The sequence below is a fragment of the Ambystoma mexicanum genome, chromosome 12, assembly GCF_040938575.1.
Source record: "Ambystoma mexicanum isolate Mex_15411 chromosome 12, UKY_AmexF1_1, whole genome shotgun sequence".
In the NCBI taxonomy this organism is placed as follows: Eukaryota; Metazoa; Chordata; class Amphibia; order Caudata; family Ambystomatidae; genus Ambystoma; species Ambystoma mexicanum.
Genome location: NC_090936.1, coordinates 204,616,481 through 205,769,913, shown reverse-complemented (window position 1 = coordinate 205,769,913; position 1,153,433 = coordinate 204,616,481). Strand labels below are relative to the sequence as shown.

Genomic DNA, 1,153,433 nt, shown 5'->3' with positions numbered 1-1,153,433 from the left:
CGGAATTACTCGAAAGAGAAAGATGCAGAAACGATGGGGCTTCAGACGACAGTTGGGAGGACAATTCAACAGATGAAGAGCCTAGTCGCATGGACAGCGTTTCCACCTGGTGCACCTGCAATCGGTGCGCTCTAATGCCTACCGAGGAGGAGAACTGCTGCTGCCAAGAAAACTCTGGATACTTGTCCTACATATCTCAAGGCGAGACACGGCCGCTATGCGTTATCAAGCTGCCAGACTTCAGAGCAGCCTGCCTCACATGGTCCGTGTTGAGGATTATGATGGTGCTTATGCACGAACTTCGCTCAGCAGCTCGCCCTTTGAATCCTAGTAACGAGTAAGTATACTCTGGTTGTGATGTCACTTATGCCACTACTATTTCATGGTTGTCTCCTATATTGTCGAAACTTCAATATATCATTGTCAAACCAATTTAGTCTTGTAATTCTCTAGTAATAGTTATATAATAGTCGTTCAATATTGTACAGTGTCTAGGTAGCATTTGTACTAGCAACAATGCCATTGGATACAAGAATTGTCATTGGCAATTAAGGTTTAATACACTTATCTTGGTCATTTTAAAACAGTTTGTATCTTTCTCTTTCATAGGTGGTACAGGCTGGTGGCCTATCGTTCGTACACATGGTGGCTTCATGGGAGGATTGGTCACCGCGCTCGATGAGTAATACCCGCCTGTGTCGTTGGTGCCATTGGAGATACATTTCCCAGTGACAGCGGTCAATACATGGGATTTTCCCTCACTGTGCTGCAACCTGAACTTTATAATGTGTAGTACCATAAAATTAAGAAACAAAATAAAGAACAACAGAACTTTTATCAATGGTGGTTTGTTTTTCAGTGAATGAAGTGTGTCTCCATTCAGCAGTGTTCCGGGCCTTGTCTGCACGCCTCAGGCCCATCCATCCCCCCTGCATTATCAAAGGCAGTTGGCACCAGTGGATGTGCGCTGCCGAAGGGGGCTGTCAGGGGCACGAACGGCCAAGGTGCCAAACACCATGTACACTTCAAAGCTATCTTATGCCCAGGGGCCATTGTACACATGTCCTCCACAGACCCCGTGTCTCCAGGCAGGATCCCCTGTAGCAGGCCGCGCCCCTGCAATCCACATAAGACCACGACATATACACGTCATTCATTCACGGGGGGCGTGGCCTGGAGCCGATGACGTTCAGAAGCTGATCCGCCGAGCTCCGGCCGAGACGCCGTTTCCAGATCCTTTATACCGGTTCAAGCGAAGCTGCAACAAAAATAAAGGACCACGGAGGTGGAGGAAGCGGATCCCGACAAGCCCTGCTTGCTCAATCAGGGAACCGGACCCCCGTGTCGATACCAGCGGCCCCCAGACTGCACTCCCCCCCCGCCTCACAAGAACTCAAGATGGCGCCGCGGAAGCACCTCCGACAGCGGTCACTGGCCGGGTGGGCGGCAGTGAGATAAGAACAGAGGAACCCGCATCAGGGCGCCCCTTCGCTCCGCGATGACTGATCCAGCGGAGCCTTTGAATCATCCCCAGCCCGTGATACGCGGACGCCACCAGCGCCGCGAACAGCCCGACAAGGGAGCACACGGTCCCTGGACCCACACCCGACTCCTGCGCTGCGCCCAACTCGGCGGTGAGAGCAAGTGGGAGCAGGCCCGGCGACACACCTCCCCTCTGAATCTCTTGGCGACCCGGACATCAGGAGGCGAGAACAACAGAGCTACAGAGGGTGCACCGCTGCAAGTCAGACCGCGACCGACCCTGCAACAGTCACTAGAGGTACCCCGACTCATCCACAGCCCCCTGCTGTGAAATTAGTGGCCACGGACACCTGGTGAGTCACTCTTAAAACCCTGCAAGAGGGGAATTTAATCCCATCACCACCACTATCGTAGTGCCACAAGAACACCAGTAGCCCTCAAGATAGGGGGGAAGGCAACAGCCCCTAGGAAACAGCAGCTTTTTGGGTCTATATATTTGAGATTGGGAGCCCACACAGACCCAAGGATAGGCACTCCTAATTGCCCCCTACCATCTGCACTGAAGTTGCAGCCCGTAACAACCTTGGGAATCTCACCTGAGCCCCCGCAGAAGGGACTGGAATTTTCACCCCAACACAGAGCCCTAGATGCAACACTAGAGTCGCTCTAAAATGGCCGCCTGGAATAAAGCCAAAGCAGCCACCATGGACTCCTTTGTTTCTGCCAAGCCAAAAACTCCCACTCAGGCTAGACCTGGCGCTGCTGAAAACACCCAAACAAACGAGGGAGAAGTCTTGGACAATCACTCCCAACTATTGTAAGCCATTGCTTCATTGAGGACCCACATAGACTCCAAAATAGATGAGCTTAAAATTGACATTCAACTCATCCGTCAAGACGCACGCAACCTGACGGAGAGGGTGACGATTATTGAGAACTCAGCAGAAGAAACGGCCGGGGCAGCCGCAACACTACGGACTGAGGTTGCCGATCTGAAGAGGAAAGTAAACGCTCTCGAAGAAAGGGCAGAGGAGGCTGAAGGTCGGGCCAGACGGGGCAACATCAGGATCCTGGGGTTTCCGGAGGGAAGCGAGGGCTCAAACACCACAACCTACATAGAATCCCTACTACTGCAAGAGATTGGAGCTGGGAAGATGACACACGGATTTGCGGTCGAAAGGGCCCACAGGTCCCTCCAGAAACGCCCCCTTCCTGGCTCGCATCCCCGACCAATTATTGCCAAAATACTAAACTTTCAAGATAGGGAAACCATTTTAAAACACTCCAGGGAAGAAGGTCCTATTGAAAGGGGGGACTCTAAGATAACCATATACCCGGATTACACCCAGAAAGTACAGAGAGAGAGGAATTCTTTCGTACCGATCAAAGCAAGGCTCCGCCAGCTAGACCTGAAATACAGGTTGCTCTACCCCTCACGCCTGAAAGTTATACACAAAGGACGGGCGATATTCCTCGAAAACCCGGAGGCCGCCAACATGTGGCTCGAGGATAATAATCTGGCTGATGGCAGAGACGCTCCACGAAATAAGGACTAGGCTCCTCAGATTACCTAAGCAGGACATATACAGCATTGAGAGTGCACAGTAATAATTGAAGCCGGATCCCAAAAGGTAATCCAGTTACAGCATGCTATATGGAAACGGCCCTCGTTCGGCCTCTTCGCCGGGCCCCAGCCCCACCACCAGCGAACAACCCGGCCGGGCCAGGTCACCACCAGACCTAACTCGCGCCTGAAGCCCGGATGGGTTTAGACGGCTCGAGAGCGCCTGAGCACCACGACAAGAGAGTAGTCGCTGGGAGCACCAGTTTGAGTTACGTTATTTGTTCCAACAGTTACACAGTCTTCAAATCAATGCTGTCGAAGAAACATATGCCGGGTGTAACAAATGACATAAGAAGCACGGATCCTGAGTACGGATCGTCGTCACACCAGGCCCCAAGGATGGAGCCTCCCACCGGCCCTGAAACATCGACCCAATGGCGTCACAACTCAACGTGATGAGGTGGAATGTGAGGGGGATGGGCTTGTATCTCAGGCGGAACCGAATACAATCCTTCCTCTGAAGGAAGAAAGTCTCAATTGCGATGTTACAAGAGACCCACCTCACAGAAGATGCCATGGCCAAATTAGTGGACCGATGGGATGGGACAGTGAAGGGATCCCCCTACTCCAAATACGCAAGGGGTGTGCTCACATGGGTAAACCCGAACGTCCCCTTCCAGCTACAAGGGTCCGAGACTGATAAAGAAGGACGTTTTGTGATCATATGGGGCACCATAGAGCAGATGCCGATTTGCCTAGTTAACTCATACTTTCCACTCCATGGGATACCATCGCACCTCAGAATGATCAGTGCAAAGCTGGCTCAACACCGAAACAGAACTTTTATATGGGGCAGTGACTTCAATTGTGTTGTGGATATTGCCATGGACAGATCAATACCACCTCCCCAAACGAGAAACCCTGCAACGTGCGCTCTGAAGGAGACACTAGCACAACTTCACTTAGTGGACATATGGAGGGAACAACATCCCACGGAAAAGGTCTACTCCCATTACTCAGCTCCACACAGAGTCCACACAAGAATGGACTACTTTTTCGTTGATAGAGAGCAAATGCCACTGGTGGAAACTTCAGCGTATTTGGGCAGATCGGTCTCCGACCATTCCCCACTGATCATGCAATGGCAGCTTGAAGGACCCAGACCCCCATCCCTATGTGGAGGATGCCTGTTGCGGCCCTCGAAGACTCAGTTCAGAGAGGACCTCGCCGAAAAACTTGAAGAATACATTGACATCAACAAGGGCTCAGTATCCTCCTGGAGCACGCTGTGGGAGGCCATGAAGGTGGTGGCCAGAGGTGAAATAATATTGAAAGCTCGCGGTACCCGCAGGCAACTAAAGGCGTCCCTTGAGGCACATGAACTGGAGATAACACGCCTGGAATCTTCCTCTAACATCACTCCAGAAGTTGAGATGAAATTGAAAGAGCTCCGCGAGAATTGCCAATCCTCCTGGGACAGATTAGAGAAATTCGACTATGCAACATACACTACTAGATCCCACAAAGAATCGGATAAACCTGGTAGGATGTTGGCTTGGCTGTGCAGGAAAGAGCACCCTAAGCATCTCCCCACGGAGATACTAGACGAAGATGGGACATCTCACAGGACGCAGATAGGAGTTAACAAGGCATTCGCCAAATTCTACTCCAGGTTGTACACCCACTATACACAAATTCCCAGCGACGAAATCATTGATACACTGGAAGAGATAGGCCTCCCCAAGATAACCAACAAACAGAGAGACGAACTGGAGAAGGAGATCACGGCCGAGGACGTGAAAGGAGCAATCAGATCGCTCGCCACCAGCAAGGCCCCCGGAAGTGACGGTCTCCCGTCTGAGTTCTATAAAACATATGAATCCACCCTCACCCCAATCCTGCACGAAGTGTATCAAGAGGCCTATGCAAACGGGGTCCTGCCCAACACTATGAAGGAGACAATCATTCCCATGCTCAAGCCACACAAAACACCCACTGATTGCGACTCCTATCGCCCCATGGCCATGCTAAATTATGACAGCAAGATCCTCACCACCATACTAGCTGGTAGACTCGCCAGAGTGCTGGGGTCCATATCCACGAAGACCAAAACGGGTTTGTTCCCGGTCGCAACACCACAGCTAACCTGAGAAGCCTTCAACACATTATGGCAGAAACTTGTGAAAAGGATGAGGACCTAGCGGTACTTTCACTTGACACTGTCAAGGCCTTCGACTACATCTACTGGGAGTGGCTTATCGAGGTACTGAGAGGACTTGGGTTTGGCGAGGGCTTCATTAGATGGATCACGGTACTATATAACACTCCAACCGCAAGAGTAAAGACAGGCAGAACTGTGTCAGAACCTTGGCAAATACAGAGGGGCACAAGACAGGGATGCCCACTCTCGCCTATGCTATATATACTGGGCCTAGAGCCGATTGCCATATACTTCAGGCAACAATTTTTCAACGCTGGGATCAAGGTGGGCAATGCCTACAACATAATTTCCCTATACGCTGATGATGTCCTATTGTATTTAAGAGACCCCAAGGTCAATGCACCGATCACACTGGAGGTATTAGACAATTATGCGAAATATTCCGGAATACAATTTAGCAGACGCAAATCTTCAGCATTCCCCCTGGCTGGCTTGAGAGGCCTAGCAGAGACTGATCTCCCAGCTATAGGAATAAAGTGGCAACTCGATAAGTTCCGGTACCTAGGAATTAACGTGAGCCACACTCCAATGCTCACACACGAACACAACACGGAAGCTGCTATACCCAGCCTTCGCCGATCCATGAAATTCTGGTCTAAACTCCCACTGGCAATGGTTCGTAGAGCGGCGATTGTCAAGATGATAATTCTCCCTCGGTTCCTGTATTTTTTCGTGAATATGTTTCTATGTAAGACCACCCTTCTTCAGGAAAATAGAGGCGCTTATAAGAGACTTTCTGTGGGGTCCCAACAGGCACAAACTGTCCTTGGCTACACTATCTCTCCCACACAAGGAGGGAGGAATAAAACTACCGGACCTTCAGCTATATTACCTAACGGCGCAGCTTAGTCACATCGCGAAGGGGCTCTCGGACGAACCGTCCGCTGAACTGGGACTCCTGAGACAATTCTCTACCAAATTAACACCTAGGGAAACCCTATGGAACCCCCTACGACAATCCCCCGTCATTGGTCTTGGCAGGCAGGTATGGGCCAGAACCTGCTACATAAGGCAGGTGAAACATCCATACTCCCCAGACAACCCCATCTTGGTGGACGTGTGCAAATCAGAGGCCGACCTATCCACAGCAAGAAGGTGGGAAGAGGCAGGCATCTACACATGGGGAGATATGTTCGAGGAGGGAGAATTTAGAGAACTCGAGTCACTGCAGACCAGAGAAGGGCTATCGAGTGGTCAGTTTCTCTGGTACCAAAGCATCAAACAAACCACCAAGAAACGCTGGAGCGGCTGGCCAGAGGAACCCACCCCGGACCCGCTGCTACAGGAAATGCACGATCTTGAGGACGGCTGGAGAACGATCTCCAGGCTCTACAACAGACTCACTGATAAACCCAACCCCAAAGGTGAGGCATTGAAGGCGAGATGGGAAGCAGATATCAGAACCACGCTCACAGACAAGGAATGGGAAAGAGCATTAATATATCCTAAGAAAGTGTCTAGGAACTCTAGATTTGGACAGATCCAACTGAACATCCTTTACCGAACGTACACGACTCCCCACAGGGTGGCTTCCTTCAACAAACAAGCCTCCCTAGCATGCCCAAGGTGTGGGAACGACGGAGCGGACCTGATTCATATGTTCTGGACAAGTAATAAAGCGATGGAACTGTGGTCCAAAGTCAAACAGACCTGCACAGACGCTGGAATGGAAAGATATAAGTGGACACCAGGAGAATGTTTACTGGGGACCTACCCCAGACCAACCAAACTCAAACATTTTGTGAAAATGATGGACATTTCATGCATCCTAGCAAAAAGAACCATAGCCATGGCATGGAAGAAACCAGCCGGCCCCAGACACGTACACTGGTTGAAGGAGATGGAGAGATGGACAGCAGCTGAAACCAGGGCCTGGCAAGACGGAGCCAACTCCACTGGAGACATGGTGAGTGGCACCTTTGACTCCTGGAAGGCCCTACTGAGAGACATATCCTTCAGCGCAGACCACAAGCCCCCTTGACAATCCCCAACATCCTGTTACAACTGAGCGGTTGCGCTATCGTTGAGATGATGATCCCTACCTGAGACTCCACCAGTTTCCCGAGACATCCGAACTCTCTTTCCTCACACCCACCCGAGAGACATGCACCATACTTCATGAAGACTGTCGTTGTTTTTGTTTTTGTTCATTGTTTTTAGTTTATATGTTTGCATTTGTATGCGCTTAATACAAAACACCAATAAAATACGTTTAAAAAAAATACACGTCATTCATTCACATACACGCCCTCTTTTCTAATTCTTTATAAACCACTTGATATTTATCATGACAACATCTTTGAGCACTGCAAGTCAACTTGTGAACGTGCTACCTGAGAAACTCGGTCACCACTGCGAATCTGCTAGTCGTCGTGCTACCTGAGAACTTCTGTGACCACTGTGAGTCACCTAGTCGTCGTTATCCTATAATACAGCTGGCCACGCTACACTGGATTTGCGGTGGTGACCAAAACATACTTTTCTTAAAAGAATGTATGGTATAATTCCTTCTTTCTCACGTTTTAATGCAAAGTAATTTTCAAATAATGTTGACCTTTTTTTGCAGAATTTGCAAATTGTTGCATTGGCCTGCATGTGCAATTTTCGGTTGCCCTTCTGAGAAATCTGAAGGCACTACAATGCATGTATTCCCAAAGACTATAGATCAAAAAAGAGAATGGGTCAGATATTGAGGATATGCGCCGGCAGAGCTTGAAAGTAGAGTCAAACAAGTCTTGCAGGACAAGAGAGGTGATCGATACCGCATCTGCAGCCTGCGCTTTACCCTGAATATGTACGACCCATCCAAGTACACAAAGAAGAATCAACTCAGAACGACTCGAAAATTGCTCCCAAATGCAATTCCGACTCTATTCGTTCACATGCCGCCTCAGGTGAGTCACGGTTCCGGATTTAGCTGTAGCCCTTGGGGTAGTGAACAGGTAACTAAATTGATGAATTGGTTTTTTAGGTGTAAATGTCCCTTATAATACTTTTCATATTTACAAGATTGTATTGCTTTTTAAATAAAGACCATTTTGCTAAACATCTGTCCTTGGTTTTAGAAGCCTCATGGAAAATTGATTCATGGGCACAGATAACAATGCTATAGTGTCCTTTGAAATAAGCATAATGTTTTCGTAATCTGTCTCCTTACATGCCAATTTTTAAGATTAGCATTTCTAAATCAACTAATATTTTCCCTTTACAACTATATGACTATTCACTGAATATGAAGGAGCAAGATTCAGCATCCATGTCTTGCCTGGAATCAACAACCACTTCGAGCGCGTTGTCACGACCCTCGGCCCTGATCCCCACTGGCAAGCCCATTGGCCAGGTAGAATCAGGGCTCGGATCACTAATAAGGCCTGGCATCCACTTCTCAGGCCCTCTTGGGGCCAGTCCTGGCACCTTTGGCGCCAGGCTCATCAGTAAGGAAAGACATCTGCTTGAGGAACTACTTTATTTAGGCTTTCAGCCAACATGGAGGCATCCAAATAGCTTGATTCCTAGAACCAAGCTATGCGGTCTAGTGTTTTGGGTGTGGTGACCTAGGGACTACTTTAACTGGACTACTTTACAGTGGCTATTTAAACCACACCCGAACAAGACAACACGCTTCGCGTTACTTTGCTTCTAGCAACGTGACGCTCACCATGTCCAGCTTTCTCACGAGCCTGGTGAATTCCGGACCTGCAGAAAAAACCAAGAACATAGTTAGCAGCAGAATCTTACTTGCATTCATCATCCTTCACTGCTCACAGCTCCTGAGCAGCTCTGTCGGTGGAGTTCACCTCCCGGATCGAAGGACCTGAGAAAAGGAGGAAAACATCATTAAAGGAGGTAGTGGAGACATTCCAACCACAAAGCACTTAAAGACTTACCTGGTTGGTTGCTTTTCGGCCGGCATAGCTCCGGAACTCCATCTGCGCTGGGAACTCACCGCGACCTACGAAAAGAGAAAAGCACAGGTCAGTGAGGACAATACACTGCTGCGCTACGCAAAGCGCCTCCTTACCGCATCATAGCGCTATAGCGCACCATCATCTCCCAGTGAGAACCAGCATATCCAGTTCTCCAAGTGGACACACGGCGCGCCTAGGGAGATAAAAAAAGAGACATTTAGAACATAGAAAAGGCATGCAAGAATTACGACGCCATCAATCGCAGTAAAACCTACCTGAAAGACACTGCAAGGACAGCAGTCAGTTAAGTAACTGGACCGCCCGTGCCCACAAAAGACAACGCGCCCCTGCCCAGAGGGCAGGACGGAGAGCCCACCGATTCCGACAACCAGGTGAGAAGAGAACCTGGAGGGGCTGGAAACACAAGGGAGGTGGGGGAAAACTTACCTTGGTCGCCCAGTCCTAATATAGTCTTCATTTCCAGGCGGAACCCCATCGACACCGAGACCACACCAGGGAATCATTGGGAAGGGCATCAACGACCAACTGGCTGGGTGGCGTCCCCGTGGATACCAAATGAGCGTAACACGCGTATCAGGTAGTCTTACTTAGCTATTCAGTTCCGGAATTGTTTTTTGCATGGAATTTGAGATATTCTGATCATATTTATGTATGGTGTCATTCGTTTATACAATGTTTCATTAGTGGTTTGCTATTGATATGTATCAATGTCTGCGTCACATTGTGTGTGTTCAATTTCAGATGTATTCATCCATACTAATACAAGTACTGTGTTACAGGTAGATGCTGAAGCTTCGAGTACAATGATATCATCCCTTGTAGTTGATCCAGAGCCAGAGGTATGCGTACTGACAGTTCCCTCGCATGAAAGAAAGTCGGTCCTAGATCTGATACTATTGGACAGTGGCAATATTAGAAACAAGCAGTTTTTGCAAATTGCTAGAGTGCAACATTTCGAAGCGTGTGCTTCGCACAGTCAACTTTGATTGAGTAAACTAGCCATCAATCAGGTGAAATTCCAAATGTATATTTTGACTAAATGACGTGCACAATGTACGAGTTTATCTGTGTAAGCCATGTGTGCGAAGGAATAATTTGATTTCTAATACAAATGACTTATTTTAAATGGATACTCTTTTCAAGAGATGTATACAAGATCCGGATATAGAAGAGGAGGCACGTGGATCCGAGTCGGTGGACCAGCTTGCTGTTGCTGACGTTACAGTAAAGAAGGTTTCAACGAAAAGCAAGAAAGATAAGGTAATTTATAAACAATTTCAATTTTTAAAAAGTGTTTTGTGCTGAGGCCTTCATAATATGCTTTTTTTTTAATGTAAATTGTCCAATACTGTATGTTGGATTTACATTGAACATCTTTTTCCAACCTGTCTTCTAGTTGCCCGGTGGTGTACGGACTATGCAGCCAGAGACAGCGACACAAATGAGAGATGCTGCTTGCCAAACTGATTACACCATGGAGCAACTATTAATTGAGGCGCAGCGTGTTCAGACTCGAGATGCATTTGCCCAATGGCCAGAAAATTAATTTAATGTGACCAGCGAAGCCAGCAAAGTGTTTTTAGACCATTGCTACAATGCAATTGCTCCACCAGATGAAGATGAAACTGAATGTATTGAAGATGCTTTTAAATTAGTCGCAGACCACTTGTCACAATCGACAACCCCCGAAAAAGGGGCACCCAAAAATCAATCGACATTGATGATTTCTCTGATTCACGTTCAAGTAACAGACGCTGAAATGAAAGAGAATGAAGCATACATTCAATTGACTGAGGAACTAGAGAAAGATCTCGACTACAGTATGTCCAGTTTGGCTGATTTGTCAACCACAGTTCAGTCACAAACAACATTAATGCAGGATGACAGTCTAATAAAGGCAGGCAAATACATAGTATTCGACAGCAGCTTGATGGAGATTATAAAGATGCTGAAATGTGTGCATTCAGTGAGAGGGGAAATATGTGGGAAGCCATTGGTGAATGTGACTCGTGCATCACAAGACAGTAACCTCAAAATACATGCCACCTGTGAAATGTTCCATGAAAAATGTTCATGGTCCGCTCAACCAATGCTGGGGAAACTGCGAGCTTGGAATCTACTGTGTGCAGCAGCTTTACTTTTCAGTGGCTCTAGTTTCATTAAATTGTCCAGTTTCTGTCAATTTGTGGGACTCCATTTCATTTCTAAAACGCAGTACTACAAATATCAACGTCAATATCTATTCTCTGCCATTAGTGAAGCTTGGAAAATGGAACAATTGTCTATTCAAAATACATTCTCCGAAAAACGGTTCAGGCTAGGTGGCGATGGACAGTGTGACAGCCCTGGATTTTCAGGAAAGTACTGCACATACCACTTTCAGGACATGGAAAGTAAAAGAATTGTGAGTTTGGTGGTCGTGCAGGTGTCCGAATGTAAATCCTCAGTGGCCATGGAGAATCTTGGTTTTATAAAATCACTGGAAGATCTACAATCGAGGGGAATGCAAATCGACCTCATAGCCACGGATAGACACATTTCAATAGCCAAGACAATGAGAGAGCAGTTCCCAAATATTCGCCATCAATTTGATGTATGGCACGTTGCCTAATTCATTAATTAAAAAATCTCAGCTGTAAGGGAAAAAAAAGGTTCTGAAAGTATTTCAGAGTGGTCCAAGTCTTTCAGCAACCATATTTGGTGAAGCTCCAAAACTTGTGATGGGTCTGTGGAAATTCTACTAGAAAAGTGGCGGTCACTAATGCACCACTGTTCCAACGTTCACTCTTTGACAGAAAAACCAACATTTCCACCAATGTGAACATGGCCCTTTGTCACCGGAGCAGGAACGGAAGAAAGAGTTGATTCCATCTTCACCTCCACACAAAGCCCTTGAGAAGATTGTGTTTGATAAAACTATCAAGAGATCTGAAGGGACTCACAGAATTCTGTCACACAGGAGATTTGGAGGTGTTCCACAATATATGCCTAAAGTACAGGCCAAAGAGATTGCATTTCGGCATTGAAGGGATGAAATAGAGGACATTACTAGCGGTATTGGCGCATAACAAGAATGTGGGCCGTGAACAATCGAGGAATGCGGGAAACCAGGGGATGCTTCGCTACACTATGGCCTTTACGAAAAGAAGCAACAAATGGGTGGTCAAGCCAGTATATGAGGAAATGGAATTTGATTTTGTGAAATATCTTATTATTAATGTTTTGGAGATGCATAATCACAGAATTGCGCGCGATTTTGTTCCGAGTACACATACATTGCCCCAAAACATTGCCAACGTGCCCTTTCCACCTAAAGCAGAGCTTGTGGAACAGTTCAAATTCAGGTACAAATGATTACCATCTGTTTTTTTGATCAACAATGTTTTTATGAAGTGTCCAAATAAAGCATCCAATTTGTCTTTTAAAATGTATCCTCTTTGTTAATATTTTTTTCAACTAGTGTGATTTTTACGATTGCCATACAATGTAACGCTGTGCTTTCACAGTTCACAGTTTCGTCGAGCTACTGTGGGACCTTCACTGATCATGGGAGGGCCAGATGGATAACAGTGTGAAAGAAACTTTGGGGTTCGGCAGTTGCCTTACCATACAGATGCCCAAATAGCTGAATAACTGCTCATCCCACAAAAGGGATGAGACCTAGGCTTCATAAAATACTCAGCACGCAAGAACTACTGACTGTGAACAAAACAGCGCATCAAAGTGCATTGTTGGTGAGAAATAGAAGCAGTCCGACCAATATATTCATGGGGGCATATCTTGGGGGTCGTTTCTAATGTAAGGAAGGGGTGGGTCGGTTGAGCCCCCGGCCAACATACATTATACGTGAAAGTGGCATCCTGATCTTGCACTCTTGGTGGGCACCTCATTTGCCAATCTACTGCCATGGGGGAGGAGGCAGTGACATAAGCAGAGGTGGGGCTATTGCTAGACACACTTTGACTCCATTTTGTGTACCCTCAACTCCATTTTTGGAGTAGTGTGCATTCTGTTATTGGAAGGTTTCCTCTACCCCTCAGCAGCACCACGAACAGCGAGCAATGACAGCCCCCACATTTTTTCTCCTGTGCCCGTGCTTCACAATTCCAGTTCTCATGGATGCGGTGAGAGAAGATGTTGCAAACTGAGAATGTATTTTCATAATGAGTAAAGGTCAACAGCTTTGAATTTTTGCTTGCGAGCTGAGGAAGCCCATGCATCGCACACACAGCATAAGGTTAGATTGTTTTTTGACCTTTAGAGAAAGGGACCATTCCGAAAGGAATTGAATTAAAGGAGGGGTGTAATAACGTAAGATACGAAAAGATTCTCCATTCCAAAACTGGACTAAGGAACATGTAAGTTTAGTTCATGAAAAATGGTTGATCCGAACTGAGACTGCGTTACGGTCGGCGTTACGCCAAGAGAATGGAAATGCCGAATATAATGTATTTGTATTTGTTTTATTTGTATAGCACAACCAGGCCCGGAGGCTACGGGTGCATATCTTCAAAGAGTCGTTACAACAAGGCGAACTTTACAATAGCATGGTGCAAGGCATAGGAATACAGGATCAGTGCAAATTAGTCAGACATAAATAAAAGACAAGAAATTCAGCTGTTCAGGAGGACAATTGGTCATCTGAGGTGGCTAACCACATTTTGGCTTTGAGTTTAAATAGGTTCAGAGATGATAGGTTTCTAATAGTGAGAGGCACAGTGTTCCAAAGTTTGGCTGCCAAGACTGGGAAGCTAATCCCTCTGGCTGTTTAGAGCTGAATCTAGCGATCAAGAGGCTCTGGCTGTGTGCAGACCTGAGTGATTGAGGTTGGTTATATTGAGTAAACCGCGAGGCTAGGTAGATAGGGGCCTGGTTGTGAATGCACTTGTAAGTAAGGGCGAGTGATTTAAGTGAGATCCTTTGGGGGAGTGAAATCCGGTGAAGGTTCTTCCTAGTTTCAGAGATGTGTGCAGATCTAGGGATATTGAGGACTGCTTTAATGGTGTTATTTTGAGTGATCTGTAGTTTATCGAGGTTACACTGGTTAGTGCCTTGGTACAGTACGTTACAGTAGTCAAGTTTGGACATAACCAGTGTCCTGGCAAGGGTGATGCAATTCTGGGTAAAGAGGAATGGGCGACAGGCTGTGATCAACTTGCAAGTGTAGGCCGATGCGGCAGCGACTGCATTGGTTTGTCTATGAAGGGAGAGTGTGGAATCTAGTTAGATTCCAAGGGTTTTTGTCTCTTTGGATACAGTGATGGGGTTGCCATCGATATTGAGGGACCTGAACAGAGGGTTCAACTTATTAAGTCTTTGTTGCGAACCTAAAATGAGGAGCTCTGTCTTGTCATCATTGAGACAGAGCTCATGTTGTGCCATCCAGGCTTGGATAACATGATAGATGTCGTTTAGGGATTTAGAGTCTAGAGTGTAGTCACTGGTGATGGGAATGAGTATCTGGGTGTCATCGGCGTAATTAGTGTAGGTGACACCCAAATAATCAAGCACATCAAACAGGGGTTTAGTGAACACATTATAGAGGGTGGGGGATACACATGACCCTTGAGGGACCCCACAGGGGACAGGCGCTGGGTCTGCTGAGGAGGTAGGGGAAAATACTCTCATGTGTCTATTGTCTAGGAATGACCTAATCCAGTCGGTAGCGTTGTCAGAAAAGTGGGCTGCCGATTTCAGATGTTGACAAAGGATTTGGTGGTTGACCAAATAGAAAGCAGCCGATAAGTCCAGTAGGAGAAGTAGTGCCAATTTGCCGTTATCTTTTAGGCCCTCAATTTGGGTTTTGAGGTCCAAGAGGGCTGTTTCAGTCCCATGCTTGGGTCTGAAACCGGATTGTCTAGTGCCTAGAAGATTATTTGTTTCCAGTTAGTTCTGTATCTGTAAGTAGGCTACTCTGTCTAATATTTTTAGAAGAAACGGGACCGTAGTGATGGGCCTGTAATTGTTTGGAATCTCCGGGTCTAGCGTCGGTTTTTTTAGAAGAGGGATAGCCCAAGCATCCTTCAAATCGTTAGGGACCACTCCAGATTGGAAAGAGGAATTGATGAAGGTAGTTATGAAAGGAGCGAGTTTGTGGGCCGATTCCTTAATGATCGGTGCCGGACAGGAATCGCCTTGACAATTCGAGGGTTTTAGGTTACAGATGATTTTTTTCGACCTCAGGGATGGAGAGCGGCATAAAACTGAATGGCATATGAGAGAATTGGATGGTCGTTTTGGGTGGCAGGGTTTTATTTAGGGATGAAGTGAAAAGGGTGATTTGTTTGGCATTAATTTTAGATTGCAAAGTGGTTATTTTGTTGAGTGCGTTTTGGATGTTATTGCACCAGGTGCTGTCTTTAATGCATACATTAGGGGCAGGAGAAGGGGATTCTAATTCTTTGAGGATTTTAAATAACTCCTTTGTGTTAGATTCGGCTTGAGATATACGTTGGTTGTACGTCTCTTTTTTAGCTTGAAGGATGGCTTCCTTGTAGTTAAGTGAGGTGATGAAAAGGGAGTCTTTGTTAGTCATGCTAGGACTACTTTTCCAAAGAGCTTCGGCTTTCCGCTTTTCCTTGCGCAGGACTCTGAGCTGCGGGGTGAACCATGAGTTCAGATGGGAGCGTTGTTTGGCTTTGCGTATTTTAAGTGGGGCTATGGTCTCAATGGCTTTGAGTAAAGTAAGATTCTACTAGGACAGTGGGGTCCTTGTGCTGCGAGGCGCATTTGTTGAGGATGGGGAGAATGAGAGGGAGCAGTTTGTCCTTAGTAGTGTCCTTTTTTTTCCTAGTGGGTATAGCAGGGGCTATGGTGGGTTTGGGCTGGGGGTTGGTGGCAGGTAAATGGAAGGTAATGATATGATGGTCAGACCAAGCGCAAGCGGAGTTAGAGCTGATCGCGGTATTGCAGTTGAGGTCCGATATCCAGTCGAGCGTTCTGCCCTTGTTGTGGGTAGGTTCGAGAATGCTTTGCTGGAAGTTTAAATTGGCAAGGGTGGAGGCGACTTCGGTGGCCATATGGTCCTTAGGGTCGGAAAGGCCTAGGTTGAAGTCACCTAGTAGCAACACCTGAGAGTTAGGCTTAGTGTTGGCAGACAAAATAGCTGTAATATCGTCTGTGAAAGAACCAAGTGGTCCTGGGGGTCTGTAGAGGAGGTGTAGTGTTGCTGTGTTAGTAGGGGAAAGAGATAGTTTCACCTTAAGTTTGACTTTCAACGATTTTATACCAGAACTAGTCAACTTATCATTAGCTGACCGTTATTGCTGGGTTACATTGTACTCGTTTATTCTGTGTGGCATATTGCAATGAAACGCAAGTACAACCTTTGTGTGTACTGGTCTTTCTAATGTGCACATGGGCAGTCCAGCATCGAGATGCATGTAGACCACCACTCGGTTCACCAAGGTTCAAGGCTAATATTTCATTAAAATGCCATCAATGTGCATCTCGAATTGTAGCGGCAGCTTCCGCATTCCGTTTAGAGCTGAACCTACTCCATAGCACTATCCTCCGAAGCAAATTGTGGAGTACTTTCCACGTTGTTTTCTCTCTGTTCACATCTGTGCTAATCGTTAGTTTTAACACGATGCCGAATTAATAAGTAAAATGATAAATTGTAAATTGTAATAAAGATCGGCTACGGAGACACATTTCTATTATGTTTTCCAAACAGGTAAATCCTGCCATTCTGCGATTGACATCGATTCCAGATACCAACTGATGGCTTTTTCAACCGGCAGCTGCAGATACACGTCAATCACTCGATATATTTGACAATTTTTTGGGGCGCTCGCCAAGGGCCGATATGCCCTTATGCGGTACCAGCGATTAGGAGCAACATTACATCCTTTACGGTGGTCTAGCGCCAAGTTGATGCACAAGCCTTGTAATTCACCGTATAACCAAAGCGCTTCTTTTACCCAAAACGAACACCTTGTGTACCCAAAAGGAACACTGCGTGACTCACGATAAACATTTGCGGATCGAGAGCAAAGAATAAAATTCCAATTTGATTGAATATGGCAATCGCTGGATGTTCTCGTAGCGTTTATTGTGAAATAAAAGTACTTTACACATTGTAAAGTCTTGCTGTTTCCTTTTAAAATACAGTTTCATATCCGAATTTTGGCGCGCTGTGTTGTGAGACGATGTGTGTTGATTTCCGGGTTCTGCGTCACGTCACGTAGGTGATGACTGGACGTGTTTGGCTACGCTGCCCAGTAACGTCAAGGAGAAAGGCTGAGAATATCACTAGGTTTGGTGATGTCAGGCTCAGGGGCGGGGGATATGATTTAGTGTCGCCAGGGCAGTCCTGCTTGGGCGATGCAACAACGGATAAGAATATCACAAAATGGCCACGCCCTGCTGCCTGATTTCACATGTGTTCAAAAGTGAAAAACTACGGTAAGGTGCATAGGAAATGTTTGTACGATCGATCAATGTAGGCTTAAAAACACATGCACGAACCCTCGGGGCAATAATATTTCTGAGCGCACAATTCCTTTAATGTTCACATTATCCTTTCTTGCATCGATGAATCATGCGCAAATCCTTAGACCGGCTCCCGAGCACTTAATTTCATGTGTGCTGTTTTCAGGCACTGCATTATCATTAAACAGGACTGACCAGGCACTGCATGACTACACTGTGCGTGGGTGAGGCCTGTGCAGTAATATTTATGAAGGGGGAGCATTGTGTGCGTGCATACACGAGACCTGCGAGATAAGATTGTGCACATGGCACCAGGGACGCACTGCAAGGTCCAGGGGTACCAATTTGTGATTTCAGACCATAACCCATTTTAGGGGGTGGCATGTCCTGCAGATTTTTGTGGCAAATTGTGCATTTCAACGAGCATTGGCCATGTGCCGTTTGTAAAACTACCAGCTGCAGAGCGCACTGATTAAAGAAAGTGGAACATGTTTGCTCAGGAAAGGGGCCCAAGCTCAGCAGTCAGCCCTGTTAATCCATGGCCCAGTGCGAGCCTGCAGAGAGCCTTGCTTGACACCTTGGACTGTAAGTAAATATATGGGCTGTGATGTGATAGAGGCCTACATGACCACAGTTCTCTGAGTTTTATTTAGAACTAAGTCAACGTAAATTGTGCGTGCAAGAGTATGTGTGATGATATTGTGCATGACAGACCCGGGCCTTACATGAGAATAGGACCACGTTAAAATAAAGCATGCATGACAAAGCTCTGTGTATGTAGATATTTCTTGCATGATACAATCCCAGGTGACAACTTTGTGCCTGCTACAACCTTGTACAAGTTAGGAGAACATCAGCACCCTGTGTATATTAATAATGCGTCTGATGGAGCCTGACACTTGATAATGCTGCTTTTTACAGCCCAGCATGACAATATTGTGGAGTCGTGGATATGATCATACAGTACTAATGCTGTCTGCTGCACGATAGAACATGTTGATATGTATTGCATAATGTGCGTGAGAGAGCACGGCATTTGGTAATGCTGCTCATATGCGGCTCTGCATGGAAAAAAAGTGGCGCCCTGGATTTGATTGTAAAGACATTAAAATAGCAAAGAAGGTGTTTTAAAGTAATTCACATCCAGCTGTAGTCATAAAGACTATTCTTCTAGTCTATCTGCGGGCTTAACAATTCTGGCCTGTCATTTATATTTTTTAGTGCCCTGCCTTTGATGTCCTCTTTTCTATGTCTATCATATTGAGATTACTAAATTGTCTTGATTTTTGGTTCGAAAAATCTGGACAGCCTACTACCCCTTCAGACCCAACTCTTAATTACCCTCTCCCAGACTCGACTCTTCATTGCTCTTTCGCATACATCAACATGCCATACTAGGCTCGGTAGCTAAATGCGTAGACCTGTTTTTTGCATTGTGGAACTTGATTTAGCATCTCATAACCAGAGAAGTATACCACCAACTGCTGAAAAGAATGGGGTTTGTTTGCATGTTTGATTCCAGACCGTAGCTACACTGCCCCACCTCCACTGATTTACGAGGCACTGCGCAGAAAGTAGGCGGCATTGCCCTGTTCCAAATCCCAGTCTTAATCTACACGATTTAACATTTGTGGAGAACTAATAGAGCCTTTTGGGAAGGGACATTTGCACAGCTGCGCCCTATCAAGATCGCGGCACTCAGACCAAGAAGACAAATTCATTCAGAGGGCATACAGGGTGCATAAAACGTGATTTATAGCTCAAGTGATGTCACCATTTAGATGCGTTGCTAGGTCTGTTCCTCTGACGGGAACTAGTCGCTACCGTTCACCATTGATAGTTCCGTGGGGTACCACCTATTAAACACTACCATTGTATTTTGCCTGTATCCCAAGCCCCTCTGTCAGACTACAAACTATGCTCCCAGGTACCAAAGAGCAGATATTCTGAGTTGCTAAAATGGGTGGCAGCCTCCGACAACTGCAACTACTTGCGCACTGTGCGTATTGGTGTAACTGATTCTGCTTAGCTTTCCTGTATGATGATCGTCTTCTACTTTCTCGACTCTCTATTGTGAGAAACCTGAAAGTGTCTCACCCGCTAGTCCCCGGGATCTGTCATCCAGGTGGCCAGGACATGGCCATCGCTTTTGTATGTAGTTCCTGGGTGTGGACCAGTGTGGAAGGATCACCTGGGTGAGAGGTCTTCGCCGAGTGGAAGTGGGCCCACGGATGGCAAAATGCGGTATCCGCTTCCCTGTAACAACTTTACCCCTTCCCACCAGGTAGGATACTTAGGAACTCAACCCCCCCCCCTTTTCCCAACATGAACACTTTTTCACTGACAGCTTAATGTGGGAGAAAAAAGACTAACACCCGAGCCGTATACCTGACATGTCCCAATACAGTGGTCAGGAACGGTCAGGCAATTTCTGACCATACTCCAGCATGGGGTCTGGCATGGATTCACATGCTCATGAATATTCTCTGCCGTCAGGCTGGGAATCCTCTGTAAAAGAAAAAACAGTTTCACTTTCACTTAGAAACTGTATTTCTCCTCTAAGCCAATCACTGTACTCTGGATCATACTACGCCAGCCAATGACAGTCCTCTCCCTAAGTCCCTCCTCTGGCAGCCATCTTCAGATTTTTTACCGCACGTTCAAGTGTTGGGAGTCCTCGAGTTTTGCTCTGTGAGCTACTTCTACTGTTTTTTCGTTTTACAAGGGGAAAGGTTTCTATTTTAGTCAAAAAAGAGCCTGTGTGCTTTCCTCTCCAGCTGCCGACAGCAGGGCCCTTTTTGTCGACGAATTTTGGTGCCCCTCAAGGGCAAGGATCGTCGAATTTCTTTGAAGTTTCCAGACGGCCATCAGGCCTACTCCGCACCTGTGGCCATGACGGCGGTGAAGAAGGAACGAAGATCCCTTTTCAAGCTTGCACCAGATGCAGACTACGGAACGTGTTTGTGGAGGACAAACACCTTCAGTGTGTTTACTGTTTTCATCCGGACCATAAAGAAGGAGAGTGCGAGAGCTGCCTCGGCTTCTCCAGGAAAACGATGAATTATCGACACAGTAGACTGGTGGCGTGGCTAAACGCCAAGGCCTCTCCCCCATGCCCCAAGCAGGGTCATGCCTCATACAGGACTGGTTGGTCCAAGGAGCGGTCTTCTAATTCCTTTGAGGGCGTCCCATCCATGGAGCCCAAGACAAGGTCAAGCACTGCGAGTCCGGTTCCATCGGAGTCACCGTGCAAGCGGGTCTGCGATGGGCAGGGCACGATCAACCTCACCATCCGCCTCCATTGCCAGCCTGCAATCGAGCTCCTCCTCGAACAGGAAATCGTCCAGCCTGTCTAAGCTGCAAGAGAAACCCGAGAAGCCCTGGACAGAGGAAAAGGTAGCGACTTGCCCAAGAAGGCCCAAGCGGCAAATGAGAAATCTTCGTCGACGATTGAGCTGGTGGCGGCTTCTCTCTCAAAGGCCCAAGGGGCTGACCCGGTGAAGATAGCCCCTAATGCACCCAGGGTGTCCCGCCCTCCAAGGCAGGAGACCTCAGCTGGGGGGGTGGCACGCTGGAGAAGATCATGCCGTCTCTGAGCCTTGCCCGAACCGACAGAGTGCAAAAAGTGGGGGATGCGATGAAGTCCCGGACCAACCACAGGCCATACCCCAGGTCCTGGATGTTTCATGAGGACCTGGAGTCCCTGCACACGGTCCACAAGAATGTGGAGGAGGACAATGGCGGCGTTGCCGATGACGGCGCGGGCCTAGTGTTCCGACCACGTCAGCTCTGCTGAGAGATGTATCGCTGGACATACTTTCGACCCTACATACGGTGTCAGAAATCCAGAAGGGGATGCTGCAGGCCCCGGTTCAACCTTCTGCCAAAGAGCAAGAGTCATCTGATGCCCCCGTATCAGCCCCAACACCTGCGCCAGGTGCCCTCCCCCTGGTGGATATGGGGACGGACACAGCGATGAAGGACGACAACGACATTGTCATGGTGGGTGGATCTCTGCAACCGAGAGTGTCCCCACCGGACGAGGGGGTCATTTCATTCCATAGTTTCCAAAGCCTCCAAACTTTTCCAGCTTACGACTGAGGAAACCAAGAAGGAGGGTTTCCTGTACCGTACCAGAGGCGCGAGGCCAAGAGCAAGACTATCATGGCAGTGCCCCTCCAGGACGACGTGTGGAAGGAAGGCCTGGCCCTTTTGAAGAATCTTTGCACGGTCCCGGGATAGGCTGGAGAAAAGGTACTGGCTCCCAGGTGGCTGTGGTCGCAACTATCGCCAGACTTTGTGGTTTCGACGACCGTGAGGAAGAGATCGTCAAACCCTTCTTCGTCATCTTCAGTCCCTCCAGACAGCAAGGGGAAGAAATTGGACGCCATGGGGAGGAAGGTTATTTACACAGCGGTGTCAACCATCAAGGCTCCCAACGCACTGGCAATCCCAGCCAGGTAGGACGGTGTCAAAACCTCGAGAGTTAAGTATATTACACAATTCAGTCTTAGTCTGGAGCTAAGTGCAACCAGACTTTCCCCACAAGAGTGCAGTCTGCAGGAATATAGCATACCTGACAGACCAGGGGCTTGAGTGAAAAGGCAGGAGCAGCAGCAACAGAGCTAGAGGAAAGAACAATAACAGTTCAGTACAGTAGTCAAGGATACCAACCTTGGCAACCACCACCCTCTGCTTCCTACTCTTACCTGCTCCGTGAAGGAAAAAGACCCGAAACCTACTTGGCACCACAGAATTCAGCAAGGTGAGAAAAGGGTGTAGCAAAATCCACAGAGTGAGTTCAAAATCCCAAATAGTCAGTGTTGAAGCACCTGACCCGGACGGCACGAGGGCGCAATCTAAAAGGGTTTCCAAAGCAGTCCTTCTATATTTTGCTTAGTGTCCCAAAGGTAAGTGAAGGATGGGTGACCAGAGGTGAAATCAGGAGAGCGTCCAGAGTGGTCACCAGATGTCCAGGAAAGTTCAGCAAAGCGTCCAAAAGGTATGGCAAGGAATAAAATAAATTAAAATAAGAAATGGGATTTCGCAAGAGGTAAAAGAGAAAGCAAAACTAGGTAGTATGTGAAAGTGAAAAAGGCTGAAGGAAATGCACAGGTAAGTGGAAGGGTAAAGTTCGTAGCTGAGACGGGAATCGGAAACTGCTTGACAAGCCCTAGCAGTTTTAAACACCGGGTAACTGGAATCCAAATATCAACTTAAGTGGAATCCAAATAGCAACCTAACAACACGCGAGGCAGCAAGACAATCCAAGTAAAAAAATGCAGCATCGGGGAATCGAGGAATCAATCCGAGAGAGCCGGGCACTAAAAACCAAGGGGTAATCCAATAGAATAGTCTGTGATAACAGGTAAGGGATCAGAAACAGGAATCAGGACGGAAGTAATGGAGTTCAAAACACTTTGAAACTGTCACCAGATGCACAGTTAAGGAGCACCCGAGCCGCGGTTAAGTTGACTACTAATAGTCTACTAGCATGCGGACGCGGAAACACGTTACGTGCTCCTCACGTGACCATAGTGCCCAAAAACATTACTGACACAGAATGCTGGGAATTGTAGTCCGAACAGGACCGCCGAATCTGCGGCATTGGCCAGGACGCCAGGGCACTTTCCAGGTGACATAAGGGGTGCCCAGACACTGTCGCCGCCGCACATGGGGCCGGGGCATGACAGTACCCCCCCGCAAAGCGTACCGCCATCCGGCACCCCGCAGGCACTCACGCCAGAAGGTACGTAAAAGCCGGGGAGCGTGCATATTGGAGGCCAGTTCCCACGTTCTGTCTTCAGGGCCGTATCCCTTCCAATCAATCAAATAAGAGTATATCCCATGACATACTCGAGTGTCCAGGATAGCGTGCACCTCATATTCGTCCGAGAGTGGAGCTGGGGCAGTAGGGAGCCGGGTTCCAGGCACAAAAGGACGGAGCAGGGAGACATGAAAGACCGGGTGTACACGCCAATGAGGAGGGATACGCAAGCGTACAACAGGAGGATTAAGGCATTGCAAGACTTCATAAGGACCCACATAGCAGGGCAAAAGCTTCCGTTTACCCCTAATGGTGAGGTAGGGGTTTAGTAGACAACCACACTCGATCCCCCTGAGTGTACAAAGGGGCCGGTGAGCGATATTTGTCTGCCTGTTCCTTTGTTCATAGCTGAGCAGCCTGAGGGTGGCAAAGAACAGAGTTACGAATGGCAATTAGTGAATCTCTTGCATTCTTAGCAGCAGGAACCTGGTCTAAAGAAGGGAGAATAGATGGAAGGATTCTTTGGTGTTGGCCGTAGAGAGCATAGAACCGGGAAAAACCTACCGACGAATGTGTAGAATTGTTATATGCAAACTTGGCAACCCCCAAAACAGATAACCAATTCGACTGATGTTGTAGACATAGGCAGCGGAGGTACTGTTCCATCATGGCGTTAGTACGCTCGGTTTGTCCATTCGTTTGCGGGTGATAAGCAGAGGAAAGACGAGCATCGATGCCCAATGCATTGGTTAGAGCGTGCCCAAACCGCGATGTAAACTGTGACGCTCGGTCGGATATCATCAACATTGTCAAAGAACAGGGAGGCCAACAGGGGGCGGTCGGGACACCCGAACACGGTATAAATCGGGCCATTTTGGTAAATTTGGCAACTACCACAATTATGGCCGACATACCCTGGACCACCGGGAGGTCAACTACAAAATCAAGAGTAACGATGTACCACGGGTGCAGAGGTAAGGGCATTTTCATCAGGAGACCTACAGGTTTCCCTGGTTGCCACTTGCACTGGGTACAGATGGCACACATGGAGACGTACAGATCGGTCTCCTTCTTCATTCCAGGCCACCAACACCACCGATGTAATAGTTCATATGTTTTAGTCCGACCTGGATGTGCCACCAACTTGGAATCATGCGACAATTCGAGAGCCATTCTCCTGGTTCTGTTGTCCGGAAGAAATAACAGACCATGAACATAAGGAAGACCTGAAACAAGTGTAGCACCCAACCCCTCAAGAGAGGAAACATGATCTTTGGCCCACTGCCGGACCAGGTCCAAAAGGGAGGGAGAAGCCGAACATGCACAGACCATCGAGCCAGAGGGTAAAATCCATGTTACCAGTTTTTGAGTGTCACAATCGGTACCAATCCGAGATAAAGCGTCCGCTTTTCCGTGTAGAGGGCCAGGATGGTAAGTAACCGTGAAGTCGAACATCGTGAAGAAGAGGTGCCAACGTATTTGTCGGGCATTGGTACATTTTGCATGGGACAGGGCTTGTACATTTCTATGATGAGTATACACCGTTACCGGGTGTCTTGCCCAAAAAAGTTGATGTATCCACTCTTTAAACGCAGCTCGAAGGAGCGTGGCTATGAGGGCCATGTAGGAAGACGTGTTCCGGAGGAGCTCCTGCGATCCTGAAATGATCCTTACAGATAGTACATTCATAGATGCCTATGATGACTGAAAACCTATATGCTTGTTCATGAATCTGGCGGATGTGCCCACTGAACTTTTGGAGCCCACGGGAGGTACCGTGACAGAGTTCTATATATTACAAGATTGCGAGAGTCGGAGAAGGAGGATGATACAAAATGGCCGACTGATGGCGAGAACAAAGGAATCAGTCGGCTACGAGATGTCAAGGCGGCAGTAGCGAAGCGCAGGCAACGTTGCATGGTGCAACGAACAGGGACACCCTGCGACAAAGACACAGGCTTAGATGGGCCCGAATGCTTGGAGTGACAGTGGATGGTAGCGTGCGCTGAGCCCGACACACATGTGAGAGATTCCCCGGACAGATCGTCGCTGAGGCTTGCAGGCAGCTGGGAACAGCTACGAACCACAGCCGCAGAAGACTTGCACACGAGCAGGACGGTGGTGGGAGCTGCCTGGATGAGCAATTACAGCCTCAGTATCTGTGAAGAGCCAGACGGGTAACAATGTTTCCAACGGACGCGTAGACCAGAGGAAACGCAACTTGGCGAGACCGTGGAACGGGTTGGACACGGACAGTAATTGCCGGCCTGAACTGAGAGAGTGGAGCGGAGCCGCTGTATAGGGCATGAGTTCGCTGGACACGCATGGAGGCTAATCGTGAAGGGTAGCAACAAAGTCAGCTACACAACGGCAGCGCAGGAAGTGGGCGCGAGGAGATAAACTGGGGAACCGAGCCCTGAGAAAGCGCATGCCGAAGCAGAGGTAGAGGCAAGCTGGGGAGCACGGGCAGCCTGAACGAACATGAGGCACAAGATCCGGGGGGCAAATCAATACAAAAGGCGAGCAGGAGGTGTCCGCACATAAGGCTGCCATACGCGGGGACAGAGAGTGAAAAGCGGATGCGGAGCTGCACTGAGATACTGGCAAGTGAGGACAGGCACTGCGGGGGGGATGCGCCTATGAGACGGCGCAGAACGCTCTGTGTGCAGGCCCCGCACAAGACACAGACTATGGTCGGAGAAGGGGGTGTACCCCGCGCAATACAAACAACCTGGTGGAACACTACGTAGCGGTTGCACACCCGAGGGCACAGCAAGTGAGGGACATTAGCCCATTCACTTACGAATGACCAGCAGTAACAGCTGACGCCAGCAGAGGCGTCTGGAAGTGATATGGACAATGTCGGTTTGTGTACCTGGCAATAAGGAGAGTTCTCCATGACAAATGTGCTGTGGCCAAGGTGGACAAGTGTAAGTCAGAACACACAACTGGCGAACCAGGCATGAATCTCCGGGCATCCCCTTGGATGCACAGCAACCTGTGGACAATAACAAGCAGGCCAGAAGAGGTGTGTGAGTGCACTCAGTGGAAGGTTGCAGAGTGCCAGCCGGGAGGCTTGACTGGTGAAGTGTCTGGGACCGCGCTCAATCAAATAACAGAGGAAGCAAGGCGCGCAACCCGTGTGAGAACAGAAAGCGATAAAACCCTGGAGTGCTGGCGGCATAAATCACATATAGACACAGCCAATGCACCCGCTGCCCTGAGGACGCTAACAGAGTTGGAGAGGGGAACTGCATGGTCACGTGGGAGGGTACAGACCATTCCTGCCTCTAAGAGGTGTTTGGAGATACTATTGGGGCGGCCCCGCTGGGCCCAGGCGCTGACAGAAGTCTGCCCCCGCTGGGGCTGAAAACCAAAAGTGCTGGGGCCCACCTACGAATTCCAGCCGCAGCGCCATGTCCAACAAACCTCCAAGATTGAAGGGCAAGCAGCCTACGCTAGATGAATACGCCAGGACACCGCCCGGCCCGGAAGGAGCCAGGAGCAAAGACAGAGCCCCTGCTGGGAGTGCGACTGCCATGGGTACGAACCAGGAGATCCTTGCAGCGATTGCCGATCTGAAGGTGGCTTCGAAGACCAAGCTTGAACGGGCCGTGACCGAATTGAAAACGGCGCTGGCGCTCAAAGTTGGGGCGGCGCAAGAGGAAGTGAACCTTCTCCGGCAAGATGTTAGGTCACTGGCCGAGGGCACTGAAAACCTTGAGAAAGAGGTGGGACCGAACACAGCGGACTGTGCTTCACACAAATTGGAGCTTTACGCCCTGGTACAACGTGTGGGCAACCTAGAAAGCAGGGCGGAGGAGGCGGAAGGACGTGCCCGGAGGAACAATATCTGCATTGTTGGTCTGCCGGAAGGAGCAGAGGGTCTCAATCCCACTGAGTTTATTGAGACTATGCTGATGCAGGAGATAACCGCAGGAGTCTTGTCCCAGGGGTTTGCGGTGGAAAGGGTGCATAGGGCCCTAACGAGGAAGCCGCCGCTGGGCAACCCGGCTAGGCCGGTGATCGCCAAAATCCTTAATTATCAGGATCGAGAAAGAATCCTTGAACACTTCCGTAAGGGCGGAACAATATCAAGAGGGACAGCGAACATAACTACCTACCCGGATTATACCCTGATGGTGCAACGGAGCCGTATGAACTTTGGGGCTGTCAAAAGGAGATTGCGAGAAGCGGGCCACACTTACATGTTGCTCTACCTGGCGAAACTAAAAGTTTTCCATAAAAACAGAACTTTGTTTTTTGAAACTCCGGAAGACGCCATGGGGTGGCTTGACATGCAAAGCTGCCCCCAGGATTCGGGCATCCAGACGGGAGAAGGAGAAGGAAGAGATAAGTAATGCACAGGGGGAGCACCTGCAGGTGTCATGGCTTAAGACTATGGGACTTGATTATAGTCACTGACGCAGCTTATGGGCGGGTATGCACAGGTTGGAAGGGAACATGATCCGTGAGCACTGAGATTATTGCTTGGTCAGGGAGCCTCTTGGGGCTAGTCTTTATACCCCCATCTAGAGTTTAGTTAGGTCACTGATAGTGCGGTGACACCCTGCTGGGATCCTAGCCTAGGTGCTCCAAGGCAGGACCAAACGCGGGGGAGCCTGAGATCCAGTGATGTAGCTGGGCAGCTGTTGGGGTTGGGGTAGGGAGGGAAGGGGTTGTGTGCAGTGGTTTGTTGTAGTTGGGGAGGGTGTTTAGTTGGGGGGAGCCTACACCCCGGGAAAAACGAGATGAACCATGGGAGACCTTAAGATAGTCACTTGGAATGTCAGGGGGCTCAACAGTTATTTGAAGAGAAACAAGGTTATGATATACCTGCGCAGACAGAAAGTGGACATAGCCTTGTTACAAGAAACTCATTTAACACAAGAAAAATTGGAAGTGATACAGAAGAAGTGGAAAGGGACGGTAGAAGGGGCAGCATACTCAGCTTAGGCAAGAGGGGTAATCACATGGGTGGCCCCACACGTCCCGTTCCAGCTGTTGCACTCTGCAGCGGAGTCAGACGGCAGGATGGTGGTTATGAAAGGGCTGATGGAAAATAGAGAGATCTATATTGTAAATAGGTATGCCCCGAATCAGGATACGGCTGCGTACTTTAGAACCCTGTATGGTAAACTCAGTGGTAGTGTGGGGGGGGGGCTGTGCTGTTGGGGGGGGTGATTTTAATTGCGTACTAAACCCCAACATAGATAGATCGGACACTAAGGTAGATAGACCCACTCCGGCTGCAAAGGCACTGCAGTCATTGTTGGCAGATTTTGGGCTGGTTGATGCTTGGAGGTCGCGATATCCGCAGGATAGACAATATTCACACTACGCAGCCCCACAGTGCCTATATACTAGACTAGACTATGTGTTTGTCACACATGAAGTAATGACTGAAATAACGCCGGCGGAATATAAAGCAAGAGTCCTCTCAGATCACTTGCCACCGATGTTAGTGTGGCAGTACCGACTCCCGAGGGGAAGGATACCCACATGGCGTATGTGCGCAGAGGCGCTGAAAGGCAACGTATTTAGGGAGGATATGCGAGAGGAAATAAGTTATTTTGAAATAAACACTGGCAGTGTTAAGACAGCAGGCACACTTTGGGAAGCCTTAGGTGGTGGTGATGGGGATTGCTATAGCCAAGTCTAGGGGGCTGCAGAACGGGATCCTGGCAGAGTTGCAGGATGCTGAAAAGGAGCTAGAAAGGGTACTGGAACGGGGTAGTAACACTAAGGAAGACGCGGAAATGGCGCTAGGCCTGCAACAGAAATGTACAGTATACTGGGAAAGATTATGCAACCTCAACTATAAAAAGTATATAGAGAGACAACATGCAGAAGGGGACAAACCAGGGAGAGTCATGGCATGGCTCTATAAAAATGAGACCCCTAGGCCCCCAATTAGAACGATAGTGAAAGAAGATGGGGACAAAGTGGATTCGCAAGAGGGGGTTAATCAGGAATTTGCAGAGTATTATAGACGCCTGTATGGGGATGAGACAGGAAGCAATAAGGAGGAGATAGGGGACACATTGGTAGATATTGGACTACCCCAGATCAGTGCAGAGGGGAGGGAGGTGCTAGATGCCTCGATCACCCTAGAGGAACTAGAAGAGGTAGTGAGGCAGCTGCCCACGTGTAAAACCCCGGGAACTGATGGACTCCCAAGTGAATTTTATAAGGCATATAAAAAAGAGGTGCTCCCCCCGCTCCTGGGGATGCTTAACAAACCATATGAAGCTGGGAAGTTACCGGAATTCTTAGGTGAAGCGGTCATCATACCACTTCCCAAGCCCAATAAGCCTGGTAGTGACTGCGGCTCTTATAGGCCTCTGTCGATGTTGAACCAAGACAGCAAGATTCTAACAGCGGTCTTGGCAAATAGACTAATAAGTTAATACATCCCGATCAGACAGGATATGCCACGAATAGGAACATCTCGAATAACCTTAGGCGACTCCATTGAGTAGTCGAACATACTAATGGAGATGCAGGCGAGATGGCGATAGTATCATTAGATGCGATCAAGGCATTTCACTCGGTCAAATGGCCCTGGTTAATGGCGCCCCTAGCCAATTATGGTATGGGACCGGGATATCTTAAATGGGTTGAACTGTTATACAGCGCGCCACTAGCTAGAGTGAAGACAGGAGCTGTAGTTTCTGAAAGGTGGCAACTCGGCAGAGGTACCAGACACGGATGCCCATGGTCCCCCATGCTGTATATCTTAGCCTTAGAACCTCTGGCGATTTATTTAAGGCAGCAATATGATGCAATAGGTATTGTAGTCGGGGAGACACCACATCTAATTTCATTATATGCAGATGACATGTTACTGTATTTGCGCTACCCAGAAGAGAACCTCCAGTATATATTGGAAGTGATGAAGAGATTTGCAGATCTATCAGGTATAGCTTTGAACCCCAGTAAGTCCTGTGTGTTCCCGTTGAGTAGATACAGAGGGCTCCCGTTAGAGCATTTGTCGATCCTACAGATACCGTGGGAGGTTACCACATTCAGATATCTTGGGGTAGACATATACCATACGGTAGAAGCCAAACATAGGTATAACACGGAGAAAACAGTTAAGAAACTGGAGAGTAGCATGAAGTTTTGGGTGAAACTCCCCTTGGCAATGATGGGACGAGGGGCGATGCTCAAGATGGTGGCGCTGCCCAGATTGTTGCACTGCTTCGCGAACATCCCATACTCAATACCCAGGAAATTCTTTGCTAGGCTGGATGGCATGTGCAGGGAATTTTTATGGCACGGGATGCGGAACAGGGTAGCCCTGTGGAAATTACAAAATCCATACGAGAAAGGAGGCATCAAATTACCAAACTGGGAAGTCTATTATGTAGCGAGTCAACTACAATACGTAGCCAAATGGCTCTCTGAGGAGCCTACCTTAGAACACAGGCTGTTTCAGAGGGACTGCGCCCCATACTTTCTACGAGAAATGATATGGCTGCCCAAATCGGAGCTGGGAGGTCGCCCGAGGATGTTGGGTCTTGGGTGGGGGATGTGGCAACGGGCATGCCGATTAATGGACAAGCCATCCCGTGTTCCCCACAGATCCCATTGGTCACAGTGGTGGGAAGAGATAAGCAACTAAGGTTAATGATTAGGAAACACTGGGAACCGGCGGGGATAGTAACGATGGGGGATGTGTGGCAGGAGGGGAAGATACTGGAATTTGCAGAGCTGGTGGAACTAATGGGGTTGAGTGTTGGGCAATATATTACGTATCACGGGGTGGTGCAACGGATTAAAGATACCTGGTCTGAGGTGGAACTGGCGGAGGAACCAGACGCTACTATGGATATGATATATGATATAGCAGAAGGAGGACACAAAACGTCTAGCGTGTATGAGATGATAATGTCCCAAGTGGGCAAAGAGGTGGTGCAACTTAGACTGGACTGGGAAGAAGAAGTAGGGGCACCGATGAGTGATGGGATGTGGGAGAGAGCACAAGGATATCATAAAAAGTGTCGAGAAATGCTAGGCTGCAGCAGATACAGTTGTATATAACCCACAGGGCATACCTGACGCCACAAAAGATAGCTAAATTTAAAAACGCCGGACGCCAAGTGTGCCCAAAATGTAATGAGGAAAATGCGAGAATGGTGCATATGTTTTGGGTGTGCCCATTGATAGGAAGATACTGGGGAGAAATAGCACAGAGAATGGAAGACAAGGGGATCCACATTAAGGTGGCTACCGCGTGGGCTTGTTTGTTAGGAGGGTTCCCCAGACCGCGTAAGCTTAAACATGTAAGCAAACTGAAAGATCTAGCGTATGTCCTGGCAAAGAGAAGGATTGCGATGGGTTGGAAGGCATGTCATAGGACCAAAATGGAAACGTGGTGGATGGACTTACAGAAGTGGGCGGAGGCGGAAACAATAGTATGGCAGGAAGCGTGTAAAGGGGAGATGGAAGAAGAAGCCAGAGCCCTATCGGGTTGGAGGCAACTGATAGCTGAACTATTTGGGCCTTTGCATGATGGACCAAGTGATGGAGACTAAATGAGTCCTGCCGAAGAGGAATCCCCACCGCAAGAGGTAGAGACTGGAAATGTGGGGGAGTAGGCTTGGGATGGGGGAGGAACGGGGAGATACAGTGGGCCGTAATACAACAATTTGTGTATTTGTGATTGACACTTTGCATCCACTGTAAGTTTGGTTTGAGTTGTTATTTTTTGAGTAAAATCATTAAAAAAAAATAATTTAAATGCAGCTCGAATGGGCAAGAATTATCTGTCCATTATCATATAATTGCGTTCACCAGATGACAATTTTCGGGAGTAGAATACAACTGGGTGCATCTGCTGTGTAGAGGGACAGATTTGTGAAAGGATAGCCCCTACTGCAATGGCAAAGGCATCAGCCTCCATGATAAAGGGGAGTGACGGGTTGGGGTGCTGCAAAACAGGAGCCGTAGTAAAAGCCTCCAAGGCCTGGAAAGCCAATTGCACATCAGAATCCCAAAGAAATGGAATATTAGGGCTGGTAAGGCACGTAAGGGGGGCCACAATCTCGGAAAACAAGACTATGAACCTGTGATAAAAGTTCACAAAGCTCTGGAAGGACTGCAGAGTTTTCACAGAAGTGGGAACAGGCTAGTCTAGCACCACCTGGACTTTGGAAGCACACATATGCACCCCTTTCGCAGATATTTGTAACCCCAAAAATTCGACTGAGGATGCATGAAAAACACATTTCTACAGCTTTGCATATAAGGAGTGTTCCCGGAGACGACGTAGAACAGAGCAGACATGCTGGACGTGTTGGTGCAAAGTATTGAAAAAAATCAAAATATCATTATGATATATTACAACATAACAATTCAACATATCTCTGAATATATCATTGACGAAATGTTGGAAAGTGGCCGGGGCATTACAAAGCCCAAAGGGCATTACACAGTATTCATATAGACGAAACTTGGTCTTAAAGGCAGTCTTCCACTCGTCCCCACCAGATTGTACTCCCCTCTTAAATCTAGCTTGGTGAAAATGGTGGACGAGGTCAACTTGTCAAGTAGTTCAGATATCAGAGGCAGTGGATACTGGTTCTTAACAGTAATTTTATTAAGAGCCCTGTAGTCCACACAAGGGCGTAGGTCCCCCTCTTTCTTGGATACAAAGAAAATCGGGGATGCTGCAGGGGAGCGAGATGGCTGGATTTGCCCAGGGACCAAATCAATGGGGCAGTCATAACTCTGATGTGGAGGAAGTTTTTCAGAAAGTCCTTTGTCAAAAACATCGATATATTCTCTGTATACTGAACTTAATTCTGAAGTGGGGTTTTGTAGGATGGCACTAACCGAGGAAACGTTAGCAACCATTGCCAAGCAAGGCGACAATTCCGAGACATCCTGAGAACCAAGACATTGCGCCTGAAAAACACAGAGGAGAAGCGCACTGTTTGCTGGATCCAATCAATAACAGGATGATGTGTCTGTAACCAATATAGGCCAAGTATAATCCTGAACTGAGGAGCAGAAATGAGATCAAACGTAATGTACTCGGAATGGCCTTCTGGAGTTCACATCCGAAGAGGTCCGGTCTGTTCTGTTACTTGTCCTGAAATCAGACGGGAACCATCTACGGCATGTACTTCCTCAGGTATCTCTTTGGTAGAAGTAGGCAACCCATGGTGACTAGCCAACTGTACATCCATATAATTCCCGCTAGCACCAGAATCGATCATGACGGGGCTGGAAAAAGGCACAGAACCTGGGGCAGAAAAACACATAGAAATGAACATATGAGAGGCAAAATTATTTTCTCCTGAGCCCTTTATTAGTTGACTCGTCCTGCAGGCTCGAGTTAAGGACGAGTCTTGGCATTTCCCGCCATCTTAGCTGGTCTTTTGGGGCATACGCGAATGTAAACCTGCTTGGCCACAATAGAAACACAGATTGTTCTGCCTTGGGTAATGGATCCCTGGTAGCCCCTATTTGCACGGGTTCCACTTCTGCTGACGAACTAGAAGTACCAGCCTCCGACTTGGCCAAGATGCGGAGATCCAGAACCCAGCGTTCTCCTCGTCTCTGCCGGTGCCTCGAGTCGACCTGTAAGACTAGGTCCACCAATTCCGAAAAAACGGACGGTACTGCTGGTACCACTGATAAAGCATCCTTGAGTTCATCAGAAAGTCCTTTGTAGAAGACGGACGCTTTTTTCTGTTCTGGCCACGTTGTCTCGGCTGCTAACTGGTTAAAGCGGGCCAGGTAAGTTAAGAGGTCTGATTTACCCTAAGTGATGGCAAGAAACTCGAGATCAAAGGCCTGCGCCTTATGTCGCATGTCAAACACAGAGCAAAAGCAGCCTTAGACGTGGCATCTGGAAATGCCAATGGACAACAAAGAAAGTGCAGACGGCATTGGTTCACAAAAGTTCGGTAGGCCTTTGGGTCACCCGTGAAGCGTTCTGGTGGAGCTAAAGGGAAAGGCCCAGGCAGCACAACGGGGGTCAGAGCGGGAGGTTGAGCTTGGGGTACTGGAGGGTTTGCGACTGCTGCAGCCTCACCGAACTCCTCATCAGGAGGTAACGGTTGTATAAAGCTCTGTAACACGTCCATACATTGATGTATAGTCAGATTGGCGGAAGACATGTCAGTGCGCAAGGCTGATAAGGCTTGCATGAGCGCCTGCACTGGATCCGGTCCCATATCCATGTCCCACAGGCATGTAATAAAAAGGCTCCTTAATCTGTCAAAACCTAGACAGTTATGTATATTACACAATTTACTCTTAGTCTGGAGCTAAGTGCAACCAGACTTTCCCCACAAGAGCGCAGTCTGCAGGAATATAGTACACCTGACAGACCAGGGGCTTGAGTGAAAAGGCAGCAGCAGCAGCAGCAACAGCTAGAGGAAAGAACAATAACAACAGTTCAGTACAGTAGTCAAGGATACCAACCTTGACAACCACCACCCTGTGCTTCCCACTCTTACCTGCTCTGTGAAGGAAAAAGACCCAAAACCTACTTGGCACCACAGAATTCAGCAAGGTGAGAAAAGGTGTAGCAAAATCCACAGAGTGAGTTCAAAATCCCAAATAGTCAGTGTTGAAGCACCTGACCCGGATGGCAGGAGGGCGCAATCAAAAAGGGTTTCCAAAGCAGTCCTTCGATATTTTGCATTGCATAGCGTCCGAAGGTAAGTGAAGGATGCGTGACCAGAGGTGAAATCAGGAGAGCGTCCAGAATGGTCACCGGATGTCCAGGAAGAAGGTCCTTGAAAGTTCAGCAAAGCGTCCCAAAGGTATGGCAAGGAATAAAATAAATGAAAATAAGAAATGGGATTTCACAAGAGGTAAAAGAGAAAGCAAAGCTAGCTAGTATGTGAAAGTGGAAAAGGAACACAGGTAAGTGGAAGGGTAAAGGTCGTAGCTGAGACAGAAGTCGGAAACTGCTTGATAATCCCTAGCAGTTTTAAACACCGGGTAACTGGAATCCAAATATCAACGTAACAAAACGTGAGGCAGCAAGACTATACAAGTAAACAATGCAGCGTCAGGGAACCAGGGAATCAATCCAAAGGAGCCGGGCACCAAAAACCAAGGGGTAATCCAAGAGAATAGTCTGTGATAACAGGCAAGGGATCAGAAACGGGAATCAGGACGGAAGTAACAGAGTTAAAAACACTTCGAAACTGGCACCAGATGCACAGTTAAGGAGCACCTGAGCCGCGGTTAAGTTGACTACTAATAGTCTACTAGCGTGCGGACGCGGAAACATGTTACGTGCTCCTCACGTGACCATAGTGCCCAAAAACATTACTGACACAGAATGCTGGGAATTGGAGTCCGAACAGGACCGCCGAATCTGCGGCGTTGGCCAAGACGACAGGGCACTTTCCAGGTGACATAAGGGGTACCCAGACACTGTCGCCCCCGCACATGGGGCTGGGGCATGACAGGCGGGGAGCTGTGGTACTAGCTGGGCCCGATTCTAGAGTTCCTACCCAACGACAAAAGGATGGTGCTGGACATGACCTTTGATGGAGATAACCTCTTTGGGAAGGCTGTTGACGAGTCCCTGCAAGCCATCAAGGCGGATACAGAGACTGCTTGTGCCCTGGGCACTCTCCAAAAACACTGCTCTTCCTATCGCTCCTCCAGAGGAAAATCAGACAGACCAATGAAAGGATTATCCTTGTCGTGCCGTCAGTCCTCCCGGTCCACGGCCCAGGGGGCCTACAGGACCAGGGGAGGTGGTCAGCGCTGTCGTCGCCCTCAAGGCAGAACGCCGGCACAGAAGCAGGACTGAACCGGCCAAGACGTCGGGCCCCCTACCATGCACCCGGGTGGGAGGCCGGCTGATGGGATTAGTCATTGAGTCGGAGAAGATCTACACTGACAGATGGACGCTCTCGCCCACGGACATACCCTGGAATTTCAGCACAAGTGTCAGTGGATCCCTCCCATAGCCGTTAGGAGCAGCACATCCATCAGCTCTTAGAGGAGGTACGGGCCATGTTGTGAAAAGGGCCGATAGAGCTGGTTCCATGACGACTCTGGGGATCTGGAGTCTAACTCCAGATACTTTTTGGTAAAACAAAAAAAAACGGGGGCTGGCGGCCCATTCTAGACCTGCGACGTCTCAACAAGTACCTCAAGACCCAAAAATTGAGGATGGTCGCATTGCAGCACGTGCTCGGCAAACTGGAAGAAGGAGACTTCTTTACGTTGCTAGACCTGGAGCGCGCCTATTTCCACATCCTCATCCACAGGAAGCACAGAAAGCTCCTATGCTTCGTACCCCAGGGATTGGTTAACATGAGGTACTTTTTGAGCCCTGAGCTTGTCTAATTACTTGTGTTGATCCATTCACCATAGGAAATGACCTATTACAGAAGGAATACTTACATGATGATTATTTCTAGTCACCTCTTTCCCAGTACTGATTCGTCCTTGTTCTCTCTACTTGTTCCTTAGCAGTTTGTCACCTTTAGACCGGTTCCAGGAACTATGACATTACCACAAGTTTTAACCTGGATCAGGATATTGAGCACCATCTGTACTTATATCTCGCTCTTATATAAGAGGTAATTTCTCATATAACCTGATTTCACATAGATAACTGCATTTGTCCAACTGGGGTACCATGTACCATTTGAATATAATATTTTTTGGCGATCAGTCTTTCTGTAGCAGATAATGACCTCCCTAGTGGTCTGCAGATACCAACCCACTTTGATCTCATTTTAGCTTTTTTTCCTTTTGATAGATAATGTTATACATAAAGGAACAGAGGTTGCACCTGGATGTTACATTGCCTTCCCATTTATGGGTGAACCGGATTTACCTTTCCACAGCATTAAGATGATTGACAAGGTATCTGCAGATACTCTCATGTAGTTTAACTTATTCTGTATTCTTTTTGAGTGGCTCCTCATGCTTTCGTTTTTGTAATACCCATCATATGATATTAGACAGCTAGACACCCAGGTAGCACATTTATTTGGCACATGGGTAAATTTGAGAGCCTTTTCATTATTTTCCTTAAAGGTGGGTGGCTTACCGACATGCTTTGAAATGTGGGCAGTTATCTAGGGACCCTCCTATTTGGCCTACCAATATCACTCTATCCCTAAGCCGTGTACTGGGTAGATTGGAATAACTATCCGACTGTGTACTGAATTCTAATGGTTTTTGGGACCTAGACTCAACGGCGATGTGTCTTCACTCTAAACCTGCAATAATTGTAACAATGGGCTATATTGCATTCACTTACTCGACTCTTTCTTTCCTTTTTGTCTTTGAACCAGCAATCCAATTAGGCCCTTTCTGAAGAAGAGGGAATCCTCGAAACGCGTTGGCCGACTTACATTGGACATTATTGTTTGCACATTGTATTTCTCCTCGCACTTATTATGCTTGTAAAAATAAATTATTGTTTTTAAACAAATATTGTGTTTCAGAACCCAGTGTGGAATTAAATTGTGAATTTGACTTTAATTGTTTGACTTTTGAATATCTATATTCTAACTGTCTTTGTGGCGCACGTAGACAGTGTGCAAGGGACGGGAGGATCCCATATTTGGGTTCTCTTTTTTCTCTCTCCTCAATACAGTCTCCTGCCTAGCGTCGCCCTCAGAGGAGAGGGTAGCAGCCATTCTACTTTTGTCACTGAAGAACGCCATGGTGCGGACCATCAAGTCGCTGCTTGGCATGATGTTATCTTGCATCTACCTTATCCGGCTCTGCAGGTTACGGATGCAACCTCTTCAGGAGTTCCAGGACGCTCGCTGGGTTGGTGCGGAAGCTTTACGGACAAGATCCAGCTCGACTAGTAGTTCCGACGAGTGATTGATTCAGTGGTGGGGCATCCACCCCAACGTCGCCCGGGGCACAGGGTTCCAAAGCCTCTCGTACCAGGAGACGGTCACCACAGATTCTTTCCTGGAGAGCTGCAGAGCCCACACGGGATGCCTGCACACCAGAGGACTGTGGCAGGCAGAGGAGAAGTATCTTCACATCCATATCCTGGAGCTGCAGGCGGTGTTCTGGGACCTCAGTCATTCCTTCCGTCTCTGAAGGGGAAGGTGATGAGGATCTTCATGGACAACACCACCACAATGTTGTACATCAGGAAGCTGGGTGCCACTCAATCCCCAGTGCTCTCCAAAGAGATGCTGGCCTTGTGGCATTGGGCTGTCGAACAAGAGATGTTCTTCATCCCCCTTCACCTGGTAGGAGTCAGGAATGTCATGGCCAACTCCCCAGCAAGGAGTTGCGCTTCTCCCACGGGTGGGGAGCTTCAGCAGGACCAGGTGGACTGCATCTTCCTCAAGTGGGGCAAGCCCCAGATTGTCTGTCCAAGAGCCCACTCCACCAGAGCGTTCGCTGCGACGACTGCGTTCCTGTCTTGTGTGCCTCTGATGGACATCTGTAGGGATATTATGTGGAGGTCCACGCACACCTTCACAAAGTTCTACTGTTTCGACAGGGATTCCAGGGAGGAGTACAGAGTCGGCCAAACAGTGCTGCGCGACCTGTTCGCTTGAGGTGAGCCTCGTCCAGAGGTAAGGGTGATTGCTTCTGTTGAGCCTTGCCACCTCCCGTGGTTGTGAAATGTTGTACTGCTATGTATTCTTTATTCATGAAAATGTGAATCCATGCCAGACCCCATGCTGGAGAAGTAACAAGTTACTTACTGTAACTATTGTTCTCCAGCATGGGTCTGGCATGTATTCACATGCGAATATCCCGCCTGCCCCTCTGCTGCTCTTCTTGGTCATACTGCCACTTTAAGTGCTTTCCAAATCTGAAGATGGCAGCCAGAGGAGGGGCTTAGGGAGAGGACTGTCATTGGCTGGGGGCAGTAGGACCCGGAGTACAGTGATTGGTTTAGAGGAGAAATACAGTTTGTAAGTTTAAGGGAAACTGTTTGTTCTTTTACTGAAGATTCCCGGCCTGACAATGGGGAGTATTCATGAGCATGTGAATCCATGTCAGACCCATGCTGGAGAACAATAGTTACAGGTAAGTAACTTGTTCCTTACACACACCTGACTTCCATCACTCTTCCCCACAGGGATAAAAGGCAGCACATGAAAGCACACTTTGAACAAGGCAAAGCACGCAAGGAAACAGCAGTTTCAAGATGGCAGTTTAATACAAAGCGAAAGTCGGCAAGACTGAAGAGGATTGTAAGGAGGGAAGAGCCCTTGACCTTTTCAATGAAAGACTGTTACTTTCCAGAACCTTCTTGAATAGGATACGTAAGACCAGAAATCAAGGCTGAAGAACCCTGCATTGTGTGTCGGTGGTACCCGGGGCTTTCCCGCTTCAATAGTCATGGTTGGGAGAATCCTTTGCCGCTGTGGTACTGTTCTTGGCTCCTTCAACAAAGCAGTGCCAGTGACGTCAGGACAGCCGGTGAGTTGGGGAGACTGATACCAGTTATATACAGTTGATACTGGTCTGTGTTGAAGCCCAGTTTGCAAGCGGCAACATTATATAGAGAAAACTAAAGAGAGCAGTGTTTGTAGCATATGTGGCAAACAACGCAAACACAATTAAAAAGCAGGGGGGTGATTGAACTTTGAAGCTAAAATACGATGCCATAGGCCGAGTTGTCCGGCACCACGTGGGTGCTCATTCAAAGGTCTCTGTTTGGTATCCAGCTGAAAGGTGAAGAGTGATAAAGAATTGTGAAATCAAAGTGGTCCTGCAACGGGTCAAGCAAAAGCCTGTGCACATTCAAAAGTCTTCGATAGTTGATGAGTTGAAATGAAGTTGGTATGAGCCCACCAGAGGGAGATGTCAGGGAGACACCTTCAGGTTTCTCGCTAGCCCCTGGGGAACTGTCATGCAGGTGGCCAGGACATGGTCATCAATATTGGATCCAGTTCCTGGGGGTGGACCAGTGAGTGAGGATCTCCTGGATGAGGGGTACTCTGAGAGTGGAAGCGAGACACTGACGAGTGAGGCATGGTATCCCCCTTCTTTTAACACCTTCTCCCCAGCCTACTCAGACACTGTGCCCCCTCTTTCTGACATAAACACTTTCTTACACCACGAAAGACAACAGACTAACACTAGAGCAGTTTACCTGACATGTCCCAACACAAGGGTCAGGCAGTGTCAGGCAATCGACCAGAACCACACACACACCTGACAGCCCTTTCATTTCCCCGCAGGGATAAAAGGTGGAGCACAAGAGCACACTACGAGCAAGGCAGACCACACAACGAGACAGCTATCCAAGCACAGCAGTTCAAGAGGAGGAGAAAGGTGGCAAGGACCAAAAGGGTGGCAAAGAGAGAAGCAACCTTGCCCTTTCCGACCAAAACTGCAAAGCCCCCGTGGAAGTAAGACCGTGAACTATAGCCAGTGTGTGTTGCAGCAGATGTCAACGGTACACTGAGCCGCCTACCTGATAATCAGAACAGGGAGAGAAGCTTGCTACGGTGGTAGCGAGAGACCCTGGTTGATCCCATGTTTGTTGAAACTACTGATAGCAGAAAGCCCTACGAGAGCCGCAAGGAAAAGGTCAAAGTGGTCATACAGGGGTCTAGCAAAACCCCCTGTACAGTAGAAAGTCTTTGACCTGCACAAAGGCTAAGTGAATCCTGCACAGTGAAAAAAGAGAAATAACTGTGTGATTGGCAAGAGTGAACCCAAAGGAGGGATGCCGATGAGAAGGGGCAAAGTCTGAAGTCCCAATGAATAGTGTGTTGACAGGAGTGAACCCGACAGAGGGATGTCCACAGTGAACTGTTTAAAAAGACATTAAGGCTTGTGAATGCCACACGCGAAATTGTTTTGAGAAAAAGCTGCAGTGAACCCGACAGAGTGAGGCTGATATTCGAGAGGGGTCTGAGCCCGGGAGAGGGGACTCGGGGATGAAAAGTCTTCACCCAACGTAAACTTGGAAATTAACTTTTTGTTTGTTATTTTGAAAACATCAGGTGCTCGGAGGCAAGAGACTTTTTGTAGAAAAGAGACTTAACTAGCGAAAGTCCTGATAGCTGAGAACGGAACTGTCGTCTCGTGCTGGGAAAGCTTGAGAGTGTGTTGTGCTCAGGAGTACTGCCTTGTCCCGTGCTCAAAACATGGGGAAGGGAGATACCTGGCTACCACATCCTGAATTATCATTTGTGAACACTTCTTTCTTTCTTGTTAATATTATCCGACACTCTTTTTGTATTTTGTTGTAAGGATTGGAAATAGTTTTTTTTTCTTTTCATTTAGGCCCTTTTATTTGACAAGACGGCACTAGGACTGCCTTATTAATATTTGATGGTCGTAGCTTGCTCCCATATTCGATTTAGGTTTAGATTAGGCGTTTTTCCAACCTGCACATACAGTTTAATAAACACCTTTGAACTTTATTTATTTTTTTTTTTTATTTATTTGCATTTATAAAGCGCACAGAACTGCCCTGGGGCATCGTGGCGCTGTTACAGCAGACTTAGTCATGAACACAAGCATAGGAATGTGTTTACAGATGTAAACCGAGTTACCGAGTACATTTCACATTGGTAATAAACATTGAGCTTAGAGGTTATGCTATGCTGTGGTTACAATGCAAGCATGAGAGTGCATGTGGAAGACTTTAGCGGAATAGGAGGGTTTTGAGGTTTTTACGGAAGGTATGGTATGATTTTTCGTTCCTTAGTGAGGTAGGTAAGGAGTTCCAGTTTTTAGGTGCGAGGTGTTGGAAGCTGGTTCCTCCCGCCCTGGATCTTTGAAACGTGGGGACATCAATCATGTTGGTGCGGTGAGCTCTGGTGGGTCTGATGGAGGCTTTCGGTGTGATTCTTTCTGCGAGATAGGGTGGGGCATCCAGGGATAGGCATCTATGTGTGATGGTCATGGCTTTGAAAAGTATGCGTTCCTTCACGGGTAGCCAGTGGGCATCTTTCCTTGCTTGCGAGATGTGTTCTCTTTTTGGAATGGACAGTGCTGCCCGGAGCGCATTGTTTTGCGTGATTTGGAGTTTTTTTAGGTTGTGGGCGGAGGTGCCTAGGAACAGGGCATTACAGTAGTCTAGTTTTGTACCTATAGTGGCTCTGGCGATGGACAGGCAGTTTTTGGCGGAGAGAAAAGGCTTGACAGCATTTATCATCTTGGTGGTAAGTGCCGAGGAAGAGGCTATGGCGTTGACCTGGCGAGACATAGATAGTGAGGCATCTAGGTGAACGCCTAAGGTTTTAACAGTCTTGGAGACTGAGATGGTGGAGTTGTCGATGTTGAAGGATTTGTATTGGGGGGGGAGTTTGTTGAGAATTTCATTGGTCCCTACTATGAGGATTTCGGTTTTGTCCCCGTTTAGGCAGAGGCCGTTGGCCGCCATCCAGGTTTGGATGGCTGTGTAGATTTTGGTTAATGCTGTCGCATCTTCTTCGTAGGTCCCAGTTAGAGGGAGTAGTACCTGCGTATCGTCTGCGTAGTTGGTATACGCTATGTTACGACAGTCGAGGTCATTGAAGAGAGGAAGGGTGAATATATTGTAGAGAGTGGGGGCGGTGCAGGAGCCTTGTGGGACGCCGCAGTGGATGGTGGTAGGGGTTGCCGAGGCAGTGTCTGAGAAGACTTTCATGAGTCTGCCATTTAGGAATGAGGCCACCCATGCAATGGCTTCCGGGGAGAAGTGTGCTTCATTTTTTAGGTGCATGCCTAGGATAGAACTGTGATCACTTGTGTGTCTTTACTGTTGCCACAATTAGTTCCTTACAGAAATCAGCTAAAGGCTTTTTGTTAAAGCAAGTTTTACTGTAAAGTGAATTGGAAATTGGAATTAGACCGAGCCCGGCAGAGGGAGACTAATTGAACATTGTGTTAAAAGGGGATCTGAGCCCGACTGAGGGGCATCCGGGGTGAACTGTGAGTCACCCGAAAGAGAATATCCTACGAGAAATTGGATGCATAGATAATTTACAAACATTGTGTTGACAGGATCTGAGCCCGGCTGAGGGTGATACAAGGTGAATAGTGAATCGTTAAGACTTTGAGTATTTGTGAAAATCTAAAGAGGAAAATAACTTATCGTTTGTCGCATCATGCCCTCTGAACAAAGAGACTTTGACAGGCAAATAGACTTGGGCACCGAAGGCCCTGATGCTGGTGATTGAACTGTATCCTCGTGCTAGAGAAGCCAGACGCTGTGCTAAACTCAAGGTTACCACCTTGTCCTGTGCTGAAAACGTGAGGAAGGGAGGCCAATGGCCTGAACATCCTGACATATCATTTTGTGAACACGTCTTTCTTTTTGTAACATTGTTTTCCACAGTATTTGTATTTAGAGGTAAGGATTGGCAATAGTTTTATTAATATAGGCCCTTTTATTTTGACAAGACACCACTAGGACTGTGTTATTATTGATGGTCGTTTCTTGCTTCCATCTGTAAATTTAGGATTAGATAAGGGTTTTCCAACCCTTATTTGAAGTTTAATAAACATCCTTGAACGGTGGTCACTTGTTGTTGATAATATGCCTTCCTTAGACTATTCTTAGGTAGCTACTACGTGGAATACAACCTCTGCTTATCCTCTTTGCCTGCTAGCTGCTGTACAAATTATTTATGGTTCTGGTTTGCACTTATCTCCCGGGAAATAAATTGAAACAAATTAATGTGCAGTTTGATCCTATCTTCATAAATTCCTGAGCACTTATAGTACCAAGGATATCATTATTTCGTACATTTATTTTTTGATTAAACAGGACTGGTCCCTGGATAATAAATATACGAAAAAGTGGATACCATAATAACATTGTAAGCTCTCTACAATTTGGTATAATTCAGACATCAGGGATAGGAAGAAAATGCTGTTTTGGCTGCAATGGTTCCTAGGAGTTGTCCAGTGGATGGGAAATTTTAAGGCAGGAGGGAAGTGGCTTCATTTTGGGCAGCTGAGGGCTGCGTGGCACATTCCACATTGCAAAATTCAAGAGTTTCGCACTCTGAAGAGGGTTATTAAGGAAGTTTTGGAGACCGGAGAGATTGATTTTGAACGATTGAATGCTCAAGCTGAAGTTGAGGGTCATCACGCGAGCAAGTATTACAAATTGATTTTGTCTTCAGCCAATAGCAATACTGCTTTATTTCAGGAGTGTTCGGCAAGGTTGTCTAGCGAAATGACTGAGGTGCCCTTGGCGAATGTCTGTAGGAATGTGGCTCTATCCTCTATCTGCTTAGGGGAGACATCTAGGCCGGTGTTTCCCTCTGCCATGTTTTTAGCACAGGATAAGGCGGCACAAGGTCACAGTTCCTTTCTCCTATATCGGGGCCCTTCTCTGCCCCAGTCTCTTTGGTGCAAACTCTCTTGCCTCAGAGGGCCTGATGTTCCATGAACAATAAAGAGAAAAAGATCCTTCTTTGATATTCACGTTGGGCGATTTACGCCTCACCCTGGATCCCCCTCTTCCGGGCTCAGATCCTCAACATTCGCAATTAGTCCCCCTCAGCCGCGCTCAGACCAATTCATTCACGATTAGTCCCCCTCTTCCAGGCTCAAACCAATTTCAATAACAATATCTTCCTGGATGATTTTTGCTATTCACCCGGGGATCTCCCTCTGCTGGGCTCAGACACCTGTTTACACAATTAGTCCCCCTCAGCCGGGCTCAGACCAATTTCAACAAGTAGGTGATTGAAGACTTTCGAATGTGCATGGGATTCCACTCAACCCGTTGCAGGACCACGTCTATTCACTCTTTAATAATCTTTTACATGCTCTGGGGTACCAAAATAGAGACCTTGGAGTAAGTACCCATGTGGCGCCGGATCACTCTGTTTTTGGTACCGTTCTTGGTTTCTTAAAATGCAATCGTACACAAATTCTTTGTTCATACAATGTTGCTGCTTGCATCCTTGAGCATCACACAGCCTGACGTGCTATCATCTTCTCCCGACTCACCGGCTGTGCTGAGCTTGTCGTCGCTTTGCTGCGTAGTCTAGGACGGTACCGCAGTGGCAATTTACTCTCCCCGCCTAGTAGTATCTAAGGTGGATAATGGCCCACTTGATGGTAAGGGCCTCTAATTCTAGCATGGAGTCATTTATTTCACGTGGGAAAGGTTTGCGACTTGTAAACAAAATGGGATGTCCTAACCTATCGATAACTTGTGATAGGACTGCTCCTAACCCTGTAAGGGAGGCGTCTGTTTGCAATACAAATTCTTTTGAGAAATCTACTACCTTTAGTATTGGGTTCTGGCACAGGGTTTGCTTTCAGTTGATATAGCATATATCATCCTCGTCAGTCCAATGACGTTTTTGGGGTTTCGGCGTTCTTAAGTTTATCCATCAGCCTAGCTGTTTTGTCTGAAATGTTTGGGGTAAACCTACGGTAATACCCAATTAATCCTAGAAAACCTCTAAGAACTCTTTTAGTTTTAGGTGTAGGGGTGACTAAGACGGCTTTCACTTTCTCATTTTGCGGTTGTACATTATCATTCCCTAGTGTGAGAAACCTGAAGGTGTCTCATCCACTAGTCCCCGGAGATCTGTCATCCAGGTGGCCAGGACACGGCCATCGCTATTGGATCCAGTTCCTGGGGGTGGACTAGTGGGGGAGAATTACCTGGAGGTCTTCGGGGAGTGGAAGTGGAACATGGAAAGTTGAGATGCGGTACTCCCTTCCCATTAACACCTGTTCCCATCCTACCCCGTAGGATATGTAGAAGCTCTACCCCCCCAGCCTTTTCCGACACAAACACCTTCTCACACTATGAAAGACGACGGACTAACACTACAGCAGTTTACCTGACATGTTCCAATGCAAGGGTCAGGTAAAGTCAGGCAATTGACAATAATTACACACACCTGATGGCCCTTTATCTTCCTCACTGGGATAAAAGGCAGAGAGCGAGAGCGCACTACGAGCAAGGCCGAAAGCACGAGGAAGCAACTATTCCGGACCGGCAGTTCAAACGGAGGAGAAAGGCGGCAAGACATGAAAGGACGAGGAGGAGGGAATTGCTCTTCCCCTTTTCAACTCAGACCCGCAAAGCCTCCAAAAGAGAAATCGTAAGACCGGGGAGTCCAGCAGGCGTGTGATGTATCAGATGTCAATGGTGCCAGAGCCCTCCCACACTGATAACCAAGGTGGGGAGGTGGACTTGCTACCGTGATACAGTCCTTGACTCCAGAGGCAAGAAATGCCAACGGGTTCAGCACAGCCGGTGAGGCAGAGAGAGAGAGAGCTGATAGAAAACCAGACTGTGTTGAGCCCAAGGTTGCGAATGACAATATTGTATGAAATTTTGAACAAAGAACTTGTGTGTGAAAGCTTGAAAGAAGTCCAGTGACGGACCAGCTGCAGAGTGGTCAGGCAACACGTGGGCGCTCAGTCGAAGGACTCTGGCTGGTCCTCTTTGTTGAAACTACAAGTACCAGGAAGCCCTAGGAGAGGCTGGCATGATGAGTCAGAGGGATCATAGAAAGGTTGAGTCAAACCCAGTTTACAATTGAAAGTCTGACACGTTGACAAGGAGAGCAAAGGGAAGTGAATCCCACATTGTGAGAAAGCAAAGTGAACTGTGTATTTGGCAAATGTCACCCGGCTGAGGGATGCCTGTGAATTGGGGTGAACAGTAATACATCCGTGAACACTGTGTCGACAAGAGTGAACCCAGCTGAGAGTTGTCCACAGTGAATGGTTGTTTAAAAAGACATTGAGACTCTTGAATGCTACATTGTGAATGAAAGGCCGTAGTGAACCCAACAAAGGGAGGTCCACGTTGTACAAGGTATCAGAGCCCTGCAGAGGGGGATCCTAAGGGAAGAGTAATCACCCCATGAAGATGTATTGAAGGAACTTTTGTTTTTGGTGATTGTAACCCATCAGATGGGGAGCAGGTGCAAGTGGATCTAGGTCACCTGGCCTAAGCACCACCCACCTTCTAAGCCCTGCCACTTCATTCCTGCTCTTAACTATTAGATCAAGGGCGTCTCTCGCCCGGGTGTCCTAAGCGAAGGGCAGATGATGAAAAGAGCAATTCCTATTTTGACCTGTTCGGACCAGGAGGAGTCAGGGCCCGACCCCCTGTTCAGACAGCAGGTAGGCATGCACTCCACAGGCCATCCCCACCCCCTCTGGTCCCCCCGTGATGTTCCCTTGTGCCCCCACTATTCCCGCACACAGGTTTTGCTTGATTCTTCTAAACCTGCTCCCCCCTCAACCCCTTCAAGCCTACTTCTGCAGGAGTCTGTCCTAATAAATTCTGGTTTCATCATCACCGTCTTGTGGGCAAGGCTGGATTTGACTTTTATGGACTTCATTTATTCACGGTGCGTCACCCTTTCTCATGCTGGACTGCCTTTGCATCTTGTACTCATGGTGGCCCTGAATCATGGCTCTGAATCATGCTGTTCCCATCTTCATCTTGCAACATTATGTGTTACTACTGACTTCTGCAATTGTATTCACTCTCCCCTCTTGCTTCTGTACTCTTTTGACTGGTAAATCTCCCTTTTCCTATTTCCTCCCCTTACTTTCTTCTATGCACTTACTCTATCAGAATTGTCCCTGGACCTAGTATGATAGCAACCTCGTCTGTCTCCTCCACCCTCCACTTGCTGGCTTTTTCCTCCCCACCGCCCCTCCAGCCCTATCTGAAATGTCGTCAGGCCTAGTACGGTAGTCGCCTGTCTGTTTCCATTTCCTTCCCACTCTCCCCCTCCCTTCCTTATCTATGTCTTAGCTCTTGCACTATCTGAAATGTCATCAGGCGAAGTACGATAGTTAATTTCACATCCTTACTGTTCATGGCCTGTAAGAATGTCATTGTATTTTCCCTTGTTCCCTCGCCTTGAAGCGCTTTGAAACACATTGTGTATAGGTGCTATATAAATAACTATTCTCTAGCATGGGTTCTGGCATGGATTCACATGCTCATGAATATTCCACGTCGTCAGGCTGGGAATCCTCGGTAAAGATTAATCCGTTTCAGCTTAGTTTCAGAACTGTCTTTCTACTAGTAACCAATCACTGGTCTCTGGGTCATACTGCCCCCAGCCAATGACTGCCCTCCACCTAAACCCCTCCTCTGGCAGCCATCTTCAGATTTTTACTGCACGTTCAAGTGTTGGGAGTTCTCGTGCTTTAGCTCTCGAGCTTTTACTGCTTTTTGCGTTTTTTTCGAAGAGTTTACTCTTATATTTTCGGTCAATCGAGCCTCAAGCTCCACCGATTCTACTTCCGATCAACGGGGACCCATTTTCAGAACTTTCTACGCCCCTCAAGGGCATTTTTCCGTTGAGTTTCCACTTCTCGGAGGATTCCAGAAGATCTTGAGGCCTACCCCACGTGGTCATGGCCCAGGACAAAGGAAGCTTGACACCTGTTGGACCCAAGCTGTTCAGGAGCTGCCCTGGATGCGGGCTACAGAACGTCTTTAAGGAGATTGAGCACTCTTGGTGCCTCTACTGTCTTCACGACGACAAATCGCACGTGGAGAAGGACTGTGCGTTTTGTAAGAACATGTCCGAACGGACAATGAGGGATCGTTGTACTCGCCTTGCCAACTGGCTGGAGGGGTAGAGCCCAGCAGCAGGTGAGAAGTGGAAGAAGTCCGAGCAGTCTTCTAAGACCTTTGAGGGGGTTCCAGCAACGGGGGCCCAACAAAAGGCAAAGCACAGCGCGCCGGCGGGCACCGGGAGCGCCGATCTGTCGGGCTTCTCAGCTGCTAGGCAGGGTGCATTATCACCGATGCCATCAACCACGAGCCAATGCTCTGGCTTGAGGAAGAGGAAATCGGAAAACACGTGTAAGCTTTGGGAAAAGTCCCGGTCGATCCCGACGGAGACAGCCGAGGGATCGACCCTTCAAGGTGAAAGCCTCAGGCACGCCCAAAGTCGTGAAGGCCCAGATTCACCCGGCTAAGGCCTCGATCGAGGGAGTCGTGGCGGCCCTGGTGAATCCTGCCGAGGCTACCCCAGTGGAGACAACCTCTTGGCCTAGAGTTTCCCTGCCACCGCGGAGGGAATCCTCTTTTCAACCTATCGATAAGACCCCCGTGAAACCCCAGGCGGAGAAAGAGGCGGGGGGCCCGGTGGCCATTATAGACACAGATACCTCCTCTGAAGAGGAGCTGGCTGGCGTCGCAAAGATCCTGAACAAGAAGTTCGAGGAGATCTGGTCCTACGGGAGGGATTCTGACGAGGTGGAAGAAGAAAGCGACGGCGGTGCCGACGAGGAACGTGGGCCGTGGAGGGAACGGAGGATCCTACTCCCCATCCGTCGCAACCGGTGCCTATGCCACAAGACAACTCAGGGGCGATCTTGATGGCTATTCAGGCCTTGTGTACGGAGATAAGGACAAGGTTGCCCTTACCCCCAGCGGACGACCCAACTGAGCCTGGACCGACGGGAAACCCACCAAGCAAGTGGAGGAGAACCCATACCCCTCCTGCTTTCCAGACTTTACAGCCTTCACAGCCTTCACCTGCTTCCCCTCCTCCGAGGGGTGGGACGGGAACGGAGACGGCGACGAAGGGGACGGATGACGACGGGGTGGCGACGGAATGGATCTTCCATCACCACCCGCTCGGGCCTTCCCTCCCGACGAAATTGGCTCCTTCCACGACATGATCGCCAGGGCATCTGAGCTCTTCCAGCTCTGACCCAAAGAGCAGAAGAAGGAAGGTTTCCTCTACCAAAGGCGGAAGGCCAAGAGGAAGACTGTCCTCTCAGTTCCATTACTGGACAACATCTGGGACGAGGGGCTGGTGCTCCTGAAGAACCCGTCCACGGCTCCTGCTAAAAGGGACCAGTACGAGAAGAAGTACCTGAAGGAGCCCCTGAGGGACCCTCAAATGTGGAAACAAGGCACAATCACCACACACGAGGTGATACGCCAGACGCGAGGTTGTATTCACAAAAGCTAGGGTTTATTGCAAAGCTAATAGTCTCAGTTGACCAACTGGGTCCCACGTCCCGCGACGTGTGTTACCAAACCTCAGGGGATGCAAGAGCCCCCAAGAATTGTACAACAGTTACATATATACAAAGCAAGCATCTTGCTATCAGTAGTGACACATCCAATACCGCCCCTAATACATTTCCTTTGAATTTGGCAAGATGATTGACAATGGTGACGTGTATGACACCTTCAAACATTCCTTTAGCAACAGTTTGCAATTTCACGAACCTACAGACATAAGTCTTTGTTTGAAAGAACACAATGCTTCTGTTTCTGCAAACAAGCTGTGCGTAGGGGAGAGACACATTCCAGGCCTTGCTATCTCCTGGTTTCTATTTGTGTGCTGGCGGTCAACTTGCTCCCCAGAGCTCTATAGGGCTCAGGAAAGGGGGGCCGCAAAGAAGAGCAAAGAAGCGCATAATTCAAGTAATTTAATGTTCGCTTCTAGCATTTCTACTGTGTTTCCGAGACTAGCTGGTACCTGCTGTACTGATTAGAATGCCTTGCTGCTTACTTTCCAAGGATATGTGAGGGAGGAGACCGGCATTTCTGTCTGGGTTACTGCGTTATGTTTCAACATGTCTCTTGCGGCCTTGCGTTATGCACCAGTGGAGCAGAATAATATTTCAGCGAAGCAGTTTTGACATGAAGCAAAAAGCAAATGTTAGAGAAAACAAAATGGCTATTTCAGTCACCTTAGAATGGCAGCACTTCAGTCAAGCTTATCGCTACATATCTCTAATACTAAACACATGAGGCGGTTGGTCTTCGGCCAACAAAGTACATTGCCTTACGATCGAGGGGTGTCTACTTTTTCTGGACTGACAAACCCTCCTTTTGGCCGTATGCCAAACGCCTCATCTATACATTCCATCCTCCTCTGACCAAGTATCTGAATCAGATTCTGAATCTTGCACACTACTTGTCTCCTCTTCATTGTCACCAATATCGATTGACATGAATTCTTTTACTGTCTTCAATTCATCATTACCATGAGTGTTTGTTTTCATATTGTTTTTCCTTTCCATCATCTGTACACATCCCTCACTTATTTCAGTGCATATTATAGGTAAGCAGTGTATGCAGCAGCAACTTGTCATGAATATTCCTAGCACGGCTACTAAGATTGCAAATCATTTCCATCCCCATGATCGTAATACTTCCCAGAACCAGGAACTTAGATTTAATTCCCAACTTCCTTCAGGAGGGTGAAGGTCAGAGCTTAAAACGTGCAATTTTCTTATCGCTTTCGAAAATCGTGGGGGAGGAGTCGCTTACTAATACACAGCACGCGGATCCCACGATTTTGCAAACACCACCACGATCAACCAGAATTACATCAAGAGCCATTCTATTTTGAAGTGACATTAATCTGATTCCTCTTTCCTCTAATGTGATATTATATAAGATACCTGTCGTTCCATTTATTGTTTCCTCTAATATTCTGGACAGTCGTCTTATAAGAATGTATTGCTTGACCCCAAAATGGTATGAATGATTTTGCTACATTCTCCACGATCAAACCTCCTTCCTCATTTCGTCGGAGTCTTGACCTGGCCAATTTGGCTATGTCTGCTGTTCTCGAGAGGAATACCCCAGGGAATAAGAATCCTAAGTAACAAGTACCTCGCCAGTTTCTAGGTAACCAGGGAAACGCCTTTTCTCCACATATAAAATAAACAGGATCTCCTACATAAATTGGCTCTACCTCTTTATCAAGAACTGCTATATTCATGCATCTAGTGAATGTTCCCACCGACTAAGAACCCTTCTTCCTTAGGCAAAAAGGGACAGAATGTGGACTGTAATTTACTATATAAGAGGCGGGGCACTGCATCTTTATTTCCTTCTGGGTTCATATGAAATGTGAAATCACAGATGATTTATGGGGCACAAATAATCTGTCTTGTGGCGTCACTACTGGTGTGTTCAATCGTGCTTTGTGAAATATGGAACAACCTACGGGTTTCATAATGATTTCTTCGAATTCATTCATATTCATTCTATCTAATTAACGAGTTTGACTTTCGTTCCATTTCCCATAATATAATGCACTCAAAGAAGCATAGCATGCAGAACTCAATGCCAGGGGCTGCACATACCAACAAATCCCCTTACCACCATGTTGTGGCAAGTGGGCACAAACCCAGCAATTATTTTTTCTTAATATTGAGTGTGTCATATTCATTATTAGCAGTAATGTGTTATTTCCATAACCTTCCCTGTGTCTTTCTTCCATTGGGGACAAGGTGTAAGTGATCACATGAACTGGGCTTTCAGTAGTGGAAATGTTTCTAACAGGCAAGAACACTTCTAATGGGTGTATTTCTTCCAAGTACCAAAATACCAATACTGTCATTATTGGGGCTAATATACTCATTATGCACATTATTATCGTTAAGATCAGCATACAATTTTTCTGACAATTTCCTTTTTGTAACCTTCTATGCGCTATGTTTAATTCATTATCAGCAGTGGTGCAGGAGGAGGCAAAAGCTGGTTCCGGCGTTCTTCTCTCCCGATTCTTCTTCTTCAGCAATGTTCGTCGTGAATATCTCTTCTCGTTGCACTCGTTCGAATGTCAATAAGTTGTCCTCAGTCTATTCAGCCGGTTCTTAGCAGCCTGGATTGCTATGCGTTGGGCAAGATCTCTCTGCATTTGCACATTGCTCAAAGAACTCCGAGCAGTTATCAATTGCCTTCGTACCATGTGAGCGCCTCTCGTTCCCAAGGGGTGATCTGCACATGGATTTTTTTTTGCACCGAGGAGCCTCGTTTTTTGGGCTGTCTGATTTGCACAACCCTCACGCCGCTCTCCTCTATGCCTCCAGTTCCTACTTCATCCAGGATAGGAAACAGAGGCAATAAAAAGATCAAAAGAAATGAAGATTTGATCACTCCTTCTTTTGGTTCCGTAGATTATACCGCCTTGCTCCTGGTATCGTGTGATCAATGAATAGTGCAGATGCACTTCCAGACTCAAGCTCGGAGTCAGCTTGTGGCGCAATGACAGATGATGGCGGCTGCCCAAGTGATGATGCAACTTTCGTTTCAGGCTGTGGCGCAACAATAGATGGTGGGCGCCAAAGCGGTACATGTTTTGTGTCAGCCAGCAGTGATGCAGATTCTGCTGGACAACGTTGGGGCACTCTTTGCCCTTCCTCTTTTACAGCAATCTTTTCAGGCTTTCTTTCAGGATCAGGCAAATGTTATGGCAAAGAACTGGCAACCGTCTCTTTCGTTTCTGGGACTGCTGTCTCTTTCTGGTCGTCTCGATCAGGCAGTTTTTCAGATGGTGACGGGACCTTCTTAGGGTGCGTCGCATGGATCCACGCTTTCCTCCCGTCCACACGAATTGCCGTTTGCGTAGTTAAGAGGATCAAATATGGTCCACGCCACCTTGGTGCAAGCAATGTCTTCTGTTCAAAGTTCTTGATAAGCACCCACTCTCCGGGTTACAACGCATGTCCCGGACCAGTGTATCTTATTGGTAATGCCTCCTGCACCTGCTGATGAATCAAACGCAATTTTTGTATTAACAGATTACAATAAATGCTGAGCACAGGGTATTCGAGCTCCCTCAACCGTTTCGGCTGCAGTGCACACCAAACATTCGCCGGTCTCCCCATGACTATTTCATATGGGGAGAGCCCAGTTCTTGCCTGCACAGATGTACGCATGCACAGTAACGCTGTTGGTAATTCGTCTACCCAACTTAACTTGCTCCCTGCACAGATCTTTCTTATTTTGGCTTTCTGAATGCCGTTCTGGCGTTCAATAAGACCGCCACTCATGGGGTGTCTAGAACAATGGAATCGCTTCTCAATCTGGAGATCTGCGCACATCTGTAATATTACTGCGCCCACAAAATGCGGACCGTTGTCTGACCATATGACACGCGAGAAGTACTCCTTCAACATTACTTTTGCAGTGCTCATGGCGGTACAGTCTTTTAGTGGATATGCTTTCACACATTTACTGAATGCACATATAACTACTAGGACATATTTCAAGTTTTGGCATCTCTCCATCTCTATGAAATCAAAATGGATTACCTCAAAAGGCATAGAGGGAGGGCCAAAACTGCCTGTCGGAGTCACCGTTCCCTTCCCCACATTGTGTTGTAGGCATGTGATACAGTTCTGAACCATCCTTTCGGCATTCTTTTTTATGTGCCTGTTCTCCCATAATGTGGCTAGATGCTGGACTATCTACCCGACAACCCTCTAGAACTAATTCAGCAGAGCCCTCAGCCCACCCTTGTATTTCATCTGCAGTGGCTTCTGCCTGCATTTCTTTGACAGTATCAATTCCATTCTCTATCATGCAGGGCACTTCCTCTGACTGTACTGTTAACATTTTGGTATTCAAGTCAGTGGCCGTTTGTTTCGCGATCCTGTCTGCAAATGCGTTTCCTTCTCCCACTTTGCATGTTACCTTTTTATGTGCCTCGCATTTCACTATTGCTAGGCACTTTGGACACGTGAGTGCAGACAGCAATCGTACAATCAAAGGGCCATGTTGAATTCTCGCCCCATGAGATGTCAAGAAACCAGCCAAAGTTATGAACCACGCCAAAGGCGTATTGGCTGTCAGTATATACGTTTACACTTAGATTCTCAGAAATCTCACAGGCTCTGGTCAAGGCTATTATCTCTGCCGCTTGTGCAGAGTTGTAGGGGATTCTTTTACTCTCCACAATGCTCTTTAACGTGGTGATAGCATAGGCAGCAGTTGATGTGCCTTCAGGTAGTTTAAAACAGGAGCCGTCACAAAACAGTTCTCCATCGGGCTCTTTTTGTGGAGTATCTCTTAAATCAATTCTCCCCTTCGTTTCTTCCTCAGTAACCATTAAGCAATCATGGGGAGGTGTATCATTCTGACCGAGTTCTTTCGTGGGAAGTAGCATTAATTCTGCAGGATTCAAAGCGCTACACCTCATAATTTGGATGTGTGGCGTACAAAGGACAATTTCATATCTAGTCAATCTAGCAGAGGTGAGGTGTTGCGTCTGTGTTCTATTTAGTAGAATGTCAATGGCATGTGCCACCATCAAAATTAAGGTGTGCCCCAATACCATTCCTTCGGTTAGTTTCACTGACGCAGCAGCCGCTGCAACAGCTCGCTACAGGGTCCAGCCGGAAGAAAAATAGCCGCGTGGCCTATTGCTTCCACCTTGTTCCTGTGTCAAAACGGACAACGCACAACCTTCACTCTCGTGTACAAACAATCTGAAAACGTTTTCATAATTTGGTGTGCCCAAAACTGGAGCAGAACACAATGTCATTTTGAGCAGATCAAATGCTCTCTGACATTCTTCATTCCACTGCAAAGGCACCACAACATCCTTCTTTGTCAATTCCACCATTGGCTTCACAATCAATGCAAAGTTCACAATCCACTGCCATCAATAAGAAGCCATGCCTATTATGGCTCTGACTCCTTTCTGTGTCTTTGGAATAGGCATACCAGAAATGCTCTCTATTCTTTCTGGCGTCAGTCTTCTCCCTTCTCTCGAAAGTAGGTAACCCAAATAAGTCACCTCCTTTCGACAACATTGGAATTTCTTTAAGCTTGCTTTATGGCCCTGTGCTGCTAAATGGGTCAATAACAACACAGTACTCTTTTTTTACACATTTCCTCTGTGTCTGCAGCGATCAATAAATAATCTATATACTGTAACAATACGCAACCTGCCGGTAATTCTAGCATATCTAGTTGTTCTTTTAACGCTCTGCTGTAAATACTTGGACTCTCTGTGTAGCCTTTCTTTGTGTACTGGAATGCTGAAGAACGCATTCTTCAAGTCAATAACACTAAAGTACTCAGCCGAGGCAGGTATCATTGTCAAAATTGTTGTAACATCTGGAACCAATGGGAATTGAGGATCTACTACCTTGTTCAGTGCACGTAGATCAATTATGAAACAATACGGTACCTCATTACCTCCTTTCTTAAACACCAGAAGAATAGGACTGTTACAAGTACTGCTTCTTTCAGGGCAATTTTCACTGGCTCTATCTTCAAGCATCCCACCTCATTGTCATTCACCGCCCATATACAAGTCGGCACTTCACTCAATTCTCCTGGCAAAGGTTTGGACACAAATTCAGATACCGGTACATTTTGTGGTGAAATGGTCAGAAATACTCCATCTGGTGTACAGTGGATAACTACACTCAGATTTTTCAATAAATTTAACCCCAAAAGATTCTCCCCACAATTCGCTGTTAAGAGAAATGGACAATATTCAGTGAATGGGCCTAATGTCACTGCTAGTGGTTGGGACATGGGATTGATCACTGGGGTGCCTGTGAACCCTACTGAAATATTTCTTTGCCCTGACATTGGAATTTCTGGAACCAAGTGATGATCTATTGAGCACTTTTGTGCCCCCGTATCTACGAGAAAGCTACGCTCTCCATTCCCAACTTTCCGACCCCTGTCTTGGGCTGTCCTATTGGGGAAACAACACATCATCCGATGTGTAATCGCTACTATTACTATAGTACGCACCCGATTGGGTATCAAAAATGTTCCCGCCCCTACCTCTATTCCCATTTTGCATGTTTGGATGGCTCTGATTCTGAGCAGAGTTTTGATTCTGAGCTTGGTTCTGATTTTGGGTACCATTCCCTCGACTATTTTGGTGCAGCTGCATGCTATTTCTATTTTGCCCATGTGTTCCTGGATGGCCCCTATGCTGTCTTCTCTGGACATACCAATTTCTATTTTGCAAGTGTGGACATTGTGCTCGCCAGTGACCTTCCTCTCTGCAGTACGCACATTGATTCAATCCCAGGGGCCCTCCATCCATGTTTGAATTACTTCTACCTTGTGCATTTCCTCTCCCTCTATTGTGTCCCGCCACTTGCTGAAGTAGCACCCTTGTTTTCAAAATCGCTCTATACTTCACCTCTTTTTCTTTCTCTGTGTTCACTCTGTTCTCATAATATTGGGCCATATGTAGTACTTCACTTAACGTTTTTGCTTGCCATGCACTTTCCAATGTCATTATTAAGTTTTGAATTGGAAGTATTTACCCTCTCACATATTTATCAACAAATAGTCTTTTTCCCGCCTCTGTGCTTACATCCTGTGCACTGAAATCTGTAAATACTTCCTCAAATCTATTAAAATAATCTGTAGCTAACTCATCCTTGTCCTGAACGCACACAGTCAATTTGTCCCATTTAATTCTTTTTTCTGGAACAATTCCTTTCAATTTCTGTATTATTCGTGCTGGTAATGCTGCCATATTTGGCCCTGGTTTTCCCCCCACCTCTTTTTCTTTATCCTCCTTTATTAAATTGGCCCATGTGGCACCATAGGCCGTTTCATCATCCACTTTCTTATTTGTTTCCAAATGTCTGCTGGCAGGATTACTGGGAATATTAAATCTATGTCACCCATAGTGAGCACGGATGATTGCAGACAGGATTCTACTTCCTTGTAAAATCCTGCAGGATTCTTTCTTATATCAGGAATCGTCTGTTTTATGTTATTCACTTCCTGTTGGAGAAGGGGACATTCACATATTGGGCTGTATAATGTAATTCCATTACCTGCGCTGCACCCCCATTAACCCCATTAACCCCAGGGATTTCTACTTTTGGCACAAAGGGAGGTGGGACTTCTCTCATGGGAAATACCGCACTCACTGTCCCCCCCCCCTTCTCTTAAATGTAATAATATTCCCAAGTCAAGTGATAATGCTGTTTCTCCTGTTCCACGTTTTAGTGCTCTCTTATATACTGCTATTATTTCGGGGGGGGTGGGGCTGGCTTTCTTCTCACTTATATCTTTGTCTATTAGATATTCAGCCATTGTCTGCAGTGCTTTCTTTTCTTTTCATGGGCAGAGGGTATTCATCAAATATCTCATGTATTTCCATTGTGGGGATGCTAGAATCTGAAATCCATTTTAACGCCTCTCTTACACATACTTTTAGTTTATCGCCTGTCTGTTTTGTCGATGGCAAAAATCGCTGCTGTATATAGGGCTCTACCGCTTCCGTCCTATCGCTCCCGATATCTCGACTCCTATACCCTTGTGTGGCAAACATTTGAGCATATTCATTATCAAGTTCATTCTTAAGTTCAAAAAGTCAGTCTACATATTCCCTTATCTCTTCCTCCCTCCCTCTACAGTGTACTAATGCATTCAAATCCAACAATCGTTGCGGCGGTAGCTTTCCAATTAACTGTTTCCATCTCGCCACTAAATATTCCCCCATGCATTCCAACACTACCTGTTTCTCATTGCTCCTTCTGAAATCATACATCGAAGCTAGCGCCAACGTTGCATCATTGCCGTTTATATACATTTCGGCCTGTTCCTGCAACTCTCGCTTTCTCTCCTTGCTGATCGCACTACGGGTCACTCTCGCACATCCACTTTGTCCAGCCCCTTCTTCTGTTTCTATAAGTTCAAGTTCAATCACAGGAGGGGCAGATGGGACAGAAACAATCTCTAGAGAGGGATGTGCAGATGGGGGAACGGGAAGTGGCTGTTGCGACGCTGACTGGTTAATGGGAGGCGCTGATTGTGCAGTCTGTGACTGTGCTGGGATTTGGTCAACTGGGAGGGGCTGAGCAACTGGAGAGGGCTGAGCAATAGTTACTGACGCAGTCTTTTTAGTCTCTCCCCTTGGGCCTCGCTTTGTATCAGTCAATATTTTATCTATCAATTCGTCTGATGATTGCAACTCCCGTTGTGGGTATATCTTTTCTATACTCAACTGATCGCGTCTATTTGACTTTCTCAAACTATCATTCCTCCTCCTTTTCTTTCACTCTCTCTGCTTTCGACTTATGCCTGCGCGCATGTTTCTCCCTACTTCTCCAGTGAAGCATAGCTTCCCTTCTCCAGTCCCTAAGTATATCAAATGCTGCAGGGCGTGTTTTCTTTTTCATCAACACCTTCTCCAAATTATCTATTCTCGGCATCTCAAAACTCCCATGATTCGGCCACTGAAAATCTTCCTGTTTTCTGGTTTGCCGTCTCACAAAACATTATCGCTCCCACACCATACTTCACATACATCTCATACGCCGGAGTTCCCACGGGTGGTGCAACCTGGCAGGTTTCCAAAGATTGTCTACCGCAGCGGAAAAATCCCGCTAGGGTGGCCAATACCCCAGGCATGTTTCAACCTTACCCTTGGCTAATCAACCTTACCCTGGGTGTTTTTTGATTTTGCAAAATCAACTCTCAACCAATATCAGGATTATTCTGAATCGGGGCACAACTCACCTGATCAATCAAGTTGTCTTTTTCAAGACACAATTCGTCCATATACTGACGCAACTAATGACGTTGTGTCTGCGTATCTTGGCCCACTCTGCCTCGTTTCGCGACCCTCGCCTCCTTGTTCTCTGGCCGGGCACATCGATCAGGGATCAGTTGTGTGCAGATCTGCAAAGTAGTCTCATCGCTTTCGCAGGGGCGCCCGGAACACCTCTTGATCCCGGCTCGATCGCCCCGTCCTCGCCGTTCTCTCCGCCTTCCTTATCTTACAACGTACACGATGGAACAAATGGGGGAGGGTCCTTATTCAGGCGCCATCCTGAAGGGGCCCCTGAGCGACCCTCGCATGTGGAAACAAGGCATAATCACCACACACGAACTGATACGCCAGACACAAGGTTGTATTCCCAAAAGCTAGGGTTTATTGCAAAGCACATAGTCTCAGTTGGCCGACTGGGTCCCACGTCCCACGACGTGTGTTACCAAACCTCGGGGGACGCAAGAGCCCCCAAGAATCGTACAACAGTTACATATATACAAAGCAAGAATCTTACAATCAATAGTGACACATCCAATACCGCCCCTAATACATTTCCTCTGAATTGGGCACGATGATTGACAATGGTGACGAGTATGACACCTTCAAACATTCATTTAGCAACAGTTTGCAATTTCGCGAACCTACAGACATAAGTCTTTGTTTAAAAGAACACAATGCTTCTGTTTCTGCAAGCAAGCTGTGCGTAGGGGAGAGACACATTCCAAGCCATGCTATCTCCTGGTTTCTATTTGTGTGCTGGCGGTGAACTTGCTCCCCAGAGCTCTACAGGGCTCAGGAAAGAGGGGCCGCAAAGAGAAGCAAAGAAGCGCATAATTCAAGAAATTTAATGTTCGCTTCTAGCATTTCTACTGTGTTTCCGAGACCAGCTGGCACCTGCTGTACTGATTAGAATGCCTTGCTGCTTACTTTCCAAGGATATGTGAGGAAGGAGACCGGGCATTTCTGTCTGGGTTACTGCGTTATGTTTCAACATGTCTCTCGCGGCCTTGCGTTATGCACCAGTGGAGCAAATAATATTTCAGCGAAGCAGTTGTGACTTGAAGCAAAAAGCAAACGTTAGAGAAAACAAAATGGCGATTTCAGTCACCTTAAAATGGCAGCACTTCAGTCAAGCTTATGGCTACATATCTCTAATACTAAACACATGAGGCGGTTGGTCTTCGGCCAACAAAGTACATTGCCTTACGATCGAGGGGTGTCTACTTTTTCTGGACTGACATACCAGTTCCCGGACTCCGCCCCTATGTGCCTTAGGACACAGCCGTCCCCGGATTCGGTAATCTCAGCGGCGGCCAAGAAGAAAGCGGCGGGGGCGACGGCTTCAACTTCAACTTCCCCGCCAAACAGCGAGGGGAAGAAACTGGACGCCATGGGACGGCGGGTCATCTCGTCAGCGGCGATGACTATTAAAGCGGCCAACGCCCTCGCGATTGTGGCACGCTACGGCAGGGAGGTATGGTTTAAGATCAGTCCCCTGCTGGACTTCCTTCCGGACGACAAGAGGGCTGAGGCCCTGGAAATCCTACAGGAAGGCGAGGTGGCTTCGGACCACGCCATTACGGTGGCCACGGACATAGCTGACACCGGCTTTCGCCAGATGGGCAACAGTGTTTGCCTTCATCGGCTTGGCTGGCTCAAGGCCACTGACTTCTGCCAGGACGTGCAGACCAGGGTTCTGGACAAGCCCTTCGACGGGAACCACCTGTTCAGCAAGACAGTGGACGAGTCACTGCAGGCCATCAAGGCGGACACCGAGACGGCTCGGGCCTTGAGTGTTCTTCAACAACGATGGCCGTCCTTTCGGAACTCCGGAGGCAAGCAAGGTGCCTCCAAAGGATTCGGCAGTGGTTCCTCGTCGTACCGCCAAGTGGCCCGCTCCTCGTCGCAAGAGGCCTACAGAGGACACAGCAAGACAGGAGGATCTCGTTTTCGCCAAGGAGGCCAAGGCAGCAAGACCGTGGCCAAGCAGGACTGAACCGGCTGTGGCATCGGGCCCCCACCCAAGCACCGCGGTGGGAGGCCACCTGGCGAAATTCATCAGCGTGTGGGAGTCCATCTCCACCGACCGTTAGGTGCTAGATGTCCTGGCCCGCGGGCACACTATTCCAGAATTTCAGAGAAAGTGTCCCTGAATACCACCCGTGGCCAGGAAGGAAAACCATGTCTCACAACTACTTCTGGAGGTACGAGCGATGTTAAGGAAGGGAGCCATAGAACTCGTCCCAAAAAGACTCCGGGGCACCGGAGTATACTCGCGGTACTTCCACATCCAGAAGAAGACCGGCAGTTGGCGACACATCCTGGACCTTTGTCGTCTAAACAAGTACATCCAGTCTCAGAAATTCCGGGACAGCTGGAGGGAGGTGATTTTCTATCGTCACTGGAGTTGGAGGATGCCTACTTCCACATCCCCATTCTAAAGGGACATCGCAAATTCCTGAGATTCGTGGTCCAGGGACGGCATTACCAGTTCAAAGCCCTTCCCTTCGGGTTGAAGTCGGCGCCCAGGGTATTCACCAAGTGCCTGGCACCAGTGGCGGCGCGGCTATGCCTGCAGGGGATTCACGTCTACCCCTACCTGGACGACTGGCTCACCCGAGCAAAGTCAAGAGAACTCGCCGTCGATCACACAGCAAAGACGTCCAACTGCTCACGGATCTGGGATTCTCGATCTACTTCGCGAAATCACACTTGGTACCGTCGCAAGTCGCCCTGTTCGTGGGAGCCAGGCTCGACACAGTGGCGCGATTGGCCTCCCCGTTGGAGGAAAGGACGAAGGCCATCCTGGGCAAGGTGCAACAGCTGTGGACCATGGAGGTGGCCAGGGTGAGGTCCATCAAGTCCCTACTCGGCATGATGTCATCGTGCATCTACCTTGTGCGCCTATGCAGACTGTGGATGCGACCACTGCAGGAGTTCCTAGACGCCCTTTGGATACAAGCGGCGGGCAGTTTCGAGGACAGAATTGCACTCAACAAGACTTTCCACCAAGCGATCCGGTATTGGGGCACCCGCGTGCACCTAGCGACGGGCATGGACTTCCAGACCCCGGCACATCAGGAAACCGTGACGACGGACGCCTCCTTGGAAGGATGGGGAGCGCACACTGGAGATCTCCACGCAAGAGGCCTTTGGCTCCTGGAGGAGAGGTCTCTGCACATCAATGTCCTGGAGCTCCGAGCTGTGTTCTGGGCCTTCAGGTCATTCCTTTCATCCCTCAAGGGCAAGGTGATAAGGATTTTCATCGACAACACCACCACAATGTTTTACATCCGGAAGCATGGGGGCACCAGACCCCCAGCCCTATCCAGCCTTGTTATTATTTGATGGTCATAGCTTGCTCCCATTTTAGATTTCGGTTTAGATTAGGCGTTTTTCTCACCCATTTAATACAGTTTAATAAATACCCTTGAACTGTGATCACTTCTTTTACCGTTGCCACTATGAGTTTCTCACACTTCAAAGAAACCGAGGTATTTCACGGCTGACTAGGCCAGTCTGCATTTGGATGGATTGGCAGTTAGACCAGCCTCTCAGAGGACTCTCATAATAGTAAAAAGATGGAAAAGATGTTCCTCGCAGGTTTTACTATAAATCACGATATCGCCAATATAAGCTCCACAGAAATTGGAGTAGGGTTGTAATATTTTATCTGTGAGGCGTTGGAAAGTGGCTGCAGCGCCATGAAGCCCAAACAGGAGGACTTTACTTTGAAATAGTCCTAGGGGCGTTGAAAAAGCTCTTTTCCTTATCAGGCCCATATACTGGGACCTGCCAGTACCCTTTTGTTAAGTCTAGGGTGGATAGAAAAGTGACATTTCTGAGTTTACCAATTAGGTAATCGTTGCGCGGCATGGGATAGGCATCAAAGTCATAAATGGCATTAACTTGACGGAAATCTATGCAAAATCTCCAGGAATGGTCGGATTTATTGACCAATACGATAGGGTATGACCATGGGCTCGTCGAAGGCTCGATAATATTTGCTCTTAACATCTTATTTACTTTCTCAACCACTATTTGCTTACGAGCTTCTGGGTGTCTATATGGTTTTACATTAACCACTTTTACCTTAGGTGTACTAATATAGTGATAAGTGCCTTTTACTCTTCCTGGTTTTTCTGAAAATACATCGGGAAATGATGTGACTACATCTTGAGGTCTTGTTGACTAGACCGCTCTAAAGGAATTTATTCAAAGTTGTCAATTTCTTCGGGAACAAACAGGATAGTATTGTGGCATGGGTGGCTGGCAGGTTCTCTTTCCACTCCTTTAAGAGATTTACATGATATAGATGGACCTTCTGTTTCCAGTCCGATTTGGCTACCTTATAAGTACAGGTTCCCATTCGTTCCAATATTCCATAAGGGCTGAGCCACTTAGAGACAAGTTTTTTTTCTGAGGTGCGTAAGAGGACTAGTATGTTTTGTCCTATGGAAAACTATCTTAAATTTATCTTCTTGTCGTAAGCAGATTTTTTTTGAATCTGGGCTTTTTCCATATGGGTACAGACTAGATCTTGTACCAGTCTTACATGCTCCTGCAATCCGGTAGCGGTTTGCGAGAGGGGAATGGGTGCCTCTTCTCGTTCTTCCCATGTCTCCGGGAGCATGTCCAGGACATCTCTAGGTTCTCTGCCATAAAGTAATTCAAAAGGAGAAAATCCAGTAGAGGCCTGAGGGGTCTTCCTTACCGCAAATAGTGCCCAGTGGGATCATTCTGTCACAATCCTTTCTTTTAAATTTTTTAATATTTTTTTTTACTAGTTTTTATTGATTTTATTCAAAACAAACATGAACAACTCAAGCCAAACATACAGTGGATGCATAATGTCAATAACAAGTGAGTATTTGATGCCATGATCTTGCCCACTGCATCTCCCCTTCCCTCCCCCCTCCCCAGCCTACTCCTCGTTATCTCCAGTCACTCCCTCTTACAGTAGGGATTCCTGTTCGACAGAACTCGATGAGTCTCTATCCACAAACGAAGGCCCAAATAATTCCACAATCAATTGCCTCCAGCTCGTTAGGGTCATAGCTTTTTCATCTACCCCCCCCTGTACACGCTTCCTGCCATACCACAGTTTCGGCCTCTGCCCACTTTTGCAGATCTTTCCACCATGTCTCCATTTTCAGTCTGTGGCCCATCGCAATCCTTCTCTTTGCTAGGATATATGCTAGGTCTTTCAGTTTGTTTACATGTTTAAGCTTACATGGTCTGGGGAAACCTCCTATCAGACAGGCCCACGCCGTATCCACCTTCATATGGATCCCCTTGTTTTACAGTTTTTGTGCTATTTCCCCCCAGTACCTCTCTATCAGTGGGCAGGCCCAAAACATATGCACCATGCCCGCATTTTCTTCATCACATTTAGGGAGCGCCTGACGTCCGGCATTTTTTAATTTGGCTATCTTCTGAGGCATCAGGTATGCCCTATGAGTTATATACAATTGCATCTGTTGTAGCCTAGCATTCCTCGATACTTGTTTATGGTATCCTTGTGCTCTTTCCACATCCCATCACTCATCGGGGCCCCCACTTCCTCCTCCCAATCCAGTCTGAGTTGCACCACCTCTTTACCCACTTGGGACATTAACATCTCATAGAGTCTAGACGTTTCATATCCCCCTTCTGCAATGTCATATATCGTGTCTATAGGGGTATCTGGGTCTTCTGCCAGCACCACTTCAGACCAGGTATCCTTAATTCGTCGCACCACCCCATGGTACATAATATATTGCCCGCCCTGCAGCCCCGCTTGTTCCACCAACTCCCCAAAATCCAATATCTTCCCCTCCCGCCATACATCCCCCCCCCCATCGTTGCTATCCCAACTGGTTCCCAGTGTTTCCTAATCATTAGCCTAAGTTGCTTTTCACTTCCTACCACTGTGACCAATGGAATCTGTGGGGAGCACGGGGATGGCTTTTCCCTTAAACTGCACGCTCTTCGCCACATTGTCCAACCCAGGCTCCTCATCCTCGGGCGACCTTCTAACTTCGATATAGGTAACCATATCATCTCTTGCAGGAAGTATGGGGCGCAGTCCCTCTGAAACAACCCGTGTTCTAGGGTAGACTCATCTGAGAGCCATTTGGCTACATATTGTAATTGGCTTGCTACGTAGTAAACTTCCCAGTTTGGTAATTTAATGCCCCCTTTTTCGTGTGAATTTTGTAACTTCCACAGGGCTACCCTGTTCCTCATCCCGTGGCACAAGAATTCCCTGCATATGCTATTCAGCCTAATAAAAAATTTCCTAGGTATTAAATATGGGATGTTCGCGAAGCAATGCAGCAATCTGGGCAGCGCCACCATCTTGAGCATCGCCCCTCGTCCCATCATCGCCAGGGGGAGCTTCGCCCAGAACTTCATGCTATTTTCCAATTTCTTAACTGCTCTCTCCGTGTTGTGTTCGTGGTCAGCTTCTACCGTGTGATATATATCTACTCCCAAATACCTGAATGTGTTAACCTCCCACGGCACCTGTAGAACCGGCAAATGCTCTAACGGGAGCCCTTTGTACCTGCCCAATGGGAACATGCAAGACTTAATTGGGTTCACTGCTATACCTTATAATTGTGCGAACCTCTCCATCACTTCCAATATGTAGTGGAGGTTCTCTTCTGGGTATCGCAAATATAATAACATATCATCTGCATACAGTGAAATTAGATGTGGTGTCTCTCCAACGGAAATTCCTATCATGCCGTATTGCTGCCTTAAATAAATCGCCAGGGGTTCTAGGGCCAGGATATACAGCATAGGGGACCACGGACAGCCCTGTCTGGTACCTCTGCTAAGTTGCCATCTTTCAGAAACCACAGCCCCTGTCTTCACTCTAGCGAGTGGTGCACTATACAGCAGTTTGACCCATTGGAGATATCCCGGTCCCATGCCATAATTGGCTAGGGCCGCAGTTAACCAGGGCCATTTAACCGAGTCAAATGCCTTGATCGCATCCAGCGATATTATCGCCATCTCGCCCATATCTCCCTCGGCTTGTTCAATGACCCGGTGGAGTCGCCTCAGGTTATGTGAAATGTTTCTATTCGGGACATATCCCGTTTGGTCAGGGTATATTAGCTTGCTAATAACCTTCTTGAGTCTATTTGCCGAACCTCTGTAAGAATTTTGCCGTACTGGTTTAACATCGACAAGGGCCGATAGGAGCCACAGTCGCTACTCGGCCTATTGGGTTTGGGAAGTGGTACAATGACCGCCTCCCGCAGGGAATCCGGCAGTTGCCCAGCTTCATTCAACACCTCCAACAGCGGAGGGAGTATCTCTGTTTTATAAGCTTTATAGAATTTGCTCGGGAGGCCATCAGTTCCCGGGGTTTTACATGTGGGCCATTGCCTAACTACCTCTTCCAATTCTTCTAGGGTTATCGGGGCATCTAGTTCCTCTCTCTCTTCTGCGCTTATCTGGGGTAGCCCTATATCTTCCAATGTGTCTCTTATTTCTTCACTGCTACTCCTAGTCTGATCCCCGTACAGGCGCTTATAGTATTCTACGAATTCCCTATTGACCCCTTCCTGCGTATCGGCTGTGCTCCCGTCTTCTCTTTCACCGTTCTGATTGGGGGTCTGGGGGGCTCATTTTGATATAGCCATGCTAGGACTCTCCCTGGTTTGTCCCCTCCTCCATGCTGTCTCTCAATATACTTTTTCTAGTTGAGATTGCACAATCGTTCCCAATATGCAGCACATTTCATTTGCAGGTCTAAGACCCTCTCCCTGTCTTCCTTAGTAGTACCCCCCTTTCCTTCCACCCTTTCTATTTCTTTTTTAGCCTGCTGCAATTCGATCAGGATCCCGTTCTGTAGTCCCCTAGACTTTGCTATGGCAATACCCCTCGCCACCACCTTGAAAGCCTCCCACAGAGTGCCCGCTGTCTTAACACTGCCAGTGTTTATTTCAAAATAACTGATTATTTCTTCTCGCATATCTTCTCTGAACATGTTATCCTTCAGCGCCTCGGCTCGCAAGCGCCATGTGGGAATCATTCCCCTTTCTGTCCCAATCCTTCCCGTCTTTGTCTACCAATTTCCTAAGGATCAATCTTAGAGTTTTATTGAATCTTTCTACCAAACCATCAGTTTGGGGATGGTACACAGAAGTTCGTAAGATGGTAATATGGAGTAGCTCTTTGAATTCAGCAATGAGCTTGCTCATAAAATTTGAACCTTGATCTGTCATTATTATTATTATTTCCTTCGCAAAACCAACCTGGGAAAAATACGGTAGGAGGTGTTTGAGAATTTGCTGGGTGGTATTATTCTGCATAGGGAATGCCTTGATACCTGGTTGCATAGTCAACAATCACGAGGACTTATTTGTTGCCCAGCCTAGATGTTTCCATTGGCCCAATGATGTCCATCCCGATTCTTGAAAAAGGGACTGCTTTGATCGGTAAAGGATTCAAAGGGGCAAGTAATGGGATGTGACTGCTGGTTTTTTGACATATTTTACACATCTGGATAAAGGTCTTTATATCAGCATGGATACCTGGCCGGTAAAACTTCCTACTGATTTGTCCCTGGGTTTTGGATTGTCCTAAGTGTCCTCCATTAGATGGGAATACGCAGTTTCGAGTACAACCTTTCAGTGGGTTTTTGGGATTACTAGTTGTGTTTTTTTCTAAGCCTTCTGTAGATGTTTCTTTTCTATATAGTAACACCTGCTTTAAGAAGAACAACACGCTTCCCTTCTTTATACCTTCCTCTTCTGTAATAACTTTTAAAAATGCTTTAGCGAGAGCTGGATCGTTTCACTGGGCGAAGGCTAGGTCGGGATATATGGTAGGCTCTTCTCCTTTTCTTGCTTCAATAGGTTTATCAGCTCCCTCAAATCCTAATGTACTGCTTTCTGTTTTGTCTGGTACACTTTCTTTAAATTGTGGAAATAGAGCCTTTTCCAGAATTCCTTGAGCAATCTGGTCCCCACAATGTACGTCAAATGGGATTTCACTGTGATTTTGTAAGAGAACCTTTACGTCTCACCGGAAGTCGGGATACATGACGCCTGCTAGGTAGTCTATACCGAACTTCCAAACTAGGCCAGATTTGGGGACCAAACTTCTGTAACACCTTGGAGGGGGCATTAAAACCAAATCCGTAGGAATCATTCCTCTTTTCCCAGGGGGAATAATAGCTTCTCTACTGCTACAGATATCTGTCTATTGATTCTTTATTGGCAACAGAGGGGTTGGAAGCTCTATGACTAAGATTCTGAAATTGTAGGGTTCCCAAATTTGTTTCAATTGAGTCAGAAAGCCAAACAGCTGTGAATATTTATATACCACATATAAGTAAAATATGTAATAATTATATACGTAAATCCAATTTTGTGTACATATACCAAATAAGCATTACACAGTTCCTTTCACATAAAAACTTTTATTATATTAGCAGATGTTGACCCAACACGTTTCGAGATAAATACTCTTCCTCGGGGGTCTTCAAGTAATGATTGATCTACAAAATGATCAATTGAATACATTAATTCTTTCAAAAAAGATGTTTTCCCAACCATTGTAGAAAATATTGTACTATAGAAGTAATTATGTACAGGCATTCATTAGTAAGTCAAAACTTCCAAGAACAAATTTTGCCTACGTGACATGTATCAATATGTCATAACATACCCTGTTAAATAGTTTACATCCTAGGTCAATGTTAGAAATCACATGTACCATCCTTAATGGATTTAGTCCCAAATTGTAACCCAGTTGTCAGCATGCTGTCCAACCCATCAGTAAATAGTGTATAGCTATTTTTAATAAGATCATCAAATGTAGTACCTTAACAGGTGTCCATCCTTAGTGGGATAAAGGCATGTCAGTTTCAGCATAGATTTGTGTGAATCTTCCTACGAGGGGGCTGAAGCTCTTCCTCAGCACTCCAGGACCAGCTGACATGATGCCAAAGCTGTTCTTGCTGCCGCGGTAAGCCTCAGTGTGCTACGCTGAGACCGTCAGCTCCCGAAGGGTAATCCCCTACAATCCATCACTACAAGTGCTCTTGTGCTTATCTTAGATCCTGATTTTCATTTCTGCATTCATGCACGCATCTGTATGTGGGGCCAAGGCTAAGATGGCCAGCAACTAGCATGACCGGCAACTAGCCAACTAGCCAACTAGTTACCACGCCAATGCTTCAGGCCTCCTGATTGGCTCCCTAACGCCATTTGTTGTGCCTGAGGAAACCGGAAGGCGTTAGCCAGCCTGCAATCACTCAAGGCCTGCTACATAAGGCCAGGGTCTGTCTGCGTCTGTCCGCGACGGTGCACTGGCCACTGACCCTGTCTACTGCCACACCGTTGCCTCGTTACCCTCCAAAACTACAGTATAATATTTGACTCAACCTTCTGGCTGCTAACACCCAGGGAAGCTGACCGGCATCGACCGAACCACTTTCCTAGATACTCAAGCTAGCCTGTATATCAACAAACCTCTCAGGTACCTTCTCTGGATCCCTACTTCACCCCGCCCTCTCTCCCTTGAAGTGCATCGCACAAAATTCTGCCCGCCGTCTCATCTATTGGGAATGACCTCCTCACGCCTGTCTTCCGTGCCGATACTGATCCACAAGCACACTCTGCCTAGCTGTGCGCTAGGATAACTACCCACTTACGCTACCCTGCTCGAGCTACCAAGCACGGCACACCATGTCATCGTCACCCCTCTGCTCGCCGTTAATCACCTTTACTTGCGGCCACAAACACAGCACCTTGCATTTACGCCTTGAACCTATGCGCAACTAATTCATAGCTACCGTCATTATGCCCCAGTATACCACCTACCTACAGGCTGGTAATGACTAATCCCACCGAATGCACTATGTGAGACTGTATTACCCTATTATTATGTGATTTTGCATCCAACCTTATCAACCCTCATTTTTGTATTGACTAATGAGGAACTGTGACGTGCCACTGCATTGCCCTGCTACTACGTAATATTGTATGCATTGCCTTGTCTGTGCATGTTACTGCAGCTCTATTACATGTCAATGCACTGCCTGTTACTACATAGCTACTGTGGTATTCTGCTGCCACATACTATGGCCTCCCTTTGAGCCACAACACACATCCTAATCAGCCTACCTTGACTCATTTAATACTTTTGTTGTTATTCCTTGAACTTGTTACAATGTCACCCTATGCCTACCCAGACCGTCTGCTCGTTATTCATTACTGCTGCTATCCTGAACTAGCCCATTATTGATGACTAGTCTCAATTAGGCCACTGCTTGTCTACTACTATCGCTGCTACTTATTGAACTAGCCTATTTTTGCCATAGACATTCCTAGGAATTATACTGTCTATCACTACATTTGTTGAACTACTACTGTTACCTTGAACTAGCCTATTCTGCTGCCTAGTCGCACTTAGGCCCTGCTTGACTTTCACTTCTGTGCTACTTATTGAACTAGCATATTTTTGCTTCCCAGACCAACCCAGGCCCATCTTCTGAATAAAAATGATTTTCACTGCAACTATCCAGCCAACCTTTCTAGGAGGCATCTTGCAACATACCACCGTCTCACTGTGTTCACCATTATGCACACTATGACCCCACCTTATGCACTTCACCCACTGGGCGTTTCTAGGAATTGCCCATGATGCCATACATTCAAAACACACACCAGTTAGCTGCCACATCATTATTAGCATACTCTGTGCCATCTCATTGCTAATTATTATCACCAGATCTTCACTACAATTCCTAACTCTGCTAAGATGGAGCCTCCGATGGACTCCAGCCTAAGCTCCATCACAACCTCCAACCCCACGATTGATGCCACCCTCTTCCTACCTGCATTGAGCACTGTCAGCTGGGACTCAATAATTAGGCCCACACCATTCCTACCCACTCTACACCTTGACCAATCCTGGAAAAATAATGGCACACCTAACATCCCTCCCACTGCCAAAAAGACACCTAACCCCCTTGTAGGTATAGCTACCACCTGCCCTGACACCTCAATTCGAAACAACAGACTTGGAGCTATGCTCCTTACTCACCTTAACCTACCAGCCGAAACCCAAAGACTACCAGCAAACTGTGTACAGAATGCACCAATCAAAAACAAATCCGCAAAAGATTTCGCGTAAATCTGAAAGAGAGCCCAGTCTATAATAACCCCCGCCTCAATCAGAAGCAGCCCATAAAAGGGGCGCTACTAAATGCCAGGTCCCTCGTAGCCCACGCAACGGAGATTGCATACGTCATCTTGGCAAACGATCTGGACTTCCTTGCTGTGACAGAAACTTGGCTACATGATGCAGCTGGCCCGTCTCTTGCCTTACCGTCCCCGACAAGTACTCCATTCTCAGAGCTGACGGACCTAATGCCAGAGGAGGAGACACTGCCATTATCTTCAGATCTACTCTAGACATGTGAATAGCCACCTCTTCTCCTCTTGCATCATGTGTATTCCTAGCAGTCAAATTCCGACCCTCGCCCAAAAACACTATTACTATCCACCTAATATATAGGCCTCCAGGTCCGCCAGGATCTTTCGAAGAAGACATTATGTCTCTACTGGCTGACAACTCCAAATTTACGGCACAAAACACTATCCTAGGTGATTTTAACCTCCGTTTTAACAACCTCAATGATCTACCTGTCACTTCCCTAGCTAATGCCCTGTCAGAACATGGCTTCATACAAAAAAGTACTCAACCTACCCATGAGAAAGGTAGGACACTTGATTGGGTAGCGGACTTAAATTGCAACATCACAATAAAGGATTCATCACCCCTTTTGTGGACTGATCATCTCCTCCTCTCCTTTGAAATCAACATCAATAACGTAGAGATGAAAAACAGCGCAGTTGCACCGCCCTGCCTCAACAGAAACAAACGAATATCACAGCGGAGGCCATCATACCATTAGTAATCCCAATACTTAATGCACTACCCACCACGAATGACTTGAACTTGATGGTAGACATGTAAAACGATTCCATGGCCAAAACCATAGACACAATCGCCCCATTAAAGTTGCGCATTGGCAAACCAAGAGCACATCTGAACTCCTGGTTCACCTCCGAACTTAAATTACTACGCACAGAAAAGAGCAAACTTGAAACACTTCGGAAAAATACCCCTTCCTCAGAGAACAAAACTAACTTAGCAAACATTCCAATCACTTACGAAAGCGTGATCATCCGCACCAAAAAAGAAACCTTCAATACAGAATAAACCAAGCAGGCTCTAGCACCAAAGAATTATTCAACATTTTAAGAGAGTTGGAAAACCCCAACCCACCCGCGGACATCTGCATTAAGGATCAACCTTGGTGCACCAGCATCCAAAATGCTCCCACCAACAAAATCACGGGGCTTCATACCAAAATAGCTGACAAACGGCACCAACTAACCACCTCCAATCGAACTAGTCCAACTATGCCCGCCTCTGCGCCCCCTAATTCAGGCTTCAAATTCACTAATGTATCAATACCAGCGGTACAACAAATTATAGCCTCACTGAAACATCTAATTGTAAAGGGGACAGTGGTCCAGCTGAGATCATAAAAGATGCAGACATGGGTCTGGCCCCTTTCATTATCAAATTAATAAACTCCTCATTTGCCAGCTATTCAGTACCATGTAACCTGAAGCAATCGTGGGTACTCCTATTACTTAAGAAACAAACACTAGATCCGTCTATACCCACAAACTATAGACCGATCACTGCAGTCCCTTTCTTATTAAATATTCTAGATGGAGTTGAATATTTGCAAATCCAAGATTATCTTGAGACAAACAAACTAATAGGAACACGACAATCTGGCTTCAGACACCAACATGGAACGGAAACTGCCCTTGTTGACCTTAAAAGCCAGATCGATGAACTAAAAGACAAGTGTAGAGTGGCCATCCTACTCCTCCTAGACTTATCGGTGGCCTTCGATCTGGTTGACCACAAGATACTCTGTGACCATCTTTCTTCGGCAGCTCACTTCACAAGCTCTGCTGTGACATGGATTCAATCTTTGCTTGACAACAGGACTGTCAGTCCAGGAAAACTGGACACCCCTTGAGTGGAAGGAGATGTAGGATAATTGGTTGGCCGAAGACCAATCGCCTCATTTAAAGTGTTAAGAATACATGCTCATTAGTTATTACGTAGCTATTGGCCCAGCTAGAGTGCGGCCATTTTAAGATGACTAGAATCGCCATTTTGTTTTCTCTCTGTTCTCTTTAGCGTTGCCTCTTTGCCTCATGTAAAACTGCTTTGCTGTAGATATTATTTCGCTTCAATGGTCCAAGGCTACGAAAACATGTTGAAACATTACACTGGAGAGCCAGACAGAAATGCCGGATTCCCTCCCTCATATATCCTTGAAGACAGGGAGCAAGGCATTTAATCAGTACATAAATGCCAGAGAGTCTCTTGAAAGAATAGCAATGTACGAACCTAGCATTTAAAGAGTTGAATTATGTTCTTCTTTACGGCCCCCCTTTCTGAGCCCAGTGAGGCCCCATAAAGCGGGCTGACCTCCAGAGCGAGAATCGAAACTTAGAGATTGGGAGGCCTGGTATGCGCCAGTCGCCTACGCACAGCTTGCCTATGAGAAACAGAAACGCTGTGTTCTCGCAAACAAAGAATGATGTCTGTAAAACAGGAGATTGCAACCTGTTACTAAATATGGTGGTCTAAGGTGTCATATTTGTCACACTGGTCAATCATCGCCTCTAATTCAAAGTGAAATGAATTGGGGGCGGTATCAAATGTGTCATTGCTGATTGTAAGGTGCTCCTTTTGTATATATGTAACTGATGTACGTCGTTTGCTTGCTTGCGTCCCCTGAGGTCTGTTTAGACCCACGTCGCGGGGCGTGAGACCACTTGGCCAATTGGGACTATTTTGTATTGCAATAAACCCTAGATTTTGGGAACGGAACCTCGTGTTTGGCATATCTATTCGTGTGTGGTGACTTTGCCTTGTTTCCACATTCGAGGGTCCCTCAGGGGCCCCTTCAGGACTATGCGTGTCTTCTCACCCATAGCAGCGGCTGATCCTATACCCATCACCTGTGGCGTACCACAAGGTCCATGTGTCTCGCCTACTTTGTACAATATCTTTACAAAGCCCCTATTTGATAAACTGGACCGTCTGGGTATCACCTACACCAATTACGCTGATGACACCCAGCTACTCTTACCCTTATCAGCCACCTATGACACAGATCTATCTCAGATCAATGAAGTCTACACCATCATTCAGGCATGGATGGCCCTTCACGGCCTCTGCCTGAATGATAAGACTGAGATGCTCCTAGTCGGCTCACCTAACAACTTACTGAAAGTCAGCCCTAACTACGCCAGTATCCACATAGATGGTAATAACATACCCATTGCCAAAGATGTAAAAACCTTGGGTTTTTACCTTGATGCCAACTCTAAATTAACCAAACAGGTAAACATGACTGCATCAGCCACTGCCTGCACTGGCAAGCTGATCAGGGCGTGTAGACCCCTATTATCATCTAACAGTTGCCTCACACTGGCCAGAACACTCATACAGTCCAAACTGGACAACTGTAACAGTCTTTACTTAGGCGCTAATAAATCCATACTCAACAAACTGCAGATTTTGCAAAACAATGAGGTCAGAGCCGCATTAAACATACCCAGAAGAGAGAATATCTTGGCAACTAGAACAGTCTGCAAATGGCTTTCCATACAAGAAAAAATTGATTTGAAAACTCTCTGCTTTACCCACAAAGCGCTGAACCACCGAGCCCCACCCTATCTTACCGACAAATTCACCTTGAGATCCTCAGCCCAGACCACGAGATCTACCAACACATCATGCCTAGTGGTACCTAGATACAACCTTAAAAGAGCAGGCGGCTCCAGCTTCCCGGTCCTTGCCTCCCAATTATGGAACACAATCCCACAGGACATCAAAACCATTCAAGCTTTCGAAAAATTCAGAAATAACGCCATCACCTGGCTACTCAATAAGAACTACCATTCTCTACCATGCACCCAGTCTGCCCATTTATGTTCCCACTTTCTCATTCATGAATGTAATCATGCTCGGACTATTGCATCAACTAAATTTCTTGCTGCGTTTCATATGCCCTATGATTGTTTCTGTATGTATCGTGTCATATGTATTATGATTGCATGATCTGCAACTTGTAATTGTTATCTCACCACTAGCGCCCAGATACCTCTGGGTCAGACGCTATATAAATAAAATAAACAGAGATCCAAGAAGAGTCAATCTTCTTATTCATGTGGTAGCCCTATAATGAAATATTGCCAATCTTAAACTCTAGACCCAATCTATAGAATGTCCTATAAATCTCTATTCTATATGTAAAACGGGTTATAAATCGCCTCCCAGAGGCGAATTATGCTAGACTCTTCCCTGGCACAGCCGTCAGTAAGCACACAAGGATCAATGGAGATCCATCTTCTCTTTAGAAAAATTATGAGGGATGAAGTAAAATAATGTGTGGCCATCTTCAATGTCTCTGCAATGCGAGGTCTTGTAATCTAGTCAGCAGTATGAACTTAAAAAGCAAGTCAAGTGCTGTAATGTGACCAAAATGCAGGATTTCCCAAGTAAGCGCATTTGTGTGGCAATAATGCAGGATTTCCCATTGCTGCCTTCTGACACCAGAGACGTTTGTCTGTAATAACAGAGAACATGTGTCAATTCATGAATTAAAAGCAAATCTCCCAAAGGCATAAAACCTCACCCCAACTGACTTGCCTCTTAGGAATGTTTACTAATCGATTGACTGAATATTCTGCAGCAGCGTCTGCAGCAAAGGGACGCTGCTAGAATATCCGCCATACAGAATTGACTTCTTGGGAGAGCGTGAAGACGTCACGCCGTTATGATGGCCGTGACGTCACAAATGTAAACAAGAACAGCAGATGGAATAAATACGGTTAGGTAAACGTTTGATGAAAAAAAAGGTTATAATGTGTAGGCCCACAAGTGTATGTACTACTGTAGAGGTGAAATCACTACATGAGCACCCACCAGGTATGCATCTGTTAGAGCGCAGAAGGTAAAGGAGGCATCAAGGGAATGATACAACTCCCTAGTACTTTAGAAAATTGAATAGGGGCAGCACTAAGAAGAAAGGAAGGCATGGTATTTTTAAAAAAAACATTTTTTATTGATATGGCTGAATGTTATCAACTTTACAATACTTTTCACAAAATTACAATAATTAAATCATTTAAAAATAAGAACAATTTTAACAAAAGAAGTACATTACATGACATATATGTTGCATGGTTCTACCTAATAGTTTAATTCAATAAAAGGAGAGATATATAAGTTATTTAACAAGATACAAATTAATTAAATTAGCAATTTAGAGCAAGATACATTAATCAACGAAGATATACACCTTGTAAAATTGGCATAGTTAATAATCCTGTTTGGCGCTTTGTGAGAGTAATCTTAAATCAAAGCTTCTGATGTTGTGTCATTAGGATGTTTTAACAAGACTGAAATCCATGACAATAAAATAGTAACTTCACACAAATAGTACTCCTCAATCATCTTTAGAAATTGTTTCATACATAAGTGAAGTGGTGATGCATTATGTGACCACACAAATGAATTTGTAATTAAGCTAAGTAAACGCTTTGGCTTCCAATTTTTTTTGGGACCTAAACTATGAAACAAATGTGAATAAGTTGGTATTGCTCATTCACTAGTTAAGTTGTAAAGCATGCAAAAAAAAACAATGACGGCACATCTCACTGAAGTTTGTTTTGTGCAAAAAATAAGTTGCCATAAAAAGTCAGGAGTTAATTCTTTAAACTCTTTAAAAAAGATTCTTTAGATATAGTGTGCAAACACAATTTAACATTTGTCATTCTACAAGCAAGTGACTTAGTGTTTCTATCTGATCAGGTCTCTTACAAAATCGACAGATATTCCCTTTTTGTCTATTATCTTGCGCCTTGTTAATATGATATATCTTTGGTAGGCCATAGATTAAATCTTAAGCGCAAAAAAGCTGGTCTGTGCGCTGGTGATGGACATTTATTCATATATGCTTCCATTGTACGATATCTTTTATCTTGGAAGGGATTGTTTCTGAAGTCTTGGTAGGTTTGGCATTTCGCACGTGTTTTAATCCAGTCGTTTTGTAATATTTTGTTTTAGCATGCATGGGATTTTCTAACAGAATTTGTAGACATGGTATCAAAGCAAGACAGAGTTTCGAAATAGGGATTGCCTTAATGCCACAGGTTCTACAGGCTAAATATAATGGAACAACAAAAATGAACCTGGGCGAAATGAGATCAGAACATCTGTACACATTTAAACAATACCAAGTCTTGTAAAAAAAATATATATTTATTTATTGTCACGCTTACCGGGAGACCGGGGTTCGCTGCTCGCGCTCTTCCCCCCTGGTGCCTCTATTCGCGCTTTCGCGCTTGGGGAGGCGCAGGGGGGAGAGCTCCGGGGACCTGGGCGGCAGCTCCTCGGCGCGTGCGTGGGAGACCGGGGTCACGGTCCCGCGCGTGCGCCGGGGAGCAGTTGCCCAGGATTGGAGCAGCTTGCTGCTCAAGCCTCGCTCTGGGTCCGCCGGCGCCCGGCTACAATCAGGCTTGCGTTCCAGGCCTCGCGGGCACCGGCGGCCCATAAAGGGAGAGAGAGGATGGGGAGCAGATCGCGTCTCAACGCGTTCTGTTCCGGATCGTGTATTCGCTCTCCCTTGTTTGTCCAGCGTTTGCCTGGCCCTTTACTTCTGCCTAAGGGTTTCCTTCTCCTCCTTCCTGCTGCCACCTTTTTTTTCCCTTGGGTTAGTTGTGGTCCTCTGCCTGCAATTCTCCTTCCCTACTGGTCCCTGTTTGATTTCCCTTCTCTTTCTTGGTTCCTCTCCCTTAGCCTGCCCAGCGCTTCCTGCCAGCTTTAGTCTCTCCTCTCCTCCCTGGCCAAGCCTGAACCTAGTGGTATACAGCCAGTGCCTTTCTTGGTGCTTGCTCCCTCTCCTTTGGACTCTCATCACCACAGCATCCAGTGCCATTCTTCAGGAGTTCGCCCCAGACAACTTTGAACCCTGGAGCCTCGCCACCTCAAAGATTCGCTCCTTCAACTTCTCCTGTCTGTGCTTGCACAGTCCCGACGTCACTGAAACCAGGAGAGAGCAGCTTGTGGCGTTGGGAATCGGTCCATCTTCTACCCAGTACCCATTCTGGGTGGAGGAGAGGCTGGTTGCTAGTGTCACCAATTCTTCTCGTCAGTCTGGCTGCCCCGTCGAGATCAACCAGGTATTCAGGTACGCAACTCTCCCGTGATTCTTACCTTAACATTTATAAGCAATTTACACAAATATTTATTATTCTCAACATCCATATTTAAACACCACCATTCATTCCATCATTCATTCACAATCTCACTATACATGTCAATATTCCACACTTGTGGTACTAAGACCACCTAGAACCAATATATTAACATACATTTCAACACCTCTTGGTGATTACAGTAAGTGTTAATACAAAAACAAATAGCATATTGCTTATTTGCTGTAACTCAACATATGTTTCGGTCGTCACAATAGGCCCCTAATTCAAGCCGGTAAATATAAGCGACCTTCTTCAGGAGCCATGGAGCCCAGCTAAGGCAGCAGCCCAGCTAAGCCTGCAGGCCCTGTTCCTACCGTTACACCAAATAAATCCTATGCACATGCTCTGTAATTGAGCACTATCATTTTCAGCACTGCAACTCTCCCCATCATCGTTAACGGGAGCCTAGCCCAAAATAACATGCTGTTCTTTTATGTTAGCCACTGCCTGCACCGTATTCCGTTCATATTCAACCTCCACCTTATGGTAAATGTCAATACCCAGATATCTGAACGTCGAGGTTGCCCACCCAATCTGCAGCACAGGGAGTCTCTCGACATGTACCCCAGTGTATCTCCCCAATGGGAATATGCTAGACTTCCCGGGGTTGGAAGTAATGCCAGATAGTTTTGAGTACTGTTCCATCACTTCTAGGATGTACTGTAAGTTTTCCTCCTGGTATTGTAAATACAGCAACATATCATCTGCATACATCGAAATCAGGTGCTGCCCCCACCTTGGTATTAATCCCCACCTCACCGTACTGCTGCCTTAAACATGCTGCTAGGGGCTCCAGTGCTAGGATAAACAACATTGGGGACCACGGGCATCCCTGTCGGGTCCCTCTGCCCAGTCACCACCATTCAGAAATAGTCACCCCTGTTTTGACCCGAGCCAACGGGTCACTATACAGTAGTCGAGTCCATTTAAGGTATCCTGGTCTCACGACATACTTCTCTAACACCGCCAACAGCCAGGACCATCTGACCGAGTTGAATGTCTTCACTGCGTCTAAGGATACAATCGCTATTTCCTGTGTACTTCCCTCTGACCGGTCTATAACGTGGTGTAACCGCCGGAGATTATCAGATATGCACCTCCCCGGGACATATCCCGACTGATCCGGGTGGATAAGTCGCTGTAAAAGGGGCTTCAATCTATTAGCCATCACTGCTGTCAGTATTTAACTATCTTGGATAAGCATCGAGAGCTGTCGGTAGGACCCGCACTCCACCTCTGGCTTATCAGGCTTGAGCAGAGGAATAATCACTGCTTCTCGAAGGGATGTGGGCAGTCTACCAGTCTCAAATGCCTCATTCAGCATGACTAACATGGGCAGGAGCAACTCTATCATATACACCTTGTAAAACTCACTCGGTAGGCCATCTGTTCCAGGGGCCCTACCGGTAGGCAGTGACTTGATAACATACTCTAGTTCATCCATCGTTATAGGTACCTCTAGACTGTCTCTCTCTGACTCTTCCAAACATGGCAGGGTCATTTCCGTCAGGGCTTCCGCTATATCTGTCTCTCCCTCATCATCACCTTCCGCATACAACCCTTTATATTACTCATAAAACCTCCTATTCACTCCCTCCTGGGTATCTCGTAACTGTCCATCTGCTCCTTCTATCACCCTGATAGCTTGTCTGGGGGTCTCGCTCTTGTATAACCATGCTAGTAACCTCCCTGGCTTATCTCCCTCCGCATGTTGTCTTTCAATGTGTTTCTTATCATTTAAATTACATAATCTGTCCCAATGCCCCCTACATGTTTGTTGCAATCCGTGTATGGCCCCCTCCACACCCGGGGATTCCCCACCTTCTTGTAGTTTAAGTTCAAGTTCCCTCTCTGCTGGCTCTAGGTCACCTAAAATACTGCTAAGGATCACATTTGGGTGTGATATTGCTGACCCTCTCAACACCACCTTGAATGCCTCCCACAGCGTCCCGGCCGAATCTACACTTCCTGTATTGAGTCGGAAGTATTCCACCACGTCTTTCCTCACCCCTTCCCTAATGGCGGTATCCTTCAACGCCTCTGCTCTGAGTCTCCATATCGGGATCCTCGCTCTAGGGGCCGAAATCTGCCAAGTCATTATCAATGGTGCGTGATCAGAGAGGACGATAGCTTTGTATTCTGTTTTGGATACGGCATGTAACAACTCGGGTCCGAAAAATATGTAATCCAGTCTAGTGTGTAGATTTTGCAGAGCACAATAATGCGAATACCCTCTGACCTGTGGGTGTTGTAGTCGCCATATATCCTCTAGCTGGAGGTCACGCAATAGGGTGCGCAAACATTTTGCGGCAGGGGCAGGTGTCCCCTGTCTATCATCGGATCTATCCAACCCGGGGTCCAACATGCAGTTAAACCCCCCCCCCCAAATAACTGCTTTATCCATGTACGGGCTAATCTTAGCATACAAGTTCCTAAAATATGTCCCGGTATCATGGTTGGGGGCGTAGACATTTACAATATTCACCTCCCTGTTCTCCAGTAATCTGTTAAGCAACACCATTCTCCCATCCCCATCAATACTAGACTGCAATAACTTGAACGGGACATGTGGTGCGATCCATGTCAGGACCCCCCCTCACGTAGGCTGAATAGGTCGCCCCCAAGGTCATGTCTTTCCATTTCCGTGTGATCACCCCCAACCGTTGTTTAGTCAGGTGCTTCTCTTGTAACAATGCGATGTCAACTCTTAGCCTCTTCAAATACATCATTACCTTGTTGCGTTTAATAGAAGAATTTAGCCCCCTAACATTCCACGTCGCTATCCTTAAGTCCCACATGTCATCCTTATCCCACACCTTCCCTCACCGCCCTGCGTGTCTTAGTCCCCTCATATGGCCCGTGCATGTCGACCTGTGTTCCATTTGTCTAAAATAACTTGTGATTACAGGCAACGTTCCACACCTCAACTCGCCCCTCCGCCTGCCCAACAAAACCAAATCTCCCTCCTCCCAACTCCCCACACAAACGCCCAGCTCCATCCCTGGATCTCAGGCTCTCCCGTATCTAGCCCTTTGCCACGGTTCCCACCGATACTCCGAGCTCAGCAGGTGATACTAATCTATTAATATCCTAACGACAAGCCTAAGCTACTGCGGGTAGTAGTACGTTCCCACTGGTGTTCCCGCATACATTCCCATACACTGCTATGTTCCTCCTATAGAGGGTCGGCCCAACAGTTCGCCGTATCAGCCCAGAGCAGTGAACCCTAGCTAGGCATAATATAAACATCTGGGCCCCAAGAGTCACGCGTCACAGCGATCTTTAGTGTTCACTCATCTGTTTTATTCTGCATCTGGTCGTCCACGTCTGCCGGGCAATTATGCATATCCATCCACGTTGACGCCTCCTCAGGGGTATTGTAGAAGTGCGTCATGCTGTTACGAATCACCGTCAGCTTCGCTGGGTATAGTAGTATGTATTTATACCCAGCGTCACGCAGTCATCTTTTCACGGACACGTAACCCAACCGTTGCCTCTGCACCAAGACAGTATAGTCTGGGTAGGCCTTGATGTTAGCGGACCCCCTGCTAATAGTTCCACCTTTGCTAAAATGGTCCAGAATTTTCTCACGATCTTTGTAGTTCGAAATCTTAGCAATCACCGGTCTGGGAGGGGGCCTCGGCCTCCTGGTCAGGGCCCTGTGCGCACTCTCCACTGTAAATCCCTGAGAGAGCGCACCCCCCCTGCAACAGCATGGCTTCCACAAAATCTGTTGGGTCCGAGCCCTCCATCCCTTCTGGCAGGCCGACAATGCGGAAGTTGTTCCTGCCTGCCCGTCCTTCCACCTCCTCCGCCATGGCCTCCAGGTTATGCACTTGTCGGAGTGTCGCCACTGCACCAGCGTTGGCAGTGCTAGTGGTTGCATTGATTGCCACATCCTTCTCCAGCACTCTATTACGTTCTGACAGTTTCCTCACGTCCAGCCGTAGAAGATTCATGTCCACGCAGACGCGTTTTATTTTATGTCCCAGCGAGGCCCTAAACTCAGCTATAGACGCGTCCATCCTGCTCGCCCACAAAGTCTTCAATTCTGCCATGGCGTCGAAAATCCGGTGATCGTCATTCTTGTTTTTTGGCTTTAGCCCCATCCGGCGTGGGGGAGGCCTTGGTAAACGCTTCCATCGTAGACCGCTTGCCTCTGACCTGCTTGTCTTGGATGCCATACCTTCCTTAGCTTGTGCAGAATGTACAAGAATGTTCCTTCCGTATGCCCCGCCGTGGCAGCCAACTGACTGTCATATCTCGACTGAACACAGTCACTGCACCGCCCGGCATGTGTATCCGTGCCCGCTCCCAGCTGCGTTAGTGCCCCTTCTGTTTCATGTTAACTTGGCCCGCCTTCCCACATCAGGCGGTGCAGTAAATTGGAATGTACTCCTCCTAGTCTTCCATTCGCCAGCCTTCAGACCACCACAACCGTGTAGCAGCAGACGGAGTCAGGGGCCTCCCAATCATTCCTAATCACGTGTCCGCCCTCAATAGCGAGAGGATGCTAGTGCCCATCTGTATCCAGGCAGAGTCTAGTCGGAGCATGTCATCATGGAACACCATTCACAGCCCTGGATTCGCCCACAGTTCAAACCTCTTGCGACCATCAGTCTATAAATCACCAGCCTCGCCTTGTCTGGATATCTCATCATTTATATGGGCTGCTCCCTCTCACAGAGCTGCCTCGTGCCTTCACAGCCACCATTCGAAAGGCACATTTCACCACAGAATATGGGCTGCACGCGCCTGCCAGCAGACCAACAATCCCAATATAATATTTCAGGCTCTCACCCTGTCAAGCTCTTCGTTCCCCTCTGCCGGCCACAACTGTATGCCTATTTGTGGGAACAGGCGCTGAGGCTACAATGTGTCAGAGGTCGCGTTCGGTGTTCGGAGCACTTGATACATTTGTAGCCTTCCAAGAAGACATCAGTTTCAGGGCTCAGTGCCCCAGCAGTCCACCGCCCGCACTGCTGCTTACGACCGGAGACTTAAGTCAATTACAAGGCTTATAATTGTGGCCGCTCGCGACGACCTCCGTGACACGAGACACAATGTATTACCAATCAGGCCTGGCTCAGCAGCTTCCCCGCTTCTCCTCTAATTCCAGTTACAGGCTACTTCGGTGGTAATTCGGGCCCCGGAGCTGCAGCACACAGAGCTGCTCGCTCGTACAGGCTGCACACCCTCGAGCCTTAAACAGGGTGCCGGACCTAGAACTCCAGCTCCAGGCTGCTTCAGTGACACCTAGAGCCTCGGAGCTGCGTCACTTGGAGCCGCTTTGTTGTGTAGGCTGCACACCTTACGGGCCCCGAACAGGGTGCCGGGTGCACTTAATGTCTTTAGCACACACGGTCCATGCTCTGTCTGTCCCGTGCACCTCCGCTGCAATCGCGCATAAAGTTGAGCAGAAAGGCGCCCGGTCCAGCCACTTCTTTGTTCTCTTTGTCTATGAAGTGGCGGCCATCTTTTTCTTTGTTGCGATCATCTCACCCAGAGATCTTCCCCAGCCTCCGGCAGGTTATTACTGTACGGGTCCGTGCCATAATGTATCCTCAGGTGCTCCTAAGCTTCACATGCACGTTGCTCTTTGTTATAGCATATTTGCATCAGTCCTTGCACGTTTTTCAGCTGGATAGTGTAAGGATCTGCAGGTGCCCCATTAGGGACATGTCTTCCTACATGTCTTCCTAGCCATGCCCCTTTTCCCCATACTTAGGAACTCAACCCCCACCTTTTACTGACACAAAAACTTCCTCACAGCTCACTGTGAGAGAAAACAGACTAACACCTGATCCGTATACCTGACATGTCCCAACACAATGGTCAGACAGAGTCAGGCAATTGCTGATCATTACACACACCTGACTTCCATCACACTTCCCCACACAAATAAAAGGCAGAACAGGAAAGCGCACTCTAAGCAAGGCAAAGCGCACAAGTAAGCAGCAGTTCCAAGATGGCAGTTAAATACGAGGAGAAAGAGGGTAAGACCGAAGAGGGTTGCACGGAGGGAAGCGCCCTAGACCTTTTCAGAGAAAGACTTGCTTTCATTAGCCTTCAAGAATTAAGAAACATAAGACCTGGAATTAAAGCTGAAGAAACTGCATTCTGTGTCTGAGGTAGCCAGGGCTCTGCCACGTTGATAGGCAAGGCGGGAGGAGTGTTTGCCACTGTGGTACTGTCCTTGGCTCCTACAACAAAGCAGCACCAGTAAAGTCGGCACAGCTGGTGAGTCGGGAGACTAATACTAGACCTGTCAGTGTTAGAACCAAGGATGCAAGCGGCATCATTGTATAGAGAAATCTGAAGAGAACAGTGTGTAAAGCATATGTGACGAGCGATGCAAATAATTAAACAGCAGATGAGTGACTGAACATTTGGAAGCCACCGTAAACAGAGTGGTCTGGCGCCGCATGGGTTCTCATTCGAAGGTCTATGTTGGGTATCCAACTGAGAGGTGACAAATGTAGAAAGAATTGCGAAATCGAAGTGGTCCTGCAACAGGTCTGGCCAAATCCCGTGCACATTTGAAAGTCTTCTATAGTTGATGTTAACTGAAATTGTCCGTACCCGAGTTAGGGAGTCTAATTGTGTAAGAGGAAGGATCTGAAAGGGGGATGCGGGGTGAACCTTGAGTCACCCGAGAAAAATTATTCTATGAACATTGCATATTCATAAACATCTATTATTAGCGCCAAGATGCCCCTTCGGGGGTGAACGTGCGCTTTACAAATACGCCTGTTATGTTATAACATTGTGAAAGGGATCTGAGCCCGGCTCAGGGGGATCCAGGGTTAATAGTAAATCACCTGAATTGAGTACTTGTAAGAGAAAAATAAAATTTTGTTTGTTTTGGTGCATCAGGCCCTCTGAATCAAAAGACTTTGATAGGTGAAGAGACTTGGGCACAGAACGCCCTGAAGCTCGTGAGTGAACTGTATCCTCATGCCAAAGAAGCCAGAGATTGTGCTATGCTCGAGTGCACCGCTTTGTTCATTGCTGAAAACGTGGGAAAGGGTGGCCAACAGACTGAACATCCTGACATATGATTTTATTGACCATACAGTCAACCGTCTCCGTACGCCGCGCTCCGCTCAGAGGTCATGACGGCAAGATACCCGGACTAGAGACTTTTTAGGAAGACAGCCAGCGGATCCCTCTTTGATTGGAATCAGGTGAGTCTGTTTCAAACTGACAGTGCCTGATCATTTGTTTAGTAAATGTTTTACGTGTAAAATATTGGCCTGGTAGAACTGCTTTTTCAGACATGCCAGGTTTAAGTAAGTTGTCATCCTGTTGGGCATTGCTTTGTTGCAGGGACGACCGAATGGTTTAGAACATAGTCAACCGGCGCCACTGCCAGGGTCGCCGGCATTTCATATGTATGTGATATACGGTTTAGGAGCTACACTGTTCAATAGTATTTGGCATCGTCAAACCAGACATGAACCAGACCTTCAGTGGCCAGAATTAGGGAGGTTTGAGATAGCGAGAATCGGGCATTTGGAAACAATATTGTTACGTGAGGAAGTGAGTCCTGCTGCATTTGACATTGTTAGGGATTGGCGGATGGAAGCCACCCAACGCCTCAAAAGCAGAGAGAAACACGCACGTAAACACCTTACACAGGCTGGTAGAGCCTTAGCGCACGATGAACAAAAGGAAGAAGAAGCTGTTAGGAGTATGAGAAGGGGGTTCCAATTGGAAGTACAGAAAATATACCAGTCAAAAGATTTGCATGCATCCGATGAATTGATAAATATACTCTTAAACGAAAGGAAAACATTTTCTACTGCACCGCCTCCATATGTACCGCCACAAGTGCAACCATCATTAATTGCACCAACTACACATTCTGATAATTTTCCTTTGCCTCCTAGTGCACACGACTCACCCCTATTTTCGTTACGGACTACTTCTAGTACTCCACTTTTGACATGACAATACTGCTAGCGATCAGAGAATTGTAACAAATAGCACAATACCGCCAGCATGAAAAATGGTATTGCAGGATTGGGCAGAGAAATATATAGAAGGGTCTGACGAGGCAGCAACTTCGCATTCACTATCAGACCATGAGTGTATTCCTGAGCAGAAGATATTGATAGAACAGATGGGTGTATACTTGGCAGAGGTTTGTGGTGATTTAACTGATTCAGCTGTACCACAGGATTGCGGGATTCAAATTTCTTGTCTCGCAGTAGAGATTAAAGTGCACGATCATTTGTCGAAATTATTTTTCTTTAAACATGAACTTGATCATTTGCACCAAATAGCATTAGACTAGGGTACCAGTCAACATTTGTATGTGCAGAATAGATTTTTGCCTGCGTCGAAAACAGTTAGTGAAGAAACACACATACGCACAAGAGACGATCTTAGATCGATTTCAGATGCCTCCATTACAACTATTGATGTTCTTGACACATTTAGCCAATATTCCTTGCCTATGCAGAGAACGGTATTACAAGTTATGGTAGAATATTAGCAGGATGAAGGTTTGAACAGGAATTTGTGTTGTCCTGCTGATATTATGTTAATTTACAAGCGTGTCTTTCATGCTGACACTGCACTGACTTCTTTGTTACTTGATTTGGCTTTACTCCTTAATAAACGTTCAGAATTTCCCACTGTACAATTTCCTAGGAGAGAGGTTCTGCCAACTGTCGTACCGAAGGTAGAGATACCTGCAGTAGGTGGAGCACCTGCCACGACTATTCCAGCCCACTATATTTCACAGTATGTGCATGTTCCGTTCTCACGACAGGGAGTAAACACCCTTAAACAGTCTGTTACAGACATTAAAAAGAATCCTACAGGATTCTATAAGGAAATAGAATTAGTTTTGAATTTGTCGGTCTTCACTTTAGATGACATCGATTTATTATTCCCTGTGATTTTGCCAACAGATTTATGGAAGCAAATTAGGACTATAGATGACCAAGCTGCAATGGGCGATACTTGGGTTGCACTAGAACTAGCAGATAGATCTAGAAATGCTGGAGAAAAACCACTGCAGAACATATTAATGTTACCGAACCACATTATGACTAAGCTTAAAACTTTAGCACCTGAGAAAATTATTATTTGGGATAAATTGACCACGTGCAAGCAAGGGAAAACAGAGGAAGCAACCAAATGTTTTAACAGATTTTAACAGGTATTTTCAGATTTCATTGGGCAGGATTTAAGTACGGGATTGTTTGTTGACAAATTTGTGAGAGTGTTATTGCCAGACATTCCGTCGCAGGTCACTGCTTCTGAAAGTGCATGGCAGGCCAAGTCGCAATCAGAGGTTTTACATATGGCTCAGTATTACGAAAACCGAGTCAACAATGAGAAAGAGAAAATAGAGAAGAAGGAAGACTTGAAGACTAGAGTACTTTTGAAACAGATTGCGAGAAGAGCACAGGGTGGAAATAGCGGGAATACACAGCTAAGAGGCCAGTTCGTACCACAAACAGGGCCTTTTCATATGAACCAATGTGCCTACTGTAGACCAGAGGGTCACTAGAGGGCACAGTGCCCGCCACTCTAGCAGAGAGCAACGAATGGTACGATTGGTAAAAGAACAAGAGCACTCTATAGCATGCCCAGTCTGAATAGGACTCAGTTTGCTCAGAATCAACAGAGCCAGCCACAGGATAATAATGCGGGTAATCAGGGGGGTCAGCAACAGAATACTGGTAATACGAATAGTTTTGACACCAATTCACACTCCTATTTCACATCCGATGATTTTTTTGTTTCGCTAGGTCAGCCCGAAGCAGAGTCTGGAACCTATTCCTATTCCCGTAGATCAGAAAGGGCCCTACATAGAGATGAAAGTAGGGAATAGGGTGCATGTTTTTCTAGTAGACACCAGAGCACAGAAGGGCTCTATTGACCATCTGCGGGTTCCAGATATCCCACTGTCAGGGCACAATAATGTTTCTTTTTTTTTCTTTTTTTTTATTGGCCTTTACAAGCCTTTAAAAGAAAAACAGAAAATCAAGAAAATCAATTTTTCATCTCAAATCCATAAAATAAAATGAATTCCTCCTTAGTCAACGAGTTGCTGCAGCAGCCACACCGCCCCTTGTGCAGCAAGAGTCTGTGATGTCCAAAAGTTTTTCTATCTCTTCTAAGAACAGCATTAGGGCAAATGTCCGTTTTTTGTTCTCCCCAACGTACATCATGTGCCACCATTCTTCTGCATTCCTCGTAGGCAGGTCTGCAATCAAAGAGCCAACGTAGTTGGTTCTTTGCGATTGAAGTTGGGGGCAGAATAGAACGAGGTGTTTGGTCGTTTCCTCATGAAATTTGCATAGTCTACAATTCTCATTCGTCTTGTCCATACCAGCCCAGTTTTTAATTCTCTCTTTGGTCTTTAGCAGGTTTAGACGAAAGCGCATTTATATTGATCTTCTCTTGTTGTCAGGGAACAAAGCTACATCATTTAGAAGTTTGTTATATGCTTGAGCTTCCCACGGTACGTCTTTACAGTCCCACGAATAATGTTTCCGTAGGGTTCTCTGGTACTCCAGTAGTGAGTCCGGTTTCTCGACCGGTGCCAACAGCTTTGGGTCCGTTCACTGACGCATGTCCATTTATATTGACTACGAATTGTGGTGAGAATCTGCTGGGAATAAATTTGTTGAACAAATTGCATGCAGTGATTTACTGCTTGCCAGATGGAGTATATTTAACCATTTCACCCCAACCGAATTCCACTTCACAATTTGTAACTTTGCCTTTACCGAATGAATTGCAACAAGTGCCTATGCAGTTATGGTCAGTAAATCACAATGATGTAGGCATATTAAATATTGAAGCTGTACGCATAGTAATAAAATCCGGTATTACATTACCACACATTCCACAGTTTAGTATCTGTTGAAGGTGAACAAGCGCTTAAAAGTATTGTTTTGGATTTAATGCAGCAAGGGGTTATTGAAGAGATTTCTAGTTAGTACATGTAATAGTCTGGTTTTACCTTTCTATAAGAAAGGTGATAATGTTTTACCCTACTGTTTTGTTATTGATCTCCGTGCAGTTAACAAGGTAGTAGCACCACAGTTTCCCATTGTCCCCGACATCACCACTATCTTGACTATGATACCTACTACGGCTACACATTTTTCCGTCATCGACTTGAAAAACGCATTCTTTAGTATACTCATTCACCCAGATAGTAGATACTTGTTTGCATTTTCCCTTGGTGGTCGTTCTTTTGCTTTCACACGCATACCACAGGGATACACTGAGAGTCCTGTATATATATAGCAGAGCTCTTAAGGAACAACTCGAATTGCCTTCCACTTGCACATTGATACAGTACATTGATGATCTACTTATTGCTGCCGATTCAGAGGATGCTTGCAAATCTTCTGTCGAAGGCGGCTAGGCACCTTGCACCCGAATGTATACAAAGCATCTCTGATATGACTGTTCCAAATACGCAGAAAGATGTTTGGGCCTTTATCGGCATGGCTTCATATTGTAGGCAATGGATACCGAATTTCTCACTTTTGAGTAAGCCAATGTTGGCCCTGACAAGGAAGGATGTAGCCTTACCGTTACCTTGGGATACAGACTGTCAGGAAGCTTTTGATCTGCTTAAAACGGCGTTGTTTCCGGCACCAGTTTTGGGCACACCAAACTATTTTTAAAAAATAATTTTATTTGTGCATGAAAGGGATGAATGCGCTTTGGCTGTCTTGACACAGGAACATGGGCGAAGAAACAGACCATGCAGCTATTTTTCTTCCACGTTAGACCCTGTTGCGTGCGCTTTGCCGAAATGTCTCAGGGCTGACTGTAATAGTACCCCACTCAGTGGATGTTCTGTTAAATAGAACACAGACTCAGCAACTCACATCTGCTAGACTCACGAGGTATGAGTTGATCCTATTTGCCCCTCATATCAAAATTACGAGATGCTGTTCTTTGAATCCGGCTAACTATTGCCTCCTCTGAACAAGGATTGTACTAATAATGCATCTCATGACTGCCTGTATGTTACTGAATAAGATAGAAAAGGCAGAATCGATTTGAATGATACGCCACTGACATCTCCGGGTGTAGAGCTATTCTGTGATGGCTCTTGTTTTAAACTACCCAATGGCACTTCCACTGCTGCTTATGCAATAACCACTTTAGACAACATTATGGAAAGCAAGAGAATTCCACACATCTCCCTACAGGCTACAGAGATGAAACAGGGATGACGGAGGAGGGTATAAGTAGCGTGAAAGAAATTCAAGCTGATACCACAAAGGAGGAAATTGAATCAGGCTTCTGGACCTGCAGGGTTGGATAATGAGGGATGTTGGATTGATTGGGAGAAATAGAGATGGATGCTGCCCAATGCATATGCAACAGCAATAGTTACTATGGCACAAGGCCCAGCACACATTTAATGCGAAGAGCATTTGTAAACACCTAGACGACGTCTGGTACAATGATAATATTCCCAAAATTGCAGAACAGTTAGTCCAGAACTGTATGATTTGCTTGCAACACAAAATTGGTAAGGGAACACCAGCACCAAAAGGTAGTTTTGGACCTCCCTCTATGTCATTTGAAGTGATTCACTTCGACTTCATCGAGATGGAGTGATGCCAAAACTATAAGTATGTGTTAGTGATATGTGCCTTTAGTAAATGGGTCAAAGCATTCCCTTTAAGAGACTACGCTGCCATATCCACTGGAAAATTAATGTTGAAAGAGTATTTCCCTAGATTCGGTTTACCTAGAGTAATTTGGTCCGATAATGGACCGCACTTTATAACGGCTATCATACTACAGGTATGCAAGGCGCTACAAATAGATAAGAAATTTCATTCTATGAGGCATCCACAGAGTGCTGGTTTAGTGGAATGTCATAACGGTATTGTTAGGAATAAACTAGCAAAGGTGTGTGCACACAGTAAACTGAAATGGCCTGACGCCTTACCATTAGCCTTACTGTCAATGAGGACAGTGGCTCAGTCTAGAACGGGACTTTCTCCCTATGAGATCGTTATGGGGAGACATGCTAATGTATGGAATGCACCTAGACCTAGAAAATTATGTGACATAGAGTTACTCATTATTAACTGACTATTGTGATCAATTGAATGAAAACCTGTGTTTGATTCACCAACAGGTTCGAGCTGCTTTGCCAGAAAATATGAAGGACCTGGTCATCGCATTCGACCTGGGGACTTCGTTCTTGTGAAGGACTTCGAGAGGAAGTCCTGCCTTGCAGCTCGTTGGAAAGGACCCTATGACGTGCTACTGGCTACTCATACAGCTGTATGAAAACACCATTGGATCCATGCAGCGCACCTAAAATGAGTGCCCTTGCTTTTACCCTGCAAAAAAAGGGGTTAAGGAAGCGGTTGATGATCCTGAAGGCAAGAGTATGCCTTTGAATGAGGGCACCCCTTCTGATCCTGAGCAACATTTTGAGCCCAAACTACTCAAATTCTTCACTTTCTTCGGATTCTGTTCTTTTGTTCAGTGACCATTCTGTACCTGGAGTCATGAAGTAGAACTTTCACCCACGGAATTAGTTGGGGAATGACACTTTGATAGATTAGGATAGTGTAGTTTGTATACTGCACCCACAAGAAACCAACAGCTTTCCCTCCAATCCCTGTAAAGACGGTTCAAGGAGTTCTGGAGGGGAGCAGGGCAAGACGACGACTACAAGCAAGATCGTGCCACATGGTCAAGTGCCACCTACGGATGAATTTATGAAGCCTGTTTCAGTGAGGCTTCTTAACGGACACTGAAAACTATGCCTTTATTTGGGGCACGTAGAAATGAGAACATGGAAAGCATTGCCACTGGGAAACCCATATCCAGAGGGCCATGGTCCACAAAAGAGAAGTTTATAATAATCACAATTGTAGCCTGTGTTGTAATCACATTGATACCTGTATTATGGTATTTGGAGAATTCGCAGCTGCTTAGTATACTATTGCCCACTGCTAGCACTACTTTGTCTCCTCTCTACGTACACTCACATTCTTTGTCCACTTGATTTAAAACACAGAGAAGGATATCATAAAAATACACTTATACAAATTATGAATGACAGACATGCAATATTGAACAAAACTAACTGCTGGGTATGTTCTCACCTATCACAACACAGTGAGAAAGGTTGGGATGGTACATCTATCCACTTCCACTATTGACTTCTTGTTATGCATCATTCAGAGCCCTATTTTTTGGTAAATGGAACGATAGGGCCACTGGTAACTTTGATGGAACGAACATCAATGAATTTGATCGATTAGTGCTGTTACCTTTAGGTTGTTCTGTCATTGCGTATAAAAGTACGAACAATACTGCCTCTACTAAAAGTACTGATAAACACGCTAGACCTTACCAATCCATGATCTCATTAAGAATGTCAGCAGTAGGAAACCGGGAAGCAATTCCTCCGTCCTACACCATTAATCATGATCCAGATATAGTTACATTTTGTTTACGGAAAGAAGGTTCACGGTATATGGGCACATATGATAAATGTGTGAACACTGCATTTACTTTGTGGAAAGGAAGTCTATCCATGGTTGCCTAAGGATTGGAAAGGGACTCGTTATTTGGGGATACTACTGCCAGGGGTTTATGTCACATCCACTGCAGACATACTCAAGAATCGCTCAAGAAGGGGAATAAATGATGATACCCATCTCCAAATATTGGGAGATGTAGCAAAAGCCATGGTTCCTTTTTGGGGTCAAATCATAAATTCACAGGTCATTAGGAAACTGGCTAGCGTGTTTGAAAACACAATCAATGAAACTATTGGTATACTATTTAACATGACATTGGAACAAAGGGCAATTAGGTTAGTTGCTCTTCAGAATAGGATGGTTTTAGACGTCATGTTAGCCGAACCTGGTGGTGTATGCAAAATGGTTGGGTCCGCGTGTTGCATGTTCGTGCCTGACTCCTCCCCTACGGTGTTCCAAGCGATCAAACGATTACATATACTGAGTACTGAAGTTCACGTTCCCGAAGGGGATTGGAACATTGAAAAATGGGCCTGGAACCTGCTTAGAACTTGGGGTTGGAAAATATTCTCAGCACTAGCAGTTATCATTGGGATAATTCTGTTTTGCTGCTTGCAGTGCTTGCCTGTTCTAGGATCTGCATTAGGTGGTTGATGTTCTAGATCCCTAATGAAACTAAGACCTGGTCCTCATCTTCCTGTAAATATGACAAATGCTTTCATCATGCAAGATGTCACTATAAAACAGTTCATAGCTATCAATACAGATGACCATGATGACTCTGGTTGTTCTGATGATGATGATACATGGTCACACGATACTAGCAATATGTTGGCTTAGGCCAAAAGGAGGGTTTGTGAAAACATTTCGAATTTGCATTATAATATTGGCCTAAGCGCACTCACATTGAACCGACAATCGTGGTTTTCCGAAAACGCCATCTTGGTCATTGTGCTCTTATTTCCCAGTTTTCATTTTGAACGCGGTAATGATTCACAAAGCCACTGCTCTGTGGGCTTCTCAAAGCTTTCCCCTGCACAGGAATGCTGAAACTGCTGAGAGTATTGTTTGTCTTCAACTTTAGAGCCTTGAAGTACTGGCATGAATGTAGCTAATCTGTAATTAGGTGTCTTCATGGGCTCTCTTGTCTGTTCGGCAGCTAATTGTGAATATGCATCTAGACTATTAAAATGAAGCACAATTCATGTATGTTCTTCTGAAAGGCTGAGTAGAAATACAGACTGACCTTTAAGTCTAGAAACAACATAAAGTAGCATGAAGAATGTTACCTTGTGCCGGCAACACAATACACTCCCACACCTCATGCTGTTCTGCTTTCCCAGACAGTAAATTGTCTGCGAGATGACGCTGAGTGTTCCTGCACATGTTGCTATGGTAAATTGCCCATGTTCGTAGGTCTGTAGGTCATGAACTCTCACCACGTCGTGGCTTAGCAAGAATGCATCATGGTATTGTGATATGTATAAAGCAAGCTCACTCCCCCATGTCTGAGCTCACTTCCTCCGTGCCTGTACACATGCATTGATGAATCTGAGACTGCATATACGTTAATTAACTGTTGTTGATATGTTTGTTCCTAGTGACTGGTGTGTCTTAATTTCTTTGCAGTAGCCTTATATTTTTGGACTAACATAGGTTTGGGGGTGAAGGTGTAGTGAAGTGGGGACGCTCACCCCTCCATTCTGATCTGCAGTCGTCTACTTGTAAAACCAAATCAAGTAGATCGGGACATGCTACAGGGATACCAGGTACCATAGAAAGGGTGTCATTGAGTTGTTCACTAAGACCTCTGTAAAACACTGGATGATTCTACCCATTGTGTCATATATTCCCTTCCAAATTGTCTGTATATGCCTGCAGTTCTAAACCATATGTATATAAACGTCAGGGTCGAGGGTGGACCGCGGACAGGAGGCGGTAGTATCAGGGGAATATTTGTGTAGTTTTGCTGGGGAAAGATATGACTGATATATAAACTTAAACTGAATGAAACAGAACCCAGAGTTTATAGATATCGACCGGGTCATTGTGCAGGTTGTTAGGAAAGATTTTTTAATTGTAGGTAATTTTCCTTCCATGTGGCAACCCCTAAACTTTTTGCTGTTGTTTTCACCCTGATCTAGACTTTGCCAGAGAAGCGCAGCCTTCTGCCGCACTCCTCTAGGCTTTCGCTCCATTCTTACAGGGAAACTGACATGCCCTTAAGACAGTCAGTACCGGGAAACATTGTTTTCCGTAGTTCTTTTCTCATGTTGCAGCTTTCGCACAACATGGCACAAGAGGGCACTGTAAGTTAAGTTACTGCTCTCTTGGGTCTCTAGTCACTCTACAGGCCCTAGACACTCTCTTTGGATTGTTAACGAACGGTGCAAGAGAATCACGGACGGGACTGGTGGCAGCAATCGTTTCTTTGTGTTTTGAGCTCCTTTTGGCTTTTTAAGCGCGTTTCTCGCACTTAGCCCAAAATGGTGGCCTGGCTTCCAAAATGGCCAGACCACGAGGCTCTTTGTCCTGCCCGCTGACCGTCTTGCCCCCTTCACCTTCCCCAGGTAGAGCCGACCCAGGGCCTTCCCTATTTGGGCATGTACTTTCCAGCGAAACACAGATGCTTTTGCAGGCTTCTACAGGCCTTGTGTGAGCCTCCAGGATGTGGGCTGGGATGTCTGGTCCCAATACACATCCTGGGTACCAGAGAGTCTAGTATGTCTTGAATGCCTGGGACCACAGTGGTCTGTGATAGGTCCACGTATGATGTGAGTGTTTTGTGAGCAGATCTCCCATTTGGTCCTCTCCGTTTTGGCGCGAAGGGAACTCTGGATAAGTGGAGGCTGGAAACACTACTACCATGTCGATCTCCTGAGTTCTCACGAACGACGGATACAGGAGCCAAGTATCCTGCAACTAAGACGCTGAGCCGAGGAATCGCTGGTGACCTGCTGAAGGACTGCTCCTCTGCACTGCTGTCGCCCTGTGAAACCATTCTGCCTCTGATCGAACGAGAAGGCCTGTACTGGTACTTCGACCCTTTGGAATAGTGGGAACAACTATTCTCGGCATTTTCATCATCTCCTGCACGTAAGCCTTCGGAAGCATCCCTGGGCCATCAAGTGGACTGACCAGCCTACACAGGAGTCTTGCTCTGTTACCGCCGTCAGGTTGTGTTGTATTCCGAGTCCTTAGCACTCTCACACGATTCGTACACTTGGCATTCCCAGGTCTGAAGTGAGAAGTGTACATTGGGCTGAAATACACACAGCCGCTTCGTTGCCCTGCTGTGGTAACAATCTGTGTGGGTTCACTGCGTTTGGGACATCCTCAACTCTAACTTCTGCTGCCGCGGAATCTTCTGCCCGCAAGTGGAGGCCGCGCTTGAGTAGCGGAGATCTGTTCGCCCTCCTTTGTTCACCACTCTGAACTGCCTGACTTCCTTGAAGAGATTCCCCTTGGCCCATCGGCACCAGCGTGTGCAGTTACTTTTGAGCACAAGGCTCCACTCTTTGTAGGGCTCGGACTTCCTTCTAGTTAGGTGGCCTCTGAAGGCGAACTGGGTCTAACGATTACTTGCACTGCCTGTTTTCCTCCCCATCTAGGTGGTCTGCATATTTCGTGCTTCGAACTCTTTAGACCCTTCGGTAATTGTATATATATTGTATTTGATGGTGATGTGTTGGTTTACTTGAGTTGTATCGTGATTCTTTGCTATGGTCAATATTACAAAGGCCTTGTAATAAATGTGTCTATATTTTTAATATAACACCTGCTTGGAGTTATTTGTAAGCGTCCTTGCTTTGTGTGCTCATTGCGGGCTTTCAGTCACCCTCACCCCTCTTGAGACCTAGTCTTGACCGCCGCGATCGCTACCTTGATTGGTCTGGCTTGTCCAGAGGTTACTCTGATCCAAGAATCTAGGCTGGCCTTCTGAACCTCTGCACCTCCAGAACAGAGTTCAGAAATCCATCTCGACACAGGTCACCCGCCATTGGGTCTCTGTAAGTGGGTCTTGTAGTACCCTGTCCCATCTGCCCATGAACCTGCCGTGGGGAGTAGTAAAGAGTGTCTTTATAAGCTTATACAGTGTCAAGACAACGCCTGAATAGCTGGGGGTTTCATCACGAATCGCGCAAGTGGGGAAGGAGTTGGTGGTGTCGGGAAATCGACCCATAACCCCTGGAGTGTCTCCCACAGTCTATAGTACAGCAGCAAAGAGACAGCATTCCAAGGACATTGTTTTTTCAGATTATCCCATTGTATAAACTTGCCGTCCAGGACAATGTCTCCAAGGGTGTGAACTCCAGGTTTCATGAATTTTTATTTTAAATATTTCCTCTGAGGTGAGTGGAACCCTGTGCACTGAATATATGGTGTAATCTGAGTGGTAGCTTACCCCGGCGCCTGTGTCCGGGATAACCTGGCCCCTTGCCCAATGAGTAATGTCAATGGGCTGTATTTCATCTTTAGGGATTTGTTTGGGGGAGTCCCATATAGTACCCTTAAAGTCATCTGGGTAGGGCACTGCTCTCTCCAAACTGGTGTGGGGGAACTCCACAGAAGGATGCCACCACCATATTGCATACTGGATCTGTGCCGCCAAATAGTATGTATACAGTTCAGGGTAATCCAGGCTGTCAGTAGTATATGGCTGTGTCAGAGTTTTAAGAGCTATGCGTGCCTGTTTTCCGGCCCAAACCAACCTAGTCAACGACCAGGCACGTCTCCAGAACCAAGAAGGGGGAACTAACTGGACATTATTGAAAATGTACAACATTTTAGGGACCACTACCATTTTAGCCAGGGTGATGCGCGCCGCCTGTGACAGTGGGAGCCTGATCCAGACGTCGACCTTATGTTCTAATTGTTTGAAGGTCGCCACGTAATTAGCATCAAAGAGCCTCGTAGGGGATGTTGAAACTAACACCCCCAGGTACCTCATGCCCTCCCAACACCATCGGAACTCTGTACCGACATCAGTGGGAGTGTGGTTGCAGTAATTGGTAGTATCTCAGATTTTTCCGAATTAATGTGCAAACCCGAGTACCTCCCAAAGTCTTTGGATCCTTGATGTCCTTGATGTACAACAGTATGTCATCAGCATACAGTGAGATTATCGATATGTGTGAGTATATCTTTACCCCTCTGTGAATGTAATTCCCTTGTGGCACATGCTAAGGGTTCGACCGCAAGGGCAAAAAGAATTGAGGAGAAGGGGCAGACATGTCTCGTTCCTCTCGTAGGGAAAATACTGTACAATTATAGTTGGTTCGAAAAGATTGCGGCCTGGGGCAAAGTGTACAGCAAACTGGAGACCTCAACCCGATCTGCGTAGGACTTCGAATAGGAATGGCCATTCGACGGAATCAAACGCCTTTCCAGCGTCCAGGGCCACAACAACTATGGGGGTTTCCTCTCGAACATTATGCATCAGGGTGAAGAGGCGTCAGAGATTGTTTTGTGTGGACCTACCAGGGATAAAGCCTGCCTGGTCCGGGAGAACCAGCGCGCCCATATGAGGAAGGAGTCTGTCGGCCAGCAGTTTGGCTAGGATTTTATTGTCTGTGTTTTTTTTTTTTAAACAATTTTTATTAATTTTCACAACAAACTATAAACATTCAACAACCAGCAATATACATCATGAGTCTGCAACATCTAATACTTTACATTTAGGCTCTGCTGTTTACCTTTAACCCTCACCCCCAACTCGAGCCTACTCCACCTCGCGTTTTGCCATTCCTGCATTTAGAGGTATTCCTGCAACCTCCTCCAACTCAGCAGATTCATTCTCGCTGAGGCTATTCTGGGTGGTTCATATAATGTAGCTATCAGTTGTCTCCATGCCGTCAGGGATCCTGCTTCCTCCTCTCCCCCTTTTACTCGCCTCTTGCCATACTGCTTTTTCAGCTTCTGTCCATTTCTGTAGGTCCCTCCACCATGCCTCTACTCTGAGTCTTTAGCTTGCTTTCCATCCCCTTGCAATTCTCCGTTTGGCAAGTATGTATGCCAAGTCCTTCAACTTACTTACATGTCTCAATTGACGCGGTCTAGGTAACCCCCCCATCATGCATGCCCATACTGATTCCACGTTTATCCTTATCCCTTTCTCCTTTAACCGATGGGCTATCTCTCCCCAGAACTTCTCAATTTCTGGACATGCCCAAAACATGTGTGTCATTCCTGCATTAACTTCTCCACATCTAGGGCATGTTTGTCGTCCAGCATTCTCAAATCTAGCTATCCGTTGGGGAGTCAAGGATGGCCTGTGGGTTACATATATCTGTATCTGCTGCAGTCTTGCTTTCTGGACACCTTTTTGTGGTGGCCCTGGGCTCTTTCCCATTGACCGTCACTCATAGGTTCCCCAGCCTCTTCTTCTCAGTCTAGTCTTAATTGGGTCACCTCTTTCCCAATCCTGGACATTAAGAGCTTGTAGATTCTGGAAATCTCATGTCCCCCATCTGCCATGTAATACATCATTTCTATGGCTTCATCAGGTTGTTCTTCTAGCGTTATTTCTCACTATGTCTTTTTAATCCGCCTTACCATTCTAGTGTAAGTGATGTATTGCCCCACTTGTAGACCAGTTTCCTCCACCAGCATCCCAATGTCTTTTATCCTACCCTCTTGCCATATGTCTCCCACTGTTGCTACTCCCACTGATTCCCATCACCCACGAATCATTCTCCTCAGTTGTTCGTCCCCTTCAGTGAGTGCCACTAGCGGCACTTGCGTGGAACATGGGGTTGGGTTCTCCATAACCTGACATACCTTATGCCATATCTTCCATCCCAACTCCAGCATCGCCGGGCAGCCTTTCAACTCCAATTTAGGGAGCCATATCATCTCTTTGAGGAAGTACGGGCCGCACTCTGAACTCAACAGTCTGGACTCTGACGAAGGGTCCTCAGATAACCATTTAACCACATGTTTCAATTGACTTGCTAGGTAATAGGTCTCAAAATTTGACAGTTTTATACCCCCTCTGTCGTACATGTTCTGCAATTTCCACAGGGCAATTCTATTCCTAGTGCCGTACCACAGGAACTACCTACATATACTCTGAAGTTTGGCAAAAAAACGTTTCGGTATCATATACGGTATGTTCCCCAAATAATGCAATAATCTACGCAATACAACCATTTTCAATAATGCCCCCCTTCCCATCATAGCCAGGGGTAGTTTAGTCCAGAATTTCCTACTATTTTCTATGCTCACTACCGCTTTCTCAGTGTTATACATGTGTTCCTTTCCCACGGTGTGATAAATGTATATCCCCAAATATCTGAATGTGTCGGTCTCCCATGGTATTTCTAGGACTGGCAGTTGTTCCTTTGGGACCCCTACGTACCTCCCCAATGGAAATATACATGATTTCTTAGGGTTAACAGCGATACCCGATAGTGATGCAAATCGCTCCATGATTCCTAGTATGTATTGGAGGTTTTCCTCAGGGTATTGAAGGTACAGCAGCATATTGTCTGCATATAACGAGATTAGGTGCGGTTCCCTATTTGCGTGGATCCCAATTATTCCGTATTGTTGTCTTAAATATATCGCCAGGGATTCCAACGCTAGTATATACAGCATTGGTGACCATGGGCATCCCTGCCTGTTTTCTCCAAGATACACGCCCCCGTCTTGACCCTGGCCAGCGGCGTGCTATACAGAAATTTCACCCATCTGAGGTATCCTGGTCCCATCTCATATTTACTCAGGGATGCCATCAGCCAGGGCCACTTGACGGAATCAAAGGCTTTGACTGCATCAAGTGATACAATAGCGAGCTCGCTCGGGTCTCCTCTCGTGTGTTCCAAGACCCGGTGGAGCGGTCTTAAGTTGTCTGATATGCTCCTGCTCGGGACGTACCCTGTTTGATAAGGATGTATCAAGTTGCCAATGACTCGCTTCATTCTGTTGGCCAGCACCACAGTAAGTATTTTGCTGTCTTGATTTAGCATTGACAGGTCTAGATGATCCGCACTCCATGCCTGGTTTATTAGGCTTAGGGAGTGGGATGATAATCGCTTCTCTCAGGGATTGTGGTAGCGTTCATATTTCAAATCCTTGTTTAACATTGCTAGCAGCAGGGGGAGCACCTCATTCTTATACTTTTTATAGAACTCGCTTGGGAGCCCCTCAGTTCCTGGGGTCTTGCCGGTGGGCAGTAGCACCACCACTTCCTCTAATTCCTCTATTGTGATTGGTGCTTCTAAACCCTCTCTTTCTTCAGCACTTATTTTAGGCAAGCCAATGTCTTCCAGTGTTTCCGCTATCTCTGTGCTATCGCCCCCCCTTCGTCCTTATACAATCTCTTATAAAATTCCAGAAACTCTCTATTTACTCCTTCCCGAGTATCCACTATGTGCCCACACTCTCCCACTACTGCTCTGATCACTGGTCTGGGGGACTCATTTTTGTACAACCAAGCCAGCATTCTTCCAGGTTTGTCCCTGCCCGCATGCTGCCTCTCCGTGTATTTCTTGTTGCTTAAATTACACAACCTATCCCAGTATCCCACACATTCCTGCTGCAGTTGACTTATGGTTCCAGCTGCCTCCTCGGAGTCCCCCTCTTCGCTCATCACCATCTCCAGTTTTGTCTCTACTTTTAGTAATTCATTCAATATCCCTCCTTGCAGCACTTTGGATTTAGCTATTGCTGCTCCCCTTATGACCACCTTGAATGCTACCCATAAAGTACCAGCCGAATCTACACTGCCAGTGTTGTTCTCGAAGTAATCTATAATTTCTTCTCTCAGGTCGTTTCTAAATTCCATATCTTGTAATGCCTCTGCTCTGAGCCTCCATGTTGGAATCCTAGCTCTCGGGGGCAGATATTGCCACGTTAGAACCAATGGCAAGTGGTCCGATGGGACCCTTGCTTTGTATTCTGTGCTTGTTATCTCCACCATCATTTCCTGTGTGGCAAACATGTAGTCTAGCCTTGTATATATCTTCTGTGGGGCCGAATAATGCGAGTACTGTCTATCATGAGGGTGTTGTACCCTCCACACGTCCTCTAACCGGGGCTCCGGCAGCAGTATCTTCAGGGCTTTTGCTGCCAGGGAAGGTTTATCCCATTTCGTATCTGATCTGTCTACCCTTTGCTCCAGTGTAGAATTAAAATCCCCTCCCCATATCATCGCCCTCCCCAGGTATGAATTGACTTTGGTGTATAGGGACCTGATGTACGACACTGTGTCCTGGTTTGGGGCGTATGTGTTTATGATAAATATTTCTTTATTCTCTACCAGCCCCCTATTGCCACCATCCTCCCATCTGCATCTATTGTGGTCTGTAATAGTTTGAATGGGATATGCGGGGCTATCTACGTGATCACCCCTCTAGCGTACACCGAGTACAGCGCTCCAATAACAGTTCCCTTCCATTTCTTTTGGATCACCTTCTGTTTTTCTTTTGTGAGGTGAGTTTCCTGTATCAAGGCTATGTCTATCTTTTTCCTTCTTAGATACATCATAATCTTATTTCTTTTCAGATAGCTGTTGAGCACCCTTGCATTCCATGTAATTACTTTAAGGTCCCCCATATTTCAGCTGTATCCGGTTCCTGTCCAGCCACTCTCCTTCTTCTGCATAAGGCGCAGGTGTGTAAGCTCGTTTCCCGTTCTATAAACCACTCCCAACAAATAACACTTCAAATCCCCCAACTCCCCTCTCACCCCCCTCCCTTCCCATCCCCAACAATTGCCCAGCTCCATCCCTGGATCTCAGGCGATCCGACGTTCTGTCCCGTCCCGGGTTAACGGTACTAGGGACGCAGTAGGAGGCCACCACTCTATCAATGGCCTTTCTAACCTTACTTCTGGGGTGCAAGAGTGTGGCCGCTGTGTCTCCCGCACCTTTGCTTCATTTCGTTATGTGCGTTGAATTTATATTATTCAGTCCTAACCATTCCAGTCTATGTGCATGACATTATATTCTAGTCCCAGGGTTTTAGTCATACAGCACCTCTGCCTCCCGGGCCACCATGTCATTTCTCAGTGCCGTCTTCCTTCCGCGTGTCCGTCCCTGAGGGGCAGTCCTGTGCATCTAGCCACTCCGTTGTGTCCTCCCAGGTATCAAAAAACAAAGCCCTGTTTTTATGGAATACTTTTAGCCTCACTGGGTACATCAGCATGTACTTAAGGCCTGTCGCTCTTAACCTCTTCTTCACGGTATCGTAGTTCAATCTCTTCCTCTGCACCATGAGAGTGTAATCCGGGAAAGCTGTTATGGGGGCAGATGCCCTGTGTATCGTGCCCCCTTTGCGGAAGAATTCCAGGATCTTCTCCCTGTCTCGGTAGTTCAGGATTTGGGCTATCATCGGCCTCAGGGGCGCTCCAAGTGGTGGTTTCCTCATCAGTGCCCTGTGCGCCCTCTCAACTGCAAATCCCTGGTGAGTGCCCTGCCTGCTATTTCTTGTAAGAGCCTGGTTTCAATGTATTCCGTGGGGTTAGAGCCTTTTTCTCCTTGAGGAAGACCCACTATGCGAATATTGTTCCTCCGGGCCCGCCCTTCCACTTCCTCCACTCTATTTTCCAAGTTGCCCACTTGTTGGCGCAATATGTGGATCTCCGAATTATGCGATGCACAGGCAGCTGTATTTGTCATTGCTGTCTTCTCCAGCTCGCCCGTACGTTCTGCTATTTTCCTCACATCTTGCCGTAGTAAATTGACATCCTCTTGTACTGCCCCTATTTTGAGATCCAATGATGCTCCGATTTCGTTCATGCCTGCATCTAATTTAGTTTCCCAGGCAATCTTCAGGTCAGTAATCGGGTCTAATATCTGCCAATCGTGCCGCTGCCGGGTTGCTTCCGCCTGTTCCTGTTTCTAGTCCCTTCAGATGGTTGGGGTGTTTTTGTATAATCCTCCATTGTTTGTTGTTTCCCTTTTGTCTTGAGTAACTTGGACGTCATCTCGATGCTACTCCGGTTCTACTTGCGGGCTCCGCTGCTGATGTCACCTTGGTTTCCCAACCTTGAGCCGGGTTCTACTGCTCGGGTTATGTCCTCTGTGGTTGGTGTGTTTCTCACTCAGCGCTTCTTAGCTCCCTCCCAGTTGTTTGTCACCAGGCCCTGTTCAATGTGTGGGTCTCACGCGCTTCATTGCCGGCATGGTGTGCTCATCTCTTCTCAGGAAGTCTCTCCAGATAATAGCTCCAGTGTCATGCATGTGTCTATTTCATGCCTTTCCGCATCCCCGTTATTATACACGTTTGTGCCACTTGGAAACACTGCTTGCCTTCTCACAAGTTCCTTGGCCGTGTCTCTCGCCTGGGGTCTGCCTAGTGTGGGGTGCGTGACACCACCGCCTTGGTTGTCTCTCTTTGTCCCGGGCTGTCTCTATAGCCTTGTAAGAAGCACCCCTGGATCTCTGCGTTTCGCATTGCTTCTTGCTGCCCCTCTGCCTTATCAAATTGTCCATGCCAGTTCCGCTCTCATTGCAGATTCCCCCCATTTTCTTTTGTTCCCTCCTTTGCAGCTACATACGTTGGGGCAAAGTGCCCTTAGTGCCTACTTGAGGCCAGTCCGTAGCTCTCTGTGGCACCTCGCAGCCTGATGCTGCCGTGTGCACTTTCCTCTGCACCCAGGGCCCCCTCCCGCGGCCGCTTCACCACCAGTTGCCATGTGGATACAATGAATCTAGCGCTCTGTGCTTGACGTGGCTCAGTCTGTTCGCTTATTCCGGCTCCGGAGCGCTCTCTCAGGCACTGGCGCAGCTCCCTCGTATTTCGGAAACTCTTTTGTCTTCCCAGCCTCCTCTGACCTTGGCATCCATTTTGCACATGGCGTGCCGTTCATCATTCCAGCCCCGTCTGAGGCCGTGTGCTTTCAGAAATCCGGTGTCTCTAAGGGCGCTGTATCGTTTTCCGAAGCTGAGTTCGCATTTACTGCGCCCTCAGCGGATCCTTTGTCCTTTATTTTTCAATCTGCGGCCCTCTTCCTTTGTTCGGTCGCCTGCGCCTCGCCAACTTCTTTTGGACACTGTTACTCTCTCGCCTTCCGGATCAAGTGCACAATGCTCCTCCTCCTTCCCCCAGGCTTCACACGCATCATCCTATATTTTATAGTCAAAATGCTGCAGTTTTGCACTATATTTCTCCGGATGATTGTAGGACCTGCGGGAGCCCACGAGAAGTCCCGTCCTCTCACATGGCTCTGTGGCCACGCCCCCTTTTATTGTCTGTGTTAATGAGGGTTAGTGGCCTGTAGGATGCGCAATTTGTTGGGTCTTTGCCAGGCTTCAGAAGAAGCGTGATTACTGCCGACCTGGTGGAGTTGGGCAGGAGGCCCGCGGATAATGGAAATTCATACATACGGCATAACTGTGGGGTGTATTCCTTATGAAGTTTGGCAGAGATGCCATCTTGTCCTGGAGCCTTACCACTTGGAAGGTTGTTGATAACCATAAGGATTTCCTCTGTGGAAGCGGAGAGTTAATCAAGTCCAAAATTGCAGCCAACCCAGTGCCACCTGGTCCAGGTATACCTTGATTTCCCCAAGAGAGACCGATAATTTAGAGGAGTACAGTAAGGTGTAGTATTCTCTGAAGATTTTATTTATCCCATTAGAATCCCAAACCGGGATCCCATTATAGTCGTCAATCTCTAAAATCCCACCCCGGCACCCATCTTTACGGATTGCCCAAGCCAAAGTACGACTAGGTCTGTCCTCTTCAGTGTACTTTGTAGCAAATATAGGGTCTCCCACATATCGGTCTTCCCTATCTGCAGCTTCAGAATGCGCCCGTCTCTTATCCTCCAGTGCTTTTGCAACGCGGGGGTCCCATCCCTATGTCTGTTTATGTTCCAATTCTTTTATGGCGTAATGTTGATCTCAAGGACTTCAGTAGCCCACTTTACCTGGAAATACATGAGCCCCTTACGTACACCTTCAAGGCCTCCCACACCGTTCTATAATCCGAGACCAACGGAAGTTTTCAGTAATATCTCCCTGGTTACCATCCCGGAAAACCGCATCTTCCAGGGCCCGAGGACGAAAGCGCCTGTGGGGGGGTGATGTGTCACATTGGGAACAGAGACCGTGACCAAAATTGGGGAGTGGTCAGACAAGGTTCTGGGGAGTATTGTTGCATGAAGTGCCTTACTAACCAATGGGGTTGACAGCATGACATAGTTTATCCTGGAGGCGCTGCCGTGCACCCCCGAGTAGAATGAGAACTCCCTGATGTTTGGTGTAGCTGCCTCCATATATCAACCAGACCCAGAGAGACAGCAATATCGGCCCATGCTATGGCCGCTTTTGAGAGTGCACTCTGTGTCGATGTGGAACGTTCCAGATCTAGAGACATTGCCAGGTTAAAATCCCATGCCGACACAACCTCATACAAATCAAATTTATGAAGCAAGGCAGCACAATTCTGGAAAAACTCAGGTGAATCGAAATAGAGATTAATAAACAGTAGTTTTGAGCCAAAACATTCTCCAGCAAGCAGGATGTAAAGCCCCTCAGGGTTGTGTATTCTATCATGTAGACATAACTTAAGGGACTGGTGTATGTATAGCGCAACTCCCCTGGACTGGGATGCATAGGAGGACCCATATCTGTGCACTCCTCAACCTTTGGCAAATGGGAGTGGACTGTCCCCCGCAAGGTGTGCCTCCTGTTGGCACATAACATTGGCCATGTGCAATTTTGCATAATTGACCACCATACGGAATGTTTTATTGTTGGAGACACCCCCGATATTCCAGGACATTATAGTTAGGGGCTCACCCATTGTTGCAGTGTAAGCAATGGACTAAGGTTTGGGTACCTCGACTTAGGTGGGGACCCAGCGTCCAAAAAAAAAGAAATCAATTTGAGAGGGCTTTGTACTCTCCCAACCATGTTCTCCTGTAGTGTGAAACAATCCGCAAGAATGCACCATGAATATAACACACCCCTGTATGCCACCCCACCCACACCAGAAACACCAAACTACTGGCATATTTCCCACCCCAATGAAACACTATTTACTTTTCAGAAACAAGATGCAGTGACTGCACTGATGGGGCACTGGTCGCAGCAACAAAGCCCGAAGAAACCAGCAACAGCTGTACGTTTTCAACCTATCGAGGAATAGCTATATAGCTGTACGGGAGCAAGGAGCAAGCAGAACGCAGGGATCAATATTTAACCCAAACATAGGAACAAGAGCCAATAGTTGGTACTCATAATGATAATTAACAAAACCATTAGCAGTTACCAAAACAAATATGCATGACGAGGTCAACCATTAGGTGCCGCCTAGGGGGGCACAGGGTCTGGTAATTCAGAGACAAAGTGATCAGCGGAGGCAGGGGTGGTAAAAACCAGGTCTTGCCATTGTGGATCACTCGGAGCTTGGCAGGAAACAACATAGCATATCAGAGATTATTTTTCCTGACCTTGTTTTTTACTTCCTGAAACTATTTCTTCTGTTGCTGCACCTGTGGACTGAAGTCTGGGAAGATCCTGATGATCGCTGAGCCAAACCGTAATTCTCCTTTGTCTCTTACAGTTCGAAGAAGGATGTCTCTGTTCCTATAGTTGAGGATCGTTGCGTTAATGGGCCTGTCCGGCGCCCCAGGGGGTTGCTTGGGAGCAAGGGAGCGGGGTGCCATTTCGATAAGGAACATGTTGGACACTGGGGGGTGGTCAAGTACATCCAGTAGCAGTTCTCAACAAACACTTCCAAGTTGTCGATGTGCGTCGACTCCGGTACCCCCACAATGCTGATGTAATTTCTAAGCGATCTCCCATACAGGTCGTCCTTGGCCTCCACCCATCTCACCGACTGCTGCAGAGTCAGCGCCTCTCTGCAAGGACGATATTTTATCTTCGTTGCTCTGCCTCTGTCATCCAGCCGCATAGTTTATCTATTTGGATTGCCAAGGTCTCGACCCTGCAGGTCAGAGTGTCTATTTTTGAGCCGATACTATCCGTACTATTCTTCAGGGCCAACAACGTTTGATTCAGGGTGGAAACATCAACATGTTAGAAGCAGAGGCCGCGGCCGTCGGAGAAGGCTGGCTCTGGTGTGCAAACTGGTCGAGCTTCGCCTGCTTTTTATTATTCCCCATTTTGCCCTGAAACATTCAGGCGATGATGTGGGGGAATGATCGTATGGACTGCAGGATAGGTTGTTAGGGGAAAAAGGAAGCAGTCAGCTAGAGCCAGCCTGATGGAGCAGTCACTGCGTAAGCAGGCCCCAGAGGGGCAGGAGGGTGATGTTACTCAGGCAGAACACAGCAAGGCATGTGTAGGAGCAGTAAGCATATTAGGTCCACAAGGGTCAGTCCAGGCCAGCACACCCCATTGGAATAGGTGTATGTTGAGTGGCACTGTCTGTGCTTCAACCAGGAATCAGCTACCGGTGGGTGAAAGTAAAGATATCTGGTGCCAGAAAAGATGGCCTGCCCTTGCCGGTCCATCGGGGCCCGCTGTCAAGCCAGGAGGACCTCTCGGCAAGTAGGGTGGGGGTGGTGTTCCACGTCAGAGTCAATCAGAGACGCAGCAGCACAGAGTGATCAGTGCCCACCGCCAGGACGTGAGTGCCGGAGCAGTCCGCAAGGTAAAGTCATTCAAGCCCCCAGCTATTATGAGCGGAGCAGCATCCACCACTCCCGGCTGCTGTGCAAGATGAGGGACGGAAGGGGTTACACACCCAGATATGTCACGGGGGACCGAGCGACCAGGGCCGCAGTCCAGAGGCTGTCCTCAGGGGCGGGAGGGCGCTGGGTAATTAACTAATGTCGACCCGGGGCAGAGACCGCTGGGGAAGCTCCAGGGCTCGGCCCGGCGCTCCGGGGGGTACTCACATGTCCGGAGTGAAGACTGGTCCGGGTCCGCTCGTGTCCCAGCAGAGTATGCCAATGAACAGTCGGTCCTTGATATTGAAGGCAGCTCGGATCACAACACGTAGTCGCAGTATGCCACACAGCCAGCCAGGCCAGCCCCACTGGATGTTACAGGGCCCAGATCCCTCCGAGCTCGGCAGCGGGTGGCGGCGAAAAAGAGCTGGGACAATTCAGTACCTTGCTACGACTTCCCCACTGTTGCCAGCTGCTGAATGGGGCCCCGATACGAAAGATATAAAAGGATATTGCACATTGCTGGTGCGGAGCCCTCTCAGGCTGTGGCCATATTGTTGCCACGCAACAGCCGCCCCATGCAACTTATATTGGTTAACAAAAGTGCAGTATGTCAGGGGATCTCCAATATATCTTTCCGGGGCTGCCAACAGAAACGGAGAAGGAACAAAAACAGGGGCTGCGTCCTGTGGAACAGGAAAATAGGAGGATTAGGGGCAGGCTGGTCATCCTCATCAGGCAATTGATGTTGCGCAGCTTGCAAGTTATCCAGCCTTTGATGTAATAGGGTGTTTGCTGCAATCATGTCAGCTCATTGGGCAGTTATGCCCTGAATCAGGTTATGCAGTGGGTCAAGGGCTTGCTCAATGCTATCGACCTGATTAAGAAATATAAGGCTTCGCAGTCTGTAAATCTTATTGACTTCAGAAGGGTCTCTCAGGCAGGTTGCCAACTTCCTTCAACTCAACAGCCCCATCAAGGTTTCTTATGTAACCCTCAAAGGGATGATTGAGCAAAAGGCCAAAAGGAAGATGCAAAGCACCTCCTTATAGTAGCTGAAAGGATACAAAAGGGCATAATTAGTAAATACACAAAAATGACAACCCAGTAATCCCTGAATGTACCCTAATATACCTGCTTATGTTCCAGTAGAGGCTTTGAGGAATTACAGACTGGAATATCGGAAGAGGGACAGGCTAGGTCTCCAAGAAGGCAATCCAAGCAAGGGCTAGGAAGCAGAAATGTTCCGAGCGGCACAAGGGTCGCCTAAGGGACGTGATGAGGCATCAAAAGAAAAACGAAAAGTAACAATCCAGGAAGTCCAGAAACATATCCTTACTTCTGTGAGAAACCTGTAGGTGACTCCCTGACTAGTCCCCTCGGATATGTCACCCAGGTGGCCAGGACACGCCCATCACTATTGAATCCAGTTCCTGGGGGTGGACCAGTGAGGGAGGATCCCCTGGAATAAGGGGTCCGCGGGGAGTGGAAGCGGGACACCGAAGGGTGAGACGTGGTATCCCCCTTCTTATAACACCTTTTCCCCAGCCTACCAAGTAGTATACTCAGATACTCTACACCCCCCTACCCTGTGTCTGACATGGACACTTTCTTACACCACGAAAGACAACAGACTAACACTAGAGCCGTTTACCTGACATGTCCCAACACAAGAGTCAGGCAGAGTCAGGCACTTGACCAGAACCACACAACCCTACGGTCCATTCCCTTCCCAGAGGGATAAAAGGTGGAGCACGAGAGCATTCCAAGTCTCAATCCACAGGGATATTAGTGCAGTTCATCCAGGCAGACAAATCCAAAACAGTAATCCAAAGAATGGTTGAGTGATGCAAAGGTCAGGAACAGTATCCAGGCAGACAAATCCAAATAGCAATCCTAAAGAATGGTCGAGCGGTGCAAAAAGGTCGGAAATGGTACTTAAAATAAAAGCAGGTAAACGAAGATCTGAGGCAGCGCAACAGCATTTCAGGTCCGCTGTGAAGCACCAGATACTCGCTCATACCGGCTCTTATAATGTGCGGCGAGCAATGGGACGTTTCCTGATGATGCTGCCTCCTGTGACTGAACGTACGAGTGAACGTACATCGGTACGGGGTTTGACAACGTGCTACAGTTCTTGGGAGTTGTCCATTTTTTCGGTGCAGCAGTAAGTGCCACAGCAATTGCTATATGCAGCATGCGCCATTCGTAACATGTATACTCAGTGATGTAGTTCCTTTTTATATGTATTTGCACTTACCTAAGCAACTCAGTTAACGAGTTTCCTAATCTTCATATTGACTCAATGTTAGGAAAGATTTCTTAATTGTGGGTAATTTTCCTTCCATGTGGCAACCCCTAAACTTTTTGATGTTGTTTTCACCAGGATCTAGACTTTGCCACAGAAGTGCAGCCCTCAGCGGCACTCCTCTGGGCTTTCGCTCCATTCTTACGGGGAAACTGACATGCCCTTAAGACAGTCAGTACCGGGAAACGTTGTTTTCCGTAGTTTCTTTATCATGTTGCAGCTTTCGTGCAACATGACACAAGAGGGCACTGTAAGCTAAGTAACTGCTCTCTTGGGTCTCTAGTCTTCTACAGGCCCTGGATACTCTTTTTGGATTGTAAATGATCGGTGCAAGTGAATCACAGACGGGACTGGTGGCAGCGATCGTTAGCGTGTTTCTCGCGCTTAGCCCAAAATGGTGGCCTAGCTCCCAAAATGGCCAGACCACGGGGCTCTTTGTCCTGTCTGCTGACCGGCTTGCCCCCTTCACCTTCCCCAGGTCGAGCCGGCCCGGGGCCTTCCTTATTTGGGCATGTACTTTCCTGTGAAACACAGATGCTTTCGCGGGCTTCTACAGGCCTTGTGTGTGCCTCCAGGATGTGGGCTGGGATGTCTGGTCCCAATACACACCCTGGGTGCCAGAAAGTCTAGTGTGGTATGAATGCCTGGGACCACGGTGGTCCGTGATAGGTCCACGTATGGTGTGAGTGTTTTGTGAGCAGATCTCCCATTGGGTCGCCTCCGTTTTGGCGCGAAGGGAACCGTGGATAAGAGGAGGCTGGAAGCACCACTACCATGTCGATCTCCTGAGTTCTCACGAACAAAGGCATACAGGAGTCAAGTCATCCTGCAACCACGAGGCTGAACCGAGGAATCGCTGGTGACCCGCTGAAGGACTGCTCCTCTGCACTGTTGTCGCTTGGTGAAACCCTTTCTACTTCTGATCGAACGAGAAGGCCTGTACTGGTACTTCGATCCTTGGAATAGCGGGAACAGCTATTCTCGGCATCTTCACCATCTCCTGCACGTAAGCCTTTGGAAGTGTCTCTGGGCCATCCAACAGATTGACCAGGCTAACCAGGAGTCTTGCTCTGTAACCGCCGTCAGGTTGTGTTGTATTTCGAGTCCTTGTCACTCTCACACGATTCGTACACTTGGCATTCCCAGGTCTGAAGTGAGTAGTGTACATTTGGCTGAAATACACACGGCCGCTCCGTTGCCCTGCTGTGGTAACAAACTGTGCGGGCTCACTGCGTTTGGGATGCCCTCAACTCAACTTCTGCTGCTGCGGAATCTACACGACGAGGAGACGTCCCCAGCTCCTATCTGAACCTGCCAGCACTGAAACTGACGCGGAGAAGCCTGGGTCTGCTTGCATCAGGGACCGGTGAGTAGCATAGCTAGGAACTGGTCGCCCTCCTGCAGGAGCCCATAGCTTTTACCCGCTGTGCCAAACAGCACGCCTTTCCGTACTTGCGCTCTGCTTCTGCCCACAGTGGAGGCTGCGCTTGAGTCGCGGAGCTCTGTTCATCTTCATTTGTGCACCGAACTGAACTGCCTGATTCCCTCGAAGAGACTCCCCTTTTTGGCCGTTGGCACCAGCGTGTGCAGGTACTTTTGAGCACAAGGCTCCACTCTTCGTAGGGTTTGGACTTCCTTTTAGTTAGGTGCCTCTGAAGACGGACTGGGTCTGACTATTATTCGCACTGCCTGTTTTCCTCCCCATCTAGGTGGTCTACACATTTCGTGCGTCTAACGCGTTAGACTCGTTTGTATTTGTATATATATTGTATTGGTTTGGTATGTGTTGGTTTACTTGAGTTTTATTGTGATTTATCGCTACGGTCATTGTTGCAAAGGCCTTGGAATAAATGTGTCTATATTTTTAATATAACACCTGTTTGGAGTAATCTGTAAGTGTACTTGCTGTGTGTGCTCATTGCCGGCTTTCAGTCACCCTCACCCCTCTTGAGACCTAGTCTTGACCGCCGCGATCACTACCCTGATTGGTCTGGCTTGTCCAGAGGTTACCCTGTTCCAAGAAATTGGGCTGGCCCTCTGAACCTCTGCCCCTCCCGGACAGAGTTCAGAAATCTGTCTTAACACTCAATAATCATCCATGTTGGATCTGCAAATGAAGTAGAGAGGACTCCTGTGTCAGTGTTCTTGTACTGGAGTGGAGGTCACACTGAGCGATAAGGCCATATGTGATCAACAACAGTGATAGACTACAGTGAGTAAGAAAGTGCAATAGGAGCATGCATATGTATCCCACTTTGATCTGCCTATGTGAAGCCACGATCGTGGATATTTTCCTTGTTTATGGTTATTTGTACTTGGTCAATTATTCACCAAAGTGCCATCTTAAGTTTCCTCTTGATGTGTATATTTCTAAAGAGACTGGATAAAAAATAGCATGTGATCATAAGGGGGAAATAAAGGAGAATTTGTCTTGTGCTGCCCTACAAGTTAGTATGGTATTGTTCTAATGCAAAATTTACCTGCTCCTATATACAATATGCTGTACTCAGCACTGACATGCCACGTTAGGCACCCTGGCCGCCATATTAAGAAAAGTTTAGATAGCGTCACATATATGTCATACGCTATGCATATGACATCGCCTTGTTTTAACGTGTTCGCTATTGTAAATAGTCTATAATAGTAATGTCGGCTTACAAGCCGTTAAGGAGTGAATAATATATTCGATTAGAAGCCTGACTTGAGTACGAATGTGCTGATGATTCATTATTCCCCAACGGGTTTGGTGAACTTGTTGGGTGGAAACTACACCAAATGTAGGACATAAAGGAAGTTCGGGTTCTAGGAATCCAACGTCTGTTATGTAGTAAAATAGGTGGCAATAAAGAGTTGAAAATATGACAAATGGAAGCCAGGCAATCTGTAAAATGATTACTGCAACATATGGACTCAACACAGAGCATGAAATACATGTCTTTCTTTGATCGCATGTAGTCATACTTATGCAACTGTTTTGCATTGTCCCATATTTAATAGCATATACTCTAAACACACACCACATTCTACAATGGCCTCACCACATTCCAGTGTTCCTGACTGCATTCCACATGGACTGTACTTGCACTTCCAAAGCAAGACTACTACAGTCTTAGTCAGACTTTTTTCTTTTTCTTTAAACAATTTTTATTGATTTTAACAAACAGAAACAACCAAAAACAAACCAACAACAATATCACAAAGTAACCGCCACCTCCCTGTAACCCCTTTCCCAAACACGAGCCTAAACTACCTCACCATCATCTATCATTATCTCTGGGGGTGCTTCCCCCTCTGCGCGTATCGAGGAATCATCATCATCATCAGAACAGGTTTGGGCCGACCTAAACAGTGTGGCCACTAGATGTCTCCAAGCCATCAATGTCTCCCCCGTTTCAACTCCCTCTTGGTTGACTGCTTCGCTCCATACCGTTTTCTCCGCGTCTACCCATTTCTGAAGGTCTTACCACCACACTTCCACCGTTGGTCTATTTTTACCTTTCAAGCCCATGGCAATTTTGCGCTTGGCAAGTCTTTGAGTTTACTCACATGTTTCAACATACGTGGCCTAGGAAACCTCCCCCAACATGCATGCCCACATGGATTCCACCTCCAATGTAATCCCCTTTTCAGTCAGATGGTGGGCTACTTCCCTCCAGAAACTCCCAATTACCGGACACGCCCAAAACATATGTACCAATCCCACGTTCACCTCCCCACATTTCGGACATGTTTGTATCACTGCATTCTTGATCCGTGCAATCCTGGGAGGGGTCCTATACACCCTTTGGATGATTATATAAATGGATTTGTTGCAATCTCGTATTCCTGGACACTTTCTTGTGGTATCTCTGAACCCTCCTCCACAACCCATCATTCATGGATTCTCCGGCTTCCTCATCCCAGTCTTTTCTCAACTAGAGGATCTCCTTCCCCACCCTAGACATTAACAGTTTGTAAGTTCGGGAGACTTAATGGCCTCCGTCCGATACGTCGTACAGTCTTAGTCATACCTAATAGACAATCTGTGATATACTCGTGTGATACCATACAACATGCTTATTGTTTTGAGGTTTCACTTCACAATTTGTGGTTTTTTAATACAATGAAATGTATTCAGAATGGTAAACAAGTATCTCCCACCAATGATACACTAGATATTGCTTAATATTTAATGACACACTCATGTATAGATTAGTAAACTAGATGATCCACCATTTGCAAATAACTTTATGACTTTATGGAACATCAAATGCTAAAGCACCTATGCTCGAGTCATGCATTTGGAACAACTTCCACCAAACAACCTCACCAAACCTATAGGGGAATATTCGATTATCAGCTTATTCGGACTCAAGTCAGGCTTTTAATTAAATAGATTATTCACTCCTTAACGGCTAATAACCCGGCATTACTATTATAGACTATTTACAATAGCGGACACGTCACAACAAGGTGACATCACACACATTGCATATAACTTTTTTAAAGATGGCCGTAGTATACCTACACGTGTCATGCCAATCCTGAGCACAGCATCTGGAATATAGGAGCAGGTATGCTTTGCATTACAATAATAACATATTAACTCGTAGGGGAGCACAAGGCAAATTCTCCTTTTTCCCCCCTTATTATCACAAGCAAGTTTTTATCTGCTTTCTTTCGAACTATACACATGAGGAGGAACCTTAAAGAAGAGATGGGGCTCCCTAGGATGGGGACGGTGCAGAGGGAGGCGTTGGAAGCGGACATTACTGTGGATGAAGTGAAGGAGGCAATCAGCTCGCTGGCCACCAGCAAGACCCCAAGTAGTGATGGCTTACCCTCAGAGTTTTATAAAGCATATGCGGAGGTGGAGGCCCCGATGTTGCACAAGGTATTCACTGAGGCTTACACAAAAGGAGAGCTACCGAAAACTATGAGGGAGACGCTGGTGACCCCAATCCCCAAACCGGGGAAACCCACTGACTGTTGTGATTCCTACCGACCATTTGCCATGCTCAACTTGACATGAAAATCTTAACGACAATATTAGCGGGCGGTGTCATAAAGCACCAAAGTATTGACTGAAAAGGATACGGTACTCAAAAGGATACAGGTGGTATGGTCTTCCGGATCCCTGTTCACACGATTTGATAGTTGTGAAGTCAAGTTTAGACCTTCCAAATGATACAACTCTCTGACTGGTGAAACAGGCAGAGAGATGGATCACTGGAAAGGGGGTGGGTAAAGAATAGGAAGTCAGCCTAGAACGAAATAAAGTATCATAAGAAACTGCCCCAATTCGACTCTCTATGATAGAACAGTATTTGGCATTAATTCACACACTGACCTTATGACTCGGGTAGAAGAATCCAGCAGAAGTCTCTTGAGGAAGAATCCAGAAATAGAACAAACGACAAGGAAGGGAAGATTAGTAAGGGAGACTTATCCCGAACGGCACGAGGCTCACGGTAGATACCGGGTTGGTGCACCACAGGATAGCGTCCAAAGTACTGTGCATTATCACCTTCCAACAGTCCTTGAAAAGCTTCCTTCCCACGTAGAGAAAAGTATAGAAATGAATAAATCCACCTGTTAATATCACAGGTGCCAGGAGTTGGAAATAGCGCCCTTTTGTGGAATAAACAAAGTACACGCGGTTCTGAACAGCCGCAAAGAAAATAGTGTGCGCGTGTGGAATTACACGCGAATAGAATTCACGCAGTCTTGGAAACAGGCTTGAAGACAACGTGTGCGTATGAAATTACACGCGAACAGGATTCACGCAGCCCAGGCCAGCAGCGCTTGAAGACAACGTGTGCGTGTGGAATTACACACAAACAGGATTCACGCAGTCCAGGCCAGCCGCGTTTGAAGACAGCGTGTGCTTGTGGAATTGTACACGAACAGGATTCACGCAGCCAAGGACAGCAGCGTTTGAAGACAACGTGTGCGTGTGGAATTACACGCGAACAGGATTCACGCAGTCCAGGCCAGCCGCGTTTGAAGACAGCGTGCGCTTGTGGATTTGCACGCGAACAGGATACACGCAGCCTAGGACAGCAGCGTTTGAAGACAACGTGCGCGTGTGAAATTACACGCGAACAAAAGCTCCAGGAATCAGCGTGTGGCAGAAAACACGCTATAGAAGGCCCAAGAAGCAGCTGAGGAACTGCAAGGACGCAGATCGGAGGTTCAGCTACACAACGCCAAATGATTTGATCAGAAGCAGCGAGTGATGTTTCCACGCTACTTATATAGTAATGCCGTAGTTCATGTGATGAAGCAGAATTCACGTGAATTTAGCGACGTGAAAAGTGCAGACGTCGTTTTCCCGGCAATGCATCGAACAACCGCCATTTGGAATAGAATGGTCTAGCTGTTCTATGAGCGTAAGAGGTAGAACCACGTCCAGCATGCATGACAGGCGGCTTTGCAGAGTGATTGGGGGACTGGTTGATGGGATCAGAATAGTTTTATACCGGGCCGCAGTACTGCTTTAAATCTTTGACGCTTGCAACATATTGTGGCGCAGACTGCTGACTGTCCTGAACAATACATGGTGGCGTCCTTGGATGCAATAAAACCCTCTGATTCCGTGTATTGAGTGGTTATTTGAGGTATTGAGGGCATTTGGATTTGGAGAACAATTAATCAATTGGGTGAGATTACTCTATGCTTCGCCTGTGGCACGTGTAAAGACGGGTAGGCAGGTGTCTGCAGCTTGGGAAATACTGAGGGGCACGAGGCAGGGGTGCCTGTTGTCACCAATGCTATATGTGCTGGTGCTTGAACCGATAGCAATCTATCTCTGTGAGGAGTTTCTGGAGGCAGGCATATGGGTGGAAGGTGTTGGTCACCTGATCTCACTGTATGCGGATGATGTTCCGCTCTACCTTAGGAATCTGCGACATAATCTGCCAATAGTGCTAGAAGTGCTTGATAATTTAGCTAGGGTGTCTGGTATATGCTTTAGCAGAGAAAAGTCCTGTTTGTTCCCGTTGGCTGGCTTGAGGAAGTTAGTCAGCATTGGCCCGCCGCAAATAGGGCTCCCTTGGTGTTTGGAATCTTTTAGGTATTTATGGGTGCATATTATTCACGAGTCTGATGACATGCACGACCGTAACACTGGGGGTGTGGTACAGGGGGTGAGAGGGTCTATGTTTTTTTGGTCGAAGCTACCACTGTCACTGGTGGGCAGGGTTGCCATAACGAAAATGATAATTCTACCTAGATTTTTGTATTTTTTTCAGAATGTTCATCACTACATTGAGCCTCATTTTTTTGCTTATTGGAAGCAATGCTCAGGGAATTTCTTTGGGGAACATCGAGACATAAGCTAGCGCTAACAACAATGTGTCTGCCCTATAGGGTGGGTGGGGTGCAATTGCCAGACTTGGAAAGATATTATTTAGCAGCACAGCTTAGTTTTGTCACCAAATGGCTCCCCGATGAATCCATGTTGGGAACACCGCTGTTGCAGCAGCTGGTGGCTCCAGCACAATTAAAATAGAATTTATGGCTACCATTGGACTGCTTGGGTAGCGTGCCTGCGCTAGTAACTCTGCGCCGTCGAGTGTGGCACAGAACAGAGACTGCTGAAATCGGAGAACTCGTACTCGTCTGAGATCCCAATATCAGCAGATGTCTGCAAGAATAAAAATTAACTCACAGTGGCAAGGCTCTGGGAGGGCTAGAGGTTCTCAACGTGGAGGGAAATGTACGCGGATGGTATATTCAAAGAGAGTCCTTAACTGAGCAGGTGGGGTTGCCCAAGGGTCAGTTCTTGTGGTACTTACAGGGAAGGGCAGTGGCAAAGCGGAAATGGTTGAAATGGCCGGAGGAGCCGGAGGCAACACCACTCTGGACCCTGATGTATACATTAGAAGATGGTTGGAAACCAGTGTCCAGATATATAGCAGCTTGGTAGATAGGCCAAATCCCAGGAGCATTGAACTGAAGTCCAGGTGGGAATTGGATCTCGGGGTGGAATTTGAAGATAAAGAATGGGATAGCATGTTGGGTTACCTCAGTGAAGTGTCTAGAAATGCCTGCTTCCGATTACTTCAGCTGAATGTGCTATACCGCACCTACATGATACCATGCAGGTTGGCCAGGTTCGGCCAGTATGTCCTTGGTGTAATTGTGCGGGGGTAGACTTAATGTATATGTGTTGGCGCTGTATGAAGGTGCAAAGTTTTTGGGTAATAATAATTGAACAGGATTGCAGAAGTGCTGGTATTTTTATTTTATTTTTTTATTGAATTTAGCTGAAATTAATCAACTTTTTCAATCATTACATGAATTCAGCAATAAATTCATCAAGGAGAAAAACAACAAATAATACACTGAACAATCAATTAAGAATAACAGACGTAGAACAGGTAGCAAGCTGTTACAGATATTCACAAAATCTCAACACATTTAAATAAAAAACATTCTTAAAAAACAACCAAGGTAATATCAAAAAGAGAACACAATACAATAAGCTTAAAGTGATATTCTTTTAGCTCTAAATTAGCAGCATCTCACATAAAATATCTTTTGATATTTCCTTCAGTATATAATCTTACTATAACAGCTACGTCTGTTACTCCTGTTATAAATTTTAGTCTATTAAAATCAATCAAAGCTTCTATTTCAATTTCAAAGCATTCAAAAAATTAACTCTGGCTATTCTAATACTCATGATATTAGTGGCAACTATTGCCAACCACCTGTTTTCTGGCTTCATGTGTGCAAAATATTCAATATGCTCGATAAAGTGTATTTGTCTCAGGCCCATAAGCACTGGACAACCTACTATCACATGTTCCAGAGGTTCTTTAATCAGGTGATTATCACAAAATCGACACCAATTTTCTTCAACCTTGATTAATTTTCTGCGAGCTTGCACATCACGTGTAGGCCATAAATTAAATCGAAGACGTAATATTGACCTTCTCATAAAGGGAATTGGTGCTCTGCAGAGATAAGGTTCTATCTCTCAATATCTCTTTGGGCCAAACAGTTGATTATTAAAATCTTTATATTTCAAACATGCGGCTCTTGTATCAATCCAGTCCATCATGTACTATTTTTTCTTAGCACGGTCTGGATTAAAAACAAGAGTATCAATGGTGATATCAGCATTTGCCATTACAGACATAACATTTTTAGACCACAATTTAGGAAACTCATGGGGTGAGGACAACATATAGCTCGATACAATCGCTAATGTGGAGTCATTCAAAGCTGAGAGCAAACATTTCCGAAATAGACTGCACAGATGCCAGTTATTTTTGTTTGTTTGTTTGTTTATTTTATTTATATCGCGCACCTGACCCGGAGGTAATTGGGCACTAGAAGGATAGCAATGGTTACATGGCATACAATAGACAGTCGTGTGCATGAATACAGTTTGAGCAGTCAGGGTAAAATTACAATGGTACATATTTACATATTATACATTATACATATTATACATTGGGTCATAGCAGTAGTACAGGATGGATGACACATGTACTAGTTGTGCAGACCAAGACACTCGAGTAACAAGGGATACCAGGGATATTTAAGTACTGTGACCTGACCTGGATAGAACATACACAAAAATAACATGAGAGGTCACAGTACTATAGTGTTCAGGCGGCAACTGTTGGTGTAAAGACAAAAACTACATATTCATACTCATCTCTAAGTACACAGAGCAATCATAAGGTCTATACGTCTATCATAAAACAGCAACTCTCTGAGGTGAAACAATTAAATTCAACCCAGTAGACGCTTAAACAATTGAGTGTTTATTATTTATTAACATTGTGAAATGAATCATTAGAAAAAGTCATGTACTAATAAAACAGCATACAACAACAATGGTATCAAAAATATCAAAAATATTTCATCTAGAACAGTCCCTCCAATTCATTATCAGACTGGTCTGGTACCTCATTTCCATCTAAAAATCACGTCCAACCACACTTCAACCATACCACATACATACACAAGCCATACAAAAACTCATTCACAGTCCATACAATGATAAAACAATCTATCAACAATAGAACTCAAAAAAATCTAAAACATCTTAATGCAATACCTGATCCATTATTAATATGAACCATCAGTTTGACACCTGTGAGCCTATGCCATATTATTATGAACTTTTATGGCTCAGGTGAATTTGACTTCTAACTTGTTCACAAATAACAACACATCCCCAACCCGACATGTTTCTTTCTGTGTAACATTCAATAAACAGAAATTCTTCAGGGGCACTATAGTCCGGCGAAGTCAGCTGGAATGAAGATGGAGAGAAGGAATATGTAGAATACACCAACAGAGCTCGCCTAAATACAAACAAAGGAACACTATGTCAATCGGGCTAAATGCTCAAATTTCAAGATTGACCATTACTGCCACCGTATTATGAATAAACGGTGGCGTAGACTAGGTGATTAATACCTTTAATTTTACTTCAACTAAGGGAACAGTAAGAGGACCGTGATCCACAAACCGGTAGAAGACGCCATAATTATTTGGTGCCTCTGGGGTCTAACCACCACCACCAACACCTCGTATCACCTCCTAGACATTCAAAATCGACCAAGTGGTACCACACCAAAAAGTGAAATCCCATGTGACCCAGAAATTGACGTAATCAAGGTCCCAAGAAATGGGAGAATGCTCCAAACAAGAATGATTTCTTGGAAAGCACTTATGTTGCGACTCCTGTAATTCTGTAGAGGGAAAACCCAAACATAGGTAACTCACAAGGGCATGATGTTAAGGGCACACCATCGCCAGACCCTCATCCGGCGTTCAGTCCCTGGTTTAATAGAAAGAGCTTCAGCCAGGGCTCAGTACATGAATGGTGACCGCTTAATACCTCTTTGCAAACACAAAGGCAGAAAACGAGGTAAAAAGCCATACAATGTAGGACTCTATAAAGAGCAAAATAGATAACATTCCGTTGTGGCGTGGTACATTGAGGAAAAATGTGTTCAAATAATCCCCGCTAAATACCATCACACACCTTACACTTCCATTATGCATAAGTATCCTTGCAGGCAACAAGCTTACCTAGTTAAAAAATCAAAAAATCAAGCTCTTTCCAGTCTCTGCATGACTCTCGACTGTGTCACAAAAGGACTCTTCCAGTCCAGTAGCGTAGACCATAACAATGGAATAGGTTGTAACCATCGAAGTACCACATTCTAAGACAAGAAAAAGGAAACCACAAGGAAAAGTGGATCAGCATACAATTGTAGACCTCCACAGTGCTCCATATATTTACACGGACCCAAACAAGTATATGCACTGAAGGTCTTATACATGGGGATTGTCAAAATAATGTATATAAATGGACACTCACATCTTCCCCCGTATACGCGAACCACCAGATGGTCCGGATCATGTGAGCCGCGAGAGTTTACCAAGTGCCCTCTATCTATAAATGTCAACAATTGCGGAACCATAGAGAGTAACATAATGTCTGCGCTAAGGCGGAAATAACTTACACTGGAAAAGGAATTTCAAAAAAAGAGAGAGAGAGGGGGGGAAACCGTCCCCGTAATCCTGCTTACCTTTATGGCTCTTCCGACAGTCAGCGTGGGTGGCTGCGTAAATCCGATCTGTCGGCATATCTAACAGTTCGGCTCCGAGGTTCCGGTTTAAAGGCCCTCCTCGCGGTGTCATGTGATCCACGCGGGACTGATACGCAACGCGAGCTGAGCCAAAACAACACGCCCCCTAAAACTCAACGGGCGCAAGGCCAGCTCGTCAACCAGCAGGATCATACCATGTGGAATGACGGACGAAAAAAGTCAAGGTGAACCTTGACCTATTGTGTAAATAAACAACCCGCGAGGGTCAGCAAAGTAAACATGAGTTGACAACAAATGTTTGCACATGAAAACTCATGTGGAACACAATAGGATGTAAACATAATCACTCCTGAAAGTATCGGAAGACTTAGATGCAAGTCAGAAAACACATTCTGGTTATATATAAGAGAGGCACAAAATCATGACCTTCAGTGTGGCCAGACCAGCCATCAAACTGGATGTCAAAATGAGACCCAGTAAGTGTGAATATCATAGATTTAGAAATTCCAATCTATCGCCTCATTTAAACCAACCACGTGGCTTTTACTCAAAAAAATGAGTTTGGTCTCCTCCCTTGATAAAGTATGTTTGTCCACAGAAGCGTTGTTGGTAATCGCAATCTTCTTTAATATAGTCCTCAGATCCTCACAAGTGTGGTTCCGCATAAAAAAATGCCCTACCATCGGGGCAGACCACCTAGCGGTTAGTGGTATCTAGAAGCTGTTATATTATGTTTTGTTAAGTATCCATGTGATAACATGGCTTCTGAATTTGGTGAAGGCTTGAATAGTTTGAATATTCTGAGGGAGAGTGTTCCATAGCTGGGCGGCTAATACCGGGAAGCTAGTACCTCCGGCTCTTTTTAGATTGTATCTGGGCACCACCAGACATGGTATGTTGGATGATCTAGTGATTCTGTTGGATACCTTCCATGTGAACTTGTCTGTGAGATAGGGGGGGGGGCTTGGTAGTTAAGCGCTTTGTGAGTGAGGCAGATAGTTTTTAGGACAATTTTGTCATGTATAGAGAGCCACCTGTAGTGCTTTCTAGTTTCTGATATGTGCTCTCTTTTGGGAATATTCAACGCTGCTCTGAGCGTGTTGTTTTGCATGATCTGTAGTTTATTTAAGATGGCTTTATTCGCTCCTAGATAAAGACTGTTGCAATAATCCAATTTAGATTGTATGAGCGCTCTCGCCAGAGTAAGGCAACTGGTGGGGGATAGTAAAGGTCTGCAGGCTCTGATCAACTTGCCGTTGTAGGCTGTGGCCAATGAGGTCATGTTAATTTGCTTAGTTAAGTTAGACTGGGCATTGAGGTAGAAACCTAAAGTTTTTACATGTTTGGCAGTAAGTATACTGTTCCCATCGATGAGGATATTTGTGTAGTGAGGACTTAGTTTGAGAAGGTTGATAGATGATCCGACTAGGAGTAATTCTGTTTTATCATCTTTCAGGCAGAGGCCATGTGTGGCCACCCATGCCTGAATGATGATGTAGACTTCGTTGATCCGTGCGACGTCTATATCATAGGTTCCTGACAGGGGTCGGAGTATCCGGGTGTCCTCCGCATAATTTGTGTAGGTGACACCCAGACGGTCCAGTTTGTCAAATAGTGGCTTTGTAAAAATGTTGTACAAAGTGGGCGAGACGGAGGATCCTTGAGGGACTCCGCAGGTGATGGGGATGGGGTCAGCAGCTGCCGAAGGTGAAAACACACGCATTGTTCTGTTAGCGAGGAAAGATTGGATCCAGGCAACTGCAGAACTGGAGAAATGAGCCGCTGAGGATAGGTGGTTACAAAGTATGGAGTGATCCACCAGATCAAAAGCCGCAGAGAGGTCGAGTAGAAGTAGGATGGCCATCTTTCCTTTGTCTTTCAATTCATTGATCTTGCTTTTGAGGTCGACAAGTGCGGTTTCTGTTCCATGCGGGGATCTGAAGCCAGATTGACGGGTACTGAGTAATTTGTGAACTTCAAGATAATCTTGTATTTGCAAGTAGGCGATTCTGTACAGAATTTTCAGTAGAAAGGGGACTGTCGTAATTGGTCTGTAGTTAGTGGGTATAGCCGGGTCAAGGGTCTGTTTTTTTAATAGTGGTAGAACCCAGGACTGTTTGAGGTTGCTTGGGACAGAGTTGTTAGAGAAGGAGGAGTTTATAGGTTTAGTAATGAATGGGGCCAGGTCTCTAGCTGCATCTTTTATAATCTGGGCTGGGCAGCTATCGCCCTTACAGTTAGATGGTTTGAGAGACGCAATGATTTTATGGACTTCAGGAATGGTGACTTTTTTTAATGTGAAACCTGAGTTAATGTAAGGGGTAGGAGCAGGGGTAGGTTCTGATGCAGTGACTGTTAGTTGGGATCTTTTGTCAGCTATTTTGGTCTGCAGTCCTTTAATTTTGTTGGAGAGGGCATTTTGAATGCTGGTGCACCAGACTTTATCCTTAGTGCATGTATCTGTATACATGGCCGTCAATGAGGTTAACCCCAGCTCATATCGCATCCAAGGACCCGGGATGCCCTGTGGTAAATGAAGGGCTGACCGCCAGAATTTAGCCTCCAATTGATTAAAAAAAGACAGATTGTATTATTCTTTGTGTTTCTAGACCATATAATAAAGTAGCTGTTACATTTTGAGTCCAAAACATTATGGCTGACTTGATGGAAAATGTACCATATTTAAACAAAATTAATCTTGTCTGGGATATGGCCGAGGCTAGTTTTTGTTCAATTTTACACAATTGAGAGTGTGCAGAGGGAAAGCCATTAAAAATAAGACCCAGATATATATAGTTCAGGACTACCTCAATGATGGTATTCTCAATTTTCCACTCCAATTGTTTCGGCGAGATACTCTAGGTACATACAGAACAATTTGAGTTTTTTTAATGTTGACAACCAACTCATTGATGTTAAAGTAGTTAGAGTGCTGTTAGCAAGTTCTGTAGTCCAATAGGTGTTTTGGACACTAATACTAAATCGGCTGCATACCAGAGTTCTTTTTCTTCAACACCATTCATTTTTGGAGCGTCCGCCATTACCTTCTCAAAAATTCATTTAACATTGTTAATGAAAAAATTGAAGAGGGCTAAAGCAAGGATACATCCCTGCTTCAGCCCTCTTTCTGTCGCTATCACAGCTGACAACAAGCCCTTGGAAGTCAGCCTTATCTGCACAGAAGTACTTGAATGTAGTGCATATATTGCACTATGTTGCTGGACATTCCCCTTCGATAAGTTTGTTCATAAGTTTAGATCTAGAAACTGAATCGAAAGCAGAATGCAGATCCACAAAGGCGAAATAGATTGGTTGTTTGGTTACTTGGGCTTGCTTTTTAATGGCATTCAAAGTGATCAGATTTACAGCAGTCCCCAAGCCAGTAACGAAACCCGTTTTTTTCGATCCCGCTGATTCACCTTAACGGTCCACATGTTGAACTCCCTTAGCACCAGTCGTGAGAATATTTTTCCAGGCGCATCAAGCAGTGCGATAGGCCGATAACTTGTAGGGTCCTTGCGGTCGCCTTCTTTGTACACAGGGACGATCAGCGAAGAGCGCCAGGACGTAGGAAGATTTCTAGATGACAAAATATATTGGAAGGCGTAGTTAAGAATAGAAGCCCAGTGTCGTGGGTTTTGTTTAAACATATAATTAGTTAACCCATCCGGGCCTGCTGCTCGTGATGAAGATGATTTATTTATAAATTCTCTGACAATGTCTTCGGAACATTCTAGATACCAACAAGTGGAAGATCTGTTTGTGTAAATAAAATCACCCATGTGCTTGTCAGCATAAAGTTTGGTGAAGTGTGCAAGCCACTGTGCTTCAGTAACCCCGTTGATTTGATGATCGACTTGGGTCATAGAGTTACATTTATTTAACAGTTCCCAAATCTGGGCTGAATTTTTATTATAGCAGGCTGCCATGAAATGTTCACCATCGGCTTGGAAAAGTTTGGCTTTCCTAGAACAGACCCAATTACGATAAGAGCATTTAGCCGATTCAATAGCCTTATCTCTCTCTACCAGAGGTAATTTATGTAGTTTCCGAAGTTCTCTTCTATAGACAGCTTTCCTCTGTTGGAGGATAGGATCAAACCCATGCATATGACTGATGGAATGTTTACTAGAACATGGTAAAATATTCCTAAATGTATCCAAAATGTCTACATATGACTCAAACTCATTCAACCTCTGTGCATTCATAATAGCAGCATTCAATGTTGTTAGTTTATCTTTTGACCATCTAAACCGGTTTTATGCATTGTTACCCACTACCATTTGTTTAGACCATTTCTGTAATTTGACGGTTTTCTGGTCTAATATAGTCCAATACAATGATAGCAAATGATGATCACTTTTAATTTGTTTAACAATTGCAAATTTAGTAGCGGTTGCAAATATATAATCACTCATGAAAATATGATCAATCGTGGATCTTGACTCACCTCTTTCCAAGTATGGTTTGACGGGATGTCACCTTGAATGGCTCCATTGGCCATTCTGAGATTTATTTCCTTCATGAACATAATCCATCTCTGACTTTCTCTGCTTAACTTCTTGTTTTCTGACTGCAGACACAAGAGATGTATATCACCCACCACCAAGATAGCAGAAATGTTATGATCCTTAACAATTTCTTCAAGTAGGTTAGACAAAGCTTTGTAAAAAGTGTCATCTGTAATCCCAGCGGGGTTACGATATAGATTGATTAGGGCATAGGTTTGCTTTACATAAGTGATTCTGACTAGCTGCATAAAATTATTTGGTGACGCCCAAGCAGAAATTTGAAATCCCCTACTAGATTTCTGTCAGGCTTTATCTTCAATCAGGATGTTGTCCGCAGAAGCTGCTGAACCCCCGCAGTCCCCTTTGGATGCTAACCTCTTAACTGGTAACAAACAGTTCAGTTGAGAGCATCCCAAGGGAAAGGGTGAAAATGGGACAAAATAATAAACTTCAGGTTTGGCTCAGCTTCTTAATATCTCTTAACCTGTAGATAAAATAACAACAAATAAACTTTAGTCACTTACCTTTCTTTTCCTAGGCTCTGACTTCTCTTTATCGAATTGAATAAATAAACATGCCACCATACCTGAATATCCTCTATTGATAACTTAGAGGAAGTGTTTGTTTCCTTACTGAAGAGAAAGTAGTGTCTCTGATGCTATTACTATCTCCTTCATTTCAGAATTGGAAAACTGCTGTCTTTAACTCATTCTCTCAGTTCCATGAATTAGTTTTCTAGCAGTTCAAATTCCAAAACACACACGCCCATCTGAAAATGCTAGGTCGGTTTTTGTGTGAATCTCTAGCTTTAACACAAATTCCAAATATGACACTCTTCTTCCTTTTAGAATTGTTTGCGCATGTGGAAAGAAAGCAGTGTTCACTAATTGGATCTTATGCTTGCGTATAAATATCGCTCTTCAAGGGAGCGTTCACTTGACTGGAGTTATGTGCATGCGTGAAGATATTCCTTTTCCTTCTGAAATGGTGTGCGCATAGGAACAGTAGAGTTAAAAAAATGGCATATGCGCATGCGTAGTAGTTCAGTATTTCTCCCTCCATAATTTAATTTGTTCAAGTAGGAAAGAGGAAATTACTGAGCTCTGGACATTGATCCTTGAAGAGGCATCTTAATGAGGTACGCACGCCAGGTTAGAATGTTAGTAAATAAAACATAACGTTTCTGGATCGCGTATCTATAACACTGTCACTTGCGAAGACAGTGTAAGATTTCTAGCGCTAACCCGACGTTAAAAGAAAGCACTGTTACCGTAAGAAGGAACAGTGTTCAATACTTTTTATACGGCTGACAAAACACACAACAGTAAAAAAAATAAACAGGCTTGCACACACCAACTTGCCACGCGCTAAATAAGTTGCGCAGTTCATTAAATAAGAGTTCTGTTAAAGAAATCCAAAAATAGTGTCTTTAAAGAACAAAACTAACTAACTCTTTAAACAAAAAATAAGAAAACAGGAACTGGTTAATAAATTGTATTGAAATATAACTCCTTCCTGAATTTAACAAAGTTCAGTTAACAATTATAAAGTCACTTAACTTGCTTCTTTCTATTACCGGAACGTTTCTGACTTTGTTCTTGAATTCTCCAACACTTTCCTGATCCAAATTACAAATCCTAGGCTCAAGGGCCCAGCTAAAGTTTCTAAATCTTCAGAGCTTCAAACATAAGACCTTCCTGCTGGGCTTCTGACAATGAAAGGCAGTTTAGAATGTTCTAACAATGCCTTTCTTTTACTTCTGACCAATCACTGATCCTTTTTGAAGTCTCCATTTTGGCTTGGGAAGCTCTCCACACTCTGCACTAAAGGTTAAGGCCCAAACCATAATTTGGTGTTAATCATACACTCATTCCACCACATTCAACCAAACCCCATGAAACCTGACAATTTCACTGCCACCATCAGGCCCGAGGTTGGTCTACCTTTTCCTGTTGTGACAGCTGGTAACAAGATGAGGTCATGATCATCCCATACAGGAGCTTGCAGCATCCACGTTTCCTGTACGCCACAATGTCAAAACAATTCAACTCATCATCCTCCGCCCCCTGTAAATGTAAGAACCCTCTCGTATTCCAACTTGCCAGAGAGAGTTCCTCACTTTTCTCTCTAGTTAGTGGTTACGATTGAGTTTTAGATGTGAAAACTTGCTGCGAGCTGTTCCCAGTGACACAGAATGGACATAAGCAGTCTGGCTCTGGCAATGGTTTAGATTTAGGCGAGCTTCCCCCAACCAAATGACGATCCTGATGGCCTGGATCTAGGGCCAATAAGAAACCCATGTTAAAAAGCTCAATTTTTGCTTTCCATAGAGTGTTGCGGACCAACCCTGATTTAATCCAAAGCCGGACTATTGAAAGGTTTTTTTCATAAAAACTCAACTTGATCGAAGTCACTCGAGGTCAGATCTTCTAGAGCCTGAATGTCTCCAAAGATATTTAAAACACTCGAGCGACATAGATCATATTTCTCAAACGGGCCATCTCGGCATTTCAGGATCAATGTATGGAAAGAGTCAAAACTATTATTTTTCGTATTCTTCTGCTCATTAGTTCTGACTTGAATCACTTTCAGATCTTCTCATTGGAACCTCTTTGAAGGAGGAACCCCGGGTGTTATCATTGTTTCCAGGTCCAGTGCAATTTTTCGAATAAGCAGTCAAGGCCTCATTACTTGCACATTCTGCATATGAAATTCGCTTAGCATCTGTCAGCGATGATCGCAAATTTTCAGATGCATTAACAGGAGTAACACCCGGCAATGCTTCTGATATACGTTGGAGTAGGTAACCATCAACAGCAGATTTAATTGCTGTCATGCGGTCCTCAAAACCTACATCGCATACAGGTCCAGAGGCAGAGTTACTGCTTATGCTAGGTATACCTATTTGAGCCGGGTTATTTGAAATAGCAACAGCGGCAATAGGTTTTGAGGTTGTTTAGACTCCAATGTTTTATTCTCAAGTAATTCTACAAGTGCATTTAAGGGTTCATAACCAGTGGGGAGTAAAAGAGCAGGATGCTCATGTGTTTTTTCAAGACTACTTGGTTTTGTCACCTTCGACAACTCCTTAACCACAATTGGAGCTTTGTCAGTCACATTTGAAGTTTTCCCTTCTTCTATCTGAGGGTCCACATGTGTAGTCATTCCTACTTGGGTTATCTCAGAGGACGGCATGGCTTGTTCTTGCAAACTCTTTTTGTTAGGTTTATTAACCTTGACCACAGATGTTGACTTATGCATTGTTGCTTTTGTTTTTTTCACTAACAATGTTTTCCAACATTTCTTGTGTGCCTGTTGGGAAAACACTTCAAAATGGTTATTATCTGCGGGGTGTGCAACATCAATGAGCACGTTTCCCACGGGTGAGTCAACACTAACCCAAGAGTCATTGTTCTTGCCATTCATATTTTCCACAGACTCCGCAGGTCGAATCACCTTCGGGAACATGGGCAAAGCCGACATCAAAGGCTCATGGGAAAGCGTGTTAATATGAGCTAGATTTTTCTCTAAAGCTGTGATTCTTTCAACCATGTTCGTATTCGTGTCTAACCTCAAGGGGTCAAGGGAAACACATTTCATCCATTCTGCAATTTGATCTATTTTTACAGATTGTTGTGTGTTCTTCCTGTGTAAAGCTTCAAAGAGTTTGTAAAGGCTTGCTACAGTTGTATTTACCGCACCTAATGTGATTTCTATTAGCGCCAAGTTGCCGACCGAGTCACCAACTTTACCACTTAACAAACATTGCAGAGGAGGGGGCTGAATATATGAATCATCCACTGCCTGCCTTATAGAATCCATAGAGCACGGGAGATGATAATCAGTTAAATTAGTCAACCTGGAACTTTCAAGATCCCCAATACTAGCATGCAATGAAATAGCACCCATGGGAGAACCACTCACACTTTCATCAGATACTTCTACCACACACTCAGAATCAACCACTGTTTCAATACCAGTACTGGCTTCTTTTTGAACTATCGAAAAAATTCTCTTACGCTGATTGGTTTTCAGGGGAGTCTGCGGAATAGTCAAAATAGTTTGATCTGAGATGACAACACTGGGTTCCCCACTTTGATGTTGGAATTAATCATAGTTGGGCCCCCAAGTGAATCTGTGTTAGGTTGTGACAGATGAGCAAGCTATGTTTGCAAAGAGGCTTGACTATTTTCCACCAATTGGCATTTTTTTTGTTGCAAAAAGTGCGAATATCTCTGTTAAGTGGCGGCGTTTGAATCACTGGGGTGAGGGTGAAATTTTTCCTTGCGGTCCGTGTGGAACGTTTAGTTTTTTCACCAGGTTTTAACAGTGAACCACTAGCAGGGGTCCCACAAACATAGTTTTCTGAACCAACTTTGTCTGGCGTGATAGGCATACCGGATTTTAAGGTATATAATACGCAAGATATTGTCAGTTATAAAACTGCGTCTCCGAACCTCAACACCAAACAATAACCTCCTTAACCTTGGCTAATGCGCTGTGTAAGGATGGAGCTTATGCTCACTCAGGGTTGTCAGCAAGGTAAGAAAAGAAGCAGCAAAGTAACACTACACCACCGCTTGAAACAATTGATTTCAAACTGAAAAACTAACACTTACTTCCAAGAGAAAGAAAAAGCCCGAAAGCCGTCAAAATGGGATTATTAACGGTTCACTTCATGAAAAAAAGCCGGCCCCACCGAGTCACCGCGTCTAAGTGGCCAAGCGGGACTTCTTCGGACTTGCTTCGATGTGCGCACGCGATGCGCGCGGGAATCTCCTTAAGTAGGCGGCGCACGTATTACGTGCAGTTAGCCTAAACAAAACAAAAAAATATATGTAATAAAACTGCCAAAAGTAAACAGAGGTATATTCCTCAAGTCCTTGGTGCTTAATTCACCTTCTGGGCAGTGTAGTTTTACAGTATAAGATGTCCAAATATGAAAAAACGCTGCAAGTCTTCGGAACAGAAAGATCAGGACCTCGGGCCAAGCAAGACTTCTCCGGACTTGCTTCGATGCACGCGATGATTGGAGCCCTAAGGAGTGCTTGTTGGGCGCTTATCCAAGAAACAACAAACGCAAGCATGTAGTGAAATTCATGGATATAGCCTGTATCCTAGCTAAGAGACGCATCGCCGTGGCGTGGAAGTCCACTGGCCGCCCACAGTATGTGCGTTGGTGCAAGGATTTTGATTTTTGGACTGAAATCGAATCTAAAGTATTGGGAAGTACACTACGGGGGCAGGAGGCGCTTGCCAGTGCCACATATGAGTCCTGGAAATCGCTGGTTTGGGACATATTCCACCCCTCAGAGGACAAGCCCCCTTGAAAACAGGGTACCACTGTTAAACATAACACTATTAACTTGTTTGGTTGAAGCTGCGTGTCCAAACAGATGCCCACGATGGGCAATTTTTAAATACTGATAGCCAGTCTGGTACAGAGGGGGGGCAAAACCACATAGGTTGTCATCCCACAGCCCCGCTCTGAATATGTGTTACTGATATGTGAGTTCAAATCCAATGTGCGAGGAATGTTCTTTTGTTGTTTTTGTTTGCTTTGTTTTTGGTATTGTTGTGTTTTTTATACTGGCAAGGCTTTATTGAATTACCGCAGCAACACGTCTAAATGAGCTGAAATTATGACAATGTTAATTGAAACTAATTTAAAGTATTTGAATAAATGCCAATAAAAAGACATTAGAATAAATGAGGAGGAACCTTAAGATATCACTTTGGTGAATAACTGACCTTGTACAAATAACCACTGTGAGACAGGCATGGTATCAAGAGACGACACAGACAACAATGGTACCAGTTTGGAAAAGCTTTATTGCTAATTTCCGGTTTGGATGACTGCCTATCTTGCCATATATAATTGGGATTTCCCTTAACTGATGTTTCTAAGGATCATCTATGTCCGTAAGCCCCAAAACAAAGTCTGTCTGTGTCAAACCTATGCTTGCCCTCACATCTAAACAAACACTGAGTAGGAATTATCAAAAGAAAAGTAGTGTTCCAAAAGACATAGATGGCGCTGGATATAGGTAACATTTTTCTCTGGTTTCTCTCTGGCAGTTCAAATTTTTGCAACTTCCAAAGTTTATTAGGCCTCCTGGGGTTCCCCACCCCAAACTCAGGCCCCTTTTGTTTCTACAAAATACTCAACATCTCAGGGCTCCCTTCCCCAAGATAAAAGTAACTTTTGTCGGGCCCCCTCGTTGTGGCGCTGTTATCAGACCACATGGTCCACACACAACAGGTCCCGCAATTAGGTGCCTTGGGCTGTTGACATGCCCCTTTCTTTACACTTTGTTCCTTGTATGCAATGTATTTCACCTAGGTTTCCTTTCTCGTGTGGCTCACCCAGCCTTTCACCACTTTGGGGAATGCTGCTCCCACTGTGTAGCTGTCACACACCGCCGCGACTGGCGTGCATGGAGCCGATGGCGTTGGAGCGGCCATTAGCTGTTCCGCCACGTCCCCATGCAACGCTCAGTGGCGGTCTAGTCTTTCGGCCGGCCGCCGGGGGAGACTGCTTTTTAGCCGCTCCAACCCGGAAGTTTGCGCGTTGCAACCTAATCGCGTCAGGCTTTCGGGTTGGAGCGCTCGTAAGTTTTTCTCCCTTTGTGTGCTGCCCTGCGCCTTTTCTCGGTGCCGGCTTCTCTTCCCTGCTGCTGGCGCCCTTCCTCTTGTCTTTCTTTTGTCCTCTCTCCTGGGACTCGCAGGCTCTCGCCAGGTTTAGCAGGGAGCTTATTCCATATTTCCCTTCCTTTTTCCTCCGGCTTTCCCCCTCTGTCTTGCTACAGTGTTTCGCGGTCTGTCTCTGAGACTGCCCCCGGGTTCCTCTATAGGCTCTCCAATCCACTTTTTACCGTATGCTACTTTCCTGCCGGCATCCCATACAAGAACTTACCTTCTGCTATTTCAAGTTGAAGACCATCACAGACCATCACCCAGGGGTTTTTAATGCCTACGGCTTTTTCCCCTCTGGTCTGAACCGGAGGAGGGGCCCCCCCAGACCTTCTATTTTGAAGTCAGGGTGGCTTCCCTTTGGGGCAGATCCCTTTCACAAAAAAAAGGAAAGAAGAAAGAAGAGCTGTGGAAGAAGAGGTTCGGAGGAACCTTACACTCAGAACTCACAGGTGAGGAGGAAGGGGATTGGAGTGACTCGGAAGGGGTGAAGGGAACACCTGAATCTGACAGTTTGCAACGCCAAAAGATTCCAATGGCTACCCCTGAGCAGTTACAAGAGTTGGTAGCCGCTGTTCAGGCTATCAATGTAGAACTACAGAACGTCAAGTCTGAGAATGCCACCCTGAAGCAATTGTTCACTAACCGAGAAGCACGGGAGTTTGATTTGCCTCCCATGGCCTTGTCCTCCGGCAAGTTTGATGGAGCCCCTAAACGCTTGAAGGAATTTTTGGAAGCATGTTCTGTCCATTTTGCCTTTCGTCCACAGACCTATTCCACAGACCACATAAAGGTGGGATTTATGGTGTCTAATATGACAGGTAATGCCCTGGCTTGGGCTACACCTCTCGTCACATCCAACGACCCAGTTCTTCGGAATTATGATGCCTTCCTGTCTTTGCTGAAACAGACATTTGAACAGCCCGACATAACACTTGTAGCGGCTGAAGAGCTACTCGAAGTGCAGCAGGGATCCAGTGATCTGCTTTCCTACATTTCCTCTTTCAAACGTTTGGCTACAGAAGCAGGGTGGCCGGAACAGGTCCAGTATACCCTCTTTCGTCGAGGACTCAGGGAGGAACTCAAGGACGAGCTGGCTTGCATAGCTCGACCCACAACCTTATCAGATCTCATGTCGATTGTTCTGCAGATAGAACATAGACTTTCTGAACGAAAGGCTGAAAGGAGGAAGCAAAAGACCCCAGTCACCCATCCCGCTGGAGCCTCCTCTCTACCTGCCATACCATCCTTGTGCCATAAGGAAGAACCAATGCAGATTGGAACAGCTCGGCCTTCTTTGACACCAGAGGAAAGAAGACGACGGAGAGAATCTGGTCTATGCATGTACTGCGGATCCAATGTCCATCTACTTAGAAACTGCCCAGATGTACCACCTAGGCGGGCGGGAAACGATAGACCTCGGACCTAAAGGGGACTAGCATCCGAGGTCTAAACCTTAGTCCCTATGTTTCTGTTACTGTTTCGCCCCAAGTCCCAGCAATGGATGCGCGTCTCATGGTAGTAGCTATCCAGTTGAAGACAAGACACGTAGAACTTACCACCATGGCTCTGCTTGATTGTGGGACCGCGGGGGTGTTCATGGACACAGTATGGGCCAACCAGCAAGGTCTCATCCTCTTGCAACGTGAAGATGCTCAGAAGGTGGAAGGGGTGGATGGTACCCCACTCTCCTCCGGACCTATTACTCAGTCTACTGAGTTTCTAACTGCGACCATCCTTCAACATTCCGAACTGATACAATTCGATCTCATCAGAGCGGCTCATTTTCCGATTATTCTCGGAATTCCATGGTTTAGGAAACATAATCCAACTATAGACTGGACCCGCAACACTATGGCTTTCGAATCGGATTTTTGTAGACAGAATTGTCTCATACAGCCGCAGGTTGAAACAGTGCAGATCATTACTCCTGAAGATAAGAACGTTTGTGCTGTGTGTCGGATCCCTCCAGAATTGTCGGAATACCAAGAAGTGTTCAAGGAAACTCCGGTCCTGGACCTGCCTCCACACCGGCCGGAAGACTGCGCCATAGAGCTGGCCCCAGAAGCTCTGGTACCCTTTGGGCGCATGTTTTCGTTATCCTTGACAGAGAAGAAGGCCCTTCGTACCTATCTGGACACTCATTTGACTAATGGGCTCATTCAACCTTCACGGTCTCCTGCTGGAGCTTAATTATTTTTTATACCCAAACGGGATTCTTTGGAACTAAGACCGTGTATAGACTATCGTGGCCTTAATAAGGTCACCATCCGGGATCGCTACCCTATGGCGCTTATTTCAGACATCCTTGAGGCCGTACAAGGCACCTCTGTCTTCTCCAAATTGGATTTACGGAGCGCCTACCATCTCCTCCGTATCAGAGAAGGGGATGAATGGAAGACGGCGTTTAGAACTCCATTTGGTCTGTTTGAGTATAGGGTTATGCCCTTTGGACTTGTTAATGCACCAGCCATTTTCCAGCGCTTCATGGACCGTCTATTCTCGGATTTACTCTTTCTGAATACCATAGTCTACCTCGATGACATCCTAGTGTTCTCATCCTCTCAACAAGAACACACCCAGCACTTGAGAACAGTACTTAACCGTCTTCAATCTCAACACTTGAAGGTCAAACCAGAGAAATGTCTCTTTAATGTCTCATCCGTGCCATATTTGGGGTATATCCTTTCTTCTGAAGGCATCACGATGGATCCCAGGAAGGTGTCGGCCATCCTGGACTGGCCAGCTCCTACTTCCCTTAAGGAGGTTCAGCGCTTCCTGGGGTTGGCAAACTTTTATAGGAAGTTCATAGGTCAGTTCTCCCAAATAGTTCTACCCATCACCGCCCTTCTCAAGAAGGAGTCACGACCTTTTCTCTGGACAGAACAAGCTGACCAAGCCTTTTTAACGCTTAAAGAGAGGTTCTGTTCTGCTCCAGTCTTGAGTCAGCCAGATCAAACCAAGCCTTTCATTGTAGAAGCAGACGCATCGGCGAGAGCCTTAGGAGCGGTTCTTCTACAGACCAGAGATGGGAAGGAACATCCAGTGGCTTACCTCTCAAAGGCCCTCACTATCAGTCAGAAGAATTATTCGGTGATTGAGAAGGAATTACTGGCATTGAAGGCTGCCTGCGAGGAATGGAGACACTTACTACAAGGAGGTTTGCATCCATTCACCCTACGTACGGATCATAAAAACCTACAGATCCTCAGGAATATGGAATGTGTGAACTCTCGACAAGCACGCTGGGCTCATTTTTTTAGTCAATACGATTTCATCATTACCTACATTCCTGGAACCTTAAACAGTTTGGCAGATGCTTTATCTAGGCGCGATGTCCCCGAAGTACTACCAGAACCCACACCTGAGTATATGTTTCCTAGGAACCGTATTGTGGGCCTGGTCTCCGCCTTTCTCCAAGAGGTCAGAATGGTCACTACGTCCGAATCGGAGACTCAGATACCTCGGAACCAATAACACCAGGTCCGATGGTCTGATGGTTTATTGCTGGTGGGTCAGAAGTTGTTCATCCCCACCAAGACCCTACAATCCAAGATCCTAAGTTGGGGCCACGACCATGTGACAGCAGGTCATAGAGGGATAAGGGGTACCGTAGATCTTATCTCCCGTTCTTTTTTCTGGCCCACTCTTACCCAAGATGTCAAGAGACATTGTAGAACTTGTTTGACCTGTGCCAAGAATAAGAATCCAACTCACAAACCTTATGGCCTCCTCGAACAACCGGAGACCCCTGTTCAACCGTGGTCCCATATTTCTACAGATTTTATTGTAGATCTACCTCCGTCTCAGGGCTGTACCTGTCTGATGGTTACTATAGATTCTTTTACCAAACTGGCTCATTTCTCCCCTCTACCCGGAGTGCCATCTGCTTCAGCCATGGCGGAAGTTTTTCTTAGGGACATTTTCAAGTTACATGGGTTACCTGAGAAGATTATCAGCGATCGAGGAAGTCAATATACCTCCCGATTTTGGGCGGCGCTGTGTCAGCGTTTGGGAATCGAACGTGCCCTTTCCTCGGGATTTCATCCGCAGACTAATGGACAGACTGAGAGGCTTAATGCCTCACTTGAACAATATCTTAGGTGTTATGTTAATAGCGTACAAGACAATTGGGTAACCCTCCTACCTACTGCGGAATTTGCATATAATAATTCCATGCACTCAGCTACAGGTCTCAGTCCTTTTTTCTGCACCTATGGAATACACCCACGGGGATTGCTTCCCTGTTTCAAATCCTTCTCCAATATACCTACGCTTGAATCCCATTTAGCTGAGATAACCACCGCTCACAAGTTTGCTCAGCAAAGTCTACGCCAATCCCGCAGTAGGTATAAGGAGCAGTCGGATCGATCTCGCCTTCCTTGTCCCGATTGGAAGGTAGGTGACAGGGTATGGCTGTCCACCAAATATTTACCTCGATGGGTTCACCCGACCAAACTTACTCCCCGATTTCTGGGCCCCTTTAAGATTGTCAAACAGATAAATCTGGTGGCCTTTAGACTACAACTCCCCAGAAGTATGCATCGGATTCATCCTGTATTTCACTCCTCCTTACTCCGACCGGTTGATCCTGGTACTCCTTACAAACGGAAACTAACCATACCTGTAGCCCAACAGCCTTTCCCCGAGGAATACGAAGTTTCGAGTATTCTGGATTACAGGTATCGACGAGGGCGGCTGGAGTATTTGGTGGCCTGGAAGGGGTTTCCCCATTCTGAGGACTCTTGGGAGCCTGAGTCTTATGTACATGCACCCAGGCTGACTCGGCGGTTTCATCGACTCCATCCGGGTAAACCGGGGGGTGTGGGCCGTGGAGGGGGGCATACTGTCACACACCGCCGCGACTGGCGTGCATGGAGCCGATGGCGTTAGAGCGGCCATTAGCTGTTCCGCCACGTCCCCATGCAACGCTCAGTGGCGGTCTAGTCTTTCGGCCGGCCGCCGTGGGAGACCGCTTTTTAGCCGCTCCAACCCGGAAGTCTGCGCGTTGCAACCTACTCGCGTCAGGCTTTCGGGTTGGAGCGCTCGTAAGTTTTTCTCCCTTTGTGTGCTGCCCTGCGCCTTTTCTCGGTGCCGGCTTCTCTTCCCTGCTGCTGGCGCCCTTCCTCTTGTCTTTCTTTTGTCCTCTCTCCTGGGACTCGCAGGCTCTCGCCAGGTTTAGCAGGGAGCTTATTCCATATTTCCCTTCCCTTTTCCTCCGGCTTTCCCCCTCTGTCTTGCTACAGTGTTTCGCGGTCTGTCTCTGAGACTGCCCCCGGGTTCCTCTATAGGCTCTCCAATCCACTTTTTACCGTATGCTACTTTCCTGCCGGCATCCCATACAAGAACTTACCTTCTGCTATTTCAAGTTGAAGACCATCACAGACCATCACCCAGGGTTTTTTTATGCCTATGGCTTTTTCCCCTCTGGTCTGAACCGGAGGAGGGGCCCCCCCAGACCTTCTATTTTGAAGTCAGGGTGGCTTCCCTTTGGGGCAGATCCCTTTCACAAAAAAAAGGAAAGAAGAAAGAAGAGCTGTGGAAGAAGCGGTTCGGAGGAACCTTACACTCAGAACTCACAGGTGAGGAGGAAGGGGATTGGAGTGACTCGGAAGGGGTGAAGGGAACACCTGAATCTGACAGTAGCTCCCCTTGTTGGACTTTCTTATCAGCTTGTATTCTTTCTTTCTCAAGGGTTTAACAAGGATACATTCCCTTCTTTATTTCCTATCAGAGACTTGCATACTCTCTTCTGCGCGACCACTCTGATATTTAGGTTTCCAGGATCTGCCTTCCCTTTGTCCGTTCCCTCTCTGTTGGAACGTTCGATTCATATGGCTTTCTTAATGTACTTTTTTTCGTTTGCCTTCTCAGTAACGTGCCGCCTGCACGCTGTTACTTTTGTACCCCACTGCTTCCCAATATGCTTTCATTTGTTCTGTCTTTCTCCATAATGTGCCACTTGCACGCTGTTACTTTCTTTCAAAAGACTTTCAAATATTTTCATTCGCTCGTCTTTCTTTTTCGGAGCACACATCAACATGCCGTCTACACATCACCTTGTTACTTTGTTTCCCATATAGTACTTTCATACACGCACCTGGTTTCTCAGTCTCACAGAAACTCACCGGCCTGTGCGATGCTTGTGACAGTGTTCTTTCCGATGGCTGAGGTCAGGGTATCGCCACATAACCCTCAGACACTCCTGGGCTCGTTCAGCACACCCAGGGCAAGGAGCAGTCTTCATGCCAATCACAAGGGTCAACACGCCCTTCAGTGCCTCTCACGAGGTTCCAGCTTCTTGGAGACAAGGCTACCTCGTCACGCTCTCTCCTGGTGCTCCGCTCTGCAAAAGGGTCGGCGTCCCAGGGTCTTGTTCTCCACCGGATGACTCTTGGCCTCTTGGATTTCTCTGTTGCAGCTCGCCGGCGTCCTGCTCCTACAACTCGCTCTTCTACTCTGGCAGAGCTCCACCTTTAATACCTTGGTCATGTTTCAATAGGGTTCAGGTGTGCATTGTTGGATTCAAATTCTTGACCTCATTAGAGGCACATGCCTTTAGTGCATTGCAGTGTGCCTCCCTGGTCATCTTCCTCCTCTCAGTACTACAGGTGTAGTTCTCATACGGGATTTGCATTACTCGCAGATGCTTCTTCCTCGTCTCAATAAAGGTTGGAAAAGGGGGAGGGGCATGGTATAAGAATGACAATATCCCATAATTGTTGAGGGAGGGTACGGTGACAGTTAGGAAAGGGAGAATACCATGTCCACCCCCAGGGTCAGGATCTAAAAGCGATGGGCCTTCCCTGGCCACCTAGATGGAAGATCCCTGGGGAGTAGGTGAGGGAATACCTTCAGGTTTCTCATACCACGAACAAGGGCAATATCCACGGTCATGCCTTAATATTAGGCAGATCAAAGGGGGATACATATGCACGGTTCTATTGCACTTTATTACACACCTTAGTCTATCGCTGCTCTTGATCACACACGGCCTTATCGTTCAGTAGTACCTCCACTTGACTACAAGAACACTGACCAAGGGGGTCCTCTCTACTTCATTTGCATATCCAATATGGATGATTGAGTCAGTATAAAGATTAGGAAATTCGTTAACTGAGTCACTTATGTAAGTACACATACATACAATCAGGAACCTGATTAGCTGAGTATAATGTGAGAAACCTGAGGGTGTTCTCACTAGAAATTCCCTTGGATCCTTTGTTCAGGTGGCAAGGGGAGGGCCATCACGCTTGGATCCCAACCCTGGGGGCAGATGAGCGAGGGAGGATCACCTGGGCTGGGGATCCTTGGGGACTGCGGGAGGAGCGCCCATGGGTGAGATGCGGTATCCCCTTTTTTCTGATACAACCCTACCCGATATCCCATTAGTCTTTATGGGATATTGCCACCAAAGTCCCATCCTTCCCCAGTACCTTTCCTTAAGAGAAGCCAGGAACAAACATGTTTACCCCCAACAACACATCTATCCCCCCCCTTTCTGATGACAACTGTCCGTCCCCTTTAGTGGGACACTACAACCCCCATAATCCTTGTTTTCTTATTGACAAACCTCCTAACATTTGTTCAACTGACCTTTATCCAATATCTGTGACACACTACATTTCCCAGAATCACCTTCATTCATTCCATCCTTCAAATACTGAGAAGAAGAAGAGACCACCAGGAATGATGTAGATTACCCAAGGGAAGGTACACATATCAGCCCAACCAACTCTATGGCAATGTCCCACTAACGAGGTCAGGCACAAGCCTATTATCATCAACACCTGAGGCCTGTTAAGAGACAAGCAAGGTATAAAAGGTGGGGCCAGAAACACCCAGTTGAGCGAGCTGGAGATGCTGGATGGTGCACAGAAGCCAGAGGGAGAGAACACCAGTTAGAGGAATCCTGGAGAGCCTGGAGGAGGACAGCCTGCCAAGACACTGGGACTGTGAGTGCAGAGGTGGCTGAAGTGTGGCGGTGTAGCTGTGCCTCCAGGGAGCCAAATCAGTGGCAGTTGGGGTTACCCAGTATTACCCAAGCCAGAGCTCCTCCGCTGCGCAAGATACTGAAGCCCAGGCCTCTGAGGGGCAGGTGGTAAGACCCTGACCTCAGAATAATCCCCTTAAGAACCTGCTGTTCCCAAAATCACCAGAATGCTGCTACGGGGGAAATGGCGAAGTAGGAGCAAAATAGAAGTGATACATTGTGGGACATGGAGCCCGAAATCTAAACGTTTTTTTTTTTTTTTTAAGAATTCTTCGACAGTGACAGTAAAATAACGAGGAGACTCGAACTCGACAGAGGGAAGCCCTGAAGTTGTGTGAAACCAAGCTTGGGGAAGGGGAACCCCTACAATGTGAAATAAGGTTTGAGCCTGGCTGAGGGAAACCCATGTGGTATAAAGTGAACTGGAAAATTGAAGAGGCTTGAGCCCGGTGAAGGAAGCCTGTAATGAACTGTGGGTAGTTGATACTCCACAAACTTTGTTGAACTGTAAAGACTAAAAGGGTGACCTGGGACGACGGACTTCTGCAGCATAAGAAGGTGTCGCAGAGGAGAAGGTCACGCAGAAACGACCAGTGAGTGATTAAACCCAGAGAACGGGCCGGTCTGTGTTTAAAGCCAGTGAGCCGAATAACGAAAGTTGAAGGCTATGCTTGCAAGGTTAAAACGCATAATGTAAAAGACTGTTGCAGAGCGGTCCAGCGAGTAGAAATCAGCCATTCGAAAGACTCTGTGTGAACGTGAATGAGAATAACAGACGATGTGATGAATGCTAAAGGCAGTGGACAACTGTACACGGAAACTTACCAGGCGGAAATGAGGAATGCCAAGAGGCATTGCTGCAAAAGTGCTATCTGAGATTTCTGAAAACTATTAAAAGGGGGAAAGTCGAAGTGGTCATGCAGAGGTGCAGACAAAAGTCCTTGCAGTTTCTAATGTCTTCGACAGCATGAGACCTTTTGACAGAGTTGTGTTTAAGTGTATGGAAACTTGGGGAAGGGAATCCCAAGGAACCAGACTCAAGCCCGATCGAGGAAAGTCTGTAGTTGAACTGTGAAAGGCCAAACTGTAAGGCAACTTAAACCCAACAGAGGGAAGTTTGATTATGAACTGAAGTGAACTGCTATGAACTGTAAGAGAGAAACAAAACGGGGAGCGCTGGCCTGCTTGACCCAAGATGTGCCAGTAAACCAGAGTGTGCCAGAGAACCCAGAGTGGGTTACCTATCCCGTCAAACCTTTGGAAGAAGCTCCATACCCTGTGCTCTTGAACGTGGGGAATGAGGCGGCCCAAGGGCCATTGTGACATTTTCTTTAAGTCACTATTTCTTTTTCACACATTTATGAGCCCAAACAGGGTGACGGTCATAATTCCACCCACGTTGTATTATTCCATGAGCTCTGCGAGGAGGTGGGATGGCAACTCGACTATGACCGCTGCACCAATTTTGTATTCTTAAAAGGTGCTCTTAAGCAGAGAATACAGAAATATGACTGGGTCTGTAATTATAACCATTTTAACACCTTGAAAAGCCATGTGAGCGTTCCGGCTGTGATACACGATCTGTGAGGCCTAACCATTACCTTGAACTTTGTCCCGACCCGCAGGTCCGTGATTTTTATTTGCGGCTGTACATGAACCACATGTCGGTGCTGTCTGTCTGTGGGGCATGGAAAAAGATCCCTTGTGAGGCCAGATATTGCAGGATCTGTAAAATTGTCACCAACTCTGAGACAGCAAAGCATGTGCTGACGGAATGCCCAAGACTTGGTTCACTGTATATGGTGGCTTTGGGACATCTGGTACATAACTTAGACACCATTAAAAGTGACGATGTTTGGGTGTTCTGTATAAACACCACATCAATTTCAGTAGTGCTGGCCATTTTCAGGGTCTGGCAGGCTGTGAGGGTATTGCTGGTTTAGTTTATCCAAAGTAACAGACCCACATTGGAATCATTTTGGCCAGTGGTTCGCTAGTGTACAATTAACAGTAGGGCCTTCACGTGGGCTACTGGGCAACTGCTCAATAATGATTTTGCTCTTCCTTCCCTTTTTCTTTCTTTTAATGAGATGTGTTTTACTATTTTAAGTTGTATACATATTCTTTTAAGTACCGGAAATGTGTTATTTGAGATACTTAAGTTTATATGTGTGATTTGCGGTGGTCAGTCAAAATCTCGAAAACAAAATCTCGAATGACAAAAAGCCCGAAACAAAAATCTCGAAAAAAAAAATATCGAATTTTTTATTTATTTATTTATATATGTTTTTGGGGTCAGGTAAGTAAAAAAAAGGGGTAAAATAAAAAAAAAATGAAAAAAGGGGGGTTGGGGGGGAACCCCCCCATTTTGGAAAAAAACACATTGAAAAAAAAATTCGATATTTTTTTTTTCGGCCTTTTGTATTCGAGATTTTTGTTTTCGAGATTTTTTGATTCGGTATTATCACTATGAACCGTGATTAGCGTTTTAGTAATTTTAAATATTGTAAAAGTTCAGTTTATTTTGAACTATTATACAATAAACACATTATTTTCACACATTTTTCTGACATATTTTTGGTTGTAGATGAGGGCAAGGTTAGTTTTTTATTAGCATATGCCATCTTTCTTTGACAAGACTGACTAGGACGGTATCAGGTAATATCCCCACCAAGAATATCGCCGTATATATGGTCATCGGGAAAGGCCATAGGTGATACTTTTAGGGGGGATAATTTTTGGGGTTATTAATTGCAGGGAGTTGCAGGGGTGTTCCCCGCAGGTTCAATGCCTTAATATCGCTGCAAAAATATGGCGATATTTTTTGTATGGCGATATTTTTGCTGGGATATAAACACATGGAATCACTAGGACTGGTTTCTTTATTAGTTAATGGTCGAGAACACTACAATTTTAGTTGTTGGGCCAGACAGGAAGTTTTCAACCCTTCACTATCTGACCAATAAATGTTTTGAAACATGCATCTGGTGTTTTGCATATTTTAGTGTTCATACCATAAGCCTCTGTGAGAGGGTGTCCAGTATGTCCCCCGGAAGCCAATCATTGTGTCCAAGTAGCTGTCCATGTGAAATACTTATCCACCATCAGTTCTGCTAAACACTACAACACCCATTGTTCATTGTGACGGAAACACTGCTACCTCCATGGTACACTGCGCTTTGAACACTACATTGCGGGGAGATCCCCATTGGTCACCCCCCACCTCCTGTGGCCAGTATATCACAAACACATCATGAAATAACAACAGACACCTTTTGTAAGGTTATTTGGAATATACAAGGTCACAGTTTATTTGGAGCAAACAATAAACTTGGGACGGTCCCAGCCACACATTACATTACACTCAGGTAAGGGTGAACCGTGTAACCCTATCTGCCAAAGGCACAAGCTGAACACGCTTCTAGTTACTACCAGGCAAACACCGGTTACTACCAGTGCGACACTTTGGAGCACTGACAAAGAGGTTGTTGGCACAAAGCCCTAAAAGGAGAGTCAGTGCCCGTCGATGGATTTGGCTCGAGCCCGGCCAGTCCTGAGCCACTGCCGCCGAAGCTGCAGCGTGAAAATCCCTCATTGGCTAGGACCGCCCCGATACTACGCCTGTAACAGAAAAAGGAAAATTAGACACAACATACCACAACACAGTGGCCCTCATTAGGACCCTGGCGGAGTGGGTTTCCGCCAGCGCTAATCGCGGCGGACCCGTCCGCCGTACTACGAGTTCCCTTAGCGCCATGGAGGTTTTCTCCGCCTGGTTTTACCGGGCGGAGAAAACCATGGCGCTAAGGGACCTCGTTGTTAATTACGCCGCCGTACTTTACGGCGGCGTAATTAACTCCTTCCCCACTCCCATTATACCCTATGGGGCAAGAATGGGAATGGGGAAGGGTAAAATGGGGATTGGGGATTTACCGCTCCGCCAAGGTCGGCATGGGGTGGTAAATCCGCCAACCCCCATGGCGCTATCGGCGGCTTTCCGCCATGCTCCGCGGTGCATTTAGCACCGCGGATTCCGCCAGGGTCGTAATGAGGGCCAGTATCATTATACTGTATCTATTGTTTGTCATCGCTACTACATCTACCTGCACTCTTTCGGTGATAGGAACGCCTCTGTCATGATCACTGCTTCCAAGGAGCCAGGACCAGCCCAACGTCCTTGGAAGCAGGCCCCTAACCCTAATCCTAAGCACCAGCCGGTCCCCACTGGGACCTTTTGGACCTTGTCCTGGCGCCGGTGGCACCAGGCTCATCAAAACCATTGGTCCCGGCACTGGAAGCGCCGGGCTCATAATAGGTGTGAAGATGCTTGGGTGGACTTACCTGCAGCAGACCATGCTGCTTACTTACCAGCCACTTAGAGGCCATCTGAGAACAGGAACTACTTTCTTACCTGGGTGGGGCAGCTCCACTCCCTGGATACAGCACTGGAACTCTTCTGGAAACTGGAACTCTTTTCTTACCTAGGCGGGGCCGTGGAAGAAGACGCCTCATCACTCCAAGGCTATTTAAACCACACCCGATAGATGAAGCGTGCTTCGCGTTATTCTGCATCTGCAGCAGAACGCTCACCGAGTCTGCTCCGGCCTTTCTTCTTCCGATCCTGGACCTGCAAGAATCCTACTTACCATTTCAGTATCCAGACATCATCAGCACCTGCAAAGAACAGAAACAACAGGTTAGCAAGGCGAACTTTACACGCAGTGCTTACTTACCTGATCCATCGGCTGCGGCCGTTTCTTCACGCCGCATCTCCACCTGCAAGAACAAAAGCATTGCCATACTTACCGGCACGCTGTGAATTCCGGATTTCTTCGTTCTGCATCGCCACCTGTGAAGACAAAGTATCGTTAACAACTTACTGGCATTCTGCGGACTCCGGCCCTGCAACCCAACATCTGAAAGGCAAAAGAAAAGACATTAAGCAGGTATCTACTTACGTTCATCACGCTCGTCGCAATATAACGCCTGCGAATTCTCCGGCGTCTCTTTAACACGAACTAAGCTGCAAGGAAAGAGACAGCTAGAGCGCTTGCCATACTTACGAACTTCCAAGCGCTTCACTTCATCTTTCATCTCAAGCGCCCTGCAATACATAAGGGAAAGGCATTATACAGAGTCTGCATATAAACGTGCCACGCATGTAAAGACTATAAAGACAAAGGGTGTCCAGAAACTCACCGCTCGTGCAGATAACGACGGTAACCATCCTCTGAATTCAAGAGGCCTGTGTTTCACCAGTGAAGGAACTGGCAACGGCACCCTGCACCAGACGCAGATGGAGAGCCCAGCATTCACCTATATAAGGTGAGCACGTTGACCTGGGGGCTCTACGAAAAAGCTGGGAAGAGAGAGAGAGAGAGAGGGACATTCAACAACCCAGACCATTAACCCCCATATTCTTTCACCTGCAGAAACCTCACTCTTCGAGTCCGACACACAGTGCGAAGAGGTTCGACCCCAGGAGCCAATCGAGTCCTGCACATCACTTTTCGAGTCACAGACAGCTTCCTGCCAAGACCCGCGCCTCCGTGGGAATCAGGTGAGCGTTACAGAACGCGAAGCCCACCACAAAACTCCTACCCAGGCGCAATGGAAACCTCAGACACTGATCAACTAGCCCAGTTGCTCGGGGAATTAAGAGCAGAAGTACATGCAGCTCGTCAGGAAACGAACTCTCTAAGAAGAGAATTGATACTTTCCAAGGAGCGAACAGAGGACCTTGCTAGGCAGTTGTTACAAACGCAGGCAGGACAGACACCTTTGCCTGTTCCAGGAGGAAGTTATCCTTCTGCATCATCTTTAAATCCAGTGCAAATCAATCTGCCCGGTAATGTTCCCTTGGCTCTGCCCGAACGCTTTTCCGGTGATCCAAAGAAATTCGCAGTGTTCATCAATCAGTGCCGCCTACACTTCTTATGTCGACCAGCTGCATTCCCAACAGACCAGACCAAGGTGGCTTTCGTGCTTTCTTATCTCAGTGGCAGCGCTGCAGATTGGTCGATCCCTTTAGTCACCCAGGATGATCCGGTTTTACATGATTTTCAGGCCTTCCAGTCCAGCATGGAGAAACTGTTCGCAAGACATGCACAAGGGCAGGCCTTGGACAATGAGCTTCTCTCATTACGACAGGGTAATCAAGACCTCTTGACATATATAGCCTCCTTCAATAGACTCATAGTGGAAACACAATGGCCCGAGGACAAGAGAATAACGCTTTTCTACAGAGGCCTGCGTGGAGAGCTCAAAGATGTGTTAGCGCAAGTTGTGAATCCTCCACAAGAATGTTCTGACTATATTGACTTAGTTGTCCAATTGGACCATAGACTACAGAACAGGAAGGCAGATCGTTCCAGATTTGATACCCGAGTGTTTTCTAAACCACAGACCTCGAATAAGGGAGCTGACACTGTGGAACCCATGCAAATAGGGGGCATGAAAGGACCTTTAACCCAGAAAGAGCGGGAAAGAAGAAGGCAGCTGCAATTATGCCTCTATTGCGGAAACTCAGGACACTTTCTTCAGGACTGTCCAGTGAAACCAGCTAAGAAGACTGTAGGAGCCGCGGATACCTGTACCACAAATTCTGAGCAGGGAAACGACCTCGCCCGACAAGAGTAGAGGTCCTCTTGCCGAGCGTTAAGATCTGTCCCGTGACCTCGCATTTCGTGATACCCATGGTCCTCATTAGTCCTGAACGTCCGGATCGTTTGCATGCAATTGAAGCTTACATTGACAGCGGAGCAATCGGTAACTATGTGGACCGTGAAATGGTATCAAGGATGAATCTACCCCTTGTCCCTAAGGCAGTGAAAGACGTCATCACTACTGTGGATGGCACGGAGATAGCCTCCGGACCAGTAACGCATGCCACCCAAGAAGTGACGCTAGTGAGTCAAGATGGACACCGGGAGAGAATCGTGTTTGATGTAATCAAGGCCCCTCAGTTCCAGATCATTCTGGGAATCCCTTGGTTAGAGAAGCACAATCCTCAGATCGATTGGCGAGCAAAGACGGTTCAGTTTCCAGAGTGTTTTACCACTTGTTATCCTCGGCCTGATGTTTCACTGGCGGCAATCTCTTCTGAGGAGGTGCCCAAATTACCTCCCGAATACCAGGAATTCCAAGACGTCTTCCGGAAGGATCAAGCCAACACCCTGCCTCCTCATAGGTCTTACGACTGTCAAATAGATCTGATACCTGGAACAACTCCTCCTTGCAGCAGGATTTATGCCCTCACCGAGCCAGAGAACCTTCACCTCAGACAATACCTAGACCAATACCTAGCTAACGGGTTTATCCGTCCTTCAAAATCTCCAGCTTCATCGGCTTTGTTCTTCGTTCCGAAAAAGGAAGGAGACCTTAGGACTTGCATAGATTACCGCGCCCTGAATCAGATCACCGTTAAAAACAGATACCCGTTACCTTTGATCCCTGAACTCCTGGATCAAGTCAAAGATGCATGTATATACACAAAGTTGGATCTCAGAGGAGCCTACCACTTGGTACGGATAAAAGAGGGCGATGAATGGAAAATGGCCTTCCGCACCAAGTACGGGCTATTCGAGTATCAAGTGATGCCCTTTGGACTGTGTAATGCTGCTGCTGCTTTCCAGTATTTTATGAACGATGTCCTTAGAGAACTCATAGACGTGTGTGTTGTTATCTACATTGATGACATCCTCGTCTATTCATCATCTGAAGAGGAACATCAGAGACACGTTAAAAAGGTTCTCGAGAGATTGCGTCAACATAATCTTTTTGCTAAGCTTGAGAAATGCGTTTTCAACGTAACGGAAGTCGAGTTCCTGGGATTCATATTGTCACCTAACGGAGTCCATATGGATTCAAAGAAAGTTGATGCAATCATCAAGTGGCCATCACCAACCTCGGTAAAAGGAGTTCAAAGCATGTTAGGGTTCGCTAACTTTTACCGCAGATTCATTCCTGAATTTTCTCGGATAGTCCAGCCCATCACCGCTCTGTTGAAAAAGAACAAATGTTTTGAGTGGTCTTCTGAAGCAGAACAAGCTTTTCAGGACTTAAAAGCTAAATTCATTTCTGCACCTGTTTTAAAACATCCTCGCCCAGAACTCCCCTACATCGTGGAAACGGATGCTTCTAGTCTTGCTATGGGGGCAGTTTTATCACAAAGAGATCCGGTCACACACCAACTACATCCTGTTGCCTTTTGGTCCCGCAAGTTTTCGCCTCCCGAGATCAACTATTCAATTACAGACAAGGAACTTTTGGCCATCAGATCGGCCTTTAAAGCCTGGCGGCATTATCTTCTAGGAGCCAGACACACAGTCACCGTAATGACTGATCACCGCAATTTACAATATCTAAAGACAGCCAAAGCTCAGTCTTCCAGACAGCTTCGCTGGGCTCTGTTTCTAGCAGAATTTGACTTTATAATTACTTATCGACCAGGCAGTAAGAAAGGAAAAGCAGATGCTCTCTCCCGGATGGGAGTAGATGAACATTTGACCAATCCAGAACCAATACCCATAATCCCAGAACAAAGAATTTTGGGTTTGGTCAACGCTCAATCTTTTGAAGACATCAAGACCATGGTTAAATCACTCCTAACTCCGGGCGATTTGCAAGATTGGCAATTAAAGGGGAAAGAATTCTCAGTGGATCAAGACCTACCATATTTCCGAGGACGATTGCATTTACCCTGTGAGAAAATACAAAAACAAGTAATCTCATGTTATCACGACTCTCTAATGGAGGGTCATCCTGGCATTACCAAAACCATGGAAAAGATTAAAAGACATTTCTGGTGGCCGTCATGGAAAAAGGATATTAGAGACTTTGTAATCTCCTGTGGTGTGTGTGCCCAGAATAAAAGTCAGAAGGAGAAACCAGCCAGCCTATTACAGCCACTAGACATCCCTCCCTGTCCATGGCATACCCTGTCCATGGATTTCATCACGGACTTACCTCCATGCTCGGGGTATACTACCATTTTAGTAGTCGTGGATCTATTCTCCAAGATGGCTCACTTCATTCCCCTGAAGGGTCTACCATCAGCCTCAGTATTGGCCCGAGAATTCTTAGAAAACATCGTTCGGCTACACAGTTTTCCCTCGGTTTTAGTCTCCGATAGGGAAAGTCAATTCATCTCTCACTTCTGGCGCAGTTGCTGTCGTCTAGCCCAAATTGATGTAAGACTTTCAACTAGTCACCATCCCCAAACTGACGGACAAACCGAAAGGACAAATCAAACTCTAGAGCAATATCTACGTTGCATGCTCCAACAAACTGAAAACCCCTGGAAGGATATTCTTTGGATCGCTGAATACGCTTACAACAATTCGATTCATTCTGGAACAGGGAAGACTCCATTCTTCCTACTATACGGACACCATCCTAGAACCTCTAACCTGGATCCTCCCCAAGAATTCGAAGCACCTGCTGTGGATCACTTGCACTCGGAGATCACCCGTGCTTTTAAGGAAGCCTCGGCCCATCTGCAAAGAGCTAAAGCTCAATTCAAAAGAGGAGCAGATCGACACCGTGAAGAGGCTCCTCACTACGCTGTAGGAGATCAGGTCTGGCTATCCACTAAGCACCTGCCTCTAAAGGGACCCCGCACCTTCATCCCGAGATACCTTGGACCCTATCTCATATCTGCCATAATTAATCCGGTGGCTGTCAAATTGGAGTTACCTACGCATATGAAAATACACCCAGTATTCCATGTCTCCTTATTAAAACCAGTACAACCAGAAACCCGATTGACTGAATTCCCAGAACCGGTTTTAGTAGATGGAGAACTTGAATTCGAAGTTAAGAACATCCTAGACTCCAAGATCTCCAAATCTAAGTTATATTATCTGGTTGATTGGAAAGGTTACGGCCCCCAGGAAAGGTCTTGGGAACCTTCAGAATATGTCCACGCACCTCGTCTGGTCAAGAAATTCCATCTGAATCACCCCGACAAGCCAAAACCCCCGGAGAAGACATGCTTAGGAGGGGCCTTGAGGGGGGGTACTGTCATGATCACTGCTTCCAAGGAGCCAGGACCAGCCCAACGTCCTTGGAAGCATGCCCCTAACCCTAATCCTAAGCACCAGCCGGTCCCCACTGGGACCTTTTGGACCTTGTCCTGGCGCCGGTGGCACCAGGCTCATCAAAACCATTGGTCCCGGCACTGGAAGCGCCAGGCTCATAATAGGTGTGAAGATGCTTGGGTGGACTTACCTGCAGCAGACCATGTTGCTTACTTACCAGCCACTTAGAGGCCATCTGAGAACAGGAACTACTTTCTTACCTGGGTGGGGCAGCTCCACTCCCTGGATACAGCACTGGAACTCTTCTGGAAACTGGAACTCTTTTCTTACCTAGGCGGGGCCGTGGAAGAAGACGCCTCATCACTCCAAGGCTATTTAAACCACACCCGATAGATGAAGCGTGCTTCGCGTTATTCTGCATCTGCAGCAGAACGCTCACCGAGTCTGCTCCGGCCTTTCTTCTTCCGATCCTGGACCTGCAAGAATCCTACTTACCATTTCAGTATCCAGACATCATCAGCACCTGCAAAGAACAGAAACAACAGGTTAGCAAGGCGAACTTTACAAGCAGTGCTTACTTATCTGATCCATCGGCTGCGGCCGTTTCTTCACGCCGCATCTCCACCTGCAAGAACAAAAGCATTGCCATACTTACCCGCACGCTGTGAATTCCGGATTTCTTCGTTCTGCATCGCCGCCTGTGAAGACAAAGTATCGTTAACAACTTACTGGCATTCCGCGGACTCCGGCCCTGCAACCCAACATCTGAAAGGCAAAAGAAAAGACATTAAGCAGGTATCTACTTACGTTCATCACGCTCGTCGCAATAAAACGCCTGCGAATTCTCTGGCGTCTCTTTAACACGAACTAAGCTGCAAGGAAAGAGACAGCTAGAGCGCTTGCCATACTTACGAACTTCATCTTTCATCTCAAGCGCCCTGCAATACATAAGGGAAAGGCATTATACAGAGTCTGCATATAAACGTGCCACGCATGTAAAGACTATAAAGACAAAAGGTGTCCAGAAACTCACCGCTCGTGCAGATAACGACGGTAACCATCCTCTGAATTCAAGAGGCCTGTGTTTCACCAGTGAAGGAACTGGCAACGGCACCCTGCACCAGACGCAGATGGAGAGCCCAGCATTCACCTATATAAGGTGAGCACGTTGACCTGGGGGCTCTACGAAAAAGCTGGGAAGAGAGAGAGAGAGAGAGGGACATTCAACAACCCAGACCATTAACCCCCATATTCTTTCACCTGCAGAAACCTCACTACTCTTCGAGTCCGACACACAGTGCGAAGAGGTTCGACCCCAAAAGCCAATCGAGTCCTGCACATCACTTTTCGAGTCACAGACAGCTTCCTGCCAAGACCCGCGCCTCCGTGGGAATCAGGTGAGCGTTACAGCCTCACCATGTCACATAAAACTTTTCTAACTGCATTAACCTCACGCTACTACTTACTTCACTACTTAACTCTTTTCCCAGGTAATAGATCGAATCCAGAAAAACCAGGGTGTGGGTGGGGATCAAAAAATGTCGGGAGCTGCTGGAAAAAGGGACTGACTGCCCGCAGCTCCCGCCTTATATGCGTCCGCCGGAAACCTGCCCGGAAGTCAGGCCCTGGGGACGCCTCTTCCGTCTCCTCAGGGGCGGAAGAGTAAAGGCTGGCTCCCCCAACCCGGAAGGTGGTGGCTAGAGGGGACAGCCCACTATGTAGGCTGTCCCTCTAGCGCCCCCTGCAGGGGCCGGTCCACCTCTTAGCGGGGAGATCCCCATTGGTCACCCCCACCTCCTGTGGCCAGTATATCACAAACACATCATGAAATAACAACAGACACCTTTTGTAAGGTTATTTGGAATATACAAGGTCACAGTTTATTTGGAGCAAACAATAAACTTGGGATGGTCCCAGCCACACATTACATAACACTCAGGATAGGGTGAACCGTGTCACCCTATCTGCCAAAGGCACAAGATGAACACGCTTCCGGGTTCTACCAGGCAAACACTGGTTACTACCAGTGGGATACTTTGGAGCACTGACAAGGAGGTTGTTGACATAAAGCCCTAAAAGGGGAGTCAGTGCCCATCGATGGATTTGGCTCGAGCCCGGCCAATCCTGAGCCACTGCCGCCGAAGCTGCAGCATGAAAATCCCTTATTGGCTAGGACCGCCCGATACTCCGCCACGCTTTGGGGGTGGCTTACGCTGCCACCAATGCCCCCATACACTAGTAACATACTCACCATAACAATTATCTGCAGCCAGCCCTTCTCAGTGCAACTTGTATTGCTGTCAAGAACACATTGTTGCCCCTGTCTGATAGGTGAACTTCGTCTGCATGGAAATGGGCAGGTAGGGAATTCAAGCAGCAATGCCCCACATAACCCAAGCCTTCAGCCCTTGTGAATGTATCCACGCTTCTATTAAGACGCTTCCTGGACTTTTCCATGCCTGCCACGGAAATGGCATCCCTCCAGATCTGTCTTTGTACCACCTCTGACCAAAAAATGTCAGTGCCCGGTAACTCCTGGGCTGCTATGCGCAGGGCCACCTATATCTGGGCTAGCAAGCGCCCTGACCCAACTTGGCGCTCTGAAGCACTTGTGTACGAACGCAATGGAAATAAAATGTCAATCAATTGGCCAGATCGTTGGCACCCAAATGAATTAACATCCTCCTTGGTGCTCGCCTCCACCGAAGTTGCCAATGAATGGCGGGCAGCAAAGAGTGCCACCTCATTCCAGGTGTGCCCAACCATACCAACTTGGTCCCCTTAAATCCTAGGTTGGGGCCAACCGTCCATTGCATGGCCATCTTTTCCGCCCGTGTTACGAATGAATGGCCAATCACCCATACTGCATCATCTGTAGGAAAAAATGGAGTGTCAGAAAAACCTTAAAACCTGCCCATGTGGGAGGGGGGGGCACACTAACAGTTTTCAGGGGATGTGCCAGACTGTGGGTGTACATAAAGCTGATAATGGCCAGATTCCCATCTGCCCAACTTCATAATAGCCCGGGGAGACATGCCTTGTTGGAAAGCCGTGGTAGCCGCACCTATCCTAAAGCTGTGGGTGGACCACCCCTCACCTTGAATGCCCAGAACCCCGAGAGACATGGCCAGCACCTTCCTGAATTGAAACACGGAAAGGGGGGGGAAGAGTCAGCATGAATTAACAGGGGGCCAGCACCCAAGGACCTGATCCCCAGGAAGAGCTTGAGGAGGTGAACAGGGCAGCTATCCTTGAGAGGAGATCCATGCAATTCTATACTAAAACCCTTACCTTGCTGGTCTGTTTTGCTTTTCCTCCACTGGATCCTGACCCCCTCGCCCATGCCCTCACTGAACAAAAAGACATCACCCAAGGCAATGGCCTTCCCAGATATGTCATTCTTGGATGTCGAAACCAACTCACTGATCCTGAAAGCCCAGAAAAAAGCCCATGCGAATGCCAGCCTGAAAAGGGATATTTCATATTCATTAAAACATACGCCTGACACGGCAGATAGTAACTTTACAAGTAACACAAAGTCAATGGGCTTGCGCACGTCCTTTCTACTAGGCTCCGATCGGGCCCAGCCTTTCAGAGCGGTGCGCACCAGGAACCCTTTTGTGGGATCACTCTTCCCCTCCAGTTTAAAATGAAAAGCTACTGCCGCCAGGTGAGATGCCGCCCAGCTTTTTGATTTACCTTCCCTGTGTGCCCAAAACACAAACGCGCGTACCTGTGCCTCAGCATTGCGCTGGTATCTAAGCCGGACGCCCGGTGTGAGCGAACGCTCACTTAACTCACAGAGCGCCCTGTCCACGCTACCAGCTGCCACCACTCCTTCCGGAACTGCGCTCCCTCCAGCCTGGCAACCGGGTGGGCCTTCCGAAACTTGGTCCACTGAAATCGAGACAGAGCGTCAGCAGCAATATTTACAGCGCCTGGCACATGCCGAGCCCTAAATTCAATATTACCGTTAAGGCAAATCTCCACCAATTTCCGGAGCAGGCTCAGCATCGCCGGGCAAGACGCTGACTGCAAATTAATTGCCTGGACAACGCCCTTGTTGTCGGACCAAAAGCGCACTCTTTTGTTGGCCAACGCTTTGGGTCACAACAACAGTGCAACCACAATGGGAAACATTTCTAAGACCATGATGTTTTTTGTCCTCCCTTTTTGTGCCACTGTTGTGGCCATCGTTGTATGCACCACTCTGGCCCTGGGAGCACACCAAAACCCTCGCTACATGCTGCGTCGGAATACAAAAGTAGTTCCACACTTGTCTCCCATGGGGTCCGCCAAATCTGCACCCCATTGAAACTTTCCAGAAATTTGAGCCACATCCTTAAATCTGCCTTCAGGGCAGCACTTATTCTGATATGATGTTGCTTTTGTACCACGCCAGCAGTTGCCTTGGCTAGTCTGCACGTAAAGACCCTACCTGCTGGGATAACTTTGGCTGCAAAATTAAGTTTCCCAAGGAGCTGTTGCACTTTTTCCAAGTTAGTTCTGTCTTTTGCCAGATTATTCACAATCTCTGCCATCTGCCCTTGACTTTATTCTCCGGCAACCTACAAGTCCCTTCCATAGTATCGATCTCAATGCCCAGGAAAGTGAGGACCCTACATGGCCCCTCCGTCTTCTCCAGAGCCAAAGGAACCCCCATCTTTCATTAAAAACAGGAAGGAAGACATAGCAAGAGCACAGTCACTGGAGCCATCCCTGCCTGAAAACATAAAGTCATCTAAGTAATGTACAATGGCGGCCCGTTGCTCTAACCTGCGCGCTGCCCACTCCAAGAAAGTGCTGAATGTCTCTCAAAAAGGGAACACGACACTGAGCAACCCATGGGCATACATTTATCAACATAAAACCTACCTTCCCATTGAAAACCGAGTAGGTGGAAGCTGACCGTGTTCACCGGCAGTAAGCGGAATGCAGATTCAATGTCGACCTTTGCCAGCAAAGCCCTACTTTCCATGCCCGCTACTACCACCATGGCCAGATCAAAAGAGTCATAATGCACAGAACATTGTTCAGGATACAACCAGTCATTCACCGACTCACCCTTTGGGTAGGATAAATGGTGAATAAGCCTGAACTTACCAGGTTCTTTCTTTGGAACTATGCCCAGTGGTGACACAATAAAGTTGGGGGGGGGCATGGGAAAGGGCCAGAAATTCTGCCCAATTCCAGTTCCTTACTTATCTTTTTCTAACCTCACCTGGCTGATCCATTGTAAAAGGTAACTTCTTTGCCAACCGGCAGGTCAATGGGCCCTCATAAGGAATGCAGAATCCTTCAGTGAAACCCTGGAAAAGCAAATCTCTTTCATGACGCTTGGGATAACTGTTCAGATGTTCCACTAAAATAGGCAAATTGACCAGGGAGGGCCCCTTGGCCTGAAAATCATTCCTGTGCAACCTCAGACTAGTGACCAGGTGAGGCAATTCAGCATGTGGCCAATTACTGTCCTTTACGCTGGCCCCTGCCCCCGGTGGCACCTTCTCGCTTAATGCATTTGACCAGCGGATGCCCGCCCCCCACATTTGTCACATTCATGGCTGTACTTGCACTTGGGGCCTCAAGTGCAGTTACCTCTGTTGAAGTAACGGCATGTGTTGCCACCTGACTTCCTCCCCTATTGCGCTCTGTTTGTATTTGGGCTGGCAGCTCCCAAATCCTGCCCCCCTCCCGTCCCTGGGGGCCGTTGTGAAAGGGGCGACCCTTCCCGCCCTGGTCTTTCCTAACGTACCTAGTCCTCTTGCCTCCCTTGTAAAAGTCAGTCCAAACCACGCTGGTCCTCTGCTTTCCTCCCATAAAAGAGACCCACCCATCTATCTCTTTTTGGTCCCAGGTCATTTTCGGGCAATCGCCATCATTTTCCTAAAATGTTTATCATAATCAATCCACCCTGTCGAGCCATATTGCTGTGCCTCACCCACAATTGTCTCCCTATATTTCACTTAACTTGGCCCGTGCTCAGGGAACTTTTCCATTACAATCACAGTCAATATAGCGAACGCTTTTTCCCAGTTAGCGATGTTCTCTTCTGGGTGATATTGTTTCATCCTTTTATTGTTTTCCTCAGTGCTTAGTGTTAAGTTAGGGCCCGCATCCTCTACGGACAGCAGGCAAAATATGTCAAAATACTCCCTTGACCATACCTGCTCTTTCATGTCCCGAGGGATGTGCCAAGCTAATGAGGACCTGCCAGAAAGCAGAGGGGCGACCGATACTGCAGGCTGATTCATTCCTAAAGCAGGCGGGGGCACGGTGGGTGCGGCCCCCAAAGCACAGCCGCTCTGATTCGACAATCCAGCTGTTGCGGTGGGTGCAGGAGTAGGAGCACCATTGGTTGCAATGCTTGGTGTTAGAGCTGCAGGCTGATTACTTCCTAAAGCGTAGAGGCGCAAGCTAGGTGCGGCCAACAAGGCACATCCGCTCTGGTTCAAGGTGGCAGATGTAGTGGTGGGTGCAGGAGTAAGAGAACCATTGATTACCGTGCTTGGTGTCGGTCCTACAGGACCCTCCCAAATGGTCCTTGCCACAAGTGGCTTGTCCGCCATTCTGTGCATACCCCCACCTCCCCTGACCATCAACAACATTTCCTCCAAAATCAAACCAAATCTTTCATTGCCCAGGATGTTCCCACCTGGGGGCGCCACAGCTTGGCTAGCAGGTGGAGCTTGCACCAGTGCGGGTGTTGGTGCCATGGTTGGCACACCATTACCTACTAGTGAACCCGTCACTTCGTTGGTCTGTGCTGCTATTGCAACACCTACCGCTTGTGCTGGCACGCCACCAGCCGGCGCCAGCACCTGACCTCCCTCTAGTGCTTTTTTACCCTTTGGCTGACGCTTCCTTTTGATGGGGAAAGGCTTCAGGAAGCTCGGACTTGCTGGTGGGGTGTCCACCAATGGGGGTGGGCACAATTGCGCTCCTACCACCAAAGGGTGGGTGGGCGTGTTCGCCCTTAAATAGCTTCTTAGCCCAGACTTTCCCTTCACTGTACATTTTTTCCTGGAACAAGGCCCAAAGTGCCCCTTCGTCCTCATCCTCGCTTGAACCTGTGGTGTTGGGGACCTCCTCAATGTTGCTGAACAAGTCCTGTGATACCTCAACAGACATCTTGGTCAACTGTCTTCTGCTCTGCTGGAAAGGTTATAGACTCTGTATCTACAGCTTCACTCACTAGGAGACCTGTGTTATAGTACAGAAAAAATGTGTCAAAACAGCCTTACATAATACACAAAACTAGTAGTACACCGCTACCAACGTGTAAATTGCTCACTATGTAGATGCGCAGGTGGTAGCGTGGCCAGCCCGCCAACTAAGAGAGCCCAGTGCTTGAAAGGCAAATTAAAACCATAAACGTGTGATTCACCCCAACACATCCAGTCAAACGCTGAGGCCCCTCAAGCCGCATATACGAGGGTGAAAGGGACCCATGGACCAGCACTCCTCCCCTGCCCCCGAGCTACCGTCTAGTCCCAACAGACGAAACATGAAACCACAAGTAATTGCATGTAGGATGCCTGCAAGTTTGAGAAATCCTGGACCTGACTTTGCACTGCCTTGTGCTGCGCCTGGGGCAATGTGCTTGTAACGAGCCGCTATTACACATCCTAATAATCGGCTTCAGTCATTGCATTTCTCAAACATCCCAGGCTGGGCTTGAGTCCCCCCACCTTTAAGTCGCCACCCTACTGTATTACCCGTTTGGGCCATACAGACTAATGCAGCCTTACATGGAAGACGGGGAAACAGCAGGGCAAAAGTAATCGCGAACTAAGAAGGGAAAGTTTGCTGAAATACTAACCATTGCCTGCATAAAGCCAGGGCCGGTCTTACACCAGATTGCACCCCAGGCGGAAAGCATCGATGGCGCCCGCCACCCCTGACCCCTAACAAATGACAACCAAAAAATGTGTTATAAGTGTTGTAAATTGGGTACTCCATTAAGAACCAGATAGAAATACAAATGCAATAGGAAATGCATACACTAGACACTAGGTGACAGTCTTAGAATGTTACCTGTATTATGTGTTCAAAAAGTAACTTTTCTTGACTTTGCCCTTGCGAATTGAAGCACAGCATCGTATAGATCCAGGGATTGGCCAATGTCATTTTCGATTGATAAAATAGCAAGTGATGTCAGTCTTTCATTGGCCATTGTTGATCGAAGTAGAGAGTCGTAAAAATGCGTAGGCGCACCAGGTATGTGTGCAGCTAGTGTGGTTGTTGCATGATAGCTGCTTCTTAGCGGTAGGTGTGGTGCTGAGGAGATCAGTTGAATCTGTTCAGTCTGAAGGGTTGACATCCAGACTCAGTTATGGCTGCGTTAGGACTGAGGAGACGCTTAAGCTTGCCGGTGTGTGCCAGCTAGCTGTGTTTTATTAGGATGATGGGTCATGTTAGTATGAGAACAGCTTTACCGAATGTGTCATTGTACTGCTGTGTTCTAGTTGAATGGTGGTGTATAGGAGAGAGTAAGCGTAGTAGTGTGATTTTGTGGTAATCAATAAGTGCATGCAATCAGGGACAATCAATGATGTTGGGAATACCTTCTAAATTTAACTTTTAACACAGTGACGCTATTAGGGTACATTCATTGCTGTTGGTAATACTATCTTAATTCAACTCTAATACAGTGACTCCATTAGGGGATGCTTCTAGGTTCAACTTTAACACAATGACGCTATTGGGGCACACTCAATGATGTTGGGAATACCGCCTAGATTCAAAATTAGCACAGAGATGCTATTAGGGCACACCTTCTAAGTTCTGCTTTAACACAGTGACGCTAATAGGGCACACCTTCTAAGTTCAACTTTGACACAGTGACGGTATTAGTGCACACTTTCTAAGTTCAACTTTAACACAGTGACGCTATTAGGGCACACTTTCTAGATTCAACATTAACACAGTGACGCTATTGGGGCACACTTACTAAGTTCAACTTTAACACAGTGAGGCCACTAGGGTGTATTGCTCTCCAAATGCACGGACAGTAATTTATTACCAGTACAGCCGCAGAGCCAAAACATGTATTGCTCGCCAATAGTGCACGGACAGTAATTTATCACCAGCGCAGCCGCAGAGCCAATACTTTGAACGCAGGTAGACAACGCAATGACTTACAACCACACGCACGCTTAGAGAGTAAGTAGCACTTATACGGCTATTTATTTGTAGTTAGGCATATATACAATACAAGCATAAATCAGATAAATCATAGGAAATTAGCAGGAATACATCACCATGGGCGTAACTTGACAAAACCTCATCTCGCCAGAAGCGGCTGAAAGACCCCGACAACAGCCAGGCCAAGAGCACAACAGCCCACAGGTATATCGGACCAGGGCGTCCCCCCTCCGACTGAGGTCTTTGTGCTTATCCCGTCTGACCGTTGAGGGCTTCCGCATATATGCCCTCCTCAACAAGGGGTGGCACCTTCTCGAACCTTCTGGCAAATGCGCTTGCGCATTGATGGGTGACCGTTGATTGCCAGCTGGGTCAACCGACAGTAACCTCAAGGAGCAGAGCGCTTCCCTCTCCTAAGCGCCCCGGAAAACAATTCCATAACTCATCTCAAAACCTTGGCGCAAGCATAGCAAACCAAAACAAACTTCGTTATCAGGTACCAGCCGGCACCTGCGGATCTTAGCTTTCCCAGCGCCGTGTCCTTGGCTGAGAAGGCCTGCATTCCAAACCCATCAGCGAATAACGTTGAAAACATGTTGTTTCGCAAAGCAAGTGCAGCTTTCCACTGAGGCATGGATAAATATCCATCATGGCTCTGAGTTCCCCCAGAATGCACTGTGCACCAGCGCCATGTTTTTTAGCTCGAACACCACAATCCACCCTTGGATATTTACCTTCCATAGCCCAGTGGTAAAGGAGGCAGCCTTTGAAACCGCCGAAATATTAAACCCAAGTTGGGAATACATTGAATACAACAACAACACGCTATTATGATAGCTAATATAATACAAATGCAAGCAAAGGCATAACGCAGTGTACCTCCAATATCAGGAATCCATGAAAATAACCAATCCCACCAATTCCCAGTTTGCTCCTGGGACACTTGAGAAATGAGATCCCTCAAACCTCGAATATGACTTTCAATGGATCGTGAATGGTCACTTAGATTGAAACAACACATACCTTCAACTGCGTTACAGCCTAAATTATGCTTCAGCAATAAGTAATCGACAGCAGCTCTGTTTTGCAAAGTAGCTTTTCTAATAACTTTGCTGTCAAGGAGTAACTCTTCTAAAGCTTGAGAAGTATGATTGAGTCCTTTTACTACTAAACATGCTAATTTGATCAAAGACTTGTATCCCCCAGCAGATAAACCCCAAACTCCTACTAATGAAAGGGTTAATGCTAGAACTTCAGCTTCTGATAGCAAATGCACATGTGAATCACAATCGGGGGATAGACCCACAGATTCAAAAGTTGATCTTTTGTTTCGAGATATTGCTGGGTGTAAAGGAAACATCATTAGTCCTAATCGAGTTAAGGCACACGGACCTCCAGAAATGTTAGCTGGAATGTAAGTGTATGTGATGTTACCACATGAAAAGAGCCATCCTGTTGGAAGTTTCACATGATTTAGATGACTGGCAGCTATTACGGTATGATTGCAAGACATAGTATTATTCACACTGGTACATGTGCTTGGAACTCGTGAACACAATCGTTTCTCGAACACAGTTTGATTCTTCTGTTTGGTTAAATTTAGCTGTTGGCATTTGCCAATTTCTTTAGCATCGCAGGTCATAAAGTAGCACACATCGCCTTGAGTTATATTGTAGGTTATAATACGTGTCAAATTTCTCCATTTGCGATCCGTTTCCTTGCAAAACCTGCAGTACTCATAGACGGAAAAAGATTGTCTGATATCGGAATCTTGAACTAACGAATCATTGTGTGTGACGCCAAAAATGTGCTTTAGAACCGGAACTGGCGTCGGCACTGCAACTAAACACGTAGTTAGTAAAGCTTCAGCATTGGGCACATCGGTTAAGCAAAAGTGCGTAATGTTGAGTACTTGTTGTGCCAGGTATTTCCACATATTCTCCGTTTGGGTAATCATCGGGGAATATTTTCGCCGTCCTAAAGATGCCTCTTGCATAGCTGGCATCGATGTTGTTTGGACTTGCACCTGACGTGTCCGTCGCCTTCCATGAATCCATGTCGTTGGTCTGGCTGGCTTTTTGGCATCGGTATCGAGTTGCTTTCGGATATCATTGCTCCTCATCATCGGTCTCCCATTGATCGTTGGCACAGATATGGCATTTTTTATCCGGAGCATCATGCCGTTTGACTCTCCCAAATGGAGTCCATTTAGTCCCACAATCACACCAGCCAGACACAGGATCTACAAGGCAAACCCAGAAAAGAGATATCAGTGTTGAAAATCACTCCCTTAGGTAACATTTGTCTGCGGGCACATACTGCCATTTGTCTTTACCAGGTTCCATTACTAAAACTATCTGGTCTTTGCCTGATGCAATAACATCTGCGGGCACTGGTGGACCACTCGGCCTTTCGACCCAAACCTTTGCACCCGGTATCATGCTGTCTGAAGAGCCAAAACCACGATCCCCACGGGTAGTTAACACTGTGGGAGGCTCCCCTTTTTTAATCATGGACAACTTAACAGGGATGACAATTAGCTGAGCCACTCTATCACCCTTATGAATCGGTAACACTTGGTCCCCACTATTCATCAAGATGACTTTGATCTCGCCTTGGTAATCAGCATCAATGACCCCTCCCAGCACTTGAACTCCCTTCAATGCTAGTCCAGATCTAGGGGCAATCCATCCCATATGCTCTGGAGGAATTTGTACCCCAATCCCTGTTTCAATCACAACAATCCCTCTCGGGTCTAATCTGATTTCTTCATGAGAATGCAAGTCTACCCCTGCTGACTCGGGAGTCGCCCGATAGGGAGCTAAAGAGCCTGGGGTAATCTCCCAGTACAATAGAGTCTCTCTAACTAGGTTAGGTTGAATCTGTAAAGCAGGAGTCATTAGTCGCAACAATGGAGTCTCATGATTGTTCACCGGTCTATTATTCAACACTTGCACCGCATCAAACACGCGATCACGCCAACCTGCCAAACTGCCATCTCCAGACTTACGTAGCTGTTCCTTCAACAACCCATTCATTCTTTCAATTAACCCTGCCGCTTCCGGGTGATAGGGCACGTGGTAAAGCCACTCTATACTCTTCTCCTGACAATAGTCCTGAATTAATTTGCCTTTGAAGTGTGATCCGTTGTCACTTTGAATTTGCAAAGGCACTCCGTAATGCAACGTGATCTGATCTAGCAACTTAATGGTATTCAGTTGTGTGGCACGCTTGCACGGCAAAACCATCATGTATCCAGAGTAAGTATCCACAATAGTGCATGCATACTGACAACCTTTGCTGATTGACAGAGGACCGATAAAATCGATCTGCCAAATTTGACCTGGTAACTTTCCTCTTCGCAATGTGCCATGAACAATCTGAGGGATAGGCCTATGCTGTTGGTGTTGGCACACCGGACATTGCAAGATAACTGTTTTCACTACCTCTAAAGGAATACTAATTCCTCGAGCTTGTGCCCACCTCATAGTAGCCTTCTCTCCAAGGTGCCCACATTTCTGGTGAGCCCACTTGGCCAAACCCTCCAAATCGTCTTCCTGAGGCTCCGCATCCACAGATGAAATCTTGGTGTGTTCATCTGCAACAGAATTAAACCAACGTTCCAATGAATCTGTCGCACAATGTGCATCCACATGATACACCGTGACTTCACTTTGTGATAACATTTCTGAAATATCTTGCCACAATTCTTTTCCCCACAACTCTTTCGAATGAATCTTCCACCCATTCTTCTGCCAGGTTGGCAGCCACACCGCCAGCCCATTCGCCACTGACCATGAATCTGTGTACAAATGACATCGACCAGGGGTCTCTTGTTTCAAGGCTTGGTAAACTGCGTAAAGCTCTGCAAACTGACAGCTCTTCCCTTTCCCTGACGTCGTCAAAATCTTTTTTGTCTTGGGATTATATGACACCGCTTTCCAGTATCGCTCTGTTCCCACATATCGGGCTGAGCCATCAGTAAACCAGGCATGCTCTGTCTGCTCTACGGTCAAATCACCATATGGTACTCCCCATTTCACGGGAGACTCGCGTTTCTCGGACACTTCCGGTGGTATGTAATCCGAGGGTGGTATGTTGGCTACTTGCTCGTGTAACTTTGCAACTCCACCCTTTCCTGATTTGGCTCTGTCTTGAATGTACCATTTCCATTTAATTATGCTGGCTTCCTGGGCATGTCCTATTCTGTGTGTTTTAGGAGAACTCAACACCCATTGCATAATCGGTATTTCTGGCCTCATCAATACATCATGGCCCACCGTTATTTGCTCAGTATCAACCAGGGCCCAGTAACATGCCAGCAACTGCTTTTCAAATGGAGTATATGAGTTACCAGCATCGGGCAACTTACGACTCCAAAACCCCAATGGCACACGTTTCCTGTCCTGTTTCTGCCACACACTCCAGTTAGCATAATTGTCTTGTACAGACACATTCAATTCCACTTCGCCTTCCTTCAATGGCCATAGATCGAGTACCTGCTGCACGGTGTCTTTTGCCAACTCAAATGCTTTCTGCTGCTCTTCCCCCCACTGAAACTCATATTTCTTTCGTGTCACTTTGTAAAGGGGGGCCAGTATCTGCCCTAAATGGGGAATGTGCTGTCTCCAGAACCCAAACAGCCCTATGAACTGTTGAGCTTGCTTTTTATTCATTGGCGTGGTAAACTCAAGTATTTTCTGTCGGGCCTTCGGCACCATTTCTCGATGCCCATTATGCCACTGAATTCCTAGAAATGTCACTGTCTCAGCTGGGCCTTGAATTTTGTTCGGGTTAATCTCCCACCCTTCCTTCTTCAATCCTTCCATAATGACTTCTAACTGGTTTTGCACACTGCACTCATCCTTGCCCTGAATCAAAATATCATCAATGTAGTGAGAGATTTGTATGTCCAGTTTACACGGTATCTTGTCTAAGTGCTCTGCCACCAGCCGGTGACAGATAGTCGGGCTATGTATGTACCCCATAGGTAACCTTGTGAAGGTGTACTGACGCCCGCTCCAAGAAAATGCAAACTGCTCTTGACACTCTTCAGCAATTGGCACAGAGAAAAATGCATTGGCTAAATCTATCACTGCATACCAAGTCCCCTCAAACTTTTGGACATTTTCAATCAAGGTAATGGCATCTGGGACTGCGGGCACCAAGGGAGGAATGTGTTTATTCAACTCGCGGTAATCCACTGTCATCCTCCAAGACCCATCCCCTTTTTTGACGGGCCAGAGGGGGTTATTCCAGGCGGTAGTGATAGGTCGTAACACCCCCGCCTCTACATACTCCTTGATGGTGTCTGAAATTTCCTTTTGCCCCCCAGGAATGCGGTATTGCTTCATTGCTACCCGCTTGGTCGCCACAGGCACATGTACTGGGGGCATCTTCAATTTGCCTACTGTAATGGGTGTACAAATTAATGCACTCACCCCAAACTGGTATGTTTTACCTCCAAGTCCTAAAGTCAACCCTTCCAGAATGTCAAAGCCAATTATGTACTCGGGTATCGGGACAATCAACACTTGGTATTTCTGCCTAGCCAAACTGCCTATTTTCATTTCCACTTCAGTTTGTACCGCGGGGGTCTCCTTCCCCCCTAGACCTGTAATAGTAAAGTGTCTGCCTTTGAATCGTGTCGGATTTCCGTGAATCAGAGAGGCCTCCGCCCCGGTGTCTATCAATGCTCGCACCCCTTGCGTATTTCCTGGTCCCCAAAAAATCTTAACATTAACATGGGGCCGCCTATCCACCTTTATGCGAGCAGACGCTGCCGGAGCTTGGCCATACCCCTAGTCAAATTTTGAATGAGTGTAACCTGACTCTGCCTTTAGCATTGCACTCACCACCTTCCTCAAATCAGCATATGTCGGTTGGTACGGGGACGGTGTCCCCATAGACCCCTCCTCCTGTTCTTCCTCAGGAGGGGCAGAAGGGGTGGTGTCCCCCTCTGGTTTAGTCACTACCTGTTTCTTAACCTGTTTGTAGCGCTCCTTGGCTGCAAGCCCTCTCTTTCTATATAGTTCGTACATGACCCTGGTTTCAATGCCATCAATTTCTTCCCGTGGCACACCATCTTTTAACAGGGCCAAAAACTTGTCTTTTCTGGACACTCGGGAGTCTCTGCTATCTTGCCTCCTGCCTTCAGTTCTTCTCTCGCTACGCCCCTCTCTCTCCCGTGGCCTGTTGTCACTCTTATCCCACTCCCCTAAATCTGCCAGTTGCCGAATGGCATCCACTACTTCATCTGTGGGTTTGCCCGTCATACCTACGAGCAAAGTCATAATGACACTTTTGTATGCGGGCGGTGCAGTTCTGATCACCATGTTTCTAGTTGAAACTGAGAGCGACACAGCCCCCATGTGTCCCGGAGCATCTATATGAATTGCCTCTTTCATAGCATGCTCTCTAACCTTTTGAATCGCCTCTTTCAAAGTATACCACTTTGTTTCCTCACTAGGCCAATCTGTGGTAATGGGGTACTTGCGGTTACATGCTTGGGCTGCTAAATTCAACAAAGACATTTGTGGAGGCTGGCCATTCTCATCAGGGGGCGGCCCTGCCCTTAGGACCTCCTGTACACTAGTGTCACTGGACAAAGGCAAAAAGCGCGGCGAGTCTGCAGCATCTACGAACAACCCTGCAGCTCCCCCGTCTAGCATTCTCACCATCCATGTCAATAAAGGTTCCCCTGACTTTTGCCTCAAACGAGTAATGATCTCTCCAACCTCCTGCTGAGTGTAATCTTCCAGCGTGGTTAAATCTACAACACCGCCTCCAGGGTCCTGCGGGTGGGGCCCAGCACGGCGTCTTCTGATCGGCTTTGCTGCCACTGCCTTTTGATTAATTTCTGCTTTGGAATCTGACTCATTTGCCGAGCTACTCTCTGGGCTTGTTGAGTCAAAGATGTCTCCATCCCATTTATCGGGATCCCAATTTACATCTGCAGTAGCGATTACCGCTGCCACTTTTCTTTGGTTGACCCCTCCCCGTCTTTTCCTATACTTATATCGGGCTACTCTGACTGCTGCCCTTTCAGCCACAGCCTGATATTTGTCAGCTTTGTCTTTGAAAAGTTTCATCTGAATCTGCTGCATTAAGGCAATCTGTTTCTCAGCAGCTAACTCTTTTTCCAATCGCAAAATATTATCCTTCATTTCCACATTTTTCTGAAGCATCTTTCGGTAGGCATGCAGGAGAACCCAACCCCGCCTGCCTAGCGCGGCACATTCCTTTCCCCTCTCTACTGAAATCTGTTGTAAACAAGACATTACTTCTGACGGATCAGCGTCTCCCACCTCACCATCCCATGTTTCACACAGCCCTGCCCCGCATGCCCATAACTGAGCCAACTTATCATATGGGCTTTTCGCCCACCCTGGAATCATTACATCGGGACATTCACCGCCAGCGAGAACTCCCTTTTTCTTGAACAAACTATTCATCACTGCAGTAATGTACAAAGCCTCTATATATATATAAATATTTCTTTCCACACCGCAGTCACTTGCGCAGACACGCACACACACACAGAACAGATTAACACCGTCCAGCACTCTCTGCCAAGTGAAAACAACCTTTCGCTTGCAATGTAAGCAAAACCTATCTGCGTTCAACCGGATTCTTTAATGGTTGGACCAATTCATCACAAACCATCCCATCCTCGTCGCCAAATTTGTATTGCTCTCCAAATGCACGGACAGTAATTTATTACCAGTACAGCCGCAGAGCCAAAACATGTATTGCTCGCCAATAGTGCACGGACAGTAATTTATCACCAGCGCAGCCGCAGAGCCAATACTTTGAACGCAGGTAGACAACGCAATGACTTACAACCACACGCACGCTTAGAGAGTAAGTAGCTCTTATACGGCTATTTATTTGTAGTTAGGCATATATACAATACAAGCATAAATCAGATAAATCATAGGAAATTAGCAGGAATACATCACCATGGGCGTAACTTGACAAAACCTCATCTCGCCAGAAGCGGCTGAAAGACCCCGACAACAGCCAGGCCAAGAGCACAACAGCCCACAGGTATATCGGACCAGGGCGTCCCCCCTCCGACTGAGGTCTTTGTGCTTATCCCGTCTGACCGTTGAGGGCTTCCGCATATATGCCCTCCTCAACAAGGGGTGGCACCTTCTCGAACCTTCTGGCAAATGCGCTTGCGCATTGATGGGTGACCGTTGATTGCCAGCTGGGTCAACCGACAGTAACCTCAAGGAGCAGAGCGCTTCCCTCTCCTAAGCGCCCCGGAAAACAATTCCATAACTCATCTCAAAACCTTGGCGCAAGCATAGCAAACCAAAACAAACTTCGTTATCAGGTACCAGCCGGCACCTGCGGATCTTAGCTTTCCCAGCGCCGTGTCCTTGGCTGAGAAGGCCTGCATTCCAAACCCATCAGCGAATAACGTTGAAAACATGTTGTTTCGCAAAGCAAGTGCAGCTTTCCACTGAGGCATGGATAAATATCCATCATGGCTCTGAGTTCCCCCAGAATGCACTGCGCACCAGCGCCATGTTTTTTAGCTCGAACACCACATAGGGCACACTTTCTAGATTCAACTTTATATAGTGACGCTATTGGGGCACACTTACTAAGTTCAACTTTAAGCACAGTGAAGCCACTAGGGCACAATTTCTAAGTTTAACTTTAACACAGTGACGCTTTTAGGCACACTTTCTAAGTTCAAACTTTAACACAGTGAAGCTAGTAGGCACACCTTCTAGATTCATCTTTAACGCAGTGATGGTATTGGGCACTCTTTCCAAATTCAACTATAGTATAGTGCCTGTGTGTTGCTCTGTTCCCTGCCATCCTGTTCACGTTCCTGGTCTTGGGCGCTTTAAAGATAACCATCATATCACATCAATACGCTTACTCTACTATACACCATCATTCAACATACCCCGGATTAATTCGGCCTAGCTGTTCACATAGGAATACGACCCCATGAACACCTCATCATCCTAATAAAACGCAGCTAGTTGAGCACATTCCGGCCTAGTTGCTCACATATGCGTTCCTCAGGCCTAACGCAGCCAGAGCCAAGTCTGGGTGTCCATCCACCAGACTGCACACATCCAACTGATATCTCCAGCACCACACCAAACGATAGGATGCAGCTACCACCCGGCAATTACATCAGCTGCAGATATCTGGTGCACCCACGCACCATACGACGCGATCTCTCTCTGACCAGAACTGCGGTTCCCGAGGGCATTCAACCTACCAGCGCTTTGAGGTCATAACAATGCTATATAGAGCGCTATATAAATGCCAAGTAACATAACATTGACTACGGTCACCGAGGGCGTTCCAACCACAAAGCACAGAGTATAACCAAATACAATACTTTCAAACTGACATAACGCATTTATCAAAGACACCCCACCCCACATTTCCATAGAAACATCAGCATCGAAACATTCAGGGTGCCTATAAAATCTGATTCTACTCTGTTCAAGGGTTGGACTTTCCTGGACCCTAAATACCTCCCTGCTTAAGTCCTCCAGTCCACTCTAGGTCCAACTCTTCAGAGCAGATGTTTTTCTTCCAAGCAGGGAGTGTGTGTGTGTGTGTGTGTGTGAGGGGGGAGAAGAGATCCCTTCGCAGGAGCCTCCCTGCCCATCTGTCTTGATCCGGCTCTCCAAGTGCTGGATGCTCCTAAAGACCTTCCTAGTCTCCTCCTGCCGCTTCATCTGGATGCATGTGTCCCATATGAATCTCGGCAGGTTCTGGTCATCCCTCGTCCAGTCTCCCCTACTCACCCCTTCATAACAGCACTTGCCCTCAGGCTCCATTCCCTGATTAGCCTTCTGAGGCTGCCCCGTCGCATTATCACCCTACCCCTGGCACTAGCCCTCATGGGAACACCTTCGCACTTGCCCAGCCCCCTGGGCTCCCTACCCCTATACTATCCCTTTCCCTGCCCTTTTCCCAGATACCGCACTCGAATGTCACAAGGCATAGGACAGTTGTTTTCCACCTATGCCCACCACCTTGTGGCGACTGGAAACACTTCCTACTGTATAGGCACCATACAAATGTCCAATAAATAAATAAAAGCTTGGTTTTGGTCATGCCCCTTACCATCCAAAGGGACAGACATGAGCAAACTGGGATGAAAGGCAAAGAGTATTGGCAAAGCCAACTGTTTTGGCATTGGTGAGGCACTGCTGCAGTGGTATGAACTAGACATCAATGGTGTGTAATACTTGCACACAAGCCAAGAGTTTGTTTTGCCAATGCTGGTTTTTAACAGGCCTTCAGTGAACAACATGCATAGTGCTTCTAAAGAGTGGCCCGTTTAGTATTGAACTCATTTGACTGCTTTGAAAAAACACCACCAGGAACTTAAAGCACAAAGTCTGATAATGATCAAGTTAGTTCAAAGAGATCCCAGGATTTTGCTTTGGGATGGGAGGAGCGGGAAGGGGGTGGGAATGGCCATAGGGATTAGCATGGCCAGTCAACGGGATGGTCCAAACACTGACAAGATGTGTGCCCCTCCCTGTATGCCATTTCTCCATGCTGTACTTGAACGCAATAGGCTTGGCTTATAGGTGGCGTAATGGCCAAAACTAAAAAAGGGAGGAGGGGGCAAATATAGTAGGAGGACTGTGCCTCAGCACATGCAGACCCATCTTAATTAAACTCTTTCTGGGTGAGGGCTTTACAAAGCCTTCACAAGGTGTTTCATTGTGGCCGTCAGACTGTCGGGCATGCTGTTCCATTAATACAGCAACCGGGTGGCAAGGACATGCTGGTGAGTGATGGTGATATAGGACAGTCTGGGCCTGCACACCCTTGGTGTTTAGGGCCTTCAATCTCTCCTACCCCTCCTCTTGTCCTTGTGCTGCTGTTATGTGGGATGGAGTACAGGCTGATGGGCGGCCTCAGGTGGTGGCTGCAGTGCCTGGGTTCAGTGCTAGAGTGCAGGCTGGTGGGCTTTTAGGGGTGGGTATTTGGGGTGCAGGCTTATGGCTACTGACTGTCTGGCATCAGGGCCGGGGTGCAGGCTTGTGAACTTTTGCAGGTAGTGGCAAGGGTACAGGTTGTTGGACTACGTGGGGCAGAGACTGTGGTGCAGGTTGATGGACTGCACAGGGTGTGGGATGCTGCTTCTGGGTCAGCTGTGCCTGGACGAGGGCACTTCCTAGCGGTCTCAGTTGGAGGGATATACATGCTCCTCCTGTCTTGGCACTTGAAAACTGGTACTATATTTGAACTGTGGTTTATGTGCTGGTCAGCGGCCCTAATTTGCTCCGTGTGTACCTGGTTCTGGGTGCTGACATTGCTTATTTTTGCAAATTTGACCCTCCTGTGTTGTAATCTGCTTCAATGTTATGAGTATCCCCTGCTCTGAGCAGGTAGTATATCTTTAAGCAGAAGTTGGTGCTAAAACAGTTGTACTATTGCAGTATTACAGCAAAAGGTGTTTTTCAAAAGGCATACAAGTATGGTGGTAACTAAGGTCGCTTGTTTCGCTGCCTTACACGGATGGTGTTAACGACTGTTTTATTTAGACTTGGGGCCTAATTCACAGAAGCGTTTTATAATGGCAAAACCCCACTGGAAAACGCTCTGTGAATTAGACAGGACTTAATCTGCATGACTCTGGGGCATTTGAAGGAGAATCTGGCGGGCATAAAAGGTAAAATCCTTATGTCTTACTTTTACGCCATGCTTTCCCACACTGGGGACTTGGAAAATCACTCTGTTTAAGGAATAAAGAGATGTTCATGAGCCGCTGTGCAATATCAGTTACTGCAATAGAGACACTTTTGTTTGCTAAGAGTTTCTGCTTAAAAAGGGCATATTTTTTTTTTTTAGATTCCTTTCCTTGTCAGACAAGGTGAGAGAAAAAGGAGAAACAATCATTTTGTTACTCCATTAATGCAGCACCCAGGGCGGGCCATGACGTGTGTCTCGTGGCTCGGCCGTGCGAGGCGGCGGGGGCCATGAAATGCGGCTCCATATGCTAAATGTTCCAGCCATGGGCAATCAGTGCGATTGTTGCTGTGTCTCGTGGATCGGCCCGGGTCGGGTGTTAATGGAACAACAACATGCCTGATAATACAGCACCTGGGCCGTGCGCAGCGCCGCTGTCGCCGCTGCATGTTGCATATTAATGCAGCTAAATAATGTGTTATAGTGTGGCGCCCGCCCCAACTCCCCAAGCCCCCAACGCAGTAGTACAGTACTGTATTTACCTGATAGTGATGCAGCATGTTATGTGCATCCACACTCGCTCGCTCCTGTTTTCGGCGGGGCACAACGCCAGGCAGGAGGCAGCCAGAGCCAGCCAGCCCCAAGCTATAAGGGTGCAGATGCGCACATAGCCTGAGGGGCACAGGCCGCACGTGCGCCCACGGCATGTGCCTGGCTGGCGGCCTGGCACCAGCCAGGCCGCCAGGGCACTGGCTGGAAGTTTAAAAGCAACAAACAAATGTTGCTGTTAAATGCTAATTGCATATTTATGAGTCAATTTCAGTGCACTTTGCTGCTGACCTGAGGGCAAAGGCCAGCAGTGCTCACTGCTCGCTTAATAACAAATCAAAATAAATCAGGACTCAGAGAGAGCACCGCCGCTCGGCGCCCCCTAGAGGCTGACTGACGCCTGAGCTGCCTGACACAATGACCGGCCCTGCATAAAGCCACACATAGCAAAACGTGTGATGCTCTGTTAAGCAAAAGTACATTGAAGTGAAAACACGAGGGGTGGAGGCCTTGGTTCTTCGGCCCCTCCTCGTGCTTCGTCTAGGCATTCCCACTGCCAAAAAAGACATCCCGGGCTGGGCTTGAACCAAACCCTTTTAGGTAGCCACCCTTATGCACTACCAGTTTGCACCCCACACCCTGTTTCGCATCACTTGAAACAAATGGAATTCTGGAAGAATGATAACCTTGCCAGGCTTGTAATTACACGACAGCCGTTAAGACCAACATGGTGCCATCGTATGTGAAAGCCATCCGCGCAAATTACAATACAATCGGCGCGGCAGCCAGCGAATACCCAATGCACAAACCAAACTTGAAATACCCACTGCACATAATTGAAGCCTTTCCCATTTCGTATGCGTATTTGTTTGCCCGCACTGCGGTGGGCAAACACCGGAAGCATAGCATCATGCATTAGCAAATAGATAAACCTCCCCGTCCCGCCAAGCCAGCGGCTTGGACAAGCAATGAGGACAAAGGCAAAATTACGTCAGCCAACCAAGCAAGGGAGATGGAGCCCAATCCGCCTAGCACAGCGGCCAGTGAAGAAGGGAAAAACCAGTTGCAATTTTGACCCATAATATCCCGCAACTGACGAGACGGCCAGTGAATGTCAAACAAAACCTCACTTTTTGCTCAAAACGTGCATTCTTCCTGTGCAGTGGCGCGGCGGCCCTGAATGCACATGCAACGCAATCCCAAAACACAGACACTGCAATGACATACTGTACAAATACCACCATATGGCGCGGCTCCATGTAAGCGGTTAAAGCCTTTAGCAGATGAGGTGAATAACATTGAAGCCTTTCAAATTCTGTATGTAAGCATTTTTATGCCCGGCATGGCGGCCAGCAAACAACAAAAGCATCGCACAATGGATAAACCCCCCGCCCCCGTGCTGCCAAGTCAGCGGCTTGGTCAAGCAACGAGAACAATGGCTAAAATGCAGCTAGCCAACCAATCGCCAGGGAACGGAGCCCAATCAATATGCCTACCACTGCGACCAATGTAGAATGACAAACCAGTTGCAATTTTTAATTTTTTTTATTTTTTCTTTATTGATTTTAGAAAAACAAAAGAGAGGCAAACAGTAATCAAAGAAAATTGTACATCTTCCAGCGGTACATGTCAGACAATCAAATGCAAAACAAAAGACGCTATTGGAATCACTTAATCTTGTGACAGTTCCACTTGCCTGGGTATGTCTCTTACACTGTTCGCCTCAACTCACTCCCGCCCCCCTCCCCCACTTGGAGTAATGTACATCACAGGTATGATCATTTAACAAAAACACTGGAGGCGCATAATTTACACAGTGCAACATCTATGAGCACCGTGGCAACTGGGAATGAGTCTCTGACCGCGTATAGTGTTCTTTTGAGTTTGGCATCGTTCGATCAAGCTTCTGAGGGTTCCTCTGACTGAGAGTCCGTGACTGGTGTAATATATTTATTCTTAAAGTCCATCCATAGGGTTTCACATTTCGCTGCTTTATTATGTAGGGAGGCCGTGATCGTTTCCATCACGTAAATGTTCGTGGCCAATTTAATCCATTCATTCTTTCCCGGGGCTCGAGGGGATTTCCATTTGATCGCTATCAGGGCTCTCGCCGCCAACAATAGCTGGGGGGCCAGGCCTTTCACCCGGAACCAATCTTCTTCATCCTTTCCCCTGTCCTTGGGGAGTATGAGAGTGTCGTATGCGATCCGCGGTCTCTTCCCCTGCCAAATAAATCGCATCATGATCTTTCGGGCGTCTATAAAGAATTTTTGGGGCATCTCAATTGGTAGCTTCTGGAAAGGATAGAGGAAGTGGGGGAGGCACACCATCTTTACGGCATCGATACGCCCCAGCCAGGAAATCGTCAACCTACTCCACTTCTCAAAATCTGTCTCAAATCGTTGGAGGAGGAGGGGGAAGTTGGCCTCATAGAGGTCGCTTAGGGTTCTAGTGATCTGAATACCCAGGTATTGCAACTTCGTGTGTTCCAGGGTGAGCCCAAGTGAGAGGAACTTGTCCTCATTCTCGTCTGGGGTACCTTGGAGGGGGAAGAGTGTGGACTTTGATTTGTTTACTTTAAAGCCGGAGTATTGGCCGTATTCCTCTATTAGAGTTAGGGCGTGGGGGATAGAGTTCTCAGGTTTGGTTACGTGTAGAAGGATATCGTCTGCGTACAGCGCTGCCTTATATTCCATTCCTCCCAACCGTATACCCTCTATTTGGGGGTCGTCTCTAAGTTTTTGGTCCAAAGGTTCGAGGGAGAGTGCAAACAGGATCGCAGAGAGGGGGCGTCCCTGTCTAGTCCCTCGCTGTAGTGCAAACCACCTGGAATACTCCCCATTCACGAATATCAAGGCTTTGGGGGAGGCGTATAATGCACGTATCCCATTGCGGAATTTGGGGCCTATCCCTACTTTCTGGAGGACCGCTCCCAGAAAATCCCATTCCACCCTATCAAAGGCTTTTTCTGCTTCAATGGATAGGAGAACCGGATCATCTGGTAGGCTGTGTGCTGCATGGATGAGGTGTAAAGTTTTACGCATGGTGTCGGCACCTTGCCTGCCAAGAATAAACCCAACCTGGTCAGGGTGGATCAGTTTAGGCATCAAGGTTTCCAATCTCCCGGCTAATACTCGAGCATAGATCTTGGCGTCGAGGTTGAGGAGGGAGATAGGGCGGTAGGATCCACATAGTTTGGGATCTTTGCCCTCCTTTGGGATAACTGTTATGAGGGCTTTCTTGAAAGAGTCTGGGGCGGCCCCATAATCCACTATCTCATTAAAGAGTTCCGTAAGGAAGGGTGACAGTTGGTCGCTAAAGGTCTTGTAGAAGCCTGCCGTGAAACCGTCTTCGCCCGGGGATTTACCTAATGTTAGCCGTTTAATTGCGTCGTGTATCTCGTGTTCAACTATTGGAATATCAAGGAGCTCGGCCTCTGTGTGTGTTACTGTAGGCATGGTGATTGAGGACAAGTAAGGGGATATATCAGAGTGGGCAGAGATCAGCTCAGAAGTATATAGGTTTTCGTAAAAGTTGGCAAAGCACTCAGGTATTGAGTGGGGAGGGTGCCCTGTAGGATTCGTGGTCTCTGTTATTTCTCTCACCTTACGTTCCTCCCTCCGTTCCCTTAATCTGGCAGCTAATAGCGCATCGGCCTTGTCCCCCTTCTCATAATGTGTTTGCCTAAGGAATTGTAATTTCCTCACCACCTGGCCATGTTCCAAGAGTCGCAATTCTTCTCTTTTACGGTGAGCTATGTCTAATTTAATGGGGTCAACCTCTGCATTATCTCTTACCTCGGCCTCCAGTTGGTGTATTTCACTACGCAGTTTATTTTCTACTATCTTACGTTCCCTTTTTTTAGAGGAGCCTTCACGTATCAGTATCCCCCTCCAGGTAGCTTTCCCAGCTTCCCAAATCACTTGTTTGGAGACCTCCCCATTATTGTTTGCCTTGAAATACTCTTCGATCTCGGTCTCCATTTCGTTTTTAAACACCACATCAGTCCAGAGGGACTCGTTACAGCGCCAAGATCCCCCAGCGACAGGTAGGTTGGTCCAATTGACATCCGTTAAGACCATGTCATGGTCTGACAATGTTATCGGGACGATTCCAGAGTGGCTTGTGGACTCTGTGAGATCAGGAGAGAGGAATATATAGTCTATACGTGTAAATGTGCCATGGGGATTCGAATAAAAGGTGAAGCCACTTTCATCAGGATGCAGAGTCCTCCACACGTCACGTAGGTCGTATAGTTCCATCATGGTGGCGAATTCAGTACGGTCCCCTCTATGCTGGGTCCTCGTGTCCGGATTGCCTGGCCTCCAGTCTACAGAGGGGTCTATCCACTGTTTGAAGTCGCCTCCTAAGGTGAGGTGACCCGCGGTTTCCAGTACTATTTTGGGGATCGTTTTCCTAAGGAATGCGGCCTGTCCGCTGTTGGGTGAGTATATTGTAGCAATTGTGACCTGGACTCTTGCAATTTTCCCCACTATTAGGAGGGCTCGACCACTCACATCCGACCAAGTCTTTTCCACTTCAAATCCAATTCCCTTCTTGATGAGGATTCCGACCCCTGCTTTTCTAAGCGGGCCAGAGCCCCAGAATTCCATGCCTCCCGGCCTCCCCAGCACTCTCCGCTCCCCCCCCTTGCAAATTTCGTCTCATACGGAGGAGACCTCTGCCCTTAGACTTCTCATGTGATGCCATCAGTGTTTTGTTTTCTACGCCCATTCACCTCTTGCGGCCAGAGAGATAAGCAAGTATCCAGTGCCGCCTCAGCTGTGATGTTTTGGAAGGAGCCCAGTGATGTTTGTACATTTCCCAAGTGATTATTACCCCTCTCCCCTTTCCTCCTGTTCCGCCATAGCTGGTGGTGCACGTTAGAGCCTGGGAACTGGAGGTGCTGCATAGGCAGCTGTTGACGGCGTCCGGAACCGACCAGATGACGCTGTGGAGTCCGTTGACGGACCATCAGTGGGGACCGTTGCCTCACGGTCCCGGTCAAATATATCATCACAACTTAAGGGTGAGCCCCCATCTCGATCCTCCCCCCAAAACATTATACAACTTCAGCAATAATAACAACCAATATGTACAAGTTTAACGTTACGCGGAAGAGTTCATCTTGCCACGCATTCCAGAGGGGCGCACCGCCAGCGGTGGCACACGCACAACGGATCTTGTCATTTCGCAACCCTTGCGAGGGCCGGTGTCTCATTTCTCAACTGTGGCTGTTGGCAGGCCAAGTCGTAGACACTTCTTCTCACTTAATCATTGTCAGGCGTGTTGTTAGGACGTCTGTATTTTCTTGATCCCTTTACTCTCTTTCGCCTGGGGCCCTGCAATTCCCACCGTGATCCCGGCTGCTCATTGTTGCCTCCTTCGTTACCCTTCGGACCCGTACCAAGGAAGTCAGCGATGCAGTCTCTGATTTCATCTTCAGAGCGTAGGACTATTTTTCTGCTCCCCTGCTCAAAGGTGAGCGAGAAAGGATAACCCCATCTGTACCGTATGCCCTGGTCTTTAAGCCATTTTGTCAGTTGGCTGCAGAGGCGTCTGAGTGCCAATGTTAGCGAAGACAAGTCTTGGAAGATCGTGATTTGAGCGCCTCCCATGGTGAGTGGACCTCCAGACCTGGCCTTCTCTAGAACCCTGGTTTTGTCTTGATAACGGTGAAATTTGGCCAGGACGGAGCGCAGGCCGCCAGGCGGTCTGCCAGCTCTATGTATACGTTCAGTCTTAGGCTCATCAATTTCTTCATCAGCGGTAAGTATTTTTATGATGTCATGAATGGTGTCTTTGAGGTCCTTTTCAGTTTCACCTTCACGCTCTGGAATACCAAAAAAGCGGAGGTTATTCCTCCTCTCCCTGTTTTCTAAGTCATCCATCTTGAGCCACGCCTCAACCTCTCTTTTTTCAATGTTACGAATCCGTATATCCATCTGAGCTTCAAGGGTGTCAATCGAAGCCTGATTATTCTCGACACTTTCCAGTCGCTCTTCAAATCTGTCCATTCTCTGGGTAATTTTGTCGATTTTGCCGCCAAGATTAGCCCCCATGTTTTTTATCTCATTTAAAAGTGTGGTAATGTCTCCTTTGGTGGCGGCAGCACTCGCCGCCGATGTGTTCGTGGACATTGTTGCTGTTGATCCACTAAATGAGGGGGACGGGTCGTAAGCAAATCGGGCTAGTTTGTGGAGTGGGTCCATATGGGGGGTCCCGGTTCAGAGGAGGCACACGCCCCTATGTTGGGGGCCCTACCCTCTTTGAAGATGCAATGGACTGCAGGTCCCAGACTGTCCCCCACCTCCGGTTACTTGTGTAGGTTAACGTACGAAAATTTGGATTTACGGGGCGATGTCACCCCTAGTAACCACGGCTTCCGCCTCCGAGGCTTCTGGTGAGATGGTGGAAGTTTGTCTAGCGATCGGAGAAGATGGGATGCTTGCAAGTCTGGGAAGTCTTTGTCGCGTTCTCGTAAGACGGGCCCAGAGTCAGAGGAGGCACACACCCCGGGGTCGGGGGCCTTACCCTCTGCGGGATCACTCGGGGTCTTGGCGACGGGGCAGACTTGCTTCGTTGGTAACTCGACTCTGTGTGGGGTCAGGGAGGGGTCAAGAGGCAGCAAGTCGCGTGCGCCGAGGCTATGTCTGTGTCGGCTTGGCCGAGGCCAGGCCCTGCATATCACAGGGCCTCGGTCCCCCTTCCCCAATCCAGGGCCGTTGACTGGAGTTGAGGAGCTCTTAGTGCCTATATTCAAGGCAGGTTGCGGTATGTTATAGGGGTTGTGCTAGTGCTGCTGGGTTGTTCCTCCTGATGTGATGGAGGGGTTAGCTGCCGTTCTTCCAGCGGTCTATTGTGGGCCTGGATAAGGTGATAGGCTCTGTTTGCGACAGTGAATGTCCGTCTCCTGTGTCAAGTTGCAGCCCAGCGCTCATTCAAATATGTTGCACGTGTGTTGACTCATGCCAGAGGGCCCCGCAGGTAGTTTGTCTCCGCTTTGCCGGTGCTGCTCCCTATGGGCAGTGGGAGTGCCATGGGCGTCAGATGGACAGTGCTCCGGATTCGCTGAGTAGCCTGGTCTCAATGCACACTCGGCCGGTACGTAGATGTCTTTCGTAGCCGGCCAGTGCAAGTGCCTCAGTGCCAGGGGTCAACTTCATGGGGGGTGCGCCGTGCTCGGACGGTGTCTGGCTGTGCGGGTGGGTTCAGTGCGGAGAGAGTATCTGGGGTGGAGAGGCCACAGGGAAAGGTCGGTTTCGCTGCATAAGCGGGGCGCCCCCGTCGAGTTTTATCCCCAACTCGCAGTGAAGGAGGGGGGGGTCGGAATGTCCCGTACCTTGCGTTCGTGGGTCCCCGGCAGGTGTCCTCTTTCCTCCCAGGTGGCGGAGGGATGTTGCTGTCATGGCGGGTGGTCGCGGTGATCCTCCGCTGTAATGTGCGCTCGTAGCAAACTGCGTATGAACACGCTTTTTCTCCACCTTCTATCTGCGGTTTACAATGTTCCATAAACAGGCCAACGAGAAGTTAGGTCTAATGTTGAAGGGTCCCACCGAGCTGGAGCTGCGGGTGTGCGGCCACAGGCTGGGTTCGTAGCAAACTGTCGGGAAGGTAAGAGGCAGCCCGTGTTGCAGCCGGAACGTGGGACGAGTAAGCGCCGTTTCACTCCGGGCCCGTTGCGCAGAGTTCCCTCTGGATTTCCGAAGCCGATATCTCGGTGAAATTACACCGGTTTTTCATCGGGTTTACTCCCGCAACGTCCCAAGCACCTTCAGACATGTGGATCAGTTGTTCCCCGGATCGGGGGGGGGGGGTCCAAGAGTGGGGGCTCAGTCCACTTTGTCGGACCTCGGTACGGAGCTCACACGGAGGAGCTTGCCATCCGTGCGCCCCCTGGTGGCCAGTCCCAGTTGCAATTTTAAACCAAATATTCCTCGACTGACGCGGCGGCCAGTGAATGTCCAAAAAAAAACCTCACTTTTGCACCAATAAAGTGCATCATTCCCGTATCGTGGCACGGTGGCCCCGAAAACATTTGCACGCAACACAAACGCAGACACTGCCATGCCATACTGTATACATACTACCATATGGCGCGGCGTCCCTATAAGTGTTGAAAGCCTTTAACAGAGGCGGTTAGCGAAAAACAAACATAAATAGTATCATTGCGCAGCAGGTGCAGCGACCAGCGAGTGCACACCCGCCTGTTTCCCCTACTTACCGTTTGAAATGGGCGCCAACGTGTAGATGATCGGGAACGCAGGGTCCGGAAGCAGGATCAAAAAACGGCGGGAGCTGCTGGAAAAAGAGACTGACTGCCCGCAGCCTTAATATGCGTCCCTTGGGAACCTGCCCGGAAGTCAGGCCCTGGGGGACGCCTCTTCCGCCTCCTCTGGGGAGGAAGAGTAGAGGCTGCCCCCCGGCCCGGAAGGTGGTGGCCAGAGGGGACAGCCCGCTATGTAGGCTGTCCTTCTAGCGCCCCCTGCGGGGGCCGGTCTGCCTCTGAACCCGTGGTAGGGAACCAGTCTGGCGAGATAACTATCACCCCTCCAAGTCACGCGTGCACTACATCGCCCATAGTGCAATGCGGTCTGAGAACTGGGCAGCAGTCCATTAGACCCAGAAACCCTCCAACTCCCATCGTCCAAACAGACCCTTGGTTCTTCCCTACAGACAGAGCAGAAAGACACACACGGCATCACCGTCTGAATGATACCCCATGTCCCTAGTTCGGACGATGGCGGCAGTCATTTCAAGGACTGCATCCCCGCGGAGAAGGAATCCAGCAATGCCGTTACCATTTCGCACTATGGGAGCAGGGGCGGGGTACAATCAGCTCTGTACTACCATGTCAGAGAACGGGGAAGACATCTGATTGGACGGTAGGGGAGGGGAAGGGATTTCAAAACAGGAACACTGACGTTTATCGGCGTTCTTCTTTTCTTGCTACAAAAGACCACAGAACGGTGCGAACACCGGACCCTGGAACGAGGACGGTGAGGACTTCTGCTGCGCTTACTAAAGCCATTCCTGGGAAACCTCTCCGAGTTCATCCCTACCTTTGGAACTTACGTTATCCTTTTGAACTCTGAATTCCTTTTGTCCCACCTTGCGGCTCCGGAAGGACGTTTGAAATCCTGATTAAAGGTGTTCTATGTTCAAGCAATCCTGTCTACCGACTGGTCATTTTACAGCCTCTCACAATACACAACCATTGGGTCCAGGTGACAAAATATGTTATGCTATTGTGATGTATACCACTCAAAGCTGCCATTTTCATCATCTCAGTCGCTCTGGCAGTTCTGAAAAGGAAGGAGGGATAGAGAGGGAAAGTGCTAGAGAGCTTTGATGTGCTGTTGTTAGACTAAGTTCAGAAAAACCAGTCACTGTGTGCTTAGTTTATTTTTAGTTGGTAAACATAAGGGCTTGTTTGTGTCATGATGCCCGCTCCCGGGGAGCCAATTCAAGCCCTGCGTCCCCGAAAGCGGACATCCAGTCCCCAAGGAAGGACCCAGCAACCCCATATAGGGGGCCTTTGGACAGTGTCCTGGCGCCTATGGCGCCAGGCTCATAAAAGACATCAGTCCTGGCGCCATAGGCGCCAGGCTCATTATGGGAGTGCTTGGGTGCACTTACCTGATGCAGACCATGCTGCAGGATCCCGGCCTCCTTGAGACCTGAAAGGAACTACTTTACCTGTGGGACTAATTTACCATCCGGGCGTGGTCGGGGAAGGATACATACCTGATTGGAGGAAGGATACATACCTGGAACTTCTTCCAAGTCTATTTAAACCCCACCAGAACAGCCACACGTGCTTCGCGTTGTTCTGCATCTAGCAGCTGGATGCTCACCGTGTCTGCTCCTGCATCCTGACTTCTGCCACGCCTGCCAGCATCCTGGATCACCTGCAAAGGAAGAGAAGAAGAGAACAGAAGAAGGAAAAGTCCTTACCTGCTAAATCCGCATCCCGGAGACATCTCGCTGACAATCCTGAAAAGGAAGACTTTTATTTAAAAGCTCATCACGCCGATCGCTGCAGCGCTGCATTCCACTCACCTTTTCAGGGCGCCTGCATGTTCAGCAGCGATCATCCGGATTCGCAGTCACGCCCCAGCGCATAGGGAGAAAAAGACCAGAACAAAAGGTGAGAGAGAGAAAGGAAATAAGGAAAGCTAAATCTCCATGTTAAGACTTACCAGTTGATTCATTCCCTCTTCATTTCGGGTCCGCGCCGCATCCTGGCATTTCCGGACCCCGGCCCTTAAGGGGAAAAAGAGACATCAGCGTTAATGAGCGAATGAAAAGACATTACCAAAAAACGCTCATTAAAGACTTACCTGATTTCTACAAAGATTTCACCTCTCATCTCAGGTCGGTGCCTGTTCCCCGGCATTCCGTACCCCGCCCCTATGGGCAAAAAGACACTAGCATTAGTACATTAATGCATGGACACAAGAGAAACCTCTTATCAAAAAACTTACCTGGAAGCCAAGCAAGTTTGGTTCTCACCAATCCGAAAATCCAGTGAAGTAATGGATACCAACGCGCCCCTGCATCAGAAGCAGGATGGAGAGCTCGTCCTTCCAGACCCTAAGGTGAGACGCTACGAGAAATCACAGAAGGGTTTCGAGGAGGGTGAGAGGGGAAAGTGAGAGGCCGATTGCATTACCCCGCAGACAGTTAATCCCCTATTTTCGCCTACAGAAGGATACTTCTGCGAGCCAGACAAGCCAGATTTGGGGGCCCGGTCCAGTCCGTCTTCCGAACCCTGCGCATCACCTTAGAAGAGGTCACAGCAGCGCGAACCAGGCCAGCGCCTCCGTGGGAGTCAGGTGAGCGTTACAGTTTGTTGTATGAGTGTGTGCAATGATTTGGGTGAGGTAGGTGGGTTGGGGTAGAGTGGGGTGTGGGTGAGGTAGAGAGGGTAGGGGTAGATGGGTAAGGTGATGAAAGTGTGTGTGTGGTGTGGGTACTGGAGTTATTCTCCCACCTACTCACCGAGGATCTTCTATGCAGGTGGCCAGGGAAGGGCCATTGCTTTTGGATCCTGACCCTGGGGTGGACAAGCAAGGGAGGATCACCTGAGTGGAGGCTCCTTGGCAATTGGGGAGAGACTGCCCGAATGTGAGACACGGTATCCCCCCTTCCTAACACTAATCTACCTTGCCCTCCTTCGACCTTCATGGGATATTTTCAGTCTGTTCTCATCCTACCCTCTAATCTTCCACCAGATACTGGGAAGAAGAAGAATCCACCAAGAGTAATGCAGAATTCTGATATAGAACACCGGTATAGTACTGGGACGAGGAGGAGAGCTACAGAGAAATACTATTACACAAAACACTCCCTCCTCCCTGACGGATTTAAGATCATATTCAAGATCGACTGCACCGTACTGGCGGTGGGGTTGCCTTAATCTTCCCTGAGTAAGTTCCTTCGTCCATCTTACCCACCCATCCCTACTCTTCCTTTTGAGAGCCTGGTGTGCAAGTTGGTCATCTCTCCCTCCTCCACCCTGCCCATTGTCACCATTTACCGGCCTCCAGGCTCTACCAACCTGTTCCTCTCTAAATGGGCAGATTTCTGTTCTTCCTTACTTTCATCCACCTCCAATCTCCTCCTCTTGGGTGACTTCAACATCCAATTGGACTCCCCTGTCACTGCTTCCACTCTCTTCTTTGACCTCTGCACCGCTTTGTCACTCTCCATTCTCCCCTCTGGTCCAACCCACTCGGCTGGTCACACTCTGGACTCCCTCATCCACTCTGACCTCCCTCTCTTCCCCACTGGTAACCCCTCTATCCTGGTCAGACCATTCTCTCCTTTCCTCCCACTTAGGCCCCTCGGGCCCTCTGACCGCGTCCCCTAAACCCCTGCCAACCTCGTTGACCAACATCGGCCCAATGAAACGAGTGTCAGCTGCTGCCTTTGCCTCCACCTTCATCCCCCCTTGCCCCCTACCTCTGACTCTACCACTGATTCTGCTCTCAGCAACCTCTACCTGGCCATCACCAATACTCTCGATACCCTTGCCCCAGACATGAGAATCCGCCTGAAACCTGCCTCTGAGTGTAACACCTGGTATGACTCAGATCGTTCAGCCCTGAAACGAAAGGGCAGAGCAGCAGAACGGAGGTGGCAAACCTCAGACTCATCCTCTGACAAACTGGCCTGCTGTCTACTGCAAAGGCAATAAAGACACTCCATCCGTGCCAGAAAAAGAGCCCACATACAGGCACGGGTCTCTGGTGCATCCAACAACACGGCTGAACCTTTCAAGATTTGCAGGAAACTTTCCAACCCTTCTGCAGTCTCCTCCTCCCTGTCTTCCTCCCAGACCATCTGCAATTCACTGGCCACTCACTTTGCCACCAAAACTCAGGACATCCTGAACTCCCTTGTCACTCTACCTCACAACCTTTCCCACACCCCCTTGCCTCCCCTAACCCCTCTGCCTCCGTCTTCGACCCTCTCCCCCTCCTCACCCATCACACCTGATGAAGTTACCAGAGTTGTCCGCTCCATGAAGGTCTCTTCCAAACAGGTTTCCCCTTGCTCATCTAGAACCATCAAGGACAACATTGGCTCTCTTGCCCCCTCACTTGCTGATTTCTGCAATCACTCTTTCGCCACTGGATCGTTCCCCTCCTCCCTTAAGCACTCCCTTGTGCGCCCCCTCCTGAAAAAACTTTCAGCAGACCCCACCTGTCCTGCCAACTACCGCCCTTTCTCCATCACCCCCTTCCTCGGGAAACTGCCGGAAAAGCTGGTCTTGCCCCAACTCAACTCTCACACCAAACTTGTTGGTGGTCTCCACGACCATCAATCTGGAATCCGAGCATCCAGAGGCATGGAAACTGCTCTTATGAACACCCGTGAAGAACTGCTCGCATCTCTAGACTCCAACTCCCCAGCTGTCCTCATCCTACTCGATCTCTCCTCTGCTTTTGACACGGACAAACGTTCCATCTTCATACAAAGACTCCACGATACTGTGAGTATCTCGGATCGGGCACTGGGCTCGTTTTTCTCTCCCACTTCCTTCTCCACATGTGGTGTCCCCCAAGGTTCTATTCTTTCCTCTAGGCTCTTTAACATCCACCTTGCTCTGTTGGCATGCCTCATTTCTTTCTTTTCCCCCCAACTTCCAGTGTTATGCAGACAACACACTACTCTTTCTCTAACGTCTTTCTGACCCCCAGCACATTCCATCATCCCTGACTGCCTAACTGCCATCCAGTCCTGGTGCACCTCCAACGATCTCTGCCTCAACGCCTGTAAAACTGAGATCCTTCCCATCGGGACCCCTGTGCCCTCTTTCTTCGCTTCACTCTGGCCTTCCTCCATGGGCCCTCCCCCTGCTCCTTCTTCTGAAGTCAGAAACCTTGGAGTAATCTTCGACTCCTCTCTCTCTCTTTCCTTCCTCCCTCACACTCCGGACATTGCCAAGAAGTCTTACTTCCAGCTATTCCTTCTCAAATGAATTCTCCCTTTTCACACTTTCCCCCAGAGGCTCAATCTTACCCGAGCCCTGGTTCTCTCTAGGCTTGACTATTGCAATAGCCTCCTCCTGAACCTACCTTCTTCCACTCTGCAACCTCTGCAGCTAATCTAGAATAGGGCAGCAAGACTTATCCTTGGCCTTAAGCCCAGGGACCGCATCTCTCCTGCCCTAAAAAGTCTTCAGTGGCTCCCAGTTGCTGCATGGATTAAATTCAAATTCCTCTGCATCATCCACAAGGCTGCCTGGGCCCGGGACCTTGCTATCTTCAACTTTATCTCAGTAAATACTTCCCCTCCAGACCTCTGCGTTCCTCTAGCACCAACTCTTTCTGTGTAAAGCGCTTTGCTACACAGAGGGCATTAGGCCGATTGCTTTCCTCAGATGGCTCCCTATTGTTGTACCCCCCTCTCCCACCACTATGCCTTGAGCAGGACTTCCTTGAATTCTGGAAGCTCTTTAAGACCTTCCTCTTTACCTCCTCCTTCCCATCTTCTCTCCTCTGCTAATCTCACAGTTGCTGTGATTGTTATCCTGGGCACTTATGCATCCTCGGGCCCCTGACCTCCCACACCCAATCATCCCAGCTTCTGTCTACTCTCAGCACTTGCTTTGGCACTCCTTCCGCTTTGGAGGCTCGCACTTACACCCAACACGGCTCCTGGCGTGTAGCATTTACCTCACCATGCACTTCATCTGTTGCTCACTCACGAGCATGGACACTCCAGCACCTACCCCCTCTGCCCTTTTCCTTGCTGCAATTGCATATTCTGAATTACTCACAGGGCATAGTAGGTTCGTCCTTTATCCTTTCCCATCCTCTGTTGTGAAGAAATATGTATCACTCCCTTGCTCCCTCCCTCGCCCAGTGGGCGATTTGAAACAGTATGTACTTGCTGTGTAAGTGCCTAACAAGCGAACAATAAATAAATAAATAAATAAATAAATAAATGAAGGTTTTTGAACAGTTAACCTTGTGTCTGTGTCATCTCTTGATACCATGCCTCTCTAATAGAGTAGACCAGTGGGGTGAGGATATAGTGATTTGGGGTAGAGAGGTGTGGGTATAATATTTGTGTGGTAGAGGTGGGGGTAGAATGGGGTGGAGCGAGGTGGGGATAGAATGGGGTGGAGTGAGGTGGCAGTAGAGTAGGTTTTTTTAAAAAATATTTAACTTTTTATTTCCAACATGTGAACTATACAGTACCATAACCATTATGTACATTAACTCTTCCACACAGTTACATGTTGCCACAGGTGTCCAGAATTAGCCCAGCTGCACACCATTGACTACTGGGAATGTACAAAAGGACCACACCCACAACCAACCCACCTGCCAACACAACCATGCTGGCGGTCGCTGTAGCAGCAATTGGGCTGGAGAACCTGCAAGGAGGGATTGAAGATTAAGCAGCAGAGAGGCAGAGGAGGTGGTGTAGGCGAATGAGGAACAGTTGGCCATGTATAACATCAATGGCCAGCAGGTAGCACCCCGCAGGCAACCACCAAAACCCTGCATCAGGGCCTCGCCCTGGAACCCCGACCCCAAGCCAAATCCAAATCTTGTACCGGCTAGACAGGGAGACCATAACATCAATTGTCACCCTCATTCATGACGACATCAGTAGCCTGATAAATATACAAACTGGAATCCCCCCCCCTTGCTGAAGGTAGTGTCGGTACTGCACTTCCTTGCAACCGGCACATGCCAACACACCATGGGTGAGCTGCACAGGCTGTCACAACCCTGTTTTTCAAGGGTCTTGTTCCAGGTACTCGATGCACTGCTGCACCATGTGGCAGACCACATCGCCCTACCCCGAATCCCGGCCCAGGTTAATGCCACCAAGTGGCCTTCCATGCCCTGGCAGGCATGCCCAGTTGCATTGGTGTGTTAGATTGCACCCATGTGGAGTTGGTGGCCAGACATGCCATTGAGGTAGTGTATAGAAACTGCAAACAATTCCACTCCCTCAATGTGCAGATGGTCTGTGATGCTGAACACCTCATCACCCATTGTTGTGCACTGTTTCAGGGATCCACTCAATGGTCTTGCGGAAACTCCACCTAGCCAGGGTACATGGCACGGCACAGTGGAGAGCGCACTTCGCTGTTGGGTGAGTAGAATGACCAATGCATTACCTCCGTGTAGTGGGGGGGGTAAATAGGCACTAACCAGAGTGCCCCTAGCTGTTGGGTGAGTAGAATGTCCAATGCATGACCTGTGTAGTGGGGGGGGGGGGTTAAATAGGCAGTCATCAGAGTGCACTTGGCTGTTGGGTGAGTAGAATGACCAATGCATGACCTCTGTGTAGTGGGGAGTGGTAAATAGGCACTCACCAGAGTGCACCTGGCTGTTGAGTGAGTAGAATGACCAATGCATGACCTCTGTTTTGTGGGAGGGGGTAAATAGAGACTCGCCAGAGTGCACCTGGCTGTTGGTTGAGTAGAATGACCAATGCATGACCTCTGTGTAGTGGGGGTGGGGGGTAAATAGGCACTCACCAGAGTGCACCTGGCTGTTGGTTGAGTAGAATGACCAATGCATGCATGACCTCTGTTTAGTGGGGGTCGGGGGGGTAGATGCAAAGTCAGCAGAGCATGTGGCAAATGCAACCTAACACACATACATTGCATCCCTGATTTCAAAGGCATGGAACGCATGTACCAAACGGGCACACCCAATCCCTATCAATTAGAAGTCATTGAGGCAACACAAAAGTACCACATGTACCAGAATGCATCGGACAACCTACAAAAGGGCCTGCTAAAAGACTGTGCACATCCCCCAGTGCCTGCATCACAGACAAGTCAAATGAATGCAATCCTACACACCATCATCAGTGATCCCCACAGCATGTAGCCAGTACACATGCCTGTCACAGAAGAACATACCCATATGCACGTGACATGTATGTGAACCTGAATGTGACACACATAAAAGAATGTAAGTAAAGAGCAGATTACAACATATCAAGGGACATCATATGGGCTGACGCAATGGTCATAGAAGGACGCCATAGACGCATAGGCCAACATGTCGAGGTTGTGAGAATCAGTGAGGGAAAACTTACTACAAAACACCCAGTCAACAACCCTGCATAGGGAGCAAGGCAACTGTCGCTGTGCCTATTGGCGAACCCGCCATCCCCTACACAACTGTTCAGCAAGCACCAAGTGCACATTACAGGGCATACACCCACCGCAAACAATACCCAATTCTGACAATGAATGACAACCACACCCATGCTGCATCATGTGTGTTGAATGATAAACGTATCACTGCACACGTGTACATATATCCCAAATCGATGCACATATGTGTGCCATTATGATACAAATTGTACCTGTGATCGCAGACATGCAAATTGAGCACTCAGAAGATGTAGACTAGCATGGTGAAGCAAGCAAAACGCACAATATGAAGGAACAATGCAGTGGAATTGGGCATCAATATGTGAGAGACATCAAAGTGAACACGCACATGGGCCACATCCGGAGGCCTGCGGGAAGCCCGACTGTGCCCCTGGCAGGGTTGTGCTGGACAACAGACACCTTACATGCACCTGGTTTACCGGTGCCACAGGGCCATTACAGGCTGCTGTGGCACAGAAAACCAAGTGCCAGTAAATTGCAAGTCCCCCTTGCCATGGAGTGCCAGAATACGCAATGGGGATATGGACATGGGAGGATTGGCACAGTTGAAAAAGTCCCTGGTGCTCCCGTGAGCACACTGCCTACCGGGCCAGCAGCGCACAGCAGTGTCAGGCCTCGTGGGTGCTGTGGGCACGGCCGGCAGATTGTTAGCACCGTACAAGATACAAGGCTCCCAGTAGGCAGCCAGGCACCCTTGTTTCCATACCAGCAAAAAAAACACATAGGCCATTTCAATGTATGACTGCAGACAGTGAGCATGCTGAACAGTCTCAGATGAAATGAGTGACCAACCATTTGGATGTGGTTAGGGCATTACACGTGACATTGCAGCAATCACTAGGGTCATCTGTGTCATGTGATACGCCTTTTGCAAAGTAAATGTGGGAAATGGGTACATGCACACTTCACTTACATGAAATTGCCACAACAATGATTCCATCCCCCTTCTGTCACTGTCATGCAGGTGATGCCGGATACCCCCTCACGCCATGGCTGATGCCATCCGTTAGACGGCCATGACACATGCATGAAGAGGCCTACAACCGTGCACATATCCGTACACGCGGCACTATAGAACATACAATTGGCTACTCAAGGCAAGGTTCTGCTGCCTCAGCAGATCCGGCAGTGCCCTCATGTATAGCCCAATAAAGGTGGGCAAGATCGTCCTGGCCTGTGCAATGTTGCATAATATGTGGATTAGACGCAACACTTATCTGCCCCCGGACATGGTCCCTGTTGAGGAGGTGTTTGGGGATGATGACGATGACGGGATGCCATTGCGACCCCGCCGGGAGGCCATGGATGGACAACATGCACGTGATGCACTGATACACAACTTCTTTTGAACACTACTCACAAGCACATGGTGCACAACTGGTGGCACATATTTTTTAGCACATTCTATTAAACACTTAATACTCAACCAAAGAAATTTTAAATTAAGCATTTTAACAGCAGGTGGACCCTTAATAGCCTCCCCAACTTGCTCTCCCCCAGCCCCTCCCCAATTTACCCTCCCTCCTCCCCAACTATTACTCCCAATTATCAATCGCCAACTATCACTCCCAACTATCAATCACCCCTCCACCTCCCCAACTTACCCTCCTCTTCCCTAACTAGTCACACGTGGTGCAAGTGTTGTATGCCCATGTGTGATCCTTGCCATGTCCATGGTTACGCCCTACTTGCGCCAATGCTGTGTGGCCTTGTGTGCCATGCCAGACAGGCGCACTGATCGCCTCCTAGGGCTGCCTGGCTGGGAGCTCGCAGGCGTGGAGCTGGTGGAGGCCAACTGTGTGTGGTCGCTGGCAATTCGGGCCATGCATGCCTGGAGGGCCAGTGCCATTGTCTCAGCAACAGTGGACTGGACGCTATTACTCTCACGGACCCTCCTGGCCAAATGTACAGTGGCCGCTGTTGACCACCTAAGTGCACAGGCAACTCGCCGTCCAATGGCCTGGTTGCTTTCCCTCATGAGGTGGGACTCCTCCAGGTGCTGCTGCACCAGGGCAGTGAGGGTGTTCTGATGCTCCTCCATACGTCTGAGATGTGCATTCATTTCCCTGAAAGAGGGGTAGGGTGAGCGCTGTGGGCTTGATAGGCTCATGGGGCTGTAGGGTATTTTGTGTAGATTTTCTTACCACCAAAAATAAAAGTAATTTGGCAATAATCACTGCTTGCATTCAGATTGGGTTTGGTATTATAGTGGTATCGTGGCTATGCATTATTTCAGTACACAGATACATTTAGTTGGTATGCATTTTGTTGGGGTATAGTGATGAGCATAATTTCTTTGTTTTATTTGTGGCCCCAACATACAAAACCCCTTTCTTTTGTTTAGACTGTTCTTGTCATCTCTAGAGGCCTCAGGCTTCTACATTATTCAATAACACCACATTTTCATATGGAGTGCCACTTATGGCTGTTATCACTGATTTATCTACACCAGTGAGCTATGCTTCCATAAAGTATTCACAATAATATGTGGTATAATCACTAATTTATTTACATTAGTGAAACTATTTCCAGAGGCCTCTCTCTCTGCTGACTCATGTACGTCCAGCAGACTATCAGATTGTGTTCGACTCAGAAGTCACACACACATATACACTGAGTGGAACCATGCACACAGCTATTTATAATTACTCATAACATAACTTTTTCCACATGGGATGCTTGGCATATATTACCTAATAACCTCCCCTTTTATCAGGTGATATGGGCTAACTGCACCAGAGAAAAACAGAAGCAAATAGAAGCCTTTACACAGATTGTGATTTACATTAGTTTCATTTCAAAAATCATACATTACCAGTTTTGCGAGGCAGTCTTTTCTAGAATAAACATAAGAGAAACAATTGCAAAATACATGGCATTGCATTAGATTCTTTGCAACAATAAAAAGAACAGTGCATCAGTTGACTTGCATTTCTGAATGGCAACATTAGAATGCAGCTATCGCTACGCTGCCTGACTGAAATAGATTGCATACACACAACGCACTCTCACTTTGTGTAAGATAATTATCAGCAAATTGTAGCTGTTCAGCACGCAAACTCTCTGGGCTGGTCGCTTTCTTTAAATGGCTCAGGGCTTCCTTTTAGAACACGCGGCGAGGACATGCAGTTCAAATCTGCACTCTTTGGTCCTCAAGCCGGTGCTAATTGACTGGAATCTCCAGCCTGTGAAGGTCAGCAGTGCACTGGAACGACGCCCCTCAATCTGGCAACCCCACAGCAACTCCCGCCAAGTCCTCACCGAAGCTGTGCAAAATGTCCACTGCCTTTCTTTCTCCCCGGGCTGCTTCAAGAGACCTCTGTTACAGCCTCTAACGTGACGTGCATCCAATAAAAGTCTATCATGTCATACCCTCCTTCTTCAAACAATAGCTCACTTTTCAGTAAGAAACTGTATCCACTAATTTCCTGCTTATTCAAGTTTTGTTTCCTTAGCAAGGACCGTGAAAAGGACAGAGAAAGCGAAAGGAAAAAAACATTCTGAATGTCCGTTTAAAATGAGTTTCAGCCTGCCTCATTTTGCACTTGGAGAACACATTCTAATATTAAGAAGTTAGAATCATGTCAGTACTGTTAATTATATTAGTTCATTAATCCTCTAATGTGTCTCCTGCAACAGAGGCATTTCAGGTGAGAAAAGAAAAAAAATGGTGTGTTTTTAAATGTGAAAAAAATGATGTGTTTTTGACTGAGTAGCCTGTCTTCATTTACATATCCATATGTTACACCGGCAACACATGGCTTGCTGTACCACATTATAGCAATACATTGATCCCATGCAGTGGCGCTGCACTCCAAAAACATGCTAAATAATCCTACATATCCCCTCCTTTTTCTGAGAATTTTGGCCATGGTCCAAGCCACAATTGGAAGAAATCCAACTTGCCCCCTTTCTTCTTTTAACATGTAGCAATCCAACAAAATCAATACTCCTATGTGAAGAAATGAAACTGAAAAGTCACTGTTCAATCATCATAATATCAAAATTCATCTTTGAGTCCATCAGTTCTTATAAAATATTTTACATTTTTCTTCCCAATGGAAGTGTCCATAGTCCAGTGTTTTAATTTTATACTTGAAGTTAATCACAAAACAATAAAATAAAACAAATAGTTAAAATAAATAATTAACATAACAGATCAAAATAATTAATTAAAATAATAAATACGTGGAACTCCATACTCCAGGACACTTGTCTGCCTCTGATATGTCCCGACCGGCGATGTCACATCATTTGGTTCATTCGGGTGCTCTTCCATCTTGACACTCTTGGATCCTTTTTCCATAGAAGTCATCTTTTCTTTGCGATTCCGGTTATTTTGTCTTCACCTCCACCCGGAGGCAGGCATCATTTGATCTTCTTCCAGGGGACTCCAAGACTCCATCGTCTCCCGTGTCCTCCAAGTACAAATATATTAATATTCTAAATCAAATAGAAAAGAAACAAATTAAGTATATAGCACAATACTAACTTCACCCTTTTGCCAAAAATGTAATTCGAAATGGCCCCTGGCAGGCTGCTAGAAATTTGGAATTTTTCTGTTTACCTTTTCCAAAATGAAATTTATACACCTGATCGCCCACACAATATTCCTTTACTGACGTCTTTTTATCATAATATGACTTTGCACTGTCAGCAGCTCTTTCTACATTTTTCTGTACAAAAGCAAATGCATGTTGTAAATGCTTCCTCAGTTCATCAATATATTCATGAACTATGGATGCGCTCAAAAGTGTTTGCTCATGTGTCCTGTATAGCAGGTGTTGTGGTAACACCATTTTCCTACCTGTTAAAACTTCATGAGGGCTAATACCTGTTGCGTTGGCAGGAGTTGATCTGATTGCCATCAAAACCAAAGGTAAACGTAAATCCCAGCTGGAACCTGCTTCTGCCACGAATTTCTTTAAAATGTCCACAACAGACCTATTGCTGCGTTCAATTCCACCCGAAGAAGCCACCCGATATGCGATATGTAGCTTTCTCTTCACACCCAGTATTTGCCATACCTTACTCATTTACTCATTAGAGCACTTGTAAAATGACTTCCTCTGTCTGATTCTATTCTTTGTGGCAACCCAAACCTTGAAAACACATGATTCACCAGCAATGCGGCTGCTGTTTGCGCACTACAATCTGGCGCAGGAATACACTCAATCCACTTCGACATCAAACACACCACACTTAAAATATAACGGTTCCCCCTCCTCGACATCTTTACAGGCCCTACATAGTCTATTTGCAAATCTGACCATGGAAAAGTTAGGCCTCTTTTCATTAATGGAGCTCTATACATTGGTGAAGCAGGTTTAAATTGGGCACATACTAGACATCCTCTAGTATATAATTCTACATCTTGGGACATATGTGGCCAATAAGCATAATCTTTTAGTATTTCCATTGTTTTCTGTGAACCTCTGTGGCCTGTAGTTATAGCATCATGTGCATGGTGTAGCATTAACCCTCTGAATGAAAGGGGTACCACCCACTGTATCTGTCCTGTTATGGACTCTCTAATCATGAGTCCATCTTGTAGTCTTAATCGTTTTTTTATTCTTTAATAGCACCCTTAACTCTTCTTTTCTCATACAATCATTTTCTGTTAAAGGGTTTTGTTCAGGATCTATCAAATGATTATAATAGATTCCCAAAATTCGATCATTCTTTTGTGCCTCAATCAGATCTTGGTCTGGTGTATCATAACTCCACTGTACCACTGGTTGATCTGTCTCCTTTGGTGCTTTAGAACATGCCAGGTGATCTGCCTTAACATTTCCCTCCTTATCCTCTCCTGGAGTTTTTAAATGCCCACAAATTTTCCTCCAGTATATTGTTAAATCATTTTCTGACACCAATTTGTCTATGGCTTGTATCATTTTTCCATGTTTAAGTGGCTTTTTGTTGTATGTAATCATGCCTCTCGCTTTCCAGCCAGGTAAATATTCCACAAAGCTATTTTGTGCGTAATCAGAATCAGTCACCAGGACCATTTCACTGAATTTATTATCAACTGCAGCAGCAATTGCTTTATAAACGTCTGCCAATTCCGCTACCTGACTGCTCCTAGCACCAATTCTCATCCCTATACTCGGGATACCTTCACACTTCAACCAGACATTTCTTATTCTTGACACTAATTGTTTATCACTGTCATTTTCAATGTGAAAGGCACAACCATCAACATATACAGTTGACAAGTCCTTGCATGTTTTTTCATCAAAAGCTTTGTGTGGTGATTGTTCAAATTCCTGCAAATTAGGTTCCACTTCTATTTCGTTTGATACTGGTTCAGCTGCACAGTCATGTAAATCTGCTACACCTTGAGCAAATGGGCTTTTTTTATTTTGGCCATATCTCACTTCTACAGGAAAACCCTTTAATGCTAGCGTCCATGAAGTGATTCTGGACTGCGCTAAATTACCTGACCTAATTCTTTTACTCTCTAAAAATTGCAAAGGTTGATGATTTGTCTGAATAATCACCTTTTCTCCCTGAACAATGGGGCGGAAATGTTGTAGCGCCCACACAGTGGTTAATAGGGCCTTTTCACATTCATTGAATTTAATTTCAACTTGGGAAAATGCCTTACTTACATATGCAATGGTTTTGTGATTCAAATCATGTTTTTGTGATAACACTGCTGACATACAATGTTCAGAGAAACCTATTTCTATAAAGAAATCCCTATCCTTTATGGGGTATGCTAAACATGGTTCCTTTACAAGACATTGCTTTAATTTAACCACTGCCTCAGACTGCTCTTTTTCCCATTTCCAGGGTGTATTCAGTTTTAGTAGTTTAGTCAATGGTTGAGTGATTTCAGCATAATTTTCAATGAACTTTCTGTTATAGCCTGTCATTCCTAATAACATTTTTACCCCTTTCACATTTTTAGGATCTTTTAGATTCTGTATGGCCTCTGTTTTCTTCTTTTGTGGAATTAGTCCATGTTCAGTCACTTCATGGCCTAGAAAATTCACCTTTTTCTTGCACCATTGTGCTTTTTGTAAAGATACTTTGGCGCTGGTTTTTGCAATTGGCCAAGAACATGTCTTATTTCATCAAAATGGCTTTTCAAGCTATCATTTTTTATCCACATAAATGATGGTTCCTCTTTCTGCTGCATCAGGCATAGCCTTCCTCAAAAATATGCCAAATTCACTCCCACTATTGACCTACCCGAATGGAGTTCTAACCCATTCGTATTGAGTCTTATCAAATGAAAAGGAAAATAAATTCTGTATCTCCTCTGTCAATGGCACACACCAATATCCAGAGGTGAGATCTAATGTGGTGAACACTTTTGAACCATGTACCTGAGCTAATCCCTGATCAATGAATGGCAGTGGCCATCTGGATACTGGCACTCTTTTATTTAACTCTCTCAAATCTTCACACAGTCGCCATTGACCGTTTGGTTTTAACACACCTAAAATAGGTGTATTGGATGTGCTATGAATGGGCCTGATGATTCCCCGCGACTCCAAATTTTTAATAATTTCTGCCAATGATTCTAAACATGCCAGCGGTAGTCTATACTGGTGTACAAATACTGGGCTTCTGCTACACCCTTCCGGAAGTGTGGCCACATGTAAATTAGTTAGCCCGCAATCATAAGCATCTTTTGCAAATACATCTTTAAACTCCATAAATATCTTCCTCGATTCATTTCTATCCTCCTCGTTGTCACATGCATCCGCTCACAAAATCTGCTCCTCTACCATTTTGGAGAATTCTGGAAAATGTTCTGGCATGGGAATCTCAGCGCTTTCCTCTAATTGTGTGGCTGTCTCTCTTTGTAAAGCTGCCACTTTTAAATGTTTTGGCAGATCAGCTTCCACTTCAATGGGCTGATTTTCTATTTCATTTTCATTTAAGTTAAATGTTATGCAATCCTCTTGATGACAGCACACTGTCTCGCTTGAATCATAAGGGTACACAGAATGAATTTTAAATATCCCTTTGGGCTGAGAGTCCAGGTATTCTGGCAATTCACCCTTAGCATCTACATACTTTTCAGGGATATTTCCAATCACCATGTTATTTAGATCTGCTGTGTAATGTGATTTTTGTATGGCCATTCCTACTGGGGAGTTTTCCTCGAAATGAATATTCTGACAACCTTTATTATTCACCATAATTTTTACAGACCCTTCACCCACATCTACCAATGGAATGTATTCATAATCCAGGCCCTGCTGTTTTATGGATTCATTCAGACACACAAATGCATCAGAATCTTTCATCTGCTGTCCGTTTTTGCATTTCAGTGTTATTGCAAACTGCTTTGTCAATGCAGGGATAACAGTATCTTTCCTCATTTGTAATTCAGTTGCATAAGGGACCAGCTGTGCGCAATGATAAGCCCTTCTTTTGTCTTCAAATTCAGGTGCCGGCCCACCTATGCGTGACCATATCTTTTGATTAAGGAAATCTAGCACCATACACATTCTGTGCATGATGTCATTGCCTATGTAAAAGTCATTTTGTGCTCCACACACTATCCAAACATTATGGTAAATTGTTTTTTGTCCAATGCTAATTTTCAGCATGCATCTACCTGCAATTCGGTTTTCAAAGTCTGGACCGTCCAAACCAGAGACATACTGGTTTTTAATCCTAAATTTCGGGATCTCCTCCTTTTCCATTATTTTTTGCAACAATTTCTCATTAATGAAGCTCCTTTCCTGTTCAAGCGCTAAAGTGGCTTTTATTGTTTTAGAATAGTCATTTATCCCAACATGAACCCATGGTTGTTCATCTTCCATGTGTATTTCAGCAAGAGTGGTAATATGTTTTTCTGAACCTGCTCTAGGAGCAGTATTCTGTTTACATGTCTTCTCTTTTAAATAAAAACGTAAGGTGTGCTCATCTATGGCAGTTTGCCATTCTTTCCTTGGGTCTAAGTATATTTGTACAGGTAATTTTTCATTTTCACTCTGCATTTTGTCTTGACACATTAATATAACAGTGACGCTAGGTATGCAATTATTCTGGAGACACTCCTCCACTGCATCATTTGTTTTTGCAACGGTGTGACATTCATTTATATTGCTGTTTTGTGATTTTAGTTTCTTAGGTCTCAATGGTTTTTTGGTTAAGGACCACAGTACTCCATTCACCCCATCTATGAGCGGAGATAATCTTTTCAGGCAATCTGTTCCCATCAGAAATGGAATATCACAAATGGATGTGACCAATACCTCCTGTTTCATTCTGTGTTTACCTATCTTTATGTCAACCTCGGTGGCGCCTATAATAGGCACCTCCTCCCCGTTAAAATTGTGCACTGGACCTCGATTCTTACTGATTTCGGGGCTCACCTTTCTCAGGCCTTTTTCACTTTTGGCTAAGCACATTGGTAAATGGAAAGACATTTTTCCCTCCCTTTTGCCCATTTCTGTGCAAGAGACTTCATTCATTTCTCCATGTTCAGAGGTTTTTTGGAGTGTGCCCACTGTTCTCCTATCCATCCAGGTATCATCAGGGACCACATTACAACCTTCCAACTGAACATGTGTAACAATATCATTCAGCAATTTGTCATTGTCTAATTCTGTGCACTTGTGATCATTTAATGTGGTACCAGCCCTCTTAACCTCTTCAGAAATATGTGGCTCAAAGAATACTTCAGGTGATTGACATGTACCCTCCTTTGGAGTATTTCTTTTTACTGCCTGTGTTTGGTTATTATTCTGATTGCCCGGGGAAGGAGTTATAGCATAGCCACTTACTCCCTGTTCACCGGTATACCCCGTGTATGAGTCATTTTTCCTAAATCTGTCTCTTTGTTCTTTTGGATCTTCAGGTTTTCTTATTTCATTTGTACATATCGCCAATGTTTGATTTAGTTCTAGGTTAAACCGTGCCTCTCTTTTAGAAGTATTTGCATTTTCTGTTACATGTTCATGTACTGGTATTTTCACTTTTAAATCATTAGGCATCTCAGAGCCATTATGCAAAATTACATCAGAGCAAACTGTCTTTTTGGCGCTGCAGGTATCATAAGTACTTAGTCACTTTTCAGAATCCCCCCGAACATTACTATGGCCTTCTGCCCCCTCCTTTGATGGCTGTTTTTGTGTTGTACAGAGCTTTCCTATTTGCTAAGCCAACATTTTCACTTGGGCCTCGAGGCACTGGAATCTTTCCATCTCTCTAGAATCCTCTCTCTGTGGCCTAGATCGATATTGGTTGTTTTCTCCCTGATTGGATCTATTCTTTTTTTTTAAACTTTTATTTTTGTCTGCAGAGGTTCACAAGGCACATACTTCAAGGCAACAAGCAACTAAACCAGGCATAGCATAAAACATCATAATGATTACAGAATATAGTTCCAACAGTGGTTACAGAGCATCACCAGATACAGAAGGACACAGCAGAGAACACGATGCATGGATGGAGACTGGAGACAAGCCAGATCCGGGCGCGTTTTCACTTTGGTTGTTGAGATACGTATTGAATTTGCTCCAGGTGTTCCTGGGGCGAGATTGGGCGTGCAGCATAGTCAGGTATTCCTCCTCACATTTCTGTGACCATGTGAGCATACCCAGCCATTTCTGAGAGGTCGGTGGGGAGGAGCGCTTCCAGTTCTGAAGTGTACATTTTTTGGCAATCATGCAACTTATATTCAAAAACATTTTCAGGCCCTTAGCTTCGTCAGTCCTCCAGAACCCAAACAGAACTGCCAAAGGATCGGGATCAATTACAGTTACTGCACTTAGTGTGTGTAGAACACCGTCCCAGAAATCGGACAATTTGTTACAGTTCCAGAACATATGTAAGTGATCAGCATCCACTGCCCTGCAGCGCGGGCAGAGTTGCACCTCAGAGCGAGCAAACACCGATGTCCTGCGTGGAGTGTAGTAGAGCCTATTGAGAAGCTTATATTGCATGGCACGAAAACGGAAATTGAGGGAAACTTTTTGTGTGTGGCAGCACATATCCTCCCACAATTCATCAGGTATTTCTAGGCCCAGTTCAGCCGACCATCCGTCGCGCTCCCCGAGAGCCGGAGTGGGGATGATGTCTTGTAGGATTTGATACAGTGAAGAGACGATGCCCCGTGCACCGCCCGAGTTGGCGATATATGCTATCGCCGGGTTATCTGGGGGCTCATCCGGAAAGGAGGGCCACATGGTGCGGAACGCGGCACGAAGCCTGTAGTATTGAAGAGTCTCTAGGGGGGATCTGGTGTGCCCCGGTCTCCAAGTTTGGGGATCTATGAATTTGCCTTAGGGATAGAAGTCGGATAGCGCCCGATACCCCAGTGCACCCCAGTGTCGGGCCAAAGCGCTATCAAGCGTAGGCTCCAGGCCAGGAAAGGCCCATACGGGAAGCCATTTGTAATATGGGGAGGGCTCACTTGTCTAGTGTAGCAGACGTGACCAGGCATACAGAGTCGCAGCAATGGGGTTGATGGGGGAGTCAGGTACGTAGTGTCGATGTAGTATTAAGGACATTATGTTAATACCAGCGGAAGCAAGCCGGTCCAGTTTGACATGTGGGCGCACTGGGGAGCTTGGGTACCAATGAGTAGCATGCTGGGCCTGGGCCGCGATCCAGTATAGTGCTAGGTCCGGAGCAACAATACCACCCCGTTTGTATGAAAGTGCCATGTCAGTCCACTTCTTGCACACTGCACCGGAGTGCCAGAGGAATTGTGCACAAAGCGTATGCAATTTAGTGAAATAAGCCCTCCCAGGCCATATGGGTATGTTGCAAAAGGTGTACAAGAGCTTGGGGAGCAAGATCATTTTAATAAGAGATAGTCGGCCAGCAACGGACAACGGAAGAGTGCGCCATCGTGAAATTTTGGTCTCAACTGTTCTTGCTACAGCTGAGTAATTATCGCCAAGCAAGGTGGGTTTAGTGAGGGATAGCTGCACCCCAAGGTATCTAACACCCTCAGGGGCCCAGCGCAGGGGATACTCGGTGGTGGGCTGTAGGGTAGCTTAAGTGAGCGGGAAGATCTCCGATTTGGAATAGTTAATCATAAATCCGGAGTGGGTGCCGACCCGGGTGATGTCTCTCAGTATGGGATCTAGGTGAGTTGTGGGATCTCTGACGTATAGTAGGACATCGTCAGCATATAGAGATATTATTTCAGGATCGTCAACCAGTCTTATTCCTCTGCGCGGGTGACGTGCATGGATAAAGTCCGCCATCGGTTCTATCACCAAAGCAAAAAGGATCAGGGAGAAGGGACAACCCTGTCTGGTGCCTCTGAATAGCGTGAACATCTCGGATGTTAGTGAGTTGACTCGTACCCGTGCAACGGGGGAAGTGTATAATAGTTTAACGAACCCTATCATGTTAGGGCCAATGCCCATTGTTTCGAGGACCAGCCACATGTATTTCCAAGAGACCATATCGAAGGCCTTCTGAGCGTCCAGCGTAACAGCTAGGGCCTGGACATCTGGATCTATACGGGACATGACATTGAACAATCTCCTGATGTTATGGGAGGTGGACCTGCCGGGAAAAAAAGCCTGCTTGGTCTTCTTGTACCAAGTGCGTCATAATAGGCAGAAAGCGATTAGCAATGATCTTAGCAAAGATCTTTGTGTCTAGGTTCATGAGGGAGAGAGGTCTATAGGACCCACACTCGTCCTCAGGTTTACCCGGTTTGAGCAGCACCGTGATGGCCGCTTTCCCCATGGAAGGGGGAAGGATAGCGGCTCGGAGTGCCTCATTCCAGACCTCCAAAGGCCGGGGGGCCAGAATAGCTATGTGCTCTTGGTAGAAGTCCGCAGTGAGGCCGTCAGGTCCCGGCACCTTGCCTTTAGGTAAGTCTGAGATAGCTGATACTATCTCGTATAGCCTAAACGGGGAATCCAGCTGGTCCCGGGTCTGTGGGGAAATTTCCGTGGTGGGGATCTGGTCGAGGAGTTCTCGCATATGTTGTTCGGTGTGCTCTACGGGCTGGGAGTAAAGGGATCTATAGAACTCGGTAATTATATCCAGTATTCGTTGGTCCGCCCATTGAGCGTCACCATTTCGATCTTTGATGGAAGTGATCTGCGTTCGGCCCAATTCCCCCCTAGCAAGTGTCGCAAGCGTTTTCCCGGGCCTGGCCCCCTCTCCATATTTCCTGGCGGCCTGCAGGTGGCTGAAGTAATGAACTTCGCTGCTAGCTAGAGTGTTAAATACCTGGAGCTCATCAGAGATTTGGGCAAGAGTGGTGGGGTCAGTACCGGAGGAGCAACACTGCTCCAACCTTTTCAGTTTGGCCTCAGATCGCCCAAGAGCGGCTCTAATAGCTTTCAACACCCCAGCCTCCCGGGAGATAGACATACCCCTAATGTAAGCCTTAAAGGCCTCCCATCTAACTGCGGCGGACGTGTCCTGAAGAGAGTTAAGCTCAAAGAACGACTCAATGTCAGCTAGTATCTCAGATTTAAACACAATGTCTTTTAGGGCTTCGGACTTAAAGCGCCAGGTGCAGAGAGTTGGAATGGGAATTCCCAGTCCTAAGGACAATGTGATTGGAGCGTGATCCGAGAGTGTGCAGGGCAAAATGCATGTATCTTCCACCCTACCCATGACCTCTCTGGAGACCAAGAACAAATCTATCCTGGACGAACTATCGTGTACAGAAGAGTAATAGGTGTATTCCCGCTGCTGGGGGTGAAGTGTTCTCCAGGCGTCACAGATGTTGAGCGACTGCATGTGGCCATGCAGACTGCGCGCCGCACCAGACAGAACTCTGGGTGCCGTGGCAGTTCTGTCCAGGACAGTGTCCAGTATAAGGTTCAGACCCCCCCCCCCATATGATCTGCACCCCCACGAAGCCCAGCAGTATGGTAGTTACAGTGTCAAAGAATTCCGGAGAATCTACGTTGGGACAGTAAGTGTTAACCAGCAGATACTCTTTATTGACCAGTGTGCAGTGTAGTATAACATAACGACCTTCAGGGTCGACGTAGCTTTTATGCAGCACAAACTTGATTGATTTGTGGATCATTGTGAGAACGCCCCTAGATTGTGTGGAATAGGAGGTAAAGAACCTGGCAGAACCCCATGACGGGGCAACAGCCCTCGGGATGAGTCCATCGGAATGTGTCTCTTGTAGAAGCAATATCTTGCAATTGTGTCTGTTGGCATATGCCATGATGTTACGGGCCTTAGTGTGGTTGCTCAGCCCCCGAATATTCCAGGACATTATGACAGTAGCCATTTCAGAGGTAGGCATCTACATATACAGTACCCATATATCAGTGAACATCCCAGCTCCAGTGACGGTATGAGCTCCCAGAGTTGGAACAGCAAGGGGGCATGTGGCCCTTCAGCATGCGCGCCGCAAAACCTTGTGTGCCTTTTTGGAAAACCACCCCTTTCCCACCCCCCACCCTCACCACTAACCATGGATCAGCAGTGTGAACATCGCCCACCCTTAACTGCGTGCAGTTGGGCCGTCCCCAATCTGGCCCAATCTGTCCTGAGGCCCAACTGGGGCCAACACATACCGCTTGGAGCCAAATGGCTCTGTTGCAAAACGAATAGTGGTGGCGGACACATGACACAGGCCCCGCCCGCGGAGCGGGTAATCGGGGACTGCGCACGAGCCCCTGCGGTTCCGAAACAAACCAAAACAGTTTCGACAGTCAAATATTGTACATCCCTACATCCCATATACGGGGAGCGGGGCTTATCGCGGAGAGATTAAAGACCTACATTTGAACAACAGGAAGACAGAAATTGAGGTAGGACAACAAAACATTGCAAAACTAGTTCTGTGGAGTGCGTCGCAGACACGCCAATAAGGATGTGCACATTAACGCTGCAGCTCGTAAGGACTGCAGGGACGTGGGTCATCGCAGGCGCAGAACGTTACAGTGAACAAAGCAGCCTTGCCAGTAACGCAGTGCAAATTAAGTAAACAAGTTCAATAAATGTCTACAATCCGTGCCATTCACTATTAATTATCCACACAGCCGTCTCCAGAACCCTGAAGCGGTATTTGCATCTCGATGAATTTCACCGCCTCGTCGGGGACGGTAAAAAAGTACAGTTTGCCCTTATGGGTGAGTCTAAGCTGTGCAGGGAATAAGATGGCATATGGGACAATGCGTTCCCTGAGCATTTTCTTGATGCCGAGGAATTGACGTTTCTCCTGCTGCACCGCCACCGAAAAGTCTGGGAAGATTCTGATAGTGTGAGACTCCAGTCGCAGCTCCCCCTTCTCCCGTGTCAGGCGAAGGATGAGGTCCCTGTCACGATAATTGAGAATCTTGGCTATAATGGGTCTGGGGCTATCGCCAGGTCTGGGTCGTGGGGCAAGGGCCCGGTGAGCCCGTTCCACCGTGAAATAAGGGGAGAGGTCCGGATCACCCAGCAAGTCCTTGAGTAGTTGTTCGACTGCGTCCTCCATGCGCCCCTCCAGGGCAGTTTCAGGGACCCCAATGATACGAAGGTTGTTTCTGCGGGAGCGGGACTCCAAGTCATCGCATTTTGCTTTTACGCTCTTCATGTTGCGCGATAAGGTGGCCACAGTGTCCTGAAGTGCGTGTATCGCATCTTCATTGGTGGAGATCCGGTTTTCAGCTTCAGTAATTCTAGATCCAGCCTGGTCTACACGGGTCTTGAGCGAGGCAACATTCGCATTAATATCGTCAAGCTTCTCATGAAAGGAGGCAAAGTTTTTAACCATTGATTCCATCATGGCAGTGAGGTCTGGTGCCGCCACCCCCGGATTAGGGTCGTTGTCAAGTTCTTCCTGCGGAGGCGATGTGTGGCCCACCTCCGGCCGAGGGACCGTCTTAGTAAATTTGTCCATGGCACCCCCTTTAGCAGATCCTTTGGAACGACTCGACATGGCCGGTACCAGAGGGGGAGGTAGTAGGGTGAAGGAAGCGGACTCCGGCGGCGTAATGGGCTGCCACAGGCTCGACAAAAGCAGCCCGGCGAGTTGAGAACTCAGCCCTCCTTGTTCAGTCCAGCCAGTGATTCAGGTATTGGAAGAGTCCCCGTGAGGCCGCGACAGCGGTCTCCGATGGCCCGCGCCAAACAACTCAGCGCCGGGCCCATCGCGACTGTAGACGCACCACCGACGCGCCGCGGATGGCAGCGGCCTAAACCCCCAGCGGAAAGGACAGTCTGGCGGGGCCGGGACAGGAGCGGACCGGCCCATGCGTGTAGTGTGTGCCCCAAGGTGCCAGGGGCAGAGCAGCCAGCAGCGAATCCAGCGGGAGGTGCCCGGTCAGGCCACGATGAGGACAGGGCCCGGCGAAGGCGGTCCCCAGCGAGACACGGCGGGACGAAGATCTCCAGTTCCGAGGGTCCGATTTCTCCCAAAATTCGACGTGTGAATAGAGCTTGTTGGCCGCAGTGCAGGGATCGTAGCAGGGACACAGGATCCAAAGCAGAACCGCAGATGTCAACGGATAAGAGGAGGCTAGACACAGAGCTCTTGCACTAGGCAGCCATTTTGCAGGCTGCTCAACAGCGCCCCCTGATTGGATCTATTCTGATACCTCTCAGGAGAATTATTTCTATTGGGATGGTTCCTGAATTCTTGATTCATTTGCGGAGGGAAGCGGGGTGCACCCATCCTTTGGTTGTAGTCCCCTGGTGGGGAATCATTGTACTGACGTGAGATGTAGTTCATATTCTGTCTCATGTCCTGTCTCTCATGTGATGTGTACTGGCCCCTATGTTGATTCCCATTATCATCAAATCGATCCACATATCAGGGTCTATCCTGATTACCATATATCATGGTATTGGGATCAAATCTGCTTTGTGTCCCCAATGTCTGATAAGGACCATCATTTCTTTGATCCTGATTTTGTCTCTGGTTATTGTTCATACCTGACATATCAGGTCGATAGCCTGCCACGGGGCCTATCTCCTAAGTACCTGGGGCTGATGTAGCGCTCCCTATTACTAGGATCATGTGATTGGAACATTGGTGCAGTGTGTGATGACCTTTGTTGATTACCCCTCTGTTCAGGTGCCAAATTATTTTTACTTGGATTTGAGCAGACTCAAGGGACATTTTGGCTGACCTGATTTCCATCACTGTTGCTGAGGGTTCTTTAGATTTAGATCTAGTATCTTTCATTTTATCACTTTCTCTACCCTGACAATAGAGTACCTCATATAGTTTTGTGCTTTGGTGTACAATCCATTCCAGGGACTTGTCACGGTCAAATTCACGGACCAATTGGGATATGATGTCTTTCTGTAGCCCATAGAAGTAGGCAGTTTTAAACGCATTGGAATTGGGGTCAAAAGATACATCAAAGCGAGAAAATGCTCTTTTTAAGTCTTGTAAAAACTGGCGAGGGGATGTATTAGGCCCAGCAGTGATTGTGTAAGCGACTTTCTTTGCCTCCTGCAATGACTGGAAAGGAGAAAAATGACGCCTAATCTCTTTTTCGAACTCCGCCATGTCATATTCTGCTGTTCATTCAATCCTCTTATAATACTGGCCATCGGGGCATCTAAAGTTAAGTGAAAATATTGCCTGTACTGTTCCTTAGGTATTTGGAGGGCTTTAAAAATGTCATGAAACGCTTCTAAGTGATCCTCTATGCAGCATTCCCCTTCTTTTTTAAATGGTTTGATCAGGGCTTTAATGGATTTCATTATCTTTATGGGGCTACTTGTTGCAATGCATGGAATTGCACTACTTGGTGACTCAACCCTGGTTCCAGGTGTATGGGATTGGTGGCGGCCCCCAATGGGAGAATCAAATCCCCCAAGGGCGCTGCAACCAAGTTCAGTCACCGGCCCAGTCACTGGGGCACTAGCCCTTTGGGTAGAAATAGAATTGACCTCAACTCCATTGAATGTGGTACCCTGCTGCCTCTCCTGGGACATGGGAATGCACATTTGCTGTTCTAAGTCCTTACACTTTTTAAGGAGCCTGTTTGCTTCGTTTTGCAAATAATTGTTTTCATCACTCATTTTATTAATTACCTCCTGCATGTGGCACATTTGCATTTGGCACTCATTAAATTCTTTATTCCTCTTGTCTCTTTCTTGAAGCATTTTAACCATTTCTTGTTCCGCATTTTGGAGGTCACTTTCTTTCTCATAATGTTCTTTTTGTAAAAATCTGCATTTCTGACACAACCTCATCTTTATCTTGTCTAATGTGGTCCACCAATGCTTTTAAGTGTACCAATTCTTGTTCACTGTCCTCAAACTGTTTCTTGCTTTTGGACAATTGAACATCAAAATCCCTGCATTTTAACTGCATGTCTTTTTGGCATACATCCAATTCTGCTCTTAACATTTCCTCTTTTTTACTTGCCCCATCTAAGTCAGGCTTTAACCTGTTAATTAGCTGGGTATCATTTTCTTGCATTCGTAGGGACCTATTCAAAATAAACCAGATTTTGGCGCATAGCCGTATCAAACAGTCTTTCTCTGCATTTTTAGCAGCTGCATTCAATAACCTTAGAAGGCAGACCTGAATTATTCTGCCTTCTGCAAAAATATTGTCTAGTTTTTCTTTCTGCACCTCACCCTGAATGCGGTCATGCCATTCTGAGGTACTATTCGATGACCACGTCCCATGTGCAAATAACTTTGCCTCTAAATATTGCACTAGGTCTGAAAATGTGGTTTCCCTTTGAGACATTCTGAAATTCGTTTTTAGTGACACACTGCTATTATGAAATGGGTTCCCTTTAATGTACAGATGGCAGTGTGAGACACACTTGCCATGCCCGGTAGGTGCTCTATGATCACTTTCCCGGCCTGCAACGCACCATAAATATGTAGGGTATTTTGTGTAGATTTGGGGCCAAGCGGTATTTTCTTACCACCAAAAATTAAAGTAATTTAGCAATAATCACTCCTTGCATTCAGATTGGGTTTGGTATTATAGTGGTATTGTGGCTATGCATTATTTCAGTACACAGATACATTTAGTTGGTATGCATTTTGTTGTGGTATAGTGGTGAGCATAGCTGCCTTCCAAGCAGTTGACCTGGGTTCGTTTCCCGGCCAACGCACCATAAATATGTAGGGTATTTTGTGTAGATTTGGGGCCTAGCAGTATTTTCTTACCACAAATAAAACAAAGAAATGGTGCTCATCACTATACCACAACAAAATGCATACCAACTAAATGTAGCTGTGTACTGAAATAATGCATAGCCACGATACCACTATAATACCAAACCCAATCTGAATGCAAGGAGTGATTATTGCTAAATTACTTTTATTTTTGGTGGTAAGAAAATACCGCTAGGCCCCAAATATACACAAAATACCCCACAGGGCTGAATATCTCACCCACATCCGGGGTGTGGTCTGTGTTGTTCCCTGTGTCAAGTCCAGCGTCTCCAGCTGCATCCCCATCACTGGTGTCAGTGGCATGGTATTCGGGCTGCTGGGGTGGGGGTGGTGCCCGTCCCCATGCCGTTCCCCTTGTGTGTGCTTGTGCTACTGCGTATACTGCCAGATGGTCTGTCGCAGTTTGCGTAACTGCCAGAGGGGTTGCCTGGTGCACATGGGCATCTGGGGTATCTGCCACAGGGGCTGCCTGGTGCACAGGGGCAGCTGGGGTATCCGCCACAGGGGCTGCCTGGTGCACAGTGGCAGTTGTCACGTGCACACTGCCAGATGTACTGCCACGGGACGTTGACGGACATTGTGACATATGCCTTGTACATCCGGTGCCCCTCGATGTCTCGGGTTGGCCACCGTCCGTGTCATATGTTCCTGTGGGTCAATGAAAGGAATTATGTCTTTGACCTGCCTGGCTGACAATTGCACAGTTACATGCAAAATGGTGATCATGCAGCATTACATTGCGGGGGCATGCAGTGCTGCATGGTATGGCAAACTCATGCATGTGTTGTGTGGCCACAGCTGCAGGCACTGTGCCAGGGCGGCACATGCAACACCGCTCTGCTGGGACTGCTGCCATGTACCCCCTCATTTAGCTGTGGGTAATGGCATGCCGGTCTGCCCGTGTGCAGGTAGTTGGGATTTGTTGAGGGTGGTGTTCGGGGGATGCGTGCCTGGAGTCGATGTGTGACCTGGTTGCATGCCCAAGATGTGTGTGGGGTTTTCATGGTAGGGCTGGCAGGGTCATGTAAGGGACATGCACTCCTCATTGGGTGCATGCAGGTGAGACCTACCAGTGTTGTGCTATGGTGGCAGTGGCAGCACGGCAGGCACACATGCAGTACTCGCGGCCTGGATGCACAGTGTCTGCGTCGTGGATTCTGTTTTTTTCAATTGGCAGTAGAGGCTCCCTATGAGTTGTTCATCAGTGTACTCAGGTGCTGGTTATTGGGGGTGAGGGGATCAGGGTGCATTGTCAAGGCTGTACCCATGGTGTCCGTGTAGGTGTGTCTGGGTGTTCATGTAGCGGGTGGGTGTGATGCAGTGTGCAGGTGACACTGGGCCTCATTACAGATCTGGCGGTAACCCTGCCAGGGCTACTGGCGGTTTACTGCAGGACCCATAAACAATTAACAGCGCCTGATTTCCCAGTGCCATCGGCCTTTTACAAGTCAAGGGGCCAGGAAGTCAGGCACCAGAAATTCTGTTGATCCCCATTCCCATAGAGTCCCATAGGTATCTATGGGAGTGGGGACACATTGTTGCCGGTGCTTCCATGGCAACTCAGCATGCCAGTGCTGCTGCAGCCCTGGCAGCCACTGTAATGGGGCATCATCATTTATGTGCCAGTCCAGTGACATGTGTGCCGGTGAACTTACAGGCACCCTTGTTTCGGGACCCCCACAGTTGGGATGTGTGACACTGTGTGGTGCCTTGTCATGTGGTTGGGTATGCGGCATGCATGGGAGGCAGGGCATGTGACTTGCTTTGCGCCACATTGACTAGGTGGGTGTGGGCCATTGTAGTGCTGGGTCAGGTCTGGGTGATGTGGGCAGTGCTATGACCATTTCTGTGCAGTGGTGGTATGGGGGGAGAGGTGCAGGGTGGGTAGGTGTTTGCTTTACATTTGGGCACTTTCTGTACTCACCAGCCTCAACAGGTGTCCCGGCTCCCGCCGCTGCTGCACTGACTCCCTCAATCCCCACCATATGCAGCACACTGTTGCACTTCTCCTCCCAGGGTAGCAGCTTGATGGGGGAGAATGGTCTGCCAACTGTGCCCGTATAGTCCCTGCGGTGTGCAGCAAGGAGTTTGCACACCCTCAGGTATAGGTCGTCTCTGCGCTTGTGACAGTCCTTGACACTGCGTGGTGTCACCCTCACAGCAGTCACCTTCCAGGCAACTTCCTCCCAGACTGCCTTCCTCCAGAGCTGCGTGCTGCAGCGCTGGTCCGCTGAACAAAGCTCCCCGGCATGCTCCACAATGAGATCAACCAGCAAGTTGAGCTCAGCCTCACAAAAGCGTGGCTTGCGCTGGCGGGTTTGCGGAATCCTGGCTGACACGTCCCTGGATTATCTCAGGCACTCAGAAGGGGTGGATGGCTTCCAGCATAGGGAGATTGCAGTGGATTGTGATTGTGATTTTTGTAATGGCCGCCGGGCTCTTTCCGGTGATCATGTTATTTCCGGTTACGTTTCTGCAGTGCTGCTATGTCCGGCATGCACGCGGCAGAGGCGGATGCACCGCCAACCTTGGTGATGGTACATCCGTCTCCACTGTTGTAACCGTGATGGCGGTGGCACCGGTTCCGCAGATAAGGGATGCGCGCATTCGACAAGGCGTAATACTACCTTGTTTCCGGAACCCCGTGGTGGCGGAACCGGTAGGACCGCAATCACGGTAACACTGGATTTTTACCCCCGGACTCCCAATGTCTTTTTTAACAGTCCATAGTAGACATCCTTCAGCCGGGTTCACATTTGTCAACACACTGTTTCTTGGGACTTTAGACTTGCCCTCTTCTCGTCAGCATCCCTCGGTCGGGTTCACTCTTGTCAACTTTACATTCACAATTGTTTGCAGGAATCACTTCCCTTGCTTTCTCAGTTTGTAGGTCAAAGGCTTCCGACTGTACAGGGATTTTGCTTGACCTCCTGTATGACCACTTTGAACTAACTTGGCGGCTCTCCTACGGCCTTCTGGTTTCTGTAGTTTCACTCAGACGAGGATCAACCAAAGTCTCTCGAGTTAGCACCCACATGGTGCCGGTTCTTTCTGCAGCTGGTCTCCCCTTTAACGCTTTTACAGTTCTTTGAACTTAACCCAATTTGCCACTTTGTATCTTTTGTTTACCACAACCCGGCTCGTATCGGCTTTCCCCTCAACTCACCGGCTGTGAAGAACAGCTTGGCGTTCCTCGTAACTGGAGTCAAGGCTGGTACCACGGTAGCAGGAGTTTCCCTCGCTCCCATTTATCAGTGTCGACACGCTCCGTGTACCATTGACATCTGTTGCAGCACACTTGGGCTATTGTCCTCGGTCTTACGATTCCCACTGCGGAGGCTTATTGGGTCTGCTTTGGAAAGGGCAAGGTCATGTCTCTCTTTGTCAGCCTCTCGATATTCACCGCCTTTCTCCTCCTCTTGAACTGCTGGACCTGGATAGCTGTCTAGTCGCATGGTCTGCCTTGCTCGTACATGTGCTCTCTTTTTTTAAAAACACGTTTATTCTAAACCGGAGCACAGATGAACACAGTACAAACATCTCAAAGCCATGTGGTAACCCCCCTCCAGAAGATGGGACCGAGCCAACGGGTACTGTGCTCCCCTGCTCCACCTTTTATCACTGCGTGGAACGGAAAGGGTTTGATTCTGATCAATTGCCTGACTTTGCCTGACTGTCGTGCCTTGTGTTCCCTGCTTTGGTCCTGCATGAATGCTTGCCTGAGAGAATGCCTGATGGAATGTTATGCCTATGGAATGTTGTGGTATGAGTGCCCCTGTAAGCTCCATGAAGGTCCGTTGGAGTGAAGCAGCCTGTGAAAGAGGAGGCCGGTGGATGTCTCCTGTGTACCTTCCTACTTACCCTTGGACTTACCTGATGTATATACCTTGTCACTAGAACTTAGTAAAAAAGTCCACTTCCCTTACCGGAGTATCAGACCATTCATTTCACCCCGCAACACTGGCGACGAGCTGGCTTGAGGGAAGGGCCAGGAACCTACAGCTGTCCAGAGAAAGCAGTGCCTGAAGGAGGAAAGGAAGCAGGGAGACCAGGGTAGGGGACATCCACCGGCCCCCCTGTCCCATAGCCCAACAACAGTTGCATGGCAGGAAGGAGGCAGCTAAGGGCGGGAGTTAACTGTAGTAGCACTTGGAGTACCATTTGGGGCAGCTTACAGTCTCTGGCTACTGAAGCTGCACATCCCAGTGGGGCCACCTTGCAGTTATTTGGCCACTGAAGCAGTGTTTCTCAGTGGGCCACCTTACAGTTATTTGGCCATTGGAGAAGTATTTCCCAGTTGGGCCACTTTACATTTAATTGGCCACAGGAGCAGCATTTCCCAGCAGGGCCACCTAACAGATACTGGCCACTTTAAGCATCTTGGCCACTGAAATCCTAGTGAACATCAGTGGGGCCCCCTTTAAGTATTTTGGCCACTGGGAAAGGAGTTACAAAGATTTGTAGCAGTTCCCTGTGGGGCCACTGTAAAGAATAGGTCACCGGTTCACAGCGGGCCACCTTACAGATTTTGGCCACTGGAGAAGATTTCCCAGTGGGACCGCCTTACCGTTTTTCTGTCCACTGGAGTTAACATATGGTAGCCGCTGTTGTAGTTCATTTCCGAGTGGAGTCACCTTGAAATAAATTTTAGCCACTGGAGCAACACACCTGATCATTGCCACAGATACAGCCTGGGAGAAATTAAGTAGTTAGAGGATCAGGCACCAGAGGGGCCACCTTACAGCACCATGGCCTTATCAAGTATGCAGTTCAGGAGGTGGGCACATACAATGGCGAGACAGTAAGCGCTCACAGTCATCAAAGTAAAAGCTACTGTTGCAAGCATTTAGTTCTGTGCCCTGCATGCTGTTTGGCGTCAGAGGAGGCATTGGTTCATTAGAGGGAGACTTGGGGATATTGCAGATATTGTGGTGCTACCCTTGAGGAGCCTGAGAGCACATATCTCATGGTTTCGGAAGAACTTGATCCTGTTTTTCTTGCATTTTTCAGCTTTCAGTATATAATAGAGAATACTGACTTTGTTATTGTGTGTGATGTGAGGCATGTGATATGTCTTGGGTCCTGCCTGGTTATGTTTGGCTCAGTTCTCTTTGGTTTGGTTGTGGTTAAAGAGTTTCTTGGTGCGGTTGACCTGGCCTCTGTTTAGAACAGTTGAAATGCTGTGTGATCATTGGATGTGACAGCAATGCATTAGTGAAAAGTGATGTGTCTTGCACTAACAATTTTTCTTCCACAGGACTAACGTGTACTTTATGGACTTTTTCATAAAATGTTTAGAGTTTCAAAATTTGGATTGCAGTTTATCACCTTGTGTGTGGTTGAGGGTGATGTACATTGGGAGAATGGTGGAAGTTTTGCTTGGCAACAATTGTTGGGGTTTGAAACCCGGCACAGGTTTTATAGGGGTGTTCTGCCACCCGTGCCACAGATATTGGGGTTTGTAACCCGGCATAAATTTATAGGGATGTTCTGCCACCCGTGCCACAAATTTTGGGGTTTGGAACTCAGCACTAGTTTTATATGGGTGTTCAGCCACCCGTGCCACAGATTTTGGGGTTTGGACCCCGGCACTAGTTTTATTGGGATTTTCTGCTACCCGTGCCACAGAGTTTGGAACCCAGCATTAGTTTTATAGGGATGTTCTGCCACCCTTGCCACAAATATTGGGGTGTTGGACACCGCACTTGAGAGGGTTTCCTGCCCGTGTCTTGGAGGAGTTGGACGCCGGTATCTTAGGGGGTGGTCCTCTCTGCCTGCCGTGCACGGAGTAGTTGCCTGTGCACTGTGCATTTTGAGCTTTGATTATTTGTTCTGGTAGTATACTAGAAGATGAAGGGTGTGCTGTGGTTCAGTACACCTTAGTTGCTGGCAGCAGGATGAATGAAGGTGCTGTTTTGGGAGCATATGGCAATGCTGGTGTGTTGAGAGTTAAGGCTGGTTCCTTGGTCTGAGTGTCTGTGGTAGGCCTGCTACAGATTATGAGTGTATTGGATAGTGGATTGGCCGCTTTGCAGGTCGTTGAAGGCACTATGTTGGTGGGAGCATGAGGCATGTCTCCTTGTTCTTCGGAATGGAGTGAGTGGCATTTGGATTGGAGTTTTGGAGTTTGGAGCGGAGGTAGCCAGATTGTTGTTGGTTTCATACTTTGGTTGCATTATCCTGTGTATTTTCCCTCACACTTCTTTTCGTACCTTTACCTTGGTTTCTGTTGAGGAGGGAGATGTGTTGTGCCTTGTGTTCCCTGCTTTAGTCCTGCATGAATGCTTGTCTGAGAGAATGCCTGATGGAATGTTATGCCTATGTAATGTTGTGGTGTGAGTGCCCCTGTAAGCTCCATGCAGGTCAGTTGGAGTGATGCAGCCTGTGAGAGAGGAGGCCGGAGGATGCTTACCTACTTGCTTACCCTTGGACTTACCTGATGTATATACCTTGTCACTGGAACTTAGTAAAGAAGTTTACTTCACTTACTGAGTATCAGACTTCTTAATTTCACCCCGCAACACTGACTCTTGTATTGGGACATGTCAGGTAAACGGCTCTGGTGTAAGTCCGCTCCCTAGTATTTTGTGCAAAAGTGTTCGTGTCAAGAAATGGGGGGCAGTGGTTTTGAATATCCTATGTGGTAGGATGGGGAAAAGGTGTTGAAAGAAGGGGGATACTGCATCTCACCGATCGGTGTCCTACTTCCACTCCCCGAGGACCCCTCATCCAGGTGATCCTCCCTCACTGGTCCACTCCCAGGAAATGGATCCAATAGCGATGGCCGTGTCCTGGCCACCTGGATGGCAGATCCCCGGGGACTAGCCAGGGAGACACCTTCAGGTTTCTCACAGAAGCCAGAGACTGTGCTAAGCTCAAGTGTGCCGCCTTGTCCAATGCTCAAAACGTGGGGAAGGGAAGCCTACGGCTTGAATACCCTGACATATAACGTCTTGCACACTTTTCTTTTGCATAACATTGGTTCCCACACTATTTGTATTTAGAGGCAAGGATTGCCAATAGGTTTATTAGTATAGGCCCTTTTATTTTGACAAGGCAGCACTAGGAATGCGTTATGATTTGATGGTCGTAGCTTGCTTCCATATTTGGATTTAGGTTTAGATAGGCGTTTTACAAACCCAATTGAAGTTCAATAAACACCCTTCAACTGTGATCACTTGTGTCCGTCTTACTGTTGGTAACATGTCTTCCTTACAGTTAGAGTGGGTGGGGGTTGAATGTTGTGTTTAGGGTATTGGGGTGAGTCTGGGTGGAGAGATATTTAGAGTAGTGGTGTAGTGAGTCTGGGGAGAGTGGGTGTGCAGGGTCAGATTGAAGTGGAGTAGAGTGGGTTTAAGTAGGGTGAGGGTGCAGGTGGCTCTGGTTAGAGTGAGGTGGAATAGATACAATGGGGTAGAGTATTTGTTTTAGGATAGGGCAGAGTAGTAGGGTAGAGTCGAATGCTGGAGAATAATTATGAAGTAGAATAGGGTTGAGGGCAGAATAGTGTAGTGGGGTAGAGTGGGTGTGGTTGGTTAGTTGGGTGGGATAGGGTGGTGGGTTAGAGCTTTGATTGTTGGATAGTGAGGTAGAAAGCTGAGAAGTGTGGTGAGGTCAAGTACTGAAGTGGGGGTAGTGTAGTGGGGTGAGGTGGAAAGAGTGGCTGGGATAGAGAGGTGTGATATGGGGTAGACTGACTGGGGCAGAGGGGTAGTGGGGTGGTGGGGATTTGAGGTGTAGGTCGTTGGGATATGTTGGGCGAGGTAGTGTGAGTGATGGTGTGGCAAGGGGAGCATGGAGGGACTACTGTTAGAGAGACAAACAAAAACTAAATAATAGTCTATGTGCCTCTGCCAGCATCACTCTGGGCTGCAGCATGCCTAGAGCGAGTGGTGGTGGGGGCTTCAGGTGTTATTGGAAATCGGGAGACCGCATATAAAAAGGGGAAATTGAGCAGGCTCGGGTTCGGCATATTGTGCTGCTGATGGGACGATCGGAGCTCCTTTTACAATAAAAAAATAAATAAATAAATAACTGAGCAGCCACTGGTTTTTGTGAGGCTGCCAACCTGCACCACATTGCAGAGCTACTGCATGGGAAGGTGCGGGGTAGAGGGAAATAGCAGGCCATGCTTGTTCTGGGGTTGCAGGCCGTCCGTCTCAGCAAGGCCAGAAAAAGGAACAAAGTAAGATCGCCGTGCAAGCCCCTCCTCACATGAAACCCCAGGCAGGCAGGTTCATATTGTGGAGCCTGTGATTGGGAGAAATATATTTAAGCAAGCCCTCAGTGGATTATATGTCACAATAGAGCAAGACCTGTTAGTGGTTCAGTGAATTGATGCCTCCTGATTGCCAGTTGCCTTGCCAACAAGATATTCCATTTCTTAAAACCCCTTTCCTCTCTTTTCTGTGGCAATGGTTTCAGAATTACTTTAGTGGCTACACCTCCAAAATGTGTCAAAATAAAAAATGACGTTCTCGTGGGAGACGCATCAGATGTCAGGATGGGACATGGGTTGTTACTGGTGAATTCTTCCCACATCATGCCACCTAATTGGCTGATGTCACTCTCCTGGGTGCTAATATTTGAATCAGGACTGTCATAATATAGTAGGAGTAATCTAAATTCCATAGCAAGGCATGGAGGCTCCTATTGTATATACGTAGAATCTGTGAAAGAACCACAGCTGAAACATGCACAACAGGTCTCCAGTGAAAGTATCAAATGTAGAGGCATTAGACCAATCGGCTGATTTGAGTATATAGTCCAATCTTTGACCCATCTAAATAAAGCGGGAGACGAAACTGAAGCACAAGGTTTTTTAAATGTCCCCTTGAGATGACCTAAAAATAGCCGCAAGTGCTTCGTATATTGTTTTAGAAAATCGTTACCACATAACATAGGATCCTGGGAAAGGAAGTACATTTCACTACTTCAGTGGCTCGGTGTATGTCGAGACAAATGGAATGCAACCCCTGAGGGTGTAAATACTTCACCTCTAAGATCCAAGGCTTGTGCATCCACCACTCTCCTGAAAGCAAGTAAGCACACCAGCCACCAGGTTTCCTGAAAGAGTTCTTAAAGATAAATGTTTGTTCTTATGCCGAATTTAACAATAAGACTAAATTCACACCCCAGATCAAATGAAATGATATTTTATGTATATCGCTCTCGTACACAAGTGTTTCAGAGAGCGATCAAGCAAAAATGGAGGGGAGCAAGGGTGAAAAAACCAGCAAAACAGCGATCTTACTAGGCCCAGTGACATTTAAGAAAGCGCAAGTGCATGGGAAAGGAAAATGGGTGGGAAAAGTGCAAGGAAAGGGGTGGGGGGTGGAAAGTGCGAAACAGAGGAGAGAAAACATAAATAACTATTAAATAGAATAAATAATAAGGGCTTTAAACCATGGTAGTGCAGCCAGCAAGTGGCAGGTGAAAGTTAGTCAGAAAGGTAGATCTGATAAGTGCAGAAGAAACATGGCAGGGACACTGTATGGGTACAGATACAGAACCCTAGTGCAGATGGTGGCCTGGAGGCAGTGCAGGAGGGTGGCAGGGTGAGCAGGTACCTGGGCCCGAAAGAACAGAGGGTGGCCAGGTGCACAATGCCATGAGAAGAACCAGATCAACAGGGGAGAAGGGGGGCAAAGGCAGAGGCAAAGACGAGGTCTTGAGAAGTTTCCGGAACCGAAGATGTTTTTCCTCAAGTTTCAAGGTGGCCTTGAGGCTGTTCCAAAGGGAGGCACCAGCCGAAAACCGAGATCTACCCCTGCTCGTTATTTTGCAAAACGACTAACCCTGAGGGAGTTAGAAGTAGAGGAGCGAAGGGCTCGAGAGAGGAGGTATTTACGGAGGAATAGTTGAAGGTATTTTGGACCCAGGCCCCAGAAAGCCTTGAGGACAATGCAGAGGGTTTTAAATGTAATCCTTGCATCAACTGGGAGCCAATGAAGGGATTTCAAGGCTGGAGAGATACGATCCCAGGGCTTTAGGCAAAGTACAAGTCTCATAGTCCTGTTCTGGATTAGTTGTAGAGGGCGGAGGGTGGAGGCAGGTAGATTTAGAAAGAGGCTGTTACAGTAATCCAGTCTGGAAAGAACCAGAGCTTGGGAGACAGTGAGCTTTTGAGGGAAGGAGAAGAAAGGCAGAGTACCTCTAAGGAGGTGAAGTGAAAAGTTAGATTTTTTGGAGACATCAGAGATGTGTGCAGAGAAGGAAAGTGTAGAGTCAAAGATAACCCCAAAGTTCTTAGCCACGCAGGTGGGGGTGGGAGGAGGGCCAAGTGAGGCCGGCCAGCGAGCGAGAGGAAAGGATGGAGATGGTGTACCAATAAGGAGGATCTCAGTCTTGTTGGCATTTAGACATAGATCATTGGTGGCACACCAATTTTGAATGGCGATTAGACAATCGCAGATGAGGGAAGGAGAGGTGGAGGCTGAAGGAAGCCTGAAAATGAGTTGGGTGTCGTCAGCATAGCACTGGAAAGTTGAGCAGAACATTGAGATGAAGTAAGCGAGAGTTGCCAGGTATTGGTTGAATAGCCAGGGCGAGAGACTAGACCCCTGGGGGGCACCACATGTGGAGAGGGAGATAGAAGATAGGAAGGAACCAAGTTGTACCTGGGAGGGTCGATCAAAGAGAAAAGAGGTCAGCCAGGCCAGAGCCTGATCAGTGATACCGAGGTTGTCACGAAGACGATTGAGCAGGGTGGTATGGTTGACCGTGTCGAACGCAGAGGAGAGATCAAGTAGGATGAGGACAGAGGGAATGTTAGAATCGAGGTTGGAGAGCAGTTTTTCACGGATGTTCAGAGTGCAGTTTCCATACTTCTGGCAGCTCTGAAGCCAGATTGGTGGTCATGGAGGGAGCCAACAGAGTCGGTATGGTGATTAAGGTGAGAGAAGGCCAGCTTTTCCAGGAGCTTGCCCAAAAAGGGAGTAATGGAAATTGGGCGGTAGTTTGCCGGACATGACGGATCAGCAGTGGATTTCTTGAGGAGAGGATGCACAAGGGAGTGTTTAAGAGGGGTGGGGAAAGAGCCAGATGCAAAGGAGAGGTTGCAGAAATCAGCAAGGGCGGGCGCAAGGGTGTCAATGTGGTCCTTAATGGTTTTAGAGGAACAGGGATCGACCTGTTTTGATGAGGTTTTCATAGATCGGACTTGTCTAGATATCTCATCAGGGGAGGAAAGGAGGAGAAAGGGGGATGAGGGTTAGCTGATGGAGGGTCAGCAGGCCGAGAAGGAGAGGGAGGAGGAGGGGGAGCAGAGGACAGGGTGGACAGGATGTCCGGGGTTTTAGAGATAAAGTGAGAGGCAAGGGCATTGCAAAGATCCTGGGAGGAGAGAAGAGGGTTGGAGACTGCAGCAGGGTTGGCCAGCTCCTTGCAGATTTTGAAAAGTTCGGCCGAGTTGTTAGATGCCGCAGAGACGCAGGCTTGTATGTGGACTCTTTTCTTAGTGCGGATAGCAAGTCGGTATTACCTTTGGAGCAGGCGGCAGGCCAGTTTGTCAGAGGATGAGAAGAAGCCCTCCATTTCCTCTCTGCCGCCCTACACCTCCGTTTAAGTGTAGATAGGTCAAAGTCATATCAAGAATTGCACTTGGTTTTGGACTTCAAACGGATCCTCATGACGGGGCTAAGAGTATCAAGAGTAGCAGAAATAGAGGAGTAGAGAAGAGAGAGGGCTGTGTCAGGGTGTGAGTCAGCCTGCGGTGGTAGAGGGGGGGAGAAGTTTGCAGTGAAGGCCTCGACTGACACACGCTTCATGGGCCAGATATCTGAGAAGGTGGGTGGCAATCTAGGAGTGGACTTGGCTTGGGGAGAGGAGATGGAGAGATGAGATGAGAGGACAGGAGGCAGTGATCACTCCAGTAGAGAGGAGTGGTAAGGGGGGTAGAGAGGAGGAGGCCGGATGAGATCAAGACATCAAGTGTGTGGCCAGCCAAGTGAGTTGGGCCGGAGGGAAGGATGGAGAGGGAGAGTGAATCGCAGAGGTCGCGAAAGAGTGAAGATGAGGGACAAGTAGAATCAATATGAATGTTGAGGTCACCAAGGAGGAGAAGTTGAGTGGTTGCGGCCAAGAGGGAAGAGGAGAGGTCAGCCAACTCAGAGAGAAAAGAGGTGATTTGACCAGGGGGCCGGTAGAGAGTAGCAACAGTAAGAGAGTGGCTAGGAGAGAGAGAGAGCCTGCAGACTAGGCATTCAAACGAGGAGTAAGCTTGAGTGGGAATGAGAGAGGCAGGGATCCACTCAGGGAAGATAAGGGCTACACCCCCTCCAGGCCGAATGGATCTGGGAGCTGAGAGGATCTTGTAGCTGTCGGGGAGGAGAGTGTCATAACTCCTGATAGAGCTGGCTGTGAACCATGTCTCTGTGAGACCGAGGACATCAAGGAATAGGAATACTTGGGCAAAGAGGAGGTTGTTAACACAAAAAGCAAACTAATGGATGTTCCACAATTGGTAGACCATCCACTAAGGTTTGATGATTGGAAGTGGCCAATTAGTATAAATTCTCTGTATGGTAGAAATACTTTTTTTCCGGATCTGACTGGAAATTAACTAGATATTTTGTTTTTTATATTGATATAGTTGTAATACAACTTTTCAATATTTTTAGTTACAAAATATAAAAATTTCAAAACTTCATAGAACAATATTAAAATAAAACAGTTAATATTTCATGACATAAGCATGACATGTGCAAATAAAATTATACATCGCACAACATTAGACAAAACATCACCATCATCACTGCTTGAATAATATAGAAAAGAAAAAGAAGCAAAAAGAAGTAAGGAAAAAAGAGAGAGAAAAAAAAGACAGAAGAATGAGAATAAGAATAAGAAAGCTGAACCATTCTCATCATTTGCAAAGCCAAGCAGTTAGCTATACAATCACAAAGAACTTGACAGGCGAATTATTTACAGTCTCAACATCGTTAAGCACATTTGATCATTTGTTTGGGACTGATGTTTTCTAGATCAAGTGCTATTAAGTAATTTATAATCGCAATCCTGACTTTATTGATGGATGTATTATACAAGATGCGCCATAGTTGTTCAGCAGTTGTAATAAAAAAGCCTTCAAGGTGATGTTTCAAATGTTTTATGCGATGATTTAGCAGAGTGGGGCAACTTGTTATCACATGCGGTAAGGTCTCTGGTTCGCTTGGATTTTTACAAAAGCGACAGATGTTTTGCGATGGAGGAATTAATTTCCATTTTGCTAGAGTTGCCTTTGTATGCCAGACATCTAATCTAAATCTAATGAAAAGGTCTCGAAATTTTGCATCCGGTAATTGCAACAAATACGATTCTGGTGGTCTGGCTTTTTTAATTAGGGAGCAAAAGATTTGTGAGTGCTTGGTTTCAAGACATTGTGATCTTGTTTGGATCCAATCTGATAGCATTATTGTTTCCTTGGCTTTTTCGGGATTGTTGATCAACAACATCTCAGTAACATTTGATTCAAGTAAATATTTCTCGGTTTCTAGTTGCCATTCTTTCATGTTCTTGTGGGTGGTTTCATTCTTATATTTAGACAGTATATTGAGTAATGCACCTTCTTTTGAGCCCATGATACATTTCCGATAGAAACTGCACATTTTCCACATGTACATGGCATACAAGGACGTTAGTCCTAGTTCGTAGCGAAGTAAGCACATCGGTATAGATTTAGGTAAACTCAATAGTTTTTTCCAGAATGATCCTTCTATTATTGTCCAGAAGGAATAATCACGCCACGCTCTGTATCAGAACCATAGAGAACTGTTGGTATAGCTTTCTGGCAGTAGAAGATCACTGCTGGTTTCATGGAAAATTTGCCAAACTTGTGAGTTAGAATTCTCGCTTGAGAGGTTGCCGTGTTCATTTTGGCCGTGATTTCGGTGCAGTATGGTGCATCAGAAATGACAAATATTTACATTTAGGCCCAAATATTTGTACTCCGATACAATTTCTAATGGTTTCTCCTGCATGCACCACGATTGCCGAATCCTTCTCTTTGCGTTATTAGTAGCTGTAACCATGACTTTTGATTTGTCCAGATTTATTGTCAGCTTATTGATGGTAACATAGTTATGTAATTTATCCAGTAACATTTGAAGACCTCTAGCTGTCTTTGCCAGAAGAACAAGGTCATCAGCATAGAATAGGTAGGGAATTGTGTGATTAGACAATCGAGGGGAGCCAGATGTTATATTCATAAAATGATTTATGATATCGGCTATATAAAAGTTAAACAAGGAGGAAGCCAACAAACAATCTTGCTTCAGTCCTCTATATGTATATATACACCTAGATAGTTTACCGTCCATAGAGAGTCTTATCTGGATTGATGTGCTGGTATGAAATTCTCGAATCCAATGTCGAAGATGGATCGGGCAATTACTATTCTTCAGTTTATCAAAGAGAATGTTCCTGGAGATTGAATCAAACGCTGTTTGTAAATCAATGAAGGCCATGAACACTGGTTGTTTCGATTGCCACTCTTTATGCTTGATGGCATGCAGAATGTGTAGATTGACGGATGTTCCCAGGCCAGCAATAAATACTGTTTCGTATGGATCATTGATGTTAGATTTGTTTGACCACTCTACGAATTCAGCCAAAATTAGGCGGGCAAATAGTTTCCCAGGTACATTAAGTAGAGCTATTGGTCTGTAACTTCTGGGATCTTGTCTGTTGTTCTTCTTATAGATGGGAAGAATGATGGATGTACGCCACGATTGAGGTATTCGTTGAGATGCAATTACTTGATGAAATATAACTCTTTGTATATTTGCCCAGGCTTCTGGCTGGGACTTTAACATAGAGTTTGATAGACCGTCCGGGCCTGGGGCTTTAGAAACACTAAGTTTTTTTATGTTTTCTAGAATATCACTGAGATCTATTTTCAAGTGAGTTAAATTATGCGGGGGTGTATGTGCAGGTTGATTAGCCGAAGGAAAGTCTGCATAAAACGAACTGTAGTAGGCTACCCACGCTTCTTCAGATACTACATTAAGTTGAACAATGGATTGTTGAGGGGTATAAATAGTTTTGATTAAACCCCAAATCATAGCTGAGCTTTTCGTAGCTATAGTACGCAGCATTCGTAGTGCATCTTTTAATTGCATGCTGGCTTTGTGTTGCTTTAGCCAGTTTACATATTTGTTTTTGAGTTTTTTTCCTTGCAGAAGTCTTTGATCCAAAGGTAGATATTTTAGATTTCGAATTTGTTTTTTCATTAAGGTCTTCATTTGTTTAACTAAGTTGTCCTGAACATGCTTATGATTTTTCCTTCTGTTAGCTAACTTCGTATTTGTACTTATTCTTTGTTCAAATGTCCGTAGGGCTGCAACATACGTCCCATCTCTGATAATAATATCGGGACATAAGCTATCCGGAGGATAAGAGATGATTTGAAGTAATTCATTGAGATTCGTAGGGGTCCATTTGTATTTATAGCTTGTTGTTGCAACTGCTACCTGGGTAATATAATTTTCAGTTGAGATTGTTGATGGAGAAATCATCCAATTCCAGGTCATCTCCAAGATGTCATGATCACTAATATTTTGATCAACCAATTTGAAGGATGTTAAACAGGAGTGCAAACTGGAATGAACAAAAATATAGTCTATCAAAGATGCTTGTTTGCCTCTCTTCCAGGTATTCTTTGGGGGAATATCATGTTGCATCAAACCCTTTACCATGTAAAGGCCTCTCTCTTTCATAAGGTGATTCCACCTTTTTGTTGATTTTTGATACTTGTTGCCTGATTTCTTCATACAATTCATATTTAAATCTCCTGCTAGAATGATATGATCTTATGTGAGGGTCTGCGGCAATAATATCCAAGCATTTTTCTATGTATTCGAAGAATTGGTTCTCTTGTACAACTACATGATTCCAATACAGGTTCAGACAGGCTATTTGCCTCTTATGAAAATTGAGTAGAGTGAGTTGTATATGACTGATTGGGGCTGCCCAGAAAGTAACAGTTAGATTTTTACTGCTTTTGACAGCTGTTATGGTCTTCCCCAGAGCACATTTGTGGCCGGGTTAAGCACCAACTGGTGGTTATCCCAAACTGGTGGACTAGTTAACCATACTTCTTGAAGAAATATAATATCATGTTCCGCCAGCATAGTCATCGATGATGTTGTAAGATGTTTATTGCCACGAGTATTCCATGAGGCCAATTTTAATTGTACTTGGGAATTAGATTTGAGTTGTTATTGTTGATCTTCCATTGGATGATTGTTTGGAAGAGATATTGTCCGCATAGATTGTCATTGCCGTGGATAGCCAAGGTTTTACTAGCGTTGTGGCATGAGGCTTGAGTGGACTCTGAAGGTCCTCCACAGATTTGTCAGCAGTATTCAACAACATAAAGCCCATTTGGTAAAGTTCATGTCTAGCCTGCCATATGGTATTTCTTACTAGACCTGAAGACATCCATAATTTTACTACAGATGTGTCATATGGGTGTATGAATTCCACTTGGGCTATATCAGTTGTGGTTACATCTTGTAGGCTACTTATATTGCTCATGAGATTCAAGACTGCAGCTCTGTTGAGATCATATAACTTATAATCACTGGTGCAGCTCTGAAGTATTAGGCTAAAGCATAATGCACTTTGATTTTTATTTCATAAGGTGTTCATTTTAGGATTATTAATCTGATTCATTTGGTATGATTCTCTGGTTGAATTAGTTTCCATGATTTTTGGAAAATTTGCATCAGAATTCTGTTGAAAAGTTACATGTTTATTAATTTTCACACTTGACTTTGTCGGATACGAGTCATTCTGTAGTTGTGTCTGATGCTTAACTAATTGTAATGGCTGAGACATGAACACATTGAGAGATTTCTGAATTTCTTCTCTTCTTTTTTCTAACGTTGTTAGAGATGTGTCATCTGGTTGTTTCATAGTAAGTAACTGCTGAGATTTTGCAGCTGAATTGAAATCAGATGTAACGATACATGTAGGCACAGTTGATGTCAGTTTTTGTTTTCTTGTTTCATCAATCAGGTTGTCCAAAGGAGGATACGTTAAATCCACATTAGCTGAAGGTTTGATGAATATACTATTCATGCTCGATTTTGGTAGAGAAGCTTTGAGCTTGGATAGGATCGCATATTTTCTGATAATGGCAGCTCTTTTTTCTTTTATTCTCCTATCAGGCATGGAGATCGATTTAATGAATTGTTGAGTGCTATTTGTCTTTTGAGCCTTCATGATTCATTTATTTTTAGTTTTCTTAAGCGATCCTCCATTGTTTGATGTGTTTTTATGTTCGCCTTTTGGTACAAATATATTAAATGGAAGCTTGTTTGTTGTGTTTTGATCTGTTGCAATTTCTCCAAGGACTTTGGTAGATGGTGGCTCGAGAGATTCAATTACTTCGACTTCTAACTGACCATCATGGACACATCCTGTCTTTGGTGGTTTCTTCAAAGATTTCTTTAGCGATTTTTTTGTATCTGCCGTCTGTATTTTCTTAATGGCCGCTATTTTTGGCCTGATTTCGTTCTTCGTTTCATTCAATTTAATATCTTTGGAACTTCCTATGTTCTTTTCAGAAGGTTCCTCCACTTGTAAATGTAACGTATTACCACTGGCTTTCGCTTGCTCTGTAGACAGTGAGTATTGTTGGGTCATAGGAGCTGGATTCGGCAGAAGTGGTGCGTGACACTTGGTTTCCAAAATTTCTTTTAAAAGAAAGTTCTGATCAATGAGGCGTGAGTCTAAAGTTTCGTAAAGTTTAGCTAGAGAGAAAAGAGCAGTGTTCATTGCTTGCAAGGTTAAATTTGGTGAGGAATGAACATCTGCAGAGGTTATTGATTGGAATGAGATGGAAAAGACTTGGATTGCCTAGGAGTTGGTCGAGTAAAAGAAATTGATAAAACAGAAGACTCATTGGGTGAGTGAGTGAACATTACTGGTGACTGAGATAGATGTTCATAATCTTGAGACTCATTTGTTTGTTTGGGTGAGGTTAAATGTAATTGGCAAGTCTGATCTTCGGTTGATGTTATGATAGGTATTCCTGTTGGGTTCTTTAGAACATGATTCACGACTTGTTTATCCAGGGTCACTGAGATAGATTGGCCATCAGTAGTTTTTGCATGAACTTGTACTAGCCTTGTGGGTTTGTTTGTAGATGGTAATGCAAAATCTCCCAGAAGGTTTGTTTCAGAAAATGCAGCTAGTAGCGAGTCTGATGATGTACATAAATCAATCTGGGGAGTTGGTAACGTTTCTGTAGATAGAGTGGTTGTACTTGCCTGAGGAGTGGGAGTGATGTTTGTGATCTCGGGCATGTTTTTCTCTTTTAGTATTATTTTGTCAGGGTAACATTTACGTATGTCTGTTAGACAGGACATTGATTTTGGGCATCCTGATCATTTATTCGCTTTAATTCATATTGGGCGTTTGGGTGTTTCATTATTAGAAAAGAATGCGGCCGCCACTTGGTCAGGCGGTGGCATCTCAGTCATAAGAGTGTATAATTTTACCATGCAGTTAAACAATGTAGATGGCAGCCGAATGGCAACCACAGAAAAGCACAAATAACAATACAACTCGACCAATACAGGAAAAGAACTATGTTGATGTTCTCAATATTTTCAGTGTTTATGTTATTCAGAATGGGGGAGCATAGATGCAATAAACAATTTTACTCAGTAAGAAAGCAAACATACAACCAGTCAACCACCTCCACGCACTCCAGCCACAACAGCAATAACAGCCCTTAGTGAAGCCCTTGCTTGAATGCGCGCACACGCGAATGCGAGTGCGCCAAGATGACATAGGGCTTCTGGGAGGGGGAGGTGGAGACTTCGAGTATCACTACAAAATGAAACAAAAAAGTACAATTTAGCAGTAGTAGCTATTTCAATAGCTATTTGAGTGTTTTAAAGTTCACTGCTATAGACTGCTATTAAAGTCTCTGGTGCAAAATGCACGAATGTCAATACCGTGTTTTCAGTCCAAAATTGCATAAAACGATGTGGATAGCAGCCAAGAGGAGCAGGAAAAAGCACGTCCAGCACCAACAATAACAGCCCTTAGTGAAGCCCTTGCTTGAAAGCGCGAATGCGAATGCGCGTGTGCCAAGATGATATAGGGCTTCTGGGAGGGGGAGGTGGAGACTTCAAGTATCACGTGTTTTCAGTCCAAAATTGCACACAACGATGTGGATAGCAGCCAAGAGGAGCAGGAAAAAGCACATCCAGCACCACCAATAACAGCCCTTAGTGAAGCTCTTGCTTGAATGCGCGATATAGATATTAACCTGTATACGTACCCCAGTGCTCACACAAGCAAACCATGAAGTTCCAGGCAGAGCTGTAGGAGCGCAGCATAGGTGGGGCAGAAGATGTGTTCACAAAAAAGGCAGCAGACTTCAGGTTCCTGTGCTAGCCCATCTATTCTGGAAACCTTCATACCATTACAACCAGCCAGCCTGTTCACAGAGAATTATATTTTCTCCAAGGGTGTGATAATAGATTGGGGAAGGATTGTAGAATTTTCTGGCAATGTAGACTTTTGCAGAGGGTCCTAGTTACCATGCTCAAAATGCCATACAGTTTTATGAGTACCAGAGTGGCTTTCCGAACATTTAATCTATCCCAACTATGGACCTCCCTCCCACCTCCCAGGCCCTAACTATCACATCTATGAACCCCACCTCCAGCTCCCCAACGTACCCTCCCTCCACCCAGGCCCCAACTATCTATGCCAACTATGGACCCAACCCGCCCCCTCCCCAACGTACCTTCCCACCTCCCAGGCCCCAACTATTCACATGTGGAGCAAGTGTCCATGTTTCGCCTCTACTTTCGCCCACACTTGGTGGCATGTTTGTCCTTCTGAGAGAAGCCAGACAGGCGCATAGATCTCCTCCTGAAGCTGACTGCCTCGGAGCTTGCAGGCGTGTTGCTGCTGGAGGGCACTGGTGTATTTTAAGCCGGTAGTCGGGACATGATGGCCTGTAGGGCCAGTGCCATTGTCTCTGCAATGTTAGATTGCACACTATTGCCCTCACAGACCCTCCGAGACATGAGGACAGTGGCACAAGCAGAACGGCCAATGGCACGGGCAACCCACCGTCCAGTTGCCCGATTGCTCTCTCTCTGAAGGCGTGACTCTTCTAAGTGCTGCTGCACCAGTGTGCTTGGTGGGGTGGGCGAGCGCTCAGGACTTCTGGGGCTCATGGGGCTGTATGTGCCCAAACCCTCTGGGGTGTGCTCTGTTTCCTCGTCAGTGTTTAGGCCTGCATCAACAGCGCCATCACTGCTCTCTGTGGCATATGATTCGGCCGGCAGGGGTGGTGGTGGTGCACGTCCCTGTGGGATTCTGCTTGGGGCTGCCTATGTGACGGGGGCAGCAGGTGGAGCAGGCAGAAGGGCTGCCTGTGTGACGGGGCAGCAGGGGTGTCTGCCGGCTATGCCTGGTGTACTGTTGCAGTTGTCCCTCCCATGATGGCCGAGGTGCTTGCAGCAGAGTTTAAGGGAAGGTGTGCTGTGGCCCTTGCAAGTTTGCTGTCCCTTGATGTGTGTGCTTGACCGCCGTCCGTGTCAGATGATGTTCCTGTGGGTGAACGAAAGGCATAATGTTAGGGAACTAACCGGCTGAGTATTGTACAAGGACATGCAACATGGCCATTGTGCTATATTACATTGTGGGGTCAGGCACTGCTGAATGGTATATCTAACTCATACATGTGTTGCATAGACTCAGCTGCAGGCACTGTGCAGATGCCACATGTGACACAGCTGTGCTGGTTATGCTGAAATGTACACCCACATTGGGCTGTGGGTAGTTGCATGCGTGTATGCCCGTGTGCAGATATTTGGGAAATGTTGCGGAGGTTGTTGCAGGGGGGAGGTGCGTGCCTGGAGTCAATGTTTAACCTGGTTGCATGGCCAGGATGTGTGTGGTGTTTTCATGGTAGGACTGGCAGGGTTATATGAGGAACATGCACTCCCCAATCAGTGTGTGCCCATGTTTAGGTGTAGGTGAGGGCGCACCAGTGTTGTGATGTGCTGTCACTGGCAGCACAGCAGACACACATGCAATACTTGTGACCAGGATGCACAGTGTCGCCTTCGTGGATTATGTTTTCTTCTATTGTCAGTTGAGCCTAGCGAAGTTGTTCATCAGTGTTTGCATGTGCGGGTTAGGGGGGGTCTGGGTGCGTGGCCTATGCCGTAGCCATGCTGTACATGCATCTGTGTATGGGTGTCCCAGCATGGGTGTGTGTGCTGCAGTGTGCAGGTGACACTCATTATGGATCCGGTATTAACTAAGCTAGTGCTACCGGAAGCTTGCTGCTGGAGCTGTTGACAATGCACATATGCTGACTTCACAGTGCAACTGGACTAATCAAAGTCCAGGTCCCAGGAAATTAGGCAGCAGGATTTTCTTGATTCAAATTCACATTGAGTCCCATACGATCCAATGGGAGTGGGTAGGCGGGGGCAGTGGCAACGTTGACAGTGGCAGTGCTTCCATGGCAACTCAGCATGCCAGAAACGCAGCACCCACCACGGACAGGTCTATTGGGTGCTGCAGCCCTGGCAGCCACTGTAATGGGGCATCGTCATGTGTGGAGGTACAGGCACCATAGTGTCAGTTCACACACAGTCATGTGTGGTGCATTGTCATGTGGTTGTGTATGGGGCATGCTTAGGGGCAGGGCATGTGACTTGCTTTCCACTAAATTCAGTGAGGGGGGGCATGGGAGTGCTGGGTCTGGTCGGGGTGATGTGGCCAATGCTATGGGAATTCATGTACATTGATGGTAGAGTTGGGGGCAGGATATGCTTGTTCAGTTTCTGTGCTCACCAGCCTTGACAGGTGTCCCAGCGCATGCCTCTGCTGCGCTGACTCCCTCTATGCCCTCCAGATGCAGCACACTGCTGTACTTGTCCTCCCAGGGAAGCAGCTTCAGGGGTGAGGGCAAGGCCGGTCTTACACCAGATTGCACCACGGGCGGAAAGCATCGATGGCGCCCCCCCACCCCTGACCCCTAACAAATGACAACCAAAAAATGTGTTATAAGTGTTGTAAATTGGGTACTCCATTAATAACCAGATAGAAATACAAATGCAATAGAAAATGCATACACTAGACACTAGGTGACAGTCTTAGAATGTTACCTGTATTATGTGTTCAAAAAGTAACTTTTCTTGACTTTGCCCTTGCGAATTAAAGCACAGCGTCGTATAGATCCAGGGATTGGCCAATGTCATTTTCGATTGATAAAATAGCAAGCGATGTCAGTCTTTCATTGGCCATTGTTGATCGAAGTAGAGAGTCGTAAAGTGCGTAGGCGCACCAGGTATGTGTGCAGCTGGTGTGGTTGTTGCATGATAGCTGCTTCTTAGCGGTAGGTGTGGTGCTGAGGAGATGAGTTGAATCTGTTCAGTCTGGAGGGTTGACATCCAGACTGAGTTATGGCTGCGTTAGGCCTGAGGAGACGCTTAAGTTTGCCAGTGTGTGCTAGCTAGCTGTGTTTTATTAGGATGATGGGTGGTTTGATGGGTCATGTTAGTATGAGAACAGCTTTACTGAATGTGTCGTTGTACTGCTGTGTTCTAGTTGAATGGTGGTGTATAGGAAAGAGTAAGCGTAGTAGTGTGATTTTGTGGTAATCAGTAAGTGTATGCAATCAGGGACAATCAATGATGTTGGTAATACCTTCTAAATTTAACTTTTAACACAGTGACGCTATTAGGGCACATTCATTGCTGTTGGTAATACTATCTTAATTCAACTCTAATACAGTGACTCTATTAGGGGATGCTTCTAGGTTCAACTTTAACAAAATGACGTTATTGGGGCACACTCAATGATGTTGGGAATACCGCCTAGATTCAAAATTAGCACAGAGATGCTATTAGGGCACACCTTCTAAGTTCTGCTTTAACACAGTGGCGATATTAGTGCACACTTTCTAAGTTTAACTTTAACACAGTGACGCTGTTAGGGCACACTTTCTAGATTCAACATTAACACAGTGACGCTATTGGGGCACACTTACTAAGTTCAACTTTAACACAGTGAGGCCACTAGGGCACACTTTCTAGATTCAACTTTACATAGTGACGCTATTGAGGCACACTTTCTAAGTTCAACTTTAAACACAGTGACGCCACTAGGGCACAATTTCTAAGTTTAACTTTAACACAGTGACGCTTTTAGGCACACTTTCTAAGTTCAAACTTTAACACAGTGACGAGAGTAGGCACACCTTCGAGATTCAACTTTAGCGCAGTGATGGTATTGGGCACTCTTTCCAAATTCAACTATAGTATAGTGCCTGTGTGTCGCCCTGTTCCCTGCCATCCTCTTCACGTGCCTGGTCTTGGCGCTTTAAAGATAACCATCATATCACATCAATACGCTTACTCTACTATACACCATCATTCAACTAGAACACAGCTATACCCCGGATTAATTCGGCCTAGCTGTTTACATAGGAATACGACCCCATGAACACCTCATCACCCTAATAAAACGCAGCTAGCTGAGCACATTCCGGCCTAGTTGCTCACATATGCGTTTCTCAGGCCTAACACAGCCAGAGCCCAGTCTGGGTGTCCACCCACCAGACTGCACACATCCAACTGATATCTCCAGCACCACACTAAACAATAGGATGCAGCTACCACCCGGCAATTACAGCAGCTGCAGATATCTGGTGCACCCACGCACCATACGACGCGATCTCTCTCTGACCAGAACTGCGGTTCCCGAGGGCATTCAACCTACCAGCGCTTTGAGGTCATAACAATGCTATATAGAGCGCTATATAAATGCCAAGTAACATAACATTGACTACGGTCACCGAGGGCGTTCCAACCACAAAGCACAGAGTATAACCAAATACAATACTTTCAAACTGACATAACGCATTTATCAAAGACACCCCACCCCACATTTCCATAGAAACATCAGCATCGAAACATTCAGGGTGCCTATAAAATCTGATTCTACTCTGTTCAAGGGTTGGACTTTCCGGGACCCTAAATACCTCCCTGCTTAAGTCCTCCAGTCCACTCTAGGTCCAACTCTGCAGAGCAGATGTTTTTCTTCCAAGCAGGGAGTGTGTGTGTGTGTGAGTGGGGAGAAGAGATCTCTTCGCAAGGAGCCTCCCTGCCCATCTGTCTTGATCCGGTTCTCCAAGTGCTGGATGCTCCTAAAGACCTTCCTAGTCTCCTCCTGCCGCTACATCTGGATGCATGTGTCCCATATGAATCTCGGCAGGTTCTGGTCATCCCTCGCCCAGTCTCCCCTACTCACCCCTTCATAACAGCACTTGCCCTCAGGCTCCCTTCCCTGATTAGCCTTCTGAGGCTGCCCCGTCGCATTATCACCCTACCCCTGGCACTAGCCCTCATAGGAACACCTTCGCACTTGCCCAGCCCCCTGGGCTCCCTACCCCTATACTATCCCTTTTCCCTGCCCTTCTCCCAGATACCGCACTTGCCAGCTCCGAATGTCACAAGGCATAGGACAGTTGTTTTCCACCTATGCCCACCGCCTTGTGGCGACTGGAAACACTTCCTACTGTATAGGCCCCATACAAATGTCCAATAAATAATGGTCATGCCCCTTACCATCGAAAGGGACAGACATGAGCAAACTGGGATGAAAGGCAAAGAGTATTGGCAAAGGCACTGCTGCAGTGGTATGAACTAGACATCAATGGTGTGTAATACTTGCACACAAGCCAAGAGTTGGTTTTGCCAATGCTGGTTTTTAACAGGCCTTCAGGCGCTTCTAAAGAGTGGCCCGTTTAGTATTGAACTCAGTTGACTGCTTTGAAAAAACACCACCAGGCACTTAAAGCACAAAGTCTGATAATGGTCAAGTTAGTTCAAAGAGATCCCAGGATTGTGCTTTGGGATGGGAGGAGCAGGAAGGGGGTGGGAATGGCCATAGGGATTAGCATTGCCAGTCAACGGGACGGTCCAAACACTGACAAGATGTGTGACCCTCCCTGTATGCCATTTCTCCATGCTGTACTTGAACGCAATAGGCTTGGCTTATAGGTGGCGTAATGGCCAAAACTAAAAAAGGGAGGAGGGGGCAAATATAGTAGGAGGACTGTGCCTCAGCACATGCAGACCCATCTTAATTAAACTCTTTCTGGGTGAGGGCTTTACAAAGCCTTCACAAGGTGTTTCATTGTGGCCGTCAGACTGTCAGGCATGCTGTTCCATTAATACAGCACCCGGGTGGCAAGGACCTGCTGGTGAGTGATGGTGATTTTGGACAGTCTGGGCCTGCACACCCTTGGTGTTTAGGGCCTTCAATCTCTCCTACCCCTCCTCTTGTCCTTGTGCTGCTGTTATGTGGGCTGGGGTACAGGCTGATGGGCGGCCTCAGGTGGTGGCTGCAGTGCCTGGGTTCAGTGCTAGAGTGCAGGCTGGTGGGCTTTTAGGGGTGGGTATTTGGGGTGCAGGCTTATGGCTACTGACTGTCTGGCATCAGGGCCGGGGTGCAGGCTTGTGAACTTTTGCAGGTAGTGGCGAGGGTACAGGTTGATGGACTACCTGGGGCAGAGACTGTGGTGCAGGTTGATGGACTGCACAGGTTGTGGGATGCTGCTACTGGGTCAGCTGTGCCTGGACGAGGGCACTTCCTAGCGGTCTCAGTTGGAGGGATATACATGCTCCTCCTGTCTTGGCACTTGAAAACTGGTACTATATTTGAACTGTGGTTTATGTGCTGGTCAGCGGCCCTAATTTGCTCCATGTGTACCCGGTTCTGGGTGTTGACATTGCTTATTTTTGCAAATTTTACCCTCCTGTGTTGTAATCTGCTTCAATGTTATGAGTATCTCCTGCTCTGAGCAGGTAGTATATCCTTAAGCAGAAGTTGGTGCTAAAACAGTTGTACTATTGCAGTATTACAGCAAAAGGTGTTTTTCAAAAGGCATACAAGTATGGTAGTAACTAAGGTCGCTTGTTTCGCTGCCTTACACGGAAGGTGTTAACAACTGTTTTATTTAGACTTGGGGCCTAATTCACAGAAGCGTTTTATAATGGCAAAACCCCACTGGAAAACGCTCTGTGAATTAGGCAGGACTTAATCTGCATGACTTGGGGACATTTGAAGGAGAATCTGGCGGGCATAAAAGGTAAAATCCTTATGCCTTACTTTTACGCCATGCTTTCCCACACCGGGGACTTGGAAAATCACTCTGTTTAAGGAATAAAGAGATGTTCATGAGCCGCTGTGCAATATCAGTTACTGCAATAGAGACACTTCTGTTTGCTAAGAGTTTCTGCTTAAACAGGGCATATTTTTTTTTTAGATTCCTTTCCTTTTCAGACAAGGTGAGAGAAAAAGGAGAAATAATCATTTAGTTGCAGAATTATAGCATTCCGCTTACTAGTAATTACCGGCGCATCCTCAGCATTGGACTATCACATTAACAGTTGTTAATGTATGCTTCCAGGATTCTGGACAGATATTGAATTAGCATTTTGATAATTCTCTGACTGTAGCAGAAATAGATCCAGAAACGTGTGATTTCTTTTAACCTTGATGCAGCAACAATCGCACTGATTGCCTATGGTGGAACATTTAGCATATGGAGCCGCATTTCATGGCCCCCGAACGGCCGAGCCACAAGACACATGTCATGGCCCGCCCTGGGTGCTGCATTAATGGAGTAACAGCACCCAGGCCGTGTGTCTCGTGGCTCGGCCCGGGTCGGGTGTTAATGGAACAACAACATGCCTGATAGTACAGCACCCGGGCCGTGCGCAGCGCCGCCGCATGTTGCATATTAATGCAGCTAAAAAATGTGTTATAGTGCGACGCCCGCCCCAACTCCCCAAGCCCCCAACGCAGTAGTACAGAACAGTACTGTATTTACCTGATAGTGATGCAGCATGTCATGTGCATCCACACTCGCTCGCTCCTGTTTTCGGCGGGGCACAACGCTAGGCAGGAGGCAGCCAGAGCCAGCCAGCCCCAAGCTATAAGTGCCCAGATGCGCACATAGCCTGAGTGGCACACGCCGCACGTGTGCCCACGGCATGGGCCTGGCTGGCGGCCTGGCGCCAGCCAGGCCACCAGGGCACTGGCTGGAAGTTTAAAAGCAACAAACAAATGTTGCTGCTAAATGCTAATTGCATATTTATGAGTCAATTTCAGTGCACTTTGCTGCTGACCTGAGGGCAATGGCCAGCAGTGCTCACTGCTCGCTTAATAACAAATCAAAATAAATCAGGACTCAGAGAGAGCACTGCCGCTCGGCGCCCCGTAGAGGCAGACTGACGTCAGGCAGCCGCCTGAGCTGCCTGACACAAAGACCGGCCCTGGGTGAGGGTGGTCCGCCACCTGTAGCTGTGCATTTGCAGCGGTGCCACCCTTAACTGGAGGTCATCCCACCGCTTGTGGCAGTCTTTCACACTTCGTGCTGTCACCCCAACAGCTGTCACCTTCCGGGCTGCTTCTGCCCAGATTGACTTGCGTTCGGAGCTGCGTGCTCTGGCGCTGGTCTGCAGAGAATAGCTCCCCTGCATTGTCCACTATGTGGTCCACCAGTATGGTGATCTCTGCCTCACTGAAGCATGGCTTCCACTGGCGGGTTTGGGGAATCATCAATAACATGTCCCTGGATGTGTTGTGGCAGCCAGTAAGGCTGGATGGCTTCAGGGACAGGGAGATTGCAGTGGATTGGGATTTTTGTAATGGATGCCGGGCTCTTTCTGATTCCGGCGATCATGTTATTTCCAGTTCCGGTGTTTCCGGCTGCGTGTACGCAGTGCCGCTAGGTCCGGCATGCACACAGCGGAAATGGCTGCAGCGCCAACAGTGGTGAGGGTACATCCGTCTACACTGGTGTTACCGTGATGGTGGTGTCACCAGTTCCGCTGATAAGGGATGCGTGCGACAAGCCGTAATCCTATCTTGTTTACAGCACCATGCAGCGGCGGACCTGGTAGGACCACCATCACGGTAACACTGTATTTGTACCACCGGCCCCGAATGAGGCCCATTGTCTTTGTTACATTGCTATAGTTATGGTGAAGTATGGGTTCAGCAATCCAGGCTAGCATCCTCATGTTGCATTGCAACACTGTTTTCCAAATTTTGAAATGTCTGTACCATTCATATTGGCTGAGAATTTTCGAATCAAATAGATGGAGAACAACTTTGGCTGTCTTCTTTATCAGGAAGCTATTGCTGAAAAATGTGGCCTATGGTGCCCTTTAACCAGGAAGATATTGCTGTAAAATCTGGCCTCTGTTTTCCTCCCCAAATCTACTGCCATCCTCTGCCGTAACTTGAAAATGTCTTGTGCCATTAGATGTGCCTGCGTCTGTGATGTGTGTAAGGGACAATGAGGGAACCTTAACACTTTTGTCCTAAAAGGCTGCATTGTAGCATTGTAATGTGTCTATCACCCAGGAATCTTAAGATCGGTATTCAACCAATTTCTAAGGAAATATTGTGTTCGCCCTCCAACAGGTTCCAGATTGTAACACATTAAAAAATATTTATCTCCATAGTTGTTTGAGGTATACCCTCTCCTTCAAACCCTTCCCCTCTGTTTGCAATCCCTCGGAGTGAACAATGTTGGCTTTGCCCCATTGGATACCCTTTGATTGTGTTAAAAGCTTGGGGTTGATCTTCATCAAGGTCCCCTTTTTATGCTCTTTTATGATAAAAACGTGTGTCTCTAACAACCCAAAATGCATAATGTGCCCAGCCACTTGCTGCTTCTGGGTCCAGAGGCTCCTCCTGCCTCTTCTGCCACGTTCAGGATCTTCATTATTTGGCTTGTGGCATTTAATAATCAGTGGCATAATGCCCAGGCATTATCAACCCTCTTTGCGATATTTTTCCCAGAACAATATTAGAAGATGGAGTGTTTGTGTTCCACAAGAGGGGTAGTGTGCTTCTTTCTAGTCATGTGTGGCTTTGTTCCCTTAGCTGTAATTTTCGTTTTTTCAATTATCTTATTTTTCCTTAGTTAATGCTGTGCGAAGCTCTCCACCCGTGGTAACGCAAACCACTCAGAAAAAAGTGGATGGGTTAAAAATTGGCTTGCCCATGTGATCCTTAACCCTGAAGTGCTAGGAGTAGGGTCTGTGAAATCAACATACATTTGTACTGGGATATATTCCAGGATTGTCAACAGGAGTTAAGTGTTCGTAGGAACCACTGAACTAGCTTGTGACACCAACTCATCCCCGATTATAAGTCTAGTGTCCTGAGCCTAACTTTCTTAGATCAATATTGGTTGTCACCTCCCATAAGCGTTCCAGTCGACACCTCAGTCCTGTGGTATTTGCACTGTTCACAATAATAGCAAGAGACCCTAGCTGATCTCTAAATGGCTAATTTTGTGCACCAATTTTACATAGAAGTAGGGCCTGCGTCGTCAGTACAACCTACACTGTGTTCCTCTCTGACAAGGCCTTCAGTCCTAGCTGAAGCCCTAGACTTGACCAATTTAACTGATAATTCAACAATGGTGCTTTTAATATTTTGCACTTCTTTTTTTTTTTAAACTGTCTTTATTTGCATTTTCCAAAATACACTATGCATACACAAAAAATGAAAAACTCGACTAGAACAGGGAAATGACCCCCTCCACCCCTGGGACTCAACCCTCCCCATCACCCTCTCCCAAGCATATTATAGTCAGATTACTTTAGCACCAAGAGAGAAAAAAAAAGAAAAAAAGGGAAACCACAGTTTCAGCACTATCAACAGTAAACCCCAACCAATACATCTTCCCTAAGTATACAAATCTGCAGCCCACGGAGGGGGAAGCACCCCTGGCAGACATCACAGGGATTACAAGTCTGAGGCCATATCTGGATCCTCTTCCCTGGCCATATAGCTCCTGAAGGGTCCCAGTAGTCCTTAGGTTTGCTGTTGGGAAGAGGCGTCAGGTTGTATTGAGTCTCTCTGCGTTCACAGCTAGCCATGAGGTTGAGCCAATGGTGGAACGAGGGTGGCCCAGGTGCTCCCCACTTGCGCGCTACCAGTGACCTTGCGACCACCAAAGCCATGCTTACAAGGCGTTTCTGGCAGGTGGAGCCAAAGTCCACCAGGGCTAATAGCCAGCATTCAGGGGTGAGTGGGATAGGAATGTCGATCATCCTTGACACAGTTTCAGCGATGCTCGACCATAGAGCGTGGACCTGGGGGCACAGCCACGCAACATGGAGGAAATCGGCGGAGGTTTGACATCCCTTCTTACGCTCCGGGGGCTGCAGTGGAAAGAATTTGTGCAATCTAAGGGGGGAGAAATACGACTGTTGTAAAAATTCAAAGTGGATCAAACAAAATCTACTATTGACAGAGATGGACTTGGTCTGGGCGCAAATCAGGCCCCACTGCTCATCAGACAATGTTTTCCCCAGGGTGTCCTCTCAACTATCCCTGTAAGCGGGTGTGAGGTGAGATCTTGATCGGCCGAGCCATACCATACAGGGTCGAGACAATCTTCTTAGTGGATTCCGGAGCAGTGGTATATGAGATGAGGGGAGAGGAGTGAGGGGAAATCGCTCCACCTGGTTCTCAACACTTCCCTCAGTCGGAAATATAAAAGCTGTGTAATAGGGTTCCAAGTGCCCCTCGCTTTGAGGACCTCCCAAGGTATAAATTTACCATCCGGCGCGAAGTCACCCAGTGTGCGAATCTGGAGGTTGGAGAAAGGTTGTACAAAAATGGTCTCGTGTGTAAGTGGAATACCCCGGACGTAGAATATGGCCATCGCGGGGGAGTACCATTGGTACAGACCGGCCCACAACGCAAGTCGATGCCAAGCTCTAATGGTGGTGTCCACAGGTTGAATATCAGTTCTAGGACTATTCTCCCGTGCGGCCCGTAGGAGACCCCTAAGATCATCAGGATACACAATGGCCCTCTCCAAGCGAGAATGAGGTAGGTCGTCCGAGGGGGACCACCACCACACGGCGTACTGAGCCTGTGCGATCAGATAATATAAGAAGAGTTCGGGTACATCCATCCCACCCTCGGATTGAGGACGACAAAGAGTTTCCAAGGCGGCGCTAGGATGTTTACCAGCCCATATTAGTTTGGTCATCATACTCTTTACTCAACGCCAAAAGGACGCAGGGGGCCATATCGGAACATTATTAAGACATTTAACAACTTAGGCAGGACCACCATCTTAGACAGCGAGATACGAGCAGCCTGAGAAAGGGGAAGGCGCACCCAAGTGTCCACTCTGTGTTGCAGGTGTTGTAAGGCGGAGAGATAATTCTCTTCGTAGAGCCTTGTGGGAGATGTGGACACACGGATGCCCAAGTAGCGGATACTTTGCGGACACCATGCAAAGGAGTCCCCGACGTCTTGAGGAGAAACACCGGGGGTGAGCCGAAGCACCTCGGATTTGGCCCAATTGATACGGAGGCCTGATAAAGTGATAAAGCCCCAAAGTCAGAGACCTCTTCTACCACAGGGTTTAGATTGGTCTGTGGGTTTTTTATGTAGATTAACATATCGTCCATATATAATAAGACAATAGAAGTATGAGAGCGGAGTGTAACCCCCCCTATGGGCGTGATATTCCCTAAGAGCGCACGCTACGGGCTCAATGGCCAGAGCAAATAGAATAGGGGAAAAAAGGCAGCCCTGCCTGGTGCCCCGCTTTGGATGAATAGGGTTGGATTGGATACCATTAGTATACACCAAGGCCCGCGGGGCTGTGTACAACAGACAGATCCACTGCAAGAATATGGTACCTATACCTGCCCACCGGAGGACCTCGAACAGAAAAGGCCACTCGACTGAGTCGAATGCCTTTTCCGCATAGAGTACTGCCACCGCTATAGGAACCTCAGGGTTAACATTGTGCATCAGGGTGAACAGTCTACGTAAGTTATTCTGTGTAGAACGGCCCGGTATGAAACCAGCCTGGTCCGGAAGAACCAGGGCTGGCATGAGGGACAAAAACCTTTCTGCTAATAGTTTGGCAATGATCTTATTATCGGTATTCACCAAAGACAGGGGCCTATACGATGCACAATGTCTGGAATCCTTGTCCAGTTTAAGCAGGACAGTCACCAAAGCTGTCCTAGTGGTCTCGGGGAGGACACCGGCCGAGGTGGATGCTTTGAACATATTGCGCAGGTGTGGGACTAGTAGGGACGAAAATGCCTTATACAGCTCGGCGGTGATGCCGTCGGTCCCCGGGGCTTTGCCGTTAGGAAGAGATTGGATAATTTTAAGCAATTCTTCGTCCGTGGGAGGGACATTCAGCAACGCCCCCACTTCCGGATCCAGCCATCCCAGCGCCACCCTATCTAGGTACCGTGCAATGTCGTCATGGGACGCTGTAGACTTGGATATATACAGCGTATCATAGTATTGCCTAAATGTTTCGTTTATCCTCCCGGTATCTCTAGAAGGTTCACCGCCTGCAGTCACAATTTCTACTATAGGTTGTAGGTGACGTTCCTGCCTTATAGCCCAAGCCAGCGTTCTGCTCGGTCGGTCCCCCTCCACGTATTGGGAAGCTATGATCGGATCTCCCAAAAATCTCTCCTCATCAGCCATAAGAAGGCGGATCTCACGTTTCTTGGCCTCAATACTATCCTGGGTTTGGGACGTGGCCAACGGATGCGGCATGAAGACGTGAGCTCTCGGTGCTCCTGAGGCCGTCAGCCGTATCCTGTGATATCCTGCTAGAAAAACGACTGTCCATGTGAAGTAAAAGGTGTTTTCGGGTATTGGAACATAACGTTTCTCATGTCCAGTGGTCCAAGTGTGAAATTGGCTGCCAGTTTCAGAGATATAAGATGGTAAAAATTGGAGTGACGACGCTTGGGAAGTTTCCAAAATGGCCACCGGGCGCTGCTGAGCGCGAACCCGGCGACACTGCAAATCCTGGTACCTGTGGAAGAGAAGCTGTGCGGAGACGGTCGCCGCTTCAGAGGGAGGGGACTGCCTCCCCCCCGTACGCAGACCAACGGATTGCGGAAGAGAGGGGACCGGCTACGTGTGGGGACTCGCGCCGGAATTCCTGCCCCCCTCCGGCACCCCGAGTGGACGCAGGCGCTCCGTACATCGTTGAGCGCCCGCCAGCCTACTGCTTACCTGCTACTCTGCTGACCTATGGTGCGCACCGGGAGGAGGAACCCACGAGACCCGGTAACGAGAGGCGGGAGTGGGCCCTGAAATCTGTCTGCCTGCCTGGAACGCGCTGTGGGAGAGGAGTTCCCGTGATCCCATCTCGCGGCAAGCGGGCCCCCCGCCTGGGGTAGAGCAACACCCCAAGAGACTACCGCGCAAGTGAACTGAGATCCGTTTGCTTTCCCAGTGCAGGCCCTGAAATACTGGCGCATAGATGCAGACACGGGCCCCCGGCAACAGCTTCTCCCAACCCATAACGATTTGAGAAGTGCCTCTCAACCACAGAACGTACTTTTCTTCATAATACAAGGCCCTGCTTATGGAATATGGGGAAGGACAAACCTAGAAAAACCTCCAACCAAAGCAGGATAGCACAGTATGCAACCACTCTGCTGTCTAGATCACCAGAGAGATTAGCATCGACCGAACCTGACATCATGGAGGAGGACTTCTCCCTCAGGGATGTGATGGGCGCCATTGCCAGCTCCAGGACATCAATGGAGAAGAAAATGGATGCCATTGGAGCTGAGGTATCCCTGTTGAGACATGACTTGCAGAAGCTGACCGCACGCACCGGAGAGGTGGGAGCACGCATATCGGTGACCGAGGACAATCTACAAGGTGTCAACCGCCAGATAACCACCATGCTACAACGAATGAAATCCCTAGAGGGAAGAGTAGACGAAAGTGAGGGTCGATCAAGGCGCAATAACATCTGCATCCTAGGCCTGCCGGAAAAAGCTAAAGGAGAATGCATGGAGCTGTTTCTTGAAAGATGGTTATTAGACATATATGACACTGAATCCTTCTCCAAATTCTTTTCTATCGAAAGAGCCCACCGCATCCCAACAGGCAGGGTCACCCCTGGGGCGCCACCGTGTGCGATCATAGCAAGACTTCTGAACTATAGAGACAGGGATGCCATACTACAAATGGCAAGAACGAAAGGGTCCATCACCTATAACAGCTCGAAGATCTCCTTTTTCCCTGACTTCACTAGAGAAGTCCAAAAAGCGCGCCAATCCTTTGACCCACTTAAAAAACGCCTTCAATCGCTTGGAATCAAATATGGTCTGATTTTCCCTGCTCAACTCAAGATATACTACAAGGGCACAACAGTACACTTTTCGGAACCCAGAGAGGCATGGAAATGGGCAGAAAGGCACATTGAAGGCGATTGGAACAGAAAGAAGAAGGCTGGAAACGACCGTAGTAGACCACATCCAGAAAAACCACCGGACAACAGTCCACCACAGCGGCAGGAAAATGCGCCACAACAGGAAAACGCATGACGTAAACGGCAACAGAAAAGGCAAGTGAAAACACGAAACACAAAAGAGAAATGAAACCTGCTAAAAACAAGATTCACATGGCAGAAAGTAAGTAATGGCTGGCGAATGGAACCGTCCCGCCCCCCCTTTTGGCAAGAAACAAACGTACAACGATAGGCAGAGCCCTAAACTGCCTAGATATACTGTCTAAGTAAGGTTTGAACTGTTAAGGGGCGACAGATGCTTCGGTTGGGGATGAAGTATGGGGAGGGGAAAGTTTGGCAAAAGTTTACAAGTTGGAAATACTCGATGAAGCACTACATATTACATAAAACAGTGACTAATCGACTAGCAATCACTGCTCCCTGCTGCGAGTCACACGCGTCCAACGCCCCTACTATGGGAGGCTCCATTGCCAGCTGGAACCATACACATGAACGCAACTCTACAAGACAATAAGAATAAAACTTTAAAACTACTCACCTGGAACGTAAATGGCCTAGGAAACAGCCTGAAAAGGAGGCTGGTGAGACAGTTCCTGAACAGGCACAGTCCGGATATAGTCTTCCTAACAGAGACCCATCTGGCGGGTACATCCAACGCACTATTTAAACGTTCGAACTATCGCACAACCATACAAGCTGGTTTCACGATGGGAGCCAGAGGGGTATTGATATTAATCCACAAAAGATTACCGCTCACCCTCACCAAAACAATACAGGACACTGGGGGCAGATTCATATATGCCACAGGCACGCTCTGGAACAAAACGATATCCCTTATGGCGATCTATGCCCCACCGACTCTCCAATCCAGACTTATGGACGATGTAACGCCCTTGCTAACCAGCGACACCTCGGACACTTTGGTCCTAGGAGGAGATTTCAATGACGTCATGAACAATGTACAAGACCGTATGCATCTACGTAACAGAGACCCTAACCGTCGAACCAATCTGGCCACATTTGTGGAAGCGTTTGTTATTAAGGATGTGTGGCGCGACATACACCCAGAAGAAAAGGGGTACTCCTTCCACTCTGGAGTACACGCATCGCTATCACGCTTGGATTATTTCTTCATGCCCGCGACATTAACCCACACAGTAACGTAAGCCGAATACCTTCCACGGGGCATCTCAGATCACTTCCCTCTACTCATATCACTCCCGACATGCAAACCAGCTCCTCCACCGGTGTGGAGATTGAATAACTACTACTTAGGTTCCCCTGAGCTGATTGAACGCATACAAAAGGCCACTACAGAGTACTTTGAGACCAATGAAGGATCAATAGAAAGTCCCTCTACACTCTGGGAGGCCTACAAACCAGTGCTACGAGGAGCAATCATCTCCTGGACGACAGCCCAAAAGAAAATCCATTCGAAATCACTGAGAGAGGCAGAAACAAACGTAAAACAAGCAGAAGAAACACATCTTATCAACGACTGTCCAGATAACAACAGAGTACTGATGCTAGCCCAAAAGAAACTGCAAAACATTGCATTGGACAATGCCAGGCAGGCACACAGTGCCATGTGAGCCAGAATATATGATACTGGGGACAAAGCGGGGAAGGTCCTAGCCTGGCTTGAACGGAGAGACGAAGGGCACAGCCATGTGAGAGCAATAGTGTCCCAAAACTTGGAACCCTGCCTCATGGACCAGGACGTAGCTGAGGAATTCGCAAAGTTTTACGAGACACTATATAAGGCACCTACAACTCCCCCTGATACCTCTATATTAGATGGTGTCACCCTCCCTACTCTCAATGAAACCCAGATTGCTGGCCTAGAACGAGTCATCACGGAAGATGAAATTGCAATGGCCATGATGCAGCTCCAGTCTGGGAAGACCCCTGGACCGAACGGCTTTCCTATAGAAACCTGGAAGAAGATAGGCTGTAACAACCTAGCTCCCCATCTACTCAATATGTTCCAATGGCTGAAGTCCGAGTGAACGGCTGGACTTCACGTTCCTTTGCACTGGGAAAAGGGACCCGACAAGGCTGCCCACTATCAGCCCTACTCTTTGCGCTGGCCATGGAACCACTGGCCCAGTTGCTGAGAGAGGCACCCACATGGAGTGGCATCCTGGGGGGTTCAGAATGGGAAGACGGAGTCTCATTATATGTAGACGATCTACTACTATATTTGAGGGTTCCCAAGACGACGTGCCCGGTGGTGACACAGTTGCTCCAGAAATATGGTGCTTTCAGCGGCCTGAAAGTAAACTGGTCCAAATCCACGTTATTTGCACTAAATGCACTAAGTAGTGGGGTTCCCGAGCCTTGCCCATACAGAATAGCCCCTGATCACTTCCAATATCTAGGAATCAAGATCACGAGGAACCTAGATGATTCCACACTGAACAATTTACAACCCATTACGGAGCGATTTACAGGGGATGTGCAGCATTGGATGACCCTACCCTTGACCCTGTTAGGCCGAGCCGCACTGTTCAAAATGCTGACACTCCCCTGCTACCTGTATGTGCTCCAAAACGCCCCACTACACATACCTGTGAAAGAATTCCGGAACATAGACAATATACTCAGAAAGCTCTTATGGGGAGGCGGACGCCCGAGAATTGCCCTACGAACACTACAAAGGTCAATATGGGAGGGTGGAATTGGCCTACCAAGGCTACAGACATACTACTGGGCCAGTCAGATGTCGGTAATAAACGATTCCATGCACGCATACCCAACACTGCCACATGTACGAGCTTCGCCCCCCCTGGAACTGTACAAGGCAATGCCTAGAGCGACCCCCGAAAAGTAGCGGCACAGACACCCCGTATTTGGGCTGAATCACATACCTTCATGGGATGGGGAGACAGAGTCACACCAATCCAACCATTATGGAATAATGGAAACCTCTACGAGGTTACCAAATTACAGAGATGGCCAGTATGGATGGGGTGTGGTATAGAGAAGGTGGGCGACATTGTAACCAATGGCGCCATCAGATCCTATGAAGAACTGGCTATATCTTTTAACCTCCCAGACTCCAGCAGCACCTCCCTACGCTAGCTGACATGCCAGATACCACGCCAATAGAACGCAATATAATAACAGACTGCATCCAGGCTAAAGTCACCACAGTAATGTACAACGTCATCACCTCCTTTGCTACAACAGAGCTGGTGCGGCTCAAGACAAAATGGGAAGCTGAAGTTGGGGAGATATTACCGGAAGACTGGGTTCAGATATTAATGTTCCACCGGGAGGTGGCCATATCGACCAGGCTGCGATTGGTACAGCTAAAAATACTACATAGAATCTACTACCCGAGGGTAGCCCTGTACCACTGGGGTAAGATAGCAGAACCCAACTGCCTACGCTGCCAAAGAGAAGAAGGAACTTTCTTTCACACACTGTGGGAATGCCCAAACATCCGCGATTATTGGCGGCAATGCTGTGACATCCTTACTAGAGTGCTACACAAGACGATCCCCAGTGACCCGAAATTGCTACTCCTTGGAGCAGACAGTGAAATAGACTTGTCAAGGTACGAAATGCTCTGCTTCATGACAACAACAGCAATTGCTAAAAGGAATATAGCACAACTATGGGGTGCTGCAGAGACACCGCAAATTAGCCAGTGGATCACTGATGTACAGATTTGTATTGCCATAGAAAGAAGAGTGTATAAAGCCAGAGGTTGTCCCGAAAAGGCGGACAAGATATGGCACCGATGGGAAGACGAGGTGTGAACTCTGCAACCAGACTTGATATAACACTCCTTGAATGTAGAATGTGTGGGGCAGTAGAGGATCCTTCACACTAGCATAATAACTTTAATACGACTTTGTATGATTTGCTTGTTTGAGTATTCCATTGTATGGTACTATTGTTTTTAGTTTATTTTGCGTCTTGGCCCGGTGAGGACCAAAGTTTGTACGTTACAAAACCAATAAAATATAATATTAAAAAAATACTATCCTGGGTTTCAGGGGAATTATTCTGAATCAGGCACAACTCCAGCTCCTTCAGTTCCTTTTCCTTTGATTAAATGGATCTACGGATACACCTCAGTGCTCCCTCCTCCTGAAAATTCACCAACCCCGAATGAACACTTTTAACGCTATCCAGACCGCTCTAGGGTCCGGGATGGAGTCAGCGGTTTATTGAAAGAATTCAGAGATGGCCTGGTGGATATCCTTGCGGAAAGCTAGGTCCTCCAGGGCTCAAGCTCTAAATCTCCACCGAAGTTGTCTAGGCGGGACGGATGGACCATCGAATTAGACTAGTACAGGGGAGTGATCGGACAGGGTGCGGGGTAGTATCAAAGATTTGGAGGAACCACGGGTCAGTTCAGGGGACAAGAAAATGTAATCTATTCTGGTGGAGCTCCCGTGTGGACTCGAATAAAAGGTGAATTCCCGTCTGTCCGGGTGTTGAAAGCGCCAGATGTCAATCAGGTGATAGTCCGAAGCAATGGAGGACCATTTGGTAGCTGCACGAGAGAAGAATGTCTGCATTGAGGAAGACCTATCGTGTGTCCGAGAAAGGGCCACATTGAAATCCCCCGCCCAAACCACTTCATACCCCAGAAACGTGCTTAAATGCATAGCGCAATTTTGAAAGAATTCAGGGCGATCATAGTTGAGACCATATGTTTACAAATAGGACGGACCATGTCGCAATTTCCCCAGCCACCAGGACGAAGCGACTCGCTACATCAGTGAGTGTTTTATGCAGTTTAAAGTCTAGTGAGCGGTGAATGGATATTGCCAGTCCCCTAGAATGGGTAGAGTAGGACGAGGCGTATCTATGTATTCCCCAACCCGCCAGCGCCGGTAATTTATGATCCTGCCCCAAGTGAGTTTCCTGGACACAAACCACGTTCGCGCGATGGCTCCTCACATAGTTTGCAATGAGGCGTGTCTTCTTCCCGTTAGTAAACCCCCGGATATTCCATGTGACCACAGTGAGTGTTGTGTTAGAGTGGGCATCAACCCCTCGATGCTGAGTTACGTCGAGTGGGAACTAGGACTGTGAATAGAGGCAGCTAGTTTGTCAATAAGGGTATATTCTGGACATAGTGGACACATAGTGGAGTCCCAAAGTGCAAATAATGTCAATGACATGGAAGAGAGTACCCACCCCCCGCTCAAAACCCAGTAGTATGTATCGTACAACAATCAATGCCCTTAGAGCTAGAACTTCCACCCCACCACCACCCATGCCAGAAACCCCAATCTACCGGCTAAAACATCCCACCCCCAACCCAAAAAACCTATACCAAACTGTGATGATTGGTGCAATTCAAACTCTTTCTCCCCGGCAAGCACACTCTCCTCACCTGCGCTGTCTGAGTGGTCGGTCTCTTGTAGACGTCGTTGTGCAAGGTAGTCTCTTCCCTTCTTATGATGAATGTGCTTGTCACGGAGGGAAGCCACAGTGACCGCTGGATGAACAGCTGTCCCGTGACTCCCTTTCCGGAACCAAGCCAGAAATCAAGGAAAAACCCAAAAGGGAAAAAACCCTGCAGAGTAGTGTAGACTCTTCTAATACGGATGACAGGATAATCGCTGATGAGAGCAATGGAGCGAGGCAGATGGCAGAGTAGAAGATGTCCAACAGTCTAAACTATGGAGTAGTAGAGAGAGGGGAGACGGAGGCTCCTTGTGGCAATTTGAAGATAAGGCACTGGTTCCAGGAAGAGGAGAAAAGGTATGCAGCAAGCACAGCTCAGAGGAGCTCAGCAGAAAGAGAGTACAGGAAGGATTCCCGAAGTCAGAAGAGAGAGAGAGAGAAACGGAATAAAGCACACCGGAGTACCGCCCGGAGCAGCGGTAGGGAACTGAAGCGAGGAGTAGCGTTGCGAGGAAAGAAACAGGAACACAGGTGAACAGGAAAACCCTCTGGCAGATCTGAAAGGTGGACGGCAGAGGATCGGAGCGAGGATACCTGGAAACAGGAAGCATCCAAAGTGGGTTGCAACGCAGCGTCTGCCAGGAGGCGGGGAGTTTAAATACTTCCAGCGATGCTGCGTCACGTAACTAGGGTTGGTAGCAAGAACACAGAGAAAGGACTAAAACACCCTACCTCTGTGTCTCCAGCTCCAACGCGGAAACATCCGCCAATTACGGCTATGGCCGTGACGGCGGATGACACAAACACACCAAACAAGAAAGCAGTGCCGCTAGGCATGGGGGGTGCTGGCGGCCACTGCAGCTCCTTTTGTCCGGAGGCTATACCATATCCCCTGGAAAAGATTCAATTGCCATATTACCCCTTCACCTTCATCAAGAACACTGAAACTGACAGAAGTACTGCCCTATGAGGGCCCCAAACCATACAAAATAATGGAGCACTTCACCCAGCTCCTAAATCAGGGGGAACGCCGGGGGGATTCATCTGGACCCGGAATTTCAGCAGCAAACCTCTCTGCCACATCTAAGGAAGTGAAGAACAGAGTTTTGCCATCGTGCACCACCCTGAGATTTGCGGGATACAACATTGCATAGCGCACAGCCTTTTTCCTTAGAATGTTCTTAGCATTTTGAAACGGTTTCCTTTGGTCCTGTACTTGCTGACCAAAGTCCAGAAATAAACGGATCATTGCCGAACCCCATCTCAGAGTTTTCTTCTCTCTCGCTGACCCGCAGCAGCGTGTCCGCGTCTTGGTAGTTGAAAATGTGGGCGATGATGGCCCTCTCGGGAGCACCCGGGGGCGGCCTGTTCGCCAACGAGCGGTGAGCTCGCTCCACCATGAAATGATTAGTGACCGGCGGGTTGGCGAGGATCTCCATAAGTAGCTTTTCAACAAAATGTTCCATATTGTCTATCTAGGTGGATTCTGCCACCCCCGTAATCCTTATGTTGTTCCTACTACATCTCCCTTCAAGATCTTCGTTCTTGGCCACGACTTTCCTCACCGTTTGTTGGAGGGAGGCGACCTCCCCCTTGTGCGTCGCAATTTTGTCCTCGCCATCCTCAATTCCATGTTCCGCTTCGGACATTCTGTTCCACAGCTTGTCAATCTGAACCGCGGATATGTCCACCTTGCAAGATAAAGCATACATTTTTGCGCTGAGATTGTCTGTACTCCCCTTCAGCGCTAACAGGGTTTGATTGAGAGCCCCAATGTCAATCTGAGAGGAGCCCGAGCCCAGCTCCTGCTGTGGTGGGTCACGGTCCGGCCTAGCGAATTGCTCCATTTTAGATGGCTTTTTCTGGTTGCCCATGCCAGCCAGACACCCCAAGGAATATGCTAGCGTTTAGGTGTCAACTTCAGGGCGAGTAACCGTGGGGTAGATTTATATGAATGCTCCGTATGAATCCCTGCCACCCCGTCTCAGTCCACCACCCTGTTGCGCTCCCGAGGCAGGCACTGAAATCAGGTGAGAAGAGCCGCCGAGGGGCGATACCGGACCATCCAGGGGGCCTGAGCGGGCACAAGGGGCCACAGGTGGTCCGCAGCTCCCCGCTCCACCCAGGGCGCCCAACACCCAGACCAAAGCACCCAGATCATAGCCCGGGCCTCCACATGGCAACCCACAACCAGGCCCCGGCACTGCGGGCAGAACCAAAACAGGAAGGCGGCCACCCCCCGGCACTACCACGGGAGCGGGCCCGACCAGCAGCTGCAGAGTAGACACCCCTTCAGGGGCCCCGGAGCACATGCCTGAATTATGCTGAGACTCCTCCCCCGACTCACCACCAATGTCGGGGACTCAGAACCTGAAAAGTGACCCAAGAACCAAGTCCACTGAATGCCGCCACAGAGTTCCTCTCACCGGCCCCTCCAACCCGGAATGAAGAAGAAAGGTAGTCCTCCAGTAGGGGCCCCGAAGGCAGACCAGCCGACCGCAACAACAGTGAAGAGGCAGCGGAGAAGTAGCAGGACAATGGGCCGGCCCACCTCGGAACCCGGCTGGAGGTATGAGCCCCACCGAGGGCAGACGCGGCCCAAGGCCTGCGAGACCCTGAACCAAGCCGCTTCAGCGCGGAGAAAGGTCCATTTATAGGAGCAAATAGGGATCTGTATCCAGGAGCGTCCCAGCAAGAGGAGGAGCACAGCTGCCGACGTGCTTGCCGTCTTACGCCAAATCCACTGCTCCTGTCCCCATCCAACACTCTAGAATAACTCACCACCGTGCTCCTCCATGCGGCAAGTTCCAGCGTTCCACAGGTGGGACAGACAGCGCTCCACTGCCCAGAGCCACCAGGATCCGGATGCGGGGCTGGCAACGTGGCGAGGCTGGAGAAGGGGATGCCAGTCCACGCAGAATCCACACTCAGCCCAGGTGCCGCATGTGAAGGCTGAAGCCGAATCCGGATAGGTGTCTGATTGGGCCCGGCCAGCGGCGTCCAGGAACCAGCAGCAGTTCACGGGTCCGCGCTGCAGCCGTTACCACGGGGAAGGGCTTTGCGCCAAGGATCACAAGGCCCGATGGCCCGGAGCACCCGATCCAGAGACGAATGAGGGAACCACCAGACCAACATAGCCACCACCGCTCCAGAGGATGCGAGATACTTTCCGCCACAGCTTAAATACAGGAACGTGGCTGGTTGCAGCGATTAGTAACCTTAATTCTTTCCGTATATAATAGCCTCCTCTGGAGCACTTTCAGGCTGCGGCCATCTTGCGCGCCGCGTCACAACGCCCCCCAATATTTTGCGCTTCTGATTCTGGAATGTCAGCCGACCTGGCAGCATCTTATCCAGCAGCTCCTGCTCCCTGCCCAGTCTGTGGATGTTGAAGATTCTGGGCCTGTAACAATGAGTAGCCTGCGTAAAAAGATAATTGAGGTGCCTGAGAATCCCATGCCGAAAAAATCCAAGAAAGGTGGTGAACTGGAAGAGACTCTTGGCATCAGGGATATTTATGCCCTTTTACTGAAGGTATCCCAAGATGCAAGGGAAATTAAGTTCTCCCTAACTGAGCTGACTTGTAAAGTTAACCATCTGGAATCTAGGATCACAAAAGTGGAGTCTGCTAATTCAGCTTTGGCTTCAGAGGTGGCGGGGAGCTTCAGAGCCTACAATGATCTTTGTGGCGAAATCTCTACTCTGAAGAAAAAGAACATGAGCTTAGAATTGTCAATAAGAAATCTTAATCTTCGCTTGGTGGGTTTGCAAGGAAATGCAGAGCTGGATAACGATTTGGATGCCAGATCCTTGAAGTGCTTGCTGGGGCTCTAGGAGGGCAGTTTGTTGACTCTAGTGGTTTGGATTATACCTACAGCGCTGGTTAAACTCTAGCTTACAAACCCCACCAGATCATTATGGTGCTAACAGAAGTTAGCACCAAGGAGAGCATCCTGAAAGCTGCAAGGGACAAAAGGTAAAATATTTGTTGAACGAAGACCCCTGGCAACATTTTCCAGACTACAGTAAGGATATAATGGAGAAAAGGAAAGGAGATCATTCAAGAATGCAATGTCTTTGGCACAGGAGAAAAACATTAGGCTATTTTGGTGTAACCTGCTGTTTTGAAACTATATCTGGATGGAGGCATAATGAACACACTTTTCCACTTGGGCGACATCACTGTGTGGATTCAACCTAGTTCCAATGGTTCATTGTGATTTATAAAGTTATAACACTTGGCCTTTTATGTGGCTGTTAATTGATTCATTTAATCAGTGCTTTAAATGGAAAAAAAGAAGTGCCGGTACTCACCAAGCTACGAAGCCAGACATTCCGGCATATCGCTTTTGGCGCCGAAGTTTTTGCACAGCACCTTGGGCACAGTTCGCTTTTAGTCACACCCTATTTGCAGGCAATGCCCAGTTAGATTAAATTATGTTCCAAGTGGCACATACTTAGGTAAAGCAGTGTATCTGAGATCCTTTCACACAAACTTACTGTAATGCATTGTGTTAAGTAAAGTTTGAACATTTTATATTAAATGAGACTTTCTTTTTTGCGTATCAAACTAGGAGATATAGCTGTAAACTAAGCTTTAGAAGATTTTTGTATTATTGATTGCTTTCTTTGCCTAATAAGAAATTTGGTAGGTAACTGGAGTTGTGTGAGAGTTTTCAGTAGAAACGTTACATAACTCTTTTGTAATGGAACCTTAGACTGCTGACATACGGTTCAACATTCTGTTCAGTTAGTGCTTGTGGGTGACAGCGGCTGGGCGCTGGGGTTCGTCGCTCAATAAAGGTATTAGCCCCTCACCTGTTGTATGTCCTTCCTTCACTGGCGAAGAGGAGCCGCAGCACTGCGGGTCGAACCCCGGCAGAACCGGGCATGCAGCCCTCCGCACACCGGATGGTTTTGGGCGGGCCCAGCTGTCATCGGGGACACCGCCCACTTGATTGCTGTTCCCCGCAGAGTGGTGATCTGTTCCCCGCAACAGAGAATTGTTGGTTTGCGGCGAAGAGAAGAGAAAAAGGAAAGCAGGCACTTCCATGTGCACTGGCCGAGGTGTGGATGAGGAGGGGGGGAGCTTTGCAGGGCGATCGAAGCAAAGGTGAGCCCAGCTGCACCCGCAAGCCCTGCGCTTCCTAGAAACTCTCCGATCCTTATTTAGAGATCCCCCCTGCTGTTGGAGTTTTGGAATCTCCAGTTCGAGCGCCCCAGTTGCAAGGGTGGGAGAGATCCTGCGCGAGACGCGCATTGAAGTAAGGATCTGCTTCGAGGAAAGGCCCTACGAACGTTAGTAAACGCAGTGTCCAAGAGAACCGCTGTAAAAAAGGACCGATTCAACGGGACTGAGTCTACTCACAGCCTCTAACCACACAGCCAGCTTGTTATGTGTATGGTTTCCAAGACAACAAACGAAGAGATCATACCAGTGCCGTACAACAGAATAAAGATATTTGTTTTCCCTGACAAGTGACATTTCATGACAATAAGGGAAAGAGTGCCCATTAAGGGAGGAAGTTCGTTTCACACTGTTGATTCCACAAGCACCGCAGCAGCAGTTTGCAAAGAAGATTTCCCATGACAAACGTTGTTTCACAACAATATGGAAAAGCGTGCCCATTAATTAAGGGAACAGTTAAAGAGTCCAAACGAAGTTCCTTGCACGCTATAATTTTGACAATGCAGCAAAGCAGCACCCGCCCTCCACCTGCATTTATGGCGAACCTCCAACAGCTTGGGATCTTTATATTGATGCCTTCACGGTATACTTAAGGGCAGCATGGGGTGCCAAATACTTCGATGACGAGGAGGCAGCTCTGTTAAATTGTTTAGGAACTGAAGGGTTACGTGTATTCAGACACCTTCCGGGTGATTACGTACGTGTTCCGGGTGCTGGAGAAGGAGAGATGGAGGTGAACAGGTCCAAAAGGCCCAATGTGGTATTGGAGAGATACCATTTCTTCTCAAGGGCACAAGGACTAGGGAAGTTGATAGATGCCTACATCACTGCGTTGCATACACTCATTGTGTAATGCTTACCTGGTATCCACGGGACGACACTCAGGCTGTTTGGACCTCCTACGACCTCGAACACTTCCCTTGAATCTGTTCGACTGGAGACTGGGCCTGTAACACAGGTTTGCCAGAGTTTAACTATATTGTCTCTGCTTGCTTGAACCCGTCTTCCCTGGGGACAAACCTTCCCCTTTGTCCACTCCTCACCTTGTTTTCTTGTGTAGCGCCATCTCTGTCCTGCCCTTCGGTGCAGGGGTGCATCAACTGATGCGGGCTCTATGCTGCTTAGTTGCTTCACTGGCGCGTGCCCGTCAGACTGGGCTTGATGTGACTTCAGCCCGACCGGTAAGTAGAATGATTCTTATGAACTGTCCTTTTGACTCTTGTCCCTTCTATCACGTGTCTCTCTTCCTTTAGGTGTTGGAGGGGGTCGGAGATGGCGTTGTGCTGGTGAGATGAGCCGAGCACTAACGGTGAGTGAAAGCACGATGCGCGATGCTGCCCGCTCTCCCTTGTATTAACCAATATTCATCTCTGTGTCCCTTTCAGGTGCGGCAATATCCCATTGTGGCTGCCAGCTGAAAGGATAAGGTGCGGTGCAGCGCCTCCTTATGCTTTTCCGTGCTAACCTGGAATGTCTTTTCCCCTTGCAGGTCAATGGGATGCTCCGGAGCTGAAGTTACCCCGAGCGGCTTAAATCCAGGTAAGCGTTTGACTCTTCTTACAGTTTTCGAGTAAGCTAAGATATGAAGAATGCTTACTAATGTCTTTTTCTTCTGTTCATTTATCCTTCCCTAGGATGCGGCGTGCCGAGATGAGATGACACCGCCGTAGCTGCCCACAGGATTGGAGGAGCGATGGATGGAAGCTGGATGCTCTTCAAGGTAAGTATATTACTGCTGTTCTTGCAGGTGTGCGTGATGCGGAGGAAAGGCAAAGGCCTTCAGGAGACCGATCCGAGCACGGTGAGTGTCACGCTGCAGGTGCAGAGAAACGCAAAGCGTGTTTCTCGGCCCAGGTGTGGTTTAAATAGCCTTCAGGTATCCCAGGTATCCCTGGGTTGAACCACACCCAAAAGGCTAGACCGCATACTTAGTTCAAGGAACTGGGTTATGTGGGGGCATCCATCTTTTCCACAATACATTACAAGTCCAATGCCAAGTGATTCTTAGAGCTCCAAGTAGGTCAATGGTAGGATGGAGAGGCCCTTAGGGGCCATATAGGTGATCGTGGCCTAGCTGCAGCCTGATGTCTCAGAGGGCTGGGGGCAGGAATCAAGACACATTGCCACCTCCAAGTTTACTGGCGTGCTAGAACAATACATAAGGGATCCAGTAATGATGAAGACAAGCAATGCCAAAGTGAGGGAGAGACTATGGATTGATAGAGACCCTCCACTGGAGAAAGTGATTGAAATTGCCAGGGCAATTGAAGAGTCACGAGTGATTGTGCAAGCAGTGACCGAAAAAATGAGAAAGAGCCCCAATGCGTAGCAGTGCACACCGTGATTCCTAAGTAAAGTGCTGGAGAAGGAAGGGGGAAATTTAACTGAGGAGAGAATCTGACCAATAAGGACAGTAGAGGGCCGCCCACAGCAATACAAGTCTGCAGAAAGTGTGGTTGGATAGGTCATTCCACAGGGGCCAGGGAGTGTCCAGCTTGAAATACAGATTGTAGGAGGTGCACGGGAAGGGCACACTTTGTGTAAAGCACGTGCAGAGAGTAGACAAACAGTGAGAATGTTGGATGCTGAGGGAAGCCCGGATAGTATGGTAGGATATGTGGGTGAGGGATTGCTCAGAAGGGTATTTTTGAGTGTGGGGGTACAAAGGAAAGAACCATGGGCTACAGTAACTGTGAATGGTGCTCAGGTCGAAATGCTTGTCGATTCAGGGTCGCCCTACACCATGATGTCACAAGAGTTGTACACTAAGAGCTACGGAAAGGAATTGTGCACCTTGAAACCTTCTGACATAAATTCGTATGCATACCGCCGTGTACCCATAAAGGTCCCGAGTTATGAATGGGCAAGGATTGAATTTAAGGGCTGTACTGTCGAAGGAAAGTTATATGTTGCACACAAGGGCGGCAGTGTCCTAGGGTGGGATGAGCAAGCTGCCTTAGAAATTGAGATACGCCCAGGGAAAGCAATTCCCGTGTTGTGTGTGGAGGATGGTGGTCATGTGTTAATTGGGGGCATTGTAACGGCTGAGTATCTTAAGGAGGCTTTTCCCACTGTGTTCTCAGACAAGTTAGGGAAGCTGAATGGTTTTCTGCACAAAATTGTATTGAAAAGGGGTGCAGTGCCGAAGGTTCACAAAGTTAGGAAGGTACCTGTGATGGCCATGGAAGGATTGAAGAGCGAACTTGCCAAACTTAAGGATGCTGGTATAATTAAGGAACTTGGATGCTCGGAGTGGTTGTCACCGGTGGTATTGGCGCGGAAGGCGGATGGGAACCTCAGGTTGACTTAAGGGAACTTAATGCCAATATATGGGTCGATTGCTACCCTTGACCCAACATCAATCAGCTCCTGGCATTGGTGGGAAGTGCAACGTGTTTTTCCACGTTTGACCTATCCTCTGCCTACCATCAGATACATTTGCACGAGGAGTCGCAACCCCTGAAATCTTTTGTCACAGCCTTCGGGGAGTATCGATTTTGATGCATGCCTTTTCGTTTGGCATTGGCTTCCGCAGTATTTCAGAGACTTGTGCAGATGCTGTTCGGAGGGGTGCCGGGGCGTGGGTATTTCCAAGATGATATCTTGGTATGGGGCAAGGACCGCAAGGAGCATGATGGCAGAGTGATTAAAGTGATGCATGTCCAGAACAAGAGTACATTGACGGTGAAGTGGTGGAAGTGCCAAGTGTCGCATACCTGGTTCACATGTTGGGTGTGAAGGGGATAAGTCCCAAGGAGGAGTTGGTCAAGGTGATGGGGGGGTGCACCAGTGTAATGCATCGACCTTGGAAAGTTTGGAACTGATGGAAGTACACCTAACATGGATGCTGGAAGCTTCTTTTTGCGGTCTATGCATCATCCAAGATGGCCGCCAGCACGTATTTACGCACAACGCAGCAGTGCACTGATGCGTTGTATCAAAGTACTTTTGTATCTTACCAGCGCTGTGTTTCTGAATCTCTCGCTACCTATTATTGCTTCCTGTTGTTTATTCTTCTCTCTTGTTCCACTATCTTACACCGAGGTTTACGTACAATTTTTTGGGTAGCTTTCCTTTATACGGTTGGATCCCTGATAATCGCACTTTGAGTCTGTTCTTTAACTCCTCAGTCTCTGTATCTATCCTTCCTGCTACGTACCTTGTTTACTTTCTCCTTGCCTACCATTTCTTTTCTACTTACTCTGATTCTTCCACCTGGAGTTTCTTCTTTCTAGTTACAGTCTAACCTTTCTAGGCTACTAATATCCTAATTCGTTGGTTCGCCGTCTTGGCATACTTCTACCATCCAGCCATTTTCCTGTGCTCCTGGTGTGCCTCAGTTCCTTCGACACCACCGGCTACTATAAACTGCCTATGGACACAAATTCTCAGTTCTCTCAATCATACTACACCTAAGAAAGGACTGGACTCACTTCTACTCTTCAATCCAACCTGAAGAAGACCATTCACACAGGGTTTTTTCAGTTTATGGCTTTTTCCCTGGAACAGCGGGTTGGCTCCTGGGAGGCTTCTGGGATTTGGTTCCTATCCGGTCACGGTGGCCTCCGGGGAGTCACGCCCGTATTTGCATCAAAGAAGGAGTAAAGAAACCAGAAAGACACGAAGGAAAAAGAAGACGGAACTCCAAGAAGATTCCGCCGGTGATTCAGGTGAGGAGGAGTTGGAAAGGAGGGGAACCAGGGTTGCAAGTTTTGACAACCAGTAAATAAAGAGCAACTCAGGTTGTTCATGTGTATGACTGAATATTATGTTAGATGTATTCCTTCGTTTGCCGAGAAAACAGTGAACATGCAGGCCTTGTTGAAAAAAAAATGCCAGGTTCGAATGGACAGAATGTTGTCAGAAGGAGTTTGTCGATTTGAAGAGAGATGTGGATCACGCTCCGTCCCTGGGTTCATTCAGTCCAAGGAATAGGACTGTATTGACTGTGGATGGCAGTGATGTGGTTCTGGGGACAGTGTTGGAACAATGACAGGATGGGAAATGTCAGCCTATAGCTTTTGCTTCTAGGGTGCAGAGGGATGCCGAAAAACGTTATGCTGTCATAGAGAGGGAGAAATTAGCGGCTGTGTGGGCATCCAAGTATATCAGAACATTCCTTTGGGGTATCCCTTATGTGATCCGGACGGACAACAAGCCCCTCACATTTGTATTAATGACTAAGGGGATGGATTTGGTCTCTCCCAGGATCGCAATATGGATGGCTGATCTACAAGAGTTTAATTTTAGGGTAGAGTACATACCAGGAGCTAAGAAGGTGGGGGTGGATTGTTTGTCCCGGTTGCCTAGTGGTTGCAAGGATTTGCAGGAAGAGGTCGATGAGAATACACAGGGGGCCAGTGTCTTTCCTGCATTTGATCAAAGTGAATGGGACAGAGAGTGTGCCGCGGATCCTGAGCTGGCATGGATCAGAGAGGTCCTGAGGAGTGGCTGGTCTGAACTGAACTGTAAAGAAGGGTTATGTGCACATTTGACGCGAACTGTCCGAATGGCCACGGGGTGTTACGAGAGGGGACAGGTTGGTTCCTCCGCTCAGTTTGAGGTACAAGTTAGTTAATTTGGTGCATGAAGGGCATTTAGGAAGGTCCTTGATGAAGAGAAGGTTGCAGGATTCGTACTGGTGGCCAGGGATGGATGAAGGAGTTGAGTTGGTGGTGAAGGATTGTGTTGCGTGTGCCTTAAGTGATAAGAGCAAGGCAGTTAAACTGCAGCTGGTGTACCCCGTGCAGATTCCAGCAGATGTGTGGTCAAAATTGGCTGTGGACATTGTGGGGCCTATGGATGTTTTGGGGGGAGAGTTGAGGTTTGTTGTGGTCTTGGTTGATAACACTTCGCGTTGGGTGGAGGCCACCGGTCTGGAATCTGTCATGGCTGAGAAGATTGTGTCATTTTTGGGGACGGTTTTTGACAGGGAGGGAGTACCGACTGGCATTGTCACCGATAATGGGGTGCAGTTTGAGTCGAGTTGTATGCAAGATTTTCTATGGAAATTGGGAATAAGGCACCACAAGACTGCATTATACAATCCATCGGCAAATGGTTTAGTGGAGAGGATGAACTGTTTTGTCAAGCGTGCCATTCAGTTTGCTGTGGCCAGTGGTTTGATTTGGACCGAGGTGCTATCGGAAGCACTGTCAGCATACTGGGATACACCATTGATTGTCACTGGACACTCTCCTTTTGAACTCATGAGAGGTAGGAGAGCTGGTTCCAAGTGAGGATTGCTGCCTTGGGGAGGGCGGGTAGGGGGGTGTCCATACCAAAGTGGATATGGCTGAGGTTTTGGAAAATGTGTGTCTACGGCAAGAGAGTGTGAGTTTGTGGCATTGGGCAGGAGGTCTCTGGAAGTGTCGGTGGGCAATTGTGTTTGTGTAAATAATCCACAGTTTGTGCTCAAGGGTTGCATTGTGTACATGGCTCCACGCACCGTGGTGATAGTTGGTGCAAGTTATGTTGTGTTGGATGATGGCTCAAGGTGGAGTAAACAGAGGTTGGTGGTGCAGAAAGGACCTGTTGTCCCCCGCACGGTCATTTCAAGTGAGGGATTGTGTTGTGCGTGGGGACCTAAGGGGGAGTGATCTGCCGTCTAGTGTTTCAGGAGGAAGGGGTGCCGATGAGAGTTCCAGCACTTTGACAAGCGAGGGGAGGAATATGAAGGTTGGTGGGAGTGGTGAGGGGAGTATTGGTGCAGGTGGCCAAAGGAGGCAGGTGCCCGGTGCATGTGCAGATGGGCAGGTGTGGCAGGAGGATGTTGCTTTTCCTGCCGCGCCTGTGGAAGGAGACCCAGAGTAGGTCCGGCCCAGTGAGGAGTGTTTTGAAAGGATAAGGTTGCCTCCCAACAAGTTTAAAGACTATGTGCCTTAGGGAGGGGGGGCTAGGAAGTGAGGTGCTATTACCCAAATGTAATGGTATGGTTTTAATTATTATTGCATGAACTGTTGTTATTGAGGTGCCATTGTAATTGTTTATTTGTAAAGCGCTCATACACAAGTGAAGTGCTTTAAAGCGGGAAGGGAACAAGGGAATATCGTTGTCATTCTTAGGCCTTGAAGATTCCGAATCATCTAACAACAACAATAATAAGCATACTAGGCCAGAGGCCTTTCTACTGGTATAAGTGTATGACAAAGAGTGGGGAGACAGGAGGGCTGGGGAGAGAGGGAGAAGAACATACAGAGACAAAAAAGGCTGGTCATAAATGCACCTATGCATGAGTATTTCAGACACAACTACGCTAGGGAGGGGAGACAGAGGGAGGACAGGAAAGACGAACCTGGTAGGCCCAGCACATTCAAAGTCGTGCAAGTGCGCAGACAGGAAGTGAGCCAAGACCAGCAGGGGAACATACTCTGAATTCAGTAGTGCAAAGCAGAGTGCAGAGGCAAGTGCAGGACTGGCGGGGGAACCTGGGACCTGTGAGGCTCTGGAAGTGCACCAGCCGACCAGTCAGCGAACTGAGCAGGTTGGGGAAGAGAGTGCAGAGGGAAGCAGGAGAAAAGAGAAAGGAGTTTAGCAGGGTAGAGGGAGAGAGCAAGAGGAAGTTCTAAAGGATTTTCCAGAACTTAAGGAGGTCCGGCTCAGGACGGAGAGAAGCAGTGAGGCTGCTCCAGAGGGAGGATCTATCCCCAAATCTGTGTTTGGGAAAATGGCTCACCCGCAGAGAGTTGGAGGAGGCCGAGCAGAGGGATCTGGAAGGAGAATATTTAGAAAGCATGCGTTGAAGATAGTATGGGCCCCAGCCCCAGAAAGCCTTGTGGACTATGCAGAGGGTCTTGAACTTGATCCTTGCAGCCACCGGGAGCCAGTACAGGGATTTCAGTGCCGGAGAGATGTGGTCACTGGGCTTGAGGCCAAATATAAGTCTTGTGGTTCTGTTCTGGATAAATTGAAGAGGTCGGAGAGTAGAAGTAGGAAGATTGAAAAAGAAACTGTTGCAGTAGTCGTCTGGAGAGGCCCAGGGCTCTGGAGACAGTGAGCCTCGAAGGGAAGGTGAGAAAAGGCAGAATACCTCTGAGAAGGTGCAGCTGGTAGTGGGACTTTTTGGACATGTCCGAGATGTGAGAAGAGAAGGAGAGAGTAGAGTCCAAGATTACCCCCAGATTTTTTGCCTCAGTAATGGGTGTGGACGCAACACCAACGGTGGCTGGCCAGAGTGGAAGTGGGAACGCAGGAGCAGGGGTCTCAATGAGGATGATCTCTGTCTTACTTGCATTAAGGCAGAGATCATTAGCAGCACACCAAGACTGGATTGCGGACAGTCAGGAATGAGCGAGGAGGAGGAAGAGGCCAAGGGTAGCCTGAAAGAGAACTGTGTGTCATCCGCATAACACTGAAAGTTGGAGGTGAAGGCAGATATCTTGAGGGCCAAATGGGCCATGTAGACATTGAAAATCTAGGGGGATAGATTAGATCCTTGGGGGGCACCACAAGTAGAGAGTGATAGCAGACAGAAAGGACCCAAATTCCACTTGGGAAGGACAGTCAGAGAGAAAGGATGCTAGCCACGCCAGGGCCTGATCAGTGATGCCCAGGGTATCACAGAGATGGGAGATCAGGATGTTGTGGTTTACTATATCGAACGCACAGGAGGTCAAGAAGAATGAGGACAGAGGGAGAGTTTCAGAACAAGTCAAGGTTTCAGAACAGGTTTTCACAGGTGTTCAGAAGAGCAGTTTCCGTGCATCTGGATGCTCTAAAGCCAGACTGATGGTCATGGCGAACAACAACAGATTCAGTGTGGAGGGTAAGCTGAGAGATAGACAACTTCTCCAGGAGTTTGCCCAGGAAAGGAGTGATGGAGATCAGGCGATAGTTTGCCAGAATAGTAGGGTCGGCAGAGGGTTTTTTGAGCAGAGGGCACACAAGAGAATGCTTGAGAGAAGTGGGGAAAAGTCCAGTGGTTACCTCAGCATACTGTATTATGTTGCCCAACTGTAATTGTACGGTATAAATTATTATTGCATGCACTGTTGTTATTGTTGTGTCATAATATTGTCATGACCCTTGCCCCTGGCCCTCACTGGCAAGTCAGCCTTCCAGTTAGGGCCAGGTCAAAGGCCATAAAACCTCACCCAAGACTCTCTTGGAGTCAGTCCTGGCGCTTTTGGCACCAGGCTCATAACCATCATGAAGACCAACATTAGAATGGGACTATTTACTTGGGACTATTTAACTTGGGGTGGTTCAGCCAACATGGAGGCACACATATTGCTCAGTTACAAGGAACTGAGCTATGTGGTCTAGTCTTTTGGGTGTGGCAGGCCTGGGACTACTTTACCTCGACTACTTTGGGTGTGGCAGGCCTGGGACTATTTTACCTGGACTACTTTACCTGAGACTATTTAAACCACACCCAAACCTGCAGAACATGCTTTGCGTTATTCTGCTGTGGGCAGCGTAACGCTCACCGTGTCCAGTTCTTTGATGCCAGCTTACCTGAAACCCAGGACCTGCAGACAGAGAAAGAACACTACGAAACTTACCTGGAACAGTATCCTGTCTTCAATCCATCGTTGACTTCAGTTCCACTCACCTGAAGGTACGAACTCCATCATCCGGCACTGCATGCATCCTGGAATACCATAACCTGGAAAGAGGAGAAAGAAAGACGGCATTAGTAAGAGTTTACTCACGTTTCCTCCCGAATGAAGAAAGCCACACAATTCTTAACTCGGTAGTCCTCTCCTGGTCAGTATCATTGCTGAAACATTACGGCGCACGGCGAGGAACATCGCATCCTGCAAGGAGAGAAAAGACACAGGTTAGCAATATAAAAGGCGAACTGCGCTGCGCATCGCGCATTACTCACCGGACAGCATCGCGCACACTGCGCTTTCGCCTACCGGCCCAGGTTCATCTTCAAACTGCATGACAACACCAAAATACCTTTCCATACCTAAAAGGAAAGAAGCAAGACATTATTATTCGAACTAAGAGGAACATAAGAACGGCATATAAAGACTGTAAAGCAGCAAACCTACGGAGTCGCAGCAGGCCTGCATTCCCACAGAGGGGCGTGCACCAGTGAAGTAACTTGGTCGCTGCTCGCCGCCCACATCTACGCACCCCTGCCACGAGGAGCAGGACGGAGAATCCACCTTTTACAATATTACGGTGAGGAGAAGGCCCAAGGGGGAGGAAGGAGTTGAGGCCAAGGGAGGTGGGAAAACATAAAGACAATCTGGTATTGAATACAGCTCTCCTATATTGCAGACCCATCTTTAACCAGAGGCCTTACCAAGGGACTGGGAGGGGGGTCGAGAGTGCAAATCATCCAACCAGGGCTGGGTGGTGTCCCCGTGGATACTAGGTGAGCGTAACAAATATGGCTACCTCTGCATACTGCACTGTGTTTCTTCTTTGTGCTTTGTTCTTTTTCTTCCTTTTCTAGTTCTTCCATTTCTTTCTAAGGGGGTAAGAAGTGTTGTAATGGAACCGTGAACCGCTGACTTACGTCCAAGGTTTCACATTCTGTTCAGTTACTGCTTGGCGGTGACAGCAGCTGGGTGCCGGGGTTCATCGCTAAATAAACATATTATTAGCCCCTGTTGAGTTTAGACAGGAGAACAGTACGAACGTGAATTGCAATAATGGCACGTTTAAATAAATCAAGGAGATGGCTGATATGGATGCAGCTTCTTTAATTATCAAATGTGAACTGGCGCGAAGCCTGTGAGCTCTGCCTTTTACATTCCGTGGGTTGCAACCCACAACAAACACAACAACAGAAAGGGGACAGGGGGCCTGCCCATCACACACGTAATTGTTGTGGGGCCGGGGGCGGTCACGCAGCCGGCCTCATTGGTGCTGTCGGGGCCAGCACCATGCTGATTGCCAGGGTCACCCGGATTTACAGGGTGTTGCAAGGCAGGGGCACAGCCTGGGTGCCGGAGCACCGGGGGTGCCTGGAACATCCTGGATGGTGGGTGCCTGGACTGGACCCAGGGCACCAGGTTGGTCTGGGGGGCCTAGACAAGCAAGGACCTGCAGGGCCTTGGTCATACAGTGTGCGGCCAGCAGGCCAGGGCCGTAGGATCGTGGCCACGCGGTGTAGGCCTACGGGCCCAAAATGAAAGACCGAGACAACAGGAGTTCCATAGTTGGAGTCTGCAGCCGTTCTGCTGCACGTGCCTGCAGGGGCTCCTTTTATTAGCTTGGGCCATGACACAGTCATGGCCCATCTTAAAAGGGCAATACATTTGGTTGGGAGGGACACATCCCCTTAAAGGGGTAATACACATGGGAGGGTCAGACATAACACTCCTCCTTTTTCATAAGGAAAAAAAACAAACGTTGCTGAGACATACATGATCCCCCCGTTACAGAACGACAATATTTATCACTTGGGATTTGTGGGGTAGACAGACAATAGGATATGCCACTAACACATACATGGCTAATCAGATGGGTACAGAACTAGCACGTACTAACACATTCTAAACATACTCAACGGGTGACAGTCGTGGTCGGTGAACTGCCGGTGGAATCTACGCAGTTCTACCACAGTTTACAAAACCCTTTATTCACCTGGGGTTCGGAACTGCAACCACTGAAAAAGCCACCATGGTTGGCGGCTGGCACGATTTGCAAACCTACTAACTGCGGGATCACAGCTTCACATCACTGTTCTTTACTGAGACCACTTTAACCATGTAGGTAATATGCAGGTTCACAGCTTCAAAACAAACGTACACTGAGTCCTGTTTAAGAAATTGCAGGACTGCAGGAGACCAGTTCACTTCCCATTCGTGTCCGTTCAGGAGTCACTTCACAGGGTCCAGGTCCATTGAGGGTACAGTTCACGGCCGACAAAGCCGCACCTGGCAAGTACCAGGAGCCACATCGGCATAGTCCCTTGATGTTGTGGGCAGGGCAGCGCGCCGCAGATCGCAGGGCGTCCAGGCTGCTCACTGTAACATTTATAGGGCACGGGGTGATGAACTACAACCCATTGCTTGCCCGTTGCACTGCTCCTTGGTGTTGGGGGCCAAGGCTGCATGGTTTGGTTGGTCGGTCCCAAGTTGTTGGTTTGGCTCAGGGGGCCGGTAGGTATCGCCCCTGGGCCCACATTGTCCTGGACCTTGGATGGCATGGCAGGGTGACATTAGTGGCAGGCAGTCAGGTTGTCATTAGTGGCAGGCAGTCAGGGCCACTTGTATGGCAGACAGGGTGACTGTTGGGGCCCCTTCTCGTTGCTCCAGCTTGCAGGTATGCGGCTGATGTCACTGGTGAGCCGGGTGACGCTGGTGGTAAGGTGCTGAGGCCACTTGATTCTCTTCCCCAGGCAAGTGCCGGCACACCTACTTCCTTCTGCTCTGATGTGGAGCACTTTACTTTCTGCCACAGGGGGCTGCCATTGCAGTGGTAGAAACCGCTCTTTCTCCTTCGCCACCCACGCTCGGTGGAGGGTATAGGGGGAGCTTCTTACCCCTGTGTGGATGCAGTCACCAGACACCAGAACTGCTTCCCATCGCCGGGGGCACGTCCACTCTGAAGTTGCAGGTTTACATATGTTACTGCTTCAGACCAGAGCACGTCATGATTTACACCACCGGACCCGGGATCATTCAGGGAGCCTTTCCTTTTCAAGAGTTGCAATGCTGGGCTGCATCCTTTATATAGCTCCGGCATGGAGCATGCATTTCTTTATCACTGCATCCAGGCCCAGGCACATACTACGAGTACCGGCATGGAGCACACTTCTTTTCTTATTCTTTCTGCTCCTACCGGAGCACAGTAGCAATGCTCCCGAACAGAGCATTTCCCCACTTTCACCGTTGCAAGGCCCGGGATCTTGCACGGGTGCTTCTTCTTTCCTCTGCTCCCGACCGGAGCACTTCCTCTATTTCCCCGCCGGGCCCAGGATCTTCCATGAGGCTCCTGCAGCGGCGTGGCACCACTCAGGAAGGTGCTGCTGATTGTGGGGGCACTCACCTCCTGAAGTTAGCAGCAATTCTGCTTTCCCTCACTTGTTGGTTTTCTTGGATGGATCCTGGATGGTGGGTGCCTGGACTGGACCCAGGGCACCAGGCTGGTCTGGCGGGGCCCAGACCAGCAAGGACCTGTAGGGCCATGGTCACACAGCGTGTGGCCTGCCGGGCCGCAGGACTGTGATCACACGTTGTAGGCCTAGGGTCCCACAATGAGAGCGGAGACAACAAGAGTTCCATAGTTGGAGTCTGCAGCGTTCTGCTGCACGTGCCTGTAGGGGCTCCTTTTATTAGCTTGGGCCCATCTTAAAAGGGCAATACACGTGGGAGGGACACATCCCTTTAAAGGGGTAATACACATGGGAGGGTCAGACAAAACTGTATAATAGAGAGGGAACATTACAGCCGTTCACCCATAGCTCTCAACGTTTTGTCATCCCATGGCGGGTGAAAACACCCGATTTTACTTTTGGCATGTGAAAGCCCATTCATTTGTATGGAAGGGTAGAGAGATTGGCTGGTGAAAGAGCTGCTTTCATGGCGGGTGACACCCGCCAAAAGCATGCGAGTTGAGAGGTATACTCACCCGAAGCCCACTTAGCGAGTGTTCCGCGCCCAGTGTGCTGAGAACACAGTAGATGCACATTTGTTTATTTTGTTCTGCAGGCACTGAGGGAGACTTTAGAACACAGTAGATGCATACATGACAACCCTCCCGATTTAGGCGGGAGACTCCCAACTTTTCAGTGAAAAATATAGCTATTTTTCACGTTCTCCCGCCTGTAATCATTTTATCTCCAATGTATTCCTATGGGGAAATTTACATCTACCGATTTCCCTGAAGATCAGGTGCGTCCAAATGTTGGCATGAATGTAGATGGACAATTGTCTCTTCTTTTGTTCTACATGGTGGGTGCCCTGAAGGAGACATGGGCACTGTGGTTGGTGGAGAGAGGAGGGAGAGGGCGCTGCTTTCCCCAGCAAAGGCTGAAGAAGCATATTCCTTTAAGTTGCGATAAAGGGAAAAGAAAAGCTTTCATTTTCACCTTGCGACGTAGTTGAGTACTGGTACTCTATTTCGGGCAGTTGAGAAGTGCAGGTACTGAAATGCTCAAAAATAAGAAGTGCAGGTAGTGAAGGCCGGGTAGTAACTGTATGTTTAAATCACTGCATTTCATTGTAAATTATGTTCATTAAATAAATCCGATTACCGTTATTTGTAACGGCTCTGGAGGTTGTTGACGATCAATATGTTGATGGCGCGAGGCGTGAGGACGTATGATTTGCAAGGTGCCTTCCTCTAATAGGAAGTGGCTGGCTAGGATCGGTGAGCAGATGGGCGTTGAATGCAATAGGTCCGTGAGGAGGTTGCCGTGGTCCTCTCGGCGATGGTATGGATTAAGGAGGAGGTGACAGTCCCATATGGTGGCTCGAAGAGAGTGCAAGACCAGCACTTGATATCACCTTGTATCGGGGCCGCTACCAGCCTCCGGTTGCGTTGGCAGGTAGGTAGCTCACATTCGCTTGCCTCTGCATTATTTTACACTACCCTGTGGAGTTAATTGGTGGATTGCTTGCTCTCTGTGAACAAATAGCGGATTTCCGGTTGTCATATGGGCGGTGGTTATGGTAGGAGGCGCTCAGAAATTGCGGAGGGTGTGATCACTGTGCTGCTTCTGATGGATTTTGTGCAATCATCCGACGACATTGTGCACATATGCATATGAAACTCTGTAGCCCCTTAAATGAATGGATGTGCTGTTATTGTATAGGATTTAACATTTACAGAAGTTTACTAAATCTAATTGCCCTCGCCTTTACTAAAACGTAGTAAGGGCCAGGCCGACTGAAATACGGGCGATATACAAACTTGCTAACTTTGCAGTACAGCATTTAGCGATGTAATGTTATTTGATATCAGTGGCTTTTTAGTTAAGGTGTCTATCTACTAACCAGGATTTGTTTGAGAATGTATCTTTGAATCCCATGCCCAAGGATCTGTCCTGCCAAGACAAGTGTTTGTTGCTTTGGTCTCGGCGCTTGCCAGGCAGAATGTGGGTCTTGACCCGTTGATTCAGTTATGTTTGGGCCGCATGGCATACGTGTGATGCATGTTATGTATGATTCTATTTTGAGTGCCCTCCTAAATCTTCCTACTGAACTATAAGCAAATTCTATATGCCCTGTTGGCAATTTGGTTGTGTTTCATACTTTACATTCTGGCCTTCTGGAAATCTACCATACAACTATAATACCTGGTATATTGTATTCACTGGCGGCACTTTCATACAACTTGAATAAGTGGCTAGAACGCCTATAAGGGTAGATTTTGTGTACTTTTATGAACCTCCCTAAATCTACTCCATGTGAGGGCTTGCAATTCGAATTCGGGCAGATGTCATTAAGAACATCCTGGCAAGTGCAGAGGATCCTAAATCTTCCTACTAAACTATAAGCAAATTCTATATGCCCGGCTGGCAGTTTGGTTGCGTAGCCAAATGTCTCCAAACTAACCCCAATCCAAATCCAAATCAATTGTACAAACTATTGGGGAAAAATAATGGCACTGAATAAAAAAAAAAAGGCCTTCATATTAGAGCTGAAACTTTCAACAGAAAAGTATCTTGAAGAAGTAAGTCTTGATATGGTCATGCTCGAAACAGACCCTAATCTTGAAAAGAAAATCAAAATGAAGTCGAATCAGCCGAATTGGGAGCTTTTGGAGAGCAAGTTTTGGAAATCTGTGTTGGGTTTGCCTAAAAGCATACCAATACGGGTCCTTCGCTTTGAATTTGGCTTAACATCATTGGTAAATTGGCACACATTGTCTTTGTACAGAAAATGCTTGCTACAGAATGATGACTTTTTCAAACTTCACTCAAATGCCCTTTTATAAAGGCCGCTGAACGTAAAGGCGTGACGTGTGATGTCATCGCGTAACCTGACGCGGTGATGTCATACGTTACGCGATCGCTGCCTTTATAAAGGATAGAAAATAGCAAAGAAAGGTAGCGCGGACTATGGCGGACTGAAGGCAATCGTACTGAGTAAAAATAAAAGGTAATTCAATTTAATCTAATTTCTTTCAGATAATTTTGGGTGTGAACAGCACTTTAAACTTTAGTATTCTGGAATTTGGGGGAGAGCTTCACAGTAGCTCTACCTTTACAATAAACGTGACTGCTCTAAAGAGGGCATTTGAATGAAGTTTGAAAAATGATACAAAGAGTCAGGTTAAACTGATGCTACCCTCTCTCATTGTTTACAGAAATTTACTAATAAAAGAACTCATAAAAATGAGAGAGACAAAACGAAAGAGGAATTATTAATCAGAGATATGTTTACTCAATAAGGAACATAGGTGAGTACATCTAAAAGGCTAATGTAATCAGAGTTGCTCACCCAACACACCACCACTACTTAATTATTAAAATAATTTTAAACATAACTCATTCATTCTTTTCTTTCTTTCATATTCTTTCTTTATTTAGCATCTCTCCTGATGAACCACGAGCATAAGACGTAGGGAAACACGTGTTGAGAGGCAAAAAAACTATCAGTTTGTGAATTAATGGTTGAAAAAAAGGATATTGCATGCTATTAATGCAAAAAATAAATATTACTTAAAAAGTGAACTTGCTGGTGTGACGGATATATTATTTTGCCTGAAGCGCACTCCACATAAGTGTTTTCCAAAAAGAAAATTTGAATAAATATTGCAGCAGCCGCAATACTCACTTAAGGGTGCAGCATCCAGGCAAACAACAGTTTATTATTTGCACTTAGAAATCGCCCAAAGAGGAAGTAAAAGCCGAAAAGGACTGCAAACGGTTAAACAAAAGCCTGTACTGTCTATCATTACCCCTAGATATTTGAAATCTTTGACTACCTCGATTTTGGTGTTTTCAAGGTTCCAACGATAAGTTTTATTTTATTATTTTTTGTTGTTGTTTTCTCAAGGATCATAATCTTGTTTTTTTTTTCTGTTTTTCTCAAGGTTTTTTTTGATATGTAACTGGCCATGTTGTTCAGTTGGCGTTGCAGACCGATCAGGGTCTGATCCAAAAGGATAATATCGTCTGTGTATAGAAGCCTTGGTACTGTGAACTCACCTATTTTTGGTGGAAAAGTTCTGAACTCTTTACATGAGTCTTTGTAGTCTCCAAGAAAGGCAGTGAATAGAGCGGGTGCTAGAGGGTAGCCTTGCTTTACTCCTCCGTTGATTGACAGGGCGCCGTTTTGGTTCAGCTTCACTCTCATTGTGGTTTCCAAATGGAGTGCTTTGATTGGCTCCAGGATTTGATTCAGGCAATTTCATGTTTCCAGTTTGGAACATGGTAGACCGCGGTCGATCTTGTCAAAGGCTTGTGTTAGATCGACGAAAGCCATAAAGACCTTGGTTTGTTGGGCCCGTAATTTGCTTTTTATGATGCTCAGCAGCATGATGTTTACTGTCGTTCCGGTGTTCTTCGTGAAGCCGGCTTGAAACAGGTCCGTGCTAGGAGAGGTTTTTGCCCATCGTTGGAAGCTTTCTAGTAAGAGTGAGCCATAGACTTTCCCGATTGCATCCAGCAAAGCTATCGGGAGAAAGTTGCAAGGAGAAAGTTGCAAGGGTCAGATCTATCTCCCTTTTTGAAGATTGGTACAACTATCGCGGAGGTCCAAGATCTTGGTATTGTCTTTGTTTGGCTTGATTCTTTGAAGACAAGGCGGATGAATGAAGCCCATTCAACTGGGTGGTTTTTTAAAATCGATATTTGTTACCCCATCCGGGCCCGCAGCTCTGGAGGACTTTAGTTTTCGAATCGCTCTTTCTATGTCGTTCTTTTTTGAGAAATCTTCCAAGGGGTGTGGTGCAAGGGGGCTTGCAAGGCGTGGGTGCCTGAGCTGGAGTTTGGAATAGGGCTGTGAAATGGGTCTTCCATCTTTCGTCGCTCACCGTGTTAGGTAGCGTGGGACCTTGTTGGTTGTTAGGGAGAATTCTCATAAATGGCTGATTTCCCTTACCTAATGAGTCCCTCGGCAGCTTTGCTGGATTTCTAGGGTTTATTCTTTTCACCTGGTAAGTGTGAGCCTTTTTCCCACTCTTAAATGTGCTTTGCTGTGTGTGTTTTTACCATTTGTGTGATCTTGGGCTCTGGAGCATCACCTACTCAATGAGCATCATTTTTATGTGTGTTACACGACACCTTCAGTGCAGTGACACAGGGTTGTCTTTTAGACTTCCCACTGACTCCATTTTTCTGGGACTGACTACTGTCTCCCAGATACATGTAAAGTTGCCATTAACTTTATGTAGTCTGTTGAAACCACAGACCCAGTACACCCCATATTACATGGAGTATTGGAAAGGGTTAATTCTTATCCCTTTTTGTCTGTTTCTCTTGGAGCACTGTTTCTCTCCCTTTTCATCAAGACTTGGCTGGTGGCAGTGGCAACTACCCTATTTTTCATACCGTGGTTATCTTACATGAGTCCTGCACTGAGTCCCAGTCTGCCCAGTACTCTGTCTGTTCCCTGAGGAGCTGTAGCTATAGCTACACTGTGTAGAGTGATCCTGTCCTGTTTCTGCAGCAAATTTCAATAAAAACAGACTTCCTGCGCGGCGCGGAGTCCGGCACTGAGTCCCAGCCTGCTCAGTCCGCCGCAGACCGCGGTGAGCGAGTCATGGCTAACTCTCTCAGCTCTGGCCCCCAGACACGGCATACAACACTTCAGCAGCGCTGTATGATAAATCCCTGGACGGCCGCCAAACAGCTGGGAACGAACCACGGCAATGTGAGCAAACAAACAGTTGCCTTGCCGATGACTATATCTGTAGCTATGGCGGCAGCTGCTGGCAGTCCTGAGTCAATGACATCTGCTAAGTTGGTTTCCCCGCACAAGCGGCCATTAAACTCCCCTGCCAGTGAGAGCGTGAGCTATAGTGGCACCTTGATTCCGGATGAGCCTGTATCCACAATACAGCCTCTAACAGCTCTCCGTTCCCTAACTAACCTTGAACCGGCTCCAAATCCAACGCCGGATGTGCAGAAGATCATCATTAGTGCCGACACTTCGAAGCTCTACTACTCGCCGTTCGACATCACTGACGCGGACCTAATGACTGTCCCAAATATCGATCCCTTACCTAATGTAGCGGATCAAAATACTTCAACATGTCCCAGCGGTTTACGGCTGGCAGCGTGTGAGGGGCTTCCTCTATGTATGCCGCCAGCAAGCTCTTGTGCTGACAACATCACAGCGACGGACTCGCCGCACATACTGCTAAATGGAGTTGATGGCTCTCTGACGATGCCAGCTAGAAACCCCGCCGATATGCCTGGGAGTTCTCAAAAGTCGCCAAGTTCTGCCCACAGAAGTCATGAACTGATTTCCTTGCTGTTGCGAGTGAAATACAACAAGAAATGTTCTCGACTCGCATGATGAAAGATCTTGATAAAAGACAAAAGGATTGTCCCTTTTCTGGCGATACTACTCTGGATGAGCATGCCGTACCCCTAAAACTTCTTTATTGGTCACAGATGATGCCACTGCAACAAAACAAGAATCTTTCTTCCCGAAGTACTTCGGGAAGAGCTTTACTACCTTCACCAAAGGCGAGTCATGATACTCTTAAACAGCCCATGCAAGCGGAGGGCAGCAAGTCCAGTGTGGATGACACTGACCCGTGTCAGATGTCACATTTCAGGGCTTCATCAAGGAATCACTGGATCAGCCAGCTGCCTATGTACCGCGGCTCTTTCCGGCGGAGTTACACCCCGTCTGTCTTAACTCTAATAAAGCGTATGTGTTGACTCCAACAAGACTGTTTCGGTCACCCTCGCTCCGCCTACATTCTGAGCCTGTAAAAGGTACTACAAGCACGCCGATGTTGAGTGCTCAGAAAAGCAGTTCAAAAAGACCTGTCTTCCCTCAAAGTTATGGGCACTTACCTGAGGCTCATATGTCAAATGAAGATGTCTCAAATCACTCGTGCATGGAAGCTGATAATCCTCATAATGTACCTGCAAAGTCTAGTCTATCCGCCGCTGCTTCCACTCAAATTCATCATAATGTTCTGGCTGCATCATCCTTAGCCAGGATACCATGTGTGAAACTCTATGAATAGCTTAATGTATCGATTCGTCATCAAGGAGCAATGCTGACTAATTTGACCACAAAAATGGAGCAAATCGACAAGTTCAACATCTTCCTAAAGGAAAAAATACAAGCCGAAGCAGGCCTAACAGTGCAATGGCAGCAACGGCTATGTGACTTGGCTGCTTGCCATCATTGTCAAAATGAGAGCTTAGTGGAAGGGCTTTTAGACGATGTTAAATGGATGTGTTAAAACACCAGTCCTGCGCCTTGTTCAAGCGCAGGAAAGTGCGAAAGAAATGTTGACGCAGACGCACCCAAATTGCCTCGAGACCCCCTGGGACCAGTCACAAACTTAAATTTGCAGGGTTAGGAGACACTACTTCAAGTAGGTCAGATCAATCCTGTACCAATTTCGGAAGCAGTCGACCTGGCCGCCAGTGAACTGCTGATACCAATTAAGTCCACGCAGATGGCTAAAAATGGAGATGGAAAATCGACTCAAGACGAAAACGGAACAAACAACGCCGGCTTGGTTGCAGACGCCAGTGGCTCCGATACTGAAGTGCAAAAAAGTGCCAACTACTATTCCTGAGAAGCATTTTTTGTCTTTCGGCATCTTCACCGGCGCTGCGAAGCCAGTCCTTGTCGTAGCGAATATAGAAGCTGCTGCTCCTGCCAAAGCAACCACGGGCAATGCCTGTGCATGAAAATTGACCAAGAAAGGCGCAACGTCTGGACATGCTAATGCCAATAAATTCATCAGAAATCTATCTTCACCTCCAAGACTTAGTCTGTTCAAACGAGACACCAGTGCAAACGCTAAAATCTCAGATCGGGCCCCAAAGGACGCCGCCTTGTCTCTCACTCGCAAAGGCAAGTCAAAACCTACGCATAAACGAAAAAGAAGAATTTCTGATGAGGACTCATCTGCCTCAACATCTGCGTCTTCCTCAATCAATCTATGCGATTTATCTACTTATTCGATTCATGATGACCAAGCAAGTGCTCTTATTGCATCTACAGTCCCGAGTTCTCATGAACTACCCATGCGGATGGCGGACAGTCAGATGCCTAATGAAGCCACCCAAGAGACCCTGAAGCCGACAGCTGACCGGGCCCAAGGATATACTGCTGCAGCAGTAAACGTTGACTTAACCTCACCTGGTGACCAACGCTTAAATCCGAAATTCACGTTGAATCAACGCAATCAGTGCGTTCACCTCAAAACGAGGGTCCACGAGACCAAACTCAGTAAAGGTGTGCCCCACTGTTGCAAATTACGCCTGCTGAACATACAAAGTGACGACAACGATGTCAACTTAAATCGAACAAACGTCTTTAAATTATTCAAGTGCGTTCCTTCGCTTCGCACAATCGAATCTGACGACACAAAGATTGTCGAATACACCACTGAGAAGTCCTCTGACCAAGTGCTTCTGCACATTAACTCTGCCGGAGTACGGAGCACTTTACTAAGAGCTGGCGACGACCTGCTGTTCTTTGGTTTTGAGATCCTGGTCGAACCTGACCAGGAAAGTTTGCCTTCACTAGACAAGGTTGTGGAGGCGAAACAAAAAACCAGCGCAGGTCGATTCAGCACTTCTGCAGAAAACATTGAGCACTACCCAGAAGCCAAGGCAAGAACGGAAATTTCAAGGTCCCTCATCAGCCAAAAAAACTAATTCCAACAGGCATTGGGCTCAACACTAGCCATGATTGGAGGCACAGGAGTGCCAATATACCATCTTATCCTGGAATACACGTGGATTCAAACTCTTTTTTAATGACGTTGAGTCCTCTTTGGAAAACGTGTTTGTAATCTGCCTCCAGGAAACATGGTTACGTGAGGCCCCGATGCGTGAAGGCTTCACATCCCTCCTTAATCGGTGGAAAAAAACGTCAAAGGTCGTCAGCTTTCAGGCCTATTAACAATGGTAAGAATTACCCAAAGATGGTAGTCTCCAGTCTCGGTGAATCCTAACCCGTTTGTGCAAGGTACAATTATTCACACCATGGACAAAAGTATTCATTCCCGGAAGTCTCTTGATCTTCAACGGGTACTGGAATCCCGCAAAAATCAGCACCAAAACATTTGTAAATGCCATTACTCATCTAATTGATGAGGCAACGCTTGCCTATAACAACTTGTCAGTCATCGGCTGCGGAGACTTAAACTGTTCCTGGTTCCAGTTTGACCAGAATTGAATTCGCAGTCTTACAGCGTTTGCCTGCGAATGCAGGGGCTGCCAGAGGTCAGATTTGGCACAAGGCCATGAGTACTTGCGAATCCTCAATGCTACATGGCACCGCAAAAGGGGATGTCCTGGCACAATCCAACGTGGCATCGCGAGAATACTCATAGCATTCTCGACTATATATGGGTCTCCAGCAATGTCGAATCTAAGATCATAGATCTGCAAATTCAAGTGACGAACTACAGTGCCATAATCTTTTGAAACTCTGTTGCCTGATGGAATCGGCGCCTTTTGCTGCAACCTACAAGATGCCTGTGGAATTAAACACTGGGGGAAATCGGCTTAGAATAAACGGAAACCAGATTCAAAATCTTGGTACCAGGCTCACAAATTCCTCTTCTACACATGGAATCGACTATACCCCGCTGTTAACCGATTACATCATTGACATAAAGCAGTCAAGTTATTGTGGGCGTTCCCATACACACTTATACAGCATTGTCATGCATGAAGTGAAGAAAGCCCTGCGAAAAAAGACTTGAGATTTGTAAATAAAGAACCTGCCTAAAAAAGATGTGCATGATGCAGTAAGAATTAGAAGAGCACGTTATCGTAACTGGGCAAAATCTCATGCCATCATTGTTGACCAAGATCGTGCCGAACTAATGATTAACTTAATTGTGACACAAAACACCAAAATTTGGCAGATCTTGAACATGGACCTTACAAAATGTTCATCTATTCCTGTAAACACAATCTCAGGTGCTGCATGGGCAACTCGATTCTCTACGGTTTTCAAGAAACCCCCTATTGAGCCCGTGACAATGATCAACTCGGCGGACACTCCTTGGGCAGTGGATATGTCGCATGAGGAGATAGAACGAGCCATTAAGGCACTAAAAAACTCACGTGCCGCGGGGCCTGATTTGATTTCGAATGTGATGCTCAAAAAACATGCAAACGACTGGGCTCCCTTCATTGGAAAGTTGTTTTCAAACATTGCAGTGTTCAAACAACTGCAGAAATTGTGGTCCACTGCAATTGTGATTCCCATTCACAAGAAGGGGAATTGGGATGATCCTGGCAACTATCGCCCAATTGCCCTTCTCGACACCATTGGTAAGACCTTTGGGTCAAACTTGCGACAGAGACTCGCAAAATGGGCCAACGTGTCCTTGATTCCGGATGTACGCCAAACCTGCTTTATGAAGGGTGTTGGGGTTGATGTCAACTTATTGATTCTTACTATTTTGAAACTCGAAGCTCTAAAAGCAAATAGCAAACTTCATCTTGCGTTTATTGACATGAAGCAGGCATTTGACAGCTTAAATCGAGGACTTCTTTGGGCAAAACTGTCAAGTGGAGGTATCCGTCAAACATCCTTGATCCCATCATGGCCCTCCATGAACACACCTTGATCCGCGTAAGACTCAACAAATGTGGTGATCTATCAGACATCATTCCGACTGCTAAGGGGCGTCGAGCAAGGGTGCCCTCTTGCCGCCGAGCTGTTAAAACTGTTTCTGGCGGATCTGCAACACCTGGAACAGGTCCACTGCTTTTCGCCCAAGATCAGTCATGTCCCTCTAAAATGCATAATTTATGCAGGTGATCTGGTGCTGATGGACAGAACACAAATTGGACTCCAGCGCTTGCTTACAAGATTACACGAATACCTGGCCATCAACAAACTTAAGATAAATATATCAAAAACAAAAATTGTGTCAATTGGCAGCCTGAACAACAAGAAGGACACATCCTTCAGGTGGTGTGTGGCTGGAGAATGCCTTTCCTCTGTCTCCTCCATAAGATACTTAGGGATACAATTTTTAATAACTCCATCTGCGAACATCATTGGGTCATGGAACTTAAATCAAAGATGACGAAGCTTGCCCTTCAAGAAGCCAAGATCAACAAAAACTATGGAAAATTCTCCTTGGCACCAGTTCTGTCATTTTACCTGCAGAAAGTTGTTCCGGTCATTGTTTTTGGTGCAGAGGCGGATTGGAACATCAATGACCAAATCTGGCACATGCTGGAAGGGCGTCTTTGGCGTCACGTGTTAAAAATGCCTCAATCCACATCCATGACAATACTGCGACACGAATTGTCAGTAAACTCGCTCCATAGCAGAGTTGTGTGGAATTCCATCTTGGTAATGGGAAAGATGTCTCTTGAGTCACCGACCCCGGCGTATCAAATATTTAGTAATGAGTTTGACTCCACTAATAAAAATCTATGGTTTCGCAAACTACTGTCATTTATATCTGCTCGTGACATCAACAATCAAGAGCTCTTCAACCAGCCTCAATGCGCCAAGAAGAGGTTCGAGTCTTGGGCCTGGATAGCAATTCAAGAAAAACGAGAAAGGATGCAATCGATACATTTCTTAGGTTGCGAGCAGAAAAAACTAAATGTGCAGCCTCGTTATTTACTCCATTGCCCATCTCGTCATCACTGAGAACAATTTCTTATGTTTCGAACAAACACATTGAAAGCAAAAGAAATTCTTTGGCAAAGAAATGACAAAACAATAAATGACAATCTTTGCCGCTTTTGTCGTATGGCCATCGAATTCCTAAAACACCAATTGAGTGCGAACAAACAGTAAATCAACGCTCGCTCCATCTTGGAAAATTTGCACCTACTGATGACGACATGAATGCGTGGTGGACTAGGATCATCTCTGGGAACAACACAAAACTTGTTTGTGCGATTGTAAATTATATGGACATGCTTTTGAAAGTTGACCCGTTGAGAAATTTAATGGCATGAGGCTCTGCGGACTTAGGTTCATTTGAGAATCTAACTGATCATTCTACGAACTGATGTAGTGAAATGTGAACTATCAATATTAGGGTAATGAAGAGTGAATGATTGAATTCTTTTAAGGATGTGAAAGGAAATTGAAAAAAAAGTTTGAACCTTGTGCTTAAACTGTAGTTCTTTTTTTTAAATAAAAATAAATAACCGTGGTATTGTTTTAGGCTATTACATTAGCCTCTAACATAAACCCGCTTGACCAAATATATTTTATTTCGGCTCCGGCTGGGTTTAGTCGCCATTTCATTTTGTTAAAGTCTTTCTCGTGTTTTACTCTGCGCGCCAAATCAGGTTTGGTCCCTTTGTTCGCCGTCGTTTTGCGGGCTCCTGCACAGAAGTTCTCCTTAAGGCACCTGAAAGTCTGTGTAGGCAGGATGTGAGGGAGGGGGTCTTAGGACCCCTCCCATGGGTTCCCTTGGTAACCCAAGTCGCACTCCTGTTTGATTGGTTGGGTGTCCGTGCCAGGGCAGCCACCATGCTGTGTGATTGACAGCCAGGCTGTGCGAATGGGGGGAAAACTGCATAAAAAGCAGGTCTCTGGGACTGGAAAGGCAGAGTCGCCACTGGAACGAAAGAACCAATGAGGAGCTGATGGAAAAGGACCCCTACAACGACTGAATTGCCCGTTGAAGCCCTGCTGCAGGTCCGAATCTTCAGAATCTGACGACAGAGAAGATTCTCCAGGAAACTTCTTCCCTTGAGCTGGTGGGACCAACCAGTTCGCCCGAACTTCAAGCCAAGACCCCTCCTGTGGTCGAATTCGATGTACAGAGCTACAGTGGGCCGGATAGACAGGAAGGTCGGACTCTGCTTTGGTTTTGAGGAGCGCACCTTTTATTTGGTGCTTTGCTCTGCTGCTGTTTTCTTCCCTGGGCAGTGCAGGACCCTCCAGTCTTCCTACTTCTCGTCAGTCTGACAGTCGCTTCAGGAACCGTGAGCCTGCAGGAACTACCAGGAATGTCCGCCTCAGCTACAGCTTCCTCTCTGTTTTAAGGTACTGTGCAAATCCGGTTGTTTGTTTCGTTCAGTCGCGGTGAAAGTGTTTGAAATCTTTCTCCAAACCGAGGGCTTGTCCTTCTCTTCTCTTTGAACTTACTGTTCTGCTAACCAACCTCGTCCGGAATCCGTGGCACGAACTTTACTGCGAACTACCCTGAACTGTGTAATCTTGAGCAAAAGATTTTTGACCCATTGACTTTGGCTATAAGCCTTTTCTACCTGATTCTATCACTGTAGTTCCTCTTGCTTAATTACCCTGAGTACTTACCTGTTGGTGTGGTTCAATTTCTATTAACTTTGTTTTTCCCTCCCTTTTAAATTGCTGGAGTCCCATTTTGCTCCCACTTCATTTTGTGAGCTTAACTTGTCTGGAACTTATTGGGAGTGGTGTGGTGTATTAAGAGTGTGATTTTAAACTGCTTATAATAGTGTAATGTTAAACAACTGAAGAGTGAAATAAATGTATATTCTTTTACTTGAAAACCTTGAGTCAGTGTTTGCCTGAATCATAGTAATTGCTGTCCTTTGTGTAACTATTTCATACTGCTCATTTACTCTTGAGATAAGTCTGGCTGCTCGGCCATCGCTACCACTTTAATTGTGTAGTACAGGCCTGTACCAAAGGTGAATTTGTACTGTCTCTTGTGGTCTTAATTGTGTGTGGTGTTCCCAAAGGGTACTGCATATAATTCTGCCTAACATTTGTCATCCATTTTTTACAAGGGACCAGAAATCTCTGGGATTTCTTCCAGTGACCTTCTCCTCTGAGTCATGTTTGTAGAGTGTTATTCGATGGGATTTAATCCAGGGCGCATATTTCTTTGACTCGTCTAGGAACTTTTTTTTTAGTAGGACTGATTTGGATTTGGCAGCCTGACGCTTTAGTTTCCGTAGGTCTCGCCTTTTCTCCACAAGCAGTTTGTCGTAGAGGTGAGTGTCCGGCTCTGTACCCTTACAATGTTTTGAAGGACCTGCCTGATATGGTATAAGTAGGGGCTGGTAGTCAATTTCTGCCAGTCTCGTGTTACTTTTTACAAACTTCTTTTTGTAGTTTGATGTCAGTTCTTCTATTCTTTCTGCTGTCAGTCGTAGGCGATTTCCTTGGTTTGTCACTTCGACTTTTTTGGCCATTGTTGGATTTGGGGGTCTTTGAGAGGCCCACATTATTTGAAGAATGTTATGATCGCTGGCGTTAGATCTTATTATCTCGAACGATGTGACGAGGTTGAGTATTGCTTCAGAGACAAAAATGTAGTCGATAGTTGCTGTTTGGCTACTTCTCTCCCATGTTGGAATTTGAAACGCTTTTGGAGAGATCTGTTCGGTGTTGTGAATATTTCTCGAGTCCATACGTTTCTGCCATTGTTGGCCCCTGGAGTTGCCCTGGAATTTTAGGCTGTTCGCTGGAGAGAGGGGTTTTGGGCTCGGGCATTTCGTGTTTAGGTCGCCTCAGATGGCTATTAGCGAGATTTCGGAGTTTGCTTGTATCTCGTCAATTTCTGATTCTATGATCCTTACGAATTTCTCGTCCGTAATAGCCTTTGGGTTCCAGTAGGTTGTTATTATGGCAATGGAAGTTTCCTGGATTTTCTCTGTCGTTGATTCAGGTCGGTCCCACTTCACCAGCACAGAGAGATGGCTTTGCGAGGAGGACAGCTGTTTTTGGATGGACAAACCACTGCCCGAGCGAACTGCAATCAAGAGGCCAGCTGATGGGCGGCCTAACCGGCCCCTTGTGGCCGATGAAATGTCTATTGCATGTCCGTCAATTGATGGTGCGGTTTTCAGCCAGGTCTCTTGGAGAGCTAAGATGTCGAAATCACCCAAGTTGGTTTCTCCTGTTGTTGTCGGGTGTTTATATCCACGTGTGTTCCACAAGGCCATTTTTAGTGTTGTTGCTGTTGTTTTCTATTCCACTGTCTTTCTCAGGTTTTCTTTCTTGTCTTGTCCCATCAGTGGTTGCTATTTGTTTGCTGGTGATGGTACGAATTTCGGTAGGCAGGCCCAGAGCTGTTTGATTGGGGCAAATGGTAGGACAGTTTGTTTCGTTTTTTTTGTTATATTTTCAGGCGCTCCTTTCATTTCTGTTTCTTTAGCACATTTGTTTTCCTTTGCCAAGTAAGGTTTTCCTTGGCTAATTGTCTGGGCTTTTGTGTCTGCTCCTTTGTTTGCTCGTCTATGGTCCTGCTTCCCTGATGTTGGCTTTGGTAGCTTAGGAAGTTATTTTCTGGCCAGTGATTTGCTTCAGTTTTAGACCTGTAGTGGGCCCTATGTGTTCTCTCTGATTTTTGTGAGGTCTGCTGATCAGTGGTGGGTGTTTTTGGTTGGAACTCTGTTAAAAGATATCCTCTTCTAGGCCCTCCTTTGTCGCTATTGCTGTTGTTGCTTCTTTTATGTGTAAATAAGCTTTAGCGCTTTATGGAAGGGCTCCACAAGAGTGATGTCATCTGGTCTTAAGTCTTTGAGGTCCCTGATGTTTCTTAGGATCTTCATGATTGTTCCTCGGTTTAATGTTACTGCTTCTGAATTTTTTTTCGATTTGTTCTAACTTGAAGATTTTTGTATGCCCCAATTTCTTAATTTGCCGTTGAGGGTCAGTATTTTTGCTGGTTCCGGTCGTGATCTCTTGACAGCGTGGAGGGGGAGCGTAGCGAGTTTCTGTTGCCTGTCGCTTTTAGCTCCTTAACTTCCACTGATCTATGGGATTTTTGTACGTGCTGTTGTGGAGACCTTTGGATTGTCTGAATGGTCCTTCTTTGTTGGTTCGGTGGAAACAGATTATCGTTTTACGTCTTTTCTGTGACAAGAAATTTGTTTTGCGTGCTCCTGACCTTGTCGGTTATTATTCTTTTGGCTCAAGGTTTCAGGACGATCCTTTGAGACCCGACTGGCCTTCTGAGGTGGACTGGCTTTTATCAGTGACCCGATGATAATACAAGCTTGATGCTTGATGCTTGTTTTTGTTTACTGGTGGCCGCACCTTTTGAGCATTCAGGTTCAATTTCTGCTTTTGGTGGGTCTTGTTGGTTGCTTGTGAATATGTAAAGTGGAGGGCATGGAGGGGGATCCGTGTGTGTTTCCGTGCTTGACTGTTGTTTATTGGGCCCACCTTGGTTTTTCATGTGCTTTGCTTGGCAATATTCTGGTAAAGTTGAAGAAGCGTTGTTTACTTTCGGCTTTCTTTTGCAGTGATGAAGCCTTCCAAATAGATCAGTTTGGTGTGCATCAGTGCGAAAAGGGTCCTTTAGCGTGTCATTTACGGCCTCATATAATTTCCCGAAAGGTGCTAGCAGTTGTGACGGCCAACATTGTCAACATGTCAGGTTTTTTTGTTGGGGTTTCATTTGGTGTCGGGTAGCTTTTACGATGGTTTCTGGCTGGTGTACTTTGGGCTTGCTCGTATGTTGATCTTTCAAGGGACTGGTTTTGTGAGAGTCGGATTTCTCTCGGTGGCTGAGATGAAGAGATCTTTCTTGCGGGCCTTAGGATTGTTGGAATCTGCCAGTCCTCTTTAGCTTCAGAGCAAAGAGGTAAGTAAGGTTGATCATTGCTTTTGTGCTGCTCTTCTCTCGGGGTAAGGGAGAGAGTGTTGGGGGACAGGGATTGGGAATCTCTTTTCTTCTGCCTCCGTTTGTGCCTCTGATGGAGCAGATGGTGTGTCGGCAGGAAGTGGCGTGGTTTCACCTGAAGATGGAGGATCGTCGGCATTTATCATTGGATCTCGAGTGTTCATGTCTTGTGTCACCTTTGGGTCAAAATTTTGTTTCTTGTTTGGTGAGGGCCTTTGTGACGGATCTTCATTGGGATGCTGCAGCAGAGGGGATTCGGGATCCGGTTTGTTTGTTTTGTGATCTTGCAGACTTTAGTGACTGTTTTGTGAGCTTTTAGGGCTGGCGGGGATCCATTAGGGCTCCTCGGATCTCGCCGTCCGTCAGTTCTGTGAGAACATTGTGTTTTCTTTTTCACTGTCTTGAAAAAAGTATTTTAGTGAATTGCAGAATGTTGTTTTTATTTGATTCCTTTGTTGGGTCTGATTTGTCTTTTTTTTTTTGTTTTTAGTTGTCCTTGTGTTTTTGTTTTTTGTTTTGTCTGAGGTAATGTTTGCATTTGTCACGACCTTGGTCTTGAGTGGAGGTAGCACGTACACCTACCTCCCCGTTGGGTCTTGGGGCCTGGAGTGTTAACAATACAGGCTTCCTTGACCCATCGGGGAAAGAGGGTTAGGGTCCGCTGGTTGGATAGGAAGGGCTGGTTAGGAAAACCAGGTAAAAGGGTAGGAAATGGAAATGGGAGGGTTAGGGAAGGTTTAAGAGGATTCGATGTGATGCCCCTCCTGGGGTTTCGTAAAACTGCTGAATGCCCATTCACTCCTTCACTTGCATACATATGCTTAGGTTTGAACCTGGATGATACTTCAGCATGAACCCCACAGTAGAGCACAATTGAACCTCATTGACTTTACTACTGTCTTAGTCTTTCCTTAGTGATTGGGCTTAATGAGCATTACTAACATACCCACTGGTCATCCTTCATCAAACATGAACATAGGAACACATACATATGTAAAATAACACTGGTTTAAACAAAAGAAAAGCACTTAGCTTCGGTTGTGCAGCAGGTGACTCTGGGCTAATTCACCAATGTTGTAGTCGTGCTGCGCGAACAACGGAACTCTGCTACAAAGGATCAAAAACAGGAATGAGCTCAAATCAAGGAATCGGGGTTAATTGCCTCAAATATCACAACTTATGCCGCTGGAACCCAGCTTTCACATAAGTAACTCTAAAATGTCAGAAATAACAAGGGTTAGCAATGCCAGAGTTCCGGCTCGTAAAATTAGCACAAAGAACAGTGCCGGTGCTCCGGCTCGTAAGATTAGCAGTTCTGGTGTTCCGGCTCGTAGGATTAGTAAGGGTTAACAATGCAGGTGCCCCGACTCCGTTAGCTTTCACTGCAGGGTGCGGAGCTGCGCGGCTTCAAATGTAAACGATGCCGGGCTCCGCACCACGTTGTCACGGAATATGATTCCCCCGGGAGCGCTCGGCACACTACGAGTGTTCGAGCTGACAGTGAGCAAACAAAGGAAAGATGCACTTATCTGGAGTGGTGAGCGGGGCCTGCAGAAGTTGCAGGCGGGGTGTGGCTGCGCTGATGGCTGCCTGCAGGAGCCCGCCGGGACAGGTCTTCTCTCTTCAAGATCCTGTAGCGCAAGCAGCGTTCCACGTGTTCGCGCTGCGCATGCGCGCTCAGCCGGGCGTTGTCCTGTAGCTTCCTAGAGGCTCTTGGGCACGCAGGGCTGCTGGGAATTGAAGTCCTGTTGCTTCTTTTCTTGGTTTTGATGGCCAGAAGGCTTGTTTGCCACAGTCTAGCTTTCTGCCTACATAGGACACAAAGCAAAGTCCTGAAGTAAAGAGGTTTTAACCTCTGTGGAACATTATTCATGTGTTTTCCAACGCCTGCAGTTCTTTGGCACTGCATGCTTCCCCCTACCACCTGAGAAGTCCTGACAGTATTTAATGTCTGTGAGTCTTTGCTGTAGGGTTTCCCCCTCTTTTGTTTTTTTGGTGTGGTGGTTGTTTGTTGCTTGTTTTTTTCCTCTCTTTCGCAATTGTAACCTGGTTCAAAGTCTTCCCCGGGAGTTTTTCTTCTGCGTTGAGTGTGTTCTGTGACTTATCAAGCTCCTCGAGGGGCGCTCGTGTGTCCTTGCAGTTCTCCGCGTCTGGGGGGGAGGGGTAGGGGACCCTGTGCTGGTCTGCGTGCCGCGGACGGGTCTCTGAAAGGGCTGGAAACCCAGCATCCTGTGCTGCGTGTATTTGGACCTCGATTGCAACCGACAATGTCGGCTTGGCAGGTGCCTGTGCGCTCTACGCTCTCAGCGAGTCCCGAGGGAGGGGCCATAGCTCAGGCTCTGCTTCACCGGAACCTTTCCGCGGCCTACGGAGTTCCTCCAGCTGGCATGGGGGGCGTCGCCTTGTTTGCCGCCAGCTGCTCCTCCAAAGCGGGTGAGTTTTCTATTCCTCCTGTGATTTGCTTTTGCTTTTGTGAAGCTCCTCTGGCCTCACGTTTGCCGGCTGGCGCTGCTTGAACGAATTCCCTCTGGGTCGCTGCTAGCAGGGAGCTGGTGCCGTGGGGCCGTAGTGGCCATTGTTTCAATATGCTCCCTGTCTCAGGGCTTTTCCATTGGCGGTTGAGATTTGCTCGTAGCATTTTTCTCCGTGGGCTTTGATCTTAATTGAGCATTTTGTTTTAATGGAGAGTCGATGTCCGAAGGTGCATCACTTTTTGCTGTTTTCTCACAGTTTGATGGCAATTTGGCAGGTCGGAGTTGGTTGCCCGTTGTGTTAATGGAGCTTTCATGAGACGGCATCGAGCAGGTGTTTGATAGCCCTGGCAGGCGTGATCTGGCAGTTTGTCTAAGGGGGTATTGGGTCACAAACTTGGTGCGTTGGGCGTGAGCTTCTTAGGGGTCTTTTCTTGGCGTCTTTGCCTTCATTTGCTGGCTTCACTGGCGTCTGCTGTAAAGCGGTTTGATCAAGGTCCGTATTCATTTTGCTTGCAGCCTTTTCAGTCCTGACAAGGACTGCAAAGACTACTCTACCTCTGCTCAAGCTCCACGACCGCTCGGTTTTATGGGTCCTCCCACAAAGTTGCTGCAATGGTAGACCGACTGGAGCACAGAGGCAGTGTGGACTGCCAAGACTGCTCTACCTCTGCTCAAGCTCAGCGACCGCTCTGCGGTCTCGGGTAGGTTTTATGGGTCCTCCCACAAAGTTGCATTCTCCACGAGGGAAGCCTCCAGCACGGCTGATGCTTATTGCAAAGCTGAAGATGTGGTAAAAACAAACTTGCAAGGAGCCACTGTAGCAGAAGACCTGCTAACGCAGAGAGGAACGGAAGCTTGTGACTTACCCGGTGAGTTCACAAGTTGAAAGTGACCCCGGAGCACTCTGATACTGCTCACGTGTTCCAGGTAGGCAGTTTCACTTGCGTATGAGTGGAAGAAGCGTTAGTAGTGCTTTTCAATACCAAAAAGCAACGAAAGTTGTATTCGGTGAAACCAAGTGACTGTAAAATTAAGCATGTGAGTTTATGGAAAATCCAACAGTCCGATGGTGCATCCTTGTTAAAAGCTAATGCATACAACCATTATCCAAGCCAAGAGCAACTAAAACCTAAGCAATACAAGCCTAACTGATCTTGCCAAAGGCGAAAAGGGAGTAATGGAAGACCCAAGGGTTTTGAAATTTTCTATTTGTTTTGTGAAATGTATAACCGCTGATATAAACACAGCTTACCAAAGCCGAATGGAACAGGAAAAGACTTTGCTTATCAATATTTTATTATTTGTGCAGTGGGGTAACGAAAGTGGAAAAGCAGGTGGCCCTTCTGGAAAAAGGTTATTCGGAGGGAGAGGAGCATAATTTATAGAGGAGGATTAAAAAGCACTAAAGTGAATCTTGTTTTCCTAAAAAGTTGCTGAAAGTTATGCTGCAAAATAACGAACATTGTGAAGTGGTTATAAGTTGAAGGTTGCCACTGAAGCAACTTCTGTTTTGTGAAACGCTGTTCGGGCAGGGGAGTATACCCGGATGGCAAACCTTTAAAGCAGTAGGCCTGGCATGAGAGTAGACCAGGTGTCGGTTGATGAATACTCTAAAGTGGTCCTAACACATACAATTTGTTTGTGGTGCGGAAAGAAGAAATGTATAAACCTGCTGTAGAGGAGTTACATTTCTTCAGAAGAATTCAGTTGTGACTAATCATCCTGACAGACCAATAATGTTGCTCAAGTGAAGAAGATAATTCTGAGGCTCATTCTTGTTCCAAGAAGAGAGAGCACATTTTTTTTGATATATCATTGAAGTGGTGGAACTTTCTGTTGTCAAGCTGATATTACAAAGAACTGAGTTACAAACTAGGATTTCCTTATTTCTTTTTGAACTGTGGAGCAGAATCTATTTTGAAGCTGGGGAAGGGGAATTCACCCGGATCATAAGAAGGGACTGTGGTCATATTATGGATCCAATTGTTATATTATATTTTGTTGAATTGACCTGCGGAGTGTGTTTGACATTACAAGAGTGGTACAGCTAGCCGCTTTAACAACAAACCTTGTGTACGTACTTTAAACATCAGTGAACCTTTCTACAGAAGTGAAAACACTATAGTTAATCGTATCCGGTGTGGGGGGGGGGATCAGAAGAAGAGCATCCAGCCTTTGGATGAATATCGTTAGTGACATATTTTGGCAGGTGAGTCCACAATGTCTTTTGTACTTTTCTGGACTGGTACTAGGTAACTGCGGTACTGTGGCCATATGTCCTTTGGCTTACAGTTCATTGGCTGTAGTGTAGACCAGCGTTCCTCATTATCTGACGCCCATGTGACCGCTTTCAGCCATTGGAGGACAGTTGGACAAGTAGGGTTTAGCCACAACAGTAGAATACAGTGGACAGCTAGTAACATGCATAAACTTGTCAGTTTACGAACTCCCCCTCGTATACATGTTCTCAAATTTGTGAAACTAAACAATGAGCGGGGGTGGGGGTCTAGCTTAGTGTTTAATATAATTGACAGAGTGTTACAAACCCCGGCCTAGTATTCTTCCAACCATGGGCAACTCCAGAGCATGTGAATATAATTTGCCTCGCTCTGTGGGATACATTGACCCACTCAGCAGAATTCCCATCCATAACCAAGCTGTACTTCAGGAGAACTAGCAAAATGGCTGCTCTGGCTCCTTTGAGCACCACTGCCTCGCATCAAAACTGCATTTTGCAGCTACAAAGGGATGGCTGCACTGTTTTGCCAAACACAATTGGGCAAGTTGGAACAGGGAGCACACTGAGAAAGGCCGCCAGTGTGTGTTCTTGTGGGCACTAAAAGAAGCGAATTGAAAAACAGCTAAAAAGTTACCAGTGAAAAAGGGAAATATTTTACATTTAAAATGATGCCGCTCTGATGCTCTTCATCTGTTCTACAGTACTCTGCTTTCATCAGTGAGGCCCTGCCATGCCCATCAATATTCAGATTGTGCCCTAGTAGGAGAGAGCATTATTCCTGAATGGCAGGCTGTGTCGGACCAGATCCAGGAAATCGACAGAAGCTTTACTTTCAGCTGTACGGATAAACGCTTGACTTTTGGGCTATAAAATGTCAAAAATTACTGCTTCAAAAGTACTGTGAATCAAGGTCAGAATACTAGCAATACTTGGTACGACTGGTAAGCGTGGTTCCACGATCTTGTTAATTTCTCTCAAATCAATAATAAAACGGTAGGGCACGGCCTCATCGCCCTTCCTATGGACTGGAAGCACCGGTGAGTTACAAGGGCTATCATCACGTTCTTCCACAGCACCAATATCATTTAACCCTTTAAGTGCCATGGGTTTTTCTCCCACTGCCGAGGGTGATTTCGGTATGTTGCCATTCAATGCCTTGTAACTTTTTTGTTACATGAGATATCTCGGCCAAATGTGGCCCCTTTTTTTCCCCACATGTAGGCGGTCATAACGCCACTCAGGAATCCTAGGTTGCTATAGGGGGGGGGGGGGGAGAAAATAACCAAAAAGGGCGAAAATGTGTTTTTTTTTAAAAAATGCCAATAAAATGATGTACAAAGAAGCCTGTTTTTTTTCCATGTAAGAGCTAGGAACAAATGGTTTGATGTGCTGAATTCCCCAATTTCCTGGCTTTCAAGAACAGGTTGAGTGGAAACGAAAAAGATATTTATTATTTTGATGTGGTTATCAACCGTTTTGTGAGAGGTAGGTGATTTTTGGCAATTGGACATGCATGGACGGAATGGAAGAAAACGGTAGGAAAGCCGAATTGGAGGACAGAAAATCATACATTTCTGAAAAGTAGACGAAATTCCAAGTTTAGAAAGGGGTGATTTGCACAGGTCGGGCAACAGCTAGGTAGGGGAAAATGCCATAGTTTGGGGGAAAAAGCAGGAAAATCACCAAAAAGAAAGATATGTGGTGGACATGGTTGGCTTGGTATGGCAATGGCTTCTATGAATTTTGAGAAAAACAATGCTCCACTACATTCTCCCGACTCATGCAGTTAGGAAAGCACATTTTTTGTAGTGTTTCACAAAACAAGCAACACCACAAGCCAAACACTGAGCCATGGTACACAGGAGTTTTATGCTTGCGGCCTGAACAGACGTACTTAGCATGTGTAAGTGAGGAAAACCAATGTGGTGAGGAACGGCAAGCATACATTTTTTTGAAAGAGCACAGGCAGACCGTTTCAAGTATAGGTGACTTGTGTAGGTTACAAAAGTGTATGGTGCCTAAAGCAGCAAATAAATGTAGGGCACATTTGGGAAATGAAAGGGTTGTGTGACAAAGGGCACCAGCAAATGGGTCGAAATGTTATGAAAACCACACAAACACAACACATGTCATACCTTCCCGTGTTCCCACAGGTGTCCCAATGAAAACGGTACCTCACATGTGTGGGTGCACCTACCTGGGCGCCAAGGGGAAAGCCGAAAACACCCCTAACCCCAAGTCTTTTCCGACTGCTGAATTCCACGATTTTTCCAGATGGGCACACCATACAGATATGGGCCTCGGTTGTCCAAGCCACCAAGGAAAATGGGGAACCCCATGCATTTCCGAAAAGAGGACACCCGTGGGAATCCGCAGAGGTCTGACTTGCGCAAATCGGCCCAGAATTTATTACCCAGAAACCCCGGCGAAGTCCGAAATGTGGCAAAAAAAACAATTTTCCACACATTTCACTTGGCTAACCCACCGAAACACGCCGCCAACAACACATGACCTAATGTCCTGCGTTCCCATAGGCATGGAGGGCAATTTGTGGCCTGCCCCTGCAATTGTGTCCCAGCCCGCCAAAATATCTGCCCAGACGGCCCATTCCCACCCACACCACCAACAATCCAGCCCCAGTCTTACCCACCCCACTGACGGTGGGCCCGAACCATAGAATAATAAGAAACAGTACTCGCATAACATTGCAGCTGCTGGAGTAGAAAAAGCTGTTAACAAAACAAAAAACATGTTACCTACGGTCACACCAGCAAAAACAAATCAATACTTTCTAAGAATGCCCCCCCCCCCTTGCAAGCCATCCCTGGTGGTCTACTGAACCTCACCCCTCCCCTGACCTCCCCCCCCTGCCCAGTGAAAACCCATTTGCCCCTTCCTACATGCAGATATCTGCCGCCAGGGAGGGCTGCAAGAGGCGCCCCCCTCCCGACCTCCATTTGGGGTGTGGGGAGAAGCCCACCACAAAACATCGGACAGGCCCCCAATGGATGAAAAAGTAGGGTTTGGGCACCCTGGGGCCAGATTGGCACACCAATGTGCCCCTCTGCGCCAAGGCAAGTTTGGTAAACAAAGAAATACATTGAAAATGGCAGGCTGCACTTTAGGGGGGGGCTGAGGGGCACCCTACACCGCCGGGGAATTTTGTAATATGAAGGGTGGTGCACCTCTCCACCCCCACCCCAATTGGAGGGGCAGCACATCTCATGTAGCCCTCCCTGGGGGCAGATAAGGGGGGGGGGGCTGTCCTGCACTCCTCCCTGGGCTAAGGTGTCCCTTCCTAGGAGCAGATATTTGTCCCCCGGGAGGGCTGCATGACATGGCCCCCACTCCATTGTGGGTGGGGGGCAGGGGGTCACCACCCCTTCCCATTAGAAAATTCCCTGTCGGTTTGGGGTGCCCCACAGCCCCCCCCCCCAAAATGCAGTCCACCATTTTCACTTTTTTCCTTTGGTACCCAACTCCCCTTGGCGCAGAGGGGCACATCAGCCATCTGCCCCCAGGGTTCAGCACATTTGTGCCCCCATGCTTTGGGAGGTGGAGGGGGAAGAGGGCTGCTTACTGTAAGCAGCCCCCACCTCCTCCCGCTTCTCAGACAAATCCCTGGTGTCAAGTGGGCATTGCTCTGCGCCCGATCTGCGCCCAGCAATGCCTTCACAAAAGGTGTTGTTGGAAAGGGGTCCAAAAGGGGCGTGATCTGAAGTTCATGACACCCAGGCAGTGAGGGGGGACCTCCCCCTCACATAGCCCGGGGGCTGTATTACTGTTTTGAGCGATCCCTGCTTTGCAGGGATCGCTCAAAACAGAGTGCCAAAAAGGACGAGCTATCTCGTCTTTGACACCCTGAAGGGAATTCCAAGGACAAGATACCTCATCCTTGGCACTTAAAGGGTTAAATCTCTAATTATCCTAATCAGTGCTTCTTCCCCTTCCACTGAAATCTTGTACTGTTTCACACGGGGGAGCCTTACCCCATCCTTCAACTTTATTACAATCGGGTCAACTGCTAGGGTCCCTACATCATTACTGTGAGTAGCCCACAATAGTTCTGGTAATGCGTGTAGTTCTGCTGGCAATGGTCTGCCTAGGCACATCCTAATATCACCCTTTGAATCCATAATAGTCATCCGCACTCCTCCTGGGGAGCAATAGATGGTGGCATTAAGTGCTTTCAGTGAATCAATGGCGAGCACATTTTCGGGACATTTTTCTGTCCTCAACCATCTACCGTCCCATGTCACCCCCTCAATCTCTGCTTCCATTTCTTCACTTACCGGAGTAACTATGGGTTCCCCGCCAAATCCTACTGATGTCTTATTTGTTCCCGATTGTGGCACCGAGGGGACGGCTTTGGTATCAACGGAGCTGTGCTCAGCCCCAGTATCTACCAAACATTTGATGGCGGGTTGTTGACCTATCCGTAAGGATACATACAGACCCTTCGGGTCGATAGATACAGGTACCACTCCCTCAGATCCACCACGGCCCCTTCATAGCAGACTGCTGGTCAAATCTTGGAACATCGCTGGGTCATTCCCAAACAGCACACACTCCTCCCCCTCACATTGACTAGTCTGTGTTCTCTGTCTTGCCTCATGATCAAAGAGGTTCATCCCTGGAGGGGCGAAGCTTGCTTTCGGAGTCAGCAGTACGCCGAACTGCTGAGGAGGTGGCCTGGGCCCCATTTGCGGAGGACCCGTTCTTCGAGCTATGTACTCTGGACACTGGTTCTTCCAGTGGCCATATTTCTTGCAAAAGGCGCATACATTCTGTGCCAAGCAATCTGGTCGTGCATAGGTATTCACCTGGGCCGGGTGGTTCCTGGTATTCTGTCCTCTCCATTGACTGGGGGGTACCTCTGGTTCCCTCCTTGCAGCTGTTGTCCTTGCTGCAATTGTTGCATTAGCGCCCTAGTCTTCAACTCTTTCTCTGTTTTTAACTTTGTCTGCACCCGGGCCTGCCCATTTCGTTCATAATATCGTGCCATTTTTAGTAGTTCCCTGGGCGACTTAGATTGCCACATACTCTGCTGCTCGAAGTCCCTTTGTATAGGTTGATGCAACCATCCACAAAAAACTCTGCAAAATATCGTTGACCTGTCTCACTCGTCAGGTCCAAACCGCTGTGAACTTTAAATGCTGCTTCGCACCTTAAGAAATACGACGCAACATCCTCAGTTGGGCTTTGGTTCACAGAGGCCAGTTTTTCGACATTGACATCTATTGGCTTAAGGACCTACCCCAACGCCCCTAACACATTCATACCGTGTAGTTTCACAGCGTCTAGTCAATTTCTCATGTGGTTTCCTATCATCACTCGCCTTTGTGACTGCTGCCCAGTTTATTCCCACTTAATTACTTGCCCTAAATGGAATCCACACCTCTTCTGGAACTAGTGACATGTTATCCACATCCTCCACCGTATGCTGGCCAGGCCGGAATAGTTTCCTCATTTCTTTGTAGAAGCCTGCCGGGTCTATCTGTGGGTCAGGGATACTTTTGGTAATCTGCATCAGTTCTGTTCTCGTCAACGGAACATACACATACGTCTGGACGGGTTAGTTACTATCCCGTCATGGGCTGACATTCTCGCAAGGGAAATGCACCCGCCCCTCCTGATTCCCCCCCTTACTCTTTTTATCCAAGGTCTCCTTCCAATTTTTATACAATTTTAACGCCCGCTTCAGCATCCTCTTTCTCCTCAACCTCGTTGTACCGCTTCCTTCTGGTACCTGTGGACCCCACCAATAAGACTCAGATCAAATATGTCAAGTCATCCATTTATTCAATTTAGGCTTTTTCGAAAGGGCATGACTCCGTGGACTGCGCAGGAGTGAGCTGAGCATTCAAAGTTCATACAGCTTATATACTGTTTGGTTAGCATTGCATTCAATAGCTGGAACGTAGTCAAGACAAGAATCTGCATAGTCATTGGCCGCTGGTTGCACGCCCTGTTTCACGTCTTCGTTTGTGCGAAGGATTTCTTGTAAACTCATTCTTGTAGCTTAGTAGTTATATCTGCAGCTGCACAACACCACACCTGCCTTATCTTCAGGCGGCCTAGTTCGGGGAATCTCTTGCGTGGTTTCATAATTGGTGCATATCTTCTGCAACAAACATCTTTTGCAAATGTCTTCTTTTTCCTTGTTATCACATTTTTATAGGTGCTTCTAGCACCAAGAAGAGCGTCCCTACCAATAGTTCCCATGTTCGTAATGCTGGTTATTAGCTCTTTTTTGGCATGCTGGCAATCCTTATCGAACCAACCTATACGATTTATGGTAGAATATTTGCTTATGTCCCTAGATTTTGTCATAAGGGGAGAGATGTGATTTATCATTTCATCATAAATGTGCAGTATCTCACCTTCACTTAAATCGTCCTTACGCAGGATTGTCTCAGGGCGCTCCATGATGGTGCAATACAAATCAGGGAGAACCTCCTTCTCTTCACATTCAGCCCACTTATCTGAATTCCTTGTATGGCCTATAATCAAGATGCTTGTATTTCTGCCTCTACTTTCAGTGGGATTAATATATGCAGGATCTATGCTCAATTCGAAACTTAGCGGTCTGTGATTGCTTTCAAAGCTTTCAACTAGATGCCAACTAAATGCAAGCTACATCGGGGCATATTGATGGGCACGCTTTGGTGGTGTCGCGGTCAGTACCGGTATGTCCCAGGCTGTATCTTCATCCTCTGAGATTGCACTACAGAGTTCAGGGATTTGAATTAGAAATTCAAGTCCCAACCAAAATTAGATGAACAGTACTTGAACGAGCATTCTCTCAGAAGGATGTATGGTTCTTTAGTAGGTGAAAACTATCCATCCTCGTTATTATATTTGTAAAGATTTTATTAGTTTCATAATAAACGAACAGTGCACCTAACATGGTGCATAAACTACTCAAACCCCAACACCCCGCATTTTCTTCCCTTCCCTCTTTACAGTCACTATAAAAAGGCCAACACGGTTAGTCCACTACTCCACAACTGTCTCTTCTTCTCCATAATCCAGGGAGCTATCCATGTCTAATTCTTCGGGTCCCATGCCCGTCGGAGATGCAATCAGATGTTGCCACGCCATCAATGATTCTGTTTCCTCTTCACTCCCTCTACATGCTGCCTCCCTCCAGACCACCGTTTCAGCCTTGGCTCACTGCCGGAGGTCCCTCCACCAGGTATCTACATTAGGTCTGGCCTGAGACTTCCATCCCATGGCTATCCTTCTTTTTTTGCTAAAATAAATGCCAGGTCTTTAAGTTTGCACACATGCTTGAGTTTGTGCGGTCTAGGGAAGCCTCCCACCATGCATGCCCACAAGGAATCAACCACCAGTTCAATCCCCTTGGAAGCCAGTCGATCTGCTATTTCCTTCCAATATCTCGCAATTTTGGGGCAAGCCCAGAACGTGTGTACCATCCCAGCATTTTCTACCCCACATTTCGGGCATCGCGGTGTATCGGTCATAAACAGACTACAATCAGATCTACACCAACCCCAAAATATTCGTAAAGGGTACAAGGGGTCAATAAGACCTTAGAAAAGGATACGTCATGGGTCCGCTGTATCCCGTGTTCCACCGTACAAGTATGCCAGAGAGACAACTAGAAGATCAATAAGAGACCTTCCAATTGATAAAGCAATCTGTCTACTAAGTGAACAGACCGAGTGAGTGATCAATGGAAAGGGCCAAATGAGAAGAGACACCAACCTGTAAAAGAAAGTACTATAAGTATTTGTCTAAAGTGGGACAATACACAAGGCCAAAAATATACATCCCAAGCTAACCTGTGATGAAGGAACTGTAGGTCTGTAGAACAACAATAATCCAATCCAGAGTCAACGACTAGGAAAAGGGTAAGGTTAGTAGGGAATCTAATCCCGAACGACACGAGAGTCACGCTAGAGGTAGTTGGTGCACATGAAAGGTAAACAATGTTCATGCAAAAGTAAAGTTTTCCATTCTCTGGAGGCAGTTCCAAAAAGGCCCTTGAGTACTGTAATTATAATGTCCAACTGAATGTAAAGTAAATACACAAATGCTGATAACTTGATAGTGCTTACTTGAAGTTTTCTGGCATGTGGATGGAACACTATCGCCGGATCCCACCAACGTGGTTGAATGCTGATAACACTTTCTTCCTCCCTGTTGTAATTGCCGTGGGTGTACGGATGACTCAACGGACGGCGGGAAGAAATGCTTGAGTTCAGGCGTTAGCAAGAGACGTCCTGCTGGGCTGTAATACAGCAGATACGTCCGTTTCTATTAATGAAAGCAGGACACTACCTGCTTGATGTTCTGGCCGCGGGAGATGTCCTGCTGGATGGAAAAAACAGCAGGAGCGTTCCACGAACAGAATGGAGCGGGATACGCTCTGCTTGGTCCTGGAAAGAAGTGCGGCGAGAAGCTGCCGCTTGAAGGAGTGGAGGGGAAATAAATGACTCCGAGCTTGCTGAAAGGAGTTTGAAGTACCGTAGCTTCGGGCAGGAAACGCAAACGATCAGAAGCGCCGGGTCAGCGTCGTTGATTGCATATATGCGTACCACGACGTCACGTAACAACTCGCGTGACTATCGTGGAACACCCCATCTCTGCTGTCTGGCCCGAAACGAATGGAACCAATGAGTAAAAAAGGGTCTAGCGTCACTATGGGCGTAATGCCTGTACATTTGAACTTGCCGTCCTCTATGAAGAGGGGGAACAGAGGCAGCAGGCATGACAGTAGCCGCATTTGTGAATTTAGCAATTCTCTTGGGGGTCATATATGCTCTATGAGTAATATACAATTGGATCTGTTGTAAACGGAGATTCCTCGACACTTTTTTGTGGTACCCTTGTGCCCTTTCCCATAGCCCAGCACTTAATGTTTCCCTGCTTTCTTCTTCCCAGACCCACCTCGTCTGGACCACCTCCTTTCCCACTTTAGACATCAGTATTTCGTAGATTCTGGAGACCTTGTGACCCCGTCTGACACCGTTTGGAACATTTTTATAGCCTCGTCTGGCTGCTGGGTCAGTTCTACTCCTGACCATGTCTTTTTTTTTATCATTGCCATCAACCTCACATATGTGATATACTGCCCACTATGTAGGCCTATGTCTTCACTTAAGCTATCAAACTCTTCACCCCCACCGGCTCCCAGTGTTCCCTTATGGCACGTCTCAATTGATCATCTATCCCCTTTAGTGTCACCAAAGGGTCCTGTGGGGAGCACGGTGTCCGGCTTCCCAGCATTACACAGGTCCTTTGCCAAATCCTCCTACCCAGGGTCAGTAGCGCCGCTCTCCCACTTTTCGGGGGCGCGGTTACCCACATCCATTCATTTTAAGAAATATGATGTACATTCCGCCCTCAATAGTCTGGACTCCGAAGTGGAGTCTTCGGAGAGCCATCTAGCTACATATTGCTACTGGCCCGCTAGGTAGTACACCTCGAAATTGGGTAGTTTAATACCTGCCCGGTCATGTGGGTTTTGTAATTTCCATAAGGCTACCCGATTTCAAGTATTTTACCAGATGAACCCTGTGTATGTGTTAAGGAGTTTATTGAAAAAGAGTTTAGGTATCGAGTACAGGACATTTGCAAAGTTGTGTAGCAGCCTGGGCAATACTATCATTTTAAGCAATGCCGTTCTCCCCATCATGGTTAGGGGCAGCTTTGTCCAAAATGTAATACTGCGTTGAATCCCCTTTACAGCTTGCTCATTATTATTCCTATGTTCATCTCCGGCATTGTGATACACTTTTATCCCCAGGTATCTGAAGGTGTCAACCTCCCTTGCAATCTGTAATACCGGCAGCCTATCTGGAGGCAGTCCTATGTATCACCCTAGTGGAAATATCACGTATTTCCTTGGATTTACCGTTATGCCCGATATCAGTGCATATCGATCAAGTACCTCTATTATATATTGTAAGTTTTCTTCAGGGTAACTTAGATACAACAGCATGTCATCAGCATACAGCGATATCAAGTGCTGTCCCCCTTTCGTTGTGATTCCCACCTCCCCATATTGGTATCTGAGGTATGCCGCCAGGGGCTCTAATGCTAAAATAAACAGCATCAGAGACCAAGGGCAGCCCTGTCTAGTTCCTCTGCCTAGCGTCCACCTTTCTGATATCACCGACCCCGTCCGGACTCTGGCAATCGGCGGACTATAAAATAATTTCACCCATTCAGATACACCGGTCCTATCCCAAACTTTTTTAGGGCCACTATTAACCAGGGCCATGTAACAGAGCCAAAAGCCTTGACTGCATCTAGTGAGACTATCACCAATTCTTGGGAGCTTCCTGCGGTCTGGTCTATAACATGGTGCAATCTCCTGAGATTATCAGAAATGCTCTGCTGGGGGACATATCCTGTCTGGTTGTGGTGTATCAGGGCTCTTATCAGTGATTTCAATCTATTTGCCATCACCGCGGTGAGGATCTTGCTGTCTTGATTTAACATTGACAACGGTCTGTAGGATCCGCAATCGGTGTCTATTTTGCCCGGCTTGAGGAGCGGCACGATAACCGCTTCTCTCAAAGTCTCTGGGAGCCTAGCCCGTTCAAACGTTCATTTAACATGGCTAACAATGGTGGAAGGAGGTCGGCCATAAATGTCTTATAAAATTCACTAGGGAGGCCATCAGCCCTCGGCGCCTTATTGGTGGGTAGGTTACGGATTACATATTCCAGTTCCTCTAATTCCAGTGGTGCCTCAGGTCGTTCTCTATGAGCTACCTCTAACCTGGGTAGGATGATGTCCTCCAGCACTTCGTTTATGTCAATTTCTTTTACTTCAGTTTTATCTGTATACAATTTGCGATAGTAACTGTGAAAGCACTCATTTATTCCTTCTCGTGTGTCCTCGATTGCGCCATCCTCGCGGCGCTTCTCCCAGATCGCCTGTCTCGGGTCTCACTTTTACACAACCAGGCTAACAATCTGCCTGGTTTATCCCCTTCCGCATGCTGTCTCTCTGTGTATTTCCTATAGTTGAGGTTAGATAGTCTCTCCCAGTGGGATTTAGATTTTTCGGTCAGGTGCTTTATCGCCTCAGTTTTTCCTGGGGAGTCTGGACCTTCTTGCATTTTAGCCTCAATCTCCTTTTCTGTGGTTTGCAGTTCTGCCGTTATGCCCCCCAACAGCCCAGTCGACTTTGCTATCGCTGCCTCCCTTATTACTACCTTGAATGCTTCCCAGAGTGTGCCCGCTGATGCAACAGTATTTAGTTCGAAGTATTCCTGTATTATTTTATTAGGTCCTCCCGGAACCTGGCATCCCTCAATGCTTCAGCACGGAGCTTCCATGTCGGAATCCTAGGCCTAGGCGGCGAGATTTGCCATGTCACTAACAGTGGCGTATGGTCTGATAGTACTGCTGCTTTGATCTCCGCCTTTTTAATCTCTTCTAACATGGAGCTAGACACTAATATGTAGTCTAGCCTGTTGTATAAATCGTATGGGGGCTGCGTAATGTGAATACCCCCTACAGTTGGGGTAGAGCTTCTTCCAAATATCAGTGAGCTGGAATTCTCGTATGAGTGTGGTCAGTGCCTTTGCGGCCGGGTTAAGCTTAGTTATTTGTTATCTGACCTATCCATCTTGGGGTCTAGTGTACAGTTAAGGTCCCCTCCTATTATGACCGCTCCGTCCATGTATGGGCTAACAATAGCATACAGATTTCTGAAATAAGGCGCAGTATCTTTGTTCGGGGCGTAGATATTAATCAGGTTGACCATTTTATTGCCCACTATCCCTTTTACTAGCACCATTCTTCCATCTTCTCTTACCTACTGTTGCAGCAGTTTGAACGGGACATGGGGCGCAATCCATATCAGGACCCCCCTAGTATGTGGCCCCTATTATGGCCCCTTTCCACTTCCTCTTTATCAGCTCTAGTTTCTCTTTAGTTAGATAGATATAGCAATGTTATAGGAAACCTATCTTCTGCCGGTGTAAATACATCATAACTTTGTTGCGCTTAATATAGGTGTTTAACACGCGTACATTCCAGGTCACAATTCTAAGATCCCCCATTTCAGCTATATCCCACTCCGCCCACCCTTATCCCCCACCTTTTCCTGTACAGAATGAGTTGTGTTTGTGGACCTTCCGTGTTGAGCTGCGTCATTTTGATTGATCCCTCCCTCCCCCACTTCCTCCCCTAAACCAAAGCATCCCTCTAGCTACCCCAACTCCTGCATCTCCCTCTTCACCCCCCGCCCCCTCCCCACTCCAAACCAACCTCTTCCTCTACCCTCCCCCCACTCCCACCTCTCGCAGCTCTAACTGTTGCCAAGCTCCATCCCTGGACCACAGGCAACCCCGCATCTAGCCCTTTTCCTGGCCTTTGCCGATACTCAGGACAAAGCGGGGGTTATCGCCTTAATTCGATTTCTCTGATTACTGGGGGTAGGTCTGATCTTCCAATGTCTCCCGTATAAGGCTATAATCTGGCACGCGCTATTAGCCCTGTCAGACATGACACTCTACTATATTTCAGACCTGCCTGTCCACATGATGGGTGTGCCCACTACCAGGATCAGCTCTCTCTTCAGGCTGCCTTCAGTATCTCATATCAACTGTCTACATTCGCCCCCCGCCATAATAATCAATGGAATGGTGCTAGTTCACTTATCCTGTCCTTCTCGGCCCGACCCAGCCGTGTCCTCTGGGCATCCTTGTGCATACAGCCATTTCGTTGCATCCTCTGCCTCCTCAAAGAGGTGTGCTTTGCCCTTGTGTAGGACCGTGAGCTTCGCCGGGTACAGAAGCATATATTTGAAACCAGCTGTTTGCAAACGTCTTTTCACCGCTACGTTGCTGAGGCGTTGTCTTTGCACCTGCATGGTGTAATCCCGGTATCCAGTGACCGTTGCGATGCTCTGGTTATTGTCCCACCTTTCCGAAAGTATTCCAGGACCCTTTCCCTGTCTCTGTAATTCAAGATTTTTGCAATGATTGGGCGGGGAGGGGCTCCCGGTTGGGGTTTCCTTGTCGGGGCGCTGTGCGCCCGTTCGATCGCAAATCCCTGAGGGAGCTTGCCCGCGCCTATCTCCTGGATCAGCATATTCTTCACATAGTGTGTGGGGTCTGGGCCGTCTTCCCCTTCTGGTAGCCCCACTATGCAGATGTTATTGCGTCTTGCCATTCCTTCCGTCTCCTCCTCGGTTTTCTAGGTGTCGCGCCTGTTGTTTCAAGATATGAACTTCCTTGGCATTGGTGGTGCTGACTTCGGTGTTAAGTTTCATAGTGGTCTCTAGCCCACTTGTGGTTCCACCAATGCTTTCACGTCTTGTCGCAGGAGGTTTACGTCTATTCCCACTGTATTGATCTTGAACTGCAGTGCTGCTTTTAGCTCTGCCATTGCGGTCCCCCATGAGGATTTCAGTTCCGTTATGGCATCCAGGATCAATGGGTCTTCTTGTGGTGGGGCCGTTGTTTCTTGTGCGCTACTCTTGACCTGTGAGGAGGGCATTGTCAGGGACTTCGCTGGTTTAGTAAAAATTTCCAATGTGGGCTGCTTAGCCTTAGTTTTACCACCCTTGAGCGCCATTGATTTGGCCGTCTCCAGCTCGGTCTGCGTGATGTTCTAGATCTCTTGGCGACCTTGTGGTAAAGGTTTTTATGTTGGCCTTCAGCTACACGTCTTAGGTGTGTGGAGTCCACAATGTTGCGGTCTACCACTTGCTCGTGTTTCTCAGGGGACCATTCGCTGTGTATGGTGTCTCCCTCTGCAGTCCCTAGTTTGGTAGCTTGTGATGTTTTATTTTCCGGTGGGATTCATTACTCCAGTTTCTCCATATTACTTTGTTGCCGGCTGAGCGCTGTCTCTGAGCATCTGTTGGTTCCGGTAATTTTATTTGCTCCCAGCTCCCTCTTCTTTTTTTTATTTTTATTTTGGGCACCGCCTCCCACATTGTACTGTTGGCAACTCTGTCGTCAGCCACCCACGTGATGGGAATTTCTGTTTGGCCATTGGCTACACGTACCAAATGTGTGTGGACCTCAGTGGTGCAGTCCACCACTTGCTTGTGTCTCCCTGAGGGCCGTTCACTGTACATGAAGTCCACATCACCAGTCCCCATCTTGGTCGCTTGTGCTGCTCTTGGTTACCAGTGGGGTACACTGCTCCTCCGTGACCAGTCCCTCCCGTTACCTCATCTACAGCTGGGCACTGTTACACATTCTTTACCGGGCAATGTTGTTTATCCCCAGCCCCTCATTACTTGCTGCAGGCTTCGCCTTCCGCTGGGTATTGTTCGCAGCCATGTCTGTGGCCGCACTCGTGGTGTGCATCTTCTACTGCCGCCCACCGTTGGGCTACATCTGCATGTGTTGGGTGCCCATGGCGTTTGTGTGGCCATACCTGGCCTCTTGGCCTTGTTGCCGCCTCTTCACCCGACCATCTGGGGAAGAGCACAGCCCCGGTGGCGCTTCTTTTCAGTGTGCCAGGGTGCGTGTAGATGGGTCCGGCGGGGGAGCACTTGTCACAGTGTCCCTACCTGCTCGCTGGGCCGCGGGCTCTTGGCTCCTCAATTGCGGCCGCTCAGGGTTTGCAGCCGTGCTCTCCCCACCCGCCTCGATGACCGCAGTCAGGCTCCCGATAGCGCTCACACAGCTGCCTGCCGTGCGCGGGCAGCAGAGCTTTGCCTTGCTTTTGCTGTTCCTCTCTGGGGAACCGCTGTGTCGCGTTCTCCGCACCTCCAGGCCCTGTGGTGCGCGCAGTGTACTCCGATCGCTCGCAGTCCCAGGCTGCTGCACAGTTCGGTGGGGCTTCCAGTTGCAGATCTTGCAACAAAGTTCACAGTGGGCTCGATCCGTTATATTGTGTCCGCTCGGGCACGGAGCTCATCAGCTCACTGAAGGTAGCCGACTGTACTACCTTTCGCGATGAGCCCTCGGTTAGTTCAGTTTTCAGTCCTTGCTGTCACAGGGCTCCTCGCAGGACCTCTGCAGAGGCTCGGTCCGGCGTCTTCCTTTGTTTAGAATATGCCGCCATCTTGGATCCGCCGGGTCGGGACTGGTCTTTGTGTTTCGGCTCGCTATCGCCTCATTTCGGCTCCGTATGGACTCGTTTAGCATTCAAACCATGCTCCACATATTCCGACAGCCTCATAGTTAATTCCAGCTGTTGGCTCCAGCTCCAGCACGTTGCACACGATAGGATCACCTTAGGATCAACGGGACTACACGGAAAGTGCAGCCTAGTCCATAGCTGCCTAGCCACGCACCCCCCCCCCCCAATAGTTAGATGAATTTCTTGCAGATCATTTGACCCTGTATCGTGTGGCTCAGGCGCCTAGTTCAGGGAGGAATCTACCCAGGTTTGGAGACCTGCGCTTGCTCGTCGTCTGGGCCCTTTTATGGCTGGTATATGAAATGATGCAAACCCTTGAATGTTCATCTCTGTCTCTGTCCAAGTTTCTTCAAAACGCATCATATGGTATTTTCTCTGTGAACCGCACCAAGCATTGTCTCATAGATTTTTTAATAAACCCGCTATATTCCATGAAACAATTTTTAAGCTTGGCGCCCCCGATTCTGCTTCAGCATATGTACTTGCGGGAATCATGGGTATTTCTCTTTCTGGTCCGTCTACCTCATCCATTTCATCTATATTTTCTTCTCGACTCTGGCGCTGCTGTGCTAAGGTAACATTCTCAGTCCTGTGCCCAAGTGGCTGTTAGCACTTGATGGAGTTTCATTAAATTGTCTATATTCTAGGGCTTTTTGTTTATTGTGAGGACTTGTTTACCATTCTGGAGGAATAACTAGAAGGTGGATAGGCTATTTGTGTGATATTTGAACCCGATGGCAGGTACTCTCTGTACTTAATAGCAAGACCTGTACCAATCTAGGGTCCCTCAATTTCAAGCAGATAGCATCCCCAGCAGCACCAAGCAGAGCGGCTATTCTGATACAACGTAATGGCTCATCCCTGATTACTGCATAGCATCCTCCGGCAAAGCTAAGCCAGTGGATGCACTTATTAGTCAGGTCATTGTCTTCTCGAGCCCCTGGACCTAAACTGTGGACATTATACATAAACACCCTATTTTCAGCAGTTCTACAGGGCTGTTGACTATTAGACTTACCAGCGTACCTAAATATCTGGGGGCCTTATGGTCTTGTGCTGTTGTTGCCCATCGATCTGGAACTACTATGTTTAACTCGATAAGTTGGTGGGGGGGTTTGTAGCTTGATATGTTCCATTACCTGTAAAACTGGTAATCCGGAGCCTCCAGCGTTAATGTCTCTCTTTCTGGTTTCAGGCTAAAGTGCCCTCTTGTGTTTTCTTTCCAAGCCAGAAAGTTTATTCAGTGTCCTGTTTGTTATTTCTGGCTTCTTGGCTAGGGGGTTATTAGATTGGGGCACCAGACTGGCCTTGGGTAAAGGGCCTTCCATTTCTGATCTTCTGTACTCAGCAAAACTATTATCCTTGGCCAAACTCCTCTTTAAAAAGTTAAAATCCTACATTATTGCCATCACCAAATCTTTTACAGAGTTTAACTCTGCTAGAATATCTTACAACAACTGCAATTACTGGTGGTTTTATCATTGGACATTACTGGGCTAGGCCCAAGTAAAAATGGGACAGGGTGGTAAGAAGGTTAGATCTCTTACCATCTCTGTGCCCCTTCTTGGTGTTGAATAAGCCTATTACTCATTATTAATGGATTTGTCCAACTGGTTTGTGTTTATATTATCTACATCACTGCTTAATGCAGCAAATCTATTAGAGGTAGGAATGCAGGGACATAGTACTACTAACAAATCAGGATTTTGTAGATCTTCGGTTCTTCCAGCTTTGCAAACTATACAAGAAATACCATCTTGATTTACAACGACATTTTGTGCACCACTACAAGAGCCAGTGTGTATTATTGCTGCAATACTAATATTTTTTCCCCCCATTCCTGCTCCTCTCCCTAGGAATTTAATACTTATCCAGCGAATCATCCTTGGATGCTTTTTTCTTTATTTTTCCCCCCTCTTCATTATTGGGCATTTATCCCCTTAAGGTTCAGTAGAAATTGGACTCCTGTCCTGTCTGTTTTTATGTCCTGTCCGCTTTTATGAATTCGAATTATGCTCTCCCCTGCAACACAGTTAGCGTGAGTTTTACTATGGTGTGGCCCAGTAAGTAAGCTTAGCAAGTTTTCAATTTCACAAATTGAATCATTTGACTCTTGGGCAAGCTTCATGAGTCTACTGGATTTCTTAGCTTTAATCTGCGGGACATGCTCGAGGCTCCCTTCAACTTGTCCATTGCAATAGTGCAGCTGCTAAAAAAAAAAAAATGGTAAAGATACTAAGGTATGTGCTAGAGTACTAAAGTGCAGGTGCAATAGAACCTCCAAAATAACAATGTTAAAGTACTCTGCATGCCATGTAAACACTGTTTTTTATTAATGTGTTTATATTTTATAAATAAACTTTTCACATAGAATATAAATCATAAACATAATAAATACATTTATAATCCATATACACATCCGAATAGAAATATTTCATAAGTTAATTCATCATACCTAATAAAATCATGCACTTCGCCTAATTAAAACACTAGATAAATGTACTACCTAAAGTTAAAATTACAGCCTTGATATTTCATGTTACTTCCTTACTTAATTTCTGGGTTATTCAGGGGGTACACCTTGTAACCAACAGCAAATACCCAGTACAACCATACCATTTAAATATAAATCCCAAGCAGGTTCTCAATCACTAAGCACACGTTATACATTCCAATAAAGATCTTCAAGTTGGAGGTATTGACATTGAGCCACCAAAAGATATCCTCCCCAGTATATTCAATGTTATGTACATATTTATGGTATCTTTTGTACATACTCGAGATCTTATGGCAACTAGTCAGTAGGTGTTTCCCTGTCTCAACAATTTTTTTTTTTATCCTTGCACAGCCAACAATAGCGATCAGTGATAGGTATCTTACTTACTACGCCAGTGATTGCCAAGACTGGGAGCTGATTTATCCTGACTAGTAGAATGAATCGTCTTAGTATTGGCGCTGGGCATAAGTTCATATATTGCTGTGGTTTTTTTGTAAGTATATAGCATATGCTGTACAAACTGATTTTTGTTTTTTAGACCTTCTAATCGAGCATAGTTTTCTATCCAGTCCCCCAAATCAACTTTCCTTCATAAAGCAGATTTTACTGCAGGACAATATTCTCCCGCTCTCTTACTCCAATTTATCTTGTCTAAGTACTTCTCAATATTTTCCTTAACAAGAGAATTCTTAGACTCCTTGCTGAGTTCCTGCCGCATAGATTCCAACGGCTGGTTACTAGAAGTATTCATTAACTTCATGTATAGTTCTGCCCTTCTCTTTAATACCAATGATTTCAATGAAAGGAGTCCTAATTCCAACCTAAGAATAGCCATAGGTATACAGGTAGGAAGGCCCAAGATCTTTTTCCAATACTTGCCCTCAACTACCTGCAACCACCTAAGATTGATTACCTGCACGCCTTCAAGACCATAAACCATCATTGGTGCAAGTACTTGTTGATACAATAGCCTGGCAGCCCACACTGTGAATCCCCCATGTGTCTTAGTAAAACAATAAACGAGGGTAGTGATTTGCACAGCTTTAACCTTTCTGGCTTGTATGCATAATCTATAATCATTACCCTTTTCAAAATCAATGCCAAGGTACTTATAACTGGGCAGGTATAGTATCTCTAATTCTTGTACATTTACTCTAGTGCAGGCAATACTCTTGCTGCTGAACACCATTACTTGAGTTTTCTCCATATCAATTACCAGATCGTTACTTTTAGCATACTGCCACAAAGCCTCCGCTGATCTCCGTAGTCCACTAATTGTATGGTCAAGAATGACCAGATCATCTGCGTACACAAGTACAGGGCATTTCTCAGTTCCTACCTGTGGGGGACAATTATGCACAAAGCAGATTGCCTCCGGCAGATCGTACACAAACAGGTTATATAATGTAGGTGCCGTAACGCAACCCTGTTTGATGCGTTGATTCTGCTCAACTTCTGCCGTCATGGTCCCTTGAGAATCTAACTTTAAAGAGGCAGTGTTATTTAAGTGGAGGAGCCTCAAGTAGTATAATAGGCTGTATGGACATCCTAAGGATTCTAATTTTGACCATAGCAACTCTCTTCGAACTCTGTCGAAAGCTGGTCTAAAATCTATAAATAAGGTATATAGAGGAGGATTACCCTTCTTCCTGGCAATGGTACATGGGTTGTCTAATATCAGGTTATGCCCAATCCTGGAATTATTTCAATAGTAGGCCAGCAAACAATTTGCCAGAACAATCCAGCATCGATAATAATCTATAGTTTCCTGGCTCATACTTCTCACCCTTTTTATGAATTGGGATAAGAATCAACTTCTGCCAGGAACTCAGGATCCTCCCCTCAGCTAAAACCTTATCAAATAGGATCTTCAATAACTCCGCCCAAAATACCGGATTACTTTTGTTTTCACTGTTAGCCAAGCCATTAGGGCCTGGCGCACAAGATGACTTTAACCTTTTTATTTTTAATACAAGTTGATCTAACATAATTTTAAATGGAGGTCTAGGCGGACAACTAATTGGTGGGCTCATACCAACTTCATCTGGAGGGATGTTCCGGTCCATCAAGAACCATTCACCAAATGTGCGCTCCTATGGGGTTAATCAAAGGGGTATGCCGGTTACCTCTTGCCTCACCCAGTAAGGCCCATATATTACGCTTGTTCTTAGTCCACAGTAATCGTACCGTATCCTGCCATTGCGTTAATTTCCTCAAATATTTTTTTTGTTTTATCCATGCTCTATATTTGTTCTTAAGAATCTTACTAATAGAGCAAAAGTAAATATATGTAGGGCTTGTCTTTTTGGCCCTTCGAATTGCTGCTCTCAGAATTCTCTTGGCATCTCTGACCTCGTAATAATATCTATTTATCGAAACCGGACCGCCAATATCCATCCTTGTCCCCACTGTGGCATAAGCCCTAGAGAACGGGGAAATCCACTTTTCAATGTAATCAACAGACATATCCTGATAAATTGTTATATCAGGATGTTGTTCGGCTGCTATCGCATTTGCCGCTTTTGTTATATTTTACTCTGACCAGCAAATACATGTAGCAGTGTGTTTAGTTCTCATATTTCCCAGCGGTCTCAGGTTAGATTTCACTTCTTTTATCTTTAGGGTCAGAGAGAGTGGCGCATGGTCACTCCAGCTATTAATATTTATTTCAAGATCCTTTACGTAAGCTGCAATTTCAGGGGTAATAAAAATATAGTCCAGGGTGCTTTTAGCTTTGCCACTTTCCCATGTTGATTTACGAGGATAGTCATTTAGCGTCCAGCCATTGATAATTTCCATCCCCCATTGGTTAAAGAAGCTTAGCCATTGGAGCCCAACATACTCATATGTTGAGTGTAACATTTTGCATACCGATCTTAAATTGGGATTATTAGAAGGCCAGTACCCACCCGTCATATGGCAGTTTAAGTCCCCCATAGTAAACATGCATTTGTTTTCCTGCTTTAATGACCAGTCAATCATGACCCCATGCAGTGTTTCCTGCATAGCTTCATTCTGAACGGCTCCCGGAGGGCAGTAGAGATTAATCAGCAGCACTCATTCCCTCGATTAACATTTCAAATTCCACAACTACAAGAAAATCATCCAATTTTGTGAAAATACGGTGGGACTTAACATTATGAGTTATTCCAACAATTAGCCCCCCATAAGGTCTGCCACGCAGACCTTTTTTAGCACAAGACTGATACAAAGTATACCCGTTTAGTACAATTTGAGTGGTGAGCCATGTCTCTTGAAGGCAGATGAGTGAGAACTTAGTGATAAATGGAAGAGAGCCTCCTGACGAGAATAGGTGGCTGGACCCTCTACAATTCAACAACAGAATCGTGTAATCTCATTCCTTTTTCAAGGCCCCTGATAGGGATTCGGCCAACCACTTGAGAATATTTTGGATATCTTCAACTTGTGCAGGTTTCCCAGTTGTAATCGGGGGAACAATGGGCTTGGTCTTTGGTGCCACCATCATTTCCCTTGGACAAGTCAAATCCTCTTTATCGGGATCAGCATCCACTTCAACGTCAACCTCCAATAAATTGTCTTTATACATCCGGATCAATTGAGCCGTAGATTGAAATTTACAATGTATGCCGATACGTTAGTGTTCCGGCTATTGAGAGGCTCGACAAATTCAAAATCAGCAGATTGCATTCAATTCCCCAACTAAGAGTTTTGCAATCTAGTCAAGAAGTCGGATCGAGTGAGCCAGTCGCGATCACTATTTTGATACATGTTCTTGATTGTAACAATGTTCTTCTTGGTCCACTCTGATCCTGATCCCTTGACTGCAACTATCGAGTTTGTGTTTATCTCTTGGTGATGCAGTTTGCCTTGTACTGAGTGGTGTCGATGAAATCTTGTCAGGTTCTTGTTCAATAGAATACCGAGAAAGGTCCGCCATTTATTCCATGTAAACACTGAATAAAGTGCAACTGCAAATTTTAAAATGGTCTAAAATTTTAAAGCCACATATTAGATGCAAAAAGCTAGGACTATGATACATGAAATATCAAAAAACATACACTTGATGAAAATGATGAAATATGAGATTGATTTAAAATTATGAGAAATAATGAATTTGATACAGGGTTTTAGATCCACTGCACCCTGCTTAAATATCTTGTTTAATTATCTTAACGTAAGCCAGATACAAACAAGGTTAAGCACCACAATTCTTCAACTGATATCAGATTATATTGCTAGCACACCAGGGAGTCGAACGCCCCATAGCTTAAGGAACTGTCGGAGTCCATCTCTCCTCCCTCTCGCCAGGAGGAAAAGCTGCCTTATATAAAATGTACTAAAAGTGTCTTGACACGTGGAGGGTCCAGAGTGCTCAATGTTGTTAAGAGCCGTGGTATATAATCCTATATTTCTTAGAATTATCAATATAAAACCTAAGTCAGTTGCATGGCTGGACACTCAGACCTCCAAATGAGCGAGGATTTAACAGCCCGGAGAACAAAGCACAGAGGGAGCCAAGGAGCCAAGAAACGGGATCGATAGCGAATGCCTTTACAGTTTAAGGGGCTGTCCTAGTCCGACTCTTCCCCCGGTCTCCCTCACCCACAGTTGTTTCCAGGTACTTCTAAGTAACAATCAGACAACAGTCAATGCAGTAATGTGCAAAGTAAAGATGGCAAGCAACTAGGAAACAAACAAGTATAAACTGTTGGAAACCTTCTCTCTCTTCTAGTAGGTGTAGCAACAGACCCTCCACTGAAATGTTCTTTCTTTTAGCCCACACCGTGATGCAATTTCTGAAAAACATACCTTTTGTTACTCTCTCAGACATTCAGCGCACAGCAGCTGGCACACTCTTCGCGCTGGCTTGGGCCTCGCTGTAAATAAGGATGTAAGGTCTCCTGCTGACTCCCGCAGGGTCCTGTGGCCACCTCTTCTCACCAACTCTGCCAGTGCAGAACACTGGGCGTGTCCTTAGCGCAGGCTTTGCCCCCCGCTGTAGATGAAGACCCAATCTCTCCCACCGGCTCCCACAGGGTCCTGTGGCAGTCTCCTGTCCTCTCACCAACACCAGTGGGCGCGCCTTTAGCACAGATTTCACCCTCACTGTAGATGAGGACACAAGGTCTTCTACAGGTTCCTGTGGCTGCCTCCTCACCTCTCACCAACACCACCAGTGCACAAAAGCGGGTCTGCCCTTACTGCTGGATTCACCCTCGCTGTAGATGAGGTTGCAGGGTCTCTGCTGTGTGCTAGGGCCGCCGCCTCTCCTCTTACCAACACCACCAGCACACAACATCACGATCTTTCCAAACCCTGGCAGACTTGTATACCTGTGACCCCTCACTTAAAGAGAAGCAAGCCAGCAGTTTGGGAGATCCATCTGAGGGAGAGGACTGAAGGGGAAGAGGAAGGACAAATAGGGTCACAAAACCAATGGCAGTGTGGGTTGTTCGGGGAAGGTCTATGGAGTAGGAGATCTAAAAGATCAAACGGAGGAAGCACAGTGCAGAGGAGCAAAGGGGAGGATTGCTGAAAACGTGTACAAGGTGAGGTATCCGTTTATGGGAGAAAGTGGTACTTGGGTAAATGGATTTGAGAGCGCATGCAAGGTGAGTGAGTGAGAATAACAGGAAGAGTAGGGGATGAATGTCATTGAATGAGAAGGTGACTGGGAGAATAAAAGTAGGCTGACTGAGAAGATTTGGGTGAAGTGCAGTAGTAGAGTGGAATAGTAGAAGTGTGGTAAGGGGAGAATAGTAGTGCAGTAGACTGCACTTACCCCAGTCTCAACCGACCGGGAGCACTTGACCCTCCCCTCCCTGTTAACCTCTGTGCACTTGCTCGATCCGTACGCACCACGCCTGGAGATCGTCTGTTTCTCCCCCTGTCGTCACCCCTAATTTGTACTGTTAAAATTGCAGAATCAACATCAGGCCTATTTGCTACATCCCAAGCTGTTAAATGTATTGTATGCACTTACTCTGCCTGTGCAGACTATTATCGTCTCCGATGTCAAGGGCCATGAGCGACTGTTGTTTTTTCCTCGTGTTCCCACCCTCCTTGAGCACTTTGAAACACTTGCCTGCGTATGAGCGCTATATAAATAAACAATACCATACCATACCAGAGTTGGGAGAGCCGTAGAGGGGAGAATCATAAAGGGGAGAGTAGGAGTAGAAAGTGAAGAAGGGTAATATTAGAAAGAAGAGCATCTGAGGGACAGTGAGGGGGGAGGGTATAATGAGGGTGGGAGGAAGAGTGAGAGTAGAAGAAAGGGTAGAAAAGGACAGACCATCAGGGTAAGTAGTTAGTACAAGAGGATGCAGGAAAGGACCGAGTGAGACCTGGATGATTTCCTTCATTACATTCTTATCATGGGACCCATGTTAGGATCCACCTAGATTGATCCCAGAGGAAGGTAGATACAAAATGCGTCTATTGAGGAAATGTATTCTGTCACTGCAATGTGTAGACATATCTTGTATCTTAGGCAAATATTTACTATATTCAGATGATCAATACCCCAAACGCTGTTTAAATACAGCTATAAATATTATTTCTGATGCGGACATCTCCTTAGATACTTTAATCCACAATCCAACTCAAGCCAAAATTAAACTGTATCGGCAAGATTGGATATATACTTTGGAAAAATGCTCCTACTCTAAAGACTGGAACATCGCCCAGTTTGGTCACAAAAAATTTAGAGTTACAGAATCTTATATCCTAAAATATCCGTCTCCAAAATTTAGAGATGATTATATTCGTTTTCGTTTAAATCTGTGGCATACAAAGGATATACTATTTAGGCGTAAACTAATAGACGTCAATGAGAATATCTGTCGATTTTGTAAGGAGCCTGATACCATAGAAACCTTGAAACATGTCATCGCTTACTGTCCTGCATTATATGCTATACGTCGTAAATATTATTTTCATTGTTTTAAAGCGCAAATGATAACCGATATGGAAGAATTATGGCTACTGATCTTTGGTGCAAAGAGAATGTCAATTAGATTAGCAACAACAGGTTTTTTAAATGAATTATACCCAAAGTAATTGTGAATGGTCTTATGAGGGGAAGGTGTTAAAAAAAAAAAATGCTGATATTAAGTTGTATATACTTTGTTTTTTATCAATTGTGAGATGTTGTTATAGACTGATGAATTGATTTGTAATATGTTTATGATATGTTTTTATTCATTTTTTTTTTTTTTTTTGTAATTATTGAAAGGTTGTTTTATACAGCCGAACAATAAATAAAAAATAAAAATGCGTTTGCCTTTAGGCCCTCATGACCTGCCAGGCATCTACTAGGCAGTGGGGGGGGGGGGGGGTTACGATCTATTGGGATTTAGGGGTGCCTGGGTTAAGGAGGGGAACCACCCAGGGGAGAAGAAAGGGACGGCACATAGGTAGTCCCTTCACAATTCTTTCAATAACAACCGTTGAACCTTCTTCAAGAGTTGGTGTGTTATTGAGGCCATCTGTGACACGTTCTAGCAGGGGTCTGAAAGCTGCAGCTCTCCAGATATCTTGAACTCTGGCTCCCATGATCCCTCACCATTGCCTACACTGGCTAGGGCTGACAGTAGTTGTATTCAAAAACTTCCGAGGAGCCAGACAGAGGTTCCAAATCCTTACCTTATAGAAATATGGTGCAGGATGATGGCACAAACCTGATTTCCTTTAACACCCCCCCCCCCAAAAAAACAGGCTGCCATGTAACAAAAAAAGGGCGTAAATCCCTTTCCTATATTCATGACGGCCATCAAGTGTGGCCAGAGTGGGTGGTGAAGAACAGAGGCAGCAGAACAGCAGTTATGTGGGTGAGGTGGGTAAATAGAGAAGCGGGGAGAGTTAATGGAGGGTAAGTAGGACGGTCATGGTGAATAGAAAAAAAGGTAGCAAGGGAAGTGGAACTGGAGGTTGGGAAGGAATGTGGGCTTATACCATTGATGAAAGCTCACATTTCTATCTTTCCGATTGGCTGGCGCCATTCCCACGGGTGCTGATTATGTAATAAATAGTAAAAGTACAATATACTATGTTATCTAAAGTTTGATTTAACATTGTAACATACACATTATTTTTTTTTTTACAGAAAAACATAAAAGGAAAATGAAACCAAACAAAGACCAAATGAGCACCAAAGAAAGGAATTTTGTCTATAAGTTTGTTGCTGGACACCAGATTTGTGAGCTTACTGTACCTATTGAATTTCCTGTGCACGAGGATCCTAGCCACTTTCATGGACGTCTTATGTTGCTGCACAATCTACCGTGTTTCATAGAAGATGGTAAGACTTTATACATACTCTAGTAATCTTGCACGTTATGAAAGTAGATAAGCGTTACATAAACAGTTTTGGCTGATAAAAGGTTTTAGATGAGTAATCATTTATAACTAAAATTACCTAATTTGGTAGCAATTAAAAGGAACAATTCAACTGTTGGCATAGTCACAAATTGCATAAGGATATCTGTGGTTGGAACAGCTCTCAATCCCAGGCAGCTACGTATGCCTGGAAAATTAATATTGAGTTCGGCAGGGATGAATTTCACAAATGTGCATCCACAACTATTGCCTTTGACAGCTTCTATTTTCAAGCACAAAAACACAGACTGTTATTAAACCCTTTCAAATAGCATGATGGGATTAAATTGTATTCTATGTCAAGACCAGAGGCTCACATTATGCTTCTTTCTTTTATTATTTGTAAACAGAAAAGCTCATCAGTGTTAATGCACCTTACTGAGAGCAGAGGTATGCGTAACAAATTAAAGGTGCATAAAAACCACACATAAACATCAGAAACATAGTCTATAACTTTCCCAAAAACTAAGAAACTCCATTTCCCAGGAGACTCCAATAAAGTTCAGCAAAAGGTCACCAACACGTGACCTCAACCACCAATAAGCATATAGATGCCCATACGAACAGACCTGAAAATGATGTAACTTCCTCTTTCTTTGCTGCTCACAGCAAGAGATAAGTACATTCATGCCTTATTGTCCTTCATGATTATTTTAACTTTATAAGCAAATTTATCTAACTGAAACGTATTATTTCATATTGAATTACTGTTTATTTACATTCTGCTTTTTCGCTACGTTTGTCGTGTAGCCATAGATTTTATCTTTATTGTATTCGTTTGACACTGTTAACACGTCTCAGCGTTTATTGGGTTTACCTTGTGCGGTCAACACTGTTAGATGCGTACTGCGCGTTTATTTTTTTACCTTTGCCTTGTCCAATCTCCGACGTCAGCTGTTTGGCTGAGCGTCTTAGACCGCCATGGTCATAGGAGCCCTAGCACTGCGCTCGGCTCATTAGCCTTGTTTTTTTTATTCTTTACTTACGTCCGCTTTCCGGGCGTCTTTCTGTGCTCGCCTTCGCAGCCCTTTCTCAGCTTCCAAGGCTCAGGGAGGCTGCGCAGAGATTTTCGTGGCTGCGGTTCCTCGCGCGGCTGCCAGGGGGAGCTCCGCTCTGCAAAGTCCTTTACTCTACAGCTGGCGCTCGCGCTCCTATTTCCTTTGGCTTTCACAATGGATTTCGAGCGCAAGCGCTAGCTGGAGTCTACGAATCCTCTGCTTCACTTTTTTTCTTCAAACTCAAAATGCCGAAAACGGAAAGGAGATAGTCTCCATACAAGAAGCATTTATTATTACAGCAGAAGGGAGAGCATTTGCGCTCTGCACACATTTCCCCTTTTTGCTTGACAGAAGTGGGCTTGAGAGTAGGCTGTCTGTTGCCCACAGGACATATATTTAAAAAAAAAAAGTGTAATCAGATTATTCTGCATTATGGCAGCTCAGTACTTCCCTCAGTCAAACCAGGATTGGTCTGATAATGAAGATGAAGTATATCAAATTGATGAGGTGGCAATGGTGGACAGCCTAAAAAAGGTACTGGGATCTTCTGTTGAGACCAGCATCAAGAGGGCTGTGTCTGAGATGCTCCTACCTATTCAGCATAGACTAGACAGCATGGGGTCGCGACCTTCAACCTCGGGGATTGCGGCAGTCCCCATCCCCAAGGAGGCAGCCGGGAACTATCCCCTTCCAGGGGAATGTTTACTCCAGAAGATCTTGTGCACCCCAGATCTACCAATTGGGAAGCGTCGTCCAGAACAACTGACTACATCAAGACCATGCTGCGCAGGCCTCTGGATAAAGCAGTCAGAGCTAGACTGCGAGCAGAATGTCCCCGCCCCGAGATCCCGGGGAAGGTAGCTTTCACTCTGGAGTTGGACTCCAAAATGATTACTTTTCTGGAAAAGAATGTCAAGGATCCAAGGAAGGGCATCGACCGCGCTTGGAAGTCCTGTCAGGACAGGGTCCTGGACGTCACTGGTCCCCTTGCGAAGATCATGGACCCTGCCGAAACAGCCATTGATTCTGGTGACTATCGATCCTGTGATTCTTTCTGGTTGGGCTCAAAGAGCAATTTGTTTACTGGGTAATGCCAGTTGTGCCTTCTCGGCTGAGCACTGTAAAGGTATCTTATTCAAAAGTGATTCTAAACTAGGGGAGTACGCAGACAGAGTCGGGAGCTGCAGCCCTAGGTCTGCTTTTTGGAGACCCATTCATGAAGGAGATGTCAAAGTTCGTTTGCACCTTAACCGCTTTGGACAAGGCTCGGGCCTCCATCAAAAGTGTTTTTGCGACAAACATTTTCTCCAGGTCGCTCCTCTGCCCGCTTCTCCATTTGATCGAAGACCTCATCACGCCAGAGCCCAGCACAATTTCTGGCAGGACCGCTCGGACACTTTCTTCCCCTCAAGAGGGCAGGGAAGAGGTTGTGGCTGGAGAAGAGGAGCGAGGTACCCAGCCCAGCAACAATCCACAGGTCAGTGTACCCATAGCAGAGCCCGCGGCGCAGACGCCCATAGGGGGGAGATTAGATCTCTTTGCGCAAGCATGGGACTCCTTGTTAGGAGATGCATGGGCCAGGGACGCAACGCTCGGCCTGTGCTTAGTTTTTCGATCAACCATATCAGGCCGGTCGCCCCGCCCCGTTTGCAATGTCATCAGCAGACGAGACCGCGCTAAACCGCGATACACAGCTTATACCTGAAACAGGCGATTTGTCCCTGTTTGAACCAAGGCGGCTTCTTCAGCCCTATATTTTTAGTTCGCAGGAAACAGAAAGTACGTCCAGTGATAAATCTAAGGGCTCTCAACGACTTCATTGTCTACCGGCATTTCAAGATGGAGGGGGATCCACATGCTCGGGGACATCTTGAGACCGAACGACTGGCTTGTGCGTCTGGATCTGAAGGACGCTTACCTTGCAGTCCCCATACACCAGGCCCACATAAGCTATCTCAGGTTTTCCTGGAAAAACCAAGACTGGGAATGCACAAGCCTACCTTTCTGGCTCTCCTCAGCGCCTTGGGCCTTTACCAAACTCCTAAGGCCCGTAGTAGCTCATCTGAGAGAACAAGGTGTCAGACTCATTGTCTACCTAGACAACATCTTCATGGCGCATTCACAGGCCCTGGTAGGAGGTCAATCCAGGCTGTCCATCGACCTGCTACACAGTCTTGGTTTCCTCATAAATTGGGAGAAATCGATCCTCCGTCCATCCCAGAATCTAGAATTTCTCAGGTTTGTGGCGGATAACCAGAACTCGCAACTCTGTCTTCCCGTGGCCAAGATACACTCGACTCAACGGGAGATTTGCAGACTCCTGCAGAGGGACCTCATATCTCTTTGAGAACTAGCAAGAGTAATGGGTCTCCTATCTTCTTCCACCCAAGCAATTTTTCCCGGTCCTCTTCATTACCGAGAATTAAAGAGGCTCAAAGGTCAGCACCTGAGACAGAGCCTCTCCTACTCGCAGCACTTGACACTCTCACCTTCCACGAGAACAGAACTCGACTGATGGCTCACTCACATGCAAGCCTGGAACGGCAGAGCCGGCAGAGCCATCTTCAAATCCACCCCAGATATCGTCATCGAATCAGACGCCAGTCGCTCCGGTTGGGGAGCGAGATACGGCTCTGTCGCCACGGGAGGAACTTTGTCTCTGCAGGAGCTGGAGATGCATATCGACTGCCTGGAGCTCCTCGCAGGCTCTTTCGTGGAGCGCTCTTTTTCCAGAGGCAGAACAAGTTGTTTTTTCTTGTTAAAAATGGACAACATTTCCACAGTAAGGTACATCAATCTTCTAGGTGGCACCAAATCGATGTCTCTAGCAGAGTTAGCCAAGGACTTTTGGCATTTCTGTTTGGAACATCGGATTTCAGTCACAGCAGAGTATCTCCCTGGCCTCACAAACGTGGTAGCGGACTGGTACTCCCGTCATTCCACATATTACCGCGACTGGAGGCTCAACAGAGAGGTCTTTCTTCGCCTCCAACGAGTCTGGGGTCCTATGTCCATAGACCTCTTTGCATCCAGACTCCACACCCAGCTATCATTGTTTTACAGCTGGAAGCCGAATCTGGCAGCGGCTGCGACAGATGCATTTCTACAGCAATGGACCTAGGGAATCCATTATGCCTTTCCCCCATTTACCATGATAGCGAGGACCCTGGCAAAGGCCCGTCGGGAGCATACGGACTGGTCCTCATAGCCCCGGTCTAGACCTCTCAGACCTGTATCCAGTTCTTGTGGAACTTTCTTCTGATTTTCCAATCCTTCTACCCCAGTTTCCAGATCTCCTACTGGATTCGGCGGGGCAGCGTCACCCCCTTCTCCTCAGCGGATCACTGATTTTAGCGGCCTGGAGGATTTCAGGTCAAGATGGAGAGTTCCCGGCATGTCGTGCATGGCGGTCAGCCTCATTGAGGAAAGCTGGGCCCCTGCTACCCTCAAGAGGTATTCCAACTCTTGGAGCGGCTGGAGTACCTGGTGCCGAAGGAGAGGATTGCATCCGGTTTCAGCACCTATAGAGGAAATCCTGAATTTCCTAGCTTCTTTAGCTGAAAGAGGTCTCGCCTACAGGACAGTTAACGCCTACCGTTCAGCTATTTCTACTGGACATGATCTCGTTCAGGGGATCCCAGCTGGTGAACACCACCTCGTTCGCAGATTACTCAATGGTATCGGACTTAGTCCCGCCTCCGTCCGGCTATGACAAGCTTTGGGACGTTAACAAAGTTCTGAATCTTTTTCGGTCATGGCCACATAATGAGGAGTTATCTCGTACTGCCCTGTCCGGAAAACGTACTACGCAGCTCTGCCTGGTCTCTTGCTGGAGGGTCTCTGACGTCAGAGCTCTCGACCTAGCGGTCAGGACTTTTTCTCCTGATGGTGTCATGTTCCATATACACAGGGCGACGAAATGAAACTCTAGGGTGATTTCTTACCCTGCTTTTAGGGACCAGCCCAAGCTTTGCTTAGTTAGATGCTTGAAGGTTTACGAAGAAGTGACAGCCCCGCTAAGGACCTTTCCTAATGGGCAATTATTGATAGCTCTGCGTAAACGGCACAAGGCAGTTTACGCTCCAACCTTAGCACACTAGTTGCGTTGGACTCTAACTCAAGCAGGAATAGGTACCATGCACTTAGGGTCCCACTCCGTGAGAGGAGCCATGACTTCCAAAGCCTTCCAGGTTGGAGTCCGCCTAGAAGACATCATGAGGATGGCGGACTGGGCAGGCAAATCAATATTTAAGCAATTCTACCTGAAAGCGGTAGAGCAGCAGGCATCCATTGTGGTAAGTAAGCTTTAAACAAGCATAATGTGAGCCTCTGGTCTTGACATAGAATAAAGATTTTCCATGCTAACTTACTAGAAAGTCCTATCAAATGGGCTAAGATGTTATACAGTGAGCCGCTTGCCAGAGTTCGAACAGGTTCAGTGATATCTGAGAGATGGCAATTTAGCAGAGGTACTAGGCAGGGATGCCCCTGGTCCCCGATGCTTTACATTCTAGCCCTAGAGCCCCTAGAAATATACCTTAGGCAACAATATGATACGATAGGTATTGAGGTGGGGAGGAGCGACACTTAATATCCTTGTATGCAGATGATTTGTTATTATATCTGAAATACCCGGAAGAAAATCTCCAACATATTTTGGAAGTGTTGGTGAACTATGTCAGGTTGTCTGGCATAGCGGTGAACCCCCAAAAATCTAGCATATTCCCGCTGGGTGGCTATATGGGAACCCCTGTAGAAAGGCTGCCGGTGCTGCAAATACCATGGGTGGTGAGTTCTTTCCGCTACCTTGGGATAGACGTGTACCACACAGCAGGAGAGGAACATAAGTGTAACACTGAGATAGCTATTGAGAAAATCAGGAAATGCATGAAGTTTTGGGAGAAGTTGCCCCTAGCAATGATGGCACGGGGGGCAATGCTTAAGATGGTGGTCCTACCTAGGCTTTTACATTATTTTAGCAACATTCCATATATGATACCTAAGAAGTTCTTTGTTAAGCTGAACAGTATGTGCAGGGACTTCCTGTGGCATGGCACCCGGACCAGAGTGGCGCTATGGAAGTTGCAGAACTTCTATGAGAAAGGTGGCATTAAACTGCCTAATTGTGGGGTCTATTATGTAGCGGGTCAACTGCAATGTGTGGCCAAGTGGCTTTCTGATGAAGAGGCCCATGAACATGGGTTGTTTGGGCAGAACTGTACCCCATTTTATTTAAAGGAAATTATTTGGTTCCCTAAGTCAGAAAAGAAGGAGCCCCCTGGGATGATGATGATGATGATGATGATGCTTGGGTGGAAAATGTGGCGTCGAGCTTGCCGGATGATGGGGGACCCATCCCCATGCTCCCCGCAGATACCGTTGGTTGCACTAGCGTCCCCCATGCTCCCCGCAGATACCGTTGGTTGCACTAGCAGGGGGAGATAGGCAGCTGAGGGTGATTATCAGGACCTATTCAGAATCGATGGGGTTGGTAACGCTAGGGGACATTTGGCAAGAGGGGACCATTAAGGATCTCGAAGGACTTGGAGCAGAGGCGGGATTACATACAGGTCAATATGTTACGTACCACAGAATGGTGCAGATAATTTGGAAAACGTGGCCTGAAACAATTTTGACAGGAAACTGGATGCTATTATTGGTGCAATATATGACATATCGGAGGTGGGGGGCATGAGATCTCTAGATTGTATGAGATGGCGATGACTAAGGTCGGGAAGGAAGTGGTACATTTGAGATGGGAATGGGAAGCTGAGGTGGGAGCCCCGATAGAGGATGGGATGTGGGAACGGGCCCTGGGATACCACAAGAAGGTGTCAAGAAATGCCAGATTAAAACGAATGCAGCTATATATAAAGCACAGGGCATACATGACCCCTCTGAGGATATCAAAGTTTAAAAACATTGGGCGCCAGGCGTGCCCCAAGTGCGACAAGGAGAACGCCGACATGGCACACATGTTTTGGTCATGCCCGGTAATTGAACGCTTCTGGGGCGAAGTGGCACAAAAACTGGCGGAGAAAGGGGTCACGCTCGTGATAGATACGGCCTGGGCCTGTTTGTTGGGAGGGTTCCCCAGTTCACGGAAATTTAAACATGTTGGGAAATTAAAAGACTTGGCATATGTGCTTGCAAAACGAAGGATTGCCATGGGATGGAAGAAGTGTCACAAGCCGCGGGTAGAGGTATGATGGAAAGAGTTAAAGAAATGGGCGGAGGCCGAAAGGATGGTATGGCAAGAAACGAGCAGCATGGGTTGGGAGGAAGAAGTGGGCTCCCTGATGGCTTGGAAATCATTGATAGCGGAAATGTTTGGAGTAGTATCGGATCCAACAGAATCCGAGGGTAGTGAAACCCTGCCACACGAAGCAGACCTTGAATGCGAAGAACAAATAGGCTCATTAAGGGGGGTGGGATTGGGGGAGCAGTGACTAAATACTAAATGCGTTTGATGGAACTGTTATGAATTGTACTGCATGTTTGGTTTGTATTGTTGTTTGGTTTGAATAAAATTAATACATTTTTTTTTTTTTAAAACGTACTAAAAAGTCTTAATTCTATTAAAGACACAGAGGCAAGCATTATCCCGCCATTTCTCTCGCTGGGCGGGAGACACGCTTGAGGGCGGTTCTTGATTGCATTCCTGGGAGGATTATTGCCATTTGTTAACTATGTGTATTTCAGAATAACACACTAGCTTCTCTCCCACCCCCGTAAGGGGAACTAGGGTTGTCATATGCATGATCTAACTCTAGTTGTTTGTCTCTTCCCTGACAGTGACTATAGACAAGTCCTCCTGATCTCCGGATCGGCTTCGGCATTTGTCTTCTGCCTCTAGACTGATTAAGTTGCAGTTTTCTTCTACCAGTTTCTCTTGAATAAGCCAAGTTCGCGGCCTCGAAAGAGCAAGTTATATCATGTTCAGGACTGTTTGTATGGACATCTATATGCTGATTGGTGGACTGAGGTCACCTATTGGTGACCTTTTGCTGAACTTTATTGGAGTCTCCTGGGAAATGGAGTTTCTTAGTTTTTGGGACAGTTAGAGTATGTTTCTGATGTTTGTGTGGTTTTTATGCACCTTTGATTTGTTACGCATACCTCTGCTCTCAGTAAGGTACATAAACACTTGCTGCTAAGTTTTTCTGTTTATAAATAATAAAAGAAAGAGAAGCATAATGCTCGCCTCCATGTCTTTAATACAATTAAGACTTTCTAGTAAGTTATTATGGAAAATCTTTATTATCTACAAGAGAGGGTGCTGATAAAAGCCACAGGACCACTGTGTTCAAACTACATTTTGTTCTCTGAAATGAACAGATGGAGAAACTAGGCAAAGGGTACATTTCTTAATGTTGTCCGAGCAATGCTTTGTGCTCTTCCAAAAGGAGAAAGCAAAATGGCTTACATGATTTTCTCTTTTTTAATTTTGAAAGACATTAACAGAGAGTGCAACAAAGAACAGCTAATGAGAAGTGTATTTTGAACATGTTTCATTGCACTTTTTAATACGAACACATTTACATTCTCAAGCATAGCGGGGCTTTTAAAATTGTAAAATAGTAATTGGTAAATGATTCTTACTTCAAACAAATCCATGAAACAAGAAAATTAAGAAATCCGCCATATTAAAATGTGATGGCAAAAAAAAAAAGCAAACTTGTGCAGTGTCAGTTATACAAAGCTGTTGCTGATAGGTTGCAATTATAATAAGGAATTGTACATGTTCTAGTTAAGTTACTTATGTGAACAAATGACAGACCTCAATGTTAGTAAATGAACAGACGCAAATGGTAATTGAAATATGCTGATAAGAGTCCAAAATTATTGGCTGCCATTCGGTTCTCTTTGGCAAGGTCTGTTGCTAATAAGCTAAAATGGGAAACCTTGGTCTTATATTCCTTGTTCAGAGACGAGCATGCATGGTTTTCTTGGACGAATACCAGATTATGTGTGTCCAGCCGACATGTAACGCTGGCTTCATTTCAATGTAAACAAACCGGACTGTCAGTGCAACCATTTATATGAATGACACCCATCTGTTAGGATATGATTGCCTAACAAGGAAACAGGGATGCAACAAATTAAAATGAAGTGGAGAGTCTAATCCTTTATAAACCAGCTGTTTCAGACAGCAAGGAGATCCACTTCTTAGAAAATTTTGGAGCCTACAACACTGCAGCTCCTGAAGGGGAAAGAACCAGCAGGACAAAAGCTGATCCTAAAAAAACATCTGGATACAAGTGCAAACATGCCATTTAATGACTTGGCCAAGACAGTAATTATAGACTACTGGCCTAAAAACTGGCACTTTGCCAACTATTCCAAATTTTTATTTGTAGTGATTGCTTCAATAATTTGGAGACTAAACTAATTTACAGAGCTGAACTGCTTTCATACCGAGACGCAAACCGCTTTCAGATGCCTTAATGCTGAGACGACAAACTGCTCATGTGGCTAGAACTTGGCTCTTTTAGGGGCTGACATAGGCTATTTTACCATTTTTCAAACTTATTTTTCTTTTCCGTTATTACACCATTAAGAGGCACCATGATGTACTTTTGTTAGGTAAGCCTTTCAACTTTCCCTGTGCTGGTGAAACAAGTTTAGCATGGTACTGAGTTTTAGCACAGCTTCCAAAGATATCCTGGCCAAAAAGTAAGAGGGGTAAAACAGTCTAAGTGAAGCCATCAAAGCACAGAGGAAGGGTGATATCAATTCTTGCAGAGGGATTTAAAATAGTTTTACCTGTAATTTGTGATCATGGCTGTAGATTGCTTCTAGGCTGTTCTTGGTTAACTGCCCATAGAAGCCATGGAGGTGTGACAGTTTTTAACCCTTGCCACCTAATTGGTTATTCAGAGGTTGGTTAACTTCACCTATCCCTTGGCTCGACAATCCACAGCATCTCTATTGCGAGCATAATTTTAAGTTTTACTGTGCCACAATGTCTACATATACATTGTTTTGTTGTAGGTAGTGTTAATATTTTAGATATGAAAAGACACAAATTGAAGAGTAGGATGGTCCACTCCTTTACTGCTAATATTGGGAACTGTATATTGCTTAACTATACTATTGTTGTTTTAAAAAAAAAAAAAAAAAATCTATTGGTTTACAATACGAACCAAGGTGGACAAATCAAACAACAAACATAAGCAAAACAAGGTTGCATTACAAAGGTACAGTATATTGCAATTGTGAGACAGTGAAGAGGAGTGAGGAAACAGGTGCGGGAGAGTCCGCGAAGGTGGGGGTGGGGGGCATCCGTGGGGCCTCGGGTTACCACACATACATCATGGGACTTTACCATGTTCTGTGTTCACGCAGTTCCAGTCCATTTCCCCCAGACCTTCAGGAACTTCCCAGGGCAACCCCTGGCATTATATACGCGTTTCTCCAGGGACACACATCGGTCCATTTCATTGGTGCAGCAGCTAAGGCTCAGTCCATCTGAGGATCCCCACGTGGAGGCTGTGAGCCTCTTTCCTAGTCCCAATGCCACAGAGAAGAATATCTCTTTCTACTTGGTATACTCCACTTCTTCCCAGATCCCCAGTATTGCCATCTTGGGATCATGCAGGACTGGAGTCCCCAGAACCCCAGAAAACTTGCGGATGCATCTCTGCCAGAAGTCCTATATAATGTCAGTCCCATATCATGTGGAAGAAGGTTCCTTCTGACCTTTGGCACTGCAGACAGTCTCCATTATCCACCAGTCACCATCGACGCACTGGAGTGGTAAGCCTGGTGCAGTATTTTATACTGTATTAAGCAGAGTTTAGTGTCTATGCCAATCTCACGTGAGAACATTAGTGCCTCAACCCATTCTTCTGATTCTAGCGGGCACACTATTGATGTGACCTTTTCCAGCATCCTGGCATGGAGAATGTTTGGAACATTTTGGAATATCGGCCAACACAAGGAACTGGGCTTGAATAACGTGTTAGTTGTAGGTGTCTGCAGTGTTCCCCATTGGGTATTGCAAACCTGTCCTGTATGTCCCTAAATGGCAGGAGGTACCTATCCTGTATCACATCTGCCAGGGTCTGTATCCCCAGATCCTCCTACCTGGTGAAGTGCTCCATTTTCAGGACTTTGGGAATGAGCATCTTGTTCCATAAGGGTTGGTCCAGTGTCGGTCTCCTGCCCCAGCCAATAAGGTGAAGAGCTTCAGCCCAGACTTTGCAGATTTGTCGTATCATCCCGGGCGTTTCTCTTTCTGTCCCATAAACACTCGGAGGGGTGTAATTGTGCCAATACTTCTGATCTCACCCCTATATGTGAGAGCCCTGGATCCCCGTGAAGCCAGTCATTCACCACTCCAAACTGTGCGGCACAGTAATAAGCTTGGAGGCAGGGTAAACCTATTCCTCCTTCCCAGACAGAGCACAGTAGAGTTTTAAAGGCTATACAGGGCTGTTTCCCTCCCCAGAGGAGTCTCTGGAGGGTAACATCTATGGATGCGAAGGTCGTATGGGGGATATGTAGCGGGGCGTTCTGAAAGACATATAGTAATCTCGGGAGAGAGAGCATTTTAAAGAAGGCCACTTTTTCCATTAGAGTTAGTGGGAGGGATTGCCAGTTCAAATCTGTCCACCACTGGTTGCAGGTTGAGACGAAGTAAGTCGTCGGAGTTGGGGCCTACGTGGATGCCCAAGTAGATGAAAACTCTGGATGGAGACAGAGTAGGAGCCATGACGTGGGATTGTGTCGACTCCACCCTGGAGGGGGAAGAGTACCGTTTTTTGTTTGTTTACTTTGAGACTGTAGAATTCTTGATATTCCGTGAGGATCTTCGTTACAACTGGACATTAAGTCCTGGGGTTGCTCGTTTATATGAGCAGATCATTTGCATAGAGTGAAACCCGGTCTTCCTCTCCCTATGACAATACAAATCCCGACCATTCCACCGATGTCCTGAGTCTTATTGCAAGTGACCCTATGGCCAGTGTGAATAGCAGGGGGGAGAAGGGGCAACCCTGCCTGGTTCCTTGCCCCAGCAAAAAAGCCCTGGAAGACGTCCCATTGACCCGTACCACTACTTCAGGGGAGTCGTAGAGCATCTTAACCCAGGACATGTAATTGGCCCCAAATCCCATGCGGTCCGTAATATCCCATAAGGCTGCCCATCCCACCGAATCGAAGACTTTTTTAAAATCAACCACTAAGAGTGCGAGTGGGTCCTTGATCGAATCTGCCTGATGAATGGCAAACTGTACCCTGCGTAAATTCATCCGGGTGGATCTGGATGTCATGAATCCACATTGGTCGGGGTGGACCAGGGTGTGTATAACCCCTAACAGTCTTATTGGCTAAGACAAGGGCAAGAACCTTGGCTTCTCCATTGATGAGTGAAATTGACGTGTAGCGGGCACAGAGTTCCGGTGGTTTCTCGGGTTTGGGATCACTCCAATGGCCGCCTGTCTGAGATCTTGGGAAGCTGCCCTTCCTCTCGGGAGCGCACCAGCATGCGGTGCATGTGCCCTATTATTGGTTCGCCCAGTCGCTTCCAGGTCTCCACCAGGAAGCCGTTCAGTCCCGGAGTTTTCCCTTATTGGAATTGTGACAGGGCCGCCGCCACCTCCTCCTCTGTGATCTCCGCCTCTAGTTTGCCTTTCCGGTGCTCTGAGAGTCTGGGGATCTCAATGGAATCCAGGAAGTGTGAGCCATCAGTTTCCTGCGATGCCCCCTGGGGGGAATAAAGACATTCGTAGAAGGTGGCAAATGCTTCAGCAATCTTATCATCGTCATAAAGTAGGTCCCCCACAGGCCCCACGTATGTCGCGTACATGTCCCCTGTTCCTATCTCGTCTTTCCAGCCACGCAAGGGTTTTCCCAGCTTTGTCCCTGGTTTCATATATCTGACTGCGCACGGCCCAGTGAAAGTCCTTGCATTGTCTCCTGTGAAGCACCCGTCCCCGATGAAAGGAACAACACTTCAGCCTTAGTTGCACTTCCCTCAGCCTCCGCAATTACACAGGTTTGTTGCCGGCGATGGGCCAACGCCAGAGAAAGGGCCCCAGAGAACCTGCTTATAGCTTTGCCATAGCGTTATCAGACTGTCGACAGAACCTTTGTGGAGGGAGAAGTATTCTGTTTTTTGGGAGAGTCCATCTGCCACCCCAGGGACACCAAGGTAGCATGCGTTAAGACGCCAGTTGGGTTTGGATTTGGTTCATCCATGTTTTATCGCCATGATTAGAGGGGAGTGATCCGAGATGCCCCTGGCTAGATATGTAGCTGTAAGCAGCCTGTGTGTCATGTCTTGCGGGACAAAGAAGTAGTCTATACGAGACAGGGACTTGTGTGTATTGGAGAAGGAGAACCCTGGGATGCAATATTCGCCATACATCCACCCACCCAAGTGCCTTCACGAAGGAGTTTAGTTTGGTCGGGTGGTGAGGGTTCCTAGTGTCGGTGTGCATTCTGTCTCTGGCCATTTCCATCACTTAGTTAAAATCCCCACCCAGTACCCGGTGGTCTGCTTGTTTACCCAGCATCGCTGCTTGGAGGTCATTCAGGAGTTCAAGTGTGAGTTGGGGGGGTGCATAGACTGCTACTATCCCCCAGATGCTCCCTTCTATGTCCCCAGTTACCACCACAAAGTGCCCCCTCGAACCCGCCTGTACCCCACCTAGCTGGAATTGGACCTTTTTGTGCATAAGGATCATAGTTCCTCATGCCCTGCTGGAGAATCCAGCGTGAAAGGCCGTTGTGTAGTTAGATCGTCGAAAGAACCTACATTCCGTACCCATAAGATGTGTCTCGGTGAGCAGAGCAATATCGGGCGAGGCCTATTGAGGAATTGAAGCGCCAGCCTGCATTTAATACTGGAGCCCAGCCCATTAACGTTCCATGTGAGCAGCGTTAGTTGTCCCTCATGTGTCATTGGTGTCAAAGGAGATGTTGCGGGCAGGTGGTCACCCCCTTTCAATTGTGTCCACCCCGGATTCCCCCCAAAGGCATGCAGTACAGTGCTAGTCTCCTGGCTCCCAGACTTACTGAGTCAGGACATTCATATGCCTGGGGCAGGCAGGACCCGTGTCTACTCCCTGCAATCACCCCCTTCACTGAGCTTTGTGACCAGCCATGACAACTTTTATAAACGATAACAACTTCTCTCTTTGCAGCTTCATGCCGATCGAACACCGTTGTGTAAGGCAACAATCCCCGCATCCCACCCTGTAATTCCCCCCCCAACCTGAAGCACCTCTAGCCCGAACTGTGCGCCAACAGGGCGCAAAACAGAATGGAACATTATGGGGTGATTACCCCAACTTCGAATACAAGTCGCACATCATTAGGCGCGACCCCCAGTGTGGGATCCCCATGCAGGGCCAGTCCACTACAGAAACCTGAATGGTGGCATACATGGTCATCCTTTCTAGTCTCTGCCCTCTCCAGTTCGTAGAGGTCCTAATGATTCAGCAACTTGGGAGTCCAACTGTGGCGGGGCTCCGTCACTCCTTGGTCTCTGCCCAGCTGGCCCTTTTCCATTGCCTCTTTAGATGAGTGGAACAGGTGGGTAACACCCTCATGCTGCAACTTGAGTTGTGCTGAAAAGAATAATGTGTATTTTATGGACAAGGACTGGAGCTTCTTTTTCACTGAGTCAAAAGACTGTTGGGCCCTTTGCACCTCCCTGGTGTAATCAGGATAGAAGCCAATGTGGTAGCCATTATAAGTGATGGGGCCAGCGACTCAGGCCATCTGGAGAATGGCATCCCTTTGTCGGAAGTTCAGGAGTCTTGCAATAATAGTACGTGGCGATGAGCCGGGGACCAGGTGCCCCGTTTGGATTCTGTGTGCTCGCTCTATTGAGAAAAACTTGGAGAGTTTCTTAGGGGCAAATGGTTTGTTTGTTGACCCATTGCTCGAGAAAGAGCTTGACACTGGGCCCTTCCTCCTTCTCCAGGATCCCAAGGATGCGTATATTATTTTGGTACGCTCGCCCCTCGTTATCTTCAGCTCTGCTTTCAAGTTGGGTCACTTTTTGGAGTGATTGCGGCCAGTTGCTTTTCGATTTGTTTAACCGCGTCTTCCGAGTTCGATTTCCTCTGCTCGTCTCTCCCACCCTTGAGGCCAAGTTGCAGAGATCTTGTCGAAGGAAAGACACCTCTGTAGACAGGCCCCCTATCTTACCCTCTAAGGACGATCTCGACTCCCCAATGGCCTTCATAACATCAGTGAGGGAGCTGGATGGATCCTGGGGCTCGTCCCTCATGTCCGCAGTTTCTAGGGCTTGGGTCGGGGGTCTTTGGAGGGCTCCCACTGTGAAGTGATCCATTTTGCTCTGCAGGGTCTGTTTGGCCTTGTCCTTCACCATTATCTGTGCCCAAAACTGGTCCTGATGGGGGGGGGGGGGGAAGCGTCGTTCAGGCACAGGGTAGCGCCCCAAAGCGGCAATGGCCGTGTCTCTTACTGGCTCTGGCAGTTGTGTGAAGCAGCCCCACTCCGGCACCCTAAGGATGGTAGTGCGGGTCGGCTTGTTCGGGTGGTCTCCAGCCAGCCCGCCCAGGTAAACGTCTGAGTGCTGGGGACAAAGAAGGTCCACAGTGAGTCCTGTGCATTATTGTGTCACCACCCCAGAGTCCTGGGGCTCAATAAGCAAGATATTTCATGTGTCTGCCCGCAGAGGGAGGTGGGGTCCTGATGCAAGTCCCTGGGTCCCAATCTGGTCTATTATCAAGAGTAGGGTCGCCCCCAGCCCCTGTAACACTCTCAGCATCGGTCCCCCACTTTCGGTGTTACCCCCCTCACCTTGTGTCCAAAGCCCTTCCCAGGGTGCAGTTGCAGGGTGGGGCTCCTGCCGTTTTAACGAGGTAGCAGCACATGGGCCGTCCCACTTTCTCTGTGTTGAGACTTCAGACAGCGGAGGGGCTCCCTCCGGTCCATCCGGTCTCCAGGGTGCTCTGTGGGCCTCTGCGAGGCACAATGAGTGGTTGCAGGATCTCCTCTGCCCGCAGCCAGAAAGAGGCATGGACAGCTCAGCGTCCCTCCACCGACGCCGGAGTCAAGCCACTGCTTGGGCCGGGGGGGAGGGGAGAGCAGATCTATCCCGTACGGTGTCCCGAAGGGGTCAATACAGTCCAGTAACAGTGTGCTGGGGTGAAGACACAGCCATGTGCCTGGGTAAGTGCTCCAGGGGGGCTCTACGGTCTCGCCTCATCTGCCGCTCAGTTTCTGCGAGCCTGCAGGCATCCGTTGCCCCACGATGCACTGTCCGTTATGGTGCTGGCCTTCCGTGAGTGTTGGGCAGAAACCTGTGCAGTTCCCTTGGGGACCACTGCAAAAGATTTAGGACTGCAGGTGTTGGCAGTAAACCCACTTGGTAGCAGTCTGTACCACCCAGATTTACCTGGTAGCTGTGGCTGAGCAGTCAGACTTCCCTCAAGAAGAGTTAGGCAGTATGTAAAGTATACACAATAGGCACTCGGACACAATAGCACAAGCAAACACTGACCAGAGCTTTGGTATCAAGGTATATAATTATTTATTTAAAAACACACTGATTGAAAAACTATTATTGTAAATCACTCTCAACACAGTTACTATTATTATATATACATCCCTTATTCCTTATCAGACAAGTCTTAGTTAACACCACTTATTTCCAGACACAGGTGAGCGCTTAACTATAGATGGCACTCCAATAAGTTAACGAAAAAGGGAGGGGAAAAGGCAGAATGTAGGGAAATACACAACACTAATACTTAGGAACTCTTAAGCAAGGCAGGAAAGTCAAAAGTTACTTGTGAGCCAAAGTCCATAGGCCGGGCCCACTCTTGGAGAGAGCAGGGCACAAATGCACCCAAGATCACACAATGACAACAGGCTTAAAAAGTCTTGCAGGGAGTTCAGAAAGGTTTTAATTAGGCTCAGAAAAGTTTAGCCAGGGTGTCCCAGGCTAACCCAGGTTCGAAAGCCGGGGGCTAAATCTACCCCGTACAGTCGGTTGCAAGGGAAGCCAGGCGGAACACGGCACCTTATGTGGAAAGGATCCTCCAGCAGGGGCAGTTGTTCCTGGCAGCGGGTGCAAGTCACAGCGTCGTCCAGAGGAAGAGAAGATCTCGACGTGGAGGAAAGATTAAGGTTGTTGCACTGCCAGGGAAGAAACCCGCCACAGAGTTTTCTGGTTAAAGGTACTACCCTTTGATTCACGGTAGTGGTAAAACATGGTATCCCGGTTGCCGGGGTGCTTGGCACAGACAAGGCTCAGCTTCTTCCTCGTCGGATTCTTAGGTCCTGTGGCAACTTCTAAAGTTCCAGTCCCCAAAGCCCTGCTTTTATGCAGAAAACCCCCATTCACTCAGCCTAGCTGTCACTCAAACATGCTAAGTGGTGAGCCGGCTGGCTCACCACTTTGGCCAATCTGGTCGGAGTGTGACTTGAGTTGCCTAGGCAACTCAGTCCAGGGTTCCTAAATCCCCCTCCACCCCTCCTAAGTACCCCAGACAGAGTGGCACCACTTTGGAGGGCTTCTGTGGAGAAGCCAGCCAAAAAGTGGAACAAAGGGCTCAACTTGGGTTGGAGTCACAGAAGCGAACACAAACGCCATTTTTGAACCGAGTTCTGGCAAAAAATACCAACTGGAGAATTAATATTAAATAAACAAACCGGCGGTATGTTTGAGACTATAGGAATTAAATAATGAAAGTTGGTAGCCTCGAACAATGGGAAATCCCATAGGGATATATTCGCGGTCGAATATAAAAAGTAGTATCCATTGCCACCAGCCAAAACTCGATCAGGGGGGACGGAGACGTGCCCCCCTCGACTAACCGACCCCGGGGCAATCGAATTGCCCTGGCAGTACGTCCACAATATGATGGTTTGTACTGGTTCTGTTTAGAATTTGAGACTAGTAAAGTCATTGGTGACTTTACATGCCCTGGGAGACCGTAGTCAGTCCCAGGGTATGGAGTCTATATTGAGGGGTCACTATGACACCCCTGTGTTACTGCACTGAGGGTGCTGTGTAACACACATTACAAAAACACATGAAGCCCTATGGAGTAAAAGACCCCATAGCCCATTAAACACATCTAGAGTCAAAGAAACACACTCAAATCATGCCCAAGAGTGAGGGTAAAAGAGTCTCACTCTTGGCAGGAGAAAAAAATAAACCCCAAAAATCCAGCAAAGCTGCTGGGGGACTCACTAGGTTAGGAAATTCAGCCTAAACGGAGAATTCTCCCTGACAGTGAGGAGTCGGGCCGGTAGCGTCCAAGGCATCCGAATGCACCTGCATCTGCGCAGGCAACTCAGGTGGAGTCAGTTGGCAAATCTCTGGTCTCACAGCACCGATACATGCCCAAACGTTATCGGGCTGTATCCCTGCTATTCCACCCACTGAGCGCTGATGTTTGAATTAAAAGGCTCTGCAGGGGACCAGGATGTAGCAGGAGAATGCCGACGGTCAGTGGGAGCGAGAGCGCTCACGTCCGCATGGGCGCTTCACACATGCGCAGTCAACTGTACTATTGTTCATGCTCATATATTATCTCTTCAAGAAAATAAAGATACTTATATTTGAAACGAGAGTGAGAGCACTCGTGTGTTTCTAAGATTATAAAAGATACTTTATTGCAAGTTCAAATACTTGTTGGTCTAATGATTACATTGTGTAGGGATAATAGTGATGGCATCTAATGTTTATCACACACACATAAGGGTAATACAAATTGGTACATAGATACTTTTGAGGTATTACCATGACAGTATTGCAATCCAGTAGTAAACCTGTTATTGGTAGTAGTTTCACGTGCAATAAGTGCACAGACCCAACTTTCTTCAGAGCCTTGTTTCAGGTACAGCATTATTCTTTGCAGCAAAACTTGCCACAACCTCAGGTGGGCATTTGCTCTTCCTTTGGGGTGGAGGTTAGGCTCTGGCATGCAAGGTGTGATGAAAAACATGACATTGTGTTAAGCTTACACAAATAACAAACATTATCTCCGTTCCAACTATATTCATATTAGCTATTCGAGTATCTCCAATGATCCTCCTCCACATTAGGCCCATACACTCAAATCTGGTAATACTCCACATTTCCAGAGGTGTGTGTATGAATGTATATATATATATATATATATATAAATATATTTCTGAGGCTTGTGGAATCTGCTTAGATCACATGCTGTGCATAAGCCGACATCTAGTGGAAGCTGCAGAGTATTACAGTTTGTTTTTCGAAACTCGAAAATGAGCGTCGACACAGGGCGTGCCAGTAATACTATCCCTAGTGACGTCCACTGTACCCAAGATCCCTCGCGCGTCTAGGATCCTCAGATAGTTTTTTTCCGCCATACTGGTCGGAAGCATTTTGCGGAGTCCCCTGGCCTTAGCCATACTTTTGCTAAAATATAAAATAGTAATCTATTGACATCCTTCCCCACCCCAACGTCGAACTTCGACACTCGACGCCGGCTGGAGAAGAAATCGACTGTCGGCTGCTGCACGACGGATTTGGGCCTCGGAAGGCCGCTGACCTCGGCCTGGGCCTGGTAGGCCGCTGGCCTCGGCCCTGCAAGTAGGGAGAGTGGGGGGTGGTACATACTCTACACTCTTGGTATATATGTACCCCTTCTACATTTCCTACACTTAACAGCCCGCTGCCTCAAGGTGCGTATGGAGGGTACCCCTTTTCAATTGTGCCCCAAGTGCAATCGCAAATACCCTTGGGTCGACAGGCACGCCACGTGCAATCTCTGCTTGCCGAGGGACCACCCCGAAGCGAACTGCAGAGCGTGTAGTAGGTTTAAACCTAAGACACTTAAGGACCGTTCGACGAAGCGTTGGGCCCACCACGCCAGGCAGGCGGCCATGGCAGCAGAGGGCGCCTTCAGCGATGGCAGCAACGCCGTACTTTCGGACGGCGAGGGCATTACGGCGTCGAAAGACAGCCGAGCGCAAGTCCCCGACCTCGGAAGGTCGTCCGGCAGGGCGGCTATGGGGAAGACTCACGGCGACACAAGCGCTTCACATACTACACACACTAAACACACTAAGTCCAACCGAGACTCGACGACGTCGAGTTCTCGGAAAGAGGCACAGACAGAACGGTCCGATTCGGTGTCCTCTGGGCGCTCTCGATCAAGATCGCCCCATGACTCCAGGCAATCATCCACTCTTGCCAAGAGGGCCTCGTTCCCTAGGCTAACAGAAGTTCGATCGTCGGAAGACGAAGACGACTTCACCCCCAGGCTGCGCTCCAGGAGTCGGAGCCCGCAATTAAAGCCAGCGAGGCCCCACGCTCGAAGGACAGGGACTCCTCTCCCGATCCTCGACGCCAGGCGACGAAAAACTCCGGAGCCACTAAGGGACAGGGAAAACATTTTTCTACGCACGGGGAGGGGGGGGAAAAACAGCAGAAGAAACTACCTGTACATTCTTCCACACCTGTGAAACACTCCACCCCCCCTAAACAGACAGACAAACCCAGGTCTGCTGATGGGTCCACAACCAGCAAAGCTACTCAAGATAAATCCCATAGACTTGCTGAGAGAGTCATTCCCAGTTCCAAAAAATGGTCCAGTGAAGACATAGATAGGGTCATGTCAAGAATGTCTTCTTTGGCTGATTTTTATGATAAAAATCCAGAACATTTCCTCTCGCATGATCCACAAGGGGCCACACCCTCAGGCTCTACTGATCCTATCCCCCCCCTAGTAAGAAGGCCCGGTTTGAAACCCCCGATGAGGTCTGAACCCTTCGAGGTACAACCTTACGCAACTCCATACTCACGTTATCAAGGAGAGGCTTCCTTTTGTGAAGACCAATGAGGACCAGGAAGAAGAAGAGGATGACCCTGAAACATACAGAGTAGATTCCCCGGTAGAGAACGAAGCCCCGGTTACCGACTCCCCGGTCGATAACCAACCCCTCCTAAATGAGGTTCTCGCTCGCGCAGCAGAACATTTCCACATTGACACCCACGGTGTACAGAAGGAAAGGGACTTCACAGAAGAGTTAGTGGGAGAAAGGAGGCCTGTTGCCCAGACCATCCCTATCCTTAAATCCATTCAGCGGAGAATAGATCCGTCCCTGGTGAACCCAAACCTCACCAGAGCAGTCAATCCCAGGGTTGAAAAACTTTTCAGGGGCACAGTCTGACCCTCTCTATATAAGAGGACATCTGAAGCCAGACTCCCTAGTTGTCACCAACACTCGTAAGAGGGCTGGGACACCCTTGTCTTCGTCAGAAGCTCCTCCCGACAAGGAGAGCAAAAAACTATATGGTTTAGGCAGGAAGGTAGCCTCAACGTCCACCTATCAAGCAAGGATTGCTAACTCCACCACCCTGTTGGCCAGCTAAAACTGCCATCAGTGGGAAGAAGTCGCGGCTCTCATAGCCTCTGCTCCTGAACCGTTAAAGGGCCAATTAGCTCGGATTTCCGCAGAGGGTAGAGCCGTGTCTGGTTGCATTTTGAAAGCAACCTTCGACGCCGCGGACAACGCAGGCAGATTTATAGCAGAAGGTACTGTTATCAAGAGACATGCGTGGTTACGGCAGTCTGGTTTTAAGGCAGAAACACAGGCATCATTGTTGGACAAACGGGTGGAAGCCGATCTGTTGTTTGGTAAGGCAGTCGAAGACGCACTGAAAAATGCCAAGGACGAATACGAGACACTCAAGTCCCTTGGCCAGTTAACCAATAAACCCCCTAACCAGAGAGGAATAGTAATTTTCGTCGCCCACGCGGCCAAAATTCCCAGAGAGGATCTAACTATTCCCAGGGGCAGGGTACACAGTGGAACAACAACCAACAGTCTACCCAGGGTTACGGCAGAGGTAATAGGAGAGGTCGTGGTAAAGGCAAAGGCAGCCCCAGCAAAGGAGGCGGCACGCCTCCACCAAAGCAGTGACACTCAGTTCAGGGTCCCTTCTCACGCAACCCCAGTAGGGGGACGCATTTCAAACTTCACCCAGGCTTGGGAAGGGAACACATCAGACAGATGGGTGCTGTCAACAGTATCCACAGGATATTGTATAGAGCTACTACAGCGTCCCCGGAACCATCCTCCACGACAAAGAGTACACTCCTTAGAACATCAGAAGATTCTCCTCGAGGAGATCGCCATTCTTCTGCAAAAGGACGCGATAGAACTCGTCCCGGGACACCAGGTAAACAAGGGTATTTATTCAACTTACTTCCTTGTGCCAAAGAAAGATTTGACAATGCGCCCAGTATTGGACTTACTGCCTGCCAACAAGTATGTCAAGCCCCAAAAATTTCGTATGACCACGCTACAAGAGGTAATCCCCCTCCTAAAAAAGGGGAATTACATGGCAACCTTGGATATGAAAGATGCTTATTTTCATATTTCCATGTTCCCAGCGCACAGAAAGTACTTGCGCTTCAAGGTGGACAGTCGCCACTACCAATTCAAGGTACTGCCCTTCGGGATAGCTTCAGCACCAAGGGTATTCACCAAGGTACTGGCGGTGGCGGCTGCACACCTACGCAGGGAGGCAATCCCAGTGTACCCTTATCTGTATGACTGGCTCATAACGGGGGAAACCCCAGGAATTTGCAGGACAAACATTCAAAGGACTATCGACCTCCTACACGAGTTAGGCTTCTCAATCAACGAGAAGAAGTCAAGCCTGGTGCCAAGCACCTCAAAACAATTCCTAGGAGCAATCCTGGACACCCAGGAGGGGTTGACCTTTCCTTCAGAAGAAAGAATTCGGAATATACTACTGCAAATTCCGCATTATCAGTCAGGTCAACAAATAACAGTACGCAAAGCAATGCGTTTACTGGGCATGATGGCGTCATGCATTTACCTGGTCCCCCACGCGCGCCTGCGCATGCGTCCCATGCAGGAATGGTTGGCGAAACAGTGGTCTCAGGCAAGTGGTCAGTGGGACGATCTAGTGGTCATTTCGCCAACACTGGTACAAAGCCTTCACTGGTGGACAAGAGCGAATCTCGCACAGGGGAAACCCTTTTACGATCCCGAAGTACAGGCAGTAGTCACTACAGATGCATGTCTGACGGGGTGGGGAGCTCACCATCTCCACCACACAGCTCAGGGTCTCTGGTCTCACTCAGTGGCCAAGAACCACATCAACCTGCTAGAGCTTCTGGCAGTATTCAGAGCGCTTCAGGCGTTCGAGCCCCATCTACTAAACCTGTCAGTGCAAATCCGGACGGACAGCACTACAGCCATGTTCTACCTCAACAAGCAAGGAGTGACTCGCTCGCCAAATCTGTCCAAGCTAGCCCAGAAAATCTGGATATGGGCACTCAGACGGAACATCTTCCTGTCATCACAACATGTTCCAGGGGAGCTCAATTTCCTAGCGGATGCTCTGAGCAGAGACTCCCTCCCAGAGGAACACGAATGGGTTCTTCACAGAGAGGTCGTAGAAGATCTCTTCTCTCAGTGGGGTTTCCCCACTATAGACTTATTCGCCACAAGCGAAAACAGACAATGCCCAGGATTTGCATCCAGGTTCCCCCAACCAGACTCCCAGGGGAACGCCCTGTGGATGAACTGGTCAGGGAGGTTTGCGTACGCTTTTCCACCAACTCCTCATCAGGAAAGTGGTGAACAAGATGAACAGGGAATCGATGACGCTCGTCCTAGTTGCTCCCATGTGGGCAAGACAACCGTGGTTCCCACACCTACGCAGGATGGCGGTGTGCGAGCCCATCAGACTTCCAGCCTGGTACAACCTACTGTCCCAGCACCAAGGTCAAACAGTGCACCAGCAACCCAACTCAATGAACCTGGCAGCATGGCTCCTGAGGTCATAGAGTTTGGACACCTCAATTTGCCACAGAGGTGTATGGACATCCTAAAGGAATCTAGGAAACCAAACACAAGGCACTGTTACTTTGATAAGTGGAAGAGGTTCGTTATCTGGTGCCAGAGTAGACAAATCAACTCAGTTGATTGCACTCCTTCCACTATTGTTACATACATGCTCCACCTGCTAGATGCAGGATTGGTTTTTAACTCACTGAAAGTACACCTGGCAGCCCTCTCAGCTTACACTACTTCCCATAGCAAGGATTCGTGGTGGAAAGTACCAGTAGTTAAAGCCTTCATGGAAGGAGTAAAGAGACTTCACCCTCCTATTTCAAACCCACCACCAGGGTGGGACCTTAATGTGGTGCTAGCCAAGCTCATGGGCCCCCCTTTCGAACTCATGCATAAAAGCAGTATCAAACACCTCACTTATAAAACGGCCTTCTTAGTAGCTATTACTTCTATAAGAAGGGTCAGGGAAATTCAGGCTCTGTCAGTGCAGGATCCCTTCTTTACTATCCATAAAGACAAACTGGTTTTACGCACACACCCTAGGTTCTCACCTAAATTTATATCAAAATTCCATGTAAACCAGTCCATCGAGCTTCCGGCTTTCTTCCAGAACCCGCAAAGCTCGGCTGAGGTGAAACTACACACCCTAGATGTGCGTAGGGCGGTCCTCTACTATGTAAATAAAACAAGACCGCTAAGGAAAACAGATCAACTGTTTGTCTCCGTAGCTACAGGCACAGAGGGGGATCGCGTCTCTAAAGGTGCCATCTCGAAGTGGATTATTAACTGTATCCAGCTGTGTTACTCACTCTCTGAAAAGACTCTGCCTTTTACGCCAAGGGCCCACTCTACTAGAGGCATTGGGGCCACTCTGGCTTTCATTGCAAATGTACCCCTTGACACCATTTGCAAAGCAGCTACTTGGAGCTCTATTCACACTTTTACTCAGCATTACTGCATTGACACCCATTCCAAGGCAGATACACAAGTGGGACAAGCAGTTCTAAGACACTTATTTGCTCATGACCCTTTTCACATCCCACCTCCTTCTTCTGGTATTGCTCGCTAATCTATGCACAGCATGTGATCTAAGCAGATTCCACAAGCCTCAGAAGGGATACATTATTCACCGTAATTGTATTTCTGATGCTTGTATCTGCTTAGATTCACATGCGACCACCCTTCCTCCCCTCCGAGAGAAGGCGCATGATTGCTTGTAGTCTTACCTTTCTGTCTATCTGCTTGGATTATCTGTACTCGCGCTACTCCTCATGCTACCTCATGTCAGAAAAAATACAATCTGAGGATCCTAGACGCGTGAGGGATCTTGGGTACAGTGGACGTCACACTAGGGATAGTATTACTGGCACGCCCTGTGTCGACGCCCATTTTCGAGTTTCAAACTCCGCAGCTTCCACTAGATGTCGGCCTATGCACAGCATGTGAATCTAAGCAGATACAAGCATCAGAAATACGATTACGGTGAGTAATGTATCATATATATATATTTGCGGGAGTGCGATTCGCTCTTTCCTCCTTTTTTTCCATATATATATATATATATATATCTCCACAATCCTCCGCACCGTCTGCACGGTGCAGTCTTGAGCGCACTCCCAGAGTGGTGTGCCAAAATTAGAGTCAATCCTTGCGTTCTCTCAGAAAACTCATTGTAGCCAAATGCAGGTTAAAAATTCTTCTTTAATAGTACAAAAATTAAAAATCCATGTGGAAACCTCCAGCCCTCGCCCAGTAACACAGTAACACAGAGGAAAAACACCTCGTAGCTTGGTCACATATGTATATATTCAGTAAAAAAAATTTTGTTAAAGGGACGTTATGGTTCCAAGTAAAACCGAAAAAAAACCTTGAAATTCACCTGTTATCGTACGCTAAGCAACCATAACTCGCGCCACCACCGTGCACTGCTAAAACTAACACCCAGGACATCAAAGATGACATCACAAATGTCATTGATGACATCCCATGTCTGCCTCCCTCTATTTTCCTTTACTGACATATCTAGGCCAGTAACAGTCACGAACTAAAAATTATAAAGTTATTATTCATATTCAAGTACTATATTTGTAGAGTTATTTTTCAAATATGTTCTTTAATTCACTTGGTTTTCACTCACAGTATATGAAACATATACATAGGGGAAAACACAGATTTGGAAAACAGCAATGCTTTGTGTGTATAAAGATAAGCAGTAAGTTTAGCAACACTTTCTTATAGTTCTACCTTTTTTTAATTACTTTACTTTCCTGGATATGCTCATATTTGTACACATTGTATGCACACTACTCTCCTTAGGGTCCGTTCACATTATATGATAGTTATAAATAGCGAGCAATCATTTCTGTGTATAAAGTTAATCAGTTGAGGTATGAAGATCGGCTGGTAATGCTGCTGTTTACCTCATTTTCCCTGTATATACTCATATTTGTATGTGTTGTTGTTATTTGTGTTTCGTTTTGAATAATGCAATTATGTAGTAAGTGGGTTTTATTAGCTAGTTATGAAATGTTGCCTAGTAGACAAAACTGTAATAAGAAGCATGTATCATTTTACTATTCAACATGGTAAGTTTAATAATATTCCACATCCATCATGTATGTTGCACACAATGCCTATGTTTCTACATGAGTAGCTTAGTATACTAGAAAGAACCTGGCTGATGGAATGGTATTCGAATGAATGCATTACTTAATGCACTACGTACCTCATGAAATGTATTCCAATAACCCTTCACACTTTTTGATCAACATTACTATAAGAATCCCTTTTACAGACTTTTTATGAAAATAAATGCACATGTGATGTCATCAGTGATGTCATCAATTACATTTGTGATGTCATCTTTGATGTCCTGGGTGTTCGTTTTAGCAGTACACAGTGGTGCGCGAGTTATGGTTGCTTAGTGTACCATAACTTGCGAATTTCAAGGGTTTTTTGGTTTTACTTGGAACCATAATGTCCCTGTAACATTTTTACTGAATTGGATAGGTTTTTAGTAGCGCAACGTAACCATAACGTCCCTTTAACAAAGTTTCTTTACTGAATTTCGTAAGGTTTTTAGTAGTGCAATTTAAGCATAACATCTCTTTAACAAAGTGTTTTTACTGAATATACATTTTCATAGTGTACATTTGATAGATGTGTACTAGGGTTTCCTTACTTTATATACAAATAACTTAGAACATATCAAACACCCCGCCAATGATTTTGATGTCCTCGGACGACATCAACACTACCCAAACATGCAGGGGGTATCTGAAAATGTTCTATCATACCATATAAACAGTACACAAATTGAAAAAGCAGCACATATACACATTATATATATATTAATAAATAAGCAGTGGAACCTATACATCAACCACCCATTGAAATACGATATGTAATAAAATGGATTATAACATAACAAAAAAGACATACCTCCAACATAATTACCTCACAGAAACTGCAGAGCTAGAAGCAACAGTAGACCTACACAATGCATACAATTTACCAGAAACTAGTAAGTAAACTTCATTTTTTGTATAGATAGCTCTGCTTTGAGTGTGAGGTACAGTATAATTAATATATTTTTGTTGTGCAGTACTTTGGAGTGGCTGGAAGAAAATTTCCCACATGGGGAAATGTCTGAAGACAGTGATAATAATGGTAGACACTTGTCTATACAAGGAAATTAATGATCATTCATATATATGTTTATTTTTTACAGACCATACAAACAGTGAAAATGTGACTCCAAAAGATACAATAGAAAAGGCTCTCGAACGCATTGAACAGAAAGTGGACATGCTAAAGGAAAATTTCAATACTTTTAAACAATTTGTAGAGGACCACATCAAAGAAAAAATTAAGTACCATTGTCCCACCTGTACCTGTGCCCCTTTCCATGTCCCAGTGAACTATCCCCAAACCGTGAACAACAAAGTAGATGTTTTGATGAGACTTCCATCCCTTCATCCCCTCCCATCCATCCTCTCCAAACCCTTAAATTCCCTATTTTTGTATCAGTTTCTGCTTCCCCCTCTCTTTCATAATTTGTATGTATATGATTAAAAAAAGTTATGTTTCTTGTAAAGAAATTCTTTGTGTCTTATTTTCTTTTTAAAAAGCAGTTAAAATGTCCGCGGACAGCGCGCCTGTCCGTAATTAACAAAATGTAGATGTCCTAAGGGCACTACACCTCTACGTACCATTCACAACCAAGATGGAACTGTTCTTAGAACACACCAGTTGTCCGGGATGTCCGTAAATCAACAAAATGGAAGTGTCCTATGAACACTATACCTCTCTGCACCGTTCGCAACCAAGATGGAACTGTCCGTAGAACAGGCGCGGTGTGCAGGATGTCCGTAGTCCAACAAAATGGAAGTGTCCTAAGGACACCATGCCTGGCCGTACAGTCTGCAGAACATCTACGCACTTGCGCACCATACCTGTAAGTCCTGGAACATCGCGCCTGTCTGTAACTGTCCGTCTCACGTGTCGCACTTTTAATTAGTTTCAGGACCTGAACACTGTCAGTAGGACACCCGCCCGCATGCGCACGACCGCTCCTGCGCATTTGCTGGCCTACCCTTCCCTTCGCTGACGTGTTCCCGACGTCATCCTGTGACCGCACCCATCACCCATGCTGAGCGTGTGTCCTAATTTGCGGACTCTTTCCGGATGCTCAACATTTTAAAAGAACTTATTCAGACAATCCAAAATATTTTACTGTAAAAAATCACCATTTCACATGTTCCAGACGATGGCCGTGGCTTTCCACATATTTTTTGTAACTTTTTGAATGCTTTTCAGTGTTCGACATGGTCACGAGGCGCACCCCTATAAAAGGCCACACCCCCGAGCTGATCTTCATTGTACTTCTGGCTATTGCAGATTGACTTTTGCTGTCTTTAGTGCTCTAGCTGAGATTACCTCAACAACCCTAAAGGCATCCATGGCCGCTATTGCTACATCAGCCTCAGCACCACTCCCAAACCCTCCACCACCACCACCTCCCCAGGGGCCTGCAGAGGGGAACACACGTGAGGATGAAGAGAATGAGGTGGAGGAAGTCCCTAACACCAGCACTCGCCGGGAGTCTTGGGTGTGGCGGTTGTTTACCGTTTATGGTAACGTACCAAAAGCACGTGCGGACAGGGTCACCTGTAACAAGTGCAAATTGGTGCTGAGTCGTGGGAAAAGTGGCTCGTACAGATTTGGTACGACATCCATGAAGCGACACCTAACTTTGTTCCACTGTGCAGACATTCGCAAGGTCGTACCTTGTTGTTACTCACCGAGCCGGAAGGTGTACGTGACTCCAACCTGGATCAAGATGTAGAAGGAGCCGTAGAAGTCTGCAGAAACCCAGGTCCCCTGATTTCAAAGAATCAGGCTTCCTCTTTAGAGAGGGGCTCTTTTTCATGATGTACCACTCTATTTATGTAAGAACAGACAGAGCAGTCTATAATGCAAAGAGCAGGATTGAGCGCACCGCCAGATCAATGCTGCAAGAGATACAGAAAGGTTTGAGTATTATGCCTAACTTGCGTTTTTTAATTATTTCTATTTAACACAATAGAACTGCCGGTACCTGAGGTAGTGTATGTGAGTAGATCTCAGAGGGAATCCTGTACCAGTTTCATTAAGAAACACGAAATCCAAATGGTGGATGACAACGACAGGATAAAATAATAAAGTGGGAAGGTTAGTATAGGGGGGACAACCCGAACAGCACGATGGACGCACTAGGGCCGGGTTGGTGCATGTCCTGGAAAGCGTTCGTAAATGCACTTCAGTAGAAAAAACAGTCTCCCAGGATGCGAACTCAGTTAATCTGGTAGTTGGAGCAAAGGCAAATCCTTAATATGCAGAACTGGTAGGATGGGACTTATACTTCTGAATAAATGTTTCAGATCGAATAGGAAGAAAAGGACCAACAAGGATACTACTTACGCTATTAGAGAAATTCCCAAGCGTCGCGCTGAATCAGATCTCAGCAGGTCTTAATCGTAGAGCCGAAACTCAGATGGAAAGCAGAGGCGCTTATGCAAGTGTAAGTTGTATGAGAGCTGGAGTCCAGTTTTGAGAGGGAGCAGAGCGCTGCAGAGCCAGTAGAACTGAAGGCTGAGCGGGGAGGCTCCTGCGGGTTTACGGCAGTAAAGGAAAACTGCGCGTAAATGGAAAAGGCCATGGCAACAAGTCCGTAGGGTAATCCAGGTAAGCAGAACAGAGTACAAAGCCAAGGTCTGGTAACGAAAGTTCAAAGTCAATAAGGTTCACGGAGGGTAATCCGAAGAAGGTAAACAGTGCCGTAGGCGGGCTACGAAATAGCACGTGGTAACGTACAATTAGCAGCAACGAAGTTCCCGCGGCTGAGAGCTTTAAGGAACAAGGGTGCGTGGCTTCCGTGTAAGCGAAGCACATCCGATCAGCTGACTAGCATGTTTACGCGACCTGAACAGTTTCCAAGGCAACTTGTAACGATGCCAAAGCGGATTCCATGGTCAGGAAGTTCTTCGTAAGAAAGCCCTTTGTTGCCCTAGTGTAACACTTGTGGAGAACGTAGTAGGTTGAGTTCCTCCACAGCAGTTCCTCTGTTTCTGATCCTCTCACCACAAGAGACACGCCTTTGGGAGAGCGCATCCCTCCAGCTGCTTCACGGGCCATTCGCGATGCTGTTGACCCTTACCTTTCGAGGGTCACAATATTGTGTGTGTACTGCGACGCAGTACTTTGCAGGGTGGAGAGTCTTCAAAGTGCTTTCGAGACTACAGTCACGGACCACCAGAAGACCTGCTACCTACCTAAATAAGGCCCACCCTACATCTTCCTCTCTCCACCTGCCCTTTCTTATCCCTGTGGTTGGTGTCCCTTCCTTACCCTTCTTTCCCCTCCTCTCCTAGTGTGTCGTCGGTAAAAAAGCCAAAAAAAATATAAAAGAACAAAAATCCACAAAAAAAAGGCTCTTTTCAGAGCCGCAGTTCTCAGTGTAAAAATAGAAGTACCAAATAAACAGTGCAGGCCCCTCCGCGGACAGTCCTAGAACAGATGAAATGTTGAGGTGCTGCCCTAGCAAAACCAATGCACTTTTCTCTGGGAGTGAGTGGTGGCTCTGAAAAAAGCCTTTTGGTGGTGTTTTGTGTGTTTCAAAAACTTGGATTCGTCAACATCTAATGCAAAATAGATGACTATCATTCCAAGAAAGGTCGCAATGCCTTTTATACATTTCTAAGAAAAATCTGATTGCCAGCTGTAAATCTGATTGCCAGCTGTAAGATGGACTCCATCTCTGCGAAAAATGAATGTGCTACGAAACATATTTTCATTGTGGAAAGAGGCGATGCCAACATCTCTTAGAAAGGCACAAACAGCCTTATTGACATTGTGTCTCACTTTCTCCATTTGTGGACCAAATGAAGAAGAACGCAGCCACATTTTTCTTTGCGCAATACGAGAAAAAATTACTTGGGAATTTGGAAACATGTCCATGACCTTCTCAAGTCCTTCTTTCATTGCAAATTGCAAAGAAATTCCAGACACATGTCCTAAACTGTTCCCTCCACAATGAATTATAATTATGTCAGGATGACGCTGTGTAAAGTAGCACAGAGAGGTACCAGGTCCAGCCACTTCATTCCACGCACTCCATGCCAGTACACTTCCACATGAAAGAATCCAAGATCTGCAGATACACCACAACGTTCTGCATGCACCTCCAACCAATGCATCCATGAGCCTCCCAAAATGCAGATAATCTGTTTTCGAGAACACACAGCTATCTGTTCTTCGCTCAGGAAAAAGACGTCCTCACCAAATCTCTCCATACACAACACACCCACTAAACTTTACTGAACAATCCCTAGCTCCGCTCATTCTCATTTGCATGCCTCTCCACCCCAGAATCCCTGTATGTAATACGCGGTGTCCGCAGACTACCGCCATGGCCGCGGACACGTAGAAGATCTGAGCGTGGCGAATGCACATTTAAATAGTGGTCCCCATTTCCCCTTTAAGGTGGGTTCTGAAAAGAGCCGTCTTCTTAGTTTTTTTTGCAGATGCCTGACAGACACCTGTTATTTTGTATTTTTTTGCAGTTTTTTTCTTCTTATTTTACAACTAAAATCTTCACATAACCTGTTCCAAAGCAACCCTTACATTCCAAAAGAACATGATATTTCCCAAAAAAGATCAAGAAACACCATCTGCTTCAAAATAAGCCGCATTACTCGAAACAATATTCTCGTTGTTACAGAAAAACATACCAGCTCTTAGCATGAAAGCACGCATGCCTCGATTGATAGCACTCCTAGCAATGTTTTGCTGAGGACAAAAAACAGAACTGTTGTCCCATATTGCTCTAGGTAGTAATCCAGAAAAAATTACTTTCGTATTTGGAAGGATGTTGATTACTGCTTGAACCGACTGTTCCAAATCTGCCAACAAAGTAGGGGAACTCACATAGCCCAAATTGAAAGCACCATAGTGCAAAACTACCACATGGGGACTTTTCATCCTACGCATATCCCTACAAACTTGGAGAATTGCCTCTACATTGCAGTCAGTCACAGCGCTCCACACCAGCTCCACTCCTCTAACATCGAAATTGTTTGCCACATGCCTACATTGAGAATAGTGCTGTAAACCATGGACAAACATATCGCCGAGCACCAACACCCTGACTTTCTCCACCTCTGCCATCTTCACTACACACACTCTCTTACTACACAAATCAACAACATCTGATTGGTTGATCCCTACAGTCCCCTGTCCATGCTGGATTTGCTTGAAAACCCTGTATGTGGCACGCCCTACCCGCAGACAGGCGCGGTGTCCGGGCGGCACGTAACTCTTAGCCAGCCCTTCTACACTTTCCACATCACTCTCGATTCCATTCCCTCATTGGATACAGCTAAGCAGTCACACAACCATCCGCCAATCACATCCAAGACCTCTACATCTAACTCAATCATCAGAGTTACGCACTTCAAATGTACTGTTGATCACTCTGAATACAAGTCTCATTTAATCGGAAACCACCTACTACAAAAACTACTGTACAAGTCTCAAGGATTTCTACTTACAGCTCCATGCATATCCACATGCATGATTATAAAGTACAGGTATGCATATTTTATTCAGACTACGTGTACAACTTTTATGATTCCATATAAACAGAGTAATGCCACTAAATCTACATAGCCAATACATACATGCCAACTCTCCCGATTAACGCGCGAGACTCGCTTTTTCATTGAAAAATGTCACTATTTTTTTGCTGTCTCCTGCCTAAATTAATGCTAATCCCAATGCAGTCGTATGCGAAAAATAAATGTTCTCGATTGCTGTAGTGAAATCCCCCTCTCAGGTACTCCCGATTGTTCGCATGTCTAGTGACAATTATTCACATTTTTCCCATCTACTATAATGAACTATCACTTCCAAACCTCTCTGCTATCTACAACACAGCTGTAAAAAAACAAGTGAATTTCATGACCTTAAAATTCTACTCATTTGCGAAGCATGTTGAACTAACATACTGTACATAACATATAAAGGCTGCACATAGTCAAATGAAATGCATGCATACACTATGTTCAGATTTCAAACAAGAATACTACCACAAAAACATAAAAATCAACGTGTACATTAACATCAGTGCTATAAACATGCAAAATTACTAACTTCTTCCTTTTACAATTGCAGTGAAGACCACTCTCCTGAAAATCAGCAGCATTGAACTACAAACATATCCGAAGAAACCTGCTCAATCCACAAAAAAAGTAAGTACAATACTGCCTTTTATATTCATAATGTTCCTCAAAGACACTGTGTCGTTGATTCATGTAATTTGCACACCAAAAAAACAGATTTCTGAACCATTCTGCCCACAAATCCCCATTTATGAAACGGAGATCAGTAGGCAGAATGGCACCCAAATCCCTGTTTTTTGGAACACAAATAACATACTCAACCCTTAGAATGTTAGCACTACAAAACAAAGAACTGTTTTAATTTTATACCATTACATTTACTATTAATGCTTCCCCTCCCCACTAGCTCACTTTCTACTCTCATCTGAACCGCAGTGTAGTAACATACAAACAGAAGAATAGCCTTCCCAACTCATTGTAACTGCTCAATGCACATTCACACACCACCACATACATCTTCCCCATCGAACTCATACACGCATGCACACAGCACACATACATTGCAAAACAGACCAACCCATACCTTCTTTTTTTTTCAACAGACCCCAAAGAATGCCTACCAAAAAGCAAGTCCATAGAAAGCAACGCAGAAATTGAGCAAATGAAAATAAGTGCCCAAAATAAGCATCCATCTCTACCAGAGTTTGTACAAAACGTTCAAACAAAACATCTAATGCAGTCATTTAGCGAAACTCAAAGAGCTTCGAGTACAGAAACTTTGCCTCTTCTATCAAAATGTAAAACGAAACAGAAAATGCTTAACAAGAATTTGGCTACCACTACTGCTAAAACTGGTCCTATAAATCTTCATATACTTAAAAGTAACCATACTAAAAAAAGTATTTTAGGAAAAATGTTCCGCCACAGAGTCCTTCAGAAACGTATAAAAACAGGAGCGAAATCATGCACAACCCTTAAAACCTAATTAATCCTAGAAGGTCTCGTAGACTGTGCAATCCTTCTCAAAAAGAAGTTATTTATTTTAGTTTTAAACAGGATGAAACCACTAACAAAACTAAGTACTAAACTACAAAAAAAACTTCTCAATAAACGGAATGTCAACAAAAATAACTTCTTAAATATGTGTGGAGGGGGGAATGGCCAGTGGGCGCAGCATGCAGAAGTGATTCGTGTGAGCTCCCGGGCCGCCAGCAGAATCCTCCAAAATCCTGAAGAAAACTGTTGAAACGGAGGCGAACAATCACAGCGATTAAAAGCTGATATTCGCCGCTACAACAGACTGAAACTGGAAAGCACTCCGCTGAACAGATATCGAGAAATCTGGGGGGGGAAATAAAATTCGCAACCGGCACTGAAGTGAATCCAAGATGGCCGCTACGCGCCAAATCAGAGGAGCGGTTGCAACGAACTAGCACTCCCGGAGAAGAACTAATCCGGAACACTGGGAAACCTGGTGAAGCTGGAGGCGTCCCGCATCGCCACTCCTGAAGCGACCGACAGACGCCCGGAACGAGTGCCCCTCGTAAACAGAACAGGGAGGCCTGCAGTGGAGGCGAGCAGCTACAACCTGATCCCCTGCGCAGCGACTGGCGCCTGGAGAGATCGACGGCACCCGGAACACAGCCTCCCGCTCCAAACCGCGGCTTGCAGGCGCTCCGTACAACGTTGAGCGCCTGCTGACATCCTGCATAATCAAGCCGGTAAAGAGTGGGGGCGGGTGAATGAAAAGGGCAGGGCAACACTTCTCCCCCAACACAAATTAAAATATTGGTCATACAAGAGATGGGACAGAGAGGAGTGCAGAAGGTAGATCCTGAAATACGGGACAAAAGCTATAAGAAATTAAACCCCACTGTGCGCCGCCAGCACACCGAGAAGAAGCGCAGGGGTAAAGGCCCCATTAAAACTGAGAGGGCAAGGGAAGTCATACAAGCCCGTACAAGCCACTGTGCAGGCTACCCCAAAAGCTGACTCGAAACACTAAAGCCTGCACCAAAAGCAAGCCAACAGCCGACAACTGCGATGGGCAAAGACAGAGCGACAACAAAAAAAGGGACCAACCAGAGCACGATGGAGCAATTCACAACCACCGCCTTGCTTCCACCAACGGAAGTGGGCAGATCCGAGGATGCGCAAAACCCTGAAGAAAATCTGTCCCTACGGGATGTGATGAACGCCATCTCCAACTCACGCACCTCTATGGAGGTCAAAATGGACGGTATTTCCACAGAAGTCTCCCTACTACGCCACGATCTACAAAAGCTCTCATCCCATACTGGAGAGGCGGAGACCCGTATATCGGTTGCAGAAGACGAACTGAGAGGCATAGGTCAGCAAATGAATAGAGCACTGGAACGCATAAAGGTACTGGAAAGTAGGGTGGAAGAAGGTGAAGGCAGGTTAAGGCGAAACAACATCCGCATACTTGGCCTGCCCGAAAAGGCTGAGGGAGAGAGCATGGAACTCTTCCTAGAACAATGGATTGCCCATCTGTTTGAACCCAAGACTTTGTCGAATCTGTTCTCGATAGAAAGGGCACATCGAGTACCGACGGGCAGGCCGATACCTGGTGGGCAACCGCGAACAGTTCTAGCGAAGATCCTTAACTACAGAGATCGCGATGCAGTGCTGCAGATGGCCAGGGCAAAAGGAGACCTAACATACAGCGGCTCCAAGATCGGCTTCTTCCCAGACTTCACTAGGGAAGTGCAGAAAATGAGACAATCCTTTGACCACCTCAAAAAACGCCTTCAAACACTAAATGTGAAATATGGTCTCCTGTTCCCAGCTCAGCTGAAGATGTACCACAATGGCACGACAATACACTTTACTGACCCTAAAGAGGCATGGACCTGGGCAGAGAGAAATCTGAAAGGAGACGGGAATCCACACAAACACCAAGAAAGGAGAAGAAACAGGTCACGGCTAAACGAACCATCGGAAAGGCCACCCCATCAAGAAACGGACGCGAAACCACAGAGAGAAGACGAATGACTGTGACGGCGAATGAAAGAGGAAAACAGACAAGGCATGAAATCAAACGGATTTTGCTTGACGCATATTGCAACCCGAAAATGATTGCTGGCGGCCCACAGACCAGCACAACACACCACCCCACAGCAGCAAGTACGCACCGAGGTATTTCCAATACCAAGGACAGCTACGCACTTGCGATTAGTTTGATTGGTTAATTGTTTTGTTCAATGGGCAACAGATGCTTCAGTTGGGGGTGGAGTATGGGGAGGGGGAGTTGGGAGTTACACAGGTATTCGCTAATCAAATGGCTCAGCAGGGCTACAACAATCATAGAATGCATGAAGATCGCAAGGTAAGGACACACGTACATAACACCAAACCCAAGGGGCAATGGCCACATCAAGAAATAATACTAAAAAGTTAGCCTTTCTGACATGGAATGTGAACGGCCTGGGAAACAGCATAAAACGAAGGCTAGTGATGGTATACATAAAGCGACAAGACCCAGATATAGTAATGCTAACTGAAACACATCTGGCGGGCACAAACTGCCAATTCTTCAAGAGAACCATTTATAGGACAGCAATGCACGCAGGGTTCTCCATGGGCTCGAGAGGTGTGCTAATACTGATAAATAAAAGGACTCCGATCGACATAACCAAAATAATCCAAGACCCTGGAGGCAGATTTGTTTTCATACAAGGCCCACTATGGAACCAAACCATAGCTATATTGGCAGTCTATTCACCCCCGACACTCATGACAGCTTTAATCGAGGAGATTACACCGATAATAGTAAACAATCCAACGGATACTCTGGTAATAGGCGGAGACTTCAATGAGGTAATGAACATCAGTGAGGACCGCACGCATACAAGGGGCAGAAACCCGGCACTACCAACCAAGCTTGCTACCTTCACGGCGGCACTGGGCCTAAGGGATGCATGGAGAGACCTTCACCCAGAAGAGAGGCAATTCTCTTTCCACTCGGGCGCACATGCGTCGATGTCCAGACTTGACTATTTTTTCCTCCCTGGCGAAAGCATACATAAAGTAATAAAGGTGACACTACAACCCCGAGGGATATCAGATCACTCCCCACTCACGATGCTGCTTGAGACAGAGAGACCACAGCCGCCACCGAGGTGGAGAATGAATGCATACTACCTGGGATTCCCGGAACTAACAGAAAAAAGTCAGGAAGCAACTGCAGCATACTTTGAGCTGAACCAGGACTAAGTGGAGGACGCAGGGGTAATATGGGAAGCATACAAGGCGACTCTGAGGGGTGAAATCCTGAGCTGGACAGCAGCACACAAAAAAGCGCACCAGCACGAAGTGGAAGCTGCAGAAACGGAGGTGAAACGGACTGAGGCAAATTACATAAGCACAGGAGCGGCGGGAGACAACACAACTTTACAAGTGGCGCAGAAGAAGCATTTGAATGTGGCGCTAACGTGTGCAAAACATGCTCATAGAACCATACGAGCCAAAATATACGAAACGGGAGATAAGGCCAGCAAGATGCTTGCATGGCTGGAAAGGAGAGAAGAGGGCCACCTACAAGTACGCCGGATAAAAACCACAAACACCGAATGGGCCACAGCGGACCCAGATATTGCAGAAGCCTTTGCAACCTATTACGAAAACCTATATGCCCTGCCGATGACCCTTACTGACCCCAGCATACTGGATACTTTGACCATTCCGACATTAAATGAAGCACAGAGGTTGGCACTCGAAGCAGAAATAACAGAGGAAGAACTGACAACTGCCATCACCCAGCTTCAAAATGGGAAAACCCTGGGACCCAACAGCTTCCCTGTGGAAATCTGGAAGAAAATTGGCACTGCAGAAGTGGCACCACACATGCTTAAAATGTTCCTGCATGCAAAGGAAAAGGGTATACTCCCGCCGGACTTAAGAAAGGCCAGTATAGTGGTGATACATAAAGAAGGCAAACCTCCGAATGCATGTAGCTTCTACCGACCAATCTCGCTCATAAACACTGAAGCCAAAGTACTGGCGAAAATACTAGCCAACAGACTACAGACAGTGATAACATGCTTGGTCCATCCGGACCAATGCGGCTTCATGCCACAGAGATCCACACAAATGAATATTCATAGACTACAAACTGCCATCGAAAGATCACCGGCTCTACAAGACAAACTGGCGCTCCTCACTATTGACTTTGAGAAAGCATTTTATTCCGTTCACTGGGAGGCCCTGTGGATCATAATGGCGAAAATGGGATTTGGAACTCAATTCGCAAGCTGGGTTAAACTCCTATACAAAGCCCCAACAGCAGAAATCAGAGTAAATGGGTGGTCCTCAAGAAGCATAAAACTTGGAAAAGGCACCAGACAGGGATGCCCCCTATCGGCGATGTTATTCGCACTGGCGATTGAACCACTAGCGATAATGCTCAGAGAATCCCAGTAATGGAGAGGTTTCCAGTGGGCACAGGACTGGGAAGACAAGGTTTCCCTATACGCCGATAATTTTCTAATCTATCTGAGTAACCCAGCTCTCTCTTGCCCCATCGTCACAAATATGTTAACCACCTATGGGATCTTCAGTGGGCTAAGGGTAAACAATGATAAATCCCTGCTATTCCCGATCAAGGGACTTGATCTGACAACTCTGAATAACTGCCCGTACAAAACAGAAAGAGAGCAGTTTTGATACCTCTGGATAAAGATCACGACAGATCTAACACTATATGCAGAAAAGAACCTACACCCAATAAGAGATAGATTTGTGAATGATGTGAGGCACTGGATGACTCTTCCACTCACACTGCTGGGAAGAGCTGCGCTATTCAAGATGCTCGCCCTCCCCCGGTTCATATACATCCTGCAAAACGCTCCGATATACATACCGAAAATGGAATTTCACAAAATAGATGAGACCCTTAGGAAACCGCTGTGGAGAGGAGGGCACCCTCGTATCGCACTGAAAACCCTACAGCGATCAGTGTGGGAAGGAGGAATTGGACTCCCGCACCTGCAAACTTATTATTGGGCAGCCCAGATGCCAGTAGTGAATGACATCCTACACAACGACACAAACCTACCGCACAACAGAGCAGATACGCAGGTGGAGCAAGGGATCACCCCGATGGAAAACCTCTATCAAAAAAGAACACGGCAGAACACATCCACAATGGCCGCTCAGAGGACACAGATCTGGACGGATGCACACAAACACCTGGGATGGGCAGGGAAGGTCACGATGAAACAGCCCCTGTGGCATAATAAGCATCTTCCAGAGCTCAGCGGTATCCCCAAGTGGTCGGCCTGGGGTGAAGCTGGGATCCTGAGACTAGAGGACATGGTAAAAGAGGGTGAAATAAAATCTTTCCAAGCTCTAAGAGACAAATTTAATCTCCCTGATTCAGAACACTTCCACTACAGGCAAATGAGACATGCTCTTATCGCAAGTGAGATTGACCTCCCTAATGTACCAGAGTGTACCCCGATCGAGAGAAACATAGTGATGGAGCGAATTGATCACAAAATAACATCTACGATGTACAATGCAATCAACTCATTCGCTACGATGGAACTCGCAGAACTCAAAGAGAAATGGGAGAGAGATGTGGGTCCAATACAATCAGAGAACTGGACTAATGCCCTCATGTACCCCAAAGAGACAGCAATCTCTGCCAGAATCAGGCTGATCCAGCTAAAAATCTTGCACTGAATAGATTTTCCCAGAGAGCCTCTGCATCACTGGGGATGGGCGACTGATCCCAACTGCCTACGATGCCATCGAACAAGAGGGACCTTCTTCCATATCCTGTGGGAATGTCCACAAATACAAGACTACTGGCAAAAATGCTGCGACAGGCTATCAATAGTGGTTGGCCGCGAGATACCGATGGACCCCAAACTCCTGATACTAGGGATCGATGCAGAGATAGCGCTATCTCGATACGAGAAACTCATGTTTGCAACATCCACTGGACTTGCAAAGAGGAACCTAGCCCAATTATGGGGCTCAGCCTCGCCCCCACAATATGAGAAATGGGTAACGGATGTGGACATGTGCGTACCGATGGAAACAAGAGTGTACACCACAAGAGGGTGCCCAGAAAAAGCAGCCAAGGTATGGCAAAGATGGGAAGACACTTGAAGGCATGAATAAAGGAGCCTAGAATCCGATGAACTACCAGATTAGAACTCATGCATGCGATCGAGACGATCCTAAAGCCACTGAGCATAACAGAACTACAGTATAAAAAGTTAGGAGGAAAGAACTCAACCTTTGCGAAGAAGTGAATACCTGTGTGTTTAATGTATTGACCAAGTGTTAAGTTATCGATGTTATGTTTTGTTTGTATCTATAAAACAATAAAAATGTTATATCAAAAAAAAAGAGTATGGGTGGCATGGGCTGAAGCCGAATCTAAACAATCTAAAAGGACTAATTTCAAAAGAAATACTAGCTGTCAATGAGGCCCAAGCAGACCTGACAGCCTCTCTCTTCTAATCGGGATGTCTTCCTGTAATTGGAAAAAGTGACATTTCCGCACCAACATCAGTGATCGCTGCTTCCACATGCTCAACAATTATCAGCAGGAAATGGAATTAAATACATGGCAGACCATTCCTGCGCACCTTCCTCGCTCACAGTGCTTTAATTTCAGAACGCCAATTGCCTTATCGGAGACAAAGCTCCCTGATTCCCGGCGCTTTCCAAGCAGCGTTAATCCTCCATTCCACAATCTCCTTGTGAGCCTGTCAGATCTTTCCTTGCTTAACACTACATTTAAAGGCGAATGAATATTCATGAGGCTTAAAAGCATCTCAAGATAAGAGGATCAAACTCTAAAATGACTGTAGCTATTAAAACATGGAGCTGCTAACTCACAAACGCAGGTCTCCGCTATCTATGAGGGCTTTTGGAATAACCCTTGAAAGAATGATACAGTATAATACTACACCATTAAGGGACACTCTTGAGTTATTCTCCATGGGGTCCTTTCGGCTCGCTATGCAATTGCCATTGCATTCAGCTTGAGGTAATTGGGGAGTATCCTGCCTATGTCCTGGGAATCACTGTCTTGTGCCTTTAATCCGCTGTTCCCATCCAACCTATCTCCTTCTGACCTTGGCACTAATTGCCAGCTACTGCCTGAACTCTGCACATCTTTTATTTCTGCGGATTCAGCCTTTAAGTTGTCTGAAAGCCTTGAGAATGTAGTCTATTTGAAAACATGCAGCAGCGTCCATTTTCAAGAAGATGGCTGCCCTATTACACTCTTCTTTCTTCTATTAAAGAGCTATACTCATGTGTCGTTTGTGTTGCACTCAGTTTATACATTGTTTTTGTTAGCATTGTTCATGTCTTGTGGTTGTCTATTTAATATTTTTCATGTATAAATGCCCGTTTGACCTAGTGTACGTCTTCTTCATGTGGAGTGCATACATACTTCATATCGAGTGAGTGCGCGTATTAATGTTACAATGTTAGCTTGACTGCTTTTGCCATTTTCAGCTTAGATTGTCTCTGTGTCTTGTAGTACCTGCCTGGTATAAGGGCAGTATGGTTGTCTGAGTGAGTAAAACTTCTCATCTGTGCGGTATTGGATTGAGGCAGGGCAGAAGCTGTGGATGACATATTCATCTGCCTCCCAACAAAGCACTGCACATACAAAAAGTTCCTGAAGAATGTCCAATTTACAGGACAGAAACAAATAGGGTCCTGCTGTCTTCTGTGAGATATATTGTCATCCCAAAGAAGATTAAAGGAGGGTTATTTTGTGATTTATGTTGTACTGTGTTGCAAATGTTTTGCACGTTGAATAAGCTTATAAGAGTGTATTTACCTATGTTGTTTATTTTTTTTGTGACGGCAAAAGCAGTGTATTCCATAAATTTTTTTGATTTTGAATTTTGACCTTGATAATAAAACAGATTGTGGTAATAAAACAGACTATATGGTTAAAAAAAAAATAATGTGTGGAGGTGAATGGAGTCACACCCCGACCACAGAACCATATTTTAATGAAGAAGCATACAAACAAAACCAAACAAACACAATTGCCATGCATAGCAGTGGATGAGGGTATGAAAAAATGAATAATACCATCATGCAACAAGTAACACTGCTTACAAAAATATCCCCAGAAAACTCAGAATTACCTCTCCATTCGACTGATCCAGAACGTCCAGTATACAAAAGGCTGTGCACGTCAATGTGTAACATTCCCAACAAATCTTTCAAATCTTTATACCAGTTCCTCAATCAGTATGTGAAAGGTAAAGACAAAATCAAAAAGAAAGTGAGCAAATACACAGGACTACAAGGACATTCATTAGCCTGCATTTCAGGACCTATATGCAAAAGCACCTTCCATGATATCAAAATGATATCAACACATCATTCGAATGTAAGAAATCTAGTGTATAAACTGTACTATGCTAAAAGTCCTGCTTTAGAACTAGCCAATTTAAATAACACTCTTCTGCATGGTACATCCAAATACCTACAAGAAGAAATCGACCGTATCCAGAGAAAATATTTTGGAAGTGAAAGCCACTTACAAAATGCAATGGCTTTAGAACAGACTAGCAACAATTCTGCACATGGCAACCTTCTACTACACACATACAAAAAAGAAATGCTAAAATGTAAAAGTACATCTGCTGAAGTACCAAACCAGGTGTGTTTGTTGCTGCAGAACTTTTTACAAAAGTAACACAAAAACTATAGACGTAACATACAAAATAGAAGACAATGAAGATTCCAAATGGTTTGAATTAGCTCTCTACCTTTTAGCAGAAAACAAATACGAAATAAGTGAACCCTTAATAGTTTGCAGTTACTGCACTACAAAACTTAACAACCAAACTCCTTCACGTGCTATCACGGCTCAAGAGACCAACAGGGGCCTTTCCAAGGCTTTTGGAGGATGTCGTCGCCAGTGACAAAGGTGGCCAGTCGACCAAGAATGAACTGGCCGTGACGTCGGGCCCCCACTCGTGCACCCCGGTGGGAGGCCAGCTGGTGAACTTCATCAGTGTGTGGAAGACAATCTCCACCGACCATTGGGTGCTGGACGCTCACGGACTGGAGTTTCAAATGAAGTGTCCCCAAATACCACCAGTGGCCCATCGGGAAAACCACGTCCCTCAGCTGTTGCTGGAGGTTTAGGCGCCGCGGTTTGAGGAGAGTGGAAGTTGTTGTTGGAGCCATCGGATCCCATTTTAATTTAAAAAAGTGCCCCGAGCCTCTGCCTATCCCCTTGTTGCCCGTCTCCCACCCGCATCCCTTCCTGGTTCCTTTACCCGCCCTCCTCCCTCCCCACCCACCGTGCCGTGATTGGCTGGTGCATCGTTGCTTCCCCAGCCTAACACTCGCTGCAGGCCCCAGTCCCCTCACTTTGCGTCGCGGTTTGAGGTGAGTGGAAGTTGTTGGAGCCATCCAACGTCATTTTAATTTAAAAAAAGTGCCCCGAGCCCCTGCCTATCCCCTTGTTGCCAGTCTCCCACCCGCATCCCTTCCTGGTTCCTTTGCCCGCCCTCCTCCCTCCCCGCCCACTGTGCCGTGATTGGCCTGTGCATCGTTGCTTCCCCAGCCTAACACTCGCTGCAGGCCCCAGCTCCCTCACTTTGTGCCGCGATTTGAGGTGAGTGGAAGTTGTTGTTGGAGCAATCCGAACCCATTTTAATTTTAAAAAAGTGCCCTGAGCCCCTGCCTAGCCCCTTGTTGCTCGTCTCCCACCTGCATCCCTTCCTGGTTCCTTTGCCCACCCTCCTCCCTCCCCGCCCACCGTGCCGTGAATGGCCCTGTCAAGAGGACTCCCATTCATTACCAGTCCCCCCTGCTCAGCCCGCAGCCCGTCGGCTAAGGACCCAAGGCAAAGGACGGCTTTTTCAGTGACGGCTCCAAGGTGTATCTGCAGGTATCCGCAGGAGAAGCAAGAAGCCAACGATAAGTAAGTGTGGCAAGGGCGGGGACTGAAGCAATTACTTCACGCCATACTACCCTACCACCCATCCGCCGAAAGCTAAACGTCGTAATCTTTTCCATCTGTAGTATAATTGCATATACAAGTGTGCCTAATAAGCATGCCCTAGGTGAACTGACTAGTATCCATAATAGGCACTGTATGCATAGTTTAATTTAGAAGTGTGAGTTTAGAACTGTACCTAATTTCCTCTCTATATAAAGTTGAATTTGGAAGTGTGCCTAATAGCGTGCCCTGGTTGAATTTAGAAGTGTGCCTAATATCCTCTCCCGGTAAAGTTGAATTTAGAACTGTACCTAATAGCCTCTCTGTGTAAAGTTGAATTTAGAACTGTACCTAATAGCCTCTGTGTGTAAAGTTGCATTTAATAGTGGGCCTAATAGCGTGCCCTGGTTAAATTTAGAAGTGTCCCTAATATCCTCTGTGTGTAAAGCTGCATTTAGAAGTGCGCCTAATAGCGTACCCTGGTTGAATTTAGAAGTGTGCCTAATATCCTCTGTGTGCCTAATAGCGTGCCGTGGGTGAATTTAGATGTGTCCCTAATATCCTCTGTGTGTTAAGCTGCATTTAGAAGTGTGCCTAATAGCGTACCCTGGTTGAATTTAGAAGTGTGCCTAATATCCTCTCTGGCTGAAGTTGAATTTAGAACGGTACCTAATAGCCTCTCTTTGTAAAGTTGAATTTAGAAGTGCGCCTAATAGCGTGCCCTACTTGAATCTAGAACTCTGCCTAATAGCCTCTCTGTGTAGAGTTGAATTTAGAAGTGCGCCTAATAGCGTGCCCTGGTTGAATTTAGATGTGTCCCTAATATCCTCTGTGTGTAAAGCTGCATTTAGAAGTGTGCCTAATAGTGTGCCCCGGTTGAATTTAGAAGTGTGCCTAAATATCCTCTGTGTGCCTAATAGCGTGCCCTGGTGGAATTTAGAAGTGCGCCTAATAGCGTGCCCTGGTTGAATCTAGAAGTGTGCCTAAGTATCCTCTGTGTGCCTAATAGCGTGCCCTTGTGAACATCGAATTTAGAAGCGTGCCCAATAGCCCTTCTGTGAATTTAGAAGTGTGCCCTGTAACACCTCTGTGCAAAGTTGAATCTAGAAGTGTGCCCAATAGCCGCTCATTGAAAGTTGTATTTAGAAATGTGCCCAATAGCCTCCTGTGAAAATCGAATTTAGAAGTGTGCCCAATAGCCCCTCTGCGAATTTAGAAGTGAGCCCTGTAACACCTCTGTCCAAAGTTGAATTTAGAAGTGTGCCCAATACCATCCCTGTGAAAGTTGAATCTAGAAGTGTGACCAATAGCCTCTCTGTGAAAGTTGAATTTAGAAGTGCATTAGAAGTTGAATTTAGAAGTGTACCCAATAACCTCTCTGTGAATCTAGAAGTGTCCCAATTGGCCCTCTGTGAATGTTGAACTTAGAAATGTACCCAATAGCCACTCTGTGAAAATTGTAATTGGAAGTAAACCCAATAGCCGCTCATGGAAAGTTGTGTTTAGAAGTGTGCCCAATATCCCCTCTGTGAAAAGTTGAATCTAGAAGTGCATTTAGAAGTCGAATTTAGAAGTATACCCAATAGCATCTCTGTGAAAGTCGAATCTAGAAGTCCGTAGAACGAACAAGCACGTAGAACGAACGAGCACAGATTGCATCCAGTACTGATGAGTGCGTAGAATAGATGGGTACGTAGAAGTGCTGAATGCGGAGAGCATGGGGCAGACAGCAGCCCATGCGTGGGGCAGACAAGAGTGCATGCGTGGGGCAGACTGGAGCGCGCGGGGCGGACTGGAATGCATGAGTGTGTGGAGCAGACCGGAGTGTATGGAGCAGACTCGGGTACATGGAGTGGATAGGAGTGCATGGAACGGACTGGAGCGCATAGAATTGCATGACGTATATAGTATGGTTTGGAATGCAGAGAACGTTTGAAAGAACATATAACCCATCATATCACACCACCACGTTTACGCTCTCCTTTACATCACCACTCAACTAGAACACAGAGATACTATGACACCATTCGGTATAACTGTTCTCATGCCAACATCCGCCGCTCACTCCACATCATTCTAACTAAACACTGCTGGTTACACCCCCCCCAGGCAGGCGTTCTCCTCAGGCCTAACGCAGCCACATCCGGTCTGGATAAATCCTGCCAGAACGAACACATACTCCTGATCTCTCAACCACCATACCTACTTCTAAGAAGCAGCTATTACACGAATACCGCACAAGCTGCACACATACCCGGTGCTCACATGCACCTTTTGACTCCCTCTACTCTCGCTACTGATCTGAACTTCGGTTCCCAAGGGCGTTCAACCTACCAGCGCCTTCAGACCATACCAATGGTATATAAGGCGCTATATAAATGCAAAATAACATAACATAACAACTTAGAATTATTCCCACTACCAAAACCCCTGCAACAACTCAATTTGTATGAGAGAATCATAATTCAAACAGTACACCCATTTCAAGCAATAATACGCCTTCAACCAAAAACAGCAAAATTACCTCCCTCTGAATTGGTGAAAGGCATTCGTGACAAAGTAGTTTATTTACCATTAGATCTGACAGAATATGTACACACTCTTGGAGTGCAACGTCCAATAGAGCAATCTTTAATTGTCTTAGTAAATGGTGTACCAACAAAAGACAAAAAAATGTGGCAACAACTCGTGGACTTGCATAAAGTTAGACAAGCCTTGCAATATCTGAAAGACAATAATGAATACTACAAAGAAATAAATATTGAAGAAAGCTTAAGGGAAACAACTGAAATAATTCAAGAGTCACCAGAAATTGGTCAATTTGAACTTCTGGATCCTGCTGCAGTACCCAATATTTTAGACCATTATACAATTCATCCATTGCACTCTTAACAGCATAGATGATGCACTAGAAACTTACCAAACGCGACAAACCAAAGGTTCACCAATGAGCATATGGGAAAAAAGTATAGAAGCACGTGCTTTTCCTCTACTATTTCCTACTGGCAAAGGAGGAAGGTACGATGATAGACCCACTCAGATAACAGCATCAGAATACCGCTCATTATGAATGTATTCTGAAGATCCCAGATTTAGACAAAATGTGGAATACATATTCCACCTACTCTTAGAAAGTGAACTAGCAACCCTATGTTACGGAGTTGCACACATATTGAAATCGGGAACCCACTTTCAAAATGTGTCAGCTACGCAATTAATACAAAAAGTGCAAGAAAAAGATGGTTTTACAATCAAGCATAACAAATCTGTTTACAAACATGCGTGGTACGAAAGAATACTGGTTCCGACGTCACAGAGATGTACGTTGTATGGTCAGAAACTTTGGACCACCCACTAGGTTTGTTACATTAAGTTGTGCAGAATATGCATGGGAAGATTTACATGATTTCCTACGCATATCAAACAAAAACAAAACCAACATCGATATACTAATACCTGGAGAACTTTGCTCTCTAGATCCTGTTAATGTTTCAAGATATTTCCACCATCGCCTCATTGCTATGCTACACTTTATTTGTAATAAAACTGTTTCTCCCCTCGGAGAAGTGCAACACTTCTTTTGGAGGAAAGAATACCAAGCCAGAGGAGCACCACACATCCACATGCTTTTATGGATTAAAGGTGCACCTAAATTTGGTCAGGACAGTGATGCCACTGTTTTGCAGTTCATCCAAAAATATGTCACTTGTGAAATCCCTTCACAAACGAGACATAGTGACCTTCATGCACAAATTGTACAATTTCAAAGACACAAATGTTGCAAATATTGTTGTTGCAAATACAAAAACAAAGGGAAATACTACACCAAATGCCGCTTTGGTTTCCCTAGACCAGTTACAGAAACGGGTGAAGTGAACAACTTCATGTCTTCAGTTAGACATAGTGTTAAAGGTAAATCACCTAAGAACACGTATTACATAAGAAGAACAGAAGAATCAAAATATATCAATGATTACAATGCAATCATTGCCCTCTTATTGAATGCAAACATAGATGTGCAGTACATTGCAGACAATTCTACTGCAGTTGCACAATATGTTACAGCCTACTTAACAAAAGCAGAAAAAACAGAGCTTCAGGACCTCTGGAATGACATATCATCAGACAAAACACTATCTCAAAAATTGTACAGCTTTCTCAAAAATTGTACAGCTTAGGCATAAAAATGCTCTCTCATAGAGAATGTGGTACCTATGAAGCTGCAGATCGTTTAACCGGTACTGCTTTGTATGAAAATCTGAAAATATAGTATGGCTAAGTCTTGGTCCTGCTAAATCTAGAAAGAGTTCTTAAATCATATGAGGACCTAGAAACAATAGCCAAAAATGATCCCAACAGCCAAGACATTTTGAAAAACAATTTACTAGACACATACTACCCGAACAGGAGTACCACTTTGGAAACCATGTGTCAATTTCTTTTTTTTTTTTTAAATGTGTAGTTTAATTTTTAAACTTCATTTGTCTCCAGTTTAGAAAAAAAAAATCTTTTTAACTTATTACAGTTTTGCCCAGGTTAAGGATTTCTTGTAGGAATTGGCATATCGTCAAGATAAGTTTTTGCGATCTACCATTGAGCATCTCCGTCCATCTCCTCTATCTCCATTACTTGTTCTCTAGTCTTGTAGTAGGTGCCAAATCTTGTTCTTTGTTCTGAGAGTTCTTTGCATTCCATTAGTAAGTGGACGAGTGTTTCAGATGTTTGGGGGTCTGAGCAGAAACGGCAAAATTGTTCTGTTGGCTCAATTTGTCTGGTTTTGGCTAGGTAATAACGTGTCAGTATTGTGTTTGTTCTAACTTTCAAGTATATTGCCCGCATTTTTGCGTCAGGGAAGATGTTCAGGTAAGCTGGTAGTTCGTTGATTGATCTGATGTCTGTCGCACATTGTAGGTTGAGGGAGTATTTTGCTTTTTCTTCAAGTGTTTTAATCCAGTCATTTTCCATTATTTTTATTTTTGCATGTTGAGGGCGGAGCGTGAGCATTTCATGTGAGATTTCTTCTGATGGCATTAGTTGGTCTAGATTTGCTTGCCACTTAGCAAGGATTGTATTGTTCATTGTTCCATCGTGAGACCTCAAGATTTGCATTGCCGGTGTTTTTTCATCAGTGAAGTTTTCGATATAGATCTAGTTGTTTCCATAGAACTATTGATCTGATGGACTGTAAGGCTATTTAATGCCCGATTCTTGGCATAGGGAATGCAGGTGGCAGTTGGAGGATCTTACGCCAGAAGAGGGCTTCTAGTTTTGTCCAGCTGGGGTCTGTTGCATGTATCATTGCCTCTGTTCCGTAGACTATTGTCGGAATCACCTTTTGTTTGTAATATGTGGTTATGGGTTTGAAAGAATATTTCCCAAATTTGCGCTGGATCACACATCTTTGTCTTTCCAGAGATTGAATTCGTCGTTCTATTTTCAGCGTCCACTCTTTTTCGGATTTGGATTGGTTTATGTGGATGCCCAAGTATTTAAATGTTACTTCTTCAAGCTGATTGTCGTCGAGGTAGATTTTCAGTAGTTTCCTATTGATGTTGGTCGTTCTGGTCAATTGCATGATTTTTGTTTTTTTTGTATTGATGGTGAGTTTGTTAAGATCCATGTAGAGAGTTAATTGATTGAGGCTGTGTTGTAGGCCGGATGGGGTCTTGTCCAGTAAAATTATGTCATCCGCATATGTCATTATTTTAACTGGTATTGAGTTGATCTTCGGCGGGTTGAGGGCATCAGTTTGAAGGCGAGTCTCGTTATCTGCAGTGAAGAGGTTGTACAAGGTGGCTGCTAGAGGGCATCCTTGTTTTAATCCATTTTCAGCATTTCTTTTTGGTGTTGTATGGCCTTCTCTTGTTTCTTATTGTGATTGAAGTATTTGAGTAGAGTGGTTTAATTGGACCAAGTATGTCATTGGGACATTCCCATTTTTCAAGTTTGTTCCAAAGTTTTTGGCGGGATATCCCGTCAAAGGCCATATGGAGGTCTATAAATGCCAAATAGATTTTTGTTTTGCTGTTGATTGCTTCGTGTTTTATCAAGTTTAGTAGTAATAGGTTGATGTTAGTCCCAACGTTTGGGGTGAAGCCAGTTTGTCTTGTAGCGAAACGCTTTGTTTGGGTTGCCCATTGGTTCAATTTTTTCAGTAGAATCGAAGAAAACAGCTTTCCTAGTGGGTCTAGTAGCACAATTGGGCAAAAGTTTGTCGGGTCGTCCCTTAGGCCTTGTTTATGGATGGGAACAATGGTTGCAGTTTTCCATGACATAGGGATCTAGTTAAGCTTATTTATGAGTGTGATGATGTTTCTCATGAGATTGGCCCACGAGTACAGATCTTTCTTTATCATTGCATTTGAGGTCCCTTCGGGGCCTGGAGCTCGCGATATATTGAGTTTTTGGATGATTTCAAAAATGTCTTGATGACTGCAGGTTATTGTCCAGTTTGCGTTCTGCCTTTGTGGGTTTCTTCCAGCTTTTGGTTGTGCTTTGTATATTTGTGTGCAATGTTCAATCCATTGCTGTTCTGTTACATTTCGTGTTAATTTTTGTTGGTGTGCTGCATTGTTCTTCAGGAGGTTCCATAGATCTCAGAGATTGTTTTTTATAGCTTTCCAGGATTGCTTCTGCATCTGCTTGTAATAGCATCATCTTGTGATTTTTTTTTTTATCCAGTTCTTGTACGTTTGTTTAGCTGCTTTTATTTTGTCAAATGATTCCTTATCTTTTTTTTTCGACAATTGGCGCACTGTACTTCTCGGTGCCCTTTTTCTTTCTGCAAGCTCCTTGTTGTAGCAATATTGGTGAGTCTGTGAGGATTGCTGTTTGGCTGTTTTATAGTGAGGTTGGAGTAGCCATTGATAGTTTAGTTTTTGGTCGTCAGGTAGAGAGGTTTCGATAAATTGTCTTGTAAGTCGGAGTGTGGCTTGTTGGGTTATACAGAGTTTTTTCCCAGCTGTGCAGCCTTTAAGCGGAGTAGGACGATTAGGCTGAGGTTGACGCGGTATGTCTTGTCTGCATACGATAAGTTGGTTATGGTCGCTCTTTGTTGTTGCAATTATACTTGTTGTTTCTACTGCATCTCTTAGTTCTTTGGAAAGATATAAATATAGTCAATTATGGCAGATGATTTGCCTCGAGACCAAGTAGGAAGAGGCTTGCCTTTTTCGTCTTTAGGATATTTGATGAGTGATAGATTGCGGATGCTGGTTTCTTTAATCCATTTTTTCGCGCGGTTTGTTTGTTTTTCGATTGGCATTGGTTGTCCATCTTTTTCAGATGTAAGTTTAGGTCTCCACATAGTATGAATTCAATTCTTGTGTGTTTCAAGATGAGGTTGTCAACTGTTAGAAAGACACCGTCTAAGAAGGCTTCGTTGTTGATTGCCTTTGGATTCCAGTATAGGTACATGATTGCAATTTTCCTTTCATATATGGTTTCCGATGTTGCGCAATCTAGACCGCTCTTTGTTGTTATTTTTATGACTGTATTTTGTATCCATGGGTTGATATTTGTTGTTTGAAGTATAGACCATGTGGGATCAATCTTAATTAGCGTTAGTAGCCCCAATGAGGGTCTTCCTTTAGTTCTTATTGGGGCTGGATTGAGGAAGGCTAAAAATCCATCACCACACAGAGTATTAGAGAGCCAAGTTTCCTGAAAGCAAGTTATCTGGTATGAGTCGAATTCGGGTGATGGATCGTTGCACAAGTGGGAGGGTCCAGTTGCTTGGTGCGTTTGTTAATGGTTACGAGATGTTACTCAGGTTTGTGATGTCTGAGTAATTTAGGCTATCTTCCGATGTATATTGGCGTCTGATTGGACGATGGATGTTATAGCTCGTCCTTGTTTCAACTTCATTGTTTGTGGTGTTTTCTAGGCTATACTGTCGTTTAGTTTGGTGATCTTCTGGGGTATCCTGTCGTCTATTTTGATGGTTGCTTCTGTTGTTGGAGGCATCAGTATGTTCAGTTTTGTGGTTATGGCTTGTTGTCTTTATAGGGTTTCCAGACGCGGTTGTGGGTTTATTGATGTAATTATGTCTTTCCTTTGTTCCATATTTTGTTGTCACAGCGTTTCTGGTGTTTTCCTTTCGAGTGGTTTCTTCGTTACTTGCTTGGGTTTCTGGTGCTCAGCTGAAGCCCAGTTTGTGTAGTGAGTCTCTGGAAGTTACGATTTGTTCCATAGTTGATTTGTTGTGCAGTTTCAGCAATATTTTGTCGTTAGAGTCTCCGTCTATGAAGATGACTAGGTCAATGTCTCTAGAACGTACTTGGGTGAGGTTTGACATTGTTTGGAAGAGAATTAGGATATTCACTCTATTCAGTACAAGTTTGGTGGACCTGGTGATGATGATTTCTATTTTCACCATGTGTTTCTCTGTTGTCTGAAAAGGATTCAGGAATATTGGTTCTAGTAGGTGTGGGTATTCTCTTTGGGGTTGTGCTCCGTAGGATTCTTGAAGTGGTTCAGTTGGGGAGTAGGTGGTTCCAGTGCTACTGCTTGTTTGGTTGGCAAATGAAGTTGAGGAGATTTCGTCATAAGTTGACTGTTTGTTCGAAGCATCGGTTAAATCGGTCTTTGATCTGTCTGAAATTTCTTCGCACGAGATTGTGTGATTAACAGATTGGCTTGATTGGTATTCGTCGATAACTATTAGGGTTGAGTCATTTGCTTATGCATTCGTTTTCTTGTTTCCTTGTGTATGTGGGTCCTCATGTGTCGTTAGGTTGAGTAGATAATCCAATTCTGAACTTTGGTCCTTATTTATTGTCATTGTAGTGGCTATTGGTTTGTTGTTGGGATTCGATCCCGATGGATCATGATGTTTTGTTGCTAGCTTCTTTGGTTGGTTTTGTGGCATTTTTTCTGAAATTGAATTTTTGAATACTTTTTCAGGGATCAGTTTTGGTATTGACAGGTTTCGTAGAAATGCTTGTGATCCCGTTTGTTTTTGCGTTTGTTTAGTGGGTTTCCTTGCTGGTTCTTTGTCGGTTTTCTTTGCTAGACCAAAGATCCCAAAGGTGTCGTTACCAATCGTATTTCTTGGGTCATTTGACGGTTTTGTATTTTCTTTGCACGAGATTGATGGAGTTTTTGTTTGGGCTGCTGCAGAAATTGAAGGGTTGATTGATGTAGCACTGGCTTGATCGAAGTTCAGTTTTTCTGGTGTCATACATGGAGGTACGTTTTCTTGTGGTGTTTTTTGTGGTAAAATCAGTTGTTGTTGTTGGTTTCTGAGAAAGATCATGAGTTCTTTTGTCAGTTGTATCTTTTCTTCCTTATCACCTCGTGCTATCTCGTAGAGTCTTTGTTGCCATGTGCGTGACTGTTCTGCTTCAAAGTCTAAGCGCTTCCCAATTGTGTTAATGAAATCTTCTATGTGTATTTGCTTGGTGTGAATCATTGCCAGAAGGGTGGCATGGTCTCGTATATTGTCTTTTATCGCTTCGTGAAGTTTGAGAAAGGGTACCATTGATTGGGATACCACTGCTAACAGCATGTTTTGTAGTTCTAGCATTGATGTCGGAAGTCTCTGGTTTTGAGTATTGTCGAGCAGAGAGGAGTGTTTGCCTGTGTTGTCAGGTATTCTAGTTAGGTAGTCTGCGTTGTTTCCTTGGGCCGGCTTGTGGAAAACTCCTCTATTTCGTACTCCAATTGAGTGGCTTTTAGTTCCTTTTTTATTTTAAGGTGGGACGGGCGTGGTAGTTCTCTGAGCAAAGTTTGTTTTTCGTCAGATTCAGAATTTGGCTGGTTGCAATTTTTTGGTGCTGGTGTCGAAGTACTGGATGGGGTTGTCAGCTGTGTTGGCTCACCAAAGATTTCTTTCCTTCTTTCGGCACTATTCATGATGGATTCTATTTTGGTAATGTCTAAGGATAGACTGGCTACCTTCCCTGTCACTGTGTTGACGGGGGTTTTGATAGATTCGTTCAGTAGTTTTTGAGCCGTGTGGGATTGTAACCACTGCAGTTTTGCATGTTTCGCTTTTTCTTGGGCATCTCTGTCATTGGTAATCCTAGTGTTTTCATTTGGCTTTGTTGTTTAAGTGATTCTCGATTTTGATTTTGTTCTGGGAAATCATCGATATTTGATCTGGTAGGCAAGTTGGCATTTTGTATGGTCCCATGTCACTGGTGAGATCGTTAGCAGTGTCCGTTGCCGGGTTTGAATGGATTTCTGGGGGGATTGTTTGTGCCGTTATTTCGCTTAGTCTGTTTATGTTTTTTGTTTGGAATTGCATATCCACTTGTTTGTTAGCTCGGGGGAGCTTATTATCTTCTGTATTCATTTTGCGAATTGATTGGCTTGATTGGACATTTTTTTCTATTGCTGGTTGGTTTCCGATTTGGTCCCATGTGGCCGGGATTTGTGAATCTTGAGTGCTTGTGTTTCCTCGATTTGGTTGAACTGAGTCTTTGATTTGTTCATGTTCTGATTTAGGTGGGGATTTGCTTAGGCTTTCTGAAAGGGTCTGTTCCATAACTTCAGAATGTTTATGTATCTCTTTTTCTTGAATTTGTGGTTCCAGGGTAGTTTCGAGTAATCGATTTCCTGTAAAATTTTTGTTTGAGTTCTTCTTTTTGAACGCCTGTTCCATTGTTGGTTGTGTAGGGTCCGCATGGAGCTTTCCTCTAAGCCTTGTGTTTGGCCGGATAGTCTGGTTTTTTTTTTGTTACAGTGACGTAGATGACTGGTTTTCTGTTATTTCTGATGCTTTTGCAGACTTTGGTGTTGATGGAATTCCAGTTTGCATCTCGGGGTAGCTGAGTCTGTTCGCGCAGCACTGGAGAAGTTGTTATTTGTCGAAGTATTCTTGTTCTAGTGCCGCTTTAGACTTCTTTTTGCTGATTGTGAGGTCACCAAGAGGTGGTTTGCTGCAGCACAGAGAAACGGGGTAGGGTGTGCAGGATCAGAGGGGTGCAGTCCCCTGCAGTCTCATGCGTTGTGATAGTTGTGTTGGAGCAGTGAGTCTTTATGCGCAGCACTGGAGAAGCTATTATTGATCAAAGTGTCCTTGTTCTAGGACTCAAGACAGGATCAAAGGGGGGTGGGCCCCTGCAGTCTCCTGTCTTTTGATGAGTTCGGTATCAGGTAGGTGCTTCAGATGACTCGGAGCAGGATCAAATGGGTGTGAGCCCCCGCAGTCTCCTGTGTTCCATAAGTTCAACGTCAAGTAGGTGCTCCAGTTAACTAGGGACCGGGTCAAAGGGGTGTGGGCCTCTGCAGTCTCCTGTCTTTCGGTGAGTTCAGGGTCAGGTAGGTGCTTCAGATGACTCGTAGCAGGATCAAATGGGTGTGAGCCCCCGCAGTCTCCTGTGTTCCATAAGTTCAACGTCAAGTAGGTGCTTCAGTTAACTCGTGACCGGATCAAAGGGGTGTGGGACCCTGCAATCTCCTGTCTACCGGTAGGTTCGGGGTCAAGTAAGAACTCCAGGCCCAACTAGATAAGGACACTTCCGACAGTAGTCAACTTTCTGTAACGGGAAGCCAAGAGCCACTAGGACAGCCACTAATAGCAAATGACGCAGAATTAGCTATGACAGAAGTAGAAAACAGCATGTGTCACTATGAAGAAGATGCAGAAGACTTAATTGTACTACAATCAAAACTTAACAAAGACCGCACAATTTTTGAAGAAGTAACAAAAGAAATTGCACATGGTGTACAACACGAAAATAAAGAATGTACCTGCCAAAATTACAAACCTATACTGCTATACGTCAGTGGTGAAGCTGGTTCAGGCAAAACATTCTTAATCAAAATCATCAGCAAGTTCCTTCAACAATTGACAAACAACAAACTGTCAGCTGTTGTAACTGCCCTCACAGGTTTAGCTGCCTACAACATAGGTGGTGTCACTTTACATTGATTACTACTCCTTCCAGTAGAAGACCAAAACAAATTAGACTATTACAAACTTTCTACAGAAGCTGCAATGGAACTACGCAGAGTATTAAAACAAATGAAAATGCTACTAATAGATGAAGAGAGCATGGTCTCCAACCTATTGTTGGCTTTGATTCACCTCAGATTGCAAGAAATACTTAAAACAAACTAAGAAGAACGCTTTGGAGGAAAACACATTATTGTTTTCGGAGATCTTCTGCAATTGACATCAAAGGTGAACCTATTTTTAAAACCTTAGGACACAAACTCTGCCGTAAAACTGTTGGCAGCATAGGAAATGTCAACCTTTGGCAACATTTCCAATACAGAGAATTAACAGAAAACATGCATCAATCTGCAGACCTAGCTTACGCCAACATTTTAAAAAGTATTAGAGTTGGTGTACTATCTCAAGAAGCACAAGCAATATTGAAAACCCGGCACATCCATGCACTTTATGGGGATAACGCATGTGCTACTGATGTTATGGAACAATTAGCGCACAAAAATGTCAATTGTATGGCCTTAATGCCAACTCTTACAGCTGTTCCAAATTCAATGAAACAATGTTGAAAAAAGAAATGCAATCAATCATTGAAATTTGATCCACAGACAAAACGGACGTACATGGTATGACACTACCCATATGTCAGCAAGCCACAACAAGACTAAATACCTTAGAAAATTCTATCTCCAACACAGCTGGGTTGGAGAAAATATTAAAATTATTCTTAAACTGTAGAGTAAATCTTAAACGTAACCTTGACGTGGAGCAAGGACCAGTTAATGGAGCAGTGGGTACAGTTGTTGGCTTTCAAACATACCCACGTGACAACAACATTCAGTTTGTCAATATTCTCTTTGACAAACTTTCAGAAGTAAAAAGGATAGGGTGCTCAACAGCTTGATTCCTTCTCTTCAAAGACATCTATGTACGCAGAGAACAATTTTCTCTAACTCTTGCATATGCAGTCACCATTCATAAATCCCAAGGTCTTACCCTAGACAAAGCATTGATAGATATTGGTAACACAGTCTTTAAAGAAGGCATGGGCTACGTAGCACTATCACGCTTACGCACACTTGAGGGTCTATTTCTAATCAACTTTGATGCAAGTAAAGTAAACGCTGATATTCCTTGCATTTTAGAATACGTTCACTATACACCGCCATCTAAAATCATATCCTGTTCCACAAAAAGGAAAAAGTTGTAAAAGATAAGTCATTCAAACTGAAATGCAACAGGATTGGACTGCAAATCCTCCAAAGAGAGTAAAAGAAGCTAATACTTCATCAATTACCACAACCAAAGAAGAACCTATTAGGCAAAATAACTCAGGTACTTCTTCAAAGAAGCAACAGACATTCAGAAAAAATTACTTGGACACAGAATTACCTGGTCCATTCAAATTTTCAAATGTAACTGGTGTAAGTTGCTACGCAAATGTAGCAATGAATATTCTATTTCAATTGCCACCAACTGTTGAGAACATTTACTTGCACAGTACAGACCAATTGTGTTTGCAAATCTTAGTCCTTCATAGAAATGCAACAAACAATCCTGACAACACGTATAGTGTTCACGGAATAAGACCAGAATTGGACTACTGTGCTGGAATGGTGAAATTCATTATAAACTCACAAGAAGATCCACAAGAATTTCTAATGTACTTACTACAAGTACTGGAGAACAAAAGCATAGCTATAAATGAAATCTTCCAGATTTCATACGTGTGGAAACATACATGCACTCTCTGCAACAATGTGACACAGGAACAAATCCCTAATGAGCGCTTTGTGTATGTATCCATACCTAATTGTGAATCCATTCCATTTCAGCAACTGGTACAAAATACAAACCATGGCATATTATGTACTACCCGAAATTCAGATAATCGATCCACCTTACTAATACAAACACATAGTAACTACGTAATACTAAAGCTTCTACGTTACAATGCAGATGGTACCAAAAACAACTGCAAGCTGACTGGATTCACACACGGTCAAGTATCACTTGATAAGAAAACCTTCACAACAATAGGTATAATCTACCACGCAGGAGCCACAACCAATGCAGGTCACTACACTGCATATATTAAAAAGAAATGTGGATGGTTTGTATGTAATGATAGTACCATTGCTCTAAGACAGAGATTACCAGCAAATCTTACAAACGCTTATTAAATCTTCTTAAAACCAAAATTTAATAACTAATCTGTACTTCAACATTAACAAAAATTCAATTAAAAAACTATAAACAGTTTGAATACGCCAACAGGTATCTAACTGGTCCAAGATTCTATAACAACCAAACAGATGAATGAATACCACTAAATTGTAACAAAAAATAGACAGAATACGCCTACAGGTATCTAACTGCTTCAGAAATCTGCAACAAGCCAACAGATGGAACATAAACCAGAAACAACAGTGAACACTGAAAGGAAACAAACAAATGGACTGTAGCATAACAAAAAAAGTTTTTTTTTTTTTAATCCGACAAGGATTTTTTATGATTTGAAAAACAAACACAGAAACTGAGCGAAGTACACTGGTTTGTAAACCAAATATGAGGGTAAAAAAAAGCCTTTGGCCATGCACCCAAGACTCTAGGCCCTCCCCTCAACCACCTGATAAATATTCTATTCTATAGGTGTATCTATGGCTGTGATATGCTGCGGTGGTTGAATCCAGGGCCTAGAGGCTTGGTTATATGGCCTACGGCCATGCACCCAAGACTCTAGGGCTTGGCCACAACCACTGCAACATATCACACCCATGGTGGCTAACAACTCATTATCACACCCATAGAATCACACATTTTAACGGCAGCATATACTCAATTTGCACCCAAGACTCTAGGCCCTTCCCACAACCACCTGATAAATATTCGATTCTATGGTTGTGATATGCCGCAGTGGTTGTGGCCAGGGCGTAAAATCTTGGGTGTATGGCGTACGGCCCTGCACCCAAAACTCTATGGCCTGGACACAACCACCGCAGCATATCACAACCATGGTGGCTTATAACTTCAGTACTTATAACTTTGGTCTTGGGTGCATGGCCTTTGGCCATGCACCCAAGACTCTAGGCCCTCCCCACAACCACCTGATAGATATTTGATACTATGGATGTATCTATGGCTGTGATATGCTGCGGTGGTTGTGGCCAGGGCCTAGAGCAGCGGAATTCAAACTGTGGGGCGCGACCCCCCCCCCCCAGGGGTCCGCGGGTGCATCCCTGGGGGTGCCCTGAGAGCTCAGCACTTTTTAGATTGGAAGAAATGGGCAGGGGTGGCTCACATGGTTGGGCTGAAGCATGAAACTGTCTCAGGCAACAATGAAAAAGTGTCCGCAGTTGTAAATGGACATTCATTCCTTTAGTCACACACTGGGCCTCATTACAACTATGGCGGTGCGGTAACAAGGGTGCGGGTAAGCTACCGGCACCGTTACTACCGTACTGCCATAGTAAGAGTTGTGCTCGCGGGTGCCCGACAGCCCGCCAGGTCTGACCTAGCAGGCCGTGCGGCACCCACGAGCACAACTCGTCGGATGCACCGGCACCGTTATTAACGGTGCCGGTGCATCCGAGCTCCCCATTTCCAAAATGGGAATGGGGATCTACCGGTACCGGCACCCACGAAAGGGCAATTATCAGGTCCGCCTAACTCGGCATGACCCGGTAATTGCCCATTTGCGGGTGCCGGACCCGAATGCAACTCCAGCGGCAGCCGTGCCGGTTTTACCGGCACAGCTACCGCCAGGGTTGTAGTGAGGCCCACTGTTTCAATAGTATCCAAAGGGGTGCATTGTGTTAAAATGTAAGTAAATTGTGATATATTCAGCAACAATGGTCAAAATTACTAACTGCATAGTTAAGTAACTCATCAAACTGGTCTGCATTGGCCAAAATGGTGGCCCATTTTGACTGCCCACACTAGCATTTTACATTTTTGGTACAGGCATTGCCCTATAGGCCAGTCCGAGCCTGGGGGCTCATCCATAATGGCGAGGGGGCGCCCACCCAGTGGCCCCTCACCCATTATGGAGGAGCTAAGGAGCCAGCCCAGTGAAACAGTGAGCACTCCCTGAGCTGCTTTTTCCAGCTGATGGAGTGCTCCTGGGCTGGCTGAACGGTCAAAGGGAAACACGGTTTCCCTTTGACAGTTCAGTTTAGTTCCCCAGCCGCACATGCTCACTGAGCCATGCAAGTGCTGGGGCGTTTTGCTTCACCAGCATTGCATAGCTCATTGGAAATGCTGGCTGGGGCTCTGAATGTCTGTATGTGCGAGGGGAGCACCTGAGCCTCCTCACACATACAGACAGAGCAGCCTGGAGCAGGGCGTTTCAGCACCCACACGCAGGCCAATGCAGAAGGTACGTTTATGTTCATTGTTTTTATTTAAACATGTGTATGGATGCGTGTATGCTTATGTTTTGAGCGAGTGTATGGTGATGGATGCTCGTGTGAATGATAGAGTGATTGCTGTATGAATGTGCAGCGCCTTGCATACACACATAAACATGTTGATTGTGTTAGGCCCAGTGGGGCCCAGGGGACAGGGATGGTATCTTTTTACTGGACATCTATCATAGATGTCCAGTAAAAAAATGTCATGCCTGCCCCCTGAGCCCCCCAGCACCAATTGCAAACTTTTTGGCTATTTACCCATTTTTCTGTTAAAAGTATGCTCTACGATGCAACATTTTAACCCATTATTTAAAAAAAATTCACAGGAGGAACCCCCCCCCTACCCCCAAATCCCCCTTTATTGGTTCGGGTTCCCTCACTATGCTCGGTCGCTATGGAATTTTTGGGGGAAATAGTTATGCCCCTCCACTTAAAAAAATCACCAGCCGCCACTGGCCCTCACACTGTGTTGGGAACGGGATGGGGGGAACACAGGGACTATGGTGGGAGCACAATGGGCGGGAACCATGGTATAGTGGTGGGAGCAGAGTGGGGAGAGCTCAGGATGTGTGATGGGGTGGGGAGAGACCAGGGACTGGGTAGGAGTGGGATGAGGGAGCCCAGCGACTGTGATGGGAGCAGGTGACGGCGCGCAATATATACTGTCCATTTGGCATTTCTGGGGGGTCCCGATCTGCCCAAATTTTGCTCAGGGGGGCCCTGGCCAAAAAAGTTTGAAGACCACTGGCCTAGAGCCTTGGGTATATGGCCTACGGCCTACAGGCTGTGGCCATGCAGCACCCAAGACTCTAGGGCTTTGCCGCAACCACCGCAGCATATCACACTAATGGTGGCTTATAACTCAGTATCACACCCACAGAATCAAACATTTTAACTGCGGAATATACTCCATTTACACCCAAGACTCCACTCCCTGCCCACAACCACCTAATAGATAATCGATTCTATTGGTGTGATATATGGGTGTGATATGCTGTGGTGGTTGCGGCCAGGGCCTACAGTCTTGAGTGTATGGCCTACGGCCATTCACCCAAGACTCTAGGGCCTGGCCACAACCACCATAGCATATCACACCCATGATGGTTTATAACTCAGTATCACACCCATTGATTGAACATTTTTAACTGCGGCATATACTCAATTTTAAAGTCCGCTGACACCACGCGTTTCCTTAGAACAGTTTCAACTTGCCTGCACACAGCACGGACGGCAATACTATCCTTAAGACACCTCTCATTTTCATTAATTACGAACATCCCGGACAGCGCGGCCATGGCTAATACATCAGTAGCGCCTGCCACCTAAACAAATGCAGTATTTCACCCATCTCTTCCTCCCTAAACCTCCGCAAGCACTCTTGCACACCAAGACACTCCCCAAAACTGCATTTCGCCTCTGTTCGCCGCCGCACTGTCGGCAGATCCAAGATGGCAGGCGCATCAGAACAATCTGACGTACATCTCGCCTCACTCCAGCCAATCGGCGGGCCCATTACGCAATCGGTGTCCTGCCCGCAGAGCGAACAGGGAAGTGTCTCCGCGGAGCAGACATAGATATCACAAAATGTTTTAGACCTACTTTTTGGTCGTTCTAAAGAAAACTACTGGACGGATTGTCAGCAAATTTACAAAAGTAGCCCCTGCTCCTGCCGAAAATTTGGTGAAAATCCGTCCAGCGGTTTGGGCTGCAGGCGTGCGCAAAGTTTTTCCCCACATGCAGTTTATGGGAAAAAAAGACGTTTTGGGACCCCCCTGTGTAACTTTTCCCACCCTGGACCAAACCTCACCAAAGTTTGCAAAGCAATTCGGAGCGGGCCATATACTTTGTTTGCAAAGCTTGGTGAGGATTCGTCCAGGGGGAGCGGAGTTATAAGCCGCCCGAAAAGTGCTCTTCCTATGGAAACAGCAACTTAACCATAACTACACAGCCACTACCGTGGCTGTGTAACATATATATATATATATATATATATAACAAAACTTGTCACTGCTAGAAATAAATCAATATTTCAAATGGATTCTGTCCTTCCGCGTATTCCTCATCTTTGATATACGCCGATATCCTGCTTGCAGCTCACACACAAACCTTTCTCAGCAGAGGGTGCCGTGCATCGTCGTCGACCTTGTGTCCCTCGAGAGCCTCCTGCCTCCTTGAGTATGATGTTGACGCTGGTATATATGGCACGCACTTCAGTGCCGTTTTTCCGCACAGCTGCTCGAAACGGTTCTTCGCCTCAGCGTGTTATTTACTGCATAGTTACGAGTTTGTTACAAAAGTTTCTACTCATACCCCGAAAACGGGATTCAAGAAATCAACAAAACGGAGCCATCGCTCAAGATTGTCCTCTACGGATTCCTCGCCCCCAAGGGGAAAAGGGTTAGATTTCTTAAAAAGGGGGCTAGTCAAGTGGAACTGGAAAAGTTCAGATGGCAGATGTTAAAGGTGTTTGAGAAGGCGGCAAAGCCAGCCCCGTTGTTGAAGTCGTAAGAGACTCCCGACCCCATCAGTCGAAAAGCCGACAGGTTGTCGTCTGTTAACAACATTTCCCGCACGTCCGAGGACCCGGAAAGTAGGTCGAAGGATTTGAAGGCATCTTGTGTGCCTCTCATGGCCTTGACGGGATCCTCCTTCTCTGACCCATTGGTCGAAGTCAATTCTTTCGACGCCGAAACAGTCAGGGTCGAAGCCATCGAGGACTTTTGAAAGTCTGTCAAAGGTTTTTTAAACTCAGGGAAAAAGACTAAGTCCATGGCCTCTATTTATGAGGAAGAGAGGAGGAAGAAAGCCCTATTTATAGTTTTGGTAGGGAAGACGGCACTCCTGGTGTTCCAGAAGTGCTGATATCCCAGGTATACAAAATGAGAGACCTTGAGGACACCCTGCAGGATGCCAGTGGTCTAGACACCTCTCCAGAGTTTCATTTTGGCACTCCTGAAGGTTCAGGCCGTGCTGATGCATCTTATAGATCAGCAATGCCATTGGTTATTGAATACCTTGGGTGGGGTAGATCTGTTGAATATGAACAGGATGACCTTCCAGATATTTTGGACAGGGGACCTCCTAAAGACAGTCCTTCCTTTCCATACAGCAGTGAAGAATGGAGTTCTAGAGAACTGGAAAAATGCAGAAACCATCCTTGCGGTTTACAAGGATTTCACTAAAAAAATACAGACTGGGGGGGATAAAAGGCTCGATGCCATCGGAAATTATGGTTTCTCTGCAGGGAGTATGGCACTGAAAGCAACAAATGCAATTTGTGCTATAGCAAAGTTCACCTACACTTTGTGGGAGGTGATAGCCATGGCATCTGAACACATCCCAGAGGGTGAAGCAAGGATGTTTTTATGAGCATTATTTAGGCCGATAAAGATGCTATGTGCCAATCATTGCAGTCAGGGCAAGACACTGCAGATTGTATTAGCCGTTCTATCGCTGCTGGTACAGTGCTTAGACGATTTGCATAGCTTCGTAAATGAGGGTTTGCTTCTGACTTGCAATCCAGATTATTATTGGGTATGCCTTGTTTGGATCTACAGCAGATGAGTCTTGAAAAGTTGCAGTCCTCTAAAACAGCAGCTAAATCTTTGATTTGGGCCATTAGGCAGCCACAACAAGATCTTATAGCTCCATCTTTTGCTCAGGGTTGGAGTCATTTCGTTACTATTCCTCAATTAGCAGAGGAAGAAGTCAATTTAACCAGACGGGACAGATATTGATTGTGTCGTACACAAGTGTTTCAGAGCGCAACAAGGCAAGGGAGGGCAACAGGGTAGAACAAAACAACGATCTTACTGGGCCCAGTGACATTGAAAACGCGCAAGTGCATGGGAGAGGGAGAGGGGAAAAGTGCATGGAGGAGGGGGCAGAAGTGGAAAGTACGAAGCAAGGAGAAACGGATAAATAATAATAATAAATAAATAATAAAGGCAACAGACAGTGGTAGTGCAGCCAGCAATTGGCAAGTGCTAGGTTTAAGGCAGAGAAGGCAACCACGAGGCGGTCGAGGACGACGTACAGGCAGAGGAGCTGCAGCAGTAGCTGCAGCAGTAGCTGCTGCCTTGCCTTCTATGCCAAACGGTGCCACAAAACCACTTTGAAAACTTGAATCATTCGACAGTGGTGCGAGGCAGGTTATCCCAGCATCTAAAAGAATGGTGAAGTATTACAACAGATGCTTGGGCACTACAAACAGTCGCCCATGGTTACTACCTCCCTTTTCTAAAGAGACCACCTGACTGTCCCCCAGGAGGCCTGTCCTGTACCAGATCCGCTCCTCCTACAGGAAGTTCAGACAATGTTGGAGAAGGGTGCAATTGAATAGGTACCTGTAGCGGAAAGAAATCAAGGGTGGTACTCTGCTTATTTTCTGACCCCGAAAAAGGGCAGATGGTTGTGACCCATCTTGGACTTGAGATGCTTGAACAAGTTTTTCAGAAAGGACAAGTTCAAGATGGTCACTCTCTCGCATATCCCCCAGGCCCTTCAGCCCCAGGATTGGATGGTGTCGTTGGATTTTCCGGATGCTTATTTCATGCGCCATTCACCTCAAGCACATGAAATACATGTTGCCAGTTCTCACTATCAGTTTTGAGTTCTGCCATCTGGGCTGATCTCTGCCCCGAGGGTTTTCACCAAGCTGATGGCAGTGGTGGCAGCGAATCTACAGAGGGGGGGGGGGGGGACTCCCCTCTAACACTACTGGACGATTAGCTGATCAGTGCCCGTTCACCCGAACAGGCTCTGGAACTTCTGAACAGCACCTGTCATGGTCTCCACAAGCTGGGCTTCTCCCTCAACTTCAAGAAGTCCCACATGACCCCTTCTCAGAAGCTGCAATTCACTGGAGCAGTTCTGGACTCTTCCTCATAAAAAGCTTTGCCACCTGAGGTGAGGGTTACCCACATAACGCAGATGGAAAACACATTTCAAAGTGCCTCAAATCTTCCGGCCTTCGATTTGCTGTGGTTGCTCCGTTTTATGCCTTTTGGAGCTGAGAGCAATCAAACTAGCGATGATGGCCTTCCTGCCCTCTGTGCAAAGAAAGAGTGTCCTGATAATGACGATAACACAGTGGCCATGCATTACCTCAACAAGAGAGGAGGTGTGGAAGTCACTTCCTCTGTGCAGAGAGACAATACAGCTCTGGCTTTGGGCACTGCAAGATGGAATCTCAGTCTGCAGTTCATCTAGCCACAGAAGAAAACACGGCGGCGGACGCTCTGAGCAGGCAGAGCAGAGTCTCCCACGAGTGGGAGTTAGCTCAGGAAGTCCTTCAAGAGATCTTCACCTTTTGGGGAACCCCACAAGTGGATCTATTTGCGTCCAGTGTCAACTGGAAGTGCGAACAGTTCTGCTTCATGGAATTTCTCCCGAGAGGAGCTCTAGGGGATGCGTTCATAGTGGACTGGGAATTTCCTCTTCGGTATGCATTTCTACCAGTCCCCTTTTGTTCCTCATGTTCTCAGGAGGCTTAGAAATTTTCGGAAATCCATGATCCTGATTGCCCCGGACTGGGCAAGGACGACAAGGTACACAACTTCTGGAAATGTCCATCTGCCCTCGAATTCTTCTTCCACAAAGAGAGGAACTTCTCCCGCAAGGGGGGGGTTGTAATCTTCATCCAGAGATCAGGACCATCAATTTCCACCCATGGTTTCTCAGAGGTTGAGTTATAAAGATTGGGACCTACCGGAAGATGACATGGAGGTGTTGCTTTCAGCCAGAAGGGCAGCAACCAAATCTTTAGAACGCTGCCGTTGGAACAAATTTTGCAACTGGTGTAGAGCTAAAGGAATTGATCCATTTACTTGTGACACACCATCGTTTGTGTCTTTTCTACTACATTTAACCACTCTGGGGCTACAGGTTGCTACAGCTAAGGGCTATCTGGCAGCGCTGTCCCTTTTTAAGCGCTCTCTGGAACAAGGTTCCTACTTGCAGGTTCCTTTAGTCATCCAATTTCTGAAAGGATTGACCCACATCTTCTCACTGGTTCCTTTTATTGTTCCAGTCTGGGATCTCAACCTAGTTTTAAGCTTCCTGATGGGTTCTCCATTTGAGCCACTACATTCTTGTCCACTTAGGATGTTGTCTTTAAAAACTGTATTCTCTTTTTTCCAAGATGGCCGCTGGACTGTGAGGACGCACTCCTCGAGTCCTCCGTGCAGGCGTTCGGCAAAAAAAGGTGTTCATAGCGGCTTTGAAAGCCTGCATCCTAGCTGAAAAGGGAGCCCAGCAGGACGCTGACTGCGCATCCGGACCCCAGACATCAGTGCAAGGGGCCCGGCTCGGGAGTCGGAGCCCGAAACATCCAGACGACGAGTGCGGGCTCGCCCTGCGGGAGGCCTTGGAGGGTAGCGAGGAGCTCAGAGGCAGCGGTGACTGGCTCCCCCGCGAGCTCGGTCGCGGACGTCCGGCAGAAGTTACTGCACCCCCCAGGCGACGACTCCTCGCGCCCCTGTCGTAGTCCGCTCCGGAAGCAGTGGAAAGTAAACGGGGGTGAGGATCCCCCTCCCCCGGCCCAGCAACGCACCTCGGCGGCACATAGGAGTATGCGCGGTCCCCGCCGGAGACCTGGGAAGGAGTTGAATAGCCCGAGGCGGCGGCGGCAGCCGGTGGTCCCAGCTCGATCGCAGACGTCCGACAGAGACTCCCCCCACCCCCAAGCAGCAGCGGAGCCTGAGCCTCGTGAGGAGCCGGATTGAAGGCAGTGAAAGGTGATCGGGGGTGGAGGTCCCCTTCCTCCCCACCCCCAGGCGAAGAAACCGCGCAGCGCTCTGGAGACAGAAGAGGGTAATCGGAGGTGGGGATTCTCCCCCTTCCCCCCCAGCCCAGCAGCACGCCTCGAAGATGTGGAGGAGCCCGTGGGGCGCCGCCGGCCCCCCGGGGAAGGAGAGCCAGGGGTGCTATTGGCAGAGGAGGATAAACGAGGTGAGGATCCCCCTCCCCCCAGCCCAGCAACACGCCTCGGCGCTGCGAGGGAACACGCGTGGTGCCCGCCGAAGTCCTTAGTAGGAGGTAAAGACCTGAGGCGGCAGCGGCCGGCGGTCCCCGCTCGCTCGCGGGGATCTGACAGTCTCCCCCACCCCCCAAGCAGCGGAGCCCTGAGCCCCGTGAGGAGCCGGATTGAAGGCAGTGAAAGGTGATCGGGGGTGGAGGTCCCCTTCTTCCCCACCCCCAGGCGAAGAAACCGCGCAGCGCTCTGGAGACAGAAGAGGGTAATCGGAGGTGGGGATTCTCCCCCAGCCCAGCAGCGCGCCTCGGCTGTGTGGAGGAGCCCGCGGGTAGCCGGTGGCCCCCCGAGGAAGGAGATCCGGTGATGCCATCAGCGGCGTGAGTGCTCAGGGAGAGAGTCGGCGGCGCGGACGGAGGGGGGGTGCGGCTGCTGCTGAGGGTGAGCCCCCCCCCCACGGGAGAACAAGGATCGGTCCCTGGGCGCTTCCTGCGGCCCATGCACCAGCGGATTACTGTCTGCCTCCAAAGTGGGCCCCCCCCCAAGGCTCCGCCACCCCTGGTGCGGCTGGGACTCGCGTGCTCCCCCCGAGGAGCGAAGCGACTTGAAAGGTTGGACTCGGTCCAGCGTGGGCAGCATACCATGAGGAGCTGGGCGGAGGGTGCCCCCATCTGTGTGTCTTCGCATGCCGTGTTTGGGCCGAGGGAGGTGCTGCGGGTGGAACGCGTGTTGGAGGGATCCCCCTGAGTCGGCTCCACGCTTGCAGCCCAGTCGCCGGTTGCTGGCACCTTGAGAGACTCTGAAGATCTGGCCCCCAGGGGGGCTGGAGGAATTAGGAGCCCATAGCGAGCGGTGAGCCGAAGCCATAATCCGCCGCCCTGCTACGACCCCTCGAAAACGGAAGGAGGCAACGGCTACCATAACAAAAACACGCATTGCCACAAGCAACCTAACCGCCGACAGTAGTGGCCTACCCCAGATGCCAGGTACTAAACCAAAAGCGGGCCCATCGCGAGCTCGGACCCGGCCAGGGCCCTGGAGGGACAGATAGAGAAGTGCTGGAGACAAGGAAGCCGTACGCAGGCGGACTCGCTCTCTCCTCCACCAGCACCTTTCACTGAAACACGTGCCAACCCAATTAGCAATATGGCAACCGACAAGGATGAACTTTTAAACTGCCTGAAAGGCATGGAGGCCAGAATGACAAAAGCCTTCCATACCCAAATGGAACAACTGAGGGAGGACTTGAGATCGTCCCTTCAGGAGGTCAACAAGGAAATGGCAGAGATGGGCGAAAGAGTGGACATAGTGCAAAGAGGCCTCTCAAACATCACTGTGGAAACTAACCAAAATAGTTTGCTTCTAGACCAGCTGGCAACTGCAATGAATAACTTAGAGCTCCAGGCAGAGGATCTAGAAAATCGTTCGAGAAGATCCAATATTAGAGTTAAGGGCCTGGCGGAAACAGTACTGGACAAGGACCTAAGAGACACGATGCAACTATGCTTTAGCAGTCTACTAGCCGATACCCAGCCTGAAGCTATCAGCTTTAACAGGATTCATCGAGTGGGTCCAGCACGCAACGAACCAGGTTCGCGACCCAGAGATGTCCTAATAGCGATGACATTGTATGGTCTGAAGGAAAAGGTGCTACACGCAGCAAGGACAAATGGGGACCTTACGATCAATGGGTCCCGTATACAACTATACCAAGATCTCGCCTGGATCACTCTTCATAAAAGACGGTTAATGCAACCAGTCACGAAAGCCCTTCGTACACACCAAATCAGATACAGATGGTTGCACCCGTTTGGCCTGTCATTCACATGGGAAGGTAAACCCAGGAATATCGGGAACTGCACAGAAGGTCTGGCTCTCCTACACTTGGAAGACGAACAGCAGGAAGCACCCGAGCGCCTCCAGCCAGGTGCTTCTGGCCAGCCAGGCAAACCATGGGAATGGTCGACGGGGAGTGGGCAAAGATGGAGGAGATTGGGTAGGTCAGGCAACGTCCAACAGGCACAGGTTGGTGAACCAAGAGGCCCATCGGACCCGAAGGCGGCCCAGCACACGGATGTAATGTGAAGCGCCACCTAAAAGTGAGAAGCCTGCAAAATTGCTCCAAAGTTCCTGCACGGAGGTAGGAGGTCATTAATCTTGGAAGCAGGGTCAGAGTACAACTCTCCTGGCCATTTTGAACTGGGGGGAATCTAGAGGCCTTACATCCGTTGGTTCAGCAGAGGACCCCATTAGGGGCCCTGCCCTCAAACTCTCCCAGGTTGGGGGGAGGGAAGGGGGGGAGGAAGAGGGAAGCATACGAAGTATAGGAAAGCAAGGAACCAAAAAACTATGAGCAAAGTCGAGCCACCTCCACAGCTGGGTTTAACGCAAAGAAACCAAGAGGAAGTGAATTCCATAGCAGGATACTGGGTCCATAAGCTGATTCCCATCTTCTAGGGAGCAATGGAAGAAGTGAACATGATTTCGCTTAATGTCCAGTGACTAAACTCCCCTGCTAAAAGACGTTCGATTCTAGGTAGGCTGGAAGCCATGCATACAAAAATAGCGATCCTACAGGAGACACACTTGCTCCAGCAAGATGAGAGAAGGATGCATAGTAGAACATTCCCTCTTCAGTTTTTCGCCTCAAGTCAGTCTAAAACGAAAGGGGTGGCAATCTTGTGTAGCAAAGACTTGGGATTCCACAAACATCATATCATGAAGGATCGGGAGGGCAGATACCTGGGGGTGAAGGGCATCATAGATGGCCAAATGTTTACGATTATGGCAGTATATGTCCCTAACGAAAAACGGGACCAGTATATTCCCAAACTACTACAGAAGGTCGGGGGATGGTGTGAGGGGAGCGTGATATTAGGAGGTGACTTTAACTGTGTTATGGACCCACAATTAGATAAAACACTCCCTCCGTCGGCTGCTGACCAGCGAAATAGACAAGCCCTAGGTAAACTCTTTAGAGACTTGGAGGTGATAGGGACATGGCGGTTCTTCCACCCAGAATGCAGGGAATACACACACACTACTCGGCAGTACACAGGGGATACTCTAGAATTGATATGATCCTAGTGTCTTCCACTCTGATCCCCCATGTCAAGGAAATATAAATCGGGGTCCAATACCTTTCAGATCACGCCCCAGTGGTAGCCCGCATAGAACTGCAGAAAATATCGAACAGGCCCCGCCCACAATGGAGGCTGAATGAAACAATCCTGCGGGACGTAGCGCTTAGGGCACATATGGAGGAAGTCATAAGTAATTACTTCCTGGAAAATGACAATGGAGAGGTGGACTGGCGGGTTGTATGGGACGCGGGGAAAGCAGTTGTTAGAGGTGAATTCATAGCTCAAGCAACGCAATACTACAGGGAGAAAGCCCTTATAACGCAAAAATTAGAAGAGGAGGTAAGAAATGCTGAAAAGCTCCATAAGACCCGTCAGACGCCCAGAGCTTAGCGAGACCTAGAAAACCACATGGCGGACAAAACGGCACTATTGCTATTAAATACTAAGCAATCATACTACATACACGGGGGGAAAGCGAGCAAATTCTTGGCAGCCAAATTACGCAAACGGAAAGCGCGCAACCACATTACCCGGTTAAGGAACAGTAGGGGGGTATTACAAATGGGAGATAAGGAGAAATTGGAAACAATGGTCCACTTCCACAAAAACCTGATGTCTAGTGGGAACCTAAACGCAGCGGATCAAGTGACCTATTTGTCGGCCGTACAATTACCACAGATCTCTGAACAGCAGAAAGAACAATTAGGAGCCCCTTTCACAACACAAGAAGTGGCTGACGCGATAGCAGCATTGTCCAGGGGAAAGGCACCCGGCCCAGATGGTTTGGGGAACGGGTTTTACAAAGTTTTCCTCACCCAGCTGACAACTCCCCTCACACGTCTCTTCAACCTAATTAGGGATAAGGGAGCTGTCTCAAAAGATATGGGACACTCGGTCACAATCCTTCCCCTAAAGCTGGGGAAAAACCCGGTGGAATGCTCCAGCTACCGCCCCATAGCCCTCCTCAATTCTGACGCGAAACTGTATGCAAAAATACTTGCGAATCGGTTGGCGACAGTATTGCCTGAGATAATTCATGCAGACCAGGCGGGCTTCGTACAGGGAAGACACACTCGGGATAATGTCAGGAGGGTAATTGATATCATAGACTGAGGCACCAGAAGTGCCCAGAAATTCGCTATCGCTGCACTTGATGCCACACGGGCATTCGATAGCATAGACTGGGTATACATTAGGCAGGTGCTAGAGGGTTTCGGCTGCGGGCCAACATTCACCAAGATGGTGCTGACTAATTACCAGTTTCCATCCACACACCTAATGGTAAACGGCTATGCATCAGAAAGACTTAATATCCAAAGAGGTACTCAGCAGGGGTGCCCCCTCTCCCCTCTCATATTTGCCATGGCAATGGAGCCATTTGCCCACAGGATTAGGGAGAACCGGGTATCAGTGGAGTGCGAACAGGAGAGACCCAACATAAGATAGCCCTATACGCAGACGATATTATGCTTTACATGGCAGATCCAAAACACACGTTACCCAATATAATTATAGAACTGCAGAGATTCGGAAAAATATCAGGGTTCACAATAAATTACGCCAAATCCAAAGCACTGAATATAACTGAGGGTAGAGGAAACAGAACATACCTAGAGGAACGCTACCCCTTACAGTGGGGAAAACAGTCCCTGGAATACCTTGGAATCCGAATCACTAGATCCACAAAAAACCTGCTTAAAGCGTATATCACTGCCCTTTGGAAGAGCCTGCAAGAGGATTTGCAGAGATGGGACCTGCAGGAATTAGCTTGGTTTGCTAGGATAGCGGCGATAAAATGACCCTGCTACCCAGATTGCTGTACGTGGTTACCTCCACCCCAGTGGTGATCCCCCCCGAATCTGATTCAGCAACTCCAAAAAGTCGTGTTCAAATTTATCTGGGGGAATAAGAAGCCTTGAATCCAAAAAAAGATCATGATGCGCCCAACCCTTCTGGGAGGGCTAGGAGTGCCGGACATAAAGAGATATGTCTTAGCTGCCAAATTGGCCCCAGCACTGAAATGGGCAGGCAGTGACCCCCTCCCAGGGTGGGGGGGGGAAATAGAACAGTTCGCTACTGACACCCCACTACGTGTGCTCCCATTCCTTACACCAAAAGCATGAGAGAGGAGTGGTATCCTACTGGAAGCGACAAAAAACGACACTTCACAATTGGGATACGGCGATCCATGGCAGGGGGATCAAACTAGGTCTGGGTCCTATGTCCCCTATTTCACACAATCCGGATTTCTCGCCTGGGCTCCAACTAAGGTTCTGGGATGGCTGGCAGGGAGCGGACGCAATGTCCCTACAAGACTTGTACCAAGTCGATGCCCCACTATCCTTTGATTTATGCAAACAAAGATTTGGCATCACTGAACGGCATAGATTTAAATATATACAAGTGCGTCATTGGATCTCGCACCCTGCAGTAAAAAGGGCCGGCCTACGCCCCCCCAGTAGGTTTAGAACTCACGATATGGGAGGGGGCACAAGGAAAAGCGATTACCAGACTGTACAAGTTACTAGATAAATCGCAAGCAGATTATACCCTCCATTACATGAAGGATTGGGAGCGGGACATGGGGGAGGAGATTTCTCAGGAAGAATGGAGTCAAATCTGGTGGAGGGCTCACAAACTATCCAAATCCACTGCAATCAAAGAATCAGCATATAAATTAAATTATCGATGGTACCTGCCCCCAAACAGAATACACTTCAGGACTATGTGGGGGAGAGGGAGGTCCAATTCTTTAAACCCAGGACTTTAAGAAACATTCACATCAGATAATGACAGCAGAAGACATGGAGGAGAGGGAAGCTCAAGAAACTCCTCCGAGCCTGAGAAACTTAGAAAGAAAAACCACAGCGTTTTCAAAAAAATAAATAGCACTTACCGAGATGCAGCTGCAGCTTTTCTGCCTGTAGTCTCCGGTCCGCGTCCTCCGGGTCCCGGCACCAATGAAGGAAAAGCCACCCAGTGGTAGCTTTTGTTTACTACAGCTGGCTGGCTTTTCCTTCATTAGTGCCGCAAAAGCCAAAGCGAGCACAGCGGCGGGCATCCATTTCACAAAATGGATGCCCCCATGTGCTATCTTTGAGCTTGAATTGCTCAAAATTTTACATAGGGACTTCGAAAAAAAAAATGGCAATCGTTTTTTTTATATTGCCTATCTATTTTTGAACTAAAAATTTTTGGCGAACCATTCCTTTAACTTTAAATAAGGGAGAGTGTGTGGAGCTTACGCTGTAGGCCAATAGGTGTCCTGTCAATTAATAGTAAATCAACGTCGTATGCACACCAGTTTATTTTGTTTCCCTCAATTTTCGGGGAGGTCAATTACGCACCATCTAGACTCGCACCAGCGTCCATCACGTACAAATTAAACAATGTAGCAAATATACAACCCTGCCGAAGACCAATTGTGTTTTTTATTTAATGTGATAACTTTCCTTCGATATTTAGTCTCACCTGGATCACAGAACCCTTGTGAAGAAGCATTAGTATAGATAATAAACCACGAGGAATCCCTAAATGTAAAAGTTTGGTCCATAATAATATTCTGTCGACCAAATCGAAAGCAAGGGACAAGTCCATTGCAGCAATAAAGATCTGAGTTGCTCCCTTTTACATGCTTTTTCTTGGAGCAGAGTGAAGACTAGTCCTCCTATTTCAGTCCCTATATTCTTACGGAAACCAAACTATTTGAGAGGATGTCATTAGATTCTGCCCATTCTACAACATGCTTCAGTATTAAGCTAGTGAATATCTTTGATTCAACATCCTTAAGTGCAATGGGTCAGTAATTTACCGGCATACACCTATCTCCTTTCTTATAGATAGGAATGATAGAGGAAATATTCCAAGATTCATGTATAGTCCTGTTTGCTTTTATATCCCAGAACAGTAGTGACAGAGATTTCACCCCTACTTCGGGATTTGCCTTCAGGCTCACATTGGCTAGCCCGTTAGGGCCACATGCCCTAGACGATTTAATTTGTCTTTCAATATCTGAAATCGAGAAATTGCATTCCGAAGGATGGTTTCTGAGTTCCTCAAGAGCTTCGGGGGTGGCTTATTTTCCAGCATAAAGAGTACTTAAATAGTCAGCCCAGATCTCCTCCATGACGCAATTTAATTGGACTGCAACCTGCAAGGACTCTATTTGATTTATCAGGCACCAAAACTGACAATACGAACTCTGTTTTTGCGCCTTCAACGTGACCTCATTGTCTGCTTGAAGCATATATGCCTTGTGTCTCTTTATCCAGTTTTTCAGTGCCTGTTTTGCAGAACAAACTATTTTCGTCTCTACTTTCCATTCCAATGAACTATTCACTGTCCTTCTAATTATTCTCCTACAGCCATTTTTCTGTGGTCTCAATAAGAGATCATAGGCATGCAAGCGAGGCCTTGTTCTAGGTCCCCCCCAGTTACTTTAATAGAGGACTTAATCAGCGACTTTATATATTCAGGAAAAATGGCAGATGATGATCGGAAACAAAGGTCACATTTAACTTTGCTATATTCCCGTCATGCCATTTAATACGATTACCAGATGAGTTTATTTCTAATGTTATATTGAAACTGCTCTGCATGGGGGCCTTAGACACCAATTTCAGCTCTACCACCAGCATCCTATGATCACTTAAGTTAGAATCTACGATTTGAAATGTTTCACATGCTATGAACAATCTCTGAGATAGAAATAGATGATCAATGGATGACCATCTCGCTCCATTTGACCACGTATGTGTATCAGAGTTAGGATTCAGTAAGACATTTACATGGGAAAGGCCCCAATTAACAAGGAAGTCATGCCATAGGTGACAGTGTATTAGTTTCCTAGGCAGTCCCCTAGGGGCTCCTTCAATTCGCTGATTGTCACTATTTTGTATCGTAATTGAACCCAGATTTTGGACATACCAAACCATATTTTATCTCTGCATTCAGATCCCCTGCAACCACTACATGCAATCCACTATATTTCAACATTATTTTGGACAAACAATCATTTATTTTAGTTAACATATCTGAAAGATCATACAACGGATTCCAGTAAATGTTTATAATAAAGATATAGGATGGAAGATAATCAAGGTAGGTCTCTAAAACCACAGCCATAGCACCAATTTCAATATCAATGGATTCTAAGATCTTAATTCCAGCATCATTGTTTACTGCAACGAGAAGACCACCATATGGCCTACCTCTAAGGCCTCTTATTGCCACTTGGTGCTTTCACTCAAAACAGTCAATTTGGAGACAGGAGGTAATCCAAGATTCTTGGATACATACAACCTTACACAGATTAACATTCTCACCCAGGTCATCAGAAGAGAGGAAATTTGAGTAACCTCTCTAATTCCAAAACATAATTATCCATTCCGATTGTTGATCTTTTGGGTTAAAGCTCTTTTTGCAGAGATTTCATTTGGGATACAGACATCCTAAGAGAAAAGACCAGCCATCTTCACCCTTGTTGATCATCACCATTTGGCATATGTTTCTCACTGGTCGTACTACGGTTTTCAATTTTGGTCATTCCTTGTCTTGCCGACCCAGACTCGCCATCCCTTGGTTGACCAGAACCAGAGCCAAAGATCAGGATATCATATCCCATACGATTAAACTGCTCTGCATCCTGCAGAATAACCTCAAATATTTGTCTGGCATACAGGACCAACCTCACATTATCATAACGTCTAGGATGAATGAAATCTACAACCTTTAAATCAGCAGACGAGATCAATCTGATGCTGGGATCTCATTGAAAAGGGCAAAGACCTGTGAGCGATGTTATACCGATGGCCCACCTTCATCAAATAGGTTATGCACTAAAATACTGGGGAACTCAGGGAAACATGAGTTATGCCATTGCACATCTCTCAAATTACTATCATTTATGTGATTAGGGAACTTCCCCATACCACCAGTGAACTCAGCCTTTCCCCCAAATGTTTTATCCTTCATGTCGTTTTCATCCTTTTGTGATTCCCGTTCAGGTTTTTATAGATCGTTTTTGGGATCCACCCTATTTTTTATCATAGTGGATACTTAGACATTTTCACTGCACTAGATCCCCCTGTCACCTTCTCTAGGGTTTTGTGGCTCAGAGAAGGGATCCCTATTGCTTCCAGGGTGCTTAGTTTAGGAAAATCTGGTAACAATTCCAGCATAGTTGACTTTATCAAATTCACCATAGCTTTATGACTTTCACCAATTCCACCATTTTCAAAACACGCCTTAGTGGTTTTTCCCATCTGTATCTGTACAACCTCTTTTTTGGCACTGTGATCCTACCCTAGGAGAATCCTTCAGGAGCTGAGTCTCTTTACAAGAATTCACAGTTTCTATTTGTTCCTTAACATATTCTTTAGGCATATTCGGGGCAATTTGCACATCCCTCCCCTGGATCTTTGACATCACTAGTCTGATTGGGGTAATGATTTCACCTGGGTGTATTCCCTTAGATAGACTCTCTGCTGATTTTTCTACCAATTGGTAGAAAGCAGAAAGTTCAGACTGTTTAAGTTCCTTGTATTCTTTCGTGTGTTTGCTATCTAATGGATTGATGGAATAATTACTACCTGATGGTTTATCAGCAGAGTTTTTTTCCCCCATTTGTAAAACCTTGTTTGCCTCACTGAACGAGGTTTTTCCTTTTTTTTTTAATTTCTTTTTATTTTCACTTTTATTTTTATCTAGAGTCACAAAAGACTCAGAAGTAGTATCATATAACTGTAGAGCCTTTCGACTCTCTTCATCAAACTGTTGAAGGTCAGATATTGCAGATATTGCATCTTCATTTGACAATATATTTTCAGTTATTTTATTGCCTACTTTCTGCTGATATTCCCAATGAGCCCTTCTTTTTCTGGCTCTTAAATCTAGGCGTTTTTGATGCCGAATTAAGAAGTACCCATTGGGAATTCCCAAACGTTTGATCTGCAATCACTTCTTGGTCTGATTTGTCTTCCAATCCATCCCTTTGTTCCTGATCTATCAGGTTTGCTAGGGGCGTAGGTCTATCGGGAGTATCATTTGGTTGTAGTTCCACACCCTCAGTACACTGATTTCCCTTGTACTTTAGGGAAGATACATCAATAGCAAGTTGAGATATCCCCTTATCAAGTTTCACTATTTTACTCGACATATCCTCCATATGTTGTAATAGTTTTGTGAAATCAATTTCTTCGTATGGGGGATCTATGCCTGAAGATGTACTCACTGCTTGTGCATAAGATCGCTTTAATTGTATATGCTGTTTTACACAGGGATTCAGTGATACATGATTGGGACTCGACAAGGAATCATTAGTTTGTGAACCTTGGGTTCTCAAAACCAGGACAGGTAATAGGGGTTCCTTAGCTTCTTTAGACATCAGAACAGACGCCTTAGCAAGTATCTCAAACGAAGTGCGTTTTAAGTCTCTAATTTCGAGGTGGGTTAGCTCATGCCCCTTGTCTAATAGGTTTAGAATTCGAGTAATAACTGGGTAGGAAAACTCAGTTTTCATCGTCAGGGATGGGTGGCGAAATGATTGGAAATGCAATGTGCGAGGCTTCATGTGTGGTAAAAAGCGGCTGCTTTGCAAGCACCGGACTCAAGCAAGTTCGAGAAGACTGCACAGGCTCAACAACCGAAACTAGGGGTTCTTCAGCAAGGGCACATTTAAACAGATGAGCAGAAGGAAACGGCATACTGTTTGAAACTCCACGCAACAGATGAGGAGAATTGCAGCCTTCTGACAATTTGTTATATAGATGTACGTTATCTGTGCCATCTCTGCTGCCATGTACCGGAGTAGAAGGACCCAGTGAGAGTCTTGTGCGCTTCCCCAGCTCTGCCCCGACAGCTGGTGCCATCATGGATACGTCCGAAATGGAGCGATTTACACGGCTCACATCTTTCGTAAATAACTGACTGTTATCTTGCACACTTACAAAACTACTCTAAATGGGTAAGTCATACTCATAGGCTTCTTGAGAGGTGCCGTTAGCCCTTCCCGCTCATTTCTAAAAGGAGCATGGATTTGGGCATGCATTAAAGCAAACTCCACATCTTGAATGATCCCTTCTGTCTTTTTGTTTTTTTCCTGAGCCATAACATCAAGATTTGACTCAATTGCTTGGAGATTTATTTTAGAGGAATTTACTAAGACTAAAGTTTCACTATTCAGTCATGTTTGTTTGTCTTTTATGGGAGTATCCATGCCTTCATTATTTATGGGTTTCACTACAGGCATGCATACCTTCCCACTCCTTAAACTCATTGCCATTTCAGGACGTACACAGCCTACTCGCCAGAGTGAAAAAAAGACGCTGGGTGCGTTGGTGGTTGTCGGACACAGCTTTCACTGATAGTAATCATTTCCAATCTCCCAAGCAAAATACCAAATATACAATCGACTTGAAATCCAGACTATGAACAGCGGACAAACAAAACTCGCCTTTATGCAGACTTATTCAAACTCGCCGTATGTTTACCGGTACACAGCGCAATACAGAATTAGCATCAATCAATTACGGATACACTGCGGCTCAAGACTACTTTTGCACAGCGATGGCCCCACACCTCAACACCCTCTGCACACCCAAACAGCCCAACAGCCTCACTTTCGTACACTTCCGGTGCGCGTTCCCAGTGTAGATATAGAATGCTGGGTAGAGGAGGGCAGGCTGGGGGGTGGAACTGCAGGTGCAGAAAAGGAAAAAGGAAAGGGGAAAGAGTTTAAGCGGCGTAGTAAACTGAAGGCAAGAGCCCCAGCACAAATCGGGTATAAAGTCAATATATTTACTTTTGCAGGAAATAGGACATTGTTATTCAAATGAGTTCTCCACGGGTTTCAACAGTGCTGGCTCTTCCTCTCATAGAAGGTGAGCGTATTACTGGGAAAAGCTGCAAAGGTGCAACATAACACAGCCCAACAGCCACACTTTTGCACACTTCCGGTGCGCGTTCCCTGGGTAGAGGAGGGAAGGCTGGGGGGCGGAGTTTTGCTGGAAATAGGACGTGGTTATTCAAAGGAGTTATCCACAGGTTTCAACAGTGCTGGCTCTTCCTCTCACAGACGGTGAGCGTATCACAGGGAAAAGCTTCAAAGGTGCAGCGTAACACAGCCCAACAGCTACACTTTCGCACACTTCCGGTGCGCTGTTGGTTTCAAGCTAACCAGGCTCAACTATGCTAGAAGCAGGAGCTAATTAGCTCCCAACTCCTCTCAATTTCAAAACCTGGGGTTTCTAAGATAAGAGTAGATGACCAACTATTTGTTGGCTATGTGGGCCACAGAATGGGACAAGCGGTCACTAAACAAAGACTGTCTCGTGGATCATACTTTGTATATCTGAATGTTACAACCTGGCCGGCAAAGAGGTACCAAAGGTCTAAGGGCCCACTCGACTGGAGGTGTAGTCACTTCCTCAGCCCTCTAGAGAGGGGTACCTCGTGTCACACACTCTTGTACACACACCTGATAATACTGCCACTCCTGCCCGTGCTCACCATGCCCAAAATTCTAGAATCACTATAGCTCGTCCCACTCCCTCTGTCCCATCTCATTTCCCCTTCACATCTCGGCACTCACGTGGGCCCCCTGATGACTCGCGTGCACTTGCACGCCTCAGCCGCAACAGAACGCTCTCCAGGTTGCGTCCTTTCTCGCATTGGCAGCTTCCTTGGCGCCTAGGTTATCAGGGAAATGCTACTATGCTTCTGCGTCGCGTGACCAGCGCTGTATACTCACGTGACCCGGAAAACCAATCACGTGATGCGGCAGCACGTCATGTGATGGGAAGTAATGCCAGAACCGCGAGTATTTAAACGCGGCTTTCCGTGGACTCATTGCTTCACACCTGTTCTTTGCAACCTGTTTGGCGTTGCGTGTTCCTTTTGGATTCCGGCCTGTTTATTTGGACTTTGCTTGGATTATCTTGCTGGCTTTGTTACTTTGGATCACCTGGGTATCGAACTTGGACTGTTTATTGGACTGCAAAATGGATTTTCCTTTGCATCTGGCCTTCCTTGGAACTTCTTGCTTCAAGCTTCACAGTATCAAATACCACTCTTGTCATCAGGTGGTGCTCACGCCATTTTTGGGACAACTATCTATCTGCCCACGTGAGTCCCGGACCCCTACCTCATAGGTTCACTACCTTCCTCCTGATCCCTCTGGTAAAACCTGTTTTCACATTATTTAGTACTGTCATTTACTGTCATTTGCTTGGTACTTTTTTTTTCAACAACACTTTATTATTTTTCATATGAACAATAATAGTAAAAGCAACAATGTTTCACAATCAGCATAAAGAATGAATTTTACAAAAAGACAAGAGCATCATAAATAATGCAAATCAAACAGAAAACCAACCGTAGTGAAACATAACCAGCAAGATAACCACAACCACACAAGACAGCACAAAAAAAAAGGAACCCCAACCTTTTCACTACGACTACCATAACCTTCAAAACAAGTCCACCTTCCCATCAATCATATAGAGCCATAAAGTGACCCCATAATTTCAAATAATCCTCATCCTTATCTTTATTATGAAATGAAACCTTATCATACTGTGCCAAAACATGTAATTCCGCCAGCCATTCATCAATATTAGGTTTCTTCCTCGATTTCCAAACACTGAGTATTAACCTGATAGCCACCATTATGGCCCTATCAATCCAACAAGAATGTCTCGTAATTCGACCACCCCTATCCTTACGGGAAAGTAGTATGATATTCACTGCCGACCTCTGCAAAACCACATCAAAAATCAGATCAGTTCTATCAATCACTGCCGTCCAAAACTCCAGCACTCTCGGGCAGTCCCACAATAAATGCAATAATGTACCCCTATCATTATTACAACCCCAACACAAATCATCTGGCCGGAGCCCCAGTCTAAACATCCTAACAGGCGTCCAATATAACTTTCCAATAATTTTTTGTCGAATTAAACGTAAACCCATATCAGGACCCGAAGTCAAGTTAACCTTCAGAATGTATTTCCAATCTAACTCAGAAAGTTCATCCAGAACATCATCCGCCCAAACATTTCTTAATCTAGACCATGCCCCCCGGAGTTTCTCATCAATAGGCATAAATTGCATATAAGTACGTACCCCGTATTCCGGACCTTGCAATAAAGTACTAATCTCCGGTTTATTCCCAGTAGAACTATCAGCCAATTCCAATCTATTATTTATCATATTCTCAAAAGCCAAGTACTTATTCAGTTCACTTCGCCTCAGACCGTACATATTCATCAATTCCGCAAAACTCAACAACCTATCCCCATCCAACACATCTGCCAACTTCAGAAAACCCTTGTTAATCCAACTGAGCCAATTCAAACATTTATTATCAATCTCTAAAGCAGTATTGTACCATATAGAAGCATCCCTACTGAAACCATAACTCATTCCATTGTCTCGAAACCACTCTCCAAATTTGCTTGGTACTTAATCAGTATTTTCTTGCAGTGGATTGGGGTCCCAGAGGTTCGCGGTTCCGGAGTTGACCATCTCCACCTGTGGCCTCAACGGTCGCACAGGGAGTGACTTTGAGTTCTCTCTGTGTGGCATTTGGGGACGGAGGACTCTTCTGCCTACACGACATTCAAGTCTCAACATACCTCTACAAGACATTTGCATTGCTGTGTAAGGAACTCATGGTGGCAACAGAAAAGACAGACAAAAGTGATCACAGTTCAAGGGTGTTCATTAAACTATATGCAGGCTGGAAAAATGCCTAATATAACAATAACTCTAAGATGGCAGCAAGCGTCGACCATCAAATGAAAATAAGGCAGTCCTAGTTGCGTTGTATCAAAACAAAAAGTGCCTATACTAAGAAATCTATTGCCAAACCTTACAACTAATACAAAAAGGGTGTGCGATAGTTTTCAAGACAAGAAAGAAGTGTTCACAAATAATATGTCTGAATGCAGTACCTTGGGTCTTCCTTCCCTACGTTTTAAGCACAGGGTAAAGTGGGATCTTGGAGCACAGCACACACCATAGCTTTCTCAGAACGAGTCGACAGTTCTGTTCTAGTTTATCAGGAGCCTCAATGGCCATGTTTCTCTTACTTTCAAAGTCTCTTACCTTCGAGGGTCTGACATATTCAAATAACAAAACAAAAGTTCCTTCAACAAAATTAAAGTTTGTTTCCTGGTTTTACTTAGGGTGAGGGTTCTTCACCTCTGGGTCCCCTGGGTCGATATAAAGGCCTTCAGTGGTTGTGGTTGTGGTTTCCTATGGCCTGATAGGTTAACCAAGAAAAAAAACAACAAACAAACACAAAGTTCTGTTCTATGTATTTCTTGGAGAATGGATTCACCCTTGGGTCCCCCTCTTCTGGGTGCAGACTCCTTGTTGCTTTCAGCCTCCCTCCACCAGGTTCACTATGACTTTTCCAGCATTCAGTATTCCTAATGTATTTTTAAACATTTCCAGTGGACATCCCTCGGCCGGGTTCACCCTTGTCAGCACACAGTTTCTTGGGACTTTAGACTTTGCCCCCTTCTCCTCAGCATCCCTCTTCGGGTTCACTCTTATCAACTTCACATTTACTTTCAATGTTTACGGGATTCACTTCCCTTGCTTTCTCATGTGGCAGAATTCACTTCCCTTGCTTTCGTTATAGTTCTTGGGTCAAAGGCTTTCGACTGTATGGGGATTTTGCTTGACCTCCTGTATGCCCACTTTGACCTATCTTGGCAGCTCTCCTACGGCCTTCTGTTATCTGTAGTTTCACTTAGACGGGGATCGATCAGAGTTTCTCAGAGCATTACCCACCTGGTGCCGGTCCCCTTCTGCAGCTGGTCTCCCCTTTACAAATGTATAGTTCTTTTAACTTCTCTCACTTTGCCACTTTCATTCACCACAGCCCCGTTCTTATCGGCCCTCCCCTTCACTCAACAGGAGTGATGAACCGCTTGGCTTTCCTCTTAACTGTAGTCAAAGTTGGTACCACAGAAGCAAGAGTCTCCCTCGCTCCGGCCTATCAGCGTCGATACGCTCTGTGTACCGTTGACATCTGCTGCAGCACACTTGAGCTATTGTCCTCGCTCTTATGATTCCTTCAGCGGAGGGTTCGCAGGGTTTTGTCGAGAAGGGCAAGGTCGTGTCTCTCCTCATCAGCCTCCCGATATTTACTGTCTTTCTCCTTCTCTTGAACCTCTGTGTCTGGATAGCTTTCTCATCGTGCGGTCGGCCTTGCTCGCACTGTGCTCTCTTGCGCCACCTTTTATCCCTGTGGAGAAGGGAAAGGGCCGTTGGGTGTGCGTGATTCTCGTCAATTGCTTGACTTTGCCTGACCCTTGTATTGGGACATTTCAGGTAAACGGCTCTAGTGTTAGTCTGTTGTGTGAAAATGTTAGTGTTGGGAAGGGGGGGGCGCAGTGTTTTTGAGTGTCCTACGGAAGAGGATGGGGAAAAGGTATTGAAGGAAGGTGGATACCGCGTCTCACCTGCCGGTGTCCCACTCCCCGGGTATCCCCATCCAGGTGATACTCCCTCACTAGTCCACCCCCAGGACCTGGATCCAATAGCGATGGCCGTGGCCTGGCTACCTGGGTGACAGATCCTCAGGGTTTAGCCAGGGAGACACCTTCAGGTTTCTCACAGCTGCCACCTCGTCTTCTGTGCAAACATTTGCAAAATATTACTGTTTAGATTCCCTTCCGGGCTGGGAATCCAGATTTGGAAAGGCTGTGTTACACAGCATGAACCAAAAATGAAAACTTCTTTCGCACCTCCTGCAACAAACTCTTATGGGAGAATATCAAAGATGAGGAATACGTGGGAGGACGCAATCCATTCGAAGAACACATTTCCTAACCCAGGTAATGTTTTTTCGACTGGATGTTCCTCCCACGTATTCCTCATCACCCTCCCATCCTGCCCCTCTGTCAAGGAGTTTATGTGGTTTACACTTTCCTTTCTGTTAGCGCGCAAGTATTCTCATCTTCGAGACTGCTTTGCTGGTTAGAGGAAAAACACTAACTGAGGCAATGGGCGCGGTGTGCCATATATACCAGCGTCGACATCATACACGAGGACGCAGGCACTCGAGCGACACAAGTTCGACGACGCGTGGCACCCTCTGCTGAGAAGTTTCCGAGCTGCAACAGGATATCGGAGTATATCAGAGATGAGGAATATGTGGGATGAACATCCAGTCGAAAGAACATTACATGGGGTAGGAAATGTATTTATATATATATATATATATATATATATATATATATGTGAAAATGTGTTTGCTTGTGGGTTTGTATGCTCCTCATACAATTCCACACCGTTATACCATCTGCACCACATTTTGCATAGTGACCTGTGAGGACCCTCCGGACATTACTGGCTACATAACATTTGGACACCCCTTCCACCAGATTTCAACCCCTTCAGGTTTCCTGAAATCGGCAAAACATGAATGTGGTTGTAGAAGGACTGGTCTCAACACAAGGAACAGAACCACGTTTCTGTTACGCTCACCTGGTCTCTGCGGAGCGTTGGGGCACGGCTGCAGCCCTCCCTGGTGTTAGATCTCCCCCTTCTGGTTTTGTCCCCTGCGGATCAGCTATGGGCGGCAACAATTGGTGGCACTGCTCCTGCGTGGATATGGGAAAACATGAATCCGCTGGTAGATAACTGTGGTATCTCCCAACCCCTTCGACCCAAGGTGTGATTTCTGTGGGCACGTACCGGCCCATAAGGCTCACCTGATTAATGTGAATGATGAGGCTCCGTCCTGCTACTTTTGGCAGGGGCGCTTGTTGGTGGAATCTAGTTCTTCACTGATTCCCGAGTACTAGTCCAGTCCGGCTGCGACTAAGTTCCCCTTCTGCTTTCTCTCAATGTCTTTGGGCCTCATTACACGGAATGCGGTGAGGGTTTACCGTTACCGGTAAGGGTACCGGTACCGGTAAACCCTTATCGCCTTACTACGAGGTCCCTTTGCGGGACCCGACCTCAACGGCTGGTTTGCGGTACCGTAATTGCCCCCTTCTCCATTACCTTTGAGCGCTATGGGGGCTCAAATGGGAATGGGGAAGTGCCATGGTGAATGGGGAATTACCGCCCCCACACACCTTGGAATGTGGCAGTAATTCTGCCATTCACCATGGCGGACTCGGTACGGTACCGGCGGCAACCATGGCGCTAATAGCGCCATGGTTACCGCCTACCGTGTAATGCGGCCCTTTGTCTTTTCCCTCTTTGTCTTGATGTTATTGCTCTCAATGTGGTTGTTTTGCACTAAATAGCGTTTCTCTCTGTTTTCTCCCAAATAGGTGGAAATGCGGCCTAACAACGGCTGTGGAGGCGCAGAACACGGCTGAGCGGAAAATGGATGCGACCGCAATATTCAGCAGCAGGTGAGTGATGGCTTTAGGGAAGGTGCAAGGTTTTAATGGCAGCAAGCCCTTAACGTAATGTCTGTTAAGTGTCTAACCTTGTCTTTTGCCTTTTCTTTGCATGTGCTGCGAGTTCGGATGGAGTGCGTCGTGCCACGTGGGCCTGGATGATGCTGTCTGCGTTACGGGATGTTTGCCGGTGAGCCGCGTTGTCAGGAAGAAGATGTCTGCAATCTGAGATGTTTGCAGGTGAGCTGCAGTGCCAGGAGGATGATGTCTGCGCACCGAGATGTTTGCAGGTGAGCCGCGGTGCCAGGAGGATGATGTCTGTGCTCCGAGATGTGTGCAGGTGAGCCGCTGTGCCAGGAGGAAGCGTTCAGGTAAGAGCACGATTGTCCAGTGACAAGCACGGATGCAGGTGGCAGGATAACTCCAGGTAAAATGAATCCCAGGCGACGGTGAGCATTACGCTGCACGTAGGTACAGAATAACTCTGTGTGTGCCTTGGGATTGGGCTGGCTTTTATAGCTGAGCTCTTAAGGCCACACCCCTTAGCAAAGTTCTGCATGCCACACCCTGCCACTCTTAGAAGTTAGAGGATGCACGTGCAGATGCAGATGAAGATGGAGACTACACCCGGACTAGTTACCCAAATGAGAGTTCTTGAGAGTATTCTTGCTCATAATAAGAGTTCCTGTTCATTCTAAGCACTTCTGTCTATAATGGAAATGTCCTGTTTAAATCCTTCCATGAGCCTTGCGCAAGAGGCGCCAGGACTGTGTCCAACCAGGCCCCTTATGTATAAATGTCCCAAAGGGACTTGTGTGACCCATGATGCCCCCTGCTCCCTCCACTTGATGGTACCACTCTTGTGTCCGGGGCAAGTGGCCATGACAGTTTCAAGGCCCTAGGATGCACGGTTTCTGAGATATTTGCACTGCAACGAACTGCACCATGCCAGGGTGAGGTGACAGGTGGGGCGAGAGCACAGATGGTCCCAGTATGCAGCAGCACTTTATTTTTCGCCTCCCCGCCCCCCCAACGTCTGCTCTGGGGTATGTCGGCCAGCCACACGCCTCCATTCTCAGTGTCGTTTACTTCATGGTGCAAAGCACATCAAGTGATAAGCGAATCGGAACAACGACCTACAGGATCATTGATTAACACCAGATACCTGACATGTCCCAATAAAATGGTCAAGCAGGGTCAGGCAATTAATGATCGCTACACACAAACCTGACTTCCATCACGCTTCCCCACACAGATAAAAGGCGGAGCACGAAAGCACACTCTGAGCAAGACAAAGCACACGAGGAAGCAGCACTTCCAAGATGGCAGTTTAATACAAGAAGAAAGACGTGAGATCAAAGAGGATTGTAAGGAGGGACGTGCCCTTGAACTTTTCATTGAAAGACTGTTACTTTCATGAGCCTTTGAGAATAGGAAACGTAAGATCAGGAATTAAGGCTGAAGTATCCTGCATTGTGTTTCGAAGATACCTGCGGCGCTCCTGCGTCGATAGTCAAGGCGGGGAGAATCCTTTGCCGCTTTGGTACTGTCCTTGGCTCCTACAACAAAGCAACGCCAGTGAAGTCAGCACAGTCGGTGAGTTGAGGAGACTGATACCAGACCGTGCTGTGTTGAAGCCAAGGTTGCATTCAGCAACTTTGTATAGTGAAACTGCAGAGAACAGTGTATGAAGCGTATGTGGCAAACGATGCAAACATAATTAAACCAGCAGATGAGTGATTGAACTGTTGAAGCCAAGATACAATACCATAGACACAGTGGTGCCAATTCGAAAGTCTCTGTTAGGTATCCAGCTGAAGGTGGCAAATTTGAAGAGTGACAAAGAATTGATATTTCTGATGTTTGTTAATCTGCTTAGAATCACATGCTGTGCATAGGTCCGACATCCAGTGGTCACTGCGGAGTATTGCATTTTGTTTTTCGTAGTCGAAAAGGGGACGTCGACAAGGGGTGTCTGTAACACTATCCCTATAGTGACGTGCGTTGTACCCACAATCCCTCACGCGTCGAGGTCCCTTAGATTGTTTTTTTCCGCCCAGCTACTGGTCCCCTTTATGCGTAGCTCCTCGAGAGACATTGCCAAATAGTTTCTTCGACCTTTGGTCGTTTGTTATTAATATCAATAACGTAGATCCCTCCCTCAACGCAGAGCTGTTTCTCCACCGAGCAAGATCTTCGACGGAAGGACGAGCGGAGGGGATCCTTCGGCGCTGCCGAACACGTGGCCTGGCCTCGCCGGCCATACACAGTAGGGAGAGTGGGGTTTTGTGGTCTTTCTTTCTTCTCTTTAAGAATGCCTTTCTCTTTCCCCTCCCTCTCTTTCGAGGTCGTAGTCCCACTTATTACCCTCAGCTATGGAGAGGACGCCATTTAGGTTTTGCCCGCTTTGCAAGGGTAAATATACCTGGAAGGATAAGCACAAACGGTGCAACCGTTGCTTACCCCTCGATCACCAGGAGGACGGCTGTGCGGCCTGTAAATTACTAAAGCCCAAAACTCTAAAAGACCGCAGGGTCAAAAGGTGGGCGGCCTACACCATGTCTAGGCCTGACTCCTCGCCCGCTGCCGCCGCCGAGTGTGACGAGGACAGTGACTACAAGGCCCCCGTAACGGAGGCTGTAGACCTCTCAAAGGAGCATTCACGCTCGTCCTCGTCCGTCCCCGGCCCTGATAAGCCCGGCTCACGGCCAGCTTATGGGGATGAACACCCCAGCGACAAGGACGCACACAGAAAAACACCAAAGCACATACCCCCCGGCACGTATTCGTCACAGACGAAGGCAGCCATAGCGCCAACGGGGACGCCGGGCCCACCAGCGTCTTCCGCCGACCGTAAGGGTCGTCAGCCCTCCCCGCTTCTGCGACAGGCGACTGGGCATTCTAAAAATAAGGGCACTAACACCAAAACCTCCGGCGACGTGCATCGCAAGAGCGCTCACGTTGCCACCAAGGACTCGACGAGCAAGGACTCGACGAGCAAAGGCTCGACGTTACATAGCGCGACGGCGACCGATCCCTCGGAAGAGAGAATGATCGCCGAAAGCCTCGCGCGCATAGCATCTAAGGACGGCCAGAGACGTACGGCGAGTGAGACGCCGAAAACCGCGCACAAGGCCAAAGATATGCCGAAAGCGCCGGAAAACAGATCAGGCCAGTTCCCGACTCCGACAGAAGACCCTAGCCAGCAAGAAGGCTACTCAGAAGGTGAAGGCTCACTTTCTTCGACGTTATGGGACAGAACCAGACAATTACAGGAGGAAAAAACTCCTTTTTCTTTCCCAGACCGTCCTGGCCGTCCTCGGCAAACTAGACAGGTTCATTTCCATCCCAGAAGACAGGGCACCCAAGAGACCAAGGGAGGCACCCCTGGAGAGTCCAAGGGCTAAATACCAGAAGTTTTTTAACCCCATACAGGAGGACATATACTCTTGCAATCCCACTGAGGAAGACCCCTTCTTCCGGGAGGAAGATGAGTTCACCTATGTTGAAGACCAACAAGAAGAGGAAGGTTTTCACGAGGAAACTAACCTATGTGAGGAGGGATTCCAGGAAGACACAGGCGAGGGCGACCCAAATCCCTGGCAGTCACCGGCTAGGTCGACTGACACAGGCAGTAACAGTATAGTCATCAGGTCTACTGAAACTACACCAGTCAGGAACCCTTCGCCTGTCGATGATCAACCCACCTTCAATGCACTGCTGAAGAAGGCAGCAGCACATTTCGAAATCGAAACTGGCGAGGTCACCCCAGACACCGATTTTGTGGAGAGGATTATCAAAGAAAACCCCCCCACTAGCCAAATTATACCCATCCTCGCCTCAGTTAAGAGACGTTATTACACCTTCTCTTTCCACTCCTGCATTGGTGAGAGGGGTCAATCCGAGGATTGAGAAACTTTTCTCTCCCTCTCAATCAGACCCATTATGTATTAAGGGTCACTCAATCCCAGACTCCCTGGTCGTTACCAACACCAGAAAAAGGGCAGGAGTCCCACTATCTACCAGCGAGGCACCCCCAGATAAAGAGGGCAAGAAGCTGTATGCCCTAGCCAACAGAATCACCACCTCTGCAGCATTCTCTACCAGAATCGCCAATAATAATACCCTATTGGCAAGCTACGCCGATGCTCAATGGACTAAGCTCAAACAGGATATCGAATAAGTTCCCGAACCCCTAAGGACTAGTTTACTGGCTACAGTTAACGAGGGCTCTCTGGTCAATCAAAGCATCGTCAAGAATACCCTCGATGCAGCAGAGATGGCTGGCCGCACTTTGGTACAAGGAATTTTACTGAAGTGTCGCGTCTGGCTTCGCAATTCCGGATTTAAGGCGGAAACACAAGCGTCCCTTATTAATAAACCCATAGAGGAGTCCAACCTCTTTGGGAGAGCAGTGGATGACGCGCTGGAGAACGCAAAGAAAGAATTTGATACAATAAAGACCTTAGACCAAATTTCAAAACCCCCTAACAGGCAGGGATTTGGTAATAAGCACTTTTTTCGTGGACAACGCCAGCAACAAAACCAACAACAGTATTCTGCCATCAACTACCAGGGTAATAGCGGCCAGTACAATTGGAGGGGTCAACGCCGTGGCAAGGGAAGAGGCCGGGGTTCCACCCCCAGAGGCTCCCAAGCCAACAACACCACAAAGTGACGTGAAGATTCGCGTCCCCTCCCATGCAACGCCGGTCGGGGGCCGGTTAACATCCTTTCTTCCAGCATGGGCGGGAATAACATCAGACTGCTGGGTACTTTCCACCGTAGCCCGCGGCTACTGTATAGAGTTCAACAGTTCCCCAACATACAGACCCCCGAGGGGACGCCGCATGACACCAGAACACCTCGCCATCCTTCTCCAAGAAGTGGACCAACTGCTGGAAAAAGGAGCCATAGAGGTCATGCCTCTATCTCAGGTAACGGAAGGTATTTATTCAGTGTACTTCCTTGTACCCAAAAAGGATCTAACCATGTGCCCGGTATTAGATCTGCGCCCAGCGAACAAGTTTGTCAAACCCCAAAAGTTTCGTATGGTGACCTTACAGGAAGTGATCCCACTGCTATCACAGGGAGATTACATGACAACACTGGACATGAAAGATGCATACTTTCATATTTTAATGTTGCCAGCGCACAGAAAATACCTCAGGTTCATGATAGAGGGCAAACACTACCAGTTCAGAGTGCTACCCTTCGGCATAGCATCTGCACCAAGGGTATTCACGAAAGTACTGGCAGTGGCAGCGGCCCACCTGCGCAGGTTATCCATCCCAGTATACCCTTACCTCGACGACTGGCTCATAACAGGGGATTCTTACAAGACATGCTTCTCAAACACCCAAAAGACTGCAGACCTTTTGTCCCAACTGGGCTTCTCCATCAACGAGAAGAAGTCCAGCTCAGACCCCAGCCAAGTCAAACAATTCTTAGGGACTCTAATTCAAACAAAGGACAGCCTCGTCTTCCCCTCCAACGAGAGGGTCCAAAACATGCTGTTTCAGATCCCCCAATATGTGGCAGGTCGAGAGGTGACGGTGCGCAAAGCGATGTGCTTTCTAGGAATGATGGCGTTGTGTATTTATTTGGTACCTCACGTGCGCCTGCTAATGCGCCCAATGCAAGAGTGGCTCAACAGCCAGTGGTGTCAGGCCAGCGGACAATGGGACGATCTAGTGGTGGTCTCGCAGGCCTTGGTTCTCTCGCTACGGTGGTGGACAAAGGAAAACCTGATAATAGGAAAACCCTTTGCCACACCCGCGGTGGAGGCCACTCTAACCACGGACGCATCCCTCACAGGATGGGGGGCTCACCTATCCCATTAGACTGCTCACGGAGTGTGGACTCCGAGCGTAGCATCCAAGCACATAAATCTACTGGAGCTACTGGCGGTGTTCAAACCACTAAAAGCCTTCCAGGAACACCTAAAAGGGAAGACAGTGATGGTCCTTACAGACAGCACCACAGCCATGTACTACATCAACAAGCAGGGGGTCACCCACTCTCCAGGACTGTCCAAGCTGTCCCAGAATATATTGAAGTGGGCTCTCAAACACAACATGTTCCTACTGTCACAACACGTACCAGGGGAACTCCATCTGCTAGCAGACAAACTCAGCAGAGACTTCCCCCTGCCCGAAGAGTACGAATGGCGATTGCACGAAGACATCGTCTTAGACGTCTTCACGCAATGGGGATTCCCGGAAATAGACCTGTTCGCAACTCTGGAGAACTCACAGTGCCAAAGCTACGCCTCCAGGTACCCCCAGAACCAGTCCAAGGGGAACGGTCTGTCGATTCAATGGTCAGGGAAATTTGTTTACGCCTTTCCCCCGACTCCCCTTCTCAACAAAGTTGTGCACAAGATGCACCAGGAACAAGTTACCATGATACTAGTGGCCCCAATGTGGACCCGGCAGCCATGGTTCGCTCACTTGATGGAGATGTCCCTATCCCCCCCAGTGAAACTTCCCTGCCCGTACAACATGCTGTCACAGGACAAGGGCAGGACACTGCATCCATGCCCTCAGACCATGAATTTAGCAGCCTGCCTCCTGAGATCATAGAATTTGGACATCTACAACTTCCGCAGAGATGTATGGACATCCTCAGGGAAGCCAGAAAACCTAATACTCGCCACTGCTATTCTAGCAAGTGGAGAAGGTTTGTCATCTGGTGTAGAGTTAAGACCATCAACCCGGTTGACTGCTCTCCCACACACATTGTTCTGTACTTGACCCATATACTGGATTCAGGTCTAGTGTTCAATTCCATTAAAGTCCACCTGGCGGCACTTTCTGCATACACCACTTCCCAACTTAAAGTGTCGTGGTGGAAGATACCAGTTATCAAGGCCTTCATGGAGGGGGTAAAGAGAATACACCCTCCGATAGCTAACCCAGCTCCCGGATGGGACTTAAATGTGGTACTTTCCAGACTCATGGGCTCGCCATTTGAACCCATGCACAAGGCAACTCTTAGAGACCTCACTCTTAAGACTGCTTTCCTAATAGCTATCACCTCCATTAGGAGAGTAAGTGAACTACAGGCTCTTTCTGTTCTAGACCCTTTCGTTACAGTTCACAAGGATAAGGTGGTTCTACGCACACACCCAAGGTTTGCACTGAAATTAATCTCGAAATTCCATGTAAACCAGTCAACAGAACTACCAACGTTCTTTCAAAACCCTTCAAACTTGGGAGAAAAAAGTCTGCATACACTGGATGTACGCAGAGCTGTCATGTTCTACATGGAAAGAACCAGGGCACTGAGAAAGACTAATCAGTTCTTTGTCTCGGTGGCAGCAGGAAGAGAAGGAGATGCAGTCTCAAAGTCCACTATATCTCGATGGATTGTTCAATGCATCACTCTCTGTTACACTCTTGCTAAGAGAGAACTACCCTTCAAGCCAAGAGCACATGCTACTCGAAGCACTGGGGCTTCCATAGCGTTCATTGCAAATGTTCCCCTTGAGTCCATCTGCAAAGCAGCTACCTGGAGTTCTGTACACACCTTTACAAAACACTACTGTCTAGATGCACACTCTAGATCTGACTCCCAGGTGGGACAGGCAGTATTAAGACATCTTTTCTCTACTGTTCCTTCTCATAACCCACCGCCAACTCTGGGTACTGCTCGCTAGTCTATGCACAGCATGTGATTCTAAGCAGATTAACAAACATCAGAAGACAATGCATTACTTACCGTAAAAGCATTTCTGATGGTTGTATCTGCTAAGATTCACATGCGCCCACCCTTCCTCCCTGCTCGGATGGAAGGAACATAGACACCTTTCTACATCTCTCTCTCTTTTCTCTACTCACTCACGTATAGAAGGCTCCCTCAGGGCAGAAAAAATACAAACAGAGGGACCTCGACGCGTGAGGGATTGTGGGTACAACGCACGTCACTGTAGGGATAGTGTTACAGACACGCCTTGTCGACGTCCCCTTTTCGACTACGAAAAACAAAATGCAATACTGCGCAGTGACCACTGGATGTCGGACCTATGCACCGCATGTGAATCTAAGCAGATACAACCATCAGAAATGCTCTTACAGTAAGTAATGCATTGTCATCGAAGTGGTCTTGCAACGGGTCAAGCAAAACCCTGTACGAATTCAACAGTCTTCGATAATTGATGAAATCGTGTGAGAGGTTGGTCCAAGCCCAGCGGAAGAAGATCAGCTAAAAGCTTTGGTTAAAGCAAGTTTGTGTAAAGTCACGAACACTGTGTTAAAAGGAATCTGAGCCTGACTGAGGGGGATCGGAGATTTTAGCCTGACTGAGGGGGAGCCAGTGTGAACCGCAAGTCACCCGACAAGGAACACTTTGAGGAATTAGATACAGAAGTAAAGCATGAACATTGTGTTGGAAAGATCTGAGTCCGGCTGAGGGGGGATCAGAGGTGAATAACGAAACATCTAAGAAACTGAATACTTGTGATATTTTGAAAGAGGAAAATAATGTATTATTTGTTTATTACAGCAGGCCCTCTGAATGAAGAGACTTTGAAAGCCAAGGAAACTTGTGCATAAAAGGCCCGAATGCTTATGGTTGAACTGTCTTCATGCTAGAAAAGCCAGAGACTGCTAAACTAGAGTGCACTGCCTTGTCTCCTGCTGAAAACATGGGAAGGGAGGCCAACGGCCTGAACATCTTGACATATTTTGTGAACACTTCTTTCTTTTCGTAACATTGTTCCCGCACAGATTTGTATTTAGAAGTAGGGATTGCAAATAGGTTTATTGGTATAGGCCTTTTTATTTTGAAAAGACACTACGAGAACTGCGTTATTATTATTTGATGGTCGACTCGTAGCTTGCTCCCATCTGTAGATTTAGGATTAGATAGGCGTTTTTCAAACCCTTTTTTGAAGTTCAATAAACACCCTTGAACTGTGGTCACTTGTGTCCATCTTACTGTTGATACTATGCCTTCCTTACAAACTATACATAGCTTCTGTCCCTAATAAGCCGGCAGATTCGATGAAAGTTGTCAAAAGTGTAAAAATAAAACGGAATTTACAAATTAGTTGTACAATGCTCATGAAGAAAGGCGTAGTATAGTGAAGCTTCTGTATTAAAGAAAATAATTGAACTTTGAATTTGATATATTGGTTAAAAAAAAGACTTGTTCAGAGCAAATACATTTGTAAAGATGAGAAAAGATGACATTCATGAAATAAACAGTTGAATAGTTGAATTTGGCCCATATAGTCAGAAATCTATAATCATGAGGAGCCTTTTAGACGTTTAGTATTTCATTGACACTGAGTCCAGGGTCTTGGTAAAAGCAATTGCACTAAATACTTTGGTCTAAGCAAAATCTCAAAGTGGTGGTATAAGAAATATCAGGAGTTACTCTAGCACCAAACAGTGGTAGATTATTTTGGCACAAAGCACTAGTTCAGATTTTCCGATTGTACAATGTCAGTAATACATAGCTCATATTGTTTTCTAGGGAGGTGATCATCTCTCTCTTGGTGGACATGGTGTCGCTCCCTGCCTCCGACATGTTGGAGTAGGTTGTGTCACTCTCCAGCTCTGATCTCTGGTACTCAAAGTGTCCCAGTTTTTCCCTCCAGTCCATGGGCAGGTGGGGGCTCTGTTCAGTATTCTTGGGTCTCTCCTGGTCCGCAAAGTCCTTGTTGTTGGGCTCTGACTCTGGCGGGACCCTCACCACTCACTTGCTGCCCTTTGCCGCTATTTTGTGCCCCGCAGTCCAGGTCCCTTAGGTGGTTGGGAGGGGGGCTAATAGTATGGGCGCACCCCCTTTCTCTCCTCTGTGATTAGACGTCTATTGCCTGCCCCAGAGCCAAAGACCCCCTTAACGGTACCAGACTGTGTCACCTCACTGTGTGTGCCACTTCTCGTTTGCAGTTCAGGCTGTGGTTCTATCAAGCAAACGCTGATCCGAGTCTCCAGTAACCACCCCCCCGCCCCCGACGCAATGTCCTCTCTTCTATTCACTGAAGAGCTAGGGCGCTCTGCTGCTGGGGGCAGTAGAGGGAGTCTTACCTGGTTCTCCCAAAGTTAACTGGTGGGCTGTGGGAGCGGGGGGCCAAGACCACATCTGCAGGTATCCTGGGTCTCCTCCACCTCCAGTGTGGGGCCTGTTTCCTCACTGTTTGCGCCCCTTCTAGTCCCCCCACCTCTCCTCTTCAATTGTCTCCTGCTTCTTCTGATGTGTGGGGGGGGCACCTCTTGGCCGGATCCCAATCCAAGCCCCGGCTGGGCTATTGCTGTGGGGGTCTCCTGGGGTCCGCTTTTCCTTACAAGGACTGGGGGAGCCTCCTGGGGCTGAATACCTGGTCTCTTCAATGGGTCTGCTGAGCTCAGCCTTTCGTGGCCCGGCCTGTTCCGGGCGGTTCTTGGGCACTTTGGTTTGATCCTCACCTCTGCTTTTGGGTGGAGAGGGGCCCAATCGAGCCCCGCTCCGTCGGGGGAGTAACCAGCCCATTCTGAAGATTATATTTGAGCAGGGAGGGATGGCAGCCCACCAAACTCCCTACCGTATGTGGGGTGAGAGGAGTTACGTTGTTGTACTTATCGAAGCGGTGCAGTGCGGGCAGACCCTTTCGTGCCGCTGTTGCCATTGTCTTTGGCACTGATCCCCTTATGATGTAAGGAGGGGGGCCTGGGCGCCCCCGGTGTCTCATCTGTATTGTGGGCGTGCCTTCAGGCCATTGTCGACTCCATGGTGACTCTGGTGCCCTTACTCCTATCCCACCTCCGAGGGGGGTGGGCGGGTGATCCTCCGGTGGTCTCTGTGTCCCAGGGGGGTCCATCTAGCTTCACGGGCTGGGCAGGCCTCTCCCCGCCTGAACATTGCAGTAATGTCTCATGGTTCCTTGCACCGGATCGGGGCATGTGTGCTGTCTGCTACTCCCTCCTAGCCTCGTTCATGTGGTTTCTCTGGACCCTGAGGCCCAGGTGTCAGACCGGGATGCGCTCCTGGGGGTCATGCAACCCGTGGGGGGGGGAGTTAGCTTGACCCGGTGGGGGTTTCGTGGGGGGGCTCAACCGTCAACGCAGAGCGAACCTCATCTCTGCGCATCCTGGTGGCCACCCAAATCCATTTCTTTTTTTAAAACTGAGAGTCCGAGCCCTGCTGAGGGAGACCTTTGTGTGTGAACATTAAGGAGGGGTCAGAGAACCCAAAGAGCTTTTGAGAAGAAGTCGAGAGCACAGAGAGTACCCAGAAAGCCAGAGCGCAGAAAGAAGCCTTGAGAGACCAGAGGGGAACATGGACCCGAGACGCTGACTCAGTGCTGGAGATATGATATAGTATAAGGTAGGTTATTTATAACGTGCTTCATACCCAGAGGTTTCTAAGCGCGGACCCAGGGATCGAACCTGTGGTGCTCCGTATCGTCTTGCTTCCAAGGTGAGCACATTGCCCCTGAGCTATCCTCCCGAGAGAGGCTGTGGCGTGGCTAGGGAGACGAATCTCCAGGAAACCCTGAGAAGGCAGGCGACAAGCTGCTGGAGATGCCCTGAATTAAGGCAAAATACAGGAGAACTGTGACTATGGCAACCAGCGAGTTTCCGATAACTAAATAAACCCGGTGCGTGGAAGTGTCAAAGGAATAAATGTGACATATATCGAATTGGTCATGTGGAAGTTAAGCAAAGGCCTCACACAGTTGGAAGTCTTAGATTATCTAAGGAAGAAGGAATTGTAAACCACAGGTCCGAGTCTGGCTGAGGGAGATCTGTAAACGTGTGAATAAGGGGTCCAAACCCGAACGAGGGAGACCAATTGTGAACGACCTGTCCGAGCCCGGCTGAGGCAGACCCGGGGTCCGAACCCATCTGAGGGAGTCCCATTGGAAACCGTGAACCCTCAAACTTGTGAAGGTGAAAAACCTGAAGAAAAGGAATTTTGTTTTGTATGTGTCTAGGCATCCTGCGAACAAGACTTTAGTCTGGGGAAAAGACTTTGTCGCAGAAAGCCCTGACTTATGTCCTGAACTGCATCTTCGATCCACAGAAGCCAGAGTGTGTTTGAAGCGTGAAGTGTGCCACCTTGTCCCATGCTGAAAGAGAACATGTGGAGAAGAGAACAAGTTTACTACGTCATGCTGACCTACTATTTTCTGAACACTTTCTTTTGAATACATCCTTTCCGCACACCATTTGTATTTAGAAGTAAGGATTGGCAATAGGTTTATTAGTATAGGCCCTTTTAATTTTGACAAGACTCCACTAGAACTACGTTATTTTTACTTTGATGGTTGTAGCTTGCTCTCATATTTAGATTTAGGGTTCGATAGGCATTCATCGAACCCTTTGAAGTTCAATAAACACCCTTGAACTGTGATCACTTGTCTGTCTCCACTGTTTGATACCATGCCTTCCTTACAGGGTACCAGTGGATCCTTTTGATATGATAAGAGATAAGCATAGACTAGTTGATAAATCAACTAAAGGGGGGGAATGTAGAAATGGGGATGCACTATCAACACACCAAACGTAACAGGAAGTATGGGCTCTGAGAATTTTAACAAAATAAGGAGCTCTGACAAGTTGACTAAGGTTAGGCCATTTTTCTGAACCAGGCCCTTCCTTTTTTTTTGTTGTTTAGATATTTTTATTAGTTATCAGTGTAAAAACAATGCAACCATTAACAATCCAGGAATTCATTTTGTACAACTTAATTAAACCTTCATATCTCAACAATTCTTCAACATTCCATGGATTCAACATAAATCACAGCGTTGAGTAATAAAGTGTGCAATTCATAGTTTCTCGGTCATTCATTTAGTGTGTAATGAAAGAGAGAAAAAAACAGCATTTGTTCACTAGGTTGAGTTCATTGGGTCAATTATCTCTTTTTTAATCAGATTAATCCATAACTTCATTGGGGGGTGGGAGATATCAAAATTCATAATCAGTTATTGCTGCTGCGTTTCCCCCACCTAAAGCGTGCAAATACAAAGTTAATGTGATCATGGGCAATACAAGAATTCATAAAGTGCTTTAAGAGTTGTGGTTGGAAATACATATGTTCCTTATCAGATGCAAAGTCTAGAAAGGGGCGCCATATTTTCCGATATCTCGAGAGTTTCCCCTCCAGTACTGCCACAAGTTTTTCTAAACGGTATAACAAGAGGGGTGGTTACCGCCGTTCAAAGTTAAACCATTCTTAGAATGTAGAATGTTGTATTTAGAGGGAACTGTAGTGGTGTTTAAAAGTGATCACCCTATTCCAAACCTGCAAGAACTTAAACATGAACTCGCATTTATCTAGAGATAGCAAAGCAGATTAAATCATTCTTTGTGCGCCCTTTTTAATCAGGGAACATGTGTTTATTTACATGTGGTCTAAAGGAAAATCATATACACATCTTTAGGCAAAGCGAACTCATTATGCTACATTTGACCATGGTGTATAAATAAACGAGATAGTAGACAATGTTAAACACTAGGATTGTCCATTTTTAAAGAAAAACAACGATTCTGTATTTAGGACTGCGACCAACATTTGTATTTTAGTTAGGATATCTCTTATACATGAACCTGTCTGCAGAAGAGGGTTTGTTCCTAGTACATGAACCGTAACTTTTTTAAGCATAAATCTATACATTAATATTGCTACTGTAATCTACTGACAGAGCTACAATGTTCTCTAATGCAATCAGTATGTGTGGCATCAGAATGTATTTCAATTCACCCAAACATAAAATTCTCACAAAGTAAAGTACATTGTGTTCTGTGGGCGTCATTATGTACACGACATTGAGGTCAGGGGAAGAAAAACACATATCACAAAATGTGGCATTATTTAGAAAGTGCACAGTCTGGCTTCATGCAATTTGGTTGGACAAGCCAAGTTCTGATGTTTTGTGTTGAAGTCTTTGCACATCAGTGAAGTAGTGGCCAATCCTTGGTCAACGTCGGGAAATGGAAAATCCCTGATGTTTAACTGGAGGCAGGCAGGAGCCTGCTGCAATGGCGTTTCGGCCTTAGAAATAACGGCCTTCTTCTGGGCCAAAAGGATGGTGGAGGCCTACAATAATGTGTAAAGAAAGGGGATGGAATTTAGATAAAGGACAAGCACGGGAGAATGCAACCGCGGCAAGTACAGTCTGGGCAACAGTTAAAAAGAACAACCATAGAATGCACATATAAAGGTGTATTCTGGTCTAAAAGAAGGGATTAAAACAACTGACCTGGGATATGTCCGGGCTGGGGAGAGGAGGAAGTTTTTCTAAACCCAGCAATTCCCATAATTTTAGCCACCAGTACGCTAGGTGCGGGCCTTCTATTGTCTTCCAAAATCTAGCTCTGGTGATACGGGCAGCCACTAATAAATGGGAAATTAGGCTTGCTTTGTGTCCTGACATTGGAAAGGACCCGTCTTCCGGGGCGTCCCCTAATAAGAACACTCTAGGGTCCATAGGGAGCAAAGAACCCGTGATTTTCTTGATTTTAGATCTTACTTCCAGCCAATATGATTGAATAACCCGGCAATGCCACCACATGTGCGCCATTTGTCCTCGTTCGCCACACCGGTGCCAACATGTGTCCGGATATTCTGGGTTAATGGAGTGAAGCCTGTTGGGGGGGAAATACCATCTAAAATAAATTTTAATAGCATTTTCTTTTATTTGGGTGCAGCGGGAACTGGTCTGGGCACGATGCTAGATTCGCTGCCAAGACTCGTCTGAAATCTCTAGGCCCATTTCTCTCTCCCAAGCTTTCATATATGGGAGCTTCTCCTCTGTGGAGGCTCTTTCCAGGAGTCTATAACATAGCGGTATCTTATGGGATTGGTGACCTTCAAGGATTTTCAACTCTATGCCAAGGGGGTTCTTTGGGCTGCTCGGCAGATGTCCCTATTAGTGAGCCAATGGCACAGTTGTATGTATCGAAAGCGTACTGTTTCTGGGAGATCAAACTTCTCTTTGCATGCCTGGAAGGTCAGTGGTTCCTGGTTTACATATAGATCTCTCAGGCACAGTGGTTTGGTTTGTCTCGACGCCAGGTTCGGTACGCTGTTGGCGCAAGCCCTGGAGTGAAAGCGGGATGTTGGGTGATGGGAGACAGTGGCCCTAGCGGGATAACCCTCTGTGATCGTGCTTTATCCCAACACTTTAGGGTGGACAAGGTGGTTGGCAATATACCAGTTTTAAAATTACGTGCTTCTTTCTGAAGAAGCGGGAGATGAGCCAAAGATGCGGCAGCGGTTTGTTCTATCTCTAGCCATTTGGGTGGGTCTGGGGAGTCCCTCCAGGAAAGCATTATGGCTACCTGCGCAGCTCTGCAATAACGTGGTAGTGAGGGAAGACCCAGACCTCCCAACATTCTTCCCCTTGTCAAGAGTTTACCGGGGATACGCGGCTTCTTCCTCTTCCAGGTAAACTGGTAAATCTCCTTTTGGAGATTTATAAGCTCAAATTCTGGGATGGCTATTGGCAAAGAATGAAAGGCATATAATAATTGACGGAGAAGTGTCATTTTAACCGCATTAATATGGCCTAGCCATGAGATTTCCTGAGAATCCCATCGCTGTAACCATTCCTTCAATTCTTTAAGCAATGGGGGAATGTTCGCTCTGGAGAGGCCTGCATATGTTGGGGTCAGTTTTACTCCCAAATATGGAATCTCCGTTGGAGACGAGGGGAAATTCGTCAGCGTTCGCAGCTCCTCTGGTCTACCCAAGTCTTCAGTCAGGGGCATACCTATTGATTTAGCGGGGTTTGTCCTGAAGCCAGATATCTCGGCAAATTGATTTAGGAGACTTAAGAGGGGCGGGAGTGTATGAGGGGCGTCTCGCAAAAAGCAAAGTAGATCGTCCGCGTATAGCGCAATTTTATGGGACTGCCCCCCTACCTCAAAACCTTGGATGCCTGGATGCAATCTTATATGTTGAGCAAAAGGCTCCATTGCTAAGGCGAATATCAATGGGGACAAAGGACAGCCCTGTCTCGTACCCTTGGCTGATTCAATAAGGGGAGTACAATCCTTATTAACTTTAATTTTAGTCGAGGAAATTCGGAAATTTGAGAGTATTAGTCTGGAGAACTCTGGCCCAAAGCCAAACCCCGCTAGCACTAGTTCCAGATATCCCCACGACATACTATCAAAAGCTCTGTGAGCGTCTAGGGATAGGACGGATAAGTCACCCGGGATCTTTGGGGCGAGGGCAATCATGTTGATGGCTCTGCGTATGGTGTCATAGGTGGATCGATTATAAATAAAGCCTGTCTGATCATTATTTATCAATGACGGGAGGACTGAGCCCAGGCGATTCGCTATTATTTTCCCCAGTAATTTGGCATCCGTGTTTAATAGTGCAATAGGCCAAGATGAGGCGCAATCTGTAGGGTCTTTCCCAGGTTTCAACACTAGCGTTGTAGCTGATTCCACCATAGATGTTCTTGACCACTCCCGTCCTCCATACAGAGTTAAACAATTTCGTTAAGTGAGGGGTTAGCTCCTCCCGAAAGGTCTTATAGAATTTATTGGTAAAACCATCCAGCCCTGGAGCCTTCCCTGGTGGGAGGGAGTGAATTGCCCTCTCTGTCTCCTCCAAGGTTATTGGGGACTCCAGAGACTCACGAAACTCCAAGGGTATCTGTGGGAGGTCAGCCTTCTGAATAAATTCCCTGGCTAATTGCGGGTCAGTGACGTGGGCAGCCGAGTGGTTCCTGAACAATTCCTCCACAATCCGAAGCTTCCCTGATTCAGCGAAAACCCGCTTCCCCTCCGTATCTTTTAGAGAATCTATACGATTGCGCTTTGTCTGCTGTCTGAGTTTAGCTACCAGCAAACAATTCGCCTTGTTCCCCTTGGAATAGTAATACTGTTTTGTGCGCATTATACCTAAGGCTGCTCGGCTCATATGGTGGGCCTCCAGAGCTTTCTGTGCTGTGCGAACCTCCCTAAATGCCCGTCTAGAGGGTTTCCTTCTGTGTGTCTCTTCCGCTTCATGGAGCTGCGCCTCTAATTGTGTTTGGGTCTGTCTATGGACTCTATTCCGTTCAATTGTTTGTGTTATGACCTGACCTCTAATGACCGCTTTCGCTGCATCCCACACCATCGCATATTCTAGCTCCCCGGTATCATTTTCTGCAAAATACTGTTCTATACAATCAGCAATGCAGGAGCGGGCCCGAGGATCCAGCAACACAAATTCATTCAACCACCAGGTTCGCGGAGGCGCTGGAAGCACATCAGGCGGAGACATGGAAAACAATACTGGGGCGTGATCAGATAAAGCTTTGGGGAGGAACTCCACTTCTGCGACATGGGGGATGAGGGCGTCAGAAAGGATAAACATGTCCAACCTAGAAAACCCTCAGTGTACGGGAGAGAAGAAAGTATAATCCCGTTCACCCTGGTGAAAAAATCTCCATCCCTCAATCAACGAATTTTCCCTGAGGAGAGAGGTCAGGGCAATAAAATTCTTCTTGTCTGTCAGGGTTGGGGGGAGAGACTTATCCTCTAAAGGGTTAACTACAGCGTTAAAGTCACCCCCGATTATGAGGTCTCCCTCCGCATGTTCATTCAGCATTCTCGATACAGTAGCAAAAAATTGGTGTTGGTTAACATTTGGTGCATACAGTGATAAAAGGGTCACCCTCTTACCATATAGTGTGACTATCGCTAGAACATACCTTTCCCCCTTGTCTGACCAGGTTCTATGAATTGTCAATGGGGTCCCCTTCCGGACAAGTATAGCTACCCCACATTTCTTTGTCCCTGAAGAGGCGCAGAGTCTAGTTGGGTAGAGTTTATCATTCGGGCGAAATTCATCTGCCGGCAACAGATGTTTCCTGTAAAAACATTATTGTAGGATTGTATGTCGCCAGCCGCTGAAATAGCGCTCGTCTCTTAATTGGGGAATTGAAACCCTGAACATTGAGTCAGACAGATTATATTCGGTGTCAATGTCTCGGCGTTCTCCCCTGCGGTAGGCATCTTTAACATAGGTATCTGTCCTGCACCATCCCTTCCCCAGCGTCCTCCCAGTCCAGTTCTGAAAGGCCCAAAATTTTACTATCAAGACACTATCCAGTTCACCCCAGCTGACCCATCCATTAAAGCACTCTGCCGATATTGTAGATTTGAAGCCGATGTTCTAAGGATTGACCCATTTCTGATGGTCTCCCTCCGAGACCAACTCAACCTTAGTGTTCCAAAACAGCGAAAAAAGGATAGAAAGAAATTTGGAAGACAATAAAATCGAAAGAAGAACAAATAATCATAAAAAAACAAGTTGTACCGTCGGACGACATACTGTAATGTTGCGAACTACGGTGAACCAAAAGCTGCAAGTAGTTTCCATTAATCTCAACTTCCATTGAAACCATAGTTAACTTCCAACAATATGGGCGCTTTCCGGCTTAGGGCCCCCATTTTGAGAGCCATATGAAGTCCCGTGCATTGCATAAGTCTCTTGCAAAAATGATCTCCCTAATAATTACCCAATGTCTCAAGTCTAATCAGGAGACCCGGACAAGGCCGCATGGCCCCTAATTCTGTCCCACAAGAACAGGCTCCTTAGTATTTCTCAGACCCATCAAAGTTTCAAACCATTCTAAGTTGTGTCAATCATTCGAGATGCAGTTCTACCTTCCTATTTTCTAGTAAAGCGGAAGATTTGCCCTTGTTTCGGATTTATTTTATTCGCCTTCAGGCAGGGGCTTCGTCCAACCGCAGGAGATTAGGTGAATTAGAGCGGCCGCCTGGACTGTTTGGGGATAGACGGGCCTGACCCTCAGCTGTAGCTCGTCCATTGTGAGCGGTGGGACCACCTACTCGCCTCCATCCTCTAGGCTTCTTTCTTCTGTCTGGCGAGGCAGGACGTAGGCCGGGCTCTTTATTTGGAAGAGCTTCCAGATCCGATGTAGATGTCGAAGCAAACTCCGTCATTAGTTCCCTCGCTTCCATCTCCGTAGCGATAGCATAGTGTTGATTGCGTAAATCGAAGAGTAGTTTACAAGGGAACCCCCAGCAGTAGCAGACCTTCTGGGCCTGTAGCCATGAGGTGACTTTTTGCAGGCGGCGTCGGCAGGCTAAAGTATATGGGGAGAGATCCTGGAACAGGTGAACCATCGCACCTCGAAACAGGACAGTCTCTGCCTTCCTGGCCATCATCATAATCTCTTCTTTTTGGCGGAAGTAGTGGACTCTGGTGAGGACATCCGGGAGAAGGTTCCTTCTCTGCTGTTTGGAAGAATATACTCGGTGGGTTCTGTCCAGAATCAGAGCGTCGGAGGAGGCCAGCCCCAGAAGGCCACGAAACAGGTCACTAACATATTCTGGCAGTTCTTGATCTGTAATTTGACAGGGAATACCTCGAATGCACACATTATTGCGCCTAGATTTTCGAGGTTCACCTGCTTAGCCCAGATCTCCTCAAGGTGGTCCTCAATCACGCTAACCCGTTCCGAGAGCACCTCCGTCTCATGTGTTAACTCGCAAGTGGTGTCTTCTAGGTCATTCACTCTGGTCTCGATGCCACTTAGATGGGAGGTAATTTCCGCCAAAGACTTAGCCAGTGTGTCTCTAGAAGTATTTATCTCTGTCTTAATGTCCTGCGTGATCTCTTGCTTGAGTGCTCTCAGCATGTCCTCTAGATCCGATCTGGAGAGAGCCATGTCTGCTATAGAGGCTGTAGCAGGGGCAGGGTGTATGTCCACAGATATTGTATGCCTCTGGGGTTTCGGGGCTGCTTGGGATGTCAGGAGAGCTTTTATATCTTGCACTTGATCCCTCTTTTTGGAACCTGCCTTGGGCATAACTGGGGAGGCGAATCCCGAGTCCCCAGGGAGAGCGTTACAAGAGGGCTGAGGGACCCCAGGGATAGCAAGGCTCCACAGTGTTGAACGGAGGAGGCGTGTAGTATGAAATGCTCAGGATGGGCCAGCGTTGGGCCGCGCGATGAAGTGCGGGAATCCTGTTATGCCCACCGGTAGTTGTCGCAGGCAAAGGCTAAGAAGCCCAGCGATCCTCGCAAGCATCCCCTCGCCGCTTATCGCCCAGCGCAGGAGCTCAGTATCGGTCCCCCAAGTCCTCCCCCATCCGGATGTAGTGGATGGAGTCCGCTTCTCCTCCCCAGGGGGTCACCCCAAGTCCGGAGACAGCCCTCGTGTCCCTCGGGGCTCCAGCATCTCACCTCCAATCCCCTCTTCAGAAAAGCTGGAAGACGGAGTCCCCCCGTCGTAAATCAGTTCGGGCTAACAAGCCCCGATGCAAGGCTCAGCGTGCCACGTTGTCCGCCAGCAGGTTTCATGCTTCTCAGCTCTCCTCCTCGACCGCAATCGATCGCCGCCTCTGTCCCCCGCGCTGACGCAGGGCCCGGACCGCTCCTCCCTCGAAGCCTCTAGTGCGCTGATCGGAGGACAGGGGAGCCTCCCTCCCGCCGGGAGCGCAAGCGGGCAGCCGGAGAAAGCCTCCAAGGGAATGAAGCTCCACCGCCCCAGCAGCGGCCCGGGTCTAGTCTGTGTCGCAGGCGTCCCTCCTATGAAGAGGCAGGGGAGGGCTCCCAGGGTCTCCTCGTCTTAGGTGGAGGATCGCAGCTTCAAACATCAGGGTCTCTGCCGGTGTAGCAAAATGGCGCGTGCCACAATCTTGATTACGACCATCATCGCTAGGCGGCTCTGATTTGTCTTAGTAAGTTCATCCGCTTTCTCACCCCGTTTCTGCTCCAGGTCGTGATCCGCGGGGTCCTGCTACATTAATCTCCAGTTTCGCGTGCTCGGGGGCGAAACAAATGCACAGGACTGCATAAATAACGCTGATTAGGGGGCCCGTCGGCGGAGCTCATAGCAGACACGTCTTCGTTGTGTGCTGCCTAGCCACGCCCGCCGCGCTGATGGCTTCTATACGCTAATTGGGCTATCGTTTTGATAAGCCTTTGTCTGTTGAGTTAGACACTCCTCATCCTCTGCTATGTGGGGGTTGAGCCACAGGGTACTCGAACCAGGCCCTTCTTTATGTTCACTATCATCCTAACACTACTAAGTATACCATTCTGTCACATCAGGCCTAATGTCTAACACAAAGATGACCAGGTCTGCTGTATGCTGCTTTAGAAGTAGTTACTGACATTAGGGTGATCGGTTGTGCCATTCACAATGCTAGGCTGATTTCTGAATGTTCTGTCATTTACTAAAATCAAACTGCAGTCGTGCTTCTCTTCAGAGAAAACCATGCCAGAGCCTGTAGTGGCTGAATTGTTTCAAGAATTCGATTCTGACTGCCCCTTCTCATGAAGCTGTTCCCGGGACATTTGAGCCTTCCACAAACTAATAGGCTCTGTCCTTGGCACAGATCCGATGAACACAGAAGTTAATAAAGGGCATTCTTTAAATATGAACAAAGAACCTGTGTAGAGATGGTGCCAGAACAATAAACCAGGCAAGTGGTTCTACTTCCCTCTATCTGGTCTTAGGGCTGCTGGGTACAAGGTAGGGTGGCTTAGAAACACACATAAATATGAAGAATTAATTCTACAAGAACGGTGCTTTAATTATACTTCTCATGCAGCCACCTGGTTCCCAAGATATTTGGAGTCTTGGCCAGAAGACTGTGTGCCGGAGGAAGCAACATGTTACAGTAATACTGTTGCAGAAAGTATGTTACAGGTGGAGGGGCTTCAAGGCCTGAGAACAAGGGGGTTGCCAAGATGACGGGTCCCATGGGAGAGAACTTCACTGTTTCAAGTCTGCTACCACAGGGGGTTGGTTTCACTTCTTCTGCTGATAATGCAAGTAGGGCGTCTTTAAGGGCAATGCGGCAATGGGATTTCACTAACCAATGAGATGTGCTAATGTATGTTGTGTTTAGGTACTCATATAGCTGGGAGGAATTATGATGCCCCTGATATTGTGTGTTGTATTTTGATCTTGTGGTTTTTGCCTTTAAAATCTGTAGCCCAATGTGGGCGGGTCGAGTTTTCAGTTTTTCAGTTCCACTGAGCTGACTGACTCTCCCGGACGTTTAATTGCATGCATTAGAGCTGTTGTCCTTGCAACTCGTGCCTCTCATTGTTTTCCTGGATTGATTGTTTTGGGTCAAAACCACACTAGCCAGCCAGAATATAGGTAGTAGGAGTTAAATATCTATTGTGACTACTATGGGATTTAGGAACCCCTGTTCTAGAGAGGAAAAAACTAACGGGAGACGAGCGAGATAGAGGGACGACCCTTAGTGAGATCCTACTACTACATTTTTATAAAAACCCTTGAACTGTCTTTGAGAGTTGGTGTGTTCTTGGGGACATCTGTGACAACAATGAGCAACTGAAAGTTCAATCTAATCTTTTAGAAGTCCTGTTATCACCCTGGCTAGCCCCTAGTCTAACAAAAGGACTGTCCAAACCCTGGTTAACAAAATGTCTCAAACCTACTCTACAATTGCTCTGACGTATTCGACAAACAAAACATAGGCTTGGAACACAGGCTGGCAGCTTTCCATGAGGCCGGCTTCCCACGGGTTCCAACATGTCTTGGTTGCCAGTTCCTCCTGGCCTGGATTTCCTTCAGCAGGATTTTCAATGTGTACAATATTTCTCCACACCTTCCAGCTGCACTGGAGTGGGCCTCTATAGGGTCTTTGCTTTTTCAGGCACAGACCCCTCTCCGGTCTTATAGCTTTTTCTGGTCAAACTGTGCAAGGTCTCTTGATTTCTTTCAGAGGAAGTATTTCTTCCCTTCTCAAACCCCTTTCAGGTTCCTTTTTTAGACAGCCAATATTACCCTCTTTCAGGGGGTCTCTCCTTCACACTTCCAGTGGGTTCCAAGGGTTAGGCCCATTTCTCTATACCAGGCGTGTGGGTCAAGGCCTGATCTGACCTTCTCCTGCACACCAAGCTTTAGTGTCAGGACCTTTACATTGCCTTAGGCAGAGGGTATGCAGCAATACAACCAGCAGTCGAGCCACCTTATCCCTGACTGCGCTCTATGCTTCCAGAAAGAGTCGAGCAGTACTTCTGCTAACTCCGGGTGAAAGACACTGACTGACTTGACCCAGCCCTTTTATACCCATAGTTCTGTGGGTGTGTTTGTGTCTTTGAGTGGGATTGATCACTACTTTTGGCAAGCCGTCTCGGCCTCTCCGATTGGCCCCATTCTACTTGGTCCTTTAAATGGGGTGTCGCAGATGGCCTTAACAATCCATATAAATGTGCGATAGTTCAAGGGTTTTATCTGCAAAAACAGCTTGAAAGGAGACTCTTTGCAGTGAGCGGAACGGGGGCAGAGGACTACACTCTGGGGCTTCTGTCTCTTGTCTCCTGTAAGCTTGTCTTTCCTAGCGCTCACTCATCCCTAAATCCTAGGTTCCCCACCTAGTGATCCATTGCTAGTTTAGGTGAGGGCCAAAGCCTTATCTATCTGGGTCCCTCTGGCATTTGTATAATTGTTCCTATTGCAAGGGTTGGTTATAGACCTTTATTTGTGCATAAAATGGCCCTCGCTATTCTTATCTTCCAAGAGGGGTTCCCTGCCTCAAAATAATACTAAAGGGTTGGTCAGAATATCAGTCAAATCAAATTCCACGTCTTGTGTCATAACCTACTTCTATCACTCACACTACAACCAAAAGATAATCTAACTGAAAATTCTTTCTTCAGGAGAATGGCTGCCTTCTCCTGATGCTCGGATAGTGTTAAAAAGGATGTTCTCTTGCGACTAGAATGCCAGGGGGGATGACTCCTTTGCCCTGGCTTTATACAGTTCCACGTCCAGGAGGATGGCTCTGTTCACCTGGTGCAGATCTATACAGTTTCCAATAAAGCCAGGGGGAATGACTCCCTTCCCCTGACGTCTCTAGAACAACTCCCATTTCGTGACCAGGAGAATGACTCCCTTCACCTGGTAATGCTTGGTTCAGTTCACAACAAGGCCAGGGGGAATGACTAAATTCCCCTGGCATCTTTAGAGTATGTTCCAAGAATTTTAGCCCTTTCCCCAGGAGACTGACTCCCTGCCCCTGGTGTCGAAAAAGTTCCTCCTTGCAATCTTTAGCTTGAGGAGCACTTTGCCGGTCTATTTTGGTCTTAGCAAAGTTCCAAATACTTCTTGGTTGATCACTAGGCTTAGTGCCACCACTGCGATAAGGAAGTTCTCCTTGCTTGCTCAGTTCCCTTTTGTTGGGGTCCCAGACCCTTCTTTGGTGGTCAGTGGACTTATTGTTCCCACTGCGACGAGGAAGTTCTCCTCTGATGCTTGTTTTACAAGGGTTAGGGTCTCTGACCCGTCTCTATGGGTCAGTGGGATTATTGTCTCTACTGCGACTAGAAAGTTCACCTCAGATGCTTGGCTTGTATTGGTTAGGGTCTCCAACCCGTCTCTGGTGATCATTGGGATTGTTGTCACCACTGCAATGAGGTAGTTCTCTGTGGATACTGGGCATATAAATGTCGACCCATCTATCTTCCACCCTGTGTCCACTCTGGGTCTCTTCCACCTCCTATTAGCTCTGGAGGGATTTCAGCACGCCACCAGGACTCTGATACACCGGGCTTCTCTCTCTGGTTACCACAGCACTGCAGCAGTTCCACTCTCTAGTATGCTGCTCGACTCTTCTCTCCTGCTTCCTATTCGGGTCCGCACCAGAAAGAGAAAACTTTCTGCGCCTCGTTGGCATTCTCCGCTCTCCTCTGACACTGGTCTGCCCAAAGCATTTGAAACTCCAGCTGGTTTCTGCACCGGTTGCCTCTCCTGGTTGGGTTTGACAGCTTTGTTAGTCCATCGTCCATACTTATACAGTGTTGCCAGTCCTGCCCTGGTGGATTTTAGAAGTCCTTCGTATCTGTTGATAACTTAATCGTCATGCCTCCTTGGGGCCACCTCGTACCAGTACTAACAGTCAATGAACCTCATCTCTCTGGTGCACTTCTTCATCTTAGTACTTTTGGCTTTGGCTTTATCTTCTGTGTTACAACAATGCATAGCTTTACTTTCAGCAAAGTGTTTCCGATCTGTGGGGAGGGCTAGGGAATGTTGGGGAGTTGCCAACATTCAATGGGCTGTACCCCAGGTGATAGCGTTGTCCCCAAAGGGGGAGTCCCTCTCCATGTAGTCCTCCCGTATTAAACCACTGCTAGGGTGACTGTTAGGTAGCGACTGCACCTCCCTAGCCTCATGGGAAAGGGCTCCACTCTGGGGAGAAGTGACGATACGTTGCGAATCGTCAAAGTATCCCCTGTGGTTTCAACAGAAATTCCCTTGTGCCAATTGCAGGCCTCACACTCACCCGCTACTCTCTCTCTTTTACCTTCTTTTTACTATGACTCTTCCCTCCCTCTCCTTCCTCTAAATCTTACACAGATTAGACTAAATGTTGCAGTTATAGGAATGTATCCTGCTGTCATTGTTTCAGTAAGGCTGTTGCTTCCTGTAGTATCTTAACCACTGTAGCAGATTCTTTGCAGCAGCTCCCAATTGTGTGTTGATAAAAAGCATTTTTTTAATCACTCTGTTAGTTTTCATAACAAAGTAAAACAAGACGCAACAAACTTACGACTTATGCATAGTACAATAGATTCCATTCAGTATTATTAGTATTGACATGGGTGCGCAACCATCAAAGGGTGCTATCGGGTAAATTGGTAGCAGAAATGTTCAGGGTTTGGGCAGTCCATGCTATCAAGCCATTTAGCCATCTCCTTCCCACTTCCCCCATATCTTCGTGAATTTTGACGGACAGCCCCAAGCTCTCTAGATGCTCCTTTCCAGGCTCATACAGCGGTCCAGTTCCGCAGTCCACTGACTTAACCTTGGGTGCTCCGCTGAGCCCCAGGATGCTGCAATCAGTCTTTTAACAAGTCCCAGTGCTACAGCCAGGAAAGTTTTCCCATATTTTGTAAAATCAGTATCTGCCCATATTCCAAGCAATGCCAGTTTCAGCTCCAGAGGGATCTGAGCCCCCATCACAGTGGACAGTTTTTTTTTTTAAACTTCTTTATTTAGCTTGGCAGCACAAACAGGTGAGCAACATTCAAGGCAAGTACAATCGGAGGCACTGCAGGTAATACAAATACATAGAGCCACTTCACAATTGGATTATACACAAGCGGGATACATACAGAGTGGGTGCGGGGCTGAAGAGACAGCAGTTCAGGAGGCGGAGGGGTGGGTGGAGGGAACCGGAGATGCAGCGTCTGAAGTGGTATCCGTGGAAGACATGTAGGACCAAAACTTTGACCAAATATCTCTGTGCTTTGAGTGAGTTGGCTGTTGCACAGCCCAGGATTCTTCAGTATCTAAGGCCCATGTGACCGCCCTGAGCCACTGCGCATAGGTAGGTGGTGCAGGCCGAAGCCAGCAGAGTAGAATGGAACGTACTGCGAGTAGCATGCAGAGGCCAGGCAGTTTTTTAGAGTTCCGGGGGAGTTCAGGGAAGTCGTGGAAGAGACACTTCATTGGAGATGGGGTGATTGGGTGTTCAAGAACAGTTGACATGGTGGAACATACTGCACTCCAAAATTGGGCAAGACGGGGGCCGGACCAGATCATGTGAATATAGACAGCATTATCGTAGCCACACCTGGGGCATATTGGGGAGAGGGCATTTGATACATGATGAAGTCTATTCGGGGTATAGTGATATCTGTAAAGCACCTTAAGCTGAATCAGCTTGAAACGAGAGTTGAGGGATACCCTGTGGATACGTGCACACATATGGGCCCATCGTTCGTCGGTCACCTCCACCCCAAGGTCGCCCTCTCAAGCGTGTCTCAATTTAGTGAATGCAGGGGCAGATCTGGCTTGAACCAGGGTATAGAGTCTGAATACTTTACCCCTCGTGGGAGTGGGGGTAGCTAGCTCCGCAACTGCAGGATCGTCTGGCGGTATTGCTGGGAAAGTGGGGTAGTTGCGTTTAAGGAGTTTCAGGAGGGACGAGTACTGGAGCCATATGGATGGTTTCTGTCTTAGAGACAATGGAAGGTCTGGCCATTCTACAAAGCTACCCTGTTCAAAGATATCCCTGAGCAGTTCATATCCGGCCTCAGCCCATCGGCGCACGATGAGCGGTGGTACATGCGGCACCCCCAGAAGGAAGTTCCAGAGTGGTAGGTTACCATGAAAGAGGTGGGCGGTGCCTAGTAATTTCCACATCTTAGATAGAGCAAGGGAGGTACAAGCAACCGGGTCAAGTGAGTCCAGGACTGCCGGCATGGGTGTGATAACTATGGAGCGAATCTCACAGTCGCTGACCATCAACCTTTCGAGCCTGACATGGGGAGGGGGATACGGTGTGTTGAACCAATGCGAAGCGAATTGAATTTGTGCTACCAACCAGTATTTGAGGAAATCGGGGGCACCACACCCACCACCCTCCATTGGGGTGGCCATGGTCCTGAGCTTAAATCGAACCACGCCTGAGTGCCACAAAAAAGCGTTAAGAGTGCGAGTCAACGCTTGGAAGAACCCCTCGCCTGGCCACTGGGGGATATTGGTGAACCTATACAGAAGCTGGGGTAATACCACCATCTTTAGTATCCCTATCCTGCCAGCCAGAGAAATCCAGAGTCTGCTCCAGCCTAACGTCTTAGCTGCAAGGTTCGTAAGGTATTTTTGATAATTTTCCTAGAAAACCAGTTCAGACTGACAAGCCACTTCTATGCCGAGGTAGGTAAACTTTGACTGGGCGGATGTGAATCCCAGGGTATCAGGGGGAGGGGGACGTGTACAGTCAGTGAGCGGGAACAGGGTGGGCTTAGAACAGTTCACTTTGAGTCCGGAAATGCGCCCAAAATGGATAACGTCTTCCAATATCAGAGCTAAATTGGTGGCAGGGGAGCAGATGAAAAGAAGGGCATTATCAGCATATAGGGAGACTATATCCGACTGGCCGGCAGTACACAAGCCCCTGTGTGCGTGGGATTCGCGCAGCATGTCAGCAAATGGTTCCATCGCTATGGCGAAAACCAGGGGGGAGAAGGGGCAGCCCTGTCTCGTCCCACTAGCAATTCGGAAAAGGGGAGAGCATCGGTCTTCAGTATGGACCCTGGCAACCGGGTCAGAGTATAGCAGCCTGACCCAGGAGAGAAAACGGGGGCCAAACTTGCACTTTTCAAGAACCCGCCAGAGGTACCTCCATGAGACAGAGTCAAATGCTTTTTGCATGTCGAGTGTGGCAGCTACTGCGTGAACATTTGGGTTGATCCTACTTATTATGTTAAAGAGTCGCCTCAACTTCAGGGAGGTGGAGCGTCCCGGAATAAAACCTGCTTGGTCAGGGTAGGGGGCCAGGCATAGGGCTAATGATTTGGCGTAGATTTTGACGTTGCAATTAATAAGCGAAAGTGGAAGGTACGAGCCGCATTGGGTGGGGGGTTTGCCGGGTTTAAGCAAAACAGTTATCGTGGCTTCACGGAGGGAAGGGCTGGAATTTGCCTGCTTCCACTGATTCCTCCCGAAGGGCCATTATGTGAGGAAGTAGGAGCGATTTGAAATGTTTGTAAAATTCGATTGGGATGCCATCAGAACCTGGGGATTTGCCTGATCAGAGTGAGTCTATGGCGTCTGACAGTTCCTCAGGAGTGAATGGACTCTCGAGAGATCAACAAAGGGAGCAGGCGCCCCTCTCTCGGAAGAACAAGGCATGATAACCTGTTCAGTGGTTGTTAACCACATTGAGAGTTTGCAGCCATCTGCTTTTTGCTCACTGTACCTTTCACAGATGGGAAATATCCATTTGCATATCAGTCTTTGTCCCGACCACATGGGCAGTCCAGCACCGAAATGCTATGGCAATTCCTCTCTGAACAAGAGTACCTACAGCAAGCCCATACACGTGTTTCAGCCTTGCTGGGCATCATCAGTGAGGTGAAGCTGAGCCTCTCTAAGCACAGTGAGCAGGGAGTCCACGTCTGGTTGCCCCCAGGACTCTCGAGAGAGCTGATGGTTTCAGGGGAGAGGATTGAGAGGGGAAGGCTATCGAGATAAGAGTCAATCTCCGGTGTTGGAACACTGTCTGCGTTGGCATACAGGGATTCGTAGAAGGACTGGAATTCGGAATTGATATCTTGCGGTGACGTGGCCAAGGAGCCATCGGGTCTTTCCACTCCAGGGATGTGTGGGGCGCCGAGCTCGCGGCGGAGGAGCCTAGCCAGTAAGCGGCTTGGACGTTCGCCCTCACTGTATTTCCTAGCAAGGCCAGGGTTGTCCAAGAACCTTAGCTCACGGTCCGCTAGAGCGTGAAACGTGTCGAGCTCCGTGCCTATGAATGCTATAATTTCAGGGGTTTGGTGTATCGAGCACTGAGCTTCCAGGGTGGACAGTGTGGCCTTGCTCTTCGCGATATCCCTTCGAATTGTTTTCAGGATGCCATTTTCCTTGGATAGGCAATACCTCTAATATAGGCTTTAAAAGATTCCCAAGGGTGGCCTGCGAAGACACAGAGTTAGTGGTAATTTCAAAGAACTCCTCAATGGCCGTCTCCAATTCAGAGCTAAAGACTGGGTCGAGGAGGGAGTGTGGTTTCATTCTCTAGTGCCTAATCCGGTCTCGGTCTGGGCCCCAACAGAGGGTAATGTTCAATGGTGAATGGTCAGAGAGGGTTCTGGGAAGAATCGTTAGACGAGTCACGTTCCTTATCAGTGTGTCAGACACTAGCCATCTATTAATACTGGAATATGAATCATGCACGGATGAGTAGGATCGGGAATCGGGATAAAGAAGCCTCCATGCCTCTACGAGTGCGAGGCGGGGAAGAGATGAAAATGTAGTATAGGCTGCCTTGGAGAGTTGGCGGGGTCTAGAACCGGATCTATCCAGGTCTACGTCAAATATCGTATAAAAGTCACCTCCCCAGAGGATAGGTATTAGGGGAAAGCTGTCCAGAAGGGACGTAAGGTGCAAGTAAAACTCGGTCATCAATGTTGGAACCATAAATATTTAATAAAACCACTTCCTTATTCTGCAGGATACCATGGAGTAACGCATATCTGCCCTGGGGGTTGATCTGTGAAGATATGGAATTGAATTTAAGGCTCCTATGGATTAGGGTCATAACCCCACGGCTTTGGGTAATTAGTAAAGTACCTTTGAGGGCCCCTCATTTTGGCAAACTTTTCACAGTGCTAAGTATAAGCATGTGTTTCTAGCAAAAAGAGGATTTTGACCCCATGATGTTCGGCTTGAAGCTGCAATTCTCATTTTCTTGTAATTTCCCAGTCCCTGCACATTCCAACTCATAAAAGTGATGTTATCTTCTGTCAACAATGCAGAGGCATCCGTTAGGAATTAAGATTTATCAGAGTGGTGACCGATGTGATCGAGGCACCGGTCGGCTATCTTTGCGATAGCAACGGTCTGGTACTGCCTCCTACTCTACCTCCTCTGTGGACACCAAGCCTTTTTTTAACATAACAGCCAACCCCACCCACCTCCTCCCACATCCCTCCTCCAAACAGAGGAATGATAACCCCATACCCAAGTAACCAAATCCAAATCAATGGCATCAACACCGGGGGGGCCTGCGGACTGGCCTGGCGGCGATGCTCTGGACCGGGGGTCAATTTAAGGATAAACATGGTGCCTAACAATGACATTGTGCGTAACTTGGGTAGGATCTTTCGTGGATGGGCACGGCACAGAGACACAATAGTAAACAGTTTGCTCATGGTTGGGAGGAGTAGTCTCCCAGGTAACTAAAACAGGGAGGTTACTGGATTTGGCAACAATTAGCAGAGCGACGTAACAGTAGTTAATAGGCACTGCAGAGGGGGGGTTTAACCAGAGAAGTGTTCATCAATGGGCCTTGAGGCCGCCTCTAAGATCACGGAGAATGGTCTAAGGACTAGGACGTGCGTGACATAGGTAGACCCCAACGTAGGTGAGCGACTGCCCCGTCCCACATTGACCAACAAGTCGCAAATTCCTGTGACAAATAGATGTCACCAACCATAACCAAACAACCAAGGAACATAACGTTAACAAGTATGCGTTTTAGAGGAGGGTCAGCCGGGTAAGCGTTCATCAGGGAACTTGGAGGCCTCCTCAGGGATTGTGAAAAAGTACACCTGATTGGAGTGTTCAATTCTCAACTTGGTGGGCTATAGCATGGAGTATTTGACCCCCAGGAGTCGCAGCCTCCCCTTCACTGCCAGGAAGGTTTTGCGTTCACATTGAACAGCCACCCAGAAATCCGGGTACAGGTGGATCCTGGCACCCCCTAGGAGGAGTTCACCCTTGGCTCTTGCCGCCCTAAGGAGGGCGTCTCGATCACGGAAATTTAGAACCCAGGCTATGATGGGCCGCAGAGGAGCGCCCAGTCTGGGCTTTACAGTTAGGGCACGATGGGCTCTCTCGATTGCGAACTGTGGAGAAAGCTTTGGGGAGTCAAGCAATGTTAATAGAGTGCGCTCAACGTAGTCCTCCATAGGTTCCTCGATGCCATCTTCGGGCACTCCGATGATGCAGAGGTTGTTGCGTCGCGAACGCGATTCAAGGTCCTCCTTCTTTTTCTCGACCTTGAGGACTCGGCCAGAAAGTGTAGAAACCTCTGCCATGAGGGAGCCCATGTCATCCTCGGTGGCACTCTCTCTCGTCTCGATCTCAGCCACCCAGCCGTCGGTCCTCTCGATTTGTATTTTATTTTATTTATGAAGCGCTTTACACCAAAGCGCTGAACATCAAAACAACATGATACATAAAACAATAACAGTGGACGCAACATACAATAATGAATCGGTCCAACAAAACTGTGAGAAGAGCAATTAAACTGGAGGGAAGAGGGGAAGCATAGCAGTAGAACTGAGAGGGAGGGGGTAGGAGGAGAAGGGGGGAGGGAAGGGAAGGGGAAAAGGATGAGAGTGGGGAGGAGGGAGAGAGGAACGAGATGATCAAGGGGAGAGAGGAAGGAAGGAGGGGGCAGAAGGGGGAAGGGGTTTCATGCAGAGAATGGAGAAGGAGAGATTTAAGGGATGTGCGGAATGAGGAGAAGGAAGGAATAGAGCAGACAGAGAACGGAAGCGGGAGGGGGCAAAAGGGGATGGAGGGACGGTGAGAAGGAAGTGGTCAGCAGAACGAAGGGAGTGGGAGGGAGTGTAAAAAGAGAGGAGAGATAAGGGGGAGCAAGACCAGGGAGAGATTTAAAGACTAGGCAGAGGAAGTGAAATTTAGGTTGGGAGTGAAAGGGGAGCCAGCCAAGGGAGGAAAGGGAAGCAGAGATCTAGTCACAGGAGGAGAGGAGACAGAGGGTACGGACGGCAGAATGGTAGATAGATTTGAGAGGGGCGAGATGGGAATTGGTTATGAGCTTTGATAGAGGATATGGTGCCATTCATGTCATCTAGCTTACTATGGAGCTTGGTGAAGCCCTCCCGGATATACTCCCATCATTTTCTGAGAGTCTATAGGATCCGAGGTCGTTGAGTTGGACGGCTCCTGCTCAGGCGGGTCCCCCACCGACCTTGACGGGGTCTTAGTGAACATGTTGATCGGGCAATGTTTCTTTCCCGCTCCCTTAGTCATGATGCCAGATGGGGGGGCGAGCACAGAGGCCCAGGGAGGCAGCAGAGGTGCAAGAGCAGGTCGAGGGGGGAAGGTCGCAGGAGGTGGTCTGAAGGGCCACTTGAGGCGTTCTGGGCGCCCAGGGACCCTCGAGATGAAGGTGGAGTGCGGTTTGAAGTAGATTGTGGGGTCTCTGGGTTACCATGGGCCGCCAAGGCACGAAGCCGGGGGGACCACCCCGGCCAGCGGCAATATGGACGCGCCAAGTGCTGAGCAGGTGGATCCCCTGGTGCAGACCGTCTTGGTGAGGCTGGGTGAATACCGAAAGCCAGAGGTCTATGGTCTGCAGCAGGGGTGAAGGAAACAGTGTTCTCGGGCCTGATGCAGTTGAGTGGGTTAGGAAGGCCACTTCTTGTGTCGAAGAACAGTACGGCTGGGTGTCCCAGGACAGGAGTTGTAGGCTGCTGGGGGGAAGGTGGGGAGGCCCAGATCAGGCGGCAGAAGGGCAGCAAGAACGAGGGACAGCGAGTCATCAGACACTCAGGGGAAGCGGATGATCCAGGTTTCACGTGCCACGGTGCGGGGGACCAACCCAGCGCACAACCACCGACAAGTTGTTGGATTGTGGGACCCGGGCCCCCAGCAGGTACACGGCACAGGGGGCGGAAGGCGTAGACCCACAGTAATGTCCTCTATGCAGCTATTTCAACATTGAATGGTGTGACCCAGGCTGGGGGCTGCACAGGAGCGTCCAATTATGGGTTTGATGAGCCCCAAGTATCCAAAGATGTCGGGGGGGGAAAGGAGGAAGCGCTGCCCCAGTCGTGCGGCGCCAGCGAGAAGGGGCCAGAACGCCGGCCGTGCCCCCGGAAGGGAGGCGGCCCAGGCAGGAGCAAATGGCACTGCAGGCAGAGCGATCGGGGGCCCAAGGGACTCACCACAGTCTCCACGGAGCGGGAGCGACTCCCGAGTGTTGCGTGGGCCACAGGCCGAAAAGTCCTCAGTCCGGACTCCGCAGGGCGCAGGTTACCAGCACGCTACCCAGGAGGGGCAGCGGAGCAGACCGCTCGACGCTTGGAATGGACTTCCGGGTCCCGAGAAGGATAGGAGCGTGGAGGCTGGTCCGGCGCCCCCACTCAGGTTGCAGCAATCTCCGAAGGAGAGGGGGAGTGGATGGCGCCGCGCGAGCACGGCGCCCCGCCCCCACAGCAGGCCTCACAGAGCCAGAGCCAAATGTCTCTGGAAGAGAGGGGCAGGACGGGGAAGTGCCAGCCCGCGGTCCGGCTCCCCCGGGCTGGATCTCGGTGACAGGGCTAATCCAAGGCGTGGCACTCACTCGGGCTCCTCAGCAGTATACGCCCATAGTTGGAGCAGGATTCAGCGACGCACCACAACAGGATTCGAGCAGAAAGGCGCCTCCCGGCACGGAGCTCACAATTCAGGCGGCCATCTTCCACGAGCGCAACAGCGCCCCCGCCCCACAGTGGACAGTTTTTGTGTGCATTTCACCCAGAAAATTCTGATCTGTGCGCATTCCCAGTGTGTGTGATAGAAAGTACCTCCTTCCCTACCATATCTAAGGCATGCGTCACCATCTGGTCAGCATTGTGCGGGAATAGTATACTCTATGGAGGATTTTAAATTGTATTAACCGCAGCCATGCCGCTATTCCCACCTCCCTCAGGAAAGATGAAGGCCTCCACCCCTTCCTCCGGTTCCAGCCTTCCCAGGTCCTGCTCCCATTTCTCTCGCAGGCCGGTAAGCTCTGCGGTCCCAAATGCTGTATGCACTTGGTATAATGTGGACGTGACTTTAGCAAGGATGCCCATTCAGAATAGGTTTGCCTCCAGCGGGAACTACTTGGGACTTCTCCCAGGGAGGGGAATCGGGCTTTCATGGCATGAGATATTTGGATATATCGAAGTCCCTCCCCCGTTGAAAGGCCATATTGTCCTTGCAGCTCCTCAAATAACCGAAGGCGCCGATCTTCTGGCCCAGGTAGGGTCCTCCACGTATCTTTTCCCCCCATATAGAGCCTTTCTGGGCCTCTGGCCTTTCATTCTTTTCCGCAACGATGTGCGGGAGTGACTGGTCCCCGTGTAGCCACTCATTCACCATCCCCTGCTGGGCTGCCCAGTAATATCTACGCAGGTTGGACATATTCCCCCTTCCCATACTGACCGCTGTAGCGTTTTCAGTGCCACCCACGGTTGTTTCTCTCCCCCTACTCCTATAGCAGCCCCCTTAAGCATCCCTCAATTTCCACAAAAAACCTTCTTTGGAATCGGGAGCGGGATGTTATGCAGGGCATAGAGAAATGTGGGTAGTGTCGGCATCTTAAATAGGGCCGCCTTGCCCAGCAAGGTTATTGGAAGGGACTGCCAGTGAATGATATCCTGTGTGAACTTGTTCACTACTGGGGTGAGATTGAGCTGGATGTAGTCTGCCAAATGTGGGCTAAGGTGAATACCCAGGTATTTGAAGCCTGCATCTGGTATTGTCTATGGGCATTCCTAGGGGAGCCATGTTACCTCTCCCTGCAATTCCGGGCTTTCCCAGAGTTGTATTAATAGGGGTTCTATTGCCAGAATAAATACCACAGTAAAAAGGGGCATCCCTGCCATGTGCCTCTCCCTAGTACAAAGGCCAGGGAGGTGACCCTGTTTACTCTTACCACCACTTCGGGGGAGGTATATAATAAGCGGACCCATGCAATGAAGTTTTTGTTGAATCCCATGCGGCCCATAGCTCCCCAAAGCAAGTCTCACCGCACAGAGTCAAGCGCCTTCTCGAAGTCTATGACAAGGGGTGCCAAAGTGTCTGGTATTTCAGTTGCTAGACCAATAGCGAGCTGTGTGTGGCGTCAGTTCATTCGCATGGATTTGGAGGGCATGAACCTGCACTGGTCCGGGTGTATCAGCGAGCCCATCACCCCAAGTAAGCGATTGGCCAATACTCGGGCCAAAATCTTAGCCTCCCCATTTATTAGGGATATTGGCCTATACGAGGCACATTGTTCCGGGGATTTTCCAGGTTTTGTGAAGACCACTATGCTAGACCTTCGAATGGATTGTGTCCTCCCACGTATTCCTCATCTTAGATATATACTTTCCTTCTGCATTGCTGCTTCGGAAATTTTTTCTCTCTCCACCAGAGGGCGCTCCACTCTAGGCAGCGGCGTCAATGTCTCTCGCCGGCATCCGTCGAGCACCGACGTCATCCGCTGTATAAATTCTTCGAGCGCGCCTGTTGGCCTCAGTTCTGTTTTTCCGTTAGCTTCGCTTTGGATCGAGATAAAACAGTGCTTCAGTCAAACGATTGTCGTCTTCATTGAACCCTTCCACACCGAAAACTGGTTTTAAGAAATGCCAGAAATGTGGGAGAAAGATGTCGCTGACCGACCCTCATCGAAATTGCCTCTGGCGCCTCGGTTCCGAACATCGAATTGATGACTGCGGTTCTTGTCAGCCAATGACCCATAAGGCCTTAAAAGAAAGAAGAGGTAAACTGGCGGTGGGGGAGGAATCCTCAAAGTTTTCTTCGAGGGGGAGAAAAGACTCAGCTGAGTCTTTGACAAAACGTCATAAAAAATCTAGGTCGAGGAGTAGGTCCAGGAAGTCCTCTTCTTCTTTGTCTAAAAAAGCGAAGAAAAGACACCGGTCTCCCTCTTCGTCTTCCTCAACGACATCTGAGGAAGTTAGAACATGTCCGACAAAACATGACTCCCCTAAAAAGTGGGAAGCTTTCAGAGCATCTATGATGAAAATGTTTGAGAATGCTGCCCAGACCCCCTCAAAAATGTCTGATGAAGACCATGCCCCTACGCACAAGAATAGTGACGGGGGAAGGTCCAAGACGAGGAAATCCGACAAATTGCCGAGGGTGTCTTCCAGGGAGTCTTCCCAAACACCTAAAAAAAAAAGCCTTCCGGTGCATAAATCGGAGGTAGACCTTAAGAAAAAGACATTAGATTTTCATACGTCATTAAAGTCCTTGTCTAAAACATGTCCGAAGCCTCCATCAAAGGCTGTCGAGCACAAGGGGTCGATGATCCAACCGAAAAAGGTTACGTCGAGTACACAATCGACGATATCGAAGACTCCTTCGATGGTCTCGACAACTCCTTCGACATTCATGACTCCTTCGAAGTCATCGAAGACTACCTCAACAACATCGAGGGTAATAGCTACAACATCGATGCTTCTGTCGACGTCGACACCCATTACAATGGTGAAATCAACACCAATGTTAAAACCCATACCTGAAAAAGTGTTTCACCCAGAAAGTAGACATGATTTTTTTCAGACCATGTCATCTATATACGAAGGCATGTCGTCAGGAGAAGGGGAAGAAGATGAAGAAGAGGTTTCATCTGCAGGTGTTAAATTTGGTACAAGACCAGTCCCTGAGGAATTAGTTGATCCTCAATCTAAGATGCAAGATCTCTGAGTGCTTGCAATCTGCAAGTGGACTGGATACTTCTCCAGAATACACATTTGAAAAGCCTGACCCAGCAGAACATGCTGATTTAGGTTATAGAAAGTTAATGAACAGAGTTACAGATTTTATGGGATGGGGTAGAAACTCACCTGTCTATCAGGATGATGAAATGACTGATATCCTGTCAGGAGGACCTCAGCCAGACCCCATACTTCCTTTTCATATAGCTTTACAAAGGAGGGTTAACACTGCTTGGGAAAAACCTGAAACTATTCCAGCAGTAAATTCAAAATATGTTGCAAAGTATAGACCCTGTAATTCTGACCCAGAATACTTAAGCAAACACCCATCTCCAGAAAGTCTGGTAGTTCAGGCAGCTACATCAACTAGGAATGCTGCATACCCTACAATTCCCCCGATAGGGATGATAAAAGGATTGATGCATGGTCTAAAAAGATTTTTACATCAGGGAGCATGGCTCTAAAATTCACAAATGTATCTTGCACTCTGGCCAGATTTACATATACCCTGTGGGACTGCATGTCAGCGGCAGCTCAACACATCCCAGAAGGTGAGGAACGTGATGGGTTCCTATCCATAGTAAAGGATGGAAAGGAGGCTTCGGGGGAATGCCTTCAAGCAGGTTTGGACACAGCTGACATTATCAGTAGGTCCATGGCATCAAGCGCAGTGCTACGCAGATTTGCATGGCTAAGAAAGTCAAGTTTTGCACCGGATGTACAATCCATACTTCTTAATATGCCGTTTGACGGCTCAAGGTTGTTTGGCAGCAAAGCGGATGAAAGTTTGGAAAAGCTGCAGACCTCCAAGGCAGCGGCAAAATCACTCAGTGCTGCTATAAAACAACCTCAACAACGCCCCCACGCAGGCTCATCTTCCTGGGGGGGGGTCGTCCCTTTTTGTTTTTACTCCTCATTTGGGAAAGGAAGGGGACAGGCCAGTCAAAGAGGACAAGAGATTTCCTCGGGGGCGAGGAAGTGGTGCTAGATCTGCCCCAGCAGCGGCATCTGTCCCTTCAGCCGCTGCTGCAGCTGCCGCAAAATAACCCTGAGGTTTTGATCCACATGACCTCAGTGGGAGGCAGAATCTCACAGCATCTGCAGGAATGGCGGGGCATTGCCTCAGATGCTTGGGCTCTGGAAACAGTATCCTAAGGTTACTGCCTTCCTTTTCAAAAGAAACCTCAGAATCACCCACCGGGATACAACTCTGCCAAAAATCCAGATCCGCTCCTGTTGCAGGAAGTTTTAATCCTGCTACAGAAAGGTGCAATAGAACATGTACCTGTAGCGGAGAGGAACAAGGGTTGGTATTCCCCATATTTCCTCATACCAAAGAAAGACTGAGGATTGAGACCCATCTTGGACTTGAGAGACTTGAACAAGTTCCTCAGGAAGGACAAGTTCAAGATGGTTACTCTTTCCCAGATCCTTCAGGCTCTCCAACTCCAAGACTGGTTGGTATCATTGGACCTTCAGGATGCTTACTTTCATGTGCCAATACACCTCAAGCACAGAAAGTGCCTGAGGTTTGCGATTGGCAATTCTCGCTATTAGTTTCGAGTTCTACCATTCGGGTTGACCTCCGCCCCGAGAGTTTTCACCAAGTTGATGGCGGTAGTGGCAGCGAGTCTTAGAAGAGGGGGGATTCACGTCTACCCCTATTTGGACGATTGGATGATCATGGCACGTTCTCCAGAGCAAGCCCAGGATCATCTATCCAAGACTTGTCACTTACTTCACAAACTAGGGTTTTCTCTGAATTTAAAAAAGTCAAACATGATACCATCACAGAGCAGTCTTGGATACTTGTTCGGGCAAAGCCTCGCCTCCCGAAGAGAGCGTTCACCACATTCTGCAGATGGAGATACAATTCCAGAATGCCCAGTATGTACCGGCCTTCGATTTTCTCAGGTTGCTCGGTCTCATGGCATCCTGCATTTTTCTGGTGCCAGAAGCCTAATTGGGAATGAGATCCCTTCAATGGGCCCTCAGGACTCAATGGTCCCAATTTTCAGGGAAAATGTCAGATCTTTTACAAGTTCCAGCCAGGGTAGTGCAGGATCTACAATGGTGGGCTTGCAAGGAACTTATCCTCAATGGAGAATCTTTTTGGCAACCATGGCCGGAGATAACAGTAGTAACGGACGCCTCACTCACTGGGTGGGGAGCCCACACCAACGAGGTGACATACAGCGGTCGTTGGTCTCCATCGGGGTCCAAACTACACATCAACCTATTAGAGCTGAGGGCAATCAGACTAGCGCTGAAGGCCTTCCTGCCCTCTGTACGGGAAAGAATGTCCTGATAATGACGGACAACACAGTGGCCATGTATTACCTCAACAAGAGAGGAGGAGTAGGGTCACTACCACTGTGCAGAGAAGCAATGCAGCTCTGGTTCTGGGCAATACAAGAAGGGATCTCTCTGTGTGCCATTCACCTAGCAGGAGAGCAAAATACAGCGGCAGACGCTCTGAGCAGGCAGAGCAGTGTCTCCCACGAGTGAGAACTAGCTCAGGAAGTCCTTCAAGAGATCTTTGCCCTTTGGGAAACCCTGCAAGTGGATCTATTTGCGACCATTGTCAACAGGAAGTGCGAACAGTACTGCTCAAGGGAATTTCCCCCGAGAGGAGCTCTAGGAGACGCATTCGTAGTGGAGTGGGAGTTTCCTCTTCTGTATGCGTTCCCTCCAGTCCCTGTGATCCCTCAAGTAATCAGGAGGTTGAGTAAGTTCAGGAAAACCATGATCCTTATTGCCACGGATTGGGCCAGGAGAACGTGGTACCCAGACCTTCTCGACATGTCCATCTGCCCTCCATCCATCTTCCAAAAAGGGAAGATCTTCTCTCGCAAGAGGGAGGTCACATTCTCCATCCAGAGGTCAACATACTCAACCTACACGCATGGCTTCTGAGAGGTTGAGATACAAGAATTTGGGACCTTCCGGATGACGTTATGGAGATTTTGCTTTCGGCCAGAAGGCCAGCAACTAAATCTCTGTACCGGTGTCGTTGGAACAAGTTCAGTAACTGGTACAGGGATAAGCATGTGGGCCCTTTTCAATGTAATATTCCTATCTTTTCTGTTACATTTGGCTAATCTGGGGCTCCAGGTTAGTACGATAAAAGGATACTTAGCAGCGCTATCTATCTTCAAGCTCTCATCAGAGGAAGAATCTTACTTCAAGATACCTTTTTAATAACCCCATTTTTAAAAGGTCTAAATAATGTGCTTCCTCCAATACCTTTTGAAGTTCCTGTGTGGGATTTAAACTTGGTACTAAAGTTCCTCAAATGTGCTCCATTTGAGCCTTTACATTCTTGTCTGTTAAGGCTTCTTACTCTGAAAACAATACTTCTAATTGCATTGACATCAGCCCGCAGGGTAAGTGAGTTGCAGGCACTTTCTAGTGGTCCTCCGCACACCATCTTTTATAAAGATAAAGTTGTCCTTGGGGTCAAACCTTCTCTCTTGCCAAAGATCGTCTCAGAATTTCACCTGTCACAAAAAATAATACTACCTACTTTCTACCTGCCTCCTCACACAAGTAAGGAAAAGGAACGACTACATAGATTGGATCCTAGAAGGGCTCTTAGTTTTTATATTTCAAGGTTGGCAAAAATACGTCGGTGTGACCAACTGTTTGTAGGATACACTGGCCGTAAATTGGGACTAGCTGTAACCAAGCGAACATTATCAAGATGGATAATCTTAAAGATCCCCCCGATGGGTTGAGAGCTCATTCAACTAGGGGCATGGCAACTTCAACAGCACTTCAAAGGGGTGTCCCTGTACAAGAGATTTGTGCAGCAGCCACATGGTCATCCATGCATACTTTCATAAAACATTATGCTCTGGACTCAACTACCTCTCAAGGAGGTCTATTTGCTAAATCAGTACTTCATTCTGTACATGACTAAAGAATGCCTGTACTCGCACGTCCAATACAAAACTGCTTTGGGAGTCTATCTAAGATGAGGAATACGTGGGAGGACCCAATCCATTCGAAGAACAAGTTACTTACCAACTGTAACGTTCTTTCGATTGGATGTTCCTCCCACATATTCCTCATCGACCCTCCTAACCTACCCCGCAGTACAGTTTATGTACTTTACACTCTAAAGTCTTAAGGCTTGGGTCAAAAGAGGCACGCCTTTAACTACAATCCATGGGCTTTAGTACATGAAAAAACAGAACTGAGGCCAACGGGCTCGCTCGAGGCATTTATACAGCGGATGTCGTTGGTGCTCAATGGATGCCGTCGAGGAACATCGACGCCGCTGCCTCGAGTAGAGGGCCCTCTGGTGGAGAGAGAAAAAATGTCCGAAGCAGCAAAGCTGAAGGTAAGGATATATCTAAGATGAGGAATACGTGGGAGGAACATCCAATCGAAAGAAAGTTACAGTTGGTAAGTAACTTGTTCTTCTGAGGTCAGGCGGCAGACTTCCATCTTGTTTACACTGTAGAAAGAGACGATGCAGAGGGCCGCACACCTTCTCCCCAGCAGCTTTCATGTCTATTGGAACTATTGGAAACCCATTGGGCCCTGGCGCTTTCCCTGACTGTAGCTGTGCAACTGCTGCAGCAATGTCGTCCTCTGCGACATCAGCTTCCAACTCCGAAGCTTGTTGAGTGGAGAGCCGTTGGAGAGGCACCTGTTTCAGTGCATCCAGTTCCTCTACCACCTCGTACACGTGCTTCCTACGCATAGCCCCCACCATTGAGAGACGTCCCCCCCGTAAAGTGGCCTTATACCCCTCCCAAAGTGTGACTGGGCTGTCAACCGTCCTAGTATTTATTCCAAAGTATGCCTCCATTTTTACCGCTAGGGCATCCGCAAATTCGTGGTCCTCTAGGTAATAAGTATTGAGGCGTCTGCTCCCTTTGGGCTTTGTCATCCTTGACATTGATGCATGTACCCCGGGAAAACAAGGAGTAGCCCTTTCGGTAAAATGCAGCCATCTACATGCGTCCACCCACCCCAGAGCATCAGCAAATGAGCGTAATTTGGTGCTGGCCACCGTGTTCCTGGTACCCATGTATGTTCTGTCCAAGCCCCGGTCCATCACCTCATTGAAGTCCCCAACACCCCCCCAGTATATAAGCATCTGCGTGGCTATGAAGTGTGATCCCCTGTAGTTCCGCTAGGAGATCAGTTGAGAGTGTAGAGGGTGCATATACCGCTACCATTTCCAAAGTGTCAACCCATAGCTCCCCCTTTGCCAAGACTAGCGCCCACTGGGGTCGGACCTGACCTCTGCGAGCTGGAATGGGACCCTCTTGTGCAGGAGTATAAGCGTTCCCCTGGAGCCCCTAGCGTAGCCTGCGTGGAAAGCCACCTTGTAGTTAGATCTGAGAAAGAATTTACATTCAGTGCCTGCTAAATGAGTCTCCGTGAGGAATACAATGTCGGGGGACAGCCTATTGAGAAACTGTAGGACTAAGCTTCTCTTGACCTCTGAACACAACCCATTTACATTCCAGGTCATCACTGTGACTTTCCCATCATGAGTCGTCATCCCAGGCAAACCCTGCTACAACCCAGATAGTGCCCCCTCTTCTGATTCCATCCCTGCCGCCCGTTGGCCCTCCCCTCCTCATGCCCATGTTCTGGTGTCCTTATGCTCTGCGTACATTGTGAACCCAACCACTGCCATAATCCGGCCAACAATGTTTGACTAACTATCCCCCATCCCTCCCTGTACTCCTCCCCCAACTTGAAGCACCTGTCGCCCTAACACCACACCAAACGGGTGCGAAAGAACTGTGTCAACCATTTGCTGGATGCCCGCTGGTGCTGTCCATGCAAGCCTCCATTCCTGACCAGTTGCCCCTGCACATCTGCAAGAATGTAGTCCGGCGTCTATGGGGCACTAGGTCATCTGTTGGCCTCTGCCCTGGCCGTAGATTCCAAGGGTACTGTTTGTTCTGTTTGCGAATTGAACAGTGTTGAAGAGTGACCGGGGTCTGGTTATTTTCTGGGTTGTCCTTTCGGCAGCTGATGTCCTGGCAGTGAGAGGTTGTTCGTTTCGCCACAACCATGCCTCCTTCGGATTGTTGAAGAGGTGCACTGTTCCCTCATGGTAAACCTTAAGTTGAGCGGGGAGGAAGAGCATGTATTTCATGCCAACTGAATGCATCTTCATTTTGACAAATTGAAAGGACTGGTGTGCTCTCTGGACCGCCCTAGTATAATCTGGAAAAAATGCAATCTGGTAGCCTTTGTATGTTATGGGACCGGTGGCCCGCGCCATTTACAGCAGGGCGTCCCGGTCCCTGTAGTTCAGAAGGCGTGCAATTATAGTGTGGGGAAGAGGTGCCCCGGGAATGGGGTGACCTGCTGGCATTGTGTGTGCTCGTTCCACCGATAAGAATTTGGCGAGCTTCCTCAGGGCGAAAATTTCTGTTAGCCACTGTTCCAAGAAGAGCTCCATACTGGCGTCTTTCTTGCTTATCTGGCACTCCGAGTATGCTAATGTTATTTTGCCTTGCTCTTCCCTCACTGTCTTATACCCTATTTTTGAGTTGCATAAGCTACTGGGTGACCACCGTCAGTTGTTTTTCCATTTTCTTAATGGTGTTCTCCGAGTCAGAGATGCGCTGCTCTGCCTCCCCGACCCTAGAGGCCGAGGCTAGAGCTATTGCCTGAGGAAAGTCACTTCTGTTGAGACGCTGTCTATTTTCTCCTATATAGAGGACCTAGATTCCCCTATGGCTCCCATTATGTTGCAAAGCGTGATTTGGGAGTCTTGTAGCTCCCCTTACGTGCCTGCTGTCTCAGTGGCGCAAGTCGGGAGGGGCTGGGAAGCACCCACTATATACTGATCCATTTTACACTGGAGTCGGGCCTTCTTAGCCTTGTCTTTAACCATAGTGCTGCGCAGTCGTATCTCTTTCTCACTGCACAGTGTGGTTATCGATGCCCCGTCCGCTCTTCTCTGCCAGTGGCCGGTGAGGGCCCAGGCTTTATCCCGTTGGTCTGGCTAACCTGCTCCATCGTCTTGTGCCTAGTCAGGGAGGGCAGGCCGTGGCCCCAGTGGGGGGAGGATACCCCGTTGCTGATTGTGGCGCCGGGTTTACCGTTCTGCGTCTTCTGTGCTGGATTCTGTAAGCTTACTGTTGGCCACCCCCGGACAGGGGTCAGATTGTAAGTGTCCATGTGCTGTTGATCTTGTTGCCTCTCCACCTCTGGTGGCTGGTATGGTCCCTGACTGTCCTTCAGGTCTTGGGGTGGCTCTTGGCTAGGAGTGCCCAGGCCGTAGCTTCAATGGTGGAGCTATGCCACCCACTGTTCCCCACCTTTTTCTCCCCACCCTTGATCTGTCGCAGCCCACTGGGCCTGATGACTTTTCCTACACCTCTTCCCTTTGTTTGCTTCTGGATCCTCTGTGTTGGCCAGTGGCGCGCTGCTGTCTTCCTCCCACCTGGAGGTGGAAGGGCACCTGCTGTTCTTCCGCGTGGTGGGTGAGGCTGGTGATAGTGGCTGGCAACTAGGGTGGCTCACAACGGTTCGGGGTGCCCAGGCAATAATCCTGATGATGGGGGAGTGCCCCGCTGCCGCTCGCTGCACTGTGGGCTGTCCTCCCACTTCTAGCCCTGCTGCATTTCAGATTCTTTGCAGACCCCTCCCCCTGGGGTTCTCACCTTAGTCTGCCGCAGGAGTCTGTTTGGTGGCTCTCGATCTACAGTCGCTTCTCCCACCTGGAGGGGGGAGGGGCGCCCAATGCCGGGTCCTCCGCTTTGCACTGTGCAGTCCCAACCGCTGCAGAATTGTTCAAAGGGGCCTACTGCACCCCCGTCTGGAGGGGTTGGAGAGGCTGCTAGTGTCTGCCAGCAATGTTTCAACCCTCGGCCACTGGCTCTGACAACGCCGCCAGGCTGGGTTCAAAGACGGGGCCTGCTACCGCCCTCCCCTGCCGACGGTCCGTTCTCAGGGTTCCCCTATGCCATTTCCTTCAGGATTGCAGTGATCTCCAGCTGTGTTGTTCCACTGCCCGGGTCAATGCTTAGAAACGTGTAAAGATGCGTGGAACCAGGATTAAAACTGCAGGATGTTTGCGGCTACTCAGGAGCTGTGGACGCTCACATCTGCATGGTTCTGCTGCGCAACAGCGCCCCGATAAAAAGCATTTCTGATGAGACATCGTGCAGGGAGAATTTTTGGTGCTGGATCTTTCCTTCCACTTACCCAATGTGGTTGGGTCATAATAGGTATCCTTTATTTATTTTTAGTATTTTTTTTAGTTAGTCCTTTAAGGAACGGGACTCATTGTTTGAAAAGGTTCCCACTATTGCAAGTTGCAGGATGGAGTGTGCCTTATTAAACAGTGTACGATTCCAGTTTAAAATGTTGTTGGAGCATATAGTACTGTATAATTATTTTATCATGTTACATGATTTTATTTCCCTTCTCTGGATCATAAAACAGACCACTCATTTGGGTATTCAGGTGCTTTAAAGAGCCTGTCCAGAAAACCTATTTTGTAAAATACAATCTTTAAAGTAATTGTGTTGTCTAGTACCAAGTGCCTTATGTGGCGTTTTTCAACTTGTCTATGAGGCCTAATAGCTAAACAATATAATTACCACAGATTTGAAGAAAGCTCTTATTCAATTTATGGATGAAGAAACCATAAAAGATTATGACAGAGAGGCCGATTTGGCGTTGGGAGCAGTTACATCTGGGGAAGTAGATCTGGAGCAGCTGGCAAACACTTGGACCAAAGCCTATACTAAGGTAAGGGAATTGATCTGAAACATTTACAGCTTTTGCTCTTTTATTAAAGGAAAATTGAACAGCTTTTTTTTATTAAACACAGTTTCCTTGTTTTGGTGTTTTTATTTTCTTTAGTCTCATGGGAAATCCTATCAGCAGGACAGATTCACAAAGCATTTCTTGTCTTATTTTGATTGTAATGCACACAGCTACCACCCAGGGGCAGTCTCCAGGTGACAATAAAAAATAAAAAACAGCCCCACTGTAAATATGCTGGAGTAGGGACCTCCCAACACTTGTTCACCTTCCAATATATCTGCTGGTCACCTACCCCTCAGTCATTTTCTTCTACTGGTGACAGCTTCACTTACCTTGCCTAACTTGCTGTTTCCTGAAGACTGCTTCCAGGCACCCTTAGCCTGGTTGTGCAGATCAGATTCCTTGGTTTTGGTCTTTTTATAGTAGGCTGCTGATGTAAACGTCTATTCCCGGCTCCAAAAAACCTCCAGGAATTCATAACTGGCAGGCAGAGGAGGCAAATGAAGCATTAGGTGTACCCTGTCCAGTTGATTGAATTTCTTTTCTCAATAATTCGTCCTTCTAGTCAATTAAGGAATCGTCCAGCTGCTGTCCAGTGTATAGTCTGTAACAAACTTACTCTTTCCACTGGGGTAAAGCCAACATGTACCCTGCACCCAATACCATGCCTTGAGTGTTGTCAAGAACTAATCCGACTTCGACTTGGCAAGAGGTGTTTAAAAATATAAGTCTGGACAGGGGTCCCTTAAGCACTGAATCCACAGGGGTTCCCCAAGAACAACTCAGTACACCTACCACCAAGGCTTAGCAGCCCCTTGCTGAGCCTTCGACTAACCCCAAGGAGTCTTTTAATAACTTGTGGGATTCCAATGTCACTAGGAATAGCTGATGAACTAATTTCTGCACCGCTGGAAGGAGTCTGACACAAGGGCCAGACTACCAGGTCTGTCTCCCTTATTGTGTTAGGGTTGTTGTACTAAGGTGAGTTCCACCTTGTAGAACAGTCTAAGAAAAGGGGTGATGTGTCCTTGACATAGGCTACTTCGGGAGGTTTTCATTTACTAGGTGATGTCACACAGAGCCTTTCCTCTGCTGTTTGTTGAATGTAACCTTAAATATATTTGCTTATCCATCTTGTGAGAGGCATTGAACTGGATACAACCTTAGACCATCTCAGAAAAATGGACTTTCGACCTCTGTTTGAAAAAGCTACTGTCCAAAAACTGCCCCTCTCTAATAAGCTCTCCCTCACAGAGGCCCCTTGCTGGTTGAGCCTGTTGAGTCTCGCACCATTAGAGAACGGGGCTCTTCTTTCAGAGCTGTGGCAGAGTGAACAAAGCACATGGCACAGAAGTATATTTTAAAGACTTTGGGCCTCATTACGAGTTTGCCTGTAACCCGCCGGTTATAACGGCAGGTTACCGGCAAACTCGCCTTACAAGAGCCTGATATCCCAGTGTCAGTGGGATTCTACGGATGCCGCCAACATTGGTAAGTCCCATTCCACTGAGTCCTATTGGACTCCGTGGAATGGGATTGCCGCAATCAGTGGCACCGGTAGTACCGGAAGATTATTATTTTTTTTTAAATGACTGGCACACTCATGATGAGACCCTTTAATGTAGCTTTATCAGGATGGGGTTGGGATAAACACCTACAGGGATTCTGGGTTTGTCTATAACTAAATGGCCTATTCTTCTGTCAGAACAAGATAAACAAATAGTGTCACAGTGGGTTAAACTACAAGGTATCAAGCTTCCTAATCTAATGGGGTTCTGTGTTTCTGTTAGGTTCTTCAATCAACCAGCCATTCACAAGTATAAAATAGATTCTTTGCTTAACTCACTGTTATAGGGATATCACCACCAGCTTGCTTCTAAGGATTAAAGTCACAGGGATATAGCGGACAGCCAATTGTTAGTTACGTTTTTCTCACAGGAAAATAGCTCTCACCTCTGATTTATGATCCAGTCTAGGAGGATAGTGGCTGGTCCACATCTTCCTGCTCCAAAGACGCATTGTCAAGCGTTCTCTAAAGGATTTGCTGTCACTCTCACATCAGTAAGGAATTTGCTGCCTTTCTCATGCTCAGTAAGGGATATAGTGCCATCCCCACTATTACAGCAAATGGTGACCTTCTCACAATCAAGAGATTATTGTCCCCTTCGAACTATCATGCAGTTAAGTCTTTTCAGAAGTCTCATGCATTCCATTCCCGCCTCGGCCTGCCAGGGCTCCTGGACCTCTCAGCACTCCCAGGCCTGTCTGCTCTCCCAGTCGTTCCTCCGCTTCCTCTCCACTTACACAGGCAACTGCCTTTGCTCCGGCTTCCCTGCTTCCTTATGCTCTGGGAACTGGCATTTATATATCTGTGATTGGTTGGGTTTGAAAGTCCAGTTATTCTCTGCCAGAATCACATTGGCATCGAAGCTTTGTAGTCTCACATTGTGGGCAGAAGCCTTTGAAAAGCCGTTGTGGGCATTTTGGATGGTGAACATGTGCTCAGAATGTTTGGTGATCTGGTAACCTGTTTTTCTCCCTCCCCACCCTGGTCTCCTGTGCTTTTTCTTTGTTAGAGTATGTAATGCTTTGTGTTTTTCTGAGTGCTGTTCCTTTTTTCCCTGCCCTTTTCCCTTTGAAGGCCTGCATTGTCTCTATCTCTGGTGGTTTAGAAAGCTGTTGATTGCAAGCTTGTTAAGTGGGGAGGGTGTGTATCCATCTAGTTTATTTTCCCATTTGTTAGTAGGAGGTACGGTTAGGTAATGAAGCGGTTTTCGGGATGTGTCTCTCGTGTGTTTTGACTGCTGGCCCGAGGAAACTGGAAAGTTAATGTTACTGCAGCTATTGGGTTCTCCCTATGGTCATAACTAGGTCTGATGAAGTCTGTCTTGGGTCTTCGGTTGTCTTGACTCTTCACCCCAAGAGGAGGAGTTCTCTGGGACAGGGCCAGGGCCAGGACACTGACTGTCACAGATCATTGAACCAAGCTCTTCATCCACGTGACAATGCTGGCACTGGGACAGTAAAACGCTGGAAACTGCATGCAGGCAGTTTGCCTGCCAGTCCCCATAGCTCTGCTATGTCTCTTGCATCCCTTGAGAACTTTTGGGGCCTTGGTATCCACAAGTTTAACCTGCCAACTGTTTTGAAGTCAAGTGGAAGAGGCCTGTGTAGCTCCCTAGAACTATCTGCCAGGAAAAGCGGCAGTGTGGAAAACTGTGATGCACATTTAGCCTTGTACTGCAAGTTTGTATTTTAACAGCACCGGGGCTCGCAAACATGAGGGTTGAAGGTGGTGCCTACACCTACTGTTTGGGAATGTGAGTTTCTTCTGTAACCATGAGGCACATAAGCAACCAGTGAAGTTACCTGTTCCACCCCCTGCCTGAATTGTAAGCAGCACTGCAGAACCGTTCATTGCGATCTGATGGTAAAGGCAAGATTAGGAAACATGGAGAAGCTTTGGGGAATTCTGTTTGCCTACTGCTTGTCCCACATTTCACAAGGCTGGGTGTCTTCACTGGTGCCATATTCCTCGTCACAGATGGCTCAAGGACGGTTCAATGGTTTTTATTAAACTTTCAATTGGAACTATGGCCGTCTCTCACTTTCTCTCTTTTTTTTCTCTCTTTCAAAAGGCCTAGCTTTCCCTACTCTACCAAGCTGTAGGTCTTCTTAAGAGGTATGGGATTGTGCCTTGCAGACACCCTGAGTAATACATGTATTCTATCACACCCACTCTTCCTTTTCCCTCTTCTTTACCTCACTATACTCTCCCCTTCCACGTTCACCTGCCTTTACTCTCTATCCTCTACTCCTCCATCCCTCTGATGTATCTCATACTTTCTAGACCTCATCTTGACCCTCCGCCTTACTACTACTCCCTCTTCCATGCTACTACTCCCTCGTCCACAAGTCTACTTATTCCTCCATATTACTTGTCCCTGCTTCACACTTCTATTACCACTCTACCCACCTCAACTCCGACACTACTCTATCACTCACTTCACATTCACCACAACTCTTTCTCCTTGCCACAGTTTCATGCAGACTCACAATCAGTACCACTTTCACTCACTAGTCAATACCTCCCATTCTCCAGAAGTTGCTTCCATGCTCCCTCCTGCTGGTCTTCCACCTCCTTTTCTTCCCCTGACCTCACCAGCATAATTCACAAATTCCTGTTTCCTGCCATGCTTTTTATGCCCCCCCTCCCTCCATTGATTCTGGCCCTGTCTTCTCCGCTTGTGACTTGTTAATGGAAGCAAAAGTTACAAGTAGCAGGCTAATCACCACTCACTTCCTTTGCACAGGCCCACCACGGAATGGTAATAGTGACCCAGAAAGTTAAATTACTTTGTTCTTTTTAGGGGGCATGTTTCTTCCAATGGATGTGAGGATTTGAATCACTCATTATAATCCATCGTGTTCTTGGGTACTGGGTGGTGCCTGCGTGTGTTTGCCTTTATTATTTGGAAGCACCGCAGAGCTTCCCTTTTCTCTAGTTTTCACTAGTGCAGCCAAGTTCCTCGCTTATCAGCTGGTCCTTCTTTGCTGGCGAGCAAGGAACACTGAGGAGCTGTTTACTGGTGTTCGTGTCCAGGTCTTTCTGCAGCTGGGTGTGGCACTGGAGAACATCTTTCTCTGTTCTGTGTGACGAATTTGGGCAGTTGGTCCCTTTTCGCTTGAAAGGATACACTCCCTTTAAGGCTAGGCATGTGAGCCCGCTCGGTAAGACCTTCCTAGGGGTATGAGTACGTGGGAGCTCATTGGGAGGAACACTCCTCTTTGGGACAAGGGAACCCATTCCGACAAGGAAATCCCTGTCCAGAACATGTTATTTGCCTACATGGGAATTTGAAAGACTGTTAACCCCGTTTTTGATTCACAGAATGGTGACATTTCTTCAATCTCTTTGGCTTCAGGTAATGCTGGATCTCGCCCGAACTCCATAGTCAAAGAAGAAAGACACACGCCTTTTGTTTCTGGGGACATACATTCTTCACCAGAGCGATCACCAGATGTGGCACCCCTCCCAACAATGGTTCAGCTTGGCAGCCTGGAGCCTGAATTCAGGTCCCCAGCGCAGTTTAATTTGTCGGAGGACAATATGCGCATTATTCAAGCCGCCAGAAAACCACCTACGATGTCTAAATAAAGGAGCAAATGGCTCTGGTTTTTCCACTGGTGCTTAGCAGAGCAACTTGACCCTAGGCACGCTAGGGTTGACACAGTTCTATCTTTCGTGTCCCAGCTTGCAGCTTCAGGCATTCAAGTCTTGTCTTGCAGAGCTTACTTATCTGCCATTGCGGCTTACCTGACCACAGACAACTGTTCCTTTTCATTGACCAATCTGGTCATTAAAAGGCATTTTGCAGGTGGTCTTCATCTTTTTCCACCGGTGCGCACCCCTCATCCCGAATGGGATTTGAATGTGGTGCTTACCTTCGTTGTGCCATAAAGCATTTGAACCCATGGCCACTACCAATCTCAAATACCTTTCCTGGAAGGTCGCCTTCCTAATTGCAGCAACATCCGCGAGGCGAGTAAGTGAGCTCCAAGCTCTTTCTGTGGAACACCCGTTTCTCACTTTCCATAAAGATAAGGTGGTGCTTCGCACTCATCCTTCCTTCCTGCCTAAGGTAGTTGCCGATTTTCATTTGAACCAATCGATTTCATTACCGGTCTTTTTTCCGAAACTGGCATCAGATGCCGAGAGAGTCTTACACAACCTTGATGTCAGGAGAGCCCTGAAATTCGATAGAACAAGTGAACTCAGGGGCTCCTCACAACTCTTTGTCACATTCGGAGATCCAAAAGGGAAACCAGCTTCCAAGGCAACCATCTCCCGATGGATTGCCTCCTGTATCTCAGAAGCCTGCAGCATTCAAGGCCTTCAACCACCCAAAGGCCTCCATGCTCACCTTTTTCATGGCAAAGCGACTGCGAAGATCAGAAGTATGTTCCTTGGGAAACCATCGCCAATGCGCGCTATGTGGGCTTCCCCATCAGCTTTCAGTAAGCAGTATTGCTTGGACCTGAGCTCCAGGGCTGATGCCCAGGTTGGCCAGGCTGTGCTAAAGAACTTATTCCAGTAGGGGGTTTCCATCCACCCAGACTAACTATGGTGCGTGCATGGGAATCTCAAACAAGTAGGGAGGAAAGAGGACGGGATGTAGGAGTATAATAGTTACTCACCGTAGTGACTGCCTTACTCCTAGCCCATAGTCCCCTTTTCTCCATACGACCGCCCGCCGTCCCCTCTAAAAAGTATCATCTATTATTGCTTAAATGGTCTCAGACCTGGTGATAGAAAAAGACTGAAGGGCGATGTACGGGGCAGAACTCAGGAGGAGGGTGGGGTTACGGCAGCGTGCGGTACCCCGCGTAAAAATAGGACAAAAATTTCACATTTTTGTTGCTTTTTACAAAAGTGCTCCAGTCCCGTCCCAAAGGACGGAATGTCCCACAGGTATGGAGGAAAGGGGACTATGGACTAGGAGTAAGGTAGTCACTACGGTGAGTAACTTTATTATAAAGTGACTTACTAACATCCTTACTGTCGAGATGACATCAAGAATAAACCAACTCTTGAAGACGATTCTCCTGTGAGCTTCTCCCACCCTAGCCCAGGCATCCCTAAATCCCAAGGTCATCACTACTATCTATGAGTTTGCTGGCTACTAGTGAGAGCCTAGCCTTATCTATCTGGCTCCCTCTGGGAAGTCCTAGGTGGATCCTAACCTGCGGTCACACAAAAACAAAGATCTCAAGAAGGGGTGTCTTTCAATCCCCCAGGCCCCATTAACTCTTTACCTATCATGACCCTATACTTGTTGCCCTGATCTTATTCTTTTCCTTTGTTTCCTCTCTTCCTCCCATGTTCCTCTTTGTCTCCCACTTCCTTCTTTTCCTCCAATGTTGTTTGTCTACTACTACTCTCCCTTTCACTCCATTACTCTTAGTAAGACTTCTCTCCCTTCGACCTTTCTAACCCCTCCACTCTACTTTCCCCTCGCACTGCTCTCGCCTCTCCACACCCACTACTCTACACTCTCCTCCCACTACTACACTCTTCCCACTCCACCGTCTTCCCCACACTGCTTCCTTTCACTCTCTCAATCACCTTTCTCACTCAGCCTCACTCCCCTACATTCCCTACCTGAACAACCCATCTTGGCCGGTTTCGTATGTCCAACTTTATACTCCACCATACCTTCCCATTGGTCTTGGTTCCAAAGGGCAGTCGCTACCCTGTTCTTTCCCCAGGGCCCTGACATACAGGTAGGAGGCTTTAAAGTGCCTGTGAAGCACGCCCCTCCTGAAATGTGGTTCTCCGGAGTTCGGTAATGGGTGCCCACAACTAAAAAAGTAAATCTCCAATTTCTTAGGCAAGTGGTTTTGAGCTTCTGGGTTTCTGGTCTGCAGCGTATGCTGCTCCGCTGTTTGGTTGCTCGTTCCCTCCTTCGCAGCAAGGACTTCTGGCCTCTGTAGTCCTGAAAAAGAGGAAAGAGAACACTGGTCAGAACAAGGCACAAGTATGGGGTGATAACAAGTGGGGCTTGACCATTGCCCTAAGGCGCCAGTAGAACGGAGGGACTCGGGGCCTCCCAACTCAATGACACCACCCCTCGGGTTAGACTGGCTCTGCCAAATACCCTGGTAGGCCTTCTGCCCGAGGTCAAGTAGGATACTCGGACCCTGTCACATTACTGAGGCTTCTTCCTGGGGCCTTTATAGAGTCCTGAAGGTGATTTATGATAGGTGTTGATGTAATAAATCACTGCACTTCAATTTGCACAGTACAAAGTATTAGTGATTACTTTGTTTCTACTTGTTTCTGAAGGTAAACTGGGACCTAGTCAGGCCCATTGCTGCAGTTCTGATTTTACTATGTGTTGTTTTGGCACCTTGGGGCTGATTCCTAAAACGTTCGTACTTTCCACCTTTTAGGACTTCTATAAGCATAGTACACGTCTGTTAGGCCAGTACCCTATATTGTATCTCTTCGAGAGAGACAGAACTAATGCTTTGTGCCTTTACTGTTGTTTCTTCTCCAGCATGGGGTCTGACATGGATTCACATGCTCATGAATATTCCCCGTCGTTGGGCTGGGAATCCTCGGTAGAGAAAAAAATCAGTTTCAGTTTCGTTTCTGAACTGTCCTTCTATTATTAACCAATCACTGGTCTCTGCGTCATACTGTGTTACGCTCACCTGGCTCTCACAGGGGCGTCGATCTGAGCTGGACAGCTCCGGTCTCCACCAATGTGACGCGTAGTGCCGAGATGACGGACTGGACTGGCCCACCTAGCTTCGTTTGCTTGGCCCGTAGGAATATTCTTCTGCAAAATGGAGAAAGGGAATTAACCACCCGTGGAGTTGAGCGTTAACCCCGCCCCCCCCCCCCCTCACTCCCGCTGTTCTCCCCACTGATCACCTTTGATGTCCCCTCTTATAGTCTCACCTGATGGTTTGGAAAGATGAGCTCTCCATCCTGCATTGAGCGCAGGGGCGCGTAGATAACCAGTTGCTTCACTGGCTCGAAGGAATTGGTGAGTTCCAGAACAAAATTGACTCTGAGATTCCCGGCAAGACGTCGTAAGTATGTAGTTCGTAAGAGTTCAAATGTCTGACTTTCACTCTTGTCCGATTCCTTGCAGGTTGCAGCTTGACCCTAGCGAAGAGTTCCTCGTGGCAACCGGTAATATTCAGGTAATGATTTGTATTATCCAACACAGTTCGATAAATAATGTCAATATGTAACCTGTTGCTTTCTCCCTTATTCAGGCGCTGAGAGAAAGTATGAAGTCTCGGGGAATAATGCCTCTGGTGGTAAAATCAGGTAAGTCTATGGTGGTGAGGAGGTTTCCCCTTGTTTGTCCCTTTGTTTCACCTTGCTGTCCTTTTGTTTCCCCTTAGGGGCCGGGGTTCGGCGAGGATGCAGTGGAAGCTGCGCCGACCCATGAAGAGGAATAGTACCCCCGGTGGTAAAATAAGTTAAGTCTATGGAGGTAACTAATATTGCCTCTGTGTATTCCCTTGGCTCACCTTGCTGTTCTTGTCTTCCCCTTAGGTGCCGGAGTGCGGCGGGAACATGCAGAAGGATGCAGTGGAATGTGAAGATGCTGCGAAGGCCGGTGAGTTCAGCGTGGCGCTGCAGCAGGCGAGGCGACGCGCATAAAATAACTTCTTTCTTCCAGCTCGAAGGCGCGATGGATCGGGAATTCAGGTAAGTTTCAAAGGTATTGCTCTTGTTCTAACCTTTTCTCCTTCTTTCTCCCTTTTCCTAGGAGCTCCAGACTCGAGGCGGGCGTGGCAGAAGACTGGATGCAGACTTGCAGGCACGGTTAGCGTTACGCTGCTGGATGCAGAATAACGCGAAGCGTGTGCTGCTCTTCGGGCGTGGTTTAAATAGCCTCCAAAGTAGTCCCAGGTAAGTATTCCTCCCCAGCCCCACCCGAGCAAAAAAAATAGTACCTACGTAAAGTAGTCCCTTCCAAGCCTCTTTTGGCCTTGAGCTTTTGCAGCATGGTCTGCATCAGGTAAGTTTGCAGCATGGTCTGCATCAGGTAAGTTTTAATCTATGAGCCTGGCGCCTATGGCGCCAGAACTGACTCTCCATATGAGCCTGGCGCCATAGATGCCAGGACTGCACCCAAATAGCTCCTAGCAGGGGTTGTTGGGCTTGCTTGGAATAACTTGATGCCTGCTTCCGGGGTTGCTGGACTTGGTCTGGGTCCCCGTGGGTAGGCTTCATGACATACTGCCACCAGCCAATGACTACCCTCTACCTAAGCCCCTCCTATGGCAGCCATCTTCAGATTTTTACCACACGTTCAAATGTTGGGAGTCCTCGTGCTGTAGCTCTCGAGCTTTTACTGCGTATTGCATTTTTTCGAAGAGTTTACTTTTATTTCTTCGGTCAATTCGAGCCTCCAGCTCCACCGATTCTTCTTCCGATCAACGGGGACCCGTTTCGCAAATTTCTACGTCCCTCAAGGGTGGATTGTTGTCGAATTACACTTCTTGGAAGATTCCGGAAGATCTTTGAGGCCTACCCCGATTCGACATGGCCCAGGACAAAAGGAGATGCGACGTCTACTGGATCCAAACTGTTTAGGAACTGCCCAGGATGTGGACTGCAGAATGTCTTTAAGGAGGATGAGCACTCCCGGTGCCTCTACTGCCTACACACCGACAAGTCGCACGTGGAGGAGGACTGTGCGTTCTGCAAGAACATGTCCGTCCGGACCATGAAGGACCGTCATAAACGACTCGCTGACTGGCTGGGGGCAAAGAGCCCAGCAGAAGGTGAGAAGAAGTCTGAGCGGTCTTCTAAGACCTTTGAGGGCGCTCCGGCGACGGGGGGGCCAACAAAAGGCAAAGCACTGCGAGTCCACGGGCACCGGGAGCGCCGTTGGTTCGGGCTCCTCGGCTGCCAGGCAGGGCACGATGTCACCGACGCCATCATCCACGAGCCAACGCTCTGGCTCGGTGAAAAGGAAGTCGGAGAACATGGGTAAGCTCCGGGAGAAGCACCGGTCGATCCCGACATAGAAAGCCAAGGGGGGGCGAGGCAGTGACCCTCCCCCTAAGGTGAAGGCCTCAGACGAGCCCAAGGTCGTGAAGGCCCTGATTCACCCGGCGAAGGCCTCGATTGAAGGAGTTATGGCGGCCCTGGGGAAGCCTGCGGAGGCTACCCCAGTGGAGACGTCTTCCGGGCCTAGAGTTTCCCTGCCACCCTTGAGGGAAACATCTTTTCAGCCTATCGAGAAGACCCCCGTGAAACCCCGGGACATGAAAGAGGGGGGGCGCACGGTAGCCCTAACTGACACAGATACCACCTCCGAGGATGGGCTGGCTGGCCTCAAAGCTATCCTGTACAAGAAGTTCTAGGAGGTCAGGACCTACGGGAAGGATCCTGACGAGGCGGACGTAGAGAGCAACGGTGGAGCCGATGAGGAGCCGCGGGCTTTGGAGGAAACGGAGGACCCCATGCCCCAGCCGTCGCATCTGTCGCAACCGATGCCTAAGCCACAGGACAATTCAGGAGCAATCTTGATGGCTTTGCAGACCCTGTGTACGGAGATAAGGACAAGGTTGCCCTTATCCCCAGCGGACGATCCAGCGGCGCCTGGACCGTCGGGGAGCCCACCGAGCAAGCAGAGGCGAGTCCATCCTCCCCCTCCCTTCCTGCCTTCACCCTCATCGCTGCCTCCGAGGGACGAGACGGAGACAGGGACAGAGACGGCGACGACAGGGACTGATGGTGGCGAAGATGGAATGCATCTCCCGTCGCCTCCCGCCCGGCACCCCCCCTGAACCCCCCACGAAATTGGCTCCTTTCACATCATGATCGCCAGGGCCTCAGAGCTTTTCCAGCTGTGCCCCGAGGTACAAAAGAAAGAGGGATTTTTTTACCAATGACGGGAAGCCAAGAGGAAAACCGTACTCTCGGTCCCTCTGTTGGACGACATATGGGACAAGGGTCTGTCCTTCTGAAGAACCCTTTCACGGCCGCTGCGAACAGAGACCGGTACGAGAAGAAGTTCGGGGTCCTGGATTCTGCTCCTCTGTGCCTCAGGGTGCAACTGACCCCGGATTGCGTAGTCTCTGCGGTAGCCAAAAAGAAAGCGGCAGGGGCGACGGCGTCATCCTACACTTCCCCATCGGACAGCGAGGGAAAGAAGCTAGACGCCATGGGACGTCGAGTCATCTCGTTGGCAGCAACTACCGTTAAGGCGGCCAACGCCCTCGCGATCATGGCCCGCTATGATAGGGAGCTGTGGTTCAAGATCGCCCCTATCCTGGACTTCCTCCCGGACGACAAGAGGGCGGAGGCCCTGGAAATCCTGCAAGAAGGCGAGGTGGCGTCTGATCACGCCATCACTGTAGCTACGGACATCGCCGATACCGGTTTTCGTCAGATGGACAACAGCGTTTGCCTGCGCCGGCACGGGCGGCTCAGGACCACCGACTTCCGTCAGGATGTGCAGACCAGGGTACTGGAGATGCCCTTCGACGGAAAACATCCTGTTTCGGGAAAGCCGTGGACGAGTCACTACAGGCCATTAAAGCGGACACCGAGATGGCCCGTGCCCTAGGCACTCTTCATCAACCATGGCCGTCCTTTTCGGACCTCCGGAAGCAAATCTCAAGGTGCCTCCAAAGGATTCGGCAGCAGTTAATCGTTCTACCGCCAAGCTGCCCATTCCCCGTCGCAGGAAGCTTACAGAGGCCGCAGCAAGGCTGGTGGATACGGTCATCACCAAGGAGCCCAGGGTGGCAATGCCTCGGAGAAACAGGACTGAACCGGCTGTGACGTCGGGCCTCCACCTAAGTACCCCGATGGGAGGCCGGTTGGCGAACTTCGTTGGCGTGCGGGATGCCATCTCTACCGACAGTTGGGTGCTGGATGCCCTGGCCAACGGGCACACTCTGGAGTTCCAAAGAAAGTGCCCCCATTTCCCACCTGTGGCCAGGAAAGAAAACCACGTTCCACAGCTGCTTCTGGAGGTACGAGCCATGCTGAGAAGGGGCGCGATAGAACTCCTCCCAAAGAGGCTCTGGGGCTCCGGAGTATACTCGCGGTACTTCCTCGTCCGAAAGAAGACTGGCGGCCCATCCTGGACCTTCGGCGCCTCAACAAATACATCAAAGCCCAGAAGTTCCGGATGGTTACCCTTCAGCACATGCTGGGACAGCTGGATGAAGGCGACTTCCTATCGTCGCTGGACTTGGAGGATGCTTACTTTCACATCCCCGTACACAAAGGACATTGAAAGTTCTTACGTTTCGTGGTCCAAGGGCAGCACTACCAGTTCAAGGTCCTGGCCTTTTGGTTGAAGTTGGCTCCAAGGGTCTTTACCAAGTGCCTGGGACCTATGGCGGAGCGGCTGCGCCTGCAGAGGATACATGTATACCCCTACCTGGACGATTGGCAAAGTCAAGAGAACTTGCCGTCGACCACACAGCGAAGACCGTCTGCCTGCTCACGGAACTGGGATTCTCAATCAACTTTGCCAAGTCCCACTTGGTACCGTCGCAGGACGCCCTGTTCCTGGGAGCCAGACACAGTGGTGCGGTTGGCCTCACCGTCTGAGGAAAGGACGAGGGTCATCCTGGGCAAGGTACAACGGCTTTTGACTGTGGAAGTGGCCAGGGTGAGAGCCATCAAGTCCCTGCTCGGCATGATGTCATTGTGCATCTACCTCGTGCGTCTGTGCAGGTTGCGGATGCGGCCACTGCAGGGGTTCCTCGACGCCGGTTGGATGCAAGTGGCGGGAACCTTCGAAGACCAGATCCCACTCAATGAGACTTTCCGTCATGCGATCCGGTGGTGGGGCACCCGTGCGCATCTCGCGGCGGCCGTGGACTTCCAGACCTCAGCGCACCAGGTAACGGTGACGACGGACGCCTCCCTGGAGGGATGGGGCGCGCACACCAGAGATCTCCACGCAAGAAGCCTTTGGCTCCCGGAGGAGAGGTCCCTGCACATCAACGTCCTGGAGCTCTGGGCCATGTTCTGGGCCCTCAGGTCTTTCCTTCCGTCCCTCAAGGGCAAAGTGGTACGGGTCTTCACCGACAACACCACCACGATGTTCTACATCCGGAAGCAGGGGGGGGGTACCAGATCCCCAGCCCTATCCAGGGAAGCGCAGGATCTGTGGCACTGGGCCGTGGCCCAGGGGATATTCCTTGTACCTTTTCATCTGGCAGGAGTGACTCACTCAGCAGGGAGCTGCACTCTTGCCATGAGTGGGAACTTCGGCAGGATCAACTGGATCTCCTATTCCGACAGTGGGGCAGTCCCCAGATCGATCTGTTCGCGACGGCGACGAACACCAAGTGCTGGAGGTTCGCCAGCAGGTTTTCCCAGTTGGGGAACATGGGCGATGTATTCTCCTTCCCTTGGGATGGCCTGTTCCTGTATGCGTTCCCACCATTGCTGTTGCTTCTGCGACTCATCAGTCAACTCAGACGGTCCCAGGGAAGGATGATCCTCGTTGCGCCAGCGTGGCCGAGGCAGATATGGTTCCCGGACCTTCTGAACATGTCAGCTCCCCCCCCAGTCAAACTGCCGACGGACGCGGATCTTCTCGCCAGGAAAGGAGGCACCATCCTACATCACGACCCAGGATCGCTGAACCTGCAGGCCTGGCTCCTGCAGCACTAGAGTTCGGAGGCTACGACATTCCGGCGGACTGCAAGGAAGTCCTTGCAAAGGCCAGGGCATCCTTGACTGTTAGGTGCTATGGACATAACTGGAAGAGGTTCTCTGTCTGGTGCTGTGCGCAGAAGATCAACCCCCTACGGATCACAGCCCCTCAAGTGCTGCCGTACTTGCTGTCGCTGGCCAAGGCGGGGCTGGCACATGCCTCCATCAAGATCCATCTGGCGGCTATCTCCCGCTACACCAGAACTCCGGGGCGGTCGTCGCTGTGGTCGCATCGCCTGGTGAACGAGTTAATGAAAGGACTGTTCTGCTTGTTCCCACCAGTGAAGGCTCCGGCCCCGGCGTGGCAGCTCAATGTGGTGCTAACCAGGCTCATGGGTCTGCCATTCGAGCCCCTGCACTCGGCACAGCTGAAGTTCCTATCGTGGAAGACAGCTTTTCTTGTGGCCATCACCTCCGCACGATGAGTGGGAGAGATCCAGGCCCTCTCCTGTAAGCCTCCATATCTGACATTCCACGAGACCAGGGTAGTGCTGAGGACGCACCCCTCCTTCATGCCCAAGGTGCCGTCGGACTTCCATCTCAAAGAGCCCTTGGTGTTACCTGTTTTCTTCCCGTCGCCTTTGTCGCTGGCTGAGAGGACTTTGCACTCGCTGATTGTGGCTAGAGCGCTGAAGTTCTACGTTGACCGCACAAAGAGTTTTCGGAAGATATCAAAGCTGCTTGTGAACTTTGGACCGGTCAACCAAGAGAAGGCCCTCTCGAAGGCTTCCATTTCCAAATGGCTCTCCGGCTGCATCATGCATTCACTGGTTGGCAAATTGACCTTTGCCCGGCCGTCCGAGAGCCCATTCAACCAGAGCGATCACTGCTACTACGGCGTTCCTGTCTGGTGTGCCCCTGCTGGACATCTGCAGGGCTGCTATGTGGAGGTCGACGCACACCTTCACAAGATTCTACTGCGTCGACCCGGATTCCAAGGAGGAGTCCAGAGTCGGCCAGGCAGTGCTGCGCAACCTGTTTGCTTGAAGGTGAGCCTGGTGAAGAGGTAAGAGATGCTTAATGTTGAGTTGTTGAAATGCTTAATGTTGAGCCTTGCCTCCTCTCGTGGTTGTGCATGTGTGTACTGCTATTATTCTTGTATTCATGAGCATGTGAATCCATGCCAGACCCCATGCTGGAGAAGGAACAAGTTAATTACCTGTAACTGTTGTTCTCCAGCATGGGCCTGCCATGGATTCACATGCAAACCCTCCTGCCTTCCCCTCTGTGGCTCTTCTCTTGGTCCTACTGCCACTTTACGTGCTAACAATTCTGAAGATGGCTGCCAGAGAAGGGGCTTAGGTAGAGGGCAGTCATTGGCTGGGGGCAGTATGACCCAGAGACCAGCGATTGGTTAATAGTAGAAAGAGAGTTCAGAAACAACCCTGAAACTGATTTTTTTTCTTTACCGAGGATTCCCAGCATGACGAAGGGGAATATTCATGAGCATGTGAATCCATGCCAGACCCATGCTGGAGAACAACAGTTACAGGTAAGTAACTTGTTCCTTACATACCACTGTATTGTAGTGTATGGTCTTTAGTACTTAGGTGTTTGTGTTTTAATCATAGTGCTGTGCTAAATGTATATTTTTACAATATATTTGTGTTGAATTTTATTCTGTATGGGTCGAATTGTACTTTGGTTCCAGCCCATCCGCTCCTAAGAATGAAGCTTGACCACTTGACTTTGTTACCCCTTAAAGTGGTTTTGGTCTCAGTTGGTGTGCCATCTGTTCCTCCACTTGGGTTAGGTCCCTTCACACATTCACCACAGGCCTGAGGAAAAATCTCTCCAACAGTGTCAACAAAGCATTTGCCTGTTTTTTTTCATCATGCTGGCTGCTACTGTTCACAAGAGTGTCATGTTATTCAACCTCATCTGCATGGCATTCTTTTGTGTAGTCCTTCTCATCGATAGAAATGGATTCATATGTGTTTTTTTAATATGGGATCCTCTGTGATATTTTACTACCCTTTCCTCTTAAAATAGTTGAAGCCGTTGCTGCTTGTAGGAGCATAATGGTGCCCCTTGTACGGTGTCGCCGAGGGTGGCCATGAAGACCTCCTAGAAGTAGCCTTGCTTAAATGCTGACCCTCTAAGGCAACATCCCATAAATGCTGCTATGCAGGGAATAATGCAAATAGTTGTACATCTTTGGGTAGTGTAATGGACATGAAGCCGCACAGAACATATATTATACTCAACAAATATAGTTATGAAATTGGAAGAACCACAGTTTCAATGTGCCATTAAAGACGAGTAGGCTCACCTCCAAGGACAGAGTGTAACTTTAATGGATAATGTCCATTATACACAAATATACTATGGAAAATGTAGAACTACAAATGCAAAATATTTGTCTGTGCTTTCCAAAGTGATATTTTTGGAAAGTGTGTTCATGGGATGATGAGAGACCTTGATATACGCTATTTAGGAAGAAAGCATCATGTTGTAGTCACAATGTTATTTATTTTTCCTATATCCCAATAATCTATTTCTTAGTGTTTGTGGGGACACTACGTGCATGCTGTTTCAGAGCCCAAGGGGAGAATGTAATCCTTTGGATTCTGGTGCAAAGTATTGATCAATGTACATAGTCTCCCAACTTGCCTTTGTAAAGTTCTTTTGTAATCCTCTAGACAACGTTGGAACATGCAAGACCAGAAGAACCCAACTGGGATGAAGATTTTGGTGATGTGTACCATGATCTCATTCATTCGCCTGCCTCAGAGACGCTCCTAAACTTGGAACACAATTACTTTGTTAGCATATCTGAATTACTTGGGGAAAGAGATGTGGAACTAAAAAAATTGCGTGAAAGGTAAATGTTATGTTGGGTTTTAATCAGTTTTTTGGGGGCAGGAGATTGCAAGTATACACCCACACACAGATTTATTACAATGATTCCACTTAAAAATTCTGCTTTCCATTATTGAAACATAAGATGTCTGCAGTTTAAATATAAAGCAAAAAGGTTATGGTTTTATTTCAGAATGGGTAAACTTAAGCATTTGAAGATGGTAACTGGAATATATATTAAAAAAAACCTCTTGAAATGAAGTAAAGAGTAGCCTTCAAGCTGCTGCTACATGTTCTCTGTAATAAGGAACTGATTTAGAAGTGTTGTCCTTATGTTTGTGCCCTGCGCACATGTATGTGGACAAAACACCTGCACTTTGTACCCGAGCTGATAAGTTTTTTTTAATGAGCAAAAAAGGGAAATTCTGACAGGGACATGCATCATACCTAATGCTGATTCACAAAGAGATGTGCTTTAATTTACTTAAGCTCTGCGACTGGTTCCCTTGCATCTGGTCTATTCTGTGGCCGGTTGACCCAGGTGATAGCACAATGTTGCTGGACTCTTTAAAGACCCCAGGTATAACTGATATATAAAAAATAGAAATGCTCACACTTAAATGAGCGTTTCTATTTTCTTTTACATTTCCTGATCTTGACCGGAGAGGGAAATGTAAAATAACCCATTTGCAGTTAAACTGCCTTTTAAGGCTCTGAGCGTCTGATTGACAGACGTCTGGGACAGCAGTGGGTGCCATTCAACACCACCTGACAACCTTCGACCAACAAGCCAATAGGAAACACCCAAACACTTCTTGGGTCAATCACGCATCCATGCTCCACTAAATAAAAAAAAAAAAGACTGGTACCATGGGGAAAAAGTCTTTGGGTCTTATTATAAGTTTGGCGGTTTGGCATAAAAGTGCCAGTATTTCCCTATACCAGCACTTTTCCTCACCACCACACCACGAGTTCACTGGTGGAGATACACTGATTGAACTCCAGGCAAGAGCTGGAGGTAATTCAAGCCCTGACTGGCAAAAAACAGCCGGTATTACCAGTGCCGGAAATACCGGCAATCCCCTCCATGGCGTCCTATGGGACGCCATGGAATGGGGAAGGAACGCTGTTGCCCCGGCAGCTGTATTATCCCGGTAATACCGGGATATCAGACGCCAGTAAGAGTAGATCAGTTTCCTGGTATCTGATACTAGGAAACGTCTAATGACCCCTTTTCGTTTCCTCAAGGAATCCTATTTTTCCCCTCTTTGATGATGACCATTTCCTTTTCTCGGATATCACTCACTAAAAGTACACCTACTCTTATTACTCTACCATTTCCCTCTTCCCCATTGTTCTTAACCCCTTCTATCCTAATGTTGTCTTGTCAAATCTTTTATTCTGCCTCTATTGTTAGACTTTGGTCGGGGTATCGTACCCACCATACCCATTTTGATTGGACAAGGTTACTGCACCATAGGACCACTATGGTGGTGATTGGCATGCTATAAAAGACCCTTCACATAACACAGCTTACATGCGGTCTACCAACTGTGCATAATTAAGTTTTGGGATTGTGCCCCACACCTTAAAATGCAGGAAGAGGCTGCCTATGGGTCTCTTGTGCGTGCAAACAGCCCCCCTTTGCCCTGCATTTTTCCTAAGTCAATTGGGGAGGTAACCCCCGATCCCCTACACCGCTGACTTTTTCAACCCATGCTAAACCGCTTTTTGCCCAGCAAAGAAACACCTATGCCTGTAATGCATCATTTTATTTAACATCATTCAAAATATTGCCCGATCATCTTCCATTTACAGAAGTTCTCCTTTGATTGAACCAATTTAAAGGAGTTCAACAAATGTATTTTCCTTATCTTTAAAACAATATTTGAAAAATAACTATGTACTGTAAGACATGTTACGGCCACAACAAGGTACAATGCCTCAATCAGGAATAAAACAGCTTGGGGCCTGGCATGGATTCACATACTCATGAATATTCCCCGTCAACAGGCTGGCAATCCTCAGTAAAAGAAAAATCAGTTTCGGGTTCATTTTTGAACTGTCTTTCACCTAACAACCAATCACTGAGCTCTGGGTCATTCGGCCCCAGACAATGACTACCCTCTACCTAAGCCCCGCCTCTGCCTTCCATCTTCAGATTTTGACTGCACTTTCAAGTATTGGGAGCTTTTACTGCGTATTTCACATTCTGGAAGAGTTATACTCTTATTTTTTTCGGTCAATCGAGCCCATGTGCTCGATCGATCTTCCTTCCCATTTTCGAATTCTTCAGCTCCTCTCAAGGGCGGTTTTCGTTGAATTTCTTCGTGGAAGCTTGCAGAAGATTCTTCAGGCCTACACAACATGGATCATGTCGGACGAGAAGAAGGATTCCCCTTCCCTTTTCAAGCTTTGCTCTGATTGCGGGCTGCAGAATGTTTACATGGACGATAAACATTCCCAGTGCCTGTACCCAGCGCATAAGGAGGATTGTGCATTTTGCCGTGAACTCTCGAAATGCAAGTTGAAGGTACAGCGTAAACTGCTGGGAAAGTGGCTGCAGGCCAAGGCCTCTGCACCGGGTGGTTTCCAGGAGCCTGCCTCTTCCCAGATCCGGGAAAGCTGAGCAGGCTTCTAAGTCCTTTGAGGACACCCCTCCCACAGGGGTCCAACAAAAGGCAAAGCCCTGCGAGTCCGGTACCGTTGGGATCTCTGCTGCGGCGGGCTCCTCGACGGGCAGGGCACATTCGACGTCTCCATTCAACGCTCTGGATCTTCATCTAAGAGGAAGTCAGATCACCCGGGCAAGCTGAAGGTGGCCCCGGAGACGACCAAGGAGAAGACCTAACAGGGTATGGCATCCGGCCTACCCGCGACGGATAAGGCCAAAGGGAAGCGAGGGTCCGAACCGACCCCTACGGGGAAGGCCAAGCAGGAAAAGGTGGCTTGGACGACCATGGAGGCCAAGCAGGACAAACGGCCATGAAGGCCCAGGTGCACCAGACGAAGGTGGCGCCTTCCATCAAGGTGGTGGTAGTGACCCTTTAGAAGGCCGCAGGGGCAAATCCGCAGGGCGCCCCTCCGACATCAAGGATGTCCCTTCCTCCCAGGAGGGAGACTTCATTTAAACCCATTGAGAAGACCCAGGAGAAGAGGATGCCAATCATCTCCCCGAGACCGTCCCCTCTGGACGCGAAGAAAGGGGCAGAGGCGTTGAGGGCCTCCAAGGCACGGACATCTCTGCCCATTAGGATGAACTTTTTTACATCCAGGAGGGCGATGGGGACGAGGGAGACGTCGGAGTCGCGCCCTACGATGAGGGCGGCAATGATGAGGGTGACGACGAGGATATTGTCGAGGAGCATCAGGACTGCGAGGGCCGTACCCCCCTGCTCCTACGCCCCAGCTGCCTATCCCTGCTCCTCAGCTGCCACCTACAGACATTTCAATGGACAATCTTTTGACCCTTCATACGTTGGTATCCGAGATACATAGGAGGATGCTGGCGACGCCGCCACCTGCCCACCCCCAGCGGCTCAGGTGCCAGCCGCCCCTCTGACAACGGGGGAACCGCCCACGAAGAAGACGAAGAGGCACCGGCTGCCTCCTTGCCGCCCTTCGGCCCCTTCTCCACAACCCCGAGCAGGCGAAACGGGGTCAAACACGGCGACGACAGGCACGGATGATGACAGTGGGATGGGGGACCACCCGTCGCTTTCGCTCGGATACTCCCCACCAGACGAGATGGGATTGTTCCATGCAATGATCTCCAGTGCATCAGAGCTTTTGCAACTCCCGCCGGAGGAGAAGGAGGAGGTTTTCTTATACCAGCGCCGCGAGGCGAAGAGGAAGACCATCCTTTCAGTCCCGCTTCTGGATGACATTTGAAGAACCCTTCGACAACCTCAGTGAAGAGGGACCGTCTAGAGTAGAAGTTCAGGGTGCCGGGCTCTGCACCTAAGTGCTTGCAGGCTCAACCGTCACTGGACTCAGTGGTTTCTGCAGTGTCTGAGAAGAGGTCGTCGGGCTTGACGTCTTTTACAGCGTCAACCCCCCCTGACAACGAGGGGAGGAAGTTGGATGCGATGCGGAGGAGAGTTATCTACTCTGCGGCGATGACCACAAGGCTGCCAACGCCCTTGCTATTGTGGCACACTACGACCGGGAGCTGTGGTTTAAGCTTGCACCTCTATTGGACTTCCTTCCCGACGATAAGAGGTCAGAGGCTTTGGAGATTCTTCAAGAGGGCGAAGTGGCGTCAGACCATGCCATCACTTTGGCTACAGACATCGCAGACGTGTGGTTCTGCCAGATAGGCAATGGCGTTTGCCTTCGCCTTCATGGCTGTCTCAAGGCCACCAACTTCGGATAGGAGGTCCAAACCAGGGTTTTGGACATGCCCTTCCATGGGTGCAGAAGACGACCAGGGGCTGGAGGCCCATTCGCGACTTGTGACGACTGAACAAATACATAAAGTCCCAGAAGTTCTGAATGGTCAGTCTTCCAACACGTGCTCGGACACCTGGAAGAGGGAGACTGTCTGTCGTCGCTGGACCTGGAGGATGCGTACTTCCACATCCCCGTTCACAAAGGACACCGCAAGTTTCTGCACTTCGTCGTTCAGGGGAAGTATTACCAATTCAAAGCCCTCCTGTTCGGATTGAAGTTGGCGCCCAGAGTCTTCACCAAGTGCCTGGTGCCAGTGGCAGCCCATCTACTGCAGGGGATCCACGTCTACCCTTACTTGGACGACTGGCTCATCCGGGCCAGATGAAGAGACGTCACCGTCGACCAAATGGCAAGGACCGTCCGACTACTGACGGATCTGGGGTTCTCCGTGAACTATGTAAAGTCCTGCTTGACTCCATCGCAGGACGCTCTCTTCCTGGGATCCCAGCTCAACACAGTGTCATGCCTGGCGTCACCGTCGAAAGAGAGGGTAGCGGCCATATAAGCAAGGTGTCATCAGGTCTCTGCGCAGCATGATGTTGTCATGCATTTACCTCATCCGGTTCTGCAGGTTGCAGATGCGCCCGCTGCAGGAGTTCCTCGACGCCCGTTGGGTCCAGTGGTTCAGAAGTTTCCAAGACAGGATCATGCTCGACGAGGAGTTTCGTCGGGCGATAAGGTGGTGGGGCGTGCGCTCGCATCTGACCAGAGGTGCAGATTTATAGGCCCCACCGCACCAGGAGACGGTCACGACAGATGCCTCCCTGGAAGGATGGAGAGCCCACACTGGAAGTCTTCACGCCAGAGGCCTGTGGCTGCCGGAGGAGAAGAAGTTGTACATCAACTTTCTGGAGCTACGGGCGGTGTTTTGGGCCTTCAGATCGTTCCTTCCGTCCCTCAAGGGCAAGGTGGTGCTGGCCTTCACTGACAAAACCACCACAATGTTTTAATTCAGGAAACGGGGGGCACCAGATCCCCAGCGCTCTCCAAAGAGGAGCCGCTCAGGGGATGTTACTTTTCTGTTTCATCTGGCAGGAGTAATGAACACGGTCACCGACTCTCTGAGCAGGGAGCTTCGCTCTTGCCATGAGTGGGAACTTCGGCAGGACCTAGTAGAAAACATGTTCGTCAGATGGCGCAATCGACTTATTTGCGTCGGCTGCGAACACCAAGTGCCGGAGGTTTGCTAGCAGTTTTCCCCCAGCGGGGGAGCATGGGGGATGCATTCTCATTCCTTTGGGAAGGCCTCTTTCTGTATGCGTTCCCTCCGTTGCCGTTATTACTTCGAGTCATCAGTCAACTCAGCTGGTGCCGGATGATCCTCATCGCATCGGCGTGGCCGAGGCAGATCTGGTACCTGTCGCATCGGCATGTCAGTCAAGCTGCCAGTGGTCGTGGATCTTCTCTCCAGGGAAGGAGGCGCCATTCTTCATCACAACCCACTGTCTCTGAACCTGAAGGCCTGGCTCCTGCAGCGCTAGAATGCAGTGACTACGATCTCCCGGCAGACTGCAAGGAAGTTCTCGCCAAGGCTAGAGCATTGTCTACTTTGAAATGCTACGGACTCAAATGGAAGAGATTTGCTATTTGGTGCTGTTCCCAGAAGATCAACCCTCTGAGGGTCACGGCCCCTCGGGTACTTCCATCTCTGCGGTCGTTGGCTAAATCGGGGCTGGCTCACGCCTCCATCAAGGTTCATCTGGTGGCTATCTCCCGCTACACCAGATGCCTAGGACGACCCTCCTTGTGGTCGCACTGGTTGGTCAAGGAATTCCTCAAGGGACTATTCTGCTTGTTCCTGCCGGTGAAGGCTCCGGCCCCGGCCTGGGAGCTCAACGTGGTACTTACTAGGCTCATTTGATCCCATTTGAGCCTATGCATTCTGTTCCACTCAAGTTTCTATAGTGGAAGACGGCTTTTCTCATGGCCATCACCTCTGCACGACGAGTGGGTGAGATCTAGGCCCTTTCCTGTAAGCCACCTTGCTTGACTTTTCACAAAACGAGGGTGGTGCTGCGGACGCACCCCTCCTTCATGTCTAAGGTGCCGTCAGACTTTCATCTAAACGAGCCCTTGGTGTTACCTGTATTTTTTCCAATGCCTTTGTCGCCGGCTGAAAGGACTTTGCACTCGGTGGATGTGGCTAGAACGATGAAGTTTTATGTGGCCCGCACAAAGAGTTTCCGGAAAACTTCTCTGCTTTTTGTGAACTTTGGTCCTGTGAACCATGGGAAGGCCCTGTCCAAGGCTTCCATTTCCAGGTGGCTCTCCGGCTGTATCACTCACTGTCACCAGTTGGCACACCGACTGTTGCCTGGCCGTCCGAGATCCCATTCTACCATAGCGATCGCTGCTACTACGGCGTTCCTGTCTGGTGTGCCTCGGCTGGATATCTGCAGGGCTTCTACGTGGAGGTTGACGCACACCTTAATGAGACTCTACTGCATCGACAGGGATTCCAGGGAGGAGTCCAGAGTCAGCCAAGCAGTGCTGCGCAACCTGTTTGCTTGAAGGTGAGCCTGGTGAGGAGGTAAGAGATTGCTTCTGTTGAGCCTTGCCACCTCCCGTGGTTGTGCATGTCTGTACTGCTGTGTATTCTTTATTCATGAGCATGTGAATCCATGCCAGACCCCATGCTGGAGAAAGGAACAAGTAATTTACCTGCAACTGTTGTTCTCCAGCATGGGTCTGGCATGGATTCACATGTGAACCCTCCCGCCTACCCCTCTGCGGCTCTTCTCTTGGTCCTACTGCCACTTTACATTCTACCAAATCTGAAGATGGCTGCCAGAGGCTTAGGTGGAGAGCAGTCATTGGCTGGGGGCAGTATGACCCAGAGCTCAGTTATTGGTTGTTGGGAGAAAGACCGTTCAGAAATGAATTTGAAACTGATTTTTTTTTTAACAACAAGGATTCCCACCCTGACGACGGGGGATATTTATGAGCATGTGAATCCATGACAGACCCATGTTGGAGAACAACAGTTCCATGTTTTACTTTTATATATTTATACATCGGAAGAACTTTTTTTTAGAAAAATGCTCTCAACTGGGTTTAACTCGCCTTACCCCACAAAATAATCTAAAAGAATTATGAGTTAAACTTTTATTCTAAATTAGATTGTGTGCTCTTTTTCATTGTCCTTTTAAACTCAAACTGTCACTTCTTTGATCTCCTTGCTCAATAATTAAAACATTTGTGCACTGAGGAGAATGATGGCCATTTATCTTATTGCTCAATGACTGCCTGTTGAAGGTTGATGAACTGCACCTGGTCACGAATGTCCGGGAACTGCTAGTACACCCCATCCGGGGAGTATTTCCTACTGAATTAAGACTGCCCACTACCTGATTGAAACCTTTCAACCCGATTCCCCCGGACTTGGATGATGACACGGGCCACAGGCTTTCTGCGCCACTTTGGTTGTTTACCAGTCCGGCACCCTCTGCCTTACCTTCAAAGGTGAAATGGGGGGCAGACAGTATTTGGGCCTAAGCCAGCCCTCCAATCAAACACAAGGGCACTTACCCAGGCCCACCCACACAGTATGTTTATTGGCCTGCCCAGAGTCAGAAGGAGCAATCTAAACTAGTACAAACCACTTCAGAAGGTGCAAGGCAGAGCATGGAGTGAGCCCATGTTTGCACAATGGACATTTTAAGTCTGCCTCTTGGTTTCACAAAAAGCTATAGGCCTAAAAAACAAAATGGGCAAGAGCAGGACTTAAAAATAAATAATGAACTAATGGTTCAAAAAAAGGTATAGTGGGCTACTCGATTTGGTAAAATCGGCGGCCCACTGAAAAGCCAAAACTAAATTAGAGCTGCCACCAGCCTAATCTTTAAAAAGGTTTCAGTGACGGGGTGGCACTTTAGTAAAAGTCACTTTGACCACAAAAAGAAATCAGAAATACAAAAACCAAATGGGAAATGCGCAAAATGTAGGGGGTCCCATAAAATGGGACAGCAGAGCCCCCAAAATGGAATTTTGCCAAGCCTTCATCCAGGATTCTGTAGCTTTGTGACCCACTTGTACTGGTGCAAGACTACTCATGATCCTCCTCCTCACTCCCTTACCCGAAGTGTATGCAGGTGCTCTCTTTTCCCCAATGATTCTATTCGGCCAATTTCCCTGCCCCGACAGCTTGAGTGCTCAAATTGCCCCGTTGATGTAATACTACATGTTACTTTCCCTTCTCTCCTGAAACATCATTTCTGATGGGCTAGAGGAGGGAGCTCTCCTTGAGTTGTTCACTTCGATGGGTGTTGAAATGCCTGAAAAGAGAATGGGAAGGCTCTGGAGGTTTGCCGTTCCCATCACGTTGCTGGTGATCGCCACTGCCTTCCTCCTCTTTCAGAGTTCAATAATTCACCAACATAGTCTCTCCACTTGTGACACCACCAAATACTGCATTGTTAAGCTATACAATCTTCTTCTTTGTTTTAGGCAAGGGTCCGAAATGAACAAAGTTATGCAAGAGCTAGGAAAATCTCTGACTGACCAAGATGTGAATTCTGTGGCTGCTCAGCATTTTGAATCACAACAGGTAATGTGTTGAAGTATGCTTCATATAATGGAAGAGTATGAAAGGTAAGGAAGAGTGGGTTCATTTTTGTTTCTTTTTAGGTCTTGGAAAATAAGTGGGCTAATGAACTAAAGCAATTGACCAATATTCAGAAACAAGAATATCAAGAATGGGTGATGAAACTCCATCAGGACCTGAAGAATCCTAATAACAGCACTATCAGGTAAATTGTATCGATGGTAAACTATTGCTATTTGACTTTGTGTTTTTTCTTTCATTGGTCTGTGAAAAGGCATTTTGAGTTTTTTTTAATCAATGAAATAGTTTGAAACATTACCACTCGCCATGGTTTAGATGTCCTTGTATTGACACCTTACATTTAGTGGTCCTTTTTAAAACAATGCATATTTAAAGAAGTTCTACCCTTGTTTTGTGTGGTCTAATGTTAGGGAGATGTATCATTGTTGTGCTTCATCCCCTCTCCTAGTGAGATCCCCAGCACCTTTTGCTGGACTTCTGGACCTTTTTCTTTTAATCCTGAGTGAGTGAGCCTTGTTCCACTCATTCAGTCTTATGGGCTCTGTCTTTTGTAACTCTATTCTTTGTATTCTACCTGTACTATGGTGTCTGTCTGCTCCATAGCTCTTAAAGGCATCTGTGGGCAGTGTTGTTTGGGTCCTCCTTTAAGACTCTCTTTCCTACATCAACTACAGAGTGTCTCTCCCAAAAACTCTATAGTCTGAGAGATTGGCACACACCACCTTCAGTGGAGTGCCAAATGGATACTTGGTATCCCCCTTCTCTCTGCTCCTGTGACATTTTAGTGACATAGACAATTACCTAGTTATGGCTGGTGAAAGTGGACATGCTCTACCAACTATTGTGTATTTTCTATACCGCAGGCTATGTGCATAGCCTCAGTAGTGCATAATAGGGGCACCCAAGTACCAACATGGGACCTCCCGTCTTTTTTCGCCATTACTAGCGTGGTTGTTCTTTGTTAGCCCTTCTACCATTCAGGGAGGGGGAGGTTTGTGTGTGTTTTGCCTTTGGCGGGTACCAGTAGGTATCCCTGTCTAGACTCCAGTGTGTGGCGGCAGCCAGTGGGGAAGCAGTCTTTCACCTCCCTGTCATTCGTCTGCCAGAGTGCCTGAATAAGGCCATTTCCCACAGGGGGTCTTCATGTCCTGATTGGACAGCCAAACGCCCCTTTCTGTCAAATGCTGAGAGAGTTTGCACAGAACTGTGTGCTGGAACTGTATAAAAGGTGAGGCTTCTGGAGTCTTAAGCAAGTCGACCATTAGAAACCGAAGAAACAAAGAAGACTACTAGAGACGCCTGCAGACCCTTTGCAAGACCCTGAAGCGACCACTGCTGTCCTGACCCCGTTTTCTATGCGACAGTGGAGCTCTGAACAAGACGACTCCTTCCCTTAGGCTGGTGGGAACAACCAGTCCCAAGATGAACTTTGAAATGAGCCATCTCCAAAAGGTCCTAAAAGTTACGAGAGCTGCGGAACCCCAATACCAGGAGACGTGCTGCTTATTTCGAGTGCATCCTCGGTGAAAGGCTGAACCCATCCAAATCTGTGCTGAGACTTAAAAGACTTGCCAGGTGAAGAAACCATCTCTAGAACCTTGAACTAAGCTCATTATTCACTAACCACGTATTCCCCCTCCCCTTTTTTTTAATAACATTTTTATTAATTAAATTCAACCAAACAGTACACACCAAACAGGCAGTGCATATATCAACAGTTCCATTGTACATTGCTTACGACTAGCCACTGCTTCCCTTATCCCACCCCCCCTTACGAGCCTATTACTTTACACATTCTGTTTCTGCGTCCTGTGGTAGGGTCTCCCCATCCATGGGTTCGGCCGGTTCTCGTATTGACCCAAACAGCTCTACTATCAATGATTTCCAGGCCATCAGGGACTCTGTCTCCTCCTCCCCCCTGCATTGCTCATTTCTTGCCATACCATGGTTTCTACCTCCGCCCATTTCTGCAAATCTTTCCACCACACCTCCAATCTCGGTCTGTGGCATGTCTTCCAACCCATAGCGATTCTCCTCTTTGCAAGCACATATGCCAGATCTTTTAGTTTACCCACATGCTTGAGCTTCTGTGATCTTGGGAACCCCCCCAACAAACAGGCCCACACTGTGTCCACTACAATCTTGACCCCCTTCTCTTCCAGTTTCCGCTCTACGTCGCTCCAAAAGCGTTCAGTGACCGGGCATGACCAGAACATATGCACCATTCCCGCGTTCTCCTCATCACACTTGGGGCATGCTTGCCGTCCTGCATTCTCAAACCTCGATATCCTCTGGGGTGTCATATATGCCCTGTGCGTAATATACAGTTGTATCTGTTTCAATCTCGCATTTCTAGATACCTTCTTGTGATACCCCTGAGCCCGTTCCCACATCCCGTCCTCCATTGGGGCCCCTACTTCCGCTTCCCAATCTAGTCTCAACTGTGTGACCTCCTTCCCCACTTTGAACATCAACATCTCATATATTCTAGATATCTCATGGCCCCCTTCTGCTATGTCGTATATCATATCTGTGCTGGCGTCTGGGTCTTCCGCCAGCACCGTTTCGGGCCATATTCCCGTGATTCTATGTACCATTCTGTGATACGTAATGTACTGGCCCGCGTGCAGCCCAGTTTCTTCCCGCAGCCATTTAAAGGCAATGCTAGAACCCTCCCGCCAAATATCACACATTGTCGATAACCCAACCGGTTCCCAGTGGTTTCTGATTATCATTCTTAGCTGTTCATCTGCCCCTGTTAATGCAACCAGTGGTACCTGCAGAGAGCATGGGGACGGGTTCTCCATCATCTGGCATGCCCAACGCCACATCTTCTACCCTAGTAACATCATTTTAGGGCGCCCTTTCATTTCTGCCTTGGGTACCCACATCATCTCTTTCAAATAAAATGGCGCACAATCTCGTCCAAACAGTCTGGATTTAGAGGTCTCTTCATCAGAGAGCCATTTGGCAACATACTGCAACTGGCTCGCTACATAATATACCTCATAGTTGGGCAATTTTATCCCTCCTTTTTCGTAGAAATTCTGTAGCTTCCATAGCGCCACTCTGTTTCGTGTGCCATGCCACAGGAAATCCCTGCACATACTGTTCAGTTTGGTGAAGAACTTCTTAGGTATCAGGTATGGTATGTTCCCAAAGTAGTGTAGGAGCCTAGGCAGGACCACCATCTTGAGCATTGCTCCACGCCCCATCATTGCCAAGGGCAACTTCCTCCAGAATCTCATGCAATTTTCAATTTTTTTAATGGCCACCTACATGTTGCACCTATGCTCCTCTTCCACTGTGTGGTATATGTCTACCCCTAAGTACCGAAATGTACTGACCGCCCATGGTACCTGCAATACGGGTAACTGCTCCAATGGGATCCTTTTGTACCCACCTAGTGTGAACATGCTGGACTTCTTGGGGTTCACCACTATACCGGACAACCCCGCATATCTCTCCATTACTTCTACAATGTATTGGAGATTTTCTTCCGGGTACCGCAAGTACAGCATTATATCATCTGCGTATAGGGAGATCAGATGTCGTTCCCCCTTCGCCTCAATGCCTATGGGATCATATTGTTGTCTCAGGTATATTGCTAGAGGTTCCAGAGCCAGTATGTAGAGCATTGGAGACCACAGACATCCCTGCCTGGTGCCCCTGCGAAGCTGCCACCTTTCCGATATCACTGATCCTGTCTTGACTCTAGCCAGTGGTTCGCTATACAGTATTTTTGCCCATTGTAAATATCCAGGCCCCAACCCATAGCACTCGAGGGCCGCCAGCAGCCATAGCCACTTGACTGAATCAAAGGCCTTTATTGCGTTTTTGCTACCGCTCCCAATAATTTGTTGGAGACGTCTATGGTTATTAGAGATGTTCCTGTTTGGGACATAACTCGTCTGATCAGGGTGTATTAGTCGACCAATAACCCTTTTCAATCTATTTGCCAAGACAGCCGTCAATATCTTGCTGTCTTGATTCAGCATCGACAAAGGTCGATAGGAGCTGCAGCTGTACCCAGGCTTATTACGTTTGGGAAGCGGTATTATAATCGCTTCTCTCAGTGACTCTGGCAAGCTTCCCGTCTCAAACGCTTCATTTAACATTTCTAACAGGGGGGGAGGACCTCCTCCATGTATACTTTATAAAACTCACTTGCGAGTCCATCCGCCCCCGGGGTCTTGCTAGTAGGCAACTGCTGCACCACCTCCCCCAGTTCTTCTATGGTAATTGGTGCATCTAGTTCCTCTTTCTCTTCCGCACTTATCTTTGGCAATCCTATGTCCTCCCGTGTTTCTATTATCATAGCGCGACTGCTCTTACCATCGTCTCCATATAATAGCTCATAATAATCTGCAAACTCTTGGTTAACTCCCTCCTGGGTGTCTGCTAGGCTGCCGTCTTCCCTCATTATGGTCCTGATTGTGACTCTGGGGGTCTCGCTCTTATATAGCCACGCCAAGAGTCTCCCCGATTTATCACCTTCCGCATGCTGTCTCTCTACATATTTTTTATAATTGAGGTTACACAATCTATCCCAGTACTCTGCGCATTTTTGCTGTAGCATGAGTATCAATTCTAATTTCTCATCAGTGCCATCTTCGCCCCTTAAAGCCTCTTCTAGTTTCTCCTCCGTCTCTCGTAGATCGGCTAGAATCCCACCTTGTAGACCTTTAGATTTTGCTATAGCTACTCCTCTCATCACAACTTTGAAGGCCTCCCACAGTGTTCCTGCCGAGTCCACACTACCAGTATTCGTCTCGTAATAGTTTATAATCTCCTCCCTCATGCCCTCCCTAAAAAAGGGGTCTCTCAGTGCTTCCGCTCGTAGGCGCCATGTCGGAATCCTCGCTCTAGGGGGGCAGTATTGCCATCCGAGGATCGGGGCGAGTGGTCCGAAAGGACCCTTGCTTTATATTCTATTTGTGTAATCTCTGTTATCACTTCAGGTGTAGTAAAGACATAGTCCAGCCTCGTGTGTAACTGCTGCGGGGCAGAATAATGTGAATATTGCCTCTCCTTGGGGTGTCTCACTCTTCATGCATCTTCCAGACCAAAGTCACATAGCAATGTCTGTAACGCTTCCCATCCGATCTGTCCACCCTTGGGTTCAGTACGCAGTTAAATTCCCCTCTCGAAATCACTGCGCTCCCCCCACACGAGCTCAGATTAGTGCACAATGTTCTGATGTACGCCGCTGTGTTCTGGTTCGGGGCGTACGTATTTACTATGCTTATCTCCCTATTTTCCACCAGTCCCCGCAATATAACCATCCTCCCATCTGTGCCAGCTACCTCTTGCAACCACTGAAATGGGACATGTGGCGGCACCCAAATGAGCACACCCCTGGCATAGGCAGAATATGATGAGCCCACCATCACCCCCTTCCACTTCCCAGCAATCATATCCATTCTCTCCCGTGTCAGGTGGGTCTCTTGCAGCAGCGCAATGTCTATTTTTTGCCTACGCAGGTACAACATGACTTTATTTCTCTTTAGATTAAGGTCCCCCATGGCTTATTCGAGTTCCATTCCTCCTCCCACAGGTGCAGTCTAAATCTAAGTTCCATTCCATTCTGTATAGGCTTGTTCCCGGGGTTTAAACTCCCCTTAAACAAAAACACACCAAACTCTCTACCCACCCCCCCCCCCCCACCTCCCGTCCCATCCCCAACATCACCCCCCTCAACTGTTGCCCAGCTCCATCCCTGGATCTCAGGCACCCCCGCATCTAGATCTTTCTGGCTCTCGCCTGTACTCGAAGCTCCGCAGGGTGAGGTCGCCCTAGTGGCTAACCTGCTACTACTATTGCTCGGGGGGGGGGGGGGTACGGTGCTTTCGTCCTGCTGCTCTTGTTTGCTTCAGTACAACCACACATTGCTACTCAATTTACGTATGTATACGCGCTGCTATATTCCAGTCCTTTAAGTTCGACACAGTCAAAGGTATCCCAGCCAAATATCAACTTTACTTGGTCGCACCCCTTAATCTTAATCTCTATCATAGTCACTGCTGGGGTACCCGCTCTGCGTCATATCAATATACATGCAATATCCCAATCACTTATCGTGTTCCTCTTGAGCCTGCTCCGTATCTCGTTCCGGGCAACCCTGAAGGTCCAGCCATGCCGTTGCTTCTTCCGGAGTGTCAAAATAGCACATCTTGCTTTTGTGCAACAATTTCAATTTCGCGGGTTACAGAAGCATGTATTTTATTCCAGCCATGTGTAACCTCCTTTTGCCACATAGCTGTACCGTTGCCTCTGGACCAACATTGTATAGTCAGGATACACTGTGATGGTGCTTGAAGCCCTTTCAATCGTTCCCCCTTTATGAAAGTACTCCAATATCTTCTTGCGATCTTCATAGTTCAGTATTTTTGCGATCATCGCCTGGGGAGGGGCCCCATGCTTCGGCTTCCTCGTAAGGGCTCTGTGTGCACGCTCCACTGCAAATCCTTGCAAGAGTTTTTCGGCCCCTACTTCAAGGTAGGTTCTCAACGTAGTCTGTAGGGTCTTGGCCTTCCTCCCCCTCCGTCAGGCCGACCACGCGGATGTTCCTTCTTGCTCTCCCTTCCGCTTCCTCTGCACAATTCTCTAGGTTAGCTACCTGTTGCTTCAGTACGTGAACCTCCTTTGCATTGTTGGTTCTAGTATCGTGTTGGTTTTTACCGCACTCTCCAGGCTGCTCGTTCTCTCTGCCAACGCCCTAACATCTTGTCTTAACAGGGTGACTTCTATGCCTACTGCGTCTATCTTAGCCTCTAGGGAAGTGCGTAGGTCTGACATCGCTATCCCCATGAGTCTCAGCTCCGTGATAGCCGCTAATATCTGGTGATTTTCAGTCGCTACGGTGCCCTCCACCGATGCTGACGCGCCTTTGGGCGCTGTGGTCGCAGGAGATTGTTGCGTCTTGGCGAATGCTTCCATTGTGGATTGTTTGTTCTTGCTTACGGCCCCTCGCCCTGCCATCCTGCGGCCTCAGGTATGTGTCTGAGGTTGCTTGGTTTCAGGTGTATCGATCCTGCTCCTCTGTTTTGATGCGGCACCAGTGTATCGCTCTAAGTCTGGGGAAATTATCCAGAGGAGCCCCTGTATGGGCTTGTGTTTGTTGGGCTATTTCCTGGAGTGAGTTGTGTCCTCCCACGTTTCAAATTGTAGTTTACTGCTGCCCACAGCAGTGTAGTCCCTGGAGGCACCCCCACTCCATGTTCAATCTCAACTGCCCACACTTGATGTCTTACAGGGCCACTCCGTAGCTTGCTTCTGCCCACTCTCCAGTGTTGTCTGTGTTGATCTCTGGGTGGGGCCCTTCCCCCGCGTAGCCTGAAGTGCTGGTCACTGTATACTGTGCCTCTAACTTCATCTGATCACTGAACAGCTCTCCTGCGTGCCCTGTACCATCTACATTCCTATTCCAGTTTTCATGTACTCCTTGCTTAGAGTAGTCGGCTACCGACAGCCGCTCCCCTCTGATACAATGTGTCTGCTTATGCCGTGATCATCTTTTCTCCTCTGATGTTTGGGATTCGAATCTTGGCCGCACGCCACTCCGTTTGCTACAGTTGCACAGCGCCTCCATCTGCGGCTGGAATGAACGTGGTCTCTTAATGCAGCTCTCATCCGTCAGCTGCCTGCTCCTCTCTTACATACATTCGGCGCTGACCCCGTGCTCTAGCCGTTCTCCGTGTGCCACTGTGGGTCTTTAAGGTGGTTGGGGGCACTTGTACCCGCTGCTTGTGTGCCCCTAATTTCTAATATAGTGCCGGGTGCAGGATGCGCTTCGCCTTTTCTCTTTCTGCTTTACGGGGGCACTAATCCACCATCGGCGTCGCTTTGCAGCTGCTCTCTCCTTCGGAGCCTCAGGGGTTCAACTCCATTCTAGCCCTCGATGCGTGTTGTTCCCCGTTGGATCGCAGACATTTTCTTTTCTTGTTCAAACGCCCCAGGGGCTCGCCTCTTCACAGAGCCTCTCCTTTTGTGGTGCATTCAGTGCCGGCGGCCATTTTCTCTGAGGTCTCCGCGGTCCGCTTTTGTTACAGTTTTCACTGTAACTGCTGCATTATAGCTCGGTTTCCTACCAGGAGACGTCCTTCTTGTGCTGCATGCGTTCCCACATCCAAAAATGCCAATATTGTGCCTCGTGCTTCAGATTAGGTGTGCTTATACTGCAGGATCATGGAAGGATTGTTCAGGAGACAGCTAGAGATCCGTCCTAGCTCATGGCTGCCAGGCCACGCCCCCCGTATTCTCCCCCCTTTAAGTGATTTTTCTGTGTGTTTGCAGAGTAAATGCATTACCGTATAACCTGTTGAAAACTACATGAGTGCGCAATTACCAATGATACCTTGTCTTTTCCCTTTCTAGCGTTGCTACAATTGTAATCGCAAACAAACACAAAAGTGAAAGTGCCCTTTAAAGTGTTCTACCGTTACCGTCTGATGTATTTAAATTGATTCTGGTGTAAATATAATAAATATATATCTTTTATATAAATATATGTGTAAGTGCTTCTTTGCTGTCCGTGTCTAACTAAAATTCGGAGTACTTACCTATAGCTCACATCTTCTTCTTAAAATAAGCCTGACTGCTCCTCCACACTAACAAGGTCATGAGCTAGTAAAAACTGATACTATGAGTTGAGGATTTTGGCATGGAACTACAGGGCGGGCCCAACTATAGGCTCATGGTGGTCGGATCTCAGAGGTGGGCACTGGCAGAAACGGTGGTGTGGACGAGGGCGGTGCAGAGGGGAGAAGGGGAAAGCAGGCAAAAGATACTGGCATGGAACTCCCTGATGCAAGACCTATTTGGACAAAGGCCAGAGAGTGATATAGATGACCCCAGGAGCGGGGATGAACATTAACTAGGAAATAGACAGACATATGGCGTGCCCCCTGAAAGGGAAGGATGTGCAACGGAAATGGATTTGAGAGCTGACCAAAGGAAAGTGGTAGACCAGGACAACATAGCCGCAAACCGCTCCACGAGGAAAATGAAGAAGCAGAATTCACGCTGAAAGTGCCAGAGTGATGTTTGTTTTGTTTGTATATTTGTTATTGTTTTAAAAAGATAACAATTAAAAAAAAAGAGTTGAGGATCTAAAAACCACTGAGATAGCTTACTAAAGTCTTACTGCCAGTAGGACTTTAGGAAAACTCCCCTAACATGTACCAACAAAACCTGTGACACGCGAATACGGTTGTAATGTTGGTTTATCAGTGATCGGGTGGTTGGTATAAACCTCCTATAAAGACTAGGTTTCATTTACAGCTAAACAGGTTGCTCATCTCAACAATATAAATAAAATATGTAAACATTGGTTAGACTATAAGATGTCAGGGTTTTTTTTTTAATCGGGATACTGCTCTCCCTCAGTTTCTCCATTCTCAATGCAGTCTGGGGTGTTTAACAGGCATCTGCCTCTTTATCAATATCAGAGTTGCAGGAATATAGTGCCAGCTGCCTCATGTTTCTCTCACTCTCAAGGATAGAGCACCTATTTGGGTCTTGGCTCAGGTCAAAGTCACAGGTATGTGCACTGCTTGTTATTTTTATCCAGACATACAAATACTGCTTTGTTGTCATCCTGATCCGGCGTTATAATGATCCAGTTCACTCTGAATAGGTAGTTCCTCTCTCACTCCTAAGGAAGATCTCACCCTTCCCACTACTGAGCGTATAGTTCCCAGCTCACTTGTAAGCTGTCTAAGACCCATGAGGATTCAATAAACTGGCAACGGTACAAGATAAGTCATAGACCTAATGATGACATTGGTACATGTCTCAAGGGGAATGACCAGACACTCTTTTCTTTCTTTTTTTTATAGACATGCTTAATAACGTAAAATATGGCAAATATGTGGCTGATCCTTACCAGTCATATCATGGCCCTCCACATGCTGGATAGAAAAATTGTGTATGTACCGTGTAAATACCAAAGCTGTCTGACATTTCTGGAGAACAACCAAATGCATTGCAGTTTGTCACAGATGGCTCACAGAATACACCAACAATCTGAGGTGGTTCAAGGGTTTGTATTTGTGTTCCAATGGTCACTATTGCCCTCTGTCTCTCTCCTTCTCGTCTTATTAAGCACTACCTCCCTCATATCAAAGTTTATTCAGATTCCTCCATTAACAGATATTGAATCAGCACACCATACACAGTTAAACATTCCCAATCAGTAAATATAAAGGAGAAGCCGAACACAATCCCAATAAACCAGTGTCAACATATACTATTGAAATTTTAAATGTAAAAGCAAGGTCTTCCTTATAATTCTTTGCATTCATTTATTTTAAATAGACTCGCCTTTGGGGCCTCGTCCAGATACACAAGAAGACCATAAAAAAATGTGTTGCTGTCATGGCCACAGAGCAAGGACCACAAGTTAAATCACTTAAAGGGTCCAGTTGGACCCAGTCCTGGCGCCTTTTGTGCCAGGCTCATGAGAAAGTGTGCTGCGCACACTTTATTCCTAGTGCACGTGTTATTTCATCTCTTGCAGGGCCCCCACGTGCTTCCAGGCCAGGCGTGGCCATAGGAATGCATTGGGCTACACGTGCAGCATTTTCTGGGAGTGGCAGGGTGGAGCCATCAAGCAGAGCAAAGGGGCGTGGCTGGGACCAGGCTATTTAAGCCTGCCCCGCCCGAATGACAGCGTTTCGCTTTAGTCTGCTCATGCAGCGTAATGCTCACCGCCGCATGGAGCGCATCTTACTTGATTCTGGCAAACCGTCACCTGAAGCGCATCTTACATGATTCCAGCAATACCATCAGCTGAAGCGCATCTCGCCTGATTCCAGCAATACCATCGCCTGAAGCGCATCTTACCTGATTCTGGCAAGCCCATCGACTGAAGCGCATTTTAGCTGATTCCAGCAGTACCATCGCCTGAAGCGCATCTTACCTGACTCCAGCAATACTATCGCCTGCAGCGCTCCTTACATGTTCCGCAGGTCTAACACTTACGCGGGAACTCTTCTCTACCAGCATCCTCACGGATGCATCCATCCATCACCCGCCGACCGATCTTCGGACAGCGGCTCCTCATCTGAGCTCGCCAGGCCATACCTGCAGGAGAAAAGGACAAATAAGGTCAGAAACCACATAAAAACAATTCGCTAAGGTCGCACGCTACTCAACCTTCGCGCTGACACTAGGGCCCAAACTTACCATCTATTTTGGGACATTGTAAACTCCTCAGGGCCCCGTTTGGACTCACTTCCAGCACTGCGACTCCGCTGGGGCCTTCATCACCTATTGGGGAGAAAGAAAGACATTACTAGGGATACAAACACTAATCATGGGAAAAAAGATATTGCAAATGAATACAGACAATAATCATTGTTGAAGAACACTTAACTTCGAAGTGGATCAGTCACAGTCGGTCTGGGCTGCCACGCATACAGGACCAGTGAAAGAACTAGGTCCATTTAAAGCGCCCCTGCACTTGAGAAGCAGGACGGAGAGCTCATCCTCATAGTTAAACAGGTGAGACTATATGGGCAAACGTATGCTCACCACTTTCTGGGAGGAAAGGTTTGAGAATTACAGCTATATCACAGCATCCTCACGACCTCTCGTATCCTCACAGGGGCAGATCCAACCACCAGAGCAGTCCACAACACGGGAGCAGGGGAAGAAGCCTGATCCACTGAAGCCAGATCCTGGGAGGGCAGCAACCGTGCCCCAACGTCCCAGCAGATACCTGGTTAGCGTAACAGTTACAGTACAATTAAAAGCATTGCTCCTTGCCGGTTCTGATATTTTGCGCTAAAAGTGGTTTTTTAACCATCTCTCCCTCTCCCATCTGTAAATTGGTCAGATCAAGATAAAATTGACCAAATCATCGTCTACACCCATATCACAATGGCATTTTACTGGGGCCTTTAGCCAGGTAGTTATTTTTGCAAGCGGCAGTAGGTTTAACCTGGTCTTAATCAGAAATGTTGTTCCCTCCGGGAAGTCCATGCCAGCAATCTGGGCTGGTGGCGGACAATCCCCCCTTGTACTCGACAAAAAATGAGTGATGGTAAAGATGGGAGTTTTTTTACATCCGTTGCCAAGGATCTTTCTCTAGACCCGATTTTTATTTCTGATTTGCCTTGGCCAGGGTTAGGCCGTCCTCTTCCAGTAAGGAACAAATCCCAGAGCCTATGTCTGGTCACGTACCAGATTGGCTTGTATACCTCCGGGTGGGTTCCCATTACTGAGAATTCCAGCTGTAAATTTCAGTTTTTTATGTCGCCTACTTTCATTTTAGTGAAATAAGCCAAATGTCTAGCTTGAGCCTGACCCGTACTGCTCTGAATTCCCAGTTGTATTCTCAGGACACTACTCAGGCGGCCTCGTGGGAGCCCTAGAACTTGGCGGCGGAAATGCAACTGGATAACCTCAAGAGACTGACAGGAGCAGTAGTCCCAGATCTCGCTATCGTACAACATCTAGGTTAACACTATACATTTGAAAACCTCTATAAACGTGTCAAGACTACGGGTGCCATATTTAAAGTAAAAACTTTTTAAACCCTGGAGACAGGTTTTAGCCCTCTCCGCCTGGTATTTAATGTGTGCCGTCCACTGACAATCTTTTGAAAATGTAAATCCCAAGTGAATGTAAACATCCTTTTAATTCACACTTTACTGTCTTCTTCCCCCTCAAGGTCACACATTTAGTTTTATTTTTGTTTAACTTTAATTTGTTAACTTCCCGGAAATCTGCGACATAATTAAGCGCTTGCTTCAGACTTTGAGAAACCTGAAGGTGTCTCACCCGCTAATCCCCAGGGCTCTGTCATCCAGGTGGCCGGAACACGCCATCGCTATTGTATCCAGTTCCTGTGGGTGGACCAGTGCGGGAGGATCACCTGGAGGGGGGTCTCCGGGGAGTGGGACACCGAAGGGTGAGACACGGTATCCCATTTCCCTATAACACCTTTTCACCATCCTACCAGGTCAGATACTTTAAGGAACTCATGGTGGCAATAGTAAAGACAGATACAAGTGATCACATTTCAAGGGTGTTTATTATACTGAATGTGCAGGTTTGCAAAAAAGCATAATCTATACCTAAAGCTAAAATGGGCGCAAGCTATGACCGCCAAATAAAGAATAAGGCAGTCCTAGTGGCGTCCTGTGAAATAAAAGGACCTATACTAAGAAAAACCTATTGCCAGTCCTTACAACTAAATACCAGAAGACTGTGGTATAAGGTTCACAAGACAGAAAGAGGTGTTCAAATATGATAAGTCAGGATGGAGTAACCAGGGGTCTCCCTGAAGGCGGGACTCCTGAGCCAGCACACTCGAGCTTTCCCAGCACGGGTCGACAGTTCCGTTTTCAGCTATCAGGACTGTCAATGGTCAAGTCTCTTTTCTCTTAAGTCTTTGCCTTTGAGGACCTGATGTAATCAAATATACAAACAAAAAAGTTCCTTTCCGGATTGACAATGGGTGATGACGTTTCACCCCATGATGCCCATCTTCCGGGTCTCAGATCCTAAACAAGATCTTAGCTATATCGGGGCCTTCGCTAGTTATATCTCCTGCTTGTGATGACCTGTTATGTTCAGCATAACCGAATAAAAGTTTCTTTCTTATGGCACTTAGGGTGAGGGTTCTTCGCCCCCGTCTCCACTTTTTTCCAGGCTTAGACCCCTCTCGAATCTCAGCCTCCCTCCGTCGGGTTCACTGTGGCTCATTCACATAACTTCAGGGTAATGGTTCTTCACCCCTGGATTTCCCTCTGCAGGACGCAGACCCCTCTCGAATCTCAGCCTCCCTCTGTAGCTCTTTACAGAATACTTTCACCTTGTTACATTCAGAAACCTTGATGTCTTTCTAAACAGTTTACCTTGGACATCCCTCTGCCGGGTTCACTTTTGTCAACACACTGTTCACCGGGACCTTTGGCTTTGACCCTTTTCATCAGAATCCCTCTGTTGGGTTCACTCTTGCCTACTTTATCAATCACTCAATTTCTTCTACTTACTTGCGTGTAGGAATCACTTCCCTTTCAACTTCTGCCGGTCAAAGATTTTAGAATGTACAGAGGATTTTGCTAGACCCCTCTATGACCACTTTGCCCTTTTCCTTGCTGCTCTCCTAGGGCCTTCTGGTTTCTGTAGTTCAACAAACACGGGACTAGCCAGAGTCTCTCGAGTGAGCACCCCGTGGTGCCGGACAACTCTGCAGCTGGATTTCCCTCAGTGTTCACAGTCCTTTGTACCTTTCTTAATTTGCCACTTTGGGACTTTTATTCAGCACAGTTCGGTTTCTTATCGGTTCTCCCCTCTACTTACCAGCTGTGATGAACCGCTTGGTTTTACTTGTAGCTGTAGTCAAGGATGGTACCACGGTAGCAGGAGTCTCCCTCTGTCCTGCTTATCAGCATAGGAATGCTCTGTGTACCGTTGACATCTGCTGCAACACACTCTGGCTATTGTTTGCGGTCTTATGTTTCCTTCTGTAGAGGCTTCGCAGGTCTGCGTTGGAAAGGGTAAGGGCTCTTCTCTCCTTGTCGCCCCTTCAGTTCTCGCTGCTTTTCTCCTCCTTTTGATCTGCCGTGCTTGGATAGCTCTCTTGTTGTGCGGTCCACCTTGTTCATATTGTGCTTTTGTGCTCCACCTTTTATCTCTGTGGGGAAGGAAAAGGGCCGTCAGCTGTGTTTCATTCTGGTCAATTGCCTGACGCTTGTATTGGGACATGTCAGGAAAACAGCTCTGGTGTTAGTCCGTTGTCGCTCACGACGAACTGTCCGTAAGAAAGTGTTTGTGTCGGAAAAGGGGAGGGAGTGTTGAATTTCTAGGTATTGTGAGAAACCTGAAGGTTAATAATAGAAACTACTGTATCCTGAAACCATTGGCAAGAGGCGAAGAGAGGTCATAAAGGAAGTCTACCAAAATACCTGTACAATCGAAAGTCTTTGAACGGCAAACTGTTAAGGAAGCAGGGGAAATGAATCCTGCGTCACAAGAGAAAACCTTTGAGAACATATAGAGAAGTGAATCCCGCTAAAGTGAAACGTGGAAATAGTGAACCCGGAGGAGGGATGCCGATAGAGGGGCGAAGTCTTAATTCTTAAGAAACAGTGTGTTGCCAAAGGTGAACCCGTCACAGGGATGTCCATGAGAACTGTTTAAAAAGACATTACGATTTTGTGACCCTTAGTGAGCCCGGTAGAGGGAGGCTGCAATTCGAGAGGGGTATGTGCCCGGAAGAGGGTACCCGGGGGTGAAACTATCACCCAACGTACAAAAAACAAGGTGGGTGAGGCGCTAGGAGGAGAACAACTACATACCACAGAAATGCAGCCGAGGGATCTAACCCTGTTATTACTGAGTACCTGATTTGCAGCAAGGGATCTAACCCTGTTATTACTAAGTACCTGATTTGCAGCAGAAGGGATCTAACCCTGTGAATTTTTGTCCATTTTGGGATTTAACCCAGCTACTTATTTTTTACAACAGGTTTAATTGACCAGGACCGGGAGTGCGCGCCTCACCCACCTTCTTTTTTGTACTGAATGCTATGGGAGTCCCGGGCTCCAGAGGCAGCGCCACGGGGTGACTGTGCCCCACTTTGGAGAATCATAAAGATGGTTCTCTCCCCTCCCCCAAATTTGGGAAGGACTTGTGCTTTGGAGGGGTGTCGGTTGCTGGTCACCTGAACAGAAAAAAACGTTTTCACTACAGCTACCAGAATCCTTTGAGTCTAATTAGACACACCTGCTCAACAGCCTCCCTGATGATTATTTGAGATAAGAAAGCGCTAGGAGGAGAACAACTACATACCACAGAAATGCAGCCGAGGGATCTAACCCTGTTATTACTGAGTACCTGATTTGCAGCAAGGGATCTAACCCTGTTATTACTAAGTACCTGATTTGCAGCAGAAGGGATCTAACCCTGTGAATTTTTGTCCATTTTGGGATTTAACCCAGCTACTTATTTTTTACAACAGGTTTAATTGACCAGGACCGGGAGTGCGCGCCTCACCCACCTTCTTTTTTGTACTGAATGCTATGGGAGTCCCGGGCTCCAGAGGCAGCGCCACGGGGTGACTGTGCCCCACTTTGGAGAATCATAAAGATGGTTCTCTCCCCTCCCCCAAATTTGGGAAGGACTTGTGCTTTGGAGGGGTGTCGGTTGCTGGTCACCTGAACAGAAAAAAACGTTTTCACTACAGCTACCAGAATCCTTTGAGTCTAATTAGACACACCTGCTCAACAGCCTCCCTGATGATTATTTGAGATAAGAAAGCGCTAGGAGGAGAACAACTACATACCACAGAAATGCAGCCGAGGGATCTAACCCTGTTATTACTGAGTACCTGATTTGCAGCAAGGGATCTAACCCTGTTATTACTAAGTACCTGATTTGCAGCAGAAGGGATCTAACCCTGTGAATTTTTGTCCATTTTGGGATTTAACCCAGCTACTTATTTTTTACAACAGGTTTAATTGACCAGGACCGGGAGTGCGCGCCTCACCCACCTTCTTTTTTGTACTGAATGCTATGGGAGTCCCGGGCTCCAGAGGCAGCGCCACGGGGTGACTGTGCCCCACTTTGGAGAATCATAAAGATGGTTCTCTCCCCTCCCCCAAATTTGGGAAGGACTTGTGCTTTGGAGGGGTGTCGGTTGCTGGTCACCTGAACAGAAAAAAACGTTTTCACTACAGCTACCAGAATCCTTTGAGTCTAATTAGACACACCTGCTCAACAGCCTCCCTGATGATTATTTGAGATAAGAAAGCGCTAGGAGGAGAACAACTACATACCACAGAAATGCAGCCGAGGGATCTAACCCTGTTATTACTGAGTACCTGATTTGCAGCAAGGGATCTAACCCTGTTATTACTAAGTACCTGATTTGCAGCAGAAGGGATCTAACCCTGTGAATTTTTGTCCATTTTGGGATTTAACCCAGCTACTTATTTTTTACAACAGGTTTAATTGACCAGGACCGGGAGTGCGCGCCTCACCCACCTTCTTTTTTGTACTGAATGCTATGTGAGTCCCGGGCTCCAGAGGCAGCGCCACGGGGTGACTGTGCCCCACTTTGGAGAATCATAAAGATGGTTCTCTCCCCTCCCCCAAATTTGGGAAGGACTTGTGCTTTGGAGGGGTGTCGGTTGCTGGTCACCTGAACAGAAAAAAACGTTTTCACTACAGCTACCAGAATCCTTTGAGTCTAATTAGACACACCTGCTCAACAGCCTCCCTGATGATTATTTGAGATAAGAAAGCGCTAGGAGGAGAACAACTACATACCACAGAAATGCAGCCGAGGGATCTAACCCTGTTATTACTGAGTACCTGATTTGCAGCAAGGGATCTAACCCTGTTATTACTAAGTACCTGATTTGCAGCAGAAGGGATCTAACCCTGTGAATTTTTGTCCATTTTGGGATTTAACCCAGCTACTTATTTTTTACAACAGGTTTAATTGACCAGGACCGGGAGTGCGCGCCTCACCCACCTTCTTTTTTGTACTGAATGCTATGGGAGTCCCGGGCTCCAGAGGCAGCGCCACGGGGTGACTGTGCCCCACTTTGGAGAATCATAAAGATGGTTCTCTCCCCTCCCCCAAATTTGGGAAGGACTTGTGCTTTGGAGGGGTGTCGGTTGCTGGTCACCTGAACAGAAAAAAACGTTTTCACTACAGCTACCAGAATCCTTTGAGTCTAATTAGACACACCTGCTCAACAGCCTCCCTGATGATTATTTGAGATAAGAAAGCGCTAGGAGGAGAACAACTACATACCACAGAAATGCAGCCGAGGGATCTAACCCTGTTATTACTGAGTACCTGATTTGCAGCAAGGGATCTAACCCTGTTATTACTAAGTACCTGATTTGCAGCAGAAGGGATCTAACCCTGTGAATTTTTGTCCATTTTGGGATTTAACCCAGCTACTTATTTTTTACAACAGGTTTAATTGACCAGGACCGGGAGTGCGCGCCTCACCCACCTTCTTTTTTGTACTGAATGCTATGGGAGTCCCGGGCTCCAGAGGCAGCGCCACGGGGTGACTGTGCCCCACTTTGGAGAATCATAAAGATGGTTCTCTCCCCTCCCCCAAATTTGGGAAGGACTTGTGCTTTGGAGGGGTGTCGGTTGCTGGTCACCTGAACAGAAAAAAACGTTTTCACTACAGCTACCAGAATCCTTTGAGTCTAATTAGACACACCTGCTCAACAGCCTCCCTGATGATTATTTGAGATAAGAAAGCGCTAGGAGGAGAACAACTACATACCACAGAAATGCAGCCGAGGGATCTAACCCTGTTATTACTGAGTACCTGATTTGCAGCAAGGGATCTAACCCTGTTATTACTAAGTACCTGATTTGCAGCAGAAGGGATCTAACCCTGTGAATTTTTGTCCATTTTGGGATTTAACCCAGCTACTTATTTTTTACAACAGGTTTAATTGACCAGGACCGGGAGTGCGCGCCTCACCCACCTTCTTTTTTGTACTGAATGCTATGGGAGTCCCGGGCTCCAGAGGCAGCGCCACGGGGTGACTGTGCCCCACTTTGGAGAATCATAAAGATGGTTCTCTCCCCTCCCCCAAATTTGGGAAGGACTTGTGCTTTGGAGGGGTGTCGGTTGCTGGTCACCTGAACAGGAAAAAAACGTTTTCACTACAGCTACCAGAATCCTTTGAGTCTAATTAGACACACCTGCTCAACAGCCTCCCTGATGATTATTTGAGATAAGAAAGCGCTAGGAGGAGAACAACTACATACCACAGAAATGCAGCCGAGGGATCTAACCCTGTTATTACTGAGTACCTGATTTGCAGCAAGGGATCTAACCCTGTTATTACTAAGTACCTGATTTGCAGCAGAAGGGATCTAACCCTGTGAATTTTTGTCCATTTTGGGATTTAACCCAGCTACTTATTTTTTACAACAGGTTTAATTGACCAGGACCGGGAGTGCGCGCCTCACCCACCTTCTTTTTTGTACTGAATGCTATGGGAGTCCCGGGCTCCAGAGGCAGCGCCACGGGGTGACTGTGCCCCACTTTGGAGAATCATAAAGATGGTTCTCTCCCCTCCCCCAAATTTGGGAAGGACTTGTGCTTTGGAGGGGTGTCGGTTGCTGGTCACCTGAACAGAAAAAAACGTTTTCACTACAGCTACCAGAATCCTTTGAGTCTAATTAGACACACCTGCTCAACAGCCTCCCTGATGATTATTTGAGATAAGAAAGCGCTAGGAGGAGAACAACTACATACCACAGAAATGCAGCCGAGGGATCTAACCCTGTTATTACTGAGTACCTGATTTGCAGCAAGGGATCTAACCCTGTTATTACTAAGTACCTGATTTGCAGCAGAAGGGATCTAACCCTGTGAATTTTTGTCCATTTTGGGATTTAACCCAGCTACTTATTTTTTACAACAGGTTTAATTGACCAGGACCGGGAGTGCGCGCCTCACCCACCTTCTTTTTTGTACTGTATCACCCAACGTACATTTGGAAAATAACTTTCTTTTGTTTGAAAGCCATAGTGAACCCGGCGGAGGGAGGCTGATATTCGAGAGGGGTCTGAGCCCAGAAGAGGGAGACCCAGAGGTGAAGAACCATAACCTCCAGTGTGGTCTGAAAAGGAACTTTGTGAGGGGATTGCGTCCGGAAGAGGGGGAGCCAGGGGTGAACCGATCACCCGAGAGATATTTGGAGAGAGCATTTTGTTTGTTTGTTGAGTACATCAGCCACTCGAAGGCTAGAGACTTTTAGTGAAAGAAGACTTGCCCATTGAAGAACCCAATGGCTGATACCGAACTGTATTCTTGTGCTGGGGAAAGCTTGAGCGGGTGCTCTGCTGAGGAGCTCCACCTTGTCCCGTGCTCACAACGTGGGGAAGGGAGACCCATGGCAATCGCATCCTGACATATTTGAGAACACTTCTTTCTCTTTAAAACCCTATCCCACAGTGTTTCTGTAATTAGTTGTAAGGATTTGGCAATAGTTTTTTTTATTTTTAGTATAAGTCCTTTTATTTGACACAATGCCACTTGGACTCCCTTATTTTTCATTTGGTGGTCGACGCTTGCTCCCATCTTAGATTTAGGTTTAGGTTAGACCTTTTTCACCCTGCATTCATTGTTCAATATACACAGTTGAACTGTGATCACTTGTGTCTGTCTTTACTGTTGCCACCATGCGTACCTTACACAACATAGAGTCTCGAGTTTGCGTTACCGTCCACCCCACCATACACACAGTCAGCAATGATTTCCCTGTAGAACTCACTCTGGAAACCTCCCAGCCCTTCTGAGCATGGATAAGGGCGATTCCTGGAATAGTAAATACCTCAGTTAACCAGGTCTCCTGCAGACCAATAACATCAAATGGGGCCAGATAGTCAATCCAGTCAGGGTCCTCTACCTTAAATCCCACCCCAGCAACATTCTAGGAGACTACACGAAGGGATCTACTTGCTGTGCATTTACCCTGATCAGAGCACCACTCTGGGCTGGGAACTAAAGGAGTGCAGGCCTAATAGGACTATGGCAATAGTAGTTTATCAGTAGCTTCTGCTGATATGATATGGCATTTATATAGCGCCTGTAGAGTGTTACTAGGCGCGACAAGACAAGGAGTGGGAAACAAAGGGAGGACAAAACAACGATCTTACTAGGCCTTGTGTCATTCAGATCGTGCAAGCGGGCGGAAGACGGAAGGGGAGAAGTGCCAGGGGAGAGGGGAAGGGGGAAGTGCAGTTAACTCACAAGTGCAGCCGGCAAGTGGCTCAAAGTGCAGAGAGAAGGGACTGTAGGGTTGCAGATACAGCCCCTTAAGTGCTGCGAAGCCCGGAAGCAGTGCGAGAGCAACTGGACAGGCAGGGGCCTGGGCCCAAAATCAGAAGGTGACCAGGTCACCAGTGCGCAGAGCAGTCGGGTGTATCAGCAGGGGAGAGGAAGAGAGAAAGTGGAAGCGTACAGGAAGGTCTTGAGTTGCTTCCAGAACGAGGTGGTTCTGCTCAAGTTTGAGAGAGTCAGGGAGGCTGTTCCAGTTGAAGGCCCCAGCCGAGGAGCTAGATCTGTCCCCAACTCTCTGCTTGGAGAAGTGTCTGACCCTCAGAGTTGGAGTTGGATGAGCGGAGAGTTCGAGAAGGAAGATGTTTTGAAGAGAAAGTTGGAGGTAGAGCAGTCCTGGGCTCCAGAAAGCCGTGTGGACAATGCAGAGGGTCTTGAACTTGATCGTTGCAGCCACAGGGAGCCACTGAAGAGATTTCAGAGCTGGAGAGATAAGATCACTGGGCTTGAGGCCAAGGAGAAGTTTCACAGTCCTGTTCTGGATAAGTTGTAACAGTCGAAGAATAGAGGGAATTGGGGTTGGAAGATCGTCGCAGAAATGTTTGAGGGAGAAAAGACAGAGTTATATTTCCAAAAATAGCTTATATATATTACACAGGCCGCGGTAGCGGCCGTGTAGTTATGGTTAAATTGCTAAACTCCTAGGAATAGCACTTTTTCTGCAGTTTATAACTTTGCTTCCCCTTGGAGGAATCCTCACCAAACTTTGCAAAAAAGTATATGGCCGGTTCTGCATTTTTTCGCCAAGTTGGGTGAGGGTTCGTGTAGGGGGCGCAAAATTATAGGGGGGTCAGGGGGACCCAATTTTTTTGTTGTTGCATAGACTGAATGGGTAAAAATGTTGTGCACGGCTACAGGCTGAACGGCTGGATGGATTTTCACCAAATTTCGCGGAACCATTTCGCTCCGCGGTCAGAAGTGTCATTGGATTGCGGTACGGCATGCTGTCGGAGAACTTTGGACGTGGCCGGTGGTTGGCTGGAGGGAAGCGTGCTGTGCGTCAACATTTATTGGGAAACACCACCATGGTGTATCGGAGGACAGTGCGGCGATGGAAGGGTCTGGAAAATGTACCGTACGCCATGTGTTGGCGGCAAGAAGGAAGGGAACGGGTGCAGGAGTGAGAAGTGGTTCATGCGACATATGTACATACCCATGAAGACAGAGGAGGGCCTGCAGTATTTGTACATATTGCGCCAATTTGTGCTACCTAGACAGGCGAGTACTTAGTGTGGTGATTGGAGGCAGCTGTCGTAATGGCCCAATAGCTTCTGCCGCAACCTGTTTGCGGCGACCTCTTTTCCGTGGTGAGTGGTGGCAGGTGAATTTTAGAAGGGGAGTGAATTGCACATGACATAGGTTCCGTCGGAGCGCGGGTGGCTGTGCTCTGCATTTGGAATGCAGTAGTTGGGCACATGGTGGCATGTATGGGTGAATGAAGTAGTAGTGGTTCTCTGGAAGGATTATACTATTGGATGCATGGCCAAAGGCTGTAGGCTTCAGCATACCCACCGCAGCATCGAATGTCTGATTCTGCATCCGGTAGAGGGTGGTGCTTGCATAGTGTGGAGTGTGCAGATTGGTTGGAGTAGGGCCAGTGTTGCGAACAGAATGTGTGTAGGTTGGCAGTGACATAATACTTTGTGAATGGAAGTGGTTATGCCCATAGTATGCGAATGAAAGTGCACAGGGGTGCAGGAGAGAGTTTTCTTTCTACATTATGGTAACTGTTGCAATTTGTTGCTACATAGCTCCATGGCGTTGCGCACGTTGGGTAGGAGTGCTGGTAGCAGTGGTATGTATGTGGATTGTCATAGTTGGTTACATGGTGACATGCAGGGTGGCATTACGCTGCAGTGGGTGTGTTCAAGGTCTAGACTATTGGGTGCATGGCCACAGGCCATGCACTCAAGAGCCTAGGACTTGAGGACACCCACGGCAGTCATGCATTTTTGAGTTCGCATCTGTTCGAGGTCGGTGACCTGTAAGGAATGCTTGTGGAGCACATTTCAAACACCGTAGGGCAGCGGAAGTGAGCAGCCATGTGTGTGTTTGGTTTCGGAGGTGAGGTCACTGTTACAACATGGTAAAGTTTTTGATGTGTGGTTGGAGATGGTGCAGTGAAAAGTCATGCAGTGTGGGCACAGGGTGCACTATTTGCATACTGTCAGTATGGAAGAGGGTATGTTTGAAGTGCAGCTTATATGTGCTTGGTTACTATGCTGTGTGCAGATTTGTTGAAGTAGGCCCAATGTTGTGAAAATGTTGTGGTTAGGTTAGCAGTGACACAATACTTTGTGAATGGCTGTGGGTAGGGGTGGTGGAGGCCGTGGTATGTTTGTGGATTCTGCTAATTGCAACCTGTTTTCGTGAATGGGTGTTTTATGGTGTGGGGGAGTTGGGGCGAAGTGCCGCTGCCTACGTATATTACTTTTGTGCATAATGTTAGCTGCCCACATGGTTGCATGCATGGATCCATAGTGTTGTGCTGGGTGTGGGCAAGGGTGGATTGTTGTGTGCATGGCCATAGGTGTGCTGGGTGCGCCTGAGGATGTTTGTGGATGCTGAAATAGTGCATCCTTTAGCAGACGGTTCAGGTGGAGGGGCTTTGGAAACGAAGACACTGTGCAATGAGAGTGTTTAATGGTAAATATGGAGTGGTGCAGAGGTTCAGTATGTGATTGGTGCATGCATGTTTGAACATTTCAAAGCAGCCAATGAGGGAGTGTTGGAAAAATGCCAGTGCAAAGGGAAGAAGTATTGTCTGCTTTACTGAGGCGTGGCCCTCACTGTAGGTGGGAATGCGCACATGCCACATCCTGCCCTACTGAGCATGGAGCCTTCGCAAATGGAACTGTTGGGATTCTCCAATGAGGTGTCGAGGGTGTGATTCACAGGAAGGGGTGGTGACCTATTTACTCAAACTTTGATGCAGTGAGGTTGGCAGAGATGGATAGACGCGGAGTGCTGATAGTGGGTGATACCTTTGTGTGCGATCTGTACAGTTATGCCGTGGAAAGAGGCTTTGTTACTGACTTTCAGTGGAAGGAGTGCAGGCTTTTTGGGGTACAGTGTATGAGTGGGGTTTCGGGTGCATGGATTTCCTTTGCACACGTGTGGCCTCTGTCGGTGCTGTTGATGTGGTGGTCATGCATTTTGGAGCACTACATTTGGGATATATGTCGTGCTCCTGTTTGCCCGCGGACCTAAATAAGTTGTTGACAGCAACGATGCAGATGATTCCCACTGCCAAGGTCATTTGCTCATCGATAACACCAAGAGGAGCATGGGACCATGCCGGTTTAATTTGTCCACAGCCATAGGTCGGGAGATGTTGGATAAACAGAAGTATGTGTGACTTTATGTGCAGTGATGGGATGTTCTGCACCGACTATGAAAGCATTAATAACCAGCAAGATTTCCAGTGGTTCCAAGGAAATGGTACTCCATTGGATAATGGGTTTTGTTTGCCACTCTGCACGAAGCGTTGCAGAGAATCCTGTAGAAATGTAAGAGAAGTGCTCATCTTCAGTTGAGAGAAATGTCGGGAGGATAAGCAAAGAGACAGTCGGCAAAGAGAGAACACAAAAAAATGTACATAACAAAAACACGACAAAAAAACCCAAATAAATGTTTTTAGAGACCGTACTAAAGACACAATCACCCACCCTGTATTACATTCCCCTACCAACCCCCTTCCCCTCCTAGCACAGTAACTCCGCAGATTCTGCAGTACTTTGAGGATTAGACATGTGTTATGCTTGAGCTAAAACATGGTGCTGGTGCTTAGTGCATTCTGGGGGCACTCAGAGCCATAATGGATATTTATTCCATGCCTCAGTCAAAAGCTGCATTTACTTTGCTGAGAGCTGAATTTGCTTTGCTGAAAAAAAACATGCTTTCCAAACCTGGTATGCAGCCAGTCAAGGACATTCTGCTGGGAAAGCTGGTTTTGTTATGTTATGGAACTGTTTTCCGTGGCGTTTGTTCTTAGGAGAGGAGGGAAGCGCTTTGCTCCTTGAGGTTACTGTTGGTTGACAAAGCTGGCAACCAACGGTCACTTATCAATGCGCGAGCACATTGCTAGAAGGTTCGAGAAATTGCCACCCCTGTTTGAGGAGTGCATATATGCGGAAACCCTCAGCGGTCAGAGGAGATAATTACAAAGACCTCAGTCGGAAGGGGGACGCCTTTGTCTGGCATACCTATGGGCTGTTGTGCTCTCGGCCTGGCTGTTACCGGGGTCTTCCAGCCGCTTCTGGCGAGATGAGGGATTCAGTTACGGCCACGGTGATCTATTTTCTTTTGAATTCTGTCTTTTCAGTGATTTATTTCTGTTATCACTTGTTGCTTCCAAGCTATGAATAAATAGCCGTATAAGTGCTCATTATTTTCTAAGTGTGCGTGTGGTTGTAAGTCATTGCGTCGTCTACCTGCGTTCAAAGTATTGGCTCTGCAACTGCGGTGGTGATTAATGACTGTCCGTGCACTCTGGGTGAGCAATACAACATGCCACATCCGGCTTTTTTCAGGATGTCGGCTATGGCATTGGCACTGTGGAGGCTAAGCCATTGTGCAATGTGGTTGCTGGTTGTGGTGTGTACACAAGCACTGTGGCAGAAGGTATGTTTGTACAGAGAAATGTAGGAGGCTATGGTGAAAGTGTGCAGGGTAAGGGGCAGGCATCCTTTTTGTATGCATGCACTGCACGCACTTCCTTAATGTTGCTAACATACATTCTGTGCTGCTTTTGTGGGATCACTTTTCTGACAAATGTAGTACATGCATTACAGAGGAAAGACAATTTTGTGAAGTCTACAAGGTACGTGGCAGGCATCCTGTTGTATGAATGCAGTGTGTGTGTCATGATATGATGTGATATGGTATTCTGCGGAATTTGTACGGCGCCTACAAACAAGTGTGTGAAGGCGCGACGGGGAATGGTAGGCGGAACAGAGGCCACTCGTAGACATTGATCCCACTAGGCCATGTGACACCGAGTGTGCAAGTCAATGGGAATGGGAAGGGGGAGGGCAAAGTGGAGTACATGGGGAATAACAAAAAATAGCAATACGTGCAACTACGGCCGGTGCTGACCAGTGGAAGGATAAGTGTAGACTTCAAGTGGTGGCTGGACTGTTAAGGTTGCAGAAAACAGTACCCAAGTGCAGAGTTTGTCACAAAGCCAGTGCAGGGGTGGAACTGTCAGAAGGGCGGTGTCCTGGGGGACAGATTACAGGGTGGGTAGGAAACTAGTGCATTATTATTTTTAGGCAAGAAGTGAGCAGGGGATAGGAGGGGGGAAAGAAGCACATGGAAAGGTTTTGAGGTGCTTCCAGATCCTAGGATGGTTTCCCTCAAGTTCCAGGGAGACAGCCTATTCCAGAGGAAGGCCCCAGCAGAAGAAAGACATCTTCCACCAACTAGTTGCGTGCAAAAGCAACTGACCCTGAGGGAGTTGGAGGCGGATGAGGGAAGAGCTGAAGCAAGCAGATATTTAGGAAGTGAGAGTGCAAGTTATTGAGGTCCCAGGGACCAGAAGGCCTTCTGCATAATGCACAGGGCTTTCATTTTATTCTTCGCAGCCACTGGGAGCTATTGCAGACATTTTAGTCCAGCAGAGATAAGATCCCTGGCGTTCAGGCCAAGGACAAGTTGCGCAGTCCTCTTATGGATGAGATGCTGACGGCGGAGAGTGGCAGCTGGCAGATTTAAAAAGAGGCTGTGGCAATAGTGCAGCGTATAAAGAACCACAGCCATGCACACACTGACCTTTTTTGGGAACTGACTTTAGGTTGGGAAGATACATTCAGTGGATGCTTTGGTGCCAGATTTTGACGATTTATGTAGGAGGTTGGTTAGTGGGGAACACATGTCGTAGCATTGGTTGAAGGAAAGAAGAGAGTTCCTGTTTCGCTAATACACTGTATGATAAGGGTAAATGAAAATGTTGCAAGCAAATACCATTAAATTGCCATTTCATGATAGGAAAACCAGCATGCTTTTTCAACACATTATGGATGCTTAGAGCCAGATATCGTGTGCAGAGGCACTTATAACAGAGTTGTAAACATACTGCCAAAACAATGTTCATACCTTTCTTTTGTGGTGATGGGTGCTCATGTGGATGAATGTGCATGCACAAATTGTGCATTGTTTGACTGAACTTTCCACTGGACGTGCTTTCCAATAAAAGCACACTTGTAACAGTACATATGTCTTGTGGAGAACTGACAGTGTTAGATGCGGACGTCTTGGATGGCATTGGTGGATGCGTGTGTGACTATTTAACAATACCCAATAAGGGCGTGATGGGAAGAGGATAGTGGAAAGGGAAGAAGGAGTGTTTGTGCTTTACCGGGGTGCGGCCCTCACAATACTTTGGGAATGGCACATGGCACAATCTGTGCTTCTCACCATGCTGGCCAATGGAAATGGCACTGTGGGGATTATCCCATCAGGTACTGAGGGTGTGGGTCACAGGAAGGGGCGATAATACTGATATTCATTACTCTGCGTAGTGAGGCTGACATGGAGAAACGCATTATGTTGACTTTGGGTGAAACCTTTGTGATAGATCTGCACAAGTATGCTCAGGAAAGAAACTTTCATGGCAATTTCGGTTTAAAAGCAGTGGACACATTGTGTTGTGCTGTCGATGACCTCAGTTTAGCCGATATGCATGCACTTTGCAAAGAACTGGCCCGTTCCGCTACTGTGCATGTTGTCACCATGCACTGTGGCGGGTTGCAATTGGGTTACATGTCTTGTTTACGATTGCTCTGTCGATTGAAGAGGCTGATGAATGCAGTGAAGAGGCTTTTTCCCACTGCCCAAGTGGTTTTGTCCACCATACCACCAGCAACAGTATGGACCACTCATATTGGCTGTTGTACCCAGCTAGAAGCTGGAAGGTGTCTGATTAACGGAAGCCTGTCTGATTTTATGCCCGCTCGTGACATTTTTTTTGTATCAATGACGTCATTAGTTCTGCAAATGCGGAGTTATTCCAATGAAATGGCATTTCGTTGTCGTCCATTGGTAATGCTGTTTTGTTTGCTCATCTCCAAGATGCACTCAAAAGGTTCCTGTCAGATTCTCTGAGGACGAAAAGAAAACGCACAAATGTATGAAACCGAAAACGTGCTATTTCTGTGGACGCAGATAAAAACAAAAAAACCACAACGGCTCTTTTCAGAGCCACCCTTACAAACGAAAGCCCTTACCCTGGTTGACATTTCTTCCCCCACGCACGCACGTATGCCGGCACACAGCACGAAAGCCTCATCCAGGGATTTTCAGGCCGGTGGCAATGGAAATGGAACTGTGCAGGCTGAGGGATTGTGCAACAATGTTTCTGGGTGTGGTGTGTACACAGGGGACTGTTGTACAGAACTGCTGGTGTTACATAGAGAGCGCACATGCCACAATCTGGTTTCTCAGCATGTTGGCCAATGGAAATTTCGACTGTGCAAATTGTCCAATGAGGTGGTCAGAGTGTGCGTCACAGGAAAGAGCGGCCATATTTTGTTTAATTACTCTGTGTAGTGAGGCTGGCAGAGATGGCAAGACGCAGTTTTTTTATTTTTCCCCTGCCAAGGTGCTTTTCTCATGTATACGACCAAGTCCCATACACAACTATTCCAATGAATGTTGTCGGCAGCCAGAGGTCAGAAGGCGTCTTATCAACAGAAGCATGTTTAAAATCTTCCGTGCTGCTGGGATGTAGTCCTGGGAAAATGACAAAACTGGTTATCGATATGTACACCTTCTCAATGGAAATGGCATTTCATTGTTGGCCAGTGGCAATGACATTTTGTTTTCCAATCTACAAGCTGCACTGAAGACGCTATTGTAAGAATGTGAGGCGAAGTACAACAAACAAAGATGCTTATGAAGCACCTTTAAAAAAAATAAAATACAAAACAGCTCTTTTGAGAGCCACCACTACAAACGACATCCCCTACACCTCCCCCTTGTTTACTGGCCATACAGTCTGTCACAAAAGACGTTGCTATTTACCACTGTGGGCCAATTTTTCATTGGTGCCTGAGCCAATTTTATTACTCAATCCGATCCTGGTGCTATTATGCTTCTGTGCAGTCCACCTTTTTTTCATGCAAAACCTTGTTGACAGCATGTTTACCAGTCTTTTTCCATCTTTTCCTGAGAGCAAATATCAAAGCCAGAGACCCACAGAAAGCATTGACGGGAGAGCCTGTGTAGAGCGCCCCACATCAGCAGCAGAGAACCTGAAACCCGACCACCAACTAGCAGTTCCCCACTCTCCCGCAAGGTCCTTCCGGCGTAGAGCAAACAGTGGAGAGAGAGGTGCGAAGCCACGTCTGTATGCGGCGATGACAATGGCTGTGCAGTGCAGCCGAGTGGTGGCGGTATGCCCAACCAGCCACCACTGGCTACCCTAGACCACCAGGGACTCTGAGGGAGCCAAAACTCCTCACCCACTTGGGGCTTACTCTATGGGTAGCCCCCTAACACGAACAGAAACACTGGACTACTCGGGCCGCCATTGCCGTTCTGTGGCGGGCTGCACAATGAAAGTAGGGGGGCTTATCCGCTAATTCTATCTTAACCTGACATATCACTACCCTAGTAGGGAAGACCGGGCCAAATTGGTCAGGGAAAGAGGGCCAATCCCAGGAGGGCTGGGGGAATTGTGACGAATCACAGGAATTACCCACCCCCCCCCCCACCACTCCTGTGAAGCTTTGGAGGTGAGGCTGCTCCACAATACCCTCTTTAGGGGTCGAAGCAAGCAGGACCTCACCAGGAGAGACTCCCCCTGGGATGACAAGAACTACAGTTACTGTGAGGCACTCCTTGAAGATCCTCATAACATTATCTACTCATATATACCCTATAAGAACTGGAACTAAAAAAAAAAGAAGTATGTATTATTGTAGACCTGAACATGTGATAATCTCTTTAAGAAAAGAGACACATCCAACAGAGACGAGGACGATGAATAAAAGACATGAGATGCCCCGACAGGAAGAGGAAGAGAAAGGCGGAGATGCACCAGGGAAGTACCACAGCAACGTAACCTCAGAGGAAGGAGGAGCCTGGAGAGCCGAGAGATCCGCTAAATACTAAACGGCTGTCAGTTCGAACTGACACAAGGTGTCCTATCAGTTGGAGAAAGAGGCAAACCAACAGTGCTGGAGAAACCATGGAGAAGCAGCACTGGACTGGCAATCCTGATAATCACACAGAGATTATTAAGCATCAAGGACTGCGTAACATGTTTGAATCTCGGATACTAAAGAGCTCTGCGAGAGGAAGATTCGCAGCATGGGACACAGAGAGAAAAGGGAACCGAACGAACACGAGAGAGAGCCCAAGCTGAACAAGGCACAATCCCGGTGACATGATCCCCAAAGGTGTCGGCTAAGGCAGAAAACGGGAGACCAGGGGGGTGAAATAGAATTATTACGAAGTTGCTCATACTCGTCCCAATCAGGATTACAAGAATATAATAGCAAGAACCAGAGAAGTGAAGAAGAGACATTATAAAAGTGTTCTTGCATGCCACAGTCAAGATAATAAGAACATTGCAGTGCGAATCATTATTAAAGTTTTCTTATTCGTCACAGTCAAAGTAACAAGAATATACCAGTGCCACCAAGAGAAATAACTGGGAATTGGTATAAAATATATTCCTTCATCCCTCAGTCAAAATATTGCGAATACAATCCTGGAACAGGAAAAGAAGGGGGACAAGAGTACTTGTCCCAGTCAAAGTAAGAAAAGTGTTATTCATAAAGAGAAGGAGACCAAGAGGAATTCCTAACAATAAGGTAAAAGGATAAAGAGAGAAACTCAGAAATGTTTGATAACCTTACCCTGGGGGAAAAAGGAAGAAAAACTCTTGGGGAGATCGTCAAATAGAAAAATAGCTGCACGAGTTTACGTGAGGAAGAAAAGAAGCCTGCTGCCGTACTCCTTTGTTTGGGACTTACATGGCCACGCCCCCAACAACTGCTAATCTTTAAAATCAGCTGCGTGCGCGCCCATGCGCGCGCGCCCATGCGAAGTGGCCTTGGAAGTGGCCTGTTGTGTCTGTTGCTCACGCTGCACGAGTTTACGTGAGGAAGAAAAGAAGCCTGCTGCCTTACTCCTTTGTTTGGGACTTACATGGTGATTATACTCCTTACGGAATACAAACAGCCTGCATACTTATATTATATGCTGGTAATATGTAAAGGATATATATTCACGTTATCTCCTTATCTTCTTAGGCCACGCCCCCAACAACTGCTAATCTTTAAAATCAGCTGCGTGCGCGCCCATGGGCGCGCGCCCATGCGAAGTGGCCTTGGAAGTGGCCTGTTGTGTCTGTTGCTCACGCTGCACGAGTTTATGTGAGGAAGAAAAGAAGCCTGCTGCCGTACTCCTTTGTTTGGGACTTACATGGTGATTATACTCCTTACGGAATACAAACAGCCTGCATACTTATATTATATGCTGGTAATATGTAAAGGATATATATTCACGTTATCTCCTTATCTTCTTAGGCCACGCCCCCAACAACTGCTAATCTTTAAAATCAGCTGCGTGCGCGCCCATGCGCGCGCGCCCATGCGAAGTGGCCTTGGAAGTGGCCTGTTGTGTCTGTTTGGTCTGGTAGGGCTGCGGGGTGGCGGCCTAACTCTTCGCATTTTAGGTAACTTTACATTTACCTGTTCTACTACGGTACCTGCCATAATCTCTTTTTCTTTCTGGTATTATGGTGGTTGGAGCCTCATTATAGATGTAGTATAATGAGCCATGAGCCTGAAAAAATCTGTTAAAGTAGGTGTAAATAAATCTGCTAAAACGAAGTGTCGTCTCACTAGCGTGTCTAAGCCTTATATGGCTACTAGAATGAGTATTGCTCGTGCAATGGCCCTAGTTGCCTCTGACCTAACTAATTCTGAAAGGGAGATGGTGGACTGTGCACAATCTTGTTCTATGGAACAAAAACTTAGAACTAGCCCCAAAGCATTAATTAATGATGCTCATTTATCGGAAAGTTCGCAATCTTTATTTGCTGAGGAGGGCTCAATTGCTGATATTGATGTAAACAGGGTAATTGAACCTGACCGCAATAAAGATAGATTGAACGAGAGCTTAACTTATGATGATACTCCACCAATCTTTAGCTTAGGAATAACCTCTATGTTGGACGTATCACAACATCTGGTTCAAGATTCAAGCTATGACACCACCACAGTATTGGAAATAAACAATGCAAATTCAGTCATGGCCACTGGATCATGTTGTAAAGAGTATCAAGCAACGGTACTATCTGAATTAAAGAATCATACTAGACTGCTAAATGAGATGGTGTTGGCTCTTACAGCTTTACCTGAAATGTTAACACGATTGATTACAAAATATGGTACTGAGCCCAATTGCATGAAAAAGCATCTAGATAATAGTGGTATTATAGAGATAAAAGAATTGGCCTTAAATGCAATCCCCTCAAAGACCCCGCAGGGATTGTCTCCTGGTATGATTGAGACCAACATTGTAAAAACAGGTTTAAATGATCCCGCGACTGTTATTGAAGGTACAACCATTATTAGTGATGACGATAATGGTGCTTTTATTGAAAAAATTTCGAAAAAAAAGGAGAAAAAAAATAGAAAAAAACAGGCAAAACAAGCGAAGGCTAGCCTTACTACATCTCGTAAATTTATGAGAACTCTTGATATACGTGAGGCTTGGCTAGACAAGAAAGATAACAATAACACCGACAAGGTGGTGGACAATAATAATATATTAGAACCAACTCCACCAGTTTTATCAGCCAAATTGGCTGCCCTACCATTGGTCGCCACACGAAGCCCAGATAAATCAGAGTATACAGAAGGCCCTTCTACGCTGTCGGCGGTACTTAAAAATAAAGTTACTTCTGACAGGATTGAAAGTAATCTTCGTGCCTTAGAAAGGGGGGTTCAAGACATTTTTGACATCTTTAAGAACCCGGATGCCTTATCTAGATTAAATACTCCCACATTTATAGATTGTTCCCCCACCGCCTGCTCCCTATCCTCAGTAGCACAAGATAAAGAAAATATAGTGGCTTACCAAATTGACAATGAAAGTAGTGGGGTCAACTTACGTGGCAATTCTAATAAGGGCATGCAGGAGAAAAAGTATCCCGATATCAATGCAAAAGACAAACTTTCTGAGTCTCCCCAGATAAAAAATGTTGAAACTATTACATTAGAAATGGACAAATCTGTGAAACAGAATACAGGCATTATTGCACACCCTAATCTATCTAGGGAAGAAGTTAGTAGCATTATTGAAGATATTCTGAATCACAAACTAAGCGAAGCAAAAACAAATTTTCCAAGCATAGTGGGCCCCTCCGAGGGTAAATATGTTAATTCTATCATGGAAAGTGGCGTAAGCAGAAACAACTGGTTGCCTGATCCAATATCAAGCCAAAACACAGGTATAGGGCTGAATCAAGGTAGACAGGAACGCTATCAAGAGTCTGTCCATATGGTCAATACAATCAAGAGAAATGAGTCTCATAATTTAAGGCGCCCTGTGTATCCAAATGAACCAAGTCTGGTGCTTTATTATGTTTTTGATGATGGGGGACCCTGGTCCTTAAATAGGCAGTATATTCTAAGCTTATTTAATGACATTGATGAACTACGCCTAATAACCTCTTCAGATATTCAACTTGTAGATTTTATCCACGAAGAGAGATATGATTATGTTAGATTAATATTTAATTCTCCCTTGGTCAGAACACTTATATTAAAAGAAGCGGGTGCCCTCCAAAAAAGAGGATTTGATGTGATGGAATATCAGGAGTCATATAAAATTGACGGAAATTTGGCCTCAAATGAAGGATATATGAAGCACCACTCAAATCAAGGTACTTATTCACAAGAGGTTAGGTGCTTAACCGGTAAAGAAGGTGATAAGCCGATATTGACGGAAGTCAAATCCCATCTCTCCGACATACAAGAATGGAGATGGCTAGCCCTATCTCTCAAGGAATCCATAGATAAGCTGAAATCTATGAAGGATCCACTTTAGCGTAGATACAGCTTTTAATCTTGCATCATGGAATACTAGGGGATGTTCACACTTGATTACTAATGCTAAAATTGTTGAAATGTTAAAGTGTTATGACTTTGTCTTGTTGCAAGAGACCTGGGCTACAGGCATCTTATTATGGGATGGCTATGGCATAATTAATATGAAGGCGTCTAAAGGTCTGCAAGGCCGTCCAAGTGGTGGCCTTGTATTGGGTTATCGCTCAGACTAATATAAAGATGGTTTCTGAACAGCTGGTTATGGATTGTGCAATTGTTGGTACTTTTAAATTGGCCACAGATAAGGGCAATGTTTCCATAATGCTGTTAAATGTCTACTGGAATACTGCCACTCATACAAACACAGAGCTTTTAAAGCTATTTGCCATGTTTAATCAAATACTACATGATTGGTTGGATTCTAACATAGGTGGTGCTTTGCTGCTTGCAGGAGATCTGAATGCAGACTGCAGCATAGAATATGATGATGCAACCTGGATTATCGCTTCTACAGATTTGGAGGCTTCAGGGGCTTGCAATAAAGTGTACAGAGGTAGTATGTGGGTGGTTTTCATGTATAGCTGGGGAATGCAGCCTTTGTTTAATATCACTCCAACTTGGCAAGCACGGGGCCTTAGTTCCATATTGGACTACATCTTTGTAAGCAACAATTTTCAAGATTACTCTTGCTCACTAAAGGTGACTAGTCTGTTGGAAAGTGATCATGCATTGCTATCTACAGTTTTACCCTGGAGGAAGGTAAATTCAGATGTAGTGCAAAATATGGGGAACATCATAGTTAATGCTGCTGGTACTAAGGTAAAATGGACCCCTGAAAATATAACCAAGTTAAATACACTGATGTTACATGATTACTTGTCTTCGTCAATTGAGTGGAAACTTGAAACTTACTCAGGTGACTGTTTTAAAACATATGTAGCACATATGCTGGCAAAAGGCAATATTATAAAATCATCTCCGCAAATACTTAATAAAAAATGTTTACATGTATTTGATACTGAAGTACAAAATAGGAAGGCTTTGTTAAGGAAAGAACTGCGTATAGCAAAAAAGGAAACATCAAATCAGACAGAATTGATCTGTAAAACAAAACAGATCAAGCAGAAATATAAAAACTGGTTACTGTCTTATAGAGCACATATGGCACAAAAGGATGGGGAAGCAATGATTAATGCCCTAGATCATGGCAACTCTAGGCACATATGGTCTATAATTAATGGAACTGAAGTGTCTCGGCAACAACTGACAACAAATCCAATTGCTGGGCACATTTGGGTAGACCACTTTGAGAAGTTGTACCAACAATCAGACACCCTATTCTTAACCCAACATATTAATGACCAGCTGTGGTCGCTGAACATATCATTAAACAACATCTCCAGGCACATAAACAAAGTTAAGTCTACATGCACCCCCGGTCCTAATAATCTTTCCTACATTACAATGAAAAACAATGTAACACTATGGGCAGGTCTATTGAATTGCCTGTTTAGTTCCATTATATATGAGAGGAATATTCCTAAATCTTGGAAGCTGTCATATGTAAAACTGATACACAAAAAGGGTAACCGCCTAAGTCCCTTGAATTACCGGCCAATCATGTTAACAGATGTAGAATCTAAGATTTTTGCAGCAATTGTTTTGGATGAGTTGAATCTATGGATAAAAAATATGAACATATTAGACATAAAACAAATAGGTTTTAGAGAAGGGATGGGCACAGACATGGGTGGATCAATTGTTACAAATTTGTTGAGTATGGCTAGAACAAAAAACAAGCCGCCATTATATTTAGCATCCATGGATTTATCCATGGCTTTCGACATGGTAGACAGGAAAACCCTTTGGACAACCTTACTTGAGCTTGGTATTGAAAAAAATTTGCTCGATGTAATAATAGCTCTGTATTCGAACACTGTGCTTAGGGTGAGACTTAACAATAGTGGCCTATTATCTGATCAAATTTCTACCCATAATGGTCTAAAACAAGGTTGCAGATTGGCAGCAACACTGTTCAATCTTTGTCTCAAAAGCAGGGAGCTTTTTAGATGACAGTGGTTTAGTTTCACCTAAATTGGGCAAAATAAGATTGAACTGGATTGCATATGCGGATGACTTTTTGTTGTTTGACGGTACTAAGGTGGGTCTGCAAAGGCTGATTGTAGCATTTGAGAAATTCATTTTGAATAGAAAGTTACTGATAAACCCTAATAAAACAATAATATTTTACACAGGTGTGAAAAATATAAAACAAGATTCTTTTTCGATTTTATGTGGTGGTCTAAAATTAAAAAACAAATCAATGCTAAAATATTTGGGTTATATATACACATCACCTTACTCGTTAGGTTTTATAAAAAGTCATCTTCGTATAAAAGCCTCTGCTATTGCCAATCAGATATCAGCAGTGGAGAGAAGATATGGCAGATTCACAATGATGCCCTGTATTCTGTTTTATCGGTTGAAAGCTATTCCACGATTGACATACGGTCTTGAGTTTTACTCTGAAGAACTGGTACTTTATCTGAAAACAGTTGAAGCACAAGTGTGGCGAAAGGTTTTAAGGTATCTACCAAAATGTTTGCCCATGGAACTCCTACGTTATGAGTTAGGTTTGTCCTCCTTAAAGTGTACAGTACATTGGAAAAAATTATCTCTACTTCGTAAGTGTATGATGTCTGAGGATAACACATTGTATTACTTCTTGGGAGTTGACACGCTTGGGGATTTCATTTGTGAGTTAAAAAGAGATTGTGTGAAAATTCTAAGTGACTTAGGCCTCACATTAGAAATTCTAAAAAGGAATCCTCTTAAAGTGAAAGAATTATTAAAAGCCTCAGACTGGCTGGAGAACAATGTGGTAATACTAAACTCCTCGCTATATTCACAAGCTATATCATTTTGGAAATGGAAACCTTATCCTGAGAAATACCTAGAAAAATATCCATCCAGAGTATATAGAAATCAATTCATGAGATTTCGTTTTAACGTCTTAAATACTCATGAAATTCAGAATATAAGGTGCAGGAATGTGGTAAAGCAATCCTGCAGACATTGTGCTGGTACCAGGGTTAATGAATCATTAATGCATTTGTTGCTGGTCTGTCCCGCTTTACTGACACAAAGAATAGAATACTTTGCTATGTTTGTCCATGACATATCGAATGTAAATAGATACAACTTGTGGTTCGAAATGCTTCATGGTAATTCGACGGTTTTAAAAATACGTATTAATGAATTTTTGCGAATTATCTGTGAATTATCATGAATTTGATAACGACTGTCTGAGTGTTTAAATACTCAGGAAGCTTTTAAGAAACATCGAGTTGAAGTCTCAGATTACTAATAATGTCTTAGCTACTTGGCACAATTATTATATATACTAAGAAGTACTAGACTCTAAGAGTTTTATTATGTATTGTCTGTTTTTAGCCGTTTATAATGAATTGTTGATTCGGAATTGTATTAGACAAATGTGTTTTAAAAAGTGCTCTTTTTTTCGTTTTTGTATCTTTTTGTAAACTTTTAAAATATTCGATTGTATTATGAAAAGAATTCATTTTGTAAAGGTTTGTATAAACCAAAAACAATAAAGATAATAATAATAATAATAATAATAGCAAATTATCTGAAATCCCTTAGAAACAGAAACAAGAAAAGTCCAAGTGGAGAAAGAAAGGGAAAGTAAAGCAGTATTAAAGGAACTGTATGAACTGATTAAAGAAGTCACAAAACTTATTGAACAGCCAATTTGCAAGAAGCAACAATCCAGGAGAAAGGAGTTATTCTCCTGTCTTTAGTTGTTAAGATAGTGGTAAGGTTAGTTTGGACAGTGAACAAAGACTCTACTGATGACTGACGAGCACTTTAGCCTAGGTTGTTAGGTAGGGAATACCCCGTAGTATAGGGAAAGATGGGCATTTTCTTTTTCTTTAATAGAAGATTCTTCTAATAATGGCTACTTATGTATGTATCCTTCATCTGGCCCTCCACAGAATATAAGGGAGCAATAGGAAGTGAGAGCTACCTGGGTGAGGTCAGAGGAGGAGGTGAATGACTAAGAGACCAGCAGGAGGATGAAAAGTGTTTCGACTATGGAGGCGATTTTGTGATTTTTGAAGAAGATGAGGTATTGGCTAGTGAAAGTAGTACAGCTCTGGGACCTGGCACCTGCCAAGTACCTTCTAAGTACTGTTGGCTGTTGGATTGGATTGCCCTGTCTTTGGACTATTTGGACCTTTTCTGCAGCGCTGTGCCGCGCCGCGCTGCACTTCATTCTTTTGTTGCCGTGTTGACGGCTCGATCTCCTTGCAAGCCAGGAGGACGTCCTACTGTGTGACACACAGTTTGCCTGGCCCTCGAACGAGGAAAGGAGGTCTTCGTCTAGGAGGAAGTCCCGCCCCCTGCGCCGTGTGACGCTCAGGAGGTTTCCTTAAAACCCAGCCTCCTCGCGCACCCGCGCCGCGCACCTGCCAAGTACCTTCTAAGTACTGTTGGCTGTTGGATTGGATTGCCCTGTCTTTGGACTATTTGGACCTTTTCTGCAGCGCCGCGCCGCGCTGCACTTCATTCTTTTGTTGCCGTGTTGACGGCTCGATCTCCTTGCAAGCCAGGAGGACGTCCTACTGTGTGACACACAGTTTGCCTGGCCCTCGAACGAGGAAAGGAGGTGACTGTTCTCATAAAGCTTGACTAGCCCCTGCCCACTTGATTTGTCTCTTCGCATTTGATTTGTCCCCTGGGAAGGGAACCTCCTTTGTTATAGCTCTTTAGTTGCTCTACTGCTCTAACTGTGTATGTTAATAGTGTTACTTTGGAGGTGTGGTTAATGTTTTTTCTCCTCGTTCCTTCCCCCTAGGTCTTCGTCTAGGAGGAAGTCCCGCCCCCTGCGCCGTGTGACGCTCAGGAGGTTTCCTTAAAACCCAGCCTCCTCGCGCACCCGCGCCGCGCACCTGCCAAGTACCTTCTAAGTACTGTTGGCTGTTCGCGGTTCGCGCGGAGCGCGGAGCCTGGGTTTTGACCCTCCAGCTGCGTCTTGCATGGTTCAGTGCGGCGTGTCTATACGTATTCCCTCTACCATAAGTAAGGTGCAATTCATTTGCTAGTCTTGTTTCCAATCGCTGCACTGGAATTTTGTTGCATATTAGTCTGTGAAGTGGGGCTTAGGTCCTCGGGAGCTTCCTTGTGCGGGCCGCCTTCTATACTGTGTCCAGGGGTAGATAGAAGTGTACCACTCTCTGGCATAACTCTAATATGTTTTTCATCATGGGGCTAGAGTTTATGCACACCCGTGGGTAAATCTCTGGGTGTATTCACAGAGGATATTCCTGAAGTGTGGGCCTGTGTTATTGTATTACCTGGCCCTTTGCTGTTTGGTACAGTCCCGGTTCTTGGATTAAAAGGGGTGGTCTTACTGTTTGGTTTTGGGGTGTGCACAGCAGTTGAGCATGAGCCCGACCTTAAGAAGTGGCTGCAAAACCGGCTCCTCTCCGCCGGAACCCGCCCTAGAGTCGGTCAGCATCATTCCACTCACGCTCCCCCCACAGTCTCCAGCAGCAAACGAATCCTCTTTATCGATGTCCTCCTTACTATTAGAGAGGGGGGCTTTGTTGGGCCAAGAGGGGCGTAATGAAAATGTCAAAATGGTTGTACCACCATTAGCCACCCCCTTATCTCTATATGGTTTGCCCCCGACTTTGGCAGTGCCAACCTTTTCAGTACAAGAAGCTAATGAATATGATGGGGATGAGGGTGGTGTGTCTGGTCATGGCCACGAATCTGCTTGCTCTCCTAGGCAAGGCCTTCGAGGCCTCCCCTGTATCGCTGACACTTCTATCTTGGTACCCACTATTGTCAGCGAATTAAGCAAAAGAGTACGGCTTTCTCTGGGCCCCTCATCTCCTGCGTCGTCTGCTTTTCCTTTCCGAGAACAAGTCCATTTTCACCTCCCCTCAGAAAGTAATAGTGAAAAAGACGGTGGTCACGGGATTGTTCCGTCGTCCTCCCACAACAGGGTTCTGAAAGGGGGAGCCGACTCTCCCTATGACATTATTCAGGCTGATGCAGAGCTGCCGGTAGGGCCTTTTCTTTCAAGAGGTGTCGATCCTTTCTCTTTGGTAAATGAAGAGATAGACCCTGCAGCCCTAAAGGGTGACGTTAGATCGGCTTCTACCCCAGAGGATTTTTGTTCTCACAAGCAGTGCAATGACTCCTTCAACTTTCCGGTATTTTCACGCATTCTCAACTTGCTGGACAAGGGGCATGAGCTCACACATTGCTCCATAAGGGAGATGCAGTCTTCTTTATCTCTTATAAAAGATAAGATGGCCAGACTTGAAGGCTTTATTCTTGCAGAAGAACACTCCAGATCCTTTTATCTGGCCCATTTTGAAAAAATCCTGGAGAATGTCCCAGCTAGAACAATTCAGCTCCCTACTACTATGCTGACTTCTACTCAAGGCTGCCAAACTGATTCGGGCTGTTGCTTCACAGTTTTTCCTCAGAGTTCTTGCTCTCAGGTTGTGAAAGGAGATCAGGCAGCTGTGCTGGAGCATATAAACTCGGAGGCCATAGACTTGGTAGAGGTTCTTAACCTCCAGCATGAACGTCTATTACAAGTAGAACAGCTTCTGTATAAGCTGGCTGTAAACCAGCATCAATTGGATCCCATAGACTCCCTAAGAGAGGGATCCGCAGTTACTCAAGGTTTTGCTGCTCCTCCGGACAGTCCCTCTCCCTTGGTCGACATCATTGAGGACCTGCCTAATCCGGTATCAACGGTGGCGGACCCATTCCCGGACTTGGAGGAAGGACCTGTGGTACATGAAGGACGACATTTTGTTTCGCGTAAAGCAAGGAAATCCTTTCTAAGAGCCCAAAAACGCTTAAACCTTACCAAGGCTAGCCAGAAGAAAGCTCTTTTTAAAACACAAACTCCTGTTGGCGCCCAGTTGTTATCTGAACCTAAAGTAAATCCGGGTACTGGCATTAGCCATGATGACCTTGGTTTGGTGTTATGCGATCTTGATGAGGAAAGCAGGAAACATCTACAGATTGCAGCTTTGAAAAATAGTAACATTCAGATCGCCCCTCGTGGACCTCAAGGAATTCCCTTGGTCAAGCTGCAATCTCAGCTTCATTCCTTCTTTCCCATCATTCAGCCTAGAAAGGCGAACACCACGATTTCAGTTAATGCAATACTGCCATCTGCTGTGAGCCCAAGTAGCGCCCCCTTACAGGTGGAAGCGTCCTTGGATGATACGGTAGTAGCTGCTATTCCTTCCCCACCTTCCATTGTGGTAGTTGAAGATCACGTCTGTCCTATTCCCCAACCAGAAGCGCCTGAGATTGTGGCATCTTTGGTACGGCCTCCTATTGTGGAGGTCGTGCACTCCCCGCAAACACTTGCTGGAAAACCTACTCCTGACGTCCTGTCCTTCATGCATACACCAAAGGACATGAAATTAATTCTTGGTTAGACTAGTAATCCAGAGATAAATGGCCCCGCTCGCATAAATAGGTCATTCTTGATGAACTCGTTTTTCCAGATTCCGGCGCTTAGGAATCTTTCATCTAAGGACCTTGACTGGGTCAAATTGGCAACTTTCAACAATCATAGAGCCCTCTGCAGAGTCCAATCACATATTATAACTAAAATGTTATTGGAGTTTGCTGACGACTTCTGTTCTATTGGTCTTACTCCGTGCCTTTTTCCTGATATGGATAGCGCATGGGCTTATCTTGAGTGGGTGCCACCCACTTTGCCAGTATGTCCAGTGGGTGCAGGCATAGACTCGTCCGATTCCCAGGTTACCCAATTGTCACTCCAACTAGCATCGCTAACCCAAGCATTGAGTGGGCTAGCTTGGCTGGAACCACTGATGAAAACAGCTGCTGCCATTAAAGGGCCCACTCCGGGCTCATAACTGGCCAGTTTGACTATCTCATCCTGGAACTGTTGTGGCTTGGCTAAACTGGTAGGATGGCATAAGCGTGTTGTCCCTGATAAGAAACCAGACATCTTATTCCTTCAGGAAACGATGACCTTAAATGAGATTTCTATCGATGGTTATTCCAGCTTTTCTGTTCCAGCATGCCGCATAGCGGCAGGTCGACCTTCGGGGGGTATTGCGGTTCTTATTAAAAATGGTCTAAGAGCAGTGGCCTCTATACTGGATACCTCGACTTCATGCATTTTAGTGGAGTTGTCGTTTGCCCACTCTAAGGTCATGCCCTTGCTTCTAATGTCATTGTACTGGAATCCTAAGTCAGTTTCCCTCACTCTTCTATTGGAAGATCTGGACAGGATTTTGGGCCATGCTTCTGTCTCGTGCCCCAATCATGAAATTGTGATCGGAGGGGATTTAAACTCATATCTTCAGTCTTCTAATATACTATGCTCTTCTACTCCGCTTTCCTGTTATGCACAACAAGCTTCTCAAAGAGGGCGACAACTGATATGTTTTTTTGAAAAATGGGGCATTTATCCAATTCACTTGGCATCTCATTCTCTACATACTTCATGGTCTCGGGGCAATGCCTCATCCCTTATCGATTATGTCCTTGCATCTAAAGTGTGTTCTGGGTTGCTTGACCCAGTCCTAATATTAGACTTGGGTCTGAGCGACCACCATATGCTGTGCTCGCAACTCCATATGGGGTGTGAAGCCTATATGCCTTTTGCTCCTGCCTCTTTGGCGGTTCCCGACAGAAATACCATCTCTGTCAACTGGAATCCTGCCGTGTGTAGGAAATTGGTGTTCCTAGTGAATAGAGATCTCATACCATGTTATGATGCCTCCATATCGCTGGGAAATATCGAAAAAATTAATAAAATAAACATCAAGATGATTCAGACACACCTTCTATCTTTAGTGAAGGACACCCTGTGTAAAGGTATCCCTCAGGATGCCCAGTTAAATTCGAATCAGATTGCAACCTTAAAAAAGCAAAAAAATCGCGAATTGACCCAATTAAGAAAAAAGTCACTTAGCCCTCCTAACTATTGTCGTGAAAAAAATTACATCATTACGCGCTTTAAGCAGCAAATAAAGCTTCTGCGTAAGGCTGCTTATGCCTTAGCCAACCAACGCATGATTAGCCTGCTTTGTAAAAAAGAAACGCGAGGGATATGGGCTATCTTAAGAAACCCGTTAGGTAAGGCGGATATCCGCTCGGTGGCGACCATCTCGGGACCGGAATGGGAGACGTTTTTTTCCCAAAAATATGCTCTGCCAACTAGACATTCCGAAATAGAAAGTAGTACTATGCAATTGCCTTTTCCGCAGGTTTGTCCTTGGGACATAAAAGATATTATATGGGCAATTTCTCAATTGAAGTTTTCCAAAGCAGCTGGCCCAGATGGGCTCCCCTCTTGCGTCTTAAAAGACGATCCTCACTTCTGGGCCAGGTACCTTCTTCCCTGCTATCAGCTGATATATAAAACTGGCAATATTCCGAAATCATGGTTGACGGCCATAATTATTCCAATACATAAAAAGGGTGCCTTGAGCAATCCTTTAAATTTTAGGCCTATTGCCCTTATAGATACAGCTGGGAAAATCTTTTCTCGATTGATCCTGTCTGAATTGGAAGTCCATATACATGACCTAAATATTTTTTCAAAAGCTCAGGTCGGCTTTCGGAGATCTATGGGCACTCAATTAAACGCTTTAATTCTAGCCCATCTCCTTCGGAATGCACATTCCAACTCAAATGGCACCATATATATGGCAGCATTGGATCTTTCGGCAGCATTTGACAATGTACTACGCACTCGGCTTTGGCAAAAGATGTTGGCTTATGGGATACCATCTTCACTAGTAGCGCTAATTGCTGCACTACATCAGAATACATCTTATCGGGTCCGTATCAACGCGGAAGGGCTATTAACTGATAACATACCTACGTATATAGGGGTCAAACAGGGCTGCAACTTGGCTGCGGTCCTATTCAATCTTTATCTTGCCGACATTGACAAGATTTGGCAGGGTTCGAATTCTTTTCCAGCAATACTGGGATCCTTGCGGCTCCACTGGCTAGCATTTGCTAATGACGTCATAATATTCGATAGAGTGCCGTTCGGACTCCAAAATAAATTAAACCTGTTTTATGAATATTGTATACTAAATAATATGACCATTAATTCAGCCAAATCACATATAATGGTCTTGACTGCTAAAAGAAAGCTATCGAGATTTGGTTTTACAATCAATGCCCAACCGATCCTGAGAAAGGAAGAGATTACCTATTTGGGCTATCACCTATCGAATGGGATGTCCTTTAGCGAGTGGCGGACAGTGTTGAACGCGAAGTTTAACCCTTTGTTGGCTCAAATGAGAATTATTTTCATTAAATGTTGTCGCTACTCCCTGCTGCCTCTTATAAAATATTATACCATGAAAATAGAGCCCATCCTTCTGTATGTAACTGACATGTGCCTTCTTAATCTGGGGCCCCTATTAAATCTCCTACAAGGTAAACTTTGGAAGAAGATTTTGGGGCTTCCTGGATATCTACCCAACGCGATTATTATACATGAATTGGGTTTATATCCACTAGAAGACAAATATCGTTGGCGGATTGTTAATGCATTTTCTAAAATGATTTCTCCGCCGCCAAATTCACTCTATGAGGATTTCCAGGAAATGCTTGCTGGAAAGTGTCCAATTTCACTCTCTAAAGTGAAAGAGATGACACACGCAATCTTAACTTCATTGAATATGACCCAGGAGGATTTGATTAATACTCCTGCTAAAGTCAAAAGGCGCTTTTTTAAAAATTCTTGGGCGCATAATTCCGATCAGATTGGAGGCTACTCCTCCTTTACCACCTATGCCAGCTTTAGGCATGCACTTACACCACGGCTGCCATATATCTTATGTTTCCCAGACAAAGCAGCAAGAAGGTCTTATATGCGTTTTCGCCTAGACCTTATTCAGACAGGTGCCCGTATTAGGAAGTGGGTCTGTTATAAGGTTTTGGCAAAATGGGAAGGATGCAGATTTTGTCTAAATACAACTGAGCCCGAAACACTAGAACATCTCTTCATGTACTGTAACTTTTTTTGCAAGCATAGGCAATGTTGCTTAGATGCATATCTTACCTCCTATTCCCGGTTTGAATGTCACCTAGTATGGTTGAGACGTATGCAGGGAAACTCAAACTCCATCATATTAGCAACGGTCAGACTTGTTGCAATAATTGAGGAACAACTGTTGGCACTCAATAGGAGGTTTTGGAGTGGGTCATTTTGGGTGCCTGAGATTTCGTCTCCCTTATGATGGTTTGCACTAGTCAATTGTCTATGGGAATATTTGCAGTTGGTGAAGGGCTGCGATGCTACATTATCATTGCTATGTTATGTTAGGTATGTTACCTGATGTTGCGATTCATTTCCTCTTTTCACTAGCAAAGATGTATTGAAATATGCTCAAGTGTTTGATCATGTCTTGATCATGTTTTATTTGTTTTAGTTCAAGTATTGATCAATGTCAATCAAGTTTTATGACCTTACGAGTTTATTTGTTTTTATGTGATATGTAACATTTGTAAAGGTGTAAATTAATTTTTGCTACCAAAACAAATAAATAAATTTTATATAAAACAGCTCTGGGAGTGTGCAGAAGTGTGTGTTTGTTTGTGTGTGTCAAGTGTGGTTAGAAAGATTAGTGTAAGTGGATGGTAGTGGTGAAAAGGAGGGCGGTTGAGTACTTGCAGGGAGTAGTAGTAATGCGGAGGAGGGAGTAGTGGCGTTGAGGAGCAATCCGTAGAGTAGTGGAATGAGAATAAATATCAAAGGGTAGAGGCAAGGGCTAGAAGGAGTGAGAAACATTGGATGGAGAGAAGATAGGAGAGAGAGAGGGAGGTGAAGTGGCTAAGAAGAGTAGGAAAGGGGAAGTTGAGAGTGAGTGTGCTAGATGGAGGACTGAATCCAACATGGTATCTGTAATAGATTAAGTTATGTCGGAGGTCTTGAGAGATGAGTTGTTCTGCCTTTAGGGCCTCACAACAAGCTGAAGACCGAATTAAACAGTAGGGGTTGTAAGGAAGGCATGGTTATCAACAGTAAGACAGACACAAGTGACCATAGTTCAAGGGTGTTTATTGAACTTCAAAAAGGGTTTGAAAAACGCCTACCTAATCCTAAATACACAGATTGGAGCAAGCTATGATCATCAAATAATAGAAACGCAGTCCTAGTGGTGTCTTGTCAAAATAAAAGGGCCTGTACAAATAAACCTATTACCCATCCTTACCTCGAAATACAAATAGTGTGGGATTCAATGTTAGAAAAGAAAGAAGTGTTTAAGAAATGATGTGTCGGGATGCTCAGGCTGTTGGCCTCCTTCCCCATGTTTTCAGCACGGAATAAGGTGGTACACTCGAGCTTAGCAGAGTCTCTGGCTTCTCTAGCACGAGGTTCAGTTCAAACATTAGCATCATTTTGTGTGCAAGTCTCTCTGCCTTCCAAAGTCTCTTCTTTCAGAGGGCCTGATGCGACGAACAAACAAAGTCTTTCCCTCTCCGAATTTCACACGTACTAATTTCTCAGGTGATTCATTATTCACCTTGGATCCCCTTCAGCCGGCTCGGATCCCATTTAATACCAACTTCGTAGGATTTTTATGGGTCCAATTTCTCGGGTGATTTCACGATTCACCCCGGATCCCTCTCAGCCGAGCTCAGATCTATTTTAACGCAATGTTCAATCACTCTCCCTCCGCCGGGCTCAGACCAATTAAATTCAATTAAACACAAACTTGCTTTATTCCAAAAGCTTTCAATTGATCTTACTCATTCGGGTTCAGACCAACTTTCTCTATCTTGTCCATTGATCTCCCTCGTTCGGGCTCGGACCAATTTTGTCAGTATCAACATTGAAGACTTTTCAATGTGCACTGGATTTTGCTTGACCCGTCGAAGGACTACTTTGATGTACAGTTCTTTGCCACTCTTTCACCTTTCTCAACTCTCAGATGGATAACTTACATAGACTTTGCAATGAGCACGCACGCGGTGCCAGACAACTCTGTCAAGTGTATTATTTCTTGGTTTCAAAGTTCTATCACTCATATATTGTGCAATTTTCACTTGTGTTGGTTATCACATGCGTTTCATATACTGTTCACTTCAGTGCTCCTACAATGTTGCTGCTTGCAACCTTGGCTTCAACACAGACCGGTTTGGTATCAGTCTCCCCAACTCACCGGCTATGTTGATTTCACTGGTTCTGCTTTGTTGTAGGAGCCAAGGACAGTACCATGGCGCCAAGTGATTCTCCCCGCCTTGATTATCGACGCGGGAGGACCCCGGGTACTTCCGACACACATTGCAGGAGTTTTCAACCTAGTTTCCTGGTCTTACGCTTTCTATTCTCAAGGGTTCATGAAAGTAACGGGTCCTCGTAGAAAAAGGTCAAGGGCACTTCCTTCCTGGTGATCCCCTTCTGTTTTGCTGTCTTTATCCTTGTGTTAAGCTGCCATCTTGGAGCTGCTGCTTCCTCGCGTGCTTTGCCTTGCTCAGAGTGTGCTTTCGTGCTCCGCCTTTTATGCGTGTGGGGAAGTGTAATGGAAGTCAGGTGTGTGTGATGGTCAGTAATTGCCTGACCCTGCCTAACCATTGTATTGGGACATGTCAGGTATATGGCTCGGGTATTAGTCTGTTTTCTCTCATAGCGAGCTGTCCGTGAGAAAGTGTTTGTGTTGTGAAGAGTGGGAGGTTGACTTCCTAAATATCCTATCTGGTAGGATGGGGCAAAGGTGTTACAATGAAGGGGATACCGCTTCTTTCCATCTGTTATCCCACTCCTCGAAGACCCTTTACCCAGGTGATCCTCCCGCACTGGTTCAGCCCCAGGAACTGGATAACTGGATCCAAAAGCGATGGCTGTGTCCTTGCAGAGAGAGAGATAGATAGAGAGAGAGAGAGAGAGAGAGAGAGAGAGATATCAATAAAAACCCTTCAACCTCCTCTGTGATTTAGAGTGATTCTTGTGCCATCTGTGACATGGGTCAGGGATGTACTGGTAGCCTTTATCTGACAACTGTGACTATTTGTTGACTTTCAAATTGCTCATGAAGGCATGTTGTCCTACATTGAGTGCATCGACCAAAGCTAATGTAACCCCCCTTCCCCATAGTTCCCCATTACAATGACATATCTACCTTCTCAATCACCTTAAACGGAATGTGTCTGCAATGGGAGATTCTTGCAGAACATACTCTCAATCCCTGCTCTCTTAAGGAAGTGCTAGTAATTGAGACAACACCGGACATAACCTATGTTGAACTCTGGTCTGGTCCTTGGCTGTTAGATAGGTTCCTTGTTATCATTGTGATATCTATATTCCTTTCCTTTTACCAATTAAAAAGTCCTGCTCTCTTATTCAGGGAATTTAATCCCCTTATGATGAATATTTCCAATTTTACCATTATCAACAGGATGTACCAATATCATGCGTACTGTGAAGGTTACCAATAATATGTGTTTTGCGAAGTTATTCAGCACTAATCTACCACTGCGGATCAAGCTGTATATCCCTTACTTGGGGTTGGAATTGGTGGTGCTATTACATAGCGGGCCACAAATCTAACTTTAACATGAGATGCATCATGCTTTGAATGTCCTCGAGAGGTTTCCTCATACAGTTTTCATTCAAATTCCCAGACTCAGAGTTAATGTCAGATAGGTATTTTTAAAGCATGAGTCACCAGGAGCCAAAAGTAGTACCTGGCAGCACTGAGGTAATAAGACTCTCATAGGCTGTAGCCAGGAGCTAAAAAGCTCTGACCAGTTTCCAACCCTGCCCTCTCCCATTCCACACTCCTCTTTACACACCCTCCAAATCCATGATATATCATGACCATCGACAAACCCCTGAATAGCAAATCCCCCCCCCCCCCCCGGCCCCAGCCAGTTGTAACACCAGAATTTAGAATTCTCTTATTGTAAGCGTTCTACAAAATCTTTGATATCTTAACTTGAGCTTAGTGACACCTAGAGCCAGAACGGCTAATCCTGATAGGCAATCTTCACCATATAGAATGACAGTTGCTTTTCTTATAGAATGTCCATTATAGGTGTCCGACCCTCCATGTGAAAAAAAAAAATCCAAGTATTATTAACCTTCCTCATATTAAACGCTATATAATGAAAATAACGCCTAAACAGAAGACTTAAGGGGTCATTATAAGTGAGGCGGTAAATACCGGCACGGCTGCCGCCGGAGTCATTTTTTTTACTGGCACCCAGTAATGGGGATGTATCGGGGCATTCCGACCCTGCCGGACCTGGTAATTCCTCTTCGCCGGGTGCCAGTAAAAATGACTCCCCATTCCCATTGAGTCTGATAGGCTGACTTGGAGCAAAAAGCATCAAAGGTCCGAGCTCCTACTGCAAGAAATTCTTCGCTTGAAAGCAAAGGGTCAATGGAGGAAAGTGCCTCTTTAATTTCTGTACCAGTAATTCTGTCCAAATCCTTAATTATCCAGGAAAAAGCAGCCGGTCTATCCTTAGCACTGGCCTTGTCCCCCTTAGGCAAAGTCAAAGAGAGAAACTGTACAAAATGGTCAGACCAATGAATTGGCATGGTCTCCCTCAGGGAAGCATAGGTACCCTTAAGCAATGCCCTTTTACATGGGAAGGTTGGGTCCCTAAAGGGTGTAAACCATGAATGTCTTAAGTTCCCATAACTCTTTTGAGTCTGCTTTTACAGGATCATCTAACCAGATATTCCAATCACCCATTAGCATTAGTTCCTTATATTTACTCCCTCCTATAGTTAGAAAGGAGTCAAGGTTCTCCAGAAATTGTCTACATGGGTGAGGTGGTCTATAACCCAGAATTATATGGATAGAGGCTCTGGTAGACAGATTAAATGTTAACTGCCCTACCTGGGCATCGTCCCTCCTGTCAAGGGCATTTACATGTGAAATTTGCAGAGCAGTTTTATGAATTACTGCTATGCCCCCTCCTCTTATGCCTACCCTATTAATACATTTTATCAGATAGTCTTCTGGGACTAGCTCGTGGAAGGAGCTTTGGGAAGCCTCTGTCAGCCAAGTCTCAAAGATTAACAATAAGTCTAAATTAGCCTGATTGGCTGGGCTATGCTATCATGGCCTATGGGAAAGCCGGCAGGCTTGGCCGGCCCTCCCTCCCTTCAAGGCCCACTCCTAAGGCCTTGTCTACCCCGGTCCACCACGGTACGCCGCCCACTATCTGTCCCCTCGCCCTGTGTGTGTGAATGCCCCCCCCCCTCTCCTGCTGGTCACCTGTGTGTGTGAATGCCCCGCCTTCCCCTCCCACTGGTTGCCTGTGTGTGTGAATGCCCCCCTCTCCCGCTGGTCGCTTGTGTGTGTGAATGCCCCCCTCTCCCGCTGGTCGTCTATGTGTGTGTGTGTGAATGCCCCGCCCCCTCTCAGCTACCTACTTACTCTTGACAATGCATCTGTATGCTGCTACCGTAATGCAACACGTAATTGGCACCATGTATTTGCCTAACAAATCTTGACCATGCATCTGTGTGCTGCTGCCGTTATGCAACATGTAATTGGCACCATGTATTTGCCTACCGACTCTTGACCATGCATCTGTGTGTTGTTGCCATTATGCAGCATGTAATTGCCACCATGTATTTGCCTACCAACTCTTGACCATGCATGTGTGTTGTTGCCGCCATGCAGCATGTGGTTGACACCATGTAACTGCCTCTGATTCAATGCATTGTAGCTGCTGCCGCCCTTCAAGAAGGGGATGTGCATCAGGGCTATGTTACCTATACTTACCTTATGCATTGTTATGCTGCTGCCACCCTCACAATGGGGTCAGGCAAACTGTATACGTCTTTGCTAGCACTCATGTAAGATATGTTTTGTCTGTTTCTCGCAAGCACTTATGTAATCAAGTAAGCCTTCTTAGCAGTGCCACTATTCCCAAGGGCAGTTGTGCGCTTTCCAAATGCAAATAAATAAATAAATAAATACTCTTCAATGAGCTCTGCTATTTCTATAGCATGAGCACCAGCTGACCTTGCGTTAATAAGTGCTACCTTAAAGCTCACAGTGTCTACATCAACCACTGCTTGAGTTTTTATCATAGGTCTAATAATATCTAGTTCCCCAATTCTGTTTAACGTTCTTAGAAAGAGGTTGCCGTGAGCACTGTCCGACTCCTTCATTGAGAGGATATCATATATGGTGCCCCCACCCCACAATCAATACGGCTCTCACGTACCTTGTCCCTGTGATGATTGATTCCAGTAAGGGATCTTAGGTGCTGATGAGCATAGAAACCGGCAGCATCTCCTGCCGACTGGCAACCCACGCAGAAACAGCTAACATAGGCAGTTAAAGCCTGTCGCGCGCCCCGATTCCGTCACACGGCTGCACGTCACAGGAGAATCTCGTGAGTTGTAGGAAATCGGATCAAGAGTCACCACACCTGAAGCGCAACGTGCGATCAAGCAAACCAAGTCCAATTACAGTAAAAGACTAAAAGCACTAGAAATCAAATCTGATCTACATACAGATCATTATAATTGAAACAATAATGTAATTTATAAAAATAATGTCCTGCAAAGCTATTCAATATTTTAAGTTTCTAAGCTATCACTAAAAGGTTTAATTCTGCTTCACAGCAGCAATCGAGTATCGGAATACACCGATAGCCTCAACAACTCGGCCGTGCTGACGCGGGCCAGTTAAAACCTGTGGCACGCCCCGATTCAGTCACACGGGTGCGCGCCACAGGAGAATCTCGGGAGTTGTAGGAAATCTGATCAAGAGTCACCACAACTGAAGTGCAACGTGCGATCAAGCAAACAAAGTCCAATTACAGTAAAAGAATAAAAGCACTATCTCGTACTGTAAAAACAGATAAGCTGCTAAAATCAAATTCTGGTTGACAACCTTGCAAGGCTGGCGGACAGTGGTGGTGTGGTTGCTCTGATTCTTTTAGATCTATCAGCAGCTTTCGAAATCATCGACCACACCATCCTGTTGGGCCACTTGGCTGGGGCCGGCATGGGCCTGACCTGGTTTCATCCTTTCTTATGGATTGCTCCCAGTCTCTTTGCCCCCTTTCCAGTCAGCTCCTGTCCCAGTCTCTTGTTTTCCCCAGTCGGCCCTCTTCCCTATTTTATGTAATGTTTATGTACAGCCTGACGGTAAATTGATTGAATCCCATGAATTTCGATGCTACACATATGCCAACGACACACAAATTGTGGTCCGCCTTGACCTCTGACAATCTGAGGCCGCTCCCAGTCTTTGCTCTTGCCTTGATTCAGTGGGAAACTGGATGTGCCTCAACTGGCTCAGGCTCAATGACACGAAGACTGCAGTTCTGGTGGTGAGGCCGCCTACTGCCTCTTCTCTTCTGCACTTTGGATTTATGGCCTTGTTCTCTTGGCCCTTTTCCCTCTCCAGTGACCACTGTGAAAGACCTGGGCGTTGAGATCGCTGTCAAATTATCTATGGAGGCTCAAATCGCCTTAAAGTTCTACTTAGGGTTTTCTCTGTTTTACCCACCACCTCCATTCACCTGCTGTGGCCCCTGCTGTGTTTGGCCATCTTGACTATATCTTTATCTAGTTCACCCTGCGTATCTGCTTCACCGTCTCCAAGTCCTTCAGAACTCAGCTGCAAGAGTGGCTTCTGGTTCCTCCTATCATATGCAGATCTCTCCCATCATACGCGCACTACGTTGGCTCCCTGTAGCTGGCAGAATGAAATTGCATCGCCCACCATGCCTCTTACGGTCATGGAGCCAAATTTCTGCAGGACAAATTCCGCCCCTATGTTCCTCCCAGATCTCTCAGCTCTGCGAATGCTCTGTCCATCCAGGTTCATCGGTTTCGTTGTCCAGAGTTGGAGGCTGTGCTTTCTGTATTGCCGCCTCAACTCTCTGGAATTTGCTACAGTTCTCCATCTGCTCCATTGAAGACCATCTTTCGTTCCGTTGTCCAGTCAAAACATTTTTCTTCTAAATCTTCTTCGCTAGTCACACTCGCTGTCTGTGTCATTTATCCTCCATCGGTGCCATGGTGCCTTCGGGCGACCTTTGCGCTTTACAAATTCAGATAACTTAACATACCTTTATTTGAAATGTATTATCCATGCTGTAAACAGCATAGGTCTTGTTTCTTCCCTGTACAGTTGTATCCAATCAGATAAGTAATTAAACATGTTGGAGCTCACAGTAAATAGGAGGAGGATTTGGTGGTTTCAATGTCAAATGAATGCTGGGGACAAGGCCGTCTGTTCACCACAGAGGTATCCTATGATTCACAATATCGTCTGATTCAATCTAGGATCCTAAATGGATTATATTTTATGCTATCCAAGCTTGGCAAATTTGACTCCAATCATTTGAATGAATTCCTTGTATGCTTCGCTGAGGGCCATAATTCTTTCTAAACATGCTTTGGTCTTGTTCTCAGATTTTGGAATTCTGGCACAAGGTAGCAAGCACTTTATCTGATAATAATCCATTCCTGATATCCCTCTTCCCTCCTTGAGGACATAGGCAAGGCTTTTTGAAGTATATTGTCACAGATGGCACACAAACCACGCAGACTGACAAGGATGGTTGAAGGATCTTTATTGCAAATATTGTGGGGCCTAAATCCATTCCTCTCTCTCGTCTCCCTAGGTATCTCCTCCTTAACCCAGGCGTTAAAAAAATAAATAAACAGTCCAGTGCTACTGGTTGGTAACCTCACTGTCTAGTTCCTGGATCAGACTACAGATGATCTCCCTAAACGATGGCTTTCTAAACTGCCTCTGGGACTTATTAGCTGTCCCTTTCTCGATGCAGTGGTTAGTTTTCTAATGGGAATTTATAGAAAGTGCCATGCACTTGACTTTGGTATTCTGTCTAGTTCAATCACACCCACTCACCACTTCGTCTTATTTGACTAGCACCCCTCTGACTTACTCCGCCCACCAGTTCTCCGTCCCTCTGTTTCACTCCTATGCCACTTTACTTTAATAAACCTGTATAGTGTAGCTACTGACGCAGAGGCTGAAGGGCGCTAAACAGCTAGGACGAGGACAAACATACAACCTAGTAACATGAGAAGACAGAATGTCAGAAAGTGGTAAACAATCATGGCGGGGAATCTCGTTGGTTAAACAGGAGGGTCTTTAATCCCTTCCTGAATACCGTAATGGAGGTCTCTTCTCTTAAACTAAGAGGTAATCCATTCCATAATGCTGGTGCGGCAGTGTAGAAAGCTCCATGTTTTACCTGAGTCAACCTACATACAGTATCCTTTAATTGAGAACCATTGTTGGATCTGAGATTGTGTTTACTAGCTTTTAGTACTAGTTAATTTTTGAGATATGTTGGCGCTGTGTTTTTCAGGTATTTATGCGTAATTACCATAAGATGAAAACAGATTCTCTCCTTGATTGGGAGCCAATGTAGATACCTTCTTGCATCCGAAATGTGGTCCCTTTTATTATGGTTCACGATGACTCTCTCTGCCTTATTTTGCATCGCTTCTAGCCTGTTAGTCTCTCATTTAGGTAGGCCGATCAACAGACTGCTGCAGTAATCAATTCTCAATCCCATTAGAGCATGTGCTAGGGTTTCCCGACTTGCTTTGGAAAGGAAGGGTCACACATGGGACAGAAGCTTGATATGATATGCGGCTGAGGCAACCAAACTGCTAACCTGAGCTTTCATGTTCCAGTTGCAGTCTAGGTAAGCCCCAAGCGTTTTAACCTTCTTTTTTAATCACAATAGCACAGCCATCAATCTGCAGTTGGGCGTACCGTGTTTCTAACTTACGTGTTTTAGCTTCCGTTCCCACTAGCATCAGCTCTGTCTTACTAGTATTGAGTGAAAGGCTGTTAGTACACATCCAATTTTGGATTAGGCTATAAATCCTGTTAATGTTGGCTAAGTCTTCAGCAAAGACACCTGCAAGAGGGATGACACATTGAGTGTCATCAGCGTAATTGAAAAACTCAATGCCATTACTATCGAGGAAATCAAGTAGCGGCACTGTAAAAATATTATAAAACATAGGGGAAAGGCACGCCCCTTGCAGTACTCCTTGGACCAAATCATTAGGATTAGCATTGGCTATGGTGCTACTCACCCTCCACTGTCGTCCACAAAGAAAGGATTTAACCCATTATGCCGCTGATGTGGCAAAACCTTCTATCTCCTACAACCTGGTCACCAAAGCCGTGTGGTCCATCAGGTCGAAGGTAGCAGACCGGTCCAGAAGCTTCAACATGCTAGGATCCCCCTGATCCATATGCCGGAGAAGTCTGGACTTCAAGTTCAGCAATGCTGTCTCCCTTCCGTGACTCTCTCTAAATCCGGATAGCCGCTGATTCAGTATGTTATAAGATCTCGAATGGTTAAGCACTTGCACATACGCCACCCTGTCCAGAATTTTTAAGAGAAAAGGAGAGTTTGATGTAGGCCAGTTTTTTTCAATAAAGGTGTTATCCAAGAATTTTTTATACAAACCGGCACACAGCAATCTCTGAGGCATTCACGAACCTACACAGAGTGGTAATCAAAGCGGCAGAACAGGCTTTGATAGCTAGGGCAGGACATATCTCCCCTTACAGTTCGACGCTTTAAGTTTCTCAATAATCAATGTTAATTCAGCTTCAGATATGGGTTTAAAAGGAGAGGGCGCTAGAGAGCCGTCCAAGATGGCGGCCTCCCTGTGAGCTCCGCGGAGCTCCCTAAAAGATCCTGAAGAATCGCGTGTTCCGTGGCTTTTACACAGTTTACAATCCTTGGATATCGACAGCTGTGGCGTTTCTACTTCAGCTCCTGCCTTTATTTCCTCTGACCGCCGCAGTTTCGCCCGTGGGCGACGGATCGCGGGGCCTCCACCCCCCCACCCTTCAGCTGCCAGGCAGACGCGGCCTCGCTGGGGCCGCAGCGTTCAAATACGCTCCGGAAACTTGATCCGCCCACGACCACGATCACACGAGCTGCGGCACAGGCCTTGACGGAACCCCTTTCGCGGGGTGGAGCGGAGGATCGTGCCCCCGCGGTGCCCGTCGCGGACGGCCAAATCACCCATCACAGTGGATCGGAGAGAATCGGCGGGAGAGCGGCCGCGGCAGACGGGTATCCGGAGACCCGGCGGCGGGCCCGACGCTTCGGAGGGAGCGGAGAGGATTCAGGTACGAGCGCCTTGCGCCCCCGCTGCACCCGCGTGGGCCCGCGACTGGCCTGTCTTGCATTCGGAGCACCCGAGCCCACTGGTACGTGATTTCTAACGACCCTGAAGTCGAGGGGATCCGTGACGCGACAGTTATAAAGCGGGGTGCCTGCAAGTAGTCATCGTACCAGGCCCAAGAGATCCATGACCACGTGCCTAATATCGAAAGTTCAAATCAGACATTCGGCACAATCGCACCCCCAGCACAGGACCGCAGCCCTAGCCCAGAACTGAGCCCAGAGGCTCAGAACAGAGCTCTGTCCAAAGACGGCCTAAGCAGAATCTAATCGACACAGAATTTGCGGGCCCTCCCGGCCTCCCAGCGGCAAACATACTCGGCGTGCCTACAGCGGAACCATCCCGCCATCCGTAGTCATCTCAAGGATGGGGAAAAATGATAGATCGCAGAGGAAATTAAACTTTGAAGGCTGTGTCTCTGCCAAAGCAACCACCTCAACCAGCAGACCACAATCACCCGAGCAGGACCAGCCCCACGAAGTCGGAGAGTCACAAGAGCTTGACATTAGGGAAATCCTGCTAGATCTCAAGGCTGGAATAGGAGGCCTGGGGAGCAAACTAGACTCCCTCTCCTCCAAAGTCGACCAACTTCAACATAGACTGGACAAGCACGCCGACAGATTAGATACCGTTGAACAGAGAGTCTCCGACCTTGATGATGGTACATCGACCTTAACCGCCAGAGTATCCCTGTTGGAGGCGCAAGTAAAGTCGGTGAGCACCAAGAACGAAGATCTAGAGGGACGCTCCCGGCGAAATAATCTAAGGATTGTTGGCATTAGGGAACATCAGCCCCCTCAGAGAATGGAAGAATACATAGAGAAGATCTGCACGGACCTGTTCGGGACGGAGATCCTATCGAAACTTTTCGTGGTTGAACGGGCCCATAGAGTCCCCAACACAAGACCCGTCCCGGGAGCACACCCTCGACCCATCATTGCAAAACTGCTCAATTACAGGGATCGTGACGCCATTTTAAGAGCCGCCAGGGACAAGGGGGACCTTCAACACGATGTAGACAAGATCAAATTTTTCCCGGATTTCTCCCAAGCAGTCCAGGCGCAAAGGCGCTCATACACTGCAGTGAAACGTAGATTGCAAGAGAATCAGATTCCATACTCCATGCTCTTTCCTGCGAAACTCCGTATACAATACAAAGGCAAAACTCAGTTCTTCAATACGCCTGAGGAGATCAACGAATACTTAGACCGCAATGGCTGTAGATCCGCCCCGAGCGATGCAAACCCCCAAAGAGGAAACAGACCTAGAAGGGAGCCGCCATAAGGACCCACCCCGCAGCTGTCACAGATTGAAAATTTCCTAGTGCCGTAAAGGCAACAACGTCACCACCATGGAACAAACTCTCTATGCGACTGGGAGCCAGCCTCCTCTTGGAGGGCCACTAGCACCCCTAGCACAGCAATGTTTACTGTTGGGTTTACCGAGGACTGTTCATCACGGGCCAGTTGGGAGTTGCCCGTGCACGGGAGGGTGGGTACACCGTGGGCCTGTTGGGGGTTGCCCGCACGAGGGAAAGAGCCAAGAGTTACCATATTGTTTTTGTCCGATCAATTACGTTCAAGCACACAACAACCACAGGTCACTGACCCGGAACCTGCAATCGGCGAGAGGAACCTCTGCACCTTCAAGTACCTCCAGATCCGCATGACAGGGGTGGCATTGCCCCCCTCCTTTTTGTCATCACAAGATGGGGTCAATTCAAACCGCCACCTGGAATATCAGAGGCGGCAACCAATCTTCCAAACTCAGAAAAGTCCTCCAGTACCTACGGAGACACAAGATCACTATCGCTATGCTGCAGGAGACACACCTTACACCGTCGGCAGAACAGCACTGGGCCCGCTCATGGGGATGCCATAGATACTTTTCTTCATACTCCTCGTACGCGAGAGGCGTAGCAATACTGATCGTCAGGAAGGCCGGTTTCAGTTTGATCGGTTCTAAGAGGGACGAAGAAGGCAGGTTTCTACTGGTGAGGGGTCTGCTTGCGGGGAAGGAAATAGTTTTGGTGAACACTTACGCTCCCAATGTTGACGGGCCGAGTAACTTCAACTGGATCATGTCAAACCTGGAAACATACACCTCAGCAACTATCATTTGGGGAGCAGATCTCAACACCCCCGTAAACCCCCATATCGACAAATCGCACGGTCCGAGCAACAGAATCTCCAAGGCCAGTCGCCAAGTTACAGAGATCTGCCTGACCTTTGAGCTATCCGACATCTGGAGACACTCCCATCCAAACTCCCGGGACTACACCTTTCACTCAGCAGTCCATAACACCAGCTCCCGCATTGACTATCTACTGGTGTCATCCCGGAGTCCGTTCAGATGGGGGCCCTGCCAAATTCTGCCACGATCCCTATCCGACCACTCTATGGTCACACTCGAATTTACGCTATCCGAGATGCCGAAAACCCCCGTGAACTGGAGATTCAAATCGGGTGCGCTCCTAGACCCTACGTTTGCAGATGAACTCCGGCAGGACATTACCTCCTTCCTCGAGACGAACCAAGGCTCAGTCGACTCACCCGGCACGCTATGGGAAACATTGAAATGCTACATGAGAGGCATATGCATGGCTAAAGAAAGTGGCATCCTGAAGCTGATCAGGCAAGAGTTAGCAGACAGTGAACGACGTTTGAAAGACCTGGAAAACAAACAAGCGACATCCCCAGACGCGCAGACCCAGGCCGACCTAAAGATGGAATTGGTAAAATTCCACACAGCAGCTGAACGCGAAATGAAATTCCTGGGCCGCAGACATAAGATCAGGCAATACGGCGAAGGGCAGAAACCCGGGGCGCTCCTGGCCCGCCTCTTGAGACTTGACCAGACACCCCCCCAGGTGGAATCCATCCGCGACATGAATGGGAACCTAACCTACTCCAAAGAAGACATTGTGAATACATTTCATAAATTCTACCAGGACCTGTACAGCTCTCGATTCACCAGTAACCCCGAAGAGATCCAGAACTACCTTAATGACACTGAACTTTACTGGGTGATCCATGAACTCCGTGAACCCTTGAATGCGCCCATCACACAGGGAGAAATCACTGAGGCAATAAAATCACTCCCAAACACTAAAGCACCTGGCCCCGACGGTCTCACCGGCGAATTTTATAAGGCACACGCACCCACGCTAGCCCCACTGCTCCTTCAAGTGTATGAAGAGGCCTTAGAACAAGGGATTCTTCCACCCACCCTCCGCGAAGCCAATGTCACTCTCATTCACAAACCAGGCAAACCCCGAGACGATTGTGCCTCCTATAGGCCGATCTCACTGATCAACCTCGATAACAAGATTCTAGCCAAGATCCTAGCGAATCGTCTTCTCCCCCTCATGCCCGCACTGGTTCTGGGTGACCAAGCCGGCTTTATTCCCGGACGCAGTACGACATATGGCATTCGCCGACTGTTCGGAGTCATCGCTGCACTCGACCCATCACAGCAGGCCATTGCAGTACTACTAGATGCCGAAAAGGCTTTCGACTCTGTCGAATGGCCATACCTCTTCGCAACACTCACACAAATGGGTCTAGGGAAAACCTTTATCAGGATGGTCTCACTATTTTACAATGACCCCTGCTCCTACATTACCCTCGGCTCTACCAAATCTCCCGGTGTTAAACTGGAAAGGGGAACCAGGCAGGGATGCCCCCTCTCGGCACTCATATTTGCCTTAATTATGGAACCACTCGCCTCCAGGCTAAGGATGCACCGAATCGAGAGAGGCCTCACCCTAGGCCCACACAGACTGATCGTCTCCCTCTACGCGGACGACGTAATGCTGTTGATCAAAGATCCCCAAACAAATCTCAACCCAATCATGCGCGAGGTGATCCGTTTTAGTGGCTTCTCTGGTCTCAAAATAAATCACTCTAAATCAGTAATATTCCCGCTAACAACAACCACCCATCAGTTCCGAGACGACCATGGATTTAGTTGGGAAAACACAGGGGTTCGCTACCTCGGCATTCTCATGTCACTTAATCATGATGAGATATTCAAAGATAACTATGGCCAAGCACTCCAATCCCTCCGTGAGCGTATCCAGAGATGGAAGGCGCTTCCCCTAACATTATGGAGGAGGGTTTCACTGACTAAAATGATGATTCTCCCCAGACTTCTCTATTTGTTTACGAATATACCCCTATTACTCCCACGCTCATTCCTGCAGAAAATTAGAAGCCTCATTTTGGAACTAATCTGGGCGGGTAAACCGGCGAGAGTCGCCTACACAACTCTGACGTTACCGGTGTCACACGGCGGCCTTGCACTTCCGGACATTGAAAAATACTACTGGGCCGCTCAGGCTCAATTTCTCAGTCATTGGTATGCTTCTGAGTATGTCCGCCCACATGTGCAGGTTGAACGCGCCCTGGCCTCCCCAGACTTCTTAACAGCTGTGATCTTCAGCAATCTCTCAGTGCCATATGGCACGCTGAACACAGTCCTATCCTCATACGCCATCTGGAGGAGAATCGCCCGTAATCACGGAATACAGATAAGATATTCCCCACTACTACCCGTCAAGTTTATCCCCGGTATTCCCCTAACCAACGAAAAAGTTTTTCTGATCTGGCTGAATAAAACCAACATACATTCCATGGGTGACCTGTTCCCAGACGGCGTATTCATCACCCCACAACAGCTCAGGGAGAGGGGCGGCACCACCTCACTTGATATTTTCCTTTACTTCAGATTGCGTCATATGCTGCAGGCCCGCTTCCCAACATTCCCCAAACAACCACCAACGTGGACCCTGTTGCACAATGCGATCCAGGCCAAGGGAGAGGGAAGATTAGTGTCCATAATTTACAAATCGTTGCTTGCTGACTCAACTGTGACCGCCGCTAAGGTAAGGCGCAGATGGGAAACGGCCCTCCACACCACAATACCCGAAGACGATTGGACCTACTTCCTTCGGCAAACTCAAAAAGTAGCGCTAAACACTCGCTATAAACAGACCCACTTTAACTTTGTGCATCAAACATACTATACGCCCCAAAAGAAACAACATCACCACCCCGAGGCCTCTGACCATTGCGAAAGATGTGGCACCCCCTCCGCCGACTTCGTCCACCTCGCATGGCACTGTCCGGGCATAGCCCGATTCTGGTCCTCAGTTCTACAGCATACGAGCGACATATTGGGTGAGGTGCTGGCCACTGATCCAGTAGTCGCGCTCTTGGGTATGAAGAGACACCTGCAAACCCCGGTCCGGAAATTGGCCTCCCTGCTCTTAGTGCTCGCCCGTAGAAGGATAGCCCTAACATGGGGACGTGGCCCTCTTCCCTTGCTCACCGCATGGAAGAAAGATATCCTTTATTGTCAGGAAATTGGACACTGAATTCACGCGAACCCTTCCCCTACATGCGCGACCACCCGACATTTGGGGTCCCTATATTCAATATCTACTCACCACCACCGAGGCTACACATTCCCAATCTCAGACTCAGCAACCATAACCCAGATAAAGTTCCAGATCCCACTATTCACGCTAACACCCGTAGAGCGGATTATTTGATAGAGCAGTTTGTCCAATGAACATGTGATGTGCACTAGCCGATATGTTTTGTATGTGCTATGAACGTAACGTTTGGCTTTTTCCTTTTTCTCTCTTATGTTTAGTTAACCTGTTATTACAGGTGGTTCATTGAATGTTTATGTTAAAATCTAAAATAAAGTTTAAAAAAAAAAAAAAGATATGGGTTTAAAAGTAAATAGCTCTTCCGATTTCCATTCCTTGTGAATCGGATTTGTGGTCGGGTCATGGTTTTCTTAGATAACGTAATCCCCTCCCCCCCTTAATTTTCATAAATTTAGAGTCAATGGCCTCTTGTACCAAGTTACACCAGTCGGCATCTCTAGTGATCGTATCCACATTATTATGTTTGGTCATTTCTAGCTCTTTTAGGACTTTAAAAAGTTCCCTGGGTTGGGACTGAGCCTTGGCTATGTGGTCATCTTAATGGGATTTCTTAGCTATAATGAGCGACTTTGAAAAACGTTTTACTATTGCTTTGTACATTTCTTTATCTGAATATAGAAGCAGGCTTTTCCATTTATACAGAGCTTTATTTTTTTTCCTTTTAAGTTCTTGAAGATCAGACGAGAACCAACCATTAGTCTCTTTGTAGTATCTTCTTGTTTCGCCAAGGCGCTAAAGAATTCACTGTTTTCTGAAGTGTGTCTTGATATACATTGGTAATTTCATCTACTGAACACTCATCATGCATATTCTGCCGCATTGTACTAAACCATTGATCCAACGCTTCTGGTGTCAGATTCTTAAGATTTCTGCAGCGAATTAGGGTAGTGGTCAATTTCTTCCTTATTACTTTCTTTTCAGATATATCAAAGTGAATAAAGGAGTGATCAGACCAAGGACACAAGGGTTTACACTCTGGTTGGTGAATATGGTATTATGTCCAACTAACCAATCAAGTGTATTCCCCTTTATATGTGTAGGTAACTTAACAAATTGAGAGAAACCAAGGTCAGTAGAGGCCCTATTCAGTGATTCAGCTTGTACATCATTTTTATCGAATAACCAGTAGTTAAAATCACCAAAAAGTAAAACTTTAGAGAATGGTTTTAAAAAGGTTAAAAGAAGATCACAAATTTGGCTAATTAAATTCTTCATATGAATCGGAAGTAGATATACAAGAATGATATTCATAGTATTTTTAGCATGTAGTCTGACTTTAATGTGGAGTGTATCGCAATTATCTACATTAATAGAGTCTACTCTTCATAAATCCAGTGAATCTTTGAATATTATTGCTACTCCTCCACCTTTACCCTCCTGTCTATCCTGACATAGAATATTGTAGGCTTGAGGTGTGGCCAAAGCCAAGAGTAGGCCCCGCAGCTGTATGGCTCCAGGTCTCAGTTGGAGCACATATGTCAATATCCTGTGCGGATATATACGTGGAAACCTCAAGCGCATGTTTTAAGAGAGATTGTGGATTAACTAATAAGCATTTAAGGTCATGGGTGGTGTTACCAGTAACCCCCATAGTCTCAGAGAGAGACGTTGTTGTTATGTATCTCAAATTAACGTTGTCATCCAAGCTATTAACCTGCTCTTTATTTCTAGCAGGACGTTCTGTTAATCCTGTCTGTGTATATAAGTCCTCTGGTAAAGCTGAGGAATTAATATCTATGGAGGTCTTCGTGTTGCCCTTAGTCGCATGAAACCTTTGTTTGGGTAACTTCTCTGCTGCTGTTATCTTTGTGATCCTAACTTAGTAGAGTAACTACTTTATATCGTATCCAAATTATATAGATGCGAGCAGGACTCTGTGGCCATTTCCAAAAGGTGGGCCATTCTCCGCTCAGAGTCCGCTTTCTCTTTAGCAATCATAGCGAGAATTGACAAAGAACTCATCTTGCCTTACATGTATTCAGACAGCAGAGAGTAAATTATGGCCCGCAGTCCCCGTATCGCCACAGACTGGCACAGACCAACTTGGCTCTTTCGTGCCGGCGCGTTCGCGCTGGGTTAAGTATGAAATACGGTGCTGAACTACAAGGATGATGGGTAGTGTAGTACAGAGCGTTCCGTGCGTGCAGAGTCCGCAAAGGGCTCTGTTTTAAATCGCACGAAGCTACAGATATAACAAGAGCACTCTCACGGTCCCAGAAGGGTTTTAAAGAACTCAACCTAGAAACAATATTCAGGCACACAATATTTAAAAATGCACTAGGCAGATAAAAGATATATAAAAAGAAGTAAAACGAAGTAAAAGCAGGGATAAGATCAAAGGTAAAACTCCCAACGGTACAAAGCAAAATCTTTGTTACTTGACTCCCACTCTTACTCCTCTACTCCCCTCCCTCCTAATACTCTCATCTACTACTCTCCTCCATTTACTATTCTCCTCCTCCAACGACTACTCTCCTACTCCTCCTAATACTCTCCTCCGCCCACTACTCTCTTCATACTGATAATCCCCTCCTTCCACTACTCTCTTCTTATCACTACTACTCTCTTCCTCTCACAACTGCTATCCTTCTCCCACTATGGCTCTCCTTACCCACCACTACTACTATTCCCCTCCTCCCTCTACTACTCCCTTCCTCCTACTAGTGCTCTTTTCCTCCAAATACCACTTCAACCACCCCACCCACTCTCTACAACAAACCCTTATTTCACTCACACAGCGACTTCAAAAACAGGCCTTACACTAAATAATCAATCTTCACTCCTCACTTCAGTCATGCTCAGTCACACAGCAGTAACTTTGGTCTTATAAACCCAGTACCTCATCTTCTCCACACAACGTCTAAGGAATCTACTGCTCCCTCGTACCTCCTGCTGGTTTCTTGGTGCTCCACCCCCAAGTCCAATTACCTTAGCCGAATTACTCACACTTGTTTCCTGTCCCCTGCTTAACTCTTCCTCCCTCTGTCCTGATTGGGCAGGTTTTCCATAGCCAATCCTGTTCTCTCTTCCCCTCCCGGGAGTTGTGGGTGTAGTGCAAAGTCATTAGTAGGGGCTATATCCTGCCTAATTTCACCACATGGCTTGCTTCTGAGGATTAATGGCTGCCCGAAAAAGTCTCATGTCCTGGATAGCGTTAGGGGCTGGTGATCAAGTACCCCCTTACGCTAAGTAACAATCTCTTCGGGGGTTAAAACCCCTCCGGTTAAGTGCACCCATGTGTGGATACCGCCAGCTGTGGTAAGTTGTTGTCTATGCAACCATCCCCCTTATTATTTGGACTGAATCAGGATTACTTAGCGGCAGTTCTCTCCATTCCCCCCTTGGAAAGGCCAGGCCAAATGTTATTTGAAAACACACAATTTAGCGGGAAAGAGGCACAATAGATGAAGTGCAGCAACCATTTCTGATTCAACGCTGGATCCCACCAACAACTTGGCATCTCAAATTGCAAATGCTTTAAAATGTTGACTTTATGGCTGAAGGCACGGGCATCCCTCAACCTAGAACTGTGTTGCTAGGTCTGGCTTTGTTTTTTGAAATGTCCAAATCCACGGTTTAGCCAACATTAGGATCCATGGAAAACTATTTTATTTATTTAATGTTTTACATTTATAAAGTACACAAAGGAGCCCATGGGCATCGCGGCGCTGGTACAAGGCGGCTTGCTTGGTTACACATGAATGAAAGCCTGTATGTGGTTTGTGGGTTACTGGAGAACCTAGTGCAATACAGGTAGCAGTACATAATTTTCTGGTTACAGAGGAAAGGGAGCCTATGAAGGTTCAGAGGGTTACAGGTGAACCAGATACATCCCTTACATTCGTGAACATAAAAGTACCAGGGAGTGATGCTAGGAGCGGCGTGTGGTCTAGTTGAAGAGCCTCGTTTTAAGGGTGTTGCGGAAGGCATAGTGCGAGGTCTCATTCCTTAGGGTATGTGGGAGGGCATTCCATTGTCTTGAGGCTATGAAAGGGAAGCTGGCACTGCCAGCTTTGGCACGTTTGACAATTGGAATGTTCAGTTGGCTGGAGTAGTGTGATCTCGTAGGCCTCGAGGAGCCGGCTCTGACTAGTTTTGCTGAAAGCTAGGAAGGGGCTGTGTGGGCGAGGCACTTGTGGGTGATGGCAAAGGTCTTGAAGAGGATGCCTTCTTTGACGGGGAGCCAGTGTACGGATCGCCTAGCATTGGAGATGTGTTCCCTCTTGGGTATGTTAAGAGCTGCGCGGAGAGCGTTGTTTTTTGAATTATTTGCAATCTGTTTACATTTTATGCTGAGGTGCCCGCAAAGAGAAAGTTGCAATAGTCTAGTTTTGCACCTATAGTGGCTCTGGCAATTGAAAGAAAGTTCTGGGAAGATAAGTAAGGTTTGACCGCATTAATCAACTTCGTTGTATTTGAGGTCAAACGCTGCAGATAGATCGAGAAGGAGTAGTAGTGCTGGTTTCCCTTCATCCATGATTTCACCAAATTGATATTTTGGGTCCAATAAAGCTGTTTCAGTTCCGTGGCCAGGGCGGAAACCCGATTGACGCTTGCCTAGGATGCAGTTGGTTTTTAGGGAGTGCTGGACTTGAGTGTAGGCTGCATTGTCGAGAATTCCTTGCAAAAATGGGACTGTAGTGATGGACCGGAAGTTTTTAGGGACAGATGGGTCTAGAGATGTTTTTTTCAGGAGTGGGAGTACCCAAGCCTCTTTAAGGCATGTGGAGGCAATTCCTGAGGCGAAAAAGGCATTTATGAATGCAGTGAGGAATGGGGCTAAGGTATTAGCGCATTCTTTGATGATATTGGCTGGGAAGATATCACTTTTACAATTGGAAGATTTGTTGTGTTTGAGGAGGGTCAGGACTTTGATGTCTGTTACGTCTCTGAATGCGAAGAGTTGTTTGTCTTGGGTGGGGATCTTAGGGGTAGGAGTGATGGGGAGGCCCGGAGAGGTCACAGTGTTCTTGCTGGTTCGGATTTTGCCCTGTAGGAGGTTTATTTTGTTGAGCATGGCTGTTTGAATGCTTGAGCACCAGGGTTCATCTTTCGCGATGTCTTGAGTGATGGGAGCCAGAGTCGCTACTTCCCTGAATATGGCGAACATCTCTGCTTTTGCATTAGTGATTCTAGTGTTAAGGGATGTGGACTTGGTTACGATGATGCCTTTTTTGTATTGGGTAGCTATCTTTCTGAATTCTTCTTTAGTGGAGTTTTGGGGGCTCGCTTGCCAATTGGTGAGTTTGTTTGTTTGTTTGTTTGTTTGTTTTATTCACTTATAATGCGCACCAGACCCGAAGGTAGCCGGGCGCAGCAGTACAGAAAATGCGAAGCTTAGGTTGCAGGGTGGGGTCATGGGATACATACACTGTACAAATACAAAATACAAATATAGAATGCAAAATATCACAGTAAGGCAGCAGTTGCGGTTTACATGCAGAATAAATACAAAATATGATCAAGACAGTGTATGTACAGGTACTGGGGTGAGTGCGGTCCGATTAAGGGTGCGTAGTTCAAGAAGTTCCAAGGTGAACCATGAGTTGGCATGTCTAACCGATTTGGCTTTTCTTTTGTGCTAGTGGAGCTATGGCGTCCACAGGAGTGGCGTTGTAGATTTCGGTAGTGCTATAGGGTCGTTAGAGAATGGAGGTCTGAGGGCAGGAGACTCTAGTTGGGGGAGGAGGTTCTCTTTACCTAATTTGCAGGAGCTCCTAGCAAACGCCGGTGGTAGAGGCGTGGTGAGATTTTTGGATTTGATGGGTATTGGGATGGAGAAGAGGATAACATGGTCCTCTGTCCACTGGCACAGAGTGTTGGCGCTGACTGAGGCAGAACAATTGTGGTCTGCAATCCAGTTGATGGTGCGTCCTTTTGAGTGAGTCGGGTTTGTGACTAGTTTTAGAAATCCCATGTTTGCCTTTTGGATCATTGAGAACTAGGTTTAAGTCTCCAAGTAGGATGGTTTTAGTAGCAGTTTTTAGGTTGTCTCCCAAAAGGTGGAGTAGGTTTTCCTGGAAGTCGGCAGATGGGTCAAGGTGTCGGTAGATGATGTGAATTGAAATGGTGCCATTGGGCGACAATGAGAGTTTGAGGGCGATGGAGTCTGTTACCTTCTAGCGAGGAGTTTGTTTGTCTGAGGGACAGGGATTCTTTGGCTATAAGAGCTACACCCGCCCCTTTCATGTGCGGTCAGTCCTACCGGTAGATGTTGTAACCTTGTTGGAGGGCTAGGGAGATGACTGGGCCAGCATCCTCATGAAGCCAAGTTTCTGTAATGGCTAAGAGGTCTAGGTTGTGGTTGTTGAATAGGTCCCGGAACTCTGTGGCGTGAGCTGGGAGGGAGTGGGCGTTGATAAGGGCACATTGGAGCCTCCAAAGGAGAAGATGGGATTGCCTAGGTGTAGGCGACGAAGTGGATTGTAGCAAGTCGGTAGTTTAGGCAGTGAAACCGCTTTCCTGAGGTGCGTGAGCTTGTGTGTAGCTATGGCGGGGTTAGGGCCCGAGTGGGAAGGCGTCGGTAGCTGCTTGGAAGGGGAAGGCGCTGGTGGGTTAGAGTGAATGATTTTCGCGCTGTGGGTATATTGTACAGATGTTATGAGAAGAAGGGAGGGCATGGTGTGCCTCCTTACTAGGGGAGGGGATTGAGATATTGCCAGGGCGCTTGCTACTGTCAAGCGGGGGGGCGACCCTGTTTGAGGATTTAGCTGTGTTATGTTTGGTGACATTACTATTGGTGTTCAATGGGGCTGCAGCTTGTAAGGAGCGCCAGCCAAAGTAGATGTGTTCGGTAGGCTGTGGTCCTCGGGTACACTGAATAGTGCACCGGTTTCGTGCTGCACCACAGCCTTGCTAGTCTCCGGGCCAGGAGATCCTGCGATAGCGAGGGCTCTTGGCAGAGCATAACGGAGCGTGGGCTTTTGGTGCAGTGGGAGGAAGGGCGGGGGCGAGAAGGCGTGTAACAGCAGTTGGGGTTGTGTAGAAGTAACATACTGATGATATTGGCTAGACGGTCAATAATATACAGGTGATATTGATATTGGCTAGACAGTCATTCTAAGAGCTAGTAGAACAGGGGAGGGGCCTTTACTGTGGTACATGATCGGTATAAGTTTGCCGGCTGAGGCTCGCTAGGCTGCAGGACCCTAGTGGGCAGTTAGTTATTACAGTCTTGGGGCCATCTGCGAGTGGCAGTCCATGCTTGCTTGGAAGGTGGCAGCAAACTTGAGGCCTTTCCGTTGGCTGGGCTTGTACTGTCCTGTACTGTTTCGTACTGTCTCGGTCAGGCTCAGACAGGAGCAGACAGGAGCCTTGGTTACCGGGTCTTGGGTGAGAGGGACCGGCTTGCAGCCTGCCGGTTGCCCTGGTTGGAGGAAGAGTGGTGTGGCAGTCAATCAGCTGGCTCCAGTAGCTCGTAACTACCGTGGTTCTTTCCAAATGGTTTTTTCCAAAGGATGATACATTATCTTTTTTTAAATTGTTTTATGCCCTACCTTTCATAACAGATTTGACTGTAGTGGTCTTTTGATAATTGAATGTGGTCATGTATTGTATAGCTGTACTTCTGATAACTTCTTTCAGTATGGATTTACTTTGGTCATTATGCCCTTTTGCTGAGACAGAGACAGACTTTAATCAGAGTAAGTGGAGCCATTCTTTGCTCATTACGGGCAAATGAGGGCTACCATTTCTTTCAAGATCCATCCCATACTTTCATAAAATAAACTAATCTTTCTGAGCTGTCATGTTTACAGTGTGACAGTACTGTATTAAATGATGTTTAATTTCTTTCAGTGAGGAAATTAAAGTTCAACCCAGCCAACTGCGGGGATTGGTTGATGCTACTGCAAGAATATTTGAGGAACAAAGATCGTTGGAGGAAAGCTTCACTATCCACTTAGGTAATGGTTTATAAGTATGAATCTTTAATGCTGGAGCAGTTTATGGTAAAGATCACCTGTGCCTGCTTGAAAAAAGACACCAGCCACCCATTGGTGCTGATGTACTGCTAAATCTGTACATATGACCGTGTTAGTTATGAATTTGTTTGTGATATTTTTGTTTCTAGAGAGACTTAATTTCTATTACGATGCGTCTGCTTGGAAAGACAAGTACATTGTCTGTGACCTTGACACCCAAATTCTGCAAAGCATTGCCATGTACATTTAATATGCTGTGTCCTGGCAATACACAACAAATGAACTACTCCTGTACAATGTTTTTGGAATGTTTAAGACTGCCGGTTTCGTTCTGTATCATTTTTACACCTATTATCTGTATTTTCCATAATGATTTTGACTAGTATTTTTCAATATTTATTATTAATTTGTTCCAAGACATTCAAAAGTTCAAACAATCTGTTCACAGAGAGCAACGAGGCGAACCAACTGCACATACTCAGTAGGAGGTTTGGGCCATCTTTATATGTTAGGTTATATTATTTTGCATTTATATAGCGCCTTATATACCATTGGTATGGTCTGAAGGCGCTAGTAGGTTGAACGCCCTTGGGAACCGAAGTTCAGGTCAGTAGAGGGAGTAGAGGGAGTCAAAGGTGCATGTGAGCACTGGGTATGTGTGCAGCTGGTGCGGTATTCGTGTAATAGTTGCTTCTTAGCGGTAGGTATGGTGGTTGAGAGATCAGGAGTATGTGTTCGTTCTGGCAGGATTTATCCAGACCGAATGTGGCTGCGTTAGGCGTGAGGAGAACGTCTGGTTGAGGGGGGTGTGACCAGCAGTGCTTACTTAGAGTGATGGGGCGTGAGCGGCGGATGTTGGTATGAGAACAGTTATACCGAATGGTGTCATAGTATCTCTGTGTTCTAGTTGAGTGGTGGTGTAAAGAAGAGAGTAAGCGTGGTGGTGTGATATGATGGGTTATATGCTCTTTCAAACGTTCCCAGCATGCCAAGCCATACTATGTACATCACACAATTCTATGCGCTCTAGTCCATTCCATGCACTCTTATTCATTCCATGCACCCCAGTCTGCTCCACACACTCCGGTCTGCTCGACGCACTCATGCACTTGAGTCCGCCCCGCATGCTCCAGTCCACCCCACATACTCCAGTCTGCCCCACGCATGCACTCTTGTCTGCCCCACGCATGCATTCCTGTCTGCCCCTCGCACCCCTGTCTGCCCCTCGCACCCCTGTCTGCCCCTCGCACCCCTGTCTGCCCCTCGCACCCCTGTCTGCCCCTCGCACTCAAAACCGCTCTATTTACTCCAATCCGTTTCGTGTATTCAAAGTTGTTTTATGTACTCCCTCCACATATTTCATCCGTACCATTCCGTGTATTCAAAGTTGTTTTATACGTTACCCGTTCTATCTACATATGTCAGCCGTTCCATCAACGTACGTTACCCTTTTCATGCACGTCCGTCGGGCGTTCCATCCATATATGTGATCAATTCCATTCACATGTATCATTTGTTCTATCAATATAGAATCCATCTACACATTTTACTTGTTCTGTCCGCTCTACGCATTCATAAGCTCTACGTACTTAATCGTTCTACGCACTCATTGATACTGCATGTACTCTGTATTCACTCGTTCTACATACTCGTCCGCTATATGCAACTCGTCCGCTCTATGCAACACGTCTGTTCCCTCTGCTCTAGGCACTCGTTCACTCCGCTCTAGGCACTCATTCGCTCTAGGCACTCATTCGTTTTATGCCCTCACACGCACTATGCATTCACCTGTTTTACGCACCCGTCCCCTCTACGCACCTGTCCCCTCTACGCACCCGTCCGCTCCCCTCACTCATCTGCTCTAGGCACTTGTGCTTTCCACGCATTCAACAGCAATATGCGCTCATCAGCCCTATAAAGTCATTCGCTAATACGCAGTAATCCTGTTCTCTACACTCCTCCGCTCTGTACACTCCTCCGCTCTGTACACTCCTCCGCTCTGTAAACTCCTCCGCTCTGTACACTCCTCCGCTCTATACATTCGTTAGGTCGGCACATTCATCTGCTCCAGCGAGCCACACACTCTCCACACTTCTGTCCTCATCCGCTCTACGTACTCGCCCGCTCTACGTACTCGCCCGTTCTGTACATACTCGCCCGTTCTGTACATTCATCTGTTCTACGTACTCATGTGTTCTACTCGCTTCTCTGTATTTACGCACTCATCCGCTCTACACGCTTGTCCGCTCTACACACGCAACCGCTCTACACACTCATCCGCTTAACATGTTCATCCATTCTATACACTCATCCGTTCTACATACTCATTCGATTTACATACTCATTCGATCTATATAGTTATCTGTTCTTCATCTGTTCCGCACGCTTCATCCATTCTAACTATTTCATCCATGCCATTCACTTCATTCCCTCCTCATGGATTATGTCCATTTCGGCAGTTTAAATCTCTTTACTGTTTCCCTATGATTTATTCCTTACTTGTTTAATTCTGTTTGTCCTTCTAGTTTATATTCGGGGTTATTAACTGTCAATTTCTCGCATCAGGTAGTTTGTTGGATTGGTGTAAAAGAGATGCTGTTAGTCTGTTTGGTTAGTTTTGATGCCGGCTGGTTTTAGGGGAAGAGACAGGTTTTCAGCAGTTTGCGGAAAGACGTTAAATCCTCAGTTAGGCGGATGTGGGTTGGGAGGGAGTTCCACAGGGTGGGGGCCAAGGATGAGAATGATGATCCGCCCAGCCTGACTGAGTTTGTCTTAGGTATGACTGGGAGGCCGGCTGAGCTTGATCTTGGGGTGCGTGGAGGGTGATATGGTTTTAGCTTGTCTTGAAGATATTGAGGTCCGGTTTTATTCACTGCTTGATGGGCGATGCATAAGGTTTTGAAAGTCACCCTTTGGGCTACTGGAAGCCAGTGAAGCGTCTTAAGGGCTGGGGAGATGCTGTATCTTGGGCCGAGCGCAAGTAGCATTTTGGCAGCCGCGTTTTGTGCCCTTTGGAGTTTATTCAGTTGGTACGCGTGGACTCCGAGGTATAGGGTATTTGCGTAGTACAGTCTAGATATAACGATTGATTGAACTGCAGAGAGTCTGTTGGGAAAGGAGAGATATGGAAAGATGCGCCTAAGGGTTTTAAGGTGGCAGGACTTTGAGACATTGTTGACTTGGCGTGAGAGTGTTAGGTCAGAGTCAAGTGTGCATCCAAGATTTTTCACTGAGTTGCAGGGTGTCGGTGAGTTGCCCATGGCGGGGTGGCCAGGGTAGTGGGTGCGCAAGAAGTTCGGAGTTGCCACATACCATGATTTCCGTTTTGGAGGGGTTTAACAGGAGGTGGCTTTGGGTCATCCAGAGTTCTATGTCGAGGTGGCAGGAGGCCAGGTCAGGTCGGGGGTTGGGTTTTGAGTTCATTAGTTTTAGAATTAGTTGAGTGTCGTCAGCGTAGTTGTAACACAGGATGTTGTGTGAACGAATTATTGGTGGGAGGATGATCAGATAGAGATTGAATAGGAGGGCGGATAGGCATGCTCCTTGTGGGACTCCCGTGTCGACTGGTCGGGCTTGGGAGCTATAGGTGGAGAGTATCGTTATTTGGTACCCATCTTTCAGGAATGAGGCTATCTATTTAAGAGCAGCTCCACGAATTCCTAGGGAGTGGAGGCTGTCTAGGAGGATTGAGTGATTGATTGTGTCAAAGGCGGCAGATAGGTCAAGAAGGATTAGTGCGGCGCATCCCGCGGAGTCTGTCGTCATTTTAAGGTCATCCCAGATTGAGGTTAGGGTGGTTTCAGTTCCTCTGGGGGCTCTGAAACCTGTGCAGGGTCTAGGAGATAGTTGGCTTCGACAAAGGCATTTAGTTGGGAGTAGGTGGTTCGGTCAATGAGTTTGGCAAGCAATCTGGTGTTTGAGATGGGGCAGTCGTTTTTGGGCTCAAGAGGGTCAAGGGAAGGTTTTTTAATTAGCGGTTTGACATGAACCGTTTTGAATGCGTCAGGAAAGATACCAGAGGAAAGGGAGGCATTTATGATGGATCTTGCGTATTCTCCTGCTCAGGTGGAAGCGAAAATCTCTTTGAGGGTTGTGGCCGGGCAAGGGTCCAGCGGAGAGCCAGATGGTTTGCGGGCAGATAGGAGTTTGAGCAATTGCTCTAGTGATAATGGACTAAAGAATTCGAACGTTGGTTGCGTGGTGTCGCAGCTAGTGGGCTGACCGATATGGGGGGAGTATTGCCTGGTGGATGTAAGAGAGCCAGTTTGGTGGCTAGAGTATTTGTTCTTTCGAGAGCCGTGGTGTAAAAGTGGAGGTAGAGTGAGTCGCACCGTGATTGTGAGGAGGTCGGGGTGGTCGTGGTGCATGCCGGTTTGGTGAATTCAGAGATGATTTTGTGGAGTTCTTTGCTTGGGTTTTTGCAGTTTAGGATTCGGGAGTTGTAGTGGGCTTTTTTTGCTTTCCGGATTTCGGCCTTGTACTGATGGGTGTCGGGCCAAGGTGTCCTTGCTCTCCGTGGTTTTGTCTTTCTGCCATTTACGTTCTAGGTATTTATATAGTTGTTTAGTGGACTTTAATTTAGGAGTGAACCATTTGGGGGAAGAGGCCACGGCAGGTTGATGGTTTGCAAGGGGGTGTGAGCTGCATCAGAGATGCGTTGAGCCATGGGTCAAAGGCATCAGCGGTTATTTGTTTATTGAGTTGGCAGGTAGGTGGTGGAGACTGGAGGAGCGCGTCGACTAGGTCCGGCACGATAATTAGTTTTTTCCAGCATTTGCGTAGATTTGGAGGTTCAGATTCGATTACGGGAAGGGGGTCGGGTGAGCAAATGGCGAACGAGAGAATGAAGTGATCGGACCAGATGATAGGGATGGGGGGGTTTAAATGAATCCTGGTGTTGGAGCCAAAAATGGCATCAAGAGTGTGTCCTTTATAGTGAGTCGGGCCCTTTATGTGGGGTTGGAGGTTAATTGCGTCTAAACCGTTGACTAGAGTGTGTCATAGGGTTGGTGGGGATGTCGATCCATATGTTGAAGTCTCCAAGAAGGGTGAGGTCGGGATGATTTAGTTGAAGGGTGGCAATAGAGTCGCAGAGGTTGTTTGCAAATTGTCTATCGTACCCAGTGGGCCTGTAGATTAATAGGAAGCTGTGTGAGAGCGAGAGGGATAGTTTAACGAGGAGAGATTTGCAGGAAGGAATGGAAGGTTGGTTGTCGATTGAGGCGCGGAAGAGAGACTTGAAGACGAATGTTACTCTCCCTCCTCTGGAGGGACAGTTCAGTGGGATGAGGGAGTAGTCCGGGGCGGAAGGCTTCATTAGCGATTGGGGCGAAGTCGTCAGAGAGCCAAGTTTCGGTAATGAAAACCAGGTCTGGTTTGTCGGAGGCGAGGAGGTCAAAGATGCAGTGTCTGTTTTTTGCTACGGATCGGGCATTAAATAGGATGCAGTTCACATCGGCAGGCGAGGTTGGTCTCGGAGCTGGAGCGGAAGGGGGTGGTGGCGGAGAGGCTGGAATCTGGAGAGGGTGAGGGGTAGGTGGCCGATGATCGATGGGAATAGTGGGTGAGCAGAAGTATTGGCGGGCTTCTGGCAGGATTGGGTTGCTGCGTGAGTTAGGATGATCCGGTCTGGCTTAGGGTGGGGTGTGGGCGGTTATTTGTTTCAGTTACAGTTGATGAGAAATCGAGGGACGATAACTGGTATGACTAAGGCCCACACAGGCACTAACATATGTCACTTCCCACACGCTGAGTGACCTGTATAGCCGTATCCACATACTCATTAGGTATGTCCAGTTCCCACATACACAGAAGTAGGTAGGACAAGCCTGTATATGTCATGAAACCAGTGGCCAGTGCCCAAATTTTGAGCCACAGGAATTGCCAGTCCTGTCATCCCCAGTAACTGCTATATGGCCAGAGGTTATTGGGAGTTGCTCTTACCCATGTTCTATTTAGTCAGTTAAATATAGCCAGTAGTTGGATGATGCTATTGTTGATTGGTGCTCCTGTTAAGTGGAGGAGTTCCTTTCTAGGTATCCAGGTGTGAACTTGCATACAAAGGCAGTTACCCACTTGTCTCTGTGCTCTGGCAAATGTCGATATTGAAGACAAAGGCCATTTAATTGGGATATATCTTGAAAGGTGATATTTATTGTTTTTTAAGAAAACACTTCCAGCTGACAAATGTTTTATCTTTGGGGGCCTTCTCAATGCTATCATAGAGATAAGTATAGAAGTATAACATTAATTTGACACATATGCTGATTCTTAAAGCAGTTTAATTGGATAGTTCAGGGTGACCATGCACAGTAATGTGCTGGTTTGAAGTGCACATAATGCATCTATTGAATGATTTCTATTCAGTGCTTGTGAGATTAAGTAGTCACAACTGTCTCGATGTAGATTCATAACCTCTAGAATGTATCTTGAAAAACGGTCCGAGTAGTTGGTTGCAGATGCATTGCGCTAACTTAAATTAGACTTGCCATGGCTATGCATAAACCGCATATAAAGTCTTGTAACTGCCTGATTAAAGTAATTAGGGTCTTAATTAGAACGGTTAGCTCAGTAAATGAAGCGCTTACAGCATGATCATATTTCAGACGGTCCTAATATAAAGTACATACCAATTGCATTAGGGTGAAGCAGTCATTAGGTAAGTGGCAAAATCACATTTCTATCACTGGCATAATAACTGTAAACTGTGATGAATCCAAAGAGTTTTTTCTTTTTCCACAAGCAGGAGCAACCTCCTTTGGGACTAGGGAGGTAAGCCTGCTACGCAATACCCTTCCTTGGGACAAGGAATGCCCAAGATAGGATTCCATTCTACCTCCCTTTACTTTTAAAACCTCTGTTTTTTGGTTACATGAGGTTGAACAGGATAATCGTATACAGGGCCTCTTTAAAGTGGATGGCTTGGTTTGGTTTCTGACCTGTATTCGTTACCACCTTTTTGTGAAGCCCAGGACCAATGGCATCTTTCCTTCTGTTCAAGGGAAGAACTTAAATGCACATGGACACCAGCAACAAGAGAGAGAGAGAAGCCGCCAGAGAGCGAGAAACGCCGGTCTGCATGACCGCGCACAGGAAGGTTTCCCTACCTCTCAGGAACCAGGAGAAGGATGAATCACATAGTCAGCTGGAAAGCCTGCTTAACGCTGCCGCTTGGTGTATAACTGAGGACCTGGAGAAGCCGGTACCGCCAAAGCAGAAGGAAGCAAAGCAAAGCCAGGAGCATCAGGTCAGCGTTCTGCCCAAGCGACATCCAGAGCCCCTCCATCCAAAAAGTGAGAAACTGCTGAAAGAAGCACAACCGCACAGACCTAAGCCAGGGCTGAGACACGAGTGGGCTGGCCAGAGACAACAAAGTTCTGGAGGAACACCGCGCTGTAAGAGAGATACACAACCTCAGTACAGGAGCAGTTGGAGGGCCACACTGCAGATGTGGTGGGTTGAGATCCAAGGAAGCCCATTAAATTCTGCTGCTTGGCCCAAGGCTGGGAGCCTGGAGAGCTCAGAGCCACCGAAGCAGATGGAAGTCAAGCCACGCCAGAAGCAGCATGCTGGCGTCCCATTTACATTACGCCAAAAAAACTCTGTTCATGAAGGGAGGAACCAACAAGAGAGAGCCGACCTTGCAGACCAGAGCAAGGTCAAAAGCGCAGGTCCGTGCTGGCCAGGTCGACCGTATCCACTGATATGCTGCCTCGTACACTGAGCCGGCGGAGGGCTGTGAGGCCAGAGCAGGCCCCGCGCTTGGCTATTAATCTGCCTACCCCACTCATAAGGGGGTACAAGAACTGACAAAACACAGTTGGCCTGAGAAAGCCCCGAGCCCAGGTCGGGCTGAAAAACTGCATACCCCATGAGGTGGCGAAGGACCGGACGAACACACACTGGCTGAGAAAGGCCCTAGCTCATGATAGTCCGAGAATCTGCATACTCTATGAAGAAGTGAAAAAACTGTCAGACTGTTGAGCTGAGAAAGCTGTGAGCCCATGCTGGGCTGAGTATTTGCGTACCCCATAAGGGGGTGAGAAAAGTAAGCAGCAAAACAGGCCTGGGAACGCCCACATCCACACGCCGGGCTGAAACAACTACTACCCACGAGGGGGTAAAGAAACTGAGAAGCAAGGCTGAGCAGGCCCGTAGCTCACACGGGGCTTAGAGTACAAAGATTCCACGAGGGGTTGAGAGAATCAACCTACAAAGAGAAACTAAAGTGCAGAGGAGCCCAGGACAACCCAAGACATCAAATATTCCACAAGAGAACACATCACGGGAGACAGGATAGGTACAGTATTGTTTGAACTGCCTGACGAGGCCTTTTTGCCAAAAGCCAAACTGAGAGACATTTCCTTTTTTTGTTTGTTTATAAACCACAACAATCATATGGCCAGAAAAGACAATGAGAACTCTTTCGGTGGAGGAGACATAAAACCAGTCATCATTAATCCACCTCATAGGGAAAGTCGAGAAGTGAACTCATCTTAGATGTAGGATTTAGAAGAGGCATCCTTTCTTTTAATAAAACACATCCTCTTGTCCGTCTCCTATGTCTGACTTACCATAGAGAATTTTCATCAATGACTTGCTACAGTATGGGTCACACTGCTGCCTAGGAGGGCTATTTACTTTCTGAACCATTCTGGAAGCAGTGTCCACTCTACTGCCACAATGGTTTGAACCCTGTCTTTGTTTGCCTCATTAAACTTACCTCGCCCCCTATTTAACAAATAAATAATGATGGGAAGTCAACTGGTTTCTGTCTGACCAGAAAACTATCACCCCATTCAGAATCCTGAGCAGCGTTTCTGCACCCCAGCCCTTGAACAATGACTCATCTCTGTGCATTATGTCAAAAATGGCAGCATTAATTCCTAAATGTCCTGCAATAACAACTGCCCACCAAAGAGTATTTTATTTGTTGTAAAGAAAATGTTTTGACTCATACAGTCACTGAGGAGTCTCTCACATTGGATAGTGTGATGAAGTCTAATGCAAGAGGCTTGGGGATGGCAGCGAGGTGATCTTTGGGGGCCTACTGACCATCACCCGCTCCGTGATGCTGGCCTTCGAGGCGGTCTGCAGGGGAATCTCCGTCACTCATCACTACCCTCACCTGTAGAGTAGTGTTCTCCACATTGAAGACCCTGTGGCAGCCCTGCAAGCAGACGCGAAAAATTGGAAATAATCTTGGGAAACAGAAAATAGCTGCTTTCCACACATCTTAAATATACAGCAATAGATCCTGTACTATAGAGCAGGCCCAGCCGTCAGTGCCTATTCAGTTTGACCGTAGGGGCACACGATATTAGGCAGGAGTCACTCTATACTTTGGAGGAAATACCACTGCAGACAATACTGGGATTACAAATGTTTACTAGACTCTAACCAGGGAGTAGAATTAAAAACCCAGAGTGCAGTTCAATGTAACCTGTAAGGGTGCAGAAGGAAGAAACTTGACACACAGGTGGCATGATTGTTGGCATAAATCTTTATTTAATCAAAATAAAGTGGAACCCTAACCCTCCCCAACTCAAAGAGGGATTTCCCTGCCTCAACTAAGGAACTAGTGAATCTGTCAGAATGTCCAAGTAAGTGTTAAAGAGTTCACTCTTGTGTGGCAAAAGGCCCATTTCTGTCCTGCATACTTGTAGCTAAACTAAGAAGTGCTGGATCTTCTTGGTCCAGAAGAATGTCTCCCTTCTTCTGGACAACGGATCATAGTTCCAATTGGTAGGTGGGATCTCCGCCTGAGAGAATGATTCTCTTCTCCAGGTCTCCTTTCCTTTCCAAGATACAACACAAAGTTCCAGCTTGTGGTGGTGTAAAGTTCTCAGTTCAAACTCAAAAGTTCAAACTCAAACATCATTCCTTATTGCCCATAGTTTTCTTCATTATTGGGTTCTTGGAGAATGCCTCCCTTCTCCAGATGCCTTATACTTTCACAGTGCCAGGGGTATGACTTCCTTCCCCTGATCTCTCTTGGTTTGCAGTTTCACTGTAGTAGGGGGAAATATCTCTCTTCCCTGTCCCTTCTCAGGCTCTTTACCACAGTGCACGAATGACTCCCTTTCCTTGGCCCTTCTTAGGCTCTTTGTCACAGTTCACAAACGTTACGGGAATGGCTCCCTTTCTCAGGCTCTTCTCCAGCTCTTTACCAGAGTCCACAAAGGCTGGGGGAATTAATTCCTTCCCCTGGCATCCTTTCACCTTGTTTTACTGGTTTGTAGTTGTGGGTCCCAGATCCGTAGGATCCTGCTGCTTTCCTTTGGCCGGCCTGGTACACTTTCCTGCCAGGTACTGCACCGAAGAAGATTTGTTATGCTCTTCTCAACTGGGTGCAGGTCCTAGGCGCGACTTTTGTATTTCTTGAACCCTTCCAAAGCCCCACCAAGCGTCACAGCAACCCTGGTACCTGTGAGGGTCTTGCCTAAGCTCTACAGGTGGTGTGTGGCTTTGTCATGTCTCTGGTTGGGTTCCTGCACGGAGCTCCTCTCTGGCAGCATGTCTGCCTCTGACCGGGACATCTCACGTTCTTGGCCGTCTGTAGGTTTGCTCCTTTAGACTTTTGAGCCGTCGGACCTCGGCGAACAGAGAGTGGGCTTCCCAGCAGGCTGGTATGCATCCGAGACAGTCTTCAAGTCCCTCTGCTTTCTGGCTCCCACGATCCCAGCTCCTCCGGGGATGACTTCTCTCTGCGTTCCTCCAGGGAGGGTCCAAAACTGTTTATGCTCATGTAGTTTGTTTGTTTGTTTATTTTATTCATATCGCGCACCTGACACGGAGGTAATTGGGCGCTGTAGGAAAGTAATAGTTACAAGGCATAGAATAGACAGGTGTGTGCATGAATACAGTCCATTCAGGTAAAGTTACAATGGTACATATATACATATTAATCATTATACATTGGGTCATAGCAGTAGTTTGTGCCGATCACCTAACGGTTAGTGGTATCAAGAGCTGTTTTATGTTTTATTTAGTATCCAAGTGATAGCATGACTTCTGTAATTGTTGAAGGTTTGAATGGTTTGAATATTCTGAGGGAGAGTGTTCCAAAGCTGGGAGGCTAATACTGGGAAGCTAGAGCCTCCGGCTCTTTTTAGATTGTATTTGGGCACCACCAGACATAGTATGTTGGAAGATCTGGTGATTCTGTTGGATATCTTCCATGTGAACTTATCTGTGAGGTAGGGGGGGCTTGGTGGTTAAGCGCTTCGTGAGTGAGGCAGATAGTTTTTAGGACACTTTTGTCCTGTATAGAGAGCCACCCGTGGTGCTTTCTAATTTCTGATATATGCTCTCTTTTGGGAATATTCAGCGCGGCTCTGAGAGCGTTATTTTGCATGATCTGTAGTTTATTTAAGATGGTTTTGTTCGCTCCTAGATAAAGACTGTTGCAATAATCCAATTTGGATTGTATGAGCGCTCTCGCCAAAGTAAGGCAGCTAGTGGGGGATAGTAGAGGTCTTCAGGCTCTGATCAACTTGCCGGTGTAGTCTGTGGCGGATGAGGTCATGCTAATCTGCTTAGTTAGGTTAGACTGGGCACTGAGGTAGAAACCTAAAGTTTTTACATGTTTGGCAATGGGTATGCTGTTCCCATCCATGACGATATTTGTGTAGTGAGGACTTAGTTTGAGGAGGTTGTTAGATGATCCGACTAGGAGTAATTCAGTCTTATCATTCAGGCAGAGGCCATGTGTGGGACATCCATGCCTGAATGATGATGTAGACTTTGTTGATCCTCGCGACGTCTATATCATTGGTTCCTGAAAGGGTTAGGAGTATCTGGGTGTCATCTGCATAATTTGTGTAGGTGACACCCAAACGGTCCAGTTTGTCAAATAGTGGCTTTGTAAAAATGTAGTACAAAGTGGGGGAGATGCAGGATCCTTGTGGGACACCCGCAGGTGATGGGGATGGGGTCAACAGCTTCTGAAGTTGAGAACACGCGCATAGTTCTGTTGGCGAGGAAAGATTGGATCCAAGCAACTGCAGAACTGGAGAAATGGGCCACTGAGGATAGGTGGTTACAAAGTATGGAGTGATCCACCAGATCAAAGGCCGCAGAGAGGTCGAGTAGAAGTAGAATGGCTTTCCTTTGTCTTTCAGTTCATCGATCTGGCTTTTGAGGTCGACGAGTGCGGTTTCTGTTCCATGCTGAGGTCTGAAGCCAGATTGACGGGTGCCGAGTAGTTTGTGAGCTTCAAGATAATCTTGTATTTGCAAGTAGGCTATTCTGTCCAAGATTTTCAATAGAAAGGGGACTGTCGTAATTGGTCTATAGTTAGTGGGTATAGCCGGGTCAAAGGTCTGTTTTTTTAAAAGTGGTAGAACCCAGGACTGTTTGAGGTTACTTGGGACGGAATTATTAGAGAAGGATGAGTTTACAAGTTTAGTAATGAATGGGGCAATGTCTCTAGCTGCATCTTTTATAATCTGGGCTGGGCAACTGTCGCCCTTGCAGTTAGATGGTTTAAGAGACGCAATGATTTTGTGGACTTAGGAATGGTGACTTTTTTTAATGTGAAACCTGAGTAAATGTGAGGGGTAGGGGTAGGAGCTGGTGTAGTGACTGTTAGTTGGGATCTTTTGTGAGCTATTTTGGTCTGCAATCCTTTGATTTTATTGGAGAGGGCATTTTGAATGCTGGTACACCAGACTTTATCCTTAGTGCATGTATCTGGCGGTGGGTTGGGGTTCTCTAGTTCTCTTAGAATGTTGAATAATTCTTTAGTGCTGGAGCAGGCTTGGGCTATTCTGTCATTATAGGTTTCTTTTTTGGCCTGGATTATCTTATTTTTGTAAGTGGAAGTGATAGTGGCCAGGTTAGTTGTGTTTTCAGGTGTAGGGGAAGATTTCCAACGTGATTCCCATTTTCTTTTTTCAGTACGGAGTGTTTTTAGCTCTGGAGTAAACCACGAGTTAAGGTGGGCTATGGGTTTGCTTTTACGTAGTTTTAGCAGGGCAATTTCATCAATGGCTTTAGTCATGGTCTCATTGTAGATGTTAGAGTGTTAGGATCATTGGTATCCGGTAGGGCATTGAGTAGGGGGGCTACCAAAGGAACTAGAGCATCTGCTGTGATGTTACGTTTATTCCTTGTGAGGCAGGGGGGAGCAATAATGGGCTTTTTCTTTTCCAAGTTGTTGATATGCAAAGGTGATAAGGTGGTGGTCTGACCATACTAGTGGAGTCAGATTTAGTGGGCTGATGGTGCAATTTAGAACCGCAACCCAGTCAAGTATCCTTCCTTTTTCGTGTGTGGGTTTAGTACTAATTTGAGTATAGCCTTGTTCTAGTAGTGCAGAGGCTAGAGAGATGGCGTGTGGGTCGCTAGTGTCCTTGAAACCGAGGTGGAAATCTCCTAAAATGATATTTTGCACCGTGGGTTTGGTGGTGTCGGCTGCTAGGGCTGTGATATCTTCTTCAAAGGACCCAGGAGGTCCTGGAGGCCTGTAAATGATGTGTAGTGTGATAGTGCTGTTAGGTGAAGTTTGGAACTTAACTGAGAGGAGTTCACATGATGCCAATGGCGTAGGGGTGACTAGTCTTATGTTGAGGGTGTCTTTAAAGCAAATGGCAACTCCTCCTCCGCGAGCCGTGGGTCTGTCTGCACGGATAATGGAATAATTATCTGGGACGGCTACGGCAATAGAAGGGCCTGCTGCCTCATGCAGCCAGGTTTCTGTCATAACAAGGAGGTCAAGGTTATTGTTCACAATCATGTATGCAATCTCAATTGCATGTGCTACCAGTGACCTGACATTCAGTAATGCTCCCTTAGTGGGCTGTGATTGTAGGTCCTTTTGTTGGTGGACTGGGGCTAATGTCCCTTAGGTTGTTTAGAGGGGCTTTGCACCTTTTCTTTTGGCGCCTGCGATTATTGTCAGTGAATCCTGAGCGAACTGCGCGTAAGATCTTATGGGAATATTCTACTGCTGAATGCCTACTGGACGGTAGTCTGCTGGTTAGTCTCTTGTTGCGCTTAGAGATGTCAGGAGGGGAGGCGGTTGAGGCTATAGACACAAGGGGCAACTTATCATGTGTAGTGCACATAGTGGAGGCTGGATGTAGTTTGGTTGTGGTTAGTGTGGGAAACGGGGGTAGTGTGGGAAGGAAAGGTGTAGGGCAAGGGATAGGGTGGTGACGGGGACATCTCAGTCTGCCTAACCCTTCGTCAAACTTAATGTAGTGTCCTCTAGTGCAAGGGGTGGCAGATGGTATAATGCAGAATGGGAGCATAGTTAAAGTTAGCAGTGCCTGCATTCTGTTATGATAGTGGGCAACTTTAGCGTGAGCTTGCTGAAACTGGGTAGTTTACAAGGCACAAATATACTGCAACCTAGATTCGAAATTTAGCAGCTAGGGCTAAATAGATAATCGATATACAGTCAGCTTTTAACATTGATAGCAGTTGGGCGGTAATCACAAATATAGTGCTGGGTTAGACTAGGCTAAAATGCATGGATTAGGTGCAAAATCGGCTGAGGCTTAATGAACATTCGTTTGGGCTAATTCAAAGCATAAACAGGGCACACCTAAATTCAACTTTAGCAATTCAAATGAGCACACCTAGATGCAACTTTGGCATTGGGAGTGGCGCTAATTCAAATGAGCACACCTAGATGCAACAATAGCATTGGGAGCCAGAGTGGCGCTAATTCAAATGAGCACACCTAGATGCAACTTTAGCATTGGGAGCCAGAGTGGCGCTAATTCAAATGAGCACACCTAGATGCAACTTTAGCATTGGGAGCCAGAGTGGCGCTAATTCAAATGAGCACACCTAGATGCAACTTTAGCAATTCAAATGAGCACCCCTAGATGCATCTTTAGCAAATCAAATGAGCAGCGAACAGAGAGTGGGCTTCCCAGCAGGCTGGTATGCATCCCAGACACAGTCTTCAAGTCCCTCTGCTTTCTGGCTCCCACGATCCCAGCTCCTCCGGGGATGACTTCTCTCTGCGTTCCTCCAGGGAGGGTCCAACACTGTTTATGCTCATATAGTGTGCACATTGACTGCAGCGCCTACTTTGGTTCTGCTGGGCATTCCCCATTGCTTTGCACTTCTTCTTTGAAATGCTCAATCTCCACTGGCCTAGTTGGATTTTTCCTCGTCCCAGTCTTCCAGTGTACTTCATGTGATTAGCCCCTGCTTATTCTTTTGTTTCATAAGGATTGTGTTATCTACCCTGCACAAATACATGGGCATGTGGGGAACCAGAGTGCCCTGTGTTGGCATGGAAATGAGCCTATCCCATCCCCCCAACGCGCTTCCATATAAGGCGGACCCCATATGAGGCAATATAACCTACCAGGGGGAGCCCTATGCATCATCAGATATCATATTAAGACCCTGCCGTGCATAGACCTATGAGCTCAGCACTAGAAAGGCACACTCCCCGTGACTCCATTTTGTATTAGGCCTAGAAAGGACAAGCTGCAAACTCACGCTGCCCACGTTCAGAGTTACCAGGCTCAAGTTCTGCATGACGTGCTCGATCCGCCTGAGCCCTGTCCCCATTTCCATCTTATCCCTTTAGTGTTGCATATATTATCGCCTCTAGGATTGTGCCGGCGAAGAGCTTGAGACAGCCCCCGGCTCTGCACCGTGTCCATTCATCGCCACTAACCTGCCATCGGGCCTCTAACCCCCACCCAGCCAGGCCGGTGCCAGCCCCACACCACTCACTCGACCCCTACACGTTCTGATAAACACACGATCCTCAGGTCCTAACGCCATAAAGTGGCCACCACAGATCTAAAAGCCCACACAACTGTATTTCTCTCCAGCTGCTGCACACCTCTCCTGTAACTTGAGATACCAGGAAGGGTAAATCAAAGATCAATCCTGTGGGGGGAGACGTTGGGTGCAGAAACTGCAGTATCAATGAAGCCCCAAATGTATGGGTCAGCAAGACTGTATTTTATCCTCCCCTCTCCCTGGCACCCCTTTGCTGTGCCGCCCAGGTGCTTGCCATAATGAGTGAATAGTCGGCACTAGTTGTTTAGCTTAGATAAGATACAATGTCTCTTATTTGTGCCCTGACCTTCACTGCAAGGATGAGCCCAGCTGACGCACGTGCTTCGAGATCGACTGGGAAAAACCAGCCAATTATCGCCTGGCATACCCTATGGAGCAGGCCCATGTGTAGGGTGCCTCCATTCAGGAGTACCAAAATCTCCTGTATACGAATGACGCTTTTTGTGTTTATAAACCCATGTTTTATGATGTAAGAGCAGAGTTATTTGCTGGCATTTGCATTTCGTACGAGTAAACCTTGTTATCCTTGCAAAACTATCTCTTGACTTATTTCCCTAGCGGGTTGTATTTACTCTGAAGTGTGCGTATAGAGGAACTTGCCTTCACCTGTATAGCGTAGGAGGCTAAGGCTAAGGGTGAGGGTGGTTGTGGTGCAATGGGGACATACCTCGTTCTTCCTGGATAGTCGTCCCTACTCCCATAGAGGGTATCCCTCCCCATGAGATCAACCTGCTGAGTACCACCGCCAGGGGGGGTAGCAGCCTCACTTCTCTGGTTTCATGGGAAGGGGCTCCTCCTCAGGGAGAAGGGATGACATCCAATAATTTATCACAAACCTCAAACATTTAGCATACTTACATTGTGGAGCAAAGTACACTGTGGGTTTTTAGCTCAAAGGTAAAAGTGGAATGGAGACGGTCTGCGAACACAAAATGAAATTACTGTACATTCAGACCCAAAGACACCAGTTGGACTGCTCGCGGTTAGGTGGGAGCACAGGCCCTGCTTGCTGGGAGAATGCTGACCCCTGCGGAACACAGCAGAGTCGCAAACACGCTTCTCTGTAGTTGTCACATGGTGCTTTATGCCCGGCCCATACTTAAAGCCGTGGAGCCAACAGTTAAGCCATATACATATTAATTAAATCCTGGCCAATTCCAGAAGGGGAGTAATAATGAGTAAACCTTTCAAACAAAAGTTCACGGGAAGCAAAGGCAATTGGGCAATCCGAAAAAAAAGGCCACTGAATTGAAAGACTAATTCTGGGCCAGCTTATCAAGAAAGCCACTGACCCTGGACTTAAATTTGGTTGGAGAAAACTAAAGAGGCATCAGGTTTGGGAGGAAGGCGACGTGCTACTCACCACTCACTGGATACATGTGGAGGCTTCTACCTGGGAAGAGGTAGTTCACCTGCTGTCAACAGTACAGCAGATGCTATGGCAGATGTGCCAGAGATCACGCCACAAACACTAATGATGGTTTGGTAGTGGAACCCAGAGGTAAGTTCCACCAACAAGAACTACGACCGAAATGGAGACCTGAAAACTGGTCACTTGCCAAATCTAAGACTAAAGAGCTCTTCAGCATTCTCAGGGAACTTGAGTCGACAGCACTACCATCGGAAATCTGCGCTAAAGACAGTCTGGTGTGCTAATATACAAAAAGCCCTTGCAGATAAAATTGCTCTGCTCCAATACAAAATTGAGCAAAAGCCTAGCCAAGAACACCATCCCCACAACCTCCCCCGACCCTTCAAGACCCCAAACTGCCCACTTTTCTCCTTCTCACTAGTTTCGGCTAACAAAGTGGAAAAGATCATTAAAAGTCTCAAACCTTCCAGATGCCAGGGAGATCTCTGCCCAGTGGCAATCATCCAGGAAGGCGCAGAGGAGCTGGCCACATTCATCTCGGCACTAATCAACTCCTCCTTCGAGACCAACACAGTACCCAACAACCTTAAGGAGGCCTGGGTTATGCCCCTTCTAAAAAAAACAAAAAAACAAACAACAACCTAGACCCTAACACTCCCACCAACTATAGGCTCATCACCACCGTTCCCTATATCCTTAAGATTTTAGACAGAGTGGCATACCTTCAAATCTAGAAACACCTGGAGGATCACAATCTACTAGGCCTTAGACAGTCAGGCTTTAGGCCAAGACATGGAATGGAAACGGCCCTCCTGGATCTAAAAATCCAAATGGATGAGGCGAAGGACAGCAGTAAGCTTGCCATGCTCCTGCTGTTAGACTTATTGGCGGCTTTTGATCTGGTCGACCACAAAATCCTCACCGATCACCTGTCTACAGCAGCTGCCTTCTCCAGCAACGCCTCTTCCTGGATACAATCCTTCCTGTCCAATCGCACCACCAGGGTCTTTGCTCCGTCTGCCTCAGCGGACCCAATCCCCATTCATGGCGGCGTCCCACAAGGCTTGTGCATTCACCAACGCTTTAGAACATCTCCACCAAGCTCCTCTTTGACCGCCTTGACAACCTGGGTGTCACTTATACTAATTACGCCGATGACACCCAGGTTCTCGTCACACTCTCAGGGTGCTATGAAGATGATTGTAAAATAATTAGCAAGATCTACTTGGAGATCCAGGCATGGATGGCAGATCACAGCCTTTGCCTTAACGACAAGAAAACCACGCTCCTATTAGTAGGCTCCCAAACCCGCCTGAACAAATCAGACCCCCTATATGCCTCCATCAACATTGATGGAAACCCAATCAAAGTGGTCAAAGAAATCAAAACTTTGGGAGTTTATTTAGACTCCACATTGCCCTCAAGAAGCAGGTGAACTCAACTGCGTCTTCCACGGCCTATACAAACAAACCAATTAACGCCTGCAAGCAGTTTCTTTCGCCTAGTAGTTACATCACACTAGCCACGACTCTAGTGTTATCCAAGATTGACTATTGTAACACCCTCTACCTAGGCACCTCCGTAAGGAACCTCAACAAACTTGAGGTCCTTCAAAATAACGCTTTAAGGGCAGGGTTAAGTATACCAAGATCCACACACATCACTAGCTTCAGGCAGAACGCAGACTGACTCCCGATACTCTCTCAAACACCACCCCCAAATACCTAGTAGATAAATTGAACATTCGCCTATCTACAAGACCAACTAGAGCCATGTACTCGCACTGTCCAGCTGTTCCTAGATTTCTGCTAAAAAGAGCAGAGGGAGTGAGCTTCCTGGTTCTAGCTGCCAAACAGTGGAATGCCCTTCCCCTTTGCCTTAGAATGGAACCTGCATTCTGGACTTTCAGAGCCAAAGTAAGGAGCTGGCTCTTCGGGAAGTTTCAGGAATGCTCAGCTACTGCCCCGTCTGGACCTTCCTACAGGGTGTAACTTATTTGATCGACACTGCAACTGATTCTCCAATCCCCGACCACCTTTATAACCATGGTCGACCCATACTTAGCTCTACTGTTGTACTATTTTGTATATCCTGTATATTGTATCGTTTCGTGTTTCTGTATATCTTTGCTGTTAAAAAATTCTGTATTACCTGTATTTCCTTGCATTCTAAAAAAACTCTTTAACCTTTGTGTTCTAAAAATTCTGTAACCTTTCTGCAAGCTTTAAGCGCCCAGTTACCTGAATGTTCAGTGCGCGGTACAAATAAAGAAACTAAAATAAACTAAACTTCCTTAAGGAGCTTATGAAGAAGATTCCCTGGCAGGTGGGACAGAATAGTGTCTGTCTGAAAGAACACTGCATTAGGGGGGACAAATACTTCTTACCACTAAGAGAATTGGGAGAGAGCCAGAGGTTGTGGCTAGACCTACAGGAATTGAAACAGAACTGGAGGTTATGGAGAGACCTAAGAGAAATGTACAGAGAACAAGAGGTTGTTGAGAGATTTGGGAAAAGCCAAGGTTTATGAAGAGATTAAAGACTAGACCTCTAAAAAGATTGTGCTAAATCCAGAAGTTGAAAGGAGACTTAAGAGAAATACACTGTGAACCAGGGATTGCAGAAAGACCTCAAAGTTGTACGCTGAAAACCTGAGGTCTTTGCGAGACGTAAATGGTGTTTAAACCCAGAGAAGTGTGCTGAGAATCCAGGGCAATGGAAATGTCTAGAAGTATGAAGTGATGATAAGAGGGTGTAGTGAGATCTGAAAGGCTGATTTACCGAAAAGTCTGAGCGAGATTAGAGAGTGTTCTGCATTGAAAATGGGCAATAGGCCCTGAAGGGGCCTGAGAGAAGAAGTTGTTAAGAAAGAGACAGAGGGAAGAAACTTGAGGACGCCCGGGAGAAGTCTATCCAAGGAAGCATCTTGTTTTCATTTTTATTATAGCATGGGGTTGGACATTAGAAGCTCAGATTTAGAAACATTTTTGTTGGCCGCACTTAGAGAAATTGTGTTGTAGCTTAGGGGTAGCCAGGAGGCTAAAGGACACATTAAGACTAGGACTCAACTCTTACATTGGGCATTATCTTTGGACTTTTGTTACTTGGACTAGGGGAACAGTGGATGGACCGAGACTTATAAATTAGGTGTAAGACCTGGCTGTTTAAAGGAGTCCCTATCCTCAGGTGCATGGAGCAGCTGGAAGATCCCACTTCCAGTTTCCCAATGTTGATACTGTTTTACAGATGTATTCCTTATCCTTTTTAGTTTATTCCTAGTCCATATAGGCATTTGTACAACCCGTGTCCTAAATCACACAGAGTTAATAAAGACATGTTAATGGAAAACTCTTCCGTCAGTGGTCTTCATTTCATGGCCTCGCCACAGAACCAAATGACCAGGAGGCCATTTCAAAATTTCAGCCCGTCTCTTTTCAACCTTGGCATTTGGAGCAATTAGGCATGCTGCTACCCAGCTCCAAATACCCGATTGGTAGTTTGTGCAGGTTTCACTAGCACTATGTCCACTTGACCACAATCTTGCACATTAATGGCATAGCCACAGCCCCATTAGTGTATACGTGGATAGAAACATTAGCAGGGTGTGGGAGTTAGAAGTTGGAGTGCCGGAGAGGTGGAGAGTGCAGTATAGAGCTTGGTGGAGTGATGGGCAGAAAGAGGGAGAGGGGTTGGGGTGGCATATGAGGTGGAGTCTAGAAGGAAACAGAGTGGAGAGCAGGAGAAGAGGACGAAAGAGAAATGAGACCTGGAGGAGGAAAGAGAATGTCTTTAAAAACGTGTGGCATAAAGGACTTGCTGAAGTGGTGAAGGAAATACCAGAATCGGGATCAGAGAACCTAGCCTAGGCCAGCAGGAGGGGAAGTCGACAGTACACTTCAGTCCAACTAGCAGTGTACTGCCACCTACCCTCATACCCTCATTTTATTTAGTGGGAGTGTCTTGGAGGACCAACGTGTGACCCTCATGATATCGGCTGCAACCCCAAGAAAGACCTGGCGGCGAGATTGATTTGCAGTGATCCAACCGCAGATGAATTTACCAGGGCCGGAACGTTTGCATGAGAAAAGTGCGAACTATCAAAGGTTCGCACCTTTCTCATGCAAACACACATACATACTCACACCCATAACACCCCCCTGCCCACACCCTCAGCACACCCCCACCCCCACTCCCAACCCCAACATAAACAAACCCCACTTACCTTCATCTTCAAGCTGGGTTCCTGCAGCACCAGTTCCCTTACACTTCCGTGATTGGGAACCAGCGCCACAGGGTCCTTTTTTTTTTAAACGGAAGGCTGCGGGGTTGTCCCCTGCAACCACCGCTCATTATACAAGGAAGTATAGTGAGCAGGGCGATGAGGGGGACACCCCCGCAGCCCCCGTGTTTTTTTTGGTTTTTTTTTACAATGCTACCACCAAAAGTTTGAACTTTTGGTGTTCGAACCTTTGGTGGTAGCATTTTTTGAACTTTTGGTCATTGCGACCATTTTTTGTCGGTGAAATCGTCCTGTACTGCGAGATTAGTGTGTTTGACACTACTTTAACTCCCAGATACTGTGAGTGACTGTTTTTCCGCCTGCCAAGAAGGCACATCTAATCAAGGGAGAGAGGAAAACCTGGTGGAGACCGAGTATTGTTTTGATTGCCCTACCCCCATATGTTGACTCAGCCAAACCTAATGCCAACATGGTTTGACACAGAAATAAACCTGGTAACAAGTTTATAAATGGTCTTGAGTTGTTTTCTGATCCTGCTGCCATAACAATAGACACATGAAGTAGAGCAGGGCCAAAAGCTTAGGTGCAGCTTGGGAGCACAACAGTTCAACTCCCTGAGGGGGGCACCAGTTCTGGTATGAAGAAACCAATCCTAAAGCATTATTTTTTTTTAATTGCCCCTCGCCATCATCAAACTGTACAGTGGTTCTTGTAAAACATCCCGTGCTTATGCACCTACACCGGGAGGGATGAGTATATCCAAGCAGCTCTGTGAACCCAAACTGTCTTTATTTATCAATTAATTCTGGAAGAAGCCTCCCGCAAGCACTTCTGCAGGTTTCCACTTTTCACATCGCAGGTTCTGCAGCTTTCAATTTAGTGGACCATGCAATACTAGTGTCCAGGCTCAAACATGGTGCGCACTTCTCTACATGTGTAGCTAACTGGATCGAGTCCTGTTTGTCTCATCGGACGGCCAGAGTCTTTATTGATGACCATAAAGCAGACAAATTTGAAATAGATTGTGTAGTTCCGCAGGGGTCATGTCTGTCCCCTGCTTTATTTAATCTGTTTACAGCACCACTCTTTAAATTACTCAGTAACAGAGGGATTATTTTCACAAACTACGTTGATGACACTCTGTGCCTAATCCCTCTGTCAGGAAATCATGCCGAGGACTCTGAGGCAATCAACATGGTGTATGCCATATTCCAGACTTGGATGATGGAGAATGGATTGGCCTTGAATGACTGGGAAACAGAAATTATGATTGTGGGTACAGCGTCTCGCCTGAAGAAGCTAGGACTAGATTTGAGTGAATTCCGCATAGCCAGATGTTATTTCCACCATGCATACGGTGAAGACTTTGGCCTGGCCTGGTGATTGGCCAAGAGATAAACATGAAGGCTCATGTTAGCTTCTGGTGTCGTCCACTTCTTACTACCTCAAACTGTTGGTACAACTGAGGTCGTACTTGTCGCAGGACAATCGAGCGACAATCGCAACAGCAGTTATCAGAGCTAAATTAGATTATGGCTCCAGCCTGTTAAATGATATAGGTGAAGGAGTCATGATGCGTCTCCAGATCACACTAAATAATGCAGTGAGAGCAGTCCTAGGATTGAAAAGGAGTGACTATGTCTCCATAGCTAGGAAAGCATTATACTGGCTTCCTATGGCCAGCAGGATACCTTTTTGATTAATGTGTATTACTCACAAATGTCTTTTTGGATTAAGCCTGGTTAATCTATCTAGCCACATCTCTTGGCTACCCGTCTGAACAGCATTGAGATGTAATTATTTGGGTCTTCTTCAAACGCCTCGGGCCACACTTGCCATAGTGGCATAGGGATCTTTTCGCTTCATGGCACCAAGAATCTGGAATGCTCTTCTTCCATGCTTACCGAATAGCATATTTAGTATTTGGCCGAATAGGTTGTCAACTATTTGGCCGGAGCCGAATAGTGAGCTGAATAGTTGTTTTTTAGGCAAACATATTCTAGGGCGTAATAAACAGCATTTCAATGAATAAACTAAGGAGGCATTCTATTGCATGGGTATATATTTATTAATTGGACACATCTCTGTAAGCTTATGATAAAAGACAACAAAAAAAAAGTTATGGGAAAAGCCCTCACTCCTAGTAAGAGCAACCTGTAAGGGGAAGGTTGTATTTTAGGAAAACAAGCCTTTCAACATTTTCAGCTAAGAGGCTACTTACTTCTGTGTTCAGAATAAATATCTCCAGCTGAACTGAACACTCTCTCGCTGTCCACACTGGTAGGAGGAGGTGCCAAGTACACACGCGCAACTTTTGCCAACCCTGGAAACCGAACACTGTTCATGTCCCACCACTCCAGCGGGTCTGCAGTTTTAGGGAGCAGCGGCTCTCTCAAAAAGACAGTGAGCTCAGTGTCCAGGGAACTTATTGATTGACTCACACCAGCCATGGACTGCTCAACAACACTGTCCCAGAATGTCCATATGCCACATGGTGGAACGCTCTTCTTGGGTGGCTCATCCTCTTGTCGGTCAGGGTCTGCAGGTGTCCCTCAGGAGGGGAGGTCTGCTCACAGAGGGCTAAGGCAGTAGAGTGCATAGAACATTTCACATTGTTGGCCACAACATCATTGCTGAAAATTTTTAATTTGAACCGCGGATCGATGCCTGTCGGCACACAGTCAATGGGTATAGCCTCTCAATGTCTTTGAATCTTGGCTTCAATAACTCTGCTTTCACTAGCTTCACACCAGTGTCCCTAACCTCGCCAGAGCTCAGGTAGGCCCTTAAAGATTTCACAGCAGGAACCACCAAGGAGATGCTTGATGCATGGGAGCAAATCTCCTTTGTGAGGTCTGCAAAGGGTGCCAACAAAGATAAAACATTTTCTGCCAAAAGCCACTGGCAGGCAGAAAGATTTGACACTTTATCGTCCTCCGCACAGTACAAACTTACTGGCCGCCTCTGCCCTACCAGTCGCCCCAGCACCAAAAAGGACGAGTTCCACCATGTTGACACATCTTGAATCAACTACAATTTAGGCAACCCTAGATCTTTTTGCAGTGCGTGCAGGCAGGACGTGGCGGAACTAGAATGTTTGAAGTGGCCTACAAGTTTTCTTGCATGTGGCATCATGTCCGACACAGATCTTTGCACAAAAAGGCCATCATGGATGCAAAGCTGTAGGGTGTAAGCAAACCACCCCACACTAGCTAAGTCTGCTTCTCTGAAGGCCTTGCAAATGTTACCGGCATTATCCCGAAGAATGACGTGCACTTTGGAATGGCTAATTTGCCACCTCTCTAGCATTTCTTGGAATGCTAATCGTATTTTGGCACCAGTATGGCTTCTGCCAAAAGCCTCGCACTGCAACAAAACTCCATGCCTTTTCATGTTGCTGGCCAGCCAATGCCCTGTTAAGCTCATAAAAGATTTCACAGTGTTATCAGATGTCCAAATGTCCACAGTAAATGCAATTTTCTCAGCCCTCTGAAACTCTGAAGCAATAAACTGGCTCATTTTCTCATACAGGTCAGGGATGATGCATGTTGAAAAATATTTACGTGATGGTACTTTGTACCTAGGTTCCAATTTATGGAGTAAACGCACAAAACCGACATCCTCAACAACAGGAAGTCTAGCTCTAGCATTTTGCCAATAATGCGATGCACCGCATGTGCGGAAGGCCTGTCCATGGGCCACACTTGTTTTTTGTCCAGACAATCTTTAATGGACAGCTGTGACAATAACCTCTTGCACTTTGCGGAGACACATTGCTGTTGATTCTCCTACAACTGCCTCTTTTTTCCTTTCATATTGGACATAGTTATTGTGATGTTTGGACCGCAGATGGTTGGTCAGTGCCGATGTGCTGCACTGTCTCGAGTTTGCAGATCCACGAGACAAAACCGCAAGGCACACAGAACACACTGCCTTAGAGTTATCATCCATTTTAATGGTAAAGTAATCCCACACAGGGCTGGTTTTCTCCTTGGTGCTAGGGGGTTCTGCAGCTCTGGGCGAGGGATAGGGTTTCTGCTGGGCATGTCTCCTAGCTGTTGCTTGTGGACCGTTAGGTAAATCAGAAGCTCGTACTGGTGACAAAGAAATGTAAAGCAAAAGTCAAACTTAATCGTTTTGGCAGGGCAGTACTGCATGATGGCTCTGGGCTCTGAAGTGGTATCGGGGCTCCCTTTAAAAATGTTTTTGAAAAAGCCTTTTATCAAAAATAACTATGTAAAAAACAAAATATGAATGACAAAAACCTTACTTGAAATTGCCAGGAGTTGAAGGAGCCATTATGTACATCCATTGACGGGGCAAGCATAATATAGCAGTCTTTCATTTAACCAGGCATATGCACTGAGTGCTAACCTCCCACCTCAAGCTTCCCCTGAATAGTAAAACCCCCATAGTACTCACCAGGATTGTAGACACTAAGAAGGCATCTGCATCAAGGTGGTTTAAGTCCGTCTCAGGGGTGAGCTTCATTGGTAGGTGCTGCGTCTTTTCTGGGCTGTGTTATAACTAAAGTAAAGAAAAGGATGATGTTACTGCTAGACTAGACAAGTGTTGCAGGATTAAGAAAATGCACAATTTTTCTACTCATCACATTTTGTCTCAACAAGTCTACACAAACAAATAAATGGCCCAGGACAACTGGATCATAAGGTAGAATTCAGAAGATCAAGAAACTCTATGGCCTAAAAGGAACAAACTATGAGACTCTTTGGGATGCAGAAGTCCCATGACAGCCAGCAGAACTGAGATCCACTTATAAAACATTTCAGACACAGAACTCTATGGAGGGCAAGGCTAAAAGCAACTCTGGGGGCCGCTCCTGCAGGGACATCATGGGACAATGGAGGGGGTGGGGGACATGGGAGATCATCATGGGACAATGGGGGGGGACATGGGAGTACATTGCGGGACAATGGAGGGGTGGGGGAACATGGGAGAACATTGCGGGACAACAGAGGTTGTGGCAGGAACATGGGAGATCATGGGACAACAGGGGTGCGGGGGCACATTACAAACCGAGGCCTCATGAGTCTGGGAGGGCTGCTCCTGCAGGAGCGGCCCCCAAATGCAAAACAATGTCGGGCCACCGGCGTTGCACCGGTGGCCCGACCAGCATGAACAAAATTATTGCGGTGAGACCGCGGGGGTGCAGGGCACCCCCGCCTCCTCACCGTGATGAGTGGTCATGGGGGGGGGGTCATAGTCAGTCACTTACCTGGTGATCTCTCCGGGTCTGGGTGCTGGCATCTGCTGGAGGCCGTCCGTTGGCATAGGAAGCGAGTGAAGGGAAGAACTGTTCCCTTCCCTCGCTTCCTATTTCAACACGTTCTGAGGCTGGTTCCTCTGTGGTCAGGCTGCAGAAGCCAATAGGCAAACCGCTTTTTTGGCTTCTGCAGCCTGAACACTGTAAAACTTTATATGATTGGCTGTCATCTCCCAAACAGGGAGAGGGCAGCTAATCATAGAAAGTGGACTTCGGCTTCGAGTCCCTAAACAGAAACTATTCTGCCGAAGCTGGATATTTGTATTTCAGCCAAACTTTGGCAGAATATGGACTCGAAGCCGAAGTTCGGTGCAGCCCTAGTGCCAATCCTTGGAAGCTTTCAAAGCTGGACTTAAGACACTTCTGTTCTGCTAAGGTGGGACTTTATCTCTGACTTGGTGAGAATCTGCTTCTCTGTCTTCTGTTTCTCCTGATGTATTACTTTGGTTTTTATGTTTTTTGTATTGGATGTTGTTGTTGGCGCCAATATGCCTCTCGGCCTTTCTTTGGCACCTTATAAATAAATATAAATGCAAATAAATTAAATATCTCTATACCAACCATAGATGATACAATGAAGTCTTAATATCTACCATAGTTAAATGTAGTCTGATTGCTTAAACCCCTTAGTAATTACTGTGGCAGGTTCATTATCTGGAGGACAATGAGTTTTACTTTTTAATTTAACAAACACCATGTTGAGAATCCAAGGAAGACGAGAACAACTAACATTCCTTGTTCTTGATTTGTTGCTATGAATGGGCAAAATCAGTAGGTGTTGAATGCCTTTGTTCTGTATGTGTATTTAGTTGGCCTAAACTGAAAGGTACTACCAAACTTCTAAGAAAACAAACTGACAAACCCAATGTTTGATGTTTCTCCATGGCAACGGCTGTACTTCAGAATAATATGAAGCAGACTCAATTGAAAGTAGACCTGTTAAAGGAGGTTAGTATGAGTGCTGAAAATATCTATTTAGCACACATTTGGGCTCCCAAGATTTCTCATGAATGGTGTATCCCCGTTAATACAATGGGTGGGCATTTTATGGGTTAAGAGGAACCCCCAACGAATAATAGATGTAAACAGGCAAGGTGCTGGACAGTCTGCCCCACAGGATGAGTGCAACCATCCAATACTTAGGGAAAAGTGCTTGGCTCTATGAACAATAGAGAATGCTACTAATGAGAAAAGTAAAGATAAAACTACTGGTTAATGAGAACAAATTGAACCAGTCTAATAGTGACACCAGACAATAGAATGCTTAATATATGGTGAAGTGTTTCTACCATCAGCACTCATTTCATAATTTGAAGGCACAAAGAAGGTGGACAGGAAGTTCTTTCAAGAACAAAATTGCCCATTTATTACTTTTTCTCCTTTTTGGCCCTCTGAAAAATCTCTTATACCCATGTCCTCTGGGGAGTGGAACCTATTCGTTTTCGGATCCAATATTTCCCTCAAGTTTTGTTTGTCCTTTCATTAAGAGGTATACATTGTAGATGCGCCTCTTCGACTACCATGATATGTTTTATTTTGTAATGTGAATAATCCTATAAGCAGCTTTCTTCCCTGAGCACCTTGTCCACCCAAACGTTTTTGAAAATGTAGACTGTAGCACAAAGACTGAGAACTCTTTACAAATTGTATTAACAGACCTTACGGTTATGGTTGGAGTGCTTATTTTTTTTAATCGCATGCTTTTTTCTTTTTAACAGTATATCCAAAATTATGAACTGCAGTTAAAGTAGCATCATGATTTCCCTCCTTCCCAACTTGGATGCTGTCACTAACAGTTTTGGAAGGTTCTGGTACACACAAGCATCCCTCCGCGCATCAGGCCCTGCACCCCACCCATGCATCAACAGTCAGCTCCCAGTTCCTGTTTTTAGACATTATTGTTCTCTGCCCAAAAAGGGAGGTTCCTGTAGAAGCTTGTACCACAGCTTCTCCAGGAACCTCCCTTTTTGGGCAGAGATTTTTCTTTTTTTTTGCTTTCTACCATCCTAGAGGGACATATTTTCTAATTTGATTAGCTAGTTTTTCTAATGTTCGCCTGCTTCCCCGTGTATGCCGTTGACGACAGTTTTCAAATGGTGCCTAGAATGCAGTAAGCACTTCTCACCAGCTGACCCTTATCAAGCCTGTGTAAATTTGCTCTGGAAATTTCATCTGGGGAAGTTCCTGTGGGATGGGTAGATAAGAGTTCCCATGTGAAATCCAAATGGCTATGAACAAAATGAATAAAGTGACCAATAAAGATAAACTAGATAATAATAAAGGACAAAAAAACACAACAAATGAAAATGAGACGTTTCCAATATTCGATAAAAGTAAGAAAACGACAACCCAAACAAAAATTAAGCCTGTGAGAAACCAAGGGGTAAAACGAGACAAAATAAATAAAAACACAAAGAGAATATCTAGGGCCTTTCTTAGAAATGGAACTATGCCACCAGATGAGCACAAACAAGCTACCAAAAAACTAAATTAAACAGAAAACGACTATAATAGACGTAACAACTAATTTGGATAATAAAACAAGATCAAAAACACAAATACTGGAAGAGAATCTTACTAGAGATCTGATGATGAATATGTCGACATACTCAGAAGAGATCTCGATTATAAGTAACAAAGAGAAAATGACTATACATGATGATTCAGTATCCTTAATTGTAATCGAGACATCTCTGACAACGAGCTAGAATTAAGCGAGTCCTGGCCGGACATGACAGATAATGAGAGCGAAAAGATAACGGAAAACAACTCCAGTGAAAGACAAAAACACCAAGATAATAACAGCACTCTAATCTCTGAGGAATAATGGATCTAGAGATAGATAAAATGGCTATAATAAACTAGGCCTACCAATCTTCCTTGACCCCTGAACTTCAGAGAAAAAAATACACTAATCATACAGAGAATAAAATAAAACAAAGATGGACTAATACTAAATTGGATAAACTTATTATGACTCTTCCATGCCATACCAGCACTAGCCAAGATTGAATCTAGAGAAATCAAGGTAGTAGAATTCATACAAGAAAAAAGATCTGATGTGATCGAGATACAATTTATTTCTGAGAGAGTTGCAGAGAAGATGTTGAATAAAGAAAATCAATTTAAACACTTAGGCTTTCAATGTGAATCTGAGGATATAAGAAGAACATCTGCACTGCAAAATATCAATCATATCAGAACCAAAATGGCAGAGACCAGAAGAGATGGACAAAACAAATGAAAAGTACAATAAAACTGGAACGAATTAACATTTCAAAACCTATTTATAACAACAATATGATCAGAAGAAGCAAACCCTAAGTCTTTCTTCCTGGAACACCAGAGGGTTTAAACATTTATTTAGAAAGGAAAATGCTGACTTGGCTGAATTCAAAATGATATGTCGTCAAGAGACTTGGATAATAACCCAACCGATTTGCAATGGGTACACAACATACATGAATCCTGCAAGGAGAAAAAATAAAGGCCAACCATATGCCAGACTGCTTACATTAATCAAAACAAATGCAAATATACATACATCGGAGTAATTTAATCCGAACTCATGGATCCAAATGACTATAGTAGAATGTAATCAAAGTGGTCTGAATGACAAAATTAAAAAACAAAAAAAAAGGAATTGATGGGAATAGTAAATCTTTATTGGAACACACCAAAAAACAGCGATGGAAGATATATTGACTCTATACTAACTAATATGGATGCAATAAAAGCGAAATATAAAGACATCGAATTGATTATATCTGGTGACCTGAATATCCATTTATTCAAAGAAAACGTAGTCAAAATTCACTATCAAGAACTTTCTGCGAAAGCACAGACAAGGGTAAAAGAAATGAAGTAAAGAGATTTAATTCTGACTAACGATAATTTAACATCAAACCCAACATGGTCAAGAGGAGAGATAAAAGCATATTTGGACTATATCTACACTTCACTAAAGATACACATGGAAATAAAAGAATTTCTAGTGATATCTACAACACAAAGGGACCACAATAAACTTATGATAAAGTGGTCATTCATCAATGAGACCCTGGAAAAAATAAACATACCCAAGATAGAAATTAACAATAATGGTAAAAGGCTACGAATCTCGGAACATCAGATATGCAATATTGAAAATAAATTCACAAATGCCAGAAAGAAGGGAAAAGACAAGATAAACTATGAATGGCTGCTGATGCCCTTCATGACAAAATAAATCGAATTTAAGAACAACTCAGAACATAATGCATACTCATGCTTATAATACACAAATGGCTCGAAAGAAAAGTAACGCAATGTTAAAGAAATTACCTGAAGCATGGACGAACATAAGCATGCATTTATTTACATTAATCTCAGAATTGAATTGCATTCCAGAAACATGTAAGTCGGCTACATTGATCCCAATCTTCAAATGCAGAGATTGGAAACAGCCCAGCAAATACAGGCCCTTAGCTTTGCTGGATCCTCTGGGAAAAATGTTTGCTAAAGAACCTGAGTCCATGGGCCAACCTTAGTGGAAGACGAGATCCACGTCAAACGGGATTTACAAAGAACGGTGGAACCAACATCAACCTAATCATGTTGAATTTGTTAAAGCTGGGAGCCTTAAAAACGAAAACACCAATGCATGCTGCATTTGTTTATTTAAAACGTGCTTTTGGTAGCGTGAATCGCCAGAAACCTTGGAAAAAACTTGAAGTGGAAGTGTCAAAAAGAAATATTGGAACCTATAAAAGCCCTGTACACAGAGAAGGAATATAAGGGTAATACTCTCTCTAAAGATGCATCAACAACATCATCGATACAAACAAATAACGGGCTCAAACAAGGTTGTCCATTGGCTGATACACTTTTTAGGCTTTCTGATATCGCTGAAAGTCAAAGCAAAATAATTGCTAACCCTCCAAGACTTAATGCTTAGGCAGTCCCATATATTTTATATGCAGACGACATTGTAATAATAGACAGGACCCAGGTTGGCCTGCCAAAAAGACTGGTGAAACTGCAAGATTATATTGAAACAAATGACTTGGTGATAAACACCAAAAAAACACAAGTTATGACTTTAGCGTCTTCACAAGGTGTAAGATCAAAAACTATATCAATCGGCATAAAAGGGAAATAGAAACAGTTAAAACTATAAAATATCTCGGTGTATATATCACTCAGAAGTAGAAAAACAATGGATAGAACATCTGAAAAACAAAGCACGATCTTTATCCAGACAAGGCTTAATATTACATAAAAAATGTGGACAATACTCAATGAAGCCGATTATTAACTTTTATAGGCAGAAAGTTATTGCGGTATTGAGCTATGGAGGCGAAACCACGTTAAATATCCCAAAACTGACATGGAATCAAATTGAGTGGATCTTCTGGCAGAAGATACTCAATCTACCAAGAGCATACCCTATATTGAGGATATTATTTGAGTTGGCTATCCAGTCAATCGAATCTATAATATCCTGGAAATACCTGTGCCTGTATCAAAGTCATCAGCGAAGAACACATTCCAGCAATTGAGATCTTGAGAAAAAAGGAAAAAACTGCCAATATAGTCGCTTTGAATTTTTGAAAGGAAGCATGCCACAAAATTCTAATGAATACTGAGCTAAGTATTGAAACATTGATAAATAGGTCATTGGAGGTCAAAAAACAGATCCAGTATAATGACTGGTTCAAGACTAACAACGAAAAAATGCAAAATCGAATGAACATAACAATGGCTATTGAAACAAGGGCATCAAATGAATTACCTCAATATCTGAATATTTTCCCTTGTAGAAAAATTAAAGATATCTTCTGCCGACTTCGTTTTAATGTAATGCCTACACGAGAAAACTTAACACATACAAGACAAATGCCAGCAAATGAATTCTTCTGTCGAATCATGCTTTCACATCTTTATAGAATGTCCGGCACTAAGTGATTTAAGACAATTTGCAAACGTGCTACCCACTGAAAGAACACAATATGGCCGTGAGGAGAGATGGTCACAAATAATAACAGGCAATGATAAAATCTTGTATAATAGGACAATGCATTTTTGGTTTGAAATAATGAAGAAATCTGGCTATTAACTCACACTGACATTTATAGCTAAAGAAGGAACGGACAACTTATGAATTATGAGAAAATTGACTGTGAAGGACTGTTTCTTATTCATACCTTGGTTTCATGGCGAATAAGCACAGTATAGAATCTTATATTTGCTGGTTTTCTTTCCAATTTCCACCTTTTAATTTTCTTATTTTAAAAGAGGACCTAAAATATGTCTGGATTTTAGAAGTTTTAATGAATAAATGTGAAAAGTTTGTTTGCAAACTATATTAACATAAAAACAGTTTAAAATAAAAACAAAAAAATAAAGACCTCACTGACAGGCATTTGAGAGATGTTAATTCCTTAGCATACTTGAGTAGGCATGCTTATCTGAAGACTACTTCCTTACATTCCGACATCCAGAACGAGGTTATCGATTTTCCCTTGCTTTCTCCTTAGACAAATAAGGTTGTTCAGACATGTAAATGGACTTTGTGAATGCCAAACCTCTGAGTGCCCTGTCTACCTCTTCTAAATCAGACTTTCAGTCCTTTGCGACTTTCAACACTTTTAAGGCAAGAATATTGGTAAAAAGTAAATCTTGTTCTTCTTAAAGCGGGTTTGCCAAGAACAGATTTTATTCTAGATGGAAACCAGCAATTTCCTCTTATGTCAACCCGGATTCTGCTTCAAAGTCAACTTGGGGTGCATGCCCATTCATTTAAGGCCAAGCACACCACATCCCCTGTAGAAGAAATGCTTCCTTACTTTTTCGGGGCCTGGTCAAACATCACATAGGATCCTTGGGTGCCCAATATCATCCAGCAAGGTCTTTCCCTGCACGTTCTTCCTTCACCGCTAAGATTCGAGAGGTCTTCTGCAGAGTTAATGCCAGAGAGTCAAAATCTTCTCTGCTCCAATGATAGATGTCTTTCCAGAGACACCTCAGAACTCTACCTTTTGGAAACCTTCTAAATGGTGATTCTGGCTTAGATCTTGGAGGCCCTTCAGGTAAGTGATTGGCTAACATCAGTGTATATTCATGATGCTTACTTTTACGTCACCATCAAAAGGGATTATTGCCAATTGCTGTGGTTTACTCTGGATTGCTAGCACTATCAGTACAGATGCCTTCCTTTTGACCTAAATGCAGTTTCCAGCATCTTCACGGAGGTGCTGTTAGTTCTGGCTGCTCACTTTAGTCTTCAGAAAAAACTAATTTACCCATATGTCAATGAAGTTGGTCAGGGCCCCTCATTGAAGGAAAACTTATCAAGGTTGTCATTTGGGTGCATCGTCCTTCATGATGTGGGGTTTGCAATATGCGTGAAAAGGTTACCTTTCCTTGTCAGAGGATTCAGTTTATAGGAGCAATTCTGTATACTTCTCAGGGAATGTCCTTTCCAATTCATCATTTCAACATCAGAACTCTGACATCTGCTTGATGGTTCCAGAGATCAGGCACAGGATGAGAATTGTACAGATGCATCTACTATTCAATTGGAACAAGCTGTCTGAAACTCAGTCTATGCAGATTTCCATCACGAAAGAGGTTCTCGGAGAGCTTCCTTTCTTCTGCTTTCTCATCAGAACTCAGTGACAACAGATGTGTCCCTCTCTGGATGGGTAGAGCATTGTTAAGACCACCAGACTTGTGGCTTGTGGAGTTCTCAGGAAATGCTGCTCCACATACATTATTTGGAACTAAAAGCCATCTTTCTGAGTCTGAAATAATTCCTTCCTCTCATCCAGGGATAAAGTGGTTCAAGTGCTAACTGAAAATACAACAGTAATGTTTCATTTGAACAAGCCGGAGGAATAATGCCTCCCTCTCTCGATCTGTCTCCTTTTCCTGTGTTGACTTTGGGAGTGGGATTGATGGTTTAAGGGTTTTTATTAACAGACTTTGAAATGTATTTGTTGAACTTTTTACAGTCTAAAGATGGACTTGCCTAAGGGGTGTTTCTGGTCCTTTTACCTCCCGGGTGCTCCCTCCACCCTAATCCAGGCTTCCCTAGACTAGTTGGTACTGATTCTATAGCTTGTTAATGTGAGCAACCTGAGGGAGTTCTCACCAGTAGTCCCAGAGGATCGTTATTCAGGAGAGGCCAAGCCTGTTGTACTAACCTTGACTCGTGAATTGGAAATCGTAAAACCGAGAAAGAATCTCACACAATTGTTGAGTTGGCAAGTGACCTAGGAAACTAGTGTGTGTGTTAAAGAAAGTTTGAAGTGGCAACATTATATCGCAAGTGAAGGCTGCACGGGTGTGGATGAGATACAAAGAAAGGCAGACCTGTGAATCAACTTTGAAGCAAAAAGACAGCTGTTGTATCAGCGATTCTGACTAACGGAGTGGTCCGGTGAAAAGAAGTAGCCCACTCGAAAGTCTCAGTGAAAGGTGCATTGTCTGTAACGATAAAGCAAATGAAGTGCAAAAGTAAATAAGAAGAATTACTACTTAGAGAAGGGGAGAGTGGAAGTTGAATCTTGAACTTTAAGTCGAAATGGTCCTGCAGAGGTTAGTAAAAAAAAAAGCCATGCACATTCGAAAAGTCTTCGACACCCGAAAGTGGTCTGAGCCCGGCTGAGGGAGAGCCAAAGTGTGATAAGCTTGGGGAAGGAAGACCCTTTGCAAATATTGTTGCACTTTCTGTTTAAAGAGGTCTGAGCCCAACAGAGGGGGACCTAAGTGAACTTTGTGTTGAAACATTATTTGAAGGTCTGAAAAAGAGACTTTAGCGCGGAAGGCCAGGCGGGCCTGAATCCATGTTTTGGAACTGTTTTATTTTTTGTTATGCTAAGAACCAGAGCGTGTCATCCTGCCTACAAAGATGCCGTGGGGGGTTCTAACATGGGGAGCAGAGCTGATTTAGCTACCTTTATTAATCTGAACACACATTTTTAATGTTCCATGCATTTTTGTTGTACAAGAGATATTGCAGGCATTAGGTTATTGTTAGCATAGGCCATTTTGATTTGACGGACTCTACTAGGACTGTTTGATGGTCGAGAATACTCCTATCTTAGTTAGAGGGCAGAGTAGGATTTTTGCCACCTCCGGAAACTATAATAAAGGTTTTACAAATTGTACCTATTTTGTCTGTCGTACTTGTGATACCATGCCTTCCTACAATACTTATTCTCCAAAATACCATCCAGGTACTGAGACGAAGATGAGGGAGCCCGGAGTTAATCAGGCTTCCTATAGGAAGCACCATTATAGTACACGGAAGAAGATGCGAGCAGAAGCAAACCAGCACTCTCAGTACATGTGTCCCACTAACAAAGTAAGGCACTTAAAGCTGACTACAATCACCTGCAGCCTATCAACTTTTGCTGGGAGTATAAAAGGGACACAGGCAGTCAGCCAAATGAATGATCCGTGGGAGCAGAACGCCAGGAAGTTGCAGCAGAGAAGCCAGGAGGTATCCGGTGGAGAGCGAGATGCTGAAACGCTATCCCGTGGCTTGGCTTGGGACAGAGCGTAGCAAGGGAGCTGTCTCTCCAAGGAGCCGGAATTGTGAACCCTTGAAGTCATGCTAACTCCTGATGGCGGTGTGAAGTGAAGTGGTTGTTTTACTGTGCGTGATACAGACCCCAGCAATGTGTGAGGGGCAGCATGAGAGACCCCAACCGAAACGCTGAGAGAACCGAACATTGTGAGCAGCATTGCACTGACCGGTGAGTTTCTGACAGCAAGAGAAACCCAGTGCGCGTGTGAGACTGGAGCGGGGGAAAGAAATATAAAATATGCGAGCGGCACGGAAAAGGAAGAGAGAGTGAAAGCATGCTAACGCCATGGAAAAGAAAGCACTTGTAAAGCGTGCGAGCGGCACAGGAAACAAAAGTGATAAGAAATAAAGAAAAGCATTTGGAAACCAACTGGAAGTGTGCCAATGTCATGAGAAAGAGAAAGAAGTGCAAAGTCAAGCATGCAAGAGGCATGGGCCTGAAGCAGTGAAAGGAAACCATGTGAAAGCAACATTTGCTAGAACCACAGTAGGAAAGCAACACGCAGTGTGCAAGAGGCACAGCCAAAGCAATACCCAGAGGTGAAAGCAAAGAAGGAAGAAGTGAACACTGAGTATCAGAGTGGTCGTGCATAGGAGAAAGTAAAAGCTATGCATTCTCAAGTCTCTGATATGCAGCAGGGAGGGGTGAAATAAAACCCCAGGGGCCCAGGTTGTGCGACCTGTAATTGGCGGACCGTGCTGTCTGATAACTACGCCACAACCCAGGAAGACCCCACCAAGCAAGTAAAGTGTGAAATATCTTCATGGAGCGGCTTTGAAGTACGAGGAACAGAACCCTGAATAGAGTAGGTGAAATAAGTAGGAAGTGAACTTTGTGAAACCATTTGAAAGTGAACCTTGGGGAGACCAAGATGATTTGAGGCAAAGGGGCTCAGTTTGGGAGAGAAGCCTGTCAGAAGCTATTGTGAACTTTCGAACATTATCGAACTTTGGTAATCCTAAGTGGCTTGAATTTGGGGAAGGGAGCAGTGGGAAGCTTCAGTATCACCCTGTTATTATTTCTACACACTATTTACGTTGGTCCAGTTCCCTGCACATTGCTATTTCACAGAATGAGGGCAAGCATAGGTTTGACACAGATAGCCTTTTTGTTTTGACTGACAGACTTAGACTATCCTTCATTTAGTTTAATGGGTGAGACTACTCCTGTTCGAAATAGGGCTAGTTAGGCATTCTCCTATCCCATTTGACCAAATAAAGGTTGTCAAACTTGTATCTTTTGTGTCTGTGTCTATCGCTTGATACAATGCCTGTCTCACAATAAACCCCACTGTCTAGGCCAGAATCTCTGAAGGCCTTGGCTAACTTAATCCCTCTAGGGTTTCCAAAGGGTAGCCTGTTTCAATGCTCCCACAATAATGGTCTCCGCAATGTTCTGAATGGTGCCTGTATATTCTTAGACACCCTCTCTCTCCCTCTTATTTCCTTTTGTTCTTTTTCCCCTGGTTTTATGCCTCCATACTCACTATCCTCCTTTCTCCTCCTACTCCCTATTTAATCTCCCCATCCTTCCTACTGTCTCCTCTCCCCCAACTCCCTCCAGTCTTCTCACTTTCTTCCTCTCTCGACCACTCTCACTTCTTTCTCTCTCTCTTCCCACCTCTCTCCTCTTGAGTAGTCTCACACTCAACCCCTGTCTCTACCACTTCCTTCCTCCACCCGCTACTTCCTCTACCTCCAACCTATCCCTCTACAACTCCTTCTCCACACTCTTCTCTCCTACTCTCTCTCATGCACACTCTTTCAGTCCCTTTCTCTTTCTACAACTTTGACCCTCTACTATCTCCTTGCTCCCTCTCACTACCCGGCTACACCTTTTCTACTACAACTCACACACAGTCTCACAATAACAGTGACACTATTTCCACTTGGTGCCACTCTCTCTCACACACAATACCTCACAAGCACCTACCCTGAACCCCTCCACAGACTCTTCAGCACTCCATTCCACCTTCTGTCCTTGCCCTTGTCTCTCAGTCCACAGCCACACCGTCTAAGCTCACCTAAATACTTTTCACTTCGTTTTATTCCTCTGGGTTTTTATACCCATGATTCCCTTCTTCTGTCCTCCCTCCCCCTCAGCCCCTGCTCCATTGGTTCTGTTTCTCAGCTAATGCAATGCACCCGTTTTTACAGTTTTCACTGGAATTGGGTCAGTAGATTGGTAGTCTTGGAACACTCCTGTTTGGTACCGCCTCCCGTCCACACATAGCATTCAAATCAGTCTATTTGCTGTTGCTTACTTGGCGGGGCTGCTTTCTTGGAGTTGCAGTAAATTAAATTGCTTTGGTCTTTGCTGGAGAACGACCAGCACCGAGGATTCAGGGACAATCACTAGGTCAGCGACTTCTGCAGTCTTCTGGGTTTCTGCGATGCCGCATTGCATGTCGGTGAAATGAAGAAAACATGGCCAGCATTAAGGGTACAAGGCATTGAGTGGAAGACAGTGGGTACCAAGATCCATCAGGGAACAGTTGTGGGGTTCAAGGCCTGGGGCCCTCCAAACTCCATCTCCGCCTCCTCTAGGGTATGCCTGGTTCTGTTTTACAACCGGTTGGCCGCCTACGGAAGGTTGGGAGCTTTCCTGTTCCCACTCGACTGGGTCAAGCTCCTGACCCTCTCACACCTAGGCTGTTTCTTTCACCAAGTACTTGGATCTCCACAGTCTGGTCTCCCGAAGGAGGGAGAGCATGATGCCAGAATATGAAAAAATGTACTTCATGTTGATTCCAGTGCTCGAAGTTCTTCCTCCATCGTTTGCAACACCCTCCAAGCTATCCCTTCCAAGCATATGATGTCTGAAAACCGGCAGAACTGGTAAGGGGCTGGGATTGGTGCACAGAGAGATTTGCGCGCATACTGGCATCTTCCAAAGCTCCTAAAGTGAGAACATCCTCTTTTTAAAGAATATTCCCACCCAGCATGCCCAACACGTTGTTCAGGAGATGAAGCAAGCACTAAGAGTACCGGAATCACCATGAAGGTATTTGTTTGGATTTTTAAAATTTTGACTCTTATTTTTCTTTGCAGGGGCCCAGCTAAAAACCATGCATAATCTCCGATTATTGAGAGCTGACATGCTGGATTTTTGTAAACACAAGCGTAACCATAGGAGTGGTGTTAAACTCCACAGACTTCAAACAGCACTTTCATTGTATTCAACTTCTCTTTGTGGCCTAGTTTTACTGGTGGACAATCGCATCAACTCATACAGTGGAATTAAGAGAGGTAAGTTAAGTAGAAAAATTTGCATTAAAATATGTATACTTTAAACCACTGCAGAGTGAAGTTAATTAAAAGCAAACGTTGAACCTCTGGGGAGCGGTAGATGAATGTGTAATGACATTTTTAAATGAAGAACATTGAGATGGGAGTCGAGGTATTGTGACTGCTTGAAGAGCTGGGAAATATTTTGCGGTATTAAGTGATTGAAGACTTTGATGATTTTCCAAGAAGTGGGTTCAGTGGGACACATGGACTATTTGTGCTATAGTTGCGCCAGCATTTGAACCCAGGCCTCCTACTGTCTAGTCGATTACTGAGTCATCCTAACCATCTATTGTGTCTGCCAAGACCATTGTGTCCTGAAAAGCATGATGCTTTCAGGTCCTTATAACATTTAAAGTGTTATTTAATAATTTTCTTTATTTTGAAAAAAATCACAGAGCACAGGAATGAATACAGTGAATAAAACCAATCTGAAAATGGATGACTTGGACATGCTCTTTCCTTTTAATAAAATTAATTGGTTCAGATTTCAGTTCAATAACATTAGCTCTGTTTGCCTTCACAAGTGGCCAAAACTGCTGAATAAGAAACTAATACAGATATAAAATGTGAGTAGCAAGTAGCTGCAGATCAGTCATATTTAGAGAAATAAAAAACAGGTAGAGAAAGACCTATTGGGGAAAGAGCGCTAAAAAGAACTAGGGGGCGTGGCCTGGAGCGCCGTTGATGTGGCTGCTCCTTTAATGGCCTCCGTGGGAAGCCTGCTGCTGAAGTGAAAAGATGCAGTTCCCGTAAACTAACCGGGTCGATGATACCGTCTAAGGCGACCGGAATAACTCGAGCACTACTGGCTTCAATATGAGCTACCATAGTTAATTATTTATGCCCAAAGCAGCTGACGAAAGCAGCGCCGGCGGCATTCGAAATCCAAGATAGTGGACGGACTTGGCAGTAAGGAGGCGCTCACCGGCATGACACGTCTGACCAGTGCGGTGAGGACCCAGACAGCGAATGAATATTGGCGCCTCCCGGTCCCAGCGAGCAGCCCAGACCCCAAGACTGGTGGCCCACAGCCGTAGTGTTACCGTAGCACCATCTGACAGAATAAGCATGAGGGGTGATCTCTCCCGCGTTACACTGAAGTGCAGATCCCGGCTCCTGGGAGTGACACGAAGCAGGGGTAACGACTTCTTCAGCGACCTAGAGGCTGGGTGTCCTGCTGGGCGGCTGGTCCCTCCCGGCAGGAGGGTGGGTGGGGGGGGGGGGTTCAGCCTGGCTGGGGATCCGACCCAAACGGAATCCTCGGGAACCACCACACTCTACATCAAAGGCACCCGCGGTGAGCGCTGTGGGGCAGCAGTGCAGAAGCAGCACAACACGACACGCCAAAGGCGCCCGCGGTGAGTGCTGTGGGGAAATAAAGCAAAAATAGTGTAAAGCAGTCCTGGGCCCCAAGCTGCGGAGGACACAGACCTTTCAAAAAGGGGAGGGAGCCTGCCCCACATGGAGTGAACCAGGGAATCCGGGAACAGACTATCTTTCCCACCCTCTCTCTCCCCCCTCATTATCTGGAAGGAGTGGTATACATAGACAAGTGGAACATTAATCCATATTGAGCTGCATGGGGGGTGGAAGATCCGCTCCCCCCTAGACTGTGGGCCTTGACCCTGACGGAGAGACGGGACGGCCCCCTCACGCAGTTAACTCTGGGCTAGAGCCTGCAATTTTGTGTTTGTATTTATTAATTTTATATAGCGCTTTACACTATAACAACAGAAAACATAAATTACTAGAAGTATAATTACAATCATGAGACAAGCCATTAAAAACAGTGTGTAGAACAATTTACCTAGGTCAATGATCTAAAGTCATGGTGGGGACTTAGATAGAGTTTCAAGATGAGCAGAGGAAGTGAGAGGAAGGTAAGAGAGAAGTGGAAGGGAAGAGATGAGGAAAGTCAGGACGGGGAAATGAGAAGAAGAGATTTCAAGGAAGCTCAGAAGGAGGAGTAGGAGGTAATGAAGCGGAGAGAGGTAGAGAGATCCAATGGAGGGGGCATGGAGTTGAAAGGAACGGAAACGAGAAGAGGCACAAGGGGAGGGAGGAACAGCAAGTAGGAAGAGATCAGCTGACACTTCGGCCCTGCATTCAAGAGCCTAGGGTTATAGGGGCAGAGACGGACGGACGGACGGACGGACGCTCCCTGTCGTGGAGAGGCCTCTTGCAGCTCCTACCTTGTATATCTAAGGGAGGGCCGGGTGAAACATACCAGGATCCCGCTACAATGTCGACACACCTCAAGACTCCTAAGGGCGCAGATATCTCCACCATGCTGCTCCCGGCAGAGTAGGGAAAGAAATCAGAGATACCTGATCAGCTGGCTACTAATGGAGACATCGAAGCTTTTATGATGGACATTACATCAGAATTCCGATCCTGTATGTCAGAGCTCACCACCAAACTTGAGCGCATAGACCACAGGGTGTTGGAGGTGGAACAGAGAGTGGGGGAGATGGAGGACCTAACGCAGGAGCACTCAGCAACGCTTCTTGAAATGCAACATAAGATCCAGGCCTTGATGGACAGGAATGAGATCCTAGAATACAAGCAGGAGGATTTGGAGAGCAGGGCCCGATGCAATGACCTGCTTATAAGAGGGGTCCCCTCTTCGATCCCAGACCAAAACCAGCCGAGATATGTGGGGGACCTGTTCTAATCTCTTCTGTCACATCTTGAGAAGTCACAACTCATACTGGATCGCACCCACAGATTGCGCCACTGACGAGGATTGGAGACGGACTACCCCCAGACGTGATCACTTTTACACAACCAAGGAGGCCATAATGGGATAGGGCGCTCCCTAGACGAGCTGTCCTTTCAGGGGTCCCCCCTGCAAACCTTTCAGGACCTGGCTGTAGCAATAATACAGAACTGGAGGGCCTTGAGACCATTAACGCTATTCCTTCGAGACCAAAGAATGAGGTACCACTGGATGTTCGCAACTGCACTTCAATTCTCCTACAAAGGGGTTTCCCGAACGATTGCACATCTAGAGGATGCAGAAATGATCCTAAACCCCACCCCACCAGAGAATAAGGATGGCGCCTGCCTCGACTCTCCTGAAGGTGTAGAAGAACTTCTTCCTAAAGCGAGGCGGACGGCCTGGTCAATGGTCCAGAAAGGTCGAAATGCAATATGAACGATCCCCCCCCCGCCCGACAGTCCGGATGCAAGAGGCTGCCAATGTTGCTGTAACCGTCGTCATGTCGGCGCGAGGTCCCAGACATCTAGCTCAATGGATGTTAAGGTGTTAAGGTAATAGGGAACATGCGGTTCAAACCTGACTCTAAGGTGGATGGCACCTAAAAACCCTTGGAGTGAACTGCAGGCAGTTTTGTTCCAGTTTGTTGAGGAAGTTGCCGACAGAAAGTTGTCGGTGTCCTACCAGTTTGCTTCATGTTGGAAGCCCCCTGGTTTTACTGTGTAGCCATGAAAACTGAAGCATCATATGGCGGCTGAGTTGAACCCAGCTTCCTCCCCTCTCCTGCTGAACTCAAGCACGCCAGTTGACCCGCCATCTACCAAATATTGAACTTTATCTCACTTAATGTGAAGGGTCTGAATTCTCCCCTAAACGAAAATTTACTTTGCAATGGCTCCAGGATATGGAAGGCTCAGTGGTCTTCATATAAGAAACCCACCTGTTGCCACTGGACTTCATACGCCTCCGAAATAGGCAGTTCCCTCTTCAATACATGACCTCCAGTGGAACCAAGAAAGGGGGGACAGCTATACTTCTAACCAAGGGAATTCAGTTTAAAGTGCTGCAATCTCTACTTTGCCCAGAAGGACGATATACAGCAGTCAAAGGCTTTATATACGGACAGCTCTATTCTCTCATCTCAGTTTATGCCCCCAATGAGGGACAGGCGGCGTTCTATGAGGCACTGGGGGTCAAACTCCTTCCCTTCATTGAAGGCCAAACAATTATTGGAGGGGACTTCAGTGGGGTCCCGGATCCTCTGTGGGACCGATCGCACCCACCAGCTCCCAGGGACTTCAAGATCGCCATTGGTCTCCTCCAGTTCTTTCGGACACTGAGGGTGGTGGACTCATGGAGGGTGTTACAGCAAAGCGAAAGAGACTTCTCCTTTTTCTTGCACGTGCACCGGACATCCTCCTGGATAGACCTTCTGCTGACCTCCCCACAAATTCTCACTTTAGTTGATGAGGTGGCCATAGGGACGAAAATGCTGTCGAACCATGCTCCGGTCAAACTAACCCTTCGAGCCCACAATCCGGAACCGCCTCCCTGACCCAGCTGGAGTCTATATGACCCAATCCTGAACGATATGCCACTGAGGGACGCTATAGCCAAGGGGTGATCCGGAACTGCTTCCAAGAGAACCCGGTGGAGGACACGTCCCCAGCTAATACTAAACTCCTAATCTCCTCCCTTATTTTCTCCCGTCTCTTCTACTGCTCCTCTCTTCTCTTTGGCCTCCCTATCTCCCACCTGACTCCCCTAAAATCCATCTGCCACTCCTCTATCCGTACCTTGTCTCCTCGGCCCTCAAGACTCTATCTCTAGCTCACTCTCCCAACTCGGCTGGCTCCCTTTCCTCTCACAATTGAAATTCCAATTCCTCTGCCTTGTCTACAAATCTCTCCATGACCTCGGCCCACCTATCTTTCCTCCCTCCTCTCATTCTACTCTCCCTCCCGCTCTCTCCACTCAGCTGACCTATACCTTCTCACTGTACCCCCAGCACCTTGTACCTCCTCACGCTTCCGCTCCTTCCAACTCTTGGCCCCCCTCCACTGGAACTCCCTACCTCTCCCTATCCTCTCCCCCCCACCTACCGATCTTTCCACTCCTCCCTGAAAGCCCTTCTTCTCAACTCCCCCCCGACTCTCCTTCCCTACCTCTCCCCACCCAAAACCCCTCCCCCTTCCCTCCCTTGCCCTCCTCCTGATGCCCTTATATTGGATGCTGTAACCACCTATGGGCGTCAAGACCACCTGGGAACGTCCCCCCCATTTTGAGTAAATTGTTCTATGTACTGTACCACTGGTTTGTTTCAAGTTTGTAAATACGCTTCTTTCTTTTGTACTGTTGTTATACTGTAAAGCACTTTGGAGTAAAGCGCTATATAAACTCAATAAACATCAAACATAATACCTGCAATGCCATGAAGGCACTAGTCAAGGGGGAGCTGATTGCCCACGGGGCGGCATACCGAAAACGTAAACGGCAGACCTGCGAAAACCTCGAAGAGGTCTAAAAGGCCGATGTCAAACACATAAAAAGCTGGTCGCCGAGGGTCCATTGTTCCCTGCAATTTGCCCGGAAGAAGATGGAAGCCCACTATGCGGAGGAGACGGCACAGCTATTGGCCAAATCCAAACAAGGCTACTACGCTAAAAATAACCAGGCAAACAAACTTCTGGTGCAACAATTGACCAAGGAGAAGAAAAGGAATACCATAGTGAGCCTACGAGATCCACACAGCAAGGCCCACTATTCTGAACATGTCAAGCTACAGTTGGCAGCGGCCCACCTCTCCCAGACAATGTCAGCGATGCCTCGTGATAAAGCAGAACAAGTTAACTACTTGCAAGGCGCCTCCCATCCACATCTCGAAGAACCCAACAAAGAGGGACTGGATGCCCCGATTACAGGTGAGGAGGTGGAAGCAGCCATCAAATCCCTGAAGCCCAGAGCCCCAGGCCCAGATGGATTCATGACGAGGTTTTACAGGGTATTTCGCCACCAGCTGATAGCCCCGCTAACAGCCCTTTTTAACTCTTTCAGATTATCAGGCTATGTCACTCCATCCATGCAGGAATCTGTAACCATCCTCCTGCTTAAACCCAGTAAAGACCCCAGAAACAATAACTCATATAGACCCATCGCCCTATTAAACATTGATGCTAATGTCTATTCAAAAATGTTGGCAAACCGCCTAGCATCCATTCTCCCTAAACTGGTTGACGCTGATCAAGCAGGGTTTATAACAAATTGGTAAACGGGGGACACTATCCGTAGAGCCCTAAACTTAGTGGACATAGCGGCCCAAGACTCTCACAAACTGGCTTTGTTGGCTTTGGATACATCCAAAGCTTTTGATAAAGTAAATACGGTCGATACACACTTAGAGTGCGCCACCTCCTTTGTTACTTGGAAGAAATGGTCATTCTCACTTTGATGTTGTCGAAGCAAATTTATTATGGTTTGCTCCAATTGCCCATAAATTGTAGTTGACATGTGTTTCAGCCTCTCGGGGGGCCTTTTTCAAAACCTAGGTAAGTGAAGAGTGCGGGACGATTTTCTACGTCCGCACTACATGCCTTAGCGCTTTTATGTGTCACAGGAGACCAGATTAAATAGACAAACGGGCCGATAGAGACGGAAAACCACGGCCGTATTTACGAGTGTATAAGTAAATTAAGAAATAGCGGGGGAACATGCAACAGCAAGAATTGCATCACAAATCGAGAATGTGCCTATAAGCTGCTCCTCAGCTGGTACTACTCCCCAGTACGCCTCCACCAGTTCCAAAAATCTCGAATGCCCCAATGCTGGTTTTAATGTGGACAGCTCCGCTCGTACTTCCATATGTGGTGGACCTGCCCCACTGTGCGAAACTTCTGGAACCACTGCATCTGTGCTATAGAAAATATCACTCAAGTGACAATCCCAGGGAGCCAGAATTTATCCTATTGGGCGCATCAGTGCCAGGGTCCTACCCTAGATCAGGGTAAACCGCCAAGCTCCTTACACAACTTTTACTGGCAGTGAGCATCACGATTGCCTGCACCTGGAAAACTGTGAGGGCCCCTCAATGACTCTATGGTGGATCAAACTCTGGGACATATTAGTGGCAGAGAAGGTCACAGCAGCCAGAGCTGGCCCCCTGCATAGGTTTACAGACATTTGGGCACCGATTATAGACTACGACCGGAATTTCCCAGCGCAGACTTACAAACCTCGATCTGCTCAAGTGGCCCTACAGAACAATGCCAGACTAGAAATGAATGACCTCGAAATGCTGGGCTAGAGGAATGCGTGAACTGATGGAGGGGGGAGGAGATGAGAAGAAGAGGTAAGAGGGGGGAGGAGTTGGACCACTAAAGCATGAACAGCCTATGTGTTATGATGTTTTGTACGCCTTGTACTGATGCATTGTCTCCACTGTGTAACCGATTTAAAATAGAATTGTTAATAAAAAAGAAGGGACAAGAAAGGGGGTTTAGATCAGACATATGGAGTAAGTGGGAATGTTTGAAGTGAGTGTTATATTAAAAGCACATTTACCTAGAATGGAAGATTTTGGGTGGGATATATTTTCAATGCAATTTATTTACAATTTGGATTTGCCCAGCTAACTCCATTGGGGTGTATTTGGGAAGCAGTTGAGTACTTAGAGAAATTCCTTTAGAGAACGCTTCACTTACCTTCCCCATGAGAGTGCTTTTTATTTAATCGAAAGGTGCGGTCTGTGAAGACTTCATGAAGGAGGACACAGACAACAGATTCCCAATTCAAAATAACCACGTTTATTAACTTAAATGTCAGGATGGAAAAAGGCTCAACTTGCCCTAAGTTAACTAAAATGGGATTTCCCTACCTAAATAAAACTAAGGAAAGTCTGAGTCAGAGTTCAACCTGGGAATCTGTGTCCAAAACCAATGCTTGCCCTCACACTATAACTGTACAATGTGTAGGGATGTCAGCAACCACAAAGAAAACAGTGTTCAACACAAATTCCTGAGCTTCTCTCAGCTCGCAGCTCTCTTGCAGCTCACTTCCCCAAGTAGGAAACAGCTCAACAAAGTAAAGTCTCTTCAGGTCTCAGGGGTTTCCTTCCCCCAAGCCAGGACTCTGGTTTCCCGTCCCCGAGTTCCAAACCACACAATTGAAATTACCTTGAAGTAAAAGGCTTCCAGTCAAGACTCTGGGTTCCATTCCCCAAGTTTCAAATCCCACAATTCCGAAAGAAACACAATGTCCTTGTCTCCTATAGTTTGATGTTGTTTTCAAATATATAGTTCAAATAAGTTTGTACCTTTCCCACATTTTGAAAATGTCATTGTAATTCAGGCTTCAATATCCTTTGGTTGTCTGTTCTTTTCGGCTCTTATTATATTACAGCATACAGTGATTGATATGATATGTTATTTATAATGCGCTTAATACCCAGAGGTTTCTAAGCGCAGACCCGGGGATCGAACCTGTGTTGCTCTGTGTCGTCTTGTTTCCAACGCAAGCACGTTGCCGCCGAGCTATCCTCCCAAGTCTGGTTTAAAATACTTCAATATGTGATGATTTGTATGGATTTCGACTTTCTTTCCTTCTTTATATTTTAACTATTTGATTCGCTTGGTAGCAAAACAGCAAATTCTTTAAGTCAATTCGGTGTTCAATAATGAAACCTCTGCCTTAGGGTTTGTTTGCTCTTCATATGGAGTTCAATAATTGTTCGTTTCACTTTAAAGGCATAGTACAATGTGCAGAACCCTTCCAAAATGCATTTCTTGCCACACGCGATCTCTCAATGCAAGATATTCCCTTTTATTTAATATTGAAAAAATGTAACTGTTTGTTGCGCTTTAATTGAATAGTTCAATGTTCAGAGACTTTCGAGAACGTGCTCTTTGCCACACGCGATGATTCTGATACAATGTAATTCATGAAACACTTCATTTCACACATGCGCACCGTGTTTCTGAAGCCCTAGAAATTCACTGGTCGCTTTGAATGCTTGTGCTGCTGCGTGTGATCACACAGACTTCTTCCTTCTGTGTCAGGGCTCCAGTTCCTGCCCCTCAGACACTCTTGGGTTGATCCTCCACCACAGGGGAACGAGCATGTTGAACGGAAAGGATTGGGGCCGCCTTTCTACATGGCTCACTTCAGCTTTCCTAATCTGCTCCAGGAAGTCCCCACGCCATGTGATCCAGACTCATGCTGCCTGCACCAACCTCCTGGTCCTTCTCCTGTCGACTCCTTCTGTCACTGGGTTGAAGGTATAAATTATTATTCAGCCCTGCCTGAATACCATTAAAGGGAAATGCCTGACCTTCACTACTCTTAGCAGGCATCTTCTTCCCAGTACTAGAGTGGTAGAAAAGCATAGTCTTCATTGGTCTTAGTTGCCTCTTTGTCCCACTACTGTCAAATGTCAATTGTGGAGAAATAAGGGGAACTGGCTTACAATAGCCTATCAAGGTAGGGGATGGATTGCGCTGGTTGTCGCTTGGGAAAGGGGGATACCATGTCTCGAACAAGGGTACCCCACTCCAAGTTCCAAAGTATCCTCTACCAAGGTGATCCTCCCACGTTTCTCCTCCCCCAGGGTTGAGATCCAATAGCAATGGCCTTTCCCTGGCCACCTGCTCAGTGGACCCAAGGGGTTCAGGAGTGAGAATACCCTGCGGTTTCTGCCAGGCCCCACTGGAGGTTATGGTTTGACAGGACAACTGCAGTTCTCCTATAAATGAAGGGGATAAATAACAAGTCTTAAGGGCCTCATCCCAGTGGAATGGAGCTGCCAAAATCTCAAAATGTATGAAGGAGCCATTTAAGTCTACCCCCTCTCGAAAAGGCTGTAAAACTCTATGAAGGACGGTGTGGCTCCTTGGGCTACCCCCTATTCGATTGAGACTCTCCTGATTTTGGTTAGCCCTAGCTTGGGTCTCGGAGACTCTCTCTAGGCGAGTTTTGAGGGATGGAAGAGATGCCATACTTAGCCCAGCAGCTTCTGAAATGAGGTCTCAATCGCTATATCCCCCAAAACAATTTCAGAGCTCGGGCATTCATTTTCTCCCTTGTCCTCGGGACCACTGGGGAGTTCACTTGTGGGGTCAGTGGCTAACGGGCAAGGTGATTTCTCACCATTGTCTAGCTGACTATGTTTCTAGACGGCACCTAGGGAGGGTTTAATGCTCCACTAGCCTATTGGAGGTAGCTTGTCTATGGGACTTGACATTTAGAGGTCTAACTGGGTCGGGTCATCAGATTCCCACTCTTGACACCACTTGTGGTGGGCCAGCGATAGGACACAGATGAGATAGGTTTGTAAACCCCTCAAAGTTTATTAAAGTAAAAGAAAATCCCTCACTTAGGCCTTTTGCTACGATGGGGATCCCCAGCTACATAAATCAAACACAAAGGTGCTCCTCAGGATGTCTTGCATAACACAGCGCTGTCCAAACCTGAGCTACCTAACTGGCCCTACCTCTCTAAAAAAGGAATACAAAATTAGTACAGATGTGAATACTCTGGCTTTGTTTGCTGCAGGGTTGTGCTTGATCACCTCCAAATAAATGTCTGTTTAAATGTCTTTCTTAGCTTTCCTGGTTTTAGCTTCTGGTCATAGTTCCTACAAAGCGATACCTTTCTTTTAGAAAAAGGTGAAACACTTCTCAGCTTCTTGCGTTTGAGTTTCTTTTCACAGTTTCAAGAAAATGTAAAGTTCCTATACAAAAAGAAGTGTAGGTTCCTCTGGACCCTTCAGGTATTACTTTCATTTCGAGTTTTAGCATGCAGTAAGTTATTGTATGAGAAACAAGAATACTCTTCTGGGTTTTCCCCAGGCATTGTTTCTCTCACGGTCTCTATGATCCACAAAATAAATAAAACATTCCTCTAAGGCTTTCGCAGATCTCAGTCTCAGCAGATCTTGAAAGTTCTCAGCCCGTTTAGTTCAAATGAAAAGGATACATTCCTGGGCCCCTTACACACACTCTCGAAAACATTTACAAGTGCACTTCCCACCTAAACTAAGCTTTGTAGTCTTGAAGATAGTTCTATTAGCCTCTTTTGCTCTCCCCTTCAGTTCAGTTAACTTTCTTGTTTGGTGTAGTTTCTGGTGCTCCCTTGTGGATTTATGGTCTCTGATTCACAGCTTTTATTAAAGCTCTAAATAGCTTTGATTATTTGGTTGACTCAGACCTCTGTCTCACAACAGCGTGCATCCTTCAGGCGGACTAACCCTTTTGTCCACACCCCTCTGTGGTCTTCTCCTCTGCTTGGTTCGTTCCCACTTCTTGTGTATAATCATCTGGTTCCCCCTTGGGGTACTTCTAATAGTCCCTGTTTTTTAGAGGTGCCTTTAGTTGTGAGAGATAATGCTTCACCTTTGTTAGGTATCAGGCTGGCGTCTTCACTAGGCCCGTTGTGCATTTGGATTACAGAATTCTGAGCTTCGCACAGGTCGCAGCAGAGCTCAACCGTCCTCCTCCCTCGACAGCTCACACACCACATACCTGCTGTTTCACAGTCTTCTCTCTCAGGAAGGGTGGTTGCTCCGCTGGTGGCAGACTACCCCTTCTCTGGATGCTGGTTCCTTTCTTCCACTGGTGGTTGCCTTTTCTCTGGCACAACGGTCTTCCACTTTGGTGGCAGTGGGGTCACTGTAAAGTTTTGTGGGCTCTCTGCCCACCACGTACGAGCTGTGGTCCTGCGTCCAGGTTGCGTCAGTTCCGCCCGGACCACCAGATTTTAGAGCCCATTGCGAACTATTGTGATTCTCAACCCACGTTGGTTTGCTCGGTTTCTCAGCCCTGGCTGGGCTCTCTGGTCCTTCAGACTGCTTGGTTCTCTTGCATCGCTTACCTCTTTCTGGGGTTTAGGCTACAAGTTCTGTTAGTGGGAAGTGAGCTCTGGTGCACCTGTGTTCTTGACTCCTTAACTAAATCGGAAAATAAATGTGTAAAACTTGTCCTTGCCTTACCTAACGGCACCCTGATGATCCACCTACGATTAAAGATCGGTTTGCAATCCATAGAGTTAACCATACTAAGCAAACCTCTATTGCACTGGCTGCGCTTTCACAAGGCTGTAAAACTTTCATCACAAAGAAATACTTTGGGATGTTTTAAATATGCCAGGAGGGAAATCCTGGGTCTGGTACTGCCAAGATTCATCCATGCTATCTGCGTTAAACTTGGCCCACCTACTGGACCAAGATGTTCACAAAACAAAAGAAATGTTTAATGATATCAAACGGAAATTACGTGCCTTATACATTGAGAAGTAAATGGTGGCTTCTGTCCCCTAAACAATATTTCCTAGTTATATTGTCCACAAAGCTGCTTGTTCACCGGAGAACTACTTGAACACAAGATTTTCCAGCTTTTTAATAGTATTATATACAAAATTTTGTCTAAACTTCTTTCAGGTCACTGAATATTTGCATTATTGGTGTGATGAATCTGATGATGTCATCACTCCTTTCCCTGAGATTGCTTCTCATGCGGCGAGGGCACGGCAGCCACTACCTGACCCTGGGGGCGGCTATGTGAGGGAGGACCACATGGGGGGGATGTGAGCCTGAGGGGGTGAAATGGCATCGTCGGAGGAAGTCACATATCCCACATTTCCTTTTAGGGATGTTCCCTCCCTTTCTCATGCCTTGATGGCATATTGTAACAAACTCCCTCCGAGTCTTGCCTAAAGCCAGTATTCCTCCATACCCAATGGCATGACAGAAACTGAGACGAGGAAGAGGTAAGGAGTAGTAATGATTACTCCTAAAGAAAAACAATACCAGCAGTCTAGTTGTTGGAACAATCCTATTGGCCCGACACAGTTCAAAACCATGTTAGGAAAGGGAAAATGGAGTTCAGGTAGAGCGAGGTATCGGCAGCATCGCAGACGTCCAAACGACAGAACAGAGCGAGAAGGAAACTCTGAGTGCAACGAGCTTAGGGCAGCTTGGCCGAGGCCGTTGGAGGATGCGAGGAAGCAAGTCATGCTCTTTCAGTGTGGAGGGCGCTGGAACACCGACTGAAGATTGAAGGCCTGTCAGAGTTGCTTGCAGTGGCTGCGTGAGACACGAAAGCCAGAGAAACACCCAACGTGGAATCGTGAAAGCCGCAGAAATGCAGGAGGTGAACCGGTTAGCCAAGGGAAAGGGTCGAGCGAGAGAACGAAGGCCATAGACAATAGAATTTGGGTCTAGGACCAACAATACAAACTTCTGGAAAACCAAAAAAGAGAATCCAAAGGGATATTGAATGTTAAAATCTGCCACAGAGTATACCAGATCTTTTGTAAAGCAAGCTGAATGTACTTTTTGCAAAAATACCAAACACAGTCTGTATAAAGACATTTCATGAAAGTCGGTGTATACAGGGAACTGTAAGAGAATCCCAAGGAAGACCCATGCCCTTGGGGATTTTTGATTGGATTTGAATGAGGAAGAACACCTGGCAGGGGAGTATACCAGGTGTCCTGTGAGTCTGAGACCCACACCCCGAATTGCTGTACAGTTAAAAGGGAAACCCAAGGAAGACCCATGTCCTTAGCATTTTAAGTTATCTTGAATGTGGAGAGAAACCTTGGGAAGGGCGCCTTTTCCGTGGGAGTGGATTACAGCAACAAGAGGAAGGAATTGTCCTCTTGAACTACAAGGAATTTGGATTATTCTTTTATTTTGAAGTTTGCATTTTCTGTAGAGAAACCCGGGGAAGAGAGTCATTCCCTGGAGCTGTGAACATTTATCATTTTGAACTTTTGTGTTGGCATTTGAACTTTTGTGTTGGCATTTGAACTTTTGTGTTGGATTTGAACATTTGTGCACTTCGGGAAGCAGACACAATTCCCTTAGAAGCTCATTGTTAGTTTTAGAGTGTGAGGGCAAGGACAGAATTTTGGACACAGGGCGTACGTTTACTTTGGAAATATTGACACTGGACAGACCCTTCGGTTTGGTTGAGAGAGGGAAATGCCTCCTAGAATAGGAACAGTGAGGCATTGTCCAACCACTTTTGTGTTTCAGTAAAGGTTTATATTCAAAATCATGAGTTCTGTGTGTTTGTCTCATATTCCTGGCTCTTCACATTGGGCTGTTATTCCTACAAAGTTTTGCTCTTTTTGCCCCAATGCAATAGAAACCTTGACCCACTTACTTATTGATTGTCCAAAATACAAATTCTTACTTAAAGGATATATCCTTCCGGTCTTGGGCATGTTCCTCTAGTGATGCCCCTGTAATTTGTAAAATGACATGCCATAGGAATGTCGTTTTTGCAGTCTCTATCTATTTGGGTAAGGCATGGTGGGTGAGATGTAAAGCCTGTGTACCTTCTTAGTCATAACTGTTTCTCAGTTTGTATTTCACTGTGGTTTTAATCAGTGTATGTGATTTAAAAAATGTTAACATTACAGTTTTTAGCATTGCATCTCAAATGTTTCTTATACCTCTTGTATTGCATTAGAATGTTTTCTTTTATGTATGACATTACACTTTTATGGCTTAAGTACGAAATAAAGTATTGTATTGAAAGTTCTGTTAGCCCTGCGTGGGATATCTGGCCTAACTGATCATAGGCGTAGTAGAATGCCCGCGCCCCCTTCTAGGGTTGATGGGTCTCTCAATCCTACATGGGCTATCCGTCCTCACTGGGCGTGTGTGATACTATATTCCCACCCCCTCCAGGGGTATTGGGTCTCTCAGCCCATCGTTGGCTGTTCTGCCTCAGTGCTCGTATGCGTGATGCAATCTTTTTACTCCCTTGAGGGATTCTGCGTCTCTCAGCCCTTCACGGGCTATTGAATCTCACTGACCATGTATGTGATAAAATGTCCTCCCCCCTTTTTGGAGTAGTTCGGAGCTTCGCCACCCTCACCTTCCTCTGTGTTGTCTACATACCCGTGTTGCAGCAGCGTTCCACATCAAAGGAGGCGACTGCAGAGCCGGGATCTGCAGCATTCTGATGGCTTCAACATTCCTACACCCACCACATATCTGATGTCGTCCTGCCTCCTTGATCGATCTGCCCAGCATTACAGAGAAGGCTTCCACTGTCTGCGGGCTGGTTCAGTCTGCCTCTTCCCTCGCAGGTATGGTTTTTAGTCCTTTTACGTTCTCCTTACCAACACAAGAGGCGACGGGATTGGTTCTGCTTTTCCTGAGCAGAGGTCTACTGAGTGAGGTCAACAGCCAAGCCAGTTAAAGGGCCCTCTACAGTATAACATGGTTCAATCCCCCATATAATCCATAAACGACAAATATTCTGTCTCCAGGGAAGGTGTAGTCACTGCCTTACTTGGGAATTCCTTGTCCCCTGAGGAGTGGGGAGGGGGGAGGTCACCCCCAGTGAGACCCTGCTTGTCCTGTCCCATAACTGGCTCACCTCCCTAGTCCCAAAGAGGGTGGCTCCCCCTTGAGAAAAAAGGACAAATTCCCTGGATTCGTCATAGACCCTTCCCTTGAATTAAAGCTTTTTGATGTACTACTCTGGTAAAAATTCCCTCTTTACCAAACCCATGGTGGCTCAGGGCTATCATCTGGATATTTTTCCCAGGACGTCGGAGGAGAGTATCTCTCTGGGATCACTTCCTTTGGGTTTTGTTTTATGAGGTCTGGGAATGTTGGCAAATAAGTCCCTATAATTTCCGCCTCGGGTAGCCCTGGAATGATGGCTACTTTCAGGCCATTGGATCGCCCCAACTTCTAAGGTAAGTGGTACCTTATGGTATATCTCTGCATTCCAATGGACACAAGGGATCTTTACTGCCTCGTCCGGCTCAAGATATTCTGGGCAGACCAGGTCAAAACGGACTGTGGTCTGTTAGTTAATTAAGGCAGTCGCTCAATTTTTTTTCACCTGGACCTGTTCCTGAGCCTGGAAGAGCATTGGCGTTTTAATATAGAAGTGTATGTTAGCTTTTTCTGGGTCCTTCTCCTTGGCATCTTCTCTGTCATCCCAATCCACTACAGCTTCCCAACCAAATGTACATAATTAACATAACATCACACGTATCATTTTCTATTCAGCTGATGGAGTTTTTCACCCTGAACATTTAAAAAAACAATTAACTTTCTAAGACCTTTCGTTCAAAGTTATAAACAAATTGAATTCCCTATATCAAACTCAAAAGGCAGTTTTGTTATACTTTAATAACATTTTAAATGGCATCTCTAGTTCCTCTTCCTGAAAGCAGAACATCTGGTGTCATATAATGTTAGTTCCTTTGTAACGGAGAGCTGGGCCATTTGTGACGTCTGACAATGCAGGTTGTCATGGTGCAAGTTCTTTGAGGTTTAGCTTACTATAGCACATATTTAAATAGCTCTGCCCCTTCAATGGTTACAGTCACTTTCTAGCTCTTGAGCTACACTCCAAGTCTCAGAATATGTGATGTGTTTCCTTCTGTAAAGGCCTGGCTGATCAAAATTCATGTTACGTAGAAGGGTCACTACACAGAGCCTATTTCTTGTATATTTGAGGATTTTTAGCATAAGCTCGGAGACAGATGGAAGTTGTAAATGGGGAAGGTGTTTTGCTGGCAAAGCCTGAAATCTGAGAACCAACTCAAGGCAAAGTCATAAGATTTTATGGTCTGCTTCAAAGCCAGTGTTAACACTTTCTTTCATGGGAAAGAAAATAATCCCCCAGTCCTTTTGCTGCGTTACTGTGGCTGGGGGGGAAGGAATGCCCTTTAGCTGTCCTGTCCCAAAGCCAGTTTAATTCACAAATGCAGCTTTTACAATCATTTTCTTTTCTCCTTGCTTTTACATTTCCACAAAACAGGGCACCATTATAACATTTCTATTTGCAATCAGAATCATGCCAAGGACTTACATCTTTAATATCTCTGCAGATTTCTTTATACAACGCTAATTATCAGGTCTGTAGTAAAATGCACACAATGCAGGGCGCAATTTGAGTTTTCACTTTCCTTTAAATTGCTGTGCTGTTAATCTCCGATTGGAATGTTCTTCCATTTATCAAAAGGTTACTGGATATATTCTGGTACCGGTAAACATAGATTTCTTTTGGCCTAATGAGATCCTTTTGGACAAATACTCTTGTTGTAGATGGACTGCTTACATCGCACATTTCTTCGCACATGTCTTTTTCAGATGCTCTCTGTAGCCTGCAGCTGACATTCAGATATCTAAATGTAAAGTTTTGTTTTGCATCCTTTTCTTTTTGATAGATTTCCCTACAGTGGGTAACCAGGGACTGTGAATATGAGGGCTGCAGTTTTAACAAGGGAAGAAGATGAGGGTTGTAGGCGTAATGAGGGGGTGTAAAGAGGATGAAGGTTGCAGGAATTATAAAGCACTGGTGCAAGGATGAACAATGAGAGTTAGTTCATGATGGGCCGTGACAAGGAAGAGGTTTGTTGGGATAAAGAGGGACTGCGACGAGGACAAAGGTTGCAGGTTGGTGGATCGTGACAAGGGAGGGAATTGGGGTAATGAGGGATTTTCATGAGGAGGAGAGTTGTGAGTTAATGAAGGATCAGGAGGAATATGAGGAATGTAGGGGGGTAACATGGGACTGTGATGAGGACTGCTGGGGTAATGAGGGATGTGGGGGCAATGGGGACTGTGATGAGGATGAAGAATGCATGGGTAATGAAGGACTGTGACAAGGATGGGGGTTACAGGGGCAATCGGGGACTGATGTGGATGAGGATTGTAGGGATCACATGGGGCTTTAACAGGGATTAGAGTTGCAGAAGTTATGAAAGAGAAATTTCTCAAGACAGGGACTTTAGCCTAAGAAGTCTGAGCCCAGTCTGGGTTACAACCTGCAACCACACACAGAGGGTGAATAACTGTAAGCTGTTATATAAAACAGAGTCCCTTGCTCCCAGTGGGGCCATCGACAAATATAACCTACCTGATAGCCAAACACCCTGGAAGAGTGCACATATTAAGGGGTAGGAAAGTTGAAAGTGTTACAAGACCAAGTTTGTCAGTTGAGAGCCAAACTATCAGAATTAAGGCGCTTGTTGTGGATGTGAACCCAGGAGTTTATTCTTTCTGCTCTTTTTACATAAAATGAACTGGTGATAAGAGGAACATTCTTTAGGTCTCAGGCCTAAGCTTTGGAGTGTACTCAGATCCATGAATTGCCCGGGTGGCTTAATCAGGCTTTTGGAGGCTTTAGACAGGGATAAAAGAGCCTATGTTCGATGCGTCGAGCAAGTTCAATGTACACAGTATTTTGAAGTTAATAGGGGTGTACACCATGGATGTGTCTTGGCTCCAGTGTTGCTTACACTCTATATTAATGGCCTGGAATAGGCTGTGTTGGACACTAAGGTGGATTACGCAAGTATTGGCAATCGTTGAGTCCCAGTTCTTGCTTATGCGGACGACACTGTCTATAACAGCTAATCCTGATTTATACTAACTACATGTCTGATTTAGAACTTAAAGTGAATACAGTCGAATCTGCAGCAATGGCATGTGCACCTAGGAAAAAGGCAGTTAGGCTGGGTAAAATGCTATGTCAAGGGGCAGTTATACCTAGTGTGGCAGACTTTGACTCCCTGGGTGTCTGTTTCTCAAAGTCTTTGACAGGCACTGCCCATGTCTCCAAACAGAAAACTCGGCTGAGCCAAATGCTGGGTGGTATATCCCGGTTTATGGTTATGTGCGTGGGCAAACCGTTACACTTGATACTTACCATCTATAATACAGAGTGCCTGGCCGTGATTAACTATGCAGCCGCTTTGTGGGGTTTCAAAAATTGTTTCGCAGTTGCAGGTGGGTGAAAACAAGTTCCTTAAGACTCTATTAGGCTTGCCCAGCGCTGCCGCTAATTTTGCGGTTCATGAGGAGCTGGGTAGTGTGGTTTGGCTTTATATTAGATGAATGGCATTTAGCACCCCTTTTACGCTGGTTATGCATTTGGTCTAATCCCAAAGCCATTTTAACTCAATTTTTTGATTTGTTTTTAATAATGTTTTATTGAAGCTCAAAGCAAGAAAAAGATATGCATTACAATTACTCGTAGGTGACATCAAATTGAACAGCACAGACCTAGCAGGTCAGAACAAAGTACAGGCGTGGACACCTGAACAAATGTGTAACTTAGGGTTGGTAGATGATGATGTATGTTGGGGATGTGGAAAAGAGAAAGGGACATTACTTCATGTGATGTGGTATTGTCCCTGAGTAATTGCCTTCTCGTGCAAGGTGTTGGACAGACTAGATATGATCTTAGAAAATTACTGAGGAACCTTTCTTGTTGGGGTTTCCCTAAAGATGGACCTCAGCTGTGTTGCTGATATTTAACTATTTCACGGACGCATGGGATTGTAACAACGGAGTTCCGGTTCCTCAACTCCGTTTTGACTTTAACAACAATAAACTTTTTGGTTACTATTTCTCTCATGCGCCCTTGTTGTTCGAGAAGAAGAAAACAAGTGACCCTCCTTCTCTTGGTTTTTTAAAAGATTAGTATCTTTAATTTAAACATTTTCTAGTACTTTTTACTTAGTAGTACTCTTTACTATGCCCTTTGTGACAACACGTGTTTCGACGAACACATCGTCTTTTTCGAATAAGGGCTAGTCATTCAATATTTGCAAAACAAATAAATGATTTACATGTTCAAAGGTGAGCCCAATTATATATGCCCAAGTACAAATGAATTATTACATTTGAAAATCATGCATTCATTCCATTTTGCATTCATTGGGTTGGCCATTGAGGGAGGGGTGAAGGGTAGGAGTGTTATTATTTAAATCTTTCGTCACTGCTTTGTAAAAGGTGTCCACTAAGTTATCCTGCATTAGCTGCGGTGTGAATTTGGATTTCTGTTTCAATTCTTTAGCGGAAAGGCTTGTTTGTTTTATTTGAAGTTCATGTAATGTCTCATGAATTGGTCTGTCTTCTATTTCTAGTAGGGATCTCAGTGTGTGTATATTGGTCAAATCTTCGATGGTTAACACACTTTCTTTTGCTGTCACTTCCTTAGTCCGATACGCTGTTATTTGAGTGTCAAAATATTTTTTTAATTTCAGTTTTCTATAAGTCCATGTGGACTTCTGTGTTGTCAGTTTGTGGTCGGTGCAAAAGTTAAGCCTGTAACGCTAACCTGATTCTCGCAGAGGCGCCGGTCTTGACTGGGCGACTACCGTATCTTCAAAGGTGATGTGCAGCACCCGGTTGGCTCTTTGGGCTGGACCTCTGTGCCCTGTATGCCTGACGTGCAGAGTAAGATGTCTGCAGATAGAAAATACGGGGTTAATGAACTGGGGTTATTGGGGTGTCCCTATCTCTTTCCTCTTCTCCTCTCCTGTAGACCCCACAGGTTAACGCTCTCACCTTAGGTAAGTGAATGCCGAGCTCTCCATCTGCCTCGGGGCAGGGTGCTGTAACCAGTTCCTTCACTGGATAGGTAGCGCAGGCCTCTTGACTTCAGAGGACTGCTGTCCGTCGTTTACTGCACGAACGGTAAGTTTCGAGTAACTCAAATGTCTTTAAAGTCTTTAATAATGATGTCTCTTGTTTTGCAGGGTTCCGGCGATGGCGGATGACGGGCTGAAGTGAGTTGAAGATGGAGCCCGTGTGATGAATAGAAGCGCCTGGAAGCACGTAAGTAAGCGCTTGTTGCCAGCTTCACGAAGCGCTCTAACTGTCTTTTTATTTTGCAGGTACAAGTTCGGAGCGGCTGCAGGGTGCCGGGATACCCACTGGGTTAGATGTGGAAAGGAGTAATGGCACGTGAGTATTAAAGTTCCCCAATGTCTTTAAACGCACCTTGTTTTGTCTTTCAGATGCGAGATGCAGCGCCGACGGCCTCCGGAGCGTGCAAAGAGTTGGTAAGCTTTTGTCTTTCAGATGCCGGAATGCAGTGTGAAGACCTCCGGAGCGCACGAAGAGTAGGTAAGCCTTTGCCTTTCAGATGCCGGAATGCTAACCTGTTCTTTCTTGTCTTTATAGGTGTTGCTGAAGACTGGATTCAGGATGGTAAGCCTTTTTCCTTAGGCCCAGGACCGGATGCAGAAGACACGATGAGCGTTCCTGCTGCAGAGGGTGCAGAATAACGCAAAGCAAGATTCATCCACCGGGTGTGGTTTAAATAGCCTCCTGTAGTGCTTAGGTGTCTCCTTCCACAGCCACGCCTAAGTAAGAAAAGAGTTCCTGGTAAAAAAAGAGTTCCTGCCTTCCAGAAGAGTTCCAGTGTTCTGAATCTAGGGAGTGGCTCCAGCCCCACCCAACAGGAAAAGTAGTTCCAAACAGAAGAGGATCAGAGGCTCAACTGGCAGGCAAGTAAGCAGCATGGTCTGCTGCAGGTAAGTCCACCCAAGCATTATGAGCCCGGCGCTTCCAGCGCTGGGACTGGGCATATTTATGAGCCTGGTGCCACTGGCGCCAGGACTGGGTCCAAAAGGTCCCAATTGGGACTGGTTGGCACTCGGAACCTTGGTTATGGATCTGCTTCCAAGGGAGTTGGGGAAAACCCTGACCTTTTGGAAGCAGAGATCATGACAAAGCCTTTATTAAATAACGATATTTCCTCTAGTTTGAGTTGATGGTTGGATATGTTCAGTATTAAATCATTAATTTATTCTTTTTCGCGGCTTCCTTTGTTTTGGCTCTTTTGAGTCTTCTAACGCACCTGGGTTTCCTGTGTCTACCACTCCCACGTTTCCCCCTCCTCCTGGAGGTAGTTGTTGTTGAGTTGTACGTTGTGGCAATAAAAAACGCACTTGTTTTCGATTTTGGTAAGTGAGTCTGTTACCCTTCTTGTACCTCCTAATTTGGTTTAAGAAACCGTTGTTTAGTAGAGCACTAATTGCTCCACTCGGACTATGTATACAAGAGCATCCTTGGCCGTCACATTATATGGCATAGTTTTCATTCATCTTTCAAAACGGACATACATTAGCAAAAACGCTGTGGCATTTAATAATTTTGGGTAATCTTGGATATTTAATTTAATAGCAACTATACACTGCTTTAACTCAATGCATTAGGGGATACCCAATAGAATCAGAGAAAACCAGTGTGTCACATGAACTGAGGCGGTTCTCATCGTTATGATGTTTTAATTTGCAGGGATTTAACCCATGACCAAGAAAAAACACAATTATTTGAATCCAAACCAGAGATTAATATAAGAAATAGGAGATCTAAACAGAAACCATTAGGTAAGAGGATTTAAACAATACCAGCATTTATCAGTACTTCATGAAAACTTGTGGAATATGTTCAAATGACCAATGTGACAGTAACTACTAACATTTTTTCTTGTAAATATTTTTCTCTTTTTATTTGTTTGTGTGTTTTGGTATTCTCCCTCACACTCCTACGCTTCACTCCTCCCTCAATGGCCAACCCAATGAATGCAAAATGTAATGAATGCATGATTTTCAAATGTAATCAAATTCATTTGTACTTGGGCATATATAATTGGGCTCACCTTTGAAAATGTAAATCATTTATTTCTTTTGCAAATATTGAATGACTAGCCCTGATTCGAAAAAGACGATGTGTTCGTCGAAACATGTGTTGTCACAAAGGGCATAGTAAAGAGTACTACTAAGTAAAGAGTACTAGAAAATGTTTAAATAAAAGATACTAATCTTTTACAAAACCAAGAGAAGGAGGATCACTTGTTTTCATCTTCTCAAACAACAAGGGCGCATGAGAGAAATAGTAACCAAAATGTTTATTGTAGATATGATCTTATCTATTGAATTTCCAAGGCAGCCATTACAGGTGCTAATGTTAGTAAATAATGGGCGTTGTATAATGGCTCGATTGTATGGGAGTTGGATTGACAGATTTCTTGTGATTACAGCAAAACAGATTTTGATAGTATGGAAAACCAAGAAGAAGCCGCAGGTTGAGAGTTGGATTAATGATATATTGATATTATCTGATTTTGAGCGGGTCATGTTTCAGAGAAAGGGTAAGGAAGAAGCTGATCAGACCCAATGCAAACCTTTTAATGATTAAATGATAGTGGAGCATTCGATTGAGCAACTTGTTGGTCTAAGCAGGCAGGTAATGGTAAAATAGAGATATTGTTTTTGTTGTTGTTAGTGTGTGTGTAAGTGTTTGTTTATGTTTTTGTCTAAATGTGGGACAATGGATAATATTTTTGTAGTGACTTTGGAGTTGTTAGGAAGGGTGATTATCGCCCAGATGAATATGTAATTAATTATTTCTGGGGCATGTTTGATGCTTAATAGTTGTATGTGTTAGGATACACAATATTCAGTTGTATTATTTAAATGTATACTGTAATAACTTCACATATGTTTGTCTGAAAATAACAAATAATGATGTAAAAGAAAAAGTCTTAACCTATGGAAAAAGGCCTGAGCAGTCTCCTTGTGTGAGAACCGATGGCACAGCTGACAAAGGGACGAGTATTAACCTGGACAATTGACAAAATAGAAAAAAAAACAGAGAGAACCCCATCCCACCCCCCTTTCACGCCAATGAACACTTCCACAAGGCTCAACGTTACAAGCACACTATACATTTTCCTGTCCAATATGCACATGCTGCAGGTCTACATTGCTTGTTGATCCACACTCAGTTGCTCTTTAGCTCTACATAACAAAACCATCAAGTTTTATTGTCCCTAAACGGGGCACAATCCTGCAATATGATGATACACATGTCTGACTCAGGTCACCACTTGTGTAAGGGTGTTCCCCTGTGTGGCATAAAACTCCAAGAGGAGGAGCTACACTGTGTCTATATGTGAATGTGATTCCATTAAGGCTGCTGTGAGCCTTTCCATTGTAAAGATCTCATGAGCCATATATACCCATTCTCGTTTTGTGGGTAACGTGGCATTCTTCCAGCGAATCGTGACGCATACTCTGGCTGCTAACAATAAGTTTCTGGGCATGTGTGACAACACTGTAAAATCCCCTTTGGAATCATCCTCAATTCCAATTAACACTATTGGGGGGGCGGGGGATTCAATTACCTATGTATCCCATCAATGGTTCGTATTTAGCCTAATATCTCCTTCCAGTAAGCCTGGACTTTCGGGCAGCCCCTCCTCTGGTGCCAATGGTCGCTTATTTCCCCACAGCCCCTCCAACAGTATGGGCTTATCCCCAGGGCATTTTTGACAGTCTTTGGGAGGGGTCAAGTGCCACCACATGAGCAGCCTCCCTTTATGTAACTTGTACTGCATTGAGATAGATGATGGCCGTACCGCCCTGTAGATTGCGGACCAGTCCCCCTTATCAACTGCTAAACCCTATTATGTATCCCAGTTGGTTTGCGTGTGTGGTGTCGCCACATGACCCCTGCCAATAAAGGAAGCATACAATGCTGCTACCGTCCCCTTCTACCTCCCGTATTCATTTAGTGTGTGTTCCAGGAGGGTAAGTCTCCCACCCCACCCCCCCCACCCCCCAATCCAGGGTCCCTCCGCACACTTCGTAGCTGTAAGTACTGCAGTGGAAGTATAGCAGTGCCTTGCTGGGCCAGTTCTAGTTCGTCCCTCTTAAGAAAGGTCCCTTCTTTCTGCAGCTGTCCTGCTCTATTTAGACCATTCTCATTCTGGGGCTGAAAACAGATGGCATCCACCAGAAGATCTCTAATCGGAGGAGCCCAGATACAGCTAAGTGGTGAGGGCCACGACGTGACGCCTTTCATGTTGGGCAATGACCGCCAAAGGGACCACAGGATGTGTTCCTGTCATCTTCATCTCCACAAAATCCGTAAAGCTCACCCATTTTTCCCTTTTCACTCATCCAAACTTTTAATTTCCTCTCTGTTCTTCTCTCAACTTTTCTATTGTTCTACCACTCTGTTTGGTCTTCTCCTGAGGTAGTTGGAGGTGGAGGAGTGAAGAGCTCGACTAGGAAGGTGTTTGCAAAGAGAGAGAGTTGGAGGTATTGAGGACCCAGGCCCCAGAAGGACTTGTGGATAATGGTGAGGGTCTGAACCTTAATCCCTGCAGCCACGGGGAGCCAATGCAGAGATTTCAGTGCTGGAGAGATGGGCTTGAGGCCAAGGACAAGTCTCGCAGTCCTGTTCTGGGTGAGTTGCAGAGAGTAGCAGCAGGCAGAATTAGAAAGAGGCTGTTGCAGTAGTCCAGCCTAGAGAGAACCCGAGCTCTAGAGACAGTGAGCTTCTCGGGGCAAGGAGAGGAAAGGAAGAATACCTCTGATGAGGTGCAGTTGGTAATTTGACTTCTTAGAGACGTCGGAGATTTGAGGAGAAAAGATTGTGAAGTCAAAGATGACCCAGAGGTTTTTAGCCTCCCTGGGGGGCGCAGAAACAGGGCTAAGGGACGCCAGCCATAGAGTAACAGGTAAGGAGGGTGCAGGTGTGCCATTGAGGTGAATCTCTGTCTTACTGGCATTAAGGCAGAGATCGTTGGCGGCACACCACTCCTGGTTAGCAGACACAGTCGGAGATGAGAGAATGAGAAGAGGTGTCCGAGGTTAGGGGCTCTCGATAGGGGGTGTGGCCTAAGCACACCCGTACTCCATCCTTCATGTCAAACTCTACAGATATTCCAGTGACATAGCCCAAACTGTTGCTGCCACAGTGAACTATAATGATATCTGGATGCTTCAAAGTAGGCACACTCTCGCGAAACGGTAGCAATTCTGCCCACTTCATTCCTCCAACTCCATACCAGGAAACGTCAAATTCTTCAAATCCAAGATTCACAGATAATCCTCACTGCTCAGAGTACACCTATAAATAATGGATCCAAGAATCGGCCACCATCCAGGCACTGTGCTTCTTCAAAGGCATAGCCAACTCCCTTGCTCTTTCCATTCTGCCCTCTCGTCCAACACACCCTGGTGGCCGCACCTTGGATGCTCTCCTCTCCACAGACATCCCACTATCTCTTCCTCTCACTACCCCATCATGGGCTGACCATTCTCTTCTCTTTTCTCTCGTCTCACTTGAAAGTCGCTTCTCCTTTTACAATGGCAGACCCTACACCACCAACTACCAGGAATATTAGGACGGTAATGGGCAATCCTGTCCCCTGTGCACTTGCTCTCCGTTGTATACAAGGTTTTGTAAAAACCAGCGAACCGATTTGTGATGGCGATATTGCCAACCAGCAGTTTTCTGCCCTCCCCCATGTGTTTATACATAGCCTTTTCTGCCCTCTTGGCATTTAGGCGTGCTGCCAATATTCTGTAGGCCTTGTCCCCCTCTCATTATACCTCTGCTTAAGAAAGCGAAGTTGCGTCAACGCCTTTGCCTGCCATATCTCGTTCAACTCTGTTCTCAGCTCCCTGATTTTGCAAGGGTGTTGTTCCTTGAGGTAGTTAATGACCTAAGGAGCGTCTCTTTCATGCTAATGTCCGCTTTAAGCTTTGATTCTTGCAACAACCGGACTCTCTTTCTAAAGGCCCCTTCAGCTATTAAAACGTCACAAATCGTGGCTTTTGCAGCTTCCCAAACTGTATTTAAAGAGTTCTCCTGTGTCGTTGAGTACAAAAAAGTTATTTATTTCCTCGTAAAGGGTATCTTTGAACTGTGCTTCTTTAAGCAGGGTGTCGTTCTCCCACCCCCCCCAGCTTAAATTCCAAACCCTTCATGAATTTTGATTCCTGGACGAACAGTACAACTAGTCTGGAAAGCTTAAATTCCCTCAGTAACATGGAACGCCTATGTGGTGAATTTAAGCCCTTAACATTCAGTGACCCAAATCGTATACCATCAACCTGTGTCATGATGACTCGCTCTTGATTTCTGTATGGCCCCTGATGTTTCACCTATTCTTTTCCTGGTGTCGTAAGGTCGCCTCAAGGCCTGATGTGTGAAACATATACTCAACCATCTACTATTGTGCAAATGTTAGTGTTTCAAGCTGCAGCGTGTTGTGGACGTGAAACCCCCACCCCCTAAAACCCAACCCACTCTCCCAAAAAGTGGGAACAACCTCACCTCTCCCTCAATTGTGACGCCCCAAAAAAATATAGGGCCACACTGATGAGGCCTCTTGCCGAGCAATCTCAAACATGCATAAACAGAAAACGCATCTGAAACTGGTTAAGATAATGCGCACTCGGCCCCTTCTCAAATCAAACGTCCGCAAGTGTGAGGAGCGTGCTTGTCGGAATATATCTCACCCACAACAGAACTCTTGAGTTGGACAAAATTTCTCCTGGGCTTTTCGACGTCTGTTCCATTGGTGACCAGAGGTCTTGCCATTTTCGAAAAAACAAAATACTAGAGAACTTTGCCAAACTTGTCCGCCAGCGACATCAGCTTCATGGAGTGTTAAAACGTTTGAATTCCCTGGATCCATGAGTACAGCCTCTCCGTGGCAGAGGCTTTCTGCCCCCCCCCCCGCTTCGTAGGACCTCGAGGAACGTGCAATTCATCGATCTTGTAGCCGCGGGCTTCCGACTCTAGAGTCTTCAAGGCTCTGTTGACTTCATCTTCTGAGGTTATCTGATAGACCTCTCCTTGGTGTTCGACGTTTGGAGAAAAATGGTACCCTCTATACCGGATTCCTCGTTTCTGCAACCAGGTCAGGGGTGGGCGGCAGCTTTTCCGTTTGGAAAGAGTCATCGCTGACAAGTCCTGAAATATTTGGACTCATGACCCTTCGAATTCAATGGATTCCACTGCCCTCGCCTTCTGCATTGTGTCAGTTTTTTGACAAAAGTAATGACACTTGGCCAGGACGGACCTCGTGCCATTTGGTGGTCCTCCGGCCCTGTGGATTCTGTCGAATTCAGTTTCCGCGGCCGCAGGATAGTCAAAGAGCGACCCAATCAACGCCTTCACTTACTTTTCCAGGGAAGACGCAGTCTCATGGGGTTCTGCTTCAGACCATTATGCGAATATTCGTTTGCCTCTCGCGATTTTCCAGGTCATCGATTCTTTTTTTTAGAGCCAAGGCAATTTCTTTCTGTTCCAAGTCCAAAAAACGGCTTTCCGTTTTCATCGCATTGAGGTCAACTGACAGCTGGTAGTTCTCGAGCTCTTCTACCTTGTCCTCCACCTTGACCATTCTAACTTGTAGATCTGTCACCTTTGCTGTAATGCGGGACTTAAAGGATCTAATTTTTTCAAGTCGCAAGTTAATATCCGCCTCCGTTGAACTGTCGTGATCAGCGCCTGGTATGTCCGGTGAGGTGGTTGCCTGCTTCTGCTCCATCACGACCGGTGTATGGCGGAAGCTGTGCAATCTGGATTTTGTAAACTGGGCCAGTTTGGGTATGGGCATGCTTAAAAACAGACTCTATAGGACTCTATAGGACGTGGTGGCTCACCCCATGCAAATGGCTGCCTGGCTGGTCAGCGGTCACCGGGTGGGGAGGGCCTCACTTGTCGTGGTGCCGGTTTGCGAACCCACCAACACTTGAAAGCTGCCGTCCAATTTGGGGATTCTGGTTCGTTTAGGTGCCCCGGATGATCGCTTATAACTTGGAAGCCGGAGTCTCAAGGTGTTACTTCACAAAGAAAGCACGTAGGGGCTAATATGCAATAAAAGGGCCAATCTGGATGTTTCCTCCCACTGCTAAAAGATCACAACAAACGACAACTTAGCCCAGGCCGTTGCTCCGATATCCCTAGGTAGTTGGGTGTACGTCGGGGTCCCTTGTAACACAGCCCCCTGAAGCCTGCCAGCTTACTTATGATTGTTGCTTTGAGGCGATCGCAGCCTCCACTGGTCCGCGATGTGCTGCCCAAGTCCTCGTGTGCTGCAATGATCCGGTGTAGGGGGGCCTCTGTATGGTTTCCGGCTTTCTGTGCCCCTTATCTACCACTCAGCTGGTACGATCGCTGCTTGAAGCTGCTGGCCTCGCTGCAAGGGGCCGGTGCTGACTTTGCGATGCTGTGCACCTATCGTTGCGCTATTCGTCCCGGCTCCCGCTGGCTCGGCTTGATGGAAAGGCCTCCTCTGACTGCAAGAAGTCCTCACTACCAGTGCGCTAGCCGATTCCAGGCTATGCGGTGTCAGAACTACACTGCTCCCAGCTAACCTTGCGTGGGCTGAGCCTCCACAGCGTCTCGCTCTTAGCGCCCGCTTGCCGTGCAGAGATCTCCTGGGCACTTTCACGTTCGGGCGCTGTTTGGAGCCATCATGGGCACAGACAAGCTTTCACTCAAAACCATGCATGCTAGACAGCCTCCGACACCATCCGTCTGCTGCAAGCCGGAGGAAGCCGCCGATGGTGCACGTTAAACCTCCATTAGCTCTGCTCTGCGAGGGAAACGAAAGCCTAAGCAGCTATTTTGCCTGTGCCCCCTGTTGGTCTCCTTTAACTAAATTTCTAATTAGGGAAGTAGTAAAATTGGCGGGAGCTGATTGAAATTCCGTGGCTCCAGTACATAAAAATGTGTTTAACTAAAGCTAATGGATGTGCACTTTTCCCCCAGCGGCTTTAGTCTCCAAGGCCATTATCCAAACCGTTACGGTCTGTATTAAGGACAGGATCAAGTTATCAAGAGAACTTGGTGAATTTAGGATCAACTTTAATAGAAAGCATGCCATTATTAATACACCTGGAAAGCTACAGCCATACCTTACCTTCAGTAATCATTCGGCTGATTACCCGGGCTAGGTACAATTCTCTGAACCCAATAGTTAATAATGCTAAATGGCAGCATTCATTGGAGGATACAAGTTGTCCCGTTTATCAGTCTCGGATGGAAGATTTGTTCCATTTCATTTTTCTCTGCCCAGTTTATAGCACAATCCGAAGGCAGACGCTTGTACCTGTTTTAAGACATTAATCATTTTAGTCAATGTCACCCAACGTTGTACTTTTTGTCGAAGGCAGTCGTGCTATATTGCATGGGCTCTATTGTCTTTTCTTAAAAGAGCAACTAAGGTTAGGAAAACACATTTGGTATAGTTTTTAGCTTGTCTTCTAGAGTGATGAATTTATACGTTTAATGACTGCTTGTGTATTTTGTATTATTTTATCTTTTGTACGTTTTAATGTATATTGATGTATTATGATGTATGTTTTAATTTTATCTCTGATGGCTATTAGCCGAATAAAGGTTTTCTGATGACATTCTTTTCTTTTGGATTTTGTAGGAAACTTTCTGGAACTTATTATTTTGTTTGAACTTGTCTCCAAAGTATAGCCCCTTGGAGTTCAAAAGAGACTTTCTCAACAGAATGTTTTTTATTTTTTATTTATAGAATTTGTTATTCTATAAAGTCTCATATAAAACCAAGGACTAGAAATGCAATACATAAACATATAAACTCAAGAGACAGTTTTGAGGAGGGGGTCACGTATCAACCACCAGAAGGCAAGAAAGGGGGGTGGAGATCCACTTCTCTAGGCCAAGTTTGTTTTTCTGTTATTTAGTGGTAGGGCCAGTTAGATAAGGATAGGTTTGGAAGAGGACTAGTTGTGTTTCTGTGACCTTCTGAGAATAAAGAGCTTCCACCATAGCGACAGGGCTAGGTGAGGATTTTCTTTGAGTTTAAATAAAGCCAAGACTTGAACCAAAATTGTCCAGTTATCTGCCTCCTGTCTCTGACTTGCCAGGGCGTGGGGGTAGTATATAACAAGTCTTTCAAACTATTTGTAATTTGAGTGTTGTATCCTCCCCCCTGTAATTTGCTATGCCGCTTAATTTCGAATGCTTGTTAAGGTAATTGTTTTGTAGTCTACATTATGCCTGTTTAAGTAGATATGTGATTGCCTCTATGAAAACTCAGTCGCAACAAAGAAAATTAGGCAACGTAATGCACCCTGGTCTTTGATTTGTATTTGTACACACAAATTCTATATCTATTTTTGTAGATTTTGCAACTGTTTGCCAGGAATGCACTGATTTCCATTTCCCCCAACTTTCGGACCAGCTTGAAGTTGTGCAGCAAGTTGTCCTTTATGCCAGAGCCCAACGGATAAAGAAATCAAAACAGCAATTTGGTAAGCTACATGCTTTGTATCTGCAACCAGTGGAAACATTTGTGCTGTTGCTTAGGCGTGGTCCGTTTCTGCTGTAAGTGAGGCTTTTGAGTAATCTAGCAATGTCGGCTAACATTTCAAGTACATATTTATTGCAGTGCAGTACAATGCCATTAGGAATAGAGCAATATACATTTCATAACCTCCTCCATACAATGGAACAGATGCAGGAAATATCAAGAAAAAAGACCTATGGTTATTACAAAATTGTTTAAAATCATGTAACTTAAAAAAAACTACTGGCTAACAGACCAAGCTGCATAGATAAAAACTGAGCTACACGAAATTGAAGTAGAAGTGCCAATCTTCAATCTCTCATGTCCCAAGGCTGGACGTCTTGATAAAGCCACTTGAGGCTAAGGGTCAGATAGAAGAACAGAACAATGAATAATGCATTATACTTTCCCTCCCAAGCTGATCACAGTAAGACTTTTCATACTAATTATCATAGTCCAACAGCCCCGCAGAGATTGGAGCCAGGGGCAGTCTAACCAATCTGAACTTCACATAGAGAAAATGCAGTGGTCGGGCAGGAAAAGCCAGTGAAAGATAAATCTGGCAAGCGATCGCTGGATATGCCATTAGATCAGTTTCTCTTAGATTTAAGAGCGGTTAAAGCCAAATGGCTCTTTCAAAGACCTTCATCTTTCATGGACCACTTGTACAGCAATCTTGGATATCTTCAAAGGTGAAGCCCAGGATTCCTTCATCTTCCATAATTTAAAACCTTTTTTAATATATCCAACCCAGCGCATGGATGCATGCTTTTTGATGCTAACATTGGATTAAGGGTACACCTAAAAGAATATACACCTGGTGTTTCTCCTATAGATTAATCAAATATATAAAAATGACCATAGGACATCCTGGTCCGCAATGGGCAAAATTCCCATCTCACATTAGTGTCAAGACCGGGGAACGAGGGGCTCTGTAGCAGCCTTATTAGCAGCCATAAAAACCTGATCATGGTTTGGGCTAGGAGGTTAACCTTTGTGAACCCCAACCGCATCCACAGAAGCACAGACTCTAGTCTTAAATTTGGGATGCACATCCTCTACCCTCTGAATTTTATGGTAAATAAAAGTGCCCCCTCCCCTGTCCAAGCTAGTTGCGCCAGAATCCCCACAGATTTCTTAAATTGCGTGCCCATGAAAGGAAGGTGACAAACCTAAGGCCAGGGTAATTGTAGGAGGAGACCACCACTAATCATGCAAGACACATCAAGATTATAATCTTTGAACCAATTGTCCAAATTATCAAAAAGAGAAAATGTTCCAGCACTCATCCCTGGTGAATTCCGGCATTAACAGGAAACCAAGAAATAGTTCCTCCTGCTGAACTGAAACTGAGGCAGGGTGTAAGAACCTTGCGAACATTTATAAAGAAGAAATAAAGCTAAAACCAAACTTCAGCAGTAAGAACAAAAGCCAACATGGGCATGAAGCCATAGGGCCCTCATCACCAGGTCCAGAATCCCCTGGTATTCTTTGGTGTCAACTGCATCCGCAATTTCAGCCCTGGCATGGTCATAAGCATCACTTTTCTTCATCCGCTTTTATTGGCTCTTCTCCAATCAAAGTAATTAAGTTCCTAGAAACCTATATTTGCAGGTATAGCTATTGTGAGGTTGGCATTATGGAAGGAAACACAGACAACACATTCAATGTATAACAAAAGACTTTTATTAAAGAAAAGGTCAGGATGGTGTAAGGCCTAAACTGCCCCATGCTAACATGGGATTTCCCTACCTAAATAATCTGAGGATAGTCTGTGTCAATGAGTTCAGCTGAAAAGTCTGTCTGTGTCCAAAACCTATACTTGCCCTCACAACTAATACAAAACAATGTCGAGGGATGTCAATCATAAACTCAACAGTGCTCCAACAGTAAAGTTCTGAGCTATTTCCAGTTGGGGCTTAGTCTTCAGATTCCTTTCCCCAAATAACCAGTTCCTCGAATGTCAACAAGTTCATCAGAATGTTCAATGTACCTTTTCTTGGACTTAAAGTATTAAAATGCCACACCTTTGTAAATGTCAGGGCGCCCTTCCCCAAGTGCAATATAGTTCCAGGGCAGTGTGTCTCTGGGTCCCTTCCCCAAGTTCAATATCAAAAAGATGTCATAAAAGAGCTTGAAACTTTGTCCTTAAACTGACTTTCAGCAATTGTTCACAGCTCATGGTTCCCTTCCCCTAGTCTCATCGTAGTTTTTGTTACAAAACAATAACTGGATTCCTTGTTAGCATGTACGGGTTCTCTAGTCTTGGCTTAGTTGTAAGACCGCACGGTCCACCAATTACAGATCACGCAACCAGGAATCCTGAACCCAGAACCTTGAACCAGACCGAGGCAAAGTGCAGCTCCTGACTGTGTTTGCCTGTGTTAACTAGTGGAGCATGCAGCGCAGCCATCAACCAGCAGCGACTGACAAGGTAAGAAAGGTGCGGGCAGGAGGAACAGTCATTACTGCTCCCTATTTTAACTGCCCCTCCTCCTCTCTTATGATTCCTTTTTTATCAAAATGCTTTAGTCTGCTGCACGTTGCCCACAATTGTATGTTGTCCATAACTGGCACTTAGGCCCTATCCAGGAAACTTGCATCTAGTTGTTTTTCTCATACTACTATATGTTGAAACTTAGGCTTTTTCCCCTCTTTCCAGGAAACTCACATCAAGGTGTTTTGCTACTACTGCTGTATGTTGAAACCTAGGCTTTTTTCCTTTCCTGGTCACTTGGATCAATGAACTTGAATGGTTACATTGCTGTTGTGTTGAAGCTGGTGTTGTGCTTCTCCCTCACCCGCTCTCAGGCCTCCCTTGGTCCCCCTTTCCCTTTCCTTCCTACTCTCTTCCTCTCTCTTGTAGCACCTGATGAGATCTCTAGACAAGTCCGCTCTATGAAAATCTCATTTAATCGGTGGACACCCCCCCCCCCCCCCATTCCAGAACTATCAAGGACAACATTGCCTCCATTGCTCCAGCCTTGGCTGATTCTGCAATTGCTCCTTGGCCACTGGGTCCTTCCCACTACTCCTCATGCACTCCCTTGTGCACCCTCTTCTCACGAGGGCAAGTGAACCTGTTCACTTGCAAATAATGTACCCTTCTCCTCCCTCCCTCCTGAGCATTATCCTTCCTCCCCCTCCTGCACTTCTCCCCCCCTCATTTTGTTATTGCACTTGCACGTTCTGAATTGTCTCACAAACTAGTAGGACCGTTGTTTGTCTTCTCCCTCCCCTCCTTCCTTCACTTACCCTCTTCCCCTCTCGCCGCTTTTCTTTTACTGCACTTGCACGTTCCGAATTGTCTCTCAACCTACGAGAAACGTTCTTGTTTGTCATCTTCCCTGTTCCCTCCCCTCCTTCCTTCACTTACCCTCCTCCCACTCACCTCTTTTTCTGTTACTGCACTTGCACACTCCGAATTGTCTCACAACCTAGTAGGAACATTACTAATTTGTTTTTCTCCCTGTAACTCCCCTCCCTTGTCTTGATGCGCCTTGAATCACCATTTTGCGGTATGTGAGCATTATAAATGCCCAATAAATAAATAAACTCTCTTCCAGCCATTCATTATTCAACATATAGGAGTTCTCTTTATGCAATTCAATGTTCAATAAACAAATAGTTTCTCAAATGTAGCTTCTTATTATTCATCCATTTTAATAGCCAATAAACATAGGTTTTCTCAAATACTGCTTCTTGCGGTTTCATTCAGTAAAATGTTCAATGTTAGCAATTTGCTGTTGCCTTTGATTCAGTATTCAATATTGGCAGCTTGCTTATTTTAATTTAGTTAGGTATTCAAGATTAGCAGTTTGCTTATTTTCATGCAGTACAGTATTTTATATTGGCAGGTTGCTTGTTTTCATTCAATTCGATATTTAATATTAGCAGTTGGGGATTTTGCTCATACTTCGTTTTTCACGTGGCTCCCCTTTTTATAAAAAGGCTTTCGTTCTTTCCACAGAGGCTTTCGAGAACATATCTTTTGATACATGTACTCAGTATCCGCTTTCTCGTTTCATCATTGTTCATGCACTTAACTGTGTTCGGAGATTAAAGACGTGTATTTGTTCACACGTGGTTTTGCAGTTACGTTGTATTCACTTGGGCCTTTTATATATTGGGTTTCCTATTGTCAGAAACTCACCGGTTGTATTCTGGGCAGTCGAGTGAAGCGTCTTTTCTCTTCTGGGTCAGGGCCTCGCCATTGGCCCCTCAGACATCCCTGGGCACCCTTCTCAGCCCAGGGGAACGAGAATTTCTCCTGAACTGATTCAAAAGGGATCAGCACACCTTCTGGCTCCCTTCTCTGGACTTTTCCGGCTCCCTGGAGACATGGCTCCCTCGAACTGTTCTTCTTGCGGTCTCACTCTGCAGACTCTCAGCATTTCAGGGTCTCGTTCTCCACCGGCTGAACCTGTATAACTCTTGCATCTCAGCTGCTCTCCCAACTTGCTCTTTCCTTCCAGTGACTACTCCTTTTATACTCTCCTGAGACTCTTAACTGGTTGCAGGTGGGCATTCTTACCTTCAATTGCCTGACTTTGCCTGAACCTCTTATTGGGACATGGGTGTTCAGTATAGTGGTATGCCTCTTTAGTCCTTGTCTTCGTCCCAGTACCAAAGTGGTTGAGAGTAAGTGGTGTTCATTATTCTCAGTGGCTTCTTCCTCGTCTCAGTGCCAAAGTGGGGAGAGGGTGGAGTGTTCATTACTTTGTTGTTTCTTCCTCGTCTCAGTACTGTCATGTTCCCCAAGAGGGGCAAGAAAGGGGAACTGATCTAGAGTAGGCCATGAAGTTTGAGAAAGGGCTTAACTACTTGTCAATAGGATAAGGGGATACCATGTTATGCCTAAAGGTACCCCTTTCCTAATCTTTCTCCTCCTCTTAATAGTATGTCTGGGTTGATAATATCTCCTATCAATATCTCCTATACTTTTCAGGGAAAAAGGGACATGGGAAACAATCTGCCATAACCACTTCTGGGATCAGGGATCTTCCCTGAAAGGGGGATTTGGAATTCCAAGCATCACCTAAGTGCATCCCGCCTCCAATCCCCAGGGTCCCTCTACCCAGGTGATCCTCCCTCGCTGGTCCACCCCAGGGTTGGGATCCAAAAGCAATGGTCCTTTCCTGGCCACCTGCGCTAAAGATCCAAGGGGAGTAGATTTGAGGACGCCCTCAGATTTCTCACACTATACAGTTTAGCAAGAGCGCTCCATAAGCCTGCCTGCATTCATCATCAAACTACGAGCGAGAGTATTCACAAGTGCTGCAAATGCATCCAGAATTTCCATTGGAGCGGGATCTGGTGAACCAGGAATTATCATAGGGGATCTAAGGGCCTCTGCCATGACAAATGCACAAACAAATCTGGTTGGGTCAAACTCAACACACTAATAGACATAGGTTTGATGATGGAATTAGGTCCTGAGCGTATCAACCAGTTAAAGGCGAGCAAACCATGAATGGGGGTAAAATGTATACAATAAGATTGTGCTCACTCAAAAGTCTCTGAACATAGAAATTAGCCACTGATCCTCAGTCTCCCAAAGAAACAGAGCATAGTCTAGCCAACTTGGTCTACCATTGCTCCTAAATGTAGGACCCGCTGAACTAACCAGACAGAATTGTACGTTTACTGACTCCTCATAAAATCGAGAACCTTCTGCTGAGATTTGATTGTCCTGGGGCCTCCAATATCATTGTCTAAGTTCTCACAGAGACTTATATTTTGTAAATGATCCCTTCAAATCTCATAGAATAATAAGCTGACAGGGATCCCGTTAGCTATCCGTAACGGAATATTGATCACATTATCATGACCCTAACCCCAAAACTGTGATGTCTTCAGTTTCCTCACTATTTTTGTTATTTCCTATTGAGCTGCACTGTTATGAGGGATATTTTAAGAAGGGGAATGTAAAATATATTTAAAAAGCACATATTTTCACTTACAAAAACGTGAATGTCCATCCTAAAGGAAAAAATGTTTCAACTACAGATGAGCCTGAAATTAATATCACACAGACATTAAATTGTAATTCCTGGTTTCTTAGTTTTTTTCAAATTGTTTATTGAGAAAGAGCGCCACAGAATCAAGACATTGACGAGCAACATCGTTTATATCGAGCGCAAATGGGAATGCAACTCATACATAACCGATAAGCAATTCATGTGAAACCCTACTCCTGATCACCAAACCAATTCAGATTCCACAGAAGCACCATATTTCGGTTCTTGCTACCTGTATCTGATGCCAAAGCCGTTTGTTCTAAGTGTTAACTGCTGTTTTCTGATTAAGCACTTTTGGATTTGGTCACAAGGTAGTTCTGGTATGATTTCCAAATGTCCTTAGGATGACATACTGAGGTAAAGTTTTGATCTATAATTCTTCAGTAGTATAGAAGTAAGCAATGCTATGGATGCATGCCCTTACTCTTGGCAATGGACCCTACCTCCATGCTTTCGCTACTCTGTGACAAGCCAGGCTAAATATCAAACCTGCCAGCCTGCAGGCTTGTTACGTTATATTTATTTATTTTAATTTTTGATAACGCGCCTTCTCGCCCAGAGGCCTCAGGGCGCAAACAAAACAGACAAGACAATAAACAGGAGATCAGCGACAGGTGCAAAGGGATCTTGGTAGGGAGTGCATTGAAGAGAAAGGTTTTCAACTTCTTCTTGAATTCAGCAAGAGAGGGAATCTTTTTCAAGTCAAGCAGGATGGCGCTCAAAGTGGCAGGGGCCAAAACATCCAAAGTTCGCATTCCCATATTTGGCAAGGCTAAATCTAGGTTGGTTTAGTATGGCCTGGTCTAGTGACCTAAGGGAGCGCAAGGGCACATAGCGTTTCAGACGCTCGTTGAGATAGACAGGCGCAATGAGGGCCAGGCACTTAAAAGTAAGGCTCAGGATCTTATCTGCGACACGGTGCCTCACGGGCATCCAGTGCAAATTTCTTATTGCTTCAGTGATGGGCTGCTGTCTGGGAATGCCCAGAACTGCTCTAACGGCACCATTCTGTGTGACCTGGAGGGCGGCGAAGTTGGACTGGACAGTGCTGGCCAGAAGACTATTGCAATAGTCGAGCCGAGAGTTGACCAGGCCAGAGGCTAAGATGGACATATTTTTCATAGACAAAGAGGGGCACATGTGGCCAAGAAGTTTGTTAATAAGGCCACATGATGCACGGATCTTAGCTATGTGCTGCCTCATAGTAAGTTTGGTGTCAAGGGTACCACCCCTCGTTTTGACGCTCTTGGCCACAGGGATGGTGATATTAGCGATGGTGAAGTTGGTGTACTCCCGGGCCTGGTTTTTTAGCATATGGCTGGAGGCGGTGATTAGAATCTGTCTTCTCGGCGTTGAGGCCCATAGAGTTTGCTACCATCCAGGAGTGGACGGTTGAGTAAATAGGATTAATGGCCTGAGAGTTAAAGGATGACCTGGGTGTCATCAGCGTAATTAGTATACTGGACACCCATATTGAGAATCTTGAGAACAGGAAGAATGTAAATGTTAAACAATATGGGCGAGAGTGACAAGCCCTGAGGAACACCACGAGTGAGTAAGGTGGGAGAGGAGCAGGCATAGTATATGGCGACCCTAGCATTGCAGGGACCCAAGAAAGAAGCAAGCCATTGTGTGGCTATGCTAGAACAACCCACCAATTAATGCAGCCTGATTGCCAGAAGTTCATGGTCGACCAGGTCGAAGGCGGCCGACAAATAGACCAACATAAGGAGAGCTGGGTTTCCTTGATCAATAATGACGGAAAGATTGGACTTAAGGTAGGGCATAGCGGTCTCCTTGCTGTGTCGAGCACTGAAACTGGAATGACGCGGACCTAGAAAGGCATTTTCCTCAATGAATCTCTGTAGCTGTAGGTATGCAACCCGATCCAAACCTTGAGGAGTAACTGAATGTTGTTGATTGGATGGTATTTTTTGGATGAAGAGAGTCGAGGTTGTCTTTTTTAAGGAGGGGGTGATCCAGGCTTCTTTGAGATCCATGGGAACCCGACCCTCAAGAAATGACCGATTGATAGGTCTGGTAGCCCAGGGGCACAGCGTATCAAGGCAGCTAACAAGGAACCTTGAGGGACAAGAATCTCCCTTGCAAGTGCTTGGTTTCATGTTGACGATGATCTGGGTAATTTCCGCCACAGTAAATGGGGTGAATGAGAATGTGGGCTTGGATGTGGCAAGAAGGTTAGTGGGGGCTAGGTGTAGTGGAGAAGACGTGGTTGTGGGGGTGAGACCATTGTGAGAGATACTGGAATGCAGGTGGGAGGCAACTTTGGCAGTAAAAGTGTCATGAATTGTTTGACACCATGCCGGATCCTGGGGTGGACCAATTTTAGTGTGAGACTGTTAAAGTCCCTTAGAATGGAAAAAGGTTCCTTGGTGCTTGACTTGGCCTGTAGGATTCTCTTGTTATAGTTAGAGGATTTGGCTTGAGTCACGGCAGATTTAAAGTTTTTTGCTGCCAGTTCGTGATAAGGATAAAGTAGCAGGTGTAAGCCGTTTCTGCCACACAAGTTCTGCTGCTCTCCTGCAATGCCTAAGGGCGAGAATGTCATTGTTAAACCAGTGGTGGGACATGGTTTCTGGCTTTACACACCTGGTGGTAATGGGGGGAAAGGTCATCCATGACTAAATCCAAAGTGTTTGTAATATGGACAGCGAGAGGTCAAGCGAACTATTGTAGGCTTTAATGTGGCCCAGTTTAAGACTCCATGCCCGGGAACGTTTTTCAGGGTGAGATTTTTAAAGCTTCTGGTCTTAAGGGACTGTCTTGGGATGACATCCACTCTAGGAGGAGACGTGGGCAAATTCACGGAGAGCGTGAGAAGAAAATGATTGTACCAGGTACATGGAGTAATAGATGGCGTAGAGGCCGAGACCTGGTGTAGTATGATCCAGTCAAGGATATTGCCTCCTACATGGGTGGGCTCCCTAACTTGTTGGGTGAACACGATGGTGGCAAGTGCAGCTCCCAGTGACTGGGCAGCTTTATCACTTGGCACATTGGCCCAGAGATTAAAGTCGTCAAAGAGAACAACTGGTGTATTTATGTTAACCAAATTGTTAAGGAGATGCAAAAGTTGTTGATCAAACAGTGGAAGGGGTCTGGGGGGCCTGTAGATGACGACGATGTTAAGGGTGGTATTGTCATTGATTCTTAGTTTGGCCACTAATGAGTCACAGTCGTCCAGAGGGTCATGGGGCGAGCAATGGCACTGAAATGTATCCTTAAAGAGCAAAGCAACACCCCCTTCCCTGGCATCTTCACGGTCAGCCAGCAAGATCTCGTAGTCAGGGGGAACTGCTAATATGGCTTCAGTCGGAGTGGCGTCATTGAGCCAAGACTCTGTGATGGCTAAAAAGTCACAACAAGACTGCGCAAGGAGATCTTCCACCTCCACCCCATGTGACATCAGGGAACGAGTGTTGAGAAGGGAGAAAACAAGTGAGGGATTAGGAGGGCTGTTTTTAACCGGCAACAGCCTCGTGGATGTGTTAGCAACATTGTGGTATTTAAGGGAGCAGGTTTTGGTTCTTGGGCATATGTAAAGACACACTATGGGAGCAGGGTTTGACTGTACCTGAAAAGAAGAAACCAGAAAGGCAGCCCGGACCTAAGTCACGGACAAAGTTGAAAAGCAGGGGGAGCATGAAGCAAGCCGGCGACAACCGGCTTCAGCAAACACGCTGGTGCTGACGTGGCGCCGCCGGGATTTAGAAGTCCGGGAGAGCTGGGCAATGTAGTTCAGTAGAACTATTCAGACCTGCACGTCGTGTGCAATAATTCCACTGTGCACTAGATGGAGTGCTAAAATGGGTATAATAGATTAGCTGAATGACTAATGGCAGTCCTTACTACCTGGAAGCTGATAATAAATACAATAGTTCAATTTGAAATGGGATGCGGACTGACAGGACACACCAATCAAGACCGTTGTCACACACGCAGACAAGCTCTTACAATTTTGTTAACAGGAAAGTAAGGCCAAGCTCTCACACGCATACACTTCAATGCTTTCGTCGAGCATGCTACTTGTAACACTAAAGACCTGTCTCCTAAACATAAATATTCTAGGAAATGACCAGGCTAAATGAGCGAAATCCGCCTTCTCAGCTTTGCACCTTTCACACCCATGCAAGACCTTGGGGTAGAATTTATGCAAATGAGATGGTGTGAAGTACAACCAATTGATACGTTTTAAAATGTGTCAACTTAAATCGGGCATCAAATGAAACTCACCTCGTTTGTGCAAAAATGTAATCCCACTGCCCAACTGTTAAAGACATTTGGTGCCACGATTCCAATTCATTTTGTGTACCTCTATCACAACAAGCCCTCTCCTTAATGACTTCCCTGTTCGGGACGCAAACAAGCTTCCCCTTCCCTCACATCACTATTGCATCATGCAGTAACTGGAAAGTACAAGGCTGTGCCAGGAAAGACAAAAGTCGATTTTTATAGGAGTTTTGTAGCCTGAAATGGAAGAATACCTCTAGGCTTCGTGTACCACCCCTCTTGTTTACATTACCTAACAAAATTAACTGCCCGTGGGGGAAGAAATCACCAAAATTGCATATATTTAATTTAGCAATGGTCCTCGTATAGGCAGATACATCTAACACCCAACACATTGGTCTGCGGCAGGGGTGGGGAATTCCTCTTGTCTACACCACATCTAGTTAACAGTACTGCCCCGGCACGATGAATGCAGGCTACCATATTGATCTCTCTCGGACTGTGAACCATATCACCCAACACAATCGTTCTAAACCGCATAAGGTATGTTATTGCTTTCTCAGCCTGCACATGCGATCGTTCCGTGGTTGGGGTCTACCAGAAAGCTAGATGAGGACCAAGTAATAACTTTCAAAATCTGGCATAGCCATTCCCCCCATTTCTAGTGGTGCTACAAGTTTAGTCCATTTGATCCGGGCAGTTTTACCGGCCCAAATTAAATCCTAAAAGTACACTTTGAATGGATTGTGTCCTCCCACGTATTCATCTTTTGATAATTCCCTTCCAGCTTCAGCTGCTTCAGAAAAGAAAATTCTCGACAGAGGCCGCTGTGTGTTGGTGTCTGACTCGATGTCGCTCAAGAGCCTCTGTCCGACAGTCGAAATTGTCACCAGGATGTAGAGCTTGCAGCGCCCGTTGGCTTCAGTTCTGTTTTTCCAAAGCAGCTTTCGCTTCGAGAGAAATGACGGCGTGCTTCGGTTCTTTATCAAATTAAAATTACATCATGTCTTCACCGTTGGCTCCATTGACGCCTAATTCGGGTTTCAAGAAATGTCATGATTGTGGGGCAGAAATGTCTATTACTGATCCCCATTGCATATGCCTATGGTGCCTCAGTGTGGAACATGGCACAACGGAGTGCAGTTCTTGTCAGGCTATGACCGACAAGGCTCTGAGACAGTGTTAAGGTAAATTAGCGGTGGGTAGGTTCCCTTTGAAGTCCCCTTGTAGTATTTAAAAAAAAAAAAATCTTCCTATGAGTCGAGGGATTCCTCTTGCCGAAAAAGATCCAAGAAAAGATCTTAATCGAGAAGTCATTCACGTCATTCTTGGTCTTCCTCAAAAAAGGCAAAGAAAATATGTCATAGATTTCCCTCAACCCTGAGTGATTCCTCACCCGACAGAATTACATGCCTGACCAAATCCGACTCCCCAACTAAGTGGGAAGCGTTTTGGAGAGAAATGGTTAACATTTTCAAGAGAGAGGCCCCCACCCCCTCTGCATAAAGATGACAGAGGAAAGACGAAGGCTAAACCCTGTGCACTCTCGAGTCCGGGACAGAAGCCAGATTCTCATCGAGAGCCATCAAGGCCTTGAACAGATAAAAAATCGTTGAGGACTTCGACAAGTCGAGAATCCAGCCCTTTGAGGGTTTTGTCGAAGAAAAATAAGTTGATTACTTTGACTATATCAGGGTCAATTCCATCAACGCCTGTGTGGAAAGCTTCAACGCCATTTGGCCTCGAAGCCTATTTCGAAGACTTTTCCGGGGCCGTCAAAGTTACCAACAGCACAGGAGAAAAGTTTTAAACCTTTGCCAAAGAAAGATTTCTTTAAATCATTATCCTCCATTTATGATAAACATGGACCTTGAGATGACGATCCTCCACCTTTTGGCCTTCAATATGGTACTCCAAATGTACCAGATGCATAAATCTCAGAGGACTCGAGACTTAAGGACTTATATGAAAATCTCCAGACAGTCAGTGGTGTGGATACGTCACCTGAGCTTGACTTTTCCGATCATGCTGATGTCTCATATAGACAATTAATGGGCCAAGTAGTGAAGTTTTTGGGATGGAGCAGGCCTGCTATCCCTTTCAGAAAGAGGATTTGTCTGACATACTGGACCAAGGTCCACACAGAGACCCGATCTTGCCTTTTCACATTGCTCTGCAAAAAAGGGTTACAACAAATTGGAAAACCCCAGAGTGTATTCCTGCAGTTAACAGGAACATCCCAAGAAGTATAGACCATCCAGTAGTGACCCGCATTATTTAACTAAACACCCTACACCAGAAAGTGTAGTGGTCCAAGCAGTGACGTCCACCAAGCAGGCGGCATAACCTACTATCCCACTAGACGGAGACGACAAGCGGGTGGATGCTTGGCCATGGAAAATCCTTACAGCAGGAAGCATGGCTGTAAAGTCTGCAAATACTCCTTGTGCTTTGTCAAAGTTTACGTTCACCCTGTGGGATTGCGTAGCAATGGCGGGTGACCATGTTCCCAAAGGTGAGGAAAGAGGCGGCTTCCTTGCTATTGTTAAAGACAGTAAAGAGGCAATGTGTGAGGGCCTACAGTCCGGTCTGGATGCATTAGCAAATCCATTGCGACAAGTACCACATTACACAGATTTGCGTGGTTGTGAGAGTCTGGTTTTGCACCAAATGTGCCATCCAGGCTTCTCAATATGCCATTTGACGGCTCTCGGTTGTTTGGCAGCAAGGCTGACGAAATCCTAGAAAAGCTGCAGATCTCTAAAACTGCAGCATAGTCTCTGAGCGCTGCAATCAAGCAACCTCAACATTCTTAACCCAACAAATCATCTTGGAGGGGTAGGTCCTTTCGCTTCTACTCCTCAGTTGGAGGAGGGAGAGGACAGGCTAGTCATAGGGGCCAGACAAAATTCCCTTGTGGTGAACGAAGGAGAGGTACTAAGTCTTCCCAAGCAACGGCTACTTTGCCCTCAGCCACTGCTTCCTCTGCCTCAAAATCTCTCAGGCCTTATTCCACAAACCCCTTTGGGATGCAGACTCTCACTGCATCTGAAAGAATCGGAGGGCATTATTTCGGATGCATGGGCTTTAGAAACTGTAGCCCAGGTTTATTGCCTTCCCTTTCTAAAGAGTCCTCAGGACCATCCACTGTGGAACAAATCATTCAAAATTCCAGATCCGTTCTTGTGCAGGAAATGTTAACCCGGCTGGAGAAAGGTGCTATTGTTATGCTTGAACTAAAATGGCGCTGGTGCGGAGTGTATTCTGGGAGCGCTCGGAGCCATGATGGATATTTACTTCATGCCGCAGTGAAAAGCTGCACACATTTTGCTGAGTGTTAGATTCACGGTGCTGAGAAAAACATGCTTTCCAAACCTGGTATGCGGTCAAGAACATTTCTGCTGGGAAAGCATGTTATGGTTTGGTACTGTTCTCCGCGGAGCATGTTTTTAGAGAAGGGAGGCACTCGGCTCCTTGGGGGTAGCTCTCGATTGACTCAGCTGGCAACCAACAGCTGGCAACCAACTGCGCAAGTGCCATTTCCAGAAGGTTTGAGAATTGACTCCCCTTCGTGGAGTGTGTATATATGCGGAAACCCGGAGGTGGTCAGGTGAGACTTCAGCCGGAGAAGGACGCTTACGTCCGGCACTCCTGTGAGCTGTGGTGCTCTCGGGCCTGGCTGTTCCCGGGGTCTTCCAGCCGCTTCTGGGCAAGATGAGGAATCCTGTTACGCTCACGGTGATGTATTTCCTTTTGAATTCTTTGCTTCTTTTGTGATTTATGTCTATATTACTTCTGTGAGTTATTTCTATGTTGTTATTGGTTGCTTCTAAATAGCCGTATAAGAGCTGATTATCTTCTAAGAGTGTGTGGTTGTGAGTTATTGCGTCTGTCTGCGTTCAAAGTATTTGCTCTGTAATTGCATTGATGATTTGTTTTTTCAGTGCACTCTGGGGAGAGCAATACATTTTTGGCGTCACGAACAGGATACTTGTGATGAGTTGTTCTGGGTATTCAAGAATCTGTTGGAACGTAGATAGAATTCGGTTGTCTTGCAAGTGAAGTTTTTAAGTAGTGAAGTTTTTTCCTTTGCCAGTGTGTGAGTGCCTGTGGGAGTGTTTGCAGCGTGGAGAGAAAAAATATATAGATACAAGGTTTTGTTTTGTTTGCGATAATGAGTAGTTCAGGAAGAAGAGCGTTACCGCTGGCGGTGACTGTTCTGATGTTGTTATTCCAGACTGGACTAAGAGTCCATATGATAAGTTGGCCCAGGTGTGGGCATGTGGTGCAGGTCTAAGTGAAACATGGGATCAAGGATTGGGAGATGCCGATCCGGCTGATGTAATGGCATGCTTGCAACAAGTCCTAGTAGAACGTGGCAAAGAATGTGCGGCATTAGGTAGGCGAGGTTGGGTTCTTTTGCATGCTTATAGGAAAATGCATCAAATGAAGGTGGAAATGAAAAATGAGGTTTTGCGATTAGAAAGAGAGGTAGCTGCAGAATGGCAGACTGTGTTAATGCAGCAGATTCAAATGAAACTGTTTAAAGATAAGGCTGACACATATCAGGCGGTGGCCAAGAGCGCAGCAGTCAGAGTAGCCCAGTATAAGTATAGGAAAACACGGGGAGTGGTCAACAAAAGAAAGGTGAAAATTGTAATCGCTACCGCTGGTGTGGACTGGGATCCGGATAAGTGGGATGGTGATATTTTTGATTCAACCAGTCTAGAAAGTAGTTCCGCAAATGAGTCTGACCCCAAAATGGAAGTGAAACAGAAAACGGTGGCGGCTAAGCCCGTTGGAAGACGGCGAGCCGGAACCTACCCGCAGAATCCTGCTGGCGGAATGATGGATTTTACCACGCTGGAGGATTACACACAACAGGAGGTTGGGGAAATTATTACCCGTTTGAGGCAAAAATCAGGGGAAGCTTTATTGACATGGATGGTGAGATTACTCGATGGGGGTGCCGCTGGGTTATTGGTAGATTCTACGGATTCACCGCATTTTTTACCACTGTCAATTGACACCAATGTACATGAGGTCTTAAGGGCAGGACCGCCCCCTGATGCAAATGGTCAAGATACTCTGGTGTCTTTGTTGCACCTGGTAGCCCAAGCATGTAACCGTAAATTCCCCATTACCACAGATTGGCCTAGTGAAGAAACGAAGTGGTATACGTTGAGAGAAGCAATTCAAAGTGTCAGGGAGCATGCTATGAAAGAGGCTATTCGCATAGATGCTCCTGATCACATCATTTCAACTCGAAACATGGTGATTAGAACTGTGCCACCCGCATACAAAAGTGTAATTACGACTTTTCTCGTAGGTATGACGGGCAAAGCTACTGATGAGGTAGCAGATGCCATTCGGCAACTTGCAGATTTTGGGGGAGTGGGATAAGAGAGATAACAAGCCCCGGCAGAGAGAGGGGCGTAGTGAGAGAAGAACTGAAGGCAGGCGGCAAGATAGTAGAGACTCCCGAGTGTCCCGAAAAGACATGTTTTTGGCTTTGTTAAAAGATGGTGTGCCACACGAAGAAATTGATGGCATTGAAACCAGAGTAATGTATGAATTATACAAAAAACGAGGACTTGCAGCCAAAGAGCACTATAAACAGGTTAAGAAACAGGTAGTCACCACGCCACAGGGTGACACCTCACCTTCTGCTCCCCCTGTGGAAGAACAAGATGAAGGGTCTATGGGGACACCTTCCCCGTACCAGCCAACGTACGCTGATTTGAGAAAGGTGGTGAGTGCGATGTTAGAGTCACTCATTCGAAGTTTGACTAGGGCTTCGGCCAAGCTCCGGCAGCGTCTGCCGGCATAAAAGTGGATAAGGCGGCCTCATGTTGATGTTAAGATTTTTTGGGGGCCAGGAAATACAGAAGGGGTGCGAGCATTGAAAGACACCGGGGCGGAGGCCTCTTTCATTCATGGTAATCCAACACTATTTAAAGGCAAACAGTTTACTATTACAGGTCTAGGGGGAAAGGAGACCCCAGCAGTACAAACGAAATTGGAGATGAAAATAGGCAATTTGAATAGGCAGAAATACCAAGTGTTGATTGTCCCGATACCTGAATACATAATTGGCTTTGACATTTTGGAAGGGTTAACCTTGGGACTTGGTGGTAAAACGTACCAGTTTGGGGTGAGTGCACTGATTTGTACACCCATTACCGTAGGCAAATTGAAGATGCCCCCAGTGCAAGTACCAGTGGCAACCAAGCGGGTAGCAATGAAACAATACTGCATTCCTGGGGGCACAAGGAATTTTCAGACACCATCAAAGAGTACGTGGAGGCGGGTGTATTACGCCCTCTTACCACCGCATGGACCAATCCTCTCTGGCCTATTAAAAAGGGAGATGGGTCGTGCAGGATGATGGTGAATTACAGGGAGTTGAATAAACACACTCCTCCCTTAGTGCCCGCAGTCCCAGATGCCATTACCTTGATTGAGAATGTCCAAAAGTTTGAGGGGACTTGGTATGCAGTGATCGATTTAGCCAATGCATTTTTCTCCGTGCCAATTGCTGCAGAGTGTCAAGAGCAGTTTGCATTTTCGTGGAGTGGACGTCAGTACACTTTCACGAGGCTACCTATGGGGTACATACACAGCCCGACTATCTGTCACCGTCTGGTGGCAGAGTACTTAGACGAGATACCGTGTAAACCTGACATACAAATCTCTCATTACATTGATGATATTTTGATCCAGGGTAAGGATGAGCACAGCGTGCAAAGCCAGTTGGGTGTCATTATGGAAGGATTGAAGAAGGAAGGGTGGGAGATTAACCCGAGTAAAATTCAAGGTCCAGCTGAAACAGTGATATTCCTAGGGATTCAGTGGCATCATGGGTATCGGGAAATACTTCAATTCACCACTCCAATGAACAAAAGCAAGCTCAGCTGTTTATAGGGCTGTTTGGGTTTTGGAGACAGCATATTCCCCATTTAGGGCAGATATTGGCCCCCCTCTACAAGGTGACACGAAAGAAATATCAGTTTCAATGGGGGGAGGAGCAGCAGAAAGCCTTTGAGATGGCGAAAGACACCGTGCAGCAGGTGCTTGATTTATGGCCCTTGAAGGAAGGCGAAGTGGAATTAAATGTGTCTGTACAAGACAATTATGCTAACTGGAGTGTGTGGCAGAAACAAGACAGGAAACGTGTGCCATTGGGGTTTTGGAGTCGTAAATTGCCTAACGCTGGTTACTCATACACTCCGTTTGAGAAGCAATTGCTGGCGTGTTATTGGGCCCTTGTTGATACCGAGCAGATGACGGTGGGCCCTGATGTATTCATAAGACCCGAAATACCAATCATGCAATGGGTACTGAGCTCTCCTAAAACGCATACAATAGGACATGCTCAAGAAGCCAGCATAATTAAGTGGAAATGGTATATTCAAGACAGAGCCAAATCAGGAAAGGGTAGGAGTGGCAAAATCACATGAGCAAGTAGCCAACATACCGCCCTCAGATTACATACCACCGGAAGTGCCTGAAAAACGTGAGTCTCCCGTGAAATGGGGAGTACCTTACAGCGATTTGACCGTGGAGCAAACGGAGCATGCTTGCTTCACGGATGGTTCAGCTCGATATGTGGGAACTGAGCGGTACTGGAAAGCAGTGTCGTACAATCCCAAAACAAAAAAGATGTTGACAGAGAAAGGGAAGAGCAGTCAGTTTGCAGAGCTTTACGCAGTTTACCAAGCATTGAAACAAGAAACCCCTGGTCAATGTTATATGTACACCGACTCCTGGTCGGTGGCGAATGGATTGGCAGTGTGGTTGCCAACTTGGCAAAAGAATGGGTGGAAGATTCATTCAAAAGAGTTGTGGGGAAAAGTACTGTGGCAATATATTGCAGAAATTTTATTACAAAGTGAAGTCACTGTGTATCATGTGGACGCGCATTGTGCCAGAGACTCATTAGAACGTTGGTTTAATTCTGTTGCAGACGAGCACACCAAGATTTCATCTGTGGATGCAGAGGCTCAGGAAGACGATTTGGAGGGTTTGGCCAAATGGGCCCATCAGAAATGTGGGCACCTTTGAGAAAAGGCTACTATCAGGTGAGCACAAGCTCGAGGAATCAGTCTTCCTTTAGAAGTAGTGAAAACGATCATTTTGCAATGTCCAGTCTGCCAACACCAACTGCATAGACCTATCCCTCAAATTGTTCGAGGCACATTGAGATGAGGAAAATTACCAGGTCAAATTTGGCAGATTGATTATATTGGTCCTATGCCAATCAGTAGAGGTTGTCAGTATGCATGCACTATGGTGGATACAAACTCAGGATATTTGATGGTTTTGCCGTGCAAACGTGCAACACAACTGAACACCATCAGGTTGTTAGATCAGATCATACTACATTATGGAGTGCCTTTGCAGATTCAAAGTGACAATGGGTCACATTTCAAAGGCAAATTAATCCAGGAGTTTTGTCAGGAAAAGAACATTGAGTGGCTGTACCACGTGCCCTATTACCCAGCTGCTTCAGGGTTAATTGAACGAATGAATGGGTTATTGAAAGAACAGTTGCGCAAATCTGGAGACGGCAGTTTGGCAGGCTGGCGTGATCATGTGTTTGATGCGGTGCAAGTATTAAGCAATAGGCCTGTGTATGAACATGAAACTCCTTTGATGCGATTAATGACTCCTACTTTACAGGTTCAACCCAATTCAGTCAGAGAAACACTATTGTACTGGGAAATTACTCCAGGTTCTTTATCTCCCTATCGAGCAACTCCAGAGTCAGCAGGGATAGACTTGCATTCCCATGAAGAAATCAGATTAGACCCAAGAGGGATAGTTGTAATTGAAACAGGGATTGGAGTACAAATTCCCCCAGAGCATGTGGGATGGATTGCCCCTAGATCTGGCCTAGCATTGAAGGGAGTTCAAGTGTTGGGAGGGGTAATTGATGCTGATTACCAAGGCGAGATTAAAGTCATCCTAATGAATAGTGGGGACCAATTGTTATCAATCCACAAGGGTGATCGGTTGGCCCAATTGATCATTATTCCCATTAAATTGTCCATGATTAAGAAGGGGGAGCCTCCTACAGTATTAACTACCCGTGGGGACCGCGGTTTTGTCTCTTCAGACAGTATTGTACCGGGTGCAAAGGTGTGGGTGGAAAAGCCAAGTGGCCCACCAGTACTCGCAGATGTCATTGCATCAGGCAAAGATCAAGTAGTTTTAGTTATGGAGCCTGGTAGAAAGAAATGGCAATATGTACCCGCAGACAAATGTTACCTGAGAGAGTGATGTGCAACACTGATCTCTCTTTTCTGGGTTTGCCTTGTAGATCCTGTGTCTGGCTGGTGTAATTGTGGTATTAAATGGACTCCATTTGGGAGAGTTAAACAGTCTGCTGTTACCAACGTAAAATGTCACATCTGTGCCAGTGATCAAGGGGATACTGATAGTGATGAATAATGTTGTCCCAAAGCAGTCTTATGCCGATGCCGAAAAGCCAGCCAGACCGAAGACATGGATTTGTGAAATGCGGCAAACATATCAGGAGCAAGTGAAAATAACCTTGATGCCAGTCATGCGAGACGTATTTTCAGGAAGGCGAAAACATTCTCCTATGATAACCCAGATGGAGAATATGTGGATATATCTGGCACAGCAAGTACTCAACATATCACACTTTTGTCTTACTGATGTGCCCAATGCTGAAGCTTTATTGACTACGTGTTTAGTAGCAGTGCCGATGCCTGTTCCGGTTTTAAAGCATATCTTCGGCGTCACACAAAATGATTCTTTGGTTCAAGACTGGGATATTAGGATGACCTGCAATGCACAAGAAATTGGCAAATGCCGACAGATCGATTTAACCAACCAGCACAATCATACAATGTTTGAGAGAGAACAATGTTCGCGGGTACCACGCAAATGCACCAGTGTAAATAATACTATGTCTTGTAATCATACAGTGATAGCTGCCAGTAATTTGAATCACGTGAAACTTCCAGCAGGATGGCTCTTTTCACGTGGTAACATCACATATACTTATATTCCAGCCAACATTTACAGAGGTCCATGTGCTTTAACTCGACTAGGACTAATGTTTCCTTTACACCCAGCGATAACTCGAGGTAAAAGGTCAACTTTCAAATCTGTAGGTCTATCTCCTGATTGTGATTCACATGTACACTTGTTATCAGAAGCTCAGGTTCTAGCATTAAGCCTTTCATTAGTGGGAGTTTGGGGTTTAGCTGCTGGAGGTTACAAATCTTTGATGAAATTAGCATGTTTAGTAGTCAAAAGCCTTAATCATACTTCATAGGCATTAGAAGAATTACTCCTTGATAGTGAAGTTACTAGAAAAGCAACTTTGCAGAACAGAGCTGCTGTTGATTATCTATTGCTAAAGCATAATTTAGGGTGTAACGCATTTGAAGATATGTGTTGTTTCAATTTAAGTGACCATTCACGATCTATTGAAAGTCATATTCGAGGTTTGAGGAAACTCATTTCTCAAGTGTCTCAAGATCGTACTGGGAATTGGTGGGATTGGTTATTTTCATGGATACCTGATATTGGGGGTACACTACGTTACGCTTTTGCTTGCATTTTTATTATATTGTCTATCATAATAGCTTGTTGTTTTTGTATTCAATGTATTCCCAATTTAGTTTTAACATTTCGTAGGTTTCAGAGACCAGCTCCTTTGCCACCGGGCTGTGGAAGGTAAATATCCAAAGGTGGAATTGTTATGCTTGAACTAAAATGGCGCTGGTGCGCAGTGTATTCTGGGAGCGCTCGGAGCCATGATGGATATTTACTTCATGCCGCAGTGAAAAGCTGCACACATTTTGCTGAGTGTTAGATTCACGGTGCTGAGAAAAACATGCTTTCCAAACCTGGTATGCGGTCAAGGACATTTCTGCTGGGAAAGCTAACGTTGTTATGGTTTGGTACTGTTCTCCGCGGAGCGTGTTTTTAGAGAAGGGAGGCACTCGGCTCGTTGGGGGTAGCTCTCGATTGACCCAGCTGGCAACCGACGGCTGCTCACCAACTGCGCAAGTGCCATTTCCAGAAGGTTCGAGAATTGACTCCCCTTTGTGGAGTGTGTATATATGCGGAAACCCGGAGGTGGTCAAGTGAGACTTCAGCCAGAGAAGGACGCTTATGTCCGGCACTCCTGTGAGCTGTGGTGCCCTCGGCCTGGCTGTTCCCGGGGTCTTCCAGCCGCTTCTGGGCGAGATGAGGAATCCTGTTACGCTCACCGTGATGTATTTCCCTTTGAATTCTTTGCTTCTTTTGTGATTTATGTCTATATTACTTGGTTGCTTCTAAGCTTTGAATAAATAGCCGTATAAGAGCTGATTATCTTCTAAGAGTGTGTGGTTGTGAGTTATTGCGTCTGTCTGTGTTCAAAGTATTTGCTCTGTAATTGCTTTGGTGATTTATGTTTTCTACGTGCACTCTGGGGAGAGCAATACAGCTATAGAATCGGTTCCTGTAGCGGAAAGAAACAAGGGTTGCTACCCTTATTCTCTAATCCCCAAGAAGTACAGAGGACTGAGACCCATCCTGGATTTAAGAAACCTGAAGAAAATCCTCAGGAAGGACAAATTCAAGATTTCTCAGATTCTTCAAGACCGGATGGTGTCATTGGACCTCAGTATTCTTACTTTCATGTGCCTATCTATCACAAGCACAGAAATTACCCGAGCTTGGCGGTTCGTGGTTCTCATGATCAATTTTTAGTTCTGCCATTTGGGCTGACCTCCGCCCTGAGGATTTTCACCAAGTTAATGGCGTTTGTGGCAATGAATCTCAGGAGAGGGGGATTCACGTCTACCCCTACCTGGTCTTTTAGCTGATCAGGGCTCGTTCTCGCGAACAGACTCTGGAACATCTCAGCATAACCTGCCACTCTCTCCTGTGAGAAACTCATGATGACAACAAGTAAGATAGACGCAAGTGATCACAGTCCAAGGGTGTTTATTGAACAATGAAAGCGCTATGTGGGTTGGAAAAAACCTAACCTAAATCTAAGATGGGGACAGGTGTCGACCATCAAATGAAAAATAAGACCGTGCTAGTGGCTTCAAAGTCAAATAAAAGGGGCCTATGCTAAGAAAAGCTATTGCCAATTCCTTACGCTAAATACGAAGGGTGTGGGGTTAAGTTTCAAGAAAGAAAGAAGTGTTTTCAAATGATAAGTCAGGAGGCGGTAGCCTGAGTCTCCCTTCCCCACAGTTTAAGCACGGGGTAAGGTTGGAGCTTGTAGCACAGTATGCTCTCGGGCTTCTCCAGCAGGAGACAACCGTTCCTATGGCAGTTCTCAGGACCGTCGATGGTCAAGTCTCGTTTTCCTCTGAAAGTCTCTCGCATTCGGGGCCTGATGTGTTTAAACAACAAAACAAAAGTTCCTTTAACAAATTAACGTTTTCTAAGCTGATAACGGTTCACCCCTGGGTCCACCTCTTCCGGGCTGACCCTTCACGTAATATTTTACACATAAAGGTTGGATGAGAGCTTTGCCTCTGTATCTCCCTCGGTCGGGGTCAGACCCCTCTTGACTAAGTTCTCGGATGACGATTTCACCCCTGGATCTCTATCTGCCGGGCTCTGATCTTTCTTGATTGCTAGTCCTTGGGTGATAGCTCCCTCTTTCTCAATAGTATTTCCTTGTACCTCTTATTCGTTTCTCATTAAAGTTTGGGGGACAGCTTAACTCCTTGGATCTCCCTCGTTTGGGCTTGACTATCAGCCCTTGGGTGATGGCTTCACCCCTGGATCTCCCTTGTCCGGGCTCGGACCCTTCTCAAATATTTACAGGATTTACATCCCTTTCTTTCATTCACAATACAGGATTCACTTCCCTTACTTTTAGCCAACTTGTGGATCAAGGTCTTTCAATTGTACTGGGTTTTTGCTCGACCCTCACGTATGACCGCTTTGAGTTCCTTTGGCGCCCTTCCTATGGCCTTCTGGTTTCTGTAGTTTCTCAATATGGGGTTTGACCAGAGTGTGATTTCTGTCTGCCGCTGGTCTCCCCTTCACACTTTTTACAGTTGACTTAAAGTTCATCAGTTTTGTTTAAAAACTTGCCACTTAGTGATCGTTACTCAACACAACCCAGATCTTATGGGTTCTCCCCTCGACTCACCGGGTGTGACGAACCGCTTGGCTTTTAGCTTCTCTGGAGTCAAGGCCGGTACCACAGGCACAGGAGCTTCCCTCGCTCCTGCTTATCGACATAAGCCTGCCCTGTGTACCACTCACATCTGCTGCAGGACACTTGTGCTATTTTTTGCAGTCTTATTCTCTCTTCTACGAAGGTTCCGCGGGTCTGGTATGAAATGGGCAAGGTTACTTTCGGCCTCGCCACCCTCTTGCTTCCTGACACCTTTCTCCTTCTCTTGAACTGCTACTTGGTAGCCGTCTAGCCGTGATGTCTGCTAAACCTGCCTTGCTCGCCTTGCACTTTCTTGCTCCACCTTTTATTCCTGTGGGGAAAAGGAAGGGCTGTCAGGTGTGTGTAATAAGAATAAAATGCATGTCTTTGTCTGACCTTCATGTCAGGACCTGTCAGGGAAACAACTTTATTACCAGTCCGTAAAACAGTATGCATGTCAGAATGTCCTACGGGATAGGATTGGGAAACCGTGCTATTGTAAAAAGGGGGTTGAGTGGTAGACTTAGCAGAAGAGAATGGGTAGGCTTTGTGAAATGGGGAGAATGACCGGGATGGAGGACAAGAGCATAGGGTATCGTGGGATTGGTAGTATTTTATCTGAGCAGATTGGGTGTTCGGAAGATGACACAATCAAAGGGAAGAGATTGATGGGGTTCACAAAATAAGCAAGGGAAGTTGTGGGAACGGTAGTGTTTCTTCTGCGCAAATGGGAATCACACGAAATACTGACTAGAGGTGCGTGGAAAATAACATCCGGGAGTATGCAGATAGGGAACAGGGAAACAGGGATTCTGGGAGATGCGGCTTTGGGATGCCACAGGGATTAGACTTCTAGTTGGTTTATCAGAGGTGTAGGGTTGATAGGACTTCAATAAGGGATCTTCTATGAGTGGAAGGGAAGTAGACATGGAATAACCAAAGAAATCCGCAGGTAGTTTGTCCCCCTCTTATTCCTCCTCGGTAGAATACCACGTCTCACCTTGGGTATTCTCCCTAGCATAACTGCGGGTTCCCCTACCCAGGTGATCCTCCCCCACTGGTCCACCCCCAGGAACTGGATCCAACAGAGATGTCTGTGTCCTGGCCACCTGAAAAGGGAGTCTCGAGGTCTTACTGGAAGAATACCCTAAGGTTTCTCACACTCCACAGACTGGGCTTCTCCCTCAATTACAAGAAATCCCACATGATACCATCTCAATGTCTGCAATTCATCAGAGCGGTCCTGGACGCATCCTCTGGAAAAGCCTCGCCACCTGAGGTGAGGGCTCACATGTTCTGCAAATGGTCACCAAATTCCAAAATGGCCAGCGTCTGCCGGCCTTCGACTTTTTGAGGTTGCTCGGCCTCATGGCAACCTGCTTTTTCCTGGTTCCAGAGGTACTCCTGAGAATGAGATCTCTCCAGTGGGCTCAAAGGACGCCATGCTCCCAATTCTCAGGCAGGATGTCAGACCTTCAGGTTCCAAGCAGGGTCGCACAGGACCTTCTGTGGTGGGCCTGCGAGGACAACATTTTGAAGGGAGAGCCTTTTTGGCAACCATGGCCAGAGATGACAGTATTTTCGGACGCCTCACTCACAGGGTGGGGAGCGCATACCAACAATCTGACAATCAGCAGTCATTGGTGTCATCAGAGTTCAAACTACACATCAACCTTTTGGAGCTGAGGGCAATCGGACTAACGTTGAAGGCTTTTCTGCCCTCTGTATGGGGAAAGAATGTCCTGATAATGACAGACAACACATTGGTCATGTAGTACCTCAACAAAGAGGAGGCGTAGGGTCACTACCACTATGTAGAGGCAATGGAGCTCTGGTTCTGGACTAGTCAAGATGGCATCTCCCTATCGGCAGTTCACCTAGCCAGAGAGCAGAATATGGTGGCGGACGCTCTGAGCAGGCAGAGCACAGTCTCCCACTAGTGGGAACTAGCTCAGGAAAACCTTTGAGAGACCTTCACCCTTTGGGAACTCCTCAAGTGGATCTGTTCGTGACCAGTGTCAATCGGAAGTGCGAACTGTTCTGCTCCAGGGAATTTCCTCCAAGAGGAGCTCTAGGAGACGTGTTTGTGGTGGACTGGGAGTTTCCACTCCTGTATGCGTTTCATCCAGTCCCCGTCATTCCTCACGTGATAAGGAGGTTGAGAAAATTTAGGAAATGCATGATCTTAATTGCCCCGGATTGGGCCAGGACGACGTGGTATCCGGACCTTCTGGACATGTCCATCTGCCCCAAACACAGCATTTTTTTGGAGGCTTTTGCATTCGATGCTATGTATTCGAGGGAATCACTGGATACCATTAAAATCTGCTTCTGATACCAGTTCCTGCACTTCTATACTGCAGCTGCCCTTAACAGCCACAGGCTAAAATCCCTGCAGGGTATTATTGCTCTGCTTATTTATCATTTATCAGTCATTTGCTTTGAAGAGTGTCATCTATGGGAGTACCGACCCATTTTGGAACTGTGAGAAACCTAAAGGTGTCTGCCTTGCTAGTCCCCGGGGATCTGTCATCCAGGTGGCCAGGACACAGCCATCACTATTGGATCCAGTTACTGGGGTAGACTAGTGAGGGAGGGTCACCTGGATAAGTGGGAGTGGGACACTGATGGGTGAGTCGTGGTATCCCCCTTCTTTAGACACCTTTTCCCCATCTTACCACGTAGGATATTCCAAAACACTGACCCCCACCCCGTTTCCCTTCATGAACACTTTCACACAGCATGAAAGACCACAGACTAAATCCAGAGCCGTTTACCTGACCTCTCCCAACACAAGGCTCAGGCAAAGTCAGGCAATTGACCAGCATCACGCACACCTGATGTCCCTTTCCCTTCCCCACAGGGATAAAAGGTGGAGCACGAGAGCACACAGAGAGCAAGGCAGACATCACGATGTGAGAGCTAACTCAGCACGGCAGTTCAAGAGGAGGAGAAAGACGGCGCAGAGAGGGTGATAAGGAGAGAAGTAACCTTGCTCTTTCCAATCGAGGCCAGTGAAAACTCTGCAGAAAGTATAAGACTGTGAACGATAGCCAGCGTGTGTTGCAGCAGATGTCTACTGTACGCAAGACCCTCCTCCGCTGATAAGCAAGCCCGAAGAACGCTTGTCTCGGTGGTACCAACCTTGACTGCAAGGATAATGAAAGGCAAGCAGTTCATCACAGCCGGTGAGAAGAGGGGAGAATCAATAAGAAATAGAACTGTTGAACGAAAAGTAGCCATCGGCTAATTTGAACTTTGAAATTGTAAAGATACGATTGAGGAAAGAGGGGGAAAGCAGCAACCGAGGAGGCCGGCACTCCGTTGGTGCTCAAGCAGGAAACTCTGGGTGATTACCCAATGGTAGAAACTACTGTATACAAAAACCCTTGGGAAGAGGCAAAGAGAGGTCAAAGGGGTCATACAGGAGGTCTAGCAAACTTCCTGTGCAATCGAAAGCCTTTGACCGACAAAGGGAAGTGAATTCCGCATCAAAGGAGAAAACCTTTGAGAACGTAAAGGGGAGTGAATCCTGCTAAAGTAAAAAAAGTGGCAAGAGTGAACCCGGAGAAGGGATACCGAAAAAGAGGGGCAAAGTCTAAAGTCCCAAGTAACAGTGTGTTGACAAAAGTGAGCCCGCAGAGGGATGTCCACGAGAACTGTTTGAAGAGGCATTAAGACTGCTGAAAGTCAAAAGGTGAACTGTCTTTCTGCAAAGCCATGGTGAACCTGGCAGAGGTAGGCTGAGAATTGAGACAAATATTCGAAAGGGACAGAAGAAGCTGGGTGATGTTGCCGTCGTTTTGGGCAGTTCATGACAGATCCAAGCTGAGAGACACCTATCCTGTGGGGGTGCGAAGGAGGGTTGAGCTCGTAGTTGCCCCCTGAGCGCAAGCAGTTTATGAATATGTTGGCGGATGTTGGGGTGCTGGAAAGTTAGGGGTTCCAGCGTGGGTGGGGGGGGAGGAACGACCACTGACGAGTTGGGGTTGTCGGTAGAATGAGGAGGTGGGAGGGGGGGAAAGGGAAGACCGATGGTACGCACTGAGAGCTTGGAGGCCTGCTGGGTCTGTTGGAGCAGGGGGAGTGTGTGGTTAATCATCTGCAGATGGCGAAGGTACATTTTATGACCTGGAATATCAGGGGTCTTAACAGTTTGCCCAAATGCCAGAAAGATTTGCAGTATTTGGAACGACATAGGATAGGGGTGGCCTTCCTTCAGGAGACCCATTTGACACCGGAATCTGAATCTAAGTTTGGTAAAAGCTGGGGGTGCCATAGGTATTCTCTTCTTATTCCTCTTATTCTAGAGGTGTAAGTATCTTGGTGCACAGATCGTTGGGGTTTCGGTTGGTCAGGGTGGTGGAAAACTGAGGGTAGGGTCTTGATAGTGCAGGGGGTTATCCGGGGGAGATTATATACATTGATATGTTATTATGGACCTAACCAAGATACCACAGAGCCCCTAGAGTGGATAGAGCGGCAAATGGGGACACTTCCCGAGGGGGAAATCATTTGGGCTGGGGACTTTAATTCTGTTTTGGACGCATCCCTAGATAGAGTGCAAAGCCCAGTGCACTCAGGCAATAAGACTTCTATTAAACTTCGAGGTATGTGCCCAGTGTGGGATATTGAAGACATCTGGAGGGTGAAGAACCCCGGAGTGAACCAATTCACACATTACTCGGCACCGCATAGCTCGGCGGCTCGACTAGATTATTTCCTGGTGTCACGGGCAACCATGGGTCGGACTGCTGGGGTGGGTATTCTGGCCCGCACTCTGTCGGACCATGCTCCAGTTTTGTTGTCGATCCGTTTGGAGGGTCGGGATAAGGTAAGGCCTCACTGGAGGTTTAAGAGTGAAGTGCTTACGTATAAGGTCTTTAAGGAGGAATTGGTGAAGGCCATAGATGCATACTTTGAGGTCAACAATGGGACAGTGTCATCTGCTGGTATCCTGTGGAAAGGATTTAAGTGTGTGATTAGGGGTGAATGTATAGCGAAGGAGCTGGGGATCCTGAAAAAGCTACAGAAAGATCTGGCTGATACAGAGGAGGAAATACGAGTGTTACAGGAGGGGGCAACTGTTCCGAATCAGACTCAACAGGATGCCATCAGGCGGAAGTTGCAGGAGTATCAGATATTAGCGCAGAGGGAGATTAAATATATGTGAGATAAAGCGGCTCCCCGGAAATATGGTGAAGGGCAGGCCCGGGGTGGTCACTCGCTAGGTTAACTCGATTAGGTGGGCGGGATAATAGGGTGACAGTGATTACGGATGGGAGAGGAGTTGATCATTATGATGACGAGAGCATCGCCCATGAATTCGAGGAATTCTATGGCCACCTGTACTCACAATTAACTGCGACGCGGTTGGATCTGAAGGCGTTTCTCCATGAGGTGGGGTTGTACTGGTGCTCAGAGGAGCAGAGGGAGGGGCTGAATGGGCCGGTGACATTGAAGGAGGTGGTGGATGCTATTAAATCTCTGCCGGGTGGGAAATCTCCGGGCCCTGACGGCTTTACAGCCAAATTCTAGAAGTGCTATGCAGAGAGGTTGGCACCGCGCTTGTTGTTAATGTACCAGGAGGCAATATCCATGGGGCGCTTACCAGACACACTTAGGGAAAACGTAGTGGTCGTACTTTTGAAGCCCGGGAAGACAGAGGGGGACTGTTCATCATATCGCCCAATTTCGCTTATCAATCTCGATAATAAGATCTTGGCGAAGGTTATAGCGAGACGGCTAGCGCCGCTGATGTCCACCTTGGTGAGGGTGGATCAGGCGGAATTTATTCAGGGTCGGTCGACCTCTTTCAGATTGCGGAGGATGTTTGGCCTGATGTCGGCGTTGCCGGCAGAGGACCCGGTGGTGGCGGTCCTGTTGGACGCCACCAAGGCATTTGATTCTGTTGAATGGCCGTTTCTATTTACTGTTCTACAGAGGCTGGGCCTGGGCAAGTTCTTTATATCCCTGGTGTCACTTCCATATACTGACCCAGTAGCTAGGGTGAGGGTGAATGGGCGGAACACCAGGGTACTACCGCTTGAGTGGGGGACACGCCAAGGTTGCCTGCTATCCCCTTTGCTCTTCGCCCTAGCGATGGAGCCCTGGGCGGAGTGGGCTCGTGAGTTTCATTTACAGCAAGGGTTTCAGCTGCATACTCATAAGGTGGTTATATCGTTATACGCGGATGACATGGTCCTGTTCATCCGTCATCCTGAAATTAATCTAGACCCGATTATGTCGGATCTACGGCGCTTTGGCGAACTCTCGGGGCTGTGCATAAACACCAGTAAGTCAGTTATTTTCCCATTGACGGGATAATTGGGGATTCCAGTGGGGGATCTACACAGTACTCGATATTTGGGGGTCACGGTAGCGAGGGAAGAGAGGGTGGTATATATTAGGAACTATGTGGAGGCTCTGGATTCGGCTAAACGCGCGATGGCGAGCTGGACCTCACTCCCGCTTAATCTATACGGCAGGATCTCGTGGTTAAAATGACTATTCTCCCCAAATTTTTGTACGTGTTTCTGAACGTGCCTATAAGGGTGTCCCAAAAATACTTTCGGGATTTCCGGTCATCAGTGTTGCACTTCATTTGGGTGGGCAAGAAAGCTTGGGTTTCCTGGGAGAAGCTTACAGCGCCAGTTCGTGAGGGAGGGTTGGCACTGCCTGATTTTGAGTTATACTATAAAGTGGCACAGGCCAGCTATCTTCGCTACTGGTATGGAATGGCAGCGGAACATAGACACATGGAGATAGAGAGATCAATCGCGTCCCCAGCATTGTTGAGGTCGGTCATTCTGACGGCCCCGAGCCGCTCCCGGAACCCTCGGAATTTGGTGGGGCTGACATGCTGGGCTTGGGCGTTACTGGAGAGAGCTCCCAGTGATGGTCTTCTCTATTCACCGAGACTCCCACCATTGTTTATCCCTGGGATTCCCATGACTAGTGAGGAGGGTTATGTGGCTATGATGAAGCGGCTGGGTGTCACCACATGGGGAGAGCTGTTCCCTAATGGGAAGTTTGTCTCGGTCGATCAACTGAAGGGAAGGGGAGCTCTGTCGGCAATGGATGTGTTTCTGTACTATAGATTGAAGGTAACGCTACAGCGGCTGTTTCCTTCTTTTCCTGAAGCACCTGCGGTGGCCGTGATGCTCGATAAGGTGATAGGGGGGGGACATAGGGAGGCGTGTACTCTCCGAATTGTATGGATTGGCTTTGAGGGGTAGGTCTAGCGCTGGGTTATCCTCAAAGGGGTTGTGGGAAAGGTCCTTAGGGCAGGAAATACCAGTCGATGTCTGGGAGTACTGTTTTGTGATGACCAAGAATGGGGCGGTTAATTCGAACTATAAGTTGATCCACTTCAAATTTTTGCATCAAGGTTATTATTCCCCAGCTCAGTTAAAGGGCTACTTTCCTCAGAGGTCGGGGGCCTGCCTCCGTTGTGGTCAGGAGATGGCGGGTTTTCTACATGTGGCTTGGGAGTGTGTGGAGTTGGTGCACTTTTGGCAACGGGTGTTTGGGGTAATCGGGGATGTTGTAGGGCAGCGACTCGCACCAGACCCTGTAGTGGCCCTGTTAGGATATACGAGACAGATGCCCAGGGAGTCTAGGAAATTGGTGGGTCTCCTCTTGATTTTGGCAAAATGCCGGGTAGCCATGGGGTGGGGGCAAAGGCAGAGCCCGACGGTTGAACAATGGTCAGGGGACATACTGTATTGAAACGATATGGAGACGCGTTGGGGTGTGCTGCGGGGAGATCATCAGAGTGATAGTCGGATGTGGGATGCGTATACAGTGTACCTTCTCAGTCAGTTGGGGAGGGAGGATTCTGTGTCTCCTGTTGCGCAGGGGTCTCCCATGTCACTTGATTCCGGGGCTGGGTCTCTGCCTGATCCCTGAAACCAGAAATATGGACTGTACAATTTAGACGCTGCACCTCCACTGGTGTGGAGGTCAAACTGGATGGGCTATATGCGGAGCAACAGATTTGTGGTGTGACCTACCCTCTGGGTTCTCTAAGGCTACCTTTTATATGCGTGCCGTGGGGAGGGCGGGGTGGGGGGCAAGGGCTTCATGTTGCATTGTTTGAGTTGTTATTTGAAATGCCAATAAAGAAATAAAATAAAATATATATATATTCGAAAGGGGTCTTCGCCCGGAAGAGGGGTAACGCGTTGAAGGACCATCACCCTAGAATGTGTGAATAAATCATAGTGAACCCAGCGGAGGGAGGCTGAGATTCGGGAAGGGTCTAAACCCAGAGAGAGGGACCCCCAAGGGTGACAAATCCTCACCTCAAGTGCCATCCGAAAGGAACTTTTGTTTGTTTTTAAAAAAAAAATGTTTTCAAGTATCAGACCTTCGGAAGCAGGAGACTCGGCGACCAGAGGTTCTGCTATCGATAAGAACTGTTTGAGGGGTCTAAGGCAGGAAGAGAACCTTTGTTTATTTTACACACCCTCGAAGCCAAGATACTTTTTATTGAAAAGAGACTTGGCCGTCGAGGCCTCTGAGAAGTTAAAACTGAGACTGTCGTATCGTGCTGGGGAAAGCTCGAAGTGTGCTGTGCTGAGGAGCTCCACCTTGTCCTGAGCTCAAAATGTGGGGAAGGAAGACCCCTGGCAATCTCATCCTGACATTATTTTGTGAACACTTCTTTCTTTTGAAAACCTTATCCCACACTCTTTCTGTAATTAGTTGCAAGGATTTGGCAATATTTATTTTAGTTTAGGCCCTTTTATTTGACACAACGCCACTAGGACTGCCTTATTTTTCATTTGATGGTAGATGGTAGGTTTAGGCTAGGTGTTTTTCCACCTTGCATTCATTGTTCAATACCCTTGAACTGTGATCACTTGTGTCTATCTTTACTGTTGTCACCATGAGTTCCTTACAGAGCCAGAACATTTTCTGCTCCATTTCCTGTTCCCTCTCCTAAAATATTAAACTGAGAAACAATAGAACATTATATCAGAAAGGTGTGTTGGCTCAGGCGCATTTGCGGTGGCAAACTAGGGTTAATATAACTAGGAAAAGTGTCAATCTGAGTAAGTGGGACTGAATTTAAAGGTTGATGTTCCACAGGTAATGCTCAGGTGTAACTTTCATCAAACAGCTAGTTTGGCAGGGCTTTGGATGGGCAAGGAATTAGTCCCAGTTAACACTAAGAAGGCACCATAGTGCAAGGACGACTCCACAATCCCAGCTCCCCATAAACCCACAAATTACACTCTGCCAGTGGACAATTTAACCACGTTTGTACAAAGGACATTGTTCTATATCAACAGTGTAGTTGTTGTAAACGATTTATTTAGGTATACAAACCATAAAATCTATAGAATGACATAAAAAATCATCACCCAAAGTAATAATACAAAATCAGTGTCCTAGCTGCAACATTTCTTAAAAACATACCAGCTAACTTTCTATAAAATCCCAATTTAGAAATAAAAGATTTCATAGCCAAGGTTGCCTGATTCATGTATTTCTTTCTCAGTCGCCGTGCTTTCTTTAGATATTGAGACTGACCCCATATCTCAGAATCACCCTGGGTTTGCAAAATGTGTTTGATGACCTGACTGGTAGTCATAATATTGAAGCTCTTATAAATTGGAAAAAATCATCTATGCCTCAAATTGTTGTATAGAGGACAGAAAATTAAAAAATGCAGTAAATCCTCTTTCTTAATTAATACCCCCACTCCAGTTACCTATAACAGCTGCCAATGGCCTTTAAATACAAGAGTTTTGCTACCTTATATTCCAGAAAGTTTAAATACTTTTCTGGGCTCAAGTAACATTTAAACGATCGATACTTCAGTGTTATTCCAGTGGAGTCTATCGGGGACAGCGTCAGTTGGTAGTACCAGTCTTTATATTTCTGCACAATATGAGCTCTGGTGACTGAATTTCCTAAGCTTGTGGTCATGGCTATCAGGGGTAGCACCAATTTCACACTTAGATCAGAAATGTATTGAAACCAAGGCAGCTTTTTTGCATCACTTTGTGCAAGAACATCCGCCTTTGTATATTTATAAGAGGATAAAGACACATTTTTCATAGTCTTATACAAGTAGAAAATGTGTTTTAGTTTGGCATTAAATACTAAGCCATCGACCCCCTAATTCCAGTCTTGGAGATATCGATGGTGTCGTAATCGGAAGTAAAACATCTTGAAGATGCCAATCTTTCTTTGCTCCAACTTCCAGAGATCTGAGTGCCCCTAAATCTCAGCTCTATCGAGCGACGAAGAGTTGGGACATGCCCTCAGTATCTCCAAGCATTGGGAAGTTGCCTTACCACTGTACTGTTCAGAAAGCATTGTGCAGAACCACTCTTGTCTCGTAAAGTTCAATATAGACTTATCAATCTGTTTCCACCAATGTCCTCTTTCATCTAAATGGACTCAGTTAACCTTCTCGACTTCAGCTTTTCTCAGAAGGATGACTGGGGTAGATTTTCCAATGGATTTAGAGCATGTCATTGATTTGTCTTGGAGAGATTGATTTCCAAACCCAATCTCGGAGCTTGAGCTTCAAATGTATCCATGCCTTTTGGATACCCATCCTTGTTTTGCTAATCAATACTGCATCATCGGCATATAGGAGAGATCCAATGTTTTCCTCTCCCTAGAGTGGGGCATCTATATCTACATTTTCAATTTCTACTGCAATTTTATTTATATGCAGGCTAAAAAGAGTATGGGCTAAAGCACAGCCCTGCTTTACGCCTCTAGCCACAGGGAAGGGCCTTATCAAACACCTATCCTTACCCAAGCGTACCTGGGCATTTGTGTCTATGTATAGACTGAATTGCTGCTAAGAGATTTATCGGAATAATAAGTTCAAGTGGGTACTGTATAATTGTTCTCTTGCTATTGAATCAAACACAGTGCGCAGATCTATAAAGACCAAATACAACTTTTGGTTCCTTAGTTTTATGTACTCATCACAGAATAGTGTTAGCCTAAAGACCTGATGCAGTGGACCAATGCCTGCTCTGAAGCTCGCCTGTAAGTCCGAAAAGACTCCGTTTTGGTGCATCCAGTCCTCCAATCTTTTTGATAGCAATTTTCCATAGATCTTAGAGGTAGCATCAGTTAAGGAGATTGGCCTATAATTTTGTGGATCGCCTCGGTCCACTGCGTTATGTATTCAGACTATTATGGCTCTTCTCCAGGTTAGAGGTAACAACTGGTTGCTAGTTGTACTAGAAGACATTAGCCAAGGAATAGGCTCCCACACTCTTGGATCTGTGAGTAAATGATCTGCCGGAATTGAGTTGTGCCCAGAGTTTTATTTCATTTATGGTCCAAGATTGCCTCTTCAACCTACTCGAGAGATATGTCTAACACATAATCGATCGATATAAACTCCAATTCAGGCTATTTCAATGATTTAACAGCATGGACTTTGTGGATATACCTGCAATGTTACGCAATGCACGGTTCGATAACTAGAGAGGACATAGAATTATTGGCAGAGACTATCTTCCAGAAAGCTTTGATGTCTTTCTTTTGAGTTATTGATTTTAGCTCACCCCATTTCTTTTTTTCAAATGCAGCATTTGTTGGTGCCCCAAATACCTTATATTGTGTTCTGTTTGTTCAACTTTGTTGAAAAATTGCATAAATAAAGAGTTAAAAGAAAAATACTGTATATTTGTTTCTTATTCATCTTACTGCCCGACTGCCCCTTCATTCCTTCTATTTCAAAATTGCCAATTACTTTCTTGGAGCAACATTCCCGGTCAAACCACTGACGTTGGTATATATCATTTCTCCCCCTGGCTGAGCAGGGCTTTGTCAAAAGTGGCAATAGCACATTAGTGACTTATTACCAAAACCCCTTTTGACAAAAGTTCACCACAATCAGATGCTAGAATGTCCAATTTAGGGATTAGCACTTTATGCATTAGGCCATTTAGATTTTTATCAACTAATACTTGCCATGGTCCAAGCAGAGAGTGGGGGTGGAGGGTAGATCTCTCTCCTCTGCAGGTGCCTCCCTCTTGAATAGCCTCTCTGCCCCTCTCAGATTTGAGCCAGATCCCCTTAAGTTCCTTTTTTATTGGTGCATAATAAATAAAATAAAGTACTCTTATCCGTTCCAGGGTCCCCTCTTCTTTTTGGTCATAAGTAGTCTGATTATTCATTCCGACACATGGGAATGACAGTGATAGACATAAAGGGACATTATCCCTTTCCACACCCTGAATAACTTGGCAATCACTCATCAATTTCCGGCAATCTTCATTAAGTAGTATGTAGTCGATACAGGAACTACGGTTCACTGAGTTGAATGTTGGTTTGGGTGAAATGTCATGGGTAAACCTACTATTACATGGCCTGTAGCCCGTAGTCCCATGTTGTTCTATTAATTTATGAGAAAGGCCACTGCGAGGTGCACAGACCATGCTGTGTTAGGGGCGTGGGGTGGAAGTCCCACATCTCTTCATGATCTTTACACAGAAATGCATACGTATTTAATGTTTCTATTTGCATATTAAAATTGCTGATTAAAAATATGTGATGATCCTTATCAAGTTGTTGGTATGCAAAATATTCTTATTCTTCAATATGAGCTAATAAAGTATCAATAGCTTTGTCATTGAACCTTAAATAAATATTGGCAATAAAAAGACAGTTTTGGCATACATATCCCATTTCACTGTTAAAATGTTGGCAGAGTAAGAATGGACTAGATTTGGTGCCAGACGTTTTTAAACCAAGTAATCCGTCCACCACTTGGACAGCCTCCGTCAGATTTCTTTGCAAGTGAGTAATAGGAAATAAATCCCTGCCCTTCTTCTGGTAGCAATAATTTGAAAATGTCCAGAAATTGTTGCCAATCTTTATCAATTTCCCCCTTTACTCCTGTAACATTCCACGATACAAGGTTCAATTTTACTTTACCATATTTTTGCCCCGGAAGGGTATATGGCTTATTGAACATCGACCATTTTCACACCCTTTGTGTCTGTACTATTTTTGGGGGAGGTGAGTCCCCATCCTGTGGCACATATTGGTTTGCCCCTGTTGGAGAACGATGGGCGGGGGGATGGCATATGTAAAATCCAACTGTATACTATATCAGTTCCACGACTTGATAACCCACCTTGTTTTCAGTATTGTATTTTATTAAGATGGAGTCCAGTTCAGCCTTAGATAGAGTTAAGATGAGTGAAATTTTGGAATTAGATCATGAGGCCATCTTTTTGGGCCAAGAGGTTATTGCCCGAGTCTTGAACACAAAAGCCCTGTAGAGGTTTGTGTCAACAGTGGTTGCCTCATGAGAAAGGGAATATTTTCTTCGAGGTCCATGTCGGGTGGGAACTGACTTCCGCATTTCTGAGGAAAGAGAGCCATTTAGGATGGCAAAAAGACATCAAAGTTTGACAGTCACTGAGCTTTTAACGATTCTATTAATCATCCTTGGTTGTATTGTGCATTTGCAGTGAGCTGCATGAATCCAAGTAGCTGTTTCTTTTACCTCACAGCAGAGTTCCTCGTTGGCAACACTTGAAATGGTCCATGCAACTTGGGTGCCAATGCTGACTTCCATTGGTGACCTTTCACTGATCTAAAATCCCTTGGGCCTTGCTTGTCAGGAGGCTGGTGGAGTTGTAAAACCCTTGCCCTCCCCTGCCCTGCCAACAAGCATGTGACTGTGAGCGTGTAATAGAGCGGCCTGGCAGATCACCTAATGGGCTGCTCTATGCGGATCTGAAGATGGCAGCTGACCACTCGCCTTTCTAATAAGAGGACCCGGCCAACCCGATCCTGTGGCCGTTCCGTCACTGACCCTCGGGCGGCTGGCTGTAGCCCTGCCGGGCATCCTGCACCCTATTGCGGCGGCGGGTGGCGCCCTGTGAGGTAGAGGTTCCTTGTGGCAGGGCATTGCAGCACTGAAGAGATCGGTCCCAGCCGGGGACCTCCATAGGGGTTGAGCTGCAGTGCCCATTGACCAGCATTGCAGCAGAGACCAGCCGGAACAACGCTTTGCTGCTGCTTTGGATCGCGCACTCTGTCTGCCAGGTTAATGTAGTGCCTTCCCCCTACAGGAGGTGGTAGACTTCTTACACGACCGATTCAGAGCTCCGAGTCTGCCTCCCTGCTTGTTTTTGTCGCTTGGAGCAGCCCCCTGTGAGTTAGGTGTGGTCCCCCACATCCCAGCCATATCTGGGAGAGAAGGGGTGCGCCCCTCCATTACTGTGAGTCGCTAACTGACCGCTATTGGGGTGCTGCTGCAGACATCTAGGCTCCCTCTTTCATCGTGCCTGGATCTCGTTGCCCCCCCGTCCCCGCAGTGAGCCTGGTGAATGCCATGAAGGCAAGCAAGCAGAAAGACAAAGGCGGTACCCCAATTAGAGACTTACTGCAAAAGCCTAAATCGGCTGCAGCCAGTCTGTCTGCCCCCCCCCACCCCCCTCATCTCCAGTCCAATCCAACATGGACTCCCAGTCAGCAACAAAGGTAGATATTTCGCACATGCTTCAAGTCATTCAGAAGGAGATTGTTCCTACCCTGCAGGAATTTAAAGGGTCCTTTACTGAGCTGGCTTCCAATGTCCACTGTCTGTGACCATGCCAATAATTCCGATCTATTGAAACAGCGAGTCTTGGCGCTAGTGGTGCACCGCTCTCCTGTGGAAGATAAGTTGGAGGTGTGAGAAATCTGAGGGTATTCTCACTCCTACTGCCCTTGGATCTTGTACGCAGGTGCCATGGAAAGGCCATCACTTTTGGATCCTGACCCTGTGTTTGGACAGTTTTTCTGAAGTCCAGCTAAGGGCTTAGTAAAACCATTCAACTGAGACAGTACAAGACTCCACTCTTAGTATGAGGATGTACCAGCTGAGATCATGGTAGTGTAGACAGAGCAGCCGGGCTTATCTTAGAAGGGAGAGAGGGCTGTAGACTCAGTGCAAAGAAATTGTATTATACATATGCATATGGTCCAAAGAAACACTGAAACTCTATGTATTGTACAAATAAAGGGTTTATTCTAATGAATAAAAGTAGACCAAGAGAATCCTGGGTAAATAAGTATGATCACATTATATATAACCACAATTCTAAAAACACAACACTATGCCTTAAGGTACAGAGAACAAAGTATAGACCTCATTTAGAAAACCTAACCGTATTTCTAGGGAAGTCCATCCTTATTAAACACATTTAGTATAGGGTGCACATATTCATGGGAAGTAAAACCATTAATTATTTTTGGATTACTTTTAGTAATGCAAGGGTAGTAGACCCTGTCAGTTATGATGTGACGCTCAGCAAAGAAATCACTTAGTAAACCAACATGCAAGTATACTTTTCTGAATAGCTAACACTCATTCAAGGAACAGTAGAAACCTATAACCACATGTATGATAATGCACAGTTACACTAGGTGAGTCAGACCTTTTGGTGTACTATTCAATTACAGTTGCTTTTCAGCTCAGTGGAACACAGTCTAAGATAAGCAAGAATTCTTTACACTAATTTTGGATGTACCAGGCAAACAAAGTGTATATACTGGAGGGCTGCTTCTCTACTCTGTGCGGGACTGGGAAAATAAACGGCAAAAACCAACAAAATCTGGACCCTATCAGAATTGTCAGAAACAGTGGGCTAGTGCTTATACATGAATCCATCTACACTAGCCACTAACCCCGACTCTAGCAGAATTGGAAGAAACAGTGGGCAAGTGCTGATACATGAACTAATCTACACTAGCCACTAACCCCAAATTTTACAACAAATAACAATTGAATACCCCTTGGGCATTTTGGAGCATATATTTTTGGACTCCTAAAACTGAAGTTGGGTTGAAACTGAGTTATTGAACAAGATCCTTTATCATAGGATATGAATCCAACTTCTGTGATATTTAGCGAAATTGCATGCTTAATGGAAAGCTTCTTTTTTTGCTTTATTATTATTATTTCTCTCTTTTTTTCATTTGTTGCTTGGTCTTGATTGATTTATGTTTTGTATTAAATGATGAAAAGCACTTTGGAGTCTCTGGTTAGATCTTATGTTCAGCCAAGAGACAAAACTGAGTGAAATGATCCAGATAATGGTATAAATTCTGGCCCCATATACATATGTGATGTTACTTTGAACATACAGAGAACATTAGGACACCAACTGGGAATACTTATTAGCACACCCAGAAAGTAGTGATCCTTGATCTCGCATTTCTGCGCTTTTGTTGTTCAGAGAAAACGAGGTATGTGTAGGTAATTCATACACCCCACTACCTATAGATTGTAACCTGTGGGGACAGATTTTGTTGGTTTTTGCCAGGCAAACAAAGGTCAGCTACACCTAAGAACACTTTTTTTTCCCAACATTATCTTATTATTGAGTTTTAAAACAATATAACATAAGAGCATTTCAGAGCAAAGCATAGGGAGGAAGGCAGAACAAGTGAGGAGCAGTGATGAGAACACGCATGAGCACCGTATGTTTTAGGCCAAGGGGGGGACATGCAACCACTGTGTTGCTAGCCGGTATAGTCTGCAGGGCGATGGTGCACTTGTCACCTAGGGCTGCGCCAGCCACCTGAGTGTTGGCAGCTTGCGTCCCAGTCCTGGGAATCAGCTGTTGTAATCAAAGACGGGAGCCCAGGCACGCTGAAATATTCCCAAAGCTCCCATCGGGTGGCAGTAACCTTCTCCGCTGCAGCAATGTCACAGCACTTTGCCCACCACAGTGAGGTTGCCGGCCCGTCTGGGGAGTTCCAAAGGCTGGCCAGAGATACCTTGGCTGCCGTAAGTAGATGTGTGATCAAGTCGGCCATATACCCGGTTACGGGGAATGTCCCCATGCCTGTGTCTCCCAAAAGAACTATTCCTGGACCCCAAGGAATTGTCAAGCCTGTGATCCATTTCAGGTGAAGCAAAACTTCCCGCCAGAACCTGGTGGCCAGAGCACACGACCTCCATTCTTGCAGCCCTGCCAGCCGTGTGGGGAGATGGATGGATCACTTTTATTCAGTATTTCCGGGAGAAGGTACCAACGGTAGCAGACCTTGATTGCTCCCTCCCTGGTCGTGATGCATCTAGAGATTCTATGTGTTTGGGTCCAGATGCGTTACCAGTCCTCTGTTTAGCTCTCTGCCAAGGTCCTCTTCCCACTTGAGCATGGTTTTCCCCTTTTCCCTGGGGTCTGACCACCCAAGAAGCTTGTAGAGGAGTGCCACCCTGCCTTTATGAACAGCTGAGGTTAGTGTTCGTTCAGGGGCACGTTGAGTTCTCTGCCCCCTCGTGCTCTGGTTGCGGGTTGAAACATCCAGTGCCTCGGCTGCGCATACCTGAATCTTTCCCCTTCATCAGTGTGTAATTTTCCCTTACACTCTTCGAAGGTCAAGGGGATGCCGTTGCTGAAGAAGTCTTTTACCTGTAGCAGACCGCCCTCTTTCCAACTAGCGAACTTCATTGGGTTCAGACCTGGGCAAGAAGTCGGGGTTATTCCAATCCAGGGTGAGGGGGCCAAGCGACCCAATAACCCCCCAGCGACGTAGTGCCCTCCTCCAGCTGTGAGTAGTGTTCTTGGTGGAAAATAGAAGCCCTCTCCTGGATGCCCCGCTCCCAAGTGTGGTAGAGCGGCAAGAGGGCCCGGGCACCATGCCTCCTCAATCCTTTCCAACATGGGGCAACCCGCTCTCCCCCCTACCATGTGAATGCATGGGATAGTTGTGCTGCCAAGCAGTATCTAAGGATATCTGGGACCCCAATGAACAATTGAGGGAAGTTATATTTATATATTTTAATGACGGAATTCGGGATGCAGGCACCCAGGTAGGGGATGCAAGTCTCCTCCCATGGAACCGGCCCTTCCTTAGCGAGTGCTGTTCTGCGCCTGTTCTGCGCCTGTCCGAGGTGTTGACCCCCATAGCTGTGGATTAACTACGAGGCCAGAGACTGCCCTGATTTTTGCTACTCCCCCCCCCCCCCCCCATAGCTCCTTTAGGCATGTGCTCAGTTGGGTAAGGCAGAGGAGGACATCATCGGCGTACAGAGAGTTTATAGGTATCCGCCCCCACTTGCAGCTCCCTTATCCCTGGGTTAGATTGCAGTTTGATGGCGATGGATTCCATCGACAGGGCGAATATCAGCAGCGAAAGGGGTCAGCCCTGGCGTGTGCCTCTGGATATCATTAACTTCTGGGAGCAGTGCCCATTAATCCTTAAACAGGTGTAGCAGCATTGGTATTTGGCTAAAACCCATGCAACATAGTTGGGGGCCAAAGGCTGTTGGCGATTTTTGCCATATAGTTCCAATTAAGGAGGTTGAACGCTTTATGCGCATCTAGCAAAACAACCGCTAGCTCGACCCCTGTTCTCGAGCGCATTCGACTAGGTTACGTTGCATGTTGTCGTGCCTGGTCTGCCCGGAATGAAGCCAGTTTGGTCGGTATGGACCTGCTTTGGTATTACCTTTGCCCATCTGGCTGCTAAAAACTTGGTGAAAATGTTCCCATTGTTGTTTTATAAGGCAATGGGTCTGTAAGAGCTGCAGAGCTCTAGGTCTTTCCCAGGCTTTGGGATCATCACCGTTCGAGACTCCTCTATTCAGGGGGTGACCCAGCTTGTAGTCAAAAAGAAGTTGAGTAATGTCACTAAATGTGGGGCCAGGATGTGGGAATAGGCTTTGTAAAAGTGAGCCGGAAAGCGTGCGGGGCCCGGCGATGTATGTTTCAGAGAGCCTATAGTCTCTGCGACTTCCTCTGTGGAGATCGGGGCCAGCAGATCCTGAGTCCCCTCAATTGGAGGGATGGAGGACAGGTAATCATCCTGCAGTGCCTCTCGGACATGGGTACCCGTGACGACTTCCCTGTGATGGGCTGACATGGCCTGTATTTTGTCGCTCTCTCAGAGAAGTGGCACCCCGCTATCATCTCTCAGTAGGCGGATGTTGTTATGGGTGTGCACTTTCCCCAACTTATAAACCAAGAGCTTATTTGCTTTGTTGCTATTTGTGTAATAAAATTGTTTGGTGAACATGAGAGCTTTGGCCGACTTGTCGTTCAGCTGCATCTCGAGTTGTGATTACGCCTTTTTGAGGTCTAACCAAGCCTGTCTCGTGCGGGGGAGGCCTGGTGTGCGTTCTCTAGGTCCTAACCTTTTCCGCCAACTTCATTTGTTGTAAGGAGCTCAGCCGCCGGCACTCTGCCGCTTTCTCCATTGCCCCCCCCTGACCACTGCCTCCATCGCGTCCCAGACAATGGCCAATGGGTTCTCTTTTAAAGCAGTTTCTCTGAAATATGCTTTCAGGGTCTCTGCAATATTGCCTCTAATTACTGGGTCCTGTAAAAGAGAATCCTGTAGCTTCCATGTCCCAGGGGGCAGGGCCGGAAAGCCTGAAGCCCGGATACGAGCGAGGACTGGAGCATGATCTGAGAATACCCTATGCAGGATTGTGACCCTTTCCAGGCATGGGTATAGCTTGCTAGAGAGGAGAGAAGCAGGTAAAATCTCGGAAGGCCTTTATGAGCATGGGAATAACTTGAATAATCCCTGATGCCTGGGTTGTTTAGCCTGTGGGAGTCCACCACCCGCAGTTCCCTAAGAAATCATGCAAAACCCACTGCCTTGGTGTAGTCTTACCTGGTTGGGTGTAGGGATCTGTTGCTTTCTGGGTCTGGGACTAGGTCAAAATTACCCCCAACTATGAGCTTCCCCTCTGCAAAAGACGTGATATCTGGGGAAATGGAGTGGAGAAATTGAGATTGCGAGGAGTTTTAGGTGTAGATGGAGATACAGGTGAGAGGTAAATCATATAGACACCCTTTCACCATGATATAGCAGCCCAATGGGTCACGGAGCGTCTTCATCCCAGTGAGTGGTATCTCCTCGCTAAGTAGGATTGCCACCCCCCCCTTTTCTTTACCCCTGCCGTGGCGAAGAAACCTTTTTTGAATCGTGGCCACCTAACCCTACTTTCGTCTGCAGCTAGTAAATGTGTCTCTTGCAGGCAGACAATGTCCGCCTCCAGTTCCAACATCCTTCGGGCCACAGATTTGCATTTGCCTGGGAAATTATGGCCTTGCACATTCCAGGTAATTAGCACCAGCTCCCTTTCATCCACGTTTGTCATGTGTCCTCCCTGAAAAGGGCTTAAGCTCGCCCCCTCTCACCTCTGCTTGGCCAGTGCCCACACCTGGCTACCCCCTCTCAATGGGGGTCGATTTGTGTGTGATGGTGGTACCCTGTGTGCTCCCTCCATCCTGAAACCTCTGATACCTCTCCACTGTGGCTAAGTTAAAATGCTCTTGATCCCTTGTTCCCCGTTTCACCCCCCCCACCCCCACCCACAACCCCCGCTCCCCCATTCAACTGAAGCAGACTTGTGAGCAAACCTCTCGAGAATCGGGGCTTCCGTAGCCTTCGTCCTGGCGGTGGACCCTCTGCTGCGCTTGGTCCACCCAAACCCCAGGCCAAGAGCCAATGTGACCTGTAGCGTTCTCATGAGTTGAGGCCTCCTGGGCTGCTGGGCCATGCCTCTGCAAAGGACCATGGTGAGTCTCTGCCTCCACCTAAGCTGATCCAGGTTGCCTATCGGGCACAGAGACCCCAGAACCGTGGAGGGGTAACGATTCAAACCAAGCGGTGGAGGCATATATATTTCAGGTGGCTTTCTCGCTGTTGCTTCTCTGTGTTGGGCTGTTTGACCTTCTCTTCCTGCTGACTTTAGACCATGTTCCCCCTGGGTCTTTCAGGCGTCGGGTGGTTTGCATAGCGACCTCCTCCTCTTCACCAGCAGTGGCTGGGTTCAGGAGCTTCTCTGCTTCTTTCATTGATCAGATCCTCCACTGCTTCCCCTCTGCAGTGAATTGTTGTGCTGTTGGGAAGTCCCATCGGTAAGTTATATTACTTTCCCGGAGCCACTCAGTCATTGGCTTTAGGCTCTTTCACTTCATCAAGGTGGAGGATGCCAGATCTTGATATAATGCTATAGAGGCATCTCCAAAGAGAAGATGGGGAGAGTTTCTGGCTTTCCTCATTATCTCTTCTTTGATTTTGAAGAAATTAACCCTTACAGGACATCAGGGGGGGGGTGGGGACTGTGGCTGTCTCGGCTGAGCCCGATGCACCCTGTCCAGCTCTATTGGGGCATCGTCGGGGAGAGACGAGATTGAACGAAGAGGTCCCTCACAAACTCCTCCAAGTCTGGCTCCAGGATCGAGGATGGGACTCGCCGTAAGCGGATATTGTTACCGCGCGAGCGGTTTTCGCTATCTTCCTGCTCTATTTTGAGGGCCTCAGTGCCGTCAACCTTTCAGCCCCCCTTGCCCAATTTGAAGCTTTGCTCGCATAGGGTTGCTTCCATGTCTGCTATTCTGCTTTTGGCCTCACTCACTCTTATCCAGGCCAGTCATTTTTTGCAGCAAAAATTCAGTACCCCTCTGGTACTCCCTGCAGCGAGCAGCTCCTGCAAATCGACTTGGTCACTGGTTGTGTCTGGGAGTCTTCCCCTGAATCCGGGTCCACAGCATGGATCATGGCCTCAGTCTGATCACCTCTCTTGGCTTTGTAGGGTGGGAGTATCAGTTTGCTTGCCACCTTTGCTGGATTTAGCCATGTTGCACTCTTCCCTTTGCTTCGTGCCCTCTGGAAGCCAAGGAGCGGGTGCCACCTGCTCTCCGGGGGGAGCACTGGTGGGTTGTTGGTGCTAAATTGCGCTCTAGCAGCGCTGTAAGCAGTGTAGTTCACAGGAGGAGGGGGCTGCTGTTCTATGTTTCCAGGAATGCTGGGGGGGCCTCCCTGGCGTTGTATCCGAGCTGATGGTAAGTCCATAGGCCCTCCCTCCCCCACAGGCAGTCCGAGGGAGCTCCCAGGGATCTCCTGAGCAGGGGTATGGGAGCTGCAGGAGCCCCTCACCTTCTGGCAGCTGCTTACTCAACGAGAGGAACCTCTCCAACTTGCTGTGCTAATCCCTGCGGGATCTGCCGCCGTTTCTCTTTCTTTTATTCAGAATGCTCTGAGAGGGCCCCGATTGCCTGCTAATCATATACTCAGCAGGGCTCTGAGCCCCAGCTGCAGCTTCTGCATTGCGCCGCTGCTGGAGAGGCACACCGGGCCGTGCCGACTCTCCGTGCCTGTCGGGGGTGGGTGCCCAATGTCGAGCCCCATGGTTGGGCGGAACGCTGTGTCAGTCCCCTCTGTCACTGAACCCCAGGGGCGCACAGTCAGGCAGCCAACTGCTTTCACCGCCCACTCAAGCTGCCGGCGGCCCTGTACCAGGGACCGTGCGGTTAACTCCGTATATGGTGCGCCGATCACTCCCCAATTCCACCAGCCCGTGCACAGAGCCTTCCGGTGACCATACCCTCGAGATCAGGCAGAACCAGTTGCCAGAGACAGGCTAGGGCCATACTACGTGCTCCGGGTCCAGGTCACGCTCCTCCTGACAGTGGCTAATTTTACCTCCTACTCTCCTCCACCCATTACCTCGGCTGACTCCCACCCTGACACAGCCCTTGCTAACCTCAATCTCTATATCTCCAACACTCTTGACACGCTTGCCCATGTCATGTGGGTCCGACTGAAGCCTTCCAAACAATGCATCTCTTGGTACGTCTTCGACCTGGCTGCCCTTAAACTCAAGTGTCAGGCAGCTGAGCGGAAATGGAATGCGTAGGGAAAACCATCTGACAAACTGGCCTGGCGCTTCCTTCAAAGGCATTATCGACTCTGCATCTGCACCATAAAAAGTCTTTATTCAAGCCTGCATCTCTGCCGCAACAAACACGTCTGAACTTTTCAAAGTCACTGGCCCATCCTGCAGCAGCCTCTTCTGTCACACCCACCCAGGACCTTTGCTTGGCCCTGGCTGCACACTTCACCACAAAAACCCAAGACATCCTTTCCACCCTCTCTTCCCCACCACAGCATACACAACACTGGAGCCTCCCTTGGCCCCCCTCCACTTACCATCTCTTTTCTCTCATCCGTCACTCCGAATGAGGTCACCAGACAAGTCCATTCTATGAAGGCTTCATCCAAACAGGTGGACCCCTGCCCCTCCAAAACCATTAAAGACAATATCGACTCCCTCACCCCAGCCTTGGCTGATCTCTGCAATCTCTCCTTTTCCACTGGAGCTTTTCCAACTGCCCTCAAGCACTCCCTTGTGCACCCTCTGCTTAAAAAAACCCTCTGCTGACCCCTCAATTCCGGCAAACTACTACTCTATCTCCGTCACCACTTTCCTGGATAAACAACTGCCGAAACGTGCTATCTCTCAGCTGACCCTCCACACTGAATCTATTGGTTCCTTTCACGACCATCAATCTGACTTTAGAGTATCCAGGGGCACGGAAACTGCTCTTCTGAACACCTGTGAAGACCTGCTCTCAAATCTTGACACGAACACCCCCTCTATCCTCATTCTCCTTGACCTCTCCTCTGACTTTGACACAGTTACACAACATCCTGATTGCTAGGCTCCGTGACTACCCTGGTAATCATAGGTCAGGCTTTGGCGTGGTTAACCTCCTTCCTCTCCGACAGCTCCTCCCAGATGGAACTCAGAGCTTTTCACTCGACTATCACTCTTTCAACCTGTGGCGTTCCCCAGGGATCTAACCTATCCCTCTGGTTGGTTCTTAGACGTCTTAATGGCTGCCCTGGTACGTGTGATTGCCACTTTCACCTCTAACTTCCAGTGCTCTGTGGTTGACACGCAACTATCTTTCAGGCTACCCTCAGCCGCCGCCGCCGCCTCCTCATCGCTCATATCTGATTGTCCGCTATTCAGTCATGGTGTGCTGCAAACAACCTCTGCCTCAACGCCACCAAGACTGAGATTGTTCGCATTGGGACCCCTGCTTTCCCACTCTCACTCTGGCCGGCCTCCCATGGCCCTGCGCTCACACCCACCTGCGAAGAAAGAAACCTTGGGGTCATCTTTGACTCCACTCTCTCCTTCTCCTCTCACATTTCAGACATCTCTAAAAAGGCTATCTATCAGCTACACCTCCTCAGAGGTACTCTATCTTTTCTTACTTTCCCCCAGAGGCTCACTGTCTCCAGAGCCCTGGTTCTCTCCAGGCTGGACTATTGCAACAGCCTCTTCCTCAACCGCCCTTTTTCTGCCCTGCACCCTCTGCAACTCATTCAGAACAGAACCGCAAGACTTATCCTTGGCCTCAAGCCCAGGGACCACATCTCTCCCTTCACTGGCTCCCTGTGGCTGCAAGGATCAAATTTAAGACCATTTGCATTGTTCTCAAGGTTTTCTGGGGCCTGGGACCTGCCTATTTGCAATGCTGCATACCTAAATACTGTCCCTCACGAGCCCCCCCGCTCATCTACCTCCAACCTTCTGCGAGTGAGCCGGTTTTCCAATCAGAGATTTAGAGGGAGATCCTTATCCTAAGCAGGTGCCTCCCTCTAGAATAGCCTACCTGCTGCCCTCTGTCTTGAGCCAGATCTCCTTAAATTCTGGAAACTCAAGACTTTCCTCTTCTCCTCTTCCTTCTCTCTCCCCCCTACCCTGCTAACCCAGTTCTGTTTTTTCCCTCTCTCCCTCCTCTTGTTTACAGCATGCTGACTGGCTTCCGGGTGTACCGCAGACTATTATCGTCTCAGAATTTCAAGGGCTCTGAGCGGCTATTTGTTTTTTCCCCCATGTTCCCACTCTCCTGGAGCATTTTGAAACACTTGCCTGTGTATATGTGCTATATAAAAAAATAATGCCATATATTTTTTATTGGATCTACCAGCAACTCAAAGGTATTTATAAACCTAAGACTGTTTTAGAATCTGTATAAAATGGACAAGGGAAAGCAAAAGCCAATTTTACACTTTATGAATGACTTGAGGTCATTCTAGGTAGGTAAAACCTGAGGCAGACTTATTCTAAACAGGCTATACAGCAAGTTATGGGAAGCAAGACCCAGTTGAAGAACTTACACATTTATTCTCTGAAAGGAATCGTTAAGTGAAGCCAACAGCATTACTTTTGGGAAAGAGGCATAACCAATTCACATGTGAGTAAAACAACCTTACATATACTTTTCAGCATGGCAAAACGTATCCAAGGCAAGTAAGAACTTTTGTAACAGCACACTCTCAGAGGTACAGTTACCAACTAACTCTTTCACAAGTGAATAACTTTTTAAGACTGAATCCTTTTCTTATCCAGTCCTTCCCTATTCTATTGCATGAGTTCTCTGAGGCAGAATAGGGACCCTAGTGGTCTAGGTGCCAGCTGTAGGCCGGGTGAGATAGGGGTCAGTTGCAGGCAAAGTCAGAGGTCCTGAGGAAGTCTCTTCAAACAAGTATCTCTTTACTTTTAAAGTTAGTTGGGGTCCAGGGACTTCAGAGAGGACACCCTACAAGGATTCCAGCAGTGGGCCTTGGTGAACTAGATGAGAAGACTCCCAATCTCAAGAAACACCCCAAAGCAACACAGGAATCACAAAGGCATAAGGTGAGTCAATACTCCAGCCAACAGAATACCTCAGCATTGAAGAATAGTTGCAGCAGAGGAGACTTCAGGATCTGCAGCCAAAAACCTGGTTGATGGATTCCTTTGTCATGAAGACGGAAGACAGGACTTTGAAAGGGATTCTGTAGCAAGGATCTCTAAGAAGGCTGCATGCAAGAGTTTCTTTGTGGCTGGATGCAGCTCTGTGGTTTTAGCACCCTTTTCACGAGCCAGAAGAAGACTGAATATCGCCAATCTGATTCTCGTCATTGACAAGGTCCAGCACTCTGCTGAGATGACTTTGTGGACTCGATTCACATCTCTGGAGTTCCAGCAGGATGCCACCAAAGTTTCAGCTCGATACGAAACACTGTGCACCGCATAATGGCTCAAGGTCCCAGGGTATTGGGGTATTGCAGCCCCGCAAGGTCGCAGCATGACGTGGGATGGCTTAAAAAACAGGTCTCCTCGAGTCTAGTGGATCTCACCAGGCTCTGGGTCATCGTTTTCGGAGTCCCCCAGCTCATTCCCCTCTTTCATACTCTTTCAATTCCTCTGAGACTTTTGAACATGTAGTGCTTTTCTCATACATGACCACTTTGATTCTCTGTTTCCATACAGTTCAGTGTGTTTCACGATCTTCATTTGCTTCTTTATCCTTTTCCAATCAGAGACCTTCGAGAACAAGCCGATTGCATACGACCACTCCGATACAATTGATCTTGTTAGCGTTCATACCCGCACTGGGTCTCTTGCATTCTCTGAGACTCACTGGTCGCGTTGCTAGTTTCTTTGGCTTCTTCGCACACACGGCTTCTCACGAACCGAGGTCAGTTTCTCACTGCCTGTCCCTCAGACGCTCCTGGGCTGGGTTCTCCGCACAGTGGAACGAGTACTTACAGAACCAGGTGGGAAGGGCCGCCTCTGCATACGGCTCCCTTCCTCCGACCTGACCGCCCCCCTGGAGACATGGCTTCCTCGCATCGCTTCCACAGAGGGCCCTGCTCTGCAACCTTCCAGCATTCTTGTGTCCCGCTCTTGTACGGTTCCTAACGGTCAATCTGTACTTGTCTGCTGCTCCTCCCACACCTTCCTCATTCTCTCTTGCAATCCACCTTTTATACACATGAACCCTATCAAAGGGATTCAGGTGTGACACCGTTGCCTGGTTTGCCTGACTCCATTTGAGCCAATTAGGATGACATGCCTGACACCAGTTCTGTAGTTTGTAGGATCCCTCTTCTTTGTCCCAGTACTATATTAGTGTTTCATATGAATGTCATACATTACTCTGAGGCTTCGTCTTCATCTCAGTACTTGGTGTAAAGTCAGAGAGGGTGTGAGGATATGAATAACAATATCCTACAAAGGCTGGGGGAGGGTAAGGAATGTCACTGTTGGAGAAGGGGGGGATACCATGTCTCGCCCTCTGGCACTCTCTCCCCAATCCCCAAGGACTCTCTGCCGGGTGATGCTCCCTCTCTAGTCCACCTCCAGGGTCAGGGATCCAACAGCAGTGGCCCTTTCCTAGTTTGAGAACCCTGAGGGTATTCTCCCAGTAGAACCTCTGGAATCCCTTATTCAGGTGGCCAGGACACGACCATCGCTGTTCGATCCAGTTCCTGGGGGTGGACCAGTGGGGCAGGATCTCCTGGATAGGGGAACCCGGGGTTCTACAATGGGGAATATCCCAGGTGAGACGCAGTATTGTGCCAGAGACGGAGAGAAGGGCAAGATGTCTGAGGCTTTCGTGGGCTGTATTGCATCTGCCTCCCTTCCTCCTGTTACATTTCTCGGGCCCAGCCCCAACAACCCCTCCGCACAAACTCAAGCTCCCAAACCCGGTTACACCCAAAAAGCATAACTCACAGAATCATTGTTTCACCGGTCTCCATTTGAATACTCCCAGTCATTCTTCCTCCTGTCTCTCTGACTTCTATCTTCTACACTCCCAACCCACTCAGGTAAAATACTACAAATCCCACAATCTCTCTTGTTTATTTCACAGCCCCAGCTATTCCCGTTTGCCCCACAAACCCTACCAATCCTGTCCCTCTGATTGTTATTTTCCGAATAACGAAACCACCAAGACAAAACACGACCGTTCCCACCATCCCCTCTGTTCTGTTCTCCATGCCAGTCGTTCTCGTCCATTTTGTTCTTCTCAATCTACCAACCGACCCCCTGTTTATAATGGCACTCTTTCCCTTTCATATCCCATAGGACATTCCGACACTCCGCCTTCCTTTCCTGACAGAAACTCTGTTTTACGAACTTGTAATAAAACTGTGTACCTGATATGTCCTGACATGAAGGTCAGGCAAAGTCAGGTAATTAACTTGAACCTCACACACTTGACGGCCCTTCCTTTTCCCTACAGGGATAAAAGGTGGAGCAAGAAAGCACAAGGCGAGCAAGGCAATCACGAAAGATTACACAACGGCAGCGCAAGCAAAGGAGAAAGGCGGCAGGAAACGAGAATGTGGCGAGGAGAGACGTGGCCTTGCCCTTTTCGTCCCATGCCTGCGGAACCTTTGTGGAGGACAATCTAAGACCGCAGACAATAGCACAAGTGTCCTGCTGCAGATGTTAATGGTACACGGGGCAAGCCTATGATAAGGCGGAGCAGAGGAGACTCCCCCGCCCATGGTACCGGCCTTGACTCCAAGAAAGCCGAAAGCGTAGCAGTTCATCACAGCCAGTGAGTCGAGGGGAGAATCGATGAGCACCGGGCTGTGTTGAGTGAGAATCGCAAAGTGGCAAGTTTTGAACCAAAAGCTAATGAACTTTAAAGGAACTGTTAAAAGTGTGAGGGGGAGACCACCTGCAGAGGGAAAGCGGCACCACGTGGGTACGAACACTAGAGACTCCGGTCGAGCCCCAAATTGAGAAACTACAGAAGCCAGAAGGCCATAGGAAGGCCGTCAAAGGAATGCAAAGTGGTCATACGTGAGGGTCGAGCAAAAGCCCCGTACATTCGAAGTGGCAAGTGAATCCTGAAACCTGTGAACTGTATAAAAGTGACCATTAAAAGTAAGGAGGGGTCAGCCCAGAAGAGGGGGAACCAGGTGTGAGCCACTATCGCCCTGTTCGAGAGCCATACTAAATCCAGTGAAGGAAGGCCAAGAATTGAGAGGGGTCGGAGCCTGGCGGAGGGGGATCCAAGGATGAAAAGTAATCGCCCCAAAGTAGAAGTTAAGAGACGGCAAGAGTGAACCCGAAGGACGGATTCCAGAGATGGAGCTATCACCCAAGTACTAGCAGTCAAGAGAGGTCTGAGCCCGGCCGAGGGAGTTCCAAGGGCGAAGCTTTCATCAGAACTTTATGTGGAAAACAATACGTGAAGGGTCAACCCAGAAGAGGGGGACCCAGGGGTGAAGCAGTCACCCTACAGGAAATTGTAAAATACGATATGAGAAGGGTCAGCCCAGAAGAGGGGGGACCCATTGGTGAAACGATCACTCACATTGAACTCTTGGAAAAAACTTTCATTTGTAAAAGGAACTTTTATTCATCGACTGTCCTGAGAACTGCCATTTCGAACTGTTGTCTTGTGCTGTAGAAGCCTGAGTCCATACTGTGCTACAAGCTCCAACCTTACCCCGTGCTCAAAACGTGGGGAAGGGAGACCCAGGCTACCGCCTCCGGACTTCATTTGAGAACACTTCTTTCTTTCTTTCTTGAAACTTAACCCAGCCCCTTTGTATTGAGCTTAAGGATTTGGCAATAGGTTTTCTTAGTATAGGCTCTTTTATTTGACTTGACACCACTAGGACTGCCTTATTATCATTTGATGGTCTACACCTGTCCCCATTTTAGATTTAGGCTTAGATTAAGCGTTTTTCCAACCAGCATACACACTTTAATTTGTTCAATAGACACCCTTCAACTGTGATCACTTGTGTCTGTTTTACTTGTGCCACCATGCGTTTCTAACACTGGCCACCTGAAGAGAAGATCCCTGGGGAGTAGTTGTGAGAGTGCCTTCAGGTTTCTCACAACTCCCACTTAAGAAGGTGGGGGTTGGGATTCTATTTAGCCACACGCTGACCTTCACAAAGAATAGGGAAATTACGTATAACGAGGGGAGGTTCCTTGGTCTGCATATTGAGTTGGGAGGTAGGGAGCTGATGCTGTTCTCAGTAGATGGCCCAAATCAACACAAGGACAAGTTTTACTCTCATCTGTTTCCCTGCATGTTACAATTTCTGAAAGGTGACCTGATTGTTGGGGGGACTTTAATGTGGTTCTACACAATGGGATGGAAAAGTCTACGGCCTCTACAGAGCCTGGCTTAACCAAGTTGACCCTGCTTGCTAAAGCGATGGATGATTTGCAGCTGGTGGACGTGTGGAGTCATCAGCACCCTCATGACAAAGATTACACACACTATCCTCATGTCCACCGTAGCTTCTCCCGAATTGACTGACTTCTCGTTTCTAGGGCCCTTCTGCCTGCTATTACAACCGCCACTGTTGACCTGATAGTCTCAGATCACGCCCCCATCACGATTCAGTTAGAGGCACACGCTTCCCTCTTGAAGAAATCAACTTTGTGGAAAGTGTATGACTCCCTCGATGCGGATGCGGCTTAGTGCACCTCCATTTCTGAGAGTATCTCTCTTTGCTTCTGAGAAAATAGGACAGAGGATGTCCCGATTTAAACTTTTTGGGAGACATTTAAGCCTACCCTCCGGGGGAAGCTCATTAGCTTGGTCACTGTGAGGCATGGCCTGTTGGTGGTGTCACGACTTGAGAAAGAAGGGGAAGTGAGGGCCCGAGACACGCAATAAAAGAAGGGCGGCCTTCGACGTATGTATAAGATGATTGCAGGTTGCGAGGGCTGAACTGAAAGCGCTGTGGGCAGCAGCCATTTCTCTTAAACTTCTACAGACCAAACGGTTTTACTTTCCTATTTCTAATAAGGCCACTAGATTGTTAGCTTATAAATTACGAGCCCAAGCTACCCATAATACTAGAGAGCAATTAAAAGATGCTAGTGGCTGTATGTAGACGGATGAGTAAGCCAAATTGGATATTCTAGACTGTTTCTATTCCGGCCTGTTTCGGGCTGATGACCTTGACAGAACTACACAAAGGGATTTTGTTAGCTCGGCTCGCCTACCTAGGGTTCCTGAGGAGTATAAACTAAATCTAGACGACCCAATTATTGCGAAAGAAGTCTCCCGGCACATCCACTCCCTTCCTACTGATAAGGCCCCATGGCCTGATAACTTCTCGTCCCTCTTTTAAAAGAAATTTGCTTGGGTCCTGATACCGCATTTGGTTGAAGTGTTTAATAGTTTTGCCGCAACAGAATCAGTTATGCCCATGATGGGTTGTTCCTATGGACCCTGATAGTCAAAAGGGTAAGGATACCACTGACTGCTCCTTGTATAGGCCTATAGCGGACCTTAACTACGATGCCCGCATCTTTTCAAAGATTTTAGCTAATAGGCTTGCAGGAATTCTCCACAGAATTATCCATAAGCACCAAGTGGGGTTCATCCCGGGGCGGCAGGCTCAGGTTAATATTCAGAGGGCCATAGACGTGATTGAGTGGGCAAGACGACAGACCAGAAACTAGCGTTTATATCGATATCGATCGATGCTGAACAAGCATTTGATAGGATGGACTGGACCGATCTCTTGGAAGTGTTGAGGGGATTTCATTTTGGCCCCATATTTATTAAGAGAATTCTGACCAGTTGTGCTCAGCCAACCACCAGAATCAAGATGAATGACATGCTGTAACGCTCACCTGGTATTCACGGGGACGTCACTCAGCCTGTTCTGACCTCTTACGACCTCAAACCCTTCCCTGGAGTCTACTCGGCTGGAGACTGGGCCTGAAACACAGGATTGGTAGAGTTTAACTCCCTATTGTCTCTGTGTACTTGAACCCCTTCTTCCCCGGGGTCCAACCCTTCCCTTTGATCCACAGCTCACCTTGTTTTCTTGGAAAGTGTGCTCTCCGTCCTGCTTTCAGCGCAGGGGCGTGTTGATTGATGCGGGCTCGTTGCTGCATAGTTAATTCTCTGGCAAGAATCCGACAGGTAAGTATAATGAGTCTTTTGAACAGTTCTCTAACTTCGTTCCTTTCCTTCCTTAGATGATGGCCGGCATCCGGGATGGCGACGTGCTGCTGAGATGAGTGGCGCTGAAGGTGAGTGAGAGCGCGATGCGACCCTTTCGTATTTGTATTGCACTGAGTTCTTTTTCTGTGTCTTTTAGTTGCCGCAACGTTTTCAGCGAGGATGCCGGTTATGAAGAACAAATGCGGTGAGTAAGCGCGGTATGCGGCGCCTCTAGGTTTTTCCACGCTAACCTGGAGTGTCTTTTCCCTCTTGCAGATGGATGAGAAGTTCCGGAGACAGAGTTCCCCCAGAGCGGCTGGGATTCAGGTAAGCGTTTGAAGCTTGTACAGTCTTTAAAAATAAGCAAAGGTTTGCTGAATGCTTACTAATGCCTTTTTTTCTGTTCTTTTCCCTTTTCCTTGCCGGGATGGGAATGACACCGCCAAAGATACCCGCAGAACAGAAGAAGCGATGAATGATGGGCAGAAGTGCCGCAAGGTAAGGCTGTGCCTAACCGTGTTCTTGTTCCTGCAGGAGCTGAGCGCAGAAGAAAGATGCAGGCCTACTGGAGACCGATCTGAACACGGTGAGTGTCACGCTGCAAGTGCAGAAAACACAAAGCATGTTTCTCAGCCTGGGCGTGGCTTATGTAGTCTCTGGGTATCCCAGGTGTCTCTGGGCTGAACCACACCCAAAAGACTAGACCGCACATGCAGTTCTGGGAACCGAAATATGTGGGGGCATCCATCTTGTCCCCATCAATGCACTACAAGTCCAATCCCCAATGTTATCCTATGAGAGCGAGTGAGTCTGGTGCCACAAGTGCCAAGTCGGACTCCAAGTGGGTCTTTGGAGGGATGGAGAGGCCCTTGAGGGCCATGTAGGTGATCGTAGCCTGGCTCCATCCTGACATCTTGGAGGGCTGGGGACATGAGGGGCAGGAATCATGACAGCACCCCCCCCCCCCCCGCCCCAGGCCCCTCTCAAGGTGGCTCTTCTGTCTGGTCCTGGTTTGTTTGGATGGTTTTGATGAAATCGTCTAAGCAAGCGAGGTGCATGGATGTACTTGCAAGGCTCCCATGTCCTGTCTTGTGGACCATACTCCTTCCAGTCTACTAAGTAGTATAATTTGGTTCTGACGTACTTTGAATCCAGGATGTCCTTGACTTTGAATTCTGGCTCCCCCGCGACTACTACTGGCTGCGGTGGCGTTGCTACCCGGGTCCCAGGTTGAACATGTTTAAGGAGAGACACGTGGAACACAGGATGAATCTGCATGTTTGACGGCAAAGCTAGTCTGACCGCCACAGGATTTATCACAGAGGTGACGGTGAATGGACCCAGGTACCTTGGACGGAAAGTTTGGGTTCCTTTAATGGACACGTGTTTAGATGCCAGCCAGACTTAGTCTCCCACTTGGTAGTTGGGGGGCCTTTGCTCGGTGTTGATCAGCAAACTTGTTTTGGCGATTCTTAGCTTGAAATAGGTGTTCAGCTGCCCTTTTAAAGGTTTGAGAAATGGTTGTGTGCAAGGTTTTGACTGCTGGCATTTCCAGGGTTGTAGGAACGTCCAACTCAGAAGTACTTGGGTGCCTGCCATACATGGTATAAAAGGGTGCCTGCCCAGTGCTGGTGTGTAGGAAATTATTATAAGCATATTCAGCTATCCATAATAGGTTAAACCAGCTTCCTCCAGCTTGGTGTAACATGCAACGCAGATACTGCTCGAGCGTCTGATTTGTCCTCTCAGTTTGACCATCCGTTTGGGGATGGTGACTGGTGGATAGCCGGATGTCGATCTGGACCATAGAGCAGCATTTTCTCCAGAAGTTAGATACGAATTGAGTTCCTCGGTCTGAGACTAAAACTGAAGGAAACCCATGGAGCCGTACAATGCCTTCAAGAAATACCTTTGCCAGAGTGGAAGCATTTGGGAGCCCATTAAGAGGAATGAAATGTGCCATTTTTGAAAATAGGTCGACGACCACAAGAATAGTGTTAAACCCTTGGCTGGGTGATAAGTCAGTAATAAAATCGAGGGACAACGTGTGCCAAGGTGCTGGTGGGATTTCCAATGGTTGTAATAGCCCAGCCGGTTTCTGCATGGATGACTTGTTTTGAGCACACTCCACAAGATAGGATGAATTGGATAATGTCTTTACGCCACGTTGGCCACCAATAATTTTGTTTTACCTTGGCTAGGGTTTTAGCGATTCCGGGCCCTCAATCAAGGAATCATGATAACTGGACATGACTTGTTCTCGTAGTACTTAGTTTTGTAAGAATAAACGATTCCTGAAGTCGGGCAACTGATCCTTTATAATGCAATGTTCTCCTTGTGCACTCCATGCTTGTAATTGCTCCGGACTCATCAGGTTTTGGATTTCTTCATGTAATTCTTTGAGTTATGGTTGCTGTGATTCCTAGGAGCTTGTCACTCGGGATGATTGATATTGGGTCAGGGGTCTGATACCCTTGCTCTTCCACCGCCATACGGGAAAGGGCATCGGCCTTCCCGTTTTTCACCTCTGGTCGAAATGTAATCACATAGTCATATACAGCAAAAAAAAGAGCCCAACGTAGTTGTCGTGAGGATTGGGCCTTTGCCGTTTATAGGTACTGGAGGTTCCGGTGGTCAGTTATTACGGTGATTGTGTGTCTGGCGCCCAAGATGTAGTGCCGCCATGCCTTAAAGGCTGACTTAATGGCCAGGAGTTGTCTGTGATAGCGTAATTGAGTTCAGGGGGTGTAAATTTACGCGACCAGAAGGCAACAGGGTGTAGCTGGCCCGTTTTGGGGTCCTTTTGTGAGAGGACGGCTCCCATAGCCATGCTTGAGGCGTCCGTTTCCACCAGGTCTGGGAGATCAGGGTGAGGGTGGCGTAAGATTGGGGCAGATGTGAATCTTGCTTTGAGTTCCTCAAAAGCTTCCTCATCTTCTGTTGTCCACTGGAACTTTTTGTTGCTTTTCCTTAGCAATGATGTGATGGGATGCACGATTTGCGAAAATCCTGGGATGAATCGGCGGTAGAAGTTTGCAAAACCCAACATACTTTGAACCCCCTTGAATGAATTTGGGGATGGCCAGTTCAGGATAGCATCTACCTTGTGTACATCCATTGGGGCTGAGAATAAAGCCCAGGAATTCCACCTCGGAGACGTGGAATGAGCACCTTTCGAGCTTGGCGTAGAGCTGGTGTTGATGGATTTTCTCCAATACGGATCGGACGTGTTTAACGTGGTCCTGCTTTGATGCGGAATATACTAGAATATCGTCGATGTACACTAGAGCACAGACATCAATCAATTCCGTAGGACATCGTTCATGAAGTATTGAAATGCTGTAGGCGCGTTGCAAAGGCCAAAGGGCATTACTTGATATTCGTACAAGCCGTATTTGGTGTGAAAAGCGGTTTTCCATTCGTCCCCCTGTTTTACGCGAACAAGGTGATATGCCCCCCTCAGGTCTAGTTTTGTGTATATTTGGGCATCTTTAACTTGATCAAGCAATTCAGGGATCAGTGGCAGGGGGTAGTGTTTTTCTACGGTAATCTGGTTCAGTGCGCGATAGTCGATGCACGTCCTCAAGTCCCCCTCCTTTTTCGCTACGAAGAATAGTGGACTGGCTGCTGGAGACTTTGAGGGGCGGATGAACCCGTTGGCCAGGTATTGGTCAAGATAGGCCTTCAGGTGCTGGTTTTCTGGTTCCGTGAGTGCGTAAATTCGCCCACAACGGATTTGTGTGCCGGGTATCAGGTCGATTTGGCAATCGTATGGTCTATGCAGTGGCAGGGTGTAAGCCTGTACTTTCTGAAAGACATCTTGAAAGTGTTGGTATTCACTTGGGAGGGTGCCGATTGCCACAGTCGCAAGCGTGGAGGTTCTGTTGTCTATTGGTTGTTTCTCTTGGCGATAACAACATGTGTGGGCGCAAGTCTCGGGAAAGGCCAATTGTTTTGCTCGCCAATCGATTCGAGGATTGTGAGCTACCAACCATGGCATTCCCAAAATCAACCGGAACTGTGGTGCCTTAATGAGGTCGAAAACGATAGATTCTCGGTTTCCATCCTGGCACAGAAGGGTTAAAGCTGCAGTGCATTGGGGTACTGGACCAGAAGCTATTTCTGTGCTGTCGACAGTGGTAACAGTGTCGGTGGTTGACTTAGGGTGTAACGGAAGCCCCATCTTTGCCGCAAGATCCTGGTCGATGTAATTCCCAACGGCTCCACTGTCAATGTACGCTCTTACTGCGTGCATCCAAGATGGTTGTTGGTGATTGATCAAGACCACAGACTCAAAATAGGAGGTCTGTAGTTCACTTTCTTCGCTCGACAAGTGGACCCCTACACTTGCCGGGCTGGGGAGTTTTCCGATTCCTTGATGGTATCTTCCTTGTCCGTGGCCCCTACTGTCCTCCTCGGTGGCTTCACAGGACACTCTTTAAGGAAATGACCTGACCTTCCACAGTACAGACATAACTGCTGCTGTCTCCTTTTATCCCTTTCCGCTTTAGTCAAGGGGGATCTGACCCCCCGATTTGCATTGGTTCTCCTGAACCTTCCATTGTGCGGGCAATATTGTCCTTTGAACGCACATACATAGGGCGAGGGTCCGGTCTGGTTCGATCTGCTCTTCGGTCCTGCAACCTATGATCCAGTTGAACAACAAGGTCAATGAATTCTGAGCAGTCTTTCGGGGGGTTCACTACTTGTGCGAGAACATCCTTGAGCTCCCCCCGCAACCCCGATGAAATAACGTGGTTCTCTTCTCCACTGGCATTCTGCTTCAACTACGAGTCTTTTGAACGTGGCTATGTATGTTAATAGGTCTTGAGTCCCTTGGCGTAAGGACAGAAGTTCGTTGTCTAATGCCTGCCCATGAGTACGACGGGCGAACAGCTTTACCATCTCCTGCTGAAAGCCCCTGAAGTCATGCAGCAATGGATTGTCTTGGGCCACAAAGGGTACCAGTCCTCTGCGCTACCACTCAGGTAGGATAGCACAAAAGCGACCCGTGATTGGTCATTCAGAAAGGCCCCTGGTCTACAAAGGAAGTGCAGGCGGCACTGGTTCATGAACGTTGCAAACCTCTTGGGATCCCCCGTAAATCATTTGGGCGGGGCCAAGGAAACTCCCCCAGGAAGGGTTATGTGAACGGGATTGGCTGATGGTGCTGGCATCGTGGGCACCCTTCCCGGCAGTGGTGCTTGCCCTGCTCGTGACTGGAGAAGTTGCCGGCTTAAATCATCAGTGCGTTCTTTTGCTACTATCAGCTCTCTCCTCAGGGTGTTGGTCTCCTGCCTGGCTGCATGTACTTCGGAACGTAGCTGCCCCAACATGTGGGCTAACTGGTCAGTTTCTGACGTTTCCATGACGCCCAGGTGGATTTTGATGTGAGGCTTTGTGTTCTGTAACGCTCACCTGGTATCCACAGGGACGTCACTCGGCCTGTTCTGACCTCTTACGACCTCAAACCCTTCCCTGGAGTCTACTAGACTGGAGACTGGGCCTGAAACACAGGATTGGTAGAGTTTAACTCCCTGTTGTCTTTGTGTACTTGAATCCCTTCTTCCCCGGGGTCCAACCCTTTCCTTTGATCCACAGCTCACATTGTTTTCTTGGAAAGTGTGCTCTCTGTCCTGCTTTCAGCGCAGGGGTGCCTTGATTGATGAGGGCTCATTGCTGCCTAGATACTTCACTGGCAAGAGTCCGAAAGGTAAGTATAATGAGTCTTTTGAACAGTTCTCCAACTTCGTTCCTTTCCTTCCTTAGATGATGGCCGGCGTCCAGGGATGGGCATGGCTTAAATAGTCCCTGGGTATCCCAGGTGTCTCTGGGCTGAACCACACCCAAAAGACTAGACTGCACATGCAGTTCTGGGAACCGAAATATGTGGGGGCATCCATCTTGTCCCCATCAATGCACTACAAGTCCAATCCCCAATGTTATCCTATGGGAGTGAGTGAGTCTGGTGCCACAAGCACCAAGTCTGACTCCAAGTGGGTCTTTGGAGGGATGAAGAGGCCCTTGAGGGCCATGTAGGTGATCGTGGCCTGGCTCCAGCCTGACATCTTGGAGGGCTGGGGACATGAGGGGTAGGAATCATGACACATGCTTTCGGAACCTCTTCTGCTCAGGCAGGGAACTCGGCAGGGATGCGCCCTGTCTCCCTTCTTGTTTGCCCTATTCATGGAGCCGTCCGCTTGTAAGAATCGGGCCTCTGAGACTATTCGGGGCATTGACATAGTTGGCACCTCGCATAGGGTGGCATTGCATGATGATTACCTCCTTTTCTTCTGGCGGGACTCACAGACCTCGCTCCCACATGTTGTCGCCTTGTTGGACAACTTGCATCCTTCCTCTGGGTTTAAGATTAATTTGACCAAATCAATCATAACAAATGCCTCAGAAAGCCCTGCCATGGTTCATGTATTGAAGAATGCATATGTCTTCCAATGGACCTCTGTTAGCTTTAAGTATCTGCAAATTAATCTCACACCCAGATATGATCAGTTATATGCCACCAATATCCCAGGACTATTCTCCACTCTTAAATCAGATTTGGACATATAGGGGAAGGCCGACATTTCTTGGCTCAGGAGAATATCAGCATTCAAAATGACCATCCTACCGAAACGCTTGTATATATTTATGGGACTTCTTCTAATCCCCAAGTTGGTGATTCAGGACTTCCAATTCCCAGTCTTCCAGTTTATTTGGGCCAGGTGACACCGTAGGGTTTCCAGGCACACCTTAATTGCGGCTAGAGAACAGGCTTGGGGCTACCAGACGTGGAGAGCTACCTGTTGTTGCGCAGATTGCCCCTCTTTTGGACAGCCAGAGTGCAGTTCTCGCCTGAAGCACTGGGTAGATTTTGAGCAGGCTGTGATAGGATTTCCACTACATGACTGGTGCCGGCATTCCCCTGCTGCCCGGAAAGGGAGTTGCTGCTGTTGGCACCCACCAGACCGACACTGGAGTATTGGGATAGAGCAGTGCGTAAATATGCAGTCGCCACGTTCCCTTCCTCACTTACACACATTTGGCATACTTTGGACTTTCCCCTGGGGTGGCAGGTGAGGGGCTTCACCCACTGGAAAGAAGGTGATCTTCTGAGAATACGCCAGCTATTCGAAAATGAGCAACCGTTAACCTTTGCCCAATGTGCACATATGTTTATGGTTGGCGAAACGGATACGTTTAGTTTCATACAGTTGCAGCATTGGGTCGTGAATACCGAAATAGCTAAACAGTCTAAAAGGTCCACTACACAGTTTTAGGACTTGTTTGTTGGGGACCCCCCAGCCCGGAAGTTCTTCTCGCTACATAAAATCCTAAATGCTAATCGCTTTAAGCCCACAAACTCCTATATGACCCGGTGTGAAGCTGACCTGGGGTTCCCGAAAGATGAACTGTAATGGTAGAGCATGTGGTTGAGGGCTGCAAAATCTTTTAAGTGCGTTCAGTTAAAGGAGAATAGTTACAAAGTGTTATATAGGTGGTACTTTACCGCTGAACGACTCCTTAAGATAAACCCTGAACTATTGACCGTTTGCTGGAGATGCTTCCAAGCCCCTGGCACGCTTTTTCATATATGGTGGTCCTGTGGTTCTATTCAAACTTATTGGAAGCCGGTACTTGCCCAGATTAAAGCCATTACGGGAGTAGAGCTGCATGTAGACCTGCAGATAGTCATACTAGGGAATGAATACCCAACAGCTTTATAGTAGCTAGGGGGGGAGGGGGGTATGCCCTCTAAATTCATCAATGACCTTCTGGTCTCAGTTAGGGGGTGGTATTAGCCCGGAATTGGGAAGTCTCCCTAGCCCCTGATATAGGTGAATGGTGGGCTAAAGCTAGGTTCGTGGCAGCTATGAGCAAAATTGAGGCCACTATTAAGGGTGAGATGCCAAAATTCCTGGTTGAATGGAATCCCTTTATATCTTGTGTTAGAACGATTTCCCAGCTATACATCACAAGCCCCAGGATATGGCCTTTTTCACTCTGTTGTGAAAGCTGAAGTGTCCATTGCTGTAACTATCCAACCGATTTTTCTTTGCCCTAGATTTTGCTTGTTTCTATTTCTGTGGCACTTTGTAACTAAGTCTTGTTAAGCTTAAGCTGTTGTCACGCCGCCCGCATTGGGGTCCACTTACTTGAAGCGGCGCGCCCCGTCCTGGAGGCTGTACCCGCGCTTTCGCTTAGGGGTCCCTAGGTTGTTCTGGTCATCGCGCGCTTCCGGGTTTCCTGGGCAGGTTGGTCAGCGCATGCGCGGGCGGCCATTCCGCGCTCTTCGCGCATGCGCGCTGCACGGAGTACTCGCTTTGGAGGACCTTGCGGTCCACGCCTCTCTCCGAGCCAACCAACGCTTGGGAGTCGGCTCGGCTTGCGTTCCAAGCCTCCTAGGGGTTGGCAGTCCTATTTAAGGAGCCCGGTCGTTCATTCAAACTGCGTCTCAACGCGGTTTGATTAGGATCGTGTTTCCTCGCCGGTTCCTTGTTGCCTACCTTACCTGTTACCTGACTCCTGTCCTCCTTGTTCCTGGTACCCTCGGGTCCTTACCTGTTACCTGACTCCTGTCCTCCTTGTTCCTGGTACCCTCGGGTCCTTACCTGTAACCTGACTCCTGTCCTCCTTGTTCCTGGTACCCTCGGGTACTTCTGCAGTTGCCTTGCCTTGTCCTTCCTTCCCTTGTCCTGTGGTAGGGTGGTTCCCTTTCCCCTCTTCTGAGTTGGGTGGTTCCCCTGTGGTTATTAGTTGGTCCTTGCCCTTGTACCTTGTCTGCCTGCACTTTCAGCCTCCCTCTACCTTGTGAGCCATTCTTCTACCATCTTTCCCGGATCCTGCCTTCTACCAATCTCCACTGTGTCCTCTCCCTTGGGACTTCCATCTTCCGGATCCAGTCTTCCTTGGGACTTCCGTCTTCCGGATCCAGTCTTCCTTGGGACTTCCATCTTCCGGATCCAGTCTTCCTTGGGACTCAGTATCGTCATCTGTAAAGGCTCCCCCTGTCAGTGCTTGCACTGTCCTGACGCCACGTTAATCAGGGGTGAGCAGACTCGTGGCGTTGGGAGCTGGTTCATCTCCAACCCGGTTCCATTCGGGCGGGAGCTGGGCTGGCTTCTCGCGTCATCAACCACATCCACGCAGGACTCCTGACAGCCTGGCATCATCATCAAGGTCTTCAACCAGACGAACAGGTACGCAACGTCCTCGTGACGCACTCTATAACAGCTGTTGATATGCAAACATTCACTGTTCACTGTTTTTTGTATGAGGGGCGGCCATGGGTCAGGCGTTCATCTTTTTTCTCTCTTTTTTTCTATGTCTTGATACTGATGAAAGTGGCTGTCTCGACCTGTATTTTCTTTTTTGCTTTGGTCTTTAATGAAAACTGAATGATAAAATCCCCTTGTTGTAAAGAATGGCAGGAGTCAGCAAGCTCATTGGGCAGAGCATCTTTCACCTGTTTGTGGATAGAACTCGTGGACAAAATAAGGGATCTCGGATAAGCAATTTATCATCCATGAGATGTAAGCTCATTAGAGCATTCTTTACTACTGGGGTGATGAAAGCGGCCTCGTGGGGCAGCCAAATAAAACCTCATCTGGTCTCAATCATGTCCTCTGATTGGGCCTACTCCTTATACTAAACTAGTGGATGTGCTTCTGGCCACTTCAGTCCATCCTCTTTGCACAGTTTAGCCAGCTTATTCTTAAGCATTCCATTCTGATGCTCCACTACATACGCTGACTGATGATGGTGTGAGAAAATGGAGGTTGTGATTTATGTTAAGAGCATTCGAGTTCTTTCACAGCTTTATTGATGAAATTGTACCTTGGTCACTGTTTATGCTAATAGGTGTTTCAGATCTAGGCACATAATCCTTTATCAGAGCCTTAGCTAATGTAGTTGCATCTGCCCTCCGTCAAGAGTATGTTTGTACCCAGCCAGGTAAGGTGACCAAAAACTAATAAGATGTACTCTAGATTGGTACAGCGTGCCAGTTGGAGAAAATCTATCTCTTTAAGTTTACGAAGGGACCATAAAGTGGTCAGTCTGATCCCAGGGTGAGCAGGACTGCTCTTCCTGCATTGTTTTGGAGACAAATGACACACCTTCTCTGGTGCATATCTAGTCTTATTTATTATTGAAATCATCCCACTCTTGCTTACATGTGCCTGTCCTTGACATATCCTAACCAAGTGAGAAAACAATATGTTTGTTAAACCAAAAGTCCCAGTTCATCTCTACATAGAATCTTCATATAATCAACAGCCTTTGCATATCCAGTAATCTTTCTCGATTGAGAGTGCATGTGTTAGGCAGAAACCTGTGCAGTTCCCACTGGGACCACTGCAAAAGATTTAAGACTACAGGTGTTTGGCAATCTGTACCACAAAGATTCACTTGGTAGCTGTGGCTGAGCAGTCAGACTTCCCTCAAGAAGAGTTAGGCAGTATACAGAGTATTCACAATAGGTCAAAAGAACACAGTAGAACAAGTAAACACTGACCAGGGCTTGGTGTAAAAGAGATATAATTGTTTATTTAAAACCACATCTAGAAAAACACACAGGCACTAATAGTAAGCAATTCAAAAACACGGTCACTAAAAGATATACACTCCCTTAGAAGAATATTAGACAAGTCTTAAGTAAAGCCCCACTTATTTTCAGACAGCGGTGAGCGCTTAACGCAGATGGCACTCTAATAATTCGTTTTAAAAGGGAGAGGAAAGCAGAGAATAAATTGAAACCGGTCCCAACACTTTTACAAGAACACAACAAGAGAGGAAGGCAAAGTAAAACCGTGAAGTTGGAGTTCAGTAGGCTGGATCCACTTTAAGAGGATCAAACATAATGTGTCCAAGTTCACACGGTTGCAGTGCACAAAAGTCTTGAAAAGGTTCAAAAAGAGTTGGACCAAAGAAAGGGACCAGTTAGAAGGTCAAGGCGGCCAGCCCAGTCCAGAAGTTTAAGGGGTTATTATTACCTTGTAGCAATCTTTAGAAAGGGAGGCCTGGCGGACACGGTACCTTAAAGTGGTGAGAATACTCCAGCGGGGGCAGTTGTTCCTGGCAGCGGATGCAAGTCGGTGCTTCGTCCGGGGGAAGAGAGGATCTCGTCGTGGAGGAAGACAGGAGTCCGTTGCACTGCCAGGGAAGAAACCAGCCGCGGAGTTTCTCAGGTAAAAGGAGCGGTCCTTTGATTCGCAGTCCAGTGGTAAGTGGCTATCCGGTTGCCGTGGTGCTTGGCACGGGCAATTCGACCACAAGCCGGTCTGGGGTGTGAAGAGAAGAAGGTAAACTGGTTGTGCCCACCAGTCAGGGGAAGAAGCCTCTCCAGCCGGGAGATCTTCTCTGTCGTCGGGAAGTGGTGAGTCGGTTCCGCAGGGCTCCACCGGTGGTGTCGTCGTGGTAGGTCGGCTCAGCTTCTCCCTCGTCAGATTCTCAGGTCATGTGGCGACTTCAGAAGTTCCAGTCCACAAAGCCCTGCGTTTATGCAGCACACCCCAATTCACTCAGCCTATCTGTCAATCAAACATGTTAAGTGGTGAGCCGGCCGGCTCACCACTTGGGCCAATCACACAAGAGTGCGACTTGAGTTACCAAGGTAACTCAGTCCAGGGTGCCTAAACCCCCTCCTACACCCCCTGTGGTACCCAGACAGAGTGGCACCACTTTTGGAGGCTTCTGTGGAGAAGCCCGCCAAAAAGTGGAACAAAGGGCTCGACTTCGGTTGGAGTCACAGAAGAGAACACAGACGCCATTTTAGAATCGAGTCCTGGCAAAAAATACCAACTGGCAAATTAATATTAAATAAACCGGCGGTATGTTCGAGGCTATGATAATTAAATCATTAAAGTTGGTAGCCTCGAACAATGGGGAAAATCCCATAGAGATATATTCGCGGTCGAATATAAAAAGTAAGTATCCACTGCCACCAGGCAAAAGCTCGATTAGGGGGGACGGAGACGTGCCCCCTCGACTAACAGACCCCAGGGCAATTGAATTGCCCCGACCAGTACGTCCACAATATGATGGTTTGTACTGGTTTCTGTTAATAATTTGGGACTAGTAAAGCCAATGGTGACTTTACATGCCCTGGGAGAGACAGTAGTCAGTCCCAGGGTATGAAGTCTATGGTGGGGTGTCACTATGACACCCCTGTGTCACTGCACGGAGGGTGCTGTGTAACACACATAGTAAAAAACACATGAGACCCTATGGAGTAAAGGACCCCATAGCCCATAAAACATATTAACAGTCAAAGGAACACCACAAATCATGTCCAAGAGTGGGAGAAAAAGAGTCTCACTCTTGGCAGGAGAAAAAAAAAACTCCAGAAATCCAGCAAAGCTGCTGGGGGACTCACTAGGTTAGGAAATTCAGCCTAAAGAGAGAATTCTCCCTAACAGCATGCTGTTGTATCAATGCAAATTCCTCAAGAGTCTGAAAAGGAAGCGGCTCTGTCATCTTTCTCAATGGAAACATATTTTCATCCTGAGAGTGGGCAACCACTGCCAGTTTTGCATTGGAGTCCGCAAAAGTGTTGCCACAGTTAAATCTCACTGTCCAGTGGCTTATGTGCGGCACATTTGATTATCCTTTGCACTGTACTTAGAGTCTGTATCTCTCTTGGCCATGGCTTGCGCAGTTGATATAAATATTTTATCATGCCTAGGAAGGTCAGCCTCTTCCCAAATATTGAGATGAGCTAGCTTAGGACATTCCTCCAACTCTTTCAACAGAAGCTCTGTGAGCATTGCAAACAATTTATCCCAATAAGACTGAATGTTGATACAACTCTACATTAAATGAAAAAAGCCTTTGTCCCCAACATAGCAAAGGTAAATTGGGAGTGGGGCTCCACCAATCATTTACAAGAATTCTCTGCAGTAGAAAACCCTATGAAGAATTATGAACTGCACCAACTGTCATTTCCTGTGTAGACATTGGGGCTGCCACCCACTCTTACCCTTCCATTTTACCCTAGTTAGATACTCAACTCGCCCTCAGTTTCATCTAAGGGAGCAAAGTAAAACTCTGAATTACTTTGTACACTGTAGATATATGCTTATTTGAGAGTGTTTCTAACTGTGCTCCAGCAAAGTTTGGTTTGGAAGCCCCACCCCACCCCTGAATTGTTTACATAACGTGTGCTTTGGCCCGATGTACGAATAGTGGCCTCTATTATGTAGCTGGAGTCTATCTTGTAGGCCATGAGAGTTCAACAACCGGCCCTAAGAGATTCCATCCCTCTGAATTTAACTATGCAATGATTTACCCCTGTTGGAAGTGCCCTAATGTTTTATTTCTGCCATGTTTAGATTGTTCCAATGTGGGGACACCAGTGTAACCTTTCCGTTCCAAACCATGGCCTTTCTAACCTCCCTTCTAACTTCTATAATCGGTTAGACGCTAAAGGCAGGTTGGGTCTTCTCAAAGTACCATAGAGGACCTGAAGTAGTGGCTGCTTGCCCACCATCAGCATGATTTCAAGCTTTAAATGAGCTCTGGAGTCAACACAAATATCCATTCATTAGCCACCACCAGTTGGGAAGCCCAGTAATAACTGCAGATATCTCTGAAACCAGTACCTCCCTACCAGACATACCAATAGAAGGTTTTTCACTTACCTGAGCTAGCCCCATCCGCCAAAATGGCTTTCACCAAGGCCTCAAAAGTTCAGTCTGTGAAATTTCTACAGGTATGTTTTGCAAAACATGCAGAAGATTGGTTACTGAGATCGTCTTGAGGTTTGCATGTCCCAAGAATGAAACCCGCAGGGTTGACCAATGCACTGTGTCTTCCTGCATTTCAGTCAAAGCCACATATATGTTCTTGTTCAGAAAATCCCAATAATTTGCACAATTCTGTATCCCTAAATATTTAAGCACTCTTTTACGACCTGGCCCGTAATGTGCAATCTATGGGGATCACCCCAGCCTTCTCTTTCACTGGAAATAATGTTGATTTCTCCCAATTAATTCATAAACCACTATACCTGTCAAATTCCTTCATCATTTTCCTTACTCTGGGTCCTGAAATCCTTTGATCGCTAAGGCATATTAATAAATCGGCATATTGTAAAATGTGAACTTCCCAATCACATGGCCATTTAAACCCTTTACAAAGATGGTCTCTTCTGATCCTTTCCACTAAAGGCTCCAATCCAATAGTAAATGAATCAGGGGCAAGTGTGACTAGACCAGTACCCTGGCCTTACCAAAAGGGGACAGGAACCCCTCTCTCCCGGGGCTGGGAGGCTGACCATGGTGAAATCCTGAGCCAGTCATAACCCGGAGGTGGACGGTAGCAGTTGAGAGTCCTAATACCTCCCTCTTCTTGCCAGTCTATTTCTTGCCACACCTCAACAAGATGATTTCCAGCATTCTCTTGTTTCACTTAGTGACATTGCACCTCAATGGGAAACCAGCAAGAAGCATGTGAAGCGAAACAATGATGCTGTACCCTGCCAGCCACTAAGAGACCAGAACCCGACCACCAGTAATCCGCCCCACCTAGAGTTAGAAATCTGAAAGCCCAGGAGGAAGACCGGCAGAGAGAGAGGAGTTCCAGGGCACCACCAATGTGCGGCAGACCTGGTAGTCGCGCAGCCGCTATGAGCACATCGACCTGCTGCCAAAAAACCTAGACGGCTGGGGAATAATACAGGGCATACAGTCCCCTCGAACAAAGGGATTTACCTTTGGGGTCTGAAGAACAGAAGCCCCAAACACTACTCCAATACTCAGCATCGCAGCAGCCATTGCTGGTATACCGCAGGCCTACGTGGAAGAAATGGGAAATGGGCAGGGGTTAGCCCCCTATTTGTAATCCTGGCTACATGCAACTGGTATCGGGTGGGGAAGACAGGGCCAGATCGGCTAGGGACAGAGAGCCAACTGTGAGGAAATCAGGGAGTTCATAACCTCTCCCCATGGGGGAGAACCCCTATTGGGACTAGGGGAGTGAGTCTGCTTCGCATAACACAATCTAGGGGACAGGGGAAGCAGAATTCCATTGGGTGTGACTCCCCCTTTGAGGACAGGCCATCCCTAAATAGGGAACACTATCACCCTCCCCTATCCCATGGTTATGTTTGTTACATGCAGATTGATCTGTATAACAGCGTGTCCAACCTTTCTGTGACAAATGGTATGGTTTCTGACCCCTTTCAGGCACCATTGCTTTTGCAGGGCGGAGAAACAGTGGAAGTCCTACTCTGTCGCTGCAGCAACAATAAAAGGCTAGACATCCAAGTTCGAGAAAGAGAGAGAAGCCTGCGGGTCTATTAGCGCGAGGACGCTCCCTGATCGAAGACCAAGAGGAGACCTGCTATGAGGAGGTGTGGCAGGAAGCAGAGTACGCAGCAGCGCGGCGAGGACAGAGGAATGACCCGCTGCATGGCAGGGAGCTTGACCAAACGAGGCTGGTCCAGAATGCTCTCCCATGGCAGACTATGTTTGAGTAGCAACCAAGCAGAATGCGGGCATGCCACGCCAAAGAACCGCTGAGCTGGAGCGGAAGATGTGTCGCTATAGCCCCATCAGCTGAGTCAAACACCTACCCGCAGAAACACTGCATGAGACAAGTTACACAGTTGTTCCCTGGAGCCTGGATGAGGATGTGAAAGGCCACCCAAGACTGTAGGGCAGGGAAGAGGGAATCGGAAGGGCCCAGCGTGTGCAGAGAGAGAGGCAACCCCATGAGGGGGTGCGCAACAAGAAACCCCAGGGTGAGGTGAGAATCAGAGGTGCTCAGAGTGTGCCAGAGTGTGCCAAGAGAGTGTGCCAAGCCTGCCCTACTCAAGACGACCTACTTCAGACTATAGAATTAAAGGTTGTAACTCTGAGTGCCCAAATGAAAAATATTTGTTTCCAATATTGTACATTTTACATGCTCCCACTTCTTAAGTTCTATATTGGTGTGGTGGTCCCGGTAATCACTTTTGGAATGGAATGGAATCTGTTGCCCTAGATGTGGACTGGAGTAAAATAGAAAGTAAAATCTGGAAAAAAAATACTGGCACTGCTGAACAGTGTCACCATTTCATGTCTAAGATTCGAACTTGGTCTCATCTATCTAGAAGCATGGATGGAATGGAAATGGCTATCGCTATATAGGCTGATATTGGTCCCCCCCAAATCCTCACTGTATGAGGAAGTTGCAATTGCTCTGGATAACGCCTCATCTATTTTTCTTAATAAAGCAAAACTTAGATGTAATGAAACGTTGGCTGCGGCTGACACTGACATCGATACTCTTATCTCTAATCCGATGAAAGTGAAGGAGGTTCTCCATCGTATGGATTGGATTAGGACTATAGATAAAATGAGGCTTGGCAAACTATCGTCCTCACCATCTCTAATCGATAAACCTAGGTAAACGGTCCCGAAATACCTAAAGTAATTTCCTGATTCAGTTGTACAGATGAGTTTCTTGAGGTGAAGGCTTAATCTACTCCCAATGAGGGAGATTCTATATGTCCGACAGGGGGATGTTTATCCGAATAAATGTGATGCAAAAGTTAAACAATCTATTCCGCATTTTCTTCTGGAATGTTCAGGAACTTGGCCCCTGAGACTATTGAAATTTCAAAGGTTTCTTCATGACCCTTATTCGCTCCTCTCAAATGCATTCTGGAACAGGTTGATTTTGGGAATTGAAATCTTTCATACTTTGGAGGTGGGTGCTCTGTTAAAGGAGCTTAATCTGATTACTAATAAGGGAGACATGAACCTGACTGTTAAATGACATGTTCCATTGTAACGATATGTGGCCAATTGAATTCTCTTTTCCATTTCCTTGTTTATTTATTCCTTTTATGATTTCTTTATAAAATATATATATATATATTTCCGAGGCTTGTGGAATCTGCTTAGATCACATGCTGTGCATAGGCCGACATCTAGTGGAAGCTGCAGAGTATTACAGTTTGTTTTTCGAAACTCGAAAATGGGCGTCGACACAGGGCGTGCCAGTAATACTATCCCTAGTGTGACGTCCAGTGTACCCAAGATCCCTCACGCGTCTAGGATCCTCAGATTGTTTTTTTTCCGCCATACTGGTCGGAAGCATTTTGCGGAGTCCCCTGGCCTTAGCCATACTTTTGCTAAAATATAAAATAGTAATCTATTGACATCCTTCCCCACCCCAACGTCGAACTTCGACACACGACGCCGGCTGGAGAAGAAATCGACCGTCGGCTGCTGCACGACGGATTTGGGCCTCGGAAGGCCGCTGGCCTCGGCCCGGGCCTGGTAGGCCGCTGGCCTCGGCCCTGCAAGTAGGGAGATTGGGGGGTGGTACATACTCTTCACTCTTGGTATATAGGTACACCTTATACATTTCCTACACTTAACAGCCCGCTGCCTCAAGGTGCGTATGGAGGGTACCCCTTTTCAATTCTGCCCCAAGTGCAATCGCAAATACCCTTGGGTCGACAGGCACGCCACGTGCAATCTCTGCTTGCCGAGGGACCACCCCGAAGCGAACTGCAGAGCGTGTAGTAGGTATAAACCTAAGACACTTAAGGACCGTTCGACGAAGCGTTGGGCCCACCACGCCAGGCAGGCGGCAATGGCAGCGGAGGGCGCATTCAGCGATGGCAGCGACGCTGTACTTTCGGACGGCGAGGGCATTACGGCGTTGAAAGACAGCCGAGCGCAAGTCCCCGACCTCGGAAGGTCGTCCGGCAGGGCGGCTATAGGGAAGACCCCCGGCGACACAAGCGCTTCACATACTACACACACTAAACACACTAAGTCCAACCGAGACTCGACGACGTCGAGTTCTCGGAAAGAGGCACAGACAGAACGGTCCGATTCAGTGTCCTCTGGGACTCCAGGCAATCATCCACTCTTGCCAAGAGTGCCTCGCTCCCTAGGCTAACAGAAGTTCGATCGTCGGAAGACGAAGACGACTTCCACCCCCAGGCCGCGCTCCAGGAGTCGGAGCCCGCAATTAAAGCCAGCAAGGCCCCACGCGCGAAGGACAGGGACACCTCTCCCGATCCTCGACGCCAGGCGTCGAAAAACTCCGGAGCCACTAAGGGACAGGGAAAACATTTTTCTACGCACGGGGAGGGGGGAAAACAGCAGAAGAAACTACCTGTACATTCTTCCACACCTGTGAACCACTCCACCCCCCCCTAAACAGACAGACAAACCCAGGTCTGCTGATAGGTCCACAACCAGCAAAGCTACTCAAGATAAATCCCATAGACTTGCTGAGAGAGTCATTCCCAGTTCCAAAAAATGGTCCAGTGAAGACATAGATAGGGTCATGTCAAGAATGTCTTCTTTGGCTGATTTTTATGATAAAAATCCAGAACATTTCCTCTCGTATGATCCACAAGGGGCCACACCCTCAGGCTCTACTGATCCTATCCCCCCGAGTAAGAAGGCCCGGTTTGAAACCCCGATGAGGTCTGAACCCTTCGAGGTACAACCTTACGCAACTCCATACTCCCGTTATCAAGGAGAGGCTTCCTTTTGTGAAGACCAAGAATTTGGTATGATAGGAGAGCAAACCGGGACGGGCTACTATGGGGATGAAGAGGACCAGGAAGAAGAAGAGGATGACCCGGAAACATACAGAGTAGATTCCCCGGTAGAGAACGAAGCCCCGGTTACCGACTCCCCGGTCGATAACCAACCCCTCCTAAATGAGGTTCTCGCTCGCGCAGCAGAACATTTCCACATTGACACCCACGGTGTACAGGAGGAAAGGGACTTCGCAGAAGAGTTAGTGGGAGAAAGGAGGCCTGTTGCCCAGACCATCCCTATCCTTAAATCCATTCAGCGGAGAATAGATCCGTCCCTGGTGAACCCAAACCTCACCAGAGCAGTCAATCCCAGGGTTGAAAAACTTTTCAGGGTGGCACAGCCTGACCCTGTCTATATAAGAGGACATCTGAAGCCAGACTCCCTAGTTGTCACCAACACTCGTAAGAGGGCTGGGACACCCTTGTCTTCGTCAGAAGCTCCTCCCGACAAGGAGAGCAAAAAACTATATGGTTTAGGCAGGAAGGTAGCCTCAACGTCCGCCTATCAAGCAAGGATTGATAACTCCACCACCCTGTTGGCCAGCTACAACTGCCATCAGTGGGAAGAAGTCGCGGCTCTCATAGCCTCTGCTCCTGAACCGTTAAAGGGCCAATTAGCTCGGATTTCCGCAGAGGGTGGAGCCGTGTCTGGTTGCATTTTGAAAGCAACCTTCGACGCCGCGGACAACGCAGGCAGATTGATAGCAGAAGGTACTGTTATCAAGAGACATGCGTGGTTACGGCAGTCTGGTTTTAAGGCAGAAACACAGGCATCATTGTTGTACAAACCGGTGGAAGCCGATCTGTTGTTTGGTAAGGCAGTCGAAGACGCACTGAAAAATGCCAAGGACGAATACGAGACACTCAAGTCCCTTGGCCAGTTAACCAATAAACCCCCTAACCAGAGAGGGAATAGTAATTTTCATCGCCCACGCGGCCAAAATTCCCAGAGAGGATCTAACTATTCCCAGGGGCAGGGTACACAGTGGAACAACAACCAACAGTCTACCCAGGGTTACGGCAGAGGTAATAGGAGAGGTCGTGGTAAAGGCAGAGGCAGCCCCAGCAAAGGAGGCGGCACGCCTCCACCAAAGCAGTGACGCTCAGTTCAGGGTCCCTTCTCATGCAACCCCAGTAGGGGGACGCATTTCAAACTTCACCCAGGCTTGGGAAGGGATCACATCAGACAGATGGGTGCTGTCAACAGTATCCACAGGATATTGTATAGAGCTACTGCAGCGTCCCCGGAACCATCCTCCACGACAAAGAGTACACTCCTTAGAACATCAGAAGATTCTCCTCGAAGAGATCGCCATTCTTCTACAAAAGGACGCGATAGAACTCGTCCCGGGACACCAGGTAAACAAGGGTATTTATTCAACTTACTTCCTTGTGCCAAAGAAAGACTTGACAATGCGCCCAGTATTGGATTTACGGCCTGCCAACAAGTATGTCAAGCCCCAGAAATGTCATATGACCACGCTACAAGAGGTAATCCCCCTCCTAAAAAAGGGGATTACATGGCAACCTTGGATATGAAAGATGCTTATTTTCATATTTTCATATTTCCATGTTCCCAGCGCACAGAAAGTACTTGCGCTTCAAGGTGGACAGTCGCCACTACCAATTCAAGGTACTGCCCTGCGGGATAGCTTCAGCACCAAGGGTATTCACCAAGGTACTGGCGGTGGCGGCTGCACACCTACGCAGGGAGGCAATCCCAGTGTACCCTTATCTGGGCGACTGGCTCATAACGGGGGAAACCCCAGGAATTTGCAGGACAAACATTCAAAGGACTATCGACCTCCTACACGAGTTAGGCTTCTCAATCAACGAGAAGAAGTCAAGCCTGGTGCCAAGCACCTAAAAACAATTCCTAGGTGCAATCCTGGACACCCAGGAGGGGTTGACCTTTCCTTCAGAAGAAAGAATTCGGAATATACTACTGCAAATTCTGCATTATCAGTCAGGTCAACAAATAACGGTACGCAAAGCAATGCGTTTACTGGGCATGATGGCGTCATGCATTTACCTGGTCCCCCACGTGCGCCTGCGCATGTGTCCCATGCAGGAATGGTTGGCGAAACAGTGGTCTCAGGCAAGTGGTCAGTGGGACGATCTAGTGGTCATTTCGCCAACACTGGTACAAAGCCTTCACTGGTGGACAAGAGAGAATCTCACACAGGGGAAACCCTTTTACGATCCCGAAGTACAGGCAGTAGTCACTACAGATGCATGTCTGACGGGGTGTGGAGCTCACCATCTCCACCACACAGCTCAGGGTCTCTAGTCTCACTCAGTGGCCAAGAACCACATCAACCTGCTAGAGCTTCTGGCAGTATTCAGAGCGCTTCAGGCGTTCGAGCCCCATCTACTAATCCTGTCAGTGCAAATCCGGACGGACAGCACTACAGCCATGTTCTACCTGAACAAGCAAGGAGGGACTCGCTCGCCAAATCTGTCCAAGCTTGCCCAGAAAATCTGGATATGGGCACTCAGACGGAACATCTTCCTGTCATCACAACATGTTCCAGGGGAGCTCAATTCCCTAGCGGATGCTCTGAGCAGAGACTCCCTCCCAGAGGAACACGAATGGGTTCTTCACAGAGAGGTCGTAGAAGATCTCTTCTCTCAGTGGGGTTTCCCCACTATAGACTTATTCGCCACAAGTGAAAACAGACAATGCCCAGGATTTGCATCCAGGTTCCCCCAACCAGACTCCCAGGGGCGACGCCCTGTGGATGAACTGGTCAGGGATGTTTGCGTACGCTTTTCCACCAACTCCTCTCATCGGGAAAGTGGTGAACAAGATGAACAGGGAATCGATGACGCTCGTCCTAGTTGCTCCCATGTGGGCAAGACAACCGTGGTTCCCACACCTACGCAGGATGGCGGTGTACGAGCCCATCAGACTTCCAGCCTGGTACAACCTACTGTCCCAGCACCAAGGTCAAACAGTGCACCAGCAACCCAACTCAATGAACCTAGCAGCATGGCTCCTGAGGTCATAGAGTTTGGACACCTCAATTTGCCAAGAGGTGTATGGACATCCTAAAGGAATCTAGGAAACCAAACACAAGGCACTGTTACTTTGACAAGTGGAAGAGGTTCGTTATCTTGTGCCAGAGTAGACAAATCAACCCAGTTGATTTCACTCCTTCCACTATTGTTACATACATGATCCACCTGCTAGATGCAGGATTGGTTTTTAACTCACTGAAAGTACACCTGGCAGCCCTCTCGGCTTACACCACTTCCCATAGCAAGGTTTCGTGGTGGAAAGTACCAGTAGTTAAAGCCTTCATGGAAGGAGTTAAGAGACTTCACCCTCCTATTTCAAACCCACCACCAGGGTGGGACCTTAATGTGGTGCTAGCCAAGCTCATGGGCCCCCCTTTCGAACCCATGCATAAAAGCAGTCTCAAACACCTGACTTATAAAACGGCCTTCTTAGTAGCTATTACTTCTATAAGAAGGGTCAGTGAAATTCAGGCTCTGTCAGTGCAGGATCCCTTCTTTACTATCCATAAAGACAAACTGGTTTTACGCACACACCCTAGGTTCTCACCTAAATTTATATCAAAATTCCATGTAAACCAGTCCATCGAGCTTCCGGCTTTCTTCCAGAACCCGCAAAGCTCGGCTGAGGTGAAACTACACACCCTAGATGTGCGTAGGGCGGTCCTCTACTATGTAAATAAAACAAGACCGCTAAGGAAAACAGATCAACTGTTTGTCTCCGTAGCTACAGGCAGAGAGGGGGATCGCGTCTCTAAAGGTGCCATCTCGAAGTGGATTATTAACTGTATCCAGCTGTGTTACTCACTCTCTGAAAAGACTCTGCCTTTTACGCCAAGGGCCCACTCTACTAGAGGCATTGGGGCCACTCTGGCTTTCATTGCAAATGTACCCCTTGACACCATTTGCAAAGCAGCTACTTGGAGCTCTATTCACACTTTTACTCAGCATTACTGCATTGACACCCATTCCAAGGCAGATACACAAGTGGGACAAGCGGTTCTAAGACACTTATTTGCTCATGACCCTTCTCACATCCCACCTCCTTCTTCTGGTACTGCTCGCTAATCTATGCACAGCATGTGATCTAAGCAGATTCCACAAGCCTCAGAAGGGATACATTACTCACCGTAATCTTATTTCTGATGCTTGTATTTGCTTAGATTCACATGCGACCCACCCTTCCTCCCCTCCGAGAGAAGGCGCATGATTGCTTGTAGTCTTACCTTTCTGTCTATCTGCTTGGATTATCTGTACTCACGCTACTCCTCATGTTACCTCATGTCAGAAAAAATACAATCTGAGGATCCTAGACGCGTGAGGGATCTTGGGTACAGTGGACGTCACACTAGGTATAGTATTACTGGCACGCCCTGTGTCGACGCCCATTTTCGAGTTTCGAAAAACAAACTGTAATACTCCGCAGCTTCCACTAGATGTCGGCCTATGCACAGCATGTGAATCTAAGCAGATACAAGCATCAGAAATACGATTACGGTGAGTAATGTATCCCATATATATCTGTATGATTTACTTAACCAATGTTTTAATGTCATGATCCAGAAATATCATCATGTTTTTCTTTTTTTGGCTAATGCACAATAAATAAATTAAAAAATATATATTTGGTAAAAGTTATGCTTGTGGGTCAACTGACCATCTGAAAGGGATCCCATATGCAACGTTAAACCTTCAGGGCTCAACACTTCCTCCTTAGCCTTCATCCTTGAGGATGAAGTTCATATGGCTAGTGGTAACTTTCAAGTCTTGGCTGAAGATCCCATTGGAGTCTCAGCTGTTTCTTTAGTATCCCTTGGGCTGTGGGAACAGCAGAATGTAGATGTGTATAACTCTATTCCAGATAATACTAAAAATATTACAAGGGCAGTGTACTTTGAATGGACAGGAGACCCCTGCCATTAGAGACACTGGGGCCAGCATTTCTGTAGTGGATGAAACCTTTTTCAGGCCAGAGCATGTTGCTAACGCACCTAACGCTCCCACTAAGCTTGCTGGAGGCCCACTCCAAATGATTCCTACACTTCCAGTTGTCATCCAGTGCAACAGTATGACTGTGAGGATTCCTGTCAGTGTACAAAGTGAGGTGCCTGGGAGAGTCCTGCTGGGGAATGACCTAAAGACTCTTGGAGTTGCATCAAGCACCCCCAGGCCTCCCAGTAAAAGGAATAGGAGCAGACGAGATTGGCCAGAGAGGCAATCTTAGGTGACTCTCAAGAGGAATTTACAGAGGAACCTATAAACTTCCAGTCCACAGGAAGGACACCCATCTACTTTTTGGGCAAAGAAGGAGACAAAGGGGAAACCCAAGGTCTCAGGAAAGAAGAAAGGTATCACTCCTGTTCAAAGGACAAGGACATCCCCAAGAGGATAGTCCAAGGTCACACCTGTGACCCCTCCACCAGCTGAGGCCGACTGTGAGGAACAACCAGAGTATGGTGATACAGCTACCAGTGAAACAGAGCTGGAAGAAGCCCTTCCCTATGTTGGAGATCTGGATCCTAAAGACCATCCTGGGCTCCAGACTTTGCTTGCAGAAGGTGGACCCTCTACGGCAGACTTAAGCAGAGGTCAAAGAGAGTGTCCTACTCTTGAAGGACTTCGCCAACAGGCAGCTTCCCAGCTGGAAGGGCAAGAGTCAGGGAAGCACAGGCTGTAGTGGGAGGACGGCCTCCTTTACAGTGAGCCTATTGAGTCTACACCAGGGGACTAGAGAAGACTTGTAGTGCCTCAGGTGGTGAGACCCCAGTTTCTACAGTTAGCCCATGAGATTACTTTAGCTGGTCACTTAAGTTTTAAGAAGACCAAGGAAAGGATTTCTCTGTATTTCTATTGGCCCAAGATGGTGTCTGACGTAGATAAATTCTGTAGAAGCTGTCTCACTTGTCAATTTTCTGGCCAGAGTGGAACCAATATTGTGGTACCCTTGGTGCCCCTCCCAGTGGTGGGAGTTCCTTTTGAGAGGGTATCGATTGACATTGTTTGTCCCCTAGACCCTCCCACATTTTCAGGCAACCGATTTATATTGGTTGTGGTAGACCATGCTACCAGGTATCCTGAAGCCATACCTATGAGGATTGTTACTGCCCAGGCAGTGGCTAAGGCCCTCCTTGGTATCTTTGCCAGGGTAGGTTTTCCTAAGGAGGAGGACCAATTGTATGTCCCACTACATGCAGGAAAAACTGTGGCGTAACCTACAACTTCTCAACAGCCTACCATCACCAAACCAATGGGTTGGTGGAGAGGTTTAATAGAACTATGAAGAGCATGATATGTGCTTTAGAAGAAAGTGGGACCTTCTACTGCCATGTCTTCTCTTCGCTTATAGAAAAGTCCCTCAGGAAGGGGTTGGTTTCAGTCCCTTTGAGCTCCTCTATGGTCATCCGTTTAGACATCCATTGGCCCTAATCAAGGAACGGTTGGAGAGTGCTCCATCCCTCAAGCCAGTGAGAGTCACTGACTATGTGTTAGGTCTCTGAAGGAGAATGACACAAATGTTGACAGAAGTTTCTGTTAACTTGAAAGTAGGTCAGGCTCTGGTTAAACATTGGCATGACCAGAAGGCCAACATGGTTGAGTTGACTCAAGACCAGCTAATTCTAGTTATGGTACCTACAAGGCAGAGGGCCTTACAGGACATATGGATTGGACCCTTCAAGTTTGTGGGCAAACTTGGAGAGGTCAATTGTTTAGTGGACTTGGGCAAACCCAGGGAAGCCCCTAGGGTCTTTCACACTAACCGCCTAAAGGCATATATATCCAGACCAGAACTAGGAGCTTTGTTCTTAGCCTCTGATCAAGAGGGGGAGGAGGAAAGTGAACCTCTACCTGACCTTCTCAGGGGACAGCCTTTAGTTGGAAAAATAGGATTTAATCTCTCTTCTGATCTGACTCTGCAACAACAGGAGGAGTGCAAAGTTCTGTTAAATCAGTTTGCTTCCCTGTTTTCCCTGAAACCAGGCTTGTCCCCTTGGGGCCAGCATGATATACTCACTGGTGACTGTTTCCGTGTCAAAAGCAGGGGTTACAGAATGTCAGACCATGTAAGAACCCACATAAAGGAAGAGGTCAAGAAGATGCTTGATCTCGGGGTAATATAGCCATCTACAAGTCCATGGGCTGGTCCAGTTGTGCTAGTGCCAAAAGCAGGACCCAAGGAGTTGAGATTCTGTGTGGACTATAGAGCTCTTAATGCAGTCACCACGATGGATGCCCATCCTTTACCCAGGACAGATGAGCTGGTGGACAAACTTGATTCAGCCAAGTTCCACCTGAAGCCAAAAGCCAAGTGTAACTCCTGGTACGACTCAGACCTCGTCACCCTAAAACGCAAGTGCATGGTGGGCGAGAGGAAATGGTGTGCTTCATGTACATCCTCTGACAAACTGGCCTGCCGCCTGCTCCAAAGGCAATGCTGGCTCTCCGTCCTCACCAAGAAGAGAGCTCATATCCAAGGCCGCGTTTCTGCGGCATCTACCAACTCGGCTGAACTCTTTAAAATCTGCAAGGAACTGGCCAATCCTGCCGAGGTCTCTACCTCTCCTGATTGCACAGCACTGGCTTCGCACTTCATCTCTAAAACTCTACTCCTATCCCCTCCCTCATCCTACTCCCTGCTCTTCCACTGAACCTTCTGCAGCCACCTTTCTCCCTCCTTCTCTGCCTTTCCCCTTTTCTCTGCAGACAAGGTTTCTAGACCAGTCCGATCTATGAAAGTCTCGTCAAAACAGGTTCACCCCGCGCCTCCAAAACTATCAAGGACCACATCGACTCCCTGGCTCCTGCCCTGGCTGATTTCTGCAATCACTTCTTCGCCACTGGAGTCTTCCCATCCCCCCTGAAGCACTCCCTGTACACCCTCTTCTTAAGAAACCCTCTGCCGACCCCTCCTGCCCGGCTAACTATCGCCCAATCTCTGTCACTCCCTTACTGAGCAAGCTCCTGGAGAAACTGGTCATCTCCCAGCTTAATCTCCACACTGAATCCGTTGGTTGTCTCCATGACCATCAGTCTGGCTTCAGAGCTGCCAGAAGCAAGAAACCTGCTCTCCTGAACATCCGTGAAGACCTACTCTCCAACCTTGACTCTAACACCCCCTGTGTCCTCATCTTGCTTGACCTCTCTTCTGCCTTTAACACTGTGAATCATGCCATCCTGCTCAACTGTCTCCATGATAACCTGGGTATCAATGGTCAGGCTCTGGCTTGGCTGACTTCTTTCCTCTCTGACAAATCCTCCCATGTCCAACTTGGGTCCTTCTTTCCACTATCTTTTTCTCTACCTGTGGTGTCCCCCAGGGGTCTAACCTCCCTCCCTGGCTGTTCAACCAATACCTGGCACTCCTTGCCCGCTGCTCTACGCACCAACTTTCAGTGCTATGCGGATGACACCCAGCTCATTCTCAGGCTACCCTCGGCCTCCTCCTCTCCTTCCCTCATCTGTGACTGTCTGTCTGCTATCCAGGAGTGGTGTGCCGCCAATGACCTCTGCCTTAATGCTAGTAAGACTGAGATTCTCCTCATCGACAGACCCGCTCCCTCCTTCCCTGCAGCTCTTTGGCCGGCCTCTCTTGGCCCTCTTCCTGCTCCCACCTGCAAGGCAAAAAACTGTGTGGTCATCTTCGACTCCACACTCTCCTTCTCTCCTCACATCTCTGATGTCTCTAAGAAGTCACACTACCAGCTGCACCTCCTCAGAGGTATTCTTCCTTTCCTCTCCTTCCCCCAGAAGCTCACTGTCTCCAGAGCTCTGGTTCTATCTAGGCTGGACTATTGCAACAGCCTCTTTCTAAATCACAGTGGCTGTGAGGATTAAGTTCAAAACCCTCTGTATCATCCACAAGGCCTTCTGGGGCCTGGGTCCTCAATACCTCCAACTCCCTCTTCCTAAATATCTCCCTTCTTGAGCTCTTCGCTCATCCGCCACCAACTTCCTCAGGGTCAGTCGCTTCTCCAAGCAACGAGTTGGTGGGAGATCTCTTTCCTCGGCTGCAGCCTCCCTCTGGAACAGCCTCCCTGCTTCCCTTAAACTGGAGGAGAACCATCTCCGGTTCCGGAAACTCCTCAAAACCTTTTTCTTTGCTTCTGCTTTTTTTCCTCCCCTCCTCTGCTGACCTCTTAGTTGTAACTGGAACTGCACTGGCTACCTGGACACCCTCTGATCTCGGAACCAGGTCCTTCCCCACCAGCGTTTCACACCTGCACTGCCCACCTGCAACCCCGCACTTGGGGACTGTCTCTGTATCCCTACAGTCCCTCTCCCAGCCCTTGATACCTGATGTCTGCATTTATCATGCACTTGCCACATGCTGGCCGCTACTTGCTTATTGTTATCATCTTTGCCATGTACTGCACTGTCTCTGCCCCCTTCGCACGCACTTGCGCGATGCGAATGACACCTGGCCCACTAGGATCATTGTCAGTCCTCCCTTTGTTCCCCTCCCTTGCCTCGTCGCGCCTTGAAACACTTGTGTATAGGCACGTTATAAATGCCATATCATATCAGTACATTTGACCTAACATCAGGCAATTGGCAAATAGCTCTGACAGAACATGCCATCCCCAGGAGGCCCTACTAGTTTAAGGTCCCCTTTTGGACTAATAAATGTACCTGCTACATTCCAAAGGATGGTCAATCATGTTCTGATTGGGATGGAGGACTTCTGAATGGCATATTTGGATGACATTGCAATGTTCAGCCCCACTTGGGAAGAGCGTCTTGACCACCTAGGATATGTAATGCAGGCCCATCTGACCATAAAGGCAAGCAAGTGTCAAATTGGTCAGAGTAAAGTGGTCTACCTTGGACATGAGATAGGAGGAGGTGACATAATGCCATTGCCTAGCGAAGTACAGGCTGTATAAGATTGGGCCACCCCTTCTACTCAAACCCAAGTGAGAGCCTTTCTAGGTCTCACAGGTTACTATAGGAACTTTATTGAGAACTATGGGCCCATAGCTTCTCCCTTGAATGTGATCTCCTCACCTAAATTCCCCAAGAAGTTGAGGTGGAATGAGGAGTGCACTAAGGCATTTGAAGTACTTAAGAAAGCCCATTGTCAAGCTCCAGTCTTGAGAGTGCCTGACTACAACCAATCCTTTATTGTACAAACTGATGCTTCAAATACAGGGATAGGTGCAGTTCTGAGAAAGGCAGGGAACACCCTATCTGCTTCATCAGTAGGAAATTGAAGGACCGTGAAACAAGGTGGGCAACAATTGAAAGAGAATGTTTTGCAATTGTGTGGTCTTTGAAGATGTTTAGACCATACTTGTATGCAACTACTTTTGTAATTCAAACAGACCACCAACCCTTGAGATGGATGCAGATGAAGGGAGAGAATCCTAAATTGTTAAGCTGGTCAATCAGCCTTCAGAGGTTTGATTTCACCATAGAACACAGGTCAGGGTGTAATCACCAAAATGCTAATGATCTCTCCAGAAAGTATGACCGACTGGAGTAAGGAGATTCATTCAGGAGTTGTTAGACACTCCTCCGTACATCAGAACACTGCTAGCATTCCCACAACACCTTCACTGGTCTCCCACACTACCCCCCCAGGTTTCGAGACTCACGTAATTTGGTTGCCCCACAGGACCGAAAGCTCCGTACCGGGTACAATGTACGTGCCCGATTGCAGCCCTTCCTGCACTGGCAGTTGCCATGGAGAGCACACGTCAGAAGGGACGGCAGAACGCTTCCACATTGGACAGTTGTCCGCTCACGTGACTCAGGGTGGCGTGTCCCGCGTGACGATGGAGGCCGTCACGTGACCCGGAAGCACCCAGTACATAACGCTTGATGCACGGAGCACTCACCGCTTCTCAGCTGTCTTTCGACTCTGTTTGGCGCTACGTCTGGACTTTGTTTTGCTGGTTTACCTTGACTCTGGATCACTCACCTGGACTCCTTTGGATTTTCCCTTGGTACCTTTGCTTGGAACTGTTGACTCATCGCTGAACCTCGGTCCGTCCCTCACTTGCCTTCGGATCATCCCTTTGAACTTTGTTCGTCTCCGCTACGTCCTTGCCCCTTGGGGGCTCACGTTACTACTCCAGCCCTTGGCTCAGGTGGGCTGTCCTGTACCCACGTGTGACTCCGCTCCCTGTTGTTCTGGGGAGTACCTCTCATCTGAGTCTCGAACCTCCTCCACTAGGTCTCCCGGGTTTTCCAATCACCGGATAGGTAAGCTTATTCAGACCCTGTGATTCTAGTTTTATATTGTATTTGCCTGGTACTTAACCCCGTTCTTTCTGCAGCAGCATCGGTGTTCCTGAGGTTCCGTGGATCCGGGAAGCACCATCTCCCACCTGTGGCTCCAAAGGTCGCACAGCGGGGTTCTTTTAGGTTCCCCTGTGCGTCACTTGGGGACGGAGGTATCAACGGTCTACACGACACTCAAGTCAGAACAGGAGTGGATTTAATCCTCCTGTCCCTTAGTCTGGGGGAGATGAGTGTTAGGGAGAATTCTCAGAAATGTGCTAAGTCCCTTCTACCTGAGAGACCCCCAGCTCTTTTGCTGGACTTTATGACTTTTAATTTCTAACCTGGAGAGAGTGAGACCTTTTCCCCACTCTCTCATGTATTTTTCTGTGATTTGGGCTCTGTTTCTTTTGACATTGGAGTCTGACAAACTCCATGGGTATCATCTTTACACTGTGAACCACAGCACCTTCAGTGCAGTGGCACAGGGAAGCCTCTTAGATTTAAATACCTTCTCTTGGTGAAACTGTTTCCAAGAGTAGTGAAGTGAAATTGACTTTACTTACATTTTGTAACTTTCTAGACCAAGCACATACTATCTTACAATGGGGTGCTGGAGTGGTTACTTAGTATCCCCTTTGTCTAGTTTCTCATGTAACATTTTGTATGTTACTCTTTCTACAATTAATGGTTGATGGCAGTGATTTACTTTTTCCTACCATTGTGTGTTTCTACCACGGGCTGCAATTGCAGCTGCAGTAAAGCACCCATGGGTGCCCATTTTGTTTAAATGGCCCGGCCTTCTTTTTTTACCATTTCTTGTTGGAAAGGTCCTCCTTGAGATTTACTTTGCGTGCCAAATCAGGTTTGGACCCTTTGTCAGTTTTGTCTTTGGCGGGATTCACCAGGGAAGCCCGCCTCTGGCTCCAGCGTGTCTGGCAGGGGCAGGAAGTGATGGAGGTGCCCGTAACTCCCTGTGCTTCATCCCCTTGGTTACAGGAATGCACCCAAAGGTGATTGGCCGGCTGGTTCCCCTTGGAGGACAGCCACCCTGCTGTGTGATTGACAGCTTGTCTGCGAATGAATGGGAGAAACCTGCATAAAGGCAAGACTTTTTGCTTGGAAGGCAGAGTCGACCACTGGACAAAGGAATCCGAAGAAAAACTTGGAAGAGACTCTTGCTGCAACTCCTGGACCGTCGGTTTGCCCGTTGAAGCACTGCTGCATTGCCGAAGCTCAGAATTCCTCTTGACTAGAGAAGCCCTGCAACGGACGACTTCTTCCCTTTGGTTGGTGGGACCTATCAACCCCAAAGCGAACTCGTCTGGACATCGTCTCGGAGCTGGCTGTACTTCCATTGCTGCTGCAAGAACTGATTGCCAGGGAGAGGAACACCAGAATCGACGAGTACATCATTTTTAAGTCGGACCCGAGCTCCAGGAAGATCCTCCAGACTCCCACGAAGCAGGACTGACCAAGCCTGAGCCATCTCCAGAGTGCTGGACCCCAGATGTGAGGTGTCCATAATGGTATCCGAGAACCGCAGTGGTGCTGTTAGCAAGAGCCGCGAGAAGCTGAAACTGCGAAGTGCTGCTGATATGAAATTTGCCCATTGCTGCCGCCGACCTTCCATTGGTAGTGCAGTAGTCCCCAGGCGTCCTCCCACTTGTCCCCATGACTGAGGCCCAGGAAAAACAGGATCTTCAGACCTACACAGGAACAGAAGCCAGCTATAACCACTTTCTTCTAACCAAAGGTACTGTAAAACCAAGGGGACTTACCTCTTGTTTTGTAGCCTTGCTAGTTCTCAGTTGAGACTGGTCTTGGTTACCTTTGCAGAGTTGCTTGCAGCTTTGCCCCTCACAAGTCTCCCAGCATGTGGCCCTACAGGGATTTCATTTTATACAAAAACTTCTAAAACATTGTGCAAGACTTTTTTTGCTCCTTACAAGAAGTGCTTCAGTTCATCTAGACTTTTGCTCGACTAACATTGGCTGTCCTGGCTCTCTTCTTACCTCTGACCTTGTGCTTGACCTTTCCCTGAAGAAAAGGGTTAATTTACTTTGTATTGGAGGGTTCTAAAAGTACTTACCTGCTTTAGAATATGTATTAACCATTGTTTTATTCCCTCATCTTTTCCTTTTGACAATTCCCTCAGTATTGCTAAATGTGCCAGTGATGTATCAATGTCCACAATGTCCTAGTTATTTAAGCGGGCGGCTCAAGCTTTACGGTCCTTGCCTCTCAACTGTGGAACACCCTGCCTTTGAACATTAAATCGGCCAAATCTTTCCAATTATTCAGGAAGCTTGTCATTGGTTGGTTGCTGATTAAAACCCAACCTTAAGCTTGACCCAGCCGTCCACAAAACTGTATATACTGTACATGCCTTACCTATGCCTCAACTTTATTTTTTAACTACCTCTGTCTGTATATACTGTCCATAACCTTACAAATGTTTTAGTTCAAATGCTATATATATTGTGCCTGTAACCTGTCCTAAGCGCCCTTTTACTCCAGGGTCTGGAGCGCTATATAAATATAATAAACAAACAAACAAAACAAGTCACTGCAGGGTGTAGGATGTGTCTGTGTGCCATCCCAAATGGGTATCTACTGATTTAAATGAACTCAGAGTGTGTGTTTTGAAGTATATTTTATGTGTTCCATATATTTGCTCCCTTCTAAAGAAGGCTTATTCAACGTACTGTTAAATTAATGCATGTTTAATCAAGAAACCTTGAGTGTAAGTGTTTATTTGGATTCTTGTCACTGTGAATATCTGTGATAACCCTACAGCTCACATTGACCCCTCTTGAGAGAAGCCTGACTGCTCAGTCACTCTACCAACTTGTGTAGTACATGCTTATACCAAAGGTTGGGTTAACTATTGCCAAGAGGACATGGCTGGCGCAGTCTCCCACAGGGTACTGCACACAATATTGCCTATCACAACCTGTTCGCTTTGGTGAGTGTGTTCCACAGGTAAGAGTGAATTACTTCTGTTGAGCCTTGCCACCTCCCGTGGTTGTGTAATGTTGTACTGCTGTGTATTCATTATTTATGAGCATGTGAATCCATGCCAGACACCATGCTGGAGAAGGAACAAGTTACTTACCTGTAACCATTGTTCTCCATCATCGGTCTGGCAGGGATTCACATGCGAACCCTCCCTCCTTCCCCTCTGCGGCTCTTCTTGGTCATACTGCCACGTTACGTGCTTACTAAATCTGAAGATGGCTGCCAGGGGCGGGCTTAGGGAGAGGCCTGGCATTGGCTGGGGGCAGTATGACCCATAGGACCATTTTTGGTTTTATGGGAGAAATACAGTTACGTAAGTGAAAGTGAAACTGTTTTTCTTTTGCTGAGGATTCCCAGCCTGACGACAGGAAATATTCATGAGCATGTGAATCCATGCCAGACCCATGCTCGAGAACAATAGTTGCAAGTAAGTAACTTGTTCCTTCTTAAACAGCTTGAAGGGACCATGATGTGTTTTTTTTTGGGTTATCTCCCAACTATGTTCTGGAGTGAGCAAGCACTGAGTTTGCTGTGCAGCAAACATATTCACAAGCCTCAGTAATTCAGCACCCTAAATGTAGAAACAGACAAAGAAATTTGAAAAAACTAGCAATTGGCCAATGTTTAGGCCCAGGACGCAAATGTGCTAGTTTCTGGTAAATGTATTGGAATAGCTGATGCTTCATTTTACCAAAGCAAGTCAGGAGTCCTAGCCAGCGTTCTGGTTAAGCTGTGCCTGCCAGTTTTGCCCCATGTAGAATCATCTGCTCACCAGCAAACTTTGAAAGCCCTGTTTGTGGAAACACAAAACTTTTATATTCGTACCACGTGAGCCTAGTAAGCATTACATTAGCGGTAACGCTTTCAACTGCTTTTATTTTCAAGCAGTGTTGTAGGAGTCATTAACTTGTATAAATTCAATAAAGGGTTTCCAAACCTTTAATTATTTTTGTTTCTCACTTCAGTCTCCAGCTTCCTCCTCCATCCGCCGGTCACTCTTCCCCGTCTCTCCTCTAAAGACCTGTAGCTCGCTATCCTCCTCCTAACACCTTCCTACAGCTTCTCAAACACTCCTGACTGCCACATTGAGCTGGCTGGCTTTTGTATCCTGCTCACCCCTCTTCTGCTATGGCACTTTGAGACATATTTTGCACCTGTATAGCGTGGTCTATGTTGTCTTGCTACATATTGAGGCATGTCCTGGGGGGCTATGTGAGTTGGAAGTGACTTGGCCTTATCTTACATTAAGCTCAGATGCCAAGTTGGATTTCCTAGAGGCTGTGGGCCTGTGTGGGGTCACCTTCCCACCCCATAATCCCTGGCTGCCATTGCCATCTTTTAACATAGGTTCCTCTGCTCTCTCTTTGTAGAGTTGGAATCCTAAAACCATCTGGTAAGCTTGTGAAGATGTTTGCTTTACTTGTTTTATCTTCCTTGTGTGAATTTTGCAACTTTCTCCAGCATGGGGGTCTGACATGAATTCACATGCTCATGATTATTTCCTGTCATAAGGCTGGGACTCCTCGGTAAAAGAAAGAACAGTTTCAATTAAAGACTGTATTCCTCCTCTAAACCAATCACTGTCCTCCTGGGTCATACTGCCTCCATCCATACGACAGTCCTCTCCCTAAACCCCTCATCTAGCAGCCATCTTCAGATTTGTACTGCACGCTTCAGTGTTGGGAGTCCTCGAGTTTGCTCTCCGAGCTATTTGTTCGTGTTTTCAACAGAGTTCTATTTTTGTTTCAAAGAAGCATGTGTGCTCTTTTCTTCATCTGCCGACAGCGGGGACCTGTTGTTGGTGACGTTCTGCTCCCCTGTCAGGTTCACTAGGTTCGTCACTTACATCTGATAGCACTTCTCCATCCTCACCTGTTTTGCTGGAGCTTGTCTGCAGGTTCGTGTCGCTTCTCTGCCGCGTGCTCCGTTTCTTATGGTAGAGGTACGGTCTCCCTCAAAGGGAAGCCACTATGCGTGTCTATTGGAATTGGCGGGCTACTGGCCCCTTTCCAGAGGAAGCTGAAAATCAGGGGAAAAACTCTTCGAAAAGGCAGAAAAAACACTGTTGTATTGTAAAAGCAAGGAAATATCGAGGCTGAGTACCCCAAAAAGAAATACACCAAACAGGGGCTTATAATGATTCACAGATCTTTATTCTACTACTACTGTGCAGTTACAAAGAAACAAAACGAATACAGATAGCCATCTGGCCCTCAGTACATCACAGCGAATACCAGCCCTTTCGGTGTGAGAAGTGGGAGGTACTGGACATCTAAACAGTTGTGCATTTTATACATTTTCGGTAATAATGTCCAGCCCATCTGCAAGTTAATAATCATTGGTCTAGAGTTCGTGCCGAGTTCACTTATGGCTTGTACGACAATATGCACATGGATCATCCTCGGTTTACATACAAACATGTTACAATGGCAACAGTGTATTCTTGGATTTAACAGTAAGCCTTAGCAAGAATGTCCTTTACAATGCAGTTTAGCCAGTGTCCACGTTCAGTGTTTGCTTAACATTGTGGTCGATGTATGTCCGTGGATCAGACTTATTGGCGCAGACAATCCTTAGACTACAAGTCCGGCATGGGACAAGGTCTCTTTACTCAACCCAAACATTCGGCCAACGGACAGTCTAAACATTAACTATAGTACAAGGTTCAGGACGGCTCAGTTACAAGCGGGAAACACTGTCCACCATTTTAGAACACAGAGTTACATTGGAATGGAAATCAAAATGGCGGATAGACCTAAAAATGGCAGCGAAGTCGATCTAAATTCAGAACTTTGCAATGCGGTTTTCTTCGCAGAGCGACTGGGCTTAGGCCAATATATACAAGAAAGGAGGCACGATATGATATCCTGTTTAACAAACCCTCCTTTTGGCCTAAGCCAAGCGCCAAACTACTTGTAGTCACTTTACGAGTAACTCCACGTCTCAATGTCCATACATCCTGAATCACTATCGGAGATATCGGTCGCCATGAGGTCAGATGCTGAGATTTCTTTCAACAAAAATTCGTTGGTCATTTTCTCAGGGGCGCGTACCCTGTGTCCTAATGTACCCATGGCTTGTGCACAACATCCTCCTAACACCGAACACATACCAGGAAGACATTGTATACAAAAATAGAAAAACAGAATACCCAGAATGATTAGCAAGACCGAAAGTAGCTTCCATCCCCAAGATCGTAAGAAGTCCCAGAACCAAGCGCTAAGATCCCAGTTTCCCTCGGGAACATGCACATCTGAACTAAGGATGTGCAGATTCTGTATTGCCTTAAAGATGGTTGGGGAGGAATCTAGCACGAAAACACAACAAGCGGACCCCACTAATTTACATACCCCACCACGCACAGCCAGGATGACGTCTAATGCCATCCGTTTCTGAAGTGCCACTAACCTTATCGCTTTTTGTTCTTAAGTCATGCTATAGAGTATGTCAGTGGTCCGGTTGATGGTCCTCTCCAGTACTCTCGCTAGTCTTCTGATATATTCAGAGTTCATTATTTGCCCCCAAAATGGTACGAAGGATTTAGCTACGTCACCCAGAACTTGTGCTGAAGTATCGCCATTCTCGTCCTGCCTTGGACGAGCCTTTGAGATTTCTACAGTGCTTGCTATGAATACTCCGGGTAACAGAATCCCTAAACAACAGGTTCCCTGCCAATCCCTAGCTAACCATGGGAAAGCTACATTACCGCAAACAAAGTAGACAGGTTTGCCTACATACAAAGGTCTGTCCTCACTGGTCAAATTCGCAACGTTGGCACAACCCTTAAAATTACCCATTGACTGAGTACCATTCCTCTGTATGCAGAAGGAAACTGAATCGGGGCTGTGGTTAACAGTATAAGAAGGTGGCGTGGCATCCCTATTTCCTATAGGAGCCATCTTGAAAGAGATCAAAGATTGAAAAGGACGGGACAGTCTATCAGAAGGCCTAATAGAAGCAACATTAGGCTTGCTTCTATTCGCAAAGAGTGAGCACCCCAGGGGCGTTAGAACACGTTTCTCGAAGTCATTCAAATTAGTCCCATCAAAGTTCCCCGAGATGCTATCGTTCCACCGGCCAAAGAATAGTGCCATTAAAGAAGCGTAGCATGCAGTAGTCAAAGGTAAAGGATGAATATACCAACCCAGCCCTTCTCTCCATGTTGCGGTAAATGCGAGCAGACCCAACAATTAGATTTGTTAAAAATGCCATGTGTGGCATTCATAATGAGTAATAGAGTATTGTTATGGTAACTCTGTCTGTGCTGAGAGTCTCTGGGAGATAGAGTGTACAGATGCATGAAAGGTGTAGAAGCAGTTGGTACATTTTCAGTGGGTAACAGAATTTCAAGTGGATGTACTTCTTCCAAACACCAAAATCCTAAGACGATTACTATTGTGAAACCAGTTAAGATGATCACAAGACAACAATATGTTTTCGGGGCCCACGCATTCGATTGTTTATTATTACGGTCGGTCACCCAGTCTCTTATCTGTTCCGTTTGAGTGGGAGCGGTTGCAGGCATTGTTTCTTCAACCGAATACTCCAAAGTCAGTTTGCTGGCGGTCTCCAGATTGCGTGTTTTCTCAGTCCTTTCCCAAACCCTAGCCAACAGAATTCCCTTATGTGCAAAAGAACGAGCCAAAAAGACAAGCCCTCCGATGATTTTTCCTGATGGCACAGCCGAACCGTGCAGTAAGTCTAACTCCTCGGACGCAGATCGTACCTTGTGACTCCTGGTATTGTGTGATCTGCAAACAATATGTTGTTGCTTCCTGATGGAAGTGATGAATTCGAAACAGGATTTAAAACATGATTTGACAGTGGTGCAAAAGGATCTGTTGGAGAGTGTGGAGATAAAGCGGCTGTTTCCTCAGGCCCCACGGGCTAAGGGAGAGTCTCCGACGCACTCTCGATGCTGTTTGATGCTACGTGATCGTTGTTTGCAGCACAGGTAGGGGAATCTGTGTCTTTTGTATCGTGTGGCAAAGGGAAAGGAATCCTCTTGATGTGTGACGCGTGGATCCAGTGTTTCCGTCCCGCCACTCGCACGGCGGTCTGTGTGACTAAGAGAACTTGATGTGGGCCCCGCCAATGAGGTGCGAGGCAGAATGATCTTTCAAACGACTTGACTAAGACCCGGCTGCCTGGCTGTATGCTGTGGCCTGGGCCCTCGTACTTAATAGGGAAGGCTTCTCGCCTCTGTTGGTAAATCAAATACAGATTTTTTAACTGCCCACAGTAATCGTAAAGAAGTACATGTTCAATGTCACGTAATGATCTGGGTTTGGGGAGGTTCCAAATGTTAGCTGGCCTACCCATGACCACCTCAAATGGAGAGAACCCATTCTTAGTTTGAGGGGTTGTCCTCATTGATAACACGATCAGTAAGGCCATTTAAGTTTGGTGCCGGCACACGTCTTAGCAAGCTTGTTCTTGATGATGCCGTTGTGTCTTTCTACCAAACCAGCACTCTGAGCGTGCCTAGCCGAATGGAACCGTTTATCAATCTGTAATCCCGCGCATATCTGCAGAATTACAGCAGTGATAAAATGTGGACCATTGTCTGACCAGATGACTCTTGGCAAACCAAACCTAGGAAAATATTCCTTCAGCATGGTCTTCGCCCTTGTCATGGCTGTGGCATCTTTAACAAGAAAGGCTTCAACCAATTTACTAAAAGTGCAGATAACCACTAGTACATATTTATAGTTGTCACAACGCTCCATTTCAATAAAATCAAAATGTATCGCCTCGAAGGGGCCAGAAGGTGGACCAAAACTACCCCTAGGTGTCGATGTGCCCTTTCCCATATTATGCTGCAAAGAAATCGTACAGCTTTGAACGAAACGTTCATCTACTTTGGAGATTTTATCGTTCACCCAGACATTTTGCAACATTTTGGTAACTTTCCGTGCACAGATATGGGTGGGACCATGAGCCATAGTGACCATCATTGTAATGTACGCATCTGGCAGCAACCATTTCCCTTCTACCTTGTCCACCCAACACCTGTCATCATCCAATTTTGCCAAACCCCCAGCCCATTGTTTAGATTCCTCTAAAGTGGCATCAGCTTGAATATTTTTCACAAATTCGATTCCCTCATCCAAAGTATAGACATTTGTGGCTTCCCTTGAAGTATATATTTCTGAAGAGAGATCAGTGGCAGTCTGTTTGGCTATCTGGTCAGGGAAAGCATTCTCTTTTCCCACATTATCTATGATCTTCTGATGCGCTGCACATTTCATAATTGCTAACTGAGTGGGGAGTGCAAGCACTGAGAGTTACCGTACTATCAAGGAGCCATACTGGATTTTAGTGCCATGTGAGGTCAAGAAACCTTGTTCTGCCCAAAATCTGCCGAAGTTGTGAACCACCTCAAAAGCATACTGGCTGTCAGTATATATATTTACTGTAAGCCCTTCGGAAAGTTCACAAGCTCGAGTCAATGTTATAATCTCTGCGGCCTGCGCAGAGTTATGCGTGATTCTTTTGGTCTCCACAACCGTGCTCAATGTGGTCATTGCATAAGCAGCCGTGGATGTACCATCTGGAAGTTTGAAGCAGGAGCCATCACAAAACAGCTCCCCTTGTGGATTGTTCAAAGGAGTATCTTTTAGATCAATTCTGCCTTTTGTTTCTTGTTCTGTGGTGTAAAGGCAGTCATGTGACTCTTCGTCACTGCAAGCAGTAACTTGCGGGAAAGGTAAAAGTTCAGCCGGATTGAGAACGCAACATCTCTGAATTTTAATGTGCGATGCAATCAAGATCAATTCGTATCTCGTTAATCGTGCGGAGGTGAGATGTTGCGTTTGTGTTCTGTTTAATAGAACATCTACAGAGTGAGGTACCATTAGGGTTAAAGCATGGCCTAGGACCATTCCCTCGCTCTGTTTTATGGACGCAGCAGCTACAGCGACGGCTCTCAAAAATCTTGGCAAAGCGCATGCAACAGGATCAAGGGCGAAAGAAAAGTAGCCGCACGGCCTATTCTTCCCTCCATGTTCCTGCATTAATACAGCCAAAGCACATAATCACGTTCGTGCACATACAACACAAAGGCCTTTTCATAATTTGGTGTGCCCAAAACTGGTGCTGAACACAGTGCAGTCTTGAGCAGATCAAACGCTTGCTGGTGTTCCAAGTTCTACGGCATGGCGAAGAAATGCCCTTCTTCGTCAAAGCCAACATTGGTTTAATCGTTAACGAGAAGTTGGGGATCCATTGCCTACAGTAAGAAGCCATTCCTGTCAAGGCTCTGACTTCCTTCTGTGTATTTGGGACAGACATGCTAGAAAGGATTTTTATCCGCTCAGGCGTCAACCTTCTTCCCTCCTTCGACAGGAGATAGCATAATAGGCGCCCTCCTGTCGACAATACTGAAACTTTTTGAGTGAAGCTTTGTGTCCATGTTGTGCTAGGTGAATAAGCAACAACACACTGCCCTCCTTACAGGCGCTCTCTGAGTCAGCCGCTAAAAGTAGATCGTCTACATACTGATGCAGTGTAAAAATGGTGGGCAACTCGAGTGCATCAAGCTGCTCTTTTAAAGCCCTACTGTAGATGCTAGGACTTTCTGTGTAACCTTGCGGCGCACGGGTAAAGGTAAACGAGCGTCCCCTTAAGGTGAACGCAAACAGATATCTACTATCTTTGTGTATAGGAATACTAAAGAAAGCATTCTTAAGATCCACAACACTAAAGTAAGTAGCAGAAGCCGGAATCATAGTTAATATTGTCGTCACATCAGGCACAATGGGAAATTGTGGAGCAACAATCTTATTGATGGCACGTAAATCAATGAAACGAAAAGGAATTGCATTATCGCTTTTTTTGTACACGGGCAAAATCGGACTATTGCACAAACTACCTGCAATTTCCTCAATTACCCCACGATGCACAAAATCGGAGACTATGCATTTCAAAGCTTGCTCACTATCGACCGAAATCTTATACTGGGGAATACGTGTCAACTTTACTCCATGTTTCAAAACAATCTTAACAGGCTCAATTTGTAAAACACCGACATCACTATCATCAATAACCCGCAAACACTCTGCTGCTGGAATTTAGTGATGTTCCAAAGGTCTGGTCAAGAACTGAGAGACAGAAAGTTGCTATGGTGAAATCGTCAAACGCACTCCATTCGAAGAACAATGAATTACCGCATTTAATTCCTTCAACAGATTCAACCCCAACAAATTCTCTCCACATTTCGTAGTCAAAAGGAATGGACAGTGGTCCGTGTATGGACCCAATGTAATCGGTATCAGCGAAGAAACAGGACAGACTACGGGTGTGCCAGAAAACCCTACCGAAACATCGGTTTGCCCTGACAGTGGAATGTTTGGAACCCCTGAATGGTCAATGGAACACTTCTGTGCTCCTGTATCTATCAAGAATAGATGTTTCTTATTTCCCACTATCATCTCAACGTAGGGACCTTTCTGATTAACGGGAATAGGCGTCGGTTCCAAACCCTGCTTCGGGCAATCCTAGGGAAACAGAATATCGTCAAAAGGAAGTTCTTCAGAGAGGTAGCAGCAGAAGGATGATCAAAAATGTTGCCATTATCCACACTCGGTGCCTGATTATCCTGCGAAAAAGGTTGCACATTTTGTGAAAACTGATTTCTACCAGGATCCCCTGTCCCAGGGCGTCCTCTGGATAGTCTACCCATGGTACCAAATGCATTATTCGACCTCTGCTGGAGGATCGGGCATTGTGCATGCCAAGGACCCTCTTGTCTGCAATAAGCACACTGGTTCACGTTTACAGGACCCAATGGCACATTTCCCTGTGGAGCATAGTGACCCCTAAACTGTGAAGTACCCCCTCTAGGGCCTCTAGCAATTTGTTGTAATAGAACTTTTGTTTTCAGGTCTCCCTTTCTTTTTTCAATTCTTTCTTTTTCATTATTGACACGATTCTCATAGTACTGAGCCATATGCAATACTTCTGACTGAGACTTAGCTTGCCAAGCGCTCTCCAAGGACATGATTTGCGACTGGATGTCAGGCAGCAATCCACGCACAAATTTGTCCACAAGTAGTCGTTTCCCAGACTCTGTGCTCAAGTCTTGTCCACTGAAATCTGAAAACACTTATTCGAACCGAATGAAGAATTCGGTAGCACCCTCAGATTTCCCTTGGACACAAGCAGTAAGTTTGTCCCTAATGATCCTTCTTTCAGGAATTATAGCTTTCAATTTCGCGACTATCCTATCAGGCAAAGTCAGTATTACCTGCGGCGGTCTCTCGCCAGCTGGCCTTTCTCTATCTAGTCTAACCATATTATCCCATGTATCCCCTAACACTGGTACGTCGTCTACAGTCCTGATCTGTTTCCACAAATCAACAGGTAGGAGCACGGGAAATAACAAATCAATATCGCTCAAGGTAAATACTGATGACTGCAAGACAGACTCTATCTCTTTGTAGAACCCCATCGGATTCTTCCTAATATCGGGAATGGATTGTTTAATGGTGTTCACTTCCTGTCTTGAGAACGGGACGTGAACGAACTGCGACACATAATGTGCAGGAATTTCTTGAGCAGGTGTACCTGCTGCAACATTAGCTGGAATCTCAACTTTTGGGACAAATGTCGGCGGAACCTCTCCCATAGGCAACTGAGAAGTAGGCAACTCAAACGCTTACTGAGCAACAGAGCTAAATCGAGCGCTAAAGCAGCTAAGGGAGTGTCAAACGAAAAAGCTCTCTTGTAAATATTCAATAATTCTGCGGGACAACAAATCTTTCTTTTTATACATTCATCCTGCAGGTATTCTACCATTACCTGTATCACTTTCCTCTGCATTTCTTGCGTATACGGACTATACGTGTCATATTCTTCTACGGGAGTTATCGACCTATCTGAAATCCACCTAATCGCATCTTTTGTGCAAATTCGCGTTTCCTCATTTATTGACTTAAAACAAGGAAGGAACCGTTTCTGTACTAACATAGCGTCCAAACTATCACCATCAATATGTTCATTCCGTAACCTTTCCAACTCCCTTCTATACTCAAAAACCCTCTCGATGTGCTCATGTACTTTCTCTGCAGTATCTCTTGAATATGCTAAAACATTCAGATCCCTCAACCCTTGTGGGAGATCTAAATCATCTAATCTCTTCCACATTATACGTAAATGAATTCCCAACCCTTCAATAAAAACGTTCTTCTCAGGAAAATTGTCTAAGTTCAAGTGTGTGGCAAAAACATCAGCTTGTTCACCCTTCTCCATACAGTGTTTAGCCCATGCAGTCAATTCATGCTTTCTTTTTGGAGACACAGTATTACGAGTTACAATCCTTGATCCCGCTCCCCGATCAACTACAAGCGGTACAGAACCACTTGGAAGAGGAAGGGTAGGCAAATTGTGTACATTCGGTAACAAAGGTGCTATCACTGGTGCAGCAGGCAAACCTCCCAAACCTGTAACAGCAGGCAAAGGTGGAGGAGCAGGTGGAGGAACAACAATAAGAGGAGGAACGACAGCCGGAGGAAGAGGAACAACAAGAGGAGCAATAGGATGAACTACGGGAGGAGGAATAACAGCAGGAAGCGGTAGAACAGCAGGAATAGGAACATACAGAGGTGGCGCTGTGGCACCAGACCTTCGTTCATTTAGAAGTTTGTCAATCAACTCATCAGATACATGAAAGTCTTTAGCCGGATACATTTTCTGTATACCAAGTGAAAAAGCCCTATCCATACTGCTAACTGACTCAGACTGTTTATCTTGATCATATAACATCGCTTTTTCGGCGTTGGTCATATGACGGCGCATGTTTTTCCCTACTTTTAAGTTGCTGCATAGCTTCTTTCTTCCAATTCTGTAATACATCAAATGCTGCAGGTCTAGCCTTTTTCTTTAATAATATAGATTCTAAGTATTCTATGCGAGGAATTTCAAAACTACCATTGATTGGCCACTGAAGTTCGGAAAGCATGTCTAGTTTGTCTGTGCCAAATATCATTAAACACTATACTACCAATGGCGTGTTTACAGTACATAGTACACGCCGGCGCCCCTCCATTGGCGCCGGTTGGCCAAATTCCAAAGATTGTCTGTCACTGCAGAATAACGCCCTGAAGCAGACTGGCAATTTCCCAGGCATATCAGATTGCTGGTGTTACGAGGTCAATAATTCTACTCGCGAGTGCAATGCGCCAAAACAAATTATCAGGATACTTAAGAATCGGGGCACGACTCACCTGATCAAAATTCTAAGGAGGTCCGATTGGATTTCTAAGAACTCGAAGGACCCACGTGGTTGGTGATTTCGGCAAATCTGCCTGCCTCGATATATGGACCCTCGTCAAGATGCCGTCTCTGACCGCAGGATCACCGTCCAGGGATCGAGTCGTGCAGTACTGATGTGGTATCATGTCTCATCCAAGAAAGGGGCCCCCTTTTTCATCATCCGATCCTGATTCGATAGCCGCGTCTACCTTCAACGAGATGGAATCAATCTTGAGGGTCCCTATTCGGGCGCCATCTGTAAAAGCAAGGAAATATCGAGGCTGAGTACCCCAAAAGGAAATACACCAAACACGGGCTTATAAAGATTCACAGATCTTTATTCTACTACTACTACGCAGTTGCAAAGAAACAAAACAGATACAGATACCCATCTGGCTCTCAGTACATCACAGCGAATACCAGCCCTTTCTTGTGAGAAGTACTGGACGTCCAAATAGTTGTGCATTTTATACATTTTCGGTAATAATGTCCAGTCCCTCTGCAAGTTAATAATCCTTGGTCTAGAGTTCGTGCCGAGTTCACTTATGGCTTGTACGACAATATGCACATGGATCATCCTCGGTTTACGTACAAACAGGTTACAATGGCAACAGTGTATTCTTGGATTTAACAGTAAGCCTTAGCACATGTCCTTTACAATGCAGTTCAGCCAGTGTCCACGTTCAGTGTTTGTTTAACATTGTGGTCGATGTATGTCAGTGGATCAGACTTGTTGGGGCAGACAATCCTTAGACTACAAGTCAGGCATGGGACAGGGTCTCTTTACTCAACCCAAACATTCGGCCAACGGACAGTCTAAACATTAACTATAGTGCAAGGTTCAGGACGGCTCAGTTACAAGTGGTAAAACACTGTCCACCATTTTAGAACACAGAGTTACATTGGAATGGAAATCAAAATGGCGGATAGACCTAAAATGGTGGCGAAGTTGATATAAAATCAGAACTTTGCAACATGGTTTTCTTCGCAGAGCGACTGGGCTTAGGCCAATATATACAAGAAAGGAGGCACAATATGATATTCCATTTAACAGTATGTGGTTCTGTTTGGCGGACCGGAGATGATGGTAATCTTGAGTCTGGGTAGTCCACTGAGAGCACCGTTGGAGGAACTCATTCAATGGCGGCCCATTCTCCATCTGTTACATAAGCGCCACCAGAGGGGGCGTGTGACAGCCCCTCAAGGGCAAAGATCCATTGAAGATTCTACAAGGCCTCTTGGGCCTACTTTGCGCCCTCAGACTATGACTGAGGAGAAGTAGGGAAGGTCCCTCATCAGGCCCTGCACCAAATGTGGGCTACGCAATGTGTTTGTGGAGGATAAGCACCTCACCTGCAATGCCTCTGCTGCCTCCACTCATTCAACAAGGAAGTTAGAGTGTGAGATGTGCTTCGGTTTCTCCAATAAAACAATGAAAACAATGAAGAACAAGCATAGTAGGCTGGCGGCATGGCTTAACGTCAAGGCCTCTGCCCCGTACTCCGAGCAGGGTCATGCCTCGCCCAGGACTGGCTGGTCCGATGACCGGTTTTAAGTCCTTTGAGGGCGTCTCATCCGTGGGGGCCCAAGATAAGCCGCAAGTCCACCGTGTTCGAAACAGAAGCGGATCCCAAAGTGGATAGGACACGATCAGCATCCACATCCGCTTCTATTGCCAGCCTACCATCCAGCTCCTCTTCAAAGAGGAAGTCATCTACCCAGGCTAAACTACATGAGACATTTGAGAAGCCACAGACGGAGGAGAAGAAAGCCATGCAGCCCAAGCAGGCTTAACCGGCACAGACCAAGACATAGTCGGCGGCTCCATCAACTACTACTACTACCACGGCAGCTACGGGCACTGATCCATGCCCAGATGAAACCCTCAGGGGCAGAAAATGGAGGCGGGGGGGCAAGAGGACCCGAAACAGCCTTCCCAGCCCGTCGCCCAAACCATGGAGGTCTCCTCCACAGACGATGAAGATCAAGAGTCCTTACATACGGTCCATGAGGACGTTGACGAGGACGACGACAGCGCAGGGCCTAGTTGTCCTGTTCTGCCTTCTCAGCAGAGGGACAGTTCCTTCGGTATTCCGTCGACTCTACACACCTTGGTGTCAGAGATCCAGATGGGTATGTCTCCGGCTCCGGGACCTATGGTCCCCGATAAGCCTCCAAGCAACAAAGAGGAAGCATTGTCCGATGCCCTCATATCAACCTCATCCACCACGTCGGGTCACTGCTCCCCCAGCAGACCCAGACACGGGAATGGATACCACCATGATGACTAAGACATTGTGGCAGCAGACAGTGAGTCGCCATGTTTGGATGCTCTGCATAGGATGTCCTCACTGGATGAGGTGGGATCGCTCCACTCTGTGATCACCAGGGCCTCCGAACTATTCCAGCTGCTGCCGGAGGAAACCAAGAAGGAGGCCTTCTTGCATCAAAGGCGCGAGGCCACGAGGAAGACTATCATGACGGTGCCCTTTCTGGACGATGTTTGGGAGGAGGGTCTGGATTTCATGAAGAACACTGGCATGGCTCCATCCAAACGGGATAGGCTGGAGAAGAGAAATAGGGTGCCGGGCTCCGCACCCAGGTGCCTGAGGTCGTAGCAATCGCCAGATTTGGTGGTGTCAGAGGCTGTGAGGAAATGTTCGGCTAACCCGTCTTCGTCGTCTTCCGTCCCTCCGGACAGCGAGGGGAAAAGGATGGATGCCATGGCAAAGAAGGTGATTTCCACTACAGCGTCCACTATCAAGGCGACCAAAGCACTGGCGATCCTGTCCAGGTACGACAGGGAATTGTGGTACAAGCTGGGAAGATCCTGGAGTTCCTCCCCGACGATAAGAAGATGGAGTTGTGAGAAACCTGAAGGTGTCTCACCCGCTAGTTCCCAGGGATTTGACATATAGGTGGCCAGGACACGGCCATCGCTATTGGATCCAGTTCCTGGGGGGTCAACCAGTGCGGGAGGATCACCTGAATGGAGGGGTCTTCGGGGAGTGGAAGTGGGACACTGAAGGCTGGGATGCGTTATCCTGTTCCTTATAACACATTTCCCCCATTCTACCAGGTAGCATACCTAGGAACTCTCTCCCCCCCCCCCCCCCACACCCCCTCCTTCGGACACAAACACTTTCGTACGGACAGTTCATCGTGAGCGACAACGGACTAACACCAGAGCCATATACCTGACATGTCCCAACACAAGGGTCAGGCAGAGTGAGGTAATTACTGATAACTACACACACCTGACTTCCACACACGGATAAAAGGCAGAGCATGAAAGCACACTGTGAGCAAGGCCAAACGCACAAGGAACCAGCTATTCCGGGATGGCAGTTTAAACCGAGGAGAAAGGCGGCGAGACCAGAGTGGACGACAAGGACGGAATTGCCTTTGCCCTTTTCAAGAAAGGATTGCGACTTTGAAGAAGCCTCAATGGGAAAAAACATAAGGCCATGAATTTCAGCTGATGAATGGTGTAGCGTGTGTCAAATTTAAATTTACATGGGGCTCCCTTGGCATTGATAGCCAAGGCGGGGAGAAGCGATTGCCACTGTGGTACTGTCCTTGACTCTGACCGCAAAGCAACGCCAACTAATTCAGCACAGCCAGTGAGTCGGGAGAAACTGATAGCAGACCGGACTGTGTTATGCTCAAGGTTGCAAGCAGCAACATTGTGTGAACAAAGAGCTTTTGCGCGTTTGAACTTTCTGAAACCAAAATAGCTACCAGATACAGAGTCGTCTGGTGCCACGTGGCTGCTCACTCGAAGATCTCTGTTTGGTACCCCCACAGCGTGTAAAAGAATATTGAACTGTGAATTCAAGTGGTCCTGCAGCTGGTTAAGGTAAACCCGTGCACATTCGAAAGTCTTGGATTGCATAAGAACTGAAATTGGTCTGAGCCCGGCTCACAGGGACGAATTGTCTAAGTGGTCCATACCCATATACCCTGAAGCTCTGCTTTTCGACTGCTCAGCATGCATCCTAACTGTTTGAAAACCACCCCACCCGTGCCCCCTTGTGACTGTCCTTTTTTAATATAATGGTTTTGTAGCTTCTGAGCCCGGAAGAGGGGAATCCGAGGTGAACAGTAAAACTCGCCTGCAAAGATATTGTTGTGGCAAATGTGAACCCAACTGACGGTTGCCTGCAAATTAATGTTGGTCTGAGCCTGGCTGAGGGGGACTAATTGTCAAAAGGGGGTCTGAGCTTGGAAGAGGGGAACCCTGGGAAACAGTAAAACTCACCCGACGTGAATATTGCGGCAAATGTGAACCTGACGGAGGGTTGTCTGCGGATTAAAGTTGGTCTGGACTTCACTGAGGGAGGCTCATTTTGAAAGAAGGATCCGAGCCTGGCTGAGGGGGATCCAGGGCCAAGAGAAAATCACCCGACTTGAATATTTGGCAAAGAACTTTACTTTGTTGTTTTCTGGTACATCAAGCCCGCTGAAGCAAGAGACTTTGAACGAAAGAGACTTGGGCACTGAACCGACCGGGACGTCAGGCCCACACTCGTGCACCCCAGTGGGAGGCCGGCTGACTAGGTTTGTCAGCGAGTGGGGAAAGATCACCACTGACAGGTGGGTGCTGGACGCTCTCACCCAAGGACACACCCTTGAGTTCCATTGCAGGTGTCTGCGGATCCCTCTGGTTCCCCTTCAGAAGCAGCACATCCCTCAGCTTCTGGAAGAGGTACGAGCCATGCTGCTAAAAGGGGCAATAGAGCTGGTTCCCCAACCGCTCTGGGTCTTTGGCGTCTATTCCAGATACTTACTAGTCAGAAAGAAGATGCAGGGGTGGGGGGGGGGGGGCATCGCCCTTTGAGGAGAGGCTAGCAGCCATTCAAGGAAAGGTGCAACGGCTATCGTCGACGATCACGGCCGTGGTGCAGGCCATCACGTTGTTACTGGGCATGATGTTGTTCTGCATCTATCTCGTCAGTTTCTGCAGGTTGCAGATGCAACCCCTACACAAATTCCTGGGCACCCGCTGGATACAGGTGTCCAGAAGCTTCACGGACTAGATCTTTCTCACTGAAGAGTTCCGTCAGGCGATAGGATGTTGGGGCATCCGCTCCAAAATCGCCCAAGGCACAGGATTTCAACCCCGTCCCCATACCAGGAGACGGTCACCACTAACAGTTCCCTGGAAGGTTGGGGAGCGCACACCGGATAACTGCATGCCAGAGGCCTGTGGCTCCCAAAGGAGAAGGATCTTCATATCAACATCCTGGAACTCGGGGCAGTATTGTGGACCCTCAAGTTGTTCATTCCATTTCTGAAAGGCAATGTAGTGAGGATCTTCATGGACAACACCAACACCACTCTTTACATCAGGAAGCAGGGGGGCACTCGATCCCGGGCACTCTCCAAGGAAGCGCCGAACTTGGCCTTCAGACATGGGATGTTCCTTGTCCCTCTCCACCTGGCGGCAGTTAAGAACACCATTGCAGATTCCCTCAGCAGGGAATTGTGCTCCTGCCACGAGTGGGAGCTTCATCAGGATCAGGTGGACCGCCTATATGTCAAATGGGCAGACCCCAGATTGTTCTGTATGCGACAGCGGATAAATCCAATGCCAGAGGTTTGCCAGCAGATTCCACCAGCCGTGGAGCCTGGGGGATGCGTTCTCCTTCCTGTGGGAAGGGCTGGTCTGTACGTGTTTCCTCCATTCCCTCTCCTGCTATGAGCCATCCACACACTCAGACAGTGTCAATGCAAGTTGATACTCATCGCCCCGGCGTGGCCGAGGCAGATTTGGTATCCGGACCTCTTGGCTTGTCAGCGTTGCCTCCGGTCAAGCTGCCAGTGGTTCTGGATCTTCTCAACGAGGTGCAATCCTTCATCATGACCCAGGATCGCTGAACCTGAGGGCTTGGCTTCTGTAGCCCTAGCGTTTGGAGGGTATGAGTTGCCTGCGGACTGCTGGGAGATCCTCGCCAAAGCCAGGGCGTTGTCGACCTTGAAGTGCTACGGTTACAAGTGGAAGCATTTCGCTATGTGGTGCCAGCCACGGAAGATTACCCCTTTTAGGGTCACAGCCCCACAGATCCTTCCATACTTGCCATCCTTGGTTAAGGCCGGACTGGCGCACACCTCCATCAAGGCACATCTGTCGACTATCTCCCGCTACACCAGGTCCCCAGGACCATCTTCACTTTGCTCCCATCGACTTGTCAAGGAGTTTCTCAAGGGATTTTTCTGATCTTTCCAGTTGGTGAAGGCTCCTGTCCCGGTGTGGGAACTCAACATGATTCTGACGAGGCTTATGGGGGTGCCCTTCGAGCCTATGCATCAAGCCCCACTCAGGTTTCTCTCGTGGAAAATGGCTTTCCTTGTGGCCATCACATCTACCAGAAGGGTAGGTGAGATCCAGGCCCGATCCTGCAAGCAACCGTACCTGACTTTCCCAAAACCTTAGTCACTGGTGGGCCTTGCACTCGCTGGATTTTGCTCGTTCCCTGAATTCTACGTGACACGCACGAAGAGTTTTTGGAAAACTTTGGTCATGTGAACCATGGGAAGTCCCTACCAAAGGCTTCAATTTCACTGTGGCACTCCGGCTGCATCACACACTGTCACCGGTTGGTGTACCGACCGATGCCTGGCTGTCTGAGAGCCCATTCCACCAGAGCAATCGTTGCGATGACGGCGTTCCTGTCAGGTGTGCCCCTGCTGGACATCTGCAGGGCTGCGACGTGGAGGTCCATGCACACCTTCATGAAATTCTACTGCAGCGACAGGGATTCCAGGGAGAAGTCCGGAGTTGGCCAAGCAGTACTACGCAACCTGTTCGCTTGAGGTGAGTCTGTTCCAGAGGTAAGGGTTGATTGCTTCTGTTGAGCCTTGCCACCTCCTGTGGTTGTGTAATGTTGTACTGCTATGTATTTGTGATTCATGAGCATGTGAATCCATGCCAGACCCCATGCGGGAGAAGGTTTAAGTTACTTACCTGTAGCTATTGTTCTCCAGCATAGGTCTGGCATGGATTCACATGCAAACCCTCCCTCCGACCCCTCTGCGGCTCTTCTTGGTCATACTGCCACTTTACGTGCTTACCAAATCTGAGGATGGCTGCCAGAGGAGGTCTTAGGGAGAGGACTGTTATTGGATGGGGGCGTATGACCCAGAGGACAGTGATTGGTTTAGAGGAGAAATACCATTTTTATCCATGCCAGACCTATGCTGGAGAACAATAGTTTCAGGTAAGTAACTTAAACCTTATAACCCACTGAACTGAAGTTGGAGGTGGGACGAATCTCAGGAATTTGTCCCTTCTCCCCATGCGACTCCCCCAGCCCCCACTCTGTGAGGCTAGAAAGGTGAGCCCGCTCTGCAACACCCTCCCTAGGGGTAGAGGCAAGTCGGGACCTCCCTGGGCGAGTCTCCTCCTGTGGTGTCAAGGATTCACGTTCTTGTGAGGAACTACCTAAAGATTCCTCCAACATGACCTATTCAGACATATTCTATCAAGATTTAAATGATGAAACAACAAAGATGTGTTATTGTAGATGTAATTATAATTGGTTATTTATAGCGTGCTCAATACCCAGAGGTTTTTAAGCGAGGACTCTGGGATTAAACCTATGTTGCTCTGCGTCGTCTTTCTTCCAAAGTGAGCGTGTTGCCCCTGAGTTATCCTCCTGTTGTGAAATGCTTTTCATTGTATGTGTTAGGAATCCGACGGCCTTGACCTCGTCGTGTAGCCGTGGAATTCCTCAAGACAATTTGCCACTTGGGCGTAGATACAAACTACACACACCAAGTAGAAGATTGACCAGAAGATGGAGATCAGCAGGACGTCGGGATAAGTGCGGAATACCGACAATCCTTCAGGCATGGTTGTTCTGGCTCGCGTGATGGATTAACAAGGTGCAGAGTGAAGATTAACCTATAGAGAGATTTACCAGGTCACCACAAAGTTTGAACATGAACGTAAATAGCAATTATACAACACAAGGACTGACCTTAATCATAAGATGGTAGGGCAAAGAATATAAGTAGAAAGAACGATAGCGATCTTCCACTGCAAAGTGTAATGAAAAGGTAATGAGAAATTTGGAAGCAAAGAGAATATTCAGAGCAGAAGATCCCAGAAGAATCAAGGCTTGCCACTGTGTAGAGATGGACTGTTCTGCTCTGGTCCAAGGAAGGAAACTCAACCCGATGACACGCGGACGCCTTCAAACCTAAGGTGGCCAGTCTCTAGTCCCCAAAGAGCCACCAGACCGACGACACGAGGACGCCTGTTGCTAAGGTGACTAGTCTCTACTCCCAGAAAGTCACGGGGCCCGACGGCACGAGGACGCCTATTGTTGGAGAACCTCAGACCAGAGCGAAGCAGGAGATTTGTTCTTGTAGTCCTGAAGACAGTGTTGAAATTCCACAGGTAGGTATAGAGTTCACCAATGGAGCCCCGACACACCCAAGGGGCTTTGAAGACCACTGCTGAAACAAGGTGTTTACATGATGAAGTGTGAGCCACCGGACGTAGAAATATGGACCTCCCAGTGGTTCAGTAGCAAAATGAATGATGACAACAAGAGCAGGCAAACGAAATCCAAAGAAGTCCGTGCAGCAAATGGTGTTCGGCAACTGGCAGACGAATCCGAACAGACGAGGGTAATCCGATAACAAAGTCCGTTCAGCAAGCAGGGTACAAAAGCATAGGACAGACTGTGGTTCATAATCAAAAGACCAGGCGACAGGTTAAGTAGAAGGATGAGACAGAGGCGAAATCCGTTAGACAAGGCAAGGGGTCAGGAAACCAAGAGACGTAACAGGAAAAGCTTCTCATACGGCAATACGACTCAACTAGAAGCATTGGGCTTCTTCCTGTACCGGCTTATGAGACGCGTATCACGTGATCGCGTCTTGCGTAGCACGTGATCACGCCTGGACAAAAAGTGTCCTAGTTTCCAAGGCAACCGCACACGTTCCAGGAAACGGGTTCGGGCAGTAATGTATACCCGAGGAGTCAATGAATCCGAGTGTTGTCGGAAAGGGGAGAATCTGAAGGTTCTGGTACGAACAGTGTCGTTGACCTTTAGGGATTGCAAATGTGGAGCCTGACCCACCCTGGCAGAGTGTTTCTTAACAGTATGTAAGAGCTGGTGATGTCATGTGGAATGTTTGGTGATGAATGATGTGTGAAAGTTCTAGCTAATGTCAGTTAAGCCTGGGTGATGGGACCCAATGGGTCTGTTCTAGCTATCTTGTTGCAACCAGTAATTAAGCCATGTTAAGAAGCTAAGGAAGACTACAGAGTTACCATTATTACACTGGCGACGAGGTCTACTGAGTCTACGCATGCTGATCAAGAAAAAGAAGAAAAGAAGAAGACTGCTGAGGGGGGAGCAGCAGAGGAAGAGAAAGAACCACTGCCCCCAAAGGCAAGAAGTAAGTCCCATCACCGAAGGGTGCAGAGCGCAGGGGAATAAGAAGTAGAGAAAGTCCCAGCAATCTACCAGGGCAAGGAGAAAGGGGAAGCACCTGCGCAGAATAAGGGGCATAGAGCTTTAAGTAGAAGCAGAAACAAAGGAACTGGGGAGCCCCAGGAGCTAAGAAGCCCCTATATGTGTGAAGTGTGAAGCATAGGCATAACGCCTAAGAGCGTTGCAAGCCCCAAAAGCAGAAGAAATCGAGTATGATGATGAGCACATGTGCAGTGACATTTTGAAGCAGAAGCAGGCTCCAGACGGCAGTGCTTAAAGGGGGTTATGAAGAAAGCCCAAAAGGCGCAAGGGGGTTGTGAAGTAATGCCCCAAAGGTGAAGCGGCTCCAAAAAGATGAAGCTGCAGCAGTAGAAGCAAAGGTCTAAAGTGAGGTAGAAGGTCCCAAAAGGAAAGTTAACAAAGGAGTAACTTCTCATCTGGTCTGTACCCATCAGTTCACATCATCACAAGATTGCGAGTGGAAGTTATTAAATTACATGCAATTGAGTTATGCACGACATGCAGCGTTATACTGAAGAGTTTGCTGTCCTCACCATGGCGAGGAAGGGGCCTTGGAGGCGAGGATAACCATTGGTGTGTTTGCCTGGCTGGAGTTTCGCTCAGCTCAGAACCACTGCAGCAAGTGATAACGTTGTTGTGCTGCCGAGAGGGATGGCAAAGTAACGGAACACACTGGACTCAGCATTCTGTATGAGTGCAGCAGCGCTGTAAGCGTTACACAGGATTGTTGAAGAAAGGACCTTGCTACGTGCTCATGACGAGTGCCGCACCGCAAAGCAGGAAGTATCCAGCTGCAAACTCGTATCGGGTGACGAGAACATTGCTCGGACATCCAGCGATACGCAGAAGGGAAAGGTTATCCGAAATGACGGAGTGCGATTGCAAGGTCAATGAAAATGAAGCAGCTGCGGGTCATGAACAAGGCGGCACACATGGAGAAGTCGGCATAAGGAGGAAGAGACTGGCGATGCTGATCCATATCCTTTCATTATAAAGATGTTCATAGTGATTAGTAAATATGTGTCATGAAGTGAATCTTCTGTAACGGAACAAGATGAGGAATGTGAAGTCGATGAGTGAAGTGGATGTGTGCAGTGAAAAGGGTAGTGACAGTGTGCATATACGCTTCAGGTGGTATACTAATATTGGAGGTTTAAAACTAGTAGTTGAAGTTTAAATCTTACTAATTGAAGCCTAACATTTTGAGGATTTGCAGCTGTAAATGGATTTATATGGACTCTAGAGAATATTGTTATGTTCTAAAGTGTGAGAGTTGGAAGTGCATAATGTAAGAGATGTAAGAAAGAGGGCCTGATGAGATAGAAGTGACCGCTGGACGAATTCTAGGGTTACGTTGTCTAGAGCAACATGGACTTTAAGAATTTTAAAGGTATGCGCGTAGAGTAAAAGTAGGCTGCAATAAGGCGGCATGGACTTTTAGGGCTACGTATATTGGCAGATTTTAGTAATATGGATATTTACATGCGAAATGTTATATGCTTGAAGTGAATCGCCAATGTTCAATGTTGAAGTGTTGGGATAGCATCCCATTAAAGTGTAGGGATAGCGTCCCATTTAAGATGTAGGGATTTCCATCCTAGAGTAGTGAAGTATGAAGTCTGAAGCCAGTGTAGGGATAAAGTCCCAGAAATATTTGAGTTGAATCTCTCAATAAAAAGATGCATGGTATGGATGTTTCGTGTGAGCTTCCCGTGTCTGTTTCCTGCGTTTGTGTTGCTATTGGAAAGGAAGGAGATGTGCTTGTAGGTGGTGTGCTTTATATGTGTATGCGTTATTGGAAAGGAAGGAGATGTGTTGTGAAGTGCTTGTCCCTGTATGGAAGAGCTGGTGATGTCATGTGGAATGTTTGGTGATAAGTGATGTGTAAAGGTTCTAGCTAATGTCAGTTAAGCCTGGGTGATGGGACCCATTGGTTCTGTTCTAGCTATCTTGATGTAACCTGTAATAGAGACTTATTAAGAAGCTAAAGAAGACTACAGAATTTCCATTATTACACCTCCAAAAACAGAAACTGTAAATATGCCTTTAAATGGAAAAAGCCATTTAACTGGGAAGAGGAGGAAAAAGCAGGAGTATGAGAGGTTGCAGCGAGCCGAGAGAGAGAGCGACACAGAGACACACTGGGGAAGGCCCTAGGCTACATCATAACTGAAAGGGGAGTAGATTATGAGCTCAGAGAAGCCTGCCAAGTATGAACCAACTGCAGAGCCGAAGCCCAAGAGCTGGACATAGCGTGTCTGATTATCTATAAAGGGAGAGAAGCAACAAGTGGTGGCGTGGCCATGAAGATCCTGTGGTGGACCGCAGGTCCTTACAACTACGCTGAGGCCACTACATTGGTGAAACCATGTGGCGTCCGGGTACATGGGATACTGGAAAGCTGTCCTTTACAAAGGGGAAACCCGAAGGAAGAAAGAAAAGAATTTGGGCAGGCAAAGGCGAGAGCCAGACCTGAACAAAGAAATCCTGTTGACATATTCACAGTCCAAGTAAAGAAAATATCATTAAGAAAGAGGATGACACTATAAGAGAAAACTTGGAGAAGGAGGACAAATTGAGATATATGTCCAAAGACAGATATACTACAGAGGTAAAAGGGTGTGAACTATATAAGAAGGAAGAGAAGTTTAAAGGAGAAAATCTGAAACGTTGGATAATCATACCCTAGGAAAAGGCGGTATCCCTACAAAATATCCCCACCAAAAATATCGCCGTACATATGGCGGTTTGTCTTGCCATAGGCAATATTTTTGGGGGGATAATTTGTGGGAGCGGGGGTTGCAGGGGTGTCCCCCGCACATTTTAAAATAATGCGGGAGTTTCAGGGGTGTCCCCTGCAGGGTCCATGGGTTAATATCGCTGGAAAAATATGGCTATATTTTTGTATCGCAATATTTTTGCGGGGATATTAACACATGGAACCGAAAAGGGAAGAATAAAGCTTTGTAACAAAACAAAAGAGGAGCGTGGTAAACAAACGTATACCATTTACAGGGGAGAAAATATGAATGCAGAGTCAGAGAAATCCCATTTTGAGAAGAAACCATAGCATAAGGAAGTACAGAGAGAGCTTTATGAACTGATCAAAGAAGTCACGAGAATCTATTTAAAAATCAGCTATTGAATAAGTTTGCTAAAAGCAAAACCAAGGAGAAGGGAGTCATTCTCGTGTCTTTAGTTGTTAAGATAGTGATAGGGTCAGTTTGGACGCTGGACAGATTCTTTTAAGACATTCACAGATGACTGACAAGCACCTTAGCTAGTTTTGTTAGGTAGGGAACACCCCATAGAAGTACAGAGAGCTCTGCATTATCCTTTCTTTAATAAAAACACATTTGAAATGTCTTACAAGAGTCTGCATCCTTCTAAACCGTCACAGAGGACAAGGTTTATTTTCCTCAAGCAGGCACCGCAAGTGAACTTCGCATGTCCATCTGCATTTGTTGTCGGAGAAAGAAATGTATTCCATGCTCCCCGATTACTTAGAAATATTTCAAGTACCTTTCCTTAAAGGGAAAGACTTTATTTCCTACAAAGGGTCTTTGGGTCTAGCTGGGGAGCTAGAATGGCTCTCTAAGCGGCTCAAACCTTTGATCAGGGGCATTTTAAGGGACTCAAAGGAACCCATTTGAGGTGGCTGAGGACCCTTCATACACCTTCTCCAGGTCCAGCATCCAATACCCCGGGGCTGCCTTTTGGACCACTCCACTAAAGGTCCCCAAGGGGACTTAGTCACAATACATTAGTGAATGTTTTTGTGCACTCATTGTTTTCCTGATATTGCCGTAACTGGTCTAACTCGCTCACCAACAGTCCAGAGACTGGCTACTATAATGGTGTATAGTTTTATTTCCGCAAGCCCATAGAGGAGAGGATGAAGCATGTAAATACATATGTGAGGAAATAAAATAATAGAGGCATTTACGCTCACAGGGAAAATAGTTAACACAGTTTTAGAAATACTGGAGAGAGAGGTGCAGGAGTAGGATATCTGCATGTGTATTCACAGAAAGGGCAATGAGTGCGTGCAACTCATAGGTAGTGGTGTGAAAAACAGTACATTAATTAAAGTCTTTGCAAAGAAGCAGGTGAACACAGGTGAGTAAGCAATGGTGAATCTTTCCCGTCGTGAACGGGTTGGAGGTATAGCTTTTTCCATTGCTGCCACAAAACTCTGGAATTATCTACGTAGAGTGCTTTGTTGTATCTAAGAGTTTGGGCTGTTTAAATGCAGCTTAAAAACCCACCTGTCTGCTTAGTGTTTTCTTCACCTTCACATCTAGACAGTGCCATAATATCTCTGGGGACAGTGCTCTCTATAAATATCTGATTGATTGATTGATTGATTGATTGAATCTGGAGACCATCAAGGGTTGTGTGAAGATCAAGCAACAAAATTGACACACAGGATGAACTCAGCAGTGCTCTTTTAATATCGGATTCTATATTCCACTTTTGGAAAACGTTTTGAAAACACAAAGATGTAATTACAATGTAAAGTGGTATTAGTTCTCTCTCCAATGAATTTTGAAGAAAAAAATATTGTAAATGCTTTACCTGATGTCTTTTAAATGTAACATAATTGGTCATGTTATTATACTTACATTTGTTTGATGTAAGGATTTCTTTTATCTTCCATCCGAGTTCGGTAAAATGAACTAATTCTTGTATCCAAATGGATTAATATATTAAGTGTGCATTCTCATGCTAAATTCTCTTCACTACAGAATCAAAAGACAAAAGTAGTGCAGAAGAAGATGCATCCCAAAATATTGAACGCAATCAGTCTAATATATTTCCTGGTGAGTGCAGCTTTTATTTCATAAATCATCATTTTTATACCTCCATTCTCACCATTGAAACATTTAGATACCAGGCATGCATTGACGTGCCCACTTTTTCAGTATGTTGTGCAGTAGGTTTATATCATAAATGTCTTATGTGTGCGTCAGATGATCCTTCTCTGTTCACATGCTTCTTTCCAGTTACATCTCCAAGCTTCTAGCATGTGTTTAGGCTCATCTGTGTTGCTTGTTGTGTGGTGGTGGAATGCAGGTCTGTGTCTGCAGTGCAGGGACTATGTTGCTGTATTCTTTGGGCTTGGGGTGCAGAGCTTGGGGTCTGACATTTGCTTGGATGCTCTTCCCCCAAGATGCAGTGTTCCATTCCAAGATATTGGTTGCAGAGTAAGTAGTACATAGGGATCCACGATTGCTGGCAGATATCGGTTCCCTTCTCGATATGACATACAAGTAGAGGGAAATTAAAATAGGCTGAGCAGTACTCGTTATCGCATAACATTGTTTCAGGTCTGGTCAGAAATTCTGTAGGTTCCCTTTAGGGTTCCTCTTGACTTGGTTCTAGTCCTTAACTGATGTCCCCTTTTTCTGTTTCAAGGCTTGCTTGTTTTTGTTAGGTCCAGTGTTTCTCCCAATGCCTTCCATATTTATTTGTATTCTCATCTGTGTACTACTGGTCTACATACTCTAGTGGATGTCCCTAGCATCTGCAATGCTCCACATGACACTTCAGTACGATGCAGCATGCACATCCTGGTGGACCTGCCGAACATCGCCGATGCTTGCTACGTGACACCTCTGCACCATCGAGACTGCACTACAAAATTAAAGTCTCCAAGACATCCAGTTTGACGGAACACCACCTTTATCTCTGTGGAGATTCATTCTTGGATCTGCCCATTTGCCTTTTTGATCGATCAGTGGTCAAAGGGAAGAGTTGTCGTTACTTATTCTAAGGAACCCATGGTAGCAATAGTAAGACGACAGACACAAGTGATCACAGTTCAAGGGTGTTTATTGAACTTCATTTGAAAAGGTTTTGAAGAATGCCTATGTAATCCTAAATCTAAAGATGGGAGGAAGCTACAACCATCAAATAATAACGCAGTCCTTGTGGTGTCTTGTCAAAACAAAAGGGCCTATTCTTAAAAAAAAAAAAAAACTATTGCCAATCCATACCTCTACATACAAATACGGTTGGAAACAATGTTATGAAAAAGAAAAGTGTTCAAGAAATGGTATGTCAGGATATTCAAGCCGTTGGCCTCCCTTCCCCACGTTTTCTGCACGGGACAAGGCTGCACACTCGAGCTTAGTACAGTCTCTGGCTTCTATAGCACTAGGGTGCAGTTAAAACATTAGCATCAGTGTCTTCTGTGCCCAAGTCTTTTTGCCTTTCAAAGTCTCTTCTTTCAGAGGGCTTGATGCGACAAACAAACAATACGTTATTTTCCTCTCAGAATTTCACATGTACTCAATTTCTCAGGTGATTTACCATTCACCTCGGATCCCCCTCAGCCAGGCTCTGATCCCCTTTAATACAAATTTCGTAGGATTTTTATGGGTCCAATTTCTCGTGTGATTCACTGTTCACTTCGTATACCCCTCAGTCGGGCTCAGATCCGTTTTAACGCAATGTTCAATCAGTCTCCCTCAGCCGGGCTTGGACCAATTTAATACACTTTAACACAAACTTGCTTTATCCCAAAAGCTTTCAATTGATCTCCCTCGTTCGGCTCAGACCAATCTGCTTGGCAGTATCAACATTGAAGACTTTCAATTATGCCCAGGATTTTGCTTGACCCGTGGCAGGACCACTTCGATGTACAGTTCTTTGCCACAATTTCATCTTTCTCAACTCTCAGTTCGATACCTTACAGAGACTTTCGAATGAGCATGTACGCGGTGCCGGACCACTCTGTCAAAGGTTTCATATATTTTGGCTTCAAAGTTTAATCGCTCATCAGCAGGGTAGTTTTACACAGGCTTCTCTCAGTAAGGCACATGCATGTCTTGGTTTCAACAATTCACTTTGGACACCTTCCATCACAACTCCCCTTTCGCTTGGAGTCTACCTTCACATTTATCAGAGACTTTAGATAAGACTACTTAATCTTCGCCGGACCACTCTGTTGCTTCACAACATTTTATACACTGGATTCTTTCTATGTCGCTGCTTCTGAGAACTACAAGTTCCACAATGCAACAGTCACGTGTTATAATAATTGCTTTGAATGTCACAAACCGGGCTCTCTCTCATTGTACACGAGAACTCACTGGTTGTCTTCACCCTCCTTCTATTAAGCTTTGTCTTTGCCTTAGGCCAGGGCCTTCAGTGCCGGGCTTGCTCCTCCCCAACTCTGTCGTTCACATGGGAGGGAACTGGGCAGCCTCCAGGCACCTGTGGCAGTAGAACACACACAGTTCAATGTAGAGGGGAAGGGTTTGGAAGCCTTCACTCTCCACCTTCACCTCCACCTTCTCTGCCTAGCAGACCTTGCCCAGGAGCTCTTGCTCTGGGTCTGATCCACTGCTTTCTCCCAGTGCTTGGGCTTCAGCTAGGGATCCTCTGCCGGACTCAGCCATGCAGTCTCCCTCCTGGTGTCCCAAGAGCAACTGTCCCTTTTTGCTCAGCAGCCTTCCTTTATACACCGGGAAGATGTTAACAGGCTGCAGTTGTTGGGTCAAGGTTGGGTCTGCCTGACCTTGCCTGACTCCATTAGTGGGACGGCCTACTGTCAAGGCGTGATAGTATGTTTTCGGTTTCCTGAGGGGTTTTCCCTTGGTAATCCTTATACTCCTACTCCTTCTCTTCTTCGTCTCAGTCCTTGGGTATTTCAATAGTGGAATGGGATTATGGGAATTGTGGTGTACTACAAAAAAAGGATAAAGATGTTGTAGATTTTTGTCAGGAAAAGGGGTTTGAATGTAGGGATGTTGAAAAGTGGGTTTCGAGGAAAGAGGGGTAAAAACTATGTTGGAATTTAGGGATGGTCTTTGTTTTCCCTGATGGTTTCGTCTTTTCCTTACAGAAAGGTACAGGGGTATGATGAGACTCTGTTGACAATATCCCAGGATAACTGAGGGCATGTCGGGTAGGAGTGTATCGGAACGGGAGGAACACCATGTCTCGTCCGAGGGGCGTGTCTCCCATAGTCCCCAATGACCCCCTGCCCAGGTGATCCTCGCTCGCTTGTCTGCCCACAGGTTTGGGATCCAAGAGCGATGGCCCTCAGCTGGCCACCTGAACAAAGGATGCCCGGGAATAGCCTGGTAGAAACACCTCAGGTTTTTCACATAATGCTCCACCTCCAAGAAGGAATGAACCTAGAAGCAGCTGCTGACCTGTAATGGCAAAGGAAGTTGCTTTTGTTGATTTTTAGGTAACATTAAACCTGCCCAATTTTACCACATTTTTCAACTAAAACACTGCATCCTTTCTACACTCAACATAGGTGATATTAGATTCACGCTAAGATAAGCTTTACAGTTCCTAGTTGGAAGAAATTGAGTTCTACAAACTAAGGGTCTGTGATTCTGGTTTCCTCATTATATTGGGTATAACCTAGGCTGGTGAGCGACTGTAGAGTCTAGGTGAATCCTCAGTGTACCTTCTCTGAGCCCTACATAAAGGATTGTATGGTGGAGCTCGTCACTCACGGTTACTGCAGGCCTGTCACCCAAACCAATATCCTTTGTCACAGATACCACTGAACTATACATTGGCATCCCATGAAATTGCATCCCCGTCTAAACCTCATGATCTGAATCCTGAATTAATCCAAAATAGTTCTTCACAATTGTATTAGCTAAAGCTCTTTCTATTCTATGCTTCTGCCAAAACCTTTCCCACTGTGATCACAATGGCCCTCATTATAAGTTTGCCGGTATCCTACCGGTAATTCCGGCGGGGTACCGCAAAACTGACCTACCGTTTCCTCTACCTGATTTCCCGGTATTACTGGGATATTACAGGTGGCGGAAAAGGTGTTAAATCCCCATTCCATGGAGTCCCATAAGACTCCTTGGAAGAGATTGCTGGCATTTCCTTCACCGGTAATACCAGTCCCCGAAATACCGGCTGTTTTTTGCTGGCGGGGGCCTGATTTTAAATCAGTTAACCCCCACCGGCAAAGGTGTAGTTTGGCGGGGCGGGAAACGGGCTGGTCACAGAATTACTGTCACTTTTACAAGCACTGTTACCGCACCACCAAACTTATAATGACCCTAATGTCTTTAAATCCACAATGGCTAAAAGCCTCTGGTGGATCCTGCACACTTGTTTTTCCTTCACGGTCCATATTAATACCACCCTTTCCTTCTGGGTACTACACTCTGAAATGACTCCCCAACATAATACCTTTTCTCTGTCTTGCAAATCTGACAGTTTCCAAAGTTTATGCTACTCTGAAATTGGACTACTATTCCTAATTAGGAGGAAATAACTCCACTTTAATTTGTAAACTGAAAATTCTTCAGAACTTAGCATCTAGACTAATGTCCAATGTCAACTGCCAAGATCAAGTCACTACACTGGCCCACCGTCAGAGAGAGAGAGAGAGAGAGAGAGAGAGAGATGTAAATGCGTGTCTGGTTCTTTTTCACAAAGCTCTGCATGACAGCAATCCAGACAATCTAGCCAACTTGATTACCTCCCGTGTGCCTGACAGACTCATGCACTGCTCTAATAAGATTTTGCCACGCTCCTCTTACAAATCTACAATAACGGAAGTTCAGAGGTTTTTGGTCCGAGGCCTTCATCTCTGGAACTCCCTTTATCAACACCTTTCTGACATCACTGACTGCTACCAGTTTCAACGCAAACTGAAGACATTACTCTTTTCCCAGGCTTTCTCACACTCGTTATTCCTTTTGGTTGCTTCCTTGCCATAAATATTCAATCTTAACCATGATAAGCGCACCTTACAAAAGCTAAAAATTAAAGTAAAAGAAAATTTAAGTAAAAGCACTAGAGAGGTAAATTCCCCCAATCATATTGCCAGTGTTAACTAGTCTATTTGCCCTGTGGCGCACCAGAAAGACTCAGATTAAGGTGTGCCATGGTTTAAGGATGTTTCTTTAAATAAAAAGAAAACTCCTATCTAACCCTACTGCTATGAGGGACGTTCCCTACCTAACAAACCCAAACGTAAGGGTGCTTGTCAAAGCCCAAAAGAAATAGTCCTGAGTCCTATTAGCTGACTAGTCCCTACTACTTAAGAAAAATATAACAAAAAAAAGGAGGCCGGAGCAATTAGTCTTTGTCTTTGGCTTCTGCTCAACACAATCACTTGGATCTCTTTCTCCAGTCCCCTTTAAATGTTCATCAATTCTTTGCAATATAGTCAATTCAGTTCTAAATCGCTCTTCAGGTTTTGTGTGCAAATTCTTAATTCCACACGGTTCCCTCTTCAAAGGAAGAAAAGGTTTACTTAATACGATACCACAATTTCCTACTTGGTGCTTTACAAACTTGTGGTTTGGTGCCCCAGGGTTTTTTGTTTTGTTACCTTCCTCTCCCTCTCCCTTTCCCTCTCGATCTCCGCCGTTTGTGTCCCTCTTATAGGCTTGTGCTATCTCTATTTGCATTTATCTGGCTCCTGTAACCCTTGTGCCTTTCCCAGCCTTCATTATCACTGTTCTCCCCTCTCAATGGCGTTACCTCTCCAGGAGCGTTTGCCTCCCTTACGCTGCTCGGCAGCTACTGCACTTTTCGTGCAGAGCTCGGGGATCGTGTCTCTCTGCTGCAATCTTGTCTCAGCCATTCGTTAACGAGCCTCAGGACCACCACAGCTTCCATGTGGCCGTACCACCAGTCAAGATGGTTGCTTTACTGTCCCAGTTTCTTGCGAGCGTCTCGTTCAATCTCCACGGTACAGCTGGCTCTGCAGTCTAGTGTGGCTCCGCCCCTCCAAGACGCCTTCCCGTCAGAAGCTTGCCTCCACGAAGGATTCTCTATTCCAAGTTCTTTGTGGTTTTATGTACGTCATCACACACAAGGGGTGTGTCGTTGCTCTTTGACTGTGGAGTTCAGGCGTGATCCAGCATTATCTGAAGCCAAACCAATTGAAGAATTATCCCTATTTGATGAATTCATAATAGGGATAACCGGTTTCCTATTCCCATGTAGGCAGATAGTTTACTCTGGACCGGTAGTTCTGGAGTGGCTGCCCTAAGGGAGAAGGGACGATTGGTCCAGATTCATCACATACCCCTCCCGTTAAATGAGAGCCTCCCACTTCATTGGGAAGTGGGAAATGGCTCAAAAAGTTGACATTACCTTTTTCTTTCCTTTTTTGATCTTCTACCGAGAAACAAAAGGTTTGAAGATCTAAAAACCATCTCATGACTCGGGCATTGAAAGCTTTCCTTAGACTCATCCAGGTCAGAGGGGAGTGGTCTGTCACGAGCTGGAATCTTCTTCCTGTTAGCTATTAATCCAGGTTAAAGAGTACCCTTTTCATGGTTAAGGCTTCCAGCTCAACTGTGGAATATGATTGTTCTCTAGGGAACAACTTCCGTCCTGTATACAAGACAGGGTGTTCCATGCTGTCATGGTCTTTTGACAACAGTGCTGAAGGATGACACCACAATTGATGTCATGCATCTTCAAGACAGGTTCTTGGCATAGTAGTTGTTTTAAACCTTCAAAGCTGCATTGATCTACTTTTCCCCAGATTGGTGGCGAACGTGGAATAATTGGGTAAAAAATGCTGGTAATAGCCTATCAATCTTAAAACGACTTAAAGGTCTCTCTTGGTTTTAGGTACAGGTGTTTGTGGCATCACTTTGACTTTTTCAGCTTGAGGTTTAATTAGTCCATTTCCCACAAAGTAGCTGTGATGAATTCTACGGAGTCCTCACAAAGACCCTGCCTAAAGACTCCTCCATGGTGGCCAGGGAAAGGCAGACTCTTCCTACCTTGGGGGTGGTCTTAGCTGGGAGGATCACTTGGGAGGAGAAGGGCCCCAGGGGAACAGGAGGACTCTGTTGGGTAAGACGCAGTATTTGTCTTCCACAAGGAAGGAAATATCACTGATGCCGCAATATGTATGGCTTTTTGTCAGAGAGAGCTTTTATTTTCCCAAGCTAACTATCTGAATGTGGGTGAAAACGATCATAACAAGTTATGTATTGGGAGTGCGAAAACCCTATTTTAAGCCTTTCACATTCATAGAGATGAAAGCTCCTGTGAACCCCAGGGAAATAATAAAGATGAGTCTTTTTAATATGAACAATTTAGACCCAGAAATCCATCATTCGTCTGTAAAGCCAAATCCTTCATTGAATCTTTATAATACTCCTTTGGGAAATGTAAATAAGGAAATTAATGAATTTGGTGTTGATGATGCCATTAGAAAAGCTGATGTTTACAGTTCCCAAAGTACTGAGACAAAGAAGAGGGCTGCAGATATACAAGACTGCAAGTTGCAACCTATTAGTTGTAATGACCCACACCTGAGGGAGACTGGGAGGCATAAAAGGCCCCCTCAGGTGCAGGCCAAAGAGACGAGCAGTAGCAGGACGTGGAGTAGTTGTGCTTCCTCTACGTAGCTGCAGAAGTTAGAGGAGAGCAGAGATGCTGGGACCACCGTCATTTGCCGAACGGATGCCAGCCCAGGAAGAAACACTTCTGCCAGAGACCTTGATTGCAGAGGTTGTGCAGCGGGAAGTGTTGGGATTGACGGCTTTGGAGGCAGCGAGGAGAACGTACATGCACTCCAGACCTGGTGTGTTCACTAGTAGTTTGTGTGAGAAACCGAACAGTGTTCTCCCACCTACTTCCCCAGTATCCTCTATTCAGGTGGCCAGGGAAGGGCCATTGCTGTTGGATCCCGACCCTGAGGGTGGACAGGCGAGGGAGGATCACCTCAGTGGAGGGTCACAGGGGATTGGGAGGAGAACACCCAAGGGTGAGACTCGGAAATATGTCGGCGTACCAGCACCCACTTACCACCTCCTGCCCCCTCAAATCCATTACCCATTATCTATGTACTATTTTAGAGGATCGGGATGGATATTGTTGGACCTCTGGAAAAATCAAAGTTGTGCAATACATTTGTGCTAGTGATGCTTTACTATGCCACCCGATACCCTGAGGCATTTCCTCTGCTCAATAATACCACCCAGCAGATACTAAAGCATTTACTTCCCTTCTTCTCTCCGACCATGATACAACATTTGAGTAAACTCATGGGGGTGGTAAAAGAGCAAATTCACATAATTCGGTTAAGGGCGTCTGTGTACTATCCCCAAACGGACAGATTAGTTGAATGGTTTAACAAGACCCTTCAGACCATCCTTAGGAAGTTAGTTGATCAAGACGGAACTAACTGGGATCAGATGATTCTGTGGGCCTTCTTTGCCATAAGAAGAATTCCTCAATCATCCACTGGTTTCTCACCCTTTGAACTACTTTACGGTGAGAAGCCAGAAATGTTCTGCATATGCTCTGAGAAACATGGGAGGAAGCTCCAATACCACTCTCCCAGACTGCCACCAGGTTAAAGGAACATATGGCAGCTGTCCGATCGCTGGTACAAGACCACCTTGGTGGAGCCCAAAGTCAACAAAAGACCTCTTATGACAAAAAGGTCCCCTTTGGGTCATTTTCCAGAAGGCAAAAAGTCCTTGTTCTTTGCCCTACCTTATATAACAAACTTATTTTCAAATGGCATGGGCTATATGAGGTGGTGGAAAAGACAGGTGCTTGTAATTATAAAATCTCCCAACCAGACCGCAGCCAGAAGACGCAAGTCTACAATGTAAACATGTTGAAGGAGTGGAAGGAAAATATCTCTGAACTTAATGTCACAGTATTGTCTTGTTTGATAACCGAGGAGGTGAATAATAACCTCTTAATTCCCTCTGACAGATCAATTCCCAGATGTTTTCTGTGAAGAGCTTGGTACGGTGAAAGGAATATACCATTATATCTGCACCCCTGCACGCGAGGTTGTACATCTCAAACCATATCGACTGCCAGAGGCCAGTACATTTATTGTTATCCAAGAGGTAGAGCAAAATGCTCTAGGCCAACATAATTGAACCGTCTACCAGTCTCTGGTCCTCTTCCATTGTTCTAGTAGAAAAACCTGACAAACTTTGGAGGTTCTGCATAGACTTCCGCAAGGTGAATAACATCTCAGCCTTCGATGCCAACCCAGAGCCTTGTATTGGCAATCTTATTGATAAATTGGGTAGTGCAGTCTTATCCACCCTAGATTTGATCAAAGGTTATTGGCAAGTCCCACTGTATGGACCAGATAAAGAAAAAAAATGCTTTTGCCACCCCGATAGGTCTATATCAGTTTAAAGTCTTACCCTTTGGGTTACATGATGCCCCAGCGAGCTTCCAAAAGTTGATGGATAAGATTCTCCAACCTTATTCGGAATTTTGCAGGGCATACATCGACGACATAGTAATTCACAGTCGAACCTAGCAGGATCATCTGTACCATCTGTGTACTGTAGTCGGAGCCTTAAGAAAGGCAGGGTTCACGGTCAACCCTGAGAAATGCAAATTGGCCCAACCTGCCGTTAAGTATCTGTTTTAATTTGTCGGAAATTACAGCATTCAACCTCAAGAGCAGAAGGTTAGAGCTATTTTAGAGTCACCCCCACCCAAGACCAAAAAGGATTTGAAATCTTTCCTAGGGTTATTCGGATATTATTGCCAATTCGCACCTAACTTTTCTAGTAAAACTGCCAGGTTGACCGACAAATTATGAAACGCAGAGCACCAGAAATTTAGGATGAAATATGTTATCAGGTCCTCAAACAAACCTTATGTCCAAGCCCTAATTTTAAGATAGCAGATTTTTCAAAAGACTTTATATTGCAAACAGATTCTGCTTTGACTGGGTTAGGTGCAGTACTATCTCATGATGGACTGGAACATCCCATTCTTTATGCCACCCTAAATGTTTTACCCGAGAGAAAGATTATTTGGTGATTGAATTGGAACCATTAGCAATAAAGTGGGCCATTTTACATCTTAAGTACTACTTGTTGGGCAGCATATTTAGTCTGATCACCAACCACTCCCCCCTAACGTGGATCAGTCAAAGGAAAGAGTCTTGGTTAAGAGTTATGCAGTGGTTCTTGCACTTGCAACCTTATTACTTCTCAGTGGAACATTGAAAGGGCCGAGAGCAAGGGAATGTAGATTGAAGGTATACAGTCCAAACCGCATAGGGGAAGGGTGTGTGATAAACCTGACGTGTTCTCCCACCTACTTCCCCGGGATGCTCTATTCAATCCTGGGGGTGGACAAGGGAGGGAGGATCACCTGAGTGGAGGGTCACGGGGGATTGGGAGGAGAAAACCACCCAAGGGCGAGACATGGTATTCCCCCTTTTTTCAATATACCTTTAAATCCTCTGCCTCAGCTTTTATGGGATATTTCCCATTGCATCTCCCCTCCCCATTTCTAACATATACTGGGACAAGGAAGAGGCGACCGAGAGCAATGAAGATTACCCATAGGAACTGCATGGGGATACAAAGAGACGCCTACTACATAACACCGTTCGAATGTCCCACTTCTAGTCAGGCAATTCACTACAACTGTGAACACTTGACTCTCCCCTACATTATAAAAGGTGTGGTTCTGCCAGAAGCAGAGAGCGAGACGGGGTTGCTGGTTGGAACGTGGAAGCTGCAGCAAGAGAAGCCAGGAAAGTCTTGAGGAGAGCGGGATGCCGGGACGCTGACCCTGTGTGGCTGGAGGGTCCACGATCTCTGCCTCAACACCTGTACAACTGAGGCCCTTCCCATCAGGACCCCTGCTCCCTCCTTCTTCCTGACACTCTGGCCTTCTTGCTTGGGCTCTCCGCCTGCTCCTTGTTTTGAAGGCAGAAACTTTGGAGTCATCTTCGACTCCTCTCTCCTTCCTCCCTCACACTCAAGACGTTGCCAAGAAGTCCCACTTGCAGTTCTTTCTTCTCAAAGGAATTCTCCCTTTTCACACTTTGTCAATGTTACCGAGCCCCGGTTCTCTTTAAACTTGACTATTGCAATAGCTTCCTCCTCATTCTACCTTCTTCCACTCTGCGACCCCTCCAGCTAATCCAGAATAGGGCAACAAGACTTATCCTTGGACTTAAGCCGAGGGACTGCATGTCTTCTGCCCTAAAAAGTCTTCATTGGCTCCTGGTTGCTGCACAGATTAAATTCAAATCCCTCTGCTGTCTGGGCCTGGGGATCACACTATGTTCCTCTTGCACCAACACTTTGTGTGTAAAGTGTTTTGTTTAACAGAGGGTAGGTGGTTGATCGCTTTCCTCAGCTGGCTCCCTCCTCTGGAACAGCCTCCCACTGCCTATGCCCCTTGAGCAGGACTTTCTTCAATTCCGGAAGCTCCTCAAGACTTTCCTGTTTAGCTCATCCTTCTCTTCTCTGCTAATCCCACAGTTGCTGTGATTGGTGTTCGGGTCCCTTATGTATCCTCGGGCCCCTGACCTCCCACACCCAATCGGCCCAGCTCTTGTCCACCCTCTCAGCACTTGCCTTGGCACACCCTCTGCCCTGAAGGTTTGCACATACTCTTAACGTTGCCCCAGGCCATGTAGGACTCAACAACCAAATAACTCATCTGTGGCTCACCCATGAGCTCAGATTCCCCAGCACTTACGCCCCTGCCCTCTTCCTTGCGGTTGTAGGTGATAGGGTGGAATGAAAAGATTCAAAATACAATTGTTTCTAATCAAAAGGACCGAAAACCAAAAAATCGAATGCTTTTTTTTTTTTTTTTTGGGGTGCCCCCCAAAACCACATTTTTACCTATACCAAGCCCCAAAAAAAATACATTTAAAAAAAGGCATTTGATCCTTTTTGTTCGATCCTTTTGAGTCAAACGTATTGTATTCAACCCTTTTTCATTCGAGCCTTTGACTGGACACCCTTCCTTGCTGCACTTGCATGTTCTGAATACTCACAAGGCATAGTAGGTTCTTCCTTCCTCATTTTTATTAAATATTGTGTTTTGTAATGTGTTTCACTCCCTTTTTCCCTCCCCTTCCCCCCTGTGAGCGCTTTGAAACTGTAATTTACTTGCTGTACATGCGCCTTTCAAGCAAACAAATAAATAAATGGAGGCGGAGTGAGGCAAGTTGCTAATTTGTTGGCTCTGTCCAGGCCATTGCTCGTTCCCCAGGGATGTGTGCCAGACCCAGGAGGGCATGAGGGGCAGGTGGTGAGACCCTGACCTCGAACCACACAACCCGATGACCCCCTTGCCAGCGCTGCGCTACTTGGGTGAGTTTCACATAAAGAGAGAGATAAACTCAGTAGTGTGTGGCTGGCTAGAGCGGGCATAGAAGCGATAAAGATGCAAGCGGCATGGTAAGCCGAAAGCTGACAGAAAGTGAGAATGAAAGCAAAGAGAGGGTCCAAGTGACCCAAAAGCAAAGAGACGGTGCGAGCGACCCGAAAGAGTAAAAGAGTGAAATTAAAGCAAGAGAATGCAAAGAATGGATACGAGCGATCCAAAAGAGTGGAATTAAAGCGAGAGAAAGCAAAGGGAGGGTGCAAGAGACCCAAAAGCCAGGCAAAGGATACAAGTGTGCACAAGCAAAGTGGAATGCGAAAGAAGGTGCACGTGTGCACAAGTAAAGCAGAAATAGTGAAAGAAGGTGTTGGGTTTCACAAGGAAAAGTAAAAGAAAGGTGGAAGAGGAATTAGAGCAGAGTGGAAAAGGTACCAGAAGAAAAAGGTGTCAAAAGAGAAATACAAAGTGTAATGAGAGGGCCTTCCCCAAGCTTAGGCCGTTCTGCTCTCAAACACTTGTCAGGATGTACCTTTCAACATAAATTCCTTTCATGGGGCAGTGTCTGAGACTTTCGAAAACGCCAGGCTTTTTGCTGGGAGCCCAGAGAGGCCGACAAAGATCTTTTGAACTCTGAAGGAAAGGCCTAAATTTCGGGAAGGGAACCGTGAGAGGCCTAAAAAAGGAACTGGAAAGATTGAAGCTTGGGTAAGGGAAACCCAAATGAGAGACCACGTGCTGCAAGGTCCCTATGTGGAATGTTCTGAGGACAACTCTTTGAAGTTAAACTATTTTTTTCAAACTGGCAGAACTGCACCTGCGGGTAAGACTGCCTGAAACCATTCCTGGTTTACTTTTTCTTTTGAGCCAACAATTTTCCTTCACGAAGATCCCTGAAGACATTTTATCTAAGAGGGAGGGCAAGCATAGGTTGTGACACAGATGGATTTTGGTCTTGGACTTAGACATCGATGGCCCTTAGAAACATCAGTTGAGGGAGCAATCCCCTTAGGTCCAGTTAGGCATTGCACCAACCCCACTATGTTCTTCATTAAAGGTTTTCAAACAGACACTTTTGAGTCTGTCCCTCTATTGGTACCATGCCTGTCTCACAATTATGGCACTGCAGCGCTGCGTAACGGCCCGCCTGGCAATTCCAGGGGCCTTAAGCTCAGAAACAATAGGAACAGAGTGAAGTGGAAAAATAAAAAATGTTTTGAATATCAAACTGATCTAAAGCAGGCTAATTATTCTATTGCAAACAAATCTGATTAAAAAAAAGCCCAACTCCAAAAGAGGATTCTACCAAGGCAAGTTATGAATAACAACATTGCCAAAGCCAAGAGAGGGCAGTTAAGAATTCAAGTGTTTGTAAAGCATATTGCCCATATGTAATGGAGGTCATAAGAGGTACTGGCTTAACCCCACATTGCCAAAGCCAAAGAATTGTGAGAGTGAGACAGAACCATTGTCAGCATTTGGTTAATGTGGAAGTTGGGAAACGAGTGGCAGGAGGGCTGTCCTCCTGATATAAGGTATTCAGGAGGAGTGGAGCATAACCTGCATTGTGTGCGGCAATCACAAATTTGTAACAAACTTCACCAAAGTGTTTCTTGTTTTCAAGTACGACACACACACAGCAGACTCGAGATTCAAAACTGAGTACTTTATTAAAGTCCAATGTCAGGATGGTAGAAGGCCTTACTTGCCCTATGCTAAGGCAGGATTTCCCTACCTGAATACAACTAAGGAAGGTCAATGAGTTCAACTTAAGTCTGTCTGCGTCAAAACCCTATGCTTGCCCTCACAACTAAAGCTAAGCATAGTGTAGGGTATCAAAGAAAGGGTGCTCAACATACATTTCTGAGCTGCTTCCAACTCTCCGCTCCCCTTCCCCGCGTTCAAGAAAGTTCCACAAAAGTCTTAGAATAACCTCTCTTCCACTCGAGGTAACCCAGTTCCACAAAATCCTTGGGGGTCCCTTCCCCAAGTTTCAAGCAGTATAGTTCAAAGAGAATGGCCTTGAAGCTTTGCCCTCAATACAACAAATGTAAGGCCTCATGTCTCAGGCCTCCCTTCCCCAAGACTTCAGCTCCGCCAGTTAGTTATTCCAATAGTTCAAACAAAAGGGTTTAACACAAGTTAAGGTAAACTTGACCATATTCTTTGATTGCCTCATCCGTTCAGTAGCAGCGCCCCTTCTTGGTTTGACTCCACAATGTATTTTGGTTTTCACAGTTCAGGGCTCACTGGTCTAGGCGCAGTTGTCAGAACACACGGTCCACCCACCACATGTCATGCACCCAGGATCCCTCTCTTTGTGGCCTATTTGCTTTATGTTTAATGTTTACACTTCTCTGGCTTCTCCTTGGTACCCACTGGCTCTTCCAGAGTATGTCACACACCTCTTGCCAGTCTTTCACATTGTCGCACTGCACTTGTTCAAAAAATTCACTTTGTGGTGGTCTTACTTCTCTCCCACCTTTTTTGGCAATCTCACACACTGGTGTATTTTCTTATAAATTGTTGTTATATAGGCACTTTCCCTTTGGTTATCTTGTATTACCTGCTTTGCCCCTAGAGCCTCACTTGGTTTTATATTCCATAAGCTTAATTGTTTGATTTCATTCAGCTCAGTAGTTTACCAGATATTCAATGTGCTCAATGTTTAATTTTCATTCAGTTCATTGTGTAGCAAATGTTCAATATGCCTAATTTCAAATTCCCTGTTTTTTTTTTTTTGAGAATTTATTTACAATACAAATAAGAATACACCAACGCATAATACATTAACATTATATACAAAGTCACAGAAACAGTAAATAAACAACAAAAATTCAGGACCCAAACCCACCCAACCCCATGTTCACATCTCGTTACCTACAAGATCAGATCATCACAGTTCCAAAAATGTTCCCCAAATCTTAAGAAACAAACCTATTTTGCCTTGTTTTCTATACCCTCGTTCCTCCATAGCTGCCAAATTCCTCATTTCAGTCAGCCACAGCTCTTTGTCTAATGTAGCAATCGACTTCCAATTTCTGAGGATAATCTTTTTACCCATTGCAGCTCCTCTGAAGAACCCCAGAATTTACGTCTCAAAATTAAAATGAATTGTCACATCCAAGATATTCTCATAGATACCACCGATATCATTCCAAAACCCACGGACCTTCACACAATCCCACAACATATGTTCCATAGTACCATCCTCCTGAACACATGCCCAACATTCCGGTCCATCCTTCAAGCCTCTCCTCCACAATTTTTCCAGGGTCCAGTACACCCTAATCCATATCTTAATTTGTCTTGCCCGTTCAGTCAGTCCCAAGGAACACAATTTGACATTCTCACACATCCTTATCCAACTTTCCTCAGTAATGTCTGCTCCAATTCTCCGACCCCATTCAATTCTTAGGCTATCATTGCTTTTATAATTATTAACAATCTGCCTATACACCCGGCTCGCCAAACCACCCTCATTCACCAATGATTTCCTCGTAAGAAATTCCAGGTTTAGACCATTCTGAAAATCAATTATACCAACTGCTAACTTCAATTTCCTGTAATCCGATAATCTGAATCCGTCAATACTGAACTCACTTTGCAATTCCCTCGCAGATTTCCACACACCATCATTGAAGAGATCTCCAATCCATTTGATACCTCCCAAAAACCATTCAGGCCAGAAAAAAGATTTGCCATTCAATTTAATAGACAGATTCATCCAAATTGACGCACTCGGATCCCTGTACCCGTCCACACCCAATAAGACATTCAAATTCTTCCAGGAATCTCTCAATGATGTAGTCAATATATCCTTTACTCCCTTCGATATAGAGGTTAACAATGCCCTAGGAGATAATGGACCATTTGCACTTGCCTCCGCCACAGCCCATATACTAGGACTCAATTCCATGTAATCCACTAGAAAAGCACAACTGAAGGCCAGATGGTAGGCCCTGAAGTTTGGTACACCTAAACCGCCTTTCTCTAAAGGCAGTTGCAGCTTCCACAAACTCAATCTTGCCGGTTTATTGTCCCACTAGAAACCTTGTATAAGCCTATCCAATTCTTTCCAATAAGATACATTAACATTCAAAGGGATCATACTAAAGATATAGTTAATTTTAGGGGCTGACATCATTTTTAATGCGTTCACCTTTCCCCAAAGCGACAGCTTCAGTAACCCCCATCGTTCTAAATCAAATTTAAAAGCCACGGTAATCACATTCATGTTCACTCTTACCAAGTCACAAATCTTCGGAGTGATCCAAATCCCCAGATACAACATCCTATCCGGACACCACCGAAACCCTAGATCAGTGACGTATTTTCTGTTACACCCAGGAACCAGCGGCAACACTTCAGATTTGTCCCAATTCACTCTATAACCAGAAATCTCCTGAAATGAGGTTAAGACCCCCATCAATGTCAGTAATGAAAGATGTAAGTCCCGCAGTACCAAAAGTATGTCATCTGCAAACAGCCATATTTTTTGACACAAACCCCAACATGAAACACCAACTATATCCAGTTGAGCACGAATGGCATCCGCCAAAGGTTCAATCGCCAGAACAAATAACAAAGGTGAAAGCGGGCAGCCTTGTCTCGTCCCCCTCTCTAGTCTAAATGGATCAGATCGAATCCCATTAGTGTTAACATCTGCTGTCGGTTCCGTATACAAGAGCCTAATCCATGATATAAAATTCACTCCAAAACCCAACTTCTCAAGCACCAAGAACAAGTAGTTCCACTCCACCCTATCGAAAGCCTTCTCCGCGTCCAATGAAAACGCAGCCATCTTTTCAGTCTCATTCGATGCCTTATTAAGTGTGTGAAATAAACGCATGATATTGCTGGAGGTACCCCTCCCTTTTACAAAACCCGACTGATTTTCATTGATTAACCTCGGTAGTAGACCTTCCAATCTACTAGCCATGATCTTAGCCAAGATTTTGTTGTCTGTGTTAATCAGACTAATCGGTCGATAACTTCCAGGAAGCGTCTCATCCTTGCCCTTCTTCGGAAAGACAGATATCATAGCGTGTCTAGTCGAAGCCGGCAGTACACCCTCAGCCAAAGAAGACACATACATATCTTTAAGAAGATTCAGGGCTGAATCAGGCAATATCTTGTAGAATTCTACCGGGAAGCCATCAGGCCCCGGCAATTTCCCCACATTTAGTTTGCCGATAGCCATCTTAATCTCATCTAATGTCAGAACCTCCTCCAATAACTGAGAGTCACAATCCGAAACACTAGCAAGATTCACACTGTCCAGAAAGTCAATAGTCCCGACAGGCGCAACAATTTCACTCTTATATAAATGCATGTAATAATCCCGAAAAATATTGTTAATTTCTTTCGGCATAAAAGTGATTTGGCCATCCTTATCTTGAATAGATGCAATTGATCTTTCAGCCTCCCTCATTCTTAATCTATACGCCAACCATTTATCACACTTCTCACCCTTTTCAAAATAATCACATTTCAGGTTACAATATATTCTTTCTGTCTTCTCCTCAATTATGCCATTAAATTCCTTTTTCAGTACCCTCAATTCAGAAATAGTATCTCTGTCAGATGTGTCAGCCATAACTGTCTTTGATAAAGCATCAACCCGAATTTCAAGTTCCTTCTGTCTATTTGCAGTTTTCTTTCTCAATCCGCACGTCAAATTAATCAGATAACCCCTCATAGTGCATTTTAAAGCTTCCCAGACAACTTCCGGCCGCACTTCACCAGTATGATTTACCGAAACAAAAAAGTCCATTTCTGCCTTCAGCTTATCCACCTCTTTTTCCATCTTTAAAAACGCATTATCCATTCTCCACATGTACGTTCTCCGAACAGTATTTCCCAAGTCAATGTTCATCCTCACGTGAGCATGATCCGTCAATAAGATCGGGCCAATCTCGCTTGACTTAAAATTCTTGGTCATCAGACCAGCTGTCAACAACATGTCTAATCTGGAATAAACTGAATGTGCACCTGAGTAAAAACTGTACTCTCTAGCATGCGGATGTTGCAACCTCCAACAATCTGGTATAGCATGTTCAACACTCCTATCCAAATCCTTATTCAAAACAGTGTTAAAGTCACCACCAAGAATGATGTTATCTGAACCCAAGTCTTGAAGCGTCTGCGCCACTTGCCTAAAGAATGAACCATCATCTACTGACGGGGATTAAATATTACATAACGTCACCAAACAACCTTGAATGTTACCCAGCAAAGCCACCATCCTGCCCTCATTATCTGACATTTCCCGTACAATCCTCAAAGGACAATTCCTCCTGATTAAAATTGCCACTCCTCTTGATCGAGATGAAAAACTTGATCCATATATCCTTCCAACCCAACCTTTTCTTAGGCTACCAATTTCCTCTTTAAGTAAATGAGTCTCTTGAACGAAACAAACATCGCACTTCTATTCTCTCATGTGATTCATAATCCTGAGCCTTTTCTTTGTATTGTTTAATCCATTTACATTCCACGTAAGCACATGTAATTCATTAGCCATTTTCTCTGGTCTACTATCAATTACGAGCACATCAACTACAGTATCCTCTATTATATCAAATAATCTACATAGGATACCACAAGATGTGAACAAAACAACCCACCCTCTGAAATAGAAGCAAGTCAGCAACAACAGACAAAATCTATATACTTGATATAACATTCTAAAAAGTCCAGTGTCCCGGACACCCCTCCTATAAGCCTATGAACAATATCACCAAGCACAAACCCCCAAAATTCTTCAGTTTGTCGAGCACTACCAAAAGTCTTCCCATTCTACTATGACACTCATATTAATAACATATTAAATTATGCAGGATATTAATGTCCCTATATCTTCAAAGGTAATCCACTCTTCAATTAGACTGTCATTCCACTACATAATTCACACCCCCACCAACCTGCATTGCGTATTACCCATCCCCACATCTAATGCCTAGCAAGGCACTTCAAAACAACCAGGCAGACATCCACCAACGCCCCTTTTCTTAACATATCAACAAATACCTCATTCATGGAAACAAGCGAATTGTATTGAGCTGTGCCCCTCTCAAGCAACAATAATCCTCTCCTACCCCTCAAACAGCAAACCTTATTCTTTAGGATTGGGTTGCAATACCGTGTAGTCTTGATACTTTCCATATTACGCATCCCGATGGTGCATGAACATAAACATCCAAAACATCACAGAAACACCCAAGTATCACTCAAAAAGGCATGGAATATTTTTCTCCCCCTTTGCATGATGTGGCATAAACCGCACCACAACATGTGGTCCCAACTTTAAACACTTAGAATGATGTAATCAATGCAAAAGGAGGACTCACATGGAAAAAACATTCAGCTTTGATGTAAAGGTGCATCCATAAGAAATAATATAATATTTGTTAAACATGTCACCAACACCCACAGATATCCCCAAGATTCCATTTTTCCAAATGAAATCAACAAGTATTTAACACGAAATGGACATCACCTAGAAAGAAAACATGTTAATATTCAACCTCAACATTTCAGTATCAACCACTCACGCCCCCATCTACCAGACCCCGGATAAGCATATTTAAATATAATCCCCAAACTTATGATCGCAATATCCCTAGCCCACTATAATTATTAAAACCTAACACTAATCTATGTTAAGACCCAAAAAAAAAAAAGAAAAGGGGCCCGGCCACCAGAAGATATAACACTTTCCTCCCCATATCCAACCGCACAGCAAAATATTAGGAAAGGCTGGTCAATTATAGTTACATTGCAGTTAGGACAATAAACAGACTAGAGCGTACACACTGTCAAAACGCAAATGCCCACATGCCTACCATCCATATGTAATCAATACATATCATGGAGCCAATAAACCCTGGTCAACCCCCATTTCGTGCCTCCCCCATAAAATCCATTACCAGCCCGTAGATGAAGTAAGAATACATTACTATCACCATCATTTAACACACATATCACACATTGAAAGAACCATTAACCATTTTTCAGTGGCATCATCGATTTGTCATGGCCCAATTACATAACTCTTATGAAAAGCTCCGTGTATCCAACCCAACAGCAAAGCAATAAATAACAATTGAGTTCTGCACAATAGGTGATAATGACCATAATTCCTGGCCATCATATGCATCAGGAAAGCAAGAGGAGACCCAGGTTTAGAAAGACACACATATGCGGCAGTGGCAATGGCAACATTCAAATAGGCATATACAAATCCACTACGCTAGTTAGTCCTGGGAAACTGCATGCACAATTCCCCAACTTCCCGAAGCGAAGTGAACGGTAGATCATAAAAGTATTCCTCCAATACGAGTCCTCCACACTCCTGTTAGTTATTAACGAATTCCCAAACCGACTTGCAATAGGTCCGCAGCATTTGGAGGCATAGCCAGATGCCATTTTGCTGCCCAATGATCAATGGCAGTCAAACGAATAGTCACAATGGGTTTATAAATAAAGGACACACCTTCCTCAGCAGCACCGTGGCTCACCGCTCGATCACGATGCATTCTTCCATTATCGGGGACATCATTTGTATAAGCCATAATAGACCGAAACCATATTGGCACAGACGAGATGATCATACCCCCCCCCTGCTCTTCGCTTGATTACGCTCGTAGCTCAGGCCCCAGAGCCAAAAGCTCAACACCCGTTCGATCCCATAGTTCACAGGGCTCTTCCGTGGCATGGAAGGCCCTCCAGCGTTGGGCGGCTGAGGGGGGGTATGCCTGAAATGCACCAATTATACCTGCCGGGCACACTCTGGGTCCATCCCATGGTGGTCGCAAGCCGTAATTACTCACCATGCCAGGTTTGCTCCGCGGGCAGTGGTTCTCTTGAGTGCTCAGATGAAAGAGGTGCCCCTCGTAATATGAGTGAGTGGCACTTAAGCGCTCGGGAGCAGCTCGGGAGCAGCTCCTTTTCCCGATTCAGTGGCAATGTGGGCAAGTGGGATAGGCAGGGGGCGCCGGGGGAAGATGCCCACCCTTTAAAACAAACGCACATCCTAGTCTCAGCACGGTCGCACTCGGGTACTTCCTGAAGCTCGTAGAGCACGCTCGAGGCACGCAACAAGGTTCTTTACTCTAATCCTCAGGCCATGTTAGGGAGCACTAAACGAATAACGCTGAAATGAAGTGAGCCTTTCAAAATATCCCGATGTTCCAAACCCCCAACTGTATATGTTCGGCAGTGCCATTTTATCCAATATGAAAAAAATAAAAAATAAATGTAGTCAAATAAATCCGAAAAAGGTAGTGCTTGAAGAAACAAGTATTAAGTGCATTTCTCTCTCAATGGCTCTAGCCATCTCAAAGCCACACATGGGTCAGAAGTAGATTACTCGCCATCAGGTAATGCCAAAGTAAGCAAGTTTGCCCTATTTAGGACAGCCTTGACACCCACCAATCTTGCCAAATCTTTGGCTTCTTTAAAGGACTTCCTTATCAATAAAGTTTCTCTAGGATAGTCAGGATACACAAATATTTGACGTCCCTTGAAATATGTGTTCCCCTTCATCCTTGCAGCAGCAAGAATAGCTTATTTTGTTCTGGTATTCATCAGGGTAATCAAGATTTGTCTCGCCTTTTGGACCAGCTCTCTTTCCCACTCTATAGATTGTCCACATCTCCTGGGATAATCTGGTCAACACCAAAACAAAGCTTCAGTATATCCAGCACCAGCTGCAGCAAATCTTCATTGGGACTCTCTTCCACTCCAACAAGCCTTACATTTTTATTCCTGATCCTCAAGTCCAAATCCAGTCCTTTTTCTTTACCCTTTTGAACTTCTTCTCTCAAAGTGTTGTAGGCTCTGAAGCTCCCTGCAATTTCCGAGGACATAGATTTAGATCCATTTTCCAAGACAGTAATCCTACTATCCAAATGAGAAACCGTCTTAGACAAATCATCCAGTGAAGTCTTGACATCCCCCACATCCTTGACCACTTTTCCCAAGTCATGGGCCACTTTGAGCAGCAAAGAATAAATATCCTGAGCACTAGGTACTACATCCATCTCTGGTATGGGGTTTTCATGGGTCACTTTGAGCAGCAAAGAATAAATATCCTGAGCACTAGGTACTTCATCCATCTCTGCTATGGGGTTTTCAGCAGTTTCAATCTTTTTCTTGATGTTCATAATCTAATATCATCAGTAGCAGGAGGGGGCCAGGAGCTACAGGATTATACTGCTGCCTCTGCTGCCTGCATTCCGGAATCGACCTTCAAGTTCCCTGTTGATTCAGTATTCAATATGCACAATTTTAAGTTCCATTTGGTTTGGTATTCAGTATGCATCAAGCGTCTTTAATTGCTGGTTTTCCATGAGCTTGGTTATGTATTATCCCTTTGCCGCCCGCTAGTAATACCCCTGGCTGCCGAGAGCCTCTCCTGACACTACCCGGTCTTTGGCGATGTTTCTTGATGTCTCTCTCTCTCTCTCTCTCTCTTCCAGCCTCGCGGGTGGGCGGGCATACTGCTATGAGCCCTCCTTGCATTTTGGGACTTGGCATGGCCCGACTGTCTGCTCTGCTGCCTCCAACTGGATGTGGACAGCCTCCCGCTCCCTTCAATGCTTCCGTAGCTCCGGCTGCAGGGGCACCTGCTATTGCATAAGCCTAACGGCCTGGCACGTCTGGGGCTTATTAGGCGTCATAGGCTTCAAGCTGGCTTCCTGGCTATTCCACAGGTCCCACCATGGTTTCCTCTTCCAAAAATGAGTCTCCTGCTGTTCTCCTTACCACAGGTCTCCCTGTCTTTGTTTGTTGCACATGTTGCCTCCCTTTATGCACCTGCAACCCTTTGACAGGTTGCAGGTGTGAATTCCCAATTGGATTTGCCTGACCATAATTAAGAGGACATGCCTGACCTTCACTACTCTTTGCAGGCATCTTCCTCGTCCCAGTACCAAAGTGGGAAATGATATAGTGTTCATTACTCCGTCTCCTCTTCCTCGCCCCAGTACTGTCAAATGTCATGTGGAAAAATGGGGGCGGGGACTGGCTTATAAAGGCCCATGAAGGTCGGGGAGGATTAAGTTGATCGTTAATGGGAAACGCGGGATGCCATATCTCGCCCAAGGGCCTCCCACTCCCAATCCTCGAGGACCCTCCACCCAGGTGATCCTCCCTTGCTTCTCCACCCCCAGGGTGAGTATCCAAAAGCGAAGGCCTTTCCCTTGCCACCTGCATAGAGGATCCAAGGGGAGCAGGAGTGACAATACCCTCAGGTTTCTTACTCTGGTTGGAAGATAACCTTTACCACAGAAGTACTTGTAGTTAATAGTTTATTTTGTCGTAGCAGGAGAGTACACCAGGGCAGAGGACCTTGTAGTAGTAGTAGGTCTGGCTGGTAAGTGGACCAGGTGGAAGTCATTGAAGTACTGTGATCTGGTTAAAGGTCTTATAGAAGAAGTGACAGAACCACTGATATGTTTTTTGTGAATTGATACAGAATCATCCACACAACTTAATATCACTGAAGCAAGTGTTGTGTGAACTGCTGCAGAAGTATCTAATATTTTTAAAACAAGTGTTTTTGAACTGTTGCCGAATTATCCTGACAAAGGCATTTTTGTTGATCCTAATGAACTGTGGAAATATTCTTGGTTTATGAGAAAAAGTTGTTTTGAGCTCTTTGTCACAAGTGGAAAGAGGAAAACCTTGTTGAACATTTTTGAACTTTTGGTTGAATTCAATTTTGAACTTTTTGTTTCAAGGTGGAACCAAAAGAACTGAAGTGGAACTTCGTTACAAGACAGGATTTCCCTATCCTTTTGGAACTGTTGAATAGAATCATGCTTGGATGTGGGGAAGGGGAATTCACCCAGATTAAAAGGAGAGACTGTTATTGGGTGGTTGTGAACCTAACTGATGTAGTACTGCCATATGTTACCTTATTGAGTGGTTGTATGTGCAAGTGTGAGGGACCGAAACCTTTTGTTAGTCTTTCCTTTAGTTTATTTTAGGTATGTAAATCCTGATCAGGGTAGGAAAAGTGAGGCGTTTATCCAACCTTTTGAGTTAATAAAATGTCATCTTTTGAAAAATCTTCACAAAGTTGTCTGCCTCATATTTGTGACCCCGATAAATAGTCCAGATACTTTACAGCTGCCTGTGCCAGATGGCATTTCTTTAGGTTCTCTGTTAAACCTGCTCTTTTACCGCCTCGTGTGATCACATAGAAGTGGTGCATGTGTTCAGGACAGATCTTACTGTGTATGATTATGCCATTCAAATAGGCTCCAGTAAAGCTAGAGTATGGTCTTAAAATCATATCCATTAACCTTTGGGATGTAGCAGGAGCACCGTACAAACCAAAGGGGAGTGCCTTAAATTGAAAGGACCACTGCGGGGTGACAAAGGCATTTTTTCTCTATCATTGGAGTTTAGGGGTATCTTCCAATATCCTTTGGTTAAGTCCAGAGTGGATATATATTTAGATGACCCTAGCTCTCAGTGAGCTCATCGATTCATGGCATGGGCTAATTATCGAACATAGAAATGGAGTTCAGTTGCCTGAAATCTATACAAACCTCCAGGTCTTGTCTGGTTTCGTCTACCAAAACGATGGGGGCAGACCATGGGATCTCCGAGGGCTCAATGATGTTGGACTTGAGCATTTCATGGCGCTCGGTCTCGATAATCTTCCTTCTTGCCTCCGCGATCCAGTAAGGTTTTAGATTTACTCTTTGCCTGGCTGGTGTTTGTATGTAGTGGAAGAAATTCTACACTCTACCTGGTTTTTCAGGGATGACTTCTGGGAATTGGTTTAATAAATCATGAAGGTCTTCTTGTTGGGAGAGTGGTAGATGGTTAGGGACCAACTGATGTTCGGGGTCTTGGTCGGTAAGGAGGGTTGCATGGGAACAGTATTCTCCTCTTCCGGGTCGACATTCCATTCTTTTAACAAGTTCACATGCTATATTTCGGTCTTCTGACGTCTATCTGGTCACCAAAGGAGAAAGATCGGCCTACTGTTTGCCTATCGTGTAGGGTCTTCTGATGTTCTTGTGCCCTACCAAACTGATGTTTTTACAATTTCTCCCGCATTGGATCTTTCATAGATTCACATGCTATGAACATTCTCTGTCGTCAAGCTGGGAATCCTCGGTTAACATTTACACTAATAATTACAGTAAAAATAGGCATCTATTCTGTAGCCTATCTCCCTCCTTTTGGGCGCTTTTGGCCTCCACCAATGGGACGTTGAGTGTGTAGCTCCTGCCCTGCAGCCTCCCTTCAGGTTCTAACCGCATGTCATGCTGTAAGGAGTCTTCGTGTTGATCCTCCTCCGGAAAATCTCCACATCTTCAAATTCACATCTTTTGGACGATTCCTCCACAAACATTTTCACCTGTCTTACAGATAAGTGAGGGAAAGAATGCAGGGGAAGAAATCTTGATTTAAATCTTGTGCCGCTTGTGGCTTAAAGAAGGTTTATGAGGGGAATATGCATGCTCAATGCATTTACTGCTTACTCCCCCATCACTCTATTGAAGAGTGTATTTGTAAGGGGTTTAGCACAAAAATGCTCATAGACAGGCGCATGCGCCTGGTCTGTTGGCTGATTGAAGGCCACCAACCCCTTTCAGAAAGCGAGTCTTCTAGAAGCCTAGCAGGCCATGGGTGCTCAGAAAAGAAACAGTGTAACCCTAAAAGGACTAGATCAGACGAAAGACCCCCTGGGGCAGCAAAACTGATCATCAAAAGGGGCACAAACCCTGAGGAAATGCTGTAATCGCTAAAAGAGCCCTTATTGGCGCTTTCGTAAGGTCTAATGTTCATAGCATGTGAATCTATGAAAGAGACCAATGCTGGAGAAATGGAGTGTTAGGGAGAATTTTCTCTTTAGGCTGAATTTCCTAACCTAGTGAGTCCCCCAGCAGCTTTGCTGGATTTCTGGAGTTTGTTTTGTTCTCCTGCCAAGAGTGAGACTCTTTTTCTTCCACTCTTGGACATGATTTATGGTGTTTCCTTTGACTGTTAATGTGTTTTATGGGCCATGGGGTCCTTTACTCGATAGGGTCTCGTGTTTTTCCTGTGTGTGTTACACAGCACCCTCCGTGCAGTAACACAGGGGTGTCATAGTGACACCCCACCATAGACTCCATATCCTGGGACTGACTACTGTCTCCCAGGGCATGTAAAGTCACCACTGGCTTTACTAGTCCCAAATTATGAACAGAAACCTGTACAAACCATCATATTGTGGACGTACTGGTCGGGGCAATTCAATTGCCCCAGGGTCTGTTAGTCGAGGGGGCACGTCCAAATATATCCCTATGGGATTTTCCCATTGTTCTGACTTTAATTATTTAATTCTCATAGCCTCGAACATACCGCCGGTTTATTTATTTAATATTAATTCGCCGGTTGGTACTTTTTGCCAGGACTCGATTCTAAAATGGCGTTTGTGTTCTCTTCTGTGACTCCAACCCAAGTCGAGCCCTTTGTTCTACTTTTTGGTGGACTTCTCCACAGAAGCCTCCAAAAGTGGTGCCACTTTGTCTGGGTACCACAGGGGGTGTGGTAGGGGATTTAGGCACCCTGGACTGAGTTACCTTGGTAACTCAAGTCGCACTCTTGTGTCATTGGCCCAAGTGATGAGCCAGCAGGGCTTTGGGGACTGGAACTTCAGAAGTCGTCACAGGACCTGAGAATCCGACGAGGGAGAAGCTGAGCCGACCTACCACGACGACACCACCGGTGGAGCCCTGCGGAACCGACTCACCACTTCCCGACGACAGAGAAGATCTCCCGGCTGGAGAGGCTTCTTCCCCTGACTGGTGGGCACAACCAGTTTACCTTCTTTCCTTCGCATCCCAGGACGTCTTGTGGTCGAATTGCCCGTGCCAAGCACCCCGGCAACCGGATAGCCACTTACCACTGGACCGCAAATCAAAGGACCGCTCCTTTTACCTGAGAACTCCACGGCTGGTTTCTTCCCTGGCAGTGCAACGGACTCCTGTCTTCCTCCCCAACGAGATCCTCTCTTCCCCCGGACGAAGCACCGACTTGCATCCGCTGCCAGGAACAACTGCCCCCGCTGGAGTATTGTCACCACTTTAAGGTACCATGTCCGCCAGGCCTCCCTTTCTAAAGATTGCTACAAGGTAATAATAATCCTTTAACCTTCTGGACTGGGCTGGCCGCCTTAACCATCTAACTGGTCCCTTTCTTCGGTCCTACTCTTTTTGAAACTTTTCAAGACTTTTGTGCACTGCAACCGTGTGACCTTGGACACATTTCGTTCTGATCCTCTTAAAGTGGATTTGGCCTACTGAACTCTAACTTCACGGTTTTACTTTGCCTTCCTCTCTTGTTGTGTTCTTGTAAAAGTGTTGGGATCTGTTTCAATTTATACTCTGCTTTCCTCTCCCCTTTAAAACGAATTATTAGAGTGCCATCTGCGTTAAGCGCTCACCGCTGTCTGAAAATAAGTGGGGCTTTACTAAAGAATTGTCTAATATTCTTTTAAGGGAGTGTATATCTTTTAGTGACCGTGTTTTTGAACTGCTTAACATTAGTGCCGGTGTGTTTTACTAGATGTGGTTTTAAATAAATAATTATATCTCTTTTACACCAAGCTCTGGTCAGTGTTTACTTGTTCTACTGTGTTCTTCTGACCTATTGTGAATACTCTGTATACTGCCTAACTCTTCTTGAGGGAAGTCTGACTGCTCAGCCACAGCTACCAAGTGAATCTGTGTGGTACAGACTGCTACCAAGTGGGTTTACTGCCAAACACCTGTAGTTTTAAATCTTTTGCAGTGGTCCCAGAGGGAACTGCACAGGTTTGTGCCTAACATGGAGTTACAAGTAAGAAACTTCCCCATTCCCTAACAGCCTTAGGGGATTTTAGCTTTTGGGCTGTCTGGGAAATGAGTAGACTGGCCTCCTTTCTTTCTTCCCAGGTCTCTTTTAATATATCCAGTATGTCTCGAGATTCTCAGAAGGCATTCGCCCAGTTCTCACCCAGTTTGGAAGAGGTTCACACAGATCAGGAACTACTCCAACTGGACATTCAGCAGGCTGTGGGATAAATCCTAACCACACAGTCCATGCACCATTAAAAAAAAAAAAAAAAATCTGTTCATTGAGTTTTCAAAACACTAAGCAAAATGTGTTAATGAGATATCCCCCGACACCCCACACACCTTCCATTCCGAACCCTGCATGTCCAGCCCTGGAATCTTGCTGTCCCCCATATTTGCACAGTATCGGCTCCTGCCACGCTTTATTAGTAATCCCTTCTCTGTAGAGCTCCTCGGGCCCTCCTGAGGCTGGCTGCTATCATACCACAGGACAGGAGGTCATCCGAGGAAGTTAGTAAATCATGCGGGAGGGTAGTCCATGCGAGTCCCCTGTCCTCATTCCCCTCCTTCCTCCCCAGGTCCTGTGCAATCCGTTGCTCTGCTGCCACCCATGTTAATGCATCAGCTGTCCATTGCGCCAACACAGGCCTTTGGGGCATTCCCATGAAATTTCCAGTCTTCGTTTTGCCAATAACAATAAGAAAGCTAACATTCTTTTCCTCAGTTTTCCTTGGCTGCCCCCGGGCACAACCCCCGGTAAACATATCTTGGGGGAGCACTCGGATTTCCCAACAGGTCATTTATTTTTGACATTACCCCTTGCCAGTATTCTCTCATCACCGGGCACATCCACACCATGTGCCAGAAGCCTGCCGAGCTGTGTCAACATCTGGGGCATTGGTGCGAAGGATCTGAATGCATCATGTTATTTTTGGGGGGCTAGATGGACTCGATGAAGGCTGTTAACTTATGCCAGGCATTCCTGGAATACTTGTTGACACATTTACACATTTTATTCCATACCGATTCCTCGAATTTCATTTCCATGTCCTGTTCACACATATCCTTCACACCTTAAGTGGGGCAGAGTTCTGCTACTCTGCAGTGCTGAATAAAACCGGGATATGGCATGCCCCTCATTTCATGGGGCCAGGATAGCGTGCAGGATGAGTTGGACAGGGGATCCTCCAGTAGCATATCCCATTTAGCCGCCAGAGTGATAGTTAACCTTGCACAGTTTAGGAACTGCCCTCTGGGCATCTGGTATCGCTGCACCCAGACTTCGAAGGGAATCAAGGTCCCCCTTTAAAAAGGTTGCTTACAGTTCGCCCCTCCACCGGCACATTTGGAGTCACCTATGTCTTTAATGATTTCAGCCTCCCTGGCATCTCGTATATCGTGTCTGTATCACACCCCCAGGTGTAACCTGGCGGATGCTCTTTTCCATGCCTGCCTGACCATTGCATTGCACTCAAGCAAGATGCCTCTGCTTCACCTGTTTCCCTCCAGAGCAACTCCAACCCTGTATGGTGCTTCTTGGGGCTTCCCCATCAATTGCCTGTCTATGCCCCCTTCCTCTGCATCCCACCTTGTGGCGGAAGAGTCAGCCCACCCTCTAGATGTCCCCAGCGTATTGTTGCCAAGCATACCATAGGCTGCTTCCACGCCACAGTAGGTCAGCTGTTTTACTGGCTAATGCCTTTAAACAAGGTGTCTTAGCCATGTATGCAATATTTGACAAGAAGGAAATTAACCGGGGAAGGGTCAGCATCATACAGAACACAGTCCTGCCCATTAAGGACAGGGGTAGTCGATTCCAAAGCTAATCCCGTATTCTATTCCCGTAAGTGCCCTCCTTACGTTATATTGAAACGTGTCTGCTACCGAGTGGTGGATTTGAATACCCAAGTAGCGGAAGCAGTCAACCTCCCAACGCATCCCTGCCTCCGGCTGGTCACGCAACTCCCTGCCTCTCAACGACCCCAATGGTTACACCAACGACTTATCCTCATTCACCAGGAAACCAGTGAGTGCCCCTAAGTGCGATAACACGTCCAACATGAATGGGACATGCATTCCCAGGTTGTGCACATAGAGCAGGACATCGTCCCCGCATAAGGAATTGACATGATGTTGATTCTCCCACCACTATTCCCACATCAATAAGAAAGCTAACATTCTTTTCCTCAGTTTTCCTTGGCTGCCCCCGGGCACAACCCCCGGTAAACATATCTTGGGGGAGCACTCGGATTTCCCAACAGGTCATTTATTTTTGACATTACCCCTTGCCAGTATTCTCTCATCACCGGGCACACCCACACCATGTGCCAGAAGCCTGCCGAGCTGTGTCAACATCTGGGGCATTGGTGCGAAGGATCTGAATGCATCATATGTTATTTTTGGGGGGCTAGATAGACTCGATGAAGGCTGTTAACTTATGCCAGGCATTCCTGGAATACTTGTTGACATATTTACACATTTTATTCCATACCGATTCCTCGAATTTGATTTCCATGTCCAGTTCACACATATCCTTCACACCTTAAGTGGGGCAGGGTTCTGCTACTCTGCAGTGCTGAATAAAACCGGGATATGGCATGCCCTTCATTTCATTTTGCTCTGAAAATTCTCGCCACAGTTTTCAACGCTAGGGCAAAGAAAACCGGGGACAGTGGGCAAACCCTGACTTGTGCCCCTCCGTAGTTACCAGCTGCGTGAAGCTTTACCCTTGCCAGGGGCTCCTGATACAATTGGCGACCCCTAGCAGAATATTCTGACCCAGGCCATTCCTCTCAAGTACGCGAAAAAGCCAGTCCTAGTGCACTGAGTCAAAGACCTTTACCGCGCCCAGGGAGACCACTGCTAGTTCCTCCTCCGCCCCCTGCAACCTTTCCATGAAATATGCCTTCTAAGATTCATAGCTGTATTCCTGCCCCACACAAAGCCGCATTGATCCCGATGGATCAAGTGGGAAGCTTCCTTCAGGAGCCTGGATGCCCGCACTGATCCCAGAATTTTGGTGTATATATTCAGTAGTGAAATGGTGCAGTACGACCCAGTGTGCCACAGTTCTCTCCACGATTCCAGCAATACTATGATGATTGCCTCCCTCATTGATGCCGGGAAGCGTCCTCTCTAAAAGGCCACCTCGTAGAGCTTCCTGAGCCGGGGGACGAGCAGGTCCGAATAAAGTTTGTAAAATTTGTCCGGGAGGCCGGCGCCTCCTAGCGCTTTCACATTCCCCATGGTCTCTATTGCCGCCTTGATTTCATCCTCCGACAGGGGCTCCTTTAACTCGGACACCACCTCCATTTCCAATCGGGGGATGGATGCTTGGCCCAACACATCCTCTATGTTCTCTGGGTCCCCTTCTATCGTATAACCTTTCATAATAATTCTGAAAAAACCCATTTATACCCTCCTTGTGATCAGGTTCCTCTCCTCATCTTCAATTTTAGTGATCAGGCTCCGTGACTGCTCCCATCTGAGAAGCCAGACTAGGAGTTGCCCTGCCTTGCCCTCCTCCCCATAGATTCTGTCTATATAATGTGCATAATCATGGTGCTTGTTGTTGCTGCACTCTAGCGCAAAGGAGTACGGCCCCATACAGGGACCCCGTGGCCACCTCCCTTTCTAACTAACTAATCTGTTTCTCCATACCCTTCAAGGCGAATAGCAATGTTGAGCCAATCCCATACGAAATAGCTACGCATATACGCAAATTGTCACCATAAAAGCTTCCCACAGTACCCACTATAATCCTCAACGGACCATTCATAAAATTCAAAGTACTTCAATATGGCCCGCCTGACCTCTAGGCCCGTCTGTCAGGGCTTCGGCCCGCTGCCGCCATGTGGAAGACACCGCTGGCCGCCTCCCCTAGAACGTAAAGGTGCATGGTCTGGTAAAACTGTGCCCATATATGCAACGTCCCGAAACTGGGGGAACGGCACCCTCCCCACAAAGAGGTAGCCTAGGCGAGAGTAAGTGCTGTGCGGGTGAAAGTAAAAGGAGTAGCCCCACTCATCAACCCTACTTTCCCGCCACAGGTCTATGAGGTCTAAGTCAAGACATTGAGCAGGGCACAGAGTTGGAGGCTAATGGCTTGTTCCGCTCCCTGGGATCCAACTTATCCAACAAGGGCTGAAGAACGCCGTTGAATTCACCTCCCCATATTTGCTCCCTGTGCCTTTTTCCTCCCACCATGTCACCCACCCCTGAAAAAAGTACATATAATTGTCAATGTTTGGGGCATACGAGTTCGCTACATATAGTTCCCTTCCCTCTAAAGTCCCTAAGCGAATGATAGTCCTCCCCACCTTGTTGTGTATGATCTTAGTTGTCTTGAAGGGCCCCCCACCTCCTGCCATCCAGACCAGCACTCTGGAATAGGAGGAAAAGGTTGTGCCGTGCACCTCCCCGCCTCAGCTAGATTTCACCTTCACCATCTCCTTTTTATTCAGATTTGTTTCTTGGAGGAGCGCTATCTGCATCCTCAGTGCTTAGGTGGCCACCCCAGCATTCTTGCGTTCCAAGTAAGTACTGTCACTAATCCCATTGGTTTGGCTGTGAGCCCCCCCTCCTCCCAGCATCCTTCCATGTCTTGTAACCCTGGCCATAGCTTGCACCTCCGAGCTGGAGCCCCCTTCTTCCCCCGCTGCCCTCCCAAGCCTCCCCACCACCTTCCCGCTCCCTCACCGTAACATCAACAATTAACTGCAATGACGTCAGAACCCTCATAAGAATACCTGTGTGTGCACTCCACAACGGTGCGCCTTGCCGGCTGCTACCGGGGGTCGTGAGTGTAAAATTAGAAAACCTCCTCAAGGGCCCCAGATCCCCCTGCCTGTATCCACACTGTGGCGACACCACACTGCTGTCATCTGTGCTGTCTTACATTTTGTCTACCATTGTGTGCAGGGTGGGCCTGCCCCGTACATGGGTCAATGCCGGAAGTCTCAGCTGACGTCTGCCTGCAGCTCGCTTGCAAGATGCACCTGAAGGGTCCCATCATCCGCCACTACGACCCTGCTTGGCCCAGCCTGGTCTTCGGGACTCCGCCTCTATCCTGTCTCCAGAGTTCAGTTGTGACCCTGCAGCTTGGGGCACTGGCTCCGCTGCCTCCTGGATGAGCTTGATGACCAGCTACCTTAAGTTTCCCACCATTCCCAAGCTACTTCTGGAGTGTGGCAGAACCAGTGGCGGTCCCCTTAGATGATTTTAAGCCTGGCAGGGTACAGCAGCATATAGCAAACTTCATTGTCCCTCAGGACTCGCTTTATTTGCTCAAAACTCTGTTGCTGCTGCTGAGCGCAGTTTTTGTAGTCGGGGAACACCATAACAGTGCAGTTTGAGAAACTGTTTGGGCCCTTTCTTCTTGCTGCTTGCAGGAGCTCATCCCGGTCGCAGCAATTGAATAATCTGGCCACGACTGGTCTGGGCTGGGCTCCTGGTGCTGGTCTCTGCGCTGGTACCCTTTGGGCACGCTCCACAGCATCTGGGAGACAGGGGCCATTGGATTAGTCCCCTGTCTCCCAGATGCTCCGTCAGCCACTTCTCCAGGAACAGTTCCCTCTGCATTCTCTGGCAAGCCCACTATCCTGACATTGTTCCTTTTGAGTGGCCCCCTGTGTCTTCCACCCGGTCCTCCAGGCTCTTGGTGGTCTGTATCAAGGGGGCTACTGGTTTCTTCAGGTCTGCACCTCTTCCTCTGTTGCTGTAACCCACACATCCGTCACTTTTTGTCTCTATCCTTCTGCTTGTCCGCCTTGATAAGGTTGAGCTCCTCGCCTATCGCTCCAATTTTGAATTCCAGTGCTGTCCTGAATCTCTGCACCGCCTATAGGACCTCCATTATTCTGTCGTCCAGGTTCTGTGACTAGTTTTCCTGTGGCCGAGGGAGGGGTGAGGCCCTAGGAGGCAGCTACTGCGAAATCGGCACTGTGAACTTGTCCATCTTGGGCTGCCTGCCCTGCATCCCATCATGATGGCTCGGCTGCCGTCTGTATGTCCGGCTCAAAGCAGGCAGCTCCCGGGGTCAAGTTATCTTTGATGTGGTGGTGTTCATGCCTGGTGATGGCGCACGATGCAGGCGGCACCACCGGTCCCAGCATGCACCTTACCTGGGGTCAAACAGGATGACTGCTCACGAGGTCCATTTGGGCCTTGCCGGGTTGAGCTAGGTTTCAGCGTGTGCTGCTATCTGTCCGTTAGTCCCCTTGTAGCTGACTATTCGGGCACCTCTTGGCCCACCGTCATGTATGTCCTGTGTTTTCACTGCAGCTACCTGCTCCTACCTGCCGTGGCAAGCAGTCTTTGGGGCCCGGACCAACCGCCCACCTCCTGCGTCCCTGCATAACAGACTTCAGCTCCTTCACCCTTGGGCCCACAGCGATGTCCGCTAACTTGCTCCGCTCTCCGGGTGGCTGCCGCTGAGAGGCTTGTCGGAGGTCCATCCGGCGCTTTCTCAGTTCAACTCGGTCAGCTGCCGCACCAGGAGATGCGACAGTTAATCAGCTGCCTCAGTGATTCATGTCACAGCGGATCCACTAGTCTCAATGGCTGCGGGTGTCTGCGGCGACCATTTTATGTTGCCAGTCTCGTCTGCGTGTCTGCCGTCTGTCAGAGATTTCACCAGGGAATCTCAGTCCCCCTTGCAACATCCTGCCATCCGCGGATGCCTCACACCGTCCCCTGCCTGGATATAGTCACCGATCTGGTTGGTGTCGCCATTAACATGATGAAAGCCGGGATTTTAACCAGGTGACGGCGGGAGCCTTATATATTAGGCTTTATATCAGTCGCCCGCTGGCCATGCCCTCCATGCACCATCTAAATTGCATGTTCCACGCTGCCAATGTACAGCATAACGTTCCTGGGCCGAGAGGATAGTGCAGGGGCAACACGCTCACCTTGGAAGCAAGACCAATCAGAGTAACACAGGTTCGATCCCCGGTTCTGCACTTAGAAACCTCTGGGTAGTAAGTGCGTTATAAATAACCAATTCTAATTATACCACAGCCATGCCCTTATGTCTGAGGAAGTTGCAATGCTTGTAAGGTCCTCCATTGCTAATATAGTATGTACAATGCTATCACATTAATTTAAAAGAGGGTTAATGCAAGTCAATATGAAAAAAACAGGTTGTTACAATCAAGTGTGACATTCTGCAGGGGCTACCACCCTCTTGCAGTGGCTTACATGCAACCATGTTGGATGCCATTGCAGCTTCACTGCTGAATTAAAGGTAAGGAATACCAGGGATGGCCCTTTCCTCCTAGGAGCTAGGGCCGTTTTCCTTTTGTGAACCGTTGAGGATGCAGTCACCAGGTTGCAGTGAATTACCTGGCTTAGCTGGTTCTCATGGCACAGCTGCTTGAACTTGATTTCTTTAGGTATTTATTAATTTCAAATTCTTGCAAAGGGCTGCATGTCCACAGGCCTCAGAGTGCTAGACAAAAACCAAACTTACAAACAACATAAACACAATACACGGGGAACACCCAAATACAACAGGAAAGTTCTAAAACAGATCTATGCAGATGATTAAGTCTCAAACTATAAGTCTTTTATTTGAGGAACCCATTGGCAGATATTTACAGATACTTAAAAACCCTGGGAGGTTACTGGTTCCACAGCCAACCACAACGCAATCCCTGTTCTTCAGAGTACACCAACTGTCAATTTTTACTCTGCGTAAAAACTTCAGCTCCGAGCTTCTAACTATGCCCGGACTAGTTCGTTGACAAAGCCATGCCAATGCTTTATTTTGTAAAGCTTGGTTCTCTCTCGCAGGGTTCATCATCTGTAAGTGGTTTCAACCCAGCACTCCAACTAAGTCAATGCCTAGTATGGGATGCCCAATGGAAACCCTTATTTAAATATGTTTATGTCAAAAGTTATTTTATTTCTGGATGATGTACCCTTATATAACGCCCCTCTCTTTGAATCCCGCCGGCCTCACTGAGCCAAGAAGTAGGTTTGGTTTGCAAATTAAAAGATTTATTTGAAGAATTGAACAATATATATCACACTTTTATGTATATGAATCATATCTGAATATCACACTTATGAACATTTATGCGATGATCAGTAATGGGTAATATTACAATAATCAACAATCTCTTTAATCAATTAGGAGTAGGAATAGGAAGAACAATGTAGCAGATAATAAAACTTTGTGTGGTTCAAGGGAATGCAATGATAGGAATGAATGCAACACAGAAATAAAACTTGATATGAATTCAGTCAAAGACAATATAATCACTCTTTCCCCCTGTTATCACTCACTCCCCCTAATATGCAATACGAAGAGATGGAATGAGGGCACACAGGTTTCAGGAATAACAATCAACAATTACAGTTTCAATCCCGATTTCCCCCCAGCAAGCTTACAGAGAACAGGATGATTTTAAACAGGTCAAATGCTTTTGAATGGAATATGAAGTGACGGGAAAAATGCTAAAAATTATTTTAATTCGCTAAATGGGATTCAGAACTAGTGACAGTTGTTTGGGATTGGTTCAGGGAAACACTAACAATGATTGTAGAATGATTAGCAGATGGAAATCGAAATTCAGAAGTTAAATGCAAGAAATAGCTGTTTTTACATGTGGTGAAATTGAGCCAAATGCGTAATCGCGGCAAACCTTTCAGCGCACAAAAAATGTGATTACAGCAAAACTATAAGCTGAGGATTTTAGCTTCAAAATGACATTTAAATTCCTAGCACGTACGGTTCAGAAGTTACAGAGGTTTTAGTAAAGGTCAATTTTTCTCAAAAAGAGGTCAAGATTTTACAAAATAGACTGCGCTTTTAGTTTAGTTTAGTTTATTATTTGATAATGCGCTCCAAACCCATGGGTAGCCGGGCGCAGCAGTTGCAAGAATACTTAGGCTTAGGTTACATACATACAGAGGATACATTAACATATATACAATACAAATATACAAGTATACATGAGATACAGCATGTGAATCTCTCTCATTGGTCAGGTGTCAGATACTCAGATCAAACAGATAATCAAATAAACTGGTGTCAGAACAGAATCAAGGAACGCCGTGATAGGATTGAGTTCAGCAGGTTAATTGTTGTTAGTCCAAAGCCAACTTTTGAAGATTTACCAACAAGGATGGGCTTATACTAAGGGGCTATGAAGATGCAAGATGCCCAACAGACAGCCACCAGAGCAGCGGCGCCTCCACGCCGACTTTTTCCGCCAGGACACTCGACTTTCTTCAGAAAATATATTTAGCGCAAGTATGATTTATCGCTACAGTTATCACAGGACTATATAATGAGAGAAGGATTCAGGATGACACAAGCTTCTACAATGCAGTTTTGGTTATGTTGGAATGGGTTGGATTGGATTACTTAATATTAAGAGATTAGCTATGGACGGTTCTATGCTAAATACTCACTACTATGGCTTTGGAATGGAATGGACCCGTCAAAGATCTGGTCAAAGGTTTGGACTGGACTTCGCTCGCCACTGGACAGGATTCAGGACACCTGGACTGATCTAAGCAAGGCACTCTGGTCTGCACAGCCTCTTGGACTGGATCTGACGGGTTTTGGGTTACAGCTCTGCTGGACTGATCTGGATCTTGGGTTCTAGCAAGGGTTCTCGGCCAGAGGTAGCCGACACAGCACAGCCAGGCTGTTGAATGGTTTAGGCCCCGTGGAAGTTGAAGTGCTATTTGCGATTTTTCCAGGGGACCAGAGACATTTCTGCAATTGGAAAACCTCAAAGCCTGTAAAGTTGGGGTCCCGGGATTCATATGCTTGTGTGAAGAACACTGTGACATTGTGAGCATCAAATATGCAACAGCAGAAAGCCACCCGTTGGTATAAGAAACATGCAACAAGTATATTGATTAATTCATTATATGCATGGTCTGCACGGCCTCTTCGACTGGATCTGACAGGTTCTGTGTTATAGCTCTGCTGGACTGATCTGGATCTTGGGTTCTAGCAAGAATGGTTTAGGCCCCGTGGAAGTTTAGGGGTTAAAATCAGGTTGCTAGATTTTAAAGGCCTGCTGAAAAGGGTTCAGCTTTTTGGGTTAGGCCTCTGCTTCAGGGTTCTGGAATCTGAATCTTCCTTCAGAGTGCTTGGCCAGTCGATCAGTGATGAGTGAATGTGTGTGGGTCCTCAACAGTCGCTATTTATCCATCTTCCAAAGTGGTGGGAGGCTGATTATACTATGCCCAACCACCTAAGGATCTGATAGGTCAGAGAATTCCCCCTCTCCTGATTTGAGAAAGGAACAGTGTGTCATCATGTGTCATCATGTGTCAGAGTGACAGTGTTTAGGTCCAAAGAAACATCCTCCCCTTTTCTTCTGTTTCAGAAAATCTATTTTTCCTAAAAAAACATATTTACAATATCCCCAACTTGTTAATATTACATATACACATCACAGATTAATTAAGGCACGTCTCGGTTCAAGTCAGATCTTCATACGAGTTTTGGTTCGCAAATGACAATTTTTTGCGCTTTTGGGCGGTTACTCAGTGTCAGTTCTGTACCAATTTTTACACATGCATACACATACCATCTGGGCATATTCCTGTAATTTTTAATGTTCCTAACATAATCGCAATAGCTAGAATATGAACTTTTTCGTGGTTCAGTCTCTGAATGTCGCACATATTCCAGATTAGTTTTAAACTGTGAGCAGATTTTTCATTTTAATAACCTATAAATCCCATATTTTTACCAGTTCAGTACAATTTGCTATAAGACTTTTCCACAAACATACAGTTACTTCAGTTTCAAATCCACATTTTCAGTCTGGCCCGCCTCCAAGGCTTGGCTGAGCCAGAGAGTCACATGGGCTTGTCTTCCTGGCCATTTGGTATCAGTCACACCCGAATTAGCATTTTCTTTCAGTTCAAGGAACCCATTCTCTTTCCCAGAGCAGCAGAGTAAGTCTCCTCCCCTCTCATTGGCATTCCCATGAGATATTCTCTCCTTTTGGTGGGAATGAACAGGGTGGTGTGTTCTCAGTGGGGGAAAACCTCTTTAAAGTTTTAGCTGAATCAGGTTACCTTATGGTCAATTGTGACATTGTTCCTTGTGAAAAATTACAGTTACAAATTTTAAATAACCAAACATATTTTCAATTGCAATCTTTTTCAACATGAAAATCAATGTGGGGCACCCTATATTGCATTTGATGTAAGTCCCTTCTTTGGCATATTTAGCTTTTGATACACAAGTTTCACCTGACAGATTTAGAGATTGCAGATTTAGAGATTGCCAGCGTCTGACGGAGGCGAGTAACGGTATTGCACCCATTTTTGATATATTTCTTTCCAGCAAGCATCTTTAAAGTGGATTTTGTTCTGATAAAATATACTTCTGCTGACATTATATATTATGTGGATTCTTGAAGTAGAATGATGATCAACGCCCCACAGGGAGGTTGGATCTTTTGGGTGGTTTGTGAGCCATGATTTTTGCAAATTTGACAACCGAGAAAAACGGATTTCCACACAGCTCTGTGTTTCTTTTGCAGTCATTTTGCTCTGTGGGCAGCCAAATGATGGATTTTGGCAGTGGTCTCCTGTGTTACCACTGACATAGGCAAAAGTGGATGGCGGCCTATTTTTCAGATTTTTCATGCGCACTTCTGGGTAATTTTTAGCGTGCATAATGCTTTCCAGTGGCCATTCTGATGTTCCTGATGCAAGCAGCGCACAGGAATGTTTCAGGGCCTGGACTAGTGGGGGAAAACATCCCACACGATGTTGGTAATTCTAAAAGTCCTATGGTCAACGACCAGGTCTCTAATTGGGTCATCCTTAGGAATAGACATATGGGACTTTCTTGAACATAAACTTAAAATATTAGCAGCTTTGGGAGCACAAACCACAGACCCAGTCTTGCCAATCAGGCCCGACTCCGTTTTTCTGATGGCGGCAGGAGGTACGATTTTAGCAGACTGTGAGTATTTAGATCTAGTGGCGCCAGACATGGTGGAGACAGACTTCGTTGCCAGTGTTGCAGTATAATTCAGGCGTACGGACAGATCCAAAGTGGCTAGATCCTGATTAACAGAATGCTCGAATGGCAAATCAGAAATGGCAAAAAAAATGTTCTTTGTTGGCGACCTCATGTGCTCCCGAGAGTACATGGCAATCAGAAAGGCAGAGTTTCACAGGTTTAGACAAATGTTGACTCTTCATAAGTTTCTGAACATGATCCAACCATGCCATGAATTCGCTGGCATTAGTAGACGTGTTAAGTTTGAATATGGATTTTGCCTGAAAGAGCTTCCATGTCACGGGTGTAAATATTTGCTCAGGAAACAAACCAGCGGATGGACTATAGTCAAAATCGATAGAAGAACTATCTTTATCCGGAGAAATGATTCCCTTAGCACGACGCTTTTCTGCGTATTTAACGGCGGAAGAAGCCCCAGCCAAGGAAACAGTGGCCTTCTCAGAGAGACCGTCAGGGGCACTACCCAGATCAAGGGGCAACACTGGGTTAGAATCAACAGAAGTCGCCCCAAGAGACAAGACTGTGGCATGCTCAGGGCCATTAATTACATCAAGAGGCAGATCAGTGAGCTTAGCGTGAAGTCTCTGCCTCCTACGAAGGCTAGAGGCCAGGACTTCAGAGATGCGATTTTTACAGGGCACCAGAGACATTTCTGCAATTGGAAAACCTCAAAGCGTGTAAAGTTGGAGTCCCGGGATTCATATGCTTGTGTGGAGAACGCTGTGACATTGTGAGCATCAAATATGCAACAGCAGAAAGCCACCCATTGGTATAAGAAACATGCAACACGTGTATTGATTAATTATATGCAAACAGCGGAGAATAAACCTGACCGGTTTACCACCCCTCAGCAGTCCGAGGGACTGGTGAACTCAGAGACTGACAGGGGAGATTAAGGGTGTCACATACTCAAGTAACCGGTCATCAGACAGCTGCAAATTATCAGTCTTTACATTAGGGGACACTGGTAATTGCATGGGTCGTCTCTCGGGGGATGAATCCTAGCTTCTTACTTGGAGTGCTTCTCATACTAAATATCACCAATGGGAGGACGTGGGGCCTCTTCAAACTGCTAAATTGTCTTTCGAAACCCCATTGCGTCGCTCTACCACCCCTGATGACTGGTGATGGCGGGGGCAGTGTAGGTTATGTTGGTTCTTTAGAGTAGACATCAACGTCTTGATAATGTTGTTCGCAGAGTGGGTGACTTGGTCGCTATATACACGCGTATACCAAATCTAGGAACAAACTCATGCATTAAAGTTTTCACCACTGTTAGCACATCTGCCTTTCTACAGGGGTAAGCTTCTACCCAACCAGAGAACACATCCACCATGACAAGGAGATATTGCCACTAGTTTCACTGCTGCAGTGCAGGAACTCAAACTGCAGTCCAACAAAGGACTCATATGGGGGCGGGCATGCCCCTTGCCTAATGGGTACAGTTTTACCCCACATTGTTCTGCAAACAAATAACACACTTTGAATGAATTGTGTCCTCCCACTTTTTCCTTATCTTGGATATTTCCATATCCAGCTTGCTGCTTACGAAAATGTTTTCAGTAGAGGGCGCTGCGCGTCGATGACTGTTGAGTCGATGTCCCTCGGAGGCCTCAGTCTCGACGTCATCACTGGTATAAATAGTTGCGCGGAGCGTCTGTTGCTCAGTTCAGTTTTTTCTGCGCTTTATGAGCTTCTGGAACGGGACGCTCGGTTCTGTGAAAGAACAAATTCTTCGAGTTTTGTCAAGAAAAACCTTCGATTCCTCGATACGAGATGGCCTCTTCAAAAGCTCAATCTACTCCCTGATCTGGCTTTAAAAAATTTCGAGATTGTGAGGCAAAGATGTCCATGACAGACCCCCACCGGGTCTGCCTGTGGAGCCTCGGGGCAGAGCATCCTTGTTCGTAGTATGAAGAATGCTTATTGATGACGGCGAAAGCCTTAAGGGAGCGCAGAGAGAAGCTGGAGAGAGGTAGGCCTAAAAAATCCATTACCCCTACCAAATTCGCCTCAGACGAGTCGAAACCGGCGTCTCCTCGGTGTAAAAAAAACACTTGCAATCTAGATCTCAGAGCAGATCGCATCACTCATCCGCTTCGAAGCACACTAAAAAAAGGCATCATAGATCACCTACAACATCATCCTCAAGTTCACCAGAGACAGTAACATGCCCTACCAAAAACAGCTCCCCGGCTCAGTGGGAGGAATTTCATAAGAAAATGATGAAGGTGTTCGAGAACGCGGCCTTGCCCCCCCCTCGGAGACACCTAGAGGCGATACCCCAGGAGAAAAACCTGGCAGACATAAAAGCCGTGAGTCGTCGACCTCGGCAAGACATACTCCTCGAGAGCGTGAGAAACCCTTGAGTCGAGTCAAAGCCGCTTCGATGCACAAATCGTCAACACTGTCGACTCACATGTCATTGTCGAAAATTGCGTCATTGATGCCTTCTGCGCCTCTGTTGAAGGAGAGGTCATCGACACCTTGAACGTCGACCCCTTTGATGTCAGTCACTTCAATTCCCTTGACCACTTTGTCGAAGCCGTTGTCGATTCGATCGATGACCTCAAGGCCAATCTCCAGCCCATCGAGGCCAATGATGTCTACATCGACAGTGACAAGTATAACTGCACCTGTAGTGACTGCTATTGCCCCCTCTTCATTGGAAAGGAGCTACACACCTCTACCACGCTCTGATTATTTCAAAACTTTATCCTCAATTTATGAAGAGGGAGAGGATTCCGATACAGAAAGACCCTTTGGTCTAGAATGTGTTAGACCTCACATTCCAGAAGAACTGATCCCAGAAGAGGTCAGATTGATGAGGTGGTCTAGGCCTTCACCTATATATGAGCAAGATGACCTCACGGACATACTTGATAGGGGACCACACGACGATCCTAGCGTACCCTTTCACAAAGCCTTAAAGAAAAAAGTATCAACCAGTTGGGAAACGCCGGAGGTGATTCCTGCAGTCAGTGAGAAACTGATAAAAAAATATAGAGCTTCAGCTGCAGACCCTCCATACTTATCTAAATACCCAACCCCGGAAAACTTGGTTGTTCAAGCTGCAACTTCGTCAGGAAGACAAACTGCATATCCCACAATCCCGCAGGATTGTGATGATAAAAAAGTTAACGGCATGTCCAAGAAAGTTTTCTCGGGATGCAGCATGGCGCTAAAGTCTATTAACACCACATGCATACTGGCAAGATTCAGTCACACCCTTTGGGAATGTGCTTCAATGGTGGCTGACCGTCTCCTGGAAGGGGAGGAACGAGATGGTTTATTGAATATTATCCAGGACGGGAAGGATGCAATGTGTGAATCCCTCCAAACCGGTCTCGACTCTGTTGACAGCATCAGCAGATCCATGGCGGCTAGAACCACAATCCGCAGATTTGCGTGGTTGCGGAAATCTGGATTTGCTCCTGATGTACAATCCAGACTTCTGAACATGCCCTGTGACAGCACTCATCTATTTGGTAAAAAACTGATGACAAATTGGAGAAGTTGCAAATTTCCAAGGCGACGACCAAATCCCTTGGAGCTGCGATTAGGCAAACTCCAAACCGCCCCACAGGTGCGCCCTGGAGGGGTAGGTCCTTTCGCTTTTATTCCGCATTCGGAAAAGGGAGAGGATGGCAAGCTCAAAAGAGCCAGAGACGATTCACCCATGGTGGACAGGGTAACGGTTCCAAGTCCGCATCTGCAGGTGCTGCTTTACCCTCCGCATCTGCATCAGCCGCCCAAAACCTCTGAGGGCTTACATCACAAGACATCAGTAGGAGGCAGGCTAACTCAACATCTGACAGAATGGCAGGCTTTTACTTCAGATGCTTGGGCATTGGAAACAGTTGCCCAAGGTTACTGCCTGCCTTTCCTACGCACACTTCAGTCATCCACCGGGGAACAACCCTTTGATGTTTCCAGACCCTCTCCTTATGCAGGAGATTCTAGACTTGCTAGAGAAAGGTGCTATAGAACCAGTACATGTAGCGGATAGGAACAAGGATTTGTACTTCCCATATTTTCTAATTCCAAAAAAGAACAGAGGAATGAGACCCATCATGGACTTGCGAGAATTGAACAAGTTCCTCTGGAAGGACAAGTTCAAGATGGTTTCACTTTCTCAGATCCTTCAGGCCCTCCAACTCCAGGATTGGTTGGCATCTCTGGACCTTCAGGATGCTTACTTTCATGTGCCAATATATCTGAAGCACAGAAAGTACCTGAGGTTCTCCATTGGCAGCTCTCACTATCAGTTTCGGGTTGTGCCATTTGGGCTAACCTCCACCTGAGGGTTTTCACCAAGCTAATGGCGGTTGTGGCAGCGAGTCTCAGGAGAGTGAGGATTCACGTCTACCCCTATCTGGACGATTGGTTGATCAGAGCGAGTTCCCCAGAACAAGCTCGGGATCATCTAGACTTTGTTTGCCACTCCCTCGACAAGCTGAGCTTCTCCCTCAACTTCAAGAAGTCCCATATTATACCATCACAAAAACTCCAGTTTATTGGAGCAGTGCTGGACACCTCCCTGGGAAAAGCCTCGCCACCAGAGGTGAGGGCTCAAGACATTCTGCAGATGGTGACGAAGTTCCAAAATGCCCAATATCTTCCCTCCTTCGACTTTCTGAGGTTGCTCGGCGTGATGGCATTCTGCATCTTTTTGGTGCCACAGGCCCGCCTGAGAGTGAGATCTCTCCAGTGGGCTCTCAGGACCCTGTGGTCACAGTTCTCGGGAAAGATGTCAGATCTCCTTCAAATATCAAACAGAGTTGCTCTGGACCTTCAATAGTGGGCGTCTCGAGAAAACATCTTGAGGGGAGAACCTTTTTGGCAACCAGGGCTGGAGATCACGGTAGTGACAGACACCTCACTCACGGGGTGGGGAGCCCATACCAACAATTTCATCATCAGCGGTAGTTGGTCTCCATCGGAGTCCAAACTACACATCAACCTTTTAGAGTTGAGGGCAATCAGACTAGCGCTGAAGGCCTTTCTGCCCTCTGTACGGGGAAAGATTGTCCTGATGACAGGTAACACAGTGGCCATTGACTACCTCAACAAAAGAGGAGGTGTAGGGTCACAACCACTGTGCAGAGAGGCAATGCAGCTCTGGTTTTGGGCAATATAAGAATTAATCTCTCTGTCGGCAGGTCACTTAGCCGGAGAGAGAAACACGGCAGCGGAGAGTTTGAGTAGGCAGAGTGCAGTATCCCACGAGTGGGAACTAGCTCAGGAAGTCCTTCAAGAGATTTTCTCCCTTTGGGGAACTCCTCAAGTAGATCTATTTGCAACGAATGCCAACAGGAAGTGTAAGCTGTACTGCTCCGGGGAATTTCCCCCGAGAGGAGCTCTAGGGGATGCGTTTGTGGTGGACTGGGAATATCCTCTTCTTTATGCATTTCCTTCAGTCCCCGTCATTCCTCATGCAATAAGGAGGTTGAAAAGGTTCAGAAAAACCATTATCCTAATAGAACGTGGTACACAGACCTTCTGGACATGTCCATCTGTCCTCCAATTCGTCTTCCACAAAGAGAGGATCTTCTCTCACGAGAGGAGGGTCAGGTTCTCCATCCGGATATCAGGACTCTCAGCCTTCACGCATGGTTTCTGAAAGGCTGAGGTACAAAGATTGGGACATCCCGGATGGCGTAATGGAGGTGTTGCTTTCGGCCAGAAGGCCAGCAACCAAATCACTATACCGCTGCTGCTGTAACAAGTTCTGCAGTTGGAGTAGAGATAAGAATGTTGACCCTTTTTCATGCAATATACCAACAGTGTTATCTTTCCTTTTACATCTAGCAAACTTAGGACTCCAGATCGGCACAATTAAGGGTTACCTAGCAGCGCTGTCCATTTTCAAATGCACTGCTGAGGAACCCTCATATTTCAAAATGCTCTTGGTTATTCAATTTTTGAAGGGGTTGACCAATGTTTACCTCTCACTCCTTTTCAAGTTCCCCTGTGGGACTAAATTTAGTCTTAACATTTCTAATGGGTACTCCTTTCAAAGCCCTTCATACGTGCCCATTGAGATTCCTGACCTTCAAAACTGTCTTTCTGGTGGCAATAACTTCTGCCCGGCGGGTGAGCGAGTTACAGGCTTTATCCTGCAAACCTCCTCACACTGTCTTTCATAAAGATAAAGTTGTTCTGCAAGTAAAGCCTAATTTCCTCCCAAAGTTTGTTTCAGAATTTCATATCACCCAGAAAATAACCTTGCCTTCCTTTTACCCTCCTCCTCATCCGGGTGAAGAGGAAGAAAGTCTGCACAGACTTGACCCAAAGCGTGCTTTGCGTTTCTATATTAGAAGACTGGCAAAGTTAAGAGAAACGGACCAATTGTTTGTGGGATACACAGGTCACAAGCTAGGCCTAGCCATCACCAAACAAATAATTTCAGGGTGGATCATTCTAACTGTTATAAAATGTCACAAATTGGCAGGTAGGGACCCTCCAGATCATCTAAGGGCTCATTCGATCAGGGGGTATCGCAGCTTCGTCAGCTCTCCAAAGGGGAGTTCCAGTAAAAGACATTTGTGCAGCTGCCACATGGTCGTCTGCACACACCTTTACACAATTCTATAGCTTGGATTCCTCCACTAGCCAGGAAACTACATTTGGAAAGGCAGTATTGCATTCTGTGCATACTTGAACAATTCAAATGTTTACTCCCTCGTCCTTTAGACACTACTGCTTTGGGAGTCTATCAAAGATAAGGAATACGTGGGAGGACACAATCCATTCGAAGAACAAGTTAATTACCCATGGTAATTTTCTTTCGACTGCATGTTCCTACCACGTATTTCTTATCTCACTTCCCATCCTTCCTCTCAGTAAAACTTCCCTTGTAGTTGCAGTCTGCGCTCCCTCAAGGATAGTAGCCATTTCATCCTGCACAATACCCAACTCTTCAAAACGGAACTGAGCAACGGATGCTGCGCGCCACTATTTATACCAGTGATGACGTCGAGACGAAGGCCTTCGAGGGACATCGACTCGACAATCATTGACGCGCATCACCCTCTACTGAAAATTGTTTCTGAAGCAGCAAGCTGGATATGGAAAAATCAAAGATCAGGAATACGTGGGAGGAACATCCAATCGAAAGAACGTTACCATGGGTAAGTAACTTGTTCTTCTGACAGTATTCTTGGTTCATAGTAAAATCGGGTGCAAATCAAGAGTGATTCTTAAACATCATCATCCTGTCTCAACGCACATGGGCTTAACTATGAGTCACTCTAACAAGGTGTGGCACTAGTATCTTAGGGGCCACCAATTGGCCCTGCTCATCTCCCCACAGAGAGCCCTCATACAACTAACAGTTCTTCTTAATCCATCTATCATTTTCATTTGTTATGGCATGTTCTTGCACAAGGGTCAAGTCTTCTATAGTTTTAGAAGGTATGTGTTTAGAGTCAGTCTTGACAGGCAGAATTTAGTCGTCAATTTCCTCTAAAGTGGCTGCCAATTTCGCTGTCTTATCAGCAAAGTCATTACCTCAACTTATCGGATCATCCAAGGTCTGGTGGCAGCACAGTTAATCATCGCTATTCGATCGGGTTGTAATATAGCATCCAATAGAGCGTTCTGGATGAGGTCATGAAGCCTCTCTGTTTCCAGAGCTGTCCAAAGTCATGGGCCACAACTGAAGCATAATGGGAATCAGTATAAATATTGATGGATTGTTAGGGCACCACTCCCAGATAAGCGCCACTAGTTCATTGAGTTGCATGATGCTACCTGATGTTGTTTTCCATTTTCCAGCACTTCCGCAGGGGCACAAACTGCGTACCGGGTGTGACTATTCACTACATGTCTTCACTTTTCCCCAAAGGGGAGCACTTTTCTATGAGGCAAGGAAGGTGAGGTTACTACCCGATAGTCCCCCTGGGGGTAGTATAATGCAGGAGGATCTCATGCAGAGGGACTCGGAGGCCCCGCCAGAGAGAAGGGTGACATCCCAAGTACAGCCCGTAAGAGAACACCACACCCCCGCATACTCTTACTCCTATGTCCCGTCCCCTTTCCTCCATACTTGTGGGACATTCCGTCCTTCGGGACGGGACCAGAGCACTTTTGTCAAAAAGCATCAGAAATGAAAATGTGTGTCCTTCTTCTCTTTTTACGCGGGGTGCCGCACACGGCCGCAACACCGCCCTCCTGAGCTCTGCCCCGTGCATCGCCCTTCAGTCCTTTTCTCTCCGTGGTCGGGGCTGAACGCACTTGCATCACCGCGAAGATATTTTCTTCTCCGTTGTCCTTCTCTCCTTATGCAGTTCTGCGGTCGCGTAGTCCTCCTTCTATGCCAGATCGTTTGGGATTTGCCTCCTGTTCATCTTGAGAATGTCGCTTCGCTAGGGCGGATCCCCATTCTCTTTGCTTGGAGTGTCTGGGACCGGATCACTGTTGGGACTCATGTTTTTACTGCAACTCCCTTTCGGTACGGCACTTTAACGTCACCTTGGTCGGAGGGAGGAGGTCTTTCAGCGCTTTCCTCCGACGCATTTTCAGCTTTTCATTGACGGAAAAAAGAGACGCCCGGTAAGTTCTTTACTTTTTTGGGCACCCAGGCCGGGGGACTCCTTCCCAGGGTCCTCCAGGTCCGGGAGGGGCTTCAAAAGCTCTGCTACCAGGGGTTCCTCTTAGATGCCTCACAGGCCTAACAGGCGTACCAGAGTTTTCTCTGGGGGTTTCCACGAGGGACCTGAGGATACCGGACTGCGTTCCGAGGTTCACCTGTCAGGTGCTAATACTCAGCCCAGTCCTGAGGCGTTGGGTACCGAAGTTCACTCCAAGGTCTCCGATTTCGGAGCTTCCCATAATGATACCGGGGTACGCCCTGAGGCCTCTGTTGAGGTTTTCTGTACCAAGCCACAGCTTGAGGCCCCTCTCAAGGGAGCTAAACGTACTGGACTCAGTTCCGAGGTTCCTCTCTTTGAGGCTAAGGTGTGTATCGACAGAACTGCGAGACATATAAAGGCCTTGTCTGTGAGATGGATTCCTCTGCATTCCCTTGCTCTGGGACGCAGTGCTACCGGTTATGTCGAGGAGGCAAGGAGGGCGGTCTCTGAGGGAATCTCTTCTGTTACTGGCTTCGCAGAGGTTCCTCTCTTGGAGTCTAATTTAGGGGCAACTTCTAGGATGTCTAGTAAACATCCGAGACCCCACAGTAACGGCTCTGCCAAGGCTAAACATTCCATCAAGTCCCCTGACCAACCTGTGAAGATTCCTGCCTCATCAGTACATGTGACGCCGTTCTCTTGAGGCGCAGACAAAATGGCGGGCTTTCCCTTATGGCCATTTTGGATTCTTCCTTTACACCCACGCTTTCGACAACGGGTGCTGGTAATCTTCTTTTTGCTGAACAGCCTTCTCCACGGGACGGTGCGAATCCGTTCCACCCTGCCCATGACTGACGTGTTCGGATGCCGCTACCGCATACGGTCTCGCTTCTTCCTACTTCTGCCCCGTTGGTCTATATAGACCTGATGGATGGCGGGACTTCCTGGCAGCATTCGTTATTGCGTTTGTGGGGGTATGCCCCTTACGAGCGGCCTCTGCCCACCCTAGCGCCTAAACCTTCGTCAGGGGATGCCTTTTTAGGGAAGTTTCAGAGACTTGTGCACTCTGACCCTGTCATGATGCCCGCTCCCGGGGAGCCGGTTCAAGCCCTGCGTCCCCGAAAGCGGACATCCAGTCCCCAAGGAAGGACCCAGCAACCCCATATAGGGGCCCTTTGGACAGTGTCCTGGCGCCTATGGCGCCAGGCTCATAAAGGACATCAGTCCTGGCACCATAGGTGCCAGGCTCATTATGGGAGTGCTTGGGTGCACTTACCTAATGCAGACCATGCTGCAGGATCCCGGCCTCCTTGAGGCCTGAAAGGAACTACTTTACCTGTGGGACTAATTTACCATCCGGGCGAGGTCGGGGAAGGATACATAGCTGATTGGAGGAAGGATACATACCTGGAACTTCTTCCAAGGCTATTTAAACCCCACCCGAACAGCCACACGTGCTTCGCGTTGTTCTGCATCTAGCAGCTGGACGCTCACCGTGTCTGCTCCTGCATCCTGACTTCTGCCACGCCTGCCAGCATCCTGAATCACCTGCAAAGGAAGAGAAGAAGAGAACATAAGAAGGAAAAGTCCTTACCTGCTAAAACCGCATCCCGGAGACATCTCGCCGACAATCCTGAAAAGGGAGACTTTTATTTAAAAGCTCATCGCGTCGATTGCTGCAGCGCCGCATTCCACTCACCTTTACAGGGCGCCTCCATGTTCAGCAGCGATCATCCGGATTCGCAGTCACGCCCCAGCGCCTAGGGAGAAAAAGACCAGAACAAAAGGTGAGAGAGAGAAGGGAATAAGGAAAGCTAAATCTCCATGTAAAGACTTACCTGCTGATTCATTCCCTCTCCATTTTGGGTCCGCGCCGCATCCTGGCATTTCCGGACTCCGGCCCCTAAGGGGGAAAAAGAGACATCAGCGTTAATGAGCGAATGAAAAGACATTACCAAAAAACGCTCATTAAAGACTTACCTGATTTCTACAAGGATTTCTCATCTCGGGTCGGTGCCTGTTCCCCGGCATTCCGTACCCCGGCCCCTATGGGGAAAAAGACACTAGCATTAGTACATTAATGCATGGACACAAGGGGAACCTCTTATCAAAAAACTTACCTGGAAGCCAAGCAAGTTTGGTTCTCACCAATCCGAAAATCCAGTGAAGTAACTGGATACCAACGCACCCCTGCATCAGAAGCAGGATGGAGAGCTCGTCCTTCCAGACCCTAAGGTGAGACACTACGAGGAATCACAGAAGGGTTTCGAGGAGGGTGAGAGGGGAAAGTGGGAGGCCGATTGCATTACCCCGCAGACAGTTAATTCCCTATTTTCGCCTACAGAAGGATACTTCTGTGAGCCAGACAAGCCAGATTTGGGGGCCCGTTCCAGTCCGTCTTCCGAACCCTGCACATCACCTTAGAAGAGGTCACAGCAGCACGAACCAGGCCAGCGCCTCCGTGGGAGTCAGGTGAGCGTTACAGACCCCATGAGGGAGTATTTTAAAGGCCTTTTCAAGGAGATCTATCCTGACCCTTCTGTGCCACTTCCCGCCTCGCCGGTTCCAGCTGCAGCTCAGGTTGCTCCACCGGTTACAACCGCAATTCCAGTTACTCCGGCGGTGATGCCACCTCTTCTTCTCGGCCCGACTCCAGCTCTTCCTCCTCTGCCTCCATTGTCTCCGATTGGCAGAACGGGAAAACACTTTGGCACTGGTGGCTTCCGAGCTGTCTGAGCCAGATGCGCTGGACAACCCTCGGGCAGATCAGGATAGCAATGACCAGCCCCGCTCAGTCAAAGCATTCCACGACCGGGTCCTGGATATGATGAACCTTCTTGACATTCCAGTACCTGAGGCACCCGCTCCAAAGAAGGGGCTGCTTTTGGGGGCGTTCACCTTGTCTCCACAGGAGCGTACCGGCCTGTTCCTTCAGAAGGACGTCTTGGCCGAGGCCCGTAGGGTCTGGGATAAACCCCACACTGGGCTGCATATCAATAAAACGATCAATGCCCGTTACAGGCTCCATGCCTCCGAGGAGGTAGCCTTGGCGTCTTGCCCGCTCCCTTCCTCCACGGTGGTAGCGGCTGCCACGCTGCAATACAAGCCGGCTTCTGTGACCTCTGCAGCTTCGGCTCAAGTTGTGGCCAAGGAGGACAAATTGTTGGATTCCTTGGGCAAGAAAGTCTTTGCCAATTTGGCACTGCAGCTGCGTCAGGCCAATACCAAGCTCATTCTGGCAGCGGCAAATATGAAACTGTGGAAGGATTTAGCTGAATTCCAGGAGTGTATTCCTGCAGACAGTCTGGAAGACTTAAAGGCCGGTTTGTCGGATGCCAGGGTTTTGGCACAGGATCTGCTGGAAGCCACGGCACACCATGTTGATACCTCAGCTCGAGGCCTTATGTTGGGGGTGGACACCTCTCGTCAGGCTTGGCTTCATGCAACAAAGTTTTCGAAGGAGGTCCGAGATAAAGTTCTGGACCTGCCTTTTTATGGCAAGGAGTTGTTTCATTCTTCCACAGATGACGAACTTAATAAGACTAAGGCAAGCACCCAGACGGTGTCCAGTCACTCGTCAAAAAAAAACTGGTCGACTGCAATTTGGTCGAAAACCAAATGGTCGAATTTTTTTTTTATTTATATATTTATTTTTCGGGTTTTCGTTTAGTTAAAAAAGGGGTTTTTAGAGAAAAAAAGGGGGTTGGGTGGGGGGGACCCCCCCCCCCCCAAAAAAAAGGGTTAAAATAAAAAAAAAAAATTTCGACCATTTGGTTTTCGACCAAATTGGTTCGACTATTTGTCTGGTCGACCAATTTTTTTCGACGAAATGTCTGGCAACCCACCCAGACCACTTAGTCTTTGTTGGTCCTGGCGGAGGACCCGGCCAAAGCTCCTTACTCACAGAGATCTGGATTTCAGGCTCGGTCTTTATCTGGCTTCAGGGGTTCCAAGACCGCTGGTTGCGCAAGACTGATCCTCTGGTCGGTGGCTCCAGTCGAAAACAGCAACGGGGTCGATTTTTCACTCGGCCATCAGCCTCCTCTTCAGGGACAGGTAGTCTCTCCGCCGAAAAGTCTGCAAAAGGATATTTTTTGGCGGTCGCACGAGACTCTGGTGGGAGGACGAATCTTGTCTCATCTGGAGGCGTGGCAAATGATCACTGACGACCAGTGGGTTTTGTCCATCGCTCAGGCAGGCTTCCGCTTGCCCTTCCCCCATACCCCACCCTTCAACCCTCCCTTCCAACAGATCGTGACTCCCTCCCTCACAGCCGAGGTCCTGAAGCTTCTAGACCTCAGGGCAGTGGAACCTGTTTCCCTTCCGGGGTGAGGGGAGGGCTTCTACTCTCGTCTGTTCACGGTGCCCAAACCCAACTAGGCTGGCCTGCGCACCATCCTCGCCCTTTCCCAGTTCAATCTTTCTCTTCTCCAAGAGAAATTCAAGATGATCACGCCTTGCCAAATAAAGACCTCTCTTTGGAAGGGCGACTGACTCAGTGTAGTGGACCTTCAGGATGCATATATGCATGTTCAGATAAACCGCATTGGAAATATCTGTGGTTCTCCCTGGGAGTGGTGCATTACCAGTTTCGTGTGCTCCCTTTTGGTCTCAAATCGGCGCTGCGTGTCTTCAGGAAGATGTCAGTCATCGCAGCTTTCCTTTGGCTACCGGGTGTTCATGTATACCCATATTTGGACGACTGGCTCCTACGCAGTCCTTGTCCATTGAAATCCTCGAGCAATCTCCAGTCTCTCCTCCAGCTCCTCTTCTGCCTTGGGCTGTCGGTAAACTGGTGGAAATCCTCTATGACGATCTCTCAGGACCTGATATTCCTGGGTTTCCGTTGGAACACGATCAACTGCAAGATATATTTGACTGTGGACAGGATGGCGGATCTATTGGCCACGTGACAGCTTTTCATTCAGTCGGAGCGCATGTCGGCTTGATGGTTCTAGAGACTTCTAGGCCTCATGGCATCGTGCGTGCTTGCTCTTCCCCTTGCACGTATCAAGATGAGTCATACTCAGATGGCTCTTTGGAGCTCCTGGCTTCAGGCTATGGACCCGGATACTAAGAGGATCCCGGTTCCATCTTACATGATGGCGGACCTCCTGTGGTGGTCTTCTTCCAGCAATGTGATGGTGGGTGCTCCTTTTCAGGAACCTTGCCCACAGATTACGATAACCATGTACTCCTCCCTTCTGGGGTGGGGCGCGACGCTGGACCATCTCCAGGTTTTCTATCTATGGTCGCCACAGGACAGACAGTTTCTCATAAATTATCTGGAGCTTCTGGTGGTTTTCTTGGCGCTGAAGGCTTTCAAGCCGTTTATAGCAAACCGGGTGGTCCACATCTGCACAGACAGTAGAGTGTCCATATTTTACATCAACAAGCACGGTGGTACCAGGTCGCCACCTCTTGTGGATCTAGCCATTCACATTTGGGAATGGGCCATCCAGCACAGAGTTTGGCTGCTGGCGGTAAACATCCTGGGCCAATTGAATGTGACTGCAGTCTCAGCCGACGAACAGTGGTCAGCTATGAGTGGGAACTGAAAGCGGAGATCCTCTCCTACATTTTTCGCCAGTGGGGCACTCCAGTAGTGGACCACTTTGCAACGTCAGCAAACGGGGAACTTCCTCTTTATGCATCCAGTAACGGACTCGGAGCCGCTTCCTTGGGGGACGCTCTCAAAAATTCTGTGGCATAACATGAAGGCCTATACCTTTCTGCCTCTTCCTCTGATTCATCGGGCACTATGCAAGATCAGGAATTCGACGAATTGCACTCTCCTGTTCATAGCTCCTTGGTGGTCAGCCATATTCTGGTTTTCGGAGCTTCAGCATCTGTCAGTTTGTCCTCCGATCAGACTACTGCTGATTCCGACCTGCTTCGCCAGGGCGCTCAGCAGATGTGGCACCCCTTCCCACAATCATTCAGCTTGGCGGCCTGGTGCCTGAAATCAAATGCTTACAGTGCTTAAACTTGTCTGCGGATAATATGCATGTTATCCAGGCGGCTAGAAAGCCTTCAACAAGGTCTCAGGATAGGAACAAATGGCCCTGGTTTTGCCACTGGTGTTTGGCTAAGCAGCTCGACCGCAGAGATGCTACCATTGACACTGTCCTTTCTTTCGTTTCTCATCTGGCAACTTCAGGTTGTTCATGTCTTGTCCTGTAGAACGTATTTGTCGATTATTGCTGCTTACCTGTCCACAGACTGTTGTTCCTTTTCGTTGACAAATCCTGTCATTAAAAGGCATTTTGCAGGCCTATTGCATCTGTATTCACCTGTTCGCAACCCGCATCCAAAGTGGGATTTAAACGTGGTCCTCACCGCCTTATGCCATAAACCCTTTCAGCCAATGGCTACGGTGGATTTAAAGTACCTTTCATGGAAAGTGGCCTTTTCTGGTTGCAGTGACTTCAGCAAGGCACGTAAGTGAACTTCAAGCCTTGTCTGTAGAACATCAATTTTTTACTTTTCATAAGTATAAGGTTTCCTCCGTACTCATCCTTCTTTCCTTCCTAAGGTGGTGACCGAAAGGGAGGCCGCCCTCGAAAGCAACTTTCTCCCGGTGGATTGCTTCTTGTATCTCAGAGGCATAATCCACTCAGGGCCTTCAACCACTGAAGAGCATTCATGCACATCTGGTATGTGGCAAAGCGGCTGCTGTTGCCTTCCAAAAATACTTTCCCTGGGAAACCATTGCCAAAGAGGCTTTTCAGTAAGGAGTTTCCATCCACCCGTATTTCCTGTGAGGAGTGCTTGGCAATCTCCCACAAGTATGGAGGAAAGGGGACGGGACGTAGGAGTATAACAAAGTTACTCACCGTAGTGACTACCTTACTCCTAGAACATAGTAACCTTCCCTCCATACGCCCGCCCGCCATCCCCTCTAATAAGTATCCTCTATTATTGCTTAAATGGTCTCAGACCTGGCGATAGAAAAGGACTGAAGGGCGATGTGTGGGGCGGAGCTCAGGATGGTGGGGTTACGGCAGAGTGCGCACCCCACGTAAAAAGAGAAGGACAAGCATTTTCATTTTTGATGCTTTTTGACAAAAGTGCTCCGGTCCCTGCCCGAAGAATGGAATGTCACACAAGTATGGAGGAAAGGGGACTATGGACTAGGAGTGAGGTAGTCACTACGGTGAGTAACTTTGTTAAACCTCTCCCTCTTCTAGTAATCGATTTGTAGACAGTAGTCCTATGTACTGCTATAAGGCAGACTACCTCAAGATTCTGGAAAGTACTGAGATGGAGAACATCAGGAACATAGGTAATCCAAGTACTGGGATGAGGTGGGACACCAAGAGCAATATCAAGAAGGAACTGCAGTAGTATAGACTTCCGCAGGGGCGTGGTTCCTCCTACGCCATAAGAACCAAAGAAGGACTGCCTAAAGGGGAGACCCAGCCAACCAGGACGAGAGACCGTGAAGCCCGGGAAGCCTGAAGGAGATGCAGAGAAGGTCAGGACATTGCTGAGAGCATTCTACTCCCGGAGTTGAGGACAACAGGAGACTTCTTTGCCCAATGGCATGCAGACAATAACGGGAAGCTGGCAGACGGTGACGCGAATGCAAGAGGCAGCGTCCATACCGTCAGTCTGATGGCTGGGCAGGAGATCCGTGAGGTAAAGGCACTTAGAACAGGGATGCCGGTGCAGAATACAGAGTAGGAGAGAGACCACAGGAAGAACCGGTCGCGTAATCCAGGAACAAGCAAGGTAACCAAGAGGCGTGGCGACCGGTAGGGGCCGGAAGGTACAGGAGGCAAAAACCATGTACGCCCATAACGAGCAAGACAATCCCTCTTTGTGTCATTACTTGGCAAGCAAGGCAGCCAAGGGGACATAAAGAGAAGGGGAGAGAAACAAGGGTCAGGAACCCAAACCAAGAGAGTTACACAAGTCATCTTCCTTGTGGCAGTACTTTGCAGGGAAGTGAACCAAATGGGCCAAAGCAAAGAAGAAGCAGACCAGCGGAAATTAGTCGTTCCCCCTGGTTGTAAGAGGTTGATTTGTAATTACCACGAGAAGGGATTCATTCTCCTGGCAACTGGGACACGTAGGAAGGTACAACAAGCCTGGGGAAGGGAGTCATTGCCCCAGGCTATTTTTAGACTTTTGATTTTTCCCTTCCGCGGATGCTGGCGGCAACTTTGTTTCTCCTCCTTCACCTGCAGTTCCAACTGCGGCTTTCCGATCACAGAGGCTCCCAGATCTGTGTGCTTCCACCGGCTCAACTTGCTCTGGGCTCCACAAGTCTTTGGGATCTTCTGTCGGCATCCTGGCTTATCTGCCGGTCCCCCCGCGACTGCCTCCTTTTGAATAGGATCCCCTGCTGGTCTCTCCCACACAGGCCTCCCTGTTTCTATTCCTGCTGCTCTTTTTCTCTCTTCTTATACACGTGCAACCACTTGACAGGTTGCAGTTGCGAGTCTTAATTGGACTTGCCTGACTGTATTTAGAGGGACATGCCTGACCTTCAGAGTACTCTGCAGGCATATTCCTCGTCTCAGTACCAGAGTGGTGAAATGAGTTGCTGGTGTTCACTACTGCTAGTCGCCTCTTCCTCGGGAAAATGAGGAAAGATGTTTTACAATAGTCCATAAAGGCCATGGGAGGGTTAGGTTGGTTTTCAATGGGGAAAGGGGATACCATGTCTCGCCTGTGCCAATCCCCAAGGACCCTCCACCGAGGTGATCCTCCCTCACTTCTCCACCCCCAAGTTCGGATCCAAAAGCCATGGCCTTTCCCATGCCACCTGAGAAGAGGATCCAGGACGAGTAAGAGGGAGGCTACCCTCAGGTTTCTCACAGGGCACATTTAAAAAGGCCCCATCATGTGTGCAATATATGGTGAATCTCAATTTGTAAAACAGATCTCTCTTTAGATTCACATGCGACGTTGGGTTTAAGAGGAACGCGTGCTGGTCTGTTATGGGCCCTAACCTGACAGTAACGGACTCAGTGACTGGGTTGTTGAGGGGTCAGAAATGTGAAGCGGGCAGCTTGGTAGAGGTTTTTCATAACATACCATTTTATTAACTCAAAGGGGTTTGACAAACGCCTCACTAGACCTACCCCAACAAGGATTTCCGTGCCTATCAAAATAAAGTAAAGCAAAACACTAACAATGAATCTGTCCCTCACACTTATGCATACGACAAACCTAACAAGGTAATGTATGGCACATCAAATATAACAGAAATAACGGTTATGTTAATTATAAACCTGATCACTGTATCACATTGTAACCTGGGTGAGTTCCCCTTCCCCAGATTCAAACAGGATTTTCAATCAACAGTTCAAAATAGGAAAGTTCCATCTTGCAACAAAGTTCTAAAGTTGTTCTTGCTCCAGAATATCTCTCCCTTGGAATGTATCAAATGTTCAAAATATTCAACAAGTCTTTATCCCTCCACTTGTAGCAGTGAGTTCAACACAACTTCGAAAACGAGAATACTTCCACAGTTCGTCTGTACCAACAAAAATGCTTTGTCAGGATGATTCCACAATAGTTCCCAATATGCTTCAGCGTCTTGCCACTTCTTCTTCGCAGTCTTTAACCAGAACACAGCATTTCAATTACTTCTTCCTGGTCCACTCACCTGTCGGGAATATTACTAAAATGTCCCTTGCCATAGTATACTTGCCTGCCAGGACTCGATGAAACTCCTAAAACTACTACAAATACTTCTGTTGTAAAGTTTTACTTCAAAGAACTTAGCAAAGTCTTTTGACTTTCCACAACATCAGTTTTGACTACTACTTCTGAAAGACATGACACACATTGGTGCGGTTTGTTCCACGCTTGCGATTGCAACATGCAATGCTGGTTATGCTCCTCTCCTCCTGAATACTTTCTATCAGAGGGCAGCTCTCCTGTCACTCTTGTTTTCCCACTCTTATATCAACCAAGTGCTTTTAATGGCTTTTTCTCACACTTGAGCTTCTTTGGCTTATACAATGCTTCTTAGGTAATTTCCAACTGTTGCTTCTTTCTCACTCTGGCAATAGTGTTTCCAATCAACTTGCTTTTTGATGAAACCCTTTTGGCTTTGGCAGTGCTGGTTCCTATTAACTTGCTTTGATATTGCCCTCTTTTGGCTTTGGCAATAATAGTTCTTATTAGCTTCTTGTAATATTGCCCTCTTTTGCTTTGGCAATTACTCTGACCTACAGTGATGCCTCTCTTGTCTGTTCCCAAAGTTCTTATTCTGCCACTTTAGCTTCTTTGTTACAGTTCTATATTATAACTTTCATGGCCAGGCTGCGGGCGGACACAGGGTTTAACGGCTTGCCAGCCGAGCTCCCGAGGGCCTCAGGTGGGGCTGCGGGATGCAGCCCGGGATGCAAATACTTTTCTTTTTTTTCCTTTCCGACACGAGATGAGCTCTGCACGAGCCCATCTCCCGTCGGAATGGAAAATAATTACAAAAAATGCCCGCCATAAAAAGGTGTCAGCTGTTTTTTATTCATGTTTTCCTTCACTGAACCCCAGAGCTGCCTGTGAAGGCACAATCGCGCCCGGGACAGGTGGATTGTAATTGGACAATCTGTCTTTCCTGGGTGCAAATCAATGTCTGTATTCAAAACTGTTACATCTGGCCACTGAGCAATGACAGAGCATTCCGGGGTCACATGATGCTAGTGAACTCACTGGTAATCGCATAGGCGTCCACTTGGTCCACTGCCTCGGGGTCCTCTGCTTAACTCTGCCCGGCAAACTGCTTCTCTTGGCTCCCGCGGCCCATGCCGGTCAGGAAAGGAGCGCCCCTCGCTCCAAGGACACTCCGGTGTTTGCCCGCCTCCAGAGCCCAACTCAAACCAGGTAAAGCTTTTCAAATTAACGTTTCCCGGCACGCGACCTCTGCATACAAGGTCTTTGAAGCTAGAGATCCTCTCGGAACCAGCATCCGATCTGCAAATAGCAGTGCTCCGGCGTCTCTGCTTCTCTTCAACTTCTTCTGCAACTGCCATGTGGAGTTACTGCAATGACTCCACTTCCCACTACTTCTCCTCCTGGCCTGCACCTGAGGGGGCCGTTTATACTTACCAGTTCCACTTCCCGTGTGGGTCATTTTAGGCTGCAACTTGCAATCTAGTGCCTCTGCATCCCTCTTCTTGTCCCAGTACTTTGGGCATTGTGGGACTTGCAGTCCCCAATGTTCAAATTACTTAGTTTCCTCCGAATGTTGTTTCCAAATTTCCAAATTTACAAACTTCATTTCTATTCTTATTTACAACTTTTAAAAGAGTTTTATAGGGACTTAATGGCCTACCGTCCCGCGTTTCCACAGGTGTCCTGACGAAAATGGTACCTCACATGTGTGGGTGCACCTACCTGGGCACAAAAGGAGAAGCCTAAAACAGGGGTAACCCAAAGTCTTTTTGCACAGCAGAATTTCAGGAATTTTGCTCATGTGCACACCATACAGATTGGGGAATAGGGTGTCCGAGCCACCAAGGAAAACTGGGAACCCCATGCATTTCTGAAAAGAGGACACCCGCGGGAATCCACAGAGGTCTGACTTGCGCAAATCGGCCCAGAATGTATTACCCACAATCCCTGACAAGTTTTTATATTTGGTGGGAAAAAACACAATTTTCACTTTGGTAAAAAATTCTGGACAGCTTCGCGCAAGTCAGACTCTGCAGGCATCTTCCTCGCCTCAGTACCACGGGTGGCACAATTGTCAGACATTTCGCTCTGGCCACCCATCGAAACACACCGCCAACAACACATGGCTTAACTTATCGCGTTCCCACACATGCCCCGATGAAAACGGTACCTCACATGTGTGGGTGCACCTACCTGGGTGCAAAGGGAAAAGGCTAAACCACTGGTAACCCCACAATGGGTTTGGGGAGACAACCTACAGATTTGGACCTAGGGTGTCGAAGCCATCAAGGAAATCGGGGAACCCCATGCATTTCTGAAAAGAATACACCCGTGGGAATCCATAGAGGTCTGACTTGCGCAACTCGGCCCAGAATGTATTACCCACAAACCCCGCCTAACGCCTACATGGGAGATGGGCGCCCAAGTCCAGGGACATTACCGCCGACTTTGCTGGAGCTCTGGCTGGCCTACGTTACAGCTTCTCACTTCGGGATATGATGGGCCCGGCCCTCCCTTTAACCAACGCTGGGCATGGAGACATTCAACCCAAATGGTAGTCAACCGCCCAAAGCCTGGGATATCACCCCCTAACACTCTGGAGCTCTGGCTGGCCTGCGTTACAGCTTCTCCCTCTGGGAAAGGTCGGGGACCCTGCCAGAGCTCCCTGAAACCGTTGCTGGGCTTCAGGACAGTGAGACCACATGGGAGACAGCCACTCAAGGCCAGGGACATCAGCCCACCCATCCTGGAGCGTGGGCTGGGATGCGATACAGAATTTTCCTTGAGGGAGGGAAGTGGCCCCTGACGGGGCTCCCTGGAGCTGCCGCTGTGCTTGGGGACAGTACACCCACATGGTAAACAGATGTCCAAGGCCGGGGACATCACCTCCAACCGTCCTGGAGTTCTTGCTGGCCTGTGTTACAGCTTTTCCCCACCAGGGAGTCTCGGCAGTGTGCCAATACCTCCCCTAAGGGATCTGATTCCTCTACCGAGGTAATCGGATGCCCGACGAAATCAGATTCCCCGGCGACGTGGGGTGCATTTAGGTCGGAGATGTGTATTTTCGAGAATGCAGCCTCAACCCCCTCGAAAGAAACACACAAGAGCCATGACCCTGTTGCTCCCAAGGCCGACAAAGGGAAGTCAAAGGTTACAACTTCTAAGTCGTGCACTAAGCCGGCATTGCGTTGAGAAAGTTCTCGACCCGACGAGAAGAGAGTGTTGAATCGGGAACCAAGTCCTTCTATGGTACCATCAAAGAAACATAAAGCGTCGAAGTCCTCAGCGACTTTGTCGACTCCATCGGAGCCAGACCTGTCGATGCCAAAGTCGAAAGCAGCGTCGAGTAAACCGGCACCATTTTCAAATCCGTCTTCGACACCTTTTGGCATACAGAACAAGATTTACAAACCTGTCCCAAAGAAAGACTTTTTAAAGTCTGTCTTCGATATATGACAAGGAACAACCCTCTGAAGAGGATTCCCATCCATTTGGGTTGCAATTTGGCACCCAGAATGTGCCTGAAGAACTAATTTCTGAAGAGTTGAAAATGCAAGTCTTGTTTGGTAATCTCTGGTATGCTAGTGTCTTGACACCTCGCCTGAACTTCAATTTGGCAGGCGTGACCCCTCTGAGCATGCGGATTTGTCCTATAGAAAGCTCATGACTAAGGTCACAGAGTATATGGGTTGGACCAGAGCTTCTCCTACATCTTAACAGGATGACATGACTGACATCCTGTACCAGGGTCCTCAGAAGAACCCAATTTTGCCTTTCCACATGGCTCTGCAGAGTAAAGTCACTGCAAATTGGGCGGCCCCGGAATCTGGACCTGCAGTTAATAGAAACTTGGCAAGGAAGTACAGGCCTTCCAGCAGCGATCCAGAATACCTGACCAAGCACCTACACCTGAAAGCTTGGAGATTCAGGCTGCCACATCAACCAGGCAATCGGTTTACCCCTCTATCCCCCCAGATAGAGATGACAAGAGTGTGAATGCCTGGGCACGTAAGGTTTTCATGGCAGCCAGTATGGCCTTGAAATCTATGTTATGCTATTTGGCATTTATATAGCACTCCATATATCATTGGTTTGACCTCAAAGCGCTGGAGGTTTAATGCACTCGGGGACCGTAGTCCATGTCAGTAGAGAGAGTATAGTGTTGTAGGGTACTTGGGTGCACCAGTTATGTGTGCAGCTGATGTAATTGCTTGGTGGTAGCTGCATCCTAGCATTAGGTGTGGTGGTTTTGATATTGGTTGAATGTGTGCAGTCTGTCGGGTGAACACCAGGACTGGGTTCTGGCTGCGTTACGCCTGTTGGACGCTTATGTGTGCAGCTAGGCCGGTTTGCCATGGGATATAGCTGTGTTTTATTAGAATGATGAGGTGTTCATGGGGTAATGTTCGTATGTGAGCAGCTAAGCCGAATTGATCGAGGGGTATAGCTGCACTGTAATTGAATGATGGTGTTGAGAACAGTGTAGGCATAGTCATATGGGAGGAGAGTGTTTGTGTGGTCCTATGATTAAGGAGATCTTAGCAAATTAATAAGCGTATTCAGTGACGACATTGTTCGGGATCTTATGGAGCATTAATCATCGGGTCGCAAATAGGTTCAATTGCTTCAGAAGGTCATGGTTGGTAATACAGAAAGAGCCATGTTTTTAGAGCTTTGCGGAACGTCATATAGTTTTGGGTGTGTCGAATATAAGGGGGAAGCAAGTTCCAGATGGGGCCAAGGCTGAGAAGGCGGAGCCTCCTATTCTGACAGAGTTAGAGGTTGGAATCACTAGAAGGAGTGCAGTGCTTGATCTTAAGGTGCGGGAAGGGAGGTATGGTTTTATCTTATCTTATCTGTATAGTGGGCCGGTCTTGTGCACTGCTCAGTGAGTGATGCATAGGGTCTTGAATGTGGCCCTCCGTCCGACAGGGAGCCAGTGGAGGGTTTGGAGAGCTGGTGAGATGTGGTCTCTTTGACCCAGGGCAAGGAGCAGTTTTGCAGCAGCATTTTGGGCTCTTTGGAGTTTGTTGAGTTGGTATGGGGCTCCTCGGTATAGGGAGTTGGAATAGTCCAGTCTCAACATCACAATAGACATAACTGCGGCAAGTCTGCTCGGGTAGGAGAGGTAGGGAAATATGTGTCTTAGCAGTTTGAGGTGTTAGTGACAGCATTTTGACACATTATTGATCTGATGGGAGAGGGTCAGGCCATGGTAGCGGACATGGTAGAAGGGCAGTATTGCCGCACATCATGATTTCAGTTTTAGCAGGGTTCAAAAGGAGGTGGTTTATTGTCATCCATCAATCAATGTTGCAGAGACAGGTTTCAAGGTCGGGAAGAGGGTTGGTGCGTGACTTGGGAATTCAAGCAAGATTGAGTGGTTAACCGTGCCAAAGGCTGCAGAGAGATCGAGGAGAATCAAAGCTGCGCAGCCTTTAGAGTGTGCAGTGACATTGAGATCATCTCAGATCGATATCAGAGTGGTTTCAGTTCCATGTCGCGGTCTGAAGCCTGATTGTGCGGGGTCAGGAGGCATTTGGATTCTACAAAGGAGTTGAACTGGGAATATGCAGTCTGGTCAATGTATTTCGCCACAATCTGGTGTTGGAGATCGGTCTGTAATTCTTGGGGTCAAGCGGGTCAAGGGATGCCTTTTTTCGAAGTGGCTTGACATAGGCTATTTTGAAGGCACTAGAGAAAAGGCCAGAGGTGAGGGATGCCTTTAGAATGGCTTTTGCATGTTCTCCTGCGCAGGTAGACGAGAATATTTATTTCAGGACAGAGGCTGGGTAGGGGTTGAGGGGCGACCCTTGGGGTTTACTGGCTGATCTGATATCTACCGATGTGACTTGTACTCTTTCCAGATTCACTTATACCATGTGGGACTGTGTTGCCATGGCGGCTGATCACATCCCGGAAGGCTAAGAAAGAGACGGCTTCCTGGCGATAGTTAAGAATGGTAAGGAGGCAATGGGAGAATGTCTCCAGTCAGGTTTGGTTACTGCTGACAGCATCAGCAGATCCATGACTGCTAGCACCATACTACGCAGATTTGTGTGGTTGAGGAAGTCTGGGTTTGCACCGGCCATGCAGGCTAAACTGCTCAACATGCCTTTTGACGGCTCGAGGTTGTTCGGCAGCAAGGCGGATGAGAGCTTGGAGAAGCTGCAGACCTCGAAGGCGGCGGCTAAATCCCTTAGCGCCTCCATTCGACAACCTCAACAACCCTATTCAGGCTCATCTTCCTGGAGGGGTCGATCCTTTTGTTTCTATTCGTCAATTGCAAGAGGAAGAGGACAGGCTTGACAAAGGGGCCAAATAAGATTCCCTCGTGGCAGACGAGGAAGGGGTGCTAAATCAGCCCCAGCAGCGGCAACTTTACCCTCAGGCGCTGCTTCAGTCGCCTCTAAGCCACTCTGAGGCCTTGACCCACAAGACCCCGGTGGTAGGCAGACTTTCTCAGTAGCTCAACAAATGGCGGGGCATTACTTCAGATGTGTGAGCACTTGAATCGATGGCCCAAGGTTACTGCCTTCCTTTTCAAAAATGGCCTCAGGATCATCCACCAGGATACAATTCTGTCAAAATTCCAGATCCGCTCTTTACCCTGCTAAAGAAAAGTGCAATAGAACTTGTACCTGTAGAGGAAAGGAACAAGGGGTGGTAGTCCCCTTATTTTGTGAGTCCAAAAAAGGACAGAAGATTGAGACCCATCTTGGACTTGAGAAACTTGAACAAGTTCCTCAGGAAGGACAAGTTCAAGATGGTAACCCTTTCTCAGATCCTTCAGGCTCTCCAATTCCAAGACTGGTTGGTATCATTGGACCTTCACAATGCTTACTTTCATGTGCCAATCCATCTCAAGCACAGAAAGTACCTGAGGTTGGCAGTTCTCATTATCAGTTTTGAGTTCTGCCATTCAGGCTGACCACTGCCCGAGGGTTTTCACCAAGTTGAGGGCGGTGGTGGCAGCGAGTCTCAGGAGAGGGGGGATTCACGACTACTCCTTCATGGGCGATTGGCTGATCAGGGCTAGTTTTCTCGAACAAGACCGGGAATATCAGCGTAAGATGCCACTCTCTTCACAAACTGGGCTTCTCCCGCAATTACAAGAAGTCCCAATTAATACCATCCCAAAGACTCCAATTTATTGGAGCAGTCCTGGATATTTCCTCGGGGAAAAGCACGCCACCCGAGGTGAGAGCTCAACACATTCTGCAGATGGTTACCAAATTCCGGAATGCCCAGCATCGTCCGCCCTTCAATTTTCTGAGGTTGCTCCGTCTCATGGCATCCTGCGTTTTCTTGATGCCAGAGGCCCCTCTGAGAATGTGATCCCTGCAATGGGCTCTCAGGACTCAGTAGTCCCAGTTCTCAGGCAAGATGTCAGACCACCTGCAAGTCCCGGGCAGAGTTGCTCAGGACCTTCTGTGGTGGGCTTGCAAAGACAGCATTCTCAAAGGAGAATCTTTTTGGCAACCATGGCCGCAGACAACAGTAGTGACGGATGCCTCACTCATGAGGTGGGGAGCCCAAACCAACGATCTGACAAATCTACGGTCGTTGGTCTCCATCGGAGTCCAAACTGTATATCGACATTTTGGAGCTGTGGGCGATCAGACTAGCGTTGAAAGCCTTTCTGCCCTCTGTACGGGGAAAGAATGTCCTGATAATGACAGACAACACAGTGGCCATGTGCTACCTGAACAAGGGAGGCGGTGAAGGGTCACTACCACTGTGCAAAGAGGCAATGCAGCTCTGGTTCTGGGCACAAGAAGGAATCTCTCTATCGGCAGTAGACCTAGCCGCAGAGCAGAACATGGTGGTGTACTCTCTAAGCAGGCAGAGCACAGTTTCCCATGAGTGAGAACTAGCTCAGGAAGTCCTTCAAGAGATCTTCACCCTTTGGGGGGAACCCCTCAAGCATTGGTCGAAGTGGGCCGGAGCGCTGAACCTCTACTTGTTTTAATTAAGTTTTACTGTGCCCATGCTTTAATTTTAAAAATAAACTGTTCCGGAATTATATCATTTTAAAATAAAAGTGTAGGAAGAAGTTGCACTGCACTGGATGTTCCCTTAAACAGCGGGTGCATGTGTTTGGGGGTTTGTTTGTATTGTGCGTGGGAGGGTGTGTGGCAATGGTGTTTGTGGGGAGCGGTGCAGGCCAGTAGGGAACATAGTTCCACTACTTTTTTTTGTTCCCCTTTGTCAACTGGAAGTGCGAACAGTATTACTCCAAGGAATTTCCCCCAAGAGGAGCTCTAGTTTCCTCCAGTCCCTGTCATTCCTCATGTGATCAGGAGGTTGAGAAAGTTCAAGAAACCCACGATCCTAATTGCTCTAGATTGGGCCAGGAGGACATGCACCCGGAACTTCTGGACTTGTCCATCTGCTCTCCAATATGTCTTCCACAAAGAGAGGATCTTCTCTCACAAGAGGAAGGTCAAGTTCTCCATCTAGAGGTCTAGACACTCAGCTTTCACGCATAGTTTCTGAGAGGCTGAGATACAAGGATTGGGCCCTCCCGGATGACATAATGGAGATTATGCTTTCGGCCAGAAGGCCAACAACTAAATCTTTGTACTGTTGCCGTTGGAACAAGTTCAGCAACTGGTGCAAGTATAAGAATGTGGATCCATTTCTATATGACACACCTATGGTGCTCTCTTTTCTATTACATTTAGGCAATCTAAACTCACATTATCTGAGCCTTTGAAGGTGTACCAGTTAGATGAGTACATTTTTATATATAAACACAACTTCTGCATGTGGCAAATTGGATGCCCTAGGGTGAATAAAAAATATATGGAAATCCCACGGCTACATGAAGTCCATGCAAGCTAACCAGCTGCTTCTACAAGATCTAATAGCCAGTCTTGTTGCCTGCAGCAGCCATTAAGTTGTGTTTTTTTCTGGTTGCTCTTTTTTGATTAATTTAATTTCTATGAAATCTGTGATTCCCATACAATTGGTGAGATGAGGGACAGCTTCCTCTTTATCTATCCCTATTAGATAGGCGTTACACCACACGCCACCTAGGGCCAGGCACCCCTGTCAGGGTTAGGGTGTTCTTCCTCTAGGGATAGACAGCACATTGTTTTCCCCATTGGCATTTGTCTCAGTTCTCTGTTCACTTAGTTAGTATTGTTTCTCCCAAAGAACTGTTTGTTGTGATACAGTACAGTTAGCTTAACGGTTAGGGAATATAGTTATTTTCCCGCATTGTCTTTGAATTTACCCAGGTGTTTTTTCCAGTTCCCTCAGGGGCATTGTTAGGAAAGATTTCTTAATTGTGGGTAATTTAACTTCCATGTGGCAACCCCTAAACTTTTTGCTGTTGTTTTTCACCATGATCTAGACTTTGCCAGAGAAGTGCAGCCTTCTGCCGCACTCCTCTGGGCTTTCGCTCCATTCTTACGGGGAAACTGACATGCCCTTAAAACAGTCATTACCGGGAAACGTTGTTTTCCGTAGGTCTTTTATCATGTTGCAGCTTTCGTCCAACATGACACAAGAGGGCACTGTAAGCTAAGTTACTGCTCTCTTGGGTCTCTAGTCACTCTACAGGCCCTAGACACTCTTGGATTGTTACCGAACGGTGCAAGTGAATCACGGACGGGACTGGTGACAGCTATCGTTTCTTTGTGTTTTGAGCTCCTTTTGGCTGTTTAAGTGGTGGCCTAGCTCCCAAAATGGCCAGACCACGAGGCTCTTTGTCCTGCCTGCGGACCGTCTTGCCCCCTTCACCTTGCCCAGGTCAAGCCGATCCAGGGCCTTCCTTATTTGTGCATGTACTTTCCCGCGAAACACAGATGCTTTCGCGGGCTTCTACAGGCCTTGTGTGTGCCTCCAGGATGTGGGCTGGGATGTCTGGTCCCAATACACATCCTGGGTGCCAGAGAGTCTAGTGTGCCTTGAATGCCTGGGACCACCGTGGTCTGTAATAGGTCCACGTATGGTGTGAGTGTTTTGTCAGCAGATCTCCCATTGGGTGCCCTCCGTTTTGGCGCGAAGGGAACTCTGGATAAGAGGAGGCTGGAAACACCACTACCATGTCGATCTCCTGAGTTCTCACGAACGACGGATACAGGAGCCAAGTATCTTGCAACTACGAGGCTGAACCGGGGAATCGCTGGTGACCCGCTGAAGGACTGCTCCTCTGCACTGCTGTCGCTCTGTGAAACCATTCTGCCCCTGATCGAACGAAAAGGCCTGTACTGGTACTTCGACCCTTTGGAATAGTGGGAACAACTATTCTCGGCATCTTCATCATCTCCTGCACGTAAGCCTTCAGAAGCGTCTCTGGGCCATCCAGTGGACTGATCAGCCTACACAGGAGTCTTGCTCTGTTACCGCCGTCAGGTTGTGTTGTATTCCGAGTCCTTAGCACTCTCACACGATTCGTACACTTGGCATTCCCAGGTCTGAAGTGAGAAGTGTACATTGGGCTGAAATACACATGACCGCTCTGTTGCCCTGCTGTGGTAACAATCTGTGCGGGTTCACTGCGTTAAACTTCTGCTGCCGCGGAATCTACACGATGCCGAGACGTCCCCTGCTCGTATCTGAACCTGCCAGCACTGAAACTGACGCGGAGAAGCCTGGGACTGCCTGCATCGTGGACCGGTGAGTAGCAACGCTAGGAACTGGTCACCCTCCTGCAGTAGCCTGTGGCTTTTCCTCGCTGTGATAAACAGCACACCTTTTTTCACACTCGCGCTCTGCTTCTGCCCGCAAGTGGAGGCCGCGCTTGAGTAGCGGAGATCTGTTTGCCCTCCTTTGTTCACCACTCTGAACTGCCTGACTTCCTTGAAGAGACTCCCCTTGGCCCATCGGCACCAGCTTGTGCAGGTACTTTTGAGCACAAGGCTCCACTCTTCGTAGGGCTCGGACTTCCTTCTAGTTAGGTGGCCTCTGAAGGCGAACTGGGTCTAAAAGATTACTTGCACTGCATGTTTTCCTCCCCATCTAGGTGGTCTGCATATTTTGTGCTTCTAACTCTTTAGACCCTTCGGTAATTGGATATATATTGTATTTGATTGTGATGTGTTGGTTTACTTGAGTTTTATCGTGATTCTTTACTATGGTCAATATTACAAAGGCCTTGTAATAAATGTGTCTATATTTTTAATATAACACCTGCTTGGAGTAATTTGTAAGAGTCCTTGCTTTGTGTGCTAATTCCGGGCTTTCAGTCACCCTCGCCCCTCTTGAGACCTAGTCTTGACCGCCGCGATCACTACCTTGATTGGTCTGGCTTGTCCAGAGGTTACCCTGTTCCAAGAAACTATGCTGGCCTTCTGAACCTCTGCCCCTCCAGGACAGAGTTCAGAAATCCATTTTAACAGGCATCGGGAGGGAATGTTCCAGGCTCGATAAGACTAGGAGCATATTGTCCGAGAAGGCCATCTTTTTGTGTTCCTCTCCTCCCATTTATATGCCTTTTATTTGCTGTGACTCTTGAAGTCTAATCAGAAACGGCTACAGGAAATTTGCATATAGCAGAGGTGAGAGCTGGCATCCCTGCTTTGTGTCTCTGGTTAGCAGTATTTGGCTCAATAGGGTTCCATTCAGTGAGATCCTCATTGAGGGTGTGTTGTAGCTTTGATCATCTGCTTGCAGGTCTGCCCGAATCCCATGTGCTCCATTGTGTGGAATAACTGCATCCACTCAACTCTAACGAACGCTTTCTCTGCGTCTAGCGGAACAGGAATCGCTGGGGTGCGGGTGTGTTGTACTTTTTCAGTTAGGTGGATCACCCTACTCATGTTGTCTGCCTTTTGTCTCTTGGGGATGAATCCTGATTGGTCTGGACCTAATATTGTTGATAGCAGCCTGGTAAGTCCTTCCACCAGAATCTTTGTATAGAGCTTGACGTCCAGATTAATCAAAGCTATTGGGCGGTATGAGTCTGGTATGGTCGTGTCCTTTCCTGGTTTGGGGAATAGGACTAGTTTTGCTTCGTTGATTTAGTTTGTTATGTTCCCTTGTGTTTTGAAGCTGTTAAACAAGTTGGTCAGTCTTGGGGCCAGGGTCTCTTGGAACTTTTTGTACAAAGCTTCTGCGTAGCCATCAGGACCTGGTGTTTTATTTCTCTGGAGTTTCTTAATTGCTTGAATGACCTCCTCTACTTGTATATCTCTATCCAGTATCTGTTTGTCCATTTCCAAAATCTGATGTAGTGTGATATTGTCTAGGTATGCCTTTTGCATGTCTGCCTTTGGGTGTTCTGATTCGTATAAAGCTTGATAGTAGGTTCTCATAATTTCCCCCATTTCTTTGGTGATTGTTTTCAGGTGACCTTGCGTGTCCTTCAGTTTCAAAATGGTTGTCATGCGACCCTTATCGCTGTGCTGTCTTGCCTGGAGTTTGTCCGCGTTGATATAGTACATCTGTTTCGTACTTAAGAGTGCTAGCTCTGCTTTCTTGTTCTGATGCATCCCTAATTGTCCTTGTATGTGTTTCAGGGCTAGTTTCGACCTTCCTGCTGGGATTAGTCATAAGTTCTTTTTGCACTCCTGCCAGTTTCCCCTCTAGTTCTTCTTCCCATCTAGTACGTTGTTTGTCTCTTTGTGCCTTTAAGGCTATTAGCTCTCCCCTCAACACTGCCTTCAATGCGTCCCATTCCACACCCTGTGGGGTTGCGCCTGTATCGTTTTCGGCGAAGTAGAGTTAAATCTTTCCCTTTATTGATTCCATCAATTGGCTGTCTTGTAGAATATCGGTTGGGAATTTCCAGGCACACACTCCACGGCCCCCCTGATCCTATTGATGTTAAATGTTGCTGTTATCTAAGCGTAATCCAAGAGGTTGATTGGACCAATATCTATCTCTGCTTTTTTTCCCACTAGACCAGTGGAGGCCCAAAAGTAATCTATTCTGGATTTGAATTATGAATATGAGAAAAGTGAGTGAAGCCTTGCGTGTCCTGTTTTCTGGCATGCCAAATATCATGTAGTACTAGTGTCTCAAAGGCTTTCTTCAGTGCCTTAGAGGGGGCGTTTGTACCCATCTGTATCTTATAGCTTCTGTCTGGTCAGGGGTCCCACGCTATATTGAGATTGCCCCCCATAATGATCTCCTCTGTCGCGAATTCTTCTAATACCATGAGGGTCTCTCTCAAAAACCATCCTGCCCTCTATTGAGTGCGTATATCAATGCTAGAGTGAGATGTTTGCCTTCTATTGTGACATTAAAAAAAAAGGTAGCGCCCCTCTTTGTCCGACAGTGTTCTGGACATGTGCTTTAAGTCTATCTTGTATGTCTATAAGAACTCTCGCCCTCTTTCCTTCAGCGTTAGCCTGATAGGTTTGGGAGGCCCCCCCTTATCTTGACCTGTGTTTTGTCACCCTTATTTATATGGGTTTCCTGGTACATAATAACGTCAGCCCTCAGTCTCCAGGCTTAACGCTCCAATTCTTTCCTTTTGATCAGGGTACTCTTCCCCCTGATATTATGTGTCAGGATCTTTATTTGTCTCGAGGTCCCTCTATCCATGATCATCATTTTCCTGCCCCTCTCCCTTCTGGTGCCTCTCCTGTCTGTTGTGTGCAACTGCCCTGTGCCTGTGCCTTCCCCACCATCCTCGCACCCCTTGTTCCCTCTGCCCTTCTCCAATTCCCTTTCCCATCCCTTCTCCAACTTCCTTTCCCCCCTGAAGGGGTGCGTCGGTTCCTATGAGCATCCGGACGAAATATCCTGCGCCCCTAGCCCCCTATCCACCTCATGTTCAAGTTGTGAGGGGACCTAAACCCCACTTTGGTTACCATATACGCCCTTCCCCCTTCAACCTTGGGCCTGTGTTTTGAATTACCGGGCGAGACATTATCCCTTGGCTTTTCCTAATGCTCTACTTGTTTTGTGTTTTCCCTCATACTGCATCAGAGATTTGATGGTTCTCATCTTTTCTTCTCTCCTCTGCTTTTCTTCATTACTGTCTTCCAACCTTCCTGCCTGTTAGGGCCTCTTACTCTCCTGGTCCTGGTCCTGGTCGTCCCCGTCGTCCTGTTGTAGTCCCGGGATCCGTTCCCCTTCTTTGCATGGTTATCTGTGCTTATTACCTTCCCAAGTGAAAAGAAGGCCAAACAGAAAGGTCCATTTGTATTTCACTTGGTTGTCCGTTAGGTGTTGGACTACGGGGCCCATTTTCCTCCTCTTCAGTAAGGAAATCTTTTTGCGCCTTGAAACACTTGTGTATAGGCGCGTTATAAATGCCATATCATATCATGTCAATGTAGGCTGTGCTAGATCTTGGTATAGCTGTACTTCTTGACCATTTATCTACATCGGGCCTGCATATCTTGCTTTTCGTAGTATTTGCTCTTTTTGAGTGTAAGATGAAATGGCTGCCAGCATGTCCCTTGGTCTAGTCTCAGGTTTGGTTGACCTTTCTGGTTCCACACAGTGCAGTCGGTCTAACTGCGGTTCCGTGTCCTCCGCTAGTACTTCGCAAAGAGTTGAATGACTGTTCCCTATATGTCCTTGTCCTCGGTTTGACTCTGGCACATTTTTGATTCTGATGTACGATCTTCTCGATCTATTTTCCAAGTCCTCGCATTGGAGTTCAAGATTATTGGAAATGCGAGACAGCTGTTCGAGCATCTCGTCTGATTTCTGTGTGTCCTCTTCCACCTGTTGAGCCACTTTTTCAAGCCTATCGGTCCTCTCTTATAGCTTTGCTATGTCAGTCTTTACCTCTTGGAGGAACTGTTTCATAGCTTCTTTTAGCGTTTGCAATTGTTCCTGGATAGAGAGTAAGAATTGGCTCTGCAATTACTTGAAGCAGTTTTGCATGTCTGCTTGGTCATTGAATTTTCTCTCATGTCTTGCTGTTCTGCGTCGAGTCTATTTCGTGTAGTTTCTCCTTTTCTGGTTGTGATCGTATCGTCCGCACTCCAGAGTTGGTTCAACCTTCTGTTCTGTTTTCTTTGGGGGAGGGGAACTGAGCTGGGGTTGTGGTTTCTGCTCTAGACTTTGATATCAAGGCTGGTGTGATGTCTGCTCGCTGATCTCCTATTGCGCTCAGGACCTTATTTGCATACTTGGTTGTTACAATTGTGCGTCCGGTAGGTTCCCCTTTCTCAGTGTCCACTATGTGTGATGAGGTTTCGCTGGATTGGTATCTTGTTCCCTTGTTGTCATGGGCTATATTTGTCTCATGAGGTTGGAATTGGTATCTTTCCCTTTTGGCTTGGGGTGGGGAGGGTTGTTTCCCTTCTAGATACCGTTCCGTCGGGCCCTTACACTGGTTTTATATGTCCTGCCAATTTCGCCTCTTCCAAGTTGGGCCCTCTGCCCTTGGCGATTTCCCTATGGCACAATTGCCCCGCTGTGAGGTTCTATTCTTTAGCCCTTGTTAGCCCTTGTTAGTTTAGTTACTGTCTCTTGGTGATGGTGGCTTGGTTGCAAGTTTACTGGCCTCTCTGTGGCCCACTGCCTCAGTGCCCTCTTTATTTGGTCGCCCCTGGCCTGGGGTTCTCTGTTTTGTTAGATTGATGCTGCATGTGCCGGTGCCATTCCTAGCTCGGGTGCTTTCCCCTTTCTTGTGTGTGCCTTTTTAATTGGGGGCGGCCGTTGGTATTGATGTATGAGGCCCAGAGGGTGGGCCTTTGCAATGTTACTTTTCGCGTAGTGGATAATTCTCCCCTGAGTGACTAGCAGGTGAGTGGGCCCGCATTTCGTATCGGTTTCCCTGCCCTTGTGTTAATGTGGATGGTCCCCACTTTGCTAGTCTATGTATTTTCCTTGTGTGTAGCTTTGGCCTGGGTCTGCTGGTATCTGGTGCTAGCACAACTGCATATCTGGGGTGGGAGCATGGTGTTTTCCTTTGCGAGCGGTGTACTCACTGCGTAGTTGTGGTCTGAAGGGACCGCCGAGTCTGACTTCGCTGTATTGAATTCCGATGCGGTCCGTCCTTCGCTTCTTCTCCCTCAGGGGCTGCGGTCTGTCTCCAGTAGCTGCGGGGTCTACGTCGGGTCCTGTGTTACTCTGATATTCACCTCGGCATGCTCTTCTGGCACCTCTGATGTCCTCTCTGTGGGTCTGCACTTCGCAGCTGTTCCCTCTTGGCTTCTGTTGCGTCCCGGGGGTGGGGGGACTGGAAGGGGGCCACCGGCCAGTCCTTCTAGCTTTCCCTGCTTCGGATTGTAAATTTTCACTGCGTGTGGACCATGTGCGCTCCGTTGGTTTATCTTGCAGGTGATGTCCGGACCCCACTTCTGGCTGCCTTCGCTCCTCTTTATTTGCCACGGTCTCGCTGCTCGGTCTGCCCGTGCTGCTCAGCCTGTCCATTTGGGCTGGTCCTAGCCTTCCCGCTCGTCCCCGTGTAGCTTTATCCTGGCCGTTGCGTGCTCCACCTGCCCCCCGCTACCGGCTCTTTGCTTGCCCCGACTCATAACGCCTATCTGGGGGGGGGAAGGGGGGTGTCCCGGAGCGCCTGCATTCACCAGAGTGATTCCGTCTCTTCTGGAGCTGCGTGCGGGTTTCCCGACCTGCCGGTGTGCCGTGGGGTCCACTCTTTCTCCGGCAGCGTTTCGTTAGCAGCCGATTAGTTCCCCCACTTTGCAGGGTTGATGTCTTGCTCTCCAATGCCTTTAGAGCGCTTATTTCGAAAAAATGTTGGGGCTGTGAATCACCCGGAAAGCTGTTTGTTGTACTGATTGATCCGTCCTGGTGGGAGAGACTCCTATGCATGTCCTCCTCTGCCGGTCGCCTTTTTGGAATCTGCCCTTAAAGTTTTTATACTACATTTGTCTTTATATCAGCCATTACATTATGATTTTGACCTTAGTCCCCTTTGTTGACTTTATTCGGGAGAGCAAACATATGTATTTTAGGCTGTTATTGCTGAAAGCCATGTCTTTGGAATGAGGGGTTTGAGGAGACGACCGCAACCGTTCATAATGCTATGTTATACCGTGCTTCATATGGAGAGAGAAGGCCACATCTTGCTCAGGTCATTGAACTGTACTGTCTCATTTGTGTTTTTTTTTGTTTTCTCTTTCTTTCTTCTGGGGGATTTGTTATATTGTTCAAAAGAAATTTTGACAATGCACTGTTTAATTTGATTTACTTATTGCTTGTATAGTTTTGCTGGCATGTTGAGATTTCAATAAAAAATACTTCACAAAAAAAAAAAAAGAAACCTCTCAGTTGCAGGTCAGAGGGGAGGAAAGCAATACACGCATTGGGTTCAATGCCATGAACCAATCCCTAAAATGATAGTAAGAGGACATTAGATAACTGCCAAGAATAACTAATCCAAGGGAAAGAGACATGGAAGCCTAGGAAATCCCAATCAGAGTCCATTGCACAAGAGCCCCATCAGTGTAAAATGAGTCTGGGTTTGGACCTGGAGAGAAAAGACCTACCGGCTGATGCTTCCTTGATACAAGGAGGTGTGTGCTGAAGAGTGAAGGCTGGAGGGACTGCTACCTAAAGAAAGGCTGTGCAAGCCAAGAGAGGCTAGAAGAAGGGGGGTTGAGAGGTGCCAAGCCATGGAAACACTGGAGGAGGATAGCTTAACAGAAGGGCACAATAGCCCCTCCAAGACCCTAGGGGAATTGCAAAGCCACAGCGAAAGCTTTCACACCAGTGACTCCTAAAGGATGACTGAGTTCCATGGCAGGAGGGTCGGAGAATTTCAGATCCCTGGAAAGGATCCTGAATAGCAGGAGACCACTTAAACCCAATGTCCGGGGCGGGGGGCCTGTTGTTAATACTGAAACCAAGAACCTGGATGGACTGGTCGTGAATCCTGAAATTCAAGATCCAGCAGGGATCTGTTGTGAAACTGACATTCCTTAGACCCAGGAGGGACCTGCAAGGAACCCTGCTAAATATGTGGACTAGGAGAGACCTGATGTGTAAACTAAGCAGCCAAAGGTCTAGGAGAGGCTGTCGAGAATCTTGACTACCCGAGACGAAGGAGAAGCATTTGAGTGAAGATTGCAAGGCCCCAGAGAGCACTATAGAGTAATCTGGCAGAGGTCATAAGCATGGTGGAAGCAGAGGGGCCTAATGAAGTCCAGACTTTGAACCTCCTACAGGACCTACCCAGGAACCTTTCATTGATTTCTATTAGCTTAGGGATGGGCTTTAAGAATACAAATGGGACAATCCTTGGAACATTGGGTTATTTGCTTAGTGTATCCCTGAGACTAAAGACTTTAAAGACTAGATTTGATGACTTTCTGTTGACCCATTGTTTGAACGTTTCCTTTGTAGCATAGGTCATCCCAGAAGGGCTGAACACTTATTAAGATTAGGCATTACTTTAAGTTGTGTGTCAAGTCTTCAAAGAATTCTCTCACATCAAGATAGATATAGTAATGTATGATTTTTCTTGTTACTTGTACACAAGGATGAGGCCCCTGTCTGGGGCCAATTCCGCAAGTTTATCTCTCATCCTTAGGTTTCCCGCCTCTGTAACCCAGGTCAACCTCTCACCAGCTGTCCTGCTGGACATTGATTGGTTGATCCCCCTACAGTTAGGGATTCCCCCCCCCCACTTTTTAATTTGTTCCCATCTGTATGAAGGCCTAAAGGCTGTGGCCTTATTTCTGGCACCCCCGCGCCCCAGAAATTCCTAAGGGACATACATGGGATGGCCCCTTTCGTGTTGATGCACAGTCTTCCATTTTCTTCTCAACCCTGTTTTTAGTCCCTCAATTTTTCTGGTCTTCACACATTCCTCCCCATATTTCTTCTTCCACTCCAATATCCTCTTGTTACTCCTCCCGCTATTCCTACTTGTCTTTATTTTCTTCCCCTCATTACTTCTCCACACTATCTTCCCTTTTCCCCTCTTACTCTTTTCACTATTCTCCCTCTTCTCATGCTCTCACTCCGCTTCACTATTCCTCAGTATTCTTCCCCTTACCGGTCCTCTCACTTCTGCCCTTAAACCTCCTCACTATCCTTCCTTCTTCCACTTACTCCTCTCACACTCTCTCCCCTACTATCAACCACCCTCCTGCTCTCCATCCAAAATTACTTTCAATCACTCTCTCATTCACACTCCGTTGCAGGGATCGAAATAATTATTTGATTTGCAGAAGCTAAAAGCACGTTCTGGGTATCCGGCATCACCTAGTAAGTGGGAGTGGACTCTGGGGAACCAGGAGCTATTATATAGCATGCCACAAATTTAAATCCATTATGAGATGCAAACTATAACTTTGTGTCAATCATATATGACCTATTATGCTTTAAATGTCTTCTGGGTGTGTCCTAATGCTCATTTATACACATTCCAAAACATACAGTTATTTTCATACAGGTATGTTTGTATGGTGCTGTTAGGCAGAAACCTGTGCAGTTCCCTTAGGGACCACTGCAAAAAGTTTAAGACCAAAGGAGTAAGCAGTAAACTCAATTGGTAGCAGTCTGCACCACCCAGATTTACCTGGTAGCTGGGCTGAGCAGTCAGACTTCTCTAAAGAAGAGTTAGGCAGTATATAGAGTATACACGATAGGGTTAAAAATACAGTAGAACAAGCAAACACTGACCATAGCTTTGGTATAAAAGTATATAATGATGTATTTAAAAACACACTTATGAAAATACACTGGCACTAATATATCAAGCAAGTTCAAACACAGTCACTATAAGTATATACACCTCCCTAAAAGACACCACTTATTTAGCAAAACAGAGGTGAGCGCGTAACTGTAGATGGCACTCCAATAATTTGTTTAAAAAGGGAGAGAAAAGGCAGAGTAGGAAAATAACACAGTACCAACACTTTTAAGAAACCACACCAAGTCAAGAAAGGCAGGGTCTACTGTAGAGCAAAAAGTTCATAGGCCAGGCCCACTCTTGGAGAGAGCAAGGCGTAATGTGCCCAAGATCACACAGTGAAAATGCACTCAAAGTCTTTGCAGAAAAGTCAAAAAGAGGTTGGATCAGTTCAGAAAGGCAAAGTTAGCAGGTCTGAGGTCAACCCAGTTAGAAAGTCAAGGATTTATGGGACATCTTGGACAATCTGTTGCAAGGGAGACCAGGCGGGACACAGTACCTGAAATGGCGAGAAAGCTCCAGTGGGGGCAGTTGTTCCTGGCAGCGAGTGCAAGTCATGGCTTCGTCCAGGGGAAGAGATGATCTCAATGAGGAAGAAAGCTGGAGGTCGTTGCACTGCCAGGGAAGAAACCAGCCACGGAGTTCCCGATTAAAAGGTACACCCCTTTCATTCGCGGTAGTGGTGAAGTGTGGCTATCCGGCCGCCGGGGTGCATGGCACGGGCGATTTGACCACAAGACGTTCCAGGAAGGCGAAAAAGGCGAACTGGTTGGTCCCACCAGCTCAAAGGGAAGAAGACTCTCCTGAAAGAAGATCTCCTCTGTCGTCGGGGAAGTGGTGAGTTCGTACAGCAGTGCTCCACCGGTGGTGTCGTCGTCGTAGATGGCTCAGCTTCTCCCCGCTTCGGATTCTTTAGGTCCTGTGGCGACTTCTGAAGTTCCAGTCCCCAAAGCAGAAAAATCCCCATTCAACAGCCTAGCTGTCACTCAAACATGCTAAGTGGTGAGCCGGGCGGCTCACCACTGGGCCAATCACACAAGAGTGCGACTTGAGTTGCCAAGGCAACTCAGTCCAGGGTGCCTAATGCCCCTCCCACACATCCTGTAGACCCCAGACAGAGTGGCACCATTTGGAGGGCTTCTGTGAAGAAGCCCGTTAAAAAGTGGAACAAAGGGTTCGACTTGGGTTAGAGTTTCAGAGGCGAACACAAATGCCATTTTAAAACCGAGACCTGGCAAAAAGACCCCAACGGGGAATAAATATTAAATAAATAACCCGGCGGTATCTTTAACATTGCACCAAAAAGTGGTGCATTTAAAATAAATGGGAAAATCCCATAAGAAATATTCCGGTGGAATATTTTGCGTGGTATCCACTGCCACCAGCCAAAAACTCGACAAGGGGGGACTGGACAGTGCCCCCTTGGAAAACAGACCCAGGGGCAATCGAATTACCCCTACCAGTACTTTCACAATATGATGGTTTGTACTGGTTCCGTTCACAATTTGAGACTAGAAAAGCCAATGGTGACTTTACATGCCCTGGGAGACAGTAGTCAGTCCCAGGGTATGGAGTCTATGTTTGGGGGTCACTGTGACGCCCCTGTGTTACTGCACTGAGGGTGCTGTGTAACACACATACCAAAAACAGATGATACCCTATGGAGTAAAAGACCCCATAGCCCATAAAACACATTCACAGTCAAAGGACATTCTCAAATCATGCCTAATAGTGGGAGAAAAAGAGTCGTACTCTTAGCAGGAGAAAAAAATAAACCCCAAAAATCCAGCAAAGCTGCTGGGGGACTCACTAGGTTTGGGAAATTAGCCTTAACAGAGAATTCTCCCTAACAGGTGCCAATTGGCCTCGGGAGCCAAATGTAGCTCCTGCTAGCTGTTGGTGCCAGGCCACCCCAGGCTCTCATAGGCTAGAACCAGCAGCTAAAGCAATTTTGAACCCTGCAATTGGTACCACTCCCTCAATCCCAACACCTTGCCTTCAATCTTTCTAAATACGACAGTACTCTCCACCACCTGCTTTGTCCTGTTCTGGTATCTTGGCCTCCTGGACCTCCTCTGACCCTACCTGAAACACTCACTCTCAGCACTGACTCTCCCGCACTTTAGCCCTCCCCAGCCTTTCTGGAAACTTCCCAAGGTGCCCATTCAGCACTCGGTCTGATTTCTTCCTGGCCCAGGCTTTGTCTTGTCTGAACCAAATTCCTCCTGTCTCACTCTCTTGTGGGCTAGAACGTTTCCTGGGAAACTTCATAGTATACATAAGAGGGCATCAGTGGAATTTTAGGCTAAGCAAGATTGCAGAGCCTGCTTACCAGTTTACATTGGTACATTTGCAGCCTATGAGTCTACTTAGGATATTGTGGTGCTTTTCAGGAAGTGAGCGTCACGAATGTGTATTATTTATTTATTTGGTTGTATGTGGAGAGCTACATTCAACCTTCGGACTGCTTCACATCTCTTGTAGGCATGGGGTAGGGTTAGGAAAAGGTGCAATGAGGAAGGAAATGGACGTCCCAACAGGAGTGAGGGATGAGCCACCCACAAAAGCCAAAGGAAAGTGCACATAAAAACGCACCATTTCATTTTAGCATTAAAGCAAATATGCATTTATGAACCCAACTGTTAGATCTTAACATTATGATAAGGTCAGTAATCTGACCTTGTCAAGGAGCGATGGGGGCCCTTCTTAGCCTAGGGTTGGAGGCCTATCTTGATGGAAGCCAGAGCTATTCATCATCCCACACAGGGACCTTGGGAGTGCCCCAGTTACTGTCCCCTCCCTACATTGCCTTCAGTACTAGGAGTATTAACTGTACCGCTCTGGATCACCCCATGCCTCCTGAAAATATTGCTGGCCAGTTTCTTTCTTTGCCTTTCAGATCACCACCATATAGAGCCAAGATATGGGCAGATTTCCTGCAAGACAGTAACCCACCAGAGCCGTTCAGCCAACACCTCCAGCCCTTCCAGTATTACTGCCAGTGGGAAGCAAGGGAACCTCCAGACCAGATGACAGAAAGCCTGCACAGCCGACAGGGCTACAGCACACTTCTCACCAGCTGCAGTATGTGCTGTGCTCAATAGCTGCAACAGAGCGTTCTATGATCAATCACAGACTTGCAGAGGAATGGCTTCCAAACAGAACATACTTTTACCTTTTTACTTTAGCCTTTGCCACAAAGTGGCTCCTTAACACGAGCAGGCCACCATTGTTTCAGCTCAGTGGTCCCGCCCTAGAAGAAAGGGGCAGGATGTAGCCCCCTATTTGTGAACTTTCACCACTGTAACACCTTCCGGGCGGAGAAGTCAGGGCAATAATTGTTAGGGGAAGAGGCCCAATGAGAGAAGGAGGGGGAGATTAAGAAGGGCGGCAGGAAACTGGAAGCTGTAGGTTGTTCGTGTGAGGATGGAGGAGGAGGTGGGGGCAGACCAAGAAACCAGAAGGTGGGCTGGAATGTGGAGGCGTTTTAGAGGAAAGGTCAGGTAATGATTAGTGAGTAAGTGGTACTATGTTGTGATTGTGCATGTCAGTTGATTTAGTGAAAGTGTTAAAGCAAGTGTAAGGTGAAAGGTGACTGAGGGAGTGAAAAGAGGGTGAGTGAATAGAAGGGGTAGAGAGATAGTGGAGAGGGGAGAATAGTGTAGTGGAGAGGGGAGAGTAGAAGCTGTAGATGGGTGAATAGAAGTGCAGTGCAGAGGGGAGAGATTTAGTGGACAGGAGATGGGTGAGTAGTAGGAGAGGGGCAGAAGAACATGGGAGAAAATAACATCGGAAGATGAAGATAGAGGATGGAGAGAGACATCGGAGTGTTAGAAGGAGGAAGTACCGCCACATTCTACCACCACTACTACTTAGAGCCTAACCTCCCATGATGGCCACCCTAAGAGACGCCACATTGACCATGGCAACGCTCCTCCCCTTACTCCACAACATCACACCTCAGAACTCTACCAACATGACCATTCCACTCTACCAAGGACCACCATCCACAGTGGATTGGAGAAACAAATTCGCCTGCCCCCCCAAACCCCTCTCACCATGTCCTACACCTCTCAGAAACTTAGGATTAGGCTCTCGCTTCCTTCTACCCGCTATTACTTCAATGAATGCAGCCCCTTCACTTAATTTCAGGAACACCAGACTCAGCCACCGCACCCATGCCAGCCACAAACTCGCTAGAACTATCACTAACCAGACTAAGAACCATAGGCAGCAGATTACGCATATTGGTTCTACAGAAAACCAACTCAGCACAATACCCCACCCTCTAAAGCCAACCCTACTCCCATCCCTATCAAGGGCGCTCTCATCAATGCCCGTTCCTTGGTAGCTCACGCCACAGATGTTGCAGATATTATCTCTGCTAACCACCTGACTTCATTGCCATCACTGAGACATGGCTCCACTCAGCAGCTGGTCCCACTTTAGCTTTAGCCGTCCCAGATAACTACAAAATCATCCGTGCCGACAGAAAAAACACACTAGGAGGAGGGGTAGCAATTATTGCTAAGTCCATCCTAAACATCAGAGAAGTAACTAACACAACCCTACCCTCAGCCGAACTCCTATCAAACTTCGATTATCAGACACCCAAACCATCCTCCTATGCATCATATACAGACCTCCAGGCCCACTAGCGACTTTTGAAGAAGACATCTCACTCCTACTCACCACCAACACTAAACCCAAATCACAAATCATCATTATGGGCGATTTTAACCTGGGACTTAATGACCCTAATGACAGTCATGCCACCTCTCTCAATGACACCATCATCCACTTAGGCCTCACTCAACACATCAATAAACCTAAACACACAAAAGGAAGATCCCTTGACTGGGTGGCAGATGCCAACTGTAACCTCTCAGTCAGACATCACACCTTGTGCTTGGACTGACCATCACCTCATCACCTTCTCTCTACCCAGAACTGCAGCCATAATGACACCACCCTCCAGGTTACCTCAAATTATCTCCAGAAACAATCGCAACATCACCTTTGAAAACCTCAGACCACTTCTCCTACCCATTACCCAAGCCAACCTGCCATCTGTGAACGACAACCTGTCCACCTTGGTAGATCTTTACAACAACACACTGGAACTAGCCCTCAATCAGATAGCGCCACTCAAACAACGAAAAGCCAAACCTATCGCCCACACCGACAAATGGTTCTCAGCAGAGCTAAAAGCTCTCGGCAACATTAAAAGAGCTGCGGAAACCAGCTGGAGAAAAGCCCCACCCCTTGCCTCTAAAGACAAATTCGCTACAGCTGCCTCCACCTACAAATCTGCCATCCTAAACGCCAAAAAAGAAACCTATAATTTGAGAATACACAACGCCAAATCGGTCATGAAAGAGCTATTCTCTATACTAAGAGAACTTGAATCACCACTGCCACCCTCTGAGGATTGCACCAAAGACATGGCCTGGTGTAATAATATTCAACTTGCCCTATCCAACAAAATTGCCCTTCTACAGGCTAAGATAGAAGCTAAAAAAGCTAGCCTTACCGCCAAAGAGAAACCCAATAGCAAAAAAAAAACACATCTCCTAACTGCCCCCTCTTCCACTTCTCTCCAGTCACTGAGGAAGTAGTCAAGATAATCGCTAGTCTTAAACCATCCAATTGCAAAGGTCACCTATGCCCCGCGTCCGTCGTCAAAGACTGAGCCAAAGATCTAGCTCCTCTTATCACCGCACTGATCAACTCTTCTTTTAAGAATTCAGTGGTCCCCAACAACCTCAAAAAAGCGTGGGTCCTCCCCCTTCTCAAAAAACCCAACCTAGACCCGAACACCCCCACGAATTACAGACCCATCACCACAGTCCCCTTTCTACTCAAAATATTAGACAGAGTAGCCTACCTCCAAATACAACAACATTTGGAAGACAGTAACTTCTTAGGCTTGCGAAAATCCAGCTTTTGACCCAGGCATGGGACCGAAACAGCCCTTCTGGATCTAAAAATCCAAATGGACAAAGCCAAAGGCAAGGGCAACCTGGCCATCTTGCTTCTGTTAGATCTTTCCGCAGCCTTTGATCTGGTTGAACACCAGATCCTCACACAACACCTTGAGTCGGCTGTCGCATTTTCTCAGAATGCCACCAATTGGATTCAGTCATTTCTGTCTGACAGGTCGATTAGGGTCTTTGCCCCCTCAGCGGCTGCTGAACCCATCCCAATCCAATGCGGAGTTCCCCAAGGGTCCTGCATCTCCCCCACTCTTTACAACATCTTCACTAAGCTTCTCTTTGACGTCTTGATGATCTTGGCGTTAGCTACACCAACTACGCAGATGACACCCAGATCCTCATTACACTCACTGGTTGCTATGAAGAAGATGTTGTAAAACTCAACGAAATTTATCTAGAAATTCAAGCCTGGATGGCCACTCACAGTCTCTACCTCAATGACGATAAGACGGAACTGCTTATCGTAGGCTCCCAGGCCCGCCTCAACAAATTGGACTCCAGGTACCACTCCTTCACCATCAATGGCAACATCATAAAAGTTTCCAAAGAGGTCAAAACACTAGGTATGTACCTCGATTCCACCCTTTCACTAAAAAGACAAATAAATGCCACCATCTCTGCCACCACCTACACCAACAAACTAATCAACGCCTGCAGAGCTTTTCTCTCCACCTCCAGCTGCCTCACCTTATCTAGAGCGCTGATATTGTCCAAATTAGACTACTGTAACACACTTTTTCTGGGCACCACCACTTAAAATCTGAACAGAATTCAGATTCTTCAAAACAACGCCTTAAGATGCGCTCTTAACTTCCCACGTAAGGCTCACATCTCCACGGCCAGTAAAGAAGTCCACTGGCTCCCAATTCAAGACAGAATCAAGAAAAGAACCTTGGTCATCACTCAAGTGTCTGTCACTGACTGCCCCATGCTACCTATCGGACAAATTCTCTAGACCCAGCACCACGAGACCTACCAGAACCCCCTACCTACACCAACTAAAGGTTCCTAAATTCAACCTAGAAACAGCAGGAGGTTTCAGCTTCCCTGTTCTTGCAGCTCAATGCTGGAATACACTCCCTCTTGCAATCAGAGCGGAAGCCTCCTTTTGGCCATTCAGAGCTATGGTGAAATCCTGGCTTTCTTCACTAATCATGCTGTTACGTGTCTACACACCGCCCATTCACTCCACCTATGTCTACCGTATGCCTCAACTTTTCTCGTGTAAGGGACCACCTTGTAACCTGGTCCCTCATTCTCTTTGATATTTATGTCATGCCATTTAATGTATATGTTTGATTGATTGTATGTACCTTGTGCTCCGCGTAACGATATGTTACCATGTTGTCCACATGATTATGCGCCCAGCTACCTGAGGGTTCGGACGCGCTCTATAAATAAACAAACTAAACTACTAGAAAAGAAGGTGGGGCGGAATTGGAAGGAGGAGAGAAGCGAGAGGGAGGTAGAATAGCAGTGTGAAAGAGGGAGACGAACATCATGGCATGAGAGGAAGAAGGCATAGTTGGGCTTGAGAGTCTGAAAGGCACATCTTTCAGCTTTTTAAAACTAACAAACAAAGATGGATGTCCATGAGGGAGAGTAGACAGATAAACTAATTGTCTTTATTCCCTCATTTATAGTAAAGTCAGAACCTAGACAGTAGGGGTCAATAAGCTCCAGATACTAACCTGTGGTGTAAGGACACCTGAGTTTAGGGAGGTAACTGAATCTTCTAGATTGAAGAGCGAGGGTTGGCCCTTTGCGCCCAAAATTCTAATAAAAACCCATGAACCATCTCTGGGAGTTGGCGTGCTCTTTAGGCCATCTGTGACTACACACTATCGTGCTATAGCATGTCGCAGCACACACAGTCACTGTTCCAGACTCGCCCATTCCATACTTCTGGTTATGCTCCTCCGCAGTTTGGCAATATAAATGACAATGAATAAACATATGTGCGATACATGTACACACTATATTAAACCAGATCGATTTGGGTGCTAAAGATTGTTTTTAGCTTCCTTGTGTTCCTGACATCACTTCATTTGGTGGAGAGAGATCCCCGATGTGGTTCTATTTTTAATTTGCTGTTGCACATTTTTCATTATCCTGCAGGTGAATTTTATCTCTCACGACATTCCAACCTCTCTGAAATACATGTTGTTTTCCATCTCTGTGTGGATGACAATGTGAGGTCTGGTAACATCACTGCCCGTGATCCTGCAATAATGGGCCTCAGAAATATTCTCAAGGTTTGCTGTACACATGATGTAACTACAATCAGCATCCCCCTCCTGCTGGTGCATGACATGTCTGAGGTAAGGGTGTTTAACATTAAAAACTTGTTCATCATCTTAAATGCATCAATTACTAATATTTGTAACATTCATAGGTTTTCTTTTCTCAAACCACAATACATCTATTGCTGATTATTGTAGTCACGGTCCCGGAATCTGATTAGTTGGGCAACTTAATATGTACTTGTTTGAAGGGAAGGGACTGATTCAGACTCGCTAAGACTTAAATACTTCTCACTAGTACATGAACTATGAAGCCACAAGTTGATAACACCCCCCACCTTAGTTACTGCCACCTTTCCTAGCTAAATGTTTTCATTATTTCTCTAATTCCTTTCCCTATACCATTAACTGCATACATGAACACAACATTTCATGTGTGGAGCCTTGGATCTTCATGCTATTACTGTGTAACTGCCTGAAACTAGAGATGGTGTGGAGAGTTAGGAGTGGAGTGTTATATCTGACTTCAAATATCATAGCTGAGACTGGTTTGCTGAACATCTTGATGGAGCCCGAGTCACATGGTAGTGTGCCAGTACTAAGGGTGGCCTGATCAGGGGAAGGAGTCGGTTTTGCCCTGGTGGTGTTCGTAATCCACATCCTCATTCCCCTGGTTTGCTCGCCCCTCGTCTCCTTTATGCCATTTTCATTATTGACCTGATTGACTGTGTCTACCACAGACCTCCACCTTTGCTTTCCTGTTATTTCCTCAGTGCATGGGTTAATATGGCCTTCCTGCCAGCCCACTCCCTGTAGCTGTAATCTTCCATTTCATTTGGTGACTGCTGTGTGGCTGGCATGAGCTGGTTCTGATGGTGGTTTGTCTAATGTGCGTCTGGAATTATTGGATGTGTCCTCTTTCTGGGATCTATGAATCTGGACCGCAGCACTCAAAGGACTAGGACAACCCCTTGACCTCCTGTCTGGCTCCACAGAGTGACCCGCTTCAATCTACAGTTAAGCTACTTGCTCTGTCCTCTGAATGTTAATTGCTTCCTACCCTGGTGTTTGTTTTAACTAATAACACATTCTTGGATCAGCATTTTCCTTTATTTATTTTTAGCATGTATTTATCTTATATTGACTCCACAGCACCAAGTGACCTATGGGTGAACATGCACTCTTAAATAACAAATCAAAACAAATAAAGAATGACATGTAATCGTTTTTAAAATTGGACTGCGCTCTTCAAAAGTTGTCAAAACAAAATGCCATACCACATGTAGCAAAACAACTTAAAAATGAGACTGCTCCAAACTGATAAGCCAATGTTTGATGACTAGTAATTCAATAATCTTCTGGGTTTATACATTGTTTGATTGTAGTCCCTGTTATTATTGAAGTATGTTATGTTGACTTATACCGCGCACCGCTACCACCCAGGGACAGTCTCTAGGTGCTCATGAGGCATCAACCTTTCTATTTTTTCCCTAAGGAATATGAACATATATTATTTCACTCTTGGTTTGTGAAGTGCACTCCTTTCATTTACACAACCATGTGGCCTTCCTATGATGAAAGTTAAAAAAACAAATAGAAGTGGCTCCAGTATAGGGAAACAGAATGTATAGCTTATAAGGGCAATATAAACATAATATAATACAGTTTGCTAGTTTGCTGTGTTAAAGCGAAGTCCTAGTTTGACAAAGTTAAATTGAAATATCCAGTTCATTTATTTTCCGGAGACATTGATCCTGGTCCCTTAGTCCAATATATAAACCAGATTGTACAACATTTTGGCTAGTTTTTAACAATTTGAAAACTAGCAGTCCAGGCTTATTGAAGCTATGTCAGTGGGGGGTCTAGGTATCAATCTCTGTGCATTATTTTCAAAACCTACAACTGGGTCAGACAATCTTCTAGGTTTGATTTTTAAGTTTAAGGATCACACTCAACTGACATTAGATGCATATTTATGCCCAGATCTTGAGTCTGTTCTATGTAGCCTTTGAACAATTGGTGACCTCACTGGAGGAAGTAGTTGTGGATCAAGAGCCACAATGCAAAATTGATTTCCAGAGATTTGGATGTACAATATGAACCTTCTCCAGCAATCCAAGGGATTCAAGATGAGGGAGATGAGGATCACATGCACAGTAACCCCAGCCCCTTAACATTATGAACATGTCTCCCATCTATCTATGTGACCAAATGATTCTGGCATACTGGCCTGCAATGGCTGGTTCTCTGAAGATACTCCTGCTCGTCCTACTTTTCTAACACATTCTTGAAAAAGCTACTTAAACTATATTTTGATTAATGTAAACACTGAGGTGGGTTGAACTTAATTTAATAACCTCTGTTGGAAGAGATGAGTCGGATTTTGCCAGCCTTCCAACTTGCCCATCATGCTGTCGAACAATAGACGAGTGTGTTGTTTCGGTGTGTTCCCCTAGCCACATTTGTGTAAACTAAATCAGAGGGTATATATTCCTGTCCTCTGATGATTTAGTACCACTATTGCATGATTTATTACAGAACCCACTTGATAATGTTGACCCATTAATGTAAGATGAAAATGTAATTAGAATATTTGGTCCATGTGTTACTAAATGTTTGCTTAAAATAAGTGAACTAAATTTAAACTTTAACTCAAAGTTTGATGGGGTTGAAGCAAGGCTAGGAAAGCATCAATAAGGATGCTCAAGCAATGTGAAAATAAGGTGGAGTATTATCCGAAACCAGAAGGGTGAATATAAACCTCTCATTAATAGGACACAATTGCTGAAGATGAGTAGGTCAGAGGGTCAGAGGCACTTAAACTGACCTAACGTACTAGGAACCAGAATTATTTCTGACAGATAGTATTCAGAAGAGAGGTAGTAGAGGGTATTTCCCTGGACACTTACATCCCTGAAGATGTTTGCGTCAGACATGCTAAGGGCTTCTATGGCCAGCCGGCGGTAGTTTCTACGTCTGTGGAGTTTGAGCCCCGGGGAACTATATGTTAGCCAAATGACGTTTATCAAGTCTTTTCAAAAACTGAGATTAGGATTGCGCCGTCAACCAAAAGGTCAAGTAAAGCATCTAGGGCCTGAACATTTACAGACTGATGTCTCTAGTTTCCTTTCCTATTAAACCTGTCGCAGCCAAATATTACCTCAGTTAAAGCCAAATGTCTTTTGGTCTACTAGTTAGTGGTAGTAGTGTGGCATGAGTTATTGACTGGTATGGCAATAAATGTAATCTTGCATCCAATGTTTGGTGTAATTCTGCACATCCAGTACAGTTGCACATTGCTTTGCCACAACTGTTGCTAAATTCTCAAATCTTGTATGTACAATAGATTGAAACCTAAATAATCCCACTAAGCAGAGCTTGGGCTCAAGTGACCGTTCTCTGTTCACAATTTTGGAAATTTCTTATCACCAACCTGACTGCAAAAGGCCCGCTCTCGGGCACAGGCCCATGCTAGGTGCATAAAATATTCCTGATCACGCCCTGATGTGGTACATTTATCTGGGATGTCTGCATTACTTGCATGGATCTTGTTTGGTTTGTGATGTGACTGGTGTAAGTATCTGCATCCACTAGCGCCGTTTCCCATTTCTCCCTTGATGGGAGGGGACAAGGTTTCCTTCGCGTATTGTGCCTTACAGTATATAGTAGAGATTAGTAATGATCGGCCGTGTCGCAAGTGCGTGTGTAATCACCAACATTTTTGGCTCTGATGGAAAGCTCCTAATATCTTTAAGTGCTAGTTTAATTCTGTAATATAGGAAAATGGTTGGAAAATGCACTATTCATCTCTCTCTGAGTTGGTCAAGTGTGATAAACTGACCATCTGGAAAGAGATACCCTTACTTTGTGCTACCCAGATTTCTAAATTGCATTTGCACGTGCCTCCCTAAGGTCATGAGTACTCCCGGTACGTTATATAGTGAAAGGGTTGGTGTGTAAAATAAGCTATCTCAATCTGATATATCCAGCTGCCGCAGCGCCGTCTGAGTGACATACCAGGGTTGAATTCTGTCTTTGTGTCTAATGGTCCCCCAAATCAGGGCTGCTAACCGGGAAGGCTTGCATACTTCGCTCTCAGACTTTAAGTGGGATGTTTTGCTGTGTTTCCCTAGCCATCCTGCTGCAAATTGTACCTGCGCTGAGCAGGAGTACAATTCCATGTGCAGTATCGCTACATCCTCTTTCTTATAAGGGAGAGTCAATGCGGATATTGAAATACTTGGTATCTTTCCTGCCAATGTTAGCTTAAGTATTTAACTTTTGAACCTCTTACAGCATCCTGCAGGCGGACCTATAGGTACATTTTTGGTACATATGCAACAACTTTGGCAAGATCACCATCTTCGTAATAGAGACTCGGCCCATAAGGGAGATAGTGTATTTGTAGAGACCGTCACACCTACATATTTAATTTCGTTTTCTTGCCAGATGAACCCTAGATTATCTCCAGTTCTCTGTGTGCACGGGGTCCAGTAGTTCAGATTTCCACCAATTTATCTTGAAGCCCGATATGTTCCCTAAGATGTCAATTTCTTCGACAATCGGGGTTAGATTGTCTGTCTGTTGGGTACTTTTATGTAAAGCTGCATGTCATCCAAGTGCAATGAGACAATTGTAGTCATATTGCGATATTGGATACCTCTTTGGAAATGGTTCTCACGTAGAAGGCATGCTAGTGGCTTGATTTACTAGTGCAAAAAGCAATGAAGACCGAGCGCAAACTTGCCCCTCTCTAATGTGAATGGTTTCAATGTGGTGTTACTATGGGGATTATGGCCTTCAGTGAGGAGAAAGGCAGTTTAATAATGTTTATGTATCCCAAACCAAACCCCATACAGCAGAGGACCTCAAAGAGGAATTACCATCCAATTGAATCAAATGCTTTCTCAACATTGTGTGCCAGGATTTATGGTGTTGCAGGGTCTAGGTTGTGTATCAAAGCTAAAATTCAACACAGACTTCATTGTAGACCACCCAGGGATAAATCCTGCTAGGTCAAGTCTGACCATGTACGGCATCTGATGCATAATTTGGTCAGCGAGTAACTTTGCCAGAATCTTATTCAAATGGATTTTGTCCTCCCATGTATTCCTCATTTTTGATATTCGATTCCAGCTTTAGCTGGTTCGTAATTCTTTTTTCAGCAGAGGACGCTGTGTGTCGATGCAGTCAACCCGATGTCCCTCGAGGGCCTCTGTCTCGAGGATGTCATCATCGAAGGCACATATGGCACGCGTAGTGTCCGTTGGCTTCAGTTGCCTTTTTCTGAGTAAGCTTACGCTTTGAGAAACGACGGCGCACTTCTTTTGTTCTAGTTCACAACAATATCTTCTTCCTTGTCACCTACTACCCCGAAGACTGGGTTCAAGAAGTGTCAAGACTGCGACTCAAAGATGTCGTTAACCAACCCACATCGAGTTTGCCTGTGGTGGCTAGGGGTGGAGCATAAGACTTCGGCCTGCTCCAAATGCCAGTGAATGACCGGAAAGGCTCTGAAGGAGCGAAAGGGGAAATTGGCGGTAGGTAAAAATCCCCATCGACTACCCCGTCGAAGAAACCTTCTTCGGACAAGCCGAGAGGCGACTCTACAAGGAATGAAGAAGGTTAAAGGATCCAGGTCGAGGAGTGGCTCCCACCACTCCTCATCGTCAAGGAAGTTGAAAAAGAGGCACCACAGGTTGCCTTCGACTTTGTCATCAGACACCTCCCTTGAGAGGGTTTCTTGTTCCACAAAAAAGCTCCACACCTGCGGAATGGGAAGCATTTAGATCTGAAATGCTAGAAATATTTCAAAAGCAAAAGCCCTCGGCAAGCCATGCTCCTACCGCACCTTCCAAAGAAGCCGCTAAGGAAAGGGCTCGAGCCAAATCCTGCGTGCCCTCGAGCCGGAACGAAGGCCAGATCCTCATCGAAGGATCCTTCGAGCCGTGAGTCCAAACATAACTCGAGGTTGTCGACACCATCAACGCCAGCTGCGCCTTCGACGCCAGCCTCGCCCTCGTAACCGACGGCACCTATTATGACAGCTACGCCATTGACGCCAGCTGCACCATTGACATCGGCTGAGCCTTCGCCAGCTGTGCCATTGATGCCAGTCACGCCATCTAAACCAATGGCGCCATTAAAGCCGAAAAAGATTTCGACGACTCCTCGAGCGTCATGTTCAGTTTCTTAAGCCTTCGATGCTTATCCCAGACAAGACCTATATTCCTTTAACAAGGAAAGATTATTTCAAATCTCACCTCAATTTATGAGGAAAATAAGCCATCAGATCATGATGCGCCTTGTGGCCTTCAATTTGTTACACCAAATGCGCTTGAGAGCTTTATTTCGGAAGAGTCTAGATTGAAAGATCTGTATGAAAATTTACAAACGGCTAGTGCGGTAGACATCTCACCAGAACTGTATTTTGGTAGACCTGAGGCTGTTGTGCATGCAGATGCTTCATATAGACAACTAATGTCCAAAGTTGTAGACTCTTTGGGGTGGAGCAGGCCCCCCCCTTCCCTTTGAGCAGGATGATCTGACGGACATCCTTGATAAGGGTCCGCAAATGGGCCCTATTTTACCATTTCCTATCGCTCTCCAAAAAAGAGTGGCAGTAAATTGGGAAACACCAAAGACTAATCCAGCGGTTAACAAAAACCGGACACAAAATACCGCCCATCTAGTAGTGACCCTGACTGCTTGTCAAAATACCCCACTCCAGAGAGTCTGGTGGTACAAGCAGCTACCTCAACTTCGAAGCAGGCAGCTTATCCAACTATCCCTACAGATAGGGATGACGAGAGCAGATGGCTGAATGGATGGGCAAGAAAAGTATTTTCAGCAGGGAGCGATGCTCTTAAAGCAGCCAACTCCACATGTGCCCTAGCAACATTCTCATTCACTCTAGGGGACTGTATTTCCACGGCGGCATAACACATTCCCGAGGTGGAGGAAAGAGATGAGTTCTTGGCTGTTGTTAGAGACGGCAAAGAAGCCATGTGCGAGTCTCTTCAATCAGGTCTGAATTCTGCTGACAGAATCAGCAGAGCCATGGCAACAAGCACCGTAATATGCAGATTTGCATGGTTGAGGAAGTCTGGATTTGCGCTGGATGTGCAGTCTAGACTCCTCAACATGCCTTTTGACGGGTCTCGCTTTGTTGGTAACCTGGCTGACGTAAGCCTTGAGAAGTTGCAGACCTCAAATACGGCAGCCAAATTCTTAGGTGCCATTATTGGGCAACCTCAGCCTTTTCACCCCAGTAGATCTTTTTGCTACTACTCCTCAGTGGGAAGAGCGAGAGGATTAGCTGTTCAAAGAGGCCAAAGAAGATTCCCTCGTGCTGGACAAGGGAGAGGTGTGAAGCCCGCTCAAGCATAGGCATCCTTACCAACAGCCACTGCATCAGCCGCCTCAAAACCTGTCTGAGGCCTTGAGTCAGAAAACACCAGTGGGAGGCAGGCTGTCTCAGCATCTGATAGAATGGCGAGACATTACTTCGGATGCTTGGGCATTGGAAACCATAGCCCAAGGTTACTGTCTTGCTTTCATTCAGAGACCTTAGAACAATCCACCATTGAGCTACTCTTTTAGGGTTCCAGATCCGCTCCTTATGCAGGAAATTTTGACACTGCTAGAGAAAGGCGCTATAGAACTGGTGCATATAGCGGAAATGAACAAGGGATGGCAATCTCCTTATTTCCTAATACCCAAAAGGACAGAGGACTGAGACCCATCTTGGATTTTAGATACTTGAACAAGTTCCTCAGGAAGTACAAATTCAAGATAATCACACTTTCTCACATCCTTCGGGCCCTCCAACTCCAGGATTGGATGGTGTCATTGGACCTTCAGGATGCTTACTTTCATGTGCCAATACATCTAAAACAGAGAAAGTACCTGAGGATCGCCTTTGGCGGTTCTCATTATCAGTTTTGAGTTCTGCCTTTTGGACTGACCTCCGCCGAGGGTTTTCACCAAATTATGGCAATGGTGGCAGCGAGTCTCAGGAGAGGGGGGATTCACATCTACCCCCTACCTGGATGATTGGCTGATCAGGGCGCATTCTCCCGAACAAGTCCTGGATCATCTCAACGTCGCCTGCCACTCTCTTGACAGACTGGGTTTCTCCCTCAATTACAAAAAGTCCCATATGACACCTTCTCAAAAGCTCCCGTTCATCAGGGCTGTACTGGATACATCCTTGGGAAAGAGCTTGCTACCCGAGGTGAGGGTTCAAGATGTTCTACAGATGGTCTCCAAATTTCAGAGTGGCCAGCGTCTCCTGGCCTTTGATTTTTTTGAGGTTGCTCGGCCGCATGGCATCCTGCATTTTTCTGGTGCCAGAGGCTCGCCTGAGAATGAGATCACTTCAATGGGCCCTCCGGACACGATGGTCCCAGTTCTCTGCAAATATGTCAGACCTACTTCAGGTTCCAAGCCAGGTTGCACAGGATCTGTGGTGGGCCTGCAAGGACAATATTCTGAAAGGAGAACCTTTTTGGCAACCATGGCCGGAGATAACTGTAATGACAGACGCCTCACTCACTGGTTGGGGAGCCCATGCCAACGATCTGACAATCAGCGGTCGTTGGTCTCCATCGGAGTCCAAACTACACATCAATCTTTTGGAGCTGAGGGCAATCAGACTTGCGCTGAAAGCCTTTCTGCCCTCTGTACGGGGAAAGAATGTCCTGATAATGATGGACAATATAGTGGCCATGTACTACCTCACCAAGAGAGGTGTAGAAGGGTCACTACCACTGTGCAGAGAGGCAATGCAGCTCTGGTACTGGGCAATGCAAGAAGGAATCTCTCTATCGGCAGTTCACCTAGCTGGAGAGCAGAACACCACGGCAAACGCTCTGAGCAGGCAGAGCACAGTCTGCCACGAGTGGGAACTAGTGCAAAAAGTCCTTCATGAGACCTTCAACCTTCGGGGGGGAACCCCTCAAGCAGTGGTCGAAGTGGGCGGGAGCGGTCGGGAGCACTGCTTCTCTACTTGTTTTAATTAAGTTTTAAAGTTCCTAGACTTTCATTTAAAAAATAAACTGTACCGGAATTATTTCATTTTAAAATAAGTGTAGGAAGAAGTTGCACTGCACTGGACAGTCCCTTAAACGTAGGCGCATGTGTTTGGGGATTTGTTTTGTGTGTGGAAGGGTGCGTGGCAAAGGAGTTTGTGGAAAGCGGTGCAGGCCAGTAGGCAACATAGTTCCACTACTTTTTTTTTTCTCACTTTGTCCACTTCCCTCAAGTGGATCTGTACGTGACCGGTGTCAACCGGAAGCGCGAACATTATTGGTCCTGGGAATTTCCCTCAAGCGGAGCTCTAGGAGACACATTTGTGGTGGACTGAGATTTTCCACTCCTGTATGCGTTTCCTCCAGTCCCCATCATCCCTCATGTAATCAGGAGGTTGAGAAAGTTCGGGAAACCCATGATCCTAATTGCTCCGAATTGGGCCAGGAGGACGTGGTACCCGGACCTTCTGGACTTGTTCACCTACCCTCCAATATGTCTTCCACAAAGAGAAGATATTCTCTCGCAAGAGGAGGGTCGGGTTCTCCATCCAGAGGTCAAGACACTCGGCCTTCACGCATGGTTTCTGAAAGGCTGAGCTACAAGGATTGGGACCTCCTGGATGACGTAATGGAGATTATGCTTTCGGCCAGAAGGCCAGCAACTAAATATTTGCACCGTTGCCTTTGGAACAAGTTCAGCAACTGGTGCAAGGATATGAATGTGGATCCATTTCCATGTGACACACCTATGGTGCTCTCTTTTCTATTACATTTAGCCAATCTGGGGCTCCAGATTGGAACCATTAAGGGCTACCTATCAGCGCTTTCCATTTTCAAGCGCTCACTCTCAGGGTAAAACCTTCTTTTTTACCGAAGGTAGTCTCTGACTTCCACTTGTCACAAAAAATTACCTTATCAACATTCTACCCACCTCCTCATCCAGGAAAGGAGGAGGAGAGTCTACATAGACTGGACTCAAAAACGGCTCTCTGTTTTTATACATCCAAAATGGCTAAATTTCGCCAGGCTGATCAACTTTTTATTGGATATACTGGTCCCAAATTGGGCCTTGCGGTCACCAAATGAACAATATCCAGATGGATTATTCTGGCTATAGCGGAATTCTACATACTAGGGGGTAATGATCCGCCGGAAGGCCTAAGGGCTCATACCACAAGGGGCATGGCAACCTCTGCGGCTCTTCAAAGGGGTGTCCCAATAAATGATATTTGTTCAGCGGCCACTTGGTTGTACTGTCTGGATTCTTCCTCCAATCAGGGAGGAATTTTTGCAAAAGCCGTCCTCCATTCGGTCCATGATTAGATCTAAATTTAATTGGTACTCCCACCTCCAAAATGTTACTGCTTTGGGAGTCTATCATAAGATGAGGAATATGTGGGAGGACACAATTCATTCAAAGAACAAATTACTTATCCCTGGTAACGTTCTTTCGATTGGATGTTCCTCCCATGTATTCCTCATCGCCCCTCCCAGCCTACCCTGCTGTACAATTTACATGTTATTACACTCTACGCTTTCTGTAAGCCTACGGTCTTGGATACGCCTGGTAATTCCTCTTCAGAGGGGAAAAGAAAAACAGAACTGAAGCCAACGGGAGCTGCATGCACTATTTATTTGTTTTAATTTTGTTTATTAATTTCACCAAACAACCAACCAGACAGTGCACAACAATTATAAATTTCAAGTGTCATGTGCAGTTTCAGCATGTGTCCACCGCTTCCCTGTTACCCCCCCCCCTATCCCGAGCTTCCACCACTCTCTCTGAGGACACCCCTTCCTCCGGTTCCACTGAGGAGTCATTTTCTTCTAGGCCAGTCTGGGCAGGCCCGAACAGTGAAGCTACTAAGTGCCTCCACGCTATCAATGTCTCTGCTTCTTCATGTACCCCTCGATTAACTGCTTCACTCCAAACCACCATTTCCGCTTCTGCCCATTTCTGAAGGTCGTGCCACCAGACTTCTACTTTTGGTCTATTACTTGCTTTCCAGCTCATGGCAATCATGCGATTCGCGAGTGTATATAAGCCAGGTCTTTGAGTTTACTCACATGTTTCAACTTCTCCAGCATGGGGTCTGGCATGGATTCACATGCTCATGAATATTCCCCGTCGTCAGGCTGGGAATCCTCGGTAAAGAAAAATTAGTATCAGTTTCGTTTCTGATCTATCTTTCGTAGTAGTAACCAATCACTGATCTCTGCGTCATACTGACCACAGCCAATGACTGCCCTCTACCTAAGCCCCACCTCTGGCAGCCATCTTCAGATTTTTACCGCACGTTCAAGTGTTGGGATCCTCGTGCTATTGCTCTCGAGCGTTAGTGCTATTATTTCAGGCACCCAGGGTGTTCACCAAGTGCCTCGCACCGGTGGCGGCGCAGCTGCGCCGAGAGGGGATCCATGTCTACCCCTACCTGGACGACTGGCTCATCCGAGCGAAGACGAAGGAGCTCGCCGTGGAGCACATGGCAAGGACCGTCCAACTTCTCACGGACCTGGGATTCTCCATAAACTAAGCCAAGTCCCACCTGGTGCCCGCGCAAGACGCACTGTTTCTGGGAGCGAAGCTCGACACAGTGTCGCTTCTGGCCTATCCGTCGGAGGAAAGGACGAGGGCCATTTTGGGCAAGGTGCAGCGGATGCTGGTTGCGGACGCGGCCAGAGTGAGGTCCATCAAGTCCCTCCTCGGAATGATGTCTTCTTGCATTTACCTCATCACCCTGTGCAGGCTCCGGATGCGCCCGTTGCAGGGGTTCCTGGACGCGCGCTGGATCCAGACGACGGGCAGCTTCGAGGAGAGGATCACACTCGAGGAGAGTTTCCGACGAGGGATCTGGTGGTGGGGCACCCGCGCGCATCTGACGGCGGGCATGGACTTCCAGACCCCCGGCCATCAGGAGACGGTGACCACGGATGCCTCCCTGGAAGGGTGGGGAGCGCACACCGAAAATCTGCACGCGAGAGGCCTTTGGCTCCCGACGGAGAAGTCCCTCCATATCAACGTCCTGGACCTCCGTGCAGTGTTTTGGGCCCTCAGGTCCTTCTTTCCGTCCCTCAAGGGCAAGGTGGTGAGGATCTTCACCGACAACACCACCACCATGTTCTACATCAGGAAACAGGGCGGAACCAGGTCCCCAGCCCTGTCCAGGGAGGCGCAGGATCTGTGGCATTGGGCCGTCGCCCAAGGGATGTTTCTGGTGCCGTTTCATCTGGCAGGGATAAAAAACACCATCACCGACTCACTCAGCAGGGAGCTGCGCTCGTGCCACGAGTGGGAACTACGACAGGATCCTAGTGGACCGCCTCTTCCGACGGTGGGGCACACCCCAGATTGATCTGTTCGCGACGGCGACAAACTCCAAGTGCCGGAGGTTCGCCAGCAGGTTTCCCCAGCCGAGGAGCATGGGCGATGCTTTCTCGTTCCCCTGGGAGGGCCTGTTTCTATACGCGTTCCCTCCATTGCCATTGCTGATCCGGCTCATCAACCAGCTCAAGAGGTCACGGTGCAGGATGATCCTCGTCGCACCTGCGTGGCCGAGGCAGATATGGTTCCCGGACCTTCTGGACTTGTCAGCGTCCCCGTCAATCAAGCTGCCAGGGGACGCGGATCTTCTCTCCAGGGAAGGAGGCGCCATCCTCCATCACGACCCGAAGTCGCTGAACTTGCAGGCCTGGCTCCTGCAGCGTTAGAGTTTGGAGGATACGACATACTGGCCGACTGCAGAGAGGTTCTTGCAAAGGCCAGGGCATCCTCAACTCTTAAGTGCAACGGACACAAATGGAAGAGGTTCTCTGTCTGGTGCCACGCACAGAAGATTAACCCTCTACGGATTACGGCTCCCCAAGTACTGCCGTACCTACTGACGCTGGCCAATGCTGGACTGGCGCACCCTTCCATCAAGATTCATCTTGATGCGATCTACCGATACACCAGAACCACGGGGCGGACGTCTTTGTGGTCTCATCGTCTGGTGAAAGAGTTCATGAAGGGACTGTTCAGATGGTTCCCGCTGGTGAAGGCTCCGGCCCCGGCGTGAGAGCTCAACGTGGTGCTGACCAAGCTCATGGGACCTCCGTTCGAGCCTCTGCACTCGGCTCCGCTGAAGTTCTTGTCGTGGAAAACAGCGTTTCTTGTGGCCATCACCTCCGCACGACGGGTGGGAGAGATCCAGGCCCTTTCCTGCAAGGCCCCGTACTTGACTTTTCACGACACGAGGGTAGTGCTCAGGACGCACCCCTCCTTCATGCCCAAGGTGCCGTCGGACTTCCACCTCAACAAACCCTTGGTGTTGCCTGTTTTCTTCCCGTCGCCTTCGTCGCCGGCTGAAAGGACTTTGCACTCGCTGGATGTGGCTAGAGCGCTGAAGTTCTACGTGGACCGCACAACTCTTTGTGAATTTTGGACCTGTCAATCAGGGGAAGGCTCTCTCGAAGGCTTCCATTTCCAGATGGCTCTCCGGCTGTATCATGTACTGTCATCGGTTGGCAAACCGACCGCTGCCCGGCCGTCCGAGAGCCCATTCCACCAGAGCGATCGCAGCTACCACGACGTTCCTATCTGGTGTGCCCTTGCTGGACATCTGCAGGGCTGCTACGTGGAGGTCGACGCACACCTTCACGAAATTCTACTGCGTCGATCGGGATTCCAGGGAGGATTCCAGGGTCGGGCAAGCAGTGCTGCACAATCTGTTCGCCTAAGGTGAGCCTGGTGAGGAGGTAAGAATTGCTTAATGTTGAGTTTGATGTAATGCTTAATGTTGAGCCTTTGCCACCTCCCGTGGTTGTGCATGTGTGTACTGCTATGTATTCTTTATTCATGAGCATGTGAATCCATGCCAGACCCCATGCTGGAGAAGGAACAAGTTACTTACCTGTAACTGTTGTTCTCCAGCATGGGTCTGGCATGGATTCACATGCGAACCCTCCCGCCTACCCCTCTGCGGCTCTTCACTTGGTCATACTGCCACTTCACGTGCTACCAAATCTGAAGATGGCTGCCAGAGGCGGGGTTTAGGTAGAGGGCAGTCATTGGCTGTGGTCAGTATGACGCAGAGATCAGTGATTGGTTACTACTACGAAAGACAGATCAGAAACGAAACTGATACTGATTTTTCTTTACCGAGGATTCCCAGCCTGACGACGGGGAATATTCATGAGCATGTGAATCTATGCCATGTTCCTTACGCGACCTGGGGAACCCCCCCACTATGCATGCCCATGAAGATTCCACCTCCAGCCTAATCTCCTTTTCGGTCAAACGGTGGGCAGCCTCTCTCCAGAATCTTCTTAGTTCTGGGCACGCCCAGAACATGTGCACCAGTCCCGCATTCTCCTCCCCACATTTAGGACATGTTTGTATTCCTGCATCTTAAACCTTGCAATCTTCGGAGGGGTCATATACGCTCTATGGGTGGTAACATATAACTCGATTTGTTGCAACCTTGAGTTCCTTGACACTTTTTGTGGTATCCTTATACCCTCACCCACAACCCATCACTCATATATTCCCCAGCTACCTCTTCCCAATCCTGTCTCAGCTGAGTCACCTCCTTTCCCACGCTTGACATCAGCAATTGGTAGATTCGGGAGACCTCATGGCCTCCGTCTGACACATCATAAAATGTTTCTATGGCCGTGTCGGGCTGACTCTCCAGCACTATGTCTGACCAATTGTCTTTTATCTTCCGCACCAACCTATTATAAGTGATATACTGTCCCTGGTGTAGTCCGGTTCTTTCACCAGTGTGTTAAACTCCTCTGCCTTCCCATCCTGCCACACATCTCCCAGCATTGCTATACCAATAGGTTCCCAATGCTTCCGGACTATCTTCCTCAACTGTTCATATATACTCCATTCAGTGCCACTAGCGGCATCTGTGGGGAACACAGGTACGGGTCCTTCATGGCCTGACAAGCCCGTCGCCATATCTTCCATCCCAAGTCTAACATTTTCGGCCCCTGTCCTGCTGTAATTTTGGCAGTCGTATCCATTCATTCAAGAAAAACGGGACACATTCAGCCCTAAACAATCTGGACTCCGATGTAGAGTCTTCTGATAACCACCTCGCCAGATATTGTAGTTGACTGGACAGATAGTACATATCGCAATTGGGCAATTTAATGCCCCCTTGGTCATACGTGTTTTGCAATTTCCATAACGCTATTCTGTTCCCAGTGTTGTGCCATATGAACCCCCTGCATATGCTCTGGATTTTAACAAAGAATCACTTGGGTATCATATATGGTATATTCACAAAGTAGTGTAACAGCCTAGGCAGCACCACCATCTTTAACAGTGACACTCTCCCCATCATGGTCAGAGGGAGCTTGGCCCAGAACCTCATGCTGTTTTCTATGCTGGCCACCGCCTTCTCTGTGTTTTGTTTGTGTTCGACCTCTACGCTGTGATGTACATCAATCCCCAGGTATCTTAAGGTCCTGGTCTCCCATTGTATTTGTAATACCGGCAGTTCCTCTCATGGTAGCTCTTTATATCTACTCAGGGAAAATATACATGATTTCTTGGGGTTCACTGTGATGCCAGACAGTACCGCGTATCGCCCCATTGCTTCTAGAATATATTGTAGGTTCTCTTCAGGATATCTCAAATACAACAGCATGTCATCAACATACATTGATGTCAAATGTTGCGCTCCCTTTGTGCTGATCCCCCACCTCTCCATATTGTTGCCTCAAGTATATCGCTAGGGGTTCTAGCGCTAAAATAAAAATCGGGGACCACGGACATCTCTGTCTAGTACCCCTGCTGGGTTGCCATCGGTCTGAGATGGTCGACCCCGTCTTAACTCGGTCCAGTGGTTTACTGTATAGCAATTGGACCCATCTCAAGTACGTGGGCCCAACCCTGTATTCTTTCAGGGCCGCCATCAGCCAAGGCCATTTGACAGAGTCAAAGGCCTCCACTGCATTTAATGAAATTATTGCGACCTCCTGGGGGTCGCTTTCCATTTGTTCTATAACATGGTGGAGCCCTGCATGCGCTATTTATGCTGATGATTGTCGACTGTCGACTGAGGCCCTCGAGGGACATTGACTCGACGACACTGCATTCAGCGCCCTCTGTCGATTAGAAATTCCAAAGCAGCAAAGCTGGAGAGATATATTATCATAAAATGAGCAATACGTGGGAGGAACATCCAATCGAAAGAACGTCACCAGTAACTTGTCCATATCATCATAACCACTTTTGAGGTCCGGGAAATTCACAGAGATGAAAGCTCCATAATTCCCAGAGGAATGTTAAAGATGAGTCCATAAATATTACTTACTCAAACTTTGAAAAACATAATTCTTTGGTAAAGTCAAATCCTTCATTTAATCCTTACAGTACTGCTTCACAGAATATAAATAAGGAAAGAAATGAACTGGATATTGATGTTTTAATTAGAAAAACGAATCTTTCCACTGTGGACTCCTAAGAGGAGGAGAAGAAGCAGGAGGAGAGTAGCAGCAGGGGGTGGAGTAGTTGTGGAACTTCCATGTGGCAGCAGAAGTTAGAGGAGAGAAGAGACATTGGGACCACTTTCGTGAATCGAGCTGAGGCCAGTCCAGAGAGGGTCTCATCTTTCCAAGACCTTAATTTCAGAGATTTTGCAGCGGGAAGCTTGGAGATGAATGGCTTTCCCCCTGAGAAGCACAGCTGCAGAGGTCGTTCAGCGGAAAACGCATAGTTGAGAAGCTTTCTCCTTTTGCAATTGGACTCTGGTGGCAGGGGAACACTGGAGACCTTTAGGAGCAAAGAAGGCTCCTTTTTTGAATTATGCGGGCTGTAGGAAGCCAAGAAGCAGAGGCTGTCGGGCCACGAAGGAAATCGGTAGCAGAAGACCTGGAGGCATAGAGGCAAACAGACGCAAATGCCAGACCCGTTGAGTTCACTAAGATATTGTGACCCCGGAGCGCTCCATAACCTCCCGCTAGCCATTTCTGGGTACCTTAAGCATAACAATAATGTTTGCAGAGTGAATTGGAAACAAAACATGAGTACCGAACTGATACAAAGCAGAAAAATCATTCTTTAATAAACCAAGCTGACTTTAAAAGGAGCAAGTGGCAATATAAGAACTTCACCATCAGTCCAGAAGAATGTGATTACACTTATGTGGGTCAGATTAAATACCTGCAACAAGAGAGGGAAATTATTCGAATAAAACACTATTGCCAAAGCCAAAAGAGAATTGTGAGTGAGAGAGAGAAATATTGTCAGCAGTTGGTTAACGCGGAAGAGGAAAAACAATAGGAGCAAGAGTGCTACCCTTCTGATAAGAGATATTCAGGAGGAGTGGATCATAACCTGCATTGCATATGGCAATCACCAGAGTGTAATAACACCAGTGCATTTCTTTTTTTCCCCTGAAGACGTATTTACACTTGATTTTGTGGACCAAGAGACATTGCTACCTTGTTGGAAGTTGACCTTTACCACAAAAGTACTTGTAGTTAGTAGTGTATTTTGTCCTGGCAGGGGAGTACACCAGAGCCGAGAACATTGTAGTAGTAGGCCTGGCAGATGAGTGGACCAGGTGGAAGTTGATGCAGTACTGTTTTATGGTGATGCAAGATTGTGAAGAAGTGGTAGAACCACTAAGATGTTTTGCTCAACTGTTACATAATCATCCTGACAAATTAATATTGCTGAAGCAAGTATTATGTGAACTAGTGCAGAATTATCTACAATTGTCAAACCAAGTATTAACTGTTGCACAGTTATCCTGACCAAGACCTTTTTGTTGATTCTGATGATCTGTAGAAGTATTCTTGGTTCAGGAGAAGAATTAGCTTGAGCTCTTATCACAAGTGAAAAGAGGAAAACTGTGTTGAATACTTTTGAACTGTTGATTGAAGTCACATTGGAAAAGAAACAAACTATAATGGATCTTTTGCTGTCAAGTTGGAACCAAAAGAACTGGGTTACAAATTTATTACAAGGCAGGATTTAATTATTTGGAACTGTTGAAAAGAATCCTGTTTGAATCTGGGCAAGGGGAATTCACCCAGCTTATAAGGAGAGATATAAGGAGAGACACTTAACATGTTGTGAATTTAACTGTTATATTCATTGCTTTTGAACTGCCATATATTACCTTGTTGAGTTGTTATATGTACAAGTGTGAAGGAAAGAAACCTTTTTGTTAGAATGTTTACTTTAGTTTATTTTAGGCAGGGAAATCCTAGACAGCATAGCGATAGTGAGGCATTTATCCGACCTTTTGAGTTAATAAAATGGCATCTTTTGTAAAGCTTCACTAAGTTGTGTGCCTCGCATTCCTGACCTCTCTGTGAGAAACCAGAAGGTGCCTCGCCCACTAATACCCAGGAATCTGTCATCCAGGTGGCAAGGACATGGCTATCCCTTTTGGATCCAGTTCCTGGAGGTGGATTAGTGCGGGAGGATTACCTGGGTGAGTGGCCTTGGGTGAGTGGGACACCGGATGGTGAGACTCGGTATCCCCATCCCTGTACCACCTTTACCCCATAATTGGGAACTCTACCCCCACCCCCTTTTTACAACACATACTTTCACATGGACAACGAGCTATGGGAGAAAACAGATTAACACCTGAGCAGTATACCAGACTTTTCCCAATACAATGGTAAGGTGAGGTCAGGCAATTACTGACCATCACACACACCTGACTTTAAGCTTCCCCACATGGATAAAAGGCAGAGCACGAGAGCACACGAGGAGCGAGGTAAGCACACGCGGAACCAGCAGTTTTGAGATGGCAGCTGAACGAGAGAAGAAAGACGGCAAAACAGAAGGGGTTCGCAATGAGGGAAATTCCTTTGACCTTTCGGACAAGGAACCGTTACTTTCAAGAGCCCTCGAGATTAGAAAGCATAAGACTAGGAAACAAGGCTGAAGAATTCTGCATTTTGTGTCTGAGATACAAAGGGCCCTCCTTTGCCAATAATTAAGGTGGGGAGAAGCAGCAGCCGCTGTGGTATCGTCCTTGGCTCCAAGAACAAAGTAGTGTCTGTGAAATCAAAACAGTCAGTGAGTTAGAGAGACTTATAAAAGATTGGTCTGTGTTTAAGGCAATGTTGCAAGCAGCAACATTGTGTGGTGAGCGCTGGAACATTGTTAAAATGTGTGTGATAAAAGACGCAAGTAAAGTTGAACTGCTGAGTGATAGTACTTTAAAAGCACGATACAATACCTTTGACAGAGTGGTCCGGCAACGTGTGGGTGCTCAATCGAAGGTCTCTGTAGTGTATCCAGCTGAGAAGTGGCAGAAGTGAAAGTTTAAAGGGTTATATTAAGAAGAGAACAAAGAATTGTGAATCGAAGGGATCCTGCGACGGGTCAAGCAAAATCCTGCGCATATTCGAAAGTCTTTGATTTTGATGAAGTAAAGAAAGTTTGGAAAAGTAGACACATTTCGTACGAGCCCGGCAGAGGGAGACCAATAAAAGGTTTTTTGTGAAAGTAGGTCTGAGCCCGGCGGAGGGAAACTCGGGGTGAACAGTAAATCACCCGATAAGTTGTATATGTGAAATCCTGAGAAGAAATGTTGCTGTGTTGCATCAGGCCATCTGAAATAAGAGACTTTGAATAGCAAAGAGGTTTTGGCACAGAAGGAACTGATGCTGAGGTTCTGAACGGCATCCTCATCCTAGAGAAGCCAGAGCGTGTGCTAAGCTGGATTGTGCCGCCTTGTCTCGTGCTAAAAACATGGGGAAGGGAAGCCAACGGCTCAAATATCCCGACATATCATTTCTTGAAGGCTTTTCTTTTTGCATAACATTGTTTCCCACACTATTTGTAATTAGAAGTAAGGATTGGCATTAGGTTTTATTAGCATAGGCCCTTTTATTTTGACAAGCCTCTACTAGGACTGCATTATTATTATTTGATGGTCGTAGCTTGCTCCCAACTTTAGATTTGGTATTAGATAGCCATTTTTCAAACCCAATTGAAGTTCAATAAACACCCTTGAACTGTGATCATATGTGCCTGTCTTACTGTTTGATACCATGCCTTCCTTACACCTCACATTACCGATTGAGGAGCAGCTTGACTGTTCTATAATTTACTCAACTGTGATTTCTGCATGCAAGTTCTCCACAACTTCGTACTCCAGGTGCCGTACATCTACACTGCTCTGGAGGTCAGTATTACGCTGTGAGGTGCTTGGCTTCACGGTGTAGAAATGCCTGTAATAATCCATAAACATACTGTTGTTGATAGTTTTATTGAAACACCTGTCCCCGGTCTGATTTATTATCTCTGCAATGGTGTGTTGCACTTTCTCCTGCTGTAACAGCTATGCTAGCATATGACCATGGCTGTCCTTCTCCCCATATCTCCTGCCACTCATTTTACCATCCAGGTACACTACCTCCCGCACTTCTGATTCACTAAATACTGCTAACTGTTCTTGTATTTCTTCAAGTTTTCCCTCCTTGCGATGTTTAATATATTCCGATTAATATCATTTGCTTCCTACCTTATTTTTTTCAAGGAGCCTTTCTGCCATGAGATATAGATGCCGCTGATGAAGCACTTGAATGCTTCCAATAGTGTAGCGACATTACTCATGGATGTTGCGTTATATTTAAAATGTGTTGTTCTTTCTAATTCAACCTCTTGTTTATAGCCTTCCTACAGCAGTGCTATATAATATATATATATATATATATATATAGTGCTATAAACCTCCAAGGTTTTGATTGTGCCACTTAGATCTGCGCATTGTATTTAATGACCCCTGGGGTATGGTCTGACATTGTTTTAGAAGTATTTTACACAATACCATTGCACTAAACCCCTCTGTGGATATGATAATAGTCTATTTGAGTGAACTCATCTTGGACTGTGGAGTAATGTGTATTCGGATTTCGTTGGATTACAGTACCTCCATGCACCAGTGTATGAGTAAAATGTTGCACAATTTCTAGCCATGTGTGCGCCGCTGGCTGGAGGGGCCTAACTTTATTTGTGGATCTGTCTAGTTCCAGATTTGTGATCATGTTAAAATCCTCTGCACATACCACTAAGCAACCGCTGTATTGAAGCAGTCTGTCGGCTGCACGTCTAAGAAAAATGGGCCATCCAGGTTGGTTGCGTTACGTTCAGGATGACTATTCCTTTACACTACATCTCATCCATAAGCAGTAATAGCCTGCACTCTGAATCAAATTCTTCCATCTTTAATGTGAAACCCACTGATTTGTGGATAAATGTCGCTTCCTGATGAATATGAGGAGTATTCTCGTTGTACACTCCATGAAGTGGCATGTTTAGCACTGCATTCCTCATGCATATGGGTTTCTTGTACGATAAGGATCTCTATTTTGTGTCTCTTGGCATACACTTCCTCTTGCCTCGCTTTCCGATTGACACACCCCCGCCCCCACTTATATTCCACATTATTATCATTTGTGGTTTATTAGTTTAACTATTTGTTGTCTCAAATTGTGAGCATGTATAATATATGCTAACCAAAAGTATCCACTACTCACCCTGCCCGTAGAATAACGGAACATATAGCGTTGCAATTACTGCTCTAGCCAGTATTCCAACAACTCCCTTTTACCCCCTCTCCCACTCACGTCAGTTCCCCAATTCAACCAGCTCAACCTCACCTCAACATATAACATTTTCCAACTTTGCCCTTGCAGTACACTCTTGGGTGTAAATTAGGATAACTCCATGGGGTCGGCACGGTGCTATCGGCTGCCAGCTGCATTGGGTCCTTGTGATTGGCCTTAAAGTTATTTTTTTTTTGTATTCGTTTTTTATTGGTTTTACATGTTTTCATATCAACAATAACAATTTCCCCAACTCCGACTTCCCTTCCCCCTCGGATGGCGGTTTTGAGTTTTTGATGTATTGATGTGATGTTATGTTACTTTTCTTGGCATTTTTATAGCGCCTTATGTATCATTGGTATGACCTCAAAGCGCTGGTAGGTTGAACGCTCTCGGGAACCGTAGTTCAAGTCAGTGGAGAGAAAGAATGTGGTATGATGCGTGGGTGCACCAGATAAGTGTGCAGGTGGTGTGGTTGTTGCATGATAGCTGCTTCATAGCGGTAGGTGTGGTGTTGGGAAAATCAGTTGGATGTGTTCCGTCTGGAAGGTGGACACTCAGACTGAATTTTGGCTGCGTTAGGAGACACCTAAGCTAGCCGGAATGTGCTTAGCTAGCTGTGTTTTATTAGGATGATGAGGTGTTTGTGGGGTCATGTTAATATGAGAACAGCTAGGCCGAATGTGTCATAGCATTGCTGTGTTCTAGTTGAATGATGGTGTATAGAAGAGAGTAAGCGTAGAAGTGTGATATGGTGGTTTATCAGTGAAGCACTAGCGGTCAGGCACGAGAGCAGGAGGGGGTGTACATAGCGGGTTATGTAAATAAAGCGACATGATGGGTAGAGTAACATGGGATACAGGTACATAGCAATCGTTCCGTCCGCTTCATCTGTTCCATCCGCTTCATCGGTTCTATCCGCTTCATCGGTTCTATCCGCTTCATCTGTTTCATCCACTTCATCCGTTCTATCCAGTTCGTTCCTGTCATCCATTTCATTCGTTTCAACCACTTCATCCGTTTCATCCACTTCAATCGTTCTATCCACGTCATCCGTTCCATCTACTATATGCACTCCGTCGTCCGTTCTATCGACTCGTATGGTGGAACTCGATCATCCGTTTCATCCACTTCCGTCCGCTCTATCATCTACTCCATCCTTTTCGTCTGTTGCATCCTTTTCGTCTGTTGCATCCTTTTCGTCTGTTGCATCCTTTTCGTCTGTTGCATCCTTTTCGTCTGTTGCATCCTTTTCGTCTGTTGCATCCTTTTCGTCTGTTGCATCCTTTTCGTCTGTTGCATCCTTTTCGTCTGTTGCATCCTTTTCGTCGGTTCCTTCCACTTCGGTCGGTTCCTTCCACTTCGGTCGGTTCCTTCCACTTCGGTCGGTTCCTTCCACTTCGGTCGGTTCCTTCCACTTCGGTCGGTTCCTTCCACTTCGGTCGGTTCCGTCCATTCTGTTGACTGGCCATTCGATCTGTTCCATCCACTCCATCCATCCATCCATCCATCCATCCATACATCCATCCATCCATCCATCCATGTATCTATCCACCCGTTCCATCCACTTAATCCGTTCCACCATTCCATCCATCCATCCATGTATCTATCCACCCGTTCCATCCACTTAATCCGTTCGTTCCACTTCATTCGTTCCGTCCGTACCAGTGGCATCCACTCTACCTGTGACATCCACTCTACCTGTGACATCCACTCTACCCGGGCCATCCACTTCATTCATACCATCCACTTCATCCGTTCCATCCGCTTCATCCTGTGTATCAACTTCATCCGTTCCATCATCAGCCTCATCCGGTCATCCATTCTATCACTCATATGCTCAATCCACACAAATCACTCCATCCATTCAGCCCACCCGCTCCTTCCTTTCTATTTAATTCATCTGTTCCATCCATTTCACCCATTCTAACCACTTCATCTGTTCCGGTTTCATCAACTCCATCCGTTCCATTGTTTCCATCCACTCTATCCACTCCATCCACACAATCAGTTCCATCCACTCCATCCGTTCCATCCACTCCATCTGCTCCATCCGCACGATCCGTTCCATCAACTCCATCCGTTCCATCCACTCCATTGGTTGTATTCACTTCATCTGTTCCATCCACTTAATTTGTTTGATTCATTTCATTGGTTCCATTCACTCCATCCGTTACATTTACTCCATTCTATCCGCACCATCTGTTCTATCCGCACCATCGGTTCCATCCACTTCATTCACTCTGTCCATTCTATCTGTTTCATCCACTCCGTTCGCTTTATCAGTTCCGACTGTTCCATCCACTCCTTCAACCCAATCATTCCATTTACTCCATCCGTGTTGATGAGTGTTGGTTCACAAGATGTCCAGGATTCCAATATTGTGTGGGCACCATTGGAGCATATAGTCGTTGGGCAGGTATGATAGAATGTTGCCCCAATCGGAACGGAAGACTTCCGGGATTCCCTGTATTCTGTACGTCATCCGTTCCATGGAGATGAACCTCCATACTTTTAGGAGCCAATCTAATATTGTTGGTGGTTTCTTTTGCTTCCAATGTTGGCCTATTGTCAGCCATGCTGCTATGACCAGCGTCATCACTCCTCTGTTGAGTTTTTGTATAGGTCCTTTGGTTCGGGTCCACATGCTTGCCAACCAAAACTGGTCTTCCAGCCCCTCTGCTCCTTGTATAATTTTCCACACTTGCCTTTTTATCTGTTTCCAAAAGTCTGATATGGCTGGACAGCTCCACCAGATGTGGTTCAGTCTCCTTTTGCTGAGAATCCTCGTCAGCAACTGTCGCTTGTAGCAGGGTACATTGCATGGAGTCTCTCTGGGGTATAGTGCCATTGTAGGACAACTTTCTGCCACATTTCTCTCAGCTTTGTGGAGCTCGTCAGTTTGGGAATTGCATTCCAAACGTCTTGCCACTGGTTACGTGTTATTGGTTCTCCGAAAATCTTCTCCCACATGTATTTCCATTGGATGTCTTCTCCTTGTTCGTTTAGGTGTTTGAATAGGTTGGTGATCAGCTTGCGGGAGCCCGTGTCAGTTGTCATGTAAACTTCGAACGGGGTCAGCTGTCTTGTGGTGGCGTATTTATTGGGGTCTGGGGGAGATAGTAGCCAGTGTTGTAATTGTGTATATTTGTATTCCTCCGTGGAGTTTATTCCCACCTCCTTTAGTGCACTCTACCCGTATCCAGCTGAGGTAGGCTTTCTATTCTGTTCCAGGTTGAAAGAATGGGTTCCCAAACATTGGGGTGAAGGCGTGATGGGTATGTCTTAAGGGACCCTCTTTTGATTGCTGTGTCCCATGCTTCGATTCCCGCTCCCATCAATTCGCTGACTTTAGTGTTCGGGTGCCCGTGACGTTTATGCAGCCATAATAAGTTTGAAAGAGTGCACCCACCACTGCTTTATTCTGTTTCGCCCATATATGTTGGTGGTGCTGGTTCACACATTCCTTTATGCCTCGCTGTTGCGCTGCTTTATAATATTTTTGGAAATGGGGGAGCATAAATCCCCCTTCGTTCTTTTGCGCTGTTAGGTTCACCATCGATCTGCTTTGTGTTTTTTGTTGCCATATAAGGGCGGATACCATTTTGTTGAGTTCCCATGAGATGTTGAGGGGGTTCCATTATGCTAAGTCTGCCTTCAATTTTGCTAGGAGATTAGGGTAATTGGCATTGTATAGCTGCTTTATTGGGGGTGTTGATCCTATCCCTAGGTATATGATGCTGCCCTTGGCTTTGGTCAAGTGGGTTGATCGAGCCATGCTGTTCACCATTGCTGTATCTGCCGTCCGATTAAGGATTTCTGATTTTTGTTTGTTGATTTTTAGGCCGGAAATTGACCCAAAGTGGTCCAGTTCCCACAGGGGCGATGGGCTCGATAAGGCTAGGAGCATATTGTCAGGGAAGGCCTTCTATTTGTGTTCCTCTCCTCCCATTTTTATGGCTTTTATTTGCTGTGACTCTCGAAGTCTAATCAGAAACGGCTCCAGGAAAATTGCATATAGCAGAGGTGAGAGCGGGCATCCCTGCTTTATGCCTCTGGTTAGGGGTATTTGGCTCGATAGGGTGCCATTCAGTGAGATCCTCATTGAGGGTGTGTTGTAGTTAGCTTTGATCATCTGCATGTAGGTCTGCCCGAATCCCATGCGTTCCGTTGTGTGGAATAACTGCGTCCACACTACTCTATCAAACGCTTTTGCCGCGTCTAGCAGCAAAAGAATCGTCGGGGTGCGGGTGTGTTGTACTTTTTCAATTAGGTGGATCACCCTACGCGTGTTGTCCGCCTTTTGTCTCTTGGGGATATCCTGATTGGTCTGGACCTACGATTGTTGATAATAGCCGTGTAATTCTTTTCTCCAGAATCTTTGTGTACAGCTTGGCGTCCAGATTAATCAAAGCTTTTGGGCGGTATGAGCCTGGTAGGGTTGGGTCCTTTCCTGGGTTGGGGAATATGACTAGCTTCGCTTCGTTCATTGAGTTTATGTTCCCTTGTGTTTTGAAGCTGTTAAACAAGTTGGTCAGTCTTGGGTCCAGTGTCTCTTGGAACTTTTTGTAGAAAGTTTCTGCGTAGCTATCAGTACCCAATGCTTTATTTCTCGGGAGTTTCTTGATTGCTTGAATGACCTCCTCTACTTGTATGTCTCTATCCAGAATCTGTTCGTCCGTTGCCGAAATCTGAGGTAGAGTGATATTGCCTAGGTATGCCTTCTGCATGTCTGCTTTCGGGTCTTCTGATTCCTATAAAGCTTGATAGTAGGTTCTCATAATTTCCCCCATTTCTTTGTTGGTTGTTTTCAGGTGACCTTGCGTGTCCTTCAGTTTCAAAATGGTTGTCATGCGACCCTTTTCGCTGAGCTGTCTTGCTAGGAGTTTGTCCGCCTTGTTTGCGTTGATGTAGTACATCTGTTTCGTCCTTAAGAGTGCTAGCTCTGCTTTGTTGTTCTGAAGCATCCCTAATTGTCCTTGTATGTGTTTCAGGGCTACTTTCGCCTTCCTACTGGGGTTATTCACAAGTTCTTTTTGCGCTCCCGCCAGCTTCCCCTCTAGTTCTTCTTCCCATCTGGAACGTTGTCTGTCTCTTTGTGCCTTTTAGGCTATTAGCTCTCCCCTCAACACTACTTGAATGCATCCCATACCACACCCTATGGGGTTGCGCCTGTATCGTTTTCAGCGAAGTAGAGTTACATCTTTCCCTTTATTGATTCCATCAATTGGCTGTCTTGTAGAATATCGGTTGGGAATTTCCAGGCCCGAACTACCCGTCCCCCCTGGTTCTATTGATGTTAAATGTTGCTTTTATCTGTGCGTGATCTGAGAGGGTGATAAGACCAATTTCTATGTCTGCGGCTTTTCCCACTAGCCCCGTGGAGGCCCAAACGTAATCTATTCTGGATTGCGAATTATAAATATGAGAAAAGTGAATGAAGCCTTGTGTGTCCCCTTTTCTGGCACGCCAAATATCATTGAGCCCTAGAGTCTCGAAGGCTTTCTTCAGTGCCTTAGAGGGGTGTTTGTACCCATCCTTGTCTTAGAACCTCTCTCTAGTCTGAGGTCCCACGCTATATTGAGATCGCCCCCCATGATGATATCCCCTGCCGCGAATTCTTCTAATGCTATGAGGGTCCCTGCCAAAACCCTCCAGCCCTGTATTGGGTGCGTATATCAATGCTAGAGTGAGATGTTTGCCTTCTATTGTGACATTTAAAAAAAGGTAGCGCCTATCTTCGACCGACAGAAAGTTCTGGACATGTGCTTTAAGTCTATTTTGTATGGCTATATAAACTCCCACCCTCTTTCCTTCACCGTTAGCCTGATAGGTTTGGGAGGCCCCCTTATCTTGACCTGTGTTTTGTCACCCTTCTTTGTGTGGGTTTCCTGGTGCATAATAATGTCAGCCCTCAGTCTCCAGGCTTCACGCTTCAATTTTTTCCTTTGATTTGGGTATCCATCCCCCTGATATTCTGTGTCAGGATCTTTATTTGTCTCGAATTCCCGCTATCCAGGATCATTATTTTCCTGCCCCTCTCCCTTCTGGTGCCTCTCCTGTCTGTTGTGTGTACCTGCCCTGTGCCTGTGCCTTCTCTGCCGTCCTCGCACCCCTTGTTCCCTCTCCACTTCCCCTTATCCAATTACGTCCCCCCTCCCTTCCCCAACTTCCCTTCCCCCTGAGGTGGGGGCGTAGGTTGCTATGAGCATCTGGACAAAGTATCCTGCGCGCCTGGCCCCCTATCCACCTCATGTTCAAGTTGTGGGGGGTCCTAATCCCCACTTTGGTTACCATATACGCCCTTCCTCCTTCAACCTTGGGCCTGTGTTTCGAATTTCCATGCGAGACATCGCCCCTTGGCTTTTCCTAATGCTCTATTTTTTTTGTGTTTTCCCTGTCGTCCTGTTTTAGTCCCGGGATATGTTCCCCTTCTTCGCATGATGTTATCCAGTGCGGATTACCTTCCCAAGTGAAAAGAAGGCCAAACTGAAAGGTCCATTTGTATTTCACCTGGTTGGCCGTTAGCTGTTGGACTACAGGGCCCATTTTCCTTCTCTTCAGTAATGTAGACTGTGCTAGATCTTGGTATAGCTGTACTTCTTGACCATTTATCTGCATCGGGCCTGCAAATCTTGCTTTTTGTACTATTTGCACTTTCTGAGTGTAAGATAATAAGGCTGCCATCACGTCCCTTGCTTTAGTCCCAGGTACGGTTGACCTGTTTGGTCCCACACGATGCAGTCAGTCCATCTGCGGTTCCGTGTCCTCCGCTAGTACTTCGGCGAAGAGTTGGGTTACTGTTCCCTGTATGTCTTTGTCCTCGATTGACTCTGGCAGATTTTTGATTCTGATGTACGATCTTGTCAATCTATTTTCCAAGTCCTGGCATTGGAGTTCGAGATAATTGGAAATGCAAGCCAGCTGTTCGAGCATCTCGTCCGATTTCTGTGTGTTCTCTTCCACCTGTTAAAACACTTTTTCAAGCGTATTGATTCTCTCATCCAGCGTTGCTATGTCAGTCTTTACCTCTTGGAGGAACTGTTTCATATCTTCTTTTAGCGTTTGGATTTGTTTCTGTATAGAGAGTAAGAATCAGCTCTGCAATTCCTTGAAGCAGTTTTGCATGTCCGCTTTGGTAATTTAATTTTACCCTGTGTCTTGCCATTCTGCGTCGTGTGTATTTCTTGTAGGTTCTCCTTTTCTGGTTTTGATTGTATCGTCTGCACTCCAGAGTTGTTTCAAGCTTCTGTTCTGTTTTATTTGGGGGTGGGAGGGGTCGGACTGAGCTGGGGTTGTGGTTTCTACTCTAGATTTTGACTTCAAGGCTGGTGTGATGGTCCTCTCGCTGATCTCCTTCTGTTGCGCTCAGGACCTTATTTGCATACTTGGCTGTTACAATTGTGCGTCCGGTAGGTCCCCCTTTCTCAGTATCCACTACGTGTGGTGAGGTTTTGCTGTATCGGTATCTTGTTCGCTTATTGTCCTGGGCTATATTTGTCTCATGAGGTTGTAGTTGGTATCCTTCCCTTTTGGCTCCGGGGGTTGTTTCCCTTCTGGATCCTGTTCCGTCGGGTCCTTATGCTGGTTTTATATGTCCTGCCGATTTCCCCTCTTTCAGGTTGGGCCCTCTGCCCTTGGTTACCTCCCTATGTGTCAATTACCCCGCTGTGAGGTTCTATTCTTTAGCCCTTGTTAGGTTTGTTATTGTCTCTTGGTGACGGTGGCTTGGTTGCAAGTTTACTGGCCTTTCTCAGCAGCCCGCTGCCTCAGTCTCCTTTTTATTTGGTTGCCTCTGCCCTGGGGTTCTGTCTTTTGTTGGATTGATGATGCACGTGCTGGTGCTGTTCGCAGCCGGGTGCTTCATTTTCCCTTTCTTGTTTGTGCCTTTTTAATTGGGGGCGACCGCCGGTATTGATGTATGATGCCCGACGGTGGGCCTGTGAAATGTCACCTTTCGTGTAGTGGGTATTTCGCCCCTGAGTGAATAGCAGCTGAGTGGGCCCGCGTTTTGTATCGGTTTCCCTGGCCTTGTATTCATGTGGATGTCCCCCACTTCGCTAGACTATGCATTTTCCTTGTGTGTAGCTTGGGCCTGCTGGTATCTGGTGCTGGCACACGTACGTATCTGGGGTGGGAGCGTGGTGCTTTCCTTCGTGAGCTGTGTACTCACTGCGTAGTTGTGGTCTGAAGGGACCGCCGAGTCCGACTTCGCTGTTTTCGATTCTAATGCGGTCCGTCCCTCGTTTCATCTCCCTCCGGGGTTGCGGTCTGTCTTCAGTAGCTTTGGGGTCTACGTCGGGTCCTGCGTTACTCAGTGATATTCACCTCGGTATGCTCTTCTGGCACCTCTGTTGTCCTCTCTGTTGGTTCCGTGCTTCCCTCTTGGCTCCGGTTGGGTCCCGGGAGGGGGCGGTGGGGCAAGGGGAGCAGCTTTTCCCGCTTCGGAATGTAACTTTTCACTGCGTGTGGACCATGTGCGCTCCATTGGTTTATCTTGCAGGGGGTGTGGCGGATGTCCGGACCCCACTTCTGACTGCCTTCGCTCTTTATTTACCATGGTTTCGCTGCTCGGCCTGACCATGCTCAGCCTGTCTATTTGGGCTGATCCTTGCCTTCCCGCTCGTCCCCGTGTAGCTTTATCCTGGCCGCTGCATAGCCGGCTGCCCTCCGCTGCCGACTCTTTGAATGCCCCGACTCACAACGCCTCTCCGGGTGGGGTCCTGGAGCGCCTGTCTTCACCACAGTGATTCTGTCTCTTCTTCAGCTGCGTGCGGGTTTCCCCCCGACCTGCCGGTGTGCCGCGGGGTCCACTCGTTCTCCTACAGCGTTCCGGTAGCAGCCGATTCGTTCCCCCACTTTGCGGGGTTCCTGTCGGTTGATGTCTTGCTCTCCAATGCCTTTAGAGTGCTTAATTCACATAATGTTTGGGGGGCTGTGAATCACTCAGAAAGCTTTTGGTTGTGCTGATTGATGCGCCCTGGTGGGAGAGACTCCTATGCACGTCATCCTCTGCCGGCCGCCATTTTGGAATCTGGCCTTAAAGATTTTATACTACATTAGTCTTTATATCAACCATTACATTATGATTTTGACTCAATCAAACTATTTGGCTGATTCCTCCACATATCATGTGCTGCAGCCAATTTTGTTCCCTTAAGTCTCTTCTTGGCAAAATCTTCTGCAGCCGCCGAGTGCATCAAAGAGTGTGCCTTTCCTCCAAATGTCACTTTTAATTTGTGGGATATTACAGAGCATAGGGTATGCGTGGGCAATGCAGGTCTTCCTTAGTTTTTAAAAATCTTCTCCTCACTTCTTGTACCATGGGACTGAAATCTGGGAATAGTGATGATTTTGCCGCACCATATTTCAAAATCTTCTTTTCACAAGCAGCTGCCAAGAGCACACCACAATCCCTGTAATTCAATATTCAAGGGGATTGGGTCCTCCGACGTATTCCATATCTATGACAGTAATCACCACAGCAGTGCTGCTTCGGAAAATCTTTCGGTGTCTGCGTCCTGCATCGATGACGTCGATACGCTGTCCTCGAGGGCCTAAGTCGAGCCGATGTCACCGGATGTTATAAGTAGGACGCAGGCCGCCCGTAGCCTCAGTTCCGTTTTTTCCGCGAACGTGTTCACTTCGGAGATCTCGGTGCACCTCGGTTCTACTGAATCCTGTTCTTTCGGTTCTTCGAACCTGTTCGTTTGTGTATACGATGATGTCTTTGGCTTCTTCCACCCCGCGGTCGGTGTTTTAAGAAGTGTCGAGTTTGCGGGTCCAAGATGTTGTTGACGGACACGCACAATGCTTGCCTATGGTGCCTCGGGGAGGACCACGATACGGATGACTGTGTCGACTGCCAGTCGCTTACATTGAAGGCCTTGCGGGAGCGTAAGAAGAAGCTGTCGGTGGGTAAGGTGGCCAAGCCCCGGAAGTTGCGATCCACTGGACTTTCGACGGACGATTCGAGGGGCGACTCCGCATCGTTGTGAGTCCGGGGGGTCTCGGTCCAGGAGTCGGTATCACCATTCCTCTGCCTCTTCGAGGCACTCACGGAAGCGCAGTCACAGTTCGCCTTCCCCGTACTCATCCGAGGACTCTGCCCGTCGGCGGGTTGCTTGTCCCAACAAGCATTCCACTCCTGCGGAATGGGATTCGTTCCGGCAGGAGATGATGGCGATTTTTCAGTCGCAGGGCTCTGTTCTGTCCGCACCGTCGAAAGATGCCGGCCGTGAGCGTGCTATAGACGCCACTCGTACGCCTCCAGGCTCGAGCGGTTGTCGCGACCATCGGGCGCCTTTGAAGTCCGGTCGGACAAAGCTGGTCGCTCTAGGCATGCCCGTTCCAGGTCCCAGTCCTCGACGCCCTCGAGACCGTCGGAGCCTGTGAAGTCTTCGAGGAAGACATGGACGCCTACGGCGCCGAGGTCGTTGAGGGACTCTCTCGAGGCTTCGCCTCCAAGGAAGCCATCGACGCCATCGGCGCCCAGACTGTCGATGGACACTCTCGGGGCTCCGCCCACGAGGACTGTGGCGACGCTGTCGAAGTTATCGGCGCCACGCTCAATGTCGATTGGCATGGTGGAACCCCCCCAGAAAGGCTCTGGCCAAGGCATCAAATGTCTTTGTCCCTTTTTCTGTGCCCTCCTTCCAACCTCTGGATTATATTTCTGAGGGGGATGAGGGGTCTGAGGAAGCTATGGTGCCTGAGGAGGTGTCTGATGAGATTTTTGTCTGGTCATAGCCAGATTGAAGACCTGCGTTAGTCGCTGCACGACGCCAGTGGTCTGGACACCTCTCCGGAGGTGGAGTTCTGTAGGCCTGAGCCTGGCACCCATGCCGAGTCCTCGTACCGGCACCTTATGTCGAGGGTAACGGAATACTTGGGGTGGATTTTCTGCAGGATGACCTGACGGATATCCTCGACCAAGGTCCACCAACTGACCTGGTACTGCCATTCCATATGGTCTTGCAAAGAAGGGTGGCGGCGGCTTGGACTCCCCGTAGAGTCTCCCGGCAGTGAGCAAGTCTTTGCAGTGAAAATACCGTCCAGCCAGTAGCGACCCCTGCTATTTGACCACGCACCCCACTCCGGAAAGTTTGGTGGTGCAGGCGGCTATGGGCCCAGCAGAGCAGGCGTCATACCCTACCATCCCTCCTGATAGGGACGACAAGCGTTTTGATGGCTGGGCGAAGAAAGTGTTTTCTTCAGGGGGTATGGCTTTACAGGCAGCCAACTCTGTGTGTGCCTTGTCACGTTTCACGCACACTCTGTGGAATTGTATTTCGTTAGTGGCTGATCATGTTCCCGGAGGGGAGGAACGGGATCGTTTTCTTGCCATGGTGCAGGATGGCAAGGATGCCATGTGTGAGTTGGTTCAGTCAGGTCTGGACCTGGCAGATTGTGTCAGCCGGTCCATGGTGGCGAGCACCGTAATACGCAAGTTTGCGTGGTTGCGGAAGTCAGGGTTTGCTCCTGAAGTGCAAGTCCGGCTCCTCAACATGCCCTTTGATGGTGAACATCTTTGTGGCAGCAAGGCTGACGAGAGCCTTGAGAGGTTGCAGACCTCCAAAGCTGCAGCAAAGTCGTTGAGCACTGCAGTTCGCCAACCTCCGCCTTTTCGTCCTAGGGGACAGCATTGGAGGCGAGGTTCCTTTCAATATTACTCATCCTTTAGTAGATCGAGAGGAGCTGCAAATCAATGGGGCCACCGTAGGAGTGCCAGAGGTGGAAAACAGGGTAATTGAGGTGCCAAGGCCGCTCAGGCAGTTGCCTCTTTACCCTCAGGCAATGCTGCAGCCGCTTCAGCTCAGTCATGAGGCCATGTCCCATGGTTCGCCAGTTGGGGGAAGGCTGGCGCAGCATCTGGTAGAATGGCGTGCCATTACTTCAGATGCGTGTGTTCTGGAGATCATAGCCCACAGCTACTGTCTTCCTTTCCGGCAGAGGCCTTACGACAATCCACCTGGGAATCTCTCTTTGAAGTGTCCGGATCTGCTCCTTGTGCAGGAAATTCAGTCCCTGATGGAGAAAGGCACCATACAACTGGTGCCTGTCGCGGAGAGGAACAAGGGATGGTATTCTCCTTATTTTTTGATTTCGAAAAAAGACGGTGAATTGAGACCCATCATGGACTTGCGCGGTTTGAACAAGCTCCTCAGGAAGGACAAATTCAAGATGGTTACTCTCTCTCAAGTCTTCCAGGCCCTTCAACTTCAGGACTGGTTGGTGTCTCTCGACCTCAAGGATGCTTACTTTCATGTGCCGATCCATCCCAAGCACAAGAAGTACCTGAGGTTCGCGGTTGGCGACTCGCACTTTGTTTCGGGTCCAGCCGTTTGGATTGACCACCTCCCCGAGTGTTTTCACCAAGCTCATGGCGGGGTGGCAGCGTATTTCAGGAAAGTGGGGGATTCACGTCTACCCCTACCTGGACGATTGGTTGATCAGGGCACGCTCTCCCGAGCAAGTCCTGGATCATCTGTCCGTCACCTGACACTCCCTTCACAAGCTGGGCTTCTCCCTCAACTTAAAGAAGTCCAATTTGGCACCAACTCAGCGGCTCCAGTACATCGGAGCACTGCTCGACACATCCCTGGGGCAGTGTTTTCCTCCCCAGGTGAGGACTCTTCACATTCAGCAGATGGTACACAAGTTTCAACATGCCCAGAGTCTCCCGGCGTTCGAGTTCTTGAGGTTGCTGGCCTCATGGCATCCTGCATTCTTCTGGTGCCAGAGGCCCGGTTGCGGATGAGATCGCTGCAATGGGCTCTCAAGATGCAGTTGTCATAGTCCTCCGGCAGGATGTCGGACCCCATTCAGGTCCCACCCTCGGTCGCTCAGGACCTTCTGTGGTGGACCAACGAAGGCACTCTGATGAGGGGGGCTCCGTTTTGGCTACCCTGGACGGAGGTGACGATTGTGACGGACGCATCCCTCAAGGGTTGGGGAGGTCATGCCAACGAGTTGACAGTCAGCGGTCGTTGGTCTCCGTCGGAGTCCAGACTCCATATCAATCTGTTGGAGCTGAGGGCCGTCAGGCTTGCCCTGAAGGCTTTTCTGGCGACTGTGCGAGGAAAGAATGTCCTGATTCTGACGGACAACACGGTGGCCATGCACTACCTCAACAAAAAAGGGGGGGCAGGGTCACTTCCTCTGTGCAAAGAGAGCGATGCAGCTCTGGTTCTGGGCCATCCAGCAGGGAATTTCGATCTCGGCAGTTCATCTGGCCGGAGACGAAAACGAGACGGCGGATGCTCTGAGCAGGCAGAGCGCGATCTCTCAGGAGTGGGAGTTGGCTCAGGAGATTCTCCTAGAGATCTTCGCCCTTTGGGGGACCCCTCAAGTGGATCTCTTTGCCTTCAGTGTCAAACGGAAGTGCAAAAGGTTCTGCTCACAGGAATTTCCTCCAAGTGGAGCCTTAGGAAACGCGTTTGTGGTGGAGTGGTCCTTCCTACTGCTGTACGCGTTTCCTCCAGTCCCCGTCATCCCGCAAGTGTTGCGGAGGTTACGGAGGTTCGGTTCCCGGATGATCCTCATTGCTCCGGCATGGGCCCGGAGGACGTGGTACCCGGACCTTCTCGATTTGTCCATCTGCCCTCCACGTCGTCTTCCCTACCGAGATGATCTGCTCTCCCAGGAGGGGGTTCAGGTTCTCCATCCAGAGGTCAGATCCCTCAACCTTCACGCTTGGCTTCTGAAAGGTTGAGGTATAAGGATTAGGACCTCCCTGAAGACGTGATGGAAGTTTTGCTGTCGGCCAGACGCCCGGCAACAAAGACCCTGTACCGTTTCCGTTGGAGAAAGTTCTGCGACTGGTTCATGGTTAAGAATGTAGATCCTTTTTCATTTGACATTCCTGTGGTTCTGTCTTTTTTGCTTTCTTTAGCCCACAAGGGCCTGCAAGTGGGTACCATTAAAGGTTAGCTGACGGCGCTGTCCATATTTCAGCGCTTGTCTGAGTAGTGTTCTTATTTCAAAATTCCTTTAATATCTCAGTTTTTTAAAGGGCTCACTAATGTGTTCCCACCGTCACCTTTCCAGGTGCCCGGTTGGAATTTGAACCTTGTTCTAAAGTTCCTAATGGATGCTCCATTTGAGCCTTTACATTCTTGTCCTTGGAGACTGTTAACCCTTAAAACTGTATTTTTAGTTGCGGTCACTTCCGCTCGCAGAGTGAGTGAGTTACAGGCACTTTCAGCTAAGCCACCCTTCACTGTTTCATAAGGACAGGGTTGTCCTTAGAGTTCGTCCTTCCTTTCTTCCGAAAGTGGTTTCGGAATTTAATTTAAACCAGAAGGTCCTTCTCCCGGCATTTTATCCTCCTCCGCATCCTGGTAAGGAAGAGGAGAGGCTCTATAGTTTGGATCCTAGGAGAGCTTTAAGTTTCTACATTTCACGCATGTCCCGGGTCAGAGTGGATGATCAACTCTTTATAGGTTACGCTCGAAGGCGTTTGGGACAAGCTGTAACTAAGCAGACTTTGTCTAGATGGATTATCTTGCCAATTTCTGAATGTTACCGCTTGATGGGTAAGGACCCTCCTGTAGGCTTACAGGCCCATTCTACTAGTGGTATGGCTGCCTCTACTGCCCTGCAGAGGGGTGTTCCTATTCGTAACATCTGTGAAGCAGCTACTTGGGCTTTGGTCCATACTTTTTTTACAACTCTACCCCCTAGATTCTGTCCATGGGCAGGATCTGGCCTTTGGCAAGGCGGTCCTTTACTCTGCAATTTGATTGGGCATTCTAAATTTCTATATTCTAAATTCTTTTTCCCTCCTCCATACGTTGGTACTGCTTTGGGAGTCTGTCATAGATATGGAATACGTCAGAGGACCCAATCCCCTCGAAGAACAAGTTACTCTCTGACCTGGTAACGTTCTTTCGATGGGATGGTCCGACATCGTATTCCATATCGCTCCCACCTTGCCTACCCCGCTACAGAATTTCTTATGCGATTGCAGCTTACGTTTCCGCAAGGCTTTCTGTGGTCATACTGGCTGAAGATTGGTGCCACACGTTCTGGGAAAAATCTACAACTGAGGCTATGGGCGTCCTGCGTCCTAAATATAACATCCAGGGATGTCGGCTCGACGGAGGCCCTCGAGGACAGCGTATCGACGTCATCGACGCAGGACGCAGACGGCGAAAGATTTTCTGAAGCAGCACAGCTGTGGTGATTACTGTCATAGATATGGAATACGTCGTCGGACCATCCCATCGAAAGAACTTTACCAGGTAAGAGAGGAACTTGTTCTTCTGATGATGATTGTGCGAGGCGACGCTCGGAGGGTGTGGCCTCATCATTATCGCTAAAATGTTGTGATTCCAGCGCATTGTCTAGGAATTTTATAAACAGATGTTCGATTAATGTCTCCATTTTGCCTTCAATGTTGGTCGACTCTGGATGCCCATTAATCAAATGTTCCTCCTTGATTTGCCCTCCAAGTCCTGACGCATAGAACTTAGACTTCGTATCTCGAAGAGAATTCTGTCTGTATTTGTGTGGGGCTGAGTGGAGTTGTCTATAATTACTCCAATGCGGGCTTCCACCTGAGACACCCTGCCCCATACCTTTCAATATGTGCCATAGAAGTATCTACTTTGCAGGATAAACAATCCAACTTCTACTCTATACAGTCCACACTGTCTTTAAGGGATGCTAGCAGGTTGGTTATGACACTATTGTCTTAGTCTGCCATGTCAATGTCTTCAACAGATACTCCTGTTGGAGCCTCCATCCCTTGATCCTGGGTGGTGTATTTGCAAAGCGGTGTATCTCGACTTGTTCCTTATTATTCCTCATGGTGCTGCTCTGGCATATTTATTAACCTATTGAACGGTCTACTTGGTGGGGTGCAGCCCTGCAGTCTACACAAACGCAGGGAGGTTGTTTGTTTGGAGCACAACATGTTCAGTGTCCCCCTCTACTGGTTCTACAGGTTCCAATCTGTGCTTATCTGTCACCATGCACCTACCGGCTTCCTCATCCACAGTAGGGGTTCTTGGCCTTCAAACCGTGCCTTGTGATGAGGTTTTGGAACTGAGGCAGTTCCCTTCATATGTGCGCCCTCGTGCGCTCTGTTTCGTGCCACAGCTTTTATCACCCATGGCAGATGCTGCCGTCCCCTGCCTTGCTTTGATTGGTTGTATTTACCCATCGATACACACCTGCACCCCACCGTAGCCGTACGCTGGCAGAGGGTCCGCCTATATGCAAGACCTTCATCTGCAGCCCTGCAGTGTGTTGGGACAGCCCATACTCTTCAGTAGTGCGCCCCCTCGAGGCCACGCAATTCTATTTCTGTGGCACTAGGGTTCCTCTGCCAGTTTTCCTCCATTCCATAAGCCTCAACAGTCGCACGATCTGTAGCAGGGTCCTCCGATGCTCTACACTGCTGTTTTTTTTCCAGATTTTAATCAGGATGCCATATCACTTCGGTCCTTTAGCACAGAAGGGCCAATATTGCTGCCAGACGCCAATATCTTTGAAGGATATTTAGCCCGTGTCAGGGCCACGTTAGCCCATGACCATATCTGGCGCTGTGCTCTTGCCCCCTCGTCCCACTATTAAACCTGTTTAACAGGATAAACAAACACCATGGCTGGGATCATCCCCATGTTTAAAAACAAGATTGTGAGCATCCTTGTAATTACTGCCCGATAAACTTAATTGATGATCTGGCCAAAATGTATGGAGACCTTTTCCCAGGCGACTTTATCACTGGATGCCCCTTTTACCAAGATTTGGTAAAAGGGGCACGCGTCTACCAATGGTAATGATATGCACCATTCAAACTGTCAATGGCTATCCAGTAATGGCTAGTCACATGCCACACATTCTGCCATGCAACAGACACCATGTGACCAGAATGTAGACTGGAAACACAGTCCCAGCCCGCACATCCAGCCACACACACAGAACACTCCTTTGCCCGGGAAAGCAGAAGCTTTCCCCATGAAAAAGCACTTCATATGTGGCAATTATAGACCCGAGAGCTCAAGAAGAAAGCCAGAGGACAAGCGAAAAGCTCATGTGACAGCCATTTTGGCATATATGCTACGCTTTACGGCATAATGTGGTAAAATGCAAAAGTGCACAAGTAATAAGTACTAAACACTGTAGAAAAGTATGCGCTCCCACCGTCCCAACCTGGACACATTGCATTTATAACCACAAAGTTACAAAATCAAAAGTTATAAGGATACAAACGGCCTCATTACAAGTTGGCCAGTGCAGAATTAAAGTAATGGTATTAATGTATACTGGCACGTTTCCGCACTCGCCAACTACAAGTTTGCTGGTGGGGTGGAGGAATAATCGCCAATATTACAAGTACCGGTAATACTGGCACCAGTAATACCGGCTAAGTCCCACGCATGGAGTCTATGGGACTCAATGGAATGGAGACTAATGCTGCATACCAATACTCATAATCTGGCGGTAATACCGCCGGACCAGATGGCAGTAAAAGTAATTCCATTTACTGATACCCTGGCAGATGAATGGGCAGGATACTGGCAAGGTTGTAATGAGGCCCAAAGTATCCATATCACACTTAACTTAAGGTGATGTGTGCAGCTTTAAAAATATAAGAAATCCCTAAGGGAGGCATAGCTCCTCATTACAAGTTTGGTGGTGCAGGAAAAAAGTGACAGTAATTCCATTACCTCCACTTTTGCAGCACCGCCAAACTACAGGTTTGCCGGTGGGGTGCCTGATTTACCTCCAGCCAAGAGCTGGAGGTAACTCAGGCACCCCATCTGCAATAAACAGCTGGTGTTACCGGTGCCGATAATACCGGCCATCCCCCCCCCATAGAGTCCTATGGACTGGGGATTAACATACCATTGCTGGCACCTGTAATCTGCTGGTAATACTGGTAGATCAGGCACCAGTAACGGTATTACCATTTGGTGGCATCCCGCTGGATACTGGCAAACTTTGAATGAGCCCCATAGTCTCCTAGTACTGACAGTCTTAGTGACTAATTAGCTTCCCTGCAAGAATGAGCAAAAAGCAAACGAAGTAAAGTAAAAGATTTGGGATGGAGCAAATACCGCCATTGCAGCTTTCAATGTTTACAGTGGCAATCTTCTTTGTGACTATTTGGGTTGTGTAGAAAAGGCAACTGTACTTATCACCAGGGCACACATGACCAACACAGATGCAAATATCATCAAACTGAGAATAATCTATGCTGGAAGCATGGCGATGAAAGTACTTCTGACAAACATCATCTGGAAACGCTCTAGAGTGGGACTTCGCTTGTGCAGACCTTTCAAGACTTCCTGGATGAATAGCTCTGCAGGATTTGTGAGGACATGTACCATCATTTCTGGGTGGGCCATGTGTGCTCATTGTAAAATCTGAAGCTCATGTGGACATGTGGCAACAGAGAATGCTGGATCTGTCAAAGGATGCTGTCCTCGTTTAAGCTTGGTGGCCGATTGAAGGGGTTCAGACCTAGACAACTCAAAATTCTACCTGGCCGTGGAGCAGGATGCAGCTGGTATTGGGTGACATGTGGCAATTAAATGTTCCAGGCTAGCCAGCCCGGTTCTTGCTCAGTGCTCTAGGGTTGACTCTGGATGTATGGATAGCATCAGGAACAGACTGGTTGTTATGGCTCCTTCAGCCACCCCAGCTGCAAATACAGCCATTGAGAAATAGTCACACCGAGTAGTTCTAGTGGGGACTAGGATCTGCTTGGAGGGTTAAGCCACTGGGATCCTATGCAAGGGACCGGGTTATTTAGGGCAAATGAAAGCAGTGTTTGGGTTAGTGGGAAGCCTTCCATGGAACTACATTTCTCCTAGTCTCCTTTGTTGAAAACAGTAATCGATCTGGAGTATCATTTTTACCAGTGAGGTACATGGGCTTCTTTGTCCTTCTACTCTTCATTCGGGCCATGCTGTGGTTTGAGTCAGCTGTTTACATTTTTTGGTATATGTCAAAATATCCATACCACCCTGGATGAACTCCAAGAGCGTATCTTGTGAGGTATAGGTGAGTTTTTGCAGCAACAGAACTTCTGCGGTTAGTAGTAGCCCAAGCCAAGGCACTCCTGGCCATATGGGTGCTAAGGTAGCTTAGCTTAGCCCCGTTTGTAAGAAAGGCTGCTTGCCGTAAGGCGAATGCTACATTACAGGCATCTAAGAATTCTTTCAATTGCTCAGGATCACCATTACATTTGTCAGTGGAGGAATGGCCTGAAAAACTAGATAAATTGGCACAGTTTCTGCCTTTAATTGTTGAACATCTGTCGTTCGTTTTTTCACGGCATTGGCAAACTTGTATATTTGATACATTTTTTTCTTTTTGGTCAGGGCATTGCAACTGGCTAGTCCTGCCTTGCCTTAGTACTAGATGAGGTTTGGTGTGGGCGTAAGATGTCTTTCCCCTCGGCTAGTCAGAAGGCCATGGTTCTGTCCAGGAGGCGCAGACTCAATTGCAGGACAAAAAACCTGCCAGGCATTAAGGATCCCAAAAGAGCACAGATGGGTAGCTGTTGAGGCAGACACAAACTTTAAGACCAGGCCAAGCAAGGAGGATTGATGTCCTGGACAGAGGAAGGAAGACAGGACAGAATAAAAAGGAGCGTGGACACAATAGGGACAGCACACTGAAGAACGGGGAGCAAAGGGTAAGTACTCTGAAAGCAGCACTAGCACCACAGCAATAAGATAGTTGCGACAAGCTGATTTACGGGAATCCTCCAAGTGAACACGGCCTGCTCACAACAGTGTTTCCTGTTCCGGTTCACTTGATGATGTCAGCGCGTGGAGGAGTCAGGACGCACTTATGAAAATTTGTGATGTTGTGTATTGGCTGCGGGGAATCGGGGATCCTTCTCTTCTCTGATGACGCTGTGTTAATCTCAAACTCTAGCATATCTTCAAAATGAACTTAACCTGTTCAATGGTAGATGCCAAGCCAAAGGGCCAACTGTAAATATAGAAAACAATGCAAGGCATATCATACACAGAAAAACTAAAAATACACCGGTCATTGCTTAACAAAAGTGTTGAACGAATTGAGGCTTTTGAATACCTTTGGGTCATACTTAGTCAAGATGGATCTTAGGTACCTTAGCTTAAGAAAAGTATGATGAAGCTGCCCTGAAAGAGATGGGGGATTTTGCATTTTCCAATAATTTTGGTGTGTGCACGATTTCAGCAACTATAGAAATGTACAGATCTCAAGCCCTCCTATCGACCCTAAATGGAACTGGGCTTTAGAGAATTGCTAATAAAGCACCCTTTGAGCACAAAGAAAACAGGCTGCTCAATGTTATGCTTTAACTTGCGTGTAGCACCCCTAATATTTTCCTTAAAATAGTATTGGGTTATCTGGGAATATTCTAGATGGAAAACCTGATCCTCTAACTCCTTGATTATTGGTTTAAAATGTGGTTCTGTACAGCTCTTGCTAAGTATAGATCCCCTTTAATAGAAATATCACAACCTGGCAACACATTGGTGGCAAACATCAACAGCAAAAACATTTATAACAAAATGATTAATGCTTACCTTAATACATATACACAGCATATGTATTAAGGCATGGCACATCCTGAATGGAAATTAATCATTCAACTAGTTTAAAACATGCACAATACACGAAAAATCTATGCAAACACATACATCTTTTATGAGGCTGATTAGGATCAGAAATTAGAGCAAGACAAACATTCAGAGAACTTAGCTTTATTAACGGAATCAGCACAGGAAGTGACATAAAAAAACAAAACATCTCATTCTTTGCACAACCCTAAGTGTCCCTAATTTTGGTTTGAATGTGAAGTTTTGACTTTTCTTACAGATCTTGTTATAAGGCCTGCTTCACCCCTATTTCTGTCAGCAGTCCCATTAGCTTTTGAGTTGTTCTCTCCACCATTCTCTCAGGCGTAAGGGTTTCCCAGACTTTTTCTCCCAAAGTTTCCTGGTTCGATTTCGGGGTGGGGGAAAGGGGGGTGATGTTCTTTGGTATGTGGTTGGTGGTTCTCTGCAAATCTTTAGAAGAACTGGGAAATCTACAGGAGCGTCGGGTAGAGGTGAGAAGCCTTAAATATTTTCAGCTTTCCAAGTGACCTAAGAGTCTGCTCATACTCCTACCCCAGACCCTGAGGGTCTTCCCTCTTAGTGACAACTATTGCTGGTCCTGGCCCTCTTCCCTCAAGAACCACTCACTCCATTTTCTCACACTGTAGGTCCAGCCGCTTTTGGTTGGGGACTTGGTCCTCCTCCCTTTCTTGAGACCAGTTTGCCTCCCTGATCCTTCCTCACATCTCTCTACTTGTGTCTGCTGAACTTCACCAGCATCCTCCCTTTCTCCACTGGCCACCTTTGATGTCCTTTCACCTGTTCCTTCTGGGGTTCATCTCATTCCTTCTTATCCTCTTTTGCCACGCCCCTTTTCTGTTTACCAATCAAGTCATCTGCCTTTTGTTATTTTGCTGCCACCTCAGTGTTTCCAACCTACTCCTTTATATACTGACCCATAACCTGCTTAGGTTCACAAACCTTCTCAATTCCTCCTTCTGTAGCCTCTTCTGCTTAACCCTTTCTTCCTGATGTTCAAATCTCTTCCACATCCTCTGATATTGGTCTATCTTCTCCTTAAAACCACTCTCTACCTCCTTCTCACGTTTGCCTTTATTCACGTTAAATCCTCCTTTCACCCCTTTCCTTTGCTCTAGTTTTCAACTTCCGGTCTCAAAACGTCTCCTCTCCAGTCTCCTCTGACCTTCCAAGCTTCTCCTTCTACCCAATCATCTCCAAAGTCTCTGCAGTAGCTCTTTCTCCAGTCATTCGCACTGCGAGACTGAGAACCAGGGCTTAAATATCCCGTAAGCCCTCACATGTGGCAGATATTCTCTTTGGATCAGCACCTATGTTGGCAGACTGGTGCTGGGCCTTGAGTATTGAGTTCACATTTTCCTGCTTTCCGATAATTGCTCTTTTCACAGATGGGAGCTGCCAACACTGTCCGCAGCGTTTCTGGTTTCCTGTGAACTTGCTCCATGGGCCACAATCTGCTCAAGCCTGTGACCACATTCACATGAGAGTTTGTGGAAAACTCATAGGGCCTCATCACGAGTTGGGCAGTAGTCCTTAAATGCGGCAGTAACGCTATTACTGCCGCATTTAAGGGTCCGCCTAAACATGAGCCTGGCAGCATTTACCCCCAGCTACAAGCTGGGGGTAAATGCACCGGAAAAATGCCCAATGGGGAATACCCATTACCGCCCAACCCTTGATCCGGACTAATAGCGCCGGACTGGGTGGCGGTAATGCTATTAGCGCGGGCGGTGTCCCCACGGTAATACCGCCCAACTCGTGATGAGGCCCGTAATGTCTGTCTGGGCTCCACTGTCAGATAACTCTTCACGCTAAGTGCTCTTTTTTCCGTGGTAAAAATTGGCTGCTGTGCATCCTAAAGTAGCACGACAGACACTCTCATTGAAATTCAAAGATTTCTTAGAAAAAATTCACAAGTTTCCATTTAAAGTTTTATTTGTTTCGTATGGAAAATGTAAATCTAGGTTTCAGGAATATACAAAAGGCAGGCAAATAATACCGTATTCTTCAACATTTCGGTGTCATCCCATCAACAGGAAGTGAAGAAAGTAAAAAATAATGATTATTAGTTAAGCAATAAGACTTCAAGAGTTGGTAACCATGTCAGATTCCAAACAAACACATTAGTCCTGTTTTGATAATCATTATATAGACCACCTTTTTCTTTTAAATTTAAAAGACAAAGATGTAGTGCTTAGTAGGCTGGCAAATAATGCATATCCTCCTTACCACTCCCATCACCATCCTCCTCCTTTCCTTCACTTATCTCCCTCCTAACCATCCCTTGTTCTTCATCACCACCAACCACCTCTCCAGCCCTCTGACCGCCTTTCCCCATTCTTCTGCCTCTGCTCCAGCTATTTTTTGTCTCGCGTTCATCTTTTTAAACACTCCTTCTCTACCTCCAAACTCTCAGTGCATAGGTCTGAAATGCTCTCTCATTGCTGTGTTGGGAGCTGGCTTGTATTTAGGGCTGGGGATGAATGACTTTCCCTAGACTGGCACAGTGGGTCATTTTCTGAGCATGCTCAGTCCCTGGCATAGCGTATAGTTCTAAGTCCTGCGAGGAAGTATTCAAATGGCACAGATATTATCTTTGAATCCATTCTAGAGAGTGCTTTCTATTAGGAGCTGCAGCTGCTGTCTCTTTCTACCTGTTGCTGTAGGAGCCCTCATCCGGTTAATTTTGGCTGACAACTAAAGGCTACAGGTTCTCCTTTGCACCTGGCTTTGTGGTTAAGTTTCCCCCTTAGGTTCCAATCTATGGTTGAGCTGCTCTTCCATCTGCCTTTCTAGTTGTCATATGGAGTAGTAGTGCAGGTCTTGTATCGCTACATTATTTTAGAGTTAGAAAGCACTTATGTGGGATGCTCAAGTTTTTACCACACATTTCCATCCTCCAATTTTGTAACTGTTGTTCCCTAGTTTCGGTCTAGGTTTTACTTATCTAGGAAAGAGGTATTATGGTAGCTGCACTCCTTTTGTTGGAAGAGTCCAGGTAGCATATTTCAGTGATATATTCTCAGGTATCATCCTAGGGTTCGTGGACATGGTGAATGTCTGCCTCCCGCAGCCATATTTGACTTTCAGGATGTTGTCCAGGTTTTCCATCTGCAAAGATTGGGATTCTGGGAGTTGTGACCCTTGTTTATAAAAGTTGGATTCACCAAAACAGGCAAGGTAATGTGACCTGGGATTAAAACTCTCTCTAGGCTATATGTAGCTTTGAGGACCAAGGAATGCGATGTCCAGGTGACCAAGACCTCAAGGGAACTTCGGCACATATGTTTACAGAGGCTGCAACTTATTACATTCAGATCAGGAAAAAATTATCCTCCTGGGATCTTCACCAATGTATTCACCTTTAACCTGACAACCCCATTTTCACCCATGACTCAGTCTACTAACCACCTCCCACATCAACCCTAAGACAGCTGACCCAAGTCCTCACTAAAAAAAACAAAGGCCGTGAGTAAAGCCAAAATCAAATGTTTCGACCTACAATTAGCCATGATGAAAAGAGAAGGATGAAAGCTAAAATGAGCATGGACCAAATCCCAGAACCCACTTCACAACAAGAAATGGATCCCTTATCCCAAAAAACAGAAACATGATCAAGTTAAAGCGATCTCATTTGGCTCACCAATTAATTGCAAAGTCAGAGATAAAACCAGGAGAGGTGTTCTCAATTTTCACTGAGCTTACAAACCCAAACCAGATTCCCACCAAAGCAGAACCATCACAAGCCCTGATGACCAACATACCATTGTTTTTACCTCCAAAGTGCAATCAGTGATGATCAATTTTCCTAAAACAGACTTTCAGGAGTCCTACACAGGATGCACAAAGACTGAACACCTGAAGGACAGTTCACACACTTTTATTGTTATACAAGTTAATGAAGTGGGGGTGAAAGATGAAACCTAAGGTGTCTTAGGGGTTTCCAACCACTTTCTTCTGACCTTGTATCTCAAGCACCAAAAGTCCCCGTTAGTTGAACCATCTTGAGCAAGAATATTATATTGTAGCAGTTTTTCTGTTGAGATGAGGAGGGTCCAGCGGTTGCCAGTGATTCTTGCTAGCACCTCAAGATTCTCAGTTAATGGGGTGCTGCTTTCTTCAAGTCTCACAGCCCCCTCTTTTTTTACATTGACTACTCCTCATCTGTTTTCCTTACCTGAGTCTCGTTCATCCTCCCACATCCGCAGCTTACCTTGGGCCAACTCATCGTCCTCGTATTTTCCTGTTCTTTCTGGCTTGGAGGATGTTAGCTTCCTCCTTCTCAACTGTGGACGTCCTTCTGCTATCACTCCTTTCTCCTCTCCTGTTACCACTGCCCCAGCTGCTACTACCACCTCTTCCTCTGCTGTTACCCCTTCCTTCTGTGCTATTACTTCTTTTGCTATTACTACCACTGCCGCTGCCTCATACTACCGTCTTCACCTTTACCACCTCCTTCAGTGTCTCCCCCCTGTCTCGTCTCTATCACCCCATTGTTACTCTTCATATCACACATGCTGTCTCTCTTCAACCACTTGCCACAACTTTCTCCAACAACCCACACTGACCGACTGAGACCTTTGTGTTTATACTCCCCTCCCTTCTCTCTCTTGGTCTATTCCTCAGTAAGGGTGGTCACCTGTGGTCTGTAATTGTGGCATGGATGTGATTAGTTTCTTTATAGGAAAGCACCTTGGGCTGTTTTAGGCTTAGGGGGCCAGACCAAACCTATAACTGTCCTGTCTTCTTATCCCTAACCCTCTTTGGTGATGCCTTTTCCGAGTCCCAATTTTCTATTCCTCCAGCATGTGACTTAAATGTTTGGGAGCAGTTAGCATGGTGTTCAACGCCTTTATTTGTACATAAACTTTATGCATGCAGTGAACTTATTGTATTCGGCTAAGAGAGCGCTATCCCTCGAGACAATGTTTTGATAGCTTAATTTCCTGCATGATACTATTTTTGGAAAACCGTAAGCTTGGAATGCTGTTTCTAGGGGACTCATCTGTTCACTGCACATCCCTTTGAACCCCGGAAATCACTTTCCTTATGTTGTGGGCTTGTTTGGAAAAATGTCAAAACCCTTGGTACCAAAACTGAGTAAATGAAACTGATCCCAGTTAAAAGAAAAGGTGGATTTTCCATTCCAGGTTTTTACATTGTGTGACTTCACACAGAATGATTTAGGTTCTCTTCTGGTGGTTGGAGTGCGTTAATGGTGGTCCTGTGACTCTTCCACCCCAACCCCCCGTCCATGCGCTGTGGGGTAACGGCAGGTGACCATGGGATCCACTGTCTTGGGGAGGTACCTGGCCCCCTGAGTCACCACCCTTATGGACTATATAGCCAGACCGAGAACCTCATCATTGAAACTGCAGAATTATTGTTTCCAAAGCCAAACACCTTGTTTGACACATTCCAAATGCTTTCATTGCAGCATACCATAAAAATCATGAAAGAAATAAAGCCCATGCCTTAGTGTGTTGCACACCTTTAGTGAAAACCCTCGTATGAAGTCTGGCAATCCTCTAACCTACTTGTCCATGATGTTAGGAACACCTGACCCATCTAAAGGAAGCCATACTAATTCCTCGCCTCGAGAAATGGGGAAATTACCCAAAAACAGTAACCAAACAACTGCAAGAATATAGTGAAAGAAGTTCACCACAGGCAATTGTGATTTCAACCATGTAGAAGCTCTGATAGACAAAAGAGAAGATGTCCTTCTTAACCTATACACCAACAAACCATTGGCCATAGCCTTCCTCAACGTATCAGTCAGCTAGGTAACACGAACAACCTGACTCCCCAGTGTGTATGTCCATGTATAAAAGCATTTGTAACACTGTCCCCTCCACAATACCTATCAGCCTCTGTTCTGGCCAGATCTCTCTTGCTTGTGTTGCAGAACCACATCTCCCATCAGTGTCCAAACTGCAACCAAGAAAATCCACTGCAGAATCGCAGAAAAAACCTGGTAAACCGAGCATTGATGAACCTCTACATCTTGAATTGACAGATGCGCAAACCCTCACCTCCAAACGGCCCCACGCGCATGGTAACGGAACGCCCGGCTGGGGATGGATAGCGAGATGGCGAAAACTAACTGGCTGTCTAGACCTTGGCCAAGGAATGAAAAGGGGTTGGGGTTTAACCTCCCTTTTAAATGTTCCTACACTGAGTCCCAATGTAACGCTCACCTGATTCCCACTGAGGCGCAGGTCTGGCTTTGAGTGCTGATGCTTCTTCAATGGTGAAGCGCAGGACTCTGAAGAAGGACAGGAAGGGCCCTCTACTCTGGCTTCTCCGGCTCGCAGGAATATTCCCCTGTGCGTGAAAAGGGAGTATTACCTACTGACTGAGTTATGATCAAGCCTCCCACTCTCTTCCAACCCTCCATGATACCCTTCCACGATTCCCCGTGAAGTCTCACCTTAGGGTCAGGAAGGATGAGCTCTCCATCCTGCTTCTGATGCAGGGGCGCGTTGAAACCCAGTTACTTCACTGGATTGAGGATTGATGGGAGTTCAGGTAAGCTTGACTATTCAGGTAAGGCTCTGTAAAAGTTCTGTTGCAAGTTCAAAAGTCCAAGCTTAATAATAATGTTCATTGTCTTTTTGCAGCAAGCGCTAATGTTTATGTCCTTTTTTCCCCTTAGGGGCCGGGGTTCGGAATGCCGGAGATATGGCACCGACCCGAAGTGAAACGTGCAGTTCCAGTTCCAGTAAATGGCAGGTTAGTTCTGGATGAGCGCTCGGGAACTGACTTTGAATACGCTCATTCAATGTCTTTGTCTTTTTTCCCCATAGGGGCCAGGGTCCGGAAAATGCCTGGAAGCGGCAAGACCCGCAATGAAATGAGGCAAGTCTTATTCCCTTCCTTCTCTCACCTCTTATTCTTGTCTTTTTCTCTAGGCTCTGGGAAGCGGCCGTGTATCCGGATGATCGCTGCTGAAGATGGAGGAACCCAGGAAAGGTGAGTGAAATGCAGCGATCGTAACGAAATGCTTTTAAAAACTAATGTCTTCCCTTTCAGGATCGTCAGTGATGTCTCCGTGGTGCAGATTTAGCTGGTAGGGTCTCTTGTCTCCCTTTGCAGGTGACCCAGGATGCTGACAGGCGTGGCTGAAGTCCAGAAGCAGGAGCTGACACGGTGAGCGTCCAGCTGCGAGGAGCAGAACAACGCGAAGCGTGAGTTGCTGATCGGGTGTGGTTTAAATAGCTTTGGAAGAAGTCCCAAGTGTGTATCCTTCCTCCGATCAGGTATGTATCCTTCCCCGACCACACCCGGGTGGAAAGTAGTCCCACAGGTAAAGTAGTTCCATTCAGGCCTCAAGAGGGCCTGGATGTGGCAGCATGGTCTGCATCAGGTAAGTGCACATGAAAACACTTGCACACATGTCTAGCTTTATGAGCCTGGCGCCTAAGGCGCCAGGACAGAGGTCCAACATGAGCCTGGCGCCTAAGGCGCCAGGACTGCGTCCAAAGGGCCCTAGCTTGAGCCCGCTGGCACTCCCCTGGGGGAAATGATGCCTGCCTCTGGGGTCGCTGGGTCGGACCTGGCTCCTTGGAGGTAGGCATCATGACACCCAACCCCCGGAGGAAAATAAAGCCAGAGATTGGGCCAATTGGGCAGGTAAAGGGAACAACCAGTGAGAGCCTGTAAGAGACACAGAATGGGGTAAGCTGGAATATAAAAGCCCAGCAAGGCCAAGTCACTTTGAAGGCGTTCAGGTGAGATCAGGAGTGGAGTTGTTGGACCAACAGGCGAAGCAGCGGACATTAGCGATGAGTGGCAGAGGTCCTGTGGCAGCATTTTGTGAGAGTGCAGGTAAAGTGTTGAGTGGGAGAGAGCATGGTACCAATTGAGGTAGTCTAATGTGTACAGTGATTGAATGTGAGGGAGTGAGAAAGGGTCTAGCGAGAGAGAGGGAGTATATGGCTAGAGGGAGTGTAGGTGTGTATAGAGAGGCGATAAAGTGTTATAGAGTAAGAGGGGGCTGGAGGGTAGTGGGAGTGGGGGAGATAGTGGTAGGTGTAGATGGGTTGATCTTTGGGGAGTAGGAGGAGGATAATGATTGGAGGTGGGAGAGAGAATGATTGAGAGAGAAGAAAGCAATGGGTGAAATATGGTCAGGACATGGAGAGAGATTGTAAAAGGAACAGCGAATGGAGCCAGATCAGGGGATGGAGGGAAAGAGTAGAGGGAAGACAGAGAGGAGAGAGAGGAGAGATCAGTAAGTCACAGAGGGGTGAATGTGGAGTTCAATGAAAAGGGACAGTGAAGAAAAAAGGAGTAAGGTGAGAGCCTGTAAAACTAATCCAAATTTCGAGGGGATGTTTTAAGATCAGGAACCCAAGTCATGGAGGGAGAATGTCTCACAAGGCCACAGCCCTAATGCCACCCTTTAGAAGTAGACAGTAAAAGCAATGGGGTTACCCAGTATTAGAAGTAGAGCATCTTTAGGGACTAGAGCAGAAGTAGGGATACCCCGGGAAGGATGAGGAAAGTAATAGACATCCCCTTAGTATTGCCATCCGTGAGGTTTTCAGAACACCTGTTGTATATTATAATTAAAACCCTTGACATGTATTCCATGTTGGTTGGATTCTTATGGCCATTTGTGACACATCTGACACAGTGGATCATGGCATTCTCCTATCCAGACTAAGGATTTACAGTTTTAAAGGGAATAGGCCAGAAATGGATTGACTCTCTCCTGAAAGACTGATTAGTAAAAGTCAGATGGGACCGTTTCACAACAGACTTTCACCATTCAGTGTGGAGAACCTCAGACATTTTAAACTGTGCACCTGCCCCATGAAAAAATCCTTGATCATTTCAAAATCAACTTTAAGATGTTTGCAGATAACGCAACCAATCTGGGAAACGCACCACCGACTTGTCCTGGTCAGCATGACTGAAGGCCATCTATATCCGGATGTTTGATAGCCAACTATGCCTCAAGCAAGGGCAGACAGATAGAGCTGTGTGGGTTTGCAACTGCAGCTCACAACCTCAATCCATGACCCTCCAACCTCAGCCCATCCCCATAGGAGTGAAAGAACCAGAGCATTTAGTTTGATCAACTACTCTCCTTCTTCTTTTCCTCTACAGTTAGCAGCTGCCCCTTCACCCGTAATAAGATTGAGGTTGCTTCCCTCAATGGCCATGAATGAGAAAGTCTACAAGTCTGGACTATGGTTCTTTTCAAGTTATTGTAATTGGTTTTAATGGCCAACCCAAAACAAGATTGACCGCATGCAGAAAACAGAGCTGCATGCCCGGTCTACATTCTCAAGAAACAGGACCATATATCCGGTTCCCTTAAGAGTCTTCACTGGCTCCTGGTCCAATAGAAAATCAACTTAGTTATTCTGCTTAAGCAGATGAGAAACATGAAACTGTTGATAAAAATATCTCACCAAAGACCCGGCCAGATATATTCCTAAGAGAAGCCTGAAGTCCAGCTTTTCAAATAGTCTCATCCGTGGATCCTCTAAATGCAAGAGATTGGGTAAAGAATATTAGCGATATCCAGCCCGAACTTTGGAATGCCTTCGTATTAGACCATAGACTTTAACCATAAATCTGAAATTTGAAAAAGCCCTAAAACAATAGTCCTAAAGATGCTTCTATAATAATAGCTAAATCAGTTGTTTGAAGCACCTGCACTTGAATTGATCACCAAAAACATTGCAACCAAAAACTGTAATATATTCCTTTAAAGTTAGGGGGAACTTCTTTTTGACTTTGGAATACCGGGAGAGACTGTGTTGGGCCATAAGCTGATGCAGAGCAGCTGAATGTCTTGGTACACCAACCATCCTGTATTGTTATTATTTGACGAAGAAATCACTCTTTACTTTCAGTTGGCAAATCCTGCACAAAACCTCTAATAAAACAACTAGAACAAACACAATTTGAGTCTTGCTTATTTCTATATCTTTTGTCGCTATGTGACAAACAGTTTACCAGCACAACGAAAAAGAGGAAGGTGTGGAGCAGCACAGGAGCAATGACCTTTACGCTGGACATTAAGATGGCAGCAGCCCTATTTAGGCCCACGGTCTGCATGCCCCAATCCAATCAAGCGATTAGTAAGCAGAATGAGGTGGAGAACATAGAACACATTAGGGGAATGAGAGGAGAAGGTGAAACACATGTGGAGGATGGCAGGCCAAAAGGTTTCAGGCCAACGAGAAACCCAGCACAAAATGGCGACTAAAAAGTGGCGCTGAAGGCCAAAGAGGCAGCGAATTGGCATGGCAGGCCATTGCAGCAGCGGTAGGAAGAGCTGAGGTGCAAATGAGAAGGAAGAATTTACTGGATGCTAGAACTCAGTTCCTGAGAGGAACCAGGCAGGCAACCAGGTAACATGGGTCGTGTACTTCGATCATCCTTCTGGGGCCTATAGCCTATAGTCCAGACACTGGGTGAGGCCAGACACCCCTGAGAAGGAGAAACTTACCATATGCCTGCTGAGGCCTAGTGGCAAGGTTATTTGATTGCCAGAAACAGAGAGGAGATGATGGTGGCTATTAATCGGACCGTGGCAAGCATCAGAGATCCTGAAGAGCAGGAAAAGCAAGCATTTCAGTGTGTATTAAGCTCAAGACCCAAAGGGCGACTTGTCTGGTGGGGGAGAATAACTTCAGTCTGACAAACACCCTAGCAGGGGAGAAACAATCCTTCCGGTAATAGTCTTGGTAACCCCTAAGACAAAGGGGAATTATACATTCCTGCTGGTAGGTGTGAGACACAACAACCTTTTAAGAGTTGGAAATGCAACCTGAGGAGACATTGAAGCAACCGAGAGGTTCAAAAGAAAAGCGGGAAGCCGTGCACAAGAGACATATGGAACTTGTACATTAGGGACTACTGATACGAGACATAGGCACTTGAAACCTAGGGATTTGGATAATAGGCAGTAGGACAGGAATAAGAAACCTTGTTGCACCTATTTAGTTACCTCTTCATCCAGATAACCCAGTGACCTAGGAAACCTTGTTTGTGTTTATGCTAACCTAAGAGGCCTTCTTCCAATGTTAACTTGGAGCTTCATTCTCGAGTGCTCTGTTGATCCCCACCCCGATCACTGATGGTTTCAGAAGGGGGATCGGCAGGACCCAACAGTAGGGTCCGAACCTGATCTAAGCCTCCCAAACTAAGGATCACTCACCAGTCTCCATAGGCCACACTGACACAGCCGCAACACTCAAATGAGCAGGACATGACCTTTACAGTATCTAAAACCATGTGCTTTCCTCTCATGATTGTTTTGTAATTAGGCTCACCCACCTCAAAATACATCTTTATAGACGGCTATCCTCCAAGTCAGGCCAGGCAGAGAAACACTACATAAATGTTAGGGCCAGGGTGATTGATCTGGAGTTAACAATATCATTTAATGCCTTATTTTCTCCATGGGCTCTGAAGTATCTTGTATAAAGTGGCATGGTCTAAAACCTCAAATGTATAAAAGAACTAAAGCAAATGGGCTTGTGCTCTTGCATACATACTCTTACACAAATATAACAAATATGTTACATATATGTGACTTATGCCTTCGACTCAGGCTAATAGATGAGGCTGGGAAGACTATAGTGCCCAGATGACATGACCTACTACATGATGTAGGGCCTGGAGGATGAATAGGCAGGGTCCCCTAGATGCCCCAGTCTAGCGTGTTGTGTGACCCCATTAGCCTGAACCTTCCACTTTGTCCCACCATCCTCCAACTATGTCACCACAAACCCCTCCAAGAAATCCTCAGCTGTGCAAACTCCATTGTTTGTCTAGGTCTGCAGAAGTTTTGTGAGGACAAATGTCTGAATTACCAGAGCGGCAAGATAGCGGATGCCCCTCTTGTTAGCTTGTTGCTCCCTTAGAGGGAGCCCATTCCAATGAGGCCAAGGAGGTGAGGCCACTACTCGATAGACCTCCTGAGGATCGTACTCAGCGGGAGAATCAAATGTAGAGTTGAAAAACTTCAATGGGGCCAGTGACGACTATTTGGGGAAAATGCGGTATACACACAACATACGCACCTCTCCTTCAACCCCGCTCTCTCTAACCCTACCATCCTCTCCCATGTGTTTCTGTAGAGCTACCGAATCAGAAACTACTGAGACGAGGAAGAATAGGCAAGAGTTGAAGGAACTCATTTGTAACACCACTGAGACAAGGAAGAAAAAGCTGCAGAGCCCTAATGAATAGACCGCTGAACCAACGTGAGCGGTCTAAACATCAGGAACCAAGTAAGATAAGCCTAGTGATAAAAAGGTAGGAAGGACTACCAGAAAGGTTGAATCCTCCCAGGTGGCGCCGAGAGCCCGGAAGCCGTCCGACTTGGGGCAAAGAGGACGACGCCAAACAGGATGCTGAGGCAATGTCCTTTGTCGGTTTGCAGTTGGTAGACCGAAAAGAGAGCTGGAGGAACGGAGCAGATGCAAGCAAACCCTCAAACCATGCAGCTGTGGAGAGAGACTCCCAACGGCCCACCTTATACCGCTGTGGAGGCGCAGCAGAGAGAGAAGCCAGTGGACAAGAAAGAACGCAGGAAACAGAACGGAGTAACAGGAACGCTCCTTACCTAGCAGAGAAGCCTGGTAATAAAGGTCTGGGACTTATCACTGCAGAGCTGCTGCGAAGTGGGAAGAGCCCGCGAGAGAGTACATGAGGAACCCAACAGAGCTGCACGAACACAAAGGTAACATGATTTTTGGGGAAAGCAGGAAAGATCTGAGAAGCCCAGAGCCAGGCTCTGGGACCCGTACACATGGGCAGAGACAATCTTAAAAAGAGTGAGCCAAGATAATACCTGCCAGGGTAGTGAATCCGCTAAACCAGATACAGAAGATAACTTAAGGGTCTGGGACCTGTAAGAAACTCATGGTGCCAACTGTAAATACAGCCACAAGCAAGTGATCACGATTCAAGGGTGTTTATTTAAACAGTATGCAGGTTGTAAAACGCCTAATCGAAACCTAAATCTAAGATGGGAGCAAGCTTCGACCATCATAATAAGGCAGTCCTTGTGGCGTCTTGTCAAAATAACCTATTTCCAGTCCTTACAACTAAATTTAGAAAGAGTGTGGGATAAGGGTTTAAATAAAGAAAGAAGTGTTTACAAATAATGCGTCAGATGTGATTGCCAGGGATCTCCCTTCCCCACGTTGTGAGCACAGGACAACTCCCAGCACAAGCCGACAGTTTTGTACCAGCTATCCGGTTCTTCGATGGTTAAGTCTCTTTTCAATAAAAGTGTCTTACCTTTGAAGACCTGATGCCTTGCAATTAACAGAAATAAAAGTTTGTTTCCTTGTAGCAGTTAAGTGGATGATTTCTCACCCCTGGGTCTCCCTCTTCTAGGCGCCGACCCCTCTCGATTTTCAGCCTCCCTCCGCCAGGTTCACTATGGCTTTGCTAGCATTCCCAAATCTTAAACAGTTCGCTGTGGTCATCCCTCTGCTGTGTTCACTTTTGTCAACACACTGTTTCTTGGCACTTTAGACTTTGCCCCTCTTTATTGGGATACCTCTGCTGGGTTCACTCTTGCAACTTAATAATTCCTTTTGTGATGCTTGTTAATCTGCTTAGAATCACATGCTGTGCATATGGTCCGACATCCAGTGGTAACCGCGGAGTATTGCATCTTGTCTTTCGGGGGACCGAAAGGGGAAGTCGGCATAGGCGTGTCTCAAACACTATCCCTATCGTGACGTGTGTAGTACCCAAAATCCCTCACGCGCCGAGGTCCCTCAGATTGTTTTTTTCCGCCCAGATAACTGGTCGCCCTATAGCAGAGCTCTTCATGAGACATTGTTTATCATACCGAATTGTCGATTATTCCCCGTTAAGTCACTTCGCCCATCAAGAACATCTTCGACGAAGACTACGGGGGAATCGTCTAGGGCTGTGGGTTCCAGCGCCTAAGATCCGGCGTTCGGACTTCCACGTGGTCGGGCCTTCTGGCCGGCCTACACAGTAGGGAGAGTGGGCTCGGAGTTTGCCATACTGTTATTATGTCTTTCCTCTTTTCCACTGCTTTCCTTTTTGGTCTGGTCACCCTTCCCTTCTGCTATGGAAAGGACTCCATTTAGATTCTACCATTTGTGTAAGGTCAGATATCCGTGGAAAGACGAGCACACGTCGTGTAACGCTTGTCTCCCCCTAGAGCACGACGAAAAGCGGTGTTTGGCGTGTAAACTCCTTAAACCTAAAACCCTTAAGGAGCACCGGTTGAAGCGGTGGGCCGCGTACGGAATGTCACGCGTGGAGCCTCCCTCCCCTGCCGCGACACCAGCCGAAAGTGACGGGGGGGTACATCGGATGACCAAATGTCCAACGCGGACGTTATAGGCCTTGAGGCGGACTATTCTAGGGTCGCCACGCCCGTCCCCGACCCTTCCAGGCTCGACTCCGGTCTTGCTACAGGGACCACACCCGGTGACAGGGGCGTACAATCGCACCACACAAAGCACACAACCCAAGCGCCCTCTTCGACGACTTCGTCGAAGAAGGCAAAAGCGCCAACTGGTCCGCCGGAAACTTCGGCGACGCTCACGGATCGGTCTGATCCGAAGCCTTCCCTGCATCCGCAGCAGCGCATGACGACTGTGCTTAAGAAACATAACAAGGGCGCTACGCCCCAAACTACACACGCCGAAGTTTCAGAACAAGAAACAAGTAGGCCTCTACCCGAGAAGCCATCCGCTGGCCCTTCTGGAGCCGCGGAAGACATTTTCACTGCCGACACATCATCGGAGGCGTTGTCTCCCAAAGATTCGGTGACTATCCGTAAGAGCATCAATAGGATTGCTACGGCGGTGGGTCTAGTAACGATTCCGCCCACAGTTATGGGCCAATCGGCCGAAAAGTTTTCCACTGATTGGGAAGACGATCCCGAAGACTCTTACGAAGAAAGCCAACTACCCCTCTCAAGCACCCTGAGGAGATCCTCTCAACGCTTTAGGACGGAGAACACGGTTCCTACTCAGCTAGGTCCATTTGGGTCATCCAAGTGGACCACGGAGCAATTCGAGGGGTGTATGGATCGGCTCGAGCAGTTTTTCAGGGCTTCTGATCAACCTCCGCCGGAAAAAGCTCGGGTAGACCCTAACCATCAAACACAAGATGTCCAACACCTAGATGTCCAACACCAAGTTGACTATCAAGAAGATGTCCAGATGGACACGTATAGAGACATCTATACAGAAGAAGAGGAGTCTTCTTTTCTGGACAACTATGGGGAAGATCAAGGGGCAACAGACAACTGGGAGGACTCCCAGCAGAACGATCACAACTCGGATGTCGTTTGCCTCGACTCTCCCCCATCCACCCCGATTCGACAAGCTTCCCCGGTGGATGATCAAATGGCTTTCAACAACATGTTGAAAAAAGCAGCGGAATTCTTTAAAATTGCCACGCTGGAAGCCCTGCCCGAACAAGATTTTGCGGAGGACATTATTAATGAAAAGCCTCCGGCAAGCCAGTCTATCCTTCTCTTGAGCTCTGTAAAGAGACGGCTGGCCCCTTCCTTACTCACACCCGCTCAGACTAGGGCTGTGAACCCAAGGGTCGAAAAACATTTCTGCCCCCCCCCCCCCACCGACCCGCTTTATATCAAAGGACACGCAATCCCAGACTCGCTGGTGGTGACCAACACTCGCAAGAGAGCAGGGGTTCCCCTTGCCACGGGAGAGTCACCCCCGGACAAGGAGTCCAAAAGGTTGTATGCCTTAGGAAAACGGGTTACGTCGGTGGCGGCCTATACCGTCCGGATTGCCAATAACGCGACATTACTGGCAAGCTACGTCGACGCCCAATGGAACCTACTCCAGGAAAGCCTTCAAGAGGTTCCGGAACCAACTAGAGCCAAGCTTCTCACCATTGTCTCGGAGGGCAAACTTGCCCATCAGCATCAGCTTGTGGTTAAGAATACCCTGGACACCGCAGAGACAGCAGGCAGGTCTCTCGCACAGGGTACTCTCCTAAAGAGGCACGTGTGGCTGCGCGCGTCTGGCTTCAGGCCTGAGACCCAGGCATCCATTATCAACAAACCCATCTAAGAGGCCAACCCCTTCGGGAAAGCGGTAGACGATGCGTTGGAGACAGCCAAGAAGGAGCACGAGACTATTAAGTGGCTGCACCAAATTTCCCAGAAACCCTCTTCACAGAGGGGCAGTAATTTTCGGCGGTCCTTTCGAGGACAAGCCTGCGCCACTCAAAATAATTTCGGCATGGGCAACTTCAACTCAAGTCAACCTGCTGCAAGCCACACTTACTACCCCCAGAGGGGTCAGAAGCGCGTAAAGAATAGAGGCAGAGGCTCCAATTCCAGAGGAGCGTCAACTTCGGGTCAGAAATGACTACCAAGTCCAGGTCCCCTCCCATGTCTCCCTGGTCGCGGGGCGATTAACATCTTTCCTCAAGGCATGGGAGGGGATAACTTCAGACCAGTGGGTCTTAAAGATGGTCGCCCACGGGTACTGCATGGAATTCGCCCGACCTCCACAGTTCAGACCGCCGAAACATCAACGCCTTTCACCAGAACATCTGCAGATCCTGCTCCAAGAGGTGGAAGCGCTGCTGGGAAAGGACGCCATAGAAGCCGTCCCGATTCTTCAGGTAAACAAGGGTATCTATTCAGTGTACTTCCTTGTACCCAAAAAGGATCTCACCATGCGTCCTGTTCTAGACCTGCGCCCAGCGAACAAGTTCATAAAGCCACAGAAGTTTCACATGGTAACACTGCAAGAGGTGATCCCATTGCTAAAACAGGGGGACTTCATGACAACATTGGATATGAAAGATGCATACTTCCATATTTCAATGCTGCCAGCGCACAGAAAATTCCTAAGGTTCGTGATTCAGGACAAACACTACCAGTTCAAGGTACTCCCCTTCGGCATAGCCTCTGCGCCAAGGGTGTTTACCAAGGTCCTGGCAGTGGCAGCTGCACACCTGCGCAGACTTTCAGTTCCAGTTTACCCTTACCTCGACGATTGGCTCATCACAGGGGACTTGTTCGACGTTTGTTTTTCGAACACCCAAAAAACAGTAGACCTACTGTTCAGCCTGGGATTTTCTATCAACGAAAAGAAATCCAGCTTAGTCCCCAGCCAAGTAAAACAGTTCCTGGGGGCTCTAATTCGTACGGAAGACGGTCTAGTCTTCCCTTCCAGCGAGAGGGTTCAGAACATGCTCTCTCAGGTTCCTCAGTACGTAGCCAGTTGAGAGGTGACGGTACGCAAAGCTATGCGTTTGCTAGGGATGATGGCGTCATGCATATACTTGGTTCCCCACGCGCGGCTGCGCATGCGTCCCATGAGTGGCTCAACAGCCAGTGGTGTCAGGCCAGCGGACAATGGGAAGATCTGTTAGTTGTCTTGCCAGCCCTCGTTCTCTCTCTGCAGTGGTGGTCGAGGGAGAACCTCTTGAAGGGGAAAACCTTCACCACCCCTGCAGTGGAAGCCACTCTCACGACAGACGCATCTCTCACAGGATGGGGGCGCACCTGCTTCAACAGACAGCGCACGGAGTGTGGTCCCCTCAGGTAGCGTCTAACCATATAAACCGACTGGAGCTACAAGCAGTGTTCAAAGCCTTTCAGGAGCAACTGCAAGGGAAGACAGTGCTGGTCCTAACCGACAGCACAACAGCAATGTATTACCTGAACAAACAGGGGGGCACTCACTCTCCAGGGCTATCCAAGCAGCCCCAAAACATCTGGATATGGGCTCTCAAACACAAGATGTTCCTGATAGCCCAACATGTTCCAGGGGAACTCAATCTTCTGGCAGACGTACTCCGCAGAGATTTTCCTCTGCCAGAAGAGTACGAATGGCGACTGCACGAAGACATTGTATCCAACGTCTTCGCAGAATGGGGGTTTCCAGAGATCGACCTGTTCGCTACTCGGGAGAACGCCCAATGCCAAGATTACGCCTCCAGGTACCCCCAGAACCGATCCAAGGGGAAAGGTATCTGGATAACTTGGTCGGGGAAATTTGTCCCCCGACCCCCCTTCTGAACAAGATAGTACACAAGATGCACCAGGAACCAGTCACCATGATTCTGGTGGCTCCCATGTGGGCCCGCTAACCTTGGTTCGCGCACCTGATGGAAATGTCCCTCTGCCCACCAGTAAAGCTGCCCTGCCCGTACAACATGTTGTCTCAGGACAGGGGGGAGACTCTGCACCCATGCCCACAAACTCTGAACTTAGCAGCCTGGCTCATGAGGTCATAGAGTTTGGACATCTGCAACTCCCTCAAAGATGCATGGACATACTGAGGGAGGCAAGAAAGCCTAACACACGTTATTGCTATGCCAGCAAATGGAAACGTTTTGTCATCAGGTGCAGTTCCAAAGGCGTCAATCCCACCGATTGCTCGCCTTCACACATTGTGTTATATCTAACCCATCTGTTGGACTCTGGGCTAGTCTTCAATTCCTTAAAGGTTCACCTAGCGGCGTTGTCAGCCTACACCACGACACAGCAGAAGGTGTCGTGGTGGAAAATACCTGTGATTAAAGCCTTTATGGAAGGGGTTAAAAGAATGTATCCCCCCCCCATCACTCACCCAGCCCCTGGGTGGGATCTAAATGTGATTTTAACTAGGCTCATGGGACCCCCTTTTGAGCCTATGCATAAAGCTAGTCTAAAAGACCTGACTTACAAGACAGCCTTTCTAGTAGCTATCACTTCTATCAGAAGAGTTAGCAAACTACAGGCCCTCTCGGTTTTGGACCCCTTTGTTACAGTCCACAAAGATAAGGTAGTTCTGCGCACTCATCCCAGTTTTGCGCCGAAATTTATTTCGAGGTTCCATGTGAACGAGTCAATCGAACTACCCACGTTCTTCCAGAGACCTACTAACATGGCTGAAAGAAGCCTCCACACACTAGATGTGCGCAGGGCAGTCATGTTCTACATGGATAGAACTAAACCACTGAATCTTTGTTTCAGTGGCAGCTGGTAGAGAAGGGGGATCCTGTCTCTAAATCAGCAATATCAAGGTGGATTGTCAAATGCATCACACTATGTTACACTCTTGCAAAGAGAGAACTGCCCTTCAAGCATAGAGCACATTCTACTCGAGGCATGGGGCATCCATAGCATTCATTGCAAATGTTACCCTAGAGTCCATTTGCAAAGCGGCAACCTGGAGTTCTGTACACACCTTTGTAAAACACTATTGCCTAGACACTCATTCTAGGTCTGATTCTCAGGTGGGACAAGCAGTACTAAGAAATCTTTTTTTCTACTGTTCCTTCTCACAACCCACCTCCAACTCCGGATACTGCTTGCTAGTATATGCACAGCATGTGATTCTAAGCAGATTAACAAGCATCAGAAGACATGCATTACTTACCATAAAAGCATTTCTGATGATTGTATCTGCTTAGATTCACATGCACCCTCCCTGCCTCCCCGCTCGGGGTGGAAGGAACATAGACTTCTTACTACTTTATCTCTTCATGTACTCCCTCACTATAGCCTTGGGCTCCCTCATGGCAGAAAAAATACAATCGGAGGGACCTCGGCGCGTGACGGATTTTGGGTACTACACACGTCACGATAGGGATAGTGTTTCAGACACGCCTATGTCGACGTCCCCTTTCGGTCCCCCGAAAGACAAGATGCAATACTCCGCGGTTACCACTGGATGTCGGACCATATGCACAGCATGTGAATCTAAGCAGATACAATCATCAGAAATGCTTTTACGGTAAGTAATGCATGTCTTCTCCAGCATGGGGTCTGGCATGGATTCACATGCTCATGAATATTCCCTGTTGTCTGTCTGGGAATCCTTGGTAAAGAAAAAATCAGTTTCAGTTTCACTTCTGAACTGTCTTTCTCCTAACAACCAATCACTGGTCTCTGGTCATACTGCCCCCAGCCAATGACTGCCCTCTACCTAAGCCCCTCCTCTGGCAGCCATCTTCAGATTTTTACCGCACATTCAAGTGTTGGTAGTCCTTGTGCTAGAGCTCCCGAGCTTTTGCTGCGTTTTGCGATTTTCTAAGAGTTTACTCTATTTTTTTGGACAATCGAGCCTCAAGCTCCACCGATTAACCTTTCCGATTAACTGGGACCTGTTTTCGGATTCTTCAGCGCCCCTCAAGGGCGGATTTTCATCGAGTTTTCTTCTTGGAGGATTTCAGAAGCTTCTTTGAGGCCTACACTGCGTGGGTATGACAGAGGAGGAGAAGGACTCAGAGCCTCTCTTCAAGGTTTGCCCCAGATGCAACCTACAGTACATATTTACAGAGGATGGACATTCCCTGTGCCTCTACTGCCTGCATTCAGACCAGACGCATGTGGAGGACGACTGCGTGGCTTGTCAGGAGATGGTGGCGCGCACGCGGGTTGACCGACGCGAGCGCTTCAACAAGTGGCTGCAGGCCAAGGCCCCTGCTCTGGGTGAGTCCCAGCAGCATGCCTCCCCTGCCCAGAAGAAGAAAGTGGAGCGGTCTTATAAGACCTTTGTGGGTGTCCTTCCCGCGGGGGCCCAACATAAGGCGAATGGCTCCTCGGCAGCCAGGGCGAGTTGAGCGTCTCCAGCACCTTAGACCACAAGCCAATACTCAGGTTCTTCAAAGAAGAGGAAGTCGGACCATCCAGGCAAGTTTTTGGAGGAGACCCAAGCCGTACCGACGGAGAAGGCCAAGGGGGAGCGGGGTCACGACCATCACCCTAAAGTGAAAGCTGCGAACGCGGTCAAGACCATGAAGGCCCAGGTACATCAGGCTAAGACCCACACTTCCATCGAAGTAGTTGCGGCATCCCTCACGAAGGCTGCCCGGTGGGATTCGCAGGGCACGGCACCTAAGGTGAGGGTATCCCTGCCTGCCAGGAAGGAGTCCTCTTTCCAGCCCATTGGGTAGACTCCGGAGAAGGTTATGACCATCATTTCACCGAAACCGTCGCCCCTGGTCGGAGGGAAGGGGGGCCACGGTAGTCCTCCAGGGCAAGGACATTTCCTCAGAGGAAGAGCTCACCAGCCTCCCACTCCTCCAGGAGGGAGATGTGTTGAGATCAGGCCCTACGGGGGGAATCCTGACGAGGGCGACAACGAGGAGACCGACGAGGAGCAACAGGGCGGTGATGATGGAGTGGATCCGAAGCCGCAAACGCCTGATCCCTGTCGCTTCCACCCCAGCAGGCACCTGGGGATATCTCCGTGGACATTCTGACGGCTCTGCATACCCTGTGCTCAGAAATCTGGACAAGGATGCCTCTGGCACCGGCGGCCCTGCTCGCGGCGCTGAGGCCATCGGAGGAACCACAACCCAAGAATAGGAGAGTTCACCCCCTCTGCCCTTTTCACGTCTCGCCTCCCTCTCCTCCACCGAGGGATGACACGGAACCAGACACTTCGACGTCGGGCACTGGTACGGATGACGACGGCGGCCTAGGGGATCTCCTGTCTCCGCCGGCCAGATCTTCACCGCCTGATGAGATTGGCTAGTTCCACGCCATGATCTCCAGGGCCTCAGAGCTGTTCCAGCTCATCCCGGAGGAGATCCCGTTATTGGATGACGTTTGGGACAAGGGTTTGTCCCTTATGAAGAACCCTTCATCGGCTCCGGCGAAGAGGGATCGCTATGAAAAGAAATACTAGGTGCTGGACTCTGCGCCCAAGTGCTTACGGTCCCAGCCGTCTCCAGACTCTCTGGTTTCGGCAGCGGCCAAGAAGTCGTCTTCGGGCTCATCCTTGTCGGCAGCCTCCTCCCCCCTGGACGGTGAGGGGAAGAAGTTGGATGCCATGGGGCGAAGTGATCTCGTCGGCAGCAATGACCATCAAGGCCGCTAACGTCCTCACTATCGTGGCACGTTACGACAGGGAAATTTGGTTCAAGATGGCCCCCTCCTGGACTTCCTTCCCAACGACAAGCGGGCTTAGGCATTGAAGATTCTACAGGAAGGCGAGGTGGCTTTGGACCACCCCATTACACTGGACACGGACATTTCCGACACAGGATTCTGCCAAATGGGCAACAGCGTTTGCCTTCGTCGACGAGGCTGGCTGAGGGCCCCGAATTTCCACCAGGTTTTTCAGTCGAAAGGTATTGGACATGCCCATCGATGGGGACAATTTGTTTGGAAAGACTGTGGACGATCCCTCCAGGCTATCATAGCGGACACTGAGATGGCTCGTGGTGTGAGCACACTTCAGCAACGGCGGCAGTCCTTTTGCACTTCTGGAGGGAAATCTCAAGGTTCCTCTAAAGGATTAGCAGGACGTGTCTCGTCCTACCGTCAGCCTCCCCGCTCATCGGCCCAGGAGACCTACAGGGGCCACGCCAAGTCTGGAGGTGGATGTTGTCGTCGGCAAGGCCCCCAAGCGGGCGCTTCGTCGTCAAAGCAAGATTGAACTGGCCGTGGAGTCGTCCCCCACCCGTGCACCCCGCTGGGAGGCCGGCTGGCGAACTTCGTCAGCATGTGGAAGACCATCTCCACCGACCTTTGGGTGCTGGATGCTCCATGGACACCCTAGAGTTCCAACGGAAGTGTCCATGGATACCACCAATGGCCCATCAGGAAAACCACATCCCTCAGCTGCTGCTGGAGGTACGGGCCATGATCGGAAATGGGGCGATCAAGCTTGTCACAAACAGGCTCCGGGGTACTGGAGTGTGTACTCTCGTTATTTCCTCGTCCGAAAGAAGGCCGGCTGTTGGAGGCCCATTCTGGACCTTCATCGTCTGAAAAAGTACATCAAGTCCCAAAGGTTTCGGATGGTGACTCTTCAGCACGTGCTAGGACAGCTGGAAGAGGGGGATTTTCTATCGTCGCTGGACTTGGAAGATGCCTATTTTCACATCCCCCATACACAAGGGACACCGCAAGTACCTACGCTTCGTGATTCAAGGACACTACCAGTTCAAGGCACTTCCCTTCGGGTTGAAGTCGGTGCCACAAGTGTTCACCAAGTGCCTGGCCCCAGTGGCGGCGCAGCTACGTCTACGAGGGATCCACGTGTATCCGTACCTGTATGATTGGCTCATCCGGGTGAACTCAAAGGACATTGCGTCGACCACACGACAAAGGCAGTCCATCTCCTGACGGACTTGTGGTTCTTGATAAACTTTGCAAAGTCCTGCTTGACTCCATTGCAGGACGCACTGTTTCTGGGAGCCCGACTCAACACAGTGTCGTGTCTGGCGTCTCCGTCGGAGGAGAGGATCGCGGCCATCTTGGGCAATGTACAACGGCTGTTGGCCCTGAAGGTCGCAAAGCTGAGGTCCATCAAGTCCCTACTCGGCATGATGATGTCATGCATATACCTCATTCGGCTGTGCAAGCTGCGGAGGCGTCTGCTGAAGGAGTTCCTCGACGCCTGTTGGATTCAAGTGGCAGGGAGCTACGAGGACAAGATCACACTCAACAATAGTTTCCGTCAAGCGATACGGTGGTGGGGAATGCGTGCATATCTGTCCGCAGGCGTGGATTTCTAGACCCCACCTCATCAGGAGACTGTCACGACGGACGCCTCCCTGGAAGGATGGGGAGCACACTCAGAAGTCTTCATGCCAGAGGCCTGTGGCTACCGGAGGAGAAGTTGTTGCACATCAATGTGTTGGAGCTGCGGGCAGTGTTTTGGGCCCTCAAGTCCTTCCTTCCGTCCCTCAAGGGCAAAGTGGTAAGGGTCTTCACGGACAACACCACCACGATGTTCTACATCCGGATGCTCGGGGGAACGAGATCCCCGGCGACTCCAAATAAATTTTGGATTTTGGGTCGATTCTGCACGACGACCCAGGATCACTGAACCTGAAAACCTGGCTCCTGAAGCACTAGAGTTTGTGGCTACGATCTCACAGTGGATTGAAAGGAGGTGCTCGCCAAGGCCAGAGCTTCATCTACTCTCAAATGCTACTGGCACAAGTGGAAGAGGTTCACTGTTTGGTGCCGTACTCAGAAGATCGACCCTCTGCGAGTCACTGCTCCGCAAGTGCTCGTGTATTTGTTGTCGTTGGCCAAGGCAGGACTGACCCATGCCTCCATCAAAGTTCATCTGGCGGCTATTTGCCGCTACACCAGATCTCCTGGCCGATCATCCTTATGGTCGCATCGTTTGGTCAAGGAGTTCGTCAAAGGACTATTTCACTCGTTCCCGCCGGTGAAGGCTCCGGCCTCGGCGTGTGAGCTCAATGTAGTGCTTACTAGGCTCATGGGTCCCCCGTTCGAGTCTATACATTCGGCACCATGGAAGTTTTTGTCGTGGAAAACAGCTTTTCTTGTGGCCATCACCTCCGCACAACGAGTGGGAGAGATCCAGGCCCTCTCTTGTAAACCCAAAAACAAAGGAGGGGACCCCAACATGGGCATCTGGGGTGAAATCGGTATATGCTAAACAAATGGGATGCCCTATGTGCTGAAAAAACTCAATACATTTGTTTCAGAAGCTGCGTGCTGAGGACCAGAGACTGTTTTTATTGAAAGTATATCATTTTATTCTGTTACAATTTTATAAAATACAACATTTCTAAATAATTGTGAAAAAGCAGTTAATTTCCAACAAACATATTTTTGAGAAAAAAAGTGTTTTTTTTTTGTGCAAAGAACGCATTTTTGTGTAAACATTTCTCATACAAATATATCCCTAAAACACAATACGACCATTAATTTTCTCTTTTTTTCTAAAAAATGTTTTTGTTGGAAATGAAATGCTTTTTCACAATTATTTAGAAATGTATTTTATGAAATTGTAACAGAATAAAATGATATACTTTTAATCAGAACACAGTCTATGATCCTCAGCATGCAGCTTCTGAAACACATTTATAGAAATTTTTCAGCACATAGGGCATCCCATTTCCTCTCTTCTAAACCACCTTATTTGACATTTCCACGAGACAAGGGTGGTGCTACGGATGCATACCTCCTTCATGCCCATGGTGCCGTCGGACTTACACCTAAAAAAGACCTTGGTGTTACCTGTATTCTTCCCGACGCCTTTGTCACCGTCTGAGAGGACTTTGCACTCGCTGGATGTGGCAAGATCGCTGAAGTTCTATGTTGAACACACAGAGTTTTCGGAAGACGTCACAACTTTTTGTGAACTTTGGCCCTGTGAACCATCGGATTGCCCTCTCCAAGGCTTCCATTTCCCAGTGGCTCTCCGGCTGCATCACCCATTGTCACCGGTTGACAAACCAACCGTTGCCTGGCTGTCCGGGAGCCCATTCGACCAGAGCGATCGCTGCAACTACAGCATTTCTGTCTGGTGTGCCCCTGCTTGACATCTGCAGGGCTGCTATGTGGAGGTCGACGCAGACCTTCACAAAGTTCTACTGCGTTGAGAGGGATTCCAGGGAGCAGTCCAGAGTCGGCCAAGAAGTGCTGCGCTAACTGTTCGCTTGAAGGTGATCCTGGTGAGGAGGTAAGAGATGCTTAATGTTGAGCCTTGCCTCCTCCTGTGGTTGTGCACGTGTGTACTGCTATGTATTCTTTATTCATGAGCATGTGAATCCATGCCAGACCCATGCTGGAGAAGGAACAAGTTACTTACCTGTCACTGTTCTCCAGCATGGGTCTGGCATGGATTCACATGCGAACACTCCTGCCTACACCTCTGCAGCACTTCTCTTGGTCCTACTGCCACTTTACGTGCTACCAAATCTGAAGATGGCTGCCAGAGAAGGGGCTCAGTTAGAGGGCAGTTTGACCCAGGGACCAGTGATTGGTTGTTAGGAGAAAGACAGTTCAGAAGTGAAACTGAAACTGATTTTTTTCTTTACCGAAGATTCCCAGCCTGACGATGGGGAATATTCATGAGCATGTGAATCCATGCTAAACCCATGCTGGAGAACAACAGTTACAGGTAAGTAACTTGTTCCTTCCTTTATCTTGATGTGGGATTCACTTCCCTTGCGTTTCAATGGTTTGTCGGTCAACGACTTTCGACTGTACGGGGATGTAGCTCGACCCCTTTTATGACCATTTGACCTGTCTGGGCGGCTCCCCTACAGCCTTCTGATATTTACAGTTTAATTCAACATGGGATCAACCAGAGTATCTTGAGTGAGCACCCAAGTGGTGCCTCTCCCCTCTGCAGCTAGTCTTTACTTAACAATTCACAGTTCTTTGAACTTTGCTTCTTTGCGACTTTCATGCAACAGTTTGGTTTCTTTATCGGTTCTCCCCCTGACTCACTGGCTGTGATGAGCTGCTTGGCCTTCTTCGTATCTGGAGTCAAGGCCGGTACCACGGTAGCAGGAGTCTACCTCGGTCCTGCTTATCAGCATCTGCTTATCAGCATAGGCACGCGCTGTGTACAGTTGACATCTGCTGCAACACACTTGAGCTATTGCTCGCGGTCTTACAATTCCTTCTACGGAGTTCTCACAGGTTTGGCTCAGAAAGGGCAAGGTTGCTTCTCTCCTTGTCACCCTCTCGGTTTGCGCCGTCTTTCTCATCCTCTTGAACTTCTGTGCCTCGCCGTCCTCTGCTCTCTTTCTCCACCTTTTATCCCTGTGGGGACGGGAAAGAGCTGTCGGGTGTATCTGGTTCTGGTCAATTGCCTGACCCTTGTATTGGGACATGTAAGGTAAACGGCTCTGGTGTTAGTACGTTGTCTTTCGTGTTGTGTGCGAAAGTGTAGGAAAAGGGGGGTGCGGTGGTTTTGAATGTCCTATGTGATAGGATGGGGAAAAGGTATTGAATGAAGGGAGATACAGAGTCTCACCCGTCAGTGTCTCACTCCAACACCCCGAGGACCCCCATCCATGTGATGCTCCCTCACTGGTCCACCCCCAAGAACTCGCTCCAATAGCAATGGCTGTGTCATGGTCACCTGTATGACAGATCCCTGGGGACTAGCTAGGGAGACACCTTCAGGTTTCTCACAGACCCGCAACTAAATAGGGAAAGAAGTACAATCCCTCTTCCTCAGCTCAGTAAATATCAGGGGAGTGAACCAGGTCTGTCGACAGGGGTCTGGGACCCATACACAAAATAAGCCTTAGAAAGGCCAGTGGAAGGGAGATATTCCCCCATCAGTTTGAACTTTATTTTGAGGACTCTCAACTTTATACAGTAAAGGTTTTGTTACCCTGTCCAGAAGAAAGGTCTCCTGGACCAAAGGGACCTACTACTTGTTTAGTTTATAGTGTAAGGGAAAGAGTTAGGATTCTGTTATAGGTGATGAATCTGGCAATGCCATCACTGTTTCAATGAGGGGGGGGAACCTTCCCTAGGGTGAGGCAGACATTCTCTGTACCGAATGCTGGTGGCGGCTATATGAGGGAGGACGACATGGGAGGAGGCAACCCTCAGGGGGATAGAATGGTATCGTCTATGAAAACACACATCCCCCTTTCCCTTATGGGGATATTCCCTCCATTTGTCTTGCCTTTATGGCTTACTGTGACAATTCCCACCAATCATCCACAAAACTCACTGATGACATCGTTCAGTATGACATGTCAAGAACTGCCTACCATTCCCACATACATGGGAGTACTGGGACAATGAAGATGACTGGAGTGATACCGATCACTGGTGCCGAGAAGCTGGAGACGTGCACTAGTGGTTGTCGGAGTCTAACAAGCATCAAGATATTTAAAAGTATTACACCTGGTGAATGGAGAGAGAGAGATTTACGACTCCAGTCTCGGGTCAGGTAGCCTGGAGAAGCAGATGGTCACGCAGAAGGAATTGGCTCAAGGAGACGGTGCTTGTGGAAATCCTGCTGGAAGAGAAGCCCAGTGTAAGCGTTGGGAGCGAGGGAAGAGGAGAAGCCCCTCCGACGCCATGGGAACTGTAGAGCAGGAGAAACAGCAGCAGCCTGCGACAACAAAAGAGGAAGTAGCAAAGACCGTGAGGAGCTTGGAGCAGCCAATCAAAGCCAGAGAGCCTGTAGCAGGGAGCTCGGACACTGTTGCGTTGCGCTTGGAACATCGCATAGGAAAGCAAAGCACTAAGCAAGTGGAAGCAAGCCCACAGCAGGGATTTGAGATGCTGGTGTGAAGATGTAGAACTGATGAATGTGAGAACGGGTCGGGACCCAATATCTGGGGAAAAGGGAAACCAATTGGAAGAGTGAAGTAATGAAAAAAGGGTTACAAACCTGGAACCCACACCCAAGTTTAATTAGAAAGCCCTGGCAGGAGAGTATACCAGGCAAAGACAAGTCTGCACATGTGTCAGGTGAACTATATGAGAAAGCCCTAGCAGGAGAGTATACCAGGCAAAGCCAAGTATAGAAAGAGAATCCTAAGGAAGACCCATTCCCTTAGAACCTTGAAGTATATTGAATGTAAAAGAAGACTGGCAGGAGAGTATGCCAGGTGTTTTGCAAGCATGGGACCTGCACCCAAGTCGTAACACTATCAAAAGGGAATTGCAAGAAAGACACATACCCTTGAGATTCTGAATTGTTTTGAACTGTTTGTGTTGTGGAAAGAAACCTGGGGAAGGGAGCCATCCCCTGAAACTGTGAAAATTATTAATTTGGAACCTTTTTGTTTGACTTAACCTTTTCCTTTGAACGTGAACATTTTTGAAGTTTCAGGGCTAGAGACAATACCCTTAGCACCTTATAGTTACTTTTAGAGTGTGAGGGCTAGGATAGGATTTCGGACAGAGGATGTTTTGCTTTGGACACCTTGACACACAACAGACCCTTAGTTTTGGTTGAGGTAGGAAATACCTCCTAGATGAGGGATAGTGGGGCATTTTCCAACCCTTTTATTATTTCAATAAAAGTTTGTAGCAATCACAGAGTAATCTGTGTCCACGTCTCATTCCTGGTTCCTCACACATAGGACTGTGGACTTTTTACTTTCGACAGTCCGACAGACCAATTTGCGTTTAAGTTGACGCAGGGAAACCCCTCTTAGAAATAGAGCTTTTCTTTTCATTTATCTTTTTAGTAGAAGTTTTTGCCAACCACCTTGCCACCACTGTGTCAGTCCTACTTCTGCATCATTACAGTAGTGAGGGACAGACTCGGCAACTAAGGTCTTCAAGCAATCTTCAATTGCTCGCTTTTGATTTCTTTGACAACCCCGCCTTCATTTGCACATTCAATCCCAAATGCTAGGCCTATTTTTATTGTAAAATAAACCAAATAGAACCATATTTCTTGAGTGATCAGTTGATCCCATGGCTGTGGCACACACATCAGTGTACTGACACACACACACACACACACACACACACACACACACACACACACACACACACACACACACACACACACACACACACACACACACACACACACACACACACACACACACACACACACACACACACACACACACACACACACACACACACACACACACACACACACACACACACACACACACACACACACACACACACACACACACACACACACACACACACACACACACACACACACACACACACACACACACACACACACACACACACACCCCCCCCCCCCCCCCCCCCCCCCCCCCAATTATACCCAGGTACTTACATCATATGCCAGATGTTACACAATATTCCCAGACGGCCATACAGATTCTCCCACTACTCATTTTGTATAATGATGACTACTGTCAATGTATGAAGAGGTTTTAACATATATCCCCTGGTACCTCTACTGTATGCCTTGGAGCATTCATATGCTCTTCTATATTACAAGTATTGTGATCATAGATCTGGGTACAGCGTTTTTGGCTAAAGTTATCAGGGTGATAACCGAATGTTGGCACTTAAGCACCTAGAAGATAGACTCTGTTTTAGAAGAGATTGACCCCTGTCAACCCTTAGTTGCTAGGTCTGGCTGGTGATGGACTGATAGGTCTGAGGGCCTCTTTGCTGGCCTGGTGCAGTGTCTTTGGTTTTTTGACACAATGAGTTGCAAAGTGTGAAGTAGGGAGCAGGGTTGGATTGGCCCCTCTGCCTTTCGGCCCATGGCCGGGCCAAATCGTCCCTGGGGAGTGGGGGCCGGTTTCTGGCCATGCCTGGGCCGGTTTGGAAAAAAAAATATATTGAAAAGAAATAAAAATATACATTTTTTTCATTTTTTGTTTTCTTTTTCAAAATCTTTCTTAGGTCTGTAAATAAGTACCAACACAGGTTGGGTGATATTGTATGCATATTTGTTCTATAAAATAGAGCTTAAGCGCAAGTGCTATACAATAACAATCGTTTGGCCTTGGACGTCTGCTTGTATTCACAGTAATTTAGTGTACTTAGGAACAATGCTGTTTGATGACACTTCCTGTTTTGTCAAGGGGTGAAAGGTCGTGTTTCATCGCTTCCCGGGATGTCACTTTGGGGTGGGGTCAAATGACATCACTTCCGGTAATGTCATCAGAGGTCAAGGGTCGTGAGGCGAGGGGTGGGCCACTTTGTTTTGGGTGAACGGTCCTATTTCTTGTTCCAGTCCGACCCTGGTAGGGAGCTGCTAAAACAGCATGAGTAGCTGAATTCAGTATGCATACAACCTACAAATTGAACTGATGATTGTGCCAAGGAGGCATATGGGATTCCGTAGTGAGGTGAGGAAGACAGAACAAAGGAGTTGACCTACATAGATGTGTTTAGAATGCCTTTTGGGAGCTGTGTCTGGCAACCTTAGAGCAGGGATTGTGCCCAGTCCTTGATGGTAAGCTGCGGCAGTGCACAACCTGGGGGTTGCCAGTGGGATTTGCTAAGAGAGGAGTAAAGTTGTATCTGCAGCATGTTAGGAAGGAGTCCTATTTTACATGCAGGTGATTATTCCAGAACCCTGCTCACTGCAATTGATCAGTGACCCGGCTCTGCCTACACTTCTGGTTTTGCCTTGGATGCCTATACTGTATCCCCATGTTGCATGTATATTTTTTGACTGGCACTTGCTTCTTGTTCTTCTCTACCCTATATGTCTTCTCTTTTCCCATCTGGCTGGCCACCCCCCCTTTCCTTCCTCTGCAAAAGTCTAATTACCTCCCAACCCCTTGCACCATGAGCCCATTCTCTGCTGGCTTGTACACTGTCTGCATGCTTGTTTCCATCCGCAGCGCAATGTTGTAAGGCTGCAACACTTTTTTACATTCCTTCTTTTCCTCCTAATATATCTTCTCCTTCTAGTCTCTTCTTCTTGCCACGTTGCTGGTTACTCCCTCCTCACCATGCGTTGTGATTGGCCATTCCTGCTTATCCTCTTGTCCCTGCATTCTCCTACAACCCCTCTCCATTGTGAATCTGTCCCTAGTGTTCTCCCATTGCTCCTGTCCCCTTATCGCAGTGAAGCCAGTTCCCCACTTGGCCCACACCATGGCCTCTCTCATGTTTGGCCTGTCCGGCCGTGGCCGGTGTGCCGTGCCACCTGACCCCAAGCCCCCCTCTCCCTCCATCTCCTTCTGCCCCCTCTATTCACCTCTTCTTGTCTGGACCCAGCCCTTCTTCATTCCTCGCATCACAGCCTCTCTGACTCCTTGATCTTGGGCTCCACATCGTAGCGCCTTCCCGATGGCCTAATTTTATTTCCTGCTAATCCATTCCGCTGCTCACCCACCCTTTGCCATCTGTCCTTCTCGAGGCACCTTCCGCACACGGCGTCCACATTGTCCTCAGCCTGGTTTCCTCTTTCACCCTTGACGCGCTCCCACAGCTTTGACCCCTCTGTTCTTGGCTCTTTACGTACTTTTGGCACACTTGTTTACATCGGACTACGCGCTTCTTTTTTCCTAATTTCTCCCCTACCCCACTTTACCCATGGTTTATGAGTAATGTATTATCTTATGATATGTTATGTGCCTTCTTACGCTGCCATTGCTTTCCATTCCTTGTCTTTTCAATCTGCGGTGTTTCATGTCTGCCCCCGCCTTCACCATGAGATTGGCCTCTTAACTGTGCTCCATTGTTGTCACCATGTTCTGCCTGTTTTTGCATTCCTTGTTGTCCTCCCCCCGCCCAATAGATGTTGCCCTCCCTATTGCAACCTCACTCTATCCTTTTCTTTTCACCTCTTTATTTGCTTACCTGTCCCTACCTGCTGCTCCTCCCCTTCCCCATCCCCTCTTTTACATGTTACAGCACTTGCACGTTCAGAATCGTTGCAAGGCTTAGTATGATAGTTGGTCTTGTTTGACTCTTTACCCCTCTCCTCGCCTTCCTGCACTTCCCTTCCTCCCCCTTTTTTTCATGTTCAGCACTTGCACGTTCCAAATCGTCTCATGACCTAGTCAGAATGTTTTGTTTGTCTTCTTCCCTTATACCCACTTACTGCACTTCCCCTCCTTCGCCTCTCCCTTGCTCACATGTCACAGCACTCACATGTTCCAATGTTTCAAGACCTTTTTTAGAACGTTTTTGTTTTATACCTTTTTTCCTCATCTGTATTCCCCCATCTTGATGCGCCTTGAAACACAATTATGCTGTCGAGTGCGCATTACAAATAACCAATAAATAAATATTGCGATTCATGCCCGAGACCATCCTCTAAGTGCAAGACTTGAACCTGTGCTGCTCTACGTTGTCTTGTTTCCAAGATAAACACATTGAGCCGGAGCTATACAGTGGAGTTTCCAGGAGCTACCCCTCTTGTAGACATATCAGGTTATAATGCCTTAAAATTGGAAATAATGTATCATTTCTTAAAAGGTGTGGCCCCCTTGAATTCCAAGAGTTTATATTGATCTCTGTATTTAAAGTCACTCTGCGAGAGTGCTAAAGCCATCTCTAGTCATCTCTAAAAATGAACTCTGTGACCTCCGAAGTGGGTCTGAGGTTTAGTTTAAAAAGCAGGATTGATTTGGATTGATTTACTTCTTGCAACCTAAATCTGAACATTTTTAATGAGAGGTAATTACTGCGTGTCTGCAGTTGGCTTTCCTGATTTCTAACCTCGAACTTGGGTAGCATGCAAAGTATCGCATTTCAGAAACTTAACTTGGACTTTGTGACTTTTTGAAATGTTGGGTTTGAGGTTTTGTTTCCCACCTACATCATTTTTGTCAACCAGCAGCACAGCTGCAACATTGTTTTGTAGGTTTTCTTGTGGTAAGCATTATGTGCAATATTTTCCTGTTGTCCTAGAGTTCTTACATAGACGACAACCCTCTTAGTAGCATTTATGAATACGAAACACAAGCGTGTTCATACATGTAATGTTAAAAAGATATGGATTTTGAGAAAAATGTTTTTATTGAATAATTGCAATGCATGAATGCTCCAGAATTGGACTACTGTATTGAGTCCACTGCAGATGTGTAGTAATGCTATGGAGGTGGCTGCGGGAGCTTTAGCCCCACATCCTTCACCCTTACCCTTGCCCTCTGGGGCGCCCTCCATTGCCTGGTGTACCTTCCTGCTGCCTACTTTGCTGTGCTCTCTGCTGTACAGGGAAGATATTTGTAAAAACCTGGAGACCCAAACCATGAAAAGGTTTGGGTTTTTCACATTTTTGCAACTGCAGTGCATGGTCTTAGAGAGACCTTCCCTGCCAGTGCAGAAGGATATTTTGGGATGGTTATTTGCAAGTAGGCTGCAACCTTCCATACTCTGGAGCGTTGAAGATGATCTGCAAACGTTTGAGAAAGCTGGCGAAAGCGGTGTGCAAGCACAGGCTATTGCAGAGATGTATGCCAATACAGATACCTGTCTTGCATTGCCTACAGCAGAAGAATACTAAGGAACTGACATTTGAGATTTCATTAACATCTTATATTAAACTAATACAATACTATGCTTAGCAAAGGAATAATACCTTTTGGGATCGCACAGAAACGCAATAGTTGATGGAACAAGCATTGCCAGAGCTAATGGATCTGGCTTAATCAACGTAGAGGGTAAGATTTGTCTGCAAAGCTGCACCCTCAGACAAAATCAGTTAACCCTCTAGATTTGCAAAGCCAGACCAATTGGCTTTGCCAATGCTTATTGTTGTATATTTGCTCTTGGAAAACATTTCCAATGGTTGCCCTTCATAATGGCTGCCAGATTGCTTGGCTTCTTGTTTGCTCTGCAGCCTTATTTGACTTTTTGTTTATATATAACTATCTCCTCTCTTGCATGCTACGACATGTTATATATTCACATAGGATGGACTAGAACTGGTTGAGTGGATAGACAGCTGTGATGAATCAGAGATGATTCCCCCAGAAACACCAACCTGGGACCCCTCCTGTGGCCAAGGAAAGGCAGACGCTTCCTGATCCTGGGGGTGGTGTTCTGCGGGAGGATAACATGGGAGGGAAGAAGGTCGGGAAGAATGGGAAAATCCTTTTTATAACTTCCTGGAAGACCCTACCCTTCTAATGGCATATTGTAAAACCATTGCTGTAGGAAAAGCTGATTTTTACATTGTGGACTCCAAGTTCCATAATTCCCAAAGTACTGGGACGAAGAAGAGGGCTGCAGTGTCACGAGACTGCAAGTTGCAGCCTATCAGTGGTAATGACCCACACCTGAGAGAGACTGGGAGGCATAAAAGGCCCCTTCAGGTCAGGCCATAAAGGAGCAGACTAGCAGGAGGAGGTGGAGTAGCCATGGTTTCTCCGTGTCGCAGCAGAAGCAGAAACTGGAGGTGAGCGGAGACGTCGGAACCACTTTCGTGTGGCGGGCAGTTGCTGGTACTAAGAGGGTCTCTTACTCTAGAAAACTTAATTGCAGAGGTTGCGCTGCAGGAAGCATTCAAGTTGGAAGCTTTCCCGAAAATAAGGCAGGCTCCGGTGGCAGGCGGGCACCGAAGAGCCTCTGGAGCAGAGAACGCTACGTTTTCAAATGGTGTGTGCCACAGGGGACCGAAGGATGCAGGTTGCCGGCCCACGTGAAGTAGACCTGGAGGCAGCAGAGCGAACGGATGCGCACGCCAGCCACGGTGAGTTCACTATAGTGTTGACACCTGGAGCGCACCGTGATCGCCCGCTAGCCAAGCCAGGGTGCCCTAAGGAAAAACCTGTTATAAAGAATGTGAAGAGGCAAAAGAAATCCTATTTTGAATACCAAACTGATATAAAACTGAATACTAATACATTTGAAAACCAAGCTGATGTAAAAAGGAGTAGGTGGCAGAATTTGACACAGACCAGAAAGGTGTGGTTGTTTGGGTCAGAATAAAGGCCAGCTACAAGAGAGGGTAATATTCAAAGAAAAGAATACAAACAAATATTGCCAAAGCCTAAAGAGAATCACATTAAGGCAATATAAAATGAACCAACATTGCCAAAGACAAGAGGAAGGATTTCAGATGTTTAATGTTTGTAAAATGTATTGCCCATATGTAAAGAATGTCATAAGAGGAACTGGCTTAAACCCACATTGCCAAAGCCAAGTGTTAGAGTGAGAGCGAACCATTGCCAGCAGTTGGTTGATGTGGAAGTGGGGAAGCACGAGTGGCAGGAAGTCTCTCCTTCTGACACAAGATATTCAGGAGGAGTAGGGATAATCTGCCTTGCGTGTGGCAATCACAAGTGGGTAACAAACAGCACCAATGTATTTCCTGGAAGTAGTAGTCGGATGTCATTTTGTGAAGCAAAAGACTTGGTTAGCTGGTTGAACTGGTTGGAAGCAAACCTTTACCACAGAAGTACTTGTAGTTAGTAGTTTGCAGGAGAGAACACCTGGGCAGAGGACCTTGTAGTAGGATGCCTGGCAGGTGAGTGGACTAGGTGGAAGTTAATGGAGTACTGTGGTTAAAAGTTATGAAGAATAAGTGGCGGAACTACTAAGGTTTTTTGGTGAAATAGTATAGAATTTCCTGACTAATTAATATTGCTGAAGCAAGTGTTGTATGCACTGCTGCAGAAACATCTAACATTGTTAAAACAATTGTTTTTATGAACTGGCGAAATATTCTTGGTTTATGAGAACAAATTGCTTTGAGATCTTTTGTCACCAGTGGAAAGAGATACAAACCTTGTTGAACAATTTGGCTGAATTCAAGTTGGAACCAAAAGAACTGTATTGGAACTTTGTGCAAGACAGGATTTCCTTATCTTGTTGGGACTTTTCAACCGAATCCTGCTTAAATCTGGGGAAGGGGAATTCACCCAGATTTATAAGGAGAGGCAGCTATCAGGCTGTGAACAGAACTGTTACAGTCGGTGCCTTAGAACTGCCAAATATTGTTGTATGTACAGGTGTGAGGGACAAAGCCTTTTGTTAGTGTTTCCTTTAATTTATTTCAGGCAGGGAAATCCTCATAAGGGTAGGGATAGTGAGGCATTTATTCAGCCTTTTGAGTTAATAAAATCGCATCTTTTGAAAAACATTCACAAAGTTATCCGCTTCACATTTCTGACCCCTCATAACTGTGGTCACCTAAATTAGGAATGTTTCAATGCAGTACACTGATGAGAAATATCACAATCTACTTTAACAAGTGTGATACAAACCTTACCCCATCAGCAACTTGTAAAATTCCTGGAACCAATTACACCAGTGGTGCATTCGTTTTTTTTCTTCTGTAGGGCCAAATGTACTCTGCAAGTCTCCTATGGTGGATGATTATGATATACGGCTCCTGGTTACGACCCTATTCTACCCAGGAAGGTCAATATACAATCAAAAACATATGAAAAGGGTCAAAGAAACCAAAACCACCCCCTCCTGTAGTCCGTTGACACATTTTTCACAATAAATGTACAACATTTAATGATTTTAATGTAAGTCACAAAGTGACATGTATCTACAGGCGGATTAACACAGGAAACTCAATCGTTACACATGGAAATCAATCAATGATACATGTGAAGTTGACCCAAGGTGACTGCCTTGGATTGTGATTCAGAAAGAAGAGACATACAGACCCTGCTACCATAGAAGAGCTAGCATGGAGTACCACATTATAAACGCAATACAGTACATGGTGCTAAATTCCACAGTGGTAAAACAGTGTGTGTGTTAGAACACTGGGACTTGACGTTGTGTAGTCAACACAGGGTGTTTCGGCCTTAAAGCGCTGGATTTATGCCCATTCTTTTGCAGGCCTTCTTGAGAACTGGAGGTGGGGAGTATCATGTGCATTTGTGTCTGGCTGAGTAGAGCACGGAGGGGAGGCACAGGCTGACTGGAACAGGTCAGTGGTCCGTCTGGGACAGATAATGTCCTTGTGTGCGGGTCCAAACTCAGTGAAGTACTAAATGGCAGTGTTCCGTTTCTCTCCGCAGCCACTACAGTTTGATCCCAGCTGGCATTGCAGTACGAGTCTCCGTACATGTTGCCGCACAAACATTAATTCTCTATAATTATGGAGCATACGTTGGATACTTTTACTGATTGAATATCGAGTTGTTGACATCAGCCCCACTATTGGCAGTACACTCTCAGGCTGCACATTGGCTTAGCCTGCTTCGAGGCCCTGTGCACCTAACAGGTCCGCCTTGTCGATACAACGCTGGTCAGTTTTTGGTACATTTATTATACCTCGGATTTAGTGGGCCACACATATAAGTATGTTCATATTTTCCTCCCGATGAAGACGTTGACAAAATCAGTCTTTCACGTCGAAACCGGTCGAGAAATTCTAAAAGGGATGTGATCGTTTTGAAATTGTTGTTGTCTAGATCCACCTTTGCGATAGATCATATGCAATAATTCTATTGCTGTTTCTAATATAAAAAATAACAAGACTGTGTGTGGTGACAATTTGTAAATCCCACTTCTTAATGTCCTATTGTGTTGGTATGTTTTTTAGCAATTGTTGTATGTATGATTGACACTGTGTAGATTAATAGTTGAATGTCGCACTGTGAATGGAAAGTCTTTTGGTATGACTTTTCAGGTAAATTCATGCTTTCCTGCTTTGTTATATAATTATGAAGTGTATAGTGATATGTGATGGCTCTAACATGCAATGAAACTAGTGATGACATTTGGCAAGCTCTCTTCGCAACTGCAAGAATGTCGGTTAAAATTGCCTTAGTAAACTTTTTGTATATGGTTTTACCACAAACAAGTAACCAAAAGAATTATCTAAAGACTGCAACCAGTGGCAACCTATCCTCTTAATTGTTGACTGCCGAATTCATTGTTTTCTCTCACCGAAGAATACATTTTCATTCTTTCTCCTTTTCCTAAATTTTGTGTTTAGCCTGCCTGTTGGTGCAATTAATTAATGCACTCTTAATAATACATGTCAATGTTTTAAATGTCATCAAACTATTTGTAAATATGAATTATTTGTAAATATGAATTGTAAGATAAAGTATTTGAAAGGGTGACTTTGACAGCCTAAAAAATAAAAAATATAGTGATATGTGATTAATTGACACTTTTTTGAAATTGTGTATCATGGTAAATACATTTTGATATGACATTTATAAAATAAATATGTCCTCTGGACAATTTTTTCAGTATTCTGAATATCAATAGAGTCAGAGGAGGTGCCGTCGGTGCGTCCAGGAGAACGCACCTGGATTCACCACAGGGACCAACTGCTTGTTGTCAGGGCCACCGTGCTGAATCCAGGTGCGATCTCCTGGACGCACTGACGGCACCTCCTCTGACTCTATTCATATTCAGTACATCACCGAGTTTTGACCCTGTTAGGGAGAATTCTCTCTTTAGGCTGAATTTCCTAACCTACTGAGTCCCCCAGCAGCTTTGCTGGATTTCTGGAGTTTGTTTTTTCATCCTGCCAAGAGTGAGACTCTTTTTCCTCCCACTCTTGGACATGATTTATGGTATTCCTTTGACTGGTAATGTGTTTTATGGGCTATGGGGTCCTTTACTCCATAGGGTCTCATGTGTTTTTCCTATGTGTGTTACACAGCACCCTCCGTGCAGTAACACAGGGGTGTCATAGTGACACCCCACCATAGACTCCATACCCTGGGACTGACTACTGTCTCCCAGGGCATGTAAAGTCACCATTGGCTTTACTAGTCCCAAATTATTAACAGAAACCAGTACAAACCGTCATATTGTGGACGTACTGGTCGGGGCAATTCGATTGCCCCGGGGTCTGTTAGTCGAGGGGGCACGTCTCCGTCCCCCCTGATCGAGGTTTGGCTGGTGGCAATGGAAACTACTTTTTATATTCGACCGCAAATATTTTCCTATGGGATTTTCCCATTGTTCGAGGCTACCAACTTTAATTAATTCTCATAGCCTCGAACATACCGCCGGTTTATTTAATTAATATGAACTCTCCGGTTGGTATTTTTTGCCAAGACTCGATTCTAAAATGGCTTTTGTGTTCTCTTCTGTGACTCCAACCCAAGTCGAGCCCTTTGTTCCCCTTTTTGGCGGGCTTCTTCACAGAAGCCTCCAAAAGTGGTGCCACTCTGTCTGGGTACCACAGGCGGTGTGGGAGGGGGTTTAGGCATCCTGGACTGAGTTATCTTGGTAACTCAAGTCGCACTCTTGTGTGATTGGCCCAAGTGGTGAGCTGGCCGGCTCACCACTTAGCATGTTTGAGTGACAGCTAGGCTGAGTGAATGGGGGTTTCCGGCATAAAAGCAGGGCTTTGGGGACTGGAACTTCAGAAGTCGCCACAGGACCTGAGAATCCGACGAGGGAGAAGCTGAGCCGACCTACCACGACGACACCACCGGTGGAGCCCTGCAGAACCGACTCACCCCTTCCCGACGACAGAGAAGATTTCCCGGCTGGAGAGGCTTCTTCCCCTGACTGGTGGGCACAACCAGGTTACCTTTTTTTTCTTCGCACCCCAGCACGGTTTGTGGTCGAACTGCCCGTGCCAAGCACCCCGGCAGCCGGATAGCCACTCACCACTGAACAGCGAATTACCGGACCGCTCCTTGTACCTGAGAAACTCCGCTGCTGGTTTCTTCCCTGGCAGTGCAACGGACTCCTGTCTTCCTGCACGACGAGATCCTCTCTTCCCCCGGACGAAGCACCGACTTGCATCCGCTGCCAGGAACAACTGCCCCGCTGGAGCGTTCTCACCACTTTAAGGTACCGTGTCGGCCAGGCCTCCCTTTCTAAAGATTGCTACAAGGTAATAATAACCCCTTAACCTTCTGGACTGGGCTGGCCGCCTTTCTTTGGTCCAACTCCTTTTTGAACCTTTACATGACTTTTGTGCACTGCAACCGTGTGACCTTGGACACATTTCGTTTGGATCCTCTGAAAGTGGATCCGGCCACTTGAACTCTAACTTCACGGTTTTACTTTGCCTTCCTCTCTTGTTATGTTCTGATAAGTGTTGGGATCTGTTTCAACTTGTTCTCTGCTCTTCTCTCCCTTTTTACAACGAACTATTAGAGTGCCATCTACGTTAAGCGCTCACCGCTGTCTGAAAATAAGTGGGGCTTTACTTAAGACTTGTCTAATATTCTTTTAAGGGAGTGTATATCTTTTAGTGACCGTGTTTTTTAACTGCTTAATATTGGTGCCTGTGTGTTTTTCTAGATGTGATTTTAAATAAATAATTATATCTCTTTTACCCCAAGCCCTGGTCAGTGTTTACTTGTTCTACTGTGTTCTCTTGACCTATTGTGAATACTCTGTATGCTTCCTAACTCTTCTTGAGGGAAGTCTGACTGCTCAGCCACAGCTACCAAGTGAATCTGTGTGGTACAGACTGCTACCAAGTGGGTTTACTGCCAAACACCTGTAGTCCTAAATCTTTTGCAGTGGTCCCAGAGGGAACTGCACAGGTTTCTGCCTAACAGACCCGCATACCAGGACATTATCTGTCCTAGACTGACCACTGACCTGTTCCAGTCGTCCCGTGCCTCCCCTCCGTGCTCTGCTCAGCCAGACACGAACGCACAGGAAACGTTCTCCGTCCTGATGAAGGCCTGCAAAAGAATGTGAATGACTCCAGCCCTTTAAGGCCGAAACACCCTGTGTTGACTGCAAGACTTCAAGTCCCAGTGTTCTAACACACACACTGTTTTACCACTGTGCAATTTAGCGCCATGCATTGTGTTGCGTTTATAATGTTGTCCCCCATGCTAGCCTTTCTATGGTAGCAGGGTCTGTACATCTCTTCTTTCTGAATCACAATCCAAGGCAGTCACCTTGGGTCGCCTTCACACGTATAATTGATTGATTTCCATTTGTAATTATTGAGTTTCCTGTGTTAATCCGCCTGTAGATACATGTCACTTTGTGACTTACATTAAAATCATTGAATGTCGTACATTTATTGTGACAAATGCGTCAGTTGACTACAGGAGTGGGTGGTTTTGGTTTCTTTGTCTGTTTTCATATGTTTTTGATCCTATGGTGGATGGGCAGTTGAGCTGTCCCTTTACTCTGGACTATTTTTAATAACAAAAGAAAAATGCACTTCTAACCTTTATTTCGAATGGATTGTGTCCTCCCACGTATTCCCCATCTTATGATAATCGTATCCCAGCTTCAGCTGCTTCGGAAACATTTTTCACCAGAGGGCGCTGTGTTCGAGACCGCTGAGTCAATGTTCCTCGAGGGCTGCCATCGGGTGTCGATGTCATCCGCTGTATAAAGGGCTCGAGCAGCGCCCGTTACCTCAGTTCTGTTTTTCCGATGCAACTGCTTTGTGCCACGAACGGCGCATCTGAAATATCTTCGACGATATCTTCGTCTTCAACTCCCTCCACACCCAAGACAGGGTTCAAAAAATGTCTCAAGTGTGGCAGGAAGATGTCTATTACCGACCCCCATCGGAATTGCCTCTGGTGCTTCAGCCCAGACCATCGAGTTGATGAGTGCAGGTCCTGTCAGGACATGTCAAGTAAGGCTCTTAGGGAACGCAGAGGTAAGCTGGCGGTGGGGGAGGACAAGTATAAGTCTTTGAAAAGACAAAAGGATTCGGATGAATCCGTTAGAAAATCTCGTCACGAGTCGAGGAGGTCAAGATCGGAAAGTCGCTCGAGGAAGTCTTCCTCGTCTTCGACGAAAAAGTCAAGAAAGCAACGTCATAGGTCTTCTTTCTCCTCGTCCTCTTCAGAGAGGAGAGTAACTTACCCTTCAAAACACGATTCCCCAGAAAAATGTGAGGCCTTCAGGGCATCGATGTTGAAAATATTTCAGAAAGCGGCCCAGTCCCCCTCGAAGTTGCCGCGTGGTGATCATGCCTCTACTCACTCTAAAAGTGACAATCAAGATCTAAACACGCAAGGGTTGAAAAAGAGATGAGTATCTTCAAGGGAAAGTTCCCTGACACCTCACTCTAAATCTAAGCCTCCGGTGCAAAAATCGGGGCAAAAGGAATCGGCGTCGAAGTCGAAGACAAAACTTGACTCGACATTGTCGACGACCATAGCGTCGAAACCGATTACAAAGATGGCGTCGACACCTGTAGCTTCAATAGCATCGAAGCCTTCATCGACAGCATCGAAGCCAGCGTCTAACCTATTGACGCCTTCGACGCCTTTATCGAGGCCTTCTCTAATACCAAGGCCCAAGTGAACGCCATTTTCTATGCCTAGACAAGTTCCAACTTCTTTGCCTGAAAAGGCATTTCACCCTCAATCTAGACAGGAATTCTTTACATCCATGTCTTCTATATATGAGGAACATTTGAAGAGGATGTCACTCCAGCAGGAGTTAGATTTGGGGCCAGAGAGGTCCCTGAAGAACTAGTGGACCTACAGTCAAGAATAACAGACTTGTATGATTGCCTACAAAATGCCAGTGGCTTGGACACTTCTCCTGAAGTGGATTTTGAGAGGCCAGACCCTACAGATCGTGCTGATCCCAGTTATAGAAATCTTATTGGAAGAGTCATCGATTTTATGGGATGGAAAGCAGCTTCCCCAGATTTTGACCAGGATGACATGACTGATATCCTGAGTGAGGGTCCCTTAAAAGATCCTGTTTTACTATTCCATAAGGCTTTACAAAAAAAGGGTAATGGTAAATTGGAATAATCCCGATTCGATTCCAGCAGTCAGTAAAAAACTGGTACCAAAATATAGACCAGCCTTATCAGACCCAGAGTATTTATCCAAGCATCCCTCTCCGAAAGCCTTGTAGTTCAAGCTGCAACTTCCACTAGGCAATCAGCTTATCCATCAATACCACCAGAGAGGGACGATAAAAAAGTTGATGCTTGGGCCCGGAAAGCCTTTACTTCGGGCAACATGGCCCTGAAATCAACTAATGTCACTTGCACATTAGCAAGATTTACTTTTACCCAGTGGGACTGTATGTCATCAGCGACTGAACGCATCCCGGAAGGTGAGGAACAGGATGGTTTCCTGGCAATAGTGAAGGATGGTAAAGAGGTTATGGAGGAATGCCTTCAGTCAGGATTGCACACTGCGGATAGTTTAACAGGTCCATGGCTTCTAGCACGGTCTTGCGCAGATTTGCCTGGCTAAGAAAATCTGGATTTGAACCTGATGTGCAGGTAGACTACTTAATATGCCCTTTGACTGCTTGAGGTTGTTTGGCAGCAAGGCAGATGAGAGCCTGGAGAAAGAAACTGCAGACCTCGAAAGCGGCAGCAAAATCACTCAGCACCGCTATAAGACAACCTCATCAGCACTCTTACGCAGGCTCATCTTCCTGGAAGAGTCGCCCTTTTTGCTTTTATTCCTCTTTTGGAAAAGGGAGAGGGCAGGCCAGTCACAGAGGCCAACAGAGGAAACCTTTTTGTGGTGGAAAAGGGAGAGGTGCTAGATCAGCCACAGCAGCGGCTACTACCTCCTCAGCTACTGCTGCAGCCGCTGCAAAGCCACTTTGAGGTCTTAACCCACAAAACCTTGGTGGGAGGCAGAAACACTCAGTATCTGGACGAATGGCGGGGCATTACGTCATATGCTTGAGCACTAGAGATAGTGACCATGGTTACTGTCTTCCTTTTCATCAAAGACCTCAAGATCATCCACCGGGAGCCAACCCTGTAAAAATTCCAGACCCGTTCCTTGAGCAGGAGATTTTAACCCTGCTAGAGAAAGGTGCAATAGAACATGTACCTGTAGCGGAGAGGAACAAGGGTTGGTACTCCACCCATCCCCTATTTTCTCATCCCCAAAAAGGACAGAGGATTGAGACCCATCTTGGACTTGAGAAGCTTGAACAAGTTCCTCAGGAAGGACAAGTTCAAGATGGTGACCCTTTCTCAGATCCTTCAGGCTCTTCAACTTCAGGACTGGCTGGTTTCATTGGACCTTCAGGATGCTTACTTTCATGTGCCAGTTCATCTCAAGCACAGAAAGTACCTGAGGTTCGCAATTGGTGGTTCTAATTATCAGTTTCCAGTTCTACCATTTGGGCTAACCACCGCCCGAGGGTTTTCACCAAACTGATGGCGGTGGTGGTAGCAAGTATCAGAAGAAGGGGGATTCACGTCTACCCTTATTTGGACGATTGGCTAATAAGGGCGAGTTAATCAGAGCAAGCCCAGGAACATCTGGCCTTGACCTGCCATTTCTTACACAGTTTGGGCTTCTCCCTCAATTACAAGAAGTCACAAATGATTCCAAGCCAAAACTCAAATTCATCGGAGCGATCCTGGATACTTCCTCAGGGAAAGCCTCGTCTCCCAAGGAGAGAGCTCACCACATTCTGCAGATGGTAATGAAATTTCAAAATGCCCTACATCTACCAGCATTCGACTTCCTAAGGTTGCTAGGTCTCATGGCATCCTGTATTTTTCTGGTGCCAGAGGCCAGATTGAGGATGAGATCCCTTCAGTGGGCCCTCAGGACTCAATGGTCCCAGTTTTCGGGGGAGATGTCAGATCTACAAGTCCCAACCAAGGTGGCTCAATCTTCTATGGTGGGCTTGCAAGGAGAATATCCTCAAGGGGGAACCGTTTTGGCAACCATGGCCGGAGATAACGGTAGTGACGGACGCCTTACTCACGGGGTGGGGAGCCCACACCAGCGATCTGACAATCAGCAGTCGTTGGTCTCCATCGGAGTCCAAACTACACATCAACCTTTTGGAGCTGAGAGCAATCAGGCTAGCGCTGAAGGCTCTTCTGCCATCTGTACAAGGAAAGAATGTCCTGATAATGACGGACAACACAGTGGCCATGTACGACCTCAACAAAGAGGAGGCGTAGGATCACTTCCACTGTGCAGAGAGGCAATGCAGCTCCGGTTCTGGGCAATGCAAGAAGGAATCTCTCTTTCGCCAGTTCACCTAGCTGGAGAGCTAAACACGGCAGCAGACGCTCTGAGCAGGCAGAGCACAGTCTCCCACGAATGGGACCTAGCTCAGGAAGTCCTTCAAGAGATCTTCGCCCTTTGGGGAACCCCTCATGTAAATCTGTTCGCGACCGGGACAAACCGGAAGTGCGAACTGTATTGCTCAAGGGAATTTCCCCCAAGAGGAGCTCTAGAGGACGCGTTCGTAGTGGACTGGGTATTTCCACTCCTTTACGTGTTTCCTCTAGTCCCCGTGATTCCTCATGGTATCAGGAGGTTGAGAAAGTTCAGGAAAACCATGATCCTAATTGCCCCGGATTGGGCCAGAAGGACGTGGTACCCGGACCTTCTGGACGTGTCCATCTGCCCTCCAATACGTCTTCCACAAAGAGAGGATCTTCTCTCGCAAGAGGAAGATAGAGTTCTCCATCCAGAGGTCAAGACACTCAGCCTTCACGCATGGTTTCTGAGAGGCTAAGATATAAGGATTGGGACCTCCCAGATGACGTAATGGAGATTTTGCTTTCGGCCAGAATGCCAGCAACAAAATCCCTGTACCGGTGTCGTTGGAATAAATTCAGTAACTGGTGCAGGAACAAGAATGTGGATCCATTTCTTTGTAATACTCCAACAGTACTTTCTTTTCTCTTGCACTTAGCCAATTTGGGGCTCCAAGTTGGTACGATAAAAGCTTACTTGGCAGCGCTATTGATCTTTAAGTGCTCCTCGGAAGAGGTGTCCTATTTTAAAATGCCTTTAGTCATTCAATTCTTGAAAGGGTTGACAAATGTATACCCTCCGACACCTTTTCAGGTGCCCATCTGGGACTTAGATCTATTCTTAAAATTTCTCATGTGTGCTCCTTTCAAGCCCTTACACTCTTGCCCATTAACACTGCTCACTCTTAAGACGATTCTGTTAGTGGCTACCATCAGCCCGCAGGGTAAGTGAGTTGCAGGCACTATCTTGTAAACCTCCTCACAACATTTTCCATAGGGACAAGGTTATTTTAAAAGTCAAACCATTTTTCTTGCCTAAAATAGTGTCTGATTTTAATCTGTCACAGAAGATTGTTCTACCTTCCTTTTATCCTCCACCTCACGCTAGTAAGGAAGAGGAAAGGTTACATAGACTGGACCCAAAAAGGGCTCTCAGTTTCTATATTTCCAGATTGACAAATCTCCGACAATGTGACCAACTATTCGTTGGATATACTGGGCACAAATTGGGCCTTGCAGTAACTAAACAAACTCTATCCAGATGGATAATTTTAGCCATCTCGGAGTGCTGTAAATTGGCTGGAAAAGAGCCTCCGGATGGATTAAGGGCTCATTCAACCAGAGGCATGGCAACTGCCACGGCCCTTTAGAGGGGTGTCCCTGTCCAGGATATTTGTGCGGCGGCCACCTGGTCATCACTGCACACCTTTGTAAAGCACTACGGCTTGGACTCTACTTCATACCAAGGAGGACTATTTGCAAAATCTGTCCTTCATTCTGTCCATAATTAAAATTTCTAGTACTCCCACCTCCACAATTACCACTGCTATGGGAGTCTATCATAAGATGAGGAATACGTGGGAAGACGCAATCCATTTGAAGAACAAGTTACTTACCAACTGTAACGTTCTTTCGATTGTATGTTCCTCCCACGTATTCCTCATCGACCCTCCCATCCTACCCCTCCATACAGTTTACGTCAGTTGCACTCTGAACTTCCTTAAGAGCCTAAAGACTTAAAGCCTGATCAACTGATGCGACCATGAACACCGTAAAAACAGAACTGAGGTAATGGGCGCTGCTCAAGCCCTTTATACAGCAGATGACATCGACGCCCGACGGCAGCCCTCGAGGGACATCGACTCTGCGGTCTCAAACACAGCGGCCCCTGGTGACATTTTTTTCCAAAGCAGCTGACGCTGGGATACGATTATCATAAGATGAGGAATACGTGGGTGGAACATCCAATCGAAAGAACGTTACAGTTGGTAAGTAACTTGTTCTTCTCTATTTTTAACATTTTCATGTGTGATATGTTATTAAAAATGTACCACTTTCTAAGAAAAATATATATGGTTCATAGAAACCTAATGTTGGTCACAGTAGAACACAGTGATAACATTCAAGTTATGGAATGCAGTATTTTATTCACTATAAAGTATCCTTACATTTTGTGGCACAAAGTTGTAGCGAACTAGAAAAATGTACATTGATTAGAAACAGTATCACAGAGCTGACACAAACGAGCCTTTGACAGGTGTGTCCTATCATTTCAAGATGGAAATGCTGCTTTAGATTGCCTAATGAAAGGCATTGTTGGCATCACAGACCACCTGATTCTTATGGATGTTGTTATATTCTTTAACCCTTGGTAATGCAGCACAGAAGTGGAAATACGCATCCAAGTTAAAATAGAATGGAAACAAAATTATCTCTTAGAAGCAACATTCCATTATTGTCTCTGCGACTTTCACAGTTGCACTAGCTTCTACTAAATGGCCACTCCTTTAACAGCTTTTACTATGATTCACTCTTTCTGCATCACTGAGCGGGTGATAAAAAAGGCTTTAGGCTACTTCGCAAGAGATGTTTGCCAAACTCCTCTTCCTCACCTGTCGAAGTAGCAGGGCGTTGTGGGCGAGGTTGTTCTGGCCACTCCACGATGTGCCTCCCTGACGGTGCTCAAGGTGGGATCTCATGGGCCAGCTACTTCGCAAGAGATGCACTAACCCCTCCCTGACTCCCAAGAAGACATGGCAAATCTGGAGGAATTATGAGTCCAGACCACATAAGTGGGAGGAACTGACGCCGCAGGGTTAGTGAGTAGTCGGCGGCACACACAGAAGTGTGGGGGCGGGTGTGGGTAGTGCACTGCGGGCCGGGGGATACAGGCAAAGTGATCTATCTGATCACTGCACCACGCCTAGTGGGAGTTGACATTTTTTCATTGTGGGCATTACGGGTGGCACAGTGCTCACATAGATCCCTTTTGGTTACTAGAATCTTGTAGCTAGAAGGCTTAGGACTTCTTGAAGGTAGATTAATTGGATTTGTGTTTGCCATCATTGAAATCTTCTTTTGTTGTTAGATTAGGGTGTCTCCACCAGAGACAAAGATTTCTTAAGACAGGGTACCTGAAAAAAAGGGCAGAACCGTTCTCCTAAGGGAAGGATCTGCAAAATGTGGTTCTCCAAATGTGTTGGACTACAATTCCCATGATCCCTCACCATTGACTAAGCTGGGATTTGGAGTCCACAACATCATGAGAGCCAATGATTGCAGACCCCTGTCCTAACGGGAAAACTATTATCCAAATATCAATATCTTCACATCGTTCTAGTATAGATTTGTGTTGCTAGTTACCAGAGAGAACGGTAAGCACCGACTCTACCTTTCGTTTGTGTTCTAAATAAAAGATTATTGAACCGCTATATCACTGATCACACTTCTCACTTCTCGGTCTAACTCAATACTTCTGCAAAAGCTCTCCCAGACAGTTGAATCTCTGTTTAGCTCAATCTTAAAAGGGATACTGATGAGAAGTGAGGACAAGGAAATTGAGCGGTGAATCTAAAGCATGAACATTTGATCCACAGTGTTCTTTGACACCTAAGGGTTAATGGTTAATTTGGTTTGCCCTGCAAGTTCCACTTCAGTGCTGTAAATTATAGACATTGTGATGGAAGTCTTTTGGGATGTAAAAACGACTTTATTCAATATGTAGGGTTTAAGATTTTACTTACACAGGTCCAAAGATTCAACACAAAAATCGAAATCTAAAAATGCTCAGAGATCTCAAGGGTGGCTAGGTAGAAGCAGGCTTTCCTGGGTACCATTCACACGGCTCTCTAAAAACTGGTCTTCGTCTTTGGTGCATGTTCATGTTCGCTATTTGTTGCTCACCTCGGACTTGATGTTGCACGTCTTTGAGCAGCCTGCAGCACAACTCAAATTGGAGTCAGTCAGGAGTCCTACCACCACTCTCTAGACCCTAAGGCGTGTCCCATCTCAAGGGTAAGATCCCTCTTTCACCTTCCTCTCTGCTTCTCTGACCTGCCAGTTTCCATCTGTTCTTGTTTCTCAGCCTACTATCTTGTCCTGGCCCCGCTGCAACCTTATTGCTTTTACTGACTTCCTAAACATCTATTCCTTTTGCAACCACCTTGTTTAATTGTCACGGCCTCTTGCTGTTACAACACCCCAAGCCTCTACTACCTCCTTCCCTCCCTCTCGCTTGGGGCCAAGGATTTGCAACAGGAGGCAGATGGTGGTACCAAGGACTTGGCAGAGTCTCAGAGGTGGTACAGGTGGGGAGTTGAGGTACCCATGGGTATGGGGCAGTTAAGGCTTGACAGGGAGAGGTAGAAGAGGAAAGGGTATTATGAACCTTAAGAGCCAGGACCTTAAGAGTGGGCGATGGTGAGGCAATACAGACCCATTTGGAGAGCAGCTCTGGCGGGCAGCATCTTGGTATAAGACTAAGGGGCTCACTTCAAGTATGCCGGTAAGTTTACCGGCACAGTTGTTTCCGGACCGGCATACTGCGAGTCTGTCTGCCGGAGCGCTGTGCAGCGGCCACAGTAGGCAGACTGTCACGGAAGCACCGGAACCATTATTAACGGCTTCCGTGGTCCTCATTCCCATGGAGTCCTATCAAATCTCAGCTGGAACTGACGCAGAGTCTAATATTCCTAGGTCTTATCTAGGATACGCAATCCGAGAGACTTTTTCCCTTGGAGGACAGGATCGCAGCCATCAGGAGGGCCATGTGTCATTTTCTCAGCAGAGAGGTGACATCTGCATGATGGTACCAGCAGCTCTTGGGTATCATGGCGGCATGTCTTCTGGCAGTACCTTACACAAGACTTAAAATGAGGAGATTACAGCTGCACTTTGCAGCCTCGTGGAATCAGGAGCAGGGTTCTCAGGCGGAAGTCATCAGGATTACTCCCTTTCTACACCAGGACCTAGTCTGGTGGAGCAATGGACTGCAACCTGAGGATAGGCAGGCCCTTCTGACAACCAGCACTGCAAGTTACCATCACCACAGATTCATCCATGGAGGGCTGGGAAGCTACCCTGGACAACCACAGCATCCACAGAGTTTGGTCCCTTCAGGAACCAGAGGCCCATATAAATTGGGTAGAGCCGAAGGCCATCTGGTTGGCTCTAAAGGCCTTCTTCCGCTCATCAGTGGCAAAGTGATCCTCATTCAGACAGACAACTCCACCAGCATGTACTACCTCAAAAAGCAGGGTGGCACCAGCTCCCCTCCTGATTGCACCCTGGCGGTCAACATCTGGGAATGGGCCCTGGCGAACGACATTCACCTAACAGCAGTGGAGTCGAACCTGGAGGCGGAAAGGCTCAGCAGGGGGCGCACAATTACAAATGGCAATCAGGTCCTTCAGGAGATCTTCAACAGATGGGATCATCCTCAGGTGGACCTCTTCGCCACCTGGTTCAACATTAAGTGCCCCCAATTCGCCACCTGTCCGGGTCAGGGTCCAGGCTCTCTGGCCGATGCACTTCAGATAGAGTGGAACGGCATGAACGCCTATGCGTTCCCTCCCACTCCACTGTTAGACATGGTGGTCTTCAAGATAAGAGAGAGCTGGCAGCTCAGCATCTTTCTGATAGTTCCCTGGTGGCCGGCGAGGTCATGGTTCTCAGAGCTACTCGCCTGTCGGAGCAGCCTTCAATGCATCTTCCACAGGGCCCAGCTCATCTCCTGTCGCAGCAGGGGGGCACAGTGATCCACCCCGCCCCTCGGACGTTAGCCCTCGCAGAGTGGTTCCTGAGCAGGTCACATTGAATCATCTGCACCTCTTGCAGACTAACCACAGCATCATTCAGGGTGCTAGGAGCAATGCTACTAAAAGCCAGTACAAAAGCAAGTGGACTAGGTTTTGCCACAGGACCCAATCTAAGGAGGTCGACCCTCTCACTTGCGCACTGAACAATGTGCTTTCATTCTCAGCACACCTCGCACACTCTGGAGTGCAGATAGACACATGCCGCACCTATCTTGCGGCCATTGGAGCCTTCCGGAACTAGCAGGAGGAAGTTTTCTCGTCCACCAATGGTTTGGTTAAAGGACATCTGACGGGCCTCACTAGGCTCTACCTGCCCATCAAGTGGTCACACCCTGTGTGGGACCTCAGCATGGTGTTAGGCGTCTTGGCGCATAAACTATTTGAGCCAATGGCGTCCGCGGACATCAGGCTAGGCACCATGAAGACAGCTCTTTTGGTGGGTTTTCCGTCTGCACGTCATGTCAGCGAGATCCAAGCTCTGGTGGCTTCTGAGCCATACACTACCTTTCATAGGGACAAAGTGGGCCTCAGAAAGCATGGCGCGTTCTTACCTAAAGTAGTCTCTGCGTTTCACCTAAAGGAGGAGATGGTACTCTCTACTTTCTTTGCAGATCCCAAGGACGATGCTGAGAGGGCCCTCCACTGTTTAGATGTTAGGTGAGTGCTAAAGTTCTATCTGGACAGAACCAGGAGATTTTGCAAATCCAAAGGTCTATTTATCACCTTTGGTGGGTCAAGGCCAGGATACCAGGCTTCCAAGGCCTCCATAGCTAGATGGATGTTTGCAGCCATTAAGGAGGCCTATGAGGGGCAGCAAAAGCCAGAGACACGTTCCGTGGCAGGTCATCAGCAGGGTGGCCACGTGGGCCACTCCCTCTGCCTTTTTCAAGCACTACAGTTTAGATGCCGGCTCCAGGTCAGGCGCTGCGTTTGGGCAGGCAGTATTAGGGAACTTGTTTTCTTAAGGAGGGTCACCTCTCCACCCTGGGGCTACATTCAGTTGTAATCGCCCATGCAGTATGGAGGAAAAGGGACAGGACGTAAGAGTAATTATGAGTTACTCACCGCATTGACTAACGTACTCTTAGTCCCCTTTCCTCCATATGTCCCACATCCTACCCCTAATAAAACTGGTGTCATTAGGCAATGGTAATATGGTCCACGCGTCTATGGGACTGAGGAGTGGTGCCGGTGGGCAGTGTCAGGGGAGCGCATGCTCCCAGGGCTGCACCCCCGCACGTCTCTAAATTTAAAGGGGAAGCAGATCTTTTCTGGCGAAAAAGGTTCGGTCTCCCATCCCATCCCTAGGAGGGACACCCATGCAGTATGGAGAAAAGGGGACTATGGACTAGGAGTATGTTAGTCACTACGGTGACAGGCTAGAGATGGGAGTGGCGGTAGAAGAGACCTACACTGGGGAGAATGAGTATAACTCGCATCTACTCCTAAAGACAGGGTTCCTCAAGGTAGACCAATCTGCGATTCTAGGAAATTCTTCTTTGTTGATACTGATACCCTATGTTGCTAAGTAGGCCTTCTGCTTGTGGAATCTCTGTTCTGATTATCCTATACTGTTGGTTCGAGAATAAAACTGGAAGCAGCTTAATTATCATGGGTACGAGTGGTCCTGTGCTGCTTCAGGCAAATCTGTCCATTTGTTTGTGTTTGCGGTTTTCTAGCACAGAGATGTTATGGGGCAGTTGAATTAAATTGAGTTGTGTAAGCTGAGCTTTTATTTATTGTCATAGGCAAGTAATAAAGCAGGGATTTTTGGGAGATTGTATTCACTATCATTTTTAATATTATGTTTTCGTAGTCTGTGGAGTGATGGTATAGTTTTTTTTTTTTTACATCTAGTGTGGTCTCTTTCTCTTGGGTATCAATATGAAGCGATAAGGGGAAGGGTGCCCTAGGGATGTGGTTCCCTTCGAATTGTAGGACTCTACATAAATATTCTGGTACTGGCATGGTCTTAGAGCTTTTCGAGATTTTACTATTAGCAGATGGGGGCGTAAATGGGGTGATCCTGGAGGTTGCAGTCACCCCAGTAATGGAAATCAGTGCCCTGGAGGAGGCGTAGGGCTGATTTCATAGGCTTCTTTACTCCACTCGGTTAACACCTGTTACAAATGGCCTTAATGACAGAGTCTCCAGGAAGATTAAAGGGGTAGTTTTATTTTTTTTTAAACACAAAACAGCTTAAGATGCATTGACCGTTATTGTCATCAGTTTTTGATTGTTCAGCATTAAGGCAGGCAGGTGGATGAATAGACTGCACCGGGCTGGAGAAGGGGCATTGGTGGGGCTCACTAAGGGCTGATCCTCGCTCTCGTCTAAAAAGCACTCCTTCCCTGACCCTGGCATCCCTAACCCCCGATTAGTAGACACCAATTGTTTCTCTCTCGGTATGCTACAGTCTACTGTCTCCAGGAACGAGAGCCTAAAGGAAAACCCCTTTGTCTGTCTAAATTCCTTCAGGGATTTCCTAGACTGGCTTCTACACTATAAATGATGTTAGTTATATAGGGTGTTGTATGGATGTGCTGTTAGACATTCAAAGGCCACACTGGTCACCTTTGGAGTGTTCTAAATGCTGGTATGATGAGATCTCTCCAGTGTATTCTTACTAGCAGTCTTGTAGTGGTATGTTAGATTTGTTGTAGTTTCTTCAGTAGATGCTGTTGGCCTAATTGGTTCTTAATAGGCATTCGAGGAAGTGCAATTGAGTAAGTGGCGATCGCTGCCTGAACTGCCCTGTGCCCTGGAGCCTCGTATCAGCTTGCAAAAGAGTGAACAAGCAACCTTCTGGTTCTTTAAAACTTGTGGCCCGCCTCCTCCTTCACAGCAGCACCTTCAAAATTCGAGCGTGTGCGCATTCGAGGAAGTGCAATTGAGTAAGTGCTGATCGCTGCCTTAGCTGCACTGTGCCCTGGAGCTTCGCATCAGCTTGCAAAGGAGTGAACAAGCAACCTTCTGGTTCTTTAAAACTTGTGGCCCCGCCTCCTCCTTCCCAACAGCACCTTCAAAATTTGAGCACGTGCGCATTCTTGTACGCGCAATTGAGGAAGTGCAATTGTGGAAGCGCTGATCGTGTGGTGTGTTCAGCTGGTTGTTTAGTTCATCACAATCAGGTTGTTAAATCCCATATTGTTCCTGCACATGTCTTTAAACTCATATACACGTAAGTGAAGTGTTATTGACTGGATCACTATTTATGCACTCTAGTGTTGACATTATTGCATATTGAGTACTGTGCATTGTCTGTACAGTGAATGAACACGGGAAGTGTTAAGAGGTATACAAGAAACTGATGCTTATCACCCTACCGTGGGCGTTTATTGTGGTTCTAAGTGTCTTGCAACGTTCGAGCAATTGTATATTGGTTCCTTTAGTATGAATGAATTCAAATCACGGAACTACTGTGTACCGATGTCTTGTTAATGGTATATGAATTAAAGGCAGTCTGACGTGCGGACGTGGTTAGCAGCATTGAGCCTAACGGTTTATGTCTATGCCACTTAAATATGCATAGCATATATTTTTGTCCTACTGTGTGTCTTGAGGACAAATAAGATATTAGTTCTCATTTTATTTGTGAGCACGTTAATTTGACTAGCTTTTTGAGTTTTATGTTGATCTTTTGAATGCATATTTAAGCCATACCCCTAATTGAACTTTTTGATTTTGATTTTATATATCGGGTATTGTGTATTTTATGAATGGATGGCATAACATTTTTAGCTTTTAACACATTATAATATGTTATAATATTTAAATAGATAAAAAAATAATAATAATGATAAACTCCTACTTGGCGTTTTAACTACGGATTTTTGAAATCTGTGCCAACAATATAAACAAAGATGCAATCGCTAGATAGCGATACTAATAATGTAGGCGTATGAACCGCAGCCTCTGACGCGATTGGTCGTGTGAGGCGATCACATCGTGTCTGTCTGCCCAAAGTGATTTCTGGGGCAAAAAAAGCAGCACAACTAAAAAGGATGACAGCCTTCTTTCCAAAGAGAGATAGGCTGAATGTCATTGATGAAGAAATTGCTGCGCAAGAAATTGCAAATGAGTTACATTTGTCTTTAAGTTGCCTGGAAACAAATTGATAGGCGAAATACTTCACAAGCAACAGTTAGACACACCTTTAAATATCCCTGATGTCCCTTGAAGTAGTACAAAAATAGATCATGATTGCTCCATAATAGACTTATCAGGGAAAGAACCTATGGCTACACCACATGCCATTATGGCTGCACCTATAATACCCACAGCACCCACAAATGTGTGTGCTGAGGCGATGATACATAATGTTGCAACCTTTACCCTAATTGATCTTCAAGACAATATTGATCTACCATCCTTGAACGATGATATTGAATATATGGATGATATATCCGATATTTCCTCAGTCCCGAGCACTATGATGATTGACCCTACTTCCCTCTTTGATCAATCCTACACGGAAGCTTCTATGACTGATAAATTGCATGAGGCGAGTAAAAGCTCAATTAATATTAGCTCTAACCCACAAACACAAGAGGGAATACCTGCTATTTTCACAGCTGGCGCTTGTGAGGCCTCAAACAATTTGTTACCCCTTGACTGTAGTCAAGTGAGTATGACCTCTGATGAAATTTTTCAGGCCTTTGAGTATTTGCTAACCACACTAGTAACTACGGATGGAAAACTGGAAAAAAAAACTTGACATTCAGTCCTTGTTACTTCATAAATCCATAAATAAAAACCAGAAAATAACCCACTATCAGCCAACCAATGCCTATATTCTATAGAAGGAGGTTAATAATCTTTTTACATTCCAGGCTAATACATCTGCCATCAGTATCCCGAAAAATGGTGCTGGTAATTTGCGTTGGAATAAATTACCAATCATATAAAAAAATATACCTAAAAAGAACAACTTTGGTAAACCCGTATCGCAGGCATTCATGTATGCAAGACGTATGAAACCGAAAACTAACTCTTGTTGTGTAACTATGAAGAATGTCCCTGGTAATGAAATAGAAAATCTAAATATATTGATTAACGGAAAAGAGTTACCAAATCCTGTAGTCCTTTATAGCGAATTACGTCCAGCTGTATCGTTCCAGAATGCGATTCCTCCCCAATTTACTAATTGCATCACCGTTTTCCAGAAGGTATCATCGATTGACTCTAGGCCTCCCAAGTACTGGTGCTGTTGCTCCCTCCTATCCTAATCTAAGAGGAAGCACTACTTCACCCATTAAGGTCATGGGAGACCTGCCCCTGGCCAATCTGAAAGAAAGTTTGATACAATTGACAAACGAAATAGGAGACCCAAAAGGGCAAATGCGACTTCCTGACTTATGGTCTAAAAGTCGGCCTAAATTTGACAAGGTAACCAACTCTGTCGTTGTATATAAAGCCTTGCAGCTAAGTCCACTCTCAGCTGATGTTAATATCCGCCACTCAATAGAGCTGCTGTACTTAAAATCTTCCATTCAATTGTTGGCTTACGTGTTTTATGTTCTGATGACATTCAAATTGTGGACCAAGTTGATCAAAGCAAAACAAGCATTGCAGATATTAGGTTTACATCTAATGCTGCCCTGGAACACATTTTAAAATATGAAACAGAAATATTTAGAATGGGTTTTTCATGTGACATTGTCGATATACATCCTGTGAAACTGAGAGTACCCAATTTGAATGTCTCAAACAGTAATACTCATAATAACATAAGTGTAGCCGGCAAACAATCAGTAGAGTCTGCTTCCTGTTCTGAAGTTAGTAAGGGATCCCAATTACCCTTTGGCCATCCAATACAGCGAGTTAATGGTAATTTCAATGGTAGCACCATTGATAGGTTGAATAATGAAAAAAATTGATGTTGACAAAAATGATGATTGTTTATTGGCAGTGGCTACCTATAGCTTTTAAGCCACACCTGTCACAGTTGAGCCAATGATGCTGATCTATTATACATATGGACTACAAGAGGATTCTCCCATCTATTTGGAGAAACTGGGCTGGAGTAATATGCACCTCTTTAAGATTATTGCATTTCAAGAAACTGGGCTGGCTGAGAATGTATTGCTCGATGGAAGGGTGACGATACAAAAAGCTGCTTTGAAAGGCCGCTTAGGCAGACCCAAAGGCAGATAAATGATTACTGTCAGTCCACCTTGGTCTGTTGTTGAAATCCCGTGTGACTCTACGTCTGTACTAGTAGGGAAACTATCTAAACCTGGCACTACTATAGTCATCATTAATATATATGACCCACCATCAAGGGTCATGACCAAAGCTATCCTGAAAGTAGTGAAAACTATTGTGATGAAGTTTGTACATAGGGTTCCCTTATATATGTTGGGGGACTTTAATGCCAACATCATCTTGCCAGAGGAGGAACTAGAACTTAATCGGAGATCTAAGCCCAGTGGGGAGAGCAACTCCAAGCCCCCTTATAGTCCCTGGACCAACATGCTCATTGAATACCAACTGAGGAGCCTGAATGGCTTGTGTCCTGGCGATATTCAAAGCAGTTTCACGCGTGTAAGTGGAAGAAGTGCTTCCACTCTAGACTGTGTTCACAAATGCTAGTGGTTTGGACAGGGTATTAAATATGGGGATCGCTTCACGTGATGAGAGCGACCACCTGCCTCTTTGTGTGCTGTTTAAAACACATGAAACAAATCCATGTCCAAGGAACTATGACAAAAGTGGTGGCATACTTGTTAATAACAGTGGTAATCGCATCCAATGACATCCTACTAATCTAGCTAAAGGCAAGTTGGTATGTGAACAAATAATACCGATTTTTATTGAGGCCTGTCAAAAAAATGATACGAGTACGCTGAACACAAGTGTAATCTTTACCTAAACTATTGAACACATCAAAAACCGGGTGGGTTCCACTCGTGAGTATAAATCGGGCCAGGAATGCACACTTATGGAATTGACAAAAAAAAGTTGCAACTTTGACCCGAAAATTAACCATGAAAAGAAACGGCTACAATCTATTATTTCTACATTGCTTCTTTCTACATCTTTGTAAATTGATGCAATAGCCATTAATATAAAAATTAAAAATGCCAAAACTGAATATAGAAGATGGCTTAAACAATATAAGAGACTGTGAGAATGAACAATGGCTTACAATTGCACATGTGTCTACCACTAATAACTCAGTTGCAATTTGGAGAGAACTAAGGGCAAAGAAAAAAATGTGATCTACCTATTAATAGGATTCCTGAAGCGGTATGGGCTACTCCCATAATAAAAACTCTCGGAGCAGCTGGTGAAAGTAATACTAATATTCAGATCCCAGATGTACCATAGATATGCAAAGTTACTTGTTCAAATATACAGGCTATTATTGAACATCTAAAAGCCTCACGCGCATGCAGCCCTGATGGGATTAATAATGGGTTGTTGAAAATGAATCCATCATTATGGGCAGAAGCCATGTGGCATTTAGTTACAGACATTGGAAAGTCTGGTGTCTTGCCTGTATCCTGGAGAGAGAGCCACATCCACAAGAAGGGGCAGTATTGTGATCCTTGAAATTATTGTCTTCTAGCCATGCTAGATATTCCAGCAAAGGTTTTTGCTAGTATTTTACTTGTTGACCTAAGTACATGGATAAACAATCATGATATTTTAAGTAAATACCAGATCGGTTTTAGAGTAAAGTCTCGTACTAGCCATAACATACTCCCTTTAATATCCATTGAATATTCCTGGACTCGTAGAAAAACCAAAGTATATGCCGCTTACATAGATTTTAGCGCAGCTTTTGATACGGTGCTCCGGAACAATCTGTGGTGTAAACTCAAAGCCTGGAATATCCCAAGTGGCCTACTAAGGATGTTGACTCTCCTCCACACTAACACTAGTGTCAGGGTGCGCCTAAATGGTAAGGGACTGCTATCAGCGTCCATTCCAACTGGAGCCAGTGTTAAACAAGGCTGTATAGTAGCGGCCACCTTGCTTAACTTATATTTGGCCGACTTGGCTGTCTCCTTTAACTTGCAGCTGCTAAATCCAATCAAGATGGGCACACAGTGCATCAGCTGGCTAGGTTATGCTGACGATGTGCTGTTACTTGACCACACTCCTAAAGGACTGCAATCTCTGCTTGATGGCTTAGGCAGTTTTGCTAATACCAATGGGCTACAGATAAACACCGAAAAAAGTAAAATCATGGTGTTTGCAGGTTACTGGAAAAAGGTGTCCTTGTGTTGGACTCTTGATTCTAAGAAATTAGAATGTGCAACCACTTATACTTATTTGGGCCTGGTTATAGACGATAAACTGATTGGAGGCCCCATTGGGAAAGAACTAAAATGAAATGCTGGAAATTGGTGGGTATAGTGAGTGCTTTCATTAGTAGAAATGGTGGATATTCAGTTAAAACCATTCTACTACTATATACAATGAAAATTGTACTTGTGCTATCGTATGGAATAGAAATGTGGGGACATTCTCTAACTAGAGAACTAAGAATATTCGAGGCAAGGATGCTTAGGAAACTGTTCCGTATGCGTCAAGCACTCTCAGTTGAATATTTTATCTCGAGTTTGAGATCACATGTATTGAGTCCATAATGGATCAATAATAGATCCTTTATGTGCACTATTGATTTGATGACCCTATGTAATAATACTATTATTTGTGATTATGCAAAGGCTTTCCTTGACCTTGACAAATTTTACTTGATCGGAACTTTGGGGAAAATATTCACCACATTCAACAAATGGAAAAATGGATGTGAACTTTATCTTCTTCCTAACAATATCCAACAAATCAAATATTGGATTAAAAGAAGATTAAATTGTTCGATCATGAAAATAAGATGGTCACCCTTTTCTGTAAATCACATAGTGGCCCGTTTATTGAGTATGTAACTGAGAGAACAGGTCCTCCTAAGTATGTTGTAGAGTTTCCTAAATCATGAGTCATTCGCCAATATTTGCTGTTGAAATTTAACAAAGGGTCAGTTTTAGGATGTGTTGGAGCAATGAAGGGTATATCTCGGAATATGTGTAATTGCAGGCTATGTGGAGAAAATACCCTGGAAACCCTTGAACATATATTGACTCTATGTATAAGGCTAAATAGAATTAGAAATCAGTATATGAAATCTTATTTTAATTCCTTTTATTATGATGACCCAAAGACATTATGGCAAATGTTCATGGATGGGGATGATGCACATTTTATTTTCCACATGGTTATATTCCATAGGAAATGCACTGAAATATTTGCCATTTATGACATATGAGTTCCCAGTGTTTTAATATTGGTATATAGAGTTGTATGTGTTTTAAAATGTTATGTAGAGGCTTTTAATCTCCCAAGTGGAATCATACTGACTATATGTGTTTTATGTATGTATTCCTGCCGTCCTATTTTTTTTACTTTGTCATGTTGTATATACAAAGAAAAGTTGCTGTATGTATATTAATAAAATGAAATTAAATCGGAACAAGTGATAAGAGTGTGAGGGTTCTATGTTGGAAGGTCATTCTCTGCCTGATTGAGCGTAGGTGGAAAACACCATGGTGTTGATGCATGGACCTAGGATTAGTCCGATGTCCATCAGTTCCTGACCAATTTTTGTCTCTGGGCAAGTGCAATTCTCTGTAGGCTATGTGATGTTTGTGTGAGGTACAGCAATAACTGGGCGACTCAGATTTACATCTTGTCTTGGTGTGTTTTAAGTTGTTTCTTGTCATCCATGAGCTTACTTGTGTGAGGCAACATGTGATATCAGCGTCTGAATCTTTGTTGACTGTGAGTTGGAAATGTGGGTCCTGTCTGTGTAGTTGTTGGAGGTGGGGCCAGATCTTTTGATCAGCACCATGAGTGGGGACATGTAGCTTTTGAAGAGCAGTGGAAATGAGCCTGATCCATGCAGTGTGTCACAGGTTTGGTTGCATGTGTTTGAACTGTGGGGGTGCATCCAAGTTATTTCTGCTCTGTCCTCAAAGATTGAGTCATATATGTTTGTACTGTGCTCCTCAGCCTTTATTAGTGCTGAGTGGTTCACTGTGTTGAGTGCTGCTGAAATGTCTACTATGCAGTCCGAGATGATATTGGCATATATTTATTTTTACATTTATAAAGCGTGCAAAAATCCTCGGCATCGAGGCGCTGTTACAACCAGTTACATGCACATGACCGTCAAGAAAGGGGCAGCCGTGAGGTAGGCTTTCTAGGCTTTTAGTCAAACAGCCAAGTTTTTAGGCTTTTCTGAAGGCCCAGTAGGATTGTTCGGCTCTTAGGCTGGGAGGGGAGAGAGTTCCATTGTCTGGCTGCTGCGTTGGGGAAACTTCTGCCGCCACCTTTAACTTGGTAGAACATCGGTTGGATGAGCTGATGCGCATATGCCTGTCTCACTGGTCTGGAGGACTGAGCTTTCGTGTACTTTTTGCAAGGTAAGGCAGTGCAGAGTTAGATGGGCATCTGTGTGTAATGGGTAAAGTCTTAAAGATGATTCTTTCTCGAAAAGGCAGCCAGTGGGCATCTCTTCTGGCCCGTGAGATATGCTCTTGCTTAGGAATGTTGAGGGCCGCACGAATGGCATTGTACTGGATTACCTGCAACATTCAGATGTTGTGTGTGGATGTACCAGCAAAGAGAGCATTGCATTAATCCAGCTTTGAACCAAAGAGAGCTCTAGCAATGGAGGGGCAGGCTTTAGGGTATAGGAATGGTCTGGAGGCATTCATTTGTTTAGTGCAGCAGGCTGTGGAGGAGGTGATGGTGTTAACCTGACGGTTCAAGGAGAGGGTTGCATCAAGATAGACTCCCAGGGTCTTCCCCGAGTAGGAGACTGGGATCTGGAGGCCATCAATGTTGAAGGTGGAGTATGAGGAGTTCAGTTTTTTTATTGCTGCTGGCAGCCCCACCAGGAAAATCTGTCTTCTCATCATTCAGACAGAGGCCATTGGTAGCCATCCAGGCTTGGATAGTCATGTAGATAGTGTTTAAGGTGAGAGAGTCTTCGTTGTAGTTGCCAGTGAGGGGTAGAAGGATTTGGGTGTCACTGGCATAGTTAGAGTATGTAATGCTGAAGGAGGTCAAATAAGGGTTTGGTGAATATATTGTAGAGGGTGGGGGAGACACACACGCCTTGGGCACTTTGCATGAGATGGGTGAAGGGGAGGCACATGCTGTTCCGGCAAACACTCTGCATGTTCTGTCGGCAAGGAAGGAGGCTACCCAGGTCATGGCTTTTGGTGAGAAATTGTCCACAGATGTCAGGTGGTGGCACAGGATCTTGTGGTTGACCATGTCAAAGGCGCCGAGAGGTCTAGGAGAAGGAGGAGGGCTGACTTTCCATCGTCCTTGATTGTATCCAGCCGATTGTTAAAATCTGGCAAGGCTGATTCCGTTCCGTGGCCTCGTCGGAAACCTGATTGGCACATGCACAAGATATAGTAGTTTTCCAAGTAGCGCTGGATTTGAGTGTATGCTGCCCTGTCAAGGATTTTTAGGAGCATGTGGACAGTTGTGATCGAGCAGTAGTTGTTTGGGGCTGGGAGGTCTAGTGTGGGTTTCTTGATGACCCAGGCTTCCTTCAGGCTAGCGGGGACTGAACCTGAAGAGAAAGAGGCATTGATAAGGTTAGTGAGGAAGGGTGTAAGGTGTTCAGCGCAGTTCTTGATAATGGTGGCGGCCAGATATCACCTTTAAGCCTGGAGGGATTCAGACTTTTGAGGATGCTACAACCTCAGTTTCAGAAACATCCTGGAAGTGAAATGATGGGTGGTCCAATGAGACTGGGATAGACAGGTGGTTTGTGGGGGCTGGTGGGGATAGATTCTTAAGAAGGACTTGTTTATCAAGGATGTTCATCTGTAGGGAATTAATGTTGTCTTTCATCGCTTTTTGGATGTTTGTATACCATATTTCATCTGTAGTGAAGGTTGGCAGCAGGGGGGCTGGGGCTTATAACTCTCTAAATATCACATTGAGTTTGTTGGTATTTGACTTAGCAGTGGCTATTATTCTATGGTTGTAGAAGAACAAGTTACTTACCAACTGTAACGTTCTTTCTACTGGATGTTCCTCCAACGTATTCCTCATCTTTGATATTCGTATCATCAGCTTTGCTGCTTCGGAAAAAGAAATTCCACACCAGAGGGTTCTGTGCTCGATGTTGTGGCGTCGATGTCCTTTGCGGGCTGCTGTAGTGCATCAACGCTATCCGTGGTATAAATAGCTTGAGCCGTGCCCGTTGGCTTCAGTTCTGTTTTTTTGATGTGCCCAAATGAGTAGTTGAGTAGGCGCACCCCAGACCGCAAGCTTTCTAGCAACAGAGTGTAAATCACGTAAATTGTACGGCGGGGTAGGCTGGGAGGGTCGATGAGGAATACGTGGGAGGAACATCCAGTCGAAAGAATGTTACAGTTGGTAAGTAACTTGTTCTTCGAATGGATTGCGTCCTCCCACATATTCCTCATCTTTGATAGACTCCCAAAGCAGTAAAAATGTGAAGGAGGGAGTATCAATGAACCCTAATCATGCACCGTATGAAGAACAGCATTGGCAAACAGCCCTCCTTGGGATATGACGTGGAATCTAAACAATAGTGTTTCACAAAAGTATGCATAGATGACCAGGTGGTCGCTGCACAGATGTCTTGCAGCGGGACACCCCTGTTGAAGAGCTGTCGAAATTGCCATGCCCCTAGTGGAGTGAGCTCTTAGCCCCTCTGGAGGTTCTTTACCCGCCAGTTTGTAACATTCATTCTCCAGACTAGACATATCTCCATACTTCATATTGAGATAAGGGAGGACACTAAAATATGATTCATTAGCAAGCCTAAGGATATGAAACTAAAGAGTAACTTAACCTTTACCTATACTTTATAGGGAGTACATGTCTACTTATAGTAAATGATGCCATGGGATTACCCCAGATGGAGGAAATTGGATGTCAAATGATCTGCAGAGCAGCTGAAAGTGATTATTTAACCTAATTAGACAGCAAACTGTGGAACTCATTAGAGTATCAACCAGAGAGAGGTATACTTACAATCTTTACTCTCTGTTTCGAAACATTTTTTAATGTTATTGGCTATCTAAAATGTAGTCGATCCTCCTTTTTTAAGAACACCCTATATATTGTTATACCCGCAGGTGGATACAGATCTGGCTGGAACTATTGTCCAGAATATATGCCACTATACAGTGCCCTTTAAGAGATAGGAACCTAAACACTTTGGAGCATCATCCAGGTGATTACTCAATCCCAAAAATGACAGATATATTGAACTGTTGAAACCTTATATGAGCAGAATAACTGAAATATTACTTTTTGGTTTAATTATCTGTAGAAATGAAAGAAGTATAAAAGAGGGACTTGCAGCTCCTGAAGAAGGGAATAATTCCAGAAACACGTCAAGCAGAATAGAGACATATTATGAAATATGGAATGTTGAAAACAAGTATTATTGTGACTAATTTTTGGAAATTTTGAGTTGGATGATAGACAATTTTTCTTTGGAGAACGTTCACATGCTGTTATCCAAATTTTGCTATTGATGAAAAATGATGTTTGAAAATTTTGTTTAAAAATGTTGTTTGAACATTTTGTTTGAAAATTACAAAAATTGAATTTTACAAATATTTGGTTGTATTTTTTGCAACACACATTGGGTGTGCGAGGGATGGGAGTGTTCCACAAGACTGTGGACACCTACTGTTGTTCTACTTTTGTATAACACCTAGTGTCACGGTTGGTTTATTTTCCTTTAACCCCCCCCTAACGTTCTTGAATAATTTCCTTTTGAATATTACAAGATGATGTGTGCTCCCAGCTACAAGGGTATTTGGTCTAATATTCACCAATTGCCATAATTATCCATCGGGATAAGGTTTGTTTTGTTACTGCCATGCCCAATTTGTGGCCAGTATAACCAATGAAAAGTTGGTCACTTTGTCGAAATTTTGCAAGTCTAGAAATATAAAAGCTGAGAGCCCTTTTTGGGTACAACCTGTGAAGCCTTTCTTCCTCCTTAACTGCATAAGGGGAGGATAGAAAGATGGCAATGTAATTTCTTGAGACAAATGAAAGTCAGAGACTACGTTGGGTAGGAAAGAAGGTTTGACTTTAGGTGTAACTTTATCTTTATTGAAAACGGTGTCAGGAGGCTTGCAAGAGAGCCTACAACTTACTCACCCTGCGGGCTGATGTAATAGCCACTAGTAGGACTATTTTAAATGTGAGAATTCTTAGAGAGCAAGAATACAAAGGTTCGAAAGGAATGCATGTAAGGAATTTTAATACTAAATTTAAATCCCACACAGGGACATGGAATGGGACTGGGGGGTACACGTTACTGAGACCCTTCAAAAATGGTACAATCAATTAAATAAGACACTTGTTCAGAGGAGCGCTTAACAATAAAGTGCCGCTAGGTGTCTTTTCATTGTACCAATTTGAACTACCAGATTGGCCAAATGTAGTAGGAAAGAAAGCACCATAGGTGTGCCACATAGGAATAGATCCACATTCTTATCCTTGCACCAGTTACTGTACTTTTTCCAACAACACCGATAAAAGGATTTTGTTGCTGTCATTCTGGCGGAAAGCAAAATCTCCATTACGTTGTCCGGGAGGTCCCAATCCTTATATCTCAGCCTCTCAGAAACCATGCGTGAAGGCTGAGTGTATTGACCTCTGGATGGAGAACCCGACCTTCCTCTTGCGAGAGAAGATCCTCTCTTCGTGGAAGACGTATTGGAGGGCAGATGGACATGTCCAGAAGGTCCGGGTACCGCGTCCTCCTGGCCCAATCCGGAGCAGTTAGGATCATGGATTTCCCAAACTTTCTCAACCTACTGATCACGTGAGGAATGACAGGGACTGGAGGAAACGCATATAGGAGCGGAAAAGCCCAGTCAACTACAAACGTGTTTCCTAGAGCGCCTCTCGGGGGCGGGGGGGGGGGAAATTCCCTTGAGCAAAACTGTTCACACCTCCGTTTCAGCTCAGTCGCAAACAAATCCACTTGAGGGGTTCCCCAGAGGGTGAAGCTCTCTTGAAGGATTTCCTGAGCTAGTTCACACTCGTGGGAGACTGCTGTGCCTGCTCAGAGCGTCCACCGCCGTGTTCTTTTTTCCGGCTAGATGAACGGACGGTAGAGAGATTCCTTCTTGTATTGCTAAGAAACCAGAGCTGCATTGCCTCTCTGCACAGTGGTAGTGACCCTACGCCTCCTCTCTTGTTGAGGTAGTACATGGCCACTGTGTTGTCCGTCATTATCAGGACAGTCTTTCCCTGTACAGAGGGCAGAAAAGCCTTCAGCACTAGTCAGATTGACCTCAGCTCCAAAAGGTCACGTGTGGAATAACAAGGACTTGAGGAAACGCGTACAGGAGCGGAATAACCCAGTCAACATTGATGTGTTAATGTGTAGTTTGGAGTCCGATGGTGACCAATGACCGATGATTGTCAGTTTGTTGGTGTGGGCTCCCCACCCTGTGAGTGAGGCGTCCGTCACTACTGTTATCTCTGCCATGGTTGCCAAAAAGATTCTCCCTTGAGAATATTGTCCTTGCAAGCCCACCATAGAAGGTCTTGAGCCACTCTGCTCGGAACTTGCACAAGATCTGACATTCCCCAAAAACTGGGACCACTGAGTTCTGAGGGCCCATTGAAGGGACCTAATTCTCAATCGGGCCTCTAGCACCAGAAAAATGTAGGATGCCATGAGGCCGAGCAACCTCAGAAAATCGTAGGCCGGTAGACGCTGGCCATTTTGGAATTTTGTTACCACCTGCAGAATGTGTTGAGCTCTCACCTCGGGAGGCGAGGCTTTCCCTGAGGAAGTGTCCAAGACTGCTCCAATAAACTGGAGTCCTTGGAATGGTATTATATGGGACTTCTTGTAATTGAGGGAGAAGCCCAGTTTGTGAAGAAGTGGCAGGTGATCCTCACATGTTCCTGGGCCTGTTCAGGTGAACAAGCCCTCGTTAACCAATTATCCAGGTAGAGGTGGATGTGAATCCCCCGCCACTCCTGAGACTTGCTGCCACCACCGCCATCAGTTTGGTGAAAACCCCTAGGGCGGGCAGTCAGCCCGAATGGCAGAACTCAAAATTGAAAATGAGAAATGCCAATCGTGAACCTCAGGTACTTTCTGTGCTTGAGATGGATTAGCACATGAAAGCAAGCACCCTGAAGGTCCAATGATACCAACCAGTCTAAGAGTTGGAGACCCTAAAGGATCTGAGAACAGGTTACCATCTTAAACTTGTCCTTCCTGAGGAACTTGTTCTTAAGCCCAAGATGGGTCTCAATCCTCCGTCCTTCATGGAAGTGAGAAAATAAGGGGAGTAACAACCCTTGTTCCCTTCCGCTACAGGTACGTGTTGTATTGCACCTTTCTCTAGCAGGGTTAAAATTTCCTGCACAAGGAGCAGATCCGAACATTTTACAGTTTGCTCCCAGTGGATGGTCCTGAGGTCTTTTCTGAAAAGGAAGGCAGTAGCCTTGGGCTATGGTTTCCAGTGCCCGAACATCTGAAGTACTGCCCCGCCATTCGTTCAGATGCTGAGAGATTCTGCCTCCCACCGGGGTCTAGTGTCTCAATACCTCAGAGTGGGTGAGGGTACAGTTGCCGCTGCTGGGGCTGATCTAGCACCCTTTCCTCGTCCACCACGAGGGAATATTTTTTGTCTTCTTTGACTAGCCTGTCCTCTTTCCCTTCCAAATGAGGAATAAAAATGAAAAGGACGACCCCTCCAGGAAGATGACCCTGATTAGGAGTGTTGCTGAGGTTGACGTATGGAGGCGCTAAGCGACTTAGCTGCCGCCTTAGAGGTCTGCAGCTTCACTAGACTCATCTGCCTTGATGCCGAACAACCTCAAGCCGTCAAAGGGCATATTGAGTAGCCTGGTCTGCACATGCCACGCAAACCTGCGTAGCACTGAGCTAGACACCATGGACCTGCTGTCAGCAGTGTCCAGTCCTGATTGGAGACACTCCCCCATTGTATCCTTTACAATAGCCAGGAAGCTGCCTCGTTCCTTGCCTTCGGAATGTGCTGAGCCACCATGCTAACACAGTCCCATGGGTTGTAAGTAAACCTCGAAAGGGTACAAGGAACATTGGTAGATTTTAAAGCCATACTGTTCGAAGAAAATATCTTGCGAACCCAGGCATCCATTTTCTTGTCATCCCTATCCCGGGGAATAGAGGGCTACGCAGACTGTCTGGTGGATGTAGCTGCCTGGACCACTAAGCCTTCAGGTGTAGGGTGCTTAGTTAAAAAGTCTGGATCAGTGCATGAAGTTCTATACTTTCTGGCGAAATTCTTATTCACTGCCGGTCCAGATTCTGGGGTTTCCCAGTTGGACATAAACTTCCTTTGAAGGGCTGTATGGAAAGGTAGTACTCGATCCCTCTGAGGGTCCTAGCTCAGAATATCTGTCATGTCATCTTGTTCGTAGGTAGGAGAGTTCCTGCTCCAGCCCATGAACTCCACAACCCTATTCATAATATTCCTGTATGCTGAATCAGCATGATCTGTTGGATCAGGTTGGTTAAATTCCAATTCAGGCGAAGTGTCAATGCCACTAGCTGTCTGTAAACAGTCATAAAGGTCAGACATCTTCGATTCCTGGTCGACCAGTTCCCCAGGAACGTTTTTTGTCCCATATTTCACCCCAAATGGGGAAGAATCTTCCTCGGAGGATAGCTCCCCCTCATAAATAGAAGTCATAGACTTGAAAAAGTGAAAAAGTCTTTCCTTGGCAAATGGGTATAAACTTTACCCGTGGGTTGAGACCCTGAATGTGGTTTTGGTAATGGCGTCAATGACGCAACTGGAATCGATGCCGTCTTCGAGGCATTGATGTTGTCGATGCTGACTTTGACAAAGTCATCGAAAGAGCCTTAGGCAACAAAGTCATTGAGAAAGGTTTCGACGAAACCTGCAAGACTATTGTCGACGAGGCCTTCGACACTGGTGTCGACGAAACCTTCGACACTGGTGCCGAAGAAGGTTTGGAACCCAACGCCATTTTGTTCGGCGATGCCCTCGATTTATGCACAGATAGGCTTGCTGACTTGCTCTTTTTGTGTGGTACCGGAGAAGGTTCTCTGCCAGGTACCCTCAGTGATTATTCGCAGGATTTAGAGCGTTTAGTAGACTCTGACCTTTCTCTGTCATCCGAAGGATGAGCTGGGGGCATGGTCTTCACACGACTTCTTCGAGGGGGTCGGACCACATTGTCGAAGATTCGCATCATTGAGGCTCTGAAAACCACCCATTTTCGTGGGGAATCGTGTTTAGTTGGACAAGTGATCACCCTTGAAGAGTCGGGAGAAGAAGAGGAAGAACAAGATCAGTGATGTCTTTTCTTCGCCTTCTTTGAAGAAGACGAAGATTTGCGCAACCGACTCCTTGATTGGGACTTCTTCGACTTACACCGGGACAAATCCCTAGACTCTCCGGAGTCTATAATCCTCTTCGAAGAAACCTTCAAAGTTTCCCTCGCCACTGCCAATTTACCACGTCGTTCCTTGAGAGCTTTTCCTGTCATGGCCTAAGAGGACCCGCAGTCATCGGTGCGATGGTCGGCAACCAGGCACCAAAGGCAGACGCGATGGGGATCAGTGATGGACATTTTCTCCCCGCAATCCTGCCATTTTATGAAGCCAGTTTTTGGGGTTGACTGATTAGAAGATGATGACCTCTTTAAAAAAGACTGAAGCGCTGTTCAAACACTCAAAGCAAAGATTTCAGAAAAACAGAACTGAAGCCAACGGGCGCGGCTCGAGCGATTTATACCATGGATGACGTTGACGCACTACGGCAGCCCTCGAGGGACATCGACGCCATGACATTGAGCACAGCTCCCTCTGGTGCGGAATTTTTTTTTCCGAAGCAGCAAAGCTGCTGATACGAATATCAAAGATGAGGAATACGTGGGAGGACACAATCCATTCGAAGGAAGATTTTGCTTGGATGATAGCTCGTTTGTATTGCCTGGAAACTGAGCTAAAACTCAGTTTGTTGGTGTCTGATGGGTATTTTTTCCAATTCGATTCAGCCTGTCGTTTTTTGCCTCTCGGTTCTTGTAGGTCGTTGGTGAACAAAGAGTTCATGTGGCCAGCATGCCTGGGCTTGCGCAGTATGAGTGGAGCCACTGTGTTGACAGCAGTAGTCAATGTCTTCAGATGGAGGTCGGCTAGAGAGGTGGCAGAGGTGGTCAGGTTGGAGTGCTTCTAGCACTGGGGCGATGTTGTCCTTTGTAAGCTTGCGTGAGCTACAGGCTCAAATAGGTTTCAGGGGAGAGTGGGAGAGCCTGGTCGTCCGGGATGGTGGGATGATGGTCACAATATGGAGGTCGGACCAAGGGCAGGGGGTGATGGCACTGATGGAAAACTGACAGTTGAAGTCCACTACCAGGGCTATTGTGTGACCTTTCACATGAGTGGGGCCGTTGACGCAGTGAGTGAAGCTTAGGGCACTGAGTGAGTTCGCCATAGAGGCTGCATTCAGGTCAGATGGGTCATGTAGGCTTAAGTTGAGAACTCCTAGAAGGATAGATCTGGTGGTAGGTTTCAGGTTATGACCAAGGGCATGTATGAGGTCTTCTTCAAAGGTTGCCATGGGGCCAGGTGGGCGGTATACAATGTGGAGCTAGAGTGATTCAGTAGGCGAAATTAGGAGTTTGGCAGAGAGCAAGTTACAATTTCCCTATATGTCCACATTAAGTTTCCTAAATGCCAGGGAGTCTTTGTAGTTAAGTACTACCCCCCTCCTCTGGCTTCCGGCCTGTCGCGTCTGTGTATGGTGTACCCTTGTGGTATTGCTAGGGTGAAGGCAGGGCCGGATGCGGCATGTAGCCAGGATTCAGTAATTGCAAGCCAGTCAATGCCCAATGTCATGGTGAGGTCACATATGTCCAACGCATGAGTGGGGATGGATCTTGCATTCATTGGGGCCCCTTTAAGCTAAGACGTGCGCAAATTGTGTGGAGCGGTAGCACTCTGGAGACTAATGGTGCTACCTGTAGCAGGAATGCTGGGTGTAGCCGACACAGACTTGGCTGGCAATGTGGCAGCCTGGGTATTATTTCTAGTGTAGCAAGACAGGGGTATTGGCGCGGCACCAGGAACATTTTCGGACTGCGGGCAGCAAGGGAGATGCCCTGGTGGGGGCCATACGTTCACAAAGTTTGGCGTTTCGTCTCTCTATAGAGTGTGTGGTGGGGGCACATGGGGTTCTAGTGCTAAATGTGTAATTTCTTTGCTTGATGGAGGGTGGTTGTGAAGTCTATTCAGGTGTTTAACAGGGTGCACTGCGTGATCTGCATTGATCTTTAGGTCTTCCCATGTGGATACGGGTGCTGATTTGTTTCCTCTCATTAGCTCTGAGGCCTACTTTGGTGTGGTCCAGGATGTTGTTCGCCTCAACGTGATCTAGGATTCGAAAGGGGAATCTTGTATTCTTTATTTATGGAAATAGGTAGGAAATAATTTTGAATGTGAACCTTTCTACTACAAATTTCACATCTTGTAAAATTGCTCCAGATGAAGACTGATATCGCTTGCTGTGCATTGGTTGATCCTGTGTAGTAAAAGGTATTAGGTTTAGTTTATGAACGTTTGTAGGCATAGACAGGGATGTTCCTGCAATAAGGACCTTGTATGATGTGTGTCTGCTACCCACTCATTCTCCTTGTAGTCTTTCCTCCTCAAATAGTTTTTTTTCTACCAATGGGTTCGGGCATGACGTATTGGTGCGGGAAGGAGAAAGGTGAATTGACAGTTTCTCGTATGTGGGGCTCTACATTATATCAGAGGAGGCGCTGGGGAAACGGGCCTCATAAAGTGCATGATATATTCTTGCTCATTCATGCACTCCCTTCTTTTTATGGTCTAACTTGTGGACAAAACTCAATTTAAGTGATGCCCGGATTATACAAGAACCAGGTTTGCAGCACACAGGACCACAAAGGAGGAGAGTGTCCAGTTTGTAAAAAGCGTAAGCTAAGACACTAAAAACAAGGAAGGAGCAAAACTGGGCGGCCTGTACCGTAGAAGCAGACATGTCGGATACTGCAGGCAGATTGGAAGATACTGATGGTGCGGATAAAGTGGAGCTTAAAATGTTAATGAAGCTAGAAAGCAGCTTTCAAAAGAGTTTTTTTGGTAATGGCTCCCAAAGAAAAGACAAGCATTAAAGCCAAATTGGTGAAGAACACAGTTTCCACTTCCACCAGTGCCCCCGAAAACAACTCACTTGTTTAGACACTGAAACTACTTTTGGTAATGAAGTCCAGCCAGCCAAAAAAAGAAATATGTTGCAAAAGAATGACATGCCGTGAAGACGACCTACTCTCAAGGTAAAGGTTCTCAGCATTCCAAGCCCACCATATAACGACATGTCTCAAGAGGACGCTTAAGCTTCAGAAGTCCTAGATATTATAGGTCATGACTTTTTGATGTTCCTGCTGATCAAGGGGACAAAGGAAAGCAGGGCAGCAAGGCACTAAGCTCACTTTCCAACAGGCTACAGCAAAATGGCATATTTTTATGCAAGCCAGAATGACAAGGTGTACAAATATGAAACAATGGAATACACCCACACCCTTTATTCCAGGAATATAAGCACACTCTGACATAGTAATTGAAGACATAGACAAGCCCTATTTCACAGTGGAAGAGGAGTAGCTTTAGGATGAGGAAGTAAGCATATTTGGGGACTAAAGCATGGACTCTTCAGATGCCAAAGAACCCCCCCAGTAGTCCCCTTTAAGTGAAGACAAATTAAAGTACTATGCAGTTATACACAGGGCAGCTTGATTTGACCTAAACCATCTATTGGATGGAACGTAAGGTTATTTCTTAATCAAAACCTTCAATGAGCAGAAGGATCTCAACCCAGACACTACTAGACAAATTCCTTCTTACGTTAAAGAAACAATATCGCCCAGCAACCTGAGATAAGATTCTCATCTGAAGTCACCCAAAATCAGGTTCTGTGCTGCTCACCACTACACTTAACAGGTGTGGTACCCTGTCATCAACGTCGGAAGCACCTGCAAGCAAGGAGGGTAGACGCAATCATGCACCGGGAAGCCACATCCCAGTAACAGTCACTAAATGCAGATAAGACATAGAAAAATTGGATTAACTAGAACCCTCATTACAACAACTCCAGTAGGATGCAAAAATGCAAGCTTAATTAATCCTCGGGATAAAATAATTTCAAACAATATCGTAATTTCAAGTATATAGCCAAACAGGCAGCACTGGCGCTGGTGATTAAAAAAGATATTTGAGGCTCACAGTGACAGGGTTCACACCCGACAGAGGCCACATTCATTGACGTGCCATTTGACTGCCAGCATCTCTTAGGCCCACAGGATGATGACTCGCTGGAAAAATGCAAGGTGCGAAATGAAATTGGGAGGTCCTTTTAAGCAATCACTACCCAGACTATACGGGAGATGCGGAGGTCCAGCACTCAGAAGGGGCTTCGAGATACAAGCTGCCAACAGCCTTTTCAAACACAAGCTGACAGCATGGCCCACAACAACTCCAGCAGAGACAACCTGGACAGTACGGGTCAGACCCACCCAAAAGAAAAGCAGAGGTCCCCACTAGTCAGACATAATTTCAGCTGAAACATGGCAGTGTTCTTTTGGATTAAAATATCAACTGCCGGAGCGATTTGCTCACATTAAATTCAATGCACCCACCAACGTTACAGCTTCAATGATGAAATGGACAATATCAGACATTGAATGGGGCATTAATCAACTTTTCAACTCTAGAGCAGCGGGTCCGGACCAGATTCCAGCATGTGCATATAAGGCAGATGTGAAATTTTCGGCTAATCACTGGAGTTATTCCAGAGTCATGGGTCTCTGCTATTCCTATACCTATTTTTTAAAAAGAGACCCTTCATGTCCAGAGAATTATAGGCCCATTTCGTTAACAGATGCCGCGGCAAAAATATTTTCTATTCTTGTCCTGTTTCAACTCGATAAACATCTGGAAGCTATGAATATATTTTCCAAGTCTCAAATTGGGTTTAGTAAAGCCTTGAATACCAGTCTGAACGCAATGATCATGGCCCACTTACTAGCAGGTACGAAAGCAAAAGAACTTAGTACGCTTTATATTGCATCGATAGATATGACATCTGCTTTCGATGGTTTGTACGTGATCTGTTGTGGACCAAGATGTACAAATTGGGTATTCAGGTCTATCTAATCAACTGGATTGTGAAATTTCATCAAAACACCTCTATTAAGAATCGTACTACGAAGGAGGGATCAGAAACAGATCCAGTTAATTCATATTTGGGACTCAAACAAGGTTGTAATTATGCCTCGACTTTATTTAATTTGTATCTTTCAGATGTGGACGAGATTTGGAATTCCAATGAAATTTTTCCAGCAAGGTTATGTTTTTTTAAATTAAACTGGATGGCGTTTGCAGACGATATTGTATTGTTTGATTTAATGCCATCAGGTTTACAAAGAAAATTGCAGATATTCTCTGATTATGCTTTTCATAATAATTTGAAACCCAACTCTTCTAAAACAAACAAACATGATTTTTCATGCTAGTAAGCGTATTAAAAGATGCTTATGGAATATAGATGGTAAGGTTGTTAACCATCCCGAAGAATTTGTCTATTTAGGATATAGGTTGAGTAACTCCTGTACACTGAAAATTTGGGTTGACCAATTACATTTGAAGGCAAGACCTCTTGCCAATCAGATGAAAATAATATTCTCAAAATATTGCACATTTTCTTTGATCCCGCTTTTGGATTATTTTACCCTAAAAGTAGAACCTGTTTTATTGTACTCTTTGGACATGTGTTTATATAATGTTAAATGTCATCTAAATTCCATTCAGGGTAAAATGCTCAAATCAGCTCTTCCCTTGTCTGCCTCCATTCCCAATTGTGTAATCCGGCATGAATGTGGACTGATCTCCCTAGCATACCAAACCGCCAAATAATTCATTATACCAGGACTTGTGCCTCATGATCAGGGGTTGTAGCTCCACCTCACATTTGGGATATGATACCAGTATGAAAAGAACTCTGGGAGTGTTGGGCGTAGATATTAATTTGCATATACGACCCGCCTATGTTTTAAAACAAAAAAGCTTTTTGAGAGAGATTGGATGTTTACTATTGAGGCATTGTCAACGTTGAGTATGTATTCCGAGTACTCTTAAGTACTCTCTTAAAAGGGAAGGGTGTTGCTCATATTTGGCAATTTTCCCTTGTAGTATTGCTAGAAGACTTTATATGCGATTCAAATTGAATCAGATCCATACTCTGGAAAGAGTAAAGCATTGGGGTCTGAACAAACATTCGATGTTGAGTACACATTGTCGATTCCACAATTGTTATGAACCTGTTGAGACTTTAAAACATCTTATATTAGAGTGAGTATATTTTAAAACTGTTTGCACAAAGCTTCATATGCGATTTGTTATTATTAGCTCTGTTGATTGTATGGAGAATTTGTGGGATCGAATGATGTTGGGTCAGGGAAAAGCACTTATCTTTGCCTTGGCTGCTTTTATAAAGGTAATTGACGACGAATTTGTATTATTGAATAGTAATGAAATGAATTAATTGTAGAAATTGAATGGTTATGTTTTAGGATCCAGAAGAATTGTTATATTGATTTCTGTCAAATGCACTATTTTAATTTTTAGTTTTAAGAATGAATTTCATGGATTGTTATAATAATGCTGACTTTGTACTAATTTTGTAAAGGTTTATATTTATGAAACTATAAACAAAAAAACAAAAAAAGCAGAGGTCAAGAAAGGGGTGAACGGGTGAACCCCCCCCTAAACATTGACTGTTTTTTTTTTTTACATCATCCCACAGCACCCGGTTGGAGGGGCATGATAATCTTACGTGCACTGGTGATCAGGCACTACCATGGACAAGTGGGTATTACAAAGTGTTAAAAGGGTGCTCTAAATTACTACCAAAATCCCATCACATACCAGCCAAAGGAGACCGAATGAAACGGGGCACCTCTCTCTGCTCCTAGCAGAGGGGGAGGCACTTCTGGCAAAGGCGGTCATAGAAGTGCCAAGATGGGAAAGGAACCAAGGCATCTATTTTTGCTATTCTATTCTTACTTCTTCCAAAATAGATGGGACGTTAAGTCCAACTCTAGATCTAAGACCGCTGAGAAGGTACATCAAGAAACAAAAGCTTCAGATGACAACATCTCTTAAAATATATGCGATTCCTTATAGGTGCCCAGCTTTATCAGTTCCAAGTACCACTGTTTGCAATGCCACAAGCTCCAAGGGTGTTTACCCAGTTGTTATCATTAGTAGCAGCATATTTACACAGACCAGCACTGCATGTGCACCCGTATCTGGATGACTGGCTGTTAACAGGTTTACACAGCCTGTCAGCTTAACCATTACACAAAAGTGACAATCCAACAATTTCAACCATTTGTAGTTCACAATCAGTGTCAAAAAATAAATCCACCAATCAAAACAGGAAGTTTCTGGGAGCCATGTTAAAAACCCAATAGGCAATAGCATTTCCTTCACCACAAAGGGTACATGCTTTTGTGGTCACAGTTCCCCTTTACCTAATTTCATTATGTGAGCAAGGGAATTCCCATGAAACTACTGGGAATGTAAGGTACCCACCAGGTGCCAAATGCACAACTGCACATGCCTCCCATGCCGGAATGGCTAAGCTCACAGTTGGCACAGGCAAAGAAGGCTGTGAAGATCTTGTAACACCAAAGATTGTACATGTGCTGAAATGATGGAATGCGCATAACCTCACAGGTGAAATGACCTTTAGACGTCTAAAGTGCGCAGGTGACACTAAGAGCAAATGCAATTCTCTCTGGTTGAGGAGCAAATCTGTGATTTTTGGCAGTACAGGACAGAGAGTCAACAAACCGCAGACATCAGAATCCTGGAAATTATGTCACTAGCACTTCACAATTTTCACACACATATCAAGGGGAACAAGGTGTTAGTCAGGACACACAACACAAGTGCAATGTTTTTCATCAGTGAACAGAGGGGAGCACATTCCTACTCCCTGTCCAGTATTGCTCAGGAGATTTGGCACTGGTGATATCAAAGCAAAGACACTATGCTACTCTAATGCCAGGGATACACAATTGTCTAGGGGATGCGCTTAGCCGTTGCAAGCTAAATAAGGGCACATCTGGGAACAGAACTCCACGACACTTGCAAAGGTTTCCACACATAGGGTCAGCAGAGATAGATCTCTTCATAACAAGGGAGAGCGAAACATGCCTGGTCTTCGATTCCAGGTATCGACAACTGGGGGGTCAGTAGGAATTGGACTAAGGACGAGCTGGTCATGGGGAATTTGTGTAATTTTCCACCAGAATCCCCAAAGTGATCCAGAAAAATGCACCAGAAGCAAATGACACTCATTCTCACTGTGCCAATGCAGCTGAGCCAAGTCTTGTATACACACCTCCGATTCCTAGCACTGACAGCATCATTCAAAATAGGCACACACCTAAATGTACTCCCCACAGGAACAACAGTAGATACTTCATCGTAATCCACAATTACTCAACCTGGGAATGTGGCTTCTGCGTTCATAGAGTTTGGCAATTTAAACTTACCCCAAAGGTGCATGGATATATTGAAAAACGCACATATTGAAAAAAGCACTTAAACGATTCACAAGGTTTTGCTACTTTATTTCACGATCTGCTATACCTATCTGGTTGTCGCCTAGTATACAGTTCTCTTAGGTTCACTTTTCTTCACTGGCTGCGTAAACCATTTCCCTGCACCAGGTCATGTGCCAACATCTTCAATGCATTTATGGAAAAGGTCAAATGCTTACACCCTTCTGTTTGCAAACTAGCACCAACATGTGATTGATTTTAACAGTTCTGAATAGGCTAATGAGGTTTTCATTTGAGCCAATGCAAATGTTCTCATTGAAAGGTCACACTTTTTATAGGCTGCAACCGTGACATCCTGTGGAGAAAAATGAGAAACTGGGTGTTCTACTGCAAATGATTATATAATTGCACGCTAATACAGGGGCTAAAGTTTGTTTAGGCAATGGTGGTGTTCTATCCGGTTGGTTGGCTGTAAACAGGGGAGAGTCAAGCAGGGATGTCTGCTGGCCCCCTTGCTTTTTAACTTGTATAAAGCTGAGTTGCTGGCGCGACTCTAAACAAAAATGAACTGCCCTCTGAAAGTAGGCTGCACCCCGATTTGTTGCGAAGTTATATGCAGATGACCTTGCTTTATTTGATCAGACTTATTCAGGCATGAAAGCTATGTTGAATGAATTACATGTACACATCAGAGAGAATGAATTAATCGCCAAACTAAGCAAAACCAGAGTAATGTTATTAACTGCAAAGAAAGTCAATAAGCTTGCAATGACTACTGCTTTGGGTGTGTTTGAGTATACCGACACCTATACTTATTTGGGCCTTGAAATGAGATTCGAGGATCAGGAAAGCTAAGCAACTTGCTTAATAAGGACATTAGCAGGACAATTCGTAGGATACTCTTTGGTGGGTATTCTAACTGTGTATTAACAGTGGTTTTCTCCGTCTCGGATATGCCTTAGCAATGAGTGACCTGAGGTGGCTTAATAAGCTAGAAGGCTTTTTCTGCCGTGCTATTTTGGGCCTTTCCAGGTCTACCTCAATGGTATACCTGGGACTCGAACTTGGCATTATATCACTGAAGGGCTTAGCATTAAAATAGAGAGGTGAATTCTAAAATCATTCCTAAATGTCCGTTGTTAACCAGAATCGGTTAGCACTATGAGGCAGAGTCAATTGTTGGGGGATGCAATTACCAGAAGTTAACTGACAAATTCTTTGAGGACATAAATTGGGTCCCAAGTTTTGGTCGCAGGAAAAGTTTTGAGATTTTGAAAAAAGCCTTCTCAAGAAGATTGGAAAGATGGGATTGGTGCAATAATTATGCCCGTCAGTCTTACCTGAGTAACTATATACAAGTGTTACTCACTATTCCCCCGGTGGTGCGTACATTATGACTCTTACTATGCACCAACCATCTGCCTTTGCTGGATATTTGTGGATCCAGAATGAACTTTACCTCTGAGGAAAGGTTTTGTCGAATATGTAAGATTTCTGAAAAAAGAGAAACCACCAGGCACGTGTTTACTGAATGTGCAAAACTGGGCACGAAATACATGTGTATTTTAGGAGGCCTTGTACATATTTATCAGACGATTAAAACCCAAGACGTCTGGAATGTGTGCCTTAATACTGACTCGGTCTCGACGCACAAAGCACTATGGATACACATTGTAAAGCACTTTTAAGATTCTTTTTTTTTGCTGCTGATATTTGTGTACCTAATATATTTCTTGTAATTTCCGTTAATGGTTTTACTGGATTCTATTGTAGTTTTAAATTATTACGAAAATGAATTGTTTTTATTTTTTTCTTAAACGTTCTTAATTAACTAAAACACAGTAAGTAAATACATTTTTTTTAAAAAAATTGTCGCTTTCTTTTGTAACAAGCACTTCTTTAAAGGCTTGATTTTGTCTAGAGAGTTGGCACCCTTCTAGAGAAAATTGCTCTGTACCAATAGCAGCAATTCGTGTGACTTAGTATGGTATGATCCCACATCCCATCTTGGTGATGAGTCACCCCCCAGCATTAAGAATCTCGATGTCAAAAGCATTTCAAACCACTCATATTGCATGCAGTTAGATCCTTCAACATAGACCAGAAAAAGGATCCAAAGCACCTTTAGAAAGAGATGTGACAGTTACCCTAAACGCAGTAGAAGGATGGGAGTGTAATTTCTTGTCACTTTTATAAGTAAAGTGGTTGCTTCATAGGCCAAGCATCTTTCCTGGATGATAGTAACCATGTACGGTTTAGGCTTTTACTGAAATGGTCGTTTGTCTGTAACCCTGCTTTTGGAGCCTTCCTTCGGGACCTGTGGTTTCAGCTTTCTGCATTGCCAGCAAGCAATTGTGCCATGATCCTTGAAAGGACGTCAGCAAAACAAGGTGGTGATGGCTGGAAGGTTTAGAATTAATCTTAAACCTCTGGCAATTGCTCTGGGCAACCCTCCAGGCCATCGTTCTTCACTTGTAAAGCTATTACAGAAATAGAAAAGACCATAGGCAAATCAGGCTTGGTTACACCCCCAAAGGGACAGACCATCCCGAACTGCTAGTTCACATCCCTTCTGCACAAGACCACAAGCATCCGAAGACATGTTTCAGCCTCATTGGGTGTCATCAGTGAGGAGTAGCTTGGGTCTCTAGGGCCAGTAGGCAGGGGACCCACGTCTGAAAGGACGACAGAACATACTGTCGTGACCTGACGGGGCTGGAATACCAACCAGTTATCTTCCATGCTGCAAATAAAATATGCACTGAGGTTAATATCGAGGATCAACCAGCTCCTGTTCCCTCCTGCCACCCTCCTAGCCTCGTAAACCTACCTGAATGGAAGGTTTTGGTGCAGATGAGCCCAGCACAAGTTAGTCCTACCTTGTGAAAACAAGTTCCATGCCTATACTAAAATTATAGTGGGGCCCTATTTAGAGAGGAAGGTGGAGTGACCTAGGGCTGACCTTACATCAAACTTAAAATATACCACCTTCCTATACCGCATCTACAATTTACTCAATTGTCTATAGTTTATTGTAAGTGAGTTTTCAAAGTTGTATTGCAACAATGTGAAGCAACCAATTGTGCTTTTATTCTCCACTGGAGAGCCTCAGTTGTAGACTAACACTTCACCTTTCCCAGTTATCATATCTGCAAGTGATTACACAAAATGAACATATACTATTTAAAATAAATGCATGTTGTATATCAAAATCAATAACATATGTACATCTTCCTTTTAAATCAAATACATATAGGGTCAATTCTATGCAACATCACACACTAATTGCAGACACATCCAAAATCTCATCTCTGAGAAATCCCAAACTAATTACATCAAAACAAATCATGAAAGAAATATCACAAACCTCTCTGAGGCTTGGAGCAATTATTGTGCTATATGTGACACTGCACACAGTGGCATGGCAATGAGCATTACAATCTTTTTATATATCACCTTTTTTTCAGACTCGCTGATGCCTCCATTACAGGAGTTCATACAACCTATTGAAGAAAGAAAATCTACTGCAACACATTCCATTTCTGCCCTTAATAACTTTCAGCAGGTCCCCTCACCCAACTCAATGGAATTCAAACCTACCTTAATTATTTTGCAGTCAAAAGGTTTACTTGAAAGCAGATAGAAGAAGCTGGGTAATGATAATAAAACCCCCAGAATATACCAACCTTATGACTACCTGATACATAAACTAAACTACAGGGATTATGAAACATACAACCCACTAACTAAAAACCTCTAATTTCTGCTTACTTTACACAAAACCCACACAACCACCTCTCTCACAGCAAACCGCACGGACTTCACCACACCGCAACAACAAACAACCAACACATAGATTGAAACAACAACATTCGGAGGCCCCGCTTCGATCCTATTTGCACACCCAAGCTCAGCGCATGGTGAAAACCGAACTGAAGCTACCAACAGTACACCATCTCTCACTTTCCTACACCCTCTTCACCCACTAACCCACCTTGTCCACCTTTTCTTTACAGATCCGCCTGAGGGCCTGGAGACCAACTCAGTTGGTGACCGTGTGCTATATAAATACCTTTAACATTAACAATCTATTTCCATAAAGAAACATCTTGACTTTAACATTAAAAGTGGTGTTTCCCTGAATTTCTTTGTGAAATCCGAGAGAAATCCTGTGTAAACACCACCTTCCATTTTTTCCTATAAGAGAGAAGTAGAAAGGCAGATGTTGTATGATATAATAGATTTTTTTAAACATATTTCCTTGGGTTTCTATTTTCTGCTCTAATTTTTACATGCTACAAATTGGACTAACATTTTTTTCTTTTCAACATTACACACGCATTCATCCTTTCATCCAAACATTCATGCTCACCATTTTGCGTTGATTCTTCTTATACAGGAGTCGTCTGATTGTGGCGGGGGCAGGACTGATTCCTCAATCCGATGAAGGACATTTTGGGGATGACGGGTCTTCAGCTGGTTCACATGGACCCAACCATCCTCTGTCTTTTCCCCTTGTGGAATTTTTGATTTATAGGCAACAAGATCTTAGCTGTGATCTCAAAAGCCCTGCAACAATTTGGGAGGAATATGCACTCTTTAGATTGGTTCCTTTGAAAATGATAGCGGAAACTTGATCACCTTCCTCATACTCCTTCATGGAAGTCCAAAGGTCATAGTGACTTTTCATGCTTACCGCAGCCTTCTCCAAGTTCCTTTCTGCATAGGCAAAAGCATGTTGGAGATTATATGATGGGTTATTTATAACACGCTTAATAGCCAGAGGTTTCTAAGCGCGGACCCGGGGATCGAACCTCTGGTGCTCCATGTCGTCTTGCTTCCAAGGCGAGCACGTTGGCCCCGAGCTATCCTCCCGAGATGCTTCTGGAGGTTCTCTACGTACGGTAAGGACCGCTTTTATATGGTCATCAGTTCTGACACTTTTTGCAGGATAACACTGCATGGAAAGAATCCAGGATGTAATCATTGAATTAGAGACATCCCCAGTTCATATTCGGTCACTCTGCAATTATATAGTATAGGCTGGTGGGAGGTCTTTAATATTATATGCTCCCCATGGATCAACAGACTGTATTTTTTCAATGCCCATACAGTTACCAGAAGTGATTTCTCTCATTCATTACACTTGATAAAGTTTTGCTTGCGTAAGAGATCACTTTATTAAGCTGGTCATGCTTCTGATATAAACCGCAGTTAAATAGGTGACGAAAAATCCTTTTTCTAGAAAATACCTCTTTATTTTTGATGGGATAAGCCACGATCGGAGCCTGGGATAGACTTCTTTTCAGTTGTTTCACAGCCTCTCTTTAAGAGCCCCCCCACTTCCACTTCACCCCTGCCTTCAAAAGATGGACTGAAGGTTGGGTGATCTTTGGGTAATTCTCTATGAATTTATGACTGTAGTTAGTCAATACTAAGATTTTGTAATTCCCATAGATTTGTGTGGCTCTTCAGTTTCAGCCTCAACCTTCTTTTTCTGAGGATTAGCACCCTCAGCTGTGATTTCATGACGTGGATAGTTAACTTTAATTCTGCACCAATGTTTTATTTTTTTAACTATTTTTACAACATCCAATCAACATATAAAAAACAAACGTAACGGTATCTGTTATACATTTTTAAGTATCTCGTATCATATTAAACCATAGCCGCTGCTTACCCATTACCCTCCCCCCTAACTTGAGCCTACTCCATTTCGCCTTTCACCGTTCTATCCTCTAGGGATGTTCCCCTCTTCCGTGTTTTGGGAGGTATCATATTTGCTTGGGCATACCTGGGTGGACCCAGACAATGTGGCCACTAAGTGCCTCCAGGCCGTCATTGTATCTGCCTCTTCCCCGTCCCCCTCACCCCCCCCTCTGTTGGCTGCTTCATTCCATACCACTGTTTCCATTTCAGTCCATTTCTTGAGATCATTCCACCAAACCTCTACCTTTGGTGTGTTACATGCTTCCCTGCCCATGGCAATTCTGCTCTTGGCAAGTATGTAAGCCAGGTCTTTAAGTTTACTCACATGCTTTAGCTTGCGCGGTCTAGGGAACCACCCCCCAACATACATGCCCACATCGATTCCACATCTAACGTGATCCCCTTCTCTGTCAGGCGGTGGGCTACTTCTTTATAAAATTTACTGATTTCCAGGCATGCCCAGAACATATGTCATCCCAGCATTCACTTCTCCACACTTGTGACATGTTTGCATTTCTGCTCTCTTAAATAGGCCCATCCTCTGGGGGGCCATATACGCTCTGTGAGTTACGTATAGCTGGATTTGTTGCAGCCTTGCATTCCTGCACACCTTTTTATGGTACCTCTGAGCCCTCTCCCACAGCCCATCATTCATGCTTTCTCCCACTTCCTCTTCCCAATCCCGTTTTAGCTGGGTCACTTCCTTCCCCACCCTGGTCATCAACAGTTCGTAGATTCGGGAAACCTCATGCCCTCCCTCTGCGATGTCATAGATTGTTTCTATGGCCGTATCTGGTTGGTCTTCCAGCACTATTTCAGACCATGTTTCTTTCACCCGTCGCACCAGTCTGGTGTATATAATATATTGCCCTAGCTTTAGGCCTGTTTCCTGTACCAGTGCGTTAAATTCCAATATCTTCCCATCTTGCCATATGTCTCCCATTGTTGCAATACCCACCGGTTCCCAGTGCTTGCGTATCGTCTTCCTCAATTGCACATCCCCTTTGGTCAGTGCTACTAGCGATACTTGCGGGGAGCACAGAGTCGGGTTCTCCATGGCCTGGCAAGCCTTTCACCACATTTACCATCCCAATTCCAGCATTCTCGGACACCGCTTTAGCTCTGATTTAGGCAGCCATATCCATTCTTTCAAGAAAAACAGAGTGCATTCTGACCTCAACAGTCTGGACTCTGATGTTGAGTCTTCGGTTAGCCACCTGGCCACATATTGTAGCTGGCTGGCCCAGTGATAGTTGGCAAGTTTTATGCCTCCTTTATCATACGAATTCTGTAGTTTCCACAGGGCTATTCTGTTTCTGGTTTGTGCCGGATGAAGCCTCTACATATACTCTGGAGTTTAACAAAGAATCGCTTAGGTATCATGTATGGTATATTTCCGAAAAGTGTTTCAGCCTTTGTAATACAACCATTTTCAACAAAGCTGCTCTCCCTACCATGGCCAACGGGAGCTTAGCCCAGAATCTCATGCTATTCTCAATGTTTGCTATTGCCTTCTCTGTTATGTTTGTGTTTATCCTCCACCGCGTGATAGATATCTATCCCCAGGTATCTAAAGGTTTTGGTCTCCCAGGGTATTTGTAGAATGGGAGGGTACTCCCGCGGAATCCCTTTATATCTCCCCAGGGGGAATATACACAACTTTTTAGGATTGACTGCAATGCCAGAGAGCGACGCAAATCGCTCCATTACTTCTAGGATGTATTGCAGGTTTTCCTCCAGGTATCTCAAGTATAGCAACATGTCATCCGCATCAATGATATTAGGTGTGGACCTCCTTTCGTGAAAATCCCCACCTCCCCGTACTGTTGTCTTAGGTATATCGCTAGAGGTTTCAGTGCAAGAATGCATAGCATCGGGAACCAAGGGCCCCCCTGTCTGGTACCTCTGCTAAAGTGCCATCTTTCTGAAATAACCGCTCCCGTCTTAAGCCTGGCTAGTGGTGAGCTATATAATAGTTTCACCCACTTCAGATACTCAGGTCCTATTCCATATGCCTGTAAGGCTGCTGTCAGCCACGGCCATTTAACAGAATCGAAGGCCCTCACTGCATCCAATGAAACAATTGGGACTTCCTGCGCATCTCCTTCTGTTTGCTTTATGACCCGGTGGAGCCTTCTAAGGTTGTCAGATATGCTTCTGTGCGGGACGTATCCAGTCTGATCAGGTTGTAGAAGTTTGCTTATGACCTGTCTCAATCTCCCTGCCAACTCAGCCGTGAGTATCTTGTTGTCCTGGTTCAGCATGGATAGCGGTCTATACGATCCGCTTAGGGATTCTGGCAAAATTCCTGTTTCAAAAGCTTCGCTTAGCATAGACAGTAGCGAGGGAAGCACATCCGTCTTATATTTTATAGAACTTGCTAGGGAGTCTGTCCGCCCCCGGGGCCTTTCAAGTGAGTAATTCCTCAATTATTGCTTCTAGTTCCTCCAATGTGATTGGGGCGTCTAAGTTCTCTCTCTCCTCAGCACTCAATTTGGGTAGGCCAATGTCCCCTAGTGTTTCCACCATCTCGCCCCATTTCCCCCCATCTGTATCTCCATACAATTGTTTATAGAACTCAAGGAAATCTTCGTTCACTCCCTCCTTGGTATCCAGTATCTGTCCTCTCTCCCCCTGTATTGCTCTAATCGTTGGTCTTGGTGTCTCGCTTTTATACAACCATGCTAACAACCTCCCCGGCTTGTCCCCCCAGCGTGCTTCCTCTCTATGTATTTCTTGTAATTTAAATTACATAGCCTCTCCCAGTACTCTTTACATTCTTTCCGTAATTGGTTTATATTGTCGGCCTCTTCCAGGGAGTCATCTCCTCTGCGCATGACAGCCTCTAGTTCCTCCTCTGCCTTCTGTAGCTCTTGCAATATGCCTCCTTGCAGCCCTTTGGATTTTGCTATCGCTAATCCCCTCACCACCACTTTAAATGCCTCCCATAGGGTGCTGGTCGATTTTACGCTTCCAGTATTGTTTTTGAAATATTTCCCTCCTCAGGTCCCCTCTAAACACTATGTCTTTCAATGCTTAGGATCTCAACCGCCACGTTGGAATCCTGGCTCTAGGGGCCTGATACTGCCATGTTAAGATCAGTGGTGAGTGGTCTGAAAGGACCCTCGCTTTATATTCAGTCTGCAATATCTCTCCTATCATCTCCGGGGAGGCGAACATATAATCTAACCGTGTGTACAAATTATGTGGAGCCAAGTAATGCGAGTAATGTCTATCATATGGGTGGTGTAGTCTCCACATGTCTACTAGCTTAAAGACTCTCAACAGGTCTTCAAGGTTTTGGCTGCAGGGGTGGGTTTGTCTAATTTCCCGTCAGACCTGTCGACCCTGGGATCCAGCGTACAGTTAAAGTCGCCTCCCCATATGACCGCACCCCCCAGGTACGGACTTATTTTACTATATAAGGTCTTAAAGTAGGCCACAGCGTCTTGGTTCGGGGCAAATGTGTTAGTAAAAGCAAAAAAAACGATGGGACAAGATGGACTGGATAAACACTATTGATGAAATACGATCTATGAAAAATCCAAACCAACTCCAAAAAGTGGACACAGAATTAGGGCATCTCAATAAATATTTGATAAAGTTCCCGGATTGGAGGATCAGAAAAATAATTCTGAGATTGAATGTAGCACATACCGGGGAAGTCCTTGTAAAAAGAGGGCAGGGGAACCGGGCAATCCAATTATGTATGATCTGCAAAAATCCAGAAGAACAAACTATTAAACATTTACTACTGGATTGTGAAGGAACCTGGCCTGCAAGGCGCATCTGGTTTGGTAAATTCGGGATTTATTCCCCCCACTACATATCGGATATGTTCTGGGACTGGATGATCTCCGGACATTCGACTGGTCTGACAATAGCAGTGATTCATATGTTGGAAAGCTGCAATATCACTTTCTAAGACCTCAGGAGCTCAAGATGATCTGTATTTAGGGGATAAGAGAGTGTATGTACATCTAACCTGATTTATTAAATGTTGGAATCGGACATGGAAAGGAAAGATGGATAGTAAGAGCTGTTTTAGTCTGAATGGGAAACATTTTAACTTTTGCAGATTGCACTCTAAACCCTTGGGGAGAGGGTGGAAAGATGCAAATTATAGAATTGTATGTAATTTTAACTCCACACATTTTTATGTTATTTTATTGTTAGTTGTATATAATTTGTTTTCCTACTGTGTCTCAGCTCTTGGAATCATCGGTAAATGTGGACTATGTATATTGTAACTTTCCTTTCTGTTATTCTGTTACTACACTGTTACTATGTGTTACTATCTTTTCTAAAATCTTTTGTAAAAGGTTGGTAAACCAAATACAAATAAAAAATAAAAAAAATAAAAAAGTTAATGATACACACTTCTTTGTTTTCTATTAGTCCCCGTACCGCCACCATCCTCCCATCCAACTCTCCCGCAGATTGTAATAACTGAAAGGGGAAATGCGGTGCTACCCAGGTGATTACCCCTCTGGCATTTCGAATACATTACCCACACGGTGGTTCCCTTCCATTTCTTCCTTATCACCTCTTGTTTTTCCTTCGTTAGATGGGTTTCTTGTAGTAGAGCGATATCTATTTTCTGCCTCCTTAGTACATCATGATCTTATTTTTCTTCAGGTAGCTGTTGAGCCCCCCTGACATTCCAGGTGACTATTTTAAGGTCTCCCATCTTTCATCCATACCCAATCCCGCCACTGTCCCTCCTTGTCTCCTGTATCTTGCGCAGCGGCACGTGGACGTAAGCTTGTTCCCTAATTAAAATCACTGCACACCCTCCAACTTCCCTCCTACCGCCCTCCCTTCCCATTCCCAACTGTTGCCCAGCTCCATCCCTGGATCTTAGGCTATCCCGCATTTTGTCCTTTCTTGGCGGTGCTGGTATTAGGAGCACAGCAGGGGGTTACCACACTACCGGTAACACAACTAAGCTATCTATAGGGGTATAAGAGTGAGTCCATTGTGCCTCCTGCAATTATGCACCATTATGCTATGCCTGCTCAAATCTACCTGCTCAACACATAGCATTTTGCCGTTCAACATTGCCCTATATCTTATATTCAAGTTCCAATGTCAGTTTATACAGCACCTCGGCTTCTGGGTTCGCTGCCTCACTTATCCGTTCTGCCCTCCTTCTGGCTGTCTGTTCCCAACTGACTATTCTGGGCATCCAACCAATCTGTCGCATCCCTACCGGTCTCGAAGAACAGGGCCCTGTTCTTGTGGAACACTTTCAGTTTCGCCGGGTACATCAGCATGTATCTATAGCCCGCCTTGCGCAGTCTCTTCTTCTCCGTCCCATAGTCCATTCGCCATCCCTGCACCAGAAGTGTATAGTCTGGATACACCGTAATAGACACGGATGCTCTTTGTATTGTGCCCCCTTCCCGGAAGTGTTCCAGGATTTTCTCTCTGACCCGGTAATTTAGTATTTTGGCAATTAATGGTCTCGGGGGCAGGGGGGCCCTGGAGGTGGTTTCCTTGTCAGTGCTCTGTGTGCTCTCTCCACCGCGAACCCTTGGGTGAGCGCCCCTCCTCCTATTTCTTGCAGCAACATAGTCTCAACGTAGTCCCTTGGGTTAGGTTCTTCCTCTACCTCCGGGAGCCCCACAATGCGTATGTTATTTCTCCGGACGCGCTCTTCAGCTTCCTCTGCTCTATTTTCTAGGTTGCTTACTTGTTGCTTCAGTATGTGAATTTCCGAGGCGTGAGATGCGCATGCAGCTGTGTTTGAGGTCACTTCCTTCTCTAGCTCGCCTGTGCGTTCTGCTATTGTTCATACGTCTGGTCTAAGTAGGTTGACATCAACCTGTACTGCGCCAACTTTAAGTTCCAGTCTTGCCTTGAGTTCGGCCATGGACGCCATCACAGTGTCACCGTATGCCTCAGTTCAAGATGGGTGGGGCACGGCTTTCCAACAATTGCGTGTGCTGGCGCAACCGATGCTTAGGTCTGTATGGGGGCCTCCAGCTACGCCTGCTCTCTATCTTGCTGGTGCTGCCCAGTCACCTGGCGTCAGATGGCTACAGATCCTCAGTCATTGTCTTTGCAGCTCAGAACCACTATACGCACTTGGCGGGGGCTGCACAAATGATGGCTTAGTTATATAGTGCTGTTGTAGGGATCTGGCGTATATACTCTTCTTAGTACGTTGTTGGCCCACTGCTGGCGAGGCCCGCATCTAGCACACAAATTGAAGTGTCCTGCGCTATCCTCAGGTGGCTGCCCAACTGCCCTCACGGTTGCCTTGATATGCGTTGAATAGTCGTGTTACTGGGGTTTACTTTGAGATATAGTCCTCAAGGTGTGCCATGCGTGTGGTCACCACAGTTAGGGGTTCTGTGAGAGATGCTGCAGTCTTCAGGGGAATTGCATTACGTTCACATGTGTTGCTTGCACTCCCTTTTTATCCGTGGGCTCTCGCTAGGCAGCCACTGGGTTTGCCGTTGAATTTGTCATCTTTATTGACTTCCCAAGTCCACAGGTATTAGCGCTTCTTCTGGGCCCCAACCCTTTGAGCTTAGTATTTGCAGTCCCCTCTGACCTGCTGCGCTAAGTACTTTTTCTCCAATGCCGGCCTCTGCTTCCAGTTGGCTTTCAGTTTACTGCTTTGTCTGTTGTGTGCCCCAGCTTGGCCGTCTCCTGAGGTGCCAGATTTCCATGATCTGTTCAAGGTGCATACAGCCCCTGATGTGGGCCAGGTCTGTGTCTCCAGAGCCACTGTGCGTCCAGCGTCCTGAGCACTATTCTACTGCAGGCAGGGTTTGCCACTCTCCATTGGTGTGGTTGCTACAATCTTACCATACAGTACTGGCTATCGGATTGGTATATGTTGCTCTTATCTCACCGGCACCCTCACTACTAGGCTAGTATTGTGCCAGCTATAATGAAATAGCCCAGTTTCAACATTTGGATTGTGCCGTTTGTCATGTTTCGGACCCTTTCACGGATAACTTCCGCTTTTCAGTGCCTCGACTGTCTTGCCCGGCTCACTCTCTCACTGGGGCTGGGCCTCTGTATTCCTCTTTGTTCAACTTTGTTCCTTATTGTTCTCCAGCATTATGTTCTTGCGAACGCGTTGTACGAGCCCCCTGGTGGCCGTGCCCCCAGCCAGCGTTCCATGTATTCCCCACTTCAAGTATTTTGTGTCTATAGCCGGCCAGCCTGTGTGGTGCTTGGCTTTGCATCTGCCGAATGCGAGAGTTCCAATCTTCTCTATCTAGTCAGTTTCATGTACACTGAGAGACTCTCACACTTCTTGCATCTGCGACTGTATCTTCATGGATTGTCCTTGCTACAATGTCTGCTTCGCAGTAGAAGGGGTTTCATTACAGGGCCAATCATTTACTCTTGTCAAAGATCGCCACTCTAGGATATTTTTACACAGTCAAATACCTTCTGCCCCAACCTTTGCGATTGTGCACGAAGCTGTGAATCCAATCTTGCAAGTTCGTTTCTCCACCAGGTAGCTCTGCGAGATTGCGAGTCCCTGCTGTTAATTTGCAGCCGCGTCTCCGTTCCTTGCACACCATTTTTAAAAAAAAACTTTCTTTATTGTTTTTTTCCAACAAAACAAACAAACCATGAGACTGAACGTCGGTCGTACTGTGAAAACTGCACCCTTAACACCCTCTCCTCCCCCTCCCTTACCCCACCCCTCACCCGCCGATCGTGTTGAAAAGAGTAATTGTGCCAAAGGTTGTCATCTAAGTGGCGCCGCTGCTGGGGCTTCGGCGTTGTGTGTCGGGCTGGTGTTTGAGTCCTGCGTTGGTTCCGATTGTTGTGAGTCAGCAGCGTCGGACGTTGAAAGCAGGTATATGATGTACGGCCCCCATATGTCCGGCGTGCGTGCGTGTAATGACATAGTCTTGATAAAGTCAGTTTCTACATCTGGACAAAAAGTTACGTCTTTCAGCCAGTGCTGTACGTTTGGAGGGGTCCTCTACCCCATGTGTAGGCGATTCTCCTTCGCGCCAGTATCAGCAGTACGTCAGTCAGCCTTCTAACTTAGCTCGGTAGCGATTGAGTCAGGCCTAGTAGCACTGTTTTTGGCTCGGGGACAAGCTCTGTTTCGATTATTGCTGAGATTATTTCGAATACTTCACTCCAGAAGGTGGCTACTGGAGGACAGGACCATGCCAGGTGAAGAAAGTTAACTGTGGGTGCCCCACATCGGTTGCATTCTGCTGAGATGGAGTCCCTTTGGGAATGCAGTTTCGCCGGTGTGTGGTATGTTTGGTGGAGGAAGTTGAAGTGGATCAGTTTGAATCTCGCATTGATTGCAACTCTGAGTGAGTTTTAGGATGTAGGCCCATTCTTCGTCTGGAATCGCGCTGTCTATTGTCTTTTCCCATCTCCTTTTGGCTCTTGCTCCGGGTGGGATCGCTTCGTCGAATAGGCCTTTGTAGATGTTAGTTACCAGGGGCCCTTCTCCCTGGGTTTGGATTGCGTAGTGGAGTAGTGGCTTGATTGGTGGTTGTTGAGGAAAACTCGGGATTACTGCCTGAAGCGAGTGTCGTAGTCCATAGTATATGAACGTTGCGAGGGCGTTGTTGCCTCCTCTTTCTCGGGCTTGTTGTGCCGTCATGAAGGTCCCTGCTGGAAAGAGGTTGTCCATGGAGTGCACCTGTAGCTTTTCTGTCCAGAGCAGGAAGACTTTTTCGGTTGTGATGGGGATTCCAGGAATGTGCTTTACTGGCAGGAGTGGGGAGTATCTGGCCGAGATGTCGTTTTCCTTGGCAATTTTCCTCCAGATTGAATATGTGGTGGCGACTGGATTCATTCCGGACTGAGTGACTGGGAACTGGCCAAAGATTATGGATCGAAGGAGGTGCGGCGTCGCCAATGCGCTCTCTATCTGGACATGTGGTCTTATGAACTGCGTTGCGTACAATTGGCCGAGGTATTGGGCCTGGGCTGCCCAGTAGTAGCGTTCTAGGTCTGGGAGGGCCAATCCACCTTGCCGTGTCGGTAGGGTTAGTGTGGAGTAGGCTACCCTTGCTACCAGACGAAATCTAGGACCATACTCTTTATGCGTTGAATAAGTTTCTGTGTGAGGAGCAGAGGGATGTTTGAGAAGAGGTACATCAGTTTTGGTAAGATGATCATCTTTTCAATTGATTCCCTGCCCCAGAGGTTGAGTGGTAGGGACTTCCATCTCTCGATCTTAGCTTGGAGGATGTTTATGGTGGTTTCGTAGTTGTCATGAAAGATCTCCTCTCTCAGACGGGACATGTAGATGCCGAGATACCTTACATGTGTATGTTGCCACTGGAAGCCAAAGTCGTCAGCAAATTCAGTGGTGGCGGCGATGAGTGGAAAGATGACTGATTTGCTGTTATTGATTTTTAGCCCTGAGAAGCGACCAAACTGTATTACTGCTTTCATTGCTGGGTTTAGGTTTTCATCTGCGTTCTGTAGAAACAGGGCTATGTCGTCTGCGTAAAGCGAGATGACCATCTTGTGTGGGCCGAAAGAGGGGCCTCTGTGAAGGTGTCGCATACGCATGTCGGAAGCTAGGGGCTCCATTTCTAAAGCGAACAAAAGTGCCGAGAGTGGACATCCCTGTCTTGTTCCTCTTCTCAAGTGGATATCGGCAGAGCAGTGGCCGCCTAGCGTGATGTTGGAGATTGGTTTTTTGTGGAGTATGGAGATCATTTGCAAAAAACGCTTAACCAGCCCCATCCTTTCCAGAACTGTGAACAGAAAGGGCCATTCGACCGAGTCGAAAGCCTTCTCGGCGTCTAATAGTACTGCTACGGCCTGAGAGTCCGGTTCTAAGGCCTCCATTACTCCGAACATCCTCCTTATCCCGTATGAGTGTTCCTCCCAGGGACGAAGCCCTCCTGGACAGCCAGCACCATGGCGGGCATGAGGGGCATCAGCCTCCTGGTTAGGACTTTTGCAAACATTTTGTTGTCCAAATTTATTAGCGAGATTGGTCTGTATGAGCCGCATTCCATTGGATCTTTGTCGAGCTTGTGCAAGAGGATTATGTTGGCCCTATATAATGTTGGTGGTAGGTGGTCATTGGTCAGGGCCTCGTCATAGACCTGGAGGAGTAGCGGGGCAAGGAGGTCTGCAAAGTGTTTATAGAATTCGCCAGACAGGCCATCTGGACCCGGTGCCTTAGAATTGGGTAATTCTTTGATGACTTTGAGGATCTCCTCAATGGTAACGGGGGTGTTTAATGGTTCTCTGAGCTCTGGGTCGACCCAGTAGAGTTCTATTTCATCTAGGTATCATGTCAGCTCTGTTTGGTCGGCAGAGTAGCTTGAGTCATACAGGTCCTGGTAGAATCTGCGAAAATGTTCACCGATGTCAATTGTCGAATGGACGGTGTTGCGTGTTGGGTCTCTCACTGAATCAATCGCTGTGGGTTTTCTATCGGCAGCTATGAGCCTCGTGAGGAGAGCTCCGGGTTGTTGCCCCTCACCGTATTGCCGAATTTTGCGGTGTCTGCCTAGAAATTTTATTTCCCTTACAGCTGCGTCTCGGAACACTTCTAATACTTTCTTGATTGCTGCTAGCGATTGTGGAGTATTGTTTACCGGGAGAGCGCCTTCAAGGTCTTTGAGTTTTGTTTCGCTGGTGTTCAACTCCCTTTGCAATAGTTTTAATATTCCGCATTCTTTCGTCATGCAGACCCCTCTGGTGAAACATTTTAGAGTCTCCCACAGAGTCCCGGCTGAGGGCACTGTTCCTAGATTGGAGTCGAGGAAACAGGCCATCCTCATAGGCCAAATTCACTCCTTCCACAAGGCTAGGGTGGAATTATGTAGCAATATATTGAACTAATTTCCACTATTAGAATTTTCAAAAGAGAGTTCTGCTCTATGTATATTGTTGCCCCCTGTGGTGACCTAGAATGAGAAGTCTGACCTCTATTGGGTATTAATAATACTTTAATGTGATACAGATTGAAAGTAATTCAAACTTTACACATATTACAAATTACATAGAAAAATAAGGTCTTTAAAATAGGACATAAATATATACATCAATACATAGTTCCTTTACATACATCAAAATTACTTCAAAGAGAAAATAAAGTAAAATACAAAATGCTATATAGTCAGTTATCCTTGGCTACATGTTAGCACACACATTGTGATGGTTATGCAGGAGTTATACACCCCTACCAGAGACGTCATGCCTCTATACCCATTAACTGTGTAGGAGAAGGATTACCTCTTCCCAATCAGAGTCACTCGGTTATTAGTGAACCCTTCCTATTAGGACATTTTAAATCAAGGCGCCCATAACTTTTTCGATCTGTAGCCATACATTATACAATGCAATATAGAGATGCATATTGGAAGTATTAGTACAATAAAGCCAGAATGGTCTTTCACATATAGTTTGCGGGTCGTGCACAAATTCCCCAAGATATTTAGAAATTGAGGATCCCAATACAGAGCACTTGGTTAGTAGATGCTTGGCGGACTCCAGGGGGTATTGGGTATTGCCAAATCCTATCGTTCCCTATCTCTAGAGGTGGTTTTCCCTACCTCATCCAAACTAAACTCGTGTCAGTCAGGAAGTCTGTGATATCCAAATAAAATTGAACCTTCCTAATCCAAACTTCTAAACTATCCCTACCACGGAAACACAAAAATCCAAAAGCAAAAAAACCACATCACAGAAGAATGCCTTCCTTTGGTGGGGTCAAAATGTCTATGGACAGTAGAATGTCTCCCTTCTCCTAGATTGTGCGTTAGACCTTGACTTGAAAGTCTCCTCTTCTTAATCGGTTTTCTCTCGCCTTGTTTGTTTCCCTTGGAGTCCCTTTTGAAGGGGTATAAGGATTTCAATCCTTTTTGTTTAAAAGAAAGGGGGGGGCAGTAGATTTTTGCAGTGATCTGGTGTTGACACAAAGAAGAATTGTAAGAGAAAACCGGCAAAGAGGAAGATTGACTTGGATGAAAGACCAACTCCTAAACGTAGGTTATCTTCCAAGTTTCTGAAGTTCCCACTGGGACACAGGACCTCTTTCATCAGCGTTGGTAGACTGTGATGAATCTGGCAATGCCATTACTCCTTTCCCTGGGATAGCCTCTCACCAGGTGGCCAGGGGATGGCAGCCACTAACTGATCCTGGCCCCGGGGGCAGCAATATGAGGGAGGACCACTTGGTGGGGAGGTGACCCTCAGGGAGTTAACAGGTCATTGTCAGATAAACACAAACATCCCCCTTTCCCCTTTGGCCTGTATGGCTTACTGTGCAAGTCCCTACCAACCACCTACAAGACGTACTCGTAACATCTTTAAAACTAACTTGGCAAGATATGTATATTCTTCCCGTGTATATGCAAATACTGGGACGAGGAAAATGATCAGAGCCATACAGATCAAAGGTTCTGAGAAGCTAGAGCTCCAGTGGTTATGAATTTCTAAAAATCATCGGGAACATTAAAATCATCATATCTGGAGAAAGGAAGAAGAGAGATAAGACTCCTGACTCTGGGACATGAGAGGAAGCAGACTGTCATACTGAAGGAGGTGGCTCAAGGAGATGACATCCGCAGAGGTCCTGCTGGCAGAAAAGCATTGAGGAAGCTTTTGAAGCGAGGGGAGTGCAAAAGCCCCTCCAGTACCACAGGCTCCGCCCAGCAGGAGAGACGCCAACTGCCCGTGACGACCAGGGAAAGGCAGCAATAAAACCCTTGCGGAGCTCTGCAGTAGCCAAATAAAACTGATGAGCCCGTAGCAGGGAGCTGGGTCAGAGTGTCGCGTAAGAAGGCAGAGCCTTCAGCTAATCGAAGCAAGCCCACACCAGGGATTTGGGACTCTGAGCCAAATGCATAGAACTGCTGAATGTGAAAGCAGGTTAAGGACCCAATATCTGGGGGAATGAGAGAATTTTTTAGAACAAAGTAATGAGAAAAGGGTTGCATATTTGGTACCCGCAAACAAGTGTATATGATAAACTATGGTCATAAGAAAAAAAGAATCTTAAGGAAGTACCATACCCATAAGATTGTGAACTGTTATAATTGTGAAAGTGAACTACATGAGAAAGCCCTGGCTGGAAAATATACCTGGTAGATTCACGTTTGCGAGTGTGTTGAGTGAAGCACATGAAAAAGCCCTGGCAGCAGAGTATACCAGCCAAACTCAAGTTTGTAAGTGTATCAAGTGAAGCATATGAGAAAGCCCTGGCAGGAGAGTATTCCAGGCAAAGTCAAGTTGGACAATGTGTAAAGTAAATCACATAAGGAAGACATGATATGAGGATACATACGTTATAGCCACATACTGTGTTGAAATTATATTAAGGAGAAGAAACCTGGCAGGGGAATACACCAGGTATCATTAAGACTAACAGCTAAATTGTTCTGCGTACGAGTTGTTTTGTTGACCAGAGAAGCACAAGGGAAACTTGTATCCTTAAGAGAGAGTTTAAACTCCTCTGGAACTGCAAACTGTATCCATTGGGAACTTTTGTGTTGGCGTTACGCCTTTCCTTTCCTTTAACATTTGTGCACTTTCAAGGCCAAAGACATTACCCTTTTCACCTTGGAGTTAGTTTTTAGAATGTGAGGGCCAGAATAGTAGCTTGGACACAGGCTATTTTGCTTTGGACAGCTTGACACTGGACAGACCCTTAGTTTTTGTTTTAGGCAGGGAACTGCCTCTTAGAGTAAGGACATCGAGGCATTATCCAACCCCCTATTCATTTGAAATAAAAGTCTATAGCCAATACTATGAAGTCTTTGTGTACGCGTCTCATTCCTGGCTCCTCACAAGACCTTCGCCACTTTGAGGATGGACACCTTGATGCTGTCGGAGACAATTTCCAGACGATGCTGGATTCTGCTTACAGGGCTTCATCGGTTCCCTTTTACCCTAAATTACTAAGCTGAGGAAAAGAGTTCTTATGAAAAACCAGGGTAGTGACTCTCTTCTCCTGTGTAGAAGTCTCTCAGAGTATGCCTTATACAAAGCTTCAAAATCTATCAGTGGACTAGGAGAATGGCTGCCTTCTCCTAGTCTACATCCAGTTTTTTTCTTTTTGCTGGCTTCTCTTGAGTTACTTCATTGTTATCTTTAGTTTCTTCATCACTTCTTTACGATCTCTCCACAGGTTTTTGCACTATATTCACTTGAATACTGTCCTTCAACTTGTCCCCACCAGGATGAGGGAGAGGCTCCCCGAGTCCTTCTAGACTCCTCAACACCACTCTCTCATCGAATTGACCAGGGAGTTGCCTCAAGAAATGCTCTACTTCTCTTGTCTTCTTGTTTCACCTACTCAAGTTTCCTTGCCCACTCCTGGACTTATCACTGTTCCTGTTACCTTCTATCGGGGAACTCTTAATCGGCTTCGTCCAGGGGTCACTGGCTCGTTCTTTTTCTTTCTTCTACTTTTCCTTCGGGCCGCTTGAATTTGCGGCCTGTTGCTATTGGCGATCGAGGCACAGGTTTCGGACTAGACTCTCCACCAGCTACAGGGCACGGAACCACCACCGTTCCTTGTACTTCCCATGCAATCGCCTGTGTGGCTCCACAGTAGGCTTGTGTTGGCGGTCTGGGCCTAGTTCTTGGACCACATGGTCCAGCCACCACAGGTCGCACAACCCCCACACTGACTGTCTACTTCAAGGTTTTCGGCTACCATCCGAATGACGAGATGCTTTCTTGATGTTTCGTTATTTGTGTCTCCAACTCCGCACCATTGCCTCACTGCAACTTCAGCTTGCACGTGCGCAAACTCACAGGGCGGTTTGGTGTTCAACCAGCTCTTTCTTTTGGTTCTTCTTTCTCCCGTCTACTTCCAACTTCTTCAGCAGTTGTTTTCGTCTTTCTGAACACCTGCAAAATGCCCTTGTGTGATCTGATGTACCACACCCTTTTCTCTCTTTCTCCCTCCTCTCCCTTCTATCTCACAAGATTCTTTGTTTCTGTCTAGTTGATATAGCTGGGCCCACCCCAGCGTAACGTCAGACTGATGGGCAACAGTTGTGGGAACGGTGCTCATGCTTCCCGGCAAGGTCTGTGTGCTCTTCTTCGTCCAATGTGCTTTCTGAATTGATCATTTTTAACCTGCATTTCTCAGTTGGATTTCTGATAGGAAAGGGCTTCCCCCTCGGGAGAAGTGACGCCATTTGGAGGGTTGTCAGCCCGCCCAAAGGTAAAGTTAAGCTTACATTGGTATTCACGGAGTACAGCGACAGTCAAATATACATTTGTCAAATTGAGGGTGGTAAATACTTTAGAACCCTCGATCTGTGAAAGGCCCAGATCAGTTTAAAGATGTAGTCACTATGACATGTTTACCCTCTTATTCAATTCCCTTAGGTTTGCATGGAGTTTTCACTGTCTATTGTGTTTTAATATTCCTAGTACTGAGTTTGTAAAGGTACTATGAATTGGTTGATTAATACCACTGGGTTCAACATTTCTGATAATTTCCATGATGGGCTATCTTCTAATTGCGTTGAGAGGTCCTTGCTTGTTGCGTCTTCCTGGGCGATTTATTCCTGAGCGTTGAGGTAATCACTTGTGACTTTGAATAGCATCTCATCTTCCAGATGCTCATAAGTAACCACTTGACGTTGGAAACAAAATTCGAAACAAAAAGATGCATCATAATCTTATGACCCAACAATTACGATTTGTCTTTTTGTTTCCAATTTTGATCTCCAGCATACACGTGCTGGTAGTCATGTGCTTTGAATCCATCTCATCAAGTCCAATTTCCCGTTTATCTGTCAGATTAAATTGGGAATTTTCTGATATTTCTGTATTCTTCTGAGCAATCTTTGACTAATGACCTGGAACACCAAAAGCAATCTGCAACAGGGCTCGAAATGCTGCCATTTCCCAGCCTCTGCGACCAAGAGGAGTCATCCCAGGGCGTAAGCAGCCCTTCAGCCGTATTCCCAGTTATTGGGGGCATTTTGCAGTACCATTAGCACTTCTACACACTCTTTGGCCCAGTGACCCAGCTCTACATTCTCTTGACCACCATGGCCACATCCGATTGGTGTTATGTTATTACACCCAGAACACTATATTTTAAAGCTCTGCCCCAGGGGAGCCAGCAAAGGGCACAGGCAAACAATGCCTTCCTTGGACGCCTATCATCCCTGTTTGCCTGGTGCCCTAGCCCTGCCATTTACCACGCTCTCCACCTAAAGCTACTCCCAGGTAAGGGACGTCTATTTTAATCTTGCCTCTGTTTATATTTGCCACACTTATATTTGTGATTGTATTTGGCCTCACTTGCATTTCGCTTCCCAGTTAGGTCATCCTAAATTTCACTACAGTTATATTTTCCCACAAGTGCATTCAGTTATTGTAGTTGGCATGCTTGCATTTTGTCCCACAGTTTTGTACTGTGTTAAATCTCGCCTCTGGTATATTTTGTTTACATTTGCATCCTGCTTCCCTGACTCTTCCCCAATTCAGGTTTTTACTTACTGCTATATTTTGCCACTACTGCATAGAGCCTCCCAGGGCACTCCTATTTGCAGTTCTGCCACTGTGAGCATCACCACCGTTTATATTTTTGTAAACTTTGCGTTTTGCCTCTGAGTGTTTCAGATGTGGGTGTGTTACTCCGAATCTCGTCACTGTCTGTCTGTATTTTGCCACACTTGGATTTTCTTCCAGGAGTGTTCCGAAGGTAGGTTTGCCACTATGATTCTCTCCGCTGCTGTATTTTTTCACAATTGCATAGAGCTTTCCAGTGTTTTCAGATCGGGAATTCTGCCACTGTAAATCTCGCTACTGTCCAGCATTGGATCTTTCATGGATTCATATGCTCATGAATATTCCCTGTCGTCAGACTGGTAATCCTCAGTAATAATAAAACAGTTTTGCTTTAAACCTAAAAGTAATTGGTACTTGTATAGCCTCTTGTGTCACTTTGGGCCATACCTCCCCAGCCAATGACAGTGGTCTTCCTTAGCTCCAGCCCTGGTGGTCATCTTCAGATTTTTACCGCATGTATACGTGTTAGGAGTCCTTGTTTCGCTTCTCGAAATTACAACTTTTCCATCTACTTTTGAGAAAAAGTTAGAATTTGTTTCTCCATCATCGGTCACGGCTGTGACTGCCGGTAGTGGGGGTCCGTTGCCGGTGAAGATCTGAACATCCGACGATCTTCTGAACCGCCGATCTTCTTGGAGAGCCCCTCTTCTCGGTTTACAGGCCTTCTCCACGCAGGCATGGCGGATGCAAGTAAGAAAAGCCTTTTCAGGCCCTGCTCCAAGTGTCGCCCCAAGAACATTTTCGCGGACGATCGACTCGAAAAATGCATCTATTGCTTGCACCTGCACATTGTGGAAAACTGCTCCATATTGACGCCTTCTCCACAAAGACTCGTAAAGGCTCGGCATAGAAGGTTGGTGACTTGGCTGGAAGAGGTTGCAAGGGCCTCTGACTCAGCCTCGGTCTGGAGTTGACAGACCCGTACATCGGACTCCTACAAAGAGGTTGAGATCCCAAGAGGACACTTACCAGGGGTAGAAACCTAAAAGGAGATATAAGGCGCAGGGTTTGACAAACGACCCGTCAACATCAGCGGCGCCCCAATCTCCTGCCCCATCTACAACTGTGTCATCTACAATCACGACTACACTCGTCCTACACTTTGGAGACTGGAGGTCAATTGACGACCACAATGCCTACCCTGTCTATGAGCCACAGGCGAACATCGTCAATGCCAGTTACTTTGTCCATGACCTTGTCAATGACAGTCCCACCGATGACCCTGTCGAAAATCTACCACCTCGTCGATGACCACTTAATCCACGATCGCTTTCACGGCTTAGACTATGACAGCATCCAGGATTGCTCTGTCTCCAAGGCCAGCATCTTCACCATTGGCGTCTACGCCACCGCTGTCCACTTCACAAGTGCCAGTGCTTGCTTCATTTCCTTGGAGCACGAATGTGCATGAGCAGATACACCAAACTCTGTCTTCCCTACCAAGACCAACTAAGACCATACCACTCTTCACCCTGGTGCCAGCGAGACCTCCTGCCTAGTTGATGCAAGTGAGTGTGTTCTCAGTAGATAAAGTAGATGAAGAGCCTGGAGGCTTTATCGTCTGAGCATGAGGAAATGGAGGAAGAACCGGACCCAATTCTGCCAGCACCCCGGCCACATGTGGCTGTTCCAATATCTGTTTCACCAGTGGCTGTGCCTACTGTTCCTGTGGGAACACCAGCGGCTCCCAAAGACCTGTCTGTAGACTTTCCGTCTACCCTGCAAACCTTAGTCACTGAGTTACAGCAGTACCTGCCTCCTCCACCGTAAGAGGCACAGGGTGGCCCAAGCAGACAAAGTAGAAGTCCTCCTCCTGGTTCTTCACATGAGGCAGTGGTTCTGCAGCTATGCTCACAGACAGGGATACTGGCCCAGATACGGACGCATCTCTGGTATGACAACCTGGTGCCTGCTGATGGAGAGCCACTGGACAAGCAAGATATGGCTTCCAGAGATTCACCTCCAGTCGTAATCGGCTCTTTCAATGCAAAGCTGTGATAGCAGAGGAACAACGAAAGGAGGGGTTTCTTTTTCAGAGGCGAGAAGCCTCCAGAAGATCAGTAGTTGTCGTCCGAATGCTTGATGACCTCTGGGAGGATGGGCTGCCGATTATGACGAATCCTTCCTCAGCACTTACAGATTCCGCTCCAAAATGTCTTCCCACTCAGCCAGGCCCTGTCTCTGTGGTATCCGCTGCAGCTAGAAAACGGTGGGCAAATGCGTCCTCCCCTTGCATGGTGCCCCCGGACAAAGAAGGCAAGCAGGTAGACGCTTTTGGAAAGCGTGTAATAACCACAGCCGCAACCAGCATTAAGGCAGCCAATTCCTTGGCCATTTTCTCCAGGTACGACAGGGAGTAATGGTACAAGATGGGTCCCATCTTAGATGAAGCAGCTTCAAATGATGCCATCATCGTGGTTCTGGACATTGCTGATACAGGCTTCTGCCAGATGGGCAACAGAGCAGTCCTAAGGTGCCACAGGTGGTTAAAGGCCACAAACATTCACCCTGAGGTGCAGTCAGAGGTTATTGACATGCCTTTTTATGGGGTGGTCATCTCTTGGGGGTGGGGGGGCAAGGGTTGACGAGACAGTTAGCCATTAAGACGGACACAGATACTGCTCAGTCTCTGGGTACCCTGCAACAGAGAAGACCGTGCTTTTGGTCCATGAAAGGCATATTCTCCAGGACCTCCAGAGATTATCGGCCTGCCCTGCCGGTCGAACTAATGTCTGCACCAACGGTGTTCACCAAATGCCTAGCACCAGTGTCGTCAAGCATCTGCGTTTACCCTTACCTGTACGACTGGCTAATCTGCATGCAGTCTCGCCCACTAGTCCTGCAGCACACAGAGTAAACCACCCAATGCCTGAATTCTCTGGGATTCTCTATAAACTTTCCGAAGTCCTGCGTGTCGCCATCTCAGAACGCCCTGTTCTTGGGCTTACAACTCTAACTTTTTGTAACATTTGGACCTGTTGAATAAGGGAGGAACCTGTCAAAGGCTTCAGTTTCCAGGTGAATATCTGGCTGCATCTCTTATTGTCATTGGCTGTCGAACAGAGCACTGCCAGGTAGACCAAGGGCGCATTCGACAAGAGCCGTTGCTTCTACTACGACGTTCCTGTCTGATGTTCCCCTGATTGACGTCTGCAGGGCTGCTACGTGGAGATCTACCCACACCTTCATGAAATTCTACTACGTTGACTGGGATTGCGGGAGCAGTGCTGTGTCAGCCAAGCGGTGCTTCGCACACTTTTTGCTTGAGGTGAGTGTTCCAGATGCAAGCTTTCGTTGCTTCTGTGGAGACCTGTACCACCTCCCATTGTTCATTATGTACTGCTATGTAATCCAATGCATGAGCATGTGAATCCATGAACGATCCAATGCTGCCTTCATTGGTTCCTACAGCCACTTTACGCGCGCTTTTAAATCTGAAGATGGCCACTAGGGGTGGAGCTAAGGAGGACCACTGTAATTGGCTGTGACAGTATAACCCAAAGTGACGGCAATAGGCTATACAAGTAACAAGAAGTTTTACGTTTAAAGCAAAACTGCTTTATTATTACAGAGGATTCCCAGCCTGATGACGCGGAATATTCATGAGCATGTGATTCCATGAAAGATACCAATGGAGAACTAGAGTTACAGGCAAGTAGCTTTTTCCTTACAATTTGTCACACTAGCGTTCTGCTTCTCAGAGTGTCCCAGGTGTGGGTATGTTGCATTGAATCGCGCCTCTGTTATATTTGTTTGTTTTACTGATTTATAGAGCGCACCACACCCTAGGGTATCTGGGCGCATTACAAGACATCTTTGGTTCCGAAATTGATACATACAGAATAATCATAACAGGGCAAACATGAGTACATAAAATATATACAGAAGAAGCAGATGAAGGCTATAAACAAAAGTAGGTTGTGCAGGTTTTTGACAAAGAATTTACAGAGGTCGAAAGGCAAGTGCATATTCGGGAGAAACAGGAGTAGCAATCTCACGGTGCTATAAGCACTCCGGTGAGTAGTGTTTTTCAACGATAGCCACTTTTTGGTATTGGACCTAAAAGTTTGGAAGGTCTGATTGGTGCGCAGATAAAAGGGACATGTGTTCCAGGCTTGGGCTGCTTGGACAGGGAAGCTGTTGCTGCCCGCTCTTTTCAGGTTGAACCGTGGAACTGAAATGCAAAAGGAGTTGGTGGATCTTGTCGGTCGGGATGAGTTTTTTTTGATGATTTTCTTACTTAAAGGATAGTTCCGGGAATTTTTTTTTATTGTCCCTACGGTTCGGCCATGTGTTTTTAAGCATAAATCGGTAGATCGTAGAAAACTTTCCTATGGACCTTACCCGACTTTTCGTCCATTAACGCACTCGAAATCAGCCGCCATTTTGTGATAATCCTATCATTTCCCCCCATCGACCTGGCTCACCTGCGTTTGCGGCACTAAATCAAATCCCCCGCCCCTGAGCCTGACATCAGCAGACGCGTACCGCCCATTTCCCAACGCCAAAGCACGTTTCGTGTAAACAATCGCTGCGCCTCAGCTAATGAAGTGTCGCCATGGAAATGGCAGGACGCCTCTTTCCTCAATAAGTATAAACACACCGTTTGACAACACACAGCAGCAGATTTTCGATTCCATTCCTCTCTCTGTGTTACTTTGAGTATTCTGTGACTCGTTTCTGTGCTCTGGTCAGCTACCTTCGCCGCTTCTAGGCCTTTTGAACACCTGTACCATCTCTGTAAATTATTTTACTTTCTTTACCACACAATGGCTACAATAATGCCGTATATGTACGAGCCCGAGTACACCGAGGAGGAACTACTGGAAAGGCAAGCACGCGAAAACGATGGGGATTCGGACGGCAGTTGGGAGGACCAGTCAACGGATGAAGAGCCTGGACCATGTCGCATGGACGGCGTCTCCACCTGGTGCACGTGCAATCGGTGCGAGCTAATGCCAACTGAGGAGGAGAACTGCTGCTGCCGTGAAAATTCCGGGTGCTTGGCCTACATTTCGGAAGGCGAGCCAAGTCCGCAATGCATCACCGAGCTGCCAGAGTTCAGGGAAGCCTGCCTCTCACGGACCATGTTGAGGATGATGATGGTGCTTATGCACGAACTTCGCGGCACTGGTCGTCCGCGTAATCCGAGTAACGAGTAAGTATACTCTGGTTGTGATGTCAGTGATGCCACTTGGTTCCATATTGTGCATTTTCTAGATAGAATTTTTTTCAAAGCATAATGACATTTTTTACCTGAATCGACATTGATAAGAAAGTTTTGTCTTTTTAATACAGTTTGCATCTTTCTTTTTCACAGGTGGTACAGGCTGGTGGCCTATCGTTGCTTCACTTGGTGGCTTCACGGGAGGCTCGGACACCGCGTTCGGAGAGTAATACCTGCCTGTGCGGTACTTGCCATTAGACAACATTTCCCCAGCGACAGTGGACAATACCGCAGATTTTCCCTGGATGTGCTGCAACCGGAACTTTACAATGTGTAATGTTTATTATTTATGTTCAATTGAAAATAAGATCTAAAATAAAACCCAACATATATTTTAACAATGGTTGTTACCGCACCACTTTGTTGAAGCGTTGGCAATAAAAGGCAGTTGGATTTTATTGATACAAAACATGCTAATAGGTAAATAATCAATATGGTTGATCATAATAAATCATCCTTTTGGGCACCGGGTACAGAGATGACCCCCTCTGGCCCGTGCCGCCTTGCCACCACAGGCCAGCCTGCTGCTGACTAACTGCCGAGGCATCCAGGGTCTCCAGGGTGAACTGCACCCATATATTCTCCTGGGAGGGTGAGGTATTTATAAACTCACCCCCCTGCCTTCCATGTACTAGATCCTGCAGCCTGCCTCTTACATGCAGTTAGATGGCCTCTCCTTGGTGAGGCCCTGCGGCAAACGAGTCTTGTCTGCATGACCACCGCCCCAATCCACCCCCCCCCCGCCCTATCAAAGGCAGTTCGCACCGGGGTACTTGCGCTGCCAAGTGGAGCTGTCAGGGAGCGATAAAGGCCAAGAGGTGCCAAAGACCATGTAAACTTCAAAGTGGTCGATAGAGCATGGGTTGTTGTTCCCATGTCTACCTCCAGACCCCGTGTCTCCTGCCAAGCATCCCCCCTCACGCTGGACGGCCCCCTGCAATCCACATAAGTGTGTCTCCATTCACGAGTCTTCCTGTGTCTTGTCTGCACGACCACCGCCCCAATCCACCCCCACCCCATCAAAGGCAGTTCGCACCGAGGTACTTGCGCTGCCAAGTGGAGCTGTCAGGGAGCGATAAAGGCCAAGAGGTGCCAAAGACCATGTACACTTCAAAGTGGTCTATAGAGCATGGGTTGTTGTTCCCATGTCTACCTCCAGACCCCGTGTCTCCTGCCAAGCATCCCCCCTCACGCTGGACGGCCCCCTGCAATCCACATAATGCCACGACATATACACGTCATTCATTCACGAACACACCCCTGTTTCGAATTCTTTATAACCCACTTCATATTTCTAATGAGAACTTCTTTGCGCTTTGCTAGTCAACCCGTGAAGGTGCTGGTTATTTGCTCTTCGTCTCTGTGAACTTCCGTGACCACTTCGAGGAAACTCGTCAGTTTGCAAACCTGTGAACTGCTCCCTGTTCTACGACAAGAAACTACTCTGATCCCTGCATCTAACTGTTTGTTCGTCAAGGTAAGGCCATGTACCATAATCATTTTGCGTCCAATTTCTTTTCTTTCAAGACAGTACATGCAAGGAACTAGTCACATGTTCTGAGTTTAGTCAAATTATCTTTCTTTTTTTTTAAGTTATTCAAATACTTATCCGCATGTGAATAACGTGTATAGTTCCAAGAACCAAAACGAACCTTGCATTGAACCTTTTATGTGTCATTTAATTTTTTAACACATTGGTATTCATAGAGAATTGTTGATCTTTACTTTTCAGAACTTTCCACAATGCCTGCCTGTTCCATTGGCGGTTGCCCTTCGAAGACCCATAATAAATCTGAAGGTACTATAATGCATGTTTTCCCTAAGACAATAGATCAGATAAGAGAATGGGTCCGATATTGCGGATATCCACCTTCTGAGCTTGAAAGTAGAGTCCTAGAAGTCTTTGCGGACAAGAGGGGTGATCGATACCGCATCTGCAGCAGGCACTTTACCTCTGACATGTACTCCACATCATTGCTAATAAAGAAGAACACACCGCGAGCGAGGCGAAAATTGCTCTCAACCGCTATTCCCACTCTATTCGTCCACATCCCTCCACTGGTGAGTCAAGTTTACGTATTTATCTCTCGGCCTTGCGGTAGTGTGTAGCATTAGCTAACAATAATTTCCCCATTTATGTATCCACTCAATATGAAGGCGGAAGATTCTCCATCCGTGTCGTTATTGCAGTCATCAGCCACTTCAAGCGCCTATCGGGTAATCTTACTTGGCTATTCTGCCACTGACTTGTTTTAGGCATGTAAATCAATAGTTTTAATTTATCGTGTAATTATTTTACCTAATGGTACACCCTTGTACTCGTCCTATAGTCTTTGTTTTCAGTTATAATTATTGTTATCCAAAATAATGCAAGTACTGTCTTTCAGGGAGATGCTGAGGAGTCCAACGTATTGACGACTACCGTTGATGTCACTCAGATGCTCGAGGTACGTTTCCGGACAGTTCCATCGATGGATATCATCAGATCTTGCATTCTTGTAGCGTGATTGTTACACACAATGTTTCTTTCGTTTTTAGCCATTGATATGTCCTTCTGACGTCGCCCTCCTATGTTTCTTCTTTTTTCAATATTGTGTTCATTACTAATGAAAGTCCTATGTTTCAGGGAGTCGATGGAGCATTAGTCCAAGAAGAAGGGGGAGCATGCAGTTACGGGTCGGCGCAACAGCTTGCAGAAGTGTGCACCGCAGTTACATCGTCCCTTGATGTTCTTATGCATTTCGAGGTATGGATACTGACAGTTCGATCAAGCGAAATCATATGACGTGATTACATCCGCTATACTTCCTTCTTTATTAACGCAAGTACTATGTTTCAGGGAGATGACGGAGCTTCTTCTACAAGAACATCACCCCTAGTAGTTGATGCAGATCTCTGGGTGGTGACACTTCCAACGATCGAGCAAATCGAATCATATTTACATATCCATTATTTATTTTAGACAACTGATCATTTGTGCAGGTCTATTTAGATGAGCCGTTGACGCCTGCACAAAGTTTATGTTCTTTTTAACAAAATAGAAAACCATACTAATGCAATTACTGTGTTTCAGGGAGTTACTGAAGCATCATCTTCAATAATATCATCAATGGAAGTCTATGAGGAGCCCGAGGTATGGATCTTGACAGTTCCATCTAACTAGATCAACAATGCGTGAATAATTGTCGTTTGAATGTTCTACACAATGCGTTCATTCGTGTTTTGCTATTGAGATGTTCGTGGGTATTGGTCCCCAAGTACATTTTGTGTTTTCAATATTATTATACATACTAATGAAAGTTCTGTGTTACAGGGAGTCGATGGAGCGTCAGTGCGTGATGGATGTGCTTATCATGAAAATGTAGTCGTTGCAGCGCAAGAGGAAGTGGAGACCTGCACACACGAGTCGGAGCAACAGCGTCCTGATGTTGAAGTTCGAGGCAAGAAAGTTTCAAAGAAAAGAAAGCAAAAGAAGGTTAGTGTCCTGGTCACTATATTATGTTGTTTTTCACTGTTAATAGTTCAATACTGTAAGTTGTGTTTAAACTGAACATCCCTTTTCCAATCTGTCCTCTAGTTGCGAGTGGGTGTACGAACTAGATCTACACAGACAGTGAAGCGAACGAGAGATGTGTCTTGTCAAACCTTTTGGCAGGGACTTGAGACTGGAGATGCATCGTGCCAATGGGAAGAATATGAAGTGATTGACAACGGAGCTATACCACCACCAGCCATTGATAGTGAATGTCCTCCTGGTAGTTCGTATGCAGTCGGAGATCAATTCACAGAATCCACACCCGCAAAAACTAAGACCGCGAGAAAGTTGAATAAATTGTTTTATTCACCCATCGCCGGAGAAGGAACAGATGTTGCAATGGAAGAGAATGAAGTGGACGACAATGAAACACCATCAATATCACTGAACATAGCGGAAGACGATATCAGAGATTCTACCTTTCATGTGAGTGACATGTCCTCAACGTTACAGGCCGAACCAGCTGGGATGCAGAGTGACAGTATAAGGAAAGAGGCCAAATTCAGTGTATTCGATAGTTTGATATTATTATTATGCTGAAATGCGGGCATTTGGTTGGTGGGGAAGTATGTGGGGAGCCATTGATTAATGTGACTCGTGCAATTCGAGGCACTAACCTCAAAATACATGCCACCTGTACAAAATATCATCCTTTCTCATGGTCTGCACAACCCATGCTGGGGCAACTGCCAGCTGGCAATCTACTTTGTGCAGCGGCCGCACTTTTTAGTGGTTCAAGTTTTAAAAAGTTGGAGTATTTCTTTCAGTTTGTGGGAATCCATTTCATTGCGAAAACTCAGTTCTACAAATACCAAATCGATTATCTATTTCCAGCCATTAGCGAAGCTTGGAGAATGGAAAAAATGTCTATTGATAGTACATTTGCGGGCAAACGGTTCAGGCTAGCCGGTGATGGACAGTGCGACAGCCCAGGATTTTCAGCCAAGTACTGCACCTACCACTTTCAGGACATGGAAAGTAAGAAAATTGTGAGTTCGGTGGTTGTGCAGGTGTCACAAAGTACATCCTCAGTGGCCATGGAGAAAGTTGGCTTTGTAGCATCATTGCAAGAACTACAATCGCGGGGAATGGTGATCGACCTGATAGCCACGGACAGACACGTTTCAATTGCCAAGACAATGAGAGAAGAGTAAAACAATATAAATCACCAATTTGACGTGTGGCATCTTGCAAAAACAATCAATAAAAAAATGTCGGCTGCAGGTAAAAAAAAAAGATATGCAAGGTATTTCACAGTGGTCCAAGTCAATCAGCAACCATCTTTGGTGGAGCTCAAAAACATGTGGAGGGTCGTTGGAAATTCTACTGGAAAAATGGCGGTCAGTAATGCTACACTGTAGCAACGTTCACCGCTGGTCCACAAACCAACATTTCCACAATTGTGAACATGGCCATTTGTCCACAGAGGAGGCACGGAAGAAGAAGTGGTTGATTCCTTCATCACCCACTCACAAAGCCATTGAAAAGATTGTATTTGATAAAACTATAACTAGAGATTTGAGGGAACTCACGGAATTCTGCCACACAGGAGATTTGGAGGTGTTCCACAATATGTGCCTAAAGTACAGGCCAAAACGATTGCATTTTGGCATGGAGGGCATGATAAATCGGACTCTTCTAGCGGTCTTGGCACATAACCATAATGTTGGCCGTCAACAAAGTAGGACGACCGGAACTTTGGGGACGCTTCGCTACAATAAGGCCTTCACTAAAAGAAGTAAACAATGGGTGATCAAACCAGTGTTTCAGGATATGCAATATGAGTTTATTGAGAGACTTATTGTTGAGGTCCTAGATAGGCACATACATGGAGTTGTGAACGAACCTGTGCAGGGGACAACTGCATTGCCACCCAACATTGCCTCTGTTCCATGTCCACCTAAAGCAGAGCTCATTGAGAAATACACATCACGGTTTAAATGATTGTAATTTCATTGTCCGTTCTCTCGAGTCTCCTCATGTTGCAGGCCCATTGAATATGTGTATCTATGTAATGTGTAAATAAAAGTGATTGCTCAGTGTACATGCAATGTGTCTCTCCACCCTTGCCCCTCCCTTCACCGTGCAGTAGTGCGAACCACCCGGGTGTCACCTGTGACTTTGCTCTTGAGTCTCCTCATGTCGCAGGCCCATTGAATATGTGTATCTATGTAATGTGTAAATAAAAGTGAATGCTCAGTGTACATGCAATGTGTCTCTCCACCCTTGCCCCTCCCTTCACCATGCAGTAGTGCGAACCACCCGGGTGTCACCTGTGACTTTGCTCTCGAGTCTCCTCATGTCGCAGGCCCATTGAATATGTGTATCTATGTAATGTGTAAATAAAAGTGAATGCTCAGTGTACATGCAATGTGTCTCTCCACCCTTGTTCATTTGCGCATTGAATTAAACCAAACAGTAATATAAATCATTTTTCAAAATATATAGAATGTCTCCGTATTTATGGTTCTCTGGGGCTGCAAATACACGCACACAAAATGCAAAGATGGAGTGTAAATTTCAAGTCCTGTGAGATGGCCTTACACTGAATGTAGCTAACTAGGAATGTGTGCTCGTTCAAAGTGAAGGTCAGCTGCTTTGATTTTTTGCTCGGGTGCCGGAATGGCCCACGACTCAGTATAAGGTTCTATTGTTATTTGACCTTGACAGGCCGGGACCATCCCGAAAGACTTCTTTTTGGGGGTGTGGTGCAGTAACGTAAAAGATAATGAATATAATTTCAGAAACGAAAGCCATTTAATGTTCGTTCATTAGAAGAAATAACGTCAGCATAGACGGAGTGGTATTTCGTGGCTGCCCTACGCACAGACACAATGGAAAATGCAAATATAATGTAAGTAACTCTTTAGAAGAGTTTATACCGCAATTTAATTACTATACAGTAGCTTTAAAGACGGGTTAAGTTGTACTTGTTCGTTCTATGTGGCATATTGTTTTGTACCGCGCACTATCTTGAGGAAAAACATCTCCTATTACGGAAGCACCTCAAAACCTTCCTCTTTGCTTCTGCTTTCTCTCTCCCTCTCCCCTGATACAACTGGTCCACTGTCTGCGACCTCGGTCCTGGGCCCTTCCACTCTCCACCTGCAATGCCTCCCTGTCAACCCCTGCACTGGGGGACTGTCTCAGTACCCTTGCACTGTCCTAGCTATGAAATAATTTCCCTACCTAATATATAAAATGAATAATTTTAATAAAGATCTGATGGTGAGACTAATTTCATTTTTTATGTTTTTGAAACAGGTACATAATTCATTATTGTCTGTGTCACGAGTACCAGACACCGGCGGAAGGCTTTTACAGCCGCCAGTTGCTTCTCCGCGTGAACAACGTTACCACCCTGACCATTTTATGGGACGATCGCCAAGTACAAGTATGCCCTTACGCGGTACTAACGGCTAGATGCAACATACATACCATTGTGGTGGCCTAGTGCCTCGTTGTTGGAACAGCCATGCGATGATCAGTGCGACCGAAGAGCTTATTTTATCGTAAACCAACACCCTGTGTACTGCACACGAACATCGCTTGCCTCAAGACAAACTATTTTGGATCGAGAGCAAATAAAAATGCAAATCTCTGAATATTCTACAAACATTTGATGTCCAATAAAGGTACTTTGCCAAATGTACAATCTTGCCGTTTGCTTTTAAACCACAGTTTCATATTTCGAATTGTGCCGCTGTATTGTGAGATGATCAAAGACCCTGTGCACAGCAAAGGAACATCGCGTGCCTCAAAACGAACTTTTTGGAACATGAGCAAATAAAAATGCAAATCGCTGAATATTCTCTAAACATTTGATGTCAAATAAATGTACTTCACCAAATTTACAATCTTGCGGTTTGATTTGAAAGTACAGTTTCATATTCCGAATTGTGGCGCGCTGTGTTGTGAGCTGATCTGTGTTGGTTTCCGGGTTCTGTGTGGAGTCGCGTAGAAGACGCCTGGGCGCGTTTGCCTACGCAGCACAGTCACGTCACGGATAGAGGCGGGGAATATGAATGTTTTGATAAAGTCTGTTTCAGGGGCGGGGGATTTGATTTAGTGCCGCAAACGCAGGTGAGCCAGGTCGATGGGGGGAAATGATAGGATTATCACAAAATGGCGGCTGATTTCGAGTGCGTTAATGGACGAAAAATCGGGTAAGGTCCATAGGAAAGTTTTCTACGATCTACCGATTGATGCTTAAAAACACATGGCCGAACCGTAGGGACAATAAAAAAAAAGTCCCGGAACTATCCTTTAAGTACTGAGGAGCAGCATTGCTGAGGCATTTATGCGTAATGGAGACTATTTTGAAATAAATCCTGTCTTTAATGGAAAGCCATTTGAGGTTCCTTCTGGTTTCCGAGATATGATCTCTCTTTGGGATGCTCAAGGCTGTTCTGACAGCATTATTTAGTAGTATTTGGAGTTTGTTTATTATTTGTTTGCTTGCTCCTGCATAAAGTGCTTTGCAATAATCGAGTTTAGACAAGATTAGCGCTCTTGCTAGAATAATGCAGCTATTTGTCGAGAGGTATAGTTTGCAGGCATGGATGAGCTTGCAAGTGTAGGCGGTAGCCGAAGCTGTTGCATCGACTGGTTTACTAAGGTTCAGAGTGGAGTCAATGTAGAAGCCAAAAGTTTTGGTTTCCTCAGCAACTTTGATGATGTTCCCATCTATGTTGAAGGACGAGTATTGGGCATTGAGTTTGTTAATGATGGTGGGGGCGCCAAGGATTACAATTTCAGTCCTCATCATTCAGGCAGAGGCTGTGGACTGCCATCCATGCCTGAATGAGATAGATTTTGTTTAGTTAGGAAAGGTCTGGGTCATAGTTCCCCGAGAGAGTTAAGAGAATCTCGGTTTCATCTGCGTAGTTTGTGTAGATGACACCAAAGTTGTCCAATTTATCCAATAGTGGCTTAGAAAATACATAATACATGATTGGGGAGACGCAAGAACCTTGCAGCACTCCACGTGTAATGGGGGCTGGGTCCGCAGCAACAGAGGGACAGAAGACTCATCGATCTGTTGCTTAGAAAGGATTTAATCCAGTCTGCAGCTTCTTGTAAGAAAAGTTGTTCGCAAAGTATATTATGGTCAACCAAATCAAAAGCAGCTGAGAGGTCTAATAGGAGGAGAAGTGTGCATTGTCTATTATCTTTCAGTTGATCTATTTGCGTTTTCAGATCGATCAGGGCAGTTTCAATTCCGTGGAGAGGCCTAAAGCCTGATTGTCTAAGCCCCAGGAGATTATTATCCTCATGGTATTGCTGGATTTGTAAGTAGGAAGGGGACAGTCGTTATAGGCCTGTAATTAGTTGGAATGGATGGGTCAAGTGTAGCTTTCTTTAATAGGGGTAAAACCCAGGCATCTTTAAGGTTTGTAGGTACCTGGCAGGTCCTAAACGAGGCATTTATTAATTTGGTCATAAATGGGGCCAGGTCTCTAGCTGCTTCTTTAATTATTTGTGCCGGACATATGTCGCCTTGGCATCTCGATGGTTTCAAGGAGGCAATGATTTTTTCGACCTCTAGGGTAGTAACTTGGGTAAATTTGAATTCTTGGAGTTCGTTGAGGGACAGGTTTTTTAGTGGTGTTTGGGCGATCTCTGAGTTAGCGAGGTTGAGCTTTTTGGCTGCAATTTTGTTTTGGAGGGTTACAATTCTGTTGGAGAGGGCATTTTGGATGTCAGGGCACCATTCTTTGTTTTTTGGGCCAGACCCGAAAGGGACTATATGCGATTCTAGTTCTCTCAGGACTACAAATAGTTCCTTGGTATTCAAGCTGGCATTCTGAATCCTTTCGTTATAGGGATCATGTTTAGTCCTGATAATGTCGGCTATATAGTTAGAGAAAATTTCATTCACTTTGTCTTTATTTTCTTTAGAAGGAAGGTTTTTCCATTTAGCTTCCACTTTCCTTTTTTCTAGCCTAAGGGCTTTCAGTTGAGGGGTGTACCAGGTGTTGAGGTGTGCTATAGGTTTACTTTTACGAAGTTTAAGAGGAGCGATGGAGTCTAAGGCTTGCATCATAGTATTGTTAAATAAGTCGATACATTCTACAGGGTCTTGCGATTTAGAAGAATTTAGGGTAGGGACAGGATGGGCATGAGCTTGTCAGTAGTAATGTTTCTTTTGTTTCTGGTCAGGCGGGGAGGCGCAATAATTTTAGGTTTAATGGCTGGCGGAAAGGCGCTTATGGTAAATGAAATTAGATAGTGGTTAGTCCTTGTTTGGGGTTCGATGGCTGTAATGGATGTTTCGCAGTTGTGGTTGGCCACGCAATCTAGAGTTCTTCATTTCTCATGGGTGGGTTAGGTGACTCTTTGCTAGAAATCTAATTATGTTACTGAGTGGGCGAATAATTTGGCTGCTTGGTCGTTGGAGTCTAGGAATCCTAGATTAAAATCTCCTAACAATCAGATTTGAGAGGTAGGTTTAATGTTGTCTGAGAGTAAAGTGATGATATCCTCCTTGAAAGATCCAGAAGGGCCAGGAGGTCTGAATATTAGGTGGATGGTTACGGTACTAGTTTTGGAGGTGGTTAATTTAACTGTTAGGAGTTCACAAGACTTAACTATGGGGGCGGTGGTTGCTCTGAGTGCTAGGCTAGCCGTAGCGATGAAGGCAACCCCACCACCTTTAGTTGTTTCTCTGTCAGATCTTATGATCGTGTATGAGTCAGGGATGGCAAGAAGTAGGGACGGTCCTGCGGCAGCGTGGAGCCAGGTCTCTGAAATTGCTAGGAAGTCTAGGTCTCCTTTGATGATATCGGCTATATCTGTCGCATGCGCAATAATACATCTAGCATTTATTTAAGCACCTTTGATGTGGTCGGTCGTGGCCTGGGATGAGCTTGACGAGGCCTTCTCTGCATTCAGGCTTGTTTTTTTCAGCTGTGGTAGATTAGATGTAGGGCAAGGAGGTCTTAGGGCTGTTAAGGAGTTTGAGGTAGATTTGTTGTGGTGATGGGGTCTACATGCTTTCTCGTGATGTAAGTCCACAGACAGTGCATGTCTGGTGAATCTGGAACCTAGTCTCTTGTTTCTCAGGTCGCTGCGACAAGGTTGGTTAGCAGTAGGTTTGGTTGCGAACAGCTTGATCCATTGGCTAGGAGTGGGGATTAGGTTGGTTCGCCTAGTTTGGTTTATATGGTAGTTGCTGGAAGTTGGTATTAAGTTGTGTAGGAATAAGGTTGGTTTGACAAATGGGATCTGAGAGCTATGTTTTAGAGGCAGAAGAAATTTAGTTGGTTTAATCTCCATGGCTAAGGGTAGATTCCTGAGTAGAGTAGAAAGTATCGCCTCTGGCTGAAGGTAGTCATTCACTAGGGCATAGAGAAGGCACAAAGTTAAAGTAAGCCATTGATCAGCAGTGTATACTTAGTAGCAAGCATACTATATTAGGAAGTATCCCAGATAGAAGGGAGGATAGCTCAGCGGCAACGTGCATGCCTTGGAAGCAAGAAACCTCTGGGTGTTTAAGCGCGTCATAAATACGCAACGAAGACAAAAAAAAATTATAACACAACTAAAAAACAAAAATGCCCGTGGGCTGTCTGAGCGCTTTAAAAAATGTAAAATAAATAAAACATAAATAAATAAAAACACAGTTTGCTAGCTATAGGGCTGCAGGTCAGGTAGAGCACTGGCCAGACCGTAGTCTCGATGCAGGCGTAGGCTATGCCGTTTGTCGGAATTGTGAAAGGTTATAGTTGGGATAGCCAAGGTACGTTAGGGCAAATACAAAGTCTGGGTCATTCAATACGAGGTATACTGTATGACAGTGACTGACCAAGGTATGCTTACAGTAAAACTAAGTGGTCCCAATGACATACTAATGTAAATAAGAGCAGTTACAAATAGAACAGATGGCTGTGACAGCAATTGCAGTGGTACTTATTACAGTAGGCAAGACAGGTCTAGGCATTTAGCAAGTTGAGTCACTAAAGGTTAGACGGAGAGATTTGGCAAAGATATCAGCGCCTAACTTAAACAATAAGAACATCAAATACCCTCATTAGGGCATAGTAAGTGAGAGGGCGCGCCAAGTGGTCTAAGAGGTACAACTTATATATGGCATATGTTGGCAAATCTACAGTTTGTATAGGCACGATATTGCCGTGCTGCAAAAGTTCATTGGAGCGAAGGTCAGGCAGTATGAGTGGAAAAAAGGCTAGTAATTGCACCAAGACACTATTAGCATGCAATAGGCTGGGCAGGTACACAATGCTTACACAGTCAGCATTTGGCAGTTGTGAGGCAAGCAGCAAAGGACAGTGATGCTGTGTGAGCAGAGCAGTGTTTGGCCGTTGCCGTAAAGTAAGTGATATAGCGAACCTTAAAATGACTTAAGGACTTCTTGTTGTACCGTTCATGGTAGAGCGAGTGGCGCAGGGGATCATTGACCCAGTGGTCATGCAGGGCTGCAACCTACGAACCCATGAGGTGGCTAAGCGGCGCTTGGTACAGTGATCATGTATTCTACTTAAGGCAGTAATATAGAACAAGCTAGCGAGGGGCGAGAATCAGCAATAGGCAGCAGCACAGTATTAATAGTCGGGGTAATGGGCACAAGTGGCCGCTAACAAGAGTGCGCACTGTGTTCATCAATCTAGGTATGCGGGTTACATTGCATACTGTATATATCCTTTCACGCATTTGACATGCACACTGTTTTGACTATACCCCACCTTAAACATACATCACTCTCGGCCCGAGCGCCGCCACTCATAGAATACAGCAGAGTCCCATGCAAAATTCGGTCCAGCTGTTCATATAACCTGACTCTTTTGACACTTAAACCATCCTCACACTTGATAATATGGGCTGCTGTTGGGGACCTAGCCATTCCCTACCTACCTATAATTTGGCTATAAATGCCCACATGTATTTTACCACTCCTCTCACTACTTCTCAGCTCCGACTGCGGTCTTCCAAAGGGCGCTCAACATCATAGTGCTTCGAGGCCAAACCAATGGCAGTAGGCACTATACAAATGCCAAATAACATAAGCTAACATAATGATACGTCTTTCTTGAGTTACACAAACTTGTTCCTTACCTTCATTGAGTTGAATTGGGAAGGAGTTCTCCGTCCCCTTGTGCTAATTATGTCTCCTCAGTTATCCATCAGTTCAACTTGATCCTCACTGGAGGTCTGCCGCAGTCATAATTTCAGTGTATTTTCATCCAAAGTGAAAAACCACTGGCTTATTTGGAGGGAGATTTATTCTCAAGTGTTTTGGGGAAGTTCCTTCACTATCATCTTGTTCTTTCACGGATATGATGGTGATGTCTGGTACTTCAGTGTTCTGAAAATGAATCTCCACTTGTTCACATTGTTTTTGGTCCAGAAAATCAGGTTCACGCAATCCTATCAGAACAACAGGCCAGGGGTGTTATCGGAACAGAGGGACCTTCTCCCTTTACCCCTCCCCCCACACACTGCTTCTCAAATACGTTACCCAAACCACCCACCTATACATTTGCATTAACAAAGTGGTAAAATACAGCTAAAAAGAAATTTGGCTTAATGCAATTAAAGCAAAAACATTCAAATCGACTTTCCTGCTCACAGATAATCAAAAGGCTGACAATTAAGAGCCTGTTTATCCCCAGTAAGACTGCAGCTGCGTTTTAGTCCAGAAAAGTTGTGTTTTTTTATTTTTATTAAATGGCACCTGGAGAAAATGACATTCCGGCGCCCAGAAGTGCGTGCCTTTTAGCGCTATGTGCAGCAAGGCGCTGACACACAAGAACAAGTTTAAAAGTGTACTTACCTGATTGGAGACTCAACTTAGCTGAGGCACCAGTACCACTGCCCAAAGGTTCACAGCACTTCACGCTGACGCTGGCAGGCTGAGGCAGACACTCGATGCACAGGGCAGAGCTGGAGTCACGTGATGGGCCATCTCAGATTTTGCCTCTGTCATCAGTCAAAATCTGAGATGGGCAGTCACGCCCCCAGTGCTCTGGGGCCTCAGGCACAGGCCTGAGAATCCGTAGTGCGGCCACGAAAGTCGGTAGGTGGTAGGACTGCTTACAAAGCGGTATCCTACCGCCTAAATCGGTAGGGTTGGCAAGTATGGTGTACTATGAGCAGCAACATCTATCACCTGTTGCGTGAGTCTGTGTGGCCCTATCTTACTTACTACTTCCGTAACTCCATGTACTGGGATTTCCTTTTCCATCAAAATTATGTAGTTCCCCAAGGAGAGGTTTGACGGTAATAATGATTTTCCCCTTTTCCTTGGTTCAGAGTTTCGAGTACTTCTTACGATATCAAGGTCACCCGAGACCCTGTATTTGTGAAAGCCAATACATCATCCTTGAACTTGGATAGGCATGAAAAACATTTTATCTTTCCTCTCCAATGTACAGAGAAAGTGTGAGTTAGTCGATAATTCTGATTGTATTTTGTTGATGTTTGGAATTTCAAGTGTTTGACCTTGGGCAACACCCCAGAGGCATTCTCCTCAGGGTCCAGTACATGTGTGTTGGTCAAGGACTCTATAGGAATGAAAGTACACTTGGCAGTGAACATCGACACCTCAACAGTCTCTCCATTCCTGCGGATTCCAGATCACTGATACCGCTTAGAATGTGATACTAGAATGACATAGAGAGGAAGGAAAAGCCTTTTTTTCTTTTCTAATCTGTCTGGTGACATTCTCGGGTTTAATTATTCTTGGGTCTTATGCAGTGCTCCAGATAAGACTTTGAGGTGGGAGTATTTAAAGAGTAAATGGGATTTCAAGAGAGTAAAAATTAGTTTTCTCTTTTGCAAGAGTAAAATGTATGTGACATCCAGCCTACATGTGCAAAAACTGTATGGAAATAATTACCATGCAGCAGCTTTCTGCATTGTGACAGAATACACCATTCAGTATTTCTCTGGCCATTTGATCTCTCCTGTATATATTCAAATATTGAAAACACAAAAACCTAGCCAATTATATAGTAAAGCAAACTTGAATTGCATTATGTGTTTTGAGGTTCGATAGCAGAATTGTGGTTTGATTTTTAATGACAGTCCTAATTTCCTGGAACTATTACTGCCTAATGGTATGCCAATGTTATGGTACAGCAGTGCAGAGAGGCAAGGGCTCCATGATAAATTCTACACCTGATCTCATGGTCAAATTGTTATTTATATACTGCGATTGGCAAAGCGCTGCACATAGAACATATTTATCACAGTTATCACCAAACCAAAGTTGTTACTCCTTTATTAACCTCGAAAGGATGAAAGGCTGAGTTGGCCTTGCCGGGATTCAAACCTGCGACCTACAGTTCATGCACGGATCGTAGCAACGAGCGCTTAACTGGCTGAGCTATCTTATTGGCTAACATCCTTCAGAGGTCGGAAACTTGAGTATTACTGAGGTATAATAATTGGAGTGCCTAGATGTTGGACGAACCATGCATGAAGCGCTACGTATAAAAAAGTTAAATACCTATCTGGATAATCACAGAAACAGTCTTAGCTGAGTTTCTATTTCAATTACAAATGTAACTTCCATTTGTTTGTCTTTGAACAGCGCCTGCACTTCGTGGAGAGTTAGGTTTTGGATGTTTTAATTGTAGTCTTGAAGATTTGAGAGCCTGTAACAATTGTGATTGGTGTAATGACAATCGCTCACCCTTGAACAAGGACTCGCTGCCACTGACCATTTATATTACTGTACCCCATTGACTGCATGGTATGGTATTGTTTATATAGGGTCGATACACAGGCAAGTGTTTCAAAGCGCTCAATGGTTTAATGGATGTAAACTAGACGGTGCATACTCATCATTTTACACACTGTTTTTATAATTGAAGTGTACATAAAATTAGAAGTGTAAAAATAATCTCCCAGCGCAAGAGTGTAAAAAGTATGCAACAGGCAATCATAACATGACAAAACCTGAACATGAATATAGAACCCATTAGAAACAAAACAGTCGTTGAGCAAAGAGGTCTGGTTTCAAACAATGCATTACCTTTGTGGAACTCCTTCACCTACATGCTTCAGGATTGTGCGATACAGGTTTGCTTTCACTGGGGAAAAAAAACTATTTGTTACAAAAGATTAATTCTCAATTGTAACTAAGTTTTCCATCTTATTAATTATATGATCCTATATTGTTAGGAAAATAAATAAGCATAGTGTTTCTGTTTGCTCCATGAGCATCTATACCCAACACAGCAGAAGCTGAACAGAAAGAAACCATTCCTTTTTTATCACGGTGTGCGTTATCTTTTATGAAAGGCTTCAGAGAAAACAAATCTGTATCAGAGACTTTTCTCCATGGCTTGCAATTACATCCATAAAAATCAAAAGCTGCATTCAGGTTTAGGCCAAGTAACCTGACCTTTGCACTGCCCTCTGCTCTAAACCTGTGTGTAAATATACGCAGGAAAATAATAAAGCTGTCGTATTTACTAGATTTTCATGTGTAGAAAGACCTGGTAAGACGCTTATCTGGAGGTGTGGTCTTATGGCTAGGGGTTTCTTAGCTACTCTTTCTTTTTATTGAGGTTCTTTGTCGTACTTCTTTTAACTCACATTCTCTGCTCTTTGGAAGAGACATTACTTTTGGGAAAGCAGAAATTCTGGGTTCTACCTTCAGAGTGCTCCTCTTTTTCACATGTAATTGTTATGTTTTTCACCTCACTAAACTTCACTTTCCTAAAGGTATTCTGTGGTTTTCTTTCAAGGAATAAAGATGGTTCATCAATGGCCTCTGCCAATTTTTCAGCAAACTCAGTGGTATTTTTGTGTGACTTCAAAAAAGCTTTCTCTAAGGATTGGCATATCTTTTCTGTCGCCTACCCCTTCTCTTCTTCTTCTTTATTATAGGTTTTGAACTGGAGAAATGTCCTCTTGTCATTGTCCACTTTGAACTGTCGATTCATTTTGGCCATTGTTTCTGTGAGCATTAGAATCAGGATTTCTCTGTTGGGATCTCCTGATTTGACTGATGCTCTCTGCAAATGTCACTCAAGTTGTGAGTATTGTATTCCACTTACCAGACTTCAGGGTGGCCTTTGGTCAAATCTCTGTTCTTCCCTAGAAGGGTAAGTATCTCTCATAGTATAGTAGTTTTTGTAACTGTGATAACTGTTAAATGTGTTGCTTGGTCTCTACTAACCCTGGTACTGAGATCTACTATCCTGGAACCTAGGAGGAAGAGCATCCTTAACAGCAGATCAATATGTCTTTGACCCCACCATCTCTAAGTCCAATTGAGGAGTACTCTTCACCTGCGCTACCTTAATAGTGGCTGAAGCAGGCGTTTGTTTGGGGTTCTTTTCTTTTTTTTTTGGCACTTGGGTTCTGTGCGTCATAGATCTTGTAGCTTGTGTGATAATCCACTTGAGACTTCTTGAGTCAACAAAATCAAAAACGGAGTCACTATGTATTTTGGAAGGGCATGGAAGAATGTCGTTTTGAAATCTTGACTTTCTGTATTTACAAGTCGAGAAATGTGGGCGAAGGCGCGCTTAAGTTCTTGAGCAAATTCCCTAGTGGATTGATCCTTGGCACACATAAAATTATGGGCTGCTTTGTGGGCTTCTTGGGAATTTCTGTGAGGTGAAAAATATATAAAAATGGCCACCTTGTAAGAGGACTATTTGTGCTGATGTCGATCTTCCAGACCAGAAAAAAAATTACTAAACTCAGGAGAGAACGTGTGTTTTATGAATTCTAAGTTGATTTGGTCATTCTTTTTTTAAATTTTTTTTGTTTATTTTTGTTTAGTTTGTTACAAACTTTAAAAAAAGAAAGACATTATTATTACACACTATAGTATTTAACTAGTCCTGTTCCTTTAGTTTTTTTCTTTTGTTTTAACTCCTTTTGTTTCCCAAATCTTTTTTTGTTGTGTTCTTCCAAGTGGGTTTCATTGAGTCCAAGGAGCTTCTTGTGCAACTGTTCAAGATACAGCGATAACGCTATTGTTAGATGTTGACATTCGCTACTACGCAGTCTAATCCGCCATTCTTCGCAACTATAAGTCGTTATTTTCTCAAGTTTGAGCCCTAAATAGTTTGTTCTTAACTCCTTCAATTCAGTGCACTCCAGCACTAACTGCTTCAATGTCTCATCAGGTTCTTTGCAGAATCTGCATTTTAGATCATCGGTTCCAACTTCCTTGCTTAGCCTTTGGATCTCTTTTGTTGGAAACAGATTCAATCTAAATTTCAAAAAGAATTTTCTTAGACGCTTGCACAGAATCTTTCGAGATATTTCGATAAAAAATGTAGACCTTTGGCTTCAATTGGTCGATTTTGCATACATCCATGTTCAGATCGCTTCTCTATTGTCTCTATCCAGTCTTGTTGTAATAACTTTTTTTTTACTGCATTGGGATTAGTTATAAGAGTCTTCTCATCTGTTTTTAGTTGTTTCAAAATGTTTTTGCATTTTAATCTTCATCTCTGTATTAAGGACTCCTTCTCGTGATTTTGCCGCTCGACTATTACTTCAAATTGCAGTAAATCAGCATCTGCAGTAGTCTTACTGTAAAGCACCAAGGTGTTCCACATAATTCTCGCATTCAGGGTTGATAAACTCATTTCATATAATATACATGCTGTTGGGAATCCCTGCGGTAGTTGTAAAATTCTCTTCTAGGATATACCTTCACATCTGGACCAGAGTTCGCTGGGGCAACCAAACATGCTTTCAGCCCTGTCATTCTTCATTCCAAATGATGCCATTATCTGTTTGTAAAATTTTAGATATTCCCACATTTTTGGTAAGGGGGTCACACAGCTTTTTATGGCCTTAATCTGCTTAATTGGGTATTTCCCAAACTGTAATTGTTGTTTTTTTTTCTGTTTCTCCTCACTTGAATCCAACTATCCTCATTTGAGTACAACTATCCTCATCAGACTCAGAGCCACTACTCGAATCCCCTCCCTGCTTGTATATTTCCCCCCTGCCATAATGACTGTAAGGAGGTTTCTTATACATTGGATCCTCTCTCTTCTCTTTGCCACTGCTCTTCTGGGTTTTGGGCCGCAAATCTTTTCTGATGGGCTGGAGAATAGGTTATGTCATCTTATTGTTGCACCGAATCAGTCCTTCTCCATCTACCAAGGGGCTCTGGGGTATCCCCATAATCCTTGGCATAGACTGGGGTTCTTTAAAGTGCCCTTGGAAAGTTGCATCTCTTTATGGCTGCAACTGATTATACACAGGTGTTTGACAGCGTAAATCGAAACTTGTTATGGGGAAAGCTGAGGGACTGGCAGATACCTGGCCTTTGCTAGCAATTCTCTTGCACTTACATGATCATACCCATTCCATTCCACAAGTATGGTTGAATGGGCAGGGTGCCCTGACAGGGAGTTTTCAGTAAAGCAGGGGGCTCCACCAGGGCTGCGTATTGGCTCCTCCATCTATTCCAACTTTGTCTGACCTGGATCTGGGATCTGCTTCGAGACTGATGGTTGTGTCGTAAGTGCAGAAGGATTCATCAGAGGTGTCCAGGTGTTTGAGGGAGTATGGGGAGCCCACAATAAGGAGCTCAGTTTTGTCATTGTTTAAACATAGATTATGGGAGAGCATCCAGTTTTGAATTTTGCTGAAGACTGAGTTGATAGTGGCAGACTCGCAGGCGTGATCACCTGTGATGGGGATGAGTATTTGCGTATCATCTGCAAAGTTGGTGTAGATGATATTGCTGGCGTCAAGGAGATTGAATAGGGGCTTTGTATAGGTTTTTTGTGAAAGTAGTTGGGACTATTGCTGCGCTAGGAAATAAGAACGCTCTGAGGCCTGTGGGGCAAGTTGACGCTTTATAAAAAATCAACAGAATGGCAGACAGTAGGTATGGTCTATATAAACACAGTTTGGGAGGTTCATTGTAGGTTCCAAAAGGAACGATAAGTGTTGTGAATCATTCTCCTTTGAGGTTCAAAGGTGAATGAATCACAGCACTTATCGTTCCTCTTGGAACCTACACTAAACATCCTAAACTGTGTTCATATAGACCATAACTACTGTCTTATTTCCTAGTGCAGCAATAGTTCTAACTACTTTCACAAAAAGGTTTTTACCCTCTGACTGACTAAAAGTGAATATCAGTCCCAGTTAGGCGACTGCAGCAAGGATACAACAATACTTCACACGCTTAAAATTGATACATGGTGGCACATAGGTAACATATTCACTTTACCCTCCCAGGGCTTTGTATAGGTGTTGTAGGGCATGGGCAAAAGACAAGAACCTCGAGGGACGCCTAGAGGGGCAGGGATAGTGTCAGCAGTGGAATTACCAATGAAGACTCTGGTGGTACCTTCATTGAGGAAGGATCTGATCCATGCAGTGGCCTGAGGAGAGAAGTGGAACTTATTGCTGTGCAGGTGTTGGCACAGGATGTTGTGGTCTACTAAGTCAAAAGCTGCTGGCAGGTCTAGGAGCAGGAGGAGGGCCAAGTTGCCAGAGTTGCGTATCTTGTCCATTTGGATTTTTAAGTCCAGCAGGGCAGTTTCAGTGCTGTGCTTGGGACGGAACACCGACTGTCTATTACCTAGCAGGTGGTTCTGTTCTAAGAATAGTTGGACTTGAGCATCAGCAAGACTGTCCAGAATGTTCAGTAGGAAGGGTACGGTAGTTAGTGGGATTAGTGGGGTCTAACAAGGGTTCCTTAAAGGAGTGGCGAGATCCATGCAGAGTTTATGTTGGGAGGCAGAGTGCTGGTGTAGAAGGAGGCATTGGAAAACTCAGTGACGATGGGTGCTAGTGTAGGAGGCACATAGTTTTACAATGTGGGCAGGGCAAGGGTCACCTTTACAGTTAGTGAGCTTTAGTTTTGAATGGTCGGAAGCACTAGTTCTGGTATGACATTGCAGAATGTAAAAGGGGATCAGCAGAGTGTCTGTCATACTGGATTGGTTGTGAGGGCTTTGCCAGTCAGCAGGGCCTTTTTGTATTGATCTTGAGTAGTAGAGTGGAGATGTTGTGCGACAGGGCATCTTGCATTGTGGTGCACCAGGCTTTGTCTACTAGGGAACCGGCAAAATGCAGGATGGGAGTCTCTAGCTCTCTAAGGATAGAGAATAATTCTTTTGTATTGGAGCGGCATTGGTTATTCTAAGATTGTAGCAATTTGATATGCTGGCTATTATTGCTTTCTTATAGGCCTGGGTTGTCATTGCGACGGCTAAGCAGTTGCTGGGTGAGGGGTGTTTATTGGTTAAATGCTCGAGGGATCTTTTGTTTCTGTGTAGGATCACCAGGTCTTCAGAGAACCAGGTATTATTGGGCTTGTGGGGTTTGGAAATGTTACTTTTTAATGGGGCATGTTGGTCGAGAGTTTGAAGCAGACATGCATGGACTTTGTTTACAAAGTCTATAGGAGAGTGAGTTAGTGCTTGGGTGTCAAGACTGAGCATTGCTATGAGAGTAGGCCTAAGAGCTTCATGCATCAGGTTTCGGGTGTTCCATACTTGGACAGGGTTTTGGCTGATAGCAAGGTGTTTGTTTTGCTAGGACGAGAATAAAATGTATGAGAAAGTGGTCGACCAGGGGACTGGTTCAATGGCTGAGATGTTGATAGTTACATTGGCAGTAAGGATCCAGTCTAAGGTGCGACCTTTGGAATGCGTGGTTGCATTTATCAATTGCTTGAAGTTCACATCTTTGAGAGCTGTTGTAAGTGTGGTGGCTTTAGGGTCTAGGACTTCATTGTAGCCTAGGTTAAGGTTGCCTAGAATAATGCATTTGCTTGGGGGTTTCATAAAGGGAGTGATCAAGAGCGGGATGTCAAGTTCGGGATGACTGGGGCCTGGTTGTTTGTAAATAAATGAGCATATTGAAGGTGGTTTGGGGTTCAGTAGTACGTTTCAAGAATAGCATTTCATACCCGGGCATCGTGGGTATTGTTCAGGCCTAATCTGCAGGGAGGATTTGGTGATGATGGTGACTCCTCCGCCTATGGTGTTGAGGTGGTCTGTCCTGAATATTGTGTAATTGGCCGGGATGCCTAGGGAAAGCAAAGAGCCCACCTCATCATAAAGCACATGAAGTTACATTTGCAAATTATACGAAGAACTATGCTTTCCCAATAACACCAATACATGGTAGAATGAAAGAACAATTTCATGCCTCATACTTCCCATGTAAATATGGTGCTGTGGGCTGCTAACATTTTTGTGTAGTTTAAAATATGCGTACAATAACTTGCATTAGAATTCTGCAGGTTTTGGATTAGGGAAACAGTCTTATCAATTCAGATCGCACAGAAGTTTGTGTTAACCATCCTACCTGGGAGAATGGTGTTAGAATTTCCTTAAACATGTATAGGTGCCCCTCCCCTTTTATTTCTCAGATTAAGCCCCATTGGCGTGAGACTTTTTTTTAGTACTATGTATTCAAGAGTGATGGGATTCCATGACATTTACATTCACCTGGAAGAATGGTGTTAGAATTTCCTTATACATGTATAGGTGCCCCTCCCTATTTCTCAGATTAAGCCCCATTGGCGCAAGACTATTTTTTAGTACCATGTATTCAAGAGTGATGGGATTCCATGAAATTTACATTCACATAATTTTCTATGGGAATAGAAATGACGCAATTAAACTTGCTCTCATTTTGTATTAAATAGCTATGGCCTTTACAGAACAGACATTATCAAGCAGATCTTTATTAGGCTATAGTACGAACATCTTCATATCACAGCTTAATCAAAACACGTTGGGTCAGTTTTAATGAGAATTTATAAATAGATGCACCCCAATTGCATAAATATGTTATCTGTATCTTTGTGCACACAGCTCAAAATATATTTGGCTTGGATGAAATGACACCTCACTTAATTTTAAATGGCGTGTGAATGAACTATACATTTCCTATTAATTCAATCACCTCCTTCCTAAATCACCCATTTCAGGGACTTAGAAGAAAAATAAAATGGTAGCTAGAGAGCAGATGGCATTTCATTTTAGGGATTTCCCATATTCACTTTGGATTGAGCTTTAAAGGCATGGAGCTGGCAGAGATCTGTAAGTGTTCCAAGGGAAGCCTCAGTCAGTAGGCCCCTCTTGGTCTGCTTCCATGAGGTTTGGACAGCTTCTGTTCCCTGCAGGTTCCCTTGTGGACAGCACTCACTCCCCTAGAACCAGACTCTTCACATCTGCAACCCTTAAATTGGTCTCTCTCATTAATCCATCCAATAGGAACAGGTGATGTTCCTTACTGCATCATTTTCCAGAGTCGGACTGCTATCGCCTCTGTGATCACACTGTTTAAAATTTAAAGAATTTGCATAATTATGTCACACGTGCGATTGGCCCCATATTTCCATTGGTGCGCCACATAGTAAGACACTCCTATTGAATATACACCCAGAATCTTCATTGGATGATTATAACTACTATATTCGTGACCGAAAAAGGTGTGGTCCCTATCTGCGCTTAAACTTTGCATGATAAATTGTTTTTCATTCACAATTACTGGTAGCAAACTTCCACATTAATGAGATATTGTTTTCAGAAATCTGCCCTCGCACACATGCACATGAGTCATCATTTGTGTGCTAAATATTCATACATTTATGGATGTTAATGATTTCATTATTCATCAAAAATAGTCCATATTGCAAATGTGATGTCAGATCAAAGTGGAGACTCTAAGCTTTAAATCACACTCAGTCCCATGTTTTTAAGTCATATGGTTCCAAAGTTATGAGCCCAAATTGTTTCCATGCATAATGTATATGACTCATACCCTGCGATGAACATCTCATGCTCTTGCACATGACTTGTGTAAACATAGCTATATCATAGGTTCAGTGAATGATTGATTACAAGTGAGAGGTCAGGTATACTTTGTTCTCCTGCATGAGTATTGTAGTTGGCCAGTTTCATACAGATTTCAAAGGGTAATCTGCCAAGTGCAAGAAGATGTTTGAAGTTGAGTTACAAAGAATAACAGCAGATGTTCACCTCTAAATGCAATAGAAATCTCCAGTATTTGGTATGTTAATGTATTTTTGCAAGACTCCTCTGGGGGAAGGGGATTTCCAAGGGTGGGGGGCTAGTTTACTCTGAGTTGAAACCCAGGCCATCTTGAAGTCCGCTCAGTATAGAACTGATATGAATACAAGTGTTATTCAAACAAATGCAGAACCATTGCCCTTTCCTTCATTTACATTGCAAGATATATATTACATAATATTCCATGTTTTTGTAAACTTTGTACGAGTGGTTGGGAAATAAATAAAACATTACATTAGAAAGACAATCAAATCATTAATTTTCTTCACTTGCTGTACAATAGAGAGACTGCATAAGTTCACCATTCAGATCACTTAACATCTTACCACTTGGCTTTTGTTATCTTACAGGATTTTTCGAAGGGATTGTGTCCTCCGACGTATTCCACATCTATGACAGATATTCACCACAGCTGTGCTGCTTCGGAACATTTTCGGCGTCTGCGTCCTGCGTCGATGACGTCGATACGCTCCCTCGAGTGCCTCCGTCGAGCCGACATCACCGGATGTTATAAGTAGGACGCACAACGCCTGTAGCCTCAGTTCCGTTTTTTCCACGAACGTGTTTGCTTCAGAGATCTCTGTGCATCTCGTGTTCTTCTGATTTCTATCGGTTCTTCGAACTTGGTTGTTTGTGAAGATATCCTGTCTTCGTCGTCTTCTACCCGCGGTCGGGATTCAAGAAGTGTCGGGACTGCGGTTCCAAGATGTCGCTTATGGGCCTGTACGACGTCTGCCTCTGGTGCCGCGGCAAGGACCACGCCACGATGACAGTGACGATTACCAGTCTTAGATGTCGAAGGCCTTGCGGGTTCAGAAGAAGAAGCTATCTGTAGGTAGAGCTGGGCTTTCGAACCGATGATTTGAGGGGCGACTCTCCGTGTCGGTGTAAGTCCAGGGGGGTCTCGGTCCCAGAGTGGTTCTCGCCTTTCCTCTGCCTCTTCGAGGCACTCGCGGAAGTGCCGTCACCGGTCGCCTTCCCCGTCCGAGGACTCCGCCAGATGGCGGTTTGCTTGTCCCAACAAGCATTCCTCTCCTGCAGAATGGAACGCATTTCGTAAGGAGATGGCGATTTTTGAATCGCAGGGCTCTGTTCCGTCCGCGCCTTCGAGAGAAGTCGGCACGGAACGCGCTAGGGCCACCGCTGGTACGCCTTCGGGTTCAGGCGGTCGGTGCGATCATCGGGAGCCGTTGAGGTCCCGATCGGACAAGGTGGATCACTCTAGCCATGCCCGCTCCAGGTCCCGGTCCTCGACGCCCTCGGGACCGTCGGAGCCTGTGAGGTCTTCTAAGAAGACGTTGACGCCATCGGCACCATGTCTGTCGAGGTACTCTCTCGAGGCTCCGCTCTGAGGAAGTCATCGACGCCATCGGCGCTGAGGCCGTTGAAGGACACGCACGGGCACCGCCCTCGAGGTCTGTGTCGAAGCCATCAGCGCCACACTCGACGTCGACACCGATTCCGTCGACGCCCTCAACGCCTTTTTGTGGAGGCTTTACCGGAGGTACCCCGTGCATTGGTGGAAACTCCGAGGAAGGCCCTGAAGAAGTCAGTGAGGCCTGTATTTGAACCTTTTTCTGTGCCCTCATCCAGAGATTTATTCCAGCCTCTGGATTACATCTCTGAGGTGGATGAAGGGTCTGATGAAGGTTTGGTTCCTGATGAGGTCCCTGACAAACTATTGTCTGGTCATAGCCAGATGGAAGACCTGCGTCAGTCTTTGCACGACGCCAGTGGTCTGGTCACCTCTCCGGAGGTTGAGTTTGGTAGGCCTGAGCCTGGCACGCACGCTGAGTCTTCATACCTGCGTCTCATGTCGAGGGTGAGGGAGTTCTTGGGGTGGTCTGCGCCACTAGTGGATTTTCTGCAGGATGACCTGACAGATATTTTGGACCAAGGTCCACCAACTGACCCCGTACTGCCATTTCATATGGCCTTGCAAAGAAGGGTGGCAGCGGCTTGAACTGCTCCGGAGAGTCTCCCGGCAGTGGGTAAGTCATTGCCGAAAAAGTACCGTCCAGCCAGTGGCGCACCCATCTCCGGAGAGCTTGGTGGTGCAGGCAGCTACGGCCCCAGCAAAGCAGGCGTTGTACCCTACCATTCCTCCTGATAGGGATGACAAACGTTTTGACGGTTGGGTGAAGAAAGTATTTTCTGCAGGGGGTATGGCTTTGAAAGCAGCCAACTCTGTGTGTCTTAGCACGTTTCACTCACACTCTGTGGAATTGTGTGTCTTTGGTGGGTGAACATATTCCCGAAGAGGAGAAACGGGATGTCTTTCTTGCCCTTGTACAAGATGGCAAGGATGCCATGTGTGAATCCGTTCAGTCGAGTCTGGACGTGGGAGACTGTATCAGCTGGTCCATGGCGGCGAGCACCGTGATGCGCATGTTTTTGCGTGGTTGCGGAAGTCGGGTTTGCTCCTGATGTACAAGCCCGGCTTCTCAACATGTCCTTTGATGCTGAACATCTTTTTGGCAGCAAGGTTGAAGAGAGCCTTGAGAGGTTGCAGACCTCCAAAGCTGCAGAGAAGTCGTTGAGCGCTACAGTTCGCCAACCTTTGCCTTTTCGTCCTAGGGGACAGCAATGGAGGGGGGGTTCCTTTCGATACTACTCGAACTTTGGTAGATCGAGGGGAGCTGCTAGTTAAAGGGTAGAAGTTGGTAGAAGTACCAGAGGTGGAAAACAAGGTACTCGAGGTGCCAAGGCTGCTCGGGCAGTTGCCGCCTTGCCCTCAGGCACTGCCGCAGCAGCTTCAGCTCAGTCATGAGGCCATGTCCCATGGTTCGCCGGCTGGGGGAAGGCTGGCGTAGCATCTTGTAGAATGGCGTGCCATTACTTCAGATGTGTGGGTTCTGGGGATCATAGCCCATGGCTACTGTCTTCCTTTCTGGCAGAGGCCTCACGACAATCCACCGGGGAAACTCTCTTTGAAGAGACTGGATCCGCTCCTTGCGCAGGAAATCAAATCCCTGCTGGAGAAAGGCGCCATAGAACTGGTGCCTGTAGCGCAAAGGAACAATGGATGGTATTCCCCATATTTTTTGATCCCGATAAAGGACTGGGGATTGAGACCCATCATGGACTTGCGTGGTTTGAACAAGCTCCTCAGGAAGGACAAGTTCAAGATGGTTACTCTCTCTCAAGTCCTCCAGGCCCTTCAACTTCAGGACTGGTTGGTGTCTCTCGACCTCAAGGACGCTTATTTCATGTGCCGATTCATCCCAAGCACAAGAAGTACCTGAGGTTCGCAGTTGGCGACTCTCACTTTCAGTTGCGGGTCCTGCCGTTCGGATTGACCTCCGCCCTGAGGGTCTTCACCAAGCTAATGGTGGTGGTGGCAGCGTATCTCAGGAAAGGGGGGAGGGATTCACGTCTACCCCTACCTGGACGATTGGTTGATCAGGGCGTGCTCTCCCGAGCTAGTCCTGAATCATCTGTCATTCACCTGCCACTCCCTTCACAAGCTGGGCTTCTCCCTCATCTTAAAGAAGTCCCACTTTACACCTACCCAGCGGCTCCAGTACATCAGAGCAGTGCTCGACACATCCCTGGGGCAGTGTTCGCCTCCCCAGGTGAGAGCTCATCACATTCTGCATTCTCCTGGTGCCAGAGGCCAGACTGCGGATGAGGTCTCTGCAGTGGGCTCACAAGATGCAGTGGTCACAGTCCTCTGACAGGATGTCGGATCCCGTTCAGGTGCCGCTCTCGGTCACCCAGGATCTTCTGTGGTGGGCCGTCGAAGGCAATCTGTTGAAGGCGGCTCCATTTTGGCTACCCTGGCCGGATGTGACGATCGTGACAGATGCATCCCTCACGGGATTGGGCACTCATGCCAACGAGTTGACAGTCAGCTGTGGTTGGTCTCCGTCGGAGTCCAGACTCCATATCAATCTGTTGGAGCTGAGGGCCATCAAGCTATCCCTGAAGGCTTTTCTGCCATCTGTGCGGGGGAAGAATGTCCTGATTCTGACGGACAATACAGTGGCCATGCACTACCTCAACAAAAAGGAGTGGGGGGTAGGATCTCTCCCTCTGTGCAGAGAGGCGATGCAGCTCTGGTTCTGGGCCATCCAGCAGGAAATTTCGATCTCAGCAGTTCATCTGGCCGGAGATGAAAACGAGGCGGCAGACGCTCTGAGCAGGCACAGCACGGTCTCTCACGAGTGGGAGCTGGCTCAGGAAGTTCTCTTGGAGAGCTTTGCTCTTTGGGGGACCCTGCAAGTTGATCTCTTCGCCACCAGTGTCAACCGGATGTGCGGAAGATTCTGCTCGCGGGAATTTCCTCCAAGAGGAGCCTTAGGGGACGCGTTAGTAGTGGAGTGGTCCTTCCCACTTCTGTACGTGTTTCCTCCAGTCCCCGTCATCCTGCAAGTGTTGCAGAGGTTACGGAGTGTCGGTTCCCGAATGATCCTCATTGCTCCGGCATGGGCCAGGAGAGCGTGGTACCCGAACCTTCTCGACATGTCCATCTGCCCTCCACGGCGTCTTCCCTATCGAGACGATCTGCTCTCATGGGAGGGGGGTCGGGTTCTCCATCCAGAGGTCAAGTCTCTCAACCTTCATGCTTGGTTTCTGAAAGGTTGAGATACAAGGATTGGGTCCTCCATGAAGACGTGATGGAGGTGTTGCTCTCGGCCAGAAGGCCAGCAACAAAGTCCCTGTACCGTTGCCGTTGGAGAAAGTTCTGCGACTGGTGCAGGGTTAAGAATGTGGATCCTTTTTTATGTGCCATTCCTGTGGTTCTGTCTTTTTTGCTTTCGTTAGCCCACAAGGGCCTTCAAGTGGGTACCATTAAGGGTTACCTGGCGGCGCTGTCTATATTTAAGTGCTCGTCTGAGGAGTGTTCTTATATTAAGATTCCTTTGATTTCTCAGTTTCTTAAAGGGCTCACTAATGTGTTTCCACCTTCACCTTTCCAGGTGCCTGGTTGGGATTGAATTTAGTGTTAAAGTTCCTGATGGGAGCTCCGTTTGAGCCCTTATATTCTTGTCCTTTGAGACTGTTGACCTTTAAAACTGTATTTTTAGTTGCGGTTACTTCCGCTCCCAGAGTGAGTGAGTTGCAGGCACTATCCGCTAAGCCACCTTTCACGGTGTTCCATAAGGACAGGGTTTTCCTTAGGGTTCGTCCTTCTTTTCTTCCGAAAGTTGTCGAATTTCATTTAAGCCAGAAGGTAATTCTTCCGGTGTTCTATCCTCCTCCGCATCCTGGTAAGGAAGAGGAGAGGCTCCATAGGTTGGATCCTAGGAGAGCTTTAAGTTTCTGCATCTCACGCATGTGCCGGGTCAGAGTGGACGATCAGCTCTTTGTAGGATACGCTGGAAGGCGTTTGGGACAAGCTGTTACTAAGCAGACTTTGTCTAGATGGATTATCTTCTGGATTATTTCTGACAATTTCTGAATGTTACTGTTTGGCGGCTAAGGACCCTCCGGTAGGCTTACAGGCCCATTTTACTAGGGGTGTGGCTGCCTCTACTGCTCTGCAGAGGGGTGTTCTCATTCGTGACATTTGTGAAGCAGCCACATGGGCCTCTGGCCATACTTTTGTAAAATACTACTCCCTGGATTCTATCCATGGGCAAGATTTGGCAAGGCGGTCCTCTATTCTGCAATTTAATTGGGCATTCTAAAATTCTAAATTCTTATCCCACCTCCATACGTTGGTACTGCTTTGGGAGTCTGTCATAGATGTGGAATACATCGGAGGACACAATCCCTTCGAAGAACAAGTTACTTTCTTACTTGGTAACGTTCTTTCGATGGGATGTTCCTCCGACTTATTCCACATTGCACCCTCCCGACCTGCCACTCTACAGAATTTCTTATGCGAATGCAGCTTATGTTTCCGCAAGGCTTTCTGTAGTCATACTGGCAGAAGATTGGTGCCACACGTTCTGGGGAAAAAACTACAACTGAGGCTACGGGCGTTGTGCGTCCTACTTATAACATCCAGTGACGTCGGCTCGACTGAGGCCCTCGAGGGGGCGTATCGACGTCATTGACGCAGGACGCAGACGCCGAAAATTTTCCAAAGCAGCACAGCTGTGGTGATTATCTGTCATAGATGTGGAATACGTCGGAGGAACATCCCATCAAAAGAACGTTACCAGGTAAGAAAGTAACTTGTTCTTCTGTACCAAAGGCTGTGTTCACCGGTTAGCAGAATTATAGTTTTTGACAAATTTGGGCCTTATTATTTTTGGAGATACAGATCCGGTGCGACAGGCACAGTTCTCCATGGATATGGAGAGTATTTTTACCTTGGAGCGTTTCAGAGTTCTCTGCTGTCAATTTAAAGTTATTCAAACTCAGTCTTTGGTTGAAATGTATTCAAGGCCCAATACCACTCCTGAGATGGTTTGGTTTGTGGCACTATTGCGGCACCTCCCACTTTAAACTTGAGACCATCTCCATTTGTCTTTAGTTTTCCCTACATTGAGCTATCTGCCTTATTCTTGAAAGAAGCAGCTGAGCTTGCAGTTTTCAGGCATCAGTTTGCTTCAGGGAATCAGTTTTGGGTTCTATTTATGGTAACAATGATCCAAGCACTAACAGTCCCTTAGGGGTAGCCAGTCCTAACTTGATTAGATACATAAAGCGTTCTATCCAAGATGAGTTTAGTACTCTATACATGTCCCCATAACTCAGCCACATACAGTGCCACTGCCTTAGCACAGTATACTTCTAACGGGGCATCCACTTAGATAGCCACAAAGCAAAAACTAAACCTAGGTATTTATTGACTTGGGGTGGCCTATGACCCAGAAGTGGAAAATCCTAGTAGCTGGTAATGAAAATGGTATTCGTTAACTGGTTACTCAACCCTAACCTCCCTCTGTGGGTGCTACTCTTTTCACCTAAACATAGCCTCACTTTTCTGGATGTTGATGGTAAGGTATTCGGTATTAAAACACTGTTTAAATGCTAGCATGGTCCTGGTAAAGGCTTTTAGTTCTGGCCATTAGTACTGCGTCTTCTGCAAAGAGCAGAAAGGGCCTGGTGCATCCTAGGGTAATCTACATTGAGTTCTACCAAAATTCTACCAAGGTAATTTAAAAAACAAGGAGCACAAAGTGGGCTCAACTTCACACCCCTGCAATATAGTCCTAAGTGGAAATCCCCAATTGTTTAACCATTTCGCCCCAAACCGAGTCCAAGCAAATTGACTTAGGTGTAGCAATAATATTGCGTTAATCAATGGGTGGGAAACACACTGTTGTAGCAGAGCTTCCTTTAACAAGTTCCTTTTTACATAGCAAATAGCTACTTTAAGATTTGTCAATACCACATAGATGCCCCTTCGCAGGGTTAACAGGTATCCTTTTTAGAAGGTCCAAGAACAACCATGCTCTGTTATGCTGACTCCTTCTCTAAAACCTACCTCAATTGTGGATAGTATACGTTTGAAGTAATCCAGTCCTGCAAGCTCTGTAAAATAATTTCCCATTTATTTTACTGGCTGCATCAATAAGTATGATAGGGTTGTGATTGCTTGGACAAGAAGGATCTTCTTTTTTCAAAGATGGACAATCTCCACCTTTCCAAGACACTAGAAGGCAACCGTGAGCAAGGCAGGAAGGAATAACTCTATAGGAAATGTAACCCCAAGCCTATGGGTTGAAGAGAAAAAGGCCTGCTGGCAAAGTATCTATACATACTGCCTCATGAGGGTTTGTGAAACCAGAGCCAATGTTGCCTCCTATAAGGTAAACTCCAAAGGGGGAATCGAAATAGCCAACTCGAGGTCCAGAAAAATGTGGTTGTCAGAGGGACCTGCCTCGGTTGCGAAATTTAGTTAAGATTCAGCATCCTCCTCTGAGCATTTACTGATGTTTCTATCCTTACCATTCTGCCTTTCAATCCCCAAACCATCAATCCCCAAAGTTCTGGTATCCCTTCCATAAATTGCATCCTCTGAATCCTGCCAAGCCTTTTCTGTTCTCTCTTATCACCTCGTAGGAGTTTTTGAAATTCTTGAAAGATTCTGCTAAGCCGGCTGGAGAGGTAATTTCTTTACAAGCCTTTGAAAATGTTTTTTGCCCTCTACACGCTCTGCATTAAAACAACTGTGGGCCTCATTTTACTTGGCAACATTTCCACTAGAGCAAACCAACTGAAACCACAGGCAGAGGACACAGGCCAACTCAACGAAAGCGCCACATGCCTTTTGCAGAGATCTTTCTTCAGGATCCTGTCGGTATAAGGAACGAGGCGCCGGCTCATACTGTTCTGAGGTGGCTACCCCCCACCCCCACTGCCCTGTACTCACTTCCATCCAGACATACACGTGGGTCTTTGACTACCGAGTGGGAGCGGATAAAGCCCTCCAACATTGCTGAGGTATTGGTTACTAATTAAGTTCCAAAAACCGCTCAAATGAAGTGAATGATGCTGGGCGTCATAGAGGAGTGATCTGTGCAGCTCAGGGTATTATGAGATTTGGTGTATAAGATAAAGAGAACCTTTGAATGGTGTCCAATTGCGCTGGGACGTTTTGAGATTGAGTAAACCCTAAACCATAGAATGAGTAAGATGTGTGTACCACAGCTCTTCGCGCTGAGCCCAAAAATTATTAGTAAGTTTCAATTAAAGTACATGATTATATTTCCAAATCTATTGATAACGCAGTAGTTCATGATGTCCTTCATCCATAACTGTATTCTCTACAAATCTAATCCTAGTTGAACAGCCAACACGTGTTTCGACTGAATCGTATTTCTCAAGGCTGTTTATACAGATACATGAATGAGTCATTTCATGTCATTTCCATGCATAAGTATTGAAGAAACCACAAAAAATAATTGTAAATGTGTGGCATTAACTCACCTGCCAATGCAAATGAAAAACAAGAGTACATACCATTGACAGGATGTGGGGGGGTGTCGGGGGGGTTGTCGAAGCAAACAAAGTAGACACATGAACATATTAGTTGTTTTGCTCATTTTCATCCATATATTTAAATCCACACTGTGGTCCTATATTGGTATGTAACCTATCACGCCACACGCCATATCCTATTCATAAATACGTTCGCATTCCTCAAAGTGCTGCGTGATCATCACATATATTTAACACAAAGAATTGTGTCTATATATAATGTTATTTGTGTCTTGGATATCTATATAGTGCTGTGGGCAGGGTCATAATGCACACACAATTGTTGCATTATAGTGGTTCAATAGTAACCATGATGGAGTGCGAGGGGAGCATGCAGTAGTAGATTATATCTCATCCCCCATTTGTAAAAAGATATGAATTAATAACCTAGTGCGGTTGCTCACCTAGGCTTTCCATTCAACGCGACCGGTAATAATCGGGTACAAAATCCATTAGTCCTGTGCATCACGGAATTGTAATCCGGTGCTGAAACCAGTAAGTGGGTTATAAATAAAGAGCATACCGTAAAATTGAGGAATGGCAAAACTCCTCTTGAGATAGTTGTGTGGCTTCTGGTCAATTGCCCCAACAATGGTAAGTTTCTGGACCCAAAATATATCCGGTGCCTGCAGTAGTTAAAGCCGCCCATTGGAAAAAGGTTGGATGTGAGGGGAACTGATAATTAAACAGTCATCTTAAACCCAAGAGCATAATCCCTCCAATTGGTGTACTTACTATTGCCCTTGTGGTGTCCTGTATGGAATCACCCAAGCGGTCCGCATATAGCGGGATGACTTGTGCGTAGTACGCAATGACATCACTCAATTCAACTTCGCATTGCTCATTGTAAGTTATTGGTTCAAAGAGACTGAACATTTACGTTGATGATTGCCTGGTTTTAGTAGCCTACTGAATTAACATTGTTTGTGCACAAAACTCCCCATTACACAGAGCGTCATTTAGTTAATCTGAAACACATGATCTATTGACAGACATTTGACAGAACATATTAATGATTTTGAAGACGGATATGTCCACATTTGCAGATAAGTGTGATAGACATTTCTTTCTAGAATCTTATACTGTTGCACTGCCATTTGCATGTAAACAACATTAACACAACATTCCATTTTAGTCAGCCATGGTAGTAGTTTGTTGGTGCAGAAATGTGCCCATTACATAGAAGATGGATTGCTTAATTTAAAGGACATAGGGTCACATTACAAGCTTGCCGGTGTGAAATCTGATTTTCCGACATGCCGGTGCCACCGTGTCCGGCAACCTGTGATATCGAAAACTCTGACTGATTCTGTTTTGGTGTGCACGTGCATTCCGGCCTGCCGGAAATGACGGCACCGGCATTCCAGAAATGCAAACAAAACCCCCCAAAATGCCAACACCAGCGTCCTCAGTTCCAGTGACTCCGATTCTGGCAACACTGTTCCGGAGGCACCGGTAACAACGGTGCCGCAATTACCATAACCGGAAATACAGTGTTCGTCGGAAAAAGGAAATCTTCCGGCAGCCATTACTAAAACACAATCCGTTGCAATCCTGACAGCACAGGCGACATACCACAATCCTGAGCACAGAAACATAACCCTTAATGTGGCATCAAGAGTCTGCACGACATGGAGGCACAGAGCTGAACATGTTGTCGGACACCATAGTCCGGCATGCTGATGAGCTTTTTCTCAAATGGCCAGAGCAGGCACCCCCAGCTGCGGAAGAAGACCATTTGGGAGGTTGCCCAGAAAGTCACAGCAGTTGGCACAACCCCCCGCACTGTGCAAGACTGCCACAAGAGGAGGGACGACCTGCGCTTGAGGGTGCGCAATCTCCTCTTGGCCCAGCACAGACAGGGTATGGCCACAGGTGGGGGCAGCGCATCCCCAATTCACCTGCTGCCCTGGGAGGAGACGTGCAGCACCTCAAGGCAATAGAAGGGGTCGGTGCTGCGGAGGCTGGAGCCAGGACATCTGACGAGGCTGGTGAGTACACATAACCCCAATGTTACATCAACCTCCCTGTCCACCCTACACCCACTACAGCAGCAAAATATGTCAAGTGCGTTGTGCATAACACAAATACAGCCCTGCCTGCACCCTGCCGCCCCGAGACCTGCAACCTGGGTGCACACACTGACATACGCCCTCCCCCAAATCCTCACTCATACCACTAATACACCTAGAACATAGCACAGGAACCCTGTCCTGCCAACAGAACATTCTTCTGTTGCCAATCACACATCCACCTGCCATAGCAGAATTTGCATACGTCTGCCGTGCTACCCCTGGCACTAAGTGCTAAGCACCTTCACCACCCACAAATGACTAGCGTCACACGCCAATGAAGCATGCGACTCCCTCGTCCCAGCCGGACCCATGAGCAGAAATTACCACCTATCCCTTTAAGTGCTACAGGCAGCAGGCACATGGAGACCCCATCCATGGCACACACCTCCCCAACCCAACAGCACACAGTATGTAGGCCACACACCTAACACCCTACTCAGCAATTGTCAGTACACCACAACAGTATCTCCAGCACATCACCCTACCATTTACGTACATCACACATCCACCTGCACAGCACTCATGACAAAAGCATGTGTGCACCATGCGCATTAATCTCTGCCTCATCAATACACACTCATCACTGCCAATCTGCCTTTCTGACTCCCTCAGGCACATCATCTGGCAATGAGGAGGCCCAACCAAGCACCTCAAGGGGCACCAGCTGCCGATGCCGCCAAACACAACTGACTAGCACCTCCACCCAGGACTCCACAGCCTCAACAGGCACAACTGCCACTGCGACCCCAGCTGCACCCATCGAATCACCTCCGCAACAAATCCAGCCACCTGCAGTCCCACTGGTGCAACCAATCCAGCCACCTCTGGTCCCACCGGTGCAACCAATCTAGCCACCTCCAGCCCCACTGGTACAACCAATCCAGCCACCTCAGGCCACACAACCTGCACCCACTGTTAGGGAGAATTCTCAAAATGTGCTAATTCCTCTCTACCTTAGAGGCCCTTAGCTCTTTTGCTGGACTTTGAGACTTTGAACTTTTGAAATCTGTTTGTTTTCTGTGTTTATTTCTTTTGGTTATGGAGTTTTAGACAACTCCATAGGCATCATCTTTTCATGTGTGTTACACAGCACCCTCAGTGCAGTGACACAGGGATGTCTTTTAGACTTCCCAAAGGTTTAAATACCTTCTATGGGATAAACTACTGTTTCCCAGAGAATGTAAAGTGAAATTGACTTTACTAGTCTTTCCAAATTCCTAGACCCAGCACACACCATCTTACAATGGAGTGCTGGAGGAGTTACATAGTATCCCCTGTGTCTAAATATTCATCTAGCAGTCAAATGCTACCCTTTCCTATTGAAAAGGCTGGTGGCAGTGGTTTTACAACAAACTACCATGATTTTTCCTGACCGTGAACACTGGTAGCTAAAATACACAGGAGCTATGTTTTTTCCCTTTGTTTAAACAGGTCCCGGTCTTCTTTTTTCGCCGTTTCTTTTTGGAAAGGCCCTTCTAGTATTTGTGTCTGCGCGCCAAACCAGGTTTGGTCCCTTTGTTCGTATGCCTTTGGCGGGCTTCAGGACTGAAGACCGCCTCTGGCGTCTGAGTGTCTGGGTTGGGCAGGAAGTGAGGCAGGTGCCCGAAACTCCCTGTGCTTAGTCTCCTAGGAGACCCGAATGCACTCTGGGTGATTTGCTGGCTGACTGTCTGGCAAGGACAGCCACCCTGCCTGCTGGGTGAGTGACAGGTAGGCTGGAATGAAAGGGAGAGAAATGTTTAAAAGGTGAGCCTCTTGGACTGGAAAGAAGAGTCAACCACTGGAACGAAAGAACTGAAGAAGAGCTGGAGGAGAATGGCTTCTGCAACTCCTGGACCGTTGGTTTGCCCGGTGAAGCCCTGCTGCAGGTTCGAAATGCCAAGTTCATCTCGACAGAGAAGCTCCTTCAAGGACGACTTCTCCCTTTATGTTGGTGGGACCAATCAACTCGTAAGCCACCAGGATTCCAGTCTCAAGGCAGGTTAAGATTAACCAGAGAGAGGGACACCAGCTTGTGTGCTTGAATCTACAGCTACTGGAACTGAATTGACACCATTTTGTTTGCGTTTTCCGACGATCCCGTGCAGTGCAGGAGTCCTCCGACGTCCTCCCTCTTGTCACCATGACTGAGGCCCAGGAACAGCGAGATCTGCAGTAACTGCCAAGAACCAACGACTTCAGCTGCATTTGTTTCTTCATACTAAGGTACTGTACCAACCCGATTGAGAGAACGCCACTCTCACGGTGAAAGTTTGTGAAACTTTCCCAACTTGCAGGCCTAATCAGCTTGTGACCCAACAAATGATTCTTTTTCACCTAAAGTACTTCTGAGAACTTTTGCAAAGACTTTACCGTTTGATACCAGAACTGCTCTTTCCTATTCAGAACACTAGCCCATTGACTTTGGCATAGACCTACTGACTTGACTTGAATTGAATTCTTTTGGTGAACTGAAACTATTTTCACTGTCTAACAAGTATATGTGATCTGTTCTACTTACCTTATCCCTTTTGCTCACTTCTAAGTAACTGAACTGCCATTTGTCTCCTTTTTCAGGGGAGCTCAAACTGTCTCAAAATCTTAGTTTTGTATTGAATTGTATTGGTGTATAATATTGAGTTGCCTGCTTCTAGTGAAATGTTTTCTAAATGATTGTTTAATAAATTAATACGTGTTTTACCAAGAAACCTTGAGTATAAGTGTCTACTTGAACCACTGTGATGGAAAGTCCTCTGTGTATTGACTTGTACTGCTCACATTCACTATTGAGATAAGCCTGGTGCTCCGCTCGCTACCAAAAACTGTGTGGTACAGACTTATCCCAAAGGTTGGTTTGGCTTACACCTGTAGTCCTAATTGTGTATGGTGGTCCCAGAGTGCACTGCATGCAATTCTGCCTAACACCCACCCCGGCAGCCTAGCTGCAGCAGTGCCACCACCACTGCAGCCACAAGCCTGTGCACATCCATGCATTGTAGAGGACACAGCTGACAACAGTGCAGTGGACACATGGGATACCACCGACCACAGCATTGATGAGCCCCTGCTATTCAGCCCCATGAGCCCAATTAGCCCACACTGCCCACCATTCCGTAGTGTGAAGGAAATCGATGGCAGACTCAGCCGCATGGAACAATGCCAGGATGCCTTGACAGCCCTGGCGTAGCAGCACCTCCAGGAGGCGCAGCTCATGCATGAGAGCGTCCAGGCCAGTGGATACCGTAATGCCTGTGCACTTGGCCGCTGTACATGTGCTATCGTACAGATGTCCAGGAGGTTACGGGAGGGTAACAGTTTTATGTCATCTATAGCCGAGACAATGGCCATGTTCCTCCAGTCCCACGGGCCATGGCAGTCCCCCACGCAACATCCACTAGTACAACGCCTACTAGTTCGGTGCAGAGCAGCCCAAGGCGCCGTTCAATGAGGCTGGCCCACTCGGCACACAGCTGCACGCCTGACCCGAAAAGTAGATGAAAATAGGCCATGGACACATAAGTGCCCTGTCTGTGACTTGTACAAGTCATGATTGCCAAACATGGCAGGAGTTGCGTAGAGACAGTTGTGGAGGAGGAGTGGGGAGGGATAGTAGGGGAGGGATAGTTGGGCAGGGGGCTGTGGGGAGGGATAATATTGCCAGCTATTTTGTTACACATTTGTAAATATTTTCATAGCACAATTTACAGTTGGTGTTGCATAGAAATCATGACTGGACATTGCTTTTTCAATGTAAGCAAGTGAGTGATTTATTTACTGTGCAGTACCCAGTGCGCTAGCTGGCCTGTGCCACCTGTGTGTGTCAGGTGATCAGAAGTAGTGGTAAATAAGTTCCTCTCGTGCAACAATGCCATCCATGCCATCACAGCGATATGCAATTGGCAGCTCGTCATCACTGACATCCTCCTCTGCTTCTGTTACAGGCAATTACTATCTTCACAGGGCTGTACATAAGTGTGCCACACGATCCGCTCAGACAGCGGAACCTCACCTTTAACAGGCCAGATGTCTCTTCAATTGTGCGAGTACGGATATGGGCACAGTTGTATCCCTGCTCGTGCTGGTTGTGTGGTTGCCTCACGGGGGTCATCAGCCATGGTATCAGGGGATAACCAGCATCACCTGCAGGGGAGCAACAGAAAGTGTAGAATGTCATAGTTATGCCCATATCATGTTAGTACAGTCTGTATAGTGTTCACTAAACAATTCACAATTGCACATGCAAAATGCTGGTTACATAGCATATGTCCTATTTTGGGTACTAGGAATGCACATTGTGACTATGCGTGGTGGGTGTGCGGTGTGCAGTGGCTTTGATATGGCCCATTCACAGCAACCATGACCTCCGACACTTTGACTACAACACACACAAATGAGACTGATGTGTGTGTTATTATTGTGGTAAAATGCAATCATTCTATTATGGCCAAGTGTCTGAATCATAGATATGTGTGGCTAATCATTTTAACTTCAGATCACATGCATATGTGTATGCCTCTGTGCTTTCTCCGTTCATTACTAAGTTTATCAATGCTTCATTTGCTACAAGCTCTGTGCCTACTAGTTTAAAAGATGCATGGGTACTCCCATTGCAAAAAAAGCCTGCGCTCGACCCGAATAACCCATCCAACTACCAGCCGATCACAACGGTCTCTTTTCTGTTGAAAATTCTGGATCAAGCAGCTTATCTACAAATCCAGCATTATCTGGAACTTACCAATTTACTAGGCCTAAGACAATCTGGCTTCAGACCCAGACATGGGACAGAGACAGCACTTGTTGATCTAAAGAACCAAATTCATGCTTTAAAAGATAAAGGTAAATCTCCTTTACTATCATTACTAGACCTATCAGTGGCGTTCGATTTAGTGAGCCATGATATACTATGTAAGCACTTGTCATCTGCTGCAGACTTTTCTGACCAAGCCAACTTATGGATCAGATCATTCCTTAATAATAGATCCATGCGCGTCTTTGCTCCATCCGCCTCAGCCTCACCATCACCTGTATCCTGCGGAGTCCCCCAAGGATCTTGTGTATCACCAACACTCTATAATGTCTTCACTAAGCCTTTATTCAATATTCTTGACCATCTGGGTGTTACGTATACTAACTATGCTGATGACACCCAGATCCTCATCCCTATCACTGGTGACTACATTGCAGACAGCAAAACTTTGAACGATATCTACAGCATTATACAAATTTGGATGGCCAACCACGGTTTATGTCTAAACGACGACAAAACTGAACTTCTCCTACTTGGATCCCCTACCAAATTGAGCAAACTAAATACTGCCTTCAAAACCTTCATCATCAATGGCAATTACATTAATGTAGCACACAGTGTGAAAACACTGGGTATACACATTGACGCATCATTATCCTTCAAGAAAGAAACAAACAAACGCACTTGCATCAGCCCCAGCTTATACATGCAAGCTTATCACAGCCTGTCGCCCATACCTATCCACAAATAACTGCATATCAGTAGCAAGAGCACTAGTGTTAATCAAACAAGACTACTGCAATGCGCTTTACTTAGGCACCTCACAACAAAATATAAACAAAATGCAAGTAATGCAGAACAATGCAGTTAGATCAGCATGTAATATCCCAAGGAAAGAGCACATCTCCACAACCAGAATAAACCTCAACTGGTTAAACATCAATCAAAGAATTGACCTCAAAGTTCTATCATTAACACATAAGTCCCTACACAATCAAGCGCCATCTTACCTCTGCGACACCTTTACACAGCATACGTCAGTAACTTCTACGAGAACAGCCCAAACGCACTGCGTAAATATACTCCGCTTCAACCAACAAAGGGCGGGCAGAGTTAGTTTCCCTGTTCTTGCGGCAAAAAAATGGAATGTACTCCCCCTTACTACAAGAACGGAGCCATCATTCACGATCTTTAGGGATAAGGTCAAATCAGGTCTTTGGAACCAAAACCCCATCTAACTATCCTACTGCTATTACTTTATCATTTTATATTTATACCTGTATAAATGTACTTGTTTACTTTGTAATTATCACCCCTTCTGTTGTATGATACTGTAAATTGTTGATATCCACTGATGTACAATGTGAAGTTATAACATGTAAGATATGCGCTCATTTGCCTCAGGGCTCCGACACGCAATACAAATAAATAAAATACAAATACAGGTTGTGTGGGTTTTGGTGACTGTGCTTGATTTTGTCACTTCGATGTGATGCATTCTGGTACATGCAGTGCTTTTGATACTGCTGTACGGATTTGATGTTATGCGTGCACATGATCAATTTGTTCAATTGAGGCACGCCTGTCATGGCCTTGCACGCAAACATGCTATTACTGTGTGGCGAAGAGCCGGCAAAGAGGCAGTCTCTGCGGGATAACCTGGTTGTTTCTCGAGCGCACACCAGAGTCTTTTTACTACTGACTGGAGGCGGGACAAGTGCTTAAAACCACCTCTACACCATGGAGCGCCGCAGAGAGGCAGCAGAGAGGTGGTCTGTGCAGGCTCAGGCGGGGAACAGGCTTTGCCCCTCCCCCACTTTGAAGAATACCTGAACTCTACTATGCGGTAAGAAGGCAGCAGTGAAAAATCATTTTAATTGAGACCTGAATCTGCGGGTCAAATAGTCTCCTGTTTGTGGGCAACCCCCTCAAATTACTTTTGGAAGGAGGTGTCTGTGTGCCGTAGAGCCTTTGAACCCTCTCCACCCCCCTCTAATGAGAGTGTAGGTGGTTGTTTGGACACAAACTTACTGTGCCTTCAAAACTAACCTTTATTGTGATCCAACTAGGGAGGTGACTGCGGGCCTTGTGCCTTTGAGCCCGCTTATTTAACTTCCCTTCTCGGTTTCCCTTTTCTTTCTCTCGTCCCTCCTTCCATGTCTCATTCTCCCCCCTCTATTATCCTTTCCTTCCCCTCTCCCACCCTGCCTTTTCCCTCTTTCTTCCCATCCTTCTGCTTCGCATTACCCTCACTTTTCCTGGTCCTTCTTCGTGTCTTTATTTCTTCCATTGGGTCTAAATCCTTACCTTCACTTATTGCTGCATGGGCCGCCTTCGCCCTACAGAGAAATCTATAAATCAACGCCGACCGGGTCTGCAATAACCACTCGCAGCCGGATGGCTCCTGCGAAACGCAGCCTACTTCCACCTAAACCCAAGAAGGGACTAAAGGAAAGGCAACAGTCTACTGGGCTAAACCTGAGCCATAACCAACCATTATTAACAGGCGTCTACGAAGTCATGAATGGAAGAAGAAATTAATTTCCCTCCTCCCTTGTGACAAATGTGCAACTTGCTTCTCCATAGGCAATATGACCTACTCAAACAGAGGTGCTGTCGGTACAAGCGATGGCTGCCAATAAAGGGAAATCGCCAAGTAAAAATTCTGACCCGACTGACTCTGAAGAATTTGAAAAACAGATTCTGAGCCCTTTTTCATTAATCGATAACAATGACTCGCTGCTAAAAATGTGCAGATCGTTTAAGCGAAATTCTGTGGGGCCAAATCTGCATTTGAACGAAAAATCCATTATAACTAGACTATCTAACACCCCTAATTTGTCTGGCCTGGTAAATAGGATAGAATCTAACTATGCTAGCATGCTGGACGTGACCACCTCAAGTCATTTACCAGATCTTAATATGGATTCAGATGTGGAAAGTATACTGCAAAAAATGGCCACTATGCTTTTCAAAATCGAAAGTCTACACAGCCTTTGCTTCAACATGGCTGCTGACCAATTACAGATGAAATCACTGACCGACAAAATTGAGGATTTTATATTAAACCCATATTCCGAAACTACAAAAAACATGCAAGAGGCAACTAGGGGGGATAAGAACATGGAGGAAATAAGAAAACATGAGAAGGCACAGGTACGAAAGACCCATGAAATGGAGATAGCTTTGGAAGATCTAGTCCCCCCCGCGCCCCCGGCAGGTATCAATTCCAACTCATTGACTGTTTTTGCGGAAAATGAAGATGATGCATTGCACGTTTTATGTAATGAGCAATCAATGATGAAAAGAGAAGAAATAAAGGAGAAAGCAATGATGGTTACTATGCTAAACTCTACCCTTCACAAACCTATCTCTTCCACCACCCAAGCTGGCCAGAAATAACGACAAAAGTCTGAAGAGACATAATACGAGCCTGAATACTGTAAGCAGAGACCAGGGAGACGGGTCTAGAAGACTGGTTTTCCTGACTGGCCCTTTGGATAAATGGCTCGGTAAAACTGACTTACCTGTCGTGGCGCCTTTAAACATCCTGAGTGCTCCCACCGAAGAGATTACCGTAGAAACTAGGAACTTGGGGCCCAATATGAGCTGCCGGGAGGCGCTCAGTAGGTCCGACAGACTACTAACTCAATCTGGTGAACCAAGGCTTTACCTATGGTGATAAACAATGTGAAACCGGGATTGGGCCGAGGAATACTTCGCTTGTTTGCCCTTGTGTGACCATGCATCAATATAGCCAAATCCCTGCCTTTTGTCCAAAACTGGTAAAGTCAGTGCCATCCCTGCCCCCTCCAATCTGCCTCTTAATGCCAACCTGTTACTCCCGACCAAGATACCAAAACAGGGGTCGACTTTGGGCTCATTGATAAAACTCTAATAGCTCGACCCGTCTGCTGATGGCCCTTTTTTCAACCGCACAGCGTTTCTTCACCTTTGGTTTAGCATCCCGAGCTTGACTTCCAATTGGCGTTCCTACATGGTCAAGTGCATAAAACTGAGCTTTGATACATTTTATTTCCCCTGCTATTGTCTCATTGTTGTGCACTTGCGCAGATATGCTAAGATCACTAGGTTTTAAGCGTACAGTTTGTTGTGGTAATGTGCACCGACGGGCCGAGGACACCCAGCAGACACAAAGCGGGATGGGCCTAGAAGACCCGTCCCCCACGCCCAAGCTGAGTGGGGTCATATGGTTCTCTGAAGTTGTAAAATTGCTAGCTGGAATACAACGGGCTATGCCCACATCGGAAGCAAGGAGGGATCGGCCAAACTACTTGCAAGTGTGGACATTTTCCTGTTACAGGACACCTGGTTAGAGTCCCCCCTATAAGGGCAAATAGGGGCCCTCGGGGCAGCTCCTTTGGGCAGCTCGCAATAGGCATTAGCCACAGATAAAGACTTTAACATGGTGATCGTAAATATGTATGTTACGCCGGATACCCACAATCTTCAAGATCTACAGGAAGCCCCGGGTGAGCTACTGACTATAGGCTCAGGGCGTTGGGATGAGCAGATAACTTTAATAGGAGGTGACCAAATGCTAGATGTATAGACAAAGAAAGCCCTCTGTATAGGCATGTAATGAAAACATGCGAAATAACACAAAAAGAGGGCAACTTTAAGGGGAACCATTGGGTAAAATTTCTTAGAACTTGGGAGTTTACCATGTTAAACGGGAGAACAGAGGGAGACATATCGGGTAAGTTCACCTGAAGCTCAAACAAGAGCAGTGCAAACCTTGATTATTTTTTCAGCAATAATGAATCAAATAGCTTCAGTGACCATGCTATCTTGATACTGACTTTGGCTCTCTACAAAAAGACCCAGGACAAAAGCTGTTGTAGTGGGATATTCGTTAACCATGCAGGAAATCGGATTAGCTGGACAGCAAAACATGTTACCAGGGCAAATCAGCTCTTTAATAAGGTAACTGAGCAAGATATGGGTTGGTTGTCACAGGCAAACGGAAATGAAATTGAAAGCTGGTTGAAAAACCTGGCGTCTTTTACTGGTAAAGACCGAAGAGAAAATCCTGGTTATAATTGAAAACCATACCAACAAATTCGATATAGTAATTTGTGACGCCAACCGCTTAATGAGAAGCAAACTTAGAAAACTCCATAACGGAGATTGTGTGGAGAGCAACAAAAGACATTGGGCCAAAGTAATAAAAGCTGAATATCAAAAAGGGCTAAAACGCTGGCACACCTCAGTAATATCCATTGGCAAGACATCATTGGTGCACTGCGTAGTAGAAAGAGTTCCAATATATAGCAGATATAGAGCTAAAGGGGACAGATTCAGACAATCAGTAAACCCTATTCAGGAAAGTTACTGGCTAATCTACTTGGGAGGACAAAGTAGGAAAAGATTAAATTCAATCAGGGGCAAGCCAATGTGCCAGTGAATCGCCATTGAAATTCTCAATAGAGCCCATCGAACATATTATTAAGAAACTTAAGAGAGGAGGAACAAGACGTACTGTGTAATGTAACTGAGTAATGATACACCAAAGTACCTATTATCAAATGTTATAACGAACGATGCAACCAAAGTAATGTATTGCTATTGTCTGTGCAAAAATTAAAAACTTTTTTTTTTAAAAAGAACCTTAAAAGATCTTGAGCTCCAGGCCCAAATGGCCTTTTTAGCATAGTCCTGAGAGAACCCAAATGGCGGCAGCCAATCCTCCTTCCTATTTACAAGAGAGGCGATAGGCTGCTGCCCTCGAACTATAGGTTCTTGTTGCTGCTGGATGTAACGGGCAAGGTCTTTTCCTCATTGGTATTGGGGCACCTTCAGTCATGGGTGGAGGAAAAGGAGCTGTTAAATTTCACGCAAACTGGGTTTCGAAAGTGCTGCTCGACTACTCACAATTTGAGAGCCTGGATAGATTGATTAGATTTGCCGCTATCGCAGGAGCTCTTGTTTCATACATCATTTTTATAAACTTCAAAGCAGCATTCAATGGGGTCAACCGCAATAGAGTATGATCTAAGCTGGCGGACCGGGGATTTCCCAGCTGGCTTCTAGAGGTCCTGAGAAACCTCCATGAGGGTACATCAGGGCGAGTTAGGATGAAGGATTCTGGACTGGCCTCATCTTCGTTGAGTCTGAACAGGGGAATCAAGCAAGGTTGTGTCTTGGCTCCCCTGTTGTATAATCTTAACATGAGCGATTTCCCCGCGGCCCTAGCCCAGACCTCTGGTTGCTGCCCAAAAATAAATGCGATCCCGGGATTGATCTATGCAGACGACTTGGTCATCTTTAGCCATACATTATGGGGAATAAAGAACATGTTCGAAATCTTGGTTGATTTCGCCTCAAAAAACAAGCCGACTGTCAATATGTCGAAAACTAAGGCTATGTTGATCTCTGCAAAAAAGGCAAATCGACATCAGATAAATACGCGTTTGAGCACTGATGAATTGAATATTTTAGCAAATACCCATGTTTGGGCCTTGACATGAGTCAAAACTTATCGTATAAACACATTATCGATGCCAAGACGAATAAAGGACTAATTGTCTAATTTGGTGGAGAAGTTTGCTCGTCAGACCGCTGGAAACTCTTTGGAGGGTATACTGGCACTTTATCAGCAAAGCTTTTGTCCGATGGTCTTATATGGCTTGGAGGGCATAGTCATGACAGATCTAAGATGGCTCGATCTATTAGAGGGCTATTTCAGGAAAAACATTTTGAGGCTGGCAAATAATACTTCAGTAGAGTATATAAGATTAGAATTGGTCTTGGTATCACTGCAGGGACAATTAATCGCCAGGGTGGGCTGTATTTAAAGGCGAACTCCAACCCTAGGAGTAAACTGTTGGCCCTTGGGGGAGCAAACAGTGGGAAAAATTGGAAAATAGGTCATGATGAATTTACAACAATGATTAAGGGTTTGTTCAAGGATTTAGGATGGTACCCTAAATTTGAATGGGGAGCCAAATATGAAATACAAGATCTCTGTTTGGAAATAAACTGGCCCAGTGGGACTGGACCAGTAATTATACTCGGCTATCCAAGCTAAAGTCCTACGCCCACGTATCAAGAGTGGTACATGCTTGCAACCCTACCTTCGCCAGAGTCCTTCCCCAGCAGTAACAAACCTCATATTGAGACTCTGCATTAACCAGTTACCGCGGCTGTTCTTTGTGGGAGCTTGTCTACAAATTCCAACTGAAGAAAGAGTATGCTGTATGTGCAAAATGCCGGGAGCCTTAGAGACTCCAAAACATGTTTTTACTGAATGTTGAACCATGGGCAACTCGTATATAACTATATTGGGCAAATATGTCCATAATTACGAGTCTATAAAGAGTGATGAATTTTAGATCTATTGTCTTAACTCAGACTTAGAAAGTCTCCATAGTAGCCTTTAATTGCTTTGGTGTAACATTACTAAGAGATTGACTATTGACAAAGCAAAATTTCAACCCGTAGAAGACTGTGAGAAATAATGTAGTATGTTTGTAACCCGCAGATGCCTTTCAGCTATTACACACCTATGAAATTATAATTATATTTTTAAGGTAGTTATGATGTTGACGTATAAGTTTGAGGTGGCAGGTGTCAAATTGAAAATGAAAAATTGTAAGAAGACGTTTATGAATTTTAAATATCGCTATTATTGTTTGACATGGTTTTTAAACTTGTAATGTATAGTTTTTAGTTAGATTTGAAATGTTTATTTACATGTGTATTTCACCTGTTACCAACCTTTTGTACACCAAAGACATAAATTGCTTATTTACCCAAACAGATTTTAAGTTGGTACTAACCAACTGTTAGATTAAGTACTTATCTGTCAAATGTATGTATAAATGATGTTACATTTTAAATTTTGAAAGCAATGTATTATGATGTATTGTAAATATTCTTTTAGACTCATAAACAAAGAATAATAATATTACTGTGTTGCACATTGCATTCCCTATCTACACTTGCACGTTCAGTACACTCAGAAGGCATAGTAGGTTTGTCTCCCCTTCCCTTTATTATCATTACTTGTTGTACTATTATTGCAATTATTTATCCTTGTTCGAATTCAATTTCTTCCTTCCCCCACCCTGTCTGCCCCGTGGGCGCTTTGAAACAGTTTTGCTAATTGTAGAAGCGCCTAATAAGTGACAAATAAATGAATACATTTAATTGCACACATCCACTGCTGATAAGTGTTGTACATACCCCCAATTCAACAGTCCACATACCCTGGTAGTTACTCACCATGCAGCCAGGTACGTTGTCCACTGTGACATGCCATATACCCTGGCAGCGTGGAGTTGCGCAGCACCATGGGATCGTGGGTTGAACTGGGAAATCTGGCACAACAGGGAGTGATGAGGTGGTGGGCTTCACACACCATCTGCACATTCAGTCAGTGGTATAGTTTTCTGTTCTGGTACACCGCCTCAACAGCATGCCTGGCCACCTGCTCCACATGAGTGCAGTTCAATGCATCTGTCATATTAGGCATGCCTGCAATGGCATGGAAGGCGATTTTAGTGGCATTGACCTAGTCAGCTGTCCTGGGTAGGTTGATGTGATCTCCAACGTGACGCAGGAGTGCATTGATGACCTGAAACAGGACAAGTGAGAAACAGGGTTGCGATAGCCCATGCAGTTCACCCACAGTGTGGTGGTATGTGCCCGTGGCTAGGAAGTGTAGCACAGACACTACCTTGAGCAAGGGGGATGGCTGTACATATCTGTATCAGGCTGACCAAGTCATCCTGGATCAGGTCCACTATGATAGTGATGGTGTCCCTGTACAGGTACAGGGTGTGGATCTGGCTTTGGCTCTGGCTCAGGTTGAAGGCTGTGGCCCTTATGTGTTGTATTGGTGGCTGCCTGCAGGCTGCAACCTGCTGGCCATTGTTGTTTTGCTGGGCCATGATGGCCATCCTTCTCCTCAAGAGCCTCCACTGCATCCTCTGCCTCCCTCCCTGCCTCCTCAAGTAGTAGGCCTGCATGCAGGGCCTCCAGCTCCAGTACTGCAACAACTAGCATGGTAGTGTTGGAAGGGGTGTTGGGTGTGGGAGGGAGTGGTCCTTTTGTGCTTTTGCAGTGCTCAGCCAGTTGGGCTGATTTTGGACACCTGTGGCATGTTTCTACACACCCGACTCTACTTAACGCCTAGACCGCTATACTGGTGTTTCTGGCGTGGTGTTAACAGTGCTACAGGCATGTCCATGCCGGTGTTTGGGTGTGCTTGGAGCTCAGAATTTGCACTTACTAATGCCATACCGGTGTTAAAGGCATGTCGGACATGTCTCTCCGAAGATTCCGGGCACGGTGTTGCCAGATACGGTGGGTCACTTGCGGTGACAGCATTAGCGGCATCGCAACTCAGAGTATGCTGGACCGGAAAAAACTGCCGGTACGGAGCGACCAGCACTGCTATTTCCAGACCAGCATACTTGTAATGAGGCCCAGCATCTATTATCAGATATCTTGACTTTACATATTTACAATTTTGAAAAACGTTTGGTCCACATTTACCGATACATTGGTAATCACCATTGTTTATTAATTTAGTAGGTCAACGTTTGGTCCACATTTACCGATACATTGGTAATCACCATTGTTTATTAATTTAGTAGGTCTATTTTTGTAAAATGTGTTGTGTGTTCTCATACCATATTCGTTATATACAGCATAAACTCAACATTCCGTTCTGGTAAACCACGTTAGTGGTTACTCAAACATGAGGTCTGCGCATCTTAAATAAGGCCATATTTGTATAGGGATATATTAAACTGACAAGTTATATTAGCATCAGTTTACAGAACAGGACTAAAACCTGTGCAGTAGGTATGATTCTTTCAATAATTAGGTCAAATTGATGTTACAGTGCAATTAAACTCATAAAAAAACATGAATTCCGTGTTCCTTATTAAGACCGTCTGTTGTACATGTCAGCAAACAAATACATCTGGATTCCATTTAACATAGTTTTAGTGTGAGGTCATCCACACGTTGGTTACATTTGGCTTTCATCAAGCCAATAAATATTAGATCCTTTCTGTTATGCATTTGGTGGCATGCCTGCCAGTGTAATGCCAATGGTAGTTTTGGATATTGGCTCCTGAGATTCGAGAGATGTTCTCTTATACGTATACAGAGCTGTTGGATTGTGCTCCCTACGTATGTGTTGCAAATGATGGCATAAACTACATATGTGGTTTTGCAGTTAAAAGGTATTTTATCTGAATATCTGAATCTTAATTGTATCTGAAACAGTCTTTATGTGCTACATGTTCCACGTTTGTGACATCATTTGGATTTTAACCAATCTGCCCCTGTCTCTGTTGTACTTGTCTCTAGAAATGATGGGCACAATTTGTTTCTCAGAGTAGGGACTCTCGTGTATGCAAATTGTGGTTTACTTTCAGTATGAGATGTTAAATCCTTGTCCATATGTAATAAGTGCCAATGTTTCTGCATGATTTTATACAATGTATGAGAGTACTTTTTGTATTGTGTTAATATTAATTTAGTCTCTATCACTTTGTGATTTGTGTGCCTTAGAGTTGGGTGCGCAAACTATGACATCTGACCTTTTGATCTTCATGATCTTATCTTGAGCCTTGTTGATCATGGCAGCAGAGTACCCTCTCTTCCAGAATATATTGGACAGAAGTGCACACTCTTTTACAAAGTCTCCATCTTTGCTGCAGTTTCTTGCGTGCCCTGTAAAACTCTCCTGTTGGTATATTTGAAACTGTGGATCTTCTTTGACAGCTGTTGGCATGTAATATTGAATTACCTTCTGTGTTTTTCCGGTATGTCGAAGTTTCAATGAGATTGTCCCTGATATAGATATGTAAGTTTAAGAAGTTGATGTTATTTGAGTCGCAGTCCCCGGTAAGAATTAGACCGAAGTCATTAATATTCAGATATTCCATGTAACTTTCTAATCTCTGGCGTTCCATTCCATATAATTACAATGTTATCTATAAATCTCCTCCAAACAACAATATTGTTCTCAAACTCATTGTTATGGAGTGCGTGTATATCTTCGTAATGTGACATAAACACGTTAGCCGACGATGGTGCAAATTTGGCCCCCATTGCGATCCCTTTGGTTTGGAGATGGTAAGTGGCAGCATTGTTGGTGAGTGGAAATCGTAAAAATTCCTGAATCATTTCTACATGTATGTATGAAGCAGAAAAGTCACACAATGTATAATCAATTGCTTAAATTGCAAGCTCATGCTCAATTGAAGTATATCATGCAGATACGTTCAAGGTAGCCAACAGGTAACCGATCTCGCATGTTACTCTTTGCAACAATGATAGAACATGATTGTTATCTCTGATATAGGTGGGTATTTAGTACACTTGCTCCCTGATTGCATTCTCTATGTTTTCGATAGTCCTTCTGTGGCCCCCCCACCCCACAATGCCGCTCACAATGGGGCGTACTTCTGGTAGTGTGTCAAAGTTCTTGTGAATTTTGGGAAGGAACTATATCTTTGCCATGATCGGTTCTTGTTCTTGACATTCAGAAATGCTTTTTCATCATCTGACAAACATCCGCGTTGATACAATTTTCCTACCATTGCATGCAGTTCTTGTACAATGGTTTGTGTGGGGTCTGATAGCAATTGCAATTTACCATAGCACCCTGGAGAATCTAAATGTCTGGTTTCTATTTTGATGTAATCTGAGGTGTTTAAAATGACAACTTTCCCTCCCTTGTCTGCTTCTTTTATTAATGTTTTTGTCCTTTGATAATGATGTTAGTGGCAGGGATTCTTGGGGGCTCGAATTGTTACGTTTGTGATGACTCTTGGTTACTCTCGTGTCCCAGTGGTAGTGGATGTCCCTTATCACTGCCTTATGGAAAGTGTCAATGACATTCTCAGATGCCAATTTTGGTGTAAATTTAGATTAGTTATTAATTGTGAATTTGAGATTACTGGGTTGTATGCCCAGATCATTACAAGTGCCTATATTCCAATGTGTTCTTCCTGTTCAAGAGACATAAGAAGATGGTCCGTGATTGTTAGATCAATTATTGGTAATGGTTCTTCTCTCTACGAATAAGTTCTTACTTGAGTTGCAAACATTTTTTTCATTTCAATTTCCTAATGAATTTAAAAACATCAATCTGAAAATTGGTGAAGTTTGTGGCCGAGGTTGGTGAAAATGAAAGACCTATATTCAAAACTGCTGTTTCTGCACTTGTGATCTCACAATCTGATAGATTGGTCACCAGATTGTCTATGATTTTTTCCCACCTTGTTTCTTTGCACATGATCTTGTTAGTCTTCCTGTTGGACCTGCGTCTCGTCTGAGCTTCCTTGCTCCTCCTCATCGCCCCCTTGTGGAGTGTTCTGAGTAGGTGGGTTTGAAACTAAAGGGTTTTGGAATTTTACTTGTTTTCTGACGCTCCTCTGTGTACCTTTCCTGCATCTTTTTATTTGGCCTAAAAAACTCCTCTTAGTTACATTCTGGTCAAGTGTCTGATTCTCCCTAATGGGTGCGTTGCTTGAGTTGGTGTCACCATCTGATTCTGCTTCTGTGCTGCCTGGGGTTGTCTTAGGTGTGCTTTAACTGGATTTGGGCCGATGGGTGCCATCAAGTTTTGGTTGAAAAGTATATACTCTAGGCGTGATAGGTTACATACCAAAATAGGACCACATTGTGGATTTAAATATATGTATGAAAATGAGGAAAACTAATATGTTCATATGTTTACTTTGTTTCCTTTGCCACGACCCCTCCCTCCGCCCCCCTAACTCCTGTCAATGGTATGTACTCTTGTTTTTCATTTGCATTGGCATTGGCATTGGCTTGTCAATTAATGCCACACATTTACAATTATTTTTGGGGACTTCTTTAATACTTAGTCCATGTCATTCGCATGCATGACTAATTCATTTATCTGCATAAACAGCCTTGAGAAAGACGATTTAGTCGAAACACGTGTTGGCTGTTCAATTGGGATTGGCTTTATAGAGAATAAACTTATGGATGAAGAACATCATGAACTGTGTTATCTACAGATTTGGAAATATAATCATGTACTATAATTGAAACTGACCAGTGATTGTTGGGCTTAGCGTGAAGAGCTGGCGTTACACACATTATCAGATTTGGTTCTTCTGTTTAGTGGGTGCTGCCTTTTCTTAAATATTCATGCTCCTTGAGCAGCGGCCAGCCTTATTCGGTGCTATTGTCTAAATTGGAATTTTGGGGGTAAGTTCTGGGATCTTTGCCCTCCTGCACTTCCAGCTCAGTCTGTGTTTTAGTCACATAGCCCGAAGAGGTATGGAAATCACATGCCTCCACCCTGATTGTCTCATTGGCCAGCAAATCACCTGCTGTTTTAATTATTATCTGAATTACATGCATGCATGATCTCTATAGGGAATCCCTATTTATGCTTCAGAGCAATATGTAAGATGTTTCTTATTTGATCATTTTCCAAATTAACAATTCATGTTATTTACTAACCATCATTCATTGTAAATCTGAAACCCAAAGGGACCTCAGTTATTTACAAAACTTCAGTATTAATTCCAGCATTTTAAACTAATCATAATGTGCACAACTTAAGTATGCATTTTGATTTCCTTTTTTAGTTCATCATTCACAAAACGTTAGACCCAACTAAAATATTCTATATTCACTCATTCATTCACCTGCTCCTGTGTCATCCGAATAACGAGCCTATCATTTCAAATATGACCATGTCGGTATTCCTAAACGTCTGACACTTTTCATCGGGACTCCTTGTGACTCTGAAGATGAGCGGTATAGATCATGCTTTCCTTTTTTCTACTATCAACTCTTCTGAACCTCTTGACCACTAAGTTGGGTGTTCGTATACTATCATTATAGGAAATAAGCAACACACAGCTTTCTTAAAGCCACTTGTGTTTACTATAGGATAAAACATAGGGTGGGAAACCACCAGAGAGTGCCTGCCTTTTTGCTGGCAGCACTGACAGAAAGCATGTGCATTGCGTAGGAGGATCATTTACAACAATGACCATGTTTTTCTTCCAGAAAGCTTGAAAAATGCATGAACTGTACAGTCATCCGACATTATAATTGCTAGTTGTTTTTTCAGGCATTGCAGTGCATGCAAAGGATAACCAGGGAGCACAATCATTAGGTGAAAATAGGAACTGTGTTGTTAAATATTATGACCTACTTTTTCAGGAGTCTGGGAAATCAAACGCAGAGTTTCAGTTTAAATTACTTTTCTTTTGACTGTGGCAAGCACACACAATCATTACATATCCCTTATTTCTCCTGCACACTCATCTAAATAAGAAATGCATTAACTGAAGAAAAGGATTCTAAAACCGCCTTTGTTTGTTCAAAAGTTATTTTTCCGCTATGGCTGTGAGTTTGGATTTATGAAAAATGAATAAGTCAAATGAACTTGTTTAATGATATTTTTACTCTTTGGAGACCTAGTTCTCTAGGTACATTCTAGCCACCAAGGCAAAATATTTTCAAAATATTGGCATGTTTTTACTTACAGGATTAAGTGATTAAAATGACATTCTTTTTGCCACTCATCTGGTAATTTAAATTCTTATCACAAATATCTATGTTCCCCTTCATCTAAAAACATAAAATCCTTTAAAGATATCATAGAGAAATAAAAATATGTATTCAATCTGGAACAAAACTTAAAATCAGTGGTGCAGGACATTGTTCTGTCTAGACTGGACTATTTAATCTCTCTTCTGGCAGACCACTCCGTAATATTGCTCACCCACTAAATGCAAGATAGAAGTTTGCTAGGGAGTCAGGTAGCCAACACCTTAGGGAAAACCTCTGAAGCCTAGGAAGTAAAAGACAGATAGGGGTTACCGATCCCAGCCCAACTAACACCCTCTGCCCCCGTTAGGGATGTCTGGGTTAGAGAGGCGGGGACAAGGCCGGGGTAGACCAGAGAGAGAGAGGGTGGGCCCTAGCAACAAAAGATCTGAAGCCTGCTAGGCCCAGACAACTTTGCCACAAGAGGCACAGCTATCTTATTTGTAAAGAATTTCAATAAACACACTTGGACTTGCTATCAGAGTCAGCGTGGTTCTTTGTGGCTGGCCATCCAATCACACGTGCGAGAGCAGAGGAAATCCAAACCAGATGGAACAGAGTTTGGTGGTAGCGTGACTACGCAACAATCATGGTTGGCAGCTGGCACACGACGACGTCCGCACAATCAGGGGGAGCGACCAACTCCTGAAGTGAGTCCCGGCAACAGTTCTATCCACAAGGCGAGAGCGAGACGCCTATGAAACAGACATTTTGAAAAGTGGACTGTGGAGCTACCAAGAAGCTGTGAGGGGGTCCAAAGTCCTACAGATACTGGCAACGTTCCCCCTGAACACAGAAGGTAATACATGGAACGGGAATACCAGACAGTTAAAAGGGACTTAGTATAAGTTAAACGAAACTCGTCCCAGTACTAATGGGAAAACAATTGGAAATAAGAAGATGAATCCGAACTATATTAATGAGATAAAGAGAAACACACAGACGACAGAGTGGGAGTGAAATAGAGTTGGAAACGTATTGGGCCTCATTACGAGGTTGGAGGTAGCCGTGCCGGTAAGAGCGGCAAGGCTACCTCCAAACCGGCATAAAAGTCCAGCACCCGTGAATGGTCAATTACCGGGGTATTCCGACCCCACCGGACCTGGCAATTGCCCTTTGGTGGGTGCCTGTAGATCCCCATTCCAACCCCATAGGGCTCAATGGGAAGGGGGATGCATGTAGCATCAGCACTGCCTTCATAACGGTGCTGGTGCTACAGGCATGCTGTGCTCGCGGGTGCCTTTCTTTCCGTCAGGGCAGGCCTGGCAGAATGAAAGGCACCCGTGGCACAACTCAGTTTGCCGATCCGGTAACAACGGTAGCGGCAAGCATACCGGTACCATTGTTACTGTACCGGCAACCCCGTAATGAGGTATATTGTCTTGGGAAAAGGGAACGGTCAACCCATATCCCGAAGATAAGAATGAACAGAAACTTAAGAGACATTTGGGGAGTCAACACCCGTGAGGCCAAGAAGATAAATATACATGAAAAGGCACCTATAAGAGAGAGAGAGAGAAATAGTTTGAGCAGAACAAGGATCATCTCTAAAAAGGGGACAAGGAAGCTACCAGACCACTAAAAGAACTGAAGAACGTAGTCCAAAGGATAAGCATAGACTGTTTACATATGTTCTATTGAGTTGAACAATATAATCAAGAAAACACCCATGAAAAAACACAGCACCCAGGAGAAGGGAGTCATTCTCCTGGCCTTAGTTAACCTAGTGTTAGGGTCAGATAAGTTACATTTGGACAGTGGACTGACTTGTTTTGGACATTCACTCTAACTGACTAGCACATTAGTAAAATAGATAGGGAACACCTCATAGACATAGGTGAAAGGTTGGCCTTATTTGCTTTAAATAAACTATTTGGTAAAAACGTTTTCACAGCGTCTGTGTCCTTCTGCTCCTCCATAGTAGGCAGGGATTCTCAGTCTCTGAATGCTCTCAGAACTGACACTTAGTGGTCTTGTGGATGCTGTGAACAGAGGTTGCTACCAGACATGTTGGGCATAGTTGATTTACCAGTGTATGATTAGCAGCATGTGCAGCCATATTGGGAGCAGTCCAGAAGAACTGATCTTGGCCAGCGGGGAAGGCAGGCGTGTTGCTGATTGCTGCAACATCTAGCTCTATTAAAAGATCATGAAGCCCAACATGACCTCTTCATTGAAATGTGTCCAACATCACATACCTATTACTTTGAGTGAAGTAAGCTACACATATGAGGAACAGGAAAAAAGCCAAGTGCAATTCCTGGTATGACTCTGACCTAGCTACACTTAAACGTAAGTGTAGGGCAGCTGAGAGGAAATGGAGGACTTCCTGTTCATCCTCTGACAAACTGGCCTGTCGCCTGCTACAAAGGCAATACCGACTCTCTGTCCTCACCAAGAAGAGAGTCCACATTCAAGCTTGTGTCTCTGCGGCATCTAACAACTCGGCCGAACTCTTTAAAATCTGCAAGAAGCTGGCCAACCCTGCTGCAGTCTCTACCCCTCCTGTTGCCTCGCAGGCTCTTTGCAATGCCCTTGCCTCTCACTTAATTTCAAAAACCCAGGACATCCTGTCCACCCTCTCCACCCACACCCCTCGTCTCCCCTCTCCATCTGTGCTTGCTGACCCTCCTTTAGTCACCCTCCCACCATCCTTCTCGTCCTTTCCTCTTTTCACCCCTGACAAGGTCGCCAGACAAGTCTGATCTATGAAAGCCTCGTCAAAGCAGGTTCATCCCTGTTCCTCTAAAACATCAAGGACTACATTGACACCCTTGCTCCGGCCTTGCCACTCCTTTGCCTCAGGATCCTTCCCCTCCCCTCTGAAGCACTCCTTTGTGCATCCTCTTCTCAAGAAACCCACAGCTGATCCTTCTTGTTCAGCTAACTATCGCCCAATTTCCATTACTCCCTTTCTTGGCAAACTCCTGGAAAAGGTGGCCATCTCTCACCTTAACCTTCATTCCAATTCTGTTGGCTGTCTACATGACCACCAGTCTGGCTTCAGAGCTTCCAGAAGCACGGAAACTGCTCTCCTGAACATCCGTGAAGATCTGCTCTCCAACCTTGATTCTAACATTCCCTCTGTCCCCATCCTCCTCGATCTCTCTTCTGCCTTCGACACGGTCAACCATACCATCCTGCTCAATGGTCTCGGTGAAAACCTGGGTATCACCGATCAGGCTCTGGCCTGGCTGACCTCTTTCCTCTCAGATCGACGCTCCCAGGTCCAACTGGGTCCTTCCTTTCATCTATCTTCCTCTCTACCTGTGGTGTTCCCCAGGGGTCTAACCTCTCGCCCTGGCTTTTCAACCAATACCTGGCAACTCTTGCCCACTGCATTGCCACTTTCTGCTCAAATTTCAAGTGCTACGCTGACGACACTCGACTCATTTTCAGGCTGCCCTTTGTCACCTCCTCTCTCTCTCTCTCATCTCTGATTGCCTAACTGCCATTCAGGATTGGTGTTCCGCCAATGATCTTTGTCTGAATCCCAGCAAGATGGAGATCCTCCTCATCGGCACACCTTCACCATCCTTTCACCTCACTATCTGGCCGGCCTCCCTTGACCCTCCTCCTACCCCCACCTGCGGGGCTAAGAACCTCGGGGTCATCTTTGACTCCACCCTTTCCTTCCCCGCCCACATCTCTGAGGTCTCTAAAAAGTCACATTTCCAACTGCACCTCCTCAGAGGTACTCTGCCTTTCCTCTCCTTCCCCCAGAAGCTCCTGGTACCCCAAGCTCTGGTTCTATCTAACTTGGACTATTGTAACAGCCTCTTTCTAAATCTACCTGTCGCTACTCTCCGCCCTCTGCAACTAATCCAGAACAGGACTGCAAGACTTGTCCTTGGCCTCAAGTCCTGGGATCGTATCTCTCCAGCTCTAAAATCTCTCCACTGGCTCCCAGTGGATGCCAGGATTAAATTAAAAACCCACTGCCTTGTCCACAAGGCTTTCTGGGGACTGGGTCCAAAATACCTTCAGCTATACCTCTGCAAATAACTCCCCTCTCGAGCTCTTCACTCCTCTACCTCCAAATCCCTTAGGGTCAGTCGTTTTTCAAAGAAACAATCTGGGGGTAGATCTGTCTTTGGCTGGGGCCTCCCTCTGGAACAGCCTCCCTGCCACTCTAAAACTTGGAGAACCATCTCCGGCTCCGGGAAGCACCTCAAGACCTTCCTCTTTTCTTCTGCCTTCGCTCCCCCTCCCCCTTGCACTGGGGTCTGTATCTGTACCCATGCAGCCCCCCTTTTTCTTCCTGCACTTATCAGACCTACCCTGTCTGCTGCTTTAAACCTAGCACTTGCAAATTGCTGACTGCATTACCACTGTTTGTTGCCTTTATTATTTATTTATTGTTATTTATCTGTTTCTCCTCTGCTTCGCACTTTCCACTTCTCCCTCCTTCCATGCACTTTTCCCCTCCCCTTCTCCCATGCACTTGTGCGTTCTCAATGTCATTGGGCCTAGTAAGATCGCTGTTTTGTTCTCCCCTGTTCCCCTCCCTTGCCTTGTTGCGCTCTGAAACACTTGTGTACGAGCGCGATAGAAATAAAATATCACTCAATCAAAAAACAGATCATATACTCCGTATACATCACTTATATATGGGCGAGATGACTGTGTACATGTGTGTCAGACATTCCAAGTGAATGGCTTAGCAATTTCAGACTCCTGTTTGCAATGTCTACCAGTCCAGTTTACCCAGCCAGAAGAAAAGGACAAAGTCATGCTCACACCCAAGCTGCATACAGTGAGGAGGTAAACTACTGTACATGATTATCCATTGGCATTAATACATCACATTGGCAGCACCTTACAGCAAACCCAAAAAACAGAAAATCAAGATCTGGTGAAAGTACTGTACACCTTTACACACTGCATGAGCGGCACATCACATGACAACAAAAACACCACATTTTGCTTGCTAACTCTGAAAGGGACAGCAGGCAATACCACATACCAACATCAGTACATGCCCATCGCATACATAGCACAAATGTGTGCACACGAAATCCCCATTCTGAATTTTCATACTTTATAGACACTCAAAGCACCCTTGGTACCGTGAAGACCCCTAAATAACATGCGCTGATGATTAGGTACATATATTATAAAAACGCCAATGTGATAGAAAACATTGACATATTCTTAAACACTGGTCAGTCTTATTGCCAGTTTCCAAATCTGTTCCATTTTAAAAGTGGAACAGCTGTGTGCAAAACAGTCTTAATCCTGTCCCTAACGGAGCAGTCTGGTCTGAGCTGCTACACCACATTCTCTATAAACAAATGCCAGCACATACAATTCAAGTGTGAGACACCAGCATATGAAATCCCACAGGGAAAATAGCATGAAAGATACCACCTGCACATCGCTCAGTTGATGGATATGTCTTCTATAAAGCATCTTACATATGAACCTTTGTCAATCCCTGGAACAAACAATTGCATCACTACAATGCCCAGTCATTACACCACTTTTGGGGTAGCACACATGCAGACATCCTGTGATTTTACAACAATGATAACGATAACGTGGTATCAAAAATATGGGCGGCACAAGCTTCCATGGTCAGGAAAGGCAAGTGAGGACACCAAAATGCAAAGGTGAAAAAGGTGGGTAATAAAAGAGTCAGAGTAAGGCTTGTAAACAAACGTCACTGAATGCTCATTTGGCTTTAAAAGGTTCAAAGTCACTTAGTATAAATGGAAGCTTTCCATTGCCTTCCTGCCCTCCCCTACCCTATTATTCTCTTCCACTACCTTAACATTGACCTTTGCATTTGATGTGCACCTATCCCCCTCCTTAAGGAATCAGTTCATGATTTCACCTTCCTCCATGATGGTGAGAATGCAGGGACTCCTCTTCCATCTACATCACGGGATGCCTGGATGCAGGGGTCTGTGGGAGAAGAGGCAGGACACCTCCCCTACCTATGAGGGTCATGCCTTGGGACAGTGTCCTTTAGTAGAGATATGGCCCTCAAAACAACCTTTGCGTTTCTGTGTGGAGACATGAGATAATGAATGTGCAGCAGAGAATTGTTAGGTGACATACTGGATGCTGAGATTATCAATAGCATCCATGGAAAAGCGTAAGGGTGTTATACTGGGTGCCAATGTTATCAATGCCATTCATCAGGTCCATATTAGGCCAGACTGACTGAATCTCACGCAGCCTGTCCAATCCCACCTCTGCTGCATCAGCAGATGATACCAAAAGTTTCACCTCCTTTTTCAACTGCTTCATCAGCACCTTCTTCTCATGTCCTTGAGAGTGTACCTTTTGGGAAAGGATGAAGTGTCCATTGAACCCTCATAGACATGTTACTGAAGTCTGTAAACACATGGATGTGAGCGCATTAGACACAGTGATCTGCTGGCAAATAAGAGATGTGCTGGTGCTGCCATTCCCCACTATCACATCTTTGTTTCCTTCTTCAAAAATGGACTCTGATGAACATCATGCAAATACTGAATTGAAGGACCATTGATTGGTATACACTCTCAAAGGTCACCAATGGAGCGAGACCCTGTGGATTACATGCATTGTGGGTCTAGCATACTTAGTAATATTGATAGAGATGTCATACTGTTGCCATGAACAATTATCTGAAGTAGATTTGTAACATAGATACATAAACACACACTGACGAATGGCAATCAATGCACTGTTTTCAAATGCGTGAGGTGGGTTGCACATGCAATATTCATGGCCAGCCTGACTGAGGCCAGTGTTCCCTATGCAAACGTGTATTGAAATAGCAAAGTACATGACATAAATGGACTGTTCACACTTCACTTTGTGGACTGGCATGCAAATTATCTTATGAACCGGAAAGATGCCCCATGATGCTACATGGTTAGGCACCAGATGGTAAGTATTCAGTTGCCAACTTAGGCCCATGTCAGTCAAGACACCTTCAGGCTGTCCTGGCCATGAAGGCACCAGTTTGAATTTGTGGCTTATAGTTCAACTCACTCCCCTCATGTTTATGGCCTACTTGTAATATCTGTTTGGATGTCTGTGTCACGGGTGACTGTGCCTCACATGACAGTGGCCCACTTGATGTGCATAATCTTTTTCTAGTAGGCATTTTACATTATTAGTCTATGTGGTGTCAGGGATGTGCACGGGCGTTGACCTGCTATACTATAAAAATACATCCAAAATGTTGGGCTTCAATCCAGACCATGGAGTGTAACATATTATTTCATGAGATTAAAAATAAATGCTTGAAAAGGGAAACTCGTGATTCTTATTTTTAAATCTCAGCATAGAAAGCAACCTCCTAAATATTATCCTCTCCAAGATTCATCTGCTAAAATATTTAGGCAGCATCGATCTGAGTTACTAGGCGATAGAGCCCACTTATTACCTTTTTATTTATTTTTAATTTATTATTGGATTTTTATAGGACTTTACACAGTTACAAAGTGTGCTTTACCCATTTGGGAACAAAGTATCAAAATATGTGCCACGATAAGAACATAGATTTCTGACCAAAAACACCCAAAATGCATTGATAAATGCTATTCCAGTGTATTAATCAACAGATTGTGAAAATGCTACATTCAAGAAAGGATCTTTCAGCTGTTTTTTTAACATGATTAAAGCTGTTGCCAACCAAATTAATTGATTTTTTGAAATGAACACCCACTGTGGATAATCTAATGGCTTTAAACCAAGTCATTTCAAAATATACTTTGTTAAAAATGTCATTAAATTGATGCTTCGTGGGCCTCTCCCATGCCTTTGATAGGAATCATTGGTGAAGCTTATTTACCTGTAGCCTCCCTGAGGCACAACTAACATTAGGAACATAATTACATACTAATTTCTGGATCAAGATCTGATCTACTTAACTCCTAAAGAAGGCCTACCAGCTAGAATGCATGTTGAAAATGGCTTAAAGAAGGGTTCCAATGGGTACCCTTCTTTTTATATATAAATACATATACACAGCTGGTCTGTCAAAGGCACTGATGGCCATAAATATCACCCTGGACTTGGGGATACTTATCCATTAGCTGTCCTTTGCAGAAGATTCAGTTGCTATTCAATTTACGCCTTAGGCAATCCAACTTTCATTGGAGGACAGTAACAGGCATTTAACTACCCTAATGTATCCATGTACACAAGAAAATACAAAATTGGTAATTCATAGCAAAATGTATTGATAAAAATGGTATCCAAACATAGGTGTCAGCGCCATGATGCCTACTGGCAACCAGTGCACTTTATAAATTCATATTACATAATGGAACTATTTTACGTCTTTCCTCGTTGGAAAATAATCATCTCATTTGTTCAGATGTAACCCACTGGCTTTATTTTGATGTTTGTGTTGTATTCAATATTTTGCAATGACAGCGTTTTAAAAAAGCAATTCACTTAACATAACACAATTGATGTGAATTGAAGGTTTTACACTATGTTATGTAATATTTTGAAATTTGGCAAAATTCCTGAATGCGCTTAATTAGTCTATAGGAGTTGAAGATTTGCTTTGCTTATTGAGAAAATGAAATCGGTAACTCGGCCAGAAAGCCTTGATTGTTCCAATATTTTAGAATGATTACATGTTGAATGAATTAGGCTAGAACCTATGATTTGCAAATTGGCAGAGCCCTAGTGAAACTGTGGTGGGCTCCGAGCCACTTTGTCCTGATGATTCTAAGAGGTAGAGTATAACAAGTGTCAGCAGCTGACACATTGATGAAAGTTTCATCCATCTAAGGATTGATATTCGAATATCCCAGCGAAACATCAGACATCCTTGAAAAATACAGCTGTGCCTTTACTATTGGAAATCTGACTTGGGAATTGCTTAAATAGATTAAAGCATATAGTAATACAGTAAAAGCTTTGTTATCTAACTCATTTTGAACCGGAACACTCAATTTACTGGCTAATAGTAATGGTTAAGAATATGATGGATAATAAAGTTGTGGAGCTGAACAATGGTGCAACCAAGCCAGGTATGTTAGTTATCCAGACTTTTTGCTTTTTTACCCACATAACAATACGTTTATGAACTAATTTGATGTAACTGCTATTTCACTTGAGCCTTCTCCCACTATTGGAAATTAAGGAAGCATGACAATATATGGAGGCAAAACCATCTCTTGTCGACTTTCCAATCGGATAGTGGAAACCGTAGCCCATATTCTTCTTAGCGGTTAAATGCTTGCTGAAAAAAGACAAATATAGTTTGATGATGTATTTTTACAATTTGCGTAAAAGCAGTGATTCGACTTCAGTGGTGAGCTGGCTCAATTGGGTCCAATGATGATTGTGGTTTCAGCGGCAATGGTAAGAGGCTCGAAGAAGCTTGGAACAGTAGAACAGTAGATCATGTTCGGCGCGACCTGCAAGCACTCAAAGCGATTTGAAGTGTAGCATGTCAAAGGCAACTGTTTGATTTTTGTAGTAGCTTGAAGGCATCTGGAGTGCTCACAGCAGCTGGAATAAGCTTGAAATTGCAGCGAGAGCCAAGGGCAGGTTTGATGCTTCATAAGGCTGTAATTGAAAGGGTGATGTGATGTGCTGTGTGTACCTTGATGTCAAAGGTTTTTAAGATTTGTATTTTGTTTTATCTGTGTATGATGTGGGCTTGTTATACGTATGGTTTGTCATAAATTTATCAACCGATGGAAAAAATCTGTAGAATTAATTTTTCAAGAAGCCGGAACAACTGTGGAGCTTCTTGTGACCAATCCAGATAAAATGAAACAGAAGATATGGCAAACCGATTGGATAACAACCAGACAGCAATGTACTACATATAAAGACTTTGATTCAAATCCATTGAACATCAGGAAATATGGAGAACTCCAAACATACTTGACCCAATCTCCAAGCATAACGTATAGAACAGCTATTGGGAAATTTCGACTAAATTTATGCAACACCAATGAACTGAGAGCTAGACAAAAACTCATCACACCGGAAGAGAATATCTGTCGATTCTGTAAATCAACTAAAGAAACAATGAAGCACTTGATGACGGAATGCTTAACATCAGAATCCAGAATATTCTACTTCAAAGACTTGTTCAAAAATGTATATATATCTGATAAAGATGAGTTGTGGCAAAGACTCTCAAGAGAATATGTATGGTTTGTCTTGTGCTAAATGTCATCTGTGCCTTAATACTGTATATGCGGTGATAGTTTCACCGTACAAATACATTTTACTACTGCTGCTGCTACTACTACAAAGGATAATTCCTAGTGATGCTAGCTCCCAGAGTTCCTTGTATGCAGGAAGTTAAGGGGCCTCATGAAGGAAGTGTCCCAGGCATTATTTAAGATGGCTGGCCTCTTTTCCTGTGTACAAGTTATCTCCCTATCTACACTATACTCCCCTCTCATGTCTGCCTGAGATGAAACGCACTCCAGTAATTATCTACCTGATGAGACCTCCCCCAAAGAGGTGCTTTTCAAACTCCTAGCCCTCATTCCACCGCTGGAGGAGGGATATCCTGCTCTCCCAAGAAGTTGTCAAGCCTTCCCAGGAAAGAACAAAGAGCTTCTTGGGCCAGGTCCATCTGGTGTGAGTGACACTTCCAGGCCCAGGCGCTACAGCACAAATGTCCCGGCAGCAGTAGTTGAGTGGAAACCAAGTGGATATTATAAACTGACATCAGTTTGGGGTTTAACAGTGTCATCTGTTTTGAATGGATTGTGTCCTCCCACATATTCCTCATGTTTGATATCTCCAACATCCAGCTTCAGCTGCTTCAGAATTTTTCGGCAGAGGACACTGTGTGTCGCGCAGTCAACTCGATGTCCCTCGAGGGCTTCCATCTCAAAGATGATGTCACCAAAGGCATATTAGGCATGCACAGTGCCCGTTGGCTTCAGTTCAGTTTTTCCGAGTAATCTTACGCTTCGTGAACTAAGGCGCGCTTCAGAAATTTCTTTGAGAAATATCAGAAAATGTCTTTGTCTTCGGCACCGACCCAAAGACCGGGTTTAAAAAGTGCCAAGACTGCGATGCCAAGATTCCACAGACGGATCCGCATTGAGTATGTTTCTGGTGTCTAGGTGTGGAGCACAAGACCTCGGCCTGTTCAAAGTGTCAGTCGATGACAGCAAAAGTTCTGAAGGAGCGTAAGGGAAAATTGGCGGTAGGTAGACTCCCTAAGAAATCCCCTTCGACTACCCAATCGAAAAAGCTTTCTTCCGACGAAGCGAGAGGCAACGCTCCTTGACGAAAAAAGGCAAAAAGTTCCAGGTCACGGAGTGCCTCTCACCACTCCTATTCGCCGTCGAAGAAAAGGCATCACCAATCGCCTACTTAGACGTCCTCATCCTGAGAGGACTATATCGTATCCCACTAAGGCCTCCACTCCGGTTGAATGAGAATAATTCATGCAGGAAATGCTTAACATTTTCGAGAGCCTGAAACCCTTCGAAGCAAGTAGGCCATACCCCTACTGCGTCTTCTGAAGCCGTTAAGGAGAGGGCTGGAGCCAAATCCTGCACGCCCTCGAGCCTGGGACGAAGGCGAGATTTCCATCGAGAGCTGTCAAGGAATCCTTCGAGCCATATGTCAAAAGAAAAGTCTATATGTCGAGGCCGTCAATACCAGTGGTGCCATCAATGTAAGCAGCACCATCGACACCAGTGGCGCCATCGACTTAGAAAACATCTTCATCGAAGACATGGACAACTCCATGGGCATCTGGCACAAAGGCATCAACGCCTTTACCTGAAATACAGAAAACCTTTACTCCTTTACCAAGGAAGGATTTCTTTTTTTTCAATACAACCTTTTATTGGCATTTAAATTTAAAGCAGTACATCAGACAATTTGCAACTTCTAGAGAACATTATATCACATGTTAGTCTTAATGACTTGGTAGCTCATTGGCGGGGGTGGGGGCTGGCTCTGGGCTGGGCGTCGACTCAGTCAATGATGGGAGGAGAAGGTGATTGCCGCATTGACGCTGTAATGTCTTGTGGTCTCAGTCATCCCAGCCAGCGGGTGAGTGGGGGCCTACGTGAGAGGGTTGGGAACTGTTCTGCGAAGTCCATGAACAGGGCCCAAGAGTTCTGAAACTAGTTCAGGTTCCCAGCTCGTAGGGCTGTAATCTTCTCTACGACTACCGTGTCCCAACATTTTGCCCATCATAGTGGGACTGAAGGGCTCGTAGGATTCTTCCAGAGCCGGCCAATGCGATTTTTGCTGCTGTTAGTAGGTGTGTAAATAGACGGGCTATGTGTCCTGTGAGGGGAAATTCCCCATCCCCTGTGTCCCCCAGCAAGACGGTCCCAAGGGATTGCGAGGCTTGTGATTGTTTTTATGTGGTCTAGTACTTCTCTCTAATAGTTTGTTGCTTGGGGGCATGTCCAAAGTAGGTGGAACAGGGTTCCTTCAGGTTTGCAGCCCCTCCAACAGTTCAGCGGGATGTTTGGTTTTGATTTATGTATCTGTGTTGGGGTGATGTAGTATCTCTAGCAGATTTTATATCCGCCTTTCCTGTTAGTGATGCATTGAGTGCTTCTGTAGGTTCTCGCCCAGATCTTGTTACAGGTGCTCTCGTCTATTGGTCGTCCTAGGTCTTTCTCCCAGTTGAGCATATATCTCTCTTTGGTTGTGGGGTCGTGCTTATCCAGGAGCCGATATAGTGCAGAGACTTTCCCTCTGGGCGGGGCTGTTGTTAGTTTCCGCTCTGTCGCCGTTGGGTCTCTGGAGCCCTTTTCCTTGACTACTCTTTGTGATAGCCAGTGCCGTATCTGGGAATATCTGAACCGTTCCTCTTCTGTGACTTTAAATATAGTTTTTCACTCCTCGAATCTAAGTGGGATGCCTCCCGCTAGGAAGTCCGAGATTGTTCGGAAACCACCTTCTTGCCATGCGACAAAGCTCAGGTGTTGTAGGCCTGGTGAAAAGTCTGGGTTGCCCCATATCGGTGTCAGAGGGCCTAGGAATCCTGTGCATCTCCATTTTCGTGCCACTGCCTTCCAGTTTGACACTGTGTTCTGCGTTGCTTTTAGGGGTCCTATTTTCGGTTGTTTTTTTGGCACCCACAGGTGTGGGAGGTCGATTAAGGGGGATTTGCACCATGCTTTTTCTATTTGCTTCCAGTATGGTGGGTGTGATGTTTATGAATGCAAGCGTTAGTTGAGCAGCTCGTCTGTACCTGGTTACATCTGGTGCTCCGAGGCCACCCGCATTGCGGCCTGGAGTCATGAGTCGTTTTGTAATTCGGGCCCTCCCCCTCAACCCCCCCCCATGAATTTCATTATGGATCGCTGTAGGCCGTTTAGCTCACTCTCTGGGATATTTACTGCCAGTGCCATGCATTGGTAGATTAATCTGGGGATCAGATTCATTTTTGTCACTGCCACTCTGCCCAGCCATGAGATTTCCTTCTTGTCCCAATGGCATAAGTCCTTTTCAGTTCTTTAAATAGTTGTGGGAAATTGCTCTAGTATATCTGGGTGTGACTTTTGGGTATACGTACCCCCAGGTATTGGATTGCTTCTTCGGCCCAGGGAATAGGGAACCTGGATGAGAGTTCCTCCCTCTGCTTCTTTGAGATGTTGATTGCTAGTGCTGCTGATTTATAGTAGTTCACCTTGAATCCCGAGTCTCTACTGAACGCTTCCATCTCGGCTCACAGGGGGTCTATTGAGGTGCTGGGGTGTGTTATTGTTAGGAGGACGTCGTCGGCGTATAATGCTGCTTTGTATTACCTGCCCTCACAGAGATTACTTGTATGCCCGGGTTTTGCCTAATCCTGCCCGCGAAGGCTTCTATAGATAGTGCAAACACCATGGGAGAAAGTGGCTACCCTTGGCGTGTTCCCCGGGTGATGGCTATACTTTCTCATCTGTACCCATTTTCTCGCAGCTGGGTTGTTGGGAATTGGTAGTTCGCCATTATCCATGTTGTGAAGTTATGGCCAAAGCCCATGTGTTTGAGTGTGCTCTGAATGTGGCCCCAATCTACTAGGTTGAACGCCTTGTGTGCGTCTAGGGATATGACCATGAGTTCTTCCTTCTGCCGTGTGGCACTCTCGATAAGGTCTAGCGTTCTTCTGATGTTGTCGAAGGTACCTCTCTCAGGAATTAATCCAGTTTGGTCCCTGTCTATGAGGTCTGGGAGCCCCTTCCCTAGCCTGACAGCCAGGACTTTGGAGTATATCTTTCCGTCTAGGTTCATGAGTGTTATCGGTCTGTAGGAGGTTTCTTGCTTTGGGTCTTTCCCCGGTGTGTGTACCAGAATAGTGAGTGATTCCCCCATAGATTTAGTGATCTTCCCGTCGGAAGGATTTCTTTAATTTTCTCTCTTCTATTTATGAGGACAATGAGCCGTCTGATGATAATGATGCACCCTTTGGTTTGCAGTATGGCACACCAAATGTCCCCGATAGTTTCAAATCAGAAGAATCCAGGTTGATAGACCTGCATGAATATGTACAGACAGCCAGTGGAGTGAACACTTCACCGGAATAGGAATTTGGAAAGCCTGAATCAGATGAACATGCAGATAACTCTTAAAGGCAGTTAATGACCAATGTAGTGAATTATCTGAGATGGAGCAGACCTGCCCTCCCAATCGAACAGAATGACCTCCTAGATATCCTGGACAAAGGTCCTTAAATGGATCCTATTCTTCCCTTTCATGTTGCTCTTCAGAAGAAAGTAAGTGCTAATTGGGAAGCACCACAGTCAAGTCTGGCCGTAAATAAGAACCTGACAAAGAAATTCTGACTGTCAAGCATGGCCCCTGCTATTTGTCGATACATCCTAACCCAGAAAGTCTGGCGGTACAGGCAGCAACTGCTACCTCCAAGCAGGCAGCTTACCCGACCATCCAACCGGATCGGGATAAGAGGGTAGACGCCTGGTCAAGGAAAGTATTTTCTGCTGTGAGCATGGCTCTCAAATCAGCCAACTCCCCATGTGCCCTTGCGAAATTCACTTCATGTGCCCTTGCGAAATTCACTTCCATTCTATGGGACTGTATTTTCATGGCAGCTGAGCATATTCCCAAAGGGGTGGAAAGAGATGGTTTCTTGGCCATTGTAAAAGATGGCAAAGAGGCCATGTGCAAGTCTCTTCAGTCGGTTCTGGATTCTGCTAACAGCGTCAGCAGAGCCATGGCGGCAAGCACCGTAATGCACAGGTTTGCGTGGTTAACGAAGTGTGGTTTTGCACTGGATGTGCATTCTAGACTCCTTAACATGCCTTTTGACATATCTCATCTTTTTGGCAGCAAGGCTGACCAAAGCCTTGAGAAGCTGCAGACCTCGAAGGCGGCAGCCAAGTCTTTAGGTGCCACTATTAGGCAGTCTCAGCCTTTTCACTCCAGTGGAACATCTTGGAGGGAGTAGATCCTTTCGCTACTAAACCTCAGTTGGAAGAGTGAGAGGAATGGCTGTTCAAAGAGGCAAAAGAAGATTCCCTCATGGTGGACGAGAAAAGGGTGCAAATCTCGCCCAAGCAGCAGCTTCTTTACCAACAGCCACTGCTTCATCCACCTCAAAACCTCTCTGAGGTCTTGACTCAAGACACCCGAGTTGGAGGCAGACGGTCTCAGCATCTGGAAGAATGGCGAGACATTACTTTGGATGCTTGGGCACTACAAACCATAGCCCAAGGTTACAGCCTCCTGTTCATTCAGAGACTTCAGAACCATCCACCGGGGATCCATTCTTTGAAGGTTCCAGATCTGTTCCTTGTGCAGGAAATGTTGACCCTTCTACTGAAAGGTGCTATAGAGCCAGTACCTGTAACAGAGAGGAACAAAGGATGGTGCTCTCCATATTTCCTAATCCCCAAAAAAGACAGAGGACTGAGACCCATCTTGGATTTGAGATACTTGAAAAAGTTCTTCAGGAAGGACAAGTTCAAGATGGTCACACTTTCTCAGATCCTTCAGGCCCTCCAGCTCCAGGATTGGATGGTGTCATTGGACTTCAGGATGCTTATTTTCATGTGCCAATCCATCTCAAGCACAGAAAGTAACTAAGGTTCGCCCTCAGCGGTTCTTATTATCAGTTTCGAGTTCTGCCATTCAGGCTGACCTCCGCCCTGAGGGTATTCACCAAACTGATGACAGTGGTGGCAGCGAAAAATTCTGCCACCAGCCCATGAGGATATGCAGGTGAATATAGTTTAATGCTTTGTATTTTCTCAGGTATGCCACTTGGGAATGTATCCTAGACAAGGTCCAAAAGTCCTTTGACATGTGGTGAAAATTGTTGATTTAGGGTTCATGCTGGCAAAACTCTGGATTGCGATGGCCTGGAAGGATAAGGAGGGCCCTACATTTGAAATGTGGCTGAAAGATCTCAAGAGGTGGTCGCTGGCTGAGGGAGCAGTCTGGATGAGGGCCAGATCAAATGGGGAAGATATTAGTGAGGACACGTCCGTAGCCTGGAATTGGTTAGTTCAGTCGCTGGTCTATTCCTCAGATGATAAGCCGTCATGAAAGCGTAGATGTTATGGTTGTGATGGCTCTCTAGCAGTGAGCTGTACGGACTGCATTTGGGGTTGTTAGGTACTCATGGTGGAAACAGTAAAGACAGACACAAGTGATCATAGTTGAAGGGTGTTTATTAAACTGTAATTGTAGGTTGGAAAAACACCTAATCTAAATCTAAGATAGGAGCGAGCTACGATCATCAAACAATAACAAGGCAGTCCTAGTGGCGTCTTGTCAAATAAAAGTTCCTATACTAATAAAAACCTATTGCCAATCATTACAACTAAATACAAAAGAGTATATCTTTTGAGGAACTAATTGGGTTGGGGTTATCCTATGTTGGACCTCAGCGCCCTTAGCTATAATTCTGATTTAGTTTTTCAGGGTCGCATGGGAAAGTAGCACGGAGTACTTGGTTCCTCAACTCCGTATATGAAAATGAAACTTATTGGGTTGCTACATAGACTTAGTCCCATGCGCTCACATATTACTGAAAAGAATGACAAATAGCCTCCTTTTCAGTGTTCAGAAAAAAACTCCACTTGTTGTGGTTTATTTCAAGGTTTTCTCGTGCCCTATGTGATTACACGTGTTTCGATGACTTGCTCATCTTTTTCAAATCAGGGCTAATTGTGCTGTTCGCTACTAGTATTCTTTGTCTTTCAAAATAATTTCACAGGTTAAATCCCAGGTCCATCTTAACACTATTTGTCCCGTGCTAAACCGTCCTTGTGGATAATATTCATAAGAAAGAAAAGTGTTCACAAATGATAAGTGAGGATGTTGTAGCCGGGGGGTCTCCCTTCCCCACGTTTTGAGCACAGGACAAGGCTGCACTCCTGAGCACAGCACATGCTCGAGCTTCCCCAGCATGAGACGACCGTTCCGCTTTCAGCTATCAGGACCTTCAGTGGTTAAGTCTCTTTTCTTAGAAATAGTCTCTTGCCGCTGAGGACTTGATATATTCCAAAATAATAATCAAAAGTTCTGTTCTGCTTGCATGTTGGGTGATTCCTTTTCACCCCTGGATCCCCCTATCCTGGGTTCAGACCCCTCTCGATTGTTATCCTACCTCCGTCTGGCTTTTCTCACTTAGCTTCTCTTATGGCATTCACAGAATCTTAATGTCTTTTTAAACATTTCACTGTGGACCTCCCTTTGCCGGGTTTACCTTTGTCAACACACTGTTCATTGGGACTTTAGACTTCGCCCATCTTCATCGGCATCCCTCAGTCGGGCTTTTGCCACTCGCACAATTCGTTCTACTTTCTTAAGAGGCGGGAATCACTTCCCTTAGCTTTACAATCATCTGTCGGTCAAAGACTTTCGACTGTACAGCAGATTTTGCTAGACCCCTGTATGACCACTTTGACCCCTTTCTTGCGCCTTTCCCCACGCCTTCTGGTAACAGTAGTTTTGAACCATAGGTTAATCGCCCAGCGTTTCCCAAGTGAGCACCCACGTGGTGCCTGACTCCTCTGTACCTGGTTTTCCCATCTCGTATAAACAGTTCTTGATACTTTCTTCAATCGCATTAATAGTTCTTTGTACTTTTCTTCAATTAGCCATTTTCTATTTTCATTCAACACAGTTCGGTTTCTTATCAGCGTTCCCCTTGACTCACCGGCTGTGATGAACCGCCTGGCTTTTCTTGTTTCTGGAGTCAAGGCCGGTACCACAGTGGCAGGCGTCTCTCCCTGGCTTGGTTATCAGCAGAGGAGGGCCCTCCGTACCGTTGACATCTGCTGCAATACATGCTGGCTATTGTTTGCGGTTTTATGATTCTTTCCGCCGTGGAGGGTTCATAGGCCTCGGTCAGAAATGGCAAGGTTGCTTCTCTCCTTGTCATCCTCTCGTTTCACGCCGTCTTTCTCATCCTCTTGAACTGCTGTGCTGAGTTCTTTGTGCCATGTTGACGTTATATGTTTTATTTTTGTTTTTGATATGTGTAAGTGTCAGTTGGATTTCTAGAATTGGGTATTGTTATCTGAAAATGTAATAGACATTTCAAATATATCTATATTTCTGAGGCTTGTAGATCTGCATAGACCGACATCTAGTGGTAGCCACTTAGTATTACAATTTTTGTTTTCTTAACTCAAAAAGGGATGTCGACAGGGCGTGCCAGTAATACTATCCCTAGTGTGACGTCCACTGTACACTGTAACCATGGTCCTTCACGAGTCAAGGTCCCTCAGATTGTTTTTTTCCACCATCGTAGTCTGGCGCATATCGCAGCGTTCCTTCTTGGCTGATGCCATTACTTAGTAAAAGTTTAAACTTAGTATTTCTTTCTGTCCTTTCGACAACAGTTTACTGCAAGATCTCCGGCAACGGCTTAGAGGACAAGACAATCCGTCAACGACAGCGACTCTTGTCTCGACAAACTTTTGCCTGTGGCCTCACAAGGCCCTAACAGGCCTTAGCCCTGCACTGTAGGGAGAGCGGAGGGAGGTTCATATTCCAGTCTCACTAAGAGAATGCATATTCCCCTATACTCCCATTTATTTCGCCAGGCTGCCATCTTTATACACGATGGAAAATACTCCTTTTAAATTCTGTCCTTCCTGTAACGAAGTTTCCCTGGAAGGATTCACATCGAGTGTGTAACCTTTGCCTTCCTAGGGACCACGCCGAAAAACAGTGCAAGTCTTGCAAAAGGCTCAGGCCCAAAACTTTAAAGGACCGCAAGACTAAACGCTGGGCCCACCACGCCATGCAGGCTGAGGCCACCATGTACGTCGAGGGAACCTCCAGCGATGACAGCATCGGCATCCCTAGTGACACTGAGGGTGATCGGTATCCAGCGGATTCCCCCGTGCGAGCCACCAACCCCAACAGGCATGCTGGCGGTTCGGCTACTGGGACAACACCCGACGGTTCAAGCACCCCCAGTTCACACCACACCGAGCACATGCCCCATTGTCGAAAGTCGATCCCGTCATTGACCGATGAGCCACACGCTGCGTCGTAGGGAAGGTCCGCACGTTCCCTGTCCTCTGGGCCATAGCGGTCGCCATCATCCCATGCCAAGCCGGCAAAACAGACGCCTCGGTCTGTGGGATACTTTGACCCATTCCAATGTGCCCCACTGCATCACTTTACAAATGGTGAAAGAAACAGCCCAAAATCGATGCGCTGACTCCTCTGTGCGCCAAAATCTGTAAAACTGCATTTGGGTCACAACAAAGAAAAGGCTGCACACCCTGCCACACACAGTCAAGGGGGGTGAAAACATAGTTATCACTGCTGGAGCATGCCAGTGGGCTCTGTAACATTCAACATAGAGCAAAGCAGCAGAATTGTGCTGAAAATCGAAAATGCCTTTTAAAATGTTAGTATTGCAACCTTCAAAAGTGCTTTTTATGGCGGTAGATCTATTCATTTCCATTGAATCATTGAGAGTAAAAGGGTACTGAAATGCCAGGATCACCCAGTGTGGCTCAGACGAACCGGGCCTCATTGACTGACAGCTTTATGAAATGTATCTAAGGAAAAGGCAGCCCAGGAACATTTGTTTTCAGTTCCACTGGGGAAAAATGCGGCTAAAATTGCAAAATGTAACAAAATCAGCTGTGCAGACAGAAACTTTAAACAAAGGCAGGATACATGTATCCAGACTGCAAACAATCCCAGGACTCAAGGGAAGACCTAACGCTGAATCAAATGTGTATGTGCTGCATAGGAAAATTGGATTTAAAAGAACTCAGTTTAATGTGTTTTTCCATGAAGAAACTGCAAAATCGCCTGTTTTGAAAGCATTTTTTTGTTGAAAGGCCTAATTATTTAAGAAATGTCAAAGGATTGCTATTGTAAAGATCCACCTATGAACTGTGTTCATTTTATATGTTTTAATGAAAGATTTAGGTGAACTTAAAGTAACCCAGTTTGGAGTTAATTAACTATTTAAAAAAAAAAACAATTCTGCTTGACAGTCCTTAGCCTGGGAAAGGTTGACACTTCACTGCTGGCAGGAAGGCCTAATTGCTGCTGGTAGACCTTGCATACTCATGACAATGCGCTTCATTAGAAATTCGTCTTTGCCTCATGCAAAGACAATAGAAGGCTGGGACACTCATCCTTTAGCGTAGGGGCAGGATGCTGGGTGAGGCTTCTCAGTGAACTTCAAAAGACTGGCCATTTGCTCACACTTGGGAAGTAAGAAAAAAAACTGACCTGTGATTTTGGGGTTAAATTGCTTATTCTGCCACAGAACTTCATGACATTTAACTTGGCAGCAAAAATAAGTAAAGGAATGAAAAGTACATACATTGAAATCTGAATTTATGATAGACATATGAAGACTTGGTAGGGTTTCTTACTGCGTAAGGAACAAAAATTAGGCAAAAAGACTATACTGCAAATCTAATATTGTGTATCTGTGTTCTAGGGGTGATTGCACATATATGTACCGAATTAGGAATTATTAGGCCAAACCTTTATGATTAAAATTGACAAAATTCCACAGAAAGACAAAGCCAGGTCAAAACCGACGTGGGAGTTGGATGTAAATTTAACCCACAAAGCATGTAATGTATGTGTCCGATTTTATTGGAGGGCATAATTATATAAATATGTATTTGTGGGGAAGTTAAATTTTGGTCCAAATAACTGTGGGAGGTTCCCAAGTCACATCATAAAATATGACAACCCTTTTGTTTGTTTGTTTATTTATTTGTTGTGCGCACCGGACCCTGAGGTAGCAGGGCGCAAGAGACAAGGAGGTTTACAGCTTGGTTACAGAGGTTACAAGTTACAGAGCAAGCAAGTTACAGAGCAGACAATTTCTTGACTCTACAGGTGAGACAAGTACAAGTGCAGATAGAGCGCCACCAAGCAGTCAAATCTATGGCGAAACAAAATAGCAAGTCAGGTGGAGTACAAGTGGAGGTGCGAGATGTAGAGTGGCGTTTATGTCGCATTCTCGGTGAGCCATTTTATGGTATTCTTTCTGAAGTTGTTGAACGTTTGGTCGGATCTAAGTGCAAGGGGTAGGGCGTTCCATAACTGTGCTGCCTTGATTGGGAAGCTGGATCCTCCGATAGTGGTAAGTTTAAATCTGGGCACTAGGAGGCAGTTAGGGCTGACTGTCCTTGTAAGTCTAGAGGGATTTTTTCTATTGAAGCGTTCAGAAAGGTTCAGAAAGGTAGCTGGGGGCTTTGTTATTTAAACATTTGTGGATGAGGGAGGCAGATTTAAGGTTAATTAGCCATTTGTGTTTACGTCTTATTTCTGAGATGTGTGCTCTTCGAGGGATACTTAGGGCCGCTCTAAGTGCATTATTTTGGAGCACTTGAATTCTATTGATGATTTGTTTGGTTGTCCCTATGTATAGGGCGTTACAATAATCTAATTTTGATAAGATGAGGGCTCTGGCTAGGATGAGACAACTGTCATCTGATAAGAAATGTTTCCCAGCTCGTATTAATTTACATGTATAGGCCGTGGAAGAGGCCAAGAGTTCACCTGTTTGGTCAAGGATAGTGTCGCATCAAGGTAAAAACCTAAGGTTTTTACTTCTCTGGCGACCTTGATAGTGTTGCCATCAATGATGAAGGCTGAGTAGTTTTGGTTGAGTTTGGAGATGCGGGCTGCCGTGCCCAGGATGATGAGCTCTGTTTTGTCATTGTTCAAGCATAGGCCATGGTTGGCCATCCATGCTTGAACAATGCTATAGACTCTGTTCACCAAAGCCAGGTCTTCAGCGTAATCCCCAGTAAGTGGTAGGAGAATCTGGGTATCGTCTACGTAGTTGGTATAGGTGATACCCAGATTATCGAGATCGTCGAAGAGTGGCTTGGTGAAGATGTTATAGAGTGTTGGTGAGACACAAGATCCCTGGGGCACTCCGCAGGTGATAGGAATCGGGTCTGCTGCCGCTGCGGGGGAGAACACCCTCATGGTCCTGTCACTAAGGAATGACTGTATCCAGACTATGGCCTCCCCTGAGAAGTGGGCCGCTGAGTCCAAGTGATTGCATAGGACTCTGTAGTCCACCAGATCAAAGGCGGCTGAGAGGTCTAGAAGGAGGAGGAGAGCTAGTTTGCCCTCGTCTCTGAGTGAGTCTATTTGGGCCTTTAGGTCAATAAGGGCAGTCTCTGTGCCGTGTTGCGGATGGAAACCGGATTGGCGTGTTCCAAGGAGATGGTTTATTTTGAGGAAGTTCTGGATTTGGGTGTACGCTACCTTGTCTAATATTTTTTGTAAGAAAGGCACCGTAGTGATAGGTCTATAATTTGTGGGGATGTTGGGGTCCAATGTTTGTTTTTTCAGAAGGGGGAGTACCCAAGATTCTTTTAGGTTGCGAGGGATGGTGCCCTTTCTGTCATCCAACCAGTAAAAAGCAAGGCGGGAACTGTGCCTTTGACCAATCATAGCCTTGTGGGTGTGGGTTGTAAGTCTGCGCCTACCCTAAACATAGTGATGACATTTGGCAGGATAAATAAGGGAACCTCAGAACACACAAACGCACACTGATTACTTACTCCATCCTGATTTCCGCGTGATGCTCTGTTCCTGAATTCTCCATCTTGTTCCTGATTCCAGATTTCTTTACCAAGCCAAGGCCTCAGCATTGCTGAACTCTTCTTCAGCTAGGCCCAAATCCTGAAACCATCCCAAACTTAAGGGAAACAATTCTGATCCAGTCTGGCTTGCTACCATTCATGCTTGGCTGCTGAAACTCGCCATCCCACTGATCTACAGTGTCCAGCAACTAGAAGGGCCAATCCAGTCCAATCCAGTCTGAGGTGCCCGTCCAGTTGACCAGAACCGCCCCGCTGACCTATCCCGCCAGAAGAGCCCTGCTGTTTGTAGACCCAATCCGTGATGACCAGAGCCATTGACGGACCAATCTTAAATTAAAGTGGACTGTAAGTATCAATAGGGATCATAGTGAACCATAGCATATATTGCTTTGTCCTATCCCAACCTGTAACCTAACCCATCTTTAACCTAAGAACCATAATCTTGTTAGAACCTTTCTTGCAACCCTGTTTTGTGATTCTTAGTGTTGGCGCTGATTTTCTCTCATTTGTTTTTCTTGAACATAAGTCATTAGTGATTTGAATTAAATAAAGTAATTCCCATAAAGAAAATGGAGTATCCGCCACGTGAAGGGTTACTAGCAGCCGTGCGTAACTGTGGAGATTCACGGGTGGCATTCTCTTTTTCTTAGCCATTAATATAGTTTAAGTAAAATCAACCTGTCATTTTAAAACCGATTTTCTGTTTTTCTCTGTGCTATTTTTCTAAAAACGCCTCTCATTCAAACGTGCATAACTTCTTCAATTTAATAGCTAGAGACTTAATTTCAACTCTGACTTAAACCTAAGACCTTTAGCTACATCCGTATCTAAACACAGTGTATTCGACCTGTTTTTCTTAAAGATCGCATAGGGAAATTTAGGCGGGAATTTGCAATTTTGCAAAGGTTTTGCACGTGTGTTTTCCCATTCAAAGTATTTCCAAACTTACATTCTGATTCAAAGTGTGTACTGTTGCTCATATTATAGCTTGTTTGTTAGGATCTTTTCAGTGTTGCTCCCATAGGAATTTATATCAATTTTAACGATTTTTGCACACTTTGTTTTTCTCATCCATTTTTAAATGTCATTTTAAAGGTGTAAAATGTCCAAACCGTTTTTCTCACTTGTTTGGGGAGGGAAGGTTGTAGTCAAACCCTGTACACTATTCTTTATTCCTAAATACCTGCTGCTTACTTAAACCTGTGTAGAATTGCTTATTTGTGAGTTGAGAAATTTGCAGGGGGAAATCTTAACTTAAGCGCTATCTTTTCAACAAGTCAAAACTGTTCTTTTCTCTGTGTTTTACATTCTGTGTTGCTAAAAAAGTGATTTCAACTGCCTTACCTACTTTCTTATTTGTATTGTCTCCACATTGGTGACCGCTGCCCCATATATTAAAACCTGTGTTTGATTTGAATTTAAAATAAATAAATATTACCTTTACCAACCAGCCTGATTCCTGTTCCATTGTGACCTGGGGGTATTTTGAGAAGGGGTGTGATATGAGTAGTATATCACTCAGAATATTGAACCTATCCACACAATAAATAAGTATTTCATTTGTACACTGCATGCTTGGCTGAGTCCCGGGTGTATTGCTTGATTGAAATCCTTAACAGGTCAGTTTCGAACATCGTGTTGAAATCTGGGAAGTCCTCAGGTTCCAGCGACCGGGCGTCGAAATACGCATCGACGGCCCCAGTTTAAAGCTCTAAGATGAGCGACTTAATAAAGAAACATGTCCCCGACACCCTATTAAAGGCCAGGACGTCGAAAATCTCTAACTCTTCGACGTCAAGTCACAGTCACAAGGTACGGAAAAGAGAGATTACGCCTACCCCTGACGACACCCTTTTTAGCAGCAATGCATCATAAGAAGACCTCTGCCCCAGAACCACCACCTACACCTGCCCCCTCTGTATTGCCAAGCTCCTCCCAGTGGACCCCAGAACAATTCGATAGAGTCATGAGAAGAATGTCCGGTTTTATATACTTCTTTGATGAACACCTCGAACAGCTCCAGAACCTTCAGGGCCCCCACAAGGTGACACAGCAAGCATTCAGCCCACAGCCAATACAGCCTGCATTGACACCACGCAGGCCACTACCTCGTCATACAAAGACTTAGGTCAAGATATACTATTATGACACCCAAGGCTCACATGACCACCCTGGCTGATATTCAGACCCAGAGGACCAAGGGGAAACAGGGGATTTAGACGAAACCAGAACCATGTATTGCTACAAAGTAGGCCCAAATGCACTCCTAGGGGGACATCTGTCCTCCTAGTAGTGCATTTGGGCCTACTGTATAGCAATAGATGGTTCTGGTTTTGTCTCATTCTTTGTCCCAAGTGTCCTTGTGACTTTAGCCCGTTTGCACCTGAAGTAGTTGTGTTTAATAATACCTATATTATTTAAAATTGCTGGTAGATGACCAGAAAACAAGAGAAGTTCCCCTCTAGGGATTAGACAGGTTGGTGCACCCCTATTCTCCTCTCTTTTTTGTACACGGGGGATTTAGACCAATACTATGATGATGATGATGACGACGTATACATCATCCAATCCCCAGACCACATCGGTGGCTGACTCCCCGGTAGACAACCAACTGCAATACAATGACCTGTTCTTAAAGGCTGCAGAGCACTTTAAGATAGATACCCAGGAAGCCCAGGTCAATAAAGATTTTGTGAGGACATCCATGGGGATAAGAAATCTGCAGCACAATTACCCTTGCTACAATCAGTCCAGAGGCGTATTCAGCCCTCTCTGCTTACCCCCAATCTGACACTGGCAGTCAACCCACGCATCGAAATGATGTTTAGACCAGCCCCCTTATACATTAGGGGGCAGCTAAAGCCTGACTCTCTAGTAGTCCCCGCTCTCTTTCTTGTGGTGGTAACTCCTCTGGCCTCTGCCGATGCCCAGTCTGACGAGGAGAGTAAGAAGATCTACACCCTGGGCAGGAAAGTAGCTTCCTCGACTGCCTAACAAACAAGAATTGCTGATAATACTACGCTATTAGCCAACTATAATTTCTACAAGTGGGACGATATCGTACATCCAATAGACTTAGTCCCAGAGCCCCTAAAAACACAGCTCTCACACACCATTGCTGAGGGGAGACATGTAGTAAGCTGCATCCTTAAAAATAACCTGGACGCAGAGGACAACATGGGGGGAATCATGGCAGAAGGCACACTAATCAAACGCCACACATGGCTCCGTCAATCGGGTTTCAAATTTGAGACCCAGACTACCCTCTTAAACATGCCCATTGAGCCCAATGCTTTGTTTGGAAAAGCAGTTGAGGATGCACTCAAAAGCGCAAAGGAGGAAATTGATACCCTCAAATCCCTGGGACAGCTCGCTAAGAAGCCCTTTGGGAAGAGAGGAGGCTCAAACACGCGCCGTTTTAGAGGACAGAACTCCCAGCGGTCCTCTAACTGCAACCAGGTGGGCAAAGTTTGTGCTAGGGTTCTTCACAGGGACAGTCCTCCCAACAGGGTTTTCAAAGAGGCCAAAGAAGAAGGTGTAGTAGTAGACCAGATCCTCCTCCTCCTCAAGAGGGGGCTCAAACCCTCCTAAGCAATGACCACCTGCTATAGGTTTCCTCCCATGCCACTTCAGTAGGAGGTCGTATTTCACACTTTACACACGCAGAATGGCGAGGGGATCACGTTGCACAAGTGGGTATTTTCCACCATGGCGGGGGTGTATTGCATAGAACTAATTAAAACACCAGCCAACCACCCGCCAAGAAAAAGACCGACTTCACAGGAAGAACAACATATCCTGTTGGAAGCAGTCAAAGCACTGCTACTAAAGGATACTATAGAAAACATCCCAGCAAACCAGGTAAACAAGGGTATGTTTTCAATGTGCTTCGTTGTGCTGAAAAAAGACCTAACAATGCGCCCTGTCCTAGATCTGCGCCCTGCAAACACCTATGTCTAGCCACAAAATGTCTGCATGACAACGCTACACGAAGTAATACCACTGCTGAAACAGGGGGACTACATGGCAACCTTGGATATGAAAGATGCATACTTTCATATTTCAATGTTCCCAACGCACAGAAGTTTCTTGCGTTTCAAAATAGCGAGCCAACACTACCAGTTCAAGGTGCTACTTTTCGGCATAGCCTCTGCTCCAAGGGTATTCACCAAGGTACTAGCGGTAGTGGTAGCGCATCTGCGTGGAGAATCAATTCCAGTGTCCCCCTTAGCTGGACGACTGGCTGATAACAGGGGAATCCCCCCAGATTTGCAAGCAAAATACCTAGAGAACAATCAATCTCCTGTTCCAATTGGGATTCTCAATAAATGAGAAAAAATCAAGTCGCGTTCCAAGCAAGACAAAACAGTTCTTAGGAACTGTCATAAAGACAGAATAGGATCTAGTCTTTCCTTCAAATGAAAGAGTGCAAAACATACTGCTGCAGATACCTCAGTATCTAGCCGGTCACCAAATAATCGTATGCAAAGCAATGCGCTTGCTCAGGATGATGGCTTCATGCATTTACCAGGTTCCGCATGCATGGCTGCGCCTGCGCCCAATGCAAGCGTGGTCTCAGGCAAGCGGTCAGTGTTATGATCTAGTGGTTGCTTCGCTAACCTTAGTTCAAGAATACACTGGCGGACAAAGGAAAACCTGTTAAAGGAAAAACCTTATCATAACCCTGCAGTGCAATCAATTGCCACAACATTCGCATCACTCAACGGGTGGGGAGCCATTGGGGAGCCATTGCCTTCACCACACAGCGCATGACCTGTGGACTCAGATCACCGCCCAAAATCACATAAACCTTTTGGAGCTGCTAGCAGTGCTCAAAGCCCTGCAAGCTTTCCAAGTGCACCTGTCGGGTCCGACAGTACAAGTCCTCAGAGACAGCACCACTGCCATGTTTTAAATAAACAAGCAGGGGCGCACACACCCTCCAAGTCTGTCCAGGCTAGCACAAAACATTTGGAAGTGGGCACTCAAGCGGGGCATGTTCCTAACAGCGCAACATGTTCCAGGGGAACTCAATTCGATAGCAGTGATCCTCTACCCGAAGAGCACGAGTGGCAGCTCGACTGAAACATCCTAAACAATATCTTTTCCCTGTGGGATTACCCCCATTTAGACTTGTTCGCCACAAGCCAAAACACGCAATGCCCAGCCTTTGTTTCCAGATTTCTCCAACACGGATCCAATGGGAACGCCCTGTGGATGAACTGGTCAGGGAAATTTGCCTACGCTTTTCCCCCAACACCGCTACTGAGCAGGTTGGTGAAAAAATGCACCAGGGACAGGTGACACTAATACTAGTTGCTCCTATGTGGGCGAAACAACCCTGGTTTCCACATCTGTGCAAATTGGCAATGTGTGAACCAATCAAACTCCCATGACCCTATAACATGCTCACACAGCACAGGGGGGACAACATCCCACCACAACGTCAGTCTATGAACTTGGCAGCTTGGCTCCTGAAGTCACAGAATTTGGCCATTCAAAACTACCTGAAAGGTGTATGGAACTCCTCAAGGAGGCACACAAACCAAACACCAGACACTGTTATTTTAACAAATGGAAAAGATTTGTAATGTGGTGCCAGTCAAAAAATGTAAACCCAATTGAAGGTTCACCATCACACATTCTTCATTACATGCACCACTTAATAGATTACAGGCTGGTATTTAACTCCATCAAGGTTCACCTAGCGTCTCTATCCGCGTACACCACTTCTCAATGCAAGGTGTCCTCGTGGAAAGTCCCTGTCATTAAGGCATTCATGGAAGGAGTAAAAAGACTTAACCCTCCCATTTCAAACCGCCTCCAGGGTGGGACCTAAATGTGGTACTTGCAAAGTTCATAGGACCCCCCCCTTTGAGCCTATGCACAAATCCAGCCTTAAACACCGGCTTTACTGGTGGCTATCGCCTCCATAAGAGTCCATGAACTACAAGCTTTGTCAGTGCAAAACCCTTTCTTTGTTATCCACAAAGACAGGTTGGTACTGAGAACACACCATAGGTTTTCACCTAAGTTCATATCTAAGTTCCATGTCAACCAGCCCATTGAACTACAAGCTTTCTTTAAAAACCCTTCAAGCTCAGCTGAGAAAAAACTCCATACACTAGATGTAAGGAGCGGCTCTTTGCTATGTAAACAAAACCACTCGAAAAACAGACCAACTGTTTGTCTCCATGGCACCTGGCAGGGAAGACGATCACGTTTCAAAAAACGCCATCTTCAGATGGATAGTGAAATGCATACAACTCTTCTACTCTCTATCAAACAAGACTCTGCCTTTCACACCAACAGCTCACTCTACCATGGGTACAGGAGCTACTCTGGCATTTATTGCAAAACGTCCCGCTGGACGCCATTTGCAAAGCAGCAACATGGAGTTCCATGCATACTTTTACTCAGCACTATTGCATTGACACACATTCTAAAGCAGATTCACAGGTGGGACAAGCGGTGCTAAAACATCTATTTGCCGCTGTACCTTCTCACAACCCACCGCCTTCGCCAGACACTGCTCGCTGATCTATGAATAGCATGTGATCTAAGCAGATACACAAGCCTCAGAAGGGATACATTACTCACCATAATTGCATTTATAATGCTTGTATTTGCTTAGATTCACATGCGCCCACCCTTCCTCCCCTGTGGAGTAGGTGCATAGATGTTTTCTGGCTTATCTACTCTTATTTGCTTTATTACATCTGTACTCCCGCTACACTTCATGCTACCTCATGTCAGAAACAAAACAATCTGAGGGACCTCGACGCATGAAGGACCATGGGTACAGTGGATGTCTCACTAGCGATAGTATTACTGGCACGCCCTGTCGACGTCCCTTTTTGAGTTTTGAAAACAAAATATGTAATACTCTGCTGCTACCACTAGTTGTTGGCCTATGCATAGCATGTGAATCTAAGCAGACACAAGCATCAGCAAACGCTTTACTGTGGAATTAATTTGATTGCAGTAGGCTGGTTCAGGAATGCACATATCGCTCTGCAATGTTGCCAAGTCATATTGTAGTACCCTGTGTGCTGGTAGAACGGGCCCAGCACTATACATGTCTAGCATGGAGCATTGGAAAGTGAGGACTGTTTAGCACATCTCACTTTCTGAGAGAAAAAGCTTCGTTCAATAGCAAAAATCAAAAAAGCTGAAGTTTGCACACCCTTGCAGAAGACATTCTGTCACAGAGGGGGCTTGCTGAAATGCAGGTTATTTCATTGCAGCAAAGGATACATTTTGTGTCCACTGTTAGTTACCATGTTGATGACAAACACTGCTACATTTTCAACATTTGAAGAAGTGATTATTATGCAACTTCGTACTTCCAAGATCAAGAACCTACATGCTGTATTTTATTCCATTTTGATGTATTGTTATTGCTTATATATTGTAATGGCCATATTAAGGTTCTGAAATCTTGTATAATTTCCTGATTGTTGTTTTGCAGGAGATGACGATACCTTGGTGCTTAAAGAGAGCTGAACTTGTTTTTAAGTGTGTCAAAGGTAAATATATACCCCTATGTATTATTACCAGTAGTTTAAAAAAATAAGTACTCGCATACCCATTTCAGTTCTTCTCTAACAAATCATTGATTTTATTTTATAAAATCAAATGCCAACTTTTTCGACACACTAAATCTTTTCAAGTATTTTACAGCGTGTGTTGCAGAGGCACATCCACAGGACACCTGGAGAGTTAACTTTTCTCTGTGGTCTCCACTGCCATCTTTCCTTCTTTATCTGATTGATTTAAAGAATCTTGTTTCTCCAGCATGGGGTCTGGCATGGATTCACATGCTCATGAATATTCCCCGTCGTCAGGCTGGGAATCCTCGGTAAAGAAAAAATCAGTATCAGTTTCGTTTCTGATCTGTCTTTCTTAGTAGTAACCAATCACTGATCTCTGGGTCATAATGCCCCCAGCCAATGACTGCCCTCTCCCTAAGCCCCGCCTCTGACAGCCATCCTCAGATTTTTACCGCACGCTCAAGTGTTGGGAGTCCTTGTGTTTAGCTCTCGAGTTTTTTTACTGCGGTTTCACGTTTTTTCAGGAGATTTTCTAATTTTTTCGGTTTAAGCGAGCCTCAAGCTCTGCCGTTTCTACTTCCAATAACGGGGAGCCGTTTCGGAATTCTTCTACGCCCCTCAAGGGTGAAGTTTTCGTCGAGTTTACACTTCTTGGAGGATTCCGGAAGATCTGCGGCCTACCTCAATGGACATGGCTCCGGACAAGGGAAGCGCGACGCCCGGATCCAAGCTGTTCAGGTGCTGCCCTGGCTGCAGATTACAGAACGTTTTCAAGGAAAACATGCATTCGCGATGTCTCTACTGCCTTCATGAGGACAAGACGCACGTGGAGAAAGACTGTGCGTTCTGCAAGAACCTTTCGGAACGGACCAAACAAGATTGTCGTTCCCGCCTCGCCGCCTGGCTGGAGAAGGGCACAGCAGGTGACAAGGCGAAGAAGAAGTCTGAGCGGGCTTCTAAGTCCTGTGAGGGCCCAGTGGAGCGGCCATCCCGTCCGTCGCAGCTATTGCCCGAGCCCCAGGATAGCTCGGCGGCCATTTTGTTGGCAATCCAATCCTTATGCACCGAGATAAGGACGGGATTACCACGCACCCCGACGGAGGATCCAGAACCAGGCCCGTCGGGAAGCCCTCCGAACAAGCGGAGGAGAGTCCACCCCGCTCCGCCCTTCGTGCCTGCGAGACCGGTGGACCCCTCATCCCCCTCGCCGGACCCTAGAGAGGATACGGCGACGGATACAGCAATGGGGACGGACGATGACAGCGGCGATGACACAGCGGACGTCCCTTCGTCACCCCCCCACCCCCCGCGGGCGTCTTCAGCCGACGAAATTGTCTCTTTCCACGCCATGATAACCAGGCCATCTGAGCTCTTCCAGCTCTGCCCTGAAGAACAGAAAAAGGAGGGGTTTCTGTACCAACGACGAGAGGCCAAGAGGAAGACAGTCCTCGCGGTGCCTTTACTCAACGACATCTGGGACGAGGGGCTTGCTGTCCTCAAGAACCCTTCCACGACACCAGCCAGGAGGGACAGGTACGAGAAGAAGTACCGAGTCCCCGATGCCGCCCCCTTGTGCCTCAGGGCCCAGCCCACGCCGGACTCTGTCGTCTCGGCACCGGCTAAGAAGAAGGCAGCGGGTGCGGTGGCTTCAACTTCCACTTCCTCGCCGGACAGCGAGGGCAAGAAGTTGGACTCTGGGACGACGAGTCATCTCGTCGGCGGCGACGACGATTAAGGCGGCCAATGCCTTAGCGATCGTGGCCCGCTACGACAGGGAGGTCTGGTTCAAAATAGCTCCCCTGCTAGACTTCCTGCCTGATGACAAAAGGGCGAAGGCCCTAGAAATTCTGCAGGAAGGCGAGGCGGCGTCGGATCTCGCCATAACAGTGGCAACGGACATTGCCGATACCGGATTTTGCCAACTGGGCAACGGAGTTTGACTCCGACAACGAGGATGGCTCAAGGCGACAGACTTTCGCCAGGACGTCCAGACCAGGGTGTTGGACATGCCGTTCGACTGCAACAACCTTTTTGGTAAGGCGGTGGATGAGTCCCTACAGGCCATCAAGACCGACTCGGAGACGGCCTGGGCCCTGGGGGTGCTTCAACAGCGACGGCCCTTTCGGAGCTCCGAAGGCAGACAGGGTGCCTCCAAAGGATCCAGCGGTGGCTCTTCCACTTACCGCCAGGCGGCCCGCTCCTCTTCCCAGGAGGCCTACAGAGGTCGCGGCAAGCAAGGGGGATCCTGCCGTCGTCGCCAAGGAGGCCATGGCGGCAAGGCCGCCTCCAAGCAGGACTGACCCGGCCGTGTTGTCGGGCCCCCACTGAACCACCCCAGTGGGAGGCCGGCTGACAAAGTTCGTCAGCGTGTGGGAGTCCATCTCCACCGACCGTTGGGTGTTGGACACCCTGGCCAACGGGCACTCGCTGGAATTCCAAAAGTGGTGCCCTCGCATTCCTCCCGTGGCCAGGAAGGAGAATCACATCCCTCAACTGCTGTTGGAGGTAAGGGCGATGCTCAAGAAAGGTGCCATCAAGCTCGTCCCCAGAAGGCTCCGGGGCTCCGGAGTGTACTCAAGGTACTTCCTCGTCAGAAAGAAGACAGGCGGTTGGCACCCCATCGTAGACCTGCGTCGATTAAACAAATACATCAAGGCGCAGAAATTCAGGATGGTCACCCTCCAGCACGTGCTGGGACAGCTGGAGGAAGGCGACTTCCTATCGTCGTTGGACCTGGAGGATGCTTACTTCCACATCCCCATTCTAAAAAGGCACAAGAAGTTCCTCAGGTTCGTGGTTCAGGGACGCCACTACCAATTCAGAGCCCTACCGTTCGGATTAAAGTCGGCACCCAGGGTTTTCACCAAGTGCCTGGCACCAGTGGCGGCGTGGCTGCGCCTGCAGGGGATCCACATCTACCCCTACCTGGACGACTGGCTAATCCGGGCAAGGACAAGGGAACTCGCCGTCGAACACACGGCGAGGACCGTCCGGTTGCTCACGGAGCTGGGGTTCGCCATCAACTACCCCAAATCCCACCTGGTTCCATCGCAAGTAGCACTGTTTCTGAGAGAGAAGCTCGATACAGTGGGGAAATCGGCCTCCCCTTCAGAGGAGAGGACCAAGACCATCCTGGGCAAGGTACGGCACCTGTTAGCCACGGACGTGGCCAGGGTGAGGTCCATCAAGTCCCTTCTCGGGATGATGTCCTCATGCATCTATCTTGTACCCCTTTGCAGACTTCGGATGCGCCCGCTACAGGAGTTCCTCGACGCCCGCTGGTTTCAGGCGACGGGCTGTTTCGAGGACCCGATCCTTCTCGATGGAGTTCCGTCGGGCGATCCTATGGTGGGGCACCCGTGCTCACATCATTACAGGCACAGACTTTCAAACCCCGGCGTTTCAGGAGACGGTGACGGCGGACACCTCTCTGGAGTGTTGGGTGGCCCACACCGGAGATCTCCACGCAAGAGGCCTTTGGCTCCTGGAGGAGAGGTCTCTCCACATCAACATTCTGGAGCTCCGAGCAGTGTTCTGGGCTCTCAAGTCGTTCCTTCCGTCCCTCAAGGACAAGGTGGTGAGGATCTTCACCGACAACACCACCACAATGTTCTACATACCGAAGCAAGGGGGCACCAGATCCCCAGCCCTATCCAAGGAGGCCCAGGATCTGTGGCACTGGGCCGTCGCCCAGGGGATGTTTCTGGTTCCCTTCCACTTTGCAGGAATAAAAAACACCATCGCCGACTCACTCAGTGGGAACTGCGCCAGGATCAAGTGGATCGACTCTTCCAACGATGGGGCAAACCCCAGATCGACCTGTTCGCGATGGCGACGAACTCCAAGTGCCAGAGGTTCGCCAGGACATCCTGTTTATATACGCGTTCCCTCCGTTGCTGCTGCTGCTCCGCCTCATCAACCAGCTCAAGAAGTCCAGGTGCAGGATGATCCTCGTCGCACCGGCGTGGCCGAGGCAGATCTGGTTCCCGGACCTTCTGGACTTGTCAACGTCCCCACCAGTCAAGCTGCCGGCGGACGCGGATCTTCTCGCCAGAGAAGGAGGCGCCATTCTCCATCACGACCCACAGTCGCTGAACTTGCAGGCCTGGCTCCTGCAGCACTAGAGTTTGGAGGGTACAATATACCGGCTGATTGCAGAGCGGTTCTTGCAAAGGCCAGGGCGTCCTCAACTCTCAAGTGTTACGGTCATAAATGGAAGAGGTTCTCTGTATGGTGCCGTGCACAGAAGATTAACCCTCTGCGGATTACGGCCACTCAAGTACTGCCGTACCTACTGTCACTGGCCAAAGCTGGACTGGCTCACGCCTCCATCAAAATACATCTGGCTGCCATCTCCCGATATACCAGGACTACGGGACGGGCGTCCTTGTGGTCTCATCGCCTGGTGAAGGAATTTATGAAGGGACTATTCTGATCATTCCCGCCGGTGAAGGCTCCTGCCCCGGCGTGGGAGCTTAATGTGATGCTGACCAGGCTCATCGGGGCCCCATTCGAGCCTATGCATTCGGCGCCTTTGAAATTCCTGTCATGGAAGACAGCGTTCCTCGTGGCCATCACCTCCGCACGACGAGTTGGAGAGATCTAGGCCCTATCTTGCAAGCCTCCATACTTGACTTTTCATGACACGAGGGTGGTGCTGAGGACGCACCCCTCCTTCATGCCCAAGGTGCCGTCTGACTTCCACCTCAACGAGCCCTTGGTGTTACCAGTTTTCTTCCCGTCGCCTTTGACGCCGGCCGAGAGGACTTTGCACTCGCTGGATGTAGCTAGAGTGCTGAAGTTCTACGTGGACCGCAAGAAGAGTTTTCGGAAGACGTCACAACTGTTTGTGAACTTTGGGTCTGTGAATCAAGGGAAGGCCCTCTCGAAGACTTCCATTTCCAGATGGCTCTCCGGCTGCATCATGCACTGCCACCGGTTGGCAAACCGACCGCTGCACGGCCGTCCGAGAGCCCATTCGACCAGAGCGATCGCTGCTACCACGGCGTTCCTGTCTGGTGTGCCCCTGCTGGACATCTGCAGGGCTGCTACGTGGAGGTCGATGCACACCTTCACAAGATTCTACTGCGTCGATCGGGACTCCAGGGAGGAGTCCAGGGTCGGCCAAGCAGTGCTGCGCAACCTGTTAGCCTAAGGTGAGCCTGGTGAGGAGGTAAGAATTGCTTAATGTTGAGTTTGTATGTAATGCTTAATGTTGAGCCTTTGCCACCTCCCGTGGTTGTGCATGTGTATACTGCTTTGTATTCTTTTATTCATGAGCATGTGAATCCATGCCAGACCCCATGCTGGAGAAGGAACAAGTTACTCACCTGTAACTGTTGTCCTCCAGCATGGGTCTGGCATGAATTCACATGCGAACCCTCCCACTTACCCCTCTGCGGCACTTCACTTGGTCACACTGCCACTTGGCGTGCTACCAAATCTGAGGATGGCTGCCAGAGGCGGGGCTTAGGGAGAGGGCAGTCATTGGCTGGGGGTAGTATGACCCAGAGATCAGTGATTGGTTACTACTAAGAAAGACAGATCAGAAACGAAACTGATACTGATTTTTTCTTTCCCGAGGATTCCCAGCCTGACGTCGGGGAATATTCATGAGCATGTGAATCCATGCCAGACCCATGCTGGAGAACAACAGTTACAGGTAAGAAACTTGTTCCTTCCATCCTGAAGTCCTAACCTTTACTGATTGTTTTTTCGAAATTAACCTACTGGAACAAGTCAGAGTACATAACTGCGACACATCCAAGGCAACTCTTAGACATTTTATTATTCAATATGTGGTCTCAGGAGCAAGGGGCAACGCGTTCGCCTTCGAAGCAAGACGACGTGGCCCAACACAGGTTCGATCCCCGGGTCCATGCTTAGAAACCTCTGGATATTAAAGGAATGGTTCGGCCAAAAATTTTTATTGCAAAAAAAGATGGGCAATAATACAAAAAATAGATAGCCACTTTTTTTTTTTAAGTCCCTATGTAAAAATTTGAGCAATTGAAGCTCAAAATTTACAAACGCAAGCACATGGGAGCATCCATTTTGTGAAATGGATGCCCGCCTGTGCTCGCTTTTGCGGCACTAATGAAGGAAAAGCCAGCCAGCTGTAGTAAACAAAAGCTACCACTGGGTGGCTTTTCCTTCATTGGTGCCGGGACTCAGAGGACGCAGACCAGAGACTACAGGCAGAAAAGCTGCAGCTGCATCTCGGTAAGTGCTATTTATTTTTTAAAAAATAAGCACTAGCTGCGTTTTTTTTCCTAAGTTTTCCAGGCTGGAGGAGCCCGGAAAACTTAGAAATAAAACTGCGGCTTTAAAAACGTTGTATTGATGTTTGCGGTAGCTTTTGAAGCTACCGCAAACATAAATACAATGTTATTGTGTTTGAAAACGCTGCGGTTTTTCTTTCTAAGTTTCTCAGGCTCCTCTTCCGGCTCGGAGGAGCCTGAGAAACTTAGAAAGAAAAACCGCTGCGTTTTTGAAACATAACAGCGTTGTGTTTCTGCCTGCCGTGGCTATCACTTTGGGTCTCCGGTGCTCCCCGCGGGGAGCACGAGAGCCCCAAATGGGAAAACAGCTGTAGGCAGAAACACTGCAGCATTTAGCATTTCAGAAAACAACTGCGTTGTGTTTCTGCCTAAAGCTGTTTTCCTATTTGGGGCTCTCGTGCTACTGCAGCATTTAGCATTTCAGAAAACAACCGCGTTGTGTTTCTGCCTAAAGCTGCTTTCCCATTTGGGGCTTTCGGGCTCCCCGTAGGGAGCCCGAGAGCCGCAAATGGGAAAACAGCTTTAGGCAGAAACACTGCAGCATGGAAACACAACCGTGTTGTGTTTCTGCCTGCCTTGGCTTTCACTTTGGGTCTCCGGTGCTCCCGTGGGGGAGCACCGGAGACCCAAAGTGATAGCCACGGCAGGCAGAAACACAAGGTTGTGTTTAAAAAACGCTGAAGTTTTTCATTTCTAAGTTTCTCAGGCTCCTCCGAGCTGGAGGAGCCTGAGAAACTTAGAAAGAAAAACTGCAGTGTTTTCAAACACAATAATGTTGTATTTATGTTTGCGGTAGCTTCAAAAGCCAATGCATTATCTACTAGCAGCATTTCCACTTGCGAGTGAAACTAAGTTAGTTTCATGGGAGACAAAGATTCCATTCACACACGGAAGGATTTAAAACCCTTAAAGAATTTAACAGCATCTGTGCCACACGATGAGACTCGGGGAAGTTGTGCCCTTCTCAGGCAGTGCTCTGCAGCAACACGATAGTGAGATTGAGTTCCAAGACAGCAGACCGCCAAATATTAGTCTTGCCTCTAAAACGCAAATAAAGCTTTGGTATGCCTTTTGGTGGCAGCCATCCCAGCCCTTCCCTAGTTCCAGGACATGGGTGCAGGCTCTCACAAAAAGTTGAGGCCAGTGCTAGGGAACAAAGGGTTATAAATTCCTACAACCTAAGTCTAGCACAGTGTGAATTTGGAGGAGTAGCTTGGTGAGAGCAGTTTAGAGCAGATTGGAATGCACAGAGTACACAGGGGAGTATGGAGTAAGAAAAGAGATTGCTGAGGCAGGGTTTTATTTCAAAGACACTTAAGTTACAATATGAGAACAATACAAACCAGACATCAGGTTGAACCATCCTTTCCAGCAATTATGGTTTGCACCCCTGTATTCCTTCCATCCATCCCTATTCCAATTCATTTATTGAATGTATTTAGCCCTTTCACCAAAGCATTGAACAAAAACAATAAATACTGTAAATAAAGAGAGCAAATGAAGAATTACAATATCAAAACATTAAGATTCCAGCAAGTGTGTTTGAAGAGTAGAACAAAAGTAGTACAACGATGGGGAAGAATGAAGAGAGAGAGAGGAAGGGCATTCCAAAATTTGAGAGCCAGCAGACAATGAAATCGAGAGGAAGCATAAGGGGTTTCTGGAGTAACCAGAAGAAAATGGAATTGTGAGCAAAGAGAACGGGTAGCAGTATAGAATGAGACTAAGGAAACCAAATAGAGAGGAACCAGCTCTTGAGTACATTTAAAGACAATACACTACAAGTGGAATAAAAGACGGGTCTGAAGGATAGCCAGGCAATGGACTGTAAGTCCACAGAAATAGAAGCTCGAGGGGGTAGTCGTAAAAGAGTATGAATAGCAGAATTGGAGATAGAGCTCAGAGGAGCAAGACGATAGACGGGGACTCAGAGAAGCAAGGCAGAACAATAATCAAGCCTAGAAAATAATAGAGAAGAAATATGGTTAGTGTCAGCGATGTCAAGAAAGGATGAATTTTAAAAATATTTAAAAGCTGGAAGCGACAGAATCTAACAGTAGCAGAGATGTAGGATTCAAAAGTTAAATTACAGTACAACATGACACCAATATTGCAAGTTGAGGAGGACAGAGGGATGACGGAGGAAGGAAAAAGAATTGCGGACAGAGAAGAAGAAATAGACGAAGAAGGAAAAAAAGGTGATTTCTGTTTTAGATGAGTTTGATGGCAAATCTTCGAATGCATCCAGAATTGGACTGCTGAAGGCAATTGGAAACGTAATTATGAATGGATTCAGAAAAAGCAGAAAAATAGAAAAAGATCTGTGTATCATTGGCATAGAAGTGATATGATAGACCAACGTGTTCAATGATACGGGCAAGCGGAGCAGTGTAGAGGGAAAATAGGAGAGGCACGAGAACGGAGCCTTGAGGAACACAGTGTTTAAGAGGGGTTGGTGCTGAAAGGTGCCCAGCCAACTGAAAAAGACTGATCCAGAAGATGGGAGCAAAACCAACTGAGAATAGAACCAGTTATACCAAGAGAATGGATAGAGGTCAGAAGAATCGAGTGATCCACAGTGTCAAAGGCATCAAAAAGAATGAGAACAGAAGAGAGCTTAGAATGACGAGCAGAGAGTAGAGAGAGACTGCAAGTAGAGAAGACTCCGTAAAATGAAGCGGGTGAAACACGGATTGAAAAGAGAAAAGATTTGAGTTGTGATCTACATAGGTCAAGAGTTGAAAATACATAGTATGTTCTAATAATTGTTGAGAAAGGAGAGGGAGAAGAGAGACCGGACGGTAATAAGATAGAACTGAGGAGTCAAGAGTGCGTTTCTTAAGTAGCAGGAGAATGACTACATGTTTAAAGGAAGACAGATAAGTAGTGGTCAAGAGTGAAAGATTAAAAAATAAAGTAAGATATGAGAGATGAAGACCTTAGGAATGAGTGGCAATGGATATCGGTGTCGGAGTCCTGGTTGTTGCCCCGTAGTTTAGGCGAAGAATTCTCCCCTTTCTCCCCCCGATGTAACCCTTTGGATGAATACACATGCAGAGGGATCTATCAGTTGGGAGAGGGGACACCGCCCGAAACCCAGGAACTGTAATGGAACAAAGAACAATCAGTAAGAGATACAGATAGAGATACAGATATGGGACCAATAGTTGTCCAGAGGTTTTGATGCAATGGCTAATCTGAATATAACTGGAGAAATCCCCCTGTTAGGATTGAAGAAGAAGGCCCCCTCATGATAAGTGCTGCTGATCTCAGTAGAGCAGGAAAACTAGTTCCGGGTAAGTCCTATGAAATAGAACACAATCCTATAGCTTGGAAGGCACACCAGGGAAAACACTTACTATGCGACAAGGATAGAGAAGTCCAGTGTTTTGCACCCAGTGTGTTTTACCAAATCTTCCCTGACCATGACGGCACAAGGACACCTAAAACGGATAGGGGTTTTAAGTCTCCAGTTCCGGGGAACCACCTGTCACGACAGAATGAGGACGCCTAACGAGGATGAGCGCCAGGGGTGGAAGTCTCTAGCCTGTATGCTGGATTTGGCAAGAACACACGTGGGACACAAACGAAGTTCTCTATGTACAACTTGAATTGCTTCCAACTTGGGAGGAGAGGTCCCAAGGCATGGCGGTCGTGTAGATTGCAGGTAATGAAGTGAGTTGATGAAAGTTCCAAGTTTGTTCGATGTGCGGGCTGATCAAATGACAAAGTCAGCAAGAATGGTGCGGGTTGGTATACGTTCCGAGTTAGTTTGTGGTGCGAGCCAATACGAGGACAAAATCGGCAAGATGAGGCAGGTCGTTAAGCGTTTCGAGTTCGTCTGTTGACAAGAACAAGATTCAGAGTGCAAGAGGGCTTTAGACAAGGAAGTAAGGTGAAAACGAAAACGGGTCTGGAAATAGGCAAGACAAGAGTAATGTAGTACAGCTGTGATTTTTGCAAATCAGAAGCAGTGTTTCCTGAAACCCGGAAGCTTCAGTAGCTCTTCCGTGGAGTTTCTTGGCCCCGCCTCTCGCGTGTCATGAGTTGCAACGGACGCCACAGTCGCCATGGAAACCCCCAACTGGCTCGCCCACGGGATCGGGAGCGTATGGGAACCCGATTCTTTGGGGACAGTTGGGTAGGTAGAATACAAGAATGAACGTACGTATTCCCAGATGTTAGGGAGAATTCTCTCTTTAGGCTGAATTTCCTAACCTAGTGAGTCCCCCAGCAGCTTTGCTGGATTTCTGGAGTTTGTTTTTTTCTCCTGCCAAGAGTGAGACTCTCTTTCTCCCACTCTTGGACATGATTTATGGTGTTCCTTTGACTGTTAATGTGTTTTATGGGCTATGGGGGGTCCTTTACTCCATAGGGTCTCATGTGTTTTTCCTATGTGTGTTACACAGCACCCTCCGTTCAGTAACACGGGGGTGTCATAGTGACACCCCACCATAGACTCCATACCCTGGGACTGAGTACTGTCTCCCAGGGCATGTAAAGTCACCATTGGCTTTGCTAGTCCCAAATTATGAACAGAAACCAGTACAAACCATCATATTGTGGACGTACTGGTTGCGGCAATTCAATTGCCCCGGGGTCTGTTAGTCGAGGGGGCACGTCTCCGTCCCCCCTGATCGAGTTTTGGCTGGTGGCAGTGGATACTACTTTTTATATTCGACCGCGAATATATCCCTATGGGATTTTCCCATTGTTCGAGGCTACCAACTTTAATTATTTAATTCTCATAGCCTCGAACATACCGCCGGTTTATTTATTTAATATTAATTCGCCGGTTGGTATTTTTTGCCAGGACTCGTTTCTAAAATGGCGTTTGTGTTCTCTTCTGTGACTCCAACCCAAGTCGAGCCCTTTGTTCCACTTTTTGGCGGGCTTCTCCACAGAAGCCTCCAAAAGTGGTGCCACTCTGTCTGGGTACCACAGGGGGTGTGGGAGGGGGATTAGGCACCCTGGACTGAGTTACCTTGGTAATTCAAGTCACACTCTTGTGTGCTGCATAAAAGCAGGGCTTTGGGGACTGGAACTTCAGAAGTCGCCACAGGACCTGAGAATCTGACGAGGGAGAAGCTGAGCCGACCTACCACGACGACACCACCGGTGGAGCCCTGCGGAACCGACTCACCACTTCCCGACGACAGAGAAGATCTCCCGGCTGGAGAGGCTTCTTCCCCTGACTGGTGGGCACAACCAGTTTACCTTCTTCTCTTCGCAATCCCAGGCCGTCTTGTGGTCAAATTGCCCGTGCCAAGCACCCCGGCAACCGGATAGCCACTTACCACTGGACCGCGAATAAAAGGACTGCTCCTTTTACCTGAGAAACTCCGCGGCTGGTTTCTTCCCTGGCAGTGCAACAGACTCCTGTGATCCTCTCTTCCCCCGGACGAAGCACCGACTTGCATCCGCTGCCAGGAACAACTGCCCCCGCTGGCGTATTCTCACCACTTTAAGGTACCGTGTCCGCCAGGCCTCCCTTTCTAAAGATTGCTACAAGGTAATAATAACCCCTTAACCTTCTGGACTGGGCTGGCCGCCTTGACCTTCTAACTGGTCCCTTTCTTTTTGGTCCAACTCTTTTTGAACCTTTGCAAGACTCTTGTGCACTTCAACCGTGTGACCTTGGACACATTTCATTCTGATCCTCTTAAAGTGGATCCGGCCTACTGAACTCTAACTTCACGGTTGTACTTGCCTTCCTCTCTTGTTTTGATCTTATGAAAGTGTTGGGATCTGTTTCATATTATACTCTGCTTTTCTCTCCCTTTTTAACAAATTATTAGAGTGCCATCTGCGTTAAGCGCTCACCGCTGTCTGAAAATAAGTGGGGCTTTACTTAAGACTTGTCTAATATTCTTCTAAGGGAGTGTATATCTTTTAGTGACCGTGTTTTTGAATTGCTTACTATTAGTGCCTGTGTGTTTTTCTAGATGTGGTTTTAAATAAATAATTATATCTCTTCTACACCAAGCTCTGGTCAGTGTTTACTTGTTCTACTGTGTTCTTTTGACCTATTGTGAATACTCTTTATACTGCCTAACTCTTCTTGAGGGAAGTCTGACTGCTCAGCCACAGCTACCAAGTGAATCTGTGTGGTACAGACTGCTACCAAGTGGGTTTACTGCCAAACACCTGTAGTCTTAAATCTTTTGCAGTGGTCCCAGAGGGAACTGCACAGGTTTCTGCCTAACAACCGTAAACTGTCGATCCTGTCAAGCAATGACCGGTAATGCGTTAAACGAGTGAAAAGGGAAATTAGAGGCCCCAAAAAAATCCCAAAAGTGCTCTCGATCCAGGAGAGGGTCGCACCATTCTTCATCTTCCAAGAAGATGAAGAAAAGACGCTATAGGTCACCATCCACATCTTCCTCAGATTCTTCTCCTTGGAGAACAATTTCTTGCCTGACCAAATCTTTGACTCCTGCTGAATGGGAGTCATTCAGACAGGAAATGTTGAACATTTTCGAGAAGGAGGCACCAAACCCCCTCAAAAGAGAAGACTAAAAGTCATGCTCCTGTTGCACCGTTGAAGACCGACACAGAAAGGACTAAGCCAAAATCCTGCGTGCCTTCAAGCCCGGACATAGGCCAGAAACCCCACGAGAATCTTTGAGTTCTTGACTCAAGTTGGGGATCGAGCCCCTCGAGGGCTTCGATAAAGTCTTTGAAGACATCAACAGCATCAGGGTCGAAACCATCGACGCCATCGGTGTCGAAGCCATCGACGCCCTCTGTGTCGAAGCCATGAACGGCCTCAGTGTCAAAGCCATCGGGGTCGAAGCCATCGACGCCTTTGCTCTCTAAACCTGCCATTGTCTCTAAGGAGGTTGAAAGTTCATTTAAACCTTTACCTAGGAAGGATTTCTTCTAGTCTTTGTCTTCAATTTATGAAGACCATGAACCTTCAGACCCAGAGACCTCTCCTTTTGGTTTGGAGTATGGTACAGCAAACCTCCCAGAAGCGCTGATCTCGGTAGAGTCAAAGCTAAAAGATTTATTTGAAAACTTTGTCAGCTAGTGGGATTGACACTTCACCAGAACTTGAGTTTGGTAAACTGGACCCGGCAGAACATGCAGATGCCTCATATAGACATCTTACGTCTAGGGTAATTGAGTTTCTAGGATGGAGCACGCCTGCTCCCCCATTTGAGCAAGATGACCTGACCAATATCCTTAATAAGGGACCTCAGAAGGATCCGGTACTCCCTTTTCATATTGCCCTGTATAAAAGGGTAAAGGCAAACTCAGAGGCACCTGAGGCAAGTCCAGCGGTGAATAAGAGCCTCCCCAGGAAGTACAGGCCTCCCAGTAGCGATCCTGACTATTTGTCTAAACAGTCTACACCAGAGAGCCTGGTAGTTCAAGCTGCAACTTCTACCTCGAAACAAGCAGCTTACCCAACAATTCCCCCAGATAGGCATGATGAGCGTTTCGACGCTTGAGCAAGGAAAGTGTTTTCTCCTTGGAGCATGGCTCTTAAGTCTGCAAATGCTGCTTAAGCCTTAGCTAAATTTGTGTTCACCCTGTGGGACTGTATAGCCTTGGCGGCTGAGCATAGTCCCGAAGGGGAAGAAAGTGACGGCTTCCTGCATATGAGACGGAAAGGAGGCTATGTGTGAGTCTTTTCAGTCAGGACTGGACTCTGCTGACAATATCAGCAGAGCCATGGTGGCAAGCACAGTAATATGCAGGTTTGCATGGTTGAGGAAGTCCGGATTTGCACCGGACGTGCAGACCAGGCTCCTCAACATGCCCTTTGACGGCTGATGAAAGCCTAGAGAAGCTGCAGACCTCAATGGCGGCAGCCAAATACCTTGGTCCTGCTGTCAAGTCCTGGGTTGTCCTCCCTTTCCCCGGGGGACCAGCGGCACCCCCTCAAGCACAGACCCCTGGAGCGCCTCCTGAAGGAGAGGGGTCTAGCCATGGCCAGCCCAGATGAGAGCAAACCGTTGCGCATTGTCGGAGCCACAGCCCGATACAGCCATTGCACCCGGCGAGACATTTGGTTCTTTTGACCGGATGGCCATGAATTATCTCTGCTTACCAAGGAAAGCGGGAATCCCTATCGAATTTTGTTGAAACTAAAACACGTCCTGCCCTGAAGATGGATTTCCAATAATCCGAAACGCGTTGGTACTGATTACTCAATAGGAGTGTCTTTAGAAAAACTTCTGAGCAAAGTGAATGTAAAGGCTCAGAAGCAGTGAAATACAAATTTGACAACTGTCATGTCTATGAATTACTCTATCATGTTATACTGAGATGAAGTGTACTTTACTTTTGTACTTTACCGCACACGGTTTGTTTTAGAGCATTCTTTTAGCTCAATTGAAATGCTGTCCTTTGTTTTTTAATTACAAACTAAATCTGTGAATTAAATGAGTTCTTTTACACACATCTAAGGTATTGGTGTGGTGTAAATTAAATCGGTTTATCAAATCTGCTGGCGATATGATGTAATAACAATCGGGACTGCCTTACACCTGTTTGTTCTCAGCCGGATTCATTCTTGGTTGGAGACTCACAGCTAGACAGGGCCGAATGTACCCGGTTGACTATTTGATCATTAGATTAAGCCAATCACACCATTCTGAAGACTGGTGAAAACTGAGCCTTGTCGAACAAATAGTCCCGCAAGGGAGTTTTTAGTCTCTGCACGGCAGAATTACTACTTAGGACTAGTTCCCGCAAGGAGTGCAGCACAGGGTTACCGGCCGGCAACGGTCGGTGCATGTCTTGTTCTTCAGTATTTTGAATCTCGAGTGGCCTCGAGCTTCTCCCTGCTGCACCTGAAATATTATATACTTGAATGACAGAGAGTTCCTAAGACCCTTTGGGTAAATTTACCTATAGTAAACTCTAACTATTGTTGGTAGTGCCTCCCAACCAATTCTCTTTCCTGCTGTCAGACAGCCACATCCATCTCAGCCCAGCGGATTGTCTTGGAGGTGTAGGTCCTTTTGTTTCTGCTCCTCAGTTGGATATTGTTTCTGCTCCGTTGTTGGATAAGCGAGTGGACTGGCAAGTCAAAGGGCCCAAAGAAGATTCCTCATGGTGGACGAGGGAGGGGTGCCAGGTCCGCCCAAGCAACGGCATCTTTGCCATCAGCCGCTGCTTCTGTCACCTCAAAACCTCTATGAGGGCTTAACCCACAAGACCCCAGTGGGAGGCAGACTCTCAGAGCATCTGCAAGAATGGCAAGGTATTACTTCAGATGCATGGGTGTTGGAAACAGTAGCTCTGGGTTACTGCCTTCCCTTTTTAAGAAGGCCTCGGGATCATCCACAGGGGAGCCACTCGTTCAAAGTTCCGGATCCGTTCCTTGTTCAGGACATTTTGAGAAAGATGCTATACGATCAGTACCTATAGCGGAGAGGAACAAAGGGTGGTACCCTCCTTATTTCCTAATCCCCAAGATGGTCACACTTTCTCAGATCCTCCAGGCCCTCCGGATCCAGGACTGTATGGTGCCATTGGACCTTCAGGATGCTTACTTTCATGTGCCAATCCATCTCAAGCACAGAAAATACCTGAACTCATTATCAGTTTTGAGTTCTGCCATTCGCGATGTCCTACGCCCAAGGGTTTTCATCAAGTTGATGGCAGTGGTGGCAGCGAGTATCGGGAGATGGGGGATTCACGTCTACCCCTACCTGAACGATTGGCTGATCAGGGCTTGTTCTCCCGAACAGGCCCTGGAACATCTCAGCATAACCTGCCACTCTTTCCACAGACTGGGCTTCTCCCTTAATTACAAGTAGTCCCACATGATACCATCTCAAAGACTCCAATTCATCAGAGCAGTACCGGATGCATCCTTGGGAAAAGCCTCCTCACCCGAGGTGAGGGCTGAACACATTCTGCAGATGGTCCCCGAATTCCAGAGTGCCCAGTGTCTTCCGGCCTTCGATTTTCCAAGGTTGCTCCGCCTCATGGCATCCTGCATTTTCCTGGTGCCAGAGGCTCGCCTGAGAATGAGATCCCTCCAATTGGCCCTCAGGACGCAGTGGTCTCAATTCTCAGGCAAGATGTCAGACCTACTTCAGGTACCAAACAGGGTCGCATAGGATCTCCTGTGGTGGGCCTGCGAGGACAAAATTCTGAAGGGAGAACCTTTTTGGCAGCCATGGCCTGAAATAACAGTACTTACGGATGCCAAACTCACGGGGTGGGAGCACACACCAACGATCTGACAGTCCGCTATCATTCGTCTCCATCTGAGTCTAAACTACACATCAATCTTTTGAAGCCGAGGGCGATCGGACTAGCCCTGAAGGCCTTTTTGTCCTCTGTACGGGGTAAGAATGTCCTGATAATGACGGACAACACAGTGGCCATGTGCTACCTCAACAAGAGAAGAGGTGTAGGGTCACTATCACTGTGCAGAGAGACACTGTAGCTCTGGTTCTGGGCTATTCAAGAAGGAATCTCTCTATCAACAGTTTGCCTAGCCGGGGGAGAACACAGCGGTGGATGCACCGTCTCCCACAAGTGGGGATTAGCTCAGGAAGTCCTTCAAGAGATCTTCTCCCTTTGGGGAACCCCTCAAGTTGATCTGTTTGCGACTAGTGTCAACTGAAAGTGCAAGCTGTTCTGCTCCAGGGAACTTTCCCCAAGAAGCGCTCTCGGCGACGCATTCGTAGTGAACTGTGAGTTTCCATTCCTGTACGCGTTTCTTCCAGTCTCCGTCATCCCTCACGTGAGCAGGAGGTTGAGAAAGTTCGGGAAAGCCATTATCTTGATTGCTACGGATTGGGCCAGGAGGACGTGTTACCCGGACCTTCTGGATTTCTCCATCTGGCCTCCAATGCGTCTTCCACAAAGAGAGGACCTTCTCTCGCGAGAGGAGGGTCGGGTTCTCCATCCACCTTCACGCATGGTTTCTGAGAGGATGCGATATAATGATTGTGATATACTGGATGACGTAATAGAGATTTTGCTTTCGGCTAGAAGGCCAGTAACAAAATCCTTGTGCTGCTGGCGTTGGAAAAAATTCTGCAACTGTTGTAGGGAGAAGGATGTGGACCCTATTATGTGCTGTACACCCATAGTGTTGTCCTTTTTGTTAGATTTGGCAAATCTGGGTCTCCAAATTGGGACCGTTAAAGGATACTTGGTGGCGCTCGTCAGAAGAGGTATCATACTTCAACATGCCGTTAGTCGTGCAATTTCTCAAGGGACTCGCTAACGTGTTCTCTCAATTTCAGGTTCTGATTTGGGACCTCAATCTTGTTCTAAAATTCCTTATGTGCGCTCCTTTTGAGCCACTCCATTTGTTTCCATTAAGATTGCTGACCTTTAAGACCTTCTTTTTAGTTGGGTCAACATCAGCCTGCAGGGTGAGCGAACTTCAGTCCTTATCGTGTAAGCCTCCATATACTACCTTCTTTGATGACAGGGTAATTCTTCAAGTCAAGCCAACTTGCAAGGAGGAGGAAATGATGCATAGACTTGATTTAAGACGTGCTCCCAGCTTTTACATTTCTAGGATGGCTAAGTTACAACAGGATGACCAACATTTTGTTGGGTATACAGGTCACAAGTTGGGACTTGCAGTCACAAAACAAACTTAGTCTAGATGGATTATATTGGGCATTACGGAGTGCTACAGATTGTCTGAGAAAGATCCCCCACAAGGCCTTGGGGCCCGTTCCACAAGGGGCATGGCAACGTCTTCTGCTTTACAAATGGGGGTGTCGAAACATGATATTTGTGTGGCAGTGTGAGAAACCAGTTGTCTCATCCACCAGTCCCCAGGGATCTGTCACCAAGATGGCCAGGACACGGCCATTGCTTTTGGATCCAGTTCCTGGGGGTGGACCAGTGCTTGAGGATCACCTGGGTGAGGGGCCTTCGGGGAGTGGGACACCGGATGGTGAGATGCTGTATCCCCTTCCTTGTAACACCTTTACCCCATCCTACCCGTAAGGATATTTAGGAACTCTACCCCTGCCCCTTTTCACAACACAAACACTTTCTCATTGACAGCCCGCTCTAAGCGAAAACAGACTTGTAACTGAGCCGTGTACCTGACATGTGCCAAAACTATGGTCAGGCTAGGTCAAGCAATTATCGACAATCACTCACACCTGACTTCCATTACACTTCCCTACACGGATAAAAGGCGGAGCACGAGAGCACACTCTTGAGCGAGGCAAAGCACACGAGGAAACAGCAGTTCCAAGATGGCAGTTTAACAAGAGGAGAAAGACGGTGAAACAGAAGGTGATTGCAAGGAGGGAAGTTCCCTCGACCTTTTTTACAAGGAACAGTTACTTTCATGAGCCTTCGAGATTGGAAAGTGTAAGACCAGGAAAACAGGCTGAAAAATCCTGCATTGTGTGTTGGAGATACCTGGGGCCCCCCGCGTCCAGAATATAGTTGGGGGAGAATCAAAAATCACCCAAGAAGTTGTGCATGAGAATCCTGAGGAGAAAGGAACTTTTGAATATTTGTTTGTCGTATCAGGCCGTCTGAAGTAAGAGACTTTGAATGGCAAAGAGACTTTGGTACAGAAGCCCCTGATACTGAGATTTGAACTGTATCCTTGTGCTAGAAAAGCCAGAGACTGTGCTAAGATTGAGTGTGCCGCCTTGTCCCGTGCTAAAAACATGGGAAAGGGAAGCCAACGGCTTCAGTATCCTGACATATCATTTCTTGCACTTTTCTTTAAGAAGTATGTATTAGCAATAGGTTTATTAATATAGGCCCTTTTATTACTATTATTTGATGGTTGTAGCTTGCTCCCATCTTTAGATTTAGGATTAGATAGGCATTGTTCAAACCCAATTTGAAGTTCAATAAACACCCTTGAATTGTGGTCACTTGTGTCTGTCTTACTGTTTGATACCATGCCTTCCTTACAGGCAGCCACATGGTCTTCCATTCACACTTTTACAAAACATTACTGTCTGGATTCATCCTCAGGCCAGGAAGGAGGATTTGGGAAGGCGGTTTTACACTCTGTCCATGACCATACTTAAGAGCGCTTCTAAAATTCTCACCCCGTCCTCCAAATCTGACACTGCTTTGGAATTCTATCAAAAGATGAGGAATATGTGGGAGGACACAATCCATTCGAAGAACAAGCTACTTACCCCTGGTAACGTTCTTTCTATTGATGTTCCTCCCACGTATTCCTCATAGCCCGGTCCAACCTACCCAGCAGTAGAATTTCTGTGCATTACACTTTACGCTCTTTCAAGGTCTTACACTGCCACAGGCACACTAATGCCGGTAATTCTGCAAGAAGAAAAGGGGCATGAAAACAGAACTGAAGCTAACTGGCACTGCGCATGCTATATGTACCCGTGATGACGTCGACATCAAAACAGAGGCCCTCGAGGGACATAGAGTTGATTTCTGAAGCAGCTGAAGTTGGAGACAAATATATCAAAAGATGAGAATTACATGGGAGGAACAACCAATCTCCCTGTCTCGCCTATCCAAACTTGGGCTCTCCCTTCTCTCACCGCGCCTAGGGGTTGAGTTTCCTTCAACCCGGCTTGGGGTCTTTCTTTGTTTTAAGGCAACGTGGGGTCTCCCTTCTATCACCCCGGCTTGTAATTGTTTTGGGTCTTTCCTCCCCTCTCCCTGGAGCGGGAGAGTCTGGGAGGTCGGCCCACTCAGCAGCGCTTCTTGACCCTTCGATCCATGGCCCACAGTGGGTGGAGGATGCTGTGTCTTCCCACCGGTGCGCCTGCAGATTTCTGGTGCCGTCCCTTCAGCACACCAGTTGGCGGGCAGGTATGGTGGTTTGCTGCATCCTTTAGCTGGGTGGTCCCAGCTTCTGCTCTAGCCAGGCTGGTGGTGTTCTGGGGTCTCTCCGCCCTCCTCTGTCTCCTCTGCCACACCTCCAAGGAGGAGGGTCTGCTCCAGCGCTGCAACTGTTTCTCTTCTCCGACTCCCACAGGGCTTGGCGCTTTATATTCCCTTTGGTCCAGTGGTGGGCCTTGTCACTGTGCTCTTTCTCTTGGAGAAACATGTGCGACCTGAGGGTCAGAAACCACACCAGCCTCCTTAGAGGTTGTTTACCGTCATCATACATGTTCATTTGCATGTAGCCATAATGGGGTCTTAAACATAGGGAACATAATATATATCCTTTTCTAGGGATCTCCTGTCCTCTAATGGAGGGGGTCACCCCAAGTGAGATCCTGTGAGCCCTGTCTTCTGGGGGGTATTAAGCTTAGCGGGCTCACCTCTCTAGTCCCAAAGGGGGTGGTTCCCCGTTATGGAGAAGGGACGAATTCCCTGGATTTGTCACAGTACGAACAGAGAAGCCTGGTTTAGGTTAAGAGAGGTAATAGACACAGACAGAAAGTCAAGCTTATCTCCCTATTTGTCCCACACAGGTCTTCTACCAAATTTGCTCCCCTAATTTGGGCCTAGTATCAAGGAGATAATACAGGTCTGGAGTTTCTAGATCAGAGTTAGGATTGTCCTCTCCCCTAATCCCTTTTCCCTCCCAATATGCACAGGAGGCGCCATCCCCTTCTCTCTACTAGCCAAAGCATTCAACTGTGCTTTAGTAAATGCTTTTTATTCATTTTTTAGGATGTGTACTTTGGGCAAGCAGTTTAGCATTATTGGCTATTTGTTTCCCACATAGCCTTGTGATGACTAAATTGATTTTGTGACAGTTGTTTGGGGTGTATTTCATTTCCTCATATAAATGGCTTTGTCTTCCATGTCAACAATGTATTGATCGAGATATTAATATTCTTTTGCAGTCGAGCAGATCTTCAAAATATCCAAATAAAAAGATTTCCATGCACCACATTGCATCTATTATGGTGACTTGTACCTTGCCGAGCATTTAAAGGAATATATTGCTAAATCCTGTGGTGTGCTATATAGTCTTACTGTAAGCAGACAAAACTTAACTTCTTTCCTGTACAACTACTAAGCCATCGTAAAAACGTTTTTGTTGTTCACTTTGATCCAAGTTGCCCGCTGGACTTTATATGTCCCCACTTTTTTCTGCAGATGTGTACAGTGTTTTCCACATTTGAAAAATAAATTGGTCTAACCCCTCTACTTTGATCAACAGAGCACACAAAAAATAGAGGTGCTATTGTTTTATGTGTTTTATTTAATGCAGTGGCATACTCCTGTTGCATTGCTACTGTTTACCAACTACCTCACCATAGCAGCAATTGGTAATTTACCTAGCGGAAATCTGAAATAATTATATATTCGCAATGTTCCTTATTATCAAACAGTTTTCAATATGTAGATAAACTTGTCTTCCAAATTATAAATTGCCACAAATGTGCACACACTTTCCAGAATATAATTTTTTTCTGTGACCATAGCCCAGTATTTATTTTTACTATACCTACTGATATTTCACTTAATGCATTCAGGTTCTCATAGTATTGCAGGAGTGATATGACATATCGTGCAAATTCAATATTTATCATAACAGATCATTGCAAGAAATGGCTTCCCTGGTTTTGCATAATTCCACCAAAAATAATAGTTTGTGAAGTGAAGCATAATCAGTAAATCTGTATATGCCTTACTCTATCCTTAAATTACCAAATGGATTATTTGTTGAAGACAAAACTCGTTTGTATAATACAACGTTTTCTGGTCCCAAGATACTAAAGTTGGAACAGCCCCCTAATTCTGCATTTGCTGATCATACTTTTGCATATTGACTGTGATTTTGCTAGTTGTGGGACCTAATTTAAATTAATTATGTGCTAGAGAATTGGTTCCAACCAATGTTCTTCCATTATGCTACTCCACAGCAGTGACTTGCATCCACCTATAGATATTTTTTCTCTAGAAAATAAAGTTCATATGAAATGCTCCCTAATGTGAAAAATTACTGTCTTGTTGAATACTTCTGCTAAATATTTTACACTCCAATTTGAATCTTTTCTGATTATTGTAAAGCCTTCCTCCCGTCCATTTGCGTCGAACAGACCTCAAAATACTTTGACATTGTCTGATTTTCTGTGAATGGGTGCAGAGTGCAAGTGTTTTACCCCTATGTTGATCATGCAGGTGATTTACAGGTCCTTGTGGTACCCTTTGTAGTTAATTTTAATCTTGCTGTTACTTGTCACCAGTATTGGACTATTGTCAGGGAAGTGCAAAGTAGAATCATCCAGCTGGGTTTCTTTTCAGGCTTCATGATGGAAATGGCTTCGTGGGATGGAGGAGTTTCCCGGACTGTCCAATTCCTTGTGCCACAGGTATGTTCCATTTATTGTAATGCATTATTGTTGTTCTGTGAGCTCAAAACACTTGAACATGTTGTAGATATGAAATGGAATGTTGTAGAACAGATGCAAGTTATACTGTCATATCTGCAGCAAATGTACAATGCCACAAAGTAAACCTTAAGCAGTGACTGTTACATAATAACATATATGAGAATTAAATCACCCTATAGTGTAGGTCTTGAGTTTGAAAAAACAAAAATTTAATCTCAAAATTTAAAGTTGAAAAAATACACCTGTTTCTATACTTAACATTGCTACACCATTAACTTGAAAGTTGACTTTTTCTGTTACATTTCATTTCTTCGCTTTGTTTGAAGAGCTTTCCTCTGTCCCGCCCTCCTTACACTCCCATGTCATATCATTTCCTAACTTGAACACCCTAATTTATGTACCCTAAAGTCATTTATTTCTAAAATTATAACAAGTGACACTCACTCACACCTCAATTTTGGCCAGCTTTCCCTTACTCCTTTTCAGAAAACCACGTATCATTTGGCCCTTTATTAAAACGATTTTCATTTTTCCCCATTGCTCTTTTTTATTGCTTATTTTTTCAATTTTCAATTATTTATTCAAACTTTAATTTTTCAAACTTTTAGTTCAGATATAGCACAAGGTGCCATATTTTACACAAGCATGGGAAATTATAATCTGTATGTCAGTAATTATTGATACAGCCTTGCTTTTGTTACTTACATTATGGAGGGACCTATTACATGCCCTTTTTAAGGTTTATCACCATGTTTAAATATGCTTGCCAGAAAATGTATTACAAAGGTTTCTTTAACTGGGCACCACAGCCTGCCATGGTACTGCAAACTTCACTGGAAGTAACTGTGTCCTTGATTCAACAGGCACCTCTTGCATATGATCTCACTTGCTCTGTTTCATATAGTGGACAAAGCAGCATAAAAACATATCTTTTCCTCATGCTGACTGTATTTGTGGGTATTGATTTAAAGTTTCAAATTATAGGTCTTTCATAAATAACGCTTAGACCATGGGAAGATTAGGTAAACCATTTTTATTGGACATCTGAAGAAGTATAGGTACAGAAAGATGTTGATTTAAGTATCCTCCCATGGAGACTGCAATACATGTTTGGGCGCAAGCCAGTAGCCTTTAACTCGGGCTCTATCCCTCTCATTCTCCATTCCCAGTCTTGATCTTAAACCTGACTCTTTTCCAATAATAGGAGTGCAAGGGTAAGACAATAGAGCCGATCCAATACCTGCTGTGTCTTCCATAAGCCAAAAACATTTAACACCCTAGATGTGGATGTGGGGATTCTTCTCCAAATATAAACTGCTAACATTATGTAGATACTCCTCTAGGTTATCAAGAGTAGGCGTTAAATAGTGCTATTCCACCCTCCAGCACTCCATAGCAGTAGGTCAATGCTGTCAGGTGTCCATTGTGTTGACTCGTTTAGTCTCACTGATGCTTACACAAAGTGTGACCTGATAAGGGGGCTCATGAACAAGACGGCACCATCAGCATACCAAGTGCCTCTTATTGCATCTCCGCAGACTTTGGTGGCTCAATTAGGTCACCCTACAATTCACCACATGTGAGTTGTACTAATGTGTACTGTTCTTGAGCACTTAATTCTGTGTTCTTGTTTCAACATCTATGCCGACTGGTCTGGACGTATAATAAGGCTAATCTGGGAAAAGCCTTCCAGGCATGCATATCTGTTTTTGTAGAGCACTACATATATCCGGTACTACACTACTCCAGGTGAACAAATACAAATATAGCCCTTATTCCTCCACCGAGGTGGTATGTCCTCATGGTATGTGTAGCAGGATATGTATCTTTAGTGCAGCACAAAGAAAAATATTGTTCGAAGCCTTGGGTGCATTTATAGCTTCACCTGCACACATTCCTTACATGCTGAACCTGATAGCTGCTGTCTACCGTTTACTGTAGGTCAGTACGTTTTATCCAATTTATTCCCTCCTGGAATGTTGATACTGTGCATCCTATTCATTCAAAGTTATCTGTCACAAATTTTACTTGCAATGCAGAATGTCAAGACATTGCTTTCTATTTGTAGACCTAGTTTCCAAAATGGCTTTTTTCATTCACTTTCACTGAGGATTCCTGAGTTTCAACTCAAGTAAATCGATCCTTGGTGCAAAATTCAGGTATTATAGGAACACTCCGAACATCCAGGGCCTGTTAAGCCTTGGAGTAAAAGCCTTCTTTGTGATCTTAACGTTAACTTCAATGTATTGCTTCTCATTCACCTTGTTTCCAGTATAATGATCCTGATGGTATAACCTGATTCTGGGAGGAGATTTTATGAAAGGGGATACCCTAAATTGCTTTGTGAAGATCTGTCATGCCCAGAGGGTTGGGTTAAGCATACCCTGAATAGATGGGATAGATTCTGTGAAAGAGTCACCGGCCTAACCCTACTTGTGGATGGTGATGTTGCTCAGGGGACTGGGTGCCGCCACAAGCTTTGTGATGCTGAGCCAAGATACCAGTGTGCAGAATATCCCCTGGGTATCCCTGTCATGCCACATGCATGCCTGATGGTTTGCGATGCCTAACCTCCTCTGAACCAATCAGGGGCACTGTATAGGTACATGACTTGGTACAAAACGTCCGTCCCTAACACTGGAGGTGCAAGCATTGAAAAACGAAAATACTGTGCTACGCTAATTGGTAACGACTTGAGAACCCTTGATATAGGACCCCATGTTTACACATGCCTCCTTTGACACATTTGAAGGCAATCCTACATGTTTACAAGAGTTTTTGGATGCACGTGTAGTCCATTAAACCTTCCTTCCACATCTGCATACCTCTGACCGATCCAGAGTGGGCTGCAGGATTTCACATATGACTCAGAAGGCTTTGGCCTGGGGTATTCCTCTGGTTACCTTCAATAGCCCACTTCTCGACGAGCATTAAAATTTCATTTTGTGCATCAGAGATCAAACTTGACCTTCACAGCTCAAGAACACCTAGACTTCAGTCAGGGCACCCTAGATGTAATGAGTTACATTTCCAAATTCAAATGATTGGCGGCCGAAGAGGGATGGCCGGAAGGGGCGCAGAGCACCCTATTTAGGTGAGGTTTAATCGAGGATCTTACAGATGAACTGACGAGGATTCCTCACCCAACTACCTTCTCTGCACTTGTGACCATGGTATTACAGTTGGACTACCGTTTACAAGAAAGACAATTGGAATGCCGTAAAACATGGCCTGCTGTACCTAAAACTCTGATTATGGCCTGACAACGACATCAGATGTTTCCTGCGACTCGCCGCAGACGTGCCGTCACGTTGGCTAGGAACACGATTGAGCGATCTAGTTCCCGCCCCATGAACATCCTTCAGCGCATGTATCGCTTCCATACCAGAGGAGTGCCAAATCGCACCCCTGGTCAGTCCTTCGCCTGGCACTGACACTCTCCTGGTTCCTTCCTCCCTGTCCACCGTGATTCCCTCTTCCCTGTTCTGTCCTTCCTTGTCCTTGTGCCTTCCTACCTCCTTGGCGCTGTGTTTTCCCTGATTACCTAGAAGTGTTGTTCTGCATTCCTCCTGGAGTCTTCCTGATTGCCTGCCCTTTGCTACTGGATTCGTCGTCCTTGTCCAACACAGGGGCTTTGCCCATCACTTGTGGTGGGGGGGTTTTCTCCCATCTCTGGGTGAATTCCTCGATGGTCACCCTGTTTTCCTTTATTTTGCAGAAGGCGACAAGGTGGCTACCGAAAGGGGTTGACCATACCTGTACACTGCTCGACAAACCCTCATAGAAGGATTGAGACTCAGGCTGGGATGGCGGTCTTAAGCAGTTAATCAGTCACCTTCCGGGATCCCTATGCACATATACCTAGGACTGGTTAGGGAATCCTCAACAAAGATGGGGACAGGGTATGGCAATAAGAGTGAGGACTGCTGATGGTGATGGACTCCTTCTGTCCTCATACCTGCCTCTGTAGTGTTTTTTCCACCTGAGGGTTTTCTCCCATGCAGTTCCCAGGGATCCTTTATTCAGGTGGCCAGGGAAAGGCCATTGTTTTTGGATCCCAACCCTGGGGGCGGACAAGCGAGAGAGGATCACCTGTATTAGGGATCCTGTGCAGGTGTAGGTAGAGAACCCTCAGGCAAAACATGGTAGGAGAGGATGTATTTCCAGAGGCTTTTATGGAGTATGCAAACACACAATTATTCGAATCTAAGCAATCTATAAAACCTACCCTTAAGACAAAGAGGAAAAATTGATTTAGAAAATCCCGAGATCAGAATAGACAAGCACTTTATCCTTATTACCCATCCTCCTCTACCTCAGTCCGTCTTGTCTAAGTGTTGTGAAAACCGATCGACACATGCACTAATGTTTTCCACCCAGCCAACTAGAACAAAGGGAAAAGCTAGGCTAAGGAAAATGGGTGAACCACCAGATCTTTTACAACAAACACGATACTCCCTACATGACATTCCCTCTCTATACATGACCGCAGACTTTTCCCTTTTTACAAAAGGTACAAAACCTCCCTGTACTGTTAAAACACTTGCAACATAAATCTGAGCCACTTTTCCGTTTCTACCAATGTCCCATTGACAAGGACAGGCGAGGCCAGGCAATGAACAGTGAGCACACACACACCTGAGACCTGTTAGCACTCCACAGGTGTATAAAAGGAGTGAACCAGAGGGAACAGAACGAGGGAGCCAGAGCACAAGTAGGTCCACGAGCCTGAGCACGAGAGCACAGGAAGAAAAGGAAGCCAACTCAATCCGAAACCGAGAGCGGAGCGCCAAGACGCTGAGTATCTATTGCCTAGAATGGCTGCTGAAAGCGTAGCGAGGGAGTTGTGTCGTCAAGAAGCCAGAAGGGGGTTGAGTGCAAGGCCGTTCTCCAGAGTGGAATCTGTGCAAGGGTGCTTGATCCCCTGGGCCAGAGCAGACTCCCAGGAATGGTGACAGGGCTGGTGAGGAGGCCCCAACCATTAATTGGCAAAGACTGCTAAAGCAACGCTGAGGATATCAACCAGTGAGTTCAAAGTCAGAGGGGAACCCGGTTGAAGATAGCAGCGAAGCGCGAGATATAGAATCTTGCGAAGAGTTCTTTACTAAGGACGAGAGTAGGATGAGAGAAGCGCTGAAGAGGAAAGCTTCGATTGTCCTTTGTGAAAGTTGAAGATGAGCAAAACAAAATATCAAGCATTTAGCATGTACGTTAACGTGTGGGGAAAGGAAGCTCTAGCGAACAAAGGCATTATCTACGAGAGTGAAAGATAGTGTAATGTTCAAGGAAAGAGTGAAATCGAAAGTAAAAGAAGGGCGTGGCTATGCGTGAAGGGAAAGGCACACCAAGACCTCGTGAAAACTTGCTTGGGAACTGTGAAAAGGTGCCTGGGGCACAATCTTGAAGGAAGTTGAACTTGAAATCGAAAGGGGTACCGAGGGAACGACATTGAAAGAGAGAGGCCTGGATATTAGAGTGGTCCCACACAGGGCCGGAGAATACTGTGTTAATCGAAGGTCTTTGATACGTCGAACTGTTAAGCAAGATTGTAAGAAGAGCCAAGACATCGGAGTAGTCCCGCATAAGGGCTTAAAAACATACAATGCGTTTGTCGAACGTCTCTGATGTGAAAACTACAGTCAGTGGTTGAAAGGTTGCGAAAGGGACCTCCAGTATTAAAGACATTTAGAGAAACGAAAGAGAATAAGTTAAAGATTTTCCTGAAGAGAGTAACTGTGAAATGTGATGTTGAATTGAGAAAGAGGAACTTTGAAGTTTGGCTTTTAACCTTTGACTCTGGATTGAAAGGAAAGAACTTTGAAGTTTAGAGGAAGAACCCTTGAACTGTCAATATCACAAAAGAAACATTCTTGAATCCCAAGTGTTTCCAAGCTTGGGGAAGGGAGCTGTGGAGCGGCTCAACAGTATCCTGACATTTACTTTGACTCACCCTTTTGTTTAATCCAATCCCATGCACATTATTGTAGTAGTGAAAGTGAGGGCAAGCACAGGTTTAACACACACTATTTGGATTTGACAGACTGACTGGACTATTTACTTTGGTTAATGATTGAGATTACTCTCATTGTAGATGTAGGACAAGTTAGGCAGTCTCCAAAACCCATCTTTTTAAATAAATGTTTTTATAAAACTTGGATTAGTGTCTCTGTCTCGTGATACCATGCCTGTCTCACAGCACCAAGGTACCTTCAATTGATGGCTGCTCTATACAAAGCTCTAATAACATAACTAACCAAACCCAAGTCCCACCTATGACCTGCAAGCCATCCCTGGGGAAGGACCCATTAGCCAGTCCACATGACAACTGCATAAAGAGACACAGCTGGGTACCATTAGACCAGAGAGGACCTGCACTGTGGGGTCAAGGCCCTATGAAAGCAAGTGCTTCTAGCAGAAGGTGACATGGGTCTGGAGGAGAGGGTCATTTGGCGAGAGCTGGAGTGGCAGGGACGACTAGTTGTAGCAAGAGGCAAGGGAGCGGAGACGGTAGGCTGCACCATGAGAGACACATTAACCTGAGATAAGCAGCAGACAGATGGCAAGAGAGGAAGACCAGGATGCTGGCCCAGGAGGGATCCATGATACTGGGGTTAGGAAGAGATCGGTGGCTGGAGGGCTAGACCCGGAGGTTGGGGACAAAAACAAAAAACAGGTTGCCATAGTGAGAGAGACCCAGATTTTTGGGGTCGAGTTAGACAATAGTGGCTGGGGAAAGGGAGACCGTAGGTGGCTGGGTGAAGTGGGGGGGCTGGTTCACCGGGGTAATAAGGCTGGAAAAGAGAGGTCCGGGAGGGTGGGTCATGAGAGGCCCAGGGGACTATGGGAAGAGGCGGCTTTGGTGGGTTGGGAGGGGATGGGTCAGGGAGGCAGGAGGAAGAAAGACCCTGGGGGCTGAGGAAGGAGACTGTGCTAAGGTCAGAAACCTAACTCTGTCAAGAGGGGATAGGGACCCTGATCAGCCCTGAGTGGGAGACATACAACGGGGGTTACCAGAGCTGGGCGTGGGAATTGGGAGGACCCCAGTTCTTGTCCCTTTATGTGCTTGCCTGTTTGAAAAACTACCACTGCTGATTACACCTTACCTTCACTGCTCAATTCTGGCCACTTTTTCTGTTCGTCCCATAGGACGTCATGTACCATCAGCCTTAGCGGTGGAACAGCCAGCGAGCAACCAGACCCAGCGAGAGAGTCCACAGAGAGCAGACAAGGCACAGAGAAAAACTGCGCAGCAGTCTAATGAAGCTAAACTGCTATACAACCTGCACCAGCATGCGTCTAGTGCTAGCTAGTGTATGTGGTGCTCAAGCAATGTTCACATGCTCAGAGACAGTGTACTTCCCTGCAAGGGGGCCTCAGAGCTGTTCCCTCCTAAAACTGGCATCTCAAACCTGTGGGTATTTTCTCACTTGAATTAGGCATGCAGTACAGAAGTCTGCTATTGCCTGAAACTGGCAGACCCGTGTAGGAGAAAGGGGCAGTGCTTAAGACCCCTTTTGAATGCTTTCTTGTCTGTAGCACCCCCCTGGGAAAAGGGCAGGCAGTGTTTGGCCAATGGAACCAGCTGATGAAGAGGACCAATTAAGGGGCACAGGGGAGGATTAAAAGGGGAACAGGAAAGAAAATGTTGTGGGTTATTCGGATTGGGTCAAGGGAGTAGGAGGACCAAGAGACCAGGTGGAGGAGCATGGAGTATAATTGCTGAGGGAGTGTGCAAGGTGACATATTGGTTGGTGGTAAAAAAGTGGTACTTGGGTTTGATTGTGCTTGCAAGGTGGATGAGTGAGAGACTAAGAGAGAGAGAGAGAGAGAACAGAGAGTGAACACGAATGTGACTGGAAAGTGAAAGGAGAGTGACTGGTAGAAGGTGTGGAGGGACAATAGTAGTATGGAGATAGGCGCGTAGTAGTGGGGTGGGGAGAGTGGTAATGGTGTGGCTAGGAGAGAGTAGTAGTGGTGTGGAGAGGGGAATGTAGTAGTGGTGGGGTCAGAGGGGGGATAGTATTGGCGTCGAGGGAGAGAAAGTATTTGAGTATAAAATGAAGGTAGGTAGTAGAGAGAGGTACATGGGAGGCATAGAAGAGGAAATTTGAGAAAGAGAGAGGAGAGACAGTGGTGGAGTAGTGGGGAGGAGAGTAGTAGCAGAAAAGGGAGAGTGACAGCATTGACATAGGAAGAGGGATACCAGGGTGCAGAAGCAAGGGACCAAGTCGGGCATAAGTGTCTGGAAGGCACTAATCTGTGTTCTACTGCTTTGGGGAACCTAGGTCAGGGACCACATAGATTGTTTCCATTGGGAGTTTAGATCTCATCCAGACAGCTTCTTAGATAGTAGGGTTTACTGCTCTCCAGTGGCACTTCTGGAGTTGAGGGATGCCTGGGTTAGGGAGCAAACAGCCTTCACTAGACAAAAGAAAGGGAGGGGACAGCCTTTAGTGAACCCCCTTGACTATTATGAAAATAAAAACCCTTTAACTGTCTTTGAGAATTGGCGTGTTCTTGAGGCCATCTGTGACAAGACTAGATAACTGGTTTAGCGGAAGATCCAAGAGACTTGTGATTGAGATGGCTGCACACGGGGCATAGGGAAACCCAGAACGAGGAAGTGTGAAAGTGGCACTGAGAATAGAGGAGCCTCAATGGGTGGAGGAGGTAAGAGGAATTAAGAAGGCTATGGCGATTGACTCAGGAGGGGTCCTTAGAGTTCTACCAGAGAAGGTGATGAGACAAGTCAAGGAAGGCGTGGGAAGTCTTCCATAAAACCAAATACCAGCCACTTGGCAGCAACATGATTTTCGTAGCGGGAGACCAGATTCCCCCATAATTTGGGAATACTCAATTTGCAGCCAGTAGTAATTTTAAAACCATCTAAAAGTCTGCTGAATCTGTTGCATCAATTTGCTTGTCCGAGATTCCCAGCAAGATAAAGAGAGGCAAGGAGCATCCTTCCAGAGAGCATTTGGTTGTCCTAACTTCTAACGGGAGTCTCTGCAAGACATGAACAACCTTCATATGCAAAGGAGTGACACCTTTTCACCACATCCCCTCCAGCAATTCTCTGAATTTCTCGATACATTTTATGGAGCAATTCTGGGGGCTAATGGTACCTTTATAATATTTTGTAGTGCTTGTCAAGAAGTTCTAAACTAGATGTTTTGTGAAACCATCTGTAGGCGACTGCCCAGTCCTGCTGCTCCAACCCAACCCCTACATAATTTTTTCAGGTGGTGCATGTTTCCCTTTTCTGGTGGACTTGGATTGCTAATATAGGGGCATTCAAGGCACAACCTGAAGTATTTGCATCATTCCCATAAGGGATCTACTGGCACCAGCTTTATTAGCTGGATTTAGAAGTCAATGGGGCTCATTACAGGTTGGCCGGTGCAGTATTAACGTGCCAGTATTCATGTTTACTGGCATGTTACTGCACTGGCCAAATACGAGTTTGATGGTGAGGTGGACGGCTAAAAGCTGGAGTTCATTCCGCAACCTTACCAGCAGAAATCGCCGTTCTTAGAGGTGCCTGTAATACCGACAAACTCTCCCATGGAGTCCAATAGGACTCCTTGAAATGGGGAGTTACACCATCTACTGCCCTTGTAATCCGGCGAACATTCCACCGGACAGAGTGGCGGTAACAGTAATTCTGTTTGCCGGTATCCTGGCAGATTTACCACTAGGATACCGGCAAACTTATAATGAGCCTCAATGTCTCAACGGCTGATAACCTATACAATCTGTTTCACTAACTCCAAACTCAGCTTTTTGGATCTCCAAACTCTGAATAAACCCTTTTTCAAACAGATGTTTCTTCTTGTTGCAAACTCCCCCCTTCCATGTGATGGACCTCTTCCCATGTGGTGGACCCCTTGTCATGCGGTAGACTCCTTCTCATGTAAGCTCAGAGTGCTAAGATTTTCAAATAAAAGTGCGAGTGAAGATGAAAATGACTTAATAACATATTTTTGGATACTTCTCTCCAAACTAAAATGGTATGGTTCGTGATAGGATTAACCAAAAGTCATGGAGACATAATCACCCTCTCTAAGCTTGGGAGGCAGGACTACCCCATATGTGGGCCCCATATGTGGGCTCCACAGCTCCTCTGACTCCCCCTTCTTCCCTTATCCAAGAACCCTCATCTATGACACATTAAAATAAGAATCTGTCTGGATATCCCAGGCTCCCCATCTCCCTTGGTTTTGAAAGAACTTTCCAATGTATCAATTCATGCTTGGAGATGGGTCTGAGGAGGGCCTGAAAGGGATACAGTAACTTCAGCAATACATGAATCTTTATTATACCTATTCCCCATCTCATATGTTATAGAGCTTTATCCATCTTTCAAAGTCTTGCTAAATGGTTTTCTAATAAGCGTGGCTAGTTTGCAGAGTATCATTGTGAGATTCTGGATGTCAGATATACCACTAGATACTTGATGTATTTTTGAGCCCACTGATGGGGAACCCTGGATTTCAAGGTAGATTCATCATCTGTGGACAGAGTGAGATTTTGAATATCTGAATTGTCCTCAAAACCAGCTCCAAATATCATTGAGCTCCCTGTGAAGAATCTCCTACAGGATTTCAGCATCCTTCTGAAACTGAAGTTATAGAGCTGCCTCAAAACCAAATAAGGTGTGGGCAGGTGGGTGCATGGATTCCTTTTGGGCCTTTGACTAGGTGCGCTATGAGAGATGGGATTGAGGCATTTTGGAGAAACTCAGTTAAACTTTTGGGAGAAACAACAAGGGATTCTGGCCCCAACCCCAATCGCCTGACCAACGCTGTACATTCCCCAATGGGCATTGCCTGATGGTCAAAAGTCCTAGCAGCTCTCACTTAGCACAACTGAACTGGTTAGAATGAGGTTTGTGAGCACATAAAACAGGCAATTTAAATATGCAGGAAGGTGAAGTGAGGGCCTGGAGTTTTCATATTTCTGAGCCCAAAGGTTCTGCCTTCCAGAACCCTTAGCATTCTGCTTGTTGTAATGCGTGGAGCTGCAAGACTGTCCCCTCCCCATATCTGCCAATCCTCAGATCATTGTTGTACATAGCACACAATGGGCCTCATTACGAGGTCGGCGGTAACCCGCTGGTGGCACAGGCGTGTTGCCGGTGACCTCTTAACACTGTCCCACCGCCTGACATCCCGGTGCCACCTGGATATTACAAGTCCCATCAGCCCGGGATGTCAGGCGGCGGAAACTGTAAGTCCCCATTCCCGGAATGGGTACACAGAAGCACGTTCACCGTTGCCAACGACCTTGGGATGGCCCCAGCAGGCCTACTTGTAGTCTGGCGGTCCGGAAAAGAGGCCGGTACATTGCTACCGGCAACCTTATTTCTGGACTGCCAGACTTGTAATGAGGCCCAATGTGTCTATTTGAGAGACATGCAGACAAAAAGGGAGAGACAAAGAAAAGGAGAGAGATATTGATTGATTGCTGATTTCAGTTCCTTCTCGATTGCTCTCATCTTCTGCTGCGGCGGTTCTAATGGGCCCTTTTTTGGTGTCTATAACAAGTCCCAAAAATTCCATCCGCCATTTCGGGAGTAACTCTGGCTTTTCCATATTTACTAGGAAACCCTATGATGTCAGTAGAGAGCACACCCATAGAACCTGAGTCGTCGGTGACGACTTGCCTTGTGCCAGAATGTCATCTAGGTAGACCAGGGTTGTCCAACTCCGGGCCTCGAGGGCCGTAATCTTGATGAGTTTTCAGGATATCCCTCATTAATATTCATGAGGAAAAATGAGCATCTATTTAAAATCATTGTGCTGAAAATCCAGCATGGATCTGGCCCTCAAGGCCTGAATTGGACAACCCCGAGCTAGACGATGATCCTGATCCCCCTGTCCCTGATGGCTTCCTCCACGGGTCGCATAACTTTTGTAAATGCCCATGGGGCCGATGCTAGTCCGAAGAATAGGCAAGCAAACTGCCATCTCTGTCCCTTTCATAAGAACCTGAGAAAATGCCTGTGCTGCGACGCCACTGGAATGGTGAGGTAGGCATCTTTCAAATATACTCTTGCCAGCCAAACTGATTTGCAAAGGATGTCCTTGAGGAGGTGGACACCCTCCATCTTGAAATGTCTTTAAGACCCAAGCATCGCTTGATAGCTCCTGCCATTTGTGTGTACATTGCTGTGTTCTTCCTCCCTTGGGGTAGCACTTGCACTGCGCAATTACCGCTGATGAGGCTTTGCTGTCTGTATCTGCCATGACCTCTCCGCCCACGGGGTTCTCTCCTTCTGGACAGGAATAAGGTGCCTTGTTGCCAGCTTTCCTGGTACTTGGCCATTGGGACTTGGGGCCTCCTCATCGAGCCGAAACGACCGGCCGATTGCACTCTGTGTGGACCGGTCCGTGCGAAAACCCAACCGGGAAATATTTTGCGGATAGACTGGGCTTTCACTACTGCAGTATAAGTCCCTACAAATCGGGACATCTCTTTAGCGAAGGCTTTCCCAAATAGTATCGGGAGGATAGCTCGGGGCAATGTGTTCGCCTTGGAGCAAGACGACACGTAGCAACAGAGGTTCGATCCCCGGTTCGGGGCTTAGTAACCTCTGGGTATTAAGCGTGTTATAAATAACCTATCATATCATATATCATATAGTAGTCCTTGCGCAGATTCACCTGTTAATAGTTCGCTAGATCCCCGAGCTTGCTCTCAATTTTTGTTAGAAGACTGCAGCGTCATATTGATGATTGAGCGTAGCTGGCATTGCAGAGCAAGCATACCACTCTCTGTGCCCAACTAGCCAGGGTGGCAGCATCCACAGGTTTACCTGTATCCCTGGCTCTCTCTGCAAAGTCCATTATCTTTGCCATGGGTCTGTTAATGTCGAGGACCTTGTTCTGGCAATTCTTTCACGCTCGGTCCACGCCTCACCTGATATCTTTTGTTGCCTTGGTAACAAACGTGACCATCTTGGCCACTATACTGCCATTGTCTTGATAGCTATCATCATCCTCCTCCCCTCCTTGTCTGATGGAGTCTCGCCATCATTGGCGTCGCCTGTGTTTTTCTCCCCTGGGATAGGAGGTGAGAGGTTTGGCACTGCCGATTTCCTGAGGAAAGCATTTTTCAACTTACTGAATGGGTCAGCTTCCTCCTGAGGCAGCTGAAGGCCCCCGACTTTGCAATCTGGGAGGTGGAAGAGGGGGTGCTCTTCCGGGTTCTCTACTCCTCCTTAGACACTCCATTTCCTTTGGGGTGTGATGCCAAGGTACCTTCACCTGGGCTGAGCTCTCTTTTGTTTCTTCAGACCCATGTTCTTTGTGGCAATGAGGGATTCAAGTGCCTATAGGCGTTCCTGAATGGGCTGGACTCCTTGTGATACAGCTATGGAGAGTTTGTTCCCCAGCACCATCTTGAAACTCATGGACAAGTCTTTGTCTATCTCCTGTTCTTCCTCACTGTAATCAGGTGATGAACTGTCAGGCTTTGTGTGCCATCAGCTCTGAAACTGAGCATTTGAAGTATTCAATATCTTGTGTCTTTGTGCCAAGTCTATTTCCGAATGTTGTAGGATGCCAGGAGAGAGCACACACTCTTAAAGTCACCTCGTTGACTGTTGGGATTAAATGGAAATGCCCCTCCGTGTATCTGCGGCGTGTTTAACAGATATGCGCATGTGCACATGTCCGAAACACAAGGTGCTTTCCTCACCATGCGCGAAGGACGTTCTTCGACCTCCCCAGTGACTCTGATCCCTGCCTGGATTGTGCCCGACAATGCGCACTAAGGGGAATGGAAGGTCCCCTTCTTTAACACTCTGGAGCTAGCGGGCAGGCTAAACCGCTTCCCCAGGAAGCGCACCGGTCAGCAAAGGCGACTTTGTGACGCGAGCTCCCGGTGTGCTCCTCGGGTCCCGCTTCAATCAGCACAATGTAAATGCGGGAGCCCGCCGCTGGTTGCGATCCTCCAACTCTCCTTACACTGAAAACGATGGAGAGCGGAGGTTCGGCTGCAGGCAGCGGTCTCCCGCTGCTTTCTTCCAGACCCGCCAGAGCAAGTCACAGGGTCTCCGGCTCTGTACCCAATATGTCACAAATTAAGAACTCGCCTAATGCAAAGGAATCTTTTGCGCGCACACGCTGTGCAACAAAACTACAGGCAATCACTATTCAATATCAAATATGTTCACCAAAGTTACGAATAACCATAGGCGGCTCCATCGAGTTATTGAGTATGCGAATGAAGAAGAGGGAGAGATGGCAATCGTATCACTGGACGTCATAAAAGCATTTGATTCAGTAAAATGGCCCTGGATGATGGCTGCCTTGACCAGCTGTGGGATAGGGCTGGGTACCTTAGATGGGTCCAATTGTTATATAGCGCGCCTCTAGCCAGGGTAAAAACAGGAGCGATAATCTCAGAGAGGTGGCAGCTTAGCAGGGGCACTAGACACAGGGTTGCCCATGGTCCCCAATGTTATATATTTTAGCTCTAGAGCCACTAGCAATATACTTAAGGCAACAGTATAATGAGATAGGTATCACCATTAAAGCAGAGCCACATTTAATTTCCCTGTATGCAGACGACATACTGTTGTATTTGAAATACCCTGAAGAAAACCTCCAATACGTGCTAGAGGTGATGGAACAATTCGCATCCCTGTCCGGCATAGCAGTAAATCCTAAAAAGTCATGCGTGTTCCCGATGGGCAGATATAAGGGGACCCCACTAGAGCACTTGCCCGTATTGCGAATACCGTGGGAGGTGGACACGTTTAGGTACCTTGGAATAGACCTCTACCATACGGTGGAGGCAGAGCACCTGCATAACACAGAGAGGGCGGTTAAGAGTATCAAAAGTAACATGAAGTTCTGGGCGAAGCTTCCTTTGGCGATGATGGGAAGAGGGGCAATGTTGAAAATGGTGGTCCTGCCGAGACTATTGCACTACTTTAGTAATATACTGCACCTGATCCCAAAACGGTTCTTTGCCCGATTACATAGTATATGTAGAGATTTCCTATGGAGTGGGACTAGAAATAGAATAGCCCTCTGGAAGCTACAAAATATGCATGAGAAAGGAGGGATAAAACTGTCAAACTACGAGGTCTATTACTTAGCCAGTCAATTACAATACGTAGAAAAATGGTTATCGGAAGACTCGACCTCGGAATCTAGGCTGTTTAGATCAGAATGTGCACCGTTTCTTTTACAAGAAATGATGTGGCTGCCCAGAGCGAATATGAAAGAGTACCCGAAAACGGTGTTGCTGGGATGGGACATATGGCACAGGGCCTGTCAGGCTTCGCCATGCTCCCCGCAGGTGCCACTTGTGGCACTGGTGGGAAAGGACGCCCAACTAATGAAAACAATCAGGAAGCACTGGGAACCAGTTGGGATAGCCAACGCTTGGTGATGTATGGCAAGAGGGGAAGATTATAGATTTTGAGACTTTGGTAGAGGAAACCGGATTACACAGGGGACAGTTTATTACATACCACAGGGTGGTGTGGCGGGTTAAAGAAACATGGTCCAAGATAATACTGGAAAGCCAACCGGATGCCACCCTAGATGTTATATACAACATAGCAGAGGGAGGACATGAGATATCCAGACTATATGAGATGGTTATGTCCAAAGTGGGGAAAGAACCAATGCGATTACGACAGGAATGGGAAGAAGAGGTGGGCACCCCTATGACAGATGGGATGTGGGAGAGAGCTCAAAGATATCATAAGAAGGTGTCAAGAAATGCTAGGTTGCAGCAGATACAGCTGTATATCACCCACAGAGCTTATATGACACCCCAAAGAATAGCTAAATTTGCGAATGCAGGGCAGCAAGCAGCCCTAAATGTAACAAGAATAATGCTGGGATGGTGCACATCTTCTGGGCGTGCCCAGTGATTGAAAGTTTCTGGAGGAGAGTGGCGGATAGGCTGAACACAAAAGGGGTTAAGCTAATAATAGAATCGGCGTGGGCGTGCCTGGTAGGAGGGTTCCCCAGACCACGTAAATTGAAGCACGTCAGTAAACTTAAAGACCTGGCATATATACTTGCGAAACGTAGAGTTGCTATGAACTGGAAGGCATGCCATGGTCCGATAGTAGAAGTGTGGTGGAAAGATCTACAAAAGTGGTCAGAAGCTGAAACCGCAGTGTGACAGGAGGCAAGTAACTCGGGTGGGGAGGAGGAAGCAGAAACCTTGATAGCTACGTTATTTGGGCCCACGCATGTTGGGTCGAGTGATCGCGACTCAGTAGAGAATTCGGATGAAGGACTCCACCTGCAAGGCGCAGGAACAGAAGGTGTGGAAGAATAGGCTTGGGAGGGGGGTGGGCAGAGGGACATGGTAAACTCCAAAGTAGGCATTGAGCTAGGCAATAAGAGTGTCTGCGGACTGACCATCAGCAGATTAGCTTGGGCTATAGAATTTCCTCATCTCTCTTTCCAAACTCGCCATAGAACTGCGCACTTTCTTAATTAATGGTATGAAAGCTTTTTCTTTTAGGCTTGCAGCTGTCTTGTCAAAAGGGAGCTACATGTATTCCCTTGAAGGAAAAAGTGATGTTTTGCCTTCATGAATGTATCTTCCATTTTATAACCTAGATTCTTTGTAATCCTTGAAGTTGGGCCACCTATCCTGTGTCTTTTCCCTTTGAGAGATCTTAATTCCTCTTCATTGAGGCCAATTCATTATATTTATCCTGAAAGACTGCCTTCATTCCGTCCCACTTAGTCTCCCATGATTTAACCCGGGGGTCATTTTTCTGAAAAAGGACGTTATAGTGTCCTCTTAACTCCTTATGTATTGTCTCTTAAAAAGGACTCTTCATTCATCCAATTATCTTTGTATCTCACCAGCCTAACACTCAACCCAATCAGGATGTGATCTGAAAGGGAGACTATACACATTTCTGGGTTTGTAAGCACTTTGTTGGGAGACCAACATATGGTCAATTCAGGAATAGATTTGATGCATATTTGAATAAAAAAGAGTAATTCCCTTTCTCAGGGTGAGAAGTTTTCCATGCAGAAAGTAGGCCCAACCTGCTTCATCAATATCTATGCTTAACAGACGTAGATACTTATGAGTAATGGATATTGTTTGATGGGTAGTCCTTAGTTGGCTCGTAGACCAGGCTTAAGTTTCCCACAATCACAATCTCTCTTCGTAGTACATCCAATCATTTCCATAAAAAGGCTTCTTGTCCCTGTTTGGGAGTGTATACAGACATCAGTGTGAGATCCTGACCGATCTACCTGCCCACAACCAAAATGTATCTAACTCTGTGATCCGACTTTATTGTGTGCATTTGAATTGGGAAGCTTTTATGAAGTAGGATTGCTACACCAAGCCATAGTCAGCCTATTCCTGTGTGGAGTAGTCCATACCTTGGAGCCTGTGGGTATATGAGGAACCTAGATGTGTCTCCTGTGTCACAGATGGCCTCAAGAACACACCAACTCCTGCAGATTGGTAAAAGGTTATTTGTTTAATAGTCAAGGTGCTCTCTAAAGGCCGCCCCTCTCTATCTAATCAAGAGACTGATGTTCCTTTTCTAACCCAAACATCCCTCAACCCAGGCAGGGCTCACTAGAGATTGGTAACATCTACTATGTAAAGCCTGTCTTGCTAACTTTGATGAACTAAAGGTAAAGCCTTATCTGCCTAAGTTTCCCTAAGGGAACAATCTAGGTTGTCCTTGCGCTAAAGTCCCCAAGAAGACCTAGGTTGGATTGTTTGCCTTTTAAACACGTATGCCCCAATTGCACTTACTCTTCCAAGCCTGACTACTCCTTTCCCTCGATCTCGCTATCGCTCTCCCTGATCTTCTCCTACTCTCCTCCCTCCTATTACACCAACTGTCTCTCCTCTCTCCCCCTCTCCCCATTAATGCTTCCTTTTCTGTCCCGCCAATGTTACTTTCTCTACATCTCCCTCCCCCCTCTGATCTTACTCTTTACTACTCGCTCTACTTCTTTTTTTTATTTTACTTTGATTATTCAATGGTCATGTTACCAACAACACAATACAGAGTTATATACATACAGTGTGCAACATTTTGTCAGTTCAACATCTGAAAGATTTTCCGAATGCATAGCATATTGGGTTCAAGAGCTGTCACAATCAGAGGCCATCTCACATAGATTCATTCTGAAAGGGGCCCAGATGTCCTTTGGGCGGCATGTCATCGGTACAGAGAGAACAAATTGCTTTTCAGACTAATTTACATAGGTTAGCTTGCGAAGCCAATTGTCCATTTTGGGTGCATGTTTAACACTTTAATATGTATTTCTTAGCCACAGCACATGTAACATTAAACAATCTTCTTGTAGTTTCAGAGGATTTACCAATATTGCCAAACAGGTACTTAAGCGTAGCAAGAGAGGGTGGAATGTGGACTATATCTTTTATAGTAATGGTAAGGTTCATTTATATAGCGCCTACACACAGGCAAGTGTTTCAAAGCGCTCAAGGCGGGAAGGAACACTGGGCAAATCAACAGTCGCTCAGAGCCCTTGAATTTCTGAGACGATAACGATCTGCACAGGCAGATTAAGTGAATATGATACATTTAACAGTTTAGATACAGCAAATAGGCCAGGCAGTGATTCTGCGTTTTTTCCAAGTGCACATTAAGGAGTGAAGACAAGGGAGAACAGACAGAACGATCTTCAGGCAGGGCTGTATACAGATAGTGCAAGTGCGGGAGAGCAAGGGAAGGGCAGGGGACCAAGTGCGCCTTATCAGTAGAGACTGGTGAAGTGCGGAGAGAAGCTCTCAAGGTTTTATTACAAGTGCAGTGGGGTGCAAGGCCTTGCGGCAAGTGCAGGAGGACTGGCAGGGGTGCCTGGGACCTGTGAGACTCTGAGGTACACCAGGTGGCCAGTCAATAAGCTGTGTGAAGGAGGAAGAGAAGGAAGAGCTAGGGGTGCAGGGTAGGGTGAGAGAGAAGGAAGAGGAGAAGAGGAAGGTCTTGAGGAGTTTCCAGAACTCGTGAATTTCAGGCTCAAGATGGATGGTGGCAGGGAGGCTGTTCCAGAAGGAGGCACCTGCTGAGCAAAGGGATCTCCCTCCAAATCTCTGCTTGGAGAACCGGCTCACTTACAGAAGGTTGGGGTAAATGAGCAGAGGGCTCGAGAGGGACAGTATTTAGGAAGGCAACGTTGAAGGTAAGTAGGTCCCAGGCCCCAGAAAGCCTTGTGGACGATGCACAGGGTCTTGAATTAGGCTTCGGCAACTCTGCCCCAGAATCATGCGATCAAGGGGCATGACCAGTACATGTGGAAAGCATCAGCTACCACATTTTAAACATTCGCCAGAACAGTCTGGCATGAATTTAGCCATTCTAGCAGAGTGTAGTTTAATTGGTTCAGGATCTTAAACTGAATCAGACGCAACCCTTCATTCTGAGATATCGATTTGGTTAGTTGGCAGTATTTGTGCCATTTATCATCCCCTATCAAGGTTCCCACACTAGCTTCCCATGTTGATTTAATGTAGTTTAGAGGAGGAATATGAGATTGTATTGCACATACAGCCTGGACACTCAGTTTTTCGTACCATCATTAGACATAATGGGCCTCATTAAGGGTCTGGCGGTAACTGTGCCGGTGCAACCAGCGGGTTGCCACCAGACCTGGAAAAAAATGACTGGCTCCTGACTTCTCAGTAACACCGGGGTATTACACCCCCGGCGGTCGGGAAGTCAGGCACCGGTATGGGAATGGGGGCACGGAGGCACCGGCCCCATTAACAACGGTGCCGGTGCTCCCGTGAGAACTCTGCGAGCGGGTGCCGTCCCACTCGGCGTGTCTGACCCTGGCGAGTGAGACGGCACCCGCCCACAGAGTTGTACTGTGTCGGTCTGGTAACAACAGTGCCGGTAGGCTTACCGGCACTGTTGTTATCGCACCGGCACAGTCATAATGAGGCCCAATGGTTCTTACGCATTTGTGTGAATCTGGTTCCTTCAGGAATGATGGCCATCTCTTACGGAATGCAGCTCTCATTCGATGGTATTGCAAAGGTTTCAACTGGCCACCCCAATAGTATTTGCAAAATCTCTTTGAGTAACATGTACCCCAGCTGGGTAAATGTCGCCTATTTTGAATTACTTAATAACCCTGTCTGGTGCCCCTTCCGAGGATGAATAGTGCCGACAACGTTCGGTTTGTTAGGACTCTTGCCCCCACATTTGTATATAGGAGTCGTGCAGAACTAAGGAAGTAAGAGCCAATCTCAAAGCAGCGCAGTATCATGAACAAATATCTCCACGACACCGAGTCAAATGCCTTTTCGGTGTCTAGGGCAAACACCACGGTTTTTGCATCAGGACTTACCTGAGCCATCACCCCAAACAAGCCACAGTGATTCAAAGCAGTTGATCTCTTGGGAAAGAACCCCGGTTGTGGGACTTCCCTCTTCTCTATTCTTATCCAGTATGTGATGCTCATGAAGAACACTACTTTGTCGTCTGTTGGGTCATCTCTAAATATGTCATCATCAGTAATGTAATTCAACCTATATCCTTTTTCGATAGCTATCTCTGTTCTCCATGGTCTAACCTAGTCATCTGTTCCTTCAAGCATCGCCATTTCCCTTTGTACTATTGATGCTTCTAACTTTAGAGGGATAGTCTGTCCTGCCTCTTTGTCCATATGTATCTGTGGTCTAAACAAGAATTTGTCAGGTATCCTCATAGTTTTCCCCACTAAACCAGGTAGCCATGTTAATAGAATGCTCACCCCATAAAGGAAAATCTCTGGTTCCACTGGAACCCCTCGCAGAGCCACTTGTCCTTTTAACGCCCGTATAAACTCGCCCACATTCATGTAGTGTATTCCAGTAGTGGAACACACTATCCGTTCATCAGTAAAAGAAATCCTCATCTTAAGTTTTGTCATCAAATCTCTTCCCAAAATCCTAATGTCTATCGTGAATACAACAATGGAACAGGCATATGGAGACTGGTTATTCGTCAGTAAAAGGAACTCTAATTGTAGCTCTAGATAACCATTGAGCATTCATGGCAATTCCCGACATTGGATACTTTCCGTCTTGTCTATACGAACGGTTATCCCCAGTGTCTACTAAAAAAGAAAAAGATTTGCCTCCTATTGTCACATTGACCCTTGGTTCCTCTTGGGGGTCTGGTGTCAACAGGTAGTACTGAACACATCAAGTTGCCCTGTGAGCTGTCCTATTGTGGGTACATGCATGCCCCCGTACCTGTGAAGGGATTCTCTCCTACCACAGTGACACTCCTATTCTAGGTGTCATTAGTTGTCCTTTTATTTGCATACTGTAGCGTATGCATAGGTGTGTGGTGCGACTGCCCTTGCAGTGGATTTATTTGCACTTGCTGTGGTTGCTGTGTCTGTTGCATTTGCGGTGCTTTGGTCTGATAGACTGTTTGATCTTGGTAAAACCCTTCCCTACTTTGTGTGCTATATGGTGGAGGATAAGCTGTCCCTCCTCTTGAGAATTGACCATTCTGCACATACCCTTGGCTCCCACATACGCGTGCAATATATCCTTTCATTCCACAAGTCCAACATACAGGAAGAGCCCGCCTGACTAGTCCCCCTTGGTTAAATCCTTCTTGCGCATTCTGATTCTCATTCTGTGTGTTCTGAAATCCACCTTGATTGCTTTGGAATCCACCTCTTCTTCTATATCCCATACCTCTGCCTCGTGGCATGAACCCATTCCCTCCTTGGTCCATCAGGCGCTGATTGTTCGCCTGAGATGTACCCACTGCTTGCTGTATTCCCAGCCCTTCACCGCTTGTCAATAACGCCCCTTCCATGGCATACTTTGACAATTTCTTCTGAACTAGTTTAGCTTCCTCAATTTTCCTAGCCTCATCTTTCTTCTTGTTTTTCTCCTGCAATGGCCAACTGTGATGCACTATTGGCAACTGTATTTCAGCCCATGGCTTCACTTCCATCCCCACTTGCTTCTTCATTTGCCTCTGTACTTGCTCGGGCAACCCCTGACATAAAATCTGGTAAAATAATGCCACTGTTTTTTCCAAGAGTCCAACGCGCTTGAATATCCTGAATATAAGCAAGAGGGTATTAATCTTCTTTCATTTTACATGTCATAATTGCACCCATATCTGATGTCAGGGTACTGCACCCTGAGAGCCCTCTAAACATCTGCTCTATAATTATTAAATGGCGCCATCATGCGCTGTGTTTTGTGCTGTCACACTTGAATAGCCTGCTCTCCTCCATATGTCATCAGCTCTTTCCCTAAGAATAGCTGCCAAGAGACCCTTAATGTTTCCTATGGCCAGTGTATTTCCTTCTGTCATTTTTTCCAATTCATAAATCCATTTTCCCGCACCCAACGTCAAACTCTGGAGTTTGCATCTTAAATTATCCTTATCCATCTGTGGCCATGGAATATACTGCGGTCTTGCTCCCCCTTTTTCTAATAAGGGAAACTGCGTGAACCCTAACCCGCAATCAGTTCCCATCGTCCCTCCGCTGGTAGCAACCTTAACCTGCTCACATATGGCAGTGATTCTCCTTTCTCACTATATGATCGTTCTCTGGGACGCTCTGGGTACGCTTTGGGATCTAGCGTCCTTTCCTTAAGCTTCTCTAGATCGGACCATTTTACTTCCTTGTCCGTCTGCAGGCTTCCCTCAGGGGCACATGCGCACCCTCCCTGTTCCCCACGGAAGGATTCTCTCTCCTCGTCTGACATGTCTAGTCCCCAACTAGTGTGACTCTCGTCTGCTTCATCTCTATCTAAGGTCAGCCTTCTTATGGATAAGGCTCTATGCTCGAAGCTGAATGGATTTTCCTCTTCGCTTTGTGATTGAAATACTAGGGATTGGTCTTCCTTCCCTCGGCTTCCTGAGTTGCTACTTTCCTTTAATTCTTGATAGGCCTTATCAATCCTGTCTCCGATACTTTCTATATCAAAGTTCTCCTCGTCTAGTGGTATTCTAGATGGCCCTGACGTTGCTCCCTTTAATGGAAGAAACCCTTCCATTCTGTCCCATCGTATTGCTGGACTTGGCTGTACCGGTTCCTTATGGATACAGCTAGATTCAGAATCCTGCTGTTTCCTTTTTCGTTCTAGTTCTTCATCGAATTCCCTTTGCTTTCTCGCCTCTCTTCTGATGCTCTCCTCGTCTTATCTCTTCTCTCCTCACTCCTGCTCTCCTTTCTTCCTCTTCTCTTCATCTCTGTATCCTTTTGTCCATTCATTTCTGAGCTTCTTCCTCTTCTCTCTTCGTTTCTCGTCTGTTCCTATCTTCTAATGTTCTATGCCTGTTGTCATACTTTCTCTTGTTCCTCCTGATACATCTGTACTCATCGCTCCTTGCTCTTTCTCTTAAGTTCGTCTTCCTTCAATCTTTTTTCTCGTGACGTGTCTTTTCTATCCTGTTCGTCCTTGTCTTATCTTTGCCTTACTTCCTCGATTCTTTTCCCATCTTGCTTGAGTAATATCTGCCCTCCCATCCATTCGTTCTGCACAAGGGTTACATCGTCAGTTTTATCCTTCTCTCCTTTCCATCTCTTAATCTCTTGTTCTATTTCTATCAATACATTCAATCGCTCACTTTTCTCTTCCTAGTTTTGTATGATCTTAAAGATCTCCTCTTTGCTCTTACTCTCCTCTAGTCGATCGTCACTGCTATAAACAGGCGTTTCGTATATTGGATTACTATACTCCGTTGACGCTTTCAGTTCCTTTAAAGGATACATTCCTAATTCTTCTGTGTTTAACATCTTTTACTTCAGACGAGGTACGGGGAGCAGAAGGCTTAACACCTTCCTCCTTACACTGGTTAAGCATCCACTCCTCAGGTGGCGGATACTCTCTCTCTTCTTGGTACATTTTCCAAAGCTCTAAAATAGCTAGTTTGTTGTCCAATTTCTTCCCCGTGTACGCAGCGTGCAAGTATGTGGTCATGTGTTGCAATACTGCTTTTGACAGCAATCCCCCTTGTGGCCACGGCATGAACATCTTATCTGCCGTGTCTGTCATACATTCCGCACTATATTGTTTATGCTTGGGCATGTTCTTTCGCAATGTCTTACATAAATGCATCAGAGGAGTGATATCTCCCATTATGACGAGTCTCAATTGACTGTCAATACTTACCATTTTTATAAAATAAATACCTTTACTAAAAACAATAAATATGAGCGCGCTCCAACATTCGCCGCACAAACCTCTATTTTTTCAATATTCTCTGTCTACTTCTGGATTGGTACCAACCACTTCCCTAGCTAGATAGTATAACTCCTTGACTTTTATCTCAATTTTTCACAACATATATCCTTTTAGACACCTTTCCTTCAAACAAATACACAAACTAGTTGACTTTACACATAAAAACCATGGTGAACACCCTTTTTTCTCTTCGCCCCTAATTAATACTCTGATCACAGATTTGAGCTTGTCTCCTTTTATTAACCTGTTCATATGTAGCCTAAGGACCCCCACTGGGGTGTGAGACAATCTCTTCTAGACCCCCTTGGGTCAGGATCCTTGGGCGCTTCCCTCTATCTTCACACAATATTTCCTGGTACTTTAAAAATGACCACAATCCTGTTCCCTTAGTTTGCCATTCCCCTCAGTCTACTCACCATTGGCTTGTTTGACTCAAGGCCCTTGGTATCATCTCCTCCAACCAACCACTTTTGCCTTCCATCCGCAAAGCGCCTGTGGAAATCAGGTAGGGATTTTCGTCATAGAGGGACCATGCCCAATGTCTCGATTTGTCTTGCAAGATTTCTATTCGGCCGCTCTCCACAGGAAACCCTGCCATCTTCCAGCTAGATGGCGGAGGATGTCTAACCATCCTGCTACAAAGTGAGCTTATGGCCCTTAAATAAGTAGCATATCGTGCAGTAGATGGGATGCAGAATAACTCTTACACCAAATAATCAAATCGACTCAGGAAATTGGCAAAGTCCCATTCGACTATTTTAATATCAATTGTCTAAAACGGGGAGTTACAACGGACATCAACGGACGTCGCACAGCATATCTCTCAAAGCATTTATATAGTAAAGGTTTGTCATAAGTGACATCATACTACGTGGCAAATAAGAAAAACCTATGGAGAGTTGTGGTTGGCTCAAGGGGAACATCTAAGTATACTTTCTATATAGGAACAGTTTGTGATTGGGTCTCTACAGTCAGGTGGACAGTTTATGCCCACCCCTAGTGCAAGTTATCTTCAACAGTTATTTGACACACAGCTCATCATTGCCTATCAAACTATAAGGCTCTTCGTTATATGGCCTACTACAATTGGTTGGCACGCCTGTGCCCTTTCGGAACATTTGAGCAGACAGGTAAGCTGGTAACCCAGGTGTCAGTGGGTGGACTTTGATTGTGTCTCCCCACCCATTTAGCCCAACATCTCTCATCCTCCATGCCTTCTGTCATGGAAATTGTCTTTGAACTTGGCCTTGTAAAGTATACTTGCCTTTGGGAATATATGGGTGTCTGAGCACACGCTATCTTAGGTCTAGAGCTGCATGCCCAACTTCTATTTCCAACCATAGCCCATGTGACAGGAGACCGCAATTCGGGTCATTTTCTAGCATTTAATTGTATCAAATGAATAAAGCTTGGCACTCACAGTGTTCTTTCTTTGCACTTTAACAAGGGATGACTCAGCTTCTCACTCTCGCTGTTCTTCAAGGATAGATAACCAATTCTTGGCTGCTCCAGCCTTTGACACCAGGCCAGACAGCCCTCCTTGGTCTTTCCTCAATTCCCTCAGCTTTCAGCCATCTTCTCAGTGTGCTTAAGCTTACTAAAATTGGGACACCAAAGTCCAGATTCTATATAATGGTGGCACCACCTGCAGGCTATTCGCTGCATATAGCCAGCTTCTAAGATTACTTAGTCTACTTGCGTTGCTGCATCAGTACAGTTATTAAACGGCCTGCATTTTCTGCAGTGCTCTTCACATGTGCAATCTCCACTTTGCATATGAAAGTTTACTTAATTCTTTACTTCGTCATCAAATTCCATAAAGTCTATACATCCTCCTCTTCAGCCACTCTTCTCAGTGTGTCACGCTCATCTATTGTGACATCATCAACTTCTCTTTCTTTCGTCTTCATATTCCTTCAGGGACCTCTTCCAAGAGATTGTCAGCTCTACGGGTATACAACAGATAGGGTTTTCTTCGTGGAAACCTCTTCTCAAATACTCTCCACGGTAGAGGCACAACTACTGGTGTCATGCATGGCACGATTTCTGGTCTCCAGCATATAGGTAGGAGGGGGCAAGACTTCCTGCAGAGGTATTTGTCTGCTCCTCTACAAGAGGTTGCCCAATGCAGCTGAGCTTGTCTGTATGTTGTTTATTGATGTCTTTCATTTGCACGGTCTGCCGTATATCGCTGTAACGGATCGAGGCACACAGTTTATGTCCAAGTTTTGGAAAGCATTAGCAAACTTGTTAAATATCGACTTGCGTTATTCATGGGCTTATCCACACACCGATGGCCAGACAGAGAGGCTGAACCAATCCCTGAAGCAATACCTATGGTGCTTTAGTTTTCAGAATCAGGAAGACTCATTGTTACTGATTGGAACCGCAGAGTTTGTATACAATGATGCCATCCATTTGTCAACTGAAGTGTCTCCTTTCTTTGCTTCCTATGGGTGTCATTGGCGAATGCTACCTGAGGCTCTACCCCAAAAGAGTGCTGTACCGGCTCCATACTGTTAATTCTAAGATTCAAGAAAACCTGATTGCCGCTCGAGAAAACCAAAAGCGTTGGGCTGATATGCATAGTGCTGAAGCCCCCGAACATCACATGGGTGATCACGTATGGTTGTCAACGCAACATTTGAAATTGCATGGAACCCCTAAATTGTTTCCCATATACGCAGGGCCCTGTTCTGTACTGTGGATAATAAACAATGTGGCATTACATTTATCCTTGCCCAAATCATAGAAAATACATCCAGTCTCCCATGTGTGTCTATTGAAATCCTGTCCCCTTGCAACTCGTTTACCTCTAAAACCTGTTCCGATATAGGTTATCGTTTCTGAGGAATACAAGGTTCAGGCTGCTCTTGATGCTCAGGTCCATCATGGCTGATTGTATTTCCTTATTGATTGGAAAGTATATGGACCGCAGGATCGGTCTTAGGAACCTGCCTTGCAGGCTCATTTCTATCCTCGCCTTTGCATGCGGCCGTCCGTTGATCGGCCATTCAGGGGAGGGTAATGTCAGGAATCACGCACCATGCAGAATCCTTAAGCCCTTCATACAGTGTTGGGGAATACCGTTGCGGCTTCACGCCTGGAGGAACTACATCTCCCAGTAGGCCCTGCAGCGATGCAGGACACAGGGCTTGTTGCGTCTCTCAGCTGTCTTCGGATGACGCACCAACCACTATGGGTGCAACACATATAACTGCAGGAGACCTACTGAATCCCTGCTCTGTTACAAGTGTGGCCTCCCTGTTGTCATCTGTGGATTTGTGCTACTCGTGTTTTCCGCTATCCTTTCTCACTTCACAGTATCCTAGTCCCTTCCCTCCTATCCCTCCCAGCCCTGCCCTCTCCTCCTATCCCTCCCAGCCCTCTCCTTGTCATTCCTTCTTCTTCTATACCTTCCTCATTGACTTCCTGTGCTCAATCTCGCCTTGTCTTCTATATTGATTTTTCCTCCTGAATTGGCATGTTACTCCTGGATTCATTTTTGGGGTGTTTCCCTTGGAATCATTCTTGTGTGTGTCTGTTCGGATATGCTTAGTCTTGGCCTTCCTGTAATCCCTATGCTGCTCTACCTTCCCTCCAGTGGCTCTAAGGATCATTTTGGATTTCATGTCTCCTTCCTCTTAGCTCATCTGTGTTTCAGCGGATCAGGTCCCGACCTTTTTAAGTTTCTTGTTTGTCGCACTTTGTTTCATTGTGTGGTTTCCTCGTCTATTGACTCAGTGCTCTGGGAGGTACCCTGTCAGCAAATAGGTCACCAGCTTTCTCATACAAGTAGGTGCTCTTCAGAGTCCTACTATTGGTTTTTCCTGTTCTGCTTCCTTATTCTAAATCTTGTTCTTGTTTCTCTCTAAAGCCTGTGGGTACTTCCGTGTTTTGTTGACAGGTTTCCATCCACCTATTTTATGTCCCTGGGGTGCTTTGTTCATTCCAGCCCTCTCCTGGGTGTGTGTTTTAGGAAGTCAGGTAGGGCAATCAACTCAGGTACATGACGATCATGACACCAAGTTCCCATTTTCTATGCTTATGCATTCTATTTGGAATGAGCACCCCCTAGTGGAAGTTACCTTCCAGTCCACCCTCTCCTGAGTACTGGTAGAGATGTACAAGGCCAAATTACATTTAGGGAATTTTCATACTTCCTTATGAAGAATTATTTAAGAAGCAGAGCCAGAATGGACTGCCAAGAGATTTCAAAGGAACTTTCAGTAAACTAGGCATTTTATAATCTCGTTCTCCCTCTGGGAAAGCTGGTCTGCCTCAAGTACAGGTTTCCTCATGAATAAGGCCAAATCTCATCCAGATAGTATCCAAGCTCAGCTCTTATTCATTGGAACAGGTATTCTCCTTCTCTGCAACCTTCAATTCCAGAGCTCTCCTAATTTCCTGTGTGTTGCTACTTTTATAATTGGAATTATTCCCACACACACTGTCCTCGTGATCTCACACTTTTTCTTTGGCCAAGTGTTTCCATTCACTTGCTTAATAGCAGACACTCCCAAAGAATACACCACTTAGTTTTCATAGATTGGTCATATTTCTGAACATATTTGGGTTGTATGCTCTTGACACGTTTGAATCCAAAATCATATCTTATTCCATGTTTTATCATAGCAACAGGACACGAGGAAATACTTATTTCTGGATTCCAGCAGTCCTCACGAACACGGGTATATGAATATGTACAATACAATATTATTTATTGGTATTCATAATTGCATTTATTTATAACAAAAAAAAAGCATGTCGAATTTGGTGTCATTTTGTGGGGGAGAACCTCATGGTTTCTAGGCACCTTTTTTCTTTTGATTCTATGTAATATAATTGTGGATTTATGTCAAAAATGGTTTCGAGATGCATTTATGGTGCTATCTTTAAATGAGCTTGATTTCCTATAATTATGAAACATTGTATCCAAGCATTCCTTTCAGTTAATGACTAATAGGGTTTTCTAGCATGCCTCCTTTGTTTATAAAGTCTGTCATGGCTCCAACTGCAAAAGTTTATTGGAAGGACAAGAGTTTCTATCTTAAATGCAACGGTCTTTCTTTGAAGTTGGGAAGTTTGGAAAAACAGATCCTCATGTCATGTGTTTAGCCCAGATCGTATCTTTGCAGAAGACCATGGATTTAGCCTTACTGGAATTTAAATGCAGGTGTCCTTAAAGTATTTTCATGAGATAGGTCTGTATGAGTGGGACGCATCTCATTAACAAGGGGACTTAAACAGATGTTCTTTGTTACATGGAGTGTAATAGGTTTCTCTGGTGTAAGATAAATAAGATAATTGTCTACAAATGGCCACTAATCTCCTGGAATTTCAAACTTACCCTCATTTACAGGCAGAGCTAAACAGAAAGGAGTTTGTCCCAGGTTCACTGGAGAGCTGAGGAAATCCGCACTGCCAAAGCTATAGCACAATATCATATCTGGCCATGCTGATTTGAACAGTAATGCATTCCTTACTTTAAAGTCTCACATGTACTTTACACATAGTTTAATTACAATAGAGTTCTGCTTTCATTTATAAAGGCATCATTCTCCTTTCAAGAATATATGCCAGAAATAAAATAGTCCACTTAATTTCGAATGCTTTTGAAAAAAGAAACCTAGCAATGTATTCATATTACAAGTGATTACATTAAACTCTGTTTACAAGTTTAATAATGTTTTCCTAGTAATGTAGAAACTGGTGTCGAATTTTCTTTTGTGCTTGTTGATATTTTCCAAATAACATATAAATCGGTGCCAGTACTTTGACTTATTCAGTACGTTATTCCAGTGTATCAAGGCACCATTTTAGATGACTGCAGGACCTTTTATTTTTCCTAAAAGGCTTTCAGCATTTCTTGCAACAGGTTTGAAGTTGCAATTGTTTCACCTTAAGTATACTTTCACCTATGCAGTTCAAAAGAATGCTCCTGCTGTGTGGTAAATCACGTCTTCAGATGATGGTGGATCTGTTCTCCCAATTGGTAGGTGAGGTTCTCCATTCAGAGTTCGGCTTTTCGAACCTTCATGTTTGGCGTTTGAGATGCAAGAAGTGGGATTTATCGGATGCCGTCTGGGATGTGCTCCTCCCGGCTCGGAGGCCTGCCACTATGTTCACCTGCAGGTGGCATACATTCTCGGCTTGGGGTTGGGAGGGCATCTTTATCCTTTCACTTGTCTTACATAACCTGTGTTTGGTTTTCTGTTTTCATTGGCCCGGATAGGCCTGCAGATTGGTACTGTAAAGAGATACCTGCCCGCTATGTCCATTTTTAAATGGACCCCTGTCCAATGTTCTTTCTTCACATTTCCCATGGTTATGCAGTTTTATTCCTGTGCCAGTTTCTTCTTCCGGCATGGGATTTGAACTTGGTGTTAACCTTCCTTGTTCGTGCTAGTTTTGAGCCCCTGCATTCGTGTTCTTCAAGGTTGTGCACCCGTAAGGTCCTTTTTCTGATAACCATCACTTCTGGGAAACTGATGAGTGAGCGTCAGACATTACCTGTTAAACCTCCTTTCTTGTTTGTTTCCAAAGAAAAGGTGACATTGAGACTAAGGTGGTCCTCCTTTTTGAAAGTGGTTTCAGACTTACATCTCTCTGAAGATCCATCTCTTGTGTTTTTCCCTCCACCTCACCCTTTCAAAGCCGAGGAGCAATTCCATCGGATGAACACGGTGCAGGCCTACAGTTACTATGTCTCTTGAACTAGGAACATCCAGAAAGATGACCAGCTTTTTGTCAGTTATGCTGATACTCGTGTAGGCAGACCTGTGACCAAACCGACTGTCAAGGTGGGTTATCCTCTGCATTTTGGAATGCCATGATCTGGCTGGGAAAGGTGTACCTGAGGGCCTCAGGGCTCAGTCAACCAAAGGTCTGGCGGCCACCACTGCCCTGTCTTGGACACATGCCAATCAGCTACACAGGCCTTTCTGCACATGTTTGTCCAAACATTACTGCTTGACTTCCCTTTCAGGGCAGGAGTAGGCTCTCTTCGGTAGGGTGGTCCTCTAGAGTTTTATGCTCTAGGTGGTCTCCCTCAAGCTCTTTCCTCCTCCTCCAGATCTTTATAATCCTATAGGAGTCGATCATACATGAGGAATACATGGGAAGATGGAATCCATTAGAAAAACAAATTACTTGCCTCTCTTTAATGTTCTTAATGATGGATGTCCCTTCCATGGACTAAGTGCTAGGGGGATTGAGCGAACTGAGGGCATAGGGCATGACAGCTCCATATATACTGCCCCTGACGTTGGGTATGGTGCAATGTGCGTATAGGTGCCGATGTAGAGCCGCGCCTCACTCCATAGTGGCAAAATGTTTCTGAAAGCAGCCGGCACTGGAAATAGAATATCATAGATGAGGAATATGTGAGACAAACAGTCATCAGAACATATTTTACAGAGAGGTAAATTTGTTTTCCTCACTGCTAATCGTTTTTTGTCAATCAACCACATGTGCTTTAATATCTTCTGTATACATTTCTACTGTTGGGGAGAAATTGATCATAGAACATATTATTCGACAGTCCAAAGTGTGCACTGTTTTCTTTTGATTGACTTCCATAGAGCAGTTATTTTACTGTATAATGTAAGAAATGGTATTCGAGTCTGTTTTCACGGGACTGCATTTTCCGTATATTCATTCTGGCCATTTGTTGGATTTGGGCTCTCTCGTTTACCAAGGTTTTTAGTTTTTAGTCTGTACGTTTGCTAACATAATACCATAGCATGCACCACGGTACCTGTTTTCCTTTGTGCGGAATGGTCAGACATGCAATTCATGGGTTCTTCTGCAGGCAGTTGACTGAATATGTGGACTGATTTCACACATTCATAGAATTTCATTTCTGAACCTATGCGCTGATTAGACATATATACATTAAACCAAAGGTCTTAATCTGCTGGCATATGGTCCATATGAACTGTGATTTAGGCTCTAAATATATTGCGTGTTTGCATCTAATATTTGAACAACCTTAGCGTAGTGCAAACACATACACGATTTGTACTTTTTATAGTGAATATACAAAGCCTGTCATGCTTAATGTTACTTGATTTTTGGTACAGTAACGTTTACCGGTATCGCAGCTTTTTTATGCTGAGAGCTGTGTAGAGTTTGACGTTCTTTTGAAGCCGGTGGAAGGGTACAACAGGGTAAAGTGGGGATTCCCAGTAGGTTGGATAGTGGCAGGTCCTAGTGAAATGCTGTGTGGTGGGCAGGGTGACAGGTGGGGGGTGTCTGAGAAAGTGCAAACCAGGCCAAGGCAAAGATCAAGGTTCAAGTCTGTGTGAGCCTGTTTGTAGTTAGCTCTTGCAGAACACGTTTTGGGTCTCTTGAATAGCTCAGTCAGTGATGTATAATGCTTTAAACTCCACTATGTAACTAAGCAGGCACATTTGTACTGAGACAAATGATGTCAATTTATATTGACGAGGGCGAGCCGCCGATGAGGAGCTAAACGCACCAGCAGCCGCCAACATCCAGACGAAATCCTGCCCCCCCCCCCTCCCTCCCAGAGTCAGAGGCCCCCAACCGAGGGCACCACTGAGAAGCGGAACACCCCCAGAGGCTGGCCGCCGCATATCCGACAAAAATCGGAGCGGCCAGAGCACCGAATGAGCTGCGGGCTCCCCGCTACCCGAGAGCTGCCATTTGCAATCAAGCGGCCGCCGAATACACGTGCCGCACCAGCCCTGCAGGCCCCCTGAAGGAGATCTGTGGCCGCGCGCCACCCGTGGGAGCCCCCCGCAACACACGGAATACACCACACGAGGGGCGGATTCGGCCCTGCCAAGACACGGAAGACCGCAGACACACGCGGTGAGAGGCCTCCCTCTCCTCCTTGCCCCCTGCAGGAGTGCCGGAGTGCCTGGGCAAGGAAGGCTCTCCCCAAGGAGACCTTGCCACGACTGGGGGCGGCCAAGAGATTGCCCCCCGAAAACCAGACAACTGCACGGCCGCTGCCTGCAGGGGACCCGGAGGCGCGGATCATCCACACTGCTCCGCGCCACATGAACAGGCCAGAAGGTGCCTGCACTTACGAGGACTATGCTTGGTTCTTAGGATCCCCTCTGGCGACCGCTCCGGATCAGAAAGCAGAAGTGCAACAGCCGCGGGCTCCGCTACCTAGGACACAAACAGATAGAACAACCTGGAGTGAGTAAAGAACCGCAGAGGCTGACGGGCAGCAAACACTGAACACCTGGTGGGCGCTGGGCATACCATCATTAGCCTGGGTAGTCTGCTGCCCGACCCTCGGGGCTCGCCTCTGGGGTGGCTGTGCACAGCGGATTGTGGAGAGCCGCTGCTAGTGACCTGGGGAGCCACCTACGACACTGTGCGAAAAGGAGGAGACACTGCAGCCACAAGAACGCCGAAATACCAACACACTGGGGTCTACGAAACCTGTTTGAACTGAGGCAAGAGATAGCAGAGGTACGTGGAGGTAACAATATAACTTAAACCAAGACCCGCGATAAGCCACGGTGTGCAACTGCGCAGGCCCCACGCCACACTCTGAGACCCTCACATTAGCAACACTTGGTGAAGGGGGGGTTCTATTGTCACCCCACCACCCCACTCCTGGACCAGGAAAGAGGAGGGACAGACAGACCTGGAGTTATGGACACTGGGCCATAACAGAAGAACCCCACTCCCTCTAAGGCATACAAACTGGGGGAACCCACCATTCCACTGCTCCTCGACCCAGACCCTGGGACAGGGCAGAAAAGACAGCTCAATTTCCTGCGCAGATACCAGCAACACCCTCCAAAAGGGAACCTCCCCAGAGATCTTAACCACACTGGACTACCCACAATAGCAGCGACCGCACACAAGGGGAGCAGGCCGCACAGACACCTACCCCAGAGAGGCAATAACTCAAACAGCCTGCACAATCTGATCGGCGCTGGCCTACATCTGATACAAGTCCCTCAAAGCCCTAAATACAACTCCTGCATAAAAAAGGCCCACAGGACGAAGACACGGGGCACCCTCTCCCTGTCATGATCTCTGCTTCCAAAAGGTCAGGGTTTTCCCAACTCCCTTGGAAGCAGATCCATAACCCAGGTTCCGAGTGCCAACCAGTCCCAATTGGGACCTTTTGGACCCAGTCGTGGCGCCAGTGGCACCAGGCTCATAAATATGCCCAGTCCCAGCGCTGGAAGCGCCGGGCTCATAATGCTTGGGTGGACTTACCTTCAGCAGACCATGCTGCTTACTTGCCTGCCAGTTGAGCCTCTGATCCTCTTCTGTTTGGAACTACTTTTCCTGTTGGGTGGGGCTGGAGCCACTCCCTAGATTCAGAACACTGGAACTCTTCTGGAAGGCAGGAACTCTTTTCTTACCAGGAACTCTTTTCTTACTTAGGCGTGGCTGTGGAAGGAGACACCTAAGCACTACAGGAGGCTATTTAAACCACACCCGGTGGATGAATCTTGCTTTGCGTTATTCTGCAACCTCTGCAGCAGAACGCTCATCGTGTCTTCTGCATCCGGTCCTGGGCCTAAGGAAAAAGGCTTACCATCCTGAATCCAGTCTTCAGCAACACCTATAAAGACAAGAAAGAACAGGTTAGCATTCCGGCATCTGAAAGGCAAAGGCTTACCATCCTGAATCCAGTCTTCAGCAACACCTATAAAGACAAGAAATAACAGGTTAGCATTCCGGCATCTGAAAGGCAAAGGCTTACCTACTCTTCGTGCGCTCCGGAGGTCTTCACACTGCATTCCGGCATCTGAAAGACAAAAGTTTACCAACTCTTTGCACGCTCCGGAGGCCTTCGGCGCTGCATCCCGCATCTGAAAGACAAAACAAGGTGCGTTTAAAGACATTGGGGAACTTTAATACTCACGTGCCATTACTCCTTTCCACATCTAATCCAGTGGGTATTCCGGCACCCTGCAGCCGCTCCGAACTCGTACCTGCAAAATAAAAAGACAGTTAGAGCGCATAGTGAAGCAGGCAACAAGCGCTTACTTACGTGCTTCCAGGCGCTTCTATTCATCACACGGGCTCCATCTTCAACTCACTTCAGCCCGTCATCCACCATCGCCGGAACCCTGCAAAACAAGAGACATCATTACTAAAGACTTTAAAGACATTTGAATGACTCGAAACTTACCGTTCGTGCAGTAAACGACGGACAGCAGTCCTCTGAAGTCAAGAGGCCTGCGCTACCTATCCAGTGAAGAAACTGGTTACAGCACCCTGCCCCGAGGCAGATGGAGAGCTCGGCATTCACTTACCTAAGGTGAGAGCGTTAACCTTTGGGGGGTCTACAGGAGAGGAGAAGAGGAAAGAGATAGGGACACCCCAATAACCCCAGTTAATTAACCCCATATTTTCTATCTGCAGACATCTTACTCTACACGTCAGGCATACAGTGCACAGAGGTCCAGCCCAAAGAGCCAACCGGGTGCTACACATCACCTTTGAAGATACGGTAGTTGCCCAGTCAAGACCGGCGCCTCTGCGAGAATCAGGTGAGCGTTACACTCCCCGATCCACACCCCAAAACATGGGCAAGGACAAGGTTAAGCGGCAAACCCTCCAAAGCAAAATTGACCTTTACACAGTGGGCGCCACGTATGGGCCCCCCATCCAGGCCCCAGAGAGTGATGAAGCGATGACGGAAGACCCCACCATCTCACTGACGGATATCATGAAGGCCAGCGGGGAGTCGAGATCATCGCTAGAGGGGAAGATAGGTGGCCTGTCAACAGAGCTCTCGTTCCTACGCCAAGACCTCCATAAAGTATCTGCGAGAGTGGGAGAAACAGAAGTGAGGATCTTCAACACAGAGGACACAGTGAAACAGATGGAAAAACACCTGGCCACCTTTACCCAAAAAGTGTCCCAACTGGAAAATAGAGCCGAAGACAGCGAGGGACAGGCCAGATGCAACAACATCCGGATCCTCGGGATCCCGAAAAAGGAGGAAGGACCCAGCGCTGAACTCTTCCTGGAAGACTGGCTGGCTGATGTGTTCGCCACGAAGAAATTCTCCAAATTCTTCTCCATTGAACACGACCACAGAATCTCATCGGGACGCCCAATACCGGGTGCACCGCCACGAACTATCATCGCAGAACTGATGAACTTTCGCGACAGAGACGCCATCCTCCAGATGGCCCGCACAACCGGACCAATCACCTACAATGGCCACCGAGTTGGCTTTTTCCCCGATTACACCAGGGAAGTTCAAAAGGCCAGACAGTCCTTCGACTCGGTCAAAAAAAAGCTACACTCGCTGTCTATCAAATACGAACTCTTCTTTCCAGCACTCTTGAAGGTACACCGTAATGGAATCACCCACCTCTTCTACTCCCCAAAGGAAGCCTGGGGTTGGCTGGAGACCACAATCCTGAATGAACCGGGACGGCAGCGCTCCCTATAGGGCACCCTGTCCCAAAAAACCAGAGCCGATCACTCGCCGAGGCAACCCGACACGCAGGATCAAAACTCGCCAAGATCCCTACGGGAAGGCGAGTACGGTGCTGAAAAAGGGTGAAGGAACACGGCAAAGATAGGAACAGTGAAACACGGCCCACGACTCCGGTGGAAAAGGACCCTGCGGCTGCCGAGGAAAGACAGTAAGCCTTAGGAACAGACAAAGTGAGCGCTTCGTAACACCAGCGATTCCCAAAGCAGCTTTAAAGTTATAGTTTAAGTTCAAAGTTCAATGTTTGGGCGACAGGTGCTTACAGTTGGGGGGGGAAGTACAGGGAGGGGAGTTCTAGGGGCGTTGGCAACCGAAACCACAGGACAAGATGGCAGGACATGCAGCCCCTCCGACACAGGAAACACAAACACTCCACCTATTCGGTCCGAGACACCCACAACACCCAGTCTCCAGTCACACAGCAACAGGGAAACCTCTAGACATCCTCCTGCAGGGGATACAATCGGCTACTCCAGGCCTATGCCATGCACCCAAAGGTAAAGATAGACCCAAGTATGGAAGGCAAAAAGCAAAAACAGAGAAAACACAATACTCGGACCAAGAAACTACCAAGTCAAGAAATCCTATTAGAGGCCTCAAAGCAAGATCCACGCATCCCGGACAGGCACTGATAAACTGTCTCTATTAACCTGGAACGTCAACGGTCTTGGCTCCTGTGTGAAGCGTCGGCTTGTGCTCCAATACCTCAATCGATACTCACCAGATGTAGCCCTCCTCACGGAAACCCACTTGATTGGAACCGGCAATTGCTTCTTCAAGAGGTCCAATTACCCGCATACATACCAAGCGGGGTTCACGAAAGGTGCCAGGGGCGCGATGATACTGATCCACAAATGGGTGCCCCTGCAGATCAAGAAGGTGTGGACTGACCCCCGTGGCCGATTTGTACTGCTACTTGCCGACATCTGGGGAAAACGATGGGGCCTAATTGCAGCATACGCCCCCCCCCCCCCCCACACTCACGAAGGAACTCCTTGGCAAACTACAGAACATACTGTTAGACGAAGAGGCGGACCTGTGGACCATCGGGGGGGGGACTTCAACAAAGTAATGGAGGTCACTGCCGATAGATCTCACAGAAGAACCGGAACCCGAAACACCCCGACCGCCCTACACACGTTTGCCGAGACACTGGGAATGGCCGATACCTGGCGATCACTGCATGGCACTGAAATTGGATTCTCGTTCTACTCGAGTGCACACAAAACATTTTCGAGAATTGTCTATACCCTCATCCCCCGCAACATGTCCTACAGGCTCGTATCCGCTGTGTTTCTCGCAAGGGGAATCTCGGACCACTCTCCACTCCTTATAAACATGAAGAATGCCCGCCACCGCCCAGACACCACCTGGCGCCTGAGCACTTAACACCTGAAGCTTCCCGAAATTGCTGAAGAACTAGAGAAAAAGACCACGGAATACTTTGAAATAAATGAAGGCTCAGTAGAATGCCCAATCTCAATATGGGAGGCGTATAAAACTGTCCCCTGCGGAGAAGCCATCTCTGCGGTGTCAGCCCGCCGCAAACGACACACCCAAAAGATTGTGGACGCCGAGAAACGAGTGTCTGAATGTGAGGAACAATTCCTTGTGCAAGGAACCCAAACCACAAAGGAAGCCCCGGTAACGGCCCAAGAAGCCCTTAGCAACATAGCCCTGGATAACGCACGAACTGCTGACCGACTTGTTCGAAGCCAAATCAACGAGAAAGGGGACAAAGCAAATAAAACCCTGGCCTGGCCGGAAAGACGCGAACAAACAAAAGGACACGTGCAGACTATCCGATCGCCTGAAGGGGAACTACTAACCGCAGGCTCTGACATTGCGGAACATTCGCCACCTATTACGAAACACTCTACGCCCAACCCATAAGGGACCCTACACCTGCACCGTCTAAATTTCTTGACCAGGTCGAGATTCCGAGACACTCTGCACAACAAGCAGGCCTCCTAGATGCCGATATCACTGAAAATGAAGTGCAAGAGGCGCTTGCGGAGCTTCAAACAGGAAAGACCGCAGGCCCCAACAGCTTCCCAACGGAGACCTGGAAATACCTTGGCACCGCGCTACCCTGACACATGCATCGGATGTTCCTTCGAAGTAAAGAACAAGGCGCACTTCCCTTAGACCTCAGAAGAGCGTGCATAGTGGTCATAACCAAAGCCGGGAAGCCTCCAGAAGAATGTGCCTCCTACCGCCCGATCTCGCTGATCAATGGGGAAGCTAAAGTCCTCGCCAAGATACCGGCAAATAGACTCCTCAAGGTAATCGAATCCCTTGTCCATCCAGACCAGTGCGGATTCATGCCCAACAAGTCCACCCGCATGAACATACGTAGAGTCCAACTTGCCCTTGATAGGGCCCCGGAAATATCGTGCCCACTGGCCCTCCTGGCGGTCGATTTTGAAAAGGCATTTGACTCAGTCGAGTGGGAAGCCTTGTGGGACATCATGGCCAGGATGAATTTTGGGCGAGACTTCATCTCCTGGGTTAGACTCCTATATGCATCCCCAGAAGCAACCGTAAGGGTAAATGGCAAAACCTCTAGACTGTTTCCACTAGGCTGCGGGACCAGACAGGGCTGCCCCTTCTCTCCCCTCCTATTGTTGCTGGCCATTGAACCACTAGCAATTAAACTCTGATCGGACAAAAACTGGTCCGGATTCACCTGGCCAGGAGGAAGAGAAGATCGTCTCTCGCTTTACGCAGACGAGCTCCTCATATATCTTAGCAACCCTCTCACCTCGTGCCCGATTGTGTCCCACACCCTCAAGGAATACCAAAAATGTGCCGGCCTGAAGATGAACGAGCAAAAAACCATCTACTTCCCGATCCAGGGTGGTGACACTGCGATCCCCGAGACCTGCCCTTACCACGTCTGCATTCAAGAATTCACATTTCGAAGGGATTGTGTCCTCCGACGTATTCCTCATCTTAGATATCTCCTTCCAGCTCTGCCGGCCTCGGAAAATTTTTTCTCTAAAGGGCGCTGCGCGTCGACGTCCTTCGAGTCGATGTCCCTTGACAGCCGCCGTATCGACGTCATCCTGCCTATAAAGGCCGCGCGCAGCGTCCGTTGCTCAGTTCCGTTTTTCCGCGCTTACTCGGTGCCTCGGAATACCGTTGCTCAGTTCTTAGTCAGATAATCCTATTTACCTCGAGTTATTCGATCCGTACTCGATGGCTTCCTCGTCGGAACCGACAACTCCTCGATCCGGCTTCAAAAAATGTCGAGATTGTGGGAAAAAGATGTCGTTGACCGATCCTCACAGAATTTGTCTGTAGTGCTTGGGAGCTGAACACCATTGTTCGGAATGCGAGGACTGTATGTCCATGACAGCTAAGGCCCTGAAGGAGCGTAGGGGGAAGCTGGAGAAAGGTAAGACTTTTAAAGCTTCTTCTTCGTCGACGAAGTCGAGACATTCGTCTCCTCATCACCATTCGCGCTCAGGTCTCGGAGTGGGTCTCATCACTCCTCGAGATCGAAGCACTCGAAGAGGAGACGTCGAAGATCCCCTTCTCCGTCTTCCTCTTCCTCTGTTTCGCCAAAAAGAATCCCTTGCCCCACGAAACATAGTTCCCGGGCTGAATGAGAGGAATTCCGAAAGAATATGAGCGTCTTCGAGAAAGCGGCCTCGACCCCCTCGAAGACTGCCGAGAGCGATGCTCTGGTCGAAAGACCCGAAGGTCAAAAACGCCGCGAGTCGCAGTACCCGGCGAAAGAAACCTCTCGAGCGCGTTTCGAACCCTCGAGCAGGACTATGACCTCCAAACCTTCCTCGAAGGTTCCGTCGACGCCGTCGACGAAGGTCCTGTCGAGGTCGATGTCTTCGACGCCGTTGTTGAGGGGACCTTCGACACACGGGTCTGTCGACTCGACGCCGGCCTCGACGCCAAGAAAAGTCACGGTTACCACACATCCAGTGACTATCCCCAGGCCCTCGACGTCGATGGCTTCGATATTGTCGAGTAGAATTCCAATTCTGTCGAGGTCCTCGAGGCCTCCACCTCTGTTTTCGACGCCACGCTCGAAGCCTTCGACGTCGGCGTCGACGACATCGACGCTTTCGAGGCCAATAATGACAAGTTCGGCACCCTCTGCCTTGGAAATGGGATTTACTCCCTTTATGAGTTCAGAACAATTGAGAACTATATCCTCAATTTTAGAAGAGGGTGATTTGTCTGAACAAGACACATTTGAGTTACAGGGACCTGTAACCCCAGTTAGAGAGGAATTTTCCTCTGAAGAGCGCAGATTAAAGGATCTTCATGATTCTTTACATGAGGCAAGTGGGTTAGACACTTCCCCTGAGGTGGAGTTTGCTAAGCCAGACCCGGGGGAGCATGCTGAAACCCCCTACAGAGCCTTAATGGCCAGGATTACAGAGTTCATGGGGTGGTCTGCACCTTCACAATCTTTCCAACAAGATGACCTCACGGATATTCTTGACAAAGACCCACAAGAGGATCCTGTGGTGCCCTTTCATAAAGCTCTTCAGAGAAAGATCATGACAAACTGGGAAACCCCAGATGTAATACCAGCAGTAAATAAAAAACTGTCTACAAAGTACAGGGTATCTTCCACAGACCCAGAGTTTTTGTCTAAACACCCATCCCCAGAAAGTCTGGTGGTACAAGCAGCATCCTCTACCGATGTCAAGACGGCTTATCCTACAGTCCCACAGGACAGGGACGATAAAAAATATGATGCTATGGCAAAGAAAGTCTTTTCAGCATGTAGCATGGCATTAAAGTCTGTTAATGCTACTTGCACCCTTGCTAGGTTCAGCCATACACTTTGGGAGTGTGCTTCTACAGCGGCTGACTGCATCCCGGAGGGAGAAGAAAGGGATGCGTTCCTGAATATTATACAGGACGGTAAAGACGCTATGTGCGAATCCCTCCAGACGGGCATTGATTCGGCTGACAGTATCAGCAGAGCAATGGCGGCAAGTACATCAACCAGGAGATTCGCTTGGTTGAGAAAGTCGGGTTTTGCCCCAGATGTGCAAGCCAGGCTCTTGAACATGCCATTCGATGGCTCTTCTTTGTTCGGGAAAAAGGCGGATGACAGTTTAGAGAAACTGCAAACTTCAAAAGCTGCAGCAAAATCCCTAGGAGCTGCAATCCGTCAGACTCCTTTTCGTCCCACAGGAACCTCTGCGAGGGGCAAGTCCTTTCGCTTCTACTCCGCATTCGGAAGAGGTAGAGGACGACCGGCTCAAAGGGGTCAAAGAAGAACTACCCGAGGTGGACGGGGTAGATATTCTAAAGCCGCAGCAATAGCAGGTGCCTCTTTACCATCGGCATCTGCATCAGCCGCCCCAAAACCACTCTGAGGACTCCCCTCACAGGACACCTGTAGGAGGCAGGTTGACTCAACATCTGACGATATGGCAGGCTATCACGTCAGATGCTTGGGCATTGGAAACAGTCGCCCAAGGTTACTGCCTGCCTTTCCTACGTATACCTCAGAGTCATCCACCGGGGAGCAGCTCTCAGAAAGCTCCAGATCCGCTCCTCTTGCAGGAAATTTTGGACCTGCTAGAGAAAGGTGCCATAGAACCGGTACCTGTAGCGGAGAGGAACAAGGGCTGGTACTCCCCTTACTTTCTCATTCCGAAGAAAGACGGAGGACTGAGACCCATCTTGGACTTGCGAGAATTGAACAAATTCCTCAGAAAAGACAAATTCACGATGGTCACTCTTTCTCAGATCCTCCAGGCCCTTCAGTTCCAGGACTGGTTGGTATCTCTGGACCTTCAGGACGCTTATTTCCATGTGCCTATCCATCTCAAACACAGGAAATACCTGAGGTTCGCAATTGGCAACTCTCAATATCAATTTCGAGTGCTGCCATTTGGGCTGACCTCCGCCCCGAGGGTCTTCACCAAGTTAATGTCGGTAGTGGCTGCAAGTCTAAGGAGGGAAGGGATTCACGTCTACCCCTACCTGGACGATTGGCTGATCAGGGCTGTTTCTCCGGAGCAAGCTCAGATCCAGCTAAATCACGTGTGCCACTTCCTTCACAGACTGGGCTTCTCCCTCAATTTAAAGAAGTCACAAATGATACCATCGCAGAGACTCCAGTTCATAGGAGCGATCCTGGATACTTCCCTGGGAAAAGCCTCGCCACCAGAGGTGAGGGCTCAAGATATTCTACAGATGGTTACCAAGTTCCAGCATGCCCAACGTCTCCCAGCCTTCGACTTTTTGAGGTTGCTAGGCCTCATGGCATCCTGCATTTTCCTTGTGCCAGAGGCTCGCCTGAGAATGAGATCCCTCCAGTGGGCACTGAGGACTCAGTGGTCACAATTCTCAGGGAGAATGACAGATCTTCTTCAGGTTCCCGGCAGGGTGGCTCGAGACCTTCAGTGGTGGGCCTGTCAGGAGAACATTCTGAAAGGAGAACAGTTTTGGCAACCCTGGCCGGAGATAACAGTAGTCACGGATGCCTCACTCACGGGGTGGGGAGCCCACGCCAACGACTTGACCATCAGCGGTCGTTGGTCTCCATCGGAGTCCAGACTACACATCAACCTGTTAGAGCTGAGAGCCATCAGACTTGCGTTGAAGGCTTTCCTGCCAGCTGTACAAGGGAAGAACGTCCTGATAATGACGGACAACACAGTGGCCATGCATTACCTCAACAAAAGAGGAGGCGTAGGATCACTACCCCTGTGCAGAGAGGCGGTGCAGCTCTGGTTTTGGGCAATCCAAGAAGGAATCTCTCTATCGGCAGTTCACCTAGCCGGAGAGAAGAACTTGACAGCGGACGCTCTGAGCAGGCAGAACACAGTCTCCCACGAGTGGGAGCTAGCTCAGGAAGTCATTCAAGAGATCTTCGCCCTTTGGGGAACCCCTCAGGTAGATCTGTTCGCCACCAGCCTTAACAGGAAATGCGACCTGTTCTGCTCAAGGGAATTTCCTCCGAGAGGAGCTCTGGGAGACGCGTTCATAGTGGACTGGGAGTTTCCGCTTCTGTACGCGTTCCCACCGGTCCCTGTCATTCCTCAAATGATCAGGAGGTTGAGAAGATTCCGGCGAACCATGATCCTAATTGCCCCGGATTGGGCCAGGAGAACGTGGTACCCGGACCTTCTAGACTTGTCCATCTGCCCTCCAATTCGACTTCAACTCAGAGAGAACCTACTCTCACAGAAGGGAGGTCAGGTTCTCCATCCAGACATCAAAACCCTCAACCTTCACGCTTGGCTTCTGAACGGCTGAGGTACAAGGATTGGGACCTCCCTGATGATGATATGGAGGTGTTGCTTTCGGCAAGGAGGCCAGCAACAAAGTCTTTATACCGCTGCCGTTGGAACAGATTTTGCAGCTGGTGTAGAGAACAGAATATCGACCCATTTTCATGTGGTACACCAATGGTTTTGTCCTTCCTACTATATTTGGCAAATTCAGGCCTTCAAGTTGGCACCATTAAGGGCTATCTCGCAGCGCTATCCATCTTTAAGCGTACTGCGGAAGAACCATCCTATTTCAAATTACCCTTGGTAATACAGTTTCTAAAGGGGTTAACCAATGTTTATCCCCCAAGACCATTCCAAGTTCCCCTATGGGATTTAAACTTAGTACTAACTTTCCTGATGGGTACACCTTTCAAACCTCTCCATTCTTGTTCGTTAAGATTCCTTACCCTTAAAACTGTTTTATTAATAGCACTTACATCTGCTAGAAGGGTGAGCGAATTACAAGCTCTTTCTTGTAAACCCCCTCATACAATCTTTCACAAAGACAAAGTTGTCCTGCAAGTGAAGCCTAATTTCCTCCCAAAGGTGGTTTCTGAATTCCATATCACTCAGAAGATTACCCTACCATCTTTCTATCCTCCTCCTCACCCGGGGAAAGAGGAAGAGAGGTTACACAGACTAGACCCTAGGAGGGCTTTAAGTGTTTACATTAGTAGACTAGCCAGGATAAGACAGGCAGACCAGCTGTTTGTAGGTTACACAGGTCACAAGCTGGGGTTACCAATAACTAAGCAGACCATTTCCAGATGGATAATTCTAGCCATTCTGGAATGTTATAAACTGGCAGGGAAAGAGTCCCCTCAAAACCTTAGGGCTCATTCGACCAGAGGTATTGCAGCTTCATCGGCCCTCAAAAGAGGCGTGCCGGTTAAAGACATATGTGCGGCCGCTACATGGTCGTCTGTCCATACCTTTACACGTTTTTACAATCTGGATTCCTCCTCCAGTCAAGAGACTAGGTTTGGAAGGGCTGTACTGCATTCTATTCATCAATAGAGGACAGCGTGAAGTCAGTACTCCCTCCTCCGAATATAGAATACTGCTATGGGAGCCTATCTAAGATGAGGAATACGTCGGAGGACACAATCCCTTCGAAGAACAAGTTACTTCTTACCTTGTAACGTTCTTTCGACGGGATGTTCCTCCGACGTATTCCTCATCGACCCTCCCATCCATCCCCGCAGTTCTACTTCCCTTGTTGTTGCAGCTTACGCTCCTTCAGGGTGATTAGTCTAGTCCAGACAGTAATACTGTGGGCTACAAAACGGAACTGAGCAACGGACGCTGCGCGCGGCCTTTATAGGCAGGATGACGTCGAACGTCGATACGGCGGCTGTCGAGGGACATCGACTCGAAGGACGTCGACGCGCAGCGCCCTCTAGAGAGAAAAAATTCCGAGGCCAGCAGAGCTGGAAGGAGATATCTAAGATGAGGACTACGTCGGAGGAACATCCCGTCGAAAGAACGTTACAAGGTAAGAAGTAACTTGTTCATCTAGGCATACGTATCGGCCCGATCCTAGACAGATACCTCCAACTTAATCTGCAGCCTGTACTGGACAAATTCACCCAAGATGTCTCCCACTGGCTATCACTCCCCCTATCACTAATGGGCAGGGCAGCTCTGTTTAAGATGATGACACTCCCCAGACTTCTATATGTTCTGCAAAACGCTCCACTTCCCATCCCTCGCAAAACCTTTCCACACATAGACAGAAGCCTTTGCACATTGCTTTGGTGCAGTAAACAACCCAGAATCGCTCTTACTACCCTCCAACGCTCTGTATGGGAGGGAGGCATTGGAGTACCATGTATACGCACGTAGTACCTAGCATCACAGATAGGGGTGGTAAATAAATTGTTGCATGCTGATGCCAGACTGCCACACATCAGCATTGAGATCGAAACTATGTACCCTGCATCACCCCTTCAAGTCCTTTACGCCACCAGTAACCAAACCCCGAAAATATCAAGAATGTCACTTCATATCCGCCAAACCTGAAGGGAAGCACATAAGCATATAGGCTGGGAAGCAAAACCAACACTAGCCCAACCCATATGGTACAATGCACACATTCCAGAAATACAGAGAATGTGCTGTTTTGAAAACTGGGAAAAGCAGGGGATAACCACACTGGCACACGTGATCCAAGAGGGACACATACTAGACTTCGATACTCTCCACAACAGATTTGGTCTGACGCCAATGGACCGGTTCCGACAAGCACAGTTGGCGCACGCCATACACACCCAATTACCTGACATATCTAACATAACACCCTGCTCCCCCCTAGAGACCAACATTCTTCCGCAACATATTCCATCCAAAGTCACCTCCACGCTTTACCAAGCCCTCAACTCGTTCGGAACTAAAGAACTCACTAAGCTGAAAGAGAAATGGGAAAGGAATCTAGGTGACCTAGAACCGGAAGATTGGGTGGACGCACTGATGTTCCCTCGAGAGATAAAGATCGAAGCCAAACTTAGACTGATACAACTCAGAATACTCCACCGCTCCTACTACCCTCGCACAGCCCTCGCCAGATGGGGAGGGACTGGAGATGTGACATGTCTCCAATGCAAACGGGAGACGAGTACTTTTTTCCACATGATATGGGACTGTGAGGTGCTACAAACCTTCTGTGAGGAATGCATCAATATAGTATCCAATGTACTAGGAACAACAATTCCGAAAGACCCCAAAATGATACTCTTGGGAATCTGGGGGGAGGTCGACCTCACCAAACACGAAAAGTCGTTTATAGCGGTGGCACTAGGAGCAGGGAAACTGCTGACCGCTGCAACCTGGGGCGCAGACTCTATATGCTTGGACCATTGGATTAATGAACTAAGCAGGTGAGCATCTATGGAACGCCGCATTTACAACGCGCGGGGCTGCCCCCGGAAATTTGAAAAGATATGGGGGAAATGGCTAGACACATATTGAGAGATAACCCCCCTCACTATCCTCCCTTCCCCACCCCACTCCACCCCCCCCTCTTTCCCCTCTCCTCATCCCGGGACATGTCATACTGCCAGAACGACCACCTGTGTTCTGACTCGGAGGTGTTCTTAAGACACCCCTAAGACTTTGTTTACCGTCATTGTCAACACTGCCATAATTTTCTTTCTGATGAATGCCTATGTTTATGTTGTTTTGTTGCTTAAACCCAAATAAAGTTATTAAAAAAATATATATATATTGACGAGGATCATATCTATTACTGAAATATAAATTCTTAGTGCAAATAAAGCATACTGCTCTATGCAGTTATCCACCTCTCACCCCTCATTAGGAAATATTTTCCACAGATAAATATATTTGCTTGCAAGTAGCATTTACTACATGTGTTTATGACCCACACAAACAATATCTTCCAAAGAGCCTACCAAATGTCCATGGTGGGCAAGGCCATCAAGAGTGGGAGGAACATCACACTGCATTTTGGGGTGAAGATCCAGTGTAGAAGATGTTGCTATCTTTTTTCATCTCCCATATAGATATTTAGCCCATCTACTGCCAAGAATTCTTCTCACCAAATGAGTTTCCGGAGCTGCACTTCACTTGGAGGCTTTTGCACTCCACGCAGAGTGTATTGCATATGTTTCTATGTGCGGTGTACCAAGTTGGAGAAAAAATCATGAAACCCCAGATGCAAACCTTGCTGCTAAAAATAATAGTAAACAAGTTGTATTAATTTCTCTCACCTACCAAGGAAGAGAGAAAAAGAAAATCCCCTTCCAAACACAATTCAAAGCCTCTTTAATGACCGTCAGTAAGTCATGTCTCCAAAACCTTACTATAGTTTGAAACTGTAATTAACTTACCCATCCACCATATAATTACTTTTTTTGGGAGAAACAGCTTTTTATTTTTGAAATGGTGTTGTCTTTTTCAATGTGCATTGAACATAAATTTCTCTTTCTTTCCAGAGTATCTCTGAAGAAATGTTTTACCAACTGAGCAATATGCTCCCACAAATTTTCAGAGTATCTTCTACGCTGACCCTGACATCCAAGCGCTAAATCTTTCAAGGAGCAGCCTTCGGAAAGTGGTTTCTGCTGTTTTCTCCTCAATGGGATCTACAGTTATGTAAGGTGTCATTAATGAATTCAAACGTAAAGGACAGATGTATTTATGTACTTTCATTTTCTACAAGTATAAAATAATAAAAACATTTAACATCTGGGAACTGTGTTGCCTTAACTTTCTTGTTTGAGCTTTCATTGCTCATGTAACCGATTGACAGCACTTTTAAAACACTCAAGGCTCATGATGGGGAGAAACAGGACACATTTGATGCACATTATACGTCAGACTTGGAGCATAGCATTTCATATTAAGCATACTAAGCATGTCATAAAAAAGCCCTGAGTCAATGCAGGTTCAATTTGTGACATTTGCTTGCTGAAAGGACATACTTGGGGCTGTGGTGCAAAAGGGGTAGTATGTTTATGGGGAAAAATATAGTCACAGGGTACACTACTTTTAGTATCATCTGAAAAAGCAGGATGAATAATTTTACATCTAGTTCTCTCCATTGCTAATATGCTTCTAGTGTCACCTTAACGGTTGTGCCAGAAAAGGTTGCAATATTATTCTTTGAGAGGCTTACGGTGCATGCACTCCTTTGCATACAATCAAAGTGGCTAATAAATGAGAGGCCAAGAATATTATGCCTGCTAGCGTACTCTCTTATGAAAAAATGCTCACATGACTGCATGAAATGGAGGAAGTTGCATCTTATCTTGTGGGGCAAGATGCACACTATTAAGATGATGCTTCTCCCCAGGGCGATGTACGTTTCTCAATAAAGGCAGTTTTTAAGAGTTTTCTATGGGATGCGAAAACCAGTGGTGGCATAACAATGCAAATTCTCTAAAAACAAAACGTGACGGAAGGGGCTTTTAGATACCCATCAGTAAGGCCCTATAACACAGCATTTTCCCTGAGATGTCTCAGTAGTTGGCTTGCAGAACCTGGAAATGGGGTGGATCCACATAGAATGCACTTCGGCTGTGGCAACAAAAGTAAAAATGCAATTTTATTGATGGAACATCTATCGATTACCCTTGCTCTCCATAGCCCACATAATCAGTCGGCAGAATGGTGGAGTGGTAGACATGGGTGAGAATATCCTGGGCGACACCGGTGCAGAGGGAAGGAAAGTATGTGTGGTGTCAGTGGTGGGGTGTGAAATTGAGATTCTTTGGGAGGGGAGGGGGGTGAAACCCCCATTTAAAAGTAAATACTCCCAATGTGGGAAGGGATTTGTGGGGGAATGGTGTGTTTGGGGTGGGTAATACCCCGAGAAATGCCAATGTTCCTATCCATTGAAGGCTGCACCAAATTGGCCTAATAAACGTGGCCTTTTTGGCTTTGTGGGATGTTTTAACCCACTCTGCTCTGCCCTGCGGCATCACTGTGTGCTGGTGGCACCAGCACCATCAAAATGGCTGCAAAAACCCCATGCGCGACAAAACCTAAGGAAATTGCGCTCTACCAAGCACAATAAGATGGCTGCCAAATCTACCATGTATGTTGTCAGTGGTGGAATGAAGACCGCACCTCTGAAACATGTCATTGGGCTGCCCAACATGTAAAAATGGAGCACAGATGAAAAGCAGTGCTTGCTGAAAGAAATCCGAAATCTTGCAGCTAAATCTTTTCTTGGTTGCTGAAAATACAAAATGCTGGTCCTAAACACCTGCAAACATCCAATCTTCTTGTGAGGTGTCACATTTTACTGGAGTCAAGAAAGCATTGTGGAATTGCAATATTCTGGAAAGCTGAATTGGTCACAAAAACATCCACAGCCAGTTTGCCTGACGGGGTAGGCGGTCAAAATATGGGTGCAGTACCAGCGGCTGCCTGAAGGACTATTTCAAAAGCCTGTCTTAAAACTCTAAACTTGTACCATTAAGATCTAATGTCTAAAATCTAAGTGACCTGTTATCAAGAGTAACCTAGGTTGCAACTATTTAAACTTCATGATTTAGAGCCTGGAATCAGTGTTCTAGATGTTTGTTTTAAAATTGCAAGTTTATTTTCAACAAAGAAAAATGTAACAAATTGACTTTTAAAGTAAGCCTGATTCAAGCCAAAACTTCAAACAACTTCCCCCACTGGGCAAGGCACCTCCCTTCTGCTCTCTGGGCCAGGAACTCACATTCATGTGTTGATTAAGAGGGGAGGGGCACTGGGGCTGCTCTGGGAAGAGCACAATGGGCTTCCTCCCAGGCATGGAGATGCTAATCAGGAAGGATTGTAAAGGGCGACTGATAATTTACTGTGGACAACTGTAAAATATATATTAACCCCGGACTTCTGAACCTAAAATTTTGCTGCACATTTTAAGAGGAGCCAGAACTCTGTGCTATGTTCTGGGACATAACTGTAGAAATTGTGGTTTTATACCAAATGTAATTATGTCAGAAGTATGAAACTTCACACACTTATGCCCATATGCAATGCGCACATGTGTACCAATTTTGGACAAACTAGATATGGTGTCCCGGACAAAAAGTGTGGAATTCTGTCAAATCCAGACTCAAGATCCTACAGCGACGGGGCTTGGAAGAATATTTGCTCCATAAAATATGTGATCTAGATATGCTATTGTTATCAAGTTTGTAAAATTGTAAATATGTATTATATGAAAAGTTGATTACATGTTCAAAAGCCAAGGGGAGGATTCCCTGGCTCATAAAACCACATCATCATGATGTGTTTTCTCCTCCAATCAAGGGAAAGGGAAGATTCTAGCCTATAGCCAACCAAGGGGCGCGCTTAGGATAATTCAGCATACACACCCCTTTATCAAATGCATAAATAGAGACAGCTGAGGACTTAGCAACACACACATTCACCCACCAACCGATTGCTGGCGGAGCACTCTGCCAGAGGACCTGACATCTCTCTTGCTCCAGACTCCAGAAACCTGGCAAACAGAAAGGTCTATTTCCAAAGCTGGAAACCAGAATTTACCCCAGACCTCTAAGGGGAACCAAAGAACAGCCTGGCTGTGCTGTACTGCTTTCCTGCTAAGAATTATTGCCAGAATCCAAAGGCCCAACCCAGTAGAGCCGTGCTGTGACCCGATAGCTGTGAACCAGAGCCATTGCAGATCCAGTCCAGTCCTACCGTGCAGTGACCAGAGCGCCTTGCTGACTGCAGACCAGAGCGCCTTGCTGTCCAATCCGGTGTGCCCAGCAGAATTCCTGTCCAGAAATCTTGACTGACCTGAATCCCTGACGGTTCTGTCCAAACCTATATAGTGAGTATCCTTAGTATAGGACTGTCACAAGCCTATGTACTGTCCAGAGTCATCCCTATCCAAACCCATCCTTTCTTATATCCAGAACTGCATTGTTAGAATATTTTTTTAACTGCCTGAAATCTCTATTTCATCCCTATTATTTCTTCTGTACTACTAGTGTTAAAACGATCTTTGCGCTGATATACATTTTCTAAAAAAGGTGAGCGTCTCGGCAGGCAAAACCATCCAGAGACATCCTGGGCTGGTGGCTGTGCTGTCGTGTAGTTTGCATCTTCATAGTCCATCCCTAGTGTAAAGAAATCATGTTTGTCTTTTTAAAAGCGCATCCTTGTTTTACAAATTTGCCTCTATCTGAAAAAAACGACCGTGACGAAAACGGCCATAACTTCTTTAATGTTCATGCTAGAAACTAAATTTAAGTGGCTGCTTGTAGCTAACATCCTAAGCTTTCCAGAGAACCCATAACCGCATCCTAAATCCTTATAGTTCTCCCGCGCCCGCGATTACCGCGCACGGAAAAGTTTGCCGCAAATTTTTCGTCTGCAAAATCTATACGTGTAAAATAGCTTTTCATTGCACCCGACCTCAAATTTAAGTTTTCCCATTGCTTATTACTTTCAAATCATTGTTAGTGTTCGTCTACAACCAGATAAAGTGTCTCCCATTAGAATTTCAACAATTTCTGTGATTTTAGCCCATTTTTAGTGTTTTTCCCCATTCCATTCAAAGCCAATTTTAAAACCATTTTGACAGTTTGCCAATTAGTTCGGTTTCTCTCTTGTGTTTGGTGGGGGGAAATTGGGATTGATATATTTGCTTGAATTCTGCATTCCTGAAACCTGTTTTCTCTCCTATCTCTCTACATTGCATATTGGGGGGTTAAATGTGTGCAGGGGGAAATCGTAACCATATAGCTATTTGATTTGAACCCATACACAAAAGGATTATTTCTGTGTTGCATTGTTTGTGTTCATTATTACTCCTTATGATTAAAGAGATTGTTTATTGTGACATCACCCCATTGGTGATTATTGTATCCCCATTAAAATAGTGTGATTATATTGTGAATATATAAATACATATTGTAACTTTGCAAACCAGCCTGATTCCTGATTCAGTGGGACCGGAGGGGGGGGCTAAAAGAGAGGGGCGTGAAATAGGTGGTACATCTTTCAGAATAAAATAACTTATAGACACAAATAAATAATTAAGGGTTTCAGTTGTGCATCACACGCTAGGCATTGACTTAGGTGAAGTGCCGGGTTGAAATCACTTACAAGATTGGGGGCTCGTCACGAGATCCTGAATTAGACTTACGACTTGTGACAGTCTAATACAGCATGCTAACTGACGGGCTACATAAACCCTGTTGGGCTACCACACTGTGCTACACTGTGAATAGCACCCTTCAATAGGAACACTATAAGGAATTTGGTCTGTTTAAAAATAAAATAACTTCTGTAAGTCAGAAAGGAAATTAACATTTCCGGAATGGCGACCCTAGTAGAAATTAATATGGCAAAAGAACACTTACTGCACAAATTATTTGTCAGGGGTGAATGGACAGAACTGGATCAGGGTGTTTGGTTGCAGGAAATTAAAGAACAGGCCACTGCCACAGGATTAGACATATGGCAGGATCAAGGTCCATTACAATTGTACATGGCCCCTAAGGTAAAAGAAGAGCAAAGCAAAATTGCCAAAATAGCGGCACATCTGTACCTCCATATTGGGGCATACAGGAAAAATATGCTGAAAACCTAGAGCTGGCAAATAGGCATCTACAATCACTAGAAAAACCCCAAACTGATCTGGACTCTGCAGAGCAAAGGCTACAAAAGAGCCTAGAATCAGAAAATGAAACCAGGCAGTACCTGATAAAAATAAAAGTAGATCTGGATATCCTGCAGCAGGAGAAGGTAGAGCAGGATACCAAAGTACTGGCGCTGCAGAAAGAGTGTCAAGAAAGTTTGGAATCTCTCTAATACAGACCCAACAAAAGCTGGAACAGCAAATACATTTTAATAGCGCATGCGCAGAGAAGGTAGTCACCCTGCAAAACCACATTGACCAAGAAAAAGAAGAAAATAATAAATTAATTCTGAAAGACCTTGACACCCAGTGAGAATTTGATGAAGAGTGCCAGAAAGCTGGTGCACTCCAAAGACAAAGGGACGACCTGGCTGCACAGAGAGGTACTCATTCAGGAAAGGGACACCTTAGGCCAGGAGGTCAGTATATTAAAAGCCAAAATGGAAGAAAATCGCCTGGCCCTTCAGGGACTGGGTGAACTCCAAAAAGACCACGGAAAACTGTTAGAGCACGCTAGGAGGGTGGAAGATGCCCTAGCCAAGAAGGACCAGGCCAGTAAGGACAGGACTCAGGAGGTAACCGCCTGCAGCAAAGACTGGCCCAATATTCTAAAATTACCCAGGAAGCACAGAGAGACAATGAGGCTCTATGTGAGAAAAATGACAGGCTCCACAGACAGGTAGCTGTGCAGGAACAGCTAATAGAGACTAGTAAGGCACTGATAGAAGAGCAGAAGGGACAGATTCTTGCATGGCAACAGGGAATAGGGCCTGGGAGAGATGAGGTCCGCTGGGAAAGGTAAACACCTGAGTATAACCTCCGGAACCATAGTACCAGAGGCTTTCATCTCTTCAACTCCATGGACTCTGCCACCCCCATGTAGACTGACGCACATGAGCCAAGGGCCACGGGGATGGCAGACTTCAATCCAATGAGGAATGTGGGGCTCATAGATCGGCACCTCCCAGGAATGGATGGGCGGGCATCTGGGTATGGGTTCCCAAGTGCTAGGGCCATCTTCTCTGATCAGGGAGACTCCAATGAGGGGAGGGTCAGAGAAATGGATCCTCAAAAGTATAATTTACCCCGAGACCAGATGGTAAAATTTAGTGGGGAACTCCATGAGAGTAGGCCCACTAAGGGCATCCTGAAAACCTCTTCCCAGCTAGGACAGTAAGGGGGGGGGGGTACTCAGCCAATCCTGGGAGCAAGGAAGAATCAGAAGACTCTTCTGACCGCCACGGGATTCAAGAAACTAGGCCCCCACATTCTGCCAGCCATTCTCTAGCTCGCAGAATCCGGGAGAGCCTAGAAGACCAGACAGGCACCTCTGGTAGCAGTGCCTCTGAGTCAGAGGATGAGTGGACCAGGGTCACCCGAACCAAAAAAGCCAACAAGGTCAAGAGGGCCTTGCTCAAGGATCCCCTAAAACAAATCAAAGCCATTAGGAACGTCATCGCGCCCTATCATAAGAATGCAAAGTATTCGTTTGGGAGCACCTTGAGCTTTTTGAACAAATGATGGCCACTTTCCATTTGAAGGACAGCCAAAGCTGTATTCAATATGTAAAGTGGACATTTTCTCCCGAGTACTCCAGCTTCTTTGCGGGGCTGGATGATCAGAGTCATTCCAGATGGTCCACCTATACGGTGGCCATCTTGAAACACGTTTCTATTCACAGGAATCCTCAGGAGGCTCACAAGGCAGCCTATAACTTGCAATGTGGGGAAGACCAGGCTCCCCAATAATTTGTTAAAGAGTTAAAACGTGCCTTTGCGCAGACCACTAGAAGGGTGCGCACTAACAGCAAAGACTTTGTAAATACTTTCTTCCATGCTCTCCCCAAGCATATCATGACCCCGCTAGTGAGGGATTTTCACAAGAAAAGATCACTAGACTGGGTCATTGAACAAGCCACGTGCATTTATGAGGTGCATAAGCCAGTGAAAAATAAAAATAATCCCAAAAGCCCCAAAAAGAAGCAACATCCCTGCTGCTGCTAAAGTAGCGGAGGTGAAGGTTGCCCCCATTTTAGATTTGGAGATGGGGGGAGGGCTTAAAAACCAGCCCGCACAGACTCAAAACAACCCCAAACCCAGAAGGCCCTTGGGCCAGTCACAAACAGGGAGCCAGGGAGGTAATCCCACAAATGGGACCCCTAACTCCCCTGACCACATCAGCCCGCGCTACAAGGGCAATAGACCCATCCTGGGTTATGTGTGGACTCCTCCAGCCCAAGGGGGGGGAATCCAACCAGACAGCTAACCCAGGGAACTTCCCTCCTCACTTCCCCCAGGAGGGCAGTAATCCCCCAAATACTGGACAATATTTCTTGCCAAGGTAGATGCCAAATTTCAACACCCAAAACAATCCATCCTTCTTTCCCCACTTTCCTGAGCCCAGACAGCCCAATCCGGATGAGGGGAGGCCAAGGGTGGAGGGGTACCCAAACTTTCCTAACCCGGGGTATTTTGGGAGAAGGGATAGCCACCCTTACCGGGATCAGCCTAGGGGAGACACGAGGACCCCGTACCAGCCGGAGCGGGTGTCACAACTAGAGCGCCAGGTCCAAAACATGGCACAGGATCTGGGTCGCATGCTGAGGGCTCAACAGAACCCTCAGATGAGCATGGCGGCGCAGAATGCCTCAAATTCAGGACCTGGTGCTCCAGAGCAATGACAGAGGAAGAACCCCGGCAACCCACCGGTTCCCAGGGAGGAGGCACAAGGGGGAGGGCGTGTAAAGCCTTGGAGGAAGCTTCCTTCCCCTCTGGTAGAAAGCCCCTGGAAACCCAGGAACCGGAACCAAAATCTCCTGCCCCTGAAAGCCTGCAACCCAAGGAGCAGAGGGGGGGAGGGTAGGAGAAATAAAGAGCCCAAAAAGACTCATTTTGAGGAGGAGGTACAAATATTCCAGTTTGAAGGAGGGGGATCCTCAGAGGATCCTGGCAAAAGGATCTTCTCCTTCAGAGATGGGGGAACTCCTTCCAAAGAAAAATGGGTCCCAAAGGATCCAAATCCAGACTGGGTAGATGTGGAGACTGAGTTAGCAACGCCCATCATCAAACCCCAGAATCACCAGCATGAAAATCCTCTGGTTCAAACCCATCCTGGTGACTGCCTCCAAAAAGGGGGGGCAGCCCAGAACCAGGGGAACCCAAAACGTCCCCCATATCTAGCTGTCACCTTTTTCTTTCAGATTCCCAAGACTCCAAACAGAATCCTGCCCAAATCACCTTTCTGTCAGTATCCAAAAGCAAGAAATTAACCCACCAGTTGTCCAAAAATGTACATTATCTCTGCCCCCTTGAGGAGAAGGAGGGAAGATTATATGCCCCGGACCAAATACAGGGGCAGTGTACAATTTTGGCACTGGTGGACACTGGATCCCAAGCTACCCTTCTGTCAAAAAGGGCCTTTGATCAACTGAATTCGGGAAGGGGGGAGAAATACCAAATTCCTCTCACCCCTCTTCCTGGACAACTTCAGAACTTCGACAGGAAGGAAATTCCCATTGAGGGGACTGCGGATTTGGATATTAAAATTGGGCGACACAAGGTGAAACACCCGCTCATAATTGTGACTCCAAGGGGCGCACCTTGTTTACTAGGGAATGACATCCTGCGTAGGTTGTCACCCCTCATAGATTGTGCAAACAAGGTCCTCTGGACCCAGACTAACCGACCAATAAAATTGAAAAATTGAGTGTCAACCATGTTTGTTTAAACGGCACATGCCACATGGTTGAACAAAAATCTGACCAAATAGAATTTCACTTCCAGAATAACCAAGTCCCAGATGTGACAGTAATTGCAGTAGGACAACAAACTCGTGATGGTGAGTCCTCTCTATTTCTGAAAATCAACCTTCCTTCGAGTCTAAGGTGGCATTCCACACTGGAAGGAAACACTCTGAAATTCTTTACAAATTCACAATCAGAAAATCCCACTCCTGTAGTCCAGAAAGATGAAAAATCAGCTCAAAGCCTGGCTGATATTCAGAAAATTGGAGAGCAGTTGTTTATCCATATTCAGTTAAATTAACTCTGTTCTCGTCCGAGTGTGTGTGAACAACGGTAAGAGCTTCATCAGTGAGTCCATGTTCTGCAAACTCCCAAAAGATCCAGCCATTCCCACATTTAAACTGATAGACAAATGGGAAATGGACCTGGAAACACCCAATTCCAAACATCACATGCCTACCAGGTGTATGCTCAGAATTTCCATAGGCAACAAGAGCATTGTCCATAATTGTTGGGTCGTGCGAGATGTCCCTGCCGCATTTTACTTAGGCAGTGACATTCTCAATCGCTTTGCCATTAGTTTGGACCTAATAAACTTCAAGGCTTAGTCCTGATTAGTGGGTAATCCCATGGAGTTTGATTACCCAGAGAAAGTATTTAGGTCAGCTCAACTGCTGCCTTATGCAGTTGAAATTCAGACTGGAGAGGAAGTCACCATCCCAGAAATGACCCGACAATTTTCACTGGAAGTGAAAGTTAAAAGAGGACAGAAACTGAAAAACCCTGACGCCTATATTAATCTTAATGCTTGGTTCCAACAGCAAGGGTTGTGGGTAAACCCAACACCACTAGTCAACATAGAACACAACACCATTCCAATAGAGGTGGATTACAGCGACTTAAAGAGTATCACTCTAGCCACAGGCACCATTATTGGAATGGTGGTGGTTGACCGACATTTTTCCATAGATTTAGGTAATGAACTGTTAGGAACAATCCCCAAGGACTGTTTTGACAGTGATAGCGACGATGACACAACACCAGACAGGATCTTCACCCGGCATGGGGGGGAACTTCCTGGTGTACACTTACTGTCCTTATGGTAAGGAAGATGTGACCTGTGACTTCAGGAGGGATGAGGTGAAATTCCAAGTCCGCGAGGACTGCCTTCCCCATCTGAAGCCACCAGTCCAAATCAGCACTTTGATGAGGGACTTCACCCAGCTGCAGGAGGCCGCTGAGATAGCGAAACCGGAAGTCTTTCCAGGCTTCAGGCAGATGGTTGAAGAGAGAGTCAACCTAGCTGATACCTGTGAGACACTGGAGCAAATGCAAAAATGTAAACAAGTTTTCTTAGATTTTCAAGATCTCTTTGCGGTGGACTCATATGACTGTGTTCGCACCGACATCCACACAACAATTATTCCCATGGACCCTGGCATGACTCCAGTGTTAGTGAATCAATATCGCTTGCCTCTCGCGTCAATGGAGTCCCTTACTGAAATAATTAAGAACCTTGAGTCCCGTGGGATAATTCTTCCAGTCCACAGCACCTTCAATAATCCGGTGCTGGAGATTTTTAAACCAAACGGCCCGTGGAGACTCTGTGCCGACCTAAGGGAGCTCAACAAACCGGTCCATACTTCCCGATGGCCTCTTCCCTACATTGACCAAGGGCTGGCCCAGATCCAGGGGTCACAGGTATTCACTGCAATAGACCTGACCAATGGGTACTGGACTGTACCTGTCAGTAGGGAGGACCAATACAAGCTGGCTTTCACCTTTGGAGGGCAGCAGTACACATGGACCCAGACTCCCTTCGGATACATCACCTCTGGCAATGAATTCAACATTTTTCTGCACAAGGCCATGCCCGACCTGAGTGAAAGGGGTAACCTGGCCTATGTAGATGATGTTTTAGTTAAAAGCTCAACTGTGGAGGAACACATAGCAGAGATCCGTTATGTCCTGACACAGTTGAGGGCTGCCGGAGCAAAACTCTCCTTTAAAAAGGCACAGTGGTGTAGAACCCATGTCAATTTCTTGGGTCATGAGATTACTCATCAGGGTCTCTGTCCCTAGGAAAAGAAAGTATAAGCACTCCAGAAATTAAAAGACCCCACAACTCTGCAGGAACTAAGGAGCCTCCTTGGACTGACTGATTACAGCAGAAATTTCATTGAGGACTACGCAGAGATCACAAGACCACTGATCCATCTGTTGAAGGGGGGCGGTCAAGTGGGAGTGGGGTCCAGAACAAGCCGAGGCAGTCAGACAACTCAAAAGAAGGCTCTCACAAGCACCTTGCCTAGTTTACCCTGTCAAAAACAAGGAGTTCTTCTTGGAGACAGGGTTCTCAAATACATGCTTGACTGCAGTATTATATCAAAAGCATGACAAGGTTAATAAAGTAATCTCCTATGCGAGTAAGACTTTATCCTCTGTGGAGGAAAAATTCAACGATTGTAAGAAGGCACTCCTGGCAATGGTGTGGGCATTGCAGAATTACCGCCGGTTTATCCAGGGGGAACACATCATAGTGGAGACTCCACATCAGCCTCTGCAATATCTCCAAAGTGACAGAATCGTGGCCGGAAATGTGAGTAATTCCTGCATTACTTCATGGATTCTGTCAATGCAAGGCTTTCCTGTGGAGGTCAGATATGGCCAAAACAAGAAGAGTGCCCTTGCGCAAGGTCTGGCTGACTTGCGTGATTGTGCCAGAGAAAACTGTCTCGAGGACGAAAGTCTTAAAATCAAGGACAACATGGAGATATACCTTAATTCCCCACACAAAGTCTTTGAAGAAGACAAGTGTGAGGGAATTCCCACTGTCTATGTGGATGGGTGCTCCTACCATGTTGAAAACAGCGGGGGAAAAAGAACTTGTGGCTGGCATAGGGAACGCATGGGTGAACGATGCCCCAGAACCCTCCGCTGGGTACAAAATCAGTCCCCGAAGTAGTCAACTGGCAGAGTTGATGCCTGTGCATCAAGCCATCCTCACTGCTGTCCAACACCAACTCCACGAACTGGTCATAATTACTGATTCGGATAATGTACGGAAAGGGTTCGTGGAGCACCTGGTTAACTGGAAAACAAAAGGCATGCTATGTGCTAATAATAAACCATTGAAACATGGAAAATGAATCCAAAATATTGATGATCTGGTCACCTCGAATGGGATGACCATCTACTGGAAAAAGATCAAGGGTCATTCTAAAGTAGAGGGGCCAGACAAAACTGGAAATGACCTAGCTGATCAGCTGGCCAAAACCCGATCCATCCAAAAGGATCTACTTGAGATCGAGTCCCTGTTGTGGGAAATCCAGGTCACTGCTATCACTAGGTCCCGGACAAATGCTCACAATGAAGACTCAACTGCACAATGGAGTAAGGAGACCCCAGATGCTGATTTGATTACGGCTCAAAAAGGGGATCCAATAATTGGTAAGTTTTATCAACACCTTGAGGACCCTGAGAACTTTCCCCTGAAGGATACCGATTACATAGGGAAAGAGGACCTCAGAGTGTTGATGAAATGTCCAAAAATGTTCCGAATCCAAGGCGGTTTGTTGGTGAGGAGATCCCTAGCTGGCCATGAGCAGTGGGTGGTCCCTACCTCATTCCGAAGCCTGTTAAGTCACGCCCATGATGTGGCCACAGCCGGTCATCGGGGGCTTCATACAACTCTTGAAATCTTGAGAGGTTGCATACAGGCCACACATGGGGAAGTACCTCGACCAATACTTGAAGGGGTGTCTTGTGTGTGCACAATTTCAGCCAACATCCCTCACCCACCGTGTGCCTCTCCAAAAGAGGGGGATGACACTGCCTTGGCCAGATTTACAAGTCAATTTTATCGGGCCCGTGATTCACTCCTCTAGGGGGAACAAGTACATGTTGACCGTGACATGCTTGTTCACTAAATGGGTGGAATGTATCCCGGCTCCAAACTGCAAAGCAGAAACAGCAGCTGCCCTGATGATCAACCATATCTTCTCGCATTTTGGACTACCCCAAAGGATCGAGTCAGACCGAGGAAGCCACTTCACTAGCGAAGTGATGACAAAGATGTGGGAGATACTTGGGGTCCAAAGGAAACTACACATTGCCTACGGCCAGCCTCTAGTGGTGGAGTGGAGAGATACAACAAGACAATTGTGAGCATATTTAAAAAGTTTGTGGCAGATTCTGGGCCGAGGTGGGACATTCGATTACCTCTTGTCCTGATGGCCATCAGATCTACCCCTTCTTCTGCAGCTAAAATGTCACCGTTTGAGCTGATGACTGGACGAAGGATGGTGCTTCCCCAGCATCTGCTCTACAGAACCCAAGAGCAGACTTTGATAAATGCCTCCACAACTCATGAGTATGTTGAAAATCTGAGAAAACGCCTTCAACATGCTTATGCCTATGCTCAACGAAATCTAGAAAGATCTGCAGACAGTATGAAGACCCACTATGACCTTAAAACAACTAGAAAAGAATACCAAGAAGGAGTCCAGGTCTACTTGTACGATTTTCAAAGGAACCAGGCCAAACAGCGCAAATTTCTTCCTAGCTGGCGGGGACCTTTTGTAATTGTAGACATAATCTCACCAGTCGCCTACAAAATCTGTATCCCCAAAGGCAGTTTGGCAGAAGGGGAAGATAAGTGGGTCCACATCAACCAGCCGAAGTGTTGCTATCCTCGGCACACTCTGCAGCAACTAGAGGATTCCTCTGGAAACCCAGAGGGGGACATTCCAGCTCCCTAGAAAATTCTGATTGTAAAAACCATTCCATCTGCTATAATCAGTAATAAGTATAAGCGGTTAGGATTGTCACGTATCTATCAAATGTATGCGTCTGCCCCACTACATAAATAGTGGTGGGGAAATATCTACAAATATGCTCTGTTTTGTCATCGTAGGACTGAAACCATGGATCCTAAGCCCAAGGAGGAAAGACCCAAAGGGCCCGGGGTATCGCTCCATACACTTCCATCTGGAACCAGTGAGGCGAACCTGTCGATCCACCACTGATGGGAGAAGCAGACAAAAATGTTCCACTTGGACCGAAAAGAAAACTGAACATCCCAATCTCCCGACGTCCCCTTGATGGGCGGTTAAAAGTCAAGTCGCGAGGGGGGGCTTTGTGGGATGTTTTAACCCACTCTGCTCTGCCCTGCAGCATCACTGTGTGCTAGTGGCACCAGAACCATCAAAATGGTCGCGAAAACCCCATGCGCGCCAACATCTAAGGAAATTGTGCTCTACCAAGCACAATAAGATGGCTGCCAAATCTACCATGTATGTTGTCAGTGGTGGAATGGAGACCGCACCTCTGAAACATGTCATTGGGCTGCCCAACATGTAAAAATGGAGCACAGATGAAAAGCAGTGCTTGCTGAAAGAAATCCGAAATCTTGCAGCTAAATCTTTTCTTGGTTGCTGAAAATACAAAATGCTGGTCCTAAACACCCGCAAACATCCAATCTTCTTGCGGGGTGTCACATTTTACTGGAGTCAAGAAAGCATTGTGGAATTGCAATATCCTGGAAAGCTGAATTGGTCACAAAAACATCCACAGCCAGTTTGCCTGCTGGGGAAAGCTGTCAAAATCTGGGCGCAGTGCCAGTGGCTGCCTGAAGGACTATTTCAAAAGCCTGTCTTAAAACTGTAAACTTGTACCATTAAGATCTAATGTCTAAAATCTAAGTGAACTGTTATCAAGAGTTACCTAGGTTGCAACTATTTAAACTTCATGATTTAGTGCCTGGAATCAGTGTTCTAGATGTTTGTTTTAAAATTGCAAGTTTATTTTCAACAAAGAAAAATGTAACAAATTGACTTTGAAAGTAAGTCTGATTCAAGCCAAAACTACAAACAACTTCCCCCCACTGGGCAAGGCACCTCCATTCTGCTCTCTGGGCCAGGAACTCACATTCATGTGTTGATTAAGAGGGGAGGGGCAATGGGGCTGCTCTGGGAAGAGCACAATGGGCTTCCTCTCAGGCATGGAGATGCTAATCAGGAAGGATTATAAAGGGCCTCTGCCAGAAGGAAGTGGGCGGAGATTGCTGATGAAGCTGCAAGAAGGAGAAGGATGCGGGGACAGACAATTTTGTTGTTTCACAATGGACAAAAAGCAGATTTCTAATAAGACTGATAATTTACTGTGGACAACTGTAAAAAATATATAAAGCCCGGACTTCTGAACCTAAAATATTGCTGCACATTTTAAGAGGAGCCAGAACTCTGTGCTATGTTCTGGGACATAACTGTAGAAATTGTGGTTTTATACCAAATGTAATTATGTCAGAAGTATGAAACTTCACACACTTATGCCCATATGCAATGCGCACATGTGTACCAATTTTGGACAAACTAGATATGGTGTCCCGGACAAAAAGTGTGAAATTCTGTCAAATCCAGACCCAAGTTCCTACAGAGACGGGGCTTGAAAGAATATTTGCTCCACAAAATATGTGATCTAGATATGCTATTGTTATCAAGTTTGTAAAATTGTAAATATGTATTAAATGAAAAGTTGATTTCATGTTCAAAAGCCAAGGGGAGGATTCCCTGGCTCATAAAACCACATCATCATGATGACACACTGTTTTCTCCTCCAATCAGCGGAGAGGGAAGATTCTAGCCTATAGCTAACCAAGGGGGCAGGCTTAGGATAATTCAGCATACACACCCCTTTATCAAATGCATAAATAGAGACATCTGAGGACTTAGCAACACACACATTCACCCACCAACCGATTGCTGGCAGAGCACCCTGCCGGAGGATCTGACATCTCCCTTGCTCCAGACTCCAGAAAGTTGGCAAGCAGGAAGGCCCATTTCCAAAGCTGAACCATTCTCAACATGGCCTTAAAATTCCAGAAACCAGAATTTATCCCAGACCTCTAAGGGGAACCAAAGAACAGCCTGGCTGTGCTGTACTGCTTTCCTGCTAAGAATTATTGCCAGAATCCAAAGACCCAACCCAGCAGAGCCGTGCTGTGACCCGATAGCTGTGAACCAGAGCCATTGCAGATCCAGTCCAGTCCTACCGTGCGGTGACCAGAGCGCCTTGCTGACTGCAGACCAGAGCGCCTTGCTGTCCAGTCCGGTGTGCCCAGCAGAATTCCTGTTCAGAAATCCTGACTGATCTGAATCCCAGACGGTTCTGTACAAACCTATATAGTGAGTATCCTAAGTATAGGACTGTCACTAGCCTATGTACTGTCCATAGTCATCCCTATCCAAACCCATCCTCTCTTATATCCAGAACTGCATTGTTAGAATATTTTTTGAACTGCCTGAAATCTCTATCTCATCCCTATTATTTTTTCTGTACTAGTAGTGTTAAACCGATCTTTGCGCTGATATATTTTCTGAAGAAGGCGAGCGTCTCGGCAGGCAAAACCATCCAGAGACGTCCTGGGCTGGTGGCTGTGCTGTCGTGTAGTTTGCATCTTCATAGTCTAACCCTAGTGTAAATAAATCCTGTTTGTCTTTTTTAAAAGGGCATCCTTGTTTTACAAATTTGCCTCTATCTTAAAAAAAACAACCTCCATGAAAACGGCCATAACTTCTTCAATTGTCATGCTAGAAACGGACTGCTTAAGTGTCTGCTTGTAGCTAGCATCCCAAGCGTTCCAGAGAACCCTAAACCGCATCCCAAATCCTTATAGTTCTCCCACACTCGCGATTACTGCACGCGGAAAAGTTTGCATCGTTCAGAATAAAAGAATTTATAGACACAAATAAATAATTAATGGTTTCAGTTGTGCATCATACGCTAGGCATTGACTTAGGTGAAGTGCCGGGTTGAAATCACTTAAAGTATGCTGCCTTCAACGGGGGGTTCAGACATAGAACTGCAGTAGATTATTATACTGAACTCCGGTGAGTATATTATATAAGCTGAGTTCATCTGACACTTATCAGGTATGCAAACACTATGCTGGCTCCTGTCTTTACATGTGCTGCAAGTGTGAGCCAGCCTGTGGCAAATTCCTGGAAAGATGACCGGATTGAATTAGTTGTGGGCTGGCCAAAACTGATGCTGCTGTATGTCCTCCTGTGTGCTTTGAACTTCCTTGTTAGGCTAGGGCTATGCAACTACGGAGCCAGAATTACGGCCAAAAAGTAGATACTCAAGGTGTGAAGATCCTCCAGGAGACCCACTTGATTTACTGGAATGTGCCTGCTGTTTGCTAGGGAGAAATTCTCTCACTTAAAGAGGGACCTACTGGATGGATGTGCATGATGAGATGAGGGCCTCATGATTTTCATGTGTGTCTGCTTATTTCCCCCCCATCATTCCCCACTTTCCCTGCCCGCCTCTTCCCAGTAGTATAATGTGTTGTCCTTTGACTTAACTTTTCAAAGCACACACCAAATTTCTTATTCTTCGGTCTTTCTCTACTTGCAGGCAACAATTGCTCATTTGTTCCCCCAGACATAGTTAATATTGTGTTTGCTAGGATCTTTCTAGGAGACTCCTCTAATTCATTCAGCAATCTATCCGTTTGTATTTGTTTTCATGATGGTCACTTATGATTGCTTGACTGATGCTTTTCTTTGTTTTCTGCATCAGTCGTAAGAGTTGGGGGTTCTCCAAAATCTGCCTACAAGTTTTCCTGTATCATGACTGAGCTTGCAATACATGTAAAAGGAATTTGGCATTATATTATGTCCTATATAAAAATGTGTTATCTGCATTTATTTTACTCAGGACAAAGTTTCTAAGAGTCCCTGAAGGCAACACTGAAGCAGTGCTGCCCCTGTTGCATACAGCACTGATAAATTCAATGGCCACTAACAACACACTAACCGAACCGTTGGAAACAGTGCAAAGGAATCTCCGATCAACACATGACAACGAAGTAGGAGGCATACATAATGCAGAACCAGTCCGAACTATTAAGTTAGATCAGAAACCTGTTACACAGAATCTGCCAGTATCAGTTACTCAGAGAAGCGCTTAAGGAAATAGCCCCAGTAATACAATCTTTTAAAACAAGAAATACTAGTCCCAGTGATCAGCCCAGTCAATACGATTTTATGATATAGAATCCAGAAAGAGATACCTATAGGTCCATAACGGACCTCAGAGCGGTGAACGCTGCAGTATTTCCTTCCTTACCGGTACTCAACAATGCTTCTGGAGACCATACTTTCCTGCATTCCCTGACAAGTGTGCATTTTACAGTGGTACTTTTTTGTTTTGCAATCTTCTCCATATTCATATACTCAGTAGGTATCACTTCACCTTTTCATATAGAGGAATTCAGTATGTGTACATGCCTCCCACGACCTGGATGATGATACATTCCCTGAAAACAAAATCACAACACGTCTCTGTGACAACTGACCAAATATAAAATGCTACTGTTAATCTCATAAAACACTCTAACAAAATGCCCTGTTTTAAAACCAGCTTCATTGTTACTCACCCGCTTGGACAGAGAACCCCATGACTGTGAACCCCATGACAGTGAGCCATAACAAACTTTTACAACCAGCCCAGACGTGTTTGACACACCATTACAGAACCCTGAATTGGTATGTTTTGTGGACAGATCTTCTACCAGAGATGAGAAAGGCCAATTAGCATTCGGATATGCCGTTTGTTTGCCCCAGGACAGTGGTAAAAAGCAGTAAACTGCTCAACACCTTTTCACAACAGGTAGCAGAATTAGTTGCACTGACACGTGCGTGTAAACTCACAGAACAACCAACTATCAATATTTGCACTGACTCAGTATAGACCATTGGCGTTGCCTACAACTTCGGTCTGCTGTGGAAGCAATACAGCAAGTATAGATGTCACAAGGAGTACACGAAATCTGAGGGATTGAGTGTAGAATCTAACTAATAGAGCCCATGCAGTTGGAACGTTTACAGGGGCCAGTCTCTTAGTGACTGTTTGGGTCATCTGGAAACGGTGACTGGTCTTGCCACTGGGGCATAACTGACCAACACTGATTCAACATTTGATAACTCATCTTGGACCACTGTAATTAAGGAGCTCCTGTGGAATGTCATTTGGAATGTCACGAAGAGAAGAATGTGCTACAAAAGAGCTGGGTGGTCCTCTTTTTTTCCGGGGCTGTATGGATGAGGACCAAATAATAATCGTATATACACAGGTTCCACAAAACAGCTTCCCATCTTCACATCCAGATGGTGTGACAAACCACACGCAACATACAGAAAGGGAGAGCAGTCCTAGTTCATTCAGACTGAGAAACATCTATGTGAGATATAGAGATACAAGTCTCAAGTTTGGAAAGAACTGGTTTAAGGGGTTGATGATTAGAAATTCCGAGCACATTCCTATACTAACTTCACTTCCATTCTAAAATGATATGAAAGGTTTTGATGAATGATGTGTTTTTTTAATTTGTTCTCTGTTGTTACACATCAATTTGTGTGTTTCTTATGTCTTTTAGAAAGATTTTGTGTTTTGTATAAAATAAAGATTAAAATATGTATTTATGTATTTTTATGATTTCATGTTTCTCAGTCTTAATTAACTAAGACTACTCTCCCTTTCTGTATGTTGCGTGTGGCTTGGCACACCCTTTGGATGTGAAGGAGGGAAGCTGTTTTGTGCAACCTGTCTATACGATTTGGAATGTCACTACAGATGGAGCTGCATTGGAATGGGACTTTGACTCTGCAGAGGTCCAGGGCTTCCTCAATGAAAAACTCATAAGAATCAGTGTGTGCACCATCAAGCCTGGCAAGAGCTCAACGACAAATCTGTAATACCTTCTGACATGTGTGCCTACAAAAGGATGTGGAAGTACCAACAGGTGGAGTTGTCAGCAGATGCTGTGCAGGTTTCAATCCAGAGAGCCCCTTCGATTGAGTCTGGGACCTGACCAGTCAGATCTTAATGGGCCTGTGGGCCGGTTGCTCTTGGGACTGTGTGAAGTATTGGTATATCTGGCAAGTACAGATTCCTGCCACTGGGAAAACTCCAGACGTGTTGCTAGGTTTATGAACAAACTGGTTATTATGGCCTCTCGAACCTCCTCGGCTGCAATGTCTAAATAAAGCAGAGTTAGGTCAAGTAATGCTGTTCGGAGGCAGGATCTGTTGGGAGTGAGGGGCAAGTTGTACATATATACAAGGAATAGAGTTATTCCAGGCTACCAGTAGCTGTATATGGGTTAGTGGAACACCATCTGTAAATATACATTTTCTGCTTGGAGCACAAACTAGGATGCATAAGGTGGCCGATTGAATGGGCTAAGTCTAAGTGTACAATATGCAATGCTCCAGGATTTGTTAAACATAATCGGGCACAGGTTTGGGAATGTCTTGTAACTCTTATCCCAGTTCAGAAAAGCACTGATGTAAAGAAGAAACAGTCTTTGATAAGAAAAAAAAAGCTTTCCAGATTACACACGTGTGTGCCACTCTGTACACTCATTCGGATGATATATAGATATTAGATTGGATCAAAACAAACGAACTAGCAATATCCAACAAATTGCTAAATCACCTTCCGATGACATCTAACAAACTGAAAGCCCTGCTGGCGTATTGCGCCAAATTCCCAGACAAATCTCTGAGAAAGACTTTCATGAGAGTGTGACTAAATCCTCTTCCAACACACGAAATTCTGGCTATCAGATCCACTACCTGCTCCAACAAATGCAGTTTGTGAGGTCCAGAACCAACCAGAAACTTTAAGACACCTGCTGATGTCCTGCCCCCAAATGAAGCAGGAAAGAACAGCGTACTTGACACCGCTCTTTGCAGATTCTAAACTTCTTGAAGAGGAAGTTTGGTGGACCCACCTGATTTCGGGCGAAATGTCGAGATGGACAATCGCCACGGCAAAGATTTTTGAACATGCCTTGGAAAAGATAAAAGCCTGCTCAAACTTGGTGGATGACTCTTTCTCTTCCTCTTCCTTCTGAATTTTTCTTTCTTACCACACATTTTTAGACTCTGTGTAAACGACAGCAGAAACCTGGAAAAAATGTTGTTCTTCTTTTCTTTGACCTGCTTGAGACCTTTTAAAAATCTGTTAATCTGTTTGATTAAATACAAGTAATAAAAAATAAAAAATATATATATATATATTCAGTAAATAACGTTGTTAAAGGGACGTTATGGTTCAGTTGCGCTACTAAAAACCTGTGAAATTCAGTAAAAAAACTTTGTTAAAGGGACATTATGGTTCCAAGTAAAACCGAAAAACCCCTGAAATTCACCAGTTATGGTCAGCTAAGCAACCATAAGTCGTGCCACCACTGTGCACTGCTAACACTAACACTCAGGACATCAAAGATGACATCACAAATGTCATTGATGACATCACTGATGACATCACATGTCTGGCTCACTCTTTTTTCCTTCACTGATATATGTAGGGCAGGAACTAAAAAGTCACTATACTATAGCACAAAGTGCTATGATGAGAGCACAGAAATGTGCAGTACTTTGGAGTGGCTCGAGGAGAATTTTCCGTGTGACGAAATGTCGGAAGATAGCGATAATAATGGTACACACTTCTCTGCATAAGCAAATTAATAGTCACTACTTTGTGTACTTAACATATATATATTTCCTTTTAACAGACCATGCAAAAATTAAAGAAATTCCACCAAAAGACACAATGCAAGACACCTTGCAACACATAGAACAGAAAGTGGACATGCTGAAAGATAATTTCAATGGTTTAAGGCAATTTGTGGAGGACCACGTCAAAGGAACAATTAGATACCACTGTACTACCTGTACCTGTCCCCCCTCTCCATGTCCCAGTGAACTATCCCCAAACCCTCATGAACATAAAAGTTTCAACAAAACTTCCATCCATTCATCTCTTCACAACTATCCTCTGCAAACCCCTAATTCCCCTATATTTGTTTCAGTTTCTGCTTCCCCCTCTTTCTTAATTGCTGTATATGTGTATAATAAAAACAATGTTATGTTAGTTTTAATGAAATTGTTTGTGTCAAATTTTTTTTTACAAACAGTTAAAATGGCTGCGGATAGCGCCCCTGTCCGGCCTGTCCGTAATTAACAAAATATGGATGTCCTAAGGACACTACACCTATCCGTACCATTCGCAACCAAGATGGAACTGTTCTTAGAACACACCAGCTGTCCGGGATGTCTGTAAATCAACAAAATGGGGGTGTCCTAAGGACACTATACCTCTCTGTACCGTTCGCAACCAAGATGAAACTGTTCTTAGAACACACCAGATGTACGGGTTGTCCGTAAATGAATAAAATGGGGGTGTCATAAGGACACTATACCTGTCCGTACCGTTCGCAACCAAGATGGAACTGTCCATAGAACAGGCGCGGTTTACGGGATGTCCGTAGTCAAACAAAATAGAGGTGTCCTAAGGACACTATACCTGGCCATATAGCCTACAGAACATCTACGCACACGCGCACCACACTCGTAAGTCCTGCGAACATCGCGCCTGTTTGTAACTGTCCGTCTCACTTGTGTCGCAATTTTAATTAGTTTCAGGACCCGAACACTGTCCGTAGAACACCCGTGTGCATGCGCACAACCGTTCCTGTGCATTTAGTGTCCTGCGCACACCCATTTCCTTCGTGGACGTCTTCACGACGTCATCACGAAGTCATCATGTGACCGCACCCACGCTGAGCGTGTGTCCTAATTTGCGCACTTTGTCCGCTTCCCCAACATTTTAAAAGAACTTATGCAGACAATCCAAATTATTTTACAGTAAAAAATCACCATTTCACATGTCCCAGACAATGGCCGAAGCTTTCCACATATTTTTGGGAACTTTTTGAACGCTTTTGAGTGATCGATATGGTCACGAGGTGCACCCCTCCACCCCTATAAAAGGCCACACCCCAGAGCTCATCTTCATTGTACTTCTGGCTATTGGAGATTGACTTTTGGTGCCTTTAGTGCTCTAACGGAGATTACCTCACCAACCCTAATGGCATCCATGGCTGCTGTTGCTACATCAGCCTCAGCACCACCCCCAAACCCTCCACTACCACCTCCCCACGGGCCTGCAGAGGGGAATACGCATGAGGATGTAGAGAATGAGGATAAATAGGATGAAGAGAATGAGGTCGAGGAACTCCCTACTACCAGCACTCGGTGCGGACATTCGCATGGTTGTACCATGTAAAGAACATAGGTTGAGTTCCCCTGCAGCATCCTCCGTTTCCGATCCTCTCACCACAAGAGACACTCCTGTGGGACAGCGCATCCCTCCAGCTGCTTTCCAGGCCATTCGCAATGCTGTTGACCCTTACCTTTTGAGGGTCACAATATTGTGTATGTACTGTGACGCAGTACTCTTCAGGGGGGAGAGTCTTCAAAGTGCTTTTGAGACTGTGGTCACGGAGCACGAGAAGAGCTGCTACCTACCTAAGTAAGGCCCACCCTACATCTTTCTCTCTCCACCTGCTCTTTCTTATCCCCGTGTTTGGTGTCCCTTCCTTACCCTCCTTTCCCCTCCTCTCCTAGTGTGTCGGGTGTAGAAAAACCCAAAAAAATATATAAAACAAAAGGTTTTAAAAAAGGCTCTTTTCAGAGCCGCCTTTCTCAGTTTAAAAATAAAACTATCAAGTAAACGGTGCAGGCCCCTGTGCATTTTTGTAAAAGACCGCGGACAGTCCTAGGACAGATAACATTTTGGGGTGTAACCCTAGCAAAACCAATGCGCTTTTCTCTGAGAGTTAGTGGTGGCTCTGAAAAGAGCCTTTTGGTGGTGTTTTGTGTGTTTGAAAAACTGGGATTCGTCAACATGTAATGCAAAATAGATAACTATACTTCCAAAAAAGGTTGCAATGCATTTTGTACATTTCGAATAAAAATCTAATTGCCAGCATATGTAAGATGGACTCCATCTCTGCGAAAAATTAATGTGCTACGAAACATATTTTCATTGTAGAAAGAGGACATGCCAACATCTCTTAGAAAGGCACAAACAGCCTTATTGACATTGCGCCTCACTTTCTCCATTTGTGGACCAAATGAAGAAGAACGCAGCCACATTTGTCTTTGCGCAATACGAGAAAAAATTACTTGGCAATTTGGAAACATGTCCATGACCTTCTCAAGTCCTTCCTTCATTGCAAATTGCAAAGAAATTCCAGACACATGTCCTAAACTATTCCCTCCACAATGAATTATATTTATGTCAGGATGATGCTCTGTCTGTAAAATAGCACACAGAGGTACCAAGTCCAGCCACTTCATTCCACGCACTCCATGCCAGTACACTTCCACATGAGGGAATCCAAGATCTGCAGATATACCACAACGTTCTGCATGCACCTTCAACCAATGTATCCATGAGTCTCCCAAAATCCAGATAATCTGTTTTCGAGCACACACAGCCATAGCTGTCTGTTCTCCTCTCAGGAAAAAGACATCCTCACTAAATCTCTCCGTACACAACACACCCACTAAACTTTACTGACCAATCCCTAGCTCCGCTCATTCTCATTTGCATGCCTCTCCACCCCAGAATCCCCGTATGTAATACACGCTGTCCGCAGACTACCGCCATGTCCGCGGACATGTAGAAGATCTGAGCGTGGTGTATGTACATTTAAATAGTGTTCCCCATTTCCCCTTTAAGGTGGGCTCTGAAAAGAGCCGTTTTTTTTTTGTTTTTTTGCAGATGCCTGACAGACACATGTTATTTTGTATTTTTTGGGGGGTTTTTCTTCTTATTTTACTCCTAAAATCATCACATAACCTGTTCCAAAGCAACGCTTACATTCCAAAAGAACATGGCATTTCCCAAAAAAGATAAAGAAACACCACCTGCTTCAAAATAAGCTGTATTACTCAAAACAATGTTCTTGTGGCTACAGAAAAACATACCAGCTCTTAGCATGAAAGCATGCATGCCGCGATTGATTGCACACCTAGCAATGCTTTGTTCAGCACAAAAAACAGAACTGTTGTCCCATTTTGCTCTAGGAAGTAATCCAGAAAAAAATTACTTTCGCATTTGGAAGGATGTTGATTACTGCTTGAACCAACTGTTCCAAATCTCCCAACAAAGTAGGGGAACTCACGTAGCCTGGATGGAAAGCACCATAGTGCAAACCTACCACATGGGGACTGTTCATCCTATGCATATCTCTGCAAACTTGGAGAATTGCCTCTACATTGTAGTCAGTCGCAGCGCTCCACACCACTCCCACTCCTCTAACATTGAAATTGTTTCCCACTTGCCTGCATTGAGAATAGTGCTGTAAACCATGGACAAACATATCTCTGAGCACCAACACCCTGACTGTCTCCACCTCTGCCATCTTCACTACACACACTCTGTTTCTACACAAATCAACAACGTTAACATCTGATTGGCTGATCGCTACAGTCCCCTTTCCATGCTGGATTTGCTGTAAAACCCTGTATGCGGCTCGCCCTACCCGCGTACAGGCGCAGTGTCAGCGCTGCACATAACTCTTAGCCATCCCTTCTATACTTTCCATATCACTCGCGAATCCATTTCCTCATTGGACACAGCTAAGCAGTCACACAACCGTCCACCAATCGCATCCAAGACCTCTACATCTAACTCCATCATCAGAGTTCCGCACTTCAAATGTACTGTTGATCACTCTGAATACAAGTCTCATATCATTGGAAAGCACCTACTACAAAAACTACTGTGCAAGTCTCGAAGATTTATACTTACAGCTCAATGCATATCCACATGCATGATTACAAAGTACAGGTATGGATATTTTATTCAGAGTACATGTACAACTCTTATGATTCCATATAAACAAAGTAATGCCACTAAATCTGCATAGCCAATACATACATGGCAACGCTCCTGCTTTAAGCGCGATACTCCTGATTTTTCATTGAAAAATTGCACTACTTTTTACTATCTCCCCCATAACCTATACATACATGCCAACCCTCCCCATTTACGCGCGAAACTCAATTTTTCATTAAAAAATGTCACAATTTTTTACTGTGTCCCGCCTAAATTAATGCTAATCCCAAGGCGATCGTATGAGAAAAATAAACGTTCCCGATTGCTGTGGTGAAATCTCCCTCTCAGGTGCTCCCGATTGTTCGCATGTCTAGTTATAATATGAAATTATTCAAATTAGTCCCACCTACTATAATGAACTATCACTTCCAAACCTCTCTGATATCTACAACACAGCTGAAAAAAAAAACAAGGGAATTTCATGAACTTAAAATTCTACTCATTTGCGAAGCAGGTTGAACTAACATACTGCAAATAACATATAAAGGCTGCACATAGTCAAATGAAATGCATGTATACACTATGTTCAGATATCAAACAAGAATACTACCAGGAAAGCATAAAAATCAACGTGTACATTAAAATCAGTGCTATAAACACACAAAATTACTAACTTCTTTCTTTTACAATTGCAGTGAAGACCACTCTCCTGAAAATCAACAGCATCTAAACTACAAACAACATATCCGAAGAAACCTGCTCATTCCACAAAAAAAGTAAGTACAATACTACCTTTATATTCTTACTGTTCCTCAAAGAGACTGTGTGGTTCATTCATGTAATTTGCGCACCAAAAAAAACATTGATTTCTGAACTATTCTGGCCACAAATCCCCATTTATTAAACCAAGATTAACAGGCAGAATGGCACACAAATCCCTGTTTTTTTGGAACACAAATAACATACTCAAGCCTTAGAATGTTAGTACTACAAAACAAATAACTCTTTTAATTTGATACCATTAAGTTTACTATTAATGCTTCTCCTCACCACTAGCTCACTTTCTACTCTCATCTGAAGCACAGTGTAGTAACATACATACAGAAAAATAGCCTCCCCAACTCATTGCAACTGCCCAATGCACATTCACACACCACCACAAACATCTTCCCCATCAAACGCATGCACACAGCACACATACATTGTAAAACAGACCAACCCATCCCTTCTTTTCTTCTTTTTTTTCAACAGACCCCAGAAAATGCCTACCAGAAAGCAACGCAGAAATAGAGCATATGAAAATAAGTGTCCTAAATAAGCATCCATCTCTACCAGAGTTTGTACTAAACGTTCTAACAAAACAGGTAATGCAGTCATTTAGCGAAACAAAAGAAGCTTCAACTATAGAAACTTTGCCTCCTCTATCAAAATGTGACACAAAACAGAAAATGCTTAACAAGAATTCGGTTACCACTACTGCTAACAGTGCTCCTATAAATCCTCATATACTAGCAAGAAACCATAGTAAAAAAAGTATTTGAGCAAAAATGTTCCGCCACAGAGTCCTTCAGAATCTAATAAGAACAGGAGAAAAATCATCCACAACCCTTAAAACCTACCGTAGAAAATTAATCCTAGAAGCTCTCGTAGACAGTGCAATCCTTCTCAAAAGGAAGTTATTTATTTTAGTTTTAAACAGGATGAAACCACGAACAAAACTAAGTACTAAACTACAAAAGAAACTTCTCAATAAACAGAATGTCAACAAAAATAACTTCTTAAATATCTGTGGAGGTCAATGGAGTCACACGACGACCACAGAACCATATTTTAATGAAGAAGCATGCAAACAAAACCAAACAAACACAATTGACATCCATAGCAGTGGGCGAGGATATGAAAACATGAATAATACCATCATGGAACAAGAAACACTGCTTACAAAAGTATCCCCAGAAAACTCAGAATTACCTCTCCATTCGACTGAACCAGAACATCAAGTATACAAATGGCCGTGCACGTCAATGTGTAAAATTCCCAACAAATCTTTCAAATCTTTACGCCAGTTCCTCAATCAGTATGTGAAAGGTAAAGACAAAATCAAAAAGAAAGTGCGCAAATAAACATGACTACAAGGACATTCATTAGCCTGCTTTTCAGGACCTATTTGCAAAAGCACCTTCCATGATATCAAAATGATATCAACACATCATTCAAATGTAAGAAATCTAGTGTATAAACTGTACTATGCTAAAGGTCCAGCTTTAGAACTAGCCAATTTAAATAACACTCTTCTGCATGGTACACCCAAATACCTACAAGAAGAAATCGACCGCATCCAAAGAAAATATTTTGGAAGTGAAAGCAACTTAGAAAAGGCAATAGCTTTAGAACAGACTAGCAACAATTCTGCACATGGCAACCTTATATTACACACATACAAAAAAGAAATACTAAAATGTAAAAGTACATCTGCTGAAGTACCAAACCATGTGTGTGTGTGTTGCCGCAGAACTTTTTACAAAAGTAACACAAAAACTATAGACGTAAAATACAAAATAGAAGACAATGAAGATTCCAAATGGTTTGAATTAGCTCTCTACCTTTTAGCAGAAAACAAATAAGAAATAAGTGAACCCTTAATATGTTGCAGTTACTGCACTACAAAACTTGACAACAACCAAACTCCTTCACATGCTATCAAAAATAACTTGGAATTTTTCCCACTACCAAAACCCCTGCAACAACTCAATTTATATGAGAGCATCATAATTCAAACAGTACACCCATTTCAAGCAATAATACGCCTTCAACCAAAAACAGCAAAATTGCATCCCTCTGAATTGGTGAAAGGCATGTGTGGCAAAGTAGTTTATTTACCATTAGATCTGACAGAAAATGTGCACACTCTCGGAGTGCAACGTCCAATAGAGCAATCTTTAATTGTCTTAGTAAATGGTGTACCAACAAAAGACACAAAGATTTGGCAACAACTCGTGGACTTACATAACATTAGACAAGCCTTGAAATATCTGGAAGACAATAATGAATACTACAAAGAAATAAATATTGAAGAAAGCTTAAGGGAAACAACTGAAATAATTCAAGAGTCATCAGAAACTGGTCAATTTGAACTTCTGATCCTGCTGCAGTATCCACTCTTTTGGACCATTATACAATTCATCCATTGCACTCTAATGACAGCATAGATGATGCACTAGAAATTTACCAAATGCGACAAACCAAAGGTTCACCAATGAGCATATGGAAAAAAGTATAGAAGCACGTGCTTTTCCTCTACTATTTCCTACTGGCAAAGGAGGAAGATACAATGATGGACGCACTCAGATAACAGCATCAGAATACCGCTCATTACGAATGTATTCTGAAGATATCATATTTAGACAAAATGTGGAATACATATTCCACCTACTCTTTGAAAGTGAACTAGCAACCCTCTGTTATGGAGTTGCACACATATTGAAATCGGGAACCCACTTTCAAAATATGTCAGCTACGCAATTAATACAAAAAGTGCTAGAAAAAGATGACGTTTTACAATCAAGCATAACAAATCTGTTTGCAAACATGCATGGTATGAAAGAACACTGGTTCCGACGTCACGGAGAAACCTTGAACCACCCACTTGGTTTGTAACATTAAGTTGTGCAGAATATGCATGGGAAGATTTACATAATTTCCTACGCATATCAAACAAAAACAAAACCAACATAGATATACTAACACCTGGAGAACTTTGCTCTCTAGATCCTGTTAATGTTTCAAGATATTTCCACCATCGTTTCATTGCTATGCTACACTTTATTTGTATTAAAACTGTTCCTCCCCTCGGAGAAGTGCAACACTTCTTTTGGAGAAAAGAATACCAAGCCAGAGGAGCACCACATATCCCCATGCATTTATGGATTAAAGGTGCACCTAAATTTGGTCAGGACAGTGATGCCACTGTTTTGCAGTTCATCTAAAAATATGTCACTTGTGAAATCCCTTCACAAACGAGACATGGTGACCTTCATGGACAAATTGTACAATTTCAAAGACACAAATGTGGCAAATATTGTCGTTGCAAATACAAAAACAAAGGGAAATACTACACCAAATGCCGCTTTGGTTTCCCTAGACCAGTTACAGAAACGGGTGAAGTGAACAACGTATTACATAAAAAGAACAGAAGAATCAAAATATATCAATGATTACAATGCAATCATTGCCCTCTTATGGAATGCAAACATAGATGTGCAGTACATTGCAGACAATTCCACTGCAGTTGCATGATATGTTAAAGCCTACTTAAAAAAAAGCAGAGAAAACAGAGCTTCAAGACCTCTGGAATGACCTATCATCAGACAAAACACTATCTCAGAAATTGTACAGCCTAGGCATAAAAATGCTCTCTCATAGAGAATGTGGCGCCTATGAAGCTGCAGATCGTTTAACCGGTACTGCTTTGTATGGAAAATCTGGAAAAATAGTATGGCTAAATCTTGGTCCTGCTAAATCTAGAAAAAGAGTTCTCAAACCATATGAGGACATAGAAACAATAGCCAAAAATGATCCCAACAGCCAAGACATTTCGAAAAACAATTTACTAGGCACATACTACCCGAACAGGAGTACCACTTTGGAAACCATGTGTCTATACCACAAAGCCCATAACTTTGCATACAAAAATAATATAAAACCGGATGAAAACAAAGGTAGATATAGAGTGACAGATTGTGAAGGCAGCTTAGTGAAATTTACCAAATGAAGCTTAATTAATCATGTCAAATTGTCATTAAAAACTCCTCAACAGAGAGAACTATATTACATGTCCCTGCTACAACTTTTTAAACCATGGAGAAAAGAAGAAGAGATACTAGATAACTATGACTGCTATGAAGATGCTTTCAAAGCAAATGAAAGCATTGTCAGGATCTGCTGTTGGTCCTCAGCGCAGAAGCAGCACGAACACCTACCTCCCCCAGACGGTCTTGGTGCCTGGTTTATACAAAGCACAGGCCTCCGCGACCCCCTGAGGGAAAGAGGGTTAGGGTCCTTGGATTGGATAGGTTTCGGGAAAAGAGAGTCACCGGGTAGAGGGTTAGGAGATTGGTTTAGGGACAGGTAGGGGGATTTTAGTGTAACATGCTCCTGGGCTCTGTCCTGTGAGCCTTTTTACAAACTCTTACAATTACAAATCACTCTTACATTCGGTTGAGCTTTCTGCACTTAGTTGAGCTTCAGCACTGAGTTTCCCTCCTTGCCTATTACTTATACTTATGCAAAGTTCACACCTGTAATCTGAGGCGCTGCACCCAGTTGTAGACAGCACTGGGTTGCCCCTTCACAGTACGCACATATATGGGTAACACCAGTATTCACTCCCACTTGTCCATAGTAATTGCAGGATAGCGTTAAGCACAAAGTTACATCAAACTTAAATCACATAAACAAAAGGTACACTTAGCTCTGTGTGTTTGTGTCCATATGGTTAATGGCAATGTTCGGAAGTCGGGGCCTGCAGCCTCAGAGCGACAGGAGCGGCGTTAATGCCTGCCAAGAAGGAAACAATTAGTATGGCCTTTCTACCATGCACCTTTCCAAACACATTATTTTCACATTAGTACCAATGCACGCCGAGCGTGCTGCGCCACATGCGGTTAGTGTTTCTGGCACCGAGTATCCCTCATGCGAGAACTCCCTCAGATCTCCCAACATGTCATGCGGGGTAACCGGGGTCCCTCCCACACTGGTTCATGCACTGCCGGGTCCGATCGTTGGGAATCGTAATAGTTTACTTATCTTTAATCACGCGGGGCCGCAACAGAACGTGCAGGCGAGGTCTGGCCCCGCATAAGATGCTTTAGCCGGAGATAGTCAGCAATGTGTCCGCCCGGAGGAAAGTGCGAGCGCGAACAAGTTCGAGATGTTTGGGCATGCGCAGAAGTTCCTGCGCGCATGCGCATAAGTCTAAGCGTCGGCTCCAGTCTTGACAGGCCCCGTGTGCCCGATTCTTGAAGCGAAGGTCCGTGGGCTGCCGGGACTGTAGTCCTGGAGGCTGAGCATGCTGGGAAATGTGGTTTCTTCCTGTTTTGGCTTTTCCCTGGCTTTTCTGTGTGTAGCACCAGTTACACCTGCAATGGGGACAAACATGACATCTGGTGCATAAAGTGGCTCCCACCATTCCAATTAACTTTCCTTGCCCACGCTTTCTGACGAGCACTATCACCGATGTGAACTTTACGCAGTACAAAACAATGTTGCACAATGAACAGCAACACGAAGAAGAACTCCAGGCCCAACTAGATAAGGGCACTTCCGACAGTAGTCAACCTTCTGTAACAGGAAGCCACGAACCACTTGAACAGCCACTAATAGAAAATGAGGCAGAATTAGCTATGACAGAAGTAGAAAACACCATGTATCACTATGAAGAAGATACAGAAGACTTAACTGTACTACAATCAAAACTTAACAAAGACCAGCGCACCATTTTATTAAAAAAAATTGCACATGGTTTACAACACGAAAATAAAGAAGGTACGTGCCAAAATTACAAACCTATACTGCTGTACGTCAGTGGTGGACCTGGTTCAGGCAAAACATTCTTAATCAAAATCATCAGCAAGTTCCTTCAACAATTGACAAACAAACTGTCAGCTGTTGTAACTGCCCCCACAGGTTTAGCTGCCTACAACATAGGCGGTGTCACTTTACACCGATTACTACTCCTTCCAGTAGAACACCAAAACAAATTAGACTATTACAAACTTTCTACAGAAGCTGCAACGGAACTACGCAGAGTATTAAAACAAATGAAAATGCTACTAATAGATGAAGTGAGCATGGTCTCCAACCTAATGTTGGCTTTGATTCACCTCAGATAGCAAGAAGTACTTAAAACAAACTACGAAGAACTCTTTGGAGGAAAACACATTATTGTTTTCGGAGATCTTCTGCAATTGACACCAGTGAAAGGTGAACCTATTTTTAAAATCTTAGGACACAAACTCTGCCGTAAAACTGTTGGCAGCATAGGAAATTTCAACCTTTGGCAACATTTGCAATACAGAGAATTAACAGAAAACATGCGTCAATCTGCAGACCTCACTTACGCCAACATTTTAAAAAGTATTAGAGTTGGTGTACTATCTCAAGAAGCATAAGCAATATTGAAAACCCGGCACTTCCATGCACTTCATGGCGATAACGCATGTGCTACTGATCTTATGGAACAATTAGCACACAAAAATGTAAATTGTATGGCCTTAATGCCAACTCTTGCAAGCTGTTCCAAATTCAATGAAACAATGTTAAAACAAGAAATTCAACCAATAATTGAAATTTGCTCCACAGACAAACTGGACGCACATGGTATGACACTACCCATGTGTCAACGAGCCACAACAAGACTAAAGACCTTAGAAAATGCAATCTCCAACACAGCTGGGTTGGAAAAAATATTAAAATGATCCTTAAATTGTAGAGTACTGCTTAAACGTAACCTTGGCGTGGAGCAAGGACTAGTTAATGGAGCACTGGGTACAGTTGTTGGCTTTCAAACATACCCACGTGACAACATCATTCAGTTTGTCAATATTCTCTTTGACAAACTTTCAGAAGTAAAAAGGATAGGGCGCTTAACAGCTCGATTCTTTCTCTTCAAAGACATGTATGTACGTAGAGAACAATTTTCTCTAACTCTTGCATATGCAGTCACCATTCATAAATCCCAAGGTCTTACCCTAGACAAAGCATTGATAGATATTGGGAACACAGTCTTTAAAGAAGGCATGAGCTATGTAGCACTATCACGCTTACGTACACTTGACGGTCTATTTCTAATCAACTTTGATGCAAGTGAAGTAAACACTGATATTCCTTGCATTTTAGAATACAATAGACTACGTTCACTGTACATCCCCCATCTGAAATCATATCCTGTTCCACAAAAAGGAAAACGTTGTAAAAGAAAACTAATTCAAACAGAAATGCAACAGGATCTGACTGCAAATCCTTCAAATAGAGTAAAATAAGCTAATACTTCAATTACCACAACCAAAGAAGAACATATTATTGAAAGTAACTCAGGTACTTCTTCAAAGAAGGAACACAAACTCCGAAAAAATGACTCGGACATAGAACTATCTGGTCCATTCAAATTTTCAAATGTAACTGGTGTAAGTTGCTACGCAAATGTAGCAATGAATATTCTATTTCAATTGCCACCAATTGTTAACAACATTTACTTATACAGTACAGACCAATTGTGTTTGCAAATGTTAGTCCTTCATAGAAACGCAACAAACAATCCTGACAACACGTATAGTGTTCATGAAAAAAAGACAAGAATTGGACTACTGTGCCGGAATGGTGAGGTTCACTTGAAACTCACAAGAAGATCCACAAGAATTTCTAATGTACTTACTACAAGTATTGGAAAACAAAAACATACCTATAAATGAAATCTGGAAGATTTCATACATGTGGAAACATTCATGCACTCTCTGCAACAATGTGAGACAGGAACAAATCCCTAATGAGCGCTTTGTGTATGTATCCATACCTAATTGTGAATCCATTGCATTTCAACAACTTGTACAAAATGCAAACCATGACAGATTATGTACTATCTGCAATTCAGATAATCGCTCCACCTTACTAATACAAACACATAGTGAGTACGTAAAACTAATGCTTCTATGTTACAATACAGATGGTACCAAAAACAACTGCAAGCTGACTGGATTCACACATGGTCAAGTGTCACTTGGAAAGAAAACCTTCGCAACTATAGGAATAATCTACCACCCAGGAGCCACAACCAATGCAGGTCACTACACTGCATATATTAAAAAGAAATGTGGATGGTTCTAATGTAATGATAGTACCATTACTCTAAAGCAGAGATTACCTGCAAAATCTTACAAACGCTTATTTAATCTTCTTAAAGCCAAAATGTAATAACTAATCTGTACTTCAACATTAACAAAAATGCAATTAAAAGACTATAAACAGTTCGAATACGCCAACAGGTATCTAACTGGCCCAAGATTGTATAACAACCACACAGATAAATGAATAGCACTGAATTGTAACAGAAAATAGACAGTAAGAATACGCCAACAGGTATCTAACTGCTTCAAAAATCTGCAACAAGCCAACAGATAGAACATTAACCAGAAACAGCTAGTGAACACTCAAAGGAAATAAATAAATAGTTTGTAGCATAACAAAAAAAGTTTTTTTTTTTTTAATCCAACAAGGATTTTTTTTCCCCCAGGCCCAATGATTTGAAAAACAAACACAGAAACTGAGCAAAATGCACAGTACGCTGGTTTGTAATCCAAATATGAAGGTAAAAAAAACGAAAATGTCTATTATGCAATGTAATAAGTCTTTATAAAATACATACACTAACATGCTCTTTTCTTTTATCACAGAAATTGAAAAAGAATATTTCCTCCAAGTACTAAAGTCATGTTAAAAATATATCGAATCTCAACAAATGAAACAGTAAGTATAATTTCAAACATTTCATACATATTCGAATCTATACGTGTGATCTATGGCTGTAATATGGTGCGGTGGTTGTGGCCAGGGCCTAGAGTCTTGGGTGTATAGCCTGCGGCCATGCACCCAAGAGTCTAGGTCCTAGCCACAACCACCGCAGCATATCAAACCCATGGTGGCTTATAACTTCACTGCTTATAACTTTGGTCTTGAGTGCATGGCCTGCACCCAAGACTCTAGGCCCTCCCCACAACCACCCGATAGATATTTGATACTACGGGTCTATCTATTGCTGTGATATGCTGCGGTGGTTGTGGCCAGGGCCTAGAGTCTTGTGTGTATGGCCTAGGTCCTACGGCCTGCTGCCATGTACCCAAGACTCTAGGCCCTGGCCACAACCACCGCAGCATATCACACCCATGGTGGCTTATAACTCGGTATCACACCCATAGAATCAAACATTTTAACTGCGGCATGTACTCAATTTTAATGTCCGCTGACACCACGCGTGTCCTTAGAACAGTTTCAATTTGCCTGTGCACAGCACGGATGGAAATACTATCCTCGGGACACCCCTCATTTTCAGTAATTTAAATCATCCCGGACAGCGCGGGTATGGCGAATACATCAGTAGCACCTGCCGCCTAAACAAATACAGTATTTCACCCATCTTTTACTCCCTAAACCTCCCCAAGGACTCTGACACACCAAAACACTCCATAAAACTGCATTTCGCCTCGGTTCGCCGCCGCGGATCCAAGATGGCGGGCACATCTGAACAATCTGACGCACATCACGCCTCACTCCAGCCAATCGGTGGACACGTCGCGTGTCCGCAGTCATGACGCGAGTCCATTAGCCAATCATTATCTTGTCCGCGGAGCGGACAGGGAAGTGTGACCGCGAAGCGGACATAGATATCACACATTTTTTGAGACATACTTTTTGGTTGTTTTAAAGAAAACTACTGCATGGATTGGCACCAAATTTACAAAAGCACGCTTTCGGGACCAAGCTCCTGCTCCTTCCACAAATTTGGTGAAAATCCATCCAGCGGTTTGGGCTGTAGGCGTGCACAAAGTTTTTCCCCCCATTCCGTCTATGGCAAAAAAAGACGATTTGGGACCTCCCCTATAACTTTTCCCCCACTGGACCAAACATCACCAGAACAATTCAGAGTGGCCCATATACTTTTTATGCAAAGTTTGGTGAGGATTCGTCCAGGGGGAGCAAAGTTATAAGCCGCCCAAAAAGTGCTCTTCCTATGGAAACAGCAACTTAACCATAACTCCACACTTTCTGTTCTTTGAACGGGGCTGATTATTTGCTGTTGTTGATGTATGAGCTTTGATTACTACTGAAAGAAAATTCTTATTTTGATAATCAAAGGGTTAGAGATTTATATTAAAATGATGGTGAAGTGGAAAAAGACATTGATGCTATAATGAGAATTGAAGATTAGATTGTAGCGAGGGGATTAATGAAGCTTCAGCGTAGACATGGTGCCCATGCAACCCTTGTTTCGTGTAAAAGTTTGAGGAATAGTGAGAAAGTGTCACACTTTTAGTGCAAAAGTGAGGAAAAGTGTAACAGATTTTTTATGACGCTATGACCCTTATTACGTGATTGTTTTCAATGATAATGTGCCCGTAGCATTTCATATATTGGCTTTATAACCTTTCAGCTCTTATGCATGATTTGAAATATACTTTATTCGCATATTGCGTTTCCCTGTGACCATTCATCCTCTTCATCTTATTGGCATTTCATAATCAGAAAAAGTAAGCTCTTAATAAAGCTTTGTGCAAGGAAGAACCCCTCTGGAGTCAAGTGATGTTAGACTATGAACTATAAAGTCATAGAAATGTACTAGCATGTGTCATGGGGAAGATGCCGTTCCGGGTCGTCGTTTGGCTGGAGCTTTCCAGACAGATCCAGATCAGTTGATTAATGAGTAAGGGAGATCTTATTCGATGACAGACTGGTCCGGCAATTTTCTGCAAACTAGACAGTGGAGAGAGGCCTACTCCCTAATTGTAATGGTTAATTTTGTTTTTAGAAGATCCTGGACAGTTAAGTTTGTTCACAAGGGCATGACCTATAAATGTGACTGTCTGGTGGGTGAGTCAGGTTGTTGCATGATTTTTCCGGCAGAGGGAGCATGTAGATCTGTTGTCTACAAGACAATAAAGGTGTTTGTGTTTGCTACAATCCAAGATTTATTCAGTAAATTCTGTTTCTCTTATAACTGACTAATTTCCACTGGCAGCTTGTCATTAGCAAGTGCCATGATTGGCTTTTTTGCTCTAAGACTACAAATTTCCCAGGTGTGTTCATTTGTGTTGCACCCATCAGTGTCGGGCTCCAGGCTGAGGCTTCATCTCATCCCTTTGACATCCTGGATTATTCTGATGATTGTCTGTGGTCAGAGCTGCTGCACGGGGAACCACACTTCTCCAGCATGGGGTCTGGCATGGATTCACATGCTCATGAATATTCCCCGTCGTCAGGCTGGGAATCCTCGGTAAAGAAAAAATTAGTATCAGTTTCGTTTCTGATCCGTCTTTCTTATTAGTAACCAATCACTGGTCTCTGGGTCATACTGCCCCCAGCCAATGAATGCCCTCTCCCTAAGCCCCTCCTCTGGCAGCCATCCTCAGATTTTTACCGCACGTTCAAGTGTTGGGACTCCTCGTGCTATAGCTCTCTAGCTTTTACTGAGTTTTGCGATTTTTCAAAGAGTTTAATCTCATTTTTTGGTCAATCGAGCCTCAAGCTCCACTGTTTCTACTTCCGATCAACGGGGACCCGTTTGGAATTTTCTACACCCCTCAAGGGCGAAGTTTTCATCGAGTACGCTTCTTGGAGGATTCCAGAAGACCTTGAGGCCTACCCCGTGGACATGGCCCAGGACAAGGGAAGCTCGATGCCCGGATCCAAGCTGTTCAGGAACTGCCCTGGATGCGGATTACAGAATGTGTTCAAGGAGGACGAGCATTCTAGATGCCTCTACTCCCTTCACGAAGACAAAACGCACGTGGAGAAGGAATGTGCGTTTTGCAAGAACATGTCGGAGCGGACCATGAGGGATCGACGGATCCGCCTCACCAACTGGCTGGAAAGAAAGAGCCCAGCGGTAGGTGAGAAGAAGAGGTCCGAGCGGTCTTCTAAGTCCTTTGAGGGCACCCCGGCGACGGCATCTGTGGCATTGGGCTGTTGCCCAGGGGATGTTTCTGGTGCCCTTCCACCTAGCAGGGATAAAGAACACCATCACCGACTCGCTGAGCAGGGAGCTGCGCACATGCCACGAGTGGGAACTGCGTCAGGACCAAGTGGATCGGCTTTTTCGATGATGGGGCAAACCCCAGATCGACCTGTTTGCGACAGCGGCAAACTCCAAGTGCCAGAGGTTCGCCAGCAGGTTTCCCCAGTCGAGGAGCATGGGCGATGCTTTCTCGTTCCCCTGGGACGGCCTGTTCCTCTATGCGTTCCCCCCGTTGCCGTTGCTACTGCGACTCGTCAACCAACTCAAGAGGTCCCAGTGCAGGATGATCCTCGTCGCACTGGCGTGGCCGAGACAGATCTGGTTCCTGGACCTTCTGGACTTGTCAGCGTCCCCCCCAGTCAAACTCTCGACAGACACAGATCTTCTCTCCAGAGAAGGGGGCGCCATCCTCCAACACGACCCGGGGTCGCTGAACTTGCAGGCCTTCTCCTGCGGCACTAGAGTTTGGAGGGTACGATATCCCAGCGGACTGCAAGGAGGTGCTTGCAAAGGCCAGGGCGTCCTCAACTCTCAAATATGGACACAAATGGAAGTGGTTCTCTGTCTGGTGCGGTGCACAGAAGATTAACCCTCTGCGAATTACGGTCCCCCAAGTGCTGCTGTACCTGCTGTCGCTGGCCAAGGCGGGGCTGGCTTATGCCTCCATCAAAATACATCTGGCGGCGATCTCCCGCTACACCAGAACTACGGGACGATCATCCCTGTGGTCTCATCACCTGGTGAAGGAGTTTATGAAGGGACTATTCCGTTAATTCCCACCGGTGAAGGCTCCTGCCCCGGCGTGGGAGCTCAACGTGGTGCTGACCAGGCTCATGGGGGCGCCTTTCGAGCCTCTGCATTCGGCACTGTTGAAGTTCCTGTCGTGGAAAACAGCATTTCTTGTGGCCATCACCTCCGCACGACGAGTGGGAGAGAGCCAGGCCCTATCCTGCAAGCCTCCATACTTGACTTTTCAGGAGACAAGGTGGTGCTGAGGACGCACCCCTCCTTCATGCCCAAGGTGCCATCGGACTTCCATCTCAACGAGCCCTTGGTGTTACCAGTTTTCTTCCTGTCGCCTTCGTCGCCGGCCGATAGGACTTTGCACTCGCTGGATGTAGCTAGAGCGCTGAAGTTCTACGTGGAACGCACGAAGAATTTTCGGAAGACATCACATCTGTTTGTGAATTTTGCACCTGTGAACAAAGGGAAGGCCCTCTCGAAGGCTTCCATTTCCAGATGGCTCTCCGGCTGCATAATGCACTGTCACCGGTTGGCAAACCGACCGTTGCCGGCCGTCCGAGAGCCCATTCGACCAGAGTGATCGCTGCTACCACAGCGCTCTTGTCTGGTGTACCCCTGCTGGACATCTGCAGAGCTGCTACGTGGAGGTCGATGCACACCTTCACAAGATTCTACTGCGTCGACCCGGATTCCAGGGAGGAGTCCAGGGTCGGCCAAGCAGTGCTGCGCAACCTGTTCGCCTGAAGGTGGGCCTGGTGAGGAGGTAAGAGTTGCTTAATGTTGAGTTTATGTAATACTTAATGTTGAGCCTTGCCACCTCTCGTGGTTGTGCATGTATGTACTGCTATGTATTCTTATATTCATGAGCATGTGAATCCATGCCAGACCCCATGTCGGAGAAGGAACAAGTTACTTACCTGTAACTGTTGTTCTCCAGCATGGGTCTGGCATGGTTTCACATGCGAACCCTCCCTCCTTCCCCTCTGCGGCTCTTCACTTGGTCATACTGCCACTTTACGTGCTACCAAATCTGAGGATGGCTGCCAGGGGAGGGGCTTAGGGAGAGGGCAGTCATTGGCTGGGGGCAGTATGACCCAGAGAC

The 1,153,433-nt window shown here is 46.5% G+C and overlaps 1 protein-coding gene across 3 annotated transcripts; it reads left to right on the top strand.

Annotated features, from left to right (window-relative positions):
- The first annotated feature begins 268,425 nt into the window (after positions 1-268,425).
- Positions 268,426-1,113,464, top strand: FERRY3 (FERRY endosomal RAB5 effector complex subunit 3). Of its 3 annotated transcripts, none has more exons than XM_069628304.1 (14): positions 268,426-268,621; positions 314,174-314,368; positions 446,091-446,236; positions 463,118-463,299; positions 472,176-472,275; positions 472,356-472,477; positions 541,696-541,802; positions 581,118-581,315; positions 611,809-611,937; positions 725,194-725,268; positions 811,234-811,436; positions 1,042,722-1,042,779; positions 1,065,240-1,065,307; positions 1,113,205-1,113,464. In XM_069628304.1, the coding sequence occupies exons 2-14, from the start codon at positions 314,191-314,193 to the stop codon at positions 1,113,295-1,113,297; spliced, it is 1,659 nt and encodes a 552-aa protein (XP_069484405.1). In that variant the 5' UTR covers positions 268,426-268,621; positions 314,174-314,190; the 3' UTR covers positions 1,113,298-1,113,464. The 3 variants fall into 3 exon arrangements, with proteins under 3 accessions (XP_069484405.1, XP_069484406.1, XP_069484407.1); XM_069628305.1 differs by lacking the exon at positions 268,426-268,621 and adding an exon at positions 270,390-270,477; XM_069628306.1 differs by lacking the exons at positions 268,426-268,621; positions 446,091-446,236 and having other exon boundaries at positions 314,231-314,368.
- The last annotated feature ends 39,969 nt before the right edge of the window (positions 1,113,465-1,153,433 follow it).

Coding starts and splice junctions, on each gene's coding strand:
- FERRY3 (XM_069628304.1), top strand. CDS start 314,191: ATGAAACCAAACAAAGACCAAATGAGCACCAAAGAAAGGAATTTTGTC. Junction 314,369..446,090: donor ACCGTGTTTCATAGAAGATG/GTAAGACTTTAT, acceptor TAATTACCACAG/ATTTGAAGAAAGCTCTTATT. Junction 541,803..581,117: donor AAGCTTCACTATCCACTTAG/GTAATGGTTTAT, acceptor TTTTCTTTGCAG/GGGCCCAGCTAAAAACCATG.